The 1,085,475-nt window shown below is 43.3% G+C and overlaps 4 protein-coding genes and 1 non-coding gene across 9 annotated transcripts; 3 read left to right on the top strand and 2 right to left on the bottom strand.

Annotated features, from left to right (window-relative positions):
• Positions 1 to 5,145: 5,145 nt before the first annotated feature.
• On the bottom strand, positions 5,146 to 69,049 carry podxl2 (podocalyxin-like 2). 2 transcript variants are annotated; one of them, XM_063068234.1, is made up of 9 exons: positions 69,027 to 69,049; positions 68,773 to 68,920; positions 46,504 to 46,764; positions 38,529 to 39,142; positions 27,168 to 27,242; positions 21,440 to 21,596; positions 18,316 to 18,377; positions 14,462 to 14,641; positions 5,146 to 12,572 (listed from the first exon to the last, which is right to left on the bottom strand). In XM_063068234.1, exons 2-9 carry the CDS (start codon positions 68,804 to 68,806, stop codon positions 12,366 to 12,368), a joined length of 1,590 nt encoding a protein of 529 aa, XP_062924304.1. In that variant the 5' UTR covers positions 68,807 to 68,920; positions 69,027 to 69,049; the 3' UTR covers positions 5,146 to 12,365. The 2 variants fall into 2 exon arrangements, with proteins under 2 accessions (XP_062924304.1, XP_062924305.1); XM_063068235.1 differs by lacking the exon at positions 46,504 to 46,764.
• Positions 69,050 to 91,349: 22,300 nt separating this feature from the next.
• Positions 91,350 to 141,774, bottom strand: mcm2 (minichromosome maintenance complex component 2). Its single transcript, XM_063068431.1, has 17 exons — positions 141,697 to 141,774; positions 139,317 to 139,504; positions 137,586 to 137,758; positions 131,459 to 131,547; positions 130,662 to 130,836; positions 129,890 to 130,109; positions 127,982 to 128,189; positions 126,954 to 127,088; positions 126,131 to 126,322; positions 118,006 to 118,099; positions 116,565 to 116,815; positions 115,134 to 115,260; positions 102,002 to 102,114; positions 100,740 to 100,982; positions 96,110 to 96,292; positions 95,172 to 95,327; positions 91,350 to 91,909 (listed from the first exon to the last, which is right to left on the bottom strand). Exons 1-17 carry the CDS (start codon positions 141,700 to 141,702, stop codon positions 91,799 to 91,801), a joined length of 2,664 nt encoding a protein of 887 aa, XP_062924501.1. The 5' UTR covers positions 141,703 to 141,774; the 3' UTR covers positions 91,350 to 91,798.
• Positions 141,775 to 161,157: 19,383 nt separating this feature from the next.
• Positions 161,158 to 223,041, top strand: tpra1 (transmembrane protein, adipocyte asscociated 1). Its single transcript, XM_063068233.1, has 11 exons — positions 161,158 to 161,386; positions 188,165 to 188,370; positions 196,980 to 197,112; positions 207,663 to 207,749; positions 211,402 to 211,474; positions 211,587 to 211,666; positions 214,743 to 214,853; positions 219,506 to 219,566; positions 220,012 to 220,114; positions 221,023 to 221,103; positions 222,150 to 223,041. The coding sequence occupies exons 2-11, from the start codon at positions 188,177 to 188,179 to the stop codon at positions 222,370 to 222,372; spliced, it is 1,146 nt and encodes a 381-aa protein (XP_062924303.1). The 5' UTR covers positions 161,158 to 161,386; positions 188,165 to 188,176; the 3' UTR covers positions 222,373 to 223,041.
• Positions 176,548 to 176,656, top strand: LOC134357180 (U6 spliceosomal RNA). The gene has a single exon (XR_010020537.1). It is a non-coding gene; the product is annotated as a U6 spliceosomal RNA (small nuclear RNA).
• Positions 223,042 to 234,433: 11,392 nt separating the features above from the next.
• Positions 234,434 to 1,048,958, top strand: LOC134357131 (MICOS complex subunit mic25-like). Of its 4 annotated transcripts, none has more exons than XM_063068427.1 (8): positions 234,434 to 234,603; positions 255,024 to 255,099; positions 269,182 to 269,248; positions 295,427 to 295,556; positions 486,483 to 486,566; positions 669,268 to 669,338; positions 805,800 to 805,935; positions 1,048,630 to 1,048,954. In XM_063068427.1, the coding sequence occupies exons 1-8, from the start codon at positions 234,523 to 234,525 to the stop codon at positions 1,048,681 to 1,048,683; spliced, it is 699 nt and encodes a 232-aa protein (XP_062924497.1). In that variant the 5' UTR covers positions 234,434 to 234,522; the 3' UTR covers positions 1,048,684 to 1,048,954. The 4 variants fall into 4 exon arrangements, with proteins under 4 accessions (XP_062924497.1, XP_062924498.1, XP_062924499.1 ...); XM_063068428.1 differs by lacking the exon at positions 1,048,630 to 1,048,954 and adding an exon at positions 995,721 to 996,057; XM_063068429.1 differs by lacking the exon at positions 486,483 to 486,566 and having other exon boundaries at positions 1,048,630 to 1,048,958.
• Positions 1,048,959 to 1,085,475: the final 36,517 nt, after the last annotated feature.

Here is a 1,085,475-nt window from a genome sequence, read left to right as displayed (position 1 = left end):
TGTGGAGGGAAATGGACAGTTGATCTTAAAGCTGAGACCCTTGACCTGGACTCCAGAGTATTTGAAGGTCTTTGCTAGATGGGACTTTGGAACACACCGAACCTGGTAGGGGCTTTCTGAGGAAGGAACTCAGTTTAAATCCTGTAAGAGGACCACAACCTTGTCGTGGTTTGGAGGCTCTTGTGCCTCATTGGCCTGGAGAGCTATGCTGGCTGGAGTCAGGGGTTTATGCTTTGGCTTTTAGTAGGGTCACCCGGGCCCTGACTGGTCAAACAAAACTCTGTTATGAAAACAGTAATGACAAGTCCTTTTACATCTGAGTGTGACGGTATTCCTGAGACCCCACCTAGGACTTCCATGACTGACAGCAGTGAAAACCGAGCAGAAGATACTGACATGAAGAAAGCCCTGAACAATGCCAGAGATGGAGAACCTTCATTGCTGCCCTAATCGCCAGTGCCGTAACAGGCAGTAACACACACCTCTGTTTAAATAGTTTCTGTTTGCTATGTGAATAATTATACTGTAAAATAGGCAGTTTTCTGCAAGACCCCATCACTCTCTTCATCCTGCCCACTCCTATGTGATGCGGTCAGTACTAGCCTGCACTCTTCTCCTCTTCTGCCTATCACCTCCCAGCTTCTTACTTTAACCCTCCTTACCTGGTCTCACCGTTGTACAAGGCCTTGGTGAGACCACACCTGGAGTATTGTGTGCAGTTTTGGTCCCCTAATCTAAGGAAAGACATTCTTGCCATAGAGGGGGTACAAAGAAGGTTCACCAGATTGATTCCTGGGATGGCAGGACTTTCATATGATGAAAGATTGGATCGGCTAGGCTTATACTCTCTGGAATTTAGAAGATTGAGGGGGGATCTGATTGAAACGTATAAAATTCTGAAGGGATTGGACAGGCTAGATGCAGGAAGATTGTTCCCAATGTTAGGGAAGTCCAGAACGAGGGGTCACAGTTTGAGGATAAAGGGGAAGCCTTTTAGGACCGAGCTGAGGAAAATCTACTTCACACAGAGAGTGGTGAATCTGTGGAATTCTCTGCCACAGGAAACAGTTGAGGCCAGTTCATTGGCTATATTTAAGAGGGAGTTAGAATAAGGCCCTTGTGGCTAAAGGGATCGGGGGTATGGAGAGAAGGCAGGTATAGGGTTGTGATTTGGATGATCAGCCATGATTGTACTGAATGGTGGTGCAGGCTCGAAGGGCCAAATGGCCTACTCCTGCACCTATTTTCTATGTTTCTATATCACTTGTAACACACACACAACGCTGGAGGAACTCAGCAAGTCAGGCAGCATCTCTGGAAATGAATAAACTGTCAACTTTTTGGCCTGAGGCCCCTCATCAGGACTGGGAAGGAAGGAGGAAGATGTCAGAATAAGAAGGTAGGGGAGAGCAGGAGGACAAGCTAGGTGAAGCCAGGTGGGTGGGAAAGGTAAAGGGCTGGAGAGGAAGGAATCTGATAGGAGAAGAGAATGGACCATGGAGATAGGGAAGGAGGAGGGTCACTGAGGGGAGGTGTTGAGGAGGTAAGAGGACAGAGTGGTGAATAGAAGAAAAGGGAAGGTGAGTAGGAAAAGGGGAAAAAAAACCAGAGGGAGAAATCAACGTCCATTTCATCAGAATGGAGGCTACCTAGACAGAATGAGGTGTTACTCCCCCACTTTGAGAGTGGCCTCAATGTGGCAGAAGAATTGGCCATAGACCAACATGTTGAAACGGAAATGGGGATAGGAATTAAAATGGTTGGCCACTAGGAAATTCTGCTCTTGGTCGATGAAGTAGAGGTGCTGGACAAAGTGGTTCCCCCAATTTATGTCGGGTCTCAGTAATGTAGAGGAGACCACATCAGGAACATAAAATACAATAGACGACCCCAACAGTTGAAATGCTGCCTCACCTGGGAGGACTTTTTGGGGCCCTGAATGGAGGTGAATGGGGAGGTGTAACATTTCTGTTGCTTGCAGGGATGGGTACTAGGAGAGAGATTAGTGGGGAGGGACAAATGGACAGGGGAATCATGGAATGAGCAATCCTTGCAGAAAGCAGAGGATGTGGCGGGGGGGGGGGAAGAAGAGGGGAAGTAAAGGTATTTTTGGTAGGATCCTGTTGAAGATGGTGGAAGTTGCAGAGAATGATGCAGAGGCTTATGGGGTGGTAGGTGAGGACAAGAGGAACCCTATCACTGTTAAATTGGCAAGAAAATGAGGTGAGTGTGGATGTCCAGGAAATAAAGAAGATGTGGGCGAAGGCAACAATCAGTCGTAGAGGAAGGGGAACACCATTCTTTGAAGGAGGAGGACATCTCTGGTGCTTTGGAAAGAAAAGCCTCATCCTGGGAACAAATGCGGCGGAGACAAAAGAACTGAGAAAAGGGTGGGAAGATGTAGTCAAAATAGCCATGGAAATCAGTAGGTAGGGACAGAGAGATTGAGGAAGGGGAGAGATGTCAGAAACGGGTCAAGTACATTTAAGGGCAGGGTGGAAGTTGGGAGCAAAGTTGATGAAATTGGCGAGCTCAGGACAGGAGCAGCTTTTGCCCTTCCACCATTAGATTTCTGAATGGACAATGAACCTCACTTTTTTTTTTTGGCTCACCTATCATTTGTCGGCATGGACCCCCACCCCACCCTTTTATTCTGACTTCTTCCCTTTTGTTCTGTCCTGGTGAAGGGAATTGCCCAACATATCAGCAGTTCATTCCCCTCCATAAATGGCTGCCAGACTCATTGAAGTCCTGAATCAGAATCAGGATTAATATCATTGGTATACGTCGTGAAATTTGTGTGAGTACAATGCACTGCACAACATAATAAATAAATATAAATTACAGTGAGATATATATATATATAATAAATGATTAGTGCAAAAAAAGGAAAAAATAGTGAGGTAGTGTACATGAGTTTATTGTCATTCAGAAATCTGATGGCGAAGAGGAAGAAGCTGTTCCTAAAATGTTGACTGTGTGTCTTCAGGCTCCTGTATCGCTTCCCTGATGGTAGCAATGAGAAGAAGGCATGTCCTGGATGATGGGGGTCCTTAATGATGGATGCTGCCTTTTGAGGCATTGCCGTTCGAAGATGCCCTCGATGCTGGGGAGGCTCGTGCCCATGATTGAGCTGGCTGAGTTTACAACTTCCGGCAGCTTTTTCTGATCCTGTGAACTGGCCCCTCTGTACCAAAGGGTGATGCAGCCAGTTTCAATGCTCAGCATTTTGTGTGTGTGTGTTGTTCCGAACCCAGTCATCAGATCACAAATTGTTGCTTGGAATGAGTTCTCCAGGCTCGTAGAGTTTTGTACACCAGACAGCCTCTTGGCCAGGAGTCAGCGATTCTGTTGCCTATCAACACTAACCTCCCAAGAGGCCGCATCAGCAGCTTTGGTGTTTGCAAACATGACATACTGATTTTATATTACTGGGAAGGTGCTGATTTGAAGCACACGATGTACCCTGCAATCAGTAATCCCATCAGTTTGGCAAGCAATGAGGAGACCGGCGGTCCCTTGGTCAGTAACTCCCAAGTTCAAGGTCCATACAGGGGACAGTCATGAGGGCCGGTGGAACCCACCCCAGGTCACTGGGGTTAGAGGTCAAACCCATGGACAGCGAGTCCTGGGGTTGATATCCAGAGGTCAGAGAAGTCGAGAGATAGAAATCTGAAGATTGAAGACCCTGGGTCATTTTGTCCAGAGGCCTGACGGCTGCAAATCTGTGCCAGGTACTGGAGGTGGTAGGCCTGATGTTTTGTTGTTGCTGCTGTTTGTGTTGTTCTGCTGAACACTGGTCATTCTATGTTGGCACTGGAATGTGTGGCGACCCTTGTGGGCTGCCCCCAGTACATGCTTTGGTGGGTTGGTTGGTAATGCATTGAAGACCATAAGATAGAAGAGCAGAAGTAGGCCATTCGGCCCATCGTGTGTGTTCTGCCAATCATAGGCTGATCCAATTCTTCCAGTCATCCCCACTCCCCTGACTTCTCCCCATACCATTTGATGTCCTGGCTAATCAAGAACCTATCTCTACCTTAAATGAAGTGACCTGGCCTCCACAGCCACTTGTGGCAACAAATTCCATAGATTTACCACCCTCTGACTAAAGTAATTTCTCCGTATCTCTGTTCTAAATGAACATCCTTCAATCCTGAAGTCGTGCCCTCTTGTCCTGGACTCCCCTACCATGGGAAATAACTTTGCCATATCTAATCTGTGCAGGCCTTTTAACATTTGGAATGTTTCTGTGAAATCCCCCCTCATTCTCCTGAACTCCAGGGAATACAGCCCAAGAGCTGCCAGACGTTCTTCTTACAGTAACCCTTTCATTCTTGGAATCATTCTCGTGAATATTCTCTGAACCCTTTCCAATGTCAATATATCCTTTCTAAAATAGGGAGTCCAAAACTGCACACAATACTCCAAGTGTGGTCTCACGAGTGCCTTATAGAGCCTCAACATCACATCCCTGCTCTTACATTCTATACCTATAGAAATGAATGCCAACATTGCATTTGCTTTCTGCACCAGTGACTCAACATGGTTAACCTTTAGATTATCATGCACAAGGACTCCCAAGTCCCTTTGCATCTCTGCACTTTGAATTCACTCCTCATCTAAATAATTGTCTGTTTATTTCTTCCACCAAAGTGCATTTGAAGCATCTCATGTATTTGTATATATGATAAATGAATCTGATATGTTGTACTTTTTATGAATAGTTTTGAAATATTCAAAGTGGGGTGACTCCTGTCAGCAGAAGAGATGCCTCTTCTACCCTGATCCACAGTTGGTGCTGCTCTCCAGTGTTCGCTTAGTGGAAAATAAACTGGATTATGTTCATCTGCAGCTGCACTTGCACGAGATGAGGAACTGCTGTGTGCTTGTTCTTGCAGAAACGTGGCTCCAGGACGACATCCATGCACCATCAGTCTGCAAGCCATGACGCTCAGGGACTTGGGTTATATTATTTTTTGTAACTGTGTTCTTCTGCTATTACAATTGAGTTATATGTGCTACGTGGTACTGTGTTTTGCACATAGGCAGAGGAATGATGTTTCATTTGGCTGTGTTCACATGTATGGTTGAAAGACAATTGCACTTAAACAGATCTATCAGCCAAGGCTTCAGATTGGCACCAACTTTATTTCAGTTAAAGTGATCATCTCCAAGAGGAATACAGCAGTGACTAGAGTAAGGAGGGCAAAGGTTGTCTAATTCGCCTTCTACTGTCCTGCTGATGACATGATACAATGACAGTTGAATTATTAACTATCACAGTGGTCAATCTCCCTAAATGATCTACAAAAAACACAACACAAGGTTTTAACCAAGTCTATTTGAACATTACCGCTCTGCTTGGGAAGTAATCAACATCGGCTGACTTACGGCAACGCCTCGTTTCCCAGTAAGTCAATTTGGAAGGTTCTGGTAAACATGAATGAAACAGAGACGAGGGAGGTGATCAGGGTACCAGTGAGGCCATAGCTGGAGTTCTGCTCTCCTTACTTGAGAGCCTTTGGAAGCTGGGCAGATGAGGTTGTACAGCACCAAAATAGGCCCATTGGCCCAAGTGGTCCATACTAACCCTAGCAACCTCCCTGCTTGCCACAGTTGCCTGCATAACCCTCCAAGCCCCGTCTCTGCGTCTACCTGCCCAATTGCCTCCTAAATATTGCAATCGTACCCAACTCAACCATTGGCAGCTCATTCCAGCTACTCACTACCCTCAGTAAAGAAGTTAAAGAAGTTACATCTCTGGTCTTTTAAATCTCTCCTGTCTTGTATCTGTTTTAGATTCCCCAACCCTGACTATCCACCTTCTCCATACCCCTCAGTTTTATAAACAGCCATAAGGTCAGCTATCACTCTCCTGTGCTCCAGGGATTAAAGATCTAGTGAGGCCAATCTCCCCCTATTATAGTCCAGGCAGCATCAAGTTCATCAGATACGATAGGGTTAGCTTTATGAGAAGGATTGAGTTGCCTGGGACTATACTCACTAGAAATCAGAAAATGAAGAGGTTGGATCTTATAGAAACAGACAAAGTTATGAAGATAAAGGACAGAAAGTTGTTATCACTGGTAGGTGAGACTAGAACTACAGGACATAGTGTCAAGATTCAGAGGAAGTAGATTTAGGATAGAGATGAGGAGAAAGTGCTTTTTCTAGAGAGTAGTGAATCTAGAATTTTCTACCCAGGGAAGCACTAGAGGCTACCTCATTAAGTATATTTAAGATACAGTTAGATTTTTGCATAGCAGGGAAATGAAGTGTTATGGGGGGAAAGGTCCATGGCCAAATCAGCCATATTCTTATTGAATAGTGGAACAGGCTCGACAGGCCAGATGGCTGACTCCCGCTCCTAGTTCATATATTCTTACGAATCTCTCATGTAGAGTCCCAGGTCAGAAGGTGACTTACTGAGATTGCATAGAATATTCTCCACTTGCTGTACCTTATTTGGGTCGATTTCCCTGCTTTCACTGGGACAAGTTGCTGTAGACTCCACTTCCCCTGATGTTGAAACAGTTTCTCTGTGCTCAGTTACATGATTTTCCCATTAAATAGGCTGTTTTCTGTGAGACCCATCACATTCATCGTCCTTCCCACTACCCTGATGAGATATGGTTAGTACTGGCCTGGACTCTGAATACAAGCACTACAAATCATTGCTTTTAATGTGTTCTACAAGCATGTAGGATTTCATGGGTGATGAGTTAGAGAATGTATACTCACCAACGCATTAACAATGATAGTACAGTACAGGCCCTTGTATAATGTGACAACCTTTTAACCTACTGTAAGATCAATCTAATCCTTCCCTCTAACAGCCCTCCATTTTTCTATCACCTGTGTGTCCAGCCAAATGTCCCTAATATATCTGGTCCCACACACCCACCACTCTTTGCGTTTTTAAAAAAAAACAAAAAACTTACCCCTGACATCGCCCCCACCTATACTTTCCTCCAATCACCTTAAAACCATGCCCCCGGTTTAGCTATTTCCACTTTGGGAAAAATTATCAGGAATATTTCAGAGTTTCCCTTTGGGAATGGAATAAGTGCTGTTTATTTTAGTGGCACTTTCTACCTCTTTCAGGGCTCCGTACAAATACACTTTCCCAAGACTGACACACTGGGATTGGGATCAGTATGGCTACGTACAAACACACCTTCCCAAAACTAAAAGACCAGGATTGGGATTCGGATCAGGATGGCTGGCTCCATACAACCCCAGGTCCAACGGGTGGGTTTCACCATGCCATGTTGTTCCATCTATTTCACCATTTTGGTTGAAGGCCATAACATCCTGCCACAAACTCCACCTGACAACTAAAACCCAATTACAAGCAATGTAAAGACCCCCCTCACCCTGAATATTCCCTTTCATCCCCACCTTCTATCAGGTAGAAGATTGGAAACACACAGCACCGGGCTCAAGAACGACTTCTCTCCCAAAGTTATCAGACTCTTGAACAGACCTCTTATATAATAAAATGAACTTTTCACCTCAGAATCTACCTCGTTATGACCCTGTGCCTTATTGTGTGCCTGTACTGCACTCTCTCAGTAACTGTGGCACAATATTAGACCATAAGGTACAAGAGCAGAATTAAAACATTTGGCCCATTGAGTCTGCTCCACCATTTCATCATGGCTGATCCATTTCCCTCTCAGCCCCAATCTCCTGCCTTCTCCCAGTATCCCTTCATGCCCTGTCTAAGCAGGGATCTATCAATCTCTGCCTTAAATATACCCAATTGTTTGGCCTCAGCAACCTGTGGTAACGAATTCCACAGATTGACAACCCTCTGGCTAAAGAAATTCCTTCTCATCTCTGTTCTACATGGACAACCCCAATTCTGGTAACATCGCAGGCTCACTCTGGTCTTAGACTTCCCCATCAAGGGGAAATGTCCTCGCAACATCCACTCTGTCAAGACCTTTCAACATTCAATATTTTGCATTCTGTTATTGGTTTTCCCTTTGTACTACCTCGATAATTTATTATTTATTTAGGGATACAGCGCAGTAACAGGCTCTTCCATACAGTGAGCCTGTGATGTGACCAACTAGCCTACTAAACTGTATCATCTTCGAAATGCGGGAGGAAATCAGAGCATCTCAAGGAAAGCCACACAGTCACGGGCAGAAAGAATAAACACTTTACAGACAACAGCAGGAATTGAACCCTATGCTAACCACTATGCTACCATGCCATCCATTTCTCTTCAGTGTCTACAGAGGAGAAAATCATGGTTGTTCAAGTGATAGGGGGGAAAAAGTGAAGATGTTTTGCAGGACATTTATATCACCAGGGATAAGGTATTTGCAGCATTACAGCACATTAAGATGGGTAATCCACCAGGGTGTGACCAAGTTCATTCTTGTACTTTGTGGAAGGTAGAGAAGACATTGCGGAGGCACCTGAGAAGATATTTCTTTCATTAGTAGCCAATGAAGTTCCCAAAGATTGGTAGGTGCCTAATGCTGTTCCGTTATTTAAAAAGGGTAGCTTTTTGTTATTAAATATTTGGTACCTTTGGCAAACAAAACATTTTTTTCTTTTTACCTTAGTACCTGTGACAATTATCATCATTACGTGCTATGTTGTATGATGTAGGTGGTCATGAGCTTTCCAGAACGAGAGGTCACAGTTTGAGGATAAAGGGGAAGCCTTTTAGGACCGAGATTAGGAAAAACTTCTTCACACAGAGAGTGGTGAATCTGTGGAATTCTCTGCCACAGGAAACAGTTGAGGCTGGTTCATTGGCTATAGAGGGAGTTAGATATGGCCCTTGTGGCTACGGGGATCAGGGGGTATGGAAGGAAGGCTGGGGCAGGGTTCTGAGTTGGATGATCAGCCATGATCATAATAAATGGCGGTGCAGGCTCGAGGGGCTGAATAGCCTACTCCTGCACCTATTTTCTATGTTTCTATGTTTCCATGACCATGATTGTTCTTGGCAATTTTTTTTACAGAAGTGGTTTGCCATTTGACGACTTCTGGGCAGTGTCTTTACAAGACAGGTGACCCCAGCCATTATCAATACTCTTCTGAGATTGTCGGCCTGGTGTCAGTGGTCACATAACCAGGACTTGTGATATGCACCAGCAGCTCATACAACCATTCACCACCTGCTCCCATGTCTTCACGTGACCCTGATTGGGGACTAAGCAGGAGCTACACCTTGCCCACAGGTGACCTGCAGGCCAGTGGAGGGAAGGAGCATCTTACACTTCCTTTGGTATAGATGTATCTCCACCCCACCACCTGTGACAATAAGAATCCAAAAACCATAGTCCACTGTGATTTTTTTCCCCACTATGTCAAGCAACTTTCTAGGTTTCATATTTGTGTCAAACCATTATTTTCAATTTCTCAGTTATACAACTTCTGCTAAGAGACAAAAAATGACCTTGCACCTCACTCAATGAGTGCATCTCATCATCAGCATTATTTCTTCAAGTTCTCTTCAAGGGTCTATTGTGACCATGATGGAAAGACATTAGGAGTGGGGTGATAGTCCATTACAAGTCAGAACACAGTTCATCAGGGACTCCCACCATCCTGGCCACATGCTCTTCTCAATGCTGCCATCAGGCACGAGATACAGCAGCCTACAGACCCACAACAACCGTTTCTTCCCCACTGCAGTCAGATTCTGGAACCAACCTGAAAAAGCCCTAACACTGCCTCAGACTATATATTTTTCACTCTCAGCTTTAGCAGTTAACAAAACACCATTACAGCACCAGTAACCCAGGTTCAGTTCCCACTACTGTCTGTAAGGAGTTTTTATATTCTCTCCATGACCACCAGGGTTTCCTCCAGATGCTCTGGTTTCCTCCCACATTCCAAAGACTTGCGAGTCAGTAGGTTAATTGGTCATGTGGGTGTAATTGGGTAGAGCAGGCTGGTTGAGATTGTTACTGTACTGTATCTTCAAATCAAATACTTGCACTATTATTGTTCATTTTGTTGTTGATTTTGTAAGTTATAGTAATTTAAGATTCTGTTAACTTATGTTTGTCCTCATCTTGTAATGTACTTGGTGTTGTAGATAGTGTGGAAGATTATCAAAGGAAAGAGACACTGACAGGAAGCAGAACAGACTGAGATCAATCTAGAAAAGTGTGAAGTGATTCACTCTGGAAGGTTGAACTTGATGGCAGAATACAGGGTTAATGGCAGGATTCTTAACAGTGCGGAGGAGCAGAGGGATCTTGGGATCTGGTTGCCTCATTATGGGAAGGATGTGAAAGCTTTAGACAGGGTGCAGAGGAGATTTACCAGGATGCTGCCTGGATTAGAAGGCATGTGGTATGAGGATAGGCTGAGTGAACCAGGGCTTTTCTCTTTGGAGTGAAGGAGGATGAGAGGTAACTTGTACTTGGAGGTGTATGAGATAATAAGAGGCATAAGCAGAGTTGACAGTCAGAGAATATTCCCCCAGGTGGGAAGTGGCCTGTACTATTCTATGTTCTGGGCTGCTGCTGCAAAAAGCTCATTTTCACGGCATTTATATGCTACACAAACAAATGTGAAATTCTATCTTAAGGCAAAGCATCAGTAAAAGTGGTTACTGAACTACCACACTGTTGTAAAATCCCATCTGGTTCAACAGCATCTTTCACTGAATGAAATCTGCTGTCCTGACCTGAAGGAACAAAGCGGTATGGTAGCGTAGTGGTTAGCGAAACGCTTTACAGCGCCAGCAACCCAGGTTCAATTCAATCCAATGTCTCTAAGGGGTTTACACATCCCCTCCCTCCATGAGCGTGTGGGTTTCCTCCAAATGCTCCGGTTTCCTCCCACATTCCAAAGACATACAAGTTAGGGTCAGTGAGTTGTGGACATGCTATGTTGAAAATGGAAGTGTAGTGACACTTGTGGGCTGCCTCGGACTGTGTGGGTCATTGATGCAAAATGACACACTTCACTTCTGTGTTTCGATGTATGTGTGACAAATAAACCTAAACTAATCCTGCCCTCTGCAATGGCCTCAAGGACAGTAGGGGTGGGCAATAAAATATGAAAATGCACAACCAGTCGGTCAGCATTCAGGGAAGGAGAAACAAGTCAACGTTTCAGGTCAATGACCAAGGGTTGGGCAATTAATGCAGAGGCCAGGTCCTGTACATGAAGATCCTTGCACACACCTACTTTACCAGCCACATGAACTCCCTTTGTATAGACAATGAACCGGCTTCAAGTAAATCACAAACGCGAGAAGATCTGCAGATGCTGGAAATCTAGAGTACCACATGCAAAACGTTGGAGGAGCTCAGCAGGTCAGGCAGCATCTACGGAAAAGAGTGAACAGTGGATGTTCCGAGACAAGACCCTTCTTCAGGTCTGAGAGGGAAGATGGGGAGATGCCTGAAATAAAAGTGGGGGGAGGGGAAGGAGGCTAGGTGGAAGGTGATAGATGAAGCCAGGTGGGTGGGAAAGGTCAGGTGCTGGAGAAGAAAGAATCTGATAGGAGAGTTCACCGGAAGGAGAAATTGATATCTATGCCATCAGGATGGAGGCTTCCCAGAAGGAATATAGGATGTTGCTCTTCCAACCTGAAGGTGGCTTGAGTTTGACACAAGAGGCAGCCATGGATTGAAACTTCAAGTAATCTTGCCGCCCGAATTCAGAAATGTCAAAATATCAAAATACCCCAGATGTTACGCCAAGTTCTGTGATGGACCACAGCTGGTAACTGTTCTGCAGTTCCTGTTCCTCCTTGCATGGTACATGCCAACCCCGCCCCCCCCCGCCAAACTTCTATTTGCCAATCACTGATGATGGGGGCTAGATAGTGTTGGCTGCCCACTTCCAGTTTTGATCTTTGTATTCTGTAGATGCCACAGCACAAAGATAAAGGGGGGGGGTGTTGTAGATTTTGAAAGGCCTAGATAGACTGCAAGTGTGAAGGAAGTTTCCATTAGTGGGAGAGTCTAGGAGCAGAGGGCACAGCGTCAGAATAGAAGGACGTCCATTTAGAACAGAGACAAGGAGTAATTTTTTTAGCCAGAGGATGGTGAATATGTGGAATTCATTGCCATGACAGCCGTGGAGGCCAAGTCATTGGGTATATTTAAAATTGAGGTTGATAGGTCCTTAATTAGTAATGGCATCAAAGGTTATGGGGAGAAGGCAAGAGAATGGGGCTGAGAGAGAAAATCAATCAGCCATGATGGAATGGCAGAGCATATTCGATGGGCTGAATGGCCTAATTCTGTTCCTATGCCTTACACTCTTATGGATGCAGTATTCCTTACAAAACAACAGCACCTCTGTTGCAAAGTGCTTGGGTTCACCAAACAGTGAGAGCCTCTGCTCCAATCTTCAAGCGGTGCAGGCCCTTAAAGGTGTGTGTCCTCCTCAAAACTGTCCCCCTCATCTTTCGACCTTTTGTTCACCAGAGCATTCCAGCCTCCGGAACGTTCTATGGCATCGCCGTTCACGCTGGGCTTTTTCTCCTGCATCTCCACTGTGCTGTCTATCGTTATGTCCAGGGTTGGGTTGTCATGGCAACCATTCTCAACAAAATGGAGCTCCTCACCATGGGACTGATGGGAAGGAATTAAGTAAATAATATTAATATCATCAATAAACAAGAAATATCAAGATTAAACATTATCATAGTGGCATACAGCATAGAAATAGGCCCCTTGCCCCAACTCATCCTTAGCAATCTGATCACTTGTCTTATCTCTTCAGAATCTGCAGACAGGTATCAGAAATTTGCCTTATATGTTTATTTGCACACGTGGGAGAGGGCTGCAAGCCATTGTGAGAAATTCACCTCAGTTCAAGTCTGAAATAGGCAAAACTGCGTACAGGGAAAAGAAAATAGAACACAGAACAGTACAGCACCCTACAATGTTGTGCCAGAACAGCTAAAGAATAAATTAAAAAAAACCCAAAAACCAATCCCTCTTATCTACACAATGTCCATATCCCTCCATTTTCCTTATATTCATGTGCCTATCCAAACATCCCCTAAAAGCCCCTAACGTATTTGCCTCTACCACCATAGCAGGTGGCGCATTCCAGGCGTCCACCACTCTCTGAGTAAAAAACTTACCCCTCACATCCCCTTAGAACCTACCCCCTCTCACCTTCAATGCACGCCCCTTGGTATTGGCTATTTCTACCCTGGGAAACAGAAACACCCTGTCTACTCTATCTAGGTCTTTCATAATCTTACAAGCCTCTATCAGATCTCCCTTCAGCCTCTGGCTCTCCAGAGAAAACAGCTCAAGTTTATCCCAGCCTCTCATGTTAGCACATGCCTTTTAAACCAAGCCATATCCTGGTAAACCTCTTTTGCGCCCTCTCCAAAGCCTCGACATCCTTCCTATAACGGGGTGACCAGAACTGTACACAATACTCCAGATGTGGCCTAACCAGAGTTTTATAAAATTGCAACATAACCTCTTGACTTTTGAACTCAATGCCTCGATGAGCTCCACGAGGAGGTATTTACGTCAACGATGCTGAGTTTGAGAAGATTGAGTGCTTCAAGTTATGAAGGGATGAATATTATCAACAGCCTGTCCTGGACCAACCACTAAGAGCCCATGCCCAAGAGAGGTCACCAGTGCCTCTACTCAGGTAGCTAAAGAAACTCAGTAAGTCCCCACTGACCCTCACGAATTTTTAGCAATGGCCCATAGAGAGCACACTAACCAGATGCATCTCGGTTCGGCCTGGTAACTGCTCAGCCCGAGACCACAAAAAACTGCGGAGTTGTGGGCACATCTCAACACATCATGGAAACCAGCCTCCCCTCCCCTCCATGGACGCTGTCTACACTTCTCGTTGCCTTGGTAAAAAGCAGCTAGCATAATCAAAGACCCCACCCACCATGACATTCTCTCTTCTCCTCTCTCTCATCGGGAAGAAGATACAAAGGTCTGAAAGCACGTACCACCAGGCTCAAGGACAACTTCTACCCCACTGTTATAAGACCGTCCCCTGGTAAGACAAGATAGACTCTTGACCTCACAATCTACCTTGCCATGGCCCTTGCATCTTATTGTCTGCCTGTACTGCACTTTCTTTGTAACTGTGACACTACAGTCTCCATTCTGTATTGCTTTACCTTGTACGGCTCAATATACTAATGTGATGAAGTGATCTGTGTGGATGGCATGTAGAACAGTTTTCCAGTGTACCTTGATACACATTACAATCATAAACCAATTTACCCATTTACTAATTTAATTACCCTGGGTCTCTCTATTCTCAAACCTTGCAGAAGGCTCTGCCTTTTACTGTCCTGCTTTGTCCTAACAAAACACAACATCTCGTATTTATCTAACTTAAACTGCAGCTGCCATTTCTTGGCCCACAGGGCCAGTTTGATTAAGATCTCATTTTAATCTTAGACAACCTTCTTCGCTGTTCCACTCTGACATCAACCATTCATCACAGTCTGCTACGTGGCACTCACCATGTGGGTTAACTTGGGGAGCCGCCGCTGCCAGCAGATGTAGACAAAGCCCGAGACGATAATCACAGCACAGATCGAGCCAATGATAACCAGCACAATGAAGAGCTTCCCATAATCCCCACGAGGCTGGCTGGGTCTCCCTTGGCAGCCCATGGCTGAGCTGATGTTATGGATTCCGATCTACAAAGGGAGCACAGGGACACCAACATTAGCTTTTTAAATCAGTTTTTATAATCACAAGAAAGTCTGCAAACGCTGGAAATCCAAAGCATCACACACAAACTGCTGGAGGAACTCAGCAGGTCAGGCAGCATCTTTGGAAATAAATAAGCAGTTAACATTTTGGGCCAACCTCCAAGAGGACCACAAACTTGCCATGGTTTCAAGGTTTATGTGCCTAAATGACCCACAGAGCTATGTTGACTGGAGGCAAGGTTTTATGCTTTGGCTATTGGTAGAGCCGTCCATGCCAAATAGGCCAAAGAATAGAGGCCAAACTAAGAGTGGTCCACCAGTCCTCTAGTTTGGGGTTCAGCTCAGGGCCAACAACTCTGACTGGTAAAACAAAATTGTTATGGAAACAGCACTGAAGTATCCTTCTACATCTGAGTGTGATGGTATTCCCCAGTCTCCAAACAAGACGCTGGAGAAGAAGGAATCTGATACGAGAGGAGAGAGGACCATAGGAGAAAGGGAAGGAGGAGGGGCGCTATGGGGAGGTGATAGGCAGGTGAGACGAGGTAAAGGCTAGAGTGGATGTGTATGTGTATTTATGCACATTTTATTCCATATTTGTACTTTAACCTCTATTCTTATATAATTCTTTATTCTTTACAATTGCAGAATGTTGTTTTTTTCTGGTTGCATGTCACACCACAGCAAACATGCAAATGTCGAGGGTGACTAAAGTTGATCCTTGATCGCTCCATAGCAACATCGTTGGATATCATTGGGCCATATTTCATTGCCTATTCTCTGGCTGAGAAAATGGAGATGACATTATGATATTACAGATTAGCTTTAATTGTCACATGTGAGAGATGCCTCCGTCAGTCAGGGTCGACCATGGATGTTGCACCCTGGCTGCCTTGATACACAACCCACGGCAGTGCAATATTTTGTCATAGCGGTTGCCCATGTAGCAGGTTCCCCCTCTCCACACAGCTGATGAGCCCAAAGGAACAGCGGTGTTACAGAAGTTGCCAGTCAGTGTTGAACTGAATGTAGGACTGCCTTGGGAACTCCGACTCCAGATTTGCTCCAGAAGCCTTCCCTTTGAGTGGGTGCAGCCTAGAGGCAATGGAAGTTTAAGTTTTCCTTCTCCTGGATCAGCTGCCAACCACAGCTGATGAACCCCATATGCCCAAAGTGACTGGTTTTAAGGCTCCAGTAACCCACTTTTGCCCCTTCTCCTGTCTGCAGAAACAATTCCACGGGGCTTCGTAGCTAAGCCACACCTGAAAGTCAGGAGCTGGACTTGATTGTCAGAGGCTATTTGAGGTGCACACCATTGTGGGAGCTTTACCCCATTACCACACCAACTATAATAAACTTAAGGAACCACGTACAATGAGACATGCAGTGAAATGGGTCATTTGTGTGAACACAGTACGAGAGTGTGTTGGGGGCAGCCCACGAGTGTCACTATGCTTCTGGTGCCAGTGTAGCTTGTCCACAACTTACTGACTAACCGCTACATCTTTGGGCAGTGGGAGGAACCCACAGCACCCGGAGGAAGCTCACGCGGTCATGTGAGAACAAACTCCTACAGGCAGCGGCGGGAATTGAACCCTGATCAGTGGGACTGTAAAGTGTTATACAGAACATAGGAAATTACAGCACAATACAGGACCTTTGGCCTACAACGTTTTGCCGACACTTTAATCTATTCTAAGATCAATTTGATGCTTCAGTCCATTTTTCTAACCTCCACGTGCCTACCTAGAAGTTTCTTAAACGTATCTGCCTCTACCACCACCCCTGGCATCCACCACTCTCTGTGTGACAAACCTACCTCTGACATCCTCTCAATACCTTCCAACAATCACCTTAATATTGTGCCCCCCTTTCCAACCTGGGAAAAAGTCTGTAGAAATCCACTTGGAGGGGAGGAGAAGATGGTGGCGCGACGCAGCACGCGCAGCCGCTCCGAAATGATATCGTATTTGTTAAGTAAGTACCGTGCACAATCCTGATTTGATGGAGACAGCCGTGAGAAGCACGGAGGAACATCTGGAGAAACTTCTGAAATGCCCGCTTCGCCGCCACTGCTACTGTGCGATCCAGAATCTCCAGAGGGAAAGGCCCCAAATCCTTGGCTTTGCCTATTGCCTGTTGCCAGGGCCGGGGTCGAAGCGCTCGGCAGAGATGGTGCTCAGTGCTCGGTGTCAGAGGGCTGGTCGGAGGCTCTAAGTTTTCGGACGGACTCAAGAGTCGGCTGTGGTCGGGTGCTTCCAGGGTGCTGCATCGACAAGTTTGCGGCGCTGGAAGCTCATGGCAGGAAGAGTTTTTCTTCCTTCTACCCTCTGCGTGAGATGATGGGACTTTTGAGAAACTTTGAGACTTTTTTTTTACCATGCCCAATGGTCTATTCTTAATGCAATTACGGTATTGCTTTGCACTGTTGTAACTATATGTTATAATTATGTGGTTTTTGTCAGTTTCTTTTGTCTTGGTTTGCCTTGTATTTCTGTGATATCATTCTGGACGAACATTGTATCATTTCTTAATGCATGCATTACTAAATGACAATAAAAGAAGACTGCATGTTCTCATAATCTACAATCTAATCTAATTAATGCCTCTTATCATCTTGATTATACCAGGTTCTACCCCTCACCCGTGCACTGGGGCCCAATTTACTGTGGCTAACCACCAGGGCTTTGGGACATGGGGGGAAATTGAAGCACCCAAGGTAAAGGTAAACCCATACGGTGACAGAGAGAGCATGCAAACTCCACACAGACAGCACCTGAGGTCGGGATTGTCCCCAGGTCTCTGGGACTGAGAGGTGGCTGCGCTACCAGCTGTGCCAGTGCAGTGTCCACATAACACTTTGTATCTTTCACCCACCATTAATCCGCCAATTTTCCTTGGGAAAGTTCCACCACACCCTCTCCACAGCCCTGGCGACTTTTTAACCAGGATTAGAGAGCATGTCTGATGAGGATAGGTCGAGCGAGCCAGGGCTTTTTTTTTGGAGTGAAAGAGGATGTGAAGTGACATGTTAGAGGTGTACAAGATGATAAGAGATCTAGATCGAGTGGGCAGCCAGAGACTTATTCCCAAGGCAGTAATGGCTTATATGAGAGGGCTTAATTTGAAGGTGACTGAAGGAAAGTATGGCGGGGGGAAATGTCAGAGGCAAGTTGTTTTTACACAGGGAGTGGTGGGTGCATGGAACACGTTACTGAGAGTGGTGCTAGAGACAGATACATTAGAGCAGGGGATCCCAACTTGGTGTCCACATACCCCTTGGTTAATGGTGGTGGGGGGGGGGGTCCCGTTGTATTTAAAGGATGTAATGGACCCCTACCATTGCACTACACTAGAAACATTTAAGAAACTCTTAGATAGGCTCATGAATGAAAGAAAAATGGAGGGCTATATAGCAAGGAAGGGTTGGATTGATCTTAGACTGGGTTAAAGGTTGAGCACAACATCATGGCCCAAAGGGTCAGCACTGTTCTATTAACTCACTTAGTGGAGAATACCAGATTCACACTTCCTCCCCCACTTCCCCACGACTCCAATCATTCCAATGCCAGCTGAAGTTCTACAACCTCACCACTCTCACCAAAGACATTTTATTCTAAGACTTCTGCCAATGGCGGGATGTGTCTGTGGGGGCTCACCTCTCTCAAATGATCCTTGACATCTCCCAACATGGCGATAACTTCCTTTGCTGGTATCGTACCTGGATCACCAAGGTAAACAGGGTTCAAAGTTAATACGTTATCAAAATACGTTCATATCACCATAAGCTACCTTGAGATTCATTTTCTTGCCACTTACAGGACAAATAAAGAAATACCTTAGAATTTATGAAAAGCTATACATAACTGACAAACAACCAGTGTGCAAAAGACGACAAATTCTGCAAATAAAAAAATACTGAGAACACGAGTTGTAAAGTCCTTGAAAGTGAAGTGAGTCCACTGATTGTGAAATCAGTTCAGGGTTGCAGTAAATTAAGTTATCCACGCTGGTTCAGAAGCCTGATAGTTGAAGGGCAAGTTATGGAAATCCACTCGGGTGAAGGATACACCCTACCCTTTGTGACTTTTATAAATGATCTGGATGAGGAAGTGGAGGGATGGGTTAGTAAATTTGCTGATGACACAAAGGTTGGGGGTGTTGTGGGTAGTGTGGAGGGCTGTCAGAGTTTACAGCGGGACATCGATTGGATGCAAAACTGGACTGAGAAGTGACAGATGGAGTTCAACCCAGGTAAGTGTGAGGTGGTTCATTCTAGTAGGTCAAATATGATGGCAAGATATAGTATTAGTTGTAAGACTCTTGACAGTGTGGAGGATCAGAGGGATCTTGGGGACCGAGTCCATAGGACACTCAAAGCTGCTGCGCAGGTTGACTCTAGGGTTAAGAAAGCACACAGTGCGGGCCGGCTGGTGGCGCAATGACGTCGGCGCCGGACCCGGGAGCGGAGGTTCCTGGGTTCGAAACCAGTCGGGTCCGCTCCCCAGTACGCTTTCCATCCGTGCCGGGTTGAGTGTCGAGATCGCAACTCGACCTCGTAAAATAAAGGGAAAATACTGTGAAAATGTCTGTGTGTGGAGTGTCGTGCCACACAGTCTCTCTCTCTCGCTCCGCGCCTTGTAAAAGCCATGAAAAAGACATCATCACGAACGCACGCACGGACACGCAAAAAAAAGCATACGGTGCATTGGCCTTTATCTATCGTGGGATTGAGTTTAAGAGTCGATAGGTAATGTTGCAGCTATATAGGACCCTGATCAGACCCCACTTGGAGTACTGTACTCAGTTCTGGTCACCTCACTTCAGGAAGGATGTGGAAACCATAGAAAGGGTGCAGAGGAGATTTACAAACGTTTGTACATGGATGTTGCCTGGATTGGGGAGCGTGCCTTATGAGAATAGGTTGAGTGAATTCAGCCTTTTCTCCTTGGAGTGAAGGAGAATGAGAGGTGACCTGATAGAGGTGTATAAGATGATGAGAGGCATTGATCGTGTGGGTAGTCAGAGGCTTTTTCCCCAGGGCTGAAATGGCTAGCACGAGAGGGCACAGTTTTAAGGTGCTTGGAAGTAGGTACAGAGGAGATGTCAGGGATAAGTTTCTTGTTTGTTTGTTGTTTTTTTACGCAGGGAGTGGTGAGTATATGGAATGGGCTGCCAGCGACGGTGGTGGAGGTGGATACGATAGGGTCTTTTAAGAGGCTCCTGGACAGGTACATGGAGCTTAGAAAAATAGAGGGCTATGGGTAACCCTAGGTAAATTCTAAGGTAAGGCCATGTTCAGTACAGCTTTCTGGGCCGTAGGGCCTGTATTGTGCTGTAGGTTTTCTATGTTTCTATGGTCACAACCGTTCCTGAACCTGGTGGTGTGGGATCTGAAACTTCAATGCTAACTGCCCAACGGCAGTAGCGAGAAGAGGGCATGCCAAGTAACAACAATGTGCAGAATCACACAGATTTTACACAGTTACACCAATAGGTAGCACAAAACAGGGTCCTCTGTTACACAGCTGCGTGGGACAACCCTCGACAAGCCCCAGTGTAACCTTTCCTAGATGTTTCAATAGGTACATTTAATGTCAGAGAAATGTATACAATATACATCCTGAAATTCTTTTTCTTCGCGGCATTTGTACTTGACAAATGCTTAGGTGTTGGCAAAGCAGGAGTTGAGTAAATGTCGCGTCTGCACTGCTGTGTGAGAAAGATCTAGTGGGTAGGGCTCCCCCCACTGCCAGCCAAGCCAGGTATCAATGCCTGGTGGTGAGTTTGGGCAATGAGACCATTCTGTCCAACCAGTCTGTGGTAGCATCTATGTCTCACTACAGCTTCTGGTCATCTTTCCTCTGCTAAACTGTTTGATTGTGCTATAGAATTATTATTGTGTTGTATTTTAACCTCCTTATGCTTGTTTGTATTTTTATATAATTCATTATCATCATGTGCCATGTTGTATGATTTAAGAGACTATGGTCTATGACCATGATCGCTCTTGGCAAATTTTTCTACAGAAGTGGTTTGCCATTGCCTTCTTCTGGGCAGTGTTTTTACAAGACGGGTGACCCCAGCCATTATCAATACCCTTCAGAGATGGTTTGCCTGGCGTCAGTGGTCGCATAACCAGGGCTTGTGATCTGCACCAGCTGCTCATACGACCATCCACCACCTGCTCCCATGGCTTCTTGTGACCCTAACAGGGTGGGGGGGGCAGGTGCTACACCTTGCTCAATAGTGACCAGCAGGCTAGAGGAGGGAAGGAGTGCATTACACCTCCCTTTAGTGGAGATGTAACTCATTTATATAATTACCTAATGAAAATGTTCAAGGAATTTCCCAATAATTCTGGTGCGCTTGCCTCCGTAATTTTTCCAGAAACTTTTCAGTTTCAGTGGCAGGTATCACATGACTTCCCTGGAGAGCGAAGGGCATGACGAGGCACAGAAGATGTCGTGGTCATCCACTGCAACCAAGGAAGACCTCAGTTTGTGACGCTTGCTCATACCTCTATACCCGGACTTCTGTGGTTGAGAGAGTGGAACTGCTCCAGTGCAATGGCTTTTCCACTTTAATTACTCTCTGGCACAGGTCTCCTGTCATCGTCAGACATGACAGACAGCCACCACCTCAGCGTACTTGTGTTTTGAAGTGATCTGCACAGACAGGCTGCAAAACTTATTCCTCTGTACATGTGATATTAATAAACCAACTTAACAATTCTAAAACCAACGGCAATCTAACGAACAATGATGTAACGAGGACAATCACCTCTATCGCTGGCCAGCATCATCAGGAGATGTTTGTCGTGTTCACTCGGTTTGCTCAGGGATAGCAGCCAAGAGGACGTGGGAGTACTCACTTTTCTTGAGAATGATTCCGCCACAATCTTCAGCAACTCCAGTCCATTGTGGGATCGAAAAACTTCCTAGACAAAACACATCGTTTATTTTACAAACAATATTTAGAGTACTGGCGCGTGGCCAAGTGGTTAAGGCATCGGTCTAGTGAGCTGAAGGTCGCTAGTTCGAGCCTCAGCTCAGGCAGTGTGTTGTGTCCTTGAGCAAGGCACTTAACCACACATTGCTCAGCGATGACACCAGTGCCAAGCTGTATCAGCCTAAGGCCCTTCCCTTGGACAACATTGATGGCGCTGAGAGGGGAGACTTGCAGCATGGGCAACTGCCGGTCTTCCATACAACCTTGCCCAGGCCTGCGCCCTGTTAACCTTCCAAGGTGTAAATCCATGGTCTCACGAGACTAACGGATGCCTATTTAGAGAGTAAAAAAAAAACACAAGGCATTGCTTGTCTCAAGAGGGAAACAATATTGCCTTGATAAAATTATAAACAGTGACAGGACATAAAGAGGCCATTCAGCCAGTTCTGTCTGCTATATCTACAGTAGGTGCTACTCAAGAAGACAACACCTATCATCAATGAGTGAACTAGGGCTTTTCTCCTTTGAGAGTAAGGAGATGAGAGGTGACTTGATAGAGGAACGCAAGACCATATGACATAGAAGCAGACTTTGATAATGGTTGACTTATTATCCCTCTCAGCCCTATTCTCTTGTACCTCCCCCACAGCCTTTGACACCCTGACTAACTAAGAACCTATCAAGTGCTGCTTTAAACTTACCCAATGACTTGGCCTCACAGCCATCTGTGGCAAAGAACTCCACAGATTCACCACCCTCCGGCTAAAGAAATTCCTTCTCATCTCTGTTCTAAATGGACGTCCTTCTATTCTGAGGCTGTGCCCTCTGGTCCTGGACTCCCCCACTATAGGAAACATCCCCTCCACATCCACTCTATCGAGGCCTTTCAGTATTTGATAGGTTTCAATGAGATCCTTCCACATTCTTCTAAACTCCAGCAAATACAGGCCCAATGCCATCAAACGCTCAAAAGATGTAAATATGATTGATAGAGTGGACAACCAACATCATTTTCCCAGAGAGGGAAATGCTAATTCAAGGGGGCATAATTTTCAGACGATTGGAGGAAAGTGTAGGAGGAATGTCAGGGGCAGATTTTTTTTTAAAACACAGTGAGTGGTGGATGGCGGGGTGGTGATATGTCTCTACCAAAGGAGGTGTAAAGCACTCTTTCCCTCCGCTAGCCTGCAGGTCACCCTTGGGCAAGGTGCAGTACCTGCTTAGCACCCACCCCCCGGGGTCAGGTGAAGCCATGGGAGCCGGTGGTGGATGGTCGTTTGAGCAGCTGGTGCAGATCACAAGTCCTGGTTATGTGACCACTGACACCAGGCAGACAATCTCTGAAGTATTGATAACGGCTGGGATCACCTGTGAAGACACTGCCCAGAAGACAGTAACCAATTCCACAACCCGTGGCCTTACTTTCAAGAACTCTACAACTCATGTTCTCAATATCATCTATTATTACTTTTTTTTTGCAATTGCAGTTTGTCTTCTTTTGCAATTTGGTTGTTTATCAGTCTGTGACCCCATTGTATTTCTTTGTTTTACTGTGAATGCCTGTGAGAAAACGAATCTCCGGGCTGTATGTGGTGACATATACTGTATGTACTTTGTTATTAAATGTACTTTGAACTTGATCCCAGTTTCTGCAGTCTCTTGTGTCTCCAAGAAACAGAGGACTTCAGTTGGGAGTGAGAACCAAAACAATCATGATGAACTGCTGTGACTAGTTAGGGTGTGGAAATTGAAGGCGAAGTCTAAAACAGTGTTTGCTACTGCATGTGATTTGATGGCTGCAAGGCCTCGTTCTTCTGTGATATGCCCGTGATTCTGTGAGGTTTGCAACTGGAAGAACACAAAGTAGTCCTCATCGAGGGGTCAGTAGTGGAAAGGGTGAGCAGTTTCTAGTTCCTGGATGTCAGCATCTCGGAGGATCTGTCCTGGGCCCAACACATTGATGCAATCACGAAGAAGCTTCACCAGTGGATATACTTCATCAGGAGTTTGAGGAGATTTTGGTATGTCTCCACTCTAGCAAATTTCTACAGGTGTACCATGGAGAACATTCTGACTGACTGCATCACAATCAGGAATGAAGGGGCCACTGCACAGGATTGACAAGAGCTGTGGAGGGCTGTAGGTTCAGCCAATTCCACCTCAGACACAAGCCTCCCCTCCCTCAAGGACATCTTCAAGAGCTAATGCCTCAAGAAGGCAGCATCTATCACTAAGGATCCTTGCCACCCAGGACATGCCCTCTTCCCATTGCTACCACTGGGCAAGGCAACCCACACTTAACGATCCTGGAGCAGCTTCCTGCCCTCAGCCATCAGATTTCTGATCGGTCCATGACCCACAATTCAAATTACAGTAAGAATATTCCTCACTATTCCTCTTCTGTAGTATTTATTTTTATTGTAATTTGTTACGCCTGCCATGGAACAACAAATTTCATAACTTACGTCAGTGACAATAAACTCGAATCTGATTTGTTGTCTTCACATTGCAATACCACCAACACCCTGTTGATGGCGCTCGATGGTAACCAATGCCAGTTGAGGCTGGTACAAAGACTGCAGCCCATTCCAACCAAGTTCAAAAACCACTCATGTATGCAAGATCCTTCCTCCACTTCCACAAAATGCCAAATTAAACCAAACCTCTTCTGCCTACAGATTTCTCATTCCCTGCACAGTAAAGCATGGTACAGGCCCTGCAGCCCACATTGTTGTTCTGACCGTTAACCTACTCCAAGACAGCGACAGCTACATTTCACTCTATTTTTCATTTGGAGTTTGAGGAGACAAAAGACTCTCGCAATTTTCTGCAGCTGTACTGTGGGGAGCATTCTAGCTGGCTGCATCACCGCCTGGTATGAAGGGGCCACTGCACAAGATGGTAAAAAAGGCACAGAAAGTTGTGAACTTACTCAGCTCTATCATGGGCACTAGCCTCAGTAGTGTCCAGAACATTTTCAAAAGTCAATGTCTCAAAAAGGCAGCATTCATCATTACGGACCCCCATCACCCAGGACATGCCCTGTTCTCATTGCTACCATCAAGAGGTCATCCAGGAGCCTGAAGACACACCCTCAGTGATTCAGGAACAGCTTCTTCCCCTCTGCCATCCGATTTCTGAATGGACACTGAACCCATGAACCTTCTTTTGCTCTCTTTTTGCACTATTCACTGAATTTATTTATTATATATATTTCTTACTGTAAGCTATAGTTGTTTTAAAATTATATATTGCACTGTACAGCTGCCACAAAACAACAAGTTTCACAACATATGCCCGACTCTGATCAATCCAGCCCTTCCCTCCCGCAATTCTCTCCAAAAAACTCATACCTCTGACATCCCCCCTTACACTTCCTCCACTCACCTTAAACTAATGCCCTCTGGCCATTGCCACCCAGGGAAAAAGTCAGGCAGCTTTAGGCTGATGAAGGGTCTTGGCCCGAAACATCAACCGTTTATTCCCCACCATAGACACTGCCTGACTTACTGAGCTCCGCCAGTATTTGGTGTGTGCCTCACAACCTCTGAATTGAGAAAACAATACAATTTTGTTCAACCTCTCCTTCTAGCTCCTCGCCTTTAATCCAGGCATCATCCTGAACAACTTCTGTACCCTCTCCAGAGCCTCTACATCCTTCCTGTTCTGGGGTGACCAGAAAGTGTGAAAGAATATCACCTTCATCACCCAGTGGGTCTCTCCTGAACAGGTCTGTGATTCACCTTCACCAGGAGAAGAGCAGAAGTTCAAGAAGTTGGCGGGGCACGGTGGCATAGTGGTTAGGGTAATGCTTAACAACGTCAGCAATCGGTGTTCATTTCTACCACCATCTGTAAGGAGTTTGTACAGTCTCCCCATGACCACACGGGTTTCTTCCAGATGCTCTGGTTTCCTCCCACATTCCAAAGACATATGGCTTAGGGTTAGTAAGTTGTGGGCATGCTATGTTGGCGATGGAAGCATGCTGACAAGTGGTCTGTCATCAGACTGTATTGGTCGTTGACACAAGCGACGCTCTTCACTGTATGTAACACTGTCATAGCAAAGCAGCATCCATCATCAGAGGTCCCCACCACCCAGGCCATGCTCTTTTCCTTGTGCTGCTGTCAGCTAGAAGGCCTCAGGACTCACACCACCATTTTGAAGAACAGTTACAACCCCTCAACCATCAGGCTTTGAACAAAGGGGATAACTACACTCACCTGCCCATCCATTGAGAAGTTCCAACAACCAATGATCTCACTTTAAGGATTCTTTATCTTGTTATTACATATTGTTATCATTTATTACTATTTATTTATATTTGCATTTGTGCAGTTTGTTGTCTTCTGCACTCTGGTTGTTCTTTTATTGATCCTATTATAGTTACTATTCTATAGATTTGTGGAGTATGCCCACAAGAAAATGTATTCATGCTTGTATATGGTGACGTTTTTGTACTTTGATAATAAAATTTACTTTGAACTTTTGATGTAGGTGTGACAAAGCTAATCTTTAAGATCTCATCACCACTTTCTCAGTCAGAGGGCGGGCAATGAAATATGGCCAAGTGATATCCAATGATCTTCCTCTGGGGAAGCCAATAAGGAGGCTTCAATGAACCACTGAGCATCAAGCAATGTGGAAATATTCAGCAGGTCCAGCAGCACCCGTAGGAGCTGAAACCATTGACGTTTTCAAGTCCAGTGTGGTTCAGATGCTGGAAACTATTCAAAGAATATTTACAAGGATGTAGCCAGGACTTGAAGGCCTGAGTCATAACGAGAGGTTAGCCAGGTAAGAGACAGCAGGTAAATGAAAAGGTGCAAGATCATAGTGAGGGACCCCAGGGGAACTTTCTTCATGCAGAGGATGGGGCAAATATGCAAGTGGCCGAGGCAACATTTAAGTGATAAATAGAAGAGATTCTAGAGTATCTGTGAACCCTTGAGCAACACACACAAAATACTGAAGGGACACAGCAACTCAGATAGCATCTGATTATTCCCCTCCACAGATGCTGCCCAATTTGCTGAGCTCCTCCAGCAATTTGTAGATGTTACTCAACATTTAAAATCATTTGGATAGGTGCACGGAAAGGAGGGGTAGGCCAAACATGGGCAAGTGGAACTAGCTTAGGTACCCAACCTGATCGACATGGAGATGCTGGGCTGAGGGGCCAGCTTTGATGCTGACTCCAGGTCCTGGACCTGAAATGCTAACAGTTTCTCCCCCTACAGATGCTGCCTGACCTGCTGAGTGATACAAACACACACAAAATGATGGAAGACCTCAGCAAAGTCTCGGAGCCCCCCCACTCCACCCCAAGGACCTCGGCCCAAAACGTCAACTGTTCACTTCCCTCCATAGATGCTGCCTGAATTCCTGAGTTCCTCCAGAATCGTGTGTGTGTTACTCAGGAAGTCTGGCATCTGCAGAACCTCTTGTGTCTGTTCCCAGCAATCTCGGTTTTTATTTCGGATTTCCATCATCTGCAGTTACATTACTGCACTACTGAGGATCGAAGGGAGTGAAGATGAGGTTGTGCTTTTATACTCACACATTCACTGTTTTCCGTCATATTCAAGATCACGTAACTCTTGCCGGCCAGCTTGTTCCAGTCTCTGCAGACAACCTAATAAACTCAAAGAGAAGAGAGAGGTGAACAAGGTACAGCAAATTACCCAGAACAACCTGAATCTGTGAGATGGCCCCCTCTTGATAAACCTGTCTGGGCATCAGAGGGGTCAAGACATAACTGAAAATTTTAAGTAACACACACATAATACTGAAGAAACTCAGCAGGTCAGGCAGCATCTATGGAAATGACTGAACAGTCAACATTTTGGGCAGAGACTCCTCCTCTGGACGGCAAGGGAGGGGGGAAGAAGCTAAAATAAGAAGGTGGGGCGAGCACAAGCGAGAAGGCGACAGGTGAAGCCAGGTGGTTAGGGGCGGAGGGATGAAGTAAGAAGCTGCGAGGTGATAGGTGGAAAATGTATGGGGCTGGAGAAGAAGGAATCTGATAGGCCCGAAACATCAGGTGTTCATTCATTTCCATAGATGCTGCCTGACCGATTGAATTCCTCCAGCATTTTGTGTGTGTTACTCTGGATTTCAGCATTTGCAGAATCTCCTGTGTCACTAAAGGTTTACAAAATCTTCAAAACGATTTGACAGGTACATTTTCTCTCTACACCAAAGTGAGTGCCCTCACATCTTTCTACATTATTTAGGGGCATAGATAAGGTTAATGCACAGACTTTTTCCTACGGCTGGAAAATCAAGAACCACAGAGCACAGAGGGTTATGTGTGAGGGGAAAAGTTTAAAAGGGACCTCAGGGGCAGTTTCCTCACACAGAGATCAGGTATATACATCACACTGTCACAGGAAGGAGTAAAGGCAGAGAGAAATACAATATTGGGCTTATGTCCCTTAGAGCGCAGACAGCTGAGGGGACCTAATAGAGGAGTACAAAGCTAGAGGGCACCAGCTTAATGTGAGAGGAAGATTTAAATGGGACCCGAGGGAGAGGTTTTTTGCCCACACAGAGGGCGACAGGAATGTGGTACAAGGTGCCAAAGGGAAGTGTCAGAGGTGAAATGGAATTGGAATGCATTTCTCATTTTTAAAATGTATTTATTTATTGAGATACAGCGTGAAATAGGCCCTTCCGGCCTTGCGAGTCGCGCCACCCAGCAACCCCCAATTTAACCTAATCAGAGGACAATTGACAATAACCAATTAACCTAGCAACTGGTATGTCTTTGGACTGTGGAAGGAAACTAGAGAACACAGAGGAAACAAGCAGTCACAGGGAGACCGTACAAACTCCTTACAGGCAGTGGCAGGAATTGAACCCAGGTTGCCTGTACTGTAAAGCGTTGTGCTAACCACTACAGTACTGGGCCACCTCTATTGTCACATGGACCGAGGTACAGTGAAAAGCTTGTCTTTCATATAGATCAATTCATAACACGATGCAGTGAGGGAGAACAAGGTAAAACAACCAACAGCCACAGAGAAACTCTACACACTTCAAGTGGACACTTTAAATGGTTTGGCGTGGACTAGATGGGCCAAAGGGCTGTTCCTGTGCTGTACTATTCTATGATTCTATGACTTGCAGAACTCATTATGAGCAACATAAGATATAGGAACGGAATTGGGCCATTCGGCCCATTCAGTCTGCTCTGCCATTTCATCATGGCTGATCCATTTTTCCCTCTCAACCCCAATCTCCTGCTTTCTTCCTGTATCCCTTCGTGCCCTGACTAACCAAGAATCTATCAACCTCTGGTTTAAATATACCCAATGACTTGGCCTCCACAGCCACCTGTGGCAACAAATTCCACAGATTAACCACTCTACATCCACTCTATCCAGGCCTTTCAATATTCAATAGGCTTCAATGAAATCCCCGATTCTTCTGAATTCCAGTGAGTACAAGCCCAGAGCCATCAAATGCCCCTCATAAGCCTTTCACATCCAGAATCATTTTTGTGAACCTTCTCCCATATCACATATCCCTTCTTAAATAAGGGGCCCAAAACGGCTCATGATACTCCAAGTGAGGCCTCACCAGTACCTTATTAGGCCTCAGCATTACATTCTGCTTTTATATTCTATATTAATTATAATTAACAATTAGTGATCTAATGATTGCATTCAGAGCATCACACACACAATGTTGGAGGAACACAGCAGGTCAGGCAGCATCTATGGAGGAGGAGAAATCAGTCCACGTTTCAGGCCGAGACCCTTCATTAGGACTGGAATGGAAGGGGGCAGAAGCCAGAACTGGCCAGAAGAAACTACAGTCTACAACTAGTGCATTTGACAAATCAAGGACGGGGGAACCTGACAAGACAATTGTCTTTGTTTCCCTCCATTTTGTAGACTCTGAACTGTTTCTTGCTCTGGGATGATCTAATGTGAACACAAGGAATTTCAGATAATAGAAACATAGAAAACCTACAGCACAATACAGGCCCTTCAGCCCACAATGCTGTGCAGAACATGTACTTACTTTAGAAATTACCTAGGGTTACCTATAGCCCTCCATTTTCCTAAGCTCCAGATACCTATTCAGGAGTCTCTAAAAGACCCTATCATATCCGCCTCCGCCTCCACCTCCATCGCCGGCAGCCCATTCCACACACTCCCCACTCTTTGCGTAAAAAACTTACCCCTGACGTCTCCTCTATACCTACTTCCAAGCACCTTAAAACTGTGCCCTCTCGTGTCAGCCATCTCAGCCCTAGTTTACTCAACCTATTGTCATAAAGCATGATCCCCAATCCAGGAAACATCCTTGTAAATCTCCTCTGCACCCTTTCTATGGTTTCCACATCCTTCCTGTAGTGAGATGACCAGAACTGAGCACAGTACTCCAAGTGGGGTCTGACCAGGGCCCTATAAAGCTGTAACGTTACCTCTTGACTCTTGAACTCAATCCCACGCCTGATGAAAGCCATTGTCTTCTTAACCACAGAGTCAACCTGCACAGCAGCTTTGAGTGTCCTATGGACTCGGACCCCAAGATCCCTCTGATCCTCCACACTGCCAAGAGTCTTACCATTAATATTACATTCTGCCATCATATTTGACCTACCAAAATGAACCACTTCACACTTATCTGGGTTGAACTCCAACTGCCACTTCTCAGCCCAGTTTTGCATCCTATCGATGTCCCGCTGTAACCTCTGACAGCCCTCCACACTATCCACAACACCTCCAACCTTTGTGTCATTAGGAAATTTACTAACCCATCCCTCCACTTCCTCATCCAGGTCATTTATAAAAATCACGAAGAGTAAGGGTCCCAGAACAGATCCCTGAGGCACACCACTGGTCACTGACCTCCATGCAGAAAATGACCCATCTACAACCACTCTTTGCCTTCTGTGGGCAAGCCAGTTCTGGATCCACAAAGCAATTTCCCCTTGGATCCCATGCCTCCTTACTTTTTTGATAAGCCTTGCATAGGGTACCTTGTCAAATGCCTTGCTGAAATCCATATACACTACATCTACTACTTTACCTTCATCAATGTGTTTAGTCACATCCTCAAAAAATTCAATCAGGCTCGTAAGGCATGACCTGCCTTTGACAAAGCCATGCTGACTATTGCTAATCATATTTTGCCTCTTCAAATGTTCGTAAATCCTACCACTCAGGATCTTTTCCATCAACTTACCAACCACTGAAGTAAGACTCACTGGTCTATAATTTCCTAGGCTATCTCTACTCCCTTTCTTGAATAAGGGAACAACATTTGCAACCCACCAATCTTCCAAAACCTCTCCCATCCCCATTGATGATTCAAGGATCATTGCCAGAGGCTCAGCAATTTCCCATAGTAGCCTGGGGTACATCTTGTCCGGTCCCAGTGACTTATCCAACTTGATGCTTTCCAAAAGCACCAGCACATCCTCTTTCTTAATGTCTATATGCTCAAGCTTCTCAGTGTGCTGCAAGTCATCCCTACAATCATCACGATCCTTTTCCGTAGTGAATACTGAAGCAAAGTATTCACTAGGTACCTTCATTAATGACCTGCTAAATCTGAGACCATTCTCAGATGAGTAGCTACTGATTATGTAAAATACCAGACCCAGCTAAGAAGTAATCTGTAATCTCGTTAGACTCTGTCTGGGTGGCCTTATTTAACTGGTTTGGACCAGTCAGAGTTAAAAGACACAAATACACAAGGCTGGGATGGGCAGAACCATGAAACAATGTTGGTTGTAGCCCTGAACGAGAACCAGCAAGAAGGTGACCCAGGTAGGTCAGGTGACCTTGAGCCAATGGGATGGAGATTAGGGTCAAATGACGAGGAACACAAGAAGAGTCAGGAGTTCCAAACACGTAGAGGCGAAATCTCTCCAGCAACCAGAGACCAACCATCGCCGATAAGGAGGACCACACGGACACATGGCGATCAGGACCACAAGGGGCACCTGGCCAGCACAGACTCCCTTCCTGGGTAATACCCGTTCTCTTCATTGACTGTTCATGGAGGGTCAGCAATTCTAGTGATGTGCACACACGTAGTTAGTTTCTGAACCCACGTGCTTTTTGGTTGAGACAATTAAAGTTACTTGTGGGTAAACACAGATTCTCTGTGCCTCACTGATCATTACTACTAGGAGTGATTCTTGTAACATCAGAATGAGGTAGGGAGAGGAGGAGGAGTACAAGCTGGCCAGTGATAGGTCAGACCAGGTGAGGGGGAAGGTGTGTTGGTGAAGGAGAGGGAATGAAATGAGAACCTGTGAGGTGATCGATGGAAAAGGTAAAATGCTGAAGAAGGAGGAACCTGATAGGAGAGAAGAGTGAACCAATGAAGAAAGGGAAGGAAGAGGGGCACCAGAGGGAGATGATGGGCAGGCGAGGAGAAGGGAAGGGGTGAGAAAGGAGCCAGAATGGGGAGTTGTAAAAAAGTGTAGATCCATTTTGCTGAATTGGAAAGAGATTAATCCTCCCACCACATTTCATTGGTTCTCTCAAACTATGTTGTGTTTAAATTTGGAAAATATTAGAAGTGTTGTTTATGATCCCTCTATTAAATTCAAAAAGACTTGAAGGCCAGTTATTCAACATTTTCATATGATGTAATTTGATCTTTACCAAACTTATTATATTTCTTTGTAATATCTGTTGAGAGGAACGGAGTTGTTGACACTAATGGTTCTTTTTCTCTGTGATGTTACATAACAGCCCATGTCTTTTTTTTTAAGTTTACTTGAATAACACTGTTTAGGTTAGTTTTTTTTTGGGGGGGGGGATATATATATTTTTTCCTTTTTCATGTTTTTTTTTAGATTTTTTAAATTTTATATTGTTCATCTGTATCCTGTATGATTGGGAGACTTAACATTTACGTGTCAACTGGGCTTATATTCAACTATGTCAATTACAACAATGTATTCCCAATATATTTCTATCAATATTATGCTATGTTTATTATTATGAAACTAATAAAAAGATAGAAAAAGAAAGAAGAAAAAAGAGAAGTGGGGGAGTGAAATTACCAAGTTAGAGAAATCAATGTTCAGATTGGAGGCTACCTAGATGGAGTACGAGGAGTTGCTTCTCCAACCTGACCTACAGAATTTCTCCACGACTTAGTCAGTATCTGCAGAATCTCATGTGGAATCTCATTCCACCGAGGTGCAACACAGAGCGTCATAGGAAGTCATTCCTGCCTGTGGCTATCAAATTTTACAACTCCTCCCTTGGAGGGTCAGACACCCTGAGCCAATAGGCCAGTCCTGGACTTATTTCCATCTGGCATAATTTACATATTATTATTTATGGTTTTATATTGCTATATTTATACTCCATTCTTGGTTGGTGCAACTGTAACAAAACCCAATTTCCCTCGGGATCAATAAAGTACGACTATGATCTACCTGATGCACTCATGATGAACCCTGTCAATTGCTGAACCTCTATTTCACTGGGCCAGAGTAGAGGTGTCTGTCATTGTGAGTCAGCAGTCTGTGTGCTGTTCAGTGGTGTTGGTGGGGAGGTGGGTTTCCTTGGTCACAGTAACCAAAGTCAGCTGTTGTGCGAAACCAGCTGGGAGGAACGCATCTAAGAACAGCCAGCGTTCTGTTTTGTGCCCCTTCAACTGTGGCAAGCAGTCAGCATTTAGATTGACTTTGGCAATGAAGATGTGAGCGTCTGTTCCTTTATTTAATTAAGCGCTGGGTGTTTTTTTTTAAAAACACCATTTGATGGAAGCCTCTTTGCATAGACCACCTGCTGCTGTGCTTCCTCTACAGTAGTTGTAGGCCGAGGTCGTTACCATGGTTACCAGTGTCAGATCTATTACAGGATTTTGCGCTGGTTTAAATTGACAGGCTGACATCGGCCATATATACATTTGTCACTTGTTACTGACAGAAGACAGACCTGTACAGGGTGTGAGTGGGCGAGGGTGCTGTGCCGAAAGGCCCATCGAGTTTGTTTTGGCCTCTTGAAAGGATGCTTAAGTTTCTCATTCTACAGAACCCCACATCACACAATGCTTCTCTCCAGCCCCTATATAACCACCCTCTGTACCTCACCTCTTCTCAGGTCAAAGACAAAATAAATTTATTATCAAAATACATATATGTCACAATATACTACTTCTCAATTTCAACAATAGTTTTTTGCAGATACTTGCAGAAAAATAATGAAACACAATAAGGGCCCTGCATATATAGTATTATCAAGGATCCCACCCATCCATCCAGCATCCTCTTTGACTTTCTACTATCAGGCAGGAGACCCCGATGCATAAAAACAAGAACGGTCAGGATGAGAAACAATTTCTTCCCCCAGGCCGTTAGATTTCTGAACTTCCTGCCACGTTGCATTCAAAGTATCACCAGATAATTTGTACTGCACTACAATATTTAATTTATGCACTTTACTTTACCTATGCATAATTAATTCAAAGATTTAATTATTACTTTCCTAAGTTATTGTGTGTTATGTAGGGTTGCCAACTTTCTCACTCCCAAATAAGGGACAAGAGTAGCAGTCAAATACGGGACACTTGTGTTTACCCCAGAAAGACTACCATGACCATGAAGCCTTGTGCGGGCACCTGTGTGCGCATGCGTGATGTATGCATACATGATGTGCACATGCATGTGCGTGCCTATTTTTTTTCTACAAGTCGGTTTTGGCTTAATCTTCCCAATTCTGTTCAGTGAAACTAGACTGTACATACATTATTTCTACTTTATATAGGGTGTGTATTTAACATATCATTCCTGCTTTTTACTACATGTTAGTGTTATTTTAGGTTTTGTGTGTTATTTGGTAGGTTATTTTTTGGGTCTGGGAACGCTCAAAAATTTTTCCTATATAAATTAATGGTAATTGCTTCTTCGCTTTACGCCATTTCGGCACGTAAGGTTTCATAGGGACGCTCTACCTTAGCGGGGGAAATACGGGACAAGGGCGCTCCCATATAGGACAAACCAACTTAGCTCAATATTTGGGATGTCCCAGCTAATACGGGACAGTTGGCAACCCTAGTGTTATTTGTACTACCGTGCTTTACACCCTGGTTCAGAAAAACATCTCATTTAACTGTATACATGTACAGCAGACATCCCACCTCTCCTGGAAGTTCTGGGAGTCTCCCGCATATTGATGGCAGCTCCCTGATGCCCGGAAATTATATACAATATCCCGGAAATCGATTTTTTTGAGAGAGAGAGGAAGAGTGAGCATCCTGATTGGTCTCTCTTCGTGCTAAGTAGACCTATCAGTTTTCTCTGTGGGCGGGCTTTACAGTCCACCTCAAAAATAATGACAGTGTTGCTCGCTGCACTGTTTGCAACAGTGACTTTTCTATTGCCCATGGTGGGTTAAGACTGTAAAAGACATGTTGAGGTGAGTTTAACAGGTGTCATTCATTCATTAGCATAGCTAACATTATTTAAACTAGCTGGCTAGCTGCTAAGGAGCTACTCTATTGATGTCCTATGTGATCAGGCCAAACTCCCTGGAGACTTTTGCTTAAAGTTGTAATAGAATAAACATGATAATATAAGTACATATTTTAATGTCATATTTTCTGCATCTACCCAACTTGGTTTACAGATTAGACAAAAATCACTAAACAAACTATTACATACACCCTTGGAGGTCAACCGGGGGAGGGATGTCTGGTACAGTATATAGTTAAATTACAATAAACTTAACTTGAATTTACAAAGAACTATACGTAAACAAAGACTGACAGAAAAACAATGTGCAAAACTAAATGAATAATACTCAGAACATGAGTGTGGAGTCTTTGAAAGTGAGTCTTTAGGTTGTGGAGTAAGGTCAGAGTTGTAGGGAGTGAAGCTATCCATACTTGATCAGGGTCCTGATGGTTGAGGGATAGTAACTGTTCCTTAACCTGGCGGTGTGGGATCTAAGGCCCCTGCACCTCCTCCCTGCTGGAAGCAGCGAGAAGAGATCGTGGCCTGGGTGGTGGCCAACTACCCCAGCAATTCAGAAGGATGGGGGAGGGGGAATCTCATTGAACCCATGGTTACTGATCGGCTTGGAGAGAGTGGACAAGGTTTCCATCAGCAGGTGAGTCTATGATCTGAGGAATCAGCCTCAAATTAAAGTAAGTCCCTTTAGAACTGGGACATGGAGGGATTTTATTCCACATTATAGTCAAAGTCATACTTTATTAATCCCGGGAGAAATTGGTTTTCATTACAGTTGCTCCATAAATAATAAATAGTAACAGAACCATAAATAGTTAAATAGTAATATGTAAATTATGCCAGTAAATTATGAAGTAAGTCCAGGACCAGCCTATTGGCTCAGGATCTCTGACCCTCCAAGGGAGGAGTTGTAAAGTTTGATGGCCACAGGCAGGAATGACTTCCTATGACGCTCTGTGTTGCATCTCGGTGGAATGAGTCTCCGGCTGAATGTACTCCTGTGCCCACCCAGTACATTATGTAGTGGATGGGAGACATTGACCAAGATGGCATGCAACTTGGACAGCATTCTCTTTTCAGACACCACCATCAGAGAGTCCAGTTCCATCCCCACAACATCACTGGCCTTACGAATGAGTTTGTTGATTCAGTTGGTGTCTGCCACCCTCAGCCTGCTGCCCCAGCACACAACAGCAAACATGATAGCACTGGCCACCACAGACTCATAGAACATCCTCAGCATCGTCTGGCAGATGTTAAAGGACCTCAGTCTCCTCAGGAAATAGAGACAGCTCTGACCCTTCTTGTAGACAGCCTCAGTGTTCTTTGACCAGTCCAGTTTATTGTCAATTTGTATCCCCAGGTATTTGTAATCCTCTGTTACTGTTTCCCCTTGAGCAACCTTGATACACAGTTGTGATGAAATTATTTGTACAGACAGTGTGCAAAACAAATTATTTCACTGTACCTTCGTACATGGAACAATAATAAACTAATTTGCCAATTTACCTACCACTTGCTGGCCCCTACTCTTCCCCCTCATTCCACCTCCTTATTCTGGCTTCCTCTCCCTTCCTTTCCAGTCCTGATGACGGGTCTTGGCCTGAAATGTCGACCGTTTATTCCTCTCTATAGATGCTGCCTGACTTCCAGCATTTTGTGTGTGTTGTTGTAGATTTCCAGCCCCTGCAATCTCTCTTGTATTATCAATATCAAAAAAAAATATTATTAACTGAAGTGAATCTGTAAAGTGTATTGATAATGGCTGGGGTCACCCACTTTGTAAAGACACTGCCCAGGAGGAGGAAAAAGCAAATCACTTCTGTAGAAAAACTTGCCAAGAACAATCATGGTCACCTATCAACTGAATTAAACATTACAATGGCAATGGCTGGATTTGAACTCAGAACTCTGAACGGTCAGTCTGGGCCTCAGTGTTGCTTTGTTACCTCTGGCCTTCAAATTGCCTCATTGAACAATGGAGGAAGCAGATTCAAGAGGGGTGGGACTAAACTGGTGCGTGGATTTTCTCCTGTGCTCCGTTTTCCTTCCACGTTCCAAATTGTGTAGCTGAGGTTAATAAGTTGGGGTCATGCTATGGTGGTACTTGTGGGCTGCCCCCAGCACAATCCTCGGACTGGGTTGGCCATTGACGCATTTCACAGTATATTTTATTCAGAAACACAGGACATTTATAGGCTCTTCCAGCCCAACGAACCCACGCCACCCAATTACACCCAAGTGACCAATTAGTGTGCATGCGCCGGTCGTGCATGCAGCCTGTTACAGCCATTCCGACTAGTATTCTTACTTTTTTAACTTACGCTATTTGTTGTATTTTTTTTTCACGGTAACACTTTGAAGCTGCACCCTCTCTAACATGCTGGTGGAGAGAGTTTTATTTGGGTTTTTAGCGCCGGAAATAGTTACATTCCGACACATCTCATTAGCGGGGCAGCAGTATGGTCGCATTGTTTATTCCAGGGACCAGCTACTTGCGCTAATGCCGGCTGGTTTAGCGAGCAGAGCGGCGGACACCCCTGCTGAAATCTGGAGGAAAACACACAGAGGATGCAGAGGGGGATCACAAAGTCAAGGAAAGAGGACCGGGTCGAGACAACAGAGACGTATGGAGAAGAGGAGTTCGGTGGGTAATAAAATGGACGAGTTAACGGCGCTAGCCAGGCATCAGAGAACATTTCAGGAGTGCAGTGTTACGTGTTTCACTGGAACGGGGCTGCACGAGGACATACCCGATCAAAACTTTTCCATGGATGGCTTCCAGACCGTTCAGGCTGACCAGAAGTGCACTGAGAGCAGTAAGTGTAAAGGAGTTGGGGGCTTACTGTTCTGGTTAACAATGGATGGTGCAATCCTGGTCATATTACGATCGAGGAACGTGTTTGTAGACCGGATATTGAACTTTTTGCTGTTGGACTCCGGCCATATTCCACCGAGATACAACACTGGGCGTCACAGGAGGTCATTCCTGCCTGTGGCCATCGAACTTTGCAGCTCCTCCCCTGAGCCAATAGGCTAGTCCTGGACTTATTTCCATCTGGCATAGTTTGCATATTGTTGTTTGATTGTTTGTGGTTTTTGTATTTCTATTTTTATGCTCTATTCTTGGTTGGTGCGGCTGTAACGAAACTCAATTTCCCTCGGGATCAATAAAGTATATCTATCTATCAAATACCCTACTAACCTGTACGTCTTTGGTACTGGGAAGGAAACCAGAGCACCTGGAGGAAGCCCACACAGTCACAGGGAGAACATACAAACTCCTTACAGGCAGCAGCGGGAATTGAACCTGGAATGTTGGAGCTGTAATAGTCTTATGCTACCGTGCCACCACTGTACATATACACGTGACAAGTAATTAGTCTTCAACGTTGTAGGGTATTTTGGTGCTGCACCTCTCTATGATTCCACCAAATCCAACAGATGAGCAACACTGGCCATTACCTGTGTCATCTTCTGAGATTCTCCTCTGCCAATGGGGACTCCTGGCTCCTGGACCTCCTCGGGATGGTGTCCGGGCTCCTCTTCTTTGGATTCCACTTCCGTGGCAGTCCTATGGTCTGGATCAGGGGTGGCGGAGCCCACCCCTGTCCCACTCCCAATGGGAGGGCCTCCAGGTGAGACAGCGCCTTTGGCCACGGTGAGGGTCCTAGCAGATCCAGTGATCCCTACCACACCCGGGAGGAGTTGCTGCAGGACCGAAGAAGAGGAGGGTTTGAGGACGGTGTCTGTGAAGCCCAAGGTGACAGCAGGTGCTTCTGGTGTACCTGGGCGGGCGGCCGTGGGCTCCCACTGACCCCCGGGTGCGGATCCCTCTGCTGATCTGCTGCTGGGCTGGTCCGTTGTGCCTGACGTAGATTCAGGTCTCGTCAACCTGGTGTTGGTGGGCGAGGCGGGAGGCAATCCCAACATTTCGGCAAAGTCTGACGGTGAGGTCACGGCCGCCGGGGAAAACCAAGGCTCCGACGTGGAAGCAGATGGATTCAGTTCATCCAATTCACCAGTCACGGCTTCTGAAAATGGCACTGGTGGAAGGAGGGATGCAGCAGTCTTGCTTTCTGAAATGAGAGAAGGTACATCACATCACTGGTGGAAGGCCCATGCACGATAGGGAACAGAACACAGCCCAGGCTATTCCTGTCCACAAGCAACAAAATTCAAAGTAAGTTTAATATCAAGGTACATATATGTCATAATATACCACTTTGGGATTCAATTTCTTGCGGGCATTCACAGCAGAACAAAGAATATAATAATCGATGAAAAACCACACACAAAAACTGGCAATCAATGTGCAAAAGGCAAACCATGTAAATACAAAACAAATAATAATAATAAACGAATAAATAATACTGAGAAGTTGAGTTGTAGAGTCCTTGGGAGTGAGTCCATAGGTTGTGGAATCAGTCATAAATGAGTGCGTCCGCACAAAGTCATTCAGTCTTCCCTAACCAGAAGCCCTGGATGAACCATGAAATCCACAGTCTGCTGAGGGCCAGATCACTGGCGTTCAGGTCTGTCAACCAAGTAAGATACAAGAGGTGCACATATGATCTCCAGAAAACTATTTCACATGAGAAGTGACAATTCTTGAATGCTATCTCCTCCTACAAAGTGGACCCAGGCAACATAGGTGACGACAAGCCCTCACTCCAAGATGAGCTCAATGCCTTTTATGCTTTCTTTGACCATCAAAACATGGAGGAACCTTTATGAGCTCCTACAGCCCCTGATGACCCTGTGATTTCATTCTCTGAGGCCAACATAAGGGCATCCTTCAGGAAGATAAACCGACAGAAAGCATCCGGCCTCCTTAGTCCTCCCTGGCTGAGTACTAAGGACCTGTGCTGATCAACTGGCTGGAACATTCACTGATATCTCTAACTTCACACTTTGGCAGTTTGAGGTACACACCTGCTTCAAGCAGGCTTCACTTGAACCAGTGCCCGGGAAGAACGTGGAAACCTGCCTCATTGACTATCATTCAGTACCACTTACATCCACTGTGATGAAGTGCTTTGAGAGGCTGGTGATGAAACATATCAACTTCTGCCCAAGTACTGACTTGGATCCGCTCCAATTTGCCTACCAGCACAACAGGTCCACAGCAGATGCCATCTCACTGGCTCTTCACTCAACCCTGGAACATCTAGACAGCAAAAATGCATATATCAGGATGCTCAGCATTCAATACTATCATCCTCTCAAAACTAATCAATGCTTCAAGACCTCCTGCAATTGGATCCGGGATTTCCTCACTTGCAGACCCCAGTCAGTTCAGATTGGCAACAACATCTCCTTCACGCTCTCCATCAGCACAAGGCTGTGTGCTTAGCCCCCTGCTCTACTCACTTTACACCTATGACTGTGCAGCTAAATAAAGCTCGTTCTACATGCCAAGGATGTTTGTAAAGCAATAAGACATAGGAGCAGAAATAGGCCACTTGACCCATCAAGTCTGCTCTGCCATTCCATCACAGATGATTTATTCAGAATCAGGTTTATTATCACCGGCATGTGACGTGAAATTTGTTAACTTAGCAGCAGCAGTTCAATGTAATACATAATCTAGCAAAGAGAAAAAAAAATAAACAAGTAAATCAATTACGTATACTGAATAAATTAAAAAACCATGCAAAAAAAAAGTGAGGTAGTGTCCAAAGATTCAATGCCCATTTAGGAATCGGATGGCAGAGGGGAAGAAGCTGTTCCTGAATCGCTGAGTGTGTGCCTTCTGGCTTCTGTACCTCCTACCTGATGGTAACAGTGAGAAAAGAGCATGCCCTGGGTGCTGGAGGTCCTTAATAATGGACGCTGCCTTTCTGAGACACCGCTCCCTAAAGATATCCTGGGTACTTTGTAGGCTAGTGCCTAAGATGGAGCTGACTAGATTTACAACCTTCTGCAGCTTCTTTTCGTCCTGTGCAGTAGCCCCTCCATACCAGACAGTGATGCAGCCTGTCAGAATGCTCTCCACAGTACAACTATAGAAGTTTTTGAGTGTATTTGTTGACGTGCCAAATCTCTTCAAACTCCTAATGAAGTATAGCCACTGTCTTGCCTTCTTTATAACTACATTGATATGTTGGGACCAGGTTAGATCCTCAGAGATTTTTAACACCCAGGAATTTGAAGCTGCTCACTCTCTCCACTTCTGATCCCTCTATGAGAATTGGTATGTGTTCCTTCCTGAAGTCCACAATCAGCTCTTTCGTCTTACTGACGTTGACTGCCAGATTATTGTCCATCATCCAAGTCCACATCCAAAAAGTAGAAAACCTGGGCAACATTCTCCAGGCACTGCAACGGGCTCTCCTCTCTCTGGGAGGGTAGCAGAGCTTTCTTAGAAGTTTGCAAAGCTTCAGCATGACATCCAAAACTTTGACAAACTTCTATAGATTTGTGGTGGAGAGCATCACAGCCTGGTATGGAAACACCAATGCCCTTGAACAGAAAATCCAACAAAAAGTAGTGGGTAAAGACCAGTCTATCACAGGTAAAGACCTCCCCACCATTGAGCACATCTACATGGAGCGCTGTTGCAGGAATGCGGCATCCATCATCAGGGACCCCCAGCACCCAGGTCATGCTCTCTTCTCACTGCTGCCATCAGGAAGAAGGTACAGAAGCCTCAAGACCACACCACCAGGTACAGGGACAGTTATTACCCCTCAACCATCAGGCTCTTGAACCAGAGGAGTTAACTTCACTCAACTTGTACTGAAGTGTTCTGTGACTCTACGAGAGCATGCCGGATGCCTGGAAGATACTGCCACGGGCAGTGGTGAAAGCAGATACAATCGCAGTGTTTACGAGACTGCTGTGCAGGGAACAGAGGGACATGGGACATGTGCAGGCAGAAGGGATTTGTTTAATTCAGCGCCACGTTTAAACACTGAAGGCCAGTGAAGGAGCAGGAAACCTGGGTAAACAGGAGAGGTTTCAGAGTGGACAGGCTGATGGAATTGATCACAAACACAAAATAATCTGCAGATGCTAGGGTCAAACCAACACTCACAACACGCTGGAGGAACTCAGCAGGTCGGGCAGCATCCGTGGAAAAGATCAGTCGACGTTTCGGGCCGGAACCCTTCGTCAGGACTGTAGGGGGAAGGGGCAGAGGCCCTATAAAGAAGGTGGGGGGAGGGTGGGAAGGAGACAGCTGGTAGGTTCCAGGTGAAAAACCAGTAAGGGGAAAGATAAAGGGGTGGGGGAAGGGAAGCAGGGAGGTGATAGGTGATAACGTCATACACCGTCTAGGTAGTCTCCAGCCCAGCCCCTTGGTATGAACATAGAATTCTCCAACTTCCGGTAATTCCCTCCCCCCCCCCCTTCCTCTATCCCTATGTCACTCTGCCCCCTCCCCAGCTGCCTATCACCTCCCTCATGGTTCCGCCTCCTTCTACTACCCATTGTGTTTTCCCCTATTCTTTCTTCATCTTTCCTGCCTAGCCCCTCCCTGCTTCCCTTCCTCCACCCCTTTATCTTTCCCCTTACTGGTTTTTCATCTGGAACCTACCAGCCTTCTCCTTCCCACCCTCCCCCCACCTTCTTTATAGGGCCTCTGCCCCTTCCCCCTACAGTCCTGATGAAGGGTTCCGGCCCGAATCGTCAACCGATCTTTTCCACGGATGCTGCCCGAGCTGCTGAGTTCCTCCAGCGTGTTGTGACTGATGGAATTGATCCACTGCCACAGGGAACACAGCCCTTCCTGTCCTCTACTATTGCTGTATTTGCCCCAGTGTCCCAAAAAAAAAACAATACCCAAATATTGACTTCTGCCTTTGATTTCTTGTCTCTGCAGTGCCCACTGCATTTATCCTTTACAAGAGATTCTGCAGATGCTGCAAATCCAGAGCAACGCACAAAATGCTGGAGGAACTCAGCAGGAGGGAAATAAAGAGCTAACGTTTTGGGCTGAGACCCTTCATCAGGCATCCGTTAGTCTCGTGAGAACATGGATTTGCGCCTTGGAAGGTTTCCAGGGTGCAGGCCTGGGCAAGGTTGTATGGAAGACTGGCAGTTGCCCATGCTGCAAGTCTCCCCTCTCCACGCCACCGACATTGTCCAAGGGAAGGACATTAGGACCCATACAGCTTGGTACCGGTGTCGTCGCAGAGCAATGTGTGGTTAAGTGCCTTGCTCAAGGACACAACATGCTGCCTCAGCTGAGACTTGAACTAGCGACCTTCAGATCACTAGACCGACGCCTTAACCACTTGGCCACGCGCCAACCTTCATCAGGACTGGAAAGGAAGGGGGGAGATGCCAGAGTAAGAAGGTAGAGGGAGGGAAAGGAGGACAAGCTATAAAGTGAGAGGTGAAGCGAGGTGAGTAAGGAAGGGGGAGGTAGATGAAGTAAAAAGGTGGGAGGTGATAGGTGGAAAAGGCAAAGGGCTGGAGAAGAAGGAATCTGATAGGACAGGTCAGTGGATTGTGGGAGAAAGGGAAAGAGGAGGGGACCCAAAGGGAAGTGATAGGCAAGCGAGGAGAAGAGGTAAGAAACCAGAGTGGGGAATTGAAGAGGGAAGGGGGAGATGGGAAAAAAAATTACCGGAAGTTGGAGAAATGCATGTCTTCAGGTTAAAGGCTAGATGAAAGATTTATCTTTCATTTCTGAGGCTCTGGGGAAATTCGCACCCGGAATTATTTGTTGTCGTCTTTAAATGAACCACAATTATCCTCCAGATAAAATCCATTACCTTCTGACCTATCCACACAAAGCTTCTAATGAACTACCTTTGTGGGTTTGAACGGCTTTAACAAAGGTCCCAGTGTATAAATGTAGGTCAGATGCATGCTGCTGAGTCTTAAACACTCAGCGGTTTGCTTTGATTACACCATCTACTTATTGTACCAAACACGAGGCTCAGAGAAAGATTAGACGCTGTCTGGGATTTATTCTTTTAAGTAGCTTATCAGACTGTTGCACTAAAACTATAAATCAGAGTACAGCCAAGAGGCTGTTGTTGATTGTTAAATGGCATAAGTTTCCAAACGCAACTCAACAAGAGAAGAAACAGATGCAGAGGGCACAGAAATAATCCTCCACACATGCAGAATTCCACAACTTTGTTTTGCCATTAGTCTCAGGAAGGCCAAGTTTAGACTATAAGACACTGGAGCAGTTTTCAGGTCGTGTAAAATTTTCCTACTCAGAGAAATGGCTTGTCCCCGCAGCTGTACTAGAAAAAAAACCAGGAGAAAACATTGGTCTGTACAACTTCAGAGGCCAAAGGGCTCCATACTGCACTGAGGGAGGAGGTTTAGGGGCAGGTGTAGCATTTGTTCCACTTGCAAGGATATGCCAGGAGGGAGATCAATGCAGAGGGACGAATGGACAAGGGAGTCATGTGGGAAGTGTTCCCTGCAGAAAGCAGAAAGTTGGCGGGGGGAGGGGGGGTGGAGGAAAGATCTGCTTGGTGGTGGGATCCCATTGGAGATGGCAGAAGTTATGGAGAATTATGTGCTGGATGCAGAGGCTGGTGGGGTGGTAGGTGAGGACAAGGGGAACCCTATCCCTGGTGGGGCGGCCGGAGGATGGGACAAAGGCAGATTTGCGCAAAATGGAAGAGATGCATTGAGGGCAGTGTTGATGGTGGAGGAAGGGAAGCCCCTTTCTTTGAGGAAGGAGGACATCTCCTTTGTTCTGGAATGAAAAGCCTTTCCCTGAGAGCAGATATGGCGGAGACGGAGGAATTGAGAGAAGAGGATGGGTTTTTTTTTATAAACACACTGCGGGTGTGTCAGCGGGTTTATAAAAAAGATCAGTAGATAAGCTGTCTCCAGAGACAGAGAGATTGCGAAAGGAGAAGCAGGTGTTGGAAATGGACCAGGTAAATTAAGGGCAGGGTAGAAGTCCGAGGCAAATTTGATTAAGTCGACAAGCTCCGCGTGGCTGCAGGAAGCCACATCAATGCGGTTGTCCAGTGAAGGCTTGGAACATAAAACTGTTCCACGTAGCCAACAAAAAGGCTGGCATAGCTGGCACCCATGCGAGTACCCATGGCTGAACCTTTTGTTTGAAGGAAGTGGAAGGAGCTGAAGGAGAAATTGTTAAGAGTGAGGACAAGTTCCGCCAGACAGAGGAGTGTTCTGGTGGAGGGGAACTGGTTGGGTCTGGTGTCCAGAAAGAAACGGAGAGCTTTGAGGCCTTCCTGGTGGAGGATGGAGATGTATACGGACTGGACATTCATGGTGAAAATAAGATGCTCGGGGGGTCAGGGAACCTGAAACCATTGAAAAGATCCAGAGCGTGAGAAGTGTCATGGATGTAGGTAGGAAGGGACTGAACCCGGGGGTGGGGGGGGGGGGGAGGGAGATAAAACAGAGTCAAGGTATGCAGTTACAAGTTCAGTGGGACAGGCACAAGCAGAAACAACAGGTCTGCCCAGACAGGTAGGTTTGTGAATCTTGGGTAAGAGGTAGAAATGGGGGCTGTGGGGTGAGGGAACTATGAGGTTGGTGGCAGTGGGTGAGAGATCCCCAGAGTTAATAAGGTCCGTGATGGTATGGGAGAAAATATCCTGGTGCTCCTTAGTGAGATCCTGTTCGAGTAAACAAGAGGTGTCTGACAGTTGATTAAACGAAGGCTCTGTCTGCTCTCTCTCCATGGGGTACAATTTAACTGTCATGTTTATAATTTCAAAACATTGAAATAATTCAACAGGAGTCCAAAATGTGAGTCTTAACTCCTTGTTTACTTTAATTGAGGCGCTCATATCATGTGGTAGAGTGATGATGTATGCAATTCACGTATTTTTACAAATAACCCTTAATTAATTAAATGAACAAGAATGCTTATAAGAATGTATATAAGCACGCACGCGCACACATCTACTCAAATATTAAATACGCAACAACAGCCTATCATTCATACATGTCCCCAGCAACTGGATAAAACAAACAGATTATTGTAAAAGCCATTAGATGTACTAACAACACAGAATGCTGGAGGAACTCAGCAGGTTAGACAGCACCTATGGAGGGGAATAAACAATCGATGTTTCGGGCCGAGAGCCTCCATTATGATAGGTGAGTCCTGATGAAGGGTCTCTGCCCGAAACATTGTCTGGATCCAATTCAGGGGGATGCAACAGATTGGACTGCTCTACAATGGGTTCTCCTTTACACTTGTGTACTCAAAATGACATTAAACAATATCAAATCTCTCATCTTAAATGCATGCCCTCTCATATTTGACATTTCTACCCTGGGAGAAAGATTTTATCTATCCTGTCTATGCCTCCCATAATTTTATAAAATTCTATCAGGTCTCCCCCTCAGACTCTGACGCTCCAGAGAAAACATTCCTAGTTTGCCCAACTTCTCCTGACAACTAAATCAATAATAAGTACAAGTGCAGCACATCAATTTCTTCCCTTGCCCACCTCTCACCTCGCCCTCCTTGCAGACAAACCTGAAGAGGTTGCTGGGTCCTCCTGAATCCCAGAATTCTCAGGCAGTGATGGCTGGGAGTTGCTTGATTCCTCCTGAGAATCTCCGGCCACCGTTGACAGTTCGATCTCCGACTGACCCACAGTATCCCCCAAGGTATCCATCTCCACTTCCGTCGATGTGAAGTCCAAGTAAGTCACATTGGTGAGATCCTTCTCGGGGGAGGCAGTGAACGTTTGCGACTGCGCCTCCACCGTCATTGCAAGATAAAGGCATAAAGAAACTGGGCAAAAATACAACAAATGCAAAGTTAGGTCAAGTTAGTGGCAAGTGAAGGGCGGAGAGGATAAAGAGAGCATCTCTGATAGGATTTGTCTGAGGTTCATAGAGTCATAGAGAGATACAGCAAGGAAACAGGCCCTTCAGCCCATCAACATCTGTGACTACCATTGTACCCATTTTTATGTTACTCCCACACCATTAATGCATTACCCCTATGAAAGTGCTCACTTAATTACCCCTCTGAGGTATTGTCACTTTCCCTTTTGATATTGCCCCATTAACTGCTTATGACACTGCCCCTTTAATTACCCCAGCCTGCTACAGCCCCTTTCTGTTGTGTATTGTGTTCAGTTCTGGTCGCTTCAGTACAGGAAGGACGTGGGAGCTTTGGAGAAGGTGCAGAGAAAATTTACCAGGATGCTGCCTGGATCTGCTGATAAAGGTTCGAAAACATTGACTGTTTATTTTCCTCCACGGATGCTGACTGGCCTGCTGAATTTTCTCCAGCATTTTGTAGCGTTGCCTTGGATTTCCAGCATCTGCAGAATCTCTCGTGTTTACGAGGATAGGTTGAGCGAAGTAGGGCTTTTCTCTTTGTAGCAAAGCAGGATGAGAAGTGACTTGATACAGGTGTACAACGTGATAAGAGGCACAGATCGAGTGGACAGCCAGAGATTTATTTCCCCAGAGTGGAAATGGCTTAATACAAGGGAGCATAATTTTAAGGTGTTTGGAGGAAAGTATAGAGGGGGATGTCAGAGATTGGTTTCTCTTTTACACAGAGAGTGGTGGGCACATGCAAGGAATGGTGGTAGAGGCAGATACATTAGGGACATTTAGGAGACTCCTAGATAGGCACGGAAATGATAGAAAAACGGAAGGCTATGTAGGACGGAAGGGTTAGCTTGATCTTAGAGTAGGTTAAAAGGTCAGCACAACAATGTGGGCCGAATGGCCTTACTGTGCAGTAATGCTCTATGCTCTATTCATGGTGCTGCATTTTTCCCTTTGTAACATTGCTTCTTTCCCTCTCTCAGCGGTACCAGGGAGTGCAGTTCAATCCCTTTAATTACTCTGAGGTTGAGCATAATTCCAAAATTACTCCCAAGATGGGCTGCCAGAGAGTTTTCTTTTAAAAAGAGATACAGCACAGTAAACAGGCTCTTCCAGCCCAACGAGACTCTTGGCAGTGTGGAGGATCAGAGGGATCTTGGGGTCCGAGTCCACAGGAGACTCAAAGCTACTGCACACGTTGACAGTGTGGTTAAGATGGCATACGGTGTATTGGCCTTCATCAACCGTGGGTTTGAGTTCAAGAGCCGAGAGGTAATGTTGCAGCTATATAGAACACTGGTCAGACCCCACTTGGAGTACTGTGCTCAGTTCTGGTCACCTCACTACAGGAAGGATGTGCAAACTATAGAAAGGGTGCAGAGGAGATGTACAAGGATGTTGCCTGGATTGGGGAGCATGCCTTATGAGAATAGGTTGACTGAACTTGGCCTTTTCTCCTTGGAGCGACAGAGGATGAGAGGTGACCTGATAGAGGTGTATAAGATGATGAGACGCATTGATCGTGTGGATAGTCAGAGGCTTTTTCCCAGGGCTGAAATGGCTAACATGAGAGGTGCTTGGAAGTAGATACAGAGGAGATGTCAGGGGTAAGTATTTTACGCAGAGATTTTATGTGTGTGGAATGGGCTGCCAGCGACAGTGCTGAAGGTGGATACGACAGTGTCTTTTAAGAGGCTCCTAGACAGGTACATGAAGCTCAGAAAAATAAAGGGCTATGGGTAACCCTAGGTAATTTCTAAAGTAAGTACATGTTTGACATAGCATTGTGGGCCGAAGGGCCTGTGTTGTGCTGTATTTTCTATGAGCCGACACTGCCCAATTACACACGTGTCCAAATGTATGTCTGACCCTAAACGTACATGTTTGGAATGTGGAGGAACCTGGAGCATCCGGATGAAATCCAAGCAGTCAACAGGGAGGATTTACAGAAGTCTAACAGACAGCAGCGGAATAGAACCTGGTCACATAAGGCTAAAGATTTCACAGGTACATCAAAACATGCAGTGAAATGCAACGTTTGCATCAATAACCAACACAATCTGGGGACGTGCTGGGAATAGCCCGCAAATGTCACCATTCTTCCTGCAAACAGAGCCTGCCCACAACTTACTAACCCTAATCCTATCGTCTTTAGAATGCGGGAAGGCAACCGGAGTACCCAGAGAAAACTCATAAGGAGAAGATAAGAAACTCCTTACAGACAGTAGTGGGGATTGAACCCAGATCTCTCGTCCTGTGATGGCGTTAGCTGAGGCGCTACACTATCAGGCTGCAGAGCTATGTTGCAGCTTTGTCACAGTCTGGTTAGGCCACATCTGGAATATTGCATTCAGTTCCAGTCGCCCTGTTGTAGGAACGATGCAGACAGGGTACAAAAGAGGTTCACCATGATGCTGCCTGGACTAGAGAGTATGCAGTACAAGAATCGGCCAGAGCACTGAAACCTGAAGGGAGACCTGATATGACTGTACAAGCTTAGGAGAGACAATAGACACAAGTAGACAACAGGCATGTTTTTACTGGGATCATATTGTCTAATAGCAGAATGCATACATTTAAGGTGAGAGGGGGACAAGGTCAAAGAAGCAGAGAGGGGTGGGTACCTGGAATATGCTGCCTGGGGTGGTGGTGGAGGCTGGTACACTCAGGTAGGTGTGCCCAACCTGGGGTCAATGGACCCCTCGGTTAACTTTATACTTTATTGTCGCCAAACAACTGATACTAGAACGTACCATCATCACAGCAATATTTGATTCTGCGCTCCCTGGATTACAAATCGATAGTAAATACTAAAAATTTAAATTATAAATCATAAATAGAAAATAGAAAAATGCGAAGTAAGGTGGTGCAAAAAAACCGAGAGGCAGGTCGGGATATTTGGAGGGTACGGCCCAGATCCGGGTCCATGGCATAACAATGTTGGGAACCCCTGCTTTGTAATTTCCCAACCTGCAAAATGCAGTTAAGAAACTCTTAGATAGGCGCATGAATGTGCAGAGAAGATCTGGAGTTAAATGGACCATGTGTAGGCAGAAAGGGTTAGATTAATTAGCTCAGTACAACATTGTGGGCCGGAGGGCTTGTTTCTGTGCTGTAGTCTACATACAGTGAGACCAATACATTTGAATCTCTCAGTCTCCCAGCTCTATGCTTAAGTCATGTTTCCACAATTAAAGTTAGGCGTTTGAATTAAGGAACAGAGCATTGCGAGGAGCCCACCAGAGAAGCTGCAGCAGGTCACAGTCACACCTTCTGTGATCTTCAAACACCCACACACAATTACACCCCTGCAAGCGGTAGTCTTCCAGTGACCTTTGAGTTTACCCACAGCGAAAGCCTCTGCCTACGCTACACAGTCTGAGTAATTTATCCTAGAAAGAAAGATGTTGTTCATCTTTTTGTTAACATCAGTATCAGCTTGGCTTCAGTGGGAGGCTGCATCTTCTGTGAGTCAGATGAACGTGCATTCAAGTCCCGGGCTGCAATCAGCTGACGTTCCCGATAAAGGGACGATTGAACCATCCATTAGCGTCTAATGGCAGGGAAACTGACTAGGCTGCCTAAGAATTTTGGACAATCTGGTGGGAGCAAAAGATGTTGTGAATGGTGAGGGTGGAGCGCCATGGGAGGGGTGTGGGACGGGTGGCAGAGGAGTGCCAGGACGGGGATGGCACAGGTGCAGACACACCCAGCCCTGAGACACCAGGCAAGGTCATTTGATTCCATAACTCTTACTAGCTCTTCCTTCAGTTAGTCCTCACGAAGGGTCTCAGCCCGAAACGTCGACTTTACCTCTTCCTAGAGATGCTTCCTGGCCTGCTGCATTCACCAGCAACTTTGATGTGTGTTGATTAAAATGTACTTTGTACTTTCTGTTCTGATGGTGTTCTTTCCTTGAGAAAAGGTTTAATTTATTGAGATACAATGCAGAACAGGACCTTCCAGCCCTTCAAGGCATAGCACCCAGCAATGCCTCAATTTAATTCCAGCCTAATCACGGGACAATTTACAATGACAAATTAACCTACCAACCAGTACATCTTTGGACTGTGAGAGGAAACAGGAGCACCCGGAGGAAACCCACGTGGTCATGGGGAGAACGTACAAACTCCTGACAGGCAGCAGCGGGAATTGAACCTGGGTCACCTGTGTTAACCACTATGCTACCCTGCCACGTCATTTTATGTTAATGTGAATGCTGCTTATATGATGCTATGTACCCGTAAAGATGTTACAATAAGTTTTTTGCTGCATCTATACATACATGTGCTTGTGCAGATGACAATAAGATTGACTTTTGATAGCAGATTCCAAGAGGATTCTAAATAGACACAAGAACGTGCAGGGAAAGGAGGAATATGAATCGTGTACAGGCAGATGAGCTTCAGAATTAATTTGGCTTCGCACTTGCCAGAGACATTGAGGGACAAAGACCTGTTTCCAGTGCTGTATTACTCTGTGTTCGACTTGAACCTTACTGTATTGGCACAATAACTCAACAACAAACTCAACTACACAAATACTCTTCCATTCTCCTTACAGTCCCGTCAACTCCCCATGGAACCAAAATCAGGTTTATCATCTGCACCAGAAGCCCCACACCACCCCCACAACTTGTTGAAATATTTGACAGGACCAAACAATTTCCTAATGCCTCTGTAATCCTTGCACTATATACTCAACATCAAATAGTAGTTTTAACAAACTTGACCATCTTATCTTTTTTCGAGATAATGAGAAATATTTAGAATGAAAAATATATAATCTTCAATGGAACTTGCACTTAGCGGCCACTTTATTAGGTACACCTGCTCCTCAATGCAAATAACTGGTCGGCCAATCATGTCGTCGCAACTCAATGCATAAAAGCACGCAGACATGGTCAATAGCTTCAGTTGTTGTTCAGGCCAAACATCAGAATGGGGAAGAAATGTGATCTAAGTGACTTTGACCATGGAAGGTTTAGAGAGGGTGCAGATAAGATTTACCAAGGTGCTGCCTAGACTAGGGAGCATGTCTTAGCAGAAAGGCTGAGTCAGCGTAGGGCTTCTCTCTTTGGAGTGAAGGAGGACGAGAAACGACTTGATAGAGGTGTACAAGATGATAAGAGGCATAGATTGAGTGGGCAGTCATAACAGAAATGGCTAATATAAGGGGGCATAATTTAAGATGATTGGAGGAAAATATGAGGGATGTCAGAGGTAGGTTTTTTTTAAAACAGGGAGTAGTGGGTATGTGAAATGCACTGCCAGGGATAGTGGTAGAGACAGATACATTAAGGACTTTTAACAGACTCTTAGATAGGCACATGGTGGCACAGGATAGGCACATTCTCAAACAATGAAAAACAACAATATTCAACAATTTAAAATAATTATATAAAAATAATGTTAGAGGTTAAAGTACAGATATGGAATAAAATGTGCATAAATACCTACATGTATTTACAATAGAAACAGCATTATAAACTGTGGTTTAAAGTGTTTACAGTACAGTGACTGGGATAATAAATAGAGGGGGTGGGTGGGGGGCTAACTAGAATGGGTGATCAAATTAATTGTCAGGGGAATGAAACTTTTAAGGTGGCGTGAAGTTTTTGTTTTAATAGCCCTATAGCGCTGCAGAAATGCAAGTCTTCTTTGTCAGCAACTCATAGTGCCTTTAACCACTGAACAATTAGAAGCTGCATTGCAAACCAAAATTTATAACCGACCTCTCCCATATATAAAAAATAATGAAACCAGCAGATCATTTCTGTGCCGTTTACAGCAGTTAATTAGCATCTGCTTTGCCTGCAGAGAACCTGGTGCCTCTCCAAGAATCTTCCAGAAGACTGCCCGGGGTGTAGGTACTGATGAGCATCGTGTATCCGTTACTGACAGGCAAAAGCTGCAGAGTCATGTCCGTCACGCAGTCGCCTGCTGCTGGCTGATGAAAAGATGTGTGGCGGATTTTATCTGCACATGGGAACTGTACCCTTGACGTCAGGTTTACTGTCAGAGGCACAAGTGCATGAATGCACAGGTGCAACGAAAAACCTACCTGCAGCAGCAGCAAAGACAGGTGCGTAAAAACGACCCGAAGGATCATTGGGGACTTGAATCACCCCAACCACAAACTGCTCCAGCTGCTACCATTTGGCAGCATAGAAGCTAGGACCAACAGGCTCCAGGACAGCTTCTTCCACCAGGCCATCAGACTGATTAATTCACACTGATACAATTGTATTCCTATGTTATATTGCCTGTCTTCTTGTATGTACCATTTATTACAATAAATTGCACATTGCACATTTAGACGGAGATGTGATGTAAAGATTTTTCCTCCTCATGTATATGAAGGATGTAAGTACTAAAGTCAATTCAACTCAGTTCAATTCAGGGGCATACAGCATCGGATAAGCAGCATTTGAAAGACAATTCCTTCCGGGTAGTCTCCAACCCGATGGCATGAATATCGATTTCTCTAACCTCTAATAACCACTATCTTCTGTTTTTCCTCTCTCCCCACTTTTATTTAACCTCATTCTGGCGGCCCTCTCACCCCTTCTTTTCCCTCCCCTCCCCCCCATACTCATGACCTACCCATCACCTCCATCTGGTTCCCCATCCCCTTCCCTTTCTTCCACGGTCCACCGTCCTCTCCCACCAAACTCCTCCTTTTTCAGCCCTGTACCTCATCGGTCCAGTCCCTCCATGTTGATCAGCCAAGCAAGTCCTATCTACCCGCATTTGGCAATAGGAGCAAAATGTGGCTAAATGGCTCATCAAGTCTGTTCTTCCATTCATCATGGCTGATTTATTATCCCTCAGTCCCATTAGAAGCACATTACAGGCCCTTCGGCCCATAATGTTGTGCCGACCATGTAACCTACTCTAGAAACTGCCTAGAGTTTCCCTACCACATAACCTTCTATTTTTCTGAGCTCCATGTACCCATCTAAGAGTCTCTTAAAAGACCCTATCGTATTCACCTCTACCACCTTCACTGGCAGTGCCTTCCATTCTTCTGCCTTCTCACTGTAATCTCTGACATCCTGAATAATCTGTAACTAATTAACCTCCATTTTAAATATACCCAATGACTTGGCTTCCATGATTGTCTGTGGCAATGAATTCCACAGATTCACCGCCCTCTACCAAAAGAAACTCCTCTTCAGCTCTGTTTTAAATGGACGTCCCTATTTTCTGAGGCCGTGCCTGCTGGATCAGACTTTTATCAGTCTCTTGAACAAACCCCTTGTACAATTGTGGTAAACTATATATATATGTTGTAACTGGGTTAACTGTCTGGACACGCCCCTCTGCTGACTGCCCCTGTGGCTCCTCCCACAGATCCCTGAATAAAGGTGATTTCGCCTTGCTCCTCCCCTCAGTCTGGGGGCAGACACTCAGCATGGAAGTCCTATTTTACTGTGAATAAAAGCCTTTCAGTATTTACCCTACTTCAGTCTTTCAGAGTTATTGAAGGTGCTTCAACAATAAAATGGACTCGGCCTCACAATCTACCTCATTTTGACTTTTCACTTTATGGTTCACCTGCAATGCACATTTTTTTTGGTAGTTTTTACACTTTCAAATGGACAGCATGGCTGTAAGATTGGGGTTCAATTTCCACTGCTGTCTGTAAGGGGTTCGTACATTCTCCCCGTGACCGCGTGGGTTTGCTCTAGGTGAGCCAGTTTCCTCTCACATTCCAAAACAGGTGAAGCTTAGTGAGTCGTTGGCAGAGGCAGGGAGATGTTTACAGGCTGCACAGCACAATCCTCATTGATTTGATTTGACACAGGCAACACATTTCCCATTATATATGACATATGACAACTAAAGCTAAACTTTGAGTTCTCAGTCTATTATCAGACCCCTAAATGGATCTCTTGTACAATAAAATGGACTCCTGGCCTCATCTTTATGACGTCGCACTTTATCGTTTACCTGCAATGCACTCTTTCGGTAGCTGTTACACTTTATTCTAGCAACACACATCAAAGTTGCTGGTGAACGCAGCAGGCCAGGTAGCATCTCTAGGAAGACGTTTCGGGCTGAGACCCCTCGTCAGGACTAACTGAAGGAAGAGCTAGTAAGAGATTTGAAAGTTGGAGGGGGAGGGGGAGGGGGAGATCCGAAATGATAGGAGAAGACAGGAGGGGGAGGGATGGAGCCAAGAGCTGGACAGGTGATTGGCAAAAGGGATATGAGAGGATCATGGGACAGGAGACCCAGGGAGAAGGAAAAGGGGTAGGGGGGGGAAAAGCCCAGAGGATGGGCAAGGGGCATAGTGAGGGGGACAGAGGGAGAAAAAGGAGAGAGAGAAAAAGAATATGTGTATATAAATAAATAATGGATGGGGTACGAGGGGGAGGTGGGGCATTAGCGGAAGTTTGAGAAGTCGATGTTCATGCCATCAGGTTGGAGGCTACCCAGACGGAATACAAGGTGTTGTTCCTCCAACCTGAGGGTGGCTTCATCTTGACAGTAGAGGAGGCCGTGGATAGACATGTCAGAATGGGAATGGGACGTGGAATTAAAATGTGTGGCCACTGGGAGATCCTGCTTTCTCTGGCGGACAGAGTTATTGATTTACCTTGTTCTACCTCCGTGCTCTGTGTAATGATCTGATCTGTATGAACAGAATGGAAGACAAGCTTCTCACTGCATCTTGGTATATAACAAACCAATAACAAATCCCTCCAAACCTTTCCTATCCATTTTTACATTGTGTTATTGTACCTGACTCAACCGCTTTCTCTGGCAGCTCCTTTCGTATACGGGTCACCCTCCGTGTGAAGTAGCCGCCCTTTGGGTTTCTTCTAAATATCTCTGCTCTCACCTTAAACGTACGCCGTCTTTTAGTCTTATTTAGAGACACAGCACGGTAAGAGCCTAATGAGCCTGCACTGCCCAATTACACCCATGGAATGAATTAACCTACTGAACGGTACATCTTTGAATGCAAGAGGAAACCAGAGCATTCAGAGAACATGGGGAGAATGGTCAAACCCCTAACAGACAGTGGCAGGAACTGAACCCCCGGCCTCTGGCGCTGTAAAGCGTTGTGCTAACCGCTACACCACAGTGCTGCTCTGGTCCTTAGTTCCCCAACCCTGCGAATAAAGACTGTGTGCATTTGGCCTCTACATGCAGTCCAGAGCCGCACACACAAAATGCTGGAGGAACTCAGCAGGTCAGGCAGCATCTATAGAGAGGAATAAACAGTTAACATTTCAAACCAAGATGCACACACAGCATCTTCCCCTCTACCATCAGATTTCTGAATGCTCCATGAACAGATTTTGCTCTCTTTTTGCATTACTTATGTTTTTATTATAACTTATAGTATTTTCATCTGTTGTTCTGTATCTTTTTCCACTATGTATTTATATTTTTGCATATTTGTGTAATTATGATAATTTATGTACTGCACTGTACTGCTGCTGCAAAACAACAAAATTGATGTCATACATCAGTGATAATAAACCCGATTCTGATTATTTTCCCTACTTGTTCATCCACTGGGCTGCCCTGGACATCTGGCCAAATGGCCTTTCCCTGTGCTTGACAAATATTCTGTGTTCCATGACTAATAAATAATTTAACAGTTTAAAAATTCCCTTTGCTAGATAATTTTGCTTTAAATCCATTAATGCTCCTACTGTAATGGCATGCGCTTCAAATTAACCTTGATCTAGCCAGCTCCAGAGACTAAATTAACATCCGTCAGGATCCTGCAAGGCATTTAATTGTACTGAGTTCTTTACAGCAGTCTAGCCCTTTCAACTGAAGCTGTATTTGCCAAGACCATAATACATAGGAGCAGAATTAGGTCATTCGGCCTATCGAGTCTGTTCCACCATTCTATCATGTCTGATTTATTTTCCCTCTCAACCTCATTCTTTTGCCTTCTCCCCGTAACCTTTGACATTCTGACTAATAAGAAACCATCAGCTTCCGATTTAAGTTCAAAGTAAGTTTTATTACCAATGTACATATATGTCACCATATACAACTCTGAGATTCATTTTTTTGAGGGCATAGTCAATAAATCCAGAGAATAATAACCATAACAATCAACGAAAGACCACCCATCTAGGGTGTTCAGAGTGCAGAAGACAACAAACTGTGCAAATACGAAAAGAAGAAATAATAATAATAACAAATAAGCAATAAATATCAAGAACATGAGATGAAGAGTCCTTGAAAAGTATACCCAATGACTTGGTTTCCACAGTTGTCTGTGGCATTGCAATCCACTGATTCATCACCCTCTGGCTGAAGAAATTCCTCCTCATCTCAGTTCTAAATAGACGTCCTTGTATTCCAAGGGTGTGCCCTCTGGTCCTAAACTCCCCCATTATAGGAAATATCGTATTCATGTCCACTTTATCTAGGCCTTTCAATAGGTTTCAGTAGGTTTCACTGCAATCCCTCCTCATTCTTCAAAACTCTAGCAAGTACAGGCCCAAAAGCAACAGACATTCCTCATGCATTAACCCTTCCAGCCCTTCCAAATGAAGCTGCAGTCACATCTCTTCAGAAAGCAGAACTGCAATCAATCTTGCCATGAAAGGTTTCAGCGAGTCAGGAAATGCACTTCCAGAGCCCAAAAGCTTAGTGACCAGAGGACATGGTTTTAGGCTGACTAATGCTCCTTGTGCATGAGAGAGACAACAATAATGTGTTAGATCGGATTGCCTAATTGGTATTTTCTTTGTAGTTTGACTTTCCTATGCCTCTGTGTATTTTATATAATTACCAATTGTACATGCAACTGTTTAGCGTGATCCCTAGCAGTCACGGTATGTACATGCAACTGTTCAGTGCATCCCCTAGTGGTAACAGTATGGATATGCAATCATTCAGTATGATCCCTAATGGTAACAGTATGGATATGCAACTGTTCAGTATGATCCCTAGTGGTCACAGTATGTATACGCAATTGTTCAGTGAGTCCCCGAGTGGTTACAGTTCACGGTATCATTCTGGAAGTTTCTCGGGTATTACATTACTTGAATAGGGGCTGTCTGATTGGTTAACTCTTATCTACAAATTTGAATGAAATGTCTGTCATCTATGGTATAAGAAGAGCAGAGTACATTGGCTTGCTATCTTTATCTTTTGTTTGTTCTTTCCTGCTGTTGCTACTCTCCTATTCTAACTCCTTTGCTCTCTTAAAGTTTTATACCTCATTCATGATTTCCAAACAAAAGTCTCAGATCAAAAATATCAGAAACCAATAAATGTCAGTAAGGATGGAATGCTGAGGCTTTAGACGGTAACACACAAAACACTGGAGGAACTCAGGAGGTCAGGCAGTATCTATGGAAATGAATAAACAGTTGACATTTCGGGCCGAGACCCTTCTTCAGCTTTACAAGGTATTGGTCATACCACACTTTAGATTCAGATTAATTTATCACATGCACAGTACATTGAAACATACGGTACATTTCACTCTACATTTTGAAGTTTTGATGTACATGTGACAAATAAAGCTGATCTTTTCAAACTTGCAGTACAACCACAGAGTCCAACAGGAACCCTGACAGAAGGGGGATGGGGAAAGAACTTACAAGCCTGGTGACTAACATCTTCTCTCCTCACTGATGTGATTGAGTCACAGTTGTTTAGTGAATCATAGGGCACTCGAGTGCCAACCAGACTCTCACGATCTGTGCTTCCACTCATCACGAACAAGGAGTGTCGAAACCCAACCCCTGGGACAACCAAGCCTTAGGTCCCACACCACCAGGTGCAGAAACAGTTACTACCCTACAACCATCAGGCTCCTGAACTAGAGTGGATTCCTTCACCCACCTCAATGTCGAACTGACTCCACAATCGACAGACTCACCTTCAAAGACTCTACAACTCATGTTCTTTGTATGATTCACTTACATTTTATATCATCTCCACAATTTGTCTTCTTTTGCACATTGGTTGTTTGTCAGTCTTTACGTATAGTTTTCACAAATTCTATTGCATTTCTTTACTTTCCTATAAATGCCTGCAAGTAAATGAATCTCAAGGTAGCATATGGTAACATATAGTACTTTGATAATAAATCCTAGTTTGACTTTGACCCCAATGGTTAGCCACCTCTGCACCTCAATGGATTGGGTCATCACCCTCGATTCCCAGAAAACGTCTGAGAAGCAAAGGACAGGATGTTTCCGATACTCACAACACGCTGGAGGAACTCAGCAGGTCAGGCAGCATCCGTGGAAAAGATCGGTCGACGTTTCGGGCTGGAACCCTTCGTCAGGACTGTAGGGGAAGGGGCAGAGGCCCTATAAAGAAGGTGGGGGGAGGATGGGAAGGAGAAGGCTGGTAGGTTCCAGGTGAAAAACCAGTAAGGGGAAAGATAAAGGGGTAGGGGAAGGGAGGCAGGGAGGTGATAGGCAGGAAAGGTGAAGAAAGGACGGGATGTTTCCGATGGTAGGAGATTCTAGGACTGAAAGATACAGCCTCAGAATGTCCCTCTAAAATAGAGATAAGGAGGAATTTCTTTAACCAAAGGGTGGTGGATCTGTGGAATTCATTGCCACAGACAGCCAAGGACATGAAGTTGTGTAAGACGTTGGTGAGGCCTAATTTGGAATATCGTGTGCAGTTTAGGTCACCTACCTACAGGAAAGAATAAATAAGATTGAAAGAGTGCAGGGAAAATTTACAGGGATGTTGCCGGGTCTGGAGACCCTGAGTTATAAGGAAGGATCCCCTAGGAACATAGAAGATTGAGGGGATATTTGATGAAGGTATACAAAATTATGTCGGGTATAGATAGAGTAAATGCAAGCAGGCTTTTCCACTGAGGTTGGGTGAGACTAGAACTAGAGGTCATGAGTTAAGGGTGAAAGGTGAAAAACTTAAAAGGGAACCTGAGGGGAAACTTCTTCACTCAGAGGGTGGTGAGAGTGTGGAACGAGCTGCCAGTGCAAGTGGTGCATGTGAGCTCGATTTCAGTGCTTAAAAGAAGTTTGGGCAGATACATGGACGGTAGGGGGTATGGAAGGCTATGGTCCTGGCGCAGGTCAATGGGAGTAGGCAGTTCAGCATGGACTAAATGGGCTAAAAGAGTCTGCTTCTGTGCTGTGGTTTTCTGTAGGCAATACTACAAATTAATCCTCAGCAACGTCTTACACAACTTCAGCATAACATCCTAGCTCCTGTACTCAATACTTAGACCTATGAAGGTCAATGTGGCAAAAGCTTTCTTTGCAATCCTAACTACTTGTGATGCCACTTTCAAGGAATTATGGATCTATATTTCCCATCTACAAATCCATCCTTCTACACCCGTTCCACAGTCTCCACAACCTTCTTATAATGTGATAAGTAGAACTATACACAAAGCTCCAAGTGAAAAGTCCTGTTAATTTTAGAGGTGAAAAGATGATAACCTCTGTGTTACCATCTGAACACATATTGTGAGAAGCAAACTTGGAAGTAATACAGAGACACAGGAGAATGAAATGCTGGAATCTGAAGCAACGCACAATCTGCTAGTGGGACTCAAATGGGTCCAACAGCAGCTGGGGGCAGGGGAAGGGAGGGGAAGGAATTGTCAACACAAACACCAGAGTTTCTGCAGATGCTGGAAATCCAGAGCAACACTCTCAAAATGCTGGAGGAACTCAGCAGCTCAGGCAACCCCTATGGAGGGGAATCAGCAGTTGACATTATGGACTGAGATCCTTCATCAAGTCCTTTTGAAACGTCTCAGCCCATAAAGTCCACTGTTTATTCCTTTCCACAGATGCTGCCTGACCTGTTGGGTTACTCCAGGATTTTGTGTGTATTGCAAGGAATTGTCGGCATTTCAACTTGTAACATATCCTCCACAAATGCTGCTCGATCTGCTGACTTCCTCCAGCAGATTGTTTGTTACTTCAGAATATAACTCATGACCACAAGAATTCCGGGAGAAAGAGTTCAGGACATCTATTCATTCACAGGATACAAATGAGGAAACTGGAGTCAATATCACTACTGGGTCTGAAGTTACATCGAGGGCAGAGTAGAGATGACAGAGTAAAAGATTTTTTTAAAGTCATGGATATAGGTATTAAAGATTAGCTTTATTTGTCACAAGTACATTGAAACATTAAAACGTACAGTGAAATGCATAGTTTGCATTAAGGGTGTGCTGGGGGTAGCCCAAAAGCTTCCAGCATCAACACAGCATGCCCACAACTTACTAACTGTAACTCTGATGTCTTTGGAGAATGTACAAACTACTAACAGACATCAACAGGAATTGAACCTTGATCTTACAGTTAGCATTGTAAAGCATTAAGCTAGGCCAACCACATCGGCGCCGGACTCGGGAGTGGAGGTTCCCGGGTTCGAAACTAGTCCGGTCTGCTCCCGAGTACACTTTCCATCCGTGCCGGGTTGAATGTCGAGATCGCAACTCGACCTCGTAAAATAAAAGGGAAAAATACTGTGAAATGTCTGTGTGTGGAGTGTCGTGCCACACAGTCTCTCTCTCACTCCACGCCTTGTAAAGACATGAAAAAGACATCGGCCTGCCAACATCGCACATGCACGGATGCACGCACGCAGACACACACAAAAAAAAAGTAAAGCAATAATCACACTGCCCTTCAGCCCATCTGGTCTATGCCAGCCACATTGTCCATCTAGCTAGTCGCAAGTTCTTGTGTTTGGTCCAAACCACACTCCTCCATGTACCCATTCAAGTGCTTCTTAAACAAAACTATGTACCTGCCTTAACTACTTCCTCTGGCAGCTCGTTCCATATACTCACCGCTCTCTGCATGTTAAACCTGCCCCTCAGGTTTGTTTTAAATTGTTCCCCTCTCACCCTAAACTTATCCCACCACACACCAGTTTTGGACTCCCCTATCCTGAGGGAAAAGAGTTGTATTAAAATATATATTGATAAGTAAAGTGCCTGGTCAATATTGTTCTGAGGATGAGAGACAGAAGTATGATAAAAGGAATTAACAAAATTAGTATTCTATGCCTCTTGAAATGCGTGAAAGAGCAAGGATGTAATCCTGAGGCTTCATAAGGCATTGGTTAGATTGCACCTGGAATATTGTGAGCAATTTTGAGCACCATTTCTAAAAAAGGATGTGCTAACATTGGAGAGGGTTTAGAGGAGGTTTATGAGAAAGGGTTCGAGTCTTGGCCAAGGCAGCGTGTTGTGTCTTTGTGCAAGGCACTTAACCACACACTGCTCCAGTCTACCCAGCTGAAAATGGGTACCGGCAAATGCTGGGGGTTAACCCGCGATAGACTGGCGTCCTATCCGGAGGGGGGGGGGTCTCGTACTCTCAGTCGCTTCACACCACAGAGACCGGCATAAGCACCGGCCTGATGGCCACAAGGCTCGGGATAGACTTTAACTACAAGACAGCAAAGGTTAAACTATGAGGAGCATTTGATGGCTCTGGGTCTGAACTCCTTGGGAGTTAGAAGAATGAGGGGAATCTCACTGAAACCTCTCGAATATTGAAAGACCTAGATAGAGTGGACTTAGAAAGGATGTTTCCAATAGAGGGGAAGTCTAGGACCAGAGGGCAGAAAAGGAGGACGTCCGTTTAGAACAGAGATGAGGAGGAATTTCTTTAGCCAGGGGATGGGGAATCCGTGGAATTCTTTGCCACAAGTTGCTGTGTAGGTCAAGTCAATGGGTATACTTAAGGCAGAGGTTGAAAAGTTCTTAGTTAGACAGGGCATAAAGTGTTATGTCAAGAAGGCAGGAGAATGGGGTTGCGAAGGAAACTGTTAGCCGTAATGGAATGGTGGAGCAGACTCAATGTCCGAATGGCCTAATTCTGCTCCTGTGTTTACGGGTACCTCCCACTGTAAACTGAAATCATCATCTTCAAAAGGAGGAACAAGAACAGGACTAAATGAAGCATTTGAAGCCTTCAGTGACCTGAACTGATTCTATGACCTACAGACTCACTTTCAAGGACTCTACAACTCATGTTCTCAATATTATTTTTATTTGTACAGTTTGCCTTCTTTTGCACAGTTGTTTTTCGATCTTTGTTTATTGGTCCTATTTTTGGCGTAAAATACTATTGTATTTCTTTTTTTTCCCCTTTGATAATAAATTTACTTTGAACCTTACAGTTCTGATTGCTGAGATACAGGAAGGATGTGGAGGTTTTGGAGAGGGTGCAGAAGAGGGTAACCAGGATGTTGCCTGGATAGGAGAGTATTACCTCTCCAGAGTAGTTAGATAATCTTGGATTGCTTTCTTTGGCCCATCAAACACTGAGGAGTGACTTGATAGAGTATATAAAAATATGAGAGACAATAGATAGGGTCAAAGGTCAGTGTATAAAATCATGAGGGTATATTGAGGGTGAACGCATACGGTCTTCTTCCTCAGGGAAACAGACTCAAAAACCAGAGAGCATAGGTTTAAGGTAAAAGGGGAAAGATTTAAAAGGGACATGAGGGGCAACTTCTTTACAAAGAGGGCAGTGTGTACAGGAACCAGCTGCCAGAGGAAATGGAAGAGGCAGGTACAACAACAACGTTTAATAGACACTTGGACAGGTAGATGGATACGAATAGAGGGACATGGGCCAAAAGCAAGCAAATGGGACTAGCTTAGGGTGGGTATCTAGGATGCCATGTGTGTGTTGTGTTCATGTCTGGACCCAAGAGGCCTGCTTCTGTGCTGTATGACCCCGTGACATAGAAACAGGCACTTTTGGCCCAGCTAGACATAGACTCCCCTACCCTGAAGACTGTTTCTGCCCACCTTATCTATGTCTTTCATACTTATTTTTAGTAGTGTTGCCTCTCATTCTCCTGAGTTCCAAGGAATAAAGATTCAGCCTGACCAACATCTCCCTATAACGAAGTTTCAGAGTTAGTACTGTGTCCGGCCATAAGAGCAGAACGAGGCCATTTGGCCCATCGAGTCTGCTCCGCCATTCAATCATGGCCGACCCCTTTACAAACTGATCCACTTCTCAAATCTGCTGGAGACCGGAGTGCGAAATATCATTTTTCTGTAAACTGCCATTCATTTTCCGCTGTAAATGTCTGCAAGAAAATGAACCTCAAGGTAGTAGATGGTAGGATATATCACTTTGATAATAAATTTACTTTGAACTGAGACCCGCTCAGGGGGGCTCTTGGTCAGCGTGAACAATTTAGGCCGACTGTACAACTCTGTGAGCATGTTTCTTCAAAAGACTAAATAATAATTTTTTTTAAAGCCTTTGGATTGATTCTCCACATACTTATCATCAACATTTCAAAACTCTGTTTAAGTACGACGACTTCTTGGGGCTGGTTGAGGGCTGTAGCTCTCTCTCACGTGTCTGAGGGTTCAGGTGCCAAAAAGAAAACCCAGTACCAAGGAAACAGACTGTCACTGAGACATTCAGGAATCAGGCAGTTTCTAATCTCTCACGGGGAATTCAAAATTCCTACAGTGCTTTTTCAAAGGTGAGGTTACTGCAGGTGGGACTCGAGGGTTAGCGTGGATACAGGGGGCAGAATGACCTGTCTCCTTGCAAACAATCTGAGTGTCAGCATCTCACTGGGTCTATCCCGGGCCCAATGCTTTGATGCAATCACAAAGCAGACATGCAAGCATCTCTCAAACAAGAGAAAAATCTGCAAGACGCTGGAAATCCAAGCAACACACACATAATGCTGGGAGAATTCAGTTGGCCAGGCAGCATCTATGGAAAAGAACACAGTGATGTTTCGGGCCAAAACCCTTCAGCAGGACTGAAGAAGAATAAAAAAAGCTGAGGAGTCCTCATCCCTTTTTCCCTCCAGTCCTGCTGAAGGGTCTCGGCCTGAAACGTCAACTGGTGTAAGCAGCTCTACTTCTTAAAGAGGTCGAGGTGATTCAGTATGTCACCAAAGACTCCAGCAAAATTTCGACAGGTGTACAGTAGAGAGCAATCCAGACCAGTTGCATCATCGCCTAGTATGGAGGCTCGAACGCACAGGATCGCAAAAGGGTTGTAGATTCAGCCAGCGCTATCATGGGCACGAAACTCCCCACCATTGAGGACTCTTCAAAAGGTGGTATCCTCACGAAGGACTCTCACCGTCTGGGACAGGGGTTCCCAACGTGGGGTCCACACACCCCTCATTTGGTGGTAGGGGTCCGTGCCATAAAAAGGTTGGGAACCCCTATCTAGGATATGCCCTCTTCTCGTTACTACCAATAGGGAGAAGGTACAAGAGCCTGAAGATGCACACTCAACATTTTAGGAACAGTTTCTTCCCCTCCACCATCAGATTTCTGAACAGTTCACAAACCCATGAACACTACCTCACAATTTCTCTTTTGCACAATTTACTTCTAGCGATTTTTGTGTCTTGCGTTGTACTGCTGCCGCAAAAACAACACATTTCACCACAGCAACATGCAGAATCTCTGCCTGTGTTAAAAAATTTCACCACATATATTGTAAGACCATAAGATATAGGAACAGAATTAGGCCATTTGGCCCATCGAGTCTGCTTCACCATTCATCATGGTTGATCCATTTTCTCTCTCTGTCCCAATCTCCTACCTTCTCCCCGTATTCCTTCATACCCTGAATAACAAGAATCTATCAAACTCTGCCTTAAATATACCCAATGACTTGGCCTCCACAGCCACCACAATTCTACAGATTCACTACTCTCCGGTTAAAGAAATTCCTCCTCATCTTCACTCTAAAAGGACACCCCTCAATTCTGAGTCTGTATCCTCTGGTCTTAGACTCCCCCCACATCCACTCTATCAAGGCCTTTCAACATTTGATGAATTTCAGTGATAATAAATCTGATTTTGATGGAGCTAGTGCAGATAGGACGGTGGTCAGCATGCACATGATGGGCCAAATACCTGTCTCTGTGGGTCCTGGGCTGACATTTATCTCTCAACCAGAATAATTAAAGCATCTGAGCATAGCAGACTGAGAGATGATCTTACAGTGGTGTGCAAAACATGAACAAGAGGTCATAGGTTTCAGGTAAGAGGAAGGAGATTTCAACCATAAGACCTTAGGACATAAGAGCAGAAGTAGGCCATTTGGCCCATCAAGTCTGCTCCACCATTCAATCATGGCTGATCCTTTTTCCTTTCCTCAGCCCCACTCCCTGGCCTTCTCCCCATAACCTTTGATGCCATGTCCAATCAAGAACCTATCAAGCTCTGCCTTAAATAAACCCAACGACCTGGCCTCCACAACTGCCCGTGGTAATAAATTCCACCACTAGCTAAATAAAGTTCTCCACATCTCCGTTTTAAATGGATGCCCCTCTATCCTGAGGCTGTGCCCTCTTGTCCTAGGCTCCCCCACCATGGGGGACATCCTTTCCACATCTACTCTGTCTAGGCCTTTCAACATTCGAAAGGTTTCAATGAGATCCCCCCTCATCCTTCTAAACTCCAATGGGTACAGATCCAGAGCTATCAAACGTTCCCTTTCATTCTGGGATCATCCTTGTGAAGTTTCCCTAAACCCTCTCCAATACCAGCACATCTTTCCTTAGATGAGGAGCCCAAAACTGTTCAGAATACTCAAGGTGAGGCCTCACCAGTGCCTTATAAAGCCTCAGCATCATTTAATAGGAACTTCAGAGGCAACTCCATTTTGTTGACACCAAACACTATGTGGAGTGAGCAGCTGAGAGGTTTTTTTACAGAGGGGTACAAACTCATGAGGGGCACATATAACGTGAATGCGCTCAGTTTCCAGATTGGGGAATCCAGAGGTGGGGGGGGGAGGGGGAAGATTTAATAGGAACTTGGGAGGCGAGACAAAGGGTGGTAACGATGTGGAAAGAGGTACCAGAGGAAGTGGTTGTGGCAGGTACATGGATAGCAAAGATTTAGTTCAAGTTTAATTGTCCCTAAACTATTTACATGTATACAGCTAAATGAAACATCCTCATTCCTGAAGAAGAGTCTCAGCCCAGTTCCTCAATTGTTTCAAGCAACACACATCAAAATTGCTGGTGAACGCAGCAGGCCAGGCGGCAGCTCTAGGAAGAGGTACAGTCGACGTTTCAGGCCGAGACCCTTCGTCAGGACTAACTGAATGAAGAGTGAGTAAGAGATTTGAAAGTGGGAGAGGGAGGGGGAGATCCAAAATGATAGGAGAAGACAGGAGGGGGAGGGATGGAGCCAAGAGCTGGACAGGTGATTGGCAAAAGGGATATGAGAGGACCATGGGACAGGAGGCCCAGGGAGAAGGAAAAGGGAGAGGGGAAAAACCCCAGAGGATGAGCAAGGGGTATAGTCAGAGGGACAGAGGGAGAAAAAGGAGAGTGAGAGAAAGAATGTGTGTATATAAATAAATAACGGATGGGATACGAGGGGGAGCTGGGGCATTAGCGGAAGTTAGAGAAGTCAATGTTCATGCCATCAGGTTGGAGGCTACCCAGACAGAATATAAGGTGTTGTTCCTCCAACCTGAGTGTGGCTTCATCTTTACAGTTTATTCATTTCCACAGATGCTGACTGACCTGCTGAGTTCCCCCAGCATTTTGTGTGTGTTGCTCTGGACTTCCAGCGTCTGCAGAATCTCTCATGTTAATGAAACTTGGTTCCTCCAGATCCAAGGTGCAAAGTACAGCACATACAGTGACACACACACACAGCCCATAGTCAGTCACACACACACACACACACAGCCCATACAGTTAGAGGATTAATGCGTCGAATGGGACTAGTGTGGGTGATGCACCTTGAATGCATGAGAAGGTTGAGCCAAATGGTCTGTCTCCCAGCAGTGGAGCTGAGTCGTGACTTCAGGAGGAGGAAGCCAGAAATCCATGAGCCAGTCCTCATTGGAGGTTTCAGAGGTGGAGAGGGTTAGCAACTTTAAATTCCTCAGTGGATCACTTCAGAGGATCTGGCCTGGGCCCAGCACATAAGTGCATTTATAAAGAAAGCACAGCAGGGCCTCCACTTCCTCAGCAGCTTGCTAAGATTTGGCATGACATCTAAAACTTTGACAAACTTCTATAGATGTGTAGTGGAGAAAATATTAACCGGCTGCATCACGGCCTGGTATGGAAACACCAATCCCCTTGAACAGAAAATCCTACAAAAAGTAGTGGATACGACGCAGTCGATCATGGGGAAAGCCCCCTCATCATTGAGCTCATCTAGTTGTTGCAGGAAAGCAGCATCCATCATCAGGCACCCCACCACCCAGGCCATGCTCTCTTCTCTCTGTCGCCATCAGGAAGAAGGTACAGGAGCCTCAGGACTCACACCACCAGAGTCAGGAATAGTCATTACCCCTCAATCATCAGGCTCTTGAACCAAAGTGGTTAACTTCACTCAACTTCACTTGCCCAATCATTAAAATGTTCCCACAGCCTATAGACACTCTTAAGGACTCTTCATCTCATGTTCTTGACATTCATTGCTCATTTATTTATTATCGTTATTTCCTTCTTTTTGTATTTGTGCAGTTTGTTGTCTTTTACACAATGGTTGTGCACTCAAGTTGGTTTGGTCTTTCATTGATTCTGTTGTGGTTACTATCCAATTATCTATTTATTAAGTATGCCCGCAAGAAATGAATCTCGGGTGTATATGGTGAAAACTTGTACTTTGATAATAAATTTACTTTGAACTCAGCTACACCAGCGCACAGTAAGATCCCAATACTTAATCGGACAAAGTCATAGCGTTTTAAATGGGAAAGTACACCTTTAAATAAAAACTAACTGGGGCACTCTCGAAGCTTGGGGCAAAATTCGTTTTTTTAGAAGAGTTGTTAAGTCCTTTCTCTCTCAGTACCCACAGCTTCCTCTTTAAAACATTCTCCCTCACATTTAATACATCCCCGTCAATTTTGTGCTCCTCTTCCCCCTCCTTCCAGACTCATTAACTTTTCTTGGTTTTTTTTGTAAACTTCCCTCCCTTCTGAAACAGAAAAGGGGGAAATAAAGAAAAAAGGATTGAGACTCACTCAGTACACAAAGGAGATACTGTGTAGGGTTCATGGTTGATGGAGAGAGAGGTTCGATTCCACTTGCTGCGGGAGATTTGCTGGTACCAAGCTCTCTTCACGCAGCGACGGATTTCACAGTCTGCCACCCCGCCCTTTAATTCCCCCTCTGAAGAAAAATTGCACAGAGTTCAGATCACCGTTCATTTTAAAATAATACATTTCAGTCAATTGCAGAGCCCGGGAGCAATTGCACAGAGGCTGATTAAACTTACAAGCATTCAATTCCACAGAAGCATCTTCTCCCCGCCCGGCCCCCGCTTCCCAGCCGAATTTCCTCTTACTCGGACTGCAACTATTGCAAATAAGTTGTCCCCTTCTGCACACCTTCCGACCGCGGTGTACGATCCAGGGTTTTTTTTGTTACCGCAGAGAGGCTGATCGCGGAGAGAGCCGAGACCTGGATCATTCCACTGATGACTGCGCAGTCCGCCCTCCCGCTCGGCTCACATTGTATGCGCTCCCGGGTCCTAAGTCCCGCCCGCCGGAGCTGTCATGTCTCAGACGTCCCGCCGACCTCTGTCTGTGATGGATGGAGCTGACTGAGTGTCCAGCCCCCCGCAGCCTCTCCCGAGTCCGTGAATTGGAACCCCACCCCATAGGCGGTGATGCAACCATTCAGAATGCTCTCCTCTGCAGAAAGTAAAGTACGGCACAGCCAATGATGCTTGATGCCAAATTAAACCTATCCCTTCTGCCTGTACCTCATCAATATCCTTCCACTCCCTACACATTCATGTGCCTATCGAGAAGCCTCTTAAACGCCTCCATCGCATCTGTTTCCACCACCGGTCTCCCCTCCCGGCAGTGCATTCCAGGTACCCGCCATTCTCCGTATTGGAAACTTTGTCTTGTCCAAACCCTTTACCCCTCTGTACAAGACATTGGTGGGACCTAATTTGGAGTATTGTGTGCAGTTTTTGTCACCTACCTGTAGGAAAGATGTAAATGAAATTTGCAAGGATGTAGCCAGGGCTGGAGGACCTGAGTTATCTAGAAAGATAAAATAGGTTTGGACTTTAATTCTTGCAATTTAGAAGATTGAGAGGAGATTTGATAGAGGTTTACAAAAGGGGTATAGATAGGGTAAATGCAAGCAGGCTTTTTTTTCCACCAAGGTTGGGTGGGGATGACAAATAGAGGTCATGGCTTAAGGGTGAAAGGTGAAAAATTTAAGGGGAACATGAAGGGGAACTTCTTCACTCAGCAGGTTGTGAGAGATGCATGTGAGCTTGATTTCAATACTTAAGAGAAGTTTGGATAGGTGTTCTGCACAAGGATTCCCAAGTCCCTCTGCATCTCAGATTCCTGGATTTTCTCCCCATTTAGAAAATAGTCCACACATCTATTTCTACTACCAAAGTGTATAACCATGCATTTTCCAACATTGTATTTCATTTGCCACTTTCTTGCCCATTCTCCTAATCTGCATAGAACTTCTGCATCCTACCTGTTTCCTCAACACTACCTGCCCCTCCAACAATCTTTGTATCATCTGCAAACTCGGCAACAAAGCCATCTAGTCCATCATCTGAATCATTTATATACAATATAAAAAGAAGTGGTCCCAACACCGACCCCTGCAGAACACCACTAGTCACTGGCAGCCAACCAGAAAAGGATCCTTTTACTCCCAGTCTCTGCTTCGTACCAATCAGCCAAAGCTCTAACCATGTTAGTAACTTTCCTGTAATACCATGGGCTCTTAACTTGGTAAGCAGCCTCCTGGGCACCTTGTCAAAAGACTTCTGAAAGTCCAAATATACAACACCCACTACATCCCCTTTATCTATCCTATTTTGTAATCTCCTCGAAGAATTGCAACAGGTTCATCAGGCAGGATTTTCCCTGAAGGGAACCATGCTGACTTTGTACCATCTTGTCCTGTGTCACCAAGTACTCCATTGACTCATCCTTAACAATGGACTCTAACATCTTCCCAGCCACTGAGGTCAGGCTAACTGGTCTATAATTTCCTTTCTGCTGCCTTCCTCCTTTCTTAAAGAATGGAGTAACATTTGCAATTTTCCAGTCCTCTGGCACCATGTCAGAGTCCAGTGATTTTTGAAAGATCATTTCTAATGCCACCACAATCTCTAACGCTACCTCTTTCAGAGTCCTAGGGTTCAGTTCCTCTGGTCTGAGTGACTTATGTACCTTTAGGTCTTTCAGCTTTTTGAGCACCTTCTCTCTTGTAACAGTAACTGCACCCACTTCTCTTCCTTCACACACTACAATATCAAGCATACTGCTAGTGTCTTCCACAGTGAAGACTGACGCAAAATACACATTTAGTTGATCAGCCATTTCCTCAACCCCTGTTATTATTTCACCTGCCTCATTTTCTAGCGGTCCTATATCCACTCTCATTTCTCTTTTATTTTTAACATAGTTGAAAAAACTTTTACTATCCACTTTGATATTATTTGCTAGCTTGCTTTCATATTTCATCTTTTCCCCTGTAATGGTTTTTTTTAGTTATTCTCTGTAGGTTTTTAAAAGCTTCCCAATCCTCTACCTTCCCACTAATTTTTGCTTTGTTGTATGCCCTTTCTTTTGCTCTTACAATAACTTTGACTTCCTTTGTCAGCCACGGTTGTACTCTTTTACCATTTGAGTATTTTGAATTCCAGCAGAGGTATATAAAATGATGAGAGGCATTGATCGTGTGGATAGTCAGAGGCTTTTTCCCAGAGCTGAAATGGCTAGCACGAGAGGGCGCAATTTTAAGGTGCTTGGAAGTAGGTACAGAGGAGATGTCAGGGGTAAGTTTTTTTTAAGAAGGCCGATTGATGTCTTTTGAGAAATTAGTAGCTAAATACTTTCTCTCGTACTCACCTTTCTTGCAATATCTTCAGGTCAGACATTTTTTACAAGAATATTTAAGTAATTTTCCATATATACAGGATTCTGACCTGTTAGTTATTATTTTAAAAATGAACCCTTTAGTGAAAGGTTTTATTGGGAAAATTTATAACTTACTGTTACAACAGTACAATTACCCTTCACTTAAGATTAAGCAAGATTGGGAAAGAGAGCTTAACATGACCTTGATAACAGAGGATTGGTTGCGAATTTTGAAGTTGGTTAACTCTTCTTCGACCTGTGCCAGTCACTCTTTAATTCAATTTAAAATTGTACATCGTTACTATTTGACAAAGGAGAGACTGTCTAAAATGTTTCTTAATGTTGATAGTCAATGTGATAGATGTAAAACTGAGACAGCTACATTGACACATATGTTTTGGACGTGTTCTGTATTGAAACATTTTTGGAAATCTATTTTCTCTACAATTTCTAAAGCTTTAAAAATTAATTTACAACCTAATAAATTGACAGTTTTGTTTGGTATAATCCCTCTATTTCTATATCTGACCATGGTCAGATTTGGGAACAGCTTCTTTCCAACTGTGATAAGACTGCTGAACGGATCCTGACCCAGATCTGGGCCGTACCCTCCAAATATCCGGACCTGCCTCTCGGTTTTTTTGCATTACCTTACTTCCCATTTTTCTATTTTCTCTTTAAGATTTATAATTTAAATTTTTAATATTTACTAATTTTAACTATTTATAATATTTAGTATTTGTAATCCAGGGAGTGTGAAGCGCAGATTCAAATATCGCTGTGATGATTGTACATTCTAGTACTAATTGTTTGGCGACAATAAAGTATAAAGTATGTAATTGCATTTGTTACACTATTGGCCAGAAGGGCTATTTTATTGAAATGGAAAGATGCCTCTGCTCCCACTTTGATACAATGGTTCTCTGAGGTGATGCTATGTCTTAATTCGCAGAAAATCAGAAGTTGAACTTTTGATCCTCGATTTGACTTTGAGAAAAGGTGGGGTTCTTTTGCCCGTTACTATCATCTGATTTGAGTTAATTAAGATGGTTTCCTTCTGATTCTTGTTTAAATGGATTTGAGTTGGCGGATTGATGTTTTTCTTTTATGGAAGCTTGTATGGCGTATAGCTCCGGGGTTGTGCTCCCAATGGGTTTTTTTTTCCCCGTTTTTTTTGTTAGCAGGTTTTAGTTAGTAGGGGTTCTTTTTTTCCATTTTTTTTCCTTAAAATATTATTAACACTTTATTTTTTCTTATTATTATTGATGTATTGTTTAGCTTTGTTAATCAGTTATTTGGTAATTTAATTCTTCATTGTATATATTGACATGTTCACTTGACTATCTTAATGTTTTTTTGTTGATCTTTAATAATAATTAATAAAGAAGATTTGAAAAAAGAAAAATAGAGGGCTATGGGTAACACTAGGTAATTTCTAAGGTCAGGACACGTTTGGCACAGCTTCGTGGGCCGAAGGACCTGTATTGTGCTGTAGGTTTTCTATGTTTCTATTTCTTCATTTTTGGAATACAGATGTCCTGTATCGTCCTCATTTTTCCCAGGAGCTCACACCATTGCTGCTCTGCTGACATCACTGCCAACAGCTTCTTCCAGTTTACTTTGGCCAACTCCTCTCTCATAACACTGTAATTTCCCTTATTCCACTGAAATACTGCTACATCAGACTTTACTTTCTGCCTATCAATATTGTGGGCTGGAAGGCCTGTCCTGCGCTGTAATAATGCTCTATGTTCTATATTCTGTTCTTTATAATTTTATAAACTTCTATCAGGTTCCCCTTCAGCCTCTGATGCTGCAGAAAAATATTCCAGTTTGTCTAGCCTCCCAGTCGCTCCCTCCTGTAATGGGGGTGGGGGACAAGAACAACGTACGATCCAGCCAAATCTTTATACAACTGGAATTTTTTATTTCAAGTTCATGTTCAAGTTTATTGTCATTCATCTGTACATATGTATACAGCTAAACGAAACATCATTTTCAGGGACCAAGGTGCAAAACACAGTACGTGTATCACCTATAGCACATAACATAATATTAACAATGAATAAAAATATCTATAGATACACAAGTTGACGTATTTTATTGTGGCATCCGTTAGTCTCGCGAGACCATGGATCGGCGCCTGGAAAGTCTTGTTTCAGTCTGTTATTAAGTTGACATGAAGTGCATATAAAACATACAGTTAAATATACAACAGTATAGTGGTACTGGTGCTAACATGAACAATGTGTACTGGGTGGTTTCAGGGTGTTCAGAAACCTCACAGTCTGGGGGAAGAAGCTGTTACCCAGCATAACACTCCTAGTTCTCATACTGTGCTTCCTTCTGCCTTACGGTAGGAGTTTAAAGAGATTGTGGGACGGATAGGAGGGGCTCTTGACAATACTAAGGATTCTGTGAACACAGCACTTCTGGTGTATGTCCTGAATGTGGGAGAGAGAGCCTTCAATGATTCTCAAAGATGCCCTGCAATTCCCATACCAGATGGAGATGTCAGGACCCTTTCAATAGTGCTCCAATCTTTATCTTTGTATCAAGATACAGCAATGTGACAGGGTCTTCTGGTCCAAAAAGCCCATTCTGCCCAATTACACCCATGTGACCAATTAAGCTACTAACTTGTACACCTTTGGAATGTGGGAGGAAACCAGAACACACAGAGGAAACCTACACAGTTGTGGGGAAAACATAAACCTACAGATAGTGGCAGGAATTGATCCCATGTTGCTGCCTCTGTGATGGTGTTACACTAACACTATGCTACTGAAAAACTCAATGAGGAGGGGAGGTTTGCAGAAGAGGAGAAGTTATTTGCAGTAGAATAGGAAGAGGAATATCAGCTGGAAGGGGGTTTGGGTGGGTGGAAGATGGAAAATTGATTGCACCTGACCTTTATGCTTTCTGTGACACGGTGTGCACTGACAAACAACTGAACCCAGGTGCGGAGAAACGACAAACTCCCATGTAGAGCGAGGAACAAGTGTTTATTCATTGGAATTCCAACAGAACATCGGTGGCTCGACCGAGTGATACCGTGAGGTGAATCATTTTCAGAGCACACAAGGACCCCGTGATCTGTGCTAATCAGGAGGCTGCTTTAAATAATGACAGTATGCTGAAAACCTATGCCAGTCAAAATAAACTTGACAAGATTAAACTGACTTTGGAGAGGGAACGGAAAAGATTCCACTAGAGTGATTCCGGGAATGAGAGGGATAACATATGATGAACGTTTGTCCGCTCTTGGACTGTATTCCTTGGAGTTTACAAGAATGAGGGGAGACCTCATAGAAACATTTTGAATGTTGAAAGGCATGGACAGAGTGGATGTGGCAAAGTTGTTTCCCATGATGGGGGTGTCTAGTATGAGAGGGCATGACTTAAGGATTGAAGAGCGCCCATTCAGAGCAGAGATGTGAAGAAATTTTTTTAGCCAGAGGGTGGTGAATCTATGGAATTTGTTGCCACAGGCAGCAGTGGAGGCCAAGTCATTGGGTGTATTTAAGGCAGAGATTGACAGGTATCTCAGTAGCCAGGGTATCAAAGGTTATGGTGAGAAGACGGGGGAGTGGGACTAAATGGGAGAATGGATCAGCTCATGATAAAATGGCGGAGCAGACTCAATGGGCCGAATGGCCGACTTCTGTTCCTTTATGGTCTTATGGTCTAAACAGGAAGCACAAGGGATTAATGACTCTAGGTAAGACAACAATTAACAAATGCAGGGGCAAGGCCCACAGGGCTCATGATACGATGCCCCTGACAATGGTGGCAAGAATGTCATATACCTTTTTTATCACTCTGTTTACTTACATTGCTACTTTCCAGAAAGTATTGGGCCCCAAGATCCCTCTATACATCAATATTGTTAAGGGTCATGCCATCAACTCTGTAATCTTCATTGCAACATATTCTTGCCTTGTCATCCCTCCTGCACCTCCCATCCACCCCACATCCTGCCCTTGCCCCCAAAAAATAAAATAATTCATCCATGCAAAGGCAGAATACCGCTCACATGTACAGCAACATCCCTTTCCACAGTGACTATCTCCCTTGGTCTCCAACTTATTCACACATCTTCACTTCTCACCCCTCCCTCACCCGTAGCAAACATTATGCTTCATCTGTGAGGTGTTCTTCTCTGTTTCTCACTCTCCACAGATGCTGCCTGACTTGCTGAGTGTTTCCTGTGCTTCCTGTTTTTATGTCGGATTTCCAGCAGCTGCAGTATTTTTTAATATATTGATATATATATATATATATATATATATATATATTTTATTTTGTGACTGTATGTTTTTCTGCTATGGGAGCCATATGTGCTACATGTTCTATTTGTCCAATGTGCTGTGTGCTGTGGGTAATGTAGTTTGCACCTTGGCCCCAGAGGAACATTATTTTGTTTGGCTATATTCATGTATGGTTGAATTGAACTTGAACTTGCCTCACATCTCTTTCTCCCTCTCAATCTCCCATATCTCTCTCCAAGAAAATTCAGAACTTGAATTTCCCCTCACTGCTCCCAGCTACAATGTCTTGCATGGTTTTCCGTCTTGTCTTCTTCTGCACTAACCCATCACAGGGCCTTCAACTCTAACCTGGGAAAGCAATGCTGAGTTAAAGATCTTGAGGAACAACCACGCAGGCTTGAGAGGACTAGAAACTTCTGTAGCCAAGTTTCCATTGAACTCAATATATAAGTTTGCTGATGACACAACAATTGTAGGCCGTATCTCGGGTAATGATGAGTTTGAGTACAGAGAGAAAATTAAGAACTTGGTGGCATGGTGCGAAGACAATAACCTATCCCTCAACATCAGCAAGACGAAGGAATTGGTTGTTGACTTCAGAAGGAGTAGCGGACTGCATGACCCAATTTACATCAGTGGTGCGCAAGTGGAACAGGTCAAAAGCTTTGAGTTCCTCGGGGTTAATATCACAAATGACCTGACTTGGTCCAACCAAGCAGAGTTCACTGCCAAGAAGGCCCACCAGCGCCTTTACTTCCTGAGAAAACTAAAGAAATTTGGCCTGTCCCCTAAAACCCTCACTAATTTTTATAGATGCACCGTAGAAAGCATTCTTCTAGGGTGCATCACAACCTGGTATGGAAGTTGTCCTGTCCAAGACTGGAAGGAGCTACAGAAGATCGTGAACACGGCGCAGCACATCACACAAACCAACCTTCCGTCCTTGGACTCACTTTACACCGCACACTGTCGGAGCAGTGCTGCCAGGATAATCAAGGACACAACCCACCCAGCCAACACACTTTTCATCCCTCTTCCCTCCGGGAGAAGGTTCAGGAGCTTGAAGACTCGTACGGCCAGATTTGGGAACAGCTTCTTTCCAACTGTGATAAGACCGCTGAACGGATCCTGACCCGGATCTGGGCCGTACCCTCCAAATATCCAGATCTGCCTCTCGGTTGTTTTGCACTACCTTACTTTCCATTTTTCTATTTTCTATTTATGATTTATAATTTAAATTTTTAATATTTACTAATTTTTACTATTTTTAATATTTAATATGTGTAATCCAGGGAGCAGGAAGCGCAGAATCAAATATCGTTGTGATGATTGTACGTTCTAGTATCAATTGTTTGGCAACAATAAAGTATAAAGTATAAAGTCTGCACTAATCCTAAATTAACTGCAACTTCCCATTCCCTGAATAGATAGTTAATCCAGCTAACACTTATTACCAAAGTTGTCACCTAACTTGCAGGAAGACCCTCATTATAGGAAAGATGTGGAAGCTTTAGAGAGGGTGCAGAGGAGATTTACCAGGATTCTGACTAGATCATGAATAGGTTAGGAGTAAATTGATGGACTGCCAGGCATGTAGGGCCAGAAGGGGCTGTTCTGCACGGTATCGCAATAAATAAGTAAGTAAATAATCATGAGGTAACTTGATAAAGTGTACAAGATGTTAAGAGGCATAAATAGAGTGGACAGCCACAGACTTCTTCCCAGGAAGGAAATGGTGAATATGAGAGGGCATAATGATGATGATGATAATTTTAAGATGACTGGGGGAAACTATAGAGGGGATGTCAGAGGTTTTTTTTTACACAAGAGAGTGGTGAGCATGTGGAATACCCTGCCAGGAGTGGTGGTAGAGGCTGATAAATTTGGGACATCTAAGAGACTCATGGACGTTAGGAAAGTGGAGGGCTATGCAGGAGGCTTGTTTTGCTGTTGTCGTTTTGTTGCTTGTTGTGTTCGGTGTTGTTCTACCAAGCATTGTAGGCATGCTTTGTTGGCACCGGAATGTGTGGCAACACTTGCAGGCTGCCCCCAGCACATCTTTAAGTGTTGTTGCTGTTAATCCAAATGGCGCATTTTACTCTCAATTTCCACATCGTCCGTTTGGCCTGTGCCACATCATAGAATGTGGGCGGCCATGGTCTTTGCGTGACCATGATTGTTCTTGGCAAACTGTTTTACAGAAGTGCTTTGCCATTGTCTTCCTCTGGGCAGTGTCTTTACAAGTCGAGTGACCCCTACCATTATCAATGCTCTTCAGAGAATCTCTGCTTGGCATCAGTGGTCGCATAACCAGGACTTGTGATATACACCACCTGCTCCCATGGTTTCATGTGACCCTGATCAGGGGCTAAGCAGGTGCTACACCTTGCCCAAGGGTGACCTGCAGGCTAGCAGAGGGAAGGAGTGCTTTACATCTCCTTTGGTAGAGACTTATCTCAACCTCACCACCCCTTGTTTCCATGTACACGTGTTAAATAAATGGATCTGAATCTGAACAAAAGTGACCAAGAAGTAGAAAGAGAGGAGTCTGCTGAACCCCTCATGATCACTGCTTGTCCTTCTAAAGCCTTCCCAAGAAGTAATCTGCTGAGTTCACTGATTTGGAGTTTGAGGAGATTTGCTATGAGACTCACTCCAGCAGCTTTCTACAGAGGTACAATGGAGAGCATTCTAACTGGCTGCAACTCCGTCTGGTATGGCGGGGGGCACTGCACAGGATTGGAAAAAGCTACTGAATGATGGAAACTCAGCCAGCTCCATGATGGGCACTAGCCTCTCCACCACTGAGGACACCTTCAAAAAGGCAGCATCCATTATTAAGGACCTCTGTCACCCAGAACATCCCCTCTTCTCATTGCTATTATCAAGAAAGGCGTACAGGAGCAAGACACACACTCAGCTTCTTCCCCTCCACCATCAGATTTCTGAATGGAAACGAACCCATTTACACTACCTCACTACTTTTTGTGTTCTCTTTTAGCACTATTTAATTCAAAATGATGATTTTGAAGGAGAGGAGAAGATGGTGGCACGACGCAATGCGCGCAGCTCTTCGGTGAAATGATATCGTATTTGTAAGTAGGATGCCGTGCACAATTCTGATTTGATGGAGACAGACGCGAGAAGGCACAGAGGAACACCTGGAGAAATTTCGGAAATGCTGGGTTCGCTGCTGCTGCTACTGTGCGATCGAGAATCTCTGGAGGGAAGGCCCCAAAATCCCCGGCTTTGCCTGCTGCTGGCGACCGAGGCTGAGGTCGAAGCGTTCGGCAGAGATGGTGCTCGGTACTCGGTGTCGGAGGGCTGATCAGAGCTCGAAGTTTTCGGACGACTCAGAGTCGGGCATGGCAGGGAGAGTTTTCTTCCTTCTCCCGTCTGCGTGAGATGTGGGACTTTTGAGAGACTTTGAACTTTTTTACTGTGCCCATGGCCTGTTCTTCATCAAGTTATGGTATTGTTGCACTGTTGTAACTACATGTTATAATTATGTGGTTTTTGATAGTTTTTCAGTCTTGGGCTGTCTTGTGTTTCTTTGATATCACACTGGAGGAATATTGTATCATTTCTTAATGCATGCATTACTAAATGACAATAAAAGAGGACTGTGTGTCCTCATAAACTAATCTAATCTAATTCAATTTACATATATTTTTATTGTCATTTATAGCTTTTATGATGATGACTGTATCGATGCCGTAAAAACAACAAATTTCACGGCATGTGCCAGTGATATTAAACCTGATTCCGATTCCAATTCACCGCCTCTGACCATAATCTACCTTGGATATGGAGATGTGACCTGTCCACAGTCTTCAAAGTGAAATGATGCCGAAGTCATACGAACCCTGTGGCATCCAAGAAGGAAATCCCTGGAACCGCCAGATATTTGACTCTGTTGACTTCATCAGCAGAGTGTTTCCATTACTCATACAAGCACAGTTTTCCTTTGAGTAAGTCGACACTTCCTTTCCAAGTTAGAACAAGGCATGTCTGTGAAATTTATCAGTACTCACACAGGACTTTGTGCGTTCTGTCGGTAACTGTGGTGGATGCGTGTGAGCAGTGAAGTGTCCAGAGGTTTGTCATTTCTCCATGGGATTCTTAATGATCGTTGTTTAAGGAATACTACACTGGCAGTGGTGCTTGAGCGAGGTGAATGATCAAATGTTGGCCTTTTTTTCAGAAAATTATCTGCAGAGTCATGGCTAAAATTCCCTTACCAGCCAAAAACCAGTACAGTGGAAAACTCCTTATTTGGGCAGCATCCATCACCACTCTTTGGGTGTCCTTGACATTGAAAGATGCTAATGTAAGCCTTGCATTTCTTTTACACTGGAGACTCTTCAGATGCCAGGAACCTTGAGCAACACAGACACAAAATGCTGGAGGAACTCAACAAGCAGGCAGCATCTATCGATGGAAACTAACATTTCAGGCCGAGACCTGGTTACAAGGAGAAGGCAGGAAAATGAGGTTTGAAAGGGATAATAAATCAGTCATGATGGAATGGCAGAACAGACTCGATGGGCCAGTTGGCCTAATTCTGCTCTTATGTCTCATGGTCTTATCAGGTTTTTTGAAAGAACATTGCGTAACATTTGAAGGGAAATGTTATGTGGGGAAAGAGAGGAATGGAATAGTACTACCAAAAAGGGGAAGGTATAATGCATAATGTATAATGCGCAGCACATCACACAAATCAATCTTCCGTCCGTGGACTCACTTTACACCGCACGCTGTCGGAGCAGTGCTGCCAGGATAATCAAGAACACGACCCACCCAGCCAACACACTTTTCGTCCCTCTTCCCTCCAGGAGAAGGCTCAGGAGCTTGAAGACTCGTACGGCCTGATTTGGGAATAGCTTCTTTCCAACTGTGATAAGACTGCTGAACGGATCCTGACCCAGATCTGGGCCATACCCTCCAAATATCCGGACCTGCCTCTCGGTTTTTTTGCACTACCTTACTTCCCATTTTTCTAATTATGATTTATAATTTAAATTTTTAATATTTACTCATTTTAACTATTTTAATATATTTAATATTTAATATTTGTAATCCAGGGAGTGTGAAGCGCAGAATCAAATATCGCTGTAATGATTGTACGTTCTAGTACCAATTGTTTGGCAACAGTAAAGTATAAGTATAAAGTATATGACAGACCACCAGTACCCCAAACCACCAGACCTGCCCTCCATTATGAGATGCCCAATACATTGAGAATGACTCTCCTATGGAGCAGGCCACCTGACCAGTGTTATGTTTTGTTAATTTAAAACATTAAATTAATTCAAGGAAGACATGGGAATCCAGGAATATGCGTGTAACTTCATCTTTGCTTTAAGCAAGGCGCACATGTATCACATGATGATGTCCGCAATTTACGTAGTTTTACATATAACCTGTAATTAAGTATTTAAATGAACAAGAATGCGTAATTATTCCCCAAATATTATGAAATGCACAACAGTCAGCAAGCACCTGAAACACTCTTTTGAACAGGACAGGGGAATCAATGGAAGTGAAGAACAAATTGTTTGTGACTGCTGACACGAGTTGCTCAATGAGGGCAGCATGCTGACATGGCAGTTAGCGCATTCGCTTTACAACGGCAGCAATCACCGGTCGGGGTTCGATTCACGTTGCTCTCTTACAGAAGTTGGTACGTTCTCCCTGTGACCACGTGGGTTTCCTCTGGGTGCATCCCAGAGACATGCGGGTTAGGGTGAGGGCGTCGTGGGCATGCTATGTTGGCTGCCCCCAGCACAAACCTTGCTGACTTGATCTGACAACAATGGAGCAATTCACTGTATGGTTCGATGGACATGTAGTAAATCTTTAATCTTTATCAATGAGTTTGAATCCCTACATAAAGTTACACAGCACTGAATCAGGCCCTTCAGCCCATCTCATCCATGCTGACCAAAGTGTCTCTGTGAATGAGTTCCATCTGCCTGCATTTGGCCCATATCTCTGAAAACCTTTCATATCCTTGTACCTGTCCAAGCGTCATTTCAAATATTCTAGATTTCAGAATCAGATTTATTATCCATGTCTCATTTGGGTTGGAGGCAAGAGACCGGCTGGTTTGGCTCGCTGCCCCCTGCGGTTTGCTCCACTTTGTGCTGGACGGAGGCTGTGGCCTGCAACTAGTCGACTTCTGAATCAGCTGCAGTGATGCCTAGTGTTGTGAGCTTCAGTTCTGAATACTATTTGCTTGCTTTATAGTTTGTACTATTTGTTTTTCTTCTCTCCCTTCACTCTGGGTGTCTGATGGCCTTCTTTTGTTTTTAATGGGTTGTATTGCCCATAAAGCAGTAAAGCAGTATCCATAATATAGGAAAGCAGCATCCATCATCAGAGATCCTCACCACCCAGGCCATGCTCTTTTCTCACTCCTGCCATCAGGTAGAAGGTACGAGACCCTCAGGATTCACACCACCAGGTTCAGGAATAGTTACTACCCCTCAACCATCAGGCTCTTGAACAAAAGGGAATAACTACACACTTGCCTATCCTCTGAGATGTGCCCACAATCAATGATCTCACTTTAAGGACTCTTGATCTTGTTATTTCATGTTCTCTCTTTTTATTTATATCTGTGTTTGCACAGTTTGTTGTCTTCTGATCTTTCATTGACCCTGTTTACAGTTACTATTCTATAGATTTGCTGAGCACGTCCACAGAAAAATGTATCTCAGGGTTGTATATGGTGACATATATGAACCCTGATAATAAAATTTACTTTCAACTTTGTCCTTTGGGCTTCTTTGTTTCATGGCTGTCAGTAAGGAGGCAAATATTGTATAAAGTATATGTACCCTGATAATAAAATTTACTTTGAACTTTGAACTTTGATGTGAAATTTATTGTTTAGCAACAGTAGTAAAGTGAAAAGACAAAAAATTCCTGTAATTTACACAAATAAATAAATAATGTGAAAACTGAAAGGAATTGTTAGCGGGCTCATGAACGGAGGGGAAGAAGCTCTTCCTGAGACAACAGATGAAGGCGTAGGTTCAGCTCTCTTTATCTCTGAGGTCTTCATACTAATTCTTGAGGCTTGTGGTGGGATAAATATTTTCATAGACTGTCCTCTCACTGAACACAGAGGCTGTCTGACAGGCAAGTAGGAAATCTGCGCCTGGCTCTGTGGAAATACATTCACTAAATGAATGAATGAGTGGTGGGGTGGAGATATGTTTCTCCCAAAGGAGATGTGAGGTGGTCCTTCCCTCCGCTCTCCTGCAGGTCACCCTTGGGCAAGGCGTAGCACCTGGTTAGCTCCCCGATCAGGGTCACGTGAAGCCATGGGAGCAGGTGGTGGATGGTCCTATCACAAGTCCTGGTGATGCTATCACTGACACCAGGCAGACAATCTCTGAAGAGTGTTGATAATGGCTGGGGTCCACCATCTTCTGTAGAAAAATTTTCCAAGAACAATCATGGTTATGGATAAGACCATGACCTCCCATGTCATATGACATGGCGTATAATAATGACAATGAAACAAATGAATGCCCTGATGCATTGGTCTGAATTTTGGACACAAATGACTACACTGGGACGACGAACCAGAGGGCGTGTTGGAGTGCAACCTGAGGTGAATTTCCAGGCCTAGGGGGAAATCCGGACCGGTGGATGCAGCCCAGGCCACCACAGATAAAACCTTCCCCACCACTAAGCACATCTCCAAGGATCACTGGCTCAAAAAGCAGAATCCATCATCAAGGACCTCCACCATCCAGACCATGGTCTCTTTTCTCTGCTGCCATTGGGAAGGAGATACAGGAGCTTTAGGACCCCACCATCAGGTTGAGGAACAGTTATTAGCCTCCAACCATCAGGTTCTTGAACTGGTGCGGATAACTTCGCTCACCTCTACACTGAACTGATTCCACAACCTATGGACTCACTTTTAAAGACTCTACACTGCATGGTCTCAATATTATTCAACAATTCAATCATTTATTTATCTATTTACTTATTTACTAATCTATCAATCCATTTATTTGTCTATTTGTTTATTTATTTATTATTTGCCCAGTTTGCCTTCTCTTGCACACTGGTTGTTTGTCAGTCTGTGAGCGCATGTAGTTTTCCATTGATTCTACCGTGTTTCTTTGTCGTAATGTGAATGTCTACAAGAAAATCAATCGGGTAGTATATGGTGACATATATAGACTGCGGTAATAAATTTTACTTTGAACTTTAAATCTGTTGACCAGAAAAATCCGTGGCAGTTTGATAGCCTTCTGCAGCAGATGAACGACTCCAAAGTGCCCTTAGTCAATAGGCAGCCTTAGTCTGGTCACCACCCGTTGAATCAAGGGCTTGGCACAGGTTTACAGCTCCAACAAAAGGTCCTATTGATGAATCCCGTCATTGGCTAACAGCCTGGAAGGCAGCAACTCTCTCCATTGAAGCACACACTCTCTCTCTCTCTCTCACACACACACACACACACGCATATATACAGTTTGACTACATTACCAGCAGACACAGAGCCAACCTTGTTTCAAGGCAGGCCGGGAATAATCAAGGAGCTCTTAAGAATCTAGACAATATTTTTCCGTGTAGATTGCAGACTTCACAACACTCCCACACACCCTTTCAGTATTAATATTGCACTCCGCTCATTATCCACCAAAACACCATCCTTCCCCCAGCAAAAAAAATACACCCAGTGGCCACTTTATTAGGTACACCTGTATACCTGCTCAGTAATGCAAATATCTAATCAGCAATAAACATGTGTCAACAACTCAATGGATACAGTAATTCAGGAAGGCGACAGTAACTCAGTAACCACGCGTTACAACAGTGGCGTGCAGAAGAACATTTCTGGATGCACAACACATTGAACCTTGAAGTGGATGGGCTACAGCAGCAGATGACCACGAACATACATTGAGTGGCCACTTTATTAGGTACATGAGGTAGCTAATGAAGCGGCCTCTCAGTATATATTCGGTACTTTGAATGTGCAGATAGATCAGAAGTTACATAATCATAGACATAGTCAAGAGGTGCGTGTATGGGGTGTCCAGGGAGAGGCAGCACCTTTGGTGAAGGGGGTTGTCATGTCCATTCTGCGGCATTTGATCCCCACCAGACATTCAGCCCTCACCTGTGGCTCCAAGTAGCTGTTTGCATGTGATGGCTGTGACACTCCAGTACACTGCTTCAATAGGCAGGCTAAACCAGATGAGGGTAGCTGGTGGGCCTCATGCCCCAGTGAGATAGGGACTGCCAGACCTAGCGTGCAAAGTCAGTTCCAGTGGACTGGGCGGATGAGATCAACAGTGAGCACCAATGGCCAGGGGGGAGGTTCAGCAACACTTTGTAGAAAGTGAAAGGCACGACAAGGCACAGAAGAAGTCATGGTCATCACTGCAATCAAGAAGACTCCAAGTACTCATAGCACTGGACCAGACGTTTAAGATCAAAACAGTGGACTGCCCCAGTGCAACGGCTTTCCCACTTTAAAAACTTTCCTGCACAGGTTTCACTGTCACGGTCAGATATGACAGACAACCAAACAGAGTCATAGAATTGGTTTGACAGTTTGATGGTGTGTTCTCAGGGTGTTTGAGCCATCTGGTGCTTTGCTGTCTCTGAAAGGGCTCCGTGAGACTTGTGGCCTCGAGGTGAAGAAGCTTGGAGTCTTGGAAAATGGTGTGAGCCCATTTCTCACTGACCTCACCAAGTAAAGTGTCAAAAAAGATTGAAAATATGGAGCCGAGTGCAGAAAGCGAGCAGGCATTCTGCGCCGTCTACCAGCTTCTCGCTCGCTGATGCTGGAGAAAGGTGTCTGCACATGACAATCTCTCTCTCCCTCTCGCTCACTGTCCATGCATTTGAATGGTCTCTCTCCCTTGATGTTGTCGAAGGATGGTGCCAAAGTTCTGGGTCTGTGGTTTGTGGATTGAACTCAGTATTTCATATTATGATGTGTTTCTGGTTCCCGGTTGCTCCTTTTTCTGTTGCTATTTTGGGCGATTTTGAATAGCCTGTAGATATGAACACTGAGCTGAACTGAACTTTATACCTGGACTCTTTCGATTTTGTGTTTTATACAGTGTCTTTCACTTTTTTTTGTTGCGGTTTGTGTGTTGGGGGGGTTGGGTTTGATGCTTTTCTTTGAAAGCATTCTCTGGTTTTCTTTGTTTCATGGCTGTCTGTGGGAAGACAAATCTCAGGGTTGTATACTGCATATATACTGTACATTGATAATGAATGCACTTTGAATCTTTGAAAGAGCACTGAACAGCCCATAATCCCATCTCATCCATGCTGACCAAGATGTCCATCTAACCTAGTCCCAGTTGCCCACATGTGGCCCATATTCCTCTAAACCTTTCCTATCCATGTACCTGTCCAAGGGTACCTTTCACAACATCTGCTTTACTGCTGAGTAGTGCGATCACTCAAGTTGAATATGATGTTCTCCTAAGGGGTGGGACCTCGGGTGGCTGTAGAGGCTGATCCGGGATCCACATAACCTGGTGCAGTGTAGCAAGAGTAAGTGGTGACTGTGGTTAGTGGTCGGGTCTTTTGGTTGTTCAGTCTCTCCTTTGGCAGCTGCTGCTGGTTCTCTGAGGCACAGTGGAGATCGATCTGATGTAGTGCAGCTCTCTCCTGAACAGATTTCCTCCAGGTGCATCCATTGAGTGCAATGTCTTCCCGGCTCTAAGCAGCAACGTTGAATTTCTTCAGGCTGATGTCGATGTTTCCATTGCCCACCAGGGACTCACTGACCTGGGAGTGAAGGATCTGTTTGGGGAAATGTGAGTTAGGCATCTGAATGACGTGGTCTATCCATCGGAGTTGGTGTGGCTTTATTGTGGTGGGGATGCTGTTCATGTTGGCCTCCTCCAGTGAGCTGGTTTTAGTGGATCTTTCCTTCTAGATGATCCTCAAAATCTTTCGTAAGGATCTTTGGTGATGTTGTTCCAGGGCTTTCAGGTGCCTATTGTAGGTGGTCCATGATTCAGCTCCAGAGGGTAATGTAGAAAGCATGACTGCTCCATAGAGCAAAAGCTTCATTTGGATCTATAAGCTGCGATTGTCAAAAACTCATTTCCTCAATCATGCATAGGTTCCACTAGCACAACTCAGGCAGTGGTGATTTTTGGGCCATTGTCTATTTTGAAGGAGAGAATGTTGCCAAGGTAGGGAAAGTGGTCTACATCAACAACTCTTATGGAGGATTGGATAAATGGCTAGTTGGTGGTGGCTGATATAGGACCTGTGTCTTTTTTATATTCAAAACAAGACACAGGACCCTACATCCTTTGGGAAGGGCTTTCAGGATACATCGGAGGTCTTCTTTAGAGTGTGCTGCAATGGCACTGATATACACAAACTGAAGCTCCATGATGGTGGTGGTGCTGACCTTGTTCCTGACCTTGAACCAATTGTGGTTGAAGGCCTGTTGTCCATTCTATACACAATTGGGACTTCCTGTAGCAGGTCTTGGCCAATGGGATGAAGGATAGTAAATAGGTTGGGTGTAATGATACAGCCCTGTTTGACTCCTGACTTGACAGTGAAGAGTTATGATTCAGTGCCATTATTGCTGAATACTATGGCTGACACACCAATATGCTGCAGCCTCAGTATCCATTAGTACTTTACTGCTGTACTGTAGAGAACCACAATCACTTGCTCCTGCAAACATTTGATACAAGGAGGAATGTCAGATTTAAATTTTGATTAGGAGAACTTTTTAAAAATAAGAAGCTGCTGATTTAAGATAGAAATGGGACACATTTTCCATAAGTGTTGCGATTCTTTGGAACCCTTTCTTAAAGGGCAAGGAAGCAGTTATTTTGGCACTGGAAGCATGATGACACTTGAGCTCATTTACATGAAACGCTGTTGCAGGAAAGCAGCATCTATCATCAGGGACTCACCACCACCCAGGACATCCTCTCTTCTTGCTGCAGCCATCAGGAAGAGGGTACAAGAGACTCAGGATTCACACCACCAGGTTCAGGAACAGTAACTACCCCTCAATCATCAGGCTCTTGAACTATGAGCAACTTCACACAACTCACTTTCAAGGACTCTTCATCTCAGTTCTGGTATTTTTTTGCTTATTTATTTATTTTATTATTTCTTCTTTTTGCATTTGCAGTTTGTTGTCTTCAGCACTCTGGTTGATCACCCTAATCTGGCTGTCATTCATTGATTCTGTTATAGTTACTAGGTGTATGGGGTGTCAGGGAGGGGTAGCACCTCTGGTGGGGGAACATGTCGCGCCCTTTTCAAAGTGATTAGTCCACCTTTGGTCCCCACCTGGCACTCAGCTCTCACCTGTGGCTCCCCGTAGCTGTTTGCATGCGACAGCGGCCACACCCCGGGCAACGGCTTCGACAAGCCGGCTAAACCAGGTGAGGGCAGCCGACGGGTCTCAAACCCTCGGTGAGATAGGGAGTTGTCTATCCCAGCATGTGAAGACAGACTCCGGCGGATTGAGCGGACTAGATCATTGGAAGGTCCAATGGGCAAGAAGGCGGTCTCTGCAAGCGTCGTGGAACGTGTGGAGCAGGACGAGACACAGAAGACGTCCTGGTCATCCACTGCGCCTAGTCCCATCTCCAGCCGTCTAGACTCTGTCTTGCCACTGGATCCAGATGGGAATTGGGAAGAGAGAGTGAGGCTGACGCTGCGCAACTCTCCCTCAGTTAAATCCAAATCACGCGCTAGTCGTCGAGGTCCTCATCGACGTCAATGATGGACAAACAACAACAGTTACTTTTCCATAGATTTGTTGAGTATGCCCACAAGAAAATGAATCTCATGGTTGGACTCTGATAATAAAATTTACATTGAACTTCAAACTTTCCCCAGCCCATGCTCAGACTTACTAGTTGATGCAAACAATGTATTTCATTGCATGTTTCAACGTACATGTGACCAATACAGCTAATTTAAATTTGTTTTGTGGCAGCACTACAGCGCAAAAAATTGTTACATTAAAAAAAAGAAAAAATGGAATAGTGAGGTAGTGTTCATGGACTGTTTAGAAATCTGATGGCAGAAGGGAAGAAGCTTGTCGAGTCTTACAATTCTAGATTTCATCCTTATCTTCATAATTCCATGCCTGACAATTCAGAGGCAGTGCTTCATGGTAAGCTTGATCATCCAAAATTCAAGCTCCCTTGATTTTAAAATTTATGTTCTGCTTTTCAAATATATCTCCCCAGTCCTTCCTCTTCAAACCACTACAGCCATGTGGATATTTAGTCTGCCATTCCCTGTAAATGGAATTTCACTCAGACAAGTGTGAAATCATGCATTTTTGGGAAGTTAAACCAAGGCAGGACATACTCAGTGAACAGTAGGGGGCAGGGGAGCATCACAAAACAGGGAGACTGAGGGGCTTAATACATTTTCCCCTGAAAGCATTAATGCAGACAAGCTAGTGATGGCAGCATATGGCACACCTGTCTTTATTAGTTGAGGTATTAAATACAAGAATTGGGATGTTATGTTACAGCTACACAAGATATTTGGTAAGTTCTGATTGCTCTAGTACATTAAGCTAGAGGGTATAGAAAAGCTTCATAAGGATGTTGCCATATAAAAGTCTGGGGAGCTTCAACTACAAAGACAGACCAAAAACTACTTTCCTTGGAGTTTTAAGAGGCAAAGGATTATAGAATCACAAGGGTCATTGGTGTTTGGTCACAGTCTTTTTCCTAAAAATAGAGGACATAGGTGAGAGGGGAAAGAGACCCAAAGGACAAGTTTTTCCCACCCAGACAGTGGTGGGTATATGGCTGCCATAGGAAACAGTAGACAGGTACAAGGTATTTGGACAGATACACAGATAGTTATAGAGTGTGGCAGGGAAATGGGACCAGCACAGAGAGGCACTTTGGTCGACATGGATGAGTTGGCCCAAAGGCCTTATTTCTGTGCTCTGTAACTCTTGACAACTCTGACATGATGCAACCAAAAATGTCACTGCACCACCCCTGATGCTTATGTTTTCAGCTACAAAGTGCATAAGCTCTGGAATTCCTTTCCTTTCACAATAGTCATTTCTTACAATCTATCATAGAAGAATGTGCTGGCCTTTTAACCTACACAAAGATCAATCTCTTTTCTCCTATGGTGCCTTTCATTTCTGTCATCCACATGCCTAAGAGTCTCTTAAAATGTCCCTAATGTATCTGCCTCATGCATTCCACACAACTACTGTTAAAAATACTTACCGCTGATACCCACTCTCGCCCATACTTTCCTCCAACCACCTTAAAATTATGCCCTTTTGCCCTGGGAAAAAATCTCTGCCTCTTATCTTATACAGCTCTATCAAGTCACTTCTCATCCTTTTTCACTCCAAAGAGAAAAGCCCAAGCTCATTCAATCTCGTCATAAGACACGCTCTCCATTCCAAGTAGTATCCTACTCAATTTCCTCTGCACCCTCTCTAAAGCTCTTTATATGAGGTGACCAGAATATTCCAAGTGTCACCTAACCAGTGAGAAGTGTTCTAATCATCTGGTTGCATCTTTGTGGCTCATTGTCAAATTGTGTTGTTACAATTCTGTACAATACCAGAAGATGGTTAGCTGTTTTATAAAGTGAAGTATTATCAGGCACAGGAATTATTAGTGGTACATTTGATATAAATGGAGCAATGCCAGAAAGTGCATCGTTTTCCCTTCAACTATGCTGGGGAATGCCTCAAAGCAGGTACCTTTAGATTACACTGGCTAGAAAACAGCAATCTCTCAATAATCTAGCTCAGTGACAGTTTGCCTTTTAGCTCTGATATTTATGGCTCTGTAGAACTGATTGCTAAATTATTGATTGGTAAAGCAAGGGCAGCCTTGTGTTATTAACCTCCAGTGTAGAAATATCTGTAAGTTATTCCACTGTGTCCAGTAAAAAGCTAAACATGATGGGCAGCTTTACCCATACGTACATACACACAGTTAAGAACAGAAAATCAATACAAGTATTTCAACGGCACAGTGTCTAAAAAGGCAGCACTCAGGATAGTTTTAAATGCCTGGTCCCCTCATGATGAAAAACAAAAAATGATTGAATATCCTCTCTCAAGGAACTCAAGTGCCAACAATTACAATCAACTCATATTTCTGCACCACTTTTCTGTAGCCATCATTGGTGTTCCACAGGAATGTTGTCACACAAATGATGAAACCATGCAGGAGAAGACATGAAGACAAGTGGCTTGGATCAATGATGTAGGCTTAGGGAGCATTTTAAAATGAATGATGGATGGAATTCCAGTGTTGATTTAGACTCTAGCTGAGCAAAACTAGGAAGGTTTCAACTGAAAGCTAGGTTGGTAAATGAAGCTTAAACTTGAAGGTAAATTGTTAAAAATGGTCTAAGATCAAACAAAAATTTGCAAAAAGACATCTTTATTGGCATTCATTGTAACAAAAGTTATAGCATGTACACCTAGTTTTAATTATACACATCAATAAAACTACAATGTGATCAGGGAAATAATGTCACTCTGTAATGACTCTCATAACATACAATATACAGTGAAACTGAACAAATGGGGAAAATTCTGCCCGAGGTTTTTGGGTTTTAAAAAATCTGTCAAAATGCAGATATTTGTTGGTAAAACTAGAATAGTAAAGGACAGGATGGTAGAAGCAAGAGTTTGAGAGTTCAGGTATTGGAAGGGATAATTTTTTTGATGAGATTAAATGTGGCTTTTATTTTCAACCCATCCTGCATTCTTAAGCAATTAGTTCATCTTTGCAGACATCCAAAATGCTCATCTGTTCCAAAGTGATGCCAGCAGTCTTTTCATTCTGCCAGCCTCCTCAGATTCTTCATTTTGTTTTTAATTAGAACTGCTGTACAATTAACTTCCTGCGCACGTCATGAGTGAATTTGTTAATTCTGAAGAGATCACTTTCGTAGAATGCAGACATGTTGTGAATGTTGATCTGACGTGCCTAGAAACAAAAAAAAACAAATGCAAGGTTAGAAATCCAAGGAAAACCTTTAACACGCAAGACACCGCACAGTAGAACTAAAGTTTCCCAACAGTTTCTTACGATCCGAACACAAATAAGAATCAGTTTTAAGCTTTAATTAGTAAATCTGCAATTACGTGCAGTAGAGAATTGTGAATCAAGGAGCAAAAATATAATTTGTCCCCCAACAACCCACCCACCATGTTGAAGCACTATAATCACTGGCCTGAAATCAAGTTTATTGTTATTTAACTATACACATGTATACCATCAAATGAGACAATGTTTTTCCTAACCCATATAACACACAATAACTTAAGAAAGTGAGGATAAAACCTACAGATGAATTACCCATAAACAAAGTAAAGGGCAGAAGTTAAATATTGTCACGTACAGAACATACTTAACAGATGCGGCAAGGAGTTCAGGTGCCTAATGGCCTGAGAGAAGAAACTGTTTCCCATCCTGACCGTTATTGTTTTTATGCATCAGAGTTCCCCGCCTGATGGTAAAAAGTCAAGAGGATCCTGGATGGATGAGTGTGATCCTTGCTAACACTACGGCTCTACGAATGCAGCACTTTGATAAATGTCCCCGATAGATGGTAGGAAGACCCCTATCATCCTTTTAGCCATTTCCATAGTCCTTTGCAGGAACTTCCAGTCTGATGCTCAACTGTTCTTACACCAGATGGAGATGCAGCTTGTCAGGACGCTCACAATGGTGCTCCTGTAAAATTCAATTAAGATGGGGGAAGGGTTTCCTTGCTTGGCTCAATCTCCTTAGGAAATCACATTTATAAACCATTTCATTCATGTGTATAATGGAGACAGCTTCTGCAAACATTTACTTATTGGATACTTCAGCTTGCTAATAAGCGATAATGCAATTCACTGGTGAGAATCATGTAACAATCCAAAACAGGTACATTGATCAGAACCACCTGAAAATTAGACATAAGAACTTGTAACCTGACATTATCCAAACAGAAAATGGCTCATTGATACTATTCAAAACATGATTTGAAAGGTCTACGTGATCTAAATAGTATAACTAATCCATTTTGCAACTGCAGAGGCTTCTTAGCCAGATTGGATAAAATAAGACTCCCAGAACAAAAATGTTTTAGCAAGATAGAAAAATAAGCACAAAATTCCCAGTGAAGTAATTCAACTGATTGGTTACGGTCAGGAGGGTAGGGTGAAGTGGTACAATTGAAAAGAAGGTGGTATGAAAAAAATGATCAACATTCAGGCTCAGTATGATGTGCTAAGTATTCATGCCAGAACCAATAAGTGATGAACTTCAACACATCCCCGACATTCAGTATTTTAACCTTTAATTTGCTGTCAGCACCAACTTTGAATTTACTTTTGACAGAAATTTGAATGGACCATTTAAAATGGAGAATAATTTTCCAATAAGTGACTCACCTTCTGATTTCCCAACACCTTTCCACACATGCCAGCTGAAGTCAGGAATATGACACAAGCTCACCACATGCTCAGATGAGTACAGATCAACATGCTAACAAATCAAAATCATCCAGCCTGAAGCAACCTTTTTGACTGTACCCCAGTTTTCTACCCTGAACCATCCATTCCATGAGACTCTGACTGGAGTGTGAACAATCTACAAAGGCACTGCAGCAACTTGCCAAGGCTTCAATTGCAATCACTAAATCGCTATCAGAGCGAGGTGAATAGAATATTGCAACACCATCTCCAAAGTCAGGTTAGATATTAGGAAACTATTACTTTTCTCATCGCGGTCATTATTTTAGGAACTCCTTACTTAATAACATTATACAAGTACGTTATCCACATAAAAATAAGGACAGACAATAAACTGTGTGCTTACCCATGACGCTACATCCCTGAATGTGTTTCATCTCCACCCAAAAAAGGGGAGGGGGAAAGATTCAAACAAGAAGCAACGCATGCAATGGTACTTTTAGAAAGGGCAACAAAATGAAACTGAATGGACCGAGATAATCAAATAGGTCCTTAATGTGGACACAGGTGATAAACACATAATGGCCTCATGGGGCCATGACTGTACAATTCAGTGAAGAAATTTGATAATTGTGTTAACTGTCCTGAAATCAGAACAAACCCTGTCCCCATTTTCCATAGTCACAGAGCACTACCACACAGAAACAGGCTCTTTGGTCCATCTAGACCATGCCCAACTGTTATTCCGTCCAGTGCATCTAAACCATAGCCCTGCCCCCCCAATACTCCTCCCATGCACGTACTTATCCAAACTGCTCTTAAATGTTGAAATTGAACCTACATCCACCACTTCCACTGGCAGCTTGTTCCACACTCGCATCACCCTCTCAGTGAAGAAGCTGCCCCTCAGGCTCTCCTTAAATATTCCACATTTTACTTGTAACCTTATCACTTCTAGTTTTAGTCTCATCCAATCTCAGTGGAAAGAGCCTGCTTGCATTTACTCATCTATACCCCTCATAAATTTGAATACCTCTATTAAATCTCCCCTACATTCCAGTTCTACTCCAATGTCTTGAATCTGAAACCATCTGCCTCCATGCCCCATGTCTTCTATTTCTGTACTACAACAGGAACACTCTATCTAAGCAGCTGTCTAATGGAACACACTTAAAATTACAGATAACATTCTTGTGTTGTGGTGACCTCTAGTGGCATAAAGACCTCTTCTAGCTGTGCCAATTTCTCTCAACAGCTTTGTAACTTTGTCCTTTACGTACACCCAGTTAGGCAAGTGGAATATTCTACCCAACTGTTCTTAAAGCCGATTCACTTTTTACCACAGACAGCTGATTTTCCCTCCTTAGGGTTCAAGCATCTGAGTCCCACTTACTCCTTTTACCAAGATTACTGATTGAAAACCTCAGCAGGCACTGAAACACTAACAAAACGCACAAGGCAAAATACTGCACAAGCTGGAAAATGTGATAACAGAAGATACTGTATTACTCTGTAGAGTTAATGTTTCAAACCTTTGTTAAGATTAAAACCTTTGAAAGATTAAACTAATTTAATGTTCGTTCTGTTTCACTTGCTACAGATTCAGTTTGGGAATTCTATCAATGGGCCAGTTGGGAGGAACTCTGCTTATGTAATTAAAAAGTGACTTTAAGATGATCCTCAAGATTGTAATTTTAATGAATTAGATAAATTTACCAAATTTTTAAATTGAGATTAAAAGAAAATCTCTGGTTTGAGACTACCCAAGAGCAATATTGTTTTCTTACCTTTTCAGCCAAATCCTTTTCTGGGATTTCAATTGCATCCTGTTGTGCTCCATACCTATTGCGTTGATAAGTGGCCTGTTCTGCCACCAACTGCTTCAGAACAAAGAGCAGCAGCTCATTATTGTCACGTTTGAATGCTAAATACCGTGAAAATGTCTGGGGAAAGAATCAGTAAGAAAATACATATTTAAGAGTGGTTACAAGTTTTCTTTTCCACAAAAAATTCAGTCTTTTAACAAATTGAAACAGAATATGCAGATAACAAACCTACTACCACAGCAGGCAAAAAATATCTTTTTTTTTGCTTCTAGCATCAGTTCTAATTTTGCCATGATAGAATTCTTGACTTCACAATCTCCGTGTAATCAATTTAGTACTTCAAATTCAATTTTTGCAGATGTGGATCCAAGCAACCACAAATGTCCCCAGGGAGAAAGGTATCAAACACTGCATTGACCTGTCTATGTTTCCACTATTCATGAAGCCATTCAGACACTAAGAACATTAGAAAATGTACACTGAATAGAAATGAGACAAAGAGTTCTATACTGATATAGTTCCCAGCAATTATTGATAGCTTTTAGCAATTATTTGTGCTAAATGGACCGTGTTGGATAGTTAACATTAGGGCAGAAGTTTTAGATAAACCACAATCATATTAAATGATGGGACAGACTTGGAAGATCTGACGGCCTTCTTCTCCCACAGCTATTTTTGGGTTCCTGGCATACATCACTCTTAGACGCTCCTGCTCATGTAAAACTATTGGGTTGAACAGGACTACTCCCAGGTAGTTCAATTTCAGAGATACTTTGACATACCTGACCAGTAGCAAACATCTTCATAGTCCAAGAGACATAATGATAGTGAGCAAAGAAAACAGGCAGACTACCAATCCCCTTTATTTCTACCACCCCTTGCCAAGTACAATGAATTACCTTCCGCATGCTTCTTAAGACACTGAACTTTTGTGTATCAATGAAGCTCTCCAGCATGACTCGGATGGCCATGTTGACGTCATCCTCCATCACATAGTCTCTCAGATGAATGCGGGCATGAGCCTCTGCCATGCGAATCATAGATTCAATGTGCCGCACTGTAATTGGAATACTGCCTGTTGCCTGTGAAAAAGAAATAGACATCTCTCAGCTTCTCATCCGAGATCTTACATATCTGCACATTGTTTTATTTTGTGCACCTAAGACTTGTCTATCTCAGCTCTAAATGTGCTTGATGACTAATTATCCCCAGATACACCAGGTGCAGAACTTCAAATAAACTTGTATGCCGTGTGAAAATTATCCTGATCAGTCAAAATGGATCAGGGGCCAACTCAATCATAGAATGAGTTGCAAGAAAAAGTGAGTGAACTCTTTGCAATTACCTGGTTTTCTGCATTAATTACTCATAAAATGCGGTCTGATCTTCATCTAAGTCACAATAATAGACAAACACAATCTGCCTAAACTAGTAACACACAAATTATTGTACTTCTTCTCATCAATACTGAGTACACCATTTAAACAATCACTTTCTAGGTCCAAAAATATATGTGAACCTCTGGGGTAACACCTTCTACAAAAGCTATTTGGAGTCAGGTGTTCCAATCAATGAGATGAGATTGGAGGTGTGGGTTGTAGAGGTGCCCTGCCCTATAAAGAAAAGACGCACCAAGTCAGATTACTGACAGACCCAGCTCTTAAGAAAGATCTGTTAATGTGCACCATGCCTTGATCAAAACAAGAATTGTACAGATGCATGAAGCTGAAAAAAGCTACAAGAGCATTTCTAAAGAACTGAGTGTTCAACTGAGTGTTGAGTAACTGAGTTACTCAAAGAGTAACTGTCTACAAATGGAGGAAATTCAGTACCGTTGCTACTCTCCCTAGGAGTAGGCATCCTGCGAAGATCACACCAAAAGCACAACGTGTAATGCTGAAGGAGATTAGAAAGAACCCACGGGTAACAGCAAAAGACCTGCAGAAATCTCTAGAACTTCTAAAGTCTCTGTTTATGTGTCCACTACAAGAAAAACACTGAACAAGAATGGTGTTTATGGAAGGACAGCACGTAGGAAACAACAGTTCTCCAAAAAAAAAGCTGCAAAAGACTTCCTGGATGTTCCAGAACACTTCTGGGACAAATTCTGTGGGCAGATGAGATAAAAGTAAAATTCTTTGGCAGAAATGCACTTCGCAATGTTTGGAGGAAAAGGGCACTGCACACCAACACCAAAACCTCATCCCAACTGTGAAGCATGATGGAAGGAGCATCATGGTTTTGGGCTGCTTTGCTGCCTCAGGGCCTGGACAGCTTGCAGTTGTTGAGGGAACATGAATTCAAAATTGTATCAAGACATTTTACAGAAGAACATCAGGGTAGCGGTCCATCATCTGAAGCTTAATAGAAGTTGAATGATGCAACAATGATCCAAACGATAAATCAACAAAATGGTTTGAAAAGAAGAAAATTAATGTTTTGGAATGACCAAGACAGAGTCCAGACCTTAAAAGAAATTGAGATGCTGTGGCATGACCTGAGGAGGGCTGTTCATGCAAGATATCCCAGAAATACTGATGAACCGGAACAACTTTGAAAGGAAGAATAATCTAAAATTCCTCCTCGCTGCTGTGCAGGTCCGATCAGCCGTTACAGAAAACAATTGGTGGAGATTGTTGCTGCTAAGGGAGTTCTACCAGTTATTAAATACAAGGGTTCACATACATTTTCCAGCCTGGACTGTGAATGATTAAACAAGGTGTTCAAGAAAGACATGAAAAGTACAAATATTTTGTGTTATTAATTTAGCAGATTACACTTGTCTATTAATGTGACTTAGATGAAGATCAGACCACATTTTATGAGTAATTCATGCAGAAAACCAGACAATTGCAAAAGGATCACCAACTTTTTCTTGTAACTGTAAATAGTTGAGGGCACAGCATCAAGCTCAGAAACACCCTACTAATTATTGCTTGCTACCAATGCACAAATTCATAGAAACATAGAAAATAGGTGCAGGAATAGGCCATTCGGCCCTTCGAGCCTGCACCGCCATTCAGTATGATCATGGCTGATCATCCAACTCAGAACCCTGTACCAGCCTTCCCTCTATACCGCCTGATCCCTTTAGCCACAAGGGCCATATCTAACTCCCTCTAAAACATAGCCAATGAACTGGCCTCAACTGTTTCCTGTCGCAGAGAATTCCACAGATTCACCACTCTCTGTGTGAAGAAGTTTTTCCTCACCTCGGTCCTAAAAGGCTTCCCCTTTATCCTCAAACTGTGACCCCTCGTTCTGGATTTCCCCAACATCGGGAACAATCTTCCTGCATCCAGCCTGTCCAATCCCTTTAGTATTTTATACGTTTCAATAAGATCCCCCCTCAATCTTCTAAATTCCAACGAGTATAAGCCTAGCCGATCCAGTCTTTCATCATATGAAAGTCCTGCCATCCCAGGAATCAATCTGGTGAACCTACTTTGTACTCCCTCTATGGCAAGAATGTCTTTCCTCAGATTAGGGGACCAAAACTGCACACAATACTCAAATCATGTTTGGATTTGCCTTGTTAGTTATTCAATAATCTATCCAAGCTAAATAACTACACTGAAGCCTGTAAATCTTTTGCACATAGCACCTTGCTCTGAACTCCCTAGCCGGGGAAACTTTCCTGAAACTGCTCTACTATCAACCAACATTGAAAAGCTCAACTACTCACCTTCAGCTATCTATTTATTTAACACAGCTGCTTGCAAAGGAGGGATTACACTTAAAACATACTTCAATGGCTGGCATTTGAGAGAGGACATGAAAGAAGCTATACAAGTCTGTTTTGCTTCTTCTAAATGTACTCAAAATTATAACAGCGTGGTAGCAAATTTAAAATTCAAAAAATGTGGAATTGTGCAATTTCTCAGGTTGGCAATGGGTTGCAATGCTATATTAATCATATGTGGTACAAATATTAGGTAGAAACCATTATTTAAACCAAAAGCATAGAAGACCATAAGACATAGGAACAGCATTAGGCCATTGGGTCCATTGAGTCTGCTCCACCAGTTCACCGCAGCTGATTTATTTTCCTTCTCAAACCCATTCTCCTCGACCTTTGACTCCCTTACTAATCAAGAATCTGTCAATTCCACTTTAAATATACCCAATTACTTGGCCTCCACCGCTTTCTGTGGCAATGAATTCCAGATTCACCACCCTCTGGCTAAAAAAATCCCTCCTCTCTGTCTACAGGGACATCCTTCTATTCTGAGTGTGTGCTCTCTGGTTCTAGACACCTCAACCATAGGAAACATCTTCTTCATGTTCACTCTATCTAGACCTTTCAATATTTGATAGTTCTCAATTAGAACTCCCCTCATTCTTCTAAACCTCAGTGAGCACAGGCCCAGAGCCATCAAACATTAACCTCATACATTAACCCTTTCATTCTAGGATCATTTTCGTGAACAACCTCTCGACCCTCTCAAACGTCAGCACATTGTTTCTTAGATAAGGGAGTCAAAACTAACTACAATGCTTCAAATGCAGTCTTTCCAATGCCTTATAAAGCTTCAGCATCACATGGGCCTCCTGTTTTCTTAATGCACACTAAAATATTCTTTTATTCCCCCACCATCACCAACCTACCTGATGTAATCAGATCCCTGCATTGTAGGCTGCCATTTAGCCCATCCAGCTTATACCTGTGCCTGGCAGAGAAATCCACTTGCTCTGATCTCCACAGCTCTGCAAATTATTCTCTTTCATCTGTACTTTAAAACATTCCCTTTTGAAGCTCTAGTTGTTTCTTTTGCTGCTCCCATTGGATCGTGAATCCCAGATTATACATTTAAAGAAAGTTTTTGCTCATCTCTGTGAAGTTGCTCAAAGGTCTGAGTTCATGCCTCCTGTTCCCTAAACAATTTGCTCATGAGAATAGTTTCCCTATATCTAGTTATGTTCTTATAGCCTTTACTGTAATGCTCTGAGATTGACTTCAAGCACTCCACACAGTAACAAGTTCCTGAATTTCTGATTATTTATTTAGATTCAGCATCGAACAGAACCTTCCAGCCCAAAACATTTCACCTTTCACCCTTAACCCATGATCTCTTGTAGTCTCACCTAAACCCAATAAAAAAAAAAGCCTGCTTGCATTTAGCCGACCTATACCCCTCATAATTTTGTACACCTCTATCAAATTTGCCCTCAATCTTCTGGACTCAGAGAGTAGTGAGAGTGTGGAATGAGCTGCCAGTGCAAATGGTGGATGTGGGGTCGATTTCAATATTTATGAAAAATTTGGATAAGACAGGTAAGGAGGGTTTTGGGCCAGGTGCAAGTTGACAGGACAAGGCAGATTAATGGCTTGGTACAGATTAGATGGGCCAAAGGGCCTGTTTCTCTGCTGTAATGTTATGACTCCATGATTGTAAGTTTATATGATAAAATGGTTAGAGAAACCAGACATGAAGTAATCACCTCAACTACTCAACATTGTAGGAAGTTCCAGAAGTTCTGGTAGCAAGGCAACATTAATGGAAAATGGAAGTAAAGAGCTGTTCTTACCATTGATTCCTTTCGGAGGTCACTATACATCTTTGCTACTTTGTCCTGGTCCATCTGATTCAGCTTGGGGTGCACTCTCTCCTTAGCATAAATTATGTATTTCTTCAGTAGCTCCTGCGGAATTGGATCCACACCATAGTTGTTCGGTAGCCTAGTTTCCACTGGGTCTTCATTTGCATTCTCTTTGTTGCTTGGGTGGTTTTTGATGTGACTGGACACAACAAAACGAGCCAGTAGTTCATCCTGTGCAGGATAGATGACAAGCATACAATCAGTAGGCAACAAAGCAACCAAAAGAAATGTTTATTAATATCAAACTGGATAAAGAAAAAATGAAACATTGTGCTAATGCTGCAAAGCAAGAAATTATGCAGTGTTAAAAACAGCACATTAGAACTCCTTATAAACTTCTTTAAATTCCTCCATCACAGAAGTTGCCTCTGCCTTGGAAGTCCTTAATCTTCCAGTCAAATTTCCTTCACTCCAACATACTGTGAAGACTTGTTATCTTCGCTCCTAGCTTTGGAATCCCTTCTCACTCTCAAACTATCTGCTTCCTTAAAGCGTTTAGTTAAACATTATAAGCAGGCTTTTGCTCTACTATCTCCCATAATCATATCTTGAAAGACATTGGAGTATTTCATTACATTAAAATGCACCATAACAAGACTTTAACAAACAAGAACCATCAAGCCTCTCTACTTCCAGTGGGATGATCCACGCCAATAGCTGGGAAGCAAGTGCAGCAGAGACAACACCTAATGCTTTGATTGTAGCTATAAGATTTTGATTGATATGGACTTCAGTACACACCTTAGTGAAAAATCTCTAAGATCAAAATTGAAAGCTTAACTAACTCCTTTTCTTCCCCAACAATAGCTATCAACACACACACACACCCACCCCACTACTTAAACTGAGCACTCCACATCTGCAAATTTGTGTGACATGTAGCAAACAGACCTCATTTTAAGGTTATGTCACATTGCTCTTAAAATGTCCAAACACCGTAAACAGTCTCTCTGCTTACTCTATTAAATACCTCCAATTTCCAAAATACAGTTGCGTATGTAGGAAGGAATACACAATAGAAATAGTTTATGTTTACAGAAAATTGGACTTGTCAGCTGGAAAACTGAAGGAAAGCGACACTCACACAGTGCCAACATGTAATGCACTTGTAACTCTGCACAGATCAAGAAAATTATAAAACTAGGATTGTGATGATAAAATGGTTAGACGAAAGAAAAATCTATCCATACCTGAACAGCATCAATTGTATCTCTAACAACACACAGAATATCAAATCTGGACACAATGGGCTCCGAGAGGTCCACATTCTCCGCAAAAGTCAATGAAGGATCATACCGACCACCTGAATGAAACGAAATAATAAAGCTCTCAAGATCCAGAGAAGTTCTTGCTGTAATGACTGACAAACTCTGAAAGTCAGCTGGGAGCATTTACAAACTCTTCTAACATTAGGATCTAGATTAAAACACTAATATAATACTGACAAGTATTGCAGTACCAAATGTCAGATGTTAATTAAAAAGGGGTGTATTGGAAATGGGCTCTTTATTTTGAAATTAGGTAAAGTACTTATTGCAATGATTCAGAGCAAAAAAAAAATTTTGCATTTCATTATACCCTCACCAAAATTTCTCCATAACTACACCACTACAATATCACAGACAACTGGGCTCTGCATAATGAGGTGGTTTTAAAAAAATATATCACGTTATCCCCCAAACTCTACAAATTGGGCCAAATCAAAACATCAAGATAAACCGAATGAAGCATTTCAAACCTGCACCATTCAGAAGTAAATGCACCAGCAATTATAACATTGAGGTACAATTCTAACTGCTAAGGGAGGTGGGACAGCGCTCTTAATGATGAGATCAGGACAATAGTGAGAGACGATATAAGATTTAGGGAGCAGAATGCTGAATCCATCTGGGTAGAAATTAGGAATGGTAAGGGGAAAAAATATCACTGGTGAGAGTTGTCTATAATATTTCAGTGGCACCAACTAAGAACTATCTGAGGCATGTTAGAATAGAACAGCAGTAATCGTGGGAGACATTAACTTCCACATAGATTGGGTGATTCAAGTTGGTCGAGGCAGTCTTGAGGAGGACTTCATAGAATGCATATTGTGATAGCTTTCAACAACATATTACTGAACCTACAAGGGAATGTGCTATCTTGGGTCAAGTCCTGTGCAATGAGACAGGTAAAATTAGTGATCTTGTAGCTAGGGATCCTCTTGGAAAGAGTGATCATAGTATGACTAAGTTTCTCATACAAATAATTTGACCTAAAACAGAGTGTATTATGCCGAAACAAGGGAGACTACAAAGGATGAAGGAGGAGTTGGATAAGATAGACTGGGAATACAGGCTATATGGTAGGATGGTTGAGGAACAGTGGAAGACTTTCAAAGACATTTTTCATAGCACTCAACAAAAGTATATTCTAGTTAAAAGGACAGTAAGGATGGGGCGAGCCAACCATGGATAACTAAGGAAGGTATCAAACTCGTGCGTACAAGGTCGCCAAGAGTAGTGGGAAACTTGGATATAAATTAAATTTACATAACAGTGAGTTACTTCCCATTAATAATTACTCGGATCAATATCAAGTACCTTTTAGTATTGCTAAAAATTACTTTACTTATCTTGGCATTAAAATTACTAAAAATTTTAAGGACCTGTATAAATATAATTTTCTCCCATTAATTGATTACACCCAACAAATGCTTTCTAAATGGTCACCTATGATATTATCAATTATAGGTCGAATTAATGCTATTAAAATGATAGTACTACCGAAATTCTTATATATATTTCAGGCAGTTCCTTCTTTTGTTCCTAAAATGTTTTTTTTGACAGAATAGACTCTATAATCTTATGTTATATTTGGAATAATAAAAATCCTAGATTGAGTAAACTCTTATTGCAGAAATTTAAAAAGGATGGTGGTATGGCCTTGCCAAATTTTAGAATGTATCTTCCCAGAATCCTGTGGCCCCTCCTCGTCTATGCAGTTCCGATCTCGACAGTCAAAACCTTAGAGAGGAGGGTTAGCAACCACCTCAGGAGATGGCTGGGGCTGCCAAAGAGCCTGAGCAGCATCGCACTCTATGGACACAACAAACTGCAACCGCCCTTCAAATCCTTGGAGGAAGAATGCAAGGTAACAACAGCCAGAGAAGTACTACAGTATAGGGACTCAAGTGACCCGAAGGTGGCTGGAGCAGGGATCCAAGTAAGTACTGGCAGGAAGTGGAGGACAGAGGAAGCTGTTCAGGAGGCAGAGGCGAGGCTGCGTCACAGGAGGCTGGTGGGTGTGGTCACACAAGGCCGAGCTGGGCTAGGATCCTTTCCAACTCCCCAAATGGACACCAGAGGGAAGGAAAGGCGTCGTCTAGTTCAGGAGGAAGTGAGAGCAGTAGTGGAGGAGATGAGAGCCTGCAAGGCGGTGGGACTGAAGCAACAGGGAGCTTGGACAAGATGGGAGAATGCGGTTGAGAGGAAAGTGACCTGGGCTGATCTTTGGAAAGCCAAATCACACCGCATCCAATTTCTCATCCAGGCAGTGTACGGTGTGCTTCCAAGTCCATCAAACCTGCACACATGGGGCAAGGCTGAGTCATCTGCGTGCCCACTATGCTCCAAGCGAGGAACCCTGGAGCACATCCTCAGCGGCTGTGCAAGGGCACTTGGTGAGGGACGGTACAGGTGGAGGCATGATCAGGTCCTGAAGACCATCGCTGAAGCCGTCAGCGCAGGAATTGAGTGGGCGAAGCGGTCCCGACCCTCCAAGCAGACCATTGCCTTTGTCAGAACTGGGGAGCAGCCAATACCTGCCAAGAGAACATCTGCAGGCATTCTTACCTCTGCAAGGGACTGGCAGCTGTTGGTGGACCTCGAAGGGCAGCTGAAGTTCCCCAACCATATCGCAGCCACCACCCTGCAAATAGACATTGTCCTAGTTTCTGAGTCTACTAAGCAAGTGGTGCTGCTGGAGCTGACGGTCCCATGGGAAGATAGCTTGGAGGAGGCCTTTGAAAGGAAGCTCTCCAAGTATGCAGGACTGGTCAGCAACTGTCAGCAGGCTGGATGGAGAGCGCGGTGTCTCCCAGTGGAGGCTGGTTGTAGGGGATTCGTAGCCCATTCTTTAGTTAGAGCCTTCAGCATTTTGGGCATCGAGGGAGAGAGGAAGAGGAGAGCCATCCACAGTACCACCGATGCGGCAGAGAGGGCCTCAAGATGGCTGTGGCTCAAAAGAGGGGAGCCATGGAATCATAAGTAGCTAGCCATCTGGACACAAGCTGGGGTCTGATCAGCCCCGGCTGGGTCACCTGGAGGAGGTTGTATGATGTTGAAAGGCCCGAAACACCCGATGATTCCAGGAACATCACTGAAGATGTGTCCAGAAGCATCAATAGATGTATGTACACAGCATTGGGCAATTAATATTTGATATATTATTTTTTGGATTCATTATTCAGACATACATGAATGTCCTTCATGGTTGGATTTGGAGGAAAACCCGGTGAAGGGGCTCTCTTTGGCCTCTTTACTGGGAGCTCCTCTTCCCTTTTTGTTTTCGAAGATTAGTAGACAAGACTTTAATCCCATTAAACATACATTAAGAATTTGTTTTCAATTTCGTAGATTTTTTGAGTTAAATAATTTTCTTCTTTCTAGTAATATCCATTTCAATAAGGGAATAACAACTTTTTCAAATTTGTTTTTTGAGGACTGTTTAATGTCTTTTTCTCAGTTAGTGGATAAATATGATTTATCTAATGTACAGTTTTTTAAGATATTTACAAATTAGGAATTTTTTACGTGGTTTGCTGCCAAGTTACCCTTCTACTTATCCACCTAATATGACAGATGCTCTCTTTCAGCTTAAACCACTTCAAAAAGGGTTGATAGCTATAATTTATAAACAGTTATTGAATTTATGAATGATATCTAACGATAAAATTAAACGTGCTTGGGAATTGGAATTTCAAGAGTCATTTTCAGATAATCAATGGCGTAAAATTTTTCGTTTTGTTAACAACTCATATATTTGTGCCCGCCATTCCTTGATACAGTTCAAGGTAGTGCATCGGGCCCATATGTCAAAGGATAAACTAGCACGCATTTCTTCTAACATCAATCCTATTTGTGACAGATGTAATATTGAGGTGGACACTTTAACTCACATGTTTTGGTCTTGCATAAGATTAGAGAGGTGTTTTTAAAACACTATCAAAAGTCTTGGATCTGGACCTACAACCTGATGTACTTACAGCAATCTTTGGGACTATCCCATCGGAGTGGGAAATATTCCTGTTTCCACTCAACGTATGATAGCCTTTTTAACTTTATTGGCTAGGAGAGCCATTTTATTGAAGTGGAAGGATTCTAATCCACCTGTCTTTTATTGGCTTTCCTTCACTATGTCCTATTTAAGTTTAGAGAAAATAAGTCGTCGGACATTTGATACATCCTTCAAATCTGGCGACCTTTTATTCAATATTTTCATTTGATTTGATCAGAAAGTCTTTCCTTTCTTTTTGGTCATATCCTCAGAATGGATTGCCCAGACCCTTTTCTCATATAGTGTAGTGGGACTTTTTGTTTTCCTTAAGTTTTTTCTCTCTTTATGAATTGATAAGAGGAGAATTAGCTGTCTTCTTTTTTATTATATACTACATATTAATTTAATACTATGTATGATTTTGATGTCTATTTCACTTTGTATTGTTCTTAATATATAAATATATATATAAATAACAATACAATTCTCCTCTTGTTTGTATATATGCTCTTTTTAAATCAATAAAAAGATTAATTTTTTAAAAATGGGAAACTGAAAGATTGAGAAAACTTTAAAAAGCAACAAAGAACCACCATAAGCAAGCAATAAAGAGAGGGAAGACAGATTATGAAAATAAACTAGCGGGGAGACTTCTGGGTCATCAAGGGAATGGCGGCGTAAGGAAAAGGTCTCTCGACAAAAAAGGTAAACTGCCCCAAAATCGAATTTAGACAAATACTTAATATTGCATAACTATATTAATAAAAGGGGCAAGGATGATGTCTAAGAACAAGATTAAAAAGTCCACTCCGAAGGCTGATAAACATAAAGAGACGCAGCAAGGCGACGGGCCTAGCTCTCCCACAGCAAGCCAGGACGGAGATAATGAGGGGGAATCGGTGACTCTGTCTTTGATTCTCGGAGAGATTCGCGAGTTCCGACAAGATAACAACAAACAGCTGGAAGATATTAAAGGAGAAATAGTAAAAACTAACTCGCGGATAGATGAAGCCGAAGTGAGGATTGTTGGAATTGAAGAGAAGCAACAAAATGCCGAGGAAGTGATAGCAGAAATGCTGAAGCTGCAAGACCAGCTCCAGTGGAAACTAATAGATCAAGAAGGCCGCTCAAGAAGGGAAAATGTGAGGATTTACGGAGTTCCTGAAGGAACCGAAGGTAAACCCGGATTGATGATTCCCTTCATAGAGAAGCTGCTTAGAGAGAACCTTGATATACCGGCCGCAAAAGACCACCTACAGATAGAAAGAGCTCACCGCGCGTTGGCACCACAGCCTCCGGCAGGTGCCCAGCCCAGATCGATTCTGGTCAGATTTCTCAGTTACAGAACGAAGGAAGAGGTGCTTAAACGGGCATGGCAAAAGAAAGGTTTCATGTGGAGCAACTGTAGAATCAGTTTAGACCATGATTACGCACCGGGGATCCTTGCCAGACGGAAGCAATATACGGAAACACGGAGAGTCCTGAAGGAAAACAACATCAGATTCTAGACCCTGTATCCAGCTCGGCTGAGAGTCTTTTACGACGAAGGGACAAAAACTTACGCTACGGTGGAGGAGGCAACGTTGGACCTGGCGGACCGGGGACTACCTATTAAAGTTAACACCCAACCGGAGTCGCTACCGGAGAGGATTTGGCAGAAGTCGTGGCAGTTAGTGGGGTGAGGACGCTCCACTCGAACCAGAGTGTCAAACTACAAGGAAAAGCTGCAATATTCAGACGCGAATGTACAGAGAATACAGATTAATTAAGAGAAATGACTGAAAAGAGTAAATCGGACTTAAAGGTAAAATGAAAACTGGTAACTGAAAATAAACTAGGCAGAATAACTTGAATGATAGCAATTTGGTCGAGACATAAATAGGAGAAAATTCTCTATGATTATTCAATCTGCTGAGGGCCCTCTAACACAGGGTGAAGATAGAGGTTATCCCTCTGAACTGAGGCGGGTCGGTGCTCAGGCCTCATTGTGGGAAGTCGGGAAAAATTTTCAAATGTTACATGTTCAAAAATGTCTAGGTTGTGGTTATATGTCTTGGTTTACTGTTGAGAAGGGATTGGTTACTGTTTGGTTAGAAAAGGAGAGTTTTTTTTTCTACTAGAGAAAAATGCAAACTGAATTGGTAAAAATAGCTTCCTTTAATGTTAATGGGGTTTTGAATCCAATTAAAAGAAATAAGATTATGTCTAAATTGAAAAAAGAGAGGGCACAAATAGCTTTCCTCCAGGAAACACATATGAGCCAATCTGAACATGGAAAATTAAAAAGAATGGGCTTTAAGCATGTATTTTATTCATCATATAAATTGAGTCACAAAAGAGGGGTAGCTACTTTAATATCAAGTACTCTTAATTATGAACATATTTCAGAGACTAAAGACAAAGAAGGACGGTTTGTAAAAATCACAGGAAGAATAGAAGGTACAGAAATAACATTGCTGAATGTTTATGCTCCTCCAGGTTGTGAATGGTCATTCTATAGACACATTTTTGACCTAATGGTCAGTTCTCAAGGGGTAGTAATTTGTGGAGGGGATTTTAATATTAGATTAAATCCTGTATTAGATTCTTCAAGAATAGTTACTCAGAATAAACCTCTGACTCGGAAAATGAATTCATTGATGGAGGAGTTGGGAATTATAGATGTCTGGAGGGAATTACACCCTACTAGTAAAGATTATACACATTACTCTTTCCCTCATTCAGCCTATTCAAGGATAGACTATTTCTTTATCTATAATACAGATAGACTCAGGATAAAAAACTGTAATATTGCAACAATTGATCTGTCGGATCATAGCCCAGTCTCTATGTCTCTAATCCTGGAAAGAAAAATGAGGAAAACACTATGGAGGCTAAACTCACATATACTCAATAACCCGAAAGTAATGGAGAGATTAAGGGGAGAAATCAAAGAATATCTAGACCTTAATGACACGGGAGAAACATCACCAGTGATCTTATGGGATACATTGAAAGCTGTACTGAGAGGGAAAATTATTTCCATTACCACTCACATGAAAAAAATCAATGCACAAAAATTAGCAGACCTTCAAGGAAAATTAAAACAACTTCAAGGTGTAGATAGCAACAAAAGTAATTCAAATCGAAAACAGGAAATTAGGAAATTGCAAAGTGAAATTGACGATATTTATACGTTGGAAACTCAAGAGAAATTTTCTTTACCTGAGACAAAAGAATTATGAAGTAGGAGGTAAATCAGCTAGATTATTAGCATATAAATTACGTAAACAACAAGCAGACAATACAATTCATAAAATAAAGAATCCAAAGACAAAGCTTGTGGAGAGTACAATAGGGAAAATTCAAGAGTTTTGAAACATATTATCGAGAGCTGTACTCCCAACCCCGGGCCCCCAATGAGCCCTATATAGACAGTGTATTGAATTTTTTAGATCTACCTAAACTTACAGATTTACAAAATGAAAGTTTATTAGAACCAGTAACTGTCAAAGAACTGAACGTGGCCATCTCTAGGTTAAAGGCTGGAAAGTCCCCGGGTTCTGATGGGTTTACCTCAGAGTGCTACAAGTCCCTGAAGACACAGTTAGCCCCATTACTACTTAACACTTTTAATTGGATCTTGCAGAGAGGAGAAACTCCACCTTCCTGGAGAGAAGCGATTATTTCAGTTATTCCTAAAGAGGGTAAAGATAAACTAGAATGTGGTAATTATCAGCCAATTAGTGTTCTTAATTTAGATTACAAACTATTTACATCTATATTAGCGCGCAGATTGGAAAAGCTTTTACCTGGCCTAATCCACTTAGACCAGACTGGATTTATTCAACAAAGACAAACACAGGACAACATAAGGAGAATTCTGCACATATTAGAACAGGTTAATAAGAACGAGACAGAGACAATGGTAGTAGGATTGGACGCTGAGAAAGCTTTTGATTCGGTTAGTTGGGCATTCCTATACAGAGTGTTAGGAAGATTCAGCTTTCAAGAAAAGTTTATTAAAGTATTTCAGACTCTATATCACAGCCCTACAGCCCGAATTAAGTTAGATGGGGACCTCTCTGACTCCTTCATCTTAGAGAGAGGCACTAGACAGGGATGCCCAATTTCTCCTCTCCTTTTTGTGCTATATATTGAACCGCTTGCCCAACTAATAAGACAGAGCGAAATCGTAAAAGGTATCAAGGTGGCAGGGATTGAACAGAAAGTGGCGTTATTCGCAGATGATGTTTTGGTCTATCTGAGTGAACCAGAAAAATCATTTACAGGATTGTTTACACTATTGGATGACTTTGGGAAAATATCAGGTTATAAAATAAATGCAAAGAAAACGCAGGTTATGTCCCTAAATTATACACCATCCAAAAAATTGCAGGATACACACGATCTTAAGTGGGAAGCTAAATCATTAAAATATTTAGGAATAACCCTGCCGAAGGATCTTTCAACACTGTCACAGGTAAATTATGGGCCATTAATCTCAGAGATAAAAGCAGATATGCATAGATGGAATCTTATCCCCTTTTTAAGTTTAAATTCAAGGATAAATACTATAAAAATGAATATTCTTCCTCGGTTATTGTATCTTTTCCGTACTTTACCGGTGGAGATGGATGATAATCAATTCAGGGAATGGGACAAATGGATTTCCCGCTTCATTTGGCAAGGAAAGAAACCTAGAATTCGATATAACACCTTACAGTTAGGGAAGGAAGGAGGAGGTATGGTTCTTCCTTGCCTGAGAAATTATTTTTATGCCTCACAGATAACCCCTCTGTTATATTGGTGTAATAGGGAATATAAGGCTAGATGGAAGGAAATAGAATTTGGATTAGTTGACAGTTTTCCTTTACAGGCCTCAATAGCTGACAAAGGATTGATGGCCCAGTTGGAAAAATTTAAAAACAGTTGGATAAATCTTACATTAAAAGTATGGCAGAAAGTGGTTAATTCATGTGGAATTAATAACATGTTAAAACTCTTTAGATGGTGTGCATATGATACCGAATTCCTTCCCAACAGAGGAGATAAAAGATTTGAGCTATGGGTAAAGAAAGGTCTTACAACCTACCTCTCATTTATAGATAAAAGAGTATTGCAAAGTTTCCAAATCCTGCAGGACAAACATGGCCTAGAACATGACTTTTTTAGGTACCTTCAAGTACGAAACTATGTTAACCAGAGTTGTAGATATACACACCTATCAACAGTAGAATTAGAATTTTTCAAGATTCTGAATTCGGCTTGTAGTTCAATACCTAGTAAATCAGTTTCTTGATTATATAATGCACTCTCCCATGCTAAAAATGTAAATACACTGTATATTAAAGAGAAGTGGGAGAAAGAAGCGGGGTTGGTACTTTCAGAGGAAACTTGGGGGAAAATCTGTAGCTTTCAATGGTCCTCGACTAATTCTTTGACTTGGAGAGAACATTGTTGGAGAAACATTATAAGATACTTCAAGACCCCACATCAGGAAAAATATAAAGATACAAACGTGACGTGTTGGAGAAGGTGCGGCTCCAAGGAGGCAAATCATTTTCATATTTTCTGGGATTGCCCTAAATTAAGTCTATATTGGGAAGGTATTCATAGAACATTAGTTAAGGTACTTAGGTCCCAGATACCTCTGAACTTTGAGACGCTCTATTTGGGACATGTATTGTTTCTTGAACAGAAGGAAGATATAAAGTAGCTGCAGGCCCTCTTAGCGGCAAGTAAGAAATCAATCACTAGAAAGTGGCTAAATCCAATACCACCTACATTAGAAGATTGGCACAAAATTATCTTAGAAATATTAAAATGGAAAAGTTGACTTACTCCCTGAGAATTCAAAAAGAAAAATTTTATCAAATCTGGAATAAATGGATTGAATATATAACCCCAATGCGAGTAGACTTTAGATGACTCTCCTAATGATTTATACTGCTCTTCTCATCAACACAGTAATATTGCTAATGTAAGCACCCCGAGTCTAAGTGTCTTTTTTTTTTTGTTTTCTTTTGGAAAATAGAGAATTAACACAAGTAAAGGGAAAGATTTGGGAAAGGGATAAAAAATGAAAAAATTAAGTAAATAAGTACGTAGGGATTGGATAATTATGTCTGCGGGCAGGAGCAAGCATGAACAAATTAGGATATAAACACCTACAATGGTTGTTACATAGGCTTATATACAACATTCTGGACCAGTGGAAATGGTCCAGAAGAGTTATATGGAAACTATTATTACCATTTTTCTTACCATTACTTAGCCTAATAGATTAGAATTACCACAGTACATAATTATCTATTTAAGTGTCTAATTTCCTTTTATATCATCTCAATGTGTACTAAAGAATGTATAAATAATTATAGTTTTATACATATAAGAAAAATGGAAAAGGTTACATGTGTGAAAAAAGTACATGATATTTGTGAATTCCTTATCCAAATAAAAATAAAATTTAAAAAAAAAGAAAAAAAGAAAATAAACTAGCACAAAATATAAAAAGTCAGTAAAAGTTTTTATAATTATATAAAGCGGAAAAGGGTGGCTGAAGTGAACATAGGTACCTAGGAGGACGAGAAGGGGGAATTGATATTGGGCAATAAGGAAATGGCTGAGGCCTAAAATGACTATTTTATGTCTGTCTTCACTGTGGAGGACATGTCCAACATGCCAAAGCAGATGATATAGATGCAAATTGTACAGAGGATTCAGAGAGTTATAGATAGGTTAAGTGAGTGGGCAAGGGTCTGGCAGATGGAGTACAATGCTGGTAAAAGCAAGGTCATCCACTTTGGAAGGAAAAATGGAAGATCAGATTATTATTTAAATGATAAAAGTTTGCAGCATACTGTTGTGCAGAGGGACTTGGGAGTGCTTGTGTATGAATCGCAACAGGTTGGCTTGCAGGTGCAGCAGGCTATCAAGACTACAAATGGAATGTTAGCCATTGCTAGAGGGACTGAATTTAAGAGAAGGGAGGTTATGCTGCAACTGTACAGTGTACTAGTAAGGCTGCATCTGGAGTACCGTGTGCAGTTCTGGTCTCCTCACTTTAGGAAGGATGTACTGGCTTCGGAGGCAGTGCAGAGGAGGTTCACCAGGTTAATTCCAGAGATGAGGGGGTTAGACTATGAGGAGATCTTATGAAACACATAAAATTATGAAAGGGATAGAAAAGATAAATGCAGGGAAGTTGTTTCCATTGGTTTGTGAGACTAGAACTACGAGACATAGCCTCAAGATTTAGGGGAGTAAATTTAGGATGAAGATGAGGAGGAACTACTTTTCCCAAAGAGTGGTGAATCTGTGAAATTCTCTGCCCAATGAAGCAGTGGAGGCTACCTCAGAAAATATATTTAAGACAAGGTGAGATAGATTTTTGCATAGTAGGGAAGTTGAGGGTTATGGGGAAAAGGCAGGTGGGTGGAGATGAATCCATGGTCAGATCAGCCGTGATCTTATTGAATGGCGGAACTAGCTCGACAGGCCAGATGGCCTACTCCTATCTCTTATGTAAATCTGAAACCCTATCCCCGCACCAATTTCTCAGCATCCATCTGCCAAATCATCCTTTTCTTACCCTCACTGACATGTGGCATAGGCAGCAATTCCAGAGATTTTCTACACCGGAGGTCCTGCTTCTCAGCTGATTAACTCCCTATATTCTCTCTTCAGGACCTCCTCCCCTTTCCTACTGCGTCATTGGTACCAATATGTACCACGAAACCCGCTGTTTATCTTTCCCCTTGGACTGATTCGAGACATCCCTGATCCTGTTGCTTAGGAGGCAACATACGATTTGGGCATCTCTTTCATGTCCACAGAATCTAATTTCTGCACATTTAATTATGGAATCCTTTATCACTACTGCACTCCATTTCTCCCCAGTTCACTTCTGAGCCACAGAGCAAGACTCAATGCCAGAGACCTGGTCGCTGCAGCTTCCCCCCAGTAAATCATTCCCCAATAGTATCCAAAGCGGTATACTTATTATTGAGGATATGGCTGCAGAGGTGCTCTGCACTGGCTGCCCATTCCCTTTCCCTCTCCTGACAGACACCCAGGTATCTACCTCCTGCAATTTATGGGTGACTACCCCTGTAGCTCCTATTTATCATCTCATCTTCCTGTATGAAGCGAAGGTCATCAAGCTGCAGCTCCAGTCCTTAACGTGATCTTAAGGACCTACAGCTCAATGCATTTGTGCAGATGTAGTTACCAGGGAGCCAGGAGGTTTGCCAAATTTCCCACATCTGATACAAGGAACCACCTTCAGATCCATTCTCCGCACACTAGCTATGTACGAACAGAAGAAAAAGAACAACTTTTCCACAAGATAAGGGCTGAAAGAGCAATGAGTAAACTGATCAGATTTGATTGGGAATATCACACTGAAAAGGTAAAAACTTGGCCAGGACATCTGTTCAATTGCTTCAAATAAATAAAATGCAAGAGATACTAAGGCAGCATTTGTGGAGAAAAATACAGAATTTTTAGGGTTAATGACCTTTGATCAGAACTGATGCGATCATGAAATTTCCTGTTCTTGTCACCAGTGGACATTTTTTCCAGTTTCATTAACAGTTCTAACATCATGAAGGGAAATCAGATACATTTGAAAAACCTAGTAAACAGGAAGCTGCACAGAATCTATAGCTTCACACACATGTACTTGTTGTACTCAGTAGTCAACATTTGATATAAATGCAAGTACCAAGATATTTCCACAGTTCCTTTTGACAAATATTAAGGTTAAGTGTATTATTAATGTGTGTAAAATGTCACCATGTACTACTTTCAGATTCACTTCCTTGCAAGCATTTACAGGAAAATAAAGTATGATAGAATTTACGAAATCCATATGTAAGGACTGGCGAACAATACTGTGCAAAAAAGACTAATTGTGTAATAAATAAATAATACTGAGAACATTAAATTCTGCAGAGCCCTTTAAAGTGAGTTTAAATTAAATTTTATGTTCATGTTTTAAATTACATTCCACTTTCTTGCTACAATTTAAGTTCTAGAATCTACATCTCAGAATATATTATACACGGGTTAGTGAATTATTCTCACCTATAGGATTGGCAGCTGCAATTATCGTGCATCTGGCCTGCAGAGAGGTCACAATACCAGCCTTAGAGATGGAGATGCTCTGCTGTTCCATAGCCTCATGAATACTGGTCCTGTCCTGTTCGTTCATCTGAGGGGAAGGAAAAGGAAGCATCATTCAAACATTCTTCATGGTAAGGATGACTAATCCCTAAATTGGAGAGTTCTTGCAAGAATTGGAATGCCACAATGTACTCAATAAGTGAGTTTGTAGAAAAAGCTAGTGTAACATTTCTTCACTTTACTTGCTATTTTGAGGTTACGCATTTATTGCCTATCTTTGGTTGTACTCAGTACTTGTGTGCCCTATTTTTGCAACTAAATGGCTTCCTAAATCACTTCTAATTGCAAGTTATGGGCACTGGTCACACAAAATAAGCAACACAAGTTTCCCTCTCCTGAGATACCCAGGAACCAGCATTCATAAAAATATAATTGGACAACAAACTTGGTCCATTGCAGACATTTTTCCATAGGATTTAAAAAATCAAATTGACAAAATAGATTTTGAACTCATATTTGAGATTACTGTTACAATGTAATCATTATTAGTTTATGACACCAGGTGAGTTTACAGACACGATTGGATTAGACAAAAAGATACCTTAAAAAACACACAAAATATAAAGGCAAATACTGGTCCTGTAGATGCTTAGAACACACTACGAGGGGAGTTGGTGGGACGAGTTAACTTAGCAACATTTAAGGGGCATTTGTACAGGTGCATGAACAAGAAAGGAATGGAGAGATATCAACCCACTAAACTGACCATGTAAAGGGTCTCAGCCTGAAACGTCGACTGTGCCTCTTCCTAGAGATGCTGCCTGGCCTGCTGCGTTCACCAGCAACTTTGATGTGCGTTGCTTGAATTTCCAGCATCTGCAGAATTCCTGTTGTTTGCGTTTTTAAAACTGACCATGTGCAAGTAGACAGTGTAGACATTATCAGCTGAAGGGCCTGATGCTGTAATGCACTCTTTAGCATTAGGGTGGCAAAAATTAGGACTTACATTTAGCACAATGTTCATAACCTGTAAATCTAATGTACTTCTGAAGTGCAGTAAATGTTCTATCATGGAAAACAAAGTCAGTTTTGTGGCAAAGTAGGTGGCAAGTTTTCAAAAATGGCATGATCTTTTCTGATGGTCACTGAGACCATTTTATCAACATTTCAAAAATGAGTACATCCTCAGTGCAGCATGGAGTCATTAGAGTTGAATTTTGCTCTAGTCTTTGGCACGGTCCATCAGTTCAATCTTCTGGTTTGGAGAATGTGACCAACTAAGCCATCACTGATTTTAGTAGGTATTTTTGGGTACACTATCATAACACGAACCAGCTACCACCTTGACTTATAATAGATGAAAAAGAACAATGATGCTAAGTTTTTACTAACCTTATCAAACTCATCAATGAGGCATACTCCTCTGTCTGCTAACACAAGAGCTCCAGCCTCTAAAGTCCATTCTTTGCTCACTGGATTCCTCTGGACATAGGCAGTGAGACCAACAGCGGAAGCACCTTGACCAGTGGTGAAGACCGCTCGACTGGAGACCTTCTCAACGTACTTCAGAAACTGTGACTTTGCTGTGCCAGGGTCACCACACATAAGAACATTGATGTCTCCACGCACCTTGTGTTTCCCACCTGGAATTCAAACAAAGAAAATAATAAAGAAGAAGGTAGACAGCGGCATACACAAATAGTAGAACGGCATCTGTTGATTCACTGAACACAAGTTGTGGGAAATTTAAGTAATAGATGTTATGAATTAATGATAGTCATGAATAAATCTGGACACAGAAGTTAAAGACAAAGTAAAACACTGTATGTAAAATTGGACTAGAATATAAAAGCAAAGATGTAATGCTCATGCATTGGCCAGACCACATTTGGAGCACTGAGCAGTTTTGGGTCCCTTACCTGAGAAAGGATGTGATGGCATTGAAGAGGGTCCAGAGATAGTTCACAAGAATGATCCTGGGAATGAATGGGTTAACAGATGACTAGTGTTGGATGGCTCTGGGCCTGTACTTGCTAGAGTTTACAAAAATGAAGGGTGGGTGGAGGGGGGGGATGACGGGAATTGGAAACTATCGAATATTGAAAGGCCTAGATAGAGTGGACGTGGAGATGTTTCCAGTAGCGGTAGAGTATAGGACCAAGAAGCACAGCGCCAGAATACAAGTTTGCCCCTTTAGAACAGTGATGAGGTTGGAATTTCTTTAACCAGAAAGTGATGAATCTGTGGAATTCATTGTCACAAATTACCATGGAGGCTTAAGTCATTGAGTATATTTAAACCAAAGGCTGATAGGGTTCTTGAATTATTAAGGGTATTAGAGGTTATGGGTAGAAGAGAGGAGAATGAGATTGAGAGGGGAAATAAATCAACTATAATTGAATGGCAGAGCAGACTTGATGGACCAAATGGCCCAATTCTGCCCCTAAGGTTTATGGTACCCACATAATCTGTAATCTAGTTACAAGAACATGTATTTATCACGTAGAGATTAAGCAAAGTAACGAAACAAGAACCTCAATCACTAACAATGCTTACTGCTGGAGGTAAGGTAACAATACAAGTAACAAACAGTTAGGGAGGAATAGCGACATTTAAGTTAGTTGCTGCCACCTTTTAATAAAACAGTCTGACAAAGGTCAAAAGGGTTAGTCAAAATGGCAGCGTTTAAAATGAAGCTAACATATTAGCAGAGTGGGGATGAAAAAGACAGGAGGAATGTTACAAGAGAATACCAGAGTTCAAGATCCAGACAGCTCAAGTCATAAGTCAAACGTTACTATGAAGGATTACATTGTTAAGTTAGCTCCCCTACCTGGGTTCTTGGCTTCACCTCCAAACAGTGCCAACGCAAGTCCCCTTTTTATGTCCTCATGACCATATATAGAAGGTGCAATGCTGGCGAATATCTGGGTACAAGATAAATAAGCATAAGCACCAATAGGCCCAACCACGTAATTCAGTTAAAACACAAAAGCCCAGCCGAAATGAACACAATGAACCTATTTAAATACAATAAACCTATGGACCATCTGCCACAGCCTCTGGTTAGGATGCAGTGATATAACAGTCAAATTTTAATGAACTGTCCATCTTCCCATTATCTTAAAACCTTGGAAGGTTTAATTTTTCAAAAAAAATGCCTAAATTTACAGCTGCAACATTTCAAATGTTATAATTTCATTAAGGATTGGGGTGAATTAAATATTTCTAGCATCAAAGCTGAATCTATCAAATTTATTCAGGGTAGATACTAAGCACAAGGAGAAGTGATTTCAATTCTAAGGAGCAAAAAGGATGTGTACAATTCTATGGCTCCTATTACTGTGCAGTCATGTCAAACTGATGTCCAGATTTAACAGCAAGGAGTGGTAAGACAACAGACTGTGCAAAGCCAGTTCACATGCACATGGACAAATCCACACAAGCATAGACATAAACCACTGACTGGCTCGTCCCTCCAATCCATCCTGTCTCGCCTAGAAAACAATACCTCATACACCAGGATGTCGTTCATCAACTTCAGCTTGATGTTCAACACAATCACCTCTCAAGAGACTGCTGGGTGAACTGACCTTGTTGGGAACTCAGCAGCTCTCTTTGTAATTGGATCTTGGACTTCTTGACAGAAAGACTCCAGTTAGTCCGAGTTGGCAGCAACATCTCAAACTCCATCACGCTGAGCACTGGTATCCCTCTGCATACTTAGTCCATTTCTGACTCACCATGGCACTACCAATCCAGCTCAAAGCGCATCAAGTTCACTGATGATACTACAGTGGTTGGCCTCATTGGCAACAACGAGTCAGCATTGGGTAGAGAGGCTTATCAAATAGAGTGAGAACAATAATCAGCCTCAACACTAATAAGACAAAAGGCATGATTATGGACTACAGGATGGCACAGGTCAACCACTCTTCACTGCACATCAACGGCTCTGTTGTTCCTTGGTGGAGCACATACTGGACTTTCTGACTTGGACACACAACACCTTCTCATTAGTCAAGAAGGCACAGCAAAGTCTACACCTTCTGAGGAGATTGAGGCACGTAAGGCTCTCGCCCCCATTCTAACAACTTTCTACAGGAGCACCATTGAGAGTCCTGTCTGGCTCTGGACTGCAAAACCCAGCAGAGGATAGTAAAAACTGCCAAGAGCATTACTGAGGTCTCCCTCCCCCTTATTTGTAACATTTACCAGAAGTACTGAATACAAAGGTCCCTAAGCATTGTTGAAAATCCCTACTACCCATCCCACAATCTCTGACCCACTACTGTCAGGAAGGAGGTACAGAAGCATTAGGCCTAGGACTATCAGACTGGGTAACAGCTTCTTCCCTCAGGCTGTGAGACTAATGAATACTCTGCACCACTGAGGTCTTGTCATTAGGACAGCAAGCTGTATATGGTTTTCCTGTGCTGCATGCTACATGCATTTTGAATACAGGTTTTGCCTGCTATCCGAAAGTAAAGCGTTCCTATGAAACCTTTCATAAGTTGAAATGGTGTAAAGTGAAGAAGCAATTACCATTAATTTATATGGGGAAAATTTTTGAGCGTTCCCAGACTCGAGAAATAACCTACCAAATCATACCAAATAACACATAAAACCTAAAATAACACTAACATACAGTAAAAGCAGGAATGATATGATAAATACACAGCCTATATAAAGTAGAAATAATGTATGTACAGTGTAGCTTCACTTATCAGAATCCGGAAGACAGTGAGCAAACTGGAAGGTTCACACATTTTTCTATCATACAGTTCTTTGTAAGCACTCAAAATATCCTGCAAACCTGCCCTAAACCTACGTGCCCTTTCAAAATTAAAGTCATACTTTACTGCAATCATTGCAGCACTGTCAATCGTAGCAAAAATCTCACACAGTTTAAAGCTATGGCGGCTTGATGCTGAGTGTTGTTCCCGGGGAAGGAGTTTGGTGGCACCACTCTCGCTGCTCGGGGTGCGCGCTGCCTCTATAATGGCTCGCTGCAAAACAAATGCTGAAAGCTATTTTCACTTTTCAACTTTTTTCATAAAGGCGAAAATCCTCTTCGGATTTCTTTCGGTTAGCGAAAACAGGTACTAATGTGGGTTTTTCATAAAAGCGAAGAGGCGTAAAGAGGGGGATACCTGTATTATATTAACTTACAGCACTTATGGCAACATTTTGAGGGTATGCCATGGTCTGGAGGAATGTTGGTTTGTTTGTTTTTAATGTGTAACGCACTGGTTCATGTTTTTACTGCTATACTATAGTCATTTCATTTTAGCAGTTCTGTAAGAGCAGTCTGTTTTGCTTTCAGCCTGCTTGGGCTACCATTAAAGAAAGGATGCTTAGAAATGTGCGTCATTCAATTAGGGTGGTGGAACTGGGAGGTTCTAGAAAACGCTTGCGGGGGTGGGGGAGAGGTTTTGTGAGGGACTCTACGACTGATCTTTGTTTTGGTTTGGCGGGAGATGAGGAGAGAAGACACTGGCGAGAACCAGTTGTAGGATTCAATCTAGTGGGAAAACATGATTTGATGGAGCCCAAGATGCAGAGGTCTTATGAGAATCAATGGCACCTAACTGAGACTCCTTTGCTTGCATCTTCAGAAACAGCTCTATTTCTATCTTTAATATCTCTATTTTTCCCTTTCAGGGTACTTTTGAAGACCCTAACCTGGAGTTACACACTGACTACGGTTCTTTGCGGGAATAGGACCCACTTTCAGGGTTTCACAGCTGGCTGTTATTCGATACGCCAGGGGTGTGGCAAGAGCTTCACTCGCCTTCAGAGGTCTGAGATTTCGTGGCTCTGGAGATAGGCGGATCGAAGGTCTGTCTCACAGCAGGAGATTGGTGTGTTGTGGGAGTCAGAAGATCCTTGGCTGTGTGCCCAGAGACCTGAGATCTTCAGGCACAGAGCTCGGAAAAAGCAACGCAAAGAACTTTTAACATTGTAAACCAGCTAGTTGTTTGTTATGTCTCCCCTCTGACTGTGAAATGGGGACACCTCTTTCTCCCTCATTGGAGAGGGGGAGCGCACGCGCGCCTGTGGTATGTCGAATACCAGGTGAACAAGTAGTCTCTGGGGTACTGCCAGTCTGTGTCTCTGCTGTTGCTTTGCTGCACGTTTGAGAGCTCGGTGGTGGGTGCTGATGCATTTTTTTTTACTGGGGAGAGGGGGGATCATTGCTTGCTGCCACTTATGTGCAGGAGGGAGGGGAGATGGGGGGACTTTGGGGTCCTAACATTTAACTGTCATTCATTCTTTGGGGGCTCTCCTCTGTTTTCGTGGATGGTTGCAAAGAAAAAACATTTCAGGATGCATATTGTATACATTTCTCTGACATTAAATGTACCTTTGAAACCTTTGGAGACCGGTGAGGGAATGGCCTGGTGTCTTGGTGGTGGTGGTGGTGGTGGGGGGGGGGGGGGGGAGGTGGAGACAGAGAACATGCTCCAATCAATCTATCAAGGAAAACGCTAAAGTGAAAATCCTTATTCCTGAAGGCTTCATGGGGCCAAGCTCCAGTGTACCCCTACAGATCGAGGGTATTTATGCTAGAGCCATACTTGACACAGGGTCTCAGGTTACTCTTGCTACATGCTCAAGGAGATGTGTTTTTTTTTGTGAGAATGATGTAATGGTCTTTTGGAGGTCAGCTGATGTGATTTTCCCGCCGACGTGAGGTCATGTGATGCCATGTGACTCATGACTATATAAGGGTTGACCCAGGTGACGCAGGGGTTTTGAGTTTGTAGATTTCCAGGTATAACGTGCTGTATCTCCGTTTCTGTTGCGTGTTTGTTTTTGGTGGCGCAGTTTCATTTTTAAAACAGAGTGTGCGGTCTGTGCAAGATACCATTATTATTTGGACTGGAAATTTTTGCTAGATGTGTTGATTTACCCAATTTAAACAGTAGAAAGGAGAGTGAAGAATTTATCGAAGTACAGAATCAAAGGACCGAGAGGAGTTGGCATCGTTTGGCAGTTTAATAAAGGATCGACCTTATTGAGTCCTCGTTGGAGGAGTAGCTACCTGCATCGAGGATAACTCTTGCCAAAAAGAGCAAGTAGTTCATGCAAAAAGGTGCTCTCTCTCTCTAAAGGAAATTAAGGTCAGTTGATTTAAACTATTTTCGGCATCGTGAATCCTGTGGACAGAACCAGCAGTAAAGTTGCGTCTGTGAAGAAATCCTTCTCCAGAGAAGTCTCTCCCAATTGAACGTGTAAATCTGTTGGACTTTCGAAGTTATCGTTTTAAGAAGTATATCTGACTGTATCGCTTTAAGAACTGTTTAAGCATTTAACGCTTTATGAACCAGAGCAGAGCGGTGAGTTGGTGAACGGCTGCAAATCTGTTAACTTCCAGTTAAAGTTTTTCATTTGTTTTTTTTTCCTTATTGTTTATCCATGTTTAATAAATGTTTGGTTATTTTTATATAACCTGTCTCGATTGATATTCATTCTTGCCATTTACGTAATACTCTGCTGTACAGATACTTATACAACCAGTATTTTTTGCATTTACCATTGACATCTCAGTGCCCAAGAGATCTGGTGAATTAGTACTGATGCCTACCCATATCATGGTTGAAACTGGAGTTTTCGGAGGCAGATGTGGGAGTAGCTGAGGTCCTTGATACGTTTGTGTTAATTTGTCTGGACCCAGTTGAGAAGGGTGAAGCTTCAATTCTTATGGAAACAAATACTCCTATCGTGAGGAAGCCAGTGGGAGCCTACAAGGAGAGAGTCTGAGAGAGCTTTCTGAAAGCCTTGTCCGTTCTCCCTGTGTTCAGAGCTGCTTTTGAGGAAGTGCACACCCATCCTAGGCTGGATGATGAGCACAAACGAGAAACTGTGTGGTACACCCAGTCCAAACCAGTCGTGATACAGCCTGGGGAAGTCGCTAGAGTGACGGGAAACTCCGAATTTCCTAGAGACAAATTTCCCAGAAAGCCTGATACTGAGGCCCTCCTGGTGGATGCACCGGAAGACCACTAAGAGGAGTCACACTTGCTTGCTGGTGTACCAGTGAGGCTCGAACTGCAGAAGCTGTCAGTTGTACAGGTAAACAAGATGACAGTAATTGTCAGGAACACCTCAAGAGAGGAGGTCACCCTCAGGCGGGAAATGCTGATGACACACCTTTTTCTGGTGACTGTAATGTCTAATTTTCCTGTGAGACAAGCAGGAGAGAAAACATCTCCTGGAAAGGTAAAGTTGACAGCTAAGTCATTCACTTTGGTGACTCCTGGGTACCTGGAGGGTGGAAAAGATTTACAAAGATGTTGAAGTTTGAAGATGTCTTTTCTCCTGACAACTTTGATGTAAGTTGTTCCAAGAGTACTCGCTACATCATCCAAGTGATGTAGGACACCCTTTTCAGAGAAAGGTCTCGGTGACTGGCACTTGCCAAGGTTGAGGATGTTTGGGAGCATCTGTGGAAACTGGGATTACCACTGAGTCCAGGAGTCTCTATGCATCACCCATAGTGGTGGTGAGGAAGAAGAATGGGAAGGTATGACTGTGTGTTGACTATACGACACTGAACCTACAGAGAAGTTATCATCCTGACACAGTGGTGTCAAGAAGACAACCTCTCCCTCAATGTTGCAAAAACAAAGGAGCTGATTGTGGATACAGGAGGAATAGAGACAGGCTAACCCCTATTGATATCAATAGATCTGGGGTTGAGAGGGTGAACAGATTTAAGTTCCTCGGCATCCACATCACCGAGGATATCACGTGATCTGTAAATACTGGCTGTGTGTGCCTTTTCCGCCTCAGACGGTTGAAGTAGTTTGGTATGGGCCCCCAGATCCTAAGAACTTTCTACAGGGACACAATTGAGAGCATCCTGACTGGTATGGGAACTGTACTTCCCTCAATCACAGGACTCTGCAAAGAGTGGTGTGGACAGCCCAGCACATCTGTAGATGTGAACTCCCCACAATTCAGGAAAGACAGGTGTGTAAAAAGAGCCCAAAGGATCATTGGGGTCACAAGTCACCCCAACCACAAACTGTTCCAGCTGCTACCATCCAGGAAACGGTACCACAGCATAAAAGCCAGGACCAACAGATTCCAGGACAGCTTCTTCCACCAGGCCATCAGACTGTAATTCATGCTGATGCAACTGTATTTCTATGTTACATTGACTGTCCTGTTGTACATACCATTTATTATAAATTACTATAAATTGCACATTTAGACAGAGATGCAACTTAAAGATTTTTACTCATGTATACGAAGGATGTAAGTAATAAAGTCAAAATTGTATCAAGACATTTTACAGAAGAATGCAGTCTGTCTCCTGCAGCTTAATAGAAGCTGGATAACACAACAAGACAATGATCCGAAAGACAAGAGTAAATCAACAACAGAATGGTTTAAAAATTCCTGCATTGGGATGGCTGAGTCAAAGTCCTGACCCTAATCCTATAGAAATGTTGTGGAAGGACCTGAAGAAAGCAGTTCATGCAAGGAAGCCCACCAACATCCCAGAGTTCGAGCAGTTTCGCAAGGAGGAATGGCCCAAAATTCCTCCAAGCTAATGTGCAGAACTGTTCAACAGCTACCGGAAACATTTGGCTAAAATTACTGCCATACTGGGTGGTGGTGGGGGGGGGGGGGGGTCACACCAGTTACTGAAAGCAAAGGTTCATGTACTTTTTCTAACAAATACATGTAATATTGGATCATTTTTATCAATAAACAAATATATTGGCTTTTTTTGTGTTAATTATTTAATTGGGTTGTTCCTTATCTAGTTTTAGGACATGTGAAAATCTGATTGCATCTTAGGTCATATTTATGCAGAAAGAGAAAATTCAGCAGGTTCACGAACTTTCTAGCAGCACTGTTTCATTAGATGACAATAAACCTGGACTTGGACATACACAGTTACTGCCCACTGCCTCTTTTTCAGCATCTTCCCTTAATTTCATTTATCCTTTCCTAACGTGGTGAGTTGCAGCTCCACCCATTTTCTCTTTTACTCTTCCCCCTTTAGTCCATAGCCTAGGCAGACTGAGCTAACAATTTGCTAATACTACAGACTTTCCCAAATAAGTTAGAGAATTCACTCCTGTGGAACCAAGAGACCATCCATAGATTTATTGCACTTAGTTACAAATATTCCTATTCAAACAAAATCTACAAGAATAATTCATCCACTTATTTCCTTCAGTAAACTCGAAGAAAAGAAACATGACAGTGGCATAAGGGAATTACTGCATTACACACCAGTTCTGGTTGTTACACAAAAAAATTAAGCTCACATCAAGGTGAGTAGAAAGAATGAAGAATGAATTTTGGACAATGCTCCTTCGAAATGGACCAGCTGCTAATTTAACAACCGGTGACATCTAACTGTTCAGATCATCCACTTGAAACACATGCGCAGCTCTCTGAATATGTTAACCTAACCTTAATAGCTGTTTTTGAAACCTCGGGGTGAATTTGATAAATGGACTGTAGTCTTTACCATGTCCTTAGTGAGTGCTGATTGCACTACTGAAAAGGAAGGAGATGATTGAAGGAAGGCTTGATGAATTGATATAACCGTTAGGAAACATGACTAACCTCTAGATAGCGCAGGTTCAACCAGGTTAAGCATTAAGGGCCAGGCAAACTTCCTTGGGCCCCCAATTAACAAGTTGTATCATACATCCTGATACTTTCAGTCTGACAGGTTGATTAACAGAGTCCAATTATCAGAAAGTCCAATTATCTGAGTCCAATTATGCATCACTTGACTCCAATTTCTGCCAAATAATCACCACTTTACCACAATACAGATGGTAAGAATGAGGTGAAATGCACTGATGAGTTTGTATGCACAACTGCGTTAATGAAGAGCTCCTTTTTGTGCTTGAGCAGAAAATACAATTGCACCAGCTTTACATTTTGGTTCTGTAGCCTCACTTCAATAATGCATCACTCACCCGTTCTCCAATTCGCTCATCCTTTGAGAGACCCACAATGGCCTTGATGTCTTCATCTGTAAGCTCACCGACTGCTACTTTATTGTCCTTCTTTGTGACATGATTTGCCATGATTACCGTAGCAAAGACTGGGAATCCATTGGCTGTATTGAGGGAGCCATCGTAATTATTGTGATATATACCAGTGAGTTCCTGAAGAAAATGACAGGATAAACAAAACAGTTAGCTTGTCATAATAACTAAATGATTATTCTTTAACTACTAACACCTTAAATCATACAGGTTTTATATTGTACAGCAATGCAGTACAAGCTGAAAAGTGACTTTTCCTTCAAGTTTTGGGAAAAAAAAGGCAAGTACTTCCCTGGAGTGTAGGAGAATGAAGGGAGTTCTGAAGGATGGATACAAGATTACGAGGGGAGTAACTAGGGTAAATACAAGCAGGTTTTTTTTTCCATTGAGGTTGGGTGAGACTAGAATTAGAAGTCATGGTTAAGAGTGAAAGGTGAAATACTTAAGGGGAACATGAGGAACTTCTTCAGTCAGCAGGTTGTCTGAGTGTGGAACAAGCTGCCAGCAAAACGGTGGATGCAGGTTTGATTTTAACATTTAAGAGGAATTTAGGTAAGTACATGCTTGGGAGGAGTATGGAGGGCTATTGTCCAAGTGCAAGCCAATGGGACCAGGGAGAAATATAGTTCAGCATGGACTAGATAGGCTGAAGGGCCAGTTCCAGTGCTGTAGTGATTTGTGACTCTTAGTTTTCCCTATCCAACATTTAAAAACTTCCCCAATACATATTGAATAAATACTAAATACTTACAATTTCATCACCTGGTTTACAGCTATCTACCAAGTCTGCCAAAAGAATTGCATCTTTTGAACGTGGCAGTCTTCCAGCTGCAACCTTGCCTGGGCTTTCCTGAATGGTAATCCTTTGGTAGTTTTGGTACACAGTCTGAAGAAAAAAAAACAAGCAATGACTAGAAAATAGTATGGTGACATTTCGCAGTATAATTCAAAGAGCAAGGATATATTATAGTTGATTGAAGCTCCATAAATGCATTTTAATACCGTCTTTAGAGTGGGAAGTTAGTGATAAAACAATGTCCCTTTATCTGAAGCAAATAAGGTCCATCCACCCTGGCAACTCCCTTTGACTAATCATCCTTCCACTTTTATACGATCCTCTTAAATTAACAGAGCAAAAAGCACTGATAGGGAATGCAAAAGAAATCTATGAAGCATATCAATGTCTGTTTATCAAATTTTGAGGTTGGGTTCAAAATAATAGCTTTCATGTATTAGTTACGTAAAAATTAAGTAACACCGAGCAACTTTATAATTAATTGGCAAACAATTTAGATTGCCTAATTAGCCCATACACCAGCATCCTTCCTGCTTTCAACTAACTGGAAGAAACCATTATACTTTATTCACGTTTATTGAGCTTCCTCTTAAATAGTTTGATGCAACACATCAGAGTTGTAACTTCTGCAAACAAATTCCATCCTGTAACCATATTATGTCTCATAGTTAGAAAGCAGAATGTGCTATTACTTGGAAATAGTTAACACTGGTAGAAGATTTGACTGGAAAGAGAAGCCAGATAAGCACACATGGAACAAAGTAGTTTATGTCAACATTAGATGAAGTAGCAGGGAACAAGGTTTGTGTGCAATGTACTATTTAGGTCTAATGATGCTCATTAGTGTGTATAAGCATACTTCAAATTCATATTAAGTTATCATTCCACATTTATATCAGTGGTGATAAACAATAATCCAATGAAGTCAGAAACACCACCATAAACACCAGATTGAATTGTCCTTTTAAGCCAATTTAACATACCTCCTCCATGTTGATTTCAAATGGTCCTGCAGACTGACACTCAGGACAAGAACCTGGTTTTACTTCCTGGTTCTGGGACTGAAAGAATGGTCCTAAGATGAAGTTGCATTTATTACAGTTGTATTTGACCATACTGAGTTGCGGCAAGACTCCAGTACAGCTGGTGACCACTCCACTTGTCCGGATCAGCTGATTCAAATGAAGCTGCCTAAAGTGAAAACAAAGCACAGGAATTTGAATAGCATAGGTTATGTTGACAAGGCTTTTTAAAAAAATATTCTTTGGTGCAGCTGGCAAGCCAGCATTTTAAATCTTTAAACTTTCCCCCTCTACTTTAAAGCTATGTTCTTCAGTATTTGATAGTTCCACCCTGGGATAAAGATCAACTATCTATTTTGTCTATATTTCTCATAATTGTACATACTTCTATCAGGTTGTCCCTTAGCCTTCAACACTCCAGAGAAAACAACCTAAGTTTGTTCATCCTCTCCTTAATACAAGGAAGTCTTCAACCCAAGCAACATCCTCCACATCTTCCTTGTAACACAAAGACCAGAACATCACACAATACTCCAGATGTGGCCTGTACAGCTGCAACACAACCTTCCTACTTTTATAATCAATAGCTGAACCAATGAAGGCAAAAATGCCCTATGGCTTCTTAACCAGCCTATCTACTTGTGTTCTCAGAGCTATGGTCTTATACCCAAAGGTTTCTCTGTACAGCTGTGTTTCTAAACTGTTGACTTTCTGCTTATATTTGACCTCCTAAACTGCAACACATCATACATGTTACAATTAAATGTCATCTTCCATTTCTCTTCTCATATTAGGAACTTCCTCATATTCTGCTGTTTCCTTTGATAATCTTCCTCACTATCCACTCCATTTTGTTTTAAATCTCCAGACTAAGAAGCAGCCCATTTACATTTCAATAAACCCTGTGGGATACCACTGTTCACAGACCTCCAATCAGAACATCAATAAACCCTGTGGGGTACAATTGTTCACAGACCTCCAATCAGAACAACACTGCTTGATCACTCCACCCTGCCTTCTATAACCAAGCCATTTTTGAACTCTATCTACCAAATCACTGCTGAGCCACCTCCTTCTCCTGAAAATACCCTGAAAGTGGATGTGTTGCCTTTGACCTGCATTTGTAGCTATGATATTTATCTACCTGTGCCCCCAAGCTTCTAGTCAATGGTGGTACTCAGCATAATTACACAATTAGAGCTTGACAACTTTAACTTCAGAACTTAATAGAATTATTGCAATTCAGGCCTGTCAGTCCACCGAGATCATAACTGCACCAAGCAAAGTAACTTTTCAGTGCCATTCTCACACCCTTTTTCACCCATCCCTCACCCTCAATTTTTTATCAGAGCCCTGCAAATCATTCTTCCTCATGTACCTACCAAGTTCTATTTTAAAAGACAACTGATTCTATTCCCAAAACAGCTAGCTTCAGGTTATAATTATTCTGAAGTCGTGTCTGAGCCCTTTATCCAAAAATTTTAAATCTGTGTCCCTGTTCTATGAACATTAATGGGAACGACTTCCTACATATCTGATCCAAACCTGTCATTATTTTGCAAACCTCAATCTTCAACTTTTTCTCCCAGAACAAACAGGTTCTCCATGCTGCTGGGATACCTTTATCCCTAAAACCATTCCATGTACAAACAGCAATGTTACCTACCCATTCATGCAAGACGAAAGGCATTTTCAATACTTTCAATTTGGCTCAGTGTTCCCAAGACCACTCCAAATCAATTATGCATTTAGTAGTGCCACATTAACATTGCTTTAAGAATGCCATACAAAAAGGAAAAATATTAACTAAACCAATGGATTATTTAAATACATAAGCCCACTTTTACCAATAGAAATCATTCAAGTTACCTCAGTGATCGGAGTTCCTCTACCAGGGGCAGGCTGGAAATTCTGACATGGATCTCTTTGGCGATCCGGTTGTACTTTGGGTACATGGAGAGGACCACCTCTTTGGCTGCTTCATCAAAGATCTTCAGCATTTCTGCCGGGGCCTCAGGTAGAAAGTAAGCTAGCACATGTTCTCTAGCTGCCAGGTTCTCATAGTTAACCACCAGGCTCTCTCGGTTTTCTAGAATCAGGAACATCACCATGCTTATTAGGACAACACACATAAAAGTTGCTGGTGAACGCAGCAGGCCAGGCAGCATCTCTAGGAAGAGGTGCAGACGACGTTTCAGCACCTCTTCCTAGAGATGCTGCCTGGCCTGCTGCGTTCACCAGCATCTTTTATCTGTGTTGCTTGAATTTCCAGCATCTGCAGAATTCCTGTTGTTTATGTTTATTAGGACAGTCACATTGGAAAACAATACATAATTCTCTAGCAGATGGCACCAGAATAGTACAGCTCTTACTTCAAAGTTTTGTTTCTTGCAAAATTATTTTATCAACAAAGAATCTACTTAACAAGTCTTTAACAAATGATTAACTGAATATTCCTGTAACAGCATGAAGTAATATAATTCACATGGCAGAAAATTATTGAGCTTTTCTCTGGATGCTTCCATACCATGCACTACCAAACCCACTCAGTTTCATTAGTCCAGAATCCAGTTTGAACACCAGAACTTGTGCAGAGAACAATATGACATTTTCCTCACAATAATTCTTCAGCCAAACTCACCTTTGCACATGTCACTAATCTTCTCCTTGAAAACATTGTGCCCATGCTCATCAACATGGGTCCTGAGGAAATTCTTGAAACGGTGGTAGATCTCTAGTCTAGGCGCTGCCATGGAAACCCACTCCCTGACTGAGTGGCCTTTCATGTCTTCCAGGTTCTCAATACTTTCAATCATCTGCCCATGAGGGAAGAAGACCAACGATAAGAACATCCTGCAGTTGGGTCTGATAAGGTAAATGCTAAGAGGTTGCTTCCTTAAAAGTATAGAACTGGAAACATTGTCTTAGGACAGAAGTCAGTGACTTAAAATAGCAGAATAAGTAAAAAATTTGAATTTTTAGATAATTAATTCATGAAATGGACAATCTTTAAACACAAAGGGAATCAAATGGGTGGGGATGATCAAATTCTACCCCTTTGTTTTAACTATTTGTTTGACTCAAGTTGAAAGGATAATCAATTTGCTGCCCAAAATCTTATGTTCAGACAAGCTAAAACAGCAATAAAACCTAGCATATGATTTGTTTTGCAATGTTTTTGTAAGTCAAATATGGCTCCACATTGTTAAATCACTTAGACAAAACACCAGTGTAGGATTATGCCACAAAACATTTTTAGTCAATTTGTCCCACTTGTCAGGTTTCATAGGATCAAAAAGAATTAACCTGAATTTTTAATTGGCCTGCTGCATTTTTTAAAATTCTGAGTTACACTGCTTCTTATTCAAGGGATTACACTGCAGGTGCAGAGTTCAGTTACCATAGTACACTGAGGGATTAGTTCAGATTCCTCCTTACCTCCTCATCATATTCAGCTGCTCCATCAGCTGCTCGTTCTGCCAGGCGCCGTTTTCGTGCAGGACGCTCTTCATCTTCATCGTCACTGTCTATATTAAATGAAGCATTTCCACTTAATGCATTTTCCTCACCTAACATCCGTTTCACTTACAAAACAATCCAGTAATGTCTGATCATAATGTTTAAAAATAATTCCTGCATAATTGATTGAAAATTCAAAATGTGCACTTTTGGAAGAAAATATTTGAAGATTCTTTTAAAACATTCTATATATCAGCTTTATTTGTCACATGTACACCAAAACATATAGTGAAATGTGTCATTTGCATCTAATGGTATCAACAAGGATTGTGTGGAGCAGTCCGTCAGTGTTGCCACTCTTTTAGCGTCAACATAGCAATAGCCCACAAATCACTAGCCCTAGCCATGTCTTTGGAATGGGAGTACCCTGAGGAAACCTATGTGGTCGTAGGGAGAACATACAACCTTCTTACAGATAGTGTCTGGAATTGAACAGTCATCTTACAGTTGATGTTGTGAAGCATTGTGCTAACTACTATGCTACCATGCTGCGTACCGGTTTTGCAAAAAGGATGAGTTTTTTTGTAAATCTCCAGATTCTTTAACAACTGTAATTTGAATAGTAACCTAATAAATAACACTTCATCTTACTTGAAAGACTACCAATCTTAATGGAGTACAGATACATACATTAAAGGTCTCAGGTACTACAATCAAGACAATTCATGCACAAGCCTAGAAACTGACCATCAGTAAGGTACTAAACTGTTTCATAAAGCAAAGAATTAAACAGACCTATCACTACGTATGTGTAACATACAGCTGCAATACTGAACAATAGATAAGAAAGGAGTTTCCCAGTCCAGTAGCCAAAATGGATGTGGTACTACTATCAAAGCTTCAGTTAGCATTAACTAATTTGGAAACTAGTAAGAGGACTTAGAATAAAAAATGCCAGTGAACTGCCATTCTAGAGAGAAAACCAAGTTTTTAAAAAGTCAGCAGCAGGCGCCATTTCATTGGTTTGTTACTCAACCTTGGAACATCTGAACAGTAAAGATCTAAACATCAGAATGCTCTTTACTGCCTCCAGCTTTGAATTCAATATTATCACCCTCAAAACTAATTAACAAGCTTCAAGACCTTTGCCTCAGCCCTTCCTTTTGCAAATGGATCCTCGATTTCCGTACTTGCAGACACCAGTCAGTTTGGAATGGCAACATCTCCTTCACAATCTCCATCACTACCAGTGTACCATGGGAGCTTAGTACCCTGCTCTACTCATTTTATACTTATGACTGTGTGACTAAGCACAGCTCCAATGCCATATTCAAGTTGGCCAAATCAAAAGAGGTGAAAAATCAACATACTCAAGGGAGACCGACAATCTGGTTGCATGGTGCCACAATAACAACCTCTCAATTAATGTCAGCAAAACCAAAGAGCTGATTAACCACAGGGAGGACATTGGAGGCCCATGAGCCAGTCCTCGTCGGAAGATCATTTTAAATTCCACATTTCAGAGGATGTGTCCTGGGTTCAGTGAGTAACTGCCATTACTGAGAATGCACGGCAAAGATTCTACTTTCTTAGAAGTTGGCGCAGATTCTGCATGTCATTTAAAACTAACCAACTTTAATGCCCTCCCGGTCGTTGAGCACATTTATAAGGAGCGCTGTAGGAGGAAAGCAGGAGCCATCTTCAAGGACCCCCACCATTCTGGCTATGCTCTCTTCTTGCTGCTGCCACCAGGAATAAGGTACAGGAGTCTCAAGACCCACACCAACAGGTTCAGGAACAGTTATTACCCTTGAACCATAAGATATAGGAGTAGAAGTCTGCTCTGCCATTCAGTCATGGGCTGATCCAATTCTTCCAGTTATCTCCACTCCCCTGCCGTCTCCCCATACCCTTTGATGCCCTGGCTAATCAAGAACCTTATCTATCTCTACCTTAAATGCACCCAATGACTTGGCCTCCACAGCTGCTCATGGCAACAAATTCCACAGATTTACCACCTCTGACTAAAGTAATTTCTCGGCATCTGCTCTAAATGGACATTCTTCAATCCTGAAGTTGTGCCCTCTTGTCCTACACTCCCCTACCATGGGAAATAACTTTGCCATATCTAATCTGTTCAGGCCTTTTAACATTCAGAATGTTTCTATGAGATCCCCCCTCATTCTCTTGAACTCCGGGGAATACAGCCCAAGAGCTCCTCATACAGTAACCTTTTTGTTCCTGGAATCATTCTTGTGAATCTTCTCTGAACCCTCTCCAATGTTAGTATATCCTTTCTAAAATAAGGAGCCCAAAACTGCACACAATACTCCAAGTGTGGTCTCACAAGTGCCTCATAGAGCCTCAACATCACATCCCTGCTCTTATATTTTATACCTCTAGAAATGAATGCCAACATTGCATTCGCCTTCTTCACCACCGACTCAATCTGGAGGTTAACCTTTAGGGTATCTTGCATAAGGACTCCCAAGTCCCTTTGCATCTCTGCATTTTGAATTCTCTCTCCAGCTAAATAATAGTCTGCCCATTTATTTCTTCCACCAAAGTGCATGACTATCCATTTTCCAATATTGTATTTCATTTGCCACTTCTTTGGTCATTCCCCTAAACTATCTCTGTAGGCTCTCTGTTTCCTTAACACTACCCGCTGTTCCACCTATCCTTGGATCATCGGCAAATTTAGCCACAAATCCATTAATCCCATAGTCCAAATCATTGATATACATCATAAAAAGCAGCAGTCCCAACACCAACCCCTGTGGAACTCCACTGGTAAATGGCAGCCAGCCAGAATAGGATCCCTTTATTCCCACTCTCTGTTTTCTTTTTGTGGAATCACTCTTAAGGAATGTATTACCACGTTCACAATATTTATTGTTTGCTTATTTATCTCCCCTCCCCCCTTTTGTATTTGCAGTCTGTTGTTCTCAGCACATTAATTGTCTGCCTGACTTTGTTGTGTGTTGATTTTGGTTGATTTTATTGTGTTTCTTTGTATTTACTGTGAATACCCAAAAGAAAATATACACGAAAATATACAGAAAGCATACATGAGGTTTAGGAAGCAAGGATCAGATGGGTCTATTAGGAATATAGGGAAGCAAGAAAGCAGCTTAAGAAGGGGCTGAGAAGAGCAGGAAGGGGGCATGAGAAGGCCTTGGCGAGTAGGGTAAAGGAAAACCCCAAGGCATTCTTCAATTATGTGAAGAAAAAAAGGATGACAGGAGTGAAGGTAGGACCGATTAGAGATAAAGGTGGGAAGATGTGCCTGGAGGCTGTGGAAGTGAGCGAGGTCCTCAACGAATACTTCTCTTCGGTATTCACCAATGAGAGGGAACTTGATGATGGTGAGGACAATATGAGTGATGTTGATGTTCTGGAGCATGCTGATATTAAGGGAGAGGAGGTGTTGGAGTTGTTAAAATACATTAGGACAGATAAGTCCCCAGGGCCTGACGGAATATTCCCCAGGCTGCTCCACGAGGCGAGAGAAGAGATTGCTGAGCCTCTGGCTAGGATCTTTATGTCCTCGTTGTCCATGGGAATGGTACCAGAGGAATGGAGGGATGCAAATGTTGTTCCCTTGTTCAAAAAAGGTAGTAGGGATAGGCCGGGTAATTATAGACCAGTGAGCCTTACGGCTGTGGTGGGAAAGCTGTTGGAAAAGATTCTTAGAGATAGGATCTATAGGCATTTAGAAAATCATGGTCTGATCAGGGACAGTCAGCATGGCTTTGTGAAGGGCAGATCGTGTCTAACAAGCCTGATTGAGTTCTTTGAGGAGGTGACCAGGCATATAGGTGAGGGTAATGCAGTGCATGTGATCTATATGGATTTTAGTAAGGCATTTGACAAGGTTCCACACGGCAGGCTTATTCAGAAAGTTAGAAGGTATGGGATCCAGGGAAGTTTGGCCAGGTGGATTCAGAATTGGCTTGCCTGCAGAAAGCAGAGGGTGGTAGTGGAGGGAGTACATTCAGATTGGAGGATTGTGACTAGTGGTGTCCCACAAGGATCTGTTCTGGGACCTCTACTTTTCGTGATTTTTTATTAACGACCTGGATGTGGGGATAGAAGCGTGGGTTGGCAAGTTTGCAGACGACACAAAGGTTGGTGGTGTTGTAGATAGTGTAGAGGATTGTCAAAGATTGCAGAGAGACATTGATAGGATGCAGAAGTGGGCTGAGAAGTGGCAGATGCAGTTCAACCCGGAGAAGTGTGAGGTGGTAGACTTTGGAAGGACAAACTCCAAGGCAGAGTACAAAGTAAATGGCAGGATACTTGGTAGTGTGGAGGAGCAGAGGGATCTCGGGGTACATGTCCACAGATCCCTGAAAGTTGCCTCACAGGTGGATAGGGTAGTTAAGAAAGCTTATGGGGTGTTAGCTTTCATAAGTTGAGGGATAGAGTTTAAGAGTCGCGATGTAATGATGCAGCTCTATAAAACTCTGGTTAGGCCACACTTGGAGTATTGTGTCCAGTTCTGGTCACCTCACTATAGGAAGGATGTGGAAGCATTGGAAAGGGTACAGAGGAGATTTACCAGGATGCTGCCTGGTTTAGAAAGTATGCATTATGATCAGAGATTAAGGGAGCTAGGGCTTTACTCTTTGGAGAGAAGGAGGATGAGAGGAGACATGATAGAGGTGTACAAGATAATAAGAAGAATAGATAGAGTGGATAGCCAGCGCCTCTTCCCCAGGGCACCACTGCTCAATACAAGAGGACCTGGCTTTAAGGTAAGGGGTGAGAAGTTCAAGGGGGATATCAGAGGAAGGTTTTTTACTCAGAGTGGTTGGTGCCTGGAGGGCACTGCCTGAGTCAGTGGTGGAGGCAGATACACTAGTTAAGTTTAAGAGACTACTAGACAAGTATATGGAGGAATCTAAGGTGGGGGCTTATATGGGAGGCAGGGTTTGAGGGTCGGCACAACATTGTGGGCCGAAGGGCCTGTACTGTTCTATGTTCTAAAATGAATCTAAGGGCAGCATATGATGACATATATAATGACTTTATAAGTTTAAGTTGAACTTTGAATTACTCTTCGTAGCTATTTGTAACATTATAACATGCTAGCAGGCAAAGTCTGGAAACTTTGCAAGCAATGCTCCATTTCAAGAGTGCACATGCACACATCTTTTGCTATTAGCGCACAAAGGAATTTAAACTGCGCACGAAAGGTTGTCACCCTCTACCTTGTTGGCATGTTAAGTATATTTCACAATCGTACACAAATCACACTTCCTTTTCTGCTTTCAGATGGTGTCAACTGGCTTTAAGCTTTGTTTGATCATTTCAAACAACTTTAATAACATGTGAAAAAATTGATATTATTACATGTTGTCATATAGTATATGAGAAATAAGACGAATTGATGTGTATTATTTTATTTCCTTTAAACAATGAACAACAAACTGGACTTGGTAGTTTATTAACCTTAGAATAGCTTCAGGTTTACTTCCACTTAAAAACTCAGTGTGCACTTGTCACTGGGCAAAAAATTGCAAGCACAAGATTTTTGTGCATACTGGTCATTACAAATTAAAGGGAACATATTTTGCAAGCCAGTTGCAGAGTTCTAAAGCAAAGTCACAAAAAGATGACAGAAACAGGGCAAAAAAGCCGTAACATAACAAAAATACGATATCCTTTACTGTGGACATAGTATTTGGCTGTTACAGAAAGCCAGAAACCTCTTGTCATCAATGATAGCAAAGCCTTAAGCAGACTGTTTTGAACAGCTACCAGTTTGGCACAAGCAAACCTCCCACATGGTGAATTATGTTTGCTTCAATCCGACTAAACTGCCTGGATTGCAGTGATACAATTTGATTTGCTCAGTAAACGAGTACCAGTATGGGCTTTCTAACAGAGCAAACATTTAATTCTTCCACTGCCTTAACATGCCAATGATCATTTATTCCCTATTTTCATAAGAATTAACAGACTGATTTTATTGGCATTCTGTCTGTTAGTACATTTGCTACTCATTTATAATACCCAAGGACATAAAGAAAAAAAATACATAAACAAGTTTAGTGGCTACTGCCAACCTCCCTGAAAAATTTTGCAAGGCAAGACCTACCATACAAGAGGTCTATCCTCATCCGTCCTTGGCGCAAACCCTCTGCATCGTCTCTCCTTCGCATTTCTCTTTCAGCTTCTGCCCGTTGGCTGGCAGTCAACTCCTCCAGGTCTTCGTCATCATCCAGACCTTCCTGCTCATAGACGTCCAATTCCGGAATAACACGGTAATCCCTAAAAATGGGCAGTTTCAAGAATTCATTTTACTCACAGCATGTCAAGTGGGAAATGCAAAAACAATTCTAAAAGACAGTTGGAGAGGTACACTGTGCAAATCCCTCATGAAGATCATGGAGGGAGGGTTAATGTTAAAAATGTGGATAATAGCCTTTTACCACTGGATTCTGGGTTTCAAATTTGGCCAGGAAGCTCAGATACAACCTTTTAGTCTGTTAGCTAAAGACTGGCAGAACAAGAAAGTTGAGGGAAGTTTAAAACTCCATAATGGTTTTCTAATAGCCGTCCTAGTTTTGCTGTCTAGTGTCTTTTTAACTGTATTTTGGGTAAAGCATCATACTGTTTCAACTTGATAAATTCAGAATTATCCATTATCTGATTATACTCAGTCCTGCAAAATTAAGTTTAAAATTCCGTAAAATTAAGTTTAAAATTCCGTAACGCTCATTAACTTCTGAAGCTTTTAATCACTACTAAAAATCCACTAAGACAAGTGATAATTTCCGTAATTATATGAACTCAATGAAACAAATAAAATTGCCATTGTTCTTGACAGAATAAATTCAGACAAATAAGGCTAAAGATGGTACTTGTTACCTCCCTGGCAGCAAAAAAAAAATCTACTTTATTAATCACTCATTTTCTGGGAAAGGATCACTACAATCTAATTTCCCTTTTGGAAAGCCTGTACGACCTGACATTTTTGTGGTGTGAACTGAAGTCTCAAAGGTGCAGGACAGTTGCAGCAAGGTATGTATAGGCTGAATCGAGGCTGTAACAGGGCTCATGCCAGAAAGCGAGGAAGAGGTCGATCTCTGGCCAATGCAGGAGCGGACTTGGAGCCAGTTCAAAGCAGCAGATCTGAGGCATGGCAGCAGGGCCTGGGCCCGTGAATGAGGACCAAGCTGATTTAAGCACTTTGGAAAGATTGGGTAAGGGGTCAAATAGAGGCAGCAAGACCTAGGTCCAAGAGCAAGGAACAAGCTGGCGTTTGACTGATTTAAGCACAGCACCAGGTCAGATCGGAAAGGTCAGGGGGATGAGACCAGAGGTGAGGGACAGACCTACGTTCAGCTCACTGCCCGGCGAGATTTACTCTTCTCTGCGCTGAACCTAGGCTGTGGCATGCATTTAACGGGCTCCTGGACTGCATGCAGTGATGACTGGCTTTGTGGCTATGAACTCACTTCTGCGAACTTTAGCTCTGAATGTTTAGAGAGCTTAGAAAAATAGAGGGCTATGGATAACCCTAGGTAATTTCTAAAGTAAGCGTATGTTCGGCACAGCTTTGTGGGCCGAAGTGCTTGTATTATGCTGCAGGCTTTCTATGTTTCTGTGTTATTTGCCATTTGTTTATTGTTTGTACGATTCATTATTTTTTCCCACATTGGTGTTTGAGTGTCTTTTTTTTAATGGTTTCTTTGTTTAGTGGCTGCCTATAAGGAGATGAATCTCAAGGTTGTATGTAGTATACATACTTTGCTAATTAATGTGCTTTGAACTTTCAGATAAAGACAAAATTAGAAAACATCAACAAGAATTGATCATCACTGACCGTTCCATGTCATCTCCTATCAGGTCCTCTCCATCCTCTTCCTCCTCTGGCAGCACATCAGTTCCTAAAAGACCTTCTGATTCATCTTCAAATGGTGGTAAATCTCTTCCAGGACTAGAAGTCAAGGCATCTCCACGCCGAGGAGTTTGATTAGGGCTAGTCGCCATGGTGAATGACTCAGAAGAATCCTAAATGGGGATGGAGTACAAAGGAATATATAATGAGATACTTTTATGATTCTCAAGTTTCAACTCATATTCATTAACTTGCATAAGACACCTTAGTTTACAGTACAAAAATGGAAAAGCCCTGGTATTCCTAAATGTTGAAGGAGATAAAGATTATCCATATATTGTTAAAAGTTTTAGTAATTCGCAAGTGGATTTACATCTTGCCACAAGCTTTTTAGCTTACTATAAACACACCCCAAATGTTAACTGATGCACTTCCATCAGATCTGATAGAACAGGCAACATGCATCTCCTCCCTGATGGTAACAATGAGAAGAAGGCATGTACTGGGTGATGGGGGTCCTTAATGAAAGAGGCCACCTCTTTGAAGCATCACTCCTTGAAGACGTCCTCGATGCTGGGGAGGCTAGTGTTAATGATGTTGCTGAGTTTAGAACTTTCTAAAGCTTATTTTGATGAAGTGCAGTGCCAGCCCCCCCCATACAAGACTGTGATGCAACCAGTCAGAATGTTCTCCATTATACACCTCTAGAAATCTGTGAGTGTCTTTGACATACCAAATTTCCTCAAACTCCTAATGAAATATAGCTGCTGTTGTACCTTTGTAGCGGCATCAACATGCTGGGTCCAGGATTGATCTTGAGAGATGTTGACACTCAAGAACTAGAAAATGCTCACCCTTTCCACTTCTAACCCCACTGTGAGCACGTGTTCACTCATCTTACCCTTTCTGAGGTCTACAATCAATTCTTTGGTCTTACTGACATTGAGTGCAAGGTTGTTGCTGCGACACCATTGATCTATCTCACTCCTGCCCTCATGTCATCTCCGCATAGCTGATAACGCAAATTTGAACTCTCATTGGAAATGGTTTCTCATTATTTACTCTAAATCGTTCAAACAACCCCCTGGACAGCTAATACAGAAACCAAGGAAAAGTGATTGTTCCTAAACCTGCACCTATATTTGCCAAGTGGCTGTGGAGCTCTCTAATTTGCTCCATGGATTCTATCTATCCAGAGGAGCAACAGAAATAATCACATCATGTTCATTGTATCTCAGTACAATATAGTCATCAGAAAACATTTTAGAATAACATTCAGTAAAAAACTAGAGGCTCAACCAAAATGACATAATCATATTCATTGTATCGCAGCTAGACAGATGGTACAACACAATGAGAAAACATTTAGAATAATGTTCAGTGAAAAAATGAGCATCTGAATTGTATCATATTCCGAATCTAGGCAAACTTCCAGGAAGTAGAGGTGCTGTCGTGTATTCTTTGTGATGGCACTCATATGTTGGTCATGGAGTGGGAGGAGTATATCCTGCAAATCCCTTTCCTGGGGTAAATCCTACAAATATCTTCTCTCTCAGGACCCACACCTCCAGTTTCAGGGACTATTACCCCTCAACCATCAGGCTCTAAAACCAACGGGATAGCTTAACTTGCTCCATCACTAAACTGTTGTCACAACCTTTGGACTCACTTTCAAGGACTCTTCATTTCATATTTTCAACATTTATCGCTAATATACACACACAGATACATTTTTCCCTTTTGTATCAGCAGAATTAGTTATCTTTTGCACATTGGTTGTTTGTCCATCTTGCGTGTTGTCTTTACTGTGCTCGCAAGGAAATGAATCTCAGGTGGCATATACGTACTTTGACAATAAATTTGTTTTGAAGTCTTCCAAACTCGGAGTTGGTGAAGAGTTTACATTTCATTTACCTGAACTTTATTTTAAGTGCTCTTGTGAAGAGGAATCACGGCTTTATTGTGAGTAAATACAGAAATAAACGCGTAACAACTTTATTGATATCCCACTAAAGGATCTCAGTCCGAACGTTGACTGTTTATTCATTTCTATAGATAGTGCCTGCCCTAAGTTCTTTCAGTGGTTCTGCGTGTATTTCTCTAGATTTCCAGCATCTCTCGTATTAAGGACTTTATTGATGTGCTTTTAAAAATATATCCTGTTAATAGAGATCTGACAGATGGACAGGCCAGCCTTGGGCTGATAGGCCGCCGAGCCCCGCTCTCTCCGTTTCCCAGTTAAAATTAAACCAGAGCTGCCGCAAAACTGCCGAACGAAACACTTTCCTGTCAGGTCTTGTCCGCCAGGCCGATGAAGAAGCCATCCCCACCGCAACTACCTCCCTCCTTCCTTCCCTTCACTCACCGCCATTATGCCTCCGCGTCCTCTCCCAGCAGCGGATGAAAACTTTTCGCGCCAAATCACCCACCTGACCCAAATCTCGCGCCAAATCGCCCACGACGTGCCTTGCGTCGGCACGTTTCATGAATATTAATCTAGCGTGATGTCGTTTTTTGGATAGTAATTAGGCGTGCCCTGATAATAGCGGTGAGGGGGTGGGGGGGAGAAATGTGTGTAAATTTGAATATTTCTTCGATCTGCACGAGCGCGAAGCGTTACGGAGAAACCCAGGGCACGTGGCAAGGAAATCTTATGTGGGTGATAAATCCTGCTTTGGAAAATATCTGGAACCGCGTAAAATTAACTTGAGAACAACCGAGAAACTCTAGTCCCATCCCTCAGGTATAACTATTGGCTGTTGTTGAGCGTCATTTAAAATTACCTCATGATCTGATTTGCTATCTTTCTTGTCAATTAAAAATCAGGTAAGAGATCATCGCCAAATTGCGAATAGGTTCGAGATAAGAAGAAATTAATATTTAAATCCACATTGTCTTTTCTTTCCACCCTTTGGAGTGGTTCTTCCAGCTGTATTAGGAACAGAATAGTGAAAATATTCAGGAGTATCTCTTGCAGAGGGGAGCAAGTTATCTACATCGGATCCGGAGTAGCAATTACTTCGTTCTCCTTTACACTCATGCACTGGAAATGATGTAAAACAAACTTGAATCTTCAGAAATATGGCTGTCCTTCCACTTTTATCAAGAATTTTATTGCAAAGGAATGGGTTTCCTTGCGTAGTAACCTTTAAAATTCTTCGAAGATCCATTCTCAACTTCCTATTCTTCCAACTCTAGGGTATCATAATCTGTCTGTATCTTGTTTTACGGCGGTTGGCATCCAGCTTAATGGTGCATTACCGCCACCCTCTGCTCCAGAATGTGCACTAGACATACATTCTAAATCCCTTCACCCAATCGCGCGCGCGCGTGCGCGCGCGCACACACACACACACACACACACACACACACACACACACACACACAAAACCTACACTTCACCCTCCCATCTTTGACCATGCTAGTATCCTATTCCTGTTTATCCGTCATATCCTATAAAAAACCCCTGTACCCCTTAAAAACGCTAAAAATACCCGGACTTGTGCTCTGTCACCCATGCCCAGCAACCCTTTTAATGTGAATTCCTGCATCCCCAACTCCCTTAATTTAATTCTCATCATCTCTCTTTGTATCCCATACTTCCTGCAACACAAAACTACATGTTCTACTGACTCCTCTTCCTGACATTCCTCACACAATCCTGTCTGGTGTTTCCCTATCATTTTCAATGTTTTGTTTAATGTACAATGCCCCAGCCTTAACCTAGTCCACACAATTTCCTCTCTTCTGTTTCCATTACCTACCCTAGTAACTGCAACACTCTTTTGTATTTGATATAAATGCCTCCCTTTCCCCTCCCTGTCCCATCTTTCTTGCCACATTCGGTTGACTTTTTCCCAGATTACACACTTAACCTCTGCTTTACTGATACTAATGTGCGTTTCCACATTTTCTTTCTTTAACGCCCTCTTTGCCAACTCATCCACCCTCTCATTCCCCTTCACCCCTACATGTGCTGGAACCCATAGAAATTTTACCTGACCTCCCTGATTCGCAATTCTTGTAACTAACTGAAGGACTTCATAAAGTACATCTTGCCGACTGTTTGTGTGAAAAGACCTTAAACTTGCTAGAACTGAGGATGAGTCTGAACATATCAATGCTTTGGCTTGTCTGGCTTTCTGCACCCATTGCAACGCAACCAACACTGCCAGCATCTCCATTGTAAACACCCCTAACTTATTAGATGTTCTTCTGCTGATTCCAATTTCTTTTGCTGGTATTACCCACCCCAAACCCTGTCACTCCTGTTTCAGGTTCCTTCGCACCATCCGTATAAATGTGAGTATAATCACTATACTTTTCCATCACATGACAGTTAAATGCATTTACCAAATCTGTTTTATATCCTTCTTTCCTTTTTACCTCTAACAAATGCCAGTCTATGTCAGGCCATACAAGTTTCCATGGAGCTACAACCGGATAAACTACTGAAGGACTTATCCTCAGATCAAATACTCCACATTCTTTCGCAATATCATTCCCTACCCGAGTAAAGGTATCCCTATGAAATCTCCCATTTTCCCAGCACTCCTGCAACACTCCTTTAGTAGGGTGAGAATCATTGTGCCCCTGCAAGTTAGCCCAGTAGTTTGCCATCAGTTGCATCCTTCTTAGTTCCAAAGGCATTATTCCCATTTCTACCTGTAGTGCTGACACTGGTGACATTTTAAAAGCCCCACTGCACACTCTCAAGGCCTGAGCCTGAATCACATCCAGTTTCCTTATAAGAGACCAAGCTGCTGATCCATATACTATATTTCCATAATCCATTACAGATCTCACTAAAGCCACATACATTCTCTTCAAAGCTGAACAACTTGCTCCCCATTCCCTACCAGTCAAACATCTCATCACATTTATTACTTTTTTACATTTCTCCTCAACTTTCCTGATATGGTCTGCCCATGTTAATCGTGAATCAAATATAACTCCCAGAAATTTAAATGATGCAACCCTTTCTAATTCAACCCCATACATTCTTAACTTCTTCCCTACCTCAACCCTTTTCCTGGTAAAAAATACAGTTTGAGTTTTATCTACTGAAAATCTACATCCCCAATCATAACCCCACTCCACCACTTCATCAATTGCTTCTTGTAGTTTCCTGATTATATGGTCCATGTTCCTGCCCCTTTTCCACAAGGCCCCATCATCCGCAAACAGTGACCTACCTATACCCACTGGTACCTTTGTGAAGACATCATTGATCATAATGATGAAAAGTAACGGGCTAATCACACTGCCTTGAGGTGTGCCATTTTCCACTATGTACTGTTTTGATAATTCTGATCCAATCCGAACTTGAATTTTTCTACCAAACAAAAAATCTTTAATCCAATTAAAAACTCTCCCACCAACCTCCATCTTGTGCAGTTTAATTAATAATCCTTCCTTGCACATCATATCATAGGCTTTTTCAATGTCAAAGAACACTGCCACTACTGACTCTCTATTTGCCTGGGCCTTCCTTATTTCAGTCTCTAACATAATCACTGAGTCCATGGAATTCCTTCCCTTTCTAAAACCACTCTGATAACTTGCCAGCATTCCCCTTTTCTCAAGCTCATATGATAACCTTTCTGTTATCATCCTTTCCATTATCTTACATATACTTGATGTTAATGCAATTGGTCTGTAGCTAGTGGGTTTTGACAGATCCTTGCCAGGCTTCCTTATTGGAATTACTGCTGCTTCTTTCCATGCACTTGGTAATCTTTCCTCCTCCCACACTCTGTTATAAAAATGCAGCAACTTCAAGAGCGCTCCTTCTCCTAGATTTTTTAGCATCACAGAGCATATCAGATCTTTCCCTGGGGAGGTTGGTCTCGATCTCTTTATTGCTCTCACCATTTCTGCTAATGTAAATGGATCATCAATTATATCATCTGTTCCTTCCCTCCTGCTTAACACACCTGGGTGTTGGCTCATTATTCTTTCCCTTCTTCTTCTCCCTTCTTCAGACAAATTTTCTGAACTGTGTATCAGTACAAATGACTTGGCCATGACCTCAGCCTTATCCCTACTGGAGACTGCAGTTTCCTCCTCAGATATCATTACTGGATATTCCCATTCCCTTCTATCTCCTCCCATCCTCTTAATCATTCCCCATATCTCTCCCACAGGTGTTGTTCTTCCTACCTTGTCGCAAAAACTCCTCCAACTTGCCCTTTCAGCTTGACGTATAGTTCTTCTCACCACTGCCTGTGCTTTCTTATATTGAACCAAATGCTGCATATTATGGGTTCTTTTAACTAGCCTGAATGCTCTATTTCTGTTTTTTTACAGCCTGACAACATTCCTCTGTCCACCATGGTACCAGTTTTCTATTCATCCTATTTTTACTCCTAAGTATAGATCCTTCTGCTGCCATGATAATTGCTGAAGTCACCTGACTGTTTAATTCATCTACATTTCCAGAAATATCAATCTTTGTCAACCCTTCTTCACTCAACTTCTGGAACTTACCCCAATCAGCTTTTTCAAACACCCACTTTGGGGTTCCGCCACCTGGTCTTACTTCAACTCTTTCACCCACTGAACACAACACTGGGTAGTGATCACTGCCTACTGTTGAAGCAGTCCAAACTCCCCAGTTACTAATGCCAGCCAAGGTATTAGACACGAACGTAATATCTAACACTGACTCAGTTCCTGTTGTTATATCTATCCTTGTGCCGCTACCATCATTCATACACACCAAATCCCTTTCTTCCATCAAATCTTCAATTACCTTTCCATTTGGATCTGTAATCTGATCCCCCCATATTGTGCTATGAGCATTGAAATCTGCACTCCACACTACTTTATGTCTGTTTTGTCCTTGTATCTTTAATAGGCTGTCCAAATCCAACCTTTTACATGGATTGTAGTAGTTCATTATAACCACTCCCTCCCCTCTCTCCCACACTTCCACCACTATGTATTCCTGATCATCTCCTTTTTCCAGTACCCTATATGGTATACCTTGCTTGATTAACATAGCACAACCCCCTCCTCCCCCTAGATTTCTATCGTTCCTTATCATTGTATACCCATATACCACAAAGTCTAAAGTTGGTTTCAACCAAGTTTCCTGAATACACACTACATCCGGTTTTACAACCATTTCTTTAATAAAGTGCTTGAATTCCTGGCTATTGGCCAGTAAGCTCCTTGCATTCCATTGTAAAAGAATCACCATAATTAGTATTAACCAACACATGACACTTCCTGGCTTGACTGATTACTGAGGTTCTCCCTCACTTCCTCCCATGTCAGTCCTACTAACCCTAAATGGTTTACTGCTGCTTTGACCACCAGCTGAATTTTGTCACTTTTTGACTTTACCTCAGCCGTACTATTAATCACTCCTGCAATGAATGTTACTAGAGCCTTTTTGTCTACATAAATCTTGTCATTTGTTCTTTGTTGCATCTCTGGTATCCCTATCGCTCCCTGTTCATTAGGAGCATTATTCTGTTCTCTTGACATTCTTACAGCTTCTGCATAAGTGATCTTTCTTTTCACTCTTATTTCTTGAATTTTAGTCTCCCGTCTCACAACCTCACACCCACTATATGAAACATTATGAGCTCCTCCACAATTGCAGCATTTTGGTTGAACTCCTGTTCCGCACTTTCCATATTCATGATCACCCCCACATCTAGCACATCTCCTCTGCCTTTTACAGTTTTTAGCCACGTGTCCAAATCTTTGACAATTATAGCACCTCAGTGGCTTTGGCACATACACCCTTACTGGGTAACTCATGAAACCCAGGAACACCTTCCTTGGCACTCTTTCTTCTTCAAATTCAATCAATACTGATTCACTTTCCTTTTTCACTCCCTCCTTTGTTGTTTTCAGTCTTTGAACATTCATTACTTTCCCTCCTTTGATATTCCTCTTTATCTCCTCCATATTTATACTCATTGGTACCCCTGTGATCACTCCTTTACAACCACTGTTTTGTGCTTCCACCCTCCCAGTGTATTCCACCTTGCATTTTCCTATCTCTTTTAGCTTGAGTGCTTTCTCAAGTTGTTCCTCATTCGCACATCTTACCAATAAGTTGCCATCATTAAGGGCTTTTGCAAATACTATTTCCCCTATCTTATTTGTCAGAGTTGTTGTTAGCACAAACGGGTTAATTTTCTTCATATGTCCCTGAGCCTTCTCATTAAACCTAATTATGACAACACCTCCTCTCTGAGCTTGTTCATCTTCCTCACCTTCAGAGCTTTCTCCACTATCATTTCTTATTCTTTTATTCCCTTTGTCTTGGTTTTTATTCATCCGACCCCTCACTACCTCCTCATTCCCTTTATTTCTCCCTTCACAATAATCCACCTCTCCCCAGCTGCCTACCTCTAGTCCCAAGTCTCTATCCCTCTCCTTCTCCACTTTCTTTCCCTCAAACCCGCCTCTTATCTTGTCCGCCATTGCTGGACCCACACGACCCCCTCCCAGCAATTTCCGTTCCTTCCCCACTCTCTTTCCCTCAACAGGTTCCAAACCACATTCACGCATCAAGCAAAACACAGCCAGCTTCCAGTCGAGCCAACTCAGCCACTCCCTTCTCAAACGCCGGATTGCCAGGCTCGGGTATCATAGTCATAGTCATAGTCATACTTTATTGATCCTGGGGGAAATTGGTTTTCGTTACAGTTGCACCATGAATAATTAATAGTAATAAAACCATAAATAATTAAATAGTAATATGTAAATTATGCCAGGAAATAAGTCCAGGACCAGCCTATTGGTTCAGGGTGTCTGACCCTCCAAGGGAGGAGTTGTAAAGTTTGATGGCCACAGGCAGGAATGACTTCCTATGACGCTCTGTGTTGCATCTCGGTGGAATGAGTCTCTGGCTGGATGTACTCCTGTGCACAACCAGTACATTATGTAGTGGATGGGAGACATTGTCCAAGATGGCAGGCACCTGAAAAAAAATGTGGGAGAGAAGGGTAAGATTGATTTTGGGATTGGAGGAAAACGTCAGCACAATATTGTGGGCTGAAGAACCTGTACCGTACTGTAATGTTCTATGTTCTACTTTCCTTTGCTCAGCACCTTAAACTCAAAGTCAAAGTTAAGTTTATTATTGAAGTACATACTCTATATGTCACCACATACTACTTTGAGATTGATTTTCTTGCAGGCATTTACAAAATAAGGAAATACAATAGAATTTATGAAAAACTATCCAGAAGACTGACTAACAACCCATGTGCAAAATAAATAGTACAGATAACAAACATAAGTTATATAATCCTTGAAAGTGAGTCCATAAGTTGTGGAATCAGTTTAGAGTTGAGGTGAGTGTAGTTACCCATGCTGGTTCAGGAGCCTGATGGTTGAGGAGTAATAACTGTTCCTGAACCTGGTGGTGTGGGAATTAAGGGTCCTGTTCCCAATGGTGGAAGCAGGAAGAGAGCATGGCCTCGATGGTGGCTGCTTTCTTGAAGCAGCACGATGTTAGCAGGTACACTACCTGAAGGATGCTCTCAAGTTGGTCTGAGAGAGACTGAAATAACAGAGCTTTTGGGGGCTCTGGGGGTTCATTAAGGTGCCTCCTTGTTCTGTCGGTCAAAGTGAGCATAAAAGGCTCTCACTTTTACCAGATGGGGCGTCAAAATGGCTCACTTGGGAGAGCATTAGACTGAAGATCTAAAGGTCCCTGGCAGGTATTTGGGGTGCCACAGTAGGGTAGTGGTTAGCACGACGCTATTACAGCTTGCGACCTTAGAGCTTAAAGTTCAGTTCAGGTGTCCTCTGAAAGCAAGTTTGTACATTCTTCCTGTGAGCATGTGGGTTTCCTCCAGTTGCTCCAGTTTCCTCTCACAAGTCAAAGACGAAAGGTTAGTAGGTTAATTGATGATTGTACTTGTATGGGAAGGGGTTCACCCTTGTTACTGATGGTCAATCACTAGTGTCCATTTTCAACCCACAGAAGGGTGATCCACTAGCAGCAACAGCTCAAATACAAACAAAATGCTGGTGGAATGCAGCAGGCCAGGCAGCATCTATAGCAAGAAGTACAGCTGACGTTTCGGGCCGAGACCCTTCATCAGGACTAACGAAGGGTCTTGACCCGAAATGTCGACTGTACTTCTTCCTATAGGTGCTGCCTGGCCTGCTGCGTTCCACCAGCATTTTGTGAGTGTTGCTTGAATTTCCAGCATCTGCAGATTTCCTCGTGCTTGAGCTCAAATACAAAGATGGGCTCTGTTTCTTGGAGGACACAATTACAAGATACAATTCAAGAGGACAACTAATCATGGAAATGCTGATGGATTGTCCTGGTTACCCTTGGAAAAGGAAATAACTGAAATCTGTACAAAAGAGGACACTCCTGTTGACATATTCTCCCTAATTAATGCAAATTGGAAGTCTCCCTGTTCCAGCAGAGATGATCCAAAGGGAAACCAGAAGAAACCCCTCACTGTCTCAGGTCTATAAGGCCACACAAAATGGCTGGAATGTGCAGCAGAAATTCCAGTTCCCCCATTTTTATCAACACTGGGGTGAATTTGCCCTTGACAGAGGATGCCTTATGTGGGGATTGAGAGTTGTTGTACCATCAAGCTGAGAACTAAAGTGTGGATGAGTTACAGGCTGGTCATCTAGGCATGGTCACATGGTCAAAATGAAAGCATTGGCTCAAAGCTTTGTCTGGTGGCTTGGGATATATCAGCAGATTGAACAGTAGCCAATACGCATGCACTGTTCTGGATGCTAACACGTCCAGAATATTCCAAGAACAGTGCCTGTTCATCCTTGGGAATGGCCTGCGTTGTCCTGGCAGAGAATACATATGGATTTTGCTGGGCCATTCATGGGCACCAATTTCTTGGTAATTGTGGACACAGCTACAAAGTTGCCTGAAATGTTCCTGATAGCCTCCACTACAGCCTCACACACTGTTGAAAAGGTTCTTCCTATGGACTGGCATTCCAGAACACTTTGTCAGTGAAAGTGGACCACAATGTGTTGCAGAACAGTTTCAGTCATTCCTGAAAATGAATGGAATAAGATATATTACATCTGCACCGTACCACTCAGCTACAAATGGCTTGGCAGAAAGGTTTGTCCAGAATCTAAAGAGCACACTGCGAACAGTGTCAGCAGAACTCACTACACTGACACTGAATCCGAAGCTCGCCATTTTTCTCCTTGCATATCGCAATGCAGCACATTCCACTTACTTATAAAATAAAATCAAGTGGGATAGGCAACAACAGGGCTTCATTTCCAGGTGAGCTCAATGCCTTCTATGTTCATATCGACCTTCAAAACATGGAGGAACCATCACAAACTCCCACAGCCCCTCGATGATCCTGTGCTTTCAGACTCTGAGGCCGACGTGTGAGCAGCCTTCAGGAGGGTGAACCCACGAAAAGCATCCAGCCCAGATGGGGTACCTAGCCAAGTACTAAAGGCCTGTTCTGATCAACTGGCTGAAGTGTTCACTGAGATCTTTAACCTCTTGCTTCAGGTGACCGATGTACCCACCTGCTTCTAGAAGACTTCACTTTTACTGGTGCCTAAGAAGAACCTGGTAACCTGCCTCAATGTTATCGTCCAGTAGGATGAAGTGTTTTGAGAGGTTGGTGACGTAACCTGCCTGACAAGAGGCTTGGATCTGCTTAACTTGCCTACCTGCGCAACAGGTCCAACAGGATGCCATCTCATCAGCTCTACACTCAACCCTGGAAAGCTGGACAGCAAAGATGCATACATCAGAATGTTCCTTATCAACTACAGCTTTGCCTTCAATACCGTCATCCCTTAAAAATAATCAATAAGCTTCATGACTTTTGCCTCAATACCTCCTGTGCAATTGGATCCTTGATCTCCTCACTTGCAGACCACAGTCAAGTTGAAATGACAACAACATGTCCAATAGTGCAGGTGCATCACAAGCCCCCAGCTCTACTTGCTTTACACTTATGACTGTGTGGCTAAGCACATACCAGAGGGGATAACTCCACCCTGCTCAACTTCACTTGCCCCATCATTGGATTGTTCCCATAACCTATGGCCTCACTTTCAAGGACTCTTCATCTCATGTTCTCGATATTTATTGCTTATTTATTTATTTTCCATCCAAAGATATTGGTGTTTCCATACCAGGCCATGATGCAGCCAATCAATATATTCTCCAACACACACCTATAGAAGTTTGTCAAAGTTTTAGATGTCATGCTGAATCTTTGCAAAATCCGAAGGAAGTAGAGGTCCTCCCATGCTTTCTTCATAATTGCACTTGCATGCTGGACCCAGGACAGATCCTCTGAAATGATAACACCAAGGAATTTAAATTTGCTGACTCTTTCCACCTCTGATCCTCCGAGGAAGACTGGTTCATGGACCTCTGGTTTCCTCGTCCTGAAAGCAATAATCAACTCCTTGGTTTTGCTGACACTGAGTAAGAGGTTGTTGTTGTGGCACCACTCAGCCATTTTCAATCTCCCTCCTATATGCTGATCCATCACCTTTGATTCGGCCTACGACAGTGGTGTTGTCAGCAAACCTGAATATGGCATTGGAGCAGTGCCTAGCCACACAGTTTTAAGTGTAAGGTGAGTAATAAATCTACTTTGAACTTTGAACCAATAACTCACCAGCTATACTATTCCTGTGTCATCACTTGCATTCACACTTGGATCTCCTCAAACCCAACCTCAGAAGAAGTATGTAGGACAAACAGCCGAGAAAAACTGATGGCTCCTCAAACAAGGATGTTCAATGTTTCACTCCTGGACAAGCAGTTCTGGTGAGGGACTACAGAGGTGATCAAAAATGGGTACTTGGAAAGATTAAGGACAGAACAGGACCACTCTCCTACACAGTGGAGATTGCGTGTGATTTCACCTGGAGATGACACATTGATCAGTTGAGGAGGGCAGAGTCAATTGTTAGAGACAAAAGGTCTCTAGAGCCGTCAGAACCACTTCCTGTGGTCCCAGAATCAACTCCTACAAGCACCGCGGAAGAGGCCCCAGAACATGAGATTGTTTCATACACACAGTATACTATATAAATATAACTACTATATAGACATCCACACGAGAGAGCAATATGTTACATATTCAAGTTGAGATGCTTTTTATATTGAGTTGGTGTTCATAGCTCGGCAGGGAGGAATGTATTTAATATTTCAGTACTTTGACTAATATTGTAAATATATTATTTGATTAAGCCTTCTCTGTTTAAATAGTTCGTTACGGGTTATATGTAAAAGTACGTGAATGGCATACGTCATTCTGTCACCACACCATACGTGCGTGCCTCACTAAAGTAAAATTAACAAAAGCTACACAAGTTATCCCCGCCTCCTTGTTTTTCATCCAATAGTTTTATGATTTTGAGTTACAAAACATAACAGTCATGCGTGATCTACATTACTGGGCAGGAGTGCACAGATCTGGGCTGTCTGTGTGAACCAGAAGGGAAGTCGTAGACCTGATGTAAATTGCACACTTTCCTTTCACCCTGAATTCCACAACTCAAAAACAAAATGTGGTCAAATTTTTTTTAAAAATCTGCAGATGCTGGATATCTGAAATTGAGAAGGAAGTGCTAGAAGTACCTAGCAGGTCAGGGAGAGAGGAAATGGGAGAGGGAGGGGAGAGGTAATGGAGAAGGAGGGAAGGAAAAGGGTGGAGGAGTGGGTGAGGGTGGAGGAGTGGGTGAGGGAGGAAGAGAGGGGGAGGGGGAGGAGGGAAGGGTAAAGAGGGGGAGGGAGAGGGAGAGAAAACATTTCTGGTCCAGAAACCTTTGTCAGAACTGGGAAAGAGAGAAAAATCAAATTTCAGTAGCAGAAGGTGGGGAGGAATTGTTAGGTTAAACAGAGTATTCATTCTGTCTTCTTCCCCATTCTTTTCCAGTCTGCTGAAAGGTTTTGGCCTGAAATGTCAACTGTTCATTCCACTCCAAAGATGTTGCCTGACCTGCCGAGTTTCGCCAGCATTTTGTGTGTGTTGCTCAAGATTTCCAGCATCTGCAGAGTCTCGTGTGCTTGTGTAATACCTCTCACTCTTTTCTATTACTACAGATGAAGTTACTTATCTGTTTCCTAATTCTGACAGAGTTCCAACAAGTGCCAGGAGACAAGGTTTATGGATAATGGGCAGGTACTCTCGTAGGATGTGACGAATGATGATCCACAAAGATCTCAGCTGGAATTGCTGACCAGATTTCACCCGACTTATAAAAGACTGAGATGATGTTACCAAGTTTATCGATAAGAGTTTGAGAGAAAATGGGGCAGTTCTTGTCAACAGTGTAAAGATTTTTTTAAAAGATTAGCTTTATTTGTTACATGTAGATTGAAGCATACAGTGAAGCACACTGTTTGCCTCAGCGACTAACACAGTACAAGGATCGGTGGCTTGGGTTGGCTGCTTGGTTGTTTGGGTAGAAGGTAGAAGAGCCTCAGGACTTGAACCACCAGGTTCAAGAACAGTTACTGCCCCTCAACCATCAGGCTCTTGAACAAAAGGGGAATAACTACACTCACTTGCCATTCAATTGAGATGTTCCCACTACCAATGATCTCACCTTACTGATTCTTTATCTTGTTATTTCATGTTCTCATCATTTATTGCTATTCATTTATATTTGCATTTGCACAGTTTGTCACCTTCTGAACCCTGGTTGATCTTTCATTGATCCTGTTATAGTTACTATTCTATAGCTTTGCTGAGTATGCCCGCAGGAAAATGAATCTGCAGGTTGTATGTGGTGACATATCTGTACTCTCATAATAAAATTTACTTTGAATGCAGAGCCTGGAGTTTAGATCGCAAATATTTTGTCACCAGTCATGGTGACATCATCAGTGTGCAATTGAGTGTTGTTTCTGCGGAGTGCTTACGTTTATATTGGTCTGACTCATTGTTCTGATTGGTTGGCTGTCGTGCTGGCCGCTAGTCTTTGCTTGGTCCCGGCCAATCGGATACCTGAAGGATGTTTCCAGTGCCAACATAGCATGCCCATAACGCACTAACGCTAACCAGTATGTTTTTGGATTATGAGTGGAAACTGGAGCACCTAGAGGAAACCCACTTGGTCACGGGGAGAATGTATAATCTCCTTACTGACAGCGATGGGAATCGAATCCCGATCAACAATTACAGACATTAAATTACAAAGATATATCGATCTGTTGGGTAAATTAACAAAATTGTGGCAAATAGATTTAAGCCCAAGCAAAAGTAAGGTCACTCAGACTGAACTGGAAAATCAGCAGTAAATGGCGAAAAGGTGTGGAGCAAACAGGGCCAGGATTCTAGGATAGAGATTATTAAAAATACCAGGGACAGAAAATGATACAAAAGGGGCCAAATGGGGAGCTAGCTATCCATAAAGGACAAGTGTACTCTCGATGCATGTATCGTGAGAAGCACGGATCTTGAGAAATAGGAGATTTAAAAAGTGGACCCTGTTGGGAGTTATATTCGGCTAAGTTGATCATGTAATTATGCAATTTGCAAGAGCCAATAAAAATAAGTTTGGTTTAAATGAAGTGGCCATTGCATAGATATTGTCACTCACCTCAACCTGAAATGATTCCATCACCTCTGTTCCTAAGGCAGTCCTATAAGACCATAAGATATAGGAGCAGTAGGCTATTCAGCCAATCGAGTCTGCTCTGCCATTCAATATTAGGCTGATCCAATTCTTCCAGTCATTCCCACACCCCTGCCTTCTCCCCATACCCTTTGATGCCCTGGCTAATCAAGAACCTATCTACCTCTGCCTTAAATGCACTCAATAACTTGGCCTCCACGGCCGCTCGTGGCAACAAATTCCATAGATTTACCACCCTCTGACTAAAGTAATTTCTCCACATCTCTGTTCTAAGTGGATGTCCTTCAATCCTGAAGTCATGCCCTCTTGTCCTAGACTTCCCTACCATGGGAAATAACTTTACCATATCTAATCTGTTCAGGCCTTTTAACATTTACAGTGTTTCTATGAGATCCCCCCTCATTCTCCTGAACTCTAGGGAATACAGCCCAAGAGCTGCCAGATGTTCCTCATATGGTAACCTCTTCATTCATGGAATCATTGTCATGAATCTTCTCTGAACCCTCTCCAATATCAGTATATCCTTTCTAAAATAAGGAGCCCAAAATTGCACACAATACTCTAAGTGTGGTCTCACGAGTGCCTATAGAGCCTCAAAATCACATCCCTGCTCTTTTATTCTATACCTCAAGAAATGAATGCCAACATTGCATTTGCCTTTTTCACCACTGACTCAGCCTGGAGATTAACCTTCAGAGTATCCTGCACAAGGACTCCCAAGTCCCTCTGCATTTTGAATTCTCTTCCTATCTAAATATTAATCTGCCCATTTACTTCTTCCACCAAAGTGCACGACCAGACACTTTCCAACTTTCATTTGCCACTTCTTTGCCCATTCCCTAAACTATCTAAGTCTCTCTGCAGGCTCTCTGTTTCCTGCTCCTCCACGTATTTTTGTATCATCGGCAAATTTAGCCACAAATCCGTCAATCCCATAGTCCAAATCATTGAGTTCAACACTGACTGACAACTCCTGCAAAGCTGCTGGTGCCAAACTGTGTCAGTCTCTGCCATTCCTTTGGATTCATCAGCTGCATGGAGAGGGGGAGCCTGCTGTGTGGGCAACAGCTTGCTCTCCACATGGTACTGCCCTGGCTTGCGTATCACACAGACAGCTGGGATGTAATATCCATGGTCGACCCTGACCAACAGAGGACCTTCACTCAGGACTCACTTTCAAGGACTTTACAACTCATTCTCAGTACTTTTTTTTACTTATTTGTTCATTTACTTTATATTTGCACACTTTGACTTCTTTTGCACATTAGTTATTTGTCCATCTTTGTGTGCAGTTTTTTATTGATTCTATGTTTCTTTGTTCTGTGAATGCCCACAAGAAAACAAATCTCTGGGTTGTATATGGTGACATATACGTACTTTGATAATAAATTTACTTTGAATTGTGGGAGTGGGTCAGAGTTGGAGTGGGAAACTGACATTTGGCTTGAAGAGGTGGATGCTGGTTTGAAGTTTCTGTCAAGTTTCTCTTTCTTTCATTATCACTGCATAGATGGGCAGCAAGAAAGGATTCCAGAGCCGCGGTATGCTCCTCTTGTATGATATGGGAATTCTGGCAGATCTCCAGTATCCTTGATGACTATATCTTTGAGAAGTCCATCTGGGTCCAGTTCTTTACGTTCTGTGTTATTGGAATTGGTTTATTATTGTGACATGTACTGAGAGTCAGTGAAAAGCTTGTCTTGCATACTGTTCATGGAGATCAGATCATTACACAGTGCATTGAGCTAAAGCAAGGTAAAACAATAACAATGCAGAATAAAGTGTGAAAGTTACTGAAAAGTACAATGCAAGTGAATGATAAAAGGCAAGATCATGATGATTGTTCAAATTCAAGTTCAGTTTATTGTTATTCAACCGTAGACATGTATATTGTCAAACAAGGCAACGTTCCTCTGGACCAAGATGCACAACACAGTACATGTAACTGGCACACACAGAACATATATTACCACAAATAAATTAACAAATAATAAGGTGCATTTACAACACAAGTTAAAAAGTGAAAAGTATAACTTTACTGGTGCTTCACGTGTGATGAGACCTGGGTGGTGACAGGGAGTTCAGTAGTCTCACGGCCTGGGGGAAGAAGCTGTTTCCCATCCTAACGGTCCTTGTCCTAAGGTTACGGTACCTCCTCCCCGATGGTAGGGTCAAAGAGATTGTTGGATGGATGGGAGGGATCATTGACATCGCTAAGGGCCCTGCATACATAGTGCTCCTAATAAATATCTCTGAAGGGAAATTAGTTAAAAAGGTCAGCTGGGGGGGGGTGGGGGAGAAGGGGGGAGTGCAGTTGGAGGAGCCTCACTCACCTCAGTCTCAGGAAGTGGCGATGCTGCTTGGGTTTCTTGACCAAAGAGGTGGTTTTAAGGAACCAGGTGAGATCATCCATTTGGTGCACTCCCAGAAATTTGGTGCTGCTAATTCTCGCCAGAGAGGAGCCATGTAGCATGATCAGGTGTATTAATGCATGGCTGAGAGACTGGTGTAGGGGGCAGGGCTCCAGATTCCTGGATCATTGGGGCCTCTTCTGGGGGAGGTACGACCTGTACAAAAAGGATGGGTTACACCTGAACCTGAATGGGCAAACTATTATTTAGAGAATTCAAAATGCAGAGATGCAAAGGGACTTGGGAGTCCTTGTGCAAGATATCCTAAAGGGTAACCTTCAGGTTGAGAAGAAGGTGAATGCAATGTTGGCATTCATTTCTAGAGGTATAGAATATAAGAGCAGGGATGTAATGTTGAGGCTCTATGAGATGCTTGTGAGATCACACTTGGAGTATTGTGTGCAGTTTTGGGCTCCTTATTTTAGAAGGGATATACTGACATTGGAGAGGGTTCCGAGAAGATTCAGAAGAATGATTCCAGGAATGAAAGGGTTACCATATGAGGAACGTCTGGCAGCTCTTGGACTGTATTCCCTGGAGTTCAGGAGAATGAGGGGGGATCTCATAGAACCATTCTGAATGTTAAGTGGCCTGCACAGATTAGATATGGCAAAGTCATTTCCCATGGTAGGGGATTCTAGGACGAGAGGGCATGACTTCAGGATTGAAGGATGTCCATCTAGGACAGAGAAGTGGAGAAATTACTTTAGTCAGAGGTTGGAAATCTGTGGAATTTGTTGCCACGAGTGGCTGTGGAGGCCAAGTCATTGGGTGCATTTAAGGCAGAAATAGATAGGTTCTTGATTAGCCAGGGCATCAAAGGGTATGGGGTGAAGGTAGGGGAGTGGGGATGACTGGAAGAATTGAATGGCGGAGCAGACTCGATGTGCTGAATGGCCTACTTCTGCTCCTATATCTTATGGTCTTATGTACGTGCAGTGAGCAGCGGCCAGTCTGCACCTTCCTAAATTCCACACCATCTCTTTGGTCTTGTCCATGTTGAGACTCAAGTTGTTGTGCTCGCACGACTCTATCTCCTCTCTGTACGCCATCTTGTCATCATTGTTGATGAGGCCAGCCACTGCTGTGTCATCAGAGAACTTGATGAGTTGGTTTGAACTGAATCTAGCAGTGTCGTCATGCGTCAGTAGTGTGAACAACAGCGGGCTGAGCATGTAGCCTTGGGGTGTACCAGTGCTCAGTGTGATGGCACTACAGATATCTCTGCCAACTCGGACTGACTGTGGCCTTTCTGTCAAGAAGTCTAGGATCCAGTCACAGTGAGCTATGTTGAGACCCAACAAGGACAGTTTACCCACCAGCTGCTGTTGTTGCTTGTGTTCTGTGTGATTCTGCTGAGCATTGTAGGTGTGCCATGTTGGCACCAAAATGTGTGGTGACATTTGCAGGCTGCTCCCCAGCACATCCCCTAGGTATGTTGGTTATTAATACAAATGATACATTTCATTGTATGTAAAGGATGATGGGCAGGTTGAGCTAGTTTCGGGACTGGGGGATTTGGGAGACAAAACAGGAGAATGATATAGCTTGGCCTTGCCGAAGTAGAGGAAGTCACTTCAGGAACACCAAGTTGGAGAGGGTGCATGTGAAACTTTTCCTCATGTGGATAGGCTGTTTAGATCCCTGGATAAAAATGAGGGAGAAGGTGTAAAAGCAAGTGTGGCTTCTCATACGCTTACAACAGAAAGTGCCAGGGTCAGGTAACCTATTTTCTCTCTTCCTCCCCATTCCATGGGGCAGTAGATATAAAAGCAGGGGGCTCTACTGGGTGTGCTGGAATTGTTCTGGGTTGGGAGATGGCCTCTCTTGTCGGTGCTGTCCTCTGGTGTTCGCTTGGTTCTGCTCTCCAGTGTTTGCTAAGTGCAAGAACAAGTTGGACTAGGACAATCTACAGTCATGCTACTCAGGGACTTGGATATATTATTACTTTTCTTTGTAACTGTATGTTTTACTGAAATTGCAGTCATATGTATGATTTGTGCTACGTGCTATTTGTTGTGTGCTGTTGGTAATGTGCTCTTCACCTTGGCCCCAGAAGATGCTGTTTCATTTAACTATATTCTTGTATGGCTGAATGAAAAGCCTGAAAGCACACACAACCACGTTCAAGAACAGCTTCTATTGTGGTACTACAAGACTCTTGAATGGTTCCCTAGTACAAAAAGATGAATTCCTGACCTGACAATGTACCTTGTTACGGCCTCGCACCTTATTGTCTGCCTGCATTGCACTTTCCCTGTAACTGTAACACTTTTATTCTGCATTCTGTTATTGTTTCCCCTTCTACTACCCCAATGTATCAATGTGATGGGAAGAGCTATCAAGATAGCGCACAAATCAAAGGTTTTTTTTCACTGTACCTTGGTACTTGTGACAGTAGTAAACCAATTTTCAAGTTTACATCACATTTCAAAATATCTGGTCATCAATGTTCCCTCTGCCTGCAGGCCTGTAGTGGTTAATGAAGGCTTTTCTCACCAGAGCTTTTGCACACTGTCCACATGTGATTTGCTTGCTAAATGACACTTTACGAAGTCAGGTTTCCAAATATCACTCCACCTCTTCCCACTTACAAATTCTCCAGCAACTTTTGCATCCCGATAATACACACAGATACCTGTAACACCAGTTTCTGTATGTACATAAATATTTCTCATAGCTGCATGTTCCGGATCTCATGAGCTTTCTGTGTAGCAGTTTCTACTGTTTCATTAAGCTATTTTGTTTTAAATGAATTGGCAGTCGTTTTGCGTTTCATGCGCTTTGCTTCTTTGGAATTTGACATAGTGAATAGTATAAGTAAACTAGTTCTAAAATCTGCAGACAAATCATTGCAAACTCCACACTGTCAACACCATACACATCAGAAAGCAGAAAAGGAAATGTGATTGTGTACAGTCCTGAAATATAGTTAACGTGCCAGTGAGATAGAGGGTGACAACTTTTTGGGTGCAGTTTAAATTCCTTTGCACGCTAGTTGCAAAATATGTGTGCGTGTGCGCACATGTGCACACCTCAGAGGGAACATTGCTGGTCATTAGCACTTTTTGGGTTATATTTCAAACCCTGGGAAACCCAGCCTCCTACGGTTAAGCATATTGAAAAGTTAAATCAAAGTAGATCTCATTAAACATCTAACTTTTCAGCCAAACAGCTTTGGAGTTGATTTACTGCTCGGCCATCATCCTCGCCTCCATTTAAGTCCCAGACATTTTGAAGCACAGTGGTACTGTCCCTGATTATGCACATCTATACTCACTTCTTCTACAGATATGCAGTTGAAAGCATCCTGACAAGTTGCATCACAGCTTGGTGCAGGAAGCCTCTACAACGGGTAATCAAAACTGCCCAATGCAACACCAGCACCAGCCTATCCACCATCAAGGACATATACACAGAAAAATGTTGAACAAAAGCCAGCAACATCATGAAGGATTTCACCCACCCTGCTCATGGACTGTTTGTCCCACTCCCATCAAGGAGGAAGCTACTTAGCATCCACATCAGGGCCACCAGACTCAAAAACAGCTACTTTCCCCAATCAGTAAAGCTGACTCCACCTCACTAACCCACCCCACACTACTACTACTTTACAAACCTGACTGTCCGGGTACGCCCATTTTCTCTGCCTGCTTCTGCCCGACTAAACTTGTATCCTCATAGCTTGACTCCATTCTATCCCCCTTGGTTCAGTCCCTTTCCACCTACATCCATTACAGTCCTCATGTTCTCGATATCCTCGGTGTGTGCGCGTTTCTCCTAATTCACTTCGCCGGCACTGTGATTGCGCACTTTGGAGACAGTCCCGAAGGTTTGGACAGTGGGGAGGAAGTGGCGGTCCCGCAGGAAACTGTGCGGAGTTTATGTTGGAAGGAGGCTTCAGTCAGGTGATTTGCTGACCCAGTGCAAGTCCACAATGCAGCCAGAGAGAGAGAGGGCGACAGACAGGCAGACATGATCTGCCTGAGGTGCGGGAAGGAGCCGCTAATCTAACTTTAATATTCCCGGATAAGGTCGCCATCTGTAAGTAGCTATCCGATTCGCGCCGATCATGTTCGATTGAAACTGACAGCAGTTGACACATTGCCCCATTGCAACAGTGGATCTGTTACATTGTATCCACTCTGATCGGTACCCTCCCCTTTCACTTCAGATTAAACGGATTTTATTTTCATGGTGATGATTTGTTTCAAAATTGGATTCGTCTCCTTTTTCAGCACTTGGGGCCAAATTGTTTTGTTTTTGAAAGAAGCGCATTGATTTTGAGGTTAAGAGGAGGGATTTCGGCCTAGAAAGTAAATCGAAAGCGAAATAAAATCCGATCCACGCGAATGGGGAGAGGGATGTACACTTTTTGCAATGCTGCCTTTTAGTGAAAGTTGAGTTTTGTCCGTGAAAATTGAAAAGGCGAGTCCTGTGTGGCGAACTGAGCAACCTATTGTTACCACGATATAGCGATATTTATGCAAAAACACGCTGGATTAATATGACAAACAGTGTCAGATACTTTCAACATTGCCAGTGTTTCAATTTGATAATCTGTTTTAAATATCAGCTGTACTGAACTTTACAGTTTAGAGGTTCTAAGGTAGTGAGCCCACGTTTGTGTACATAGTACATGGGCCCTTCGGCCCACCATGTTTATGACATCCGTGAGGCCGTGTTAGCTAATCCCATGTCCCGCAGTCGATCATTATCCGTCTGTTCCTCGCCGTTTTGTGTACTTATCTGAAACACTGCTATCACATCTGTTACCACTTCACTCGATAGTGTATACTGGGAAACCATCACTCTTTGGGTAACAAAAAAGCCTCTCAAATTTCCTTCAAACTCCCCCTCACCTTAGAAGTTTGCCTTCTACTATTTGATATATTCACTCTGAGAGTAAGAAAAAAACCTTGTTTTTAATCTATATTTAAATGCCTTGGGATTCTCTTTCACCCTATTTGCCAAGGATATTTCACAACCCCATTTAGCCTTTCACTTTCCGCTTTCTATATATTCAAAAAGTCCCTGGTCTGATTTAGGCTTCCTACATCTTGCATATGCTTGCATTTTTTTCTTTACCTTTTTTAGCAGCTGGCCTTTAAAAGACTCCCACACATTGATGTGGATTTTCCCCTGTCAGGTAGGGAAAAAACATATATAACAGATTGTTCTCTTGTCAAAATCCCTGACACGAAGAGAGTCCTGACAATATTGGGGAAGCTAATTCACCTACCATAAGACAGAGGAGTAAAATTAGGCCATTTGGCCCATTGAGCCTGCTTGCCATTTCATCATGACTGATCCATTTTCCCTCTCAGCCCATCTCCTGCCTTCTCCCTGTATCCCTTCATGCCCTGACAAATCAAGAATCTGTCAACTTCTGCCTTAAATGACCCGGCCTCCGCAGCTGCCTGTGGGAATAAATTCCACAGACTCACCACCCTCTGGCTAAAGAAATTCCTCCTCATCTCTGTTCTAAAAGGACGCCCTCTTTTCTGAGGCTGTGTCCTCTCCACATCCACTCTACTGAGGCCTTTCAACATTTGACAGATTTCAATGAACCTCCCCCCCCACAATTCTTCTGAATTCCAGTGAGTACAGACCCAGAGCCATCAAACATTCCTCATATGATGAGCCTTTCAATTTTGAAATCATTTTCATGAACCTCCTTTGAACCCTCTGCAATGTCAGTGCATCCTTTCTTGGATAAAGGGCCCACCTTTACTTTACTTGTGCCCTTAGCTCCCAGCTTTCGAGACCTCCCATCTCCATCCTCCTCTGAAGTCGATGGTATGGTTGGAGTCCATCAGTGTTTCTGTCATCCATTGTATCCACTTCACCAGAGCTCTGTTGGCCAGTCTTTTCCACTTCCACCTCTCACAACGGGGACACAAGTTTGGACTTTCAGAGGCTGATAAGAGGCCCAAAACTGCTCACAATATTCCAAGTGACGCCTCACCAGTGGCTTATATATGCATTATAATAATCTTTTGATTTTACATCTTTCCATGATTTGCCTTGCATATGACTTCCTTGATCTCCCGTCTGCTATTGTGAAGCTTATAATCAAACAGTTCATCATAATTTCATATTTATTATTCATTTTTTAAAAATTTGGCTTCAACCTCCCCCAAACTAGTTTCTCCAGTTTATGCCTTACCCCAAGCTTGGCACTTTCACATGACAACCAGTTTTGTCTTTATCTATCACCGTCAAAGATAAGATTAACTTTGTTTCAAAAGTTCAAAGTAAATTCATTATCGAAGTACATATCTGTCACCATATACAACCCTGAGATTCATTTTCTGCGGGCTTACTCAGTAAATCCAAGAAACATAATAGAATCAATGAAAGAATGCACTTAAGGGGACCGACAGCAACCAATGTGCAAAAGGCAACAAGCTGTGCAATTAAAAATTAAATAAATAAGCTTTAAATGTCAAGAACCATGAAATGAAGAGTCCTTGAAAGTGAGGCCATAGGCTCTGGGAACAATTTAGTGATGAGGTGAGTGAAGTTATTCCCACTGGTTCAAGTCTGATGGTCGAGGGGTAATAACTGTTCCTGAGCCTGGTGGTGTGGGTCCTAAGGCTCCTGTACCTTCTTCCTGATGGCAGCAGTGAGGAGAGAGCATGTCCATGTGGCGGTGTTCCCTGATGATGGATGCTGCTTTCCTGTGACACTGCTCCATGTAGATGTGCTCAATGGTGGCGAGGGCTTTACCTGTGATGGACTGGGCTGAATCCATTACTTTTAGTAGTAGTTTCCTCTCCAGTGCTTTCATACCAGGCCGGTCAATATACTTTCCACCATTCATCCATACAGGTTTGTCAAACTTTTAAATGTCATGCCAAATCTTCACAAACCTCTAAGGAAGTAGAGGCACTACTGTGCTTTCTTCATAATTGCACTTACAGTTGCAAGAAAAAGTTTGTAAACCCTTTGCAATTTCCTGGTTTTCTGCATTAATTACTCATAAAATGTGGTCTGATCGTCATCTAAGTCACAATAATAGACAAACACAACCTGCCTAATCTTATAGCATACAAACATTTGTACTTCTTCTCACGAATACTGAGTACACTATTTACACAATCACAGTCTAGATTCAGAAAAATTCTGTGAGCTCTGGGGTAATGCTTTCTACAAAAGTTATTTAAAGTCAGGTGTTCCAATCAATGAGATGGGATTGGAGATGTGGGTTATAGAGGTGCCCTGCGCTATAAAAAAACACACACAAAGTCAGTTTACTGACAGAACCTGCTCTTCTCAAGAAAGATCTGTTTATGTGCACCATGCCTCGATCAAAACAACTTTCAGAGGACCTTAGAAGAAGAATTTTAGAGATGCATGAAGCTGGAAAAGGCTGCAAAAGCATTTCTAAAGACTTGAGTGTTCATCAGTCCACTGTAGGAGAAATTGTTTACAAATGGAGGAAATTGCTCCTCCTTTGGAGTGGGCGTCCTGCAAAGATCACACCAAGAGCACAACGTGCAATGCTGAAGGAGGTGAAGGAGAACGCAAGGGTAACAGCGAAAGACTTGTAGAAATCAGTAGAACTTGCTAGAGTCTCTGTTGATGTGTCCACTATAAGAAAAACACTGAACAAGAATGGTATTCATGGAAGGACACCAAGGAGGAAACCACTGCTCTCCAAAAAACATTGCTGGTACATCTCAAGTTTGCAAAAGACCACCTGGATGTTCCACGATGCTTCTGGGACAATGTTCTGTGGACAGATGAGACAAAAGATGAACTTTTTGGCAGAAAGGCACACTGCTGTGTTTGGGGGGAAAAGAGCACTGCACACCAACACCAAAACCTCATCTCAACTGTGAAGCATATTGGAAGGAACATCATGGTTTGGGGCTGCTTTGCTGCCTCGGGGCCTGGAGGGAATAAGACATTTTACAGGACAATGTCAGGGTAGCAGTCCATCACCTGAAGCTTAACGGAAGTTGGATGATGCAAGAAGACAATGAACTGAAACGTAAGAGTAAATCAAAACAGCATGGTCCATAATCAGCTCCTTGGTCTTGCTGACATTGAGTGAGAGGTTGTTGTCGTGGCACCACTCAGCCAGATTTTCAGTCTACCTCCTCTATGCTGATTCATCACCACCTTTAATTCGGCTTACAACAGTGGTATTGTCAGCAAACTTAAGTATGGCATTGGAGCTGTGCTTAACCTCGCAGTCCTCAGTATAAAACAAGTAGAGCACATGTCCATGTATTTCGGAACATACGATTGACCAACAGAGTCTGAGGATGTGCCGAGGGCAGCCTGTAAATGTTGCTATGCTTCCGGTGCCAATGTAGCACACGCACAATTTATTAACCCTAATCCGCAAGTCTTTGGAATGTGGGAGGAAACTGGAGCACCCGGAGGAAATCCACACGGTCATGGGGAGTATGTACAAACTCCTATATACAGCAGAGGGAAATGAACCCTGATCTTACAGCCAGCTCTGTAAAGTGTTATGCTAACCTCTACGCTACCATGCCATCTATCTTAAAACTTACAGACTGTTACTTATAGTCACTGTTCCCAAAACATTCCTGCACTGAGCATTGATCTCTGACAAGGCTCATTCCCCAATATATAAGGTTATATTGGGTATACCCTACAACAGAGGCTCCCAGCCTTTTTTATGCCATGGACCCCTACCATTAAGAAAGGGTCGGGTTTGGGAACTCCTGTACTATAACAATCAGGCACCTAAACTGGCAAGGGTAATTTCAGCAACTACCTCACTCTTCAATATCAGAATCAGGTTTAATATCACGAACATATGTCATGAAATTTGTTGTTATGCAGCAGCAGGACGTAATAAAAACTGGAAATTACAGTAAAAAGTATATATGTACTCTACTCCTTGAAACATAGAAAACTTACTGCACAATACAGGCCCTTCGGCCCACAAAGCTGTGCTGAACATGTCCTTTAGGGTTACCCATAGCCCTCTATTTTTCTGAGCTGCATGAAGTGAACAGTATATACAGCACTCATTGAAGATGTGCTGGATCAACACTCACAAGATGCAGCATCTAGGGAAAGCTTCAGGCTGAGATGTCGACTGTACTCTTTTCCTAGATGCTGCCTGGCCTGCTGAGTTCTTGCAGCATTTTGTGTGTGTTGCTCAGATTTCCAGCATTTGCGCATGTTCTCTTGTTTGAGATGTCCTGGATGCTGGGCAGTGGGGTGGGTGGGGGAAGCTAGTGCCCTTGATGGAGCTGTCTCAGTTTACAACTTTCTTCAGATTTTCCAATCCTGTGCAGTGAACCTGCCCCCCCCAATACCAGATGATGATGCAGCCAGTTAGAGTGTTCTCCATGGTACATATGTAGAAACTTGCGAGTATCTTTGGTGAAATACCAAATCTCCTCAAACTCCGAATGAAATATAGCCCCTGCCATGTCTTCGTTGTAGCTGTATTGATATGTTGGGCCCAGGATAGATCCTCGGAGATATTCACACCTAGGAACTGTAAATTACTCACTTCAGTAACTAATCCCAGCTGATTCTATGACCTACAGACTCACTTTCAAGGACGCTTTACAACTCATGTTCTCAAAATTACATTTTTATTTGCTCAGTTTGCCTTCTTTTGCACATTGGTTGTTTGTCAGTCTTTGTTTATGCATCACCATCATCGTTGTGTGTCGTGTCTTCTGACGTGTCCACCACTTTTGCTGGCAGATCATTCCACACTCACACCACCCTCTGAGTGAAGAAGTTCCCCCTTAGATTCTCCTTAAATATTTCACCTCTCACTCTTAACCCAGGGTGGTGAGGTGGAGATACGTCTCTTTGAAAGGATGTGTAAGGAGTTCCTTCCCTCTGCCAGCCTGCAGGTCCCCCTTGGGCAGGTATAGCACCTGCTTAGCCCCCGATCAGAGTCACAAGAAGCCACGGGAGCAGGTGGTGCATGGTCGTATGAGCAGCTGGTGCATATCACAAGTCCTGGTTATGCGACCACTGATGCCAGGCAGACAATCTCTGAAGAGTATTGATAATGGCTGGGTTCACCTGTCTTGCAAAGACATTGCCCAGATTGAAAAAAGATAATGTCTTTTTTGAGACATTGTAAGTGTCGTTACTTCAATGTACTCGTGTTATTTCTTTTGTATAATATAACAATAAAAAGATTTGAAAAGAAAGAAAGACATTGCCCAGAAGAAAGTAATGGCAAACCGCTTCTACAGAAAAATTTGCCAAAAACAATCATGGTCAAAGTCCATGATCAACTACGTCATACAACACGGCACATAATGAACATTAACCCTTAACCTATGACCTCTAGTTCTAGTCTTGCCCATGCATGACAGCTTGGTATGATAACTGCTCTGCATCCGACCGCAAGAAACTGCAGAGAGTTGCGGACGCAGCTGAAGACATCACAGGAACTGGCCTCCCCTCTATGGACTCTGTCTACATTTCTGAATGCATCAGTAAGGAAGCTGGCATAATCAAAGACTCCACCCGCCTCAGGCATTCTTTCTTCCCCACTGTCCCATCAGGCAGAAAGTACAAAAGCCTGAAAGCACGTATCACCAGGCTAAAGGACAGCTTCTATCCCACTGTTATCAGACTATTAAACGGGCCCCTATTATGATGAGGTGGACTCTTGAACTCTACCTCGTTATGACCTTGCATCTTATTGTCTACCTGCACTGCGCTTTTCTCTGTGATTGTAACACTTCATTCTGTTATTGTTTTACCTTCTGTAATGAATTGATATCTATGAACAAAGTTCATTGTAAATTTCTATGCTATATCATGCTTAGAGCAAACAGTTTATAAATAGCGTAAGTTGCATGTGATAGTGTTAAAAAACAGTGATTTTTCTGACTGACACTTGGCAAGAAATAGGCAGTAAGACAATTCAGAACTGTTTTGCTCACTGCGGTGTTAAGCATTCAGGCTTGGAGATGCCAGAAACAGCCAGGAGTGAAAATGAAATGATTTCACTCCTTCAGCAAGTTAGGAACCATGAAGAATTTCAAAGGCCAAAGTAAATTTATTATCAAAGTACATACAGTATATGTCACCATAAACAACCCTGAGATTTGTTTTGTTGCTGGCATACTCGGTAGTTCCAAAAACTGATAGAATCAATGAAAGACCACAACCAGCCGCCCATGTGCAAAAGACAGAAAACCTTGCAAATACAAAAGAAAAAAAAATAGTAAATAAATAAGCAGTAAATATCAGGAACATGAGATGAAGAGTCCTTGAAACTGAGTCCATAGGTTGTGAGAACAGTTCAGGGATGGGGCAAGTGAAGTTGAGTGAAGTTATCTCCACTGATTCAAGAGCCTGATGGTTGAGGAGTAATAACGCTTACTGAACCTGGTGGTGTGGGTCCTGAGGCTCCTGTACCTTTTCTCGTATGAACAGCATGCAAGACACAGGTGACGGTAATAAACCAATTTACCAAATTAAGTTTGTACCCTGTGCAAGTATGGTCAGGTACGGGTATAACTAAAAATTTGCTGCAGCTTCGGCACAGAGAATTTTCTTGTCATTTTCTGTTTGTTTTAATGAAATTGCATCTTTTTACATGGTGGATTATTATAATCTGGAATAAACATCCTGAAAGATTGAAGGAAAGAGTTTCAATCACAACGTTAAAAAAATAAGTCAGTGCACTGGGAAAGGAGCAGAGGGTTGAAAGCTGCAGAAAGTTGTAAACTCAGCCAGCTCCATCATGGACACTAGCCTCCCCAGCATTGAGGATATCTTCAAAAAGCGATGCTTCAGAAAGGATCCCCATCAGCCAGGGCATACCCTCTTCCCATTACTATGATCAGGGATGAGGTAAGGACCTGAAGACCCACATTGAAAGACTCAGGAACAGCTTCTTCTCCTCCGCCATTAGATTTCTGAATGGGCAATGAACGCTACCATACTATTTTGCTCTCTTTTTGCCTGACTTATTCAATTTAATTTTTATTTACATTTCTTATTGTAATTTATAATTTTTTATTATGTATTGCAATGTACTGCTGCCGCGAAACAACAAATTTCAGGACATACGTTAGTGATATTAAACCTGATTCTGACTCTGAGGCTTGGACTAATTGGATGGTTTGTTGAAAGAGATGTCAGATGCACAGTGCACTGTGTGCGTGGTGTTTCCCTCTGTTGTGTAATTCTCTTTCACTCTGGCGTTCTCTCACACCAGCGAACAGCTGCACTTCCTTTCTTTGTTAAAATTGGACCATCTGAAAAGCTAGTCATTAATGCCATCCGGGGTGGTAAAAATGAACAAAAGCGAGGGCTTAAAAATAGGTCTGCAGACATTTGACTTATACAGCTTGTGATTTATGATTCAGCGGACAATGTCAGCTTTTCCTTGGTCGTGCCTTTGACCCCTGATCCAAGGCTGTGTCGCTTAGCACTTGTTTGGCACTCTGTCTGACCTCAAATGAAGGAATGTCCATTTAAATAGCAGATTCTACACCTTCAGGACATTCAAGAACATTGTGCAACATTAGGACAAGGACTTTGAGGATGGGATTAGGCCATAAGACTACTGAACTCCCTGTTACTACCCAGGTCTCATCGCGTATGAAGCGCCAGTAGCATTATACTGTTTACTTTTTAACTTGTCATAAATGCAATTTATGCTAAATGTTATTCTTCTGGAATATATTTAATTATTTGTGGTAATAATACTTTGTGTTGTGTGTGAGTTATAAGTACCGTGTTGTGCACCTTGGTCTGGAGGAACATGGTTTTGTTTGGCGGCATGCATGTACTACATAAGGTGGAGCATCTTTTCCACTTTAAAAACTCTCCTGCACAGGTTTCCTGTAATCGTCAGACACGATGGACAACCACCAGACATGTGCATGGTTGAGTGACAATAAACTTGAACCTGAACAAGCATTGTACATTGGGAGATGCTGTCGAAGTAGCCTGGGCGAGTAAGTGTGGTGCAAGTGTAGACAGTGCTCTCTGCAGCCACTGTGCGCCAGTGGTGGGGGAAATGAATGTTTCGAGGGGCGGATGTGGTGCCGGGCAAGCAGGCTGCTTCATCCTGGATGGTGGTGTACTTTCTGAATGTTTTGGAGTTGCACGCATGTAGGGAAGAACTCTCCCGAGGAAGGTACCCGTGAGGAAAATCTCATCATTAGAACACGCACGGTAGGGAATGAGAAACTGGGAAAACGTCAGGTCTGTCCTATCCTGAAGACCTATCCTGGGCTCAACGTATTGATGCAATTATGACAAAGAAATGGCTGCGCCTATATTCCATTAGGAGTTTGAGGAGATTTTGTATGTCACCAAAGACTCTAGCAAATTTCTACAGATACATCGAGGAGGGCATTCTGACCAGTTGCATCACCACCTGGTATCACCCCCTTTAATATGACACACCAAATCATCGCTGATGCAGCCAATTGGTTTTAGAAGTCACATAGTTAGTTAAATGGAGATCACCTGTGTGCACTCAAGGTGTTTCAATTGATTGTCATAAAAATACACCTCTATCTGGAAGGTCCAACTGCTGGTGAGTCAGTATCCTGGCAAAACTACACCATGAAGACAAAAAAACACTCCAAGCAACTCCACAAAAAGGTTATTAATAAGTACACACAATTCAGGAGATGGATACAAGAACATTCCCAAGTCACTGAATATCCCTTGGAGTACAGTTAAGTCAATCATCAAGAAATGGAAAGAATATGGCACAGCTGTAAATCTGCCCTAGATTAGGCTGTCCTCAAAAACTGAGTGACTGTGCAAGAAGGGGACTAGTGAGGGAGGCCACCAAGAGACCTATGACAACTCAGGAGGAGTTACAAGCTTCAGTGGCTGAGATGGGAGAGACTGTGCATACAACTGTTGCCCAGGTGCTTTACCAGTCACAGCTTTATGGGAGAGTGGCAAAGAGAAAGAAAACTCACATGAAATCTTGGCAAGAATTTGCCAGAAGGCATTTGGCAGACTCTGAAGTCAGCTGGAAGAAGGTTCTATGGTTTGATGAAAGTAAACTTGAGCTTTTTGGCCATCAGACTAAATGCTACATTTAGCGTAAGCCAGATATTGCAAATCATCAAAAACACACCATCCCTACCATGAAGCATGGTGGTGGCTGCATCGTGCTGTGAGGATACTTCACTGCAGCAGGCCCTGGAAGGCTTGTGAAGGTAGAGGGTAAAATGAATGCAGCAAAATACAGGAAAATCCGGGAGGAAAACCTGATGCAGTCTGAGAGAACTGCAACTTGGGTGAAGATTTGTTTTCTAGCAAGTCAATAACCCCAAGCATAAAGCAAAAACTACACAGGAATGGCTTAAGAACAACATAGTTAATGTCCTGGAGTGGCCAAGTCAGAGTCCAGACCTCAATCCAATTGGGATGGACTTGAAAAGGGCTGTTCACTCACGATCCTCATGCATCTGACAGAGCTCGAGCTGTTTTGTAAAGAAGACTGGGGAAAAATTGTAGTGTCCAGATGTGCAAAGCTGATAGAGACCTATTCACACAGACTAGGCTGTAATTGCTCCCAAAGGTACATCTACTAAATAATGACTTGAAGGGGTTGAATATTTACACAAACAACTATTTTGTATTTTATATTTGTGATTAATTTAGATCACTTTGTAGAGATCTGTTTTCACTTTGACAAAAAAGAGTCTTTTTTTTTGTTGATCAGTGTAAAAAAGAAACAAATTAAATCCACTGTGATTCAATGTTGTAAAACAATAAAACATGAAAACTTTCAAGGGGGGGATGAATACTTTTTATAGGCACTGTACACATCAAAACATACATTCGGTGAAATGTGTCATTTGCGTTAACAACCAACAGATCTAAGGATGTGCTGGGGGCAGCCCACAAGTGTTACCACACATTCCAGGGCCTGCACTGCATGCCCACGATGTTCAGCAGAACGGTAGTGCAGTTGTTAGCACAATACTTTACGGTACCAGTGACCTGGGGACCTGGGTCAATTCCCACTGCTGCCTGTAAGGAGTTTCTACATTCTCCCTGTGACTGCATGGGTTTCCTCCAGGTGCTCTGGTTTCCTCCCAGTCCAAAGACGTACTGCTGTGTAGGGTAATTGGTATTGTAAGTTGTTCTGTGATTAGCCTTGGATTAATTTGGGGGATTGCTGGGCCACAATGTTGTGCCAACTTTTAACCTACTTCAAGATCAATTGAACTGTTCCAGCCATTACAGTCTGGCTTGGTGCAGCATCCTCGCACAATACAGTGGATTCTGGTTAATTGGGACGCATTGGGATCAGTACATTTTGGTCAATTTAAGTGGCTGTCGCAATTAGCCAAAGTGTCATGAAAATAGTTAGAAAGGCATAAAAAAGACAAACTACCATTTAACTGAATAACAAATTATGTGTTTAAATGAAACATGGAATAAATTAGAATACCACCAAAGAGCATAATACATAGGAGCAGATTTAGACTATTCGACCCATCGAGTCTGCTTTGCTGTTCCATCATGGCTGATTTATTATCCCACTCAATCCCATTCTTCTGCCTTCTTCCCGTAACCTTTGACACCCTTACTAATCAAGAAATTGTACTTTTTGATGGTTGGATTGTACTTTACTCCAGTGACGTTCAGAGATTTTCTATTAATATTGCCCCTCAATTATTCCTGGGAAGGTGTTATTCATTGGTCATATGACTGATATTAAGATGACTGAAGGCAATAGAATAGTTAATGTGGAACAGTTGAGTGAACTCAAACCACAGCTGAAGGTGCCACTATGTGCCTAGAGGGAGCCTGCTTGCTTTTTTTCCCCCGTTTCTGCTGAGCTGTCGAGGCAGAACTGTAGATCTGCTCTGGGGCGAGGCATCTGACCTTTATCTATGCTCCACGTCACCCTCGAGATTAGAAACAATCCTATAATTTCTGTTTCTGTTTAAGTGACAGCTTGGAGCTTTGCGGCTATTTTAATGTCAGAGAAATGTATACAATATACATCTTGAAATTCTTTTTCTTTGCAAACATCCATGAAAACAGAGGAGTGTCCCAAAGAATGAAAGACAGTTAAACGTTAGAACCCCAAAGCCCTCCCAGTTCCCCCCTCCCACACACAAGCAGCAGCAAGGCAACGACCCCCCCCCATCCTCCCCCCCACCAGCATTCCCCACCGAGCAGTCAAGCGTGCAGCAAAGCATCAATAAAGATACAGACTTGCAGTACCCCAAAGACCACTCATTCACCCAGTAATTCTACATACCACAGGCTCTCTCTCTCTCTCTCTCTCTCTCTCGCTCTCCCTAATGAGGGAAAAAGAGGTGTCCCCGTTTCACAACAAAAGAGAGACATAACAAACAACTTGCTGATTAATGATGTTAAAAGTCTGTTGCGTTGCTTTTACCAAGCTCTGCGTCCAGAGAGTTGGTCCCATACAGGCTCAGGTCTCTGGACACACAGCCCACGGCAGCTAACCCGCTGCTTCCGATGTTCTGTGTTCTCCGGCGTGCCTCAACCTTGAATCAGCCCACCTCCAGAGCCATGAAGATCCAGCACCCAGAAGGTGGCTAGTCTTCCAGACCGCATTCTTGGGATATCAAAAGGCGGCCGGTCATGAGGCCCTGAGAGTGGGCCCCGTTCCCACAAAGAACCAAAGTCAGAGTGTAACGCCAGGTCAGGGTCTTCAAAAGAATCTTGAAAAGGAAAAAAAGAAAAATCAAAGATAGAAATAGAGTTGTTTCTGAAGATGCAAGCAGAGGAGTTGCCGTTTAGTGCCATCATCACTTCGCTCGCAGATTAGTGCCTTTTGCAGAATCAGAATCAGAATCAGGTTTAATATCACTGGCGTGTGTTGTGAAATTGTTGACTTTGTGACAGCAGTAGAATTTAATACATGATAATAGGAAAAAAGGGAATTAGAGAGTGTGTGCGTATATATATAATAATTGAAATAAATAAGTACAGTAGTGCAAAAGTAGAACTAATAGAAGTAGTGAGGTAGTGTTCATGGGTTCAATGTCCATTCAGAAATCGGAAGGCAGAGGGGAAGAAGCTGTTCCTGAATCATTGAGTGTGTGCCTTCAGGCTTCTGTACCTCCTTCTTGACAATAGCAATGAGAATAAGGCATGACCTGGGTGATGGGGATCCTTAATGATGGACGCTGGCTTTTTGAGGCATGACTCCTTGAAGATGTCCTGGATATCATGGAGACTAGTGCTTATGATGAAGCTGACAAATTTTACAACTCTCTGCAGCATTCTTCGATCCTGTACAGTAGCACCCCTATACCAGATGGTGATGCAGTCAGTTAGAATGCTCACCGCAGTACAACTGTGGAAATTTGTGAGTGTTTTTGATGACAAAACTCCTCAAACTCCTAATGAAATGCAGCCACTGTCGTGCCTTCTTTGTAACTGCATCAATATGTTGGGTCCAGGTTAGATCCTCAGAGATGTTGACAGCCAGGAAACTGAAATTGCTCACTGAATGCTGTTTTTACCATTTATTTTTTTAAATCTAAGTGGAGGAACTCTGTGACTTTTGAATGATTTTGATAAGGACACTTTCCAGAAGCATTGCTTTACATCATTGTGTTTTTATGAAATCATGAAGAAATAGAACTTTGGCCCAATGTGTCCATGTTGGCCAAAATGCCCACTGTTTCCTCATGTTTGGTCCATACGGAGAAGCGATGTGGAAGGTTGTAACATCAGAACAGTGAATTGCTGGTCTTCTCCTCTAGTTGTTGCAGAAGTGACCTCTGTCTTCCTCGATGGAGTCTGTTTGAGATACCAGAGTGCGGGGTTATGGACAGTAGTTTTTGATGGGTTCTAGATCATGGTCTCTTTGGGGGCTTTTGCTGTTGAAGTTGGGGTTGAGGGGGAGGGTCTGCTTCTGCTACTGCTTGTGTTTCAGAGGGGTGAGGGGAGGCTTTGGGGTTCTGATGTTTCTATCATTCATTCCATGGGTTTTCTTGTTTTGTGGATGTCTATGAAGAGTAAGAATTTCAGGTTGTATACTGTATTTATTCTCTTGATATTAAATTGAAGCATTTGATATCACTCTAAACATGGATTCTCAACCTTATTTATGCCATGGACCAATACCATTAGGCAAAGGGTCTGTGGACCCCATGTTGGGAATCCATGCATAGTAGTGTGATCACCTGAGTGTGTGTGATGTTCTGTTAAGGGGGTTATTCCCTTAATGTATACTTTATATACTTTATACTTTATTGTCGCCAAACAATTTGTAGAATGCCTGTGTGTGCCTTTGTTTAACATGGAGAGGCTGATGCATGGGCAGCCACCACACAGCCCTTGACAAATCGGTGTCAGTGTCCAGTGCAGTGGAATGTAAGATGACTGAGGACCCTTCACTGCCCTTGTAATGTGCTGCCATCTTCCACCAGCTCCACCGTTGAGGACTTGGTTGGGGCACTCTTTGTCTGGAACCTCACCGCCATGGGTGACCCTACCAAGAGCTAAGCTCCAGACAGCATCGCTCTTGGGTTCTCAGGAACTCACAAACCTCTCCACCACGACGAGGTGATGATCCTCGGCGAAGGTTTCCTATCTGTGCCCCTGTCCAAGTGTCTTTTAAATGTTGTATCTGCCTCAGGCAGCTCATTCCATGTACTCAACACCCTGTGTGTGATGACGTTGTCCCTTAGAGGACAGGCGGACTGAGCGGGGACTTCTTCCCTTTGGAATGAAGGAGAATAAGAGGTGACTTGATAGAGGTGTAGTAGTTGAGTAGATGCATAAATTAAGTGAACAACCAGAGACATTTTCCCAGGGAGGAAATGGTTAATATGAAGAGACATAATTTTAAGGTGATTGGAGGAAATTATAGGGAATGTGCAGACGTAGGTGTGTGGAACCCACTGCCACAGGAGGTGGTAAAGGCAGAACTTTAGAGACATTTAAGAGACTCTTAGATACATGGATGACAGAAAAATGGAGGGCTATGTGGGAGGGAAGAGTTAGATTGATCTTGGAGTAGGTTAAAAGGTCAACGTAGCATCAGCTTTGTGAGGCATTGCCATTTAAAGATGTCCCCGATGGTGGGGAGGCTTGTACCAGTGATGGAGCTGGCTGAGTTTACTCTGCTGTACAGTGGCCCATTTGTACTTGTAGGCCTGCATTGGAATGTATTTCCAGTCCACCTACCCTGCTCTGTCTCTTATGTCACTATGGTCATTATAAATTGTTATTTTGGCATTTCCCAATCAATTGTGGTTGCCTCGACAGCACATATGCTAAAATTGGAACGATACAGTGAAGGATACAACATTGCTGCTGCGCAGGGATGATACGCAAGTTCGTGAAGGGTTCCATAATTTGTACAGATTGGTAACAACATCTCCTCCACAATCACCATCAGCACAGGTGCACCACAGGGCTGCTCTACTCTATTCACTTTGTACTTACAACTGTGTTCCTAAGTAGAGCTCCAATGCCATATCTAAGTGTGCTGTTGTTGGCCGAATCAAAGGTGGGGATGAATCGGCGTACAGGAGGGAGACTGAAAATCTGGCTGAGTGGTGCCACACCAACAACCTCTCACTCGACATCAGCAAAACCACAGAGCTGATTATTGACTACCGGAGGAAGAAGTGGGAGGTCCATAAGTCAGTCCTCATTAGGGGATCGGAGATGAAGAGGATCAGTAACTTTAAATTCCTTGATGTTTAAGTATCATAGTTTCTGTTCTAGGACCATCACAGAGAAGGCACAGCAGTGCTCTACTTTCTTAGAAGTTTATATAGATTCGCCATGTTACCAGAAACTTTGACTAACTGCTACAGATACACAGTGGGGAGTATTCTGACTACTTATGTCACGGCCTGGTATGGAAACACGAATGTCCAGGAACGGAAAAGGGTGGACATAGCCCAGTCCATCCCAGGCAACACCCTCCCCAGAACTACATTTACAGGGAGTGCCACAAGAAAGCAACATTCATCATTGAAGACTCCCACCACCCTGTAGCTCTTGCCCTCTTTCCATTACTATCATCGGGCAGGAAGTAAAGAAGGGCCCCCACAACTCTAGGCACAGGAACAGTTATTACCCTCCAAGCTCAGACTCTTGAACCGGTGTGAATAACTTCATTCGCCACAACTCTGAACTGATTCCACAGCCTACAGACTTTCAAGGACTCTTTACAACTCATGTTCTCAATATTATCTTTTATTTGCATGGTTTGTCTCTTTTGCACATTGGTTGTTTGACATTCTTTGTCTGTTTATGTATAAGATTTTTGTATAATCTATTGTATTTTCCCCCCTGTAAATGCCTGCAAGAAAACGAGTCTCAAAATGAGTAATATATATTTACTTTGATAGTAAAGTTACTTTGAACTTTGAGATGATATCTTCGTGTTTCTCAGCGAATGGCACGCTGTCCCGCCCATCACAGATTTGTCACTTCCTTCTACCCTGTTCAACTTCACAGTGCCTTACTTTAGGTAGAATAATAATGTTATGAAGATGTTTTCCACCGCATTCTTTCTCTTTTTTCTACCTTCTGGAGGAAGATGCATGAACTCGAAGGCTCAGTTCTGCTTATCTTGAATGATGTTGGATCTTGGGGCCAGATTGTAATGACCTGTTCTTCCAAGTCAGCTGAGGAATGTCACTGTAAGGTGTTTTTCACTTGAATTGTTGTGTGTGTCAACAAAACCAATGGACCGTGAAGCCTAAAGGATAAACACAGGCAGTTCTGCAGATAGTGGAAATCCAGAGTAACACAAACAGAATACTGGAGGAACTCAGCAGGTCAGGCAGCATCTATGGAGAGGAGTAAGGAATTGATGCTTCAGGCCGAGACTGGAAAGGAAGTGGTACAAAGTCAGAATAAGAAGTTGAGGGAAGGAGAAGGAGTCCAAGTTGGCTGGTGATTGGTGAGGTGAAGGTCGGTGGGTGAGAGGTGGGGGGGTGGTGATGAATGAAAAGCTGGAAGGTGATTGGTGGAAAAGGTAAAGAGCTAAAGAAGAAGGAATCTGATAGGAGAGGAGAGTGGACCATTGGGAGAAAGGGAAGGAAGAGGGGCACCAGAGGGAGGTGATAGGCAGGCGAAGAGAAAGAAAGGGTAAGAGGGGAGCCTGAGTGGAAAATGGAAAATGATAGGGCAGGTGAAGTTGAGTGAAGTTATCTCCTTTGGATCAAGAGCCTGATGATAGAGGGGTAGTAACTGTTCCTCAGCCTGGTGGTGTGTGTCCTGAGGCTCCTGTAAGATGAACAAAATAATAAAAAACACAATAAGTATAGATACATAAGATGGATTATATTCATTGATTGTAGTCTATACAGTGACACTATGTACAGGAGTGTCTGTACATAAGGTGACTCTGACAGAAAGTGACAAAGTAGTGGTAGTTGGGGGTGTGGAGTGGTAGGTGGAAGTGTTGATCAGCCTTACTACTTGGAGAAAGTAACTTTTTGAGTCTGGTGGTCCTGCTAAGGATGCTGATGGGAGTGGGATTAACAGTCCATGAATAGGGTGGGTGGTATCCTTCATGATATTGCTGGTCTTTTCTTGGCACCTTTCTATTAAACAGTATGTTGCTCTTCATCTCAGTGTGATTCATTGAGGTCAGTGACAAATGCAGAAAGTAAGACATCAGCAAGCACATAGACATCTCATGGAGAGCCCTAGGGATAAAAGGTTTTGTTATTAAAAAGTAGAAAAGTCTAACTGCTATGCTACCATGCCACACCGATTTAAAAATAATTTGTTCATTGCTTGTGTAGAAGTACGTAAGGGGACGGCACGGTAGTCTACTGGTTAGTGTAACACTATTACCCTAGGTCCAGTTCCCACCACTGCCTGTAAGGAGTGAGCCCATTCTCCTCATGACCGTGTAGCTTTCCTCCTGGTGCTCCTACATTTCAGTCACGTACAGGGTAGGACGTTAATTGTTCAGATGGGTGTAACTGGGCAGCCTGGACTTGCTGGGCTGGACGGGCCTGTTATGCTCTGTAAAATCTTGCATCAGCAAAGCTAGTTGCAGTAAAAATGCCAGACAAACAGAAGATTAGACAAGCAGGGCAAACAGTTTTGGTTCAAGGTCCCTGCCCCCCCCCCCCAAACCAAAACCTCATTCCCTTCTGTCCCCCCACCCCCATGCGGCTCTTGGAGTAATGCCTTGGTATCATCTACCTAAACAGAATGGGTCTTCGTTTAAACCAGCAACTCTGGCAATGCAGCACATTCTCAGTTGTAGAATGGATGATGCATTAAGCCTCCATATTAGGACTTAAACACGAGACCTGAAAGCTGGGGAAGCTACTAAATGAACCTTGTTGGCCCTTGCTGAGGACGCTAGATGCGGGTTTCATTCTTTAGCCAGAGGGTGGTGAAGGCTGTGGAATTCATTGCCACAGATGGCTGTGGATTTACAGCTGAGGGTGATAGGTTCTTGATTAGTCAGGGTGTCAAAGGTCACGGGGAGAAGCCAGGAGAGTGAAGTTGTGAGGAATAATAAACCAACCATGATGGAATTGAGCAGACTCGATGGGCAGAATGGTTTACTTTTGCTCCTTTGTTCTTATGGTGGTATGACATCTGATAACAGGCCAGAAGATACAGTATGTTCAAAGGTAATGCTAACTAAAACTTGATTAATATTTTGGTTTTTTCCCCTTTTCCATCTTCTTAAATGAAAATAGAAAATGCCCAATATGTAGGGAGAGAGAAAGTAATGTTTCAAGTGCTGACCCAATATCAAAATTTAATCCTTTTTAGTTTTTCTTCGCTGCTGATTGATTTTATTTCAGGCTTCCAGTATCTTCAGTATTTTAGTTTATGACTCCTTGTCTCCACCTCCTGTAAATATGGCCCCATGATCCCCCCCACCCCCGTGTGTTTCCTTTGGGTGCTCCAGTTTCCTCCCACATTCCCCTTAGAATAGAGATGAGGAGGAATTTCTTTAGCCAGAGGGTGATGAATCTGTGGAATTCATTGCCGTAGAGGACTGTGGAGGTCAGGTCGTTGACTATATTTAAAATGGAGGTTGATAGGTTCTCAATTAGTAAGGACGTAAAAGGTAGGAGAATGGGGTTGACACGGGCTGAGTGGCCTAATTCTGCTCCAAGGTCTTATGGTCTTACAGTTAGGGTTAGTAAGTTGGGAGCAAGCTACGTTAGTGCCAGAAGCACAGCAACATTTCCGGGCTGTTCCCAGAAGAATCATCGGACTGTTGCTGATGATATCTTGGCCAGAAATTAGAGTACCAGGCTTTAGATGTTTCAGAAAGGATGTAGGGGAGAAGGAAGAAAAAGAAAATAGTAAAGTTGTTTGCACTGTTAGTGATAAACAGAGAGTAAGAGGTGGAAAATTTCTTAAATGCATTTATTTTAACGCTAGGAGTATTATAAGAAAGGTGGATGAGCTTACAACATGGATTGATACCTGGAATTATAATGTTGTAGCTATTAGTGAAACATGGTTGCAGGAGGGGTGTGATTGGCAACTAAATATTCCTGGATTTCATTGCTTCAGGTGTGATAGAATCGGAGGGACAAGAGGGGGAGGTGTTGCATTGCTTGTCAGAGAAAATATAACAACAGTGCTCTGGCAGGATAGATTAGAGGGCTTGTCTGGGGAGGCTATTTGGGTGGAATTGAGGAATGGGAAAGGTGTAGTAACACTTATGGGGGTGTATTATAGACCACCTAATGGGGAGCGAGAAGCGGAAGAGCAAATTTGTAAGGAGATAGCAGATATTTGAAGTAAGCACAAGGTTGTGATTGAGGGAGATTTTAATTTTCCACACATAGACTGGGAAGCCCATACTGTAAAAGGGCTGGATGGTTTGGAGTTTGTAAAATGTATGCAAGATAGTTTTTTGCAGCAATACATAGAGGTACCAACTAGAGAAGGGGCAGTGTTGGATCTCCTGTTAGGGAATGAGATAGGTCAGGTGACGGAGGTATGTGTTGGGGAGCACTTCGGGTCCAGTGATCACAATGCCATTAGTTTCAATATAATTATGTAGAAGGATAGGTCTGGACCCAGGGTTGAGATTTTTGATTGGAGAAAGGCTAACTTCGGGGAGATGCGCAAGGATTTAGAAGGAGTGGATTGGGACAATTTGTTTAATGGGAAGGGTGTAATAGAGAAATGGAGGTCATCTAAAGGTGAAATTTTGAGGGTACAGAATCTTTATGTTCCTGTTAGGTTGAAAGGAAAGGTTAAAAGTTTGAGAGAGCCATGGTTTTCAAGGGATATTGGAAACTTGGTTTGGAAAAAGAGAGATATCTACAATAAATATAGGCAGGATGGAGTAAATGAGGTGCTCGAGGAATATGAAGAATGTAAAAAGAATCTTAAGAAAGAAATTAGAAAAGCTAAAAGAAGATACGAGGTTGCTTTGGCAAGTAAAGTGAAAATAAATCCGAAGGGTTTCTACAGTTATATTAATAGCAAAAGGACAGTGAGGGATAAAATTGGTCCCTTAGAGAATCAGAGTGGACAGCTATGTGTGGAACCAAAAGAGGTGGGGGAGATTTTGAACAATTTCTTTTCTTCGGTATTCACTAAGGAGAAGGATATTGAATTGTCTAAGGTAAGGGAAACAAGTAGGAAAGTTATGGAAACTATGATGATTAAAGAAGAGGAAGTACTGGCACTTTTAAGGAATACAAAAGTGGATAAGTCTCCGGGTCCTGACAGGATACTCCCTAGGACCTTGAGGGAAGTTAGTGTAGAAATAGCAGGGGCTCTGATAGAAATATTTCAAATGTCATTAGAAATGGGGATTGTGCCGGAGGATTGGAGTATTGCTCATGTTGTTCCATTGTTAAAAAGGGTTCTAAGAGTAAACCTGGCAATTATCGAGTTTGATGTTAGTGGCGGATAAATTGATAGGAAGTATTCTTAGAGATGGTATATATAATTATCTGGATAGACAGGGTCTGATTAGGAACAGTCAACATCGATTTGTGCATGGAAGGTCATGTTTGACAAATCTTATTGAATTTTTTGAAGAGGTTACTAGGAAAGTTGACGAGAGTAAAGCGGTGGATGTTGTCCATATGGACTTCAGTAAGGCCTTTGACAAGGTTCCACACGGAAGGTTAGTTAGGAAGGTTCAATCGTTAGGTATTAATATTGAAGTAGTAAAATGGATTCAGCAGTGGCTGGATGGGAGATGCCAGAGAGTAGTGGTGGATAACTGTTTGTCAGATTGGAGACCGGTGACTAGTGGTGCGCCTCAGGGATCTGTACTGGGTCCAATGTTGTTTGTCATATACATTAATGATCTGGATGATGGGGTGGTAAATTGGATTTGTAAGTATGCAGATGATACTAAGATAGGCAGCATTGTGGATAATGAAGTAGGTTTTCAAAGCTTGCAGAGAGATTTAGGCCAGTTAGAAGAATGGGCTGCAAGATGGCAGATGGAGTTTAATGCTGATAAATGTGAGGTGCTACATTTTGGTAGGACTAATCAAAATAGGACATACGTGGTAAATGGTAGGGCATTGAAGAATGCAGTAGAACAGAGGGATCTAGGAATAATGGTGCATAGTTCCCTGAAGGTGAAATCTCATGTGGATAGGGTGGTGAAGAAAGCTTTTGATATGCTGGCCTTTATAAATCAGAGCATAGAGTATAGGAGTTGGGATGTAATGTTAAAATTGTACAAGGCATTGGTAAGGCCAAATTTAAAGTATTGTGTACAGTTCTGGTCACTGAATTATAGGAAAGATGTCAACAAAATAGAGAGAGTACAGAGAAAATTTACTAGAATGTTACCTGGATTTCAGCACCTAATTTACAGAGAAAGGTTGAACAAGTTGGGTCTTTATTCTTTGGAGCGTAGAAGGTTGAGGGGGGACTCAATAGAGGTATTTAAAATTATGATGGGGCTAGATAGAGTTGACGTGGATAGGCTTTTTCCATTGAGAGTAAGGGAGATTCAAACAAGAGGACATGAGTTGAGAGTTAGGGGGCAAAAGTTTAGGGGTAACATGAGGGGGAACTTCTTTACTCAGAGAGTGGTAGCTGTGTGGAACGAGCTTTCAACAGAAGTGGTAGAGGCAGGTTCGATATTGTCATTTAAAGTAAAATTGGATAGCTATATGGACAGGAAAGGAATGGAGGGTTATGGGCTGAGTGCAGGTCGGTGGGACAAGGTGAGAGTAAGAGTTCGGCACGGACTAGAAGGGCCGAGATGGCCTGTTTCTGTGCTGTAATTGTTATTTGGTTATATGGCTATATATGACAGGGAGGGAGGCAAATGAGGTGGGGACGTGACACTACTGATCAGAGTTAGCGTCACGGCTACAGAAAAGGAGGAAGTCGTGGAGGGATTGTCTACTGAGTCTCTGTGGGTGGAACTGAGGAACAGGAAGGGGTTAATAACGCTACTGGGTGTCTTTTTATAGACCATCCAATAGTAACAGGGACATTGAGGAGCAGATAGGGAGACAGATTCTGGAAAGTTGTAATAATAATAATAGGGTTGTCGTGGTGGGAGATTTTAATTTCACAAATATTGATTGGCATCTCCCTAGAACAAGAGGGTTAGATGGGGTGGAGTTTGTTAGGTGTGTTCAGGAAGGTTTCTTGACACAATATGTAGATAAGCCTACAAGAGGAGAGGCTGTACTTGATCTGGTATTGGGAAATGAACCTGGTCAGGTGTCAGGTCTCTCTGTGTGAGAGCATTTTGGAGATAGTGATCAGAATTCTATCTCCTTTATCATAGCATTGGAGAGGGATAGGAACAGACAAGTTAGAAAAGCTTTTAATTGGAGTAAGGGGAGATATGAGGCTATCAGGCAGGAACTTGGAAGCATAAATTGGGAACAGATGTTCTCAGGGATATGTACTGCAGAAATGTGGCAAATGTTCAGGGGATATTTGCATGGAGTTCTGCATAGGTATGTTCCAATGAGACAGGGAAAGGATGGTAGGGTACAGGAACCGTGGTGTACAAAGGCTGTTGAAAATCTAGTCAAGAAGAAAAGAAAAGCTTATGAAAGGTTCAAAAAACTAGGTAATGATAGAGATCTAGAAGATTATAAGGCTAGCAGGAAGGAGCTTAAGAATGAAATTAGGAGAGCCAGAAGGGGCCATAAGAAGGCCTTAGCAGACAGGAGTAAGGAAAACCCCAAGGCATTCTACAAGTATATAAAGAGCAAGAGGATAAGACATGAGAGAATAGGACCTATCAAGTGTGACAGTAAAAAAGTGTGTATGGAACCGGAGGAGATAGCAGAGGTACTTTATGAATATTTTGCTTCAGTATTCACTACCGAAAAGGATCTTGGTGATTGTAGGGATGACTTACAGCAGACTGAAAAGCTTGAGCATATAGATATTAAGAAAGAGGATGTGCTGGAGCTTTTGGAGAGCATCAGGTTGGATAAGTCACTGGGACGGACGAGATGTACCCCAGGCTACTGTGGGAGGTGAGGGAGTAGATTGCTGAGCCTCTGGCGATTATCTTTGCATCATCAATGGGGATGGGAGAGGTTCTGGGAGATTGGAGGGTTGCAGATATTGTTCCCTTATTCAAGAAAGGGAGTAGAAATAGCCCAGGAAATTATAGACCAGTGAGTCTTACTTCAGTGGTTGGTGTATTGAAGGAAAAGATTCTGAGAGCAGGATTTATGAACATTTGGAGAGGCATAATATGATTAGGAATAGTCAGCTTTGTCAAAGGCAGGTTGTGCTTTATGAGCCTGATTGAATTTTTCGAGGATGTGACTAAACACATTGATGATGGAAGAGCAGTAGATGTAGTGTAGATGGATTTCAGCAAGGCATTTGATAAGGTACCACATGCCAGGCTTATTGAGAAAGTAAGGAGGCATGGGATCCAAGGGGACGTTGTTTTGTGGATCCAGAATTGGCTTGCCCACAGAAGGCAAAGAGTGGTTGTAGATGGATCATATTCTGCATAGAGGTCGGTGACCAGTGGTGTGCCTAAGTGATCTGTTCTGGGATCCCTTCTCTTCGTGATTTTTATAAATGTCCTGGATGAAGAAGTCGAAGGATGGGTTATTAAATTTGCTGATGACACAAAGGTTGGGGGTGTTGTGGATAGTGTGGAGGGCTGTCAGACATTAATAGGATGCAAAACTAGGCTGAGAAGTGGCAGATGGAGTTCAACCCAGGTAAGTATGAAGTGGTTCATTTTGGTAGGTCAAATATGATCGCAGAATATAATATTAATGGTAAGATTCTTGGCAGTGTGGAGGACGAGAAGGATCTTGGGGTCTGAGTCCATAGGACACTCAAAGCTGCTGCACAGGTTGACTCTGTGGTTAAGAAGGCATATGGTGTATTGGCCTCCATCAACCGTGGGATTGAGTTTAGGAGCTGGGAGGTAATGTTGCAACTATATAGGACCCTGGTCAAACCCTGGCTTACCGAGCTCAGTTCTGGTCGCCTCACTAGGGGACGGATGTGGAGACCATAGAAAGAGTGCAGAGGTGATTTACAAGGTTGTTGCCTGGATTGGGGAGCGTGCCTTGTGAGAATAGGTTGAGTGAACTCAGCCTTTTCTCCCTGGAACGGCGTAGGATGAGAGGTGACCTGATAGAGGTGTATAAGATGATGAAAGGCATTGATTGTGTGGATAGCCAGAGGCTTTTTCCCAGGGCTGAAATGGCTAACATGAGAGGGCACAGTTTTAAGGTGCTTGAAAGTAGGTACAGAGGAGATGTCAGGGCTAAGTTTTTTATGCAGAGTGGTGAGTGCGTGGAATGGGCTGCCGGCGACGGTGGTGCAGGCGGATACGATAGGGTCTTTTAAGAGACTCCTGGATAGGTACACGGAGCTCAGAAAAATAGAGGGCTATAGGTAACCCTAGGTAATTTCTGAAGTGATTACATGTTTGGCACAGCATTCTGGGCCGAAGGGCCTGTATTGTGCTGTAGGTTTTCTGTGTTCTAAATGTCAATTGTTTATTCCCCTTCATAGACACTCCCTGACCTGCTGAGTTCCTCCACTATCTTGTGTGTGTTGCTCATGATTTCCAGCAACTGCAGGATCTTTTATGTTTGCGGAGATCACTGAGTGCAGGGTTTCTACTCTTCAAACCCGAGTGACCAATAAGTGCAGGAATCTGCCCTTCTGCTCCTTGTAGATCATAATAGACGGTGCACTCAGTGGCCTATTTACTGAGTACTTCCCATTCCTAATCAAGTGGCCAAAGAGTGTATGTTCAAAAGTTTATTTTGTTATCAAAGTATATTTGCAGAGTATAATTCTGAGATTTGTTTTCTCCAGATAGCCACAAAATACAGGAAAACCATGCAAGTCATTGAAGCCCCCCCCACATGAAAAAGAAACAAAATTCGCAACCCCCCCCCAAGTCTCTCCCTCACACAAAAACTGACAGATCACCCACCAGGACACAGCAGCTAAAACATTGAACCCCAGCTCCTCCCACACAAAAAAAGTGACAATAACATCAAACACCCAAAAAAAGTAACGTATCGCCCACCCGCCAATTGACAGCAAGAAAGAAAACACAGAAAACTGAAAAGACCAATAATAAACTACAGTCCACACCGATAATCACATAGGTCTCAGAATTTCGAAAATGTCCTCCGTCAGCATCGAGGCAAGTAACAGCTCGAACTCAGTCCTTCTGTGGGACCTCATCCACTGTGACGGGGGCTCGCCACCTCTGGCAGGACGCGGCCTGCTTGGGGAGCGCTCCCCAGCCCGACGCAGCCTCTGCATTCACCTCGATGTTTCACTGTTCCTTGATGCTTTGATCGGTGAGAAGTGGAGTCAGTTATGGTCCTGTGCCTTGTCTCTGGTCTCCTGTTTGGGATAGAATTTTCTTGGGGACAGCAGAGTACTGATGATACTGGCAGTAGTATGTCCTGTGCTCTCTACTGCTGTAGCACATCCACTTCAAGGTTTGACATCTCGTGCATTCAGAGATGCTCTTCTAGGCACACGTAGTTATTTGAGTTGCAGTTGCCTTCTTGCCATCTTGAACCAGTCTGGCCATTCTCCTTTGACCTGTCTCATTAATAAGGCCTTTTCACCCACAGAACTACCACTCACTGGATTTTTTTTTTTGTTTTTCTTTGCATCACTTTTTGTAAACTCAAGGAAATTGTTGGAGATCATCAGTTTCTGATATACTGAAACCACCCCATCTGACGCCAACAATCACTCCATGGTCAAAATCTCTTAGATCATATTTCTTTCCCATTCTGATGTTTGATCTGAATAACAACTGAACCTCTTGACCATGTTTGCATGCTTTTTATGCATCGATTTGCTGTCACATGATTGGCTGAGTGGATATTTGCACTTAGGAATAGGTGTATCTAATAAATTGGCCATTGAGTGTATTTCCATTGTGAGAATCTACCCTTCTGCTCCCTGGAGATTACAGTATATTTCTTTATAAGGGGTGTATCAATATTCAGTGGGATTTGCAGAATTCTCAGAATCAGAATTAACTCAAAATAACATATGATAAGATAAGATAAAACTTAATTTATCCTGAAGGAAATTATTGCTGCAAGGTTGCTCAGTCAAAAATATATACTTTAAAATGCAAGATGTAAGCACTGAGGTAAAAATACATAATACAAAATACTGAGGCAGTGGACATGGATTCATTGTCCATTCAGAAATCTGTTGATGAAAGTGAAGAAGCTGTTCCTAAAATGTTGAGTGTGTATGTTCATGCTCCTGTACCTCCTCCTTGGTGGTAGCAACAAGAAAAGAGCATGTCCTAGGTGATGGGGGTCTTTAATGACAGATGCCACCTTTTTGAGGCATAGTTTATTGATGATGTTTCTCTGTACTTGATGGAAAGAATGGAAGTTGATGTTTAAAGAGGTATTTTGTTTCTTTGGACAGGATTACACTGAAATGACATCCCCCTCATCTGCGGTTTACGGTAACTCCACAACCGCTGTGCATAAAAATTCAACAGTGTCCATGGGCACCTCCTCAACAGCTTCAGTGCCTTGGCTAACCTCCACAGCACCCACTGGCACGGCAGCCAACGTCACCCAGCCACACCAGTGCCTCGTAGTGCTCTTTGAAGATATTGGTGAATCAAGGTATGTTTATTTTTCGTTGCCTCTTTCTCTTTGCGGCTGACTAAGTGAGTATTGGGTGAAGGTTGAAGTTGTGTGGGTCTAACTAAATTCAAGGTTCAATATTGTTTAATGTTATTTCCAGTACACAAGTGTAAAAAAGGTGAAATAATTGTTACTCTGGATCCGGATCACTGGCACCAGCCTTCTAAGGACATATATACAGAAAGGGCAGTAACGTTGTGAGGGATCCCACCCATTCTGCTCATGACTGTTTCTCCCACTTGCATCAGGGAGGAGGCTACGTAGCATCCACGCCAGGATCACCAGACACAAAAACAGTTACTTTCCCCAGGCAGTGAGGCTGATCAACACCTCCACCCACTAACTCCACCACTACTTTATTATTTTCCATCAGACACCTTATGAAAAGCCTAGAGTCACTTTATGGACATACAATAAATCTATGTATGTAAGCTATCTTATGTATTTATATTTATTGATTTTTAAATAATTATTATTGTGTTCTTTAACTTATTATGTTTTTTTCAGATCTAGAGTAACAATGATTTTGATCTCGTTTACATTTGTGTACAGGAAGTGAAATGAAACAATCTTGAATCTTGAACGTACATCGAAATTTACGGTGAAGTGTGATGTTTGTGTCAACGAACAGCACAGTCCAATAATTGTGCTGGGTGCAGCCCACAAGTGTTGCCATACTTCTGGCATTAGCATAGTGTGCTCACAACTTACTGACCCTATCCCATACAACTTTGGAAAGTTTGGAAAGTATTTAAGCTACCTATGTACAATATTTATATTCAATGCGTTTTTAATGACTGTGTTCTTTATCTTTTGTGGGTTTTTTTTGTGCTGCCTCAGATCAGGATTAACTATTATTTTGTTCCCCTTTACACTTATGTACAGGAAATGACATTAAACAATCTGTATCCTGATGTTGCACAAAAATGGATATAATAAGATAAAGAACATAATTATAAAAATGGAATAAATATATGAAAATAGCTTATATACATGGATTGATGATATGTTTATAAAGTGATGTTAGAGACAGGAGTGTCTCTACATAAGGTGACTAATAAGAGACGATAAGCACTGGTGGTAACGGATGTGGAGGGGTGGGTTAGATAACAGAGAGAAAATGGACACAGTTGACCAAGTGGTCTCCTGTGCTACATCCAAGAATATTGATTCCATAAGACCACAAGACATGGGAGCAGAATTTGGCTATTCAACCCATCAAGTCTTCCTACCATTCGATCATAGCTGATTCATTATCCCTCTCAACCCCCGTTCACCTGCCTTCTCCCTGTAATCTTTGACAACCTTACTAATCACAAACCTATCAACCTCCACTTTAAATATTTCCAATGACTTGGGAGGGTGAAGAAGAGAGGATGGCTCTGGGTGGATGGAGTCATTCATTCTGTTAGCTGGCAATGTGAGAAAATTATTCCTTATGCCTTTTTAAGCACTTTATTGCTTGTCTTGCTACTCTTGATACTTGTGGATACAGAGTCCGAAATCCCTTTGTTCCTGCCCACCACTCCATTCCATCCAGTTTACTGCAAATTGCATTTTCCCTCTTCTATTGCCATTAGATTTTGCTGATGGCGGCATAATTGCAAATGGCGGAGCTGTTAGATTCAGGAGAACTGGAGGCCGGATTCATACACTCTGGACAGTCTCATTAAGGTCCTGGAGCTTTGTTGTGTACAAAATTCTGAAGCGTTGTAGGAAGCACTTTCCCATGATGGAGTTGCCAAAAATCAAAGGAAATGGGAAAAGTGGTAAAAGTTTTATGAGTGAACATAGGACTTTGACCACTACAACACAGTACAGGCCCTTTGGCCCGTGGTGTTGTGTTAACTTTTTAAACATACTCTTAAGATCAATCTAATCCTTGCCTCCAACAAAACCCACCATTTGTAACACACACAAGATGCTGGAGGAACTCAGCAGGTCAGGTAGGATCTATGAAAATGAACAAACAGTCGACATTTTGGGCCAAAGCAACACTCACAACACACTGGAGGAACTCAGCAGGTTGGGCAGCATCCGTGGAATAGATAGGTCGACGTTTCAGGCTGGGACCCTTCGTCAGGCACCCCAGCATCTGCAGATTATTTTGTGTTTACGATTTTGGGCCAAGACCCTTCTTTAGGACTGGAAAGGCAGGGAGGGGGAAAATGCCAGAATAAAAAGGTGGGAGGAGTGGAAGAAGGATAGCTAGAAAGTGATAGGTGAAGCCAGGTAGGTAGGAAAGATAAAGGCTTGGAGAGGAAGGAATCTGACCAAAGAGGAGAGTGGACCATAGGAGAAAGAGAAGGAGGAAGGGACCTTGAGAGGGTCATAGGCAGATGAGAAGAGGTAAAAGGCCAGAGTGGAATAGAAGAAAAGGGGAGAGGGAGGGATTTTTTTACTGGAAGGATCAATATTCACGCCATCGGGTTGGAGGCTACCCTGAAATGTCCCTAATGTATCTGCTTCTACCACCATCCTGTCAATGCATTCCACGCACCCATCATTCTCTGTGTGAAATACTTACCTCTGACACCCCCCCATGTTTCCCTCCAATCGCATTAAAAATTATATACCCTCATATTTCCCCATGACAGAGTTGTCTAATATCAGAATGAATGTGGTAAAAGATTTTAAAGTGATATAAGAAAGAATTTTTTTTCACCCAAATGCACTGCCTGAAGAGGGAAAGTTTGAGAAGTATCTGGTTGAGCTCTTAAATCACATGGGAAAGACTGCAGTAAGTGTAGGATACAGCCTAGTCCTACACAGGCAAAGCCCTTCCCGCCGTTAAGCACACTTACAAGGAGCGCTGCTACAGGAAAGCAGCATCCATCAGCAAGGACACCCACCATCCAGGTCATGCTCTCATTTCACTGCTACCATCAGGCAGGAGGTACAGGAGCCTTAGGCCCCACACCACCAGGTTCAGGAACAGTTATTACCCCTCAACCATCACCTCAGCTCTAAACTCAATGACCTACAGACTCACTTTCAAGGACTTTTTTGCAACTCATGTTCTCAATGTTATTATTTTTTTATTTGTACAGTTTGTCTTTTGCACATTGCTTTTTTGTCAGTCTTGTGGTTTATGTATGGTTTTTCATCAATGTTATTGTATTTCTTTATTTTTCTGTAAATGCAAGAAACTGTATCTCAAGGTGTTATACAGTAACATATATGTACTTTGATAATATATTATAAGATTTAAAGGTTAATTTAATATCAGAGAATGCATACAGTTGTTGTTCCTCCTTATGCCTTGTGGCACAGCGGGTGACATTTTTACCATTTCTATAGCATTTTGACTGTTTTTTATGAGGCCGAGTTGCTCAACCCGGCACGGATGGAAAGCGTGCAAGGAGCTGGCCAGACTTGAACTCGGGATCGTTCACCTCGAAGGGTGGCGCAGATGGCACTACACCAGCGGCCGGCTGTGTATGCAGTATGCAACGTGAAATTCATACTCTTCACAGACATCCATGAAACAAGAAACTCCACAGAATGAATGAGGGAAACATCGAAGCCCTGAGGCCCACCTCTCTTCACACAAGCAGCAACAAAAACATCGGCCCCTCCCTCCCCCCGTTAGCAACAGCAGAAGCCCAAAAAGAGTCCATCAAAAACTATAGTCCACAAACCAGCAAGGTATTACTTTGAACTTTAAAGGTACAGAAAGTGATGGGAAAAGGGACGAGTGTGGATGGGAAGCAGATAGCTGCTATGCACAGATTGGCTGAATAGCCTTTTTCTGAGTCGTGTGACTCTGTGAGAAACATGGGAGGCAAGGCGAGGAAGAACTTGAAAACAAGAATGGAATTCTGAAATTGAGATTTTTGGTTGTATTCAGTAAAGGAAACACCCGGTCTCTCACTAATCTGATAGTTCAACAGAAACTTAATCCTAAGGAAATAGCGTGAAGACAGCTGCATAAGACATTTCAACGATATCTTCATCTGCTTCCTAAATGAACCTTCTGCCCCCAAGAAGCATTCAAGTGCTTCTATGTGGGAAGTTTATCAGAACGCTGATAAGTTGTCTACATAGAAGGATTTAGGGCCACTTTATGATCTTCGTTTTGTATCTGTGTGCCCTGGGGGTGGATTTCCCAATCTGGATGAGCGTGGAACTGGAGGAAAGTTTATAGATTAGGATTAATTGTAGCCTGTACAGGGAGACATGTCGTTTGCATCAGTAATCAACACAGTCTGAGGATATGCTGGTGGCAGTCGCAAGTGTCGCCACGCTCCAGCGCTAGCATAACCTACCCACAGCTTTCTAACCCTAAGCTATGTGTCTTTGGGATTTGGAATATTTGTTCCAGCAAGCAGCAATTTAATAAAACTCTCTGTGTTGCCTGGCGAGCTATTGAATTGCTCTTCATACATTCTCTCTCTAAATTCAATTCCCTTTAATGGATTTTGGAATTGATTTGTGCTTTTCAAAGCCCTGGGGACCAGGAAAAGCACTGCTGAATTGCCTGAAACGCCATGGTAGGTTAGCGGTTAGCACGATGCTGTTACAGCTCGGAGTTCAGAGTTCAGTTCCGGCGCCGTCTGTGAGTTTGTACGTTCTCCCCATGAGCCGCGTGAGTTCCTCTGGGTGCTCTGGTCTCCTCCCACAGTCCAAAGATGTACCGGTTATTCGGTGAATTAGTCATTGTAAATTGTCCTATGATTAGGCGAGTGTTAGAGGGGGGGGTGTGGCTGTTGGGCTGAAAAGACCTGTTCTGCACCGTATTGCTAAATAAATAAATATATGATTCTGCCATGCATGACTGTATTCACTTTCCTTCATAGTCCAGCCTCTTGGCACAGTTTCTGCTTGTAACGCAGAAAGTAAATTGCCTGTTGATGAATGGACGCTTGCTTCTCAGCTTCTGTTTTAATTGGTCATTTGATCTATGTTCTCTGATCTCTCGCTATTTTTTTTCACTGGATCTCTCTATGCAGCCTCTACAGTTTGTGGCGCTCTGAGGGAGCTTATCGTCCACTCCTCAAACCACGTGGACAACTCTCCTCACCACAACACTGAACACAACCTATGGTCACACTTTCAAGGACTCCACTATTCATGTTCTCACTATTATTGATTCATTCAGTTGTTTCTTTGTTTAATTTATGTTTTATATTTGAACAGTTTGTCTTTTGTACATTGGTTGTTTATCAGTCATTGTTTGCATGTAGGTTCCTCAAGGCTGTTATAGCTGGGAGTGGTAATGGGGATAAGCTCCCACTGCCTATTAAATTCTCCCAATGGTATAAACCTTAAATAGTCTTGGACAACCAAGACTATTCCTGGCCTTAGCTACTAAGCCCGGCAGAACCATTTCTACTGATAGGAGAAGGGGCAAAGGTGGGTTACTGCGCCTTAAAACAAGTTGCTTTGGGCAGATGGAGTTCATCAACTGAAGGAAAACTCGGATCTCAAACGTCCACTGCCATGTGACTATACCCACTCATAGGGAAGGCTTCAGGAGTAAACTCTGAGGAAAAATCCAGATCTGGAGTCCCTGAGGCAGCCCTATGTTAAGTTCAATGCTGACTGGCAACTCCTGCGATGCCGCCGGTGCCAAATTTTATCAGTCTCTGCCGTTTGTTTGGGTTCATCAGTTGCTTGAAGAGGGGGAGCCTGCTACACGAGCAACAGCTTGTTCTCCACATTGCACTGCCCTGGCTTGCGTATCATGTAGACAGCTGTGATGCAGCATCCATGGTCGACCATGACCAACAGAGGGCCTCAGTTTGTGTGTAGTTTCTCACTGATTCTATAGTACTTCTTCGTTCTGGGCCAGAAGAGCCTGTTGTGTGCTGTATCTCTAAGTAAGTTAGTAAATAAGTAATGAATCTCAGGATAGTATATGGTGACATATATGTACTTCAATAATAATTTACTTTGATCTGTCTTTTGCTGTGGTTTCATTGCATCCCTCTTCCCGGCTGTAGGAGCCATGTATCTGATTACTATGTTTATTATGATAACTAGTCACGTGAGTGAGGTGTGGAAAGAGTGAAAGGAATAAGTTACGTATTCTTGCTTATTTTGTTGCAGCTTGTAGTTTGGGACCACGGAGGTCAACTTTGCTGACTACTGAGATAACACTGAGATACAATAATCCTTAATGGCATTTTTACTAATTACTAATAAAAGATCAAATAAAGGGTTTGACTTTGGGAGCAATCGTTGGAGTTGCGGGCGTATCACACAAGTATAACAGTCTGCATGTTATACGCGGGCAAGCGTCAATTTTTTTTTTCATTTTGGATTAGTTTTGCTGTTACAAGGCTTTGCAGTTTGTTGCGTTCTGAGGCTGTTTACTGTCCACTCTCCAAATGACTGCCATTCAGACAGGAACCTGAGCAACAGTGGCGTGATGGCTAACCAAGGGACATCATTTTCTGCCCATACTCCAGTATGTAATTTTCTGACCAAGGGAGTATCACGCTCCGATAAGCACTTTGGAATGGAGCTGATTTCCTTTCTTTTTTTTTTGGCGTGTGCCTGTGTGTGTGCATGCGTCTTTGATATCTTTTTCATGGCTTTTACAAGGCGCAGAGCGAGAGAGAGACTGTGTGGCGCGACACTCCACACATGGACATTTTCACAGTATTTTTCCCTTTTATTTTACGAGGTCGAGTTGCGATCTCGACACTCAACCTGGCACGGATGGAAAGCATACTCGGGAGCGGACCTGACTGGTTTCAAACCTGGGAACCTCCACTCCTGGGTACGGCACCGATATCATTGCGCCACCAGCTGGCCCGATTTCCTTTCTTAGGTCCTTTCCAAGATTGAGGGAAGATTTTGGAGTCACCAAAAAGTACAACACAGAAACAGGTCCTTCAGCCCATATAGTCCGTGCCGAGCCATTTAAACTGTCTACTTCCATCGACCTGCACTCGCACCATAGCCCTCCATACCCCTACCATCCAAGTACTCTTCAGCGTTGAAATCGGGTTGGCATGCACCACTTGCGCTGGCAGCTCGTTCTGTACCTCATATTGGAGAAAATCTGGGACCTAATCTCAGCATCAAACTCAAAGCTGAGTTTATTGTCATTTGCACAAGTACATGTTTGTACAGATAAAATGAAAAACTTACTTGTAGCAGCATCACAGGTACATTCCGTGCTGTACCTCTAAATTAAAAAAATACACAGAGCATCAGATACGCAACATTCACAAAAGCATAAATCAACAACATAAACTGTGAAAAATTATACAAGAAAGAACATATTTAGAACAAAAAGTCCATTGCGGTGATTACAGTTGTGCTGGTTGGCACAAGAACTGAATTGGTTGAAGGGAAGTAGCTGTTCTTGAACTTGGTGGTGTGGGACTTCGTGTTTCTGTACTTCCTGCTATTGGTAGCTGTGAGAAGATGATATGACCTAGATGGTAGATGGGGGGTGGGGGGGGGATGGATGTGCCTGTGATGTATTGGGCAGAGTCCTTCGAGAGGACCAAGCTCGACATTGTGTTGTGCATCCCTACCAAAACAAAGGGCATTAGCGAGCACATCACATTGAGGGCCTGCACTGTCAGAGGTACTGACTTAGACATGAGACATTAAACTGAGCAACACGCTCACAAAATGTTGGAGGAACTCAGCAGGTCAGGGAACATCTAGAACATAGATCAGTACAGCTCAGTACAGGCCCTTCGGCTCACCTTTCACTTACTTTATCTAACCCTTCCCTCACACATAGCCCTCCATTTTTCTTTCATCCATATGAGTTTTCTTTCATCTCTTAAAGAGCCTCTTACTGGGAGAAGGCAGGAAATGGAGGCTGAGAGGGAACTGGATCAGCCATGATGAATTGGCAGAGCAGACACGATAAGCCAAATGGCCTAATTCTGCTCCTGAATCTCATGGTCTTAAATGTCCCTAATGTATCTGCCTCTACCACCACCCTCAGCAGCAGTTTTCATGCTCCCCGCCACCTTGTGTAAACATGTACCTCTGATATCCCCAATGTCGATTCCTCCAATCACCTTAAAATTATAATCTCTTGCATTAGCTATTTCCACCCTGGGGAAAAGTCTCTGGCTATCCACTCTATCTATGCCTCTTATCATCTTCTACCCCTCTATCAAGTCCTTCACTCCAAAGAGAAAATCCCTAGCTCGCTCAACCTGTCCTCATAAGACATGCTCTCTAATCCAGGCAACATTCAGGTAAATCACCTGTACACCCTCTCTAAAGCTTCTGCATCCTTCTTATAATGAGGCAACCAGAACTGAACACAATACTCCAAGTGTGGTCTAACCTGGGTTTTATAGGGCTGTGATGGCTGTTGAACTCAGTATCCTGACTAATGAAGGCCAATGCTCTATATACTCTCTTAACTGCAGTGGATGCAGGGGAAGGGGCATCTGGGAAGGTGACATGCTCTCTAATCCAGACTGCATTCTGGCATCTTTCCTGTGGAGGAAAATGAATCATAGACATTTCAGGCCAAGAGCTGGTGAAGTTCCTCCAACAATTTTGTGTGTTTTGTGTGAAGCAGGTGATTCATTGCATGTTAGACTTATGTGTCTTTGTTCCCCTTTTCCATCCTCCACTACTTCCCACTTCTCTCCTGACAGGGTTCGGTTCTGGGATGTCTTCCTCCTGATCCCCAACGTGCTTTTCTTTACGTTTTTGCTCTGGAAGCTTCCATCGGCTCGAGCGAAGATCCGTGCCACATCGAGCCCCATCTTCACCACATTCTACATACTGGTGAGTCCTCTGCAATTAACTCACAGGCTGGTACAATAAATGGCAGAATTCAGTGATAATCTGGTGAGTTAAAGGGTCTGATCTACAGCCCTGTATCTCGTGTACAACCTGGGATTATTTCCATTTGCACCCCGTCCCATCCATAAGTTCAAAGATTTGAAGTACATTTATTATCAAAGTATGTGTGCAGTACACAACCCTGAGATTAATCTTCCCACAGACAGCCACAAAACAAAGAAACACCAATGAATATCAAACACCTACGCTCAAAAAAAGAACAAAATACGCAAACACGAAAAACAAGCAAATAACACACAGAATGTTAAACACCAAACTGCAGACTCCTTGAAACAGTCTAGGAAAGTTCAGTTTAGATTAGTCCAGTTCAATATAGTGCTGTGTCGTTCGTTGACTGTGGACAGCAGAGCCAGACTGCCCTGAGTAAAATCGCACAAAATAGCAATTATAAAAGGATTAGCCAGAAACCAGAAGTGCATCATAACATGAACTGCAGAGTGTTCTAAAAATGAGTCCAATCCACAGACTGCACCAATCAAACCTTGCCCAAGACTCAATACCAGAAGACACAGTAGCAGCAACCTTCCATTGATGAATTGAATTGACTTTATTATTTACATCTTTCATATACACGAGGAGTAAAAATCTTTACATTGCATCTCTGTCTAAATGTGCAATGTGCAATTTATAGTAATTTATAATAAATAATATGGTACAACAGGATGGTCAATTACATAGAAATACAGTTGCATCAGCATGAATTAATCAGTCCGATGGCCTGGTGGAAGAAGCTGTCCCGGAGCCTGTTGGTCCTGCCTTTTATGTTGCAATACCGTTTCCTGGATGGTAGCAGCTGGAACAGTTTATGGTTGAGGTGACAGATGAGCTGGGCTGTCAGCTGAGTTCCTCCAGCATTTTTCTTTCTACATCAGATTCCAGTTTCTTCGGTCTTTTGTATCTCCATTTTAATATTCTTAATTTAAGATTCCGACCCCTTTTTACAGCCAGACTGTTATTCCGCCAAGTCAAGATGGCACCAGTAAACAATGCTACCTCAGGCGACGTCTTCCAGATAGTCCACAGAACTGTTCCTTTCACATCTTTTATGTCTTTTTCTTCTAAATGTGGTTCTGGTAGTGTTGGAGCCTGCAATCCACAGTTTAGAGGTGTGTTTTTGGGCTGATTGAGTGATCTGGCGCTTTGCTGTCTCTGAGAAGATTCCAGGAGATGAGTGGCCTCAAGACCAAGAAGCTAGGAGATAGGGTGTGAGTCAGTCAACAAGTCCATTTCTCACTGATTAAACTGGCAAGGAACATTGAACCATTGAGACAAGTGTGGAAGGCGAATGAGTGTTCACTGCCGTCGACCAGCCTCTTGCTCACTGCTGCCGGAGGGAAGTGTCTGGTTGTGATGTTCTCTCGCTCTCCTCTCGCTTGCTGATCCCAAGGGAAGTCCCTGCATACAAATGGTCCCTCTCTCCCTCGACGCTGTGGAGGATGGTTCTGCAACTGTGGTTTATGGATTGGACTGTTTCGATTTGATGTTTTTATATTCTGTGGTTTTCGCTCATTCTTTCTGGTTGCTATTTATGCTATTTGCATTTTAATGTATGAGTTGAGGTTGATGTTCTGTTACCATTTGCATCATTTGTCTTTTCGTGCATGTGGGCTGTTTGATGTTCTTGTTTCCATTCGCGCAATTTTTTTTGCTGGGGAGGTTGTTGATGTTTTTCTGTGAATAGCTTCCATAGTTTTCTTTGTTTTGTGGTTGTCTGGAGAAGACGAATCTGGGGGTTGTATACTGCATACGTAACTTTGATAATAAATGTACCTTGCACCTTGAAGTCCCGACAACCCACAGCTGAACTATAGCCCTCCCATCATGTACTTATCCAAACTTCACTTAAACGTTGCAATCAAACCCACATCCTCCACTTCTGCTGGAGGATTGTTACACACTCTCAACAGTGTGAAGAAGTTAACCCTTGGGTTCCCCTTAAATAGTTCACCTTACACCCTTAACCTGTGACCTCTAGTTCTAGTCTAACCCAATTTTAATGGAAAACACCCTTGCTTGCATTCACTCTCTCTATACCTGCCATCGACGCCAGAATAAAAAGGTTGGGGAGGGAAAGGAGGATAGCTAGAAGATGATAGATGAAGCCAGGTGGGTGGGAAAGGTAAAGGACTGGAGAGGAAGGAACCTGATAGGAGAGGAGAGTGGACCATAGGAGGAGGGGACCCAGGGAAGTGATAGGCAGGTGGGAAGAGGTAAAAGGCCAGAGTGAGGAATAGAAGAAGAGGGGAAGGGGAGGGAAATCGATATTCATGCCATCAGGTTGGAGGCTATCTAGACAGAATATAAGATGTTGCTCCACCACCCAGAGGGTGGCCTCATCATAGCATAAGAGGAGGCCGTGGACCGAGTGTGAGGTTAGAATATAAATTCTGTGACAAACGAAAGGGAAGAGTCGAGACTGTGAACCAAAACTGAGATACAGCGTGGAATGAAGGCATTTGGACCTCCAGGTTGGCAATGTGACGAATAGAATGGACATCTTCTCTCAGGTGGTGGTGAATCCCTGGAATCCTCTGTCCACGTGGTTGCTGGAGGTGGATCATTTCATTTAAGATACAAGACGGTTTAATGTCATTTCCAGTACACAAGTGTAAAGGAGACAAAACCATTGTTACTCAGATCTGAAGCAGCAGAGTAAAAGTACAATAAGATAAAAAACATTATAATAGTAAAGAAAACAAATACAGTACTGGGCAAAAGGTACATATATATAGCAAGGGTGTCCAAGACTTTTGCACAGTACTGTAGTAATTTTATGTATTGTACATTACTATAATAATAGGCATCCGTTAGTCTCGTGAGACCATGGATTTGCACCTTGGAAGGTTTCCAGGGCACAGGCCTGGGCAAGGTTGTATGGAAGACCAGCAGTTGCCCATGCTGCAAGTCTCCCCTCTCCACGACACTGATGTTGTCCAAGGGAAGAGCACTAGGGCCGATACAGCTTGGCACCAGTGTCGTCACAGAGCAATGTGTGGTTAAGTGCCTTGCTCAAGGACACAACATGCTGCCTCAGCCAAGGCTTGAACTAGCGACCTTCAAATCATTAGACGAACGCCTTAACCACTTGGCCACGCGCCGAAACTACACTGTGCTACTGTCGCAAAAAAACAAATTTCATAACATACACGAGTGATCATAAACCTGATTCTGATGTGGGTCTCTATTGTGGACTGAGAGCGGGAAGGGGGCAGGGAGAGGGGAATCATGGTTGGGAAAAAGGGGAAGAGGGAGGCGAGGGAGCAGGAAGCTAGAGGGGCATTCTGTAATGAATTGAATGACCTTGCCTGGTGTCTCAGGGCTGGGTGTGTCTGCACTGCCCCCTCCCTGCCCCAGCAGTCTTCTCTGCCACCTGTCCCATACCCCTCCTGTAGTGCTCCTCCCTCGCGATTCCCAACAGCAGTTTGCTGTTCTCGGTGTCGGATGTGGGAGGCCCTGGAGTCTCCAAGCCTCCCGGACGTCTACATCTGCGCCAAGTGCATCGAGATGCAGCTCCTAAGGGACCGCGTTACGGAACTGGAGCTGCAGCTCGATGACCTTCATCTGGTCAGGGAGAGCGAGGAGGTGATAGAGAGGAGTGGAAGGCAGGTGGTCACGCCGGGGCCACGCGAGGCAGACAAGTGGGTCACGGTTAGGAGGGGGAAGGGGAAAAGTCAGGTGATGGGGAGTACCCCGGTGGCTGTGCCCCTTAACAACAGGTACTCCTGTTTGAGCACTGTTGGGGGGGACAGCTTACCCGGGGGAAGCGACAGTGGCCGTGCCTCCGGCACAGAGTCTGGCCCTGTAGCTCAGAAGGGTAGGGCAAGGAAGAGGAGGGCAGTTGTGATAGGGGACTCGATAGTAAGGGGGTCAGATAGGCGATTCTGTGGACGCAGTCCAGAGACCCGGATGGTAGTTTGCCTCCCTGGTGCCAGGGTCCGGGATATTTCTGATCGTGTCCAAGATATCCTGAAGTGGGAGGGTGAGGAGCCAGAGGTCGTGGTACATATAGGTACCAATGACATAGGTAGGAAAAGGGATGAGGTCCTGAAAGGAGAATATAGGGAGCTAGGAAGGGAGTTGAGAAAAAGGACCGCAAAGGTAGTAATCTTGGGATTACTGCCTGTGCCACGCGACAGTGAGAGTAGGAATGCGATGAGGTGGAGGATAAATGCGTGGCTGAGGGATTGGAGCAGGGGGCAGGGATTCAAGTTTTTGGATCATTGGGACGTCTTCTGGGGCAGGCGTGACTTGTACAAAAAGGACGGGTTACACTTGAATCCTAGGGGGACCAATATCCTGGCGGGGAGATTAGCGGGGGCTACTGAGGTGACTTTAAACTAGAATGGTTGGGGGGTGGGAATCAAATTAAAGAGGCTAGGCGTGAGGAGGTTAGTTCACAACAGAGGGATGGGAACCAGTGCAGAGAGACAGAGGGGTGTAAAGTGAGCGTAGAAGCAAAAAGTACAAAGGAGAAAAGTAAAAGTGGCAGGCCGACAAATCCAGGGCAAGCATTAAAAAGGGCCACTTTTCAACATAATTGTATAAGGGCTAAGAGAGTTGTAAAAGAGTGCCTGAAGGCTTTATGTGTCAATGCAAGGAGCATTCGTAATAAGGTGGATGAATTGAAAGTGCAGATTGTTATTAATGATTATGATATAGTTGGGATCACAGAGACATGGCTCCAGGGTGACCAGGGATGGGAGCTGAACGTTCAGGGATATTCAATATTCAGGAGGGATAGACATGAAGGAAGGGGAGGTGGGGTGACGTTGCTGGTTAAAGAAGAGATTAACGCAATAGACAGGAAGGACATAAGCCGGGAAGATGTGGAATCGATATGGGTAGAGCTGCGTAACACTAAGGGGCAGAAGACGCTGGTGGGAGTTGTGTACAGGCCACCTAACAGTAGTAGTGAGGTCGGAGATGGTATTAAACAGGAAATTAGAAATGTGTGCAATAAAGGAACAGCAGTTATAATGGGTGACTTCAATCTACATGTATGATTGGTAAAGGTGCTGAGGAAGAGGATTTCTTGGAATGTATGCGGGATGGTTTTTTGAACCAACATGTCGAGGAACCAACTAGAGAACAGGCTATTCTGGACTGGGTTTTGAGCAATGAGGAAGGGTTAATTAGCAATCTTGTCGTGAGAGGCCCCTTGGGTAAGAGTGACCATAATATGGTGGAATTCTTCATTAATATGGAGAGTGAGATAGTTAATTCAGAAACAAAGGTTCTGAACTTAAAGAAGGGTAACTTTGAAGGTATGAGACGTGAATTAGCTAAGATAGACTGGCAAATGACACTTAAAGGATTGACGGTGGATATGCAATGGCAAGCATTTAAAGGTTGCATGGATGAACTACAACAATTGTTCATCCCAGTTTGGCAAAAGAATAAATCAAGGAAGGTAGTGCACTCGTGGCTGACAAGAGAAATTAGGAATAGTATCAATTCCAAAGAAGAGGCATACAAATTAGCCAGAGAAAGTGGCTCACCTGAGGACTGGGAGAAATTCAGAGTTCAGCAGAGGAGGACGAAGGGCTTAATTAGGAAGGGGAAAAAAGATTATGAGAGAAAACTGGCGGGGAACATAAAAACGGACTGTAAAAGCTTTTATAGATATGTAAAAAGGAAAAGACTGGTAAAGACAAATGTAGGTCCCCTGCAGACAGAAACAGGTGAATTGATTATGGGGAGCAAGGACATGGCAGACCAATTGAATAATTACTTTGGTTCTGTCTTCACTAAGGAGGACATAAATAATCTTCCAGAAATAGTAAGGGACAGAGGGTCCAGTGAGATGGAGGAACTGAGTGAAATACATGTTAGTAGGGAAGTGGTGTTAGGTAAATTGAAGGGATTGAAGGCAGATAAATCCCCAGGGCCAGATGGTCTGCATCCCAGAGTGCTTAAGGAAGTAGCCCAAGAAATAGTGGATGCATTAGTGATAATTTTTCAAAACTCGTTAGATTCTGGACTAGTTCCTGAGGATTGGAGGGTGGCTAATGTAACCCCACTTTTTAAAGAAGGAGGGAGAGAGAAACCGGGGAATTATAGACCGGTTAGCCTAACGTCGGTGGTGGGGAAACTGCTGGAGTCAGTTATCAAGGATGTGATAACAGCACATTTGGAAAGCGGTGAAATGATCGGACAAAGTCAGCATGGATTTGTGAAAGTAAAATCATGTCTGACAAATCTCATAGAATTTTTTGACGATGTAACTAGTAGAGTGGATAGGGGAGAACCAGTGGATGTGGTATATTTGGATTTTCAAAAGGCTTTTGACAAGGTCCCACACAGGAGATTAGTGTGCAAACTTAAAGCACACGGTATTGGGGGTAAGGTATTGGTGTGGATGGAGAATTGGTTAGCAGACAGAAAGCAAAGAGTGGGAATAAACGGGACCTTTTCAGAATGGCAGGCGGTGACTAGTGGGGTACCGCAAGGCTCAGTGCTGGGACCCCAGTTGTTTACAATATATATTAATGACTTGGATGAGGGAATTAAATGCAGCATCTCCAAGTTTGCGGATGACACGAAGCTGGGTGGCAGTGTTAGCAGTGAGGAGGATGCTAAGAGGATGCAGGGTGACTTGGATAGGTTGGGTGAGTGGGCAAACTCATGGCAGATGCAATTTAGTGTGGATAAATGTGAAGTTATCCACTTTGGTGGCAAAAATAGGAAAACAGATTATTATCTGAATGGTGGCCGATTAGGAAAAGGGGAGGTGCAACAAGACCTGGGTGTCATTATACACCAGTCATTGAAAGTGGGCATGCAGGTACAGCAGGCGGTGAAAAAGGCGAATGGTATGCTGGCATTTATAGCGAGAGGATTCGAGTACAGGAGCAGGGAGGTACTACTGCAGTTGTACAAGGCCTTGGTGAGACCACACCTGGAGTATTGTGTGCAGTTTTGGTCCCCTAATCTGAGGAAAGACATCTTTGCCATAGAGGGAGTACAAAGAAGGTTCACCAGATTGATTCCTGGGATGGCAGGACTTTCATATGAAGAAAGACTGGATGAATTGGGCTTGTACTCGTTGGAATTTAGAAGATTGAGGGGGGATCTGATTGAAACGTATAAGATCCTAAAGGGATTGGACAGGCTAGATGCAGGAAGATTGTTCCCGATGTTGGGGAAGTCCAGAACGAGGGGTCACAGTTTGAGGATAGAGGGGAAGCCTTTTAGGACCGAGATTAGGAAAAACTTCTTCACACAGAGAGTGGTGAATCTGTGGAATTCTCTGCCACAGCAAACTGTTGAGGCCAGTTCATTGGCTATGTTTAAGAGGGAGTTAGATATGGCTCTTGTGGCTACGGGGCTCAGGGGGTATGGAGGGAAGGCTGGGGCGGGGTTCTGAGTTGGATGATCAGCCATGATCATAATAAATGGCAGTGCAGGCTCGAAGGGCCGAATGGCCTACTCCTGCACCGATTTTCTATGTTTCTATGTTTCTATTCTTTGCTCCTGCCAGATTTACAAACTCACTCTCCGCTCTACTGTGCAAAAGTCTTAGGCACCCTAGCTATATATATGTGCCGAAGTAGCTTGCACAGTATTGTATAAGTAGCTCATATACATTGATGATATGTCCGTAAGGTGATGCTAGGCACAGGAATGTCTGTACACAAGGTGACTGACAGAAAATGATAAAATAGTGGTGGGGTAGATTAGTGGCTGGAGGTGTTGATCAGACCTGCTGCTTTGGGAAAGGATCTGTTTTTGAGTCTGGTGGTCCTGGTGTGGATGCTATGCTGCCTCTTCCGGATGGGAGTAGGACAGTCATGAGTAGGGTGGGTGGGTTCCTTCACGATGTTTCTTGCCCTTTTCCAGCACCTTTCTGGATAGATTGATACATTTTTGATGACGATAGAAGAGGAACTGAGGGGTCTCAGCATGAATTCTTGACTATTCTCCTCAGCCTGACCTGTTGAATTCCTTCAGCATTTTGTGTGTGTGTTGCTCTGGATTTCCAGCATGTGCAGAATCTCTTGTGTTCAGGAAAGAGTTGGTCAAGCAGTTTGTGAGGTGATTCTGTAGGGACAAGCATTTACGTGGATGTCCTCAATCAACTTTAGAAAGAGTGAGTCATTCCTCACTGGAGTGCGAATGAACAACAGCTGGAGGTGCAAAATTTCATTCAAGGACAAGTAACTAGTCGCACCCTGTGAAACATTCCTAGGCCCAACTGTAACACACACAAAATGCTGGAGGAACTCAGTAGGTCAGGCAGCATCTTTGGAGGGGAATAAACAATCGACATTTCGGATCAAGACCCTTCATCAGGGCTGGAAAGGAAGGGGGAAGAAACCAGAATAAGAAGGTGGGGGAGGAAAGGAGTACAAGCTAGAAAGTGATTGGTGAGACCAAGTGAGGGGGGAGGTAGGAGGCTGGAGGAGGGGACGATGAAGTAAGAAGCTGAGAGGTCTTAGGAGGAAAAGGTAAAGAGCTGGAAAGAAAAGGAATCTGACAGGAAAGGAGAGTGGATCATGAGAGAAAGGGAAGGAGGAGAGGAACCTGAGGGATGTAATGGGCAGGTGAGGAGAAGGGAAGGAGTAAGAGGGGAGCCAGAAAGTGGAATGGAAAAAGAGAGGAGAGGGAGGGTGAGAAATTACTGGAAATGAGAAAAATTGATATTTATGCTGTCAGGTTGGAGGCCACCCAGAGGGAATATGAGGTGTTGCTCCTACAACCTGAGGTAGAGTAGACAATGCTAGCTGTGTCTTCTGTGCTGAATTTGAAGCAATGAAGTCTTAAAGGAAGAGACTTTGCATCTATGTAAAGAGCAAGGTCATGTTGTCGACCAATAGTGATGTTTTGTAGGCGGCTTACAACAGTAAATATACTTTTTCTGAGCTGCGATCGCTACAGTCTGCAGCCTGTAATTTCCCTTTAAAGGATGTACCTTTGATCTGACTAAACAAACAGGTGCTTTTGTGATCTCCTGGGGGATTATTTAAACTAGACTCTAGAGAGTGTAAGTACGGCTGGGGCAGCTATTGCTGGGGGTGGGTGCTGTGGGGCCTGTTAGCGGAAACTAAACCTGTGCTTGACTCCATTACTCAGCACTGATTAAAACATTGTCGAGGCCAAGAGTGAAATATGAACAATTTTGTTCAGTACCATCTGCCTGCGTTTGACCTGCCTCCTTCTCGCCACCACTGTCGGGCGGGAGGTTCGGGAGTCTTGGTCCCGCACTGCTGGTTGTTGCCCTGCAGACATTGGGCTCCTGGACTGGCTTCTCTCGCCTTAGCACCGAACGGGCTCTGCAGCTCATGTTGCACGTGTTATTGTAGAGTAATATAATTAGTGGAAACGTACATAGTTAACGACCACCACCATTGAGTTGGGGTTCACTTTAAGAGGCTGGTCTGACGCGATGACGCATTACGTGAAGTTCTTTTACCACTACAGCTTTTCTTAAACATAAAACGCCTCTGCCATTTTATTTGCGAAAACTTACATTACTTGTTTACTTTTGTTTTGCTATTTGCACGATTTGTCCTCCTTTGCACATTGGATGGGTGGTGATCTTTATTGTCTTTTTTTGTTAAATCTATTGGGTTTCTTCGTTTTGCGTCTGCCTGCAAGAGGATGAATCTGAAGGTTTTATGTGGTATACATAGTTTGATAATAAATTTGAACTTAGAACTTTGGAAAGGTTGAATTTGAGGAAGTTGTTAAAACTGCCCTGCTGACATCTCTCACCAACGTGGACAAGGAGAGCAAAATGTTCCACCTCCAAGTCCCCCATCACGTTTCCTCATACCCATCTGATATAGTGGTAGGAGTTGAGTGATCATTCGAGTCAAGGATGATCTCCTCAGGCAGGGGTTCCCAAACCCCTCGGTTTAATGATAAGGACCCATGGCCTAAAGGAGGTTGGGAACCCCTGTCCTAAAGGATTGTATATTGATAGGTCCTCAGGCGGCTGTAGAGGCCGATCCCGGATGTTAGGCTGGATTCCCTTTATGGAGAATGTCTGTGCATGACTTTGTTTCGCATGGGAAGGCTGATGTACAGACGCCACCACCAGGAGTTCCCAACCCTTTTTAAGCCATTAGCCGAGGGGTCTATGGACCCCACCTTGGGAATCCCTGCACCACATGGTCCTTGACAGTTCAAGCAGCACACACAAAATAACTCAACAGATCAGGCAGCATCAAAGGAGGGGACTAACCAGTCGACATTTTGGGCTGGGACTCTTCATCAGGTCCTTGTAAGCAAACAGCGAAATGCGCCGTTTGTATCAGCGACCAGGGTAGTCCAAGAGTGTGCTGGGGCAGCCCACAGGTATCGCCATGCTTCTGGTGCCAACGTAGCATGCCCGCAACTTTAACCCATATGACTTTGGAATCCAACTGAACCTCGATTGCTGGCGCTGTAAAGCTTTACGCTAACCACCAGGCTATTATGCTTTTGAGTTACAGAGTGTGCATAACCTAACGGAGCAATTTCTTCTGCAGGTCTTTGTCGTGGCAATGGTAGGCATCGCACGGGCGGTAGTCTCCATGACAGTCAGTGCATCCACCGTCGCCGTAGTAACAGATAAGGTAGGTGAAAGAATGCTATTTCTGTGGAAATGGAAGTTCTTCAAGCACAGGTTGGTGATTTGAATGTGAAAATTCTACAATTTTGCTCCCAACAAGATTGCCTCGCCCTTGTGGTTCTGCTCTGAGATTAGAATAGACTAGATTTATTTATTAATCACATGTACGTACATCGAAACATACAGTTCTTGGGGCTTGCAGACCTCAAGACCTTGGACCTCAATTGCCGGGGATTATTGACCTCTGACCTTAGAGTGCTTTGACCCCTGGCACCTTCCCCTTTTAGGGACGTCTGGAGGTAGAAGCCGCAAGGCCCCAAATCCAAGGCCAGAGGCCCGATGTCTGCGTGTCCAGGCCAGGGACTGAAAGGTTGAAGGTCCAATGTCTGCAAGTCAAGGGCCAGTGACTGGAGGTTGGGGGCCCAATGTCTGCAAATCTGAGAGTCTGGGGCCTGGAGGCAGCCTGTTCTGGGGTCAGAGGCCTGTCTGTGTGTGAGTGGGTGGGAAAGGAGCTGGTTTTGCTGCTGCTGTTGTAGCTTGTGTCGTTCGGTGAACATTGTGGTATGGAAGCTGCAAGGCATCAGACTGCAAGACCCTGCAAAGGATAGTAAACGCTGCCAAGAGGGAGTCTCCCTCCCTCCTACTTGTGTCATTTATTGGGGGCATTGTAGATTGGACCCCATATCTAAGAAAGGATATGCTAGCATTAAAGTGGGTGCAGAGGAAGTTAACTAAAATTATCCCAGGAATAAAGGATTAATTTATGAGGAACATTTGATTACTCTGAGCCTGTACTCACTCGTGCTTAGAAGAATGAGGGGGGAATCTCACTGAAGCCTACTGAATATTGAGATAGAGAGGATGTGGAGAGGATATTTCTGACAGTGGGGGAATCTAGGACTAGAGGGTACAGCCTCAGAATAGAAGAATGCCTCTTTTAAAAAAATTCCTCCTCATCTCTGTTCTAAAGGAAGGGTGATAAATCTGTGGAAGTCATTGCCACTGACGGCTGTGGAGGCCAAGTCATTGGGTATATTTAAAGTGGAGGTTGATAGGTTGTTGATTAGAAAGGGTGTTAAATGGTTACAGGGAGAAGGTAGGAGAATGGGGTTGTTGCCATGATAGAATGGTGGTGCAGACTCGATAGGCCGGATGACCTAATTGTGCTTCTGTGTCGTAAGGGCTACAGTACACTGTGGTTGGCGTGGACTGGTTGGGCTAGAGGGCCTCTCACCATGCTCTATTGATCTATGACTCTAACTTCAACAGTCCGTTCATCTGTCAAGATACATTTCCAGTCCAAAGACAATCCTCTTCCCCAGTTTTCCTTCCCTTGTGTCGTCGCTGTTTAACTGGACTCTGAAAACTCACACTTGTTCCTCAATCACACTTCATTTAATTGTGAAATCTGTTCAGAAGTTTGATCAAAATAGTTACATTTTTTACACAGAAATTGATCAGTTGGATACAGATATTGATCAACTGGGAACCTTGTGGATGCTCCAATTCCTTATTTGCATAATCAATCACCAATGACGCCATGGTAGCATAGTGGTTAGTGTGTCGCTAATACAGCTCGGGCCATCAGAGCTCGGAATTCAATCCTGCGTCCTCCGTAAGGGGTCTCTACACCTCCTCCCCAGGCGGCTGAGTTTCCTCCCACAGCCCAAAGATGTACTGGGTGGGTATTTTGGTATTGTAAATTGTCCAGTGATTAGGTTAGGGTTAAAATGGGGTTGTCAGGGGTTGCTGGGACAGTGTGGCTCAAGTGGCCAGAAGGACCTCCTCTGTACTGCATTGCTAAATACATACATATATACATACAAACATATATATATATGACACTACGATAATAGAGGTATTAATAACCAATTGAATGTATGCATCAATGTCTCCCATCCACTACATAATGTACTGGTTGGGCACAGGAGTACATTCAGCCAGAGACTCATTCCTCCAAGATGCAGCACTGAGCGTCATAGGAAGTCATTCCTGCCTGTGGCCATCAAACTTTACAAAACTCCTCCCTTGGAGGGTCAGACACCCTGTGCCGATAGGCTGGTCCTGGGCTTATTTCATAATTTACTGGCATAATTTACATATTACTATTTAACTATTTATGGTTCTATTACTATTTATTATTTATGGTGCAACTGTAACAAAAACCAATTTCCCCCGGGATCAATAAAGTATGACTATGACTATGACTAAAGACCAATAATGCTTCAGAATTAGTGAAATAACACACACAAAATGCTGGAGGAACTCAGCAAGTCAGGCAGCATCTATGGAGGGGAATAAACCCTTCATCAGGACTGGAAAGGAAGGGGGAAGAAGACAGAATAAGAAGGTGGGCAGAGGGGAAGGTTGTGCAAAGGGGAGCCATGTTCTCAAAGACCTCTCTTGCCTGGGTTGGCTGCACACTGTCTGTAAACTATTCTTGCTGGCACATTATCTTAACCCTTGCCTTGCCATGACTTCCACACCATTACATATGTGTTACATATTCACATGATTTACCTTCTCAGATCTCAGTAGGTGGTGGTGTGACTTTGAAGACGGTAGGACGGTAAAGCTTTAACAATCTGACACATCAGAATCAGAATCAGAATTAGGTTTACTATCACTGGCATATGCTGAGAAATTTGTTGTTTTGCCATAGCAGAAAATTGTAATACATAATAATAAAAAAACTATAAATTATGATTAGAAATATATATACTGTATATATAAATTAAATAAGTTATGCAAAAAAAGTGAAAAAAATGAGGTCTTGTTCATGGGTTAATTGTCTATTCAGACATCTGATGTGGAGGGGAAGAAGTTGTTCCTGAAATGTTGAGTGTGTGTCTTCAGGCTCTTGTACCACTAACTTGATGGTAGTAATGAGAAGAGGGCACGTCCAGGGTGATGGAGGTCCATAATGATGGATGCCATCTTTTGAAGATGTCATGGATACTGGGAAGGCTGGTGCTTATGATGGAGCTGACTGAGTTTACAACTTACTGCAACTTTTTCCGATCCTGTGCAGACGCCCCTCCATACCAGACGATGAAGAAACCAGTTAGAATGCTCTCCACAGTACACCTGTAGAAATTAGCGAGTGTCTTTGCTGACATACCAAATCTCCTCAAACCCCTAAGGAAATATATCAGTTGCCATACCTTCTGTGTAATTGCATCAATATGTTGGGCCCAGGATAGATCTTCAGAGATGTTGATACCCAAGAACACCTGGTAGAAACTGCAAAATATTTTGAGGAGTTCATGTAGAGAATAGTATAATCAGTAACAGAAACCATCTTAAAAGTTTCTTCCCTCAGGCAGTTAATCTGATCAACCATTGCAGTTAGTCTCTCCCCACCCTCCTCTATTTATTACCCAGTATTGCACTATGCTGTAAACACTTTAAACCACAGTTTATAATGCTGTTTACATTGTAAACACATGCTGGAATTTATGTATTTACCCACATTTTATTCCCTATCCATACTTTAACCTCTAATATTATTTTTATGTAATTCTTTACTCTTTATAATTGCTGAATGTGGTTTTGTAGTATGTCGTGCTAACACACCACAACAATACTTATAAATTGTATATGAGCAATGAAGTTGAGCCTTGAAGTGATATTCCCCATTGACATTTCCCTTTTAGGTTCTCTGGGAGATTTCACGTTTCTTTTTGTTGGCAACCGAACTGAGTGTGATCATACTAGGCCTGGCGTTTGGTAAGTCACAGATTTTATCTGCGTCTGTGTCAGAATGCCACCCTGAATTCGTGTTAATACCATTACTTAACGATATCTACATGAGTCTTTGTTTCATTCTCCCTGGACTTAGGGCACCTTGAAAGTAACTCAAGCATCAAGCACGTGTTGAGTATAACGACTGTTCTCGCTTTAGGATACTCAATAACACAGGTCTGTCTGAATATTCTTGTCTTCTGTGTTACAGTATAAAGCCGTATTTCTTCGGTCAGAGCTCAGTGTGTGGCAACTGTCTAAGACAAAAGATCATGGGTTTTCACTCTCATTTGAGTGATACAAAAGGATTAAAAAGATCTTTAATTAGACCATAAGAAAAGAGAGAGAGAGAGAGAGAGAGAAATTGCCTTTAAACTCATGAGAGAGCATAGGCCATCAACATTTTGCTGTTGAAGTTTCTGTAGCAGGCAATTTCTTTTTTATGAGGTCGAGTTGCTAGCTCGACGCTCAACTCGGCACGGATGGGAAGTGTGCCGGGGAGCCGGCTGGATTCGAACTCGGGAGCCTTCGCTCTGAAGTCCGGTGCAGATGCCACTACGCCACCAGCTGGCTTTAGACCATGAGACATAAGAGTTAATTAGGCCATTCAGCCTATCAAGTCTGTTCTACCATTCTGTCATGGTTGATTTATTATTCCTCACAACCCCATTCTCCTGCCTCTTCCTCATTAATCTTTTTTTACTGCCCTTACTAATCAAGAAACAATCAACCTCGGTTTTAAATATACCCAATGACCTGACCTCTACAACCGTCTGTGGCAATGAATTCCACAGATTCACCATCCTCTGTCTAAAGAAATTCCTCATCCTTGCTCTGAAGGAACGTCCCTCTATCCTGCAGCTGTGCCCTCTGCTCCTAGACTCCCCCACCATAGGAAACATCCTTTCCATGTCCTCCCTATCTAGGCCTTTCAATATTTGATCAATGATCAATTATCATTGTCACATGACCATAAGGTTTGGGAGCAGTTGTTACCCTACAACCATCAGGATCTTGAACCAGCTTAGATAACTTCACTCACCTCAACTCTGAACTGAGTCCTTAATCATGGACTCACTTTCAAGGACTCTACAACTTGTGTTCTCTGTATTATTTATTTACTTATTTATTATTTACATTATTTGTCTTCTTTTGCACATTGGTTGTTAGTCTTTTTATTTATAGTTTTTTTTATAAATTCACTGTATTTCAAAGTAAATTTATTATCAAAGTATGTTTATGTCACCATATACTACTTTGAGGTTTATTTTCTTGAACACATTTACAGGATAATAAAGAAATACAACATGAATCTCAGGGTAGTATATGGTGACGTATATGTACTTCGGTAACTAAATTTATTTGTCTTGTACATCGATGTGAAATGCATCGTTTGTGTCAAATCGTAGCAGTGAGGATTGTGCTGACTAGCCTGTAGGTGTCGCCCTGCTTCTACCATACCCACAGCACACTAACCCTAACCTGTACGTCTTCGGACTGTGGGAGGAAACTGGAGCACCCGGAGGAAACCCATGCGGTCACTTGAAGGTACAAACTCCTTACGAACAGCAGTGGGAACTGAACCCCAATCTTATAGCTAACACTGTAAAGTGGGGTGCTAATAACTACGCTATTGTTCCACCCAACCAAACGTACATGTGAATTGACACTTCAGTACAGTGCCAGTGGAGTGCAGCATTGCTTTTCAGACATTGCCCAGTCCAACAGGTAAATATGTAAGTTTTGTATTCAAAGAATTGAACGGGTTTCTCTTGGAATCCCGCCTTCTGCTAGATTCCCTCTAAATTGCACACCTGTCTGTTGCAGTCGGCTACTGCATCTGGTGCTGTTGGTGCGGTCTCCAGACGTAGATTGGTTGACCACTCCATCGAGCACCTTTATTCCGCCCGCCGCAAAAGTCGGGTTTTCACAATGGCCATCCATTTTAATTTGACTCCCCCTCCCCATTCTGACATGTCTGCCCAAGGCCTCCTCTATGACTGCAATGAGGCCACGCTCAGGTTAGAGAAGCAACATTTTATATTCCATCTTGGTAGCCTCTAACCTGATGGCATGAACATCGGTTTCTCCAGCTTTCAGTAATCTCTCCTCCACCTCCTTTTCTCTTTTTCCATTCCCCATTCTGGTTCCCCGTCTCAACCTTTCACTTCTCATCTGCTCATTACCTCCTCCTTCCCCTTCTCCCATGATCCACTCTCCTCTCCTATCAGATTCCTCCTTTTTCAGCCCTTTACCTCTTCCACCTATCAACGCCCAGTTTCTTACTTGATTCCCTGCTCCCTCATCCACCCATCTTCCCCCTCATCGATTCTCACCTGTCGCTGCCAGCTTGTACTCCTTCCCCTCCCCATACCTTATTCTGTCCCCTTATTTTCCAGTCCTGGTGAAGGGTCTTAGCCTTAAATGTCGACTGCTATTCCCCTCCATAGATCCTGCCTGACTCACTGAGTTCCTCCACCATTTTGTGTGTGTTGCTCACCACTCTGACCAAGAAATGTATCAATGACTATTCAGTTTTACTATGATCAAAACTTGCCAAGAACAATCGTGGTCACGGAAGGATCATGCTTGCTGATGGCATACGACAAGGCACATAATAATGGTGATGATGATTTTAAGGTGACTGGAGGAAAGTATGTGGGGATATCAAAGGTAGTTTTTTGTGGTAGGTGCATGGAACATGTTGCCAAGAGTGGTGGTAGACGCAGGTGCATTAGTGTCATATAAGAAACTTCTAGATAGGCACATGGATGATTGAAAATGGAAGGCTATGTGTGAGGGATGGGTTAGATTGATCCTGGAATATGTTAAAGTATTGTGCTGTAGAGTTCTATGTTCCATGTTAGACAAATATTATTTGGACTGAAGGAGAACTCGCATTCATACAGACATATTCACATTTTTGGGATGATCATTAATTAAGTCTTGAACTTAATTCATTATAATATTGCAAACCTGGTGGCTAAATTTACATAACAGGGTCTGACAGGTAGCATTAGATGGTAAACAGCACAGTACAAGAACAATCCTTTCGGTCCTGAGCATGATGCCAAATTAGATTTAACTTAAACTACAGTGGTAACTTATATGTACTTTGATAATAAATTTACTTTGAACTTTGAACTGTAATCCATTCTGCCTGCATATGAGGGAGAATGGGGATGAGGAACGTAATTCTTTGGCTTATCTGGTCAATATCTTTATGACCTTCTCTGTTATCTGTCTTTTCTAGGGAACCCTGGAGATCTTGTATCCTGATGCACATTTGTCTCCTGAGGACTTTAATGTCTATGGCCATGGAGGTCGCCACTTCTGGCTTGCCAGCTCTTGTTTCTTCTTCCTGGTAAGAAAGGCTGATTTGTTTTCATTAGCCCAGTCACCAGATGTTGATTCCTTGCTTGCAAATCCTCCCCTGTCCATGTATCAACTAGGATCAAGAACATCTTCCAATTCAGTTCACTGTTTCCCCAATAGGAACCCTGTCCCCTCTGTCTTGCTCTTTTGTTTATTCTAGGCAAAGAGTCTCAAGGTGAGTGTTGTTGTAAACCTTTGTTTCTCAACCTTCTTGCATTTTCTTGTGGCCAGGAAACCAACCCATCAAATCCTTGAGTCTATGCCTCCTCTTTGAATGATCTCCCCATGGTAGCTCAGGGCTGGCATCGTAACATACTGATTAGTGTAGCACTCTGCAGCTCCAGTGATCGAGGTCTGTAAGGAGTTTCTACATTCTTCCCATGACCATGCTGGTTTCCTCCCTCATTCCAAACACTTAAGGGTTCGGGTTAGTAAACTGAGGCTATTCTACCTTAGTGCTGGAATCAAGATGCCCCTTGTAGGCTGCCCATACTCTGTCCTCAGAATATGTTGTCATTTTTTGCAAGCAATGCATTTTACTGTGTGTTTTGAGCTACATGTTAAGCTAATAAAGCCAATCTTTCTCTTTAAATCCTCCAAGGGGACCACAACTTTGTTGTAGGGTGTGGGGGCTTGCTTGCCTCAATGATTAGGAGAGCTATGTTGGCTAGAGGCAGGGCTTTCTGCTTTGGCTCTTGGTAGGGTCATTCATGCTAAACAGGTCAAAGAGTAGAGGCCAGACTAAGAGTGGTCCACCGATCCACCGGGTTCGGGGGCTCAGTTCAGGGTTCACAACCCTGACTCGTCAAAAAAATTGTTATGGTAACAGCTTTGAAGAATCCCTAAAGGACCTTCACTGCTGCCCTAAATGCGAGCGGTGTGAACGGGCAGTATGCAGACTCTTTAAACCTTTAATCTTCACTTGAAATGTGAACCGCTTCTGGTTCAAGCAAGGTTCTTGTTCATCAAAGTCTTGTGTTGCACGCCCAGGTGCACACACAAGCTGTGGGACTGAATCTCACACATAACGTACAAAGGAAGTTATCCTGTTCCCACATACTGTGCATTGAAATGGCTGAGAAGCAGGCCTCGTTACACAATGGCATATAAACAGTCTCCTCCTCATTTGCCTGGGTTTTATTTCCCAGATTTATGACATGAATAGTTTGGCCAATTGAGCACTTCCTCAGAGCAGTTTAAGGTCTCACTGCATGTATACCAGGGGCATACTGTGTTCCGGCTAATTAACAATATCTAGCAATCTGGCTCTCAGGAGAGGAAACAACAGATCCTCACCAGTTTATGTCATTCCACCAGACTAATGTTGGATATAATTACGCTCTGTTCTTTTTCGTTTTTAAGTTGTCTACAGCAGTGACATCCACGTTCCATAAAATCATATAATGATAAGACATAGGAGCAAAACTGGGCCATTCAGCTCAGCGAGACTTCTCTGCCAATCCATCATGGCAGATTTATCATCTCTCTCAACCCCATTTCTCTGCCTTTCCCCCCTTAACCTTTGACACCCTTACTGATCAAGAATCTATCAACCTCTTGCTTTAAATGACTTGGCCCCCACAGCCATCTGTGGCAATGAATTCCATAGTATCACCACCCTTTGGTGAAAGACATTTGTCCTCATCTCTATTTTAAAGGGACATCTTGGGCTGTGCCCTCTGGTCATAGCCTGCCACACTATAGGAAACATCCTCTCCAAGTTTACTCTATCTAAGACTTTAAACATTGGATAGGTTTCAATGAGATCCTCCCTCATTCTTCTAAACACCAGTGAATACAGCCCCAGAGCAATCAACTGCTTCTCGTACATTAACCTGTTCATTCCCAGAATCATTCTCATGAACATCCTCTGCACTCTCCCCAATGCCAGCACATCCTTTTTTCAATTAAACTGCTCACAATACTGTAAGTGTGGTCTGAGCAGTGCCTTGTAAAGTATCAGCATTACATCCTTGCTTTTATATTCTAGTCCTCTCAAAATGAACGCTAAGATAGGCTTCATTGAGATCCCTGCCCCCATTCTTCGAAACTCCAGCAAGTACAGGCCCAGAACCATCAAACGTTCCTCATGCATTAACCTTTTCATTCCTGGGGCCTCACCACCTGTGATTATAGCTTGTCTTTTACCAGCTTTCTTCACCATTTCGCACCAAGTAATTGCCCTAGTAAAGATTTCAACTCAGACTAGCTAGCCACTCCTTGCATGTTCCAACAGAGGGCATTGATCTTTAATGTTCCAGTTACCTGGGACAGTTTTAAGCATTAATATAAAATAGTACAGTGCTTTTGGTCCACAATGTTGTGCCAACCTTTTAACCTACTCTAAGAGCAATCTAATCCTTCCCTCCCACATAGTCCTCCAGTTTTTCCTCTCATCCATGTGCCTATCTAAGAGTCTCTTAAATGCTTCTAATGTATCTGCCTCTACCACCACCCCGGCAGCACTTTCCACACATCCACCACACTGTGTAAAAAAAAAACATACTTCTGACCTCTCCCTATATGTTCCTCCAATCACCTTAAAATACAATACAGCACGATACAGGCCCTTTGGCCCACAGTGCTGTGCCAAATATGTACTTACTTTAGAAATTACCTAGGGTTACCCACAGCCCTCTATTTTTCTAAGCGCCATGTACCTATCCAGGAGTCTCTGTAAAGACCCTATCATATCTGCCTCCACCACTGTTGCCGGCAGCCCATTCCACGCACTCACCACTCTCTGCATAAAAAACTTACCCCTGACATCTCCTCTGCACCTGCTTCCAAGCACCTTAAGACTGTGCCCTCTCGTGCTAGCCATTTCAGCTCTTGGAAAAAGCCTCTGACTATCCACACGATCAATGCCTCTCAACATCTTATACGTCTCTATCAGGTCACCTCTCATCCTATGCCGTTCCAGGGAGAAAAGGCCGAGCTTACTCAACCTATTCTCATAAGGCATGCTCCTCAATCCAGGCAACATCCTTGTAAATCTCCTCTGCACCCTTTCTATGGTTTCCACATCCTTCCTGTGTGAGGCGACCAGAACTGAGCACAGTACTCCAAGTGGGATCTGACCAGGGTCCTATATAGCTGTAACATTACCTCTTGGCTCTTAAACTCAAACCCATGGTTGATGAAGGCCAAAGCACTGTATGTCTTCTTAACCACAGAGCCAACCTGCACAGCAGCTTTGAGTGTCCTATTATGCCTCCTAGGATTGGCCATTGAACAGATACTTAGCTGAGGGTGCATGTGTGTCCTCCTATCTCTGTAGCATACTTCTCCAATGGTTCTTCAGCACTGGTTGCAACCTCAGTGTGAAGTTGAACCCCTCATCTTCATTTGGGTGTATTTTATGGATTATGGGCTGCTGATCATGAAAATCACCATGAGCTTCACCATTTTTTTGAAATTGCCTATATTTGTTATTTGAATTCATAATTCAAGTCAGAATAACTGATGCCAAGATGAAGAAAGACATTTTTGTTGTTCCACAAATCAAACAGATCATGAATGACAGGCAATTTAAAAAAGTTTTAGTGGGGCCTGAGAAAATTACGTGGAAGATATTTAAGGATGTTGTTGAAAATTTTCTTGGTAACTACAGAGCACCAATCTACATGCAGCTGGTTGACCACATGCTTCAAGCACACAAAACCATGAAGTGCAACATGCCACTAAAGGTTAATTTTCTGCATTCCCATTTAGACTTCTTCCCTGTAAATCTTGGCACTGTCAGTGACTAATATGGTGAAAGGCTTCACCAGGACATTGCGGTCATGGAGAAACAGTATCAGGGCAACTGGAATCCATCAATGCTGGCTGATTATTGTTGGACACTTGAGTGAGAAGCCCCAGACACTGAGTACAAACAAAAATCATCAACACTTTTAGCTTAGCTGAACTATTGCAAAGCATCAGCACCATTATGCAATTAAAGGCATTATGTTCAATAAAAGTTAATTTCTTGTTTCTCCAAATTTCTACATGATTCAAGTAGTCTGAAATTATATTTATGTTCAGCTTTAAGCGGTTTATCATAAACAAAATAAAAATTCTCTGGAAGCAACACTTCCGAAAAAATTTATTGTCCAGTGTAATAATTATCCCGGCAATCAAAACAAAATGCAGGTGCTAGACATCATTGCTTCTGCCTTCTTTCTTTCCAGTCCCGATGACTGCTGCCATCAGGAAGGAGGTACAGGAGCCTCAGGAACAGTTATTACCCCTCAGCCATGAGGCTGTTGAACCGGAGGGGATAACTTCACTCACCTCAGCATTGAACTCCCACAACCTATGGACTCTCTTTTAGAAACTCTAAAACTCATGTTCCTGATATTGATTGCTTTTATTTACTATTCTTTTCTTTTCATTTTGTATTTACACAGCTTGTTGTCTTTTGCACACTGGTTGTTTCCCCATCTCTGCAGTTTTTCGTTGATTCTATTGTATTTCTTTCTATTTACTGTGAAAGTCCACAAGAAATTGAATCTCAGGGTTGTATATGGTGACATGTATATACTTTGATCATAAATTTACTTTGACCTTTGAAGTTGTGTTGAATTTTGACTCTTTGCGTTGAGTTGCAGAAATGAACTTTTAAAAGCCATTCTAATTGTGACCCATCTTCCTCAGGTTTATTCAGCGATCGTCATTCTCCCAAAAACGCCTTTAAGGGAGAGAATCTCCTTGCCCTGTAAGTAATATCATTTCCCCCTTCTGCTTTACTGGTCAGTGTTTGTGAGTAAAGATACTGTTTCTGGCTGGCTGCTCTTCCTGGTGAATGCTCTCTACAGTCCAAATACCCTCAGTGGCCACTTTACTGGGTACACCCGTTCACCTGCTCATTAATGCAAATATCTAACCAGCCAATTATGTGGCAGCAACTCAATGCATAATAGCATGCAGACATGGTCCAGAGGTTCAGTTGTTGTTCAGAACAAACATCAGAATAGGGAAGAAATATGATCTAAGTGACTTTGACCATGGAATGATTGTTGGTGCCAGATGGGGTGGTTTGAGTATCTTAGAAACTGCTGATCTCCTGGGATTTTCATGCACAACAGTCTCTAGAACAGGGGAAACTGCTCCGTCTTCTTGTCTGTAAGAACCTATTTCTTCTCTCTTCCGTACCCCTGCAGCCAAGAAAAGCTTCTACACGTATGCGGGGATTTTGTCAGTGTTGAACCTGATCCAGGGGATTGGCAGTGCACTGCTCTGTGCCGATATCACAGCTGGACTCTGGTAGGTGTGAGCAATCAGACTACCACTTTGTGACCGGATCCTCCGGGTGCTCCAGTTTCCCCCCACATTCCAAAGACGTTCTTCGTACATCATGGACACGCTATGTTGGTGTTGGAAGCGTGGCAACGCTTGCAGGCTGCCCCCATCATTTCCTTGGACTGTGTTGGTCATTGACGCATTTGAAGCAAGGATTACATAGTCATATTTATATTGATACAATAGATTACATTGATACAGGAGGGCAGGAGGGACATTTGCGAGACTCTTAGATAGGCACTTAGACGTAAGGAAAATGGAGGTTTAGGGGCTGTGTAGGAGGGAAGGGTTCGATCAACAGTGGAGTAGGTTAAGATGTTGGCACAGTATTGTGGGTTGAAGGGCCTGTACTGTACTGTAGTGCTCTTTGTTCTATTACGAGTCATGAGGGTAGCACTGTAGTGTAGTGGTTAGCTTAACGCTATTACAGTGTTTTGCGACCCTGTTTCAATTCCCACTGTAAGGTGTTTGTACGTTCTCCCCGTGACTGTGTGGGTTTCCTCCGGGTGCTCTGGTTTCCTCCCACATTCCAAAGATGTACAGGTCAGTAGGGTGATTGTTTAGCCGGCTGGTGGCGTCGTGGCATCTGCAGCAGACTTTGAGGTGAGTGGTCCCAGGTTCTAGTCTGGCCAGCTCCTTGCATCCGTGCTGTGATGAGCTTCGAACTAGCAACTCGGCCTCATAAGAGAACAGACAAAAGAAGAAACGGGAAGATTGCTGCCCGCCGCAGCAGAAGGGTAATTGGTCACATGGCTGCGGGCTTGGAAGGGCTTGTTGGTTTGCTGAATCTCTAAATAAAATAATAATTCTCAGGGCTGCCCTGAGATTAGCTTACCTTTGTTTTAATGTGGGGCATTCTCTTCCTGCTACAGCTGTGTGGATGCCACCACGTTCCTGTACTTCAGTCTGTTTGCTCCACTGATGTATGTGACATTCCTGAAGGGCTTCTTTGGGTAAGTCGCCAGCTTGGGTAACTGTCTTACTCGATGGCGGTAAAGTTGCTGAATAAAACTACCACTGCGCACATCTACAAGGAACGCTGCCCCAAGAAAGCAGCATCTGTCATCAAGGATTTCCACTGTCCATGCCATGTTCTCTTCTCACTACTACCGAAAAGTCTTTGGTCCCACACCACCAGGTTCAGGAACAGTTATTACCCTTTAACCATCAGGCTCCTGAACCAACATGGGTTACTTCACTCACCTCAACTCTGAACTGATAATTGTGTACTAACTATGGACTCATTTTTTTAGGACTCTACAACTCATGTTCTTAGTATTATATATTACATATTTTCAAATTATTTTTGTATTAGCAGAGTTTGTCTTCTTTTGCACATTGATTGTTTGTCAGTCATAGATTCATAGAACACTGCAGGACAGAAACAGGCCCTTCAGCCCACCTAGTCCATGCCAAACCATTAGTCTGCCTAGTCCCATTGATCTGCATCTGGACCATAGCCCTCTATACCACATCCATCCATGTACCTATCCTAATTTCTCTTGTGTTGAACTTGACTCAGCATTCACCACTTAACGCTCGTTCCACACTCTCTATACCCCTCATAATTTTGTATACTTCTATCAAATTTCTTCTCAGTCTTCTATGTTCCAAAGAATAAAGTTGTAACCTATTCAATCTCTCCTTATAATTCAGGTCCTTCAGATCTGGCAACATCCTGGTAAATTTTTGCGGTACTCTTTCAATCTTATTTACATCTTTTTTACTCTTTCAATCTTATTTACATTTTTTTTTGTAGGTAGGTGACCAAAATTGCCCACAACACTCCAAATTAGGCCTTACCAATGTCTTATGTAACTTCAGCATAACATTCCATCTCCTGCGCTCAATACATTTGCTGCAAAACAACAAATTTTATGACATAATAAATTCTGAGTCAAGGCATTTCCCTGTATGTTTCAATGTACCTGTGATAAATAAATGAATCTGATTTTAATGGTTTTCTTTGTCTTTTTCTCTCCCCCACCCCTCTTGCCAGCTCTGAGCCCAAAATCCTCTTCTCCTACAAGTCGCAGGTCGACGAGCCAGAGGAGACGGACGTCCACCTGCCCCAGACCCACACCGTCTCCCGGAAGGAAGCGCTGGACTCCGGCCCCTACTCCAGCACGCAGATCGACGGCTCGGGCTCCTACCTGGACGACCTGACCGTGGGCAGCATCAACAGCGTGGACAGTGACCGGTGGAGAATAATGAATGCTTGAGAAAGAGAGGGTGGATAGGCCATGAGCAGCAGCCTCCAGAGTTGTGTGGGCAGGGGATAAAGACTCCCCAGTGCTCTCCTCTCATCACTGTTTCCAACATCCTGGAATTTCAGTCATGGAATGTATGCATTACAGGATTTTATAAATCCTACCATTTTGAATACACCTTTCTTCCCTCTCTCATTCACACAGCATCTTTTAAATATTTCTACATGTGCATCCCTCCCTCTCCCACCATTTAAAGTCGTCAAACTATTCCATACTGTAAACTTGTTTTAATTATCGCTCCAGGCGAGGGTTTGATTTCTTCTTCTTTTCCAATGAGGAACTGGGGACAGTTTGAAATTGGGGCCTGGCACCCTCCCTCATACCCTCCCCAGTGTTTGATTTCTGTCTGACTTGACTTGCCTGGTTTCATTCAGCATTTGCTTTTTCAATTTCTTTCCTCGGCTACGAAAGAAGGAGACCAAAACTGTCCGCCGCAGTGTTTAAAGACTTCATTACGAATGCCTTTGCTATATTGATTGGAGAAACTACTCAGACTGGTGGTGGCTGTGACATTTGTGAACAGTCCTACTAGTCTCTCCCACTGGAGATCGTCGGGGGCAATTCGCTCCCTTGGGTACTGTACATTGAAGGATTGAGGATGATTAATAAAACAAAAACTTATTTTTAAGTTTTTTTGGTTTTGTCATTCATTTTATTGTTAGCAGAGCAAAGTTCTGTAAAGCTTTTTGTAGTGTTTAATTGTGGGAGGACTGGTGGTGAGGGCATGCAATGTTGAGATCAGGTGAGGATGCAATGTGGAGGTTGAGGGAAGACACAGTTCCATTGAGGTTGGGGGAGGACGCAATGTTGTGGTTGAGGTTGTTGAGGATGAGGGAATATGTAGTGAGGTTGGAGGATGCAGTGTTGAGGGTGAGGGATTAGACAAATATTTGGTGACTGGAGGTCAATGTGAAAGGTCACAAAATTGGAAATAGAGGGAATAGAGGTAATTGGTAATACTCTCTAACTGGAGGGAGATTGGTAATGAGTGGAGGAGAGAGAGGGACCAGTGGAGAAGAATGCTGGTCCAAGTTAATGAGTTACAAGTACTCTGTATAGTCTGAATAGGGCAATGAGGGGAGATCTTATAGAGATATACAAAATTATGAGGGGTACAGATAGGGTAGTAGGTGGAGATGCATCTCTACCAAAGGAAGTGTCAGGGTCCTTGCCTCCGCTAGCCTGCAGGTCACCCTTGGGTGAGGTGTAGCACCTGCTTAGCACTCCCCCCCCCCCCCCCAATCAGGATCACATAAAACCATGGGTACAGGTGGTGTTTGGTTGTATGAGCAGCTGGAGCATATCACAAGTCTCGGTTGTGACCACTGACGCCAGGTAGACAATCTCTGAAGAGTATTGATAATGGCTGGGGACACCTGTCTTGTAAAGACACTGCCCAGAAGGAGGCAATGGCAAACCACTTCTGTAGAAAAATTTGCCAAGAACAATCATGATCGCCCACATTATATGACCTGGTATATAATGATGATGATGATACAGGGTGATTGCAAGCAAGCTTTCATCTCTAGAGGTCATAAACTTAGGTTGAAAGGTGAAATGTTTAAAGGAATTTGAGGGGACCTTCTTCACTCAGAGGCTGGTACAAGTGTGGAACGAGCTGCCAGCAGAAGTGGTGGTTTGCAACATTTAAGAGAAGTTTGGATATGGGTGAGAGTAGTATAGAGGATAAAGGTCCAGGTAGATGGGACTAGGCTGAGAACCATGCCCACACAGACTAGAAGGGCCAAAGGGCCTTTTTCTGTGCTGCAGTGCTCTACGACTGTGAAACATGAAAAGCCCATATGCCAACGCAGTAAGTAGTTATGGGGGCAGGGCTTTATCGTAACGGATTAAGAGTTTAGAAGAAGAGAAATATTGATCTAATTGGACAGGTATTGGTGAGGCCACATCTTGAGTATTAATACATTTTAGCCAGAGGGTGGTGAATGTATGGAATTCATTGCCATAGATAGCTGTGAAGGCTAAGTCATTGGGTGTATTTAAAGCAGAGGTTGATAGGTTCTTGATTAGTCAGGGTGTCAAAGATGGGGAGAAGGCAGGAGAATGAGGTTGAGATGAATAATAAGTCATCCAAAAGGACTAATTTGCTCCTGTGCCTTATGGTCTATGGCCTAATAAGGGCAACTGTTGGCGAGCCCACATCTGGAGTACTGATTCAATTGGATCGACGTCGGTGAGACCACATCTGGAGTACTGCTTCAATTGGACCGACGTTAGCGAACCCACATCTGGAGTATTGTGTGGAATTTTAGTCCCTTATTTCAGAAAAGTCATTGGGGAGATTGACTTGGTGATTCCTGGGATGAGATGGTTGGTTGTACCACTGAGGCTTTATAATGAGATGGTCAGACTACTTTTAGAACATTGTGAGCAATTTTGGGGCCATATCTAAGGAAGACGTGCTAGCCCTGGGGAGGGACCAGAGAGGGTTCACAAAAATGATCCTAGGAATAATAGGTTTAACGTATGAGGAATGTGTGATGGTTCTGGCCCTGTACTCAGTGAAGTTCACAAGGATTATGGGAAAGGGATCTCATTGAACCCTACTGAGTAGTGAAGGACCTGGATAGAGTGGATGTGCAGAGGATGTACGTGAGTCCAGAATCCAAGGGCACAAACTCAGTATAAATGGACATCCCTTTAGAACAGAGATGAGGAGGAATTTCAAAGTTCAAAGTAAATTTATTATCAAGCACATGTATTTCACCATATATAGTATTACCCTGTGATTCATCTTCTTGTGGGCATTCACAGTAGGTACCAAGAACCACAATAGAATCAATGAAAAACCACACACAACAATATAGACAAACAACTATTGTATAAAAGACAACAGTGCAAATACGTAAAGAAAAAAATAATAACTAAGTATTGAGAGCAGAAGCTTTAGCATCCTTAAAAGTGAGTCTATTGGTTGTGGAATCAGTTCAATGTTGAGGTGAGTGAAGTTATCCCTTCTGGTTGAAGAGCTTGATGTTGAGGGACAAAAACTATTTCTGAACCCGGTGGTGTGAGTCCTAAGGATCCTGTCTGTACCTCCTTCCTGATGGCAGCAGCGAGAAGAGAGCGTATCCTGTGTGGTGGGGGTGCCTGATGATTGATGCTGTTTTCCTGCGACGGTGCTCCATGTAGATGTGTTCAATGGTGGAAAGGGCTTTACCCATGATGGATTGGGTCATATCCATTACTTTTTGTAGTTTTTTTATTCCGTTCAAGGACATTGGTGTTTCCATACCAGGCTGTGATATTCTCCACCACACATCTGTAGAAGTTAGTCAAAGTTTAGATGGCATGCAGAATCTTCACAAACTTCTAAGAAAGCAGAGGTGTTGCTGCACCTTCTTTGTAATGATAGTTACACGCTGGACCTGGGACACACCTTCTGAACCGATAATGCTGAATGACTTAAAGTTGCCGATCCTCTCCACCTCTGATCCCCTGACGAGGACTGGCTTGTGGACTTGTGGTTTCCTCCTCCTGTAGTTAGTAAGCAGCTCTTTGGTCTTGCTGACATTGAGTGAGAGGTTGTCGTTGTGGCACCAGTCAGCCAGATTTTCAATCTTCCCTCCTATTTCTGATTCATTGCCACTTTTGATCTGGTCTATGACAATGGTGTTGTCAGCAACCTTGAATATGGCATTGGAGCTGTGTTTAGCCTCACAGTCATAAGCCTAAGGTTCCTTAATGCTCTTGTAGACGGTGTGTGTGTATGTGTGTGTGGGGTGAGGGTGGAGGTAGAAGGGACAAGCTCCCACTACCTATTAAATGCTCCCAATGGTGTGTGTCTCAATTAGCCTCTGACAACCAAGTCCACCTCCTGGCCTTCACTTGTGGCTTAGTGACTAAGCTGGGTGAACCATGTCTACCCAGGAAAAGAGGCAAAGGCAGGTTACTAGCACCTTAAACCCAGTCACTTTGGGCAGGTAGGGCTCATCAGCCATGCTTGGCAGTTCACCTAGGAGAAGGGAAACTCCGATCTCAAACCTCTGCTGCCTTGTGTCTATACCCACTCATGGGGAAGGCTTTGAGAGTAAACCCCAGTGAAAAATCCAGAGCTGGCAATGCTGACTGGCATCTCCTGCAATGCTGCTGGTGCCAAACTGTATCGGTCTCTGCCGTTCCTCTGGATCCATCAGCTGTGTGGAGAGGGAGAGCCTGCTGCATGGGCAACGGCTTGCTCTCCATACCGGCTTGTCTGGTACACCCCATCAACGTAGGGCCTCATAAGTGTAAAGTGAGTAGAGCGGGGGGCTAAGCACCGACTTGTGATGCACCTGTACTGATGGTGATTGTGAAGGAATCTGAACTGACAGGGTTCTGCAAGTGTGGAAACCAAGGACCCAGTTGTGGAAGGCTAGAGGGTGCCGAGTCTGTGGAACTCACTCCCACAGCATGTTGTGGAGACCAAATCAGTGGGTGCATTTAAGGCAGCGATTAGATAGGTTCCTGACTGGTAAGGGGGGAGGAGAATGCAGGTCAGTGAGGTTGAAAATAAAATCAGCCGTGACTGAATGGCACGACAGACTTGATGGGCTGAATAGCCTAACTGTGCTCCTATTGTACCATCACATGCACCTAAAGAAGTTTGACCCATACGCTTTGGAGTTTGGAAGGGAGTTTGACCTTATTCAGACATACTGCAAGTCCCTGAGACGATGTGACATGGTACATATTTTAGATGTTTTCACCAGTGAGAGAGTCTCAAAAGAGAGGACAAAGTTACGATTCAGGGATTGTAAAACTGAGGTGTATAGAACCTTCTTCATATAGACAGAGGTGAATCTCTGGAAGTCCCTACTCTGTAACACTAGATCACTGGGGGTATTTTAAAGATGAATGTTATTTATCACATATGCATCGAAACCTACAGTGAAATGTGTTGTTTACATCAACGACCAACATAGTCTGAGGATGTGGGTGTGGCGCGGTAGCGTAGTGGTTAACACAAACGCTTTACAGTACCAGCGATCCGGGCTCAATTCCTGCCACTGTCTGTAAGGAGTTTCTATGTTCTCTCCATTACCGTCAGGGCCAGCAACTTTAAACTCCTTCGTCACAAACAAGAGGAAATCTGCAGATGCTGGAAATCCAAGCAACACACACAGAATGCTGGAGGAACTCAACAGGCCAGGCAGAGTCTTGGCCCAAAATGTCGACTGTACTTTTTTTCCATAGATGCTGCCTGGCTTGCTGAGTTCCTCCAGCATTTCGTGTGTGTTGCTTAAGTTCCTCGGTGTTAGTATTTTGGGGGCCCTGGGCCCAGCACGTAAGGGTAATTATGATGAAAGCACAGCAGCACCTCTGCTTCCTTAGGAGTTTGCGAAGTGTTGGCAAGGCATCTAAAACTTTGACAAACTTCTGTAGGTGTGTAGCGGAGACTGTATTGCCTGGTATGGAAACACCAATGCCCTTGAATAGAAAATCCTACAAAAAGTAGTGGATATGACCCAGTCCATCATGGGTAAAGCCCTCCCCACCATTGAGCACATGAACACAAAACACTGTCACGGGATAGCAGCATCCATCAGGGACCCCCACCACACAGGCCATGCTCTCTTCTCACTGCCGCCATCAGAAAGAAGGTATAGGGGCCTCAGGACCCACAGCACCAAGTTCAGGAATAGTTACTACCCCTCAACCATTAGGTTCTTGAACCAAGGGGGATAATTTCACTCAACTTCACTTGCCCCATCAGATATTCCCACAACCTATGGACTCATTTTCAGGGACTCTTCACTTCATGTTGTCAACATTTATTGTTTGTTTATTTATTTTTATTATTTCTTTCTTTTTGTATTTGCACAGTTTGTTGTCTTCTGCACATTGTTTGAATGTCCAAGTTGGTGTGGTCTTGCATTGATTCTATTCTGGTTACTACTTTAGAGATTTATTGAGTATACTCACAAGAAAATGAATCTCAGGGTTGTATATTGTAACATATATGTACTTTGATAATAGGTTAACTTTGAGAGAGTACTGGGTGCATCCTGCAAGTGTCGCCATGCTTCCGGCACCAACATGGATTGTCCACAACTTACTATCCTATCCTGTATGTCTTTGGAATGTGGGACGATACCTATGCAGTCACGGTGAGAAGGTACAAGTTATTTACCGACAGTGGTGGGCATTGAACCCGGGTCACTGGCACTGTGAAGTGTGTTCCTAACCGCTGCACTACTGTGTCTTGTTCTTTCAGCTTGCTTACTTACTGCCCGTTATGCCGCTGCTGTTTAGGGCAGCAAAGAAGGTCCTCATCTCTGCCCGTCACCGGCCTCTCAGATGTAGAAGGATTCGTCATTGTCTTTTCCATAACAGTTCTGTTTTGCCAGTCAGGGACGTTAGCACTGAGCTGAACCCCCTGAACCTGTAGGACTGGTGGACCGCTCTTAGTTTGGCCTCTGCCCTTTGACCTGATTGGCGTGAGTGACCCTACTAAGAGCCTGCGTATAAAGCCTTGAGTCCAGCCAACGTTCTTTTCTGGGACATTGAGACACACAAGCCTCCAAACCCTATGACAAGATTGTGGTCCTCTTGGGGTTCTTTCTTTAAAAAAGAGGTTTTAAAAGATTGGGAAACGAGTCCTTTACGGGACTGCCACAGGAGGAACTGGGGCCTGGAACCACAGGTGATGTCCCAGAGGACTGGAGAGCAGCCAGTATCATTTCTCCATACAAGAAGGGTACTAGAGACAAATCAGGGAATTGTAGACCGGGGACCCTTTCATCAGTGGTTGGGGAATATTGGAGAAGACTCCTGGCATGCGATCTGGAAAAGTGCAGACCGATAAGGGCTAGTCAGTGTGACTTTGTCTGGAGGAGGTTATATCTTACAAATTAAGGCATATGAGCAGAATTAGGCCATTCAGCCCATCGAGTCTGCTCTGCCATTCCACCACGGCTGACTTATTTTCTCCCTCAGCCCCATTCTCCTGCTTTCTTGCCATAACCTTTGGTGCCCCGACTAATGAAGAAACCAATTAACCTCTGCTTTAAATATACCCAATGGCTTGCCCTCTACAGCCGACTGTGGCAGTGAATTCCACAGATTCATCACGCTCTTCGTCTCTGTTCTAAAGGAAAATCCTTCTATACTGAGGCTGTGATAACCTGGTCACAGCTGAGGAGGGTACAGCGATGGATGCAGACTACATGGACTTTGGTAAAGCTTTCAACAAGGTCCTTCATAGTGGGCTGATCTAGGTAGGTAGGATTCTGAGTGGCTTGGCCATAGATGAATTGGCAGCCTGTAATTTCTCTTTGCCAGATGAGCTTTTGAACCGTCTGTACGACCTAGCGTTTTTGTGGTATTCTGAAGGACTCGATGAAGTGGACCCTTTGATCGCTATGGCCACGGCGGCTCTTGCTAGAGTGGACTTGGGGCCGAGTTGAAACTTCGAGCCGGATTGAAGCAGTGAGGCCAAGGCTCGGTCGTGGAGAATGAACCGATGTTTGGCTGATTTAGGCACTGAGCCGGATTTAAAAGATTAAGGCATCGAGGTTGAGGGTTAAGGACAAGCTGGTGTTTGGTTTACTAATCTGTGAGGCTTTACTGGCCTCAGCAGTGAGTTGGCTCGCTCTCAGGGACCCAGCGGTTCATGTTCTGGATGCTTTTTGTTTCCTTTTTTATTGCTTGTCCAATTTGTTCTTTCTTTTTTCACATCTTGGATATTTGTCGGTGCTTACAGTGTGGGTTTTTCATGAATCCTATTGTGTTTCTTTGTTTTATGGCTGCCTGCAAGAAGACACACCTCAAGTCCGTATCTAGTGATAATAATCTTTGACCTTTGAACTTCAGGGTCATGGTTGGAGGGATGCTATTCTGACTGGAGATCTGTGACCAGTGGCGTTCCATCAGTGCTGTTTGTGAAATATATAAAATATTCGAACAAAAATAAAGGCAGGTTGATTAGTGGGAGTGCAGATCTTTGTGCTAAAATTGGTGGAGTTGTGGATAGCGAGGAAGGTTGTGAAAGATTCAGTGAGACATAGACCAATTGGAAATGTGGGCAAAGCAATGGCAGATCTCAGAGGATCTGTCCTGGCCACAACATATTGATGCAGTCATGAAAGAGGCATGCCAGTGGCCATCTGCTGGAGATTTATGATACAGCACATTCAAAATGGTGGAGGAACTTGGCAGGTCAGGCAGCATCTATGGAGAGGAATGAACAGTTAATGTTTTCAAGTTGAGACCCTTCATCAGGACTGGAAAAGAAGGAGGCAAAAGCCAGAATAAGAAGGTCGGGGGAGGGGGATGAGTACAATCTGGCAGGTGAGGGTCAAAGTGGTTGGTTGAAGTAAGGAGCTGGGATACTATATGTGGAAGAGGTAAGAGGCTGAAGAAGAAGGAATCTGATAGGAGAGAACATTGAACAATGGAAGAAAGAGAAGGAGGAGGGACAACAGAAGGACGTGATGTGTAGGTGAGGAGAAGAGAAGGGATGAGAAGGGAACCAGAATAGGGAATGGAAAGAGATTCCCCATCATTCTTCCAAACTCCAGCAAGTATAGGCCCAGAACCATCAAATACTACTCATATGTTAACCCTGTTATTCCCTGAATCATTCTTGTGAGCCCCAAACTGCTCACAATACTCCCATACCACCGCGGAGGAGGTACCAAAGCCTGAAGCCACACACTCAATACTTTAGGGGCAGCTTCTTCTCCTCCACCATCAGATTTCTGATTGGAAAATGAACCCCTGTACAATACATCGCTAATGTTTTTTGCTCTCTTTTTGCACTACATATTAAATATACAGTACTGTGCAAAAGTCTTAGGCACATGTATATAGCTACTTTTTATAGTACTTACAGTACTATAAGTAATTGTAATTTTATATATATGTATATGTAATTGATAGTTTTTAAAATTATGTATTGCAATATACTGCAGCTGCAAAACAACACATTTCACAAATGCCAGTGATATTAAACCTGATTCTGAGCTTCCTTTCTGCCATCAGATTTATGAGTGGATCATGAACCCATGAACACTAGTTCATTTATTCCTCTTTTATGTTATTTATTTTATAACATAATAATTATTTGTGTCTTGCGCTGTCCTGCCGACAGAGTACAACAAACTTCATAACATTTGTCAATAATAACAAACTTGTTTCCGATCATGTGTAGGTGAGAGGCAGAGCTGATGTGTGGAGAGCAGGTTGTGAGAAAAATTCCCCTTGGACTCAAACAGCACAGAAAGATACCATTCGAACCGTCCTGCTCCCATTAGTGGGAAAAGGGATTTCTCTGTGTAATGGTGCAGACAGATAGATGTGTAGCGTGGAGCTGTGCTGAAATCTGAACAGTCTCCAGCAGAGGGCGCTGTTGAGCAATCGCAGTTTCTATGGGTAAAGGCTGCCACCTGGAGGAATAACGCGGCGGTGCAGGCTTCTGGAGCCAGAGTTCAACCTGTTTGCAAGGACTACTTCAGCTTCGGAACAAGGAGAAGTGACATGAAATGAACAACAGTCCTCAGATAGATATCCCAGTCCGGGGGAAAGCAGCCATTCGTGACAAATGCAATTGGATTCTCAAACCTGTTTAATTTTAGCAATACAGCACGGAGTAGGCCCTTCTGGCATTCAAGTCAGCAACCCCACAAACCTGATTAAGCCTAACCCAATCATGGGAAAATTTACCAATTAACTTAGTAACCAGTATGTCTTCGGGGTGTGGGAGGAACCCGGAGAGGACGCTGGGACTGAACTCTGATCTCCAAGCTGTCATAGAGTCTCTCTCACTGCCACACTACCATGATGCCCCGAGAAAACGGACGCGTTCCACAGGGAGGACATACGGAAACTCTGAACAGAACAACGCTGGAATTGAACTCTGGAGCATGCCATGCTGCCCGTATTTGAACATTGTGAAGAACACATCTCACGCTACTCTCAACACTTCAAACTTGATGTACCCTGGGGTCATTGGGTGATTTGTGTCCTTCAACATCAGACATCCTCACCCAGGCGACCCAGACATGACTGATCAAGCCATGACTTGTGTTCACTACCTCAGTACAGAACGGTATGGCTACTTTGTTTTTTCTTTCTTGTATAATTTATGTTGTATGTTCTTCTTGTGCATGCTGCTCACCTGCTGCTACGTGCCAGCGATGCTGTTGCAAACAAGGTTTTCATTGTACGTGTACTTGTGCAGAATACAATAAACTCAAAGTTGAAAATAAATTTATGGTCAAAGTACAAATATGTCACCAGATTCATTTTCTTGTGGGCATTCACAGTAAATGCAAGAGCTGTAATAGAATCCACAAAAAACCACAACAACAGGGCGAAAAAACCACTAATGTGCAAAAAACAACAAATTGTGCAAATACAAAAGAAAAAGAAATACTGATAATAAATAAATAAGCAATACATATCGCAAACTTGACATAGACTCAATTAACCAAGAGGTTTGTTTCATAACGATCTGGATTTGTAAGCGGTCTTCACTTTAGTAAGATCTCCCAAAGTACTTTACAGGTTTACAACCTGGACCTGTCAGCCACTGGGATCAAAGGTTGGGGCAACATACAAAAAGCTGGAGGAACTCAGCAGATCAGGCGTCATCCGTGGAGGGAAATGGACAGTTGGCATTTCGTGCTGAGACACTTCATTGGGAAGATGTTGGAGTCGACTATTAAGGATGAGGTTTTGGGGTATTTGGAGGCAGATGATAAAATAGGCCAAAGTCAGCATGGTTTCCTCAAGGGAAAATCTTGCCTGACAAATCTGTTGGAATTTTTTGAGGTAATACTAGGTGGGATAAGAACATAAGAAATAGGAGCAGGAGTCGGCCATCTGGCCCTTCGAGCCTGCTCTGCCATTCAGTAAGATCATGGCTGATCTGGCCATGGTCTCATCTCCACCTACCTGCCTTTCCCCTATAACCCTTAACACCCCTACTATGCAAAAATCTATCCAACCTTGCCTTAAATATATTTATTGAGATAGCTTCCACTGCTTCATTGGGCAGAGAATTCCAGATTCACCACTCTCTGGGAAAAGTGGTTCCATTTCATCTCCTCCCTAAATCTGCTCCCCTGAAATTTGAGGCTATGCCCCCTAGTTCTAGTCTAACCTACCAGTGGAAACAACTTTCCTGCCTCTATCTTATCTATCCCTTCCATGATTTTTAAAAATTAGATAGACAAAGGAGAGTCAGAGGCTGTTGTTTATTTGGATTTTCAGAAGGCCTTTGACAGGGTGCTACACACGAGGCTGCTTAACAAGGTAATAGTCCATGGTATTACGGGAAAGGTACTAGAGTGGATAGAAGATTGGCTGACTGGCTGGGGGCAAACGTGGGCATAAAGGGGACCTATTTTGGTATGCTGCTGGTGACAAGCGGTGTTCTGCAGAATTCAGTGTGGGGACTGCTTCTATTCACGTTACGTGTCAACGATCTGGTTGAAGGAATTGATGGTTTTGTGGCTGCGGCTGGGGATGATATGAAGATAAGAGGAGGGGCAGGTAGTGTTGAAGAAGCAGAGAGTCTGCAGGACTTAGACAGAATGGGCAAAGAAGTGGCAGGCAGATGGAATAGGGTGTAGGGTCTTGCACGTTGGAAGATGGAGGGGGAGAAAATTCTAAAATCATCGTGGAGGTGGACTTGAAAGTCCTTGAGCAGGATTCCCTAAGGATAACTTGCAGGTTGAGGCGGTGGTAAAAAACGATGAGTCGACGTTCCGGCCCGAAACGTTGACTCATCGTTTTCACGGATGCTGCCCGACCTGCTGAGTTCCTCCAGCGTGTTGTGAGTGTTGCTTTGACCCACGCATCTGCAGAATATTTTGTGTTAAGGAAGGCAAACGCGATGTTAACACAGAGGACTAGAATATAAATGCAAGGATGTAATGCTGAGGCTTCAGAAGGCATTGGCCAGACGTACTGTGGGCAATTGGATATATGAGACTACAGAACCCACAAGCCTTTGCGCAAAACACGACCGTGTCGTCACCAACCACCCGGTCCTCGCCGAGGAACCTGGTTGGTCGGTTACGGGCCAACCGCAGGGGTGGATGGTGCGGTTGCTGAGGTGTTGCCAAGAGCCCGGGAGCTGAGGCATCGGCAGAGATGGGTGCGAGCAGCAGCAGTCGGCGTGTCTCCTTCGGCGTGGACGGACAGCAGCGGGTCACGGTGCTGCAGGGCCTGCGGGTGAGTGGGCGTGTTGCCGGGCCTGGGCGGGGCCTGGCGGGGGCGGGGTCATGGGATGGGCGGGGCAAAGAGGAGGGGGCGAGGCGACGTGCAGACGAGGTGCCTGAAGTTGGCAGGTGGTGAACGGGGTGGCCGGGGCCTCGTGGGGGGGGGGGCACGTGCGAGGGGGCGGGGTTCACAAGGGAGGTGGTCGCACGTGGGAACCTGGGCGGAGTCACACGAAGGAGGGGGAGGAGTCTCATAGGGGCGGGGTCACGTAAAGTAATGGAGGCTCGTGGAGGTGGGAGGAGTCACGAAGGGGGCGGGGCAACGTAGGGGGAGAAGCCATGTGGCAATGGGACACGTGGGGAGGCGCCAGGTGAGGACATGTGAGGCTCTGTAGTGGGGAGGAACCAGGAGGGAGTGAGGGGAGTTAGGATGGAGGGGAGCAGCTAGTTGAAGAGGAAAAGCCAGGAGTGTGTGTGAGAAGGGTCTGGTGGCAGGATAGGGAGGAGCTTTGTGTGAGAGAGGGTGGGGCAATGTGGGGAGGAGGAGTGTTCTGGTGTGGGCTTGGAGGTAGAGGTGGGAAGAGCCAGGTTTGAATAGTGAGTCCATATGTTCAGATGAGTTGGGATCAGCTTAAATTCTGGATCAACCAGAATTCTCAGTCAGACATCCCACCTCTCCCGGAACTTCCGGGAGTCTCCCGCATATTAATAGTGGCTCCCTGATGCCCGCAGATTATATATAATATCCCGGAAATCAATTTTTTTGAGAGTGAGCGAGAGAAAAGCAAGAGCGAGCGAGAGAGAGAACGAGAACGTGAGCGAGGGCACGCCATGGCAGAGTGTTCCAACAAAAATAAAATATGCGTCACCCCAGACTACACTAAAGTGTACCCCTATCTAATAGGGGTCAAAATAATGACAGTGTTGTTCGCTGCACTGTTTGCAACAGTGACTTTTCTATTGTCCATGGTGGGTTAAGACTGTAAAAGACGTGTTGAGGTGAGTTTAACAGGTGTCATTCATTCATTAGCATAGCTAACGTTATTTAAACTAGCTGGCTAGCTGCTAAGGAGCTATTCTATTGCAGACATCCCACCTCTCCTGGAAGTTCCAGAAGTCTCCCGCAAATTGATGGTGCTACCTCCCTGAAATGAGTTTTTGCGGGGTGGAATGTCTGCTCAGTGGTCAGATAGAATGAGGCCAGTTGGCAGAGATGATCTGGGCTTGGTGGAGATCGAGTCCATTGGGGTGGAGATGAAAAACAACATGATACACACTTCTTCTAGTTCTATATTGGACATTGTGTATAGAATTTTGAAGTTGGGCACATGCTGGTGAGGCTGCGCTTGGAATGTTTTGTTCATTTGTGGTCAACTTGTTATAGCAAAGGTGGAGAGAGTGCAGAGGAGATCTACGAGGATGTTGCCTGAACTCGAACCATGCCAGCCCAGTGGTTAGCGTGTCACTATTGTCTCTCAGGGCACTTCAGAGTTCAATTCAGGAACTGCAAGGAGTTTGTCTGTCCTCTCTGCGACTGCGTGGGTTTCCTCCAGGTGCTCTAGTTTCCTCCCACAGTCCAAAGATGTACCTGTTAGTAGGTGAATTGGTCATTGTAAATTGTGCTGTGATTCGGCTAGATGGGTTGCTGGGTGATACGGCTGCTTGGGCCGGAAAGGCCTGTTCCACGCTCTATCTCTAAATGAATAAAATCATGGAGAGAGGTTGAGCAAGTTGGGACTACTTTTGCTGGAGAGCACAAAAATGAACAATGATCTTTTAGAGATGTACAAAGTCATAAGGGGCGTGGATAGGTTGAATGGGTACGGTATTTTTCCCTGGGCTGCTAATCAAGACCTAGGGGATAGACTTAAGCTGAGGGTGAGGGGGAGAAGTTTAATAGGAACCTGTGGGACAACAGAGGGTGCTCAGTACATGAAATGAGCTGCTGGAGGAAGTGGTTGAGTCAGCTATATAAGCAATATTTGAAAGGTACTTTGACAGGTATGTAGATAGGAAATGTTTTGAGGATATGGGCCAAATGTAGGAAAATGGGACTAGCTACTTGACATGGACCAATTGAACTGTGGGTTCTGATTCTGTGCTGTATCATTCTAAGTCACCACTGTCCGAAAGGGCGTAAATCAGACTCGATGGGCCAAAAGACCTAATTCTGCTCCTGTATCTTAAGGTTTTGTGTTGTTGAAGAAGCCAGTGAGGGAACAGGCTATCTTGGTTCTGAGGCAACTGGAATAAGTGATGTCAGAGTATACAAAATTAGGAGGGATTTTGACAATGTAAATGGAAGCAGGCTTTTTCTACTGAGGTTGGGTGAGACTACAACTACAACTGGAGGTCATGGGTGAAGTATTTAAGGGGAACCTGAGGGGAAACACTTCACTCAGAGGGTGGTGAGAGTGTGGAATGAGCTGTTAGCGGAAATGGTGGATGTGGGTTTGATTTCAACATGTAAGAGAAGCTTGGATAGCTGTATGGATGGGAGTGGGTATAGAGCAGGGATTCCCAACCTGTTTCATGCCATGCACCAATGCCATTAAGCAAAGGGTCCGTGGATCTCCGCTTGGGAACCCCTGGTATCGAGGGCTGTGGTCTGGGTGCAGGTTGATGGGACTAAGCAGAATAATAGTTTAGCACAGACTAGATGGGCTGAAGGGCCTGTTTCTGTACTGTAACGTTCTGTGAATTTGAATAAGAATAAAATATCTTATAGACAGTGACTTAAAATTTTGTATTCATTTTGAGAGTGGATCAAAAATAACTGTGTTCAACTTAAATAAACAGAATTATAATGGAATGCTGGATGGCGGGGTGGAGATGCGTCTCTGCCAAAGGAGGTGTAAGGTGTACCTTCCCTCTCCTAGCCTGCAGGTCACCCTTGGGCAAGGTGTAGCACCAGCATAGCCCTCCCCCCCCACCCCCCTCGCCTCTGATCAGGGTCATATGAAGCCATGGGAGCAGGTGGTGCGTGTCGCAAACTACTTGTTATCAACACTGTCCGCATCAGAAACTGGAAAAGGAGATGTGATTGTGTATCATCGTGAAATACACTTAACATGCCAATGAGGTAGAAGGAGACAACCTTTTGTGTGCAGTTTAAATTCCTTTGTGTGCTAGTGGCAACAGATGTGTGTGCTTGCACATGTGCACACCTCAGAGGGAACATTGGTGACCACTGACACCAGGCAGACAATCTGTGAAGAGTATTGATAATGGCTGATGTCGCTTGTCTTGTGAGGGCATTGTTCTGAAGCAGGCAGTGGCAAACATTGTGGAAACATTTGCCAAGAGCAATCATGGTTATGAGATTGTGATCACCTACATCACATGACACAGCACATGATGATGAAGATGGAATGAGGGTGGATTTAGGTTTAAAAAAAAAGTCCAGGCAGAGATTAGACCATTGGACCAAAAAGCATAGGAGCGGAATTTGGCTCATCAAGTCTGCTCTGCTATTCGATCATGGCTGATTTATTCCTCCTTATCCTTCTATACTTTAGTGAGTACAGGCCCAGAGCCATTAAAAAATTGCCTCATACAATTTCAAAAGTTACACAATGAAGGCAGGTGAATGTGGTCGAGAAGGAAAGACGAATCATCCGTGATCAAATGTGTAGCAGAATTGTTGGGCTGAATGGTGTCGTTATGTTTCTATGTCTTATGGACTTTGTATATTGATTGACCATCCCTGACTGTTTCAGTATACAAACAAAGAATCAACTGCATTAGTTATTATGGAGTCAGGTATAGGCCACGGGAAGGATGATAGAGTTCCTTTCCTTGATGATATCAGCGAACCAGGTGGGTTATTCAAACAGTCCTAAACTTTCACGCTTGCTGCTTGTTTCTAACTTGAGATTTATTCAGTTAATTAGTATTGCACTCATTTCTGGTCACTTCATTATAAGAAGGATGTTGAAGCTTTAGAGAGGCTGCAGAGATTTACCAGGATGCTGCCTGGATTAGAAAACATGTCTAATGCAGGTAGATTGAGTGAGCTAGGTCTTGTTTCTTTGGAGAGAAGGAGGATGAGAGGAGACTTGATAGAGTTGTACAAGATGATAGAGACATAGATAGAGTGGACTCCCAGAGATTTTTTTTCACAGGGCAGAAATGGCTGCTGTGAGGGAGCATAACTTTAGGGTGATTGGAGGAATGTATAGGGGGATGTCATGGGTGGGATATCAAGACAGTGGTGGAATGCACTGCCAGGGCTAGTGAGAGAGGCAGATACATTAGGAACGTTTAAGAATCTCTTAGATAGGCACATGGATGAGAGGATAATGAAGGGCTATGTGGAGGGGAAAGATAAGGTTTCAATCAACAGCAGCCTGATGTAAATGTTACTATTGTCTAGGTGATCCAAGTAGAGAGCCAGTGAAATTGCAACCACTATAGACCTATTGTAGTGATAGGCCAATTGTAGCAGACCCTTGCTTAGGCAGAAGTTGATTTTAGCCATGACAAACCTCTCAAAACACTTCATCGCAGTAGGTGTGAGTGCGACTTCCCAATATTCGTTAGGCAGTTCACCTTGCTGTACTTGGGCAATAGTGTGATTGTCATCCTTTCGAAGCAGATGGGAACCTTCTACTCTACAGTTTTGTCAGGCAAGTATTCCCTTTAAGGAAGCCATGTTGACCTTGGATTATTTTATCACGTGCCTCCAAGTACCCGGAAACCTTATCCTTTACAATGGACTCCAACATCTTCCCAACCTCTGAAATCAGGCTAAATGGCTTTTAATTTCCTTTCTTCTGCCTCCCTCCTTTCTTAAAGAGTGGAATGATGGTTGCAATTTTCCAGTTCTCTGGAATCATTCCAGAATCTAGTGATTCTTGAAAGATAATTTCTAATGCCTCCACAATCTCTTCAGCTACTTCTTATTGAGAATCAGAATCAGGTTTAATATTTCCAGTATATGTTGTGAAATTTGTTAACTTTGCGGCAGTGGTACAATGCAATACACAGTAATAATAGAGCGAAAAAACTGTACGTTGCAGTAAATATGTATATATAATAGTCAAATTAAATTAGTGCAAAAAAAAAGAAATAAAAAAGTAGTGAGTTAATGTCCATTCAGAAACCAGATAGCAGAAGGGAAGAAGCTGTTCCTGAATCACTGAGTGAGTACCTTCAGGCTTCTGTACCTTTGTCCTGATGGTAGCAACGAGAACAGGGCATGTCCTGGGCGATAGGGTCTTTAATGATGGACGCTGCCTTTTTTGAGGCCCTGCTCCTTGAAGATGTCTTGGATATTATGGAGGTGAATGCCCATGATGGAGTGGACTGTTTAATATTCTCTGTGGTTTACTTCAGTAGCTGCCCCATACCAGATAGTGATGCAGCTAGTTAGAATGCTCTGCACAGTACATGTGTAGAAATTTGTGAGTCCTTTTGACACTATACTAAATCTCCTCAAACTCCTAATGAAATACAACTGCTGTCTTTACTTTTTATGGCTGCATCGATGTGTTGGATCCAGGTCAGATCCTCAGAGATATTGACACCTAGGAATATGAAATTACGCTCTCTCTTTTCACTTTTGATCCCCCCGTGAGGACTGGAGTGTGTTCTCTGGTCTTATCCTTTCTGAAGTCTACAATCAATTCTTTGGCCTTAATGACATTGAGTATAAGGTTGTCACTGCGACACCACTTAACTAGTTGGTATATCTTGCTCCTGTATGCCTTCTCATCACCATCTGAGAATATGCCAGTAATGGTTATTGGGGTCTGTTGCCTTGCGAGTGTTCACCCCCTTATAGATGGTATTTGAGCTGTGCCTAGCCACACAGTCATTGGTGTAGAGAGAGTAGAGCAGTGGGCTAAACACACATCCCTGAGATGCGCTAAAGTTGATTGTCATTGAGGTGGAGATGTTATTTCCAATACGCGCAGATTGTAGTTTTCTAGTTAGGAAGTCGAGGATCCATTTGTAGAGGGAGGTACAGAGGCCCAGGTTCTAGATCTTTCCAATCAGAACTGTAGGAACGATGGTGTTAAACGCTGAGCTGTAGTCAATAAACAGCAACCCTGACATGGTTGTTTGTGTTCTCCAGGTGATCCAGGGCCACCTGGAGAACCAATAAGATCGCGTCCACTGTGGACCTTTTATGGCACTAGGCAAACTGCAGGGGGTCCATGTGCTTGCTGAGGCAAGATTTGATTCTAGCTCACGACCAACCTCTCAAAGCACTTCATTACTGTAGATGTGAGTTCTACTTGACAATGGTTGTTAAGGCAGCTCACGCTGCTCTTCTTGTGCACTGGTATAATTGTTGCCCTTTTGAAGCAAGTGGGAACTTACAACTGTAGCAATGAAAGATTGAAAATGTCTTTGAGCACAGCCACCAGTTGGTTGGCACAGATTTTCAGATCCTTAGCAGGTACTCCATTGGGGCCTGTTGCCTTGCGAGTGTTCGCCCCCTTGAAGGACAGCCTAACGTCAGCCTCTGAGTCAGAGATTACAGGGTCACTGGGTGCTACAGGGATCTGCATAACTGAAGTTTTATTCTCTCTTTCAAAGTGAGCATAAAAGACATTGAGCTCATCTGGGAGTGAAGCATCGCTGCCGTTCATGATGTTGAGTTTTGCTTTGTAGGAAGTAATGGCCTGCAAACCCTGCCAGAGTTGATGTGCATCTGATGTTGCCTCCAACCTCGCTTGGAATTGTTCCTTCGCTCTTGAAGTAGCCCTCCACAAGCCAGACCTGGTTTTCTTGTATAGACCTGGGTTGTCGGACCTGAGTGCCACAGATCTAGCCCTCAGCAGACGATGAACATCGTGGTTCATCCACGGCTTTTGATTTGGGTATGTCCAGTAGGTTCTCATGGGACACACCCATTCACACAGATTTTAATGAAGTCAGTGACAGCTGTGGCGTACTCATACAGAATCGAAGGTGAATCCCAGTCTACCAATTTAAAGCAGTCCTATAAGCGTTCCTGTGCCCTCCCTTCTTGGTGCTCACTACTGGTGCTGCGGACTGCAGTCCTGCCTGTACTCAGAGTACAAGTACAGCTAGGTGATTAGACTTCTCAAAATGCGGCGTGGGATAGCATGGTAGGCATTCTTGATGGTGGTGTAACAGTGGTCCATCCAGTCTGTTGTTTCCTATGGTACTACAAGTGATTTGTTGGTAATAATTATTTAGTGACTTTTTCAAGCTGGCGTGGTTAAAATCCTCCAAAATGATGGGGAAGGCATCAGGACGTGCTGTATCTTGCTTATTGGTTACTTTGCTCAGTTCATTGACAATCTGTTTTTCACTAGCCTTTGGTGGAACGTACACCACCACCAAAATGATTGCAGAAGTCTCATGTGGCAGGTAAAATGGGGACGACACTTGATCGTGAGGTGTTCCAGATATGGTGAACAGGACTGGGACACCACTGCCACATTTGTGCACCACAAGGAGTTGATCATGAAGCACTCTCCTCCTCCCCGCCTTAGAAAGACTCAGAGGTCTTATCTTGGCGGTGTATTGTGAACCTATCAATCTAAATCGCTGTGTCCGGAGCAACCAAGATTCCATGAAACAAAAGATGCAAGTGATCCTAATGTTCCTCTGGTACAGTATCTTAGCTTTAAGATCTTCAATCTTATTTACCAGAGATTGTACATTTACCAGTGAGATAGTTGGTATTAGGAGTTGAAAACCACGCTTCTTTAAACAAACTGATGGTTCAGCTTGGCATCCCCTTTCTGCCATCTTAAAGGTTGTTGCAGCCAGGGGTGTTAATGTGGACAAGCTCCCACTACCTATTAAATGCTCCCAATGGCATGTGCCTCAAATAGCCTGTGACAACTAAGTCCAACTCCTGGCCTTCACGTGTGGCTTAGCTACTAAGCCTGATGGACCCATTTCTACTGACAGGAGAAGGGGCAAAAGCAGGTTACTGGTACCTTAAAACCAGTCAACCATGGTTGGCAGTTCATCTTGGAGAAAAAAACTGAACGCAAACCTCCACTGCCTTGCAGCTATACCTATATATGGGGAAGGCTTCAGGAGCAAATTCTGAAGGGAAAAATCTGGAGCTGGAATCCCTGAGGTAGTGCTATATTGAGTTCAACACTGACTGACAACTCCTATGATGCTACTGGTGCCAAACTCTGTCGGTCTCTGCTGTTCATTTGGATTCATCAGATGTGTGGAGAGGGGGAGCTTGCTACATGGGCAATAGCTTGCTCTCCATATCGTACTGTCCTGGCTTGCATATCTAGACAGCGAGGATGCAACGTCCGTAGTCGACCCTGACCGACGGAAATCTCATCATCTTTTTCAGATGTAGTCTATTTCGTCCAGATGACTTATCTACCTTTAGACCTTTCAGTTTCCCAAGTACCTTCTCCTTAGTAATAGCAAATACACTCACTTCTGCCCCCTTGAATCACTGGAATACTGTCAGTCTCTTCCTCATAAAAATACTTATTCAGTCTGTCCGCCATTTCTTTGTCCACCATTAATACCCCCAGTATAATTTTCCGGCGGTCCATTATCCACTGTGATATCTCTTTTACTCTTTATTTGACTTACAGCGGATTGAAAAGCTTGAGTATATAGACACGAAGAAAGAGGATGTCTCCGGGACCAGATGAGATGTACCCCAGGCTACTGTGGGAGGCGAGGGAGGAGATTGCTGAGCCTCTGACAATGATCCTTGTATCATAAATGGGAACGGGAGAGGTTCCGGAGGATTGGAGGGTGGCAGATGTTTTTTCCTTATTCAAGAAAGGGAGTAGAGATAGCCCAGGAAATTATAGACCAGTGAGTCTTACTTCAGTGGTTGGTAAGTTGATGGAAAAGATCCTGAGAGGCAGGATTTATGAACATTTGGAGAGGCATAATGTGATTAGGAGTAGTCATCATGGCTTTGTCAAAGGCAGGTCATGCCTTACGAGCCTGATTGAATTTTTTGAGGATGTGACTAAACACATTGATGAAGGTAGAGCAGTAGATGTAGTGTATATGGATTTCAGCAAGGCATTTGATAAGGTACCCCATGCCAGGCTTATTGAGAAAGGAAGGATGCATGGGATCCAAGGGAACCTTGCTTTGTGGATCCAGAATTGGCCTGCACACAGAAGGCAAAGACAGGTTATAGATGGATCATATTCTGCATGGAGGTCAATGACCAAGGGTGTGCCTCAGGGATCTGTTCTGGGACCCCCCTCCATGATTTTTATAAACGACCTGGATGAGGAAGTGGAGGGATGAGTTAGTAAATTTGGGGGTGTTGTGGATAGTGTGGAGGGCTGTCAGAGGTTACAGCGGGACACTGATAGGATGCAAAACTGGGCTGAGAAGTGGCAGATGGAGTTCAACCCAAATAAGTGTGAGGTGGTTCAATTTGGTAGGTCAATTATGATGGCAGAATATAGTATTAATGGTAAGACTTGGCAGTGTGGAGGATCAGAGGGATCTTGGGGTCTGAGTCCTTAAGACTCTCAAGGCTGCTGAGCAGGTTGACTGTGTGGTTAAGAAGGCCTATGGTGCATTGGCCTTCATCAACCGTGGGATTGAGTTTAAGAGCCGGGAGGTAATGCTACAGCTATATATGATCCTCGTCAGACCCCACTTGGAGTACTGTGCTCAGTTCTGGTCACCTCACTACAGGAAGGATGTGGAAACTATAGAAAGGGTATAGAGGAGATTTACAAGGATGTTGACTGGATTGGGGAGCATGCCTTATGAGAATAGGTTGAGTGAACTCGGCCCTTTCTCCTTGGAACTGTGGAGGATGAGAGGCGATCTGATAGAGGTGTATAAGATGATGAGAGGCATTGATCTTGTGGATAGTCAGAGGCTTTTTCCCAGGACTGAAATGGCTAACATGAGTGGGCACAGACTTAAGGTGATTGGAAATAGGTACAGAGGAGATGTCAGGGGTAAGTTTTTTTACGCGGAGAGTGGTGAGTGCGTGGAATGGGCTGCTGGCGATGGTGGTGGAGGCGGATACGATAGGTTCTTTTAAGAGACTCCTGGACAGGTATATGGAGCTCAGAAAAATAGAGGGGAATGAGTAACCCTAGGTAATTTCTAAAGTAAGTACATGTTTGGCACAGCATTGTGGGCCGAAGGGCCTGTATTGTGTTGTTGGTTTTCTATGTTTCTATGTTTTGTATATCTGGAAAAATCTTAAGGTATCATCTTTATAATATTTGCTAACTTACCTTCATATTTCATCTTTTCTGATAGAAAGGAACATAGAACAATACAACACGGTAGCAGGCCCTTTGGCCCACAGTGTTGTACCAGACCAATTCATCAATATTCACATGTCAATATCTGTATGGCAAAAGTCAAAGTTGTGTTTATTGTCATAAGGACAAGGTAAAGATCAAGATTAGCCTCACGCTTTAAATACTGGTAGAACTCAACATCTCAGGCAGCAGTTATGGAGAGGAATAAACAATCGATGTCAATTTTAGAAAACCTAGCACATTTATTTTTCCTACATTTACACACTTAGTCCAGCGGTCGTGGAGCATACGGATTCCTTCTTTGTAGAAGTTGTCCACAGCAGGGGTGCTTGATAAGTTCGTGGCCTAAAGTAGAAGGAGATAAGTTATTAACTTCAAACTTTAATTTTTTACTCGGAGTTGAACTGCATGTGCATGTAACGAGAGCTGTATAACTCATCTCCTTCTACCCTAGGCCACGAACTTATCAATCATCCCTGCTGTGGACCACCTGGAGGTTCAAGACATTCGTGTTACATGCATGTTCAGTTCAACTCTTCGAGTGACAGTGCAGAAAGTTTGAAGTTAATAACTCATCTCCTTGTTCTTTAGGTCATGAACTTATCAATCACCCCTGCTGTGGACCACTTCTATAAAGAAGGGATCCGTATGCTCCAGGACAGCTGGACTAAGTGTGTACATGTGGGAGGGGACTATGTTGAAAAATAAATGTGGTAGGTTTTCTAAAATTGACTCATTCTACCTTAGGCCACAAACTTATCAATCACCCCTCGTAAAAATTATTTGCAGCAGCATCACAGGCACATAACATCATACACTGAATGTATGTTTGTAGTCTGCATCCATTTCAAGGTTCGACATGTGATGCATCGGCAATTCTCTTCTGCACACCATTCTGGTAACACATGGTTATTTGAGTTACTGTCACCATCCTGGTAGCTTGAACCAGTCTGACTATTCTCCTCTGACCTCTCTCATTAACAAGGTGTTTTTGCCTACAGAACTGCTGCTCACTGAATGTTTCTTGTTTTTCACGCCATTCTCTGTAAAGTCTAGAAGATGTGAAAATCCCAGGAGATCAACAATTTTTGAGATACTCAAACGGCCCCCCCACCCCGTCTGGCATCAGTAATTTTTCCAAAGTCACTTACAATCAGAATCAGGTTTAATATCACTGGCATATATTGTGAAGTTTGTTGTTTTTGTGGCAACAGTATAATGCAATACATAATAGCAGAGAAATGTTAATTACATTAAGTATATATACCTACTTCTTCGGCAAGGACTCTTCCACCCCCACCGATGACCCCTTCTCCCGTCTTCAACCCTCTTCTTCATGGACACTCCGCTCTGGTCTTCTGCCTGCTCTGGATCTCTTTATCGCTAACTGCCGACGGGACAGCAACCGTCTCGACTTCACCGCACCTTGTCCCCATTCCAACCTCACTCCTTTGGAACGCTCTGCTGTCCTCTCCCTCCGCACTAATCCTAACCTTATTATTAAACCCGCTGATAAAGGGGGTGCTGTTGTAGTCTGGCGTACACCTCTACCTTGCTGAGGCACAGCGACAACTCGCGGATACCTCCTCTTATTTACCCCTCGATCGTGACCCCACTAAGGAGCACCAGGCCATTGTCTCCCACACCATCACCGACTTTATCCGCTCAGGGGATCTCCCATCCACTGCTCCCAACCTTATAGTTCCCACACCTCGCACTTCCCGTTTCTACCTCCTAAACAAGATCCACAAACCTGCCTGTCCTGGCCGACCTATTGTCTCAGCTTGCTCCTGTCCCACCGAACTCGTTTCTGCATACCTCGACATGGTTTTATCCCCCTTTGTTCAATCCCTTCCTACCTATGTTCGTGACACTTCTCACGCTCTTAAACTTTTCGATGATTTTAAGTTCCCTGGCCCCCACCGCTTTATTTTCACCGTGGATGTCCAGTCCCTGTATACTTCCATCCCCCATCAGGAAGATCTCAAAGCTCTACGCTTCTTTTTGGATTCCAGACCTAATCAGTTCCCCTCTACCACCACTCTGCTCCGTCTAGCGGAATTAGTCCTTACTCTTAATAATTTCTCCTTTGGCTCCTCCCACTTCCTCCAAACTAAAGGTGTAGCTATGGGCACCCGTATGGGTCCCAGCTATGCCTGCCTTTTTGTTGGCTTTGTGGAACAATCTATGTTCGTGCCTATTCTGGTATCTGTCCCCCACTTTTCCTTCGCTACATCGACGATTGCATTGGCGCTGCTTCCTGCACGCATGCAGAGCTCATTGACTTTATTAACTTTGCCTCCAACTTTCACCCTGCCCTCAAGTTTACCTGGTCCATTTCCGACACCTCCCTCCCCTTTCTAGATCTTTCTGTCTCTGTCTCTGGAGACAGCTTATCCACTGATGTCTACTATAAGCCTACTGACTCTCACAGCTATCTGGAGTATCCCTCTTCTTACCCTGTCTCTTGCAAAAACGCCATCCCCTTCTCGCAATTCCTCCGTCTCTGCCGTATCTGCTCTCAGGATGAGGCTTTTCATTCTAGGACGAGGGAGATGTCTTCCTTTTTTAAAGAAAGGGGCTTTCCTTCCTCCCCTATCAACTCTGCTCTTAAACGCATCTCCCCCATTTCACGTACATCTGCTCTCTCTCCATCCTCCCGCCACCCCACTAGGAATAGGGTTCCCCTGGTCCTCACCTACCACCCCACCAGCCTCCGGGTCCAACATATTATTCTTCGTAACTTCCGCCACCTCCAACAGGATCCCACCACTAAGCGCATCTTTCCCTCCCCCCCCCCTGCATTCCGCAGGGATCGCTCCCTACGCAACTCCCTTGTCCATTCGTCCCCCCATCCCTCCCCACTGATCTCCCTCCTGGCACTTATCCGTGTAAGCGGAACAAGTGCTACTCATGCCCTTACACTTCCTCCCTTACCACCATTCAGGGCCCCAAACAGTCTTTCCAGGTGAGGCAACATTTCACCTGTGAGTCGGCTGGGGTGATATACTGCGTCCGGTGCTCCCGATGTGGCCTTTTATATATTGGCGAGACCCGACGCAGACTGGGAGACCGCTTTGCTGAACACCTACGCTCTGTCCGCCAGAGAAAGCAGGATCTCCCAGTGGCCACACATTTTAATTCCACATTCCATTCCCATTCTGACATGTCTATCCACGGCCTCCTCTACTGTAAAGATGAGGCCACACTCAGGTTGGAGGAACAACACCTTATATTCCGTCTGGGTAGCCTCCAACCTGATGGGATGAACATCGACTTCTCTAACTTCCGCTAATGCCCCACCTCCCCCTCGGACCCCATCTGTTACTTATTTTTATACATACATTCTTTCTCTCACTCTCCTTTTTCTCCCTCTGTCCCTCTGAATATACCCCTTGCCCATCCTCTGGGTCCCCCCCACTTGTTTTTCTTCCCAGACCTCCTGTCCCATGATCCTCTTGTATCCCCTTTTGCCTATCACCTGTCCAGCTCTTGGCTCCATCCCTCCCCCTCCTGTCTTCTCCTATCATTTTGGATCTCCCCCTCCCCCTCCAACTTTCAAATCTCTTACTCACTCTTCCTTCAGTTGGTCCTGACGAAGGGTCTCGGCCTGAAACGTCGACTGCACCTCTTCCTAGAGATGCTGCCTGGCCTGCTGCGTTTACCAGCAACTTTTATGTGTGTTGCTTGAATTTCCAGCATCTGCAGAATTCCTGTTTACAGTTACTGCTGTGTAGACTTGCTAAGTATGCCTGCAGGAAAAAGAATCTCAGGGTTGTATGTGGTGACATACATGTACTCTGATAATAAATTTACATTGAACTTTGATCTTTGAATAGAAATTTTTAAAAAAACAGTCACATTTCTTTCCGATTCTGATGTATGGTCTGAACAACTGAACCTCTTGACCATGTCTGCATCCCTTTATGCATTGCATTCCTGGCACATAATTGGCTGATTAGATATTTGCTTAAATGAGCAGGTCTACAGGTGTACTGAATATAGTGGCCACTGAGTGTGTAAGTAGTGTAACCCTCAGGCTCGGCCAGCACGTGTTCGCTAGGGGAAGACAACTTCTGGCCCCGCCAAACTGAGGAATCTCGTTCACGTCGATGCTGTGTGATGTGTTGCCCAGTTACAAACCTGTGCCGCAAAATATCAGACAGTAGACCATATGCAATTAACTGATTTAATTTTATAGATCTTAATCTGAATATAGGGTTAGTAAAGAAAATAAAAAGCAAAAGGGCCCATTTTAAGAGAAAGGTCAAAAGTGCACGTTGGAGCTCACTGCTATGGCTATGCATCAATCATCGACCTCCGAGCGTTGCTGACCTTCGGACCCTCGCTCCCAGACCACTCTGTCCGGTGGTCTCCCAGCTCTCTCCACACGCGTCTTCCTTCTTCCTCTCTCGTTGACAAAAGACTGTGGAAATCTCTCTTCCAGACTCACAAGAAAGAACAAACTTTCTCTCATTGGATAGCCCCCACATTCCAAGCCCTGTTACCTCCAGTCATAGCCCAAACGTTGCTGCTACAGAGAAACCATTACATTAGCAGTGAAACATTACAGAGAGGCTATTACATTAGCAGTGAAACCTTGCAGCGTGTTACAGTAGCATTCATTAAAAAAAAACTCCTTTCCTGCTCCCTATCCTTCATATCTTGGTACTGTACCTCAGTGTAATCCTATCCAACTGTCAGTTTATAGTGGAAGAGACTAAATTATTAGTCAATACCTTCTGAAGAATATTGGCCAAAGGAACTGTTGAGAGTTTTCGGTCAGAACTACAAAGCTTAATAAACTCAGTGTAATGAATGGTGAATGAGATGTTATACCATCTCACATAAAACTGACTATTACTTTCACAATCACTTCAATCTAATCCTTTGCTGGTGCTATTTAAAGCTCATTGTTTTTGACAGTTGTCAGGGAAAATTTACTCTTCACTGCTGGTGGTGAGAATTTAATTGAATCACATGTTGTTTAGAAGTTTCCTAAAACCTGATGCTGAAACCTTTAAAACACAAATGCCTAAATAAGTGTCACTTGCTGCAGATGCAGATGAACCTTGTCATCGCTTTTACGTATATTTCTCTCCCTTTCATTTGTGTTTTATTTTCTAGTTAGGATTGTGTCTGGATTTTGATTTGGTTGAATGGCTTTTGTCTGTTTGAACACCAGACCTGTCTCCTATTAATTGGACTGTGGACTGAATAGTAATTAGAAGCAAGGAATCGAGAAGCAATTTGTTGTCACTGAACTCCACCTAGAAATGTGGCTGATTCTTGCCATATTTCACAGACATTAAACACTGGAAAAGAGAGATGTTGCAACAATAAAGGATTTCAATTCTAAGCTGAGGCTGGACAAGATCCTGACTGGTTTAATTAAGATAAAGGTGGGGGGAGAGGGGGAGCGACTCTGTCCTCATTAACTGATAGTTTAAGGACCAGGAGACAAAGATATAAAGTAAAAGGTAAAATACACTCAGTGGCCACTTTATTAGCTACCTCCTGTACCTGATAAAGTAGCTACTGTAGTCCATCGATTAATGTTCAATGAGTTGTGCATTCAGAGAGGCTCTTCTGCACACGAGTTTTGTCTCTCATGGCTTGGCTTCGTGAACAAAGATTTAGGAAGGGGGATGCCTGCGTCTGCTGCAGGCTCACTGGCGGCTGACGAGGCCAATACAGGACAGGCAGGTCCGGCCACGTGGCTGCAAGGGAAATTCTGTTCTAGGTTTGGTGCTGCTGTGTCACAGTTCTTCCTCCTTCTCCTTTTGTCCTCAATGCCAGCCCTGCGTGCTTTCTTGAAGGAGGAGACAGACTGGTGAATGGTATGTCGCCAGGCCTCACGATCGGAGGCTAGATTAGACCACTGGCGATGGTCAATGTGGCAAGCACCAAGGGATTTCTTCAGAGAGTCCTTGTACCTCTTCGGTGTCCCTCTGTTACGGTGGCCAGTAGAGAGTTCGACATACAGCACAGTCTTGGGCAGGCGATGATCCTCCATCCTGGAGACGTGCCCTGCCTAGCACAGCTGCGCCTTCAACAGCATGGCCTCGACGCTGGTGATCTCCGCCTGTTCGAGGACCTCGATGTTGATGACAAGGTCACTCCAGTGGATGTTGAGGATGTTGCAGCGCAGGTGGAAATGCAGGTGGTGACGGTAGGTGACCCACGACTCGGAGCCGTACAGGAGGGTGGTCAGTACAACAGCTCTGTACACGCTGATCTTTGTGCCTTTCTTCAGATGCTCATTTCAGACTCTTTAGTACAGCCTGCCGAATGCACTGTTTGCCTTTGCCAGTCTGTTGTCAATCTCTTTGTCGATCTTGGCATCTGACGAGATGGTGCACCCCAGGTAGCTGAACTGGTGGACTGTCTTCAGCTCTCCCTCACCGATGGTGATGCGGGGAGGGTGGTAATCTTCTTGAGGTGCGGGCTGATAGAGAACTTCTGTCCTCTTCAAGCTGACTCCCAGTTCGAAGAGCTCAGCAGCCTCTGCGAAGCAGGATGTTATACGCTGCAGAGCTGTCTCTGTGTGGGCAACAAGGGCAGCATCATCGGTGAAGAGTAGCTCTCAGATGAGTTGCTCCAGTGTCTTGGTGTGAGACTGTAGCCGCCTCAGGTTGAACAGGCTACCATCGGTGTGGTCTCGGATGTAAACACCGTCCTTGTCATCGAGGTCTTCTGTGGCCCTTTCGAGCGTCATGCTGAAGAAGATGGAGAAGAGAGTCAGTGCAAGGACGCGGCCTTGCTTTACTCCGTTGCCTATTGGGAAGGGTTCTGAGAGGTCGTCGTTGTGTCTGACTTGGCCACTCTGATCTTCGTGTAGCTGGATGACTATGCTGAGGAACTTTGGGGAGCATCCCAGTCGTTCCATGATTTGCCACAGACCTTCCCTGCTCATGGTGTCGAACGCTTTGGTAAAGTCAACAAACATCATGTACAATCCCTTGTTCTGTTCCCTACATTTCTCTTGGAGCTGCCCGAGAACAAATACCACGTCGGTAGTGCTCCTGTTGGCTCTGAAGCCACACTGGCTCTCTGGGAGGTGTTCTTCTGCAATGATGGGTACCAATCTGTTCAGGAGTACTCTTGTGAGGATTTTTCCTGTGATAGAGAGGTTAAATGAGTTATCATTTAACCTGAGTTATCCCCCGGTTGTGGGAGCAGTCAGACTTATCCCCCTTGTTCTTATACAGGGCGATGATGACCGCATCACGGAGGTCCTGTGGTAGTTTATCTTGTTCCCAGCAGCAGACAAAGAACTTGAGGAGTTTCGTGTGTAAAGCTGGGCCCCCATGCTTCCAAATCTCAGGTGGGATTCTATCAACTGCCGCTGCCTTGCCACTTTTCAGCTGCTCTATGGCCTTGACTGTCTCTTCTAGGGTTGGAATCTTGTCCAGTTCTGTTTTCTCTGGCTGTTATGGGATGCGATGAATTGTTGAGTCTTGGACCATGTGGTTGGCGCGGAAGAGAGTCTGGAAGTGTTCCGACCACCGGTTCAGGATGGACGCCTTGTCTGTGAAGAGTGCCTGACTGTCTGCACTGCGCAAGGGATTGTGGACCTGGCGCGAAGGGCTGTACACCACTGTCAGGGCTTCATAAAACCCTCTGTAGTCACCATTGTTTGCGCAAAGCTTGAGTTCTCTTTGCGAGGTTGGTCCACTACACGTTCTGAATCTCTCGAAACTTGCGCTGGAGGTTGCTGCATACGAGGCGGAAGGCTGCTTTCTTATCAGGACAAGATGGCTGAGCAAGGTGCGCCTGGTGGGTGGACCTCTTCTTCGCCAGCAATTCTTGGATCTCCTGGTTGTTTTCATCGAACCAGTCCTTGTTCTTCTTTGTGGAAAACCCTAGGACTTCTTCAGAGGTTTGCAGGATGGTGGTTTTTAGGTGTTCCCAAAGCACTTCTGGAGAGGAGTCTGTAGGGAAACTGCACACCAGTTTTGTAATGCGTGGTTATTTGAGTTGATATCGCCTTCCTGTCAGCTTGAATCAGTCTGGGCATTCTCTTCTGACCTCTGTTATTAACAAGGTGTTTTCAAAGGTTCATTTCATAATCAAAGTACAGTATATATGCAGAACTCAACTCCAAGATTTGTCTTCTCCGGATAGCCATAAAATACAGAAAAACTAGAGTAGTTGAAAGAAAAGCCATCAATTCCACCCCCCCCCGTGAAATGAGAAAGAAACAAAAACTTGTAAACTCCAACCCCTCCCTCACGCAAAAGGTAACAGATCAGCCACACAGAGAAACAGCAATAAGAACGTCAAACCCCAACCCTCCAAAGTCAGCAACAAGGAATAATGGATGAGAACACAAAAAAGACATAGAACTGAAAGAGGCCAATATGAACTACAGTTGAATCCATAAATCTCGGAATTCGATAACATCTCCGAGAGCACTGCGGAGAGCAACCATTCAAACTGAGCGGCTTTTTGAGGAGATCAACTCAAACCCAGCCACAAAAATGTCACGCTGGATTTTTTTTGTTTTTTTGCACCATTCTCTGTGAACTCTAGAGATTGTTGTGCATGAAAATCCCAGGAGATCGGCAGTTTCTGAGATACTCAAACACCAACAATCATGGTCAAAGTCACTTAGATCACATTTTTTTTCCCCATTCTGATGTTTAGTCTGAACAACAACTGAACCTCTTGACCATGTCTGCCTGCTTTTATGCATTGTTGCTGCCACATGATTGGCTGATTAGATATTTGCATTAACAAGCAGGTACTGTATACAGGTGTACCGAATAAAACTTACATACTGCCCATTACACTGCTGGTCCTCCATCTCTGTCAGTGTTCAGGGCTTCCTTCATCATGTCAGTAATGTCAGTAGCTTCCTCGTGGTTTTCACCGCTGTCAGTCATGCCAGTCCTGGATGGGGTCTCAGGAATACCATCACAATCGGATGTAGAAGGATTCTTCATTCAACACACATCAAAGTTGCTGGTGAACACGGCAGGCCAGGCGGCATCTCTAGGAAAAGGTACGGTCGACGTTTCGGGCCGAGACCCTTCATCAGGATTCTTCATTGCTGTTTCTGTAACAATTTTGTTTTACCAGTCATGTTTGTTAGCCCTGAGCTGAATCCCCGAACCTGGAGGACTGGTGGACCACTCTTAGTCTGGCATCTATCCTTTGACCTTTTTTTTGGCATGGATGACCCTAGCAGGAGCTAGGGTAAAATCCTGACTCTAGCCAACATAGCACTCCAAGTCATTGAGGCACACAAGCCTGCAAACCATAACAAGGTTATGTTCCTCTTTGAGGACCTAATACAATGGCTACCTCAGTGTATACAAAGGCACTCTGGGGGAAACCTTTAATGTAATGAGTGATGATGATCTGGAGTTCTCTGCCTTTGAGAGTGATGAAAGCAAGAGTTAGTAAGGGCTTCTGAAAGGATAGGTGCAAGGGAAAATAATTTGTGAGGAAGTAATGAAAGGACAGGGATTGAATTATTTGCTTTCTAGGGAGCAGAGTGGATGATATTATCAAACTCTCTGACTTGTATATAGTGGTCTTAAGAACAGCAAAAGGCTTATCTCTAGAACAGTACAGCACAGTACAGATCTTGTGGCCCACAATGTCATGCAGAATTAAAATGGGTGGTCACCAAGAAATCCCACCTGTTGTGGATGGAGCAAAGGTGCTCGACAACTTGATGCTGAAGCTTTATAGACCACAGTTGGACAATTGTGAGCAGTTTTGGGCCCCATATCTAAGAGCAGATGTGCTGACATTTGAGAAGGTCCTGAGGTGGTTTATGAGAATGATCCTGGGAATGAGAAAGTTAATGTATTAAGAGTGTTTGATGGCTCTGGTCCTGAATATTAAAAGTCCTGATAGAGTGAATGTGCAGACGATGTTTCTAATAGTGGCAGAGTCTAGGACCAGAGGGCACAGCCTCAGAATAGAAGGCTGAACCTCATGGGCTGAAGGGCCTGTACTGTTATAATTGAATGAACGTAATGATCTTCGACATTTGAAGAGTGAACTTGAAACAAGGATGAGAAGGAGAGGGCAGATGGTTAGTTGGTGGGATCGATGGTGAATTGGTGTTTATATATTAACTTTGGACTTTAGTCAAGATGGTCTGTTTTGTTCCAATGATAATAGCTGTATTGTTTCTGCAGAAAGTATTATGAATGGAACATTGCTGCTTTAACACTCTTTTGTGTTTTTGTAGCTCTCTGACAACCTTATCACAAGATTGAATGACCTGCCCCAGCCAATGTCAAAGTCATCAAGCTCCATCTCTGCAGGTAGGTAAAAGATTGGCAGAGGGATTTCAGTAAGAAGCTGGTGGCACTGATGTGAATAATCTTCATGTCATTATAAAGAGTGAAAGTGTATTACCGTGAAAGCCTCTGCATTTGCTTCAGCAGAAAATTAAAGATCTAACATACAATAATGAAAAGAAAGCACAATGGCTGATTGTCTTTATAGCGATGTCCTTCACAACAAACACTTAAACACATACACTTAGTGGCTGCTTTATTAGGCACATCTGTTAGATGCATCAACATCATCTGCAGCTGTAGCCTATCCATTTCAGGGTTTGAATGTGGTGTGTTCGGAGATGCTCTTCTGCACACCATAGCTGTAACCAAAGGTTATTTGTCACCTTCCTGTCAGCTTGAACCAGTCTGGCCATTCTCCTCTGACCTCTTATTATCAAGGCACTTGTGCCCACAGAACTGCCGCTAATTGGATGTTTTTTCCTTGTTTATTGCACCATTCCTTATAAATTCTAGAGACTGTGGTTCATGAAAATTCTAGGAGATCAACAGTTACTGAGGTACTCAAACCACCCCATCTGACACAAATAATTATTCCATGGTTAATGTCATTAAGATCACATTTCTTCCCCATTTTGAGACATTTGGTCTGAAGAACAACTGAACCTCTTGACTATGCCTGCACGCTTTTATGCCTTGAATTGCTGTCACATTGTTGATTGGCTGATTTGCATTAATAAGCAGTTGTACCTCATGAAATGACCACTGAGTATAACTTATTCATTTACTTGCTACTTACATAGTCACAGCATTTCTTTTGATGAGCTTTTGTTGTGCATAAATAGCCTCTATAATGATGTGAATAGTTACGGAATAATTCATTATAAACCAGGTGCCTTGAGATACAATAAAGTAGGAAATTGCACTTACACAACCTGCCCTTAGAACCCCAGTCTGTCTCAAAGCTTTTTATAGCTGTTGAAGTATTTTTGGCAGTGCAGTTTCTCTTGTAATTAGCTGCAGTTACTTTATGAAACAAGATTCAAGATTCAAGTTTATTTATCACATTTACATGAAAACATACAATGAAATGCTATTTGTGCCAGCAACCAATACACCAAAGGATGTACTGGGGTCAGCCCACAAGTGTCAGCACACATTCCAGCGCCAATTTAGCATGCCCACTATGCTTGGCAGAACTGCACAGAACACAAAAAGCAACAGAACAACAGTAAAACAATCTGATTGCTTGAATACTGATTTCTCCTTTTGGTAAAAATAATTTTTCAGTGAAAATAATTTTCACTCCCCCTCCTCTCTTCCTCTATTCCCCCCTGTGGCCTCTTACCTTTTCTCGCTTGCCTATCACTTCCCCTTGTGTCCCCTCCTCCTTCCCTTTCTCCTGTGGTCCACTCTCCTCTCCTATCAGATTCCTTCTTCTCCAGCCCTTTCCCTTTCCCACCCCTGTGGCTTCATCTATCACCTAGTTTTCCTCCTTTCCCCCACTTCCCTCTCCATCTTTTTATTCAGGCAGCTTCCCCCTTCCTTTCCAGTCCTGAAGAAGGGTCTCAGCTAGAAACATCAGCGGTTTGTTTGTTTCCATAGATGTTGCCTGACCTGCCGAGTTCTTCCAGTATTTCGAGTCTGTTGCTCTGGATTTCCAGTATGTGCAGAGTTTCTCCTGTTTCCAGTAAAATAAGCCCTGTTCTTGCTCCCTCCGACACTCGTACACAATCCTCCAACCCCAGGACAGACCGTTTTGAGCCCCCAGCAGACACAAAATTGGTAAATTGATTTATTATTGCCACGGACCAAAGTACAGTGAAAAATCTTGCATCTTCCACACAGATCAATCCTATAAATGATGAGATAATGATAAGATCAACTGATTTAATGAATTTTTGTTGCGAGATTAATATTTAGCTAGGGTGTTGGGGAGGTACAACAGATTTCCCTACTCTTAAAAGTGTTAAAAGTATATCATTTGTGCAAGACTGGTTGATTCAGGATAAGCCTTGATTTATCTAAAAAGGTGGCATTGTGGTGAGTTTGGCATTTCCATACTGCTGCTTGTGTGTGGATCCAGAAAGTATGCATATCCCTTATGGTTGACAATGAAAAACCTTCTGATTCCAATGTGTGCTGACATCTTTTTAAAATTTTTATTGTTTAATGAGTTACAGCTCAATAGGCCCTTCTGGCCTTCAAACTGCATCGCCCATCAATCCCTGATTTAATCCTAGCCTGATCACAGGATAATTTACAATGACCAATTAGCCTACCAACTGGTGTGTCTTCGGACTGTGGGATGAAAGCAGAGGAAACCTTTTTGGTCATGGTGAGAATGTACAAACTCCTTACAGGCAGTGGTGGGAATTGAGCCCAGAATGCCTGTACTATAAAGCATTGTGCTAACTACTCTGTGCCGTCCCAGACATAAGCATACAAAGTAGGAGCAGGCACAGGCAACTGGCTGCTCTCCCGTGAAGTTGGTAAATTGGTTTATTATTGTCTCATGTATTGAGGTACAGTAAAAGGCTTGTTTCAGAAACGTAATCAGGTTTATTGGCATTGACATTTATCTTGAAACTTACAGTTTTGGGGTAGCACTACAGCATAACAAATTAATACAAGTTACAATAATAATAAGTAGTGCGAAAAAGGAATAGTGAGATAGTATTCTTGGGTTTATGGGCAGTTCAGAAATATTTATTGATTAGTTGATTTATTTATCTATTGAGACACAGCACAGAATTGGCCCTTCTAGCCCCCTGAGCCGTGCTGCCCAGCAACCCCTGATTTAACCCTAGCCTAATCATGGGAGAATTTACAATGACTAATTAAATGACCAACCTTTGTTTTTGGTCAGTGGAAAGAAACCAGAGCACCCGTAGGAAACCCAAGTGGCTATTTGGGAGAACGGACAAAATCCTGCAGACAGCGTCAGGAATCACTTGACAGTGGGGAATAAACTACTCCTAAAATGTTGAGTGTGGCTCTTTGGTCTCCTCCTTCCTGATGGTAGTACTGAGAAGAGGGCGTGAGCTGGGTGGTGAGGGTCCTTAGTAATGAATGCCCATTTCTTGAAGATATCCTTGATAATGGGGAGGGTTAGACCATGAGACCATTAGATATAGGGCCGGAACTAAGTGATTTGGCCCATCAAGTCTGCTCCACCATCTCATCATGGCTGATCCAGTTTTCCTCTCAGCCCCAATCTCTTGCCCAAATTCCCATTTCCCTTCTTGCCCTGACCAGTCAAGAATCTTCTAATCTCTGCCTTGAATATATGTAAAGACTTGGCCTCCACAGCTGCCTGTGGCAATGAATTCCACAGGTTCACCACTCTTTGGCTAAAGAAACTCCTCATCTCCTTGCTAAAAGACGACCCTCTATTCTGAGACAGTGTCCTCTGATCTTAGACTCTCCCACCATAGGAAACATCCTCTCCACATTCACTGTATCAAGGTGTTTCACCATTCGATAAGTTTCAATGAGGTCACCCCTCATTCTTCTGAATTCCAGTGAACACAGGCACAGAACCATCAAACACTATTCATATGACAAGCCATTCAATCCTGGAAACAGTTTCATGAATCTCATTTGAACCCTCTCCAGTTTCGACACATCCTTTCCTAGATAGGGGCCCCAAATCTGCTCACAGTACTCCAAGTGAGGCCTCATTAGTGCTTGATAAAGTTTCAAAATTACACCCTTCTAGTCCTGTTGAAATGAATGCTAACATTGCATTTGCCTTCCTCGCTACAGACTCAACCTGCAAATTAACCTTTAGGGAATCCTGCACAAGGACTCCCAAGTCCCCTTGCACCTCAATTTTTTGTATTTTCTCTGCATTTAGAAAATAGTCAATCCTTTCGTTTCTTCTACCAAAGTGCATTACCATCCACTTCCCAACACTGTATTCCATCTCACAAAGAAGATAAAATCTGCAGATGCTGGAAATCCAAGCAGCATACACAAAATGCTGGAGGCCAAGCAGCATCTACGAAAAGTGTACAATCAATGTTTTGGGCCGAAACCCTTTGGCAGGACTGACATTGAAATGGCATTCTATCTGCCATTTCTTTGTCCATTCTCCTAATTTGTCAAAGTCACTCTGCAGCCTCTCTACTTCCTCAAAACTACCTGCCTCTCCGCCTATCTTCATATCATCTGCAAACTTTTCTACAAAGCCATCAATTCCATCATCCAAATTATTGACATATAACCTAAAAATAATCGGTTCAACACAGACCCCTGTGGAACAGCCAGCCAGAAAAGGCTCCCTTTGTTCCCACTCTTTGCCTCCTGCCAATCAGTCACTGCTTGATCCAGGCTAGAATCTTTCCTGTAACACCATGGGCTTGGAGCCTGTTAAACAGCCTCATGTGAGGCACTTTGTCAAAGGTCTTCTGAAACTCCAAGTACACAACATTTACTGATTCTCCTTTATCCATCCTGCTTGTTATTTCTTCAAATAATTCCAGCAGATTTTCCCTTGAGGAAACCATGCTGTCTATGGCCTATTTTATCATGTGCCCCCAAGTACCTTGAGACCTCATCCTTAATAATCAACTCCAACATCTTCCCAACCACTGAGGTCAGTCTAACTGGCCCATAGTTTCCTTTCTTCTGCCTCTCTTCCTTCTTGAAGATTGAGTGACATTTGTAATTTTCCATTCTTCTGGATTAATTCTAGAATCTAGTAATTCTTGGAAGATCATTGCTAATGCCTCCATAATCTCTTCAGCCACCTTTCAGAAACATGGGGAGTACACCATCTGGTCCAGGTGACTTATCTACCTTCAGAACTTTTAGTTTCCCAAGAATCTTCTCTCTAGTTATGGTAGCCTCACACACTTCATTCCCCCTGAAACCCTGAAGTTCCACCATTTTGCTAGTGTCTTCTACAGTGAAGACTGATGCAAAATACTTATTCAGTTTGTCAGCCATTTCATTGTCTCCCATTACTACCTCTCCAACATCGTTTTCCAGCAGTCCAATATCCACTCTCGCCTCTCTTTTAACACATTATGTACCTGAAGAAAATTTTGGTATCCTCTTTAATATTATTGGCAAGCTTTCTTTTGTATTCCATCTTTACCTTAATGACATTTTTAGTTGTCTTCTGTTGGTATTTGAAAACTTTCCAATCCTCTAACATCCCACTAATTTTTGCTCCATTCTTTGCCTTCTCTTTGGCTTTTATGTTGGCTTTGACTTCTCTTGTTAGGTATAGTTGTGTCATCTTTCCTTTAGAATACTTCTTCCTCTTTGGGATGTATATATCAAGTGCCTTCCAAATTGCTTCCAGAAATACAAGCCATTGCTGCTCTGCCATCATCCCTGCCAGTGTTGTTTTCCAATCAATTCTGGCCAGCTTCTCTCTCATGCCTCTGTAATTTCCTTTACTCCACTGTAATACTGATACATCTGACTTTAGCTTCTTCTCAAATTTCAGGTTGAATTCAATCAATTTATAATCATTTGTTCCTCAGGGTTCTTTTACCTTAAGCTCTCTGATCAATCCTGTTTCATTGCACAACACCCAATCCAGAATATCCAAGCCTTTAGTGGGTTCAACCACGAGCTGCTCTGGAAAGCCATCTGGTAGGCACTCTAAGCAACACACACAAAATGCTGGAGGAACTCAGCAAGCCAGGCAGCATCAATTGGAAAAAGTAGTCGATGTTTCGGACCGAGACTCTTCAGCGGGACTGGAGAAAAAAAGATGAGTAGGTTTAAAAGTTGGGGGAAGGGGAGAGAGAAAAACAGGGTGATAGGAGACACCGGGAGGTGGTAGGGGTGAAGTAAAGAGCTGGAAAGTTGATTGGTGAAAGAGACACAGGGCTGGAGAAGGGTGAGTCTGATAGGAGAGAATAGAAGGCCATGGAAGAAAGAAAAGTGGGGGGGGGTGATGGAGCACCAAAGGGAGGGGATGGTCAGGCAAGGAGATAAGGTGAGAGAATGGTGGGGTGGGGGGAATTACCAGAAGTTCAAGTAATAAATGTCCATGCCATCATGTTGGAGGCTGCCCAGACGAAATATAAGGTGTTGTTCCTCCAACTTGAATGTGGCCTCATCGCGACAGTAGAGGAGGCCATGGATTGACATATTGGAATCGGAATGGGAAGTGGAATTAAAATGGGTGGCCACTGGGATATCCTGCTTCTCCTGGTGGGTGGAGATCAGCTGCTCGGCAAAGCGAACTCCCGGTCTATGTCAGGTCTCACCAATATACAGGAAGCCACAATGGGAGCAGCAGGCACAGTATATGATCCCAACAGACTCACAGGTGAAGTGTTGCTTCACCTAGAAGGACTGTTTGGGGCCCTGAATGGTAGTGAGGGAGGAGGCGTAGGGGTGGGTATAGCTCTTGTTCGGCTTGCCGGTGGGGAGGAATGAATGGACAAGGGAGTAGCATAGGGAGCAATCCCTGTGGAAAGCAAAAAGTGGGGTGGGGGGCAGAGAAAGGTGTGCTTGGTGGTGGGATCCAGAGAAGGTGGTGAGATGGCGGAAGTTCCGCATTTCCAGAGAATTATGTGCTGGTCACGGAGCTGATGGGTTGGTAGGTGAGGACAAGAGGAACCCTATCCTTGATAGGGTGGTGGGAGGATGGGATAAGAGCAGACATGCATGAAATGGAAGAGCTGTGGTTGAGTGCAGCGTTGATGGTGTTGGAATGGAAGCCTCTTCTGTCTTCTCCTATCAGACTCCCCCTTCTCCAGCCCCGTATCTCTTTCACCAATCAAATTCCCAGCTCTTTGTTTCATCCCTCCCCCTTCCGGTTTCTCCTATCACCTCGTGTTTCTCTTTCCCCTACGCCCACCTTTTAAATCTACTCCTCATCTTTTTTTTTTCTCCAGGCCTGCCAAAGGGTCTCAACCCAATATGTTGACTGTACTTTTTTCCATAGGTGCTGCCTGGCCTGCTGAGTTCCTCCAGCATTTTATGTGCGTTCCTTGGATATCCAGTATCTGCAGATTTTCTCTTGTTTGTCGTAGGCACTCTAGAAACTACTCCTCTTGTAATTCAGCACCAACCCGATTTTCCCAATCTACCTGCATGTTGAAACCCACCCCCATAACTATTGTAACATTGTTCTTTTGGCATGCATTTTTTGTCTCTCGTTGTAATTTGTAGGCCACATTCTTATTACTGTTTGACGGTCTGTATACAACTCCCACCAGGATCTTTTCACCCTTGCAGTTTCTTAGCTCTATCCACAATGATTCAACACCTTTCAACCCTATGTCACCTCTTTCTAATGATTTGATTTCATTTTTTATCAACAAAGCAACACCACCCCCTCTGCTTTCCAACCTGTCCTTTTGATACAATGTGTATCCTTGGACATTAAGCTCCCAGCTATAATCTTTCAGCTGTGATTCAGTGATGCCTGCCAATCTGCAACTGTGCTGCAAGTTCATCTACCTTATTCCGTATACTGCGCACATTCACATACGAGTCCTGTATTCACCCTTTTTGATTTTGCCCACCTTTTACGTTGCAAATCATCCTGTTGACTGTAATTTTGCCTTGTCAACAGCCTACAGATTGCCTCTGTTTGTAAACCTGCAACCTCATCCACCTTTCCTATGTTACTTCTTGCATTTAAATATAAGCAGTTCAGGACACGAGTTGCACCATGCTCAATCTTTTGATTGCTAACTTTGTTTGAGGTCTTACATGTCCTCCGCAACCTCTCCTCGAATTGTTCTGGCGCTCTGGTTCCCATCCCCTTGCCACTCTAGTTTAACCCCACCGTGCAGCATTAACAAACCTTCCCGCTAGGATATTAGTCCCTCTCCAGCTCAGGTGCAAACTGTCCCTTCTGTGCAGGTCCCACCTCCCTGGAAGAGAGCCTCGTGATCCAAAAATCTTATGCCCTTCCTCCTACACTAGGTTTTTTAGCCACATATTAAATTGTATAACCTTCCTAGTTCTGGCCTCACGAGCACATGGCATAGGTAGCAATCCTGAGATCACAACCCTGGAGGTCCTGCCCTTTAACATTGTGCCTAACTCCCTAAACTTCCTACGTAGAACCTCGTCACTTGTCCTACCAATGTCATTGGTACCTACATGGATCGTGACTTCTGGCTGTTCACCCTCCCAATTAAGAATGCTGAGGATTCGATCTGAGATATCCCAGGCTCTGGCACCTGGGAGGCAACATACCATATGGGAATCTCGTTCTCAACAATTGAACCTCTTGTCCGTTCCCCTAACTAACAAATCCCCTATCACCACTGCATGCCTCTTCTCCACCTTTCACTCCGCGTCTCAGAGGCAGACTCAGTGCCGGAGACCCAACCACTGTGACACTCCTCTGTTAGGTCATTCCACCACCTCCCCCCCACCGAAAGTATCCAAAGTAATATACCTATTTTTGAGGGGGATAGCCACAGAGGTACTCTGCACTGGCTTCTTAACCTCTTTCCCCTTCCTGACTGTCACCCAGTTTCCTGTGTCCTGCACCTTGGGTGTAATTACCTCTCTAAATGTCCTATCTATCACCCCTTCAGCCTCCTGAATGATCCGGAGTTCATCCAGCTCCAGCTTCAACTTCTCAACATGGTTTGTTCGAAGTTGCAGCTGGATGCACTTCTGAGTTGTAGTCGTCAGGGACACTGGAGATCTCCCTACCTTCCCACATCCCACAAGGGGAGCATTTCACTATCCTACCTGTCATCCCTACTGTCCCTAGCTGAGCAGATTTAAAGAGAATGAAAAAACTTGAGCTTTTCTTTCCTTTGCTTCTCTGAGTGAAGCCTCTCTTTGCTGAAGCCTCAAGATCACCACTCTAATTACGTCTGCTCAGACGACGGCTGCTGCAACAGTCATGCCTACGATGGATCTGACTGAGTCTCCAGTTCTCTGCTGCCCCTTATGATTGTGTGCATTAGTGTCTCCGTACGAGACAGTGATGTAGCTAGTCAGAGACAAAGACTTGTTTTGCATGCCATCCATACAGATCTTTTCATTGCAGCAGTTCATTGAGGTAGTGCCAGATAAAACAATAATAGAGCGTGCTTCTGTAGTGTAGTGGTTAGTGTAATACTTTACAGTGCCAGAGACCTGGGTACAATTCCTGTCGATGCCTCTAAAGAGTTTGTATGTTCTCCCCATGACCATATGGGCCTCCTTTGAATGCTCAAGTTTCCTCCTACATTCTAAAGGTGTACGGATTAGTGGGTTAATTGGTTACTTGGGTGCATTTGTACAGTGTGGGCTTGTTGGGTTGGAATCTCAAAATAAATACATCAAGTGTTACGGTTACAGAGAAAGTGAAGTGCAGGTAGACAGTAATTTGCAAAGCCATAATGAGGTAAATTGTGAGGTTAAGAGGCCACCTTATTGTATTATGGGACCGTTCAATAATCTTAAAAGCTGTTGTACTTGGTGGTATGTGTTTTCAGACTTTTGTATCTTCTACCTGTTGGTTTTAACAGACATGGGTAGTCTGATTTTAACCTCATTTCCACATCGTCACACACCGTGCTGCCTTCAACCCCTTGGTTATCAAGAATGTATCTATCTCTGCTTGTCAAAGACTCCACTTCCAAAGCAGTTTGAAGAAAAGACACTGTGTGAATAGCAAGTCATTATTACACAGGGTGATAATCGGTGCAGTATTAACAGAATTAAATTCAGCAGTTATGGACTAGAAGATAATGAAATTGCACCATGAAGTAGATGAGAAGCACAAAGATGATTTTGATCTGCACATTATTACTGTTCTGAATAGAATACTCACAATAGAAGGAAAAGCTATCTTTGAGTGGGAAATGAAATGCTTCTGAGCTCCAAAGTGCCATGTCTTTAAGTAATGCATTTGAGCAGGTACTTTAAGTGTTTTGTCCAGTTCAAGTTCAATTGCCATTCAACCACACATGAATACCTACGAATATAGCCAAACGAAACAGTGTTAACTCCAGGCCAAGGGGCAAAACATAGTACCAGCAGTCACACAAGGCAAGCTCATACAACACTCACAACACGCTGGAGGAACTCAGCAGGTCGGGCAGCATCGGTGGAAAAGATCGGTCGACGTTTCGGGCCGGAACCCTTCGTCAGGACTGAAGAGAGAAGGGGCAGAGGCCCTATAAAGAAGGTGGGGGGAGGGTGGCAAGGAGAAGGCTGGTAGGTTCCAGGTGAAAAACCAGTAAGGGGAAAGATAAAGGGGTGGGGGAGGGGAACAGGGAGGTGATAGACAGGAAAAGTGAAGAAAGAATAGGGGAAATCACAATGGGTAATAGAATGAGGCAGAACCATGAGGGAGGTGATAAACAGCTGGGGAAGGGGACAGAGTAACATAGGGATGGGGAAGGGAGGGGGAGGGAATTACTGGAAGTTGGAGAATTCAATGTTCATGCCAAGGGGCTGGAGACTACCCAGACGGTATATGAGGTGTTACCCCTCCATCCTGAGTTTAGCCTCATCATGGCAGTAGAGGAGGCCATCATTGGACATATCTGAATGGGAGTGGGCTACAAGATGTCAATAAAACACAGTCACACAATAAAAATATAGTCCGAGACCCTGAGTCCATGAATGTTGCAGCAGCCTGCAGTTGAACACAGTTTAGCTTGTCATCTGCTGAGCAAACACTGGGGGCAGCACTGACTCCAGCTTGGATGCAGTAGCACTATGCTCCTGGCACACTGACTCCAACACCTCTCCTGGGCAGCTGTAGGAGGTTACTCCTCAGAGCAGAGAAGATATTGGTTTGATTAATGGCTTGATGTGGCCCCTGTGGCTGAAGGCTCAGTAATTGGAGGACTCGGATTTAAAGTAACTGGCAAGGGATTTGGAGGTGATGTGGAAAAACCACTTTTGTGTAAAAGATGTGGTGATAATGGAAATCTTGCTTTGGGGTACTGTTGCTACATTAGAAAGATAGCATCATGGCTTGGGATGGCAACTTGAATAATACACAAAATGCTGGAGAAACTCAGCAAGTCTATGGAGAGGAATAAACAATCAATGTTTTGGGCCAAAACCCTTCATCAGGTCTAGAAAGGAAGGGGTGCAGAGGCCAGAATAAAAAGGTGGTGGAAGGGGAAGGAGTACAAGCTGACTAGTGATCAGTGAGACCAGGTGAGGGGAAAGGTTGGTGGGGGAGAGGGATGAAGTAAGAAGCTGGGAGGTAATAGGTGGAAGAGGTAAAGGGCTAAAGAAGGAATCTGGTAGGAGAGGACAGTGATTCATGGAAGAAAGAGAAGTATGAGGGTAATCAGATGGAGGTAATGAGCAGATGAAGAGAAGTGAAAAGGGAGTGGATAACCAGAAAGGGGAATGGAAAAATGACAGAAGGATGGAGGGGTAGAAATTACTGGTATTTTGAGAAATTGATATTCATGCCATCAAGTTGGAGGCTGCCCAGAGAAATATGAGGTATTGCTCCACAAACCTGAGTTTGGCCTCATCATGGCAGTAGAGGAGGCCATGGACTGACGTGACAGAATGAGAATGGGAAATCAAATTGAAATGTGTAGCTACTGGGAGATCCTGCCTTTTGTGGTGGACAGAGGTATGGCAACTTCTGTGCCCAAGATTGTGTGAAAATGCAGAGAGTTGGGATACAGACCGGTCCATCATGAAAACCATGGACTCCATGTTTACCCTTTGCATTGCCTCGAGAATCAAGGACACCCCCCACCCAGGTCAATCTCTCTTCTCTATCCAGTCTCCATAGGGTAGAAGATATCAAAATCTGGAGGATATGTCACAAGAACAATTCCCATCCTGCTGTTATAAGATTCTTGAACAGCTCCCTTATGAGATAAAGATGACCTCTTGATCTCTCAATCTATCCATCAGGCCCCTTGCATCTTATTGTGTACCTGCACTGCATATTCTCTGTAACTATCACACTAGATTCTACATTGTATTTTTGTACCACCTGGATGTACTTGTGCGTGGAATGATCTGTCTTGTTGGCATGCAAACAAAAGCTTTTCACAATATCTTGGTACGTGTGACTATAATAAGCTAATTACCTACCAATTGCCAGTGTTTGAAGGAAGAAAAAAAAGGAGACAGGGAAGTTAATTGGATGGCACTCCAAAGAGCTGATGTGCTAATAATAGATCTAATGGCCTTCTTCTGTGCAATATCATTCCAAGTATTCAAGCCTATGGCTTCAAGGGAAATAGTTTTGTCTTTGATTTTGTATACTACCCACCCAGCAAACTTACTTTTTCAAAAGCTCCCTTCTGGTATGCACTGTAGAGCTATTAAAACAAAACTTCATGCAATCTTGGGGCATCATGGTTAGTGCGATGCTATTGCAGACAGGGGCGTTGGAGTTCAGAGTTCAATCCTGGTGTCCTCTGTAAGGAGTTTGTATGTTCTCTAAGTGGAATGTTTGGATTTTCTCTGGTTTCCTCCCCAGTCCAAAGGCATACTGCTTAGTAGGTTAATTGGTCATTGTAAATTGACCTGTGAATAGGCTATGGTTAAAATAGGGTTGTCGGGGGTTGAAAAGGACCAGGAGGGCTTATATGTGCTGCATCTCTAAATAAAATAAAATCTTAAAAGTTTCTTCAACCTTACTTAACCTAGTAGTTAATCTGATCAACCATTCTAGTTAGCATCTCAGAAGCCACAAGAGACCACATGCTAGGACCTGGAGCAACCAGCATTTTACTGGAGGAATTCAGTGGATAAGGTTAAGAATGGTTGGGTCTATGTGGCTCCTTCTTGTTGCTTTTCTTCTGCCAAGTTTCTCGAGGCTAAGGAAACTAAGGAAAAGTGATGGACACAGCTCAGACTACCACAAGCAAAGCCCTCTCAACCACTGAGCCTTGGGTCCCTCACCATCAGGGTCAGGAACAATTATTACCCCTCAACCATCAGGCTCCTGAACCACCTTAACACTGAACTGATTCCACAACCTATGGACTCCCTTTTAATGACTCTACAACTCATATTCTCAGTATTATTTATCATCTACACATAGTTAGCTATCTGTCTACTTATTATTTTGTATTTGCACAGTTTGTCATCTTTTGTACTTTGGTTGCTTGTTGGTCTGTGTGTATTTTATTTCATTTGAGTATTGTATTTCTTTGTTCTATTAAAAAATGAATGTCACATAAGTGTACTTTGATAATAAATTTACTTTGAGCTTTGAACTTTACGAGATTTTACCTATTGATAGTAGATTAATTCCACTAACTGCAATTATTGAAAACAGAAGAGGGAGATTGGCTTTGAATGTAAACATTTTATTCCTCCCATTGCTGCCTTTTCATTGATAATTAAATTACTCCATGTATCTGAGTCATATCAGTAGGGAGGAGTAATATTATAAATTAGATTCACTTTATTTGTTATATAAACTCGAAACGTACAGTGAAATGCATTGTTTGCGTCAAATCAAATCAGCAATAACCTGTAAGTGTCGACATGCCTCCAGCACCAACATAGCGTGCCCACAGCTTACTAACTCTCACCCATATGTATTTGGAATGTGAGAGGAATTTGGAGCACCCAGAAGAAACCTACATGGTCACGAGATGAACATTCAAACTCTTTACAAACAATCAGAGTCAGGTTTAATATCACCAGCATATGTCATGAAATTTGTTGCCTTTGTAGCAGCAGTACAATGCAATAGATAATAATAGAGAAAAACATGAATTACATTAAGCATGTATGTAATAGATATATAAAATAGTTTTAAATAAGTAGTGAGGTAGTGTTCATGGGTTCAATGTCCATTCAGAAATCAGATGACAGTGGGAAAGAACCTGGTCCTATATCATTAAACGAGTGTCTTCAGGCTTCTGTACCTCCTCCCTGATGGTAACAATGAGACAGGAGTTGAACCCCAGCCTTACAGCTGGCATTGTAATACATTGCATTAACCCCTACACTACCATGCTGCCCTAATAGCAAGAGAGTTAAAAAAGGGTGGTGTAAAAAATTAAATTTGTATTTTTTAATCTGAAATTCTGAAATATTATTACAAAGCAAGAGTACTTAGACAGATACTTGGGTTCAAAATGCTTTCTAGGTTTTGTGATATGAACTTGAATTTAATTTGAAAACCATAAGTCATTACTGAGATTAGTTACTGTCTTCTTCATATCTTAGGGACTGATGCACAATGGGAAGGTAACATGGCACTGAGTTCTAGTACTAAAGAGGAACTGTACCAGAGGTAAGATTTTTGTATTTTTGCTGAAATGATCTTTGTGGAATATTGTATTGCTTTAAATTGACCCAGGAGGACTTCCTGGTGTTACATTCCTGTTGTATTACTCATGAACAGCATGGCAGATTAATGGATGTATTCAGGCAGAAATCTTATTCATCATAATGGGGAATATAACATATAACATAGAACTTAGAACAGTACTGCACAGGAACAGGCCCTGTGGCCCACAGTGTTGTGCCAAACCAAATAAATTAGTAATCAAATGGCCAATTAAACCAATCCCGTCTGCCTACACAATGTCCATGTCCTTCCATTTTCATCATATCCACGTGCCTATGTAAGATTTTCTGAAATGCCCCAAATGTATCTGCCTCTACCACCACCCCAGGCAGCACATTCCAGGCCCCCACCGCTCTATTTAAAAAAACTTGTCCCTCACATCGCCTTTAAAATTACTCCCTCTCACCTTACATGCATGCCGTCTGGTATTAGACAGTTCAACCCTGGGAAAAAAATACTATCTGACTCTATCTGTCTTTGCCTCTCATAATCTTATAACCCTCTATGGGATCTTCTCTCAGATTCCACTACTCCAGAGAAAATAATCCAAGTTTGTCCAACCTTTCATTATAGCACTTGCTTTCTAATCCAGACAGTGTCCTGGTAACCTCTCCTGCACTTTCCCCAAAGCTTCGACATCCTTCATGTAATGGGGTGACCAGAACTGTTTGCAATACTCCAGATGAGGCCTAATTAGAGATTTATAAAGCTGCAACATAACTTCCTGACTTTTAAACTCAATGCCTCGTCTAGTAAAGGCAAGCATGTGATATGCCTTCGTAACTACCTTATCAACCTGAGTAGCCACTTTCAGGGAGCTATGAACTTGGACCCCAATGACCTCTGCTCATCAACGTTGTTAATGATCTTACCCTTAAAATTGTACTGTCTCTTTACATTTGACCTTCCAAGGTGCAACACTTAATATTTGGCCAGGATAAACTCCATCTGCCATTTCTCCACCTATATCTGCAACTGATCTACAGTATATTCCTCTGTATTCTTTGCTAGTCATCTATGCTATCCACAACACCACCATTCTTATTATCATCTGCAAACTTATTAACGCACCATCTACATTTTCATCTAGGTTATTTATATACATCACAAACAGCAGAGGTCCCAGCATAGATCCCTTCGACCACCATCTTCTGCCCTCTATCAGCAAACCAGTTCTGAACAGAAGCAGGCAATTCACCATTGATCCCATGCATCTTAATCTTCTGGATGAGCCCTCCATGAGAGACCTTGTCATGCACCTTTCTAAAATCTAAGTTCTATGTTAATCAATCACCCTTGTCGCCTCATCAACGAAGTCCATCAAATTTGGAGGATAGGACTTGTCCCACACAAAGCCTTGCTGGCACTTCCTAATTAGGCTATGGTTTTACTAAATGTTCATGAATCCTATTCCGAGTAATTCTCTCCAGTAATTTCCCTACCATTGACCTAAGACTCACTAGTTTATAGTTTCCAGGAGTATCCCTAGTCCCCTTTTGGAAAAATAGAACAACATAAGCTACTTGCCAGTCTTCTGGACACCTCAACTGTGGCTAGAGAGGGCACAAAGATATTAGTTAAGACCCCACCAATCTCCTCACTTGTCTCTCTCAATAACCTGGGGTATATTTCTGCAGGCCCTGGGGGCTTGTCCACCTTAATGCTCTTTAAGGCACCCAACACAAATTCCTCCTCTACTTCAAAATGCCCTAGCGTATTAATTCACTTGGCGTTAACGTCCCTGTCGTCCATATCCTTCTCCTTGATAAACAGTGATGTAAAGTACTCAATACGGACCACATCCTTTGTATCCAAGCAAATATTCTTCCCTTTATCGTTGTGTGGTCATACACTGTTCCTAGTATATATGTGTAGAAAGCTTTGGGATTCTCTTTCATCTTACTTGTCAAGGACTTTTCGTAGCACCTCCTGGCTTGCATTCTTCAAAATCCTCAAGGGCTCTGTTTGATTCTAACTTCCTGAGCTTTATATACTTCCATACTTTATATACTTTTCCCCCTTCTTCTTGAGTGAATTCATCATCTCTCTCAACATCCAAGGTTCTCTTACCTTGCCATCTTTGTCCTTCTTTCTGACTGGAACATATCTGTCCTGCAGCTGGTCCTTGCATACCCTCCAGGTGTCGGGTGCGGACTTGCGCAAAAACAGTTCCCAATTGAATTCTCCCTAGTTTCTACCAAATGCTCTTGTAAATTGCCCTGCTCCAATTAATACTGTCCTGCAAAGTCCATATTTATCCTTATCTATAGCTATCTTAAAACTTAAGGAGTTGTGGTCACTGTTCCCTGACTGCTCACCCACTGAAACGTTGGTCACCTGGCCAGGCTCATTAACCAACACTAGGTCCAGTACAGCCTCTGCTCTTGTTGGACGATCTACATATTGAATTAAAAAATCCTCTTGGATGCCCCCAACAAATTCTGCCCCATCTAAACCTCTTGCATTCAGAAGATTCCAGTTCATATTAGGGAAGTTAAAGATCCCCCTTGACAACAACTTGAAGCTTTCAACCCTCTTGACCTCAGCTTCTTCATTGTAAATGAAGGGTTGTTAAAATCCAGGTTAAATTTTGTTGTGTTTAAGTGTCAGGGTCTGTATTTTCAGTCTTTCTTATATTTTTTGTTGTGATAGTGGTAAGGATAGTCTGGGTAATTATGGACCAGTGAGCCTTGCGTCTGTGGTGGTAAAGCTGTTGGAAAAGATTCTCAGAGATGGGATCTATGGGCATTTAGAGAATCATGAACTGATCAGGAACAGTCAGCATGGCTTTGCGAAGGGCAGATCGTGTCTAACAAGCCTGATAGAGTTCTTTGAGGAGGTGACTAGGTATATAGATGAGGGTAGTGAAGTGGATGTGATCTACATGGATTTTAGTAAGGCATTTGACAAGGTTCCTCACGGTAGGCTTATTCAGAAAGTCAGAAGGCATGGGATCCAGGGAGTTTGGCCAGGTGGATTCAGAATTGGCTTGCCTGGCCTGCAGAAGGCAGAGGGCCGTGTTGGAGGGAGTACATTCGGATTGGAGGGTTGTGACTAGTGGTGTCCCACAAGGATCGGTTCTGGGACCTCTACTTTTCGTGATTTTTATTAACGACCTGGATGTGGGGGTAGAAGGGTGGGTTGGCAAGTTTGCAGATGACATAAAGGTTGGTTGTGTTGTAGATAGTGTAGAGCATTGTTGAAGTTGGCAGAGACACATTGATAGGATGCAGAAGTGGGCTGAGAAGTGGCAGATGGAGTTCAACCTGGAGAAGTGTGAGGTGGTACACTTTGGAAGGACAAACTCCAAGGCAGAGTACAAAGTAAATGGCAGGATACTTGGTAGTGTGGAGGAGCAGAGGGATCTGGGGATACATATCCACAGATCCCTGAAAGTTGCCTCACAGGTAGATAGGGTAGTTAAGAAAGCTTATGGGGTGTTAGTTTTCATAAGTCGAGGGATAGAGTTTAAGAGTCGCGAGGTAATGATGCAGCTCTTTAAAACTCTGGTTAGGCCACACTTGGAGTAGTGTGTCCAGTTCTGGGCGCCTCACTATAGGAAGCACGTGGAAGCATTGGAAATGGTACAGAGGAGATTTACCAGGATGCTGCCTGGTTTAGAGAGTGTGGATTATGATCAGAGATTAAGGGAGCTATGGCTTTACTCTTTGGAGAGGAGGAGGATGAGAGGAGACATGATAGAGGGGTACAAGATAATAAGAGAAATAGATAGAGTGGATAGCCAACACCTCTTCCCCAGGGCACCACTGCTCAATACAAGAAGACATGGCTTTAAGGTAAGGGGTGGGAAGTTCAAGGGGGATATTAGAGGAAGGTTTTTTACTCAGAGAGTGGTTGGTGCGTGGAATACACTGCCTGAGTCAGTGGTGGAGGCAGATACACTAGTGAAATGTAAGAGACTACTAGACAGGTATATGGAGGCATTTAAGGTGGGGGGTTATATGGGAGGCAGGGTTTGAGGGTTGGCACAACATTGTGGGCTGAAGGGCCTGTACTGTGCTGTACTTTCCTATGTTCTGTGTTCTAATTTGGCAGTTTAATTTAGCAGTTGGCAGTTTAATAGTAATAACTTGCATTGGTATAGCAACAATAATGCCTATGTGGTAAAGGTTTACAGCAGGATTGGCTCTTCCGTCACTGATCACCATAGTATAGACACAGGCTGCTCTGGGAATCAGCACACTGCTGCTCTATATCCCCACTCCTCTGGTGGTGCTCCCACTCCAGCAGTCAGAATTGCTGGTGCAGTAGCAGAGCCATGAACACAGCAGGTTCTGAAGTGACGTAAAGAAATGCCCTATCAGCACGCAGCATGCAGCAGGCCTTCTCACCTCTGCTGTTCACTCCAACCAAGGATGGAGGAGAAGTTCCATGTTATGTTTGTTGTTAATAATGACAAGCAGCGTGTGTTTATGTTAGAACATCTTATTACTGAACTGCAGCTCAACCCAGTGTGTGCACAATCAGGTCAGCATTGTAGCTTCTGGTTTTGGGTGCAGCCCTCATATTGCCCTCTGGGAAATGAAGTTCTTAATTTTATTTATTTATTTATATATATTTATGTATCTTCCCCCTTGAAAGTGGGAAAAAAAACACAATGCTATGTAACACACACACACACACACACACACACAAAATGCTGGAGGAATTCAGCAGGCTAGGCAGCATATGTGGAATAGAGTAAACAGCTGAAGTTTTAGGCCAAGACCATTCATCATGACTGGATTAAAAAAAGTAAGAAGTCCGAGTAATACGGGGGGGGGGGGAGGGGAGGAAGAAGTACAAGGAATAGGTAATTGGTGAAATCGGGAGAGGGGAGGGGGTGAAGTAAAGAGCTGGGAAGTTGTTTGGTGAAAGAGATAAAGAGCTGGAGGAGGGGGAATGTGGTAGCATAGGAGATGGCCGTGGAAGAAAGGAAGAGGAGGAGCACCAGATGAAGGTGATAGACAGATAAGGAGCTAAGGTGAGAGAGGGAAATGGGAATGGTGAAGGAAAGGGAGCGGGGAACAGTTACTGGAAGTTAGAGCAATTGGTGTTCATGCCATCAGGTTGGAGGCTATCCAGTTGGAGTATCAGGTGTTCCTCCTCCAACCTGAGTGTGGCTGCATCACAGCAGTAGAGGAGGCTGTGGACTGGCATGTCCAAATGTGGAGTGTCACCTCACCTAGAAGAGCTGTTTGGGACCCTGAATGGTAGACACAATACTACATCCTCATAATTACCTGCAAGGAACAATAATCCTGTCCAACAAAGATCTACGTTCCGTAGCTAGTCTCTTTTCTTTAATTTTCAACTGTCAGGATTCTGGGATACAATTTGTACTGTAATATTTTAATTTGAATTGTCTACAGTTGAATAGATTTTGAAGGAGGAAGATATGGTATTCACACAGTACTTTTTACACCTTTATGTGTGTATAAGTGGGGGAGGTGTGAGGGTGGGTAAGAGGCTTGTTTTGCTGTTGTTGTCCTGCCAAATATGGTCGTTATGCTGTGTTTGTGCTGGATTGTGTGGTGACACATGTGGGCTGGCCCCAGCACATCCTTAATAATAATAACAGACAGGATTCAGCTCTCTACACAAACATATGCAATTCTGATACGATATACACCAGCAAACTTAAGTGAGACCACAACCCAGAAAAATGAAGACATTATTACTATTGAAGAAAAAGTAAGCCAATGGAAGAGCATGACACTCCGTGCAAGACATCCCCGCGATAACGAGACGGGGGTGTGAAGTGGGAGGTGGATAGATGCGAGAAGAACAATCCAAGCCTGAACAAGGAGAAGACAAAGGAAATCATTGCAGACTTCCACCACCCCCCCCTTTGCGAATACATGGCCTCTCTATAGAGAGAGTTAAATGCAGGAGTATCTGTAAATTCACTTCACAGATAATCTCACCTGGTCACTTAATATAATCTCCCTGAGCAAGAAGGTACAGCAGCGCCTGTATTTCCTAAGAAGCAGGAGGCAAGCAAGGCTTCCCACCTGCCCTCCCCACCCACATCTTAATTGCATTTTACAGGAGCTCCATTGAGAGCATCTTGACAAGTTGCATCTTCATCTGGTGTGGGAGCAGTCAAGCATTGGACCTGAAGTCCCTGCAAAAGACTGTGAGAACAGCTGAGAGGATCATAGGGTTCTCCCTACCACCCATTGGGGACATTTATGAGGAGTGATTCATATGCAGGTCCCTTAGTATAATTAAGGATCCCAGCCGTCCATCCAGAATCCTCTATGACTTTCTACCATCAGACTACAATACATAAAAACAAGAATGGTTAGATTGAGGCTACGTCCACACTACGCTGGATAATTTTGAAAACGCCGGTTTCGAGTAAAAACGACAGGCGTCCACACTAAGCGATTTTCAAAATATCTCAGTCCACCTTAGGCGGATATTTGGGCGAATCTCCTCCTACTGGCCATGCGCAGGACACACAGAAAACAAGCGAAGAGGAAATGATATACTTCGTGCGCATTTGTCCAGTTACAGAGTAGAAAAACTTTAAAGGAATTGCTCTTGGCTCTCACACAGGAGGACTTAAAACTTAAAAAAAACAAATACTGGAGTGTATGGAGGCAACCGACAGGGAGTTCACGGACAGTATGACCCAGCTGACGACGAACATTGAAAAACTAACTCTGTTACATTAATAAAGCACTTTGTTAAATGTATAAAACGTCTGCATCAGCGTTATCTTGTATTTCCAATACAATGTTACATTAGGCTGTTACACATCTATTGTCAGAGAAGTACTTGCATAAATAGGTAAACCACCTTCATACAAGCAAGGACAGAAAACAGGGCGAAGTGAGTATACTTATTTATTCAGTAAGCTATGGGTCAACTGGCTTCAGTCTTGTCCGTCTGTTCTGAAATTGTTAGGTGATGGCGTTCAAGAAAACAACAAATATCTGTTCCGGCACGTCATGACAGAGTTTTTAAATAGTCAAAAAAGCTCACTTTACAATTTAACTCTCACGCCGTTCACACTGACTGCGCGTTATAACAGCTTGCGCAGTACCAAACAGAAGCAGAAAAAAGCATTGTTGCTGTGTTGTCATGACAGCGTTTTAAAATCTCTCCGGTTACCCCGTACACACTACGCCGGATATTAAGTGTTTTCAGATTTATTCACTCTGGAAAGTGTTTTCGAAAATCTCCGTTTTCGGGGGCTGAAAATGTGTGGACGGGAGGGCAAAATGAAGAGAAAAAGCTTCGTTTTCAAAATTATCCGGCATAGTGTGGAGGTACCCTGAGAAACAGTTCCTTCCCCCAGGCCGTTAGACTTCTGAACTCCCAGCCGCATCGTATTCGAAGTGCCACTGGTTAATCTGTTCCATGCATTAGAATATTTAATATTAATGCACTTTAGTTTGTTATTTATGTGTGATTCATCTGTAGATTTTTTCCTCACCTATGTTAAGTGTGTTACTGATGTGTATTACACCCTGGTCCGAAGAAACATTGTTTTGTTTCTGTATATATTATATACATGTACGTAGTTAAATGACAATAAATATCACTTGACCTGTGATGAGAATACACATAAAATTAAGATGTTTGCTGGCCTGGGTTAGCATCAGTGACATCAGCAAGTGGTCTGCCACCTGCCCTCAGGGGAAGGAGAGATAAGGAACAATGGAGCAGCGTCTGGAGATGTGTAATGAAGGGACGTGGGAGAGAGAGAGCTGTCTGGAGCGGCTCCCCCTTTGAACCCTGAACTGTTTGAAGTGATGGACAGGCGATACCCCAGCAGGGGGATAAAAAGGGACAGGTTCGCTAAGGCAGGACACACGCCACCCGAGGTAACGAGACCCTGGAAGCGGTACGCTTCTCTCGAGTCGGTGGGAAGTATCAGACAACGGCCAGGGTGGAAAGGTACGATCAGCGGGAACCCGGTGTGTGTCCGCCCTTGCCTGGGTGCCGGGTTCACTGCAGAGGATCGACCGCATCTGGAGGAGGGGTCACAGTCGGTGACCTCAGGTGACATCACCAAGGACCTGCCCAAAATCGCCGATCTGTGAGTAAAGCCGTGTCTGAATGATCAGTTGTTCCTGTTCTCTCTCTCTCTCTCTTCCCCCACGTTGTCCATCGCCATGGCAACGATTACTGCGAACTGAACTACTAAACTTTGAGTCACTTTGAAATTTGGTCATTTACCCCTAGACAACGATAGAGCTTGATTGATGCTGTTATCTTAATTCTGTGCACAAGTGTGTTTATCATTGCTAAACTGTTGCATTTATTATCCTTTCGATTACTGTGTTGCTTGTTTCTTTAATAAAACTTCCTGAGTTCTAGTACTCCAGACTCCAACTGAGTGATCCATTTCTGCTGGTTTGGCAACCCAGTTACGGGGTACGTAACATAAGTGGGGGCTCGTCCGGGATCTTGAACGCTAAATTTGGGACGGAGTAAATTGATTGGGTTAAAATTCCCGAAAGAAAGAAAAGACAAACAGTAGAAATGGAGGCTGAGGAATTTATAAAGGCGCCGACCTTGGAGGCATTAGAGGATGCCAGGAAATCAGAATTGATAGCTGTGGCCAAACGGTTGAATCTTGCTAAGGTGAAGTCGACAATGAGGAGAGAGGAGATACACAGAGCTATTGTAGAGCACTATGTATCTAAAGGTGTGTTTCCCCAAGGTGAGCTGGGGGTGGTGTCTATTGAAAAACCTGCTGGAGACGCGGTACAGGTACAGCTTGAAAAACTGAGACTCGAGCACGAGTTCCGGGTACGGCAGTGAGAACACGAAGAGAAGGAGAGAGAGTTGGAAAGGCAAGAGAGAGAAAGACAGTTAGAGAGAGAGGAGAAAGAGAGGCAATGGGAGCGAGAAGAGAGAGGGAAACAGAGGGAAAGGGAATTTGAGCTGGAGAAGTTAAGGATAAGGGCCGAGCAGGGGCTCGTGCCGAACCAAGGTGGAGGGTTCCGGGCGACCCAAGAGGTTAGGCTGGTTCCCCCATTTGACGATACCGACGTGGATCGGTACTTCCTCCACTTCGAAAAAGTGGCTATAAGTCAGGAATGGCCGAGGGATAAGTGGGTTGTTTTACTTCAGAGTGTACTGAAAGGGAAAGCCCAAGAAGCTTACTCCACTTTATCCGCGGAAGATGCCCAGAGGTATGAGGTGGTGAAAGAGGCCATCCTCAGGATCTATGAGTTGGTCCCGGAGGCATACCGGCAGAGGTTCCGGAATGCGAGGAAGCAGTGGGACCGCACGTATTTGGAGTTTGCCCGTGAGATGCAGACATATTGTGAGCGTTGGTGCGCCTTGAAGGGGGTAGAGGGGGATTATGACAGACTGCTACAACTGATCCTGATTGAGCAGTTTAAAGGTTGTGTCCCCGAGGGTATGAGACCCTACCTAGATGAGAAAGAGGCAGCCACGTTAGCCGCAACTGCTAAGTTAGCGGATGAGTATGCGTTGACGCATAAAATGAAGTTTGCCCCGAGTAAAGGCTACCAGAAGGGTAGTCAGGACGGCGGGGAGAGTCCGCCGGAAAAGTCAGAAAGTAAGCCGGGGACTAGTGAAAAGGATAAGGTAGACCGGGAGCAGTCTGGTAGGAAGTCTCCTGGGGTCGTCTGTTATAATTGTGGGAAAGTCGGACATTTTGCCCCAAAGAAGGAGACGGGAAAAGGAAAAGCGGAAATTTTGAATGGCTGTATCGAGCTGTTAAGCGAACCGCTAGGGAAGGACAGGTCTGAAAAAGTCCAGGAAGGGCGCAAGAGGTTTGTCTCGGCCGGACTGGTGTCAGTGAAGGAGAGGTTAAAACCAGTTCCAGTGCGGATCTGGAGAGACACGGGAGCGTGTCAGTCACTAATACTGAAGAGTGTATTAGAGTTTAGCTCAGAGACCCAGACTGGGGAGGTAGAGGTCAAAGGTGTTGGGGAAGGGACAGAGTCAGTCCCTTTGCACCAGATACACTTACAGAGCAACCTGGTCTCTGGACTAGTCACGATCGGGGTGAGGTCCGAATTACCGATGAAAGACGTGGAAGTCTTGCTCGGTAATGACATCGCCGGAGGAATCGTGTTCCCAGTCGTGAGATTGACAGGTCAGCCTGCCAGCATTGAGGCCCCGCCCATGGACTCACAGGTTCATCACGGGCCCGCGATAGTGAATTTAGCTGAAACATTTCTGCCAACCTTGTATGAGACGGGGTGTAGTGAGACAAGTGGTAGTGAGGGAGCTGGGACGGACGTAGCAGTAGCCAGGAAAGAATTTGTGCAGACGCAGGAGCGAGACGAGGGGCTGATGGTTTTTGCAGAGACGGCTCTCTCTGACACAGCTTTAACAAGGGAACTAGTAGACTATTGTGTGGAGAAGGAAGTGCTAAGGAAAAAAGGGAAATCAAGTACAGTACCCGCAGATGAGGAATGGGGGGTGGTGCAAAAGAGTTATGGGGATGAGGTTTTTAACATGGCCCACGAGGTACCCCCCGGTGGACATTTTGCGGTGCTGGAGGAAACAGTTGGTGGAATCATGAAAGAGATTTACCGGCTGCCCAGGGGGAAAAATGTTATTGATCATGACCGACGCGAACTGAGACGGTCACCGGCTTTTGATATGCTAACAAACCTAGTCGGTGTTAGCGTGGAAATCAATGAAGCTAGGGGCCCCCTGATAAGAGGAAAAAACCATTTTGAAAAGGTTAGGATGGGATCGATCAGATGGGAGAAGGCTATTGTTTTGGCCAGGTCTACTGATAAGGTCTCTCCCTTAATCCCCGAACAAAGCGAATCTTTAGAAGAAGTAATTAAACGACTCACACCCGTGTGTTTGATTGTCCCGAGGCAATGCAAAGAACTGGGACGTTGGGTGATTGTTTTGTACAATAGGTTAGCCTAGTAAACAACACTTATATTTAATGAGTAATTCAGTGACTAAAGGGCTGATGAACACAGAGGTGTGTATTGGCAATTTAATACGGCTGTCTGAAGCCAGTTTGATAGTGAACCTTGAAAAAAATGAATGCGGCCACACGAGGGTCACTTACCTGGGAATTGTGACACAGGGGCAGCTGGCAGTGATGCAAGCTACAGTGCAGGCTATCGCTGACCTCCCAACCCCGACAGACAAGAGGACCCTCAGAAGGCTCTTGGAGATGGTGGGGTACTGCAGGAAGTTTTGCAATAACTCTGCGGTCAATACCCGTCCCCCTCCTGCTAAGCCCTTGCGAGAGAAAACTGAGTCGGAATGGGACGACCCTTGTTATTGTGGTCCGGGACAAAACCAAATGAGAGGTTACATTGGTCGCAATTCATCAGTGTTTTTGGCCACTATGAAGTTTGCTGAGTCGGAGCCTGGTCTAAGGGATTATTAATAACACGTGTAAAAGGAACAGAAAATGTGATGACTGTCTGTCAAGGTGTTGACAGCTTCAAACTCGCTGTGTTAGCCAAATAGCTGATAAAGATGTATATTTGTGTGTGTATCAAATAATGTATTCATGTTTGTAATTTATACCTCCTGGTAAAAATCCTTAAAGGGGGGAAGGGTGACGAGAATACACATAAAATTAAGATGTTTGCTGGCCTGGGTTAGCATCAGTGACATCAGCAAGTGGTCTGCCACCTGCCCTCAGGGGAAGGAGAGATAAGGAACAATGGAGCAGCGTCTGGAGATGTGTAATGAAGGGACGTGGGAGAGAGAGAGCTGTCTGGAGCGGCTCCCCCTTTGAACCCTGAACTGTTTGAAGTGATGGACAGGCGATACCCCAGCAGGGGGATAAAAAGGGACAGGTTCGCTAAGGCAGGACACACGCCACCCGAGGTAACGAGACCCTGGAAGCGGTACGCTTGTGACTTGATCTGAGCAGACGAGATGTCGACAAGGAAGCATCGAATGCCTGGCTCAGAGTTGGAGACTTCTTCCCAGAAACAGAAGGGTTTCTTGTGGCAATGCAGGACCAGGTAGTTAACACACAAAAAAAAGATCATAAATACATAATAAAAGATCAACAAACTCAAGGTGATAAATGTAGAAAAGGCTGAGAAAAACCAGAAACAATCCAACACATCACAGGATCCTGTAGCAGTTTAACACATATACAGGCACAATCTAGAGGCAAACATCATTCATCAAAATCTTGCTTTAAAATACAAACTCATAAATGAAATCACACCTTACTATAAATACAAGCCTGATCCAGTTTTAGAGTCAGTATACCACAAATTATATTATGACTGATCAGTTATTACAGATAGGACAATCCATAATAACCCCTGGATATGATAATACAGGATAAACAAGCAAGAACAACTGATTTAACAGATATAGCCATTCCAAACACACACAACTTGCAGAAATCAATAAATGAAAAACATCAGAAATGTGCTGAATTAGAAGCGGAAATTGAAAGACTTTGGAACATAAACAAGGTATATATTGTCCCAATAGTAATAGCTGGTATCATTCCAAAGTCACTACACAATAGCATTAAACACTTAGGGCTACACAGTAATATCTATGTAAATTTTCAGAAAGCTGAGAAAAATAATAATAACTATATAGCACCTTTCATACACCAAGATGCAGGCTCAAAATACTTTACATAGATTGTAAAGATAAATCAATATAGTCATAGAAATATGAGACAAAATTAAAAATCATAAGACAATATATTGAATAAAATGTAATTGAATATACCATTGTATAAATATAATCAACATCAGCAGTCATTAAGTAATCATATAAGTAGGCCAACCTAGAAATGTAGGTTTTCAGAAGTGTTTTGTCATTGCTGCCTGTGTTCTGCCAAGTATGGTGGGCATGCTATCTTGGTGCCAGAATGTGTGGCGACACTTGCTGCCTGGTGTGGGAAGGCTACGGCACAGGATTGAAATAAGTTGCAGAGGGTTATAAACTTAGTCAGCTCCATCATGGATACTAACCTCTTGTATATATGATGTATATATGTATGTGTGTGTGTGTGTGTGTGTATATATATATGTAAGGGGTTTCTTCTTTTATGTTACTGTGTATGTTAATCAAAATGGCTTCTTTGTTATGTTAAATGCTGATAAAGTCTCTAGCTAGCAGTTTGCTTGGGTTATATTATTGATAATAGAGCAAATGAACCAATGGGTGTCCATGTTATTCTTTCTTGGGGTGAGATGCTGTCTCATATGGCTGGGAACCAGGGGTTTCTGGCGGGGAGTTGGAGGAGAGACCGTGAGGACGACGGACGTACTGGGAGTACTCTGGTTGATCACTTTGGGTGGTCCCGGGCTGCGAGTCGAAAGGGTCAGAATGGATCGCAGAGGGAAGAAAGGAGGTCCGAGCTCCAACGTGTGCACGAAGAAATTGAACTTTGATAAGTCTGGCGCCTTTCCCATTCCTTTTTGTGTTGTACCTCTATTAATCTCATAGACTTAGTAATATCTATAGATATATTATTGATAATAGAGCAAATGAACCATTGGGTGTCCATGTTATTCTTTCTTGGGGTCGGATCTCCTTTCTTCCCTCTGCCAGAGACTCATTCCACCGAGATGCAACACAGAGCGTCATAGGAAGTCATTCCCGCCTGTGGCCATCAAACTTTACAACTCCTCCCTTGGAGGGTCAGACACCCTGAGCCAATAGGCTGGTCCTGGACTTATTTCATAATTTGCTGGCATAATTTACATATTACTATTTAACTATTTATGGTTCTATTACTATTTATTATTTATGGTGCAACTGTAACAAAAACCAATTTCCCCTGGGATCAATAAAGTATGACTATGACTAAAGTGTAATTGGTAAAATGTGCAGTGTGTGCTGGCTGATGATCGATGTTTGAAGTGGAATCAGGTGGCAGTTGTACAGCAACCAACGTAACCCGGGAGACAAGGTGAGTGGCGGACGCGGTTTCCCCGAGATAAATACCAGCCAATATAGCTAAGCGTTACATATACAAACGTTTGTATATATAAAAATGGCAGTACTTCGTAACACCCCCTTTGGCAAGTATCACAGCTTGTAAATGCTTTCTGTAGCCAGCTAAGAGTCTTTCAATTTTTGTTTGGAGGATTTTCACCCATTCTTCCTAGCAAAAGGCTTCCAGTTCTGTGAGATTCTTGGGCTGTCTTGCATGCAGTGCTGTTTTGAGGTCTGTCCATAGATTCTCGATGGATGTTTAGGCCAGGGGACTGTGAGGGCCATGGTAAAACCTTCAGCTTGCGCCTCTTGAAGTAGTCCATTGTGGATTTTGAGGTGTGTTTAGGTTCATTATCCTGTTATAGAAGCCATCCTCTTTTCATCTTCAGCTTTTTTACAGACAGTGTGATGTTTGCTTCCAGAATTTGCTGGTATTTAATTGAATTCATTCTCCTGAAGACAGGTGGCAGATCAACTGGTGATTCCACTGGTGATAGCACAGGACAGTTAACATCTTAGTCCATTTGTACTTTCAATTCCCTCTACTAGTAAATGTTCCCCATGCCACTGGCTGCAACACAAGCTCAAAACATGATCAATCCACCCCTGTGCTTAACAGTTGGAGAGGTGTTCTTTTCATGAAATTCTGCACCCTTTTTTCTCCAAACATACCTTTGCTCATTGTGGCCGGAAAGTTCTATTTTAACTTCATCAGTCTATAGGACTTGTTTCCAAAATGCATCAGACTTGTTTAGATGTTCCTTTGAACCCTTTGAATAGAACTTTTGAATATACACACACACACACACACACACACACACACACACACACACACACACACACACATACACTAACTGCAATTCACAGATTTTTTGTATTATAGTGTATTGCAATGCACTGCTGCCGCAAAGACAGCAAATTTCACAACATATGCCAGTGGTATTAAACCTGATTTTGATTCTGATTCTGAAATGTTCCACAGCACTAGTCTGGCATATCTCATTTGGTAGAGTATTCTCGACTTTTGGTGCATAAGAACAAAGAAGCCGCCTCACCAGTTCTTATCTGGTTGGCTCTAGTTACACCAAGCAAACCAGTGTTTGTGGATCTAAGTTTACAATTAGGATGTAAGGGGATAGACACTCCAAAATATACAGGGGAGCTAGATTATTCAGAACCTTATAAACAATTACGAGTATTTTAAAATGTAACCTAAAGGACTCAGGCAGCCGGTGTAATGATGCCAAAAACCAGTGAAATGTGCTCAGATTTTCTTTCGATCTGTCGGGCTGAGACCCTTCATCAGTCCCGATGAAGGGTCTTGGCCCAAAATGTTGACTGTTTTTCCCTCTCTGTAGATGCTGCTTGACCTGCTGAGTTCCTCTAGCATTTTATGTGTGTTGCTTTGGATTTCCAACAATTGCATTTTTTTCGTGTTTATGATTTTCTTCTTTTGGTTAAGATCCTTGCTGCTGCATTTTGAACAAGCTGCAACCGATTTGTATCTTTCTTAGGCAGTCCTGAAAAGAAGGTATTACAGTAGTCTGAACAGCTGAAAACAAAAACATGTATCAATTTTTCTGTATTGTGAGATGTTATAAGAAATCGAACTCTTGCAATGTTCTTTAAATGAAAGAACGCAGTACTATGATTAATATGCCATTTGAAACTTGCTCAATAATAATCAATAATAATGCCTAAATTCTTTACTTCTGGCTTGATTTGTAAAACCAGATGATCAAGTTTATTTCGAAGGTTCTCACTTTTTTTTAATCTTTTGGTGTGGTTGTTGAAACAACATATTTCACTGTACATTTTGCTGCACAAGTGATAAGTAATGGTATCCGGATATGAATCCGGGTGATCAAGACAGGAAAAGTGAAAGAAGATTAGAAAGGATGATTAAAAGCTTGGCAATAAATAAGTCGGTGAAGAAAGATTGTGAGATGCTTGCCGTTATTTGCCGACGCAGAATATAACAGCGTGATGGTTATGGAACTGTACGCAAATCTAGCCATCTGCACTGGCGAAGACAAGAGAGTGTTGCAAGGGATGGAATGTTTCAATTCTGAGGAAGGATAAGGATGGTACGTTATCATAGCGGTTAGTGTAATGCTATTACAGCGCCAGTGACCCCTGTTCAATTACACCGCTCTCTGTAAGGAGTTTGTATGTCCTCCCCGTGACCACGTTTCCTCTGGGTGATCCAGTTTCATAGTCATAGTCATTCTTTATTGATCCCGAGGGAAATTGGTTTTCATTACACATACTCCCACATTCATTCATTCATTCCTCCCACATACTAAGGATTTACATGTTAGTTGGTACAACATCAGGACCGAAGCGCCTATACTGTGCTGTACTGCTCTATGTTCTTTGATTCTAGTAATCAAACTAACTCTTTCAGCTAATGCACTTCTAAAAGAGGGAAAATTGGTCAAGGTGATGCTGGCAGCAAAATCGGAGACAGTTAGGGAATGCAAATTAAAGATTACGTTTATTTACACATGTACATCAAAACATCCAGTGAAATGTGTCGTTTGCATCGACAACCAGCACAGTCCAAGGATGTGCCGCACTTCCGGCACTAACATGTTATGTATGTATGTATTTATTGATTGATTGATTGATTGAGATACAGCATGGAGTAGGCCCTTCTGGCCATGAGCACAGCAATGCCTGATTTACTGCTAGCTTAATCACGTGACAGTTTACGGTGAACAATTAACCTACCAACCAGTACATCTTTGGACTGTGGGAGGAAACCAGAGCACACAGAGGAAACATACGAGGTCGTGGGGAGAACATATAAACTCCTCACAAACAGGGCTGTGGACTGAATCCCAATTTCTGGCTCTGTAAAGTGTTACACTAGCCACTACCCTATCATGCCATGCTAAAGGTGATACCTTTATTGGTAGAAGTTTTGAGTTTGCAAACCACCGAGGGTCAAAGTTGGTTAGGTTAATGCAAGCATGGAAATTTCTTATGATTCCTGGTTCAATCATTGCATTTTGTTGACTGAGGCAGCAGAATTGACATCTTCATCTCTGTGGTTAGGTGTGCAAATGCCAATGAAAAGTGCCTGTGGAATGCCCCAACAGATATCATAACTGTGGGACTGAAAGGCTTTCCTGTAATAGTCTTTGTAGTTGAATAGGCTGCCGGTACTCTCTTCCAAGAATCACATGATGAGTGTCTGGTACACCTTTTGCCTGTAACTGAGAGAAGAGAAATGTAATGGAAAAGTTTGTTTTTTAAGTAAATGTTTCTGTATAGTAGCGAGACCCAAAGTGACTGCTCTCACTTAATCATGTGTAGTTATTTAATTTCACTGCTGACTACCTCCAACTTTGATTTTATAACACTGTCCGCTCCTTTGCCCCTTGAGGGCTGCAACTAAACCCTTAGTAGAAACAAGGTTTTAAAAAATCAAATATGTACTTACTTTCATTTTATTTGTTATTCCTTAATACATACCTCTTAGCAATTTAATTCTCATGTTTCCTTGTATTAATAATGTGCAGTGAACAGAAGAAGCTTGCCAGAGAAATGGAATCTGAGGACCTTATCCCACCAAAGAAAACAAATTCTATTTTTCTAAAGATTTTATTTGCTTTTTTAACCTCCAGGAACAGAGAACTTGCAAGTCAGGGGATCAGAACCAGAATCAAGTGTAATATCACTGACATATGTCATGAAATGTGTTGTTTTTCAACAGCAGTACAGTGCAATACATTTAGAAAACTACAAATTATAATAAGAAATATAAATATAGAAGTAAATTTGTTATGTAGTGCAAAAAAAGAGCAAAAATACTTAGGTAATATCCATGGATTGGTTTTTAGTTTATTTAGAACTCTTAAGAGCAGAGGGGAAGAAGCTGCTGCTAAAGCATTGTGTGTGTGTGTGTGTGTGTGTGTGTGTGTGTGTGTGTGTGTGTGTGTGTGCGTGCGCGTACCTCCTCTCTGATGGTAGCAATGAGAAGAGGACATGTCCTGGATGGTAGGGTCCTTGACAGATGGTACCTCTTTGAGGTATTGTCTTTTGAAGATGTCCTCGATGCTGGTGAGGCTCGTACCTATGATTGAGATGGCTGAGTTTACAACCCTCTGCAGGGCTGTGAATTGGGCTTGAAGTACACAGCAGATTTGTTAGTAGCTGTAAGAGAGATAAATGTTTCCATTGAAGAGTCTTAAGAGAATGTCAGAACTGGGGTTCTGATAGAGTGTTTCCTCCTCAATTAATTTTCTCTTTTTCACATGCTGACTAATTTCATTGTGTGTGTGTGTGTGTGTGTGTGTGTGTGTGTGTGTGTATTAGCTTCTGGTTTATAACCACTTTGGAATATACACTCAGAAGATACTGTATTCAGTACTTGCTCCACCTTATCAAGTTGTCACTGAGTGGTCTTCTGCTGCTGTAGCTCATCTACTTCAAGGTTCAATGTGTTGTCCGTTCAGAGATGCTCTTCTGCACACCACTGTTGTAACGCATGGCTATTTGAGTTATTACCACCTTCCAGTCAGCTTGAACCAGTCTGGGCATTCTCCTCTGACCTCTCTCATTTGCATGGCATTTTTACCCACAGAGCTGCTGTTCACTGCATTTTTTTTTGCACCATTCTCTGTAAACTTTAGAGCAGGCGTTCCCATTTTTTTAATGCCATGGACCAATACCATTAAGTAAGGGGTCCGTGGACCCTAGGTTGGGAACCCCTGATCTAGCAACTGTAGGGTATGAAAAATCCCAGGAGATCAGCAGTTTCTGAGAGTCTCAAACCACCAGCTATCATTCCACAGTCAAGGTCACTTAGAACCCCATTCTGATTATTGGTCTGAATATTAATTGAATTTTGACACCATATCTGTATGTTTTTATGCATTGAAATGCTGCCACATGATTGGCTGATAAGATATTTGTACTAATGAGTTAGTATATAGTTGTACCTAAAAAAAAAGTGGCCACAGAGTATATTTGGCATTGTTAGCAATAATTTGTATGGTATTGATTTTAAGGAGGGTTATTATCTTATATAGCGCCTACATGAAATGTGGTGATGTGCTTAATGTAAGCTTGACGTCACTGTAGACTTAGCATCTGTCTAATGGGACTTGTTCTTGCTTAATTTGTTCATAGCTGTTCAAAGTAAATGCTTTTCCAAATTAAAGAACCCAGTTTTGTCATGCTTTTCTTTGCAACTAATAGACCTTAGTCTAAATTTAGTCAAATGCTCTTCCTTCTGTTCTGATCTAGTGCTGCCAATGAAATTTAATTGGAAGAAGTGGACACAATAATATTCCAGACGTACTTGAAAAAAAACTTTGTTCAAGGGAGCATTTTACTCCTTAAATAGTTGACAAACTCATTATCGTTTAGATACTGTGCCATTGTGGGTAGGTTAGTACTGATTGCTATTGTCAGTGTTTCTCAAGTCTCTTGACAATAAATGACACAAGTCTTATTCATGAGGACATTTTTCTTTGCAGAGTCCTAGATCCCCCACCAAGGCAAAGATATGTCTAATTATGGTCAATATACACTTCGTGGTACTCCTGCTTAATAATGCAAATATCTATTCAGCCAATCATGTGGCAGGAACTCAATGCAAAAAAGCATGTGGACATGGTCAAGAGGTTCAGTTATTCAGACCAAGCATCAGAATGGAGAAAAAGTGTGATCTAAATGATTTTGACCGTAAACTGATTGTTGGTGCCAGATGAGGTGGTCTCATAAACTGCTGATCTCCTAGGATTTTTATGCACAACAGTCTCTAGAGTTGACAGAGAATGGTGTAAAAAAAAGGATGGAAACAAAAAAAAATACAGTGCGCAGCAGTCCTGTGGGCAAAAATGCCTTGTTATTGAAAGGGGTCAGAGGAGAATGGCCAGACTGGTTCAAGCTGACGGGAAGACAACAATAACTCAAATTACCACATGTTAGAACAGTAACGGATTTGGATTCTGATTCTGACAGAAAGGCACACACTCAGCGATTCAGGAACAGCTTCTTCCCCTCTGCCGTCCGATTCCTAAATGGACTTCGAAACTTTGGACACTACCTCAATTCTTTTAATATACAGGTTGTCTGATTTTACACATTTTTAAATGATCTATTCAATATAGGTAATTGATTTACTTGTTTATTTATTGTTATGTTTTTATTTTACTTATTTTTTTCTCTCTGCTAGATTATGTATTGCATTGAACTGCTACTGCTCAGTTAACAAATTTCACGTCACATGCTGGTGATAATAAACCTGATTCTGATTCTACTGAAGAGTATCTCTGAATGCACCACATGTCAAATTTTGAAGTGGATGGGCTACAGCAGCAGAAGACCATATCATGTTCTATTCTTGTACTTAATAAAGTGGACACTGTATATTTTCAGTCTTCAGACAAATTTCCTTATCTCTCCTCATCCATCTGTAGGGTATGATTTCTAATATAAATGAACATCGTGGTGTTGGTTTTCATGATAAATAGTAATGATTGGATTGTTTGCCTGAAGGACTCATAAGACATGCATACTTATTACTAGCCAGGGAATGGTGGATCTGTGGAATTTGTTGCAGCTGTGGAGGCCAAGTCAGTGAGTATGTTTAAGGCAGAGGTTGATGGATTCTTGATCAGTCACGGCATGAAGGGTTACGGGGAGAAGGCAGGAGAATGGGGCTAAGAGGGAAAATTGATTTGCCATGATGAAATGGTGTAGACTTGATGGGCCAAATGGTCTAATTCTGCTCCTATCTCTTAACAGTACCGCTCTGAGTTATTCTGCTATTGTCACTTTACCTATTCTTTTTCCATTATTTCAGTCTGCATTGCAAAGTTTGTCCCATTCTGCTGTTTTGTGCTTATAGTTATATTTATTACTGTGCAGACTCTTTACTCTGAAAGCTTAATGCAAACAACGAACTTCATTGCACCCTGGGGTATATGAATCTGAGTCACCCGCTAGAGTCTGCACTTACATATTTTCTCTTTACGAATTTGGGTTATGACTACGGAGATTATTTGGGTCATAGATCATCATGAAGAAATACAGGTAGTTTTATGAGAGGTGTTTTGAGATGATAACTTGATATGAATTGTGGGGTTAAAGTACGACCTTTCTTCTCCACTTGAAATTGATGTTAAAATTGTGTGGCACTAAATGAAATGCTTTCTGAACTAATGAAAGTGAATTCCAGAGGCTACAGAGTCTGGAATTTATTCTATTATTATATTATTGATAACTATTGATTAATTATTGAAAATTGATGATGGAATTATGAAATTCTTAATTTAAAAATTGGTACAAATCTGGAAACAGAGTCATGGAAAACTACAGCACAAAGCAGGCCATTCAGCTCATCCAGTCCATACTAAACAATTATTTTGCCTTGATCCATTCCACCTGCAGCTGAACGATAGCCCTCTGTACCCCTCCCATCCACGTACCTATCCAAATTTCTCTTAAATAATGACATCAAACCTGCATCCACCACTTTGCTGGCAGCTCATTTCACACTCGCACTACACTCTGAGTGAAGAAGATCCCCCTCGTTTTCCCCTTAAGCATTTCACCTTTCACCCTTAACCTATGACCTCCAGTTGTAGTCTCACCCAATCTCAGGGGAAAAAGTCTGCTTCCATCTACTCTCATCTATACCCCTCATAATTTTGTATAAATCAAAAGTTTTGGAAGTTTATTCAACAGAAGCTAGTTATCAGAGATTAATTTCATGTTGTGACCTGTCATTTATCCTTATTTCCCGCAACATCCCCTTAGAACAGAGATGAAGTGGAATTTCTTTTGCCAGTGGGTGGTGAACCTGTGGAATTCATTGCCACAGACAGATGTGGAGGCCAAATCATTGGATATATTTATTGACAGGTTTTTGATTAGTCAGGGCATCAAAGGTGACTGGGAGAAGGCAGGAGAATGGGGTTGAGAGGGATAATAAATCATCTGTGATCAAATGGCAGAGTAGACTTGATGGGCTGAATGGCTTAAATCTTCTCCTATGTCTTATGTTCTTATGGGCTTATACAATAATTAATTGTCTTTTATACCCTACTGTAACCACTGATATTTGGGTAAATCTGGCAGGCATCCTATAGAAGTAATAGGAGAGAACTTGGTGTTCTCTCCTATTAAGTTCAAAGTAAATTTTATTATCAAAGTTCATATATGTTACCATACACAACTCTGAGATTCATTTTCTTGTAAACATACTCAACAAATCTATAGAATAATAACTATAACAGAATCAATGGAAGACTGCCCAACTAAGGCTTTCAACCAGAGTGCAGAAGAATAACTGTGCAAATCAAAAAGAAAAAACAATAATAATAAATAAACAATAAATATCAAGGACCTGAGATGAAGAGTCCTTGAAGTGAGTCTATTGGTCGAGGGGACATTTCAATGATAGGGCAAGTGAAGTTAAATGAAGTTATCCCCTTTGGTTCAAGAGCCAGAATTAGAAAGCAAAGATCTTAAATCAATATTCAGTGCTAATCTTGACTTTAACACCTGCTTGGACATAGATTGATCTATTACTATGTCATATACTAAGATATAATGGAAAATGTTTCCTTTTGCATGCCACGCATAGAGATCATTTCAATACATGAGTACAACAAAGTAATACAAAGGGCAGAACAACATCACGTTGATGTCACTGCTAAGGAAGCTCCACAGAACCTTTATTTCCTTATCAGGCTAGAGAAATTTTGTTTCTTTTTGTTGGCTTTGTGGAACAATCCACGTTCCAAGCCTATTCTGGTATCTGTCCCCCACTTTTCCTTCGCTACATCGACAACTGCATTGGCGCTGCTTCCTGCACACATGCTGAGCTCGTTGACTTCATTAACTTTGTCTCCAACTTTCACCCTGCCCTCAAATTTACCTGGGGTCCATTTCCGACAGCTCCCTCCCCTTTCTTGATCTTTCTGTCTCTATCTCTGGAGACAGCTTATCTACTGATGTCTACTGTAAGCCTACGGACTCTCACAGCTACCTGGACTCTTCCCACCCTGTCTCTTGCAAAAATGCCATCCCCTTCTTGCAGTTCCTCTGTCTCCGCTGCCATCTGCTCTCAGGATGAGGCTTTTCATTCTAGGACGAAGGAGATGTCCTCCTTTTTTAAAGAAAGGGGCTTCCCTTCCTCCACCATCAACTCTGCTCTCAAATGCATCTCTCCCATTTCACGCACATCTGCTCTCGCCCTATCCTCCTGCCACCCCACTAGGAATAGGGTTCCCCTTGTCTTGCCTACCACCCCATCAGCCTCTGGGTCCAACATATAATTCTCCATAATTTCCGCCACCTTCAATGGGATCCCACCACTAAGCACATCTTTCCCTCCCCCCCCCTGCTTTCCGCAGAGATCGCTCCCTACGCGACTCCCTTGTCCATTCGTCCCCACCTCCCTCCCTCCTGGCACTTATCCTTGTAAGCGGAACAAGTGCTACACATGCCCTTACACTTCCTCCCTCATCACCATTCAGGGCCCCAGACAGTCCTTCCAGGTGAGGCGACACTTCACCTGTGAGTCGGCTGGAGTGATATACTGCGTCCGGTGCTCCCGATGCACCTTCTATTTATTGGCGAGACCTGACGCAGGCTGGGAGACCGTTTCGCTGAACACCTGTGCTCTGTCCGCCAGAGAAAGCAGGATCTCCCAGTGGCCACACATTTTAATTCCACGTCCCATTCCCATTCTGATATGTCTACCCACGGCCTCCTCTCCTGTTAAGATGAAGCCACACTCAGGTTGGAGGAACAACACCTTATATTCTGTCTGGGTAGCCTCCAACCTGATGGCATGAACATTGACTTCTCTAACTTCCGCTAATGCCCCACCTCCCCCTCGTACCTCATCCCTTATTTATTTATTTATTTATTTATTTTTCTTTTCCCCCTTTTTTCCCTCTGGGTTTTCTTCCCCCCCCCATTTCTTTCCCCCTAGGCCTCCCGTCCCATGATCCTCTCCCTTCTCCAGCCTCGTATCCCTTTTGCCAATCAACTTTCCAGCTCTTAGCTCCATCCCTCCCCCTCCTGTCTTCTCCTATCATTTTGGATCTCCCCCTCCCCCTCCCACTTTCAAATCTCTTACTATCTCTTCTTTCAGTTAGTCCTGACAAAGGGACTAGGCCCAAAACGTCAACTGTACCTCTTCCTATAGATGCTGCCTGGCCTGCTGCATTCACCAGCATTTTTTGTATGTGTTGCTTGAATTACCAGCATTTGCAGATTTCCTTGTGTTTGCGTAAAGAATTTGGGATGTCCCTGCAGACCTTTACCCATTTTTATCAGTGCACCATAGAAAGCATTCTATCTGGATGCATATTGGTTTAGTATAGCAACTGCTCTGCATATGATCGCTAGAAACTATAGGCAGTTGTGGACACAGCTTGGCATATCAGAAGATGCAGTTTGCCCTCTATGGCTGTCTCTACTTATCACTGCTTCTGTACAGCAGCTAACATTTTTTTTTAGGGATCTGGCCCAATGAGCCCATGGCAGCCAATTAATCTACTAACCTGTGCGATTTGGAATGTGAGAGAAAACCCACATGGTCACAAGGAGAATTATAGACTCTAGAGCAACAGCAGTGGGAATTGAATCCTGATTTGTGATCACTGGTGTTGTAATAACGTTATGCTAACCACTATGCAACCATGTCACCCAGCCTCCCATCCTGATCCTGTCTTTTGTTGTCTATCTGTGCTGCACTCTCTCTGTAGCTGTTACACTTTATTCTACCTTCTTATGTGCCTATGAAGGTTCTCAGTCATCCAGCTCATTGTATATCAAGCAGTGGTAAATCAAGGCAAACGTCTTCTAGACAACACAGCAGGTCCAGTTCCCTTGATTTACAACTATTTGGCTGCTTTGTTATTGTTTTAGCTTGTTTCGCCTCAGTGCGCTATGTAATGATCTGATCTGTTTGAACAGTATGCAAGACAAGCTTTGCACTGTATCTTAGTACATGTGACAATAATAAACCAATGCAATACAAGTTACAGAGAAAGTGCAGTGCAGCATTAAGGGGCAAGTACATTGGATTATAGTTCTGATGTCATTTCAGTAACTTTTGAAATTGTCATTCATCACGTGGGCACTTTAGTTTTAAAATCAGAAGACCATAAGGTATAGGAGCAGAGTTTGGCCATTTGGACCATTGAGTCTGCTCCGCCATTTCATCATGGTTGATCCATCTCGCTCTCAGACTCATTCTCATGCCATCTCCCCTTATCCCTTTGCTTCTGTCTTAAATATACCCAAATGACTTTGCCATCACAGTCACCTGTGGCAAAGAATGCCACAGATTCAGTTTTGAGTGCCAGCAAGTTTTTCTTGTGTATGGAGAGGACGGACTGCACAGCAGTCAACAGTCTTAATGGTCCTGTGCTGCAGCACAACAAGCGATCAGTCTCAGATAGAAACTAGGGCTCATGTGTTCTGAAAGACTTGCTCCAACTCTCAGTAATAGAATTAGAATTAGAATTTTATTTCTTACATCCATCTCACAACATGAGTGAGTAAAAATTTTTTATGTTGCGTCTCCATCGCAATGTACAAGCAATAAGGAAAGGAAATGTGAGCGGGTATTGCCCAAACGGTAAGATTGTATACATAATTGTTTTGTATATGTGTATGTACAGTCAGATAATGCTTTTATGACTGAGCCATTGTAACAGCATTGCCTGAACTGTTTAATCATTTATGACTTAAAGCATTCGACTGAGCACAGCAGAAATAGAATTGAGAAGAAAACTGCTATTATTGGATTGCTGTTCTTGAATATTGCTATCGTGTACTCCTTGGCTTAAGAAGGAAACACTTAATTATCTTTATTTGTAACATTTACATTGAAACATACAGTGAAATGCATCATTTGTGTCAAAGACCAACACAATCTGAATATATGTGCTGAGGGCAGCTCACAACTGTTGCCATGCTTCCACGCCAGTGTAGCATGCCCACAACTTACTGATCCTAACCTGTATGTCTTTGGAATGTGGGAGGAAACTGGAGCACCCAGAGGAAGCCCATGAGGTCATGGGGGGAAACGTACAAACTCCTTACAGACAGTGCTGGGAATTGAACCCCGGTCGTTTGCACTGTGAATTGTTCAGTTAATGGAGGACATTGTTTCTGAGTGTGGCATGAGGAAGAGAACCAAAGAAAATGATTGCTTATAGTTCCATTTTTTCACTTTTGCAGGTATGGAAAGGAGAAGGTGATGATTGAAGACGATCTGTCTAAGTTTGGTCAGCAAGAGCAAGTGGAAACCATTACTGAACTCGGCGAGCGTGCAACTTCGGCAGCGGAGCAGCAGGACATCAAGCAGCTTGTGAGTCGAGTTGGAATAGAGCAAGCTGACATGCTCAGGGAACTGACAGGATAAGAGGACAGGGCTAACATCATAGGTAGTTTGTTCAACAATTAAGATTAATGGTATGAGGAGCATTTAATGGCTCTGGGTCTGTACTTGCTGGAGTTTTGGAAAATAAGTGGGGGGGAGGATCTCTGAAACACTCGAAATATTGAAAGGCCAAGATGGAGTGGACGTGGAGAAGATGTTTCCAACAGTGGGAGAGTTTATAACCAGAGGACTCAGCCCTAAAATAGAAGGACATCCCTTTACAACAGAGATGGAATTTCTTTAGCTGGAGGGCAGTGAATCTGTGGAATTCATTGCACAGATGGCTGTGGGGGCCAAGTCATTGAGTATATTTAAAGCAGAGGTTGATTAAGTTTTTGATCAGTAAGAACATCAAATGTTACAGGGAGAAGACAGGAAGATGGAGTTGAGAGAGTTGAGAAATCAGTCATGATCAAATGGCGGAGCAGACTCGATACGCTGATTGGCATAATTTTGCTCCTATCTGTTATGGTGTTATGGTAATTGTTTCTTTAATGACTCTGAAAGGAATATATTAGTGCCTTAGCACTGGGCACATCTTATGAAGGGGAGTTCATTTTCTGTTGTACTGTACTGTACTTGCATTGCATTATGTATTGGGTTAATATTGTTAAGGACAGTGCTGAGGTCATCATGTTGTCATTACTCCCTGGGATTGTGAGATTGAGCATGGATGGTATAGATTCATCATCATTGTCGTCATTATGTGCCATGTTGTATGACGTGAGCAATGACCACGTCTTTGACTATGATTGTTCTTGGCAAATTTGTCTACAGAAGTTGTTTGCCATTGCCACCCCTACAAGATGGACAATCATACAGGTTCTTGGACAGTATGGATGCTCAAAGTAATGTAAAGAGAAACAGGATACTGGAATTTAGAGCAAGAAACAGATTACTGGAAGAACACAGAAAATGCTGGAGGAACTAAGCAGGTCAGGCAGCATCTATGGAGGTCTGAAGGATTTGATGAATGGTCGTAGCCTAAATGTTGACTATCTTTTCTCTTCCATAGATACTACCTGACCTGCTGGGTTCCTCCAGCACTTTGTGTGTGTTGCTCTGGATTTCCAGCATCTTGGGATCTCCCGTGCTTAAGGTTGTTGAAAGAACTCAGTGGGAGGGGCAGCATCTTTGGAGGCTGAAAGTTGGGTTGCATCAGGACTGATGATATCAGGGAAAAGGGCGAGAGAGAGGAATGAGACGGGGTTCAGTAGGTGATCGGTAGAAGCAGGTGAGATGGGGAATGATGGGTAGATGGAACCATATGGGATGGGGCAAGGAGGAGTTTAAGGACAAGATGCTGGTGGGTGAAAGGAGGCACCAGAAAGGAGAAAGGATAGGCAAATGGTAGGAGGGGAGTAGAAAGGTAGAGATAGTCTGGAAGATGACAGGTGGAACCAGATTGATGACGTGCAGATGGAACTAGATGGGTTAGGGAACAAGAAAGCCAGGCAAAGTGAGAATAACTTGTTTTAATTTTAGTAGACATTCTAAACTTAACTCTTAATAACTTTGCATTCATGTTGTGGGTTGTTTGCACTGTTCATTATTGTTGTACTTTAACTGATTTATTTTGCATGAAATATGGAAAAAAAAAGAGTAAAGCCTGACTCTCTATTAACAAATATGGAAATCTAGGGCAGTTGTTTGTTATTTCTTATTCTCATTATTTATTGCTATTTATTTATATTTACATTTGCACAGTTTGTTGTTCATTGATCCTGTTTACGGTTACTGTTCTAGAGATTTGCTGAGTATACATGCAGGGAAAAGAATATCAGCATTGTACATGGTGACATGTATGTACTCTGAAAATAAATTTTACTTTGAAATTTGAACTTTGGAAGGAGGAGGGGAACCAGATGGAGGTGATGGGCAGGTGAGAAGAGAAGGTTTGAGAGGGGAGTCAGAATGGCGAATGGAAAAAGTGTGGAGGAGGGGAGAAATTACTGGAAATTAGAGAAATGGATCTTCATGCCATTAGGTTAGATGCTGCCAGATGGAATAGGAGATTCTTTTTTAAACTGAGGAGAAATTGCTCCTTCTCCTCTACTGCTAGAGGAGACAGACATGTTGGAATGGGAATGGGAATTCAAATTGAAATGGGTAGCCACTGAGAGATCCTGACCTTTTGTAGCAGACAGAGCGAAGGTGGTCCCCCCAATCTGCATCAGGCCTCATTGGGAGCACTGGATACAGTAGATGACCATGACAGACTGGCAGGTGAAGTTTTGCCTCACCTGGAAGGATTCTATAGGGCCCTTAATGATAGTGAGGGAGGTGTGAGGAGCAGGTTAGCATTTGTCATGTCTACAGGGATTAGTGCCAGGAGGGAGATTGGTGGGGAGGGACGAGTGGACAAGGGAGTCATATAGAGAGCAATTCCAACAGAATGCGGAGACAAGGAGGATGGAAAGATATGCTTAGTAATAGGATCCTGTTGAAGATGATGAGAGTTATGGAGAATAAAGCCTGATTCGCTGAGTTCCTCCAGGATTTTTTGTGTGTTGCTTAAGATAATAAGGGATTGGTCAGACTGCATTTGGAGTATTGTGAGCTGTTTTAGGTCTCATTTCTAAGAAAGGATGTACCTGCATTGGAGATGGTCAGAGGAGGTTCATGAGAATGATCCTGGAAATGACAGGGTTAACATTTGATGGCTCTAGGCCTGTACTCGCTGGCATTTAGAAGAATGGGGGGCGGTTCTCATTAAAGCCTACTGAATATTGAAAGATAGAGTGGATGTGGAGAGGATGTTTCCTATAGTGTGGGAATCTAGGACCAGAAGACACAGCCTCAGAATATAAGAATGTTCCTTCAGCACAAAGATGAGGAGGAATTTCTTTTGCCAGAGGGTGTAGATCTGTGGAACTCGTAAACATCGTAAACCAGCGAGTTGTTTATTATGTCTCCCCACTCGTTGTGAAACAGAGACATCACTTTCTCCCTTATTAGAGAGGGAGAGAGAGACTGACTGACTGACTGACTGTGTTATGTCCAGTGCCGGGTGAACAATGTAGTCTTTGGAGTACTGCAAGTCTGTGTCTTTACTGTTGCCTTGCTCACGCTTGAGTGCTTGGTGGCGGGTGCCGATGCTTTTTTTTTACAGGTGGGGGAAGGGGGGGAATTTTTGCTTGCTACCGCTTATGCGCAGGAGGGAGGGGAGCTGGGGGAGACTTTGGGGTTCTAACCTTCAACTGTCATTCATTTTTGGGGGCACTCCTCTGTTTTAGTGGATGGTTGCGAAGAAAAAGCATTTCAGGATGTATATTGTATACATTTCTCTGACATTAAATTGTACCTTTGAAACCTTTGAAATCTTTGAAACTCATTGCCACAAATTCCTGTACAGGTCAAGTCATTGGGTATATTTAAAGCAGAGGTTGATAGTTTCTTGATTATTCGGAGTATCGAAGGTTATGGGGAGAAGGAAGGAGAATGAGGATGAGAGGATAATAAATCAGCCATGATAGATTGGCGGAGCAGACTCAATGGGCCAAATGGCCTAATTCTTTTCCCATGTCTTGTGGTCTTGTAGTCTAAGATTTCCAGCATCTGCGAATATCTTGTGTTTATGTACAGGATGAATGTAGTGTTTCCATAGTTGAAATTACAAGGCATCAGAACCTCCGTTTCAGTTTCTGCAATTAGATAGCACTATAGTGTTGAAGAAATGCAAATGGCTAAAAGACAAATAGAAATTCAATAAAATGTACATCTTGCACACCTCCTTACCCCACCCACACACTCTGTATGTGTCTACTGAATTCAGCGTGTGTGCATGTATTGACTTTCAATAATGTGAGATCTGGTGGTTAAGTAGTCATTTAATTTTCAGAATATCAGTATTTCATTGTGCGATGAGTGGACATTGTTCTCTGTGCTATGTTATCCCCTCCCCCCACTCTATTTCAAGTTTCAACTACATAGTGGAAAGTTAACACAAAGAGATTCTGCTGATTTATTTATTTATTTAACATATAGCGTGAAATTGGCCCTTCCAGCCCTTCGAGCCTCACTGCCCCAGCAACCCTAATTTAACCCTAACCTAATCACAAGACAACTTACAATGACGAATTAACCTGCCCAGTATGTCTTTGGATTGTGGGAGGAAACCATAGCACCCAGGAAAAAAACCCACGCATTCCACGGGGAGAACGCACAGACTCCTTCCAGATAATGCTGAAACTGAATGCCAAACTCTGACGCCTTGAGCTGTAATATTGTTGCGCTAACTGCTATGCTGCTTTGGCACCCAGATGCTGGAAATCCGGAGTCACACACACAAAATGCTGGAGGAACTCAGCAGGTCAGCATCTGTGGAGAGGAATAAACAGTCAATATTTTGGGTTGAGACCCTTCATCAGGACTTGGCCGGAAATGTTGACTCTATATTCCTTTCCAAAGATAATGCCTGACCTGCTGAGTTCCTCCAGCGTTTTGTGTGTGTTATATGTAAATGAAAAGTCATCAGATATTACTGTTCTGAACTATTTATCATTATTCCAGTCCATTTGTCATTTAATCATGGTACTTTTTCCCATCTGATTCAATTTTGTGTGGTGTTCTCGACAAGGGACTTGCATTAGTTTAAAACGAGTGATGCCTGTACCATCATTTGCCTCATCAATGTCCAGAATGACCTTTTCTTTCCATGATAGAGTGAATTATAGCCTTAAATGAAATAATTGAAGGAATAATGTTATACAGAAAGGTTAGAAGTCAAATCAAAGGATTCTGGTAATGCTGTCCCAGCTATCAACATTAAAATTTTATCTGTGCGACACCTCAGATTAATTGCTGAGTAGATTTCTGTGTGACTTCAGGATTTAATTGCTTAATCCAGGCAGACGTTACACTGAATGAGCAGTGCATTATTCTGAGTTGCCATTGATTGGATGAGTTATTAAAATTGAGTTCCAGCCTGTTATCTCTAGTTGCTCAGATGGATCTAAAAGATACCTGGGCACAAAACAAAGCATACTTGGTTCTCCTAGTTTACACCACTTTCACAGCAAAAGCCATCTAAAGGTGATTGTAATTGGTTATTCAGTCCACTTGCTTCAAAAGTCGAGATGCAGAATGTTTGCTGCGCATTCTTAGCCAACAATGATTGTGTACACTACAAAGGGAATCCATGTCTGAAGTGGTTTTGAGTGCTTGAAAACCGAGAAGAAGCTCCTACAAAATGATTGAGGAACTCAGCAGGCCAGGCAACATCTATGGAAATGTGATACATCTATATAAGAAACTTTCTATGATGCTTTTTTAAAAAAATTGGTGAGAATTCCGGTGGCATGTGGAATTCCCTTAACTTTCTGAGGAAGAAGAGGCACTGGTGTGCTTTCGTGGCTGTGGCATCAAAGTGGCTTGACCAGGATAAATTCCTGGTGACATTTATACCTTGATTTGAAGCTCCCCAGCATCTCTACTTTAGCACCATTGATCCACAGAGTAGTGTCTGTTTTCTGTTCTGAAGTCAATATTTACCAGCTCTTTTGTTTTGCTGACCTTGAGGGACAGGTGCCAAGCCACTAGGCCCTCTATCTCTTTCTTGTGAATTCTGCAAGAAAATTAATCTCAAGATAGTATATGGTGACTCATACATTCTTTAATAATAAATTTACTTTGAACATTGAATTATGAGGGGTGACAGTTTGAGGATAAAGGGGAAGCCTTTTAGGACTGAGATTAGGAAAAACTTCTTCACACAGAGAGTGGTGAATCTGTGGAATTCTCTGCCACAGGAAACTGTTGAGGCCGGTTCATTGGCTATATTTAAGAGGGAGTTAGATATGGCCCTTGTGGCTAGGGGGATCAGGGGGTATGGAGGGAAGGCTGGTGCAGGGTTCTGAGTTGGATGATCAGCCATGATCATAATAAATGGCGGTGCAGGCTCGAAGGGCCGAATGGCCTACTCCTGCACCTATTTTCTATGTTTCTATGAACTTTGTACTTCATTTTGTCATTTTCTGAGATGCAGCCCCTGCTATGGTAGTGTTGTCTGTAGACTTACAGTACTGTCCAAAAGTCTGAGGCACATATAAACAGCCAGGGTGCCCAAGTCTTTTGTACAGTACTGCATTTGTCCACATGGAGTGGAGAGTGAGTTTGTAAATCTGGCTGGAGCAAAGGTTGTTGGGAATGGCGAGGATGGAACACTGTGGAAGAGGAGTGTGACAGGTGGCAGAGAAGAAGTGCCGGGGGCAGGGTGTGGCAAGGTTACAGACACATCCAGCCCTGAGTCACCAGATAGGGTCATTTGATTCCAAACAGTTGGCAAGAAGGGGGCTTGACAAGGCCTTGGCAAGTAGGGTAAAGGAAAACCCCAATGCATTCTTCAATTATGTGAAGAACAAAAGGATGACAGGAGTGAAGGTAGGGCTGATTAGAGATAAAGGTGGGAAGATGTGCCTGGAGGCTGTGGAAGTGAGCGAGGCCCTCAATGAATACTTCTGTTCGGTATTCACCAATGAGAGGGAACTTGATGACGGTGAGGACAATATGAGTAAGATTGATGTTCTGGAACATGTTGATATTAAGGGAGAGGAGGTGTTGGAGTTGTTAAAATACATTAGGACAGATAAGTCCCTGGGGCCTGACGGAATATTCCCCAGGCTGCTCCATGAGGCGAGGGAAGAGATTGCTGAGCCGCTGGATAGGATCTTTATGTCATCGTTGTCCACAGAAATGGTACCGGGGGATTGGAGGGAGGCGAATGTTGTCCCCTTGTTCAAAAAAGGTAATAGGGATAGTCCGGGTAATTATAGACCAGTGAGCCATCTGTGGTGGGAAAGTTATTGGAAAAGATTCTTAGAGATAGGATCTCTGGGCATTTAGAGAAACATGGTCTGATCAGGGACAGTCAGCATGGCTTTGTGAAGGGCAGATCGTGTCTAACAAGCCTGCTAGAGTTCTTTGAGGAGGTGATCAGGCATATAGATGAGGGTAGTGAAGTGGATGTGATCGACATGGATTTTAGTAAGGCATTTGACAAGGTTCCACACGGTAGGCTTATTCAGAAAGTCAGAAGGCATGGGATCCAGGGAAGTTTGGCCAGGTGGATTCAGAATTGGCTTGTCTGCAGAAAGCAAAGGGTCGTGGTGGAGGGAGTACATTTTGATTGGAGGGTTGTGACTAGTGGTGTCCCACAAGGATCTGTTCTGGGACCTCTACTTTTTGTGATTTTTATTAACGACCTGGATGTGGGGGTAGAAGGGTGGGTTGGCAAGTTTGCAGATGACACAAAGGTTGGTGGTGTTGTGGATAGTGTAGAGGATTGTCGAAGATTGCAGAGAGACAGTGATAGGATGCAGAAGTGGGCTGAGAAGTGGCAGATGGAGTTCAACCTGGAGAAGTGTGAGGTGGTGCACTTTGGAAGGACAAACTCCAAGGCAGAGTACAAAGTAAATGGCTGGATACTTGGTAGTGTGGAGGAGCAGAGGGATCTGGGGGGTACATGTCCACAGATCCCTGAAAGTTGTCTCACAGGTGGATAGGGTAATTAAGAAAGCTTAAGGGGTGTTAGCCTTCATAAATAGAGGGATAGAGTTTAAGAGTTGCGAGGTAATGATGCAGCTCTATAAAACTCAGGTTAGGCTGCACTTGGAGTACTGCGTCCAGTTCTGGTCTCCTCACTATAGGAAGGATGTGGAAGCATTGGAAAGGGTACAGAGGAGATTTACCAGGATGCTGCCTGGTTCGATCACCGGCCACTCTACCATGGTTTTCGGTCAGGTGCTGGATGCTCGGAGAGATTCGGCGGGGGGCGGGCACCCGGCACTCGGCCGGGGGCTGTGGTTGAGTGGTCGGCGACTTGGACCGGCTCCCCCACCAGACTTAGTCTGGTGAGGAGGGTGTGAGGACACCCAGCAGGACTAAAAAAAAACAAGACCCGACAAAGGGCAGATGAGCTACTTGTGGGCCAACGGCCATCTTCCGTGGAAGAGATTAAAGCCTCACCATGTATCTATGAATCGTACGCTATGCGCTTAGTTAGAAGAGACATGATGAGCTTGGGCGCTGCACCATGTGCCTGGACCTGCCCAAGGCCTCCGCCTAAGGAAGGGCCGAGCTCGAGGAAGTGGCCGCGGCTGGAGGCCGACACGGCCTCAGGCTCGAGTTCAGCGGGGGCGGCGGCAGACAGTGCCGAGGTGGCCAGCGAGAACAAACTGGAGGAGAGGCTGTACTCGATGCTGTCGCAAGATTGAAGAAGATGAGGTGCATAGCCGCCAACCCCGGATTTGGGACGGAACCCACTGCCTGACTGACTGACTGCCTGGTTTAGAGAGTATGCATTATGATCAGAGATTAAGGGACCTAAGGCTTTACCCTTTGAAGAGATGGAGGATGAGAGGAGACATGATAGAGGTATACAAGATATTAAGAGGAATAGACAGAGTGGACAGCCAGCTCCTCTTCCCCAGGGCACCACTGCTCAATACAAGAGGACATGGCTTTAAGGTAAGGGGTGGGAAGTTCAAGGGGGATATTAGAGGAAGGTTTTTCACTCGGAGTGTGGTTGGTGTGTGGAATGCATTGCCTGAGTCAGTGATGGAAGCAGATACACTAGTGAAGTTTAAGAGACTACGAGACAGGTATATGGAGGAATTTAAGTTGGGGGGTTATATGGGAGGCAGGGTTTAAGGGTCAGTACAACATTGTGGGCCGAAGGGCCTGTACTGTGCTGTTCTATTCTATGTCTATCTATCTATGTTTATTGATCATTACAGAATGTCTCTGTGGTGCTTCCCACTCCCTCCTCTGTCCCTTCCCCTTTTCCCAACCATGATTCCCTTCTCTCTGCCCTCTTCCCATTCTCAGTCCACAATAGGGACCCAGATCAGGATCAGGTTTACCATCACTCACTTAAGTCATAAAAGTTTTTTTTGTGGCAGCAGTACAGTGTAATACATGAAATTACTTAAGTACTGTGCAGTACTTAAGTCTTAGGCAGTCCAGCTATATATATGTGCCTAAGGCAGGGTTGCCAAACTGGAGTCCAGGGACCGCCCCCTCCCCCAATATCACCTGAGGAACTATAATCAATAAATTACAGTCTGGCAGAGGTGTTGTTGTTAACTTGGTGTTCCAGAATATAGGGAGACAGGAAAATGAGATCCAACCGATGCTGGAGTCTGGAGCAAAAAAATTAAAGCTGGAGGAACTCAGCAGGTGAGACAGCATCTGTAGAGGGAAATGGACAGTTGACATTTCAAATCAAGACCCAGACTTCAAATTGGACATTTCTCTCTGACCTGCTGAGTTCCCCCAGCAGATTGTTCTTCAAAGTCCAAAGTTCAAAGTAAATTTTATTTTCAAAGTATGTACAGTATATGCCACCAAAAACTGAGATTTATTTTGTTGCAGGGATCCACAGTAAAACAAAGAAGTACAATAGAATCAATGAAAAATTACAGACAAGCAAAGACTGACAATTTGTGTAAATACACAATGAAGCAAGTAATAATAATAATAATATTGAGAGCATGAGTTGTAAAATCCTTGAAAGTGAGTCCATAGGTTGTGGAATCAGTTCTGTGTTGAGGTGAGTGAAGTTATCCACGCTGTTTAGGATCCTGATGGTTGTAGGGTAAAAACTGTTCCTGAACCTAGTGGTGTGGGATCTAAGGCTCGCTCCTCTATCTTTTGCTATATAAATGTGAGCTTTATTTCTTAAATTTATGTTGTGTGGTTTTTACTCGGTTAGAATTGCACTTCATTGTGTCAAGCATGTTGTAAACAATATATTTTTACAATGATTTCACGTTCCTCACCACTCTTTAAGAAAAAAAACAATGAAAATAGAGAATAATTGTGAACTATGAACAGAAATGCTAGGAATGCAGAAAATCTGAAACAACTACGGAAATGGTGCAGCAGTTGACTCAGCACCTGTGTAAAGACAAACTGCAGGCTGGTGTGTTGGCTGGAGACAGTCTTTGCTGAATGATTTCTACTGGAAACATCAAAAGATCATTATTTTCTACCTTTAAAGGGCAGGAAATGGTATTGCTCTTTGGAAAAAGTATGGATGAAAGCATTTTTACCATGCATAATATACCTGCTTTAATCTTAATCACTCAATTCATTGGATATATTTACTTATATTTTATTTCAGAAGTAATCTCAATTCATCAGATTGATTTCCTTTGTCGCTGTCCGAGGAAATTGTCAAAATGGACTTGCCTAGCTGGAAAATATTGCTCTCTTGTGCAGTACAATTAACTCAGTGTGTACCTTGATGCAGATTTGTAGAATTTCTAGACAACCGGGTGACCCGTTGGGGCACCTTTTGAGAGAAAGGTAGTGCAGTGTGATGTGACGTGCTTTGGAAATCAAAGAAGAAGAACTCAGTGTATTAAAGAAGAAAGACATGTATTGGTCCTCCTCGTTTAACGAAGGATACTTTTTATGACCACATTTCTGGTTGATCTGCCACCCTTCAGGAATACTCTAACGGTTTTATTTCTTTTCCCCGGCTTAAAGCCACATACAGCTGACCATGCTGGAATACTGGTTTCTCCAGATAAATCAACACATTCTTCATGATTTGGCCTCGTGCCTTATGTATAGTCATAGCAAAGCATGACTGCATCGGGAACTGGCTCCGCTGAAGAGGGACATCTTCCCCTTCTGATATACTGAGAGTAATTCTTGGGATCATGACAATATCATTTTTGAATGCACCAATGTTTATCTTTGCTGCGATGAGATTGTCGTGCAGTTCTTCCACCATCATTCGCGTTCCATTGCAAAACCTTCGTGGATCCAAGTTCCTCATTGAAATGATGGGAGATCCCCTCCTCATTTCCAGTTTATGTGGTGGCAATCCAGAGGGTTCGATGGAATCAAGGAATTCTGTAGGAAAATGAGTGGCGTCAGCTCCTTCACTTACGGCATTGAATGAGCAGTATTCTTCATGATTCCAGCGAAGTGTCTAATGCATGTGAAGTTTATTTTTTGCATCATTTCATTAAGAGGAACCAAGATAGAATTCATTGAGAAGAGGTCTGCAGGATTGACGAATGTCGGGTAGATGAAATCAATGCATTCTTCCATAGTTGTTGCTGGCTGAATCATATCTTCAGGTAATTCGATTTCATTGTTTTCATTTTTCTCAATCTTTTCTTCTCCAACATCCAATAAGAACTGAGAATATCGTCCTTCTCCCTCACTCAATTGCATGTTTCTCTTCAATTGAAACTTGATGAAGCTTCTTCATAAGTATGATTTTTTAATGCATGAATTCTCCACATCAGCATCATTTCCGCGTTTCACAACTGCTAGAAGCTGATGGAAATTGCCACAGCAAATGGTTAAAATACCCCCGAAGGCCTCATTCCTGCCGCATACATCATGAGGAGTGCGGTCCACGGCTTCAAAGCTCTCCCTCCTAATCATGGGGCACTCATCCCAGACAATAAGCCTCACATTTTGGAGTAAATTTGCAGCAGTGGTGTTTTTATCGATGTTGCAAAGGGCATCCTCATTTTGAATCGTGAATGTGCTGTCCTATCACCAGGCATCAATGTTGCTGCAATACCTGATGATGCTACAGCAATAGTAACACCTCCATCTCCTCTAACTTTAGCGAGGATCAAGTTGATGATAAGTTTTTGCCTGTTCCTCCTGGTGCATCAATGAAAATCATTGAAGAGAGATTCCTTTCCAAGCAGTCGCGCACATATTCATATACTTCTCTTTGCTCATTATTCAATAGGGGCTCCTTCTGTGAAACAAATTCCTGCTGTTCATCTCTGTTGTATTGCAGTTCATGCAATATTTCCAGATTGCCAGCACTTTGAGGAATTGTACAGTTTTTTAGTGTTGGCAAGTTATATTCTTGAAGTGTTTTGCCCAAGTTCTCGAGTTTCTCTTGGAAATACAGAAGAGCTTGTCCATGATGCCGCTCATCGATCATGATGTTAGGATCATTGATAGTTCTCCTCTCCATTAATGAAATCTTCAGACATTGAATCCTTGAACCAGTTCCATAATTGCTGTGGATTGTTGATTTCAGTGTTTGTTAGCAAGACGACAAACAAATCTTTCATTGCTCTGGGCATTGTTGTTCTCGCTGCTTCTTCTATAGTTTGCTGCCAATGATCGTCAGCTTGCAACAATCCTCTCTACAGACGTCTTTGAATGATGGAAAGGTATCTCCGTCATGTGTTTTCAATGATTGGAAAGACACTGGTCCCTTTGTGTGATGAAGAAGAAATCTCAAATAGTAGAGGTTACCACTTCGTGGAGAAACGGTATACACTCGACCCAGAACATTTGCTTTGAAAATCCCGGAGTACTCCTCCACTCTTTTCCCCATTCTCCTTCTTTCCCATCTCTTATTAGTCCATGTGTAGAATCTGGGAATATCCGCATAGTACAGGGTTCTTGCAAATGGATCGCGAGTGCAAAGATCCATGAATTCTGTTAAAGTGGTTCTTGACATATCATTATTCAGTTGTACAGCAGCATTATCTCGAAATAATACTTGATGCTGTTGGGGAAGGTGCACTTGAAGGCGAATAACAGCTGGTTCCCTCTCATGAATTGGAAATCCAAGTATCAATCTGACAGCTTCAGAGGGCCGGATATATTTGCCTGTCAAATACTGAGTGATTTTGTCTTCTCTATTCACTCCAAAAATTGCCCGATCACTCCCCTTCATGGTGTGCTTGATCACGTATTTGATGGACTTGACAGATGAGCATATTTCTACATTTAGATGACAATTGAATAGCTTTAATAGTTGGGCATTATAGGGGACCACCCATTCAGAAGTTATAGTTCGACTTTGTTGTCCTACTTGATGACCTTGGAATCCTCCCATTTGCACAGACCGTCTCCTATACACAGGATATGAATCATCCCCACACCTTGTATGCTCAATGAATGGCTTTGGGTACCTCTTATTGCATGTACCATTTTGTCAACACGGTGATTTAGTGGTGCAATACGGACCATGTATCATGTGCTTCAATACCAATTCATGCAGCTCTGGATCTTCATTTGGGTCTGGTATTTCTGCTTAAAAGAATTTATGATAATCTTGTGGTCTTGGCTTGAATGCCTCATCGAGCCACAGCAGACAGTGCAAACGAGGCAGACCCCGCTTTTGGTATTCGACACTTACAATGTAAGTGATACACCTACCAAAGAGACCATCTGTTCCAGTGAGGTACTTCATAAACAACTTTCTCTTCAAGTCAAACACCCTGGTGATTAAATCTGGCCGATCATTTGGTGGCTGATGCCAAAAAAGATGCTGTCGGATTTTGGGCCAGTTTGGATTGCACGTCTTTGTAATGAACAATGAGGCATTACCATACTTCCGTATATACATCATGGCATCCTGACATCGTTCCATCATCTCGATCCACCAACAAATGAGGAGAGGATGATGCGCCTTCCGATGTTTCTGAAATCATCATCATCATTCAATGCATCAGTCAGGCCTCTGTATGTTGTTGATCTCAAGGTTGCTTGATTCATTCGGATGCAGCTCAGTCTCTCGCCTTCAATCTTAGCAGCCATATCGACCAAGTATTGTTGGAATAGACGTCCTCCTCTGAGAAGGTAATTAAACTCATTCTCATGGTTTATTATTCGATACGCATAATAACGCATTGCCGTCAGTTTCTTGTTGTTTGTCATTCGGATTTGATGATGCCAGCTGTCGTCTCCAAGTGGAAAGAAAAGTACATATTGAAAGCTGTCATATCAGCAATGGGACTCTGAAATTATTTGCAAATCACCTCCTTGTTCTTTCAACACAATGTGCCGCGATCTTACTTCAGGTTCGGTGCTGTTCGGTATAATGACAGCGACTTCGTTGGCAATTTGTGCATTAAATCTCCTCTCATGTTCAAATGCCGGTCTCCAGTCAGGATCAATGACAATGGATGCCTCTGGCATGCCTCGAATTTGTTCTTTTGCAAGTTGAAGGGATGCAATGTACGGGTTTCATTGTCGTAGTAGGTTTTCCAATAATTCAATAATCTCACATTGAATTCCATCATTCTGGAGTATCCCCATTCTCAATTCTACGCTGTCTTGAGAATCCATGAAGTAAATTTGAAGGAATCGGGCTTGCTGGTTGGGGTCTGGCATTAAATGTCCGATGTAATGATGGATTTGGCCTTGAATAATCACAGAAGGATTCCATCGATTCCTAGTTGGAAGGACTTCTTTGGCACCAAAGGATGTCATTTGAAAAGAGGCAATTGTACTGTCTGATGTTCTTCCTGAACTCGTTTGCAATAGGTTCATCATTGCTGTACAAATTGAGGAGTTCATTAGGTAGAGGCTGCAAATTGCCTCTCCTGACCTTTCCCTTCATACAGAAATTTGTGGTTTCTCCAGTGAATAGGAAGGCATGACAGTGAGGGCATACTCTGGTCATTGAACCAACATCAGCAGAAATGTTACACCGTGCGAGTCGTGCATTTTGCCTTGCTCTTTCTCTGTCGAGGTATTGTCGTCGAAAGTGGCCATTGTCGTCTTCAGCAAGTCTCGCAATAATTACTCTGTGCCGCATATTCTGGAGTTGATCTTTCCTTTTCTCCTCTGCCTCTTCCTCTCTCCTCCTCCTCTGCCTGTTTTTGTCATTCTGGAGGTGAGCAGCCTTTTCATCCTTCCTCTCTTCATCTCTTCTACCATTTGTTCTTTCTCTCTGATCCTGGAGTCATTCGGCCCTGGCCTGATCGGATTCTTGTTCTCTCCTCCGTCTGTGCCTGTTGTTGTCATTTTGGAGACGTGCATGCCTGTCCTCCTCTGTCTCGTCTTCTCTCATCTTTTTTGTCCTGACTCTTTGATCCTGGAGTCGTGCGGCCCTGGCCTCATCCGATTGTTCTTCTTTCCCTCTCCATGCCACGGTCCTGAAGGTAGGACCGATTAGAGATAAAGGTGGGAAGATGTGCCTGGAGGCTGTGGAAGTGAGCGAGGTCCTCAGTGAATACTTCTCTTCGGTACTCACCAATGAGAGGGAACTTGATGATGGTGAGGACAATATGAGTGAGGTTGATGTTCTGGGGCATGTTGATATCAAGGGAGAGGAGGTGTTGGAGTTGTTAAAATAAGTCCCCGGGGCCTGACGGAATATTCCCCAGGCTGTTCCATGAGGCGAGGGAAGAGATTGCTGAGCCTCTGGCTAGGATCTTTATGTCCTCATTGTCCATGGGAATGGTACCGGAGGATTGGAGGGAGGCGAATGTTGTCCCCTTGTTCAAAAAAGGTAGTAGGGATAGTCCGGGTAACTATAGACCAGTGAGCCCTGCGTTTGTGGTGGGAAAGCTGTTGGTAAATATTCTTAGAGATAGGATCTCTGGGCATTTAGAGAATCATGGTCTGATCAGGGACAGTCAGCATGGCTTTATGAAGGGCAGATCGTGTCTAACAAGCCTGATAGAGTTCTTTGAGGAGGTGACCAGGCATATAGATGAGGGTAGTGCAGTGGATGTGATCTATATGGATTTTAGTAAGGCATTTGACAAGGTTCCACATGGTAGGCTTATTCAGAAAGTCAGAAGGCATGGGATCCAGGGAAGTTTGGCCAGGTGGATTCAGAATTGGCTTGCCTGCAGAAAGCAAAGGGTGGTGGTGGAGGGAGTACATTCAGATTGGAGGATTGTGACTAGTGGTGTCCCACAAGGATCTGTTCTGGGACCTCTACTTTTCGTGATTTTTATTAACGACCTGGATGTGGGGGTAGAAGGGTGGTTTGGCAAGTTTGCAGACAACACAAAGGTTGGTGGTGTTGTAGGTAGTGTAGAGGATTGTCGAAGATTGCAGAGGGACATTGATAGGATGCAGAAGTGGGCTGAGAAGTGGCAGATGGAGTTCAACCCAGAGAAGTGTGAGGTGGTAGACTTTGGAAGGACAAACTCCAAGGCAGAGTACAAAGTAAATGGCAGGATACTTGGTAGTGTGGAGGAGCAGAGGGATCTCGGGGTACATGTCCACAGATCCCTGAAAGTTGCCTCACAGGTGGATAGGGTAGTTAAGAAAGCTTATGGGGTGTTAGCTTTCATAAGTCGAGGGATAAAGTTTAAGAGTCGCGATGTAATGATGCAGCTCTATAAAACCCTGGTTAGGCCACAATTGGAGTACTGTGTCCAGTTCTGGTTGCCTCACTGTAGGAAGAATGTGGAAGCATTGGAAAGGGTACAGAGGAGATTTACCAGGATGCTGCCTGGTTTAGAGAGTATGCATTATGATCAGAGATTAAGGGAGCTAGGGCTTTACTCTTTGGAGAGAAGGAGGATGAGAGGAGACATGATAGAGGTGTACAAGATAATAAGAAGAATAGACAGAGTGGATAGCCAGCACCTCTTCCCCAGAGCTCCACTGCTCAATACAAGAGGACATGGCTTTAAGGTAAGGGGTGGGAAGTTCAAGGGGGATATTAGAGGAAGGTTTTTTACTCAGAGAGTGGTTGGTGCGTGGAATGCACTGCCTGAGTCAGTGGTGGAGGCAGATACACTCGTGAAATTTAAGAGACTACTAGACAGGTATATGGAGGAATTTAAGGTGGGGGGGTTATATGGGAGCCAGGGTTTGAGGGTGGGCACAACATTGTGGGCCGAAGGGCCTGCAATGTGCTGTACTATTTTATGTTCTATGTTCCCGATGACGTTTGGCGTCATCTCTTGACTGTAATGTCTCCCTTCTCTTTCCACGCGGCATAATTAGGCTATCCATATATTTTTACCCTAATGGTTGATAGAAGATAGGAAGCAGTAACACCAAAGCCTCCAAGATGCTGTTGTTTCTCGATGATGTGGTTGGTGCTCTCCTAAATGGACGTGATAGCCCTGCCCTTTTGCTGCGGTTGGTGTGACTGCTGTGAGCATCATGAGGTGCTGCTGAGGCTGGCCGTGCGCATGCGTCAGTCTGTGGCGTCCCGATTTCCACAATGGCCGATGGGGTCTCGGGTGAAAGGCAGCTTGTTGAGTTTTGGTGAACGAGCAGTTTTATATGAATATACAACCCTGAACTTTGCCTGCATTCTGTAAGTTAGCGCATTTTAATTAGATTTTGCCAAAAAAAGTGCCGCTGTAATGACTCTGAACTGATTCCACAATCTACAACTCACTTTCAAGGACTCTTTGCAACTTATGTTCTCAGTATTATTTTTTATTTGCACAGTTTGTCTTCTTTTTCACATTGGCTGTTTGTCAGTCTTTGTTTATGTAATGTTTTTCTTTATTTTCCTGTAAATACCTGCAAGAAAATGAATCTCAAGGTAGTTTATAGTGACATGCATGGTATGTGTTTTGAAAATAAATTTATTTTTACTTTTGACAAGTATTTCCTACTCCACCCTTGTTGTAGCTCACCTTCTGTTCAAACCTTAAGTCCCTTTGTTATGCCTAGACATAGGCACAGTAGTGCAGTGGTTAGCAAACACTACAGTACAGGCGACCCAGGTTCAATTCCTGGCACTGCCTGTAAGAAGTTTATATGTTGTCCCTGTAACCGCATGGGTTTTCTGTGGGCGCTCGGGTTTCCTCTCATGGTCCAAAGACCTACTGGTTGATAGGTTAATTGGTCATTGTAAATTGTCTCATGATTAGGCTAGGATTAAATCAGGGATTGCTGGGCATTGTGGTTTGAAAGATTGGAAGGACCTATTCCACACTTTATCTCAATAAATAAGCATTCTAATGAACTCTGGCTGGTCTGCATCTACGAGCTTTTGTAAGTTTGAGGTCAGCTGTAACTTCTGCTCTAGGTTATTTGAAGTTCTGTTCATCCATTGCCTCTGTGATTGCTGATCTTTCTGGTTCCTGGTTAAATAATACCTTAGTTAAAAATTCTTACTTTAATTTTAAATCTTTGCGTGACTTTATCCCTCTGGATCTCTGTAACTTTCTGAAGTTCAAAAAAGAATCTTCGAGATATCTGTGGTGCTTCTGTGTTGTTGGCATGAGCATCTCTATCCCACCATCGGCAGTGACAAAACTCTGGAACTCCATTCTTAAAACTCTCTTACTTTAAATTTTGTTCTTATCCCTTTTGTCAGAGTAGTATAGCAGTTAGCATAATGCTATTACATTGCCAGCGATCACTGACGGGGTTTCAGATTATGCTGCTGCCTGTAAAGGGTTTGTACATTCTCCATGTGAGCTCGTGGGTTTCCTTTGGATGCTCCAGTTCTTCCTACATTCCAAAGACATAGGTTTAGGATTGGAGAGCTGTGGGTATGGCCAGTGCCTCCTTGCTAATTTGATTTGGCCCAAATTACACATTTGACTACATGCTTCAATTTGCCTGTGACAAATAAAGTTAATTTCTCTTTTGGCATTTGTTTGAATATGTACTTTAGTGGGTTAGCACCATCTTTAAAGTTTGGTAGTGCTGATTTGAAGAGCCCTGCGATGCTTTTGATTTTGTTAAAAGCAGTTTGGTGTTGATAACTCATGTCTGTTTTTCGTTGGTGAAGTATGGTGAAACAGTAGAGTGCTTCATTTGCCATTGCACAATGGAGAAAAGCATAAACATTTCTGAATGAATAGGAAATAACTGAGGCAGAGTTTCAACGTAAAAGCAAGGTTTCACAGGGAATTGGATAAATATTTGAAGGTGAGGAAGTGGCCATGGTGTGAGGAGCAACCTGATGAGTGGGATTGTTTTCAAATTGTCAGCACAGTCACAGTTGACCGAATGGTCTACTCCTGTGTAATGACTGGAGCTGTCCTCGGAGGACAAAACATCATTTGCCTTCCTAAATGCTTGCTCTGTCTGCTTGTTAACTATATCTTTGGTGTACAATCACTCAGTTCCATCTGCCCAATACATCCCTCCCCGCCATTGGTAATATCTATAGGAGGCACTATAGAATGCAACATCCATCATCAAAAATCCCCGCCAATGAGGCCCAGCCATCTTTTCACAGCTACCATTAGGCAGGAGGTTCAGAAACCTGAAGAATAACACCACCGGGTTCAAGAATAGCTACTTCCTTTCAACTAGTTTGTACGTTCTTTCTGTGGCCATGTGGTTTCCTCCCACGTTCCAAAGATACGCCAATTAGTAGGTTAATTAGTTACATAGGTGTAATTGGATGGTACGGGCTGATTAGGCCCGAAGGGCCAGTTACTGTGCTGTATCGCTAAGATAAAAAAAAGATTTGGTTCTTGAATCACTGGCATGACTCTAACCACTAGAGTTTAGCAATACTACTATGATTACTTTGCACTAAAATGGACTTTTTAGCATCTTTCGCCTGCCTTTCCAGTCCAGAAGAAGGGTCTTAGCCTGAAATGTCAACTTGTTTATTCATTTCCATCGGTGCTACCTGACCTGCTGTGTTCCTCCCCCATTTTGTGTAGGTTTCTTCACCTTTTTTGTTCTAATTCTGTTCTTTCTTCTAAAAGGTGTGTATAATTGCTGTTGGATATATGTTTTTCTTATGAATGCTGCTTAGCTGATGTCATATCCCTATGATGCTGCTGCAGGTACTGTAAGATTTTCATTGCATTTGTACATACATGGACTTGTGCATTGACAATAAATTTGACATTGACAATTATTTTCTTGATTCTGCCTTTGGAAATGCATAGCCTGACCTTTATCACCTTCTTGCCTATTGCCTTAATCTCTCTAAATTCCTTTGCCAAATTTCTCATATCCTTCCTTGAAATTTAATTTTCTACCAAGCTTTGAATCATAATCAAAGTTGCCTAAATTGTTTGACAAATTGCTTTATCTATCCCTGCAACTGGCTGTAAATATGAGGTCCTAGTGCTAATCTTTGCGGCACCCTCCCAACCTGAAAATGACCCATTGATTTTTATTGTTTTCAGTACATTAGCCAGTTCTCTATACATACTAATGTGTTCCTCCACTCCTCTGATTCCTTATTCAGTGAGACGTTTTTTTCTGCTGCACCTTATTGAATGCCTTTTGAAAATCGATATAACATGTCCACAGGTTCCTCAGATCTACCTTGTTACTAATGTCCTCTACATACTCAAATTTGTCAAATCTGATTACTCTGTCTAATTACATAATTTTCTAAGTAGTCTGTTTCTGCTTTGTTAATAATGAACAGATTCTGGGCATTTTCCCAATTAATAGAGAACCGGTTTGTATAGTCCTTTCTTGGATTCCAGGATGTTCAGTGTACCTTACGATCGATTAAATACATTGGGAAGAATGGTCATTCATGTAGGAATTGTGTAGGCATGGTAGCATAGCGGCTAGCACAACACTTTACAGCACCAGCAATCTGGGTTCAATTCCTTTTATTGTCTTCTCCCTGTGACCACTTGGGTTTCCTCTGGGTGCACTGGATTCCTTTAACATTCCAAAGGTGTGTACGGGTTAGAGTTGTGGGCATGTTATGTTGGTGCTGGAAGTGTGGCGACACTTGCAGGCTGCCCCCCCAGCACGAATAGTCATAGAACACAACAGCTCAGAGACAGGCCCTTCAGTCCATCTAGTCCATACTGAACAATTATTCTGCCTTGTCTGATTGATCTGCACCCAGGCCTTAGCCCTACATACTCCTCCCATTCATGTACTTATCAACATTTCTCTAAATGTAGTCAAACCTGCATCCACCACTTCTGCTGGCAGGTCCTTCCACACTGTCACTACCCTCTGAGTCAAAAAGTTCTTCTCATGTTCCCCTTAAAAAAAAATCACCTTTCACCCATAACTCATGACCTTTAGTTATAGTGTCACCCAATCTCAATGGAAAAAGCTTGACTGAACTGGCCCTATGTATACCCTACATAGCTTTTGTACACCTCCATCAAATCTCCTATGCTTCAGGAAAAAAGCCCTTTACCTATATCTTAGGTTCTCAAGTCCCGGCAATATCCTTGTAAATTTTCTCTGCGCTTTTTCAATTTTATTGATATCTTTCCTGTAGGCAGGTGACCAGAACTGCATACAATACTTCAGATTTGGTCTCACCAACTACTTTGATTTATGAAGGGGACTGTGTCAAAAGCTCTCTTTACGACCCTATCTACCTCCTCAGGGGCAAGCCCCTGGTCGGCAAAGGAAATGTTTCAAAGATAACATGTAAATTAGCCTGAAGAAGTTCAACATTACATCTAAAAACTGGGAAGACATACTGTATAGATGACCTGAAGGAAAACTATTCAAAGGAAACTGTGTTACATGAGAGAGACCTCCACTGTGCCACAGAGAACAAGAGGCAGCTGCAAAAGGAGAGAATGAACAACTGAAAGACCCAACCACTAACTACAGTAACCACTTACTCTTGCCCACACTGCACCAGAATATGTGGATCCTGGATTGGCTTTTACAGCCACCCGAGGACCCACCAATAGACAACACCACGTTCAACATCACGTTGAACTTGAGTGATCACACTACTTTCTCCTCAGACTGTGTTGGTTGTTGATGCAAATGACGAATGAGAAACATCTCTGATTCCACAGATGCTACCTGAAATGCAAAGGATCTTGGGGATTGGGTGGCACAATGCAAGAGGCAAGGACCATTAGGAGTGACTTTATTGAATGGTAGATATTTTAATGGGCTGGAAAAATACATCAGAGGCTCCACGCTGGACAGTTTTAAAGAGATCAGGAGCCACTGACTGGAAATGGATGTTGTTATCCTTCTTCATTTTGTTCTCTGAAGTGGTCAGCTCCCAGTAAATGATGTTTCTGAAAATTAGGTCATCAACTTTAGAGGATTGGTTCAAAATGTTTTCAGCCTTTTTTTTCTATAGCATGTAAGTAGTTTTGAATAAAAGGTAATTGGACTATGTGTATCGAAAGCATGTCAACTTTGTTTTTAGACTAAAACCTCCCTGTGGTTTGAGCTGGATGTGTGTTGGTAGCCGGTGAATCCTCGCACCTTCATCTGGTCTCAAGTATCTGCTGCCAGTTTGTATTCTGGCTTCTGCCCACTTCCTGTCCAGTCCTGATGAAGAGATGTGGCCCGAAACGTCAACAGTTTATCCTCCTCCATAGATGTTGCCTGACCTGCTGAGTTCCTCCAGCATTTTGTGTGTGTTGCTCTGGATTTCCAGCATCTTCACGCATTATGGGCCGAAGGGCCTGTTCCTGCGCTGTACTGTTCCGTGTTCCTTCAGGATCAAAATCAGGTTTAATATCACTGGTATATGTTGTGAAATTTGTTGTTTTGTGGCAGAAGTACAACACAATACATAATAATAAAAAATCTATAACTTTCAATCAGAAATATATACGCAAAATAAGTAGTACAAAAAAAAGATAAAAAATAGTAAGGTAGTGTTTATGATTTCATTGTCCATTCAGAAACCTGAAACATCTGAGTATGCACCTTCAGACTCCTGTACCATCTCCTTGATGGTAGGAATGAGAAGAGGGCAGGCACTGGGTCATGGGGTCATTAATGAAAGATGCCATCTTTCTGAGGCATCCCCTTTTAAAGGTGTCCTGAAAGGTTGGGAGGTTAATTCCCATGATGGAACTGGCTGAGTTTACAACTTAATGCAGCTTTTTTCAATCCTGTGCAGTGACCCCTCCACACCAGACAATTCTATGTTTTAAATATTCTTTATAGTGTGTGGTACTTCCTCAAGTACTTATTGATGTACCTGCCCCAATCTTGTCCACCCATATTCTGAAAGTGTTTTTTTTTTGATACTTGTCTTAAGCACACTGCACTTCCATAACTCTTCATTTCTCAGTGGGATCGTGGGGAGTCATAGAGTGCTACAGCTCCTAAACGGGCCCATTGGCTCATCAATTTCATGCCAAACTATTATCTGCCTAGTTCCATTAATCCAGACCTGGACCATAGCCCTCCATACCTCTCCCATCCATGTACATATCCAAACTTCTCTTAAATGTTGTAATCAAACCCACATCTGTCACTTCCACTGGCAACTCGTTCCACACTTGCACTATACTCTGAGTGAAGAAATTCCCCTCATGTTCTCCTTAAAAATTTCACTTTTCACTCTTGTCCTATGACTTCTAGTTCTAGTCTCATCCAACTTTTGTGCCCGCATACACTTCATAATTTTGTATACCTCTATCAAATCTCCCCTCATTCTCCTATGTTCCAAGGAAAAAATATCCTAATTCTATTCAACTTTTCCCATTAACGCAGGTTCTCAAGTCCTGGCAACAAATTTCTTGACACTCTTTCAATCTTATTGATATCTTTCTGGTAAGTAGATGACAGAACTCAATAGGTTTCAATAGGTACATTTAATATCAGAGAAATGTGTACAATATACATCCTGAAACTCTTTCTTTGCAAACATCAGCAAAAACAGAGGAGTGCCCCAAAGAATGAATGACAGTTAAATGTTAGAACCCCAAAGCTGCCTCCAGCTCCCCCTCCCAGCAAGGCAACGACCCTCCACCCTCACCCACCAGCAAAGCACTCAAGCGCCCCCCCACCAAGCACTCAACGTGCAGCAAAGCATCAATAAAGACACAGACCTGCAGTATCCCAGACTACTCATTCGCCCAGTATTTGACATAACCACAGGCTCTCTCCCTCCCTAATATGATAAAAAGAGGTGTCCCCGTTTCACAGCGAGAGAGGAGGCATAACAAAACAACTTGCTGATTTATGGTGTTAAAAGTCTGTTGCGTCGCTTTTTCTGAGCTCTATGCCTCTGAGCACACAGCCAGGAGCAAGCCCGTTGCTTCCCATCTTCCTTGTTCTCCCTTGACGCATCAGTTGTTGGCGGCGGCACCATCTTTGAATCAGCCAGCCTCCAGAGCTATGAAAATCCGGCACCCTGAAGGCGCGCTAGCCTTCCAGACTGCGTCCTTGGCATAATAAAAAGTGGCTGGTTGTGAGGCCCTGAGGGTGGGTCCCATTCCCGAAGAGAACCAAAGTCAGAGTGTAACTCCAGGTCAGGGTCTTGAAAGGGAAAAAAGAGATATCAAAGATAGGAATAAAGTTGATTCTGAAGATGCAAGCAAAGGAGTTGCCGTTTAGTGCCATTATCACTTCGCTCTGCCTTTTCAGGAGAAACCTGAAGGGAAAGTGAAAGGTTGAATAGATAGGACATTTTTCCTTGGAACTGCACACAGTACTCCAAATTTGGCCTCATCAATGTCTTATACAACTCAAACGTAACATCCCAACTCCAGTGTCTAAAATCAGACGCTGGTTATATTAGAATGGTGCTATTTAGAATCAGCAGGAAGTGGGAAAGGTTTTATTATTTAAGTAACAGGCCCTTCTGGCCCTATGAGCATTTGCCACCCAATTACACCCATGTGACCAATGAGCTTACTGACCTGTATGTCTTTGGGATGTGGGAGGAAACCAGAGGATCCGGAGGAAACATGTGCAGTCATCAGGAGGGCATACAAACTCCTTATAGAGAGCGTCAGGAATTAAAGCCATGTCATTGGCACTGTAAAGCGTTACACTAACTACTACGCTACCGTGCTACGGTCATGGCTTGGGAAGATGCTCACCTCCTGACATTGCATGGTCTTCTGTATAATTATTTTTAAATGCAAGATGTTGATGGTGTCAGGTGCTATATTGAAGAGGCTTGCTGTGCAGGTATGCCAAGTATCCAGAATCCATCACAACTCTATGATAGTTGACATAGCTGAATTGATCTGTAAATGTTTAATAGCAGTTTACAATGTTTCGCATATTGATACGGAATCCTGAGAATGGGGAGTAAGATTTATAGACAAGAAATGCGTGCCTGACTGAGATACCTAATATAATTTATTGATTTTAACACTTGGCATGCAAGCAAAGCTTTGCTGGATCAATAAGGGATATAATAGCATTCTGGTAATTACCGTACATTTCTTAATTAAATAATGCTCATTTCATATAATCTGTGCCTGATTTATTTTGAACCATCACACTTATGGGCTGTAGTCCTAATGCTTGTGAAAGTTTGCTTCTTATCAGTGATGTATAGAAGATTTGAGCTCTCATTCTTTATGTAGTGCCTCTCCTCCTTCCCATTCTCCTATGGTCCCTTACTATTCGATTCCTTCTTCCTCAGCCCTTTACCTCTTCCATCTCTCCCCTCCCGTCTTCTAACATCACACCCCTTCCACCTCACCCTCACCTGGTTTCATTGATCACCTGCCAGCTTGTAGTCCTTCCTCTCCCCCAAACTTCTTATTCTGGCTTCTTTTCCCTTCCTTTCCAGTCCTGCCTCCAAGTGAACCACAATTTCGTTGTGGTTTGGTTGCTTACTTTTCTCAATGACCCACAGAGCTATGTTGGCTAGAGTCAGGGCTTTATGCTTTGGCTCTTGGTAGGGTCACCCATGCTAAACAGGTCGAAGGATAGAGGCCAAACTAAGAGTGGTCCAGGTTTGGGGGGTTCAGCTCAGGGCTAACAACCTTGACTGGTCAAAAAAATTGTTATGGAAACAACAATGAAGAATTCTTTATCTGTGTGCGATGGTATGGGTAGATAGTGATGGAGGATCTTCATTGCTGCCCTAAATGCCAGTGGTGTAACGGCCAGTAAGTTTCCAGTCCAGATGAAGGGTCTCGGCTCGAAATGTCGATTGCTTTGTTCTCCTGCATTGATGTTGCCTGACTTGCTGATTTCTTCCCAGCATTTTGTGTGTGTTGTACTGGATTTCCAGCATCTCATGTTCATGATTTTCCTAACTTATTTCACTTTCTTCCACTGCTGACTGCTCATGAATCTCATTACATCAGTGTTCATCAACACTGGAGCAAAAGGGGATGAGAGATGACTCGATAAGAGGCATAGATAGAATGGACAGCCGGTGCCTTTTTCCCAGGATGGAAATGCCTAATAAAAGAGGAAATCATTTTAAAATGATTGGAGGAAGGTATAGGGAAATGTCAGAGATAGGTTTATGCACAGAAAGCAGTGAATGCTTGGAACACACTTACAGGTGTATTGCTAGAGGCAGATACATTAGGGAGATTTAAGGGACTCTCAGATGATAGGAAAATGGAGGGCTATGTGGGAAGAAAGAGTTAGATTCATCTTGGAGCAGGCTAAGAAGTCGGAACAACATCGTGAGCTGAAGGGCCTATACTGTGCAGTACTGTTCTATGTTCGAATTTCTGACACACACAAAATGCTGGAGGAACTCAGCAGGTCAGGCAGCATCTATGGAGGGAAACAGACAGTTGATGTTTCAGGCCAAGATCCTTCATCAGGACTGGAAAGGAAGGGGGCAGAGTCCAGAATTTAAGGGTAAGAAGCAGGAACTGGCAAGTGATAGGCTAATCCAGGGGGCAGGTGGGTGGGAAAGGAGATAAGGGGAGAAGCCGTGAGGTGTTAGGTGGGGAAGGCAAAGGGCTGAAGATGAAGGAATCTCATAGCAGAGGACAGTAGACAATGGAATAAGGGGAAGGAGAAGGGGAAGAGGAACGTGAAGATGTTGGGGAGATCAGGAAGTTGGGGGAGATGAAAGAGAAGGGTTAACAGGAATCAAGGAAAACAGAAGGGGGTGGTTATCAGAAGTTAGGGAAATTGATGTTTGTGCCATCAAATTGGAAGCTATCAAGATAGTATATGAGGTGTTGTTCCTTCAGTCTGCACCTGTCCTCAATATAGCATTGGAGGAGGCTGTGGACGGACTTATCAGTCTGGGAATGGGAAGTGGAATTGAAACGGTTGGCCACCGGGAGACCCTGGTTGTTGCGAAGGACAGAGCGAAGGCGGCGGATGAAACGATCCCTCAATTTGTGTCAGCTCTCACTGATCCAACCTCCACATTTGTTTTTGACACACATGTGATCAAATCTGCAGAGCAGGAATCAAAGCAAAGTGTTAGAAGCTTCTGCCCCAGCTCAAATTCACTAACTCGAGAAAAGCAATTTTACTGAGGTTATCAGATTTGCCGTTTGGAAATTTCTTCCAAGTCTGCGCTGTGTTAGAGCTGTGCTGTGACACGAGACCAGAGACAATTAAAGCCAGTCCTAGAATGTGATTTGGTCGGGAAATTGCAAGCTGCCCAGGGGAATAACATGATGTAAAGGTCTCCCTGTCCTGAATTCTGCCCATTTACTACAAACAGCTTTCTGTTGCTACTCGAGGCATTTCTTTAATGTCGTTGGTTTCTGTGCTGTGCTTTATTACCCTGGTTCCCTGCTCTCCTGTCCAGTCCTGTTTGTTTAAGCTCTATTAATATAGCTATACACTGTGGAGTAAAATCAAATGTTTAATTTGAGTAAATTATCAGTATGAGCTGCTTGTGCTTAGAGTCTGTCCATCTCTGGCACTCAGAGCCACAGAGGCAAACAGCATGGAAACAGGCCTTTCAGCCCAACAGGGCCATGCTAACTGTGTTGCCCAGCAAGCTAGTCCTGGTATTTGGCCCACAGACCTCTAAACTTCTCCTTTCTGTGTACTTACCTGGATGGTTTTTACATGTTGCTAATGCGCCCACCTCAACCACTATTTCTGGCAGCTCATTCCAAATATGCAGCACCCTCCAGGACTGAAAACGAAGGGTCTCGACCAGAAATGTCAACTGTTTATTCCACTCCATGGTTGCTGCCCGACTTGCTGGATTCCTCCAGCATTCTGTGCATGTGCTTAAGACTTCTAGCATCTGCAGGATCTGTGGTGTTTATTATCTGTGCTTTCATCCTGCCATTTCCCCTCATCTTATATACCTCTATCTGGTCACACCTTCAATCTTGCTATATAGTCTTAGTCTATATAACTATTTCTTGTAACTAAGGCCTTGTAGGTCCAGGCAACATCCTCGTAAATCTTGTCTGCACTCTTTCTAAATTAATAACATCTTTCCTATAACATCATCATTATGTGCTATGCCATATGATGTGGGCAATCATGGTCTTATGACCATGATTATTCTTGGCAAATTTTTCCATAGAAATTGTTTGTCATTGCCTTCTTCTGGGTAGTGTCTTTACAAGACTGGTGACCCCAGCCATTAACTCTTCAGAGATTGTCTGCCTGGCATCAGTGGTCACATAACCAGGACTTGTGATATGCACCAGCTGCTCATACAACCATCCACCACCCACTCCCGTGGCTTCACGTGACTCTGATCAGAGGGAGGGGGCCAAGCAGGTGCTACACTTTGCCCAAGGGTGACCTGCAGATTAGCCAAGGGAAGCAGCACCTTACACCTCCTTTGGTAGAGACATATTTCCACCCCATTAACTGATAACAGGAATCAAATCTAATTACAGTACTCCAAATGCTACTATTTCCCTGATGTCCCAGTACCTGGATGACGTTGTCAGTTCCACCAATTCTTCTTGTTTGTGTGTCTTATCAGCGTCTGATAACCTAAAATATAATTACACTAGAGAGGCACAGAAGAGATTTACGAGGATGTCAGCGGGGTTTTAATCATCAGAAATTCAAAATACAGGTGCTAGAAATCTGAAATTTAACCAAAAAAGTGCTGGAAGTTTTCAGCAGGCCGGGCAGCATCCTGGCTGGCGGTGTGGAGATACTTCTCTACGAAAGGTGTTCCTTCCCTCTGTTAGCCTATTGGTCACCCTCGGGTAAGCCGTAGCATGTGCTCCCCCCCCTCCGCCCCTATCAGGATCACGTGAAGTCACGGGAGCAGGTGGTGGATGGTCGTATGAGCAGCTGGTGCATATCGCAAGTCCTGGTTATGCAACCACTGATGCCAGACAGACAATCTGAAGAGTATTGATAATGGCTGGGGTCACCTGTCTTGTAAAGACACTGCCCAAAAGAAGGCAATGACAAACAATTTCTGTGGAAAAATTTGCCAAGAATAATCATGGTCATAAGACCATGATGACATAGCACATAATGATGATGTTATAGGAAAGATGTTATTAAATTAGAAAGAGTGCAGACATGATGGTCTATGTATGACACGGCATATAATGAACGAAGGCCGCATCCATAGAAAGAGTAACATCTGACAAAGTGTCTTTTGATCCAAAATGTTAACCCTGTTTCTCATTCCACAGATGCTGCCTAAGCATCAACAATTCTTCTCCAATCCACTCCCTCCCAACAAATACTGCTTGACCTGCAGAAGTCATCTAGCAGTATGTTTGTTGCTGCTTAAATTCAAAGTAATTTTACTATCAAAGTACATATATTTTACTATGTACTACCTTGAGATTCATTTTCCTAAAGGCAGTTCCAGGGAAAAATGAAATATGATCAAACTTGTAACAACTATAGTAGTAAAAGTACTGAAAATACTTGAGTTGAGTATGGTGTTCTTCTAAGGCAGGGATTGCTAACCTGGGCCCCACAGACCCCTTGCTTAACTGTATTGGTTGATGGATTAAAAAGTGTTGGGAACCCCTGTCTTAAGGGATTCTCTATTGGTGGGTCATCAGGTGGCTGTGGAGCAGGGGTTACCAGCCTGGGGTTCCCAGACACCTTGCTTAATGATTCAAAATTCAAAGTACACTGATTATCAAAGACTATGTAAATTTTGCAACCTGGAGATTTGTCTGCTTACAGGCAGGTGCAAAGCAAGAAACCTGAAAGAACCCAATTTAAAGAAAAAAATAAAGATCAACTCCCAGTGTGCAGAGAAAGAGAAAAAAACCCACAAATTATCAAAACAATAGAAGCAACAACAACAGCATTCCAAACCAAATCGAGTCCTTAGATCCATATCGCTGGCGCAGCCTGGAATAGGCTCAAGGCCTCCGTATCGGTTTATCATATTAGCAGGGCATATCACTGCAAAGTTTGCAGACATGAAGCACAGCAGCCGGTGGGAGGTAGGGACAGTCTCACAGCCTCAGCGAATTGGACATTGTGGGAGAGCGAGCGAAATTGACTGACTCTCAACACACTGCCTTTCCAGTCTATCTGGGCCGCTGTTTAAAGTGTCCAAACAGCGGATCGTACCTTGCATTAAGACCTTGGTTTCGCCACAGCGAATCGCTCTGGGCCTAGAACATGCCACCCAGTGATTTGCTTCAGGCTTAGATTTTGCTGATGAGGAAGCCGTTCTCAACCTCTCCAAATCAGTTTGGTGCTTAGAGCGATCTAACCTCACACCTAGGTTAGTTCGACGGGCATTGAAACTCCTCTGCCTCGACTTCTCCTGTCTGAATTGCTCACTCCAACTCTACCTGAGTTGTTTTTGCAGTACAGCTTGTCCCTGAGTTACGACATCTGACTTACGAACAACTCGTACTTATGAATGGCCTGTAATAAAGCCTATTATATTAAAAATTCATCGGCTCGAGGAAGGAGAACGCTGTCCGCCATTTTAAGTCGGATCACGTTGCGGTTAACACTGAGTTGAGTGTGTAACTTTGTATTTGGCTTAAATTTTTCTTAGCAAGATTCACCCTGACCCCCCACCACTTTTCCAGTCAGCACCATCCCCACTGTCTCAGTGCGGGTGGACTTTAGGACCCAGGGAGTTCAGGACCCACCACCCGTGGCTGCTGCTGAATCTGCAGTGTTTCTGTTCCGTTGATGGAAAACGATCACGATTGAAAATAAAGTGGAAATAATAAAGTGATTGGAAAGAGGTGAAACACCATTGGTCATTGGAAAAGTGTTAGGCTACAGTCGGTCAACAATCGGAACAATTTTAAAGGATAAAGTGAGAATAATGGAGCATGCGAAAGGCCCTGCCCCGATGAAAGCTACAATTATTACTAAGCAACACAGTGGTTTAATTATTGAAATACATATGTTTCTTAAGTGTTTTATATGCATAGAAACGTAAAATATATACTATATACTAAGGCAAACGTTTGACTAACTGATACTAAATAATACCGAATGTACCTGTTCCGACTTGCGTACAAATCCGACTTAAAGACGGACTTCGGAATGGAACTCGTTTGTAACCTGGGGACACCCTGTACACCAGTGTGGCTCCAACTCCATCTGCATTGATTTTGCAGTGCACCAGTATGGCCCATCTCTCGAATTTGCTTCACATTCGCTTGCCTCTTCATAATTAGTGGTGATAGTTTACAATTTACTTCAAAAAAGTGTTATTAATTATGTTTTTAGTCGAATTTCTTTGCTTTTGAACTACCAGTAAGCTGTCACGTGCTTTTGGAAGTGCCATCTTAAACTGGAAGCCAATAGTATTGGTCCATGGCATTAAAAAAAATGTTGGGAACCCCTGTCCTAAGGGATTCTCTGTTGATGGGTCCTCAGGTGGCGGCAGACACTGATCCAGGATCCACGTGTTCTTGTGCAGTGTGGGCAAGAGTAAGCTGTGGCTGCAGTTAGTGGTTGGGTCTTATGTGAAAACTATACATCAACAAAGACTGACAAAAAAACAATATGCCTATTCTAATAAAAAATCCTATTTCTAAAAAGAAAGTGTGGTTTGAAGGAAGACTGGTTTATTTTGACCCAGATGATGGGAGATGTCTGGAACTCATTGTGTGACAGAGACAGTAGAAATGGAATCCTTCATCACATTTAACAAGTACTTGGATATATTCTTGAAGGACTGTGGAAGGTACAATCAACATGAGTAATATCTTGACCAGCAGAGATGGAATAGGCATTATGATCTCCTCCTCTGTTTACGCTTTTAATTTTTCTGATTCTATGAGAACTAACCGATATGATAACACCTAGTCTAACTGATTAAATGAAACAGTGATGTCACTTAAGCTTATTACTGTAATATTGTTGGGCATGCTTTATGTAATGCTCTTAACTATTATCTCAGATTTGTATCACCACTCTTGACAGAGCTAAAACCTGTTGTATTTTAACCCTATGTCAACTAAAGGCCATTGCTGGGTAATAAACGAATGCTGTTTTCTGTGTTTTTGTCCGTAAGTCAGAAAATACATAAAATATCACTCAGTGTGGTTGCCATAGATATAAAAAACAGCCTCCCTTCCATGGACTCTGTCTACACTTCTTGGTGCTTCAGAAAGCAGCCAACATCATCAAATACCCCACCCTGGATATTGTCCCTTCTCTCTTCAAGACGATGCTGGTGATATACGGCGATGTTTTGCAGACAGTTCAAAAATTACTAGATATACTTCTTTTGGACTACTATTGCTGCGATCCATAGCCTGTAATTTTCCATTAAGAGACATTTTTAAACGAACTAACAATTTTACGATCTCCTGATGGATTCAGCTATCTTGATCCTCCTGAATGCAGGTACAGCACCTTGTGGCGGACGAATGTCAGCCATCGCGGGAAGAGAGGGCGCCAATTAAAGTGTCAAGACCCGAGAACGGAAATTGAACTAGTGTTCAGCCCCACTACTCCATGCCAGCCAAATTCCCATACCTGAGCTCATCCTGTTTGCCTGTTTCCCTCATTTCTTGTTATTGCCATCTGGTGGGAGATGCAGGAGTCTTGGGTCCCACACTGCCAGTTGTTGCCCTGTAGCCATTGGGCTCCTGGACTGGTTTGCATCAGTATTGAACTGTCTCCACAGCCTGGGGACTCACTGTCAGAGATTCTGCTGTTCATGTTCTGTGTATTATCTGTTTACCTATTTTATTATTTGCACAATTTGCTCTCTTTTGCTCATTGGATGTTTGTCGGTGTTTGTTATGTGTGTTTTTTCATGGATCCTATTGTATTTCTTTGTTTTTCTTTGGATGCCTGCAAGAAAATGAATGTCAAAGTTGGATGTATATAGTATACATACCTTTGATAATAAATTTTAATTGAACTTTACGTTAATCTCTGGGCAGAGGATAAAAAAGCCTGAAAGCATGGTCTACCGGGCTCAAGGACAGCTTTTGTCCGGCTGCTATAAAACTATTGAATGGTTCCTAGTGCAATATGATGAACTCTTGACCTCACAGTTGTTGGATCCTAGTGTTTTTATGATCCAAAGGTTCTTCTGAAGTCAAAAATGAGGCATAAAACTTGTTGCTTACTGCCATTTTATTAAGTATTACAAGATGGCGGTGCATGGATGTAGCAGCCAGTCTGGTTCCAACCAATAGTGAAATTTCTTGCCCTGTTTGTCTTTATCATGACTGAAAACACAGCTGAACATTAAGGACACTAAAATCTGTGCCCACCCTGCTAGCAAGTAGAATCACGAAGGTGCTGCGTGTTACAGACTTACATGGGGAGTGGGCTCTCGCTCTGCGCCGTAGTCTACTACAGCTACTTGGGGAAGTGGCCTTCGGAAGCGGTGCGCTCGAACGCAGAAGTGCAGTAAGTGCGCCGGTATTAAAGCAGGACTTAAAGCAGATCCCAACAGACCTGCATTCCTGTCAGCTCTGCTGGCTGACATCTGATTGCTGGGAAATAAACTGGATTACCTGTGTCTCCGTCAGAACGTGGCTTCAAGAGGCCATTCCAGGCTCAGCCATCTAGCGAGAAGACCTAATCTCCTTTCGGGCAGACAGGAATGCTGCAACCTTCGGCACGAACTGTGGAGGAGATCTGTGTGTCTAGCTGAATAAGAACTGGTGGCGAATGCCTCGGTAGTAATGGCCCTTTGCTCACCATAGACAGAGTTTTTAATAGTGAAGTGCAGGCCCTTCTGCTTACCAAGGGAATTCATTGTCTTCATTGTTACTGGTAACTTCTATCAGGCCATCTTAAAAACAGTGGGGATTGATGGCCTTTTTATTTTAATGGGTTCTGTTTGGTTTCTTTGTTTTGTTTTGTGGCTGCCTGTAAGGTGACCTCAAGGCTGTATATAGTATACTTAATTCAATAATAAATGTATTTTGAACTTTGAGTAAGTTAACATACAGTCACACCAAAAAAAAATCTAGCCCAAGTCTCTGAATGATAGTCCTGTGAATTAATGGTGCATAGGTGTTACTGGCATTCTCAGCAGTTCACAGATGAACGCACGCACGCATGCTGTCCATCCGTTCTTCCTCCAAGCGAACACTGGATGGCCGCACTGATGGGAGGAGCCAGCCCCCCAACCCAGTATGGATGTCATACTACACTGCTTCTGGCATTTCCTCTCTGGGACTGCTGGAAGAGGCAAGCCCACAGCTTGAGGGCTAATTCTCACTATGATGGAGACCACATAGCTCTCTCGCCATCTGTCTCACTAATAAATAAGGAAAATGGACTTGTAGTATTTTACATTACCAATGTCCAACGGGGTCTTGTGATTGCTGGAGAAACGTAAAAGACGACTGCCCATCACTTTTGCATACTGACTCGGAAACCTCTCTATAGCAGGCAGGGACACAGTTGGCACCAAGTCCAGCTCCTCTGCCAACCAGTAGCTCACTGGTAGGGTAGACCTGGAGTACTTGAAGGTCTTAATGTCAGCATTGGCCTGTGATCGTAAAAAAGATGCTTAAAAAGACAAAACACGAGGAAATCTGCAGATGCTAGAAATTCAAGCAACACACATAAAAAATGCTCTCCTTTCTCCAGCCTCGTATCCCTTTTGCCAATCAACTTTCCAGCTCTTAGCTCCATCCCTCCCCCTCCTGTCTTCTCCTATCATTTTGGATCTCCCCCTCCCCCTCCCACTTTCAAATCTCTTACTATCTCTTCTTTCAGTTAGTCCTGACGAAGGGTCTCGGCCCGAAATGTCGACTGTACCTCTTCCTATAGGTGCTGCCTGTCCTGCTGCGTTCACCAGCATTTTTTACATGTGTTGCTTAAAAAGACAAAAGCACCTTTGATTAGCCCCGGAGAGGCCACTGCGTCCAAACATGCTGCCGTCTTACTGGAAAGGATATTAATTTGAATATTAATAGTTTCTCATTGTACTCCTGGCACTCCGTCACTGACACCTCACCCACACCCCTCCCATGATACTTCACCCTCACCATTCCCAAAATCCTTTGCTCCTGCCAGATTTACAAACTCACTACCTGCTCCACGTTCTCAAATCTAGAACAGTGCAAAAGTCTCAGGCATCCTAGCTATATATATATATATGTGCCTGAGACTTTTGTGTAGTACTGTTATTGCAATTACTATTATTGTTAAAGTTAAGTAGGTGATCATAGTCATTGGAAATGTATTTATTTGTTTATTGTTATTTTTGTGTTGAAGCAGTATAAAACATTGTGTCAGGAGGATGAGATTCTCCTGGAGGTTTGCTGTGTGAATAAAGGCTTTTATATTCCCCGTCACAGCTTCTGTGTGGCTCAGTTTAAGCCAGTTGCAACAAGTATGTGGGTAGCACTTGTCTTTGAGTCAGAGGTCTTTGAATAAATGGTGAAATGTGCAAAGAGCTAAAAGTACAAGGAGACCTTGAAGTCAAAATGGGATGCTAGTGCTTTCACTACAAGTGGAAGAAATGTATATGAAACACCCTGGTTTCCTTGGCTGCTTAAGTCTAGGGAAGTCAATCTTTGGCCCCGCCAAACGTGTGAGATTGCGGCGCGGTCCCACCCCAAAACCCCTGTTTGTGTGGATGCTGTGTCATTCACTACCTTGTTACAAATTAGTGCCACGAAATAACAGGCAGTATACTGCATACGATTAAAAGATTTAACTTTCTAATTCTTAATTTGACTAAAGGGTTAGTAAAGAAAAGAACAATTAATGAAACAGTCTAATGTGCATAAGTTGGAGCTCACAGTTTCCCCAAGTCACCGATCCCCTATTGATCCCATCCCAGATTTTGTTGAATCATGGCCCCACTCCGGGTCAAATCCTATGACCTCTTCTCTCCGGCGTCTTCCTTTTTCATCTCCTCTTGAACAAAAAAAATCCAAGCCCAACCTTAGTGTCCCTCATCAAAGAAACCTCCCCTTGCATTCGACCTTCCTAATTGGATGGCACACATTTCTCCTCATCTCTTATCTTCAACAATAACCCAAATATAAACTGAAAATAAGCAGCTCTCACCGAACTGCCAAAATGAAATACAGAACAGCATAACAGTGAAAATATGAACCAGGGCATTACATATATGTATAAGTAGGATTGGTGTAGATAGACATTGCAGTCTAATGGATGAGATGAGTCATAAGGGCTTCTTTCTGTGCTGTATGTTTCTATGAATCCATGAAAATAGGACAGACAAATCTCAGAAACTCTTTATGCAACAGTACTGTAAAATAAATTGATGCATAATTTATTTCTGAAGAGCCTTAGATTTCGCAGTGATGTCTTTCATTTGCAAAATTGTAAGTATCACTCATTTGTTAAGAAAAAATCCAGGAGGATCACCCAGCAGCTTCATATCAGTTTTGGGAAGATTATTGGAACATATCATTGGGGTGAGGTCATTTGAACAAATAAAAGCTGATCAGGGTAGAACGAAGTTGGATAGCCCATGTTAGACCCACCAATTTATTTATTTATTGAGGTACAGCATAGAACAAGCCCTTCTGGCCTTTCGAGCCTTGCCACCGAGCTACCCCCGATTTAACACAGCCCTAATCAAGGGACAATTTACAATGACCAATTAACCTACCAACTGGTATGTCTTTAGACTGTCGGAAGAAACCAGAACTCCTGGAGGAAACCCACACGGTCAACGGGAGAGCATACAAACTCTTTACAGACAGTGGTGAGAAATGAACCCGGTTCACTGGTCTCTTCAGTTTTTGAAAAAATCTGTAGGAAGACATGTCTTTATCAAGCATTATTTATATGGCTTTCCAAGAAATATTTCAACTGCTTAAGAAATTATTTGCAGAAACATGTGGAGGTAGCCTTGGAACAAATATTAATAATATCTTGTGGCAGCTAATAATAAACAAGGTTATTTTCTGGAGGGCATATGATGAATCTACTGGGATTTTGTTTATAAATATACTTGTGTTTTTGCATGTGTGTATGAACACATGAATTAGGTAGATGAATAGCAAACTATATTCAAGTTTGCAGATTAAACTAAATTGGGAGGCATAGTAAATTGTTCTGAGAAAAAGCAAAGGGATTAGACTAAATGATTGGGCAAAGTGATGGCTACTGCAGTTATGTGTGGGGTAGTGTGACATCATTGGGTGTGAGAAATTGAATTAAAATATTTTGTGAATGTGGAAAGTTAAGAAATTGTTCACGTTCAGGTTTATTGTTATTGAACTGTATATGTGTATATCGCCAAACGAAACAACATTCCTCTGGATCAAGATGCACAACATTGTGTATATATAACTCACACGCAATGTAACCAGTGCGTGAAAGATATTAAAGTGGAAAAACCTTGCACAGAGACGATTCCACTCTCTCGGTCTCACAAGTCAGGATCCAGTGGCATGAAAAATCGTTACGTCTGGCAGCTTCCTTGGCTGCATTGGATGGCCGTGTCTTCTTAAGTGCTCTGCCGCGCCCTACGCACTCCACAATGCGCTGCTGCAACGTCTTTTCAGCCGTTGAATCCCTGGGGTTTCCTCCACCTGATCCACCGAAGCAGTCTTCGCATGCTAGGATGAGCAAATTCCTATCTCACCAAGGGTTTCACACCCATTGGCTACCCTCATCTGGTTTAGCCGGCCTGTTGAAGCTGTTGCCCGGGGTGTGGCCGCTGTGGCATGCAAACAGCTACGAGGAGCCGCAGGTGAGAGCTGGGCGTTGGTGGGGACCAAGAGATGACGAGCCACTCCAAAGAGTGCGACAAACCCCCCATCTAGAGGTGTTACCCCTCCCATGCACCCCAGTCCTATCCTAACAGTTCTTGTCCTAATGTCTCGGTACCGCCTGACTGATGGTGGGGTGGGGGGGAGGGCAAAGAGATTGTGAGACGGATGTGAGGGATCATTGACAATGCTAAGGGCCCTGTGTACATAGCGCTCCTGATAAATATTTTGGATTGTGGAGGAGGAAATAGATTTAAGATTACAACAAATACTTTTTAGAAACTGGCTAAATGACACAAAAGAACAAAGCAAAAAGATCACGTTTTTTAAAAACGGTGGTGCGCAGAGACGCGTTGGCTTCTACAGCTACCAATAATGGTGCCAGTTTTAAATTCTTATTTAGTGTTCAATCATTACTTTCTATTTTACACTTGTGTACTGAGGAATCACAATAAACACACTTGAGGAGTTAGCCACCAGCCTTCAAGCTTGCCCTGGCATTCAATATGATTGCATCTGATCTACCCCAGGCTGGAATCCCACAGCCCTCAATCCCCTGATCTTCTCTCATTCAGGTTATGAGAAGAACTTTAAGCAGAAGCAAAACTGATCCCAATTTTGTTCTTAAGTATATTTTTCAACAAGAGCTGAACAGGAGCTTTTAAAAGATAAGCTTTATATGTCACGTACATCAAAATATACGGTGAAATTCAACTTTTGCATCAACGACCAGCACAGACTGCATGTGTGCTGGTGACAGCCTGCAAGTGTCACCATGCTTCTGGCACCAGCATAGCACGCCCACAACCTGTACGTCTAACCCTAACCCAAACGTTTTTGGAATGTGGGAGGAAACTGGAGCACCCAGAGGAAATTCTAGCGGTCACGGGGAGAACATACAAACTCCTTACACACAGTGGCAGGAATTGAACCCTAATCAGTGACTATTGGTAGTGTATGGCACTCTGCTAGTCATGAGACTACAGTGCCGCTCTTGGGATGATCATATAACTTTAATTACGCACGGCGTTGAGAGAAGGATATCTATTTATATCAATGCCTTTTATATTCCTGTCAGAAAGTCCCAAAGCATGGTTCAGCAAATGAAGTACTTTTGAAGTCCAGTTAATGCTAGGATGTAGGTTAGCTAACAACACAATTCTGCACAACCAGGACCTACAAATAACGATGTGACAATCTGTTTAGTAATATTTATTGAGAGAGAAATTATAAGGAGCTGAGTGTAACCTCCATGATTTTTGAAATAGTGCCTGAGGAGTTTGGCTCTTTGAAGAGCACAAAAAGGGCATCTTCACAAAATGGCACTTTGGAAAGTGGTGCACTCTCTGTATACTGCTGTTGATTATTGCCCAGGAATTATCTGCTCAGTTATTTGAAATAGGGACTCAAACGATTTTAATCCTAAAGCAAGCATGCTGCTTACACAGCTATAGCTGTTCACCTTCAGTAACTCAGTCGAGTTTACTGTCACCTGCATAAGTCCATGTGTGCACAGGTACAAAGAAAAACTTACTCCCAGCAGATCAGCAGCATTTATAAGAAAAACATAAATTAGACAATTTCTACACAGTTTTTACAAGGAAGAATATAATCTAAACAAAAATATCCCATTTTAGTGCAAAGTGATGAAAGTGGTCATTGTGTTGCTAAGCTATAGTGATTAGAGTTTTGACAGTTGATTCAAGAACCAAATGGTTGAAGGGACGTAGCTGTTCTTGAAACTGCTGGTGTGGGACTTCAGGCTCTTGTAGCTTCTGAGAAAAGATAGCCTGGCCAGATGGAGAGGATTCTTTGATGATAGATGTTGACTTCCTGAGACAGTGCTTCATGGGCACCATGGTATTGTAGCGGTTAGCATGCCGCTGTTATAGCTTGTGGTATTGGAGATCTGAGTTCAGACCCGCCATCCTCTGTAAGGAATACATTCTCCACATGAAATGTGTGGGTTTTCTCCAGGTGCTCCGGTTTCCTCCCACTGTTTAGAGATATACCGGTTAGTAGGTTTATTGGGCATTGTAAATTGTCCCATGATTAGGTTAGGGTTAAATCGGGGGTTGTTGGGGTTTGCTGGGCGGCATGGCTTGAAGGGCTGGAAAGGCGTATTCTGTGCTGTGTCTTTAAATAAAATAAACTGTAGATATAACTAAAGGTGGGAGGGATGTGCCCTTGATGTATTAGGCAGAGTCCACTACTCTCTGCAGTTTCGTGTAACACACACAAAATGCTGGAGGAACTTAGTAGGAGAGGAATAAAGAGTAAACATTGTGAGCTGAGACTGAAAAAGGTGAAAGACTCCAGAATAAGAAGGTAGGGGAGGAGAAGTACAAGATGGAAGGCCTCAGCAGGCCAGGTAGCATCTGTGGAAAAGAGTAAAATAGTTAACATATTGGGCCGAGACCCTTCATTAGTCCTGAAGAAGGATCTCAGCTTGAAACATTGTCTGTTTGCTCTTTTCCATAGGTGTTGCCTGGCCTGCCGAGTTCCTCCATTATTTTGTATGTCTAGCATCACAGATTTTCTCGTGTTCAAGGTGGAAGGTAATAGGTGAGACCAGGCGAGGGGGTAGGTGAGAAGCTGGGAGGTGGTAGGTAGAAAAGGTAAAAAGCTGAAGAAGAGAAGAGGGATTCTTTATAAACATGAAAAATTCTGCAGGTGCTGGAAATCCAAAGCAACACACACAAAATGCTGGAGGAACTCAGCAGGCCAGATGGCATCTATGGAAAAGAGCAAACAGTGGACGTCAGAGACCTGAGTCCTGAGGAAGGGTCTTGGCCCAAACGTTGACTGCTCTTTTCCATAGATGTTGTTTGACCCGCTGTGTTCTTCCAGCATTTTATGTGTGTCACTCTGGATTTCCCACTCATACAGAATCTCTTGTGTTCATGCAACCAGTCAGGATACTTTCAACAGTACATCTGGAGAAGTTTATTCAGTGTTCAGTGTCAAGCCGAACTTCCTTAACCTCTTAAGAATGTAGAGAAGCATCACTGGATTTAAAAAAAACAATGCAGTTTGTTTCGGGGCATCCTAAAATTATGAATAGTGCAATATATGTGCAAGTTTATCTGTCATCTCTGAAGTTTGATTGTATTCTTGAGGAATTATTATTCCTTTCTTTTCATCCAATGTTCATTCGGATTTTTAAAAAACGGATCAAAATGGCAAATCGAAACAGTGAAACACAATATCTAATGCTATTTTAAAACACAATTCAATACCTTGAAGTAGTTTTGCATAAGCATAACCTAATTAGATCTTTATGATCTATAGGTTAAGTCATTTCCAACTGCAGTTAAATCTGAAAAATGTACATTGTAAATATACTGCTGTTTGGTGAAAAACAATCCATTCTGCATGTTGGTTAGCTGGCTCCAATTTGCTTGTCCTGAGCTGCTGGTAATTTTATTTTTATTTTCTGGTTTCATAACTCTTGCTGATTTATATCTGCGTTGTTAAAAGGAGAAAGAGGGTGAAAATGGTGTAGAGGGTTTACACAGAATTCAGCAGCAGGCAATGTTTTACACAGTGAAGCACTCTGTGGCTGACTGGCAGAACATATGTTGCTGTCTTATCTCCACCCTAACACATGCCGCACGTTAAATGAAAATTCATCGGTGGAAAACCGTGCAGGGAATTTGAATTACCTTGGACAGCTGCAACTTCGAAATAGTCCATTATGTGAGACAAATTGGAGTTTAACTCTACCTGAGTTTTTGTGCTTCTTTCTGTGTTAAGAGCCACCTTAGCTCATTTAAGGGGTAAAAAAGTCCTGTTTGCTGTATTATTTTCTCTTTCCTGTCCCTAAGATGATGAATGTAGAACATAGGACAGTACAACACATTATGACCCTTCAGCCCAAAATGTTGTGCCCACATGTGTAAACCTATATAAGCTTACACTCAGTAGCCACTTCAGTAGGTACATCTTGTACTTTATTTCTTGAAAGACAGTGCAGAATAGGCCCTTCCGGCCCTTTGAGCCATGCTGCCCAGCAATCCCTGGATTTAATCCTAGCCCAATCGTGGGACTATTCAGAATGACCAGCCACTTGCCTTTGGACTGTGGGAGAAAATTGGAGCACCTCAGACATCCCACCTCTCCCGGAAGTTCCGAGAGTCTCCCGCATATTAATAGTGGCACCCTGATGCCCGCAAATTATATACAATATCACGGAAATCAATTTTTTTGAGAGAGCGCGAGCGAGAGAAAGCAAGAGAGAGTGCGAGAGCGACCGAGAGAGAGAGCAAGCAAGCCAGAGAGAGCGAGCGAGAGAGAAAGCAAGCGAGAGCGCTTGAGAGCGCGTGAGCGACCACGAGAGAGAGAGAGAGAGAGAGAGAGAGCGCGCGCCATGGCAGAGTGTTCCAAAAAAAATATAAAACGTACATCACCCCGGACTACACTAAAGTGTACCCCTGCCTAATAGGGGTCAAAAATAATGACAGTGTTGCTCGCTGCACTGTTTGCAACAGTGACTTTTCTATTCCCATGGTGGGTTAAGACTATAAAAGACGGGTTGAGGTGAGTTTAACAGGTGTCATTCGTTCATTAGCATAGCTAACGTTATTTAAACTAGCTGGCTAGCTGCTAAGGAGCTACCCTACTGCAGACATCCCACCTCTCCTGGAATTCTCCTGCAAATTGGTGGTGCTACCTCCCTGAAATGAGTTTTTGCCGGGTGGGATGTCTGGCACCTAGTGGAAATCCATGCAGTCATGAGGAGAATGTACAAACTCCTTATAGACTGCAGTGGGAAGTAGCCACTGAGTGCATATTAGACATAGAATAGTACAGCACGGTACAGGCCCTTCAGCCCACAATGTTGTGCCGACCCTCAAACCCTGCCTCCCATATAAGCCCCCACCTTAAATTCCTCCATATACCTGTCTAGTAGTCACTTAAACTTCACTAGTGTATCTGCTTCCACCACTGACTCAGGCAGTGCATTCCATGCACCAACCACTCTCTGAGTAAAAAACCTGCCTCTAATATCCCCCTTGAACTTCCCACCCCTTACCTTAAAGCCATGTTCTCTTGTATTAAGCAGTGGTGCCCTGGGGAAGAGGCGCTGGCTATCCACTCTATCTATTCCTCTTATTATCTTGTACACCTCTATCATGTCTCCTCTCATCCTCCTTCTCTCCAAAGAGTAAAGCCCTAGCTCCCTTAATCTCTGATCATAATGCATACTTTCTAAACCAGGCAGCATCCTGGTAAATCTCCTCTGTACCCTTTCCAATGCTTCCACATCCTTCCTATAGTGAGGTGACCAAAACTGGACACGGTACTCCAAGTGTGGCCTAACCAGAGTTTTATAGAGCTGCATCATTACATCACGACTCTTAAACTCTGTCCCTCGACTTATGAAAGCTAACACCCCATAAGCTTTCTTAACTACCCTATCCACCTGTGAGGCAACTTTCAGGGATCTGTGGACATGTACCCCGAGATCCCTCTGCTCCTCCACACTACCAAGTATCCTGCTGTTTACTTTGTACTCTGCTTTGGAGTTTGTCCTTCCAAAGTGTACCACCTCACACTTCTCTGGGTTAAACTCCATCTGCCACTTCTCAGCCCACTTCTGCATCCTATCAATGTCTCTCTGCAATCTTTGACAATCCTCTACACTATCTACAACACCACCAACCTTTGTGTCGTCTGCAAACTTGCCAACCCACCCTTCTGCCCCCACATCCAGGTCGTTAATAAGAATCACGAAAAGTAGAGGTCCCAGTAGAGATCCTTGTGGGACACCACTAGTCACAATGGTCTTCTGCAGCTGTAGACCATTAACTTCAAGATTCAACCTGCTGTGCATTCAGGTATGCTCTTTTGCACACCACTGTTGCAATGCCTGGTTATTTGAGTTACTCTCGCCTTCCTGTCAGCTTGAGCCAATCTGCCCATTCTTCGCTGATCTCTCTCAATAACATGGCGTTTTTGTCCTCAGATCTGCCTCTCACTGAATGTTTTTTTTTGTTTCTTGCACCATTTTCTGTAAACTCCAGTGACTGTTGTGCATGAAAATCCCAGGAGATCAGAAGTTTCTGAGTTACGCAAATCACCCTGTCTAGCATCAACAATCATTCCTGGGTCAAAGTCACTTGGATCAAATTTCTTTCCCATTCTGATGTTTGGTCTAAACGACTGAACCTCTTGCAAACAAGAGAAAATCTGCAGAGGCTGGAAATCCAAGCAGCACACACAAAATCCTGCAGGAACTCAGCAGGCCAGGCAGCATCGATGGAAAAGAGTATAGTCGACATTTTGGGTTGAGGCCCTTCAGGACCGGAGAAAAAAAGATGAGTCAGAATTAGAAGATAGGGGGGAGGGGAGCAAAAGAACACAAGGTGATAGGTGAAACCGGGGATGGGGGAGGGGTGAAGTAAAGAGCTGGGAAGTTGATAGGTGAAAGAAATACAGGCCTGGAGAAGGGGGAGTCTGATAGGAGAAGGCAGAAGGCTATGGAAGAAAGAAAAGGGGTTGGAGCACCAGAGGGAGGTGAGGGGCAGGTAAGGAGGTAAGGTGAAGTGGGGGGGGGGGCATTACTGGAAGTTTGAGAAATTGATGTTCATGCCATCAGGTTGGAGGCTACCCAGACAGAATATAATGTGTTGCTCCTCCAACCTGAGTGTGGCCTCATCACGACAATAGAGGAGCCCATGGACTTGCATGTCAAAATGGGAATGGGAAGTGGAATTAAAATGGTAGCCACTGGGAGATCCTGCTTTTCCTGGTGGACAGAGCGTAGGTGCTAGGTGAAGCAGTCTCCTAATCTACGTCAGGTCTCACTGATGTACTGGAGGCTACACCAAGAGCACCAGATACAGCAGATGACTTCAACAGACTGTCGCCTCACCTGGAAGGACTGTTTGGGACCGTGAATGGTAGTGAGGGAGGAGGTGTAAGGGCAGGTGTAGCACTCGTTCTGCTTGCCAGGAGGGAGATCAGTGGGGAGGGACGAATAAACAAGGGAGTCACCTAGGGAGCGATTCTTGCGGAGAACAGAAAGTAGGGGGTGGGGGAAGATGTGCTTGGTGGTGGGGTCCCAATGGTGATGGCGGAAGTTACGCAGAATTATGTGCTGGATGTAGAGGCTGGTGAAACTGATCCTCTTGACCGTGTCTGCATGTTTTTATGCATTGAGTTGCTGCCACATGATTGGCTGATCAGATATTTGCATTAATGAGCAAGTGTACAGATGTACCTAATAAAGTGGCCACTGAGTGTATGTCTATGATATGTAAAAAAATCTAATTCTGCTTCATTCGGCCCATCCAGTCTGCTGTATCATTCAATTATTGCTCATTTTTTTCTCTACCCCATTCTCCCTCCTCTCTGTAAACATTAAGCCTCCTTACCAATAATGAACCTATCACTCTCTGCCTTGAATACACCCAATGACATTGATCTCCTTGGCCCTCCATGGCAACACATTCCACTGATGCACCACCCTCTTATCTCGCCCTACAGTTCATCCACAATTAGTTTTTTAACTTCCTATTGCGAAGGTGTCAGATTGTGTTAAGGTCATTTAGAAATCTTGTTTTACACTATGCCACTCCACCCATCACCCAATGTTTGCTGACCTGTGTTGTGCTCCTAGTTAAGCAAGGTCTCATTTTAAAGTTTCTACTTTTTGCAGGTCCTTCTGTGGGCCAGTAGTCCTTTCCTTATTGATCTCTTCCAACCCTTCAATCTTATATTGTGCCCAAATTTATTGGCTGCATGATTAGGGGCCATACTTTCAGCTATGTAGGCGGCACGGTACCAGTGATTGTGATCTGGGTTCAATTTCCGCCGCTCTTTGTGGGGAGTTTGTGTGTTCTCCCTGTGAAAAATGTGTGTTTCCTCCAATCCAATCCAATCACTGGTATAGATTTTGCAAGGTGTTGATGGAACTGTTTGCATTTCTCAGCATTAAGACTGGTGAATTTTAGAACGTGCATGTAAATGCAGAAGTGCTGAGCTAACAGGCCAGATTCTGTTATTTCCTAGTTGCTCTCAGTTCCTGGACGCGTCCTGCAATCCCAATGCAGATCAACACAAATGCTGGAGGAACTCAGCAGGTCAGGCAATATCTATGGAGGGGAATAAACAGTCAACGTGTCTGAGCTGAGACCTTTCATCAGACTGGAAAGGAAGGGAGCAGAAGCTAGAACAAGTAATTGGCGAGAAAGGAAGGAGCACAAGCTGTCAGGTGATAAGAGAGACCAGGTGAAGGGGAAGGTAAGTGGGTGGGGAAGAGGGATGAAATTAGAAGCTGGGATTTGATAGACTATGGGAGAAAAGGAAGGGGGAGGTGCACCAGAGGGAGGTGATCAGCAGGTGAGAAGAAGATAAGGGGTAAGAATGGTGAATGGAAAAAGAGAGGAGGGGGAAGGGGTGAAATTACCAGAAATTAGAGAAATCGATGTTCGTGCCATGAGGTTGGGAGCCACCCAGATAGAATATAAGGTTTTACCCCTTCAGCCTGAGAGTGGCCTCATCACGGCAATAGAGGTGGCCTTGGACTGACTTGTTGGAATGAGAATGGGTAGTGGAATTTAAATGGTTGGTCACCAGGGGATACTGTTTGTTGCAGACAAAGTGAAGGTGATCAACAAAGCGCTCCTCCAAGCCAGAGCCAGAGCTTTTGGAGATTCCAGAGAACTTGCAGCATCTACAGGCTTTTTCATTTTAGTCAGGTGTGGGACAGAAGATATTGATAGATTATCTATGTTAATTATTTGTGTTTGGTTAGCTTTTTCAGTTATTTAAGGGTGTTTAATGTTTTGAGCACTTCAAACTTTCCCATTTTTAGAGATAGAGCCCTTCCGGCCCAAGCAGCCGTATCACCCAGCAACCCACCTAGCCGAATCACAGGACAACTTCCAATGACCAATTCGCCTACTAACAGGTACACCTTTGGACTGTGGGAGGAAACTAGAGCACCTGGAGGAAGCCCACACGGTCACAGAGAGGACAGACAAACTCCTTGCAGTTCCTGAATTGAACTCTGAACTCTGTAGTGCCCTGAGACACAATAGTGACATGCTAACCACTAGTCTGGCAAGGTTAACCACTAGTCTGATTTTTAATTTATTTAACTTATAAAATTATTCTAATTTTGATATATTGAGCGCATTTGCCATCTCTCAAGCAGAGTTGCTTCTGCTTGGCCTGTATCACTCCGTGACATGGGGGCCGTGGTAACATAGTGGCAAGCATAGTGCTTTACAGTGGCAACAATCAGAGTTCAATTCCTGCCACTGTCAGTAAGGTATCTGTATGTTCTCCCTGTGACTGCGTGGGGTTCCTTGGGGAACTCCAGCTTCCACCCATGTTCCTTAGGGTTAGTAAGTTGTGGGCATGCTGTTGATGGTGACACTTATAGACTGCCTCCAGCACCCTGCTCAGACTGTGTTGGTCAATGACACATTTCACTGTATGTTTCTTTGTTTCGATGTGTATAAGACTTTATCTTATCTTTACAATGTTATGAAAGGCTCTGGTGACCTGGTTGTGAGACCGGTCTTCTGAGTTCTGAGGAGGTAAATCCTAGGTAGCAAAAAAAAACTCCTTAGGTAACAAAAATAACAAAATGTTGGAAGAAAGATTGTTGGCATTTTATTTACTTATTGTGATAGTGAAAATAGGCCTTTCCGGCCCTTCGAACTGCACCGCCCAGTAATCCCCCAGTTTAATCTTAGCCTAATCTCAAGACCCTCCAAGAGGACCGCAGCTTGTCATGGTTTGGAGGCTTGTGTGCCTCAATGACCTGGAGAACTATGTTGATTGGATTCGGGGCATTATGCTTTGGTTCTTGGTCAGGTCACCCATGTCAAAGGTTGGAGGACAGACTGAGGGTGGCCCACCAGTCCTCCAGGTTCGGGGGTTCAGCTCAGGGCTAACAACTTTGACTGGTAGACAAATTTGCTACGGAAACAGCAATGAAGTATCCTTCTGCCTCTGAGTGAAATGGTATTCCACCCGGGACTTGCATGACTGACAGTAGTGAAAACCAAGAGGAAGCTACTGACACATGAAGGAAGCTCTGAACACTGCCAGAGATGGAGCACCTTCATTGCTACCCTAAACGCCAGTGGAAAAACTGTAAGTAAGTAAGTAATCATGGGACAATTTACAGTGATCAATTAACCTACCAACCAGTACATCTTTGGACTATGGGAGGAAACCCATGCGGTCAAGGGAGAATGTACAAACTCCTTACAGGCAACGGTGGGAATTGAACCTGAGTCGCTGGGACTGTAAAATATTGTGCTAACCACTATGCTACTGTGTTGCTCTTTTAACTTGTCTCTTTATAATGGTCATCTCTCCTTTATGCTCCCATCTTGGCCTGAAGTGTTCACCCATGCTGCTCGAACTGCTGAGGTCCTCTGGGAGTTTATTTCTTTTGGTTTTTGTTTCTTCACTGGCAAAACCAAGCTAATTACAGGATGTACACTGGCATGGTCAGATTATTTTATTCCTCATTGCCTATCCTGTGAGAAGCCGTAACTATGTTAACTACTTCAAATTTCTTTCCTTGTAGAATATGAGTGAATCATTTGGGTTTAATTGTGGGAACCAATTGCAAATGTAGGTTCAAAGCCCAAGATAATTCAGAGATTCAAAGTACATTTATTGTCAAAGTATGTGTGCCCTGAGATTCTTCTTCCCCATAGGCAGCCACAAAACTAAGAAAACCATGGAATCCTTTCAAAGGAAAACATCAACAACCCCCCCCCCAAAAAAAAATCTAATTGTACAAATGGCGATAAAAATTTTTAAAAAATCTTCCAAGTTAGATGGTGGAGTTTAATTAGACCGGTATTAATCAGGTGGGTATGTGGAATGAACTGCCAGTGAAAGTGATTGACTTGGGTACAATTACAACATTTAAAGAACAGACTAAAGATTAACTTTATTTTGTCACATGTACATCGAAACATACAGTGAAATGCACCATTTGCATCAACAACCAACGTGATCTGGATGTACTGAGGGCAGCCCACAAATGTTGCCATGCTCCTGGGGCAGTCCCCCCACCCCCCCCCACACCCCACCACCACTACTTTATCATTTCCTGTCATAGTCAGCTTATATACAAACACTCCTGTACCTAGAATCACTTTATGGACATACAATTAATCTGTGTATATAAGCTACCTTATGTGTATTGTGTGTGTTATTATTATTGTGTTCTTTATCTTATGTATTTATCTTCTGCTGCATTGGATCTGGAGTAACAATTATTTCATTCTGCTCTACACTTGTGTACAGGAAATGACACTGAACAATCTCGAATCTTGGATCATATAACATATAACCATATAACAATTACAGCACGGAAACAGGCCATCTTGGCCCTTCTAGTCCGTGCCGAACTCCTACTGTCACCTAGTCCCACCGACCTGCACTCGGTCCATAACCCTCCATTCCCTTCCTGTCCATATATCTATCCATTTTAACTTTAAATGACAACATCGAACCTACCTCAACCACTTCTGCTGGAAGCTCATTCCACACAGCCACCACTCTCTGAGTAAAGAAGTTCCCCCTCATGTTACGCCTAAACTTTTGCCCTTTAACTCTCAACTCATGTCCTCTTGTTTGAATCTCTCCCACTCTCAATGGAAAAAGCCTATCCACGTCAACTCTACCAATCCCCCTCATAATTTTAAACACCTCTATCAAGTCCCCTCTCAACCTTCTACGCTCCAAAGAATAAAGACCTAACTTGTTCAACCTTTCTTTGTAACTTAGGAGATGAAACCCAGGCAACATTTTAGTAAACCTCCTCTGTACTCGCTCAATTTTATTGACATCTTTCCTATAAGATCTTAAATTTTCAATCTTGAAAATATCATGCCCACAGCTTATTCTAACACATATTTCTTTGCAATGTGGGAGGAAAGCAGAGAACCCAGAGGAAACCCATATGGGAAATAAATGTACAAATTCATAACCAACAACGACGGGAAATGAACCTGGCTTGTTGGCGCTGCAAAGCATTACGCTATCCGCTGAAAGGAATTTGGACGGATAACTCTGATAGAAAAGGTTCAGAGGGATATGGGCTGAATTCAGGCAAATGGGACTAGCTCAGGTAGGCAAGTTGGCCAACATCGACAGGTTGGGCTGAAGGGCCTGTTTCTGTGCCGAAAACCTCTATGTCTCTATGCAGATGTGAATTTTTCTTAATGAAAAGCCATTAATTCAGTTTGTGATTATGGATGTGTGTTTAATAAACTTCAGTTATTACCTTCTGCTTGCATTTAATCATAGAACATTTCTTCGTCTGTGTATACCCATCCCAAGGCAATTGCACATTGGTAGGTCTGGTTATTAGGCGAGGAGTTTGAATAAGCAGTTCTGTGTATAAGTGTGGATGCGTGAAAATATAATTGGCTGGGGCGGAGGGAGAAGAATAACATTTCTTAATGAGAAAAAAAGTAAAATCTTGCAAAATATTTTTCAGTTTATCTCCAAAAATTCTACAGTCAAATGATGACTTGAATACAATTGATCTTTAGGGAACAACTGACAGAACATTTGAGATGGAGGACAGGTGGTGACTGAGGGGCACAGAAGAGTCAAAATGTCTGCTCAGGTGCATGATCATGTGATCGCATAGCAGACATCCCACCCTGCAAAAACTTATTTCAGGGAGGTAGCACCCCTATTTCAGGGAAGTAGCACCCCTGCTCCCCGGCAACCCCATATCCCCCTCTCTCCCGGTTGACCTTCAAGGGTGTATGTAATACTTTGTTTAGTGATTTTGTCTAATCTGTAAACCAAGTTGGGTATATGCAGAAAATGTGACTTTAAAATATGTACTTATATTATATTATATTATCATGTTTATTCTATTACAACTTTAAGCAAGTCTACAGGGAGTTTGGCCTCATCAATAGAGTAGCTCCTTAGCAGCTAGCCAGCTAGTTTAAATAACGTTAGCTATGCCAATGAACGAATGACACCTGTTAAACTCACCTCATCATGTCTTTTACATTTTAACCCACCATGGGCAATAGAAAAGTCACTGTTGTAAACAGTGCAGCAAGCAACACTGTCATTATTTTTGAGGTCGACTGTAAAGCCTGCCCACAGAGAAAACTGATAGGTCTCCGTAGCACGAAGAGAGACCAATCAGGATGCTGGCTCTCCCTCTCCCTCTCAAAAAAATCGATTTCCGGGATATTGTATATAATTTCCGGGCATCAGGGAGCCGCTATCAATATGCGGGAGACTCCCACAACTTCTGGGAGAGGTGGGATGTCTGGCACAGTGAGTGCAACAATTTTACATAAGGGCATTAAATTCATAATTGGAAAAGTGTTGCACGTTTTCCGTCAAATTCTGGCACACTGCCAGTCAAGTAATGCAGACAAGTGTAAGACAGCTTTTGATACATTACCAGTTTATCCCAGTTACAGTACGACTCCAGCAGAAAGAATGACCTTGTCTCCTGTATGCACTCTCTGATGCGCACGAATATCTTCTTATGTGTCTGTTTGTCACTCTATGTTCTTTATATCCTCGGGCTGTCTCCCCGCTCTACCTAATTGTTTACAATTAATCTTGCATCCATGGTCTCTTGTTCTGAATCCCTGAATTGCCTGAAGAGATCGACTGTTTTAACCTATTGTTCAAATGAGCAAAGCCTCATTTTCTGTTTCCTCTGAATGAATCTACACTGTATTCTCTTTAATGTCTCTGTAGTCTTCCTATAGTACAGAATCTACAACTGCATATGCCATGGTTTATGTTTTTTTTGTTGTTCCTCTCTGTGCCCTGTGGCGCATTGGGCGGCAACTTTGGCATTTGTCTGATTTTTATGAGACTGAGTTGCTAGTTCAACTCTCATCCCAGCATGGATGGAAAGTGTGCAAGAACTGGTCAGATTTGAACCTGGGACCACTTGCATCAAAGTCTGGTACGGATGCCACTACACCATTTCTAAACAGAGAAAAAAAATCTTGCAAGGTATTTTCCAGTTTATCTTCAAAAATTCTACAATCAAATGGTGATTTGAATAAAATTGATCTTTGGGGATAATTGACAGAGCATTTGAGAGAGAAGACAGGTGGTGACTGAAGGGCACAGAAGAGTAAAAATGGCTGCTCAGGTGCATGGTCATGTGATCACAGAGTGAGACACTTTTTACATAAGGGCATTAAATTCATAATTGGAAAAATGTTGCTGGCTATGGTTTATGCAGTTGTTATTTATTTCATCGTGTTTGCGATTGAAAGCTCTTGCGATTAACTTTTAAGATTCTAACAGCAACTTGATGTTCTGCCTTTAAATTGTTCTGGATTTGCACTTCCAAATCCCTCTGCTTCAATGCAGAGCAGAACCTGTGTTCATTTAGACCACAATCATTTATGTGCTTTTTAAAAAAACTCTGTCTATTGCCTATATATTTACAGATACTGAATTTCATCTTCCATACCTGTTAGCAATGGGCCATTACAGTTCAGAATCAGAATCAGGCTTATTATCACTGACCTATGTCGTGAAATTAGTTGTTTTGTGGCAGCATTACAGTGCAGTAAATAGAAAATACCATAAATTACACTAAGAAATATATCAAAAAATAAAGTAAATAAGTAGTGCAAAAATAACGGGATAGTGTTCATTGTCCATTCAGAAATCTGATGGCAGAGAGAAAGAAGCTGTTCTTAAAGTGTTGACAGTGTGTTTTCAAGCTCCTGTACTTCCTTTGGGTGATGGGATTCCTTAAAGGCAGATGCTTTCTTTTTGAAACATCGTCATTTGAAGATGTTCTCAATGCTGAGGAGGGTGGTGTCTATGATGCAGCTGGCTGAGTTTGCAACACTTTGCATATTTTAGCAGACAGTAATGCAACCAGTAAGTATGCTCTCATGGTAGCAGTTTCTTTCTCCCCTTCTCAGACCTTAGCAGTGAAACCTATGAACCTGCTTCATCCTGCTCCATCTCTCAGTAGAGTTGCATAGATAGCAGAACAATACAGACAGAACAGGCCATTGGGCCCACTGTGTTATGTTGATCTTGATGCCAATTTATAGTAAGTGTCATCTTCCTGTGTATCATCCGTATCCCTCTGCTTGCTTCATATTTAAGTGACTACCAAAAGCATGTTAAGCTCCACCAAACTGCCTCCTTCCATTACTACTCCTGATAATTCATTCCAGGCACCCACTAGTCTGCTTAAAAAAATCTGCCCCTTATGTCGCCTTATTCCTATGAATTTTCGGTTACTGAACCTATATTGCTCATGTTTAAAGATCTAAAAATTAGCTTTATTTGTCACATGTACATTGAAACATACAGTGAAATGCACCTTTTGCGTCAAATCAAATCAGCGGGGATTATGCGAAGGATAGCCTGCAAGTGTCGCCATGCTTCTGGCAACAACATAGCATAGACACAACTCACTAATCCAACCTTACGTACTTGGAATGTGGGAGGAAACCGGAGCGGCTGGAGGAAACTCGCATGGTCATGGAGAGAATGTATAAGGTCCTTACAGACAGTGGCGGGAATTGAACCCCGTTCTTCCGGCTGCTGCTGTAAATTGAGGTACTAGCCAGAAAATATTTATTACCTCTGCATTTGTGTATGTGAACTTGCCCTGCCAGTTTTAATTGGAAATTTTCTTTCTCGAGCAGTGTGAGCAGTGCCACAGGCTGTTTAGCAATGGAGGTACAGCAAAGTAATAGATGTATTAACCAGGCTACTTTGCATTTACTAGGTACTTAAGGTGAACATTTAGTAAAAGTTCTAGAAATACTCTCATTTCTGAATACATTCCACCTCTCATTTCTTAATTGGCTTTGAATTAATCTACTAATACATGCACGTGGGCTAAAGACTTGTGTTCTGACTACCAATAATCGACAAGAATCTTTCCATCAGTGAGTCATCTCCTGAAATTCAAAATTCTGTAAGACATTTCTAATTTGGAAAGAGTGGCATTCTGGTCCATCAGCGCACTTTCTGTACAGTACACATCTGAATTTAAAACATTCCAAGTCATGATCGTGAAATCTGTGCAAGCAGAAACCAATAACAAATAAATCTGTGACCACAACTCTTCATTTCTGCAGCAGGCAATAATATGTATTGGCCTGTCCAAATAAAACACTCATAAGCAAAGTACCACAAAGATGTTAAAGGTCACCCACATAGGGTTCTTAGTGTAAGAACAGCCTAGCTCTGTTAAAACCCACAAGCCAATGACTTCATCCTCCCTCCCCCATTCACTCATCTTCCTTATCACCTGGTCTCACCTATCACCTGCTAGTTTGTACTTCTTCCCCTACCCCATCTTATTCTGGCTTCTGGCCCCTTCCTCTCCAGTCCTGAAGAGGGGTTTTGGCCCAAACCGTCAACTGTTTATTCCTTTCCACAGATGCTGCCTGACCTGCTGAGTTCCTCGAGCATTTTGTGTGTGTTGCTCATGATGTTCAGTGTCTGCAGAATCTCTGGTGTCTGTGATTCTGCACCATTTTCTTTTTACTCACTTACCTGACTAATCTGGATGGCATGCAAATATAAATACAAGAAACTCTGCAGATGCTGGCAATCCAGAGCAACACACACAAAATGCTGGAGGAACTCAGCAGATCAGGCAGCACCTATGGAGCGGAATAAACAGTTGACATTTTGGGCCAAAACCCTTCATCACGTGTGTAAAAAGGGCCTGTCGGATCATTGGGGACCCGAGTCACCCCAACCACAATCTGTTCCAGTTGTTACCATCTGGGAAACGGTACTATAGCATAAAAGCCAGGACTAACAGGCTCCGAGACAGCTTCTTCCACCAGGCCATCAGACTGATTAACTCATACTGATTTGAGTGCACTCTATGTTACATTGACTGTTCTATTTATTAAAAATCATTATAAATCACCCATTTAGACGGAGACGTAACATAAAAATTTTTACTCCTCATGTATGTGAAGGATGTAAGAAATAAAGTCAATTCAATTCAATTCAATGTCTGGAAGGGAACGGGACAGAAGCCAGAATAAGAAGATGGGAGGGGGGTGGAATACAAGCTGGCAGGTGATAGGAGAGACCAGGTAAGCCTAAGGGTGTAGTGCTGCACTTACAGAGTATGTGCAGGGTAGGAAGGACCACAAGGAGGAAGGCTGGGAGATCAAGAGTTCTTATTTAGCGTATGAGAGGTCTGTTCAGGACTTTGAATAATAGTGGGATAGAAGCTGACTTTGAGCCTGGTGGTACGTGCTTTCAAGCTTTTGTATCTGATTTATTTATTTAGAGATTCAGCGCCGAACAGGCCTTTCTGGCCCAATGAGCTGCCACCCGGCAACCCACCTATTTAACACTAGCTTATTCACAGGACAGTTTCCAATAACCAATTCAATTACTAACCCACTTGTTTTTGGGCTGTGTTTTTTTTCATATAGATTCTGTTGTGTTTCTTTGTTTTGTGGCTGCCTGTAACAAGATGAATCTCAAGGTTGGATATATTATTGATATTTAGATAAAATATGTACTTTGAACTTTAAGCTTTGAGCCGGAGCACTCGGAAGAAACCCACACATTCCACAGGGAGAATGTACAAACCCCTTACAGATGGTGCCGGAATCGAACTCCGACACCCTGAGCTGTAATAATGTCCTATCACTGAACAGTCCCACAACCAATCGACTCATTTTCCATGATTCTTCTTCTCATGATCTCGATACTTATTGCCTATTTATTTATTTATTATTATAATTTCTTTTTCCCATTGTATTTGCACAGTTTGTTGTCTTTTGCACATTGGTTGTTTGTCCTCCCTGTTAGGTATGGCCTTTCATTGATTCTTTTATTGTGCTTGGATTTACTGAATGTGCCCACAAGAAAACAAATCTCGGGGTTGTATATGGTGACATATGTGTACTTTGATAATACATTTACTATGAATTTTTGAACAATACAGGTCCTTTGGCCCACAATGTTGTGCCAACCTTTTAACCTACAATGTTGTGCCAACCTTTTAACCTGTTCTAAGATCAATTTAATCCTTCCCTCCTATATAACCCTCCATTTTTCTATCATCCATCCATGTGCCTATCTAAAAGTCTCTTAAGTGCTCTTAATATATCTACCTTTACCACCACCCCCCATACTCTGTGTAAAAAAATCTTATCCCTGATATCCTCTGTGTACTTTCTTCCAATCACTTTAAAATTATGGCCCCTGGTATTAGTTTTTACAGACAGTGAGATAATTTTGAAACTTGGTTACTATTGTAGTATAGGAAACATAGTATAGATAACTTTGCCCAGCATAGTTTTCACTTGCTCTCCCACGATGTTTGCACCTCTCTCCGTGGCACAGAGGCTGTGAGATGACTTCGGCTGCTACTTGCTTTGTATCTGCGAGCTTCGCGGTGATTTGCCCCAGCTGAGACCAAGACTTTTTGCCTTCTGTAGCTGCTCTGGGGATTTGGATCTATGCACTCAATTTGGTTTGGAAGTTGAGTGCAGTTATCTCCTCTGGTTCAAGAGACTGATAGTTGAGTGGTAATAACTGTTCCTGAACCTGGTGGTGTGAGTCCTGATGGCAGCAGCAAGAGGAGAGCATATCCTGGGTGGTAGGGGATCCCTGATGGATACGCTTTCTTGTGATAGTGCTCCATATAGACGTGCCCCGTGGTGGAGAGGGCTTTACCCTTCATGTACTGGGCTGTATCTGCTACTTTTTGAGGGATTTTTTCATTCAAGGGCATTGGTGTTTCCATACCAAGCTGTGATGTAGCCAGTCAATATACTTTCCACTCCACATCTATAGAATTTCGTCAAAGTTTCAGACGTCATGCTCTATCTTTGCAAACTTCTAAGGAAGTAGAGGTGCGCTGTGCTTTCTTTGTAATTGAACTTACATGTTGGGTCCAGGACAAAACCTCTTAAATGATAACTGAGGGATTTAAAGTTGCTTATCCTCTCTACTTCTGATTCCCCCGATGAGAACTGCCTCATGGACCTTCAGTTTCCTCCTCTTGAAGTCAGTAATCAGATCCTTGGTCTTGCTGACATTGAGAGGGAGAGAGGCTGTCGTTGTGGCACCACTCAGCCAGATTTTCAATTTCCCTCCTATCTGCTGATTTGTCACCACATTTGATTTGGCCAACAACAGTGGTGTTGTCAGCAAACATAGTATGGCATTGGAGCTGTGCTTAACAGTCATAAGTGTAAAGTGAGTAGAGCAGGGGACTAAGCACACATCCTTGTGGTGCACCTGTGCTGATAGAGATTGTAGAGGAGAAGTTGTTGCCAGTCCAAATTCACTGGCGTCTGAAAGTGAGGAAATCAAGGATCCAATTGCACAAGGAGGTATTGAGGCCAGGGTCTTGAAGCTTATTGATTATTTTTGAGGAGATGACAATCTAAATGTTGTGCTGTAGTCAATAAAGAGCATCCTGATGCATGCATTTTTGCTGTCCAGATGTTCTAGGGTTGAGTGAAAAGCCAATGAAGTGGCATCTGCCATAGACCTGTTGTGCTGGTAGGCAAATTGGAGTGGATCCAAGTTCCTTCTTGGATGTACTTCATCAGCAACCTCACAAAGCATTCATTACAGTAGATGTAAATGCTACTGGACGATAGTTATTGAGGCATTTGCTATACTGTTCTACGTTTAACTTTGGGACGTACTGAGATTACAAAGAGAGCTATTTGCTCTGCAAGCATTTTACCTTTGGTCTGAACTGTGAAGCTCGGCCCTTTGAACTGATTTATCAATTAAATAAAATACTCTTGTGATTTTAAATTCATTTAAAAATATTCTTGTGGTTCACCATATGTGGCAGGATTACTGGTCAGGAATGTTCATTCAACAACCCACTGCTCAGTGCAGATCTAAATGATTCCACAGCACTGTATGAAAACACATTGAGCGATCCTATGAGGAATGAATTCTTGGATTTGATGCCTCACAGTCTTGCTTCTTGCTGACATTTCCTATCTGGGCTCATTTATGATGAATCGGCAAGGTGCTGTTGAGCCATTAACATTTAGAGATGAGATTTCTTTCCACATCACTCTTGTAGAATGTCGGTAACCTCTGAGTTACTGTGAGCATGTAACGTTGTAGTTCAGCTTGTTGACCCTTGTCATTATTCTGTAACAGCTAGTTGCGTGTAGGAATGTGAAATTTTCTCTGTCTCATAGAGGATAATTTCCAATGCTGTGCAAAAGTCTTTGGTGTGTGTGTATATATATATATATATATATATATATATAAAATAAAAAACTATGGTGCGTAAGACTCTTGCATATTACTGTATTTGTCATGATGGAATGGAGAACAAATTTACAAATCTGGCGGGATCAAAGGATGTTGGGAACGGTGAGGATAGAGCATCATGGGAGGGGTGTGGGACAGGTGGCAGAGAAGGAGTGCCAGAGGTGGGTGGGGTGGGTTTGGTGCGGCTGCAGACACACCCAGCCCTGAGACACTTGATTCCAAACACTCTTTACAGAAAATCTCTCTGGTGCTTCTCACTCCCTCTTCTCTCACTTCCTCTTTTCCCAACCATGATTCCCCCTCTCCCTGCCCCCTTCCCACTCTCATTCCACAATGGAGACCCATATCAGAATCAGGTTTATTATCACTCACATGTGTCATGAAATTTGTTTTTCTTTGTGGCAGCAGTACACAGTGCAATACATAAAATTATTATGGTACTGTAAAGATATACAGTGCCAATGCACCGGTCGTGCATGCAGCCTGGTACAGCCGTTCCGATCTATTCTTACTTTCTTCTTCTTACTTTTTAATTTACGTTATTTTTTGTATTTTTTTTCTCATGGTAACACGTCGAAGCTGCACCCTCTCTAACATGCTGGTAGAGAAAGTTTTATTTGGATTTTTTTTAGCGCTGGAAATGGTTACATCCCAACATGCGGGACAGAAGCAAGGTCGCATTGTGTATTCCAGGGACCAGCTAATGCCGGCTGGTTTAGCGAGCAGAGTGGCGGACACCCCTGCTGAAATCCAGAGGAAAACACACAGAGGATGCAGAGGGGGATCACAAAGTCGAGGAAAGAGGACCGGGTCGAGACAACAGAGACTTATGGAGAAGAGGAGTTCGGTGGGTAATACCGTTCTGGCTGACCGGAAGTGCACTGAGAGTGGTAAGCGTAAAGGAGTTGGGTGCTTACTGATCTGGTTAACAACAGATGGTGCAATCCGGGGCATATTACGATCGAGGAACGTGTTTGCAGACTGGATATTGAACTTTTTACTGTTGGACTTCGGCCACATTCCACCGTGATACAACACTTGGCGGCACGGGAGGTCGTTCCTGCCTGTGGCCATTGAACGTGCAGCTCCTCCCGTAGAGGGTCAGACACCCTGAGCCAATAGACTGGTCCTGGAATTATTTTCCATCTGGCATAGTTTGCATTTTGTTGTTTGATTGTTGGTGGTTTTTGTATTGCTATATTTACGCTCTATTCTTGGTTGGTGTGGCTGTCATAAAACCAAATTTCCCTCAGGATTAATAAAGTATATCTATCTATCTACCTATCTAAATTCTTAGGTACCCTAGCTATATATATGTTCCTGACTTTTGCATAGTACTGTGTATCTTTATTGATAATTTCAGGAATCCTATAGTACTTTTCAAAGAAGTGTTCTTCCAGTTTTCAGTCCAGTATCAAAAAGAAATATGATCTTCTCCCTCCTTTCCTTGTTAATTTAGTTAGAGTGTAAGAGGCATTTTCTTACCTTTACAAATGGTACTCCGCGGCCACTTTATTAGGTACACCTGTACATCTGCTTGATAATGCAAATATCTAATCAACCAATCGTGGCAGCAACTCAATGCATAAAATCATGCAGACATGGTCAAGAGGTTCAGTTCAGATCAAACATCAGAATGGGGAAGAAATGTGTTGTGCAGGAAATATTTGGTATGTGTTATTCCAGTGAAATATTTGGTATGAGTTTTCAAGAAGTTGGGCAGCTGTCAAATCATTTTCCAAAGCATTTCTATATTTCAGAAAAGTCAGAATCAAGTGTAGAGTCATATGCATGAGTCCACGTATACACAAGTGCCATGAAAACTTACTTGCAGCAGAATCATTGGCACATCGCATCAGATAAGCAGCAGTCGTAAGAAAATCATAAATTAAAAATTTTTACAAGAAAGGACACAATTAGAACATAAAAAATGAAGTTCATTTTAGTAAAAAGTTCTCTTTCTTTTTTTTTCTTTTTAAATCTTTTTATTAATTTTTCAAAATTACAAACTCAATAACAAAGTTGATTCACAGAGATTGGAAAAATGTTCATCAAGATATATAAGATGAATTTTAAGTAACATAGATGTAAAAGACTTCCAAACTCATAATGAGATTAAACATTAAAAAAGAAATAAAAAGAAAAAAAATATATAAACAAAAAGAACCCCAAAAGAAAAAAAAGAAAAAAACCCCCAAGAACAAGAAAAAAAACAAAACAGGGCTAGACCAACAGCTTATATCAGACATGTTCAATAATGTTGTTAACTCCGCTCCCCTCCTCATATAATTTAAGTTTAGAAGAAAGATTCGGAAAGGTCAGATTACATCATATGAAAATGTTGCATAGTAAAAAGTTTTCAAAGTGGTCATGATTTTACTAAACTCTAGTGACTAAGGTTGTACCATTTTTTTGGCTTTGGCTTGAGTGGCTTCAGTGAGGGCCCTCAAGCTTTCCTCTTTAACCTGTTCAGATGGACTAATAGCTTAGTAAGCTTGTGGTTCAGTCATATTTCTTGTTTCTTGTTACTCCTTTCTTTATTGCTGTTCTGTGCGATTTTGATTGAGGTGGATTGGCTCTGCAGCCTGCAGTCAACGAACAGCACAGCACTGAATTCAACTGAACTCAACAAAACTAAACATTCCTAGACTGTTTCAGTGACTATGTGGTTTGATGTTTTATATTCTGTGGGTTTTGCATTTTTTGCCGTTTGCATGATTTTTTTGTGCGTTGAGTGTTTGATCTTTTCTTTGAACAGATTTCATGGTTTTCTTTGTTTCGTGGCTGTCTGTGGGAAGACAAATCTCAGGGCTATATACTGCATACATACTTCGATAATGTACTGTGAATGTTGAACTTTTGGTTGAGACTTTGAAAGAAGGTGATGTGTTGTAGCTGCATGATATGGGAGTTGATGGTTCCTGGTGATCACATGAAGAACTGGGGCTCAAAGTAGAAGATATCCTCAAGTTGTTTCTAATTTATACACATATTAGCGATAAATGACAAATGGAAATCTAATGCTTAGTATTGTCAGCATATGTTTTAATTAAAAGTTCGCGATCGGAGCTGATATCACTTTTCTTCCCTTGGCATAAAGGTTAACAATAAAAAATTATTTTACATGGAATCAAACATTGAAATGCGTCGTTTGTGTCAAATCAGTGAGAATTGTGCTGGATTTGTGTTGCCCTGCTTCTGGCGCCAACATAGCATGCCCACACCTGCTAACCCAATCCATACAACTTTGGAATGAGGGAGGAAACCATGCATTCACGGCAGAACGTACAAACTCCTTACAGACAGCGGTGGAACTTGAACCTCAATCTTATAGCCGGTACTATAAATACACCACCCCTTAAATGTAACAGTTTTCTGCTTGGCTGCAGTTGGCACATCAATGTAGCCCAGCAAACCATCAAGTACTACATCAGGTGTCGCCCCTTGCCTTCTAGGTTTTGCCCTGCAGGGTACTTGTAGAACTGCTTATTATTCTATTATGTTTTGGTCTACGCTGTATTGGGGATTTAGAAATGGCAGTTAAAGCTTTGCCTCTTCAGCAATTTGCAAACATTTCCATCAAAATGTGGTAATGGTCCCCAGTGAACTAGATAATGTTCCCATTTAAAATTGCTTTTGTTACAGACTTGGCATTCAGAAATAATTTCTGCTTATGTGTTACCAATTTCATTATTCTTCAACTTTGCAGCTGGTGCTAGGGTCTCCAATCCTACTGACATTCGATGATTAATAGTTTTGCTTTAGGGCTGGTGGTCACGTAATTTGCTCCTTGTGACTGACTAGGAGTGAAAGGCAACGGACCTCCCTCACTAAATGGTTTAAACTATCCTCTGTGTTTTGTCATTCTATCACCTTGTGTAATATTAAACTGTATAAACCAAGGGACATGGAATTGACTCCTGATCTGGGCTCATTTAGCAAATCTTAGATTAAATAGCAATGAGAGTATCATAAATATTTCTCATGTTCGCCAGAAAGAACCTGTCTTTATTGTGTTTCTTTCACAATCACACAACATGCCGAAGTATTTTAATGCGTAGGCACTGTTGTATTGGAGAGAAGTGCGCCTGCTGTCTTGCACACCACACTGGGGTAAGCCTTTCCCCCTCTCCCCTCTCTTTCTCTCTCCCCTCTTGCCCCTCTCCTCTCTCTTTGTCTCCCCTCTCCCCCCTCTGTCCTTCCACCCAGCAGCCCACCTATTTAACCCCAGCCCAATCACAGGACAATTTACAATGACCAATTGACTTACTAACTGTAGCGAGGAAACCAGAGCACCCGGAGGAAACCCACACTGTCACAGGGAGAACATCAAAACTTCTTACAGAGGACGTCGGAACTGAACTCTGAACTCTGGCGCCCCGAGCTCTATTAACAATGTGCTAACTGCTATGATTAATTCCAGGAGAAAAATTAGCTGGGTGTCTAGCATCCTGTCATGTCCAGTGACCATCGATGGATTTAAGGGGAATGATGAAGGTGAAAAGGGCTGGGTTTGATGTTTGATCTTGCTTTAGTTTGACAGAACTTATTCTTTCAGTTGTAAGTGAAAATCAAATAATCTGTTGATGCTGGAAAATGAAATATAAATAGAAGTTATTGGAAACACTTATGAGGAAAAGTTTTCAACCTGAAGCATTATCCACTGAGTATTTCCGGCATTTTAATTTTGATTGCTTGTGTCGAAGCACAGTTGATTCTGTATCCATCTACACTGGGGACATTTAATGTGACCTGCCAAATGGCTTTTGAGTGCTGCTTTTCTGACCCTTGAACTGAGTTATGTCATTTACAGGAATGGGGCAGTGTGCATGCTCCTGTCTACACCAACAATGTAGAGAAAGCTAGCAGCTCTCAACAGATCAGGCGATAATGGCTGGAAAGACACAAGGAGTCCATGTTTCTGATTAATGACTCTGCATCAAAAAGGAAAAAGTGACAAGGAGAGTGCTTTAAGTGAGGAAGATTTTTTCCTCACAATGTAGGCTCTCCGTGGGTTATGAACTCCAAACCTATGGAACCCCTGTATTTACGGACGAGTGTTTGAAAGATAACGGGATGGATGGAGTTGGATTAGCTGGATTGGAGGCATCTTCTGCCTGGAGGGAATGGGGGAATCTCTGCACGCCTTCTCTTCCCCCTTCCCTCACCAACCCTGAGCCACAGCACTCAAGGACTCAGCAAAACTGAGCAGACTCACTCGCTCACTCACTGAGTCAGAAAGGTGAATTGCGGCCGCTCTTACCACGCCTGCTTCACTGTCGCCTCTCCACTGGGTTATGACCATTTTGTCAGAAACTGAAGCCTGTAGTTATCAGGGCAGCATGGTGGTGCAGTGGTAGTGTATTGCTATTACAGCGCCAATAACCCAGGTTCTATTCCATGCTGTCTGTAAGGAGTTTGTATGTTCTCTCCATGACTGCTTGGGTTTCTTCCAGGTGCTCCGGTTTCCACCCACGGTCCTAAGATGGACAAGTTAGTAGGTTAATTGGTCACGTATGTAATTGGGCAGCGCAGGCTCTGTGGGGCAGAAGGGCCTTAAACAAATAAATAAAACCATGAGGGAACACTATCTGGGCACACAAAATGTGCTTACAGAATTCAACACTTTAACATGGAGCATTCAAATCTACTGGATGTTTACACAAAAAGTCATATTATTTTTATTGCTTAATATTAGCATATAATCAATTATCGTTCATTTTCAACCTTGCAACAAATAGTTCATGGGAATGCTAATTTGTGTGAAGCAGCAGGAAAACCCTAAACTGTGGACCAAAGAGTGCCGTTCATGCTCCGATTGTTTCCCAGTAGCAGCTGATATTTTTTGTAGTGTATGCCCCTTGGATTAGTTAATGCAGCGCAAGGTCCTGTGTTCTGCATTTGTTCAGGATCAACCTTTTACATTTCATCGCAGACACTCCTGACAAAGATTCAATCATGAAGAAGATGGGCAACAGTGTCATTCCAGGGCAGCTGTTGTGAGGGACACTTGCTTTCTGACCAACGTGCTAGATTGCATGAGAATTGTGGTCCTAGCTTAGCACATCGATGAAACTAGCCTTCCCTCTTGACTCTGTCTACATGTCTCACTATCTTGGTAAAACGGCCAACACAATCAAAGACCCACCTACTCCAGACATTTTCTTTTCTCCCGTCAGGCAGAGGATACAAATGCCTGAAATCACGTAACACCAAGCTTAATAACAGCTTTTATTCTGCTGTTTAAATCTCTTGAATGGTCCCCTAGTACGATGAGAATGGACTCTTGACATCACAATTCACCTTATGATCGCCTTGCACCTTATTGTCTGCCTTCACTGCACTTTCTCTGTAACTGAAACACTTGACTCTGCGTAACTGCACACAAAATGCTGGAGGAACTCAACAGGGCAGACAGCATCTATGGAAATGAGTAAACAGTTGATGTTTTGGGCTGAGACCCTTCATCAGGACTGGAAAGTAAAGGGAAGGAGGTCAGAATAAGAAGGTGGGGGGGGAGGAGAGAAAGAAGTACAAGGTGGTAGGTGATAGGTGAAACCGGGAAAGGGGGAGGGGGAAAGTAAAGAGCTAGGAAGTTGCTTGGTGAAAGAGATAAAGGGCTGGAGAAGGAGGAATCTGATAGGAGAGGAAAGAAAACCATGGAAGAAAGAGAAAGGAGAGGACCATCAAAGGGAGGTGATGGGCAGGTTTGAAGAGAAGATGTGAGAGGGAAGCGAGAATGGGAAATGGTGAAGGAGAGGACGGGGTGCAATTACTGGAAGTTTGAGAAATCGATGTTAATGGCATCAGGTTGGAGGCTACCCAGATAGAATAATCCTGCATTCTGTTACTGTTTTCCCTTGTATTAATTCAAGGCACTGTTGTAATGAAATGATCTGCACAGATGGCATGCAATTTACCAATCTGCCAATAGGAATGTTCTGACAGGGAAGATTTTCTCACCAGCAGAAGTGGTGGATGCGGGTTCAATTGCAACATTTAAGGGAAGCTTGGAGAAGTACATGGATGGAAGGGGTAGGGAGGACAATGGTCCAGGTACAGGCTGGTTGGACTAGGTCGAGTAACAGTTTTGTTTAGACTAGATGGGCTGAAGGACCTGTTATTGTGCTGTGGTGCTCTATAACTCTATGACATGCTAAACAAGGTCTTGGTGCTTACTTGACGAGACAGAGACACAAGAGGGACTGTGGATGCTGAAACCGAGAACAACAAGTGCTGGAGGAATGCAGCAGGACAGGCAGCATCTATGGAACAAAATGGATGGCTAGTGTTTTGGACTGAGACCTTCATCGGGGCTACTGAAGGACCTCAACCCAAAAAGTTGACTGTCCATTTCCCTCCTTAGAATTTGCCTGATCCACTGTGTTCCTCCAGCTCCTTGTGTGTTACTGGGGGACAAGACATTCTGCTGAAAGACAACCACATTATGGTGGAGTCACCACATTGATTCCACTGTTTACTTTTCCTGCCTGGTTCTGATGATGTTTCATGTGGACTGTCATCAGAATGCTTTATGATCAGTAAAACATTCAGACCATGGTCCACATTAACTCGCTGGAGTTTAGAAGAATGAGAGGGGATCTCATTGGAACCTACCGAATATTGAAAGGCCTAGTTAGAGTGGACATAGAGAGGATGTTTCCTTCTATGGGGAGTCTAAGACCAGAGAGCACAGCCTCGGAATAGAAGGATAGAAACATAGAAAATCTACAGCACCATACAGGCCCTACGGCCCACAAGGTTGTGCAGAACATGTCCCTACCTTAGAAATTACTAGTCTTACCCATAGCCCTCTATTTTTCTAAGTTCCATGTACCTATCCAAAAGTCTCTTAAAATACCCTATCGTATCCGTCTCCACCACCATTGCCAACAGCCCATTCCACGCACTCACCCTCTCTGAATAAAAAATTTACCCCTGACATCTCCTCTGTACCTACTCCCCAGCACCTTAAACCTGTGTCCTCATGTGGCAACCATTTCAGCCCTGGGAAAAAGCCTCTGACTGTCCACACGATCAATGCCCCTCATCATCTTATACACCTCTATCAGGTCACCTCTCATCCCCTGTTGCTCCAAGAAGAAAAAGCCGAGTTCACTCAACCTGTTTTCATAAGGAATACTCCCCAATCCAGGCAACATCCTTGTAAATCTCCTCTGCACCCTTTCTATGGCTTCCACATCCTTCCTGTAGTGAGGCGACCAGAACTGAGCACAGTACTCCAAGTGTAGTCTGACCAGGGTCCTATATAGCTGCAATATTACCTCTTGGCTCCTAAATTCAATTCCACGATTGATGAAAGCCAATACACTGTATGCCTTCTTAACCACAGAGTCAACCTGCGTAGTTGCTTTGAGCGTCCTATGGACTCGGATCCCAAGATCCCTCTGATCCTCCACACTGCCAAGAGTCTTACCATTATTACTATATTCTGCCATTGTATTTGACCTACCAAAATGAACCACTTCACACTTACCTGGGTTGAACTCCATCTGCCACTTCTCAGCCCATTTTTGCATCCTATCAATGTCCCGCTGTAACCTCTGACAGCCCTCCACACTACCCACAGCACCTCCAACCTTTGTGTCACCAGCAAACTTACTAACCCATCCCTCCACTTCCTCATCCAGGTCATTTATAAAAATCACGAAGAGTAAGGGTCCCAGAATAGATCCCTGAGGCACACCACTGGTCACCTACCTCCATGCAGAAAATGACCTATCTACAACCACTCTTTGCCTTCTGTGGGCAAGCCAGTTTTGGATCCACAAGGCAATGTCCCTTTGGATCCCATGCCTCCTTACTTTCTCAATAAGCCTTGCATGAGGTACCTTATCAAATGCCTTACTGAAATCCATATACACTACATCTACTGCTCTTCCTTCATCAGTGTGTTTAGTCACATCCTCAAAAACTCAATCAGGCTCGTAAGGCATGACCTGCCCTTAACAAAGCCATGCTGACTATTCCTAATTACATTATACCTCTCCAAATGTTCATAAATCCTGCCTTTCAGGATCTTCTCCATCAGCTTACCAACCACTGAAGTAAGACTCATTGGTCTATAATTTCCTGGGCTATCTCTACTCCCTTTCTTGAAAAAAGGAACAACATCCGCAACCCTTTAGAATGCTTTAGAATAGAGATGAGGAAGAATTTCTTTAGCTGAAGGGTGAATAAGAAACCTGCTGGATGATTTTTTTTTTCTTTCTCTTCAATTCCCTGGATTTTTTATTTATCAAGGTTGTGCAATCTCATGCAAAGCAAAAGAAACTGCGACGCTGGAGATTTGCTACATCATTGGGAAGAGAAACGGAGCTGATATTTCAGGTCAAGCATTCACATTACTGTGAATGGATCATGAAGGTCATTCTTGCAGTTTGAATAGGGGTATCCTGCAAAGCAGTCGCCCAATCTTTGAGTGCGGTTTCGCCAGTATGGAGGAGATGACATCATGGGAGGTGAGAAATACAATGCGTGAAATTGGAGGTGTACAGTGGTGCTTGCAGGGTACTCATTTGCAGCAACACTCAAAAAGCTGGCGTCACCCATCGAGGGAAATGGATAGCAGACATTCTGCAACAATTTTGTTGCTGCTCTCTATGCCTTTGTGGTGCGTTGGGCAGCAATCTTGCTGTTTCTTTAGTGTTCTCCTGTTTTTTTTTGTTGACGAAGCCGAGTTGCTGGCTTGACGCTCAACCCAGCAGGGTTGGAAAGCGTGTAAGGAGCCAGCTGGATTGGAACCCAGGATCACTGGCCTCGAAGTCCGGTGCAGATGCCTCTACACCACCAGCCAGCTCTACAATAGGTGGTCAAAATTTCCCAACGCATCACCAGCACTATTAAGGATGTATATACAGTAAAGTGCCGGAAAAGGCCCAGTAACATCATGAAGTATCCCACCCATCGTGCTCATGTACTTTCTGCTCCAGTCCCATCAGGGAGGAAGCTATGTAGTGTCAATGCCAAGACAACCAAACTCAAAAATAGTTCCTTTCACATCCCTCCACAACCACACCATCACTTTCCTATCAGTCATCTTATGTACAGCCCAGCATCACTTTATGGGTATACAAATAATGCATATGTTATTTTATGTATTTATTGTGTTTTTTATTATTGTGTTGTCTATCTTACTAGGGTTTTTTGCTGCATCGGATCTGGAATAACATTTATTTCATTTTCCTTTACACTTAAGGAAATGACATTAAACAACCTTGAATCTTGGATCGAGACCCTTCATCAGGACCCTATCACTTCCCTCCCTCCATAGATGCTACTGAACCTGCTGAATTCCTCTAGCTTTCTGTGCATTGCTCCATCCGCATAATCTTTTGTGCATTCACTTGATTTGTAAGGATGATACTGAATCAGTCACTTATCTCTTTAATTTTCCACTTCACTTCTGTTCTGGCCTCTCTGCCTTCAGCCTCCTCTAATGCTCCATTGATTCTCAGTGTAAGCCATGATCCTGACCAGTATGCTCTAAGTCTCAAGTCTTAATGAAAAGTTTAATCATTTCAAGTAAGTTCCACTTTTACATGTGTGACTATACTTTTTTGATTCGTTTTGTCATGAAGAGGATGGTGCCAGCAAACAACACCACCAAATGCGATGCACTTCTGTCAGTTCACAAAACAACTACTTTTACTTCTACGTCTTTCAAGTATGATTCTGCTACTATTGAAACCTGTGATTTACATTTTGATGGAGTGTTTTTGGGCTGATTGAGTGACCTAGTACTTTCCTATCTCCGAGGGAGTTTGGTGAGGTTTCAAGCGAATGTGCGGCCTGGAGACGGGGTGTGAGCCCATGATTAACTCCATTTCTTGCTGATCTCACCGATTAAAGTGTTGAGCAAGATTGAAACCAACAGGGATGAGAGTGGAAGGCGAGCGGGTGCTCAGCGCTGTCTGCCAGCGGAAGGTGCCTGCATGTCACTGGTCTTTCTCTCACTCTTGCTTGCTGCTGGGGTCACCCATTTTGTAAACACACTGCTCAGAAGAAGGCAAATACAAACCACTTCAGTAGAAAAATTTGCCAAGAACAATCGTTGTCATGATCACCCACATGATACGATATGGAACATAATAAGTGAATGAACTGTCGTGTGATAGCCCTCTCGTCGTTCTGTTCTGATGAAGAGTTCGTGAGCTGAGAAGTTTGAAGGAGTTGTGCTAGGCATGTTTTTTTAACACAGAGTGAGGTAGGTACCAGGATCATGCTGCCGGCGGTGGTGGTGAAAGCAAATACAATAATAACTTTTAAGATGCTTTTGTACAAAGTTTAAAGATAAGAAAGATTGAAGATTAGGTTTATGTGTCATATGTACCTAGAAACGTACATTGAAACCACAGGTCCATGTGGGTTTCCTCCTGGTTCTCCAATTTCCTCCCACATTCCAAAGATTTATAGGTTAGGATTAGTAAATTGTGGGCACGCTAACTAGCACATCCCCGAACTGTGTTGGTCGTTGACAGAAGCGACACATTTCACTCTGTGTTTTGATGTACATGTAACAAATAACGCTAATTTTTTTTCTACTATGGTTTGTCTCTTGTATATTTTAGAACATAGGAATGAGATTTGGGTCGTGATGTTATGCTAATCTAATTACGCTGGTAATTAAACAGCTAACTAAACAATTTCTTCTGGCTGCACTGTGTCAATATTCCCCCATTCTCTGCTCATGCATTTGGCTATTGAAGAACCTCTTAAACGTCTTTATCATATTTTTCTTCTTCACCACCCCAGGGGCACATTACAGGCATCCACCATTCTCCATGTAGAAGATATGCCCTGCGTATCTCCTTTGAATTTACCGCCTCTCAGCTTAGATTTAAGTTTCTAAATAAAGAAATAAATGAGCCAAAGCTTTTGAAATGTTAGCTTTGGTGGGAACTCTTCCTTGCTGAATTATATTGAAATTGCAAATTGTGGGTCAGTGGCACTAACATACTAACAGCATGGGCTAGATGGACTGAAGGGCCTCTTTCCATGCTGTAGTGTTCCAGGACTCTATGACTCTGTGAAAAGCTCCATGTACAGCAGCATAGCATAACACATTACAATTCCCACCACTGCCTGGAGGAGTTTGTACGTTCTCCTCGTGATTGCACGGGTTTCCTCCGGGTGCTCCAGTTTCCTCCCACTGTCCAAAGTCATAATAATAATAGTAATAAGTACTTTAGTGATGCTGAGTGGAAAATTATTTTGTTACAGCAGCAACATTTAAAACACTTATTGATAATAATAAATAATAATATCAACTAATAATAAAGTACAGAGTAATAATATACACAATAATAATTTACCAATGTACAATAATATGCAATAATGTACAAAATAATAAAACAGAGCCTATTGTACTATGATGTGTGTTCTCCTGTCGCACAGAGATGAACTGTTGTATATACTTATTGCATTTGGTAGGAACGATTTTTTGTAACGATCCTTGTGACAGCGGAGCTGAATGAACCTGTTCGAAAGAGTGCTCTGCTGCGTATTCAGTAGGTCATGGAGAGGATATGCCTGATTGTCCATAATGAATAACAGTTTGTTTAGTGACCTCCTCTCCACCACTAACTCAAAAGAGTCCGGGTTGTAGCCAAGGATGGATCCAGCCTTTCTGATGAGCTTACTTAGACTTTTTGCATCACCAGCACCGATGCTGCTCCCCCAACATAAAGCCACAATGAAGACTGGTTGGTAGGTAAATTGGTTATTGTAGACTATCCCATGATTAGGCTAGGGTTAAATCTGGGGATTGCTGGGCGGCGTGGCTCGGAGGGCCGGAAGGGCTTCTTCCAAACTGTCTCTCAATAAGTAAATGAATGAATGAATAAATGTTGCACTTTGAGACGGAAGGTTCTGGGTTCAAGGCTCACTCCAGAAGCTTGACTGCAAAAATTTAGGCTGGTGCTCTTGCATCATCGAGGAAATACCACACTTAGAGACACTAGCTATTGGAACAGATGTTTAAAGAGATAAAAAGATAAAGGATTCACTTTATTTGCCACATGTACAACGAAACATGCTGTGTCATGCATGGTTTGCATCAAAGATCAGCATTGTCCAAGGGTATGCAAGTGTCAGCACCCTTCCAACGTTAACACTTACTAACCCTAACCTGCACATCTTTGGAATGTGTGTGGAAACCAGAGCATCCAGCAGAAACTCAGGTGGTCATGGGGAGAACATACAAATTCCTTACAGATAGAGGTGGAATTGAACACTGATTGCTGGCCCTGTAAAGTGTTACACTCACCGCTTTACCACTGTCATCCCATGGCACTTTTTTGAAGATTTGCGGAGGTCAAGGAGTCTCCCTGCTTTTCATCAGTTAATACTGCTAAAGCAAATTATCCACTCATTTTTTGGGAGCTTTCTTTCCACTAATTGATCTCTGTGTTTCCTTGATGACAACTGTACTTTCCAAGTACTTCATTGATTTTAAAAGTATGTCCAGATGTCTTGGGTCATGAAAGGGACTATATAATTGCAAGTCTTTCTTTTCTTGGTTGGAATGGCCAACAGAGGAATAGGCCATTTGGTCCATCTACTGTAGTTTTAAATTCCTTTCTTTCTTACATACTTTCTTACCTTCCCCTTTAATGTAACTGTGCTACCTGTTTCAGTTCCTTGTAATCGAGTGATTGATAGTCTAATTCAGGGGTTCTGTGGTCCCCAGGTCTAGAACCCCTGGTCTAATGATATGTTCTGTACAGAAGTTTTTGTTTGAAATCTCTATTGTATTTTATCTTGATGGAGCCCTTTAAAATTCCCTATGAATGGAAGGCAGACATATCCCCTCTCTGTCCTTCTCACCTGCCCATCACCCGTTGTTCCCCTCCTCCTCCTTCCCTTTCTTCCATGGTCCATTGTCCTCCCCTATTCTTCTTCTTCTTCTACCTGTCAACTCCCAGCTTTTTACTTCACCCCTCCTGCTTACTCACCCACCTTCTCCCTCACCTGGATTCACCTCTCATCTGCCAGCTTGTACTCCTTCTTCTCCCCCCAACCTTATTCTGGCTACTTTCCTCTTCTTTTCCAGTCCTGATAAAGGGTTGCAGCCTGAAATTTTGACAGTTTATTTTACTTCATGTTTATTCTATTCATGCTAGATGTTTCCTGACCTGCTGAGTTCCTTTAGTATTTTGTGTGTGTTGCTCTAGATTTCTAGCATATGCAAAATTTAGAAAAGGTTTTTTCTGAGTTCCTCCAAACAGAAGTGATTTTTATTGAATATGTACCCTCTGTATTACCCTTTTTCACTTATCTACTTATATAACCAACCTTACAATTTGAGCTACACACATAAAAGTTGCTGGTGAACGCAGTAGGCCAGGCAGCATCTCTAGGAAGAGGTGCAGTTGATGTTTCAGGCCGAGACCCTTCGTCAGGACTAACAATTTGAGCTGGTGTCTTTCCCCTTTCTCTGTTTTAAAATAAAGTTTCTCTGGCTTGTTTCTGAAGTATTTGTAGAGTCTTATGCCTCTGTTTGCAATGGAATAGAGAGATGGAGAGAGAATGGGAAAGAGACTTATAATGACTAAATTCCATGGTGCTTATTCACCTGAGAACAAAAATTTTAATAGATTTTAAATGCATACACTTGCAAACATTTGACACTCATCTCTGATCTTTCACAAAAACAATACAGTACATAATGTGAATTCAAATCTACTGGTATGCGGTTCTTATGGAAGGGTAGCTGCTGTTGTAGAATGTTGTAGAGTTGTGATTCAAAACAGAATTTGATTTGTTTAACTCAAATGAAAATTATTCATTCCTACTCAGCCATGGATTGTTCAAACAAAAAAATATGGAAGTTTCTGGAAGTCTGATATATAAATATAGAATGCTGGAAATCCTCAACAGGTTAACTAGTACCTGTGGAGAGAGAAACGGAACTGATGTTTCAGGTTGATTGTTTTCTCTCTCTGTTTCTATCTCTATCTTTCTCTCTTTTTCTCCATCTCTTTCTCTATCTCTCTTGCTCTGTCTATCTCTTTCTCTCTCTATCACTGTCTCTTTTTCTCTACCTACCTCTCTCACTATGTCTGTCTCTATCTCTCTCCCACTCTATCTTTCTCTCTCTATCTTTATCTATCTGTCTCTCGATCTCTTTCTTTATCTCTCCCTGTCTGTCTATCTCTATTTTTATCTCTGTGTGAGAGGATGGGCGGATAGGAGGGAGGAAAAGGTTTTATTTTGCTGTGGTGTTGCTCTGCTGGACACGTTGGGCATACGATGTTAGCGCCAGATTGTGTGACCACACTTAACGGCTGCCTCAATTGCATCCTTAGATTGTGTTGGTTATCAAATTAAAACTGCACATTTCACTGTATGTTTCAATGTACATGTGATAAATAAATGAACGTGAAGCTCTATCAAAGTGATTGCCTAACTCACTGTTAGCCTGTAGATGGCACTGCGGCCATTTAGGTGTGTCTCACAGAGGCCAGTCCATGGTCTGACCACTGACTTCTATAGGTATTTTAGTCTGTCTTCAGAAAATGATGTTTTATGTAAATGAAAAATTAGCTACGTATTTTTAAGCATCCAAGTAATTATTGTAGTTACAGAACAATTGTGTGGATGGTTTCTTTTCAAACATATTTGTAGGTGCACACTAAAGCAGATGTAAAATTTATTCTTACATGTGCCCAGGTTTAGCAGGGCCGTTTTGGCAGGTGTTCAATAATGTGTCCGTTCTCATTTATAAAATAATATTTTTAGCCCATTTGGGAAATCCAGATCATTATCATTTTGGACCATTGGAAAGAAATGCTAGAAATTCAAAGAGCTTTAATATTCAGAGAAAAATCCATTTAAAATGGCTTTTTGTTTACCTTCTTTGCATCTTCCTTCATAAATCATTATTTATAAAATTAGGTAATAATAAAGATTCAGTGGGGACGGTTTATGTGGAGTTTTACAAAAATGAATCATTCAGTCCAAATGGTCTATGCTGGTGTGTATGTTTAACTCGAGCCTCATATTTCTTTCATCCCATCCCAATCATGTATCCCATACTACTGTATGTTTTCATTATTTATTTGAGGCATAGTTGAGGCATCAATGTAATCTTGCCTCAACTACTCCCTGTGGTAATGACTTCCATACCTTGCTGTTGACCGGATAAAAAGTACCTGCTTATTAATGTGATTTAATATTCATCACCTCATATTTATGACCCTCAGTTTTTGTTTCTTTCACAAGTGCAACAACTTCTTGAAATCTTCCCCATTAGGCCCTCTCAATGAATAACCTCTCATCAGGTCAACTTACTGTTTATAGGACCATGCTATTAATTAGGTTAGTGTAGCTAGTGATCATTGATCAGGGTTCAATTCCTGCCGCTGTCTGTAAGAAGTATGTATATTCTCCCTGTGATTGTGTGCTCCAGTTTCCTCCCACATTTCTAAGATGTACAGGTTAGGGGTAGTAAGTTGTGGACATGCTCTTCCATGTCTGGAATTTGAGGCCTGGAGTTCAGAGTCCTCATCCAGGCTCCTCAGGAATATTCTACAATTGCTGAAAATTCACTGAACAATTACATGTATGTAGATGATTATTGTAAGAGAGACCTAATAAAATGGCTACTGAGTGTATGTTCGTGACTTCTGCTGCTGTAGCCCATCCACTTCAAGGTTCGACGTGTTCAGAGATGCTCTTCTGCACACCACTGTTGTGATACGTGGTTACTTTAATTACTGTCACCTTCCTGTCAGTCAGCTTGAACCAGTCTGCAAAGCTGTCTCATTAACAGTGTTTTTTCCCCACAGAACTGCTGTTCACTGGATATTTTATTGTTTTTTGCGCCATTACCTGTAAACTCTAGAGACTATTGTGCATGAAAATCATAGAAGATCAACAGTTTCTGAGATACTGAAATCACCCTGTTGGCACCAACAATCATTTCACAGTCAAAGTAATTTAGATCACATTTCTTCCCCATTTTGATGTTTGGTCCGAACAACAACTGAACCTGTAGACCATGTCTGCATGCTTTTATGCATTGAGTTGCTGCCACATGGTTAGCTAATTAGGTATTTGCATTAATGAGCAGGTGTACAGGAGTACTTAATAATAAAGAAGCCACTGAGTGTATTAGAAAGGAAATAACAACTCTACATCCTAATCCAACAGAACTAAATAGGTAGCTCTTCCAAAGAGCAGACTGTTGATCTGAGTGTCTGCATCTTTGCTGTAGTGCCCTGAACCAGTTAATGACCTTCCAGTTGGAGATGTTACCTTCAAGCTGGATCATTTGGAAAATGAAATGTTTGTTTAAAGTAACCAATGAGTTGGGCAGCTGTTTCTCTTTGCATGCTGGCCCCGTCGCTGCCCAAGGCATACACGTTGAGTCACGTCAAAATCAAAGAAGCTGTTAAACTAAAAGCAACACACTGTAGCTAATAACAAATAATAAAATTATAAAATCGTTGTTGTTAACAAGGCAACAAATCAATCAAAAAAGTACGGCAATTCAATAGTGCCATGGGCATTATTTTCCTTAATCTCTATGAGAGATGGCTTGCTCGACTTTGTTTAAATGATTTTGTCTTGCATTGATATGGAAAATGTATTTTTGTTAAGAGAAGGTGGAATTCTCTTTTTATGATATAGAGGTAAAAATTGATTAGTAATTTTAATCAGTATCTAAAAAACCGCAGGAGGTCACCACCAGGTTCAAAAACAGTTACTACCCCTCACCCATCAGGTTCTTGAACTAACGGGGATAACCTTACTTGCCTCACCACTGAGATGTTCCCACAACTAATGGTCTCACTTTCAAGGACTCTTCATCTGATGCTTCTGTTATTTATTGGTATTTATTTATATTTACTTTTACACAGTTTGTTAGTCTTCTGCATTCCAGTTGAATGCCCTAGTTGGAAGGTCTTTTATTGATCTACAAAAGTATTTATGATTATTATTTTGTAGATTTATGGAGTATTCCCAGAGTAAAATGAATCTCAGGGTTGTATATAGTGACATATATGTACTTTATAATAAAATTTACTTTGAACTTTGAATATATTCCTTTTCATTGCTAAAGATTTTATTTATTTTTTTCCTCCAGTGATTCGCCTTACCCTACTTTTGTGTCAAGGATTTAGTTAGCCATCTTCCTATTTTATGGATTGCTTGGTAGACACGGCAGCATAGCGTTTAATTCTGCGGCAGCGTCCCCCGAATGGTTCAATTCCCACCACTGTCTGTAAGGAGTTTGTACCTTCTACCAGTGGGTTTCTTCCTGTTTTCTGGTTTTCTCCCACATTCCAAACATGTACGGGTTAGGGTAAGTGAGATGTGGGCATGCTGTGTTGGCACCGGAAGCCTGTTGGCACTTGAGGGCCGCTTCCCAGCACATCTCAGACTGTGTTGGCCATTGACGCAAATGGCACATTCCACTGTATGCTTTGATGTTTCCATTGCTGATTACTGCAATGACAGTGTTGAGAGAAGGTAGGGAATTTCTGAACTATGTTCAGGAAAACGTTCTTGACCACCAGCTTAATGCTTTCCAGCTCAGTGAGGATGGAGGCAGTGTTGGAGCTTGACAACCAAATGGAAAATATCTCAGTGGAGAGACATAAGGAGCACTGATCTTTCTGATGTAAGTTTACATTAGATGTGACGATACGGTAGCCTAGTGGTTGTATCAGCAACCTGGTTCAATTCCACCGCTGCCTGTAAGGAGTTTGTATGTTCTCTCCGTGACCACATGGGTACTCCAGTTTCCTCCCACAGTCCAAAGACATGCTGATTGGTAGCTTAATTGGTTATTGTATATTGTTCCATAATTAGGCTAGAGTTAAATTAGGGGATTGTTGGCCGGTGTGACTCGAGGGGGCAGAAGGACTTATTTCGCACTGCGTCTCAATAAATAAATAAAAGTGGAAGGACAACCAAATAGCATAAAATTACTTCAGTGAACAGGGCTAACTTCAACAAATTTAGAAGTCACCTGGTGCAGCTATTAATACCATAAGACCTAGGAGTAGAATTAGTGCCTGGAATGCCCTACCAAGTGTGGTGGTAGGGGGACATTTAAGTTCCAGTTCAAATTTATTGTCATCTGACTGTACATACATCCTACCAAACGGAACAACGTTCCTCTGGACCACAGTGCACCCACAAAAACATGTATCACACACAGCACATAAAACACAATATTATCATAAACAAGTTAATAAAATATAATTCAAAGTGCTTGTCAAGTGCACTGAGGTAAACAGTAAGCAGCTCACTGTCCTAGTGACAAATCCTAGTGACCTATAACAAGCTCTTAGATAGGCTCATGGATGATAGAAATATGGAAATTCTTTATCTTTTCTTTAATTTTGTGCGTTTTACTTCAAGAATGTCAGATAAATGTAAGTTTTTCAAGATTGAAGTTTGTTAATGTGAGTTATGGTACACAAGTGTAAAGGAGAATGAAATATTTCTCCTTGTTGCCAAGTCTATCAGTATTAAAGGATGAGGCAGTTTTTATGTTCTGGCATCCTGAAATCAGTTCTAACATGGTGTTATAGAGGGAAAAGCTCCTGTTAAAATACTCCCTGTTCCCACAGCGGCAGTGTGAGTGACCTTACCCTGCTGTTGCTGAATGAGTGTCAGGTTGTGCAGTGAGCTATGGAGCTCGATAGAGATTGCTTCACTTACTCCCCTGCATACGTCCTTGGCGTTAATGGTACAACAAGGTTTTCAGCCTGGGGAGCATTTGAACCTTGATCCAACAGTTTTCAAAAACCAATGAGGAAATCACTCAACTTGATTTAATTTCTTAGAAGAGACATTGCGATCCCACATAGCTGCCAGACTGCATCTCCAGCAGGCAGTGAGTGCATCAACATGAAATGTAAATGTGCTGCAGTTCTCCCACTTGTGATTAGGAATCCCTGGTCCATGAATGTTCAATGTACAGAAGGAGCCTTTGGAATGGCTTTGTGAACCTTGAGCCTCTTGCACTGGGACACACAGAAGTCCTCCATACAGAGGAAAATGACCACACTAGCTCACAAACTATGAACTGTTCTGCTCCATCAGACACCACTTTGCTGATCTGTAATCAAGAGAGGGTGCAGAGGAGATTTACCAAGATGCTGCCTGGATTAGAAAGCATGTCTTATGAGGAAAGGTCAAGCAAGCTAGGGATTTTCTCTTTGGAGTGAAGGACGATGAGCAGTGACTTGATAGAGGTGTATAAGATAACAAGAGTTATAGAATGAATGCTCAACCTGAGACTTTTTCCCCAGGATGAAAGTGGCTCATATGACCATAAGATATAGGAGTAGAATTAGGCCATTTAGCCCATCAAGTCTGCTCCTCCATTTCACCATGGCTGATCCATTTCCTTCTCAGCTCCAATCTCTTGCCTTCTTCCTGTATTCCTTCATGCCTGACTTATTAAGAATCTATCGACCTCTGCCTTAAATATACGTAAAGACTTGGCTTCCACAGGTGCCTGTGGCAACAAATTCCACGGATTCATCACTTGCTGGCTAAAGAAATTCCTCCTCATTTCCATTCTAAAAGGACAGCCCTCTATTTTGAGGCTGTCTCTTCTGGTGTCAGACTCCCCCACCATAGGAAAGATCCTCTCCACATTCACTGTATCGAGGCCTTTCAACATTTGATAAGTTTCAATGAAGTCACTCTTCATTCTTCTGAATTCCAATGAGTAGAGACCCAGAGCCATCAATAATACAAGAGGGGGCATAATTTTAAGGCAATTGGAGGATGTCAGAGTGACGTTTTTTTACACAGAGATAGGTGGGTGTGTGGAATGCCCTGTCAAGAGGTGGTGGTAGAGGCAGATACAATAGGGACATTTAAGAAATTCTTAGATATGTGTGTGGATGATAGGAAACTAGAGGGCTATGTAGAAGGAAAGGGTTAGATTAACTTTAGAGAAGTTTGAAAGCTTGGTACAACATTGTGGGCTGATGATCTTGTACTGTACTGTACTGTGCTGTATTGACCTTATTTGTCACTTTCGAATCCTGAAAATTAGAGTGGAAGGAAGCCTTACTTGTAGCACAGGCATTCCCAACCTTTTTCATGCTGTTGACCCCTACCATTAACCGAAGGGTCCATGGGAATCCCTGTTGTACTTGGACAGGTACATAGATAAGGAAACTTTAAAGCAGGGGTTCCCAACCTGGGGTCCACGGACCCCTCGGTTAATGGTATGGATCCATAGCATAAAAAAGGTTGGGAACCCCTGGTTTAGAGTGATATGGGCCAAATGCAAGCTAATGAGACTAGCTTAGATGGGCCTCTTGGTTGGTCTGGACTGCATAGGCCGAAGGGCCTGTTTCTTTGCTCTATGACTCCATAAATAGTAAATAACATCTGTGTCACAAATATGCAAAACAGTAATCATCTCCACCATGAAGGTGTCTAACTGTCTGCCTTAATATTTAATGGCATTGCCATTGTTGAAAAAATATTCTGGGAATCATTCCTGACCCTTGTATAAATCACAAACATGAGGAAACCTGCAGATGCTGAAAATCCAAAGCAACACACACAAAATGCAGCGGATCAGGCAGCAACTATGGAAAGGAGTAATCAGTTGACATTTTGGGCCGGGACCCTTCTTCAGGACATATAAATACCTCAGCTATTAAGAATAGGTCAGAGGGTGTTTTCCTGTGGAGCATTGTCTGACCTCTAGACATCCCAAAACCATTCCACTGTCTACAAGACACAAGTCAGGAGCATGACAGAATGCGGTCCAGAATCAGAATCAGGACCAATTTTATTAACACTGACATATGTGGTGAAATTTGTGGTTTTGCAATAGTATAGTACAATACATTAAAATTATTATAAGTTACAATAAGAAATATATAAAAGTAAGTAAGTAGTGTAAAAGAAGAACAACATAATGAGGTACTGTTAATGGGTTTATGGTCCATTCAGAAATGTTGTGACAGGGTGGGGTGGGTAGAAACTGTAGTTTGGTATGTGACAACAGAACACCAACACAAGCACAAGAGGTTCTGCAGATGCTGAAAATCCAGGACAACGTGTACACAAAATGCTGGCGGAACTCAACAGGTCAGGCAGCATCTATGGGTGAGAATAAATAGTTGACATTCAGGACTCGAAAGGAAGGGGGCAGAAGCCAGAATTAGAAGGTGGGGGGAGGGGTAGGAATATAAGCTAGCAAGTGATAGGTGAGGGGAATGAAGTAGGAAGCTGGGAGGTGATAGGTGGAAGAGGTAAAGGGCTGAAAGAAGAATGAATCTGATAGGAGAAGAAAGTGGACAATGGGAGAGAGTGAAAGAGGAGGGGCACCAGAGGGAGGTGATGGGCAAGTGAGTAGAAGAGAAAGAGTGTGAAGGGAACCAGAACGTGAAATGGAAAATAGAGAAGGGGGCGGGGGGAAGTACTGGAAGTCAGAGAAATCGATGTTCGTACCGTCAGTTAAGTGGCTATCCAGACGGAATATGAGGTTCAAACAACAGGAATTCTGCAGATGCTGGAAATTCAAGCAACATACATCAAAGTTGCTGGTGAACGCAGCAGACCAAGCAGCATCTATAGGAAGAGGCGCAGTCGACGTTTCAGGCCGAGACCCTTCGTCAGGACTATGAGGTTCACCAATTTGCCTTCACTAGATAGATTGTGCAGTTCAAGGAGGTGTCTCACCACTGCTTTTTTTTAGGAGAACTTGGAGGTGGGTAATAAACATGTGAATTATCCAATACCAAGTAGGTTATGGTGACAAAGTAAAACTTCAAACTATTTCTATAGATGTATACTAAATATTTGTGGACAAGCACAGTTTCAGATGATGTGAGATAATTTCACAGACAGATTGTCGTTTTTATTTTAGACTTATTTAATTATCTGAATTTGAGTTTCCTTGTTGCCATGGTGAGATTTGTACTATGTTCTACCAATACGGCAACAATACCTTTACCCTTAATACCCTGCTTAGTCATCCTACTGTAGAAGGAATCAGAATGGCAGTGTTGTGGCCAAAATTATGTTTGCACAGCTGAAACTGTGATGAACATCGAGCTTTGCTGCTTTGCCACTGACCACTGAATTCAGACCATAATCTTTTCTGTGTTTCCTTCATCTTTTCTGTCAATACATAGGAAAAGAAGGCCCCACAGATGTTTCTCTTTTTTACCAAGAACTAAACTGTAAGATTTATGTCTTGAGGCCTAACTTTGATTCTGATTAAAGATTAACCTTATTTGTCACACATACATTGAAACATCTTAACGTGCAGTGAAATGTGTCATTTGCATCGTATTGGGGGCAGCCCGTAAGTGTCGCCATGAGTCTGGTGCCAACATAGCATGTACACAATTTCTTATTGTTAAATTGAGTCAAGTTAAGTTTATTGCCCTGTTCACAAGTACTTCATGACACATGTTGGTGATAATAAACCTGATTCTGATTCTGACAAGTACAGTGAGGTACAGGTACCATGAAAAACTTGCTTGTAGCTGCATCACAAGCAGGTAGGTACAGATAACACAGTCCAAGAATGGGATGGGGTCTGCACACAATATTGCCATACTTGCAGCGCCAACATAGCATGCCCACAACTCACTAACCAAACTTGTATGGCTCTGGAGTGTGGGAGGCAACCAAAGCATCTGGAGGAAACCCGGGTGGTCATGAAGAGATTGTACAAACTCCTTACAGACAGCAGTGGGAATTGAATTCCAGTTTTACTGTGGGCACTGTAAAGCGTTATGATAACCACCTTTCTCTATTCAAGTTACAGCCTAATCAGAGCAGAAACAATCTTTGATGATAATCTGCTTTTATCATTTACAATATAAAATCATATTGGTTACTACAATGATCAGAGTTCAGTGCTCTCTAGCTTGTTTTTTTTCTTCAAGTTACAGCACGGTACAGGCTCTTCTAGCCCAATGAGCTCATTAACACCAATGTAACTAATTAATGTATTAACCTGTACTTTGTTGGAATGTAGGAGGAAACCGGAGCACCTGGAGGAAACCTACATGGTCACAGGGGAAATGTACAAACTCCTCACAGACAACGCAGGAATTGAACTGAAATGTTATGCTAGCTGCTACACTGCTGTGTCGCCCCCAAATTAACTCTTATTTGCTGTACTGAGGTCTGAGCTTTCGTATATGTGTGAGAGAGAAGGAAATCTGAATCCGAATTTGCCCTCCCCCCACCACTCCCCTCTTCATCTAGCGACAGTCTACCTTCCCTTTATGTCATATTATGGTGGGTTTTAGGTCTTGCCTGCATTCACGGGGGATGCCAGTTTTAATCTGCTGCACATCTGTCAGGAAAAGTCAGTAAAAGCAGCATTTTCAGAATTAACCTGGCTGTGCAATTATAGACGTTGGAGAGGGCAAGTTTGTTGCTCGATGTAGGTCAGTCCCTTAAGAGGCTACTGCCCTCTATTAAACTGCAGCTGCTGTGAGAAGCATTAATTGCCTTTTCCAGATCTCTGCCTCACTTTACTGACACCTTTCTTGGATACAAGAGACACAAATACAGGTCTATATTCTGCGATGACCAGATTGATCATAGCCGAAGGTTTTCAGCTTCTATACATACAGCAAAATTGGAAAGAGAAGTCAAAAATTTATGTCTTTGGGAATTTTATTAATGTTACCTTATGTGATCTAATGAAGCACGGAATTGACAGAAGCACAGAGTTTCTGGCAACTAAACTAATAGGATCAAATTCTTCTGGAAATTGAAGATTAGCGTTCTTCATCATCGTCAGAAGGATGGTGAATACTATCTCGTCTCTCAGGTTGGCCTGTGCTTGCAGTGAAATCCTTTATGATTGTGTGTGATGCAATTTCCAATCTTTCTGCAAAGAAAAGGAAATATTTCTTTTATTTATATCCTACGTTCTGATATTACCAAAACATTCTGTGTGCGCTTCATGGGCAGTGAATGACTTTATTTGAACTTTTTGCAGTGTAGGCAATTCAGAGCAAGTTCTTAATTAAGTATTCATTGGAGACCGAATAGTGACTGGTTTCAGCCCTGTTCCAGATGTTTCATTTGCTAAGTGTCCTGAGACCATCATATAGATGCAACCATGAAGATGGCACTACTTCCTTAGAATTTTAAGGAGATTTGTCGTGTATTTGAAGACTGACAAACTTTTACAGATGTACAGGGGAAAGCATGTTGACTGGTTGCATCACATCTGGTATGAAAACTTTAATGCACAGAAATGCAAGAAGCTACTGAAAGTACTGGACTCAGCCAGTATCATTATGAGTACAACTCTCCCAACCACTGAGTACATCTACAAGAGGCGATATCTCAGGAAAGCAGTGTTCATCATCAGGGACCCCCAAAGCAAAGCGCACAAAATGCTGGAGGAACTCAGCAGGTCAGGCAGCATCTATGGAAATGAATAAACAGTTGACGTTTTAGGCTAAAAGGAGGAGAGAAGATGCCAGAATAAAAAGCTGTGGGGGGTGTGGTGTGGGGAAGGATGCTAGCTGGAAGGTGATTTGTGAAGCCATTCCAGTCATACCCTCTTCGTAATGTTACCATCAGTAAGAAGGTGGAGGAGCATAATGACCCATGCTTCAAGGTTCATAAACAGGTTCTTCCCCATTCCCATCAGGTTCTTGAGCTGGCCTGAAAAATCCTAATTCTACCTTCGACTGTATTTCTTTTTCTCTTTCTCAATCCGGCAATAGGGTTATTATGTTTATTCTCTGTTGCACTCTTGAACAAGAATGCCAGCTTGATGGAACTGTTGCAGATGAATAGGACAAAGAGAAGGCCTGTAAGCTGTGGGAAACATGGAGATGCAGCTGGTAGAGCGACTCTCCGATTGATCCAGCATTCTGGGCTTAGTCCTCACTCTGGATGCTGTCTGTCCAGAGTTTGCAGGTTCTCCCTGTGACTTCGTAGGTTCCCTTCAGGTGCTTTTATTTCCTTCTACATGCCAAGGATGTTTGTAAAGCAATAAGACATCGGAGCAGAAATAGGCTATTTGACCCATCGAGTCTGCTCTGCCATTCCATCACAGATGATTTATTCAGAATCAGGATTATTATCACTGGCACGTGACGTGAAATTTGTTAACTTAGCAGCAGCAGTTCAATGTAATACATAATCTAGCAGAGAGAAAAAAACAAGTAAATCAATTATGTATATTGAATAGATTAAAAAAAGTGCAAAAACAGAAATACTGTATATTAAAAAAAAAGTGAGGTAGTGTCCAAAGATTGAATTTCCATTTAGGAATTGGATGGCAGAGGGGAAGAAGCTGTTCCTGAATTGCTGAGTGTGTGCCTTCAGGCTTCTGTACCTCCTACCTGATGGTAACAGTGAGAAAAGGGCATGCCCTAGTTGCTGGAGGTCCTTAATAATGGATGCTGCCTTTCTGAGACACCACTCCCTATCTGTCTTGGGTACTTTGTAGGCTAGAACCTAAGATGGAGCTGACTAGATTTATAACCTTCTGCAGCATCTTTTGCTCCTGTGCAGTAGCCCCTCCATACCAGACAGTGCTGCAGCCTGTCAGAATGCTCTCCATGGTACAATTATAGAAGTTTTTGAGTGTATTTGTTGACATGCCAAATCTCTTCAAACTCCTAATAAAGTATAGCTGCTGACTTGCCTTCTTTATAACTACATTGATATGTTGGGACCAGGTTAGATCCTCAGAGATCTTGACACCTAGGAACTGGAAACAGCTCACTCTCTCCACTTCTGATCTCTCTATGAGGATTGGTATGTGTTCCTTCGTCTTACCCTTCCTGAAGTCCACAATCAGCTCTTTCGTCTTATTGATGTTGAGTGCCAGGTTGTTGCTGCGACACCACTCCACTAGTTGGCATATCTCACTCCTGTTTATAGATGGTATTTGAGCTATGCCTAGCCACATAGTTATGTATATATAGAGAGTAGAGCAGTGGGCTAAGCACACACTCCAGAGGTGCACCAGTGTTGATTGTCGCTGAGGAGGATATGTTATCAGCAATCCACACAGATTGTGGTCTTCCAGTTAGGAAGTTGAGGATCCAATTGCAGAGGGAGCTACAAGGGCCCAGGTTCTGCAACTTCTCAGTCAGAACTGTGGGAATGGTTATCCTTCTCAACCCATTCTTCTGTCTTCTTCCCGTGACCTTTGACTTCTTTGCTTATCAAGAACCTTGTCAATCTCCACTTTAAATATATCCAATGACTTGGCCTCGATAGCTGTCTGATTCACCAGTCTCTGGCTAAAGAAATTCCTTCTCATCTCTGTTCTAAAGGGACACCCTTCTATTCTGAGGCTGTGCCCTCTGGTTCTAGACTTCCCCATTATACAAAAAAATCCTCTCCATGCCCACTCTATCTAGGCTTTTCAATATATAGTGTAGCAGTTAGTGCGACACTATTACAGCTTAGGGCATTCTGGAGTTCAGAGCTCAGTTCCTGTGCTGTCTTTAAGGAGTTTATACATTCTGTCTGGGAGCACATAGGTTTTCTTCAAGTGCTTCAGTTTCCTGCCACAGTCTGAAGGCATATTGGCTGTTAGGTTAATTGGTCATTGCAAGTTGTCCTGTGATTAGGCTAGGGTTAAATAAGCGGGTTGCTGGGTGGGCAGCTCATTGGGCTGGAAGGGCCTGTTCCATGCTGTATCTCTAAGTTAAAAAAAATTTTGATAGGTTTCATTGAGATTTGCTCTTATTCTTCTAAACTGTAATGAGTACAGGCCCGGAGCCGTCAACCACTTCTCATGTGTTAACCCTTTTATTCCCCGGATAATTCTTGTGAATCTCCTTTGGACCCTCTCCAATGCCAACTCATTCTTCCTTAGATATGGGGCCAAAAACTGCTCACAATACTCCAAATATGGTCTGACCAGTGCCTTATAAAGCCTCAGTTTTATGTTCGAATTCAAGTTCAGGTTTATTGTCATAGATATACATGCACAGGGTATAAATGCCATGAAAGTGAGCTTTTTACAGCGGCAGCAAACTGAATTACAAACATAAATTAACATAAATGATACAAAAATTACACATGCCATATCTCCTTAAACTTCAAAGAAAATAGACCACCAGGTTCAAGGACAGCTTCTTCCCCACTGTTATAAGACCATTAAATGGTTCTCTAGTACAATAAGATCGATCCTTGACCTACCTTATTATAATCATATACTGTGTTCTAGAAATTTATCATGAGTGGAAGAATTCTACTTTCATTGACTATCCCATTACCTCATTTCCTCTTTCAAGGCTCTTCGATCGTGGGAACCTCTGAACATCTACTCTGTCATGCCCCCTTGTGGTATGTTCTAATAACATAGTAATGATTTGGTTCAACTCCAGAAGTCATACTGCCCGTGGACAATTTGTAAGCAGTCTTCATTACTCAACCAGGCAGTTAACCCACTCATGAATGGACCATTTGTACAATAAGATGGATCTTGGCCTCACATTCTTTGTCATCATAATCTTGCACTTTTTTTTACGTGTGGTGCACTTTCTTTGTGGCTGCTACTCTTCATTCTGCATTGTTATTGTTTCTCCTTGATCTACCTCACTGCAGTCTGCAATGGTCTGAATGAACAGTATGCAAGACAAACTCTTCTCTGTACTTCAATGCATGTGGCAAAATTAGACTAATTCCAATTCAAGTTCCAGGCAGCTGGTGCACTTTGTTCAAGAATGGAACAAATAGTAACATAATGACCCTGGTACCAGATTAAGAAAGAGAAAAAGAAACATAATTATGGAAGAATGAGGGTTTTTAAAGGTTGGATCCAGAATGTTATGGCAGTGGAGAAAAACCTATTGTTGAACCTTGAGATGTTGGTCTTCACGCTTCTGTACCTCCTGCCTAATGGCAGCACTGGGAAGCGGACATGGCCCAGGTGGTAGGGTTCCCTGATACTGGACGCCACCTTCCTGATACATTGCTTCTTGTAGATGTCCTCAATTGTGGGGAGAGCTGTACCCATAATGGAACTGGCTGAATTCTTAACTCTTGTGTTCCTATGTGTAGCCCCCCGGCCAGCCTCAGGGTCGCTCGGCTCGCTGTCGTCTAGGGAAACAGCCCTCGGCCCTGCCAACTTGGGGAATCAGTTTGTTTAGATGCTGTGTGATGTATCCCACCCCGCCCAAATAACAGACAATACACCAGATACGATTAAATGATTTACAATTTATAGATATTACTGGAACTATATAATTAATATAGAATAAAATATAAAAGGAAAATAAAAGGCGCCACATTTATCAAAGTTCAATCTCTTCGTGCACAAACAGTTGGAGCTCAGGACCCTTCTTTTTCACCCTGCGACCCCTCGGACCACCTCAACAGGCTGCCTGGGACCAACAATGGTGGTCGACCAGACGCTCCACACAAGTCCGTCTCCGTCTCCTCTCCTCGCCGAATGCCTCACTCGGGGTCCGACCCCGTTAGCGGACTCACAGCACCTGGTCCATCCTCTGTCTCTCTCTCTCTCTCGCCTTCTGCCTCAAAACCCCCGCGCATACAATATCTTACAGACATACCAAAAACATAACAACTATCCCAATTGGTTGGTAACATCTTCTTATTAGTCACGTGATCCAAACAAACTGCTAGCGGGAGGACTTTCTCAGCAGTTAACATAACAAAGAAGCCCTTTCAATTTGACTATGCAGTAACATAAAAAAAAGAAACCCCTTACATATACATTGGAGTTTCCTGACCAGGCCATGATGCATTCATTTAGAATGTTTTTCACTGTGAAAGATAGTCAGAGTCTTTATAACATGTCAAATCTCATTAATCTTCAAAAGTAGAGTCCCCGGCACACCTTCTTCATGGTTGCATCTATATGCTGACCTCAGGATAGGTCCTCCGAAATGTTGACATCTAGGAACTTAAAGCCTCTCACCCTTTCTACTACACACCCTTCAGTGAGGACAGGAAATGATGCAGTTCATTGTATGTTTCAATGTTTCTATGTAGAGGTGACAAATAAAGTTAATCTTTAGTGAAATGAGTGGTTGATGGTCGATGCAGATTTGATGGGCCAAGCAGCCTGTCTCATCGCTGCATTACTTTATGACGTAGATGTACATAGAATCACGAGGGGTCCTGAGGAGGTGTATGCACACAGTCTTTTCACTATGGAAGGAGAATCAAAAGCATAAGTTGAACATGAAAGGGACCTGAGGGGCAACAACTTCACGTAGATGGAGGTGTGCATATGGAATGAGCTGCCAGAGGAAGTGGTTAAGGCAGATGCAATAACAACATTTAAAAGACACTTGGATATGGGCCAAACAGAGGCAAATAGGATGAGCTTAGGCAGATATCTTGGTCAGCATTGATTAAAGAAAGTAAGTTCAGCTTTATTTGTCAACGTATATTGAAATATTGAAACATACAGTGAAAGACATAGTTTGCGTCAGTGACTGTCACAGTCCAAGATGTGCTGGGACAGCTCTCCCAGTGTCATCACGTTTCTGGCACCAAAATAGCAGTCTCACAACCTAATTAACCCCAGCCCTAATCGTACATCTTTAGAACGTTGGGAGGAAGTCAGAGCACCCGGAGGAAACCCACACAGTTACCGGGGGAAAGTACAGAATCCTCGCAGACAGCAGTGGGAACTGAACCTCGATCGGTGATCGCTGACACTACTCTGCTGTTTGTTGGGCTGAAGGGTCTGTTTCCGTGCTGTATCGCTCTGGAGCTCCACTGTAGTATGACCAAGCAGGCAAGTTCTATACCTGTACACTGGCTCAGGTAGAGTATTAATGATGTGGAATCTGGTTTGTGTCAGTCACAGCAAGCACTGGCTCAATGTACTGGATTGTCTGTCCAGAGAAGGGTGATCAAGGGTGTGGTTACTCTAGGATAGGGGTTCCCAACCTTTTTTTATGCCATGGACCCCTACCATTAATCAAGTGGTCCGTGGAACCCTAGGTTGGGACCCCTTGCTTTAAAGGATAGTTACAGAGCAGAAGAGAGTCATTTTAACTACTGTGTTAGCAGCAATCCGGTTCAAAAATCTGCAGCTTTGTTTAATAGATTTTAAATGTCTTTGCCATGGAGAGACATTTAAAAGCTTATTAAAATATGTGTAAATAATTAAGCAAATGTAAATATGATTAAGCATATACTCCATTAGTCTCTACATCAACAGATCATCTTCTGTAGTTTCTACTCTTTTTCTGTGGGATTCCACCACGAGAGACATTCTCCCCTCTCCACTTCTTTCAGCATTCTGAAAGCTCCCTTCTGCTCAGAATCAGAATCACTTTGTTGTGTGTGTGAATTGATTATGGTTCAGTGCCAAGCAAACAGGACAATACCATAGCAGACAACACAATAGCAACCGATAGAGTACAAGACAATAGTGCAAACAGCCATGAGCAATCAACAATTAGCAGAATGGTCACACGCAAAAACATTAATAATCAAACTTAAATAAACATGAACATATGAACAGACTCAATAATTATAACAGAACAAGGAGAGCAGAAAAGACCATTTAAGGAATGTTGTGCAAGGACAGTTAGGGTATTGCACTTGAGTGAGTTTTGCTGAAAAGCTGGATAGCTACAGGAAAGAAGCTTCAGAGATGACGTGTTGTCATCTCGAGGTGATGTACTTGTAGTGTCTCCCTGATGGCAACTTGGTGAGTAGGTGACTGCTGGGGTGGGTGGAGTCAGCTGTAAGTCTTCCAGCTCTTTTTTTTCGCTTTGGCGATGAACAGGTAGTTTAATGTCAGTTGCCAATGAAATTTTCACCTGCATAGACCACTTGTTGCAACCTGGTCTTGGAGAAGGAGGAGATGGCAGGAAACCAAATGATGATAGAGATGGTCACAATACTCTCAATGATGGCCGTGTAAAAATTCATCAGGAAATGCCCTGAGGTGTTATGTCTCCTAAGGCAGCATAGGAAGCTTAGGAAACTCCTGTCCTTATACAGGAATTTTAACTCAATATGTGAACAATTCCTTCCCCCCCCCATACACTCAAACAGATCCTGCTCAACTTGCTGAATTCTTCCAGCAGACCATTTAACCCTCTTGATTCTTGTTCATTTTAACATGCACAACATGCTGGAGGAACTCAGCAGGTCGGGCAGCATCCGTGAAAACGATCAGTCAACATGTCGGGCCAGAACCCTTCGTCGTGACTGAAGAGGGAAGGGGCAGAGGCCCTATAAAGAAGGTGCGGGGAGGGTGGGAAGGAGAAGGCTGGTAAGTTCCAGGTGAAAAACCAGTAAGGGGAAAGATCAAGGGGTGGGGGAGGGGAAGCAGGGAGGTGATAGGCAGGAAAGGTGAAGAAGGAATAGGGGAAAACACAATGGGTAATAGAAGGAGGCGGAACCATGAGGGAGGTGATAGGCAGCTGGAGAAGGGGGCAGAGTGAAACTGGGATGGGGGAAGGGAGTGGGAGGGAATTACCGGAAGTTGGAGAATTCAATGTTCATGCCAAGGGGCTGGAGACTACCCAGACGGTATATGAGGTGTTGTTCCTCCAACCTGAGTTTAGCCTCATCATGGCAGTAGTGGAGGCCATGTATGGACATATCCGAATGGGAATGTGAAGCAGAGTTGAAGTGGGTGGCAACCAGGAGATCCTGTCTGTTGTGGCGGACAGAGCGGAGGTGCTCGATGAAGCGATCCCCCAATCTGCGTCGGGTTTCACCGATGTAGAGGAGGCCGCACCGGATGCAATAGATGACCCCAACAGACTCACAAGTGAAGTCTTGCCTCACCTGGAAGGACTGTTTGGGGCCCTGAATGGTGGCAAGTGAGGAGGTGTAGGGACAGGTGTAGCATTTACGCTTACAGGGATAAGTGCCGGGTTGGAGATCTGTGGGGAGGGACATGTGGACCAGGGAGTTGCGGAGGGACCAATCCCTGTGGAAAGTGGAGCGGGGTAGAGAGGGAAAGATGTGCTTAGTAGTGGGCCCCTGTTGAAGGTAGCAGAAGTTGCGGAGGATAATGTGCTGGATCCGGAGGCTGGTGGGGTGGCAGGTGTTCATTCTTACATTTTCATCACCTACCTCTGTTTTCATGCAAGTGTAAAAGATGAAACATCTGCCTTTTCCACCATTCAGGCCCTAAAAATCCTTCCAGATTACTAAAAAGGTTACAAAATGCATTCATCATTAAGTATCCTCACTACTCAGGACACGCTGTCTTTTCATTGTTACCATCAGAGGAGGTACAGGAGCTTAACGACACACAATCAATGTTTTAGGAACAGCTTCCCCTCCGCCGTCAGATTTATGAATGGACAATGAACCAACCAATGAGCACTACTCACTATTTTGCTCTCTGTTTGCACAATTTATTTTTTTTTATATTCTTGTAGTTTATAGTAATCTTTATATACTGCACCATACTGTTGCAAGAAAACATCACATTTCACGACATATTAATAATAATAAACCTGATTTTGATTCTGATCAGGATGGGAGGGGTCCTTAATTATGCTGGCTGCTTTCCTGAGTCCTAACCTGCAGTAAGATGGTGGCATGCTGAGATGCAGCAGCCTCTTGGGGGCCAACCAACAGTGTTTGTATTTTCCTTGTGAGTGTTGTTTATGTAATGCGATGTACCTGTGAAGCTGCTGCAAGCAAGTTTTTCACAGCTTCTGTGCACACATGGATTTGTGCAGATGACAATAAACCCTGATTTTGACTAATCTCATTTCATTGTTTTATTATACGCTTGTTAGTATTCATCCTTCCAAAGAATCAATTAAATATTCTCATTATTGATATTTCATTTCTTTCTTTGCTCAGATGGTATCAAAGCAGTCCTTATTATGATAAACCATCCATGAAAGAGACCTTCATCCATTTTTTTCTGCCTGTACTTCCAGTGGTAACTGTCCGTCTCTTCCCAATCAGTGGAACTGTTTGCAAACCAACGTGCAGTGTGAATTTAATGTATGATCAAGAACATCGCATCGTTTCTTTCCCATTGGATTCATTCAGTACTCTAGTGCCTTTCCATTGGCCCTTTCAGAACCTGAATTAGGTTTATTATCACTGACGTAGGGTATGTTGTAAAATTTGTTGTTTTCTGGGAATAGTGCAATGCAATACATAAAATCTATTATAAATTACAATAAGAAATATTTGTCATTTTCATGTAACACAGCTTCCTGGTGAACAGATTTCCTTCACGTGTGTCTATTAATAGAGTGTACTTTCTTGCCAGTTTTTAGATGTTATGTTGAATTTCTTCAGGCTGATTTTGATGTTATCTTTAATGCATTCCCTTTGTCCAGAAGGGGCTCGCTGACATTCCTTCAACTGGAATATTTATATATTTATATTGTTTGTTTGTTATGTGCCATGTTGTATGACCGTGATTGTCCTTGGCAAATTTTTCTACAGAACTTTGCCATTGCTTTCTTCAGGGCAGTGTCTTTACAAGACAGGTGACTCCAGCCATTATCAATACTCTGCTGAGGTTGTGTCCCTGGCGTTAGTGGTCGCATAACTAGGATTTGTGATATGCACCAGCTGCTCATACAACCATCTACCACTTTCTCCCATGGCTTCACGTGACCCTGATTCGGGGTGGGGGGGGGGCTGAGCAGGTGCTACACCTTGCCCAAGGGTGACCTGCAGGCGAACGGAGAGGAGGGAAGGAGCTCCTCACACCTCCATAGGTAGAGAGAGGTATCTCTGTCCTGCCCCCCACACACACACATATGTATATATATCTACAGTATAAAATTAAATAAGTAGTGGAAATAGAGAATAAAAATCATGAGGTAATGTTCAACAATTCAAAGATTCAAAGCACATTTATTATCGAAGTATGTATCTAGTATACAACCCTGAAATTCGCTTTCCCCATAGACAGTCACAAAACAAAGAAAAACCATGCAACCAACCCATTCAAAGAAAGAGATCAAACATCAATACCCCCAAAACAATCGCGCAAATGGCAACAAAAAAAACCAGAGAATATAAAACACAAAATCAAAAGGCATATTACAGTTTAGTTCATGGGTTCATGGACCGTTTGGAAATCTAATAGCAGAAGGGAAGAAGCTGTTTGTAAAGTGTTGGTTCTTCTGCTCACTCTGAGGATCTTGTGAATGAATCTTTCGAATGAGATCGCATGTCCTGTGAATGTCTGGAAAACCATGAGCTTGCACATTTTCTTCAGCAAAGTGATTGGGCTTGAACAATGACAGCTCCTTGCTTTCATCTAGTATTACTCTCTGATTCACAACTGAGCCACCAAAGACTGACCATCAAATCAAGGATGCCTGTGACCTACATGGCTGAATGTGAACTCCATGGGAATACCTATTTCTAACGTTTATTAGGGCTACTCCGGATAATTATCCATCAGTATACTGCTCTGACTGACTGGCTGCATTGCAGTTGAGAACAAAATAAGCAAAGTAGCTCAGCTGGGAGAGCGTTAGACTGAAGATATAAAGGCCCATGCTTCGACCCTGGGATTCAGCAGATGTGTAGAAAAATGAGGGGGGAATCTTATTGAACCCTATCAAATATTGAAATGCGTAGACAGTGTGGATGTGGAGAGGATGTTTTCTATAGTGGAAGAGCCTAGGACCAGAGGGCACATCCTCAGAATACAAGACTTCGCTTCAGAACAGAGATGAGGAGGAATTTCTTTAGTCGGAGGATGGAATTCATTGCCACAGATAACTGTGGATGCCAAGTCACTGGACATATTTAAAGCAGAGGTTGATAGGTTCTTGATTAGTCAGAGCGTCAAAGGTTACAGGAAGAAGATGGGAGAATGGGGTTGAGAGAGATAATAAATCAGCCATGATGGGATGGTGGAGCAGACTTGATGGGTTGAATGGCCTAATTCTGCTCCCATGTATTAAGGTCTTATGGTCTAAAATAGAATGTAATCCTCTGCAACTTAAAGAGGAATCCTGCTGGCTAGCAGGGAGAGATGTTTAGTACAAGAGCTACTATAGTGTCTGACATTTCACTTGATGCATTACAGAATGAAGAACACTATTCAGGGGAGACAAGGAGGTGTTGTAGCAAAGCACGACAAAGAGAATGGGGATTGTCATTGTCAAGGAGGAAAGCAGCAAGGCAAGGGATTTGCAAAGGACAGCAGGGAGAAAGCTACTTGGTACAAGCCTTGAGACAGCTGATGAATTCAGATTAGAGCAGTTTGGATCTACTTGCATTCAGACGTCTCCTTCTTTGATGCATGTAGATGCATTAAAGGTCGCTGCATAGAATTTACAATGCCATTTCCCTAACAGCTGGCATTTAAGCATCACACAAGCCTCTTCCCCGTTTGTTTCATCCAACCATCTCAATATATTCTGCTCAGTGCACGCACTAAATGCTGGAGTGACTCAGTCAGTCAGGCAGGCAGCAACAATGGAAAGGAAGAAGCAGACGATGTTTTTGGCTAAGACCCCTCATCAGGACTGGAAAGGAAGGGAGAAGAAGCCAGAATAAGGGGGTGGGGAGGAGTACACGCTAGATGATGATAGGTGAAGCCAGGTGAGGGAGAAGATTGTTTGGTGCGGAGAGGGGATGAAGTGAGAAGTTGGGAAGTGATAGGTGGAAGATGTAAAGGGCTCAAGAAGAATAAATCTGATAGGAGAGGAGAGTGGATCATAGGATGAAGGATAGGAGAAGGGGCACCAGAGGGATATGATGGGCAGGTGAGGAGAAAAAGTTCAAAGTACGAAGTCAATTTATCATCAAAGTACATATATGTCACCATATACAATCTATATACAAATATTTTGTTGTAGCATGCTCAATAAATTCAAAATTAGAGTAATATCCATAATAGAATCACTGAAAGACCACACTAACTGGGCATTCAACTAGAGTGCAAAAGAAAAGAAATGATAATAATAAATAAATAAGCAATGGATAAAGAGAACATGAGATGAAGAGTGCTTGAAAGTGAGTCCCTGATTGTGGGAATATCTCAGTGATGGGACATGTGAAGGTGAATGAAGTTATCCCCATGGTGACATTAATGTACTTTGATAATAAATTTACTTTGAACTTCTTTACTCAGAGGGTGGTGTGAGTTCAGGCGAGCTGCCAGCGGAAGTGGTGGATGTGGGTTCGATTTCAACATTTAAAAGAAATTTGGATAGGTGCATGGGCCACAGAGGGCTATGGTCTGTGCGCAGGTTGATAGGACAATGCAGAATAATAATTTGGCATGGACTAGATGGACCGAAGGGCCTTTTCTGTGCTGTTGTGTTTTATGACTATGACTCTTGATGTTGACACCAGGAGGTGGGAACCTTTGCTGCCTTACACCGTGAGCGGAAGATCCACAGGCTCCTGCAACAAGCAAAAGAAAAGCTGAAATTGGAATCAGAATCAGATTTAATATCACTGGTATATGTCGTGAAATTTGTTGTCTTTGCAGCAGTAGTACAATGAAATGCATAATAGAGAAAAAACTGAATTACAGTAAATATGTATAAATAAAGTAGTTAAATTAAGTAAGTAGTGAAAAAAATGTCACGTAGTAGTGTTCATAGGTTCAATGTCCATTCAGAAATCAGATGATAGAAGAAAAGAAGCGAAGAAGTGAGTCCATAGGCTGTGGGAATGTTCAGTGATGGGACGAGTGAAGTTGAATGAAGTTATCCCCTTGGTGACATAAATTTACTTCGAACTTTGAACTTCTTTACTCAGAGGATGGTGCGAGTTCAGAACGAGCTGCCAGCGTAAGTGTGTGCCTTCTGGCTCCTGTACTTCCCCCTTGATGGTAGCAATGAGAAGGGGGCATGTCTAGATGATGGGAATCCTTAATGAGTCAAAGTCATGGGGTTGGCATGGTAATGTAAAGTTATTACAGTGCTAGTAACCCAGGTTCAATTCCTACCACTGTCTGTAAGGAGTTTGTACGTTCTTCCCATGAACATGTGGGTTTCCTCCCACAGTCCAAAGACGTATGGGTTAGTAGATTAATTGGTCACATGGGAGTATTTGGCTGGAGTGTGCTTGTTATGCTGGAAGTGCCTGGTACCTTGCTGTATCTCTGAAAAAAAACAGAGCAATTCAACACCTATACAGGTCCTTTGGCCAAGCAAGTCCATGTTGACCGTGGTGCTCACTCATCTCGTCCCAATTTCCTGTGTTCGGCCAATAGCCCTCTAAGCCTCGCTCCTCCATGTACTTACCCAAGAGCTTCTGAAATGATATTTTTGTACTTGGCTCAACTACTTCCTTTGGCAGCTTGTTCCATAGATTCACTAACATCTGTGTTAAAAAGGTGCCCCTCAGATCCCTTTTAAATCTTTCCTCTCTCACCACTAAACCTATGCCTCTTAGCTTTGGACCCCCCCCCCCCAATCCTAGGGAAAAGACTATCATCCACCTTATCTATCTCTCATAATTTTAAACATTATATTGAATATTGAAGCATACAATGTTATTCACCTTATCGAAGCCTCTCGCAATTTTAAACATATCTGTAAGGCTATTCCTCATTCTCCTACATTCCAAGGGGATAAAGACCCAGCCATGCGAACTTCTCCCTATAATTCAGGCCCTTTAGTCCTGACAACATAATTGTAAACTTCTCTGCACTCTTTCCAGTTTAACCACATCTTTCCTACAACAGAGTGACTGAAATTGTACAAGGTACTCTAAGTCTGGCCTTATCAACTGAACTATATTACAACTGAAGTATAATATCCTAACTCCTCATTCTCCTATGTTCCACAAGCATTTTGATTATGTTCTGATAAAGACCCTTAAGATTTGAGGAAGAGTCTACAGTGACAACATGACCCCTTTTCTTTTGCATTTGCCAGCTGATCCAATGCTTCTTTTCTGCTCCTTTCGTAGATCGTCGTTCTTTCCTTTGTACTTCACCTTCACTACTTCTCAAGCTGAGGGCACCGAGAATAATTCATAAACAAAAGAGATTCTGCAGATGATGGAAATCTTGAGCAACACGCACAAAGTGCTGGAGGAACTCGGCAGGTCCGATAGCATATATGGAGGAGAATGATGAAAGGTATCAGCCTGAAACATTGACTCTTTATTCCTCTTCATAGATGCTGTCTGACCTGCTGAGTTCTTGAGAGTAATTATTCATCTAACCACACGCCTACAGGAATCTAGCCAGTAATATTAAAGAGGATACCAAAAGCTTCTTCAGATACAGGTGTCCCCCACTTTTCGAACGTTCACTTTACAAAACCTCGCTGTTACGAAAGACCTACATTAGTTACCTGTTTTCGCTAACAGAAGCTGTTTTCACTGTTACGAAAAAAGACAGCGCACACCCCGAGCAGCCAAGCTCCTCCCCCGGAACTGCATTCTAGCCGGCATTGCTTAAACATGTGCCTGTGAGCAGCCGTTAACAAGATGAGTTCTACGGTATCGGAAAAGCCTAAAAGAGCTCGTAAGGGTGTTACACTTAGCGTAGAACTAGACATAATTAAGCATTTTGATCGTGGTGAACGAAGTAAGGACAAAGTGAGTTTGGCTTGTGGAAGTTGACGAAGATGATGTTGAAGAGGTTTTGGCATCCCATGACCAAGAACTGATGGATGGAGAGCTGATGCAGTTGGAAGAGGAAAGGATAACAATCGAAACCGAATGCAGTAGCGAACGGACCGAAAGTGAAGTCGTCCAGGAACTGAACGTGAAGCAACTGCATGAGATGATAGAAAAATGCACCGATTGCCGATTGTGTCGCCTCTGATCTGGGCCGACATTTATGTGCCGGGCAGCACCTAATTAATTAGTTTGTTTATTTTGGCTTTTTTCTTAAAGATGTGCTGGGTGCATCCCGGCTACTGCTGCATTCTCCGCAGATCGGTATCGGTTCGCTGCCTGGAGGTTGGGGACCACTGCACCACCCCAACCTCCGACAACTCAGCCTAACACACCATCTTCAGTGTGCTCAGCGCTGACTTCTCGATTCTGGTAAGTGATACTACACTGTACATACATTTTTTTGTACTTTATATAGGCTGTGTATTTTTATGTGTTACTTGGTATGATTTGGCAGCTTCATAGCTTAAAGGTTACTGGAGAGAGTGTTTCTGCCAAGAGCGCTTCCGCGAGATTTTCGCTACCGAGAACAGTGCAGCAATGATTGTAGAAAAGTATTTCTACTTTATATAGGCTGTGTATTTATCATATCATTCTTGCTTTTACTATATGTTACTATTATTTTAGGTTTTATGTGTTATTTGGTATGATTTGGTAGGTTATTTTTTGGGTCTGTGAATGCTCACAAATTTTTCCCATATAAATAAATGGTAATTGCTTCTTCACTTTATGACATTCCGGCTTACGAACCGTTTCATAGGAACGCTCTACCTTCGGATGGCGGGGGAAACCTGTACATAAAGTGCCAAAGAGAGGCGAGAGTGGATATTGGGCTGCTGGAAAGTGATGCTGGAGAGATAGTAATGGCGGACAAGGAATGGCGGACAAACTGACTAAGTATCTTGCATCAGTCTTCACTGTGGAAATAGGTGTCAGGGGTCATGAAGTGTGTGAAGTTACCAATACTAGAGAGAAGGTTCTAGGGGACACTGAAAGGTCTGAAGGTAGATGTCACCCGGACAAGATGATCTACACCCCAGGATTCTGAAAGAGGTGGCTGAAGAGATCGTGGAGGCATTAGTAATGATCTTTCAAGAATCACTAGATTCTGGAATGGTTCTGGAAGACTGGAAAATTAAGTGTCACTCCAGTTTTCAAGAAGGGAGAGTGGCAGAAGGAAGGAAGCTACAGACCAGTTAGTCTGACGTCAGTGGTTGGAAAGATGTTGGAGTCAATTATTAGTGTTGAGGTCTCAGGGTACTTGGAAGCACATGATAAAATAGGCCATAGTTAGCATGGTTTCTTCAAGGGAAAATCTTGCCTGACAAATCTGTTGGAATTCTTTGAAGAAGTAAGAAGCAGGATAGACAAAGGAGAATTGATTAATGTTGTGTACTTGTATTTTCAGATGGTCTTTGACAAGGTGCCACATATGAGGCTGCTTAACAAACTACGATCCCATGGCATTACAGGAAAGATTCTAGCATGGATAAAGCAGTGATTGATTGGCAGGAGGCAAAGACTGGGAATAAAGGGAATCTTTTATAGTTGGCTGCCGGTGACTAGTGATGTTCCTCAGTGGTCTGTGTTGGGACTGATTCTTTTTACGTTATAGGTCAGAGATTTTGATGATGGAACTTATGGCTTTGTTGCAAATTTGCAGACGATATTAAGATAGTTGAAGGGGCAGGTATTTTTGAGGAAGTAGGGAGGTAACAGGGGACTTAAACTGATTAGGAGAATGAGCAAAGAAGTGACAGATGGAATACAGTGTCAGGAAGTGCACTTTGGTAAAAGATATGAAAGGGCAAAACTATTTTCTAAATGGAGAGAAAATACAAAAAATAAACTGGGTGCAAAGGGACTTGGGAGTCTTTGTGCAGGATTCCCTAAAGGTTACTTTGCAGGTTGAGTCTGTGGTGAGGTAGACAAAGGCAATATTAGCATTCATTTCAAGAGGGCTAGAATATAAAAGCAAGGATGTAATATTGAGATTCTATAAAGCACTGATGAAGCCTCACTTGGAGTATTGTGAGCAGATATGGGCCCCTTAGAAAGGATGTGCTGAAACTGGAGAGAGTTCAAAGGAGGTTGATGAAAATGATTCCACGATTGAAATGACATGTTATATGAAGATTGTTTGATGGCTCTGGGCCTGTATAGACTAGAATTCAGAAGAATGAGGAGTGACCTCATTGAAAGGTGAAATGCCTTGATAGAGTGGATGTAGAGAGGATGTTTCCTATGGTGGGAGAGTCCAAGACCAGAAGACACTGCTTCAGAATAGAGAGGCATCCTTTTAGAAAAGAGATGAGGAGGAATTTCTTTAGCCAGAGAATGGTGAATCAGTGAAATTCATTGCCACAGGCAGCTGTAAAGGCCAAGTATTTATGTATATTTAAGGCAGAGGTTGTTAGATTCTTGATTGGTCAGGGCATGAAGGGATATGGAAAGAAGGCAGGAGATTTGGGGCTGAGAGGAAAATTGGATCAGCCATGATGAAATGCCGGAGTAGACTTGATGGGCCAAATGGCCTAATTCTAGCTCCTATGTGCAATGGTCTTATGGAATCAGTGAATTTACTCTGTACCATGGATTAAACTCATGACTTTTTGATCTACATGGCATTTTCATTACTTTGTGATCCAAGCCAGCAGTTCTAGATTTTGCATTGAATGGGTTGTTATTAGTATAAACGTGAGCAGTATTGGCTTGCAATGCAACATTAAGAGAGATAGCTTACAGCATATCAATGCTGTTGGCCTTATTTTCAAAACTTCAGTACTGACATATGTTCAAATTCCACATGGCAGCTAGGGAGAATTAAAACAAGATTAGAGTTTATTTGTCACGTGTACATTGAAGTGTAGGGTGAAATGCGACATTTGCCTTAACAACCAACAGGGCATGCGAGGGGCAGCCCACAAGTGTCAAAGGGTTCAAATGGTTCCATTTAATATCAGAGAACGTATATAATATACAACCTGAAATTTTTGCTCTTCACAGACATCCACGAAACCAGAAGAGAACCCTTAAGAGCAAGTGACAGTAAAAACATTAGAACCCCAAAGCTCCCTGCTCCCGCCTTCCATGCACAAACAGCAGCAAAGCATCAACTCGTCCCTCCCCTTCCCCACGTATTTTAGCAAAAAAAGCATCAGCACCGACCATTCACCAAGTAAGCAATAGCAAAGCTCCCAAAGAGAGACCATGATCTGCAGTACAACAAATTCTAATCGTTCAACATGCCACAGACTCTCTCACTCCCTAATAAAGGGCAGGGAGGTATCATGCGGCACGAGGGGAGACTTAACAAAATGAAAAAAAAATACAATTTGCTGATAATGATGTTAAAGTCTGCTGCATCAGTTTTTTTCCGAGTTCTCCGACTCGAGAATCGGTAGCAATCTCTTCCCCATCATGGAGGTAAGGGAGAGAGATAGTGATGAGTAGAGAGGCCCCCAAGAGCCAATTCACTGTCTGTGATGTTCCAATTTTTCCCACAACACTTCAGTTGGCGATATTGGCTTGGAATTGGCTTGTCTACTAAGCTGCAGGGCCTCACCCTGAAGGCATGCATTTCTTCCAGGCTGTATCCTGGGGATATCGGAAAAACAGCAGTCGATGAACTCCGGGAGCAAGAACCATTGGCGCAAAGAAACACAGTTTGAATGCAGCTGTAGATTGAGGACTCTGACAGAACCCCATGCACTTAGAAAAGAAAAAAAAGACACATTAAAGGAAGTTGTTAAATTGTTTTCACAGATGAGCTTGAAGAAGCTGCCCTCTGGCGCTATCTTAGCTCAGTCACACATTCCAAAGCCAACATAGCATTTCCATAATGCTCAGCCAAATAACGTGCATATATGTCACCAAGCACTCACGGCCTGGTATGGAAGCACCAATGAGCGATATGGTAGCGTAATGGTTTGCGCATTGCTTTACGGTGCCAGCAATCACAAACCGGTTCAATTCCCGCTGCTGCATGCATGTTCTCCCCATGACCGTGCAGGTTTCCTCGCACATTCCAAAGACATAAGTGTGTGGATTAGTGAATTGTGGGTGTGCTAGGTTGATGCTGGAAGCGTGTTGACACTTCTGTGCTGCCCCAGCACAATCCTCGATTGGACACAAACGATGCGGGGTGGCAGGTATGTGGAGCAAGCTGCCGGAGGAAGCGGTTGAGGCGTGTACAGTTATAATGTTTAAAAGACAGGTACATGGATAGGAAATGTTTAGAGGATATAAGATAAATACAGGCAAATGAATCTCACTCATGTAGGCAACTTGGTCAGTATGATTGAGTTGGGCTGGAGAGCCTGTTTCTGTGCTGTATCATTCTATGAATCTACCCTCACTGGTCACTTTATTAGGTACCTCTTGTACTTAATAAAGTGACCACTGAGTGTCTTCCTCTGCTGTAGCCCATCCACTTCAAGATTTGATATGTTGTCATTCACAGATGTTCTTCTGCACACCACTGTTGTAACGTGTAGTTATTTGAGTTACTGTCATCCTCCTGTCAGCTTCAAACCAGTCTGGCCATTTTTTTTCCTGACGTCTAACATTAATAAAGTATTTTCACCTACCGAACTGCTCACTGGATACTTTTTGTTTTCCACACTATTCTCTGTAAACTCTAGAGACTTGTGCGTGAAAATCCCAGGAGATCAGCAGTTTCTGATATACTCAAACCACCCCATCTGGCACCAACAATCATTCCACGGTCAAAGTCACTTAGGTCACATTTTTTCCTCAACCTTTTGACAATATCTGCTTGCTTTTATGCATTGAGTTGTGCCACATGATTGGCTGTTTAGATATTTGTATTAACAAGCCTGTGTACTGGTGTACTAATAAAGTGGCCACTGAGTGTATTTAGCCAACTTCCTGAGATGGATTCTAAATTTGTACTGAAGCTGAAATTAGCCCATAGATCCAAAAATCTAGTGTAATAAATTGGCACATGGGAGGAGAAATGCCAATTATTTGCTTATTTGTTGAGTTATTAGCGTTGAAAGTCTGCAAAAATTGACTGGACTCTGAAGACACTTTCTAATAATTTCAAGGAAGGGGAAAGCCAATTTAATCTCTCTTAGATCTTATCACTGTACCAGTACTGAATGAAAAATGATTTTATTTTAAGATATTTTTCAGGATTAACTTCTTACGTTGAATGCTATCAAATTGTATGTATTGCAATTTTGATTTTGATGGGGGAATTGTAGATTTAAATATAAATCTTCTGGATATGGAGTGATAAGGAAATATATATGTGTTCTGTGAAGTGTCAGAAGCACTCACTATTGAAGAGCCGGAACAGTGATCTTGAGGGACAAGCTTGTAACTTGGTATAAGCCCTTAACAGTTCAGTTAGTCGGAAGATTGTTGTTCATATCGCCTGATCTCATCCAAGTCAGCTGGACTCACTTGGCGCAGTAACAAATACAGAAAATGTCGGAAATACTCAGTTGGTCAGGCAGCATCTATGGAGAGAGAAAAGTGTCAAAGTTCGGACTGATGACAATTATTAGTATTATTGGCACATGCACTGAGGGTACGGTGAAAAACTAGTCTTACATATTGTCCGTACAGATCAGTTCTGTGCACTAAAATATTATTGCTGCCTGTTACACCGCTGGCGTTTAGAACATTCATGAAGGTCCTTCATCTTTGGCAGTATCCAGGTCTTCCTTCATCATGTCAGTAGCTTCCTTTCGGTTTTCACTACTGTCAGTCATGCAAGTCCTGGATGGAGACTCAGGAATACCATTGCACTCATGTGTAGAAGGATTCTTCATTGCTGTTTCCATAACAATTTTTTACCAGTCGGGATTGCTAGACTGAGCTGAGTCTCCGAACCTGGAGGACTGGTGGACCACTCTTAGTCTGTCCTCTACCCTTTGACCTGTTTGACATGGGTAACCCTACCAAGAGCCAAAGCATAAAGCCCTGACACCAGGCAACAAAGCTCTCTGGACCACAGGCTTCTGTACTCCCTTCCAGCTGGTGGCGATGAGAGCAGGCATCCAAACCATGACAAGATTGTGGTCCTTTTGAAGGTGTGAATTAAGATAAAATAATTACCTTGTACAATTACAGAAACAGTTGTGGGTAGCAAGGTTGCATAGCGGTTAGCGCAGTTGCTTCACAGTACCAGTGATCACCGATCGAGGTTCAGTTCCTGCCGCTGCCACTACGTTCTCCCCGTGGCTGCATGGGTTTTCTCTAGGTGCTCCGGTTTCCTCCCACGTTACAAAAATGTATCGTTAGGGTTAGTGAGTTGTGGGCATGCCGTGTTGGTGCTATTCCATGCGGAATATTTTGGAGGATCAAGAACCAAGAACCAAGAACACTTGTGAGCTGCCACCAGTACAATCCTTGCTGATTTAATCAGAATTAGAATCAGGCCTAATATCACTGGCATATGTCATGAAATTTGTTGTCTTTGCGGCAGCAGTATAATGCAATACATAATAATAGGAATAAATGTGAATTACTGTAAATATATATATATTAAATAGTTAAATTTAGTGCAAAAATAGAATTAAAAAGGTAGTGAGGTAGTGTTCAGAGTTCAATGTCCATTCAGAAATCAGTTGACAGAGGGGAAGAAGCTGTTCCTGGATAACTGAGTGTGTGCCTTCAGGCTTCTGTACCTACTTTCTGAGAACAAGGCATGACTGGGTGATAGGGGTCCTTAATAATGATGCCACACTTTTGAGGCAACACTCCTTGAAGATGTCCTGGGTACTACAGAAGTTGTAGTATGATGGAACTATGATGGAACCATGATGGAGCTGACTAAATTTACAACTCCCTGCAGCTTATTTCGATCCCATGCAGTAGCCCCACCATACCTAGTAGTGATGCAACCAGTTAGAATGCTCTCCACAGGACATCTGTAGAAATTTGCAAGTGTTTTTGGTGACATAGCAAATCTCCTCAAACTCTTAATGAAAGATAGCCGCTGTTGTGCCTTCTTTGTAGCTGCATCGATATGCTGGGTCCAGGATATATCCTCAGAGATATTGACACCCAGGAACTTGAAATTGCTTACTTTTCCACTTCTGATCACTCTATGAGGACTGGGGTGTGCTTCCTTATCTTATCCTTTTTGAAGCCCACAATCAGTTCTTTGGTGTTACTGACATAAGTGGCTGAGTGCAAAGTTCCATACACTCACTCTCTGTATGATAAAATAGCCCCTTAGGTTCTTGTTAAATCCTTTTCTTCTCACTTTAAATCTACACTCTCTAATTTTGAGCTTCCCTACCCTGGGGAAAAGACTGTTACGATCCACCTTATCTATGCCACTCATAATTATAAACATTTCTATAAGGTTATCCCTCATTTTCCTACATTCCAAGAAATAAAATTCTTGTCCTATAACACAAGCCCTCTAGTCCTGACAACCTCCTTGTAAATATTTTCTGCACTCTTTCCAGCTGAACCACATCTTTCATACAAAAGGGTAACCAAAACTGTACACAGTACATCAAGTGTGGCCTTGCCAGAATCAGAATTAGGTTTATTATCACCAACATGAAATTTGTTATTTTGTGGCAGCTGTACAGCGGAATACATAGAAGAAATTCTATCAGAAATATTTTAAAAATAAATAAGTAAATAAATAAAAGAGAGGTAGTGTTGATGGGTCCATGGTCTGTTCAGAAATCTGATGATGATGGGGAAGAAGTTATTCCTAAAACATAGAGTATGGGTCTTCAGGCTCCTGTACCTCCTCCCTGATGGTAGTAATGAGAAGATGGCATACAGCTACAACATTATGTCCCAAATCCTATACTGATTAACTCTATCTTCATATCAAGAAAGGGAAGACCAGCCTGGGTTTCTATTGTCACACACAACCTAGCATTGCTGGAGGGTGGTGCTGTATATGGTGAGAGGAAAAAGATCAAGTATAAATTATGAACACAGCAGTTTCTGCTGATGCTGGAAATCTAAACAACAACAAACACAAAATGTTGGAGGAACTCAGCAGGTCAGGCAGTACCAATGGAAGTGACTAAGCAGACAACATTTCGGGCCAATACCCTTATAAAAAGGTAGGTGTAGGGGAAGGAAAATAGCTAAAATGTGATAGGTGAAGGCAGGTGGGTAGGAAAGGTCAAGAGAAAGAGGAAGGAATCTGATAGGAGAAGAGGTTGGACCATAGGAGAAAGAAAATGAGGAGGGACACCTGGTAGAGGTCGTAAACACAAAATAATCTGCAGATGCTGGGGTCAAAGCAACACTCACAACACGCTGGAGGAACTCAGCAGGTCGGGCAGCATCCGTGGAAAAGATCGGTTGATGTTTCGGGCCAGAACCTGACGAAGGGTTCCGGCCCGAAACGTCGACGGATCTTTTCCACAGATGCTGCCCGACCTGCTGAGTTCCTCCAGCGTGTTGTGAGTGTTACCTGGTAGAGGTGATAGGCAGGTGAGAAGAGGTAAGAGGTAAGAGTGGGGAAAAGAAGAAGAGGGGAGGGAAAGGTGGAGGGTTTTTTTTTATCAGAAAGAGAGATTGATATTCATGACATCAGGTTGGTGGCTACCCATATGGAATATAAGGGGCTGCTCCTCCACCCTGAGGGAGGTCTCATCGTGGCACAAGAGGAGGCTATGGACCAACATATTGGAACAGGAATGGAAATCCAATTAAAATCTTTAACCCCCGCAAAGCTCTGCTTATGGTGGATGGAGCAGAGGTGCCCAATGAAGCGATCCCTCAATTTACGATAGGTTTCTCCAGTGTTGGGGAAGTCACATTAGGAGGACTGGATACAATAGACAACATCAGCAGATTCACAGGTGAAGTATTGCCTCACCTGGAAGGACTATTTGGGACTGAATGGAGGTGAAGGAGGAGGTGAATGGTCAATTATAGCTCTTTAACAGCATAAAGGGAGAGGACCATAAGATACAGGAGCAGAATTAGGGCATTTGGTCCTTCGAATCTACTCTGCCATGTCATCATGACAAATCTAATTTTCCTCTCAGCCCCAAATTTCCTGCCTTCTCTCCGTATCCCTCCATGCCCTGACCATTCAAGAATCTATTAATCTTTGCCTTAAATATACATAAAGACTTGGCCTCCAAAGCTGCCTGTGGCAAAAAATTCCACAGATTCACCTCTCCTTGACTAAAGAAATTCCTCCTCATCTCCCTTGTAAAAGGATGCCCCTCTATTCTGAGGCTGTGTCCTCTGGTCTTGGACTCTCCCTCTATAGAAAACATCCTCTCCACATCCACTGTATCAAGGCCTTTCACTGTTCAATAAGTTTCAATGAGGTCACCCTTCATTCTTCTGGATTCCAGTGAATAAGGCCCAGAGCCATCAAACACTCTTCATATGACAAGCCATTCAATCCTGGAATCATTTTTCTGAACCTCCTTTGAACCCTGTCCAATTTCATCATATCCTTTCCTCGATAATGTGCCCAAATCTACGCACAGTACTCCAAGTGAGGCCTCACCAGTGTTTATAAAGTTTCAACATTACATCCTTGCTTTTTATATTCTAGTCCTCTTGAAATGAATGCTAACATTTCATTTGCCCTTCTCACCAGAGACTCAGCCTGCAAATTAACCTTTAGGGAATCATGCACAAGGACCCCCAAGTCCCTTTGCACCTCAGTTTTTTTTTTGTATTTTCTCTTCATTTAGAAAATAGTCCTTCTGTGGCCTATCTGCTTCTTCAAAAATATTTGTCCTTTCACCAATCTTCATGTCGTTTGCACACTTTACAACAAAGCCATCAATTCCATTACCCAAATCATTGACATGATGTAAAAAGAATTGGTCCCAACACAGACCACTGAGGAACACCACTAGTCACCGGCAGCCAACCATAAAAGATACCCTTTTCCCCCATTTTTTGCCTCCTGCCAATCAGCCACTACGTTATCCATGCTAGAAGCTTTCCTGTATTACCATAGACTCGTAGCTTGTTAAGCAGCCTCACATGTGGCACCTTGTTAGAGGACTACTGGAAATACAAGTACACCACATCAATCAGTTCTCCTTTGTCTATCCTGCTTGTTACTTCTTCAAAGAATTCCAACAGATTTGTCAGGCAAGATTTTCCCTTGAGGAAACCATGCTGACTACAGCCTATTTTATCATGTGCTTCCAAGTACCCTGAGACCTCAACATTAATAATGGACTCCAATATCTTTCCAACTACTGACGTCAGTCTAACTGGATTATAGTTTCCTTTCTTCTGTCTCTCTCCCTTCTTGAAGATTGGAGTCACATTTGCAATTTTCCAGTCACCCAGAACCATTCCAAAATCCAGTGATTCTTGAAAGATCATTACTAATGCCAACAGGATCTCTTCAGCCACCTCTTTCAGAATCCTGGAGTGTGGATCATCTCGTCCAGGTGACATCTACCTTCAGACCGTTCAGTTTCCAAAGAACCTTCTCCCTTAGTTATGGTATCTTCACACACTTCATGTCCCCGGCACCTGGAACTTCCATCATACTGCTAGTGTCTTCCACAGAGAAGACTCATGCAAAATACTTGTTAAGTTCATCCGCTATTGCGTTGTCCCCTATTACTACCTCTCCAGCATCGTTTTCCAGTGATCCGATATCCACTCTTTCCTCTCTCTTACTCTTTAGGCATCTGAAGAATCTGTTGGTATCCTCTTTAATGTGATTGTCTAGTTTAAATGCCGGGAGGGAAAGGTTAAGTGCAATTGTGTTAGCCTCTGAGTGAATTACCATCTGTCACTCATTGCCAAGCTCAGAGCAATTGAGGTTCACTAAAAATTATATTCCACAGAGGAATAATTACTTTCAGTTTTGTGGCCTTGATCAGGATATTTAGCAGTGATACCTCTTGAGAATACAGCAGAAAGTTACTGATTGTTTTATTTGTTTTCTATATCCCTAGGGGATTAGGGTTGCTATAGGAACTAATTAAGAAGCTGGTTAAGTGTTTCCTAGAGATTTGTTGGATGTTAATTTAGTATTAATTGTTTTAATATTATTTTAATATTATTTAATCGACATTTAGTGTTATAATTTGTGGAACGAGCTGCCAGCGGAAGTGGTAGAAGCTGGTTCAAGTGCAGCATTTAAGAGAAGTTTGGATAAATACATGGAGTGGTATGGAGGGCTATGGTCCGTGTGTAGGTCAATGGGATCAGGTAGAATAATGGTTTGGCATGACAAGATGGGGCGATAGGCCTGTTTTTCTACTATAGTGCTCTATGACTGTTATCTACTTGATTTTTATATTTATAGCTTAACTGAGGGAATTGCAAACTAAAAGTCGCATCCAGACCTTAACCTTCCTCTTTTGAAATCCCTCTTGACCTTATCAAATGTCTCTCTTGAACTAATGAAATAAAGTTTTGTTTGTGCTCTACCAAGCTTTCCTACTTTAAATTTCGTTCTCTCTCTAGTCTCAAGAGTTGGACATCTGGAGTTCAGGAAATCAGAATTCCAGGCTGATGATCTCATGCAGCCCTTCTTTTTTGGCTCATCAAAACATGATGAAATCTTGTGCATAAAAATCACGAGGGACATAGACAAGAATGCACACAATCTTTTCCCAACCAAGGTTGAGGAATCAAGAGAGAGACAGCAAAGGTTTAAAGTGAGAGGAAAAAGATTTAGTAGGAGCTTGAGGGACAACTTTTTCACTGAGAGGGTGGTCAGTACATGGAACAAACTGCCAGAGGAAGTGGTTGAGTTACATTCATTAGAAACATTTAATAGATATTTAGGCAACACACATCAAAGTTGCTGGTGAACGCAGCAGGCCAAGCAGCATCTATAGGAAGAGGCGCAGTCGACGTTTCAGGCCGAGACCCTTCGTCAGGACTTCGACTGCGCCTCTTCCTATAGATGCTGCTTGGCCTGCTGCATTCACCAGCAACTTTGATGTGTGTTGCTTGAATTTCCAGCATCTGCAGAATTCCTGTTGTTTGCGGTTAATAGATATTTAGGTAGGTTTAGGATTGGAAATTAGAGGGATAGGGAGCCAGGTTATTCAATATCTCTGAAGGTATTAATTTTCTTTCACAGTAACTAAACGTCCAGTTTATTTTTAATGTGCTATTTGACTTGAGATTTAAATATTTAAGATTTAAGAGAGATTTTAAAGGATCAAGATTCAATTTTATTCACCATATATATTTGCATATATTAGGAATTTGCTGTGGTGTATTGGTCAGGGCGCAATATGCAACAAAAAACAACAACATCCAACAGTATTAAAGAATACAGAACTATATAAAATATAAAGTTAGTGGTTAAAGTTCGATTATGAAATAAAATTGCATAGAATAAGCATGTATTGACAATGTAGATTCAAAGTTCAAGTTCAAAGTTCAAAATAAATTTATTATCAATGTACATATATGTTACGATATACTACACTGAATTTCATTTTCTTGCAAGCATTCACAGGAGATACAAAGAAACACAACAAAATCAATGAAAAACTGTCTGATAAAGACGGACAAACAACCAATGTGCAAAAGGCAACAAACTATGCGAAAACAAAGCAACATATATTGAGAACACGAGTTATAAGATCATAAGACAAATTTGTAGAATTTGGCCATTCAGCCCATCAAATCTGCTCTGCCATTTCATCATGATTGATTTACTATTCCTCTCTACCTCATCCTCCTGCCTTCCGCAGGGGTTGGTGTTCAGGCTGCTTCTTTTCACATTACATGCCAATGATTTGAATGACAGAATTCATGACCACAAAGCCATTAATTCTGTCGTCCAAATTATTGACATATAACGTGAAAAGACCCCTGCGGAATACTACTAGTCATTGGCAATCAACCAGGAAAGGCCTGCTTTATCCCCACTCTTTGCCTTCTGCTAGTCAGTCACTCTTTTGTCCATACTTGTATCATTCTTATAATACCATGGGCTCTTATCTTGTTAAGCAGACTCATATGGCACCTTGTCGAAGGCCTTCTGAAAATCCAAGTAAACAGCATCCACTGACTCTCCTTTGTCTATCTTTCCTGTTACTTCCTTAAAGAATTTCAACGGATTTATCAGGCAAACTTTCTCCTTAAGAAAACCATGCTATTTCATGATATGCCTCCAAGTACCCTGAAACCTCATCCTTGATAATGGACTCCAATATCATTCCAACCACTGAAGTCAGACTAATTGGCCTATAATTTCCTTTCTTCTACCTGTCTCCATTTTTGAAGAAGGAACTGACATTTGCAATTTTCCAGTCCTCCAGAACCATTCAAGGATTTAGTGATGCTGAAGGATCATTACTGATGCCTCTGCAATCTCTTCAGCTACCTCTTTCAGAACTCTGGGGTGTAGTCCATCTGGTCCATGTGGCTTATCTACCTTCAGACCTTTCAGCTGCCCAAGTGCCCTCTCTTAAGTAATGGCAAATGCACTCAATTCTGCCCCCGACACACTTGAATTTCTGGCATTCTGCTGGGGTCTTCCACAACGAAGGCTGATGCAAAATACTAAGTAAGTTCATCTGCCATTTCTTTGTCCTCCATTACTGCTTTTCCAGTGTCATTTTCTTGCAGTCCAATATCTACTCCCCTCTTGCCTCTCTTTTTCTCTTTATATAACTGAAAAACTTTTTGTATCCACTTTCATATTTTGGCTACTTTTCTCCTTTTATGGCTTTTTTTAGTTGCCTTCTATTGGTTTTTAAAGGCTTCTCAATCCTCTAACTTCCCAACAATTTTTTGCTATATTATGTGCCTTCTCATTTGCTTTTATGCTGTTTTCAACTTCCCTCATCAGCGACAGTTGTGTCATCCTCCCTCTAGAATACTTCATTTTTGGAATGTATTTATCCTACGTCTTCCGAATATCCTCCCAGAAACGCCAGCCATTGATGTTCTGCCATCATCTCTACTAGTGACCCATTCTTATCAATGTTGGTATCAATGTTCTTATCATTCTTATGAATAAATATATTCAGGGATTGACTAGTGATATCAAGCAAAGTTATGATGAGTATGTCAACTTATACGATCAAGACCCATTTGATCAAGACACAATTGAAATGGGAGAGTCAGTTCTGTCCCTACTGAGCCAAGAGAGACAACAGCACTGGCAGTAACTGATAGAAAACACAGACATGTCCAAGAATGGTAAGAAGGCATGGGCAACAGTTGGGAAACTCAACTCAGACAATAGACCACCACAGGGAATTGCTGCCGTAACACCCAATCAGGTTGCCCACCAACTGATACTAAATGGTCGACCAAATAACAAGGAATGGAGGAAAAAGAAAAAGCAACATCAGGAGATGGAAGCAACACACGTCAAAGTTGCTGGTGAATGCAGCAGGCCAGGCAGCATCTCGAGGAAGGAACCTTCAGTTAGTCCTGACGAAGGGTCTCGGCCTGAAACGTCGACTGCACCTCTTCCTAGAGATGCTGCCTGGCCTGCTGCGTTCACCAGCAACTTTGATGTGTGTTGCTTGAATTTCCAGCATCTGCAGAATTCCTGTTGTTTATCAGGAGATGGAGTCAGCTCTCAAACAGGAATACAACTTCCCACCTTTCACCTTAGAAGAATTAAAGGATGAGGTATCACAGCTAAAATCCAACAAAGCTGCTGGCATAGATGGGATTCTTAATGAATTCCTTAAACATCTTGGACCTAAAGCACTCCATCAAAAACTCAAGTGTGTGCATTCCACCTGAGGAATCGAGAAGCAGCTGGGAAACTCAAGATCTTCTGGTGTGGGAAGGAGCTCAAACACCATCGGACTCTAATTTACCTGGGTGTGACACTGGATAAGATGCTTTCATTTGCTACCCACATCCAAAAACTCTGAAGGAAAGCTGGCTCTCGCAATTCTCTCTTGAAAAAATTATCAGGCACGAAATGGGGAGCTAATGCTAACACACTTAGATCAACTGCCCTAGCACTCTGCTATGCTCCTGCAGAATACTGTGCACCTGTGTGGGGCAGATCAGCCCATGCGAAGAAAATAGACCCGTTACTTAACAAAGCCTGCCGAATAATCACGGGCACACTGCGCCCCACACCCACTAACGTCATTTACAGACTTGCAGGCATTGCTCCCCCAAAGATCCGAAGACACACTACAATAAAAATTGAAAAAGGTAAACAGAACTCAAATCCATGGCATCCACTACATCATCATGTGCCAGTTTCCAACCACCCAAAATCGAGGAAAAGCTTTGCTACAGTGGAGGAACTACCGCACGGAACATCCCCCCAAACATACAGGATTGACCTCTGGCAACAAACAGAAGCCAGAACCCCACCAAGCAATACAGTTTCTGGCCCCACAGAAATGCTGCCAGGCGGGGCACTGCTTGACAGACGGAAGTGGTGCACTCTCAACAGAGCGAGAGCTGGAGTTTGTAGGACGGGAGACAATATGGTGAAGTGGGGTCTAAAGACCAGCAAATCCTGTGAGTGTGGCGAAAGGGTGCAGAACACTGAACATGTTCTGCGCAACTGCCCGCTCTCACCTGAATTAGCTGACACTGACCTGCTCAACGTCAACCAAACATCACTAGAGTGGCTGGCTGTCTGGTGTGACAAGCTACAAATTAATCAGTATTGGTCAGCTCCTGTCTCATGCCTCTCTAATTCCTTTTACTCCACTGTAATACTGATATATCTGACTTTATCTTCTCACTCTCAAATTTCAGGGTGAATTCCATTATATTATGACCTTTATTTTCCAAGGGTTCCTTTATCTTAAACTCCCTAATCAAATCGGATTCATTATGCTACACCCAATCGCAAATTACTTTTCCCCCAGTGAGTTTAATCACAAGCTGCTCTTAAAAGGCATCTTGTAGGCACTCTACAAATTCCCTCTCTTGGGAACCAGCACTTACCTGATTTTCCCAAGCTCCCTGCATATTGAAATCCCCCATGACTATTGTGACATTGCCATTTTGCTTGCCTTTTCTATCTCCCATTGTAATATGTAGCCCTCATCCTGGCTACTGTTCAGAGGCCTGTATATACTGTAGTTCCCATCAGGGTCTTTTTATCCATGCAACGTCTGTTCTCCACCCACAATGATTCTATATCTTCTGATCCTATGTCACGGCTTTCTAAGGATTTGATTTACCTTTTACCAACAGAGCCATCTCACTCCCTCCTGCCTACCTGTTTGTCCCTTCAATGCAATGTATCCTTGGACGTTTAGCTCCCAACTATGATCTCCTTTCAGCCACAACTCAGTGATTCCCACAACGTCATACCTGCCAATTTCTAACTGCGTTACAAGATCATTTGAATGATGCATGCTTGTATTCATCACCTTCAGGCTTGTATCATCACCTTTTTTGATTCTGCCCCCTCTTTAACTCGTCCCACTGAATATAAGAAATAATATTAAATCATTATAAAGGGATGATATAGGATTGGAAGGTGTAGCGTCTCTATGGGTTGAGTTAAGAAATGGCAAGTGTAAAAGGACCCTAATGGCGGTTGTATACAGGCCTCCAAACAGCAGCCGGGATGTGGATTACAAATTACAGCAGGAGATAGAAAAGGCATGTCAGAAGGAAAAATGTCAGGATAATAGTTGGGGATTTTAACATGAAAGTGGATTGGGAAAACCAGGCAAAACTGGACCTCAAAAGAGAGAACTTGTAGAACGTCTAATGGATGGCTTTTTAGAACAGCTTGTTGTTGAGCCCACTAGGGGATCGGCTGTGCTGGATTGGGTGTTGTGCAATGATCTGGAGGTGATAAGAGAGCTTAAGGCTAAGGACCCTTAGGGAACATTGATCACAATATGATTGAGTTCACTTTGAAATTTGAGAAGGAGAAACTAAATTCTAATGTGTCAGTATTTCAGTGGAATAAAGGAAATTGCAATGGCATGAAAGGGGAACTGGCCAAGGTTGTCTGGAAAGAGACAGTAGCAGGAAGGACTGCAGAGCAGCAATGGCTGGAGTTTCTGCAAAAAATGAGGGAAGTGCAAAACAGATATATTCCAAATAAGAAGAAATTTTCCAACGGGAGTTGGCCACTACCGTTTCTGACAAGTAAAATCAGAGCCAAAGTAAAAGCAAACGAAAGGGCATAGAAGGAAGCCAGAGCTAGTGAGAAGATAGAGGATTGCGAAACTTATAAGAACTTGCAGAAAGAAACTAAGAAGGTCATTCTTCTTCTTCATGCGTCTTGCGCGTTACACGCTTGGGCGATCATGGCTTTCCACATCGGATGATCCCGCGCAGCATCAATGATATCTCGCACAATGTTAGTTCTTTCACAGAGTCCATATATTTTCTTCTTTGCCTTCCTGTTCCGCATTTCCCAGGCATATGGCCTTGTAATGTAAGGCATTCTGCTTCTCCCTTTCTGATGACATGACCCAGGAATTTAAGTTTTCTCTCATTTAATGTTCTCATTAAAGATCTTTTTGTATGGGCACGTTGGAGTACTGTCTCATTAGTTACCCTATCTCCATATGGTATTTTCAGCATTCTTCTGAGAAACCACATTTCTGTTGCTTCTAAGTTTCTTCGGAATTCTGGTGTTATGGTCCATGTTTTTGGAAGCATACAGCAAGATTGACCAGATGTAACATTTTAGTAGCCTAAGCCTTGTTGTTATAGAAATGTGTCTGTTGGTAAAAATGGGTTTCATTTTTTGGAAGTTGGTTTTCGCAATGGCAATTCTTCTTTTTATTTCTACTTTACTTCTAGCATCTTGTGATATAAAGCTACCAAGGTAATTAAAGGTGGTCTTTCGTTCAATCTCTTGGTTACCAATGTACAGTTGGCAGTTGGGAGTATCCTGCTGTTTTGATATTACCATACATTTGTTTTTTTTTAACAGTTGATGGTTAGACCAAAATCTGCACTTGTTTGTACTACTTTGTCTAGGAGGATTTGTCGGTCTTCTGCAGCACTTGCTGTTAGGGTGGTATCGTCTGCATATCTTATATTGTTGATGTTAACACCTCCAATTTTTATCCCATCTAGGTCTTCTATTTCTCTGAGAATCATTTCACTATAGATATTAAATAATTCCGGTGAGGCAACGCATCCCTATCTAACTCCTCTTTGAATTTTAGTAGAATTGCTTATATTATCATCAATTTTTACCGCTGCTGTTTGGTTCCAATATAAATTTTGAAGCAGTTGTTGGTTCCTTCCGTCAATGTTTAGTTTAGCGAGAATTTGAAATAATTTTTCATGTTGCACTTTGTCAAATACTTTAGTGAAATCAATAAAACATAAAAAGGACATCATTTTGATATTCAATTGCCCTTACTGAAAGCATTCGTAGTATGAAAATTGCATTCCTAGTTCCTCTATCCTCAATAAACCCATATTGAAGTTCGGAAGTTTCTGGTCTTAACTTGTTTTTAATTCGACTCAGAACAACTCTCAACAAGATCTTTATAATGTGACTCATAAGTCTGATTGTTCTATAATTTTCACAGTCAAGAGTTCCAGGAATTTTTGGCAGAGTTATAAGTACTGATTTCAAGAGATCGTCAGGCAATACACCAGGCTCATATAATGCCATTAAACAATTCAAAAAGAATATCTATGCCCAGATCTTCTAGGGCTTGTATCATTTCCACTGAAATTTCATCAGGTCCAGTGGCTTTACCATGTTTCATGCTTTTCATTGCCTTAGTTATTTCTTCTTTGGTAGTAGGTGGGCCAGAATTAGGGTGTTTAGTATCTGGGAGTTCCCCTCTATTATCCTTAAACAGCTGCTCTATATACTGAATCCACCTCTCACATACTTTATCTCGATCTGTTAGTATGGATCCGTCTGCTGATCTTATGCATCCTGCAGAGGAGATTTTCTTAATTCCAGTAATTTTCTTAATTTTCTTGTGCATTTCTTTGCTGTTGTTAATATGGCTTTCTACTTCATTGCATTTTTGATTCAGCCATTCTTCCTTTGCAATATTGCACCATTGTCTGGTCTGTCTGTCTAGCTCTGTGTATTGCACTTCATTATTCTTCGCTAACATTCTTTGTTCCATCAAATCTAGAATTTCTTGGGTTATCCACCCCTTGTTGGTGTGTTGGATTTCTTGTACTGGGATTATTTCCTTTGCTGATTGCTGTATAGCATATTTAAATCTGTCTCAAATAGGTGTTGTTACGTTTTCGTTGAGGTGTTCTTGTACAGCTGTCCTGTCTTGAATTGTTGTTTAAGTATGCTATCTTTAAGAAGGTCATTAGGAAGGAAAAAATGAATTATGAAAGGAAGCTGGTGCCTAATATCAAAAAAGATACTAAAAGCTTTTTTTAAGTATATAAAGGGTAAAAGAGAGTTGAGGGTAGATATAGGACCAATAGAAAATGACGTTGGAGATATTGTAATGAGAGACACAGAGATGGCAGAGGAACTGAATGCGTATTTTGCATCAGTCTTCACAATGGAAAACATCTGCAGTATACCGGCAGTTTACAAGTGTCAGGGAAGTGAAGTATGTGCAGTAAAAATTACGACTGAGAAGGTGCTCAGGAAGCTTAATGGTCTCAGGATTAATAAATCTCCTGGACCTGATGGAATGCACCCTTGGATTCTGAAGGAAGTAGCTGGAGAGATTGCAGAGGCATTAACATGATCTTTCAAGAATCGATAGATTATGGCATTGTACTGGATGACTGGAAAATTGCAAATGTTACTCCGCTATTTAAGAAGGGTGGGAGGCAGCAGAAAGGAAACTATAGACTTGTTAGCCTGACATCAGTGGTTGGGAAATTGTTGGAATTGATTGTTAGGGATGAGATTACGGAACACTTGGAGGCACATGACAAGATAGGCCAAAGCCAGCATGGTTTCCTGAAATGAAAATCCTGCCTGACTAACCTACTGCAATTTTTTGAGGAAATTACAAGCAGGGTAGACAAAGGAGATGCAGTAAATGTGGTGTACTTGGATTTTCAGAAGGCCTTTGACAAGGTGCCGCACGTGAGGCTGCTTAGCAAGATAAGATCCCATGGAATTACAGGAGAGTTACTAGCATGGGTGGAGCATTGGCTGATAGGCAGAAAACAGAGAGTGGGAAGAAAGGGATCCTATTCTGGCTGGCTGCTGGTTAACAGTGGAGTTCTACAGGGGTCGGTGTTGTGACCGCTGCTTTTTACAATGTATGTCAATGATTAGGACTGTGGGACTAATGGATTTGTGGCTAAATTTGCCAATGCTACAAAGATATATGGAGGAGTGGGTAGTGTTGAGGAAACAGAGAGCCTGCAGAGAGACTTCGATAGTTTAGGGAAATGGGCAAAGAAGTGACAAATGAAATACAATGTTGGAAAGTGTATGATCATGTACTTTGGTGGAAGAAATAAAGGGGCAGATGATTATTTAGATGGGAGAGAATTCAAAATGCAGAGATGCAAGGGGACTTGGAAGTCCTTGTGCAAGATACCGTAAAGGTTAACCTCCAGGTTGAGTAACTGGTGAAGGAGGCAAATGCAATGTTGGCATTCATTTCTAGAGATATAGAATATAAGAGCAGGGGATGTGATTTTGAGGATCTATAAGGCACTCGTGAAACCACACTTAGAGTATTGTGTGCAGTTTTGGGCTCCTTATTTTAGAAAGGATATACTGACATTGGAGAGGGTTCAGAGAAGATTCACTAGAATGATTCCAGGAATGAAAGGGTTACCGTGTGAGGAATATTTGGCAGCTCTTGGGCTGTACTCCCTGGAGTTCAGGAGAATGAGGGGGGATCTCATAGAAACATTCCGAATGTTAAAAGGCCTGAACAGAATAGATATAACCATATAACATATAACCATATAACAATTATAGCACGGAAACAGGCCATCTCGGCCCTTCTAGTCCATGCCGAACTCTTACTCTCACCTAGTACCACTGATCTGCACTCAGCCCATAACCCTCCATTCCTTTCCTGTCCATATATCTATCCAATTTAACTTTAGATGACAACATCGAACCTGCCTCAACCACTTCTGCTGGAAGCTCGTTCCACACAGCTACCACTCTCCGAGTAAAGAAGTTCCCCCTCATGTTACCCCTAAACTTTGGTCCTTTAACTCTCAACTCATGTCCTCCTTGGGTTCTGGAGTAAGACTCCTTAAAAGTGAGTCCACAGATTGTGGAATCAGTTCAGTATTGCGGTAAGCGAAGTTATCATCTCTGGTTCAAGGAACTTACGGTTGAGGGGTAATAACTATTCCTGAACTTGGTATTTCAAGGTATTACAGTGTAGTGTAAAAGAGAACTGAGAAGTAACTTTTTTACACTTATAACATCGTTAAAGACCCTTCCTATCCCAGACACCGTCTGTTCAATCTCCTGCCATCTGGTAGGAGATACAGAAACATCTTAGCCAAGACAGTAAGACTGAAAAACAGCTCCTTTTTGAGGGCTGTTGTGCAGCTGAATAATGCTGCACCCAGGCTCGTCTCTGGCCTTTGAGTGTTATAGACAATCAAAGTCACTTACTGTATATAAACAACAGGAATTCTGCAGATGCTGGAAATTCAAGCAACACACATCAAAGTTGCTAGTGAACGCAGCAGACCAAGCAGCATCTATAGGAAGAGGCGCAGTCGACGTTTCAGGCCGAGACCCTTCGTCAGGACGAACTGAAGGAAGAGTGAGCCTTACTCACTCTTTCTTCAGTTAGTCCTGACGAAGGGTCTCGGCCTGAAACGTCGACTGCGCCTCTTCCTATAGATGCTGCTTGGCCTGCTGCGTTCACCAGCAACTTTGATGTGTGTTACTGTATGTAAATATGGGATTTAAAAAAAATTTAACTGTACTGTATGCATTGTAAATATCTGTTTTGCATACACTGGAGTAGTACCACAATCTCATTGTCTTGAGCAATGGTAATAAAGTTCTATTTTATTCAATTTATACAGAGAGTAGAGGATACCTGGAATGAGCTGCTAGATGAAGTGGTTGAGGCTGGTACACTTGCAATATCAAACAGACATATAGATTGGTATAAGGAAGGGAGGAAATTGGAGGGTAACGGGATGAACATGAACAGTTGGAAGTAGCAGGGAAGATGCTGTGGTCGGCATGGACCAGTTGGGATGAAGGGCCTGTTTCAATAGACAATAGACAATAGGTACAGGAGTAGGCCATTCAGCCCTTTGAGCCAGCACCACCATTCATTGTGATCATGGCTGATCATCCACAATCAGTACCCTTTTCCTGCCTTCTCCCCATATCCCCTCACTCCGCTATCTTTAAGACCTCTATCTAACTCTTTTTTGAAAGAATCCAGAGAATTGGCCTCCACTGCCTTCTGAGGCAGAGCATTCCACAGAACCACAACCCTCTGTGTGAAAAAGTTTTTTCTCAACTCTGTTCTAAATTGCCGACCCCTTATTCTTAAAGTGTGGCCTCTGGTTCTGGACTCCCCAACATCAGGAACATGTTTCCTGCCTCTAGCCTGTCCAATTCCTTAATAATCTTATATGTTTCAATCGGATCCCCTCTCATCCTTCTAAATTCCAGTGTAGGAAAGTAAGGGGGAAGACTCCACTTTGCTGATTATTTTAAAGCTTCCCACAAGAGATAGGACTGGGGAATAAACAATCACAAAGATCATTCATGTAGGTAGTGTAGAAGAACTACAAACTGTAGATGTGTTTACAAAAAGGGAAAGGGTTAAAGATGTGATTTTGGCTGACCCATCGGGCTCTTGAACAGAAGGGGATAACTTCACTCAACTTCACTTGCCCCATCATTGAACTGTTCCCACAACCAATGATCTCACTTTCAAGCATCACACACAAAATGCTGGTGGAATGCAGCAGGCCAGACAGCATCCATAGGAAGAAGCACAGTCGACATTTCGGGCCGAGACCCTTCGTCAGGACTAACTGCAAGAAGAGATAGTAAGAGATTTGAAAGTGGGGGGGGGAGGGGAGATCCGAAATGATAGGAGTCACTTTCCTCCCGCCACCCCACTAGGAATAGGGTTCCCCTTGTCCTCACCTACCATCCACCAGCCTCCGGGTCCAACATATTATTCTCCGTAACTTCCGCCACCTCCAACGGGATCCCACCACTAAGCACATCTTTCCCTCCCCCCCCCCGCATTCTGCAGTGATCGCTCCCTACGCAACTCCCTTATCCATTCGTCCCCCCCATCCCTCTCCACTGACCTCCCTCCTGGCACTTATCCGTGTAAGCAGAACAAGTGCTACACATGCCCTTACACTTCCTCCCTTACCACCATTCAGGGCCCCAAACAGTCCTTCCAGGTGAGGCAACACTTCACCTATGAGCCGACTGGGGTTATATACTGCGTCCGGTGCTCCCGATGTGGCCTTTTATATATTGGCGAGACCTGACGCAGACTGGGAGACCGCTTTGCTGAACATCTATGCTCTGTCCGCCAGAGAAAGCAGAATCTCCCAGTGGCCACACATTTTAATTCCACATCCCATTCCCATTCTGACATGTCTATCCACGGCCTCCTCTACTGTAAAGATGAAGCCACACTCAGGTTGGAGGAACAACACCTTATATTCCGTCTGGGTAGCTTCCAACCTGATGGCATGAACATCGACTTCTCTAACTTCCGCTAATGCCCCACCTCCCCCTCGTACCCCATCTGTTACTTATCTTTATGCACACATTCTTTCTCTCACTCTCCTTTTTCTCCCTCTGTCCCTCTGAATATACCTCTTGCCCATCCTCTGGGTCCCCACCCCCCCTTGTCTTTCTTCCCGGACCTCCTGTCCCATGATCCTCTCGTATCCCCTTTTGCCTATCACCTGTCCAGCTCTCGGCTCTATCCCTCCCTCTCCTGTCTTCTCCTATCATTTTGGATCTCCCCCTCCCCCTCCAACTTTCAAATCCCTTACTCACTCTTCCTTCAGTTAGTCCTGACGAAGGGTCTCGGCCTGAAACGTCGACTGCACCTCTTCCTACAGATGCTGCCTGGCCTGCTGCGTTCACCAGCAACTTTGATGTGTGTTGCTTGAATTTCCAGCTTCTGCAGAATTCCTGTTGTTTTTGTTGGAGTCACTTTCAAGGACCTTTTATCTCATTATCTCATGTTCTCATTATTTATTGCTATTTATTTGTATTTGCTTTTGTACAGTTTGTTGTCTTCTGCACTCTGGTTGATCTTTGCTGCATCTGCCCGCAAGAAAATGACTCTCAGGGTTGTGACACCTTTATTTATTTATTTCTTAAGATACAGTGCAGAATTGGCCCTTCCAGTACTTCGCACCCAGCAGCCCCCAATTTTACCCTATCCTAATCACAGGACAATTTACAATGACCAATTAACCTACCAAATGTATGTCTTTGCTTTGTGGGAGGAAATCAAAACACCTGGAAGAAACCCACGCGGTCACGGGAAGAACATACAAACTCCTTATAGGCAGGAATGGGAATTGAACCCGGGTCACTTGCACTGTAAAGCATTGTGCTAACCACGATGTTACTGTGCCACCTATGTACTTTGATAATAAAAGTTACATTGTAATCTGAACTTTGAATTGTAGAGGTTTTACTTCCTTTCAAATGGAATTGGCTGAATGACTCGTGTTCTCTTTTATTCTCAAAACAATTGTGATCTACTCACTTTCCAAGTTTTAAATAGTTCTCTCTTCCATCATAAACTTTAATTAGCTCTGGGAATTTTTCAATTTTTATAAAGTGGAAAATAATGCTTTCTGTTTTATCTTCAAGGTTTTAAAATCTAGTTTATACTTACTGAATTACAAATTAAGATGAATGCTAGGAAAAAGATATTTTCCAATCAGAAGTTCAATATGTTTACAGAGGTATTGTTTTCCAATTTTTTTTCCCTCTTAAATTGCAATTACCAAATCTGTTCAGCTTTATAAGCATCAATTTGTAATTTAATGCATGATTTAATAACTATTCTTATTTTCTCAATACCAAAACAGATCTGTATCAATGCTTATTTAAACCAGTTACCTTTCCTGAAGTGATTCTAATAAATGAATATTTGACTGCTAGCAATTCTGTATGTGTTCAGGTTTGCCCTTTTAGAAGTTGAGTATCTCAGTAAGGGTCCATTTGAAAAATATTCTAATCAGCATGTTTTTATTCCTTTGGCTGCATATCTAATCTTGCTTTTTTTGCAACAAGAATATTGTTTTGGCTCTTGGTTTGAATATATTGGGATGTACAGTCAGTAGCCATTTTATTAGGTACACCTGTATACCTGCTCGTTAATGCAAATATCTAATCAGACAATTGTATGGCAGCCACTCGACACATAAAAGCATGGAGACATGGTCGAGGGGTTCATTTGTTGTTCAGACCAAACATCAGAGTAGGAAAGAAATATGATCTAAGTGACTTTGATCGTGGAATAATTGCTGGTTCAAGACAGGGTCGTTCGAGTATCTCAGAAACTGCTGATCTTTTGGGAATTAAAAAAATTAATTACTGAGATACAGCGTGGAATAGTCCCTTTCGGCCCTTCGAGCCTCGCCACCCAGCAATCTGCCGATTTAATCCTAGCCTAATCACAGGACCAATGACCAATTACCCTACCCACATCTTTGGATTGTGGGAGAAGACTGGAGCACTTAAAGGAAACCCACGTGGTCATGGAGAGAACATACAAACTCCTTACAGAGTTCACAGAGAATGGAGCGAAAAACAAAATAAAATACACCCTGTACATCAGTTTTGTGGGTGAAAATGCCTTGTTAATGAGGGAGGTTTGAGGAGAATGGCCAAGTTGGTTCCAGTTGGCAGGAAGGTGACAGTAACTCAAGTAGTCATGCATTACAACAGTGGTGTGCAGAACATCTCTGAATGTACAAAATATTGAACCTTGAAGTTGGATGGGCTACAGTAGCAGAATACCACGAACATAAACTTGGTGGCCAATTGATTAGGTACAGGAAGTTAATGTAGCCACTTTGTGTAAAATAACTGTATTACCTCACCATTAGCCATGCCATTCAGCTTTCCCACCTCTAATTTTTCAGCTTATCTTTGGCTCATTAACTCATTCAGAATTTGTTTAGCCAAAGCAGATTCATGTCAGTACTCATGTTTCATACACACCTTCTCTTTTTCTGATTTGTTTAACCTTACCAACAAGACCTTCCATTCCATTCTCTGTTCTGTTTATCCAGTTTACTGGGGTGTAGATACAGTCAATGCAAGCAGGCTTCTCCCACTGAGGTTAGGTAAGACTAGAACTAGAGCTCATGGGTTAAGGGTGAAAGGTGAAATGTTTAAAGGGAACCTGAGGGGGAACTTCACTCAGAGGGTGGTACGAGTGTGGAATGAGCTGTCAGCTCAAGTGGTGGATGCAGGTTTGATTTCAACATTTCAGAAAAGTTTGGATAAGTACTTGGATGAGAGGGATAAGGAGGACTATGGTCCAGGTGCGGGTTGAAGGAACTAAGCAGAATAACAGTCTGGTATTGACTAGGTGAGCCGAAAGGCCCGTTTCTGTGCTATAGTGTTATATATTATGCAATATGACTCTAGGATTTTACATGGATTCTACTGTAGTGTAGCAGTTAGGGTGATGCTATTACAGCCTGAGGCGCTAGAGTTCATTCATTTCAGGCGCCGTCTGTAAGGAGTTTGTATGTTCTCCCTGTGACCATGTGGGTTTTCTTTTTGACTAAACACATTGATGATGGTAGAGCAGTAGATGTAGTGTATATGAATTGCAGCAAGGCATTTGACAAGGTACCGCATGCAAGGCTCATTGAGAAAGAAAGGAGGCATGGGATCCAAGGGGAAATTGCTTTGTAGATCCAGAACTGGCTTGCCCACAGAAGGCAAAAAGTGGTTGTAGACGGGTCATTATCTGCATGGAAGTTGGTCACCAGTGTCACCAGTATGCCTCAGGGATCTGTTCTGGGATCCTTATTCTTCGTGATTTTTATAAATGACCTGCATGGAGAAGCGGAAGGATGTGTTAATAAATTTGCTGATGACACAAAGGTTGGAGGTGTTGTGGATAGTGTGGAAGACTGTCAGAGATTACAGTGGGACATTGATAGGATGCAAAAATGGGCTGAGAAGTGGCAGATGGAGTTCAACCCAAATAAGTGTGAGGTGGTTCATTTCGGTTGGTCAAATATGATGACAGAATATAGTGTTAATGGTAAGACTCTTGGCAGTGTGGAGGATCAGAGGGATCTTGAGGTCTGAGTCCACAGGACACTCAAGGCTGCTGCGCAGGTTGACTCTGTGGTTAAGAAGGCATACGGTGCATCAATAGTGGGATTGATTTAGGAGCCGAGAGGTAATGTTGCAGCTATATAGGACCCTGGTCAGACCCCACTTGGAGTACTGTGCTCAGTTCTGGTCACCTCACTACAGGAAGGATGTGGAAACCATAGAAAGGGTGCAGAGGAGATTTAGAAGGGTGTTGTCTGGATTGGGGAGCATGCCTTATGGGAATAGATTGCGTGAAGTTGACCTTTTTTCCTTGGAGCAATGGAGGATGAGAGGTGAACTGATAGAGGTGTATAAGATGATGGGAGGCATTGATCATGTGGATAGTCAAAGGCTTTTTCCCAGGGCTGAAATGGCTAGCAGGAGAGGGCACAGTTTTAAGGTGCTCGGAAGTAGGTACAGAAGAAATATCAGGGGTAAGTTTTTTACGCAGATTGGTGAGTGCGTGGAATGGGCTGCCGGTGATGATGGTGGAGGCGGATACAATAGGGTCTTTTAAGAGCTCCTGGGCAGGGATATGGAGCTCAGAAAAATAGAGGGCTATGGGTAACCCTAGGTAATTTCTCAGGTAAGGACAAGTTTGGCACAGTTTTGTGGGCCGAAGGGCTTGTATTGTGCTGTAGGTTTTCTATGTTTCTATGTTTCTCCTTGTGCTCCAATTTCCTCCCACAGTCTAAAGACGTACTGGTTAACAGGTTAATTTGTCATTATAAATTGTCCTGTGATTAAGCTAGGGTTAGATAGATGGGTTGCTGGGTGGTACGGCTCGGTGGGTTGGAAAGGGTCTGTTCCGTGCTGTATCTCTAAACAAATAAGCAAGTAAATAAAATGAAAAAATTTATCTGTGCTATTTCCCTTTTTCACTCTGTCTTGGTGAGCTTCATGTCCTCACTGGTATCTGAGTAAAGAAATTTCCCTTGAACTCAGTGGACTTGTGAGTGATTATTTTAGATTAAAAACCTATAATTCTTCACTTCCCACAGGCAGATATTTATCTCTCTATGTCCCTTCTGAAACCTTACATTATTTCAAAAGCCTCTATTAGATGATCTGTCAGCCTTTCTAGAGAAATAAATGAAAAGTTTTGTGGCTGTTGGATGAAGTTATTTGTGGAAGGTAAATGCTAATGGACAATTTTTTTTACATATTGAGAGGGGTACTTGTGTCACCTTCCGTCCTGAAATGTTTTCAAGCAAAGGCTTACTGTATATTTCTTATTTGAAGCAAGGGACTCTCCCTCAATCCTTTTCCTGAGGTAAATGTTTTGGGCCTTCACCAGTGCCTAGTCAGAATAATGGGCTAGCTAGAATAATGGTTTGGCATGGCTTAGATGGGCTGAAGGGCCTGCTTCTCTGCTATAAAGCTCTATGACTGCTCTTGGAAGAGATGCTGAAATGGGTTTGGGACCCTTTTGTGATACTTGTACTCACAAAGTTAGATCTTCACATTGGTGACACCCGTTCATTGTAAATTAGAGGCCTACTTCATCAAGCACCTCCACTCCATCCACCAAAAGCGGAACTTCCTGGTGGTCAAACAGTTCAATTCTAATTCCCATTCCTGTTTTAACATGTCGGTCCAGGCCCCCTGTTGTGCCACAATTAGGCCACCCTCAAGGTGGAAGAGCAACACCTTATATTCCGCCTGGGTAGCCTCCAACCTGATGGCATGAATATCGATTCTCCTTCCGGTAAAAATAATTCCCTCCCCCTCCCCTCATCTTCTATTCCCCCTCTGGCCCCTTACCTCTTCTCACCTGCCTGTCATCTCCCTCTATGGGTCCCCTCCTCGTTCCTTGCCTCCTGTGGTCCACTCACCTTCTAGCTAGCCTCCTTCCCCTCCCCCACCTTATTCTGTTATCTTCCCTCTTCCTTTACAGACCTGCAGAAGGGTCTCAGACAGAAATGTAACTCTTTATTCATTTCCATAGACCTGCTGAGTTCCTCCAGCATTTTGTGTGTGTTACTCTGGTTTCCAGCGTCTGCAGATGATCTTGCCTATAAATTGTTTTTACATTCCCTGCAAAAAAAAACATAATTAACTTGCAATCTGATCCAGGAACTTCTCATTCATGGTCTGCTTGAGAGGCTGGAGCACTGAGGTATAATGCAGGAAGGCTTTCAGACAAAGAATTTATACTCTTTATGATTTAAAACATATTGACTTTCACTGTACTGGGGGATGAAATGATAATATTGGAATGATTCTTCAGCTTCTACACAGATCAGCAAAAGTTAATGATGCTGTCTTCATTCCCATGGGAGCCAGTTTTACTGTCAGTTGAAATCATTGGTAATTAGTCCATAGTTGGACAAAGATAAAGTTGAAAGCTTTAAGTGAGTTTTGCTGGTTTTCTGTCTGTAGTTAACTCTATTTATAGAAGCCCGGGATACTCCATTTGGCTTCGGTCCAATAGTTGCTACCTTAGTTTTGCAAAAATCTGATTTAGGTAACAAGCAAACAAAAGTAGGAAGAGTATAAAGATTATGCTTTTCTTGCACATATACAGTACATCAAAACATACAGTGAAAATTGTCATTTTGCATCAGATCTAGTCAGCAAGGGTTGTGCTGGGGGCAGCCTGCAGTGTCTGGGCGGCACGGTAGCATAGTGCTTAGCACAATGCTTTACGGTCCAATTCTCACTGCTGTCTGTAAGGAGTTTGTTCATTCTCCCCATGATTGCATGGGTTTCCTCTGAGTGCCCTGGTTTCCTCTCACAGCCCAGAGACATACTGGTTGGTAGGTTAATTGGTTGTTGTAAATTTTCCCACGAGTAGTCTCGGGTGAAACCTTGGAATTTGGTCGTCATGACTTGAAGGTCTGGAGTGGCCAATTCTGCACTGTATCTCAAAAAATAAAAAAGTGTCGCCACACTTTCGGCATCCACACAACATGCCCATAACTCACTAGCGCTAACCCATACATCTTTGGAATGTGGGAGGAAACTGCTGGAAGTCCACACAGGCATGAGGAGAATGGACAAACCCCGTTCTTACAACCGGCTGCTGTAAAGTGTTGTACTAACAGCTACGTTACCATGCAACCCTATACTACACTCAGTGGCCACACTATTAGGTACCTCTTGTGCTTAACAAAATGGTCACTGACAATACGTTCGTGGTCTTCTGCTGCTGTATTTCATCCACTTCAGAGTTCAACGTGTTGTGCATTCAGAGATGCTCCTCTGCACCACTGCTGTAACACGTGGTTGTTTGAGTTACTGCCATCTTCCTTTCAGCTTGAATCAGTTTGCCCATTCTCTTGTGACCTCTCTCATTAAAAAGGTATTTATGCCCACTGAATTGCCGCTCACTGGATGTTTTTTTGTTTTTCGCATCATTGTCCGTGAACTTTAGAGACTTGTGTGTGACAATCCCAGGAGATCAGTAGTTTCAAAAATTCTCAAACCATCCCATCTGGCATTAGCAATTATTCCATGGTCAAAGTCAGTCAGATTACATTTCTTCCCCATTCTAATGTTTGGTATGAATGACAAATTAACCTCTTGACCACGTCTGCATGCTTTTATAAGACCATAAGACAAAGAAACAGAATTAAGCCATTTGGCCCATCGAGACTGCTCTGTCATTCAATCATGGCTGATCCTTTTTTCCCCCCTCCTCAACCCCATTCCTCGGTCTTCTCCCTGTAACCTTTGATAGTGTGTCCAATCAAGAACCTATCGACTTCTGCCTTAAATGCACCCAATGACCTTAAGAAATTTCTCCGCATCTGTTTTAAATGGACACCCCTCTATCTTGAAGCTGTGCCCTATTGTCCTAGACCCTCCTACCATGGGAAACATCCTTTCCACATCTACTCTGTCTAGGCCTTACAACATTCGAAGGGTTTCAATGAGATCCCCCTCTCATCCTTCTAAGTTCCAGCAAGTACAGATCCAGAGCCATCAAGCGTTTCTTGTATGAGGACCCTTTCATTCCCGGATTTCATCCTTGTGAATCACCTCTGGACCCTCTGCAATGCCAGCACATGTTTTCTCAGATGAGAAACCCAAAACTGTTCAGAATACTCAAGGTGAGGCTTCACCAGAGCCGTATAAAGCCTCAGCATCACATCCCTGCTCTTAAATTTAAGATTTCTTGAAATGAATGCTAACATTACATTTGCCTTCCTCACCACTGACTCAACCTGCAAGTTAACCTTTAGGGTGTAAGGGATTTCGAAGTCCCTTTGCATCTCAGACTTCTGGATTTTCTCCCCGTTTAGAAAATAATCTGCATATTTATTTGTACTACCAAAGTGCATAACCATGCATTTTCCAACATTGTATTTCATTTGCCACTTTCTTGCCCATTCTCCTAATCTGTCTAAATCCTTCTGCAGCCTACCTGTTTCCTCAATACTACCTGCCCCTCCACCAATCTTCATATCATCTGCAAATTTGGCAGCAAAGCCATCTATTCCATCATCTAAATCATTGATATGCAGCATAAAAAGAATGGTTCCAACACTGACCCCTATGGAACATCACTAGTCATTGGCAGCTAACCAGACAAGGGTCCTTTTATTCCCACCCGCTGCCTCCTAATGCTGCCAATGCTCTAACCATGTTAGTAACTTTCCTGTAATACCATGGGTTCTTAACTTGGTAAGCGGTCTCATGTGAGGCACCTTGTAAAAGGCCTTCTGAAAATCCAAATATACGACAACCACTGCATCTCCTTTACCTATTCTACTTGTAATTTCCTCAAGGAATTCCAACAGGTTCATCAGGCATGATTTTCCTTTAAGGAAACCATGCTAACTTTGTCCTATCTTGTCCTGTGTCACCAAGTACTCCATCACCTCATCCTTAATAATTGACTCCAACATCTTCCCTACCACTGAGGTCAGGCTAACTGGTCTATAGTTTCCTTTCTGCTGCCTTCTTCCTTTCTTAAAGAGTGGAATGACATTTGCACTTTTCTAGTCCTCTGGTACCATGCCAGAGTCCAATGATTTTTGAAAGATCATTGCTAATGCCTCCACAATCATCTAATGCTACCTGTTTCAGAGCCCTAGGGTGCAGTTCATCTGGCCCGGGTAACTTATGTACCCTGAGGTCTTTCAGCTTTTGAGCACCTTTTTCCTTGCACTCACTCACTCTTTCTTCACACAGTTTCACAGTTACACAGAGTAACTGCACTCACTCCTCTTTCTTCACACACTATAACATCTGGCACACTGTTGGTGTCTTCCATAGTGAAGACTGATGCAAAATCATTTAGTTCATCTGCTATCTCCTTGTCCCCTATTATTATATCTCTGGCCTCATTTTCTAGCATTCTTATCTCTCTTTTATTTTTTAAATACTTGAAAAAGCTTTTACTATCCACTTTGATATTATTTGCTAGCTTGCTTTCATAATTCATCTTTTCTCTTCGAAAGATTCTTTTAGTTGCTCTCTGTAGGTTTTTAAAAGCTTTCCACTCTTCTGTCTTCTGGCTAATTGTTGCTTTGCTGTATGCCCTATCTTTTGTTTTTACATTAGCTTTGACTTCCCTTGTCAGCCACAGTTGTACTATTTTGCCATTTGAGTGTTTCTTTGTTTACATCTGTTCTGCACCTTCCTCATATTTCCCAGAAACTCACGCCATTGCTGTTCTGCTGTCATCTCTGCCAGCAGCTCCTTCCAATTTACTTTGGCTAACTCCTCTCTCATACCACTGTAATTTCCTTTACTCCACTGAAATACCTTTATGTCAGACTTTACTTTCTCCTTATCAAATTTCAAATTGAACTCAATCATATTGTAATCACTGGCTCCTAAGGGCTCTCTTACCTTAAGCTCCCTAATTGCCTGTAGTTCATTATATAACAGTATAGCTGATCCCCAAGTAAGCTCAATGACAAGCTGCTCTAAAAAGCCATCTAGTAGGCATTCAACAAACTCACTCTCTTGAGATCTATTACCAAGCCGATCTCCCAATAGACCTGCATGTAAAAATCTCCCATGACTATCATAACATTGCCTTTTTGACACACCTTTTCTATTTCGTGTTGTAATCTGTGGATTACATCCCAGCTACAGTTGGGAGGCCTGTATATAACTACCATAAGGGTCCTTTTACCTGTGCATTTTCTTATCTCAACCCACAAGAATTCAATGTCTTCCAATCCATCTTTCTACTGATTTGATGCCATTCTTTACCAGCAGAGCCACACCACCCCCTCTGCCCACCTTCCTATCCCTCCAATACAATGTGTAACCTTGGACATTCAGCTCCCAGCTACAACCATCCTTCAGCCTTGATTCAGTGATGGCCACAGCATCATACCTGACAATTTGTAATATTGCAACAAGATCATCGACCTTATTTCATATACTCCATGCATTGAGATAAACACTTTGAGTGCTGTATTTGCTACCCTTTTTTTATTCTACATTCTTAATGCACCACTGATACACACCCTGCTGGCTGCAAATTTGTTCCATCATCTGCCTACCCTTTCTGGCAGTCTGACTGCACGTTATCTTTGCTTTTTTACCATCTGTCCTACTTCATTCCAGTTCCTACACCCCTGCCAAATTAGCTTAAACCCTCCCCAACAGCTCTAACAAACCTGCCTGCAAGAATATTGGTCCCCTCGGGTTCAGGTGCAACCCATCCCTCTTGTACAGGTCATACCTCCTCTAGAAGAGATCCCAATGATCCAAAAACCTGAAGCCCTGCCCCCTGCACCAGCTTCTCAGTCATGCATTTTTCAGCCAAATCATCTACCCTTAGTAGCACATGGCACAACTAGCAATCCAGAAATTACTATCCTGGAGGTCCTGCTTCTCAGTTTTCTGCTGAGCTCTCTAAATTCTCTCTTCAGGACCTCAATGCTTTTCCTTTCTATGTCATTGGGGTTGCTCTCCCTCCCTCTCTAAAATGCTGTGGACGCAATCCCAGATGTCCCTGACCCTGGTCCTGGGAGGCAATATTCCATTCGGGTGTCTGGTTCACAACCATGGAATCTCCTGTGTGTTCCTCTGACTATTGAGTCATGAGGATCATCGGGACTACTGAAGGGTCTCGGCCTGAAACGTTGACTGCTTATTAATATCTATGGATGCTGCCTGACCTGCTGAGTTCCTCCAGCATTTTAGGTGTACAGGTGTACCTAATAAAGTAAATAATGGATTGAGAGTTAAATTGGAAACATTTTCAAAATATTTGTAATGCCCTGGTTCATATTTTTACTGTTATGCTGTATGTATTTATTTAGCAGTTCTATAACAGCAGTCTGTTCTGTTTTCAGCTTGTTTGGGTTATTGTTGAAGATAAGAGATGAGGAGAAATGTGTACCATCCAGTTAGGATGGTTGAATTAAGGAGAGATTTCATTGGTGAGGGACACTAAGGTTGGGCCTGGGGCTTTTGCTTGAGAGGAGATGAAGAGGGAAGACGCAGGAGAGAAGAGGTCGTAGGATTCGACCTGGAGCGGGACAATGATTCAGTGAAGACGGGGGTGAGATCGATTGAGGATCGGTGACTATGGAGAAACTTTGAGCTCCAACTTGTGCACGTTTGCCTGTTTCATTAAGATGGGTCATTTTCTTTTTTTTTTGTTCTTTTCTTTACTAATCCTTTAGTCAAATTAAGATTCATAAATATAATCTTTAAATTGTATGCAGTGTACTGTGGGTTATTTTGTGGCACTAGTTTGCAACAGGGTAGCAAATTACATAGCATCCACACAAATGGGTTTGGGGTGGGAGAGCACCTCAATCTCACGAGTTTGGTGGGGCTGGAGGTTGTCTTCCCTAGACCTGCGCAGCCAAGGAAACCAGGGGGTTTCATATTTATAAATCATGATTGTTCTAGGACGTCCTTCATTTCTCTCACTGATATTCAAGAAAATTATTATGTATATGGATGTAAAGAGACAACTGTTCAGGTACTGGATGGAAGTGTGGATTACCCCATTCTTTCACAACTCTTTCTGCACCTGATATTGATACTCCAAACGGTGACCACCAAACTTGCCGATACCTAAATCAAAGAATCCAGGTTAAGGATTTGCACAAAGCTCTGGTTAGTCTTATTGGCTCAGTGGAATAGTTAGTAATGGTGAATTACTTAGATAGTGTAGTTGGCACATTGGTTTGCAGTGATCATTGATCGCGGTTCAGTACCCGCTGCTGCCTGTAAGGAGTTTGTACGTTCTCCGCGTGCGTGTGTGTGTGTGTGTGTGTGTGTGTGTGTGTGTATGTGTGTGTTTTTCCTCCAGGTGCTCCAGTTTCTTTCCACATTCCAGACGTGTATGGTTTAGGGTTAGTAAGTTGTAGGCATGCTATGTAGTGCTGGAAGCTTTCAACACTTGATGGCTGTCCTCACTGATTTGATCTGATGCAAAATGATATATTTTTTGATGAAGAGGTCTCCATTGGTCTGGGACAACCATGGATGTTGTATCCTGCTGTCTAGATACACAAGGCTAGGCAGCACAATCTGGAGAGCAAGCTGTTGCCCATGTAGCAGGCTCCCCTCTCCATGCATCTGATGAACCCAAAGGAAGGGCAGAGACATCACAGGATTGCCAGTCAGTGTTGAACTCAATGTAGGACTGGCTCAGGGCCTTGAGGTCTGGATATTTTCCTCAGGGTTTACTCCCGAGGCCTTTCCCATGAGTGGGTATAGCCACAAGGCAGTGGAGATTTAAAATCAGAGTTTTCCTTCTCCTAGATGAGCTGCCAGTATGGGCTGACGAGCCCCATCTGTCCAAAGCAACTGATGTTAAGGCACTAGTAACCCACCTTTGCCCCTTCTCCTGTCAGTAGAAATGGTTTCGCTGGGCTTAGCAGCTAAACCACATGTGAAGGCCAGGAGCCAGACTTGGTTGTCAGAGGCTAATTGAAACACATGGCATTGGGACCCTTTAATAGGTAGTGGGAGCTTGTCCCCATTACCATCCGTGGCTATAACAGCCTTAAGGAACCAAATGTACAAGTGACAAATAAACTAATCTCTATTTTTTTAACTGGTTTATTGCTATTTAAAATAGATTTCTGGATTGTGTTTTTCTGTCATGCTTATAGGGTAGGAAGAAGAGGCTATATCTTGTTGAAACCTCTTTGCATTCTGTGCCTTCCTTACAATCCCACCTGACCTTAACAACACCGGCAAATTTAGAGATATAACACATGGTTCCCTTCAGCTGAGCTATTGATTTAGTTGCGAAAAACTAGGCCCAAACTCCCATCCCAGCAGTACATCTCTAGACATGACCTGCCAACCTAAGTCTGATCTGATTATTCCCTCTCTTTGTTTTGTGCCCAATAACCAATTCACAGTTCTTGTCAGGACATTACCTCCAATTCCATAGGGTGGTAGGTTTATAGAGTAGTACAGTACAGAAGCAAGTTCTTCGGCTCAACTGGCTCATGCTAATAGCATCCTCCCTCTAGTCTCAGTTGCTCGTGTTCGGCCCAAAAGCCTCCAAAGTTCAAAATCCATTTATTATCAAAATATGCATATCATATACAACCTTGAGATCTGTGCTCTTACATGCAGCTGCAAAAAAAAGAAACCCAATAGAACCCATTAAAAAAGAAGACTCTTAAACACCCAATGTGTTCACAACCAATCCATAAGTCCAATATTTGCAAGCTTCTTCCCCTCCATATACCCATCCAATTGCCTCTTAAATGTTACAATTATACCCACCTTGAATTGTACCCACTTCCTCTGGCAGCTCATTCCAGGTACTTACGTACTATGAAGAAGTTACCTCTCAGATCTCTTTTAAATCTCTCTTCTCCTATCTTGTGTCTGTGCCCTCTAGTTTTAGACTCCCCAACCCTGGGGAGAAGGCTGTGTCCCCCCACCATATCTATACTTTAGCAAGGCCTTTGATAAGGTCCAGGATTGTGGGGGGGGGGGGGTGCGCTGGTCAAGATGGTTCAGTCTGTTGGCATTTAAGATGAGGTAGTAAACTGGATTAGACATTGGCTTCGTGGAAGAAGCCGGGGAGTGGTGGTAGATGGCTGCCTCTATGACTGTAGGCCTGTGACTAATGGTGTGCCACAGGGATTGGTGCTGGGTCCATTGCTGTTTGTCATCTATATCAACAATCTGAATGATAATGTAATAACCTGGATTAGCAAATTTGTAGATGCACGAAGACTGGGGGCATAGTGGACAGCGAAGAAGGCTACCAAAGCTTGCAGCAGGATCTGGTCCAGCTGGAAAAATTGGTTGATAAACGGTAGATGGAATTTAATGCAGACAAATGTGAGGTGTTGCACATTGGGAGGACAAAAAGGGTAGGACTTACACAATGAATGGTCTGGCACTAAGGAGTGTTGTAGAACAGAGGGATCTGGGAATACAGATCCTTAATCCATTGAAAGTGGCTTAACAGGTAGATAGGGTTGTAAAGAGAGCTTTTGACACATTAGTCTTCATAAATCAAAATATTGAGTACAGGAAATGAGATGTTATGTTGAAGTTGTTTAAGACATTGTTGAAGTCTAATTTGGAGTATTCTGTGCAATTCTGGTCACCTACCCACAGGAAAGATATCACTAGGATTGAAAGAGTGCAAAGAAAATTTACAAGGATGCTGCCAGGTCTGAGGGACCTGAGCTATGGGGAAAGATTGAATAGGTTAGGACAGTATTCCCTGGAGCATAGAAGAATGAGGGGAGATTTGATATATAAAATTATGACGGGAAACTTTATTCTTCATGTAACTTGCATTAACAAATTCAGAAAGATAGCTACAAGAGCAACTTCATAGACAGCACTTGGGTTAGTTTCCTTGAGTTATGGGTTAAGGGTGAAAGGTGAAAAGTTTAAGGAGAACATGAGGGGAAACTTCTTTGAGGGTGATGAGAGTGTGGAATGAGCTGCCAGCAGAAGTGGTGGATTCAGGTTTGATTTTAACATTTAAGAGAAATTCAGATAGGTGAATGGGTAGAAGGAGTGTGGAGGACTATGGTCCACGTGCAGGTCGATGGTACTAGGCAGATTATTAACTTGGCACAGACTAGATGGGCCAGAGTGCTTGTTCTTGCGCTGTAGTATTCTATGATTATATGACTCTCTTCCTCATGATTTCATAAACCTCTATGAGGTCATCCTTCATTTTTCTGTGCTCCAGGGAATAAAGATCTAGTGTAGCCAACCACTCCCTATAAGTCAGGCCTTCGAATCCAGGTAGCATCCTCCTAAATCTCTTTGCACCCTCTCCATCTTGACAATGACTTTACTATAACAGGGTGACCAAAACTGTACACAATACTCCAAGTGCAGCCTCATCAAGGGCTTCTCTTATGACAATGTATTCTGTTCATAGCTGATACTCTGAAGGTGGTTGATGTTACTTTGAAAGTATTAAAATAGTGCAGACTTTGAGGAATCCTGGTGAACAGAAAATTAGATTAAGTGCTGAAAATGCACTAAACACCACAGATTTTTTTCAATAGTATTTACTATTTAATGTAAATGAACATTTATGCCTGTATCTGTGCTTACTAAATTAGTGCATATATATTTTATCCTGGATAGATTCTATTATCCTTTGACAGTCTCCTTGCATTAATTATCCCAAATTAATTAGTCTTTGTATCATCTGACAACTTTATTTTGATGGTAATGCTTAATTAATTAAAATTCTGATCAATGGGATATTTTTTCTATTCTTTTATCATACTAATTAGATTTCTCTATTCTAATTTCGAATAATTCTCTTACCTTCTTTGTGCAGAAACATCAGCATTCCAGATAAAACTTTAATACTTCAAACATTGCTCATTCTTTAGCTCTCCTTATTTTTCAAACCTTGCGCATAGACAAGCAAAAGGACGTTTAGAGTTCAAAGGGGGTGGACCTATGATGCGCTAGACTATAATTCAGCATAAAAAAATGCTGTAATTCATAAAAACGCTGTGAAAGCTCATTGTTTATGGCCTGATGTGTCAGCACATGCTAATCCATGGGGAGTTGTAGATGATTTATTCAGTGTTTGGACTGGGGAGAGTATTTTAGAAAGCTTATAAGACACTTCTTGTCCACATCTGTGCCTCTGAACAATGATAAGTGCTGCTATTGCAGGTTGGCAGTTAAGCAAACCCAAGTGTTCATTTTTTAAACAAATTATTCCTCTTTCTCTCCCTCTGTTCCTTTCCTTCCCCCACCCCACAGTTAGCGCAGCAAAAACAATAATTTGCATTTATATTGCACCTTTAATGCGGTAAACTGTAAGATAAGCTAAGGCAGGCTTCTTGGGCTGTTGCTAAGAAAGCAGCATCATAAAACATCTGGCAAAGGGCCTTGATGTGTTTAAAATGGCTAGCGAAACCAGTCACTGAAGTGTAAAGTCGTTAATGTGTGTGAAGTACATGATAATCCGGTACAATATAAATGCAACACTTGTTCCTTTTTACAGCAAGATAAGTTTTTCTAGTTTTCATGAAATAAATACTCTAATGAATTTAAATTTTACCCTTGGCTGTAGCAGCTAGTAACATAAATTGTGAGATAATTAACGTAACCATCTACATTTGTAATCTTTACCCAATGTTTTCCATTAGGGGCTATTACAATGCAACAATATTTCAGAATTGCTGACTACTTTTTCCACAGATCCCACTTCCAATGTTACTAGCAGTTTATACACTCAGTGGCCATTTTATTAGGTACACCTGTACACCTGTTCGTTAATGCAAATATCTAATCAGCCAATCATGTGGCAGCAGCTTAATGCATAAAAGCATGCAGACATGGTCAAGAAGTTCATTTGTCATTCAGACCAAACGTCAGAATGGGGAAGAAAGTGGCTTTGACCGTAGAATGATTATTGGTGGTTTGAGTATTTCCAAAACCTGCTGATCTTCTGATATTTTCATACAGAACATTTTCCAGAGTTTACAAAGAATGGTGTGAAAAACAAAAAAAAAGTCCAGTGATTGGTAGTTCTCTGGATAAAAATGCCTCGTTAATAAGAGAGGTCAGAGGAGCATGGCCAGACTGGTTCAAGATGACAGGAAATTGACAGTAACTCAAATAACCACATGTTACAGCAGCGAGGTGCAGAGGAGCATCTCTGAATACACCACAATTGAAACTTGAAGTGGAGGGACTACAGCAGCAGAAGACCACAAGCATACACACTGTAACCTCTTTATTAGATAGTAATATTAAATAGTAATATGTAAATTATGCCAGGAAATTATGAAATAAGTCCAGGACCAGCCTATCGGCTCAGGGTGTCTGACCCTCCAAGGGAGGAGTTGTAAAGTTTGATGGCCACAGGCAGGAATGACTTCCTATGACGCTCTGTGCTGCATCTCGGAGGAATGAGTCTCTGGCTGAATGTACTCCTGTGCCCACCCAGTACATTATGTAGTGGATGGGAGACATTGACCAAGATGGCATGCAACTTAGACAGCATCCTCTTTTCGAACTCTCTCACGGTGGTGTCTGAAAGGAGGATGCTGTCTAAGTTGCATGCCATCTTGGTCAATGTCTCCCATCCACTACATAATGTACTGGGTGGGCACAGGAGTACATTCAGCCAGAGACTCATTCCTCCGAGATGCAGCACAGAGCGTCATAGGAAGTCATTCCTGCCTGTGGCCATCAAACTTTACAACTCCTCCCTTGGAGGGTCAGACACCCTGAGCCGATAGGCTGGTCCTGGACTTATTTCATAATTTACTGGCATAATTTACATATTACTATTTAACTATTTATGGTTCTATTACTATTTATTATTTATGGTGCAACTGTAACGAAAACCAATTTCCCCCGGGATCAATAAAGTATGACTACTACTATTAGGTTCAGGGAGTACCTAATGAAATAGCCATTGAGTGTACGTTCTAAAATAATTAAATTTATGTTGACTTTTGGTGGTCTCTGGAGGGATTGAATGATGTGTGGTTCGTATCAAGTCATGAAAGTATCAAGTGTTCTTGATACTTTCTGGAATGTTTATCCCCCTCCATGTGTTACTCTGGATTTTGAGTATCTACAGAATCTCTTGTGTTTATGATTAGGCAAATTGTGATCCAGTTTCCCTGTATCTCATTATATCCCAAATGCCTATCAGATCTTCTTTGTTCTGGTTGTCTCTCACTGACACTGAGGGCAATTTGCTGGCACCAGTTAACTCATCATCATATTCTTTGGGTGTGGAAGCGTGGTGAGAGTATGGGACGAGCTGCCAGCGGAAGTAGTGGATGTGGGTTCGATTTAAGTATTCAAGGTAACCGTGGATAGGGACATGGATGGACGGGGTATGGAGGGCTATGGTCTGGGATGGCATTAGGCAGATTAATAATTTTAACACAAACTAGATGGTTTGAAGGGCCTGTTTCTGGGCTAGTGTGTTCCATGACTCGAAGGAAACTACAGCACCCAAAGAATGTGAGGAAATTCACAAAAGCATGGAAAGAACGTGTAACAGAGACAGTCAGAATTGAACTGGGGTTCCTGGAAAACCTCTCTGTTGCAAACCTCTGCAGAAATTCTTGTTCTTGATTGTCCTTTCATAAGTTGACCAACTCTAACCAGCATACTGGATTGAGAATTATTATCAATGCAATACAGGGCACTCCAGGGGCTTGAAAGAAATGGAAGGGCCTCAGCCCAAAACATCAACTCTTTATTCCCCTCCATAGATGATGCCTGACCTGCTGAGTTCCTCCAGCATTTTGTGTGTGTTGCTCTGGATTTCCAGAATGTGCAGAATCTCCTGTGTTTAAAATTTACCGACCTTTGACTTGAGTATTTCCTCTGCAAAGCTATTGTATTGATCTTACCGATGAAAAAGTACCTGCGTGTCTCCAAAGCAAGCAATATGACGATTGCAGATTGTCTAAAAAATACATCAGGTCTGAAACTTCCTGGTGATGCTCATTTTTTGGTCTGGTTTACTGGAAACATTTGCTGTATGAACATTCCTGAAGACGTAATGACTGACAGTCTTCTTTGAGGTGAATTGTTCTGGTGACATCACAGGTCAAGAAGAGAGAGAGATATAGAGAGGCCCATCTTGAGGATATCCATACTGATTGGAATATTGATATAATTGATTTTGGGACTGAGATGAGCACTTTCTTAACTCAGATAATTGTGAATGACTAGAACTATCTTTTGTAGAAGACTATAGGTGCTATTACAGACTTGTAGTTATGGGAGCATAAAAGTTCGCTGTGCATCGCGAATGCCATCATGGAAATTGGCGTTGATTTCTTGTCAATCTTTGTGGATGGTTTTTCATTGGTTCTATTGCATTTTATTATTCTTTCTGTGGATGCCTGCAAGAAAATGAATCTTAGGGCAGTATTAATCAATTCATTAATTACTTACTCATTGAGATACAGTGCAACATAGGCCCTTCTGGCCCTTTGAGTTGTGCCACCCAGCAACCATAGCCTAATCACAGGACAAATTACAGTGACCAAATAACCTACTAACTGGTATATTTTGGGACTGTGGGAGGAAACCAGAACTTCCAGAAGAAACCCACGCAGTCACAGGGAGAATGTACAAAATCCTTACAGGCAGCGGCATGAACCTGGATTGATACTGTTTCCATACCAGGCTGTGAGTATTTGGTGACAGTAGCGCACTTTAATAATAAATTTACTTTAAACTTATACTGACATCAGTTGATTTTTCAGTAGCGAGAACTTGATCAGCCGATTGAGAAAGAAGATGGCCTTGAAGCACAGGATCACTAGGGTTCTCCAGTTTACGTTTACTTTGACCTACCCTCTGCACCACTTGGTTAAGTACTTTTGACTGTTACTCTGGGGTCCCCTTATCCCCGTGTTGCCTCATTATAGGAAGGATCTGGAAGCTTTAGAGAGGCTGCTGAGGAGATTTACCAGGAAGTTGCCTGGATGAAGTTCAAAGTAATTTTATTACAAAAGTACACATACAGTACTGTGCAAGAGTCTTAGGCACATGTAAAAAAACCTGTAAAGTGAAGATGCTTCCAAAAATAATGAAATTAAAAGTTTCTAAATAGCATAAAAATTACTATAAAGAGCAGTAAAAACTAAATCAAATCAATATTTGGTATGACCATCCTTTGCCTTTAAAACTGTATCAACTATCTTAGGTACACTGTTTTGCTGATTTATAAGAAAACCAGCATCTCGGTGAACTTGGCACAGTTCTTCTGCAGCCTCGATGATGTTGAGATCAGGGCACTGTGGAGGCCATATCATCTGAAACCATATAAAAATTCTAAGGTGCCTAAGACTTTTGCACAGTTCTGTATGGCACCATATACAACGCCGAGATTCGTTTTCTTGCGGGCATTCATAGTAAATACAAAGAAACACAGTAGGATCAATCAAAAACTGCACACAATAAAGATGGAATAACACCAAATGTGCAAAAAACAACAAACTTGTGCAAGTACAAAATGAAAAAAAAAACCAATAATAATTAATGAGTTGAAGAAACCTTGGAAGTGAGTCCATAGGTTGTGGGATCAGTGTTGGGATGAGTGAAGTTAAGTGAAGTTTTCTGCTGTGGTTCAAAAACCTGATGGTTGAGGGGTAATACCTGTTCCTGAACCTGGTGGTGTGGGACTTAAGGCTCTTGTACCTCCTTCCTGATGGCAGCAGCGAGAGGAGAGCATGGCCTGGATAGTTCGGGTTCTTGATGATGGATACTGCTTTCCTGTGACTGCATTCCTTGTAGATGTGCTCATCAGTGGGGAGGTTTTACCTGTGATGGCCTGTGCTGTGTCCACTACTTTTTGTAGGGTGTTTCAAGGGTGTTTTCATTCCAGGCTGTGATGCAACAGGTCCGTACGTTCTCCACCGCACATCTATAGAAGTTTGTCAAAGTTTTAGATGACATGCTGAACCTTTGCAAACTTCTAAGAAAGTAGAAATTTTGAAGAAAGTAGAGGCATTGCCGTGCCTTCTTTGTAATGGAATCTACATGCTGGATCCATGACAGATCCTCTGATATAATGATGCCGAGGAATTTAAAGTTGCTGACCCTCTGCAGTTCTGATGTCTTTATGAGGACTGGCTTGTAGATCTCTAGTTTCCTTTCAGCCAGATTTTCAATCTCCTTTTTATAAGCTCCACCACCATTGATTTGGCCAAAAAACAGTGGTGTCATCAGCAAACTTACATATGACATTGGAGTTGTTCTTAGCTTCACAGTCATAAGTATAAAGCAAATAGAGCAAGAGGCTAAGCACACAGCCTTGTGGTGCACCAGTGCTGATGGAGGTTGTGGAGGAGATGTTGTTGCAAATCTGAACTGACTGGGCTCAATAAGTGAGGAAATCAAGGATCCAGTTGCACAAGGAGTTATGGAGCCAGAGGTCTTGGAGCTTATTGATTAGTTTTGAGGGGATGATAGTGTTGAATGCAGAGCTGTAATCAATGAAGAGCAAACTGATATATGCACCTTCATTCTCCAGATGTTCCAGAGTTGAGTGAAGAGCCAATAAAATGGATCTTGCTGTCGACCTGTTGTGATGGTAGGCAAATTGGAATGGATCCAAGTCACTCCTCAGGCAGGAATTCATAAATTTCATCACCAGCGTTTCAGAGCACTTCATCACAATGGTGTAAGTGCTACTGGACTATAATCTTACCACGTTCTTCTTCGCACTTCTTCCATCTATCCCCTCCTAGATTCTTACTTCATCCCTACTTCCCACCCAGCGACTCTTCCCCTAACCTGGTCTTACCTACCACCTGCCAGCTTGCACTCCTTTTTCTCCCCCACCTTCTTCTTTTGGCTTTTTCCCTTTTCTTTCCAGTTATGATGAAGGGTCTTGGCCCGAAATGTCGACTCTTTATTCCCTGCTTGACCTACTGAATTTCTCCAGCATTTTGTAGGTGTTGAAAAGGCCACATAAGGGATGAATTACTTTGAGGCACTTTCATGTACTGGTCTGCAAGTTTCAGATCACTGATGAAGGCATGGAGCCATCTCATTCACATGTTTGTCTATGCTCGTTCATTTGTGCCAGGTGAACTAGAAAAACCTTATAAGAAAAAAAAACATAATTAGGAAAACAGAAATGGCACAGGATTTTTCATTTTTCTTCACCATTTGGGGGCAGCTTCATGAGTCATTCATTACATTTCATCATTAAGTGGAGACTGAAACTCGTCTGAATGCTTCTGAGTTTGTGCTGTCGGGCAAATGCTGTATGTGGCTGACTGCAGGTTTTATTTGCCACACTTAATGAGTGGACAGCTATTTTCTCATTTAATTAAATTCTGTCGTTCAAATGTCAGCTCCTGCCACTGTGTCGTATGTACCTGGTTGCCACAGGAAGGGGTGTGTTGTTTAAGCCCCATGAAAGACGATAGTAAACTCATTATTAATTTTCTTTTCTTGGTAACAAGATGACAGAAAGTACAGGAGCCCTGCTGCTCTGTAGAATTGCAGTGTCACTTCTGCAGTGGCTGACACCCAGGTGTACTTATGAAGATCCGTAACCATACCCATTTCCTTCAGGGGTTATCAATGAATGCTGTTATCACTAGTTTTGTGTGTGACGTTAGTAAGGAAGAATTGTGGAAATAGAACAAAAGGAGTAAATCAAGTCAAGTCAAGTTTGTTGTCATTTATTCCACCATGTATTCCACCAAATGAGACAACGTTTCTCTGGACTGGGGTGTAAAGCACAGTAGTACACATAACACACATGAACTGAGGAAGGCAAGAATTAAATCTACAAATGAATTGTGCATTGATAAACAAAGTAAAGTGCATAAATTAAATATTATAGGGTACAGTACAAATTATCCGATGACACTTCGAATGCGATGTGGCAGGGAGTTCAGAAGCCTTAATGCCTGAGGGAAGAAATTGTTTCTCATCCTGACCATTCTTGTTTTTATTCTTCGGAGTCTCCTGCCTGATGGTAGAAAGTCAAAGAGGATGCTGGATGGATGGGTGGGATCCTTGATAATACTAAGGGCCCTGCGTATGCAGCACTCCTGATAAATGTCCCCGATGGATGGAGGGAGACCCTCTATGATCCTCTTGGCTATTTTCACGGTCCTTTGTAGGGACTTCCATTCCAATGCTCTGCTGCTCCCATACCAGATGGAGATGCAGCTTGTCAGGATGCTCCCAATAGTGCTCCTGTAAAATTTAGTTATGATGGAGTGGGGAGGGGAGCCTTGTGTGCCTCAATCTCCTCAGGAAGTGGAGGTGCTGCTATGCCTCCTTATTCAGGGAGGTGATATTGGGGGACCAAGTGAGGTTTCCCATGATGTGAACTCCCAGGAACCTGGTGCATTTAACTCCCTCTACAGAGGAGCCATGTATGGACAGAGGTGGATGGTTCATCTGAACCTTCCTAACGCACAAGAGATTCTGCAGATGCTGAAAAACCAGAACAATACACACAAAATTCTGAAGGAACTCAGCAGATCAGGTAGCATCTATGGAAAGGAATAAACAGTCGATGATTCGGGCTGAGACCCTTCTTCAGGACCTATATCAAACAGAGACCCGAATCAAAGGAAGGATATAGAGTTGTTTTTGAAATTTGAATTTATTTAAATCTTGCATCCGTCCCACGATGTGAGGGAGTAAAAAATCTTTGTATTATGACTCTGTCGCAAAGTACAGGTGTGTGAATTTATAAGTATAATGGTTTGCAGAAAGAAGCTGTCCCATAGCCTGTTGGTCCTGGCTGTAATGCTTTAGTACCATTTTCCAGATGGAAGAAGCTGAAACAGTTTATGGTTGGGGTGTTCCTGATGATCTTCCAGGCCTTCTTTATGCACCTGCTGCTGTAAATGTCCTCAGTGGAGGGAAAAGAGAATGTTTAGAGAACAGAGAAGGAGAAGAAGAAGAAGAAGATGATGATGATTAGCTTTATTTGTCACATGTACATCGAAACTTAGAGTGAAATACATTGCTTGTATCGATGAGCAACACAGTGCAGGGATGTGTTGGAGGCAGCCCACAAGTGTCGCTATGCTTCTGGTACTAACACAGCATGCCCATAACCTACTCACTCTAAACCGTACATCTTCGGAATGTGGGAGGAAACCAAAGCACCCAGAGGAAGTCCACAAAATCACAGAGACAATGTGCAACTCCTTATAGACAGCGGTGGGAATTCAACTTGGGGTTGCTGGTGCTGTAGGCAAAGTGCCATCCTCGTGGTGTTCCTTAACCAAGAACCAAAAAGCAAAACTCAGTGAGTCAGATAGTATCTGTGAAGGGAAATGGACAGTCTGCATTTCAAATTGAAACCCTTCACCTTATTCTTTTGTTTGTTCATTTCAAAGTCAAAGTCAAGTTTTTTGTTATCTGCACAAATCCATTTATGCGCAGGTACAATGAAAATCTCTCTTGCAGCAGCATCACAGGTACATCACATCAGATAAGCAACATTCACAGGAAAAACTTAACTGAAACATAACCTATACACAATCTTTACAAGAAAGCAAACAAGTAGAGCAGAAAAACACAGCCTGTTTAGTGAAAAGTTATCAAAGTGGACATAGTGTTGCTAAACTGTGGTGATTAGGGTTGTGCCAGTTGGTTCAAGAACCAAATGGTTGAAGGAAAGTAGCTGTTCTTGAGCAATACACACAAAATGCTGGAGGAACTCAGCAGGCTAGGCAGCATCTGTGGAAAAGAGTAAACAGTCAATGTTTTGGGTCAAGAAGGGTCTAGGCCTGAAATGTTGAGTGTTTACTGTTTTCCGTAGGTGCTGCCTGGTTTGCTGAATTCCTCCAGCATTTTATGTGTGTTGTGAAGAGTGGATGAGTTTTCTAAAAGGAAATATAAAGTTAAGGTTCTGGCTCTCAAGTTCCATTAAAGTCAGCAAGACCCAAAGTAGTTAGGAACAAGAGGGGAAGTCTCTGAGGATGGTGTTCTGATAGTTGCTTTGGAAACCAATCTCCCTCGTCACCTGCTTCAAATGTTATTCTGTGAACTTTGTGTCAAATTTGGTCTGATAAAGTTCCTGTGAAGTGCCTTGGGATGTTTAACAATAGCAAGGTTTATAAAATATTGGTAGGGTCGCAGCTGGAGCACTGGATTACAACGCTTAAGGAAGGGCATGATTGCATTGGAGAGTGTGCAGAGGAAATACATCAGGATATTGTCTGGGATGGAGGAAGGGCTGAGTGAGTTGAACATCTTTTCCTTTGAGTGGAAGGAACTGGGGGTAGAGATATGAGGATCATAGAGAGGAGAGGTAGGAAGTTGGGATGAAAGTTACCTCAAGACGCTACCATGATTGGGTAGATATACTTCTCTCCATTGCAGAGATTTCTTAAATAAGGAGGCATAGGTTAGTGGAGCCACAAGGGACTGCAGGCTCTAGAATCTGGAGCAACACACAATCTATTGGAGGAACTGAGCAGCATCTGTAGGGAGAAAAGAATTGTTCACATTTTAATCTGGGTAGACATTTGTCTGTGTAGCCTCTAACCTGATGGCAAGAATATTGATTTCTCCTTCTGGTAAATAATTTTCCCCCTCCCTGTCCCCTCTTCTTCTCTATCCCATTCAGGCCTTTTACCTCTTCTCATCTGCCTATCACTTCCCATTGGATCCCCTCCTCCTTTCATCTCTCCTATGGTTCACTCTTCTCTCCTATCAGATTCCTTCTTCTCCAGCCCTTTATCTTTCCCACCCACTTGGCTTCACATATCACATTCCAGCTAGTCTCTTTCCCCTTCCTCCATTTTCTTATTCTAGTGTCTTCCCTCTTCCTTTCTAGTCCTGAAGAAGGGTCTCGGCCCGAAAGGTCAAATGTTTATTGATTTCCATGGAAACTGCCTGACCTGCTGAGTTCGTCCAGCATTTTGTGTGTGTTGCTTTGGATTTTCAGCACCTGCAGGCTTTCTTGTGTGAATATTTTAGGTCAAAACTTTGCATTAACCCTGCATAGATTTAGGGTAAGCAGGTTCAGAGAAGATAAACCACACATACAAAATGCTGAAGGAGATCAGCAGCTCAGGGAGCATCTATGGAGGGGAATAAGCAGTCAACGTTTCGGACCCGATGAAAGACCTTAGCCTGAAATGTTGACTATTTATTATGGTCACAGGTATGCCTGACTTGCTAAGTTCCTCCAGCATATTGTGTCTGTTGCTCAGGATTTACAGCATCTGCAGAATCTCTTGTGTCGGAGGACATAAAAGTAAGACCATTTTTTATCTAGGGTGATTGGAATCTAGAAAGTATTGTCTCTGCAGACAGTGGTGGCAGGTACTTTTACTTAAGTAATATATAGAAAAACACTTGAATTGCTGATACATGGAAGGCTGTGTATCAAGTGCTGGTAAATGAAATGAATGTGCTGGGTGTCAACACCTCTGAGGATCTATCTTTGGCCCAACCTGTTGATGCAGTTACAAAGAAGGCACATGAGCAGCTATATTTCATTAGGAGTTTGAGGAGATTTGGAATGTCACCAAAGGCACTTGCAAATTTCTACAGATGCACTGTGGAGAACATTCTAATTGGCTGTATCACTGTTTGGTATTGTGGGGGGGGGGGGGGTGCGGTAGGCGGCTACTGCACAGACTCGAAATAAGCTGCAGAAAGTTGTAAACTTAGCTCTATCATGGGCACTTAACTTTACAGCATCCAGGACATCTTCAAGGAGCAATACCTCAAAAGGTGGACTCTCAAAACCCAGGACATGCCCTCTCCTCATTGCTCCCATCAGGAAGGAGGGACAGAAGCCTGAAGACACACACAAACAGCTTATTTCCCTCTGCCATCAAATTTATGAAGGGACATTGAACCCATGAGCTCTACCTCACACTTTTTTTGCACAACTTATTTAATTCAGAATTTTTATTATTATACATTGCAATGTACTGCTTCCACATAACAACACATTTCACAATTCATGCAAGTGATAACAAACCTGATTCTGATTCTGAATTGATTGTCACTCAGGATATGATGGGCTGAAATTCCTGTTTCTCTGATAGCACTTTATGACTAATGATACCGAATTTCTTGTTCTTGATGTAATCCAAGCTGTTTCCTAGTAGGGAATGGCTTGATGTAGAGACTGGATGACTAATCCAAAATTCATTTTAACGTAGAACATAGAGCATTACAGCACAGTACAGGCCGATCAGCCCATGATGTTGTGCTGACCTTTGAACCTACTCTGAGACCAAGTTAACCCTTCCATCCCATGTAACTCTCTATTTTTCTGTCATCCATGTGCCTGTCCAAGTGTTTCATTAATGTCCCTAATGTATCTTCCTCTACCTTGTCTTCCTTGTACACCCTTATCCAACCAAGACCTCAACGGTGGAGCTGGCAGAAGATGATATCACAACGGCAGTGAAGGCAGAGAAAGGCTGCAGCAATGAAAGGCCCCCAGTTGCCTTGGATGCCGTGCCACTGGACCCTGATACCGATCTATCAAGGAGAGTGAGGTGGTTGCCCGTGCATCTGCCTCCCCACGTTAAACAAAGTCATGCACAGGTGTTCTCCTGAGGGAATAACCCCTTGAGAGAACATCATACTTGATTTGAGTGATCATACTACCATTGCACCTTTATCAAGTCACCTCTCCTCGTCCTACTCTCCAAAGAGAAATAATATATAAATTCATATTTATTTTCTTTGCAAAAATAATGCATGGAAACTAGATTCTGTTTCTGTTTCTTAGTGAATGGAAGAGTCTCACTTTGATGGAGAGAGCTGGTGAGATTTGTCCTCTAATGGTCAGAGCATAGAAAGATATCATATTCTGTGCAGCAAAGCTTTTGTGCATCCTTTAGCTGACACTGCATTACCAAGCAGGAAAATTTACTGAAATGAAGAATTTTAAATGAAAATTCAATCTCAGCGATGTAATTACAGACACATCTAGAAGGTGCGTTACAATTTTCCAAAGTTACTGGCAAGCTTGTCATGTGAACAAGGTCAGGTGAACATGTATTTCTGTGTTGAACTCAGCAAAAGACCTTCTGTGTCTTCAAACCTTCATGTGTAAAGAAGGTCGAAAGCAGAATTCAGTTAGTTTCCTTCATGAGAAGCTGAGTCCCAAAAGCACACTCCGAGACTGCTACAAAAAGATTTTTTTATATAAGCAAAGCATGTTTTGTATATCAAAGAAGTGTTTTACTTTGAATTTTTTTTCAATGAAAAGCAAAGAGCGATGTCCTTAAAGTTGCCACATTCCTTCCCATTCCAGTTCTGACATGTTGATCCATGACCTGTTTTTGTGCCACGTTGAAACTGTATAAAGTGATTCACTTCTGAAGTTTGAATTCAGAGGCAGAATACAGTGTTAATGGCAGGATTCTTAGCACTGTGGAGGAACAGAGGCATCTTGGCGTCCACCTCCATAGATGCCTCAAAGTTGCCACGCAAGTTGATTAAGTTGCTAAGAGGGCGTGTGGTGTGTTGGGCTTTATTAGTCAGTGGATTGAGTTCAACAGCCGCAAGATAATTTTGTGGCTCAAGAAACAATGTTAGACCACACTTCGAGTTGTGTTCAGTCCTGGTTACCTCATTATAGGAAGGGTGTGGAGGGTGCAGAGGAGATTTACCAGGTTGCTGCCTGGATTAGTGAGCATGTTTTATGAGGATAGCTTGAGTGAGCTAGGGCTTTTCTCTTTGGAGTGAAGGAGGATGAGAGGTAACTTGATTGAAATATATAAGATGATAAGAGGCATAGATCGAGTTGAGAGCCAGAGTTTTCTCAGATTGCAGATGGCTAATACAAGTGGGCATAATTTTAAGGTAATTTGAGGAAAGTATGGTGGGGGGAATGTCAGAGATAGGTTATTTACACAGAGAGCGATGGGTATGTGGAACACACTGCCGGGGTGGTAGTAGAGGCAAATACATTAGGAGTATTTAAGAAGATCATAGATAGGTACATGGATGATAGAAAAATGAAGGACTATATGGGAGGGAAGGATTAGATTGATCTTAGAATTGGTTAAAGGTCAGCACAATGTTGTGGGTCAAAGGGCATGTACTGTGCTGTGCTGTTCTATATTCTGTGTTCTAAATTAAAATGCTTTCCTTGTTTAGGTAGATTAATAAATGTAGTTTCTCTCTAACCCCTTGTGCCTGGCTTGATTACAGACAACCACCTCGACAATGTATCTCCATATCTTCCATAGTCTATCCCTCCTTGTCACCACCACAGCAGTTTGGCAATTGATTCAACACAAGACTTAACTTGCATTTCCGTTCATACATTATCTCCGAGTGCTCAATAATCTGTCTTGCTTCCTGGTATAGCAAACTTAAGATTTTAAAATTCTTGTCTTTATCTTGTTATTATGTTGTTATACCATGTTCTTGTTATTTATTGCTATTTGCATTTGCACAGTTTGTTATCTTCTGCACTATGGTTGATTGTTCATTGATCCTGTTATAGTTACTATTCTATGGATTTGCTGAGAATGCCCAGAGGAAAATGAATCTTAAGGTTGTATATGGTGACATATGGAGTATGTACTTTGATAATAACATTGACTTTGACTTTGACTTTGATTTTGATTTTATCTTTATTTCCTACAAGAGCCTTGCTGTTTTGTATCAGTGCATAATATCTTCTGTGGTCAGATTCTTACACCATCTCACTTTCCATTGCTTTTTGCTGCACTTTTCTGATTGTGCCCCTGGAATCTCCTTCCCAAAACCTTTCTGATACTGTCTCTATCATTCTCTTTCAAGTGTGATATGTAGGTCAGCTGTGATTTTGAACACAAAGATTGTGCAGATGTTGGAAATCTTAGGCAGCACATGCAAAATGCTGGAGTAACTCAGCGGGTCAGGCAGCATCTATGGAGGGGAATAAACATCGATGTTTTGGGCCAAGACCCTTCATCAGGACAGGAAATGAAGGGGGAAGAAGCCAGAACAAAGGATAGAGGGCAAGGAGTACAAGCTGGCAGGTGATAGATGTGACCAGGTGTTGTGGAAAGAGTCATGAAATAAGAAGCTGGGAGAGGATAGGTAGAAGAAGTAAAGAGCTGAAGTAGAAGGAATTTGATAGGAGAGAACGGTGGACCATGGAAGAAAGGGAGGGAAACCAGAGGAAGGTGATGGGCAGCTGAGAAAAGAATGGGTGACAGGGGTAATCGGAATGGAGAATAAAAAAGGGGGGGAGGAATTATGGCAAGTTGGAGAAATTGATGTTCTTACCATTAGTTTGACGGCTACCCAAATGGAATATGAGGTGTTACTATTCCAAGCTGAGTTTGGTCTCATCATGGCAGTAGAGGAGGCCACAGAGAAACATATCAGAATGGAAGTGGGAAATCAAATTGAAATAAGTAGGTACCAGGCGATTCTGTATCACCATCTGGTTGTGGGGGGGGAGGAGTGGGGGGCTACTGCACAGGATCAAGTTAAGCTGGCCAGACTTGTAAACTTAGTCAGCTCCATCATGGGCAGTAGCTTCCATAGTATCCAGGACATTTTCAAGCAGCAATGCCTCAAAAAGACAGCATCCATCAATATGGACCCCCATCATCCGGAACATACCCTCTTTTAATTCCTATCATCCAGAAGGAGGACCAGGCTGGTGGTGTAGTGGCATCAGTGTCAGACTTCGGGACGAAAGATCCCGAGTTCGAATCCAGCCGGCTCCCCTGCACGCTTTCCATTTGTGTTGGGTTACGAGCTGGTGATATCTTTAGAAACTCATCCGGCAGAAGGCAATGGCAAACCACTGCTGTAACTTGCCTCGTACACGGTTCCCTACTACGTCAGAGAGACGCAGAGGGAAATCATCCGCTAACTGGAGAAACTCCGGATGCGACGTACCTTTCCTTTCCATCCAGAAGGAAGTACAGGAGCCTGAAGGCACACATTCAGTGATTCAGGAACAGCTTCTTCCCCTCTGCCATCTGATTTCTGAATAGATATTGAACTGCTCACAGTTTTTTTTCCTCTATTATCATGTATTGCATTGTGCTGCTGCTACAAAGACAACAAATTTCACAACATATGCTGGTGATATTAACCTGATTCTGATTCTGATTCCGGCTTTTTGTGGCTCACTAAGTGAAAGTGTTTGACAAAGCAGTGTGTGGAATGAGTTGCCAGCACAAGTGGTGCATGCAAGCTTGATTTCAACGTTTAGGAGGAGTTTGGATAGATAAGTGGATAGTAGGACTATGAAGGGCTGTGGTCCAGGAGCAGTTCGATGGGAGTAGGCAGCTACAACGCTTTCAGCATGTACTAGATGGGCTGAAGGGTCTGTTTCTGTGCTGTACTTTTCTATGACTCTATAGCTGTATTTGTACATAAAATTCTGGGCATACATATGAATGAAGACTGAAATAATGAGACATGATTGGAGATTGCTAAATGCTTTCATATGAGATAGCAGACCAATCTGTCCTATCAAGTGAACTGAAAAGGACCCTATAACATTATTTTGAGCAAAGGCAGAAATCTTCTCTAGTATCTTAGTCGATATTTATCTCTTAATTATCTGGTCATTGCCATTATATTTTTGTCTTTATTGGAGATGGTTATTCAGATTGGCTGCTGTATTACAACAATGTTACAACAATGCTTCCTTTTATTGTTTCATAAAAAATTCATCATCATGTGCAACATCTAAAAAAAACAATTAAGAGTGCTGTGGTGTTATTATTTATTACTGCCTATTACGCCGCTGGCGAATCAGGCAGCAATAAAGACCCTCTATCTCTGGTGGTGTTCAGGGCTTCCTTCATCATGTCAGTAACTTCCTCTCATTTTTAACTACTGCCAGTAATCCAAGTCCTGGGTGGAGACTCAGGGATACCATTGCATTCAGAGTAAGAAGGATTCTTCATTGCTGTTTCTGTAACAGTTTTGTTTTACCAGTCATTGTTAGCCCTGAGCTGAACCCCCAAAACTGGATGACCAGTGGACTACTCGTAGTCTGGTGTCTACCCTTTGACCTGTTTGGCATGGGGGACTCTACCAAGAGCCCTGACTCCAGCCATCATAGTTCTCCAGGTCATTAAGGCATGCAAGCCTCCAAACCACAACAAGGTTGTGGTCCTCTTGGAAGAATATTGTGGTCTTAACAGAAATAATAACCAGTAGTCTGATAAGTGTGCAGCCCAGAGTGAGACAGGTTATTTTCAATTCACGGCACGGTAGTTTAGCGGTTACTGACCTGCATTTAGAGCGCCAGCAATAGGAGGTTCAATTTCCCGTTGGAATCTGTGAGGAGTTTATCCATGCTGACTGCATGAGTTTCATAGAACATAGAACATACAGCACAGTACAGGCCCTTCGGCCCACAATGTTGTGCCGACTCTCAAACCCTGCCTCCCATATAAGCCCCCACCTTAAATTCCCCCCTATACCTGTCTAGTAGTCTCTTAAACTTCACGAGTGTATCTGCCTCCACCACTGACTCAGGCAGTGCATTCCACGCACCAACCACTCGCTGAGTAAAAAACTTCCTCTAATATCCCCCTTGAACTTCCCACCCCTTACCTTAAAGCCATGTCCTCTTGTATTAAGCAGTGGTGCCCTGGGGAAGAGGCGCTGGCTATCCACTCTATCTATTCCTCTTATTATCTTGTACACCTCTATCATGTCTCCTCTCATCCTCCTTCTCTCCAAAGAGTAAAGCCCTAGCTCCCTTAATCTCTGATCAATAATGCATACTTTCTAAACCAGGCAGCATCCTGGTAAATCTCCTTTGTACCCTTTCCAATGCTTCCACATCCTTCCTATAGTGAGACGACCAGAACTGGACACAGTACTCCAAGTGTGGCCTAACCAGAGTTTTATAGAGCTGCATCATTACATCGCGACTCTTAAACTCTATCCTCTGGTTGCTCTGGTTTTCACGGACATTCTGCAGGCATACTGGTTGTTGGCGCCGGAAGCCTACAGCACATGCTCAGACTGTATTGGTTGTTGATGCAAACGATGTATTTCACTGTATATTTTGATGTTTCACTGTACATGTGACAATAAATCTTTATATTTTAATCTTTTGTCATGAAGATAAAGCTATACACTGAAATGTTGAACTCTAGAATGGCAAACAATTTGCTGGAGGAACATTGTGTGTTGGGGTGGAAATATGTCTCTGCCAAAGGAGGTGTAAGTTATTCCTTCCCTCCGCTAGTCTGCAGGTCACCCTTGGGCAAAGTGTAGCACCTGCTTAGCCCCCAATCAGGGTCACATGAAGCCACAGGACAGGTTGTATGACCAACCGGTGCACATCACAAGTCCTGGTAATGTGACCACTGACGCCAGGCAGATAATCTCTGAGGTGTATTGATAATGGCTGGGATCACCTATCTTGTAAAGACACTGTGCAGAAGATATACATACACATACACACACAGTACCTATAAAAATTATTCACCTCCCCTTAGAAGTTTTCATGTTTTTTATTGTTTTACAACATTGAATCATAGTGGATTTAATTTGGCCTTTTTGACACTGATCAATAGAAAAAGACTCTTTCATGTCAAAGTGAAAACAGATCTCTACAAAGTGTTCTGAATTAATTACAAATAAAAAGCACAAAATAATTACATAAAAATTCATCCCCTTCAAGTCAGTATTTAGTAGATGCACCTTTATCAGCAATTACATCCTCGAGTCTGTGTGGATAGGTCTGTCTCAGCTTTGTATATTTGGACACTGTAATTTCTTCTTTACAAAACTGCTCAAGCTCTGTCAGATTGCATGGGGATCATGAGTGAGCAGCCCTTTTCAAGTCCAGCCACAAATTCTCAATTGGATTGAGGTCTGGACTCTGACTTGGCCACTCCAGGATATTAACTTTGTTGTTTTTAAGCCATTCTTGTGTAGCTTTGGCTTTATGCTTGGGGTCAGTGTCTTTTTGGAAAACAAATCTTCTCTTGCAGATTACATCAGGTTTTCCTCCAAGATTTCGCTATATTTTGCTGCATTCATTTTACCCTCTACCTTTATAAGCCTTCCAGGGCCCGCTGCAGTGAGGTACCTCCACAGTATGATGCAACCATCACCCCGCATCATGCTAGGGATGCTGTATTTTTGATGATGTGCAGTGTTCGATTTATGCCAAACATAGCGTTTGGTCTGATGGCCATAAAGCTCAATTTTGGTTTAATCAGACCATAGAACCTCTTCCAGCTGACTTCAGTCTCCCACATGCCCTCTGGCAAACTCCAGCTGAGGTTTCATGTGCATCTTTTTCTACAGTGGTTTTCTCTTTGCCGCTCCACCATAAAGCTACAGCTGGTGAAGCACCCAGGCATCTCAGCTACTGAAGCCTGTAACTCCTTCAGAGCTGTCATAAGTCTCTTGGTGACCTCCTTCACTAGTCCCCTTCTTGCACGGTCACTCGGTCTTTGAGGACAGCCTGCTCGAGACAGATTTACAGCTATGCCATATTCTTTCTATTTCTTGATGGCTGACTTAACTGTACTCCAAGGAATATTCAGTGATTTGGAAATTTTCATGTATCTATCTCCTGACTTGTGCTTTTCAATAATCTTTTCGTGGAGTTGCTTGGAGTGTTCTTTTATCTTCATGGTGTAGTGTTTGCCAGGATACTGACTCACCAGCAGTTGGACCTTCCAGATACAGGTGTATTTTTACTATAATCAGTTGAAACACCTTGACTGCACACAGTGATCTCCATTTAGCTAAGTATGTGACTCCTAAAACCAATTGGCTGCACCAGTAATGATTTGGTGTGTCATCTTAAAAGGAGTGAATACTTATGTAATCAATTATTTTTGTGTTTTATATTTGTAATTAATTTAGATCACTTTGTAGAGATCTGATTTCACTTTGACATGAAAGAGTCTTTTTCCATTGATCACTATCATAAAAAAGCCAACTTAAATCCACTGTGATTCAATGTTATAAAACATGAAAACTTCCAAGGCTGGGGGGGGGGGCGGGGCGCAAATACTTTTTATAGGCACTATATATATAAATACATAAGCAATAAATATTGACAACATGAGATTAAGTATCCTTGAAAGTGAGTCCTTAGGTTGTGGGAACAGTTCAGTGATGGGGTGAGTGAAGTTCAAGTTTTGATGGCTGCTTGCTCTGCTCTTCTCTCCTTGGTACGGGAGCTGTAAAGAGAGGAGCCATTAGGACAGCAGAGGCCACTGAACGTGCCTCCAGATGGCAGTGGATCAAGAGGTGTGCCCTGTGGACCAATGCTGCTGGGACACAAGCCAGAGCCTGATCAACTCTGGCTGGGCTGCCTGGGTGAGTGTGTCTGGTGTTGAAAGGCCCAAAACCTCCGATGATCCCAGATTACATCACTGATGATGTGTGCCAGCTCATCCTAGGATGTATCTTGGCATGGGTGAAGTTATCCCCTCTGGTTCAAGAGCCTGACGTTTGAAGGGTAATATCTGTTCCTGAACATGTGGAGTGCAACCTGAGGCTCCTGTACCTCCTTCCCGATGGCAGTAGCTGTCATGGATAGTGGGAGGAGGGGGCTAGTATTCCTATGGAACCCTCCTTGTATTTCGTTAACATGCCACTACTAATTTGCACAAACCTGCCCATCATTGTGGACATCTAGAAGTGACGCTACATGTAGGTGGCATCCATCACTAAGGACCCGCACCTGCTGGGACATGCTCTCTTCTCATCAGACCATCATGGAAGAGGTATAGGAGCCTGAAGACCAACACTTAATGGTTCAGAATGAGGTTCTTCCCCTCTGCCATCAGATTTCTGAAAGGTCCATGACCAATCGTTCTTTTTATTTTTATTTTAGCATTTATAGTTATTTTAGGTCTTAGCACCATTACTGTTGTTGCAAAACGACACATTTTACACCATCTGATTTAGCGCTTATAAATGCTGGAGGAACTTGTAGGTCAGGCAGCATCTGTAGATAGGAATAAGAAGTTGATTTTTTGGGCTGAGATCCTTCACCAGGACTCAGCCTGAAATGTTTACCCACATTCCTCTCCATCAGGAGTTCCCAACCTGGGGTCCATGGACTCCTTAGTAAATGGTAAGGCTCCATGGCATAAAAAATGGTTGGGAACGTCTGCTCTCCATAGATACTGCCAGACATGCTGAAATCCTCCAGTATTTGTTTCTCTGGATTTCCAGCATCTGCAGAATCTCTTGTCGTTATGATTGTTAATCTGATACTGATAACAATTCTGACTAGTTTGGCATCTGGCTGCCAGGTTCAGAATCAGAATCAGGTTTAATATTACTGGAATATGTTGAGAAATTTGTTGTCTTTGCAGCAGTAGTACATTGCAGTCGTGGTAGTACATAATAATGGAGAAAAAAAAACTGAATTACAGTAAATATATATATATAAATAATAGTTAAATTAAATAGGTAGTGTGTAAAAAGAGATTAAGAAGTAAAGTGAGGTAGTGTTCATGGGTTCAATGTCCATTCAGAAATCGGATGGCAGATGGGAAGAAGCTGTTCCTGAATCATTGAATGTGTGGCTTCAGGCTCCTGAAACTCCTTCCTGATGGTAGCAATGAGAAAAAGGCATGACCTGGGTGATGAGGGTCCTTAATGATGGACCGCCTTTTCGAGGCGTCACTCCTTGAAGATGTCCTGGCTGCTCCAGAGGCTAGTGCCCATGATGGAGCTGACTATGCTTACAACTCTTTGCAGCTTATTTCAATCATGTGCAGTAGACCCCCCCCCCACCACCCACCCACCATACCAGACGGTGATGCAGTCAGTTAGATTGCTGTCCATGGTACATCCAGCGTAATGTTTATCTGGCTCCCTTTCCACTAACTGGAGCCCCGGCTCCTCTGCTCTGACTAACACACCCAGGCCCTGGTTTCTGGATACCCTGCCACTGGGTTCCTTGCTCCTGCACTCCTTAGAGCACAGCAGGGTGCCAGATCTCACACACTGTGGTCTTAGCTCCTGTGCTTTTCAGGGGTTCCCAACCGTTTTTATGCCATGGAGCCTTACCATTAATCAAGGGGTCCATGGTCCCCAGGATGGGAACCCCTATCGGGGCCCAGGATCCAGAACTTCTGCTTTCTATCTGATCACTTGGCTCATAATGTGTAGCATTCGAAAGAATATAGAGCAACACACACAGTACACCAGAGGAACTCAGCAGGTCAGGCTGCATTTCTGGAGGGGAATAAAACAGTGGAAGTTTCAGCACGAGACCCTTCATGAAGACGGGAAAGAAGTTTAAGAAGGGGAGGAGGAGTAGTCAAAGCTGACAGGTAGTAAGTGAAGCACGGTGATGGAGAAGGTGGGTCGGTGGCTGAGGGAGTATGAAGTGGGAAGCTGGGAGGTGACAGGTGGAAGAGGTAAAGGGCTGAAGAAGAAGAAATGTGATGGGAGAGAACAGGGTCCCTACCCATCTACCTTCTTATTCTGGCTTCGTCCCTCTCCCTATGCAGTCCTGATGAGGGGTCTTGCTTGGGAGAAGATAGGTGGAAAAGGAAAAGGGGTAAAGAGAAAGGAATCTGATAGGCGAGCAGAGTGAGACGCAGATTCACTGCAATGGGGAGTTATCTAATGAAGTATGTCGTAAAATTATACTTGGTCTGGCATGGCAGCATAGCGGTCAGCGTAATGCTATTACAGTGCTAGGTATCCAGAAGGTCTTATTCAAAAAAGCAGAGTGAATTTGCTCGCTAAACCATGTACAAATCATGGTTTATCTTCACTCATAGTGCAGATCAGATTCTTTTTTCCATCTCTGTGCTCCCAGGGCTTTCTATGAAAGGTGTTTTGTGGGGTTGATCATCTCCTAAAATCTATTTATCGGAGGGGATTTGTACTTCAATTTCTGTACCCCAAATTGTATTTAAGTTTCAGAAGAATAATGTACGTGATTAATGTACATTTGATTCGGAATTATTTATTTCTGAGCAGCTCTCATTTCACGCTTCATTGCCAGAATGTGATATTAGTGTAAATTTTAGCGCTGGCTGCCTCATAATCAGTAGAAGTTTACCCAATGAAGCGTGAAGCTGTAAAACTTTACGTGAAATGAGCGGCAACATGACTGGTATGTAAATGAAGATATACTTCTATATCTAAAAGCCAGGCAGGTGGATAAGCGCTGCAGAATCCTTGCCATTTCTTTCACCATTTGCCACTCCTATTGTGTCTGACTTGGTTCAGTGGTAGTATTTTTATCTTTAAGTTTAAGGTGGTATTTGAACCCTCACTCCAGGGTCTTTGAAGACAAAGTTGAGGCTAACTGTAGGGCAAGAGTGTGCTTAGATGGGCACTTTGGTCAGGATGGACCAGTTGCTCTGAAGGGCCTGTTTCTGTGCTGTATATAAATGTAAGTTTTGCATTGGTGTAACACTCGCAAAATGCTGGAGGAACTCAGCAGGTCAGGTAGCATCTATGGAAAGGCATAAACAGTTTCAGGTGGAATCCTTCATCAACCTGAAGCATTGGCTGTTTATTCCTCTCTCTGTGCTACTCTGGATTTCCAGCATCTGCTGAATCTCTTCTGTTTATTATTTTGTGCATTCATTGTGCTTCTGACTCTTTCTCAATGTATAAATGATTCAGATGGAACTCGATGTCAAAACCTGATGTGCTCTGGCACTTTTTGAAGAGGTACAGAGAGTGCTGGCCAATGTATATTTGTTGACTTGTACTACGAAAGACTGACTCACTGAAATGGGTAGTTATCGAATAAGGTGAGCCATATAGTTATACTTGGGAGGCTCAATAGCTAAGGGTAACGTGTAAGGCCCTAAGGCTCCCGTACCTTCTTCCCAATGGCAGCAGCAATCCAGGTTCAATTCCCGTCATTGTCTGTAAAGAGTTTGTACGTTTTCCTCATGACCACATGGGCTTCCTCCAGGTGCTCGGGTTTCCTCCCACATTCCAAAGGTGTACAGGTTGGTAGGTCACATGGGTGTGATTGAGCAACGCCAAATTTTTGGGCTGGAAGGATCTGTTACTGTGCTGTATCTATAAATAAAAAAAATAAAAAGAAATGCAAGTTAGATCCAGAAAAGTTTAAATTTAGAGCAAAAATACAAACTGGTGGAAGAACTCAGCCGGTAAAAGAGTTTTTGTGTGGTGAAGACATGGTCCATTTTTTCATCAAGTCTGCATTCGGACCTTATGCAGTAGTTTGGTTTTCTTTGCTCCAGATTGCTGCATCTGCAGCCTTTAGGGTCTCTGAGGTCTAACTTTCAGGTTCAGATTCAGATTTATTTGTCACATGTACATCAAAGCATATAGTGAAGTGTGTTGTTTGTGTTAACAACCAACACACCCAAGGATGTGCTGGTGGTTGGCCCCTGAGTGTCACTTTACCTCCAACAGCAACGTAGCATGTCCACAACTTACTGTTGTCAAGATGAGTCAAATCAAACTCATTGTCATGTGCACAGCTACGATGAGGTACGGGTACAATGAAGAACTTGCTTATGACTTGCAAGTACAGGGAATACACCGAACATAGATTATACATAAAATTATGCCAAACAGTGAACATAATTTTGTGCACAAACAAGATTTTAGTGCAAAAAATGTCTCAAGTGAAGACACGAAAGCAAGAGATGGTCTGTAGTGTTCCATTGCGAGTTACAGTGAGGGCTGTGCAGATCAATTCAAGAGCCCGATGTTTGTTGCAACCTAATGAAGAAGCTCTGCCAAAGTACGGTGACATTGCAGGCAGTTCCCCCTTGCATAAGCGTTCTGTTTCTGTTCGCCAGTTGATTTCCTTGTAAGTCAGAGTCAGACACCTACACTTTTCCAAATTGATCTTTTGTCAGTCTTGTGTGTGCGTAGTTTTACATTGATTCTATTACATTTCTTTGTTCTACTGTGAATGCCTGCAAGAAAATGAATTGTAGGTTAGTATATGGTGACCTATATGTATTGGGGCATACAGTAGTGTAGTTGTTAGCCAACGCTTTATGTACCAGTGACCTGGTTTCAATTCCCATCACAGTCCGTGAGGAGTTTGTATGTTCTCCATGTGACTGTGTGGGTTTCCTCTGGGTGCTCCAGTTTCCTCCTAGTCCAAGGATGTACCAGTTGATAGGTTCATTGATCATTATCTTGTGATTGGGCTAGGATTAAATTGAGGGATTTCTGGGTGGCACGGCTCAAAGAGCCGGAAAAGACCATTCCCTGCTGTAACTTAATAAATAAATTAATGTACTTTGATAATAATTTATTTTGAACTTTGAACATCGAGTTCTATAGCTACCAGTATTGTATCGCATTACATACACTCGCTATAATCCTTTAATTTCATTGAGTAATCACCCTGATGCTACCCATAATTACACTAATGGAATATGTACTGTATCCAGTCATTAACGAATTCCAGAAAACATATTATTATCTTGAAAAATTCTTTAAAGATGTATGTAAGACTCTGCATAAGGTAAGCTTCCGTAAGTGAGATCATTGATAACCCAGGAACTCCTGTACTCAAGTTATGAAAATTGTTTACATTATGTCTGGTGGATCAAAAGCATGCATCACTGTTTCCACATGAGTACAGGCTGCACCAGTAAGGCTACAGCCCATACCTAGGTACAGCTGTAAAGAGCACAGGGTACTTTTGCAAGATCATTTACAAGACCCCATGACCATGTGTGTTTCCTCCGGGTGCTCCAGTTTCCTTCGGATACTCCAGTTTCCTTCGGATGCTCCATTTTCCTCCGGGTGCTCCATTTTCCTCCGGGTGCACCAGTTTCCTCCGGGTGCTCCAGTTTCCTTTGGATGTTCCAGTTTCCTTCAGGTGTTCCAGTTTCCACCAGGAACTCCGTTTTCCTCCGTGTGCTCCAATTTCCAGCTGCTCCAGTTTCCTCGTGGAGCTCCAGTTTCCTTTGGATGTTCCAGTTTCCTTCAGGAACTCCAGTTTCCTCTGGGTGCTCCACTTTCCTCCAGGAGCTCCAGTTTCCGGGTGCAGTTTCTTCTGGGTGTCCCATTTCCCTTCAGGTGCTCCGGTTTCCTTCAGGTGCTCCGGTTTCCTTCAGGTGCTCCATTTTCCTTCAGGTGCTCCGGTTTCCTCCCGGTGTTCCAGTTTCCTTCAGGAACTCCAGTTTCCTCTGGGTGCTCCACTTTCCTCCAGGAGCTCCAGTTTCCGGGTGCAGTTTCTTCTGGGTGTCCCATTTCCCTTCAGGTGCTCCGGTTTCCTCCGGGTGCTCCATTTTCCTCCGGGTGCTCCAGTTTCCTCCGGGTGCTCCAGTTTCCTTTGGATGTTCCAGTTTCCTTCAGGTGTTCCAGTTTCCACCAGGAACTCCGTTTTCCTCCGTGTGCTCCAATTTCCAGCTGCTCCAGTTTCCTTTGGATGTTCCAGTTTCCTTCAGGAACTCCAGTGTCCTCTGGGTGCTCCGCTTTCCTCCAGGAGCTCCAGTTTCTGGGTGCAGTTTCTTCTGGGTGTCCCATTTCCCTTCAGGTACTCCGGTTTCCTTCAGGTGCTCCATTTTCCTTCAGGTGCTCCGGTTTCCTCCCGGTGTTCTAGTTTCCTCCCGGTGCTCCATTTTGCAACGGGTGCTCCATTTTCCTCCGGGTGCTCCAGTTTCCTTTGGGCCCTCCATTTTCCTTTGGGTACTTCAGTTTCCAGGCTAGTGGAGGGAAGAGGTGCCTTACACCTCCTTTGGTAGAAACGTATCTCCATCCCGTCCCCACCCAGATGCCTCCATTACTTTGCAATCCAAAAATTAATTACTTTTTACAAAATGAACTAGCTGAAATTGGTTTTGAAGTTTTCTTTTATTACATTGAGTCTGTATAATCTTGTCCTATTTCCACAGTTTAATTTGGTAGTAATTTTCTGATTAATTAATTAATTTCAATTCTGCTAATCATTTTATGTGTCGATAGTGACACTCTGGACACCAGTTTTCCACCGTCTTTCAGAAACATAGAAACATAGAAAATAGGTGCAGGAGTAGGCCATTCGGCCCCTCGAGCCTGCACCGCCATTTATTATGATCATGGCTGATCATCCAACTCAGAACCCTGCACCAGCCTTCCCTCCATACCCCCTGATCCCCGTAGCCACAAGGGCCATATCTAACTCCCTCTTAAATATAGATGAACTGGCCTCAACTGTTTCCTGTGGCAGAGAATTCCACAGATTCACCACTCTCTGTGTGAAGAAGTTTTTCCTAATCTCAGTCCTAAAAGGCTTCCCCTTTATCCTCAAACTGTGACCCCTCGTTCTGGACTTCCCCAACATCGGGAACAATCTTCCTGCATCTAGCCTGTCCAATCCCTTTAGGATTTTATACGTTTCAATCAGATCCCCCCTCAATCTTCTAAATTCCAACGAGTACAAGCCCAGTTCATCCAGTCTTTCTTCATATGAAAGTCCTGCCATCCCAGGAATCAATCTGGTAAACCTTCTTTGTACTCCCTCTACGGCAAGAATGTTTTTCCTCAGATTAGGGGACCAAAACTGCACATGGTACTCCAGGTGTGGCCTTGTACAACTGCAGTAGTACTTCCCTGCTCCTGTACTCGAATCCTCTCGCTATAAATGCCAGCATACCATTTGCCTTTTTCACCGCCTGCTGTACCTGCATGCCCACTTTCAATGACTGGTGTATAATGACACCCAGGTCTCGTTGCACCTCCCCTTTTCCTAATCGGCCACCATTCAGATAATAATCTGTTTTCTTATTTTTGCCACCAAAGTGGATAACTTCACATTTATCCACATTAGAAGGACGACAACTCAAACCACACTGCCAGAATAACCATTGAGTGGCTTCAAATGAAGAAAATTGATATCCTGAGTGGCCAAGTCAGAATCCTGACCTTAACCTGATTGAACATCTCTGGCAAGGCATCAAGGTTGCTCTCTACCACCGCTCCCCAACTAACCTGGCACAGCTTGAGCAATTTTGCAAGGAGGAATAGGCAAATCTTGCTCCATCACCTTGTGCAAAGTTAATAGAAACTTATCCAAAAAGACTGCTGGCTACAATAGCTGGGAGAAATGACTCAACTAAGTACCAAGCAAAGGGGGATGAATACTTTTAAATAGATAGTGTTTCAGTTTTTGAATTTTTAGTTTTTCATGCTTTACAATTTTCCCTGATTTTTGAGCTCTGCTGTGAAAAAAGAAGGATGTGATTCACAAATAAAAATCCTCAGTTAAGTTGATCAAAATCTCTGGTTGTAATACTCATTTATGTGAACAAAGGGTTGTGGTTGAATACTTTTACAAGGCACAGTATATATTTCTTAATAAAATTTACTGTTTTTTAATGTATTGCAATGTACTGCTGCCACAAAGCAAATTTCATGACAAATGCTGATTCTGATAAGAGACATTGATAGAGTGGACAGTCAGCTCCTTTTATCCCCAGGGTGGAACTGGCTTATATGAGAGGACGTAATTTGAAGGTGATTGGAGGAAAGTATGGGGGGGTGGTGATGTAGGGGGGGATGTTAGGCACAGGTTTTTACACAGAGAGTAGTGTGTGTGTGGAACGCACTGCCAGGGGTGGTGGTAGATGCAGATACATTAGGGGCATTTAATAGACTCTTAGATAGGCACCTGGATGATCGAAAAATGGAGGGCTATGTAGGAGGGAAGGGTTAGGTTGATCTTAGAGTTGGATGAAAGGTTGGCATAACATTGTGGGCTGAAGAATCAGGTTTATTATAACTCACATGTCATAAAATTTGTTGTTGTGTAGCAGTAGTACAGTGCAGTGCAGAAAAATTACTGTAAATTGCAATAAAATATTATTATTCCTTTATTTTAGGAAGGATGTAAATGTAGAGAAGATTTACCAGAATGCTGCCAGGATTAGAGAGTGTTTCTTATGAGGATAGGTTGAGTGATCCAGGGGTTTACCCTTTGAAGCGAAGGAGAATGAGAGGTGACTTGATTGAGGTGTACAAGATGAAAGAGGCATAGATTGAAGTTTTTAAAATTAAACCGTACCACATGCATTGTAAATATCTGTTTTGATTGGACCAGAGTAGCACCGCAATCTTGTTGCTTTGAGCAATGACAATAAATTTCTATTCTGTTTCGTTGAGTGGACAGCTAGAGACATTTTCCCAGGGCAGACATGGCTAATACCAGGGGGCATAATTTTAAAATGATTGGAGGGAAGTATAGGGGGGGATGCCAGAGGTAAGATTTTTACAGAGGGTTAGATTGAAGAGCCTGTACTGTGTTGTAGTGTTCAATGGTCTTTATTTTAAAAAAAGGGCAAAATAGTGAGGTGGTGAAGGGCTTGTACTGTACTGTGGTGTTCTACATTGACTGCTGCTTGATTAACAACAGTGAATATTCATTCCCTTCTCAACAGACACATTGTGACAACAGTGTGCACTATTTGAACCTGAACCATTCACCCATAATTATTCATCTGGGCTGTTTCTTTAGGAGTTCTTAATCCTGTGATACTACCTCCAAAAGTGGTAAAATGCAGAATGGGTGTGCAAGTTGCAGCAAGGAAAAGGTTAAAATGCTGCGCTGACAGATCAGAGTGCAGACACTGTATATTCTCATGCTGAACAAAACCTTCAGAGCTTGACTCAACTTTGTACAGCCTTTTCTGTTTAAGCGTGGGAACCAAGGTTACCAAGCATACCAGACAAGATAAAGAGACAAACAAAGAATTCTAGGACGACATTTATTATTGGAAAATTTGTTTTACTAATTGAGAAGTATTGTTTGCCTTCATTGCATTCATTTAATAATGACATGGGAACACCACCATCTCCAAGTTACCTAACAAGTCACACACTATTCCACCTTACATAGCCTATAATTCTGGAGAACACATACCAGTCCTCATTGAGGGGTCAACATTGGAAAGGTTGAACAACTTCTAGTTCATGGACATCAATTTTATGGAGGATCTCTCCTGGACCCAACTATTGCTCGCTGAAAAAATGCGGGAGCCGAAGTGATGCCGAACAGAGGTCTTCGGTACCTGAATATTCCTTTGTGAGTAATTGTGGTCAACAGTTCATGTGACTCTGGCTCCACCTGCATCTGCAGGTATGTTTGGCACAGATCAACCTTGCTAAATGTCTGTCCTCTAGCCAATCCTACAAAAGGGTTATCAATGAGGGGAAGAGGGTATTATTCAGCCATAAGAACCAGGTTAATAGTTACATTGAAGACTCCACAAAGCCTTAAAGATCCATCCCTTCGAGACAGGAACCACTGGAGTTGTCCACTTACTTACACACACTGGTCCAAATATCTTGCTCTGGACCAGTCCTTCCAATTCAGCCTCGATGTTTGATTTGAGGGTGTATGGAACACATCTTGCCTTCAGACCTTTGGGTGTTTTGTTGGGTTTAACAGCCAGCTTAACTGTGACTCCATTCATACTGCTCATTCTGCATTGAATACTTCTGCGTGTGTCTTCAATTCTTGTTGTAGACCAGTGCTCCCATCAATCAAGTGCACTTCGTCCCAGTTGAGTTTGAGCTGCTCCAACCAAAAGCGGCCCAGAAGCTCTGGATAACTACCTTTAACAATGCATAGTGGAAATTTATTTCCCTGTTTGTTAATCTCCACTGTAGCATGTACTACTCTCCTCACTGGAGCAACCTCACCAGCAATAAGTCTTGACAGTCAACTTTGTCTCCTTCTGGGGTGAAATGCTGCAGCTTCTCCTTGTAAACTGTCTCTGATGGCAGCAGTACTGCAGCACCCGGTGCACCTGCCCCATACAACCGAGTGGTCACCCACTATCTGTCTTTGTGTCCTGAAACAGGTAAAACACACAAAGCTTCTTCAACCACCAAGTGAGAGTCACTCAGTCCTTCCTCAGTATGTTCCATCTTGTTTACATGTTTCTTTTTGTTTTTCTAAAAGTCATTTTTCTTTATTACACTGTTTTTGATTGACAGTGTATCTTTACTTTTACAGGCGTGTTCATTATGCCCCTTCTTGCCACAGCTTTGGCAATCTAAGTCCTTATTCTAGCATTCTTATGCTGAATACCCAGTTTTACCACAATGGTAGCACTGATTGCCAATAGGTGTCTTATTCTTAAAGTCAGTAGAAACTTTCTGAACTTGGGAAGATGTGCTTAATAGCTGTGTTTTGTTTGCTGCCATTTCCATAGATGTCAGACATCCCACCTCTCCTGGAAGATCCGGGAGTCTCCCGCATATTGATAGTGGCTCCCTGATACCCGGAAATCATATACAATATCCCGGAAATAGATTTTTTTGAGAGGGAGAGGGAGAGCGAGCACCCTGATTGGTCTCTCTTCGTGCTAAGAGTGCCAACCACCAGGCCGTGAGGAAACAATATGATTTGGTGATATGTAACGATATGAGTCATTTGCACCTTTCCTCATTCCCTGTCACGCACTGTTGAACTTGAACGCATGCAAGATCATTACGCGCGCATCATCCATGTCAGCGTGGGAAGAAGATCAATTCCTTCAGCTTGTAAATGACAGTGGGCTGAAAAGTTTGTTTGACATAACATCTCTGTCGGCATTCTGGATCGATGTCAAGGCTGAATATCCTGAGATAGCCACGAAAGCACTGAAAACGTTGCTTCTATTTCCAACATCATATCACTGCGAAGTGGAGTTTTCTGCAATAAATGCAACAAAAACTAAATTGCGGAATCGACTGGACATAAGGAACCCCCTTCGAGTATCACTGTCTTCCATCACCCCTTGATGGGACTGTCTTGTTGCAGGAAAACAAGCCCAGGGCTCGCACTGATTCAGCGATATTGGTGTGTTGCAATGATTTTATGTGTTCATACGGGGAAGATATGCGCTGTGTGTTTAATATCCAAACGTTACTTAAAATGTTATAATGCTATTGACTTATCACTTATATTCCAGTCGTGAATAACACCCCCCCCCCACCCTGGTCGGCCGGTCCGCAAGAATATTGTCAATATTAAACCGGTCTGCGGTGCAAAAGAGGTTGGGGACCCCTGCTAAGTAGACCTATCAGTTTTCTCTGTGGGCGGGTTTTACAGTCGACCTCAAAAATAATGAGAGTGTTGCTCGCTGCACTGTTTGCAACAGTGACTTTTCTATTGCCCATGGTGGGTTAAAATGTAAAAGCCATGTTGGGGTGAGTTTAACAGGTGTCATTACAGCATAACGAACGTTATTTAAACTAGCTGCCTAGCTGCTAAGGAGCTAGGCTATTGATATCCTACGTGATGAGGCCAAACTCCCTGTAGACTTGCTTAAAGTTGTAATAGAATAAACATGATAATATAATGTAATATAAGCACATATTTTAATGCCACATTTGCTGCATATACCCAACTTGGTTTACAGATTAGACAAAATCACTAAACAAAGTATTACATACACCCTTGGAGGTCGACGGGCGGGGGTGGGGGGGCAATATGGTGTTTGGGGGGGTGGGGGTGCTAACCTCCCTGAAATGGTGGTGATACCTTCCTGAAATGAGTTTTTGCAGGGTGGGATGTCTGAGATGTACTAATCTCAACTGCTCTGTGTAATGTTAATCTGTCTTCTGTAAGCAAATGTTTCTGAATTGCTTCACTACGCAGACCGCATACAAGTCTATAATGTGTCATTCAGGGACTGCCCAAAATCATAGAGTTCAGATAATTGCTTTAGCACTGTCACAAGTTGTGAAATAGATTCGCCTTCCTCATGATTCCTTTTATTAAATCTAAACCTCATAGCTATAATCAATGGTTTAGGTGAATTGTGGTCCTTTAAGTGTGTATTGCTGGGTGGCAAGGTCTAGGCCTAGAGCCTGTTGCTTCAGTGAGGCCCCAGACCAAGTGTGCAGTACTACCCCAGACATCCCACCTCTCCCGGAACTTCCGGGAGTCTCCCGCATATTAATAGTGGCTGCCATGCTCGCAAATTATATACAATATCACGGAAATCAATTTTTTTGAGAGCGCGAGAGCGACCACAAGAGAGAGCGAGAGAGAAAACAAGCGAGGGCGCATGAGCGAGAAAGCGAGAGAGAGAGAGAGAGAGCGAGAGAGAGAGAGAGAGAGAGAGAGAGAGAGAGAGAGAGTGAGCGCGCCATGGCAGAGTGTTCCAAAAAAAATAAAATGAACGTCACCCCAGACTACCCTAAAGTGTACCCCTGCCTAATAGGGGTCAAAATAATGACAGTGTTGCTCGCTGCACTGTTTGCAACAGTAACTTTTCTATTGTCCATGGTGGGTTAGGACTGTAGAAGACGTGCTGAGGTGAGTTTAACAGGTGTCATTCATTCATTAGCATAGCTAACGTTATTTAAACTAGCTGGCCAGCTGCTAAGGAGCTACTCTGTTGCAGACATCCCACCTCTCCCGGAAGTCTCCCACAAATTGATGGTGCTACCTCCCTGAAATGAGTTTTTGCGGGGTGGGATGTCTGCTACCTGCTGTTTGGACGATTTAAACACCAGCCCAGGTAGCTTGGAAAGGCAGGTGTCGAGACCAGAGGTAAGGGTTGGGCCAATTTTACTCGCTCTTCAGTGATGTCACTCCTCTCTCTGCAGTGCTGAGGCTGTGACACTACTCCCGCTGTTATGCACTCTGTGTCTGCGAGCTTTGAGGTGATTTGCCCTGCTATATGATGAACTGAGGCTTTGGGCCTACTCCAGCTGCTCCAGGGATTCAGGTCTATGGACTCAATTTGCTTCGGAATGCTGTTGCTTGCTTCTATTGTTTGGATCATCTGTGCCTTTTTTCCTCTTTCTCTGCACATTGGGTGTTGGTCTTCCTTTTTTAATTCTTTTTTTAATTAGGTTCTTTCAGGTTTCTTGCTTTGTGTGTGCCCGTAAGCAAACAGATCTCAAGATTGTATAATTTATACATACTTTGATAATAACTGTACTTTGAAGCTTTGAAACTTTTAAGACTTTACTGTGTCCTAAGAAGGCTTATCGCCAGGCTTAGCATGTTGCACTAGTCTGTGTAATAAATTAAACATTTTTGCACCCGTTTTAAGAAAGATTGAAACACAAATATAATCTGAAATTTGATTTGTCAGTGCAAAATATTCAAATCTTTCAGTATATGAACTCAGTTGGTCTGTCATTTTGTCAAATGGCCCCATACTTCCAAACATTGTCACCATTTTCAAACAATCATGTTCCAGAAAAGTTAATGAGTCTTATCTGTCTCTCTCTTCTTCTCTTTTTCATATTTATTTGTCCCTTTCTTGTTCTGTCCCCTTGGATTCGTCACTCACCACACCTCCTGCAGCTGTCTTCACATGGCATGCAGCATCTTCATTTTGCTCACCCACAATACACAGCAGTACACTGTCAGCGTTGCACACAGACTTTTCTTGCTGAAGGGAACAACACAATAAATATCGTGTGAGGACTTGTCACCTCATTGCCAGTTGTTATGTTTGTGGTACTGGGAAGCTGGGTGCCCGTGTATAACAGACATGAGAGATGGAGAGGCAAGGAGTAAATGTGCAGCTGTTTATTTTGCTTGTAAGTCATCTGCCCAGAACACCCTCTCACATTACGTTCAGTACGTAACACACAGGGAAGCTAGACAGCAACCTGTTAGGGTCAAAATATACATGAATGCATTCCACTCTGTGACGCTTCCCTCGGCCAGAATCAGCCATGGATGTCGCGTCCTAGCTGTGTAGCTACGCAAGCCAGGACAGTGCAATGTGGAGAGCAAGCTCCCCATCTCTACGCAGCAGATGAACTCAAAGGAATGGCAGAGACTGGTACAGTTTGGCACCAGCAGTGTTCCAGGAGTTGCCAGTGAGCATTGTACTCAACATACTGCGTTAGCGACTCCAGCTCTGGATTTTTCGCTCAGGGTTTACTCCAGAAGCCTTCCCCATGAGTGGGTATAGCTGCAAGGCAATGGAGGTTTGGTGTCAGAGTTTTTCTTCTGGATGAGCTGCCGACCATGGCTAATGAGCGCATTTGTCCCAAATGACTGGTTTTAAGATGCCAGTAATCTTCCTTTGCCCTTTCTCCTGTCATTAGAAACAGTTCCGCTGGGCTTTGTAGCTAAGCCACATGTGAAGGCCAGGAGCTGGACTTGGTTGTCAGAGGCTCACACCATTGTGAGTATTTAATAGGTAGTGGGAACTTATTCCTGGCTATAACAGGTGTGGCGGTCCTCAGGTATCGAACAGAGATGTTGAAAGTAAAGTTGTTTAAACAAAAGGAAAATGTGTCCTTGTTATTTGGGCATTAACAGTGGTAGCAGAGGATGGTTTCCAATTATGGGATCGCGCCAGCACTTGATAAGAGCAAGCCTTATGAAAGCTGGGAAAATGAAATTGGAATATGGACTGGTGTTATGGAATTGGAGAAGATGAAGCAAGCCTTGGCTGTTGCGTTGTCACTCTCGGGAAGAGTGAGAGAGACCACAATGGGAATTTCGGTGGAAGACTTGAACATTGATGAGGGTATGAATATGCTAATAAATACACTTGACTATTTTTTTAAGGAAGAAAAGGATCCGATTTATTCGGCATATTCATACTTTGACAAAATTTATAGAGATAATTCTAAAAAATGGCCTATTCTATTATTGATTTTGAATAAAAGTACTGTTGCATACCTAAATACAAAATGGAACTTCCTGATGCTGGTTAGCTTTTAAATTGTTGGATGCTGCATGTCTAGACATAAAGGACAGACAGCTAGCTTTAACTGCGTGCACAGAACTTACATTTGTATCTATGAAATGGGCACTGAAGAGGATTTTTGGAGAAAAGGCCGCCAAGACAACAGTCGGAATGAGTTTGAGTCAGGAAACAGCATACTTCATGGAGCAGAAACAAGAGTATAGCAAGTGTAGATCTCAGAAGGACCAGGTAAGGGTACCATTACCAGTGCGATCGGTAAGGGTACCATTACCAGTGCGATCATGTTTGCTGTTGTGTGCTGGGGCAGCAGGCTGAGGGTAGCAGACACCAACAGAATCAACAAACTCATTCGTAAGGCCAGTGATGTTGTGGGGATAGAACTGGACTCTCTGACGGTGGTGTCTGAAAAGAGGATGCTGTCCAAGTTGCATGCCATCTTGGACGATGTCTCCCATCCACTACATAATGGACTGGTTGGGCACAGGAGTACATTCAGCCAGAGACTCATTCCACCGAGATGCAACACAGAGCGTCATAGGAAGTCATTCCTGCCTGTGGCCATCAAACTTTACAACTTCTCCCTTGGAGGGTCAGACACCCTGAGCCAATAGGCTGGTCCTGGACTTATTTGATAATTTACTGGCATAATTTACATATTATTTAACTATTTATGGTTCTATTACTATTTATTATTTATGGTGCAACTGTAACGAAAACCAATTTCCCCCGGGATCAATAAAGTATGACTCTGACTATGACATTACCTGGAACAAATCCAATAAGCAAGTACGGTAGGAGATTGAAATGTGTGGTATGTCAAAGTATTTACCACTGAGCAAGAAACTGTCTGCACTGAACCAAACAAGTTAGGCTAACTGAAGAAAATGACAAATTTGAAGATGTAGAAGAGTCCCATATCACACCGTTTGCGAAGGGATCCCCTACCAATGCAAAGACATCTGATGCAGAGATTTTGATGATAGAATCTCTAGGATCTGTTGTTATTGATACAGTGTGTGGAGAAAAATGCTTTGAAAGCTATGTAAGAGGACTAAACCCAAATGAAGTGCAGAAACTGGTGTACACAGACACACCTAGTAACAAAGCCTTCAAACTTAGAGATGGAAAGATTGTACATTTCACCAAAAGAGTGAAAATTCCTGCAAAAGTAGGGCAGACAAAATGCTACATAGAAACGGAGGTGGCACCAGTGAACGTTCCATTTCTCTTGAGTAAATCTTCCCTAAAAAAAATGCGGGAGCAGTACTGGATATGGAGAATGACCAAGCAACGATGTTTCAACAGCTGCTGTCTCTTGAGCTCACCAGCCCTGGGCATTACTATGGGAACATTCTAGATAAAGACATTGCTGAGAACCAGTGGGAGAATGAAGTACTAACTGTCACACAGAACATGACCATAGATGAGAAATGCAAAGTGCTGCTCAAACTTCACAAGCAGTTTGGACATGCTTCAATTGATATATTTCAGAAACTACTCAGGAGTTCAGGAAACAAGGATGCAGACTATTTTTCCATTCTACAGCAGATAATTGATAGATGTGAGTCGTGCCAAAAGTTTGGAAGGTCCAAGCCTAAGCCTGCGGTTAGTCTGCCACTAGCACCTGAATACAATGAAACAGTAGCCATAGACCTACATGAACTGGAGGAAGGAGTATGGTATCTCCACATCATTGATGAGTTCACATGTTTCAGTGCTGGTAGCACTGTAAATGCAAAGAGACCTATAGAGATAGTAAAAAAAAAAAATCCATTCCTGGATTAGTGTGAATAGCCCACCTTGTAAAGTGATAATGGTGGTGAATTTAATAATGATGAATTCAGAGATATCGCAGAGAACTTTAACCTTGAAACAGACAACAGTGGCATATAGTCCTTGGAGTAACTGACTTCTGGAGTGACACAATCAAACGCTTACTGAAATAATGCTGGAGGTAAAGAAAAGCAATGACTGTGATTGGAACACAGCCCTGGACTGGGCCCTCATGACGAAGAATACCCATGAACAATGTACTTGGCTTTAGACCGTATCAGAATCCAAACCTTCCATCTGTATTGGTTGACAGACTACCTGCTCCAGAGGGCACTACAAGGAGTGAAAGGGTTGGGAATTATATTTCAGCACTGCATGGATCAAAGAAGGCTTTCACTGAAGCAGAGTGTTCAGAGAGAATTCGAAGAGCACTGAGGCCCCAGGTCCATCCGACAAATGAGAAATATGACACGGGACAAAGTGTATTACAAAAGAGTGGACTGTTCAGAATGGAAAATCCTGGAGTTGTCATTGGTCAAGATGAAGTTGTGGTATTCGTGAGACATGGAGGTACAAATAACAAATATGACACTGGGGACAAAGTGTATTACAAAAGAGCAGACTGTACAGAATGGAAAGGTCCTGGAGTTGTCATTGGTCAGGATGAAGTTGTGGTATTTATGAGACATGGAGGTACATATGTGAGAGTGCATCATTCCAGACGACATAAAGCAAGAACTGTAGACTAACAGAACTCCATGGAGAATAACACAAAAACTGAAAAGCACTTACCAGGCACGAGGTCACACAGCACAGACAGGGATGAGGAGAGTGCAGCTAGTAACTCATTAGAGTTGCTTAACAGTGGCACGGTCAGTGCAGTTGGGGACTCAACAGACTTGCCTGAACAAAAATGATCACAAGTGCAAAGACAACATAGAAATTTCAGTCTTAAAACAGGACAAACTATGAGATTTGTTGATAAAGATACTGACATCTCATACAAAGCTGAAGTCTTAGGATGAGCGGGAAAAGCCACTGGAAGAAACAGAAGTTGGTACAACTTGAATTACCTAGAACCAGTCATAATCACTGGCACTGCAGGGTCAGTTGACATATCATGTTTAGGCAGACTTCATATTGAATCAAGTATAGATCGGGCTGGACTATCTGAGGGATGTCAAGATGAAGATGTCCTAGTAACTAAAGAAGTGTCATTTGAATCTAAAACAGGATAAAATCAGAAGTTGAAGAAATCATGGAGTGTTTGAGGAAGTCAGAGACTTTGGCCAAAAGACAGTGTCTACAAGATGGGTGTACACCCTGAGAGAAATCCCGACAGGAATTATACCAAAAGCACGTCGGGTGGCTAGAGGTTTTGAGGAACTGAACATAGAAGAGTTGGACCGAGTACATTGGCAAAAGAAACCCTTGCAGTGTCTGAAGGTATTGACAATGCTATTTTTCTGGCCACATTCTCTTCTGAGCTGTCCAAGGTGACCCAAAGAAGAACAGTCTACAAAACAGTCACAGACAGCTACTCTTTGGTTGATTCCATCAAATTCCCCAAGTCAGTAACAGAGAAGAGGCTTCATCTAGAGATAAGCAGCATCAAAGAACTTGTCCAGGCACAGAAAATTCATTATGTACTATGGTCAACTACAAAGGAACAACTAGCTGACTGTCTCACGAAGAAGGGAGCTCTAGCTCTTGTGCTGTTAAAGGCACCTAGTGAGTGCATTTGGTACCTTAAGAATAGTATTAACTTAAAGGGTTAGAACTAACTCCCATATCCTAACGGACATTTGAATTGTCTTTAAATTTTTCTTTTCAAATTTAATTTTTTTTAGTATATACAGAAAAAGGATGGGAGATTGTTGAGTTCTGTTCATTTGGACTATGTAAGTTTTTAGTACGCATGAGCACTCTCCCTGTTATGCACGTGCATGCGGGAGAAGGAGAGGGTATTGTGGGATGTAAGTGTGGCGGCCCTCAGGTATTGAATGGAGATGTTGAAAGTAAAGTTGGTCAAACAAAAGAAAAACATGTCTTTGTTGTCTGGGCGTTAATAAAGGAGCCACATAACACCCACGTCCTGTACAGTAGGTGTCCCCAACCTTTTTTGCACCGCGGACCAGTTTAATATTGACAATATTCTTGTGGACTGGGGGGGGGGGTGGGTGGAGGTGTTAATTAGGACTGGAATACAGGTGTTAATCAACTATAAGTCACTTGTTAAGTGACTAATACACTCAATTTTGTTTCTAAAAGGGTTTATCTAACGAATTTAATATTAAACACACAGCGCGTATTTTCCTCGCATGAATATAGTGATAAGTTAATTAAGTCACTTATAAGTCAATAGCATCATAACATTTTAAGTAACGTTTGGATATTAAACACACAGCGCATATTTTCCTCGTATGAACATATAAAATCATTGCAACACACCAATATCGCTGAATCAGTGGGAGCCCTGGGCTTGTTTTCCTGCAATAAGACGGTCCCATCAAGGGGTGATGGGAGACAGTGATACTCGAAGGGGGTTCCTTATGTCCAGTCTGTTCCGCAATTTAGTTTTCATTGCATTCATTGCAGAAAACTCCGCTTCGCAGTGATATTGATGTTGGAAATGGAAGCAACGTTTTCAGTGCTTTCGTGGCTATCTCAGGATATTCAGCCTTGACTTTGATCCAGAATGCCGGCAGAGATGTTATGTCGAACATACTTTTCAGCCCGTCGTCATTTGCAAGCTCGATAAGTTGATCTTTTTCCTGCGCTGACATGGATGATTCACCAGGGACATTCACAAATGGGTCACGGACCCATTCCTTTGCACGTCTTGGATCACTGATGACCTCGCATGCGTTCAAGTTCAACAGTGGCGTGACAGGGAATGAGGAAAGGTGCAGCTGACTCATATCGTTTCTTATCGCCAAATCATATCGTTTCCTTGCGGCCCGGTAGCACATGCTCTGCAGCCTGGTACCAGTCCACGGCCCGGTGGTTGGGGACCACTGGTCTAAGCCCTTCTGTAGTTTCTCTACTTCCTCAAAACTATCTGCCCCTTCACCTGTCTTCATATCACCTGCAAACTTTGCAACAAAACCATCAATTCAATCATCCAAATCATTGACATAAAATATAAAAATAATTGATTCCCAACACAGATTCCTGTGGAACACCACTAGTTACCAACAACCAGTCAGAAAGGCCTCCCTTTATTTCCACTATTTGCCTCCTGCCAATCAGCCACTGCTGGAAACCTTGTCTATCCTGCTTGTTATTTCTTTGAAGAATTCCATCAGATTTGTCAGGCAGAGTTTTCCCTTGAGGAAACCATGCTGACTACCTATTTTATCATATGCTTCCAAGTACCCTGACCTGAGACCTCATCCTTAATAATTGACTCCAACATCTTCCCAACCACTGAGGTCAGACTAACTGGCCTATAGTTTCCTTTCTTTTGCCTCTCTCCCTCCTTGAAGAGTGGAGTGACATTTGCAATTTTCCAGTCTTCCCGAACCATTCGAGAATCTAGTGATTCTTGAAAGATCATTACTGATGCCTCCACGATCTCATCAGCCACCACTTTCAGAACCCTGGGGTGGACACCATCTTGCCTAGGCAACTTATCTACCTTCAGATCTTTCTGTTTTCTAAGAACCTTCTCACTAGTTATGGTAACTTCAAACACTTCATGACCCCTGGAACTTCCACCATGCGGCTAATGTCTCCCACAATGCAAAATACTTATTCAGTTCATTTACTTTTTCATTGTCCCCATTACTACCTCTCCAGCATTGTTTTCCAGTGGTCTGATGTCCACTCTTGCATCCCTTTTATATTTTAAGTATTGAAAGATGGTTTGGTATCCTCTTTAATATTATTGACTAGCTTACTTTCGTATTTCATCTTTAGCTTCTTAATGACACTTCTGGTTGCCTTCTGTTGGTTTTTAAATTTTCCCAATCCTCTAACTTACCACTAATTTTTGTTCTATTATATGCCTTCCCTTTGGCTTTTATGTTGGCTTTGACTTCTCTTATTAGCTACGTTGTGTCATCTTTCCTTTAGAATACTTGTTCTTCTTTAGACTGTATATATCCTGTGCCTTCCATATAGCTTCCACAAATTCCAGCTATTGCTGCTCTGCCGTCATCCCTGCCAGTGTTCTTTTCCAATCAATTCTGGCCAACTCCTCTCTCATGCCTCTGTAATCCCCTTTACTCCACTGTAATACTGATATATCTTACTTTAGCTTCTCTTCCTCAAATTTAAGGTTGAATTTGATCTTATTATATTCACTTGCTGATAAGGATTCTTTTACGTTCAGCTCTCTAATCAATCCTGGTTCATTGCACAACAGCCAATCCAGAATAGCAGATCCTCTAGTGGGCTCAACCATGAGCTGCTCTAAAAAAACCTTTTAATAGGTGGTGGGAGCTTATCCGCAGTACTCTGCCTGGCTATAACAACCTTAAGGAACCATAAATAGTGTAAGAAGAGAGAGAAATGGTGAGGTAGTGTTCATGAGTTCATGGACTGTTCAGAAGCCCAATGGTGGGGTGGGCTGGGCTGGGGGAGAGGAAGCATTTCAGAATTGTTGAGTGTGAATCTTCAGGCTCTAGCTCAGGGGTTCCTGACCTGGGGTCTACAGACCCATCGGTTAATGGTTAGGCTCCATGGCATAGAAATGGTTAGGAACCCCTGATCTACCTCCTCCTGATGGTAACAATGAGAAGAGGGCAGATTCTGGATGATCGTTCTTAATGATAGATGCTGTCTTCTTGAGTCGCCACTGCTGAAAGATGCTCTTGATGGTGGGGAGGGTTGTGCCTGTGATGGAGCTCGCTGAGTCTACAACATTGTGCAGATTTTTCCGATCCTGTGCATTGGAGCCTCCATACCAGTCTGTTATGCAACCAGTTGTATTGCTCTCCACCTTACACCTGTAGAAATTTGGTAGTCTTTGGTGAGTACATGAATGTGAAATCTTACACTAGTGTCACTGTGTCTTCTGTTCTTTATTTTGCACACATATAAGTTATGTATCATTTATGTTAATTTATAGTGTCCATGCGTTGTGCAGCTGTTGCAAAAAGCTAACAAACATGGCATTTATACCCTGTGTATTTTTGCCTGTGAGCACAACAAATATGAACTTGATATATTATCCTCAAACTCAGATATAGAAACATAGAAAATAGGTGCAGGGGTAGGCCATTCGGCCCTTCGAGCCTGCACAGCCATTCAGTATGATCATGGCTGATCATCCGACTCAGAACCCTGTACCAGCCTTCCCTCCATACCCCCTGATCCCTTTAGCCACAAGGGCCATATCTAACTCCCTCTTAAATATAGCCAATGAACTGGCCTCAACTGTTTCCTGTGGCAGAGAATTCCACAGATTCACCACTCTCTGTGTGAAGAAGTTTTTCCTAATCTCAGTCCTAAAAGGCTTCCCCTTTATCCTCAAACTGTGACCCCTCGTCTGGACTTCCCCAACATCGGGAACAATCTTCCTGCATCTAGCCTGCCCAATCCCTTTAGGATTTTATACGTTTCAATAAGATCCCCCCTCAATCTTCTAAATTCCAACGAGTATAAGTCTAGTCGATCCAGTCTTTCATCATATGAAAGTCCTGCCATCCCAGGAATAAATCTGGTGAACCTTCTTTGTACTCCCTCTACGGCAAGAATGTTTTTCCTCAGATTAGGGGACCAAAACTGCACATGGTACTCCAGGTGTGGCCTTGTACAACTGCAGTAGTACCTCCCTGCTCTTGTACTCGAATCCTCTTGCTATGAATGCCAGCATACCATTTGCCTTTTTCACCGCCTGCTGTACCTGCATGCCCACTTTCAATGACTGGTGTATAATGACACCCAGGTCTCATTGCACCTCCCCTTTTCCTAATCGGCCACCATTCAGATAATCTGTTTTCCTGTTTTTGCCACCAATGTGGACAACCTCACATTTATCCACATTAAATTGCATCTGCCATGAATTTGCCCACTCACCTAACCTATCCAAGTCACCCTGCATCCTCTTAGCATCCTCCTCACAGCTAACACTACCGCCCAGCTTTGTGTCATCCGCAAACTTGGAGATGCTGCATTTAATTCCCTTATCTAAGTCATTAATATATATTGTAAACAACTGCGGTCCCAGCACTGAGCCTTGCGGTACCCCACTAGTCACTGCCTGCCATTCTGAAAAGGTCCCGTTTATTTCCACTCTTTGCTTCCTGTGTGCCAACCAATTCTCTATCCACCTCAATACCTTACCCCCAATACCGTGTGCTTTAAGTTTGCACACTAATCTCCTGTGTGGGACCTTGTCAAAAGCCTTTTGAAAATCCAAATATACCACATCCACTGGTTCTCCCCTATCCACTCTACTAGTTACATCCTCAAAAAAATTCTATGAAATTCGTCAGACATGATTTTCCTTTCACAAATCCATGCTGACTTTGTCCAATGATTTCACCGCTTTCCAAATGTGCTGTTATCACATCTTTAATAACTGACTCTAGCATTTTCCCCACCACCGATGTTAGGCTAACTGGTCTATAATTCCCCTGTTTCTCTCTCCCTCCTTTTTTAAAAAGTGGGGTTACATTAGCCACCCTCCAATCCTCAGGAACTAGTGCAGAATCTAAAGAGTTTTGAAAAATAATCACTAATGCGTCCACTATTTCTTGGGCTACTTCCTTAAGCACTCTGGGATGCAGACCATCTGGCCCTGGGGATTTATCTGCCTTTAATCCCTTCAATTTACCTAACACCACTTCCCTACTAACATGTATTTCCCTCAGTTCCTCCATCTCACTAGACCTTCTGTCCCCTACTATTTCCAGAAGATTATTTATGTCCTCCTCAGTGAAGACAGAACCAAAGCAGTTAGTCAATTGGTCTGCCATGTCCTTGTTCCCCATAATCGATTCACCTGTAGGGGACCTACATTTGTCTTAACCAATCTTTTTCTTTTCACATATCTAAAAAAGCTTTTACAGTCAGTTTTTATGTTCCCTGCCAGTTTTCTCTCATAATCTTTTTTCCCTTTCCTAATTAAGCCCTTTGTCCTCTTCTGCTGGACTCTGAATTTCTCCCAGTCCTCAGGTGAGCTGCTTTTTCTGGCTAATTTGTATGCTTCTTCTTTGGAATTGATACTATCCCTAATTTCCCTTGTCAGCCACGGGTGCACTACCTCCCCTGATTTATTCTTTTGCCAGACTGGGATGAACAATTGTTGTAGTTCATCCATGTGATCTTTAAATGTTTGCCATTGCATATCCACCGAAAACCCTTTAATTATCACTTGCCAGTCTATCTTAGCTAATTCACGGCTCATACCTTCAAAGTCACCCTTCTTTAAGTTCAGAACCTTAAAGAAGGGTAACTTGGTGGGTTGTTAACCCATCCACTTACCTCTCAGACATGGTGGGCTGTTAACTAATCCAGTGACCTTCACTGACCCGTACTTAGAGGCCTTTCTGCTCACCATGCCTGCTGTACAAATCCCATTAATCTGCATTAAGCACACAGCCATTTAGGCCTTGCTAGTTGCTCCCCCATTATTTTGTTTTAACTGTTGCTTCTAAAAATACTTATGCTTCTGTATATTACATTCGCACACAGTAATTGATATATCAACAAGTGTGCATGCCTTTAAATAATTCCTAGGAATATAAATAAACATGACCAACTCCTTTGGGCAAACAGGTGCGATTTATTTCTGTATATGCACAATGGTCCAACGCGCCAGTTATTTCTACGTTATGTTGCACCTTGTGCTCAGTGACATTTGTTCTGGCAGACGAAGGTGAAGGGGAAGATAGTGAATTTTGTTAGGTCAGGCTCATTTTGAAAAACAAGTATGACCCATTATGTGACTGGTTATGTTCATTACTGATGACCTTCCATCTCGCTTGCTATTTGTTCATCTTGACACTTTTTATATATCTATCTATTTATCTGTCTATTTATCCGTCTGTCTATCTATCTACCTACCTATCTATTTATCTATCAACTTGCCTATCTATCTACTATCTAGCTGTCTGTCTTTCGGCCTGTCTCTCTGCCTTTCTGTCTGTATTTATCTACCTATCTGTCTATCAGTTTGTCTATCTATTTACGTGCCTATCTATATACCTATCTGTCCACCCATCTATCTACTTATCTGTTTGCCTACTTATATATTTGTCTATCTCTTTATCCATCTGTCTGTCTGATACTGTATATCATCAGATATTGCCTGACCTACAGAATTCCTCCAGCATTTTGTGCATTGCACTGGATTTCCAGCATATTGTATTTTTGACCTGTTCTTGCCATCACAGTATTGAGTGACTCGGGTCTAGTTGACTTTCTGGCCAGAGGTGACTCTGAGGACAGCATGGTAGTGTGGCAGTTAGCACATTACTTTACAGTGCCATTAATCCGGGTTTAATTGCACTGCTGCTTGTATGTTCTCCCCTTGCCTGTGTAGGTTTCCTCCGGGTGCTCTGACTTTCTCCCTCATTCCAAAGATGTACAGTATGGGTTAGTGTTGATGAATTGTGGCCATGGTGCCAGAGGCATGATGGCAGCTGCAGCCTGCCCTGCCTGCAGCAAAATCCCTGGACTGTGTTGGTCGTGCAAACAATGCATTTCACTCTATGCTTCAATATTTCATGTAGATGTGACAAATAAAACTACTATTTAATAATACAAATGTTTGTAATAAAATTCAATATCAAAAGATAGTGTAGGCAACTTGGGGACGTTTATGTCTTTGAAGATGATGCGGGAGATAGTCAGGTTCTTGTTTATAAAGATTATTCAAATTGCTTCAAAGTAACAAGGGTTGGGAAAGTTAATCTCCTTATTTATACCTTTTCTAAAGTCTTAATATCCTTTCTGAAATAGGGAGACGAACAAATGTGTAATTGCAAAACTCTTAACTTAAGGCTAGCAGAATCACAAGGGCAAATCAGTGTGTACATCTTAAATCTCTGTTCGTCTTTAATCCAGCTATGGTCACAGTGAAAAACATGAACTATATTTTGACATTCTTGAAATAACTAATTGTGTCTTGCTTCATAACTGCCTCAGAAAAAAACATTCAGGTTCATTTATTTATCAAATTACATGGAAACATACAAGAAATGTATCGTTTGCGTTAACAACTAACACACCAGGGGGTGTGCAGGGGGCAGCCTCCAGGGCTCACCACGCATTCTGGTGACAACATAGCAGAACAACATGAGCAATAACAACTACAGAGCAACAGCAAAGCAATTTTCTTTCCTCCCTACCACCCACCCACCCACACACAGACCCCCAACCCTGGGAGAGACTGCCTCTGGGCCTCCATCCTCCAGGGGACTCATGGACTCGCGGGCATTAGACCTTCAACTTCCTCAGTGGGCTCTCAGACGCAGGTTATAAATATGAGCTTAACTCAGATTCTTCCGACACAAGGATATTAGTATCTGTATTAATGTGTCATTGCCTTCATTAATGGGCACCATAGTACCATGACTCTATTATAGGTTGGGGCATTCCGGAGTTCAGAGTTCCATTTGAGCGCCATTCTGTAACGAGTTTGTACGCCCTCTCCACGGAATGTGTGGGTTTTCCCCAGGTGCTCTGGTTTCCTCCCTTAGTCATTGTAAATTGGCCCTTGATTAGGTGAGGGTTAATTGGGGTTGTGGGGTTTTGGGTGTGGCGTGGCTTGGGCATGCTGTATCACTAACTAACTAACTAACTAATCCATCAGACACAGTTCATATTCGAACAGGCAAGGGGCAGATAAGGAAAACAAAGGGGACAATAGAGGGACGTTGTTATTTGAACACTCGATAACTATCCAAAAAGAAAAGATTCGGTTATTATGAGATTAATTGATTTTGTGTATCACTGCTTATCATAATCCTTTCAGATCCAATCAACTTTTTCAGGATTGAGGCTCCAATAAATGAACAAATTCAGGGGGAAATCAGGAGAAAGAGCTCGGAACAGGATGGTGTGAGGGGGGAAACGAAGGGCAAAATTATGAGGGTATAGATAGGGTAAATGCAAGGAGGCTTTTTCCTCTGAGGTTGAGTTAGACTCAAACTAGAAGCCATGAGTTAACAGTGAAAGGTGAAATGTTTAAGGGGAATATGAGGGAGAACTTCTTCACTCAGAGGGTGGTGAGTGTGTGGATCAAACTGCCAGCGGAAGTGGTGGATGTGGGTTCACTTTCAACATTTAACAGAAGATTAGATAGGTACATGGATAGGTATGGTCCAGGTGCAGGTCGATGGGGCTAGGAAGCATAATACTTCAGCATGGACTAGATGGGCCAAAGGGCCTGTTTCTGCGCTGTAGGTTTCCATGACTGTTTGGCAGCTAGTGCGATGAAGGGGCTCTTTAAGTATTGGGCCAAGATGCTGTTTAAATGTCAGTTATTTGATTGCGACTTTGCTCAGGGGGATAAGCCAGAATAAAATGAGGTTTTAGGTAAAACGGTGTAAAAAAAAGCAGAATTCCTGAGAGCATGAATCTCTTCAGCCCTTGGAGACCTGCAGCAGAATATTTTAAGCTAAATGAATTGATCGCAATACAGTGAGGAACTGCTCTGTTTGCCCATATTCATCTTCCAGAGTAATTTTCAGGATTAGGAATTTGCATAAAATCACATCTGCTAAGGTGATTTGGTAGAATTTGTATTTTGTTTTGCGAGCTGCTGTGGGAGTTGGAGATTTAAACTCCCCTTCGACGCTTGAGGTCTGGTGCTGTTTCACCGTTTGCCTTTTCAAAGCACCAACCATCTTTATATTTTTTTTGTGGGGGAGATTTAGAGTGGTGAGAATTATAAATGTCTGCACCAGATCCTACAAGATTTACCTTTCAAACTTCTATATGTGATCACCTTGAAAATGTATAATTTTTTGAAGGTTATAATTTACTGGGCACCTCTTTGCAATTTCAATCAGTAAAGTTTAATTGAACAAAAATATGGCTTGCTCATTCACACTGTAGTCCCTAGCTGAAGCCTGGGACAGGTGTTCAAAACTGAGTATATCTAATGAAGTGTAACATTGGTAAATTAAACTCAACATTAGATCTCCTACCCAGTACTTCCTGACTTGACCAGCCTTCTCTCTTTTAAACCCTCGGTTTTGCGTTTTGGCTCTTCTTGGCTTTATGTCCGGATTGCAACCGTTCACTGTTTCATCCACGCTCAAGGTGGATGCAAATGAATCTGGGAGGTGTTTCGTGTTAGCAGAGTGCTTCCCTTTTGTTGGTCAAATTGCTAACTAATGATGGGCTTTACACACAAGCCTAAAACATCAACAAATTGGAAATGTTAATAAATCTGATGTTACTCTCAAGAAGCATAGACACTGGATGAACCGTCAAGGGAAACTACCTCATAAGATAAGGTTTCTGTAGGCTGAGGTAAATTATCCAATCAAAGTTCAAAGTAAATTTATTATCCAAGGATGTATATGTCCCTGTATGCTACCCTGAAAGCTTTCTCCCTTACTGCCCATTATGCTGCTGGCATTTTGGGCAGCAATAAAGACCATCCATCTCTGTCTGTCCATACAGTCACACACAGACGTAGAAGGATTCTTCATTGCTCTTTCTGTAACAATTTTGTTTTACTAGTCAGGGTTGTTAGCCCTGAGCTGAAACCCCAAACCTGGAGGACCAGTGGACGCTTTGACCTGTTTGGCATGGGTGACCCTACCAAGAGCTAGAGCACAAGCCCTGACTCTAGCCGAAGTCGCCCTCCGGGTCATTGAGGCACACAAGCCTCCAAACCCTACAACAAGGTGGTGGTCCTTCTGGAGCTGAAAACTTTAAACCACCTTAAACTTTTGCAGAACAATAGGGTGATATTTATTCTAATTTTATTTCGAGTCTACAAGCCATGCTGCCCAATTACACGCATGTAATTAATTAACTGTACGTCTTTAGACTGTGGGAGGAAACCGGAGCACCCAGAGGAAACTCACATGGTCACGGGGGGAACGTACACACTCGTTACAGATAGCGGTGGAAAATGAACCCAGATTGCTGGTGCTGTAATTGACCACATGGTTGTAATTGGGTAACTGGGATCATTGGCCTGTGATCTCTAAATGAAGTTAAAATAAATATCACTCTATTGCTTTGCAAATTTTTAAGGTGTTTTGCAGTTTTCACCTCCAAGAGGACCACAACCTTGTCATAGGACTTGGAGGCTTGTGTGCGTGAATGACCCGGAGAGCTACATTGGGCTAGAAGGGCCTGTTAATGTACTGTAGATGATGCGTGGTTGTGTTTACAATTGATACTTCCTTCATGCAAATTGGGCATTATAACATCATGAAATATATTACTCCACTACAGGAGAATGTGTGCTATGACCTGCACCATTAAGGCTGCAAGCTCTGCTTGTTACAGCTCAGCAGGTCCCGAGGTCAGTTATCAAACTGATCATTCCCTGTATTTCGTCAATAGTTAAGGCATAGGAGGCCAACAATGGTTAGAATGCACAGTTCTTGGAGGGCTGTAACATTGGATGAGGTTACACATCATTGTGCAGCCTCCTGGCATTCGGAATCACTTTTAAAATTTATATACAACATCGGTTTACCGAGCAAACAGATTGAGGAATTGCAATCATACTCAGCCCTTTAGCTGTCTGTGGCTTTGCGCACATCTTCACAAAAATAAAGTGTGTGGATTTTTGTTGCAATACTGATAGGTGCTAAATGATGTTACATCAACATTTGCCTTTTGAATGCCGTGAGGTATGCTTAAGATCTATTCACAGGCAAATTGTTAAATTGGTTTATTATTGCCACATGTACAGAGTACGGTGAAAAACTTTGTTTTGCAAGCTGTCCATACAGATCATTTCAATACATAGTACATTGAGGTAGTACAAAGGGAAAACAATAACAGAATGCAGAATAAGAGTGTTATAATTACAGAGAATGTGCAGTGCAGGTAGATAACGAAATGCAAGCACCATAATGAAGTGAATTGTGAGATCAAGAGTGCATCTTATGAGGGGCTGTTCAATATTATACCAGTGGGATACAAGCTGTCCTTGAGTCTGCTGGTATGTGCTTTCAGGCCTCAGTATCTTCTGCCCAGTTGGGTGGGGAGGCTGTGGTGAGGAGAAGAGAGAATTTCTGGGGTGGGCGGGTTCTTTGATTATGATGACTACTTTACTGAGAAGTACAATAGGATTCCATAGAGAGGAAGTTGGTTTCCATCATGTGCTGCTCAGTGTCACCACCATCGAGGACATCTTCAAAAGCCAGTGCCTCAGGAAGATGGCATCCATTGTAAAGGTCCTTCAGCATCCAGGACATGCCCTCTTCACGTTAATACCATCAGAGAAGAGGTAAAGAGCTTGAAAGCCTCTACTCAATGGTCCAGGAACAGCTTCATCCACTTTTCCAACAGATTTCAGAACAATCTCTGAACCCATGACGAGAAAGTGCAGATGCTGGAAACACAAAGCAACACACACTAAATGCTAGAGGACCTCTGCAGGTCAGGCACCACCTATGGAAACAACAGACGTTTCAGGCCAAGATTCTTCTTCAGGACAGGAAAGGAAGGGGGAAAACACCAGAATAAAAAGGTAGGTTGTGGTGAAGGAGGTTAACTAGAAGGTGTTAGGTGAAGCCAGGTGAGTGGGAAACGTAAAGAGCTGGAGAGGAAGGAATCTGATATGAGAGGAGAGTGGACAATAGGGAAAGGGAAGCAGGAGGGGACCCAGGAGGTGGTGATAGGCAGGTGAGAAGAGGTAAGAGGCCAGACTGGGGAATAGGAGAAGAGGGGAGGGCGAGGGATTTTTTTTTAACTGGATAGATGTTTATGCTCTCAGGTTGGAGACTACCCAGTTGGAATACAAGGTGTTGCTCCCCCACCTTGAGGGTGGCCTCATAGTGGCACAAGGGAAAGCCATGGATTGACACATTGGAACAGGAATGGGAATCAGAAATAAAATGTTTGGGCTACCTTATCATTCCTTTGTTTTTCAGTATTTAGTTATTTTGTAATTTATAGTAATTTTGCCTTTACACTGAACTGTTGCTGGAAAAAAACAAACTTCACATCATATAAGTCAGTGATAATAAATCTGATTCAGATTCTGGCTAAAGCTAACACACACACCTCCAGACTATTCCAAAGGATTACGCAGTTTGCAAAGCCTTTTCAATGGGCATACATTCTGGTAATTTGTGTTTTCATATAAGTATATTCAAAGGGCTGTGAGAAAGAGCCTTCTTGACACTGTTCTCTGACAGTTGTTTACTTTCTCCCTTCATTAACATTTCAGGGAGTTAATCAGGGAGTTATAACAAGATGAAGAGCCCTGATTAAGGGTCTCAGCCCAAAACATTGACTGTTTATTCCTCCCCTATAGATGCTGCCTGATCTGCTGAGTTCCTCCTGTATTTTGTGTTGTGTTGAATTTGTTGGATTGTGTTGGATTTCCAGCATCTTCCCAATATCTTGTGATTATAACATGTTTCCCTGATCACTGAAGGAATGAGTCTAGGTTTTGACCTGGATTTTTTAAACAGTTCCACTTCCCCAGCTCCATTTCCATCAACGCGATCTATAGTAGACTCGTTCATTTGTTATGTGTCGTGTTGTATAATCTGGGCGGTCATGGTTGTTCTTGGCAAATTTTTTTTATAGAAATGGTTTGCTATTGCTTTCTTCTGGGCAGTTTCTTTACAAGACGGATGACTCCAGCCATTATCAATACTCTTCAGAGATTGTCTGCCTGGTGTCAGTGGTCACATAACCAGGACTTGTGATATGCACCAGCTGTTCATACGACCATCCACCACCTGCTCCCATGGCTTCACGTGACCCTGATCCTGGTGGGGGGCGGGGGAAGGTGCGTGGGCTACGCTGGTAACACATATCTCCACCCCGCCATCCAGACAGTAAGCTAAGCTTTATTTGATCATCATTCAGCTTACGTGGGCTTTTTAGGCTGAGCCAATATTTAATTGTCCATCCCTCCTTGCACCTTGACAAGGTGATGCTGAGCTGCCTTCTTGAACTGCTGCAGTCCTTGAGGTGTGGGTATAACCTACAATGCTGGTAAGCAGAGTTTCTAGGCTTTGACCCAGTGACGGTGAAGATTGAGACATTTCCAAGTCATGGTGGTATATGGTTTGGAGGGCAATTTCCAGGGGGTAGTATTCCCCATGCTTTTGTTGCTCTTGTTCTTCAAGCTGGTGGAGGTCGTAGGTTTGAAAAGTACTCTCTAAAGAGTTTTGACCTAATCTAACTAGCATTTTATTCATTTCAATTGCACACTTGTCCATTTATTTTTAAATAAAAATTACTAATCTGTCTTACACATATCAAACATATTGTAACATAGTGAGTGGTCCTGATGAAGAGTTGCAGCCTGAAATGTCATCTGTGTATTTGTTTCCATAGATGCTGCCTGACCTGCCAAGCTCCCCCAGCGTTTTCTGTACGTTGCTCTGAATTTCCAGCATTTGCAGAATCTATAAACCCAAGAGATCAGCAGATGCTGGAAATCCAGAGTAACACACACAAAGTGTTGGAGGAACTCAATAGATCAGGCAGCATCTATGGAAACGAATAAACATTCGACTTTTTTCTTCATCTTTAGAACCTCTATTGATGATAACATGGTTGCTTGGTCACCGAAGGAATGAGCCTGTATTTTGACCTGGTTTCCTTGTGTCTGCTTGGAATGAATCTATTTAAACATTTTGGAGTTACAGACTTCTATCTCAAAATCTTCATCTTTGTGGGTGGAGTTTTGTGATGATATTCTGGAAATCTCAGTATTAGGTAAATGATGTAGAGTTTTATTTATTTTGAGACACAGCATGGAGAAGGTCTTTCCGGCCCACTGAGCCTCACCACCCAGCAACCCACTGACTTAACCCAGCCTAATCACAGGACCATTTGCAATGACCAATTAACCTACTGTTGGCGTGTCTTTGAACTGTAGGAGGAAACCCACGTGCACACGGAAAGAATGTACAAACTTACTTACAGAGGACTCCGGTATTGAACTCTGAACTTCAGAATGTCCTGAGCTGTAGTAGTGTCGTGCTAACTGCTACACTACCAAGTCGGAATAAACTTATTGCCTTTTTTATTTATTGTATCTTACAGATTTAATGAAACTTCTTGTTTACATTTTGAGTATAATTGATAATCTTATCATTAGATGTTTTGGATTATTCAAGCAATAAATTATATGTGTTGTCATGCTGGTTCTCCTAACAATCAAAAACAGCTGGATTAGAGAGGACAGTCAATGAATGGTGTGGGAACAGGGAATGGTGGATTCTTTCCGTATCTGTGTTGGTTAAATTCTCGTGTTCACGTTTCCCATATTTTTACTAATTTTTCTGTGCTGCAAGGATGCAAACATTTACTTGGTTATGTTTCTGTGATTGCTCTGACATCTAAGCAAATAGTAATTTTTTTCCCTTTCTATGTAGGGAGCATTCTGTCGGAGTGCAATTTGTTCCGATCTGGAGCTTTCAGTTTGAAAGAGAACCTCAGTGTAACAGAAAGCAGGCAGAAATGAACCTGACTAAGATTGACTCACACACCAACACTTCAACTTCCTCAGGAAGTTAAAGAAATTCAGCATGTCCCTGTCAACTCTTACCAATTTTTATCAGTGCACCAGAGAAAGCATTCTGCATAACAGTTTGGAATGGCAACTGCTCTGCACATGACCACAGGAAACTGCAGAGAGTTGTGGGCAGTTCGGCACATCACAGTGACCATCCTTCCCTCTGTGGACTCTGCCTACTTCTCTCTGCTTCAGTAAAGCAGGCAATATAATCAAATACCCTTCACACCCAGGATATTCTCTGTTCTCCTTGTAGAGAAGGCCTGTTTCCATGATATGAAACTGGAACACTCAGAGGAGACCCAAACAGCCATGGGGAGAATGTAAAAACTTGGGACAGCAGCGGGAATTAAATTCTGATTACTGGCATTGTATGGTCGTTATGCTACAATGCCTGTGATGACAGCTATATCCACGACTCTCTGTAGTTTCATGGGGTCACCGAAAGAGCAGTTCTCATACCAAGCTGTGATAGATTGGGAAAGGATGCTTCCTATGGTGTATCAATAAAAATTGGTGAGGGTCAATGCGAAGATCCCGAATTCCTTTGGCCTCCTGAGGAAGTAGAGACACTGATCTTTGGCAAAATATGCCCTTGCTGACCACTTAAAGGCATTTCAGTGCTTGCTATCCACACAGACAAAGGACATTTGATTTAGGACTTTTTTCCCTGGAGTGTAGGAGAATGAGGGGAGATTTGATAGAGATGTACAAAATTATGAGAGGTATAGGTAGAATAAATGCAAACAGTGTTTTTCCACTGAGGTTTTGTGAGACTAGAGCAAGAGATCATAGATTACGGATGAGAGGTAAAATATTTAGGGGAAACCTGCAGGGGAATTTCTCTGAGAGGTTGGCAAGACTATGGAATGAGCTGTGGGTGTGGGTTTGATTGCAACACTTCAGAGAAGTTTGGACAAGTACATGGATGGGAAGGGTATGGAAGTGTCTGGTCCAGGTATGGGTCAATGGACTAGGCAGGCTAACAGTTATTTTTTTTTACTTTATTTAGAGATACAGAACTGCAACCGGCCCTTCAGGCCCAATGAAACTGTGCCACACAATTACACTCATGTGACCATTTAACCTGTTCATTCAAATGTGTTTGGAATGTGGGAGGAAATTGGAGCACCCGGAGAAAACCCTAGTAGTCACGGGGAAAACGTACAAATTCCTTACAGGCAGTAGCGGAACTGAACCTGGATTGCTGGTGTTGTAACAGTGTTATGCTAACTGCCAAGCTACTGTGCCTCTCTGTGGCATGGACTAGAGGGGTTAAAGGTCCTATTTCCATGCTGTAATGCTCTATGACTCAACGACTGTATGAGCGAGACATAGGAAGGAGTGGTAACCCTGTGTAATTATTTGTAAGCAATTATTTGCCAGCCAGAGGAGTAGTGGCATCAGCACCGGACTTTGAGGTGAGTGGTCCTGGGTTCGAATCCGGCCGGCTCCTTGCTCGCTTTCCATCCGTGCTGTGTTGAGCATTGAGCTAGCAACTCGACCTTGTAAAAAACAGACCAAAATACTAAAGAAATTGCAAGGTGACTGCCAGATGTGCCACAAGGTGCAGAGAAGAATAACAATAATTATGGCTTAATTGGGAGAGATTAAATAAGTGGATCAATAGACTTACAATATTTTTACCTTCTCTGCGGGACTTGGAACAGGGAGGCTACACAAAATTTATTCTAATTTGCTGTATTACATTTTATTTTCCAGGCCAGTCAACTGGAAAAGAGGGAGGCAGAACTTCAAAAACTTGAAGTTTTTTATAAAGAACAGTTGGATCACATTGAGAAGAAGGTTAGATTGAAAATATTAATTTATGGGTAAATGGGAGTTTGCACTGAGTTGCTGACTGCACTTGGTTGCCTGTGATAAACTAAACCTTAGCAATTGCGGTATTATCAAAAGGGTGTATAATGCAGTGAGATTATCATTGATTCCTTGTATGAGGCCTGTGTAAAATGTTATTGAACAGGAAATCAATAAGGATCCTTGTAATATTCTCCTGTACATTACAATATGCAGTGGCCAATTCCTATCAGAGCCATCAGATCAGAGCACAGATATTCCCATGTATTTTGCAGAGTTTAAAGTAAACATGTCGATCAGGCCTTTTGTTTGACAAGTACGTGAAAACAGCCTTAATTAACTTAAAATGAAAGAGAAGTATTTAAGGAGGTGCTGAGTCTTTCCAAAGGCAGCACTCAAAAACTATGCCAGCAGAATATAGAGCATAGACTCTTCAGACCTCTGTGTGGTGCTGGCCTTTTAACCTACTTTAAATTTAATGTACTCTTTCCCTCCCCTACAGTCCTCAGTTTTTATTCATCCACGTGCCTATCTAAGAGCCTCCTAAATAACCCCATGTATCTGCCACTACCAACACCCTAGTAGCATGTTCCACTCACTCACCACTCTTTGTGTAAAAAAACTACAGATATTCCTCCCCCCCCTTTACTTTCTTCCAAACACCTACAGTAGAAGCTACGTCCTCCCTCATATCAATCATAGGCTATCCACTCGATCAATCTGGCTATCTCATATCATATCAATCTGGCTATCCACTCGATCTATGCCTCTTATCATTTTGTACACTTCTATCAAGTTACCTTTCGTCCTCATTTGCTCCAAAGAGAGAAGCCCCAGCTCACTGAACATAGAAACTTGGAAACATAGCACGAGCAGTTCAAACCACACTCCACCTGTCCAGCCACAGGTCATTGCCCTATCTGCGCAATAGAGACTGTGCATCATGCATAGGATTCATTAGTGACCGGGGGTTCTTGAGGGAAGAATTTGCATCTGGAAAATAGAAGTCAGATCATAGAACAAAGAACAATACGTATTGTTCAAGCCATCGGCCCATGATGTTGCGCTGAACTTGATGTCAATTTATATGTTGATGCCTCTTCCTGTGTATCATCCATATCTTGCCCCATATTTGTGTGTCTATCGGAAAGGCTCTCAGCCTCCACCTTAGTTTCCATCACTACCCCTGACACCCTGACAACCAATTCAGATTCATATTTATTTACCACATGTACATTGAAACATACGGTGATATGTGTCGTTTGCGTTAACAACCAACCCAACCTAAGGATGTGCTGGAGGCAGCCCTCAAGTGTCGCTACATGTTTTAAAGCCAATGTAGCCTGGCCACCATGTTCCGCAGAGCAAGCAACAACAACGAAACCTCCCTCCCACTCACCCACGCATACCCATAGACAGTCCTGTAATCCCAGGACAGGCTGTCTCTGGGCCTCCAGCTTTCGGTGAACTCGGACTTGCAGACATTGGGCTTTCAACTTCCCCAGAGACTCGCAGACCCAGGCTTCAACCATTGGGCTACCACTGCTGGCTGTTTGCCCAAAGAACACCTTTTAGTGAGAGATCCATTTTTAAAAATAACTTTCTTTCCAATTCATCCTTCTCAAAAGTCTGTTCATTACCCTTTACATCTACTAGTACTTGCAGTGACTAAGACAGTAAAGTAGTAAAATTACCAGTGGAATAAAATGAAAAAAAAACTAAATATTTTACGGTTTTTAATGTTGCCCATTGCCATGGTAGTTAGATCTACTTATGATACCGAGATACATCCCAGGATGCACTGAGTCACATCATCAGGTGTTTCAAGTTGTTTAACATCAGACACCCTCATCCAGGCTACCTAGCCATGGTTGATCAGACCCTAGCTTATGTCCCAGCAGCATTGGTCCACATGTCAAACTTCTTGATCCATAGCTATCTGGAGGCTCTTTTCTTTGAAGCCCCCATAGTGCCAAGGAGAGAGTAGGTTCTGCACTGAGAAGAGCCAAAGAACCTTCATGCTCCACCTCTATAGGCTTGTAGTGTGCCCTCCGCCCTTATCTCTGGTACTTGTCTTTTTTATGCTGAAACACCTCCTCAATCCGATCTTCCCAAGGCACTGTCAGTTCTACCATGACCACCTACTTCAAGGTTTCTGACAGAATGACCTTGTCAGGCCTCAGTGATGATGGGATAAAGTCAGGAAAATGAAGAACAGATAATTATTGATTGAATCTTACCCCAAAAAGGAGATTAAATTTCAGATGTCAAAATGAAGTTTAGAAAAATTATCATGGTTAATTGCATCATATTCCTTGGATTATGACTGAAACATCTAACCAGGTAGGTCAGTTACAAAATAAATTGAATTTCACAAACACAAGAGATTTTGCAGATGCTGAAAATCCAGAGCAACATGCACAAAATTCTGTAGGAGTTCAGGTCAGTCAGCGTCTATGGAGAGGAATAAACAGTCGATATTTTGGGCTGAGGCCCTTCATTCGGACTTGCATCTACAACTAGTGTATTTAAAATACATAGACACTTAACAGACTTGACTATTGAAACAAAGCTGAATTATATATTAGGTGAGGAATCACAGAATCAGAATTAGATTTATTATTACTGACTTCTGCAAGGTGAGATTTATTGTTTTGTGGCAGTAGTACTGTGCAGAGACATACAATTACTATAAATTGGAAGAATAAATAAGACCATACGATGTAGGAGCAGAACTAGGTCATTTGGCCCATCGAGCCTGCTCCGCCATTTCATCATGGCTGATCCATTTTCCCTCTCAGTCCCAATCTCCTGCCTTCTCCTCATATCCCTTGATGCCCTGACTAAACAAGAATCTGTCAACCTCTGCCCTAAATATATCCATTGACTTGGCCTCCACAGCTGTCTGTGGCAATGAATTCCACAGATTCACCATTTTCTGGCTAAAGAAATTCCTCCGCACCTCTGTTCTAAAAGGATGCCCCTCAGTTCTGAGGCTGTGTCCTCTGGTCTCAGACACCCCCTCTATAGCAGACATCCTGTATTTGAAACATAAGGTAATGCAAAGAAGAAGGAGTAGGTTCATGGTCTGTTCAGAAACCTGATCGGAAAGGCAAAGAAGTTGTTTCTGAATCATTGAGTGTGATTCTTCAGACTCCTGTACCTGCTGCCCAATGTAATAATGAGAAGGGGGCATGTCCTGGATGGTGAGAATCCTGAATGATGGATGCTGCCTTTCTGAGGGAATGTCATCCCCTCAGTATTCATCACAAATCTTCTAAACCTGGGCCTCTCTACCACCCTCTGGATCCTCGACTTTCTCATCAGGAAACCACAACCAGTGCGAATTGGTGATAACATCTCCTCCTTGCTGACAGTGAACTCAGGCGTACCTCGAGGATGCATGTGCAGCCTGCTACTCTACATTCTCTATACCCACAACTGTGTGGCTAAGTACAGCTCACACACTATTTATAAATTTATGGATGACGCCATTGTTGTTGGTACAGTCTCAGACAAGAAGGCATACAGAAGTGAGGTATATCCACTGGTTAAGTGGTGTTGCAACAGCAATCTCACATCACTGTCAACAAGACTAAGAAATTGATTGTCAACTTTAGGAAGTGGAAGTTGGGAGAATGTGCACCAGTCTTCATCGAGGGGTCAGCTGTGTAAAGGGTGAGCAACTTCAAGTACCTGGATGCCAATATCTCTAAGCGTCTGTCCTGGTCCTAACACTTTGATGCAATCACAAAGAAGGCACACCAGTGGCTATATTTTGTTAGGAGATCGAGGAGATTTGGTGTGTCAGAAACAAATCTGTGGAGAGCATTCTGACTGGTTGCATCACAGGCTGGTATGGAGGCTCCAATATGGAGGATTGCAAGAGGATGCAGAGGATTGCAAACTCTACCAGCTCCATCATGGAAACAACCCTCTTAGTCATCAAAGACATCTTCAAGAAGGTGGCTTCCATCACTAAGGACCCTCACCATCTGGCACATGCCCTCTGCTCATTACTATTTTTGGAGAGGAGGTACAGGAGCTTGAAGACCCACATTCAACAATTCAGAAACAGCTTCTTCAGCTCCATTATCAGATGTCTGAAGTCCATGAACCCATGAATACTGCCTTGTTATTTCCTAATTTTGCACTGTTTAATTTATTTTGTAATTTATGGTAATTTAATGTCTTAGCTCTGTACTACTGCTGCAAAACAACAAATTTCACATTATATGTATCAGAGATAATAATTCTGATTCACTTGCAGTTAGATGGGATTAATTTAGATTAGTATTATGGTCTGCGTGGTCTTGAAATAAGAAGCAAGACATTTAGACCAATATCTGTTCTTAGTGTGGATTATAGAATATTTATCTCCATCATGGCCAAACGATTAGAAGAGTTTCTACCCACACTAATACATAATGATCAGACAGGTCTTATACAACAATGCCAACACAAGACACTTCACATTATGGATCATATAAAAAAAATGAAATTGAAGCAATAGTGATAAGCGTGGATGCTGAAAAGGCATTTGATTCGGTTAATTGGAATTTTCTATATGAAGTTTTACATAGATTTGGTCTACATGACACAATTATTAAAGCTATACAGGCACTATATGACAATCCTACTGCCAGGATTAAAATCAATGGATATTTATCTAATCGTTTTACCCTAGAAAGGGGCACGAGACAGGGTTGTGCATGGTCACCGCTACTCTTCGCATTATATCTGGAACCATTAGCTCAATACATCAGACAAAATGAAGATATCAGGGGAATTACTACTAAAGGGACAGAGCGTAAATTGGCCTGTTATGCAGATGACATTTTGATCTATCTAGGTCAACCAACATACTCTTTACCTAAATTAATGGAATCCTTTGAACAATATGGCCAATTATCAGGATACAAGATCAAGATAGGTAAAACCCAACTACTTTCATATAACTATAGCCCACCAAGAGAAACTGAAAGTAGATATCCTTGGGCATGGCAAACAGAGTCTGTCAAATATTTGGGCATCATTATGCCAAAAGATTTGGCAAAATTATCAGAATACAATTATCAGCCTATATTTTAAAAAATTAAGGCAGATATAACAAGATGGAACCTAATTCCTTTTCTTGGTCTCAGTTCAAGGATTGAATCATTTAAAATGAATATACTGCCCAGACTACTATATCCCTTTCAGACCCTACCAATAGAGATTAACCAAAATCAATTCAATGAGTGGAACAAGATGCTATCAAGATATATATGGCAAGGTAAAAGGCCTAGGGTTTATCTCAAAACTTTGCAATTAGCCAAGGAAAAGGGGGGATAGAGCCTACCTTCTCTTAGAGAATATTATTTTACAGCACAGTTGAGAGCTGTGATATGCTGGTGCAACCCATCATATGATGCTCAATGGAAAAACATTGAGGAGAGGATACTTACCATCCCCATACAGGCAATTTTGGCTGATAACAACCGACAAAGTTACATAAATACTATTGATAACCTGTGGGTGAAATGGACTCTTAAAATATGGAAAACTATTATAAAAGAATATAAACTGGAGAGAGACATTGCAATTCTTAAATGGTGTGCATATGACTCGGATTTTATGCCAAATAAACTGGGTGCTAGATTTAAGGACTGGACAGCTAAAGGAATAACAGCTATTTGCAATATAATGAAAGAAGGAACACTGTTCAGTTTTGAAATGCTCAAAGAGAAACACTTATTAGAAAAACAAGACTTTTACCGGTATTTACAGATGCGACATTATGTTAATAGGACAGTTAAAAATGTAACCAAGGCAAGTACATGTCTGATAGAGCTATTTAGAAAAGCATATAATTCAGACAATTGTAGTAGAATAAACTTAAGCATGTATAAGGGTTTGTCAAATCTTAAAACACATTCGACTTCATATATTAAAACAAAATGGGAGAAGGAAGGAGGGATAATAAAATCTGAAGAAGACTGGACAATAATATGGAGGTATCAGTGGAAATGTACCAGTTCACCGAAATGGAGTGAGTTCGGGTGGAAAAACTTGATAAGATATTTTATTACACCCTCTCAGAAATCCCAATATGATAGTAACCCCCGTGCTTGCTGGAGAAATTGTAGAAATCAAAATGCAAACCATTATCATATTTCCTGGGAATGCCCTGTTATCAAAGACTATTGGAGTGGGATACATAATGCCCTAATGCCCATCTTTAAATGTGAAATACCCTTAGAGAGTAAGACCATATATTTTGGGTTTATAGCTCAAGAATGGTTGAAAAGAGATAAATATTTAATGAATGTACTGCTAGTGGCTGGTAGAAAGACCCTTACCAGGAAATGTTTATCACAGGAGAGCCCAACTTTAAATGTATGGATGGAAATTACAATGGACGTTTACAAAATGGAGAAGATAACAGCTTCTGTTAATAATAAATTGGAACAGTTTTATTCATAGTGGAAAAACTGGTTCAACTACATAACACTTCATAGGCCTGATTTTATTCTCACAAGTCAATGAATATGTTGTAAAAAAAAGATCACTCCCTACTTTGTACATAGTTTTCTTCTTTTGATTGTTCTTTCTTTCCTCTTCTTTCTGTAAGTGTATATCTCAGATAAATATTATGTGGAGATCTGTGACAAGTATGACTATATGATATATATGTACAGTATCTGAAATACATCTTATGGAAAGTTTTGTTTGATGATGAAATTGTAGTTTTATACATATAAAAAAATGGAAAAGGTTATATGTGTGAAAAAAGTACATGATAATTGTGAACTCCTTATCCAAATAAAAATAAAATAAAAAAAAAGAAAGAAAGAAATTACAAAAAAAAGGAAATAAGAAGCAAGAAGGTACAGGAACCTCAGGACTCAAACTACCAGGTTCAGGAACTGTTATTACCCCTCAACCATCAGGCTCTTGAACCAAAGGGGATAACTTCTCTCCACATGCCCTGTTATTGAAATATTCCCACAACCTATGGACTCACTTTCAAGGACCCTTCATTTCGTGATCTTAATATTTATTGCTTATTTATTTATTTACTGAGATACATTGCAGAATAGGCCCTTCTGGCCCTTCAAGCTGTGCCACCAAGTATTCCTCTGACTTAATCCTCGTCTAATGTGGAGGGAGTACATTTGGATTGGAGGGTTGTGACTAGTGGTGTCCCACAAGGATCTGTTCTGGGACCTCTACTTTTTGTGATTTTTATTAATGACCTGGATGTGGGGGTAGAAGGGTGGGTTGGCAAGTTTGCAGATGACACAAAGGTTGGTGGTGTTATGGATAGTGTAGAGGATTGTTGAAGTTTGCAGAGAGACATTGATAGGATGCAGAAGTGGGCTGAGAAGTGGCAGAAGGAGTTCAACCCGGAGAAGTGTGAGGTGGTACACTTTGGAAGGACAAACTCCAAGGCAGAGTACAAAATAAATGGCAGGATACTTGGTAGTGTGGAGGAGCAGAGGGATCTGGGGGGTACATGTCCACAGATCCCTGAAAGTTGCCTCACAGGTAGATAGGGTAGTTAAGAAAGCTTATGGGGTGTTAGCCTTCATAAATAGAGGGATAGAGTTTAAGAGTCACGAGGTAATGATGCAGCTCAATAAAATTCTAGTTAGGCCGCACTTGGAGTACTGTGTCCAGTTCTGGTCTCCTCACTATAGGAAGGATGTGGAAGCATTGGAAAGGGTACAGAGGAGATTTACCAGGATGCTGCCTGGTTTAGAGAGTATGCATTATGATCAGAGATTAAGGGAGCTAGGGCTTTACTCTTTGGAGAGAAGGAGGATGAGAGGAGACATGATAGAGGTATACAAGATATTAACAGGAGTAGATAGAGTGGACAGCCAGCACCTCTTCCCCAGGGCACCGCTGCTCAATACAAGAGGACATGGCTTTAAGGTAAGGGGTGGGAAGTTCAAGGGGGATATTAGAGGAAGATTTTTTACTCAGAGAGTGGTTGGTGCGTAGAATGCACTGCCTGAGTCAGTGGTGGAGGCAGATACACTAGTGAAGTTTAAGAGACTACTAGACAGGTATATGGAGGAATTTAAGGTGGGGGGTTATATGGGAGGCAGGGTTTAAGAGTCGGCACAACATTGTGGGCCGAAGGGCCTGTACTGTGCTGTACTATTCTATGTTCTATATAGTCACGGGACAATTTACATTGACCAATTAATCTACCAACTGGTACGTCTTTGGACTGTGGGAGGAAACTGAAGCACCCGGAGGAAACCCCAGCGGTCAACGGGGAGAATGTAGAACTCCTTACAGGCAGTGGTGGGAATTGAACCCAGGTCACTGGTACTGTAAAGTGTTGTGCTAACGCTGCTGTGCCATTTCCTTCTCTTTCTTTTTGTATTTGCCAGTTTGCTGTCTTTTGCATACTGGTTGAACACCCAAGTTGATGTGGTCTTTTATTATTCTATTATGGATTTATTGAGTATACCCAGAAGAAAACGAGTCTCAGGGTTGTATATGGTGACACGTATGTACATTGATAATAAATTTACTTTGCACTTTTGAGGGTCCGAATGGCCCATTCCTGTACATGTTCTATGTGCATTGTTCCAAGCTTTGATATTACGGTATGCCATGGTAGAACTTGTGGGTAATTTGAACTGGTCCCAAGAACTGTGTACTTGTACAGAGGAATGTAGACAAAGGCTTTGCTCAGAATAATCGCAAGGCTATATCGTTCACTGCGGTGTAGTTGAACTTTCAAATCAATCTGTTTTTGATCGTCTGCATGAGGGAAATTGACAACTGCTGAAAGCTGTGAAGGCCATTAGGTAAAATTGAGTTTTAGGTGTATTGGTCACAGTGGAACTGCATTCTACTGTTACTGAAGTGGCAAAAAAGGTGCTCTTAATTGGGCACTGAATTGACTGCTTCACATGAGCTCTCAGAATGGATGTGTTGCTGTGATGTTAGCAGTGAAGATAAGTTGTACAGAGAGAATAAAGGGTACTTTAAATTGGCTAAATGTTGTAAAATGCAGTTCAAGCCAATTTCCCCATCTTCAGCGGCATTGAGAAATGAGAAATTACTGACTGACATGCAATACTCTGCAAGTCTTAGGTGTGTGTATGTATGTATAGTCTGCACAGTACTGTAGTAATTTTATGTATTGCATTGTACTACTGCTGCAAGACAACATATTTCCCATTATCTACATTACTGTACAAAAATCTTAGGCTAGAATGCCTAAGACTTGTGCACAGTACTGTAGTAATTTTATGTATTGTACTGTATTGCTGCCACAAAAAAAGTTTCATTACATATGTGAGTGATGATAAACCTGATTCTGATATGGGTCCCTATTATGGACTAAGAATGGGAGAGGGGGAATCACGTTTGGAAAAAGGGGGAGAGGGGAGGGAGTGAGAAGCCCCCGAGAGTAATTCTGCAATGTTCATGAAACCAATTGTTTGGAATCAAATGAGCTTGCCTGGTGTCTCAGGGCTGGGTATGTCTGCACCTGCACCACCGCCTGCCCCTGGCACTCCTTCTCTGCCAACTAGTTCACACCCCTCCTACGGCGCTCCCCTCTTGCCGCTTGCAACATCCTTTGCTCCCGCCAGATTTACAAACTTACTCTCCACTCCAAATACCATACTGTGCCAAAGTCTTAGGCACCCTAGCAAGATATATCTGTGCCTAAGACTTTTGCAGAGCACTGTAATGAAGTCAGAACATACTGGAAGTAGGTTAATCGGAATCTGTGGAGAGAGAAACAGAGATAATATCTCAGATCAATGATGCTTCATCAGAGCTGTGGATAAATACCCTTTTAATTTCTCCTCTTTTTTTCAGTCTTAGTGAATGGACATTGATTTGCTGAAATGTTAATTGCATTTCTGTCTGACCAGACTACTTACAGCAATTCCTGTTTTATTTCAGATCTTTAGCAGCGACTGTTTTATGCTTTTACTCACTGAATCTGACTGTTCTAGAAGCATGTGGACACAATTTTCTTTGGGTGGGTAGGTGGGGAGACCTGTGGTTCTAAATCTCATGGAGCCATAGGGTTATAGAATGCTCATAGTAGTAAGATCACTCGAGTTGAGTATGATGTTCTCCAAAGGGGTTGTCTATTGATGGGTCATCGGGTGGCTGTAGAGTCTGATGCGGGATCCACATAACTGGGATGTTAACGTGGATTCCCTTAATGCAGGGGTTCCCAACCTTTTTTATGCCATTGACCAATACCATTTAAGCAAGGGGTCTGTGGACTCCAGGTTAGGAACCCCTGCCTTAATGGAGAATGCCTGTACGTGAATTTGTTTAATGTGGGGACAGTGATGCACAGGCATCCACCACATGGTCCTTGACAGATTATGGTCAGGGTCCAGTGGCATGGGATGCAAGACAACTCAGAACTCATCACTGCTGCAGCCTTCCTGTACCTTCACTGCCATTGTGATGAGTCATCATCTTCTGCCAGTTCCACCGTTGAGATTTTGTTGAGGTCGTTCTCTGTCTGGAACCTCATTGCCATGGGTGACCCTGCCAGGAACTAAGCTCCAGACAGCATTGCTTTTGCAATCTCAGGAACTCACAAACTTCTCCACCATGACAAGGTGATGATCCTCGGAGAACACTGCACACAAAAACTGGCCCTTCGGCCATCTTGTCCGTGTAAACTTGGCCTAAAACATTGACTGTTTACTCTTTTCCATAGATGCTGCCTGACCTGCTGAGTATCTGTTGCTTGGATTTCCAGCATCTGCAGATTTTCTCGTGTTCGTGACTGTAATTGGGTACTGAGAGTATGGTCTGGTGCTTAAGCCGCTATATATTAGATGAGATGATAAACAGAATCCTTGTGTGCTCTCCCAGAGATATGTAGACGATCTCAGGGTGTTGTTTGGAAGTGCTTTCCCAGATGTCTAGTCAATATAGTTTCAAGTTCAAAGTTAAAAGTTCAATGTAGATTTATTATCAAAGTATGTATACAATATGTCACCATATACTACTCTGAGGTTCATTTTCTTGCAGGTTTTGACAATGGGATAAAAATACAGTAGAATCAATGAAAAGCTACACACAAGGACTGGCGGACAATCAATGTGCAAAAAAAGACGAACTGTGCAAATACAAATAATAATTATAGTAGATAAATAAACAAATAATACTGAGAACATGAGTTGTAGAGTCCTTGAAAGTGAGTCCAAAAGTGTGAAATCAGTTCAGAGTTGAGGTGAGTGAAGTTATCCACGATGGTTCAGGAACCCGATGGTTGAAGGGTAATAATTGTTCCTGAACCTGGTGTTGTGGGACCTAAGGCTCCTATACCTCCTACCCGATGGTAGTAGTGAAAAAGGGTATGGCCTGCAAGGTGGGGGTCCTCGATGATGGATGCTGCTATCTTGTGACAGCACTGCTTGTAGATGTGCTCAAATTTATGACAAATACTGGTATAGAAACTGATTTGCTGGTAAGTATCACATTGCTGTGGGAGCTTACTGTGCATCTTGGCTATATACTACAGCGATAAACTTCTAAGATATTTACTTGACGATAAAATTCTCCAGGATATGATGAAATTATGAACTTTGTTACAAAAATACAGGAGTTTTGTTTTACCTATTTTCAAAACTATGTAATTAGTACACTTGTAAAGCTTTACTGGCAGTGACAGCTTTGTGTCATCTCCTGGCTTGAAAATCTCTTCTTGATATTTCACTAAATGTGTTTAAAGAAAATAGTTCATAGTTAAATCTTCCCTTATCTTTCTCAGGCAGTTGTGGTTTGCATCGCTAAAACAAATTGTTCAATGGAAGCTCTCTGTGGGTTAAAGAGCTCTGAATTAAATTAAAGGTTCTTCATAGCTTTTCATGTTCTTCAATACTTATTTACCTCTGTCCCTTTGAGCATGCACCAGCTCCATGTTGTGAATGTGTCAGCACTAGCAAAACACCTTGTTAAATCTCAAGTAACTATGTACAGAGTGAACAAGTCAGCCGGTGTCACTCTATGGACATAAAATCAATCTATGTATATGAAAAAGGGTCTCGGCCCGAAATGGCGACTGTTTACTCTTTTCCATAGATGCTGCTTGACTTCCTGAGTTCCTCCAGCATTTTGTGTGTGTTGCTGTGTATTTCCAGCATCTGCAGATTTTCTTGTGTGTTATGTACTAAGCTATCTTACGTATTTATACAGTACTGTGTGGGATGGAGATACGTCTCTACCAAAAGAGGTGCAAGACGCTTCTTCCCTCCACTAGCCTGCAGGTCACCTTTGGTCAATGTGTAGCACCTGCTTGACTACCCCCCACCCACCCCAATCAGGGTTACATGAAGCCATGGGAGCAGGTGGTGGATGGTCAAATGAGCACCTGGTGCAGATCACAAATCCTGGTTATGTGACCACTGACGCCAGGCAGACAATCTCTGAAGAATATTGATACTGGCTGGGGTTACCTGTCTTGTAAAGACACTGCCCAGAAGGCAGCAATGGCAAACCACTTTGGTAGAAAATTTTGCCAGGAAAAATCATGATCATGGAAAGACCATGATCACTCACATCATACAACATAGCACATAATGAATGAACGATATGCAAAAGTCTTAGGCACATATATATGTAGCAAGGCTGCCTAAGATGTTTGCACAGTGCTGTATAGTGGTTAAAATCGGAAGATGGTTGGGAAACAGAAATAAGAGTACCTAGCTTTATATTAGTTCAGCAGTATTATGTGTTATTTGGTAACTGGAAAGACATAATGTATAGTACAGTGCAAAATTCTTAGGCACCTGAGCTATATTTATGTGTCTAAGATTTTTGCACAGTGCTGAATTTATTGAGTTTTTTTTATTATTGTGTTCTTTATCTTACTGTGTTTTGCGCTGCGTCGGATTGGGAGTAACAATTACTTTGTTCTCCTTTACACTTGTGTACTGGAAATGACATCAAACAATCTTGAATCTTGAAGTAAATGCAGTCGCAAAGTTAGAATTATAGACTACTCTCAAGACAGCAGTGAACTTTTACACCTGAACTTTTACACCTGAACTTCAAACAAAATAGGAGATCAAATTAGTACTATTTATGCATTTTGAACAGATGGTGGCGTGTTCTTCAATCCCCAGAGTTTTTTATTTTTGAACCACTAAATTTCATAGATTGGCGATAGTTTGTTTCCCTTCAGAACTCTTCCCTCAGGTCACCCTGTAACCACCTGTGAAAATACTGTCTACAATAGATTATATATAACTGGTATGAAAGCCCTGTCTAGCTTTTCAGTCTTTGTGTTAACAAAAGAACAGACCTTGAAAAGCTATTAAGAAATCTACCATTGTGCTGGTATATGAATTTAGAAGGTTTTAAATCTGTTTCTATTTGTTGAAGAAAGCTTCTTGGGCGCTAGCTGAGAAATCCCTGTCTGAATGTGCTCCAGTTTCACTTCTGAGCAACTTCAATTTACAGTAAAGTTGTGTGGAGACCTTGACATTTTGTGTGCGTGAAAGAAGCTTTACAGCAATAAATTTAATCTTTTACATAATAACGAGGGGTTCAAGGTGAGAAGTCCAATAGGTTATCCTTTTACATGCTGTTTTTAAGCTCTGTGTGTGTGTGTGTATGTTGGTCAAACACATTAATCTTACAGAATAATAACAAAATTTCACTATTTTTCTTGCTTATGGTGGGGTTGTCTTCATTGTCCTTAGCCAGAGATCTGTTAAAAGACCAGATATTTATAACCGAAGAAAAAGGCATACATTTCCCTATTAGTAATTCCTGCATTGTACTGCATTGTCACAATGTTCTTGCCTTTGTAATGGTTAACAGCCATATCCCCTGTGAAAACTCTCTGCATTGTGGTCTACTCTTTCTCTTCCTTCATTGATTGGCGAGTTCTTAAAGAGATAACATTAGCTTTATTCATCACATGTACTGTACATTGAAGCATTGAGACGTACAGTGAAATGCATTGTTTGCGTCAATAGTCAACAAAGTTTGAGGGTGTGCTGGGTGCAGTCATCGAGAGTCGCCATGCTTCAGGTGCTGTGAAGCATTATGCTAGCCCCTAAGCTACTGTGTCACCCTTCCAAATACAAATAAATCCTGTATCTCAGAATCTCTTCCAATATTGACACCACTGATGTTAGGTGTTAATACTGGAAGAGATTCTGAGACACAGCTTGTAGTATCCTCTGTTTGAAATACTTGATCCTCAGGTCACCTTTCAATTTCTCCCCTCTCACCTTAAACCTACATTCTGTGTCCTGGAATAAAGACTGTGACCATGCACCTTATCCATGGCCCTCATGATTTAATAGATGTCTGTGAGGTCACCCTTCAGCCTCCTTCTCTTCGGGGTAAACAGGCCCAGCCTTCCCTTATAACCTGCATTCTTCATTCCTGGCAATACCCTTGTGAACTTTTTCTGCACCTACTCTAGCTTAATCACATCCTTCCTATCGTATGGCAGCCAGAACTGCACAAATAAATCTCATAGTTATAGTTTCAATTTAAATTTATTATCTAAGTATGTGTACAGTATACAACCCGAAGATATGCTTTCCCACAGGCAGCCACAAAACAAAGAAACACCATATCTTATGTTTTATAACTTCAAAACATTAAATTAATTCAAAGGAAGACATGACAGTCCAAAATGTGGATGTAACTTTGTCTTTACTCTACATGTGGTAGTGTGATGATGTATGCAATTAACATTTTTGCATAGAATCTGTAATGAATTATTTAAATGGACAAAAATGCTGAATTCAACCGGTATATATCTATATATATGTCTGTCTGTCTGTCTATATATATATATATATATATATATATATATATATATATTTACTAAAATATTATTGAAGTATTAAATACACCACACCGTCTAAAGAAACATCCTAAACAACAAAGACCACCAAACACCAATGCATGAAAAAAAATCGTGCAAACAATTAAAACTGAGTGAATAAGACACAGAGTGTTAAACATCATCAAACCACAGAGAACCTGCATGCCACAGCCACAAAGCCAGTTCCGTGCTGAAGCGCCTTGATCAAATCGCGCAAATAGTAAAAAATGAGTAAACAAAACACATGGAACATGTACTGCAGAGTATTAGATAATTTACAGACTCTTATATTAAGGGTACTCCAATTTTGAAGTGAAGTGCTCTTACACAAAGTGCTGGAGGAATTCGGTGGATCAGGCAGCATCTATAGAGGGGAATAAACAGTCGACGTTTTGGGCTGCGACCTTCCATCAGGACTGGAAAGGAATGGGGAAGAAGCCAGAATAAGAAGGTGGTGGGAGGGTAAGGTGATAGGGGAGAGCAGGTGAGGGAGAAGGTAAGTTGGTGGGGGAGAGGAAGATGAAAATAGAACTGGGAGTGATTTGTGGAAGAAATAAAAAGCTGAAGGAGGAATATGATAGGACAGTGGACCATAGAAAGGGGAGGAGGGGGAGATCTAGAGAGAGTTGATGGGCATGTGAAGAGAAGAAAAGGGGTGAAGGGGAAATGTGTCTTCTTCAGACTTTTCCACTCATCACTTCCCAGCTCCTCACATCATCACCCCCCTTTCTCCGCCCACCTACCTTCCCCCTCACATGGTCTCCCCTATTACCTGTCAGCTTGTACTCCCACCCTCACCATACCTTCTTATTATGTCTTCTGCCCCCTTCCTGCCAGTCCTGATCAAAGATCTCATCCTGAACTGTCGACTGTTTATTCTTCTCCATCGATGCTGCCTGACCTGCTGAGTTCCACCAGCAGTTTTTGTGTGTTGCTCCGGATTTGCAGCATCTGCAGAATCTCATTATGTTTATGAAGTGAATTTAGATTTGAGTATCTGTACGGTTGGAAATGTTCACAAGGTGATCCACTGGTGCTTACAGTAGCATTTCTTGGCTATTTCCACAGTGGGTTCTTTGATGCTCTTTTGCCTCTGAGTCAGAAATTAAAGGCTCAAATCTCACTCCAGAGATTTAAACTCAATAATCCAGAATGACACTTAATTGCAGTTCTGTCAAAAATGCTGTCGTTTGGACAAAATGTTTAACCTAGATTCTGTCTGTTCTGTCAGGTTGACATAAAAGATCCCATGACACAGTTTCAGAGGAAGAACAGGGCGCACTGGGGTCAACGTGTATTCCTCAGTCATGATCAGTGAAACTACACAGATTATATGGTCGTTATCACATTTGTAGGAGCCTGCTGTGTTCAGATTGTATTATGTTGCAACAATGATGCTTGCAACTCAAAATACGTACTTGGTTTCAAAACATGTAGGAGTATTTTAAGGCTCTGGGAGGTACTATATTCTGTAAATACAAATCAATTAGTTTAATAATCTGTAATCTGTATCGGTATGGTGTTGGTTTATTGTCACATGTATCTAGGTACAGTGAATACTTGCATATTGTTCATACAGATCAAATCAGAGAATGAGGGGGATCTCACTGAAACCTACTGAATTTCGAAAGGGCTAGATAGAGTGGATGTGGAGAGGATGTTTCCAATAACAGGAGTGCCTAGGAGCAAAGGGCATAGCCTCAGACTTCCCTTTAGGACAGAGATGAGGAGAAATTTCTTTAGCTAGAGGCTGGTGAATCTGTGGAATTCAACACCATAGATGGCTGTGGAGGCCAAATCATTGAGTGGGTCTTTTAAAATCTTATTCAGAAATACAATGTGAAACAGGCCCTTTCGGCCACCTTATTAACCTTAGCCTAATCACAGGACAATGACCAATTAATTTACTAACTGGTATGTCTTTCAACTGTGGTAGCATCTATCGAAATGAATAAACAGTTGACGTTTCGGGCCAAGATCCTTCTCCAGGGCTGAAAAGGAAGGGGGAAGACACCAGAATAAAAGGTGTGGGGTGAGGGAAAGGAGGGCAGCTGAAATGTGATAGGTGAAGGTAGGTGAGTTGGAAAAGTAAAAGACTGGAGAGGAGGGAATCTTATAGGAGAGGAGAGTGAACCATAGGAGAACGAGAAGGAGGAGGGGCTCTAGGGGAAGGTGACAGGCAGATGAGAAGAGGTAAAAGGTCAGAGTGGGAATAGAGGAAGGGGGAAGGGATGGATTTTTTTTAACCAGAAGGAAAAATCAATATTCATGCCATCAAGTTGGAGGCTACCCAGACAGAATGTAAGGTGTTACTCCTCTAACCTGAGGGAGGCCTCATTGTGGCACCAGAGGCGGCCATGGACTGACATGTTAGAATGGGAATTCAAATTGGAATCAATATTTTTGGTCACCGGGAGGTTCTGTTTTTGGTGGATGGACCGGAGGTGCTCGATGAAGCAGCCTCCCAATTTACGATGGGTCTCACCAACATAGAGGAGGCCACGTCGAGAGCACTGGTTACAATAGATAACCCCAACCGATTTGCCTTACCAGGTAGGAGTATTTGGGGTCCTGAATGGAGGTGAGGGAGGAGGTGAATGGGGAAGCGTAGCACTTTGGCTCTTTGTAGGGATAGGTGCTGAGAGGGAGATTAATGGTGAGGGATAAATGAACAAGGGAATCACAGAAGGAGCAATTCCTGCGTAAAGTGAATAGTAGGGGAAAGTAAAGATGTGTTTGGTGGTAGGATCCCTTTTGAGATGGCGTAAGTTGTGGAGGATGATGTGTTGGATGTGGAGTCTCATGGAGTGGTAGGTAAGGACAAAAGGAACTCTATCACTGTTAAGGCAGCAGGAAGATGGAGTGAGCGTGGATGTCAACTGAACCTCTTGACCACATGCTTTTCTGCATTGAGATGCTGTCGTGTGATTGACTGAGTAGGTATTTGCAGTAATGAGCAGGTTTTTTTTTAAGTGTGTCGTATCAGACATTCAGCCATTCTTGTTTGGCACGTGGTGTCAGGATTAACTGGATTCCTGACTCGACCCTTGTATTTTTTACGAGGCCGAGTGGCTAGCTCAACACTCAACCCGGCATGGATGGAAAGCATGCTCGGGGGTGAACCGACCTGGATTTGAACTCGGGAACCTTCGCTCCGGAGTCCAGCATTGATCTCGCTGCACCACTAGCGGGCCTAATGAGCAGGTGTACCTAATAAAGTAGCCACTGAGTGTATGTCAGTGATTCTGATTGGGAATCTGTGTAATGCACTATCAATTACTCCAAAAGACTGGAAGTGGAGTAAATACTGAAAGGCTTTTATTAACAGTAAAATGGACCCACATCCATGCTGAATATCTGACCTGGGCTGAGGGAGGAGCAGTGACATAATCGCCTTTATTCAGGGGTCTGTGGGAGGAGCCACAGGAGCAGTCAGCAGAGGGGCGTGTCCAGGCAGGTAACCCAGTTACAACATATATATACACATGATTTACCACACTGTGCTCTTCAGATCCTTTGCATTGAGCCCAGAGAGTCAGTGATGCAGTCAGGAACACAGGAAAAGCACTGTGCTATTGAAGAATGGGTGAAGTTCTTATTAATTTCTGTTAAGGATTTTTAAAATGATCTGTCAACATGCCCAGCTAGAAACCAATCTGAAAATATTTGATTTGTTTGATGTTGCAAAGCTGGACAGTGTGTTTGCAAATTATGGCTGTGGCAGTCCCAGAATTCAATCTTGCTTAATATAATCTTTTAGCAGATTAAAAGGGAGGAAATCTTTGCATTTGAAGTCATCGCCTGACAGTAATTTTGCCCTTTAATTGTTATTTTATCCAGCCTGCTCTGTCCACAGTACAAGGAATTAATACCACATAACAATTTATAACAGATTTGCAAAATGCAAACCCCTCTAAATTAGTAGGTGGGAGATGAGTTATTCAATCAGTCACTGAATTAAGATATTTAATAACGTGGCAGGAAATCCAACTAATATCATCTCTCAGCTTTGTCCAGAAAAAGGTTAATCCTAATGAAGCATGACGACTATCATTATGTCAGAATTAGATTAGATTGCAGTGGAATATTGAATTTTTGCTTTCATGTTTCACAGTTAGTTGATGGAATTAATAATGTTGTTAATGCAGACCTTTGTGTTTTGTGAAAATTGTGTTAGTAATCAAGTACAGTTTTGTAAAGCTTTCCTTATGGCCCCACAGACACTTAGTGCTAGTGGACGCATGCATATTCTGTGATGTATTTTACTGATATTCTGTATGTTCTTGTTGTCCTGTGTGTGCGAGGACTGGGCCTCAGGCTGTGATGTTGCTGAGGGGGTGGGTGGTGTCAGGCTCAGTGTGCTCACTGGGGGTGGGTGGCGTGGCGTCCAGGCTGGAGTCTGGCCCCTCACCCCCCCCCCCCCACCAGGAGACATGCTCTGTTGCGGTTGACCTGGATTGATAGCGTGATTTTGGGACTGTTTTATCGTGTGGTTGTGATACCATTTGTGCTTGCTACCTGGTGTGTGCTTTGTGCTGTGTGTGACTGTTTGTGCTGTGTTTTGCACCTTCACCCTGGAGCAGCACTGTATCGTTTGGCTGTATTCATGTATGGTTGAATTTCGATTAAACTTGAATTGAATTGAATCACTTCTGAGGCAATAGTAAAGAAGGCAAATGGAATGTTAGCATTCATTTCAAGAGGACTAGAAAGTAAAAGCTAGGATGTAATTGTGGGCCAAAGGACCTGTACTGTGCTGTACTGTTCTAAGTAATGCTGAAACTTTATCAGGCACTGGTCTGACCACACCTAGAGAATTTGAGTAGACTTGGGCTTCTTTTCTAACTAAGGACGAGCAAGCATTGGAGAGGGTCCAGAGGAGGTTCATGAAAACAGTCTCGGGAATGAAGGGGTTAATATCTGAGGAGTGTTTGATGGCTCTGAGCCTGTACTCACTGGAGTTCAGAAGAATGAGGGGGGATCTTATTGAAACTTACCAAATATTGAAAGTGTTACATAAAAGGGAAATGGAAAGGATGTTGCCTATAGTGGGTGAGTCAAGGACCAGAGGACACAGTCAGAATAGAAACTGTGATGACATGGAGTCTCTTTAGCCAGAAGGTGGTGAATATGTGGAATTCATTGCCACAGATGGATGTGGAGGCCAAGTCTTTGGGTGTATTTAAAATGGAGGTTGACAGGTTGTTGATTAGTAAGAGTGTGATAGGTTAAGGAGAGAAGGCAGGACAATACGGTTGAAAACGATAATAAATCAGCTATGATCGAATGGCAGAACCGACTTGATGGAGCAATTGGCCAAATTCTGTTCCTATGTCTTCTGGCCTTGTGGAGTCAGAATATGTGAACTTTGACTCCCATTGCAGTGTTCCAGCTGGTGTGGCAGTGCAGTGCAGATGGAGTGCTGTACTGTTGTTTCATGGATGAGAAACCAAACCCATTCTGTCAAGTGTATTTACTAGATTCCCTTGAGGGGCAGGAGTCCCTATGTCCTGTTCAACAATTACTCCTCCAATCATTGCTACAGAATACAATCCAGTTACCATTTGGAGGTCTGGTTTATTGTAAATGACTATTGAATCTCCTGCCACACTGTTCAAAAGCTCTTCAATGACTATAAAGCTCTTTGAAATGACCTGGGGCCAAAAGGCCTTTGTGTAAATGTACATAATTCTTGCTTTCTTTTCAGAGATTTAAAACTGGTTAGCTTTATTTGTACATTGAAACATCAGAACATACAGTGAAATACGTCGCTTGCGCCAACGACCAACACCGTCCGAGGATATGCTGGGGGCAGTGCACGAGTATTGCTGTCTATGGTGCCAGCATGGCATGCCCACAACTTACTAACACTCACCTGTACGTATGTCTTTGCAATGTGGAAGGAAACCGGAGAAACTGGAGGAAACCCATGCGGTCACGGGGAGAACGTACAAACGCACTACGGACAGCGGAGGAAATTGAACCTTGATTGTTGGTGCTGTAAAGCATAATACTAATTGTTGTGCTACCGTATCAATTGAGGTTGTAATGGATCTTCATTTGATTCTTCAGCATGTCACTGGGACTGGACGAGATGTACCCCAGGCTACTGTGCGAGGCGAGGGAGGAGATTGCAGAGCCTCTGGCAATGATCTTTCCATCATCAATGGGGATGGGAGAGGTTCTGGAGGATTGGAGGGTTGCGGATGTTGTTTCATTATTTCAAGAAAAGGAGTAGAGATAGCCCGGGAAATTATAGACCAGTGAGTCTTACTTCAGTAGTTGGTAAGTTGATGGAGAGGATCCTGAGAGGCAGGATTTATGAACATTTGGAGAGGCATAATATGATTAGGAATAGTCAGCATGGCTTTGTGAAGGGCAGGTTATGCCTTATGAGCCTGATTGAATTTTTTGAGGATGTGACTAAACACATTGATGATGGTAGAGCAGTATACATAGTGTATATGGATTTCAGCAAGGCATTTGACAAGGTACCTCATGCAAGGCTTATTGAGAAAGTAAGGAGGCATGGGATCTAAGGGGAAATTGCTTTGTTAATCCAGAACTGGCTTGCCCACAGAAGGCAAAGAGTATTTGTAGACAGGCCATATTCTGCATGGAGGTAGGTGACCAGTGGTGTGCCTCAGGAATCTGTTCTGGGATCCCTACTCTTCATGATTTTTATAAATGACCTGGATGAAGAAGTGGAGGGATGGGTTAGTAAATTTGCTGATGACACAAAGGTTGGCGGTGTTGTGGATTGTGTGGAGGACTGTTGGAGATTACAGCGGGACATTGATAGGATGCAAAAATGGGATGAGAAATGGCAGATGGAGTTCAACCCGGATAAGTGTGAGGTGGTTCAATTTGGTAGGTCAAATATGATGACAGAATATAGTGTTAATGTCATGGTCCCTTCTGGTAATCCTCCACCTTGCCATTTATCTCAACAACTGGGCCTCAATCACTTAATTTAATTTCCAATCATTCCCAGGTTCCAGTAATGATACACACCTGCTTCCCATCAGAAACTACAGGATAAAGACCCTGTGATCACAACTAGGAGCTGCCAGTTCGTTGGTTGACTTGTGTATGAGTAACCTTGTTCTATGGTTTTTAGGACTATCAGTTCTAAGCCTAGCATCGTTCCTGAATTCTCTACTAAAACCAAGACTCCGGGTGAAGACTCTCTTGGACACCAATTCCATGCTCGCTACAACTGTAATGACTCCCGACTAGGCCTCTGCGCCTCTGTTCAGCACTTGGGTTCGTTCCACCGCCATGTCCTTGCAACAGTTAATGGTAAGACTCTTGGCAGTGTGGAGGATCAGAGGGATCTTGGGATCCGAATTCATAGGATGCTCAAGGCTGCTGCGCAGGTTGATTCTGTGGTTAAGAAAGCATACGGTGCATTGGCCTTCATCAATTGTGGGATTGATTTAGGAGCCAAGAGGTAATGTTACAGCTATATAGGACCCTGGTCAGACCCCACTTGGAGTACTGTGCTCAGTTCTGATTGCCTCGCTACAGGAAGGATGTGGAAACCATAGAAAGGGTGCAGAGGAGAATTATAAGGATGTTGCCTGGATTGAGGAACATGCCTTATGAGAATAACTTGAGTGAACTTGGCCTTTTTTCTTTGGAGCGACGGAGGATGAGAGGTGACCTGATAGAGGTGTAGAAGATAATGAGAGGCATTGATCGTGTGGATAGTCAGAGGCCTTTCCCCAGGGCTGAAATGGCTAGCAGGAGAGGGCACAGTTTTAAGGTGCTTGGAAGCAGGTACAGAGGAGATATCAGGGGTAAGTTTTTTATGCAGAGAGCGGTGAGTGCGTGGAATGGGCTGCCGGCAACACTGGTGGAGGCGGATACGATAGGGTCTTTTAAGAGACTCCTGGACAGGTATATGGAGCCTAGAAAAATAGAGGGCTATAGTAACCCTAGGTAATTTCTCAGGTAAGGACATGATTGGCACAGCTTTGTGGACCAAAGGGCCTGTATTGTGCTGTAGGTTTTCAATGTTTCTATGTCGAAGTTTATTAGGCTGCCCACTGGAAACATAAGAAGCTGCAGATGTTGGAATCTGGCGCAACACACAAGATACTGGAGGAACTCAGTGGGTTAGGCAGCATCTGTGGAGAGAAATGGACCGTCAACATTTGGCGTTGAGACAGTTTCTCCTGGACTGATAGCGGGGAGATGGTCAGTTTAAAGGGAGGGAATGTCGACTCAGACCATTAGAGGCCTGCGTCAGGCATTTTCATGCCTTACAAGGTGCAGATTGGAAGTCTGTGTGGGGCACCACTCCTTGCACAGACTAGAGCAATGTGTGATTAAGTGCCTTGCTCAAGGGCACAAACATGCTGCCACAGCTGAGGCTCGAACTAGCGACCTTGAGATACCTAGACCAACGCCTTAACCACTTGGCCACGTGCCCAACACAGAGGTTTAAAGAGGTAAGGGAAAGGGCTGAAGCAAGAACTACCAAGCGCTAGGTGGATCCAGCTGATGGGCAGATTGAAGAGGAAAAAGGGTAGTGATTGTGGCAGATACTGGGGGGTGATGGTTTCAGTAATCACACCAGCTCCAGAGAATATTAAAGATCTAGCAGCGTTACTTCAGAAAAGAAGGGAGTTTTGTTGTGTCCTTGCTCTTCTTTCAAACAAGCTTCCAAAAACAATTTGACGGACCATTGATCTCATTTGCCTGGATCATGTTTGATGAGAACCAGCTGTTCTGTTAGCCCACTCAACGGCTATCATACATGAAAATAAGTCAGTATTTGTGTACGGCTTTAGGATATGAGCTTTATAAATATAATTTTTAAAATAAGTTGTTACTCTTTGCTAATTGCTGTTTACCCCAAGACTCATTCCCCTTATTTCATTGGTAGCAGTTGACGTTGGTGCCTGAAGTAATTAAACAGACAAGCAGAGAGTTCTGAAATTGTCAGGAGAGAAAAGCTGCTAATGACTCATGTTTTGAGCTATGGTCCTCCTGATACTTAGATTTATATTGTGCCTTTCAGATTCCCTAGTTGTCTGAAGGCACTTTTAAAGCCACTGAGTAACATTTGTAGTCAATCAAAAGTGGATGCTTCAAGGCGGTGGTATTCATCATGAAAGACTCTCAGCATTCTGGACATGCCTTCTTCTCATTACTACCATCACAAATGAGGTACAGGAGCCTGAAGATCCATACTTAACATGTTAAGAACAGCTTCTTGCTATCCACCATCAGTTTTCTGATGGATTCATTGACTCTGTCTGTACTTCTTGCTGCCTCCTAAAAGCAGTCAGGATAACCAAAGACTCCGTCCACTCCGGATAATCTCTCTTCTCTCCACTGTCATTGGGAAGAAGATACCAAAGCCTGAAGGCTCAAGGACAGTTTCTACCCCACAGTTATAAGACTATTGGACAGTCCCCTTGCACAATAAGATGGACATTTGACCTCACAATCTCCCTCGTATGGTCTCTCATTTTATTATCTGCCTGCACTGCACTTTCTCTGTAACTGCAACACTTTATTCTGCTTTCTCTTATTGCGGTTTTGTACTACCTTGAGATATTGATGTAATGAGTTATCTGTACGGATGGCATACAGACAAACTTCTTCAGTTTAATACACTCAAAAACTTCCATAGGTTTACCGTGGAGAGCATTCTGACAGACTGCATCACGGTCAGGTGTGGGGGCGGGGGGGGTGGTCTATTGCACAGGACTGAAAGAAGCTGCAGAAGGTTGTAAATCTAGTCAACTCCATCTTGGTACTAGCCTACAAAGTACCCAGGACATCTTCAGGAATTGGTGTCTCAGAAAGGCAGCATCCATTATTAAGGACTTCCAGCACCCAGGGCATATCTTTTTCTCCCTGTTACCATCAGGTAGGAGGTACAGAAGCCTGAAGGCACACATTCAGCGATTCAGGAACAGCTTCTTCCCTTCTGCCATCCGATTACTGAATGGACATTGAACCCTTGGGCACTACCTCACTTTTTAATGTACAGTATTTCTGTTTTATGTATGTTTTTAAATCTATTCAATATATATACTGTAATTGATCTATTATTTTATTACTGTTATTTTTTCTCTTCTATATTATGTATTGCATTGAACTGCTGCTGCTAAGTTAACAGATTTCACATCACATGCCGGTGACCATAAACCTGATTCTAATTGGTGAGGCCTAATTTGGAGTACTGTGTGCAGTTTTGGTCACTGACCTACAGGAAAGATGTAAATAAGGTTGTAAGAGTACAGAGAAAATTTATAAGGATGTTCCCAGGTCTGGAGAACCTGAGTTAAAAGGAAAGTTTGAATAGGTTAGGATTTTATTCCTTGGGATGTAGAAGATTGATAAGGGTATACAAAATTATGAGGGGTATAGATATAGGGTAAATGCAGTCAGGCTTTCTCTGCGGAGTTTGGGTGGGATTGCAACCGGTGGTTATGGGTTAAGGGTGAAAGGTGAAAAGTTTAAGGGGAACATGAGGGGAAACTTCATTTATAGGGCTGTGAAAGTGTGGAACAAGCTGTTAGCACAAGTGGTGCATGTGAGCTCAATTTCAACTTTTAAGAGGTGCATGGATGGTAGCGGTATGAAAGGCTATGGTCCCAGTGCCATAGGATGGGACTAGGCAGTTTTAAATGGTTTGGTACAAACTAGATGGGCAGAAGGGCCTGTTTCTGTTCTGTACTTTTCTATGACTCTGTGACATTAATAAACTAGTTTTCGTACCTGATAATGTGGGAAATTGCCCAGACATGTACTATCAGGAAAAAAGACAAATCTAGTCTGGGTAAGTATCACTGTGTTGGATCAGAATGCTATCATGAGGGAATTCCTGTTCACCAGTTTTTCACTTTGGATTTTATCAGAACCACTGAGCTCCAGTATCCAGTCCATCCATGATCCAAAAGTGAACCAAGAGGGCTAAGGTGAGAGTGATTGCCCTTGACGTTGTCGTCAGCGATTAACTCGATTCTGAAGACACACACTCATTCCTCAAACATACTTTATTTTACTTGTGCACCAGGAGAACAGCATGACCTGTGTCACCACATTATTCTCAGTTTCTGCCTCTCGGTTTTTTTGCACTATCTTACTTTCCATTTTTCTATTTATGATTTATAATTTAAATTTTTAATATTTACTAATTTTTATGATTTTTAGTATTTTTAATATTTGTAATCCAGGGAGTGGGAAGTGCAGAATCAAATATTGTTGTGATGATTGTATGTTCTAGTACCAATTGTTTGGTGACAAAGTATAAAGTGTGTTGCTCTGGATTTCCAGCATCTGCAGAATCTCATGAATTTATGGGCATGAGATAGCTGACATTTGGGGTTATGACTCTGCATTTTTTGGGGTAGCATGGTAACGTAGTGGTTGGCATAACACTGTTACAGCACCAGCGACATGGATCCGCTGTCTGTAAGGAGTTTGTACGTTCTCTCCATGACCATGTGGGTTTCTTCCGGGTGCTGCAGGTGCTTCTCAGGATGAGGCTTTTCATTCCAGGATGAAGGAGATGTCCCTTTTTAAAGAAAGGGGCTTCCCTTCCTCCACCATCAACTCTGCTCTCAAACACATCTCTCCCATTTCACGCACATCTGCTCTCACCCCATCCTCCTGCCACCCCACTAGGAAAGGGTTCCCCTTGTCCTCACCTACCACCCCACCAACCTCCGGGTCCAACATATTCTCCATAACTTCCGCCGCCTCCAACAGGATCCTACCACTAAGCACATCTTTCCTTCCCCCCCCCCCGCCCTGCTTTCCACAGGGATCGCTCCCTACATGGCTCCCTACGTGACTCCTTTGTTCATTCGTTCCCCCCCCCCCCCATCCCTTCCCACTGACCTCCCTCCTGGCACTTATCCTCGTAAGTGGAACAAGTGCTATGCATGCCCTTACACTTCCTCCGTCACCACCATTCAGGGCCCCAGACAGTCCTTCCAGGTGAGGCGACACTTCACATGTGAGTCGGCTGGGGTGATATACTGTGTCCGGTGCTCCCGATGCAGCCTTCTATATATTGGTGAGACCCGATGCAGGCTGAGAGACCATTACGCTGAACACCTACGCTCGGTCTGCCAGAGAAAGCAGGATCTCCCAGTGAGCACACAGTTTAATTCCTGTCCCATTCCCACTCTGATATGTCTATCCACGGCCTCCTCTACTGTAAAGATGAAGCCACACTCAGGTTGGAGGAACAACACCTTATATTCCGTCTGGGTAGCCTCCAACTTGATGGCATGAACATTGACTTCTCTAACTTCTGTTAATGCCCCACCTCCCCTTCGTACCCCATCCGTTATTTATTATTATTATTAATTTTTTTCTCGCCTTTTTCTTCCTCTGACCCTCACTATACTCCTTGCCCATCCTCTGGGCTTCCCCCTCTTCCCCCTTTCTTTCTCCCTGGACCCCCTGTCCCATGGTCCTCTCATATCCCTTTTGCCAATCACCTGTCCAGCTCTTAGCTCCATCTCTCCCCCTCCTGTCTTCTCCTATCATTTCCGATCTCCCCTCCCCCTCCAACTTTCAAATCTCTAATATCTCTTCTTTCAGTTAGTCCTGACGAAGGGGCTTGGCCCAAAATGTCGACTGTACCTCTTCCTAGAGATGCTGCCCGGCCTGCTGCGTTCACCAGCATTTTTTTTTATGTGTGTTGCTTTAAATTCCAGCATCTACAGATTTCCTCGTGCTGCAGTTTCCTCCCACGTGCTAAAGATGTACAGGTTAGTAGGTTAATTGGTTATATGGGTATAACTGGGTGGCACAAGCTTGTTGGTCTTGTTAATATTCTGTACCTCTAAATTAAATCAGGAATGAGAGTGTAGAATGGCATAAAGAGTTCAGAGAGAGGATCTGACCAGTGATAGGTGGTCCAGCTGAGGACAAGACAATACAGGGCTGAAGGTGATGGAATCTGAAAGATAGTTCTGGTGGCTTTATTATAGGAAGGATGTGGAAGCTTTTGAAAGGGTGTAGAGATTTACCAGGATGCTGCCTGGATTAGAGAGCATGTTTTATGAGGCTAGGTTGAGCGAGCGAGAGCTTTTCTCCTTGGAGAGGAGAATGAGAAGTGACTTGATAGAGGTGTACAAGATGATAAGAGATCTAGATTGAGTGAGCAGCCAGAGACTTATTCCCAGGACAGAAATGGCTAATACAAGGGACCAAAATTTTAGGGTAGGAGGAAAGTGTAGGGGGGAGATGTCAGAGGTAATCTTTTTACATGGAATGTTGTGAGTGCATGGATTGTGCTGCCTGGGTCTTGGTGTAGTCAGATGTAGTAAACCATTTTAATATACTCTTAGATAGGCACATGGATGATAGAAAAATGGAGGACTATGTAGGAGTGAAGGGTTGATCTTAAAGTAGATTAAAAGGTTGGCTTAACACTGTGGGTGAAAGAGTGCTTGCTGTAGTTTCAATGTTCTATGCTCCATGTTTCATTCCAGTCTGATGACACCAGATCTTACAATGGGGTTTAGGTCAAGGCTGGTGCCCCTAATTTACAGTCTCAGACTTTCTAAATATTTTGTTATTCTCCCTCCCTTTTCCTTTCAGCTTTCTTGTGGCGAGTTCCAAAATGGAATCTCTTAAACTGACTTTAAATTGGCAAAGGTAGAATGAGGGAGGTGACATGGTTAGTGTTGCTCCCCATCATGAGGACACTTGCCATTTGTGAACTTTTGTTGAATTTATACTCAGGCACACAGGTTGGGAATTTGACCCTGCTGTTGTGTGTTAGTCTTTATGCTTTCACCTTCGTCACCAAACCCTATAAAGTAATTACACAAGAGATTCTGCAGATGCTGGAAATCCAGAGCAATACACGCACGCTCACACAAAATGCTGGAGGAACTCAGCAGCTCAGACAGCATCCGTGGAGAGGAATAAACAGTCAATGTTTTGGGCTGAGACCCTTTATCAGGACTGGGGAAAAAAACAGTTAAATCTCTTGAACTGAGTTAAAAATAAGATAAAATATACGAAGATTAGTTTTATTCGTCACAAGCACATCAAAAATACAGTGATAAACACAAGAGATTCTGCGGATGCTGGAAATGCACACACAAAATTCAGCAGGTCAGGCAGCATCTATGGAGAGAAATATAGAATTGAGGTTTGGACTGAGATTCTTCATTGGGGCTCAGGATGTACAAAGTATTTAATGGAGCTACAGTGTATACTGTCATTGGTTAAACAGCATGGAAGTGGATCATTCCAGGCCAGATATGGTGCCTTCTTGAGCTAGTACCACTGGCTTGTATTTAGCCTATTATTTTCTAAACCTTTACTATCCATGTACCTATCCAAATGCCTCTTAGACACCATAGCCACTTCTACTGGCAGCTTGGTCCCTATACACAACACCTTCTGTGTGAACCACTTGCCCCTCTGTTTTCTCTCCATTAAATCTTTCTCCTCTCACTTTAAGCTCAGTGTTTGAACGTTCAGTAAATACTGAAAGACCTGGAGAGAATGGGCCTGGACAGGATGGTTTCATTCATGGGGAAGTCTAGAATACAAGAGCATGGACTTCGAATAAAGGGACGTCCCTTTACAACAGGAATGAGGAGGAATTTCTTCAGCCAGAGAGTGGTGAACCAGAGGGTGGTGAATCTGTGGAATTTATTGTCGCAGACAACTGTGGATGTTAAGCCATTGGGTATATTTAAAGCAGAACACAGGAGAATGGGGTTGAGTGGATATTAAACCAGCCATGATGGAATGGCGGAACAGACTTGATGGGCCAAATGGCTTAGTTCTGCTCCTGTGTCTTGTAGTCAGAAAATAGTGAATCTGTGAAATGCATTGCCACAAAGAACTGTGGAAGCTAAGTTATTCAGTGTGTTTAAAGCATTGGAGCTTTGAGAGTTCAACTCTACTAGCTGTCTTATGTCTACAGTCACAGTCAAGTTTATTGTTGTTTACACAGGTGCAATGAAAAACTTGCAGCAGCCATTACAGACACAAGCTGCATTCACAAAATTATTACAAGAATGAACACAATTAGAATGTAAGAAGATGTTTATTATCACTGACATGTCATGGAATTTGTTGTTTTGTGGTGGCAGTGCAGTGCAAGACATAAAAAAATTACGCCACAGTAAAAAATAAATTAATAGTGCAGAAGAGAAGCTGCTCGACCCACAGAGCCTCCAGCAGATTGTTTGTTGCTGCACCGTGGGTTGGTTTGATTTCATTTAGTGCAATACAGAAACATCAAAAGTTAGTTTGATGTTTAGGCTGTTCCCCTGCTCAAAAATGAAGTTCAAAGTAAATTTATTATCAAAGTAAATATATGTCACCATATATGAGGGGTGATTGATAAGTTCGTGGCCTAAGGTAGAAGGAGTCAATTTTAGAAAACCTAGCACATTTATTTTTCCCACATTTGCACACTTAGTCCAGAGGTCATGGAGCATACGGATCCCTTCTTTATAGAAGTCAGTGTCTTGGACCTCCAGAAGTGGTCCACAACAGGGGTGATTGATAAGTTTGTGGCCTAAGGTAGACGGAGATGAGTTATTAACTTCAAACTTTCTGTATTTTCACTCAAGGAGTTGAACTAGAGGGCAGTTCATGTGCCTGTAACGAGAGCTGTATAACTCATCTCCTTCTACCTTGGGCCACAAACTTATCAAACACAATCCAAGAGTATAATGGAATCAATGAAAGACCACACCTAGCAGGGCAAACAAGCAACTAATGTGCAAAAGATGACAAACTTTGCAAATACAAAAGAAAACAAGAAATAATAATAATAAATCAATAGGCAAAAAGTATCAAGAACATGAGATGAAGAGTCCTTGAAAGTAAGTCCGTAGGTTGTGGGAACAATTCAGTGCTGAGCAAGTAAAGTTACCCCTTCTGGTTCAAGAGTGTGATCGTTGACGGGTAATAACTGTTGGAGTGTAATGCCTACACAAAGGACTTTGGCCACTAATTTCTTTGTCCCCCATTATTTGCTTTTTATTTCCTCCACATATAAGGTGAAATCATAGATTTTTAGATCACATGTGCGAGAAGGCAAGAGATTAGATCATGAGAACACTCAGTCCTCTTTTATTGTCATTTAGAAATGCATACATGCATTAAGAAATGATACAATGTTTCTCCGGAAAACAGGACAGACCAAAGACTAATGCTGACAGAACCACAATAATTATAACATATAGTTACAGCAGTGCAAAGCAATACCATAATTTGATAAGGAACAGGCCATGGGCACAGTTATAAAAAAAAAAGCCTCGATGTCCCAAGTCGATCGACTCCCGAGTCCCCGATAGCAGGCGGCAAAAGGGAGAAACTCCCTGCCATAAACCTCCAGGCACCGTCAACTTCCCGATACCTTGGAAGCAGCCGACCCCAGCCGACACTGAGTCCATCCGTCTGAAAACTTTGAGCTTCTGACCAGCCTCTCCGATACAGCCTCCCGAGCGTCATCCTCTGCTGAGCGCCTTCGACCTCTCCCTGGCCGCTGAAACACGTAAAGCCGAGGATTTCGGGGCCTTCAGCTCTAGAGTTTCCGGTTACCACACAGTAGCAGTGGCAGTGAAAATTGGGGCTGAAAGGAAAATTGGATCAGCCATGATGAAATGGCAGAGCAGACTCAATGTGTTAAATGGCCTAATTCTGCTCTTATGTCTTATGGTCTTATAGTTTTGTAGATTTGCTTCACAGACATGTGCCTGCCCCCTTCTCATTTCTTGAATCAGATACAAGGTACTAGAGCCTGAAGACCCACACTCAATGATTTCAGAGTAACACACACACAGTGCTGGAGGAACTTAGCAAGTCAAGCAGCATAATACCATAAGACATGGGAGCAGAATTAGGCCATTTGGCCTAACAAGTCTGCCATTGCATCATGGCTGTTATATTGTTCCTCTCAACCCTATTCTCCTGCCTTCTCCCCAAAACCTTTGACTCCTTTACTAATCAACCTCTTGAAATACACCCAAATGACTTGGCTTCCACAGCCACCTGTGGCAATTAATTACACATATTCACCATGCTCTAGCTAAAGAAATTCCTCTTTATCTCTGTTTGAAAGTGATGTCTTAAATTGAGTGAATATAGATGAGAAATATTCAGTGAAGATCTCAGACTTCATCTGCCCCTCTGATTACTAATCAAGAACCTATCAGTCTCTGCTTTAAATATACTCAGTGAATTAGCCTCCACAGCCATGTGTGACAATAAATTTCATCCAGCCTCTGGCTCAAGAAATTTCTTTTCATCTCTGTTCTAAAGGGATATCCTTCTATTCCGAGTCTGTGACCACTTGTCCTATTCCCCCATTATAGCAAAGTGCAAATATGGACAGTTGACATTTTGGGCCAAGACCCTTCGTTTGGACATTAATGTTTTAGGAACAGCAGCTACCCCTCTGCTGTCAGATTTCTGAACGGTCCATGAATCCATCAACTCTATTTTGCTATTCCTCTTTTGCACTATTATTTTAACTTACAGTAGTTTTTATGCCTTGCACTGTACTGCTGCATTGGACAACAAATTTCTCGATATATGTCAGTGATAATAAACCCGATTTTGGTCCTGATTCTGTTGCCCTCTGGAAGGTACTGTAAAGAGGCCATTGCTTCCTGTACTAGTTAGAAACGTGTAGATTGTAGAATTTCAGTATTAATGTCAGTGCTGTGGAGCTTCACCTCTTTTCATACAGTGTCATGCTGCTGGTGGTTTGATGCTGTGTCCTTGTATATAAAGATATCTAAAACTAAGAAAGAACCAGCAGAACTTGCAGATTTGGAAATATCTTGCAGAGTCACAGGAGATATTTCCTGGTTTACTTTTTGAATTTAATTTTATTTTATTTAGCGATACAATGCAGAACTTGCCCTACTGGCCCAACAAACCATGCTGTTCAGCAATCCACCTATTTAACCCTAGTCTAATTACAGGACGATTTACAATGACCAAATAACCTATTAACTGGTATAACTTTGGACTGTGGGAGGAGACTGGAGCACCTGAAGGAAACCCACATGGTCACGGAGAGGATGTACAAACTCCTTACAGAATGCGCCAGAATTGAACTTCAAACTCTGGTGCCTCCCCCAGCTGTAACAGCATAAATCTGCAATCCACAGTGTAGTTGAGGTAATCTGACCCTTTTCATGTAAAACAGATTCTCTGACTTCGAATGTGAGGTATGCAGGTTTTTACTTGATTGTTTCTAGACCAATCGAGAATAATAACCACAGTGTTTCTTTTGTAAACCTGGGGTTTGTTTCTTTGACTCTGCTGTGATTTTTTTTTCTCTCCAAAATTCACGAGATCATGAATAAATGATTGGCTGCAACAATCTACCTCATAGCTGTGGGGTTGATCTTATGAATATTAAAAAGGCTTGAAAGATTGATCCAGCGTTCATTATCTGTTGACCATCTAATAGTGCAGGTAAGACTCAGAAAGCAAGCACGTTATCATCTCCCTAAGCAACATGGAATCTGAATATCTGAAAGATGCTAATGATTTGTATGAAACTTGCTTTCATTTATTCCGTCTCTCTTTTAGCTCCTCCACAACATAAAGCAAAGTGCTAATGGGAATCTGGTAGGAATTTTAAGAGGGAATTGAATAGCTGACCTTCGGGAATGTTGTATGAAGAAATCATCCGTATCTTGATTGATGCTATAAATCTATGCAACATCAAAGGTTGCTAGGCCTGTCAAACGATGGATCTTTTTGGTCAAAGGAATTTTGTCTTCTCCTTTCTTTGCATAAATTTATTTTGCTCCATTGACTACTCCCAGCTCAGCAAGAGCTAGGTGAACTTGAAAGATTCAATTTACCCCTGAACTATTTAAATAATATTGCGAATGCCTCTCTTTGATTATAATTTTCATTCCCTTCACTTAAAAACACATCCTCTCCCCTCAGTTCTTTTTCTCTTATATCCTTCCCTTCCAGTCCAAGAATTTGTGTTCAGTAATGCTCATTAGAGTAATGCTGTTTCAGCGCCAGTGCCCTGAATTCAATTCTATCACTGTCCGAAAGGAATTTGTATGTTAAGAATGTAAAAAAAAAATAGGAGCAGAATTAGGCCAATTGGCCCATCGAATCTGCTCTGCTACTATGTCAGGCTCATCCATTTCACCCTCTGCCCAGTCTCCTGCTTTCTCCCTGTGTCCCTTCACACCTTGACTAATCAAGAATCTATCAACCTCTGCCTTAAATATATCCAATGACTTGACCTACACAGCCTCCTGTGGCAAAGAATTCCACAGATTCACCATTCTCTGGCTAAAGAAATTCCTCCTCATCTCCATTCTTATTGGATGTCCCTCTATTCTGAAGCTGTGACTTCAAGTCTTTAACTCTCCAACAATAGGAAACATCCTCTCCACATCCACTCTATTGAGGCCTTTCAACATTTGATAGGTTGCAATGAGATCTCCCCTCATTCTTTTGAATTCCAATGAGTACAGGCCCAGAACTATTAAACGGTCCTCATATGATAAGCCTTTCAATCCCGGAAGCATTTTTGTGAACCTGCTTTGAACCCTCTCCACTGGCGGTACATTTTTTGTAGATAAGGGTGCCAAAACTACTCACAATATTCCAAGTGAGGCCTCACAAGTGCCTTACGAAGCCTCAACATTACATCCTTGAGCCTTTTAAATGTTCTTCCTGTGACCTCATGGGTTTCCTCCGGGTGCTGCAGTGTCCTCCCACATTCCAAGGGCATACAGGTTATTAGATTACTTGGTCAGCTGGGTGTAATAGGGTGGTGTGGGCTTGTTTGGCCAAAGGGCCTTTACCATGCTGTGTCTCTAAATGGTGATAATCTGTGAGAAGCAGCATGCTGCTATACAAATTCCTGAGTGAAAAACAGATATTTCTTAGTGAGATAAGTCTCACTGAGGTTGGGTGAGACTGTAACTAGAGGTCATAGTTTAATGGTGAAAGGTGAAATATTTAAGGGGAATCTGAGGGTGAACTGCTTCACTTGGAGGGTAGTATGAGTGTGGAATGAACTGCCAGCGTAAGTGGTGGATGCAGGTTTGATTTCAACACTTAAGAGAAGGACATGGATGCGAGGGGTATGGAGGGTGCTGGTCCATTTGTAGGTTGATGGGACTGGGAAAAGTAATAGTTTGGCACAGACTGGATGGGCTGAAGGGCTTCTGTGCTGTAGTGCTCTATAACCGTGTACTTCAAATTTTATAATAATTTAAATTTTGGTATAGTTAGAGATCTTTTGATTTCATGTTCCCTATTTCCTGTAAAAGCCTTGACCTGTGTTGACAGAAACTTGCAATTATATAATGTTAATGCAGTAAGCTGTACCAAGGTACTTCTGTGGATTAAATTTGGCACCAAGCCACTGAGGAGTGTTTTATTTTATTTTTTTTGAGATACAGTGTGGAATAGGCCCTGCTGGCCCTTTGAGCTGCACCGCCCAGCAGCTCTAGCCTAATCATGGGACAATTTATAATGACCAATTAACTTTCCAACTGGTACATCTTTGGATTGTGGGAGGAAACCAGAGCACCTGGAGGAAACCCACGCAGTCACGGGGAGAGTGTAGAAACTCCTTACAGGCAGCAGCAGAAATTGAACCCAGGTTGCCTGTACAATAAAGCATTGTGCTACCCACTATGCTATCATGCATCAAAGGTTATGGAGAGAAGGCAGGAGAATGGGGTTGAGAAAGATAATAAATCAGCCCTGATGGAATGGCAGAGCAAACTTGATGGACAGAATGGTCTAATTCTGCACCTCTGTCCTATGGTCTTGGTCTAAAATAATGGTCCCTAGTTTAAGATTCTCCCACAAGATCCTGTCCACATGCAGTGTTAAATCTTCATCATGAGTTTGATTGATTCTGCAGAGGAAATGCTGTAACTTAGATTTCATCTATTCCTAGCTGAAATCCAAGCCAGTTTTTGTGGAATGCCAGAAGCAAATAAAATCACAGCTTCTCATTATGATGTCGTATATGAAAACTAGAACATATGTACTTCTTCTAAAAAGATAGTTGTGAAAGAACAAAAATTTAGTAATCTCACACTTTGCAAAATATTTTTCTTTGCTATTCCCTCGATGTTGAGGAAGACTTATTCCACTCTAATTCTGTAGTTTCTGAGAGAAATGAAGAGCCCAATGCAGAATCTGCAGACTTTAACAAATAGGGCAGGTGGCATTTGATGGAATGGTTCGTGGATCTGCTGTCTGCTCTTTCTATTGTTTACCCATTGTCTACCCATTGTCTCCAGATGCTTCTGTTGGAGAGACTGGAGGGACTGAATCCCTTCCCATCTTTGTGCATTCATGGCTGAGAGATTCCCATAAAATAGGAGAGATGGGAATTTTTTTTTCCCTTTGAATGTTTCCTTTGCTCTTCTGAACTATAAGGACTTTTATAAGAGAATCTGAGATCGGCACATGGATAGAAAATGGAGGACTATGTAGGAGGGAAGGGTAGGTTGATCTTAGAGTAAGTTAAAAGTTTGGCACAATATTGTGAGTCGAAGGGCCTGTTACTGTGCTGTGTATGTAATCTCATGCTGTTCATGGACTGGAGCAGAATGATTGCTCAGGGGGTCTGGTGCCTTGCTCCTCCAAGAATGTGATCAACAGCCAAACTACTGGAAGAACTCATCAAGTCAGGCAGCATCTGTGGATGGAAACTGACAGTTGACGTTTCAGATCAAGACCCTTCAACTGTTCTGAAGGGTGGAAGAGAGATAGCTAGTATAAAGAGGTGAGGGCAAGGGTTGGAGCAAGAGCTGGTGGTGATAGGTGGATCCAAGTGATGAGGGGTGGAGGGGAGAGTAGAAATGGTGACAAGAGTCTGGGAGGTGGTAGGTGTAGATGGTGCAAACCACCACTTCTGCTGGCAGCTCGTTCTACACACACACACACACACACACACACTTTTGTATACTTCTATGAAATCTCCCCTCATTATCTATCTAAGTCCATTCAGAATGTGAACAGATCTCAGTGCAATATGGCCTTTCACAAAATATTGTCTGAAACTAGAAATATTTATTTATTGATTTTAATTTATTTAGACTCTAAAGACATACGGGATAGTAGGTTAATTGGTTACATGGATATTATTGGCTGGCGTAAGCTCATTTGCCCGTTACCGACTCAGTAATTGTCCTGTGATCAAGTAACATACTAACCAGTACATCTTAGAATATTGCAGTGAACCGGAGCACCTGGAGGAAACCCAATGCTGCTACAGGGCGAATTCACAAACTCCTTTCAGACAGCAGCTGGAATTGAACCTGGGTCACTGGTATTGTAAACAGTGTCGTGTTAACTGCTATGCTAATAGGTTGAGAATAGGATTGGAGAGTGTGCCTTATGAGAATAGGTTGAGTGAATTTAGCCTTTTCTCCTTGGAGTGATGGAGGATGAGAAGTGACCTGATACAGGTATATAAAATGATCCGAGGAATTGATCATGTGGGTAGTCAGAGGCTTTTTTCCAGGGCTGAAATGACTAAAGTGAAGGGGCATAATTTTAAGGTGCTTGGAAGTAGGGTACAGAGGGGATGTTTTTCACCACCAAGAGAGTGCTGGGTGTGTGGAATGCATTACTGGCAATAGTGGTAGAGACAGATACAATAGGGTCTTTTAAGAGACTCTTAGATAGGTACATGGAGTTTAGAAAAATAAAAGGCTATGTGAAATGGTAATTCTGTGCAGTTTCTAGAGTAAGTTACATGGTCGGCACAGCATTGTGGGACAAAGGGTCTGTAATGTGCTGTAGATTTCTATGTTCTATGTTCTGTGTTCTAGGTTCCACTGTGCTATCCATTTGGTGCCCCTGAAATAATGACTTTTGCTGATGTGGGCTTTAAGACATCATCATCAGTAACTTGCTACCTCATGCGCCTGAGCTCAGATATGGTGTCTGAAGATTGCTTCTTCATAGACGTTGTAACTGAGCCTGGATTCTCCATTCACCTCCTATCTACACGCTTTCCAGAGATAGAATTAATAGTAACTCAGTACAGACAGGAAATGGCACCTCACACCGCCTTGTTTTCACATGGCTCAGTTCAGTGTGGGTCAGGGAACTAATTAACACAAAATCTACATGATAAATCCAGCATAGGTCCATGTTCCTCCTTAATGAGGACTGTGCACGGCTGTGCACTCTGGCTGTATTATTAGTCCTCATCTGTCAGCCTGTCGACCAGTCCCCTGCTCCCCGATCTCTGTTTATGTATGAGTACTTAACACAATGCAGGATTTGAAGAATGGTCTCCATCAAGTATTAGTTCCTGGGATTTATGTGTTTGGAAGTGGTTCAAATAGACAGCAGTGCTATCTATGAAGTGTGTCTCATATGGTTATAGCTAATCAAAGGTATTCTTTGAAACATTTGAACAGATAGCAGCCAGCTAGTCAAGTTCTTGGCAAGAATACTTGGGTATTTGGTAAGATTCTGATTGTCACAAACACAGTAAAGATAGAGACAAGTTAACGAAAGTAATGAAGAATGACTTGATTTTCTCACCAGCAGTTCTGTTGTTGGTGAAATGGAACAAGTGGCTGCTTTAGGCATTGATGCCTGAATTGCAGTATGAAACAGAACACACAACAATTTGTTTTCAAGATTCGAGATTGTTTAATGTCATTTCCAGTACACAAGTGTAAAGGAGAATGAAACATTTGTTACTCCAGATCCAATGCAGCACAAAAAAAACACAATAAGATAAAGAACACAATAATAAAAATCTCAATAAATATACTGTAAGTAAATAAGATAGCTTGTATGCATAGATTGATGGTATGTACATAAACCCACTCGGCACAGGAGTGTCTGTACATAAGGTGACTGACAGGAAATGATAAAGTAGTAGTGGTGGGGATATGTAGAGGGGTGGGTTCATGAGTGGAGGTGTTGATCAGCCTGACGGGTTGGGGAAAGTAACTGTTTTTGAGTCTGGTGTTCCTGGCGTGGATGTTATGTAGCCTCCTCCCTGAGGGGAGTGGGACAAACAGTCCATGAGGTGATGTTGTTGGCCCTTTTCTGGCACCTTTCTGTACATATGTTCTTAGGGTGTAGGCTGGTGCTGGTGATGCATTCGGCAGTTGTAAATACTCGTAAAGCCTTGCTGTATGCCTCAGTGTGGTTTCCATGGCCATGCAGTGAAGCAGCATGTTAGAATGCTCTCTACTGTGTATCTGTAGAAGGTTTACACCTTCTTCTGATGACGGAGGTTATGCAGTGGTTTCCCTCTCCTTAGTCCCCATCTTATGTGCAGCATTATATTTTCCCTTGTTCTACCTCAGTGCATCATTATAATGAGATGATCTATATGTATGTATGTCCTTGATGGCGGGTAGGCTGGTGCAGGTGATGCATTGGACAGTTTTAACCACCCATTGACAGTAGCTCAAACTACTATTTGAGTGACTTTAAGTAGCTTGAGGATTAGAAATTCAATCACACAGCTCCAAAGAAAATGCAAAACAGGAGAAAATCTGCTGGAAATCCAAAGCAAGACACATGTGATTTTGGAGGAACTCAGCAGGCCAGGCAACATCTATGGAAAAGAGGAAACAGTTGATGTTTTGGGCTGAGACCCTTCTTCAGGACTGGGGGAAAATAAGATGAGAAGTAGGAGTGAGACTTTACTCTTTTCCATAGATCCTGCCTGGCCCGCTGAGTTCCTCCAGCATTTTCTGTGTGTTTCAAAGAAACTGGTTTTATTCTGTTGAAAATTGGCTTAACCCGAAGCAGAGTACTGGCACACGCAAAAGAAAAATGGTCTCTTTTTTTGATGGAATTTTTATTCATTCTCAGATACTCTTCCAGTGTAAAACTTCCCCCAAGTGATGTTAACAGCAGTGCTGCATGAAGTGTTTGTATGTGGTGAGATTTTAAACCTCAGTGGTATCTGAAAAACAGTTTTCACCAACACTATTTTCACAAAATTACCATTTAATAGGTTAGCACTCAAAGTGGACTAGAATATAAAAGTAAGGATTTAACACTGAGGCTTTGTAAGGCATTGGTCAGATCACGCTTGGATTATTGCGAGCAGTTCTGGGCCCCATTCGTAAGGCCAGTGATGTTGTGGGGATGGAACTGGATACTCTCACGGTGGTGTCTGAAAAGAGGATGCTGTCCAAGTTGCATGCCATCTTGGTCAATGTCTCCCATCCACTACATAATGTACTGGGTGGGCACAGGAGTACATTCAGCCAGAGACTCATTCCACCGAGATGCAGCACTGAGCGTCATAGGAAGTCATTCCTGCCTGTGGCCATTAAACTTTACAACTCCTCCCTTGGAGGGTCAGACATCCTGAGCCAATAGGCTGGTCCTGGACTTATTTCATAATTTCCTGGCATAATTTACACATTACTATTTAACTATTTATGGTTCTATTACTATTTATTATTTATGGAGCAATTGTAACGAAAACCAATTTCCCCCGGGGTTAATAAAGTATGACTATAAGAAGTGATGTGCTGGCATTGGAGAGGGTTCAGAGGAGGTTCACAAGAATAATCCCAAGAATGAAAGGATTAACATATGAGGAATGTTTGATGACTCTGAGCTTGTACTTGCTGGATTTCGGAAGAATTTGATAGGATCTCATTGAAACCTATCCTATTAAAAGGCCTAGAGAGAGGATGTGGAGAAGATGTTTCCTATAGCGGGGGAGTGTTATGCATTGTTGTTCTTGCTGAAACCCTGAAAATGTCCATAACAATCTCACATATGTGGACCTTGAGTACCTTGTTCTTGGAGTTCCGGATCTTGGTGACTCCCATCTTCTTAAACCCTGGAGCATCTCAGGTCACATCTGAGTTTGGTGGTCAGCTGCTATATTTGGTGTGGTAGTTGGTAAAATTCCATCTTCCTCAGAACATACTGGTGCAATTCTAAGCTATCATAGACAACGTCCTCACATTAACCATTACTGTTTGGTTTGGCATCCTCTCTCAATGTATGAAAACTACAGTGAACTGTAAGGTCAGCAGAAAAGAACATTGGCTGGGGTCTACCGTCACTGCAGGACTTGTATGTGTCCAGGACAAAGAAGTGGGCAGGAAAAATTATTGCAGAAGGAGTAGCGGACCGCACGACCCCATTTACATCGGTGGTATGCAAGTGGAACAGGTCAAAAGCTTTAAGTTCCTCGGGGTCAATATCATAAATGGCCTGACTTGGTCCAACCAAGCAGAGTCCACTGCCAAGAAGGCCCACCAGTGCCTTTACTTCCTGAGAAAACTAAAGAAATTTGGCCTGCCCTTAAAACCCTCACTAATTTTTATAGATGCACCACAGAAAGCATTCTTCTAGGGTGCATCACAACCTGGTATGGAAGTTGTCCTGTCCGAGACCGAGAGAAGCTGCAGAAGATCGTGAACACGGCGCAGCACATCACACAAACCAATCTTCCGTCCTTGGACTCACTTTACACCGCACGCTGTCGGAGCAGTGCTGCCAGGATAATCAAGGACACAACCCACCCAGCCAACACACTTTTTGTCCCTCTTCCCTCCGGGAGAAGGCTCAGGAGCTTGAAGACTCGTACGGCCAGATTTGGAAACAGCTTCTTTCCAACTGTGATAAGACCGCTGAACGGATCCTGACCCGGATCTGGGCCATACCCTCCAAATGTCCAGACCTGCCTCTTGGTTTTTTTTTGCACTACCTTACTTTCCATTTTCTATTTCTTAAATTTTTAATGTTTACTATTGATTTGTACTCCAGGGAACGGGAAGCGCAGGATCAAATATCGCTGTGATGATTGTATGTTCTAGTATCAATTGTTTGGCGACAATAAAGTATAGTCTCCTCTGGGTGCTCCAGTTTCCTCCCACGTTCCAAAGACGTATGGGTTAGGGTTAGTGAGTTGTGGGCATGCTATGTTGGCGCTGGAAGTGTGGTGAGACTTGCAGGCTGCCCCCGGCACCATTTTCGCTGTATATTTCAAGTACATGTGAAAAATTAAGCTAATCTCCATCTTTGTTGACAATCAACACAGGCACACCCCATGAATGTGTGCTTAGCCCACTGCTCTATTTTCTCCACACTCATGACTGTGTGACTAAGCACAGCTCAGACACCATCTATAACTTTTCAGATGACACTACTGTTAGTAAAGTCTCAGATGGCAACGAGGTGGTGTACAGGAGTGAGATAGTTCAGCTGGTTGACTAGTGTCCCAACAATACCCTCACAGTCAATGTCAGCAAGACCAAGGAATTGATTGTGGGCTTCAGGAAGAGGAAAAAGTTGGGAAAGGAACAAAAATGCTAGCAACACACACAGAATGGTGGAGGAAGTCAGCAGGTCAAGCAGCATCTATGGAGGGAAATTAACAGTTGACACTTTAAGCCAAGATTCTTCATCAGGATTGGAAAGGAAGAGGGGACAGAAGCCAGAATAATAGGATGAGCGGAGGGGGACGCACATAAGCTGGCAGATAGTAGGTGAGTCCAGGTAGGATGGGGAAGGTGGGTTGGGGAGAGGGATGAAAGGGAATGATGTGAGAAACCGAAGGTGATAGGTAGAAGAGGCAAAGGGCTGAAGAAAAATGAATCTGATAAGAGAGGACTGTAAACCATGAAATAAAGGGAAATAGGTGGGAACCAGAGGGAGATGATAGGCCATTCCTTAGGATGGGATTGGGGAAGAGAAGGGGTGGAGAGGCTATAGGAATGAGGAAAAACAAAGAGGGTGGAAGGAAAACAGAGGGAAGAGGCCATCAGAAGTTAGAGAAATTAACGTTCATGCCAGCAGATTGGAGACAACCAACAGGGAAAATGGAGTGTTGTTCCTCTAATCTCCATTTAGACTCAACATGGTAGTAGAAGAGGCCATGGACAGACATGTCAGTCTGGGAATAGAGAACAGAATTGAAAAAGGTGGCACTAGGAGAGCAGGATATTTGACAAAGGTGCTTGACAAAGCAATCTCCCTATATTCACCAGATCTCACAGATGTTGAGAAGGCCACACCAGGAGCACTGGATGCAAAAAAATGAACACTAACTTATTATTCATTTATTTTGCGCTCTTTATTTGTTTTGTAATTTATAGTAATGTTATGTCTTTGCACTGCATCACTGCTGTAAAACAAAAAGTCCACACAATACAAATCAGTGTATAATAAACCTGATTATACGAATCAGTGTATAATAAACCTGATGGTGATTCTGAATCCCAGCAGGTGCAACCAGCTCTTAAAATCATACAATACAAACAACACTCTTCCAGTCACAAGGTAAGGACGTTGCTACTCATGAGTGGATGTTCCAATTATGCAAGGTGGGTGACAGAACGCTCCCTTGGGACCTGGAGAAAGACAGTGCCTCCTTGAATTATGTAATCACAATTGGCTGGGACTTCTTTGAATCTATGAAAACACATGTAAATACCTACAGATGTACCATGGACAGCATTCCAACTGGCTGCATCACCATCTGGCATGGGGTGGCTACTGTACATCATTGAAGTAAGCTGCAGAGAGTCGTAAAACTAGCCAGCTTCATCATGGACATCAGCCTTCATAGTATCCAGGTCATCTTCAAGGACTGATGCCTCAGAAAGGCGGCATCCATCATTAAGGACCCTTATCACCATGACATACTGTCTGAGATTCAGAAACAACAACCTCTTCCCCTCTACCATCCAATTTCTGAATGGGCACTGAATCCATGAACATGACCGCACTACTTTTTTCAAATTTCCTATTTTTTGCACTACTTATTTAACTATTTTATATACTTACTGTAATTTGGTTTTCTTTATCTCTGTTAGCATGTAGTCCATTGTACTGCCGTCGCAAAGTTAACAAATTTCACAACATATGCTGGTGATATTGAACCTGATACTGACACTGAATGTCTTGCACTTTGGGGAAGGCTGCAATGCAGGCAAATATTTGAGCTACTCTGCCTGCTCCCGCAGACTGGAGGAAAGATCGATGAAGAAGCCTTCTTTCCTTGAAAATGGAAATTGGGAGATGTCAGTAGTCAAGGATCAAGGATCGACTTTATTCATCGTATACTGTACAATTACATGTATTGGGAATTTGCTGTGATGTGTTGGTACAACATGCAATGGAAAAAACAACATTCAACAATTTTGAAGGATAAAGAATTGTATAAAAAAACAAAGTTAGAGGTTAAAGTATGGATAGGGAATAAAATGTGCATAAATACATAAATACCAGTATGTAAGCAGCATTATAAACAGTGGTTTAAAGTGTTTGCAATGCAGTGCAGAGACAGGGATGATAGATGGTGGGGGGAGGCTAACTAGACTGGTTGATCAGATCAACTGCCTGGAGGAAGAAACTTTAAGATGGTGTGAAATTTTGTTTTACGAGCCCTATAGTGCTCTCCAGAAGGGAGCTTTTGGAAAAGGCGGTTTGCAGGGTGGGTAGTGTCTGCAATAATTTTTCCTGCCCACTTCTTTGTCCTGGACACATACAAGTCCTGCAGTGACGGTAGACCCCAGCCAATGTTCTTTTCTGCTGACCTTACAGTTCACTGTAGTTTTCATACATTGAGAGAGGATGCCAAACCAATTCATTCGTCTTGCTGACATTGAGGGATAGGTTATTGTCTTCGCACCATGTCACCAGGTCCTTAATTTCCTCTCTGTACTCAAACTCATCATTACCCGAGATACGGCCTACAATTACTGTGTCATCAGCAATATTTGATATATAAGTTTGATGGAAACTTGGCCTCACAATCATGGGTGTACAGTGAGTACAACAGGGGGCTGAGTACACAGCCTTGTGGGGTACCAGTGCTCAGAGTGATTGTAGAGGAGAGCTTGTCCCCTATTTTTACAGCCTGGACCCATACGATCTTGGAGAGAAACTCTTTACAAACAGTGTCAGGAATCAGACCCTGATCTCACAGCCAGTGCTGCACCAGTGTTACACTAACTGCAACATGGCTTTACTGATCTGCACCGTCTGTGGCCTCCCAATGAAGAAGTCAAGGATCCAGTTGCAGAGGGAGGTACAGAGGCCTAAGTTTGAAGTTTGATGATTGACACTGAGGGCAGTCAGTAATTTACATGGACAATTGTGGGAGCTGGCAGCATATCAATAGAATGCCATGCTAAACCAACAGTGTCAGTTCTGGAGTGGTGTTACACAGAAATCTGACAATACTGTTCTCTGAACCTCATAATTGAAGCTGACGACCTTTCGCGTTTGGGTGACCCAGAGAGTTGTTTCAATACCAGAGGAAAGGAGCACTGTGAAGTTTCTAGGCACATACTGTATATAGAAATTAAGTTTTTTATTTGCGAAGCACTAGCCTTATTTGACTAATTAGCAATCTCTTTAGACATTGAATAAAATCATTCAGGTAGTGCTTTCAACTACAAAATCATCTGCACAAGTCAGATTTCAACAGAAATCAACACTGGAAAATATTTTAAAACGTTTAATCGATAGTCGGAAGGGGGCTTTACAATGATGGTAGTTTTTAAGTGAGAGAAAGAGAAGCTATATTATACGTGTATCTCTTTGCTGCTCTAAAGGGCGTTTAGGGCAACAATGAACGTCGTCCATCTCTGTCAGTGTTCAGGCTTCCTTCATTGTGTTAGTAGCTCTGTTTTCACGACTAAGTCATGCAAGTTCCAGATGGAGACTCAGGAGTGCCATTGCACACAAATGTTGAGGGATTCTCCAATACTGTTTCCATTACAGTTTTGTTTGACCAGTCAGGGTTGTTAGCCCTGAGCTGAGCCCCCAAACCTGTAGGACTTGTGGGCCACTCTTAGTCTGGCCTCTATCCTTTGACTTGTTTGGCATCCGTGACCCTACCAAGAACCAAAGCATAAAGCCCTGACTCCAGCAACATAGCTCTCTGGGTCATTGACACATGCAAGCCTCCAAACCACAACAGGGTTATGGTCCTCTTGGGGTATATCTTCTTACACGTATTGTCAAGGATGCCTGCCATCCTGGTCATTCCCTCTTGTTCCTTCTGGGAGAAGATACAGGAGCTTTAAGACCTTGGTATCCAGACTTGGGAACAACTTGGTAGAAAGACCATAGTCAGAACATGATGACACTAGAGATTTTGCTGCCAACATGTACTAGAGATGTTGCAGCAGCATCTTTAGTGCCATTATGCTGAGCACTGGCACCCACCAGGACTGCATGCTCAGCCCGCTGCTGATGCATGACTGTACTGCTAGATCCAGTTTAAACCAAATCATCAAGTTCACTGATGACACAACAATGGTTGGCTTCATCAACGACGACAATGAGACTGTGTACGGAGAGCAGCTTGAGCGGCTGGTAGAATGGTGCGAGCACAGCATGAACCTCAATGTGAAGGTGACCTAAAAGATGATTATGGACTTGTTGGGTGCAGGCTGACAACTCCTCATTGCATATATTCTGCTGTTTTATGCCTGTCGCTGTATTTATTGCTGTAAAGTTTAAAGATAAAAGATCAGCTTTATTTGTCACATGGACATCGAAACAGATAGTGAAACGCATCCTTCGCGTCAATGACTGACGTGACACTGTTTGAGAATTGTTCTGGGGGCAGCCCGTAATGTCGCCATCCTTCCAGTGCCAACATTGCATAGTCACAACATACCCTAATTCATACGTCTGTGGAATGTGAGAGCAGTGTGGTTGTTAATTCAAATCACCCATTTCCCTGTATGCTTTGATGTACATGTAGTAAATAAACTTGAATCTTGAGCCTTGAAACCAGAGTACCCGAAGGAAACCCACATACTCACAGGGAGAACATGCAAACTCCTTAAAGACAGTGGCGGTCAATTGAACCCTGCTCAGAGATCACTGGGGCTGTAAAGCTAATAAATGGTATTTATTATTACCTGGTACAGTATACTGTTTATTCTGTGCGCACAAGAAATTTCATCACCGTGGTATAGATGAGAATGAGCTAATCTAATTATAATGGTCTTCAGGCCAAGCCGGATGCTGGACAGTCTGGCTACTGTGTGTGAATATAGAGGAAACAGCCTGCCAACATAATCATTCTCTATGCTACTGGCGCACTGTGGCTGCCCCGTGTACCATTTGTGAAATGCTGTTTAGTTACCTAGGCTGCTCCAGTAGCATCTCCTAAACCAACAATCTCAGCACCCAGGAGGACAAGAGCTGCAGTTATGTTTTGTATTCTAACACCAGGGCCACTTGTATTCATCTAGATAATATTGTCTGAATTCATCCCTGACTTAGCTTGCTTGCTGCCGATACCTTTCATTAGTAGTAATGACTGAACAGTATTGACGTAGGAGTGTATGCCTCCCTGAGAGATCTCAGAAAAATTTACACACTGAGGATTATGATCAAGCACCATTTTGTTGTTGGACACAGAAAGAGCTGACAGGGTAAATAGCTGTATGATTAAATGATCCATTTCTGACCTACATTCGAACATTTAAGGAAGCTACATTTGAACAAAGAGTCTCTTACTAAAGCAACACATAACAAAATGCTCAGCAGGTCAGGCAGCATCAATGGAAAGGAATAAACAGTTGATGTTGCGGGCTGAGACCCTCCTTCAGGACTGAGAAGGAAGGGGAAACACATCAGAATAAAAAAGTAAGAGAGGGAAAGGAGGATAGCTGGAAGGTGTTGTATGAAGCCAGGTGGGAGAGAAAGTTAAAGGGCTGGAGAAGATTCCTCCTTCTGTGATGGGAGAGAAGAATGGACCGTAGGAGAAAGGGAAGGAGGGGAGGACCCAGGGGAAGTGATAGGTGGGTGAGAGGAAGTAAAGGGTCAGAGTGGGAAGTAGAGGAAGGTGGGGAGTGGAAATCTTTTTTACCGGAAGGAGAACTCAATATCCATACCAACCAGTTGGAGGCTACCCAGGCAGAATGTAAGGTGTTGCTTCTGCACCCTGAGGATGATGACCTCTTGGCATAAGAGGAGCCCATAGACTGACATGTCACAACGGGAATGGGAACACAAATTAAAATGTTTATCCACCGGGAAGTTCTGCTTGTGGCCAATGAAGTGGAAGTGCTTGGTCCCCCAATATTCTATTTTTAAAAACTATACATAAAGAATGACAAACAGTCAATGTGCAAAAGAAATATAATACTGAGAACATGAGATGTAGAGGCATTGAAAGTGAGTTCAGAGTTGAGGAGAGAGTGAGTGAAGTTATCCATGCTGATTCAGGAGCCTGATGGTTGTTGGGTAATAACTAGTCCTGAACCTGGTGGTGTGATTCCTGAGGATCCAGTACCTCCTGGCTGAGGACAGCAGTGGTGGTCCTTGATGATGGATGCTGATTGCTAATGGCAGCATTCTTTGTAAATGATCTTTTCCTATGATAGACTGGGCTGTGTCCCTCACATTCTCTGGACTTCTTCATTCCCGGATTTTGCTCTTTCCATAGCAGGCTGTGATGCAACCAGTTAGGATGCCATACCAGCTCATTACTGTGCTGTGGGGTATTTAAAGCCTCTGCAGCTGTAGTTTCATTTTAACATCTAATTGAGGGATGACACCTTTAAGAGAGCAGTACCCCTTCAGATCTGCAATGAAATATGTGGCCCTAAGTCATACACGCCATTGTGGAGTGGAGCTTCACCTTGTATTCTGATTCAGGACTAAGAATTAGTATGGCTTAAAATCTTAGGTCTGTGCGAGTATGAATAACTAATCCTCTGATTAATAAAGAAAATAGGAAGGGTGGCACGGGAGTGTAGTGGTTAGTGTAATGCTTTACAGCACCAGCAATCGGGGTTCAACTCCTGTCTGTCTGTAAGGAGTTTATATGTTTTCCCATGATCACCTGGGTTTCCTCCCACATTCTAAAAACGTACAGTTAGGGTTATTGAGTCCTGAGTAAGCTGTGTTGCTGCCAGAAGCGTGGAGCCACTTGCGGGCTGCCCTCAGCACATCCACGGACTGCGTTAGTTGATGTCACAGAACAACACATTTCACTGTATTTTTCAATGTACATGTGACATATAAAGCTAATCTTTAAAATGCTACAGAAGTATTAAATCAGGTATTCAAATAATGCAGCAACACACACAGAATGCTGGTGCTAGTGCTAGTGAAGTTGGATGTTCCAGTTTACCGTGACCAGTCATACAAGAGGGAAGTTTGGTGTTACGACAAAGCCAACTTTTGGGATATGCGTGGTCATTTTTCATCAACTGACTGGTCTAGCATTCTCAAAGACAAGGACCCTGAGAAGGCTTGCACCAAGCTTACAGAAGTTGTATGTGAGGCCATGGACATTCACATTCCCAGCAAAATTGTTACTAAGAAGACTGGCGATAAAGTATGGTTTGATGATAAGTGCAGATGAGCAGCAAAGAAGAAACGTTGTCTCTACCGCCATCTGAAGAAATGCAACACCCCTGCTAATGAGAGGTTTGCACAGGCTAGGCAGTCATACAATTGAGCAGAGAGACCGGCCAGAAGAAACCATAACATCAAACTCAAAAATGACTTAACCAGTGGTAATCTTAGCAGCAAGAAGTGGTGGAATGTTGTGAACTCCCACTCTGGAAGAACAGGCCACTCTGACACCCCTGTCATTGAGCACAATGGGTCTGTACATACAACAGCAAAGGATAAAGCCAATGTTTTCTGTCGGGCTTTTGCAGATAAACATTGGCTCACAAATGCTAATGACCAGCCACCAGATGTCAAGCAGCTTACTACCACCCTGCTGAACAAAATCATCTTCAAATCTAAAGACATCAGGAAAATCATGCAACAGCTTCAGCCTGATAAAGCATCTGGCCCTGACCAGATTCCAACTAGGGTCTTAAAGCAATGCAGTGCAGAACTTGCAAGTCCTCTCTGCCACCTGTTCCAGCTATGCTTCTCGAGTGGTGTATTCTCAGAACAATGGAAAATAGCATCAGTAACACCAGTACACAAGAGGGATTCCAGAGCTGATCTAACAAGTTACCACCCCATATCCTTACTCAGTGTCATCAGCAAGGTAATGGAAGCAGCAGTCCAAAAACAAGTTCAGATGTACCTACTCCATAACAACTTAATTTCAAGTAGCCAGTACGGATTTAGACCTGATCACAGTACAGCCGATCTCCTCACTACCTTACCTCAAACGTGGAACACCTTCTTAGACAAGGGTGGAGAAGTGTGTGTCATAGCCCTGGATATCAAAGGAGCTTTTGACAAGGTCTGGCATAATGGACTCTGTGTTAAGTTGAGATCCAAAGGAATATCTGGAAAGCTGCTTAGATGGCTGCAGAGCTACCTTCACGGACGGACCACCAAAGTTGTTATCTTTGGTCAGGCTTCTGATTCTTCAACCATCAATGCATCTGTACCACAGGGTTCAATACTCAGGCCACTTCTGTTTGCCATCTTTATTGACGACTTGGTTGATGCATGCAGTAACGAGCTATACCTGTACGCTGACGACTCCACACTATTAGCACCAATTAGAGCAGGAGAGAGTAATACAGTGGCAGCAGGCCTGAATAGGGATCTTGACAGGATGAAAGCCTGGGCAGACGACTGGAATGTCACCTGTGAGCCTACTAAGTGCAAGGCGATGGTGATGTCTAGGAAGAAGAATCCATCTAACCCCGACCTGTATTTTGGAAACTGCAAGCTGCATTTAAAGAAGGAGCTAGTAATCCTTGGTGTTAATATTGACAGCAAGTTAGTGTGGGATAAACACCTTGCCACTATTTCAAACAAGGCTGGACAAAAGGCTTGGAGCTCTGTGGAAAGTAGCATCCAAACTCGACAAAGAGGGCAGAGCCACGGTTTACAAAGCCCAGGTACAAAGTACCATGGAGAATTCCTGCTTATCATGGATGAATGCCTCACAGAGTGTCCTCAGCCAGCTTGATTCCATTCAAAGAAAGGCCCTCGGGATTATAGGTGTAGATGAAGCCACAGCTTGTGAGAAGCTAGCCATCAGTAGCTTACACCACAGACGACAGGTTGCTGCAGCTACTGTGCTGTACAAAATGCACACCAGCCACAACTCTGCAGACCTTTGCGCCTTGCTGCCTTCATCTTGTGAGAGACGGCGCACCACATGATCAAGTTTACCTATGCCTGCTCATGCTGTTTCTATGCCTGATGCGAGAACCTATACACTGGATAGAAGCTTCCTTCACTGTGCTATCAGAATTTGGAGCAGCCCTCCAGGTGCTGTGGTTAGAAACATCTGCGACGATGGGGTCCAAGCCTTCAAGAGCTGAATGCACAAACACCTATCATCTCTGGGAGAGAAGTCATATGCTTCTTCATAAGCTATCATGAAAGGGACCAGGATGGCAATGCTTGGTTGTTGGTAGGTAGGGTTAATACCTGACTTTCAAGAGCAGTTGTGAGTTAGTCCTTAAACTGCTGGAGAACAGTGCGGAAAGAACAGATGCTGTTTTCTCCCGGTAGGGATTAGTTTTTAGTACCAAGTGCTCCTGCCACGTTTTGTCACCCTGCAACTTTATCCTTCAATCTTTGAATTATGGAGGATAGTAGATGTATAAATGTCTCTCTCCAGCAGACTTCATCATGATCATCATGACTCCAGTATTTCTACTATTTTTCAATTGTACATATGATGTTTTTGTGATCTATCGCTGAGCAGCAGTGAACCATCTGATTGGCCTATCAGAGTTCTCTTTGGGAACTAGTTGACTTGATCAGCATTTCTCATCTGGCTATTGTTCACGATTGCATTTAATATAAAAAAAAAGATCTGGGCAAGTCCGATATCACCTATGGAGGGGAATAGTCAGTCAATGTTCCGGACCGAGGCCTTTTCATCAGGACAGGCCTGAAATGTGACTGTTTATTCCATAGATTCTGCCTGACCTGCTGAGCTTCTCCATCATATTTTTTGCGTTGCTCCAGTTTTCCCAGAATCTCTTGTGTTTATTCAAATTTATTTCCTAAGTAAGGGGAAAACCCAGAGGAGAACCACCAATCTATTTCTTCAGTGAGGAGCCTGAACATATTCTGAATGTGTACTTCAATGTACAGTGTTATTATCTTTCTCCTGTTCCAGTTAAAGGATGAGTAATACTTGATGTACACTTCCCGGAAAATGACACACACTACCCTCACAAAGTAGAGATATATTTTATAGATGGATTGCTTTAAGCCTTTTGAATATTGTGTCTTTAAACTTGCGGTATTTCTGGTCCAGATATTCCCATCAGGTTATTCCCTTTCACAAATATGTTAATCTTTCCCCAGGACACTTTTCCAGTTTTTCATTTGCTTCTGCACTTTAACTTTCAGCTCATTTCAGTCCCATTGAGTATCAATTGACCCATTAACGCAGTCTATTGTTCCTGGAATATATCTTTTCATTGCACTGCCTCTCTGGTGACCGTACCTCCTTTCTGGCCTACTGTTGCAGGAATATAAGGAGTTGTCTGTTACCTGGCCCTGAAAGAGAATATGAACAGGATTAGCAGGATATCCAACTGCAGAAGGCAGGAGATTGGGGTTATTCAGAGGGATAATATATCAGCAATGATAGAATGGAGGAGTATACTTGAAGGGTTGAATGGTCTAATTCTGCTCCTCTAACTTAATCTTATGGTTTTACTATAGACACATCTTTAATAAAATGGCGTTATGGACAATGATATAGCTTAGAAGTATCGTCAATTTTGTAAAGCCTTCAATCAATATGGGCATTTAAAAAATCCTGCACAGAAGGCCACGCACGGGCAATTTGCATTCATTTATGTGAAGTTCATGACCTTGAATGTTGGGACCTTCAAGGCAGCCCTAACGGGGCTGACTTAGGGAGTCTTGGCATTCCTGATCATAAATGAACCCTGTATGTATCTCCAGAATTATAGCATGGAAGCTCAGACACACTGTTCTATTTTTTTGTACTATTACAGTGAAGAGTGTTTATTCTGTGGACTTTGAATCTGTGAATCTCTGCCAGTCCGCTGAGGAAATTGAATGATCAATGTCTGTGAATCCATGAGTCCACTGGAGGCTGAAGAAGACGGCCTGTCTTGGGGTTAGAGGGTTGTGCAGGTGTGCGGATGTGTGGGTGGGTGGTTGCAATGAGGCCTACTGTGTTGCTGTTCCTTTGTCACTCAGTATGTTCTGTAAGTAAATAGTGCAAAAATAAAAATAAAAAAGTACTGAGGTAATGTTCATGGGTTCACTGTCCATTCAGACACCGGACGGCAGAGGGGAAGAAGCTGTCCCTGCATCGTATACATGTGTATGTGGTAACCTGGAAGCTATGCTTAAGGCCAAGGAGGACAACTGCACCAAGCATGAAAGAAAATCCCTAGCATACATCCAAGAGAAACATACACTGATATTAAACACCAGAGAGTCTGCAGATGCTGGAAATGTTCAGTAACATACAAAAATGCTGAAGGAACTCAACAGGTCAAGTAGCATCTATGGAGAGGAATAAACAGTCGACATTTCAGGCTGAGATCCTTTATCAGAACCTTCTATGGGATTTATTATTTATTGTTCTAACTAAGTCATTAACTGAAACATATTTATATTGATATTGCCTTATCATGAAAGATAATATAATGAGCACAGCAAATTTGGTGACAGACTTTGTATGCCACCAAAGACTGTTGCAAATTTCTACAGATGTAGTATGGACAGCATTCTAACTGGTTGCGTCACCATTTGGAACGGTGGGGCCACTGCACGGGATTGGAAAAAGCTGCAGGAAGTTGCCAGCTCAGCCAGCTTCATCATGGGCACTAGCCTCCTCAGCATCGAGGACATCTTCAAAAGACAATACCTCAAAAAGGCAGCATCTGTCATTAAGGACCCCCCATCACACAGGACATGCCCTCTTCTCATTGCTACCATGAAGGAGGAGGTACAGGAGCCTGGAGGCACACACTCAGTGATTCAGCGACAGCTTCTTCCCCTCTGCCATCAGATTTTTGAATGGACAATGAACTCATGTACACTACCTCACTCTTTTTTTGCTCTTATTTTGCACCATTTATTTAATTTAATTTTTATATAAATTTATTGTATTTTGTTTTTATTATTATTACCAAATTTACTGTGCAATGTACTCCACTGAAAAACAACTAATTTCACAACATATGTCAGTGATTTTAAACCTGATTCAGATTAGGTATCTTGCATAGAACATGATTGTAATTTACATTCCATTCTGTCCCCCTTTGTCCTTTCTCTTTAATGAATTTATAAACTGTTTTATAATCCCTTTTAGCTCTGAAAATATTTCAGATTGAGACCCTTCATTTTTCTTCAGAGATACTGACCGATTTGTTAAATTCCTCCACTGCTTTGGGTGTTCTCCAGATTCCAGCATCTGTGCTCTCTTGTGCTGACGCCTAGATTAGAGGGAAGGTCTTATTAGAACAGGTTGAGTGAGCTTTCTGAGCTCACTCAAGAGTGAGAGGTGGCTTGACAGAGATGTACAAGATAAGAGGCATGAATCGAATGGACTGGAGAGGCTTTTTCTGAGGTTGGAAATGGCTAATACAATTGCTCATAATTTTAATGTGATTGGAGGAAAGTATAGGGGGATGTCAGAGGTAAATTTTTTCACACAGAGTATATGGAATGCACTGCTCAGGGTGGGGTTAAAGACATTGGGTCACTTACCAGACTCTTAGACAGGCACATGAATGAAAGAAAAATGGAGAGCTAATGTGAAAGGGAAGTGTTTGATTGATCTTGGAGTAGGTTAGAAGGTTGGCACTGTGGGCTGAAGGGCCTGTACTGTACTGTAATGTTCTATATTCTTGTGCCCTCAACTAACTTGATCTCAAATCATTACTTGAGGCACGTAGAGACTGGGAAAGCACATTAAATTCAGAGTTCAAAGAAAATTTACTATCAAAGTACATATATGTCACCATATACCAGGGGTCCCCAACCTTTCTCATACCGCGGACCAGTTTAATATTGACAATATTCTTGCGGACCGGCTGACGGGGTGGGGGGGGGAGGTGTTCAAGTTAACAGTGCGTGACAGGGAATGAGGAAAGTTGCAGCTTACTCATATTGTTTCATATCGCCAAATCATATTGTTTCCTCGTGGCCCGGTAGCACATGCTTTGTAGCCCGGTGGTTGGGGACCACTGCCATATACTACCCTTAGATTCATTTTCTAGCAAGTGTTCACAGTAGAACAAAGAAATACAATAGAATCAATGAAAAGCAACACACAAAGTCTGACAAACAACCAATGTGCAAAAGAAGACAAACTGCAAATACAAAAAACCTCAAAAATAATAAGAAATAAGTAAATAAATTATACTGAGAACATGAGTTGTAGAGGCTTTGAGAGTGAGTACATAGATTGTGGAGTCAATTTGCTGTTGAGGTGAGTGAAATTATACGAGCTGGTTGAGGAGTGGCATGGATTGGGGAGCATGTCGTATGAGAAAAGGTTGAGTGAACTCAGCCTTTTCTCCTTGGAGTGGCGGAGGATGAGAGGTGAGCTGTTAGAGGTGTATAAGATGATGAGAGGCATTGATCATGTGGATAGTCAGAGGCTTTTCCCGGGCTGAAATGGCTAACACGAGAGGGTGCAGTTTTAAGGTGCTTGGAAGCAGGTACAGAGGAGATGTCAGGGGTAAGATTTTTACGCAGATAGTTGTGTGTGTGTAGAATGGGCTGTCGGCAATGGTGGTGGAAGTAGATATGACAGGGTCTTTTAAGAGACTCCTGGACAGGTACATGGAGCTTAGAAAAATAGAGGGGTGTGGGTAACCCGAGGTAATTTCCAAAGTAAATACATGTTTGGCACAGCATTGTGGGCTGAAGGGCCTATATTGTGCTGTAGGTTTTCTATGTTTGAGTCTGATGGAGATGGGGTAATAACTATTCCTGAACTGTTCCTGTGGACCTAAGGCTCCTGTACTTCCTGATGGTAGTAGTGAGAAGAGAGCATGGCCTGAATGGTGGGGCTCCTTGACGATGGGTGCTGCTTTCCTGTGGCAGCACTCCTTGCAGAAGCGTTCAATGCCACACACACAAAATGCTGGAATAACTCACCAGACTAGGCAGCAGCTATGGAAAAGAGTAAACAGCTGACGTTTCAGGCCAAGACCCCCCCCCCCTTTTCAGGACTTCAAAGGAAGAGTAGAAGTCAGAGTAAGAAGTTGGGGAGAGGAAAGGAAGAAGTGCAAGGTGGCAGTTGATAGATGACATGGCGAGAGAGGGAGGAGTGAAATAAAGAGCTGGGAAGTGATTGGTGAAAGAGATAAAGGGCTGGAGAAGGAGGCGTATGATAGGAGAACGCAGAAAACCATGGAAAAAAGAGAATGGGGAGGAACACCAGAGGGAAGTGATGTCGGAGGTAAGGTGAGAGAAGTAAATGGAATGTAAACGGAGGCAATTACCCAAAGTTTGAGAAATCGATGTTCATGCCATCAGGTTAGAAGCTACCCAGATGGAATACAAGGTGTCGCTCCTCCAACCTGAGTGTGGCCTCATGGTGGCAGTAGAGGAGGCCTTGCACTGACATGTTGGAATGGGAATGGAAATGGGAATGGTGTGGAGGGCTCTTCCTACGATGGAATTATGGAGATGAACACGTGGGTGTAGCACCAAGGTGGAGCAAGGGTCTGTGGTAAAAGATCAGAGACCTCAACTTCTTAGTCAAATTGATAAATCAGACGTTAAAAGCTGAATGAGTGGAGAGGCCCTAGTTGAAAGTATATGCAGGCAATAGTCTCAAATAATTCAGAGCAGAGTAAGAGAAATAATGCGGATGTCTTGCAGGGGATAGAAATAAAAAAAAAATAAAAGATGGAAATAAATTAAATCAGGAACATTAAATGAAATGTGTGTGATAATCAACATTATTACTGCAAGACAATTTAAGACAGAGGAGCACTGGGTCCTAAATTGAATTGTAAATTCAATTTGGAGAGTGCATTGTGTTGCCATTTCTGAAGTACAGAATGCGAGAGAGTAGGGACTGGAAAATGAACATGGCTACAAGGTTTACTGCAAAGAGAAGGGATCGGGTAGGGGGAGGAGTAGCATTAATAATTAAGAATGAAATTATTTCCATGTTAATGGATGATAAAACAAGAAAGAGGGAGGCAGTTGAAACTTTATGGATAGATTTAAGAATTGAAAGTGGATTTAAGACTTCAACTAGTCTCCCCAGCACTGACAGTGAGAAATATATTTCTGCAAAGACCAGGCAAGCGTATAGTAAAGGCAGAAGAGTTATTAATTGAAGTTTTAACAAGCATATTGGTTAAATTAAGCAGAGCTAAAACCAAGAACTAGCAATAGTAGAAAGGCATTCAGTTCCTTGAGTCACTCAGTAAGACACATTTCCTTTTTCAAGTCCACTCTCCCCCTCAATCCCCAAATTCTTCATTCCAAAAATCTGTTCAAGACTGAGCAACGACCTTCCTGTAAAAAGAATGAAGATTCACAAATCTTCGTAGAAGTTTCTCTTGATCTCATTCCTAGAATGTAATAGTGTGATCATTCTAGCTGAGTATGATATTCTCCTAAGGGGTTGACCATTGGTGAATCCTCAGGTGGTCGTAGAGGCCAGTCCAGGATGTTAAGGAGAATGCCAGTGCGTGATGTTGTTTAACATGGGGAGGCTGATGCATGTGCAGCCATCACACGGTCCTCGACAGATCAATGGCTGGGTCCAGTGAGTGCTGCAGCCTTCCTCTGCCTCACTGCCATTGTGATGTGTCATTAGCTTCTGTCGTCTGTTCTCTCAGACCATATGGCTAAACTCCAGACAGCATCTTGGGACCTCTCCACCATGACAAGGTGACGATCCTCTGAGAATGAGTGCCTAGTTAACCTGAGGTAATGGCATTCAGCTGTGGACTTTACAGCCATGCAACACCCCAACTCTATTAAACTCTCTCAGCACCTGTAATTCTAATCTCCTGTGCAGACCCAACAATGTTACTCATGCTCTTCTTAGAACTAAAGATTACCTTTATTTGTCACACGTGCGTCGAAACGTTAAAACTTGCAGTAAATACATCGTTTGTGTCGATGACCAATACAGTCCCAGGACATGCTGGAGACAGCCAATAAGTGTCGTCATGTTTCCGACACCAGCTGATTTAGATTCTAGATTTACCTAACACTGATTTTCTTGGATGAGCCCAGATTCTGCACCATGTCATCCCATTGGAGTGCAGTCACTCGGCTCATATAGTAAAATGTGTTGTTTTACGTCAGTGACCAACATTGGTGAAAGATGAAGCACTTATGAGGAACCTGAGGGGGAACTTCTTCACTCAGAGTGTGGAATGAGCTGCCATTGGAAGTGCTGGATGCGGGTTCATTTGCAATATTTAAGAGAAGTTTGGATAAGTACATGAATGAGAGGATTATAAAGGGCTGTGGGCCAGGTGTTGTTCGATGGGACTAGGCAGAATTAACAGTTTGGCTTGGACTAGATGGGCCAAAGGACCTGTTTCTGTTCCCTTAGACTCTATGACTCTTTAACAATATGTTCAAAAGCTTTGGAAATTGTATGAAGAGTGAGACAAGCAATATGATGCCACTAATAATGCTATAATAAATAAAAGTAAGGAAATTAATAACAGTATGAGCGGTTACAGTACGGGTAGAACATAATATTCTGAACATGCCGAAGAAAACCAATATTGAATTAGAATGGGTGCTCATTAAGTTAACATAAATAAATTAAAAGATAAAAAATCCCTTGGACCAGATGGTTTCTGTCTTGGGAAGTTGTTTGAATCATGCCAATACACTAATTATAATCTTCAAAGTTCTCTCAGCTCTGAAGCTGTTCCTTTAACTCGGAAAATTCCACAGTGTTATCTGCAGTTTAAAGTAGGTGAGAGAGGGAGGCAAAGTAATTGGATCTGTTGGCCTAACATCTCACTGGGAGTCGGTGATTAAAAACAGAATCAGCAAATCACTTAATCAGCTTGAAAGTTTTTAACTGATCATCAAGAAACAGAGTGGGGCATGCCTGGGCTAACTGAAGCAAGGGACAAGGATCTGTTCAAGACATTAGTTAGCTGTACTTCCTAGTGGCATTTGATAAAATTCTTCTTAAGAGAATGTTCACAAACTTTGAAGATTAAGGTATGTTTTTGGCAGGGTTTGGAGAATGGAATCAGGAAATTGAGAATGTTGTGGGCAATATGCCATTTGTATCTTTTCCAATTGATTTATGCTGATACTTTATGTATTTACAGCATAATGGTTAGTGCAGTTTATCACAGGGTGGGATTCGATTGCTGCTGCTGTCTGTAATGAGCCATTCTCCTCATGACTGCATGGGTTTCCCTCAGGTGCTGCGTTTCCTCCCACATTCCAAAGGCATACAGGTTAGCGTTAGTGAGTTGTGGGCATGCTGTGTTGGTGCTGGAAGTACAGGCTGCCCCCAGCACATTGCAGACAATGCATTTCACTCTATGTTTTGATGTACGTGTGACAAATAAAGTTAGTCTTTATCTATAAAATCTGGTTTAGTTAAGACTAAATAATAGAATGGAAAGCAATATATCAGAGGCAGCACTGAAAACTTCAGATTACATGGGGTTTTAATTATTGCAAATTGCTTTCAATTCTGAAGGTACAAGAGACTAGAGAGTTTGGAAATCTGTAGTAATACACACAAGAAGCCAGAAGAATTTAACAGGTCATGCAGCGTCTAAGGAGGGAATTGGAGAATTGACTCTCCTGGTTTCATCCAATTCTGATGAAGGGTCTCGACCTGAAACCTCGCCTGTCCATTCAAACAACATTATTATCATCATCATCATCATCATCATGTGCTGTGTCATATAACGTAGGTGATCATGGTCTTTGACCATGATTATTCTTGGCAAATTTTTCTACCAAAGTGGTTTGCCATTACCTTCTTCTGGGCAGTGTCTTTACAAGACAACTAACCCCAGCCATTATTAATACTCTTCAGAGATTGACTGCCTGGTGTCAGTGGCCATATAACCATAATTTATGATATGCACCAGCTGCTCATATGACTATCCACCAGCTGCTCCCATGGGTTCATGTGACTCTGATCGGAGGGCGGGGGTGGCTAAACAGGTGCTACCCCTTGACCAAGGGTGACCTTTAGGCTAGTGGAGGGAAGGAGTGGATTGCACTTCCTTTGGTAGAGATGCATTTCAGATGCAATTTAATGTGGATAAATGTGAAGTTATCCACTTTGGTGGCAAAAATAGGAAAACAGATTATTATCTGAATGGTGGCCGATTAGGAAAAGGGGAGGTGCAACGAGACCTGGGTGTCATTATACACCAGTCATTGAAAGTGGGCATGCAGGTACAGCAGGCGGTGAAAAAGGCGAACGGTATGCTGGCATTTATAGCGAGAGGATTCGAGTACAGGAGCAGGGAGGTACTACTGCAGTTGTACAAGGCCTTGGTGAGACCACACCTGGAGTATTGTGTGCAGTTTTGGTCCCCTAATCTGAAGAAAGACATCTTTGCCATAGAGGGAGTACAAAGAAGGTTCACCAGATTGATTCCTGGGATGGCAGGTCTTTCATATGAAGAAAGACTGGATGAACTGGGCTTGTACTCGTTGGAATTTAGAAGATTGAGGGGGGATCTGATTGAAACGTATAAGATCCTAAAGGGATTGGACAGGCTAGATGCAGGAAGATTGTTCCCGATGTTGGGGAGGTCTAGAACGAGGGGTCACAGTTTGAGGATAGAGGGGAAGCCTTTTAGGACCGAGGTTAGGAAAAACTTCTTCACACAGAGAGTGGTGAATCTGTGGAATTCTCTGCCACAGCAAACTGTTGAGGCCAGTTCATTAGCTATGTTTAAAAGGAAGTTAGATATGGCCCTTGTGGCTACAGGGGTCAGGGGGTATGGAGGGAAGGCTGGGTTCTGAGTTGGATGATCAGCCATGATCATAATAAATGGCGGTGCAGGCTCGAAGGGCCGAATGGCCTACTCCTGCACCTATTTTCTATGTTTCTATGTTTCTATGTATCTCCACCCCGCCACTCCTGTGTTATAAATACAAAAAAAACACTATTCATCAAGTTTTAAAGATTCAAAGTCCATGTATTATCAAAATATGTATACAGAATACAATCTGAGATTCTTCCTTCTGCAGGCAGCCACGAAACAAAGAAATACCATGGAACCTGTTCAAAGAAAATATCAAACACCCGACATGTGAAAAAAAGACCAAATTGCACAATCGGCAAAATCGAGCAAACAATACATTGAATAACAAACATCAAACCAGTAGTATTCAGCATAGTTAAGGCCTCATTCCTTGACTTTCAAAGAACCTCTGAATCACAATATCATCAGATCCAGCAGGTGTAATTTCTGGATTGTCTCCAGTGCTGTGTGATAGTGAGTGGAAGAATATGAGGGTGGATCTGCTAGATGAGGTGGTGCAGGTGTTAGGGGTTTTCCAGGACTGTGTCTGCGAAAGGTGCAGAGGTAAGTCGTATTGGTTGTACCTGCACCAGAAAGGGCCTAACCAACATCCTTCCAAGGGTGGTGTGGGATGGGGTTGCGGAGCTTGTTGGTGCTGTTGTGAGGGTTTAAGTTAATTTGACAGGGGAATATGATACAATGTAGGGGCAGAAAAAGGGGGGAGGAGCAAAATCAGAATCAAGTTTATCATCACTGTTTCATGTGACATCAGATTTGTTTTGTGGTGGCAGTACAGTGCAAAGACATAAAATTAACAAGTTACAAAACAAGAGGAAGTGGTTATAGCAGGTACTTGAACAACTTTCAAAAGACATTTGGACAGGCATTTGGATAGGAAAGATTTAGAGGGATATGGACCAAGTGCAGGCAAATGGGACGAGCTTGGATGGTCACTTTGGCCAGCATGGATGAGATGAGCTGAAGGGTCTTTTTCCTTGCTGTATGACTCTGTTTGTTGAACGTTTACAAAATATTAATGAGAACTGATGAGGACTAAATTCACTGGCCACCTTAGGAGGTTCATCTTGGATCCCGGTTTGGTCTTCTGCTGCTGTAGCTCATCCACTTCAAAGCTCGACATGTTAGGGATTCAGAGATGCTCTTCTACACATCACTTTTGCTATGTGTGGTTATTTGAGTTACTGTAACCTTCCTGCCAACTTGAACCAGTCTTGCCATTCTCTTCTGATCTGTCTCGTTTACAAGGTGCGTTCAGTCACAGAACTGCTGCTCACTGGGTGTTTTTTTGTTTTTCACACCTTATAAACTTTAGAGATTGTTGTGCATACAAGTGCTAGGAAAATAGTAGTTTCTCAGGCGCTCGAGCCACCCTGTCAAGCACCAACAATCATTCCACTGTCAAAGCCACTTAGGTCACATTTCTTCCCCATTCTGATGTTTGGTCTGAATAACAACTGACCTCTTGACCATGTCTGCATGCTTTTATGCTTTGAGTTGCTGCCACATGATTGGCTGATTAGATAATTTGCATTAAGAGCAGGTGTACAGATGTACCTAATAAAGATGTAGGACTACTAGTGACTTATAGGCAATTACTGTCGTAAGAGTAAACCTCAAATCCCTTTTCCTTGCACAACAACAGTTCGCAATGACCCTGATTACTTTGTCCCTTTCTGAAAGAATCAGAATCAGATTTAATATCACTGGCATACAGTATGTTGTGAAATATGTTGTCCTGTGGCAGCAGTACATTGCAATACATAATAAAAACTAATTTACAATATAAAGTATATTTCAAATACTAAATTAAATATGGGGTACAAAGAAAAAGTGGTGAGGTAGTGTACATGAGTTCATTGTCCATTCAGATATCTGATGGCAGAGGGGAAGAAGCTGTTCCTAAAACACCACTCAACCAGCAGATCCATCTCGCTCCTGTACGCCTCCCCGTCACCATCTGAAATTCTGCCAACAATAGTTGTGTTGTTGGCAAATGGTAAAGATGGTGAATGGGTTGTGCCCAGACACACAGACCTGGGTAGAGAGAGTAGAGCTGGCAGAGCCTTTGACCTGATGTGATTGCAGTGCAGTTCAGCAAGATCCCAGGGAAGAACCACTTAAAATCTAAATCAGGACACGTATAGGCATTGAGTACCTTGAAACATTATAGCATTTTAAACTGTGCAGTTCTTGCCATTTAAGGAAAAAAGCAATATTTACAAGCCTGGCAGAACTCAAACTAACCAATTAAATGCAATAAACCTTAAATAATCAGAACTAATGGTTTGGTGATGGAAAAAGGCAGAAATCTTGTTTAAATTTCTCCTTTAATGTCCTTTAGATGGGCTGGACAAGAAAATGACAATTATGTGTGGATATGCTTCAGGAAGAACGCCATTATAGACATGAGTTTAGCAAACAGAATAGGTGACAATTAAAACAAAATGTCAGGGGAGGAATCTGATGTGGAATTGAAAATGATAATGTTGTGCACCCCACGATGTATTCCACAAAAATCAAATTTCATTACGGTTTCACTTTCAAATTTAAGTTATTTAGTAATTTTGTCCTGCATGAAAGGGGCGGGGAGGAGATGACAAAGTCGGCCTCTGCTGCATCTAATACTTTATTCCCACTCCAAAATTAGCTGCTATTGTTATCCTTCAACTATAGCTAATTTTATGTGTTCTTTTTTTATCTGACTGCTTTCTTTTAGTCTTCATACATTTATTAACTGTTCCAATTTTTTTTTATTAGAGTTACAGTACAGTAACAGGCCCTTCTGGCCCAGTGAGCTTATGCTGTCCAGTTCCACCCATGTGAACAATTAACCTACTAATCTGTATGTCTTTGGAATGTGAGAGGAAGCTGGAGCACCCAAAGGAAACCCATGTGGTCACAGGGTGAATGTACAAGCTCTTTACAGATAGTGATGGGAATTGAACCCAGGTCGTTGGCACAGTAGTAGTATTATACTACTGTACCACCCCATTTCTTTGAATGTAGCCCTCCTTTCCGAACTGTTCCTCTACGTCAGAGGTTCCCAACCTGGTGTCAGCGGACCCCTTGCTTAATGCTATTGGTCCACGGCATAAAATAGGTTGCAAACTCTTGCTCTATGTCAAGAATGTCCCAGACATAGGCCTAACTGTTTCCTTGTATTTATTGATCTTCCTCCTAAAGGTTCACTATCTAACACTTCATTAGAATATTGATCATAATATTCTTATGCTACCTTTTAACTTCCTCTTTAGTCTTGTCCTTTACTTCCTCCATGTGTTGGGCCCTTCTCAGATGATCTATGTTGAACCCAACACACGGTAGCGTTGTGCTATTTCTGCACCAGCGACCTGGGTTCAATTCCTGTCACTGTTAGTAAGGAGTTTGTATGTTCTGCTCGTGACTGCGTGTGTTTCCTCCAGGTGCTCTATTTTCCTCCCACATTCTAGAGGTGTATGAATCAGGAGGTTAATTGGATACAGGTGTAATTGGGCAGTACAGGACACGGGTGTACAGGATCACTGAGCTGGAAGGGCCTGATACTGTGCTGTATCCCTAAATAAATAAAAATAAACACATTGACGTAGTCATGGGAAAAGATCCTATTTTGTAGAAACTCCTACTTCATATGGGGTTTGAGATGACTTGGTATGTTACTGAATACTTTTACAAATTTCTATAGATGTATCGTAGAGAGCATTCTGACACTGCCTGACACGGAGGCCAATGTGCAGGATTGCAATGTTATAGTTTCAACCAGTTCCACCATGGGCACAACCCTCCCAACACTGAGAGCATCATCAAGAGACAGTGCCTCAAGAAGGTGGCACCCCTCACCTCTTCTTGTTCCTACCATGAGGAGGTGGTACAGGAGCCTGAAGACCCACACTCAACAATTCAGAAACAGCTTCTTTCCCGTCCTCCATTAGATTTCTGAATGACCATGTACACTACCTCATTTTTTTGCACTATTTCTTTATTTATGTAATTTATAGTAATTGTATGTCTCTGCACTGAATCAGAATCACCGGCATATGTCGTGAAATTTGTCTTTGCGGCAGTACTGCAATGCAAAACATAATAGTTAAAAAGAACTGTGAATTGCAGTAAGTATATGGATTAAACAGTTAAATTAAATAAGTAATGCAAAAACAAAAATATAAAAAAGGAATGAGTTAGAGTTCATGGGTTCAATGTCCATTCAGAAATCTGATGGCGGAGGGGAAGAAGCTATTCCTGAATAGTAGAGTGTGAGCTTTCAGGCTCCTGTACCTCCTTCCTGATGAGAAGAGGACATGACCTGCATGATGGGAGTTCCTTAATGATGTATGCCATCCTTTCTGAGACATCGCTCCTTGAAGATGTCCTGGATTAATGGAAAATAGTGCCTGTGATGGAGCTGACAAAGTCTACAAGTCTCTGCAGCTTATTTCAATCCTGTGCAGTGCCCCCCCCCCACCATACCAGGCGGTGATGTAGCCAGTTAGAATGCTCTTCACGGTAGTGAGTGAGCGAGGCCTCCATCAGTCAGGATCGACCACAGATGTTGAGTCCTAGCTGTGTAGATATACAAGCCTGGCAGTACGATATGGAGAGCAAGCTGTTGCCCATGCTCAGCCTCTCCCTCTCCACACATCTGATGAACCCAAAGGAACGGCAGAGACCGATACAGTTCGGTACCAGCAGCACCACAAGAGTTGCTAGTTACTTAAACTTGAACTTAAATGCAAAGCTGCTTTAGGGACTCCAGCTCTGGATTTTTCCCTTGGGGTTTACTCCTGAAGTCTTCCTCATAAGTGGGTATTGCTGCAAGGCAGCGGAGGTTTGAGGCCAGAGTTTTCCTTCTCAATGAGCTGCTAACTATGGCTGACGAGCCCCACATGCCCGAAGTGACTGGTTTTAAGGCGGCAGTAACCTGCCTTTGCCCCTTCTACTGTCAGTAGAGATAGTTCCGCCGTGCTTAATAGCTAAGCCACACATGAAGGTCAAGAGCTGGACCTGGTTGTTAGAGGCTATTTGAGACACATGCCATTGGGAGCATTTAATAGGTAGTGGGAGTTTGTCCCCATTACCACCCTGGCTGTATCAAACTTAAGGAACCATGGTATATCTGTAGAAATTTGCAAGTGTTTTGATGACATACCAAATCTCCTCAAACTTCAAATGCACTATAACCGCTACCTTGTCTTATTTGTAGCAAATTTCATGTCATATAGGCCAGTGATAATAAACCTGATTCTGGTTCTTTATGATCTCATCCACTGTACATCCAAGAAAATTGAAAAGTGGGGTGAAGTGTGGGGAAAATGAGAGATGCTCCATTTAGCTGGAAAAATAACAAGGAATATATTATGTAAACAGCATGTGAATGTTAACCTATGAGGTGCAGGGTAAATGGAGGCCCTAATTAATGCATGTTTCATAGAACGCTACTATATTGGTACAGCAAATAATCAAGAAAGTTAATAGAATGCTATTATTTATTGCCAGGGGAATTGAAAACAAAAGTAGGGAGGTTATACTTCAGTAAAAAGGGACATTGATGGGGTGGCATTTGTGTACACATGCACAGAGCTGTATTTGCTTCATTTGCTGAAAGAAATTAGGGTATCTGTCTGGAATAGCCTCCAACCTGATGACGTGAACATCGATATCTCAAACCTCTGGTAATTGCCCCCCCCACCCCCATTTCACCATTCCCCTTTCTTGTTTCCCTTTCACACCTTCTCTTCTTAACTGCCCCTCTGGTGCTCCCCTTTCCCCTTCTTCCATGGTCTTTTGTCCTCTCCTATCATATTCCCCTTCTCCTGTTTTCACTTATCACCTGCCACCTTGTACTTCTTCCTCCCCTACCCCCACTTTCTTACTCTTGACTGTTCACCTTCCTTGCAGTCCTGATGAAGGGCCCTGGAATAAAACATTGACTGATCACACTTTTCCATAGATAATGCCTTGCCTGCTGAGTTCCTCCAGAATTTTGTGTGCGTTGCCTTAGAATATTAGAGTGGTTCAGGGAAGATTTATTGTGCAAATACCTGGAACAGGTGAACAGGCTGGTTTTGCTCCTGGTGTAGCTTAGATGAACAGAACAGTTCTTGATTAGGATGATGATCAAGAGAAGATCATCATCATTGGTGAGTCCAGGGATCAATACCAAAGATCGAATCCTGAAGGTCGATCGGAAGTCTAGAAACCTGTGACAGACTGGGCCTGCAAGTCTACTGGGGAAGTGGCCCCCAGTTTCTGTGAATCCACAAGTCCACTGGCAGCTGTAAAGTGGCCTTACCTGGGATTGGAGGATGATTAGAGGTTTATATGATTATGGGAAGCATTGGTAGTGTGGACAGACAATATTTTTCTCTCAGGGTTGAAATGTCTAATACCAGAGGGCATGCATCTAAGGTGTGAGAGAGTCATTTCAAAGGTGTTGAGGGACAAGTTTTTTACACAGAGAGTGGTGGGTGTCTGGAATACACTGCCTGGGGTGGTGGTAGAGGCAGATACATTAGAGACTTTTAAGAGACCTTTAGTTAGGCACGTAAATGTAAGGGAAATGAAAGCATATGGACATTGCCCAGGCACAAGGCAATAGTTTAGTTGGCCATTTCATTACTAATTTAATTGGTTTGGCACTACACTGTTGGCAGAAGGGCCTGTTCTTGTGCAGTACTGTTAATGTCATAGAGTCAATAGAAAAGTACAGCACAGGAACAGGCACCTCAGCCCATCTTTGGTCTACTATTCTATGTTCATTGCCAAGAGTAACTTACAATTGTTCTCACACAAGGAATGCATATCCTTCTGTTTTCCTCACATTCAAGTGCCTAACAAGATGTCCCTTAAAAGTCCCTAATGTATCTGCCTCTACCACCACTCCTGGCAGCACATTCCAGGCCCCCACCATTCACCGTGTAAACTACTTGCCCCCCACATCTCCTTTGAATTTACCCCTTCTCACCTTAAATGTGAAAATAAAGTTGAAAAAAATAGCTGTTGAATGATGCTGAGAGCAGAGACAGGGTAATAATGTTTTGGGCAAAATTTCAGGTGAAAGTGGAGGAGATTGTGGATGAAATTCCAGAGGGTCGGAGAGCTAAGGGTATAGACACCAATCCTGTAGAAAAACGATGGAGGAAATGATAAGGGCTCAGCTTTCACAGTTAGGAGGATCGGGCCCCAGCTGGAGGAAGTAAACGGCTCAGGGAAGGATCAGAATTTGACATTTGAGTCGATGCTGGCAATCGGAGTTAATCTAGGTCAGTTAATGAGTGGTGATGGACAGCTGTACAGGAGTTGAGACATTGATAAGCTGGCTGCCTTAAGGACTGGCTCTATTTTGTTTTCACATTACTTGAGACCGTGCCTCAAGAAGGTGGCATGCGTCACGAAGGACCCTTCATCATAGGAACATGCCCTCTTCTCATTACTACCATCAGGTAGCAGGTACACGAGTTAAATATTCAAAGTAAACTTCTTATCAAGTAGGTACAGAGGAGATGTCGGGTAAGTTTTTTACGCAGAGTGGTGAGTGCGTGGAATGGACTGCCAGCAACGGTGGTGGAGGCGGATACGATAGGGTCTTTTTAAAGACTTTTGGATAGGTACATGGAGCTTAGAAAAATAGAGCACTATGGGTAACCCTAGTAATTTCTAAGGTAGGGACATGTTCGGCACAACTTTGTGGGCTGAAGGGCCTGTATATGTATACTGTATGTTACCATTTCTTTCCAGATATTTACAGGAACACAAAGAAAAGCAGTAGAATTTATGAAAAAATTGATAAAAACATATGCTGAAAAACAACCAATGTGCAAAAGAAGACAAATTATGCAAATAAAAAATAATACCGAGAATATGAGTTGTAAGGAGTCCTTCAATGTAGGTTGTAGAATCGGTTCAGAGTTGTGGTGAGTGAAGTTATCCACACTAGTTCAGGGGCCTGTAGATGTAGAACCTGAAGGCCTACAATCAACGACTGAGAAACAATGTCTTTGTGTCCGCCATCAGATTTCTGAATGGTCCATGAACCCATGACCTTTACCTCATATTTCCCATTTTTGGCAGAATTTATTTCATTCTACAATTTTTAGTAGTTTTATGTCTTTGCACTGTCTCTCTGGCTACCCATCCCATAGGATGATGATGGTTCCTTTCAGTCAGTTATTGGGGTTTGATATAAGATACCCCACTCCTCAGAAAGGAACAGTGTGTGCGTGAATGGATTTAGGTGAGTAGGGGGTTGCACAGGTCCAGACCCACCCTCTCGACATCCCCTCCCGGATCCAGCGGCATGGTGGGGTCCAAGATGGCTGGGGGGAAGTTCTGTTGCAGTGAATGGCCGGACCAAGCTTCGATGCAAGGGATGCCCTTTCCGCGCTTCACGGCACGTGATGGCCGTTGACCCTTTGAGAGGGTTTATCCGCCCTTTGACAGGTCTTGTCTTTCGTCCCGCAGGGTGTCTAGCCACCCTCTTCGCCAGGCAAGCCTGGTGGGGGAGCCAGTTTAGTCGCCGACTAACTGTATTGCTACCACAAAATAAAACAAAAGTAGCATAGTAGTTACTGCAATGCTGTTCTAGCGCTGGTGCCTTTGGTTTAATTTCCATCACTGTCTGTAAGGAGTTTGTTTGTTCTCCCTGTGACTGCATGGGCTTACTCTGTGTGCTCCCAATTTCCACCCACCTTCCCATGTATGTACAGTACTCTCAAAGGTCTTAGTCACATACTATATATATAGCTGGGGTGTCGAAGACTTTTGCACAGTACTGTTGTATTTTTGTGTATTGCATTGTATTGCTGCTGCCAAAAAAAAAAACAAAATTCATGACACGTGAGTAATGATAAACCTGATTCTGATCTGGGTCTGTATTGTGGACTGAGAGTGGGAAGGGGGCAGGGACAGGGGAATCATGGTTGGGAAAGGGGGAAGGGAGAGAGGAGGGAGTGGGAAGCACTAGAGGGACATTCTGTAATAATCAACAAACCAATTGTTTGGAATCAAATGACCTTGCCTGGTGTCTCAGAGCTGAGTGTGTCTGCATCTGTGCCCCTCCTCTCTGCCCCTGGCACTCCTTCTCTGCCACCTGTCCCACACCCCTCCTGCAGCACTCCACCCTTGCCATTCCTAACATCCTTTGCTCCCGCCAGAATTACAAACTCACTCTCCGCTCGATGTTGACAAATGTAGTATATATTTATACATATGTACCTAAGACTTTTGCAGTGCTCTGTATGGTTAGTAGGTTAATTGGTCACATGGGGAGTAATTGGGTGGCGTGGGCTCATCGGGCTGGAAGGGGCCTGTTACCATGCTGTATCTCTAAATTAGAAAACAACAAATTACACATAAAGTTAGTTATAATAACTCTGAGTTTACTTCTGATTGACTTCCACAATTCAGATTCAAATTGGGATTAGTTTATTGACTGATACACCAGAGTACAATACAATTCCTTCCTCATGTGAGCACTCTGTCAGAAATCTCAAATCAGGTAGTCATGGTAGAACAGAGTGCCTTGGGAAGACCAGATTGAGGAGGCATTTGAGCACAGGAAAATCAGATACCAGGAACTGGCAGAGCAGTGCTAGGGATGGGTGGAGGGCACAATGCAAGCCTATAGAGCTGGGCGTAGAGGTTTTGCTGGCTGCTTGCTCTGCAGAATCTACTCTCCCCTTGACATTATGGGGACTGCAATAAAAAGAGCCACCAGGACCGCCACAGAGGCTGCTGAGCGAATCTCCGGATGGCTATGGATCAAGAAGTGTGACCCATGGACCAGTGCTGCTGGGCAAGGCTGTCTGATGTTGAAAGACTCAAAACACCCAATGACCCCAGGTTACGTCACTGATGATGTGCCCACCACTTATCTCAGCATCACAGTGTAAACAGTGTGCATGGTAACAATAATTGCAGCAAAAAGCACAAAATAGTGCAAAGGACGTTCAGACATTTTTTGGAAGTGTGGGCATTGTTGATGAGGCCCACATCTCCCTCTTGCTAGCTGCTGTCAGAGGGAAGTGCAGGAGTTTTGGGTTCCATGTTGTAGGGATTGATCGGCGAGGCTCATGGCTATGGACTCGTTTTGGGGGACTTTGAGGTTCATGTTGCATGTGTCTCTGGATTCTAGTTACTCTTTAATTACTGATTTTGAACGGTTTGATTGGGACACTTTGAAGCGGACAGAGACGCTTCAGCGAAGAATGGCTCTGCGGCCTGCAGTCTGCTAGCAGTGTGGCACTGCACAGAACTGAAATCACTGAATGCTCCTGGACCCCTGCTTCGATGTTCGGTATTCTATGTGTTGTTTGCTCTCTTTTCGCTGACTGCATAACTTGTCCTTTTGTCGCGCTTTGGGTGTTTGATGTTTTCTTGAAAATGGAGTTTCTTTGGTTCATGGCTGCCTGCAGGAAGACAAATCTCAGGATTGTGTATGACATATATACTTCGATAATAAATGTATTTTGGATCTTTGAAGGTTCAGACCAGGGGTTCCCAACCTGTCGTCCACCCACCCATCGGCTAATGGTAGGGGTCCATGGCATAAAAATGGTTGGGAAACCCTTGAGGATATGGGCTAAATGCAGGCAAATGGGACTGGTTTAGATAGGCATCTTGTATAGCATGAACAAGATGGTCTGAAAGGTCTGTTTCCTGGCTTCCTAACTGTATCACTAAATAGAAATAAGGATCTGAGAATGTGGCAGCACCACTGGGAAGGGGATGTGAAAGACGTGCCTGGATCAGGAGTCTCTGAGCAGTGGGGAAGAAACTGTTCTTGAGTCTGGTCATTTCTAACAAGGAGAATTGGAATTATTTTGTCCTGTTGGAACGCATGGCATTTCATTCATCTGTGCAGAGTGTGAACTTGCTACATCCTTTATTGTGCCAATTATAGAGAACTGGAGAGACATTCGCACAATTGAAACACTAACAGTCTATCTGCTGCTGGGATGTTGATCTATCAGGGCTGTAACCAACTTACTTTTCTTTCAAGAAAAGGTGGGATTAGATGCTTTTGTTACTTGTACATTGCACTTATAGGTTTGATTTTATATTTATATTTATTGTGTTCATTATACTTTGTCATATGGGCGGTGGCTGGGAACGGACCCAAGTGCAAGACACAGACACTGGAGTATTAGGGACAGGACTAGGATACAGGGTAATGGCAAGGACATGGACACGAAAACCAGGAACCTGGAACAGGACTGGACAAAAGAGCTAGGAGCCCGGGCTTGGACTCCGAGCCAGAGACTGGACAAGGACCCAGTACCTGGGTCTTGGCTCTGGCTCGGACCCCAGAACTAGGCAAGGATGAGGCTTGGCAGGCAGGACGATGCTGGAGTCTTCAGGCTAGAAGCTAGAGGCTAGAGATGTGGCTTGAGGCGAGGCAGGAGGCTTGGCTTGAGGCGAAGCTGGAGGCTTGGCTTGAGGCGAAGCTGGAGGCTTGGCTTGAGGCGAGGCTGGAGGCTTGGCTTGAGGCGAGGCTGGAGGCAGGAGACTTGGCTTGAGGCGAGGCAGGAGGCTTGGCTTGAGGCGAGACTGGAGGCAGGAGACGGCTGGAGGCAGGAGGCTTGGCTTGAGGCGAGGCTGGAGGCTGGAGACGGCTTGAGACGAGGCTGGAGGCAGGAGACTTGGCTTGAGGCAAGGCAGGAGACTTGGCTTGAGGCGAGGCTGGAGGCAGGATGCTTGGCTTGAGGCGAGGCAGGAGACGGCTGGAGGCTTGGCTTGAGGCGAGGCTGGAGGCTGGAGACTTGGCTTGAGGCGAGGCTGGAGACTTGGCTTGAGGCGAGGCTGGAGGCAGGAGATGGCTGGAGGCAGGAGACTTGGCTTGAGGTGAGACTGGAGGCAGGAGACGGCTGGAGGTAGGAGACTTGGCTTGAGGCGAGGCTGGAGGCAGGAGACGGCTGGAGGCAGGAGATTTGGCTTGAGGCGAGGCTGGAGGCAGGAGACGGCTGGAGGCAGGAGGCTTGGCTTGAGGTGAGGCTGGAGGCAGGAGACGGCTTGAGGAGAGGCTGGAGGCAGGAGACGGCTTGAGGCGAGGCAGGAGACTTGGCTTGAGGCGAGGCAGGAGGCAGGAGATGGCTGGAGGCAGGATGCTTGGCTTGAGGCGAGGCTGGAAGCAGGAGACTTGGCTTGAGGCGAGGCTGGAGGCAGGAGACTTGGCTTGAGGCGAGGCTGGAGGTGGGAGACGGCTGGAGGCAGGAGACTTGGCTTGAGGCGAGGCTGGAGACTTGGCTTGAGGTGAGGCTTGAGGCAGGAGATGGCTTGAGGCGAGGCTGGAGACTTGGCTTGAGGCAGGAGATGGCTGGAGGCTTGGCTTGAGGCGAGGCTGGAGGAAGGATGCTTGGCTTGAGGCAAGGCAGGAGGCTGGAGACTTGGCTTGAGGTGAGGCTGGAGGCAGGAGACGAGGCTGGAGGCTGGAGACTTGAGGCGAGGCTTGGCAGGCTCCTCCTGGGCAGGGCGCGGATCACCACCCGACAGAGGCAAGGGACAGGAAGGGACAGAACCAACCCCAGGTAACGGCAAGATGGCCTGACTTACCTGGGCGGAGGCAAGGGACAGTAAAGGAGCTAGGTACAGGGTGGCTCCAGGGCCAGACAGCAAGACATGGCAAGGCTACTGCCAAAGCAAGGCAAGACGAGAACTTCAGGTGAGGCGAGAGTTACTGGCAAGAAAAGGCAGGGCTTCAGGCGAGGAAACAGAGGGCAGGGAAAAGGATGCAAGGAGTAAGGACAAGAACAATCTAGCAACCACGCCCTGGTCTCTGGAGGTATTTATGCAGCCAGCCCCAACTAGCATCAGCTGCCTCAATTAGCTCAACAAGGACAGAAACAGGGTAGATAGGAAAACCTGGAGCAAGGGCCGTTGGACCGGACCATGGACCGGAATACGGATTTCATGGACCGGACCATGGCATACTATGTTTTTTTATGTTGCATCTGATCCAGAGTAACAATCATTTTGTTCTCCTTTACACTCGTGAACTGAATAATGATTAATAAACTATCTTGAATTTTTGAATCTTGATTCTTGAATATTCTCTCTGCCAAATTAAGATTCAGATTGATTTATTTATTTCTTTATTGAGATGCAACATGGAATTGACCCTTTGGCCCTTCCAGCCATGCTGCTGAGCAATCTCCCAATCTAATGCCAGCCTAATCATGAACAATTTACAATGACCAATTAACCTATCAACTGGTACGTCTTTGTACCGTGGGAGGAAACCCACGCACTCACATAGAAAATGTTCAAACTCCTTACAGGTAATGGTAAGGAATTAAACCCGGGTTGCCTGTACTATAAAGCATTGTGCTAATCACTATGCTACTGGCCCGCCTCAATGATGCCCAACGACACATATACATTGTAACATATAGTGAAATGTGTCATTTGCGTTAACAACCAAGACGACCAAAGGATGTGCTGTGGGCAGCCCCCAGGTATCACCACACATTCTGGCACCGACATAGCATGCCCGCAATGCTCAGCAGAACAACACTGAACACAACGAAAACAGAAGATACTAAATGATATACTGCAAATACACATATAGCAAATGACAAATCTGTGCAAAATTATTTATTACTGCTGAAGCAAAATAGATTATCTTCTGGAAATAAGAGAAAATCTACAGATGCTGGAAATCTGAGCAACACACACACAAATCTCTTTATAACGCCAGCTGACCTCATGGGTTTCCCTGTGATCTCATGGGATTCCTCCGGAGACACTTCAAAGACGTGTGCTAGAGGGAGTGAGTTGTGGATGTGTTTTGTTGGCCTCAGAAGCATGGTGACACTCGTGGGCTGCCCTCAGCTCAATTCTCGCTGTTCGGGATGCACATGTTCTGAGGAGCATCCAAACCTCACAATCCTGTCCCCTTCCCCCCTTGCTGATCACCATGGGATTTAATCCAAAATGTTAGGGTGGATTTACTTTGTTAATCATGGGGAAGCTGATTCACAGGCAGCCACCACATGGTCCTTCATTGATTGGGCTCAGAGAGCAGTGGCATGACATGCAAGACAGCTGAGGGCCCTTCACTGTTGCAGCCTTGCTCCACCTTCACTGCCTTTGTGATGTGTCATCATCTTCTGCCACTGCTGAGGTCTTGGTTGGATCGCTATTTGTCCGGAACCTCATCCTTGACCTTCCTGCCATGAGTGACCCTACCAGGAGCCAGGTGCCAGATGGCATCCATCTGGGGATCTCAGGAGCTCTCCAGCCTCTCCACCATAACAAGGTGATTATTCCTGGAGAAGATATGTGCGCGTGTGTGTGTGTGTGTGTGTGTGTATATGTGTGTGTGTGTGTATATATATATATATATATATATATATATATATATATATATATATGTATGTATGTATGCATATTATATATGTATGTATGTATGCATATTATATATGTATGTATGTATGCATATTATATATATATGTATGTATGCATATTATATATATATGTATGTATGCATATTATATATATATGTATGTATGCATATTATATATATATGTATGTATGCATATTATATATATATGTATGTATGCATATTATATATATATGTATGTATGCATATTATATATAATATGTATGTATGCATATTATATATAATATATGTATGTATACACACACACACACACGCTTTAATTCACCACCTCCCACCTTGTTTCTCACCTGTTCATCTACCCTTCTGCTGAAATAAACCCTGGCAGTTTGACTATTTTGATTTGAATCAGAAGTTGAAATATTTTAATTGTCTCACCCATCCTTTAAATAGCCTTTTTGAAATGTTAATCCAGCAGTAACTCCCATTGACTTATCCACAAAGCCACTGTCTCACAGAGTGAAAATGATCAATTTCCCTCTGGTTTTTTATTGCAAAGTCCGGGGAGGAGATGAGGAAGTTTCTTCTGACACAATAGGTTCTGAAAATCTCTGCTGCCTTGAAAAGATGGAGAAAGCATTTCAATTATAGCTTTCATAAAGGAAGTTGACTAAATTCTTGGGAGTATCATTGTACAGGGTTTTGGGGAAAGAGTGAGGGAAGGAGAATGGTCTCTATCTATGCTGAATGGCTGCCGAGATGTTGTGGATTCATTTTGTGCAAGAGCCATTCTCAGATGGTATAGCATTTCAGCTACTGCTTTTGACCTCACCAGCTTTAGATGTAGAAAGGAAGTATCAATTTCATTAGAGTACTGATGAAGGGTCTTGGCCAAAATGTTGACTGTTTATTAATTTCCTTAGATGCTGCTTGACTTGCTGAATTCCTCCTACATTTATTTATTGGGCGACAGTGCAGAACAGTCCCTTTTGGCCCTTTGAGCTGTGCCGCCTGACAGTCCCCGATTTAACCCGCGCTTAATCACGGGACGGGACAATTTACAATGACCAATTAACCTGCCAACTGGTACGACTTTGGACTGTGGGAGGGAACCCAGAGAACCTGGAGGAAACAACTCCTTTACATTTGTGAACTGGTAGGGCACAAATGCCTTACAGGCAGTGGTGGGAATTGAACCTGGACTCATTCATAGGGGTCGTACTCTCTTCTTGCAGCTATCATCAGGTGGGCGGAACGTAAGCCTGCAATCCAACACTGCCAGGTTCAGAAGTAGCTACTTTCCTACAACCATGATGCTCTTGAACTGACCTGCGCATCCCCAACCCTCCCTCAGCAATGGAATGCTGCAGACCACCTCTTGCACTACCATGGACTTGTCTCTGACTGTGTTTTGTTTTTTTTTGCAGTAAGGTCTTATTTTTGCAGTCTTTTAGTTCTTTCTCTTTTCATTGTCTTGTATAATTTATGTACAGTACTGTGCAAAAAGTCTTACATATATGCAGTTGAAATCAGAAGTTTACATACACTTAGGTTGAAGTCATTAAAACTCATTGTTTAACCACTCCACAGATTTCATATTAACACACTATAGTTTTGGCAATACATTGGGGACATCTACTTTGTGCATGACATGAGTAAATTTTCCAACACTTGTTTACAGACAGATTATTTCACTTTTAATTGACTATATCACAATTCCAGTGGGTCAGAAGTTTATAAAGAAAATCAAAAGAAATCAGCCAAGACCTCAGAAGAAAAAAAAAGTTGTGGACCTCCACAAGTCTGGTTCATCCTTGGGAGCAATTTCCAAACGCCTGAAGGTCCCACTTTCATCTGTACAAACAATAGTATGCAAGTATAAACACTATGGGACCACGCAGCCGTCGTACCGCTCAGGAAGGAGATGCATTCTGTCTCCTAGAGATGAACGTACTTTGGTGCAAAAAGTGCAAATCAATCCCAGAACAACAGCAAAGGACCTTGTGAAGACGCTGGAGGAAACAGGTAGACAAGTATCTATATCCACAGTAAAACAAGTCCTATATCAACATAACCTGAAAGGCTGCTCGGCAAGGAAGAAGCCACTGTTCCAAAACTGCCATAAAAAAGCCAGACTACAGTTTGCAAGTGCACATGGGGACAAAGATCTTACTTTTTGGAGACATGTCCTCTGGTCTGATGAAACAAAAATTGAACTGTTTGGCCATGATGACCATCGTTGTGTTTGGAGGAAAAAGGGTGATGCTTGCAAGCCGAAGAACATTATTCCAACCGTGAAGCATGGGGGTGGCAGCATCATGTTGTGGGGGTGCTTTGCTGCAGGAGGGACTGGTGCACTTCACAAAATAGATGGCATCATGAGGAAGGAAAATTATGTGGATATGTTGAAGCAATATCTCAAGACTTCAGCCAGGAAGTTAAAGCTGGGTAGCAAATGGGTCTTCCAAATGGACAATGACCCCAAGCATACCTCCAAAGTTGTGGCAAAGTTGCTTAAGGACAACAAAGTCAAGGTATTGGAGTGGCCATCACAAAGCCCTGACCTCAATCCAACAGAAAATTTGTGGGCACAACTGAAAAAGTATGTGCGAGCAAGGAGGCCTACAAACCTGACTCAGTTACACCAGTCCTGTCTGAAGGAATGGAACAAAATTCCAGCAACTTATTGTGAGAAGCTTGTGGTAGGCCACCCAAAACGTTTGGCCCAAGTTAATCAATTTAAAGGCAATGCTACCAAATACTAACAAAGTGTATGTAAGTTTCTAACCCATTGGGAATGTAATGAAAGAAATAAAAGCTGAAATAAATCATTCTCTCTACTATTATTCTGACATTTCACATTCTTAAAATAAAGTAGTGATCCTAACTGACCTAAGACAGGGAATGTTTACTAGGATTAAATGTTAGGAGTTGTGAAAAGCTGAGTTTAAATGTATTTGGCTAAGGTGTATGTAAATTTCTGACTTCAACTGTGTGTGTGTATATATGTGTGTGTGTGTATATATATATATATATATATATATATATATATCTAGGGTACCTAAGATTTCTGCACAGTATTGCATATGTCAACATAGAGCAGCAAGCGAGTTGTAAATCCAGCAAGACCAAAGGATGTTGGGAATGGTGAGGGTGGAGCACCATGAGAGGGGTGTGGGACAGGTGGCAGAGAAGGAATCCCAGAGGCGGGAGTTGGCGCAGGTGCAGACACACCTAGCCCTGAGACACCAGACAAGGACATTTGATTCCAAACAATTGGTTTATTGATCATTACAGAATGTCTCTCCAGTGCTTCCTGTTCCTTTCCCTCTCTCTTTCCCTTTTCCCCTCTCTCTGCCCCTTCCCACTGTAGTCCACTATAGAGCCATATCAGAATCAAGTTTATCGTCACTCACATATGTCAGGAAATTTATTATTTTTGTGGCACCCTAGCTTTATATGTATGCCTAAGATGTTTACACAGTACTGTATAATTTATATTCTGTGTGTTATCTGAACCTACAGTATGTGCCTATTGCTGTTGCAAGTTTTACATTGCACAGGTATCTCACTGTACTTGGGCACATGACAAGAAACTCAACTTGAGAATGAAGTGTTCAATGGGGTAAGTTAGGAAAAGCTCTTTCTACTGACATGAGGCCACAACCAGACAGCACAAATCATATTTAATTGGTGATAAAGGCAGAGTGAATGTGAAGAGAGTTTTTTTTGCAGTGAGTTATAGGGATTGTCTGAGAGCAGGGAAGACTCTGACTCAATTGTGAGTAACTAGCGTCCATAAGATCATAAGATATAGGAGCATAATCAGGCCATTTGGCCCATCGAGTCTGCTCTGCCATCCATCATAGCTGATTTATTATCCCTCTCAGTTCCATTCTCCTGTACTCTTCCCATATACTTTGATACCCTGACTAATCAAGAACCTATCAAATGCTGCTTTAAATATACTCAATGACTTGACAACTGTCTACAACAATGAATTCCACAGATTCACCACCTTCTATCTCAAGAAATTCCTCCTCATCCCTGTTCTAAATGGATGTTCCTCCATTCTGAGGCTGTGCCTTCTGATCTTAGACTCATCCACTACAGGAAACATCCTCCCCACATCTACTCCATCCAGAGCTTTCAATATTGGATAGGTTTCAATGAGACCCCCTCCCCCTTATTTTTCTAAACTCGAATGAGTACAGGACCAGAGCTATGAAATACTCCTCATATATTAACTTTTTCATTTTTAGAATCATTCTCATGAACCTCCTCTGGACCCTCTCCAATGCCAGTACATCCTTTTTTTTGATAAGGGACCCAAGACTGCTCACAATACTCCGTGCAGTCTGACCAATGCCTCATAAATGCCTTATATACTTGCTTTTATATTCTGGTCCTCTTCGAATGAATGTTAACATAGCATTTGCCTTCCTTACCACTGACTCAGCCTACAAATTAACCTTTGGGAATCCTGCACTGGAACTCCCAAGTCCCTTTGCACCTCTGGTTTCTGAATTTTCTCACTGTTTAGAAATAGTCTCCACTTTTATTCCTTCCACTAAAGTGCACGGCTATAAACTTCCCCACACTGTATTCCATCTGCCATTTTTTGCCCACTCTCCTAATATGTCTAAGTCCTTCTGCAGACTCCCTCCTTCTTCAACACTACTTGACCCTCCACCTACCTTGATATTGTCCACAAACTTGGCCAAAAAGTCAAAGAGTTATACAGCATGGAAACAAGCCATTCGACTCAACTGGTCCATGTCAAACAAAAGTCCTATCTAAGCTAGCCCCATTTGCCTGAATTTGCCCATTAGCCCTCTAAACTTCCTATCCATGCACCTGTCCAAGTATCTTTTAAATTCAAATTCAAAGTAGTCAAGGTAAAATTTGTTATCCAAGTACTTATATGTTACCATATGCAATCTTAAGATGCATCTTCTTGCAGCCATACTCAGTAAATCTATAGATTAATAACCATAATAAAATCAGTGAAAGACTGCTTAACTTTGGCGTTCAACCAGAGTGCAGAAGACAACAAACTATGCAAATGCAAAAAGAAAGAAATAATAATACATAAATAAAGAATAAATATCAAGAACGTGAAATGAAAAGTCCTTGAAAGTGAGTCCATAGGTTGTGGGAACAGTTTAGGGATGGGCCAAATGAAAGTGAGTGAAGTTGTCTGAAAGTGGTTCAGTAGCCTGATGCTTGAGGGTTAATAATTGTTCCTGAACCTGGTGGTGTGAGACCTGAGCTTCCTGTACTTTCTTTCTGATGGCAGCAGCAAGAAGAGAACATTACCTGGTTAATGGCGTCCCTGATTATGGATGCTGCTTTCTTGTGGCAGCGCTCCTTGTAAATATGCTCAATGGTGAGGAGGGCTTTACCTGTGATGGACTGGGCTATACTCAGCACTTTCTGTAGACGTTTCCACTCCTGGACACTGGTGTTTCCATACCAGGCTGTGGTGCAAGTAGTTAGGATACTCTCCACTGTGCATGCACAGAAGTTTGTCAATGGCGAATCTATGTAAACTTCAAAGAAAGTAGAGGTGCTATCATGCCTTCATTGTGCCGGTCCCAGGACAGATCTTGTAATTCAATGCCAAAGAATTTAAAGTTACTGACCCTCTCCACGTCTGATCCCCTAATGAAAACCGGCTCATTACATTAAAACTACTTAAAAAACAGACATAGTTCGCTGATGTAAAAGAAGAACAGGGTAATGGGATTACTTGGATTGATTGAACAAGGGAAATGAGCCACGATGGGCTGAAAGGCCTTCTTCTGTTCTGTGATTGCCTGGCAACAATAATATTGGAACACATACCAGTCCTCATCAGGGGATCAACAGTGGAAAGGGTGAGTAGTTTCAAGTTCCTGGGTGCCAACATCTCTGAAGATCTGGGTCCAACATATTGATACACTTACAAAGAAGACATGATGGTGGCTATATTTCATTAACAGTTTGAGGAGACTTCACACATTGACAACAACTCTCACTAATTTCTATAAAGAGCATTCTAACTGGTTGTATTACTGTCTGGTATGGTTTGGCCACTGCACAGAATCAGAAAAGGCTGTAGAAAGTTGTAAACTCAGCCAGCTCCATCACGGGCACTAGCCTTTCCACCATCAAGGACTTCTTCAAAGCACAATGCCTCAATAAGGACCCCCAATCACCCAGGACAAAAGCCCTCTTCTCATTGCCATCATCAACAAGGAGGTACAGGAGCCTCAACGTTTTAGGAACAGCTTCTTCCCTCTACCAACAGAATTCTGAACGAACAATGAACCTATGTACAGTACCACATTATTTTTCTTTTATGCTCTCATTTTGCACTTATTATTTAATTATATATATATTTATTGTAATTCATAGTTTTTTTTGTGTATTTCAATGTACTGCTGCCGAAAATCAACATATTTCTTGACGTTTTCCAGTGATATTAAACTCATTTCTGATTCTAATTCTGATATTACACTCTTGTTGGAGTTGATATCTGCAGGGAAGAGCATGAGGAAAGGTTAAGAATGTGTGCAATCCATCTGGTTCTCAGATAAATAAAAGGAAAATCTTCAGGTGAAATCATTATAAATGGCTAACATCCTATCTACTGTGGAGGCTACTTCAATATAAATCATGCATGCTTTGCCTTACACCCTGCTGGTTATTGTATGTCAGTGCAAAAGGAATATAAATAAAAATCTCACTGAAGTTGCTATATTATACTTCGAAACGGAAATATGTCTGAAATACTAAATTATGCATAAATTGCTATTGTTTTCATACATACTTAATGGGACTGAAATGACATTACAGCTGCCTGTATACCTTTCCATAGTGTCATTTTTTTTCTCTCTAACGGGTAGTTTGTTTTATTGATTAAGCCAAGAGAAACGTCAAGGCCAAAGACCACCAACGTTGACAGGTAGCGGACAGAGAGGATTCAGAAATAATAGCTGGATTAAAGGTGATAAAAGGTCTACATTTTTGCAGCACTTGTGAGAAGCTTGGAAGCTGCTTATTATTAAGACCATAAGATATAGGAGCAGAATTAGGCCATTTGGCACATCAAGTCTACTCTGCCATTTCATCATGCTTAATCCACTTCCCTCTCAGCCCCAATCTCCTGCCTTCTCCCTGTATCGTTTCATGCCCTGACTAATCAGGAACCTATCAACCCTTGCCTTAAATATACTCAGTGACTTGACTTCCACAGCCACCTGTGGCAACAGTGGCAATGAATTCCACAGATTCACCACTCTAGCTAAAAGAAATTCCTCCTTGTCTCTGCTCTAAAAGGATGTCCTATTCTGAGGCTGTGTCCTCTGGTCTTAGACACCCCCACCATAGGAAACATCCTCTCCACATCCACTCTGTTGAGGCCTTTCACTGGCAAGAGAAGGAGTGCATGTCTTATGCAGTGATTTTTAGCAGACTTAAAGTTGACAAATCTAGATGCTACCTTGTAACAATCAATTATAATTGACCATACACTGAAGCTATATTTAATGCAGAAAGTTGCTTTAAGATTATATGTACTACCAGGCTCAAGGACAGCTTCTACCCCAATGTGCTAAGACTATTAAATGGATATTAAATGACAGCAACTATTGAAATGAATAAGCAGTCAAATTTTCAGGCTGATACTCTTCTTCAGGACTGGAAGGGAAAGGGGAATTATGCCCCTTCTATGGACTCTGTCTATTCTTCTCGCTGCCTCAGTAAAGCAGCCAGCCAGCATAATCAAAGATCCCACTTACCCCATGAGGTAACAGTAAACAAATCAATATTAATACCACTGTACTTGCACATGCTGACCCCCTTAGACGCAAAGAAAGTAGAACAGTATGCTCAAGAACATCATCCTTGTCATCATCATTATGTGTCGTGTGGTATCATGTGAGTGATCGTGATCTTTGACCATGATTGTTCTTGACAAATTTTTCTACAATAGTGGTTTGCCATTGCCTTCTTCAGGGCAGTGTCTTTACAAAATGGGTGACCTTAGCCATTATCAATACTGTTCAGAGATCGTCTGCCTGTTGATAGTGGTCACATAACCAGGACTTGTGATATTACCAGCAGCTCATACGGCCATCCACCACTTGCTCCCATGGCTTCATGTGACCCTGATTGGGGAGCTAAGCAGGTGCTACACCTTACCCAAGGGTGACCTGCAGGCTAGCATTGGGAAGGCGCGCCTTACACCTCCTTTGATGAAGATGTATTTCCACCCCGTCACTAATCCCATTGTTAGAATACTATTAAATAGCTCCCTAGTACAATACGATTGACTCTTGACCTCATAATCTACCTTGTTACAATCTTGCACTTCGCTGTTTGCCTGTACTGCACTTTCTCTGTAGCTGTTACACTTTATTCTGCATTGTTATTGTTTTACCTTGTTCTACCTCAATGTACTGTGTAATAATCTGATATGTATGAACAGTATGTAAAACAAGCTTTGCACTGTTTCTTTGAACATGTGACAATAATGAACCTATACACGAGATAATGACCTCCTGCAGAGGAAGAACTTGCTAAAACCTGCTTTTTTAACATAATTATGCCTTTCTCAGATACTATCGATCAACGGATTAAGGCAACCTTTTGTGTCTTAGTTTCTGAGATATAATTCAATCGCAGGATGCAGAAAATCCTGCTAATTTACAGAGCATATTAGTTGGCTTATTGCCCTTCACGGATTACCAGATGGGTTACAGAGCTGGGATTGGTCAGACGGGCAGCTTTTGCTGAATTGTTATTGAACCACATTCCAAAGGCATATAGGTTAATTGGTTAATTGGTCACATGGGTGTAATTGGTTGGCAAAGGCTCATTGAGCTGGAAGGGCCTGTTACTACACTGCATCTCTAACTATAAAAAAAAAACAAATATTTAAATAAGAGTAAGAGGTTTTTTGATAGGCACATGAATATGAAGGGAATGGAGGGATATAGATGATACACAAGGGGAGGATATTTAGTATAAAGTGGCATCAAGATTAATGCAAACAACAGGAATTTTGAGATGCTGGAAATTCAAGCAACAGACATCAAAGTTGCTGGTGAACGCAGCAGGCCAGACAGCATCTCTAGGAAGAGGTACAGTCGAGGTTTCAGGCCGAGACCGTTCGTCAGGACTAACTGAAGGAAGAGTTAGTAAGAGATTTGAAAGTGGGAGGGGGAGGGGGAGATCCAAAATGATAGGAGAAGACAGGAGGGGGAGGGATGGAGCCAAGAGCTGGACAGGTGATTGGCAAAGGGGATATGAGAGGATCATGGGACAGGAGGCCTAGGGAGAAAGATAAGCGGGGGCGGGGGGAACCCAGAGGATGGGCAAGGGGTATAGTCAGAGGGACAGAGGGAGAAAAAGGAGAGTGAGAGAAAGAATGTGTGTATAAAAATAAATAACGGATGGGGTACGAGGGAGAGGTGGGGCATTAGCGGAAGTTAGAGAAGTCAGTGTTCATGCCATCAGGTTGGAGGCTACCCAGACGGAATATAAGGTGTTGTTCCTCCAACCTGAGTATGGCTTCATCTTTACAGTAGAGGAAGCCGTGGATAGACATGTCAGAATGGGATGTGGAATTAAAATGTGTGGCCACTGGGAGATCCTGCTTTCTCTGGCGGACAGAGAGTAAGTGTTCAGCAAAGCAGTCTCCCAGTCTACGTCGGATCTCGCCAATATATAGAAGGCCACATTGGGAGCACCGGACACAGTATATCACCCCAGCCGACTCACAGGTGAAGTGTTGCCTCACCTGGAAGGACTGTCTGGGGCCCTGAATGGTGGTAAGGGAGGAAGTGTAAGCGTATGTGTAGCACTTGCTCCGCTTACAAGGATAAGTGCCAGGAGGGAGATCAGTGGGGAGGGATGGGGGGGGGGATGAATGGACAAAGGAGTCGCGTAGGGAGCGATCCCTGCGGAAAGCGGGGGGGGGGAGGGAAAGATGTGCTTAGTGGTGGGATCCCGTTGGAGGTGGCGGAAGTTACGGAGAATAATATGTTGGACCTGGAGGCTGGTGGGGTGGTAGATGAGGACCAGGGGAACCCTACTCCTAGTGGGGTGACGGGAGGACGGAGTGAGAGCAGATGTGCGAGAAATGGGGGAGATGCATTTGAGAGCAGAGTTGATGGTGGAGGAAGGGAAGCCCCTTTCTTTAAAAAAGGACATCTCCCTTGTCCTGGAATGAAAAGCCTCATCCTGAGAACAGATGCGGTGGAGACGGAGGAATTGCGAGAAAGGGATGGCATTTTTGCAGGAGACAGGGTGACCCCTTGCCCATCCTCTGGGTCCCCCCCCCTTATCTTTCTCCCTGGGCCTCTTGTCCCATAATCCTCTCAAATCCCCTTTGCCAATCACCTGTCCATCCCTCCCCCTCCTGTCTTCTCCTATCATTTTGGATCTCCCCCTCCCCCTCTCACTTTCAAATCTCTTACTAACTCTTCCTTCATTTAGTCCTGACGAAGGGTCTTGGCCCGAAACCTCGACTGTACCTCTTCCTAGAGATGCTGCCTGGCCTGCTGCATTCACCAGCAACTTTGATGTGTGCTGCATCAAGATTAATGCAATATTTTGAGCTGAATATCTGAACATTACTGCATGCATAAGAGTTTCTGCAGCTTTTGGAAATGTGGTGGGTGTCACACAGACTAAATGCTGGAGGAACTCAGCAGGTCAGGTAGCACCTATTTACTTACTCCCTGGGTTATGCCATTGACGTTTAGGACAGCAACAAAGGTCCCCACCTCTGTCTGTCCTTGGGCAATATCGTCATACACAGATTAGAGGAATGCTTCATTTCTGTTTCTGTAACAATTTACTTTTGACCAGTCAGGGTTGTTAGCCCTGAGCTGAACCCCTAAACATGGAGGACTAGTGGACCACTCTTAGTCTGGCCTCTTCCCTTTGACCGGTTTGGCATGGGTGACCCTTTTAAGGGTCAAATCACAAGGTCCTGACTCCAGCCAATATAGTTGTCCATGCCATTGAGGCGCAAGCCTCCAAATGCTATTACAAGGCTGTGGTCCTCTTGGAGGTCAGCATCTATGGATGAATAAAAAGTTGATCTTTTGGGCTGAGACCATTCATCAGCACAACAGGACTTTACTCTTCTATTTTCTAGCTTATCTCTTAGTCTGCCATCAGGATGTGGAAAATAAGATTATGACAAGCATGTCTACCAGTCTGCATGCCAGTGGCAGAATTCGTGTGAGGACAATGAAAGGAGGGTCTGATGTGGTGGTTTACTTAGTTTTAATGAGTCTTAATTGGCTAGAATTAATTGGAAAAGAACACTGGCAGGGATGATGGCAGAGCAGCAATGGCTGAAATTTCTGGAAACAAATTCGGAAGGCCAGGATATACATCCAAATAGGAAGAAATATTCTAAAGGTTAGATGACATAACTGTGACTATCAAGTGAAGTCAAAGCCAACATAAAAGCCAGAGAAGGCATATAATAAAGCATAAGTTAATGGGAAGTTAGAGGATTGGGATGCTTTTAGAAATCAACAGAAGGCAACTGAAAATGTAATTAGGAAGGTAAAGTTGGAATAAGAAAGTAAACGAGACAATAATATTCAAGAGGATAGCAAAAGTTTCTTCAGATACATAACATGTAAAAGAGAAACAAGAGTGGATATTGGACCACTGCAAAATGATACAGGAGAGGTAGTAATGGGGGACAAGGATATGGCGAATGAACTGAAAAAGTATTTTGCATCATTCTTCACTGTGGAAGACACTAGCAATATGGCAGAAGTTCCAGGTGTCAGTGGTCATGAAGTGTGTGAAGTTACCATTACTAGACAGAAGGTTCTTGGGAAACTGAAGGGACAGAAAGTCTGAAAAACTAGGCCATCATCAGCATGGTTTCCTAAGGGAAAATCTTGCCTGTCAAATCTGTTGGAATTCTTTGAAGAAATAACAAGCAGGATAGAATCGGTTGACGTTGTGTACCTGGATTTTCAGAAGGCCTTTGACAAGATGCCACACATGAGGCTGTTTAACAAGCTATGAGCCCATGTTATTACAGGAAAGATTCTAGCATGGATAAAGCAGTGGCTAACTGGCAGGAGGCAAGGAATGGGAATAGAGGGTTGGTTGCTGCCTTTTCTAGTTGGATGCTGGTAACTGGTTGTTTTCCACAGAGGTCTGTGTTAGGGCCAATTCCTTTTATGTTATATGATTTGGATGATGGGAGTGATGGCTTTGTTCCAAAGTTTGCAGACAATATGAAGATAGGTGGAGGGGCAGCTGATTTTGAAGAAGTAGAGAGGCTACAGAAGGATTTAGACAGATTAGGAGAATGGGCAAAGAAGTGGCAGATGGGATACAGTGTTGGGAACTCTACGGTCATGTACTTCGGCAGAAGAAATGAAGAAGTTGACTACTTTCAAAATGGAGAGAAAATACAAAAAACTGAGGTACAAAGGGACTTGACAGTCCTTGTGCATGGTTCCCGAAAGGTTAATTTGTAGGTTGAGTCTGTGGTGAGAAAGGCAAATGCAATGTTAACGTCATTTCAAGAGGACTAGAATTTAAAAGCAAGGATGTAAAGTTGAAACTTTATAAAGCACTGGTGAGGCCTCACTTGGGGTATTGTGAGGAGGTTTGATAATAACTGTTCCTGAACCTGGTGGTGTGGGTCCTGAGGCTCTTGAATCTCCTTCCTGATGGCAGCTGTGAGAAGAGCGTGGATGGTGGGGGTCCTTGATGCTAGATGATACTTTACTGAGACAGCGCTCCTTGTAAATGTGCTTAATGTTGGTGAGGGCTTTATCTGGAATGGACTTGACATGCAGCATGCAGACGAATCAAATTGTGGTAGGGTAGACCTACAGATTGGTGTAACCTTTACTACGAGATGAGGTAAATGATCTGTGAAGAGCGACAATCTGGATAATGGAAGACTCAGTGAAGCTCTAAAACCATTCACTCCACTAGAAGTGAGGCAACAAGTAGGCACAAGTGGGCAATGTGGTAGCAGAGCAGTGTATCACTATTACAGTGCCAGCAATCTGGTTTCTCCTTCTACTGCTGTCTGTCTGAAAAGTATTTGTATGTTCTCCCTGTCACTTCATGAGTTTCCTCCCACATTTCAAAGATTTATGGATAAATAGGTTAATTGGGTATAATTGAATGGCGTGGGCTCATTGGGATGGAAGGGCCTGTGACCATGCAATATCTCAAAATTAATAAAAGAAAGCAAGATCAATTTCATGTCACTTACAATTTTTTATTTTAATTGAGTTGACTTACATATATTTAGTAGTTTTCAGGTGCTTTCTTGTTCTTCGTTTTGATAATATAAAAAGTGAATGGTATGTTTAGTCATTTTTGAATTGAAGTTTTTGAGTCATAGACTCATACAGCTCAGAAACAGGCCCTTTGGCCCAACAGGTCCATGCAGACCAAGACACCCAACTAAGCTAGTCCCACCTGCTTGTGTTTGGCCCATATCCCTCTAAACCTTTCCTGTCCAAGTATCTTTTCCATGCTGTTAATGTAAATTTATTTGAATATTTGTGTAATGTTAGACACACTCTAGTTGATAGGCAGCCTTGACACCTTTTTTAACTTCACGGAGTAGCTTAATTGACTGCCACGGGATGTTTGTGGAATTTACAATTGGTAGGGTTGCTGATCGGGTCAGGGCCCATTTTGTTCAAGCGTTTCATGCCAGGGAACCACTTAAGGTAAGAGTGGTGTTGGACAAGTGGGGAGCATGGGACTTTGCAATGCCCAGGAAATACTCTGCCGATCAAGTTCAAGAGAAAATTTGATGTTGAATAGACACAAGAGGTATTGCAGATGCTGAAAGTCTAGAGTGACAGATACAATGGGCTGGAGGAGCTTAGCAGGTGAAGGCAGTATCTATGGTTGTTATTTCAGGCTGAGACCCTTCATCATTTGATATTGAATGGTGGGCACAAGGGGAAAATGGTGATGAGGAGGTGTACAAGAGTGAGATAGATTCTCTGGTTGTGCGGTGTTGCAGTCAGTATCAGTAAGACCAAGGAATTAGTTGCTTGTGGACTTCAGCAAGGGGAATTCAAGAGAACACACAACAGTCCTCATTGAGCATTGGGGGGAGGGGCATTAGTGGAAAGGGTGAACAGTTTCAAGTTCCGGGGGGTGGGGGTGGGGGGAAGGTCAACATCTCCAAAGGTTTATCCTGGGCCCAACATATTGATGCAATTACAAAGAAGTCATACCAATGGGTATTTTTCATTTGGAGTCTGAGGAGATTTGGTTTGTCACCAAAGACTCAAGCAAATCTCTATAGATGTACTGTGGAGAGCATTCTAGTTAGTTGCTTCACCATCTAGTACTACACTACGCAGGATTGGAAAAAGCTACAGAAAGTTGTAAACTCAGTCATTTTTATCATGGGCACTATCCTGTCTACCATTAAGGAAATCTTCAAAAAGCGATGCCTCAAAAAGTCAACATCCATCATTTAGGACACCCACACCCAGGACATTGCTGCTATCAGAGAGGAGGTATGGGAGCCTGAAGACACATACTCAATGTTTTTGGAACAGCTTCTTCTGCTCTGCCATCAGATTTCTGAACGGTCCATGAACCTGTGAACACTACCTCACTATTTTGTTCTCTGATTGTGATTCGAATTCTGAAAGAAACGATTGAAATAGAATTGAGAAGGAATTATTTCAAGTGTAAGGTGGTTAGAGTTTGCATTACAAACACACAATAGTTCAAAGTTCACAGTAAATTCTATTAACAGAATGCATATATGTCACCACATACAATCCTGAGGTTCTTTTTTGCTGAGGGCATACGCAGCAAATCTATACAATAACTATAACAGGATCAATGAAAAATCAAGTGGAGTGCAGAAGACAACAAACTGCAAATGCAAATATAAATAAATAACAATAAATAATGAGAGCATGCAATAACAAGAGAAAGAGTCGCTAAAGTGATGGGGCAAGTGAAGTTGAGTGTAGTTATCCCCTTTTATTCAAGATCCTGATGGTTGAGTGGTAGTAACTGTTCTCGAACCTAGTCCTGAGGCCCTTGTACCTTCTATCTGATGGCAGCAGTGAGAAAAGAGCATGGCCTGTGTGGTGAGGATCTTTGATGATGGATGCTCCTTTCCTACAGCTGTGTTTCATGTAGAAATGCTCAATGGTGGGAGTGTTTTGTTGAAAGCTGGGCCAGATCCATTACCTTTCGTAGGATTTTTCATTCAAAGGCATTGGTGTTCCCATAGCAGGCTGTGATGCAGCCTGTCAATACACTTTCCACCACACATTTACAGGAGTTTGCCAAGATTTTTGATGTCATGCTGAATCTTTGCAGACTCCTAAGGAAGTAGAAGCACTGTCGTGCTTTCTATGTAATTACATTTATATGATGGGTCCAGGACAGGTCCTATGAGATAGTTACACCCAGGAATTTAAGGAATTTGAATAGTGTGAAACACAATGTTACAGGTTAGCAACCTGTGATGATAGGTCAGAAACCGGAAATGTTAATCATTTTTCTCTCTGCAGATGCTGCCTGACCTGCTGAATATTTCCAGCATTTTCATTTTAAATTTCAGATTCTGTAATTTAACAGGCAAGGTTATACAGCAAGTTCTTTGAGTCTGTTAATGATTAAATTTGACAAATATGTTAAAGTTAAATGTACCTTCAATTAAATATCTCTTCTTCATCCCCTCTCCTATGAGAGAGGTTCCAATTTCATTAAGTTATCCTTTTATGTTATATCGAATGGTTTATTCACCTCTTATTATAGCAGCGCTCTATATTATCTCTATCAGGTCAGCTACATGCTTCTAGAGTGAGGTTATTGCAGTTCCATTAGCGACTTGGCAAGCCTGATACACAGCAGTACAATTACCTTCAGTGTACTTAACATGCAAGCTTACAGTCCAACCCGAGGTTCGGAATTGTTCTGATGTGGCTGTCATTGATGACTGGTGCATATCCCAACCTGCAAAGCATTTCTTTCACTATTGAGGATACTGACTGTAAGATTTTCAATTATAGACCATAGAACATTACAACATAGTACAGGTCCATTGGCCCACAATGTTGTGTCAACCTTTTAACCTACTCTGAGATCAATCTCATACTTTCGTCCTACATAGTCCATTTTTCTATCATCCATGCGCTTATCCTAAGACTTTTTTAAATGTCCCTAATGTATCTTCCTCAACTACCACCATGTCAAGGTGTCCCATACAGCCACCAGTCAGGAAAAAGCTCACCTTCGACATTCCCCCCACATGTTCCTCCAGTCACTTTAAAATTATGCTCCCTTGTATTAGCCATTTTTGCCTCTTATCATCTTGTACATCTCTATGAATTTGCCTCTCATTCTCCTTCACTCCAAAGAGAAATGCCTTAGCTCGTTCAACCTGTCTTCATAAGACATACTCTCCAATATAAGAGGCATCCTGGTAAATCTCCTCTGCTCCCTTTCTAAAGCTTCCACATCCTTCCTACAATGAGGTGACCAGACTGAACACCATACTTCAAGTGTGGTCTAACCAGGGTTTACAGAGCTGCAACATTACCTCATGGCTCTTGAACTTAATCTTCCGACCAATGAAGGCCAACACATCATACACCTCCTTAACCACCCTGTCAAATTGCATGGCACCTTTGAAGGTCTATGGACATGGACCCCAAGATCCTTCCTGTCCTCCACACTGCTAAGAATTTTACGATTAACTCTGTACTCTGCCTTCAAATTCGACCTCCAAGGGGACTCACTTCACTTCAATATCAGAATCAGAATCAGGTTTATTATCACTGGCATGTGACGTGAAATTTGTTAACTTAGCAGCAGCAGTTCAATGCAATACATAATCTAGCAGAGAAAAAAATATACAAAGAGGTAAATCAATTACAGTATACGTATATTGAATAGATTTTAACATACGTGCAAAAACAGAAATACTGTATATTAAAAAAAATTGGGGTAGTGTCCAAAGATTCAATGTCCATTTAGGAATCAGATGGCAGAGGGGAAGAAGCTGTTCCTGAATCGTTGAGTGTGTTCCTTCAGGCTTCTGTACCTCCTACCTGATGGTAACAGTGAGAAAAAGGCATGCTCTGTGTGCTGGAGGTACTTAATAATGGATGCTGACTTCCTGAGACACTGCTCCCTGAAGATGTCCTGCATACTTTGTAGGCTAGTGCCCAAGATGAAGCTGACTAGATTTACAAACTTCTGCAGTTTCTTTCGGTCCTGTGTAGTAGCCCCTCCATACCAGACAATGATGCAGCCTGTCAGAACGTTCTCCATGCCAAATCTGTTCAAACTCCTAATGAAGTATAGCTGCTATCTTGCTTTCTTGATAACTACATCGATATGTTGGGACCAGGTTAGATCCTCAGAGATCTTGTCACCACCTAGGAATTGAAACTGCTCACTCTCTCCACTTCTGATCCCTCTGTGAGGATTGGTATGTGTTCCTTCATCTTACCCTTCCTGCACCAAGGTCAAGTATTTTCTGCTGCAGGGTTTCGACCTGAAATGTCGACAGTTCCTCTCTCACTACAGATCCTGCTGGACACACTGAATTTTTCCAGCAGATTGTTTGCTGCTCCAGATTGTAGCACCTCTTGTGTCTCCATAGAACAGAGGCTGTTGCTTATTGGTGGGTCTCCAATGTGGTGGATGAGAGAAGTAGTGGATGAGAGGAGGATTTATTAATCTGAGTGGAAATTAAATGAATACTGATTTGATTTGGATACTGTGGACCTAGTTTGGCTTTTCGATTGTTGGATTAGGGTAGTACTTAGGTAATTATGGGTGCCACGACAGCGTAATGGTTTGCGGAACTCTATTACAGCTCAGAGCGTCGGAGTTCGGAATTCAATTCCAGCACTGCCTGTAAGGAGTTTGTACATTCTCCCCGTGAGCTGTGTGGGTTTCCTCCCACAGTTCAAATACGTACCAGTTAGTAGGTTAATTGTCCTGTGATTAGGCTAGGGTTAAATAGGTGGGTTGCTGGCCAGTGTGGTTTGTTGGGCTGGGAGAGCCTGTTCCGCGCTGTATCCCTGAATAATAAATGCAAGCTTTAGTATTTTGGGAAACAAGTGTTTAAGCAGGAAAGAAGATGTTGTTTCTGATTTCAACACAATAAGTTAGACAATAGGAAAAAAGTCTTGATGAAGGGGCTTGGCCCAAGAGGTTGACTCTTTATTCCCCTCCATAGATGCTGCCTTATCTGCTGAGTTCCTCCAGCATTTTATGTATGGTGAACAGAACTTTGGAAAGACATCCAAAGGAATGTTGCTTATAATGGTGTTGAGAAAATAGAGACAAAAATGTGACATAGAGAGAGAGGCTTGAGGCTATTTGAATGAATTAATTTGCTTAAATTAATTTAAATAAAATTCAGCTTAATTAAATCAATTTCATTAAATAGGGGCACTGAAATTAACCTGCTGTTTGGTATAAACTTAAAATAGAACAGCTGCAAGTTCACCGTATGCAGAGCCTGACTGCCTGCTGATAGAAAGGGCAATGTCACCAGTATTTACTGATGCACCAAATACTCTTCAGTCAGCTTAAATGTCACCCTATGCTGGAACTTAAGCCATGGGGTCACAAGGTGTGAAATGAGTGTTTGAGTGACTGTGTCTTTACTGCAACAACTGAAAATTATTTACTGTATATAATGAAGAATGCATTAAAATGTTTCAGTTCTTGACGTGGCTCAGTAAGAAATGTTTAGTCTTACACGAGTTACAATGACAGTGGACTGGTAGCATCCTCGCCTCTGCATCGTTGTGTAAATCTCACCTCTGGGCTGGCTGTAGCACTCTCTTTCAAAGTTCAAAGTAAATTTATTATCAAAGTACTTTGTATATCACCATACACAACCCTGAATTTCATTTTCTTGCAGGCATTTGCAGTAGAACAAAGAAATACAATAGAATCAATGAAAAACTACACACAACCAATGTGCAAAAGAAGAGAAATTGTGCAAATGCAAAAATAATAACAATAATAGTAAATGCATAAATAAATAATACTGAGGACATGAGTTGTATAGAGTTAGTCCCTCGATTGCGGAATAAGTTCAGAGTTGAGGTTGAGTGAGGTTATCCCCACTGGTTCAGGAGCCTTAGGTTGTAGGGTGATAACTACTGCTAAACCGGGTGGGACCTAATGCTGCTGTGCCTGCTTTCTGAGGGTAACAGCGAGAAGGGAGCATAGTCTGGATGGTGGGAGTCCTTGATAATGGATGCTGCTTTCTTTTAGCAGCAGGCAATGGTGGGGAGGGCTTTTCCTGTGATGGACTGGGCTGTATCCATTACTTTTCAGAAAGAAGAGAAAATCTGCAGATACTGGAAATCTAAGGAACACCGAGAAAATGCTGGAAGAACTCAGCAGGCCAGGTAGCATCTATGGAAGAAAGTACCATGACATTTCGGGCTGAGACCCTTTGGCAGGACTGGAGAAAAAAAAGATGAGGAAAGATGTAAAAGGTAGAGGGAGGGGAGAGAGAAATACAAGCTGACAGGTGAAACCAGGAGGGCGAGAGATGAAGTACAGAAATGATAATTTGTTTGGTGAAAGCGATGTAGGGCTGGAGAAGAGGGAGTCTAATAGGAGAAGACAGAAGCCCATGGAAGAACGAAAAGGGGAGAGGAGCACCAGAGGGAGGTGATGGGCGGGCAAGGAGATAAGGTGAGAGAAAGAAAAGACGATGGGGAACGGTGACAGAGGAGAAGGGCATTACTGGTTCGAGAAAATGATGTTCATGCCATCAGGTTGGTGGCTACCCAGACAGTATATAAGGTGTTGTTCCTCCAACCTGAGTGTGGCCTCATCTCTACAGTAGAGGAGGCCATGGATTGACATATCGGAATTGGAATGGGAAGTGGAGTTAAAATGGGTGGCTGCTGGGAGATCCCGCCTCTTGTGGCGGATGGGATATAGGTGCTTGGTGAAGCAGTCTCCCAGTCTACAGGAGGCCACACCGGGAGCACTGGACACAGTATATGACCCCAACAAACTCACAGGTGAAGTGTCGCCTCATCTGGAAGGGCTGTTTGAGGCCCTGAGTGGTAGTGAGGGAGGAGGTGTAGGAGCAGGTGTGGCACTTGTTCCGCTTGACAGGAGGGAGATCATTGGGGAGGGACAAATGGACAAGGGAGTTGTGTAGGGAGAGATCCTTGCGGAAAGCAGAAAGTGGGGGGGAAGGAAAGATGTGTTTGGTGGTGAGATCTTGTTGGAGATGGCGGATGTTCCTGAGAATTATGTGCTGGACCCGGAGGCTTAGTGGGGTGGTAGGTGAGTACAAGAGGAACCCTATCCCTGGTAGGGTGGTTGGAGGATGGGGTAAGAGCAGATGTGCATAAAATTGAAGAGATGCGGTTGAGGGCAGTGTTGATGGTGGAGGAAGGGAAGCCCCTTTCCTTGAAAAAGGAGGACATCTTTGTTCTGGAATGAAAAGCCACATCCTGAGAGCAGATGTGGTGGAGACAGAGGCAGTGAGAGAAGGGGATGGTGTTTTTACAAGTAATAGGGTGGGAAGGGGTATAGACCAGGTAGCTGTGAGGGTCTGTAGGTTTATAATAGACATCAGCAGATAAGCTGTCTCCAGAGACAGAGAGATTGAGAAAGAGGAGGGAGTTGTCAGAAATGGACCACGTAAATTTGAGGGCAGGGTGGAAATTGGAGGCAAAGTTGATGATGTCAATGAGGAAGTAGCACCAATGTCGTCGTCAGTGTAGCGTAGGAAAAGTGGGGGATGAATGCCAGTGTAGGCTTGGAACAGAGTGTGGTTACACCTTTTGTTTGAAGGAAGTGGAAGGAGAAATTATTGAGAGTGAGGACAAGTTCCACCAGATGGAGGAGAGTGGCGATGGAGGGGAACTGGTTGGGTCTGGTGTCCAGAAAGATACAGAGCTTTGTGGTCTTCCTGGTGGGGGCTGGAGGTGTATAGGGACTGGACATCCATAGTGAAAATAAGATAAGGGGGGCTAGGGAACTTGAAATCATTGAAAATACCCAGAGCATGTGAAGTGTCATGGAGGTAGGTAGGAAGGGACTGAACTAGTGGGGATAAACCAGAGTTGAGGTATGCAGATATGAGTTCAGTGGGGCAGGAACAAGATGAAACAATGGGTCTACCTGGACAAGCAGGTTTATGGATCTTGGGTAGGTGCAGGGTGCAGGAGCTATGAGGTTGGTGGCAGTGTACGTCAGTGACGCCTGACGTAGATTGAGAGACTGCTTCATCGAGCACCTACTCTCTGTCCCCCAGAAAAAGTGGGATCTCCCAGTGCCACCCATTTTAATTCCACTTCCCATTCCCATTCCCATCATGGCCTCCTCTACTGTCAAGATGAGGCCACACTTAGGTGGGAGGAATAACACCTTATATTTCGACTGGATAGCCTCCAACCTGATGGCATGAACATTAATTTCTCAAACTTCCAGTAATGTGCCCCCACCTTGTCCATGTGTGTTGCATTTGTAGACTTTTCCATTCGAGGGCATTGGTGTTTCCATACCAAGCCATGATGCATCCATCAGGATACTCTCCACCGTGCATATGTGGAAGTTTGTCAGAGTTTTAGATGACATGCTGAATCTGTGCAAACTTCTAAGAAAGTAGATGTGCGATTGTGTCATCTTTGTAATGGTGCTTATGTGACAGCTGAGGCATTAAGCTAGATGTTTGTCCTTCAATCTACAGAAAATGCTGGAATAACTCAACAGATCAGGCAGATTCTATGGAAATGAAGAAACAGTTGATGTTTCACGTAGAGACCTTTCATCAGGAAAGGACTGGAAAAGAAGGAGAAAAATGCCAGAGTCAGAAGGTGGGGGTGGGGATGGAGGACAAGTTAACAAGTGATAGGTAAAGACAGTTAGGTGAGGGAGGGTGGATGAAGTAAGAAGCTCGGAGGTGATAGGTGGAAAAGCTAAATGGCTGGCAAAGAAGGAATGACCATGGGAGAAGGGGAAGGAAGGGGGGAACCAGAGGGAGGTGATAGACAGGTGAGGAGAATAAGTAAGAGGCCAGAATAGGGAACTGAAGAGGGGGTGGCGGGGGGGGGGGGGGTCGAAGTGAATTACCGGAAATTGGAAAAATTGATGTTCATGCCTTCAGGTTGGCGGTTACCGGAGAGTGGCCTCAGCTTTTTCAGCATCTGCAGAATCTCTTGTGTCCAGGATCAGCTTAATCCTTTTCTCTCACATAGCCCCCTATTTTTCTTTCATCCATGTGCCTATTTAAGAGTCTCTTAAATTTTCCTGAAGTATCTGCCTCTACCATCACCCTTGGCAAGCATGTTCTACTCACTCATCTCTTACTATATGAAAAACCTACCACAAATATCTCCCTTTTACTTTCATCTCTCAAAGTTATGCCCCCTTATATTAACCATTTCTGCTCAGGAGAAAGATCTCTGGCTGTCCACTTTATCTATGGCTCTTATCATCTTGTACACCTCTATCAAGTCACCTCTCATTCTCCTTCACTCCAAAGAGGAAAGTCCTAGGAGGAAGGGAATTTTTCTTGTTCTTTAAGCCAATACCTAAACTGGATGATCTGGTGAATTATTAGTACAAGTTGCTTCCTACATTATAACAGTGACTACATTTCAAAAGCCCTGGATAAGTTGGTCTACAGATAAAGGTTAGTTTTATTTGTCACATGTGCATTGGAACATGCAATGAAAGACATCTTTTGTGTCAACAACCAACTCAATCAGAATATCTGCTGGGGACAGGCTGCAAGTGTTACCATGCTTCAGGCGCCCACATAGCATGCCCACAACACACTAAACCCAACCCATACGTCTTTGGAATGTGAAGGAAACCGGAACAGCCAGAGGAAACACACACAGCCACAGGGAGAACGTACAGACTCCTTACAGACATTGGCAGGATTTGAACCTGGGTCTCTAGTGCTATAAAGCATTATGATAGCTGCTAGGCTACCATGTATGTGATATGGTGTGTCTACATCTCTCTGCATTTTCTTGGAGTCATGGGCAGGGCAGTTGCCACACCAAGCTGGTATGCATTCAGATAGGATGCTTCAGAATCAGGTTTAATATCACCGACATGTCATGAAATTCGTTGTTTTTGTGGCAGCAGTACAATGCAATACATAGAAGGAAAAACATGAATTACAATAAGAATACTGTATATATTAAATAGTTAAACAAGTAGTGAAAAAAAAAGTAGTGAAGTAGTGTTTATGGTTTCAATGGCCATTCAGAAATCAGATGGCTGAAGGGAAGAAGCTGTTCCTGAATCATTGAGTGTGTGCCTTCAGGCTCCTGTACCTCCTCCCTGATGGTAGCAATAAGAAGGAGGCACGCCCTGGGTGATGGGGGTCCTTAATGATGGATGCCACCTTTTTGAGGCATCAGTCTTTGAAGATGTCCTGGATACTATGGAGGCTAGTGCCCATGATGGAGCTGACTGAGCTCACAATATGGGTAAAAATGAGTGAGGGTCAAAGGGGACGTGCCATATTTCACTCATGCAATTATAGGGAGAATGTACACACTCCTTAGAGACAGTGGCAGTGATTGAACCCCAACAGCATTGCACTGAGCTTTATGCTGCCCTAACACCTATTGGGTGTTTAAGATAACCTTTAATCATTAAAGGTAGTGAACTTTCTTTGTCATTCTTGAGTGTGGATGATTGATGTACTAAGCTCAGGTAAAAATGTCTGCACCAACACAGATACAGCAATGTTTTGCCTTGGGGAAAGTGATGACAACAACATAATATGTTTCACAATTTAGACCAGGGTCCACTTACTAACACTGCTGTCTTTGTTAATATCCTTTAACCTTACAACTACACCATCACTCAAGGTCCAATCAGCTTATGGCCCATCAAACAGGCTTGACAGGCAGACAAGTTCTACCCTAAGCCACAACTAACATCCACAAAGTAAGCTTGCTCCCAGGGCAGCAATAAGATAAATGGTCTCTTTCGAAAATGTTTTTTTTTCAGAGATCGAATAATGGCCAGGATGCTACTAAAATTCCACAGGTTATCCTTGACTTCCATTTAAAGTCTCATCTCAAAAACAACATTTCAGAGACAGGGGCACTTCTTTTGGGTTGAAGGTTAACCTAGTTTAGGATGCAAACTTAGAGACTTGTAATGTTGCCCTTCAACTGCTGATGTCTCTGAGACGGTGCATCATAGAGTCATCGACTAATACAGCACAGAAACATAAATTCCAACTAAGATCTATTCCACCTATATTGTCCCGTTTGCCCTTAACTTTCTAATCTTTTCCCATGTCAGAATGTTCAAAGTTCATAGTACAAAGTTTTATGTAAATTTTATGATCAGAGTATGTATATGTCACCATATACAACCCTGAGATTCATTTTCTTATGGGCTTACTCAATAAATCTATAGAATAATAACCATAACAGAATCAATGAAAGACTGCACCATCTTGGGTGTTCAAACAGTGTGTAGAAGGCCACAAACTTTGCAAATACAAAAAGAAGTATAAATAAACAATAAATATCAAGTACATGAGATAAGCCCAGTATTAGCAAAGTCAAAATCGAGTTTATTGTCAACTGCACAAATCCATGTGTGCACAGGTGCAATGAAAAACTTACTTGCAGCAGCATCACAGGCACAGAGCATCAGGTAAGCAACTTTCACAAGAGAAGCATAAATTGGACACAACTTTTATAAAAAGGAACACAATTATAACGCAAAAAACAGTCTGTTTTAGTGCAAAGTGGTCATTGTGCATTGCTAAGCTAGTGATCAGGATTTTGCTTTGAGAAGTGAATGGTTGAAGGGAAGTAGTTGTTCTTTACAAACACTGAGTTGCATTTGTAATAGAATATAGAATGAAGAACATAGAACAGTACAGCACAGGAATCAGCCCTTCAGCCCACAGTGTTGTGCTGAGCCAAACAAATCAGTAATCAACAACAACATCCTTTGTAGTGTAAAGTGATCAAAGTGGTCATTGTTTATTCATTATGTGCTGTGTTGTAGGACGTGGGCGATCGTGGCCTTCCATGACTATGGCAAATTTTTCTACAGAGATGGTTTGTAATTCCTTCTCTGGGCAGTGTCTTTACAAGACAAGTGACCCCCAGCCATTATCAATACTCTGCAGAGATTGTCTGCCTGGCGTGAGAGCTCGCATAACCAGGAGTTATGATATGTACCAACTGCTCATACGACCATCCACCCCCCTGCTCCTTGGCTTCATGTGATCCTGATCGGGGGGGGGGGGGGAACTAAGCAGGTGTTACACCTTACCCAAGGGTGACCTCTAGGTTATTGGCGGGAAGGAGCACATTACACCTTCTTTGGTTGAGAGGTACCTCCACGCCGTCACCCTAAAGTGCTCATAGTGTTGCTAAACTGAGGTAGTGATAAGGGTTGTGCCAGGTTGGCTCAGGGACTTGAATGGTTGAAGGGCAGTAGCTGTTCTTGAACTTGGACATCGGGCTTTTGTATTTCCTGACCGAAAATGGGAATGATATGTGTGGACTGAAAGGTAAAGCTGGAGTTTACTGCGTGTTATGGGAAAACCTGAAGAGCCTATAAAACAAATCCGCACTCAGCCTGTCCCATCCCCCAACAGATTTGTACAGCCAGACATAAATAAGAATAAATGTGATATTTGTAAAATATGACACAGCTTTATGCATATTTACTATTGCCATGTAATAATTTTTAAGTATTTGACATTCGCACTAACCTAAGCGTTAACACATAGGCCAGCTCTCATTGTTCTACCAGTGTGTGAAACCATGCAGTAAATTAGATTCATTTAATTAACAATTGTGATCTGACTACAGATGAAGAATTACAACCAAGCACTTACTATTTTTGCTTCTAAGATTATCCAGGCCTTTAGTCTGGCATAACTTTTAATTATTCACTCAAAAAATTAATGATTCTGAAAGCAAACTGAGTAATCTGTGTTATTTGATCGTTTTTTTCCCATGAATTGTCCTGATCCATGGTAAGATCCATAAAGGTAGATACCCAAATATCCATTCTTGTGTCTTCTGTGGAGGGTAAAACCAATTATGCCCATCCTGTCCGCCCTCAAAGTCAAAAAATTTCATTTTCAGGCACTATTCCATAGGGTGTGCAGGGACAGAGAGACCAACACTAAGGGTTCACTTTATTGGGTACCTCCTGTACCTAATAAAGTGGCCACCGAGTATGTTCATGGTCCTCTCTGCTGTAGCCCATCCACTTCAAGGTATAATGTGTTGTGTGTTCAGAGATCCTCCAAGAGAACCACAGCCTTTTCATTTGGTTTGGAGACTTGTGTGCCTCAATGATCCAAAGAGCTATATTGGCTGGAGTCAGGGCTTTATGCTTTGGCTCTTGGTAGGGTCATTCATGCCAAACACACCAAAGGGCAGAGGTCAGACTAAGAGTAGTCCACCTGTCCTTGAGGTTTGGGGGTTCAGCTCAGGACTAACAACACTGGCTGATAAAACAAAATTGTTACGGAAACAGCAATGAAGATTCCTTCTACATCTGAGTGTGATGGTATTCCTGAGACTTCATCTGGGACTTGCATGACTGACAGCAGTGAAAGCTATGAGAAAATTACTGACATGATGAACACTGCCAGAGATAGGGGACTTTCATTGCTGCCTTAAACAGCAACAGTGTAATGGGTAGTAAGTAATTAAGTGCTCAGAGATGCTCTTCTGCACACCACTGTTGTAACATATGGTTATTGGAGTTACTGTGCCCTGCTGTCAGCTTGAACCAGTCAGGCCATTCTCCTCTGACCTCTCTCATTAACAAGGCATTCTTAACCACAGAACTGCCATTCTTTGGAAACACTAGAGATTGTTGTTCATGAGATCCCAGAAGATCAAGCAGTTTCTGAGATACTCAAATCACCCTATTGGGCAACAACAATCATTTCATGGTCAAAGTCACTTAGGTCATATTTCTTCCTCATTTTAGTCATAGTCATAGTCATACTTTATTGATCCCGGGGGAAATTGGTTTTTGTTACAGTTGCACCATAAATAATAAATAGTAATAAAACCATAAATAGTTAAATAGCAATATGTAAATTGTGCCAGGAAATAAGTCCAGGACCAGCCTATTGGCTCAGGGTGTCTGACCCTCCAAGGGAGGAGTTGTAAAGTTTGATGGCCACAGGCAGGAATGACTTCCTATGACGCTCTGTGCTGCATCTCGGTGGAACGAGTCTCTGGCTGAATGTACTCCTGTGCCCAACCAGTACATTATGTAGTGGATGGGAGACATTGTCCAAGATGGCATGCAACTTGGACAGCATCCTCTTTTCAGACACCACCATCAGAGAGTCCAGTTCCATCCCCACAACATCACTGACCTTATTAATGAGTTTGTTGATTCTGTTGGTGTCTGCTACCCTCAGCCTGCTGCCCCAGCACACAACAGCAAACATGATAGCACTGGCCACCACAGACTCATAGAACATCCACAGCATTGTCCGGCAAATGTTAAAGGACCTCAGTCTCCTCAGGAAATAGAGACGGCTCTGACCCTTCTTGTAAATAGCTTCAGTGTTCTTTGACCAGTCCAATTTATTGTCAATTCGTATCCCCAGGTATTTGTAATCCACCACCATGTCCACACTGACCCCCTGGATGGAAACAGGGGTCACCGGAACCTTAGCTCTCCTCAGGTCTACCACCAGCTCCTTAGCCTTTTTCACATTAAGCTGCAGATAATTCTGCTCACACTATGTGACAAAGTTTTCTACTGTAGCCCTGTACTCAGCCTCATCTCCCTTGCTGATGCATCCAACTATGGCAGAGTCATCAGAAAACTTCTGAAGATGACAAGACTCTGTGCAGTAGTTGAAGTTCGAGGTGTAAATGGTGAAGAGTTGCTTGGTTTGAACAACAATTGAACCTCTTGACCATCTCTGCATACTTTTATGCATTGAGTTGGTGCTACATGATTGGCTGATTAGGTATTTGCATTAACAAGCAGATATATGGATGGACCTAATAAAGTTGCCACTGTGTGTGTAGGTGCATAAATCTTGGAAGAAACAGTGCATATTGAGAGGTTTGTGGAGGATTCGTAAATTGAGGCTTGCGGCCTAAAAGCAAACGTTATGTTGAATTAACGCTGGCTAGGCCACAGCTTGATTCTTATTTAGATATGTGCATGAATACATGGAAAATTGAAGGGTCTTGGGACCCTTCATGGCGGAGTTCACAGCTCGATTAGTGTGTCCAAATCTGAGCACCTAGCTTCAGAAAGGATGTGAAGATCCAAAGGAGGATGTCTGTGCGAGTCCACAAGACAAGGCTTGAAGGTCAAACCGTGATTGGCATCTTGGGGTGAAGTCCAAAGTTGGAGGCCTAACGTCTGCGAGTCTGAGGTTCTGGGGACAAAGACTGGAGCCACAGAGGCAATCGGTCCCGGGGTTGGAGTGTGATTCAGTGGGTGGGTGGGAGGGATGGGAAAAGGGCTTGTTATGCTGTTGTTGTTTTGTCTTGTTGCTGCTTGTTTTGTTCTGTGGAACATTGTGGACATGCTGTTGTTGGCGTTGGAATGTCTGGTGGCACTTGCAGGCTACCTTCAACACATACTTGGATGTGTTGGTTGTTAGCGCAAATGATGCATTTCACTGTACTTGTAATGCCCATGTAATAAGTAAATCTGAATCTGAATCTCAGAAGTTTGAGGGATGAAAGATTTTATCTATAAGGCAAGGAAGTCGAGAGCAGCTCTGATAGAGGTGAAATAGACTGTGACTGCAGATAGGAGTGGTAGAAGGAAACTGTTCCTATAGGCAGACGGGCAGCAAAGATTGAATATTTTGGGTAAAACATACAGAAAGTAAATGAGGAATCCTATTCACGCCAAAGCACTCCAGTGTGTGGTGAAAACTGCCCAGCGGATTATCAGCACCCAATTGCCCACCGTTGAGAACATCTACCATAAACACTGCCTGGGCAGGGCGAAAAGCATTATCAGGGATGCATCACACCCTAACCATGGACATTTTACTCTCCTCCCATCCGGTAGGCGCTACAGGAGCCTCCACTCCCGCACCAGCAGGCACAGGAAGAGCTTCTTCCCTGAGACTGTGACCCTGCTGAACCTCTCAGCACAGCGCTAAGCAGTATTGCACCCATATTGTACTGTCTCAGTCCTTTTATATTTGTGTGCTGTAGCACTTTTTTTATTCGCAGTTATTTTGTAAGTAACACTATTCTCTGCATTTCTAGTCAGACCTAAATGCATTTCATTGGCTTTGTATTTGTACTCGGCACAATGACAATAAAGTTGAATCTAAATCTAAATCTAAAAATCTATTTGCTCAAATAGTAGTTACAGACCCACAATTCCTTAAAAGTGGCATTACAGATAGAGAGGGTCATAAAGAAAGTTTTTGAAAGCATTGGCCTTCGTAAATCAGAGCACTGAGTTCAGGAGTTGCAGTGTTATGTTGAAGTTGTCGTAAGATGTTGATGACGCCTAATTTGGAACATTGTGTGTAGGTCTGGTCACCTAACTACAGGAAAAGAAATCAATGAAGGAGTACAGAACAAAATTTACAAAGATGTTGTCAGGACTTGACCTGAGTTTATAGGAGTTGCAGTGTTATGTTGAAGTTGTCATAAGATGTTGATGACGCCTAATTTGGAACATTGTGTGTAGGTCTGGTCACCTAACTACAGGAAAGAAATCAATGATGTTGTCAGGACTTGACCTGAGTTTATAGGAGTTGCAGTGTTATGTTGAAGTTGTCGTAAGATGTTGATGACGCCTAATTTGGAACATTGTGTGTAGGTCTGGTCACCTAACTACAGGAAAGAAATCAATGAAGGAGTACAGAACAAAATTTACAAAGATGTTGTCAGAACTTGACCTGAGTTTATAGGAGTTGCAGTGTTATGTTGAAGTTGTCGTAAGATGTTGATGACGCCTAATTTGGAACATTGTGTGTAGGTCTGGTCACCTAACTACAGGAAAGAAATCAATGATGTTGTCAGGACTTGACCTGAGTTTATAGGAGTTGCAGTGTTATGTTGAAGTTGTCGTAAGATGTTGATGACGCCTAATTTGGAACATTGTGTGTAGGTCTGGTCACCTAACTACAGGAAAGAAATCAATGAAGGAGTACAGAACAAAATTTACAAAGATGTTGTCAGAACTTGACCTGAGTTTATAGGGAAAGATTAAATAGGTTAAGCCTGTATTTCCTGCAGTGTAGGAGAATGAGGGGAGATTTGATAGAGGTATACAAAATTATGAAGGGTTTAGATAGGGTAAATACAAGAAGGCTTTTTCTACTGAGATTGGGTGAGACTAGAACTAGGGGTCATCAGTTAAAGATTGAAGGTGAAATATTTAAGGGTAACCTGAAGGGCAACTTCTTTGCTCAGAAGGTGGTGCAAGAATGGAACGAGCTGCTAGTGGAAGTGGTAGATGTAGGTTCCATTTCAACATTTAAGGAAAGTTTGGATAACAACATGGATGGGACGAGTATGGAGGGCAATTATTGTGGCACAGGTCAATGGACTAGGCAAAGTAACAGTTTGTCGTGGACTAGAAGGGACGAAGAGCCTGTTTCTGTACTGTAGGATGCTTCTTTCTCCCACATTAACTTCCTCCACCTCTTCCCAGGTTCTACCTGTTAACCTATGTGCTGGGGTCGACTTATATAGTGGACAATTGATCTACCAATCTGCACATCTTTGAGATGGAAAGCACAGGAGGAAACCCACGCGGTCACAGGGAGTACAAAAAACTCCACACAGGTCGTGCCTGATGTCACAATTGAACCTAGCTCTCTGGTGCTGAGAGGCATCTCCTCACTTTGTCGCTCACATCCCCAGTGATCACTGTTCAGTTACATGACCGTGAATTTCCACACTGATTTTCACATTCTGTGCCACTCAGTCTTGGTGAATTCACACCACTTTTAGCAGGAGCAATTGCAGTCATTTTGCAGTGAAAACTGTTTGTAGTCTCTTATTAAACAGTAGACACAAGAGATTCTGCAAATGCTGGAAATCCAAAGCAACACACACAAAATGCTGAGGAACTCAGCAGGTCAGGCAGCATCCATGAAGAGATAAAAACAGTCGCCATCTCCGGCGGACTCCTGATGAAGGATCTCAGCCCGAGGGGTCACGATGAAGGGTGTTAGCTCAAAATGTCCACCGTTTATTCCTCTCCGTAGATGCTGAGGAGGACCTTTGCAGGCAAGATTGGGATTCTATGGTCCACTGTCCTCTCCTATCAGGTTCCTTCTTCTTTAGCCCTTTACAGGATGGCATGGTAGCGGAATGGTTAGTACAATGCTTTACAATACCAAAAACCCAGGTTCAATTCCTATCAGTATCTGTAAGGAGTTTGTATGTTCTCTCCGTGACCGTGGGTTCCCTCCCAGAGTCCAAAGAACTCTGGTTGGTTGGTTAATTGGTCATTATAAATTTTCTTGTGATTAGACAAGGGTTAAATCAGAGGTTGCTGGGCGGTGCAGCTCGAAGGTTCAGAAGGGCCTACTTTGCACTGTAGCTCAATAAATAAATAAATAAACTTATTCCATCCCGCCCCCACCCACCTTCTGCCTCACCAGGTCTCACCAATCACCTTCTAGCCCTGACTCTTCATCTCTTTCTTCTCCAGCCCTGATGAAGGGTCTCGGCCCGAAACGTCAACCGTACTCTTTTCCATAGATGCTGCCTGGCCTGCTGAGTTCCTCCACCATTTTGTGTGTTCCTTGGATTTTTTTCTTGTTTGTGACTCACCTATCATCTACCAGCTTGACACACAAAATGCTGGAGGAAATCAGCAGGCCAGGCAGCATCTATGGAAAGCTATCTACCAGCTTGTTCTGGTTTCTTCCCCTTCCCTCCAGTCCTGATGAAGGGTCTCAGAATGTGTCGCTCTTATTAAATGATCTCTTTACTATCATGCCCTGCCAAAATTTGCTGTCTCCTGAGTAAATAGGCAGAGAGCTGTCATTGATTCTTCTCCAACCCTGGATGACTCTTCAATAAATATTCAATTTTCCAAAGTATTATCCTTAACTTCTTATTGGAACCCCGCACGGCAGGACATTATATACAGTACTGTGCTTATAGATTATGCATGAGTCAGAGCTGGCACTGAAAACTTGTATTTCCATTAAATAAAAGGCTGCTTGATATTTTTAATTGCTTTAAATGTATGGTTATCTTCCCCTTTCCACTACTGACATTCTTAGCTTGTGATCAATCCAAAGCAATTTTTTTTCTGGCTGCTTTTGTAGTTTCTGCAGTTGACAAGATGGTTCATTTTAAAAATCAAGAGAGGCACTCTCTCAAACAGAATCACTTGTACTTCAATACGTTGACACCTCAGTATCTATAAACATGTCCGTGTTGTCACGAAGATTAATGTATAGTGCTGGGGGGATTAATGAATGTTGTAAGGATTGCAGAAGATTTGTCCCGGTGATAGTGCTGACAGACAAAGCCGGCGTGCCTGACGGAAGTTTGTGGGATTAACCTGAGATGTCCTGCCTAATGCTTTGCAGCGCCCAGCACAAGTAATTATGAGTGGCTGATATCAGTGCACAGCAGAGGTACTCAATCACGGCACTGCTTAGGGTGAAAAGAAACTGGAAAAACATGGTCATAGTAAATTGGTTTCTCATACAATTGAGGGTAACGATGGGCCAGTGACAGCTTTTACCAAGAAGGTGACCGTCAGAAATGCTACAGTACTCTGCAAAAGTCTTAGGTATGTATATATAGCTCAGATGCATAAGACTTTTGCACTACACTGTATTTGTCAACCTGGAGCAGAAAGCGAGTTTGTAAATCTGGCAGCAGCCAAGGATGTTGGGGATGGTGAGGTGGAGCGCTGTGGGAGGGGTGGCAGAAAGGGGTACTAGAGGCAGCAGCGAGAGGAGGGTGTCGTGGGTGCAGACACACCCAACCCTGACCAGGCAAGGTCATTTGATTCCAAACAATTGGTTTATTGATCATTTCAGAATGTCTCTCTGGTGCTTCCTGCTCCCTCCCCTCTTCTTTCCCCTTTTCCCAACCATGATTCCCCTTTCCTTCTCCCCTTCCCACTTTCAGTCCATGATAGAGATCCATACCTGAATAAGGTTTATCATCACCCACGTATGTCATGAAATTTGTTTTTTTTTAAGCAATACTATGGTGCCATACATAAAATTACTACAGTACTGTATAAAAGTCTTAGATAACCTAGCTATATATACGTGCCTGAGACTTTTGCATAGTCCTGTATTTCAAGAATACATAATCAGCTTAATTTCTTGCTGATCACGCTGATTAAAGCGCTGAAGATGATTGAAATCATTGAAGGAAGGCAAACAGGTGTTTAATGCTGACAATCTCTCCCTCTTGCTCGCTGATCCCAGAGGAAGGGCCTGTGCTTGAATGGTCTCTCTCTCCCTCTTGCTTGATGCCGTTGGAAGATGGTGCTGGAATCCTGGGTCTTAGGCAAGGTTTAATGGATGTGGTTTGTGGATTGGACTCTGTAGTTCACATTATGATGTGTTTCTGGCTTCTGGTCACTCCTTCTTTTTGTTGCTAATTTGAGCAACTTTGATTGGTGCAGGCTGTAGATAATGAACAACACAGCGCTAGATTGAACTAGAACTGAGCTGAACTGAATATGCTTGGGCTCTTTCGATTTTGTGTTTTATATTCTGTATTTTTCACTCATTTCTTGTGCCATTTGCGTGCTTTGTTTTTTTGAGTGTGTGGGGGGAGGAGGCTTGATGTTTTTGTTTGAATGGATTCCATAGTTTTCTTTGCCCTATGACTGGCAGTGGGAAGATGAATCTCAGGGTTGTATACTGCATACATACCTCGAAGATAAATGTACTTTGAACCTTTGAATTTCTGTACATGTGATAATAAATCTGAATCTGAAGTGATGCTGAGGTAAAAGCCCAGTCATGCTGTCACTGACAACTACAGCCAGCTTGAGGAGCCAAATGTCCTGTTGTTGCAGTGATTTCTTACATATTTATACAGTGTATTAAAAAAAAGGCAGCTGTATCAGCTTAAAAGGCATTAGAGCATTTTACCTTATAATTTTGGCTGAGGTATCAGTATCAACAATGCTGTCCTGACCACAAGAATATGAGAAAGTAGCAGGATTAGGCCTCAGGCCTCTCAAGCATGTCCCACCAGCTAACAAGATCATAGGTGATCTATGTTGGCCTCAGCTCTTGTCCTCTACCTTTTGTCACGTACCCCGTACCCCATGATGGGTTAAAGAACCAGCAGAAATGGAAGACACCTTGGAGTCTGGTATTGCTGTTAACTAATGCTATTTATTAGTAACTACGCAATACAGTAATATAAATTCTGATAAATCAAACAGGTTAACAATGAATATATATATATGTGTGTGTGTGTGGAAATATAAAAAACAATCTTCTTCAAGCCTAGGGGGTAAATGGATACAGTCTTACGGTGATGGGTAAAGTTCAGTTCAGTTTGTGGTATTTAGTTGAGTAGTGATGGAGAGAGAGAGGTGTTGTGGTTGTTCAAGTAAGCCGATGCCGTCGATTCTTCCCGTTGTCCTCCGAAATCCTTTAGAAGTCACCGAATGTGACTGCAACGAGGGGACCATTTTATGTGGTGGAGTTATCAACCCAGGCGAGGGTTGGACACACTAATAACTTCCCACCGGTCACACTTTTTCCACACTGCCACTGATCGATCCTCCAAAAACCCATCTTTCTGTGGGCACAACAAAGCTCATCCAGTGTCCAAAATCATGTGTCTGCCTGTCTATCAGCTGACCTTCTATTTATCTCAGCATGCTGAACACCAGCTATCCATCAAGTAGCTCCTCCCTTCTCTCTCTGTAGGAACTCAGAAGCTGGCAGTGTCCTTGCAGAAATTCCAAACAAACTGTCAGCAGTCTTCGCTTCTCTGTCTCTTGTAAAAGCATAGTCCATAAGGGATAATTCAGGATCCCGTCACACATTTCTCCATACCCCTTGTCAAACCAAAATACTGTATTTCTAGGGAGGGATCTGGGAATCCATCCAGCCTTATAGTTATCTTTTAAATGTGCTCTGTGTGCCTGCTAATATGATGAACTGATAGTGAGGCTTTTGGCCTGCTCCGGGGTTCAGATCTGAGGACTCATTTTGGTTCAGAATGTTGTTGTTCGCTTCAGATGTTTTCTTTTTCCTTTCTCTTGTGCATTGATGTTGGTCTTTTAGAACATAGAAGCATAGAACATAGAAAACTTACAGCATAATACAGGCCCTTCTCCCCACAAAGGTGTGCCGAACATGTACGTACTTTAGAAATTACCTATGGTTACCCATAGCCCTCCATTTTTCTCAGCTCCATGTACCTATCCGAGTCTCTTAAAAGACCCTCTTGTATCCGCCTCCACCACAGCCCATTCCACACACTCACCTCTCTCTGCATAAAAAACTTACCCCTTGACATCGGTGCATACTTCCAAGCAGCTTAAAACTGTGCCCTCTTGTGTTAGCCATTTCAGCCCTGGGAGAAAACTTCATGCTATCTACACGATTAATGTCTCTTATCATCTTATACACCTCTGTCAGGTCACCTCTCATCCTCCATTGCTTCAAGGAGAAAAGGCCGAGCTCACTCAACCTATTCTCATAAGGCATGCTCCTCAATCCAGACAACATCCTTGTAAACACGAGGAATTCTGCAGATGCTGGAAATTCAAGCAACACACATCAAAGTTGCTGGTGAACAGGACGAAGGATCCCCGCCTGAAACGTCGACTGTACCTCTTCCTAGAGATGCTACCTGACCTGCTGCATTCACCAGCAACTTTGATGTGTGTTGCTTGAACGTCCTTGTAAATCTCCTTTGCACCCTTTCTATAGTTTGCACATCCTTCCTGTAGTGAGGTGACCAAAACTGAGCACAGTACTCCAAGTGGGGTCTGACCAGGGTCCTATATAGGTGTAATATTACTTCTCGGCTCTTGAACTCAATCCCACGGTTGATAAAGGCCAATATACTATATGCCTTCTTAACCACACAGTCAACCTGCTCAGCAGCTTTAAGTTTCCTATGGACTCGGACTCCAAGATCCCTCTGATCCTCCACACTGCCAAGAGTCTTACCATTAATACTATATCTTGTAATCATATTTGACCTACCAAAATGAACCACCTCACACTTATTTGGGTTGAACTCCATCTGCCACTTCTCAACCCAGTTTTGCATCCTATCAATGTCCCGCTGTAACCTCTGACAGCCCTCCACACTATCCACAGTACCCCCAACCTTTGTGTCATCAGCAAATTTTCAACTCATCCCTCCACTTCTTCATCCAGGTCATTTATAAAAATCATGAAGAATAAGGGTCCCAGAACAGATCCCTGAGGCGCACCACTGGTGACCGACCTCCATGCAGAATATGACCCATCTACAATCACTCTTTGCCTTCTATGGGCAAGCTAATTCTGAATCCACAAAGCAAGGTCCCGTTGGATCCCATGCCTTTTTATTTCTCTGCATGGGGTACCTTATCAAATGCCTTGCTGAAATCCATATACACTACATCTACTGCTCTTCCTTCATCAATGTGTTTAGTCACATCCTCAAAAAATTCAGTCAGGCTCGTAAGGCACGACCTGCCTTTGACAAAGCTATGCTGACTATTCCTAACCATGTTATGCCTCTCCAAATGTTCATAAATCCTGCCTCTCAGAATTTTCTCCCATCAACTTACCAACCATTTTTATCTTTATTTTTTTTCTTTAACTGGGTTCTTTTAGGTGTCTTGCTTTGTGGTTATCTGTGAGCAAACAAATCTCAATGTTGTATAATTTATAAATTCTTTGATAATAAATGTACTTTTAATCTTTGAATAATGTAGATTTCTCTCTGCGCTGTTTGCGGAATCTTGTTGAGTTCTCTCTATCTGCTGCATTTGCCTTATAACAGAGGCAACTACTTCTGGAAATAAGTAATTGCTTGTGAAATAGTTTAGTTTGTCTTGAGGATGTGATGAATGTTATAGAAGTTAGTTTACATCCAACGTCAGTGAGAAGAGATTGTTTATGAATGGTTGTCATAATAATAAGCCATTTCAGTCACATTACTTCATATTTCTTCACAAGCCAGCTTCTCCAGTGTTTCCCTGATACTTTCTTCCATATTTTTCAGCCAACTCTCTCTCTTCTCTCTGCTTCTAAAGAAATTTAATCCATATTAGATTGCAGCTTGTTTCTGTTATATAAAAACTTTGAAGCAGGATGAAAGGTGACGATGGAGGTGTACAAGATGATGAGGCATAGATTGAGTAGACAGCCAGCACTTTTTCCCAGGGTGGAATTAACGTATTTTAAGCTGATCAGAGGGAAGTATAGGGGCGATGTCAGAGCTAGGATTTTTTCGCACAGAGTGGTGGGTACATGGAATGCCCTGCTAGGAGTAGCAGTAGAAACAGATCCATTGAGGACCTTTAAGAGATTTTTAGATAGACAGTTGATTGAATGAAAAGTGAAGGTCTATGTGGGAGGGAAGGATTAGATTGATCTTGGAGCAGGTTATAGTTAGGCAAACTATTGTGGGCAGAAACGCCTGTACTGTGCTGTACTATTCTGCAGTATATACTATAATTTATGTTTTGAATTCTCCAATTTCAGGTAAACTGCACATCTTTGTTCCCTTTTTCTCTCCTCCATGTTTTCTTAAACTTACCCAACCCCTCCCATCCTGTTTCTTCCCCTCCTCCTCCTCCACTGTCTAGCCATTGCCCACACACTCCTTCACCTGGGTCTCCTCCTTTGCCAAAGTTCAAAGTGTAATTTTTTTAAAAATCAAAGTACATATATATGTCACCATATACAACCCTGAGATTCATTTCCTTGTGTGCATACTCAATAAGTCTGACAGCTGTAATAGAATCAATAGCACCAGGGCGGGCAACCCGTGTATAAAAGACAACAAATACTGTAGCAAACACAAAAAGAAAATAAACTAATTAATAAACAAATAGGCAATAAATATCAAGAACATGAGATGAAGAGTCCTTGAATGTGAATCGATAAATTGTGGAATCAGTTCAGTTGTGGTGGTGAGTGAAGTTATCCCATCTTATTCAAGAGGGGATGGTTGAGGGGTAATCACTGTTCCTCAACCTGGTGGTGTGAGTCCTGTGGCTCCTGTACCTTCTTCCTGATGGCAGCAGTGAAAAGAGAGCCTGACCTGGGTGTAGAGGTCCCTGATGATGGATGCTGCTTTCCTGTGAGAATGCTCTGTGTAGCTGTGCTCAGTGGTGGAGAGGGCTATCAGTACTGGGCCGTATCTACTACTTTTTGCGGGATTTTCCATTCAAGGACATTGGTGTTTCCATACCAGGCTGTGATGCAGCCAGGCAATATACTCTCCACCACAAATCTGCAAAAATTTGTCAAAGTTTTAGATGTCATGTTGAATTCAAGTTTGCTGATGACACCATTGTTGTGTGCTGAATCATAGGTGGTGATGAATCAGCATATAGTAGGGAGATTGAAAGTTTGGCAAGTGGTGTCACAGCAACAACCTCTTATTCAACCTCTCAGTCAGATATAGGAGCAGAATTAGGTCCATTGAAGCTGCTCCATCATAGCTGATTTATTATCCCTCTCAACTCCACTCTTCTCCCTTCTCCCTGTAACCTTTGATGCCCTTACTAATCAAGAACCTGTCAACGTCTGCTTTACCCAATGACTTGGCCTCCACAGCTATCTGTGGCAATGAATTCTACAGAATCACCACCCTCTGGCTAAAGAAATTTCTCTGGTCTAAAAGAATGTCCCCCTTTTCTGAGGCTGTGCCCTCTGGGTGCTAGATTCCACCACTATAGAAAACATCCTGTCCACACCTACTGCATCTAAGCCTTTCAATATTAGCTCTTGTGCCAGCCCATCCTCGCACCTTTTTACACAGGCTATCTCCCCTCTACTTTTTCAATCTGGATTAAGTGTCTTAGCTCAGAAATGCCAACTTCACATATCCCTCCATCGATACTGCCTGACCCACTGGGTTCCTCCAGCATCTTGTGAATGCAGTCTCTGGTGCCTCTAATTCAGAAAATATAAAGTAGAACTTTCCAAGTTCCACTCATATTTTCAGCTGTATCCTGAGGGGAGCGCTTATAATAGAAGTTAGGCAAACCCCTTTGCATTTGAACATCAAATTGAATTTAGAAATTATAGATGGTGATAGTGGTGTCGCAGCAACAACTTTGCACACAGCGTCAATAAGACCAAAGAACTGATTAGACAAGGGAACAGACACCAGTTTTCATTGAGGGATCAGAAGTGGAAAGAGTGGGGATTTTCAAGTTCCTGGGTGTTAACATCTCTGAGGTGGAGAGGGGCTACTGCTCAGGATCGAAAGAAGCTGCAGAAAGTTGTGAACTTAGTCAACTTCATCATGGGCACTAACCTCCATAGTATCCAGGACATCTCCAAGGAGTGATGCCTCAAAAAGGCGGCATCCATCATTAAGGACCTCCATCACCCAGGACATGCCCTCTTCTCATCGATACCATCAGGAAGGAAGTGCAGGAGTCTGAAGGCACACACTCAATGGTTCAGGAACAGCTTCTTCCCCTCTGTCATTAGATTTCTGAATGGACATTGAACCCATGAACAGTACCTCACTACTTTTTTATTTTTACTTTTGTTGCACCACTTATTCAATTTTACTATTTAATATATAGCTATATACATCTCTACTGTAATTCACAGTTTTCACAATGTATTGCACTGTACTGCTGCCGCAAAGACAAAAATTTCACGACATATGCTGATGATACTAAACCTGATTCTGATTCTGATTCCAATTATCTCAACTCTAATCTGTATAAATGAGAATTATTTGAATTTAGGGAGCTAGTTTGAAATGAAGTGACATCTACTTACTTATTTTGCTCTTTTTCTCATCCCACTATCTTGCTCTGTGGGGTTCTCATTCCAAATGATGCGCTTGGTGAGGTACAAAGTTCGATATATTAGGGTGAGGTGTGCACAGGACAACCAGGATAGGACTTACATGGTGAACACTGCAGGTTGTGGTAGAACAAAGGGGTCTGGGAATACAGATCCATAATTCCTTGAAAGTGGCGTCACAGTTACGTAGGTGGGGTCACAAAGAGAGCTTTTGCCAAATTGGTCTTCTAGATCAGTGTATTGACTACAGGATTTGGAATGTTATGTTGAAGTTATATTAGATGTTGATGAGGCCCAATTTGGAGCATTATGTGAAGTTCTGGTCACCTAACTACTGGAAAGATATCAATAAAATTGAAAGAGTGCAGAGAAATTTTACAAGGATGTTGCTGGGACTTGAGGATCTGAATTTACAGGGAAAGATTGAATAAGTTATTATTTTATTCCCTGGAGCAGAGGAGATTGAGGGGAGATTTAATAGAGATATTGAAAGTTATGAGTGGTATAGATTGGATAAATGCAAGCATACTTTTTCCACTGTGGTTGGGTAAGACTAGAACTAGAGATCATGGGTTAAGGGTGAAAGATGAAATGTTTAAGGGGAACATAAAAGGGAACAACTTCTCTCAGAAGGTGGTGAAAGTGTGAAATGAGCTATTAGTGAAAGTGGTGGATGCAGGTTCGATCTCAGTATTTAAGAGGAGATTGGATGAGTACATGGATAGGAGGGATATGTAGGGCTATGGTCCAGGTGCTAGTAAGTGGAACAAGGCAGAATAAACATTTTGCATGGACTAGATGGGTCAAAAGGCCCACTTCTGTGCTCTGTTGCTTTATGACTCTATGTGGCAGAGTTTTCAGCCAGGATTAGGGACATGGTTTCCCTACTTCCCCTCCTCTCCTACCCATCTTTCATCTTTTGATTCATCTTCAGCTTGGGGAGTCTTTATCCATTTATCCGTCTTCTTTTTGCTCTCCCTGCCTCAAATTGCCCAGTACATCACAGGCATAACCCACCCTGGCATCTATTGTATCTTTGGGAGATACCCTGTCTGAAGAAGGCAACATCCATCATCAAAGATCCACACCATCTGGGCCATGCCATCATCTCATAGCTACCGTGGATCAAGTGGAACAGAAATCTGAAGTCCCACATCACTAGGTTCAAGAACACACTGACCAGTTATAGTAGAGGCTGATGCAACAGGGACATTTAAAGAACTCTTATGTAGGTGTGTGAATGTAAGAAAAATGGAGGATTAAGGGCTGTGTAGGAGGGAAGGGTTAGTTTGATCATGGAGTTAGTTTATATAGGTCGGCACAACTGTACTGTATTGTTCTGTGTTCTACATTGTATGTTCTAATAGCTACTTCCCTTCTACCATTTGGTTCTTGAATCAGTCAGCAAAACCCTAATTACTATATTTTTAGCAACACCATGACCACTTTGATCACTTTGCACTAAAATCAATTTCATTTATTTCAAAATCAGGCTTATTATCACTGACATACGTATGTTGGGAAATTTGTTGTTTTGTGGCAGCAGTACAGTATAATACTGTAAAAAAAATAGGTTAGATTATGAGGACACTCAGTCCTTGTTTATTGTCATTTAGAAATGCATGTATTAAGAAAATGATACAACGTTCCTCTGGAATAACATCACAAGAAAACACAGGACAAACCAAGACTAAAACTGACAAAACCACATAATTATAACATATAGTTACAACAGTGCAAAGCAATACCATAATTTGATAAAGAACAAACCATGGGCATGGTAAAAAAAAAGTCTCAAAGTCCCGATAGCCTCATCATCTCATGCAGACGGCAGAAGGGAGAAACCTCTCCCTGCCATGAATCTCTAAGCGCTGCAAACTTGCCGATCCAGCACCATTGGAAGCACCCGACCACAGCGGACTCTGAGTCTGTCCAAAAACTTCGAGCCTCCAACGAGCCCCTTCGACACTGCCTCTCTGAGCACCATCCTCTGCAGAGCACTTCGACCCCAGCCCCGGCCGCCGAGCAACAAGCAAAGCTGAGGACTCAGGGCCTTGCCCTCCAGAGATTCTGGACCACACAGTAACAGCGGCAGCGAAGCAGGCATTTCAGAAGTTTCACCAGGTGTTCCTCCGTGCTCTCACATCTGTCTCCATCAAATCAGGATTGTGCATGGCACCCTACTTGACAAATAACAGACATCACCAGTGGAATGGCTGCTGCGAGCTGCATCGCGCCACCATCTTCTCCTCCTCCAGATACAAATTTACTATAAAGTACAATAAAAAATGTATATTGTAGCTGTTACTTTAAAACAAACCAAAACTGCTGAGAGAGTAAGCCAGAAGATTGACACTGTGTGACACATTTCTGAATAATGAAGTTCCAAGGTTGAAAAAGGGATGTTCGATCCTTTATTACGAAACCAAGGATCTTGTAGTGATGAAAAACTACCAAAACTAAATTAGTGATATAACAGTCTAATTAGTGGTCTAATAGCAATATTAAGCCTTCCAATTAGCGATCTAATGAAGTTAGTGTTCTGATTAGTGTAGTAAACGGTCAAACTAAATTAGCATTCTATACATATTTAAACATATTAATAGCAATAAAAAACTAATGAAACTAATTTGGCGATATAGTGATCTTAACATTCAAAACAGCTTAACTGAGCATTCTAATAAGCGATATCAGAATCAGCGTACTATACTTATTTAAATGATCTAGTTAGTGTTCCAACAACATCCCAATTAGTAACTAATTAGTGGGCAACAAAAAAAAAACATTATTTGTGATTCAACCCCACTCTACCAAACTAAACTAACTAACCACAAGCAAGAATACTATACTCATTTGCTTCTACCACGTCCCAACCTACATGACAGATTACCATAATAAACGGACCACAGAATAAAATACAGACAGAAAATAGATACACGGCTCCAATGGACAGAAAATAGAAACGTGGTTCCTCTGTTTAAAACATTAAATTAATAAGAAGTGCAAAGAGAGCAAAAATATTGAGGTTGTGTTCATGGGTTGGTTCGTCATCCATTCAGAAGTTTGATGGCAGGGGGGAAGAAGTAGTTCCTACAACATTGAGTGTGTGTCCTCAGACTCCGATACCTCCTCCCTGATGGTAGCAATGAGTAGAGGACATGCCCTGGGCGATGAGGGTCCATAATAATGGATGCTGCCTTTGTGAAGCATCGCCTTTTGCAGATGTGCTCGACGATGGAGCTGGCGGTTCTAGTTGTTTTAACCGTTCTAAGTTTTGCTCTAATTTTGTTCTTGTAAAAATGAGGTATAACTTATGTTTAATTTGTGTTTTCTTTCTTTGGGAATGCTGTTTATCTGATGCTCTGTGCCTGTGGTGTTGCTGCAAATAAGTTGCACCTGTAAGTTGGACTTGCGCAGATGACAATAACTTAACTTTGACTCTGATGAGGACCTGCTTCCTACACACAGTATCTCTATTGTTTGAAGATGCTGTGCTTTTGATTTTCTTTGCCAATAAATAGTCCTCTGAAACTAACTTTTATGCAGCAACACAGTCTAATATGAGCTCTTCTGAACTCTACAATTAGTTTTGCTTGATCTGCAGCCTCGGTTACCGAATCAAGTATCACCTGGAGCAATGCTGCATTCCCCTCAAGGGTATGTAAGGAAAATGCTGGAAATATTTATGAGGTCAGAATTTAGAAGGAATCAATTTAAAATAACAATTATAATTTATTGGAAATATTGTATTCCTCCAATGAATTAAAAACTCCTTTAGAACTATAGGTCCATCTGTGCTAGCTGCAAAGCAATCTACAGTTGACAGCTGCCACTGTGTCACAAACATCTTTTTCAGATTATCAGGTGTTTTACGTTATTTCTTCCCTTGATAATTTCTTTTCCTCGCTTGCGCTGTCTGAAGGAGTTGACTATATTGGTACAGCGTTGAACAGCAAGCACCTATGACCCTTTAGCAGCTGACCAAGATGCAGCCAGCTTTTCCGGCAGTTCCCTCCCCTGAGGACTAGTGGGCCACATGAACATTAGAGTATCTGAGCCTGGTCTTGTCTCTGTCTCAGTGCGTTCCACCTTCTAGCAGGATTCAGTGGACAGCAATTAAGGAGTTAGAACACTTCATATTTCTTGATAACACACACTAAAGGATGAAGGAACTCAGCAGGTCAGACAGCATCTACGTTGTGGGCCGAGACCCTTCATCAGGACTGGAATGGAAGGGGGACGAAGCCAGAATAAGAAGGCCGGAGTGGGGGGAGGGAAAGGAGTACAAGCTGGCTGGTGATAGGTGAAGCCAGGTAGGTGGGGGAGGGGGAGGGGAAGGGGATGAAGTGAGAAGCTGGGAGGTGATTGGTGGAAAGGTAAAAGGCTGAAGAAGAAGGAATTTGATAGGAGAGGTGAATGGACCACGGGAGAAAGGGAAGGAGGAGTGTCACCATAGGGAGGTGATGGGCAAGCGAAGAGAAAAGAAGGGGTAAGAAGGGAGCCAGGATAGGGAATGGAATGATAGAGAAGGGGGTGATGGGAGAAATTACCGGAAGATAGAGAAATTGATATTCATGTCATCAGGTTGGGGACTGCTCAGATGGTAGCCTCTGAGGAGCAATGAGGTGTTGCTCCTCCAACCTAAGAGTGGCTTCACAGTGGCAGTGGAGGAGGCCATGGAGTGACGTATTAGAGTGGGAATGGGAAGTAGCATTTAAATAGGTGGCCACTGGGAAAACCTGCCTTTTGTGGTGGACAATGGGATCACCATATATGGTAGACAACCCCAAAAGACTTTCAGGTGAAATGTCGCCTCACCTGGAATTACTGCTTAGGGCCCTGAAAGGTCGTGAAAAAGGAGATATAGGGGCAGATGTAGCACATATCCCAATTCCAGGGTAAGTGCTTGGTTATGTCACAAATACTAAGGGACATAAAACGTACTTATCATACTTCAAAGTTCAAAGTAAATTTCGTTATAAAAGAACATAGATGTCACCATATACAACTGTGAAATTCATTTTCCTGTGGGCATACTCAGCAAATCTATAGAATAGAAACTATAACAGGATCAATGAAAAATCAACCAGAATGCAGAAGACAACAAACTTTGTAAATGCAAATATAAATAAATAGCAATAAATAACAAGAACATGAGATAAAGAGGTAGAGACCTTAAAATGAGATCAGTGGTTGTGGAAACATCTCAGTAGATAGGCAAGTGATGTAGTTATCCCCTTTGTTCAAGAGCCTGATGGTTGTGGGGCAGTAACTGGTGGTGCCATGTACTATGTGTTATGTACCCCTGGGGTTCTTTTTTGCTGTGGATTGTCATTTTAAGGCACAAGAAAGAACTGAGACTAACTTTTGGATTTCTGCTGAGAGAGAGAGGGGCAGAGTCTGTCTTTCATCTCGTGTTTACACTTTTACAAGGACACTAACTACTGCTGTCAGCTTTTGGGTTGCCATGGAAAGAGAGAGAGGTGGAGTTATTTGATGGACAATCGATGTTATGGTTTCTCTGCAGCATGTTTACACTTCTGCAAGGACATTGGCAGCTTCCAAGTTCTTACAGAGAGAGAAGGGAGGTGCTGCCTGATGGACAGCTGGTGTTCAGCACGGTGAGATAAATAGAAGGTCAACTGATAGACCTATAGACTCATGGTTTTGGACACTGAATGAGGTTTGTTGTGCCCACAGAAAAGGTAGGCTTTAGAGGATCGATCAGGCAGATCGATCAGTGGCTCTCGCAGTGTGAAAAGGGTGTGACCGGTGGGGAATTATTCGTGTGTCCAACCCTCATCTGGGTTGATAATTCCACTACAGAAGAATGGTCCCCTTTGTTGTGGTCACGGTCGGTGACTTCTAAAGGAATTTGGAGGACAACGGGAAGATCGACAGCATCAGCTCACCTGAAGACTCAAATCTCTCCCTCTCTCTCCCTCACTACTCAACTCAATACCACGAACTGAACTGCACTTTACTCATCATTGTAAGACTATCTATTTACCCCTAGACTTGAAGAAGCTTGGTTTTCATGTATTTCCACACTTACTTATATATAATCATTGCTAATCTGTTTTTATATCTGATTTTATATTACTGTATTGCATAGTTACTAATAAATACCATTAGTTAATAGCAATACTGGACTTCAAAGTGTTTTCCATTTCTGCTGGATCTTTAACCCGTCACGGGGTACGTGACATATGACTGTGTGACTAGGCACAACTCCAGTACCATCTTCAAGTTTGCTGATAATTTAGAACTTCAACTAAATCACAACAGGTCAGAAACTAGGCTGGAACTTGTGGTCCAGACGATTACACCTGGTGAGGCAATTATCTGGAAGATTACCGAGTGACTTTTTTTCTCTTTAGAGAATGTGAAGTCATAAGTGTGAATGTATGCTGTGATTTTTTAAAATCACATGCAGAAGGCTGAGTCATTCACATCAGAGTAGGATTGCAAATGTGGTGTTACCTAAACACTGTTCAGTTGTCACAGTATAAGGCAGGCAGTGTTTATGATATGCCGCTCCACTGTGAAGTCTCTCTGAGGAATGCCTACCCTGAAGAATTTAAAATCTTCTCTTTGATGCAGGTCAGTGAGACACTGCTCCCCATGTGATCTCTGCTGCTTTCTGACTGTTTGAGTATGTGCTCACCCAGACTCGCTACCCTAGTCACATGCCTTGTACTCCTTCCCCTCCCTTCACCTTCTTACTCTGGCTTGTTCCCTCTTCTTTTCCAGTCCTGATGAAGGGTCTTGGCTTGAAACGTCGATTCTTTATTCATTTCCGCTATCTGACCTGCTGAGTTCCTCCAGCATCTTGTGTGTTTAACTCTGGACATCCAACATCTGCAGAATCTGCAGAACAGGTTAGGATTCAGAGCTGGACTCATGATAGAACTACCACTGGTTGGTGAAGGGCATAGGAAACCATAAACACGAGAATGTCCTCATGAAGGGTCTCATTCTGAAATGTCAACTTTTTAATTCCCCTCCATAGTTGCTGCCTGACCTGTTGAGTTCCTCCTGCAGTTTGTGTTAAACCAGGCAGTCTTCATGCCTTCAGAGTCTGGACGTATTCCTGAATTGAGGACCTCTGTTGGTTGGAGTTGACCATGAATGTTGCATCCTAGTTGTCATACTCAAGCAAGTATGGAAGCCAGAGCAGTACAATATGGAGAGTAAGCTGTTGTCCATGTTGCAGGCTTCCCCTCTCCGCGCAGCTGATAAATCCAAAGGAACGGCAGTGACTGATGCAGTTTGGCACCTATCAGCATTGAACCCAATGTAGGTCTGACTTAGGGACACCAGCTCTGGATTCTTCCTCAGGGTTTAGTCCCAAAGCCTTCCTCATGACTGGATATAGCCGCAAGGCAGTGGAAGTTTGAGATCAGAGTTTTCCTTCTCCTAGATGAGCTGCTAACCACGGCTGAAGAGCCCCATCTATTCAAAGACACTGGTTTTAAGGTGGCAGTAACTTCCCTATGCTTGTTCTCCTGTCATTAGAAATGGTTCAGCCAGGGACAGTAGCTAAGCCAGTTGTGAAGGCCAGGAGCTGGGCTTGGTTGTCAGAGGCTATTTGAGATGCATGCCATTGGGAGCATTTAATAGGTAGTGGGAGCTTATCCCCTCTACCAACCACCCTCCTTCACTTACGACAACCTGAAGGGACCATCCTTTAATAAGAGAGTGTATGTGCATTACTAAACAAAACATACAGAAGGTAAACTGAAAACTCAGCAGGTCAGGCAGCATCTATGGAGAAGATAAACAGTCGGCATTTTGGGCCGAGACCCTTCTTCAGGATCTACTTGGCTCAAAACTCCGTGGTTGCTGCCTGAGCTGCTGAGTTCCTGCAGCATTTTGTATGTGTTGCTCTGGATTTCCAGCATCTACAAAATCTCTTGTATTTATTATTAAGCAAAATCAATCCTTAAATTTTCCATCCGCTCAATCTATTAAACATTACTTAGTGTTCCAATCCACAAGATCATTGTTAGATGCATGTTATTACTTTAATTATCGCTGGCTACTAATGCTTTCCTGTCTTATGGTCTTATGGTCTTTAATGTGTACATTAATGTGGCTTTAAATGATGGGAAACGGATAAAATGGTAGACATTATTTATAATGTCACGGCATGAAGGCAAAGCAATTAAAAATACTGAATGCACCAAATTCCTAATTGCACCAGGTCATGTTTGAAGAGGCCAATTGGAGAATGATCTGTCCAGAGTTACTCTACACTTAGTGGCCACTTATTTAGGTTCAGTTGTACAACTGCTTGTTAATGCAAATATCTAATCAGCCGATCATGTAGCAGCAACTCGATGCATAAAAACTTTCAGATGTGGTCAAGAGGTTCAGTTGTTGTTCAGACCAAACATTAGAATGGGCGGAGAAATGCGATCTAAGTGACTTTGACTGTGGAATAATTGTTGGTCGCAGACGGGGTGGTTTGAGTATCTCAGAGACTGCTGATCTAGGATTTTCAAGCACCACAGTCTCCAGAGATGGGTTTCTCAACCTTTTTTATGCCATGGACCAACACCATTAAGCAAGGTGTCTGTGGAACCTGGGTTGGGGATCCCTGCTACAGAGTTTACAGATAATGGAGTAAAAAACATGAAAATATCCAGTGAGCGGCAGTTCCGTTGGTGAAAATGCCTTGTTAATGAGAGAGGTTAGAGGGGAACGGCTAGACTGGTTCAAACTGATAGGACGGTGACAGTAACTCAAATAACCATGCGTTACAACAGTGGTGTTCAGAGGAGCATCTCTGAACACCCCTGCTGAACTTTGAAGTGGATGGGCTACAGCAGCAGAAGATCACACCGGGTTCCACTCCTGTGGCCACTTAATAAGATCCACTCCTGTACCAAATAAAGTGACACTGAGTGTATATTCCTCCCTTGGACTGGTTGTAAAATACAGAATATCAACAAGAACCAAACGAGCATTAAGGATGATAATAACCCCCCCCCATTCCCCACTCTGCCCTTTTACCTCTTCTTACCTGCCTAACACTTCTGCCTGTGTCACCTCCTCCTTCCCTTCCTCCTGTGATCCACTCTCCATGCCTATCAGATTCCTTCTTCTTCAGCCCTTGACCTTTCCCACCCACCTTGCTTCACCTATCACCTTCCAGCTAGCCTCCTTCCCTCCCCCCCCACCCCACTTTTTTATGCTGGCATCTTTCCCCTTCCTCTTCAGACTCGATGAAGGGTCTCGGCCTGAAATGTCAACTGTTTATTCATTTCCATAAATGCTGCTGGACTTGCTGAGTTCCTCCAACATTTTGGATTTCCAGCATCTACAGACTTTCTTGTGTATATGATAATAATCATTTAGCTATTGATATCTATCCCATTTATTGCTTTATTTTTCCATCTAAACATCCACATGCAATTTGAGTTCTCTCAATAATCGTTGTACTTCCCATTTACTGTCTGAGTTACAAATGTTTATCAGTCTCTAAACAAAGGATTACTCTCTAATAGTTCTGTTTCACATTTAAATATCATTTTACTGCCATCCATAGCATACCCTCATAACATAACAGACAGAAGGTACAGAAGCCTGAAGTCCCACACCACCAGGTTCAAGAATGGTAGCGTAGTCATTAGTACCGGTGACCTGGGTTCAATTCCGGCTTCTGTCCTAAGGAGTTTATATATTCTCTCCATGACTGCGTGAGTTTCCCCTGGGTGCTCCAGTTTCCTCCCACAGTCCAAAGGCAGTACTAATTGATAGGTGAATTGGTCATTGTAAATTGTCCCATTATTAGGCTAGGGTTAAATCAGGGGTTGCTGAGTGGTGCGGCTTGATGGGCTGGAAGAGCCTACTGCATGCTATATTTCAATAAACAAATAAGTAACCGGGTAGATAAACAAACAACCAAAGAAATAAAGAACAGCTACTTCCCTTCAGTCATTCGGTTTTTGAACCAGCCCATTCAACTCTAATCATTAGTCAAGTCAAGTCGAATTTACTTATATAGCACATTTAAAAACAACCCACATTGACCAAAGTGCTTTACAGATCAGAGCAGAATAGCTAAAATCACAAATACGAGAAACACAGACATAACCAACAAGGCAAACAGCTTGTAGGCACAAAAGAAGCAACACAAGGGCCTAAGCACAAGCCAAAAATCAGCCACATCAGGAAGATTCAAATGCTAGTGAATAAAGGTAAGTTTTGAGCCTGGGCTTAAAAGAGTCGATGGGGGGGGCAGATCTGATAGGGAGGGGAATGCTGTTCCACAGTCTAGGGGCTACAATAGCAAAGGTGCAGTCACCCCTGAACTTAAGTTTAGATCGCGGGACAGCCAAGAACCCCAAGTCAGCCGACCTGAGGGACCTGGAAGTAGAATAAGGGGTTAGAAGGTCTGTGATATAAGAGGGGGGGGCAGCCCATTTAGGGCTTTATAAACAAACAGGAGAATCTTAAAATCAATTCTGAACTGTACTGGCAGCCAGTGGAGGGAGGCCAGGATAGGAGTAATATGGTCCCTCTTCTGGGCACCTGTCAGGAGCCAGGCTGCGGCATTCTGGACCAGTTGCAGACGGGACAGGGACGACTGACTAATCCCAGTATACAGGGAGTTGGAGTAGTACAAGTGGGAGGATATAAAGGCGTAGATGACTTTCTCAAGATCTTTGAAAGAGAGAAATTGCTTGATTTTGGTAATAGTACGAAGCTGGAAAAAACTGGCTTTTACTACTGTATTAACTTGCTTGTCAAACTTAAAGGTGGAATCAAATATCACACCAAGGGATTTAACATGGGGTTTGACAAGGGTCAATATAACGACACCATGACCACCTTGATCACTCTGCACTAAAATTGACCTTTTTTTTGTTTTAATTGTGTCCTTTCTTGTAAGATATATGTTTATGCATTTCTTGTGGACGCTATTTATCTGATGCTCTGTGCCTGTGATGCTGCTGCAAGTAAGTTTTTCATTGCAACTGTGCACACATGGACCTGTGCATGCGGTAATAAACTTGACTTTGACTTTGACATGAAGTTACTGGATGAGTGTCCAGGCGCCTGACCTATTTTGAGTTCATATCCCAACAAGGCTGTGGGAGATTTAAGTGATGGTATTCAATTAAATCTGAGTGCCAAGAAAATAACTACAAGCATTAAGTTATTATGTCGTAGTGAAAATCCATTTGGTTTACTGATGTTCTTTAAGACCATTAGACTGTAAGATGTAGGTGCAGAATTAGGCCATTTGGCCCATCAAGTCTGTTCCACTATTTCATCATGGCTGATCTATTTTTCCTCTCAGCCCTATTCTCCTGCCTTCTCCCCGTATGTCTTCATGTCCTGAACAATTAAGAATCTATCAACCTCTGCCTTAAGTATACATAAAGGCTTGGCCTCCACAGCCTCTTGTGAATTCCACAGATTCATCACACTCTGGCTAAAAAAATTCCTCCTCATTATCTCCATTTTAAGAGGACGTGTTCTCTGGTCTTAGACTCCCTCACCACAGGAAGCACCCTCTCCACATCAACTCCATCGAGGCCTTTCAATATTCAATAGGTTTCAATGAGGTCACCCCTCATTCTTCTGAATTTCAGTCAGTAGAGAAGCAAACCTGGCATCCTTGTCCACTCTAGCCTCTTTGTAACTCCTAACCCAGCACTGTGGTTGAGCCTTGAACTATGCTCTGAAAGGATCAATGCATAGGAAGCTGGAGGAATTCAGTGGGTCAGGCAGCATCTGTGGAAGAAGATGTATAGTTGTCACTTCAGGTCAGGACCCCTTGAAATGGTATAGCAAGCCATTGATTGAATATAAAACATAAAACAGAATAGATCTTCAGAGGCCATTTAGTCTGTAATGTTGATGCCAATTTATACTAAATACCCTCCTCTTGCTTATCATCCATGTCCCTCCATTCCTGTCATATTCACCAAAGTTCAAAGTACATTGAGTATCAAACTATGTACTGTATACATTATACAACCTTGAGATTCATTTCCTTACAGACAGCCACAAAACAAGAAACCCAAAGTAATCCATTAAAAACAAGACCCGGCAAACACCCAATGTGCAGAGAGAGAAAAAACACACAAATTGTGTAAACAGTAAAAGCCAGCAACAGCATTCAGAACAGAAGTGAGTCCATAGGCACGAAGCCCGGAGCAGACGGAGCAGACCCACAGCATCAGCCTCAGTGCAGCGAAGAGTGGAGTAAACAGCACGGAATAGCAAGCAGAACTGGCCTGACCCACACCTCTGGTCCCAGCACCCTGCCTTTTCAATCGTCTGGTCCAGTGTTTCAATCGTCCAAACAGTGGGTCATCCCTTGCACTAGACCTGGGCCCTGTCACATCAATACACTCAGAGACTGGAATCTGCCACCACGTTTTGGCCCTTACCTGGCCTTTCTAAATCGGCCTGGTGTTTAGATCAATCAAACCTTGCTCTCAGTTTGGGTGGATGAGCCCCGAGTCTCCTCTGCTCTGTTCCGTCTCGAATGTGCCCCGATCTCACTCTGACTTTGCCTCGCACTCACATGCCTCAACCCTCGAGTCAGTCTCGCCTTCACTTGCCTCTTCATTGTTTGCGGTGATCATTTACCATCATGCTTGACAGAAAAAGTGTTATTAGTAAAGTATTTAGTTGTATTTCTTGCTTTGTTAACTGCCAGCAAGTTGTTGAACTGGAAAAGTCTCTTAAACTCCCCCACACTGCCTGCTTCCTATTTCAGTCATCTATCACTCAGTGCATAAAAAACTTGCTTCTCATGTTGCCTTAAGATGCCCTCCCCCCCCCCACCCCCGCATGTAACCTGAAAAGTATTACCTCTGGTGTTTGACATTTCTACCCTGGCAAAATGATTCTGGCTATCTATCCACAAACAACAGAAAAACTGCAGATGCTGGAAATCCAAGCAACATTCACAAAATGCTAGAGGAACTCAGCAGGCCAGGCAGCATCTATGGAAAAGAGTGCAGTCAACGTTTCAGCCCAAAGTATTTACAATACTCTTTTCTATAGATGCTGCCTGGCCTACTGAGTTCCAGTATTTTGTGTCATTGTCTACCCATGATTTTAAATCCCCTATCAGCCTCCGACATTCTATGGAGAACAATCCAGGTTTGTTGAACATTCCCTGATAGCTCATACCTGTAAAGTATAAAAGAGGATGCAGAGGTGACTTACCTGGATGCAGCCTGGATTGGAGAGCATGTCTTATGAGGAGAGGTTTAGGGCTCTTCTCTTTGGAGCAACGGAGGATGAGAGATGGAGCTGTACAAGATATTAAGAGGCATAAATCAAGCAGACAGCCAGCATGTTTCTCGCGGGGTGGAAGTGGCTAATACAAGAGGGCATAATTTTAAGGTGATTGGAGGAAAGTATGAAGGGTGTCAGAGGTCGATTTTTTACGCAGAGAGTGATGGGGATGTGGAATGCCCTGCCGGGGCTGGTAATAGAGACAGATACATTTAAGAGCAATATTTAAAACACTCTTGGATGAAAGAAAAATGAAGGGCTGTGTGGGAGGGAAGTGTTAGAATGATATTGGAGTGGATTGAAAGGTCAGCACAACATGCTGGGTCGAAGGGTCTGTAATGTGCTGTAGTGTTCTATGTTCTAAACTCTGTAATCTATCTTTTCAATGGTAATGAGGAATGAACAACAAATACTAGTCTGATGTATTAGTTTGGCATGGACTAGATGGGCTGAAGGGCTTATTTCTATGTATTATGGTGCTTTATAACTCTATAATTGTATGGCTGATGGACTCCATGTCCTATGTCCAATCAGCAATGAAATCCTTTAGTTTGCCAGAATTAACATACCTGCTAGTGCAGTCTATTGAATAGCTGATGTTGCTCTCCCTCTCTCGAGACTCTGGAACTCAAATCCGTTCTGCTTGCGCCTTTTTCACCATCAAAATGGTTTTGCCTCTTCTTAAAGCCCCTTCAGTTGATTGGTTCAACACCAGGTGTTAACGCAGAATGGTTAGCCTTCACCAGTATAAAGCATTATTAGGGGAAAAAAAAGAAATCTTTATCCTTGTATTCCACCGTTCGGACTATAAATCCAAGCAATTTCAGTTTTTTTAATTGCTTTGCCATGTTGGCTTGACATTATAAATAATGTTTCTACTATTATATTCACAATTCTCTCTCAGAGACCATGTGTTAATTTAGTACGATTTATTGCATACTTATAATGCACATTTTTTAACCTTTATGCAACACGTTGTACTGTATATATTAGCGTTAGATTTCATTTTCCATTTCTGATTCAATTGTAAAACCTGCACAAGTCTTGACAGATTGTTGGTTGCATCTATTTTCTCCTTCTGCAGATTTAAAAATTGTTCTTCAATTTGGCAAGACTGACCGACCATTTAGCATCTTAGTTTAAGGTTGAAATATTTTATGATAAAGCATTGTCAAGATCTTTACAGATCAATGATATTGTGAAGAGATTTAATAATTCTTTATAATGTCCTGATGTTGGATTGGTGTCCAAGGTATAATCAAGAGAGCGGATGGTTGATTTTGAAGTTATCACGAAATAAAACATAAATAAGCATTAACACAGGATCAAAGTAAGCAGCAGAAAGCTGTAAACTTTGCTGGCTCCACCATGGGCTTCTATAGTATCCAGGACATCTTCAAGGAGCGATGCCTCAAAAAGGACCCCTACCACCCAGGTCATGTGTTATTCTCATTGTTACCATCTAACTATTTAATGTACATATACTTACTGTAATTTGTGCTTTTCTCTCTAATATTATGTATTGCATTGTGCTGCTACCACAAAGACAACAACTTTCATTGTCATAGTCATACTTTATTGATCCCGAGGCAAATTGGTTTTCGTTACAGTTGCACCATAAATAATTAAATAGTAATAAAACCATAAATAGTTAAATAGTAATATGTAAATTATGCCAGGAAATTATGAAATAAGTCCAGGACCAGCCTATTGGCTCAGGGTGTCTGACCCTCCAAGGGAGGAGTTGTAAAGTTTGATTGCCACAGGCAGGAATGACCTCCTAAGACGCTCTGTGTTGCATCTCTGTGGAACGAGTCTCTGGCTGAATGTACTCCTGTGCCCACCCAGTACATTATGTAGTGGATGGGAGACATTGTCCGAGATGGCATGCAACTTGGACAGCATCCTCTTCAGACACCACCGTCAGAGAGTCCAGTTCCATCCCCACAACATCACTGTCCTTACGAATGAGTTTGTTGATTCTGTTGGTGTCTGTTACCATCAGCCTGCTGCCCCAGCACACAACAGCAAACATGATTGCACTGGCCACCACAGACTCGTAGAACATCCTCAGCATCGTCCTGCAGATGTTAAAGGACCTCAGTCTCCTCAGGAAATAGAGATGGCTCTGAACCTTCTTGTAGACAGCCTCAGTGTTCTTTGACTAGTCCAGTTTATTGTCAATTTCTATCGCTAGGTATTTGTAATCCTCCACCATGTCCACACTGACCCCCTGGATGGAAACAGGGGTGGCCGGTACCTTAGCTCTCCTCGGGTCTACCACCAGCTCCTTAGTCTTTTTCACATTAAGCTGCAGATAATTCTACTCACACCATGTGACAAAGTTCCCTACCGTAGCCCTGTACTCAGCCTCATCTCCCTTGCTGATGCATCCAACTATGGCAGAGTCATCAGAAAACTTCTGAAGATGACAAGACTCTGTGCAGTAGTTGAAGTCCGGGGTGTAAATGGTGAAGAGAAAGGGAGACAAGACAGTCCCCGTGAAGCCCCAGTGCTGCAGATCACTCTGTCGGACACACAGTGTTGCAAGCACACGTACTGTGGTCTCTCTGTCAGGTAATCAAGAATCCATGACACCAGGAAAGCATCCACCTGAATCGCTGTCAGCTTCTCCCCCAGCAGAGCAGGGCGGATGGTGTTGAACGCACTGGAGAAGTCAAAAAACATGACCCTCACAGTGCTCTCTGGCTTGTCCAGGTGGGCGTAGACACGGTTCAGCAGGTAGACAATGGCATCCTCAACTCCTAGTCGGGTCTGGTAGGCGAACTGGAGGGGATCTAAGTGTGGCCTGACCATGGGCCGGAGCAGCTCCAGAACAAGTCTCGCCAGGGTCTTCATGATGTGGGAGGTCAATGCCATCGGTCTGTAGTCATTGAGGTCGCGGGGGCGCGGCGTTTTCGGCACAGGGACGAGGCAGGACGTCTTCCACAGCACAGGAACCCTCCGGAGCCTCAGGCTCAGGTTGAAGACATGGCGAAGTACTGCACATAGCTGAGGGGCACAGGCTTTGAGCACCCTGGTACTGACACCATCCAGTCCTGCAGCCTTGCTCGGGTTGCGACGTTTCAGCTGTCTTCTCACCTGTTCAGCTGTGAAGCCCACCGTGGTGGTTTTGTGTGGGGAAGGGGTATAGTCATGAGAGCAGGGTGGGGGACTGTGAGGAGGGGTAGGAGGGGAGAGTGGAATATGTGTTGGTTGGGGGCCGACAACAGATGACTAATGTGGGGGATGGGCAGGGGCCACAATGTCAAATCTGTTAAGGAACAGGTTAAGTTCGTTGGCCCTGTCCACACTGCCTTCAGCTCCTCTGTTGCTAGTTTCAGCCCTTTACCATTTACACCTATCATCTCACAACTTCCTACTTCAATTCCCCTCCTCCCCCACCCCACCCAACTCACCACACCTGGTCTCACCTATCACCTGCTGGCATGCACTTCTTCCCCTTCCCCAACTTCTTATTCAGGCTTCTGCACCCTTCCTTTTCAGTCCTGATGAAGGGTTTCAGCCCAGAACATTGACTACATACTCACATCTATCAATGCTGCCTGACCTGCTGAGTTCCTGCAGCATTTTGTGTGTGTGTTGCTCAAGTCAACAAAGTTCAACGTAAATTTATTATCAAAGTCACCAAATACTATTAAGAAATTCATTTTTTGCAGGCATTCACAGTAGAACAAAGAAGTACAATAATGAAAAACTGCCTACAAAGACAGAAATTGGGCAAGTAAAAAAGCAAGTAACAATAAATGAATGAATAAATAAATAAATAAATAAATAACACTCAGAACATGAGCTGTAAAGTCATTGGACATGAGTTGCAGAATCCTTGAAAGTGAGTCCATAGGTTGTGGAATCAGTTCAGTGTTGAGGTGAGTGAAGTTATCCCCTCCAGTTCAAGAGCCTCATGATTGAGGGATAATAACTGCTCCTGAACCTGATGGTGTGGTTCCTGAGGCTCCAGTACCACCTTCTTGATGGCAGCAGTGAAAGAAAACATGGTCTCGATGGAGTCACTGTTGATGGATGCTGCTTTCCTATATAAAGTGGTTTCCTAAAGATTATTAGTGACCTCATTGTGATTTTATAATACAAATTCAAGTTCCAAGTTCAAAGTTGAAAGTCCAAAGTTCAAAGTAAATTTATTATCAAAGTACATATATATCATCATATACAACCCTGAGATTCTTTTCCTTGCAGCATATGCAGTACATAAATCCTTAACACAAGGAAATCTGCAGATGCTGGAATTTCAAGCAACACACAAAAAAGTTGCTGGTGAACACAGCAGGCCAGGTAGCATCTCTAGGAAGAGGTACAGTCGACGTTTCGGGCTGAGACCCTTCGTCAGGACTAACTGAAGGAAGAGCTAGTAAGAGATTTGAAAGTGGGAGGGGGAGGGGGAGACCCAAAATGATAGGAGAAGACAGGAGGGGGAGGGATGGAGCTAAGAGCTGGACAGTTGATTGGCAAAAAGGATATGAGAGGGTCATGGGACAGGAAGCCTAGGGAGAAAGAAAAGGGGGGGGGACCCGGAGGATGGGCAAGGGGTATAGTAAGAGGGACAGAGGGAGAAAAAGGAGAGAGAGAAAAAGAATGTGTGTATATAAATAAATAACGATGGGGACCCGACGCAGACTGGGAGATCGTTTCGCCGAACGCCTACGCTCTGTCTGCCAGAGAAAGCAGGATCTCCCAGTGGCCACACATATTAATTCCACGTCCCATTCCCATTCTGATATGTCTAACCACGGCCTCCTCTACTGTAAAGATGAAGCATAGTCATAGTCATACTTTATTGATCCCGGGGGCAATTGTTTTTCGTTACAGTTGCACCATAAATAATAAATAGTAATAGAACCATAAATAGTTAAATAGTAATATGTAATTTATGCCAGGAAATTATGAAATAAGTCCAGGACCAGCCTATTGGCTCAGGGTGTCTGATCCTCCAAGGGAGGAGTTGTAAAGTTTGATGGCCACAGGCAGGAATGACTTCCTATGATGCTCTGTGCTGCATCTCAGTGGAATGAGTCTCTGGCTGAATGTACTCCTGTGCCCACCCAGTACATTATGTAGTGGATGGGAGACATTGACCAAGATGGCCTGCAGCTTAGACAGCATCCTCTTTTCAGACACCACCGTGAGAGAGTCCAGTTCCATCCCCACAACATCACTGGCCTTACGAATGAGTTTGTTGATTCTGTTGGTGTCTGCTACCCTCAGCCTGCTGCCCCAGGTTGGAGGAGCAACGCCTTATATTCTGTCTGAGTAGCTTCCAACCTGATGGCATGAACATTAACCTCAAACTTCCTAATGCCCCATCTCCCCCTCGTACTCCATCTGCTATTTATTTATATACACACATTCTTTTTCTCTCTCTCCTTTTTCTCCCTCTGTCCCTCTTACTATACCCCTTGCCCATCCTCTGGGCTTTTTCCCCCACTCCCCCTTTTCTTTCTCCCTAGGCCTCCTGTCCCATGATTCTCTCATATCCCTTTTGCCAATCAACTGTGCAGCTCTTGGGTCCATCCCTCTCCCTCCTGTCTTCTCCTATCATTTATCTCCCCTTTCCCCTCCCACTTTCAAATCTCTTACTAGCTCTTCTTTCAGTTAGTCCTGACGAAGGGTCTCGGCCCGAAACGTCAACTGTACCTCTTCCTAGAGATGCTGCCTGGCCTGCTACATAAATCCTTAAAACACTTTTCTGCCTCTAGAGGTGCTACTCCTTTTGTACAAACATCACTTCCTGTTTGTACGCTTTTTTTTTACATCATTTCCTGCGTAGGTTAATTTGGATTTCAAATTGGACCAAACACGGTAGAAAGACATTTATTTCCATGCAGTCTTCATTTGCCCTTGAAACAGTAACATCTTTTCACAAAGTTTTCTCATTAAAGGCCTTGAAGAAAGCTCCCGGCTTGGCTGATTTTTGAGGAAGTGTTTAATTCTGTACCTCGTTTTGTACACAATGCCCTGTGTGGGCAGTAGAGTGGAAAGTTTAATTGTCTTCAGCGGCATTGCCCACGAACTGGAGATGCTTATGAACGCTGTATGCTACAATGTCAGCTTCCAGCCCCTGGAAGTCAGGTTGGAATGCGACGCATTGATCGCATTTTCAGCCGTGACACCCAAGCAAAACCACGATCAGCATAGCTATAGCACGAACCCATACCAGAGCTGAAGCGGCAAGCATGAGAGCAGTGTGTGTAAAGTGTGAGGTCGAAATGCTAATGGAAGAGGTTTGTTTAAACATGGGGAAAGCACACACAGACATGGAGGAAGCTTGCTTAGAAGCTACCTTGGTAAATTCTGTCCCTTTCTTGACTTTGAGAGGCCACAGTGAATTGGAGGACATAATAAGAAGGTACAACTCACTTCAGAGGTACCTCACACAATTGTCATTCTGGGTGAGCACTACGCCACCAGTCAATGATGACATAATCGAAGCTAGACGGTTAAAGGCTGTGCAGTAAGACTGTTTCAAAAGTAGCATCCAAGACTGCCCATTCTTTTACCAAAAATGTATTGAAATGATCCTTTGACTTTTCATTTCAGTGGTTGTTTGACATTGTGTATGTCAGATCGGGAGAAATCTGTCTCTAGGAACACTGTTCATTTTGTACAAACATCACTTCATGTTCGTAAGCTGTTTTTTTACATGATTTCCTGCGTGGGTTAATATGGATTTCGACTTGAAGCACACACAGTAGAAAGTCATTCATCTCCATGCAGTCTTTATTTGCCCTTGAAACAGTAACATCTTTTCACAAAGTTTTCTTATCAGAAACCCTGAAGAAAGCTTCGGGCTCTGCTGATTTTTGAGAAGGTAGAACTATAGTGTAGGGCCATATGAGATAGGAGCTGAATTAGGCTATCAAATCTGCTCCATACATCCAAGCCCTACTTCACAACATGATCTTGTAGTTCTCATTGCCGTTATCCAAAGAAATTAGCTTCTGTGTATCTGCCAAATAATTTTCATATTTTAAGCAATTCAATCAGATTATCTTTCAGTCTTCTGCACAGAGGACCGTAAGTCAATTTTATGTGATGCTTGCTCACAGTCTCACTCTCGCATCGTTCTGTGGTTAAGAAATGAAAGGTACACTCAATTCCTTATACTCAGGCACAGTGCAGTAACATCCACATGATCCACTCTCCTCCTGGTTCTACTGATTATCAGAACCAGGCACAGCAGACACACCACTACATCCTCTGCTCAGCACTCGTAACCAAGGGACAATTTCTGTCCCAATCTCCCTCGGCTGGTGTTTAACTCCCTGCCTAGCTTTGTACACCATACTGCAAGGACAGTAGAAACACAATAGATTCAAGGAAAGTCCACGCCTTGCAGATAGGACAACAACCAGCGTGCAAAAGACAACAATTTGTGCAAATACAAATCCCATTTCCAGAAAAGTGGGGATATTTTCCAAAATGCAATAAAAACAAAAATCTGTGATATGTTAATTCACGTGAACCTTTATTTAACTGACAAAAGTACAAAGAAAAGATTTTCAATAGTTTTACTGACCAACTTAATTGTATTTTGTAAACATACACAAATTTAGTATTTGATGGCTGCAACACACTCAACAAAAGTTGGGACAAAGGCATGTTTACCATTGTGTTACATCACCTTTCCTTTTAATAACACTTTTTAATCGTTTTGGAACTGAGGATACTAATTGTAGTAGATTTGCAATTGGAAATTTTGTCCATTCTTGCTTGATATAAGACTTCAGCTGCTCAACAGTCCGTGGTTTCCGTTGTCTGATTCTCCTCTTCATGATGCGCCATACATTTTCAATAGGAGATAGATCTGGACTGGCAGCAGGCCAGTCAAGCACACGCACTCTGTGTCTATAAAGCCATGCTGTTGTAGCCCGTGCAGAATGTTATCTGGCATTGTCCTGCTGAAATAAGCATGGACGTCCCGGGAAGAGACGTCGCCTTGATGGCAACATATGTCTCTCCAAAATCCTAATATACGCCTCAGAGTCAATGGTACCTTCACATACATGCAACTCACCCATGCCATGGGCACTGATGCACCCCCATGCCATCACAGATGCTGGCTTTTGCACCTTTCGCTGATAACAATCTGGATGGTCGTTTTCATCTTTGGCACGGAGAACTTGACGCCCATTTTTTCCGAAAACTAGCAGAAATGTGGACCCATCTGACCACAGCACACAATTCCACAGTCTTTCAGTCCATCTGAGACGAGCTCGGGCCCAGAGAACTGGCCGGCGTTTCTGCATAGAGTTGATGTATGGCTTCCTCCTTGTGTGGTACAGTTTCAAGTTGCATTTCTGGATGCAGCGACAGACTGTGTTGAGTGACAATAGTTTTCCAAAGTACTCCTGAGCCCAGGTGGCTATAATTGCCACAGTAGCATGACGGTTTCTTAGGCAGTGCCGCCTGAGGGCTCGAAGATCACGCACATTCAACAGTGGTTTCCGACCTTGCCCTTTACGCACTGAGATGTCTCTGAATTCTCTGAATCTTTTCACAATATTATGTACTGTAGATGTTGAAAGACCTAAATTCTCTTCAATCTTGCGTTGAGAAATGTTCCTTTTGAACTGATACTTGAATTTCTGTGCACTTTTCAATCTTATTTTAACTCTGTCCCAACTTTTGTTGAGTGTGTTGCAGCCATCAAATTCTAAGTTTGTGTATGTTTACAAAATACAATTAAGTTGGTCAGTAAAACTATTGAAAATCTTTTCTTTGTACTTTTGTCAGTTAAATAAAGGTTCATGTGAATTAACATATCACAGATTTTTGTTTTTATTGCATTTTGGAAAATATCCCAACTTTTCTGGAAATGGGGTTTGTAGAAAAGAAAAATAATAACAATAATTAACAACAGTAATGGTAACAGTAAGTGCAATGGGTCTAAAATAGAGGCACTCAAAAATAGCAACCTAAAGCTATGTAATGAAATGAGAACACTGAAATGGCAGAAGAGATTAAGAAACAAAATTGAAACCTTAAGAGCTGAAATAGCTCGCCTAATGAATAACACGAGCAAGAAAGTTAAGAGAAAAACTAAGGAAATATAAGGTCCACACAAGATACGATCAATGTAACAAAAATATTGTAGAATTTATAGAAACACTAAAACAAATGCTTTGTACATACAAAGCCAGACTAAATAGTTACACGAAGTACACCAGATGAAGAAAACAAAATTATCAGTTCAGGAACAATGGAAAGGATTTATACAGGACATTGAAACTAAATTCAACGCACCAAGATATTACCAACGCTAGCAACGCACCAAGATGTTGCCAACCTAGAATTACTAATAAACACAGAGATAATGAACATTTGGTCTAATATCATCAGGACTGGGGAAAAAAAAATGAGAAGATGGTGGGGGGAGAGGAAGAAGAAATACAAGGTAGTAGGTGCTAGGTGAAACCAGGAGAGGGGAAGGGGTGAAGTACAGAGCGGGAAAGTTGATTGGTGCAAGAGATAAAGTGCTGGAGAGGAGGGAATCTGGTTAGGAGAGTGTAGAAAACCATGGAAGAGAGGAAAGGGGGAGGAGAACCAGAAGGACGTGATGGGTAGATAAGGAGAAAAGGTGAGAGAGGGAAACAGGAATGGGGAATGATGAAGGGGATTGCACAATTACCAGAAGTTTGAGAAATCAAGGTTCATGCCATCAGGTTGGAGGTTATCGAGATGGAATATAAGGCGTTGCTCCTCCAACCCGAGTGTGGCCTCATTGTGGTAGTAGAGGAGGCCATGGACTGACACATCGGAATGGGAATGAGAAGTAGAATTGAATTGAGTGGCTACCAGGAGAAGCGTAGGTGCTCAGTGAAGCAGTCTCCCAGTCTATGTAGGGTCTCGCTGATATACAGGAGGCTTGAAACTATACCTTGACACGTCTTCTATACGTGGGCGATTTGAAATTAAATGCTCTTTCATCAGTAGAGCTAAAGCAATTAATTCAAATCGAACTATTTTCAAAAGATATAAGCATGAACTTTGGACTGGATAAATGCAGAACATTAGAACATTAGAAAATGTGGAACATTCTTTGAACATGAAGAAAGGTTCAATAGAGCTAATAGAATACAAAACAGAGCAGCAGGATACAATACAACTGATGGATGAATATGAAACATGTAAGTATCTAGGATATCAACAAGCAAAGAAAATTGACAGAATTTACATCACGGCTTGAGAAAATCTGCCACTTCAATAATGAAAATATAACATAGGGAACAAGTACTTTTGCTCTACTCATATTAATGTATTCTTTTGGCATAATATCTTGATCCTCAACCAATGTGAAAATTTTACAAAGAGAAACAAGAACTGAAATGACAAATTTTAGAAAACACTATGTACACTTGAATGCACTTAGATTAGTATTACCTAGGACAGAAGGAGGAAGAGGTATAATAGACATTAAAAATTTACACAACAGTCAGATAAAACTTCTAAGGATATATTTTCATCAACGACAACAGAATTCAGCGAGCATGTGCAATCCCGATAGGTACACACCATTAAACTTAAATGAATGCACAACTGAGATAAATGAAGACATTATCACTACAGAAAAGAAGTTAACCAATGGAAGAATGTGACCCTCCATAGGAGACATCCCCACAATCTGAACAGATTCAACAAAGAAGCGTTGTACGCCTGGCTCAGAGTTGAAGACTTCTCAGAAACCGAGGGGTTCCTTGTGGCAGTACAGGGCCGGGTAGTTAACACAAAAAGCTATCAAAAATACACAATAAAAGGCTAAGCAAATCAAGATCACAAATACAGAAAATGCTGAGAGAAACCAGAAACAATCCAACTTATTATAGGATCCTGCAGCAGTTTAACTCAAACTGATTACTTACACAGGCACAATCAAGTAGCAAACATTATTCACCAAAATCTTGTTTTAAAATACAAACTCATAAAAGACACTAGACCTTACTATAATTTCAAGCCTGATCCAATTTTAGAGTCCTACAAATTATATTATGACCGATCCATTATTACAGATAGCACAATCCATAATAACTGTCTGGACATAATATTACAGGATGAACCAGCAAAAAGAGCTTTCTTAATAGATATAGCCATTCCAAACACACATAACATACTGAAATCAAAAAGTGAAAAGTGTCAGAAATATACTGAATTAAAAGAGGAAATTGAAAGATTATGGAATATGAACAGGGCAGTTGTAATATCTACAGCTTGAATCATTCCAAAGTCACTACACAATAGCATTAAACAATTAGGCCTACACAGCAATATCTATATAAATCTCCAGAAAGCCACAATATTAATCACCACTGGAATAGTCCAAAAGTTCCCATCAATTGACAAATGAGTGTGCTTGGCTGTGCCCATACATCAGGTTTTACCAGTGTGAGCTGAGAAAAAAAATAAAATAAGAAATAAACATTGAGCACATGAGGTGTAGAATCCTTGAAAGTGAGTCCATAGGTTGTTACAGTTCAGTGATGGGGTGAGTGAAGTTATCCCTTCTGGTTCAAGAGCCTGATGGTGAGGGGTAATAACTGTTCTTGAACCTGGTGGTGTGAGTTCTGAGGCTCCTGTACCACCTTGTTGGGGGCAGCAGTGAGAAGAGTGCATGGCTTGGATGGTGGGGATCCTTGTTGATAGATGCTGCTTTCCTGCACATTGCTTTGTGTAGGTATGCTCAATAGTGGGGAAGGCTTTACCCACGATGGACTAGGCCGTAGCCTCTATTTGTTGCAGATTTTCTGTTCAAAGGCAATGATATTTCTGTACCAGGTTGTGATTTCTTACTTCTCTTCTAATATTTGTGTATCTGTGTACTTGTAATGCTCCTGTGACACTGTAATCTCCCTTGAGATCAATAAAGTATCTATCTATCTATCAATATACTCTCCACCACACATCAATTGAAGTTTGTTTCATGATCTCCAGTACCACAAATATTTATTTATTCCATAATTCCAAATTGGTCTAATGATGGGTTTTGAATTCATGAGGTTGAATCATCAATTGAGACTTTTTGATTATGAACTTGGTGACATAACCACTATGCAAGTTTAAACCAGGAAATTCTATTTAGTTAAGGTAGTTCTTAGCAGTGTGGTGGAACAGAGGAGACTTGGGGTCTACGTCCATAGATCCCTCAAAGTTGCCCCACAAATTGATAGGGCTGTTCAGAAGGTGTATGGTGTGTTGACCTTCATTAATCAGTGTATTGAGTTAAAGAACCACAATATATTGTAGCTCTATAAAACTTATTAGAATTCACTTGGAATATTGTGTGCCGTTCTGGTCGCCTCATTATAGGGAGGATGTAGAGCTTTAGAGAGGGTGCAGAGGAGATTCACCAGAATGCTGCCTGGATTGGAGAGCATGTCTTATGAGGATTCGTTAAACTAGTTAGGGCTTTTCTCTTTGTAGTGTTACGTACCCCGTAACTGGGTTGCCAAACCAGCAGAAATGGATCACTCAGTTGGAGTCTGGAGTACTAGAACTAAGAAAGTTTTATTAAAGAAACAAGCAACACAGTAATCGAAAGGATAATAAATGCAACAGTTCAGTGATGATAAACACACATGTGCACAGAATTAAGATAACAGCATCAATCAAGCTCTATCGTTGTCTAGGGGTAAATGACCAATTTCAAAATGACTCAAAGTTCAGTCCAGTTTAGTAGTTCAGTTCGCAGTAATCGTTGCCATGGCGGTGGACAATGTGGGGGAAGAGAGAGATAGAATAGGAACAACTCATCATTCAGAACGGCTTCACTCACAGACCAGCAGGATGGCTCACAGACCAGCGAGATGGCTCACAAACAGCTTTTTGGGCGGGTCCTTGGTGATGTCACCTGAGGTCACCGACTGTGACCCCTCCTCCAGATGCGGTCGATCCTCTGCAGTGAACCCGGCACCCAGGCAAGGGCGGACACACACCGGGTTCCCGCTGATCGTACCTTTCCACCCTTGTCGTTGTCCGGTACTTCTCACCCACTCATGAGAAGCGCACCGCTTCCAGGGTCTCGTTACCTCGGGTGGCGTGTGTGTCTGTCTTAGCGAACCTGTCCCTTTTTATCCCCCTGCTGGGGTATCGCCTGTCCATCACTTCAAACAGTTCAGGGTTCAAAGGGGGGAGCCGCTCCAGACAGCTCTTCCTCCCACATCCCTTCATTACACATCTCCAGACGCTGCTCCATTGTTCCTTATCTCTCCTTCCCCTGAGGGCAGGTGGCAGACCAACTGCTGATGCCACTGATGCTAGCCCAGGCCAGCAAACATCTTAATTTTATGTGTATTCTCGTAACAGTAGCAAAGGAGGATGAGAGGTGACTTGGTAGAGCTATACAAGATGATAAGAGGCATAGGATGAATGGACAGCCAGAGACTTTGTCCCTGAGCGGAAGTGGCTAATATGAGGAAACCTAACTTTATGATGATTGGAGGAAAGTACAGGGAGGGTGCCAGACAAGATTGTATGCAGAGTATGGTGGGTGCATGGAGCATTTGAGAAACTCTTAGATAGATACGTAGATGATAGGAAAATGGAGGACTGAGCAGGAAGGAAGGGTTTGATTGATTTTACAGTGGGTTAAAAGGTCAGCATAACGTTATGAGCCTGTATTGTTCGGTAATGTTCTATGTTCTATGAATGCTTTTTTTCTGCTTGAAATTCTTCTTTGCACTTTTCACTGCTTTATTGGAATGAAATGTTAATCTAACCCCTTCTTCCCATTCCTTAATATTTAAAATAATCACATTTGAAACTGAATAAAAGAGAGCATTAAAAATAAATCAAACTTAAAAGGGACAAACTAGGGTACAATTTCAGAGAAACCTTGGCAGTTGAATTTTCCCATGTAATGTGGAGTTTTTGTAAATTGCCTGAATGCTTTGTCTGTCCTTGGCTATCAATGGTAGAGAGGTCAGAGGGAGGATGTGTTCTTTTGCCAGGTTAAGGGCCGGAGGAATTTCAAGCTGTGTGATATCTTGACCAAGTAACCTTTTACCTGTGATCTTGCTGTCTCGGCCTGGTTGATGTGAAAGGGAGATGGAAAAATTGTCAGAACTAAACCGATCCTGTCTGAATTACCACGCACTTCACAGAGTCCAGGTATGAGACCGTATGAGACCAAATAACTTTTACACAGTTCAGTGACTGCACCAGGGAACTTGAAACTGTGGAATTATGGAAATGCGGTGTATTGTTCATGATCATGGGGTAGCATGGTAGCATATTGCTTAGCACAACACTTTACAGTGCAGGTGACCCGGGTTCAATTACTGCCGCGGTCTCTAAGGAGTTTATATGTTCTCCCTGTGACCGCGTGGTTGTCCTGCAGGTGCTCTGGTTTCCTCCCACATCCAAAGACGTACCAGTTGATAGGTTAATTGGTTGTTGTAAATTGTCCCGTGATTAGGTTAGTGTTAAGTCAGGGGTTGCTGGTCGGTGCAGCTTGAAGGGTTGGAAGGACCTATTCTGCACTGTATCTCAATAAAAAAAAAATCACTGATTTCAATTTATTCCTTGGAGTATAAGAGACTGAGAGGTGATTGTATGAGAGGTAATGTTACGTCTCTGCGTTTTTCTGCTGCGGAATTGTGTTTGTTACTCTGGTTTTCCAGCAACTGCAGAATTGCTTGCATTTATAATTTCACATCATGTAAGGCAGTAATAATAAACTTGATTCTGATTCAGATTTGGCATAAAGTCATAAGCAGTACAGATAGGGTTGGGGAATCAGAGAACTAAATCAAGGCATAGGTTTAAGGTGAGAGGGGAGCCAGATGATTGCAAGATGCTGTTGGACAATAACAACAGAAAATACTGCCAGTTCATCGGTGAGACCGATGACGTGGGTGCTACGTGACCTCAGTTGCTTCATAGGCCAGGCCCTCATGCCGCAGCGTTGCCTGATACAGCCACCAGAAGAGGAGGCACTAGCAACGGTGTGGGATAGAACAGAGGTGCTGAGGGTATGCTGGAATCTGTGTTGAGTTGGGGGATAGCCCTTCCTGTTGCTGCTGCTGTCTGGTGTTCACTCCCTGGAAGACAAGCTGGACTGCCTGCTGGCACAGCACGAGACAAGCTGATTTGCCTTTACAGGTGATACGAGATAAGGAACTGCTGTGTACTTGTTCTTGCAGAAACATGGCTCCAGGACAATATCCCATGTCCCATCGATATTCAGGCAATGCCACTTAGAGAAACATGCTAATATTATTTTTGTGACTGTTTGTTCTATTGTTACTATGTGCTGTGTGTGACTCTATGTGCTGTGCTTTGCACCTTAGCTTCAGAGGAATACTGTTTTGTTTGGCTGTATCCATGTGTGTGGTTGAATGACAATTAAACTTGAACTAATAGGAACCCTGCCTCAACCACATCCTCTGGCAGATCATACCATATGCTGACCATCCTGTAGGTGGGCTTGGAGAGGATGTTTCCAAACGTGGGACAGTCTAGGAACAAAGGGCACAGCCTCAGAGTATAGAACATAGAGCATAGAAATCTACAGCACATTACAGGCCCTTCGGCCCACAATATTGTGCCGACCATGTAACCTACTATAGAAACTACCTAGAATTTCACTAATGCGTAGCCCTCTTTTTATCTAGGCTCCATGTACCTATCCAAAAGGCTCTTAAAAGACCCTATTGTATCCGCTTCCACCACTGCCACTGGCAGTGCATTCCATGCACCCACCACTCTCTGTGTGAAAAACATAATCCTGACATCCCATCGGTACTTATTTCCAAGCACCTTAAAACTATGCTCACTTGTGTTAGCCATTTCAGCTTGGGAAAAAGCCTCTGGCTATCCACACGATCAATGCCCCTCATCATCTTATACACCTCTATCAGGTCACCTCTCATCCTCCATCACTCCAAGGAGAAAAGGCCAAGTTTACTCAACCTATTCTCATAAGGTATGCCCTCCAATCCAGACAACATCCTTGTAAATCTCCTCTGCACTCTCTCTATAGTATACACATCCTTCCTGTATTGAGGTGACCAGAACTGAACACAGTACTCCAAGTGGGGTCTGACCAAGGTCTTATATGGCTGTAGCATCACCTCACAGTTCTTGAACTCAATCCCACAGTTGATTAATGCTAACACATCATACACCTTCTTAACAATACTGTCAACTTACACAGCAGCTATGAGTGTCCTATCGACATGGACCCCAAGATCTCTCAGATCCTCCACACTGCCAAGAGTCTTACCATTAATATTACATTCTCACTTCAAATTTGATGTACCAGAATGAACCACTTCACACTTATCTGGGTTGAAGTCCATCTGCCACTTCGCAGCCCAGTTCTGCATCCTATCGATGTCCTAATGTAACCTCTGACAGTCCTCCACACTATCCACAACCCCCCTCCCCCCCCCAAACTTTGTTTAATCAGAAAACTTACTAACCCACCCTTCTACTTCCTCATCCAGGTCACTTATAAAAATCACAAAGAGGAGGGGTTCCAGAATAGATCCCTGCGGAACACCACTGGTCACTAACCTCCATGCAGAATGCGAACCATCTACAACTACCCTTTGACTTCTGTGGGCAAGCCAATTCTGAATCCACAAAGCAAGGTCTCCCTGGATCCCATGCCTCCTCAGTTTCTGAAGGAGTCTTGCATGGGGAACCTTATCAAACCTTACTGTAGAAGTATGTCCCTGTAGAATAGATGTGGAGGAATCTCTTTAGCTAGAGGATGGTGAATCTGTGGAACTCATTGTCACTGATAGCTGTAGAGGTTGATAGGTTTTTGATTAGTCAGAGCATCAGCGGTTACAGGGAGAAGGCAGGAGAGTGTGATTGAGAGGAATAATAAATCAGCCATGATTGGATGGTGGAGCAGACCTGATGGCTGAATGGCCTAGATCTGCTTGTGTTTTGACATGATTTGCACATACAGACTTGGCAATGCACTTATTGTGTAATGAAAGTCCTTGACGAGGATGATTTAGACCCAGATGCTGGGGTATCCGAAGCAGGGTTTGAAACACGGTATCAAATTGGATCTGACACAAAACAAACACTAGATATCACTAGCAGGCTTACGATTGAGCACTGAACCTGTGTTCAGATCTTCCTTAAATATTCTCCTCTGTGGCCAACTCCTGACAGCTCTGGTTGCTCAGAGAGGCAGTGATGGTAATCGTGGATGAGGGTCAGATCCAGAATGTCTCTTTCCGACACCCAGTACCTTTCCTCCGGTCTGAACCCATTCCAGTCCACTAGGTATTGCCAAACACTTCGAAGAGTACACGAGTCCAAAAGTCTTTTCACTGTGAAGACCTGTTCCCCTTCGATAAACCTGGCTGGCGGTGGGGTCAATAGTGGTAGGGCTAAGGGGGCTGATGCAGACAGGCTTTAATTTTAAAGATGTTGAAGGTGGGGTTGATCTTTAGGGTCTTGGGGAGCTGCAAGGTGTAAGCCATCGGGTTCACTTTCCTCAGGATCTTAAGGAACTGGTGAACTTAGATTCCAATCGGAGAGGCAAATCATTGGTGGACAGCCAGACTTGTTGCCCAGGCAGTAATAGGGGTCCCAGACTTCTTCGGTTTGCCTTGGTCTCTGCTCTCCAGGTAGAGGCCAGAAAAATCTCTCTTGCCCTCATCTATTTCTCCTTGCAGCTTTAGACAAGATCTTTTGCCACAGGAAATCTAACCTTGACTTCTTGTTCTGGAAAGAGAGGTAGGGGATAACCAAACTGGCATTCTAGCAGTGACATTCCATGCACCGAGTGCTGTGGGTGATCTCTGCCCACATTAAATGGTCACACCACTCATCAGATCTTTCCGAGGCCAGGCATCTCAGGGTACATTCTAAACCTTGGTTGGTCCGCTCTGCCTGGCTGTCGGACTGCTGGTGAAACCCAGAGGAAAGACTTGGTGTTACCCCTATCAGATTACAGAAGGCCTTCCAGAAATATGATAATTGTGGGACCATGATCCGAGACAATGTCCACCAGGAATCCATGGACCCTGAAGGTCTGGTCCAGTACAGACGCAGCTGTCTCCACCGCGGAAGTTAGCTTCTCCAAGGCAATGAACTTCAAAGCTTTCAAAAACTGATTGATGGCCAATTTCCCCTTGGATGGTGGGAGACCCATGACAAAGTCCATGGAGATATGTGCCCAAGGTCTCCTTGGAATGGGTAGGAGGTGGAGGAGCACTTGAGGTCAAGTATGGGGCTCCTTAATCCAGGCGCACAACCTCACATGCCTGCACGTACTGCCAAACTTCTGTTATCATTCCAGGCCACCAGTACCTGTTCTCGATAAATTTGAGGGTCCTGGCAATCCCTGGGTGTCCCATTGTGTTCAGTTCTGGTCACCTCATTACAGGAAGGATGTGGATGCTATAGAGAGAGTGCAGAGGAGATTTACAAGGCTGTTGCCTGGATTGGAAATCATGCCTTATGAGAATAGGTTGAGTGAACTTGGCCTTTTCTCTTTAGAGCGACGGAGGATGAGAGGTGACCCAATAGAGGTGTATAAGATGATGAGAGGCATTGATCGTGTGGGTAGCCAGAGGCTTTTTCCGCAGGGCTGAACTGGCTAACACAAGGGGGCATAGTTTTAAGGTGCTTGGAAGTAGGTACAAGGGGGATGTCCGAGGTAAGTTTTTCACACAGAGTTGTGGGTGCGTGGAATGCACTGCCAGTGAAGGTGGCAGACGCAGATACAATAGGGTCTTTTAAGAGACTCTTAGATGATACATGGAGCTTAGAAAAATAGAGGGCTATGCAGTAGGGAAATTCTAGGCAGTTTCTAGAGTAGGTTACACGGTCGGCACAACATTGTAGGCCGAAGGGCCTGTAATGTGCTGTAGGTTTCTACGTTTCTGTGTTTCTATTGCAGTACCTGGGACCGGATGGGCTTTGGGACGAACAGCCGACCCGGAGGATAGTTTTCAGGAATCTCCCCTTGCACTTGAGCCTTGAGAACAATAGCGTTGATTTCTCCAAAGAATTGGCGCTACCACCTGACTTGGGGCAAAATGAGGGTAAGCTGCTCCTCTCATTCTGGTTCGTCAAACTGGTGGGACAAGGCTTAGAACCCGGTCGATAGGTCAGGATGAAATTAAACCGGTTAAAAAACAAAGACCACCTGGCCTGTCTGGAATTCAGCCTCTTGGCCTCCTGAGTATAGGCCAGGTTCTATGCTTAGTCCAAGCGATAAAAGGGTTCTTGACCCCTCCAGCCAGTGACACCATTCTTCCAAAGCTAACTTAACCTCAAGGAGCTCCCAATTCCCGATGTCATAGTTCCTCTCTGCCAGGGATAACTGCCTGAAGAAGAATGCACACGGGTGCAGTTTGCTGTTCGGAGGTGGAGATAAGATGGCACCTATTTGGATGTTTGAGGCGCCCACCTCCACAGTGAAAGGAAGGTCCGGGTTAGGAGAAGCCAGTACAGGAGTTGTGGTAAATGCTGTTTAAGCTCTGCAAAAGCAGCCTCCGCTTCAGTAGTCCAGACAAAAGGGCCCATGGATTTCTTTGTTAGGGCCATCTGCAAAGCTGTCACCAAGCTGCTTCCTAATGATCTTCTGGCAGAAGTTAGCAAACCCTAGGAACCATTGGACCTGTTTGATATTGGATGGAGGTGGCCAGATTCTGACTGCCTGGGTCTTGGTGGATCCATCTCAAAATTACCATTAAAGATGATAAAACCCAAAAATTCAACAGTCGTCACATGAAACTCAGACTTCTCCAACTTGATGTAAAGTCCCTGGTTTAGTTGCCACTTTAAAATGTCCCTGACATGAGCGACATACTCCTCCATGGACTTCGAGAAGATTAGGATGTCATCCAAGAAGACGAAGACATACTTATGGATGGTATCCTGGAGCACGTCATTTATAAAGGCTTGGAAAATGGCTGGGGTGCTCGCAGGGCATAACCTGTTAGTGGCTGGCTTTCCCAAGGCAAGGGGATCCTTCAGTTCATCTCAGGGTCCATGGCAATATAGTGTAACCAAGGCCTTCTCATTCCAACCACTCTTCTGGGCCATGGTCTGGAATTCGATCGCGTAGTCAACTGCTTACTGTTTCCTCTGTTGAGTCTTCATCAGGTAGTCTGGGGCTCGGCCGGCTTCAGTGGGGTGATGAAACACCTTCCTCATGTTGACCCTGAACTCCTTTGAATCTGAGCATATCTCTGATCTGTGTTCCCAATGCACGGTGGCCCAGTCCAGGGCTCTTCCAGTGTGAAGCGAGATAATGAAGGCCACCTTTCCATGGTGCGCAAGGGAACCGGGGCGGCTGGAGTTCAAATGCCAATGAGCGTTGGACAAGGAAGCCATGGCAAGAACTCGGGTCACTATTGAATCTCTTTGGGGCTGGAAGATAGACTGGCTTGGCAGAGCGACCGATAGCTTCATCCGAGTGACTTTGGCTTCTTGGCTGCAATAGTTGGCAAACGGTGACCTGGAGGTCGTGTATCTCCAGGTTCTGTCTGGAATTTTTTTCACTGTAGCTAGCCATAGTTGACAAAAAGTTTTGATACCCCGCTGGTTCCATACTGGGTCAATCGTACTGTGATGAGAGACATTGACGAGGATGGTTTGGACCCAAATGCAAATTCAAAGCGAGGTTCGAGATACAATATCAAACTGGATCAGAGCACAAAACAACTGCTAGATGATATTACAGTTGAGCACAGAATCTCTGCTTAGGTGTTCTTTAAATACTCAATTCTTGGATCCCAAAACTTGATTATCAATGAACAGGAACCTCCTAAGCCCTTAAAGAGTTCGTGCCAGCTATCTGTACTTTGGAGAGTTAGAGCATTTAAATCTCGGAAGCTGGCTGATTGGGAGTGTTTTTTAACATATTGTGCATCCGCATCAGCCTTCCAATGAAAACACTTTCATTTGGTCCTCATCTGTGTCCTATAGGGCATGATGGATTCTTGCACTCAACACCTCCAGTACAAAATTCCCTATACTGTACCTGGTGCTCAAAGACTCATGTCTTTGTATCTCCTTGGGACTGGTGTCTCTTTATCCTGGCAATGCCAGTTTCTGAGGTGGTAATGTAGTGTGTCAGATGTAATGAATTACTTTGGCTGTCATCCTCCATCTCTCCCTCTGTACTGGATGATATTCCAAAAAGATAAAGATTAGCTTTTTTTTGTTACATGTGCACTGTTCGTTATGTGGGCAAATTTTCTTAGCAGATTTTTTCTACGGAAGTGGTTTGCCATTCCCTTCTTCATATACATTGGGATAGAAATATTTTTGCAGAAACATTAAAGGGGAGCAAGGATAATTTTACAACAATTTTCTTAATTTATAAAGTATGCTGATGTCTTTTTGCATGGTATTGTTGCACTGTTGTAACTATATGTTATAATTATGTAGTTTTGTTAGTTTTTTCAGTCTTGGTCTGTCCTGTGTTTTGCGATATCACACCGGAGGAAATATTGTATCATTTCTTAATGCATGCATTACTAAATGACAATAAAAGAGGACTGTGTGTCTTCATAATCTAAGCATAAAGATGGTAGAAGGAATCTGATCAGAGAGGAGAGTGGACCATGGGAGAAAGGGAAAGGCATGGGGCACCAGGAAGAGGTGATAGGCAGGTGAGGAGAAAAGAAGAGGTAAGAAGGGAACTCATCATCATTATGTGCTGTATCGTATGACGTGGTTGATCATAGTCTATGACCATGATTGTTCTTGGCTAATTTATTCTACAGAAGTGGTTTGTCATTGCCTCCATCTGGGCAGTGTCTTTACAAGACAGGTGACCCCAGCTATTATCAATACTCTGGCATCCGTGGTCACATAACCAGGACTTATGATATGCACCAGCTGCTCATATGACTATCCACCATCTGCTCCCAAGGTTTCACATGACTCTGATCGGGGGGCTAAGCAGGTGCTGCACCTTGCCCAAGGGTGACCTGCAGATTAGCAGAGGGAAGGAGTTCCTTGCGCCTTCTCTGCTAAGATATATCTGCACCCCCCCCCCACCCAAAGAGAGGTGTTAGAGTGGTTAATTGCAGAAGAGGAAAGGGAGTAGGAGAAAAATTACTGGAAATTGGAAAAATCTATGTTTAATCCATTGGGTTGGAGGCTACCCAGACAGAATATCAGGTGTTGATCCTCCAACCTGAGTGTGGCCTCATAATGGCAGTAGCGGAGGCCATAGTCCAACTTGTCAGAATGAAAATGAGAATGGGGATAGGAGTTAGATGGAGAATAACTAATTATGTCTGATGAAGTCTGGAAGATGGAGACTGGAATCACAGGGGAGACATTCTGGTGGAGTTCAGTAACAGTGATGTTCAATAAATGTATTTACTTATTTAGAGATACAGAGTGGAACAGGCCATTCTGGCCTAAAAATTCGCACTGCTCGGCAACCCATCTATTTAATCCTAGCCTAATCCCAGGATAATTTACAATGATGGAGTAATATGCTAATCAGCTAACCAGTACGTCTTTGGCGTGTGGGTAGAAACTGGAGCACCCGGAGGAAATCCATGCCGACACAGGGAGAATGTACAGACAGTGGTGGAATTGACCCCTGAACAGCGGAATGCCCTGAGCTGTAATAGAAGAAGAAGAGGAAAAAACCCTTAACTCCGAGTGGAGTCATCGGGACGCTATCATGACAGCGTTTTTTTACCAGGCTTTCTTATTTTTACGAGGCCGAGTTGCTAGCTCGATGCTCAACCCAGCATGGATGGAAAGCATGCAAGGGAGCCGGCTGGATCCGAACTTGGGAGCCTTTGCTCCGAAGTCCAGCGCTGATGCCACTACGCCACCAGCCAGCACAGGCTGTAATAGCATCACACTAATCACTACACTACTGTAGGTGATAACAAAGACAATATGGAGCTAGAGCAGCGGTCCCCAACCACCGGGCCGCAAAGCATGAACTACCGGGCCGTGAGGAAACGATATGAGTCAGCTGCACTTTTCCTCATTCCCTGTCATGCACTGTTGAACTTAAACGTAGGGTTGCCAACTGTCCTGTATTTGCCGGGACATCCCATATATTAGGCTAAATTGATTTGTCCCATACGGGACCGCCCTTGTCCCGTATTTCCCCTGCTAAGGTAGAGCGTGCCTATGAAACCTTTCGTGCTGAAATGGCGTAAAGCGAAGAAGCAATTCCCATTAATTTATATGGGAAAAATTTTTGAGTGTTCCTAGACCCAAAAAAGGTTGGGGACCCCTGAGCTAGAGGGTAGAAAATAAATATTAAGTGAAATGATATCAAACTAGGCATTGTGAGGCTGCACCTATACAGTACGTCTATTCTAATTGGGTCTGTATTTTATTACAAAGCTGCAGAAACAATTATGAGGGAGTTCAAGATGGACTTTGTATGATTTGCTAGAAAAAGGTTGCCTATCTTTTGAAGGGGGGAAGATTGGGATAGAGTTTATGGAATGAGTCAGGTACTTTGAAGGTTTTCAGGATACAGATACCTTGGATACAGGAAAATTCTGTGAGTGAAGCTCCTTGAAAACTTGAGGACTCCTCAAGACAATAGAAAATTTACACCCAGTTCTTATTAGTAAGCTTATGCTGAAGTGTTTAACATCAGCAGACCATCATGATAGGGTTTGAAAATAAGAAGTTTAGTTATTGTTAGGAAAAGACCATAAGACATAATTAGGCCAGCCGGCCCATCAGATCTGCTCCATGGTTCGATCATGGGTGATTTATTTTCCCTGACAGCCTCATCCTCCTGTAACCTTTCATGCATTTACTAATCAAGAATTTATTAATCTCCGCTTTAAATATACCCAGCGACTTGGCCTCCTCAACTGTCTGTGGCAATGAATTCCATATATTTGCCACCCTCAGGCTAAAGAAGGAGCCCTGGAATCACAGGAAGGAATTGAATGGGAGGTTTGGATGACTGAGCTAGTTTGACCAAATATATTGTTATGTTACTGAGAGAATTGTTAATGGCGATGCAGACTCCAAAATTGTAAGAGAGTTAAGTCACACACACAAAATGCTGGAGGCACTCAGCAGGTCAGAAATAAATAGTTGATGTTTCAGAGCTGGGAACCAGGACTGAAAAGCAAGAGGGAAGAAGCCATAATTAGAAGGTGAGGTGTGGGTGTTGCAGGAAAAAGTACAAGCTGACAGATGATAGGTGAAGCCAGGTGAGGGGGAGATAGGAAAGTGGGGAAGGGTAAAATCGACTCTTTATTCCCCTCCATAGATGCTGCCTGACCTGCTGAGTTCCTTCAGCATTTTGTGTGTGTTACTCTGGATTTCCAGCATCTGAAGAATCTGTTGTGTTTATGAGACAACTAAGTGAATATGTGAAGTTGGCATAATTTCAAATCACAGTCATAAAATACTATTTTTATTCTGTTTTTGGGGGCTGAGCAGAATGTTTTTGAGGTATCTTGCTGTGGTACAGTGGTTTCAAACAATGAATGTTTCATCTTCCTCTCTTTGCATGAATTCCCTCTACAAATTCCCATTAAAAAAAGAGATGAGAGTTGATTGTGGTGCGCAGGTATAGCACAGCAGCAGCACGATAGTATAGTGCAGTTGCCTTACAGCACCAGCAATCATCAATGCAGATTTGAATGTTCTCAGTACTATTGAGTTGCTATTTATTATTACTATTATTTGTTTTTTGTATTTGTACAGTTTGTCTTCTTGCATATTGGTGGTTTCTCAGTCTTTGCAATTATTCATTGATTCTAATGTATTTCTTTGTTCTTCTGTGAATGCTGCAAGAAGATGAATCTCAGGCTCGTATGTGGTGACATAAGCGTACTTCGATAACAACTTCACTTTGAACTTTGATTCCCACCGCTGTCTGTACGTTCTTCCTGTAACCATGTGGGTTTCCTCCGCGTGCTTCAGTTTCCTCCCACGTTTCAAAGACGTACGTACAGTTGGAGTTAGCAAGTTATGTTGGCGAGGGAACCATGGCGACACTTGCGGACTGCCCCCCCAGCACAACTCTCGGACCGTGTTGGTTGTTGACACAGAAAGTCGCATTTCACTGCATGTTTCGATGTACATGTGACAAACTTACCTAATCTTTAGGTAGAATAGCCAAATGGTCCTGCTAATAAAGACTCTGAGGATGAAGCCTCTGCAGATGTGTCTTCCAAAGTTTGATGGCACACATTCTATGATTTATTTGACAAAGGAAGAGTAGATTAAAATGACTCAATCCAAACAAATCTTCTCTGCTAAATTCACCGTCCGCCTTGGCCATCCTTTTCAAATGCTAACATATTGACGAGAAGTGACCTAGAAACCCATACACTGTGTCTCTGGGTACAGAGGCAAGTGGCGGTTTTATTAATGAGCTTTCATTCCACAGCCTCACTAATGACACCTTGTACTGGGAACCTTGATGCTCTAGTTGTTGAATCAGCAAAATGTATTATTATCCTGTTTCTCCGCTAAATATGGTGCATGGTTAAGGTTCAGGCTGCATATGCACCAGACTTCCTTTTAAAAATCAGTACTGCACAGATCCAGGAACCAAGTGATGTTACCATTTCGGTCAAGAGCAAAGAGCTGCTTTTCCTTTGAGAACTTCTGGAGCCTGCCTAGCCTAGTTATTTTTTTATCCGGAGAATTGATTGGTATCGATCCAGCTGTGGTGAATTAATAAACAATCTTTGGCTCCACTTGTTTCTCTCTTTTTGCTTTCAGGATCATCATTATAAATTGGCTGGAAAATTGCTGTTGCTCCTGTTAAGCATCTCACCCATCAGTTCTTTCTTTGTCTGTCTCTTCCCTCTCTCCCTCAGCCTCTTTCTCTTTCTTTCTCTATCTCTCTCTCCTCTCCCCCTCTCTGTTTTTCTTCCTTCCACGCCTCTTTCTATTTTTTCTCTGCCTTTCTGTCCTTCTGCCTCTCTCCCTTCTTATTTCTCTCTCTTCTCCTCTCTTTCCCTCCCTCTTCTCCTCTCTTTCCCTCCCTCTTCTCCTCTCTTTCCCTCCCTCTTCTCCTCTCTTTCCCTCCCTCCTCTCTCTTGCTGTCTCACTGTCTGTTTCTGTCTCTCACCCTCTTTTTCTCTCTCCCCTCTATCTGTCTCTCTGCCTGTTCTTTTGTCTCTCTCCCTCCCTCTTTCTCTCTCTCCTCTCTTTCTGCATACTTCTTTGTCCTTCTCCTTCCCTCTTTCTCTCTCCTGTCTCTGTCTTCCCCTCTCTCTCTATCTCTCTCCCTCTTCTCTCTTACAGTCTCTCTGTCCATTTCTTTCTCTCTCTCTCTCTCTCTCTCTCTCTCTCGAAATATGTTAGGGCAGGGGAATCCAGTATCCAAGGCCTTGCCATTAACACCAATGGTGGATCAATCAAATGCTTAGAAGCTGAAGGCCAGAGTATGATGAATGTGCTTACCCAGAGAGTTACATAATCAATCAGAAACAGAGGGAGAGGCAAGGCCATGAAGCATTTACAAACAGAAGTGAGGGTATAATTGGTAAATTGGTTTATTACTGTCTTGTGTACCGAAGTACAGTGAAAAACTTGGTTTTGTATGTCATCTATTTAGATAATTTCATTACAACAGTGCGGTGAGGTAGTACAGGGGAAAACAACAACAGAATGCAGAATAAAATATAACAGTTGCAGAGAAAGTGCATTGCAGGCAAACAATAAGATACAACGTCATAACAAGTTAGATTGTGAGGCCAGGAGTCCATCTGATTGCAGTAGTCTTATAACAGCAGGATAGAAGCTGTCCTTGAGCCTGGTGGTACATGCTTTCAGGTTTTTGTGGATGGAGGGAGAAGAAGAGAGAATGTCCGGGGTGGGTGGGGACTTTGATTATGCTGGCTGCTTTACTGAGACAGAGAGAAGAGTAGATGGAGTTCATGGAAGGGAGGCTGGTTTCTGTGATGTGCTGAGCTGTGTCCACAGTTCTGTACAGTTGCTTGCAGTCTACTGCAGAACAGTTGCCTTACCAAGCTGTGATGCATCTAGGGAGGATGCTTTCTATTGTGTATCAATTGAAAGTAGAGAGAGTGAAAAGAAACGTGCCAAATTTCTTTAACCTCCTGACAAAGGAGAGGCGCTGGTGTGCTTTCTTGACTGTGACATTGACATAGTTGGTCACAGTTACCTTTAGAGTTTAGATCCCAGGGTTCTCAGCGGTGGCTGTCTTGTGAAGCAGAACAGTGGTGGGGAGGACCCTGCCCTTGATGTAGCTGGCTGGGACCGCAACTCTCTGCAACCTCCTGCGATCCTGGCAAGTTCCAAATACTGCAGATGCTGCAAGTATGGAATATGATCAAAGAGAGCATGCTGGCAACCCTTCAAACTTCAAAGAACATTCATTATCACAGTATGTATACATTTTACAACCTTCAGATTCATCTCCTTAGAGACAGTCACAAAACAAGGAACCCAGAAGAAACCATTAAAAAAGACCAACAAACATCCAATGTGCATAGAGAGAAAAAAAACAAGTCGTACAAGCAATAAAAGTAAGCAAATTGCATTTAGAATGTAAGTGGGCCCTCAGACACGAAGCCCAGAGCAGTCTGAGCAGACCACTGCCTCAGCCTCAGTGTAGCGAAAAGCTGAGTAAACATAGCAGAGCAGTGAGCAGAACTGGCCGGACCCTTGCTTCTCGCCCCAATATCCTGGTGGTTAAATCGTCCGAATGTCAAGCCGTTTCTCACACTAAGCCCAGGGCTTTGTTGCATCGATACGCTCTGCATCTAGACCCCACAGCCACGTTTCTGCTCGTACCCTACCTTTCCAGATCGGCCAGTTACACAGCATCTGTAGAGGGGGAAATCAGATTCCTAAACCCGGGACCTTCATGTTCTGGAGCAAAGACCAATCTGAAGAACTCAGCAGGTCAAAGAGCATCTGTGTGGGGGGGGGGGGGTGGGGGGTAAAGGAATTGTCGATTTTATGATCTGAAACCTGAGATTGGAAGGCCTGGTGCAGGGTTTCGACATAAAATGTTGACAATTCATAGAACATAGAAAACCTACAGCACAATACAGGCCCTTCTGAACAGTTGTGCTGAACATGTCCCTAACTTAGAAATTACTAGGCTTACCTATAGACCTCTATTTTACTAAGCTCCATGTACCTAACTAAATGTCTCTTAAAAGACCCTATCGTATCCGCCTCCACCACCGTTGCCGGCAGCCCATTCCACGCACTCACCACTCTCTGCGTAAAAAACTTACCCCTGGCACCTCCTCTGTACCTACTCCCCAGAACCTTAAATCTGTGTCCTCTTGTGGCAGCCCTGGGAAAAAGCCTCTGACTATCCACACGATCAATGCCTCTCATCATCTTATACACCTCTATCAGGTCACCTCTCATCCTCCGTCACCCCAAGGAGAAAAGGCCGAGTTCACTCAACCTTTTCTCATAAGGCATTTTCCCAAATCCAGGCAACATCCTTGTACATCTCCTCTGCACCTTTTCTATGGCTTCCACATCCTTCCTGTAGTGAGGCGACCAGAACTGAGTACAGTACTCCAAGTGGGGTCTGACCAGGGTCCTATATAGCTGCAACATTACCTCTCGGCTCCTAAATTAATCCCACAATTGATGAAGGCCAATACACCGTACGCCTTCTTAACCACAGAGTCAACCTGCGCAGCTGCTTTGAGCGTCCTGTGGACTCGGACCCCAAGATCCCTCTGATCCTCCACACTGCCAAGAGTCTTACCATTAATACTATATTCTGCCATCATATTTGACCTACCTACTGGGCTGAGAAGTGGCAGATGGAGTTCAACCCAGGTAAGTGTGATAAACCACTTCACACTTACCTGGGTTGAACTCCATCTGCCACTTCTCAGCCCAGTTTTACATCTTATCAATGTCCCGCTGTAACCTCTGACAGCCCTCCACACTATCCACAACACCTCCAACCTTTGTGTCATCAGCAAACTTACTAACCCATCCCTCCACTTCCTCATCCAGGTCATTTATAAAAATCACGAAGAGTAAGGGTCCCAGAACAGATTCCTGAGGCACCCCACTGGTGTCTGACCTCCATGCAGAATATAACCCGTCTGCAACCACTCTTTGCCTTCGGGGGGCAAGCCAGTTCTGGATCCACAAAACAATGTCCCCTTGGATCCCATGCCTCTTTACTTTCTCAATAAGCCTTGCATGGGGTACCTTAGCAAATGGCTTGCTGAAATCCATATACACTACATCTACTGCTCTTCCTTCATCAATGTGTTTAGTCACATCCTCAAAAAATTCAATTAGGCTCATAAGGCACGACCTGCCCTTGACAAAGCCATGCTGACTACTCCTAATCATATTATACCTCTCCAAATGTTCATAAATCCTGCCTCTCAGGATCTTCTCCATCAGCTTACCAACCACTGAGGTAAAACTCATTAGTCTATAATTTCCTGGGCTATCTCTACTCCCTTTCTTGAATAAAGGAACAACATCCGCAACTCTCCAATCCTCCGGAACCTCTCCTATCCCCATTGATGATGCAAAGATCATCACCAGAGGCTCAGCAATCTCTTCCCTTGCCTCTCACAGTAGCCTGAGGTACATCTCATCTGGTTCCGACAACTTATCAACTTGATGCTTTCCAAAAGCTCCACAACATCCCTTTTCTTAATATCTATGTGCTCAAGCTTTTCAGTCTGCTAAAAGTCATCACTACAATCACCAAGATCCTTTTCCACGGTGAATACTGAAGTAAAGTATTCATTAAGTACCTCTGCTATTTCCTCCGGTTCCACACACTCTTTCCCACTGTCACACTTGATAAGTCCTATTCTTTCACGTCTTATCCTCTTGCTCTTCACATACTTGTAGAATGCCTTGGGGTTTTCCTTAATCCTGCCTGCCAAGGCGTTCTCATAGTCCCTTCTGGCTCTCATAATTTCCTTCTTATGCTCCTTCCTAATAGCCTTATAATCTTCTAGATCTTTAACATTACCCAGCTCTCTGAACCTTTTGTAAGTTTTTCTTCTTGACTGGATTTATTACAGCCTTTGTACACCACGGTTCCTGTACCCTACCATAACTTCCCTGTCTCATTGGAACGTACCCATACAGAACTCCACACAAGTATCCCCTGAATATTTGCCACATTTCTTCCGTACTTTCCCCTGAGATCATCTGTTTTCAATTTAAGCCTCCAATTTCCTGCCTGATAGCCTCATAATTCCCCTTACTCCAATTAAACGCTTTTCTAACTTGTCTGTTCCTATCCCCTCCAATGCTATTGTAAAGGAGACAGAATTATGATCATTATCTCCAAAATGCTCTCCCACTGAGAAATCTGACACCTGACCAGGTTCATTTCCCAATACCAAATCAAGTACAGCCTTATCTACATATTGTGTCAAGGAACCTTCCTGAACACACCTAACAAACTTCACCCCATCTAAAACCCTCGCTCTAGGGAGATGCCAATCGATGTATGGGAAATTAAAATCTCCCATCACGACAACTCTGTTATTATTACATCTTTCCAGGATCTGTTTCCCTATCTGCTCCTTGATATCCCTGTTACTATTGGGCAGTCTATATAAAAAAAAAATTCCTTCTGCACTCTCTGAGTTCCTCTAGCAGATTGCTTTCTTACTCCAGATTCCAGCATCTGTGGTCGCTTGTGTCGCTCTCTTCCACATACTGCATGGCTCACATTTGTTAGTGCATTTACTAAATGTAGTTGGCAGGGGTGTTATTCTCACATAGCAGTTTTGGGTCTCTTATCTGAAAAAGGATGTGCTGGTGTTGGTCTGGAAGAGGTTCTCAAAAATGATTCTGGGAATGAAAACTATATCATATGAGGAGTGTTTGATGGCTCAGGGCCTGTACTTGCTGGAGTTTAAAAGAATGAGAGGGGATCTGATTGAAACCTATCAAATATTGAAAGGCCTAGATAGAGTGGATGTGGAGAGAATGTTTCCTATAGTGGGGGAATCTAGGAACAGAAAGCACAGCCTCAGAATGCAAGGGCATCCCTTTAGATCAGACATAAAGAGGAATTTCTTTAGCTAGAGGGTGGTGAATCTGTTTCCAAATCATTGGAACAAGGGCTGATAGGTTCATGATTAGTAAGAGTATTAAAGGTTATGGGGAGAAGGCAGAAGAATGTGGTTGAGAGGGTTATTAAATCAGCCATAATGGAATGGCAATGTGAATCTGATAGGCTGAATGGCCTTGTTCTGTTCCTATGTCTTATGCCTCATCATAACCTGGTTGTGAGCAATGCCAAAGGTTTGGCTGCATGCCTGTATGCCCTTCATTCAAATAAACCAAACTTAAAAGAAGGCAGAATTTCAGCTGACTGGGGAATGCTAATAAAGATGTTATGAGGCTATAATTCGATATGATGACCACTCCTCCATCAATGCAGTTGCTGTTCACTAATACTCCATGCAGTAATGAATGTGGCTATCAATTGTTAATGTGCACGTCTTTTTCAAAACTCAGCAATGTGCTGTACGATGAATGCACAAATTTCCTGCTAATTTCTGAAACCTGTGCTGTTGCCAAAGCTGGTATCAGATTCAATCGTCTTCAAACCTTTAGTAAAACATAAAAGCTTCTCAGTCCAAAGCGGCTTGAGCTCATTACTGTATACCTACCGTAATAGCGCTGGAATTAAGTTGTGGTGTCCTCCATAGTCATTTGTTCCTCGTCTCTCTGGGGATTCCCTTGGTCAGGGAGAAATGAAAATCGCCCGTGAAGAACGATACAATTTGTAAGATTTGTAATACCTCACAAGACCTGACAACTATTCTTAATTTACTTGTCAAAAATAGATTCAATTAAGGAACCATCAGAACTCATTTCCAGCATTGTCCTGTGCACAGTGTGAGAGTAAGCTTGGGACGACAAGAGCCTACATGTTTTGGGCTGAGGACCACCTGAAGTTATTTCTGAATAATCTCGTTAAAAATCAAGCAACATTTAGCCTTTCCATTGGTGAAGTGGGCCAATTGAATGGCAAGTCAGTCACCCAGCAAAATCTAAGTCAATGTGACTTTATTTCTTTCCAAAGCCGCCCAAGAAAGTGCTGTTTCATGCCTAACACACAGGAATTCACAAGTGCGATCAACTGGCACAAGACTAGCAGTACTTGTCACATGTACATCGACACATTGAAGCATTCAGTGAAATGTCTTGTTTGGCTCATCAACCAATACAGTCTGCAGAATTCCTGGGTGCAGCTCGCAAGTGTCATCATGCTTCCGGAGTGGCCACCACTATTTGTACTCGGAATGTGTGGGACGAACCAGGAACACCTGGAAGAAACCCATATATTCATGGGGAGAACGTGCAAACTCCTTACAGACAGTGGCAGGAATTGAACCCTGGCACTGTGAAGCATCGCCCTTACTGTTACCACAACAGTGAAAACTGTGGCGGGGCCATTCAATACCTAATGTAAGAAGATGAATGGAAAATCATGTAGGGTAAATGGGGAAATGACTGAAACAAAGTCACCCAGTTCCAATAGTTCCCTCTCTTACAAACAAGCTGACACTAGGTGGAGCAGCTCACCAGTGATCTAACTTTAGTGGGAGAGGAGGAAGTGGTGGAGGGAATGGGAAGCTGAGATCAGCCACAGCAACCCATTTCCGCGGTGAGATCATTGAAGAGCTTTGGTCTCAACCAAATGCACAAAACCACATTAAAATGGTGGGAAAACCAAGATCTATACTTTTGGCAATTGACAAGCATCATTACAGACAAGATTAACCCTTCAGAAAAGTCAGACTGTAGGTGTATCATGGAAAGTACACTTTCTGGCTTGGGCTGTTTCTTGAACCCTTGATGCTGCTTGAAAGCAATTCTTCATTCTCGTTGTAGAAACATAGAAAACCGAGAGCACAATACAGGCCCTTCGGCCCACAATATTGTGCTGAACATGTACTTACTTTAGAAATTACCTAGGGTTCCCCATAGCACTCTATTTTTCTAAGGTCCATGTACCTATCCAAGAGTCTCTTAAAAGACCCTATTGTATCCACCTCCACCACTGTCACCGACAGCCCACTCCACGCACTCACCACTCTCTGCGTAAAAAACTTACCCCGACATCTCCTCTGTACCTGCTTCCAAGCACCTTAAAACTGTGCCCTCTTGTGTTACACATCAAAGTTGCTGGTGAACGCAGCAGGCCAGGCAGCATCTCTAGGAAGAAGTGCAGTCGACATTTCAGGCTGAGACCCTTCGTCAGGACGAAGGGTCTCGGCCTGAAATGTCGACTGTACCTCCTCCTACAGATGCTGCTTGGCCTGCTGCGTTCACCAGCAACTTTGATGTGTGTTGCTATATATTTATATGTATTTGTGTATTATATTAATATACAACACAACATATATATAGCATGATATAATATATAATCTATTACATATTTTATATTATATAATATATACATAAACATATAACATTGAGAATATGAGTTCTTGTGGAATCAGTTCAGAGTTGAAGTAAGTGAAGTTATCCACAGAGGCTTCTGATTACCAGAGACCGCATACACATTCAGTGTATTGCAGAGTACTGAATCTGGGACAGAAACATTGGCAGGTGCTTTCTTTACATCCACACCTTAGCTCAAGGTTATTGTAGCTCACCATGCCTCTGTTACAGTGCTGGCTCAGGCTTATCTAACCTGAACCAAACTAGAACTGAAACCTGAGCCGTTTTGATTTAAACAGCATTATACCACTCCTGGGCATTTATTGAGCAATGTACCCAGCAAGCCATGAGGCTGATAAATCATTTGTGTGCACATTGTGCCACCACCTTGTTTAGACCCCAGTGGTATGATCTCTGACTGGATAACCAGCACATTCGTTGGAACAATTATTGATGGTCCCGATGAAGTGCCTCAGTCCAAATTGTTGACTGTTATTCCTCACCGTAGTTCCTCTGGTATTTTAGACCATCAGACATAGGAGCAAATTAGGCCATTCAGCCCATCGAGTATACTCCACCGTTCCAACATGGCTGATTTCGTATCCCTCTCAACTCCATTCTTCTGCCTTTAATGCCCTTACTAATTAAGAACCTGTCAACCTCCGCTTTAAACATACCCAATAATTTTGCCTCCACACCTGTCTGTGGCAATGAATTCCACAGATTCATTACGCTCTGGCTAAAGAAATTCGTCCTCACTTCTGTTCTAAAGGGACATCCTTGTATTCTGAAGCTGTGCCTCTGGTTCTATAGGAAACATTCTCCATCACTATTGCAAAGATCCTCTCAGTGTCCACTCTATCTGGGCATTCAGTATTCAATAGGTACAGGCCCAGAGCCATCAAATATTCCTCATACATTAACCAATTTTGTGTGTGTTGCTCTGGATTTCCAGCATTTGCAGAATCTCTGGTGTTTATTGAGAATACTGGTATTATTAAAATTCTGTAAGCATTAATACCTGGGACAATCTCTGCTCCTGATCTACATACATAACTTGGATAATGAAACCTATTGTATGCCTGTCAAGTTTAGTGATGCCACCAAAATTAGAACAGATTGGATTGGAAACACAGGTGATGGGTTGTAAAGGTATTTCCATAGAATTAGAATGATAGGGCACTGAAAGTGAGCTAGCTCATTGTGTCTTTGAAAGAGCTATCCAGTAGTTCCACCTGTGCTCTGCACCCTCACAACATTCCAAATGTTTCCGCTTCAGGCACTTATCAGGTCTATTTTGAAATGTGTTGTGGAGAAATAACAAATTCTTCAATAACAATCAAAATTGGGGGTCTAGTGGACAGTGAGAAAGGCTATCATGGCTTGCAGTGGGATCTGGACCAGCAGAAAAAATGGGCTGTAAAATAGCAGATGGAATTTAATGTGGACAAATGCAAGATTTTGCTCTTCGGTAGACCAGCCAGTGTACTGTGGAGCAGTAGGCCACTGAGGAGAGCGGTAGAACAGAGGGATCTGGGAATACAAGTCTTTAATTCCTTGAAAGTGGCATCACAGAAAGCTTTTGGCACATTTGCTTCATATATCAATGTATTGAGTACAGGAGATGGGGTGTTATGTTGAAATTGTATAAGACATTGGTGAGGCCTAATTTGGAGTATTGTGCAATTTCGGTCACCTACCTACAGGAAAGATGTAAATAAGATTGAAAGAGTGCAGGGAAAATTTACAAGGATGTTGTTGGGACCTGAGGACATGAGTTATAGGGAAAGGTTGAACAGGTTAGGACTTTATTCCCTGGAGTGTAGAAGATTGAGGGGAGATTTGATGGAGGTATACAAATTTCTGAGGGGTATAGATGGGATAAATGCAAGCAGGCTTTTTCCATTGAGAAACAAGAGAAGATCAGCAGATGCTGGAAATCCGAGCAACACACACAAAAAGGCTGGAGGAACTCAGCAGGCCAGGCAGCATCTATGAAAAAGAGTACGGTTGACGTTTCAGGCTGAGATCCTTCAGCAAGACTGCCACTGAGGTTGGGTGAGACTACAACTTGAGGTCATAGGTTAAGGGTGAAATGTTTAAGGGGAACCTTCTTAAGGGGAACTCAGAGGGTGAGAGTGTGAAACTAGCTGCCAGTTGAAGTGGTGAATGTGGGTTCTATTTCAACATTTAAGAGAAACTTGGATAGGTACATGGATGGAAGAGGTATGGATGGTTATGGTCCAGGTGCAGGTTGATAGAATTAGGCAGATTAATGGTTCAGCACAGACTAGATAGGCTGAAGGGCCTGTTTCTGTGCTGTAGAGTTCTGTGACACTGAACGTATGTCGAAACATACAGTGAAATGTGTCGTTTGCATCAAATCAAATTAGTAAGAATTATGTTGTGAGTAACCAGCAAGTGTTAACACTATTTCAGTGCCAACACAGCATGTCCACAACTCACTAACCTTAACCCATATGTCTTTGGAAACTACAAGGTTACGGGTAGACTGTACAAACTCCTTAAAGACTGCGGAGAGAATCGAATCCCGATCAGGAGTTGCTGGCTGTAAAGAGGTTGCCCTAATCGCTACGTAACTAAACCACCTATATTGAATGTTCGATCGCCTTGCCTTATGCCAGTTCTCAGAAATCAATGCCCTCTACCAATGGAAGCAGTTTTTAATTTTCTCTATTAAAATACATCATTGCGATTTCCCCTCAGCCTTCCTGATTCCAAGAACAATGAAAGGTTTAGAATTCAAGAAAGAATTCAAAAGGTTAAGCAAACTTGGTATTTTCACTTTGTAGCGAAGGAGAATAAGAGGTGACTTGATAGAGGTGTATAAGGCATGGATCAAGTGAACAGCCAGTACCTTTTCCTCAGGGCAGAAATGGCTAATATGAGGGGGCATAATTTTCATTTGAATGGAGGGAAATATAGGGGGATGTCGTAGGTAGGTATTTTTCACACAGAGAGTGGTGGGTGCATGGAACACTGTGCCGGTGGTGGTAGAGGCCCTTAGGAAAATTTAAGAGACTCTTAGGGGTGGGGTTAGCACAGTGCTTTACAGTTCAAGCGACTTGGGTTCTACTCCCGACACTGCCTGTAAAGAGTTTGTCTATTTTCCTCGTGATCACATGAGTTTCCTCCGGGCACTCCAGAACCCTCCCACAGTCCAAAGATGTACTAGTTGGACTACTAGTTAGTAGTTGGACTACTAATGCCCTGTGATTAGGCTAGGATTAAATCGAATGATTGCTAAGCAGCATGGCTCGAAGGGCCGGAAGGGCCTATTCTGTGCAATAAATAAAAATAGACCCATGGAAGAAAGAAAAATGGAGGGCTATGCGGGAGGGGAGGGTTAGATTAATCTTGGAGTAGGTTAAAAGGTCAGCTTGATATGATGGCCCCTGAAGGGCCTGTACAGTGCTGTAATGACTTGTGTTCTATGTTTTTATACTAGTCTTACCATTGACATGGTAGATCCTTATTTCATTGCTAAAATAATCAGAGGGAAACATAGCCAGAATGAAGCAGCTTGAGCTTCCTGTGCTGGTTCTGACCTTTATCATGTACTAAATCAGTCTTAGTCGCCATATTACAAAATGTAAAGTGTCTTCCTTGGAAAGGTATAAAGACACGAGTAATAATCTGATGTAAAGGGCCTAATCTATGAGGAAAGATTAGAGGGCTTTCAGTTCTGCTGGGAAAGTACTTAAGAGAAAAAATTGTGTATGAAATATTAAGTAGTCCAGATAAGTTAAATCCAGAATATTACCAAAAAGCTATATCAGTATGATGAAAAGATATCAATTAAGTTGGTGAAAATTAAATTCTGAACAGATATTAGGGGGATTTTTCTCAAAGTGGAAGGACGATAAATGCTTATATCACATTGGAAGCAACGAGGCAAGTAGGACTTAATTCAGAAGCAGTGACATATTGAGATCTGAGTTCATAGCTTCGATTGACCGCTCTGTACTGGGCTAGTTTATTTGTCACATGTACATCGAACACGGTGAAATACCTCATTTGTTTCATCAATTACGATATGCTGCGAGCAGCCTGCAAGTGTCACCATGCTTCCAGCACCAACCCCTAGCATTCCCCAAACTTTAAAGTTCAAAGTAAATTTATTATCAAAGGACATACTGTATATGTCAGCATATACAACCCTGAGATAAATTTTCTTGTCGGCATTCACAGTAAGTACAAAGATAACAAATAATAATAACTAAGCAATAAATATCAAGAACATGAGATGACGAACCCTTGAAAGTGAGCCCATACATTGTGGGAACATTTCAGTGATGGAGCAAGTGAAGTTGAGTGAATTGATCCCCTTTGATTCATGAGCCTGTTACTTGACGGGTAATAACTGTTCCTGAACCTGGTGGTGTGAGTCCTGAGGTTCCTGTACTTTCTTCTTGATGAAAGCAGCAAAAAAGAGAGCATATTCTGGGTGGTGGGGGTACATATGTGTCATGATATGCAACCCTGAGATTCATTTTCTTGTGGGTATACTTAATAAATCCTTGATAGATTAATAACCATATAGGGGGGATCTTATTGAAATGTATAAAATCCTAAAGGGATTGAACAGGCTAGATGCAGGAAGATTGTTCCCGATGTTGGGGAAATCCAGAACGAGGGGTCACAGTTTGAGGATAAAGGGGAAGCCTTTTAGGACCGAGATTAGGAAAAACTTCTTCACACAGAGACTGGTGAATCTGTGGAATTCTCTGCCACAGGAAACAGTTGAGGCCAGTTCGTTGGCTATATTTAAGAGGGAGTTAGATATGGCCCTTGTGGCTAAAGGGATCAGGGGGTATGGAAGGAAGGCTGGTACAGGGTTCTGAGTTGGATGGTCAGCCATGATCATACTGAATGGCGGTGCAGGCTCGAAGGGCCGAATGGCCTACTCCTGCACCTTTTTTCCATGTTTCTATGTTTCTACAGAATCGATCAAAGACCGCACCAACTTGGGCAGAAAGGACAAAAGACTGTGCAAATACAAAAGGAAAGAAAACACGGTAATACATAAATCAACAATAAATACTGAGAACTTGAGATGAAGAGTCCTTGAAAGTCAATCCAGAGGTTGTGGGAACAGTTCAGTGTTGGGGTGACCCATATGTCCTGTTCAACATGCTGGAGGGACTCAGCAGGTTGGGCAGCATCCGTGGAAGCGAACAGTCAACCTTTTCTGTTCCTTTCCACGGATTCTGCCCGACCTGCTGAGTTCCTCCAGCGTGTTGTGCTTGTTGCTTTGTCCCCAGCACCTGCAGAGTATTTTGTGTTTACCGTACATCCTGTTGGAATGTGAGAGGAAAGCAGAGCACCTGAAGGAAATTCACGTGGTCACAGGGAGAACGAACAAACTCCCCAGAGTTTAAAGCAGCAGGCTTTAAACGTCAATCTCCTGATTGCTGGCACTGTAAAGCGTTACACTAATCGCTACACTAGCAGCAAGGTTTTTCTTCCAGAGTGCTCTCCAGAAAAGCTATGTCTTCTTCCAGCAACCTAACCTCAATATCACTTTGCTTCTTATATTAATAAATGGCCTGAGTGCGTTGCTGGGAGGGTGTTTGAAGTAAGAAGCTGGGAGGTGATGGTTGGAAGAGGTAGGCTGAAGAAGAAGGAATCTAATAGGAGTGGACAGTAGGCATGCTAGTTATCCCCTTACCCCTTCTCTTCACAGCAGCCCATCACCCCTGGAGCAGAAACGTGACAACACATGCGGGCTGCCCCAGTACAATCCTCGCTGATACGATTTGACACAAATGACGCACTTCTCTCTGTATTGCAATGTTTCAGTGTAACTCAGTCTTATCTTTCCCCTCCTCTATGGGTGGCAGGGTAGCGTAGTGTTTAGCACACCGCTTCACAGTACTGGTGACCTGTATTCAATTCTTGCCGCTGCCTGTGAGGTGTCCCCATGACCGCGTGGGTTTCCCCTAGGTGTCCTGGTTTCCTCCCACAGTCCAAAGACATACTGGTTGGAAGGTTAATTGATAATTGTAAATGGTCCCATGGTAAGGTTAGGGATAGATCAGGGTTTGCTAGGTGACACAGCTTAAAGGGCCAGAATAGCCTAGTCCATGCTGTATCTGAATAAATTAATAAATAAAAATCCATTTCTTCCATGGTCCACTGTTCTCTCCTATCAGATGCTTTCTTCAGCCCTGTATCTCTTCCACCTATCTCCTCTCAGCTTTTTACTACAACCCCCTCCCTCACCCATCCACTTTCCCCCTTACCTGGCCTTACCAATCACCTGCCAGCTTGTGCTCCTTCCCCTTTCTCAGCCTTATTCTAGCTTATGCCTTCTTCCTTTCAAGTCCAGGTGAAGAGTTTTGGACGAGAAAGTTAACTGTTTTTACTCCAAAGCTGCTGCCTGACCTGCTAAGCTCCTACAGCATTTTATGTGTGATGCTCAAGATCTCCAGCATTTGCATCATCTCTTGTGTTTAGGATGCAAGTTTATTGACCTGAACTTTTGTTTTTCTATGAATGTTGCCCAAGGGGGAACCTGAGGGAGAACTTATTCAGTCAGGGGGTAGTGGAGGTGTGGAACAATCTACCAAAGACCCTGACCATCCAGGCCAAGTTCTCTTCTTGCTACTACAAGAACCTTAGGCCCCCCTACAACTATCAGCTTCCTGGACCAGTGTGGATAACTTCACTCACCTCAACTCTGAACTGATTCCACATCCTGCAGACTCACTTTCAAGGATTCTGCAACTCATGTTCTCAGTATTATTTATTTTTATTATTTACACAGGTCTTGTTTGTCAGTCTTTTTCATGTATAGTTTTTCATAATTTCTTTTGTATTTTTTTTATTTTCCTGTAAATACCTGCAAGAAAATGAATCTCAAGGTAATATCTGGTGACATGCAAATCTTGATAATAAATTTACTTTGATATTGACTTTACTGTATTTCTGGATTTTATAGGCAGTTTAAATGGCTTTGGCATGGTCTAGATGGGCTGAAGGGCCCATTTCTGTGCTGTCATCTCTATGACTCCATGACTGTATTCCCAGTATCCATGGTATTTTGCATAATCAAGTATCTTCTCTGTGATGATGTGATTAAATATAGGTTCCTGTTGATATTAAGGAGAAGCAAAACTGCTAAAGATACCATGACATATTTTTCCTGTTTTTTCTCAACAGTTCTTTAAATGCTTAATATCACATGGTATTTCCCAAACCGCAATACACTATGAGTATATGCTGATATTTTATTATTTTTCCACTGACCTATTTGAACTTTTGCTTTCATATGTACTTTCAAAATCAGCTGTCAGTTCAGGCTTCGAACTCAGATCACATGTTGCAATGAAATGTAAATACTGCAGCTAAGGGGAAATGAGATTTTCATATCTGATGTATATTCCATGCTCAATATCAATGTCAAGTTGCACATTGACACGAGGGATTCTGCAGATGCTCGAAATCTTGGGCAACTGGCTCAAAAAACTGGAGGAACTCAGCTGATCAGGTAGCACCTATAGAGGGGAATAAACGGTCGACATTTTGCCCTGCAGTCAGATTGTTTGTTGCTCCAGGTTCCTGCAGATTGCTCAGCCTAACCACGTTGATGTCACTCATGGTGAAAAAAAGCTCATCAATGCCTCTACTTCCACTGGAGGTTAAAGACATTCAGCTTGTCCCCAAAATCTTTTACAGTTGCCCCCACGCACCCCCCTCCGTTGATCAGGGTCACATGAAGCCATGGGAGCAGGTAGTGGGTGGTGGTCGTATGAGCAGCTGATGCACATCACAAGTCCTGGTTATGTGACCACTGACACCAGACAGACAATATCTGAAGAGTATTGATAATGGCTGGGGTCACCCGTCTTATAAAGACACTGCCCAGAAGAAGGCAATGGCAAACCAATTCTGTAGAAAAATTTACCAAGAACAATCATGATAATGGAAAGATGATGATCTCCCATGTCATACGACACGGCACACACAAAACAAAGATAGAAAGCATTCTGTTTGGATGCATAACAGATTGGTACAGCAATTGCTCTGCCTGTAACCCCAAGAAACTGCAGCTCAGCACATCACAGAAACCAGTCTCACCTCTATGGACTCTGTCTATGCTTCTCACTGCCTCATAAAGTAGTCAGCATAATTAAAACTTCACCCACCTAAGATCCAAAAGCAAAGTGCGCAAGGCTATGATCAGAGACATACTGTTTGTTGATGATGCAACAGTCGCAAACCATACTCTGCAGCACCTCCAGAGCATATATCACTTCCCCCAGGCCTGCAAGGAACTTGGTCTGACTATCAGCCTGAGAAAGACAAACGTCTCGGGATGAGATGTGAAGGCACCACCATTGATAACTACCAACTAGATACTGTTCATCAGTTCACATACCGAGGGTCCATCATCAGTGACAACCTCTCTTTGCATGCCGAAATCGACAAGCCCATCAGGAAGGCTGTGACAACTCTTGCCTGCCTCACCACATGAGTTCGCGAGAACTCCAAACTCTCAGTCAATACACAAACATGGCAGTGTACAATGTTTGTCTCACCAGCACACTACTGTATGGCAGCCAGACATGGACAACATACGCTAGGCAGGGGAGAAGGTTCAACAACTTCCATCTAAGATGCCTTCGTTGCACCTTGGGCGTCTCCTTGAGAGACAGAGTACCCAGTGCTGAGGTTCTCTCTTGTGCTAGCCACCCTAGAGTAGCTGTACCCTGCTCAGGTAGTGTAAGCTATGTTGGCAGTGCCATGTCTACTGCATGCAGGGTGGCCGCATCCCAAAGGACGTCCTCTATGGTGACCTCATTTCAGGCAAGAGAACTGCTGGCTACTCGCAACTGCGCTACAAGGATGTCTGCAAGTGGGACATGAAGGCGCTGGAGATCAACATTGAGTCCTGTGAAGAACTTGCAGCCGACTGCACCAGATGGAGAAGCACCATGAAATAACATCTTCAGGTAGCTGAGGAATAATTCCTGAACATGGCAGAAGACAAATGGGCAAATAGAAAAGGACGCTGCATCTCCAGCAGAGTGGAAACCATTTATAGATGTGACTTTTGCAACAGAGACTGCCACTTGTGCATAGGTTTCATCAGCCACCGAACAGCACCGACAACGTAGATAGCCAAGGTGCAACATCCATGGTTAACCGCGACCAACTCTGGGCCACAATAAATGATTCCATCCATCCTGGACATTCTCTCTTCTCTCCTATCCCATTACGCAGAAGATACAAAAGACTGAAAGTACGTACGACCAGGCTCAAGGACAGCTTCTATCCCATTCTTAAATTAAACTCTTGTATGATAAGATGGACACTTGGCCAAACAATCTACCTCATTATTATCTTGCACTTCATTGCTTTCCTGCACTGCACTTTTTCCGTAACTGTTACACTTTATTCTGCGTTGTTATTGTTTTACCTTGTTCTACCTCAATGTACTGTTGTAATGAATTGATCTGTATGAACAGTATGCATGACAAGTTTTTCACGGTATCTTGGTACATTTGACAATAATACACCATAACCAGTGCCAATACAAAGACTGTTGGTTGTTCCAGTTTTCAGAAGATTGTTTGTTGCTCTAGATTCCAGCATCTTCAGTCTTTTTTTTTGTTTCCATTAATGAGCTATAGATTAGGTATTGAATTGATTCATACTGAGAAGTCCAATTTAGTACACGAAGTACAGGAAGCTACCCATATTTCTGTTTAATATCACTGGACAACAAAGATCTTCTTCCTAAATACTTTTGGATGTTGTCTTATAGATTCTGGGCTGCTGATCATGGAAATCACAATGTAATTTCCCTATCATGTACCATTTTTACAAAAAATGCCTATATTTGATACTTCATTTCATCATTCAAGTCAGAGTAACTGATGCCAAGATTAAGGAAGACATTTCTGGTGATCCACAAGTCAAACAGGTCATCAATAACGGGCAATTCAAAGAACTTTTAGTGGGACTGGAATATATCACATGGAAGACATTCAAGGATGTGTTGAAAATTGTTTTGGCAACTACAACAGATTCATGCGTAGAAAACCATGAAAACCATGTCTCTAAAGATTTATTTTCTGCATTGCCATTTAAATATCTTCCCTGCAATTCTTGGTGCTGTCAGTGACGAGCACGGTGAAAAGTTTCACCAGGACATTGCGGTCATGGAGAAACAGTATCAGGACAAATGGAATCCATCAGTGTTGGTTTGTTGGACACTTAAGCAAGGAGTCTCAGACACGGAGTGAAAACAAAAATCATCAGCAAAACATTTTTGGCTTAGTTGAACTATTGCAAAGCATTAGCACTGTTATGCAATTAAGCACATTTTATTCAATTAAAGTTAATTTCTTGTTTCTCCTAAACCCTATGTAATACAAGTAATCTGAAATTATATTTGTGTTCAGCTTCAAGAAGAAAAAAAAGTACTGAGGAAGCAACACTTTTGAAAAAAAATGTTGTCCAGTGTATTCATTTGCAGATTATGGGCGTTTCTTGCACAACCAACATTTATTGCCTGTCCTGAACTGCTCTTAAAGTAAATGACATAGTCAGCCATTTTGATTAGAATGAACCACACTGAATTAGGCTTCGAGCACATTAATGTCACAAACAGGCCAGGCAATTTTCTTCCCTAAGGAAATTAGGGAAGGGGTCATAAAACAGTTATTATTACTGATGCTAGCATCTTACTTCAGATTTAAAAAGTATTTAAATTCTCTACTTGCATTGGTGATAACTGGATCATCAGTCCTGATTTCTGCCTGCTAGTTCAATAAGCATAAGGAACCCTGCTGCCTCTCACCAATTATTGAATAGATGAAACATGTGGAAGGGAATTCAGATTCAGATTTATTTATTTATCACTTGTACATTGAAATATACAGTGAAATGTGTTGTTTTGTGTTAACAATCAATGCAACTTATACAATTGTTGAGATACCATCATGAATTGGGGGACTGCTTTGTCGAGCACCTCTGCTCCATTTGCCTAACGCAAAATTCTCCGGTAACCAAACACTTTAATACTGATTCCCATTCCTGTTCCAACATGTCCATTTATAGCCTTTGCTCACGCCACGATGAGGAATCAAAGCAACAGCTTATATTCCATCCGGGTAGCCTCCGACCTGATGGGATGAATATTGATTTCTGCTTCTGGTAAAAAAAATTATTCCCTTCCCCTCCCCTCTTCTATTCCCTACTCTGGGCTCTTACCTTTTCTCATCTGCCTATCACTTCCCCCTGAGTCACCTCCTCCTCCCCTTTCTCCTATATTCCACTCTCCTCTCCTATCAGATTCTTTCCTCTCCAGCCTCTACCTTTCCCTCCCACTGGGCTTCACCTATCACTTTCCAGCTCGTCTCCTTCCCCTCCCCTCACCTTCTTATTCTCACATTTTCTCCCTTCCTTTCCAGTTCTGATGAAGTGTCTTGGCCTGAAAAGTTGATTGTTTATTCATTTCCATAGATGCTGCCTGACCTACTGAGTTCCTCCTGCATTTTGTGTGTGTTGCCCTGGATTTCCAGCATCTGCAGAATATATAACTTATATGAGATGTGACGCCAAATTTGGAGTTATGCTATGTGCATTGCTCTGGTCACTTGCCTACAAGGAAGATACCAATAAGATTAAAGAATAATACACACAAAATGCTGGAGTTCAGGCAGCATCAATGGAGAGAAATAAACAGTCGATGTTTTGGGCCAAGACCCTTCGTCAGGTGAAATATTAAGGGGAACTTGAGGGGTTCACTCAAAGGGTGATGCGAGTGTGGAACGAGCAGCCAGTGTAAGTGGTGGATGTGGGTTTGATTTCAACATTTAATAGAAGTTTGGGTAAGTATATGGATGTATGATCTAGGTGTGGGTCAATGGGACTAGTCAGAATGACAGTTTGGCACAGACTAGATGGGCCGAGCTCCAGTTAAAGATGGCTCTACTGAAGTTAGGTAACAGTGAAGTGAGGTCAAGGCATGTTCGAGATGGAGTCGGAGTCAGAGATGGAGTTGGAGTGAGCAAATCGGGGAGGAGTCTGAGTGGATGAGTTTTGGAGCCTGTCCACCTAAACCGGGAGTGAGGTTGGATCAATCTAAGTGTTGAGCCAATTTGGAAAAATCAAATACGGGCCGGAACATGGTGGCGGGTTGCAGGCTCCGAGCGTATTGATGCAGGGGATAACCCAGTGTTTGAACAATTTAAATGCCAGCCCAGATAGACTGAAAAGGCAAGTTGTCAGGACTGGAGGTGAGGGTTGGGCTGACTTTGCTTACTCTTCCATGACATTTACTCCTCTCTACACGGTGCCGAGGTTGTGAGACTGCTCCCTTTGCTCCAGGCTCTGTGTCTGCGAGCTTCATGATGATTTGTCCTGCTGTGTGTTGAATTGAGACTGACTTCTGCTGATCTCGGATTCAGGTGTATAGACTCAATTTGATTCTGAATGCTTTCGCTTTCTTTTAATGCTTGCATGATTTGTGTTTTTTTTCCCCTCATCTACACATTGGGTGTTAGTCTTTTTTTAAATTGGGTTGTTTCAGATTTCTTGTTTTGTGGCTACCTGTAAGCAGACGAACCTGAAGGTTATATAATTTATACATACTTTGATAATAAAAGTACTTCGAACTTTGAACTTTTGAGCTCAAAGGGACTATTTCTGTGCTGTCATGCTCTATGACCCTATAACCTTAGGATATACTGGGACCAAAATAGAAGAGGAAATAAATTTGGCTTTGAAAGCTTGTAGATTGTAGGAAGAAATAAAGTTCTTAGAATGAAGTGGTGACTGGATCTGGGTTCAATGAAGGAGATAGAAAATAAGCTGACAATTCCTTATGAATCATTATAAAACAATGATCGGTGAATATTGGATTAGCTTTTTTAAAGTTCTTACATTCTGCTGACATTGAGCAAGTAATGTCACACGACCAGTGTCTAGTTGAATGACATACTGCATTTGTATTGTGTTTCTTTAATCTAGTAAAAACAATGCAGTGGTGACTTTATCTCCAAAGTACTTTATTAGGTTTAAGGTATTATCGGAATTATCAGATATCCTAAAGAATATATTAAAGGTGTTTCAGTTCTTTCACACCCTCTTGCTTCATTCTTGCTTTTGCTAGTTTGCTCATTTGCCCCGAGGTGATGTAAGACCATAAGACATTGGAGTAGAATTTGGTCATTCAGCCCATCGAATCTGCTCTGCTACATCTTCATGGCTGATTCATCATCCCTCTCAACCCAATTCTCCTCCCTTCCCTCCATAACCTTTGACATCCTGATTAAAAAAAGAGCCTTAAATATATCCAATGAATTGGCCTGCACAGCCATCTTTGGCAATGAATTCCATAGATTCATTACCCTCCAGCTAAAAAAGATTTTCCACATCTTTGTTCTAAATGGACGTTTCTCAATTCTGAGGCTGTGCCCTCCGGTCCTAGACTCCCCCACTATTGGAAACATCCTTTCCACACACACTTTATCCAGATCTTTCAATGCTCAATAGCTTTCATTGAGGATCGCCCTCATTCTTCTAAACATCACTGAGAAAATGGGCCCAGGGCCGTCAAACACTCCTCCAACATTAACCCTTTCATTCCTGGGATCACTCTTGTGAACCTCCTCTGGACCCTCTCCAACGCCAGCACATCTCTTCTTAGATAAGTGGCTCAAAGTTGCTCACAATATTCCAAATGTTGTCTGACCAATGCCTTATAAAACCTCAGCATTACATCCTTGCTTTTGTATTCTAGCCCTCTCAAAATGAATGCTAATGTTGCATTTGCCTTCCTTACCACCGACGCAACCTACAAGTTACCCTGCACGAGGACTCCCAAATTTTTCTGCACTTCTAATTTTTAGAATTTTCTCCCCATTTAGAAAATAGTCCGTGCCTTTATTCCTCTTGCCAAAGTGCATGACCATGCACTTCCCTACATTATATTTCATCAGCCATTTCTTTGCCCATTCCCCCAATCTGTCTAAATTCTTTTGCAGACACCCAGCTTCTTCAAAACTTCCTGCCTTCTATCTTCATGTCATCTGCAAACTTGGCCACAATGTCATCAATTCCTTTATCCAAATAATTGACATACAATGTGAAAAGAAGCAGTTCAAACACTGACCTCTGCAGCACATCACTAGTCAATGGCAGCCAACCAGAAAAGGCCCCCTTTATTCCCACTTGTTGCCTTCTGCTAGTTAGCCAATCTTCCATCTATGCTAATACCTTTCCTGTAATACCATGGGCTCTTATTTGAGGGAGCATCATGTTGTCATAGGTTACAATAGGACATTGATAGGACGCAGAGATGGGTGGAGAAATGGCAGATTGAATTCAATCTGGAAAAGTGTGAAGTGATTCACTTTGGAAGGTTGAACATGAAGGCAGAGTACAGGGTTAATGGCAGGATTCTTAGCAGTGTTGAGGAACAGGGGGATCTTGGTCCACATCTGTAGGTTCCTTCAAAGTTGCCATGCAAGTTGATAGGGTGGTTTAGAAGGCCTGTGGTATGTTGTCTTTCATTAGTGAAATGAGTTTAGGAGACATGAGGTAATGTTTGCAGCTCTATAAAACTTTGGTTAGACCACACTTGCAATATTGTGTTTATTTCTGGTTGCTTCGTTTAGGAAGGTGCAGAGGAGATTTGCCGGGATGATACCTGAATTAAGGAACATACCATAAAAGGATAGGGTGAGCGAGCTAGGGCTTTCCTTTTTGACGTGAAGAAGAATGAGAGGTGACTCGATATAGGTGTACAAGATGATTAGAAGCATAGATAGAGTGGCTTTACAAGGTGGGAATGGCTGATATGAAAGAGCATAATTTTAAAGTGATTATAGAAAAGTAAGGGGGGGGGATATCAGAGGTAGAATGGGAGTTTGTGGCACATGCTTCCAGGGGTGGTGGTAGAGGCCGATACATTATGGACTTCAAAGGTTCTCTTAGATAGATGATGGAAACTGGAAAGCTATGTGGGAGTGAAGGGTTAGATTGATCTTGGAGTAGGCTAAAATGTTGGCAAAACTCTGTGGGCCAGAGGGCCTGTACTCTGCTGCTCAGTTCTGTGTTCTTTACCTTACAATCAAAGAAGATTTGACACCGAACCCATGTGTCATTAAGACAGTCACCAGAAGCTTGCTCAAAGAGCCACATCTTCAAAAAAATTCCATAAATGAAGAGAGAAAGGTAACAATAAACATAACAGAGGCTGGAAATACTCGAATACTCAGTAAGTCAGGCGGGCGCCTGTGGAGAGAAGCATAGTTTCTTTTTTAAGATTGAAGATTCAAGATTGTTTAATGTTATTTCCAGTACACAAATGTAAAGGAGAACAAAATAATTGTTACTCTGGATCCAATGCAGCACAGAAATAAACATGAAAGATATAGAACACAATAAATATTAATACATAAGATAGCCTGTATACATAGATTGCTTGTATGTCCATAAAGTGACACTAAGCTCTAGGTTGTCGATATATAACATGACTCTGACAGGAATTGATAAAGTACTGGTGGAGTTAATGGGTGGAAGTATTGATCAGCCTTGCTACTTGGAGAAAGTAACTGTTTTTGAGCCTGGTGCTCCTGGTGTGGATGCTACGTAACCTCCTCCCTGATGGAAGTGGGACAAACAGTCCATGTGCAGGGTGAATGGGATACTTCATGATGTTACTGGCCCTTTTCTGACAACCTTCTGTATATATGTCCTTGATGGCTAGAAAAGACTGGAGAGAAAACAAATTTTAAGATGCAGGGCGGAGGGGAATAAAACAAAAAGGATGCTCATGGTAAAGGTGGGAGGCAGGACTGATGTAAGAGAATAAAGAGATGTTAGGGAAAAGCAAAACCTCCAAGAAGGCCACAATCTTGATGTAGGGTTTGGAGGCTTGTGTTCCTCAATGACACAGAGAGCTGGAGTCAGGGCTTTATGCTTTGGCTCTTGGTGAGGTCACCCATGCCAAGCCTGTTCAAAGGGTAGAGGTCAGACTAAGAATAGTCCCACTAGTTCTCCTGTTTCAGGGGTTCAGCTCAGGGTTAACAACTGACTGGTCAAAAATCAATCGTTAATGGAAACAGCAATGAAGAACCCTTCTATGCAGACAGAGATGGAGGACCTACATTGCTGCCCTAAATGCCAGTGACATAACAGGCCGAGAGTAAGTTATGGAAAAGCAAAACACTGGAGTAATTAGAAAAGTGCCTACACAATGTCCGTATCCTTCTATCTTCCTCATCTTCATGTGCTCATCAAAATGTCTGTTAAAGCGTCTGATGCGTTTGCCTTTATCACCATATCAGGCAGCATATTCCATGCATCTAACACTCTTGAGTTAAAAGCTTACCCCCCCCACCAACATCCCCTTCAAACCTACTCCTTCTCACCTTCAGTACATGCCTTCTGGTATTAGGCATTTTAACCCTGGGAAAAAGATACTCCCTGTCTACTCTATCTATGCCTCTCATATTCTTATAAACCTCATTCAGATCTCCTATCAACCTCCACCTCTCCAAGGTAAGCAACCCAGTTTGTCCAGCCTCTCATGCCCTCTAAACCAGGCAGCATGATGGATGCCGCCTTCTTGAGACATCAGCTCTTGAAGGTGTCCTCGATGGCAGGGAGGGTCTTGCCCATGGTGGAGCTGTCTGCAGTCTCCTGTGATCCTGTGCATTGGAGCCTCCATACCAGTCTGGGATGCAACCAGTCAGAATGCTCTCCATAGTCAATCTGTAGAAATTTGCTAGAGTCCTTAGTGATGTAAAAAATCTCTTCAAACTCCAAATGAAGTAGAACCGCTGGCATGTCTTCCTCGTGAGGAATTGTGTGTTGTTTAAGGGAGAACTTTACAAAGTGTGCAACAAGTGATAGCACAGGAGGACATTCCATGTCCAAAGTGTCTAAGCTAGCCAGAGTCTGGAGTGGGTAAGACCAGAAGACCAAAAGACTTAGGAGCAGAATTATGCTATTTGCCCCATCAAGTTTACTCCATTCTATTATGGCTGATATATTATCCCTCTCTACTCTATTTTCCTGTCTTCTCCCAATAAGCTTTGATGCCCTTACCTCTGCTTTCAATGACTTGGCCTCCACAGTCATCTGTAGCAATGAATTCTACAGATTCACCACCCTCTGACTGAAGAAATTCCTTCTCATTTCTGTTCTAAAGGGATGTCCTTCTATTCTGATGCTGAACCCTCTTGTCCTGGACTCTCCCACTTTTGGAAACATCCTCTCCACATCCACTCTATTTAGGCCGATCAACATTTGGTTGAATTCAGTAAGATATGTTCTTTGATAATAGGTTGGACTTTGAATTTGAGATACCCCTCATGCTTCTAAATTCCAGGCCATCAAATGCAATTCATAGTTAACCCTTTCATTTCCTGGATCATTCTCATGAACCTCCTTAGGACTATCTCCAATGTCAGCATGTTTTTCTCAAAATAGCTCACAATACTCCCAGTGTGCTCTGACGAATGTCTTATAAAGCCTCAGCATTATATCCTTGCCTTTATATTCTAGTCCTCTCAAAATGAATGCTAACATTGTATTTGTCTTTCATAATACTGTCTCAACCTGCTGGTTAACCTTTAAGGAGTCCTGCACAAGGAGTTGTAAGTCCCCTTGCACCTCCGATCTTTGAGATAAGGGGATGAAGTGAGGTAAGGTGAAGAGGGGACTCGCTTGTAGTACTTTCTGAACACTTAGAAAGAGAAGAGTAGTGCTGCACTGTCCCCAACCTGGTGGCATGAACATTAATCTCTGCAACTAAATTTTCCCTCTCCCCCGTTCCAATTCCTCAATTCCCCACTGTGGCCTCCTTACTTGCTCCTCTCCTGCCTCTTCTCCCCTGGTGTTCCTCAGCTTTCCTTTTCTCCCATTATCTTCTCTCCTATCAGATTCCTTCTTCTCCAGCCCTTCACCTCTTCCACCTGTTACTTCCCAGCTTCTAACTTCACCATTCCCTTCCCCAACCACCTGGCTTCACCTGTCACCTTCTACTTGTACTCCTTCCTCTACCCCCTGCCCCAACCTCCTTACTCTGAGATCTTGCCCCTTCCTTTCCAGTCCTGATTAAGGGTCTCGTCCCTGAACAGCGACTGTGGATGCTGCCTGACCTGCTGAGTCCCTCCAGCGTTTTGTGTGTGCTGCACTGCCATTTGTTACAATTTGCATTATGCAGCTATTGTTACAGAATAATCAAACAGCATTTTCCGTCACTCACTTGGACTGTCTATGGACACCTCCCTTCTACTTGTCCTGTGGTGTATCACCACCTCCTTTCAGTTAGACAAAATCACCTTCACGGCAGCAATTAAAACTATGACAGAATGACTTCCGCTGTGTATAATATCTGTGTCACGATCATCCCTGACATTTATCTTAGTAAAGATCGCTTCTTGACAGCAAAACCTTTCAAACCAGTATTATCAGGCTCTAAATAAACAACGCACTTCAGCAATTTAAATAGTATTACCTAAGTAACCTCAAATTATGTTAACCGATAGCTTCATGTCTAATTTTCCCTTTTTTAAAAGTGTGCTCCATGCTTTCGAACCTCTGGGGGTTTCTTTCTTTAGGTGATGAAGCGCTTATCCCAGTTTAGAAGATGGTACTTCATCATCTGACAGAGGAAACCTCTAAGAAGCGTGAGAGTTCTGTGCTATTCACTAAGGATCAGGTTATGATTTATCGAAGGCCTCATAATCAGTTTAAAAAAAAAACGGGAAACAGCGGTGGTGCTTTGTAAAAGAACCACTGATGTTATTTTAGTTGTGTTGAAGCTTCTTTGTCAAAAATGACCCCCAGATACTTACAAAAGATTTTGCAGATGCTGATAATCCAGAGCAACGCATACAAAATGCTGGGGAAATTCAGCAGGTCAAGCAGTATTGATGGAGAAGAATAAACATTTGTGGTTTCGGGCCTAGGCCCTTCATCAGGACTACCAAAATGTCGTCTCTTTATTCCTTTCCATAGGTGCCGCCTGGCTTGCTGAGTTCCTCCAGCAGTTTGTGTGTGTTGCTTCCCCCAGGTATTCCTTCCTGTCATCAGTGTTGTGCCCCAGTGGAAGTTTCTCTGGTCTTAGAGTCATAGAATCATGGAATGTCAAAGTACAGAAGCAGACCCTTTGGCCCATTTAGTCCATGCTAAACTATTATTCTGCCTAGTCTCATCAACCTACACCATACCCCTCCCATTCATGTACATTCAAATTTCTCTTAAATATTGAAATCAAATTTGCATCCACTACTACCATTGGCAACTCGTTCCGCACACTCACCAACAGGAGTGAAGAAGTTCCCCCTCAGCCTCCCTCCTTAAACATTTCACCTTTCACCCTTAACCTGTGAGCTCTGGTTTTAATCTCATCCAGCCTCAGTGGAAGAAGCCTGCTTGCATTTACTCTGCCTATCATTCGTTCATTATGTGCTGTGTCATATGACTTGGGTGATCATGATCTTTACATGACCGTGATTGTTCTTGGCAAACTTTGCTACAGAAGCGGTTTGCTATTGCCTTCTTCTGGCAAGTGTCTTTACAAGATGGGTGACCCCAGCCATTGTCAATACTCTTCAGAGATTGTCTGCCTGGTGTCAGTGGTCACATAACCAGGACTTGTGATACGCACCAGCTGCTCATGCGACCATCCACCACCCACTCCCATGGCTTCACGTGACCCTTACTGGGGTCGTGGGGGTGGGGAGGATGCTAAGCAGGTGCTACACCTTGAGCAAGGCTAGTGGAGGGAAGGAATGTCTTACACCTTCTCGTGTAAAGATGAGAAGTTCTGATTATCAGATGAACTGTGAAATAAGTTGGGTGTCATGGTAGCATAGTGCTTGATGCAAAGTTATTACAGCTCGGATCATCAGATTTCAGAGTTCAGTTCTAACGCCATCTGTAAAGAGTTTGAACATCCCTCCCCATGAATGTATTGGTTTTCCGCAGCTGCTTTGGCTTCCTCCCCTCCCACATTCCAAAGACGTACCGGCTAGTAGGTTAATTGATAATTGTAAATTTTCCTGTGATTAGACTACGGGTTAAATAGGTGGCTTGACGTGCCATGCGCTCATTGGGCCGGAAGGGCCTGTTCTGCACTTTATCTCTAAATAAAAATAAAAATAAATAAAATCTCTGTCTGCTGGGCAAAATAAATCCCATAGCACTCTTGTAATGCATAGTATAGCACAGGAACAGGCCCTTTGGCCCACGGTGTCTGTGCCAATCATGAAGCTGGTCTAAACTAATACTATCTGCCTGCACGTGGTCCATATCCATCCATTTCCTGCCGGTTTACAGTCTGTCTAAATGCCACTTAAACATCTCTATCACCTCTCTGGCAGCACATTCCAGGCACCTATCCTCTTCAGGGTAAAATATCTCTCTCACTTTCCCCTCCCATCTTAAAGTCCCTCACCCTCCGGTGCTCCAGAGAAAACAACCCAAGTCTGTCCAAACTGTCCTTATACTAACACTACTTCCGCCTATTCATCCTGGAGACACAGGAGACTGCAGGTGCTGGAATCTGGAGCAACAAACAATTTGCTGGAGGAACTCAAAGGAGAAGAATAAAGAGTCAACATTTCAGGATTCCTGATGAAGGGTCTCGACCTGAAACATGGACTCTTTATTCCTCTCCATAGCTGCTGCCTGACCTGCTGAGTTCCTCCAACATTTTGTATGTTATTCGACAGTGACAGTGGTAGAAATTCTGATATCTTGCATTAATCAGCACAGAGCAACCACTTGGAAGTCCATCATTGCTTAAGAAGAACATTTTCCTGTTGTTTGCAGTGACCCAAAGTGTCCTGAGAACAAGTATTATGCAATGCCTGGGGTTTTCTCTGACTACATGTCTATCTTGGTCAGCCTCGTTATGTTAATATCTTCACAGCAGATGTCTGAGGATAATGTATGTCAGTGGAATATCGATCAGTATTGTATTTCCAAGGTAAACTTGATGAACTACTACCTATTGGTACAGTATATATTTGAAAAAAATAACCAGTGCATTTATTTTCTTTCAGAATACTGAGTACTACAGGCTGGCCTCAGCACAATTTAATGAAGCCGCCACGATTGCAGACACCCATGTCAAGTAAGTATCCCGAATATGAGCTACAACGCACGCTGGTGTCACGTGAGTACGAGAACAGAAATACTGCTCTGTCTCACAGTTACAGACTGATGGCTTTGTTGGCTGCAGCCTACTGGAGGCAATTAGTTAGCTTGGAGTTTTTTGCATGCTTGCGTTTTGGGTTTGTTGCTGTTTGCTTGAATGCTGTAAATATTAATTGTCAAGGATGTTGGGTGAGGAAGGATGGCCATCACTGTCTTGGCTGGTAGCTGCTCATCCTTCAGTGATTGTAACAGTTTATGGACACTGTATGTTGCTTTGGTAATGTTGGATCTGGAGATAATATTGTCCAGAAGGTTCTTCGGAAGTCAAGTTTGAGGTGCAAATCTTGTGGTTACGGCTATCATCACAAAGGAGTGACAGCGAAGCACAGAAACAGGTAACAAACTAATTTTAACCATCTTCACTCAAACAGAGCACAGAAACGTGTGGCAAATTCTAACTATAACCAACTCACTTGAACAAAGCACAGAAACAGGGAACAAATCCTAACTGTAACCAACTCACTCAAACAAAGAACTGCCTCCTGGCCTTTCTCTGAACTGAAAACTCTTTCAAGCAGGACAGAAAAGGGAATCTTCACCTTGATTTGCAGTGCCATGACACAGACTTGGAGACAAAGAAAGTACTGAAGTACCGAACTAGCTATACTTTTTCAGATTCAGCTTCAGATTAATTTATAAATCACACGTATATGGAAACATCTTTGAAGTGTGTTGTATACTGCAAATTACTGAACATTTACAGACAGACGGGTGATTATGGAAACATATAAATAAGCATGGGGTGGTGGGGTGGAGATACGTCTCTACATAAGGAGGCATAAGGCTGTCTTTCCCTCCTCCAGCCTGCAGGTCACCCTTGGGGAAGGTGTAGCACCTGCTTAGCCCCCCAGTCAGGCTCATGTGAAGCCATGGGAGCAGGTGGTGGATGGTTGTATGAGCAGCTGGTGCATATCACAAGTCCTGGTTATGCGACCACTGACCCAGGCAGACAATCTCTGAAGAGAATTGATAATGGCTGGGGTCACCCACCTTGTAAAGACACTGCCCAAAAGAGGACAATGGCAAACCACTTCTGTAGAAAAATTTGCCAAGAACAACCATGGTCATGAGACCAAGATCGGCCACGTCATACGACACGGCACATAATGACGATGATGATAAGCAAGCATGAAGCAAGTTAAACTACAAGAAAAAATAACAATTTAGACCCTGATCCAACATTCCACCCCCCCCACGCACAAGCAGCAGTTAGGCAACGACCCCCCCCCCACCACCAGCAAAAAAGGTACCCTCCGCCGAGCACTCAAGTGTGCAGCAAAGCATCAATAAAAGCACAGACCTGCAGTACCCCAAAAACTACTTGTTCACCTGGTAATTCGACATACCACAGGCTTCACAGTGTTTTGTGTGTGTTGCTCTGGATTTCCTTGTTTAAAGTAAAAACAAAATAAGACGCGCATCTCTTGGACACCTGTCTTTTTCTTGCAATTAGTTGAAGTTTTTAAAGTTGCAAAGCATAGCAGTGGCAATGAGGTATTTTTTTAAAACAAACCTGAGATGACTACCTACTTGTTGAAGTGTAGCAAAATGTTCGAGCTTAAAAAAGAAGTGCAGCACACTTCCATTGCAAGAGAGAAATGGTCAAATAACAAAAAGTAGCACAGCTCTTTTTTTATCTTTGCTAGGGGAGAAAGTTGGTCGAGTTTTAAAAAAAGGCAGAAAGTGGAAGAATTCATAGGTTCATAAGCATTGATTAAAATCATAAAAAAAGCAGAAATGGCTGGGTACTTCAGAAAGATTGTTGTGTTTGTTTACAGAAAAGATAACTAGAATATGTATACTGAACAGATTGAGCAGTATTTTAAAGCAAATGGAATAACCAATGAGAAACAAGTGTCAGTTTTGCGGAATGCATTGGATTTAAAGGCATGCTGTTTGCTTAGAAATTTAATTGCTCCAACCAAATCAGGTGAAATGAGCTTTTGCAGATATTATGAAAGTAATATGAAACCTTTGTTGATTGCAGAATGCTTTAGGTTTCATAAGCAGAATCAAAAGAAAGGGGTATTCATTTCAGCATACATGGTTGAGTTGAAGTTGTCTGAGCATTGCTGGTTTGGTAATGGGTTTAATGATGCACTGAAATATTGTTAGGATGTCGAATCTAACAAGATAGCGTTCAAGAATGACTCCTAACTGAAGCAAAACATATTTAAAACAGCAGTTGAAATCATTGTATCAGTGGAAACAGCAGACAGAGACGCCATTGAGTTGCAGTCAGGAATGAAAGTGAATGTGATTAAAATCACAGCGTCTAAACAGAAACCTGCCCAGCTAACAGGCCTGAGAGGGGAATAGAAGAAGAGGGGAGGGGAAGGGAATTTTTTTTAACCAGATAGAGAAATCAATATACGTGCCATCAGGTTAGAGGTTAACCAGATGGAATGTATGTACTTCTCCTCCACCCTGAGGGTGGCCTCATCACGACATAAGAGGAGGCCATGGACCAACATGTCAGATTGGAATGAGAATTGGAATCAAAATGTTGGGCCACCTGGAAGTTCTGCCTTTAGTGGATGGAGTGGAGATGCTTGATGAAGCAGTGCCCCAATTTATGATAAGTCTCACCATTGTAGAGGAGACCACATTGAAAGCACTGGATACAATAGATGACTCCAGCAGATTTGCAGGTGGAGTGTTGCCTCAGCTGGAAGGACTGTTTGGGCCCTGAAAGGAAGTGAGGGAGGAGGTGAATGAGTAGATGCAGCACTTTGGCTCCTTGCAGGAATAATTGCCGAGTACAAGATTAGTAAGAAGGAACAAGTGGACAAGGGAATAACAGAGAGAGGAATCCCTGCGGAAAGCAGAGAGTGGGAGGATGTAAGTATGTGTTTGGTGGTAGGATCCCTTTGGAGATGGCAGATGTTGTGGAGAATGATGTGTTGGACGCGGGGGGTCATGGGGTGTTAGGTAAGGACTATCACTGTTAAGGTGGTGGGAAAATAGGGTGAGCACAGATGTCAGGAAATGGAGGTGATGTGGGTAAAGGCAGCATCGTTGGTGGAGGAAGGGAAACACTGGAGAAGAGCCTCATCCTGGGAACAGATACAGTAGAGACAAAGGAACTGAGAAAAGGAATAGCATTTTTACAGGAGACAGAGTGAGAAGAGTTGCAATCAAGATATCTGTGGGGATCAGTAGGTTTATAATAGATGTCCAGAGATGGAGACAGAGAGATTGAGAAAGAGGAGGGTGATGTCAGAGATGGACCAAGTGAATTTCAGGGCAATGTGGAAGTTGGAGGCAAAGATGATGAATTTGACGAGCTCAGTATGGGTGCATGAAGTGGCACCAGTACAGTTGTAGCACCACTGGTGCAGCACTAATGCAGCAGAGGAAGAGTTGTGGAACATTACCGGAGAATGCTTGGAACATGGACTGTTCTACTGAGCCAACAAAAAGGAAGGCATAGGTGGGGCCCATTCAAATGTCCATGGCTACCCCTTGAGTCTGAAAAAAGTGGGAAAAGCTGAAGGAGGAATTGTTGAGGGTAAGGACTAGTTCTGCCAGACAGAGGAGGATGGTAGTGGAGGGGAACTGGTTGGTTCTTGAGAAAAAATTGGAGAGCACTAAGGCCAAGTTGATAGGGTACAGAAGTGTATAAGGACTGGACATCCATGGTGAAAATTAAGCAGTCATTGCCAGGGAATTGAAAGTTAGGAGATTGAAAGCAGGATGTAGGTGAAAGGGCATTTCAAAGATACTGAACTGAAGTCTGCAGATATCCAACTAAGAACCAATACTGGAGAAAAGATTATTTCTGTGGGAATGACATTTGTAACAGTGAAATACAACAACCAACAAGTCACACTGGCCTTGTATGTGGTGAAAACCAGGAGGGCCAGTGTTGTGGGGTCGTGAGTGGCTGAGACAACTACAACTCGATTGGAGATCCATCCACCATTTGCATGCCACATCCCCTGTAATAGAGACAACTGGAAACAAATTAAGAAAGGTATTGGATGATGCCACAACTGGCTCCTTGCTGTACATCATGAACCATGGCCCAATAGATGGCAAACAGGTGTTGGTTCTGACTTCTGTGCCTCTGGTTGGAAGGTATATTGGACCAAAGAAGGACCATCCTGCTCATAAGAATTGTGAAAGCAATAAAGCAGTGGTCCAACTACAACAGTTTTTATAGGCAACATATCTGTGAAAGCTTCTGGGATGTTAATTAGGCAGTTACTTGTGAATTGTGGCTTGGTTTTAAGTTGGAAGAGAGCTCAAGGAGTTTTCAGGAAAGTTGCAATCATTTGGATTTTGTGAATAAAAAGAACCAGAATCTATTCTGCATGCATTAAGGTTATTGCATGAACTTCAAGTGGGAGACAAAGGTTGCTTGTAAAAGTCGATGCCAAGACTGAAGCCCAAACAGATGAATGGAAGGCCAAAAAGAAAAGAGTCAATGGAGACACATAAACAGGATTTGCCAGATTCAAAGATTCAAACTACATTTATTATCAAAGTATATTTACAGAATATAACTCTGAGATTCATTCTCCTGCAGGCAGACACGAAACAAAGAAACCCCATGGAACCTGTTCAACTAAACATGAAACATCAACGTGTGAAAAAAAACAATTGCGCAAATGACAAAAAGCAAGTGAACAACTCATAGATAATCAAACATCAAACCAGGAAACACACATAAAAGTTGCAGGTGAACGCAGCAGGCCAGGCAGCATCTCTAGGAAGAGGTACAGTTGACGTTTCGGGACGAGACCCTTCGATGACTGTACCTCTTCCTGGAGATGCTGCCTGGCCTGCTGCGTTCACCAGCAACTTTTATGTGTGTTGCTTGAAATTCCAGCATCTGCAGATTTCCTCATGTTTGCATCAAACCAGGAGTCCAGTAGTATTTAATTAAGTGCAGTTCAGTATCACACCACTAGCTGGTGCAGGCTGCAGGGCCATTCTTTGCTGAAACACCCCAGTCTGCATCAATCACCCCAATAAACCACTCAAAAACAGCAAAACAAAAGTAACCAGAATCCAGAAACACATGCAATATGAACCTTAAAGTCCCCAAAATGAATACACTGCCATGAGCCTCTCCGATCAATACTGGCAATGTGAATCCCAAGACCCCTGCACTTTCTTCCACCAGCAGCTAGCGAGAGGAAGAGGAAGACTGGTCAAATACAAGCAGAAGACACCAAAACCCATCTGTCCTCCGCTTTCCTCATAGTCGACTTCAACCTTGCTCGATGCTTCAATCAGAGAAAAGCAATGGAGTCATGGGCTCACATCCTATCTGCAGGCCTCCCAGCTGCACACTCAGCACCGAACCTCACCAAACACCTCCAGAGAACGGCAAAGCGCCAGATCGCTCAATCGGCCCCCGAATGTAAATCACAGGTTCCAATCACATGCAGCTTAGTAGTAGAATCATATTTGAAAGAAGAAGTAAAAGAAGTAGTTTTGTGAATTGTCAGCACCGTCTTGATAATGTTGTGGATAAGGAATCAGGTCGTAAGGGAGCAATAGAAGGATTAATAAGAGAATATTCCAGTGAACTAAATGCACCTTCCTAAGATCAAGATGCACATCCTAGAAAGGAGAAAAAGACAAAGAAAGAGGATCAACAGAGAGAAAGAAGCCAGGACTGGGAGATAAGCAAGGATCCAAGTAGATCCAGAGGGCAACGCTAAGAAAAGGAGAAGAAAGATGTCCAGAGCTGTCAGAACCACTTCTGCAGTGTCTGAGTCAACTCCTACAACCACCACAGAAGAGGCCCCAAAACCTGAGATTGTTTGTGCAGCCACAAGTCTCACCTACCAAGGAGAGTGACCTCCCTTATCAGAAAAGACGTTATCCTACAAGAATAAGAAAGTGATTAAGTCTTTAGGCCTGAATAGGATCATTTAAAATTTACTATGCCGTGGATGGCTGTATAGCATTTGTATTATATGGTATGTTATATATATGCTATATACAACACAGCATATAGGACGTAGTATATCATTGAGATATATATATAATTGAGTTGGAGTTTATAGCTAAGCAGGGAGGAGTGTTGTGTATTTAATATTTCAGTAATATTTGGGTAATATTGTAAATATATTGTTTGATTAAGCATTATTTGTTGTTTACATAGTGCATGTGGGTTATCTGGAAAAAGTACGTAAATGGCATACATGCCACCACATGATATGTGTGTGCTTCATAAAAATCACAGTACACTAGTTATCCTTGGCTCTCCCTTATTTTCATTTTGATTATGTTTTAGAGTTACAAAGCATAACAGTATAGATATGTACATAACATGTTGACATGGAGATGGTGAGCTTAAGGAGATATTTCTATCATTTTATACAATTTCAGTAGTTGGCTTGGAGAATGCAGATGCTGGAACTGTATGCTCTCTGTGTGACGATATGTACTGTGTTTTTCACCTTGGCCCCAAAGGAACAATGTTTCATTTACATGTATAGATGTGTATGGTTGAACGACAATGAACTTGATCTTGATCTTGAACTTGAATCTGGACCAACAAACTGCAAAGTACATTTTATTATCAAAGTACATACATGTCACCATATACACCCCTGAGATTCATTTTCCTCTGGGCGTACTGAGCAAATATATCGAATAATAACTATAACAGGATCAAGGAAAGATCAGACAGAGTGCAGAAGACAATAAACTGTGCAAATGCAGATATAAATAAATCACAATAAATAACGAGAACATGAGATAATGAGATAAAGAGTCCTTAAAGTGAGATCATTAGTTATGCGAACATCTCAGTGGATGGGCAAGTGAGTGTAGTTATCCCCTTTTATTCAAGACCCTGATGGGTGTGGGGTAGTAACTATTCTTGAACCTGGTGGTGCGGGTCCTGAGGCTCCTGTACCTTCAGCGGGAAAAGACCATGGCCTGGGTGGTGAGGATCTTTGATGAGGGATGCTGCTTTTCTATGACAGTGTTACATGTAGATGTGCTGAAAGGTTGGGAGAGTTTTACATGTGATGTACTGGGCTGGAGTCTACCAGAGGAACTCAGCAGATCGACTAGCATCGGGGTGGGGAGGGGAGGGAATTGATGATGTTCGATTCAAAATACCGCATCAGGACTGTTCGTTGTGCTGAACAGTTTGTTCCAATACTTCAGAGAGGCAACTCATATTCAAGCAGTTCACAGTGACTGAAAGCAAGTGCAGATGGGACACACAGACTGAGCAGATACCATGCTTGAAAAATGCAAACCTTAAACTGGTTGTTTTCAGCTGACCACAGATGTGGTTAGATAAACTGATAAAACAACTCAGACCTCGAGAGAGGAAATGTTTCACGCAGCGTGGTGTCAGACTGAAGTTATAGCTATGCGCCCAGTTGGGAAAACACTACATTGAGCCAGCAGAATTTTTAACAACTGTGTAACAACCTCTTTCACTGATACAAGCTGTTTTTAAAATTTCCCTTCTTAAAAAGAAATGAATTTGAATTCTCAAGCTGTACTGGGGGGATTTGAACTGATAGAGTTCTGTCACTAAACTATAAAATCACAGATTATTTCAAACGTTTGTTACTGACCCTTTCCTGTGCAGTGGCATGATGGAGATTGTGTGCATTTTAGATTGGAACTTCAGTCATTGCTTAAAGAAGCTGAAGTAGTCGGGGAGTGGGGGGAGGATTGTATGAATGGATGGACCACCCTTGTCCTGGAGGGAGGTGTGGGGAGAAATCTAGAGCCGTGAGTCTGCAGATGCTGGAATCTGGAGCTGGATGCACTCTGTGGATTGAGTAGCGTTGATTGGCTTGTGTGCGGGGTCGGGGGTTAGGAATTGTCAACGTTTTGGGTTGAACCCTGAATAAGGATGGATGAAGGTTATGACCAAAAGCATTGACAATTCCTTTCCCCCTCCTACCAGATACTGTTTGACCTCAAGCAGATTGCTTGTTGCATGGGAGAAATTTCAAAGTAAGCTTATTATCAAAGTACATATATGTCACCGTATACAACCCTGAGATTCATTTTCTTTTAAAGTTTCAAAGTACATTTAATATCACAGTATGTATACAGTATACAACCTGAAATTCGTCCTCTTCACAGAAGTCCATGAAACATTGCGGCTATACTCAATAAACCATAACAGAATCAATGAAAGACTGCACCAACTTGACCGTTCAATCAGAGTGCAAAAGACAACAGACTATGCAAATATGAAAAGAAAGAAATAATAATAATAATAAAAATAAGCAATAAATATTGAGAACATGAGATGTAGAGTGGTTGAAAGTGAGTCCATTGGTTGTGGGAACAGTTCAGTGGTGGGACGAATGAAGTTGATGGTTAAACCAGAGAGTGATGAGAATTTTAAAATCATTGTCACAAAAATATTGTGGTTAACATCATGGATGATATTAAGGCAGACAAACGTGAAGTGAGAAATAAAGAAAGAGAGGGAGCTATTGACTCAGCCAGGTTGTGGAGGTACCTTTACGGAGACAATTACTTGACACAGGATGAATGACTCATTAACATGCTTTAAATTCTGTGCCCTTCTAACTCGAAATTAAGTGCCCCAATAATCCTTTTCATGAGCTCTGGTAGCTGAATATCGATGATACTCACCTATGTGACTCAGTGAGATTTTGATTGATTGATTGGATCTATCTATCACGTTTACTTCGAAACATATGGTGAAATATGTCTTTTGGTGTTAACAACCAATGTTCCCTCTTTACATGGCCTGAAAACTGTGTGTACTTTAAATGTATTTTTATGTTTTAAATATATATACTATGAATATAGGACATAGAACAGTACCTCACAGGAGCAAGCCCTTCAGCCCACACTGTTGTGCTGAACCAGCTAAAAAGTAAGTCTAATCGCATACTTTTGATTTTATTTATAAATTGAGGTGTATGATGAAATAGAGTATATCAAAGAAAACCTTTCCGTTTCGTAAACTTTTTCGAGTTGCATCCCGTTCCACCTGTGGGGCAAGAAAGGCTACATGTGCAGGAGCAGTTCAGTTACTGCATGATTGTGTAGCTTACAGGAACCAGGGTTAACAGCTGACACAACCTAAGGATGTGTTGGGGGCAGCCCACAAGTGCCACCACACATTCCGGCACCAACACAGCATGCCTACCATGTTCAGTAGAACAACACAAGCAACAACAAAACTAAACAACAGCAGTAAATGAGCCCTTTCCCCACTCACTCACCCACTTATACACACAGACAGGCTGCCTTTGAGCCTACGACCTCCAGTACTTGGGCCTGGGTGCTTTGACTCCCAGATATCGGACCTTCAGCACCCTTGGCTCTAGCCCGGACTGGAGCAGTGCATTTTTAACATTAACATAGTCACACAGAGTTTCAAATGTAGGCTATACAAGTACTACATTTCAGCCTTTGTTGACTTCTCTTTTTGTGTGCAAGCTTATGTTCAATAAAACATTACCTTTGTGCTGTAATCTATCAATGAAGCATGTGCAAACCAGATGGAAATTTAAAACATTTGCATTTTTAAAAATCCTGACGAAAGAACAGCCGGCTTTCTAAATAACTTTACAGTCCTTAAGGGTTGTGAAAGGGCCTCTCAGTACGTACAGAGCTGGTTAATAATAAATGTGGCTCTTCTACTCCTCGAGTGCCTGTGTCTCCCACTACAACTTCCCTAGCCTGTCTGTCTGCTAACTGCCATCTTCCATTGGAGTCAGGATGCCGAATCGCTCAACCCTTGTTCACTTCCCTCTTTGTTTTCAGTTACCATCCCATGTCCATTTCTGGTGGCCTAGCCTCACTAGAATGTCCCACTGTGTGTTTATCTGGTGGCCTAATCTTTGTAGAGTGTCCCACTGTGTGTTTGTTTCCTCCTGTACTACCCATTTCTTATTTTAAGTTTCAGTCTTCTCCCTCTGTGCACCCGTAGGGCATCAGAAGACATAGGAACAGAAGTAGGCTATTTGGCCTATTGAGTCTGCTCCATCATTCCATCATGGCTGATTTATTACCTCCCTCAGTTCTCCTGCCTTCTCCCCATAACCTTTGTTGCCCTTACTAATCACCAACCTTTGACGTCTTTATTAATCAAGAACCTACCAACCTCTGCTTTAAATATACCCAATGACTTGTCCTCCACAACTGTCTGTGGCAATGAATTCCACAGATACACCATCCTCCGACTAAAGAAATTGCTCCTCATCTTTGTCCTAAAGGAATGTCTTTTTATTCTGAGGCTCTGCCCTCTGCTCCTAGACTCCCCCACTCCATGTCCCCCACTTTTGGGCATTTCTTTAACCACCATTTCTGGGAAAGGAGAACGAGACTATGATCAGAGAGATGAAGAAGGCTCTCATCAAATGCTTGTGCAAAATGTTTATTTACCTTCTTTTTTAACAAGGCTGAAAAGGAAAAAAAACTCCTAAACTCAAGAGATTCTGCCAGTGCTGGAAGTATTGAGTAACACACACAAAGTGCAGAAGGAACTCAACACGCAGGCAGCGTCTATGAAGGGGAATAAACAGTCGATGTTTCAGGCTAAGGCCCTTCATCAGGACTGGAAAAGAAGCGTGGGGCGGGTGTGGGAGGAAGCAGGATCACCTGCCAGCTTGAGCTCCTTCCTCTCCACGCCTCCATCTAATTCTGGCTTCTGCCCCTTTCCTTTATCAGTCTGTATGAAGGCTCTTGGGTCAAAACCTCAACTGTTTATTCCCTTCTATAGATGCGGTCTCATTTGCTGAGTTTCTCCAGCATTTTGTATGTGTAGCTCCAGGAGAATACCTCCATTGGTCTCAAGCAGAAGCTGCACCTGAGCAGCACACTCAGGAGTTTTGTGGATGAGACAGCAAGGCCATTTGGCCCATTGTGACTCTGGCAGCCCCTTGGTGAAGCTGCAGTGCAAAAAAGAAATTGTGGCATGTAAATCAGATTAAAGAAGATATTCTAAAGACTAGCTTTAGTGGTCATGGACATTCCAACATACCGTGAGATGTGTCATTTATGTCACATCAAATCAGTGAGGATTGTGGCAGGCAGCCCATAAGTATTGCTATACTTCCAGTGACAAGATGGCATGCCCACAACTGACTAATCATAACCCATACGTCTTTGGAATATGGGAGGAAAGTGGAGCAGCTGAAGGAAACCCAGATAGTCACAGGAAGAAGATACAAAGTCCTTACAAAAAATGGTGAGGATTGAACTGCAATCTTATTTATTTATTTATTGAGATACACTGCAGAGTAGACCCTTTAAGCCCTTCAAGCCGTGTCACTCAGCAATCCCCCTATTTAATCCAAGCCTAATCATTGGCCTCTTTACAGTGATCAATTAACCTACCTATCAATATGACTTTGGGCTGTGGGAGGAAATCAGAGCCCTCGGAGGAAATCCACGTGGTCATGGGGAGAATGTACAAACTCCTTGTGGAGAGCAGTGGGAAGTGAACCCAAGTTGCTGGTGCTGAAAAGCGTTGTGCTAACCACTACGCTACCATGCTGCCCCAATATGTCGCCCACAGGTGAATTGATCATGGGGAGCAAGGACATGGCAGACCAATTGAATAATTACTTTGGTTCTGTCTTCACTGAGGAGGACATAAATAATCTTCCACAAATAGTAGGGGACAGAGGGTCCAGTGAGATGGAGGAACTGTGCGAAATACATGTTAGTAGGGAAGTGATGTTAGGTAAATTGAAGGGATTGAAGGCAGATAAATCCCCAGGGCCAGATGGTCTGCATCCCAGAGTGCTTAAGGAAGTAGCCCAAGAAATAGTGGATGCATTAGTGATAATTTTTCAAAACTCGTTAGATTCTGGACTAGTTCCTGAGGATCGGAAGGTGGCTAATGTAACCCCACTTTTTAAAAAAGGAGGGAGAGAGAAACCGGGGAATTATAGACCAGTTAGCCTAACGTCGGTGGTGGGGAAACTGCTGGAGTCAGTTATCAAAGATGTGATAACAGCACATTTGGAGAGCGGTGAAATCATCGGACAAAGTCAGCATGGATTTGTGAAAGGAAAATCATGTCTGACGAATCTCATAGAATTTTTGGAGGATGTTACTAGTAGAGTGGATAGGGGAGAACCAGTGGATGTGGTATATTTGGATTTTCAAAAGGCTTTTGACAAGGTCCCACACAGGAGATTAGTGTGCAAACTTAAAGCACACGGTATTGGGGGTAAGGTATTGATGTGGATAGAGAATTGGTTAGCAGACAGGAAGCAAAGAGTGGGAATAAACGGGACCTTTTCAGAATGGCAGGCGGTGACTAGTGGGGTACCGCAAGGCTCAGTGCTGGGACCCCAGTTGTTTACAATATATATTAATGACTTGGATGAGGGAATTAAATGCAGCATCTCCAAGTTTGCAGATGACACGAAGCTGGGTGGCAGTGTTAGCTGTGAGGAGGATGCTAAGAGGATGCAGGGTGACTTGGATAGGTTGGGTGAGTGGGCAAATTCATGGCAGATGCAATTTAATGTGGATAAATGTGAAGTTATCCACTTTGGTGGCAAAAATAGGAAAACAGATTATTATCTGAACAGTGGCCGATTAGGAAAAGTGGAGGTGCAACGAGACCTGGGTGTCATTATACACCAGTCATTGAAAGTGGGCATGTAGGTACAGCAGGCGGTGAAAAAGGCGAATGGTATGCTGGCATTTATAGCGAGAGGATTCGAGTACAGGAGCAGGGAGGTACTACTGCAGTTGTACAAGACCTTGGTGAGACCACACCTGGAGTATTGTGTGCAGTTTTGGTCCCCTAATCTGAGGAAAGACATCCTTGCCATAGAGGGAGTACAAAGAAGGTTCACCAGATTGATTCCTGGGATGGCAGGACTTTCATATGAAGAAAGACTGGATGAACTAGGCTTGTACTTGTTGGAATTTAGAAGATTGAGGGGAGATCTGATTGAAACGTATAAAATCCTAAAGGGATTGGACAGGCTAGATGCAGGAAGATTGTTCCCGATGTTGGGGAAGTCCAGAACGAGGGGTCACAGTTTGAGGATAAAGGGGAAGCCTTTTAGGACTGAGATTAGGAAAAACTTCTTCACACAGAGAGTGGTGAATCTGCAGAATTCTCTGCCACAGGAAACAGTTGAGGCCGGTTCATTGGCTATATTTAAGAGGGAGTTAGATATGGCCCTTGTGGCTACGGGGATCAGGGGGTATGGAGGGAAGGCTGGTGCAGGGTTCTGAGTTGGATGATCAGCCATGATCATAATAAATGGCGGTGCAGGCTCGAAGGGCCGAATGGCCTACTCCACCTATTTTCTATGTTTCTATGTTTCTATAATGATGGATGCTGCCTTCTTGAGGCAGTGCCTCTTGAAAATGTCCTCGATGGTGGGGGCGATTGTGCCGGTGAACTGGCTGAGTCTCCAACCCATGGGGGGCCTCCTACAATCCTGCGCATTGGAGCCTCCATGCCAGGAATAACACTCATTTGTCTTTGGAAAAGGATTGCATTTTCTTGTGTTCAGTGGTAAAATAAAGTCAAAATTATGGTGGCCGTGCACCACCGTAACATTAGCATCATTGAGGACAAAAGGCTTCAATGTTTCAGCTACAGATCTTTCAGCAGGAATGAAAGGTAGGTGATCATTTAGGTCCACTGTTAATCGTCCTTTACTCAGGAGTGTTAAAGATTAATTTAAATTTAAACGTGTTGCATGCATTCGGGACATGACTTTGTACCCCTGTTCTACTGAATACCTTCTATCAACTTTGTCAGGACATGTAGTGAGCACAGGGAGTGAACTCAGAAAAGAATTTAATCTCTCAGGATCACAGAAGGGATATGGCATGGAAAAAGGACATTTGGACCATCAAGTCTGCACTGACTCGTCATCATCGAGCCACACAGCACAATAACTGGCTCTTTAATTAAACTTGTTCATGCCCACCACGGTGCTTACCTAAGCTCATTCCTGTTCCCTGCATTTGGCCCATGTGCCCCTGAACCTTTCCTATCCATTTACCTGTCCAAAGCATGTTGTAAACGTACTGTGGGGGGCGCAGTAACGAGGAGATTAACGTAACGCTTCACAGCACCAGTGACCTGGGTTCAACTCCACTGCTGTTTGTAAGGAGTTTGTACGTTCTCCGTGGGACCACGTGGGTTTTCTCTGGGTGCTCTGTTTCCTCCCTCAATCCAATGACGTATGGGTTAGGGTTAGCAAGTTGTGCGTGTGCTAAGTTGGCACTGGAAGCATGGTGACCCTTGCGGGTTGCTGCCAGCACATCTTTGGACTGTGCTGGCCATTTTACACAACTCATTTCAGAATCAGGTTTTTTAACGTTGACACATCTTGTGAAATCTGTTGCTTTGTGACTGTTGTACAGTGCAATACGTAAAATATACTATAAATTACAATAAGGAATATATATACACGCAGTACAAAAAGAGAGCAAATAGAGAGGTATTGTTCATGGGTTCATTTTCAGAAATACGGTAGGGGAGGGGATGAAACTGTTCCTCAGACGATCAGTATGTATCTTCAGGCCCCTGTACCTCCTCCAAAATGGTAGCAATCAGAAGAAGGCATGTCCTGGATAGAGAGGGCCCTTAATGATAGATGCCCCCTTCTTGAGGCATAACCTATTGAACATGGCCTCGATGGTGGGGAAGCCAGTGCCCATGATAGAACTGCCTGAGTTTACAACCCTCTGCACCATTTTCCAACCCATTGTGAAAGATACATTTCACTGTACATTTCAATGTTCCAATGTGACAGATAAACCTTATCTTTAATCTCTTTCTTTATCTTTAATGGTACCCACTTCCTCTGTAAGCTTGTTCCATACACACACATGATTCTCAGTGTTACAAGTTGCCCTTCAGATCTCCTTTAGTTTTCACCTCTTGCCTTAAACCTATTCCATCTAGTTTTGGATTTGACACCAGGACAGCAAAACATTTTCTATCGCCCCATTCACCTACCTATGCCAGTACAATCCAGGTAATCCCACTTCCCTCCCTCTCCATTGCCCTACAGACTTTTTTTTGTCTGGTTCTCCTTTGAACACCACAGTCAAATCTGCCTGCACCACTTCCCATCCTAGCTGTCTGCTTCAGATTGCTGCATTAGAAAGATTTTCATCACAACACTTCAGGCTATTTTGTTAGTTCTTGTGACCTCTTGTCAAGCTCTCTGAAGACTCGGGATCTATCGTGATATCAAATACCTTTGTCTGTTCCCATCTTAATTACTTTGTTCCAAAGAAAGTGACCCCAAAATTTTCAAACTTGATTCGAAAGGTATATATTTATTTTACTTTATTTCAATTACTGTGTAATAATGTTACTGCGAAGGCTAATTAAAATGGCTTCTTTGTTATGTTAAGTGCTGAGGAAGTTCTCTTGCTAGCAGCTTGTTTGGGTTATAGAGAGAGTTGTATTCAGTTGCTAACCAATTGGGATTGATGTTATTCTTTCTTGTGTGTCTGTAAGCTATTGTGATGCGCGGGTTTTTGGGCAGAAGGTGTAATGGGGAGAGAGAGAGTGGATGTGATGCTGTGAGCTGGTCGACGGAGCGGACCCTGAGCCAGAGTCCGAGGTCCAGGGTCTTCGGCGAGGAGAGGAGACGGAGACAGACTCGTGTGGAGTGCCTGGTCGACCACTGTGGTTGGTCCCAGGCGGCAGGTCGAGGTGGTCAGAGGGGATTGAACGGTGAAGAGAGGATCGTTACTAGAGCTCCAACTGTTTGTGCATGAAGAGGTTGAACTTTGATAAGTTTGGCGCCTTTTACTTTCCTTTTATATTTTAACTCTATTAATTATGTAGTTCCAGTAATATCTTTAAATTGTAATCATTCTGTGTATCATGGTGTATTGTCAATCATGGTGTATTGTCTGTTATTTGGCGGGGTGGGGAACATTATACAGCATCCACACAAACCTGATTACCCAGTTTGGCTGGACCGAAGGCTGCTTCCCCTAGATGACAGTGAGTTGAGTGAGCCTGAGGCTTACCGGGGGGGGGGGGGGGGGGGCACTATAAATGTTTTTAATTTAGACCAGAAGACATAGACACAAGAGCAGAGTTAGGTCATTTGGCCCATCGAGTCTACTTTACCATTCCATCATGGCTGAATTATTTTCCCTCTCAACTCCATTCTCCTGCTAGTAAGGCAGTTTAAGTAATCAAATTGAACCAAATAACAGTTTTTTAAAATAATTTACATTCATTGAATGTGTTCCTACATATAATTTTTACATAATTTTGGCTATTGGACAAAAGGAGCTAACAGAAGGTTATCAAAGTGAAAGGTCAAAGTAAATTTATTGTCAAAGTATGCATGTGTCACCATATATGCGCAGTTTATGATAACATATATGTGTGGGCTGTTGCTTGGTTTCTGAAAGCTGAGGCATGGTCACTACTTGCAGATTGCTCCGACTGTGGGCTTGGCTGCAGTAGCAAGGCTGATGGGGAGTGGCCACAGAAGTTAGCCTAGCTTCTGAGAGAAAAATATCTGATGGAATTTGTATAGACAAGCATGAGATGTTGCACTTTGCACAGAATTAGGCCATTTGGCTCATCGAGTCCATGCCACCATTTCCATCATGCCAGATCCATTTTCCCCTCTCGGTCCCAATCACCTGCCTTCTCCCTATATCCTTTCATGTCCTGACTAATCAAGAATCTATCTACCTTGGCCTCAAATATACCCAATGACTTGGCCACCACAGCCATCTGTGGTAACAGATGCCACATTGGCCACTGTCTGGCTAAAGAAATTCCTCTATTCTAAGGCTGTCCTCTAGTCTTAGACTTCCCCATCGTAGAAAACATTCTCTTTACATCCATTTTGTCAAGGGTTTTCAACATTCGATAGGTTTCAATGAGGTCACCACTCACTCTTCTCAATTCCAGTGAGGTTAACTCATACTGAATGTTATAGTTAACTTAGACTGTAAGTACAGGTATGTACTTTGATAATTATTTTGAACTTTGAACACACACTAAAGGATTCTAGGTTAAATGTTTTAAAAGTGTACCTATGTTTTCTTTAAAGATCTATCAACTTTACTACAATATTTCTCTGCAATTAATTAAAACAGTATTTGATTTAACTTATTTAATTAAAAGGTGCAGTTAATAAATAAACATATGAATGTTTATCAAGCTTTTAAGCTGAGCTGTTCCAATGTATGGGACCATGACCTCAGCAGGTGTAAGGTTAAGGGACCTGGTAGGAAGCGCATCCAACAACACACTGAAGACCTGCAGGTTCAGACACTTAAACATGTACCACATTTTTCTTTGGAAGCAACCTTGTAATTATAACATTTATCTGCTCATTGTAATTAAATAGTTGCACTGAAAGAGAAAATTCAATAGGGTTTTAAGTCTCTCAGCCTGCGGTTCTTCAGTGTGTATGCAGGTGAAGTGTTCTGCTGAAAGCATTCCCTACAAGCAGCTGGTTGGATTCCGGTGAGCTTGGGTCACTCTACCTTGGATATGGCCCAGTCCATCACAGGCAAATCCCTCCCCACCAGTGAGCACATCCACATGAAATGCTGTCGCAGGCACAGGAAAGCAAGCATCCGTCATCAGGGACCCCCACCACCCAGGACATGCTCTCTTCTCGCGGCTGCCATCAGGAAGAAAGTACAGGAGCCTCAGGACTCACACCACCAGATTCAAGAATAGTTACTACCCCGCAATCACCAGGCTCTTGAATCAGTGGGGATAACTTCACTCATTTTCACTCGCCCCATCATTGAAATATCCCCACAACCAATGGATTCACTTTCAAGGACTCTTCATTTCATGTTCTCGATATTTATTGCTTATTTATTTATTGTTATTATTTCTTTCTTTTTGTATTTGCATGGTTTGTTGTCTTTTGTATGCTGGTTGTTTGTTCATCTTGTTTGGTACAATCTTTCATTGTGTTTCTTTGTATTTACTGTGAATGCCTGCAAGAAAATGAATCTCAGGGTTGTATGTGATGACATATATGTACTTTGATAATAAATTTACTTTGAACTTTAAACTTTCTAGTACTCCTTTCCCAACCATTTTGTATCCATTGCATTTTCTGTGTTCTTCCCACACAGCGAACAAAAGACCATTATCCGAGATTGAGCTGAATGTTTTGTGCCATGCGCTTGTTTCAGTTCCCAGTTTCTCATTGCAGTGAATTTCCCCTCCCTCTCCTTTCCTGTTTCATCTGCATGATTTATGGCAGCCGGGCTTAAAACCTGAATAATAAGCAGAAAGGCATCGATGTTCACAGCTGGTGCCTCACCACCGACCACCCCCCTGCAGGTAGCTACAGAGGGCTGCTCGACTCCTCGAACTGTTCCTGTCACTTTAGAAAGAACACCAGAACACCAGTCCCTCGGACAGATGCATTCTGCTAGTGACAATGTTTTGTCCCACTCTGCTGCCTTCCCTTCTGTCTCAGTTTGTAGAGAGGAAGATTTATTGAGAAGACTGGACTGTTTGACTCACGGCTCTGCATAATACAGAGTCAGGAACAAGAATCACATTACTCTTTTTGGTTGCTTCCCGCCGTTCTCACACTACTACAGAAGCAGTGATGAAACCACATGAGCCTTCTCCCTGTCCCTCAGACTAGAGGAGAAAGAGAGGGTTAAAATGGTACAAAAATCTCCTCAAATCCTAAACACAATAATATCAAAATGTTGAACGCCATTGTCTGTAAAGAGTTTGTACATTCTTCCAGTGACCGCATGGGTTTCCTGTAACATCCCAAAGATGTACGGGGTTTGTAGGTTAATTGGACACATGGGTGTAATTGGGCAGAGTGAGCTTGTTGGGCTGGAAAGGCCGGTTACCGTGCTGTGTCTCTAAATAAAAAAAAAGATAATAAACTCCGGTCACCTTCAAATTATCCACCCTTACATTAGCCATTTCCACCTTGGGAAAGAAGACTCTGGCTGTCCGCTCTATATATGCTTCTTTCATATGTTCTTCCCATGGCTGTGTGGGTTTTCTCCAGTTTCCTGCCACGTTCCAAAGGTGTACAGGTTCGTAGGTTAATTGGACACATGGGTGTAACTAGGCAGTGCGGGCTCATTGGGCTGGATCGGCCTGTTACCATGCTGTGTCTCTAAATAAAATGGAGCATCACCTACATGCTATAATAAAGGGCATTGCATAATGTACCTCTGCATAGGAGCTGCTTTCTGTCATGTTATACCCGTAGTCCCTAGAGAACTCGCCACTCTATGATTGATGGTGTAAATAGAGAGAAGCAGATGCCAGTGGCAGGAAGGCCAGTAACCAGAGGACATTGACTTAACTGTCAGACAATGCAGTGGGAAGATAAGAGTTTTAATAACACAGCGATTTGAAATGCACTGAATGAGCACAATGAGATCAGATTAAAAAGTAATCTTCAAAGTGAATTGGATAAATAGTCGAAGGGGAAATAATTTGCAGGATTTAGGGGGAAGGGCAGATAAGTGTGACTAGTCGGACAGCCTTAACAAACAGCCAGCAAGGGCATGTTGAGTCTGGTGTTGTTCTGCTCTGACTCTGATCCTTAGGTTTTAAATGCAAGGGAATCTGCAGATGATAAACACGAGATCTGCAGGTGCAAGAAATCCTGAGCAACACACGCAAAATGCTGGAAGAGCTCAGCAGTGCCAGCATGGTAGTGTAGTGGTTAGCGTAAAGCTTTACAGTACAGGTGACCCGGGTTCAATTCCCGACGCTGTCCGTAAGGAGCTGATACATTTGCCTTGTGAACATGTGAGCTTCCTCCTGGTGCTTCAGTTTCCTCCCACAGTCCAAAAATGTACCAGTTGGTAGGTTAATTGGTCCTGTTACTAGGCTGGGGTTAAATCAGGGGTTGCTGGGCAGCACGGCTTGAGGGGCCAGAAGGGCTTATTCCGCTCTTTATCTCAATAATAACAAAAAAGGTCAGGCAGCATCTATGAAATTGTCATTTCAAGCTGAAACACTTCGTGCACGCTGAAAATCCAAAGCAACATGAACCCTTGGATTTTGATTTTTTTTGTCTGTGTAGCTACTCTTTGATCTATGCATACAGAATCAGAATCAGGTTTAATATCACTGGCATACTGATCAACAGATGATGTAATAGCCACAGCTCTACACACCATCCTTTCACACCGGGAGAAGAGGGTTGCTTATGTGAGAATGCTGTTCTTGGACTACAGTTCAGCATTCAACACCATTAATTCCCTCCAGGCTTGACAAGGAACTTAGAGACCTCAACTTTCACCCTGCCTTGTGTAGCTGGATTTTCCTGTCAGATCACCAGCAGGTGGTAAGAGTGGGCTCCCTCACTTCTGCCCCATTGACCCTCAACACAGGAGCCCCGCAGGGCTATGTCCTAAGCCCCCTCCTTTACTCTCTGCTGATGATACAACATTGATTGGCTTATCTCAAATGATAACGAGGCAGCCTACAGAGAAATAGTCATCACCCTGACACAGGGGGAATGGAGACAGGCTCACCCCTATTGACATCAATGGATCTGGGATTGAGAGGGTGAGCACCTTTAAGTTTCTTGGTATACACAACACTGAGGATCTCAGTTGGTCGGTACATACCGGCTGTGTGGTGAAAAAAGCACAATAGTACCTCCTTCACTTCGGGTGGTTGAAGAAGTTTGGTATGGGCCCCCAAATCCTAAGAACTTTCTACAGGGGCACAATTGAGAGCATCCTCACTGGCTGCATCACTGCCTGGTATGGGAACTATACTTCCCTCAATCGCAAGACTCTACAGAGAGTGGTGCAGACAGCCTAGTGCATCTGTGGATGTGAACTTCCCACTATTCAGGACATTTACAGTGACAGGTGTGTAAAAAGGGCCCAAAGGATCATTGGGGACCCAAGTCACCCCAACCACAAACTGTTCCAGCTCCTACCATCCGGGGAACGGTACCACAGCATTAAAACCAGGACCAACAGGCTCGGACAGCTTCTTCCACCAGGCCATCAGACCATCAGACTGATTAATTCACGGTGACACAATTGTATTCCTAAGCTATATTGACTGTTCTGTTGTCTATCTTACTGTACATACTATTTATTACAAATTATTATAATTTGCACATTGCACATTCAGACAGAGTTATAACGTAAAGATTTTTACTCTTCATGTATGTGAAGGATGTAAGAAATAAAGTCAATTCAATTCAATTCATATGTCATGACTTGTGGCAGCAGTGCAATGCAATACATAATTAAAAACTATAAATTATAATAAGAAATACATATAAAAGCAAATTATCATTATCTATTCAGAAATCTGATGGCAGAGGGAAAGAAGCTGTTCCTGAATCGTTGAGTGTGTGCCTTCATGCTCTTGCACCTCCTCCTTGACGGTAGCAATGAGAAGAGGGCATGTCCTGGGTGATGAGGGTCCTTAATTATGGATGCCAGCTTTTTGAGGCATCATGTTTTGGAGATGTCCTCAATGCTAGGGAGTCTAGTGGCCATAATGGATCTGGCTGTCTTTGCAACTTCCTGTAGTTTTTTCTGATCCCATGTAGTGTCCCTTCCATGCGAGGTGGTGATGCAAGCAGTTCAATTGCTTTTCATGGTACATCTAGAAATTTGCAGGAATACTTTGTGACACACTAAATTTCCTCACCCTCCTAATGAAATATAGCCAGTGCAGGGCCTTCTTTGTAATTGCATCAATATGTTGGACCCACTATGGATGTTCAGAGATGTTGACACCCAGAAACTTGAAACTGCTCAGCCTTTCCACTTCTGATCCTTGATGAGCATTGGTGTGTGTTCCCTTGACTTTCCCTTCCTGAAGTCCTCCAACAATTCCTTGATTTTGCTGAAGTTGAATGTAAGGTTGTTGTTACAACACTACTGAACCAACTGATCTAAATCACTCTAGTATGTCTCCTCGTCATGTACTTGTGCATGTGACAATAAGCTTGAGTTTTATCTTTTTATCATCCTGAAACATTGATTGTCTATTAGGGTTAGAGTTAGAGATTAGGGTTAGGGATGGTGCCTGACCCGTTGAGTTGCTCCAGTTTTTCTAGTTAATGTTCATTTTATTTATTTTTAAATTTAGAGATACAGCTCAGAAATGGACCCTTGCATGTCCAACTAACCTACTAACCTGTACGTCCTTGGAAATTAGGAGGAAACCGGAGCATATGCAAGAAACCCATGTGGTCATGGTGAGCGAGTACAAACTCCTATCAATAGTGGCAGAATTGAACCTGGGTTGCTGACACTGTAACAGTGTTTTGCTAGCAGCTACGCTACTGTCCGGCCCCACGGTCGCAGAGAAGGTGGTGATAACAGAACAGATGCTTGTGAAAGGGTGGAGCAAGGTCAAACGGGTGAGTGGGGTAGTTAGAAGTGATTATGCTGCCACATCTGTGTTCTGTATTGCTGAGGGCTGTGTGACATGCCCAACAGGTGAGGCAATGTTTCCAAAGTGTGCAATTTCCTTTAATGCCCCACCTCCCCTTCGTACCCCATCCGTTATTTATTTATTTATTTATTTATTATTAAATTTTTTCCTCTCTCTCCTTTTTCTCCCTCTGTCCCTCTCACTATACTCCTTGCCCATCCTCTGGGCTTCCCCCCTCCTCCTTTTCTTTCTCCCTAGGCCTCCTGTCCCATGATCCTCTCATATCCCTTTTGCCAATCACCTGTCCAGCTCTTGGCTCCATCCCTCCCCCTCCTGTCTTCTCCTATCATTTTGGATCTCCCCCTCCCCCTCCCACTTTCAAATCTCTTACTAGCTCTTCCTTCAGTTAGTCCTGATGAAGGGTCTCGGCCCGAAACGTCGACTGTACCTCTTCCTAGAGATGCTACCTGGCCTGCTGTGTTCACCAGCAGCTTTTATGTGTGTTGCTTGAAATTCCAGCACCTGCAGATTTCCTCGTGTTTGAATTTCTGTTTGATTCTCAGTCAGCTTTATTGTAATCTGACTGTACATATATACAACCAAATGAAACAGCATTCCTCCAGACCACGGTTCACCCACAAAACTTACTTCGCACACAGCACATGCAGCAAAATATTACCATAAGTATGTTAACAGAATATAAATCAAAATGCATCTAGTGCATAGAATAGGTATACAGTAAACAGGAAGCAGTTTGTTTTAAGTTGTAGCCCTTGTTTAAGAGGTAAATGATTGAAAAAGCTCAGTTGCTGCCCGCCATACTCACCGCCTCCCCATGAGAAAAAGAACAAAGCACTCTGTCTCGTCAAGGGCAGGTGTAATTTCTCAGAACACCCGAGGCATCAGACGATTACAAGCCTGCAACAAAACTGTGCATTCAAGGCTTAGATTTATCAAGGCACTGGTTGGTTTGATGGTGGTTTTAATTCCTTCTGCCTCCACGATCCAACCTTGAACTTGAGACAGTGCAGTGACCTAGTCTGTGGCATCGGGTTGACGGAATGAGTTCTGGACCATCTTCTGCCACGATGAGGCCACTCTCAGGTTAGAGGAGCAACATCTCATATTCCAACTAGGTATCCTCCAACCTTAATGGCATGAACATTGGTTACTGCAATTTCCCTCCTCTTCAGTTCTGCACTTTGACCTCTTACCTCTTCTCAGCTGCCTGTTACCTTCCCCTAGTGCCCCTCATCCTTCTTTCTCCCATTGTTCACTCTCCTCTCCTAGCAGATGCCTTCTTCAGCTCTTTACCTTTTCCACCTATCACCTCCCAGCTTCTTACTTCACCTTCTCCCCCACCAATTTGGCTTCACCTTTCACCTTCTAGCTTGTCCTCCTTCCTTTCCTCCCCCCACCTTCTTAAACTGGCGTCTTGCCCCTTCATTTCTAATCCTGATGAAGGGTCTCAGTCTGAAATGTCAACTGTTTATTCGGTCCCATAGATGCTGCCTGACCACCTGTTTCCCTTGAGCATTTTGTGCACGTTGCTCTGGACCGTCTAGCTGTACAGAATAGTCAGCGACTGAACTTCCACCAACTGCCTTGCACTCTATTACAGAACAAGCTGTCAGTCAAACCTCTATTGCAAGAATCGTAGATCAGGTCAGACAACATATTCAGTAACAATGACTGTAGCCACAATAACACCGGCTCCCTCTGTGCAGGAGATAGTCAAGAAATAATTATCTTATTCACTAGATTACTATTTTACAGGATATGTAAATAAACGTGGTTGTATCCTGCGGTGTGATTTTCAACTTGTGCAGGACCCCTCACTCCTGACCTCTGGGAGATAATTACGAGCTATTACAGTGCCAGCGATCACCAATTGGAGTTCCGATCCCACCGCTGTCTGTAAGAAAGTGACACATCAACCCCTACGGAAAAAGGGAGTAGATTTACTTGTCACGTGTACATTGAAACATGCAGTGAAATGCATTGTTTTTCATGCCAAATCAGCAAGGATTGTACTCGGAAGTCTGCAAGTGTCGCCACCATAGCGTGCCCATAACTCACTAGCCCCAACCGTATGTCTTTGAATGTGGGATGAAGCGGGTGCACATGAAGGAAACTCATGCAGTCACGGAGAGAACGTGCAAACTCCTTATAGACAACACCGGGAACTGGACCCTGATTGGTGATCACTGGCACTGTAATAGCTAGCAATTATCTCCTAGGTTTGTGCTAATTGTGTTGGCGCGTGGCCAAGTGGTTAAGGTGATGGTCTAGTGATCTGAAGGTCGCTAGTTCGAGCCTCAGCTGAGGCAGCATGTTGTGTCTTTGAGCAAGGCACTTAACCACACATTGCTCTGTGACGACACTGGTGCCAAGCTGTATCGGCCCTAGTGCCCTTCGCTTGGACAACATTGGTGTCGTGGAGAGGGGAGACTTGCAGCATGGGCAACTGCCGGTCTTCCATACAACCTTGCCCAGGCCTGCGCCCTGCAAACCTTCCAAAGTGCAAATCCATGATCTCACGAGACTAACGGATGTCTATAAATGTGCTAATTACATTTTTCTTTCCTCTTCCCCAGAAGAAAATATTTTTCTGGTTATTTTTTGCAAATACATTGCACTTCCTCAATAATGATTTTTATTAAGTCAATTAAAGCTCTTTTTTTTAATGTTTATTTTTTCTTTTATTATTATAGGGTGGCACAGAGTTTAGTGGTTAGCGTAATGCTGTTACATTGTATTACGTCAATGCACTGATGTGATGAAATAATCTGTATGAATGGCAGCAAAATATTTCTACTGTAGCTTGGTAAATGTGACAATATTTCCGTTTTTATTTAGAGATAGAGCATGGTAACAGACCCTTCCAGCCCAATGAGCTAACGCCACCCAATTACACATGTGACCGATTAACTTACTAACCTTTACATCTTTGGACTGTGGCCAGCTACCGGGTTCAATTCCCACTAAGCAGTTTGTACCTTCTCCCTCATGACCCTGTGGGTTTCCTCTGGGTGCTCCAGTTTCCTCCCACAATCCGAAGATTTGAAGGTTAGTAAGTCAATCATCGGTCACATGTGTAACAGGGCTGGAAGGGCCTGTTACCATGTTGTCTCTCTAAATAGTGGGCACGTGGCCAAGTGGTTAAGGCATTGGACTAGCGACCTGAAGGTCGTGAGTTCGAGCCCCAGCCAAGGCAACGTGTTGTGTCCTTGAGCAAGGCACTTAATCACACATTGCTCTGCGGCGACACTGCTGCCAAGCTGTATGGGTCCTAATGCCCTTCCCTTGGACAACATTGGTGTCGTGGAGAGGGGAGACTTGCAGCATGGCCAACTGCTGGTCTTCCATACAACCTTGCCCAGGCCTGCGCCCTGGACAGTGAAGACTTTCCAGGCGCAGATCCATGGTCTCGCAAGACTAACAGATGCCTTCTTCTTCTCTAAATAAAAATTGAAATATTGTCACATTTACCAAGGTACAGTAAAAATGCTGCCATTCATCACATCAGTAGATTGACATACTACCCATTATGCCTGCTGGCATTTAGGGTAGCAATGAAGATCCTCCATCTCTGTCTGTCCTTGGTCATCTTCTCTACTGCACCCCAGGTGTGGTTCAGGGTCAGCCATACAAGGCTCGGATGGAGACTTCAGGAATACTGTCGCACACAGATGTAGAAAGATTCTTCATTGCTGTTTCCATAACAGTTTTGTTTTACCAGTCAGGGTTGTTAGCCTTGAGCTGAACCCCCAAACCTGGAGGACTGGTAGACCACTCTTCACCTGGTCTCTACCCTTTAATCTGTTTGGCATGGGTGACCCTATCAAGAGCCAAAGCATAAAGCCCTGACTCCAGCCAGCATAGCCCTCCGAGTCACTGAGGCACGCAAGTCTCCAAACCCAGTGACAAGGCTGTGGTCCTCTTGGAGGTGCATAATACAAGAGAAAACAATAACAGAATGCAGAACAAAGAATATAGTTACAGTGAAAGTTCAAAGGTAAATAGTAAGGTGTAAGATCATAACAATCTGGATTGAGAAGCCAAGAGTCCATCTTATTGTACTAGGGGACTTTTCCTATAACAGTGGGGTAGGAACTGTTATTGTTTCCTGCTTATAAATTTGTTTGACTACTGCAGAGATACTCTGACTCTTATCAGGAGCATTAAACTTGTTGAGGAATCTTTAAATAGATTTGTTGTTTGTCTTCCCAAGCAGCCACACAAATAAAGGAAGTTGAAAATGTCCCTTCAGAGAAATATACTTCAGCTCGCTGCTCAACGAGGTTTACTCGTCTCTGCGCTGAACTGAGGCTGTGGCCTGCAATTAATGAGCTCCTGAATTGTCTCAAATGGTGACTGGATTCGTGGATATGGACTCACTTTCGTGACCTTCAGTCCTAAATGTTACTTGCTTACGTTTATTGTTCTTTAGTCTTCTTGATGGGTTCTTTTGGGTTTCTTTGTTTGTGGCTGTCTATAAGGAGATTCATCTCAAGGTTGCATAGTATGCACAGTTTGATAGTAAATATACTTTGAACTCTGAATATAATTGAACAAAGAAACACCCACAGACCTAATGCAGGTTAATGGGCTCAGTGCAGATGGGTACAAAGGACAGTATCAACGTAGTGGGCCGAAGAGCTGTGGAACTCTATAACTATTTGGGAGGAGGAGTCTGATAGATTAAATTTGATTGATAGACTAGTTAAAGTTTAGCTTTATTTTCCACATATAGTGAAACGCATCATTTGTGTCAATGACCAACACAGTCTGAGGATATGCTGGGAGCAATCCGCAAGTGCTGTGATGCTCCCACCTCCAACGTAGCATACCCATGACTTACCAACCCTAAACCGTATATATGTCTTTGTAATATGGGAGGAACCCAGAGCACCTGGAGGAAACCCATATGGTCATTAGGGAGAACGTACAAAACCCTACAGACAGTGGCGGGAATTGAACCCCAATTGTTGCTGCTATAAAGCATTACGTTACCTGTGCCACCACCTGATGTGTGTGATAACCTGCCTGATGATAAGCTTCTTAAGTACTGTGGCTAGTGGGTCCGTCCTGGGGAGTGTTGAGTGGGTAAGCTTTCTCCTGAGGTGAGTCTTCTGGATGAAAGGAGGGCTCTGAGGGGCTTGGCAAGTGGTCCTCTGTCCCACAGGACACCCATCCTCTGCCCTCCTCTTGTACAGCAGTGTTGATTAGGAAGTTCTGACCCAAAATTCAATTCTACACTCCATCTAAATCTGGCTGAAAATGGGATGTTTTAGTCGTAATACTGGTCATTTCCTATAAATTTTCCTAACTGTCACTGTTCTTTCAAAGCATGCACAGCTCAGCTTGTCACAGAAACCTCCACAGGCTCTGTCTACACTTCTTGTTGCCTCAGTAAAGCAGCCAGCATAAAGACCCCAACTGCCCTGAACACGCTCTCCTCTCCCTTATCCTATTGGGCAAAAGATACAAAGGTCTGACAGCATGCCAACAGGACATCTTCTGTCCTGCTGGTACAAGATTATTGAATGGTTCTTGAATACGATAAGATGGACTCTTGACTTCACAATCTGCCTCACTGTGACCATGCTCCTTACTGTCTCTCTCTCTCTGTGCTGCACTCTCTCTGTAACTGTACCACTTTATTCTACATTCTGTTAGCGTTTTTCCTTGTACTACCACAGTGGACTGATGTGATGAAATAATCTGTATGGATGTTTTTCAACACAGAGTTTTTCTTTGTACCTCAGAACATGTGACAATAATAAACCACTTTACCAGTTCCCAAACATGGTTGCACTTCCCAGCAGTTACCACAGTAGAATATCCTTGTGTTCTATGATTATAAGAAAGGAAAAAAAGACCGTTGTAAATTGGGGGACCGCTTCGTCGAGCACCTCCGCACCATCTGCCACAAGCAGGATTTCCCGGTGGCCAGACATTTTAATTCTAATTCTCATTCCTGTTCCGACATGTCGATCCATGACTGCCTCTTGTACCAAGATGAGGCCATCCACGGAGGAGCAACACCTTATACTCCGCCTGGGTACCCTCCAAACTGATGGCATGAATATTGATTTCTCTTTGCGGTAAACAAACTTCACCACCCCCATCCCTAATCTGACCTTTCACTTCTTCTCACCTGCCTGTTACTTCCCCCTGAGTCCCCTCCTCCTTCCCTTTCTCCTATTGTCCACTTTCCTCTCCTAACAGATTCTTTCTTCTCTTGCTGTTGACCTTTCCCGTCCACCTGGCTTCACCTATCATCTTCCAGCTAGCCTCCTTCCTTTCCCCCCACCTTTTATTTTGGCTTCTTCCCCCTTACCTTTCAGTCCTGATGAAAGGTCTTGGCCCAAAACATCCGACTGTTTACTCATTTCCATAGATGCGGCCTGACCTGCTGAGCTCCTCCAGCATTTTGTGGGTGTTGTGAGAGATTAGCTTTATTTGTTGCATGTACATTAAAACATCGAAACATATTGAGATGCATCGTTTTGTGGTAATGACCAACACAGTCCCGAGGATGTGCTGCGGGCAGTCTCCGAGTGTTGCCATGCTTCTGCCGCCAACACAGCATGCCCACAACTTAACAACCCGAACCTCTGGAATGTGGGAGAAAACTGGAGGAAACTCACACAGTCATGGGGCGAATATACAAACTCCTTACAGGCAGCGGTGGGAATTGAACCCGATTAGTGATTGATGGCACTGTAAAGCATTGCAGTAACCACACCATGAACGTTCTGCCCTGTTCTCGCCTAGTAATAGGCAAAAAATAGACGCTTTCCTGTCGTGCCCACATCCTGAGGTTAGGTTTAATAAAAACACTTGCAAAAAGAGCAGCCCTCCACATTTGTCAGATTTGATTTCCGATCAATATCATGAACCTGATTTTGCTGAGCTCTGTGCTGTGAGATGGATTAGAGGCACCGGAACTGCTCTATTTACTGTTGCTGTGATGCCACATTTATAATTCCACATTCCTGACCGTGGGTCTGCCTTTGAGATCAAAGAAAGGTCATCTGGGACCCATCGATCACAGAGCCCTGAGAGCTGGTCTTGGCTGAGCGAAGCACAGAGTCCACTCACAGACTGAATTAAATAATAGAACTACTGACTGCACGTGAGACCACTTATTAGGGATGGTTCTTCGTCTTAGCTGCTTCCTTTAAATGACGTAAGAGTATCTGTGAGGCCTCGGTTGGCTGGGGTTGACCATGGATATTGCGTCTGAACTAACTACATCTGTGCAATTGATATGCAGGGCAGGTTAGTACGATATGGAAATCAAGCTGTTGCCCATGTAGCATCTGATGAACCCAAAGGGGTGGTGTCGCAGGAGTTGCCAGTCAGCATTGAACTCAATGTAGGACTACCTTAGGGACTCCAGTTCTGGATTTACCCCATGAGCGAGTATAGTCGCAAGGGAGCAGAGGTTTGAGATCAGAGTTTTCCTTCTCCTAGTTGAGCTGCCAAACATAGCTGATAAGCCCCATCTGCCTAAAGGCAGAAGAGTATTTAGAAAGAGTATTACCTACTTCCTTCGGAGGCTAAAGAAATTTGACATGTCCCAGTCGACCCTCACCAATTTTTTATTGAGAAAGCATAAGGTGTGTCAGCACAGTAGCGTAGTGGCTAGCACATGGCTTTACAGCACAGTAGTGTCATGGCTAGCACATTGCTTTACAGTGATCATGGATCATGGTTCAATTCCTGGCACTATCTACGTTCCCCCTGTAACTGTGTGAGTTTCCTCCAGGCACTCTGGTTTCCTCCCACATTCCAAAGACATACAGGTTGGGGGTTAGTAAGCTGTGGGTATTCTATGCTGACACAGAGCATGCAACACCTGTGGGCTGCCCCCAGCACATCCTCACTGATTTGATTTGACATACATAAATGACGCATTTCACTGTATGTTTTGATATTTAATTGTTCATGTGACAAATAATGCTAATTTTTTATCTTTTAATCATCATGGATTGGTATGGCAGCTGGTCTGCCTGTGATTGAAAGAAACCTTAGAGAGTTGTGGACACAGCTCAGCACATCATGGAAACCAGACTCCCCTCTGTGGACTCTGTCTACACTTCCTGCTGCCTCAGTAAAGTAGCCAACATAATCAAAGCCTCCACCCAGCCAGGACATTCTCTCTTCTCCCCTCTGCCATCAGGCAGGAGATGCAAAAGCCTGAAAGCGTGTACCATTAGGCTCAAGGACAGCTTCTACCCTGCTGTTATAAGACCATTGAACAGTCCTCTAGTACGATAAGATGGACTCTTGACCTCACAATTTATCTCACTGTGACCTTGAACATGATTGTCTACCTGCATTGCCCTTTCTCTGTAATTGCAAACACTTCATTCTGTTACTGTTTTACCTCGTACTACCTGAATGCACTGTGTAATGATTTGATCTGTATGAACAGTACGCAAGACAAGCTTTTCACTGTATCTTAGTACATGTGACAATAACAAACCAATTCCAATTCCCGTGATAAGAGTAGACCATTCAGCCAACTCTGCTATTCAAAATTCAAAGTAAGTCTATTATGAAACTATACATACAATCACCTTATACAATCGTGAGATTCATTTTCTTGTGGGCATACTCAACGACTGTATAGTATAGTAACAATAACAGAATCAATGAAAGATTGATTCACCCAACTAGGGTGTTCAGCTGGAGTGCAGAAGACAAAAAACTATGCAAATACAAAAAGAAGAAACAATAATATAAATAAATAAGCAATAAATATCGAGAACATGAGATGAAGTCCTTGAAAGTGAGCCCATCGATTATGGGAACATTTCAATGATGAGGCAAGTGAAGTTGAGTGAAGTTGAGTGAAGTTATCCCCTTTGGTTCAGGAACTTGATGGAGGGGTAATAACTGTTCCTGAACCTGATGGTGTGAGTTCTGAGGCTCCTGTGCCTTCTTCCTGGTGGCAACAGCGAGAAGAGAGCGTGTCCAGGATGGTGGGAGTCTCTGATGATGGATGCTTCTTTCCAGCCACAGTGCTTCATGTAGGTATGCTCAGTGGTGGGGAAGGCTTTAGGTGTGATGGACTGGGCCATATCCACAACTTTTTGCAGGATTTTCTGTTCAAGAGCATTGGTGATTCCAGACCAGGCTGTGATGCAGGTAGTTAATATACTCTCCACCACACATCTATAGAAGTTTGTCAAGCTTTCAGTAATATCATGGCTGAATTTTTTTTTACCTCAGCTGTTCTTTTGTGCCTCATCCTCATACCCATTGATCTATTGCAGGGGCTCCCAATCTTTTTCTATGCCTTAGACCCTTACCATTAACTGAGGGGTCTTTGGACCCCAGGTTAGGAACCCCTCGTCCATTGAAATCTGCTTTGAACTCAGTGACTGAGCCTCCAAAATCTACCAGAGTAATGATTCTTAAATATTCACCACTGAGTGAAGGAATTTCTCTAAATTCAGTCCTAAGTGGACTTTTGTTATTTTTTTAATTTAGTGATAGATCACGGTAACAGTCCCTTACAGACCCCCATGTGATCATTAACCTACTAACCCTTACGTCTTTGGAATATGGGAGGGAACCCACGTGGTCACAGGGAGAACGTACAAACTCTTTACAGACAGCGGGCGGAATCGAACCCGGCCCGCTGGCGCTGTAATGGCATTACACTAACAGCTGCACTACAATGCCAGAAACAGCTCCTTCAGCACAACATATCGATTCCAACCAACGTGGCATCCTGTGTTTGCTTTTGACTCATATCCTTTTAAACTTGCCGTATCATGTACCTGTTCAAATGTCTATTAAACATTGTTAATGCCATCTCCTGTAGCAGCTCGTTCCATAAATCTACCATCCCCTGTGTGAAAAAGTTAAAACATTGAACATTTATAGGTATAGTACAGGCCCTTTGAGCCACAATGTTGTGTTGACATTTTAACTTACTCTAATCCTGCTCTCCTATATAGCCCTCCATTTTTCTATCATCTATGTGCCTATCTGAGGGTTTTGTAAATGCCCCCAGTGTACCTGCCTGTACCACCACCCTTGGCAGTGCGTTCTAAGTACCCACAACTCTCTGTGTAAAAAAAACTTACCTCCGCCCCCACCATACTTTCTTCCAATCACCTTAAAATTATGTCCCCTCATATTAGCCATTCACACCCTAGGAAAATGTCTCCAGCTGTCCACACGATCTATGCCTCTTATCATCTTATGCACCTCTATCATCGCCTCTCATCCTCCTTCACTCCAAAGCTTCTTTGTCTATAAGACTTGCTCTCTAATCCAACCAGCATCCTGGTAAATTGCCCCTTAGTTCCTCTTTAATTCTTTCCCCTTTGACCTGTGCCTTCTAGTTTTGGATTCCAACACTGGTAAAAAGACTGTGAGCATCCACCTCTCTGTGCCCCTCATGATTTTATATACCTCTATAGCGTCACCCTTCGTTTAGCCTCTCTTGCTCCAGGGAAACCAGTCCCAGTCCATTCAGAGTCTCTGGATGGTGAATCTGTGGAATTCATTGCCACAGACAGCGGTGGAGCCCAATTCATTGGGTATATTTAAAATGGAGCTGATAGGTTCTTGATTAGTCAGGACATCAAAGGTTATGGGGATGAAGCAGGAGAATGGGGTTGAAGGGATAATATATCAACCATAATGGAATAGTGGTGCAAACAATGGGCCAAATGCCCTAATTCTGCTCCTATGCCTTATGGTCTTAAATTATTTATAAAACCCTCCATTCCTGACAAGGTACTTAGAACCTAAGACATAGAACACTGCAGCACAATACAGGCCTTGTAGCCCACAATGTTGTGTTGACCTTTTAACCTACTTTAATATCAATCTAACCTTCCCTTCTACATAATCCTCCATTTTCTTTATCCATATTCCTATCTAAGAGTTTCTTAAATGTCCCTAATGTATCTGCCTCTACCACCAACCCTAGCAGCACCTTCATGCAACTACAACTCTGTGTAAGTAACCTACCTCTAACATTCCCCCCGCCCCCCCCCCGATGTTCCTGCAATTACTTTAAAATGATGCCCTCTTATATTAGCCATTTCTATTAGCAATTTTGCTGAAAACATCCCTGGCTGTCAACACTATCTAAGCCTCTTATCATCTTCTACACCTCTATTAAGTCATCTCTCATCCTCCTTGGCTTCAAAGAGAAAAGCCTTAGTTCACTCAACTTATCCTCTTAAAACATGTTCTCTAATCCAGTCTGCATCCTGGTAAATCTCGCCTGCACCCTCTCTAGAGCTTCACATCCTCCCACTAATGGTGTGACAGGAACAGAACACAATATTCAAAGTGTGGTGTAAATATTCAAAGTTACCTTGCGGCTCTTGAACTCAATCCTTCCTACATCTGCAATATTCAAGGAAAATCTGCACAAGAGGCTGGTGGGAATTTGCCTATCCCCTAAGCAACAATATCACTAATGTTCCATACTCTTGGGAAGATACTGTACCTTGTGAACCTTTTTGGCACCCTCTCTCTCCTTCCCCATTAGCAGTTCTTGAGGCTGGAGGCTGTATCAGGAAGCGGGGTGGGCTTGGAGGTTTGGTTAAAGCCTGGAGTTGGAGTTTGTGTTTGGTTAAAGCCTGGAGCTGGAGTTTGTTAATCAAACTCCCAATGTTAGTATCTATAGTGCCTATATCAGAACTCTGAACTTCAAGGTAAACCAGGTCTTGAGGCCATGAACCATCATGCTCCTGAACCAGTGTGGATAACTTCCTTCACCTCAACTCTGAACTGATTCCACAATCTACTTTCACGGGCTCTACAACTTGTGCTCTCAGTTTTATTTATTTATTGTTTTTGTTTTTCATTTACTGTCATTCACCAAATCAAATGTGACAAATCAGCATATAGGAGGAAGATTGACAATCTGGTTGAGTGGTGCCGTGACAACAACCTCTCACTCAATGTCAGCAAGATCTAGGAGCTGATTATTGACTTCAAGAAGAGAAATCCGGTGGTCCATGAGCCAGTCCTCATCAGGGGATCAGAGGTGGAGAGGATCAGCAACTTTAAATTCCTCGGTGTTATCATTTCAGAGGACCAGTCCTGGGCTCATCATGTAAGTGCAATTATGAAGAAAGCACAACAGCATCTCTACTTTCTTAGAAGTTTGCTAAGATTTGGCATGATATCTAAAACTTTGATAAACCTCTACAGATATGTGTGGAGAGTACTGTATATTGACAGATTGCATCACAGCCTGGTATGGAGACACCAATGCCTTTGAATGGAACATGCTACAAAAAGTAGTGGGGATATATCAATATCCTCCTCAATACTGAGCACATCTACAAGGAATACTGTCACAGGAAGCAGCATCCATCGTCAAGGGCCCCAAGCAGCTTTTGTCATGCTGCTGCCATCAGGAAGAAGGCACAGGAGCCTCAGGGCTCACACAACCAGGTTCAGGAATAGTTACTACCCCTCAACTGTCAAGCTATTGAATCAGTGGGGATAATATCACTCAAATTCACTGGTCCCATCTTTGAAATGTTCTCACAACCAATGAACTCACTTTCAGGGACTCTTCATTTCATGTTCACCATATTTATTGCTTGTTTATTTATTATTATTATTTTTTTCTTTTGTTTTTGTACAAAATTTCTTGTTTTTTGCACATTGGTTGCTTGTCCATCCTATGGGGTGTGGCCTTTCAATGATTCTTTTGTGGCTCTTGGAGTTACTGAGTCTGCCCACAAGAAGGTGAAACTCAGGGTTGTATATGGTAACAAATATGTGCTTTCATACAAATTTTACTTTAAACTTCTGATATTTGTTTATTTGTATTAGTACAGTTTGTCTTCTTTTGCACGTTGGTTATTTGTTAATCTTTGTCATTTTTTCATTCATTCTATGGTATTTCATTGTTCTACTGTGAATGCCTGCAAGAAAAAAATGAATCTCAGGTGAATATAGGGTGACATGTACATACTTTGATAATAAATTTATCTTGAACTTTGAACTCTTTTGAACTTTGATCTGTGCAGCTTGAAGCAAGAAATTAGATTAGCTCCTGGGGTTGGGATCTGTGTCTTTGGGCGTGGTGAATTAAACCAGGTCCTTAGGATAGACCAGTGGGTTTTATGGACAAGGACTCTATCCTTAAGGCTTTGGGGAATGAAGATTCGAAACGAGACCTGTTCTTGAATCTCGGGCCTGTGCCTCAGGGCTCAGTACTGCAAAAGGGGTGTTAATTAACATGTAGATTAACATGCAAAACAGTGAGGGCTCCACCCTGATGAGTTCAAGTAAGATCTCAATTTAATAATTGTCTTAATTATTTTTGCAGTCCAGCTGATCTAATTTAACACAGTATAATAGGAATTACTGTCGACGTTTCATCAGTCAAGGCAATGTTGCACTGCCCCCAATAAATAGGCAGCAATGTAACTACTCTGGTAATCATCAGTAAGTTGTGCAGTCTGGGTCATGGTGGCTACGTACATAGAATACAGCAATGAAATGGGCACTTTGAACCACTGATTTACACCAGTAGATATACTGAACCTCGCGTGAACCTTTTCTCATTCATTTTAATCCAAGTTTCGTAGCAAAACTTGTTTGTTTATCTGCTTTCTTGTTAAATGCATCTAATATCTGTAACACTCAGTTCTTTGAATCACAATCAGGTTCATTATCACTGTCACATAAGACATTGGTGCAGAATTAGGCCATTTGGCCCATTGACTCTGTTCCACCATTCCATCATGGCTGATTTGTTATCCCTCTCAACCCCATTCTCCTGCCTTCTCCCCGTAATCTTTGATGCCCTTACTAATCTAAAAAACTATCAACCTCCACTTTAAATACACCCAGTGACTTGTCCTGCGCAGCCATCTGTGGCAATGAATCCCACAGATTTACCACCCTCTGGCTGAAGAAATCCGTCTTCATCTCTGTTCTAAAGGGATGACCTTGTATTCTGAGGATGTGTCCTAGACTTCCCCACTATAGGAGACATCCTCTCCATGTCAAATGTTGTGAAATTTGCTGTTTTGTTGAAGCAATACAATGCAATATGTAAAATATACTACAAATTACAATAAGATTGGTACGTGGATGGTAGGGGTATGGTCTCGCTGCTGGTCAGTGGGAGTAGGCATCTTAAGTGGTTTTGGCAAGGACTAGATGGGCTGAATAGCCTGTTTCCATGCTGCACTTCTTTATGACTATGATTCTGTAAGAAAACTATTTAAATAATGTGTATATATATATATTAAATAAGTAGAACAAAAAGAGGAAAAATTAGTGAAGTAGTGTTCATAGGTTCATGGACTGTTCAGAAATCTGATGGTGGAGGGAAAGAAGCTGTCCCTAGAACATAGAATGTGCGTCTTCTGGCTCCTGTACCTCTGCCCTAATGGTAGTAATGGGAAGAGGGGCATGTCCTGGGTGATGAGGGTCCTTAATGATGATGTTACCTTTTTGAAGCATCGCCTTTGAAGATGTTCTCAGTGTTGGGGAGGCTAGTGCCATAATGGAGCAGGCTGAGTTTACAACCCACCACTTCTTTTTTCAATCCTGTCCAGGGACCCCCTCCATACTATTCCAGATCTACTTTGTGGAATAATATGGGCTATTTACAGATGAACACACATCTGTAGGAACTCAGCAAGTCAGGCAGCATCTGTGGAGAGGTTTCGGGCTGAGACCCTTCATCAGGGCTACAAAGGAATGGGGAAGAACCCAGAATAATCCTGAATCCAGAATGATTCAGAAGGCATCGGACTGCAAAACCCTACAGAGGACAGTAAAACACACAGAGATCATCGGCCAAGGTCTGATTCCTCCCTGTTTGTGACATTTACCGGGAGCATTGAATACCAAGGGCCTGAAGCATTATTGAGGATCCTGACCACCCGTCCCACAGTCTCCTTGACCCACTGCCATCAGGAAGGAGGTGTGGGAACATCAGGACTAGGACTGCCAGACTGGGTAACAGCTTCTTCCCTCCGGCTGGGAACTGCTTACTGTTTACCTGTGCTGTGCACTACATGCACTTTGGATGAGAGGAGGGAGGAGAAGATGGCGGCGTGACGCAGCTCGCAGCGGCCACTCCGATGGTGATGTCTGTTATTTGTCAAGTAGGGTGCCGTGCACAATCCTGATTTGATGGAGACGGACGTGAGAGCACGGAGGAACATCTGGTGAAACTTCTGAAACGCCTGCTTCGCTGCTCCTGCTACTGTGTGATCTGGAATCTCCAGAGGGGAAGGCCCCGAGTCCTCGGCTTTGCTTGTTGCTCAGTGGCCTGGGCAGGGTCGAAGCGCTCAACAGAGGATGGTGCCTGGAGAGGCTGTGTCGGAGGCTCGAAGCTTTCGGACGGACTCAGAGTCGGCTGCGGTTGGGTGCTTCCAATGGTGCTGCATCGGCAAGTTTGCGGCTCTTGGAGGTTCATGGCAGGGAGAGTTTCTCCCTCCTACCGTCTGCGTGAGATAATGAGGCTATCGGAACTTTGAGACTTTTTTTACCGTGCCCATGGTCTGCTCTTTATCAAATTATGGTATTGCTTTGCACTGTTGTAACTATATATTATAATTATGTGGTTTTGTCAGTTTTAGTCTTGGTTTGTCTTGTGTTTCTTGTGATATCATTCTGGAGGAATATTGTATCATTTTTTAATGCATACATTTCCAAATGACAATAAACGAGGACTGAGTGTCCTCAATCTAAAAAAAAGTTTTATATTTTATTAACTTATTTATGCTAATATTTTCTATGTGTTGTGTGTGAAATGCAGTACTATGCAAAAGTCTTAGGCATATATATAGAGCTAGGGTGCTTAAGACCTTTTCAGAGTACTGTATTTGTCAACGCAGAGCGGACAATGAGTTTATAATGTATCTCTGGTGCTTTCCGTTCCCTCCCCTCTCCCTTCCCCTTTTCCCATCCATGAATCACCTCTCCCTAAGTCTACAATAGAGACCCATATGAGAATCAGATTTATCATCACTCACATATGTCATGAAATTTCAGAGTCCTGATGTAGGGTCTTGTCCCAAAGCGTCGACTGTTTACTCTTTTCCATAAATGCTGCCTGGTCTGCTGAGTTCCTCTAGCATTTTGAGTGTGTTATTATGAAATCTGTTTTTTTTTGTGGTAGCAGTACAGTACAATGCATAAATTTACTACAGTACTGTGCAAAAGTCTTAGGCACGCTAGCTATATATATATGTGCCTAAGGCTTTTGCACAGTTCTGTATGTATTGTGGCTGTCCCATGGTCTAGAGGAACGTTGTTTCATTTGGTTGTGTATATGTACAGTCAGATGACAATAAACTTGAAAAGGAAGTTAAGAGCGGGGGAGGAGTACAAGCTGGGCAGGAGGCTGTGGTAGCGAGTGTGAGTGAGTAAATGGTCGAAGAGTTGTAGAGCAGAGAGATTAGAGTGGAAGCAGTGAGAGAGAGTCTCACTGAACTCCTGTTGAAGAGATGATTTAATCTTGCTCAGGGTAGACATGCCTCGAAGAGACGTCGCAGTGGAGCAGCAAATTATAAACACACGAGATTCTGCAGATGCTGGAAATCCAGAGCAACACGCACAAATGCTGGAGGAACTCAGCAGGTCAGGCAGCATCTATGGAGAGGAATAAACAGTTGACGTTTCATTCTAAGCCCTTCATCAGGATCAGAAGGTAAGGCGACACAAACGAGAATAAGAAGGTGGGTGGGGGATTGGATGGAGTGCAGGCTGACTGGCGACTGGCTGTTTACAGATGAATTCTATAAGCGTTAGAAAGCAATACCAGATAATACAAGGCAGGGATTCAAAAATAGTTTTACGTGGGACGAGTCAAGAAGATGCCACATGGGCAGAGAGAAGCAAGAAGGCATATGTGTCAGTCCTGTTGCTTTGGCAGATGAGATGCCTTTTAATTCAGAGCTTTAGTAATATTGTTGGTTAGGGGATAAGCAAATTCCCATCAGGCTTTTGTGCAGATGTTTGCTGTTTCCTTGAATATTGTTGGTTAGTTAAATTTAGAGTAGGTATTGGGAGGATTAAGTGATGTTACGTTGTTGAATTTTGTAAATGAAATTATAAGGTCATGCTGCAATATGATAAGGGAAATTTGTCATGAAAAGAAATTACTCACTGCATCGGGATTTATAGAAAAAGAAATTACAGCTAGGATGAACTGATCTTGGTGGGTGATGTTCTTGGGATTCCATTGGAAGTCATGTGCAGCAGGAACCTTTCTTTCCCAAACACATACACTCTCTCTCTCTCTCTCTCTCTCTCTCTCTCTCTCTCTCTCTCTCTCTCACACACACACACACACACACACACACACACACACTCACTCACACACTCTCTCTCACTCTGGCTTTTGCTCTGTCTCACACAGACTCTCTTTCTAACACACACACTCACTCACACACACTCTCACTCACACACTTTCTTTCTCTATCTTTCTGCCCCTCTCTCTCTTACTCACACACTCTGTGTCTCTCTCACACACACTTTTTCACTCTGTCTCTCTCTCACACATGCACAGACTCTCTCAATTTGTCATCCTCTTTCTCACATGCACTCTTCCTCTGTCTTTCTCACGCACACACTTTCCCATTCTCTCTCACACACACTCTCTCTGTCTCTCACCCACACCCTTCCTCTGTCTCTCTCTCACACACACACTTTCTCTCTCTCTCTTACACACACTCTCTCTGTCTCTCTCACACACACTTACTTTCTGTCTCTCTCTCTCTCACACACACTCTCTGTCTCTCACCCACACCCTTCCTCTGTCTCTCTCTCACACACACACTTTCTCACTCTCTCTGTCTCTCTCACACAGTCTCTCTTTCTCACACCTTCCTCTCACACACTCTCTCTCTCACACACACTCTCTCTCTCACACACACTCTTTCTCACACACACACTATTTCTCACTCTCTCTCTCACACACACATACACTTAATATCTCTCTCTCCTACCTCTGACAAATCCTGTAAGAAGATTATCTTCAAATCCAGAAAGAGGTTACGCATTACAAATGAACCAGTCAATAATCACATTTGCCATATTTAGTTTTTCTTAATTTTGTCAAACTCTAAATCCTACTAATATAGATCATGGAACAATATAACTCAGTACAGGCCCTTCAACCCAAATTGTTGTGCTGACCTTTTAATGCATTGGAAGATCAATCAAACCCTTCCGTCCCACACAACCCTCCATTTTTCTATCCATTCAAGCTGGCCCCATGTTTTTATTTCTGTTGGCAATTAGACACTACCTTAGTCAGAGCAACACACACAAAGCACTGGAGGGACTCAACAGGTCAGGCAGCATCTATGGAAAACAACAAACAATTGTCAATTCAGGCTCAGATCCTTCATCAGGACTGGAAAGGAAGAGAGAAGATGTGTGAAAAAAAGGTGGGGGGAGGGGAAGGAGGCTAGCTTGAAGGGGATAGGTGAAGGTAGGTGGATGGGAAAGGCAAAGGGCTGGAGAAGAAAGAATCTGATAGGAGAGGAGAGTGGTCTATAAGAGAAAGAGAGGCACCAGAGAGAGATGATAGGCGTGTGAGAAGAAGTAAGAGGCCAGAGTGGGGAATAGAGGAAGAAGGGAGGGGAAGGAAAACATTTTTTTACCGGAAGGAGAAATCATGCTATCAGGTTGGAGGCTACCCAGACAGAATATAAGGTGTTGCTCTGCCACCCTGAGTGTGGCCTCATTGGGGCACAAGAGGGGCCATGGACTGACATATCTGAACAGGAATGGGAATGGCAATTGAAATGTTTGGAACTGGGAAGTTCCGCTTTTGGCAGGTGGAGCAGAAGTGCTCGACAAAGCGGTCCCCCAATTTATGAAAGAAGGCTGCATCGGAAGCACTGGATACAGTAGACAATCCTAGCAGACTTGTTCCCTCACCTGGTGGGACTGTTCGGGGCACTGAATGGAGATGAGGAGAGTGAATGGGCAAGGATAGCACTTTGCTGCTTGCAGGGCTGAGTACCCGGGAGGTGCTGGTAATCCTCCTCTGCCACCTGTCCCTCACCCCTCCTGCATCACTCCACCCTCGCTATTTCCTTTGCTCCTGCCAGATTTACAGACACACTCTCTGCTCCGTGTTGACAAATACAATAATGTGCAAAAGTCTTAGGCTATATATATATGTGCCAGAGAGATTTGCACAATTTTGTATTTGCATTAATGAACAGGTGTATTTAATAAAATGGCCACCGATTGTAAAAGTAATATTTTTGAGAGAATTTAACTATCTTATCAAAAAATGGCACTATTTCTTTATTATAGTGTACAAAAATGCCCTATAAAGCTACTTTCAAAGCAGACATTAGCATCTTCAGCTATTATACTAAAGGTACATTTATAATGCTGCTTGTTTCACAGGCAGCTTTAACCAGCCCTGCTCCCTCACAGTAATTAAGTGACAAGCTAATCACTGAGTTCCAAAGTCTTAAATATTTTACACTCAATGGCCCCTTTATTAGATATGCCTGCTCATTATTGCAAATATCTAATCAACCAATCATGTGGCAGTATTTCAGTGCATAAAAGCATGCAGACATGGTCAAGAGGTTCAGTTGTTGTTCTGACCAAACATCAGAATGGGGAAGAAATGTGATCTAAGTGACTTTAACCATGGAATAATTGCTGGTGCCAGATGGAGTGGTTTGAGAATCTCAGAAACTGCTGATCTCCTGGGATTTCACACACACCAGTGTTTAGAATTTACAAAGAATGGTGTGAAAAGTACATTAAAAAAATCCAGTGACCAGTGTGGATGAAAATGCCTTGTTAATGAGAGAGATCAGAGGAGAATGGCTAGACTGGTTCAAACTTACAAGAAGACAACAGCAACTCAAATAACTACACGTTCAAACAGGGGTGTGCAGAACACCACAAACACACACTACAGTGGCAGAAGACCACAAGCACACACTCAGTGGCCACTTTGTTAGGTACCTGTTGTACCTAATAAACTGACCACACCTAGTGGAAATAACTCAGAAAACGTATAGCTCGGGTGGTTGATGGTTAGGTTGAGTTGTTCTCCGATCTTGGCAATCCATTTGCAAATGTTTCATCACCATACGAGGGGACATCACCAGTGCACTGTTCACTTGTGGTATGTCCTCTGAATGCTTGGCTTTTATATACTTATAAATCAGTTGATTGGTCATCGTTACAGAAACTTAATTGTGACGCAGGGGGGGATCTCATCGCTAATTGGTTTTGTGGCGAACCCTGTCCGTTGTCTGGAATTTTGCCCTGTTAACTAGGATCGAGGTCTACATGTCTGTTTTTAGAACTGTTTGAAGAAAATCATGCTTGTAGGAATTCTCTTGCATGCTGCATGCTTTCTTGTGCCATGACTTTCACTGATGCCCAGTCGAATTTCAAAGGTTCAAAGGTTCAGAATCAAATTTAATGTCGGAGAATACAATATACATCCTGAATTTGTGCTCCTCTTGATCTTCATGCGTAGAGACTAGGGGGAGTTGGTCCTCTTGATCTTCATGCGTAGAGACTAGGGGGAGTTGGTCCTCTTGATCTTCATGAGTAGAGACTAGGGGGAGTTGGTCATGCCACTTTACGGACAGTGGATGTTCACCTGTTTTCACTCCTGTACCTAATAAAGAGGCCACTGGATATAATGTACAAAAGAATTCCTGTAAAGCTAGTTTCAGAGTTAGTATCTTGAGCCATTATAATAAAGATACAATTTATAATGGTGCTTGGTTAATAACCAGGTTTAGCCAACCCTGCTCCCTCAGAGTAATTAAGTGACAACCTAATTACTGAATTCTAAAGTCTTAAATATTTTATATTCTATTTGATGAGAGCATACAAAAGTAAGAACCTGAGCTAATCCCAATTTCATCATTGCTGTGACAAGCTTCACAATCTCAACTGTGTTCAGGAGGCAGCGGCAGATGAGGGAGGACATTTTGTGCAGTCTGCTGCATCCATTTAGAAAGGGTCTTTGGTTTCCTGTCATGGCGTCCTGCTGAACACTCAGCAGTTCCAAGGCTCAGTTTACTTGGAATACTTGGAGTATTCAGTTCTGGTTCCCTCATTACAGGGAGGATGTTGAAGCTTTAGAGGGGGTGCAGAGGATATTTACCAGAAACTGCCTGGACTAGAGAGCATGTCTTATGAGGATAGGTTGAGCAAGCTCGGGCTTTTCTCTGTGGAGTGAAGGAGGATGAGAGGTAACTTGATAGAGGTATACAAGATGATAAGAGGCATAAATTGAATGGACAGTTGGAGACTTTTTCCTAGGACAGAAATGGCTAATACAAGTGGGCATAACTTTAAGGTGTTTGGAGGAATGTATAGGGGGCTTGTCAGAGGTAAATTTTTTTACACAGTGAGTGGTGGACTCATGGAACGCCCTGCTGGGGGTGGTGGTAGAAGCAGATACATTTGGGGCATTTAAGGACTCTTAGATAAGGGGGGATTAAATTGATCTTAGAGAACGTTTAAAGGTCAGCACAACATCATGGGCCAAAGGGCCTTTACTGTGCTGTTGTATTCTACATTCTGTGCTCTATGTTCCATCCTCTTGCTCTGTACCCAGACAATCTTTACACTCACGATGTCAGGAGAAACCTTCTGTCCTCAGTGTTGAACATGTCTAGGGGCATTTTTAAACCAGTGTTCCCCTGTTTCCCTTGCCAGTCTTCGCTTTGAAGGAATGTTGCAAATTGACTTACATCTGTGCTTTCTATTCCTTCTGCCTCAACGAATAACCCCCATCTTCATCCTAGGATTTCGCGGGCTTCGTTCCTACCTTGCTTATACCATATGTAAAAATGTTCATAAGTATATATATCATGTAAAATATAAATATATAAATTCCTAATACAAATTACATGTAAAATTTCACATAGAAACATACCTTAGAGCTTGAATTAGTTTACTCCAAAAGGACCACAATCTTGTGGCAGGGTTTGGAGGTTTGTGTGCCTCAATGACCCGGAGAGCTATGCTGGCCCATCCTGAGTGACATTAGAAAATTTTTCTTGACCTTAGAAAAAAGCCGCGATTCAGTGGAGGAGCAGACATTATGGGCCAAATGTTCTAATTCTGCTCTTATATCTTATGGTCATGGTCTTATGGTCTCCCATCTCCCCTCAACTAACACTTAAACGCCTTCTTGGTATTATTTATTTATTTATTTGTTTGTTTGTTTTAGTAATTGCAGCTTGTCTTCTTTTTGCTCAGTGGTTTGTCAGTCATTATGTGTGGTTTCTCACTGATTCTATTGTACTTCTTTGCTTCACTGTGAATGCCTGCAAAAAATGAATCTCGGGGTAGTATATGGTGATGTATACGTACTTTAATGATAAACTTACTTTGAACTTCCAATTTTTTCCCCCCAATTTCCAGGTAAAGTAAATATGAATTCCCGCCACACTCTGCCTGGGTATTCCAGAACTTTTGCCTGCTTCAAAGTAATTTTCCCTCTTAAGGTGGAATGGTCTGTGACTCAGTCACTCCCTATAGCAAACCATTGCACGCACCAACAGTTCTCTTCATAATGACATTTCTAATCTCTCTCTCCACTCTCGGTGGCAATTTTAAATTAACAAAACCCCTGGAGGAATCGATCTTTCCCAAATCCCTCTTCAAACCATTCCTATTTGGCACTTATAATCTCATTATATTTTTTTAAAGTCCCTGAAATTGTAATGTTCTCTTTTTGCACTACTTATTTATTTTAAACACAAGAGATTCTGCAGATGATAGAAATCCAGAGTAACACACACAAAATGGTGGAGGAACTCAGCAGGTCAAACAGCATCTATGGTATATACTCCTTTCCATAGATGCTGTCTGACCTGCTGAGTTCCTCCACCATTGTGTGTATGTGTGTTACTTATTTTTAAAAACTTAAATATATTTGTTATTGTAATTTATAGTACGCCAGTGACAATATACCTGAATCTGATTCTGATTCACATGTTGAAGGAGAGGGTAAATCTGAATTTTGTTCTAAGAGCTTTCTGTTATATGAGAAAAAAAGCGATTGGAAAGGCAGTCTCCAATCACCCTTCCCTCCTGCGGGATCCAGCACCATCCGCCTTTTCTTCCCCAGCTGACCGTGAGAGTATACATTTTGAGTGTTGAGCCGTGGAGCTTTAAGATTGTGATCCTTCGTGGTCCGCATGCGAAGTTTGCAGGTGTCAGCTCAGTGGAAATTAAGGGCAGTGCTGTGTGTAATGGGTGGTTAAATGGGCACTAACCTCCCCACCATCAAGGACATCTTCAAAACGTGAAGCATCAAAAAGTTGGCATCTATCATTAAGGACCTCCAGCACCCAGGACGTGCCCTCTTCCAATTATTGCCGTCCTGGAGGAGGGACAGGAGCCTGAAGACACACATTCAACATTTTTTAGGAACTGCTGCTTCCCCTCCGCTGTCAGATTTCTGAATGGACTATGAACCAACCCATAAATGCTACCTCACTAATCTTGGCTCTCTTTTTTCACTACCTATTTAATATTTATTAATTTATAATAATTTTATGTATAGTGTTGTTCTGCTGCCGCAAGGCAACAAATTTCACGACATTTTTCAGTGATATTAAATCTGATTTTGATCCTGATTCTTAAAAATATTACACTGTCTGACTACTGGTGAAGTTCATGTGTCAAAGTTAGGTTGGGATCAGTGTTGTTCAAGTTCAAATTCAAGTTCAGGTTTATTGTCATTCACCCGTACACATGTATACACTGGACCAAGGTGCTAAACATACAAGGTACAAGGTGAATTTGCTTTTGATGCTCTTCATAGTTGAAAAAGTAGTACAGTAGTGAAGCAACACACATCCAAGTTGCTGGTGAATGCAGCAGGCCAGGCAGCATCTCAAGGAAGAGGTACAGTCGACGTTTCAGGCCGAGACCCTTCGTCAGGACTAACTGAAGGAAAAGTTAGTAAGAGATTTGAAAGTGGGAGGGGGAGGGGGAGATCCAAAATGATAGGAGAAGACAGGAGGGGGAGGGATGGAGCCAAGAGCTGGACAGGTGATTGGCAAAGGGGATATGAGAGTATCATGGGACAAGAGGTCCGGGGAGAAAGACAAGGGGGAGAAGGAACCAGAGGATGGGCAAGGGGTATAGTCAGAGGGACAGAGGGAGAAAATGGAGAGTGAGAGAAAGAATGTGTGTATATAAATAAATAACGGATGGGGTAGAAGGGGGAGGTGGGGCATTAGCGGAAGTTAGAAAAGTCGATGTTCATGCCATCAGGTTGGAGGCTACCCAGACGGAATATAAGGTGTTGTTCCTCCAACCTGAGTGTGGCTTCATCTTTACAGTAGAGGAGGCCGTGGATAGACTTGTAAGAATGGGAATGGGATGTGGAATTAAAATGTGTGGCCACTGGGAGATCCTGCTTTCTCTGGCGGACAGAGCGTAGGTGTTCAGCAAAGCGGTCTCCCAGTCTGCGTCGGGTCTCGCCAATATATAGAAGGTCACATCGGGAGCACCGGACGCAGTATATCACCCCAGCCGACTCACAGATGAAGTGTCGCCTCACCTGGAAGGACTGTCTGGGGCCCTGAATGGTGGTGAGGGAGGAAGTGTAAGGACAAGTGTACCTCCCCCCTCTCTCTGCTTTCCGCCGGGATCGCTCCCTACGCGACTCCCTTGTCCATTCGTTCCCCCCCCCCCGCATCCCTCCCCACTGATCTCCCTCCTGGCACTTATCCTTGTAAGCGGAACAAGTGCTACACATGCCCTTACACTTCCTCCCTTACCACCATTCAGGGCCCCAAACAGTCCTTCCAGGTGAGGCATCACTTCACCTGTGAGTCGACTGGGGTGATATACTGCGTCCGGTGCTCCCGATGTGGCCTTCTATATATTGGCGAGACCCGACGCAGACTGGGAGACCGCTTTGCTGAACACCTACGCTCTGTCCGCCAGAGAAAGCAGGATCTCCCAGTGGCCACACATTTTAATTCCACATCTCATTCCTATTCTGACATGTCTATCCACAGCCTCCTCTACTGTAAAGATGAAGCCACACTCAGGTTGGAGGAACAACACCTTATATTCCGTCTGGGTAGCCTCCAAACTGATGGCATGAACATCGACTTTTCTAACTTCCGCTAATGCCCCACCTCCCCCTCCTACCCCATCCGCTATTTATTTATATACACGCATTCTTTTTCTCTCTCTCCTTTTTCTCCCTCTGTCCCTCTGACTATACCCCTTGCCCATCCTCTGGTCCCCCTCCCCTTGTCTTTTTCCCCGGATCGCCTGTCCCATGATCCTCTCATATCCCCTATGCCAATCACCTGTCCAGCTCTTGGCTCCATCCCTCCCCCTCCTGTCTTCTCCTATCATTTTGGATCTCCCCCTCCCCCTCCCACTTTCAAATCTCTTACTAACTTTTCCTTCAGTTAGTCCTGACGAAGGGTCTCGGCCTGAAACGTCGACTATACCTCTTCCTAGAGATGTTGCCTGGCCTGCAGCGTTCACCAGCAACTTTGATGTGTGTTGCTTGAATTTCCAGTATCTGCAGAATTCCTGTTGTTTACAGTAGTGAATATGGCTTAGACCATCACAGACCATCCTGCCCGCTATTGAGCATGTCTACATGAAATGTTGCCACAGGAAAGCAGCATCCATGATCAGGGGCCCTCACAGACAAGGAAGGTCATGCTCTCTTCTTGTTGCTGCCATCAGGAAGAAGGTATAGGAGCCTCAGGATTCACACCACCAGGGGGAAACACCTCAACCATCAAGCTCTTGAACAAAAGGGATGACTTCAATCAACTTCACTTGCCCCATTATTAAAATGTTCACACAATCAAATGGACTAGCTTTCAAGGACGCTTCATCTCATGTTCTCAATATGTATTGTTTGTTAATTTACTTATTATTTCTATTTGTACGGTTTGCTGTCTTTTACACACAGCTGGTGTGATCTTTCATTGATTGTATTATGGTTATTGGATTTATTGAATATGCCCACAAGAAAATAACTCTCAGGGTTGTATATGTGCTTTGATAAATGTACTTTGAACCTTGAAATTTGAATAGCCTACTGCTTTGATCAAGACTGTATATAACTAATCCCCAACCCAGAAACCAGATGCTCCTATGTTGTCCCTTTTCCTAAACCCTTCTCCAACTCCACATAACCCCTGTTCTTCCTCCTCTCTCCCCTTGTTCCAACCACCTACACTTTCCCCATCTGATTCTGGTTCCATCTGCCCCATGCCTCTCCCTTAATTTAATTTCACCCTTAAGATCAAGACTGAAAATTCAAGTTTATTTGTCATGTGTAGATTGAAACGTACAGTGAAATGCATCACTTGTGTTAACAACCTGCACACACAAGGATGTGCTGGGGAAGGCTCACAAGTGTTGCCACACACTCCAGCACCAACAGAGCTTGCCCACAATGCTCTGCAGGGCAACACACAACACAAGAACATGGACCACAACAAGCGGCAAAACAACAACAGCAAAACAAGCCCTGTTCCTCCCTCTCACCCATGTAGATACACAGTCATAGCATCATAGATCACTACAGCACAGAAACAGGTCCTTCAGACCATCTGGTCCATACTACACTGTTATTCTGCTTAATCCCATTGACCCACGCCCATACCATAGACCATGTATTTATCCAAACTTCTCTTAAATATTCCAATCAACCCTGCATTTACCACTTCCACTGGCAACTCGTTCCACACTTGCACCACCCTTTGAATAAATAAGCTACCCCTCAGGTTACCCTTCAGTATTTCACCTTTCACCCCTAATCTATGAACTGTAGTTCTAGTTTCACCCAACCTCAGTGGAAAAAGCCTGCTTTCATTTAGATGATATACAGTATTATCATCATCATCATTATGTGCCATGTTGCATGATGTAGGTGATCATGGTCTTGTGGCAAATTTTTCTACAGAAGTGGTTTGCCATTGCCTTCTTTTGGGCAGTGTTTTTACAAGACGGGTGACCCCAGCCATGATCAATACTCTTCAGAAATTGTCTGTCTGGTTGTTAGTGGTCGCATAACCAGGACATGTGATATGCACCAGCTGCTCATACGACCATCCACCACCTGCTCCCGTGGCTTCACATGACCCTGATTAGGGGCTAAACAGGTGCTACACCTTGCCCAAGGGTGACCTGCAGGCTAGTGTAGGAAAGGAGCCCCTTACACCTCCTTTGGTGGAGACAAGTCTCCATTGCACCACCCAATCTACAGTATACTCATAATTTTGTATACCCCTATCAAATCTATCTTTTATTACCTTATCAGATCTCAATACCAGTAACCTTTGTATTCCTCCTTATCTTCATCCAGCAGCTGCTTCCACCTTCACCCTTCCCCATCCCACATGGCTCCATCTGTATTTTCTTTTATTTCCCTTCGTCTATCATCCACCCGCCTCTTGTCTCCCAACTCCACTCCAACTCCATCATGGGCACATCCCTCCTTGTTATTGGAAGTATCTACCTTAAGAAGGCAGCATCCATCATCAAAGCTCCCCACCATCTGGCCCATGCCACCTTCTCGCAGCTCCCATCAGGCAGAAGTTACAGAGACCAGAAATACCACACCACCAGGTTTAGGATCAATTACTTCTCTACAACTATTCAGTTCTTGAACCGACTGCCACACCCCTAATCACTACAGTTTACCAGCACTGTGGCCACTTTGATCAGTTTGTACTAAAAAGGACTTTGTTCGTTTTTTATTGTTCTAATTGATTGTTTTCTTTGTAAAAATTGTCCTTTTGTTTTCCTTGTGAATGCTGCTGCTTATATTACACTAATTGCTTGTGGTGCTGCTACAAGTAAGGTTTTCATTGCACCTGTGCAGAGATGGACTTGTGCTGATGACAAAAAACTCGACTCCTGCCACTGTCTGTAAGGAGTTTGTACATTCTCCCCATAACCACATGGGTTTCCTCCAGGTGCTCTGGTTTCCTCCCACATTCCAAAGATGTACAGGTTAAGGTTAATAAGTTGTGGGCATATTATGTTGATGCTGAAAGCATGGCAACTCATGGATAAAAAGATTTTAAAATGAAAAAATGAACTCATGGATGCATGTCCGCAGCACATTCTCGGACTCTGTAGACCTTTGATGCAAACGGTGCATTTCACTGTACGTTTTGATGGACTGGTGACAAAAAAGCTAATTTTCATCTTTATTTGGCTTATTCAGCTCTGTCTACACATCATTTTTTACCCCTTCCTTCGCCCACCAATCACCTATTTCCCCCTCTCTCACCACTCCCCGTGTCCCCATGCAGGCCATCTCTTCTCTCTACTTTGTCATGACCTGAAGTGTCAACAGTTCTTTTGTCCCCCAAGGAAGCTGCTAGATTGTTAAATTCCTCTAATAAATGGGTTCCCAACTTTTTTTATGCCAAAGACCCCGACCATTAACCAAGGGGTCCGTTGACCCCAGGTTGGGAACCCCTGCTCCGGTAGATTGTTTATTGTTTATAATATTCAGTGCTTGGGAGATGGACACTGTATCCGTCAAACTGTACTCCATTATTGGAAATCAGAGGCTGAGGAAGGCGGAAGGGAACTCGAATTTGCTTTAACATGAAGAATTAGTTGTCGGAATCTTCACTCCAGATCATTTGCAATGTTTATGTGACTGGATATATCACCTTTTACCCTAGAACAATTCAGTTGGTTTAGCTAGAAAACTAAAACTTGGCACTAACATCAGAGCCAACCCTGAGCTGCCTGACCCTTGGGTGGCACTGGAGCTACCAGTGCCAATGACCTGGGGTTCATTTCCCACCGATGGCTGTAAGGAATTTGTACATTCTCCCTGTAACTGCTTCCATTTCATTCGGGTGCTCCAGTTTCCTCTCTCATTGTAAAGATGTATGGGTTAATAGGTTAATTGTTTACATGGGTGTAATTGGCAATGCAAGCTCTTTGGACTGGAACGGCCTGTTAACCATGCTACATCTCCACATGATAGAATAAATAATAAAATGCACTACTGTCAAAGGAAATGAGAACTTTATTATTTCTGTGGTTGCTTATGATCTGAAATACACTTCAAAGATTTAGCCAGCCCTTCTCCTTTGGACAGAAGATAGAAAAACCTGAAAGTAGTTCCAGTCCAGGACATCTACAAGGAACAATCAAAAAGACAGTATTCATCATTAAGGACACCCATCACCCAGATCGGTACTAGCATCAGAGAGGAGGTATGGAAGTCTGAAGGCACACACTCAATGATTCAGGAACAGCTTCTTTCCCTCTGCCGTCTGATTTCTGAGTGGACAATGTACCCATGAACACTACCTGACTACTTTTTTATTTCTATGTTTGCACTACTTATTTAATTTAACTATTTAATATATATATGCTTACTGTAATTCACATTTCTTTCTCTGTGTTATGTTTGCATTGTACTGCTGCTGCAAAGACACCAACTTCATGACATATGCTGGTGATATTAAACCTGATTCTGAAGCACGTGTCGCCTGTCGCGAGGACAGATTACGTACTGCTGTTATGAGTGTCCTGTACCTTCCCTTAGTACCTGACCTCACAAGCTGCCTCGTTATGGCCTTGCACCACATTGTCTATCTGTACTTTCTCTGTACTGTAACTCTTCATTCTCAATGATTCAAAGATTCAAAGTACGTTTATTATTTAAATATGTATGCAGTATACAACCCTCAGATTTTTCTTCCCACAGACAGCCATGAAACAAAGAAATACCATGGAACCAGTTCAAAGAAAACATCAAACAACTAACATGCAAAAAAAGAATGAATTGCACAAACGGCAAAAAAAAACGAGTGAAAAACATAAGAGTATAAAACGTCAAACCACTGAATCCTTGAAACAGTCCAGGAATGTTCTGTTCAGTTCAGTTTAGTTCAGTTCAACTTAGAGTTGTGTCATTCATTGACTGCAGGCTCAGAGCCAGTCTGCCCTGACAAAATTGCACCAAATTGCAATACAAAAGGAATAATCAGAAACCAGAAACACGTATAACATGAATTGCAGAGACCATCCACAAACCTTGCAGCAGTTCCTCATCTCGAGCTATGTTCTTCTATCATTCTTTGATTTCAGCTCTCCTTCCCCTTTAAGCAAACTTACCAGCGCCATCCAGGAGCTTGTTAGAGTCTGATTGCAGGAACAGTAATCCGTTATGTCAGGTCACACGACCTGTTGACCCTGGGAAGGAAGAGCGGAACGAACGACTGAATGGAAGCCAGGGATTTATATTCATGAGTGCTCAGTGGCGAGCAAAGAAAAGAATGAGGGGAGGCAACGGTTATAAATTGGAAACAGTAGATCGGGATTCGATACAATTAAACGGATGAAAAGACTGAGCTTTAGTTTAGAATCTGAACTAAACCATGCTTATGACTCAGGGTGAAATTTTCTATAGCTCCAGTGACCTGCTATCAGGTTGTCTGCCTGACCGCAAACTGTAAATTGTAAATGTTTCCAGATTCACGCAGATCTGAAAGTGCTTACAATTTATTTTACGCATGCACTCTTTGTAAATGATTCTAAATACACCCAGACCTCATTTTTTTCACACACACTCATTCTTTTGGGTTCTAATTCTTGTTCTATGTTAACAAAGCCCATTCTCCCTGATTTACTGCTTCACCAATGCAATAATTGCCTCTCATTCTTGCCTCTGATCATCTGTCATTGTTCATGAATATGAATCAGCCACGGCGATCTATTTGTTCTCCTGCCTAGCTTTTCCTCAGGGGTCATAAGGTCATGTGACCTGACTTGTGGCTCATTATATCCCAGGACTCCCTCCAAGGTGTCAAGCTGGCTAAATTTATGTCATAGTGTTGGAATAGTGGGGTGCATGATTACTCCCGTAGCCTCACTTTTATTCTTGCAGAGCAGTTTGCACAAACCAGCTATGGCAAAGTGAATTAACGTAGGAGTTAGAACATTACAGCACTTGAACGTTTATTACCTTTCAGCCATCAGACTCCTGAACCAGTGTGGATAACTTCATTCACCTCAACACTGAACTGAATTCACAAGCAATGGACCCACTTTTAAGGATGCTACAGCTCATGTTCACACCATTATTTATTGACTAAATTATTTATTTATTATTTTATTGTTGGTTTTTTTCTCAGCTCAAGCTGGTAAAGCCTGAGGTATCAGCATAGCCAAGCACACTCATTTGTCAATTGCTAGTAACTTTTGGACTATTCTAGTTCCGTTTAGTATTGTGGCAAACCGGAGATTTACATAAATAATGCGGTATAGGCGTAATTGTTTAATGCTGTTGTGTAGTGACTTTGGGATGACAACAGTTGCAGAAATTACTATCGGGAAAATGTACACCCTGTTCATGTTCCAAAGTCTTTCAATTTCTTCTTTTAATTCAGTATATTTCTGTTGATTTTCTCTTTCTAATTTCTGAATGTTTGGAATGTCTATATCTATTAAGTAACTTGTTCTTGCTGGTTTACCCAGTAATATTAGATCCGGATGGTTGTTACAGATTGTCTGTTATTCCTCTTCCTCATTATTATTATTATATATCTTTATTCTACTGTGAATGCCTGCAAGAAAATGAATATCAGGGCAGTATATGATGACATATATGTACTTTAATTATAAATTCACGTTGAACTTTATACTATACCCTACAATGTTGTGCCAAACTATTAAACTGGAGATTAAACCCTAACCTAGCCAATCCATTCTGCCTTCAGGATGTCCTTGTCTCTGTATTCCCTCCGCATTCATTGCTTATTTAAGAGCTCTTAAGCACCTCTAACCTATCAGCCTTCACACCCACCCCTAGCAGCAGATTCCAGGCATCCACCCATCTCTGTGCAAAAATTGCCCCACATATTATGGTCTTGTATCTCCTTACCCCCTTTAAATTATCTGGTATTTGCCATTTTGACCCTAGGAATATGATTCTGGCTGTCTATTCAATCTAGTCTTCTCACAATCTCATATATTACTGTCAGGTTTTCCTTCAGCCTCCACAAATGCAAAGAAAGCAACTTAAGTTTGTCTAATCTCTAAGAGTTGCCCGTTCAAGTTGATAGCATGGATAAGGAAGGTGTATGGTATGTTGTCCTTAATTAGTTGGGGACGATTCAGTTCAAGAGCTTCGAGGTAATGTTGCAGCTCCATAAAACTCTAGTTAGATCACACTTGGAATATTGTGTTCAGTTGTGTATGTAGAAGTTTTAGAAAGGGTGTAGAGGAGATTTACCAGCATCTGCCTGGATTGGAGAGCATGTCTTATGGGGATAGGTTGAGTGAGCTAGGGCTTTTCTCTTCAGAGTGAAGGAGGATGAAATGTGACTTGATAGAGAAGTACAAGATGATAAGAGGCATAGATCAAGTGGACAGCCAGAGACTTTTTCCCAAGTCTCTGGCTGTGCATGTGGGCATAACTTTAAGATGATTGGAGGAAAGTATGGGGGGGTGGTTGTCATAGGTAGGTTTTTTACACAGAGAGTGTTGGGTGCGTGGAATGGCAGAGATAAAGGCAGATACTTTAGGGGCATTTGAGAACTCTCAGATAGGCACATGGATGATAGAAAAATGGAGGGTTACGTAGGAGGGGATAGTTAAATTGATCTTAGAGTAGGTTAAAAGGTCGGCATAACATTGTGGGCCAACAGCCCTGTACTGCACGGTACTGTTGTCTGTTCTGTGTTTCTCCTTTTAACACTCTAAATTTAATCCAGGTTTTATCCTGGTAAATCTCTTCCGCACCCTCTCCAAAGTCTCCATATCCTACTTTATAGGAGTGACCAGAACAGATTGCAATATTCCAGATATAGCTAACCAGAATTTTCTAAAGCTTCAACTCAACTTCCTATCTCTTGACCTCAGTGCCTCGACTAATTCCATATGCTACAGATTCCTCCGTCTGCAGTTTCCTGTGTCTCCATACTCCACTGTCTCCTACCGCCAGAGACCTGAATTGTGAGAGTATTCGGTAATACATTTATCCTTTCCATTCGTTTCCTGACCATTAGATATAGGAGCAGAATTAGACAATTCAGCCCATTGAGTCTGGTCAGCCATTCCATCATGCTGATTTATTTTCCCTCTTAACCCCATTCTCCTGCCTTCTCCCCATAACCTTGTACACCCTTACTGATTAAGAACCTATTAATCTTCACTTTAAATATACATAATGACTGGCCTCCACAGCCATCTATGACAATGAATTCCACAGATTCACCACCCTCTGGCTAAAGAAATTCCTCCACATTGCTGTTCTAAAGGGACATCCTTGTATTCCTGGAATATTCCTCTTGTACCACTTGGTGGCATCCTGAGAAATCTTCTGAGAAAGCTTTGCAGTCGTTTACTTTGCAGCCATCAGGTGATGTGTTCAAATTCCACACTAGAGATTCCAACAGTCTTTAGACTGATGCAGCAAACGCGGAGCTGGAGGAACTCGGTGGGTCAGGTTGAGAAGGAAAGGGACAGTTGACGTTTTGGGTCGAGACTCTTCATCAGCAGTGAAAAGTTGGAGGGGAGAAGACCAATATCAAGAGATGGCATGTGATAGGTGGATTCAGGTGATGACAGGTGGAGGAGGGGTGAGTGGGAATTCAGCTAGGAGCTGGCAGAGGTAGGTATCCTGACTGGGTGCATCTTGTCCTGGCATAGATACACCAATGGCCATGAATTGAACCGTAACCCTAAGCACCCCCACCATCCAGGCCATGCTCTCTTCTTGCTACTACCATTGAGCAGGAGGTACAAGAGCCTTAGGTCCCACACCACCAGGTTCAGGAGCAGTTATTGCCCTACAACCATCAGGCTCCTGTACTGGCATGGATAACTACTTACCTCAACACTGAACTGATTCCACAATGTGTGGATTCACTTTCAAGGACTCTACAGCTCTGTTCTCAAATACATATATTTATTTATTTAGTTGTTTGCAAAATTTGTCTTCTTTTACACATTGGTTATATGTCAGTCACTGTCTGTACTTTTCTATTGATTTTATTGTATTTCTCTGTTCTACTGTGAATGCCTGCAAGAAAATTAATCTTGAGGTAGTATACAGTGATTATACATTCTTTTATAATAAATTTATTTTGAAATTGGAACTTTGAACATATCACCTGTCAGGTCCTGATCCATCCCTTCCCTTCACCTTTCTATACTGGCTTTCCTCTCAATCCTTCAGTTCAGATTAAGAGTTTTGACCCAAAACACTGATTGTCTATTTCCCTCTACAAATGCTGCCTGACCCACTGAGTCCCTCTAGCACTGTGTGTGTTTGTGTGTGTGAGTGTTTCTCCAAGTTCCAAGATCTGCAGTCTGTTGTGACTCCTTTAGATTGACTCCTCCAGTGCTGTGAGAGAGCACAATGCCTTCTTTCAGACCTAACCCTTGACTCCATTCCTCTTCTGTGGGAGAACTCATCAGAATCAGAATCAGCTTTACTGATTCACTGACTTGCATGGCCTAAAATTTGCTGCTTTGTGGCAGCAGTGCAGTGTAAAGACATAAAAATGCTATAAATTACAGAATAAATTAATAGCACAGAAAAAAGGAATGATGAATTAGTGCAACACACACAAAAAGCTGGTGGAACTCAGCAGGCCAGGCAGCATCTATGGAAAAGAGTGCAGTTGACATTTCAGGCTGAGACCCTTCATCAGGACTGGAGAACTAGGATGAGGTTGGGGGCAGGGAGGAAGCTGGAGAAAGGTGAATCTGATAGGAGAGGACAGAACGCCATGGAAGAAAGAAAAAGGGGAGGAGCACCAGAGGGAGGTGATGGGCAGGCAAGGAGAGGGAAATGGTAAAGGAGAGTTAGGGGGGCATTACCGGAAGTTCAAGAAGTTGATGTTCATGCCATCAGGTTGGAGGCTACCCAGGCGGAATATAAGGTGCTGCTTCTCCAACCTGAATGTGGCCTCATATGACAGTGGAGGAGGCCATGGACTGACATGTCAGAATGGGAATGGGAAGTAGAATTAAAATGAGTGGCCACCGGGAGATCATGCTTTTTCTGCCAGATGGAGCGTAGGTGCTTGGCGAAATGGTCTCCCAATCTTTGTCAGGTCTCATCAATACGCAGGAGGCCACACTGGGAGCACGGGACACAGTGTATGACCCCAACAGGCTCACAGGTGAAGTATCGCCACACGTGGAAAAACTGTTTGGGACCCTGAATGATAGTGAGGGAGGAAATGCAGGGGCAAGTGTAACACTTGTTCCGCTTGCAAGGATAAGTGGCAGCAGGAAGATCAGTGGGGAGGGATGAATGGACAAGGGAATAGTGTAGGGAGCGATCCCTGTGGAAAGCAGAAAGTGTGGCGGGGGGGAGGGAAAGATGTGCTTGGTGGTGGGATCCCGTTGGTGATGGTGGAAGTTCCAGAGAATTATGTGCTGGACGCAGAGGCTAGTAGGGTGGTAGGTGAGGACAGGAGGAACCCTTTCCCTGTTGGGGGGGGGGCTGCAGGATGGGATGTGGGCAGAGGTGTGAGAAATTGTTTGTGAATAATGAAGTAGTGTTTGTGGCCTGCTCATAAATCAGATGACGGAGAAGAAGCTGATCCTGAATCATTGAGCGTGGGTCTTCCGGCGCTTGTAGCTCCTCCCTGATGTTAGCAATGAGAAGTGGGCATGTCCTTCATGGTAACAGGAAGACATGTCCTCAACAGTGTGGGTCCTTAGTGATGTGTGTTGCCTTCTTGAGGCACTGCCTCTTAAAGACGTCCTTGATGGTGGAGAGGGTTGTGCCCACATTGGAGCTGGCTCATTCTCTTGCAATCCTGTGCTTTGGAGCTCTGTGTGTGGCTGTGATGTGACCAATAGGATACTCTTTGAAATTGGGCAAGGGTCTTTGGTGACATGCCGGATAGTGTAACAAAAAGGAATAATGAGATGGTGATCATGGGCTCCTGATCCGCTCCGAAATCTGATGGCGGAGGGGAAGAAGCTGTTCCTGAATCACTAAGTGTGAGTCTCCAGGCTCCTGTACCTCCTCCCTGAGGGTAGTGATGAAAGGAGGACATGACCCAGGTGGTGAGAGTCTGTAGTAATGGGCCTTCATCCACCATCATCACTAAATCAGATAGTCAGGACATGCACACAATGTTAGTTGTGAGGATTTTCCATGTGCAAATTATTATTGCGTTCTCTACGTTAACACAGTGACCACAATTAAATGATTGTCATTGATTCTGAAGAGGATATGAAAGGCACTATGTAAATGCAGATTTCCCCTTTTTAATGAATTATGCTGTACAAAGTCACAAAATAATATTTTAATCCCTTTCAAATCCTGTCATACTGTTGGGAATTCTCTGCAAATGTTACCACAAACCTTGGGCTCTCCTGTAATCACTGTTACACTGCCAAGTTTTCTCTGAAAATACCACTTTCCCCAAAAAATGCAGCCGCCTTTCCAGGAAATTGTGCCAAATGTTACAAAGCGTCTGCAATTAAATGAGTGTGTGACTGTGTGTGTGAGATGGGGGTGGGTGGCAAGCAGTGAGTTAAAAGGGCTGAGCAGGGATGGAGGATGGGCAGCACTTCAAACTGACATGGACAAAGTTTATCAAGATTCAGGATTCAAAGTTATTTGTCACATGTACGTCAAAACATATAGTGAAATGTGTCATTTGTGTTAACAACCAACACACCCGAGGGTGTGCTGACGGCAGCCCACAAGAGTCACCACACTTTCCAGTGCCAACATAGCATGCCCACAACGCTCAGCAGAACAACACAGAGCACAACAACAGCAGCATAGAACAGGCCCCATTCCTCCCTCCCGCCCACACACATACACAGTTCTTCAACCCCAGGACAGGTTTCCTTCCCAATCAGAATCTGGTTCAATATCACCAGAATATGTTGTGAAACTTGTTAACTTTCTGGCAGCAGTACTATATATATATATATGAAAAATAGCTAAATTTAAAATGTAGTGCAAAAATAAATAAAATGGGAAAAAGATAGAAAATTGAAAAGTAGTGAGGTGGTGTTCATGAATTTAATATCCATTCAAAAATTGGATGGCAGAAGAGAAGAAGCCGTTCCTGAACCATTGTGTGTGTGCCTTTAGGCTCCTGTACCTCCTTCCTGATGGTAGCAATGAGAAGAGGTGATGGGGGTCCTTAATGATGGCCAGCGCTTTTTTGAGGCACTGCTCCTTGAAAGTGTCCTGGATACTACAGAGGCTCGTACCAATGAAAGAGGAGACTAATTTTGCAATGCTCCGCAGCTTTCTTTGTCCAGTACAGTAGCCTCCCCATACCAGACAGTGATACCAACAGACTGCTCTCCACAGTACATCTGTCAAAATTTGCGGGTGTGTTTGTTGACATACCAAATCTCCTCAAACTCCCAATGTAATATAGCCACTGACATGGATTTGGACCAAATGACACTGGGCTCCCACCTCCCCACTGGACTCGTGTCTGAATTAACATTACACAGGTTAGTGACATAAGTACAATCATTTTTGCCGACATTAAAGATTAATGATCTTTAAAGATTCAGCATCATCATCATTAAGTGCTGTGTTGTATGACATAGGCGTTAATGTCTTTGACCATGACGGTTCTTGACAAATTTTTCTACAGAAATGGAGCGGTTTGCCATTGCTTTCTTCTGGACAGTGTCTTTACAAGACAGGTGATCCCATCCATTATCAATACTCTTCAGAGATTGCCTATCTGGTATCAGTGGTCACATAACTAGGAGTCGTAATGTGATCCAGCAGCTCATACGACCTACCATCACCTGCCCCCACGGCTTCACATGGCCCTAATTGTAGGTGCTACATCTTGCCCAAGGGATACCTGCAGGCTAGTGGAGGGAAGGAATGCTTTACATCTTCTTTGGCAACATGTATCTCCGCCCTCTTTAAAGATTAGCTTTATTTTAATGTATAAGTACAAGAGACAATAGGAATTGAATTATCGGGGAGAAAAGACACCAGAACAACTAAAAAGAATAAAATTATTTGTGCATTAAAGAGTAAAGATTAGCTCACGTGTACATTGAAGTAACGAAACATACAGTGAAATGCTTCATTTGTGTCAACTGCCAACACAGACTGAATGTGTGGTGATACTTGTGGGCTTCACCCAGCACAATTTATGGTCTATGTTGGCAGTTGTCCTGGTGTCTTTTCTCCCCAATAATGTATTTCCTTTAGTGTCTTGCATTTGTGCACTAAAGTAAATCTAAGGGGTACCTTATCAAACGCCTTGCTGAAATCCATATATACTACATCTACTACCCTACCTTCATCAATGTGTTTAGTCACATCCTCAAGAATTTCAATCAGGCTTTTAAGGCATGACCTACCTTTCACAAAGCCATACTGACTATTCCTAATCATATTATGCCTCTCCAAATGTTCATAAATCCTGCCTCTCAGGATCTTCTCCATCAACTTACCAACCACTGAAGTAAGACTCACTGGTCTGTAATTTCTTAGGCTATCTCTACTCCCTTTCTTGAATAAGGGAACAAAATCCGCAATCCTCCAATCCTCCAGAACCTCTCCCGTCCCCATTGATGATGCAAAGATCATCGCCAGAGGCTCAGCAATCTCCTCCCTCGCCTCTCACAGTAGCCTGAGGTACATCTTGTTCGGTCCCAGTGACTTATCCAACTTGATGCTTTCAAAAAGCTCCTGCACAGCCTCTTTCTTAATATCTACATGCTCAAGCTTTTCAGTCTGCTGTAAGTCATCCCTACAGTCGCCAAGATCCTTTTCTGTAGTGAATACTGAAGCAAAGTACTCATTAAGTACCTCTGCTATCTCCTCCAGTTCCATACACACTTTTCCACTGTCCACTTGATTGGTCCTATTCTCTCACGTCTTATCCTCTTCCTCTTCACATACTTGCAGAATGCCTTGGGGTTTTCCTTAATCCTGTCTGCCAAGGCCTTCTCATGGCCCCTTCTGGCTCTCCTAATTTCTTTCTTGAGCTCCTTCCTGCTAGCCTTATAATCTTCTAGCTCTCTATCGTTACCTAGCTCTTTGAACCTTTCATAAGCTTTCTTTTCTTCTTGACAAGATTTACAACAGCCTTTGTACACCACGGTTCCTGTACCTTACCATCCTTTCCCTGTCTCATTAGAACGTACCTATGCAGAACTCCATGCAAATATCCCCTGAACATTTGCCACATTTCTTCCGTACATTTCCCTGAGAACATCTGTTTCCAATTTATGCTTCCAAGTTCCTGCCTGATAGCCTCATATTTCCCCTTACTCCAATTAAACGCTTTCCTAACTTGTCTGTTCCTATCCCTCTCCAATGCTATGGTAAAGGAGATAGAGTTATGACCACTATCTCCAAAATGCTCTCCCACTGATGACATGGCTGATTTATTTTCCCTGTCAACCCATTCTCTTGTCTTCTCCCCATCGTCACTTTCACAGACTTTTCATTTCACATTCTCTTTATTTATTTCTATTTATTTATATTTTCATTTTCACAGTTTCTTGTCTTTTGTACTCAGACTGAATGCACTAATTGGACGGTCTTTCATTGATTCTGTTATAGTTATAATTGTATAGATTTATTGAGTATGCCCTCAAGAAAATGAATCTCAGGGTTATATATAGTGACATATATGTACTTTGATAATAAAATTTACTTTGAACTTTGAACTTTGGTGGTCTTTGATGCCCTTGCTGAGCAAAAGCCTGTTAACCTCCACTTTAAATATACCCAACAAATTGGCCTCCCCTGATGTCTGAGGCAATGAATTCTACAGATTCAGCACCCTCTGTCTAACGAAATTCCTCCTCAACTCTGTTCTAAAGGGACGTTCTTCTGTTCTGAGGCTGTGTCCTCAAAATGATGGAAACCCCTTTGCATTCATTGTTGTTGATATTCAGCAGATAAACTTAAAAAACATAACATAGCACCATTGCCCCACATATGGGGCCCTGAGTTAATACCCCTTTCATTGTTTGAGGGTCTTCTCCATGCATCTCTGCCCTCCGTGTCTGGTAGCAGAAGCAGCTTAGACATGTTGCCTTTACAATGTTAGCAGTCAGGGTTCAATTCCCACTGCTGTCTGTAAACAGTTTATACACTCTCTTGGTGACCATGAGGGTTTCCTCCGGGTGCTCTGGTTTCCTCCCATATTTCAAAGATGTACAGGTTAGGGTTAATAAGTTGTGGGCATGTTACGTTGGTGCCAGTGGCTTGACTTGGAAGCTTCCCTCAGAACATCCTCGGACCGTGTTGGGTATTGATGCAAATAACACATTTTGCTGTATATTGCAATGTTTCGATGTACATATGGCAAATAAAATTAATCCTATAATCTTACTTTTGGCCCCTTACCTAAGAAATGATGTACTGAAACTGGCGAGGGTTCAAAGGAGTTTCATAAGAATGATTCCGGGATTGAAAAGCTTGTCATATGAGCACCGTTTGGTGGTTCTGGGCCTCTGCTCACTGGAATTCAGAAGAATGAGGGGTGACCTCATTGGAACCTATTGAATGTTGAAAGGTCTTGATTGAGTGGATGTGGAGAGGATGTTTCCTATGGTGGGGGAGTCTAAGACCAGAAGACACGGCCTCAGAATAGAGGGGTGTCCTTTTACAACAGAGATGAGGAGGAATTTGCTTCGCTAGAGAGTGGTGAATCTGAGGAGTTCATTCCCACAGATAGCTGTGAAGCCGGTTTGTTACATACATTTAAGGCAGAGGTTGATAGATTCTTGATTGGTCAGGAAGGGCATGAAGGGATACGGGGAGAAGGCAGCAGAATGGGGCTGAGAGGGAAAATAGATCAACCATGATGAAATGGTAGAGCAGACTTGTTGGGCCAAATGGGCTAATTCTGCTCCTATATTTTTCAATCTTGTGGGATACTCTAGTGAACAATTCAGTGCTGCTTTGCAGCACACCTCCAAGTGAATGCATACGTAACTGTTGTCTACATACTGAAGCTTGATGATTTAAGCTGGCGTAACCTTGGTTCTGGAGGTAGAGGAGGTTCAGCAGTTTCCCATTTGTCTTGTAGATTAGCTCTGCTTGGGCAAAAGACTTGCTGGAGGTGCAGTGGAATATTGAATTGAGCGATGAAAGCATTGGATTAGGACTTGCTTGCTTGATCCTAGTCTGAATTGAAATGAGGTCTGTTGCAAACTTTTTGGCTAAGATTGCAGCTACATTATATTTTGACACATTTCTGAAGAAAGCCAAATTTGAGAATATCGGTCTTGAGTTGTCTTCAAGAGGACCACCGCCTTGTAGAGTTCGGAAGCTTGTGTGCTTCAATGACCCAGAGTACTATATTGGCTGGAGTCAGAGCTTTATGTTTTGGCTCTGAGTAGGGTCGCCCATGCCAAACATGTCAAAGTGTAGGGGCTAGACTAAGAATGGTCCACCAGTCCTCCAGTTTCGGGGGTTCAGCTCAAGGGCTGACAACCCTGACTGGTCAAACAAAGCTATTACAGAAACAGCAATGAAGAATCCTTCTAAATCTGAGTGTGAAGGTATTCCTGAGTCTTCACGTGGGACTTGCATGACTGACAGTAGTGAAACTGAGAGGAAGCTACTGGTGTGATGAAGGAAATCCTGAACACTGCCAGAGATAGAGGACCTTCATTGCTGTCCTAAACGCCAGCGGTATAACAGGCAATGCTGCTGGTCCTCAGTTGAAAGTCAGGTTTACTGTCTTATACACCTCAAATCAGTCTATGTGCAACCAGCCAGGATACTCTCAACAGTACATCTGTAGACTCTCTCCACTGCCAATCCATCAATAGAGTCCTTCCCCTTCCTGAAGTCAATTATCAGCTCGTTAGTTTTGCCGACGTTATGCAAGATGTTTATTCATGACACTACTCAAGTAGGTAATCTTCCTCGTTCCAGTAAGCTGCCTCGTTGCTATTTGTAATTTGCCCATAAACAGTCATGTTGTCTGCAAATTTGTATATGACACTGGAGTTGTGCTTGGCCACACAATCATGTATGTATAGAGAGTAGAGCAGGGAACTAAGTACACAGCCTTAAGGTGTACCTGTCTTAATGGTCAACGAGCTGGAGATGTTGTTACCAATCCTCATTGACTGAGTCAGTTCAAAGAGTCAAGGGAGCCATGAATAGCAGTTGATGCTACTCCCTGTTGTTGAAGATTACAGTGCCTCTAGCTGGATGAAATCTACTCTATAGACACTCTATTAATACTGGTAATTCAGAAACAAATTTGTCAAAGTCAATATCAAGGTCAAATTTATTGTCATCTGCACAGGTGCAATGAAAAACTTATTTGCAGCAGCATCCCAGGCACAGAGCATCACATAAGCAGCATTCACAAGAAGTACATAAATTGGACTTAAATCCAGGACATCTTCAAGGAGCCATGCCTCAAAAAGGCATCATTAAGGACCCCCATCACCCAAAACATGCCCTCTTCTCATTGCCACCATCAGGGAGGAGATACAGGAGCCTGAAGACACACACTCAACTATTCAGGAACAGCTCCTTCCCCTCTGCCATTAGATTTTTGAATGGACATTGAACCCATGGACCCTACCTCACCACTTCTTTCTCTCTTTTTGTAGTACTTTTTAACTTTTAAAAAACAGATATTTATTTTGTGGTACCAGACATTCAGCCATTCTTGTCTAGCATGTGGTGTCAGGATTAACCGGGTCACGTTATGAACATTCCTGACTCGACCCTTGTATTTTTTATGAGGCCGAGTGGCTACCCCAACACTCAACCCAGCATTGTAATTTCCAGTTTTTGTTATTATGTATTACAATGTACTGCCGCAGCATAACAAATTTCACAACATATGCCAGTGATACTAAACCTGATTCTGATTCTCAAATAGTTTCAAATGGTTCCATTTATTATCTGAGAATGTATACAGTATACAACCTGAAATACTTAGTCTTTGTAGACATCTATGAAAAACAGAGGAGCCTTAAAAGAAAAAACAACGGGAAAAATGTTAGAACTCCAAACCCCCCTTTCCCCTTTCCCAGTGCAAGCAGCAGTAAAGCATCAATGCATCAACCTCCCCCTCTCTCCCCCCTCACCCATTTCTGCAAAAAAGCGTCAGTACCCACCACCCACAAAGAACCTATAGAGGGACCATGATCTGCAGTCAACAAAAACTATCGTTTTCCCAACAGTTTGATGTGCCACAGACTCTCTGTGACTAACAAGGGACAGAGATGTCACCTACTTCACAGTGAAAGAGGAGACTTACAGTCACTGTTTCGGTGTCACAGATTCTGAATTATATTTTACAAGAAAGAACACAATTAGAACTTTAAAAAGGTCCATTATAGTGATCAAAGTCAACATAGTGGAACACACACAAAATGCTGGAGGAAATCAGCAGGTCAAGCAACATCTGAAGAGAGGAATAAACAGTTGACATTTTGGACGGAGACCCTTCCTCGGCACATTGTGTGTGTTCCTTGAGATCTCCAGCATTTGCAGATTTTTTTGTGTTTATTGTGCAGGTAAACTGTAGTGATTAGGGTTGAGGCAGTTGGTTCAAGAACTAAATGGTTGAAGGGAAGTAGCTGTTCTCAAACGTGGTCACAAGAAAAACATAAATTAAATATATATTATACACAATTTTACAAGAAAGAACCAAATTAGAACAGGGAAGAAGGTCTATTTTAGTGCAAAGTGATGAAAGTGGTCATAGTGTTGTTAAATGTAATCATTAGGTTACTGTGCCTGGAATAAGGACATCAACTGCAAGGCAAAAGGAAAAGCCCACTCCAAAGCTAAGGTCGTAGTCCAACATAGAGTAAAGGAAATAAAGAGCCAGTGGTGGACTGAGAGGGCCCAAGAAATACAGTGGCTTGCTGACTCTGGTGATATTAGGGGTTTCTTCCTTCCCTCCAAGGCAGTGTATGGCCCAAACCATAGTGGCCTAAACTCCCTTTGCTCCAGACATGGACAAAGGCTGCTAAAGGACAATGATGCCATCAATTCTTGATTGAAGCAACACTTCCAGGAGCTAATTAATTGTAACACCACTGTTGACGTTGAAGTCATCAATCGGCTCCCACAACAATCCATGAAAGAGGTTATGAGAAAACCTCCTAGTATCAAAGAGCTGCAGATGGCTTGCAAGAAATTAAGGAACAACAAGGCCATTGGGCCTGATGGAATTCTAGCAGAAATCCTCAAGGGAGGTGACACAGAACTTATAACTCATGTTCATGGCCTGTTTATCAAGATCTGGGACCAGGAGAAGATTCCAGCTGAACTCAGGGATGCCCTGATTGTCACACTCTTCATAAAGGGTGACAAAGCTGACTGCAGAAACAGAGAGGAGGCATCCTCCTTCTCTCTACAACAAGAAAGATACTCACCTGAATTTTATGTGACCAGCTTTCACCTCTGTCAGAAGATCTGCTGCCTGAGTCTCAGTGTGGCTTCCACCAGCCAGAGGAACATTTGACATGATTTCTACAGCATGTCAGTTGAGGAGAAAGCCCAGGGACAAAATCTCCCAATTTAAATGGTCTTCATAGACCTTACAAAAACATACAAGCTCCTGGAACTTGATCTAAGCATCAAGAAAATCTAATCAAGAAAATCTAAGTCCTGCACCAAGCTGCTCCAGATCAAGCTCTTAAACCTCCAACCATCCAAGTTGACATCATCCCTTTGGAGAATACAGATAATTTCCCATATCTTGGCAGCCTTCTTTCTTCAAGAGCCAACATTGACTTTGAAATAAATCTCAGAATAGGCTGTGCGAGCGGAGCTTTTGCCAGGCTGGGAAAGAGGGCTTTTGAATATCGGGATGTCAAGACCAACACTAAACTCCTGGTCTATAAAGCTATGGTCCTCCCCTCCTTGCTATATGGAGTGGAGTCATGGACAACATACAGCAGGCACATAAAATCCCTCGAAACTTACCAGCAGAGATGCCTCTGAAAGATACTGAGAGACAGCTGGAAGAGTCAGAATCAGGTATATTATCACCGGCATGTGTTGTGAAATTTGTTAACCTCATAGCAGCAGCAAGAACAGACATACTAACTCCAGCATCCTGGAGCAACTCCATAGCCACAATCATGACTCAACACCAATTGCGATGGGTCGGCCACATCACCCGTATGCCTGACTCCCATCTTTCCAAGCAACTCCTGTTCAACTCAAGGATGCAAAGTGCACTCCTGGAGGGCTGAAAAAGTGGTTCAAGGACAGTATGAAGACCCACCTGAGGAAGTGCCACATCAACCTGAATGGAAGGGAGAAATAGCTCAGGATAGGAAAAGCTGGAGAATGACTGTCTATGAGGACACTGCACAGATCGAAGAATACCACTGAATGCTGCTGAGACTACGCGGCTTCAATGTAAAGAGAGACTGGGAAAGGCCCAACCAGCTACATCCACCACCACCTCAATGACCTACACCTGCCAACACTGCAATAGGACTTAAGGATCACGGATCGGCCTCTTCAGTCATCTGAAGACCCACAAGTGACCAGATCAACCACCAGGAGAAGAATCATACTCGACTGCGAGTGATCACTAACGAATGAATGAAAATCATCAGGGTTTTGCCCGTTGGTACAAGAATCAAATGGTTGAAGGAAAGTTGCTGTTCCTGAACCTGGAGGTATGGGACGTTGGGCTTCTGTACCTCCTGCACGATGGTAGCCATGAGAAGATGGCATGGTCCAGATGGTGAAGATCTGTGATGATGGATGTTGCCTTCTTGAAGGAGCACCTCCTGTAGTTATGACTGATGGTGGGGAGGGACATACCTGTGATAGAGTTCACTACTTTCTGCAGCTTCTTACATTCCTGAAGATTCAAATACTCAAACCAGACCAGTCAGGGTACTTTCAGGTAACTTTGTTAGAAGTCTTTGTAAAACATCTGCTCTGGAAAACAACAATGTTTGGTAATTTAAAAAAAAAACAAACCACTGGAGGAACTCAGCGGGTCTGAAGAGAGATCGACAGCTAATATTTCAGATCCAGACTCTTCCTCTGGACTGAATTTGAAACGTCACCTGTCTTTTCCCTTCACTGATGCTCCCTGAACGCCGAGACCCATCTGCAGTCTCTTGTGTCTACGATACTAAGAGATAAGATTTGGCTCAGGACATCAGGAATAATCTCCTGATCTCCTTCTACATGTGCCTGGGATCCCTTGCACCTAGCCGACGAGGTCAACGGGGCCAGACTTTTAACTTTGCATGCAGAAATTAAGCAAGTGAATGATTGATATTGTTGAGAGTTTTGCATGGGCTTTCCTGAGGACATCCAGTCAAATGGAGGTTAAATTGATTCATTTGTGGATAAAGCCTTATTGGAATTCTTCCTGAAACTCAAAGTTAATTCACTTTAAAGAGTCTTTTACAAGGAAAAGCCCTAGTGGCTTCTGTGTTTTGTTTTGTGAGAACTTGTTTGAAGAAATGTTAACAGCTGGTTGTTTTCATCTGTGGTTGCTGAGGTAATCAAAAGATGGAAATGTTGTTTTCTCTTGTGTGTTGGTTCTCTGATTCTTCTGACACATGACATCCAGGCAGAGATTACAAAGAAATGGAACCTTGGGATATGACATGGTTTTAGGGGAAGGGTAAAGACTGACTGGCTAATTAGTTCGAGCCTGAGCAATGAATTATTTAAGAGCTTTGGAAAATAAGAATATTTCTCTGTCTAGACTTTTAAGGAATTTTAGATTAGGTTATATTTAACTTTATTGTCATTGTGTCGGGTACAGATACAAAGCCAGTGAAATGCAGTTAGCATCTAACCAGAAATGCAAAGAATAGTGTTATTTACAAAATAACTGCAAATAAAAAGTAAGTGCCACAGCACACAAATATAAAAGAATATAAAAGTACTGAGACAGTACAATATAGGTGCAATACTGCTTAGCGCTGTGATGAGAGGTTCAGCAGGGTCACAGCCTCAGGGAAGAACCTCTTCCTGTGCCTGCTGGTGCGAGAGCGGAGGCTCCTGTAGCGCCTACCGGATGGGAGGAGAGTAAAAAGTCCATGGTTAGGGTGAGATGCATCCTTGATAATGCTTTTCACCCTGCCCAGGCAGCGTTTATGGTAGATGTTCTCATTGGTGGGCAATTGGGTGCCGATAATCCGCTGGGCAGTTTTCACCACATGCTGGAGTGCTTTGTGGTCCGATACGGGACAATTGCCATACCGCACTGAGATACAGTTGGTGAGTATGCTCTCAATGGTACAGCGGTATTCACTCCCATACATACACTAGTTAAGGCAGAACAGAGAACATTACAGCACCGTGCAATCCCTTTGGCTAATGATGATGTACCAATCTTTTAACCTACTCTAAGATCAATCTACTCTTCCTTTCTACATAGTCCTCTATTTTTCTATTATTCATGGACAGTAGGGGTAGGGAGGGCTATGGTCCTGGTGCAGGTTGATGGGGTTAGGAAGTTTGAATGGATCAGCATGGATTAGATGGACAGAAGGGCCTGTTTCTGAGCTGTACTTTTCTTTGCCTCTATGACTCTATTGCCCTATCTAAGAATTTCTTACATGCCAATAATTTATCCACCTCTACCACCACCCCTGGCAGAGCATTCTACACACCCGTCATTCTGTATTTTTAAAAAAGTTGCCTCCAATACTGTCCTCCAATCACCTTAAAATTATTCCCCTCGCATTCGCCATTTCTGCTTTGGGAAAAAGTCTCTGACCCTCCACTCAATCTATGCCTTGTATCATCTTGTACACATCTATCAAGTCACTTTTCGCCCACATTCGCTCCTGAGGGAAGAGCCCTCTCACTCAACCTGTTCATAAGACTTTGATCATTTGTACTGGATCATCTGAATGACTGGTGTAACTCAGCACTTTCCCTGGACTCTCATTTTGCAGATTGAGTCAGTAAAAAGGAAGGGAAAGTCAAAAATGCAATGTTAGCATTCATTTTGAGAGCACTGGATTACAAAAACAAGGATGCAATGTTGAAGATTTATTGGGCATTGGTCAGACCACATGTTCAAAATTCAAAGTTCAAAGTAGATTTATTATCAATATATGTGTACATTATACATTGGCCTTGAGATTCGTCTCCTTACAGGCAACCACAAAACAAAGAAACCCAAAAGAACCCATTAAAAAGACCAACAAACACCCAGTGTGCAGAGAGAAAAGAAACTAATTTTGCAAACAATAAAAGTAAGCAAATAGGATTCTGAACAGAAGTGTGTCCAAAGACATGAAGCCTGGAGCAGTTGGAGCAGGCTACAGTCCCAGTGCCATGCAGATCAGAGCAAACATCGTGGAGCAGTGAGCAGTTTTGTGCCTCTTATCTAAGAAAGGATGTATTGGCATTAGAGAGGGTCCAGAAGGAGTTCACAAGAATCATCCTGGGAATAAAAGGATTAACATATAAGGATCTTTTGATGGCTCTGGGTTTGTACTTGCTGGAGTTTAGAAGAGTGGGGGAAGATCTCAGACATCCCACCTCTCCCGGAAGTTCCGGGAGTCTCCCGCATATTAATAGTGGCTCCCTGATGCCTGCAAATTATATACAATGTCCTGGAAATCAATTTTTTTGAGAGCGAGCAAGCGAGAGAGAGCGCAAGAGAGAGCATGAGAGAGAGCGTGAGAGAGAGCGAGAGAGCGCGCAAGAGCGACCACGAGAGAGAGAGAGACAGAGGCCGAGCATGAGAGAGAGAGAGAGAGAGAGAGAGCGAGAGAGCGACCACAAGAGCGAGAGAGAGAGTGCCATGGCAGAGTGTTCCAAAAAAAGAAAATATAAAACGTACGTCACCCCAGTCTACACTAAAATGTACCCCTGCCTAATAGGGGTCAAAAATAATGACAGTGTTGCTCGCTGCACTATTTGCAACAGTGACTTTTCTATTGCCCATGGTGGGTTAAGACTGTAAAAGACATGTTGAGGTGAGTTTAACAGGTGTCATTTGTTCATTAGCACAGCTAACGTTATTTAAACAAGCTGGCTAGCTGCTAAGGAGCTACCCTACTGCAGACATCCCACCTCTCCCGGAAGTTCTGGGAGTCTCCGGCAAATTGATGGTGCTACCTCCCTGAAATTAGTTTTTGCAGGGTGGGATGTCTGAGATCTCATTGAAACCTATCAAATATTGAAAGGCCTAGACAGAGTGGATGTGGTGTGGGTGTAGATGTGATGAGGATCCCATTGAAACCTATTGAATATTAAAAAGCCTAGATACATTGTGGAAACGATGTTTCTGATATCGGGAGAGTCTAGGACCGGAGAGCACATCCTCAGAATATAAGCACATCCTTTTAGAACAGAGATGAGTAGGAATTTCTTTAGCCAGAGTGTAGTGAATCTGTGGAACTCATTGCCAAGTCGTTTGGTATATTTAAAGCAAAGGTCAATAGGTTCTTGATTGGTAAAGGGCATCAAAGATTACAGGCAGAAAACAAGAGAACGCGGTTGAGAGGGATATTTCGGCCATGATTAAACAATGAAACAGACTTGATGTGCTGAATGGCTTGGGTCTGCTCCTACGTTTTATGGTCTCACTGAGCCCACTTACTGATAAACCTGATCAACTTTGCACTGCTGAGTACTGGAGTCTGACTGCGTTTCCACTGGAAAATGATCCCACTATTCAGCCATTACCGGTGGGATTTTCAGTCCCATCCCTCTGCATCTCTGCCTCCTCCACTCTATAGAGGTGTTTAAAATGATGTGAGGAATAGATTGGGTGGACAGCAACAGGGTAAGGTAACCAACACTAGGGAGCACAGGTTTAGAGTAAGAACAGAAAGATTTAAAATTCATCTGTGGGGCAACTTTTTTCATGCAGAGGATGGTGAGTATCTGGAATGAACTGTCAGAGGAAGTGGTTGAGGAAAGTACAACAGTATCATTTAGGAAGCACTTGAATACATGGAGGGGTGGGGCTTGGTAGGATAAGAGCCAAATGGAGTAAGTTGTAACTATGCTAGGTGGACAGCATTATCAGTATGGGCTGTTTGGGCCGAAGGGCTTATATCTGTGCAGCATTGTTATATATCTCTGTGCTTACTTCTTACCTTCGGAGACACAAAGGGTGCCATAGATAGGATAAAGGTACTCAGTACTAGAGGGCATAGGGTTAAGGTGAGAGGGGAGAGGTTGAATAAGAACCTGAGAGGCAACTGTTTTTATACAAAGAGTGGTACATTTGTGGATTGAGCTGCCAGAAGTTAAAGAGCCAGGTAGAATAAGAACTTTTAAAATGCATTGGACAGGTGCATGGGTTGGAGCAACACTTTCAGTACGCTGGATGAACTCAGCAGGTCGGGCAGCATCAGTTAGAAACGATGAATCGACGTTTCGAGCCGGAACCCTTCGTCAGGACTGAAGAATGAAAGATGGGGACGGATTTGAAGAATGCTTGTAGCTTCAGTTGAAAGACCAGTAATTTGAAAGACAAAGGGGTGGGGGAGGGGAAGCATTGACGTCATAGCCCTGAAAACAATGGGTAGTAGAAGAAGGAGGCGGAACCATGAGGGAGCTGGGGGAGGGGGTAGTGTGAAATAGGGATAGAGGAAGGGAGGGGGAGGGAATTACCAGAAGTTGGAGAATTCTATGTTCATACCAAGGGGCAGGAGATTACCTAGACGGTATATGAGGTGTTGCTCCTCCAACCTGAGTTTATCCTCATCATGGCAGTAGAGGAGGCCATGTATGGACATATCCGAATGGGAATGGGAAGCAGAGTTGAAGTGGGTGGCTACCGGGAGATCCTGTCTGTTGTGGCGGACGGAGTGGAGGTGCTCTTAAATGTATTGTAACAGACAGGATCTCCTGGTAGCCACCCACCTCAACTCTGCCTCCCATTCCCATTCAGATATGTCCATACATAGCCTGCTGTACTGCCATGATGAGGCTAAACTCAGGTTGGAGGAGCAACACCTCATATACCGTCTAGGTAGTCTCCTGCCCCTTGGTATGAACATAGAATTCTCCAACTTCCGGTAATTCCCTCCCCCTCCCTTCCTCTATCCCTATTTCACTCTACCCCCTCCCCCAGCTCCCTCATGGTTCCGCCTCCTTTTTCTACTACCCATTGTTTTCAGGGCTATGACGTCAATGCTTCCCCTCCCCCACCCCTTTGTCTTTCAAATTACTGGTCTTTCAATTGAAGCTACAAACATTCTTCAAATTCTTCCCCATCTTTCATTCTTCAGCCCTGACGAAGGGTTCCGGCCCGAAACATGGACTCATCATTTCTAACTGATGCTGCCCAACCTGCTGAGTTCATCCAGCGTACTGAAAGTATTGCTTTGATCACAGCATCTGCAGATTATTTTGTGTTTGCATGGATTGGAAGTGCTCAGAAGGTTGTGGACACGAGAGGTTCTGCAGACACTGGAAATTCAGAGCAATATACACAAAATGCTGGAGGAACCAAGCAAGTTAGGTAGCATCTATGAAAATGAACAAATAGTTGATTTTCAGGCTGAGACCCTTCTTCAGGACTGGAAAAGAAGGGGGAAAACCAGAATAAAAAGGTGGGGGACTGGGAAGGAGGATAGCTAGAAGGTGATAGGAGAAGCCAGGTGAGTAGGAGAGGTAAAATGCTGGAGAGGGTAGTGGATCATAGGGAATGGAAAGGGGGAGGGGACCCAGGGGGAGGTGATAGGCAGGTGAGAAGAAGTAGGAGACCACAGTGCGAAATAGAAGAAAAAGGGAGGGTGAGGGGGAGGGATTTTTTTTACCAGAAGGAGAAATCAATATTCATGCCAACAGATTGGAGGCTACCCAGACAGAATATTTGTAAGATGTTACTCCTCCACCCTAAAGGTGGCCTCATCTTGGCACGTGGACCAATATGTTGGACTGGGAAGGGGAATCAGAATTGAAATGTTTGGCCACGAGGCCAAATGCTGGCTAATGAGATTAGCTTGTTTGTGGTATCTTGGTTGTCATGGGCCATCTGGGTCAAAGGGCCTGTATGACAGAATTTCTATGAGAGATTGTGGATTCTGTGGCTGAAAGAACAAGATATTCTCATATTCCACCTGGCTAGTTTACAACCCAAGGGCATGAATATTGATTTCTCCAATTTCAGGTGATGTGATCATTTCACCCTCCCCCCCCCCCACCCTTTCAATACCAGTGGGACGTGCCTTCAGGCTTCTGCTTGATGGGAGTGTCCATGGTGGACAGGGTCTTTGATCATGTTGGCTGCTTTAATGAGGAACCAGTGATTATTAGTTTTTGACTTAACGTGGCTGGTTGATTGTGATGTAAATGGTTGCTGTATTCCCCCGGTTACATCTGGAAGGAGGCATAGAGATCATCAAGAATGCCCATCATCCAGGCCATGCTCTCTTCTCACTGCTACCATTGGGCATGAGGTTCCACGCTGCCAGGGTCAGGAGTAGTTATTACCCCATAACCATCAGACTCTGGTACCAGTGTGGATAACTTCACACACCTCAACTCTCAAACTGATTACTGAGCACAACCCATGGACTCACTTTCAAGGACTCTGCAACTCGTTCTCAATATTATTTATTGATCCATCTGTGTATCCGATCATTTATTTATGTACTTATTGATATTTAAGTGTTATTTGTTTTTGTTTGTTAGACTTTGTGTGATTCTGTTGTATTTCATTGATCCTGTTGCATTTCTTTGTTCTACTGTGAATGCCTGCAAGAAACTGAATCTCAGGCTTTTGAGATACTTTTGTTATGTTTTGTAACTTAACAACATTAAACTAATTTAAAAGAAGACATGGGAGTTCGAAATATGAGTCTAACTTTGAGCTTACTTTAAGCAAGGTGAGCACATATCATGTGATAGTGTGATGACATATGCAATTCACGTATATATATATAATCTGTAATGAGTTTTTTAAATGAACAACAATGCTTAATCAACCAATATGTATACATGATTAATCAAAATTTACTGAAATATTAAATACACAACAACTTTGATAATAAATTTACTTTGAACATTGGTCTGAGCTTGTCATACAGCAGATACTTTTTCTCAGCGGGAGAGCTGTGGGTGAAGCAAAGTAAATACCGTGTGTTGTGACTTGTCTAGTCACTAGAGAAACTGGAGAAGTTGAAGATATGAAAGTCTTTATTTACCATGACAAACAGACATTCTTTTGGTGACATATTTGGTTGAGTCTCAAAAGCACATCACATTTTTTACCTGAAGATCAAAGGTTTATTTATTGTCAAAGTATACAACTCTGCAATTCTTCAATTCTCCAGGTAGCTATGAAATCAAGAAAGAAAAGAAAAGCAGCACGATCACCAACCCCTAAATCCCTCCTCCCGTATTAAAACCGAGCAAAACAGATCAGGCACATCTAACCCCAAATCCCCCTCCCCACATGACCAAAGAAGCGTCGTATGCATTTGCCATCTTGACCAGAAAGGTGATGCAGTACAAAGTTCAAAGTAAATTTATTACCGAAGTACATATATGTCACGATATACAACCTGAGGTTTGTTTTCTTGTGGGCATACTCAGTATATCCAAGAACCATAATAGTATCAGTGAAAGACCACACCCAACAGGGTGGACAAACAACCAATGTGCAAAAGAAGCAGACTGTGCAAATACAAAATTTAAAAGAAGAATAATAAATAAATAGGCAATCAATATCGAGAACATGAGATAAAAAGCCCTTGAAAGTGAGTCCATAGGTTGTAGGAACAGTTCAGTGATGGGGCAAATGAAGTTGAGTGAAGTTATCCCCTCTGGTTCAAGAGCCTGATAGTTGAGGGGTAGTAACTGCTCCTGAACCTAGTGGGTCCTGAAGGCAACACCAAGAAGAGATCATGTCTTGGGTGGTGGTGGTCCCTGATGATGGATGCTGCTTTCCTGAGATGCGCTTTGTGTAGACATGCTCAGTGGTGGGGAGAGCTTTACCTGTGATGTACTGGGCCGTATCCACTACTTTTTGTAGGATTTCCTAGTGAATACAATTTCAATAGTTAAAATGATATTCTTTGCTTCAATACTTTGGGTTGTCAAATGGTTCCTTTGAGGTATATGTTTACATGGAAGCACATTGTAAATGATAAGATACCTTTGAAGGTTCAAAACACCTTTTCTGGGAACAACTAATTAACATAGATATTCTAGAAATGAGTGGCAGCATGAAGGCACATCTCTACTAAAGGAGGTGTAAAGTATTCCTTCCCTCTGCTAGCCTGCATGTCATCCTTGTGAAGGAGTAGCACCTGCTTAACCCCGCTGATCACGGTCATGTGAAGCCATGGGACCAGGTGGTGGATGATCATATGAGCAGCCGGTGCAGATCACAAGTCCTGGTTATGTGACCACTGATGCCAGGCAGACAATGTCTGAAGAGTATTGATAATGGCTGGGGTCAGCCATCTTGTAAAGACACTGCCCAGAAGAAGGCAATTGCAAACCACTTCTGTAGAGAAAAATTTGCCAAGAACAATCATGGTGAAGACAATGGTCGCCCATGTCATACTACATGGCACATAATTATGATGATGACTCTAAGATCTTTTGATGACAGAGAACCAGATGCCCAACTATTGATAGATTAACTGTTTGATGTGCTAAGTGATAGTATCAGTCCGGTTTGAAAGCTTCCTTGAACTTGTTTATAATGGTGCAAATTACTTAATCCCATAGTTGCCTTGATTGATGCAAGAATCCTGGCAATGACTGAATTAACATAACTCTATTGTCTTAACATTCGGTTGATGCATATGCAAATATCTCATGGTCACCATTTTGTAAACGTGTGCTTTAAATTTCAATTTACTGCTTTCAATTTTCAACTTGCATTAAGAACTGTTCTTGCTTGAATTAGTATCTGCTCTATTCACATTGTTTGTTCATTATTTGCTGCATGGTATGATGTGGGAGATCATGGTCTGTCCATGACTATGATTTTTCTTGGCAAATTTTTCTACAGAAGTGGTTTGCCATTGCTTTCTTCTGGGCAGTGTCTTTACAAGACGGCTGACCCCCAGCCATTATCAATACTCTTTAGAAATTGTCTGCCTGGCGCAAGTGGGCACATAACCAGGACTTACGATACCCACCAGCTGCTCATACGACCATCCACCACCTGCTCTCATGACTTCACATAACACTAGTTGGTGGGGGGCTAAACAGGTGCTACACCCTGCCCAAGGGTGAGCTACAGGCTAGCGGAGGGAAGGAGCACCTTACACCTCCTTTGGTAGAAATGTGTCCAACCCACCACCCAATATATTCGCATAACTCCAGAATGCTCCCTAACACTACATTGATAGAAACTTATCTTCTTCTTGAAACTGAGAAATTAAAGGATTTGGGAAAAAACAGCAATACCAAGAACCACTGAGATGGATGGTGAGGCATCTCACTCTAACCCGTTTATGTAGAAGCAGCTGAATGTCCAATAAACTGCTGTTTGTCAGCTCCAGTGTATTCTGTCACCGTGCTGCTCTTCAACAGATCAGGGAGAGAATGTCAGCACAGATAAACTTCCATCTCAATCATCAATCAACAGAATTGCTATTTTGACTTCATTGTACCAATGCTAACGTTTGCAAATAATCTCGCAGGTGTTAAGGTTTCTATTCAAAGATGGTATCAGCTGATTCTTGAAGAACAAGTGTGTCAGATTAAAGATGGTCTTGAAAATAATTGCTGTATTCAGCTAGAGAGATGCTCTGCTTCCCCAGTACCATTGAAGCTGTATTGCAAAATTGCTCAGAGTGGCAGATAACACACTGCTGATTATAAAGCATGTATTTCATTATTGGCTTTATCTCGTAACTTAGAAGGATAACTTATGGGAACATAGTTTGATCACAAAGTATCCCACACCACCAGGTTCAAGAACAGTTATTACCCTACAAACATCAGGGTCCTGAACCTATCTATCTATAATTTATTTATTTTGTATTTGCACAGTTTGTCTTATTTTGCACATTAGTTGTTTGTCAATTTTTGTGTGTAGTTGTTCGGCAATTCTATGGTATTTCTTTGTTTGCCTGTGAACGTCTGTAAGAAAATGAAACTCAGAATGGTATACGGGGACACAGAGAGGCATAGAAAAGTACAGCACGGTAACAGCCCCCTCGGCCCACCTGGTCTGTGCCGAACCATTTAAACTGCCTACTCCCATTGACCTGCACTGGGAACATAGCCCTCCATACCCTTACCATCCATGTACCTATCCAAACTTCTTTTAAGTGTTGAAATCGAGCTCACACGGACCACTAGTGCTGGCAGCTCACTCCACAATTTCGTGACCATCTGAGTGAAAAGGTTTCTCCTCATGTTCCCTTTAAACTTTTCACCTTTCACCCTTAACCCATCACCTCTAGTTGTAGTCCCACCCAACCTCAGTGGAAAAAGCCTACTTGCATTTACCTTATCTATACCTCTCATAATTGTGTAGACCTCTATCAAATCTCCTCTCAATCTTCTGACTTCCAAGGAATAAAGTCCTAGCCTATTCAATCTTTCCTTTTGACTCACATCCTCCAGACCTGGCGACATCCTTGTAAATATTTTCTGTACTCTTTCAACCTTATTTACATCTTTCCTGTAGGTAGGTGACCAAAACTGCACACAATACTCCAAATTAGGCCTCACCAATGTCTTATACAACTTAAATATAACATCCTATCTCCTGTATTCAATACTTTGATTTAAGAAGGCCTATTAGATAATAAATTTACTTTGAACTTTGGATAATTCAACTTATAGGAATGTACTTTGATCACACTTAAAAGTTTTGGGGCTCCACAAAGAATTATTTGCCCTCTGAAAATGTAAGAAAAGTTAACAGTTGAATGAAACACTTCACTAAAACTTCATTCCTATTCCCCTAACTTGACTTTGACTTCAAACAATTTTGGGTTGTTTTCTCCGGAGCACTAGAGGCTGAGGGGAGATCTGATAGAAGTTTATAATATTCTAAGGTGTATAGATAGGGTAGATCGAAAGTTTTCTCCAGAACTGAAATGTCAAATTCTGGAGGTCATACATCCAATGTAAGAGGAGGAAAATGTTAAAGGAGATGTGTGGGGCAAATTTTTTATACAGGGAGTGGTGGCTGCCTGGAACGAGGTGCTTGGGGTACTGATGGAAGCAAATATGATAGTGGTGTTTAAGAAACGAGTAGATAGATGAGTGAATATGCAGGGTATGGAGGGATATGGATCTGATATGGGTAGAAGAGATTTGATTAAATCAGCATTGTGTTTGGAATGGACTTTATGCACCAAAGGGCCTGTCCCTGTGCTGCACTGTTGTAGATTCTATCATTATTTCTTCTGGAAAGGATAACTAAGGAAACAAACTGAGGTTGCAGCCCCTATCTGAATACCTGAAGGGAATCCTCCTCTAGTTCTAGCTGCTCTACGGCCCCATGCTAGCTCCTGATCTACGGTCACCCAGTGTGAAGAAGAGAGGGTTGCTTGGGGGATTTCCTGGTCAGTTTGCTTCTGGGCCTGGTCAAGCTGGGGCCATTCGCAGGTGCAGGCAGTGAGCTGTTGAGAGCTGACTGCCTGCCCCTCTTCCAGAGCTACTTCCAGGTGTCCTTGGAGAAGGAGCATGCGGTTTCTATGGGGGAGTTCCAAGAACGGAGGACCCCACAGGGGCTTGAATATTTTGTAGATAATACTGGGTTGTATATGGTGACATATATGTACTTTGATGATAAATTTACTTTGAACTTTGACTGTATTTAATTTGAAATTGTAAGTAGTTTTGTGAACCCCTGATTATTATGTGTATTTTTTTTTCAGTGAAAAAACTTAGGTATATAAAAAAACTAAGGAGACGCAGGGTCGGGACAACAGGAAATGTAAACCACATAAATAGAAGCGAAGGAGGAGAGCATGAGAGACAATACAGTTTGAGAGAATATCAATGGCAAATGAACCAATGGAATAATAGTTCATGACTCTGAAAGGATGGTTAACCATAATGTTAAACACCACCAAACGATTTAAACTGTCTGTATGCTCAATGTCTGTATTAAGGAGCTCCTTCCATTCGCAGCCTGGGCTGATGGTAGAGGCAGATCAATTAAGGACTTTTATTTACGTACTGTCCATTATGCTACTGGCAGTTAGGGCAGCAATGAAGGTCCTCCAGCTCTGGTAGTGTTCAGGGCTTCCTTCATTGTCTTAGTAACTCCCTCTCGGTTTGCAGTACTGTCAGTCATGCAGGTCCCAGGCAGATACTCAGGAATACCATCGCACTCAGATGTAGATGGATTCTTCATTGCTGTTTCTTTTTTGTTTTCAGTTTTGTTTGACCTGTCAGGATTGTTAGCTCTGATTTGATCCCCTGAACCTGGAGGACCGGTGGACCACTCTTAGTCTGACCTCTACCCTTTGACCCGTTTGGCACAGGTGACCTTACTAAGAGACAAAGCATAAAGCCCTGACTCCAGCCAACATAGCTCTTTGGGTCGCTAAGGCACACAAGCCTCCAATCCACAACAAGGTTGTGGCCCTTGTGGAAGAGGGACTTTAAAGAGATGTTTAAATATGAATGTGAGGGAAGTGAAAGGGCGTCACAGTAGTGTAGGGTTAGCACAGTGGTATTACGATTCGGGGCATTCTGGAGTTCAGAGTTCAATTCTGGTGCTGTCTGTAAGGAATTTGTATGTTCTCCTTGTGAACTGCGTGGGTTTCCTCGGGTGCTCTGGTTTCCTCCCACAGTCCAAAGATGTACTGGGTAGTAGGTTAATTGGTCATTGTAAACTGTCCTGTGATTAAGCTAGTGTTAAATAGGTGGCGGCTGAGCAGTGCGTCTCATTAGCCTGTTCCTTTACATAAATAAAAATAAAAATAACAAAGGTATTTATTTATTTATAGATTTATAAAGCGCAGAATAGACCCTTCGGCCCTTTGAGCCAGCAGCCCCCAATTTAACTCTAGCCTAATATGGAACAAATTACAAAGGACAATTAATCTGCTAACTGGTATGTTCTACGGACTGTGGGAGGAAAGCTGAGCACCCGGAGCAAACCCACGTATTCCATGGGGAGGACCTATAAACTCCCTACAGAAGACGGTGGGATTGAACTCCAAACTCTAAAGCCCCGAGCTGTACTAACCATTACACTACCATGGCACCCATGGTCAATATCTTTACTACTTAATTATTGCTTAGTAATAAATATCTTTATTATTTTTATTTTTGGACAATGTGTAGGTAGAAGGGATTAGTTTAGTTGGCCATTTGATTACTAATGTAATTAGCTCAGCACAACATTGATTCAAAGATTTAAAGTCTGTTTATTGTCAAATTATGTATGCAGTATACAACCCTGAGATTCATCTCCCCATACACAGCCACAAAACAAAGAAACACCATTGAACCTATTCAAAAAAAATATCAAACACCCAACGTCCGAGTAAAAAGAACAACTCGCGCAAACGGCAAAGATCGAGTGGGGAAAAAAAACAGAATATACAACATCAAACCAGAGAGCCCTTGAAACAGTTCAGGAGTGGAGAATCGTGGGCCAAAGGGTCTGTTCCTGTACTGACCTGTTGTGTGTTTAATGTAAAACACGGGAAGTGGAGGCACAGGGCATTCACAGGATCCAGACACAATAGCAATTACAGGGACATTGGCTGTGGAAAAGTCTAGACTGGAGACTGAAGACTGTAACACTCAGAAAAGGTCAATATGAAGAAAATTCAGAGATGGAGTAGATATTATTGATTATTATAAATGAGATATTATCTATTATAGATAGCATTGGCTGTCTATAGTGGATTTTATCTATTGAATGAAATGGAAGCAAATATGAGAAAGACAAAATAGAATCCATATGCATGTGAATGTATGATGATAAAGGATCGATCATGATAATTAGTATGATATTAAGACTATAAGACCATAACACCATAACACATAGGACTAGAATTAACCTTTCGGCCTATTGAGTCTGCTCTGCCATTCCATCATGGCTCCTACCTTCACCCCGTAACATCTAATACCTTTATTAATCAAGAAATTATTAACCTCTGCTTTAAATATATCCAATGACTTGGTCTCCACGATCGAATGTGGCAGTGAATTCCACAGATTCACAACCGACTAGCTAAAGAAATTCCTCCTCATCTCCGCTCTAAAAGGTAGTCCTTGTGCTGTAAGGCTATGCCCTCTGGTCCTAGATTTCCCCAATATATTAAGAATTAGAAATTGTCTATTGAAGGTGGAAGACAGGTAGAGGAAAGAAATGTGTAGACAAATTGTTGGTAGTAAAGAAAGCAAATACAATGTTAGCATTCATTTTGAGAGGACTAGAATATAAAAGCAAGGATATAGTGTTGAGGCTTTAAAAGGCATTGGTCAGATTGTACTTGGAATCGTGTGAACATTTCTGGGCCTCTTATCTAAGAAAGGATTTGCTGGCATTGGAGAGGGTCCAGAGAAGGTTCATGAGTATGATCCTGGGAATGAAAGGGTTAATGTATGAGGAGTGTTTGATGGCTCTGGGCATACCTGCTGGAGTTGAGAAGAATGAGGGGGAATCTCATTGAAACCTATTGCATATTGAAAGGCGTAGATAGAGTGGATATGGAGAGGATGTTTCCAATCATGGCGGAGTCTAGGGCCAGAGGACACTATTTCAGAATAGGAGGATATCCCTTTAGAATAGAGATGAGGCATATTTAAAGTGGAGGTTGATAGGGTCTTGATAAGTAAAGTCATCAAAGGTTACATGGAAAAGGCATGAAAATGGGATTGAGAGGGACAATAAATCAGCCATGATCAAATGGCACAGCAGATGGGTCAAATGGCCTAATTCTTCCCCTATATCTTACGATCTAAGTTGGGGAAATGAGCAAAGTACAAAGTCAAGTAATCGTGGAGCTTTCAACTGCCCTGACACTGATTGGACAGGAGTGTTAAAAATTCAAAAAAGACTGCATCCAACAGGATGGACCAACAACCGATGTGCAAAACACAACAAACTGTGCAAATACAAAAAGGACGAGAACAAAAAAGAGAAATAATAATACTTAAGAAATAAGCAATAAATATCGAAAACATGAGATGAAGAAACTATAGGTTGTGGAAACAGTTCAATAATGGAAGTGAGTGAAGTTACCTCCTCTGGTTCAAGAGACTGATGGTTGAGGGGTATAAACAGTTCCTGAACTTTGTAGTGTGAGTCCAGATGCTCCTGTATCTCCTTCCTGATGGTAACAGTGTGAGAGAGAGAGTGTAAACTGAACAGACTCCATTCTAACCCATTATGTAAGAAGCTCTGCAAGGATGGTTTGAGCCATAGAGAAGTATAACACAGAAACATGCGCTCCAACCCATCTAGTCCATACCAAACCATTTAAACTGCGTCAAACAAGAGAAAATCTGCAGATGCTGGAAATCCGAGCAGCACACACAAAATGCTGGAGGAACTCAGCAGGCCAGGCAGCATCTATGGAAAAAAGTACAGTTGATGTTTTGGGCCATCCTGCCGATGGGTTTTGGTCCGAAACGTTGACTGTACCTTTTTCTGTTGATGCTGCCTGGCCTGCTGAGTTCCTCCAGCATTTTGTGTGTGTATTGCTCAGTTGAACTGCCTACTCCTATTGACCTGCACTGGGACCATAGCCCTACCATCCATGTACCTGTCTAAACTTCTCTTTAACATTAAAATCGAGCTCACATGCACTATTTGTGCTGGCAACTTGGTTCACATTCTCACAACCTTCTGAGTGAAGAAGTTTTCCCTCGTGTTCCCCTTAAACTTTTCACCTTTCACCCTTAACTCCTGACTTCTAGTTGTAGTCCACCCAGGAAAAAGCCTGCTTGCATTTACCCTATCTATACCCCCTCATAATTTTGTATACCTCTATCAAATCTTCCTTCAATCTTTTACATTCTAAGGAATAAAGTCATAACCTATTCAATATTGAACATCCAGCCAATAATGATTACAGCTTTAAGATGATGATAGAAGAGGACATGAGTGTGATGAAAACCAGGTTGCTAGATTGGAGAAGAATCTATTTTGAGGACATGAAAATAGAATTTTAGAAGATAAAATGAGCAGCAATATCGGCAAACAAGCACAAGACATAATAGGCTAGGGACCGAGTACTAGTAAATGGGATTGGTATAGATCGGTACTTTATGGTCGGCATGGATACAAAGAATCAAAATCAGAATCAGATTTATTATCACTGACTTGTATGACATGAAATCTGTTGTTCAGCAGCAGTGCTTTGCAAAGACATAAAATTACTCTAAGTCACAAAATAGAAAACAAAGAGGAATAATCAGGTATTATTCATAGCTTTATGAACCATTCAAAAATCTGATGGCGGAGCAGAAGAAGGTGTTCCGGAATTGTTGAATATGCACCTACAGGCTCCTGTACCTCCACCCTGATGGTAGTAACCAGAAGAGGGCATGTCCTGGATGGTGAAGATCCTTAGGGATTGATGCCGCCTTCTTGAAGCACTGCCTCTTGAAGATGTGCTCAGTGATGGAGAGGGTTACATGGTGGCCATAGGATCGAGAGGTCTAACAAAAGTGATTACACAGTAGCTCATTCCATTCCCGTTACCCTCTGTGTTCAAAAACTTATCCCTCATATCCCTTGTAAGTCTTTTCCCTCTCAGACATACATTGCGGACATTTAAGGGACTGTTAGATGGCCACATGGATGATAAAAAAACTGAGGTGTATGTAGGAGAGAAAGGTTAGCTTGATCTGAAAGTAGGTTAAAAGGTCGGCACAACATCATGGACCAAAGGGTGTGTAAACTCTTCTAGTAAAATGGCAATGTGCTCGAACGCAGCAGCGTCCACGGGGTCAGCCAAAGGCGTTATTGTCTTTTTTAAACTTATTATTTTATGATCGTGAAACCCTGCTGGGCAATAAGAACTTAAAAGTACTGCAGCTCTACCCTGTCAGCAAGTTACTCATTGGCAGAGAAACTGAAGGAGCTGGACTTGGTGTGGACTGTGCTGCTGCCTGCGACAGAGTGGCACTGGTGTACGGTCTAACACTGACTGATCATCTTAGTCGCTTTCCTTGTGATTGCAGGACCCTGCTGTACAGTGGTGGTGTGGAATGTTGCAAGTCCAATTCATTGGTTTATTGGCAAGCAGTGGGGGAGCTGTGTGGCCCTGATCGTAGCGAGGACTAGGCCTCAAGCCGCAGTGTCACCTGTTTGTAGCTGCCCAGGCGGAGGCGGTATGACACAGTGTCCATGCTGGAGTCAGTGCTGCCACCCAGTGTTTGCTTGGCAGAAAACAAGCAGTATTATGTTTAATACTACACATTCATGGACTCGGACTTGGACTTTGCATATTTTTTTGTGTGACTGTATTTACTGCTGTCTTATATTTGCTCTGTGTGCCTCCTGCTGTGTGTGACTGCTGGAATTGTGTTTTGCACCTTGGCCCCGTTGTAATGCAGTTTCGTCTGGCTGTATTCATGGGTATTCATAGATGGTTGAATGACAATTAAACTTGAACTTATGCCCATGATGGACTGAAGAGCCTCCTTCCATGCTATGTGACTGTACAACCTTAAGCACTCCCATTTTGTTCTGAAACCCCCTCCATGCCTTCCCTCACCTTTCTCCCACCCCAAGGCGGTCATAACCTAGCATTCTCCCTACCTTGCTGCTTGAAGATGAAGAAAAAAGATATATTTTTCTCCTGATTTACTTTACTGCTGTTTTTTGAGCAAGTCGCAAATTAAATACCAGAAGGTATGGCCTGGAATGGTTTGTTATCAGACCCTTGAACTGACCTCTTGTATGATAAGATGGACTCTTGGCTTCAGAATCTATTTCACTATGATCTTGCATTTTATCGTTTACCTGCACTGCACTTTTTTGATAGCCTAAATACTTTATTCTACATTGTTATTCTTTTACTTTATTTCAGATCAATGCACTGTGTAATGATTTGATCTGTATCAGGATCAAGGGGCAATTTTATTTGCCATATGTATTTACATGTATTAGGATTTGCTCTGGTGTGTTAGCACGATATATGCAACAAAAAATCAACGTTCAACAATTGTATAGAATAATGAATTATGCAAGATATAAAGTTAGAGTTTAAAGTATGGATATGGAGTAAAATGTTTATAAATCCATCAATACTAGTATGTAAACAGCATTATAAAAAGTGAGTTAAAGCATTTACAGTGTAGTGCAATCATGGGGGTAATAGATAGAGGGGGTAGAGGTGGAGTCTAACTAGAATAGTTGATCAGATTAACTGCCTTTTGGGGAAGAAATTTTGAAGATAGGCGTGAAAACTTTGTTTTAATATCCCTGTAGTGCTTTTCAAAGAGAGCTTTTGGAAAAGGCAGTTTGCTGGGTGGTTAGATGAGCTTTTCACTATTATTCTGGTATTTATGAAAATTATAAACCAATACCTTCAGAGCATCTCCGAGTGCCTCAGACTCTATCAGGTACCTTGAGAATGGTGCTTCTTTGTAGTGCTACATCACACAAGCACAGGTTTGAAACTGAGGCTGCAATGTGTTTAAAATGTCTCCCACACAGTAGCTCTCAACAGTCCACTGCAAGTGAAGGACTTCTCTCTAGAGAAGAAAAAATGGATACTACTTGCATTTCTGCAGTATAATTAATGTCACATTACTGAGGTATTAAGATGATAAACCGAGTTAGGCAGAGAAAAGCTATTTATCTGGTGATGGAGTCCAAAACAAGATGCAATCTTAAAATTAAAGCTGAGCCATTCAAGGGTGACATCGGAAAATATTTCTTCATAGGAAGGGTTCTGAAGATTTGGAATTCTTCTTTACTGCTCCAATTTTTCTCCCTTCCACCTCCAAAATAAACCAAGGAGCAGAATAACATAACGTTAGTCCAGTGCCAGCAGCCCAGGTTCAATTCCTGTCTCTGTCTGTAAGGAATAAACCCCCCCAGCCCCCGCTTGTTTTGTTACATTCTCCCCATGACTGTGTGGTTTTCCTCCCACAGTTCAAAAACGTATAGGTTAGTAGGTTAATTGGTCACATGACTGTAATTGGGCTGCACAAGCTTACTGGGCTGGAAGGGCCTGGTACTGTGTTGTATCTCTAAATAATAAATATATAGATAGATCAATGACTGCTAGATAGATAGATAGATGGACAGATAGAGAGACAGATAAAATAAAATGAAAAATGCTGCAGGTCCTCCCCAGATTACAGCTGGGTTCTGTTCCTGAGAACTGTTTTTGACCAAATAGGTCGCAAGTCAGAAATGTGGACGCACGCTGAGCTTCCCCATGGTGGAAGATGCCTGCAGTCACATAAAGGCCAGCAAATCCATCTCACTGAGCTCCCAAATGCTCGTTCAGCTGTATGGGCTGTATATAAGGGAAGACCGGGGTCAGGGGCTGGAGGCCCGAAGGTGACCTGTCTATGAGTGTGACTGGGTGGGTGGGGCAGTGGGAAAGGGGTTGTTTTGCTGCTGTCTTTAATCGTTCTGTTGCTGACTTCTTGCTGTTGCTTGCATTGTACTGCTGAACATTTGTGGGCATGCTCTGATGGCGCCAGAATGTGTGGTGGTACTTGCGGGCAGCCCGCAGCACATCCTTAGTTATGTAACGCAAATGACACATTTTACTGTATGTTTCAATGTACTGCAAATGTTATAAATAAATCTGAATCTGATCTGTATGAGTTCTAGGATGCATTGTGACTCAAAAGGCCACTCTCAGGTTGGAGGAACAACACCTCATACTTCATCTGTGTAGCCTCCAACCTGACGGCATGAACATTGAATTCTTTAACTTCCAGTAATTTCCTCCCCCCTTCTCTATTTTTCATTTCCCCTTTCTGGCTTCCTTCATACCCCTTCTCTTTCCTCACCTGCCCATCACCTTCCTCTGGTGGGCTTCCTCATTCACTTTCTCCCATGGTCCACTCTCTTCTCCTATCAGACTCCTTTTTCAGCCCTTCACCATCTGTACCCATCATCTCCCAGCTTCTCTGTTCAACCCCTGCCCTCCCCCACCCACCCACCATCCCCGACACCTGGCTCCACCAATCATCTGCCAGCTTGTACTCTTTTTCTTCTGCCGACCCCACCCTCTTATTCTGGCTTCTTCCCCCCCTCCTGATGACCTCAGCCCAGAACGTTGACTGTTTATTCCCCTCCATCGATGCTGTTTAACCTGCTGAGTTCCTCCAGTAATTCATGTATGTGTTGCTCTGGGTTTCCAGCATCAGAACCTCTTGTATCTTTGATAGATTTTGTTAAACAAGGTTATTTCAGCTTGATGGAACCAAGGTGGGTCGATGAAGAAGATGTCTAATTGAATGTTGGAGCAGACTCAATTGTCCCTGTTCCTGCGTTACGTGACATTGATTATCTGGGTGATAGTTCACCCAGACAAGACACGTTATTCTCTTTTTCACTCTGTTTAAATTTGGCCTGCGTCCTCTTAACAAGAAAAGAGCTTCTGTACCTTCAGACTGTGCTCCGCTCTCTGGGGAAGTGTCGACATATTGTTGAGTCACGGGATCAGATCTGACCACCCTGAACTGTTCTGGCAGCAGAAAAGAAACATTCATCAAAAGCGGTAATGCAAGAAGACGGAGACATCCCGTTCCCATCATGTAAAATAAACACTATACTACCTGGCAGAACACAAGGTCACCTTAACTCAATGAAGCCCACTCATCAAAACCAGAGGGGTGCCAGCCACAACGCTGTTTGACACCAAGCCCATGCTGAAAATTACTTGATAAACTTAAGCCCAATATTTTTATTAAAGTCTTCGGTTTCAATTTTCGTCAATTGTAGAACAGCTCTAGAATGTAATTTTCTGCCTGTGCTCTGTTATTAAGCTCCCCACTATCTTCCCTCTCTTTGATGAATGGAGAGTTTATTTTAAATTAAAACAGAGTTCCTTATCTCCAGAGAAGAAAATTTGGATACTACTTTCAATTTTCCAGAATAATTAGATCGAGGAACTCTCTCTCCTTTTTGGTAGCACTAAAAATTAAAATCTGATACGAAAACACATTCCCGACATTTTAGTGGAAAAACGGACCTTATCCCATGGAATGAGCCTCTAATAAATAGTGCCTACATCATCGGCATAATTGCACTTGTAGATCAAAGATTTATCTTCTTTTATCTTGGAAAGGGTAATTTTGTGTTTTGTAGATGAGCTTTGTGGAATTGTATTGCAATACTGAGGTTAAAGACGAATATTGCAGTACACAATCAAGTGTGAAGCCATGTTATTGCTTTCAAGACTAGCTGTACCTTGGAGAATTACATTTCTATTTGGCATTGTTCGGTAAAGCTTTGTTATTCATAGTTCAATCAGTGGTGTTGTGCACTGCTGCGTGGTGTATTTAGTACATTAGTATCAACAAACTACAGGAAAATCACACTTAATCCTTTTTTATGTGAGATGCTCTGAATTCTTCACTGCTATGACTGTCAACAATGAACCTAACCATCCCGGTGTCTTGCAGCTCAAGGTGTTTTTAAAAAGGAAATCAGGAGGGCTAAAAAGAAGGCATGAGGTTGCTCTAGCAGACAAGGTGAAGGAGAATCCTAAGGCATTCTCCCGAAATGTTAGAGCAAAAGGATGGCAAGGGACAAAATTTGTCCTCTGAAAGGTCAGAATGGAGCCAAAAGACATGGGGGAAACCTTATTGGATTTTTTGCATTTGTATTACTTGGGAGATGGGCACAGAGACTATAGATGTGAGGCAATGCAGAAGTGAGGTCATGGACCCAATACAGATTACAGAGGAAGAGGTGTTTGCTGTCTTGAGGCAAATTATCTGTTGAATGCTTTGGCCTCCACTACCTTCTGTAGAGGAAGTTATACTCAGTGGCCAGACTATAAGGTACCTGCTGTACCTAATAAAGTGGCCACTGAGTGTATGTTCATGGTCATCTGTTGCTGTAGCCCATCCACATCAAAGTTCAATGTGTTGTGCATTCAGAGATGCTCTTCTGCACATCACATTGTAATGCATAGTTATTTGAGTTACTGTCGCCTTCCTGTCAGCTTGAACTAGTCTGGCCATTTTCCTCTGATCTCTCTCATTAATGAGGCATTTTTGCCCAAAGGACTGCTGCTCACTGGATGTTTTTTGCACCATTCTCTGTACGCTATAGGGACTGTTGTGCATGAAAATCCCAGGAGATCAGCAGTTTCTGAGATATGCAAACCACCCCATCTGGCACCAACTATCATTCCACGGTCAAAGTCACTTAGATCACATTTCTTCCCCGTTCTATGTTTGGTCTGAACAGCAACTAAACCTCTTGACCATGTCTGCATGCTTTTATGCATTGAGTTACTGCCACATGATTGGCTGATTAGATAGTTGCATTAATGAGCAGGTGAATAGGTATACCTAATAAAGCGGCCACTGAGTATATAACTCACCGATCCATCCATCGATCTCCTGGTTTATCAATTGAAGGTTCTGTTTTAACATCAGGAATGCAGCAGCCATTGTGAGCATTTGTGAGGTGCCACAGGGAGTCATAGAGTGGTATAGCATTTCAGCCCATCTCGCCCATGCCATTGCGTATTTTTTTTATATCAAAACTAAGTTTATTCATAATAGAAATCCTTACAAAAATGAACAGTGCAATGCATTTACATTCTTATGTTCGTAGTCAGTGCTTTAAATATTGTATGGTATGGGCCTCTATCGGTCAGGTTAAACTATGTGTCCTAGCTGTCTAGATATGCCAAGTCTGGGTGGTACAACATGGAGAGCAAGCTGGTGTCCATGTAGCAAGCTTCCCCTCTCCACGCATCTGATGAATCCAAAGCAACGGCAGAGACCAATACATTTTGGCACCAACGCATTGAACTCAATGTAGGACTGCTTTAGGGACTTCCAGCTTGGGATTTTTCCCTCAGGGTTTACTCCCAAAGCCTTCCCTATGAGTGGGTATAGCTGCAAGGCAGTGGAGGTTTGAGATCAGAGTTTTCCTGCTCCTAAGCGAGCTGCCAACCAAGACTGACAAGCCCCTTCTGCCCAAAGCGATTGGTTTTAAGGCACCAGTAACCCACCTTTTCCCTTTCAGTAGAAATGGTTCTGCCGGGCTTAGTAGCTGAGCCACACGTGGCCAGGAGCTGGACTTGGTTGTCAGAGGCTGTTTGAGGCGCAAGCCATTGGGAGCATTTAATAGGTAGTGGGAGCTTGTCCCCATTACCACCCTCTTTCCCCCACCCCCCCAGCCAGAACAACCTTAAGGAACCAGTATTCTATTACATTCATCTTCAGAAGTTTTCGGATGACTCTGCCATAGTTGGATGCATCAGCAAGGGAGATGAGGCTGAGTACAGGGCTACGGTAGGAAACTTTGTCACATGGTGTGAGCAGAATTATCTGCAGCTTAATGTGAAAAAGCCTAAGGAGCTGGTGGTAGACCTGAGGAGAGCTAAGGTTCCGGTGACCCCTGTTTCCATCCAGGGGGTCAGTGTGGACATGGTGGAGGATTACAAATACCTGGGGATACGAATTGACAATAAACTGGACTGGTTAAAGAACACCGAGGCTGTCTACAAGAAGGGTCAGAGCCATCTCTATTTCCTGAGGAGACTGAGGTCCTTTAACATCTGCCGGACGATGCTGAGGATGTTCTACGAGTCTGTGGTGGCCAGTGCTATCATGTTTGCTGTTGTGTGCTGGGGCAGCAGGCTGAGGGTGGCAGACACCAACAGAATCAACAAACTCTTTCGTAAAGCCAGTGATGTTGTGGGGATGGAACTGGACTCTCTCACGGTGCTAAGTTGCATGCCATCTTGGTCAATGTCTCCCATCCACTACATAATGTACTGGTTGGGCACAGGAGTACATTCAACCAGAGACTCATTCCACCGAGATGCAGCACTGAGCGTCATAGGAAGTCATTCCTGCCTGTGGCCATCAAACTTTACAACTCCTCCCTTGGAGGGTCAGAGATCCTGAGCCAATAGGCTGGTCCTGGACTTATTTCATAATTTACTGGCATAATTTACACATTACTATTTAACTATTTATGGTTCTATTACTATTTATTATTTATGGAGCAACTGTAACGAAAACCAATTTCCCCCGGGATTAATAAAGTATGACTATGACTATGACTATGACCACTCCTGTGTCGCTCTGCAGTACTCTCCTACAGTAATTGAGAGGCTTCTTCATCTAACCCTATCCTGTTGTCCTTCCCTCTGAGCCCTTTGCGCTGGCTGCACTGACCTCCACGGTGTCCCTCAGCACGTACTCCTGCAGCCGGCTGTGTTGTCCAGTGAGCTGGACCTATCTGCTCTCACTTGGCCCATAGTCCCCTAAACGTCCCCTATCCATGTTCCCATGGGCTTATCTAGATAACTTTAAATATTGATAATGTGACCCCTCAACCCCTATTTCTGTCAGCTCATTCCAAACATGCACTGCCCTTTGTGTGATGAAGCTGCCCCTGATGTCCCTTTAAATCTGATCTTTAACCTATGACCTCTTGTTTTTAGTACCCAAGCCCTGGCGAAAAGACTATGTGCTTTCAAGATTCAAGGTTCAAGATTCTTGAATCTTGTGTTTAGCACTTGCTCCCTGGTAAGAAGGTGATGTGCTTTCTTCTGTTAATGACCCCCGTGATCTTATACAGAACCTCTATCTGTTGACAGAGTTTCCATAGGATCACAGGAAATTGGTTTAATTTTGATATACCTCCTAAAAGGGGTTGCTTGACACTGAACTGTCAGTCTGAGGTCTGTTCACAAATGTCAGGTGGAGCTCAGAACCATGACCTTTTAACCATTTCACCTTAAGCAGGTTGTTAGCTTGGTTTCGTATATTTATTTATTTGCTGAGATATAGTGCAGAACAGGCCATTTCCGGCCTTTGAGCTGTGCTGTCCATTAATCCTTACAAGAATGTACGAACTCCTCACGGACAGTGGTGGGAATTGAACCCGGGACGCTGGTACTGTAAAGCGTTGTGCTAACCACTGCGCTACCGTGCCACCTTGAGCATACTCCTTACAGCACTGCACTCACTAAGATAGGAGCCGAAAATGCCAGAAATACTTTGCGGGTCAGGTAATCCTGACTTCAAACGTTATCTTTATTTACTCCACAGATTCTGCCTGACCTTTTGAATGCTTTCTGTTCCCATTCCAAATTTACAGCTTCTGAAGTCTCAGCTTTTGAAGTGTTTTGAAGTTTTTGCTTTTTTTTCTAATTTAGCAATACAGCAGGCCCTTCTGGCCAAATGAGCCACACCCCCCCAATTACATGCATGTGACCAATTAACCTACTAACTCGCCTGTACATATTATCATGAATAGAGCACAGAAACTCCTCACTGACAGTAACACACGCAAAATGCTGGAGGAGGTCAGGCAACATCTATGAAAATGAATAAACAGTCGACGTTTTGGGTCGAGACCCTTCTTTTGGACTTGAAAGAAAGGGGGAAGATGCCAGAATAAAAAGATGGAGGGAGGAGGTGATATGCGAAGGCCAGTTGGGTAAGAAAGGTCAAGGGCTGGAGAAGAAGGAATCTGATAGGAGAGGAGAGTGGACCATAGGAGAAAGGGAAGGAGGAGGGGACCCAGGGGAAGATGATAGGCAGGTGAGAAGAGATGGAATTGAACCTGAGTCGCTGGCACTGTAATCGCGTTTCACTAACGGCTATGAAACTGTGTTCCCCCTTTTTCTTCTTCTCCCAGAACTATGATTCATGTCTTATATATTATATTAAATAGGCACAATCATATTGAATAAAAATTGCAACACTTAACTGTGTTTTATAATATCTGTGTGACAACTCTATTGGCTCCTTGGATTGCCAGACCACATGGGGATTCTCTTGAGTTTCTACAGAGGCACTATAGAAAATATCCTGGCAGATTCTTATCTCAGCCAAGGTATGACAACTGCTCTGCTCTGGATTGATGGAACCTGTGGAGAGAAATAAATACTGTCCACTCCATCACAGGCTCGTCACCTCCTTCCATCCCAGTGCATCCTCATGGTGTGTTGCTTTAGGAAGGCACCCTGGCCATTCTCTTTTCTCTCTCCTCCTGCCTTCTCAGCTTGATGTTTGGATGACCAGACACAAGAACAGCTTCTTTCCTGTCTGCTGTCAGACTCCTGAAGCAGTCACCTCTTTCACATCCCCTTCCCGGCGGTGCTGCCACATTCTCCAACGCCTTCATTCTACTTCATCTATTATGTCATTTTGGCATTTCTTTTTGCACCACTTCAGTTTGCACGGCTACATTTTGCACCATTCTGCTGGTTTTGTGCTTGTCGCTGCATTTATTAAAGAGGTTTTTAAAGAAATTAGCTTTATTTGTCATGTATTCATCGAGCCTTTGAATCACACAGTAAAATGCGTTGTTTGTGTCAAATCATATCAGCTGGGCAACCTGCAAGAGTCACCATGCTTCTGGTGTTAAAAAGTAAAATCATAGTTGAAATGTTTGAGATTACATGGAATGACGTCTTAATTGCTGTAACGTAATCTACTAGCACTGAAAATTTAGTGAGGGGAGATTCCTTTAGATTTTAATTGGAGATGTAAAAAATACTGTATTACCCTTTATCTCCCTTAAAAATATCAGCACATAACTTCTATTTTTCTTTAAAAGATTTAAATGATCTTTTAAATAGATTAGCTTTATTTATCACATGGACATCAAAACATATAGTGAAATGCATCATTTGCATCAAATCAAATCAGTGAGGATGTGCTGGGCAGCCCACGTGTTCCCACATTTCCAATGCCAACATCGGCTGCCCACAACTCACTAACCCTAACCTGTACGCCTTTGGAATGTAGGAGGAAATCCGAGCACCCTGAGGAAACCCACATGATCAGAGGGAGAACGTACACATTCCTCAGAAACAGTGGCAGAATTGAACCCTGATTGCTGGTGCTGTAAAGCCCCAGGCCAATTGCTACGCTGATGTACCACCCTATTACTGTGTTAGTGTGTTAGAATTACTGACTTCTGGTAAAATAGTGGCTTGCTAGGACACAGCAGCTTCTACAGGGCCAACCAAAGATGTTGTTGTCTTTTTTAAACATACTTTTTATGATCGTAAGACCCTGCTGGACTTTAAGAACTTAAATGTACTGCAGGTCTATCCCATCAGCGAGTTGCTTGTTGGCAGAGATACTGAAGGAGCTGGACTTGGTGTGGACCATGATGCTGCCTGCGTCAGAGAGGCATAGGAGTGGGTGCACGAAGGAGATGTTTAGTCTAATAATGAGTGATTGTCTTAGTCACTTTTCTTGTGATCTCAAGACCCTGCTGGACATTGTGAAATGCTGCCAGTCCAATTCACTGCTTTATTGGTGAATGGCAGGGGAGCTATGTGGCCTCGGTTGTAGCAAGGACTAGGTCTCAAACTGTGGTGTCACCTGTTCACAGCCATCCAAGAGAGAGACGTCAGAGTTGGTGCTCTCCACCAGAGTGCCAAAAGTGGTGTAGAGTGATGTACATGCTGGAATTGGATCTGCTCTCCACTGTTCACTTAGCAGAAGACGAGATGTATTGTGTTTGACTGCAGACTGTTGCAACATTCATGAATCAGGGATTTAGACATTTTTTGTGTGACTGTATTTTACTGCTGTGTTACATGTGCTATGTGTGTCTTGTTTGTGCTGTGAATGACGATTGGGACTGTGTTTTACACCTTGGCTGTAACACTGTTTCGTCTGGCTGTATTCATAGATGTTCATGTCTGGTTGAATGACAGTTGAACTTGAACTGTGTACACTGTAAGAAAGGGATTTCATTGCATGCTGGTCTATATGATAATGAATTAATCTGAATATGAGTGCAGATTTACCAGGATACTGCCTGGATTGCAGAACACATGTAGAAAGGTTGAGCGAGTGAGGACTTTTCGCTTCAGAGCGAAGGAAGATGAGAGATGACTTGATAGAGGCATATAAGATTATAAGGTCGAATGGACATTTGGCACCTTTTTCCCAGAGTGAAAGTGGCTAATACCAGAGAACATGTTTTTAAGGTGAGTGGAGGAAAGTTTGGGGAAGATGTCAGGTTTTTCACATAGAGTGATATGTGCCTATAATGCACAGCCAGGGGGCAATAGTAGAAGCAGATACATTAGGGACATTTAAGAGACTCTTAGATAGGCACATGGATGAAAGAAAAATGGAGGTTACAGGCACTGTAGGCGGAAAGTGTATACTACTGTGAGATTCACTTTCTTGCAGGCATTCACAGTAAAACAAATACATACAATAGAATCAAAGAAAAGCTACACACAAAGGCTGACAAGCAACCCAATATGCAAAATAAGTCAAACTGTACAAATACAGAATTAATCAATCAACCAATCAGTAAATAAATAAACAAATGTATTTATTATTAAATAATATTCAGAACAAGAGTAAAAGAGTCCTTGAAAGATTATGTAGGTAGACGCTACATTTAGGGCCCATACTGTGCTGTACTATTCTATGTTCTATGAACCTAAGCATCTTGATTGCCATGAGTAGGCTTCAACACAGTGATCGCAGGGGATGTCACAGTCAAGTCCAGCTCCAGGCAAGCAGACTACTTTCCAGAAGCGGGTCAATGAATAGCACTTGGAAGCCTTTGTTAATTTTATCTTCCTGGCCCGGGGGTGCGGAGTAGACAGGCGGTGAGATGGACTGGCTGAGCAAATGCAGCATATCGTCCATGAGCTTTCCTTCTCTGCCTAGCTCAGCAGCTGCCTGGATAAACTCCCGGAGATCGCAGGCCAAGTGAAGCAGTTCCAGTGATCCTTTCTCATGCATGAAGTGCTTACCCCATACCCGCTTCAGGGAATTTCTGAAACTCAGATTGCTGTGAAGAACATTAATATCCTTTAGCCCTCTTTTGTGATTGTATCACAGTCCTTGTTTCAGCTGCTGCGTTCTGATGACATGATTGGGATACGCTACCTCAAAGGAGTTCCTGAGCCTGACAGTTTGAGGAAGCTGATTTATGACTGTGACTCCAATATTAATGCATTTCCCTCATGTCCGAGCTCTTAAAACAGCGATAAGGCATTTAACGTATCAGAAAGGGTACGGGACAACACGGGTCATCTTCAACCTGAAGTAGACGACCTGTGAGGCAAGTTCAAGTTCAAGTTTAATGTCATCCAACTGAATACATGTATACAGACAAATGAAGCAACGTTCCTCCAGATCAAGGTGCACAACTTCTTCTTGGTAGAGCATAGGCCATCGATGACTTCCCGTCTCCTTCGTTCTTTGTTCTGAGCCAGTTTCTCAAAAGTGGACCAGGAGTAGCCTGTTCTCACAAAGTTGGAGTTCGTCAAGGTTTCTGTAATCCATTGAATCTACTGTACAAGGAACTGGCCAATGCAGCCTCACCTGTTGGCCAGTCTTAACTGTTTCCACCTCTGATGGCAGGGACGTAGGGTTGGGCTTTGAGAGGTCAAAGTGCACAATACAGTACATATATATCTCACTAACAGCCATAAAGAAATATTACCACCAATAAGTTAACAAATAATAAAATATATTCCAGAAGACTGACATTTAGGATAAGATGCGTTTACGACACGTTATAAAGTAGAAGTGTAATGTTATTGGTGCTGCATATGTGATGAGACCTGGGTGGTGGCAGGGAGTTCAGCAGTCCTAGGGCCCGGGGGAAGAAGCTACCTCCCATCCCAACAGTCCTTGTCCTTAGGCTACGGTATTCCTGCCTGATGTTAGGGGGTGAAAGAGATTGTTGGACGGATGGGAGTGATTGTAGACGGTGCTAAGACAGGAATACACTCTAGAATTAGCAGAGGGTTGCAAACTCAGCCAGCTCCATCATAAGCACCCGCCTCCCCACCATCGAGGATGTCTTGAAAAGGCGATGCCTCAAAATGGTGGCATCCATCATTAAAGACCGCCACCATTCAGGACATGCCCTTTCCTCATTAGTACCATTAAAGAAGAGATACAGGAACCTGAAGACTGCACACTCAATATTTTAGGAACAGCTTATTCCCCTCCACCATCAGGTTTCTGAATGATCCATGAACCTATCCTCCAAGAGGACCACGACCTTATCATTGGGTTTCGAGGCTTGTGTGCCTCAATGACCCGGAGAGCTGCAGTATGTTGGCCGGAGTCAAGGCTTTTTGCTTTGGCTCTTGATAGGGTCACCCATGCCAAAGAAATCAAAGTGGTGTAGAGGCCAGACTAAGAGTGGTCCAGTGGTCCTCCAGGTTCGGGGGTTCAGCTCAGAGCTAACGGCCCTGACTAGTAAAACAAAATTGTAAGGGAAACATCAATGAAGAATCCTTCTGTGTCTGAGTCTGACAGTATTCCTGAGTCTCCATCTGGGACCTGCATGACAGACAGTAGTGAAAACTGAGAGGAAGCTACTGACATTGTTAAAGAAGCCCTAAACACCACCAGAGATGGAGGACCTTCATTGCTGCCCTGTTTGACAGTGGCGTGATGGGCAGTGGCATCATGAACCCATGATCCCTACTTCACTGTTTGCACAATTTATTTTTTATTTATACTTCATATTGTATCTTTTGGTAATTTAAGTCAAACTCTTAACAGTCTTCCCTCCATCATAAAACAGACAAGGACAACAGGCCAAAAACATTAGCAGATTCAATTAAGAAAGATTGATCTACATTACTCTATGATATTTACAGGACATCTTAAAAGGCGATGCCTCAAAATGACAGCACATTCACTAAGGACCCCCATCACCTAGGTTGTGCTCTCTTCTCATTACTATTTTCAGAGAAGTATGAGAGCCATTAATTGTCCTTTCTGAAAGGACAACTAACCAAGCCATGAACACTACCTCACTATTTATGATCTTTCTCACTACTTATTTAACTTAATATTTTAATATATGTATATATATCTTATTGTAATTTGTAGTTTTTTAATATATTGCAATGTCTAGGTCGTGGGGTGGAGATACATTGCCACCAAAGGAGGTGTAAGGCACTCCTTCCCTCCGCTAGTCTGCAGGTCACCCTTGGGCAAAGTGTAGCACCTCCTTAACGCCCCACCCCACCCGATCAGGGTCACGTGAAGCCATGGGAGCAGGTGGTGGATGGTCGTATGAGCTGCTGGTGCACATCACAAGTCCTGGTTATGCGATCACTGATGCCAGGCAGACAATCTCTGAAGATTATTGATAATGCCCAGAAGAAGTCAATGGCAAACCACTTCGGTAGAAAAATTTGGCAAGAACAATCACAGTCATGAGACCATGATCGCTTACATCATATGACATGGCATGTAGTGATGATGATTGCACTGTACTGTTGCTGAAAAACAATAAATTTCATGATACATACCAGTGATATTTGACCAGATTCTGATTCTGACTCTGAAAGATGCTGCTTAATAACAGCCTCATCATCATCAAAATAGATCATATTGAATTGTCTAAGAATAGTGAACTCAGGTAATTATTTTACAGCCTAACAAGATCTCAAAACTGGATGAGATAAAAGAGAAATTAGTGAAAGTTTGAGGCTATCAAATACTGATCAATGATTGGAATAATGTACACGGCAGAGGAACAGAAGGCAAACAGCTGACAATTATCATTTAACAGTTGCATTTACCATAAGTGAGCGAGGTTATTGGTGCAGCAGGTTTTGGTGACCTTAGAGGTACAACCTTCAATGATTTCATTGGCTTTCTGTTTTCTTCTTTCTCTATCAATTGCCACTCCTGAACGGATTGAAAGTTCTCAATCTCAGATTACACAGGTGCTGGTTATCCTCCAGTAATTTAAGTCCCTCATTAGTACTAATGATTTTCAGGTTAAAGCATGAGCACTTGACTCTAGGAGGGGTGTCACAAATGAACTTAATTCAAACATATCTTTATCTTCCCGGCACCCCCGCCCCCCCCCCCCCCCGCTTTCAACAGGGAATGCTCCCTCTGTGATTCCCTTGTCCATTTGTCCCTCCCAGCACTTATCCCTGCAAGTGCCCAAAGTACTACACCTGCCCATTCATCCCCTCCCTCACCCCCATTCAGGGCCCAAAACAGCCCTTCCAGGTGATGCAAAACTTCACCTGCGAATCTGCTGGGGTTGTCTGTTATGTCCGGTGTTCCCGATGCGGCCTCTTCTGCATTGGCGAGACCTGTTGTAAATTGGGGGACCGCTTCGTCGAGGACCTCTGCTCCGTCCAGCAAAAGCAAACCTTCCCAGTGGCCAAGCATTTTAATTCCAATTCCCATTCGCACTCTGACATGTTGGTCCATGGCTTCCTCTTGTATCACAATGAGGCCGCCCTCAAGGTGGAAGAGCATCACCATATATTACGTTTAGGTAGCCTCCAACCTGATGTCATGAATATTGATTTCTCCTTCTGGTAAGAAGAAATTTCCCTACCCCTCTCCTCTTTTTCGATTCCCCACTTTGGCCTCTTCCCTCTTCTTACCTGCCCATCACCTCACTGTTAATCCACTCCTCCTTCCCTTTCTCCATAGTCCATCCTCTCCTATCGGATTCCTTCCTCTCCAGCCCTTCACCTTTCCTACCCACCCGACTTCGCCTATCACCTTTTAGCTATCCTCCTTCCCCTCCCCTCACCTTTTAATTCTGGCATCTTCCCCCTTCCTTTCCAGTCCTGATGAAGGGTCTTGGTCTGAAACATCAACTGTTTATTCATTTCCATAGATGCTGCCTGACCCGCTTAACAGTCAAAGCTTCAGGCCTCTCCCAACCTGGGGTCCATGGCCCCTTGCTTAATAGTGTTGATACATGGCATAAAAAAGGTTGGGAACCCCTGCTATAGAAGCTGCCTGATCTGCTGAGTTCCTTCAGCATTTTGTGTGTGTTGCTCTGAAATCCACACAGTATGTTCAGACAGGATTTCTGGAAAAGAGAGTGTGGTTCTTCTGATTATTCTTCCTTTCGTAATTTCTAGTGGGCAGCTTGGTAACATAATGGTTAGTGTAATGTCATATCAGCGCCAGTGACCCGGGTTCAATTCCCCCGCTGTTATAAGGAGTTCATATATTCTCCCCATAACTGCATGGGTTTCCTCCGGGTGCTCTGGTTTCCTCCCACATTCCAAGGATGTACGGATTAGAGTTAGTGAGTTGTGAATATGGCTATGTTGGCTCTGGAAGTATGGCAACACTCACAGGCTGCCCCCAGCACAATCTAGGTCAATGTTGGTTATTGATGCAAATGATGCATTAAACGGTATTTTTCAACGTTTGTGTGACAAGTAAAGCGAATCTTTTACTTTTTAAATTTTACATCTAGCTCTGTGCTGGTCCTACAAAACATGTCAGAATCATAAACATGAGAAGGTGTGTGGATGCTGGAAGTCCAGAGCAACACACGCAAAACGCTGGAGGAACTCAGCTGATCAGGCAGCATCTATGGAAATTAATAAACAGTCGATGTTTTGGGGCAAGACCTTTTATCAGGACTGAGAAGGAAGGGGAAGGTGCCAGAATAAAAAGGTTGGGAAAGGGAAGGAGGATAGCTGGAAGTTGACAGGTGAAGCCTGGTTGGAGGGAAAAGTCAAGGGCTGGAGAAGAAAGAATCTGATGGGGGAGGAGAGTGCACAATAGGAGAAAGGGAAGAAGGTAGGGAACTAGGGGAAGTAATATCAGGAGAAGTGAAAGGTCAATTTCGGGAATTAAGGAAGGGGGAGTTGAATTTGTTTACCGGAAGAAGAAATCGATATTCATGCCATCAGGTTGGAGGGTACCCAGATGGAATATGAGGTGTTACTCCTCCACCCTGAGGGTTGCCTCATCATGGCATAAGAGGTTGAATCGCTCGGACCGAGATGGCGCTCAGTACTCGGTGTCGGAGAGCTGATCAGAGCTCGAAGTTTTCGGATGACTCAGAGTCGGATTGTGGTTGGCATGGCAGGGAGAGTTTTTCTTCCCTCTCCCGTCTGCGTGAGATGTGGGACATTTGAGAAACTTTGAACTTTACTGTGCTCACGGACTTTCTTCATCAAGTTATGGTATTGTTACACTGTTTGTAACTATACGTATAATTATGTGGTTTTGTCAGCTTTTTTCAGTCTTGGTTTGTCCTGTTTTTGTGATATCACCCCGGAGGAAATAATGTATCATTTCTTAATGCATGCATTACTAAATGACAATAAGAGGGGACTACGTGTCTTCATAATCTAATCTAAGAGGAGGCCATAGACCAACAAGTCAATACGAGAATAGGAATCGGAATCTAATCCTAGCCCCCCACAGTAGTGCTAGGGGGCACAGAAATACTGTAAATGGGGAGCAACACAGACAAAATGCTGGAAGACCTGAGCAGATCAGGCAGCATCTGTGGAGGGGAATAAACAGTTGACGTTTCGAGCCATCAGGAAGAGGACAGAAGCCAGAATAAGAAGGTGGGGGGAGGAGAAGGAGTAAGGAAGGAGAGGGAGGAATTACTAGAAGTTGGAGAAATCAATGATTATGCCATCAGGTTGGAGGCTACCCAGATGGAATATGAGGTGTTGCTCCTCCAACCTGAGTTTAGTGTCATCATGGCAGTAGAGGAGGCCATGGACAAGCAGGTCTGAATGAGAATGGGAAGTCAAATTGAAATGGGTACCCACAGGGAGATGCTGCCTTTTGTGGGGAGACAGAGCAAAGGTCCTCGACTAAATGGTCCCTCTATATGCATTGGGTTTCACCGATGTAGAGGAGGCACCGGTTACAATAGATGACTCCTGACTGACTCACAGGTCAAGCATCGGCTTACCTGGAATGACTTTCTGTGGCTCTGAATGGTGGCGGAGGGCAGGGGGGAAGAGGTGTAGGGGCAGGTGTTAGCACTTGTCCCAGCTGCCAGGAGGGAAGGGACAAATGGAGAAGGGAGTCACATAGAGTGATCCCTGTAGAAAGTGGAGAGGGGAGCAGGAGGTGGGAACTACGTGTCTAGTTGTAGGATCTCGATGGAGACGGCGGAAGTTATGGAGAATGATGTGCTGAATATGGAGGCTCATGGGGGTGGTTGGTAAGGACAAGGAGAACCTTATCCCTGTTATGGCAGTGGATGATGGGGTGAGGGTAGATGTGCAGCAAGTAGATGAGATGCCCCATGGGGTTGTAGGAAAGACCATTAATGGAACCTTTATTCGTCATTTATTTGCTTAAAATATGCTGGTTGAGCAGCAGGCTGAGGTTGTATGTTGACACAAAGGTCTACAGATGCTGAAACCCAGAGCAATAAACAATCTGCTGGAGAAATTCAGCAGGTCGAGCAGCAACTGTGGGAGGAAAGGAATTGTCAATGTTTTGGGTCAGCACCCTGGCGCTGCTTGACTTACTGATTTCTTCCAGCAGATAGTTTGCTACCGTGGGTGCCAAACACAAGAGATTCTGCAGGTGCCGGAAATCCAGAGTATCACACACAGAATGCCAGAGGAACTCAGCAGAGCAGTCAGTACCTGTGAAGAGGAATAAACAGTCGAAGTTTTGTGCAGAGACCCTGAAATGTCAACGGTTTATTCCTCTCCATAGGTGCTGCCTGACCTCCTGAGTTCCTCTGGCATTTTGTGTGTGCTAAAGTTTCAAATTGTTGTGAATGCAACTTGACTTGTGAATTCAGGTGAGACCACATAGACGGACACAGATTGATAGAAGCAACATTCTGATTGAATTAACCATAATAGTAATTGGGGTTGTACCTCTTCTTTGGGATTCCCATTATTGAGTCCTGTACGTTTTTTAACATCAGCAATTGACCAAGAATTTTATGGTCAAAAGCAGATTCTTCATCATCATCATCATCATCATGTGCCATGTTGTATGATGTGGGCGATCATGGTCTTTCCATGACCATGACTGTTCTCGGCAAATTTTTCTACAGAAGTGGTTTACCATTGCCTTCTTCTGGGTAGGGTCTTTGCAAGATGGGTGACCCCAGCCATTATCAATACTCCACAGAGGTTGTCTACCTCAGTAGTCGCATAACCAGAACTTGTGATATGCTTCAGCTGCTCATACGACCATCTACCACCAGCTCCCGTGGCTCCATGTGACCCTGATCGGGGTGGGGGGTGGGGGGAGTAGGTGCTACACCTTGTCCAAGGATGATCTGCAGGCTAGCAGAGGGAAGGAGCGCCTTACACCTCCTTTGGTTGAGATGTATCTCCACCCCACCATGCACAAAAGCACATTATGCTTTTTTAAGCTCAATAAGATTTAATCCACATTCACAGTAGACGATAAACATCTGTTGTTATCAGGATTAGCGAGTTATACTCTTCAAAACAAAAGAGATTCTACACATTCTGAAAATCCAGAGCAACACATACAAAATGCTGGAGGAACTCAGCAGGTCAGGCAGCATCGATGGAGAAGAATAAGCAGCTGACATTTGGGCTGAATAAAGTGGTGGGAGGGGAAGGAGCACAAGCTGGCAGGTGAAAGGTGAGACCAGGTAAGGGGAAGGGTGGATGGGGTAGTGGGGATGAAGTAAAAAGCTGGGAGGTGATAGGTGGAAGGGGTAAAAGGCTGAAGAGGAAGGAATCAGACAGGAGAGGACAGTGGACCATGGGAGAAATAGAAGGAGGAGGTGAACCAGAGGGGGATGATGGGCAGGTAAGGAGAATTCTGGGCACCTTCTTACCTTTCCCTCCTCCTCCTCCTCCTCACCTGCCTGAAATGTTGACTGTTTATTCCTCTGCAGAGATGCTGCCTGACTTGTGAGTTCCTCCAGAATTTTGTGTGTAAACTCTCTTAAGAATTGTTCTGGACACTTCTTATGTGTTAATAATTTATTGGATAAATGCACTCAGTGTCCAAGCAGAACAAAACAGGAGGATCTGTTCATTACTATCTTTATTAATATTCATTGTTATGCTTATTATATCATTTTTTATTTAAGACAAGTTATTTTGAACTTCTTTAAAAAACCTATAATGTGAAAAGAGATAGCATTTCATTGAAAATGGTAGACTTGAGAAATAACTAATGGATAGTTTGAAGATGTTTCAAATGGATGTTCTACAGAATAACTTCAAACATTACCTATAAAGACTGAAGCAAATTGCACACACCAGAAAGCTGCTGTTGTGTAATATATTAATAATCTCACAGTTCTTGCATGGCAATTGCAATCAGGCATTGTACTTCAAAAAGCCAAATACTGTATATTGGAAAGAAGTTCCATTTATTCCTGCTGAATAGTCTCAGTCCTCAACACTGACTGTTTATTCCTCTCTATAGATGCCGTCTGACCTGCTTAGTTCCTTAGTTACCATTCTTTTTCCGATGGCTGTTTTGACCCTCGTAATGCTAACTGTCTCCCAGAGCAGAACCCCTTTTCAACAGAAGCTCTTTACTGATTATCTTTCAGTTAGCCTTAGGAATAATCTCTTTATAACAAAGAGAGCACCTGTAAATCCAGATAAAAAGAGCATGCTAGGTTAAACACAGATCTATCCTCCAAATCAGGTTTATTATCACTGACGTGTTGTTTTGCAGCAGCAGTACATTGCAATACATAAAAAAACTATAAATTACAATAAAATTTATCTATATATACAGAAATACTGTATATAGTTTTATATTATATATATAGATCATAATTATGTGATGTCTGTCACATGATGTGGGCGAACCTTGTCTTTCCATGACCATGATTGTGCTTGGCAAATTTTTCTACAGAGATGGTTTGCCATTGCTTTCTTCTGGGCAGTGTCTTTACAAGACGGGTGTCCCCAGCCCTTATCAATACTCTTCAGCGATTGTCTGCCTGGCGTCAGTGGTCACATAAACCAGGACTTGTGATATGCACCGGCTGATCATACGGCCATCCACCACCCGCTCCCATGGCTTCACGTGACCCTGATCCGGGGGGGGGGGGAGAGAGGACTAAACAGGTGCTACACCTTGCCCAAGGATGACCTGCAGGCTAGCGGAAGGAAGGAGCGCTTTATACCTCCTTTGGTTGATACGTATCTCCACCCCATCACCCAAATATATATCTATATATTAAATAAGTAGTGCAAGAAGACAGCCAAAAATAATGGGGTAGTGTTCATGGTTTGGTTCATTGTCCATTCAGAAATCTGATGATGGAGGGGAAGAAGCTGTTCCTAAAACATGGAACTAAACCATCAATCTCCAGGATCGGAGAAAGTTGCAGCAAGTTGGAAACTCACCCAGCTCTATCATGGTTACCAGCCTCCCCACCATCGAGGACATCTTCAAAAAGTCCTGCTTCAGAGAGACAGCATCCATTATTAAGGACCCCCATCACCCAGGACTACCATCAGAGTGGAGGTACAGGAGCCTGAAGACATGCACTCAATATTTTAGGAACAGCTTTTTCCCTTCCACCATCAGATTTTGAACAGGCAATAAATCCATGAACACTACCTCACTGCTCTCTTTTTGAACTTCTTATTTAATGTTTTAATATATATTTCTTATTGCAATGTACAACTTCCACAAAACATCAAATTTCACGACATATGGTAGTGATAATAAACCTGATTCTGATTCTCAGAGTAAAGTCTGCAATTAGAAAAATGCATTTCACTGCCTCAGAACATCCTACAGGGTCTTGGCAGCACAGAAGGGACCTTTCTTTAGTGGCTCAGGAGCGAAATGGCATCTCGGTACTGCACTCTGGGGGTTTTGTGCTTGCATGCTGGAAATATTTAAGGGGAATCTTATGGGGAATTTCTTCACTCAGCGGATGGTGAAAATGTGGAATGAGCTGTCAGTGGAAGTGGTGGATTGCAATATTTAAGAGAAGTTTGGATAACTACATGGATAGGAGGAGTATGGAGGGCCATGGTCCACGTGTGGGTTGATGAGACGAAGCAGAATAACAGTTTAGAACAGACTAGATGGGCCGAAGGGCTCTATTTCTCTATGATTACAACTCGGAGACATAGATTTAGGACGAGAGGGGGAAGGTGTAAAAGGGACCTGAGGGTCAAGTTCTTCACACAAGGGTGGTAAGTATATGGAGTGAGTGGTTGAGGCAAGTACAATATCATTTAAAAGACATTAGCATTAGGATGATGTTAGATACATGGGTTATGTTCAAAGGGAAAATTCACTGGAGTTGCTTAGCACTTTAGTGCAAGAGTGTTTATTAGGTATATCAAAAAAACAAAGTTACACAAAAAGTGGCAAAAATAGTGAAAAGAAGACTGCCAATATTGACAAAAAGATATTTACCAGAAAACACAGAACAGCTGTGTACTTTGTCCAGTGTGAACTTCTGGCAGCCCTGATCTCGAGACATAAGGATGTACCATCTTTAATTAGCAACGTAGTTAACTTAAGACTAGACATGAATTAGAATATAATGTACCCCACAATGTAGTTACAATCATATTAGAAAATGAACAGAAGTATCTACCTTAAGTACAGCATACCAATAACGTACATTTACACATCCCTATTACTAAAGAAATGGAATATTCTGCTGGGTACGGTGGGAAAGGCACCATAATGCCATCCCGGTGCATCAGCTCAGTTTAGGAACTATTATGAGAATAGGTCCAAAATTCAGCTGATGGGGTTGGAGAAGCGACTCAGAAGATTGTAACGTTGGAACAGTGAGTTGCTGGTCTCCACTCTCATTGTTGTAGGAGCATCCTCCTTCTCCCTCACTGGAGAGAGAGCCTGTCTGAGATACCAAAGTACTGGTTTGTGAACTGTGGTTTGATGGACTCTGGATTAATGGATTAATGGCTCTTTGGTGCTCCTGCTGCTGCTTGCATGGTGGGGGGTGGGGGGAGTGGGGAGTGGGTTGGAGGTGGTTCGGTGCTTCTACTGGTGCAGGTGGGAGTGGAAGGGGGTCGATGCTTTTTGATGTTGCTTGTGCAAAGAGAGGGGGGAGGGAGGGCTTTGGGGCTTTGATGTTTCTATCATTCTGTGGGGTTTCTTTGTTTTGTGGTTGCCTGTGAAGAGGACGAATTTCAGGTTGTGTACATGGTGCATACTCTGATATTAAATGTACTTTGAACTTCTGTAGTGTGGATATATATTCAAGTGTGCACACTCATAATGACAAGGGAGTGTATGTGTGTGTGTGTGTGTGTGTGTGTGTAAGGCGTCCATATACCGAGTTCTCTCTATCACAGATAAGTACATAGATAGGAAAGGTTTAAAGGGATATGGGCTAGATATGAGGAAATGGACCAGCTTAGGTGGTCACCCTGGTCAGTATGAATGGGTTGGGCCTAAGGGGCTGCTTTTGAGCTGTTTGATTCAATGACTCTCTGTGTACTGCCTTCACAACAGCAGAATCTCTAAAATGCTCTGAAACCATCAAGTATTTTGTTTATAATTACCCTTCTAATCTAGAGAACAGGTCAGGAATTATTTTCACATTGACATCTCACAAACTACGATGTGATAATAACTAGATAAACTGAGAAATTTATAAACCAGGAACCTTTCCCTTCTTCTCTGATATGGTGCTGAGGGACCTTTTATGTCCACCTGAGAGAGCAGATAGGCCCACGATTTAATATCTCATCCCAAAGTCCCCAGCATCATTCCTTCAGCCATGAGGAGTTTTGAAGGCACAGCTCTCTGACTCAGAATCCAGTCCACTGCATCACAACTGAAGCAAAGGCTTTCAAAGCAAGTGTTTAATATAATTAGATCTCATTGCTTTTTTTGCTGTAGTAATGTTTGGCCACCTTGGACACAAATAAAACATGATTATCTAAGTGTTAATAATGAAACAAAATTAAATATCTCACATGCACTGTACAAACAGAATGTGCGTGCCAAGGCATGTCTAATTTATTCAGTCTGTGAAGGATTCTTTCATAAGTCAAGCCACGACCTTGTCACTCACAAGTTACCCAGTCTCTCTGCTGAATGCAGTTGGAATTTCTTTGCCCTTTTTTTACAACCAGATCTGCTGGTTTACAGTGACTACATAAATCAAATTCCATTCTTATTACATGCAACTCTTTCCAGTACTTTTAAGACGGCATACTTGATTCCGTCTGCTCTGGTGGCTTTGACCTTTGTGTATAATCTAGCTGTTGTATTTGTGGCACTGACAAGCTAACAGATTAATTATAATAATTCTGAGAAGCAGAATGTACAGGGTACGCCTAGATTTCTGTATTTGCATTGTTGCGATATTTAAAACATTTTAATTTGCTATTATCTCGGCTATGTTTAGCCTCATTTCCTACAATGCAACCGCGACCACAACTCAAGGTTTAAAAAGTATTGCACTACTGGAAAAGGTGGTAGAATCAGATACAATTACTTATTTTAGGAAGCATTTAAGCAGCCATTTAAATAGGCAAGAGAGCAGCGCACAAAGCATTGGAGAAACTGGGTTGGGCAGCATCTGTGGAAGGAAATGGACAGTCGGTGTTTCGGGCCGACGAGGTGACTCAGTCTTGAGTTCTACTAGTGCTTTGTATGTTGCTCCAGATTCCAGCATTTGCATTCTCTCACATCTCTAGGGCAGAGAAGGATATGGTTTCCTAATGGGATTAGCGTAGTGGGCAAAAAGGCTAGCATGGATGTTGTGGGCCAATGGGACTATTTCTGTACTATACAACCCAAATACACATCTGTAATATACAATGTGAGTGGATTTTCATTCTTTAGCACTTTCTGTTCTCCCTGAGGTGTGAGATTCCTGTTCGGACAGAATGCTAACTTCTGTCGGGTCTCACCTCAGCCCCGACTGTTCCAGAGAAAATAGCCCAAGCTTGTCGGAATCAGAAACAGTAACAGGTTTATTATCACTGACATATGTTGTGAAATTTACATGATGATGCTGGCTGGTTCTTCGCTTGCAAAGATCAGGAGGGAAGAAGAGTTCTTAGGAGCAGCAGCACAATGGTTAGTGACTGTCGAGGTGCTCCCTCTCCGTTGCTGTCAGACTTTCTTTCTTCCCGCCTCTGCTGCATAGGTTTATAGTGAGGATTGGTGCGTGTGGACGGATTCCACACTTTAGGCCGGGGGACATATCGCAGTGACACAGCAAGCTGCGATGATTGTGGCAATCACAAGGCTGTAGGTTGAGTGTCGGGGTTTTCCTTCTCCCAGACAGAGTGCCTGGCAAGGCTAATGAATCCCATCTACCCGGGCTTGGAATCGGAGTTGTCCTGCTCCCAGGCTGGCTGCCAGCTCAGGCTGATGATCCCAGCCTGCCCATCCAGTTATACCGCTGGACACTCGGTTGCACCCCAACATAGCAAACTCAGTAAGAGCAGGGGTACCACGTGCAGGCGCTGCTACGGGCACAGTAGTGTAGGACAGGCCATGTGTTCTTTGTAATTGCACTATGAGCTAGACCCAGGACAGGCCCTCTGAAATGATGACAACGAGGAATTTAAAGTTGCTGACTCTCTCCACCTTTGATCTCCCAAAGAGGACTGGCTCATAGGCCTCCATTTTCCTCTTCCAGAAGTCAATGATCTGCTCCTTGGTCTTGCTGACACTGAGCAAGAGATTGTTGTTGCCAGATTTTCAATCTCCATCCTATATGGTGATTTGTCACCAACTTTGATTCGGCCAACTATAGTGTTGTCATCAGCAAAGTTAAATATGGCATTGGCGTTGAGTTAAGACTCACAGTCATAAGTATAAAGTGAGTAGAGCAGGGGACTAAGCATACAGTCTTGTGGTGCACCTGTGCTGATGGTGATTGTGGGGGAGATGTTGTTGCCAATCCAAACTGACTGTAAATGAGGAAATTGAGGATCCATTTGCAGAAGGAGATTTTGAGGCCAAGGTCTTGAAGCTTATTGATTAGTTTTGAGGGGATGATAGCATTGAATGCTGAACTGCGTTCGATAAAGAACATCCTGACATGTTCACCTTTACTGCCTAGATGTTTCAGGGTTGAGTGAAGAGGCAATGAAATGGAATCTGCTGTGGAACTGTTGTGATGGTAGGCAAAATGGAATGGATCCAAGTCACTTCTCAGGTAGGAGTTAATATGTTTCATCAGCAACCTCTCAAAGCACTTCATCACAGTGGATGTAAGTGCGAATGGACGATAGTTATTGACACAAGTTATCACATTCTTCGACTTCCGGACTTGAGATAGTTTTCATGGATCATAGAGATCTGTTGCCAGAGGGGAAAAAGCTGTTGCTAAATTGTTGAGAGTTGATCTTCAGACTTCTGTGTCTCCTCCCCTAATGGTAGTAATGAGAAGAGGGCAAATCCCAGATGGTGAGGATCCGTACTGAGGGATGCCGCCTTCTTGATACAGCATCTCTTGAAGATATCTTTCATGATGGGTAGGAATGTGCTTGCGATGGAACTGGCTGAGTCTGCATTTGACTGGTGTTCAAAGCCTGCCTGCATGAGAAACACATCGAACATATCACTTCAATCAAATTCTGACCCAAATTCAATGTGATGTCTTGAGCTCTGTATATAAATACCATTCATTGTAGTATGTCTCTATATAAACTCTCTATATAAATACACTCTGTATATAAATATCATTTGGTATCTGACACATCCAAGCCCAACGCTGACTTGTTAAGAGCAGAGTGAGAGCTGCAGCCTTGCCCTCCCACAAAGGCTTAGTGTCCATTCTGTCTTTGTCTGCCATTTGCTCTGGGTTATTTTTAGAAGTTAGAAATGTTAAGCAATGCATATTATCATTTCCTAAATATTAATTTGGTATTATGTTCCTCACTGAAGCAGAATTCAATTTTTGAGGAGTTTATAGAGACACAACTGTTTATGAAATAGAATAGAAATAGGTGAGACAACACTTCACCTGTGAGTCTGTTGGGGTCTTCTACTGTATCTGGTGCTCCCAGTGTGGCTACCTGTATATCAGTGAGACCCTACATAGATTGGGAGACCACTTTGTTGAACACCTATGCTCTGTCCGTCAGAAAAAGCGGGATCTCCTACTGGTCTCCCATTTCGATTCTACTTTCCATTCCCATTCCGAAATGTCAGTCCATGGCCTCCTCAATGATGCCACACTCAGGTTGGAGGAGCAATATCTTATATGCCGTCTGGGTAGCCCCCAACCTGATGGAATGAACCTTGATTTCTTAACTTCCAGTAATTGCTCCCCTCCCCCTCACCATTCCCCATTCCTGTTTCCCTCTCTCACCTTATCTTCATCATCACCACCCTCTTGTGCTCCTCACCCTTCTCTTTCTTCCATGGTCTTCTGTCCTTTCCTATCAGATTCCCCCTCCTCCAGCCCTTTATCTCTTTCACCAATCGATTTCCCAGCTCTTTACTTCACCCCTCCCCCCTCACGGTCTCACCTATCACTTACTACCTTGTACTTCTTCCTCCCCTGCCCCACCTACTTTATCTGACTTCTCCTCATCCTTTCTAGTCCCGATGAAAGGCCTCAACTCAAAACGTCGACTGTATACTCTTTCCCATAGACACTACCTGGCCTGCTGAGTTCCTCCAGCACTTTGTCTGTGTTACTTTTGAATAAGAGCTGATATCATTAATACATGCAGAATTTTGATGCAACTTATTAGGTTGGGTGTAAGGATGGTTCAAGATTCAAGGTGAATTTATTACCAAAGTACGCACGGTACTGTGCAATAGACTTAGGTACATAAATATAGTCAGGGTGCCCAAGAGTTTTGCATAGTACCATATTTGTTAATGTGGAGTGGAGAACGAGTTTGTATATCTGGCAGGAGTGAAGAATGTTGGGAATGGCGAGGGTGGAGCACCACGGGAGGGGACAGGGACAGTGGGCATAGAAGGGGTACCAGAGGCAGGGGGTGGCACGAGTGCAGACACACCTATCCCTGAGACACCAGGCAAAGTCATTTGATTTCAAACAATCGGTTTATTGATAATTAAAAACGTCTCTGCTGCTCCCCACTCCCTCTCCTCTCCTTTCCCCTTTTCCCGACCATGATTCACCTCTCCCTGCTGCCCTTCCCACTCTCAGTCCACAAAAGAGACCCATATCAGAATCAGGTTTATCATCACTCACATATGTCATTTTTTGTTTTGCTGTAGCAGTACAGCGCAATACATAAAATTACTGCAGTACTGTACATAAGTCTTAGGCGCTGTAGCTATGTGTATGAGCCTAAGTCTTTTGAACAGGACTGTATGTTTCACCATATGCCACCCTGAGATTTGTTTTCTTGCAGGCATTTACAAAGAACAAAGAAATGCAATAGAATCAATGTAGAACTATGCACAAAGACTGACAAATAAGCAATGAAGACAAACTGTGCAAATAGTTTCTGAGACACAATCTAAGAATAAGGGGTTGACTGTCCAGACAGATTAAAGAGATCTTTACTCAGGGAGGCGTGAATTCTCTTCCTTGCAGACACTTTGTTATGTGGTATAGGAATTTGAATTGGTTTATTATTATTATATTTTCTGCGATACAGTAAAAAAGCTTTTGTTTGCATGCCATCCAGATGGATAATTCCACACGTAAATACATCAAGGCACAACATAGAACACAGAACAGTACAGCACAGTACAGGTCCTTCGGCCTGCGATGTTGTACCAATCTTCTAATGTTATCTAAAATCAATCTAACCTTTCTCTCCCATAAAGCCCTCTATTTTTCTTTCATCCATGTGCCTACATAAGAGTTCTTAAATTTCCCTAATGTATCTACCTCTACCTCTATCCATGCACCCTCCACTCTGTAAAAAAAACCTACCTCGATATCCCCCCAGTATATTCCTCTATTCACCTTAAAATTACACCCTCTTGTATTCGGTATTGTTGCCCTGGGAAAAAGTTGCTGGGTGCCCTCTCTACCTATGCCTCTTATCGTCTTGCACACCTCTATCAAGTCACCTCTCATATTCCTTCACTCCAGAAAGTAAATCCATAGCTTGCTCATCTACCTTCATAAAACATGATCTCTAATATAACTTGGTAAATCTCTTCTGCACCCTCTCTAAAGCTTCCACATCCTTCTTATAAGGAGGCAATCAGAACTGAACAGAATACTAACTTAAGTTTTATAGAGCTGCATCATTACCTCATGGCTCCTGAACTCAGTCCCCCGACTAATGAAGGCCAACAAATCATACACCTTCTTAACTACCTTATCAATCTTATCAATAGGTACCACAGTAGCACAACGATTAGTGTGACACAACTTTAACTTGGGGTGTTGGAGTTCAGAGTTCAATCCTGGCATCCTCTGTAAGGAGTCTGCACGTCTGTGGGTTTTCTCTGGGTGCTCTGGTTTCCTTCCACAGTCGAAAGACGTACTGGTTAGTAGGTCAATTAGTCCTTGTAAATTGTCCCGCGATTAGATTAGGGTTAAATAGATAGATAGATATACTTTATTGATCCCGAGGGAAAGTGGGTTTCGTTACAGCCGCAGCAACCAAGAATAGAGCATAAATATAGCAATACAAAAACCACAAACAATCAAACAACAAAATGCAAACTATGCCAGATGGAAAATAAGTCCAGGACCAGCCTATTGGCTCAGGGTGTCTGACCTTCCACAGGAGGAGCTGCAAGTTCGACTGCAAGTTCGATGGCCACAGGCAGGAACGACCTCCCGTGCCGCCCAGTGTTGTATCTCGGTGGAATATGGCCGAAGTCCAACAGCAGAAAGTTCAATATCTGGTCTACAAACACGTTCCTCGATCGTAATATGACCTGGATTGCACCATCTGTTGTTAACCAGAACAGTAAGCACCCAACTCCTTTATGCTTACCACTCTCAGTGCACTTCCGGTCAGCCCGAACGGTCTAGAAGCCGTCCATGGAGAAGTTTTGATCGGGTATGTCCTTGTGCAGCCCCGTTCCAGTGAAACACACAACACTGCACTCCTGAAATGTTCTCTGATGCCTGGCTAGCACTGTGAAGTCGTCCATTTTATTACCCACCAAATTCCTCTTCTCCATAAGTCTGTGTTGTCTCGACCTGGTCCTCTTTCCTCGACTTTGTGATCCCCCTCTGCATCCTCTGTTGTTGGAGTTTGCTGGGCATCCTGACTGAAAGGGCCAGAATGGCCTATTCCACACTGTATCTCTAAATAAACAAATAAATAAAATACACTTGCATGGCAACTTTGAGGAATCTATAAACATGGACTCCGATAGCCCTCTGTTCCTCCATACTGCTAAGAATCCAGCATTAACCCTAAACTTTTCCTCCAAGTTCAACCTTCCAAGTGAGAAAGGAAAACAATATGCAACATATAGTGTTCAGTTACCAAGAAAGTGCAGTGCAGGCAGACAGATAAAATGCATGGCCCTTGCCAAGTTAGATTGGATCATATTTTAGCATATGAAAGATCCTTTGAAGAGTATGCTCATAGAAGGGTAAAAACTGACCTTCAGTTTGGTGGTTCATCCTGTCAATGTTCTTTATTGTCTACCAGACTGAAGGAATGACTGGAGTGGGTTTTTATTTTTGTTCGCTGACTACTCGGGGCAGTGGGAAGTAAACTGTTTTCAGTGGAGAGTACATCATTATCATTATGTATGATGTGGGCGTGAGCCATTTCCCTGTACTTTGTTTTGTATGCCATCTATTCCGATCATTTCATCACATCAATGCACTGAGGTAGTACAAGGGAATTGATTGTTGGTAACTCTTTATTCTGCATTCAGTTATTGTTTTCCCTTATATTTTTATCAGAGTCTTGGCCTGAAATATTGACCCTGTTCCTTTCCATTGATGCTGCCTGACTTACTGAGTTCCTTCAGTATTTTGTCAGTGTTTTTCTGGATTTCCAGCTTCTGCAGAGTCTCTTGTGCTCAACGATTTAGGGACAGCTTCTTGCCCTCTACCATCAGATTTCTGAACAGTCCGTGAACTCATGACACCACCTCACTTTTTGCTCTCTTTTTGCACTACTTAATTATTTGTTATATTTCCTATTGTAAGTAATTTTTATAGTATGTATTGCACAGTATTGCTATGCAAAACAAGATATCTCATGATATATGTCAGTGATAATAAACCTGATTCTTATTCTGATTTTTATCTATGGGGTATAAGCATTGTTGCAGGAAAGCAACGTCTATCATCTGGCACTCCCAATCCCAGGAGATGCTCACTTCTTGCTGCAGTAATCAGGAAGAAGGTACAGGAGCCTCAAGACTCAGACCACCAGATTCAGGAACAGTTATTACCCCTCAAACATCAGGCTCTTGAACCAAAGTGGAGAAGTTCACTCAGCTTCACTTGTCCCATCATTGAAATGCTCCCACAACCAACTGACTCATTTTCAAGGACTCTTCATCTCATGTTTTTGATGTTTATTGCTTTTTATTGATTATGATTATCTCTTTCTTTTTGTATTTGTACACTTTGTTGTCTTTTGCATTCTGGTTGAACGCCCAAGTTAGTGCGGTCTTTCATTGGTTCTACTGTGGTTATTATAGCCTGGTTATTATTGTGGTTATCAGCCTGAAGAAGACCAACGTGTTGGGCCAAGGCGTTGAGCACCCCCCTGCCACTACCATCAACAACTACGAGCTGGAGGTAGTTCACGAGTTTACATACCTTGGCTCCACCATCACGGACAGCCTCTCCCAAGACCCTGAGATCAACAGACGGATTGGACGAGCAGCCTCAACATTCGCCAGGCTGACAAAGAGAGTCTGGGAGAACAGAAAGCTGACGACGCACACCAAAGTTGCAGTCTACAGGGCCTGCGTCCTCAGCACACTGCTTTACAGCAGCGAGACCTGGAGCATCTACTACAGACAAGAGCGGCGTCTCAACGTCCTCCACCTTTGCAGCCTGAGACGCATCCTGGACATCACGTGGACTGACCGAGTCACCAACAATGAGGTCCTGGCCTGCGCCCAGATACCCAGCCTCTTCACCCTGCTCCAACAACGCCGTCTCCACTGGCTGGGCCACGTACACTGCATGTCAGACGGGAGGATCCCGAAAGACCTGCTGTACAGGGAACTGGCCTCCAGCAAGAGAGCACAAGGGCGGTCCCATCTTCATTTCAAAGATGTCTTCAAGAGAGATAGGAAGTCACTGAAGATGAATGTCGAGAGGTGGGAGGACATCGCAAGCAATTGCTCTCGCTGGAGGCTGGAACTACGCAGAGGTCTAAAAAGAAGAGAAGAGAAGCTGAGGCTTGCTGCTGAAGAAAAGCGCACTCGTCGGAAAAACAGCACCAAGACGACACTCGAGGACAGCACCTTCAAGTGCAGTCATTGATGCCGAGACTGTCACTCCCTTGTGGGCCTCTACAGCCACAACAGATGCTGCTCTACCAACACAGACTGAAGCAAGACTTTCCAGGCGCAGATCCATGGTCTCGCGAGACTAACGGATGCCACCACCATTGTGGTTATTATACTATGATGAATTTATCGAGTACGCCCACAAGAAAAAAAATCTCAGAGTTGTATATGGTGATATATATGTACTTTGATAATTTACTTTGATCTTTGAGTTTTGATTATGATTCTAAATTTTGTTTCTGGCCTCGGTATGCCCATGGGTGGACCCTGTTGGATTAGATTGCTGAATTGTCATTATCTTTGCAGTTTGATAATTTTATGTCCAGCTAGTATTTTTTATAACTGCTTATATACTGCGGTCAAAGCATATAGTATATAGTATATAGTATATATTGTTCAGTATGTCCCTTAGTAGTTGCATTTCTTTCTATTTTCCTGGAAAGGTCTGGAAGCTTCTCTGGTGTTGCATTATTTGAATAGGGGGTATCCGATAGGTTGACGCTTATCTGTGAATTTGAAGGGAATGTTTCTAATCTATGAGGTATAAAAAAAGCTGACCACATAGTTCCACTATCTTTGTGTCCTCCCTCCCTTCTGCTACTAGTTTCTGCCTCCGTGACTGTTCGTTTCCAAATGTTTTATTCTATTAGCAATTAATAAAATTATTGTGACGCAACAAGTTTTAATCGAAAAAAACCTTGAATTAAAAACATTAGAATCCAACAAGAGAAATTTAAATATCCAGGAGGGACACCGGATAACAGATGAGGGCTAGGATCCCTGTTGTTTCCTCTCCTTGTCCACTCCAAAAATGCTCAGCCTAATTAAAGTCAATGTGGATGTCAAGTTTATTATCATCCACACACATACATATTCGCCAGGAACATTGAAAAATCTACTTGCAGCAGTATCACAGGCACACAGCATCACACGGAAACCACTATTCACAAGAAAAGCATAAAGTATATAGAATCTTTAAAACACAATTAGAACAAAAAAAAGTCATTTTTTGTGCAGGGTAATCAAAGTGGTTCTTGTGTCGCTAAACTGCAGTGACTGAGATTTTGCCGGTTGGTAGAAGAACTGACTGTTGAAGGGAAATAGTTGCTCCTGACCCTGGTGGTGTGTGACTCCAGGCTACTGTACCTCCTGCTTGATGGTAGTTGTGAGAAGATGGCATGGCCCAGATGGTGGGGGTGTTTGATGATGAATTTTTATATGACAGAACACAATTAGAACTTTAAAAAAGTTCATTTTAGTGGTCAAAGTGGTCATTATGAAACACACACAAAATGCTGAAGGAACTCAGCAGGTCAGACAGGGTCTATGGAGAGGAATAAACAGTTGTCATTTCTGCTCAAGACCCTTCATTGGCACTGGAAAGGAAGAGGGAAGAAGCCAGAATAAGGAGGTGGGGGTATGGTAGGATTACAACCTGCCAGGAGATAGGGTCAGACCAGGTGAGGAGATGCCAGTGGAGGAGATGCAGATTGGGGACCGCTTAGTTGAGCATCTTTGCTCTAACTGCCTCAAAAGGCAGAATCTCCTGGTGGCTACCCATTTCAATTTGACTTTCCATTCCCATTTGGACATGTCAATCCGTAGCCTCCTCTGTTGCCACGATTTGGCCACTCTCAGGTTGTGAGAGAAACACCTCATATTCCATTTGGATAGCTTCCAACCTGATGGCATGAACATTGATTTCTCTAACATCTGGTAATTTCTCCTCATTTCTTTCTCTTTTTCCATTCTGCAGTCAGGTTACCCTGTCACCCTTCTCTGCTGCTCACCTTCCCGTCACCTCAAGATTTCCAGCATCTGCAGAATCTTTTGTGTTTATATAATGGTCATAGTGTTGGTAAACTATAGTGATTGGAGTTGTACCAGTTGGTTCAAAAACTGAATGGTTGAGGTAATAAATTTGTTCCTGAACCTCGTCAGAATCAGATTTCATATCACTGACATTCAACATGAAATTTATTGTTTTGCAGCAGTAGTACAGGGCAAAGACATAAAACCCTATAAATTTCAAAAATAAATAAACTGCCAATAAAAGGAATACAGGGCAGCGTACATGGGTTCACAGACCATTCAGAAACTTAGCAATGTGGGACTTGAAGCTCCTGTATTGTCGTATGTGCACTTTATGTCAACTTGTACAGCTATGGAATAGTTTTTATAAACATTTGTTAATGTTATCGTGTTAATTATGTGCTGTATGTGATATACTGTGTTTTGCATCTTTGTCCCTGAGAAATGCTGTTTCGTTTAGTTGTATACATGTGTATGGTTGAATGACAACAAACTTAAGCTTACAACGTAGGCAAGAATATTTATGTGGATATACCGACATTTGAAGTTGGTGAATGAAGTTCTGTGGACCCTCAGAGAGTCAGCTTTGGTCTCCTTTGTCTCTGTACAGCCTGTTTGTGTTAGCACAGTAAATTTCACAAAAGTACTGAATCATTAGGGTAATGGTCAAAAATTAATTTCTCTGAAGTTTTCTGAACAATCAGAGATCTCATATAACTTGAGGTTCAGATCAATGTGCTTCCACAGTAATAACATTTGCCTTCAGAGGAATGATGCCTAATTTGACACCAGCGGTGATAATGTTTGAGGTGAAGTTTTGTAACAGCATGCTTATTAAATAGCATGTGGGTATTGCTAACAATACTGGAGGTGTAATGAATGAAATGTGTTGAGCCTGAAGACCTAATAGCCTGTATTAATAATACCATTAATTGCTTAAGGGTATTAGAAAGTCTCAAGCGATATTTTGGCTTAGATTACTCCCCCAAAATTCTGTAAAATGCTTTGTCTTTTTATAAAGCACGTTGACGTGCACACAGTGGCCACTTTACTAGGTACCTCCTATGCCAAATAAAGTAGTCACTGAGTATATATTCATGATCTGTTGCTGCTGTAACCCATCCACTTCAAGGTTCGACGTGTTGTGTGTTCAGAGATGCTCTTCATGCTCTCTCTTCTAACACATGGTTGAGTAGAAGTCTCCTCCCTGTCAGCTTGAACCAGTCTGGCCATTCTCCTCTGACCTCTCTCATTAACAAGGTGTTTTGGCCACAGGACTGCCACACACTGGATTTTTTTCCACGCCATTCTCTGTAAATTCTAGAGACCATTGTGCATGAAAATCCCAGGAGATCAGCAGTTTCTGAGATACTCAAATCAACAATCATTCCACAGTTAAAGTCACTTAGATCACATTTCTTTCCCATTCTGGTATTTGGTCTGAACAACAACTGAACCTTTTAACTATGTCTGCATGCTTGTATGCATTGAGTTGCTGCCACATGATTGGCTGATTAGATATTTACATTAATGAGCAGATTTACAGCTTTACCAAATAAAGTGGCCACTGAGTGTATTTTCAAAGCAAAATCAAGCAGATTTTGTTGAATCCATCAGACACTTCTGCCTCTAACGGGGACGATTCAAGTAGTTCCTGAATTTTCTGATGTTCTTATGGGTTCTTGGACTTGGACAGCTTTTGCAGTAGAAAATAGTATTCAGAAGATAGAACATTACAGCACAGTGGGTGGTGGTTGTCCATCGTGTCCAACGATGACAAGAAACCTGTGCAGGAGAGTTTCTAAAGTGGAAAAGCCATTGCACCGGAACAGTTCCACTCTCTTGGCGTCAGAAGTCTTGAGTCCAGAGGTACGAACAAGTGTCACAAACTGAGGTCCTCCTTGGTTGCAGTGGACGACCATGTCATCTTCTGTGCCTTTTCTTGTCCTTTGCTCCATGGAGCATTGCAGTACTGCCTTCCTAGCCTTTGGATCTTACTGTAGATCTCATCCGCCCAGTCTACCAGAGCTGACTGTGCATGTTAGTACAGGCATGCCCCTGTCTCACCATGGCATGAGGCTGCTGGCTACCCTCAGCACAGTCCAGGCCCTTCAGCCCACAATGTTGTGCCGACCTACTATAAGATCAGTGTAACCCTTTCCTCCCATATAGCCTTTCATTTGTCTGTCTAAGAGTTTCTTAAATGCCTCTATTGTATCTGTCTCTACCACCAACCCACTGCTCTCTAGGTAAAAATACATAACTCTGATATCTCCCCTATCCTTTCCTCCAATCACCTTAAAATTGTGCCACTTATATTAGCTATTTCCACCCTGGGTAGATATCCAGGTTGTTGTTGATGGGTTGGAATGATAGTCCTGGTTCTGTGTTGTATAGCTCTATATAAGTCTGGAAAAAAATTAGTATTTTTCAAGAATTTTAGCAACAGAGGAGCCATTAAGAAAGAGGAACTGAAAGTAGGATCAAAGACCCTTGCAGATTTCTGCAAGTGTACGGTGGAGTGCATTCTGACTGGTTGCATCATTGCCTGGCTTTGTGGCATAGGACTGCAATCGGCTGCAGAGGGTCATAAGCACAACTCTCCCCACCACTGACATCTGATGAAGGGGTGCCTCAGGAAGGCAGTATCCATCTCTAAAGACCAACGTTCCCTCTAATTTTATTACAGCTGCTCGCACCAACCATTGCTCTGAGCAGGAAATTTTTACATGGTCTGAAAACTGTGTGGCACTTTAAATGTTTTTTATAATATGCAAGCTATGAATATTTAAATGAAAATTGAAAAATCACATACTTTTGATTGTATTTATTAATTGAAGGGTATAATGAAATACAGCACAATGAAGAAAATCTTTCAAGTTTCATGAACTTTTTTTCGCCTGTCTTTATTCCAGCTGCACTGCAACAAAGACTATGTTTACGGAACAATTCAGTTACTGTGCCAGAGTCCCTCACCATTTGGGACATGCCCTCTTTTTGTTACTACCATTGGGGAGGAGGGTCAGGGGCCTGAAGATGCACACTTGATAATTCAAAACCAGTATCTTCCCTTTCTGTATGAACACATGAACACAACCTCATTATTCATTTTTTGCACTGTTTATGTTGCAATTCATGGTAATTTTAGGTCTCTGCACTGTACATCTGCTGCAAAACAACAGATTTCACAATATAATAGCCCTGATTCTGAGTCAAAGCATTTTACTGTATGTTTCCTAGGATGTGCTGAGTCACATCATCAGTGGCGTATGTACCATCGGGTGTTTCAAGTCTTTCAACATCAGACACCTTTACCCAGGCAACCCAGCCAGGGTTGATCAGGCCCCGGCTTGTGTCCCAGCAGCATTGGTCCACAGGTCACATGTCTTAATCCATAACCATCTGGAATCTCGCCCACCAGCCTCTGTGATGGTCCTGATGGCTTTTTTCCTTGCAGCCCCCGTAATGGAGAGGAGAGAGTAGATTCTGAAGAACAAGCAGCCTGAAAAATTTCTACACCCCAGCTCTGTAGGCTTGCATTGTGCCCTCCACCCCTGTCTGCTTATCAGCTCCATCATGGGCACTACTAGCCCCTGCAGTATCCAGGACATCTTCAAGGAGCGATGACATCCATCATGAAGGACCCTCATCACCCAGGACGTGCCCCCTTTTCATTGCTACCATCAGGAACCGAAGACACACTCTCAGTGATTCAGGAACTGCAATTCATGTTTTTTTTCTATTACGTATTACACTATACTACTGCAGCAAAGTTAAACAATTTCACGACATCTGCTGGTGACATTAAACCTGATTCTGAACGATGTACAGTGTATGTGCAGGTGCAACGAAAAACTTACTTGCAGCAGCGTCACAAGCAAATAGTATCGGATAAGCAACATTCACAAGAAAAACATAATTTGAGCGCGAATTATGCAGAATTTTTATAACACAATTAAAAATCCATTTTAGTGCAGAGCAATCAAAGTGGTTCCTGTGTTGCTCAGCACAAGATGATTAAGATTTTGCTGATTGGTTTAAGAAAACTGAATGGTTGAAGGGAAGTACAGTACTGTGCAGAAGTCTGGCACTTATATATAGCTAGGGTGCCTCAGGCGTTTGTACTGTATTGTATATGTCAATGCAGAGTGGAGAGCAACTTTGTCAATCTGGCAGGATCAAAGGCTGTTGGGAATGGTGAGGGTGGAGCACCAGATCAGGTGTGGCACAGGTGACAGAGAAGGAGTGCCCGGGGCAGGAGGTGGCACATGTTCAGACACAGTCACCCCTAAGACACCAGGCAAGGTCATTTGATTCCAAACAATTGGTTTATTGTAAACACGAAAAAGTCTGCAGATGCTGCAAATCCAAAGAAGCACACACACAAAATGCTGGAGAAACTCAGCAAGTCAGGCAGCATCTATGGAAATGAATAAACAGTCAACATTTTGGATCAAGACCCTTCTCCAGGACTTAACAATAAACCAAACAATTGATTTATTGATCATTACAGAATGTCTCTCAGGTGCTTCCTGCTCCCTCCCCTTTCCCAGCCCCTTGTTCCATCCATAAACCCCTCTCCCTGCCCCTTTCCATTCTTAGTCGGCAATAGAGACCCATATCAGAATCAGGTTTATCATCACTCAGATACAGTACCTCATGAGTATGGTTTTTTCCACAGCAGTAATATGCAGTAATATCTTTGGTACCCTAGAGACATATATCTGCCTAAGATTTTTTGCTTAGTACTGTAGCTGTTCTGGAACTTGGTGGTGTGGGACTTTAGGCTCCAGTACCTTCTGCCTGATGTTAGCTACGGGCAGCACGGTAGTGTAGTAGTTAGCGTAACACCTTACAGTACCAGTGATCTGGGTTCAATTCCCGCCACTGCCTGTAAGGAGTTTGTCCGTTCTCCTGGAGACTGTGTGGCTTTTCTCCAGGTACTCTGGTTTCCTCCCACAGTCCAAAGACGTATCGGTCATTGTAAATTGTCCTGTGATTAGGCTCAGATTAAATTGGGGAATTGCTGGGTGGCGCGAAGGGTTGGAAGGGCCTATTTCACCCTGTATCTACTAGTATTATTATTGAGGTTCAGCGTGGAATAGGCCTGTCTGACCCTCCGAGCCATGCTACCGAGCAATCCCCCAAATTAATGAACCTTATAACGTGACACTTTACAATGACAAACCAGTACGTCATTGGCCTGTGGGAGGAAACCGGAGCACTCAGAGGAAACCCACGTGGTCCTGGGGAGAACGTACAAACTCCTTACAGGCAGCGGGGGAATTGAACCTGGGTAGCCTGTGTTGTAAGGCACTGTGCTAACCACCACTATCATGCCACCCTATCTATATAGATGGATAGATAGATGATTGATAGATAGATAGATAGATAGATAGACAAATACTTAGATAGATAGATAGCCCAGATAGTGAGGATGTCTGATTATGATGAAGAGTCAAATCAGGCCCAGTGTGCAGAATAAAATTACCAGATTACTAGTAGCATAGTGCCTGCCCTACGAACAGATTTTTTTGGTTTAAATAGCATGTGGAAGAATTAAAAGCCAGTTTAACATGTCAGTACTGGTGATTACTTCGCAGTAAGTAAGTTAACAATTAACAAAATTTGAATACAATTGCCTAGCAGTAAAATGTAGAAACTTCAGACACTCCTTTTGTAGGGTGATTGGCACAGCCCCACCAAATGAGTCCAGATTTTACAGAGTATGTATATTTGGGCATTGATTTAGTACATACCCAGAGCAGAAAAGGGAAATAGGAAAGGTCTGTGTAGAGACACTTATGAGTTTGCTCGTGATCAGCCATCTCATGATGTGACTAAAGAAGAGTGTCACAATTTAAAAATTTCCAGCACCAAGTCTGAAAGCAGCAAGGTCCCCATGAATGAAAGAAATCTTTTCGTCCATGGAGAGCATTCTTACTGGCTGCATCACCGTCTGGTATTGGGGGAGGGGAGAGAGGTGCCACTGCACAGGATCGATATAAGCTGCAGAGAATTGTAAACTTAGTCACCTCTGTCGTGGGCACAAGCTGACATTGTATCCAGGATGTCTTTGAAGAGCGATATGTCTAAAAGGCAGTATCCATCATTAAGAACCCCCATCACTCAGAATATACCCACTTCTCATTGCTACCACTAGGGAGGAGATACAGGAGCCTGAAGATGCACCCTCAGCAATTCAGGAACAGCTTCTTCACCTCTGCCATCTGAATGGATGTTGAACCCATGAATACTACCTAACTACTTTTTAAGTTTTTATTTTAGCACTACTTATTTAATTTAATGATTTAATATATATACATTTACTTATTCTTAATTCATATTTTTTCTTTTCTTCTATTATTATGCATTGCATTGTACAGCTGCTGCAAAGACAACGAGATTTCATAACGTGCCGATGATATTAAACCTGATTCTGTAGGTGCTGAAAATATTGAACAACACACACACAAAATGCTGGAGGAACCCAGCGGGTCATCCAGCATCTATGGAGAGGAATAAATGGTTGACATTTCAGCCAGAGGCCCTTCATCAGGACCGGAAAGGAAGGGGGAGGAAGCCAGAGTAAGAAGATGGGGGGAGCGGTAGGATTACAAGCTCACAGGAGATAGGGTCAGACCAGGTGAGGGGTAAGGTTGTGGGAGAGACGCAGACTGGGGGACTGCTTTGTCGAGCACCTTCACTCTATCTGCCGCAAAAGGCAGGATCTCCTGGTGGCTGTGTATTTCAATTCTACTTCCCACTCCCATTCCTACATGTCAGCCCATGGCCTCTCTTCTGCTATGATGAGGCCACTCTCAGGGCGGAGGAGCAACACCTCATACTCCATTTGGGGAGCCTTCAACCTGCTGGCATGAAAATCGATTTCTCTAACTTCCAGTAATTTCTCCCCATTTCCTCCTCTCTTTTTCCATTCCACATTCTGTTTACCCACTCACCCTTCTCTGCTTCTCACATACCCCCCCCCATCACCTCCCTCTGGTTTCCCTTCTCCCTTCCTTCCTCCATGGCCCACAGTCCTCTCCTTCTTCTTCAGCCCTTTATCTCTGCCGCCTCTATCATCAGAGCTTCTCATATCATCCACACTCCCCCGCCCACCCACCTTCCTTTTGCCTGGTCTCACGCATTGCCTGCCAGCTTGTGCTCCTTTCCCTCGCCCACCTTCTTATTCTGGCTTAGGAACATAGAAAACCTACAGCACAATACAGGCCCTTTGGTCCACAATGCTGTGCCAGACATGTACTTACTTTAGAAATTACCTCGGGTTACCCATAGCCCTCTATTTTTCTAAGCTCCATGTACCTATCCAGGAGTCTCTTAAAAGACCCTATCGTATCTGCCTCCACCAACATCACCGGCAGTCCATTCCTCGCACTCACCACGTTGGTAACTTAGCCCTGATATCTCCTCTGTACCTATTTCCAAGCACATTAAAACTGTGCCATCTTGTGTTAGCCATTTCAGGCCTGGGAAAAAGCCTCTGACTGTCCACACGATCAATACCTCTCATCACCTTATACACCTTTTTCTGCCCTCTTCCTTTCCAGTCCTGATGAAGATTCTCAGCCAAAATGTCAACTGTTTATTCCTCTCCACGGATGGTGTCTTCTTCCAACATTTTGTGTGTATGTGTAATTATATTTGATTTTAATAAATTAATTTGGTAAACATTATAAATTAGAAAATTATGAAATCACATAATCTGGAATTAGATGATACGAAAGAGAAAACACAAGGTGCTGTTTGAAATGTGATCTAATGTTACTGCCACTTACTTATTTACTAAAGCCCATCACCTCTGCTGGGACATTCTCCTACATTCCAAGGAACAAAGAACTAGCCTAGCCAACCTCTCTCTGCAATCAAGCCCACCATTTCTGGCAGCATGCTCATAAATACTTATAGATTTATGAGAATGATCCTGAGAATGCAAGGGTTCGTGTTTGATGGCTCTGAGCTTGAACCCGCAGGAGCTTAGAAGAATGAGCAGGGATCTCACTGAAGCCTGTTGAATATTAAAAGCCTAGATAGAGTGGACATGGAGAGGATATTTCCTATAATGGGGGAGTCTAGAACCAGAGAGCCTCAGGTTAGAGGGACATCCACTTAGAACAGAGATGAGGAGGAATTTCTTTAGCAGGAGGGTGATGAACCTATGGAATTCATTGCTTCTGACTCCTGTGGAAGTCAAATCATTGCTTATATTTAAAATGGAGATTGCTAATTTCTTGATTACTAAGGTTATGGGGAGAAGGTAGGAAAATGAGGTTCAGGGGGCAAGTCACCCATGATCAAATGTCAGAGCAGACTCGGTTGAATGAATGGCCTAATTCTGCTCCTACATTTTACAGTCTTACAGCTTAATCTTCTCTGCATTCTTTCTAATTAAACCACATCCTTACTATAGCAGAGTGACCAAAATTGTGCACAGTACTCTAATCTGACTAAGTCTTTTCTTTTCTTACCTTTCTTTTCTATCACTGGATTTCCAGTCTATATTCCCACCAGGATTCTATACTTATCAATCATTGAGGGCGGCATGGTAGTGTAGTAGTTAGCACCTTGCAGTACGAGTGACCAGGGTTCACTTTCTACTGCCGTCTGTAAGGTGTTTGTACTGTGATTATGTGGTTTCCTTTGGGTGCTCCAGTTTCTTCCTACAGTCCAAAAACCAATTGGTTGGTAGGTTAATTGGTCATTGTAAATTGTCCCCTGATTCAGCTAAGGTTAAATAGGGGGTTGCTGAGTGGCACATCTCAAAGGACCAGAAGGGCCTATTCTGCACTATATCATAATATTAAAAATTAAAGAGTCATCATTATTCAGGTACATGTTATCCCATACAGTATAAGGAAAACTGAGGAATTTCATGCACCCGTACAGATCCCTGTCACGTGGCCAATATTTGCCGACAGTACAGTAATGATTGTAATGGAGCAATTACTCACTAAAGCAGCGTTGACGATGTTTTAATGATAAATGCAAGCATCTTTTGAAACATCTTTCTAAAGTTTCCACTCCGTATGCTAATTTGAATTGCAGCGTGAATTCTAATTGCTGAAAAAAAGGAATTGTGCCCAGGTGCACGATGCATAGGTTTCCCAGATACAAGCATCATCAATTCTACCGAAGAAGAAAATCTGGTTCTTACGTTCACATGCACTAAACAGAAGCCTGACAATTGAATCCTGATTAACAGATAACTAGCTTGCCAAGAAATTTTATGCTTGGGTCAGGATATTTTGTTACACTGCAGCCAGAAATAGGCTGTTTGCATTCTTTTTAGCACAGCCTATTTAATCATTAATTCGTGCGTTTCATACAAGGGATGGTAACTCAAAAAATTGCAAAAGGCATATCTGCTTTGTTTTGAATGCTATGTGGGGAGTTTCAACATTAGAAGCTGTAGGAACTTGGTTATCACTTCTGATCCTTTACAGTGGCTGTACTCCGCAAAACTAGACTGATAGTATGAAAAAGATCAATCTGAAATTAGATATAATCGGTTGATCCCTGAAATACTGTTCAGAAGCTACATGCAGTAGATGTACAATGAAACTTGAGCATGAACTTAATATTACAGTGCCAGTGATCATCAATTTGGGTTCAATTCCCACCGCTGTCTGCAAAGAGTTTTACGTTCTCTCCCTAGACTGCGTGGGTTTCCTCCAAGTACTCCGATTTCCTCCCATGTTCCAAAGAAAGTTAGGGTTAGTTCACCTTCGTTCCAAATACTATTTGCTTACTTTATTGTTTGCTCAATTTGTTATTTTTTCTTTCTACTTATTGTGTGTTTGACGGTCTTTTATTAATGGGTTGTTTTGGGTTTCTTCGTTTTATGGCTGCCTGTAAGGAGACGAATCTCAAGGTTGTTTAATGCATACATACTTTGATAATAAATGTACTTTGAACTGGAACATTGAAGTTTTTGGCATGCTATATTGGTGTCAGAAGCATGGCGACACTTGCAAGTTGTCCCCAACACATGATCAGTCTGTGTAGGTTGTTGAACCAAATAACGCATTTCACTGTTTCGATGTATATGTGGCTAATAAAGTTCATCTTTTAAATTATTTTGTGCAAAAAGAAATGCTAATAACAACACCCTTGTAATCTTATTGATATCTTTCCTCTAGGTAGGTGACTAGATCTACATATATATTCCAAATTAGGACTCACCAATGTATTATACACCATCCCAACTCCTGTATCACTCAAATGCCATCTATAAATTTGCTGATGATACGGCTATTGTTGACAGAATCTCGGATGGAGATGAGAGGGCCTACAGGAGTGAGATATACCAGCCAGTTGAGTGATGTCGCAGCAACAACCTTGCACTCGAAGTCAGTAAGACCAAGGAATTTATTGAGGACTTCAGAAAGGGTAGGACAAGGGAACATGAACCAATCCTCAATGAGGGATCAGAAGTGCAGAGAGTGAGCAATTTCAAGTTCCTGGGTGTCAAGATCACTAAGGATCTAACCAGGTCCCAACATATCGATGCAGCTATTAACAAGCTATATTTCATTAGGAGTTTGAGGCTATTTGGTTTGTCACCTAAAACACTTGAAAACTTCTACAGAAGTACTGTGGAGAGCATTCTGACTGGCTGCATCACTGTCTGGTATGGGCGGCGGGGGGGGGAGGGCTACTGCACAGGATCAGAAGAAGCTACAAAAAGTTCTAAAATTAGTCAGCTCCATTTTGGGTACGAGCCTCCATAGTATCCAAGACACCTTCAAGGAGTGGCACCTCAGAAAGGCAGTGCCCATTATTAAGGACCCCCATCACCCAGGACATGCCCTCCTCTCATTGGTACTGTCAGGGAGGAGGTACAGAAGCCTGAAGGCACACACTCAGCAATTCAGGAACAGCTTTTTCCTCTCTGCCATCCATTTTCTAAAAGGACATTGAACCCATGAACACTACCTCACTTTTTTATTATTTCTGTTTTTGCACTATTTTTAACTTAGTTATTTAATATACATATATATATATACTTGCAGTAATTGATCTACTTATTTTTTTCTATTTTATCATGTATTTCATTGTACTGCTGTCGTGAAGTTAACAAACTTCACGACATATGCATGTGATATTAAACCTGATTCTGATTCTGGTTCGGAAGGCTATTGTGCCAAAAGCTATCCATCTATGATGCCACTTTCAAGGAATTATGCATCTGTATTCCCAAATCCCCTGTTTTACCACACTCGTTGGTGCCTTATCATTCATTCATAATCATTTAACTAATACATATAACCATATAATGTATATAGAAACAAGTCAATGTTTCTTTGAACCAGGTTGTAAAGCATAGTGATACTCATAACACACAATAACTTATGAAAATACAGATAAAATCTACAGCTGAATCACACATAAATAACAAACTAAAGTGTATTAATTTTAAATATCGGAAGCTACGTAACAGATTAACCAGTGACTCTTCGAATATGTTGCGGTAGGTAATTCAGAAGCCTAATAGTCTGGGGAGGAAACTGTTTCTCATCCTGACCATTCTTGTTTTGATGCTTTGTAGTCTCCTGCCTGATGGTAGACAGTCAAAGAGAATGCAGGAATGGTGGGCGGGATCTTTAATAATACCAAGGTCCCTGCATATGCAGTACTCCTGATAAATGTCCCTGATGGATGGTAAGGAGACCATAATGGTCATCTCAGCTGTTCTCACAGTCCTGTGTAAGGACTTCTGGTCCAGTGCTCGACTGCTCCCATACCAGGTGGAGATGCAACTTGTCAGGACACTCTCAATGGTGCTCCTGTAAAACGTAGTTAAGATGGGGAGCAGGGGAGCCTTGCTTGCCTCAATTTCCTTAGGACATGGAGACTCTGCTGTATTTTCTTGTTCAGGAATGTGATATTAAGGGACCAGGTGAGGTCATCCATGATGTGAACTCCCAGGAACCTGGTGAATTTAACTCTTTCTATGGTGGAGACATGTATTCACAGAGGGGGATGGTTTGTCTGCACCTTCCTGAAGTCCACAGTGATTTCCTTTGTCTTTTTCACATTCAGGCTTAGGTTGTTCTTCTCCTCACACCAATCCACCAGCCGCTCTACTTCCTCTCTATACTCTGTCTCGTCATCGTCCTTGATAAGGTCAACCACTGTTGTGTCATCTGCAAACTGGATGACATGTTGAGCTGGATCCTGCGACACACACATGCATCAGCAGTGGGCTGAGCGCACAGCCTTGGGGGGCACCAGTGCTCAGCGTAATGGGACGAGATGTTGCTGCCCACATGGATTAAATGTGGCCTTACTGTTAAGTAGTCTAGCATCCAATCGCAGAGGCATTGTGAAGTCCTACTCTGGTTTGTCCTCCCAAAGTGCAACACCTCATATTTGCCTGCATTAAATTCCTCTGTTGGTGAGACCCAACATAAATTGAAGGACTGCTTTGTTGAGCACTTCCATTCCATCTGCCAGAAGTGGTTTTTTCCTGGACAACAATCTAAATTCCTGTCCCCATTCCCATCATGTCCTTCTTGGCCTCCTCTTCTGCCATGATAAGGTGGTGGAGCAACACCACATATTCCGTCTAGGTAACCTCCTACCTGAATGCCTGAATATTGATTTCTCCTTCTCATATTTTTTCCTTCTTTTGCTCTTTCCCTTCCACTTCTCTCTCCTTCTGTCCCCACTCTGACTTCTTACCGCTTCTCCTCTCCTGCCTATCTCCACCCCCTGGTGCCCCACCTTCTTCCTTTTCTCCCATACTCCATCTCCTAAGAGATTCCTTCTTTTATGGCCCTTTACCTTTCCCACCAAACTGGCTTTTCACATCACTTACTAGCTTGCTCTCCTTCCCCTCCTCCCACCTTTTTATTCTGGCATCTTCCTCCTTCCCTTCCAGTCCTGATGAAGGGTCTCGGCCTGAAATGGCAACTGTTTATTCATTTTCATAGATCCTGCCTAACCTGCTAAGTTCCTCCAGTAACTTTGTGTGTGTTGTTTTAAATTCCATCTACTATTTATCAGCCCATTTTTCCGGCTGGTCCGGATCCTGCTGCAAGCTTTGTTAGTTTTTCTTACTGTCCACTATTGAGATCAGATCGAAAAAATTCTGCCTGCCACACTCTTCATTATGTTAAAGATCATGTGAATGTGGAATGTGGGCCTATGGAAACTGAGTTGGAAATAAGTGCAATCACATAACTGTCAACAGTGTGTCTTCTGAAGAATGCCATAGTGTCCATTTGAACAGACAGGCGTATTGGCCTGAGACCTGGGGGCCTCTGTGGCATTTCACTTGCTGTTTTCAAACTCCAGCTGTTGTCAGGCATTAGCTGGAGTTGTCACTCACATTCTCAAACAGTGATATCGTCAAACTAGCTGGACAGCAAAATTATGTCGAAAATTTCTCAGAGAAGTCATTAACACTAGTTGGACATTTTGCAGAGCAAAATAAATATTAGAATGTACACACAAGATTAACCATACCTAAAAGTTATTGGATCTGAATTAGGCCATTCAGTCCTCAATTCAATCATGATTAATTTTGTCAAGAGATACTTTTTCTGACATTGCTTGGTGACTTGGGATGGAGCATTTATACCACATATGAATGGCCTGTTTCTCTGCTGCAGCTTGAATATAATTTTATGTAACTTTTCTTGCCAGCATGGCCTAGAGACAATGACCTAAATCTTCTACTCCTGTGCACAGTAGTGTAGTGGTTAGTGTAATGCTTTACAGTGTGAACAATTGGAAGATTAAGTTCAATTCACACTACTCTCTGTAATGAGTTTTTTATATTCCCCCCAATGACCACGTATCTTTCCTCTGGTGCTCTGGTATCCCTCCACATTCCAAACAACATACAGATCAGGGTTAGTAAGTTGTGGGCATGGTCTGTTGTGTTCTTCAAAGTAATTTTTTAAATCAAAGTATGTATATGTCATGTACAAGATGATAACCATAAACTTATACCCTTTGTTTGAAAATTCATAAAGGAGAAGTTGCTTTATTTACAAATGAATTATTTTATTACTAATCTTTATTTATCTTTTATTACTTGTGGGCATGCTATGTTGGCGCCAGAAGCATGGCGACACTTGTGGGCTGCCCCGTACAATCCTCGCTGATTTGATTTGATTCAAACAATGCATTTCAACTCTATCTTTCAATGTACGTGTGACAAGTAAGCGTAATCTTTAATCTTTTACAAATTACCAACTCATTATTTACAATTTATTTTCAGTCTTGCTGAAGTAATGTTATGTTAAAACCTTGCATAGCTTCAGAATTGAAGAAAAACTTATCAATAAGATTGAAAGAACATGGGGGAAGAAGTACAAGAACGTTGCTGGGACTCGAGGACATAATTTATAGGGAAAGGTTAAATAGGTTAGGACTTTATACCCTGGAGTGTAGGAGAATGAGGGGAGATTTGATAGAGGTATACAATATTATGAGGGGTATAGTTAGGGTAACTGCAAGCAAGCTTTTTCTACTGAGGTTGGGTGAGACCTAAGCTAAAGGTTAGAGGTTCAGGATGAAAGGCGAACTTTGTCACTAAGAGGGTAGTGCAAGGTGCCAGCAGAAGTGGTGGATGCAGGTTCAATTACTACACTTAAGAGAAGTTTGGATAGGTACATGGATGAGAAGAATTTCATGGCCTATTGTCTGGGTGCAGGTCAATGAGACTAAGAAAAACAATAGTTTGGCACAGACTAGAAGGGCCAAAGGGCCTGTCTCTGGGCCATAGTGCTCTAAGACTCATAAAGTCTATACACTCAATACTGATGCAAATCTGGACTCACACCTTCCCGACCCCTTTGCATCCCCATCCAACTTAAAACATTGATTATCCCTTTCCTTCCACAAATGTTGCCTGACCCACAGAGTTCCTCCAACAGTGGCTTTTTTATGCTCCAGATTACAGTGTCTGCAGTGTCTTGTGTCAACACATTCTTCACTGATGCTGATGCACTTTAAGAATGTACAGTAAAAAACAGGAGCAGAACTTGACCTTGTAGAACCGGTTTTATCACTCTACAAGGTCACAGCAGCGCTGCCATCTGAACTTCACTTCTTGATTAGCCCATGTATCTCTTTCCTCTATGAGCTCCCAAAACTCTGCCAATCCTGGTTTTCAGTGCACCAACTGAGCCCACAGTTCCCTCAAGGAAATACTGAAACTTCACAATCCCAAGTGAAAAGTTTTCTGTTCCAGCAACATTAATCATGTCCAAAATGGGCAGATGCTTGCACAAGAGTGGTTTAATTGCTGCTCAGCTCAACAGGATTGTTAAGAAGGCATATGGTGTGTTGGCCTGTATTAGTTGGCGAACTAAGTTCAAGATGGCACCGGCAAACAATGCTACTGTAGGCGACATCCTCCAGATGGTCCATGAAACTGTTTCTTTCACTTCTTTTACATCTTCTTTTTCTTTCAAATGTGGTTCTGGTACTGCAGGAGCCTGTGATCTACAGTTTGATGGTGTGTTTTTGGGTTGATTGTCTCTAAGAGGCTTCCAGGTGAGCGACCTCGAGGATAAGAAGCTTAGAGATGGGGTGTGAGCCCATGATCAACTGCATTTCTAACCAATCTCGCCAATTAAAGCGTCAAGGAAGATTGAAATCTTTGGGGATGAGAGCAGACGTCAGGTGGGTGTTCAGCGTCATCGACCTGCCCCTCACTCACCGCTGCCTTGAGGAAGGTGTCTGCATGAGATGGTCTCTCTCTCCCTTTCAGTTGCTGCATCCCATGGAATGTCCCTGTGTTCTAATGGTCTCTCTCTCCTTCAATGCTTTTAGAGGATGGTACCGAAGTTCTGGGTCTGTGGTTTGTGGATTAGACTGTAGTTCCTAGTCGCTCCTTTTCCTGCTGCTCTTTTGGGTGACTTTGGATCGGGGCAGCCTGCAAATAATCAAAACACTGAGCTGAACTGAATATGGACTCTTTCGATTTTGTGTTTTATATTCTATGTTTTCACTCTTTCTTTCTTTTTGCTGTTTGTGTGATTTGTTTTTTTTTGCATGTGGTGGGGGGGTTGATACTCTTGTTGCTGTTTGTTGGATTTGTTTTTATGTGTGTGGAGGGTTTGATATTTTTCCTTCAACAGGTTCCATGGTTTTCTTTTGCTTCATGACTGTGGAGAAGACCAATCTAAGGGCTGTATACTGCATACATACTTTGATAATAAATATACTTTGAATTCTTTGAAGAACTGTGAGGTAACATTGCAGCACTATAAAACTTTGGTGAGACCACACCTGGAGTATTGTGTTCAGTTCTGGTCACTTTATTATAGGAAGAATGTCCTGTCAAGCAAATCCACATTTTAATATCTTACGGCACAGGGGATTGGAGCCTGGGATTGCCTGTGGATTTAAAAAACTAGCCCTAACCAGGACATACCTCTTTAAGTAAGGTATTTTCTAATATACATAGAAAATATGTTTTAAGGCAGAGATGAACCTGAAGTGAAAAAGAAAATGAATCTCAGGGTAGTACATGGTGATATATACATTCAATGGCCACTTTATTAGGTACACTTGTATACCTGCCTGTTAATGGAAATATCTAATTAGCTAATCATGTGACCGCAACTCAATGCATAACAGTATTCAGATGTGGTCAAGAGGTTCAGTTGTTGTCAGACCAAACCTCAGAATGGGGAAGAAATGTGATCTAAGTGACTTTGACTGTTGAATATTGTTGGTGCCAGATAAGGTGGTTTGAGTATCTCAGAAACTGCTGATCTCCTGGGATTTTCATGCACAGTGGTCTCTAGAGTTTACAGGGAATGGTCCAAAAAACAAAAAAAATCCAGTGAGCAGCAGTTCTGTGAGCAAAAATGCCTTGCTAATGAGAGAGGTCAGAGAGCAATGGTCAGACTGGTTCAAGCTGGCAGGAAGGCGATATCAACTCAACCAGTGGTGTGCCGAAGAGCATCAATGAATTCACAACACAGCAAAGCTTGAAGTGGATGGGCTACGGCAGCAAGAAGACCATGAACATACACTCATTTGCCTCTTCATTAAGTATAAGAGGTACCAAATAAAATGGCCACTGAGTGTATGTACATTGATAATACTTTAATACTTTGATAATAAATTTACTCTGAACTTTGATTTTTTTTATCTTTGGTTAATAGGAGGAGAAACTATGAGCCCCTCTGCATTGATCTGCAGTCCCAGATCCTTCACTGTTACCAGCAAAATCCACAGCTGACTCTGAAGTGCTCTGACTTCGCCAAGGAATATCAGCGTTGCATCAGAGAGGCACAAAAGGTATGGTCTGAAGATTATTCCCTTCGCATTTAAAGATGCTCTCTATGGTTCACATGCCTTGCTAAACTGTCAAACCTCCAGGTATTCAGTATTGGTGTTATTCTCACATGTACTAAGATACAGTGATAAGCTTATCTTGCAGGCTGTTTATACAGCTGAAATCATTACACAGTGCATTGAGCTAGTGTAAGGTAAAACAATAACCAGATGTAAAAGCTACTGAAAAAATAGTGTGGTGCAGGTGAGTGATAAAATGCAAGATCATAATGAGGTAGATTGTGAGGCCAAGAGTCCATCATTTCCTACAAGGGGTTCATTCAAGAATCTGATAACAATGGGATAGAAGCTGTCCTTGAGCTTGTACGTGCTTTCAGGCTTTTGTATCTGTGCCTGAGGGGAGAGGGGAGGCTGGGGTATTTTGATTATGTGGGCCGCTTTACTGAGAAAGTGAGAAGTATAGACAGAGTCCATAAATGGGAGGCTGATTCCTGTGATATACTGAGTTGTGTCCACAACTACTTTCTGCAGTTTCTTGAGGTCATGTGCAGAACAGTTGCCATTCAAAACGCTTATGCATTCAGACAGAATGCTTTCCATGGTGTGTGAAAAAGAAACTTGGTTAGAGTCAACGGAAACATGTTAACCTCTTGAGGAAGTAGAGGTGTTGGTGAGCTTTCTTGGCCATGACAGCAAATCGGTGAATCAGTTCATTTTGTGACATGTACCAAGGTACATTGAAAAACTTGTATACAGATCAATTCATTACAGTACCACACTGAGGCAGTGCAAGGTAAAACAGTAACAGTGCATTAGGAAGTGTTACTGGTATTGGAATTGGTTTACTATTGAACATATACCAGGATACAGTGAAAAGCTAGTCTTACATACTGTTCATACAGATCAAATCATTACAGTGCATTGAGGTAGTCATCCCCATTATGTGGCGTGTCGTAGGACGAAGGCAATCTTGGTGATAATGATTGTTCTTCGACAGAAGTGGCTTGCCATTGACTTCTGGGCAGTGTCTTTACAAGACAGGTGACCCCAGCGATTATTAATACTCTTCAGAGACTGTCTACTGGGCATCAGTGGTCACATAACCAGGTGATATGCAGCAGCTGCTCATACGACCATCCACCACCTGCTCCCATGGCTTCACGTGACCCTGATCGGGGGACTAAGCAGGTGCTACACCTTGCAAACGGGTGACTTGCAGCTGGCAGAGGGAAGGAACACTTTAAACCTCCTTTGGTAGAGATGTATCTGTACCCTGCCATGCAATTGAAGTAGTACAAGGTAAAAACAATATCAGAAGGCAAAATAAGTTAGAGAAAGTGCACTGCAGACTAACAATACGGTGCAAGGCCACAATGTGGTAGATTGTGAGGTAAAGATTCCATTTTATTTTACTGGGGGTCTGCCAATCTGTTACTAGAGTAACTTCTTGCCACAAAAAATAGCACTGATAGCCTTTATATTACAAACCTTTCAGGACTTAACTGAATATTTTACAGGAGGTAAAGTGGTTTTAAAAAGAATATTTTTGTGTAGGAAGCAGAAAAACCTGTTTGCAGACAACCCAGCCTTGTACACAATATGTGATCAATTTTTGGAAGGTCGATTGTGGGATTAATGTTTGATAGAGATACCTTCTTACTCTTTGAACTGGTGCCATGGAATCTTTAATGTCCATCTGAGAGAGCAAATGATAACACGAGGAAATCTGCAGATGCTGGAAAATCAAGCAACACACAGAAAAAATGCTGGTGAACACCGCAGGCCAGGCAGCATCTATAGGAAGAGATACAGTCGACGTTTCGGGCCGAGACCCTTCATCAGGACCAACTGAAAGAAGAGATAGTAAGAGATTTGAAAGTGGGAGGGGGAGGGGGAGATCCGAAAGTGCAAATGATACCTGATTGAATCTCATTTGATAAATATTTCCTTTGATGATGCAGCATTTCATCAGTGGCAGATTACACACTCGGTGGCTACATTATTAGTTACCTCTTGTACCTCCAGTTTCTAATAAAGTGGCCACTGAGTAATGTTAATGATCTTCTGCTGCAGTAGCCCATCCACTTCAAGGTTTAATGTGTTGTGTGTTCAGAGATGCTCTTCTGTACGCCTCTGTTGCAATAACCGTTTGGCCATTCTCATTAACAAGGCGTTTTTGCCCACAGAACTCTTGCTCTTTGGATATTTTTTGGTTTTTGCATCATTTTCTGTAAACTCTAGAGACTGCTGTGTGGGAAAATCCCAGGAGATCCGCAGTTTCTCAGGTACCCAAACCACCCCATCTGGCACCGATCTTGGGTCTAAATTTTTCCCCATTCTGAAATTTGGTCTGAAGAACAACTGAACTTCTTGACCAACTCTACATGTTTTTATACAATGAGCTGCTGCTGCATGATTGGCTGATTAGATATTTGCATGAATGAACAGGTGTACAGGTGTACCTGATAAAGCAGCCACTGAGTATACAGAGGAACCGGTATTTTTTCTCCTAACCTTAGCATCTCCAGTCTTGGTATTTACTCCAGCAATTCTCTTGGGGATTCTGTAAGTCTCAGTGAAAACATCCTCATTCTTTTAAAGCACAAAATGCTGGAGGAACTCAGCATGTCAAGTGGCATGTCATGTTATGATGAGGTTGTATAAGGCATTGGTGAGGCCGAATCTGGAGTATTGTGTTCAGTTTAGGTCACCAAATTACAGGAAGGATATTAATAAGGTTGAAAGAGTGCAGAGAAGGTTTACAAGGATGTTGCCGGGACTTGAGAAACTCAGTTACAGAGAAAGGTTGAATAGGTTAGGACTTTATTCCCTGTAGCGTAGAAGAATGAGGGGAGATTTGATAGAGGTATATAAAATTATGATGGGTATTGATAGAGTGAATGCAAGCAGGCTTTTTCCACTGAGGCAAGGGGAGAAAAAAAACCAAAGGACATGGGTTAAGGGTGAGGGGGGAAAAGTTTAAAGGGAACATTAGGGGGGGCTTCTTCACACAGAGAATGGTGGGAGTATGGAATGAGCTGCCAGACGAGGTGGTAAATGCGGGTTCTTTTTTAACATTTAAGAATAAATTGGACAGATACATGGATGGGAGGTGTATGGAGGGATATGGTCCGTGTGCAGGTCAGTGGGACTAGGCAGAAAATGGTTCAGCACAGCCAAGAAGGGCCAAAAAGCCTGTTTCTGTGCTGTAGTTTCTATAGTTTCTATGGTTTCTATGGCATCCACAGAGGGAAATGGACAGTTCATGTTTTGGATTGAGATCCTTCATCTGGAATTGATTAGTCAGGGTGTCAAAGCTTATGTGGAGAAGGCAGGAGAATTGGGTTCAGAGGAATAATAAATTAGCCATAATCGAGTGAGAGAACAGACTTGATATACCCAGTTGGTCTAATTCTTCTCCTACATCATATGATTAATCTAAGAAATCTAGATTCTGGAGCAACAAACAATATGCTGGTCCAGATAAAGGGTTAGACCTGAAACTTCAACTGTTTATTCCCCCTCGTAGATGCTACCTGACCTGCTGAGTTCCACCAGCATTTTGTGTAAGTTGCTCAAGATTTCGAGCATCTGCAGAATCCCTTGTATTAATGTGCAACTTGACATTGATATTGAGCACGGAATATACATCAGATATGAAAATCTCATTTCCCCTTAGCTGCAGTATTTACATTTCATTGCAACATGTGATCTGAGTTCGAAACCTGAACTGGCAGCTGATTTTGAAAGTACATATGAAGGCAAAAGTTCAAATATGTCAGTGGAAAAATAATAAAATAGCAGAATGGTGTTTGGAGGGAAGAATAATCGGTCATGATCAAATAGCAGAGCAGAATTGATGTGCCAATGTCTTATAGTTCTATGGTCTCTTAGAGTAGGTCAAAAGGTCAGCAGAACATTGTGCCAACCATGTAACCTACTCTAGACACTGTCTAGAATTTCCCTAGCGCATAGCCCGCTATTTTTCTAAGCTCCATCTACCTATCTAAGAGGCGAAGATCCTAGTGTATCTGCTTCCACCTCCGCCGCTGGCAGTGCATTCCACGCACCCACCACTCTCTGTGTGGAAAAACTTACCCCTGACATCCCGTCGGTACCTGTTTCCAAGCACCTTAAAACTATGCCCCCTCATGTTAGCCACTTCGGCCCTGGGAAAAAGCCTCTGGCTATCCACACGATCAATGCCCCTCATCATTTTACACACCTTTATCAGGTAACTTCTCATCCTCCGTCGCTCCAAGGAGAAAAGACCAAGTACACTCAACCTATTCTCATAAGATACATCCTCCAATCCAGGCAACATCCTTGTAAATCATCGCTGCATTCTCTCTATAGTATCCACATCCTTACTGTAGTGAGGTGACCAGAACTGACCACAGTATTCCAAGTGGGGTCTGACCAAGGACTTGTATAGCTGTAACATTACCTCAGGGCTCTTGAACTCAATCCTGCAGTTGATGAATGCCAACACACCATACAACTTCTTAACAACACTGTCAACCTGCACAGCAGCTTTGAGTGTCCTATCAACACAGACCCCCAAGATCTCTCAGATCCTCCATACTGCCAAGAGTCTTACCATCTATATCATATTCTGTTTTCAAATTGGACCTACCGAAATGAACCACTTCACCTTTATCTGGGTTAACCATCTGCCTCTTCTCAGCCCAGTTCTGCATCCTGTTAATGTCCTCCTGTAACCTCTGACAACCCTCCAGACTATCCATAACACGCCCAGCCCTTCTATGTTCTATGTTGAGTTCTATGTTCCCCTTAAATGAATGACATAACTCTTGTTGAAATGATGGTGATCCCCTGAATAACATGACCCAACGTTGTCCAGCAGTTTTCATCTCATTGCTTTTTCTTTCTTCATTGTTCAGGGTATCTGGACATGATTGACAAGGCAAGGATTTATTGACCAGTTTTATTTCAATGGATTAGCTTGCTAGGCCATTTAGGATTAGGGTTAGGGTTATTTATTTATTATCATTTGTTTCATTTTTGTATTTGCGAAGTTTTGTTGTCTTTTGCACACTGGTTGAGCGTCCAGTTGGTGCCATCTTTCATTGATTCTATTATGGTTATTATTTTATGATGTATTTATTGAGGATGCCTACAAGAAAATTAATCTCAAGGTTGTATATGGTGACATATAACAAACAGGAGGAAGTCAGCAGATGCTGTAAGTCCAAAGCAACATACATAAGATGCTGGAGGAGCTCAGCAGGTCAGGCAGCATCTATGGAAATGAACAGGCAGTCAATGTTTTAGGCCAAGACTCATCTTCAGTGTCCATTCAGAAATAAGATGGCAGAAGGGAAGAAACTGTTCCTGAATTGAACGAGGCTCCTGTACCTCCTTCCTGATGATAGCAGTGAGAACAAGGCATGACCTGGGTGATGGGTCCTTATTGATGGATGCCGCCTTTTTGAGGCATCGCTCCTTGAAGATGTTCTGAATGCAGGGGAAGCTCGTGCTCTTGATGGAGCTGACTGAGTTCACAACTTTCTGCTATTTATTTTGGTCCTGTGCAGCGCCCCTCCATGGCAGACAGTGCTTCAGCCAGTTTGAATGCTTTCTACGGTACATCAGTAGAAAGTTGCGAGTATCTTTCGTGACGTACCAATTCTCCTCAAACTCCTGTTGTTCTTTGCTGTTTACTTCCCAATTTACCAGACAGCTTAGGCTGACGTAACTGTGTCTCCCCCAGGAGTCATGGAGTCATAGAAAACTACAGCACTGAAAAAGGATCTTCAGCCAATCCAGTCCATGCAGATGCAAACTGTTAAAATGATAGCAAGGTTAAGAGTTTTCAGTTAGTTAAAAGTTCAAAGTAAATTTATTATCAAAGTATATATATGTCTAGGTGGCAGGGTGGAGATACATCTCCACCAAAGGAGGTGCGAGGCACTCCTTCCCTCTGCTAGCTTGCAGCTCACCCCTGGGCAAAGTGTAGCACTTGCTTAGCCCCCTATCATGGTCAAGTGAAGCCATGGGAACAGGTTGGGGTTGGTCATATGAATAGAATCACAGGTCTTGGTTGTGCGACCACTGACATCAGGCTGCCAATCTCTGAAGAGTATTGATAAGGCAGGGGTCACCCTTCCTGTAAAGACACTACCCAGAAGAAGGCAGTGGCATACAACTTCTGCAGAACAAATTGCCAAGAACAATCATGGTCATGGAAAGAGCATGTATGGGGTCTTTCCCACAGGCAGTGATCCCTCGCTTGGTAGGCAAGTGGAAGACCATGATAGCCCACATCATATGATGATGATGACATCTATGTCACTGAAGCAGAGTCCTGAAGATGAGTCTTGGCCTAAAATATTGTAATTTTCTTGCAGGCATCCTCGATAAATACATCATAAAATAATAACCATGATAGAATCAATGAAAGGTCGCACCAACTGGACACTCAACCACTGTGCAAAAGACTTTGCAAATACAAAAATGAAAGAAATAATAATAATAAATAAATAAACAATAAATATCAAGACCATGAGATGAAGAGACCTCGAAAGTGAGTTAGGTGGTGAAAAATGAGAAAGTTGGATATCATTGTCTGACATACAGTGGCGTTGAAGGAGAAATTTGATTGAATGTGTTTCAAAAACCATAAAGAAGTTTTGGTGGAGTTCAGGAGTTTCCACTGGCAGTATGACCATTAACCCCAAATATACAGACTGAAAATGATTGGCAAAGAACTAGAAAAGACAAAAGAAAGCATCTTTCCTGCAGGGCAGACTGAATTAAAATCAGAATCAGGTTTATTATCACTGAGAAATGTCATGAAATTTGTTGTTTTATAGTACCAGTACAGTGGAACACATCAAAAAATATAAAAAGGTACAAAAACAAATAAATAGTGCAAAAGACAAATACTGTGGTTCATCGACCATTTGAAGTTCAAAAAAGGGAACTGCCTGAAGACTTACCTGCAATGATTCAGGAACAACTTCTTCCTCTCTGGCGTCAAATTCATAAACACTAAATCATTTTATTCCTTTTTCTTAAACTATTTATTTTTGTAATTTATTGATTTTTATGTCTTATTGACTTTTATGTCTGCTACCACAGAACAACAGATTTCACGATATACTCTTATGTGAGGGATAATAAACCTGATTCTGATTCTGATCGTTTACAGGGAAGGAGATGTTGCCGTATGTCCAGTTTTCCTCTTCTCCCCAAACGAGTATGGGAGGAAACTGGAGTGCCCAGAGGAAGCCCATGCGGTCATGGGGAATACGTAGAAACTCAACATAGAAGTTTCTAAGTCTATCCCAAATTAGGTATAATTTACAATGTTTTTAGACCGGCATGGTAGCATAGTAGTTTGCATAACGCTTTACAGTGCCAGCAATCTAGGTTCACTTACCTAGACTGAATGCAGGATTTGAACCTGAATCACTGGTGCTGTAAAGCGTTACGCTAACTGCTATGCTACTTTGTCGCCCTAAAAAAAAATTGGAACTCGCATCTAATTGAGGATAGAAGTTGAAATTCCATACATTTAAACGAAGAAGAATTTTTTTTTAAATTTAAGAATAAGGCATTGCTTATTTAAAACAGTTGTAAAGCAAAAAAGGCATTTCTTTAATTTCAAATGCTGGTCAGTCTTTGATGTGATATTCCTCAAAGGGCAGTGTGAGCAGAGTCTATTAAATTCAGCTTCAGATTCAGATTTGTCATAGGTGCATTAAAATAAACAGTGAAGTGTGTTGCTTGTGTTAACAAGCAGTCTGCAAGTGTTGCCACTCATGTTCAAACAGAACACAATCAGCAGCAACAAAAACAACAGAACAAAAAAAAAGTTCAAATTAAATTTTATTATCAAAGTACATATACGTCATCATATACAACTCTAAGATTCATTTTCCTGCGGATGTACTCAGCAAATCTATAAAATATAACCATAACAGGATCAATGAAAGATCAACCAGAGTGCAGAACCAAGCCACATTTCTACATATGGACACTGACGGGCCACCCTCCAGCCCCAGGACAGGCCGACGCTGGACTTCCAGCCTCCAGCGGACTTGTGGACTTGTGTTGTTCCAAATGCAGAATTACTTAGGTGCTTGAGTAAGTGGACAGGAACTTGGAGTGAGGGATGTAGTCAGATCAAAGTTCAAAGTTGAAAGTAAATTTATTATCAAAGAACATATATGTCACCATACAAAACCCTGAGATTCATTTTCTTGCGGGCATACTCAATAAATCCGATAACCACAATCGAACTAATGAAAGTGCACCAACAGGGCGGACAAAGTGTGTGGCGAAGACAACAAACTGTGCAAGTACAAAATGAAAGAAAACAAAATGAATAATAATAATACTAACCAGGTGGTTAATACAAAAAAAATAAAAAATACATAATAAAGGACCAACAAATTCGAGATGATAAATGTAGAAAATTCTGAGTAAAAACAGAAAAAATCCAACACATTGCAGGATCCTGTAGCAGTTTAACACAATCTGATTACTTACACAGGCACAATCAAGTGGCAAACATCATTCATCAAAATCTTGCTTTAAAATACAAACTCATAAATGAAACCACTCTTTACTATAAACATAAGCCTGATCCAGTTTTAGAGTCAGAATACCACAAATTATATTATGACCGATAAACAAGCAAGAACAGCTGATTTAACCATTACAAACACACAATCAATAAGTGAGAAACACCAGAAATATACTGAATTAAAAGAGGAAATTGAAAGACTGTAGAATATGAACATGGTATATGTCGTCCCGATAGTAATATCTACAACTGGTATCATCCCAAAGGCACTACACCATAGCATTAAACAATTAGGGCTACACACCAATATCTATGTAAAACTTCAAAAAGCCACAATACTGAACACCACTAGAATGGTCCAAAAGTTCCCAGCAATTGAGAAGTGAGTGTGCTTGGCTATGCCCTTATCTCAGGTTTTATCAGCTTGAGCTGAGAAAAAAATTAATAATATTAAATAATTAAGTCTTTGAAAGTGAGTCCATAGGTTGTGGGATCAGTTCAGTGATGGGACAAGTGAATGTGAGTGAAGTTGAGTGAGTTTATTCGCTCTGGTTCAAGAGCCTGATGGTTGAGGGGTAGTAACTGTTGCTGACCCTTCTTCCCAATTGCATATACAGTATATGCATCGGAGCATTGAGCCGTTCAGTGAAATGTGTTATTTGAATCGAGGATGTGCTGGGGGCACACAGCAAGCATCACCATGCTTCCAGCATCAACATAGCAGACCGAAAACTTACCAGCTAAAACCTGTACATCGTTGGAATGTGGGAAGAAACATGCGCGGTCAGTGGAAGGACATAGAAACTCCTTACAGCAGCAAGAAGAGAGTGATGGCATTGTGGGGCTGGAGTGTCCTTGGCCTGTTCTCTAATTTGTATGTTTGTGTGTACTTTAGAATTCATGGAATTTTGAAATATTTATATGAATGACTGTTATATAAAATTGTCCTTTTATGTCTAGAGTGGCATAATAGTACATAATTAATAGCGCACCTCATACATCAAGCATAATGTTTTCAGTGCTTTTTTAATATAATGAAAATTGTTCATAAATACCTGACATCCTTGTCAATTCCTTTTTTTTCTGACTATTGTACTGTGACAGGCTGCACACCATGGAAAAGTAGTAATTCATTGACTGTAAATTGTAGACACCTACGTCAAATGCGCACGCGCTCAGTGCAGAAGTTCCTGTCAGATTTCCTCTAGTGAGTTCTGATAGCTTTACAGTTACTCTGATCGCAAATTTGGGACATTGTTTTTAATTAGTGATTATAATGCCATATCTGAAGTAATTAACCATAACTGATTTTCTTGCTATAGCGTTAATCTTCATCATTTTCAATGTATCGGGGACTGTTAGTTTTTTTTACCAACTGAATGATCTTAAGACATGGATTTGTGACTATCCCATTGCTGAGACTAGATGGAATTGAAATTTATGTTATAAAATAATTAGTGAACTTAAGTGTTTTATTGCACAACTGAGATGAGTCAGGCCTAAAAGAACTAATATAGGCAGAGTGATAAAAACCAGCTAAGTGCAAAACTGAGTTCATTTCTGACATCAGTCTGCAGTTTCTTGGTATGTTGCTAATTAAAATCTATGGGATTTGTTTCCAGTCACTGCCTAATCCATCTGACTTCGCAGCAACAGTTCTGAAGTAAATGAGTGAAAATTATAAACTGGTTTAATCATAAGTCCTTTTGAAATGATTCAGATTCTGGAGAATCACTGCTAATTTTACCTTTAATTCCCTGCCGGATATAGAGTCACTGTAACAGAATTAAACAGCACAAAAGCAGGCCCTTCGGCCCAACTTGTCCATGCTGACTAAGGTGCCCAACTAAGCTAGTCCTGTTCCCTGCAGTTTGGTCAATTTAAACGCTGGCCCAGATAGATTGAAAAGGCAGGGTGTCAGGACTGGAGGTGAGGATCAAGCCGATACTGTTTGCTCTTCCGTGATGTTTACTCCACACTGTGGGCTTCATGATTGTGAGCTTTGTGGTGATTTGCCCCACTGTGTGATGAACTGAGACTAAGGCTATGGGCCTATTCCGGTTGCTCCGGGCTTCGGGTCTATGGACTCAATTTTGATCTGAGCGCTGTTGCTTGCTTTTATTGTTTGCACAATTTGTGTTTTCTTTCTCTCTCTGTGCATCGGATGTTTGTCTTTTAAACATTTTTTTTAGGTTTCTTGTTTTGTGGCCACCTGTGAGGAGACAAATCTCAAGGTTGTATAATGTATGCATACTTTGATAATAAATGTACTTTGAACTGCATTTGGGTGAAACATGAGCAAACTGAACTAGCTTAGATGTGCATCTTGGTCTGCAAGGAAGAGTTGTACCAAAGAGCCTGTTTCTTAAAGAGATTAAATACTAGGGGTGCTATGGTAGTGTACCAGTCAGTGCGATGCTATTACAGCTCAGGACATCAGAGTTCTGAGTTCAATTCCAGTCTCCTCTGTAAGAAGTTTGTACGCCCTTCCTGTGAACACGTGGGTTTCCTCTGGGAGTGCTGGTTTCTTCCCGCAGTCCAAAGATGTACCAGTTAGTAGGTTAAATGGTCAGTGTAATTTATCCTGTGATTAGGCTAAGGTTTAATAGGTGGGTTGCTGGGCGGTGTGGCTCGTTAAATAATTAAATAAGATAAATTAGCTTTATTTCTCACATGCACATTGAAACATTGCGATGTACAGTGAAATGTGTTTGTGTCAAGGATGCGCTGGGGGCACACCGCAATGTAATAATGACCATGAACATCCCAAGCCTGGCTGCAAAATGAGGAGAGTTGGGCATGGAGCTGGCAAGCCCATCCCGTAGGAACCCAAAGCTTAAACCAAAGTTTTCTGTAAAATGGTTTATGGTTGGGGTTGGTGAGTTGCAGGCATGCTACGTCAGCGCCTGAAGCATGGCGACACGTGTAGGCTGTCCAGCACAGTCCTCACTGATTTGTCTTGGTGCAGGGTCTCATCATTATCTTGGTCAGAGAATTTGTCTTGGTAAAGTTAATCAGCCCTAAACATTGATTCTTTATTCCTTTCCATAGATGCTTCCTGTCTTTTGAGTTCCTCCAGCATTTTGTGTGTTGTACCTTGCTGATTTGATTTGGTGCATACCATAGCTTTCGCTGTAAGTTTTGATGAAGAATGTCTGGTGCGATGGCAGTGTGTTTGGACTCAATGGCCACTCCGGGTCCAATCAAAGGTGTATTTGTTTGTCTTTTGTGCGATTGCAACTCACTATTGGAAACTAAGTACTGCAGTGATGGAGCTGGACTTATTGCCTACCATTGCTGTGTTGTCGCCCGGACTTATGTACTGTTGGACAGTGTGCGTTCCAATAAAAAATGCGAGTTATTGCCTTGGACATTTTTATTGTGATCACAAGACCCTTTTGGACAGGGGAGTTGTGTTGCTTCAGTTGCAGTGAGGACTAAACCTAGATCTACTCAATTTGAATGACTACAGTTGCTTTATGGCCTTTAATATAGCTTCAGCGAAGATAAGATGAAATAATACATCAGTAGGACTTACAGTAATCTGATTACACTGTGCTTATAGAGTAGTTGATGGCTGGGAGAGAATTGCACAAATGATAAATTATTTTTTAATGCATGATACAAGCCATAACATATTCATTGGGTTTAAATGACATCAGTCTGCAAGAGCGCAATTTAAGAATATGAGTTTAAACTTTGAGGACTGGTTTATTACATCTTGAGCATTTCAGCAAACTTACTTTGATAATGCAAATAGCTTTTATTATTGGGCATGTCTGGGAATTTGCCTGTACCAACTCTTCTATTTGGTAGTTCAGGAGAAGATGTTTTACACTGGCTGAAATCAATGTTAAATACTTTAACTCGATTGTAAAATAATGGAATTGAATGTTTAGGCAGGAACTCTTTTGGCAGAAGAACAGCTCAGCACGGAGTAGGCAGGCTAAAGGGACTGTTCTGTGTTGTAATTCTCTATAACTCTATGATTCGTTTCAAAGAAAAATGATCTGCTAGATCAGAAATACTGTTTCCTTTACTTGAAAATAAATCAACTTAACACCTGCTTTCTAAATAAATCTCTTATTTCTGGCACAAACATGAGAAAATCTGCAGATGCTGAAAATCCAAAGCAACACACACAAAATGCTGGAGGAACTCAGCAGGTCAGGCAGCACCTATGGAAAATAGTAGACAGTTGATTTTTCAGGCTGAGACCCTTCCTCAGGACTGGCTTATTTCTATATTCTTATTTCTATAGATGTTTTCCTAATTCTTCAACCATTTTCTCCTCCTGCAACGTATTCATCTACACAACCCCGCAACTTCTCTTTCATCTGAAAGAGAGCATCCTGCTTGATCCAACCTCCCAATCCCATCTTCCAGTCTTCACATCTTGTCCGTTGTTACTTGCTCCCATTGTCACAGTGAATATTCTCCGCAGATGAAATGAAAAACAAACATGTTGGAAATAATTCTGAGATCAAGCAGCGTATGTGAAGAAAGTGACAGACTAAACATTTCACATTTCATCTGAACTCGAATCGTTAACTCTTTCTCTCTCCACAGTTTCAGTCTGACCTGCCATTTTAAGCATTATCATTATTTACCTCAGATTTCCAACATCTGTGGGTTTTCTTTTCCTTTTCAAGCTCCCTATGTGATGGTATCGGGTTTGCTGACTATGAAGTTCTAAACTCAGACAAAGACCTTAAGCCCTATTGGATATAAATAGCCACAAATGCTCTCACTAAAGGGAGATTATATTTAGCTCCTGGATCCTCCAAGACTAGTTCACTTCCTTGTTGATGACCAGAAGTTAAATAATGTTAGTTAGAAGTTTACTTACACTGTTTGACCTTACAAGTAGCAGCTGCTGTGTTTAGAAAGCGAGCTTGGCAAAACATGAGATCCTTTGGCCTGGGAAGTGATTATCCCTCGCACCTACATGAATATTCTCAGTTTCTTTGGAGTAGACATGGCTCCACATGACATCAGCAACCCTTCAGAACATCGTGCAAACGATTGATTGTTCCATAGAACATTGGGCAGTACATTACAGATTCAGGTCCTTTGGCCCACAGTGTCAAATTAAACTTTGGATTTCCAGCATCAGCTGAATTTCTCATAATTAAAATTAAACTGAAACTCTTCTGACTGCATGTGATCTATATCGCTGTATATTCATAGGGTCATAGAAAAATTGTTGTTGTTCGTCCTTCATAGTCGAAGATGACCATGGCTTCAAAGTCAGTTGGGTTTGAAGTCATGACTTGTGCTTGACTTGGATTAAAGTGAGGGAGAGTTGCGCAAGTCGTCAGCCTCACTCTCTCATCCAGGCCTATCTGGACCCAGTGGCAAGACATAGTCGAGACGGCTGGAGATAGGTCAGGATGCAGTGGATGGCCAGCAGTGTTCTGTGTGTCTCACTGTGCCCTCTTAGCGCTCCACGACGCATTGCTGAGAATCGCCTTTCTGCCCGTTAAACCAGTGATGGTTTCTTCCGCGCAGTCCGCTGAATCCAGGCTTCACACGCTAGGTAGACAAGCCCTGAGTGTTGTGGGTCTACGGCGGTTCTTACGGCGTGCTTGCAAGCCTCCCTACCCATTGTTGGGCATCCTCATCCGCCTTTGCAGCCGTTGGGAGATGTCTCCTCTTCCGCCTGCTCCGCCGTTGGGATGTACACCTTGGTTACTGGCCGATGCAAGTGGGCTCGCAGCTCGCCGCCGCGCTGGTGCGGGGAGGTGCGACGCCACCACCGCACCGCCTGTTAAAAACGGTCTTGTCGTTCTGGAAGAGCAGCTGTCCGCTGAGGCCGACGAAGTCCTCGCCCGCCTTGGCCGTGCCCTCGGCTGTCCGGTAGGGCAGCAGCACGGCGCCGCGGGAGCTGGACATGCGCAGCACCCGCACCGACACGGCGCCCACGCTCTCGCTCACCCGCCCGTGAAAAATACAACACAGAAACAGGCCCTTCAGCCATCTAGTCCATGCCGAGCCATTTAATCTGCCTACTCCCATCAACCTGCACCGGGAGCATAGCCCTCCATACCTCTACCATCCATGTACCTATCCAAACTTCTCTTAAATGTTGCAATCGAGCTTGTGTGCACCACTCCTGCTGGCAGCTCATTCCACACTCTCACGACCCTCTGGGTGAAGAAGTTCCCCCGCATGTTCCCCTTAAGCTTTTCACCTTTCACACTTAACCCATGGCCCACCCAATCTCAGTGGGAAATGCCTGCTTGCATTTACCCTATCTATCTGTACCACCATCTCCGGCAGCCCATTCCAGGCACCCACCAATCTCTGTGTAAAAAAAAACTTTCCCTGCACATTTCCTTTAACTTTCCTCCTTGGACCTTAAATGCGTGATGTCTAAAACTTGACACTTGTACCCTTGGAAAAAGAATCTGACTGTCTACAATATATGTGTCTACCCAGGATGATAGGGTAGAAATATGTCTTTGCCAAAGGAGGTGCAAGGCTTTCCTTTCCCTGTTGGCCTGCTCGTCACCCTTGGGCAAGGTGTAGCACCCGCTGAGCAACCCCCAACCCTGCCACTGGATCAGGGTCACGTGAAGCCAAGGGGGCAGGTGGTGGATGGTGTATGAGCAGCTGGTGCATATCACAAATCTTGGTTATGCAACCACTGACACCAGGCAGACAATCTCTGAAGAGTATTGATAATGGCTGAGGTCACACGTCTTGTAAAGACACTACTCAGAATAAGGCAATGGCAAATAACTTCTGTAGAAAAGTTTGCCAAGAGCAACCATAGTCATGATCGCCCACATCATATGACATGGCACATAACGAATGAACCCTATATGTCACACACAAAATGCTGGAGGAACTCAGCAGACCAGGCAGCGTCTATGGAAAAGAGTATAGTCAACGTTTCAAGTTTGTGAACCCTAGGTATGTCTCCATTAATTTTATAATCCTCTATCAGGACTCTCCTCAGCCACAGCCAGGGAAACCAAACCAAATTTGTCCAACCTCTCCTTAAACCTCATACTCTCTAATCCAGACAGCATCCTGGTGAACCTCTTCTGCACCCTCTCCAAAGCCTCCACGTCCTTCCTGTAATGAGGTAACAAGAACTGCACGCAATACTCCAAGTGAAGCCTAACCAAAGTCTTATACAACTGTCGCTGTATAAATCAAGAATCTATTTTATTCACCATATACTGTATATTTACTGTTGTAGGAATTTGCCGTGGTGTGTTGGTCAGGGTGCAACATGCAACAAAAAACATTCAGCAATTGCAAAGAAGAAAGAATTGGGAGGCTAAAGTACAGATGTGGAATAAACTGTGCATGAATGCACCCCTGACTCATAAACCCACTACCCCAATGCCTTCTTTACCACCTTATCGCAGACATTTCTTTATTGGAAGACTCTGAAACTGCATCAAAATTCTGTAGCCTTGTGAATCCCAGCAGATCATATGAGGAGTGGGGAAAACACGTTTTCCTGTCCTGTCTGGCTCAGAAACAGAATCGGGTTTTTATTATCACTGACATACAGCATGTTATGAAAATTGTTGCTTTGCAGCAGCTGTACAATGCAATACATAAAATATACCATAACTTTCAATAAGAAATATATATATAAATGAAAAAATAGTGCAAAAGGAGAACTAAAATAGTGAGGTAGTGTTCATGGGTTTATTGTCCATTCAGAAATCTGATGGTGGAGGGAAAGAAGCTGTTCCTAAAATGTTGAGTATGTGTCTTCAGGTTCCTGTACCTTCTCTCTGATGGTCGTAATGAAGAGAGGGTATGTCCTGGGTGGTGGGGGTCCTTAATGATACGGTAGATACCACTTCTTCATTGCTGGGGAGGTTATTGCCCATGAATGATCGGGTTCAGTGTCCCCTCTGTACCAGACTGTGATGCAACCGTTAGAACTGGGTACATCTGTAGAAGTTTGGTGACATACAAAATCTCCTCAAACTCCTAAAGAAATATAGCAGCTAATGAGCCTTCTGGGCCCAGGATAGATCTTCAACTCCACCATGAACAGTCGGAAGTCTGGCTGTGATAGGAGGAGGCTTGGGCAATGGGCCAGCAACCCCATCCCATTAAAAACTCAGAGCTACAGATATGCCAAGAGAAGCTCCCTGAGAAAGGAAAGATTTTCAAAAAAAGGCAAAACCTGGGGAAAACTTGATAGAATGACCCAGGATAGTGGACTCTGGTGAACTGCTGTCGACAGCCTGTGACCCAGTGGAAGTGATGGGCTTAAGTAAATAAGTTAGGATAGAACTTCAGAGAAGTTGATACCCAGCATTAAAGCTTCTCACGCTGTTCGTTGCTGACTGCTTGATAAGGTCTGGCCCACGTTAGAACATAAGATATAGGAGCAGAGTTAGGCCATTTGGCCCATCGAGTCTGCTCCGCCATTCCATCATTGCTGATCCATTTCCCTTTCAGCCCCAATCTCCTGCCTTCTCCCCATATCCCTTCATGCCCTGACTAATCAACCTCTGCCTTAAATATAGCCAGTCACTTGGCCTCCACAGCCACCTGTGGCAATGAATTCCAGACTCACTGTTCTCTGGCTAAAGAAATTCCTCCTCATCTACGTTCTAAATGGATATTCCTCTATTCTGAGGCCATGTTCTCTTGACTTCCCCTTCCTGAAGTCTACAATCAATTCTTTGTCTTTACTGACGCTGAGTGCAAGGCTGTTGTTGAGACGCCACTCAGACTTTAGAATGTATTCTAATGTTTTTTCAGACAGCCCTATGTCTTCACTGATGATACACTCAAGCTCTTTCCTGTCCACACATCCAAGGCGGTGTTTTGACATTTACTCACGCTGTCAGGTGGTGAAGACTGGAGCACTTTTAATTTAGAATACCATGTAGAGAGGGTCCAGAGGGACTCCCTATTAGACGGATAGGATATCATCTTGTTTAGCAGCTGTACAGCCCTCAGGCCCCATTACATAGTCTGGCACTAAACCAGTTTGTTTGGTATCCCTTGATAACACTTCGGGCAAGTCCCATGGGCTCTTCCCCATAAAAGAGGCAACAATTAACACATTTGCTTTAACTCCCTCTTAGCAAAATTACCTCAGCTGATGAACTAAGGGAAAAGAGGTCCAAAGGGAGCATTTCAAATGCAGAGCACTTCCACATCTGGAAGGATGTTGAAATAAGTTTGGAATCTCTCTTCAGATTTAGATTCAGAACCTGAATCTGAAATATTTCAGATTCATGTACACCAAATTACAGTGAAATGTGTCTTCTTTTCTTCAGTCCTGCCGAAGGGCTTCAGCCGGAAACGTCGACTGTACTCTTTTCCATAGATGCTGCCTGGCCTGCTGAGTCCCTCCAGCATTTTGTGTGTTGCTTGGATTTCCAGCATCTGCCGATTTTCTCTTGCTTGTGAAATGCGTCATTTATGTTTAACAAACAGCACAACCTAGGTATGGGCTTAGGGCAGACTGCAAGTGTCACCACACATTCCAGCGCCTACACAGCATGTCCACATCCTCAGCAGAACAGCTCAGAACACAAGCAACAGAAAAAACAGGCCCTGTTCCTCCCACCCAACCCCTCACAAACACAGACAGTTCACCAACCACTACTTACTTAATTTAATTTAATTATTTATATACAGTACTGAGCAAAAGTCTGAGGCACGTATATATATCTAGGGTGCTTAAGACTTTTGCACAGTACTGTAGTAATTTTATATTTTGTATTGTACTGCCACTGCAAAAAGAAAACAAATTTCATGACACATGTGAGTGATGATAAACCTGATTCAGATATGCGTCTCTATTGTGGACCGAGAGTGGGAAGGGGGAAGGGGCCAGGGAGATGGTGAATCGTGGTTGGGAAAAGGGGAAGGGAGAGGAGGGAGTGGGAAGCATCAGAGAGACATTCTGTAATGATCAATAAACCAATTGTTTGGAATCAAATGATGTTGCCTGGCATTTCTGTGCCAGCTATGTCTGCACCCGCACCCCGCTCTCCCCGCCCCGGCATTCCTTCTCTGCCGCCTAGCCCACACCCCTCCCGCAGTGTTCCACCCTTGTCGCTTCCGACATCCTTTGCTCCCACCAGATTTACAAACTCGGTCTTTACTCCACGTTGACAAATACAGTACTGTGCAAAAGTCTCAGGCACACTGGCTATAAATATGTGCCTAAGACTTTTGCGCAGTACTCTATATTATTTAGTATATGTTTTTATAGTTTTTTTTGTCCTGCACAGTACTGTTGCCGCAAAACAACAAAGTTCACAACATATATCAGTGATAATATACCTGATTCTGAACTGTAATGGCCCATTGCTAACAGATATGGAAGGTGAAATTCAGTATCTGTAGATAACAAAGATCTGGAGCGAAAATAACAAATTTTATGACAAACACGAGAAAATCTGCAGATTCTGGAAATCCAAAGCAATACACAGAAAATGCGGGAGGAACTCAGCAGGCCAGGTAGCACTTATGGAAAAGAGTAAACAGTCGACGTTTCAGACAGAGACCCTTCTTCAGGACTGAGAGGTAAGGGGGAAGATGCCTGAATAAAAAGGTAGGTGGGAGGGGAAAGAGGCTGACTGGAAGGAGATAGGTGAGGCCAGGTAGGTGGGAAAGGTCAAGGGCTGGAGAGGAAGAAATCTGATAGAAGAGGAGAGTGGACTGTAGGAGAAATGGGAGGAGGAGGGACCCAGGGGGAAGTAATCGGCAGGTAAGAAATGGTAAAAGGTCAGAGTGGGCAATAGAGGAGGTGGGGGGGGGATTTTTGTTCACCAGAATCAGAAACCTATATTCATGCCATCAGATTGGATGCTACCCATATGAAATATAAGGTGTTGCTCCTCTACCCTGAGAGAGGCTCACTTGGCATGACGAGACCGTGGACTGATGTGTTGGAATGGGAATGGGAATGGGAATTGGAATTAAAATATTTGACCACCGGGAAGTCCCACTTGTGATGGATATTAAACCTGATTCTGAGGTATAGAGTGGGGCTGCATCTGTCTATAAGCACACTCATTCATGTTTCCAACAGGACATGGTTGGTGGAGATTGTTTAGTTAACGATACTGTAACATTTTATATGGTAGATTGGTTATCCAGAGCTACACATTTCAGTATTTAACTACACAGATAACTGTTTAGTTATCAAGATGGTAATAAATCACAGTCAGGAGAAAGGAAACTAATAATACACAAATCTTCAGATCTCTTATGGCCAGTGAAGCATTTCAGTGATTAACTCAGTCTGGTGAAATTTTATTGTGCATCCACTCAGCCAAATCAAAAGCAGGGTGCTGGGGTTATTTGATAAGCTGTCTACTTATGGGATGCGGCAAAGATAAAATTTATAAAGCAAATGGACGGTTGTAACTGGACACAACTGAAGCATTGTGCAGAGGATAATCAGAAGGGCTTCAAGTTCATTGTCATTCAACCGTATAGCTGAACAAAACATCATTCTTTTGGGGCCAAGGTGCAAAACACAGTACATATATTCATGTACAGCACATGTGTGTGACTTTACTATATGTACATATATGTGACTATGTGAATGTGGAAGATGAGGCGAGTTTGTAGCACCGTCTACCAGCCTCTTGCTTGCTGCTACCAGAGGAAGGTGTTTGCGTGTGACAGTCTCTCTCTTTCCCTCTTACTTGCTGCTCCTGAGGGAAGGCCCTGCATTCAAATTATCTCTCTCTCTCCTCGATGCTTTTGGAGGATGATGCCAGAGCAAATTTGAATCGACGCGGTTTGTGGGTTTGATCTGCAATTCTCATTATGATATGTTTTACTGGTTTATGGTCGCTCCTTTTTCTGTTGTATTTTTGGGACACCTTGAATCAGGGTAGCCTGCAGATAATGAGCTGAACTAAATATGGACTCTGATTTTGTGTTTTATATTCTGTGTTTTTGCTCGTTCTTTCTTGTTGCTGTTTGCGCGATTTGCTTTTTGCGTCGGGGGGGGGTTGAAGTTTTTTCTTTGAAAGGGTTCCATAGTTTTCTTTCTTGTTTTTCTTTGTTTTGTGGCTGTCTGTGGAGGAAACAAGTGAATCTCAGAGCTGCATACTGCATACCTACTTTGATAATAAATACTCTTTTGAAGTTACATGAACCAGTATTTTCACAATCTTTTGAAGGACTCAGCAGACTTAGCTCAAAGGAACGCAGTTGCCTTTAAGCAGATGAAGGTACATCACTACAACTGGAAGAGAGGGTGGATGGGAGAACTCCAAGCCAGACTAAAACATTGGGGTATGAAACTTCCTCTACCCGCTATCTTGTCAGCAAATATACAGTCATTGTAGAATAAGATGATGGAACTAAGGGCAAGAATCAGAGGGAAATGAAGGATTGCTGCATTCTGTGTTTCACATAGACTTGGCTCACTCAAGACATGCCAGATACATCGGTAAGACTGGGGGTCTTTTTGATACACTGGATAGACTGGACTGCTAATTCGTAGAAGGCCAAAGGTGGGGGTCTGTGTTTCATGATAAACTCTTCGTGGTGCTCGGACATAGCGGTGTTATTGAATTCTTGTTCCCCCAACCTGGAACATCTAATCATTTAGGTACCAAGAGAGTTCATTTCTATGATACGTACTGCAGCTTACATACTGCCAAAGACCAATGTTAAGCAGGCATTCAAAGTACTGAGTGCTGCGATCAGCAAACAAGAAAAAGCTTACCCCAATGCCTTTCACATCATTGCCAGGGACTTCAAACAGGCTTGTTTGATAATTGGGAAGAGATTTCTTGTTTGTAGAAATCTCTGCCCAGTTATCTTCAACCCGTCACCTGTAGTACAAGGGATCCCAAGACACTCAACCATTGTTATGCTATGATTAGGAATGCCTACCTTTTGATCCCTAGACCTCATTTCAGGATACCTGACTATCTGGCTGTCCTCCTCCTACCCGCATACAGATGGAGGCTATGGGATTGCTTCGAATCGGTGGACTGGATTGTCTTCAAGAGCTCATCAAAGGATCCATGCCATTGTTGTCACTGACTTATAAAAACAGTCGTAGACGACAGTGTCCGGCAAAATCATTCAGAGTCTTCCCAACCAGAAGCCCTGGATAGACCATGAGATCTGCAATCTGCTGAGGGCCAGATCAGTGGTATTCAGATCTGGTGACCAGGAAAGTTACAAGATGTCCAGATACAGCCTCCAGAAAACCATCTCATATGTGAAATGGCAATTCCAGACCAAATGATTCACTGAGGGATACTTGATAGCTGTGGCAGGGTTTGAATACTGTCACCTGCTACAAGATGAAACTAAGTGACATTGGTGACAACAAGGTTTCACTCCCAGATGAGCTCAATGCCTTTTATGCTCGCGTTGACCGTCAAAACATGGGGGCACCTTCACAAACTCCCACAGTCCCCAGTGACCATGTGATTTAATCTCACAGTGCATTTACAGTCTCACTGTTATGGAATGTTTCGAGAGATTGGTGAAGAAACACATCAACTCCTATGTGAGAGCATCCTTCATGAGTGTGAACACACAGAAGGCACCCAGCCCAGATGGGGTGCTTGACTGAGTACTAAAGACCTGTGCTGATCAACTAGCTGCAGTGTTCACTGACATCTTTAGCCTCCTGCTTTGGTAGACTGAGGTACCCTCCTGCTTCAAGTAGGCCTCAATTATACCAGTGCCTAAGAAGAACGGCAATGCCTCCAGTTGCATTTACATCCACTGTGATGAAGTGCTTAGAGAGGTTGGTGATGAAACACATCAACTGCTGCCTGAGTACTGACTTGGATCCACTGCAATTTGCCTACTGGCATAGGTCCAAAAAAGGTGTCATTTCATTGGCTTGTCACTCAACCCTGGAACATCTGGACAGTGAAGATGCATACATCAGGATGCTCTTTATTGATTGTAGCTTGGCATTCTGTACCATCATCCCCTCAAAACTGATCAATAAGCTCCAAGACCTTGGCCTCAATACCTCCTTGTTTAATTGGATCCTCAATTTCCTCACTTGCAGACCCCAGTCAGTTTGGATTGGAAAAAAAACATTCCCTCCACAGTCTCCATTGGCACAGGTGCACCACAAGGCTTTGTGCTTAGCCCCCTGCTCTACTTGCTTGATACTTACGACTGTGAGGCTAAGCACAGTTCCAATGTCTTATTTAAGTTTGCTACTAACACCGGCATAGGCCAAATGAAAGGTGATGATGAATCAGCGTATAGGAGGGAGATTGAATATCTGCCTGAGTGGTTCCACAACAACCGCCTCTCACTCAATGTCAGCAAGACCAAGGAGCTGATGATTGACTTCAGGAGGAAACCAAGCATGTAGATACCACTACAAAGGATGCATGTCAGCGCCTTTATTTTCTTGGAAGCTTGCAGAGATTCAGCATGTCATCTAAAACTTTGACAAAGTTCTACAGGTGTGCCGTGGAGATTATATTGACTGGTTGCATCACAACCTGGTATGGAAACACCGATGCCCTTGAAGGGAAAATCCTGCAAAAAATAGTGGATGTAGACCAGGCCACCAGTGGTATAGACCTCCCTGAGATTGAGCGTATCAACATAGACTGCTGCCTCAGGAAATTAACATCCATCATCAAGGACCCCACCTTCCAGGCCCATGTTCTCTTCTCGATGCTGTTATCAGGAAGGAGATACAGGAGCCTCAAGACTCTAACCAGCAGCTTCAAGAACAAGTATTATCCCTCAACCATCAGGCTCTTGAAGCATTGGGAATAGCATCACTCAACTTCACTTGCCCCATCACTGGAATGTTCCCACAACCTATAGATTCACTTTCAAGGACTATTATCTCATGCCCCACATATTTATTGCTTATTTATTTTTTTTGTATTTCCACACTTTATTGTCTTTTGCATATTGTTTTTGTCTGCCCTATTGTGTGCAGTCTTTCATTAATTCTATTATGTTTCTTTGTATTTATTGTGAATGCCTGCAAGAGTTGTAATTCCTGCTGCTGTGTGTGAGGAGTTTGTATATTCTCCCTGTGACTGCATGTGTTCCCTCCCCCAGTCCAATCTCAGGGTTGTATATGGTGATATATCTGCACTTTTGACAATAAACTTGCACAAAAATCCCAGGAGATCATCAAGTTCTGAGATACTCAGACCACCCCATCTGGCACCAACAATCATGCCACGGTCAAAGTCACTTTGATCACATTTCTTTCCCATTTGGTCTGAACAACAACTGAACCCCTTGCGCATGTCTGCATGCTTTTATGCATTGTGTTGATGCTGCATGATTGGCTAATTAGATATTTGCATTAACGAGCAGGTGTACAAGTGTACTTAATAAAGTGGCCACTGAGGGTATTCTCTGTATGGAGAACTGCTACTCGTCTATATGTCTTGAAGTACTGATTCTTTTTTTATTCTACAGTTATTGGTAATCAATACGAGAGGCACCTTTGGATAATGTTAAGTATTCATGGTCTGCATGGTAATGTTCAGTTTATGTGTACCTTACAAAGCACCATCAGCAATCAATTTTCAGCTGATCTCTGACATACGCTGGGCATAATACAATTATGAAAGTGGAATATGTTTGTTGATAGATCTCTACATTCCCAGGGTATTTTTCTTTCCTTCTTTTATCTCTTTAAGGCAGAGAGAATCAGTCAGTCCCATTTCGTCAGGATGTTTCAGATTCTTACCACATTGCTTGCATTTTGACATACCTGATTAACAGGCATGAGGCACCCTCGACTCTTTAAGGTGATTGCTGTCAGGTTTCATGCAAGAGGAATTCCCCACACTGATTTGTATGCTTCCTGTCTCAAAGCCCTGCATTCCAAGTTGTTCTGAATTCAGATTTACTCCGTACATTTAAAATCATGAAAAAGATGCCAAATGTCAGGTTTGTCATAAGATCATCAGTTAGGCCAACATGATAGCGTAGTGCTTAGTGCAGTCGCTTTACAGTGCCAGCGATCACTGATTAGGTTTTAATTCCTGCCGCTGTGTGTGAGGAGTTTGTATATTCTCCCTGTGACTGCATGTGTTCCCTCCCCCAGTCCAAAGACATAACATCATACAGCACAGAAAGAAGGCCTTTGGCTCATCTAGTCCGTGCCAAACTGTTAATCTGACTTGTCCCATCGACCTGCACCTGGACCATAGACCTTCTTAACTGGGCTGCAAGCATCATTGTGAAATAGCAAAACATTTTAAAAGAGCGTGGATGCTTCCAGGACTTTTTGGCAGCCCGCAATCAACACAAGAGATCGTTCCTTGGTGACAATATGCGAGATTTAAAAAGAACTTGGGTGCTTTTAGGACTTCTCAGCAGGTTGCAATCATGACGGATTTATTAGGCATTTGACAGGTCCTGTGCCTCGCGCCAGTGAGGGTAAGATTTTGCAGATGGATGTGTGGCTGATGAATTGGTGCAGGGGACAAATTTTCAGATTTCTGGATCGTAGGGATCTCTACTGGGGAAGGTATGACCTGTACAAAAAGGATAGGGACGATGGCAGAACAGCAGTGGCTGGAATTTCTAGGAGCAATTTGGAAGGTGCAGGATAGATACATCCCAAAGATGAAGAATTCTAAAGGGAGGATGAGGCAGCCATGGCTGACAAGGGAGGTCAAACAGCATAAGTCAAACAGTCAAACGCTGCCTGGGCAGGGCGAAAAGCATTATCAGGGATGCATCTCACCCTAACCATGGACTTTTTACTCTCCTCCCATCCAGTAGGCGCTACAGGAGCCTCCGCTCCCGCACCAGCAGGCACAGGAAGGCTTCTTCCCTGAGGCTGTGACCCTGCTGAACCTCTCATCACAGCGCTAAGCAGTATTGCATCCTTACTGTACTGTCTCAGTACTTTTATATTTGTGTGCTGTAGCACTTTTTTTATTCACAGTTATTTTGTAATTAACACTATTGTTTGCATTTCTGGTCAGATGCTAAATGCATTTCATTGGCTTTGTATCTGTACTTGGCACAATGACAATAAAGTTGAATCTAATCTAATCTAATCTAATAAAAGGGCATATAATATAGTAAATATTAGAGGGAAGCTAGAGGATTGGGAAGCTTTTAAAAACCAAATGAAGGCAATTAAAAATCCATAAAGAGAGAAAAGATTAAATATGAAGGTAAGCTAGCCAATAGTATTAAAGAAGATACAAAAGGTTTTTCTGTATATATAAAGAGTAAAAGAGAGAAAAGAATGGATATCAGACCACTGGAAAATGACCTGGTGAGGAGGTGATGGGGGTCAAGGAAATGGCAGACGAACCTAAGTACTTTGCATCAGTCTTCACTGTAGAAGACACTAGCAGAATGCCAGAAATATGAGAGTGTCAGGGGATAGAAGTGAGTGCAGTTGCTATTTCTAAGGAGAAGGTGTTTGGGAAGCTGTAAAGTCTGATGATAGATAAGTCACCTGGACTAGATGGAATAGACCCTAGGGTTCTGAACCAGGAGCTGAAGAGTTTATGGAGGCATTTGTAATGATCTTTCACGATTTACTAGATTCTGTAATGGTTTCGGAGAATTGAAAAATTGCAAACGTCACTCTACTCCTTAAGAAGCGAGGGAGGCAGAAGAAAGGAAGTTACAGGCCAGTTAGCCTGATTTCAGTGGTTGGGAAGTTGTTGTGAGGGATGAGGTTTTGAGGTACTGTACTTGAAGGCTCATGACAAAATAGGCCAAAGTCACCATGGTTTCCTTAAGGGCAAATCTTGCCTGACAAATCTGTTGGAGTTCTTTGAGGAAATAACAGGCAGGATAGACAAAGTACAGTCAGTGAATGTTGTCTACATGGATTTTCAGAAGGCCTTTGACAAGGTTCTTTTCACATTATGTGTTAATGGTTTGCATGACAGAATTGATGGTTTTGTGGCCAAGTTTGCAGACAATATGAAGATAGGTGGAGGGGCAGGTAGTAGTGAGGAAGTAGGGTGTCTACATTAGGCAATGAAATGGCAGATGGGATATGGTGTAGGGAAATGCATGGTCATGCACGTAGGTAGAAGGAATAAAGGCGTAGACTATTTTCTAAATGGGGATAAAATTCAAAAATCTGAGGTGCAAAAGAACTTGGGAAATTCAGGCAAGAATCCCAAATTGCAGGATGAGTCAGTGGTGAGCAAGACAAATACAATGTTGGCATTCATTTTGAAAGGACTAGAATATGTAACAAGTACGTAACGCTGAGGCTTTATAAGGCATTGGTCAGACCATGCTTGGACTAGAATATGTAACAAGTACATAACGCTGAGGCTTTATAAGGCATTGGTCAGACCATGCTTGGACTATTGTGAGCAGCTTTGGGTCCCTTATCTATGAAAAGATGTGCTGGCATTAGAGAGGCTGCAAAGGAGGTTCATGAGAATGATCCCAGGAATAAAAGGGTTAACATATGAGGAGCATGTGAGGCTCTGCATCTATACTTCCTGGAGTTTAGAGGAATGAGGGGGGAATCTCATTGATAGAATATTGAAAGGCCAACTTAAAGTGGGTGTGGAGGGGATATATCCTATAGTGGGGGCTTCTTGGACCAAAAGGCACAGCCTCAGAAAACAAGTACATGCACTTAGAATGGAGATGAGGAGATATTTCTTTAGCCAGAGGGTGGTGAATCTGTGGAATTCATTGCCATGGATGGCTCTGCAGACCAAGTCATTGGGTGTATTTAAAGCAGAGGTTGATGGGTTCTTGATTAATCAGGGCTACAAAGGTTATGGGGAGAAGGCAGGAGAATGAGGTTGAGAGGGATAATATCAGCCATGATGGAATGGCAGAGCTGACTTGATGGGCCGAATGGCCTAATTCTGTTCCTATGTCCTATGGACTTCTGGTCTTATTCCTCCAATCCAAATTTCTCTTCAATGTTGAAATTGAACCTGTATCCACCACTATCAATGGCAGCTGATTCCACACTCACACCATCCTCTAAGTGAAAGGTTCCTCCTCAGGTTCCCCTTGAATATTTCACCTTTCACCCTTAACCTATGACTATATTACAGTTAGGGTTACTGTGTTGTGGGCATGTGTTGGTGCTGGAAGCTAAACGATACCTTTCACTGCATGTTTCAATATTTCAGTGCACGTGTGACAGATATAGCTAACCTTTAATCTCTCTTTCGGTTCCCACCCCACTCAAGCACTGTGACATAACAAAAACTATAACTCTCTCTCTCCCTCTCTCTCTCTCTCTCTCTCTCTCTCTCACTCACTCTCACTCTCACTCTCACTCTCACTCTCACTCTCACTCTCACTCTCTCTCACTCTCACTCTCACTCTCTCTCTCTCACACACTTTGTCTGGATCCTTTTACCATTCACTGTCTCCCAAACTCAATTCCCTCTCACTCTCCCTACCTGGCACAAACTTCTCACTTCTTACACCCCTTTTCAGTCAACCAATCTTCTCAAACTCCTGTCTCACCACTGCCCTTTTCCTCTTTATACCAGACATTTCTGCTCTCATCTCAGTCTAAGCAGTGTTTCGACTGAAACATTGACAATTCCTTTCCTCCCAACAACTGGAGTGGCGGTGGCTGAGTGGAGACGTAACAGATGTTTATAAGATTGTGAAAAGTTCGGATAGACTAGACAGCTAGTATCTTTTTACAGTGCTGGAAATTTCTAATACTGTACTAAAGGGCATGCATTTACAGTGACAGAGGGTATGTTCAGAATCAGAATCCAAATTAGTTTTATTATCACTAGCAAATGTTGTGAAATTTGTTGTTTTGTGACATTGGAGGCTACCCAGAGAGAATATAAGGTGTTGCTCCTCCACCCTGAGCGTGGCCCTCATCTTGGCACAAGGGTAGGCCATGGACTAACACACTGGAATGGGAATTAAAATGTTTGGCCACCAGGAAGTCCCATGTGTTGAATGGTGCAGAGGTGCACAACAAAGTGGTCCCTCAATTTATGACGGGCGCAATGTAGAGGAAGCTGCAGTGGGAGCACTGGACACAATAGATGACCCCAGCAGGTTCGCAGGTGAAGTGTTGTCTCACCTGGAAGGACTGTTTGGGGTCCTGAATGCAGGTGAGGGAGGAGGTATTATGCCATTCGGACTGGTTGCATCACCAACTGGTATGGAAGCCACAATATACTGGATCAAAATAGGGTTTTTTTTTACACAGTGCTGGGTGCCTGGAATGCAATACCAGAGTGGTGGTGGGGCAAATGTATTAGAGGACTTTAAGAGGCTCTTAGAGAATGGAGGGATATGGACATAGTGTGGCAGGAGAGATTAGTCTGTTGTGGCATTTTTTTTGTGTGTGCCATACTCTGCCAGAGCCTCGGCGACCACTTTTCCAAGTGGTTGTCTTGGAGGAAAGATTCTGTGTGTGGTCCCCCACGTCCTTCTCACAGCGCAGTCTTTTTTTTACGAGGCCGAGTTGCGAGCTCAACACTCAACCCGGCACGGATGGATAGTGGCTGTGGCACTTAAGGAGTAATTTAATTAGTCTAGCTCGAGATCAGTAGCCGAAGGGCCTGTTCCTCTGCCATACTCTTCTATGTTCTAGATGCCAATGGCAGCAAAAAACTACATTTCTTTTCATGTATGAAGGGAGCAGCAGAGCAGTCAGAGACCAGTCAGTTTCATCCAGTTGATGTGGAAAGATTTCAACACAATAATCAGGATCAAAATCAGCAGACACTTGAACAAATGTGGGATAATTAGAGTAAGCTGGTATGGATTTGTTAAAGACAAATTGTGCCTAACTAACTTGATAAGAGTTTTTTTTGATGAGGTAACATCAAGCCGATGCAGTTGATATGACATTGATGGACTTCTGAGAGCCATTTGATAAAGTGTTACATCGTAGGCTTGTCATGAAGATTGAAAGAATGGATTAGAGAAGGCTGTAGCAGTCGATAGTGAAAGCTGATGAATTCAAAAAGCTCCATACATAACTTCGCTGAATCACCATTGAGTACATGTACAAGGAGCACTGCAATGAAAAAGCACCATCCAGGCCATGCTCTTCTCACTACTACCATAAGATATAGGAGCAGAATTAGGCTATTTGCCACATTGAGTCTGCTACACCATTTCATTATGGCTGATCCATTTTCCTTCTCAGCCCCAATCTCCTGCCTTCTCCCCGTATCCCTTCGTGCCCTGGCCAATCAAGAATCTATCAACCTCTGCCTTAAACACACCCAATGACTTGGCCTCCACAGCCGCCTGTTGCAATGACTTCCACAGATTCACCAGCATCTGGCTAAAGAAATTCCTCCTCATCTCCATTCTAAAAGGACACTCCTCTATTCTGAGGGTGTGTCCTCTGATCTTAGACTCACCCGCCATAGGGAACATCCTCTCCACATCCACTCTGCTGAGGCCTTTCAAAATTCGATACTCTATTGGGAAGAAGGTATAGAACTAAGCCACCAGGTTCAGGAACAGTTATCCCCCTACAACCATCAGACTCCTGACCAGCACAGATAACTTCCCCCACCTCAACGCTGAACTGATTCCACAACCTACACACTCACTTTCAAGGACTCGACAAGCCGTGTTCTCAATGCTTACTTATGTGTTTATCTTTCTACAGTACTGTGCAGGAACCTTAGGCACATATATCTAGCTAGACTGCCTCAGACTTCAGCACAGTACTGCATTTGTCAACGTGGTAGGGAAAGCTAGTTTGTGGGATGTTGGGGATGGTGAGTATGGGGCACCGTGGGAGGCTGTGGGACAGGTGGCAGAGCTGGGGGTAGGGGGTGGCACATGTGCAGACACACCCAGCCCCGAGACACCAGGCAAGGTCATTTGATTGCAAACAATTGGTTTATTGATCATTACAGAATGTCTTTCTGGTGCTTCCCACTCCCTTCTCCTTTTCCAAACAATGATCCCCCTCTACCTGCCTTCTTCCCACTCTCAGTCTAGAATAGAGTCCTTTATCAGAATGAGGTTTATCACCTCTCACATATATCATGATATTTTTTTTTGTGGCAGCAGTACAGTGCAATACATAAAATTACTACAGTACTGTGCAAAAGTCTGAGAAACCCTAGCTTACTTATGTGCCAAAGACTTCTGCACAGTAGTGTGTTTATTTATTTATTGATTGATTGATTGACTGATTGATTGTATTTGCACAGTTTGTCTTCTTTTGCACATTGGTTGTTTGTCGGCCTTTGTGTGTAATTTTTTATTGATTCTATTTTATTTCTTTGTTCTACTGTGAATGCCTGCAGGTAAATGAAACTTGGGGTGGTACAGTACATTATGACATATATGTGCTTTGATTATAAATTTACTTTGAACTTTGAGGAGCACACAGTGTTCTCTGGTGTGCTGGCCAATACTTACCTATCTTTCAATATCGCACCTGGTAACAGGAGAATAAACCCCCTCACCTGCATCACTGGAAAATAAGGCATCAGTTTAACATTGTAACCCATGAACAGCTCTTCAGACCGTGCAGTGATCCTTCAGCATTACAGTAGGATTGGCTGGTAGGCTGCGTGATGCTCCATCTATGAGCTGAGGTGACTTGATCTTCTCCAAGGATCATCACCTTGCCATCGTGGAGAGCCTTGAGATCAAGAGAGTGATGTGATCTAGCGCTTAACTCCTGATAGGCTCACCCATGGTGGTGAGGTCAAGGGCAGGTTCTGGACAAAGAGCGATCCAACCAAGACCTCAATGGTGGAGCTGGCAGAAGATGATGACACATCACAATGGCAGTGAAGACGGAGGAAGGCTTCAGTAGTGAAGGGTCCTCACTCATCTTGTATTCCCTGACTCTGATATGTCAGGGACAATGTGATGACTGCCCGAGGATCAGTCTCCCCACGCTAAACAAAGTCATGCACAGATGTTCTCCATTAAGGGAATCCACCTTAACGTCCCAGTTATGTAGATCCTGGATTAGCTTCTATAGCCACTTCAGGACCCATCAATGGACAATGCCTTTGGAAAACATCATTTTCAGAAAGGGGAACATTCTAAGTTCAAAGTAAATGTATTAGCAAAGTACATAAATGATACCATATACAATCCTGAGATTCATTTTCTTGTAGGCATACTCAATAAATCCACAGAATAATAACCATAACAGAATCAATGAAAGACTGCACCATCTTGGGTGTTCAAACAGTGTGAAAAAGATGGCACCTGTGAAAGTGCAAAAAGAAAGAAATAACAATAATAAATAATTAAGCAGTAAACATCGAGAATGTTAGATGAAGAGTCCTTGAAATTGAGTCCATTGATTGTGCTAACATTTCAATGATGGGGCAAGTGAAGCTGAGTGAAGTTATCCCCTTTGGTTCAAGAGCCTGATGGTTGAGTGGTCTCGAATCAAAAAGGATAACTTTGACTGACCTCAGAAGTCACAAGAAGCAGGATACTGGGGTTACCAGTGACATCTGCGAATCTTTGCGAGTACACTGGGGAAGTCAGGGACCAGTGTCTGTAAATCCACAAGTCCACTGGAAACTGGAGGCTGAAGATGGTCTGTCCTGGAGTCAGAGGACTGTGTATATGTGTCGTTGAGAGGGAGGGGTGGAAGAATGTGGCTTATTTCACTGTTATTACTTTGTTGCCTGGTATTTGTTTTGTTGTGTTCTATGTTGTGCTGCTAGGATTGTGGGCATGCTATTTTGGCACTGGGATGTGTGGCAACACTTGCGGGCTGCCCCCAGCATATGTTGGTTGTTAATGCAAACGACAGACTTCACTGTATGTTTTGATCTACATGTGATAAATAAATGAATCTGAATCTAATTACTTGGCTGGGTTTGAAAGAGCTTTCCAGCTCTTCTTGTATATGCACAATTATTCCGTGGAGGTTCTGACGCAGGCAAACACCAAGCATGCACGATAATTTTTAGAAGCATGTTTTTCTTATGATATGTTGATAAACAAACATATCAAAATAGACACCATTTACGAACCCACTAAGAGCCAAAGAAACATGAGCCAATAGATTTCAAAGGTAATCTGAAAGGGTAACCAATCAGGACCGAGGCAAGCAAAGGGTGGGGGGTCTATATAAATGCGAGCACTCCCAGAGTGAAACACCAACCACTGTGTACCGAGGATGTCACCTTGACTGGTGATGAAACAATTACAAGCGAATTCCAAATTGGTGAACACTGCTGCATCAAATGCCTCAATCCGGGCTCCCAATATTCATCACCATCCTATAAAAAGCTAAGTTTTAAAGTGTCCTGACAAGATCTCTGTTTCCAGCATCTGTTAAAATAGATCCCAGGGTGTCCTTGTCAAATTAAATGAGATGGTCAGGGGCTACATTAAAGAATTTTTACGGCTCCCCAAAGGTCTTAATGGTGGTATTTTGTATTCTAGGTGTAGGGATGGAGGTTTATCCATCTCCAGCTGGAGACTCAGATCCCTCTGCTGATTATAAAAAAAATATGGACTTTAAGGAATCCAAGGATTTCTTAATCAGCTGCTCAATATCACCGAGCACACAACATCCTGAATGATTACACAATCTTACGAAACATTATAAAATAAAACTGTCCTTAAAACCTCTGAAAATATTGATCTTCGAAGGGCGAGATAGGGAACCTGTGAAATAAAATTGCTGTATTTCTTGATGAGGAGGAAGTCCCACACCTTCTTGTTTTCTGAAAATTAGGGATCACGGTTTCATCCAGAACCCAAGGAGACAGTAACGTTAAACTAGCGGTGGGTTAGTAACAGAGCCCTGTCCACGACTTGGATCTTAATTCCTTTTTCTAACATGTAGGTCATAGAGTCAAGAAGCACGGAAGCAGGCCCTTCAGCCCTGTTGGTCCAGGTTGACGAGACACTTACTTAAGCTGGTCACATTTGCCATTGGCCCATATCCTTCCAAACCTGGGGTCCACGGACCCTCTGCTTAATGGTATTAGTCCATGGCATAAAAAAGGTTGGGAACCCCTACACTAAACCTTTCCCATTCATGTACCTGCCCAACTGTCTTTCAGGTGTTGCTAACGTACCTGCCTCTACCACTTCCTTATTCCATTTATAGGTCACCCTAGGTGAAGAAGATGCCCCTCAGATCCCCATTAGATCTCTCCACCTCACCTTAAACCCGTGCCCTCTTGGTCTAGTAACATAGCAGTTTGCACCTCACTTTACAGCGTCAGCTGTAAGATTGGGTTTCGACTCCCGTGCTGTCTGTAAGGAGCTTGTTCGTTCTCCCTGTGACCTTGAGGGTTTCCTCTGGGTGTTACGGTTTCCTCCCATACTCCAGAGACCAGTGGTTGGGGTTGATGGGCATGTTTGCACTGGAACCATGGCGATAACTGAGTCCAGCCCAGCACATCCTCACTGATTCGATTTGATGCCTTGCACTGTATGTTTTGATGTACATGTGACAAATAAAGCTAATCTTTAATCTAAACACAAGAGATTCTGCGGGTGCTGGAAATCACACACACAGAGTAATACACACGAAGTGCTGGAGGAACTCTGGGTCAGACAGCATCTGTGGAGGGGACTAAAGAGCTGATGTTTCAGGTTGAGGTCCTTCATCAGCCCGAAACGTCAGCTCTTTATTCCCCTTTATAGATAGGCTGAGTTCCTCCAGCATTTTGTGTATGTTAATCTGTAATCTAATTATCTTGATTTCTCACCCGGAGATAGTCTGTACACATTCACCCAATATATGCCTCTCTTGATCTCTTGTTTTATACAACCCTTATTCTCCTATGGTCCAATGAATAATGTCCGAAACTACTTGTCATCTCTCCGTAACTTACTCAATAACTTTGGTTTTAAAACTCCCTCTTAGATATCTGTTGTGATCACCGCAGTATAAACCACCCCTGACGGTTCATAGAGGAGTTGACTAACTGAATTAAATCCACCAAGAGGACGTTGATTAAGGTCTTAATCCTCCACGTAGAGAGACCTTTCGTGTCAGTCTTCTGAAACACAATATTAAATTGAGCCTGTCTAAGTGGATACGATATTCTACTAAGACCAAGACAAACATTATTATAGATTCATCAGGTCAGGAGGTCAGAAGAGATTGTTTCTCATCAGTTCAGTTTATAAAGCAGCATTGTGCTTGGGCTTTTAGTGGAGAGGGCTTAAATTGCACTTGAGCGTTGAAGGCTGCAGTTTATCTTGTGGTTGGCTAGCAGCTCTTAAAATAACATTTTAATAGAATAGCTATTTTCAAAACCCATTACTAATCTCTTATAAATCTAACAATTGCTCCCAGCCATTCCTTTTCTCTGCATCCATTCGCGTTTAGATATTCCTTTTGCAATTCTCAAATCCCAGAGTTCCAATGAGAAAATTCACAAATATTTAAGTATTAAAGTTTTAAGTTGCAGCAGTCCATCAGATTTTTTTTGACTGAACTGTCAGCAAGGAGACCTGAGGGCAGGTTGGTGCAAGTTGTGAAGAATAGTCTGTTGTGAACAACATGAAGAATCGTCCTTTTTTGCTGTTAGAGGAGGTGTTGCTTTTGCAGGTCAACGTACAAAATGCTGGAGGGACTCAGCAGGTCAGGCAGCATCTATGGAGGGGAATAAGCAGTCGACATTTTGAGCCAAAGTGAAATGAAGGGGGAAGAAGCTAGAATAAGAAGGTAGTGGATGGAGGGGAAGGAGTACAAGCTGACAGGTAATAGGTGAGACCAGGTGAGGGGGAAGGTGGATGGGTGGGTGGGAGGGGAATGAAGTGAGAAGCAGGGAAGTCAAAGTCAAAAGTCAATGTAAATTATTATCAAAGTACATATATGCCATCATAAAGATTAATTTTCTTGCAGGCATACTCAACAAATTTATAATTGAATAATAACCATGAGAACATGAGACCATAAGTTCATAAGATATAGGAGCAGAATTAGGCCATTTAGCCCATCGAGTCTGCTCTGCCATTTCACCATGGCTTTCCAGTTTTCCTCTGAACCCCAGTCTCCTGCCTTCTCCCCGACCAATCAAGAATCTTATCAACCTCTGCAGTGAATATACATAAAGACTTGGCCTCCACAGCTGCCTGTGGCAAAGAATTCCACAGATTCACCATTCTCTGGCTACATAAATTCCTCCTCATCTTCATTCTAAAAGGATGCCCCCCTATTCTGAGGCTGTATCCTCTGGTTTCAAACTCTCCCACCATAGGAGGCATGTGTGGGCACGTGGCCAAGTGGTTAAGGCATTGGACTAGCTACCTGAAGGTTGTGAGTTCGAGCCCCAGCCAAGGGAACGTGTTGTGTCCTTGAGCAAGGCACTTAATCACACATTGCTCCGCGATGACACTGGTCCCAAGCTGTATGGGTCCTAATGCCCTTCCCTTGGACAACATTGGTGTTGTGGAGAGGGGAGACTTGCAGCATGGGCTGTATGGTCTTCCATACAACCTTGCCCAGGCCTGCGCCCTGGAGAGTGAAGACTTTCCAAATGCAGATCCATGGTCTCGCAAGACTAACGGATGCCTTAATAATAGGAGACATCCTCTCCACACACATTCTATCAAGGCCTTTCACCATTCGATAGGTTTCAGTGAGGTCACCCCTTATTCCATAACAGGATCAATTAAATAACACACCAACTTGGGCATTCAACCAATGTGCAAAAGACACAAAAGAAGGGGTAGGTTCAAGGGAGGATGTGAGAGGTAAGCTTTTTACTCAGAGAATGGTGGATGTCTAGAATGTGTTGCCTGATGTTGTGGTAGAGGCAATTGCATTAGAGACTCTTAAGAGACATTTGGATAAGCACATTGAAGTAAGGAAGATGGAGGGATATGAACATGGTGTAGGTAGGAGGGTTAGTTTGGGCATTTTGATGTTCTTTTTAGCTGGTTTGGCACAACATTGTGGGCTGAATGGCCTTTTCCTGTGCTGTACTCTTCTATGTTCTATGTTCTGTGCAAATACAATGAGAAAGAAAGCATTGTACTAAATAACTTAGCCATAAGTAGTGAGAACATGACATGAGAAGTCCTTGAAAGTGGTTGAGGGAAGAATTCAGTGTTGGGGTGAGTGAAGTTGAGTGAACTTACCCCTTTGGTTCAAGAGGCTGATGGTTGAGGGATATTAACTTTTGTTAAACCTGGCAGTATGAGCCATGAGGTTCCTGTACCTTCTTCCTGATGTCAGGAGTGGGAAGAGAGCGTGACCTGGGTGGTGGGGGTCCCTGATGATGGATGCTTTCCTGCAACAATGTGGTAACAACGAGGTGATAGGTGGAAGAGATAAAGGGCTAAAGATGCAAAAACCTGAAGGCACGTGCCACCTGGCTCAAGGACAATTTCTACCCCACTGTTATAACTATTAAATACTTCACTAGTGTGATACGATCGACTCTTGATCTCAAATGTTTCCTTGTTATCAGAATCAGAAGCAGGTAAATCATGAAATTTCTCTGGTGTTCTTTTTGTCCTTGCTTACTACCCCATGAGCCTCCACAACCAACACATAATTTTCTACAACTCTTGCCATCTTCAATGGATCATATCACTAAACACATCTTTACCTCTCCTCCCCCACCACTTCGCACTTTCTGCAGGGATCACTCCCTCCATTCGTTCATCCCCACTAATCTTTCTCCTGGCCCTTATCCCTACAAGTGGAAGAAGTGCTACCCACTTCCTCCCTCACGTTCATTCAGAGACACAAGCAGTGATTCCAGGTGAAGAAACACTTCATCTGCGAATCTTTTGGGGTTGTCTACTGTATCTGGTGATCCCGATGTGGCCCCCTCTACATTGGTGAGATCAGACACGAATTGGGAATCTGCTTTGTCGAGCTCCTCCACTCCATCCGCAAAACAGCAGGATTTCCTGGTGACCAACCATTTTAATTCCATTCCCCATTCCCATTATGATATGGCCTCCTCTTCTGACACGATGAGGGCACTCTCAGGTTGTAGGAGCAACGACTCATATTCTGTCTAACTAGCCTCTAACCTGAATGCATGAACATCAATTTCTCCAGCTTCTGGAAATATTTTTCACCGTCCTCCTTCCCTCTTCTTCAATTTCCCATTCTGGCCTCTAATCTCTTCTCCTCACCTGCCGATCACCTCCCTCTGGTGCCACTCTTCCTTCCCTTCCTCCCATGGTCCACTTTCCTCTCCTATCCAATTTCTTCCTCTCCACCCCTTTGCCTTTTCCACCTATCACCTTGCAGCTTCTTACTTCAACACCCCCTCCCCACCCACCTGGTTTCACCTATCATCTGCCAGCTTGTCCTTCTTCCCCTCACTTCACTTGTTTATTCCAGGATTTTCCCCCTTCCTTTTCAGTCCTGATGAAGGGCCTCAACCTGAAACGTAGAATCTTTATTGATTTCCATGGATACTACTTGACCTGCTGAGTTCCTCCACCATTTTGTGTGGTGTAGGTTATGAAATTCATTGTTTTATAATCTTTCTCCTTTTTTTTAGCTGCACATTTCTCTGTGGCTGTGACACTTTATTCTGCAGATTGTTTTTTTTTACCTTATACTGTAATTATATGAAGAGTAGGCAAGGCAGGCTTTTCACTGTACCTCAGAACATGACCACAATAAACCAATTCCAATTCCAATTCCAAAACTGGCTTGGAACCAACGAAGTTGAATTCAGAATTGGAATTGTCAGTTAGTTTCCCCTGCAGCTACACTATGGTGTGGAATTGTGCAGGGCAGTTTTGCTGGTTGTGGTATTGATGGCCAGTCTGTGCATCAAGGCTGATAGAAAATTTCAGCACAGATGAAAAGTGATGGATGTCTTCGCAGTTTCGTAGTGTAGAGATGAGCATCTCTGCTCCACCCACAAAAAGCAGTATTTCCCAGTGGCCAAATATTTTAATTCTGACCCCATTCCCATTCTGACTATTTATTTATATCTGCATTTGCATAGTTTTGTTGTCCATTGGTCCTGTTTACAGTTGCTGTTCTATAGATTTGCTAAGTATGCCTGCAGAAAAATATCTCAGGGCTGCTTGTGATGACATGTATGTACTCTGATAATAAATTTTACTTAGAACTTTGAATTTTTTTTGACAAGATGAGGCTACTCTCAGGTAGGAAGAGCAACAACTCATATTCCGTCTCGATAGCCTCCAGCCTGATGGCATGAACATCGATTTTTGTTTGATCAAGAATGATCAAATTGTAATGCTACAAAAGGAGTCCCTTCAGCCTATTTGAACTGTGCTGGCTCCTGTTAGAGATATTTTGTCAGTCGTGTTCTTTCCCCCTTCAACTCTTTCCACACACCCGTCACAATAACAAGCACTCACTTAATGTTAGCAAGACCAAGGAGCTGATTATTGACTACGGGGGGGGGGGAAATGTAGAGGTCCATGAGCCGATCCTCATTGAGAAATTAAAAGGTTGAGAGGGCAGGCAACTTTAAATTCTTAGGTGTTTACATTTCAGAGGATTGGTCCTGGGTTCAGCATGTAAGTGCCATTACAAAGAAAGTGCAAAGTTTGGGAAGATTTAGCACCTCATTCAAAACTTTGACGAAGTTCTATTGACAGGTGTATGAGACGTTGAGAGGTATTGATCGTGTGGATAGTCAGAGGCTTTTTCCCAGGGCTGAAGTGGCTAACTTGAGAGGGCAATTTTAAGGTGCTTGGAAGTAGGTACAGGACAGATGTCAGGGGTAAGTCTTTTAAGCAGAGCGGTGAGTGCATGGAATGAGCTGTCGGCGACGGAGGTAGAGGTGGATACAATAGGGCCTTTTAAAAGGCTCTTGGATAGGTACATGGAGCTTAGAAAATAGAGTGCTATGGGTAACTCTAGGTAATTTCTAAAGTAAGTACATGTTCGGTACAGCATTGTTTCTGTGACGTATGATGGAAAGCATATTGACTGATTGCATCAAGCCCTAGTAAGGAAACACCAATGCTATTGAACAGAAAAGCCTACGAAAAGTAGTGGAACTAGCCAGGCCATGCTCTCTTCTCATTGCTGCCATCAGGAAGGAGGTACAGGAGCCTCAGGACCCACACCATCAGGTTCAAGATTGGTTATTACCTCTCAACCATCAGGCTCTTGAACCAGAGGGGATAACTTCACTCAACTTCACCTGCCCCATCACTGAAATGTTCCCACAACCTATGAACTCAATTTCAAGGACTTTTCATTTTACGTTCTTGATATTTATTGTTTATTTGTTCATTATTATTATTTTGGGCTTTTTTTTCTCTTTTTTTATTGGCACATTTTGTTGTCTTTTGCACATTGGTTGTTTGTCCATCTTGTGAGTAGTTTTTCATTGATACTATTGTGTTTCTTTGTATTTTCTGTGAATGCATGGAAGAAAGTGAATCTCAGGGTTGTATGAGGTGTCATATATACCAATGTGCTTTGATAATCATGTTATTTTAAAGTTTGAACTTTGAAAATATTCTGTCTCACCTATCCGATTTCCTTTTGAAAGCCCTAATTGATACTGCTTCCACCAAATTTACACCCAGTGATCTTCAGGCCCTACTGGCTCTCTTCGAATTGAAAGGTTTTGTTCTTTTTGGCCCAGGTTTTAAATCTGTGTCAGCTGGAGCATAGACCATCAGCATTCCCCAGTTTACCCGCACATTAAATCACTCTATGACCTTATACATCCCCATCAAGTGTTCTCTCTACCCTCTTTGCTCCAAGAAGAAGGGGTGGTATAGTATGGTATCTGTTAGCATAACACCAATACAGCGCCAGTGACCTGGATTCAATTCCACCATTCTCCGTAACAGACATCCCACCCTGCAAAAACTCATTTCAGGGAGGTAGCACCATCAATTTGCGGGAGACTCCCGGAACTTCCGGGAGAGGTGGGATGTCTGCAATAGAGTAGCTCCTTAGCAGCTGGCCAGCTAGTTTAAATAACGTTAGCTATGCTAATAAACAAATGACACCTGTTAAACTCACCTCAACATGTCTTTTACAGTCTTAACCCACCATGGGCAATAGAAAAGTCACTGTTGCAAACAGTGCAGTGAGCAACACTGTCATTATTTTGACCCCTATTAGGCAGGGGTACACTTTAGTGTAGTCTGGGGTGACGTACGTTTTATATTTTCTTTTTTTGGAACGCTCTTCCATGGCGCGCTCTCTCTCGCACTCATTCTCTCTCTCTCTCATGGTCGCTGTCGTGCATGCTCGCTCTCTCTCGTGCTCGCTCTCTTTCTCTCTCTCTCTCTCTCTCTCTCTCTTTCTCTGGCTCACTCGCTCTCAAAAAAATGATTTCCGGGATATTGTATATAATTTGCGGGCATCAGAAGCCACTATTAATATGCGGGAGACTCCCGGAATTTCCGGGAGAGGTGGGATGTCTGCTGTAAGGCGTTTGTATGTTGTTCCCCTGGCCGTGTGGGTTTCCTCAGGGTGCTCCCATTTCCTCCTACATTTCAAAGATGTACGAGTTAGTAGGTTAATTGGTCACATGGGTGTACTTGGGTGAAACAGGTTCATTGGGCCGGAAGCCCTGGTACTATGTTGTATTCCTAAATAAATGGATGAATGACTGAACAAACCCAAATTTCTCCATTTTAATGTGCAGTGGAATAGATCTGTGGTGTTATTTATTAATTTAGAGATACAGCACAGTAATAAGCCCTTCTGGCCCAATTACAGCTACATGATTAATCAACCTACCAGCCCGTACGTCTTAATGAATGTGTTAGGAAACTGGAGCACCTAGAGGAAACCTGCATACTCACGGGGGAAGTAAACAAACTCCTTACAGACAGTGGCAGGAATTGAACTTGCATCACTGGCACTGTAATAACATTATGCTAATTGCCATGCAACCACGCTGCCCCAGTGCAGTGACTTCTCCTGTACAGGAGGTCAACTTACAAGCATCGAAAACGGTAACTTAATTTGGTTAAGTACAGTCCCATATTTAGGTTCCAGATAGAGGCAGAATTGAAATCGGGTCACTGGTGATGTAATAGTGCTACACTATCCAGAAGCTGGTTTAATATCACTGACATATATAAATTAAATACGTAGTGCCAAAAGAGAGCAAAAAAATGGTAAGGTAGTGTACATAGACCTGGACCCATTGCAGTTTGCCTATCGCCACAATAGGTCAACGGCAGACATAATCTCAATGGCTCTCCACACGGCTTTAAATCACCTAGACAACACACAAGCACCTACGTCAGGATGCTGTCCATCGACTATAGCTCAGCATTTAATACCATCATTCCCACAATCCCGCTTGAGAAGTTGCAGAACCTGGGCCTCTGTACCTCCCTCTGTAATTGGATCCTCAACTTCCTTACTGGAAGACCACAGTCTGTGTGGGTTGGTGATAACATATCCTCCTCGCTGATGATCAACACTGGCGCACCTCAGGGGTGTGTGCTTAGCCCACTGCTCTACTCTCTATATACCCATGACTGTGTGGCTAGGCATAGCTCAAATACTATCTATAAATTTGCTGATGATACAATCATTGTTGGTAGAATCCCAGGTGGTGATGAAAGGGCATACAGGAGTGAGATATGCCTACCAGTGGAGTGGTGCCGCAGCAACAACCTGGCACTCAATGTCAGTAAGATAAAAGAGCTGATTGTGGACTTCAGGAAGGGTAAGATGAAGGAACACATACCAATCCTCATAGAGGGATCAGAAGTGGAGAGAGTGAGCAGCTTCAAGTTCCTGGGTGTCAAGATCTCTGAGGATCTAACCTGGTCCCAACATATCAATGTAGTTATAAAGAAGGCAAGACAACGACTATACTTTATTAGGAGTTTGAAGGGATTGGGCATGTCAACAAATACACTCAGAAACTTCTATAGTTGTACCGTGGAGAGCGTTCTGACAGGCTGCATCACTGTCTGGTATGGAGGGGCTACTGCACAGGACTGAAAGAAGCCGCAGAAGATTGTAAATCTAGTCAGCTCCATCTTGGGTACTAGCCTAGTCCCATCTCCAGCCGTCTCGACTCTGTCTTGCCACTGAATCCAGATGGGAATTGGGAAGAGAGAGTGAGGCTGATGCTGCGCAACTCTGTCTCACTTAAATCCAAATCATACGCTAGTCTCGACACCATCAATGGTGTTGAAGTCTTCATCGACAATGACGATGGACGAACAAATACTAGCCTACAAAGTACCCAGGACATCTTTAGGGAGTGGTGTCTCAGAAAGGCAGCGTCCATTATTAAGGACCTCCAGCACCCAGGACATGCTTTTCTCACTGTTACCATCAGGTAGGAGGTACAGAAGCCTGAAGGCTCACACTCAGCAATTCAGGAACAGCTTCTTCCCCTCTGCCATCTGATTCCTAAATGGACATTGAAGCTTTGGACACTACCTCACTTTTTTTTAATATACAGTATTTCTGTTTTTGCACGTTTTTAAAAAATCTATTCAATATACGTAATCGATTTACTTACTTATTCATTATTATTATGTTTTATTTTATTTATTACTATTATTATTTTTTTCTCTCTGCTAGATTGTGTATTGCGTTAAACTGACGCTGCTAAGTTAACAAATTTCACGACACATGCTGGTGATAATAAACCTGATTCTGATGGTGATGGGTTTATTGTCCATTCAGAAATCTGATGGTGAAGGGGAAGAAGCTGTCCCTAAAATATTGAGTGTGTGTCTTCAGACTCCAGTACCTTCTCCTTGATGGTAGCAATGAGAAGAGGGCATGTCTTGGGCGATGGAAATCTTTAATGATGGAGGCCACCCTTTTGAGGCATCACCTTTTGAAGGTGTTCTAGATGCAAGGAAAGCTAGTGCCCATGATGGAACTTGCTGTGTTTGCAACATTCTGTCTGCTTTCAGTGTCTTTCAATCCTGTGCAGTGGCCCCCTCCATACCAGATGGTGATGCAACCAGTTAGAACAGCTTCCACCGTCCATCTGTAGAAATTTGCAAAAGTCTTTGATGACCTACCAGTCCTTCCCAAACTGCTGATGAAATATAGCTGTTGTTATGCTTTCTTTGTAATTGTATCGATATGGTGGGCCCAGGATGGACCTTCAGCAATGTTGACACCCAGGAACTTCAAACTGTTCGCCCTTTCCACTGCTGATCCCTTGATGAGGACAGTTGTGTGTGTGTGTGTTCCCAGGACTGGCCACCTCCAGCCCTCCAATGGACTCACAGAAATTGGGCCCCTGACATCCACAGTAGACTCGCAGGTTCAAGAGTTTCAGCCATTGGGTGCGGCTTCGGGACTCGTTGACATCTGACTTTGACCTTCAGGCTTTGTTTTTTAGTATCGACCCCAGGACTCGCCAATGTCGAGACCCTGAACTCCATGCCTCAAACTCTGGACCCTCTGGACTCAGAACTGGTGACACAAACAAGTTAGACACTACGCTGCTGTGCCATCTCAAAATGGTAGTGTGGAAACACCGAGGGCAGAAAGGAGGAGGAATTCCTGGGGTGTGGGCAACAATATTGCCCATTCCTACTAGATGAAGTGGTGGTGATAAACTGTCCTCACGTACTTCTGTTGGTTAGATTGTTCCACGATTTAGCTTCAGCAATGATGAGAATCCGCAAAATGTGTGACTTGGAAGGCGACTTTCAGATGATAGCATTCCCAGATTCCCACTGTTTCTCTTTGTGCTGAGAGCTCCAGATTTTCAGGAACACTGCTGAGAGAACCAACACTAGTTAATAGATAAGAGCACTACAGCCAAGTGAGTGTTCAGAACTACAGCTCGCCTGCCAGTCAGACAGATTGCCTTGTTCTGGATGGTGTACAGCAATGGAGCTGTACATATCCAGGCAACTGCAGAGTATTCCAACAAGCTCCCCTAGTATGAGAAGACCTCACAATTTGCCTTGTACCTTATTGACTACCTATACTGTATGTTCCCTGTAACTGTAATACTTTATTCCTGATTTTAAATGTAGACCATAGAACACCACTGCACAGTACAGATTATTTGGCCCACAATATTGTGCCAACCTGTTTTATCTACTTTAAGATCAATCTACCCCTTCTCTACTACAGAGCCCTCCAATTTTCTATCATCCATGTACCTGTCTAAGAATTTCTTATATATCCCTAATGTATCTGCCTCTACTACCGCCCCTGGCAGGGCATTCCACGTACCCACCACCCTGTCTGTAAAAAACTTAACTTTGATATTCCCCCTATACTTTCCTCCAATCACCTTAAAATTATGCTGCTAGGTATTAGCCACTCCTGTGCTGGGGAAGAGTCTCTAGCTGTCCACTTGATCTATGCCTATTATCATCTTATTTGTTGCTGTTCAGTCATTTAGTGGAGTCCAACTCTTTGTGACCTCATGGACCACAGGATCCATAGGGTTTTCATGGCAAGATACGGAAGTAGATACTACCTTCTGTGCAGATGCTGCTGCTGTCCAGGTTGGGGCCCAGCTGGGTTTGAACTCAGGTCCATCTGCCTTGAAGTCCGGTGCTGATGCCACTACACCACCAGCCAGCCCTTTATCATCTTATACACCTTTATTAAGTCGCCTCTCATATACACCTCTATTAAGTCGCCTCTCATCCTCCTTGACTCGAAAGAGAGAAGCCCTAGATCACTCAACCTATCCTCATATGACAAGTTCTCTAATCAAGGCAGCACCCTCGTAAACCTCCTCTGCATCGTTGTTAAAGCTTCTACATCCTTCCTGTAATGAGGTCACTGGAACTGAACACGATATTTCAAGTGTATTCTAACCAGGAATGTCAAATTCAACCATATTTCCCATCTCACATTATCGTATGCTCCAGGGAATAAAGTCCTAAATTAAGTTAATCTTAAGGGGATCCTGAATGAGGACTGAAATAGGGTTGAACAAGTGCTCGACTAAGACTGAACTGTGGTTGCCTTATTAGTAAAGCCTGGACAGTTTGCATCTGTATTCCTTGGAGTTTAAAAGAATGTGGGGCAGCCTTCTTCAAATATATAACATTGTGAGGTGGATTGACATGGTTGTCATGGTGTGCACTGGCAATGTTGGAACCCAAGTGTGGAGGAAAGTCAGCCTCTGATGTACAGATAGTGACAAGAATTTAATCGTAAGAATTCCAACAGTACATTGGTGGCTCGGCTGAGCAACACCACAATATGTAACATGGTCAAAACTAGGATCCACAATTAGTGGTAATTGGGTCTGCCTAAATAATACAAGTATCATGGAATCCCCAAGCATATTAAAATAAAATTAACAAGCTTAAACAGAAGGCACCAGGAGACTGCATTACAAAGAGTAAGTTGCGCAAGAAAAACACGAGGAAATCTCAACCATTAATAACTCTTATTAAACAACAATTAGCCAAAAACCTTGGAGCCCGGTGCTCTCTGATGCCCCACACAGGCCTGAAGAGCTTATTACAGTGGTAGATGTTGAGATATTTCCATTGGTGTGAGAATCATGAACAAGGTGATGTAGCTACAAAATAAGGTGCTGGCCATTTTTTAACACTGAGAAAAGTAGAAATTTCTCCTTTGAGAACCCCTGGAGTTCTCTGCTGTGGTGGAGGGTGGATCATTGGATATATTTAATGTGGAGATCGATAAATATTTGAAAGTTTGAGGAACTGGCACAGAGGAAGAGTTCAGGGTAGTGGTGATCAGCCATGATCACATTGAATGGTGGGGCAGGCTTGAGGGGCCAAATGGCCTACCCCTGCTTTCTTGAGCTGTTCTTTGGTCCCTGTTAAGTGGGTGGGTTGTGGGATCTGGAGGGAGTTCATGAGAAAGTGGAGGGAATAAACTGGGATAGTGTAAGTGGATGGGAAGGTTGATGGTATGTGTGGACTCATTAGGATTTAGGACCTGTTTCCATGCTGTATGTCTGTAGGAAGATATATACCTGTTCCAACCTGAGCCCCGTACATTTTGTCAGGTGTCTCGGCTTGGGCCTCATAGAAAATAGAACATAGAACAATACAGCACAATATGGGCCTTTTGGCTCACAATGTCGTGGCGAATATATGGAAGCATACCCACAGTCAATCTCAAACCAGAGAAAATCTGCAGATGCTGGAAATCCAAGCAACAACACAAAATGCTGGAGGAACTCGGCAGGCTAGGCAGCATCTATGAAAAAGGGTAAACAGTCGACATTTCGGGCCAAAACCCCTCGGCAGGACTGGAAAAAGCAAGATGAGAACTCAGAGGAAGAAGATGAGGGAGGGGAAGAAGAAACACAAGGTAATAGGTGATGGGTGAAACCGGGAGAAGGGGAAGGGTGAAGTAAAGAGCTGGGTAGTCGATTGGTGAAAGAGATAAAGATCTAGAGAAGGGGTAATCTGATAAGAGAGGACAGATGCTGTGTCCAATCAAGAACCTATAAATTTCTGCCTTAAATACACCCAGTGACCTGGTCCCAACAGCTGACTGTGGTAACAAATTCCACCAATTCACCACCCTCTGACTAAAGAAATTTCTCCGTATCTCTGTTTTGTTCTATCCTGAGGCTGTGCCCTCTTGTCCTAGATTCCCCACCACGGAAAACAACCTTTCAACATCTACTCGGTCCAAGTCTTTCAACACCTGAAAGGTTTCAATGAGATCTCCCCCTCATCCTTCTAAAATCCAGCGAGTACAGACCAAGAGCCATCAAATGTTCCTCGTATGATAACCATTTCATTCCTGGAAGCATCCTTGTGAACCACCTCTGGAACCTCTCCAATGTCAGCACATCTTTTCTTAGATGAGAAGCCCAAAACTGTTCACAATACTCAAGGTGAGGACTCACCAGTACCTTATAAAGCCTCAGCATCACACCCCTGCTCTTGTATTCAAGACCTCTTGGAATGAATGCTAACATTGCAGTTGTCTTCCTCACCACCGACTCAACCTGTAAGTTAACCTTTAGGGTGGTCTGCACACGGACTCCTAAATCCCTTTGCATCTCAGATATTTGGGTTTTCTCCCCATTTAGAAAATAGTCTGCACATTTATTTCGACTACCAAAGTGCATGACCATGCATTTTTCAATATTCTATTTCATTTGCCTCTTTCTTCCCACTCTCCTAATCTGTCTAAGTCCTTCTGCAACCTACCTGCTTCCTTAACACTACCTACGCCCTCCACTAATCTTTGTATTATCTGCAAACTTGGCAACAAAGCAATCTATTCCATCATCGAGGAGGCTGTCCACTCTATCCATGTGCCAGTCTAAGAGTCTCTTAAATGTTCGTAATTTATCTGCCTTTACCAGCACCCCTGGCAGAGCGTTCCATACATCCACTGCTGTCTCCGTAAAAAAACTACCTCTGCTAAACTTCCCTCCATTCACGCCATTTGTCATTTCTGTACTGGGAAGAAGGCACTGGCTGTCCACTCTATCTATGTTTCTTATCATCTTATGTACCTCTATCAAGTCATCTCTCATCCTCTGTCGCTCTGAAGAGGAAAGCCCAAACTCGCTCAACCTCTCTTTGGTTTGTCAACTACAACGCTCAAAACCTTCCTCAATTGTACTGTGGCTGTATCACTGTCTGATATAGGGGCAGGGGGAGGCGGGTGTGAGGGGCTACTGTACAAGATTGGAGTAAGTTGCAGAAAGCTTGTAAATTAGTCAGCTCCATCATGGATACCACCCTCTGTAGTACCCAAGACATCTGCAAGTAATGGGTGCCTTAGGGAGTTGGCTCCATCATTAAGGATTCCCATCACCAGGCCATGCCCTCTTCTCACTGCTACCATCAGGGAGGAGGTACAGGAGCCTGAAGGAACACACTCAACGATTCAAGAACAGCTTCTTCCCCTCAGCCATCTGATTTCTAAATGGACATTGACCCCATGAACACTACCTCATTACTTTTTTTATTTCTGCTGTTTTTGCATTACTTATTTTAACTTAACTATTTAATAGATACGTATATACCTAATGTAATTCAGTCTTTTTCCCTATATTTACTTATCATGTATTTCATTGTAGTGCTGCCGTAAAGTTAACAAATTTCACAACCTATGCCGGTTATATTAAGCCTGGTTCTGATTCTGATTCATCAGACAAGGTAGGAAGGATGGACTCCGGGCCGCGGCAGCTCACTATCTTCCTCATGGCCGCCAGGAGTGATCAATAACTTTCCATCTGGCCTCTCACCGGAACCCTCTTCCTGAAGACAAAATTTTAAAAGAATCTGAAAATAGCATGCGGTGGGTGGGAAAAGCGAGATGACACAATCGTTTTTCGCAACAGCAGAGAGCTGGAGGAAGGGCAGCAGCAGTTGTGTGGGATTCTGTGGGAGTTGGTGCATGTGAGGTTACTCCTTGAGAAACACATACTTCAGTTGGAAGTAGGCCGGACCGAGGCATGTCACAGCAGCCCCTGCCCACATTCCTGAAGTAAGTGCACAGCCGGCGTGCATTCCAACAACTGAGTGACTTGGCAGTGCTTAACGCTGCCACCTGTTCCTCATACCATAGTCGCTAATCATTTTTAACACGGCTGATTAACAAGTCCAGCAAGGCAGTTCAACACATCATTAATGTCAGGACAGGTGACGGTGCATCATGTTGATGCAATAAGCTCTGACATGAAATAGAAATATTTTAGTGATTCCTAAACAGCAATCTGTCATAATTACAGTAGGTGTAACTTCTTAATTTAACCTCCACAGTGCTATTGCTTATTGCCAGAATCTTGGAATGGCCAACGCTGTTTGTCGATTGCTTCGCTCCAAAGTCGTCATTTTTAGCAAATTCTTGGCGTGCACGGTTCTGTGATTGCTGGTCGGATTTCTGTTCCAAACAATGTCCTGCTGTAGAAAAACTAAAATGTTTTTCATACCAGGAATATTTGCAACAGGTACCGACAGTCATGGGGTTGGAGGACTGTGTTATGTGCGTGAGTGGGTGGCAGGGAGGGAGGAGCGGGCTTGTTTCACTGTTGTGGCTTTGTCGCTCGGTATGTTCTGTTTTGTTCTGTTCTGTCTTGTGGGCATGCTAGCCTGGCTCTGTAATGTGTGGTGACACTTGCAGGCTGCCCCAAGCACACCCTTGGTTGTTAAAGTAAATGACACATTTCACTGTATGTTTCAATGTACATGTGATAAATTAATCTGAATCAGTACATCTCTGCTCATTGCCCTGTGAATACTTCAAATTTGTTTCATGACCCCAGTGAACTGGTTCATGAAAACATGGTTTTTATTGAGGTGATCTCTAAGGTTTCATTTCTTGGTAATTTATGAAAAAGCATTAGTGTCAACTTTCAAAGAAATTAAGATAAAGATCAGCTTTATTTGTCATATGTACTGTACATAGAAACCTACAATGAAATGCATCGTTTACATCAACAATCAATACAGTCTGAATGTAATGAGAGAGCCATGGATGATGGTGAACCCAAGTGCAGAGTAAGGTCCAGAGTTAATTCAGACTCAGACTCAGAGTTTGAAGTACACTTATTATCAAAGTGGTTGGTGGTTGCCATCCTTCTCTCTTGGAGGACAATAGACGATGATCATCATCATCACAAGCCTGGGCAGGAGTTTTGGAGGTCCTGAGATGCCCAGTCGTCAAGGACCCTCTCTCGGCCTCACCAGTGCAGTCCAAAGGAAAGCTTATGAAGCAATCCGTTTGGCACCAGCGTGTCTGCTGGAGCTGCCAGAAGGACATCCAGCTGCCTTAGGGGTTCTGCTCCGGATTTGCTGTCTGGGTTTACTCCCATAGCCTTCGTCTCTCCCGAGGCTGCCCACAAGGCAGTGGGGCTACTTACCCATTGCTGGGTACAACCTTGAGATTCGTCTTCTTGCAGGCAGGCAGAGAACAAAGAGACACAGTCAGAATCGGAATCAGGTTTAATATCACCAGCATAAATAAATATAGAGAAAAATACTGAATTATATTAAGGATAAGTGCCAGGGAGATCAGTGGGGAGGAATGAATGGAAAAGGGAGTTGCGTTGCGTAGGGAGTGATTCCTGCCGATAGCGGAAAGCGGTGTGGTGTAGGGGGGCAAGATGTGCTGGTGATAGGATTCCGCTGAAGATAGCGGAAGTTACAGAGAATTGTGTGCTGGACTTGGAGGCTGTTGGGATGGTAGGTGAGGACAAGAGGAACCCTATCCCTGGTTGGGTGGTAAGAGGATGGGGTGAGGGCAGACATGCGCGAAATGGAAGAGCTGCAGGTGAGAACAGCATTAATGGTAGAGGATGGGAAGCCCCTTTCTTTGATGAACGAGGACATCTCCCTTGTTCTGAATGAAAAGCCTCATTCTGAGAACAGATGTGACAGAGATGAAGGAACTGAGAGAAGGGGCTTTCCTTCCTCCACTATCAATGCAGAATTACTGAGGTTTTTGAGTGAGTGGACAGGAACTTGGAGCAAGGGATGCAGTCAGATCAAAGTTCAAAAGGGTCAAAGTTCAAAGTAAATTTGTTATGAAGGTACATGTATGTCACCATATACAACCCTGAGATTCATGTTCCTGCGGGCATATTCAACAAATCAATAGAATAGTAACTATAACAGGATCAATGAAAGATCAACCAGAGAGCAGAAGACAACGAACTGTGCAAATGCAAATATAAAGAAGTAGCAATAATTAATGGGAACATAAGATAATGAGATAGAGTCCTTAAAGTAGGATCATTGGTTGTGGAAACATTTCAATGATGGGGCATGTGAGTGTAGCTATCCCATTTTTTATTTAAAAGCCTGATGGTTCAGAGATAGTAACTGTCTTGAACTTAGTGGTGCAAGTCCTGAGGATCTTGTACCTTCTACCTGATGGCAGCAGTGAGAAGGGAGCTTGGCCTAGGCGGTGGGAATCTCTGATGATGGACAGTGCTTTCCTGCAACGGTGTTTCATGTAGATGTGCTCACTGGTTGGGAGGGCTTTACCTGTGATGTACTGGGCCAAATCCACTACCTTGGGTAGGATTTTCTGTTCAGATAATCCTGTTTAGCTCACTGACACTGAACTCTGAGATAATCCTTATCCTGTAGCTGGTGCTTTAATGTGTTACTCTAACTGCTACACGACTCTTTTCAAACAATACTAGCTGCTAGGGGGAATAAAGGGTAAAGACAGAAGTTTGGGACTCCCAAGAACAAGCTGGACATCAGCCTTCCCTCCAGATGAGTGCCAATCCCAGGGCAGCTGTACTCTGCCAGTGGAATTAAAACAGAGTATCCTGGATACACTTGGGAAAATCTGTGGGAAAAGTGAATTGAGAAGTGACTTGATACATTATTCTCTTTGGTTGAACCTAAAACATTAACTCAATGAAAAAAGTCAATAAGCTTGAAAGAGTGGAGAGAAAACTTACCAGGATGTTGTTGGGACTTGAGGATCTGAATTATAGGGAAAGGTTGAATAGGTTAGGACTTTGTTCCCTGGAGCAAAGAGGAACAAGATGAGATTTGACAGAAGTATACAAAATATACCTCTATCAAAGATGCGTGGCAGGGTGTTATGCTGTGTCCGCAGAACTACTCGTGGAGGTTAGAGACAGGGGACCAAAGAGGACCGAGAACACGAGCTGACTAGTGGAAAAGACCAGAGATGACTCGTGGGATCATGAATGACACCATTTCAAAGCGACGAGGAAGATTGATGCATTGACGTGAACGTGGAGGTATTCAACGATGGCTCCCGACAGATGCCACTGGGACGACGACAGTCAGCAGCCAGATTGGCGCATTCAGACCCAGGTCGGCGGTCACTCTTTACGGAAGGACTGAGTTCGTGCATTTGCTCTCCTTGTATGTAGACCAAAAGAAGGTTCCGATATTCTGTGGTTATTGGACTGTACTTAATATTAGTTTCCTTCAGTTTTTCGGTGTTTTCTTTCTTGTTAGGGTCACGTGAAGCCATGGGTCCAGATAGTAGATGGTCGTATGAGCAGCTGGGGCACATCACATGTCCTGGTTATCTGACTACTGATGCCAGGCAGACAGTCTCTGAAGAGTATTGATGATGGCTGGGGTCACCCATCTAGTAAAGACACTGCCCAGAAGAAGGCAATGGCAAAGCACTTTTATAGAAAAAATTGCCAAGAACAATCATGGTTACTGTGATTTCCTACATCATATGATACGGTATATAATGATGATGATATAAAATCATGAGGGGTATTGATAGGGTAAATACATGTAATCTACTCTCCCTGAGGTTGGGTAGGACTAGAATTAGAGGTCATAGGTTTTGGGTGGAAGGTGAAGAACTTAAGGGGTATCTTCTTCACTCAGAGGGTGGTCTAAGTGTGGAGTGAGCTGCCAGCAGAAGTGGAGGCTATGAGTTCAATTGTAACTTTTAAGAGAAGTTTGGATTTGGATAGTTATATGAGGTATGGCGAGCTGTAGTCTGATGGCAAATAGATGAGACTAGGCAGAAAACCTATAGAGTGTTTCCGACAATTTCTGATTTTGTTTCCGATTTCCAGCCTCTCCTGTTCTATTTATTTCCATTTACTGTACCTTCGAAGGGTCATTAAATTAGCACAGACCTCCCAAGCTCTTCAGCTGCAGTAAGCTTGGCCTTTTTTATTACATTTAATTCAGCTAGTTGAAAGGTAGTTAATTGGCTTTAAGTGTACCTTTTAATATTCTACTTAAAAATATTTGAATAATTTAAATTGCTTTTAATTTCTATTTATCTTTGTACTGTGTGCAGTTCTGGTTGGCCAATTACAGGAAGGTTGGGTGGGAAGTCTTAGGAAAGACTGCTGCCTGAAATTTGGCCACACAATTTATTTATTTTTTGAGATGCAATGCGGTTTCGGCCCTTCTGGCGCTTCAGGCCACGCTGCCTAGCAATACCCCAAATTCATCCTAGCCCAATCACGGGATAATTTACCAATTAACCTACCAAGCAGTACATCTTTGGACTGTAGGATGAAACTGGAGCATCCACAGGAGACCCACGTGGTCATGTGGAGAACGTGAAAACTCCTTACAGGCAGCAGCAGGAAATGAACTACCTTCACCTGTATTGTAAGGCATTACGCTAAAAGCTGCACTATGGTGCCAACCCCCCAGTCTACCTTGTTATGATCTTAAACTTTATCATTTAACTGCATGGCACTCTTTCAAAAGGCTGTATTGTTTAATAAATGCACTTTATTCTGAATTATGATTTAACTTGTTTTAGTGCAATGCACTATGTAATGGTTTGATCTGTATGAACAGTATGCAAAACAAGCTTTTCACTGTATCAAAGTTCAAAGTCAAAGTACAACTCTTATCGAAGTATGTATGCAGTATACAACCCTGAGATTCATCTTCCCACAGTCAGCCACGAAACAAAGAAACATCATGGAACCTGTTCAACAAAATATCAAACACCCAACAAGCAAAAAGAACAAATCACCAATCAGCAAAAAATGAGCGAATAACACTGAGTATATTAAACATCAAACCGCAGAGTCCTTGAAACAGTTCAGTTTAGTTCAGTTCAGTTCAGTTTAGTGCTGCGTCGCTTGTTCACTGGGAGCTGTAGAGCCAGTCCGCCTTGATCAAACTCACACAAAGTAGCATTAAAAAAGGAATAACCAGAAACACAAACAACATGAACTGCAGAGTCCTCTAAAAACAAGTCCAATCCACAAACCATACTGATCGAACCTTGCCCAGGATACAAGATTCCTGCAGCTTCCTCTGGCAGCAGTGTGTGAGAGGGGGTGGGAGACCAGTCAAACGTAGGCAGACGGCGCTGAACGCCATCGCTTGCCTTCTGCTCTCGTCCTCATTGATTTCAACCTTGCACGATGCTTTAATTGGTCAGTGAGATCGGCAGGAAATGGAGCCTATCTAAAGTTTGTGCTCTGCCTTTAGGCCATACATACCGGTCTCCACCACGCTAAATTCCCTCAGAGACAGCAAAAGTACCAGATCACTCTGTCGGCCCAAAAACACATTATCAAAATGTAAATTACAGGCTGCGTTCTCACACAGATTAGTAGTAAAATATATTCAAAAGAAAAAGAAGTAGTTTTGTGACCATGTAGTATCTTGGTACATGTGACAATATATCCTATACAATACATATACGGAGAGGTTGGGTTGTTTTCTCCGGATTGTCAGACCTACTATAAGTTTATAAAACTCTGAGTGGCATAGAGGGTAAACAGAATCTTTTTCTGAATATTAATGCTGGAGGGCATGCACTTAAGGTGAGTGGGGAAAGTTTATAAGAGATGTGGGTGCCACGGTAGTGTAGTGGTTAGTGCAACACTATTACAGCTCAGAGCATTGCAGTTTGGACTTCAGTTCCAGTGCCATCTATAAGGAGTTCATACACCTCAGTGTCACCAAGAGGGCACGGCCACAATTGTCATCAGGAAACGTTGGAGATGGATTGGGCACATGGTGAGAAGAGAGGCCAACTCCATCATCAAGACAGCACTTCACTGGATCCCTGAAGAGTGGAGGAAACGCCAGAGACCAAAGACAACTTGGCGTTGTAACGTAGAGGCAGAAATGAGGCCTCTGAACCACACCTGGGTCACAATGGAGAGGTGCCCAAGAATAGACAGAGATCAAGGATTTTCATTGCCATTCTAAATGCCAGTGGCATAACAGGTAATAACCAATGTCCTTCCCATGAACCTGTGGATTTCCTCCACGTGCTCTGGTTTCCTCCCACATTGATGACACAAAGCTTGGGAGTGTTTTGGAGGGCTGTTAGAGGTTACAGCAGGACATCGACAGGTTGCAGAACTGGGCTGAGAAATGGCAGATGGACTTTAACCCAGTTAAGTGTGAAGTGGTTCATTCTGGTAGGTCCAACTTGAAGACAGAATATAGTATAAATAGTAAGACTCTAGGCAGTGTGGAGGATCTGAGAGATCTTGGGGTCGGTGTTGATAGGACACTCAAAAGCTGCTGCACAGGTTGACAGTGTTGTTAAGAAGGTGTATGGTCTATTGGCATTCATCAACCATGGGACTGAGTTCAAGAGCTGTGAGGTAACGTTACAGCTATTTAAGACCTTGGTCAGACCCCACTTGGAGTACTGTGTTCAGTTCTGGTCACCTCACTACAGGAAGGATGTGGATACTATAGAAAGAGTGCAGAGAAGATTTACAAGGATGTTAACTGGATTTGAGGGCTTACCTTATGAAAATAAGTTGAATGTACTTGGCCTTTTCTCCTTGGAGCGACAGAGGATGAGAGGTGACCTGATAGAGGTGTATAAGATGATGAGAGGCATTAATCGTGTAGATAGGCAGAGGCTTTTTCCCAGGGCTGAAATGGCTAACACGAGGGGGCATAGTTTTAAGTTGCTTGGAAATAGATACTGAGGGGATGTCAGGGGTAAGTTTATCACACAGAGAGTGGCGGGTGCGTGGAATGCACTGCAGGTGGCGGTGGTGGAAGCGGATACAATAGGGTCTTTTAAAAGACCCTTAGATAGGTACATGGAGCTTAGAAAAATAGAGGGCTATGCGCTAGGGAAATTCTGGGCAGTTTCTAGGGTAGATTACATGGTTGGCACAACATTGTGGGCTGAAGGGCCTGTAATGTGCTGTAAATTTCTATGTTCTATGTTCTGTTCCAGAGACATACCAGTTATGAGGTTAATTGGTCATTGTAAATTGTCCTGTGATTAAGCTAGTGTTAAATAGGTGGGGTGTTGGGCAGTGCAGCTCGTTGAGCCGTAAGGGTCTGTTCGTGATGCACCTCTAAATAAAACAAATTAAATGTCCAGGGCAAGCTTTTGTTTTCCAGAGAGTGGTAGGTGCCTGGAATTGATGCCAGGGTTGGTTGTGACAGCTGCATTTTAGAGTAGTTAAATAGTTACATCAGAAATAATAGAAGTGAGGTATTGTTCATGGCTTCAATGTCCTTTTAGGAAATGGATGGCAGAGGGGAAGAAGCTGTTCCTGAATAACTGAGTGTGTGCCTTCAGACTTCTGTACCTCCTTCCTGACAGTACCAATGAAAAGAGGGCATGTCCTGGGTGATGGGGGTCCTTAATAATACATGCTGCCTTTCTGAGGTGATTTGTATACTACAGAGGCTAGTAGCCAAGATGGAGTTGACTAATTTTACAACTTTCTGTAGCTTCTTTTGATCCTGTGCAGTAGCCGCCACCCCCCACCCACCCCTCATATCACACAGTGATGCAGCCTGAAGAATGCTTTCCATGGTACTTCTGTAGAAGTTTTCAAGTATTTTAGGTGACAAACCAAATTGCCTCAAACTCCTAATGAAATATAGCCGTTCCCTTACCCTCTTTATAGTTGCATCAATATGTTCGGTCCAGGTTAGGTCCTCTGAGATATTGACACCAAGGAACTTGAAATTGCTCTCTCTCCACTTTGGATCTCTCTATGAGGATTGGTGTATGTTCCTTTGTCTTACACTTTCTGAAGTCCACAATCAGTTTTGGTCTTGCTGATGTTGAGTGCAAGCTTTCACCATTACCTGTAATCCCCATGAATGCATGGGTTTCCTCCAGATGCTCCAGTTTCCTCCCACAGTCCAAAGATGTGGAGGTTAGTGGGTTAATTGGTCATTGTAAATTGTCCTGTGATTAGGATAAGATTAAATCCAGAGATTGCTGGGTGTCGAGGCTTGAAAGCCCTAAAGGGCCTATTCCATGCTGTATCTTAATCGATCAATCAATCAATCAATTAATAAGTAAAATTCCAGTACTAAGAATTAGCTAGATTTAACTGGTGTGACGCCTGCTTCAGAAAGATTAAGTAACCTCTAGGAAAATGCAGAAGCAACTGTACTAATACAACAGGAAAATTCACAGAATTATACACATATATACTTGTGTCATATGGGTGGATAATTCTGTGGAATTTGTTGCCACAGACAGCTGTGGAGGCGAAGTACTTGGGTACATTTTAGGCAGAAGTTGATAGGTTTTTGATTATTCAGGGCATCAAAGGTTACGGGGAGAAAGCAGGAGAATGGGGTTGAGATGGATAATAAATCAGCCACGATAGACTTGATGGACCAAATGGCTCATTCTGCTCCTATGCCTTACGGTCTTATGATTTTATGGTATATAAATTATTATGTGAAAATACAATCAAGCATAGGATATTTAACTTACAAGAAAATTATAATAAAAATAAAAATTTACTCTCTACTCTAATAGTAATCCAACAGTATGTTCTGTGTATCTAACATTGAGACTGAGTGATACGATGTGGTTACCCACACATGGAATCGGCTTCTTGGCTTCAGTGAACCTGGAGTCAGGGTTCGGCAGCTGTCGGTTACTTTAGGGTGGTGGTGTATGGGGAGGCTGGTCATTCGTACTCTTCGATCAGCTGACAGACACCCTCCCAACCAAAGACCACCCACCACCAATCTGGAACAAAGTCAACCACCAAATCTGAGCAACTTTCTGGTCAGAATGACGTTGGTAAATCGGTTTATTATTGTCAAATGTACAGAGGTACAGTGAAAATCTTGTTTTGCCTGCCGTCTATACTGATCATTTCATAACAACGGTGCGGTGAGATAATACAAGGTTAAACAATAATAGAATGCAGAATGAAGTGTAACAGCTACAGAGAAAGTGCAATACGGACAGCCAATAAGATGCAAGGGCCATAACGATGTAGATTGTGAGATCAAGAATGCATCTTATTATACTGGGGGAACCATTATAAAAGCAAGGGAGAAGAAGCTGTCTTTGAGCCAGATAGTATGTGCCTTCAGGCTTTTGTATCTTCTGCATGCATGATTGAGGGGTGGGGGTGGTAGAAGAGAGGGTGTCTGGGGTGGGTGGGGTTTTTGATTATACAGACTGCTTAACTGAGGCTGTGAGAAGTGTAGACAGAGTCCATGAAAGGGAGGCTGGTTTCTGTGATGTGCTGAGGTGCGTCCACAACTCTGTGCTGTTTCTTGCGGTCACGAGGAGAGCAGTTGGCATACCAAGCTGTGGTGCATTCAGATAGGATGCTTTCTGTGTTACGTGGTGATGGTCAAAGAAGACATGCCAAATTTCTTTAGCCTTCTGATGAAGTAGAGGTGTTGGTGAGTTTTTGTTGCCATGGCATTTATGAGGTTGCATCAGGACAGGCAATTGGTGATGTTCACTCCTAGGAACTTGCATCTCTCAACCTCAGCACTGTTGATGTAAACAGGAGTGGGTGCACCATCCCTCTTCCTGAAGTCAATGACCAGCGTAAGGTTTGGTAATAAATGAAGAAAATGCACCCACAGCCAGAGAGCAACTAACAGGAGGCAAAGATTAAATACTGTCTTACTGAGAAACAAATAAGTAGCAGGAGGAGAAGATGGCGGCACGACGCAGCATGCGCAGCCTCTCCAGTGAATGATATCTGTAATCTGTCAAGTAGGGGATCGTGCACAATTCTGATTTGATGGAGACAGACATGAGAGCACAGCGGAACATCTGGAGAAACTTCTGAAATGCCCACTTCGCTGCTGCTGCTACTGTGTGGTAACTGGAATCTCCGGAGCAGAAGGCCCCAAATCCTCGGCTTTGCTTGTTTCGGTGGCTGGGACTAGGTCGAAGGTGCTCGGCAGAGGATGGCGCTCGGGAGGCTGTATCGGAGGGGCTGGTCGGAGGCTGTGGAGGTTAGTGGGTTAATTGGTCATTGTAAATTGTCCCGTGATTAGGCTGGGATTAAATCCAGAGATTGCTGAGTGCTGAGGCTTGAAGGCCCTAAAAAAAAGGCCTATTCCATGCTGTATCTTAATCGATCAATCAATAAGTAAAATTCCAGTACTAAGAATTAGCTAGATTTAACTGGTGTGACACCTGCTTCAGAATGATTAAGTAACCTCTAGAAAAATGCAGAAGTAACTGTACCAATATTACTGGAAAATTCACTGAATTAAACACATATATACTTGTGTCATGTGGGTGGGTAATTCTGTGGAATTTGTAGGCTGGTATTCTAGAGTGATATTTTAATTCTAGAGTGGTACAGCACAGAAACACAACACAAACATGTCAATGTTGTTGTTCCTCTACAGCAGGGATTCCCAACTTTTTATATGCCATAGACCCCATCATTAACCGAGGGATGTGTGGACCCCAGGGTGGAAACCTGTGCTCTACAGTAAAAGGGTGTGCTACCTGGGCCAGATGACCAGCCATCTTCAAGTTCAAGTTTATTGTCATGGACATATCCAAAGTATAAATGTCATGAAAATTAGCCTTTTGCAGCAGCAGCATGGTACACTGCAAACTTGACAAATATAAACTATCATAAACTTTAATTAAAGTAAGTTATTCACATCTTATATGGAAAAATAAACAAAATAAACATTAGTGCAAGTTGAGGGAAAAATTTAAAGGAAACAGTCTGAGATAGTGTTAGTGTTTTTCAGGTGGGTTCAAGAACGTTACAGTGGAGGAGAAGCTGTTGTTGGACCATGAGGTATGGGTCTTCCGATTCCTGTATCTGTGATACAGGTAGCAATGAGAAGTCAGGATGGCCTGGCTCATTGGAGTCCTTAATGATGGATGTTGCCTGCCTGAAGCATTGCTGTCTTGTGGATGTCCTCGGTGGTGAGGGCTGTACCCATGATGGAACGAGCTTACTCCACCACTCTCGGTCGCCACTTGTGTTCCTGTGCAGTGGAGTTTCCATACTGAGCCGTAATGCATCAGTCAGAATGTGTTTCTCAGAGTCTTCAATTACATGCCAAAACTCCTTAAAATTCTAAAAAGAGATGCTGGTGTACCTCCTTCATGATTGCATCAACGTGTTGGGTCCAGCATAGACCCTCTGAGATGTTGACACCCAGAAAGTTGCTCACCTTTTCCACCTCTGACCCTTCGAAGAGGGCTGGTGCTTGTTGACCTGACTTCACCTTCCCAAAGCCCATCATGATCATGATCTTCCTTTTTGGTTCATTATTACTAATGCGACCAAGATTTCCTTTCCAAATACTCACCTGAGCTTCAGGTTGGTTGATAGGCCTTTCAAAGTTTCTGAAGGAGTGCTTGAAGCAGAGATCCATTTTAGATTATTCAGCACAGTTCTGCTGGGGTTTTCCCACTTGTCCCTTGTCACTTCATTGGGCAAAGGAAACGCTTCAAAGATAACATCAAAATCATTCTGAAGAAATTCAACATGACATCTAAAAACTGAATGCACACTCAATGAATGCACCTGGAGGAAATCTATTCAATAGGAGCTGGCATGCATATGAATGATCTCCACTATGCCCCAGAGAACAAATGGCAGCTGCGAAAGGAGAGACTAAACAGCCAAAAGACCCAACTACTAACCACAGTCACCACTTACTCGTGCCCACACTGCATCAGAATATGTGGATCCCAGAGCGGCATCGACAGTCGCCTGTGGACCCACCAATAGACAACCCCTAATGCATTTTGACCTTGCTTGGAGAAGAAGGCTGTACCAAGGGCCAGTATCTTCTTATTTACTGATCGACGTCCAGGGGATTGGCTGACGTGACGTGGGCTGCTTCTAGCACATGGTTTTATCAGGAGCTGGTGACACCATTTGAGTGGGGTCAGCCAGAACCAATATCATGATTTCTATTTTTACATTGGATATTGTGGGCTGGAAATTTGAATACAAGCGCCAAAAGGGAGCATTGCACCACTGAAAATTGTACCACTGCAGAATGAGGTAATTTTGCGAGTGTCTGGATTTTTTAGCATCATTCACTGACATTGCGATCTTACTTTTGGTTGACATTTTTGAATTCATTAGTGCTGCTTTCCTGGCATCAAACTCAGCCAAGTGACATCAACCATAGCACAATACCCTCCAAAGTCCATCGTCAGACAGATTTTCCACCGCATAAGCACAAGAGACAACAGCTGTTGTTCATTCACAAAAGAACAAATTTTTATAAACACTGCAAGTTCAAATCAATTTAAAGGGCCAGTCACACCAAATCTGTACCCCAGTCGTATGCTCTTCACGGATCTTCCCTTGTCGTATAAGGTGACAAGAGGCATAGATCAGGTGGACAGCTGGAGACTTTTTCCCAGGGAGAAATGGCTAATACAAAGGAGCATAATTTGTCATGGTGGTTACTGGCAGGACTGGACCCAGATGCAGAGGAATGTCAAACTCCCATGCAGAGATAGAAACCAGAGGTTACACACGGGAATACCAACAGAGCATCAGTAGCACAACCAAGTGCCACCCTGAGACAAATCATTCTCCACACGAACACAAAGTTTCCGCACAACACTAACGAGAGTCCCCTTTAGATAATCATAGAATGTAGGAAACCCATGCCAGTCACAATTAACTTGACAAGAAAGATCAAACCAAAAGTACAAGGGCTTAACGGCTCTAGTTAAGATAACAATTAGTAAATACAGGTGGTTGAGAAACCTAGAAGCCCAGCGTTTTATGGCATGCTGCAAAGGCCCGCAGGGCTTATGATGATTTTTCCTGTTATCTTCTTTGTTATAACCAAAACCGACCTCTCTCATCTTGAGCAGTTCTATCAAGGTGTCTACTATGCTCCTGATAGTGATGTGGCTGTGACTATAGCATCTGAACATGTAACATGAGGTTCCACATATTCTACCCACAGTATGATATGATAGTCTCTTTGACCTCACAGTCTACCTTGTCATGACCCTGCACCTTATTGTCGATTTAGTCATAGTCATACTTTATTGATCCTGAGGGAAATTGGTTTTCGTTACAGTTGCACCATAAGTAATTAAATAGTAATAAAACCATAAATAGTTAAATAGTAATATGTAAATTATGCCAGGAAATAAGTCCAGAACCAGCCTATTGGCTCAGGGTGTCTGACCCTCCAAGGGAGGAGTTGTAAAGTTTGATGGCCACAGGCAGAAATGACTTCCTATGACGCTCTGTGTGCATCTCGGTGGAATGAGTCTCTGGCTGAATGTACTCCTGTGCCCACCCAGTACATTATGTAGTGGATGGGAGGCAGTGTCCAAGATGGCATGCAACTTGGACAGCATCCTCTTTTCAGACACCACCGTCAGAGAGTCCAGTTCTATCCCCACAACATCACTGGCCTTACGAATGAGTTTGTTGATTCTGTTGGTGTCTGCTACCCTCAGCCTGCTGCCCCAGCACACAACAGCAAACATGATAGCACTGGCCACCACAGACTCGTAGAACATCCTCAGCATCGTCCGACAGATGTTAAAGGACCTCAGTCTCCTCAGGAAATAGAGCCGGCTCTGACCCTTCTTGTAGACAGCCTCAGTGTTCTTTGACCAGTCCAGTTTATTGTCAAGTCGTATCCCCAGGTATATGTAATCCTCCACCATGATATTTGCACTGCACTTTCCCTGTAACTATATTCTGAATAGTGTACAGTTCCATGGCTGACTGCTCTTCATCCCCAAGTGCCCATTCTTCACCTGGGAGAGGCTTACATAGAACAGCACAACACAGTACAGGGCTTTGGCCCATGACGTTGTGCCAACCTTTTAATCTATTTTAGGATTAATCTAACCCTTCCCTCCCACATAACCTTCCATTTTCTTTCATCCATATGCCCATGAAGAGTCTCTTAAATGTTGCTGAGTCGCCCACACCCTTGGCAGGGTGTACCATGCAACCACCACTCTCTACGTAAAAAACCTACCTCTGTCATCCGCCCAAACAAGAGAAAATCTGCAGACGCTGGAAATCTGAGCAACACACATAAAATGCTGGAGGAACTTAGCAGGCCAAGCAGCATCTGTAGTAAAAAGTACAATTGATGTTTCAGGCCGAACCCCTTCGGCAGGAGTGGAGAAAAAAATCTACTATTTCTCAGTCCTGCCAAAGGGTTTCAGCCCGAAAAAATCAGCTACTTTTTTCCACAGATGCTGCCTGGCCTGCTGAGTTCCTCTGTCAACCCCCCTATGCTTTCTTTCAATCACCTTAAAATTATACTCCGTTATATTAGTTATTTCTGTCTTTGGAAAAAGTCTCTGGTAGTCCACAGCTTCAGTTTCAATACATGTCAACAGTGCAGGTGCTTTACCAATGGCACCCACAGACAGTGGTTGTCTCCTTGAACAGACACCATCCTCCTGAGGCTGATATAAAAGCCTTTCTATTTTCCTTTCACTAAACCTGGGAGCATACTTCCTGCAAGCATGAGGAAGTCTGCAGATGCTGGAATTTCAAGCAACACACATAAAAATTGCTGGTGAACGCAGCAGGCCAGGCAGCATCTATAGGAAGAGGTACGGTCGACTTTTCAGGCCGAGACCCTTCGTCAGGACTAACTGAAAGAAGAGATAGTAAGAGATTTGAAAGGGGGAGGGGGAGATCCGAAATGATAGGAGAAGACAGGAGGGAGAAGGGATGGAGCTAAGAGCTGGAAAGTTGATTGGCAAAAGGGATCCGAGGCTGGAGAAGGGAGAGGATCATGGGACGGGAGGCCCAGGGAGAAAGAAAGGGGGAGGGGGAAGCCCAGAGGATGAGCAAGGGGTATAGTGAGAGGGACAGAGGGAGAAAAAGGAGAGAGAGAGTAATAATAATAAATAAATAAGGGATGGGGTACGAAGGGGAGGTGGGGCATTAACAGAAGTTAGAGAAGTCAATGTTTATGCCATCAGGTTGGAGGCTACCCAGACAGAATATTTATTCCTCCAACCTGAGTGTGGCTTCATCTTTACAGTAGAGGAGGCCGTGGATAGACATATCAGAATGGGAATGGGATGTGGAATTAAAATGTGTGGCCACTGGGAGATCCTGCTTTCTCTGGCAGACAGAGTGTAAGTGTTCAGCAAAGCGGTTTCCCAGCCTGCGTTGGGTCCCGCCAGTATATAGAAGGCCACATCGGAAGCACCGGATGCAGTATATCACCCCAGCCGAAGGTGAAGTGTCGCCTCACCTGGAAGGACTGTCTGGGGCCCTGAAGGGTGGTGAGGGAGGAAGTGTAAGGGCATGGCATCCTTTAGTTAGTTAGTTATTCTCTCTCTCTCTCTCTCTCTCTCTCCTTTTTCTCCCTCTGTCCCTCTCACTATACTCCTTGCCCATCCTCTGGGCTTCCCCCTCCCCCTTTCTTTCTCCTGAGGCCTCCTGTCCTATGATCCTCTCATATCCCTTTTGCCAATCAACTTTCCAGCTCTTAGCTCCATCCTTCCCCCTCCTGTCTTCTCCTATCATTTTGGATCTCCCCCTCCCCCTCCCACTTTCAAATCTCTTACTAGCTCTTCTTTCAGTTAGTCCTGATGAAGGGTCTCGGCCCGAAATGTTGACTGTACCTCTTCCTATAGATGCTGCTTGGCCTGCTGCGTTCACCAGCAATTTTTAAGCATACTTCCTGCCTTAGGAATCATGATGACATAATCAGCACTCTTCAGTAGCTGGAAGAGTGCTGTTGGTGCTGTCAAATTCATAGTTGAATTTATTGTCATTGGCATAAGTCCATGTGTGCGCAAGTGCAATAGAAAACTTTCAGCACCATCACAAGCACTATCAGAAAAGTAGCATTCACACGAAAAATGTGTGTAAATTGTACACACAGCAAGAACACAATTAGAACAAAAGAAGTGCATTTTAGTGCAAAGTGATCATAGTGTTGTTACACTGAGGTAGTGTTTAGGGTTGTACTGATTAGTTCAAGAACCGGATAGTTGAAAGGAATTAGCTTTTCCTTAACCTCGTGATGTGGAACTTTAGGCTTCTGTACCTCCTGCCTGTTGGTAGCTGCATGAGCCATTAAGGGCTAACAGATGAGGCCTCAGATGCATATCTGAGAAATTCAACTTGAGACCATTTTTCTGAAACAATGTGTTACACAAGGAAGCCTGGCAATGTACTTATTAATAAATACAAAATAAACTCTTCCAATAAATACTGCTGTGCAACATTGCAATCCTTTGATAGATTTTTAAAACTGTCATCATGAGACTTGGGTGCCTATTTAACGTAGAACATAGAACACTACAGCACAATACATGCCCTTCAGCCTTCAGCCCTCAATGTGCCGTCCATTTAACCGACTCTAAGATCAATCCAATTCTTCGCTCCTACGTAGCTCCTATGTAGCTCTCCATTTGTCTTTCGTCCATGTGCCTATCTAAAAGTCTCATAAATGCTCAAAAGTCTCATAAATGGTACAGTATTGTGCCAAAGTCTTAGGCACATATATTTAGCTAGCGTGCCTAAGACTTTTGCACAGTACTCTATCTGACTCTAGTAGGGTGTTCCATGCACACACCATTCTGTGTAAAAATCTTATCTCTGGTGTCTTCCGCTCCCCCCTCCCCACCCCCTGCATACTTTCCTCCAATCACCTTAAAATTATGCCCCTTTGTATTAGGCATTTCCACCCTGGGAAAAAGTCTCTGGCTGTCCACTCAACCTATCTCCCTATACTTTCCTCTAATCACCTTAAAACTATGCCCCCTGTATTAGACATCATAAACATCAAAAAAACACAGTGGATGAATTTCTAGCCAGTATCTTTTTGATCCAGTCTGTGCTGATCGAAAACTGGGAGATGGGCTGTCGTTCAACTCACTGCCCGCGAGGTTTACTCGCCTCTGCGCTGAACTGAAGCTGTGGCCTGCAACTAAGGGGGGCTCCTGGTTCGGCTGTGACTGGCTCGGTGGCTATGGACTCTGTTTCATGATCTTCAGTTTGCTTACTTTTATTGTTTACGTGATTTGTTCCTTTTTTCTGCACAGTGGGTGTTTGACAATCTTTTTTTAATGTGTTCTGTTGGGTTTCTTAATTTTGTGGCTGTCTCTAAGCAGATAAATCTCAAGGCTGCATATAGTATACATACTTTGATAATAAATGTACTTTGAACTCTGAATCTGATGGGCCATTAGTTCCTATCAATATTGGGAAATAGTAGAAAATTCCAGTTGATGGTGCTTGAGAGGATGATGCTTCGTGCCTTGTAATTGTTTCTCTGAAGTGTCACCCAATCATTACGATCGATTACGGTTCAGAGTATCTCTGTCGCCGGGGATCAGGCAGAAAGAAAATGTCTGATGAAACTGTATCTATCTTTGCTCGCTCTGCTCTATGGTAGGTTTTAAATATTTTATTCAGTTAACTTCAGGAACCATTTTTACCCTGCACACTAATATAACAGAGTGCTGTGGTTATCACACGAGCAAATGGGTGCACATATTTTAATTCCACGTCCTATTCCCGTTCTGATATGTCAATCCATGGCCTCCTCTACTGTCAAGATGAAGCCACACTCAGGTTGGAGGAACAACACCTTATATTCTGTCTGGGTAGCCTCCAACCTGATGGCATGAACATTGACCTCTCTAACTTTCGTTAATACCCCTCCTCCCCTTCTTACTTTATACTTTATTGTTGCCAAACAATTGATACTAGAGCGTACAAGCATCACAGCGATATTTGATTTTGCACATCGCGCTCCCTGGAGTACAAATCAATAGTAAATATTGAAAATTTAAATTATAAATCATAAATAGAAAATAGAAAAGGGAAAGTAAGGTAGTGCAAAAAAACCAAGAGGCAAGTCCGGATATTTGGAGGGTACGGCCCAGATCCGGGTCAGGATCCGTTCAGCAGTCTTATCACAGTTGGAAAGAAGCTGTTCCCAAATCTGGCCGTACGAGTCTTCAAGCTCCTGAGTCTTCTCCCGGAGGGAAGGGGGACGAAAAGTGTGTTGGCTGGGTGGGTCGTGTCCTTGATTATCCTGGCAGCACTGCTCCGACAGCGTGCAGTGTAAAGTGAGTCCAAGGACGGAAGATTGGTTTGTGTGAAGTGCTGGGCTGTGTTCACGATCTTCTGCAGCTTCTTCTGGTCTTGGACAGGACAACTTCCATACCAGGTTGTGATGCACCCTAGAAGAATGCTTTCTACGGTGCAGCTATAAAAATTAGTGAGGGTTTTAGGGGACAGGCCAAATTTCTTCAGTTTTCTCAGGAAGTAAAGGCGCTGGTGGGCCTTCTTGGCAGTGAACTCTGCTTGGTTGGACCAAGTCAGGTCATTTGTGATATTGACCCCGAGGAACTTAAAGCTTTTGACCTGTTCCACTTGCGCACCACCGATGTAAATGGGGTCGTGCAGTCCGCTACTCCTTCTGAAGTCAACAACCAATTCATTTGTCTTGCTGAAGTTGAGGGATAGGTTATTGTCTTCGCACCATGCCACCAGGTTCTTAATTTCCTTTCTGTACTCAAACTCATCATTACCTGTGATACGGCCTACAATTGTTGTGTCATCAGCAAACTTGTATATTGAGTTTGATGGAAACTTGGCTACACAATCATGGGTGTACAGTGAGCACAGCAGGGGGCTGAGTACACAGCCTTGTGGGGCACCGGTGCTCAGAGTGACTGTAGAGGAGAGCTTGTCCCCTATTTTTACAGCCTGGGTCCTGTCTGTGAGGAAGCTGAAGATCCAGCTGCAGATCTGAGTGCTAAGGCCCAGGTTCCAGAGCTTAGGAATCAGTTTATTTGGAACGATGGTATTAAAGACAGAGCTGTAGTCAATGAAAAGGAGCCTTTCATATGCGTCTTTATTCTCCAGGTGTTCTAAGGAGGAATGTAGGACCAGAGAGATGGCATCTGCCGTTGACCTGTTGCTCCGGTCGGCGAATTGCAAAGCGTCGAGGTTGATCGGTAGACTGTGATTGATGTGTGCCATAACCAATCTCTCGAAGCACTTCATAGCAATTGATGTCAGAGCCACAGGTCAATAGTCATTCAAGCATGCCATCTTGCTCTTCTTCGGCACCAGGATTATCGTTGCCTTTTAAAACACGAGGGGATCTTAGACTGAAGCAAGGAGCAGTTGAAGATGTCAGCAAACACTCCAGCTAGCTTGCTTGCACAGGCCCAGAGAACCCGTCCCAGGACACCAGCTGGGCCTGTCGCCTTCCTTGGATTTATCTTCAGGAAGGCCCTTCTAATATCCTGCTCGGTGACAATGAATCTCGATGCCACCAGGTCTGGTTCATCCGGAGGGAGCTGGACGCTCCTCTTCTGTTCGAATCTTGCCTAGAATACATTAAGTTCGTCAGGAAGGGAAGCGCCACAGTTACTGATATTCCCAACCTTTTCTTTGCGCCCATTTAGACCCTGCCATAGTCTACCGCCATCCCTCTGGTTAGCCTGGGCTTCCAGCTTGGCTCGATATTGCCTCTTGGTGCCCTTAATGGCTTTCTGGAGTTCACGCCTGGATTCCGTGTAGCGACTGGTATCCCCGGACCTAAAAGCCACAGCTCTAGCCTTCAAAAGGGACTTAACCTCATAATACATCCAAGGTTTCTGGTTAGGGAATACCCGGATCGTCTTGCGAGACACACAGTCCTCTGTGCATTTCCAGATAAAGTCCGTGACAGCTGAGGCATACTCATCGAGGTTAGCTGCCAAGTCCTTGAATACTAACCAGTCCACCGATTCAAAGCAGTCATGGAGGACCTCATCCGTTTCCTCCGTCCAACGCGACACCACTTTTGATGCCGTGACCTCCCGCTTCAGTTTCTGTTTGTAAGCCGGGAGGAGGAGTACGGCCTAATGGTCCGATTTTCCAAAGTGAGGTCGTGGGACGGAATGGTAGGCATCCTTGACTGCTGTGTAGCAATGGTCAAGTATATTTGGGCCTCTAGTGGGGCAGGAGACATGTTGATATAACTTTGGCAGTGCCTTTCTGAGGTTGGCCTGGTTAAAGTCCCTGGCTGTAATGAGCAAAGCCTCTGGATACCTGGTCTCAAGTTCACTGATGTTGGTATACAGTATGTTCAGAGCACACTCTTATGTTCGCCTGGGGGGGAATATAGATTGCTGTCAGTATGACCAAGGTGAATTCCCGTGGCAAATAGAAGGGACGACACTTCACCGACAGTAGGTGAGGCTCCCTTTAAGATCATCCACCTTGTTCTCTATGGCTTGCACATTAGCTAGAAGGATGGTGGGCATAGGGACCCCAAAGCCCCTCAGCTTCAATCTGACCAGCAGCCCAGCTCTTTCCCCACACTTCCTCGGTAAATAGTGCATCTTTCCAGGTTTCCATTGATGCAGTGTGTTGTTGGCAGCTCTTTGAGGTTGGTTGGCGTGTCCCCTGGGGATCTATTGGTGGGTCGCGTTGTTGGGCGCTCCGGGTCGGGCCGAGTGATGGGGGAGGCTCCGCTGCCACTTCCAGCTGCCGGGGCCCAGGCTGTCGATTGGGTCGGGCCCCGAAGCCGACACTTAATCCCGGAGGGCCAGGCTCCTGGCTGAACCAAGTCCGTGAGCTGAGTCACGGTTGCGGAGGGCTCCGCTCCAGCTGAGCCTCGTGCTCAATTTTCAAGGTCGGCGGCAGAGGCCTCACTTCCGACAGCTGTGGATGTCCAACAATGGGGCTTTATGTTGTTCGCTCTGGGGAAGCGTCTGGGGCACCTTGAGGTCTCCAACGTCACTTCTGTATAGTCGTCTGCTCCGGAGAGGTGCTAGTCGGAATGGGCCGCGTCTCCAAGCGCACCGGCACGGTAGCTGGCCGCAGGTCTCTGGGAACGTGGTGGGCCTTGGACCAGGCCTCGCTGGTGGAGTCCAGGTGCGGTCCGGAGCTGAAGAAGCAATTCTGGCGCGGTGATCTCCAGCTGGGTCAGTAGCTTCACCAGGGTGTTGTTGATCTTGCTAGATGTAGCAGATTGGAGGTTTAGAAGGGTTTCTCAGGTATAGGATAGTGTAGAGGGCAGTTTGCTTGGGAGAGCACGCGCAGAGTCGCCAGATACCAGCGCCATCTTGAATACCCCATCCCTTATCTATTTTTCTTCTTCTCTCTCTGTCCCTCTCACAATAAATTCTTGCCTGCTCTCCATCTTCCTCTGGTGCTCCCCTCCCTCTTTGTTACTCCCTAGGCCTCCCGTCCCATGATCCTCTCCTTTCTCCAGCCTTGTATCCCTTTTGCCAATCAACTTTCCAGCTCTTAATTTCAGCCATCCCCCTCCTGTCTTCTCCTATCATTTCGGATCTCCCCCTCCCCCTCCCACTCCCACTTTCAAATCTCTTACTCTCTCTTCTTTCAGTCAGTCCTAACGAAGGATCTCGTCCTCAAACGTCAACTGTACTTCTTCCTATAGATGCTGCCTGGCCTGCTGCGTTCCATCAGCATTTTGTGTGTGTTGCTTGAATTTCCAGCATCTGCAGATTTCCTCGTGTTTGGGTGTTATTTTGTTACTTTTGTGCTGTGGTTTTATCAGTGTTTTCAAAGCATCATTTCTTGATTCTATCCATCTTTTATACAGATGCAATAAGCAGGTGGCTTTACATACTGTGGAGTTGAGTCGGTAGTGTAGTGGTTAGCATAACGCTTTACAGTACCAGTGATCATAGAACCATAGAAACTACAGCACAGAAACAGGCCTTTTGGCCCTTCTTGGCTGCGCCGAACCATTTTCTGCCTAGTCCCACTGACCTGCACACGGACCATATCCCTCCATACACCTCCCATCCATGTATCTGTCCAATTTATTTTTAAGTGTTAAAAAAGAACCCGCATTTACCACCTCGTCTGGCAGCTCATTCCATACTCCCACCACTCTCTGTGTGAAGAAGCCCCCCCCAATGTTCCCTTTAAACTTTTCCCCCCTCACCCTTAACCCATGTCCTCTGGTTTTTTTCTCCTCTTGCCTCAGTGGAAAAAGCCTGCTCGCATTCACCTCAGTGGAAAAAGCGGCAGGAATTGACCCAGGTTCAAGCAGTTTGTACAATCTCCCAGTGACCACGTGGGTTTCCTCCAGGTGCTCTGGTTTCCTCCCACAGTCCAAAGACCTACCAGTTAGTGGGTAGTTCAGATATTGTAAATTGTCCTCTGATTAGGCTAGTATGGGGGTGGGTGTATCCTGGGCTGAACATCCTGCTCACTTATGGAAGGTGAAGCGCCTCTCATGACCTGTCCTTTCCAGGTGTAGTGATTGCCACAGGACCACTGTTTGGCTTGCTGTGCAGCAGGTCACTCGCGTATGGCCTCTCCTGTACAACTGTCCCCATAACAACACCTTCATATGGTGCCCTGTTCGTACTGAGTTTGCTATATCATGCCACAACTGAGTGCCCAGTGGTATAACCTTGGCTGGCAGCCAGCCTAGGAGAAGGACAACTCCAATTCCAAACCCAGGTAGATAGAACTCGTTAATCTTGCCAGTAGGGTTGCCAACTTTCTCACTCCCAAATAAGGTACAAAAGTAGCAGTCAAATACGGGACACTTGTGCTTACCCCAGAAAGACTACCATGACCATGAAGCCTTGTGCGGGCACCTGTGTGTGCGTGCGTGTACGTGCCGATTTTTTTCTACAAATCAGTTTTGGCTTAATCTTCCCGATTCTGGTAAGTGAAACTACCCGCACTTCCCGTTTCTACCTCCTACCCAAGATCCACAAACCTGCCTGTCCTGGCCGACCTATTGTCTCAGCTTGCTCCTGCCCCACCGAACTCGTTTCTGCATACCTCGACACTGTTTTATCACCCCTTGTTCAATCCCTTCCGACCTATGTTCGTGACACTTCTCACGCTCTTAAACTTTTCGATGATTTTAAGTTCCCTGGCCCCCACCACTTTATTTTCACCATGGATGTCCAGTCCTTATATACTTCCATCCCCCATCAGGAAGGTCTCAAAGCTCTACGCTTCTTTTTGGATTCCAGACCTAATCAGTTCCCCTCTACCACCACTCTGCTCCGTCTAGCGGAATTAGTCCTTACTCTTAATAATTTCTCCTTTTGCTCCTCCCATTTCCTCCAAACTAAAGGTGTAGCTATGGGCACCCGTATGGGTCCTAGCTATGCCTGCCTTTTTGTTGGGTTTGTGGAACAATCTATGTTCCGTGCCTATTCTGGTATCTGTCCCCCACTTTTCCTTCGCTACATCGACGACTGCATTGGCGCTGCTTCCTGCACGCATGCAGAACTCGTTGACTTTATTAACTTTGCCTCCAACTTTCACCCTGCCCTCAAGTTTACCTGGTCCATTTCCGACACCTCCCTCCCCTTTCTAGATCTTTCTGTCTCTGTCTCTGGAGACAGCTTATCCACTGATGTCTACTATAAGCCTACTGACTCTCACAGCTATCTGGAGTATTCCTCTTCTCACCCTGTCTCTTGCAAAAACGCCATCCCCTTCTCGCAATTCCTCCGTCTCCGCCGCATCTGCTCTCAGGATGAGGCTTTTCATTCTAGGACGAGGGAGATGTCTTCATTTTTTAAAGAAAGGGGCTTCCCTTCCTCCACTATCAACTCTGCTCTTAAACGCATCTCCCCCATTTCACGTACATCTGCTCTCACTCCATCCTCCCACCACCCCACTAGGAATAGGGTTCCCCTGGTCCTCACTTACCACCCCACCAGCCTCCGGGTCCAACATATTATTCTCCGTAACTTCCGCCACCTCCAACGGGATCCCACCACTAAGCACATCTTTCCCTCCCCCCCCTCTCTGCATTCCGCAGGGATCGCTCCCTACACAACTCCCTTGTCCATTCGTCCCCCCCATCCCTCCCCACTGATCTCCCTCCTGGCACTTATCCGTGTAAGCGGAACAAGTGCTACACATGCCCTTACACTTCCTCCCTTACCACCATTCAGGGCCCCAAACAGTCCTTGCAGGTGAGGCATCACTTCACCTGTGAGTCGACTGGGGTGATATACTGCGTCCGGTGCTCCCGATGTGGCCTTTTATATATTGGTGAGACCCGACGCAGACTGGGAGACCGCTTTGCTGAACATCTACGCTCTGTCCGCCAGAGAAAGCAGGATCTCCCAGTGGCCACACATTTTAATTCCACATCCCATTCCCATTCTGACATGTCTATCCACAGCCTCCTCTACTGTAAAGATGAAGCCACACTCAGGTTGGAGGAACAACACCTTATATTCCATCTGGGTAGCCTCCAACCTGATGGCATGAACATTGACTTCTCTAACTTCCGCTAGGCCCCACCTCCCCCTCGTACCCCATCTGTTACTCATTTTTATGCACACATTCTTTCTCTCACTCTCCTTTTTCTCCCTCTGTCCCTCTGAATATACCTCTTGCCCATCCTCTGGGTCACCCCCCCCCCGTCTTTCTTCCCGGACCTCCTGTCCCATGATCCTCTCGTATCCCCTTTTGCCTATCACCTGTCCAGCTCTCGGCTCTATCCCTCCCCCTCCTGTCTTCTCCTATCATTTTGCATCTCCCCCTCCCCCTCCAGCTTTCAAATCCCTTACTCACTCTTCCTTCAGTTAGTCCTGACGAAGGGTCTCGGCCTGAAACGTCGACTGCGCCTCTTCCTATAGATGCTGCCTGGCCTGCTGCGTTCACCAGCAACTTTGATGTGTGTTGCTTGAATTTCCAGCATCTGCAGAATTCCTGTTGGTTGAGTACATACATTATTTCTACTTTATATTCGCTGTGTATTTATCATATCATTCCTGCTTTTACTATATGTTAGTGTTATTTTAGGTTTTATGTGTTATTTGGTATGATTTGGTAGGTTATTTTTTGGGTCTGGGAACGCTCAAAAATTTTTCCCATATAAATTAATGGTAATTGCTTCTTCGCTTTACGCCATTTCAGCTTACAAACAGTTTCATAGGAACGCTGTACCTGAGTGGGGGGAATATGGGACAAACCAATTTAGCCCAATATACGGGATGTCCTGGCTACTACGGGACAGTTGGCAACCCTACTTGCCAGGCGGAATATCTAGGAGAAGGAAAGCCCTGATGCTCAACCCAGAGCTTGCGGTTGCTGCAGTCGTCACAGCTCACTGTGCCATTGTGGAATGTCCCCCGGCCTAAAGAGTGGAATTGGTCTGCATGCACTGACCCTCACTATAAACTTATGCAGCACAGGCGGAAAGTCCTACATGATGGAGAGGAGGCAAGAGTTTTCTTCCTTTCTAACCTTCGCAAGGGAAGAACTAGCCATCATCATCTTCATCATCAACTGGCTGGTGTTAAATCTGGGGTTGAAGGATGGTGTAGCTTGAAGGGCCAGAAGGGCCTTTTCCATGCTGGACCTCGATAAAGAGATAAATAAAGCAACAAGCTCCTGCAAAGTTCAGCAATGCTTAATTTATTTGGAAGACAGATTGTATGGAAATTTCATTCAGAGTCTCCCCCTATGATTGCTTGAGTTTCATTTTTACCAAAGAAATTGCAATTTCTTCAGTTTAATCACAAGTACAATTGAAACACGGCATTAGTTCCACTGTTTGGATGTTTAAAAAAAGCAATCTGTTACCTAAGAAGACTGCTTGTCTGTCACAGTGCACATAAACTCAGGCGAAACGAGTCTTTCTGTTGCAAAATTTTAAAGAAATTGGTGAAACAGTCATAGAGTCATAGAGCATTCCAGCACAGAAATAGGTACTTCAGCCCATCTAGTCCATGCCAAATTGCTATTCTGCGACATCCCATCAACCCGTACTTGAACCATAGCCCACCATACTTCGCCCATCCAAGTAACCATTCAAACTTCTCTTAGATATTGAAATTGAAATTGAACCCGTATCCACTACTTCCACCGATAGTTCATTCCATACTTGCACAACCCTCTGTGTGAAGATGTTCCCCCTCAGGTTCCCTTTAAATATTTCACCTGTCACCCTTAGCCTGTGACCTCTTGTTCTAGTCTCATCCAATCTCAGTGGGAAAATCCTGTTTGCATTTACCCTATCTATATTCCGTTATAATTTCACATGGAGGAAGGAAGAGAAGATGGCGACACGACGCAGCTGGCAGCGGCCACTCCGGTGGTGATGTCTATTATTTGTCAAGTAGGGTGCCGTGCACAATCCTGATTTGATGGAGACGGATGTGAGAGCACGGAGGAACATCTGGTGAAACTTCTGAAATGCCTGCTTCGCTGCTGCTGCTACTGTGTGGTCCAGAATCTCCGGAGGGGAAGGCCCCGAGTCCTCGGCTTTGCTTGTTGCTCGGCGGCCGGGGCAGGGTCAAAGCGCTCGGCAGAGGATGGTGCTCAGAGAGACTGTGTCGAAAGGGCTGGTCGGAGGCTCGAAGTTTTTGGACGGACTCAGAGTCCGCTGCGGTCGGGTGCTTCCAATGGTGCTGGATCGGCAAGTTTCCAGCGCTTAGAGATTCATGGCAGGGAGAGTTTCTCCCTTCTGCCATCTGCGGGACTTTGAAACTTTTTTTTTACTGTGCCCATGGTTTGTTCTTTATCAAATTATAGTATTGCTTTGCACTGTTGTAACTATATGTTATAATTATATGGTTTTGTAAGTTTTAGTCTTGGTTTGTCCTGTGTTTTCCTTGTGATATCATTCTGGAGGAACGTTGTATCATTTTTTAATGCATGCATTTCTAAATGACAATAAATGAGGACTGAGTGTCCTCATAATCTAATATACCTCTATCCAATCCATAAGACCATAAAACCATAAAACATAGGAGCATAGTAAGGTCATTTGACCCAACATGGCCGATTTATTAATCTTCTCAACCCCTTTGTCCTGCCTTTTCTCCATAACTTTTGACGCCCTGACTAATCAAGAACCTATCAATTTCTGCTTTAAATATACTCGATGACTTGTCCTCCACAGCAGTCCATGGGCAATCAATTCTACAGACTCACTACCTTCTGGTTGAAGAAATTCCTCCATATCTCTGTTCTAAATTAACTTCCCTATATTCTGAGGCTGTGCCCGCCGTCCAGATTCCCCCGCTATAGGAACATAGGAACATCCTCTCCACATCCATTCTATCTCGGCCTTTCAATATTCAATAGGTTTCAACGAGGACGCCCCCCCCCCCCACCCAAATTTTGCTAAATTCCAGTGACTGAGGTTCAGAGCTATCAAATACTCTTCATTCCTGGAATCATTCTTGTGGACCTCCTCTGAACCCTGAGCAATGCCAGCACATCTTTTCATAGATAAGGGGCACCAAACAGCTCACAATACTGCAAAAGTGGTCTGGCCAATGTCTTATAAAGCCTCAGCATTACATCCTTGCTTTCATATTTTAGTCCTCTCAAAATGGATGCTAAGATTATATATACCTTCCTTACCACTGACTGAACTTGTAAGTTAACCTTTAGGGAATTATGCACAAGGACTCCCAAGTCCCTTTGCACCTTTGATTTTTGAATTTTCTCACCTTTTAGAAAATAGTCTACATCTTTATTTCTTTACCAAAGTGCATGACTATACACTGCCCTACACTATATTCCATCTGCCACTTCCTTGCCCATTCTCCCAATCTGTCCAAGCCCTTCTGCAGACTCCGTGCTTCCTCAACACTACCCACCCCTCCACCTATTTTCATATCATCCGCAAAACTGTCCACAAAGCCATCAATTCCATTATCCAAATCACTGAAAAACATTGTGAAAAGAAGCGCTCCCAAACCCAACCCCTGCAGAACACCACAAGTCAGCGGCATCCATCCAGAAAATGCTTCCTTTATCCCACACTTTGCCACATGCCAATCAGCTAATCTTGGGCTTGAACCACAGATTCATGTGCCTCACCTTGTCAAAGGCATTCTGAAAATCCAAGTAAACAGCATCTACTGACCCTCATTTGTCTATCCTGCCTGTTAGTTCCTCAAAGTATTCCAGAGATTTATCGGGCAAGATTTAGAAAGCTATGCTGACCCTTTAGAAAAACATGTTGACTGGCCTACTTTATCATGTGCCTCCAAGTACTCTAAAACCTCATCCTCAATAATGAACTTCAACATCTTCCCTCATTTCCCTATGCTTTAGGGAATAAAGTTCAATAGGATCTACGGAGGAAGAAATAGAGAAAATGCAAGACTGACGATTTAGGTCCAAATTGCTATTTGGCAGGAAGATCATGATATAAATAAGGCATTGTATTTTAAACAGGATGCTGAATGGTTCTGTTTTGCACCACTGAACATCAAAATCATGTTGTTTTTGCTTTAGCTATTCTCACTCGGGGATTTGAAGTACATGGAGTACAAATTTATTCAAAGAACTTATAAATTCCTGCAAAGTTGGGTGATTTATCTTAATAAAGTAACAGCGTACGATAGTAGTTCTCTTGTCAAACATGTGGAGTGTGTACAATTAGAACGACGTGAGGCAGGGGAAGAGATATGCAGCGGACAGCAGTGGCTCTTGGTTAATTGGTAATGGCCTTTTGTGCTCATGACAATAGCATAGTTAATTTAAGATCGGGGAATGCAGCCAGGCCCATGGGGAAGCCAGTGCAAATGCTGAAGATAACCAGGAAAGCTAAAAGAACCTCGCAAGCACATTACCTATGATTTATCCTGTCTCCTTATTTTACTCTCTCAAATATTAATCTGTAGCACTGAAATCAATGAAGCATTTAATTTATACACCAGAGAAATGTTACCGCATTAGTTGTTGTCATACTAATAGAGTCAGAACTTTGCAACCTGTCTTGATTCCCCGGTGCTTTGATTAACAGTTGATTTTGACCCTTCTCTCTCCTCGCTCTCCTCCCCAAGGAAAGCGATATTGGACAAGCAAATGTTTATTGATGGTAGCGGAAGCATTGCGGAGGACAGTGCAGGGTTAGATATGCTGGATGGCTCATTTCTTGCTAACTCCGATGAATTGAATATGTGCTCTGGGCCAACACTTTAGTCAAGAGTAATGAGAAAATATTGCATTCTAGGATGTGCCTTCTTCAGGTAAACGAGTCTCCATCGCCCTATTCAGGTGGCAGTAAAAATCACATGAATATTTTTTCTGACGGAAAACCTGAGTTTCTCATGAATTTTTAGCCCACATCTATCCCTCATTAGCACTACCTGGTCACTTACCTCACTTACATTTGTGAGGCCTTTTTGGATATACCCTCAGTGGCCACTTTATCTCCTGCACGTAATGAAGTGGCCACTGTTGTATGTTCATAGTCTTTTGCTGTTGTAGCCAATCTGCTTCAAGCTTTGACATGTTGTGTGTTCAGAGATGTTCTTCTGCACACCATGTGTGGTTACTTGAATTATGACCTTTTACGTCTTCTGGCCTGCCTACTACTTCTCCCTGGGCCCTCTCCTCCTTCCCTTTCTCCCATGGCCCACTCTTCCCACCTATCACATTCCTTCTACTCCAACCCTTGACCTTTCTTGCCCACCTGATTTCTCCTATCACCTTCCAGTTAGCCTCCTTCCCCTCCTCCCTTCTTATTCTGGCATCTTCCCCCTTCTTCTCAGTCCTGATGAATGATCTCAGCCCGAAACATCGACTGCTTGTTCATTTCCATAGATGCTGCCTGACCTGCTGAGTTCCTCTAGCATTTTGTGTATGTTACTTGCGTTATTGTTGCCTTCCTGTCAGCTTGAACCAGTCTGGCCATTCTCCTCTGACTTCTCTCATTAACAAAGTGCTTCATCCACAGAACTCCTGCTGACTGGATGTTAATGTATTTTGCACTGTTCTCTGTAAATTTAGAGCAGGGGTTCCCAAGCAGTTCAGTTAAGAGTAAGGGGCCATGGCATAAAAAAAGTTGGGAACCCCTGTTCTAGAGTCTGTTTTACATGAATATCCCAGGAGATCAATAGTTTCTGAGACACTCAAATCACCCCGTCTGACACCAAAAACATTCCATGGTCAAAGACATTTTTCCCCATTCTGATGCTTAGTCTGAACAACAACTGAACCTCTTCACCATGTGTGCATGCTTTTATGCATTGAGTGCTGCCACATGATTGTCTGATTAGATATTTGCATTAACAAGCATCTGTACTGGTGTCGCCCCCTGAATATACATGGTCTGTTGTCTTCCATACATTGGAACATGCTTTGCACTTCAGGAGTATTTCATAAACTCGAGGGATCTTGGAGATAATTTGAAGGTATAAAATACATGAGTTTTAAGGGCTACAATCAGGATGGAGATAGATGGGATTAGGCAAAAGACCATGTCATAGAGTCATGGACCATTACAACACAGAAGCAGGCCATTTGGCCCATTTAGTTTGTGAAGAACTGTTATTCTGTGTAGCCCCATCGACCTGCCCCTGGACCATATCCCACCCATACACATGCTTATCCAACCTTCTTTTAAGTGTTGCAGTCGAGCCTGGCATCCACCATTTCCGCTGGCAGCTTGCTCCACACTTGCACCACCCTCTGAGTGAAGACGTTCCCCCTCAGGTGCAGAAGTGAAGAAGCGAAAGGTATTCCTGAGACCTCGTCAGAAATAAATTGGCTGCTATTTTTGTACATTGGAACAGGGATTGTACTTCGGGAGTAACTCATTAGCTCTGGCAATCTTTGTGATAATGGTGGATGTCCATCATGTCCAACGATGACAGGAAACCAGTGTAGGAGAGTTTTTTAACGTGGAAAAGCTGTTGCATTGGAGCAGTTCCACTCTCGTCATCTTAGAAGCCCGGGTCCAGTGGTATGAGCAAGTGTCACAAACCAGGGTCTTCCTGGTTGCAACGGATGACCATGATGTCTTCTGTGCCTTGTCATGCCCTTCACTCTCCACAGTGTTATAGTACCACCTTTCTGGCTGCTGGATCTCACTGTAGATCTCATCTGTCCAGGCCACTGGAGCTGACTTCACATGCTAGGACAGGCAGGTCCCTATCTCATCAGGGTATGAGGCAGCCAGCTACCCTCCCCTGGTTTAGCCTGCTTGTTGAAGCAGTGTACCGGGGTGTGGCTGTTGTCACAAGCGAACAGCTACTTGGAGCCACAGGTGAGAGCTGAGTGAGCAGGCCCAGAGTGGACACACAAGCCCCTTCACCGAAGCTGCTACCCCTCCCTGGACACCCCATATACCCATTATCGTGACAATATGAAGACATAAAACACCGAAAGGAAAAGAAGTAAAACAACCCGTACATCTGTGCTTTGCATTCTGGTGATTTAATTATCACAGCCCCGTTGGTAAAACTTCGGTTCCTGAATGTGAAGGTTATTCATCCACGTCCTTCTGAGTTCTCAGAATCTGAGCTGGCAACACAGCGCATCAATAAATGTGTTCCAAATTGTCAATGAGATATTAACCATGATTCCGTCTGGTTCTCCAGACCATGAGACATAGGAGCAGAATTAGGCCATTTGGCTCATCGAGTCTGCTCTGCCATTCCATCACGGCTGATTTATCATCGTTCTCAATCCCATTCTCCTGCCTTCTCCCTGTACTAATGAAGAATCTATCAACCTCCGCTTTAAGTATACCCAATGACTTGGCCTGCCGAGCCGGCTGTGGCGCCAAATTCCACAGATTCATCATTCTCTTGCTAAAGAAATTCCTCCTTATCTTTGTTCTAAAGGGATGTCCTTATATGCTGAGTCTGTGTACTCTGGTTCTAGACTCCCCCACTATAGAAAACATCCTCTCCACATCCACTCTTTCAAAGCCTTTCAATATTCAATCGCTTTCAATGAGATCCCACCACCCCCCCCCATTCTTCTAAACGCCAATGAGTCCAGACTCAGAGCCATTAAAATGGTTCTCATACGTTAATTCTTTCATTCCCGGGATCATTCTTGTGGACTTCCTCTGGACCCTCTCTAATGCCAGCACATCCTTCCTTAGGTAAGAGGCCAAAGCTGCTCATAATACTCCCAAGTACAGGCAGACCAAAGCCTTATAATGCCTCAGCATTCCATCCAACATTTCAAACAGATTTTAAAGATTTCAAGACTGCTTAATGCCATTATACAAGAGGTGTTTGCTTCTTTCCTGTGTGTATGTGGCTGGTTGCTGAGCTGCTTTATGGTGAAGGCTTTTATTGGTGTTGTCACCTGATGTACTGCGTCTCAAACTCACTGGCAGAGCCAGGTATGCAGCACGGTCGCTTCTCATTTTCTGACCTCAGTGATGCTGAGGCCAATGATTTCTTAACAGCTGTCTGCATGGGATCAACCAGGTCACTAAAGTGAGAGGAAGAGATCAGCCAGTCCCTGAGCCCAAGTCCGCATTCAATCACCGCGTGTCTGAACTATGCCTTAACTTCACCTTGGTTCGGTAATCTTTAATGCCGTTGCTTGGTGAACTCTGCACTGATGATGCAGAGCTGTTTACACAGGGCTCTTGAAATTCATCCCAGATATTATAGTCAACCCAAAGAAAATTGAGATAAAAATGTAGAGTAATGATACAGATGGCATAGTAGTTAGCACGACGCGATTACAGCTCGGAGCGTTGGAGTTCAGAGTTCAATTCCGATGCCATCTATAAGAAGTGTGAATGTTCTTTCCATGTGCACATGGGTTTCCTCTGAGTGCTGAAGTTTCCTGCCACATTCTAAAGACATGCAGGTTAGTATCTTAACTGGGCATTGTAAATCGTCCTGTGATTAGGGTAAGATTAGATAGGTGGGTTGCTGGGCAGTTCTGTTCTGTGCTGTATCTCTAAATAAATAAAAATAAAATAATAATATAGGTAATAATATTTAATAAGATAGTAATATATCCATTATTGTATCTATTATATAATGGTAATAATCTAATCATATATCTAAAATATATGAATATATATTATTTTAAATATTATTATCATTATATAATATATAATATTCAATATGTATTATTAAAATAAAATAATGTAGACAAACTTTTATAGATGCCCAGTGGAGTGTATCCTGACTGGCTGCATCACGGTCTGGTATGGAAACACCAATACCCAGGAATGTAAAGGCCTACAGAAAATGGTGGGCACGCCCAAGTCCATCACAGGCAAAGCCCTTCCCACCATTGAGCACATTTACACAGAACGCTGCCGCAAGAAAGTAGCATTCACCATCATGGACCTCCATCATCCAGGTCATGCCCTCGTCTCACTGCTACTGTTGGGCAGGAGAGACAAAAGCCTTAGGTCCCACACCACTAGATTCAGGAAATTATTACCCTTCAGCCATCAGGCTCCTGAACCAGCATGGATAACTTCACTCACCCTGAATCTGAACAGATTCTGTGACCTACATACTCAATTTCGAGGACTCTCTACAACTCATGTTTTCAGTATTACTTTTATTTGCACTGCTTGTCTTCTTTTGCAAGTTCGTTATTTGTCAGTCTTTATTTATAGTTTTTCATCAAGTTCTATTGTATTTTCTATTTCTATTGTACGTCCTGTGAGAATAGGTTGAGCGTGCTAGAGCTTTTCTTGTGGAAGAGAGAGAGGATGAGAGGTGGCCCGAGAGAGGTATACAAGGTGATAAGAGACATCGATTGAGTGGACAGCCTGATATGGTGTTTGGTGATGGCCCAAGTTCAGAGAGAGAGGGACATAGCAGCAAAGTGAACAGTTCACTGAGTTTTAATTAGAATTGTACAGAACAAAGGAAAATAATGAACAGCAGCCAACAGGGCCACCAACTAAAACTCTTAAACTAAAATCTAACACTGTCACTGTGACTCGGAACCAGTAACTTAACACTAGCTGAATACCGCTCCTTTGCAGCATCCATCTAACGTGTACCTTCTTTCCCAGAATGTGAACTAAGGTAAGCAGGGAGCATTACCAATGCTGTGTTTTGGTTCAAGACTTGACAAGACTGAAACAAAAGAAAAAGCGTTAAATACTGTACAACAACAAATAACTCCTAATTTGGGGAATGTAAGCAAGTGTGACTGCTGACCCCTTTCAGTTGCCCACCTGTGAGGGCATCCAGAATCCACGACAGGGTCTGATGTGACATAGCCAGCACCTTTTTCTAAGAGCAGAGTTAGCTAATATGATGGGGCATAACTTAAAAGTTTTTGGAGGAAAATAGGGGAATGTCAGAAGTAGGAGTTTTACACGGAAAATGGTGGGTGTATTGAACATGCAATCAGAGGTGGTGGTTGAGGCAGAAAGATTAGGAGCAGTTAAGAGACTTTTAGATTGGCACACGGATGACAGAAAAATGGAGCGGTATGTGGGAGGAAAGGGTTAGATTCATATTGGAATAGATTAAAGGGTCAGCACAACATCATGGGCCGAAGGGCCTGTACTATTGTATGTTCTATGTTGTCTCATGGTGGTTTAGGGTAATTACTAAGTACTTGGCTAATAAAATTTACTTTGAACTCTAAACTTAATTAAGTTGAGTTATTTATAAATGCAGGAGAGGTATGTGGGAAAGGATGTTTCCTGCAGTAGGAGAGTCTCAGACCAGAGGACACAGCCTCAGAATAGAAGGGTGTCCCTTTAGAACAGAGATGAGGAGGAATTCCTTCAACCTGGGGTAGTGAATCTGTGGAATTCACTGCTATATGCGACTGTGGATGCCAAGTCATTGGGTATACTTAAAATGGAGGTTGATGGGCTGCTGATTATTCAAGGTGTCAAAGATTATGGGGAGACAGCAGGAGATTGGGGTTGAGAGAGATAACACCAGACAACAATTTGTTTTGGAAGTGTTGCTTTCTCAGAATTTTTTGTTTTGGTTATGATAGACTGCTTGAAACTGAACACAAATAAAATTTCAGACTACTTGTATCACGTAGGAATTTGGAGAAACAAGAAATTAACTTTTATTGAATATAATGCCTTTAATTGCGTACTGGTGCTGATGCTTTGCAATAGTTAACTAAGCTAAAAATCTTTTGTTGATGAATTTTGCTTGTACTCCGTGTCTGAGGCTTCTCGCTTAAGTATCCGCAATAATCAGCCAGCATTGATGGATTCCAGTTGCCCTGATACTGTTTTTCCATGGCATTATGTCCTGGTGAAACCTTTCAACATACTCGTCACTGACAGCACCAAAATTTGCAGGGAAAAAGTTTAAATAGAAATGCAGAAAATGAATCTTTAGTGACAGGTTGCACTTCATGGTTTTGTATGCTTGAAGCATGTTGTCAACCGGCTGCACGTGCTCTGTAGTTGCCAAGAAAATTTTCAACAACATCCTTGAATGATGACCATGCAATTTTCTCTGGTTCCACTAGAAGTTCTTTGAATTGCTGATTATTGATGACCTGTTTGATTTGTGGACCAATAAAAATGCCTTCCTTAATCTTGGTGTCATTTATTCTGACTTGAATTATGAATTGAAATAACAAATATAGGTGATTTCAAAAGGTGCGTGATAGGAAAATTTCATGATCAGCAATCCAAAATCCATAAGCTACACCTAAAGTATTCAGGAAGCAAAATCTTTGTTGTCCAGTGTAATACATCAGCCATGATGGAATGGTAAAACAGACATGAGTGGCCGAATGGATATTTTCTGCTCCTATGTCTTAACCCCTAATTGTCTAGGTAACAGATCGAACTTTATCTGAAATGATAGTGCAAAACAGGTGAAAAGCCCAGTGATACAGAAGAAGAAATACTCACCACTGCACAGCATTTGTGAAGGGACTTATCTCATCAGAACTGACCGTGGCTAGCAGTGTATCAATATGCTACACTAATATTTCGCATTCCAGATACTGCAGCCATTTGCTTTAGTAACTGTTTGAGTGGTGGTAAATTGCAGATGGACAGAATAATGTTCAGTGATTATATTGCTGGGTTGGTATCTGGTGCTTAGAGTATTGATCTGGAAAAAGGAGTTTGAATACCAGCTGGAAGGGTTTAAGTTATAAAACTGCTATGGTTAGCAGCAATGATTTTAGTTCTGGATTGTCATAAAATTTAACTTACAGCTCTATAAAACCCTGGCTAGACCACACTTGTGTTCAGTTCTGGTCACCTCATTATAGGAAGGATTTGGAAGCTTTAGCGAGGGCGCAGAGGAGATTTATCAGGACTAGGCCTGGATTGGAGAGCTTGACTTATGAGCCAGCTGGATTTACCAGGATGCTGCCGAGATGGGGGCGGCACAGGAACGTAGCTGTTAGCGCCATGCTCTATCGCGCCAGTGGTAAGATTAAGGTGCGATTCCCGATGCTATCTGTACTTGCTTCCTTTGATTGCATGGGTTTCCTCCGGGTGTTACAGTTTCCTTCCACATTCCAAAGATGTACAAGTTAGTGTTAGCAAGTTGGTGCCAGAGTGTGGGGGTTGACACTTGCGGGCTGATCAGTACAATCCTTGCTGATTTGATTTCAAAGACTCGAAGTACATTTATTATTAAAGAATGTAAACAGAGTTTCGTCCTCCCACGGGCAGCCACAAAATAAAGAAACCCCATGAAGCCCGTTTAAGAAAACATCTAACACCCAGCGTGCAAATTGTGCAGTCAGCAAAAAGTGAGTGAATAACACATTAGACTATCAAGCATCAAACCAGTAGTATTCAGTGTAATTCAGTTCAGTGCTGTGCCTCTCGCTAATGCAGGCCGCAGGGCCATTATTCGCAGATGTACCCCAGTCCGCACCAATCGCTCCGATCAAACCGCACAAAAACAGCAAAAAAAAGAGTAAGCATAATCCAAGAACACATGCAACGTGAACCTCAAAGTCCCCCAGAACGAGTCCAGAGCCTCGCCGGTCAACGCTGGCAACGTAGATGCCAAGTCTCCTTCAATTTCTTTTGACAGCAGTTCGTAAATAGGAGAAGATGATCAGTCAAATGCAGGCAGTCAGCATCAAACACCCATCTGTCTTCTGCTCTCGTCCTTGTCAACTCCTTCAACCTTGTTCGATGCCTCAATCAGAGAGGAGCAATGGAGTCAATCATGGGTTCGCGCCCTCGAGGCCTCAAGCAGTGGGAAGTAATGGACCCGATCATGGGCTTGCACCCCGTCTCCAGGCTACCAGGCCTTCAGGCCACACTCTACTCCAAACCTCATCAAACTCCCTCGGAGACAGCACAGCATTTATGTCAAAAGCATCATTTAACATAAGTGATGCACTTCACTCGGTGTTTCAATATACATTTGACAAATAAAGCAAAACTTTAGAGTGCAGGTGTTATGAGGATAAATTGAGCGAATTAGGGCTTTTCTATTTGGAGTGAAGGAGGATGAGGGGTGACTTGATAGAGGCATGGATCAAGTGGGCAGCCAGCAAATTGTCCCTGGGCAGAAATGGCTAATGCAAGAGGTATAATTCTCAGATGATTGTAGGAAAGTATGGGGTGGGTGGAATTTCAGAGGTAGCTTTTATACACAGTGAGTGGTAGATGTGTGGATCGCAGTGTTGGAAGTTGTGGGAGAGGCCGATACATAAAGGACATTCAGGAAATTGGAAATAATTCGGAAGATGTGTAGCTCAGGTAGTCAATGGTTGGGTTGAGTTGTTCTTGGATCTTGAAGATCATCTCTTTGAAGTATTCACATGAAACGGACACCTGCGGAACTTCATATGAAGTTGCCCTATGAGGTTGACAATGCACCAACCAAGAAGCGACCAAGTGGATTATTCTTCCACACATTCAAAATAACTTGGAAATGATGGCTTGACTGCTCCAAGAACGTAGAATCTCAGTTGCACACAAGCCAACAGCAACGTTGAGGAGAGTACTTTACATACCTAAAGAATGAACCAAGGTACTATACAAGACCAATGTGGTCTACAAAATCTGATGTGGGAACTGCAGCAAATATTACGTTGGCCAAACAACAGGAATTCTGCAGATGCTGGAAATTCAAGCAACACACATAAAAGTTGCTGGTGAACACAGCAGGCCAGGCAGCATCTCTAGGAAGAGGTGCAGTCGACGTTTCAGGCCGAGACCCTTCGTCAGGACTAACTGAAGGAAGAGTGAGTAAGGGATTTGAAAGTTGGAGGGGGAGGGGGAGATCCAAAATGATAGGAGAAGACAGGAGGGGGAGGGATGGAGCCAAGAGCTGGACAGGTGATAGGCAAAAGGGATACGAGAGGATCATGGGACAGGAGGTACGGGAAGAAAGACAAGGAGGAGCGGGGGGGAACCCAGAGAATGGGCAAGGTGTATATTCAGAGGGACAGAGGGAGAAAAAAGAGAGTGAGAGAAAGCATGTGTGTATAAAAATAAGTAACAGATGGGATACGAGGGGGAGGTGGGGCATCAGCGGAAGTTAGAGAAGTCGATGTTCATGCCATCAGGTTGGAGGCTACCCAGACGGAATACAAGGTGGTGTTCCTCCAACCTGAGTGTGGCTTCATCTTTACAGTAGAGGAGGCCGTGGATAGACATGTCAGAATGGGAATGGGATGTGGAATTAAAATGTGTGGCCACTGGGAGATCCTGCTTTCTCTGGTGGACAGAGCATAGATGTTCAGCAAAGCGGTCTCCCAGTCTGCGTCGGGTCTCGCCAATATATAGAAGGCCACATCGGGAGCACCGGACGCAGTATATCACCCCAGTCGACTCACAGGTGAAGTGTTGCCTCACCTGGAAGGACTGTTTGGGGCCCTGAATGGTGGTGAGGGAGGAAGTGTAAGGGCATGTGTAGCACTTGTTCCGCTTACACGGATATTCCTATTCTGGTATCTGTCCCCCACTTTTCCTTCGCTACATCGACGACTGCATTGGCGCTGCTTCCTGCGCGCATGCAGAACTCGTTGACTTTATTAACTTTGCCTCCAACTTTCACCCTGCCCTCAAGTTTACCTGGTCCATTTCCGACACCTCCCTCCCCTTTCTAGATCTTTCTGTCTCTGTCTCTGGAGACAGCTTATCCACTGATGTCTACTATAAGCCTACTGACTCTCGCAGCTATCTGGAGTATTCCTCTTCTCACCCTGTCTCTTGCAAAAACGCCATCCCCTTCTCGCAATTCCTCCGTCTCCGCCGCATCTGCTCTCAGGATGAGGCTTTTCATTCTAGGACGAGGGAGATGTCTTCCTTTTTTAAAGAAAGGGGCTTCCCTTCCTCCACTATCAACTCTGCTCTTAAACGCATCTCCCCCATTTCACGTACATCTGCTCTCACTCCATCCTCCTGCCACCCCACTAGGAATAGGGTTCCTCTGGTCCTCACCTACCACCCCACCAGCCTCCGGGTCCAACATATTATTCTCCGTAACTTCCGCCACCTCCAACGGGATCCCACCACTAAGCACATCTTTCCCTCCCCCCCCCCGCATGCATTCCGCAGGGATCACTCCCTACGCAACTCCCTTGTCCATTCGTCCCCCCATCCCTCCCCACTGATCTCCCTCCTGGCACTTATCCGTGTAAGCGGAACAAGTGCTACACATGCCCTTACACTTCCTCCCTTACCACCATTCAGGGCCCCAAACAATCCTTGCAAGTGAGGCAACACTTCACCTGTGAGTCGATTGGGGTGATATACTGCGTCTGGTGCTCCCGATGTGGCCTTTGATATATTGGCGAGACCCGACGCAGACTGGGAGACCGCTTTGCTGAACATCTACACTCTGTCCACCAGAGAAAGCAGGATCTCCCAGTGGCCACACATTTTAATTCCACATCCCATTCCCATTCTGACATGTCTATCCACGGCCTCCTCTACTGTAAAGATGAAGCCACACTCAGGTTGGAGGAACAACACCTTGTATTCCGTCTGGGCCTCCAACCTGATGGCATGAACATCAACTTCTCTAACTTCCGCTGATGCCCCACCTCCCCCTCGTACCCCAGCTGTTACTTATTTTTATACACACATTCTTTCTCTCACTCTCCTTTTTCTCCCTCTGTCCCTCTGAATATACCTCTTGCCCATCCTCTGGGTCCCCCCCGGCTCCTCCTTGTCTTTCTTCCCGGACCTCCTGTCCCATGATCCTCTCGTATCCCTTTTGCCTATCACCTGTCCAGCTCTTGGCTCCATCCCTCCCCCTCCTGTCTTCTCCTATCATTTTGGATCTCCCCCTCCCCCTCCAACTTTCAAATCCCTTACTCACTCTTCCTTCAGTTAGTCCTGACGAAGGGTCTCGGCCTGAAACGTCAACTGCACCTCTTCCTAGAGATGCTGCCTGGCCTGCTGCGTTCACCAGAAACTTTTATGTGTGTTGCTCACGTTGGCCAAACTGGGTGGAAAGTATCCACAAGGATCTACGAACATCAACTACCCGTTAAGCAGCATGACCAACTCTCCCTAGTCTCTACTTATGAAGATCGAGAGGGGCACAAATTGGACTCGGCATCGCTGAATGATGGGGCGCAAGCGAACATGCAGCGTGCAAGAGAATTCCTAGAAGCGTGGTTTTCCGCAAACAATTCTGTAATCAAACATGTAGATCTTGATTCCATTTTTGTGCCGAGTTGGGCAAAATTTAGACCATAACGCATGATGTTGGCTACATAGCCAAGCAGCAACGAGATTTCCTCCGCACATCAAAATTGAGTTTCCGAAATGACATCCAATCAGAGATTGAAAAGATAAATAAAGGCCAAGCATTCGGAGGTCATGTCACAATCAACAGTGCACTGACAATGTCTCATTGCTGGGTGACGAATCGTTTGCAAATCAATTGCCATGATCGGAGAACAACTCAAACCAAGCATGCAGGAAACTCTTAGATAGACACATGGATGAAAGAAAACTGTTTCAATTCACAATCTAGTGCAGCCGGCCTTTGGTCAAATGTCACTATATATGAAGGCCATATATAGGTTTGGATAGACAGGGTCTGATTAAGAACAGTCAACATGGATTTGTGCGTGGAAAGTCATGTTTGACAAATCTTATTGAATTTTTTCAAGAGGTTACTAGGAAAGTTGACGAGGGTAAAGCGGTGGATGTTGTCTCTATGGACTTCAGAAAGGCCTTTGACAAGGTTCCACATGGAAGGTTACTTAGGAAGGTTCAATCGTTAAGTATTAATATTGAAGTAGTAAAATGGATTCAGCAGTGGCTGGATGGGAGACGCCAGAGAGTAGTGGTGGATAACTGTGTGTCAGATTGGAGGACAGTGACTAGTAGTGTGCCTCAGGGATCTGTACTGTGTCCAATGTTGTTTGTCATATATATTAATGATCTGGATGATGGGGTGGTAAATTGGATTAGTAAATATGCAGATAATACTAAGATAGGTGGAGTTGTGGATAATGAAGTAGGTTTTCAAAGCTTGCAGAGAGATTTAGGCCAGTTAGAAGAGCGGGCTGAAAGTTGGTAGATGGAGTTTAATGCTGATAAATGTGAGGTGCTACATTTTGGTAGGACTAATCAAAATAGGACATACATGGTAAATAGTAGGGCATTGAAGAATGCAGTAGAACAGAGGGATCTAGGAATAATGGTGCGTAGTTCCCTGAAGGCAGAATCTCATGTGGATAGGGTGGTGAAGAAAGCTTTTGGTATGCTGGCCTTTATAAATCAGAGCATTGAGTATAGGAGTTGGGATGTAATGTTGAAATTGTACAAGGCATTGTTAAGGCCAAATTTGGAGTATTGTGTACAGTTCTGGTCACCGAATCGTAGGAAAGATGTCAACAAAATTGAATGAGTACAGAGAAGATTTACTAGAATGTTAACAACAGGAATTCTGCAGATGCTGGAAATTCAAGCAACATACATCAAAGTTGCTGGTGAACGCAGCAGGCCAAGCAGCATCTATAGGAAGAGGTGCAGTCGACGTTTCGGGCCGAGACCCTTCGTCAGGACTAACTGAAGGAAGTCCTGACGAAGGGTCTCGGCCTGAAACGTCGACTGCACCTCTTCCTATAGATGCTGCTTGGCCTGCTGCGTTCACGAGCAACTTTGATGTGTGTTACTAGAATGTTACCTGGGTTTCATCTCCTAAGTTACAGAGAAGGGTTGAACAAGTTGGGTCTTTATTCTTTGGAGCGTAGAAGGTTGAGGGGGGACTCGATAGAGGTATTTAAAATTATGATGGGGCTAGATAGAGTTGACGTGGATAGGCTTTTTCCATTGAGAGTGGGGGAGATTCAAACAAGAGGACATGAGTTGAGAGTTAAAGGGCAAAAGTTTAGGGGTAACATGAGGGGGAACTTCTTTACTCAGAGAGTGGTAGCTGTGTGGAACGAGCTTCCAGCAGAAGTAGTTGAGGCAGGTTCGATGTTGTCATTTAAAGTTAAATTGGATAGATATGTGGACAGGAAAGGAATGGAGGGTTGTGGGCAGAGTACAGGTTGGTAAGAGTTCGGCACGGACTAGAAGGGCCGAGATGGCCTGTTTCTGTGCTGTATCTGTTATATGGTTTATATGTTATATGGTTATAAGGTCCTTTATTGGAAGATGAACAGATTAGATCTCTTGATCAGTGTTCAGGGGTGGGGGGGAGGAATGGGGAGGAAAGGATCTAAACTTCATATTGCAAGTCCCGTCAAGTGCATGACATTTTATTTCTAAATATTAGTCCTTTTTTATGGTCGGGTGAGTCACAGTAAAAGAAAAGCTGTGAGACAGTATACCTGCTGCAGAAGCATTGCAAGATCTATTGATTCTTACACTTCACTTAAACCAGAATCAGAAGGCATCATTTGACATAATGAATTCTGAGCTGAAGGTATAATGCAGCTTGTCACCATTATTTTAAAGATGATACATTGCCCTGGCCTGGCTGGCTACTCCTCCTCAGCTCTCAGCTTGCACGGTGCTGGGTCTTCAAACACTCCTTGCTCCCACAGCGCTCCATTCTCATCCCTCAGCTTTGTTTTTCCATGAGGCAGATTAAAAACTGCCACGTCTGCCCAGCAACGGCATGGGTAACTATCGGCAGTTGTCATTTTCAGTGAGATGTGCCTCCTTTTTAGCTCATTCACTCATTGGGTCCTGTCACATTGGAGCCAACCTGACATTACTAGCTTCCCAGTGTCACTAACCACCACTCCGTGATTCAGGAACAGCTTCTTTCCCTCTGCCATTTGATTTCTGAATGGACATGAACCCACGAACACCACCTCGCTACTTTTTTTTCTGTTCTTGCACTACGTATTTTAATTTAGCTATTTAATACACATATATACTTACTGTAATTCAGTATTTTTCTCTATTATTATGTATTGCATTGTATTGCTGCCGCAAAGTTAACGAATTTCATGATAAATGCTGTGATACTAAGCTAATACACACAAAATGCTGGAGGAACTCAGTAGGCCAGGCAGCATCTATGGAAAAGAGAAAACAGTCGACATTTCAGGTCCGAAACATCAACTGTTTACTCTTTTACATAGATGTTGCCTGGCCTGCTGAGTTCCTCCAGCACGTTCTGTGTGTTACTTTGAGCTTCAGCATCTGCAGGTGGTCGCTTGCCGGTGATAGGAAACCTGACTGGGATTCTGATTCTCCTCTGCTTGCCTGAGCATTGGCATCCACCACTTTCTGGATTTGCTCACTCCACCCTTCTGTATTTTACACCTGGGATATTGGTAGAAGGCCATTGTTTGGGCTGAATGGTAGTAGAGTGGTTAGCGTAACACTATTACTGCGCCAGCGACCCGGGTTCAACTCCTGCCACTGTCTGTGAAAAGCTGATACATTCTTCCCCTTACCACATGGGTTTCCTCTGCGTGCTCCAAGGATCTACAAGTCAGTAGGTTAATTAGTCACATGGAGGTAACTGGACTCATTGGGAGAGAAAAGCATGTTACTGTGCTGTATCTCTACTTAAAATTTAAAAATGATTAGTGTTATCCTGTGAAATTAGGCCTTCACCATGCCTTAATATTTCTTTTTTCCCTATAGACCAGCAAGTCCATCATAAGGGAAGATTGAATAGGTTAGGACTTTATTCCTTTGATTTAGAAGATTGAGAGGAGATTTGACAGAGGTATACAAAATTACCAGGGGTATAGATAGGGTAAATGCAAGCAGATTTTTTTCCACTGAGGGTTGGGTGGAACTACAACCAGAGGTCATGGGTTAAGGGTGAAAGGTGAAAAATTTAAGGGGAACATGAGGGGAAGCTTCTTCACTCGGAGGGTGATGAAAATGTGGAATGAGCTGCCAGCGCAAGTGGTGCAGGTAAGCTCGATTTCAATATTTAACCAATGTTTGGTTAGGTACATGGATGGTAGGTGTACGGAGAGTTATGTTCCTGGTACAGGTTGATGGGACTAGGCAGTGTAATATTTTGGCATGGACTAGATGGGTCGAAAGGCCTGTTTCTGTGCTGTACTTTTCTATGATTCTATGAATTAATATTTCATTCGGTGCTCCTCACGGGACCAGTTTCACTACACATGCATTTATGGGTGAGTTCCCCATATTGAACTACCGGCTGGTTTCTTCCTCAAGTGTCAATGACACCACCATTGTTGACCAGGTCATAGGTAGTGATCCTTCAGTGAACTGGAGTGAGAAGGAACACCTCATTTAGTGGTGCTGAAATAACAATCTCACATTCAACATCACTAACCAAGGAGCAGGTTGTTGAGTTCATTAACGGGAAATTGGGAGACCACATGCAAGATCTCACTGGTGGGTCAGAGGTGGAGAGAGTAATTAACTACAAATTCCTTGCCGCTATCATCTCAGATGTCCTGACCTGGGCCCCGCATTTGAATACAATCACAAAGAAGGCAAGCCAGCACCTTAACTTTCTGTGAAGCTTCAGGAGATTTGGCATGCCACCAAACACTCCAACGTAGCATCATGTAAGCAGTGTTCACAAAAAAAACAGAAGAAATTCAGAAGTCCCACGTCACCAGGTTTAGAAACAGCTCCTTCCCTTCAATGATTTGGTTCCTGAACTAACCAGCAAACCCCATTTCACTACATTTTAACATCACTACAACCACTTTGCATTAAAATTAACAATTTTTGTTCTGAGTTTTTTCTTGTAAAACAATTTAAGTTATTCTGTGAATGTTGCTTATCTGATGCTCTTTGCCTGTGATCCTGCTGCAAGTAAGTTTTTCATTGCACCTGTGCAGGTGACAGTAAACTCCAGTTTGACTTTTGCTTTAACTTGAGCCCAATCTTTTATCAGCAAAAAGCCCGCAACCTCAGACTTCCCAGCGAAATTCACCCAGCCAAGTAATACTTCAATGGTGACCGAATGCATACAGAAGAAAAAAGATTGTTTATTCAAATAATGTTAGATAGCGAAGAGCGTTATGTAACTCCAGAACTTAATCGAAAAAAAGAACAATTGAGCCCAGGAAAATGTGTCTATTTATTTATTGGGATACAGCGCCGAACAAACCCTTCCAGCCCTTTGAGCCGCACCATCCAGCAACCCCCGATTTAATGCTAGCCTAATCACGGAACAATTTACAAAGACCAATTAACCTTACAACTGGTGTGTCTTTGGATTGCGGGAGGAAACCGGAGCACCCAGAGGAAATCCACGGGGTCACGGGGAGAACGTACAAACTCCTTACAGGCAGTGGCAGGAATTGAACCCGGCTCACTGGTACTGTAAAGCGTTGTGCTAATCACTAGGCTGCCATGCCACCCTGCAGCCCCTTGTGTCTCTGTAGTGGAAGAAGATGTTTTGAAGGACACACCTACTAAGTTATCATCCAGGTTAAAGCCCTCAAGGCTGACTAACTGCATTGTGACGTTAAATCTCTTCATCGGTGGATGTAAGAATGAAACATATTTGCACCCAGTAAATAACAGAAGCAGATTACCAGCATCAGTGACCTGTGAGATCCCTTCGTGGCTTAATTGTTCGGTAAATCGAGCAAATATAGTTTCTAACGCCCACCGTATTCAGAACTGATTTATTATAAATGTGAACTCCATCTGTGGAGCTACGTTTAAAAATAAACTCATGACAACCTCGATCAAAATCCTGCTGAGGTTCTGAAACCTGAACCTGGTAGTTTGTTGTGAAGATGTATCATATTGGTTGTGGATAAAGGAGATGCTTTTTTTTGTCTTCTTTCAGAATTGTACAGTACAGAAGAATTAATTTGACTTAGTATAGTGATTCTGCCTCTTTCTTTACAAAACTACAAAAGTGGCAAAATACACAAAAACACAAGTATCAGAGATTTACAAGACAGCAATTTCAAATTAAAATATAATGACTACTGTTGACAAAACAAATCCTAGCGTGTGGGGGCCACTGACCAACACCCCCACTGTGCCCATAGAGACTACATGCTCCCTCCCTAAGAACACTCAGGCACGAACGTAACTCCAGAAGAGGAGTGGGCAGTTGGAAAAGCCTATGGAACCTGTTATTCTCAGGCGGCCCTCCATCCAAGTACTAACCTGGGGCGGCACGGTAGTGTAGTGGTTAGCACAGCGTTTCACAGTACCAGAGACCGGGGTTCAATTCCCGCCACTGCCTGTAAGAAAGTTGTACGTTCTCCCCGTGACTGCATAGCTTTCCTCCAGGTATTCTGGTTTTCTCCCACAATCCTAAGACTCACTGATTGGTAGGTTAATTAGTCATTGAAAATTGTCCCGTGATTAGGCTAGGATTAAATCAAGGGGAGGCGTGCCTGGAATAGTGGGAAGGGCCTATTCTGCACTGTATCTCAATCAATCAATCAATCAATCAATAAATAAGCAACCAATCAGTTTAGCTTCCCAGATTAGATGAGATTGGGTATTTTCACGCTACCATGATACAGGTGCACCTTGGCTCTTTCCTCACAGCCTGTCAACCTTTTCCATTTCCAATTTTCGTATTCTTTTAATTTCTGAAGACACTAATCGAGTCTGCATCCTTTGTCCATTTGCGTAATACACACCAGATTACCTCAGTTAACCATGTTCTATAAAGCTCCAAATGCTGGCTGTCTAGAATCAGAATCAGACTGTGGTTTAATATCACTGGCATATGCTGAGAAATTTTTTAACTTTACAGCAGCAGAACAATGCATTACATGGTAGATAAACAACAAAAAAACTGAATTTCAGTAAGCATATATGGTGTATGTATATTAAATAGTTAAATTAAGTTATAAATAAAAGGCATCAGTTAGTCTTGCGAGACCATGGATCTGCGCCTGGAAAGTCTTCGCTCTCCAGGGTGCAGGCCTGGGCAAGGTTGTATCGTAGACCGGCAGCTGCCCATGCTGTAAGTCTCCCTTCTCCAATATACCGATGTTGTCCAAGGGAAGGGCAAGGGCCGATACAGCTTGGCACCAGTGTCGTCGCAGAGCACTGTGTGGTTAAGTGCCTTGCTCAAGGACACAACACACTGCCTCGGCTGGGGCTCAAACTCACAACCTTCGGATTGCCAGTCGAATGCCTTAACCACTTGGCTACGTACCTAAGTTAGGTTATACAAAAAAACTAATTTAAAAAAAGGTGAGGTAGTGTTCATGGGTTCAATGTCCATTCAGAAATCAGATGGCAGAGGGGAAGAAGCTTTTCCTGAATCATTGACTATGTGCCTTCAGTACTTCCTTCCTGATGATGAGAAGAGGGCATGTCCTGGGTGATGGGGGTCCATGAATCCAAACCCCTCCTGCAAATTGAAAAGGTTTTTGGTAAATTGGTTTATTACTGTCAATTGTATTGAGGTACAGTGAAAATCTTTGTTTTGCATACCATCCAAAAATGCAGGTTCAGGAAAAGCTATTATCTTTCAGCCATTGGATTCCTAAACCAGCGTGGATAACTTCAATCACCTCAACATTGAACTGATTCCATAACCTATGGGCTCACTTTCAAGGGTTCTATAACTCATGTTATCAGTCCTGCCGAAGGGTTTTGGCCAAAACGTCGACTGTATTCTCTTCCTAGATGTTCCTCCAGCATTTTGTGTGTGTTGCTCAGATTTACAGCATCTGCAGATTTTCTCTTGTTTGTTATCAGATAATTTATTTATTTGTTGTTTGTTTACTGACTGATTGTTTGATCTTCACAGTTTGTCTTTCACACATTGATTGTTTGTCAGTCTTTATCTGTAACTTTTTATTGATTCTATTCTATTTCTTGTTCTACTGTGAACGCCTACCTACTGCCCATTAAACTGCTGGCACCTAGGGAAGCAATGAATGTCCTTCATCTCTATCTGTCCTTGGCCATCTTCTCTATTGTGTCCCAGGTGTAGTTCAGGGTCCTCAGTCGCACTCACAAATAGAAGGATTCTCCATTGCTGTTTCTATGACAATATTTTTGACTGGTCAGGTTCATCAGCCCTCAGCTGAACCACTGAACCTGGAGTACTGGTAAACCACTCTTAGTCTGGCCTCTCCCCTTTGACCTGTTTGCATGGGTGACCCTATCAAGAGCCAATGCATAAAGCCCTGATTCCAGCCAACATACGGTAGCTCTCTGGGTCTTTGAGGCACACAAGCCTCCAACCCTATGACAAGGTTGTGGTCTTCTTAACCCCAGAAGTCTGGGTCGAGTGGTACGAGTAGTCATCACAACTGGTGTCTTCATTGGTTGGAAGACTGTGAATGCCTGCAAGAAAATTAATCTCAGCGTAGTATATGGTGACATATGGTTACTTCGAGCTATAAACTTTGATCCTTACAGATCACATCAGTACAAGGGAAAACAATAAGAGAATGTAGAATAGAGTTACAGTTGCAGAGAATGTGTAGTGCAGGTAGGCAACAAGAAACAAGACCATAGCAAGATAAATGGTGAAGTCAAGAGTCCATCTACGTAATAGGAGACCATTCAGTAGTCTTGGAACAGCAAGGTACCGTAGAAGCTGCCCTTGAGCCTGGTGGCATGTGATTTCAGGCTTGATTTTATCTTCTACCTGATGTGAGAGGAGAGGAAAGAGAATGTCAGGAATGGTATACGGTCTTTGATTATGCTGGCTGCTCTACTGAGGCATCGAGAAATGTAGACGGTGTCTAGAGAGGGAAACTAGTTCCCGTGGTGCTTATTTGTGATTTTTCCCTCTCTATCTATAATCTGTACTTCTATATTAAATTTTCTTTAAAAGAACTTTTGTTTATGCAGCTTCTACATTCTCTTCTGGTAACAGATGTCTTCAATATTGGAACTGTCGCAGTAAATGCAACACTGCGCCTGGACGTCGCAAAATGCAGTGCACTCCAACTGAGTCTGAATCAGTGATTTACTTGGTGTGGGATGTTTGGGTTTACACCTGCTACTTATTTTGTGTAGAAAAATTGATTGGTTGTCCATTGTAACCGTGACGGGAGTGAAACCTGTGCAGAAGAGTTTTTAAAGTGGAAGGCCATTCCACTGGGACAGAGACACTCTCTCAACCTCGGAAATCCAGGTCTAGTGGGACGAGTAGTCATCACAACTTGAGTCTTCCTTGTTTGCGCTGAATGACCATGACTCTTTGACAGGCACATGGATGATAGAAAAATGGAGGGCTATGTAAGAGTGAAGGGTTAGATTGATCTTAGATCAGGTTAATAGGTTAGCACAACATTGTGAGCTGTAGTGTTTTATGTTCTGGAGGACCTGAGTTATAAGGAAAGATTGAATAGGTTAGGACTTTATTCCTTGGAACATAGAAGATTGAGAGGAGATTTGAAAAAGGTGTACAAAATTATGAGGGGTATAGAGTGGGTCAATGCAAACAGGCTTTTTCCACTGAGGTTGGGTGGGACTGCAACCAAAGGTCGTGGGTTAAGGGTGAAAGGTGAAAAGTTTAAGGGGAACATGAGGGGAAACTTCTTCACTCAGAGAGTCGGGAGAGTGTGGAATGAGCTGCCAGCACAAGTGGTGCATACAAGCTCGAGTTCAACATTTAAGAAAAGTTTGTATAGGTACATGGATGGTAGGGGTATGGAGGGCTATGGTCCTGGTTCAGGTCAACGGGAGTAGGCAGTTTAAATGGTTTGGTACAGACTGGATGGGCTGAAGGGTCTGTTTCTGTGCTGTACTTTTCTATGACTCTATGACTGTAAAGGGGAGGCTGTGACCTGTCAAGCGGTTGCGATTAGAGATGGGGAGATGTGAGGTTGTTGGTGGATGGTGGGGGGTGGGGGAGGCGGGTATGAAGGGTGGTGCAGGGAAAGGCTGCAGACAGCAGAAATAAAGAGCTGTTTAAAAGTGTGTCAGGGATCTTACAGTAGCTCGAAACTAGCAAAGGAACGGAGTGTGAGAAGTACAGGGTTTAGGACTGGATAGAAAACTATGGAGATTTGTTAGTCTTGGATCATGCAGCCTTCCAGATTGACTAGAATTGGATTCCAGGTGTCTGGAGATTAAGCACATCATCCAATCTTTCATAACTCCTCACAGAACAAAGCTAGTGCTGGCAGCATCTAATATGATATTTGCCCGACTTCCAGTGATGGTCCTGAAACAGGGGCCAGACTGGGTCTTTCCAGAATCAGAGACAAAGGCTCTCAGTATTATTTATTTGTATTTCTTTCTTATTTGCACGATTTGTCTTCTTTTGCATATTGGTTGTTTGTCAGTATTTGTTTATGTATAGTTTTTCCATAAATTCTATTGTAGTTCTTTATTTTTCTGTAATTGCCTGCAAGAAAATCAATCTCAAGGTCATATATGATACTTTGATATTAAATTTACTTTGAATCTTGACAGTCAAGGTCAAGTTTATTGTCATAGAACATAGGGCATCAGACCGTAAAACCACAAGACGTAGGAGCAAAACTGGGCCATTCAGCCCATCAAGTCTGCTCTGCCATTCCATCATGGCTGAATTAGTTTCCCTGTCAACCCCATTCTCCTGCAATCTCCCTGTAACTGTTGATGGCTAATCAAGAACCTACCAATCTTCACTTTAAATATAGCCAGTAAGTTGGCCTTCACAGCCATCTGTAGCAATAAATCCCACAGATTCACCACTCTCTGGCTAAAGAAATTCCTCCTCATCTCTGTTCTGTAGGGACCTCCTATTTTGAGGCTGTGCTCCCTGGTCCTTGTATCTCCCACTGTTGGGAACTTCTTCTCCACATCCTCTCTTTCAATATTAATCATCTATAGCTCAGTCAAGAGAATGGTCAATATTTACACCAGCTGTGCCAAATTATGCCTGCATAAAAGGCTTTAAACAAGAGGCGCCTGAAGCGTCCGACCTAATCAATACTTGTTGGATGGTTGGATAGTGCTGTGGTAACATCAATAACCCGTAAGCCAGCTTTGCTTTCTGCTGGATGAAAAGCAGTGCATTGAAAAACTTGTTAAAGGAGGATTTCAGGACCTGCTGGTGTGTCTTTCTGAACCACAGCTTAATCCTTTAGGTCAATTGGAAGAAAAAAATCTCTGCTTTTCATTTTCAGATTCAGAATCAGGTTTATTATACTGACACACCATGAAGTTTGTTGTTTTGCAGCAGTAGTACAGTGCAAACAAACAAATACTATAAATTGCAAAAAGAAATATATATATAAAATTGAATAAACTTCAAAGTTAGAAGTAAATTTATTACCCAAGTACAAATATGTTGTCACCATATGCAACCTTGAGATTCATTTTCTTGTGGGCATTCATAGCAAATACAAAGAAACACAATAGAATCAATGAAAGACCATGCCCTAGATGTGAAAAAGACAACAAATTGTGCAACTACAAAAAGTAAATAAATAAACAAACAGCAAATAATGAATATTGAGAAAATGAGATGAAGAGTCCTTGAAAGGAGCCCTTAAGTTGTGGGAACAGTTCAGTGATAGGGTGAGTGAAGTTATCCCCTTGGGTTCAGGAGCCTGACGTTTGAGAGGTAATAACTATTTCTGAAACTGGTGGTGTGGGTCTCCTTCCCGATGGCAGCAGCAAGAAGAGAGCATGACCCAGGTTTTAGGGGTCCTTGATGATGGATGCTGCTTTCCTGCAACAATGCTTTGTGTAGGTGTGTACAATGATGGAGGGGGCTTTACCCGTGTTGGTCTGGGCAGTGCCCACTGCTTTTTGTGGGATTTTCCACTCAATACAATTTCGGTGTTTTCCATGAGGCAACCCATGCAAATGTGGGACAAATGTATGTGACGGCTTTTCACATTAGCAGCTTTGAAATGTCTAACTGAGGACTCTGAAACAATGTTATGAATGATCTAAATACAAACATAATTGGTCTCTAATACAAACTCTATTCTGTGATGCACTTAAACAATGTTCTAAGTGCTATTAATTCTCACCCCTGAATCTAGCGGTGAAGAAGGTTTCTTAACATGAATCTAGTTCCTGATTATTTTACTTTGGTGGGCATAGTTTGTGCAAATATATCCACACACAAAATTCAAGCAAACCAGCTCAATCTTTGAACTAGACCTCTAGGCAGAAGAGATTAGTTAGTCATTTGATTACTAATTTAACTGGTTTGGCACAACATTGTGGGCTGACAGGTCTGTTCCTGTGGTGTACTGTTCTATGCAACACTCACAACAGGCTGGAGGAACTCAGCAGGTCGGGCAACATCTGTGGAAATGATCAGTCAACGTTTCGGGCCGGAACGTTGACTGATCATTTCCACGGATGCTGCCCGACCTGCTGAGTTCCTCCAGCCTGTTGTGAGTGTTGCTTTGACCCCAGCATCTGCAGAGTATTTTGTGTGTACTGTTCTATGTTGTATGCATGGAGCGGATGAGCTTTGTGATATGGAAATAGGATTAAGGAACCAAGTGGCCTACTCCTGCTCCTATTTCCTCATGTTCTTTGGTTGAGGGTTTCTCTTATTTATGAGGGGTGATTGATAAGTTCGTCGCCTAAGGTAGAAGGAGTCAGTTTTAGAAAACCTAGCACATTTATTTTTCAACATAGTCCCCTCCTACATTTACACACTTAGTCCAGCGGTTGTGGCGCATACAGATCCCTTCTTTGTAGAAGTCGGCATCTTGGACCTCCAGAAAGTGGTCCACAGCAGGGATGATTGATAAGTTTGTAGCCTAAGGTAGAAGGCGATGAGTTATACAGCTCTCGTTACGTCCACGTGTAGTTCAACTCTTTGAGTGAAAATGCAGAAAGTGTGAAGTTTCTCCTCATCTCCGTCTATCTTAGGCCACAAACTTATCAATCACCCCTGCTGTGGACCACTTTCTGGAGGTCCAAGATGCCAACTTCTACAAAGAAGGGATCCATATGCTCTCAACCGCTGGGCTAAGTGTGTAAATGTAGGAGGGGACTATGTTAAAAAATAAATGTGCTAGGTTTTCTGAGGCTACGTCCACACTACGCCAGATAATTTTGAAAACGAAGCTTTTTCTCTTCGTTTTGACCTTCCGTCCACACTGAAACGGCGTTTTCAGCCCCCGAGAACGGAGATTTTCAGAAACGGTTTCCAGAGTGAATAAAGCTGAAAACACCTAATATCCGTTGCAGTGTGTACGGGGTAACCGGAGCCTTTTGAAACGGCTGTCATGATGTGCCGGAACAAATGCGACAGCGCGGCATTTCATTGTTTTCTTCTTATTCTTCTTCTCCTTATTATTATTATTACTACTTTATTGTTGCCAAACAATTGATACTAGAGCGTACAATCATCACAGTAATATTTGATTCTGTGCTTCGCAGAACCTAACAATTTCAGAACAGGTAGCAACGAGACTGAAGCCAGAAGAGTTAGAAATGTACTCACCAAATACTTTGACCCATAGCTTACTGAATAAATAAGTATACTCACTTTGCCCTGTTTTCTGTCCTTGTTCGCATGAAGGTGGTTTACCTATTTATGCAAGTACTTCTCTGACAATAGATGTGTAACAGCCTAATGTAACATTGTATGGAAATACAAGATAACACTGATGCAGACATGTTTTATACATTTAACAAGGTGCTTTATTAATGCAACAGAGTTAGTCAGTTTTTCAATGTTCGTCATCAGCTGGGTCATACTGTCCATGAATTCCCTGTCGGTTGCCTCCATACGCTCCAGTATTTGTTTTTGTTTAAGTTTTAAGTCCTCCTGCGCGAGAGCCAAGAGCAATTCCTTTTAAGTTTTTCTACTCTAACTGGACAAACGCGTATTAAGTATACCGTTTCCTCTTCGCTTGTTTTCTGTGTGTCCTGCACATGCCCAGTAGAGGAGATTCGCCCAAATGTCCGTGTTAGTGTGGACAGAGATATTTTGAAAAATGCTTAGTGTGTACTTCTGTCATTTTTACTCGAAACTGGCGTTTTCAAAATTATCCGGCGTAGTGTGGACATACCCTAAAATTGACTCCTTCTACCTTAGGCCACGAATTTATCAATCACCCCTCGTATCTTGTGATTTGGAGAAGCTAATTTGAACACTAGAGTGTCTGTGAATCTATGCTGTGGCCGACACTTCATTCAGTCAGGTCATTAATTCTCTGTTTTGCCATTTGGAATTACTGTGATTATTAACACCTTTCATCTGTGCCTTGCACAGTGTATTAGAAAGGAGTCAGTTCTTTGTGATCAACACTGCATCATTTCCTTGAGAAAAGTCTTTATGCAATCTGAAGGAGGGCAACGCAATTGGAGGTGCTAATTGTTTCGACTTTATTTTAATTTGAATCCCTATTCACATCACCTAGACAGAACCATGGAGTTATTGTTGAATCATGTGGGTGAACCATTTGATTGAAAGTATGTTTGAGAACCACTGGTTTATAAAGATCATAAGATACAGGAGCAAAATTAGGCCTTTTAGTCCATCGAATCTGCTCCATCATTTCATCATGGCTGATTCATTTTCCCTCTCAGCCCCAGGCTCCTGCCTTCTCCCCATATCCCTTCATTCCCCCAACTAATCAAGCAGCGATCAATCTCTGCCTTAAATATACCCAATGACTTGGCCTCCACAGCCACCTGTGGTGAAGAAATTTATGAAATTAAAGAAATTCCTCCTCATCTCCATTCTAAAAAGACTCCCCTCTGTTTTGAGGCTGTGTTCTCTGGGCTTAGACTCCCCCACCCTAGGAGACATCCTCTCCACATTCACTGTCTTGAGGTCTTTCAATATTTGATAGGTAAAGTGCCTAGGTTGCTTTGGAGTTGATGAAAGGTGCTATTGAGATGCAATTTTTTGTATTTTTGTTGACCCAGGACTAACATAACGTTCAGGCCCTTCGGTCCATTGTGTTGACCTGACCCTTTAACCTACTCCAAGAGCAACCTAACCCTTTTCTCCCTCAAAACTCTCGATTTTTCTCCCAAACAAGTGACATTATACCTGCATGCAAGCTTATCTGCGAGCTGTCCTTGTAAAAACGTCACCATCATGTAGCAATAGTTACAATGGCCCCAATACTTGAGGAATGCTGTCTTTGTAACTGTAACACTTCATTCTGTATTCTGTTATTGTTTTCCCTTGTTCTACTTCAATGCACCGTTGAGTCGGTGGTGAGGAAGGCAAATGCGATGTTAGCATTAATTTAGATTATGAAGACACGTAGTTCCCTTTTATTGTCATTTAGTAATGCATGCATTGAGAAATGATACATTATTTCCTCCGGTGTGATATCACAAAAGCACAGGACAAACTAAGACTGAAAAAACTTACAAAACCACATAATTATACATATAGTTACAAACAGTGTAACAATACCATAACTTGATAAAGGAAGTCTGTGAGCACAGTAAAGTTCAAAGTTTCTCAAATGTCCCACATCTCACGCAGACGGGAGAAGGAAGAAAAACTCTCCCTGCCATGCCGACCACGGTCCGACTCTGAGTCATCCGAAAACTTCGAGCTCTGATCAGCTCTCCGACACCGAGTACTGAGCGCCATCTCTGTCTGAGCGATTCGACCTCTTTCTCGGTCGCCAAAAGCAGGCGAGGCCGGGGATTTTGAGGCCTACCATCCGAAAGATTCCCGACTACACGGTAATGACAGTAGCGAACGGTCGTTTTAGAAATTTCTCCAGATGTTCCTCTGTGCTTTCACATCTATCTCCATCAAATCAGAAATTGTCCACTGCCCCTATTTAACAGATACGACATCATTTTTCACTGGAGAGCTGCGCACGCGCGGTGCGCTGCCATCTTCTCCTCCCGCCTATCTTCTGTTTCAGGAGGACTAGAATATAAAAGCAAGGGTGTAATGTTGAGGCCTTATAAGGCACTGGTAAGGCCTCAGCTGGAGTATTGTGAGCAGTTTTGGGCCCTTTATTTAAGAAAGGATGTGTTGGTGTTGGAGAGGGTTCAGAGGTTCACGAGAATGATTCCTGGAATGAATGGGTTACTATATGAAAACCTTTGGGCCTGTACTCACTGGAATTCAGAAGAATGAGGGAGGACCTCATTGAAACATCTCCAATGCTGAAAGGCCTCATTAGAGCGGATATGGAGAGGGTGCTTCCCATGGTGGGGGAGTCTAAGCACCGAAGTCTCAGCCTTACAATTGAGAAACATCTATTTAGAACGGAATGAGGAGGAATTTCTTTAACCAGAGAGTAGTGAATCTGTGGAATTCGTTGCCACAGGCAGCTGAGGAGACGACATCATCGGGTATATTTAAGGCAAAGGTTGATATATTCTTGATTAGTTAGGGCATGAAGGGTTACGGGGAGAAGGCAGGAGTTTGAGGCTGAGAGGAAAACTGATCAGACATGATGAAATGGCGGAGCAGACGAAGTACCAAATGGCCTAATTCTGCTTCTACAGTTCTAGAAATGTTCTTCAAACGTTTGGTTGAAGTTTTTGCTGTACAAAGAGTTCACACCAGTTACTGAAAGTAAAGGTTCACATTCTTTTTCCAACAAATATATGTAATATTGGATCATTTTTCTCAATAAATAAATGAACAAGTTATAATGTTTTTTCTATTATTTATTTAATTGGATTCTCTTATTCTAGTTTTAGGACATGTGATCTGATCACATTTTAGGTCATATTTATGCAGAAATAGAGAAAATTCTACAGGGTTCACAAACTTACTAGCATCTCTGTATATCTTATGGTCTCGTGGTAATGAAATTGTCTGTATGAATGGCATGTAAACAAAGTTTTTCACTGTGCATGTGACAATAATAAACTAACTTACCAAGAAACAACTTGTTATGGAAATCTGAGGCAGAGTCAGTTGGCCAAGGTCAATGTCAAAGTGGAGTTTACTGTCATCTGCACAAGTACATGTGTGCACAGGTGCAATGAAAAATTTAAAACATCACAGACACAGAGTATCAGATTTACAAGAAAAATGAACATAAATTAAACATAAATTGAACAAACTTTAGTACAAGAAAGAACATCACTAGAACAGAACAAAGTCCATTTTAGTGTAAAGTGACCACAGTTTTGTGTTGCTGTACTCTAGTGATTAGTGTTGTGCCAGTTGGTTCGAAAAGTGTTCGGTTGAGGGGAAGTCACAGTTCTTTAAAACCACCAAGTTGGATTGGTAGTATAAGATTTGTAATCATATAAGCAGCATTCGCCAGTAAAACATGAATTATGCACATTTTTACAAGTATAAAAATACAAAGTGTGTTGCAGTGCAAAGTGCCTAAAATGGTTGCAGTGCTGCTAAACTCCCATGTTTGGATGTTGAGAGAAAAAAAGTGGATATTCATCCCAGGAATGAAAGGGTTAATGAATGAAGAATGTTTGATAGTTCTAGGCTTGTACTCGCTGGAATTTGGTAGAATGAGGGGTGATCCCTTTGAAACCTATCGAATATTGAAAGGCCTAGATAGAGTGAATGTGGTGAGGATATTTCCTATAGCAGGGGAGTCTGGGACCAGAGGGCACTGCCTTCACATGCAAGGACAGAGATGAGGAGGAACTACTTTAGACAGAGGTTGGTCAATCCGTGGAATTCCCAGCAGCGATGCCTACAGCACGTCTGTGGAAGGTATTACAATGGGAGCATCTGGGTCTGTTGGTGTATCTCATGTCATGAAGGTCAATGTGACAAAGATGTCACTTGTAATAGTGATAGTCTTGATCTTGCACATATAATAACTGTTACTACTGCCCGTTACACCTGTTGGCGTTTAGGGCAGCAATGAAGTTCCTCCATCTGTCTGTCCTTGGCCACTCAGATGTAGAAGGATTCTTCATTGCTGTTGCTGTAACAATTTCATTTGACCAGTCAGGGTTGTTAGCCTTGAGCTGAACCCCCAAACCTGGAGGACTGGTGGACCATTCCTAGTCTGGTCTCTACCCTTTGATCTGTTTGGCATGTGTGACCCTACCAAGAGCCAAAGCATAAAGCCCTGACTCCAGCCAACAGAGCTCTCTGGCTCATTGAGGCAAGCAAGCCTCCAAACCCTATGACAAGGTGGTGATCCACTTGGAGGATATCATAATGTAATGCCCTCTTAATGAAACACCTCCCTCAGCAATTTATTTAGAGCCAGAATACAACAAGGACAGTGGCTCTAAGCTGAACTGATCAAGGAGGGGAGCCCAACAGTACACCATCTCTGGCTCTTGTTCCTAAACGAGGCTTTCAAGAACTTTCTTCTTTCTACATCTACTTTCCAGTATGTGAGTGCTCACAAAGAAGGCACGACATTGCTTCTACTGTCTTAGAAATTCTACAGGTGCTGGAAATCCAAAGCAACATGCACAAACTGCTGGAGGAACTCAGCGGGTCAGGCAGCATCTGTGGAAGTGAATAAACAGTCGACGTTTCAGGTCAAGACCCTTCCCCAGGACTATCTTAGATGTTTGCTCAAATTTGGCATGTTTGATAAACTTCTATATCTGCACAGTGCAGAGTATCCCGACTTTTGCATCATGGCGTGTTACACCAACAATGCCTATGAATGGAAAAGTGTACAGGAAGTGGGTGAATACAGTCCAGCAATGCATCACATGCAAAGCCCTCCACAAGAAAGCAGCATCCCCGCTCCCTTTTCCCACCCTCCCACCTTCCTCCTCACCTGCTTTCACCTACCACTTGCTAGCTTGTACTCCTCCATCTCCAGCCTCCACCTTCATATTCTGGCTTCATCCCCCTTCTTTTCCAGTCCTGATGAAGGGTCTCGGCTGTTTCTTTTCCTCCATAGATGTTGCCTGACCTGCTGAGTTCCTCCGGCATTTTGTTGAACAAGGCCGTTTACTCTGTACAATCAACTGTAGGGGTTTGGGACAAATTAGGACCAATCCAACCATCAAATATAATTCAGAAGATCATCATCATCATCACGCTCTGCATTGTATGACGTAGGCGATCATGGAGCTTGACCATGATTGTTCTTCGCAAATTTTTCCACTGTAGTGATTTGCCTTTGCCTTCTTCTGGGTAGTGCCTTTACAAGACAGGTGACCCCAACCATTATCAATGCTCTTCAGAGATCGTCTGTCTGGCGTCAGTGGTCACATAACCAGGAATTGTAATATGCACCACCTGCTCCCATGACTTCACGTGACCTTGATTGGCGGGTGGGGGGGTGGGGCTAGGCAGGTGCTACACTTTGCCCAAAGGTGGTCTGCAGGCTAGCGGAGGGAAGGACCACCTTGTGCTTCTTTTTGCAGCGACGTATTTCCACCCCACTATCCAAACAAAAGATAGCAAATTAAAAACGGGGTAGTGCAGTGGTGAGTGGGGCTTCAAATAATAAAGCCTTTATCTGATGTCTGCCTTGCAAAAGAGGCAGGTAGTCACAGAGCTGTCAACTTTGCACTTCACCTTAGGCTGAACCGGAGGCTGAGCACGTGAAATCCACTTGCGCCAGTGTGCCAGCTTTGCTTGTTACACACTGCTCTGACCTGCCATGAAAGCAATTTTGAAATTAAAAAAGATCTTTATATTAAACCAAAAAAATACTGCCTGGATTGCACAATAGCTTCAACAGCTGCCAAGTAATTGCTCTGTCACCTAGACCGGCATTTAATTTTCCTGCAATGAATGACATTTGCAGGATATAATAAAGAAAGATTAAGTAAAATTAAAGAAGGCTTTATCTCTAGTGCAGATACAGTGGCTTTTCATTTGCTGTTTTATTGAAGCTTTAGCACCAGGCAAGTAAGAAACAGATCAAAACACTGGAAGCACCAAATCATGTAAACTATGGGCATTATCTAACTAAAGTGTTTTAACTTGGTATCTTTCCCCCAGTTTAATCCACCCTTTCATTCTGAATGCTTACTTTGAAAAATGCCGTAAATTGAGTTATGTCACTGAGCCACCCAAATTCTCTTCCTGAGTGTTAAATACTTCCTTGCTTTTCCAAAGTACTGCCTTGTGATGGATCTGTTCTAAGTGCATATGACCATAAAGTTCAAGATTCACAGTTCAAAGTAAATTTATTATCAAAATACCTAAAGAACATAAGATATAGGAGTGCGATTAGGTCATTTGACCCATCGAGTCTGCTCCGCCATTTCATCATGGCTGATCCATTTTTTCTCTCAACCCCAGTCTCCTGCCTTCTCCCTGTATCCCTTCATGCCCTGACCAATCAAGAATCTACCAACCTCTGCCTTAAATATACCTAACAAACTTGATCTCCACAGCTGCCTGTGGCAACAAATTCCACAGATTCACCACTCTCCGGCTAAAGAAATTACTCATCTCCGTTCCAAAAAGGAGCCTCTCTATTCTGAGGCCTGTATCCTCTAGTCTTAGACACACCCACCATAGGAAACATCCTCTCCAAATCCACCCTATCAAGGTCTTTCACTATTCAATAGGTTTCAATGAGGTCACTCCCATTCTTCTGAATTCTAGTGAATACAGGCCCAGAGCCATCAAATACTCTTCATATTACAAACTGCTCAATCCTGGAATCATTTTTGTGAACCTGTTTTGAACCTTTTCCAGTGTTAGCACATCCTTTCTAAGATAAGGGGTCGAAAACTGCTCACAATATTCCAACTGAGGCTTCACCAGTGCTTTATAAAGTCTCAACATTACATTTTGCTTTTATATTCAAGTCCTCTTAAAAATGAAAGCTAATATCACCTTTACCTTCCTCGCCATAGACACAAGCTGCAAATTAACCTTTTAGGAATCCTGCACAAGGACTCCCAAGTTCCTTTGTACCTCAGGTTCTTCTGTAATTTCTCTCCATTTAGAAAATAGTCAATCCTACCATTTCTTCTAGTAAAGTGCATGACCATACACTTCCCAACACTGTATTCCATCTGCCACTTCTTTGCCCATTCTCCTAATCTATCTAAATCCATCTGTAGCCTATTTCTTCAAAACTACCTGCCCCTCCACCTATCTTCGTATCATCTGCAAAACTTTGCAACAAAGCCATCAATTCCATCATCCAAATCATTGACATATAACATAAACAGAATTGATCCCAACACAGACTCCTGTGGAACACCACTAGTCACCAGCAACCAGTCAGAAAAGGCTAACTTTATTCCCACTCTTTGCCTCCTGCCAATCAGCCACTGCTTTATCCATGCTAGAATCTTTCCTGTGATGCTATGGGGTCGTAGCTCATCATTAACAATCGACTCCAACACTTCGCAACCACTGATGTCAGACGAACTAGCCTATAATTTCCTTACTTCTGCTTCTGTCCCTTTTTGAGAAGTAGAGTGACATTTGCAATTTTCCAGTCCTGCAGGATCTAGTGATTCTTGAAGATTTATTACTAATGCCTCCACAATCTCTTCAACCACCTCTTCAGAACTCTGGGATGTACGCCATCTGGTCCAGGTGACTTAACTACCTTCAGACCTTTCAGTTTTCTGAGAACCTTCTCCCTCGTAATGATAACATGATCCTTGACACCTGGAACTTCCACCATACTGCTGGTGTCTTCCATAGTGAAGACTGATGCAAAATACTTACTCAGTTCACCTGCCATTTCCTTGTCCCCTATTACTACCTCTCTAGCACCATTTTCTAGTGGTCCAAATTCCACTCTTGCCTCTCATTTATACTTATGTATCTAAAGAAACTTTTGGTATCCACTTTAATATTACTGGCTAGCTTACTTTCTTGATTCCATCTTTACCTTTGTTGGTTTTTAAAAGCTTCCCAATCTTCTAACTTCCCACTAATTTTTGCTGTCTCTTTGGCTTTTATGTTGGCTTTGACTTCTCTTGGTAGCCACGGTTGTGCCATCTTCCCTTTAGAATACTTCTCCCTCTTTGGGATGTATATATCCTGTGCCTTCTGAATTGTTTCCAGAAATTCCAGCCATTGCTACTTTGCCATCACACCTGCCAGTGTCCTTTTCCAATCAATTCTGGAAAACTCCTCGCTCACGCCTCTGTAATTCTCTTTTCTCCACTGTAATACTAACAATCTGACTTTTGCTTCTCCTTTTCAAATTTCAGGGTGAATTCGATCACTTTCCCCTAGGGGTTCTTTTATCTTAAGCTCTCTAATCAATTCCATTTCATTGCACAACAACCAATCAGAATAGCTGATACCCTGGTGGGCTCAATCACGTGCTGCTCTAAAGAGCCATTTCGAGGGCACTCCAAAAATTCCCCCTCTTGGAATCCAGTACGTCTAATTTTTCCAATCTACCTGAATATTGAAATCCCACATGACTATTGTAACATTGCCATTTTGGAATGATTTTCTGTCTCCCATTGTAACTTGTAAACCACATTCTCACTACAGTTTCAGGGTCTGAATACAACTCCTGTCAGGGTCTTTTTACCCTTGCAGTTCCTTAGCTCTATCCACAAAAATTCGATACCTTCTGACCTTATCTCACCTCTTTCTAATGATTTGACTTCATTTTTTACCAGCAGAACAACACCACCTGCCTTTCTTTTCAATACAGTGTGTATCCTTGGACATTAAGCTCCCAGCTATAATCTTCTTTCAGCCATGATCCAGTGATGTCTACAACATCATACTTGCCAATCTGTAGTTGTGCTACAAGTTCATTGACCTTATTCAGTATACTGTGTGCATTCAAACATACCCCCTTCAGTCCTGTAGTCACTCTTTTCGATTTTGTCCACCTTTAGTGTTGCAACTCATCCTGTTGACTGAAATTTTGCCCTAAAAAAGGTGGCATCCTTTATTAAGGACTCCCAACAAATAGGACATGTCCTCTTCTCATTGCTACCATCAGGGAGGAGGTACAGGAGCCTGAAGGCACACACTCAATTATTCGAGAACAGCTTCTTCCCCTCTGCCATCAGATTTCTGAATGAACAATGAACTCATGAACATTACCTGAGGAATTTTTTTGCTCTCTTTTTGCACTACTTACTTAATTCAATTTATATATACTTTTCTTACTGTAATTTGTAGATTTTTATTTTTATGCATTGCAATGTACTACTGCTGCCAAACAGAAAATTTGACAACAAATGCCAGTGATATTAAACCCTTTCTGACTCTGACTCTGAGATGTATATACCACTCTGGGATTCATATTCTTGTGGGCATTCACAGCAGAACATAGAACTACAATAGAATCAATGAAAAACTACACACGAACAATGACTAACAAGCAACCATTGTGCAAAACTGGAAAAATACAAAATAATAAATAAATAAATAAATAAATAAATAATCAATCAATACTGAGAACGTGAGTTGTAGAGTCCTTAAAAGTGAGACATACCATAGGAGCAGAATTAGGCCCTTTGGCCCATTGAATTTGCTTTGCCATTTCATCATGCCTGATTTATTTTCCCTCTTAGCCCCATTCTCCTGCCTTCTGCCCATAACCTTGACTAATCAAGAACCTATCAACTTCTGCTTTTAATATACCCAATGACTTGGACTCCTCAGCCATCCATGGCAATGAATTCCACAGATTTCCCCTCTGGCTGAAGAAATTCCTCCTTATCTCTGTTCTAACTCAGTCTGTTAGATTGGCGGAGAGTCAAGAGATGCCACATGCTGGAATCTGGTTGGAGCAAACGGTCTTCTGGAGGAAAATCATCTCCTGATGACATATTAGAGAGATTTACCAGGATGCTGCCTGGACTAGAGAGCATGTCTTATGAAGATAGGTTGAGTGAGCTAGGGCTTCTCTCTCTGGAGTGAAGGAGGATGAGAGATGACTTGATAGAGGTGTACAAAATGATGAGAGGCATAGATAGTGAACAGCCAGAAATGTTTTCTGAGGAAAGAAATGGCTAAAATGAGAGGGCATAATTTTAAGGTGATTGGATGAATGTATAAGAAGGATGTGTGTAGGGGTTAGTGGTGCGTGGCCAAGTGGTTAAGGCGTCGGTCCAGTGATCTGAAGGTCGCTAGTTGGAGCCTCAGCTGAGGCAGCGTGTTGTGTCCTTGAGCAAGGCACTTAACCACACATTGCCCTGCAACGACACTGGGGTCAAGCTGTATGGGTCCTAGTGCCCTTCCCTTGGACAACATCGGTGGCGTGGAGAGGGGAGACTTGCAGCATGGGCAACTGCCGGTCTTCCATACAACCTTGCCCAGACCTCAGTCAACATCGAAAATCGATGGACAGCCAAAGAAGATAGGAAGGATGTCAGTAGTAAATATTTTACACAGAAAGTGATGGGTGTATGGAACACGCTGCCAGGGTTGGTGGTAGAGGCAGTGATATTGGGGGCATTTAAGAAGTTCTTAGATAGGCACATGGATGATTGAACAATGGAGGACTATGTAGAAGGCAAGGGTCAGATTGACCTTACAATATGTTAAAACCAGTACAACATTGTGGGCCAATGGCCTGTACTATGCAGTAATGTTCCATGTTCATAGACACATACACAAAATGTTGCCCAAACCTGTTTTATATCTGATGCCCTCCCTTGTTTAGCCAATCTCCCTTCCTGTGCATAAGTTGTTGGTGAGGCCACACTTCACATTCAGATTTATTTGTCATGTGTACATTGAAGCATATAGTGAAATGCGCCTTTTGCATGAACAAACTACATGCCCAAGAACGTGCTGAGGGGTGCCCACAAAGAAGACAACAGCAAAACAAGCTGCTTTCCCACCCTCCTGCCCCCCTCATACACACACACAGGCCTCCATCTTCAGAACAAGCCATCTTCAGGCCCCCCAATCTTTGGCCCTGAACTCTCAGCCCACAGACACGATAGCATAATGGTTAATGTAACGCTATTACAGCTCGGGACATCGAAGTTCAAAGTTCAATTCATGCGCCATCTTTTAGGAGTCTTTGTACCCCCTCCCCGGGACCACGTGGGTTTTTCCCGGGTGCTCCGGTTTCTTCCCACAGTCGAAAGATGTGCCGGGTGGGTTAATTGGTCATTGTCAATTGTCCCGTGATGAGGTTAGGGTTAATTGGGTTTGTCAGGAGTTGCTGAATGTCCGGAAGGGCCACCTCCTCGTTGTATTGCTAAAATAAAACATCAGGTGCCCAACCTCCATTCTCTTATCCAGACTCACCCTTTACCTCTGGATTCTTGAGTACTGTCAGAATCAGAATCAGAATCAGAACCAGAACCAGGTTTTATATCACCGACGTGACTTGTGAAATTTGTTGTTTTGCTGTAGCAGTACTTTGCAATACACAATAAATAAATTACAAGAAGAATTATATATATATATATATATATATAATAAGTAGTGCAAAAGAGAGCAAAATTAAAAAAGAATAAAATTAGTGAGTTGGTATACATGAGTTGGTTCTTTGTCCATTCAGAATTTGATAGTGGAGGGAAAGAAGCTATTCCTGAAACGTTGAATGTGTGTCTTCAGGCTGTTGCAGTGAAGAGAGCATGTCCTGGGTGATGGAGGTCCTTAATGATGGATGCTGCCTTTTTGAGGCATCATCTTTTGAAGGTGACCTCAGTGCTCGGGTGGTTCGTGCCCATGATGGAGCTGGCTGAATTTGCAATTTTCTGCAGCTTTTTCTGATCCTTTGCAGTAGCCCAGACAGTAATGCAACCAGTCAGAATGCTCTCCACAGTGCATCTGGAGAAATTTGCGAGAGTCTTTGGTGACATCCCATGTCCTTTCAAGCTCCTAATGAAATATACTGTAGCTGCTGTCGTGCCTTCTTTTTAATTGCATCAATATGCTGGGCCCAGGATGGATCATCAGAGACCCAGGAACTAGAAATTGCTCACCCTTTCCATTGCTGATCTCTTGATAAGGACTGGTTCCCTTATCTCAGTCAATTCCTGTCTTTTTAAAAACGCAAACACAAGGAAATCTGCAGATGCTGGAATTTCAAGCAACACACATAAAAATTGCTGGTGAACGCAGCAGGCCAGGCAGCATCTCTAGGAAGAGGTACTAGAGATGCTGCCTGGCCTGCTGCATTCACCAGCAATTTTTATGTGTGTTGCTTGAAATTCCAGCATCTGCAGATTTCCTCGTGATTGCGTTTTTAAATTCACTTCTGCGAAGCCTCTTCCGGTGCTGCCTACACTGAAGAAGTTTAAATCTTCTCTTCGATGGGAGTTCAGTGAACCCATCTCTCACTGCTCCCCATCTGTAATTTCTTCGGCCCTTCAACTTTTCGACCACATTTTGAGCTTACTAGCTCTTCTTTCAGTTAGTCCTGACGAAGGGACTCAGCCCGAAATGTCAACTGTACCTCTTCCTAGAGATGCTGCCTGGCCTGCTGCGTTCACCTGCAACTCCTGTCTTACTGATGTTGAGTGCAAGGTTGTTGTTGTGACCACTCAATCAGCTGATCTATCTGACTGTACCTTTTTGTAGGAAAGATACAGTTAAGCTGGAAAGAGCAAAAACGATTTATGTGGATGTTGGTGTAAGCTAATGGGAGAAGTTAGCCAGGCTAAGACTTAATTCCTTACAATGTAGGAGAATGAGGGGTAACCTCCAAGTTTCAAGATTCAAGACTCAAGACTGTTTATTGTCATACCCAGTACACAAGTGTAAAGGAGAATGAAATAATTGTTACTCTGGATCCAATGTGGCTGAAAAAAAATTGTTACTTGGGATCTGATGCAGTACAAAAAAAACATAACAAGATAGAGAACATGATAATAATAAAAAAAAAATAACATGGTCCTGGCATGGATGCGTTGCACTCCCCGAAGGGAGAAGAAATGATTTTAATTGTGAGAGGCATAGGTAAGATGGACGGTAAAAGTCTTTTCTCCGGGATAGGGAAGTCTAAAACTAGAGCGCATAGAGCGCATTAGGGTGGGAGGGGAAAGATTTATAAGTGACCTGAAGGACAGCTTTTTCACACAGAAGGTGGTGCATGTATGGAACGGGCTGCCAGCAGGTACACTGGTGCTATTTCGAGAGGTTTTTGGATAGGTATGTGGAGGGGCAGGAATTTGAAAGATATGCAGGAAATTAGGACTATTGGGATGGGTACTCTAGTTGACATGGACTGGTTGGGTTGAAGGGCCTGTATCTAAGCTATATTGCTCTCTGGCTCTATGCAAGAGTTGGAGAAAGGTGCATTTTGCATTTAAATGTCTTTTCCAGTTGCATCCTCTAAACATGACCTGACTTGGTTTGGAGGTCAGAGGGTGATTTGAGATCATTTCGGCAGTGCAGAGAGGGTGTGTGGCAAGGCTGCATCTCGAAATAGGATCCTAGAATCCGATACTCAGGCATAAAGATAATAGGTGCTTTAAGATGACTTTAAATGTCACTTTGAGCACGTACCATTATTGAGACATCTTCCTCTTCTGGACGCCCCACCACTGGTTCAAACAGAGTTACCGTCACCATGGGAAACGGGGCTGTTCTCTGGGGACCTCTCCTGTATATCATCCTATTTTGTGTCTCCTGTTTGAAAATATATCTTTCCCCAGCCTCTTTGAGCCAGTCCTCCCATGTTGTTCATACATCAAGACGCAGCTCACACGAGACACAAGCCCTTCCCAAGACAGACAGAGTATCTGTGGCTGACATATTATCTTTCCACCTGGCCGGCAGCTGACAACTTCCGTCACGTTTATTATCCTGTGGAGCCAAGTGCTGTTCTACCTCCCCGCTGGGATTTCAACTCCTTGACCAGGAGTTCCTGACTCCAGCGTCAAAAGGCCAGCTGAAAACTGCATGGCGAAAGCTGCTTAAGAGTTAGTGTCACAGAGTCAAAATCGTGGCATCACGAAGTCACAGACTCACAGTCACAGGCTCACAGAGTGTCAGACTCACAATCACAGGCCCACAGAGTTTCAGACTCACAGTCACAGGCTCACAGGGTGTCAGACTCACAAGGTGTTAGACTCACAATCACAGGCCCACAGGGTGTCAGACTCACAGTCACAGGCTCACAGAGTGACAGACTCACAGTCACAGGCTCACAGACTCAGAGACACAGAGTCACAGACCCACAGAATCACAGATACACAGTCACAGTATCAGAGTGGCAGAGTCGCAAACCCGCAATTACGTAGTCACAGAGACACATCGTTGACTGTTCATTCCTCTCCATAGATTCTACCTGACCTGTTGAGTTCCTCCAGCACTTTGAGTGTGTTTTGGATTTCCAGCATCTGCAGAATCTCTTGTGTTCGGTGATGATATAATTCACCTCAGTGAATGCAAAGAGGAAATCCAGCCAAGGTACTCGTCGCAGATATCCTGATATACGGTGACGTTTGTATGCTCTAAAGCAACATGCGCAAAATGCTGGAGGCCGAGACCCAAAATGTTGTCTGTTTATTCATTTCCACAGACGATGCCTGACCTGTTGAGTTCCTCCAGCATTTTGTGCATGTTGCTTTGGATTTCCAGCATCTGCAGAATCTCTTGTGTTTGAACGCTCTAGACTGGAAGTTTGAATGGAGACATAATAGGGCGCGCAGCAGATGACTGGATGGATAGACCCAATGTGAAATGGAAGGTGAAAGCTTCATTAGTAGATTAGCACTCAGTAGATGCCCTTAAGCATTTTTTTGGAAACCTTGGAGCCAATCTTGTCCTCACGGGTCTGTTTCCAAGGACCGTAAATCTTGCTAGCTCTGTCAGTGTAACAGTGCCTTAAAAAACCCTTAGGCCATGCACGTGTAGAGATTCTGAATGGGTGCGGTCAGTCTCTGAATCCACCATTCAGTACAGCCCATTGGTTCACAGGGTGTATTAAACAGGCGTTAGAAAGCACACTGAAGTTCAAGTTCAAGTTTATTGCCATCTGACTACACATGTATACAACCAAACAAGGCAACTTTCCTCTAGACCACAGTGCACCCACAAAAGATATGTAACACACAGCACATAAAAATCAAGTCAAGTTTATTGTCATTTAGCTATATACATGTAGAATGTATATAACCATATAATGTATATAGAAACGAGAGAATGTTTCTTTGAACCAGGGTGTAAAGCACAGAGGTACATATAACACATGATAACTTATGAAGGTAAAACAAAATATTACTACAAGTAAGTAAATAAAGTATAATTAAAAATGCATTTGGAGTGCAGTGCAGGTAAGCAGTAAATAGCCCACTGTCCTAGTGATGATACGTCAGTGTTGGCAGGATATTCATTAGTCTCACAGCCTGAGGAAAGAAGCTGTTACCCAGTCTGGCAGCCCTCGTCCTGATGCTGTTGTACCTCCTTCCTGATGGTAGTGGATCAAAAATATTGTGGGATGGGTGGCAGAGATCCTTCACAACGAGGGCCCTTCATTGACAACGCTCACAGTAAATGTCACGAACGCTGACTGGTAAAGAACATCTGCTTCCTCACATGTTACATCAAAGCCTCAGGAGGCTTGAGTTTATCACCTAGAACTGCGCCATGCAGTTGAATCTCTTGAACTGGGTTAAAAGTTTAGTTTTATTTGTCACATGTATATGAAAATATCGGAACATACAGTGATAAACACAAGGGATTCTGCAGATGCTGGAAATCCCGAATAATACACACAAAATGCTGGAGGAACTCAGCAGGTCAGGGGACTGTCTGTGGAGAGGAATAAAGAGTCAACGTTTCAGGCTAAGACCCTTCACCAGGACTGTGAAATGTGTTGTTTGCGTCAACGACCAATGCAGTCTGGGATTGTGCTGGGTTCAGCCCGCGAGTGTCGCCACTCTTCTGGTGCCAACCTAGCATGTCCACAATTTAGTAACCCTAACTTGTACACCTTCAGAATGTGGGAGGAAACCAGATACCCAGAGGAAACCCGCACAATCACAGGGAGAACGTACAAACTCCTTACAGACAGTGGCAGGAATTGAAACTCTTATCACTGGTGCTGTAAAGCATTATGCTAACGGCTAAGCTACTATGCTGTCTCTAACGTGGTTAATTGTGTCTTTTGTCCATGTTTAAGTGGGGCTTTCTTGCTATCTATCCTCATTAGTGTCGTTGGAACCCTTCTGTTCTTTGTTATCTGGGTCTCATTATATACATATCACTATGTTCTTGTTGAAGTACATTTCAACATTATAAGAATAAAAACCAGAAAATTGATAAACAGTAAACACATGAGATTCTACAGATGCTGGAAATCCAGAGCCCTTACCTTATTGCCTGGTCTCTTCTTATTCCGGCTTTTCATAACATTGCCTCATTGGTTGCTCCATCCTTCCATGATATTTTCATCATTCTTCTCCAAAACCACATTTCCACAGCTTTGAGTCTTCCCTCATTTTGCTTTGATATTGTTCAACATTCGCTTCCATATGTTAGCGTGGAATAAGCGTACCACAGCAACACTCTGAGTTTCATACCCATAGAAATTATTCTTTAGTCTGTCTGTCTATGTACCATATCCGATGCGGACTTTGGTAACCATGGTTTTCCATATTGATCTATGCTTTGTTTTTTGAACGACTTCCATTTCCTCGATATGTAGCCACCTGGCTATGCTTTTGATGTACTTAAGCCAAGGTCTTCCTCTAGGTTTACTCCCCTCAATCTTTCCAGAGAGTATGAGTTTTTCTAGTTCATCTTTCCGCATGGTGTGTCCGAGGAATCTGAGTTGTCTTTCTCTTATTGTTGGTATGAGCGATCGAACTGCTTGGGCTCTTCTGAGAACTTCTTCATTTGATGTGTGTGTGTCCATGATATTTTTAACATTCTCCTGTAGAACCATAATTCAGCTGCTTCTAATCTCTTTTCCATTGCTGGGGAAATGGTCCAGCATTCACTTCCATAAGTCAGGATAGAATAAATGTAGCAATGCAGTATTCTGTTTTTAGTGTACGTGCTCATCTTTCTGTCGTTAATATGGTCTTCATTTTTTGGAAAGCTTCTTTTGCCTTTGCTATTCTGTATTTGATATCTGTGTCGCACCTGCCATTACTTGTTCTTTAGTAATCTTTAGTATCTTGCTTAAATGCTCAAATGTGTATTTGGCGATCTGAGAGGTTTTATTTAAGTCTCTAATGTATCTGTCACTACCACCACCCCTATCAGGGCATTCTTGCACCCATCACTCTGTAAAATATTTACCTTTGACATCCCCCCACCCCTATACTTTCCTCCAATCACCTTAAAATTATGCCCCTGGTATTATCCATATTAGCCAGAAAGTGTAGTGCAGACAGCCAGTAAGGTGCACGACCATAATGAGGTAGATTGTGAGGTCAAGAGTCCATCTTATCATAGCAGGCGAGCATTCAATATTCCTAAACAGTGTTGTTCCGATTCCCATTCCCATTCCGATGTGTTGGTCCATGACCCCCTCTTGTGCCACAATGAGGCCACCCACTAGAGGAGCAACAACTTATATTCTGTCTGACAGCAAGAATATTGATTTCTCCTTCCGGAAAACTAATTTCAACCCCTCCTCTATTCCCCTCTCTGACCTTTTACCTTGTCTCACTTGTCTGTCACTTCCCCCGGGTTCCCTCCTCCTTCTCCTTTTCCTACTGTCCACTGTCCTCTCCTATCAGATTCCTTCTTCTCCAGTGCATGACCTTTCCCACCCAACTGGCTTCACCTGTTATCTTCCAGCTAGCCTCCTTCGCCTCCCACCACCTTGTTATTCTAGTATCTTCCATTCCTGTCCTGAGGGAGGGTCTTGGCCTGAAACATTGACTATCTATTCATTGTCAAGGATGCCATCTGACCTGCTGAGTTCCTCCAGCATCTTGTTTGTGTTGCTATGCAGAGCTGCCCTTGAGTCTGGTAGTACATGCTTTCAGGGTTTTATATATTCTGCTTCATAGAAGAGGAGAGCATGTTTTAGATTTTAGACAATTAACTTCTGGTACAGAATAATTTAATGACTACAGCATAGAAAAGCCATTCAGCCCATTGTGTCTCCACTAACATTCTACCTGATTAACTCACTAAATTTATGCAAGTGGTTGGAACTCTCTTCTTCAAAAGGGCAACAGAATCTTTGAATATCTATAAACTAGAGACAGGTAAATTGTTGGTAAACAAGGGGTGAAAGATTACCTTGATGGGAGTCTGCAGTTGAATTTACAGTCAGATCCATCTGATACCATATTAACTTTCAGGGCTTGTGGACATAAGCAGTCTTGCCTTCCTTTTAAATCATACACTTGAATATCAAATATTGAAAGGTATAGGATAGAGTGGATGTGGAACGGATGTTTCCTGTAGTGGGGGAGTCTAGGGCCTCAGAATTGAAGGATGTCTTTTTAGAACAGATGGTGGTAAATCTGTGGAATTCATTGCCAGAGGTGGCTGTGGAAGCCAAATCATTGGGTATATTTAAAGCAGAGGTTGATAGGGCATCAACATTGGGGAGAAGGCAGGAAAGTGTGGTTGAGGGAGATAATAAATCAGCCATGATGGAATGAAGAATCTGACTCGATGGGCTGAGTGGCTTAATTTTGCTCCTCCATTTAATGGTCTTATGTACTTACATAACCATATTTGGGTTTAATAAAGAGAATTAAGTGATATGAATTTGAGCTTAACACATTCTGAAACTAATTTAAGGCTGATTATGTAAAACTGTTCCTAATATACAGTTGAATCAGCTTAACCACAAATTGGATCTTAGTATGATCTGAGCTGCTGTATAGACACTCAGTGACCACTTTATTATGTACCTCCTGTACCCAATACAGTGGCCACTGAAAGTACGTTCAAGGTCTTCTGCTGCTGTAGCCCATCCACTTCAAGGTTCAACATGTGCATTCAGAGATGCTCTGCTGCACACCATTGTTGTAACACGTGGTTATTTGTGTTATTATCACCTTCCTATCAGCTTGACTCAGTCTGGCCATTCTCCTCCGACTTCTCTTATTAACAAGGCATTTTCGCCCCCAGAACTGCCACTCACTGGATGTTTTTGTTTATCACCACATGCTCTGTAAACTCTACAGACTGTTGTGCATGAAATCTTAGGAGACCAGCAATTTCAGAGATACTCAAACCACCCTGTCTGGCACCAACAATCATTTCACAGTCAAAGTCACTTAGTTCACATTTCTTCCCCATTCTAATATTTGGTCTGAATGACAACTGAACCTCTTGACTATGTCTAAATGCTGTTATGCATTAAGTTACTGCCACATGATTGGCTGATTAGATATTTGCATTAATGAATAGTTGTACAGGTGTAGCTAATATAGTGGCTAATATACAAACTTAAGGCTGATTATATAAAACTGTTTCTAATATACACTTGAATCTGCTCAACCACAATCTGGATCTTAGCACGCTCTTGCCTGCTGAATATATTTCTTGACAAATTAATTCACTGGTATAGCTCCCCTGGATGATTTTAAAAGCCAACGTACCACATGAAATCATGTTTGATTCTCCAGACTGTGTTGGATGATCCAGTCTCACTCTAGGCCACAGCTGGGCTCACTCACTTGCCTCTGTGTGCCCGGGTGACGGAGTCAATAACAAGCAGCCAACATTGTTACTTCTGATCCTTATCCAATGATTGCTCCCTTTTGGTAAGTGTCAGTGTTTGGATGTGGAGTGCCCTGCCAACAGTTGCTGGCTCGCCTTGTGTGTGGGTTGTTTTCCAGCGCAGATACACTCAGTGGCCACTTTGTTAGGTACATGCATACACCTGCTTGTTAAAGCAAATATCTAATCAGCCAATCATGTGGCAGTAACTCAATGTATAAAAGCATGCAGACGTGGTGAAGAGTTCAGTTGTTGTTCAGACTGAACATCAAAGTGGGGAAGAAATGCTATATAAGTGACTTTGATGGAGGAATGATTCTTGAGTATCCCAGAACCTGCAGATTTCCTGGGATATTCTTGCACAACAGTCTCTAGAGTTTACAGAGAATGGTGCGAAAAACAAAAAATCACCCAGTGAGCAGCAATCCTCTGGGCAAAAGCACCTTGTTAAGGAGAGAGATCAGAGGGGAATGGCCAGACTGATTCAAGCTGACAGGAAGACGACAGCAACTTAAATAATCACATGATACAACAGTGGTGTGCAGAAGGGTATCACCGAACCATTAAGTGGTTGGGCTACAGTAGCAGAAGGCAATGAATGTACTCTAGGTTGCCACTTTATTAGGTACAGGGAGCCATAGTAGCGCAGTGGTTAGTGCGACATTCTTTCAGCTTGGGACGTTATGGAGTTCGGAGTTCAATTCCTGCACCGTCTGTAAGGAGTTTGTACATTCTTCCTGTTACCGTGTGAGTTTTCTCTGGGTGCTCCAGTTCCCTCCCACAAGCTAACTGTGTAACTAGTTGATAGGTTACAGGAAGATTGTTCAGGTAGATTGGGAAAATTATGTTGGTGCTGGATCCCAAGGAAGAGAATTTGTAGAATGCCAATGAGAAGCCTTTTTAGAGCAGCTTGTGGTTGATCCAGATTGAGGGGAAAGGCAGTTTTGGACTGGGTGTTGTGCAATCAACCAAATTTGATTAGGGAGCTTAAGATGAAGGAGCCCTAAGAGGACAGTGATCGTAATGTGGTAGAATTTACCCTGCAGTTTGAGAGGGAGAAGATAAGGTCAGCTGTATCAGTATTAGACAATAGACAATAGACAGTAGGTGCCAGGAGTAGGCCATTCAGCCCTTCGAGCCAGCAGCACCATTCACTGTGATCATGGCTGATCATCCACAATCAGTACCCTGTTCCTGCCTTCTCCCCATATATCCCTTCACTTTGCTATCTCTAAGAGTTCTATCTCTTTCTTGAAAGAATCCAGAGAATTGGCCTCCACTGCCTTCTGAGGCAGAGCATTCCACAGAACCACAACACTCTGTGTGAAAAAGTTTTTCCTCAACTCTGTTCTAAATTGTCTACCCCTTATTCTTAAACTGTGGCCTCTGGTTCTGGACTCCCCCAACATCGGGAACATGTTTCCTGCCTCCAGCGTGTCCAATCCCCTAATAATCTTATATGTTTCAATTAGATCCCCTCTCATCCTTCTAAATTCCAGTGTATACAACCCCAGTCGCTCCAATCTTTCAACATATGACAGTCCCGCCATCCCGGGAATTAACCTCGTGAACCTACGCTGCACTCCCTCAATAGCTAGAATGTCCTTCCTCAAATTTGGAGACCAAAACTGTACACAATACTCCAGGTGTGGTCTCAGCAGGGCCCTGTACAACTGCAGAAGGACCTCCTTGTTCCTATACTCCCCTGGTTATGAAGGCCAACATGCCATTAGCTTTCTTCACTGCCTGCTGTACCTGCATGCTTACTTTCAGTGACTGATGAACAAGGACACCTAGATCTTGTTGTACTTCCCCTTTTCCTAACTTGACACCATTCAGATAGTAATCTGCCTTCCTGTTCTTGCCACCAAAGTGGATAACCTCACACTTATCCACATTAAACTTCATCTGCCATGCATCTGCCCACTCACCCAACCTGTCCAAGTCACCCTGCATTCTCATAACATCCTCCTGGCATTTCACACTGCCGCTCAGCTTTGTGTCATCTGTATTACAGTGGAGTAAAGGGAATTACAGAGGCATGAGAGAGGAACTGGCCAAAGTTAATTGGAGGGGGTCACTAGCAGGGATGGCAGCAGAACAGCAATTGTTGGAGTTTCGGGGGGCAGTTCAGAAGGTGCAGGATAGATACATCCCAAAGATGAGGAAGTATTCTAAAGGGAAGATGAGGCAACTATTGCTGACAAACAAAGTCTAAGACAGCATAAAAGGAAAAGAGGGATATATGAGAGGGCAATATGGCAAAAATTAGTGAGAAGTTAAAGGATTGAGAAACTTTTAAAAACCAACAGAAGGCAACCAAAAAAGTCATAAAGAAGGAAAGGATGGAATACAAGGGTAAGCTAGTAAGCTATTAAAGAGGATGCCAAAAGTTGTTTCAGATACATAAAGTGTAAAAAAAAGAGGGAAGTCAAAGCAAACATAAAAGCAAAAGAGAGGTCATGTAGTAGAGCAAAAATTAGTGGGAAGCTAGAGGATTGGGAAGCTTTTATAAACCAACAGAAGGCAACTAAAAAACCATAAGGAGAGAAAAGATGAAATATGAAGGTAATATAAAAGAGAATAACAAATGTTTTTTCAGATATGTAAATAGTAATGGGGAGGTGAGAGTGGAGGTTGGACCACTGGAAAATGACTCTGCAGAGGTAGTAATGGGGGACAGAGAAATGGTGGATGAATTTCATAAATATTTTGCATCATGTGGAAGACACCAGCAAAATGCCAGAAATGTGAGAGTTTCAGGGGGCAGAAGGGAGTGCAGTTGCTATTTCTGAGGAGAAGATGCTTAGGAAGCTGAAAGGTCTTAAGGTAGATAAGTCACCTGCACCAGATAGAATAGGCCCCAGGGTTCCGAAAGAGCTGGATGAAGAGATTGTGGAGGCATTAGTAATGATCTTTCAAGAATCACTAAATTCTGCACTGGTTCCAGTGGGCTGGAAAATTGCTAATGTCGCTCCACTCTTTAAGAAGAGAGGGAGGCAAAAGGAAGGAAATTATAGGCCAGTTAGCCTGACTTCAGTGGTTCAAAAAATGTTAGACTGTTTTACGAAGGAAGAGGTTTCTGCGTACTTGGAGGCACATGATGAAGTAGGCCAAAGTCAGCATGGTTTCCTTAAAGGAAAGTCTCATCTGACAGATCTGTTGGAATTCTTTGAGGACATAACAAGCAGGACAGATGAAGGAGATTTGGATTTTCAGAAGGCCTTTGACATGGTGCTATTTAATAAAATAACAGGAAAAGCAGGAGCCAAAGAGTGTGAATAAAGGGAGCCTTTTCTGGTTCGCTGTCAGTCACTAATGGCGTTCTGCAGGGGTTGGTGTTGGGACTACTTTTTCACGTAATATGTCATTTGTTTGGATGATGAAATTGGTGGCTTTGTGGCTAAGTTTGTGGATGATATGAAAATAGGTGGAGGGGTAGGTGGTGATGAGGAAACAGGATATCTACAGAAGGACCTAAACAGACTGGGAGAATGGGCAAAGAAGTGGCAGATTGAATATAGTGTAGGGGAGTATGTGGACATGCACTTTGGGAGAAGGAATAAAGGCATAGATTATTTTCTGAACGAGGAGAAAATTCAAAAGTCAGAGGTACAAAGGGACTTGGGAGTCTTTGTATTGGATTCCTGAAAGATTAGCTAGCAGGCTGCATCAGTGGTAAGGTAGGCAAATGAAATGTTGGCATTTGTTTCGAGAGGACTAGAATACAAAAGCAAGGATGTAATGCTGAGGCTTGTAAGGCATTAGTCAGACCACACTTGGAGTATTGTGAGCAGTTTTGGGACTCTTATGTAAGAAAAGATATGCTGGTACAGTAGAGGGGCCAGAGCAGGTTCACGAGAATTATTTTGGGAATTAAAGGGTTAACATATGAGTGTTTAGTGGCTTTGAGCCTGTACTCATTGGAGTTTAGAAGAATTAGAGTGAATCTCATTGAAACCTATTGAATATGGAACAGCATAAATAGAGTGGACATGGAGAAGATGTTTTGTATAGAGGGGGAGTCTAGGACCAGAGTTAACAGCCTCAGAATAGAGTCATCCATTTAGAACAGAGATGAGGAGGAATTTTTTTAGACAGAGGGTAGTGAATGTGTGGAATTCATTGCCACAGATGGCTGTGGAGGCCAAATCATTGAGTATATTTAAAGCAGAGGTTGATAGCATCGAGATTAGTCAGGACGTCAATGGTTACGGGGAGAAGGCAGAAGAATGGGATTGAGAGGGATAATAAATCAACCATGATGGAATGGCGGAATAGACTCGATGGGCTGATTAGACTAATTCTGCTCTTACAGTTTTATAGCTTGGCAGCTGAAGCTACAGTGTGGTGCTCACTATTCGCTGTATACTTGGGCCTTCTGCAGAGCTGTCTACTGACACAGGCGGCAGCTGCTGGCACTGCATGCCGCCTTTGTTGAAACAAGCTCCTGAGCAAGCACATGAATAAATAACGTGGGTCTTGATCTGGAGACAGACACAGAAACCTTAGCCTGCTCTCATTATCTTCTAGTAAGTCTAAAATCCTGCAGGCCGGTGAATGGGAAGCAGTAGGCAGCCTGAAGAATACTCTCTAATTACTTTAGAAGCTCAGGCACAACTGGGAAAATAATTAGCAGGGACTGCTTGTCTGGAAAGTTACGCGGAAACGAGAGAAGTTTAATCTCGTAAAGCAAACAGACTCACTTCTCCTTCCTCCTGTTTGTATCTTACCCCATTTCAACAATGCCTGGATTGGGGAGCATGCCTTATGAGAATAGGTTGAGTGAACTCAGCCTTTTCTTCTTAGAGTGACGGAGGATTAGAGGTGTATAAGATAATGAGAGGCATTGATTGTGTGGATAGTCAGAGGCTTTTCCCCAGGGCTGAAATGGCTAACAGGAGAAGGCACCGTTTTAAGGTACTTGGAAGTAGGTACAGAGGAGATGTTAGGGTTAAGTTTTTTATGCAGAGAATGGTGAGTGCGTGGAATGGGGTACCGGCAACGGTGGTGCAGGCAGATACGATAGGGTCTTTTAAGAGACTCCTGGATAGATACATGGAGCTTAGAAAAATAGAGGGCAATGGGTAACCTTAGGTAATTTCTATAATAAGGACATGTTCGGCACAGCTTTGTGGGCCAAAGGGCCTGTATTGTGCCGTAGGCTTTCTATGTTTCTAATGTACGGAACTTGCCAGTGGTGAGGGCAGCACGGCAGCGTAGCGAATAATGTGATGCTTTACAGTGCCAGTGATCAGAAGATCGGAGTTGAATTCCTACTGCTGTCTCTGTAAGGAGTTTGTACGTTCTCCCAGTCACCGCATGGTTTTCATCGGGTGCTCCTGTTTCCTCCCTCATTCCAAGGACGTACGGGTTAGAGTAGCAACTTTGTGGGCATGCTATGTTATTTATTCATGTGCTTGTTTCAGCAAAGGCTGCAGGCTTGCTGATACCTTTGTGTTGCCTCTAGCATATCTGTGGACTATTGGTCGTTGACGGGAAACGATGCTTTTCACCGCATGTTTCGATGTACCTGTGACAAATAAATCCGCTGCCGAGTGTGTGTCTACCTTTAATTGGAAGGTCAGTCACAAAGGGGATGAACAAAGAACAAGCAGGCAGATCTATATGCTGCAAACACGAGGAATTCTGCAGATGCTGGAAATTCAAGCAACACACATCAAAGTTGCTGGTGAATGCAGCAGGCCAGGCAGCATCTCTAGGAAGAGGTACAGTCGACGTTTCAGGCCTAGACCCTTCGTCAGGACTAACTGAAAGAAGGGCTAGTAAGAAACGTCGACTGCACCTCTTCCTAGAGGTGCTGCCTGGCCTGCTGCGTTCACCAGCAACTTTGAGATCTATATACTGCTGGATGATTAGGCCATGCAGCATAGCCCATAGGGATGAATATGTTGATAATGGCTGCGTAGAGAGGGTTAAGCATACAATCTGAAACCACACCAAATGTTCTCCAAGCTGCTTAGTGCAAAAACTTATAAATTTTTCAAGGAGGTTGCCAAGAAAGTTGATTAATGAAAGGCACTGGATATTGTCTAATTGAACTACATGACCTGATCTTGCATGGAGGTGGTTGGTCAAAAAGGTTCAGTCGCTCGGCATTCAAGATGAGGTAGTAAATTGGTTCAGACGTTGTCTTCGCGGGAGAAGCCAGAGAGTGGTAGTAGATGGTTTGCATCTCTGACTGGAGGCCTGTGACTTGTGGTGCACCACAGGGATCAGTGCTGTGTCCATTGTTGTTTGTCATCTATATCAGTGATCTGGATGATAATGTGGTGAGCTGAATCAGCAAATTTGCAGCTGACACCAAGATTTGGGGGGTGGGGGTAGTGGACAGAAAAGACAAACCTAGGCCATCAAAGGATCAGAGCATCATGTAAACATTATTCACAAGAGAAACAAATTAAACGTAAATTATACATTAATTTTCACAAGAGAGGACACAATGAGAACAAAGCAAAGTCCATTTTAGTGCAAAATGATCAAAGTTTAATGTTGCTAAACTGTAGTGATTAAGTCTACGCTCGTTGGTTCAAGAAGTGAATGGTTGAGGGGAAGTATCTGTTCTTTATGTAATGCCCTGGTTAAGATTTCTACTGCTATGCTGTGAGGTATTCTATTTTAGCAGTTTTCTTTGGAAAAGCAGTGTGCCCTGCTGGTAAGAGTGTTTTGGCTTCGGCTGAAGATAAGGAGCCATGTTGTCCAACTTTGGAATGTTGTGTCAGCCAATCGTAACTTTCTGCCCGTGGAGGATTTGGGAGAGCTGGGTGGGATCAGATTTCTGCAGGACAGTAGGTAGTCTGGTTTGGGGTCTTTTGGCAGGAGCTGCTGAGCGGAGCACAAGGGAAGATGCCACAGAATGTCGTTTGAAGAAGAGCTTTGTGCAGATAAGTGCCTCTAAGGAGGAAGTTCCAATACTCCTGAGAGAGCCAGTTCATTCGAGATGGTCTTTGAGAGAAGTTCAAACTGTGGCTGGGGTCCTTCACGTAGACCGTGGGTCCAGCATGTGAGAAAAACAATACACCCAACTACTCCAGGAACGAGCTCCAGCGTTTATGTGCACATTGGACTGGCTTAACTGGTTTAACTGTAATGGGCCCTTTTATCTTTCATTTTCTTTCCCTGTTAACTGTTTGATAAAGTTGAAAATTGGTAAATATACTTTCTTTATAATTTTATGTCAGTGTACGATCCATCATTTCTGGGCTACCGATAACTGTGTATGGGCCGTATTTACAGAGCATTCACTCAAATTGAGCTTCCTTTAATCGGAACATCCTGCCATCGTTGTTTCATTGAACCCCAAATCATACCGATCCTCGATGAATATTGCTTATGAAAGGTGACCTTCTCACCCCTGAGTCATGTGGCTGTTAGCAGAGATAGTTAATGAGCCAGGTTTGTACACAAGAGGGTTACATTTGCAACCACTGAATTTGTAATTAGAAATGTACAACCAGTTCAGCTGAAGGGTCTCAACATGAAATGTCAACTGTACGTTTCACTCCATGGATGCTGCTCGACTTTTTTAGTACTTCCAGCATTTCTTTGCTTTTGTTGTTGTACTAGTTCCCAGCATCTGCAGAATCTCTGAAGATTATTTAAAGAATCAGAATCAGAATCAGATTTATTATCATTGGCATATGATGTGAAATTAGTTTTACTTGTCACATGTACATTGAATCATGCCATGAAATATGCCATTTTGTATCAACAATCAACACAGTCCAAGGATGTGCTGGGAGCAGCCCACAAGCGTTGCCAGGCTTCTGATGCCAACATAGTATGCCCATAACTGTCTTTGGAATGTGGGAGGAAACCGGAGCATGTGAAGGAAACTTCGTGCAGTCATGGGGACAACATACAAGCACCTTACAGACAGTGGCGGAAATTGGACCTTTGTCGTTGGTGCTATAATAGCACAAAGACCTAGAAACAGTAACATAAAAATCTGTTGACTGAGGGGTCGATATTTGCTGAGAAACTAGGGGATTCCTGCCCTGCTCCTCTCTGATGTGATGCTGTGGAAGCATTTATGTACAATGGGTCTGAAAGACGGCACCTCAGACTGTGCAGCACTCCCTTGACCGTGCATCTCCCTTTGCACTGCTGTCTTCAGGAAGAAGGTACAGGAGCCTCAGGTCCCACACCATGAGGTTCAGGAACAGTCGCTACCCTTCAACCATCAGGCTTCTGAACCAGAGGGGATAACTTCACTCACTTCAAATCAGAACTGATTCCACAACTGGTGAACTCACTTTCAAGTACTTCAAGCTCATGTTCTCAGTATTACTTGTTTGTTTGTTCATTTATTTGTATTGACACAGTTTGTTTTCTTTTGCACATTCGCTGTTTGTCGATCCTTGTGTGGGGTTTTTCATTGACTGTATCGTATTTCTTTGTTCTGCTGTGAATGCTTGCAAGAAAATGAATCTCAGGGCAACATATATGCACTTTGATAATAAATTAACTTTGAACTTTGAAACTTTGTGTGCATCGGAGTATCAATGTGGACGTTTGTATTCAAGATGTTGCTGGGGGAGCAGGAGCCCATCACGTTCGTTCTATTTATTGGGACAGAGAGTTGGGGTGGGAATGGGGAGGGGAATTAAAATTGCTTGCAACGAGAAACTTCACCTGGCAATGATGGGCAGAGAGCATGCGCTCGGTGAAGCGGTCACCCAGTGTGCTCCTGGCCTCACCGACGCAGAGGAGGGTCGCCCCACCTGGAAGGGCTGTTCAGGCTGTGAGACTGTATTGTTTGATTTCACTGGCATCGGCCTTCAGTGAGAGCTCATTTGCCCAGTGAGTCAAGGGATCCACCCCTGACCTCACTGACTTGCACTTTTTAAGAACCTATGATCAGAGTCCCTTGCTGATTCTTAGAGTGGATTAAAATCTGGATCTGCTTGTTGGAACACATCAAAAGTGAAACCTTGATACTAATGTTAAACATCAAAAGTGAACGCCTCATCACACAGGGATGCCTACTGTGGTGTACGCATTATTATTAACAATCAGTATTCAGACAATCCCTAAATTTATAAATGAGGAATTCTTTCAATTTTTTTATTGCTGCATCTCAAATGATTTGCTGCAAGAACAGCCCCTCTGTGTTGTAGTATAGTTTCTATAGCAACTGGATCAACTTTAAAAGGCAGGCTGAGTTTTGAAATTCTTAATCCAAGGTTATTTCAGTGCTCTGGTGCAGAGGGAGAATGTGTTGGTGGCTGTATCCTTGAGGTTATTTTACTGCTCTGCTGCAAAGGATGTGTTGGTGGCCATATCCTTGGCCACAGAGGTGCAGTGACCCTCTCACCAGTAGGTCTGGCTCGTCATTTGGGGAGGATACATCAGAATGTTGCTTTGGATGGAGTATTACAGATGCAAGAAAATACCTCACCTCCCCATCACATCTCTCTAGTTCCCCTCCTCCTTCTCTTTCTCCCACCTTCCTCTCCCATCAGATTCCTTCTTCAGCCCTTCACCTCTTCCACTTATTAACTCCAAGATATCTCCTTATATATCTTCATATCTCCTCAGTCCCCCACCTTCACCCTCACCTGTTCTCACCTATCACCGGCCACATTGTACTCCTTCCCCTCTTCACCACCTTCTTATTGAGACTTCTGCCCCCTTCTTTTCCAGTCCTGTTGAAGGGTTTTGGCCCAAAACTTCGATGGTTTATTCCCTCCATAGGTGCTGCTTGATCTCCTCAATTCCTCCGGCATTTTGCGTGTGTTGCTCTGGACTTCCAGCATCTGCAGAATCTCTCGTGTTACTGATAGACTGGGTTGTTTTTGATGAATTAGAGATTGCTAAGGAAAAGTTTGGGATAGAATTAGTATGAAATTGTGGGCTTGGTATTCCAACTCACTGTCTTCATCCCGGAAATCAGAATCAGAATCAGGTTTAATATCACCAGCATAATGTACGTCATGAAATCTGTTGTTATACCGCAGCAGTACTTTGCAAAACATTAATAAAACAGAAAATTAAAGCATGATATGTATATTTATAATATTTTAAAAAGTTACATTTTAGACATTCCCCCCTCACCTTCATTCACCTCTAATTCAGAATCAGATTTAATAGCACTGGCATGTGTCGCAAAATGTGCTGTTATTCAGCAACAGTACAATGCAATACATAATAATGAAAATGGTAAATTAGAGTAAGTATATACAGTATATATATTTTAAAAAGTTAAATTTTACACATTCTCCCCCCTCACCTCCATTCCCCTCTAATTCCAAATCAGAATCCGATTTAATTTCACTGGCATATGTTGTAAAATTTGTTGTTATGCAGCAGCCGTACATTGCAATACATGATAAAACTGTGAATTACTGTGAGTATATATGTTTAGCTGTGAAGCTTGGGTAACCTACAGCCGTCACATCAAGTCCTTGGAGCGCTTCCAGATAAGCTGCCTCCAGCGCATCCTGGGAATTACCTGGCGTGAGCAGGTGCCTCTCACTGAAATACTTGTAAAGAGCAATTGCAGGATTATTGAGGTCATGATCACCCAGCGTCAGCTGCAGTGGCTGGGGCATGTAATAAGGATGTCCCCATGTCAGCTACCCCGCAGAGTGTTATACGGCCGGTCGACGCTCAGCTGGAGGGCTGAAGAAGCGCTATAAGGATCAGATGAAGAATGCTTTAAGGAAGTGCAAGATCAGACCTGAGGACCTGGAGGAGGTTGCTGCTGACCGTACCACTTGGCGACAGCTGTTTAGGGATGGGGTTCATATTCTGGAGATGGAAAGAACAACCAGAAGACAGCAGAAGAGAGCCAGGAGAAATGCAGCCATGGTTGCCACCACTACCACATATACATGTCCCACCTGCAACAGAGCTTGTGGGTCCAGGATGGGACTGTATAGTCATCAAAGATCTCACCATTAAAGGAGTGGACATCATCATCGGATTTTGATGGACAACCGAAGAAGAAGATAAGTATAGTTGTCTATATATATTATGAAAATTCTTTTTCTCACAACTCATGGGTGGTGTGAATGTGTATTTTTCCCTCAATCTCGGGTCCTCTACCAGAAGCCTGGGAGCCTGAGGGTTTGGCGCAGTATCCTTGTTGTTCTTAGTAGTGCACACTTCTGGACCGAGATCTCAGATGTTGTTCCCGGGATTTGTTGGAGCCACTCTCTCAGTCCAGGTGTCACAGCCCCAAGTGATCCTATCAACACCAGGATTACCCTGGCTTTAACCTTCCACATCCTTTCTATCTGCTCTTCTTCAAGTCCTGGTGTTTCTCCAGCTTCTCATATTCTTTCTTCCTGATGTTACTGTCATTCGGGATTGCCACCTCTATTACTATTGCTTTCTTCTGCTCCTTGTTCAGTATTACTAGGTCTGGTTGGTTAGCCAGTACCTGCTTATCAGTCTAGATTTGGAAGCCCCGTGGGAGCTTAGCTCTGTCATTTGCCACTACCTTCTCAGGTCTTTCACATTTGGACTTGAGAGTGTACAATCCATACTCAGCGCAATTCCTGCAACTTTGTTGTGCTGTTCAGTGTCTGCTGTCCCTGCCTGCATCTTGCACCCTACTACTATGTGCTGGATGATTTCAGTGAATTCCTTGCACAGTCTGACTCAGGTAGTGTTCAAGGTGTTCATGTTTATTCCGAAATCTGATGCCAGAGGGGAAGAAGCTGTTCCTGAATCATTGAGTGTGTGCCTTCAGGCTTCTGTACCTCCTTCCTGATGGTAGCAATGAGAAGAGGGCGAGTCCTGGGTGATGGGGGTCCTTAATGATGGACACCACCTTCTCGAGGCACCGCTGCTTGAAGGTGTCCTGGATGCTGGATAATATCTATTCATACTGTCACTTTGTAGAGATCTGTGTGTAACAACTTACAAGGTGCATCTGAGAAATAGGAAAAGAGAGAAATAATCGTATTGCATATATATAAAACCTATCTCAACCTCAGGATGAGCCAACCTTTCGTTTATAATATAGACAACAATCTCCCACAACTAGCAGTATGACTAGCCCCCATCCTCATCGGTCTGCTGGCCCAACATCCGACCACATCCATGTCACTGGCCTTCAAATGTGGAGCGGAGGCCTAGACTGCCCTCTGATTCCTCTGCATCCCTATCCCTAAGCACATACCTATCTGACCCCAGAACCATCCCTACAAATTAAAAAAAAAATGTAATGAATAAACTAAGTCTGAGCCATATCCTCGATGGGGGACGGCAGCTCAGCACATCTTCATCAGATATTAATTCCTTTCCTCCACAGATACTGCTCGACCTACTGATTTCCTCCGGCAGGCTGTTGCTCCAGATTTCAGCCTCTTGTGTCTTGATATCATAAGATCTTCTGCTCTATCCATGAGACTTAACTTCTCATTTGACATAAAGTATCTCCAGCAGCACTCCTTTGGAACGTCACTTTTGATTTCTGAGCTCAAGGTTCAACAGTTAGATTTGATCACACAACAAGCTGAAATAGAGACAAGTGTGCAGCCAGCTACACTCCAACAAACAGACATACTTTCCAATGTTCATTCTTTTGGGAGCTGTTAGTGTTAATACTCTAATCTAGGCTGATGCTCCAGTTCAATACTGAGGGTGACATTAGCTGTCTCAAGTGGAGATAAAAAGATTTCTTGGAACTTTTTCAAAAAAGATAGGGGAGTCAGCCCTACTGATTTGGCTGATGTCCTTGAACCAACTTCAGTAAAACAGATTTCCAATAATTATGAACAACACAAGAGATTCTACAGATGCTGGCAATCTAGAGCAACACATACAAAATGCTGGAGGAACTCAGCCGGTCAGGCTGCATCTATAGAGGGGAATAAACATTTGACATTTCAGGCTGAGTCCCTTCATCAGAATGGGAAAGGAAGGGGGCAGATGCCAGTAAAAAGAAGATGGAGGAAGGGGACGGAGTCTGGGGGGGGGTGTTGTGGGTGGAGGGAGGAGAAATTAAATTCAAGTTTAATTGTCATTCAACCATACATGAATATCCGTGAATACAGACGATCAAAGCAGCGTTAGTTACTCCAGGGCTACTGTGCAAAACAAAGTACGAACAATCATACACAGCACAAGCCACATATAGCACATGTAAGGCAGATGAAAAAAAGATAGTTCAAGTCCCTGAGTCCATGAATTCTGCAGCGGTCTGCAGTCAAACACAATACAGCTTGTCTTTTGCCAAGTGAACTGACTCCGGCATAGATGCCATGCCACACCGCTGCCAGAACTCTGGTGGAGTTCCAACTCCATCGCCCCACTCCCCCACCCCTCAGGGCAGCTGCAAACAGGCAACCTTTTCTTTCTAGAAGTTAGAGAAACTCATGCCATCAGTTTGGAGGCTACCCATATGGAATGCACTCCTCAAATGTGGCCTCATTATGGCAGTAGAGGTGGCCATGAACTGACCTGTCGGGACGGTAATGGGAAGTCGAATTGAAAGGGGAATGCAGTAGTGGATCCTGGCTCTCGTAGCGGACAGAGTGAAAGTGCTCAACAAGTGGTCTCCCAATCTGTGTCAGGTCTCTCCAATGTAGCGGAGGACTCTCCAACACTTCTCCTGCGAGTCTGTCAGGGTCAATGGTTGGTGTATACATTGCTCCCGTATGCCAACAAGACCGACTGTATATTGGCATCTTCTTCCAAGTCGACATCACCAACATTGCGGGCCTATGTTGGTTCCAATAGGCAGACCACTTATTCTCCTGAATCAGGCCCTGTCAGGGCTAGAGATGGTGGAAACAGTTCAAAGATATTCTCATAGTTCCCTTGAAACTCTGTAGTAACCTCTTATTACACTAGTTGCTGTGATAAGAGCCCTCCATCACAGGTACAACCTTCACCACCCCCCCACTCCCCATCAAGGACACCTTCAAAAAGTACAGCCTCAAGAAGATGCCAGCCATCACTATGGGCCTTCACCATCTGGAACATGCCCCCTGTTCACTACCACCATAAGGGTGAGGTACAGGGCTTGAAGACCCACACTCAAAGTTTTAGGAGCAGCTTCTTCCCTCTGCAACTTTTTTCAGTGATAATAAACCTGATTTTAGATTTCTCGTCAATTTTTGGGAATACCATGCTAAAAACATGGGAGAACGATGACCCAGGATGGTATCGAGAGCCCTGAGTCTGTAGATTAGAAGCAGACATATGCTGCATTAAGAGTGCAGCACCTCCCTGTCTACCTCGTTCAAGCATTCGATGCTCCCAACTATGGTAAAGTGTGCAGGTCCCACCTTGGCCTCATGACTCACCTCAGAAACTGGAGTGGGAGCAAGAAATCTTCAATCTCAAGCGCAGCCTCATCATTATGTGCATGCCTAATGATGTGGGCGATCATGGTCTTTGACCTACAAGGAGGAATAGCCCTACAAGTATAACTTTTCAAGAACATCAAACATAGAACAGTAGAGCACTGTGCAGACACTTCAGCCCACAATGTTCTGCTGACCTTTTAACCTGCTCTCCAATATCACTCTAACCCTTCCCTCCTACATAGCCCTCCTTTGTTCTATCATCCATGTGCCTATCTAAGAGTCCCTTAAATGTTCCTAATATACCTGCCTTTATGACCACTCCGGCAGGTCATTGCATGCACCCGCCATTCTCTGCGTAAAAAACACATTTATAGCTTTCATTTAAAGAGTGCTTTGAATGTTGGAAAAGATTCCAAGATAACTTTGCAGGAATCTTATCAAATCAAAAGAATTGACACAGAAGAATATGACTTTGTGTCAAGGGAGCTGGGAACCTGTGTAAGACGGTGGCTTTGGGAAGCAGCGAGACGCTGGGTGTGGTGGAGCAGTTTGGGCAGAAGGTCAAAGTCAGAGTAAATTTATCACCACTGAAATGAAGGAGACTGTTCTGAGAGACTTTCTCTTTGCCAATGACTGCGCCCTGCATGCTAGCTCGGAGCCAGAGATGCAAGTCAATATGGACAAATTCTCCACGGCTTGTGACACCATCAACATCAAAAAGACCAAAGTCATGTACCAGCCTACCCCTCGTGCACCGTACACAGAACCCAAAGTCACAATCAAAGGACAGAAACTACAGGCAGTTGACCAGTTTACTGACCTTGGCAGCAGCCTCTCCCGAGCAGTGACTATTGATACAGACGTTAACTGCAGAATAGCAAAGGCAAGTTCTGCTTTCAGTAGACTGCGCTCCACTGTGTGAGAACATCGAGGAATCAGTCCAGCAACAAAACTGAAGGACTACAGAGCCGTGGTACTCACTACCTTCCTGTATGCCTGTGAAACGTGGACTGTGTATCGAAGGCATGCAAGACAGCTCAACCATTTCCACATGACTTGTCTTCACAGAATATTAGGCATCAGATGGCAGGATAAAGCACCAGACACTGAAGTTCTCTCTAGAGGAAGACTACCATCAGTCCACACACTGCTGATGAGAGCACAGACCCGGTGGGCAGGTCATGTCATCCGCATGCCAGACGAGCGCATACCCAAGCAGCTCCTTTTTGGGGAACTCTCTGCTGGAAGACGCTCACATGGAGGGCAGAAGAAACGTTACAAAGACACACTAAAGGCCTCCGTGAAGTCACTTGACATAGACATGACCTCTTGGGAAACGCTGGCACAAAACCACCCTACCTGGTGCGGCCTCATCCACAAGGGCTGTCAAGCTTACGAAGCAGGGCGCATTGCTGAAGCACAACATAAGCGCGAGCTGCGCGAGTCCAGAGCCACCAGCACAACAACTGCAGTGCCCACACATGTCTGCCCAACATGTGCCAGGATATTTCGTGCCCGAATTGGCCTTACCAGTCATCTTCGGACACACCGCATCCAGTCTCAAAGTGACTAATAGTGTCGAGGTCTTCATCGACGACGATGGACGAACCACAGAGTTGAGGTGAGTGAAGTTATCCCCACTGATTCAGGAGCTTGATGGTTGAGGGGGCATAACTGTTCCTGAACCTGGTGGTGTGGGACCTAAGGCTCCTGTACCTCTTCCCCAATGGTAGTAGTGAGAAGAGAGCATGTCCTGTCTGGTAGGGTCCTTAATGAAGGGTTCTGCTTTCTTGTGGCAGTGCTCCATGTAAATGTGCTCAATAGTGGGGAGAGCTTTGCCTTTCATGGACTGGGCTGTGTCCACCACTTTCTGTTACTTTTCCTATTCCTTGGCATAGGTGTTTCCATACCAGGCTATGATGTACCTTCTTTGTGATGGCATTTATGTACTGTTCCCAGGACATATCCTTTGATATGATAGCACCCAAGGAATTTAAAGTTACTGACCCTCACCACCTCCTTAAACTTCAGGTGGCTGATGTTTGTCTGCTGACGCACAGGTTGTCAGGAGTGTTCCCAGGGGAAGAAATAAAGGAATGCAGAGATCTGAGGTTTTCAAACCTAAACAAGGGAACACGTGGTTCTAATGTTTCTCTGCAGGATGTTTCACCTTTGACCTCTGCCTCCCTCACCGGTCAGAGCTATGCTTATTTAGTACTTGATCCACACGTCAGAAGTTGTTCGGAAACAGCGAACCTGCCTTCAAGCTGCAGTTCTGTTTTTAGACGTCCTTCGAGTATGTGATTATGCTCACAATGCCTCCTTTGTTTCTCTGTTTTCCCCAACCCCTCGACTGGATGCCACACTGCACAAGGTTAATTAACCAACAAGAAAGGTGTGTTTAAGTCGGATTTTGTTTGCCGACACTGTGCTGTCAACCTATTGAAGTTCTGTTATTGGGTAAATATTGTAACAGGGGAATTGCCTCTAATCCTCAGGACTTGTCTCTCAAGTTACTGTTTATAGTCAGTATGTGGAGGAGGTTGCTCTTCGCCTGTGGAAACAGCAATACAGTGAAAATCTGTGTAAGACAAGATGCGGCAAATTTTGGCTGGTTGAACATGGATCTCAAGTATTACTGTAGTATCAGGAACAGAGAAAGAGCTTATTCAACTCACCTGTCTGTACATTTGGGAGAACAACAGAGGCCATATTGTTTGACCTTGTATTATCCCAATGCAGTGTTGTAATGTATCAAATCTGTATGGAAGGTTCATTCATTATGTGCCATGTCGTATGACATGGGCAATGATGGTCTTTCCATGACCACAATTGTTCTTGGCAAATTTTCCTAAAGAAATGGTTTGCTATTGCCTTCTCCTGGGCAGTGTCTTTACACCACAGGTGACCCCAGCCATTATCATTATCAATGATCACCCACCACCTGCTCCCTGATGGGCAGGCTAAGCAGGTGCTACATCTTGCCCGAGGATGACCTGCAGGCTAGCAGAGGGAAGGAGTATCTTACACTTCCTTTGATGGAGACGTATCTCTACCCCACCACCCAATATGGAGGGCGATGTTGTTCCTCTCTGAGCCCTGTGCTGTCTCGGGCCATTTCTTTAGCATTTGCCTGTTTTCTACAAGGCTGAGTTGCTAGTTCGATGCTCAACCCAGAAAGCAGAGAAATACCTAGGGATAGGAGTTGGACAATAAACTGGACTGGTCAAAGAACACTGAGGCTGTCTACAAGAAGGGTCAGAGCCATCTCTATTTCCTGACGAGACTGAGGTCCTTTAACATCTGCCGGACGATGCTGAGGATGTTCTACGAGTCTGTGTTGGACAGTGCTATCATGTTTGCTGTTGTGTGCTGGGCAGCAGACTGAGGGTAGCAGACACCAACAGGATCAACAAACTCATTCGTAAGGCCAGTGATGTTGTGGGGATGGAACTGAACCCTCTGACAGTGGTGTCTGAAAAGAGGATGCTGTCCAATTTGCATGCCATCTTGGACAATGTCTCCCATCCACTACATAATGTACTGGTTGGGCACAGGAGTACATTTAGCCAGAGACTCATTCCACCGAGATGCAACACAGAGCGTCATAGGAAGTCATTCCTGCCTGTGGCCATCAAACTTTACAACTCTTCCCTTGGAGGGTCAGACACCCTGAGCCAATAGGCTGGTCCTGGACTTATTTCCTGGCATAATTTACATATTACTATTTAACTATTTATTTATTATTTATGGTGCAGCTGTAACGAAAACCAATTTCCCCCAGGATCAATAAAGTATGACTATGACTATGACTGGATTTGAACCCAGGACATTCGCCTTGAACTCCAGTGCAGATGCCACTACACCACCATAATATGGAGGTATGCAAGATAAATTTTAATTGTACCTTGATATATGTGGCAGTAGTGCAGTCACTGGAGTTGAGAATGAAGTTGTCCGAGGGGTTACTTAATCCAGGACTTTATTGTGGATTCCCTAAACAGAGAATGGCTGTGTGAGACTTTAACCCAGGTGGTTAATATTCACCCAGGCACCAGAGCAGTGTATCAGTTAGCGTGATGCTGCTATAGCTCAGGGCGTTGGAGTTTGAAGTTCATTTCTGGCATCTTCTTGTAAGCAAATTTGAGAGTTTCTTCCCATGTGTGCATGGGTTTCCTCCTGGTGCTCTGGTTTCCTCCCAGAATCCAAAGATGTGCTGATTAGTAGGTTAATTGGCCTCTGTAAATAGTCCAGTGTTTAGGTAATTCTGTGGTTTGCTGGGTGGCACAGCTAGAAGGGCCTGTTCTGTGCTGTATCTCTAAATGAGTAAATAAATACAATAGTAATTAAATGCAATGGTGTTGGGTGCTGGAGAAGTGTTCCATGTTCTGCAAGTATCAATAAACACAGTTGAAATGCCTTGGCATTGAAGGCTATGGAAAATGGGATGAGCAGGGAAAATATGATCTCACCATGGAAAGTAGAATCTCAAGGTGGTATACGTTAGTGTACAGTCAGTAGCCACTTTATTAGTACACCCATACACCTGCTCGTTAATACAAATATCTAATCAGCCAGTCATGTGACAGCAACTCAACGCATAAAAGCATGCAGATGTGGTCAGGAGGTTCAGTTGTTGTTCAGACTAAACATTAGAATGGGGAAGAAATGTGATCCAAGTGACTTTGATTGTGGAGTGATTGAACTTTGCCTAAGCTAGCCCTCCTCTATTAAAGTTGAACAGTTTACATAGTTTACTACAAGGAGTTACACATCCATCTCTTTTGCTGAACAGTGTACTCATCTGCAGCAATGCATGTGATCATTGCTGGAAACTAGAGATTCTGCTGATGCTGGAATTCTTGAGCAATACACATTAAATAAGACCATAAGACATAGGAACACAAATGGGCCATTTAGCCCATTCAGTCTGCTCGCCATTCTATCATGGCTGATTTAATTTCTCTCAACCCCATTCTTCTGCCTTCTCCCCATAACCTTTGATGCTCTGACTAATCAAGAACCTATCAACCTCTGTTTTAAGAATATTCAATGACTTCACCTCCATAGACATCTGTGGCAGTGAATTTCACAGATTCACCACCCTCTGGCTAAAGAAGTTCCTTCTCATCTCTATTCTAAAGGGATATACTTGTATTCTGAGGCTGAGTCCTCTTGTCCTAGACTCCCCCACTATAGGAAACATCCTCTCCACTTTGACTCTATCTGGGCCTTCCAATATTCAATGACACCCCCCACCCCCCATTCGTCTAAACCCAATTTAGTATAGGCCTAGAGCCATCAAACCTTAGTTATGCCTTAACTCTTTCATTCCCAGAATCATTCTCGTGAATGTCCTTTGCATCTTCTCCAATGCCTGCACACCTTTTCTTAGATAGGGACCTAAAAGTACTCACAATACTCTATGTGCCGTCAGACATATGCCTTACAAAGCCTTAAATGCTGGAGGAATTCAGCAGAGCAGGCAGCATCCATGCAAATAAATAAACAGTCGACGGTTCGGACCAAATCACTTCATCAGGACCATGCCAAAGCAGGCTCTCAGTTGAAAAGTATCTTCCACCAATTTTTTATGGGTTAACATGGAAAAGCTGGTGACTTGTATCATTACTAAACAGTCTGCAGCAGTATCAATTTGCATGTCAGTGCAGTAGCTGTTAATCTACACTTCTACTCAAAAGTACGTCTAATTATTGCAATTAGTCTTTGTAGTCTAGATACTGCCATTTCTACAGGCTGCCAAACTCTGAGGTCTGCCTTTCTGTTGCTGTTTCACAGCGCAAAGAAATAGTATTTGTTTAGAAATACTTGAAAGCTCTTTCCTTGTGACAAGGAGAGGCAGCAAGCCTGCTTTCTCCCACATTCCAAAGACGTGCTGGTTAATAGGTTAATTGTCATTGTAAAATTGTCCTGTCGTTAGGCAAGGGTTAATAGGTGGATTGCTGGGCGATGCGGCTCGTTGAGCCGGATAGGCCAGTCTGCGCTGTATCTCTAAATAAAAATAAATGTTCGGGCTAGTTTTTTTCCAAAAGGAGTGGTAGGTGGCCGGAGGTGGTGGAAGCAAATATGATAGTAGCATTTATGAGTATTTTAGATAGACACATGTAAATGGAGCAGCATGGTAGTGTAGTGGTTAGCACAAAGCTTTACAGTACAGGAGACGTGTGTTTCAATTCCTGCCGCTCCCCGTAACCGTATGGGTTTCTCCGACTGCATCAGTTCCCTCCCACAGTCCAAAGGCGTACCGGTTGGTAGGTTAATTGGTCATTGTAAATTGTCCCGTGATTAGGCTAGGGTTAAATCGGAGGTTGCGGGGCAGCACAGCTCAAAGGGCCAGAAGGGCCTGTTTGCACTTATCTCAATAAATAAATAAATTTGCAGGGAATGGAGGGGTATGCATCATGTGCAAACAGAGAGATTTAGTTCTATTTGATATTTTATTTGGTGCAGACATTGGCTGAAGGGCCTGTTCCTCAGGTATACAATCCTATGTATGGTTGGGTTCTGGTCTGTTTCTGATCCAGGGGTTCTTTGGAAGTCATGAACGAGGCATAAAGCTTAGTGCTTACAAGAACAAAAAACAATTAATAGGTTAGTTGGTCATTGTAAAGTTGTCCTGTGATTAGGCTAGGGCTAAATGGCTGGGTTGCTGGGTGGCGCGGATCGCTAGGCTGGAAGGATCTGTTCAGCACTGCATCTCTAAGCTAAAAGTAAAATAAAATATTTGCTTGTGACAAGAAGCAGGCAGCAAGCGAGCCAGATAATGAGTTCCTCCTTGCAGTGAAAACTCGGCTCCATTTTGATCACACTTAATGAAAGAGATTTGTGTGTTGTTTAGAATTAAGAACATAGAAATAAGATGTCTCCAGGCCCTGAAGGCTCTTTGCAACCTTCCCACTACCCAAAATCCCACCCAGTTTTGCGCCATTAACAGGCTTGGATGCTGCAATCTCCTCATCACTGATACTGGTTATGAACAGCTGGGGCCCCAACACTGATCCCAGAAGCACTCCAGCTAAAACAGTGTCCCAACCCAAAACATTTTAGATTTATTGCTCTTTTGTTCCAGAATGCATAAGGCATAGGTAGGGAAGCGCTGTAAAAGCGTGACGCTTTTACAGCTCAGGTAGTGGGAGTTCAGAGTTCACTTCCAGCGATATCTGTAAAGAGTTTGTATGTCCTTACAATGAACGTGTGGGTTTCCTCCAGGTGCTCCGGTTTCCTCCCACATTCCAAAGATGTACCGGTTACTAGGTTAATTGGTCATTGTAAATTGTCCTGTGATTAGGCTAGGATTCAAAAGTTGGGTTGTAGAGCTGTGTGGGTCATTGGGCTGGAAGGGCCTGCTTGTTCTGAGCTCTATCTCCAAGTAAATATAAATTAGACCATAAGACATGGTAGCAAAATTAGGTCATTCCAAAATGACTGATTTATACTCTTGCTTTCTCCCCATAACGTTTGACACCTTTACTAATCAAGAACTTATCAACCTCTGCTTTAAATATACCCAGTGATTTGATCTCCACAGCCATCTGTGGCAATGAATTCCACAGATTCACCACCCTCTGGCTGAAGAAATTTCCCCTCATCTCTGTTCCAAAGGGACCTCCTCCAGTTCTGAGGCTGTGTCCTCTGGTCCTAGACTCCTCACTATCGGAGACATCCTTTCCACATCCACACTATCTAGGCATTTCAATACTCGAATAGGTTTCAATAAGATTCCGCCCCTCCCCCATTCATCAAAAATCCAGCATGTACAGGCCCAGAGTCATCAAACACTCCTCATAAGTTAACCCTTTCATTCCCCAGATTATTTTCGAAAACCTTCTCTGGAGCCTCTCCAATGCCAACACATCCTTTCTTAGATAAGGAGCCCAAAACTGTTCATAATACTCTAAGTGCAGTCTGACCAATGCCTCATAAAGCCATCCATGTTGGTATATGTTGGTCATTTATATTTTGTACTGTAACCTCTTACAGCAGCTTATGCAAATCTTTCAAAAGTGCAAATGCACCACATTCGCTGATTTCCCCCTTGTGCATTCCGTTAGCTACAATCTCAAAGAAATTTATTTTTATTTTATTTTGTTTAGTGATACAGCACAGTAACAGGCCCTTCTAGCCCAATGAGCCCATACTGCTCAATTACACCCACGTGACCAATTAACCCACAAACGCAACGTCTTTGGACTGTGGGAGGAAACCAGAGCACCTGGAGGAAACCCACGCAGTCACGGGGAGAATGTACAAACTCCTTACAAGCAGGGGCAAAACTGAATCGGGTTGTTATGCTAACACCACACCACCCTTTCTCCAGCATTTTGTGTGTGTTGCACAAGAATTCCAGCATCTGCAGAATCTCATGTTCATGTTTTGGTAAATTTGTAAATTAATAAATTGACCTATATTTATCACATTTACTTGATTGCTATCCCTGCCCCCTCCCCCTCTCCTGGTTTCACCCATCACCTCCTCCCCTCCCCCACCTTCTTAGTCAAAGTTCAAAGGAAAATTTATAGAGCAATAACTATAACCGGATCGATGAAAGATCAACCAGAGTGCAGAAGACAACCAACTGTGCCAACACAAATATAAATAAAAAGCAATAAATAACAAGAGCATAAAATAAAAAATGGAAGAGTCCTTAAAGTGAGATTATTGGTTGTGGGAACATCTCAATAGATGAATGTTGTTATCTCCTTTTGTTCAAGAGCCTGATGGTTGAGGGATAGTAAAAGCACTTGAACCTAGTGGTGGGATTCCCGAGACTTCCTGATAGCAGCAGCGAGAAAAGAGCATGGCCTGGGTGGTGAGGATCTGTGATGATGGATGCTGCTTTCCTATGACAGTGTTTCATCTGGAGGTGCTCAATGGTTGAGCCACACCGGCCAGCAATCCCCTGATTTGATCTGAGCCTAATCACGGGACAATTTACAATGACCGATTAACCTACCACCTGGTACATCTTTGGACTTTGGGAGGAAACCGGAACACCCAGATGAAACCCATACTGTCACGGGCAGAACATACCAACTCCTTACAGGCAGTGGTGCGAATTAAACCCAGTCTCCTGTAGTGTAAAGCACTGTGCTAATCACTACATAGGCTCTTCAACTCACCAAGTCCAAGTCCAACTCACCAATTTGACTATCCAGATTGCATTGTCCCTAATCCCAAATTATCCCAGTGCCCCCATATGCCCAGATTATACCCTCATCTACAAGTTAGGGGTAATGTACTGCAGGCTGTTAACCTGCCAATCCACAATGGACAGAGTGGATGTGGCAAAGTTGTTTCCCATGATGGAGGAGTCTAGTACGAGAGGGCATGATTTAAGGATTGAAGGGCGCCCATTCAGAACAGAAATGCGGTGAATCTATGGAATTTGTTGCCACGGGCGGCAGTGGAGGCCAAGTCATTGGGTGTATTTAAGGCAGAGATTGATAAGTATCTGAGTAGGCAGGGCATCAAAGGTTATGGTGAGAAGGTGGGGGAGTGGGACTAAATGGGAGAATGGATCAGCTCATGATAAAATGGCGGAGCAGACTCGATGGGCCGAATGGCCGACTTCTGCTCCTTTGTCTTTTGGTCTTATGGTCTAATGCTTTGTGAACACATCAGGGAAGTTCATGTGGTCACAGTATGAAAGTGCAAACTGCAGCCAGGTGGAGCCAGGGGTCAGGGCACACAGCGGGGTCACTGGAGCCGTGAGCCATTGGCTGTTTTAGCTGCTCCACTACCTTGTGTTCCTGCTCGGTGAAATTGTACAGCAGCTGCATGGCTGAGCAGAACCTCCTTTTGTCATTTCCCGGATGAACCACAACAGCTGGGGCTTTCTCTTCCCACTCCGAGTTCCCCTTCAGCCAGAAGGAAATGATCTCAACCCCAGGACATGCTGGCAGCTGTAGAGAACAACGTCAACGCTCCATATCACCGTTTTCCTTCTCCATGTCTAATGTGAATACACCCCCTCCCTAATCACCCTGTATTACAGTGCTATGGTGCACTGGGAGTCATCAACGCATAGAAACAGGCCCTTTGGCCTATCTAGTCCATGCCAAACTGTTATTCTGCCAAGTCCCATCAACCTGCACTTGGACCATAGACCTCCACAGCCCTTAGCCTATGAAGAAATGGTCAAGTTCACTGGGAACCCCTGTGAGTCTGACGAGCAAACATACCGAAGTGCCTATAGCTGTGCTATGCCATCCAAAAGTACACAAAGCACTTTGCAGCCTTTTCTCAATCTATGTATGCATAGTCTGCTTGGGAGCTGTTGCCATTTTTCACTCTGCTTCTGTTCCTGGTAGCTTCACAGAACAGTGGTGTCACAGGTAGAGACGGCAGTAAAGAAAGCTTTTGGCACATTGGCCTTCATAAATCAGAGTTTTGAATACAGGAGTTGGGATGCTATGTTGAAGCAGTATAAGAGATTGTCGAGGCCTAATTTGGAATATTGTGTGCAGTTCTTGTCACCTATTGACAGTAAAGATATCAATAAGATTGAAAGAGCATAGAGAAAAGTTGCAAGGAATTGAGGACCCAAGTTATAGGAAAAGGTTGAATAGGTTAGGATGTTATTCCCTAAAACATAAGAGAATGAGGGGAGATGTGATAGAGGTATACAACATGATGTGGCGTCATAGATGTCAACATAGAGTACCCTCAACTCTCTAATCCTAATCTCTTACTAGCTCTTCTTTCAGTTAGTCCTGACGAAGGGTCTTGGCCTGAAACATCGACTGTACCTCTTCCTATAGATGCTACCTGGCCTGCTGTGTTCACCAGCAACTTTTATGTGTGTTGCTTGTACATCTTTGGAATGTGGGAGGAAACCAGAGCACATTGAGGAAACCCGCATGGTCACAGTGAGAAGATGCTAACTCCTTAGAGACAGTGGCAGGAATTGAACCTGCGTAGCTAGCGCTGTAATAGCGTTCTGCTTCCGTGCTGCCCAGTTTTTATGTGTTTGTACTATGATGCTGGCACACGACGACAAATTACACATCGTACAAGTCAGTGGTAATAAATCTGATTCCGATTTTGATTCTGCTTTCAAATACCAATTGAAATGCTCTGCTTCCCCATACAGGTTCTCACAATTCCTGTCGCTGATTAGCTCTGCAGTATTTAATGTAAGAAAGAAAGCATAAATTTTGGGAAAAAAACAATTTAACTATAAACGGAAGAGGTTCTGCAGATGCTGGAAATCCAGAACAAAATATACAAAATGCTGGAGGAACTCAACAGGTCAGATGGCATCTATAGAGAGGAATAAAGAGTTGACATTTTGGACCAAGACCCTCAATCAGGACTGGGAAGGAACAGGGCAGAAGCCAGAATAAGAAGGTGGGGGGAAGGGGAAGAGGAAGAGTATAAGCTGATAGGTGGTAGGTGAGAGCAGGTGAGGGAGAAGGTAGGTGGATGAGGGACTGATATGAAGTAAGAAGCTGGAAGGTGATTGGTGAAAGAGGTAAAGGACTAAAGATTTGCCGTGGCGTGGCTCGGGTCCTAACGCAAGGTGCAATATGCTGTTTGGAAAATCTAAGTGCCGGCCTAGAAAGATTGGAATGGCAGAGTGTCGGGAGTCGGGTGAGGTCGGATCACCCTATGTGCTGAGCCAATTTGGAGATGTCAAGAACAGCTTCTTTGGCAGCGAAATACAGGCCTGGAGCAACTCGCCATGGCGGGGCTTGGTTCCTAGTGCAAAGTTCAGACAACTTAAATACTTGCCCAGGTAGTCTGGGGGCTCCTCTCTCTACGACGGTAAGGCTGTGAGACTGCCCCTAGCTGCTGTGCTTCGTGTCTGCAAACTTTGCAGTGACTTGACTTACTAATATGATGAGCTGAGTACTGTATATGTAAGCTTTGGGCCTACTCCGAGAATTTGGGCCTAAGGGCTCAGTTTGACTCAGGACGCTGTTGTTGCTGCTCACTTCTACTGTCTGCTTGATTTCTTTGTTTTTTTCTTTCTCTTTCTCTGTGGGCACTAGGGTTGGTCTTTTTTTAAAATTTGTTCATTCGGGCTCCTTGCTTTGCAACTAACTGTTAAGCAATCAAATCTCAGGGCTGTATAATTTATTCTTTTAAGTTCATAATAAATGAACTTTGAATCTTTGGTTTCCATCAGCTTCAACAGCTACCTGTCCTGTCATCTTGATTTAAATAAATAATTTTAATGAAAGACTACAGCATTGTCCTTGCCTCCCCAAAGTCTATATTCCTGGCATACACAAGCAAACCATCTTCTACCATAATGTAATAAGACTTTTGAATGGTTCCTTAGTGTGTTAAGATGGATTCTTGACCTCACAGTCTGACTAACTGACCTTGCACCTTAATGTCTTCCTTCTAATGAGAGGAATAAAATATCGACGTTTCGGGCCAAGACCATCTAGACTGGTGAGACCCAATGTAGATTGGGGGACTGCTGTGACGAGCACCTTTGCTCCATCTGCAACATCTAGGATTTCCCAGTGGCCAACCATTTTGATTCCAATCTCCATTCCTGTTCCTACATGTTAACTCATGGCATCCTCCACTGCCACGATGAGGCCACTCTCAGGGTGGAGGAGCAACAACTCGTATTCCGTTATGAACATCGATTTCTCTAACACCAGGTATTTTCCCCCTCTCCCTTCCCTCTTCTTCCATTTCCCACTCTGGCTCCCCTCTTACCTCTTCTCTTCTCCCCATCTGCCTATCACTCCCCCTGCCCCCACCCCTGGTACTCCTCCTTCTTCTATTTCTCTCATGGCCCACTCTCCTCTCCTATTAGATTCCTTCTTCTTCTTCAGCTCTTTATATTTTCTACCTATCACCTCCCAGCTTGTTACTACATGCCCCCATCGTCCACCTACCCACCTTCTCCCTCACCTAGCTTCACCTATCACCTTCTAGCTTGTACTTCTTCCGCTCCCTTCACCTCCTGATTCTGGCTTCTCCCCCCTTCCTTTTCGGTCCTCATGAAGGGCCTTGGCCCAAAATGTCGACTCTTTATTCCTCTCTGTCGATACTGCCTGACCTGCTGAGTTACTCCAGCATTGTGTGTGTGTGTGTGTGTGTGTGTGTGTTACTCAGGATTTCCAGCGTCTGCACAACCTCTTGTGTTTATACTTGGTTAATGGTCGGCAATGGGCTTGTTGTTTACCACTGCATCAAACCACTCTCTGTTCCCCACAGCAAGGAGTTACCTTGTACTCCCCGCAGCAGGGCACTTGCACAAAGTATTTAAAGAAGACTGATTGTCCTCCTTAGACTGGGAAAGGCCAAAGGGAGATTCAGTACGGTTATCTAGAATATTGAGCGATTATCACTGACATAGGTTGTGTAATTCATTGTTTGGTGTCAGAGTAAAAGACAAGGCTAACAGGTTTAGTGAACCTTGGTTTTTGAGAGATATTGGGACCCTAGTTAAGGAGAAAAGGAGGTGCTGAAGGGCCAGTTCCTGTGCTGTAGTGCTCTACAGCCCCATGGCTCTAAAAACAAGGAGCAACTGTGTTGATTGTTGAATGAAGGGTGAACAGTGGGTGGTAACAGATGCCACAACTTAGAGCTCCTGTGAATACACTGGAAACAGAAAATAAAAAAGTACCTGCAAAGTGGTATCTCAGGAACAGAGAGCAACTCAGAAGTATTGAATCAGAATCAGAACCACAGCAGCATAGAAATCTACAGCACATTACAGGCCCTTTGGCCCACAATGTAACCTACTCCAGAAACTGCCTAGAATTTCCCTACTGCATAACCTTCTATTTTTCTAAGCTCCGTGTATTTATCTAAGAGTCTCTTAAAAGACCCTATTGTATTCACCTCTACCACCTTCGCTGGCAGTGAACCTACCACTACCACTCTCTGTGTGAAAAACTTACCTCTAACATCCCCCTGGTATCTACTTCCAAGCACCTTAAAACTGTGCACCCTTGTGTTAGCTACTTCAGCCCTGGGGAAGAAGCCTCTGGCTACCCACACGATCAATGCTTCTCATCATCTTACATACCTCTATCTGGTCGCCTCTCCTCCTCCATCACTCCAAGGAGAAAAGGCCAAGTACACTCAACCTATTCTCAAAAGGCACACTCTCTAAACTAGGCAACATCCTCAGTTTAGAAATTATTTTTTCCCGGCAGCAGTGCAGTGCAATACATACAATATACTATATATGCTGTTATAGATATGCTATATATGTTATGCTATATAAATGTTTTTTTTTCTCTCTACACATTGGGTGTTTGACGGCCCTTTTTAATGAGTTCTGTTGTGTTTCTTTGTTTTGTGGCTGCCTGTTAAGAGACGAGTCTCGAGGTTGTATATTGTATACATACTTTGATAATAAAAATACTTTGAACTTTGAACTGTATGTATATAATTAAGTAAGTAGTGCAACAAAAGGTTGATTCATGGCTTGGTTGGTTGTTCATTCAGAAATCTGATGGTGGGGGAAAAAGATGATGGATTAAGATTGTACATTGATGGTCTGCTGTTCAAAGAGGCATTTTATTTAGACTGGGTTGTTTCTTATTGATGGACTAGAGGGAGTATGGAGCTACATAGAACTTATTCAGACAGGCCAGTTGGCTCAATTAGTCTATGTTGGCTTCTTTACCCCAAGTACCAGTCGACTTTATTTAACCATAATGACGCGTGTTTAATTGAAAGCTCCAGTTTTTGGATGCAGTCAGAACTGTTTGTAGAAAGTATTTGGGAAAAAGGCAAATATTTGTTCTTTGGAGCTCTACCTCACTGCATCTGTTTCACAGCTGAGTGCCTTCTCAACTAGATGCCAAAGTGAGGCCATTTAACCCCCAAAACTTTGGATCTATTTTGGAGCTAAAATTTACTCAATTACAAACCTCCAGAAGTTAACAGTATCAGGAATCTAGGGAGGGTAGGGTTTGTGTGTAAACACACTGTCTGCAGATGCAGGAAATTCAGAGCAGCACACATAAAATGCTGGAGGAACTCAGCAGGTCAGGCAGCACCTGTGGAAAAGAGCAGACAGCTGACATTTTGGGCCAAGACCCATCTTCAGGACTAATGAAGGATCTCAGCCCAAGACATGACTGTCTACTCTTTTTCATAGATGCTGTCTGACCTGCTGAGCTCTGCTAGCATTTTCTGTGTGTTGTCACAGAGATGAGATCTGATGGAAGAACTCAGAGTGCCAAGAAGCATCAATGGGGGGTGGGGGGGTGGCGGGAGGAAAGAATTGTCAACGTCATGGGTCGAAGCCCTGCATCAGAACTGGATAGATTGGTGCATGATGGATTGAAGGCCCTGTTTGTGGTCTCTCTGTCATTTTAACTCCATAAAAGTCTAACTTCTTATCCAAATGATAGCACTTCAGCCATATCCTGCAATAGGCCAGTCAAGGATTTGTGCTCTGTTGTGTGCTGCAGCTACCAGGGTCTGACTCAAGAGACATGGCACCCATCGCCTGAGTCATGGACAACATAAAAGCAATATGCAGAAGGAAGCTGTTTTGCTTCGTCATTGATGATACTGGCATTTACGTATTCCAAACATTAATTTTACCCCGAAGAGATAAAATGTAATATCTGACTTAACTAAATAACAGAACAGAAGCAACTGTATACTGACAAATCTTTGCCCAGCATTTTAAAGAACCTTTTCCTTTCGATACATTTCTTTCAGAAACAGCTTCTTCCATCAGATTTCCAAGCAGATATGGAACCAACCCATGAACACTACCTCATTAGTTTTGCTCTCTATTTGTACTACTTAATTAATTTAATATATATATTTCTTAATTGTAATTTATAATTTGTTTTCATCTACTATACTGTACTTTTGCTGGAAAACATCAAATTTCATGACATTCACTCTGTGGCCACTTTATTAGGTACACCTGCGCACCTGCTCATTAATGCAAATATCTAATCAGCCAATCATGTTGCAACAGTTCAATGCATAACAGCATGCAACCACAGTCAAAAGGTTCTGTTGTTATTCAGACCAAACATCAGAAAGGGGAAGGAATGCGATCTAAGTGATTTTGACAGTGGAATTATTGTTGGTGCCTGATAGGATGGTTTGAGTATCTCAGAAGCTGCTGATCTCTTGGGATTCTCACACACAACAGTCTCTAGAGTTTACAGAGAATGGTGTGAAAAAACAAAAAAAAAATCCATGAGCAGCAGTTCCGTGGACAAAATCACCTTGTTAATGAGAAAGGTCAGAGGAAAATGGCCAGACTGGTTCATGCTGACAGGAAGGTGACAGTTATTTGAGTTACACTGGAGATATTTCATGTTTATTTAATCTCCCTTTCAGTGTTCTGATTATACCATTCCTCCCCAGTTCCTCTTTGGTATTTTATTTCTGTCTCTTTTTACTTACTTCTAATGAGGTATTGAAGTTTTTTAGTTTCAGCTATTGCTTTGCAGCCCCAGAGTTGTGGGTTCAATCCTGACCTTGGGTGTTGTCTATGTCCCAGGGACCTGTTTGGCATGGGTGACCTGACAAAAGCCAAAGCATAAAGCCCTGTCTCCAGCCAACAGAACTCTCCAGGTCATTGGGGTACGCAACCCTCCAAACCATGACAAGGCTGTGGTCCTCTTGGAGAATCTCCACATGCTGGTAATTGATAATTGTTCCTGACCATAAGAATAGGAACAGAATTAGGCCATTCAGCCCAACAGATGTACACCCCCATGGCTGATTTATCATCCCTCTCCACTCCATTCTCTTACCTTCTCCCCGTAATCTTTCACGTCCTTAATAATTAAATACTGTCACCTTCCACTTTAAATGACATCTGTGACTCTTGTCACATGTACTGAGATACAGTGAAAAGCTTTTGTCTGTGTGCCATCCTGACAGATCGTTTCATACATAACTACATAAAGGACGAACAACAGAATGATGAATTTGGAAGGCAAATGCAACATTAGCATTCATTTCTAGAGGGCTAGAATATAAAATCAAAAATGTAATACAGAGGCTTTGTGATGTATTGATCAGACCACATTTGGGTGTATTGTGGGCAGATTTGGGCTCCATAATACTGAAAGGATGTCGCTGGAGAGATAGTAATGGGGGACAAAGAAACGGGGGACTGCTTCTGTTATTTAATAAGCAATTTGCATCAGTCTTCACTGTGGAAGACACCAACAGTTATACCAGTAATTCGAGAGTGAGTGCAGTTGCTATTTCTAAGGAGAAGATGCTTGGGAAGGCGAAAGGTCTGAAGGTAGATAAGTCACCTGGACCAGATGAACTAGACACCACAGTTCCAATAGAGGTAGCAGAAGAAATTGTGGAGGCATTAGTAATGATAGAAACATAGAAAACCTATAGCACAATACAGGCCCTTCGGCCCACAAAGTTGTACCGAAAATGTCCCTACCTTAGAAATTACTAGGGTTACCCATAGCCCTCTATTTTTCTAAGCTCCATGTACCTATCCAAAAATCTCTTAAAAGACCCTATCATATCCGCCTCCACCACCATTGCCGGCAACCCACTCCACGCACTCACCACTCTCTGCGTAAAAAACTTACCCCTAACATCTCCTCTGTACCTACTCCCCAGTACCCTAAACCTGTGTCCTCTTGTGGCAACCATTTCAGCCCTGGGAAAAAGTTTCTGACTATCCACACGATCAATGCCTCTCATCTCTTATACACCTCTATCAGGTCACCTCTCATCCTCCGTCGCTCCAAGGAGAAAAGGCCGAATTCACTCAACCTGTTTTCATAAGGCATGCTCCCCAATCCAGGCAACATCCTTGTAAATCTCCTCTGCACCCTTTCTATGGCTTCCGCATTCTTCCTGTAGTGAGGTGACCAGAACTGAGCACAGTACTCCAAGTGGGGTCTGACCAGGGTCCTATATAGCTGCAACATTACTTCTCGGCTCCTAACTTCAATTCCATGATTAATGAAGGCCAATACACCATATGCCTTCATTTCAATAATCACTAGATCCAGGCCAGGCAGCATCTATAGGAAGAGGTACAGATGACGTTTCGGGCCAAGACCCTTCGTCAGGACTAACTGAAAGAAAAGCTAGTAAGAGATTTGAAAGTGGGAGGGGGAGGGGGAAATCCGAAATTATAAGAGATACGCTCCGTCTGCCAGAGAAAGCAGGATCTCCCAGTGGCCACACATTCCATGTCCCATTCCCATTCTGATATGTCTATCCACGGCCTCCTCTACTGTAAAGATGAAGCCACACTCAGGTTGGAGGAACAACACCTTATATTCCGTCTGGGTAGCCTCCAACCTGATGGCATGAACATTGACTTCTCAAACTTCCGCTAATGCCCCACCTCCCCCTCGTACCCCATCCGTTATCTATTTATTTATATACACACATTCTTTTTCTCTCTCTGTCCCTCTCACTATACCCCTTGCCCATACTCTGGGCTTCCCCCTTCCCCCTTTCTTTCTCCCTGGGCCTCCTGTCCCATGATCCTCTCATATCCCTTTTGCTAATCAACTGTCCAGCTCTTGGCTCCATCCCTCCCTCTCCTGTCTTCTCCTATCATTTTGGATCTCCCCCTCCCACTTACAAATCTCTTACTAGCTTTTCTTTCTGTTAGCCTTGACGAAGGGTCTCGGCCCGAAACGTTGACTGTACCTCTTCCTACAGATGGTAGAGGAAACCTTGCCTGACAAATCTATTGGAATTCTTTGAGGAAATAACACGCAGGATAGACTAAGGAGAGTCAGCGGATGTTGTTAACTTGGATTTTCAGAAGGCCTTTGACAAAGTGCTGCACACGGGGCTGCTTAACAAGGTAAGAGCCCGTGGTATTACAGGAAAGATACTAGCATGGAGAGAGCATTGTCTGATTGGCAGGAGGCAAAGAGTAGGAATAAAGTGGGCCTATTTTGAATGGCTGCCTGTGACTAGTGGTGTTCCACAGGGGTCGATACTGGGACCGCTACTTTTCAAGTTATATATCAATGACGATGGAATTGATGGCTTTGTTGCCAAGTTTGCAGATGAAACCCAGGTAGGTGGACGGACAGGCAGTGTTAATGAAGCAGAGAATCTGACGAAGAACTTGGACAGATTGGGAGAACGGACAAAGAAGTGTCAGAGGGAATATATCAGAATAAGAATCAGAATCAGGTTTATTATCACCGGCATGTGTCGTGAAATTTGTTAACTTAGCAGCAGCTGTTCAACGCAATACATAATATAGTAGAAAATAAATAAATAATAATATAATAATTATAAATAAGTAAATCAATTACAGTATAGATATATTGAATAGATTAAAAATAGTGTAAAAAAACAGAAATAATATGTACTAAAAAAGTGAGGTAGTGTCCAAAGATTCAATGTCCATTTAGGAATCGGATGGCTGAGGGGAAGAAGCTGTTTCTGAATCGCTGAGTGTGTGCCTTCAGGCTTCTGTACCTCCTACCTGATGGTAACAGTGAGAAAAGGGCATGCCCTGGGTGCTGGAGGTCCTTAATAATGAATGCTGCCTTCTGAGACACAGCTCCTTGAAGATGTCCTGGGTACTTTGTAGGCTAGTACCCAAGATGGAGCTGACTAAATTTACAACCTTCTGCAGCTTCTTTCAGTCCTGTGCCGTAGCCGGCACCCCCCCCCCTCGCCCCATACCAGACAGGGATGCAGCCTGTCAGAATGCTCCCTATGGTACATCTATGGAAGTTTTTGAGTGTATTTGTTGATATGCCAAAAATCTTCAAACTCCTAATGAAGTATAGTTGCTGTCATGCCTTCTTTGTAACTACATTGATATGTTGGGACCAGGTTAGATCCTCAGAGATCTTGACACCCAGGAACTTGAAACTGCTCACTCTCTCCACTTCTGATCCCTCTATGAGGATTGGTATGTGTTCTTTCGTCTCTTTTCCTGAAGTCCACAATCAGCTCTTTCGTCTTACTGACATTGAGTGCCAGGTTGTTGCTGCGACACCACTCCACTAGTTGGCATATCTCACTCCTGTATGCCCTCTCGTCACCACGTGAGATTCTGCCAACAATGGTTGTATCATCAGCAAATTTATAGATGGTATTTGAGCTATGACTAGCCACACAGTCATGTATATATGAAGAGTAGAGCAGTGGGTTAAGCACACACCCCTGAGGTGCGCCAGTGTTGATCGTCAGCGAGGAGGAGATGTTATCACCAATCCGCACTGATTGTGGTCTTCCGGTTAGGAAGTCGAGGATCCAATTGCAGAGGAAGGTACAGAGGCCCAGGTTCTGCAACTTCTCAGTGAGGATTGTGGGAATGATGCTACTAAATGCTGATCTATAGTCGATGAACAGCATCCTGACATAGGTGTTTGTGTAGACCAAGTGGTCTAAACCCATGTGAAGAGCCATTGAGATTGCGTCTGCCGTTGACCTATTGTGGCGATAGGCAAATTGCAATGGGTCCAGGTCCTTGTTTGAGGCAGGAGTTCAGTCTAGTCATGACCAACCCCTCAAAGCATTTCATCACTGTAGATGTGGGTGCTACTGAGCGTTAGTCATTAAGGGAGCCGACATTATTCTTCTTAGGCACTGGTATATTGTTGCCTCTTTGAAGCAAGTGGGAACTTCCACCCTTAGCAGTGAGAGGTTGAATATGTCCTTGAGTACTCCCGCTAGTTGGATGGCACAGGTTTTCAGAGCCTTACCAGGTACTTCACCGGGACCTCCCGCCTTGCAAGGGTTCACTCTCTTTAAAGACAGCCTAACATCAGCCTCTGAGACAGAGATCACAGAATCATCAAGTGCAGCAGGGATCTTCACAGCTGTAGTTATATTCTCCCTTTCAATATAGTGTAAGGAAGTTGATGGTAGAAGGAATGAAGTCAGTATAAGGGGAGAAAATTCAAAAATTACAGGTGCACTCCTTGTGCAGCATTGCCTTACAGGTTGGGTTGGTGGTAAGGAAGGCAAATGCAATGTTATTAGAATATAAGAGCAAGGATATAATACTGAGGCTTTAAAAGGCATTGGTCAGGTGGCGGATGGTGTATTGTGAGTATTTTGGGCCCCTTATCAAAGAAAAGATGTGCTGGCATTGGAGAGGGTTCAGAGGAGGTTTGCAAGAATGATTCCGAGAATGAAAGGGTTGAAGTATAAGGTGCATTTGATGGCTTTGGGCCTGAACTCATTGGAGTTTAGAAGAATGAGGGGGATTTCATTGAAAGTTATCAAATATTGAAAGATCTAGATAGAGTGGACATGGAGAGGATGTTTCCTATAGTGGGCGAGTCTAGGACCAGAGGGAACAGCCTCAGAAGAAAAGGACATCCATTTAGAACAGAGTTGAGGAGGGATTTCTTTAGCCAGAGGGTGATGAATCTGTGGATTTCATTGTCTAAGACAGCTGTGGAGGCCAATTCATTGAGTATATTTAAAGCGGAGGTTGATATCTTTTTGATTAGTAAGGGTGTCAAAGATTACAGGGAGAAGGCAGAAGAATGGGGTTGAGGGGGACAATAAATAAGCCATGATGGAATGGTGAAGCAGACAATGAGCTGAATGGCCTAATGTACTCCTGTGTCGTATGAAACTTAGTGTCACTGTTACAAGAAAGTGCAATGCAGGTAGGTGAATAAAGTGCAAAGGCAATGATGAAATTGACTGGGAGATGAACAATTCATCTTTAACATACAAGAGGTCCATAAGATTCTTACAACAGTAGTATGGAAACCATGCTTATGCCTGGTGGTGCATGGTCTCAAGATCTTGTATCTTCTGCCTAATGGGAGAAGGGAGAAGAAAGAATGCCTGGGATGGGAGGGGAGGGGTCCTTGATTATGTTGATCTCTTTCCTGGTGTAGCAGGATGTAAAGATGATAAAAGTAGTTTTGTTGTGGTAAATGATATGGAAGGATAAGAATAGTAGGACGGTAAAAGATAAGAATGTGAAAGCTTTGGAAAGTATGCAGAGGAGATTTACCAGGATGTTGCCTGGATTAGAGAGAATGTCTTATGAGGACAGGTTGAGTGAGCTAGGGCTTTTCTCTTTGGAGCGAAGGAGGATGGGAGGTGACTTGATAGAGGTGTACAAGGCGATAAGAAGCTTAGATCGATAAGACTTTTTCCTAAGGCAGAAATGGAAGATCTGATGGGGCATAATTTTAGAAGGAAGCAAAGATTTAGAGTGGAAGGCTCTAGATGAATTAAAGAGAACATGCATTCTGGATGGAGAAAGTGAAAGAATGAAACACAAGAACAAGAGGGAAATCTGGAGTAACTCAGCATTGATGGAGAGAATAAATCCCGATGAAGATGTTGATGAAGGGTCTTGGTCCGAAACATTGACTTTTTAAAGGTTAGAGATTAGCTTTATTTGTCACATGTACATCCAAGCATTGAAACATACAGTGAAATGTATCGTTTGTGTATAGAATATACTGGGGGCAGCCCATAACTGTATCCATGCTTCCAACACGAACAAAGTTCCAAGTTCAAGAGTACATTTATTATCAAAATACATTGAACATCCTTGAAATTCGTCTCCTTACAGACAGCCACAAAACAAGAAACCCATTCAAAAAAAGACTGACAAACACCCAACGTGCAGAGAAAAGAAAAAAACACAAATCATGCAAACAATAAAAGTAAGCAAACAGCATTTGGAATGAAAGTGAGTCCTTTGACACGAAGCCCGAAGCAAGTCCACACCTCAGCTTCAGTTCATCACAGAGCAGAGTTGATGTCATGGAGCCTGCAGACAACTTACTAACCCTAACTTGTGTGTCTCTGGAATGTGGGAGGGAACTGGAGCACCAGGGGGAAACACACACAGTCACAGGGAGAATGTACAAACTCTTTAAAGGCAAAAACGGGAATTGAACCCTGATCTTACAGCTGGCACTGTAAAGCATCACACTAACTGTTATAATACCATGATGCCCATTGTCAATTGTGAAGTATTATTGATCCTGATGAAGGGTCTCGGTCCAAAATGTTGACTGTTAATTCCCTTTCAAAAATACTGCCTGACCTATGGAGTTCCTCCCTCATTATATGTTTGTTGCTCTAGATTTCCAGCATCTGCAGAAACTCTTGTATATAAATAACAGCCATGCCAAATTTAAACAGGGAGAGATATACTTCTACTGTGGTGTGAATCAGCCTGATTCCAATCTGGATCTCAGTGGGATTGGTGAATGAGGTAAACAGAATTTGTGTCACTATAATTGGGATATTTAATGCTGTGAAACCTGGTTAGAACTAACAAGGATGAGGGAGATGATTTGGGAAGTCAGTGAAGGATGCAATCGCAACAAATAGAGGGGGAGATCAATAAGTGACCAGTACCTTTCACAGGGTATCTGATCTGATTGTCCATTTGGCTTCTAAATGGGTGTACCAAAGTGTTAGATAATATTTAAAAAAAGCAAACTGAAGTCTTCCTGGCATCAGGAGGAGAAACACACAGGGTTGGGTCTACAAAACATACATAGAATGCAAAGTAACACACGCAAAATGCTGGAGGAACTCAGCATGTCAGGCAGTGTCTGTGGAAATGAGCAAACAGTCGACATTCCGGGATGAGACCTCGCAAAGGGACTGCAAAGGAAGTGGGAAGAAGCCAGAATATAAGGGGGTAGGGGAGGATGGAACACAAGCTAGAAGGTGATAAGTGAAGCCAGGTGGGTGGGGGAAGGAGGGAATGATGTGAGAAACTGGGAGGTGATAGCTGGAAAATCAATTACCGGCCAGCTTGTACTCCTTCCCATCCCCCACTTTCTTATTCTGGCTTCTTCCCCCTTGTTTTCTGGTCCTGATGAATGGTCTCAGCTTGAAACATCGACTGTTTATTCGTTTCCACAGATGCTGCCTGAGCTGCCGAGCTCCTCCAGCATCTTGTGTGTGTTGCTCTGGATGTCCATCATCTGCAGAATCTCTGTGTTCATAGTTCACACGATGACTTGCTATTGCATTGTGCTTGTGGCTGGATTTATTGGCTGGTAAGAATCAGAATCTGGTTTATTATCACTGACATATATGATGAAATTTGTTGTTTTGTGGCAGCAGTACAGTGCAAAGCATAAAAAGTTGTTGCAACTGTAAGTTACAAGAACTGTATAAAAAATACAAATAATGCAGAAAGAGACTGACAGCTAATGTAGTCTTCATGGGTCATGGACTGTTCCGAAATCTGACGTTAGAGGGAAAGAAGCTGTTTCTAAAAAGTTGAGTGTGCCTGTTCAGGCTTTTGTACCTCCTCCCTGATCGTCCAGTTCCTTTCCAGTTTTGATGAAGGGGCTCAACCTGAAATGTCAACTGTTTATTCCTCTCCATAGATGCTGCCTGGTCTGATGAGTTCCTCCAGCATTTTGTGTGATGCATTGAGAGGATGGCATGACCTGGGGGGGGGGGGGATGAGGGCATGTCCTGGGGGGTGAGGGTATGTCCTATGTGTGAGGATATATCCTGAACAGTGAGGGTATGACCTGGACGGTGAGGGTATGTCCATGGGGTGAGACAGTGTCCTGGATAGTGAGGGTATATCCTGGGGGGTGGTAAGGGTATGTCCTGGGGGGTGAGGGTATGTTCTGGATGGTGAGGACAGTGAAGGTATGTCCTTGGGGGGTGGGGGGAGAAGGTGAGGACTTGCCCTGGATGGTGTAGTTATGCAGTTTTACTTTGTGAAGTTCAGAGAGGCAAGTGCCCAGCCAGTTCAGCTCGCTGCTCCATGAGGTTTGATTGTCTCTGTGCCGAACTGTGGCTGTGGCCTGAAACTAAAAGCCTCCTGCATCGTCTGCAGTGATAAACTGGCGTTGTGGCTGTGGACTCACTTTCCTAAACATTAGTTCTGAGTGCTGTTTGTTTACTTTGTATTGTTTGCACGATTTGTTCTTTTTCACACATTGAGTGTTTGTCTTTTTTATAATGGGTTCTATTGGATTTCTTTGTTTTGTGGCTGTGTATAAGGAGACAAATCTCCTTTGATAATAGATGTACTTCGAATGCAAGACATTTTATTGCATCCGGTCTTATGACAACAATCTCTGCTGAATGTACACTGTAGAGTCCATTCCAATCCCACCGGAGTCTGGCCTTCAACATGCACTGTGTCAGGTGCCGAGCTGTTGCAGACACGATGAAGAATGGCCACAGGAGTCTAAGCCAGCCTCGTGTCAGACAGGGGCTGGAGGTGGTGCCAGTAGACCATGTCGAGGGTCGATGATGGTGGAACAGCACTGAGCCACAACTCAAGCATAAGAGGGTGGAAGGAACGGAAGGATTTGATGACATGTCATAGGGTTGGACGAAAAGAGTAAGAGGCTTGATAAATCCAGCAAATTTCTGTTCCCCCCCCCACCTCCAGGTTAAACTTGGGATAGGACTGCTGATATCCTAACATACATGGTTTCATTCACCCATTCTCCCCCCTCTCCCCCGCCCCACTCTAATGCCCCAATTTTAACATCCCTATCAAAATCTTAGGCAGTAACTTTTAATTCTTTGGCATTATCATGTCAGGAGATCTGTCCTGGGACCAACACCTATGTGCTATTTCATAGAAGGCATAGCAGGGCCTCTAGTTTCTTAGAAGTTTGAGCATGTCATCTAAAACTTTGACAAACCTCTTTAGATGCACAGTGGAGAGTATCCTAACAGGTTACACCTTGGCCTGTTATAGAAACACCAATGCTCAGGAATAGAAAAGTCTACAAGAAGTGTTGGATACAGCCAACAACCAACAGCCAGGGAATGCTCTCTTCTCGCTACTACCATTGGGCAGGAGATACAGAAGCCTTAGGTCCCACACCAGCAGGTTCAGAACAGTTATTACCCTACAATCATGTGGCTCCTGAACTAGCGTGGAGAACTCCACTCACCTCCACTCTGAACTGGCCATTGAACTTTTACAACTTAGGGACTCACTTTTAAGAACTGTACAACTCATGTTCTCAGAATTATTTATTTATTTATTGTTTAGTTATTTATTATTATTATTTGTGTATTTTTTGTATTTGCACAGTCTGTCTTCTTTTACATGTTGGTTGCTTGTCAGTCCCTGGGTATAGCTTTTCTTTCATTCTGTTATATTTCCCTATTCTACTGTGAATGCCTGCAGGAAAATGAACCTCAGGTTTGTATATGGTGATGATATGTTCTTTGAGAATAAATTTAATTGGAACTTAAGTATTTTTTCTTCTCTTTGTGTTTCTTTTAAGCAATTACTGTTATTTCCATATGCCTCTCTGGTGGTAGTTTCTCAGCTGCTGGTGTTGTGCTGTCTCTCGCCAGTGCTTTAGTCTCTGTGATGTTTTCCCAAAATCTCTGCACTTACCTTTCTTCCCTTAAAACACTTCACCAAATCTTTGTTCAAGTTCTAGGTCAAACTTTTAAAGCGATTTGGATGGGAATGTGAATGAGAAAGGTCGAGAGGGATATGGGCCAAACTCAAGCAGCGGGGACAAGTACAGTACTGTCACTGTTAGTGTAATGCTTTACAGCGCCACGATTAGGTCTTCAATTCCCACTACTGTCTGTAAGGATTTTTTATGTTCTCTGTGTGACCATTTGTGTCTCCTCCGGGTGCTCCAGTTTCCTTCCACATTCCAAAGATGTACGGTTAGTGAGTTGCGGGCATGCTATGTTGGCGTCGGAAGATTGGCAACACTTGTGCACTGCCTCCCAACTCGTCCTCTGACTGTGCAGGTCATTGATACAAATGAATCATTTCAATGTATTTTATAACGTATCGATCCACAGTACTATGCAAAAGTCATACGCAGGTCTATAACTAGGGTTTCTGGCTTTTACACAGAACTGTATTTGTCACAGTGGAGCAGAGAACGAGTTTGTAAGTCTGGTGGGAGCAGAGGATGTTAGGAATGGTGAGGGTGGAATGCCACAGGAGGGGTGTGGGACAGGTGGCAGAGAAGGAGTGCTGGGACTGGGGGTGGTGCCGGTGCAGACATACCCAGCCCTGAGACATCAGGCAAGGTAATTTGATTGGTTCATTGATCATTACAGAATGTCTCTCTGTCCTGTCCCTTTCCCTTTTCCCAACCATGATTCTCTTCTCTCATGTCAGAATCAGGTTTATCGTCACTCACATATGTCATGTTTTTTTTGGCAGCAGCAGTACAGTGCAATAAATAAAATTACTACAGTATTATGCAAAAGTCTTGGGCAACCTAACTATATATATATACTGTATGCCTAAGACCTTTGCACAGTACTGTACATGCGACAATTGAAGGTAATTTTACATGGGCACCTTTGTTCAAAGTAAATTTATTATCAGTGAATGTATATGTCACCAAATGCGATGCAGTTTATTTTCTTGCAGGCATTCATGGTAGAACAGAGAAATACAAGATAATCAAAAAACTGTGCAAATTAAAAAATAAATAAATAAATACATACCTACATACTGAGAACGTGAGTTGTAAAGTCCTTGAGAATCAGTCCATAGGTTGTAGAATCAGTTCAGAGTTGAGGTGAATGAAGTTATCCACTCTGGTTCAGGAACTTGGTGATTAAGGTGTAATAACTGTTCTGAGCCTGGTGGTTTGGGTCCTGAGGCTCCTGTACCTTTTACCTGATGACAGCAGTGAGAAGAGAGCACGGTCTGGATGGTGGGGTCCTTGATGATGGATGCTACTTTCCAGTAACTGCGCTACTTTTAGATGGGTTCCATGGTGGTAAGGATTTTTCCTGTGATGGACTGGGCTATGTTCAAAGTTCAAAGTAAATTTATATTTAATACATATATGTCACCATATACAACCCTGAGATTCATTTTCTTATGGGCATACTCAAAAAAAATACAATAACCATAATAAAATCAATGAAAGACTGCACCAACAGGGCAGAACCAGTATGCAAAAAACAATAAACTCTACAAATACAAAAAGAAAGGAAAAAATAAATAATAATATTAATAATAATCTTGAATCAGAGGGGATAACGTCACTCAACTTCATTTGCACTGCCATTGAAATGTTCCCCCAACCAATGAACTCACATTTAAGGACCCTTCATCTCATGTACTCAATATTTATTGCTTATTTGTTGATTATTATCATTTCTTCTTTTTGCATTTGCACAGTTTGTTGTCTTCTGCTCTCTGGTTGAGCACCCTAGTCGGGCAGTCTTTCATTGACTCTGCATACTTAACAAATCCATAGATTTGTTAAGTATGCCCACGAGAAAATGAATTTCAGTGTTGTACATTTTGACAGATAGGTCGTGTGATAATCAAACTTGCTGTACTTTATAATAATAAATAAATAAATATTGAGAAAATGACATGAAGAGTTTTTGGAAGTGAGTCCATAGGTTGTGGGAATAGTTTAGTGATGGGGCCAGTGAAGTTGAGATAAGTCATGACATAGACAAGTTGGCTGACTCAATGACTTTATATCTATCTTAGTATCTCCACGGATCACTGAGGTTCAGAGTAAAACTTTCTTTAGTAATGATCCACTTTGCTGTCTTGTGTTTTCTGCTTTGTTACAGAGGTTATATGCATACACTGAACAAAAAATTGCAAAGGTCGGCTATGTGCCTCTTGCTTCGCCATTCAATAAAACCACAGCTGTTATTGTTTCCAATATGAAGTCTAAATGCTCTCATTGACCAGATACCCTGGATAGCCGTCACTACGTGGTTTATACTAATTCTGTGTAGTACCGAAGGGCAGTGCCATTGGGGATCAATTTTTCCTGCAGTAAGATTGATGATCAGAATGTAATTTCTGTAATTGTCTTATTCCACTCATTCGCATTCCCAATATGCATATGTATGGGGAGCCAATCTTTCAATGTGCAGACTCCCTGCTGCTTAAGTAGTCACATGAAGATGTTTAGTGTTGCCTCAAAATGGTTCGTGTAATCAAAATCTCCATCAGATTACCGCTTCGTTCGCTGTAAATAGCAGCGTTTCATTATTGCTACTTTTGTAATTGAGAGGTTGATCTCTAAGCAGGGCTGTTTTCAAAGCTTTTACTTCTTCATTTTGTAACTCATAATTCTAGAATTTTAATTTCACATTGCCGGTGCTGTGTAAGACCCATTACATCTGTCTACCTGGATCTAATGCACACAGAGTCAGTACTTTGAATTCGTAATGAAATCTGGAAATGATACGTTAACACTCAGTGCTCACTTTATTAGGTACCTCCTGTACCTATAAAATAGCCACTGAGTGTATGTTTGTGATCTTATGCTGCTGTATAACCCATCCACTTCAATCTGGAGTCCACGGACCCATGAGACCATGACATAAAAGCAGAATTAGGCCATTTGGCCCATCGAGTCTGCACTGCCATTCAATCATGGCTGATCCTTTTTCTTCCCTCACCTCAGCCCCACTCCCGGCGTTTGATGTCATGGCCAATCAGAACCTATCAATCTCTGCCTCAAATACACTCAACGACCTGGCCTCCACAGCTGCTTCCCGGAATCATCCTCTGAACCCTCTCCAATGCCAGCACACCTCTTCTTAGATGAGGAGCCCAAAACTTTACAATACTCATGGTGAGATCTCACCAGTGCCTTATAAAGCCACAGCATCACATTCCTGCTCTTGTATTCAAGACCTCTTGAAATGAATGCTAACATTGCATTTGCCTTCCTCACCATCGTCTCAACCTGCAAGTTAACCTTTAGGGTGTTCTGCACAAGGATTCCCAAGTCCCTTTGCATCTCAGGTTTTTGGATTTTCTCCCCGTTTAGAAAATAGTCTGCACATTTATTTCTACTACCAAAGTGCATGACCATGCATTTTCTAACATTGTATTTCATTTGCCACTTTCTTGCCCATTCTCCTAATCTGTCTAAGTTCTTCTGCAGCCTACCCGTTTCTTCAATACTACATTCCCCTCCACCAATCTTTGTATCATCTGCAAACTATCATCTAAATCATTGATATAAAGCATAAAAAGCTGTCCCAACTCCAACCCCTGTGGAACAGCCAACCAGAAGCGGATCCTTTAATTCCCACTCACTGCCTCCTACTAATCAGCCAATGCTCTGACCATGCTAGTAACTTTCCTGTTATGCTAGGGGCTCTTAACTTGGTAAGCAGCCTCATGTGTGGTACCTTGTCAAAGGCCTTCTGATAATCCAAATATACAACATCCACTGCATATCCTTTATCTATCCTACTTGTAATTTCCTCAAGGAATGCCAACAGGTTTCTCAGGCAAGATACTCCTTCAGGAAATCATGCTGAGTTTGTCCTGTCTTGTCCTGTGTCACCAAGTACTCCAAAACCTCATCTTCAACAACTGAATCCAACATCTTCCCAACCACTGACGTCAGACTAACTGGTCTATAATTTCATTTCTGCTGCCTCCCTCCTTTCTTAAAGAATGAAGTGATATTTGCAATTTTCCAGTCCTCCAGAACCATGCCAGACTCCAATGATTCTTGAAAGATCATTACTAATGCCTCCACAATCTCTGTCACTACCTCTTTCAGAACATCTGGTGCAGTTCATCTGGTCTGGGTGGGTTATGTACCTTTAGGTCTTTCAGTTTTTTAAGCACCTTTTCCCTTTTAATAGTAACTGCACTCACTTCTCTTTCCTCACACCCTTCAATGCCTGAAACACTGCTAGTGTCTTCCACAGTGAAGACTCATGCAAAATACTCATTTAGTTCATCTGCCATCTCCTTGTACCCTGTTATTATTTCTCCGGCCTTATTTTCTAGCAATCCTATACCCACTCTCATCTCTCTATTTTTTATATACTTGAATAAGCTTTTTCTATCCACCCTGATTTTGTTTGCTCATTTGCTTTTCATATTCGTCTTTTCCCTCCCAATGATTCTTATTGTTGCTCTCTGTAGGTTTTTTAAAGTTTCCCAATCCTCTTATCTTCCCACTAATTTTTGCTTTGTACTATGCCCTGTCTTCTGCTTTTACATTCGCTTTGACTTCCCTTGTCAGCCACAGTTGTACTATTTTGCCATTTGAGTATTTCTTTGTTTTTGGAATACATCTATCCTGCAGCTTTCTCATTTTTTCCCCAGAAACTGAAGCCATTGCTGCTCTTCTGTCATCCCTGTCAGTATCTCTTCCAAGTTACTTTGGCCAACTCTTCTCACATACCACTGCAATTTCCTTCACTCCACTGAAATACTGCTACATCAGACTTTACTTTCTCTCTGTCAAATTTCAAGTTGAACTCAATCATATTGTGATCACTGTTTCCTAAGGGTTCCTTTACCTTAAGCTCCCTAATCGCCTCTGGTTCATTACATAACACCCAAACCGGTATAGCTAATCCACTAGTAAGCTCAACAACTAACTGCTCTAAAAAAACCATCTCATAGGCATTCAACAAATTCACCTCTTGAGATCCATTATCAACCTGATTTTCCCAATCTACCTGCATATTAAAATCTCCCATCACTGTCATAGCATTGCCCTTTTGACATGTCTTTTCTAATTCCCATTAATGTTTGGAGGCCTCTGTATTTAAACTGCCATCAGGGTCCTTATACCCTTGCAGTTTCTTAACACAACCCACAAGGATTCAATATCTTCCAATCCTATGTCACTTCTTTCTAATGATTTGATGCCATTCATTACCAGTAGAGGCACACCTCCCCATCTGCCTACCTTCCTATCACTCCGATGCAATGTGCAACAAGATCATCCACCTTATTTCTTATACCCTGTGCATTGAGATTACATTTTGAGTACTGTATTTGCTACCCTTTTTGATTCTGCATCCCTAATGCATTGATACTCACTCTTTTGGTTGCAATTATGTCCTATCATCTACCTGCCCTTCCTGATAGTGTGATGTTATGTGTGCTTTTTTACCATCTGTCCTATCCTGAGTCCCTTCACTCCAGTTCCCACCCCTCTGCCAAATTAGTTTAAACCCTCCCAAACAGCTCTCACAAACCTGCCTGTAAGAATAGTGCTCCCCCTCGGGTTCAGGTGCAACCCGTCCCTTTTGTAAAGATCATACCTCCCCCACAAGAGATCCCATTGATCCAAGAAACTGAATCCCTACCCCCTTCACCAGCTTCCCAACCACACAGTTATCTGCCAAATCATACTGTTTCTTCCCTGACTGGCACGTGGCACAGGTAGCAATCCGGGAGTTACTACTCTGGAGGTCCTGCTTCTCAGCTTTCTACCAAACTCTCTAAATTCTCTCTTCAGAACCTCTTTGCTTTTCCTTCCTATGTCATTGGTACCAATTTGTGCCAAAACATCTGGCTACTCTCCCTCCCTCTCCAAAATGCTGTGGACGCAATCTGAGACATCCCTGACCTTGACCCTTCGGTTAATAGTAAAGCTCCATGACATAAAAGGTTGTGAACCCCTGCTCCAGAGTTTAGAGAGAATGGTGCAAAAAACATCCTGTGTGTGGCAGTTCTGTGGGTGTATTGAGAGAGGTCTGAGGAGAATGACCAGACTGGTTCCAGCTGACAGGAAGGTGACATAACTCAAGTAACCAGGTATTACAACGGTGGTGTGCAGAAGAGCATCTACGAATGCACAACACATCAAGCCTTGAAGTGTTTGTGCCTTAACGGCAGAAGGCCACGAACATACACTCAGTGGCTACTTTATTTGGTACAGGAGATACAGGACATGTACTGAGTGTTTTGCTTCACACTTTCTGAAGGCAATAGCCAGGAATAGTAACTCAAAGATCCTTTCACACCCTTTGATTTCAGAGAATAAAGGGCATAAGTTCCAAGACTAGGCAGCTGGTGTTCGTTCTTGGCAACCGCTAAGTATTCTGTCTCCTATAAAGTTCTGTGTCAGCAACAGCTTTAATCCTGTGCTGACGGTTTTGCACATCAGGAAAAGGCCACAAGACCAGGCAAGCAACTGATTTATCATCAGCCAGCCCCAGCTTCCTAGTGCCCACCTCAGCCTTCAAACACTTCCCTCTCTAGAAATTGCAACTGAATTGTCTCTTACAAATATGAGGAAGTCTGCAGATATTGGAAATCCAAAGCAACGCACACAAAACGCTGAAGCAACTCAGCAGGTCAGGCAGCATCTATGGAGGGGAATAAACCGTTCTTCAGGACTGAGGAATGGTCGATGTTTCGGACTGAGACTCTTCTTCAGGGCTGAGGTTCAGTACTGAAGAAGGTTCTAGGACCGAAACATCGACTGTTTACTCTTTTCCAGAGATGCTGCCTGACCTGCTGAGTTCCTCTAGCATTTTATGTAAATTGTCTCTTGCAGCCACTGATGCCGATCACTGTTGGATTAATTCCCACCTTTTGGCTAGAGAACTTCCACCAGAATTGTTTGGAACTTCTAATTCATGCATTTGTTACTGAAGTAATGAACAGCAAAAAAAAACAATTAAGCGACCCAGACAACCTCACCTCCACCCTCTCACAGACATTACTTCACTCCTTGTCTCCTTTCTGCGTCTTAAAGCACACTTGCTTTCTACCTTTCCAGTCCTTGATCCGAAAGCTGGGCTCAGTTTCTCTCTTCACAGGTGCTGACTGGCCTGCTGAGTGTTCCTGTTATCAAAAGAGATTCTGCTGATGCTGAGAACCCAAAGTAAAACACACACACACACACACACACACACACACACACAAATGCTGGAAGAACTCAGCAGGTTAGACAGCCTCAGAGGAGAGGAATAAAGAATCGACATTTTGGACCAAGATCTTTCATCCGGTCCTGAAGCAGGGTCTTGGCCCAAATTGTTGACTCTTTATACCACTTTATAGATGTTTCCTCACCTGCTGAGTTCCTCCAGCATTTGTGCGCGTTACTCTGAGTGTTACTGTTATTGGTTCCTACTTTAGAAAGTTCTGTCCTTGATCGTTTTCCAATGTGGTTCCTTAGACACCCCTATTATTGATCTTTATGTCATACAACTCCATTTTCTACATGAACAACAAAGGGCATGGAGGCGTAGAGCTGGAGACTGAGTTTTCCATTTTTTTTTTGTTCGCAAAAACTTGTACGGTACTGTGCAAAAGTCTCAGGCACCATGGATTTTTTAAAAATATGGTTTTAGATAGTATGGCCTCCATACAGCCCTGATCTCAACATCATTGAGGCTGTCTGGGATTACCTGGAGAGACAGAAATCAAAGTCTGCTGAAAAACTCTGCCAAGTTCTCCAAGATGTTTGGAACAACTTACCAGCCAATTTTCTTAGAAAACTGCATGACAGTGTACCTAAGAGAACTGATGCATTTTTAAAGGCAAAGGGTGGTCACACCAAATATTGATTTGATTTAGTATTTTTTGTTTACTGCTCTTTATAGTATGTTTTTGATATTTAGAAATTGTTTATTTCATTATTTTTGAAAGCATCTTCAATTCACGGAATGTTTTTGCATTGTATATATGCACTGCACCATTAGTCATTGAGTCACATACAGTGATACAACACACAGAAAGACCCTCAGTTCTCTGAGTCTGCACCAATTATCAGCCGTTCATTTACATTCATCTTACATTAATTCCATTCTCTATTCTTCCCACTTTGGAATCAGAATCAGATTTGTTAAATCTGACTTGTATGACATGAAATTTGTTATTTTGCAGCAGCAGTACAGTTAGTCTGAAGGCATAAAGTTACTATAACTTACAAAATTAAGGAAATACTGCAAAAAAAAGAAATAACGCGGTTGTGTTCACAGGTTCATGGACCGTTCAAAAATCTGTTGGTGGAGGGGGAGATGTTGTCCCAAGAACGTTTCTGGGAATTAAAGGGTTCACATATGAGGAGCGTTTAATGGCTCTTACTGGAGCTTAGAAGAATCAGGCGGCATCTCATTGAAACCTATCAAATATTGAAAGGCCTAGAGTAGACAGCGAGAAGATGCTTCCTATAGTGGGAGAGTCTAGAACCAGAGAGCATGACCTCAGAATAGAGGGATGTCCCTTTAGAACAGCGGTGATGAAGAATTTCTTTGGCCAGAGGGTGGTGAATCCGTGGAATTCATTGCCACAGATGGCTGTGGAGGCCAATTCATTGAGCATATTTAAAGCAGAGTTGGATAGCTTCTTGATTAATCAGTGCATCAAAAGTTACGGGGAGAAGGCAGGAGAAGGGTGTTCACAGGGATAATAAGTCAGCCGTAACAAATTGGTAGAGCAGACTCGATGGGCTGAATGGGCTAATTCTTCTCCTATGTCTTATAGTCTTATGGTAGTTAGCAGTTAGTGTAATGCTTTGGGGTTCCAACGACCAGAAGATGGTGATTTGAGTCAAGCTGCTGTCAGTAAGCAGTTTTTTTGTTCTCCCCGTGACAAAGTGGTTTTCTTTGGGTGCTCCAGTTTCTCCCCACTTTCCAAAAATGCATAGGTTAGGGTTAATAAGTTGAGGACATGCTGGATGTGTAGTAACACTTGCAGGCTGCTGCCCAGCACATCCTCGGACTGTGCTGGGTTGTTGACACCAATGTCTCATTTCACTGTATGTTTCGATGCTTCGCTGTACACGTAACAAATAAAGCTAATCCTCTTTTGAATCATCTGTGGTAAATCATTGTGAGTGTGTAGGTGAGTGGTAGAATCCTGGAGGAGCTGATGCAATTATGAGGAGAATATAAAATGGAGATTAATGTAGGATTAGAGTGGCTCATGGTTGGCCTAGACTTGGTCAAAGTCAGCATCAGGTTAATAATACTGACATTCTGCACATCATGAGATCTGTCGTTTTGCGGTAGCAGTACAGTGCAATACATACAACGAATCTGGGATTGAACGGCTTGTTGTATGAGAAGTGTTTGATGGCTCTGAGCCTGTACCCACTGGAAGTCAGAAGAGTGAGAGGTGACCTCACTGAAACCTATCGAACATTGAAAGGCCTTGATAGAGTAAATGTGGAGAGAATGTTTCCGATGTTGGGGAGTCTAAGACCAGAGGACCCTGCCTCAGAATAGAGGGATATCCATTTAGAATGGAGATGAGGAGAAATTTCTTAGCCAGGGAGTGGTGAATCTGTGGAATTTGTTGCCACAGGTGGCTGTGGAGGCCAAATCTTTGGGGACATTTAAGACAGAAGTTGATAGATTCTTGATTAGTCAGGGCATGAAGGGATACGGGGAGAAGGCAGGAGATTGGGTCTAAGAAGGAAAATGGATCAGCCATGATAAAATGGCAGAGTAGACTCAATGGACCAAATGGCCTAATTCTGCTCCTATATCTTATAGTTTTATGGTCACGTATACTATAAATTACAATAAGGGATATATATAAATAATTAGGTTAAATAATTAGTGCAAAAATAGTGAGGTAGTGTTTATGGGTTGGTTCATTGTCCGTTTAGACATCTGATGATGGAGGGGAAGAAGTTAGTTCTAAGGTATTGAGTATGTGTCTTCTGTTTCCTGTATCTCCTCCCTGATGGTAGCAATGAAACGAGGGCATGCGCTGGGTGATGGAGGTTCTTAATAATGGATGCTGCCTTTTTGTGACATCGCATTTTGAAGATGTCCTCAATGCTAACAAAGACAAAGTCAAGTTTACTGCCATATGCACAAAGGCATGTATGCACAGGTGCAATGAAAAACTTACTTGTAGCAGCATCACAGGCACACAACATCAGATGTGCATCATTCACAATTAGACATCAGTTAAACAATCTTTACGAGCAAGAACATAATTGAAACAAAAATAAAATCTATTTTAGTGCACAGTGTTTAAGATGGTCATAATGTTGCTAAACTATAGTGATTAGGGTTGTCTTTATTGGTTCAAGAGCTGTATGGTTGAAGGGAAGTAGCTGTTCTTGAACCTGGTGGTGTGGGACTTCAAGCTTCTGTACCTCCTGCCTGATGGTACCTGTGAGAAGATGGTGGGGATCTTGATGATGGATGTCACCTTGTTGATACAGCCGGTGGTGGGGAAGGATGTGTCCCTGCTGTACTAGATAGAGACTACACCTCTCTGTAGCTCCTTACGTTCCTGTGAATTTGAATTGCATAATGCAGTCAGGACAGTTCAATAGTACATCTGTAAAAATTTGTTCAAGTGTTCAATGACAAGCTGAACTTCCTTAACCTCCTAAGAAAGTAAAGTTCCCATATAGTTCTGGTATTTAAAAGCAGGTGGTGGTCGTCCATCAGGTTCAATGATGACAGGAAATCTGTGCGGGAAAGTTTTTCAAGTAGAAAGGCCATTGCACTGGGGCAGTTCTACTCTCTTGACCTCAGAAGTCCGAATCCTGTGGTGTGAACAAGTGTCACAAACTAGGGTCTTCCTTGGTTGTAGTGGATGAACATGATGTCTTCTGTGCCTTGTCATGCCCTTTACTCTTCACAGAACAGTGCAGTAACGCTTTCCTGGCTGTTGGATCTCACCATAGATCTCATCTACCCTGTCCGCTGGAGGTGACTTTGCATGCTAGGACAGACATGTCCCTATCTCACTGGGGTTTGAAGCCTACAGGGTACCCTCAACTGGTTTAGCCCCCTTGGGGTGTGACCACTGTCAGATGCAAACCGCTTTTTGGAGCCACAAGTGAGAGCTGATTGTCCTGTGGGGACCAAAAGTGAGTGAGCTGCCCCAAGTGTAATGAGGTATCCAGGGAGCAGGGAGAAGGAGAATAATTCACAATACCATCTCCCTCTCATCTCACTTAAATGGGTCATCAAATATTTCTTTATATAACTCATGAAAACTTCCTTGTTTTTGATTTTTGATCCAGATCTGATATGTCCCCAGAGAATCCTTCACATGCAGATGTGCAGCGGTGAGCATTCTGACTGGTTGCATCACAGCCTGGTATGATTGCTAAAGGCTGCAAGAGGCTTAAGGGTTAGCTTGACCTTGGAGTAGGTTTAAACTGGGCACAACATCATGGGTCGAAGGGCCTCGACTGTGCTTTATTGTTGTATACTCAGTCAGCTCTATCATGGGCATGAGCCTCCCCTGCATCCAGGACATCTTCAAAAAACGATGCCTCAAAAAGGTGGCGCCTGTGAATAAGGACCCCGTCCAGGACGAGCCCTCTTCTCATTGTTACCATCAGGAAGGAGACCGACAGGAGTCTGAACACACACACACTCAACGTTTCAGGAGTGGCTTCTTCCCCTCTGCCGTCCGGTTTCTGAATGGACACTGAACCCATGAACACGACCTCACTACTTTTGTTGCACTACTTATATAATTTAACTGGAAGCTCATCGAGGAGAGGGAAGACTCCGATCTCAAATCTTGGCTCGTTGCGGCTATACCCACTCATAGGGAAAGCTTCGCGAGTAAACCCTGAGGGAAAAATCCAGGGACAGTGTCCCTAAGGCAGTCTTACATTAAGTTCAATGCTGACTGGCAACTCCTACACCGCTGCTGGTACCAAAGTGTATCAGTCTCTTCCATTCCTTTGTGTTCTTCAGGTGTGTGGCGAGGGGGAGCTTGTTACATGGGCAACAGCTTGCTCTCCATATCGTACTGCTCTGTCTTGCAGATCTGGACAGCTCGGATGCAATATCTATGGTCAACTCTGACCGACGGAGGCCTTAGCAGTAGCTTATTGTAATTCACAGTTTCTATTATTATGTACTGCTGCTGCTTAACAAATTTCATGACATCTACTGGTGATATTAAACCTGATTCAAAGTACATTTATTATACAACCTTGAGATTCGTCTCCTTTCAGGAAACCACAAAGCAAGAAACACAAAATAACCATTAAAAAAAATTCTGACAAATACCCAACAATTCTGATTCTGATCGTTCTATGTTCTACATTCTTAAAGATACTGACGTGCCAGGTCATCTGAGAAATTAACGCCCGGGAACTTAAAGCTGTGGTCAAAGAACCTGTTTCTGTACTGTGTCTCTCTGTGACTCGGTGACTCACAGGGAAGTCATTATCGATATGCTAAATGTAATTCTGTATGCAGTGCAGGTCTCTATATTAAGAAGTGATATCAGAGATGATGCAGCAAAAAGATTTACCTGGATGATATCAGATCTGCAAGTTTATAACCGTCAGGAAATACTGAATGGGCTGGTTTGTAGCGGGTGTAGTAAAAAGATGCTTCCACTAATGGAAAAGTCCAAAATTATTAGATAATGAGTGGGAAAATTAGAATGGGCTGGAAATGTTCAGCAGGTCAAGCAGCATCTGTGGAGTTTGTGTTTCAGAGCAATGATTTCAGAGCAATGACCTGTATTTGAACTTTGGAATAATGCTGGTTATACCAGAGTGTCAGTCCAGATTATGGTTTAATATTGTCATATGTACTGAGATACAGTGAAAACCTTTGTTTGTATGCCATGCGGACAGATCTTCCCATACACAAGTACATCAAGGTTCATTCATTACATGCTGTGTTGTGTCATGGTCTTTCCATGAGCTTGATGGTTCTTTGCAAAGCTCTTTACAGAAGTGGTTTGCCATTACCTTCTTCTGGGCAGTGTCTTTACAATGTCCAGTTTCCTCCCACAGTCCAAAGACATACTGGTTGGTAGGTTAATTGGTTAGTGTAAACTGTGCCGTGATTAGCCTTGGGTTAAATCGGGATTGCTGGGCAGCATGGCTTGAAGGGCTGAAAGGGTTTATTCTGAACTGTATCTTAATAAATAAAATAAATAACATAAAGACAGGTGACCCCATGAATTATCAATACTCTTCAGAGATTGTCTGCCTAGTGCCAGTGGTCGCATAACCAGGACTTGTGATCTGCACCGGCTGCTCATACGACCATCCACCACCTACTCCCCTGTCTTCACATGACCTGATTGGGGGGGGCTAAGCAGGTGCTACACCTTCCCCAAGGGGGACCAGCAGGCTGGCAGAAGGAAGGAGCATCTTACACCTCCTTCGGTAGAGACGTATCTCTACCCCACCACCCCACATCAAGGTAGGACAAAAGAAAAGAAAATCAAAATGCAGAATGTAGTGTTGTAGTTACGGGGAAGGTGCAGTGCAGGTAGACAAATAAAATACAGAGTCAGAATCAGAATCAGGTTTAATATTATTTTCTGGCAGCAGTAGAGTGTGTCATATGAAAAAGTGATCTCCTGATGAAGGATCTCAGCCAGAAACATCGACTGTTTATTCCCCTCCATAGATGCTGCCTGACCTGCTGAGTTCCTCCAGCAGTTTGTGTGTGTTGCTCTGGATTTACAGCATTGGCAGAAGTTCTTGTGTACAGACAAAAATCACTAAATAAATTACAAACATAAATATAATAAGCAAATACAAAATGGATGGGTATTGTGAGGGCCCATGATAACCTCCTACTGTATAAGAAGTCTGTTCAAAAGTTTGATAACAGCAGGGTAGAAGCTGTCCTTGAGCCTGGTGGTACATGCTCTCAAGCTTTTATACCTTGTGCCCGAAGTGTGAAGAGAAGAGAGAATGTCTGGATGGGTAGGGTCTTTGGTTCGTTGCTTTCCTCAGAAGAAGTCAATGGAGGGAAGACTAGTTTACGCGACAGTCTGGGATGCGTTCAAACCGGCTGCAATCTCTTACAGTCTTGTGCAATGCAGTTTCCATAACAGATTTAGCTGTATTTATTTTTCACACGTGCATCGAAACATACAAATGTGCCGCTTGCGTTAACAACCAACACAAGCTGAGGGTGTTCCGGGGCAGCCCGCAAGTGTCGCCACACATTCCAACGCCTACATGGCAGAGCAACACAGAACTCAACAAGCAACCAAGCAACAAAAGCAAGACAAGCCCCTTTCCTCTCTCCCTCCCATCCACCCACTCAAACGGTCCTCAACCCCAAGAGAGGTCTCAGAGCCTCCAGCGAACTTGCGGACAACAGACTCCCGACTTCTCCAGTGGTCTTCAAATCTAGGGCTTCAAATTCCGGAATTCCAGTTGAACTTCAGGCTTTGATGTTTGGTATCAACCCCAGAACTAGCCACGGATTCCAAGTCATGATGCATCCAGGTTAGATTATGAGGACACTCAGTCCTCGTTTATTGTCATTTAGAAATGCATGCATTTAAATATGATACAATGGTAGTAGCTGCACACCAGTTCCACAAGGGAATTTCTGTATATATCGCCGACTGACAGAGTCATGAGGTAATGGCAGAATCTCAATCAGGTTTATTATCACTGACATATGTCATGAAATTTGTTGTTTTGTGGCAGTAGGACAGTGCAATACATTACTTTTAAAAAGCTATGAATTATCGTAAGAAATGTATATACAATTTTTAATTAAATAAGTTGTGCAAAATGAGAGCAGAAAAAAAGAAAACAAAAATAGTGAGGTAGTGTTCATGGGTTCAATGTCACTCAGAAACTTGATAGCAAAGCGGAACAAGCTGTTCCTGAATCGGTGAAAGTGTGCCTTCAGGCTCCGGCACCTCCTCCCTGATGGTATCGATGAGAAGAGGGCATGTCCTTGGTGATGGGAGTCCTTAATGATAAATGCTACCTTTTTGGGTCGTCACTCCTTGAAGAGGTCCTTAAGGCAGGGGAGGCTTGTGCCCATGATGGAACTGGCTGAATTTACAACTTCTTGCAGCTTTTTTTGATCCAGTGCAGTGGCCCCTCCATAGCAGACAGTGATGCAACCAGTTAGAATGATCTCCATGGAACAAATGTAGAAATTTGAGAGAGTCTTTGGTGACATACCAAGTATTCTCAAACTGCTAATGAAATACAGCAGCTGATGTGCCTTTTCATTAATATGCTGGGCCCAGGATAGATCCTCAGAGTTGTGGATACCCAGGTACTTGAAGCTGCTTACTCTTTTCACTGCTGATCCCTCCTTGAGGACTGGTATGTGGTCTCCTGACTTCCTCTTCCTGAAAACCACAATCAATTCCTTGGTCTTACAGATGTTGAGTGCAAGTTTGTTATTGCGAAACCACTCAACCAGCTGATCTACCTCGCTATTGTAGGCCTTCTTGTCACCATTTGAAATTCTGCCAACAATAGTTGTGACTTAGGCAAAGTTTTAAACGGTTGTTGTATTAAGCACGTATTCTTGAGGTGCACCGGTGCCAATTGTCAGCAAGGAGGAGATGTTATTTCTGATCCGCGCTGGCTGTGGTCTCCCAGGGAGGAAGTCAAGGATCCAGTTGCAGAGGGAGGCTTTGGAGCTTGCTGATTAATACTGAGTGTATGATTGTCTTGAACACTGGGCTGTAAAAACAGCAGCCTGATGTACATATTGCTATTGTCCAGGTTTTCCAAAGCTGTGTGGAGAGCCAGTGAGATTGCATCTGCTATAGACCTATTGTGGGAATTGGCTAATTGCAGTGGGTCCAGGTCCTTGCTTAGGCAAGAATTGATTCTGGCCATGAGAAACCTCTCAATATAGTCACTGAGGCAGCTCAATCTGCTCGTCTTGGTCACTAATATGATTATCGCCTGTTTGAAGCAGGTGAGAACTTCCGACTGCAGCAGTGGGAGATTGAAGATGTCCTTGAACATTCCTTCAGCTGGTTGGCACAGGTTCTTAGTGCCCTACCAGGTACACCATCAGGAGCTAATACCTTCTGAGATGTTCTAATATTGGCCTCCAAAGTGAAGATCACAGGGCCACCAGATGCTACAAGGTTCAAGGTACATTGATTATCAAAGTATGTGTGCAGTATACAGCTCTGAGACCCATCTTCTCAAGACTGCTTCAGGGATTCGCAGAGATGTAGTTTTATTCTCCATCTCAAAGCATGCGTAAAAGGCTTTGAGCTCATCTGGGAGTGAAGCATCACAACCATTCATGATGCTAGTTTTCGCTTAGTAGGAAGTAATGGCCTGCAAACTCTGCCAGATTCCATTTCTAGCTTCAATCAGAATTGTTTTTTGGTTCTTGAAATAGCTTTCTGTAGGTTGTACCTGGACTCTTTGTATAATTCTAGATCACTGGTCTTGAATGCCACAGATCTAGACCTCAGTAGACTACGAATCTCCTAGCTCATCCATGGTTTTTGGTTTGGGTATGGCTGATATGTTCTTGATGGCACACACTCATCCACGTAGGTCTTGATGAAGTTGGTGACAACCTTGGCATATTCATTCAGATTCGATGATGAATCCCTGAACATTATCCAGTCCACCAATTCAAAATAGTTCTGTAAGGGCTCCTCTACCTCCCTTGACCATACCTTCTTGGTCCTCACCACTGGTGCTGCAGTCTTTAGTCTCTGCCTGTACGCTGGGGGTAGAAGTAGAGCCAGGTGACTGAACTTCCCAAAGTGCTTGCGTGGGATGGAATGGTAAGCATTCTTGATGGTGGTATAACAGTGGTCAAGCGTGTTGGCTTTTCTGGTTCTACAGATGATATGTAGGTGGTAGTTGTTCAGGGACTTCTTCAAGCTGACCTGGTTGAAATCCCCCACAATGATAGTGAAGGCATCAGGGGGCATTGTTTCATGACTGCTGATCACATTGCTCAGCTCCTCCAGCACCTGCCTGATGGTGGTCCAAGGTGGAATGTACACTGCTACCAGGATGATGGTGGAAAACTCCCTGGGCAGATAAAATGGATGACACTTAACCTATGGATATTCTGTGTGAGCAGGACTGAGTCAGAACCACCACATCTGTGGACTACAATGAATTAATTATAAAGCATATTCCACTTCCTCTACCATTAAAAGACTCAGCTGTCCGGTTTTTGCAGTGGATTGTGATGGCCTCACCTGCAGAGCTGTATCCAAATTGGCAGGGGTGAGCTGTATTTCCATAAAACAAAGCACACATCAGTTCCTGATGTCTCTCTGGTACTGCAATCTTGCTCTGAGGTCTTTTCAATTTTATTTCCAAGAGACTGTACATTCGTCAGCAGGACAGTAAGGAGTGGAAGGGGGTTGGGTCTAAGGGCTCTTCATTTCAATCATACCTGTAGCCGAGCACACCTTCTCCACTTCCTTTTTCTTAAAGGGGAACTACACTTGAGACCTGAGTCTGTCATCCGGGGTCTGCTGATCTGAAGGTCAATAGTTTGTTTAATCATCCTAAAACAATGGTGTTTACTGAAGTACCTATGGCTGTGACCGTGGATTTCAGCTGCAGTAGTCCTAACCAGGAATATTTGATGATTCCCATCGGAGCTGCACGCAAAGAGATGCCAGCTATCAGCACCATCTTGTATGCAGCCCTATAAAACTCTGGTTAGACCACACTTGGAGTATTGTGTCCAGTTCTGGTCACCTCATTATAGGAAGGATGTGGAAGCTTTAGAGAGAGTGCAAAGGAGAATTACCAGGACGTTGCCTGGATTAGAGACCATGTCTAATGAAGACAGGTCGAGTGAACTAGGGCTTTTCTCTTTGGAGCAAAGGAAGATGAGAGATGACTTGATAGGGATGTACAAGATGATAAGAGGCATAAATCAAATGGATAGCCAATGCTTTTTTCCCAGGGTGGAAATGGCTAATGTGAGGCAGCATAACTTTAAGGGGTTTGGATGAAAGTATAGGGGAGAGGGGTGAAGTACAGTATGTCAGAGGTAAGTTCCTCACACAGAGAGTGGTGGGTATGTGGAACACTCTGCCAGGCATGGTGGTAGAAGCAGATACATTCCGGACATTTAAGAAACTCTCATATAGGCACGTGGTGATAGAAAAGTGGAGGGCTATGTAGAGGGAAGGGATAGATTGATCTTAGAGTAGGTTAAGAGGTCAGCACAATATTGTGGGCTGAAGTGCCTGTACTGTGCAGTAGTGTTCCATGCTCTATGAAGGGAGGCTGGCTTATGTGAATGCTTGGGTTCATAACTCTCTGCAATTTCGGGCGGTGCTGGGTGGAGCATTTGCTATATGAGCCAGTGACGTATCTGAATGCTCTCCATGGGGCTTCTGTAGAAATTGGTGAGAGTCAGTGGGACTTGTGTCACAAACTTATAACATGGTGAGAGAGGTTACGTGGCCTTTTCACTGGCCACTTCCTCTGCCCCAGCTCCTCAGTAAACAAACCCATTCCACAAGGGGCTTTGGACACTCAGTGACCACTATATTGGGATCACCTACACACCTGCTCATTAATGCAAATATATAATCAGCCAATCAACTCGATGCATAAAAGCACGCAGACATGGTCATGAAGTTCAGTTAATGTTCAGACCAAACATCAGAATGGGAAAGAAGTGTGACTTTGACCATTGAATGATTACTGGTGCCAGACGGAGTGGTTTGAATAGCTCCAAAACTGCTGATTTCTTGGAATTATCACGCACAACCGTCTCTAGAGTTTACAGAGAGTGTTGCGAAAATCAGACAACATCCAGTGAGCAGCAGTTCTGTGGGTGAAAATGCCTCGTTAATGAGAAAGGTCAGCGGAGAATGGCCAGACTGATTCAAACTGACAGGAATCAGAATCAGATTTAATATCACCAGCATATATTGTGAAACTTGTTAACTTTACGGCAGCAGGACAATGAAATACATGATAAATAAATATAGAGGAAAAAACTGAATTAAATAGTTAAGTTAAAATAAGTACAGTAGTGCAAAAAAAAACAGAAATAAAAAAAATAGTTCATGGGTTCAATGTCCATTTAGAAATCAGATGGCAGAAGTTGTTCCTGAATCATTGAGTGTGTGCCTTCAGGCTTCTGTACCTCCTTCCCAATGGTAACAGTGAGAAGAGGGCATGTCCTGGGTGGTGGGTTCCTTAATGATGGGCGCCACCTTCTTAAGGCACTGCACCTAGAAGGTGTCGTGGCTACTGCAGTGGGTGGTATCCATGATAGAGCTGACTAATTTTACAAGTTTCTGCAACCTATTTCAATTTTGTGCAGTAGGCCCACCCCCTCCTCACATACCAGTCAGTGATGCAGCCAGAATGCTCTCCAAGGTACGTTGTAGAAGCTTTCGAGTGTTTTAGTTGACAAACCAAATCTCAAACTCCTAATGAAATATAGCCACAGTTCTGCCTTCTTCATAACTACGTCGATATGTTGCAACAGTAGTTCAAGTAACCACACGTTACAACAGTGGTGTGCAGAAGAGCATCTCTGAATACACAACACATCGAACCATGAAGTGGATGGAAGACAGCAGCAGAAGGCCACGCCGTGTTCCACTCCTGTACCTAACCAAGTGAGTGGCCACTGAGTGTGTATCTGAAACTGACAGACTAAACTGCTTCATTGTCCACCACGTCAAATCACACGCGCGTAATTATTTTAAAGTTACTTCTGAAACAGAAAATGATGGTGTTCATTTTACACTGCTACAGATACTCTGTAAGAGCATTGTGCATTGCAGTCATCTTCTGCGTACACTGTACAACGCACTAGTAATTAATTTTCGGAAACCCTTAAGCAAAAGACCACCAAGAGTTCAGGAACTGTAATAGGTTGTAGTTGCCAGTAAGCGATTCCTCAGTTATAAGCTTGTGAAGGAGAGAGGTTTACAACAGCGAGGAACTGGCATTGCTACTTAATTTACTCTGCTCACTGCCTATGGATACTCGAGAGGGCAATTGGAAGCAATCGTCCTGCCTTTGTATTGTATTACATCCGCGCACACACTCACACACTTACAAGGAGTATTTACAGAATACTAATTAAGGAAAGTGCCGGCTTCCAATCTGATTCCTATTCACATCACAGGGCAGATTTATACATTCTTCTGAAGCCACAATGGAATGTTGCTCTTGGCGTTCTGGAGCTTCTTTTGCAGTGAGCCCATGAGCTTAATATTCTGTGAGGCAGGCTAATGCTGTGGAGATGATTCTCCTACCAACGCTCATGGCGAAGGCGTGATCACTTCCAGGCCTGACTATAAAGCCATAGAAGCATAAAGCCAGGGTTGTAGACTAGAAGAGTCACAGTATAGTGGGAGTGAATGGGCAGGGGTGGGGTCCATTGGGAGTGTGGAGGGTGGGAGAGAATGGGAAGGGGTGGGGTCCATTGGGAGTTCAGATGCTGGGGTGAATGGGAAGGGGTGGGTTCAATTGGGAGTGAGGAGGGTGGGAGTGAATAGGAAGGGGTGGGGTCCAATGGGAGTGTGGACAGTGGGAGTGAAGGGCTGGGGTCTATTGGGAGTGTACAGAGAAAGTGAACGGGAAGTGGTAGGGTCCATTGAGAGTGCGCCAGCGGGAATGACTGGGAAGGTGTGGGGTCCATTGGGAGTGTGGACAGTGGGAGTGAATGGAAAGGTATGGGGTCCATTGGGGGTGTGGACGATGGTAGTGAACAGGAAGGGATAGGGTCCATTTGGAGTGTGGACAGTGGGAGTGAATAGGAAGGGATGGAGTCCCATTGGGAGTATGTATGGTTGGACTGAATGGGAAGGGGTGGAGTCCCGTTGGGAAAATGTATGGTAGGAGTGAATGGGAAGCGGGTGGGGTCCCATTGGGAGTGTAGACAGTGGGTGTGACTGGGGAGTGGTGGGGTCCACTTAGGAGTGTGGGTGGAGGGAGTGAATTGGAAGGGGTGGGGTCCCATTGGGAGTATGTATAGTGGGAGTGAATTGGAAGGGGTGGGGTCCCATTGGGAGTATGTATAGTGGGAGTGAATTGAAAGGTGTGGGGTCCCATTGGGAGTATGTATGGTGGAAGTGAATTGGAAGGGGTGGGGTCCCGTTGGGAGTATGTATAGTGGGATGGAATTGGAAGTGGTTGAGTCCCATTGGGAGTATGTATAGTAGGAGTGAATTGGAAGGGGTGGGGTCCCATTGGGAGTGTAGACAGTGGGTGTGACTGGGGAGTGGTGGGGTCCACTTAGGAGTGTGGGTGGAGGGAGTGAATTGGAAGGGGTGGGGTCCCATTGGGAGTATGTATAGTGGGAGTGAATTGGAAGGGGTGGGGTCCCACTGGGAGTATGTATAGTGGGAGTGAATTGAAAGGTGTGGGGTCCCATTGGGAGTATGTATGGTGGAAGTGAATTGGAAGGGGTGGGGTCCCGTTGGGAGTATGTATAGTGGGATGGAATTGGAAGTGGTTGAGTCCCATTGGGAGTATGTATAGTAGGAGTGAATTGGAAGGGGTGGGGTCCCATTGGGAGTGTAGACAGTGGGTGTGACTGGGGAGTGGTGGGGTCCACTTAGGAGTGTGGATGGAGGGAGTGAATTGGAAGTGGTGGGGTCCCACTGGGAGGGTCCCATTGGGAGTATGTATGGTGGGAGTGAATTGGAAGGGGTGGGGTCCCACTGGGAGGGTCCCATTGGGAATATGTATAGTGGGAGTGAATTGGAAGGGGTGGGGTCCCTTTGGGATTGTAGACAGTGGGTGTGAATGGAGAGCGGTGGAGTCCACTTAGGAGTGTGGATGGAGGGAGTGAATGGGAAGGGGTGGTGTCCCCTTGGGAATGCAGACAGTGGGAGTGAATGGGAAGGGATGGAGTCCCGTTGGGAGTGAATGGGAAGGAGTGGGGTCCCACTGGGAGTGAATGGGAAGAGGTGGGGTACATCGGGAATGCAGATGATGGGAGGCAAATACATCAGGGACATTTAAGAGGCTCTTAGATAGATGCATAGATGAAAAAAAACTGGAGGGCTATGTGGGAGAAATGCATTAGATTGACCTTAAAGCTGGTTAAAAGATCAGCACAACATCATGGACCAAAGGGCCTGTATTGAGCTGTAATGTTCTATGTTCATGGCAGGCCCTCTGAACAGCACTGTGATCTTGATAAAGAAGGCATATACTTTGCTTGGCTTTGTCACTCAGGGCTTTGAGTATCAGAGGTCGTTTACAGCTTGGAGTAGGTTAAAAGGTCAGCAGAACATTGTGGGCCGAAGGGCCTTGACTGGGCTGTAATATTCTATGTTCTGTCCTCCCCTTACACGAATCATACAACTCTTGTTGAAGTGATGGTGATGTCCTTCATAACACACGACCGAATATTGTCCAGCAGTTTCGATCTCATTGTTTTTTGCTTTCTTCATTGTTCGGACTATCTGGATATGATTGGCAAAGCAAGGATTTATTGACCAGTTTTTATTTCAATGGAATGGCTTGCTAGGCCATTTCAGAGTCAGAATCAGAATCAGGTTTAATATCACTGGAAAATGTTGTGAAATTTGTTGTCATACGGCAGCAGTACATTGCAATGTTTAATAATAAAAACTGTGAATTACAGTAAGATGTATATAATATAGATATATTTAAAAGATAAATTTAAAAAGTAGTGCAAAAAAGTGTTCATGGGCTTCAGGCTCCTGTACCTCCTCCCTGAGGATAGCAATGAGAAGAGGGCATGTCCTGGGTGAGTGGGGTCCTTAATGATGGACGTCCCCTTTTTAAGATGCCCTGGATGCTGGGGAGGTGGTGCTCATGATGGAGCTGACTGAGTTTACAACTCCCTGCAGCTTATTTTGATCCTGTGCAGTGACCTCTCCCCTCATACCAGCTGGTGATGCAGCCAGTTAGAATGTTCTCCCCAGTACATCTGTAGAAATTTGCGAGTGTTGTTGATGACGTACTAAACCTCCTCAAACTCCTAATGAAATATAGCTGCTGTCATGTCTTCTTTGAAACTGTAAGGATATGTTGGGTCCAGGATAGATCCTCAGATGTTGACACCAAGGAGCTTGAAATTACTCCCCTTTCCACTGCTGATCCCCCAATAAGGACGGGTATGCATTCCTTTGCCTTACCCTTTCTGAAGTCCACAATCAATCCTTTGGTCTTACTGATGTTGAGTGCAAGGTTATTGCTGTGACATTCAACCCTAAAATTGTTCTTTCCAAGTTCCTGATTTATTAACTGTTTTGAAATTCCCCATCTGCTTTGGTAGGATTTGAACTCGGGTTTCAGGATTACTAGCCTGATAACTTAGCTGCAACACTACATCACCAGAGTATCCTCCCTGGGATTGGACTGTCTTCAGGAGAAAGATATAAGAACACAAGAAAATATATAAACTCTCTTCTAAAATAACAGAGGGAAAAGATTTTTTAAAGAATTTTTCATAACCTCAAATCCTCTTAGAGCGTTTTACAATAAAACTCTTTTCAAGGACAGATATTGTTTTAATATACAAAGTGCAGGAGCCAATTTTCAGACAGCAAACTCTTGCAAACAGAAATGTGGTAATGACCAAATAATTAGTCTATTTATGATGCTGTCTGAGGGATAGATAGATCAGTCAAAAAATATCAGTGAAATCATCACTACTGTTGAAGAGATTCCATTGAATCGTTTACTTCTGTCTGAGAAAGCCTCTTAATGTCTCATCTGAAAGATAACACCTGGGACAATGCCACACATTCCTAACTACCTCACTGCTCCATCCGCTGTTCTTTCCTTGTCCAGAGAAAGATACCATTTGGCCGTCATACGTGGGGTGATTGATAAGTTTGTGGCCTAAGGTAGGAGGAGTCAATTTTAGAAAACCTAGCACATTTATTTTTCAACATAGGCCCCTCCGACATGTACACACTTAGTCCAGCGGTTGTGGGGCATACGGATCCCTTCTTTGTAGAAGTGGTCCACAGCAGGGGTGATTGATGAGTTCATAGCCTAAGGTAGAAGGAGATGAGTTATTAACTTCAAACTTTCTGCATTTTCACTCAAAGAGTTGAACTGCACGTGCATGTAACGAGAGTGTCTTGGACCTTCAGGTGGTCCACAGTAGAGGTGACTTATAAGTCTGTGGCCTAAGATAGAAGGAGATGAGTTATACAGCACTCGTTACATGTACATACAGTTCAACTCTTTGAGTGAAAATGCAGAAAATTTGAAGGTAATAGCTCACCTCCTTCTACCTTAGGCCACAGACTTATCAATCACCCCTCGTATATATTCAGTGGCCACTTGATGAGGTAAATCTGTACACCTGCTTATTAATGCAAATATCTAATCTGCCAATCATGTAGCAGCAACTCAATGCATAAAAGCATGCAGATGTGGTCAAGAGGTTCAGTTGTTGTTCAGATCAAACATCAGAATGGGGGAAGGAATGTGATCTAAATGACTTTGACTGCGGAATGATTGTTGGTGCCAGATGAGATGGTTTGAGTATCTCAGAAACTGTTGATCTCCTGGGACTTTCGCACACAACAGTCTAGAGTTTGAATGGTGCGAGAAACAAAAACACATCCAGTGAGGGGCAGCTTTGAGGGTGAATACACTTTGTTAATGAGAGAGTCAGTGGAGAATGGCCGGACTGGTTCAAGCTGACAATAACTCAAATAACCACACATTACAACAGTGGTGTGGTAGAAGAGCATCTTTGAACACACAACATGTTGAACCTTGAAGTGGATGGGCTACAGCAGCAGAAGACCACAAATATGTACTCAGTGGCCATTTTATTAGGTACAGGAGGTACATAAAAAAGTGGCTACGAGTTTATATGGGTAGATCTGAGAATAACGAATCTTTTCAAACTCTTGCTGCGGCATTTTTAATTGCGCCAATTTTTTCAAAATGAAGCAATACTAGACCATAAGACCAAAAGTCCATAAGACATAGGAGCAGAATTAGGCCATTCAGCCCATCGAGTCTGATCTGGCTGATTTATTATACCCATCAACCCCATTCTGCTGCCTTCTCTCTGGAGACTTTGACACCTTTTCTAATCAAGAACCTATCAAACTCCGCTTGATAGTCATACTTTATTGATCCCGGGGGAAATTGGTTAAATACACCCAATGACCTGGCCCCCACAGCTATCCGTGGCAATTAATTCCACAGATTCACTACCCTCTAGTGAAGGAAATTCCTCCTTATCCCTGCTCTAAATGGACATCTCTTAATTCTGAAGCTGTGTCCCTCTGGTCATAGATCCCTCCACTATAGGAAACATCCTTTCCATATCCACTCCATCTAGGCCTTTCAATATCTGATATATTTCAATGTGCAATTCGTTGTTTACTTGCTATGGTGAAATATCTTCATAATTTGAGACAACTGGATTGAAGCTGAATTTTGCTGTGTAGTTAATTTCCTGTTTATTTTATTTCTTGATCCCAGAGGGAGCTACATGGATTCAGTTTGTCATTTAATGATTCATCAAAGACAGTCAAAAGTCACAGAGATGTATTGAGTTCAAATTCGGAATCCTTTATTGCCCATGAATCCAACAAATTGTGTCCTTGTGATATGTTTCTACTTCTGTGTAATTATCTTGCCTGAAAAGAAACCGGTGTGTTGGTTTAACACGTTAACTATGTTATAGGCTGTCACTGAATTACATACTGCTGTTTTAAAATAGGCCAAACATTGTGGGCAGCCCACTGCTAAATTCCGTGGTAATGTTAGCCAGAGAATGGCGAATCTGTGGAATTTGTTGCCACAGACAGCTGTGAAGGCAAAGTTATTGAGTATATTTAAGGCAGAGGCTGATAGATTCTTGATCAGTCAGGGAGGGCATGAAGGGATACAGGGAGAAGGCAGAAGAATGGGGTGAGAGGGAAAATGGATCAGCCATGATGAAATGGTGGAGCAGACTCGATGGGCCAAATGGCCTAATTCCTCTCCTATATCTTATGGTCTAATGGAAAGTGTGTAAAGCACTTTGGCCACGGTAGTGTAGTGGTTAGTATGACACTATTACAGCTCAGGGCATCGGAATTTGGAGTTCAGTTGCGACATCATCTGTAAGGAGTTTATACATCCTCCCCATGGAATGCATGGGTTTACTCTGGGTTCTCCAGTTTCTTCCCAGAGTCCAAAGACATGCCGATTAGTTGGTTAATTGATCATTGTAAATTGTCCCGTGATTATGTTAGGGTTAAATCAGGGGTTTGCTAGGGGATGCAGTGTGAAGGACTAGAAGGGCCTGTTCCGCACTGTATCTCAATAAATAAATAGGACAGATCCCCAAAGTGAAGCTGCCTTGTTGCTTGCATGCAGACTGAGAATGTTGGAACCGATCCTTGTCTGGTACTGAGCGTCTGCTTCACAGGATTGGTAAAAACTGCAGAAGTCTGTAAACACAGCCATTTCCACCATAGGAACTAGCCTCCCCAGCACCGAGGACATCTTCAAAAGATGATGCCTGAAAAAACCAGCAAGCGGCATTAAGGACCCCACCACTTAGGACACGTTCTCTTCTCATTACAACCATCAGAGAGTAGGTACAGGAACCTTAAGACTCAACATTTAAAGAACAGCTTCCATCATCAGATTTTTGAATGGTCAATGAACTCATGAACTTTACCTCACTATTTTATACTCTCTTTTCGCCTTTCTTTACTTAATTTTTCATATATATGATTCTAATTTATAGTATATTTTATGTACTGCACTGTACTAACGTAGAACAACAAATTTCATGACATATATCAGTGATAAAAAACCTGATTCTGACTCTGATTCCATACAGAAAAGTGCCAGCACCCATAGCAAGGTGAGCATTTCTATACACACAGGCTGTTCGTGAAAGTGTCCTGCTGCTTATTGAAGCAAATAAAATACGCTTGTCTTCTTCTTTTCAGACTTTGTTGGTGAATCAAGGCTGAAGTGCAGGAAGGCTTTGTTCGGGGCCTGTTGCCATGGAAACTGCATTCTACTCTTCTCAACCACAACGGGAAGGGCTTGTCCAGAATTCTGTTTTCAATAAACGCACACTAAACAAACTTCATTTCTCTCCGTCCCTTCTAGAAAAATGCAAATTTGATCCAGTCTTGATTCAAGTTGGCCAAACATTATTATCCTGATATAGCTTGGATATACCTTTGTGTGGTAACTCTATGCTAGAATTCCAATTTCGTGTTATTTGCTGGTTCTTCTGTTATTTTACCGGATGGTTCTGTATCTGCTGTTTTCACTTAAATAAAAATGTTTTTTTTTTTGAAAATGACCAATGACCAATTAAACTATAAGATATAGGAGCAGAATTTAACCATTTGGCCCATCAAGTTTGCTCCGCTATTTCCCTAATCACCTGCTTTCTCTCCGTATCCTGTCATGCTGTGACCAATCAAGAGTCTGTCAACCTCTACCTTAACTATGCCCAATGACTTGGTGTCCAACAAAATTCCACAGATTCATCTCTCTCTGGCTAAAGAAATTCTTCCTCATCTCAGTTCTAAATGGAAGTCCTTCTCTTCTGCGACTGTGCCCTCTTGTCCTAGGCTCCTCCACTATAGGAATACCTCCTCTTTACATCCACTCTACATAAGACTGTAACATACAGGAGCAGAATTTGGCCATCTTGGTCCATCGAGTCTGGTCCACCATTTAATCATAGCTAATCCAATTTTCCTCTCAGCCCCAATCTCCTGCCTTCTCCTCATATCCCTTCATTCTCTGACCAGTCAAAAATCTATCAACCTCTGCCGTAAATATACATAAAGACTTGGCCTCCACAGCTGCTTATGGCAAAGAATTCCACAGATTCACCACTCTGAAGAAATTCCTCCTTATCTCCATTCTAAAAGGACGCCCCTCTATTCTGAGGCAGTGTCCTCTGGACTTAGACTCTCCTACCATAGGAAACATCCTCTCCACATCCACTATATCATGGCCTTTCACCATTTAATAGTTTTCCATGAGGTCACCCTTCTTCCGAATTCTCACAAATACAGGCCCAGAACCTTCAAATGCACTTCAGCTTTTTGTATTGTCTCTCTGTTCAGAAAATAGTCAACCCTTTCATTTCTTCTAGCAAAGTGCATGACCATACACTTTCCAACACTGTATTTTACCTGACACTTCTTTGCTGATTCTTCTAATCTTTCTATGTCCATCTGTAGCCTCTCTACTTCCTCAAAACAACCTGCCCCTTCACCTATCTTCATATCGTTGGCAACCTTTGCAACAAAACCATCAATTCTATCATCCAGATCATTGACGTATATCGTAAAAAGAATCAACAGCCAACATGAAAAGGTTCTCTTTATTCCCAGTCTTTCCAATCAGCCACTACTTTATCCATGCTAGAACGTTCTCTGTAAGACCATGGGCTTGTACCTTGTTAAACAGCCTCATGTGTGGCACCTTATCCAAATACACAACATCAATTGATTCTCCTTTGTCTATCCTGCTTGTTATTTCTTCAAAGAATTCCAACAGATTTGTCAGACAAGATTTCCCTCGAGGAAACCTTGCTGACTATGGCCTATCTTATCATGTGCCTCCAAGTACCCTGAGACCTCACCCTTCACAATTAACTCCAACATCTTTCCAACCACTGAGGTCAGACTAACTGGTCTATTGGTTCCTTTCTCTGACTCCCTCCCTTCTTGAAGAGTGGAGTGACATTTGCAATTTTCCAGTCTTCCGGAACCATTCCAGAATCTAGTGATTCTTGAAAGATCGTTACTAATGCCTCCACGATCTCTTCAGAACCCTAAGGTGTACACCATCCAGTCCATGTGACTTATCTACCTACAGACTTTTCAGTTTCCCAAGAACCTTCTCTCTAGTAATGGTAACTTCAGACACTTCATGACTCCTGACACCTGGAACTTCCACCATACTTCTTCCACAGTGAAGATTGATGTAAAATATTTATTCAATTTGTCCACCATTTCCTTGTCTCCCATTACTACCTCTCCAGCATCATTTTGCAGTGGTCTGATATCTACTCTCACCTCTCTTTTACACTTTATGTATCGGAAGAAACTTTTGGTGTCCTCTAATATTATTAGCTACCCTACTTTCATATTCCATATTTATCTTCTTAATGACTTTTCAGTTGCCTTCTACTCATTTTAAAAAACCTCCTAATCCTCTGACTTCCCACTAATTTTTGCTCTATTATATGCCTGTCCTTGGCCTTACCTAGGCCTTTCAATGAAACTAAACTCTTCTAAACTCTGGTGAGTACAGGTCCAGAGCCATCAAATGCTCTCATACTTTAACCCTTTCATGTTTTAATGTCTTTCTATTTTACATTTCCAGAGTGCCGTTAAAAAGTTGAAGGCAAAGTGTCAATACTCATTTGCCCAGTCGCACTTGTCCTTGTGAGAACAGCTATAGGGTGTACTAGAGTAAAAGAGCAGATCCAGATTCAAATTTATTTATCACTTGTATATCAAAACATGCAGTCAAATACACAACCAACACAACCTAAGGATGTTTAGAACATAGAATACTATAGCACAATACAGGTCCTTCAGTCCACAATGTTGTGCTGCTATTTTAACCCACTCCATGATCAATCTAACCCTTCCATCTCACATAGCTCTCCATTTTTCTGTCTTCCATGTGCCTAAGAGTTTCTTAAATGTCACTAATGTTTTTGCTTCTACCACCATCCCTGATAGGGCTTTCCATGTACCCACTACTCTCTGAGTAAAAAACTTACCTCTAACAATCCCCATAATTAGCTATTTCATCCTCGAAAAAGTCTCTGGCTGCCTACTTGATCTATTCCTCTTGAAATCTTGTCCACCTCTATCAAGACACCTCTCATCCTCCTTCACTCAAGGATGTCTATAAGACCATAAGACACAGGAGCAGAATAGAATGGAATAGAACTTTATTGTCATTGCTCAAGACAATGAGATTGTGAAGCTACTCCGGTCTGTGCAAAACAGATACTTACAATCCATGCAGTATGGCTTAATTTTTTAAAAGTTCCGTATTTAAATACAACAAGTGACTTTGATAGTCCATAACACTCAAAGGCCATTGGCAAATCGAGGTATAGCACTATTCAGCTGCACAACAGCCCTTGGGAAAAAGCTGTTTTTCAGTCTTACTGTCTTGGCTAAGATGTTTCTGTATCTCCTACCAGATGTCCGGTATGGGATGGGTCTTCAATGATGTTACCGGCGCGCCATAATTAGATCGTTCAGCCCATGGAGTCTGCCTCGCCGTTCCATTGTGGCTGATTTATTATCGTTCTCAACCCCATTGCCCTGCCTTCTCCCCGTAACCTTTGACACCCTTACTAATCAACCTCCACTCTAAATATACGCAACAACTTGGCCTCCGCAGGCGTCTGTGGCAATGCATTCTGCAGAATCAAGAGGACCGTCAGAGTTTATCTTAGATTAATGTAAGACTGAGATCATGGAGGGATTTAAACACAATAAGATGAGACTTTTAACTTGCTGACATCGGAAAGAGGCATCGCCTGAATTACTGGGGAAGTAATAAATAATTTGGTCAATAAATCCAACACAAGGCTCAGCATAAAGTTGTACTCAAGAGAATGGTGAAATTGTAGAACTCACTACCAAAGGGAGCAGTTGAGACAAATACCAACAATGCATTAATAATGAGGCAGGATAAACAAGAGAGAAAACAGAACAAAAGGAATGGTTAAAAGTTAGAAGTCAAGTTTACTGTCATAAGCACAAATACACCGGTGCAATGAAAAACTTACTTGCAACTGCAACACAGGCACAGAGCATCAGGTAAGCAGCATTCACAAGAAAAACAAAGTAAACATAAATTCAAAGTTCAAAAGTTCCAAGTAAAATTTATTATCAGAGTACATACATGTCACCACATACAACCCTGAGACTCTTTTTCTGAGGACATACTTAGCAAATCTATAGAACAGCTACTGTAAAGAGGGTCAATGGACAGCAAACTGCAAATGAAAATATGCATAAATAGCAGTAAATAATGAGAGAATGAAATAACAAGATAGAGAATCCTTAAAGTGAGACCATCGACTGGGGGAACATCAGAAATAGAATGAGTGTAGTTAATTGAATTGAATTGACTTTATTTCCTACATCCTTCACATACATGAGGAGTAAAAATCTTTACCTTACGTCTCCTCTAAATTTGCATGTGCAATCATAGTAATTTATATTAATTTATAATAAATAGAACAGTCAATGTAATATAGAGTACACTCAGGTCAGCGTGAGTTAATCAGTCTGATGGCCTGGTGGAAGAAGCTGTCCCAGAGCCCGTTGTTCCTGGCCTTTATGCTGCAGTACCATTTCCCGGATGGTAGCAGATGGAATAGAGATTGTGGTTGGGGCGACTCGGGACCCCAATGATCCTACGGGCCCTTTTTACACACCCGTCTTTGTAAATGTCCTGAATCATAGGAAGTTCACAACTACAGATGCGCTGGGCTGTCTGCACCACTCTCTGCAGAGTTCTGCATTTAAGGGAGGTACAGTTCCCGTACCAGGCAGTGAGGCAGCCATTCAGGATGTTCTCAATTGTGCCTCTGTAGTAAGTTCTTAGGATTTGGGGACCCATACCAAACTTCCTCAACCGTCTCAGGTGAAAGAGGTGCTCTTGTGCCTTTTTCACCACACAGCTGGTGTGTACAGACCACGTGAGATCCTCGGTGATGTGGATGCAGATGAACTTAAAGCTGTTTACTCTCTTAACCCCAGATCCCTTGATGTCAATAGGGGTTAGCCCATCCCCATTCCTCCTTTGTTTTTGCAACATTAAGGGAGAGGTTGTTTTCTTGACATCACTGTGTCAGAAAGATGACTTCTTCTCTGCAGGCCACCTCGTTATTATTTGAGATAAGGCCATTCAATGTAGTTATCCCCTTTTGATCAAGAGCTTGATGGTTGAGGGGTAGTAACTGTTCTTGGAGCAAGTGGTGCGAATCCTGAGGCCCTTGTACCTTCTACTTGATGGCAACGACGAGTAGAGCGTGGCCTGGCTGGTGAGGATCTTTGATGACGGATGCTGCTTTTCTATGGCAGCGTTTCATATAGATATGCTCAATGGTTGGGAGGGCTTTACCCAAGATGTAAGAATTTTCCTCTTCAATATACTTCTGAACTGAAATTACACTGGACAACAAAGATTTTGCTTCCTGAATACTTTTGGGTGTACCTTATGGACACTGAGCTGCTGATCACCATGAAATTTCCCTATCATGCACCACTTTTATAAATGGCTTATATTTGTTATTTCAATTCATAATTGAAGTCAGAATAACTGATGCCAAGATTAAGGAAGGCATTTTTGTTTGTCCACAAATTAAACAGGTCATCAATGACAGGCAATTTGAAGAACTTCTAGTGAGACCAGAGAAAATCACATGGAAGGTATTCAAAGACGTTGTTGAAAATTTTCTTGGCAACTTCAGAGCACCAGACTACATGTTGGTTGTATGACTACTACTGGTTGGCAACATGCTTCAAGCATACAAAACCATGAAGTGCAACATGTCACTAAAGATTCATTTTCTGCATTGCCATTTAGACTTCTTCCCTGCAAATCTTGGCTCTGTCTGTGACGAGCAGTTTTTACAAGAAAGAGCACAACTGGAACATTACAGTGCTAAGTTGTCATCGTGTTGCTAAACTGCTGTGACCAAGATTGTACAGGTAGGTTTAAGAACCGAATGGTCGAAGGGAAGTAGCTGTTCTTGAACCTTGTGGTGGGGGTCTTCGGGCTTCTGTACCTCCTGCCCAGATGGTGGAGATCTTTGATGTTAGACGTTCCCTTCTTGAGGCAGCACCTCCTGTCGATACTACCACTATTGTCTGCGGCCTTTTATGTTCCTGCTGATTCGAATTACCGTACCAGACCATGATGCAACCAATCAGGGGACAGGATACTGCTTTGTAGATTAGTTTAATTTGTTTCAAGTACTTTGAAACATTGAGTGAATTGTGCCATCTTGCGTCAATGACCAACACAGTCCAAAGATGTACTGGGGGCAGCCTGCAAGTGTCACCATTCTTCCAGCCCTGACATAACATGCCCACCACTTACTGACCCTTACTGGTATATCTCTGGAATGCGGGTGGAAACCGGAGTACCCGGAGGAGACCCACATGGTCACAGAGAGAACATACCAGCTCCTTACGAATAGTAGCAGGAATCGAGCCCAGGTCACTGGTGCTGTTACGCTAACTGCTAGACTCTTGTGCTCCCCATTAGCATCGCAGGCACTTTGCATCAGAAACGCAGCATCATTAAACATGTATACAGTTCTTAAAAGAAAAAGAAACACAATTAGATTAGAGAAAAACAAATCCGTTTTAGTGCGAAGTGATTAGACTGATCATAGTTTTGATAAACCGTCGTGGGGATTAATGTTTTTCTGGTTGGTTGAAGAACTGAATGGCTGAAGGGAAATAGCAGTCCAGGAACTTGGTGCTGTGGGACTCCAGTGTACCTCCTGCCCAGTGGTAGCTGCGAGAAGATGGCATGGCCTGGATAGTGGGGATCTCTGATAATCCTTTGTTGCCAGCAACTCCAGTAGGTACTTTTGATGGTGGAGAGGGATGTACCCATGATTCTTTCGACTGACCATAGTTTTGATAAACCGTAGTGGTGATTATAGTGTTTTTCCAGTTGGTTAAAGAACTGAATAGCTGAAGGGAAGTTGGAACTTGGTGCTGTGAGACTTCAGTGTACCTCCTCCCTGGAGTCCACCCACTACTCCCTGCAGCTTCATACGTCTGTGTATTCAAATTGCTATGTCCACTAGTTTGTATGTAGAACATGTTAGAGTGGCCATGACAAGCTGAGCCCTTACCCAATGCTGTTACATGAAGTAGAACAGATAGATGCTTGTGTAGGGAATAACCATATAACCATATAACAATTACAGCACGGAAACAGGCCATCTCGGCCCTTCTAGTCCGTGCTGAACTCTTACTCTCACCTAGTCCCACCGACCTGCACTCAGCCCATAACCCTCCATTCCTTTCCTGTAAGTTATGGATCACTTGACCATTCTGGCAAACTCCATCTTTGTGGACTGTACTTTACTGGGGCTGGGTAAGGATGGAAGATTTCCTTTGCTGAATAAATTTGGTCTTTTCGAGCAACTTGCTAATGTTACAGTGACCTGATTTTTATTTCAATACTGGATCTTTTTTTTTACTTAATTACTTGAATTTCAAATCCCTAGCTGCTGTGGTGGGATTTGAACTTCTGTCTCTGGATCAGCGGTCCAGAACTCCGGTTGTTAGTCCAGTAACTTAACCACTATACCACTAACGGTTCTGTACCATACATGTGGGACTTCTAATGGGATATCTTTCCTGAGGCGCCTGCATTAAAAACAGTTTTTAAAGCTACACAGGTCAACATCTGAAGCAGAACAAAAGATATTTGTGTTCAATGTTCCTCTGAATTTGTAGTCTGATTCATTCCAAGCTCCCAATGCCCAGATCTGCTTCACCTACTCCCTTACAGAGTTGAAAATCATGCCCAGTTTTTAAACCTATATATTCATAACCTTTTCAGATCTTTAGCCCTCTAGATGTTTGCCCTTTGCCACTGACATTGTTTGCAGGACGCAGAGGAGGTTAACAAGAATATTCTTGGGAATGAAGGGGTTAGTACATGAGGTGATTCTGGCCCTGTACTTGCTGAAGTTCAGTAGAATGGGGGGGGGGGGAATCTTATTCAAATCTACCAAATATTGTAAGGCTTAGATAGAGTGGACTTGGCGAGGATGTTTTTGAAAGTGGAGGAGTCTAGAATCAGAATCAGGTTTAATATCACCAGCTTACATTGTGAAATTTGTTAACGTTATAGCAGCAGTACAGTGTAGTACAGTCCATCATTAATAAATATAGAGAAAAAATGAATTACACTAAGCATACATGTGACTATGAAATAGTTGAGTTAAAATAGATACGTACAAAAAAAATAGGTAGTGTTCATGGGTTCAACGTCCATTTAGAAATCAGCTGATAGAGGGGAAGAAGCTGTTACTGAATCGTTGAGTATGTGCCTTCAAGCTTCTGTACCTCCTTCCTGACGGTAACAATGAGAAGAGGACGTGTCCTGGGTGGTGAGATCCTTAATGATGAATGCTGCATTTCTAAGGCACCCACTTCTTGAAGATGTTGATAATCAGAATCTGCAGATTTTCTCATCCTTGTGCTCCTTGAAGATGTCTTGGATACTTCAGAGGCTAGTGCCCATGATGGAGCTGACTAATTTAACAAGTTTCTGCAACTTACTTCCATCTAGCGCAGAAGCTCCTCCATACCAGACAGTGATGCAGCCAGACAGAATGCTCTCCATGGTTCATTTATAGAAGTTTTCGAATGTTTTAGTTGACAAACCACATCTCCTCAAACTCATCATGAAATATAGGATGGTGAATCTGTGGAATCCATCACAACAGGTTGCTGTGGAGGTCAAGTCATTGTATAGATTTGAAGTGGGGGTTGATAGGTTCTTGATTAGTAGGGGCACCAAAGGTTACAGGAAGAAGGCAGGAGAATGGAGTTGTAAGGGATCATAAATCAGCTATGATGGAACGGTGGAGCAGACTTGATGGGCTGAATGGCCTAATTCTGCTCCTATGCTCTATGGTCTTATAACCAAACTTCAAGAGAAACCCTTCTTTTTCTCCCCTATTCTGGTTCCCCTATCCCCCCTTCTCATCTTCCATCACCTCACTCTGGTTACCTACCTCCTTCCCTTTCTTTCATCATCCATCATCATCACTTCTCAGATTCTCTCTTCTCCATCCCTTTAACTCTTCCACCTATCACCCCCCCCCCCAGCTTCTTACTTTACCCCCCTCTCCATCTCATCTCACCTGGTCTCAACTATTACCTGCCGGCTTGTGCTTCTTCCCTTCCTCCTCTCTTCTTAAACTGACATCAGCCCCTTCCAGCTCAATGGATGCTGCCTGACCTCCAGCGTTTTGTGAATGTTGCTCTGGATTTCCAGCATCTGCAGAATCTCTTGTGTTTAAGAGAGTCACCAGAGATTATGTGTGTTAGAATCTGGAGCAACTACCTGCGGGGGAAACTTAGCGGGTCGAGCAGTGCCCGTGGGAGGAAAAATCGTGTCAACGTTTTGAGTCGAAAGCCTGCATCAGGACTGAGAGTGGAGAGCTGAGATGTTCGGAATGGAGAGGGGAAGGGAAGTGGTAAGGAAGGATTCCTAAGTAATTTGTGGACTGAGATGACAGGCAGGTAGTTGAGAATCAGGATTGGGTTTTTATTGCTGGTATATGTTGTGAAATGTGTTGTTTAGTAGCAACAATACAGTGCAAGACATAAACTGTATTATAAATTACAATATGCCATATACAGTGTATAACAAAATTAAACCAGTCATGCAAAAAGAGAGCAAAATATGAAATAGTGTTCATGGACCAAATACCACTCAGGTGGTGACGAGAGGGCATACAGGAGTGAAATATGCCAACTAGTGGAGTGGTGCCGTAGCAACAACCTGGCACTCAACGTCAATAAGACGAAAGAGCTGATTGTGGACTTCAGGAAGGGTAAGACAAAGGAACACATACCAATCCTCATAGAGGGATCAGAAGTGGAGAGAGTGAGCAGTTTCAAGTTCCTGGGTGTCAAGATCTCTGAGGATCTAACCTGGTCCCAACATATTGATGTAGTTATAAAGAAGGCAAGACAGCAGCTATACTTTATTAGGAGTTTGAAGAGATTTGGCATGTCAACAAATACACTCAAAAACTTCTATAGTTATACTGTGGAGAGCACTCTGACAGGCTGTATCACTGTCTGGTATGGAGGGGCTACTGCACAGGACTGAAAGAAGCTGTAGAAGGTTGTAAATCTAGTCAGCTCCAAGTTGGATACTAGCCTACAAAGTACCCAGGACATCTTTAGGGAGCAGTGTCTCAGAAAGGCAGCATCCATTATTAAGGACCTCCAGCACCCAGGGTATGTCCTTTTCTCACTGTTACCATCAGGTAGGAGGTACAGAAGCCTAAAACACACAATCAGCGATTCAGGAACAGCTTCTTCCCCTCTGCCATCCGATTACTGAATGGACATTAAATCTTTGGATACTACCTCATTTTTAAAACAAGTATACAGTATTTCTGTTTTTGGATGTTTTTAAAATCTATTCAATATACGTAATTGATTTACTTGTTTATTTATTATTATTATTTTATTTATTATTATTATTGTTTTCTCTCTCTGCTAGATTATGTATTGCATTGAATTGCTGCTGCTAAGTTAACAAATTTCACGTCACATGCTGGTGATAATAAACCTGATTCTGATTCTAAGCATTCAGAAATCTGATGGTGGAGGGTAAGAAACTGTTGCTAAAACATTGAGTGTGTATCTTCAGGGTCCTATACCCCCTCTCTGACGGTAGTAATGAGAGGAGGGTGTGTCCTGGGTGGTGAGGATCCTTCTTGAGCCATCTCCTTTTGCAGGTGTCCTGGATACTGGGGATAACGACATCCAGAGCCGCATTAAACAGGCTTCAGCTGCCTTTGGGAGACTTTGGCATAGAGTCTTTCACTACAGGAGCCTTCATCCCTCCACAAAGATCGCCGTACACCAAGTGGTCTGTGTCACCACCCTCCTTTATAGCTGTGAAGCTTGGGTAACCTGCAACCGTCACATTAAGTCCTTGGAGCGCTTCCACATAAGCTGTCTCCAGCACGCCCTGGGAATTACCTGGCGTGAGTGGATGCCTCTCACTGAAATACTTGTAAAGACCAATTGCAGGATTATTGAGGTCATGATCACCCAGCGTCAGCTGCAGTGGCTGGGGCAAGTGATAAGGGTGCCCCCATGTCGGCCTCCCCATAGAGTGTTATACGGCCAGCTACATCATGGTCGATGCTCAGCTGGAGGGCTGAAGAAGCGCTATAAGGATCAGATGAAGAATGCTTTAAGGAAGTACAAGATCAGACCTGAGGACCTGGAGGATGTTGCTGCTGACTGTACCACTTGGCGACAGCTGTGTAGGGACGGGGTTTGTATTCTGGAGATGGAAAGAACAACCAGAAGACAGCAGAAGAGAGCCAGGAGAAATGCAGCCATAGTTGCCACCACTACTACATATACATGTCCCACCTGCAACAGAGCTTGTGGGTCCAGGATAGGACTGTATAGTCATCAAAGATCTCACCGCTAAAGGAGTGGACATCATCATCGGATTTTGATGGACAACCGAAGAAGAAGGATGCTGGGGAGGTTAGTACCCATGATAGAGCTGACTGAGTTAACAACTTTCAACAGCTTTTACCAATCCTGTGCAGTGGCCCCATAACAGTTGGTGATGCCACCAGTTAGAATGCCAGTTAGGTAGTGCCCGATAAGAACATATAAGAAATAGGAGCAGGAGTAGGCCATCCGGCCCATCGAGCCTGCCCCGCCATTCAATAAGATCACGGCTGATCTGTCCGTAAACTCAGCTCCAGCTACCTGACTTTACCTCTACCTTTACCCCATAACCCTTAATTCCCCTACTATGTAAAAATTTATATAGCTGTATCTTAAATATATTTAATAAAGAAGCCTCAACTGCTTCCCTGGGCAGAGAATTCCATAGATTTACCACTCTCTGGGAAAAACAGTTTCTCCTCATCTCTGTCCTAAATCTTCTCCCCTGAATCTCGAGGCAATGTCCCCTAGTTCTAGTCTCACTTACCAATGGAAACAACTTTCCTATTTCTATCTTTTCTATCCCTTTCAAAATTTTGTATGCTTCTATAAGATTCCATCTCATTCTTCTGAATTCCAGAGAGTATAGTCCCAGGCGACTCAATCTCTCCTCATAGGTTAACCACTTCATCTCTGGAATCAACCTGGTGAACCTTCTCTGCACTGCCTCCAAAGTCAGTATATCCTTTGTTACGTACCCCGTAACTGGGTTGCCAAACCAGCAGAAATGGACCACCTAATTGGAGTCTGGTTTAACAGAAGCTAATAAAGTTTTATTAAAGAAATAAGTAACACAGTACTCTAATTGTAAGGATATAAATGCAACAGGTTAGCAATGATAAAACACACATGTACACAGAACTAGGATAATAGGAATTAATCAAGCTCTATCGCAGTCTAGGGGTAAAATGATTAGTCTCAAGTGATGCAGAGTTCAGTTCAGCTTAGTACAGTTCGCAGTAATCGCTGTTGTGCCGTTGGAGAGAGAGAGAGAGAGAGATAGAGATATGCAAATCTGATTCAGCAGACCTTTGATGTTCTTCGCAGTTAGCTCTCGGGCGGACCCTTTGTTATGTCTTCTGTGGTCACCGACTGTGACCCCTCCGCTCCGGATATGACCGTTCTTCCACGGTAAACCCGGCACCCAGGCAAGGGCGGACACACACACCAGGTTCCCGCCGATCGTACCCTTTCACCCTGTGCGTCTATGGTCAGTTCCCGTGACCAGACCTCCAAACTCCACCAACTTGTGGGGGCACACCGCTCTTCCAGCGTCTCGTTATCTCGTGATTTCGTGGTGTGCCGTGCCTTAGCGAACCTGTTCTTTTTATCCCCCTGCTGGGGTATCACCTGTCCATCAAACTTCAAACAGTTCAGGTTCAAAGCAACCGGTCTGTCAATATTCTGAAATGAGTTTCTTTCTCGTTAATCTCTCTCTTCTCTCTTATTAGCATTTTGAATGTTTCTCCATTGTCTCCCTTATCTCTCTCATCAGATATCATCTTCTGATAACTTGGTTTGTCGTCACACTTTCCTCAAGTATGGAGACTGGAACTGCACATAGTACTCCAGGTGCGGCCTCACCAGTACCCTGTATAGTTGCAGCATGACCTCCCTGCTCTTGAATTCAATTCCTCTAGCAATGAAGGCCAACATTACATTTGCCTTCTTAATAACCTGTTGTACTTGCAAGCCAAAGGTAGGGGAGGTGAGCAGGAGTGGAGTTGGGAAAATATCGCTGGGAAACAAACAGCCCAGTCCATCACTGGTAAAACCCTGTCCACCACTGAACACATCTACATGTAGCGCTGTCGCAGAAAAGCAGTATCCATCCTCAAGGGCCCCCATCATCCAGGCCATGCTCTCTTCTTGTTGCTGCCATCAGGAGGAAGGTACAAGAGCCTCAGGTCCTACACCACCAGGTTCAGGAAGAACTACTATCCCTCAACCATCAGGCTCGTGAACCAAAGAGGATAAATTCACTTACCTCATCAGTGAAATGCTCCCACAACCAATAGGCTCACTTTCAAGGACTCTTCATCTCATGTTCTCAATATATATTGTTTATTTTTTTCTTTTATATTTGTAGTTTGTTGTCTTTTGCACATTAGTTTTTTGTCTGTCCTGTTGGATGCAGTCTTTCATTGATTCTGTTATGTTTCTTGAATTTACTGTGTGTGCCCCCAAGAAAATGAATCTCAGGGTTGTATGTGATGACTTATATGTAATTTGATAATAAATTTACTTTTAACTTTGAACCTTGAATCTTCAAAAGATGATGCTCCAAAAGGGCAGCATCCATCAGTAAGGACCCCCATCACCCAGGACATACCCTCTTCTCATTGCTACTATCAGAGAGGCGGTACAGAAGCCTGAAGACACACAACCAAAGATTCAGGAACAGCTTCTTTTCCTCCGCCATCAGATCTCTGAACGGACAATAACCGCATTAATGCTACCTCACTATATTTTTTGTTCTCTTTTTGCACTACTTAATTTAATTTTTTATACGTATTTCTTATTGTAATTTATGTCTTTTAAAGATTATAATGCTCATTCAAATCATATCAATAGTTCAAAATTTAAAGTAAAGTAATTCTCAAAGTATGTATATAGTATGTTACTATATTCTATCTTGAGAAATTTTTCTTGCAGGCATTTACAGGAAACAAAAAAGATAATAAAATTTTATGAAAAACTGTACATGAACAGACAAAAACTGACAGGCAATGAGCAAAAAAAGGCAAATGGCAAATAAAAAAAAACTGAAAACAAGAGTTGTAAAGAGTCATTGAAAGTGAGTCTGTAGGTTGTAGCAACACACATCAAAGTTGCTGGTGAATGCAGCAGGCCAGGCAGCATCTCTAGGAAGAGGTACAGTCGACGTTTCGGGCCGAGACCCTTTGTCAGGACTAACTGTTAGTCCTGAAGAAGGGTCTCGGCCCGAAACGTCGACTGTACCTCTTCCTAGAGATGCTGCCCGGCCTGCTGCATTCACCAGCAACTTTGATGTGTGTTGCTTGAATTTCCAGCATCTGCAGAATTCCTTGTGTTCCTGTAGGTTGTAGAATCAGTTCAGAGTAGTAATGATTGAAGTTATCCACTTCCTCAGACTGTGATGTCCGTTGTCAAAACGACACATTTCACTGTATGTTTCGATTATTTGTGACAAATAAAGCTAATCTTCACAATCTTTAATCTTTAAATCATTAACAATTGACCCTGTTCCTTGTTGTGTGAAGGAGAGTTCTTAGTGTTTCCGCCCACCTGGAATGAGATTCCAAGCCTCATTCTTGAAAGATCTGGCTCTCGTTCAGAGTCACGGTTTCACTGACCAGCTGGAAGAGATTTTCTTTTATTTTCCTTGATAGTGTCTCTGAACAGTGTCTTTAAACAGTCCCTCAAGAAGGCAGTATTCACCATGAGAGATCCTCACCATCCAGGACGTGCCCTCTTCTCATTACTACCATCAGGGTGGAGCCACAGGAGCCTGAAGACACACACTCAGCATATTAGGAACAGCTTCTTCCCCTCTGCCATCCGATTTCTGAACAGTCCATGAACACTACCTCACCATGTTGGTCTCTTTTGCACTACTTATTTATTTTTTTAATATTTCTTACCGTAATGTAGTAATTTCTGGGTGCTGCGTTGCACTGCTGCCGCAAAATAACAAATTTCACAACATAAACAGAAGAGATTCTGCAGATGCTGGAAACCCTGAGCCACGCACACAAAATGCTGGGGGAACTCAGCAGGTCAGGCAGCACCTATAGAAATGAATAAACAGTCAACGTTTCAGGCCAAGACCCTTCTCCAGGACTGGAAAGGAAGGGGGAAGATACCAGAATAAGAAGGTGGGGTGACAAGCTAGAAAGTGATAGGTGAGGCCAGATGGGTGAGAGAGGGGGAAGAAGTAGGAAGCTGAGAGGCGATCGGTGGGAAAGGTAAAGAGCTAGAGAAGAAGGAATCTAATAGGAGAGGAAAGAGGACATGCGAGAAAGAGGGGGAGAACAGGCACCAGGGAGAGGTGTTAGGCAGGCAAGGAGAAGAGGCAAGAGGCCAGAGTGAGGAACTGAGGAAGAGCACAGGCGAGACGGATTAATTACCCGAAGTCGGAGAGCTCAGTACTCATGCCATCAGGTTGGGGGCTACCTGGATGGAACATGAAGTGTTGCCCTTCCCATCAGAGCGTGACCTCCCGTAGCAGAAAAAGAGGCCATGGATTGACATGTCAGAGCGCGAACGAGGATAGGAATTAAAACAACTGAGTTGGCCGCCAGGGAATCCCACATTTTGTGGATGAAGTGGAGGTGCTTGACAAAGCAGTCCCCAGTCTATGCTGGGACTCACCGATGTAGAGGAGGCTGCATCAGGAGTGCCCAGTACAGTAGATGAACCCAACAGATTTTACGACATATGTATGTTAACGATAATAAATCTGATTCTGATTTATACTGAAGGTGATGAGAGCGCAGGAGTTGATTTAATAATCAATACAATCATTTGTGGACTTAAAACTGCTCTCTCACAGAATTCACTGCAAAAGCTCACTCTGGGAAATGGCAATGCACCTATTTCAAGTCTCAGAGACAGTGACATTGAGACAGCTTGCTGTTTGAATTTATCTCTTCTCTCTCCATGTAGTGAGATACCGTGAGATTGTATGAAATATTTGCTAATGGTATTCAGTGTTCTATTTACCTGGTTATTAAAAATGTGAGGGAAATACTCTGACTGCATTTTGCAAGCAATCTTTCAACAATTAACCCTTCCTTTGGCATGTACCGCAGGGCTCAAAGGCAGCTTCTGTCACAACGTTATCAGGCACTTGAAAGAATCTCTCAATCTTCATACGGCAGCATGGTAACGTAACACTTTACAGTGCCGACTGTACTGTCGAGGTTCAATTCCCAATGCTGCCTGTAAGGAGTTTGTACGTTATCCCCGTGATTGCATGGCTTTCCTCTGTCTACTCTGGTTTCCTCCCACATAACAAAGGCACAGGGGTTAGGGTTAGTGAGCTGGGCACATTAGATTAGATTAGATTATGCGGACACTCAGTCTCATTTATTGTCATTTAGAAATGCAAGCATTAGAAAATGATACAACGTTCCTCCAGAAAGATATCACAAGAAAACACAGGACAAACCAGACTAAAACTGACAAAACCACATAATTATAACATATAGTTACAACAGTGCAAAGCAATACCATAATTTGATAAAGAGCAGACCATGGGCACAGTAAAAAAAAGTCTCAAAGTCCCGATAGACTCATCATCTCACGCAGGTGGCAGAAGGGAGAAACTCTCCCTGCCATGAACCTTCAAGCGCCACCAACTTGCTGATCCAGCACCATTGGAAACACCCGACCGCAGCAGACTCTGAGTCCGTCCAAAAACTTCGAGCCTCCGACCAGCCCCTCCGACACAGCCTCTCCGAGCACTTCGACCCCGCCCCGGCTGCCGCGCAACAAGCAAAGCCGAGGACTCGGGGCCTTCCCCTCCGGAGATTCTGGATCACACAGTAGCAGCAGCAGCGAAACAGGCATTTCAGAAGTTTCACCAGATGTTCCTCCATGCTCTCACATCCGTCTCCATCAAATCAGGATTGTGCACGACACCCTACTTGACAAATAACAGACATCACTACCGGAGTGGCCGCTGCGAGCTGCATTGCGCCGCCATCTCCTCCTCCCGCCGCAGGCATCACTTGCGGGCTGCCCCCAGCACAATCCTCAGAATGTGTTGTCGTTGTGCATGTGATAAATAAATAAAGCTTATCTATCTTCTTCAGTACTCTAAAAGGTGAACTCTTGATCTCCCAATCTACCTTGTCGTAGCCTTTATATTTCACTGGTGCACTGCTCTCCTCTTCAACTTCAACACTACATATTCTGCATTCTGTTTTTGTCTCATTTGTACTATCTTGAAGTACTTATGTATGGCTCGCAAACAGAAGTTTTTAGACCAGAAGACCATAAGACCATAAAATACAGGAGCAGAGTTAGGCTATTCGGCCCATCGAGTCTACTCCACCATTTCATCATGGCTGATCCAATTTTCCTCTCGATCCCATTCTCTTGCCTTCTCCCCTTAAAACCTTTAATGCCCTGAATAATCAACAACTGATCAACCTCCCCCTTTAAAATGCCCAATGACTTGGCCTACTCAGCCACCTGTGGCAACCAATTCTACAGATTCGCCACTCTCTGGCTAAAGAAATTCCTCCTCATCTCCATTCTAATTGGACATCCCTCTATTCTGAGGCTGTGCTCTCTGGTCCTAGACTCCCCCACCACTCCACATCCACTCTATCTAGGCCTTTCAATATTTGATAGGTTTCAATAAGATCCCCCTCAGTCTTCTAAACTCCAGCAACTAAAAGTCTAGAGCCATCAGTCACTCCTCATATGATAAGCCTTTCTTTCCAGGAATCATTTTCGTGAACCCCCTCTGAACTCTGTCCAATGTCAACACATCCTTTCTTAAATAAGGGGCCCAAAACTGCCCACAGTACTCCAGGTGAAGCCTCATCACTGGCTTTTACAGCCTCAGCATTACATCCTTGCTTTTATATTCTAGTCCTCTCGAAATGAATGCGAATATTGCATTTGCCTTCCTCACCCCTAACAACATGCACAAGGACTCCCAAGTCCCTTTGCACCTGGGAGTTTTGAATTTTCTCCCCATTTAGAAAATAATCTATGCTTTTATTCCTTCTGCCAAAATGCTTGACTGTACACTTCCTGGCACAATATTCTATTTACCACTTCTTTGCCCGTTCTCCTAATCTGCTTCCTCAAGATTACTGCCTCTCCACCTATCTTTCTATCATCCTCAAACTTGGTGGCAAAGCCATTAACTCCATCATCCAAATTACTGACATACAATGTAATGTGTCCCAACAGCGAGCCCTGCAAAACACCACTAGTCACCGGCAGCCAATCAGAAAAGGCTGCCTTTATTCCCACTCTTTGCCTCCTGCCAATCAGCCACTGCTTTTTCCATGCTAGACTCCTTCCTGTAATACCATGGGCTCTTATCTGGTTAAGTCACCTCATGTGCCTTCAAAAGCCTTCTGAAAATCCAAGTGCATAACATACACCAATTTTCCTTTGTCTGCTTGCTTGTTATTTCCTCAAGGAATTCCAACAGATCTGTCAGGCTGTGGCGACCCACTTTCTGGCACACACGAACCGGCTCACAACAGCGCGCGCAGGCAGAGGGCCGGCCCCAGAAAGGGCGCCAGGCCATCTTCACCAGCAGGGAGAAAATTCTGCGCGCGGAAAGGGTCTGGGAATAGGCATTCCCCACAGCAGTCCCGCCCCAGGGAGGGCGGGAACGGGAAGGCTTTAAAGCAGGCCGCGAAGTTTGAATAAATCTCTTTCATCGCAACTCTAACTCACCGACTCCATGTGGTTATTCTAGCGCTGTGTGTAGCACACCGCTACAATTGGTGACCCCGACGGCCCAAACGATATTTGGACCAGAGATGACCGACGCTGCATCTGTTCACGCAGTTTCGTTAAAACTGCCAAGCTTCTGGATGCTGCGACCCCATTTATGGTTCAAACAGGCAGAAGCTCAATTCCACATTCGGCAGATAACCTCGGAGTCCACTCGCTACTACTACGTGCTGAGCTCCCTCGACCAGGGGACTGCTGCACAAGTTGAGGAGTTTATACAGTCGCCCCCGGAGGACGGCAAATACACAGCATTCAAAGCCCTGCTCATAAGGACTTTCGGACTCTCACGGCGCGAACGAGCACGCCGCTTAATGCGCCTGGATGGTTTAGGAGACAGGCCGCCGTCAGCATTAATGAACGAGATGCTGGCCCTGGCTGAAGGACACAAACCCTGCCTCATGTTTGAGCAGGCGTTCCTAGAGCAACTGCCCGAGGACATATACAACAGGAATTCTGCAGATGCTGGAAATTCAAGCAACACACATCAAAGTTGCTGGTGAACGCAGCAGGCCAGGCAGCATCTGTAGGAAGAGGTGCAGTCGACATTTCAAGCCGAGACCCTTCGTCAGGACTAACGAACTCCTGACGAAGGGTCTTGGCCTGAAACGTCGACTGAACCTCTTCCTACAGATGCTGCCTGGCCTGCTGCATTCACCAGCAACTTTGATGTGTGTTGCCCGAGGACGTATGCCTGCTGCTGTCCGACGCAGATTTCAGTGACCCCCGGGAGGTGGCGGCCCGAGCAGATGTGCTGTGGAATGCCAGGAAAGAGAGAGGGGCGCCCATCGCACAGATCACCAAGCCGCGTGCCCAACGGCAGACCAGACCAGGCCTGGCAGCAGAGCCTACAAAACCCGACGACGGGAGTGAGGAGCCCACCGAACAATGGTGTTTCTACCACCAGTGGTGGGGCACAGAGGCCCACCGCTGCAGACTGCCCTGCAAATTCCCGGGAAACGCCAGGGCCAGCCGCCGCTGATGGCTACGGCGGCTGACCATCAGGACAGCCTCCTGTACATCTGGGACAAGCAGTCGGGACGCCGCTTTTTGGTCGACACCGGAGCGGAGATCAGCGTCTTACCTCCAATGAGTTACGACACCCGCAACAGAGAACCGGGACCCACCCTGAGGGCCGCAAATGGCAGCACAATACGAACCTACGGCACCCGCACAGTACGGCTACAGTTCAGCTCCAGCAGGTTCACGTGGGACTTCACACTGGCTGCCGTGGCCCAACCACTCCTGGGGGTGGATTTTCTACGAGCCCACAGCCTGCTGGTCGACCTGCAAGGGAAGCGATTAATCCACGCCAAGACTTTTCAAACGTTCTCCCTGGGTGAAGCACAGTTGCCAGCCCCACACCTGGACCCCATCACGCTGTCCGATGACAAATTCACCAGGGTCCTGGCAGATTTCCCATCAGTACTGACACCGCAGTTCACGGCAGCCATGCCCAGACACGGAGTACAGCACCACATCCCGACCCAGGGACCACCCCTCCACGCCCGTGCTCGAAGGCTTCCCCCGGACAAGCTCCGACTGGCGAAGGAGGAGTTCAAGAAGATGGAGGAATTGCGGATCATACGACGGTCCAACAGCCCATGGGCCTCCCCCCTTCACATGGTGCCCAAGGCAACGGGGGGCTGGAGACCATGCGGTGACTACCGCAGACTGAACGAGGCTACAACGCCGGACCGCTACCCTGTGCCACACATTCAAGACTTCGCAGCAAACCTACACAGCGCAAGGATCTTTTCCAAGGTAGACCTCGTCCGGGGATACCATTAAATCCCTGTACATCCGGACGACATCCCCAAAACAGCACTTATCACCCCGTTCGGACTTTTCTAATTCCTCCAAATGCCGTTTGGTCTAAAGAATGCCTCACAGACTTTCCAGCGGCTAATGGACGCGGTGGGACGCAACCTGGACTTTGCATTCATCTATTTGGACGACATCCTCATAGCAAGCAGTAGTCGGCAGGAGCATCTGTCCCACCTCCGCCAGCTCTACTCCCGCCTGAGTGAATTCGGCCTTACAATCAACCCAGCCAAATGCCAGTTCAGACTCGACACCATCGACTTCCTGGGCCACAGGATTACTAAAGACGGGGCAACCCCGCTGCCCGCCAAGGTAGACGTGGTCCGCAACTTCCCCCGACCCAACACAATCAAAGGCCTGCAGGAATTCGTGGGTATGGTGAATTTCTACCACCGTTTCCTCCCCTCAGCAGCCCAAACCATGCGACCCCTGTTCACTCTAATGTTGGATAAGGGCAAGGACATTACCTGGGACAAAGAGGCCGCAACCGCTTTCGTTAAAACCAAAGAAGTCTTGGCAAACGCCGCGATGCTAGTGCACCCCAGAACGGACGTTCCTACTGCCCTCACGGTGGACGCATCCAACACAGTGGTCAGTGGAGTGCTGGAACAACTCATCGAGGGTCGCTGGCAACCCCTGGCGTTCTTCAGCAAACACCTACGACCACCTGAACTCAAATACGGTGCTTTCGACCGGGAGCTATTGGCACTATACCTGGCAATCCGGCATTTCAGGTACTTCTTAGAAGGTAGGCCCTTCACCGCGTTCACAGGCCACAAACCGCTTACCTTTGCGTTCATGAAGGCGTCCGACCCCTGGTCGTCCCACCAGCAGCGACATCTGTCTTACATCTCCGAGTACACGACGGACATCCGGCATGTCTTGGGAAAGGACAACATCATGACGGATGCACTATCCAGACCTACCATACAGGCCCTGTCCCAGGGGGTGGTCTATGCAGCGCTGGCAGAGGCACAGCAGGCAGACGCTGAGATCCCCAGTTACAGGACTGCAGTCTCTGGTTTACAGCTCCAAGACCTCCCCGTAGGCCCAGGTGAGAGGACCCTACTATATGACGTAGCTACTGGCCAACCCCGCCCCGTCGTCCCGGCAGCCTGGTGCCGACGGGTTTTCGAGTCCATTCACAACTTAGCGCACCCCTCCATCAGGACAACTGTCTGGCTGGTCGCCAACAGGTTCGTGTGGCATGGACTTCGTAAACAGGTCAGTGAATGGGCCAAAACGTGTATGCAGTGCCAAACGGCCAAGGTGCAGCGGCACACCAAGGCTCTGCCGGAGGTTCGACCACATCCATGTGGATATCGTGGGGCCCCTGCCAGTGTCATGAGGAGTGCGGTACCTCCTAACTATGATAGACCAGTTCACCAGATGGCCAGAGGCAGTCCCGCTCAGCGACACCACCTCCGAATCCTGTGCCCGAGCACTGATCGCAACCTGGGTAGCACGCTTCGGGGTACCGGCCCACATTACCTCCGACAGGGGCGCCCAGTTCACCTCCAGCCTGTGGTCGGCTATGGCCAGACTTTTAGGAACACAGCTACACCACACAACTGCCTACCACCCACAGTCGAACGGACTAGTGGAGCGCTTCCACCATCACCTGAAATCGGCTCTCATGGCCCGCCTGGGAGGGCCTAACTCGGTGGACGAGCTTCCCTGGGTCCTGCTCGGAATCCACACGGTGCCCAAGAAGGATCTGCACACCTCGTCGGCCGAGCTGGTGTACGGCGCACCCCTGGTAGTCCCAGGAGAGTTCATACCAGCCCCAAGGGGGCAAGAGGAAGAACCCACAGCAGTCCTGGACAGACTACGGGAGAGGCTCGGTAACCTGGCCCCCATCACCACTTCACAGCACGGACAGAGCCCGACCTGCGTACCCAAAGACCTGCAGAACTGTAAGTTTCTTTTTGTACGACAGGGCGGACACCGGGCACCGCTACAGCGGCCCTACGAGGGGCCGTTTAAGGTGATCAGGAACAACGGGTCCACGTTCGTGCTGGACATTGGGGGGAGAGAGGAGGTTTTCACGGTGGACCGACTCAAATCAGCCCATGTGGACTTGGGGCAGCCGGTCCAGGCTCAGGCACCGCGGCGCAGGGGCAGACCTCCCAAACAGAGGCCGATCCAGACTGTGGACATTGGGGGAGGTATCGCCGGTTCTGGGGGGCGGTTATGTGGCGACCCACTTTCTGGCACACACGAACCGGCTCACAACAGCGCGCGCAGGCAAAGGGCCGGCCCCAGGAAGGGCGCCAGGCCATCTTCACCAGCAGGGAGAAAATCCCGCGCGCGGAAAGGGTCTGGGAATAGGCATTCCCCACAGCAGTCCCACCCCAGGGAGAGCGGGAACGGGAAGGCTTTAAAGCAGGCCGCGAAGTTTGAATAAATCTCTTTCATCGCAACTCTAACTCACCGACTCCGTGTGGTTATTCTAGCGCTGTGTGTAGCACACCGCTACAAGGCAATATTTTCCCTTAAGGACACTGTCCTGACTATGGCCTATTTTATCATGTGCCTCCTATTACCCAGAGACCTTATCCTTAACAAATGACTCTTACCTCTTTGCAACATTTTCGCTGTATCTTGGTAAACGTGACAATAACAGACCAATTATCAGTTCCCAATTTTCTACCACTTCCCCATTCCCCTTGATTCCTTTAATATCCAGAGCATATTTAAGTTTTCTGACGTTGCTGGCCAAATCAAAGGTGGTGACGAATTGGCATAAAACCTCTTACTCAGCGCTCATCAGGCGAACAGAGTGAGAGAGGGTCAGCGATTTTAAATTCATTGATGTCTACATATCAGAGGGTCTGATTTGGGACCAGCATGTAAGTATAATTATGAAGAAAGCACAACACCACCTCTACTTCCTTTGGAGCTTGCAAAGATTCAGTATGACATCTAAAAGTTTGACAAACTTCTATAGAGATGTGGTGGAGAGTGTATTGACCGGTTGCATCACGGCCTGGTAGAGAAACAGCAATGAAGTAGAAGTGCCTCTACTTTCCTTGACAAACTTCTATAGATGCACAGTAGAGAATATTCTCTGAACTGTCCATAAACCCATGAACACTACCTCATTATTCCCCTTTTGGTAGCATTTATTTATTTTGAAATTTATATTGATTTTATGTCTTTGTTCCCACAGAACAAGCTCCAGTTCAGATACGATCGTGATACTAAGCCTGAATCTAACTGTGAACTTCTACATTGTAAAGGTTACAATCCTAGTTTTGTGGGATCTCAGAGAGAGAGGTTCATGGTGTCCACCAAGTTGAAGGTGTAAATTTTTGAAAAGTGAGTAGCTGTTCCTGGATCTGATGATGTGGAAGTCCAGGCTTCTGCTTGATGAGTAGATGACTTAGGTGGTGGGGAGGGATGTGCCAGTGATGTGTTAGGTTGAGTTTTTATGACTCTCTGAAGCTTCTCACATTCCTGTGCACACAAATTGCTGCATGAGACCACGATGTGACCAGTCAGTCAGGACACCTTTCTGATAGAGAGGTATCAGCCAAATACAGTCAAATGGGACTAGCTACCCGTGGCCTACTCCTACTCCTATTTCTTATGTTCTTTTGTTCTAGCTCAGATAGGCAACTTAATTCCTGTAGATGACTTGGACCAAAGGGCCTGTTTCTAAGCTGTACAAATATATAACTATAAGAAATAGGAGCAGGAGTCGGCCATCTGGCCCATCAAGCCTGCTCCACCATTCAATAAGATCATGGCTGATCTGACCATGGACTCATCTCCACCTACTGCATTTCCCCCATAACCCTTAATTCCCCTACTATGCAAAAGTCTACCCAACCTTGTCTTAAATATATTTACTGAGGTAGCCTCCACTGCTTCATTGTGCAGAGAATTCCACAGATTCTCCACTCTCTGGGAAAAGCAGTTCCTTCTCATTTCCATCCTAAATCTACTCTCCCGAATCTTGAGGCTATGTCCCCTAGTTCTAATCTCACCTACCAGTGGAAACAACTTTCCTGCCTCTACCATATCTATCCCTTTCATAATCCTATATGTTTCTATAAGATTTCCACTCAGTCTTCTGAATTTCAGCAAGTACAACCCCAGGCAACTGACTCTCTCATAGTCTAACCCCCTCATCTCTGGATTCAACCTGGTGAACCTCCTCTGCACGGCCTCCAAAGCCGGTATATCCTTCTTCAAGTATGGAGACCAGAACTGCACGCAGTACTCCAGGCGCGGCCTCACCAGTACCCTGTACAGTTGCAGCATAACCTCCCTGCTCTTCAATTCCTCTAGCAATGAAGGCCAACATTCCGTTTGCCTTCTTGACAGCCTGCTGCCCCTGCAAACCCACCTTTTGTGATTCATGCACAAGCACTCCCAAGTCCCCCTGCACAGCAAAACTCCATATAGATGGAGCCAGAATCGAACTCCGAACTCCAAACTCCAGAAAGCCCCAAGCTGTGATAATGTCGTGTTAACCACCTCGCGACCTAGCCTGTGCTCCCCCTTCATTGATGTCACCTGACTCGCTGAGCTCCCCCAGCATTTTGGGTGTATTTTTCGGAGACAATCACATGGGCCTCAGCAGATGGATGAAGTCCCAGCAGCGAATGAAGACAGGTGGCTATAATATCTGAGGCTTCTGTCTGCATCGCTCTCAAGGGATGTAGGTTTAATTTGTATTCTGATTCGCTGTGTAGTTCATGCAGGGTTTATAGAATCTTAGCTTAATACAGGCACTTTCATGGGAAAGAGAGAATTTAGTTATAACATTTATCAGGGCAAATTAGCTCGAGTACCAAATGGCTGAATTGGTGTGTTCTCATCAGCTAGATTAGATTGGGACAATTGGGAATTGTTCGGCAGAGATGCTCACACCTTCAACTAATCTTATTCAGAGATGTACAGTGGGACACTCAACTAAACAGGCACATCCTTTGCTACGACATGAACAGGCATTAATGGAAACACTTCAAAGTTCGAGGTAAATATATTATCGAAGGACATTCGGTACTGAGCGGAAGTCTTAGGCACATACATATAGCTGGGGTGCCTAAGACCTGTGCACAGTACTCTACTTGGCAAGTGGAGAGCAAGCTTGAATATCTGGGGGGAGCGAAGGATGTTGGGAATGGTGAGTGTGGAGCAGTCAGGGAGGGGTGTGGGACAGGTGCCGGAGCAGAGGGTGGCGTGGGTGCAGACACACCCAGCCCTGAGACACTAGGTAAGGTCATTTGATTACAAATAATTGGTTTATTGATGAGTACAGAATGTCTCTCTGGTGCTTTCCACTCCCTCCCCTCTCCCTTCCCCCTTTTCCCAACCATGAATACCCTCTCCCTGCCCCCTTCCCACTCTCAGTCCACAATAGAGACACACATCAGAGCAGGTTTGTTATCACTAACATATGTCATGAAATTTGTTGTTTCATTGCGGCAGCAGTACAGTGCAATACATAAAATTACTACAGTACTGTGCAAAAGTCTTAGGCACCCTGACTATATGTATGTGTCTAAGACTTTTGCATAGAACCAGAGATGTCACCATATACTACCCTGAGATTGATTTTCTTGTGGGCATTCACAATAGATACAAAGAAACACAACAGAATCAATGAAAAACTGCATACAAAGATGGACAAAAAACAATGTGCAAAAAAAAGCCAACTGTAATTACAAAAAGCAAATAATCATACTTATAAATGTATAAACAAATAAATAATATCAAGAACATGAGTTGTAAGGTCCTTGAAAGTGAGCCTATAGGTTGTGGAATCATTCCAGTGTTGAAGTGAGTGAAGTTATCCACACTGGTTCAGGAACCTGATGGTTGAGGGTAATAACTTTTCCTGAACCTGGTGATGTGGGACCTATCCATACCTCCTGCCCAATGGAAGTAGGGAGAAGAGGGCATAGCCCAGATGGTGGGCATCCTTGATGATGGAAATGCTCCATGAAGATGTGCTCAATGGTGGGAAGGGCTTTGTCCGTGGTGCTCTGGGCTGAATCCACAACTTTCTATAGACTTTTACATTCCTACCAAGCCATGATACAGTTCAATGTGCATCTGCAGAAGTTTGTCAATATTTTAGGTGACATGCTGAATCTGTACAAGCCTCTAAGAAAGTAGAATCACTTCCATGTCTTCTTTGTGAATGCTGTGGTCGCTTCTGGTCACCTCATTATAAGCTTTAGAGAAGGTGCAGAATGCTCTCTGGATTAGGAAGCATGTCTTACGAAGATAGGTTGAGCAAGCTGGGGCTTTTCTCTTTGGAGTGAAGGAAGATGAGAGGTGACTTGGTAGAAGAGTACAAGATGATAAGAAGCATAGATCAAGTGGACAGCCAGTGACTCTTTCCAAGGGCAGAAATGACTAATACAATGGGGCATAATTTTAAGGTGATTGGAGGAAAGTGTGGGGGGATATCAGAAGTTAATTTTTTTTACACAGTTATTGGTGGGTGTGTGGAATGCCCCACCAGGGGTAGTGGCAGAGGCAGAGGCTCTATAAGGCACTCATGACACCACACTTGGAGTATTGTGTGCAGTCTTGGGCTCCTTATTTTAGAAAGGTTATACTGACATTGGAGAGGGTTCAGTGAAGATTCACGAGAATGATTCCAGGAATGAAAGGGTTACCATATGAGGAATGTCTGGCAGCTCTTGGGCTGTATTCCTTGGAGTTCAGGAGAATGAGGGGGGATCTCATGGAAATATTCCAAATGTTAAAAGGCCTGAACGGGTTAGATATGGCAAAGTTATTTCCCATGGTAGGGGAGTCTAGGACAAGAGGGCAGGATTTCAGGACTGAAGGACATCCTTTTAGAACTGAGATGAAGAGAAATTACTTTAGTCAGAGGGTGGTAAATTTGTGGAATTTGTTGCCGCGAGTGGTTGTGGAGGCCAAGTCATTGGGTGTATTTAAAGCAGAGATAGATAGGTTCTTGATTAGCCAGGGCATCAAAGAGTATGGGGTGAAAGCAGGGGAGTGGGGATGACTGGAAGCATTGGATCAGCCCAAGATTGAATGGCAGAGCAGACTCGATGGGCCAATTGGCCTACTTCTGCTCCCATATCTTATGGTCTTACGGTCATTGGAGGCATTTAAGAATTTAAGAAACTCTTAGTTAGACACATGGATGATAGAAAAATGGAGGGCTATGTGGGAGGGAAGGGTTAGTTTGGTCTCAGAGTAGGTTAAAATGTTGGCACAACATCATGGTCCGAAGGGCCTGTACTGTTTTGTAATGTTCTATATTCTGTGTTCTGTGTTCTGTGTCCCGTGTTCTCTGTACCTTTGTGAAGGGTTGGTGGGGCTATGAAAAGCTGCACCCAACTTCCCTTCCAAGAGCTTGTGCTGGGCTGGTCTCTGCTGCCATTCCTTTCACACCTCCCCAATATTTGATCTGCAGCTCTAGATCTTATCAAGGCTGTAAAGACACAGGAAATTCTGCAGATGCTGAAAATCTTGAGCAACAGACACAAAGTGCTAAAGTTCTATGCATTATCAAAGCCAGATCGCTCAGACTGCTGAGCTGTGGATTGCCTGTTTCCCTTCTGCATCATGCTCACTTACTACAGGCCGACCACGAGCATAACGGCAAGTTACGCTGCGTTACCAGATGAAGCCAGTAACATCTCTTTTATCGCCCCTGCACAGACCTTAATCACTTAACACCGATTAAAGTGCAGGCATTTTGATCTTATCTTATTCTCTATGATGAGAAGATGGAAATCTGTGTTTCACTTACCAGCCACTCACCACTTACACAATGGTCAAGAACATTCCCATAGTGGGGGAGTCTAGGACAAGAGGGCACAGCCTCAGGTTAGAGGAGTGTCCATTTAAAACAGAGTTGCAGAGAAATTTCTTTAGCCAGAGGGTGGTGAATTTGTGGAATTTGTTACCACAGGCAGCTGTGAAGGCCAGGTCATTTGATGTATTTAAGGCAGAGCTTGATAGGTTCTTGATTGGACATGGCATTAAAGGTTATAGGGAGAAGGCCGGGGAGTGTATCTGAGGAGGGGGAAGAAATGATCAACTATGATTGATTGGTGGAGCAGACTTGAGGGGCTTCTATATCTTATAGTCTATGGTCTATTAGAGAGTCGTAAGACCACAATAGATAAGAGCAGAGCCAGGCCATTCAGCCCATCAAATCTGCTCCACCATTCTATCATGGCTGATTTATTATCAATCTCATCATCACACATTCATTGCCACAGACGGCTGTGAAGGTCAAACTCTGGGTATACTTAAAGTGGAGGATAATAGATTCCTGATTATTAATGGTGTCAAAGGTTATGGGGAGAAGGTAGAAGAACGGGATTGAGAGGGTCATTTAACTGCACCCCTAGCTCCACTCATCACCATTGGAATTCCTCTGTAATCAGGAGACCTTCATGAGATTTATTGCTCTTAGTCGCAAGCAATCCTGTTGAAACAATATAACCACAGTGGAATGTTCTCAAAAATTCCCAGTACAAGTGTAAGATTCTGGGAAGTCCTGGTTCCTTGGTCACTTCAAGCCAAGCCGAGCACAAGTTGTGTGCACAAGTCCGGTGGGGTCCCGGTGCAATGAAAGACTTGTAGCAGCATCACTGGCATGTAGACTCTGACAGTACACACAGAGTGTCCATTACACAAAGGCAGTGAAGAAAGTAACTGCGCAAGACCAGCCCTCAGGGCAAAATGTCACCATTAGAAGTAGATCCTCATGCAGGACTCCCCAAAGGTTGAGTCTGTGGTGGGGAAGGCAAATGTGATGTTAGCATTCATTTCAAGAGGACTAGAATACTAAAGCAAGGATGTAATGTTGAGGCTTTATTAGGCACTCACTTGGAGTATTGTGATTCTTGATTAGTCAGAGTGTGAAGGGATACGGGGAGAAGGCAGGAGAACGGGATTGAGAGAAAATGGATCAGCCATGGTGAAAATAGCCGAGTAGACTCGATGGGCCAAATGGCCTAATTCTGCTGGAAATCTTATTGTCTTATGGTCTAAGTCCATTTGAGATGCAAGATGTGGTCCATAGTGTTCTTTGTTAAGGGACAATTCGGGTTATGCAGGTTGGTTTAAGAACATGAAATTTGTGGGAAAGTTGCTGGCAGTGTGACCCTTCAGGTTTCTTAGATAGGCATGTGGACGAAATAAAAATGGAGGGCTACGTAGGAGGGAAGAGTTCGATTGATTTTGGAGTAGATTATAAGGTTGGCACAACACTGTGGGTCAAAGAACCTGTATCATGCTGTAGTGCTCTAAGTACTCTGCTCTGTGGAATTCATTGCCGCAGGCGGGTGTGGAGGACAAATCGTTGGGTATATTTAAGATAGAGGCTGATAGATTCTTGATTAGTCAGGGCATGAAGGGATACTGGGAGAAGGCAGGAGATTGGGGCTGAGAGGGAAAATGGATCAGCCATGATGAAATGGTGGAGCAGACTCAATGGGCCAAAAGGCCTAATTCTGCTCCTACATCTTATGGTCTTATGTTCTTTAATGTTCTATGTTCTGTATGGTGCCCTGACAGTAGCAACAACACTTCATGGCTTGGATGGTGGGAACACAATGATAGACACCATTTTCTTGAGGCAGCATCTCACGAGGATATTTTCAGTGGTGAGGAGGGACGGACCAGGATCTGTCCACGGCTCTGCAATCTCTTACGTTGTATTGGAATTGCCGTACCACACCAGCCAGGATACTCTCTGCCCTCCTGACTAATCTGATACCAGACTGGGCAATGAGAGGTGCTGGTAGTGGGAACCTTTACAAAGAGTTCTCACTTCCACCATACACTACCCCTCACACAAGGCAATGTTTTCCTAGGACTGAGTTACTATCTCCTCAAGTCCTGCACTGAAGTATTATCCATGGTCTTTTTGGACTATTGGCAAGAATTCAACTTGCTGAGCCAATCTGGCAGCCATGTCGGCTTGAAGGTCCTAATCAGAAGATTAGCTTCAGCTTAAGCGCGTTTGAGAATGAAAGGGCCAACCAGTCTGGAGGAATTTATATGCAGCTGCTGTGACACAAGCTGCATTTTTATCTTCCCTGCTCTTTGACAGCTTTGTCTTCCGAGCTGTGTGCAGAAATTTCAGCTCGTCCAAATTCTGCCCCATCGATCATAGTGACATCAGCCTTAGTCAGTGAGGGAAGCGGCAATGAACTCACAATTTAAGCACTTGCTGACACCAATTTTCCATTCACAACGCTCTGCGCCAGGATGTCCGTGCCGAGTACAGATGGACAAGGGGGCCTATGGGTTTTGATTGTTACTTTATTGCCTTGGTCCTGGGAGTTTATAATGCTTAGATGTTTGAAAAAGGCTATATTATCACTGAAATATAAATATTATTCATACTTACTGTCCATTACACCGCTGGCGTTTAGGGCAGCAATGAAGGTCCTCCACCTTTGGCGGTGTTCGGGGATTCCTTCATCGTGTCAGTGCTTCCTCTCGGTTTTCACTACTGTCAGCCATGCAAGTCCTGGGTGGAGACTCAGGAATACCATCACACTCAGATGTAGAAGGATTCTTCATTGCTGTTTCCGTAACAATATTGTTTCACCAGTCATGGTTGTTAGTCCTGAGCTGAAACCCCCAAAACTGGAGGACTGGTGGATGGCCTCTATACTTTGAGCTGTTTGGCATGCGTGACCCAACCAAGAGCCAAAGCATGAGAAGCCCCGACTCCAGCCGACATAGCTGTCTGGGTCATCGAGGCATGGTTAGCACTTCGCTGTAACAGCTCGGGGAACTTCCACATTCGCAGTTCAATTCCGACACCGTCTTTAAGGAGCTTGTACGTTCTCCCCATGAACATGTGGGTTTCCTCCGGGTGCTCCGGTTTCCTCTCACAGTCCAAAGACGTGCCGATTGGCAGGTTAATTGGTCATTGGTTAATTGTCATGTGATTAGGCTAGGGCTAAAACAGGTGGGTTGCTGGGTATTGGGCCGGAAAACCCTGTTGTACATTGTATCTTTAAATAAATAAATAGATGGTAAAGGGGTTAATGGCTATGTGAGAAGATTGGGGGGGGATGAAAAAAAACAGCCATGATTGAATGGTAGAACAGATTTGATGGGCTGAATGGCCTGATTTTGCTCTTATAACTCAGGGTCTACAGCATAGAAGACAGAATAGTACAGCACAAGAATAGCCCATTCAGCGCACACTGTTGCACCAAACAGCTAAAAAGCAAATAAAACATAACCTAAACATTAATCTCTCCTACCTACACCATGTCCATCTTTCTCATATTCATGTCCCTATCCAAACGTCTCTCAAAAGCCTCCAATGTATTTGCCTGTACCATCATACCAGGCGTCCACCGCTCTCTGACTTAACAAAAACTTTGTCTTGTAATCTTTAGCTGAGGCTAAACCAGTGTACGATTGTGTAACTGTGTGACCACCAGTTTCGGTTCATATCAGTGTTGGATCTCCATGCAAGGCTTGCTGCATCTATCCCTCATCAGTGCTGAAATTGGATCAATTTTAATTTCAAGTTCAAGTTTATCGTCATTCATCTGTACACATGTATACAAATGTCCCTCTGGGACCAAAGTGCAAAACGGATTACATATATCACATACAGCACATAAGATAATATTAACAAGATAAAAAGAATTCTGTAGATATATATGGAGAGATAAAATGCATAAACGACATACTGCAGTACTATGCAATATATAGCTAGGGTGTCTAAGACTTCTGCACAGTCAACATGGAGCTGGGAGCAAAGGAGGTCGGAAATGGTGAGGGTGGAGCGCTGTGGCAGGGGTGTGGGTCACGTGGCGGAGAAGGAGTGCCGGGGGCAGAGGGATGGCAGACACACCCAGCCCTGAGACGCCAGGCAAGGTCATTTGATTCCAAACAATTAGTTTTTTGATCATTACAGAATATCTCTCTGGTGCTTCCCGCTCCCTCCCTCTTTCCCCAACTATGATTCCCCTCTCCCTGCCCCTTTCCCACTCTCAGTCCACATAGTGTGTTTGCACAGTACTGTAGTTAAATAAGCAAAAAGATAATGCCACTGACACTGTCATAAATAATGTGTAAAACACGAGGAAATCTGCAGATGCTGGAAATTCAAGCAACACACACAAAAAATGCTGATGAACACAGCAGGCCAGGCAGCATCTATAGGAAGAGGTACAGTCGACGTTTCGGGCCGAGACCCTTTGTCAGGACTAACTGAAAGAAGAGATAGTAAGAGATTTGAAAGTGGGAGGGGGAGGGGGAGATCCAAAATGATAGGAGAAGACAGGAAGAGGAGGGATGGAGCTAAGAGCTGGACAGTTGATTGGCAAAAGGGATACCACGCTGGCTCTGTCCCTCTCACTATAACTCCTTGCCCATCCTCTGGGCTCCCCTCCCCCTTTCTTTCTCCCTAGGCCTCCCGTCCCATGATCCTCTCCCTTCTCCAGCCTCGTATCCCTTTTGCCAATCAACTTTCCAACTCTTGGCTCCATCCCTCCCCCTCCTGTCTTCTCCTATCATTTCGGATCTTCCCCTCCCACTTTCAAATCTCTTACGATCTCTTCTTTCAGTTAGTCCTGACGAAGGGTCTCGGCCCGAAGCGTCGACCGTACCTCTTCCTAGAGATGCTGCCTGGCCTGCTGCGTTCACCAGCATTTTTTGTGTGTGTTGCAATAACTTGAACTGGCTGGTTTCAGGGCGTTCAGGCATCTCAGAGCCTGTGGGAAGAAGCTGTTACCCAGCCTGACAGTCCCTGTTCTTATACTGCAGTACCTTCTGCCCTGATGGTAGGAGGTCAAATCGATGTGGGTTTGGGAACTTTAGAGTTTCAAAATCACAGCCATGAGAGACGTCAAAGATTCTGAGGTATTTCTGAACTCTTCCTGATTACTTCTTTCGTTTCATTTGTTAAAATTCTGAAATGATGTTTCTCTTGCCCCACCCTCCCCCACCACTTCCTTCCACTTTATTTCTCAGTGGGAATTTCCATATCTGAGCTGTGTGCGGGTTGGGGGAGTTTAACTCACACATGTTTATGAGTGGTTCAGTAGTTTTTTTTTTAGTGACAAATAATTGTAAAATCAATGCTACAGTTTAAATTGTTGCATTTTTGCATTGGGTTTAACCGCAAATTCAGGACCATAAATGACTCATGAGAGGTGGTGAAAGAATCTGGCTTCCTTTTAGATACTGTAAACATAATCCGTCCATTGTGTTTCATAGACACATCGGGTCACAAGGCTGTAAGACAAAGAGGAGCAGAATTAGGCCATTTGGCCCATCGAGTCTGCTCTGTCATTCCATCATGGCTGATTTATTTTCTTTCTCAACCCCATTCTCTTGCCTTCTCCCTGTAACCTTTGACACCCTTACTAATCAAGAACCAATCAACCTCTGCTTTAAATATATCCAAAGACTTGCCCTCAGCAGCTGTCTGTGGCAATGAATTCCCCAGATTCATCATCCTCTGGTGAAAGAACTTCCTCCTGAGCTCCCTTTTAAAGAGACATCCTTCTATTCTGAGGCTGTGCTGTCTGGTCCTAGACTCCCCCACTATCGGAAACATCTTCTGTATATCCGCTCTATGTAGGCCTTTCAATATTTGATAGGTTTCAATGAGATTCTGCTCATTATAATGATCCCTCTAAGGTGTGAGTGCATATGAGCATGTAGACATCTTTTGTTACTAGCACACAAAGGAATTTAAACTGCGCACAGAAGGTTGTCACCCTCTAGCTCATTGGCACGTTAAGTATATTTCATGATCGTACACAATCACATTTCTTTTTTTGGTTTCTGATGCAGACGATGTTGACAACATATGTTGACAGTGGTGTTTGGATGATTTATCTGCAGATTTTAGAGCTGGCTAACTTATACTGTTTTTATTGAAGAAATTATTCAGTGAGCACATGTTGTCACTGGGCAAAAGAATTGCATAGTACAAGAATTTTGTTCACAAATTAGATTGACATTCTGTCATTACAAATTGGAGGGAAGGTTGCCTCATTCTTCTAAACTCCAACGAGTACAGGCCCAGAGCCATCTAATTCTCCTCATATGTTAACCCATTCATTCCTGGAATCATTCTCAAACCATAGAGCAATACTACACAGATTCAGGGTCCTGATGAAGGGTCTCTCCCCAAAACATCGACCCTTTATTTCTCTCCATAGATGCTGTCTGACCTCCAGCATTCTATGTGTGTTACTACAGATACAGGCCCTTTGGCCCAACTAGTCCATGCCGACCATGGTGCCCACCCAGCTAGTACCAATTCCAAGAGTTTGTCCCATATCCTCTAAGGCTGGCCCCTCCATGTGCCTGTCCAAGTGCTTCTTAAATGATACTATTGTACCGACCGCAACCATTTCCTCTGGCAGCTTGTTCCATATACTCTCCACTCTCCAGGTGACAAAGTTGCCCCTCAGGTCCATTTCATAGTCACAGTCATACTCTATTGATCCCGAGGGAAACTAGTTTTCGTTACAGTTGCACCATAAATAATTAAATAGTAATAAAACCATAAATAGTTAAATAGTAATATGTAAATTATGCCAGGAAATAAGTCCAGGACCAGCCTATTGGCTCAGGGTGTCTGACCCTCCAAGGGAGGAGTTGTAAAGTTTGATGGCCACAGGCAGGAATGACTTCCTATGACGCTCTGTGTTGCATCTCGGTGGAATGAGTCTCTGGCTGAATGTACTCCTGTGCCCACCCAGTACATTATGTAGTGGACGGGAGACATTGTCCAAGATGGCATGCAACTTGGACAGCATCCTCTTTTCAGACACCACCGTCAGAGAGTCCAGTTCCATCCCCACAACATCACTGGCCTTACGAATGAGTTTGTTGATTCTGTTGGTGTCTGTTGGTGTCATTTAAAATATTTCTTCCCTCACCCTTAATCTATGCACTCGCCCCCCCCCCCTCCATTTGGGATTCTACTACCCTGGGGAAAAGAATGTTACTGTCCACCATATATATCCCTCACATAATTTTAAACATATCTATTAGTAACATCTACATCTTCTGCTTCTGTGGCCCATCCGTTTCAAGGTTCAACGTGTTGTGCATTCAGAGGTGCTCTTCTACACACCACTGTTATCTGAGTTACTGTCGCCTTCCTGTCAGCTTGAACCAGCCTGGCCATTCTCCTCTGACCTCTCTCATTAACAAGGTGTTTTCACCCACTCTCTAGACTGTTGCACGTGAACGTCTCAGGAGATCATGTTTCTGAGCTACTCAAACCACCCCATCTGGCACCAGCAATCAATCCACAGTCAAAGTCACTTAGATCACATTTCTTCTCCGTTCTGATGTTTGATCTGAACAACAATCGGAACAATTGAACCTTAATGAGCGGGTGTGCAGCGTACCTAATAAAGTGACCACTGAGTGGATGTGCCCCCTCTCATGTGGATTCTCTGACTCTGGGGAATAGATGGTTACTGTCATAAACAATAGTGCTCTATTCTTGGTTGGTGCAGCTGTAACGAAACCCAATTTCCCTCGGGATCAATAAAGTATATCTATCTATCTATCTATCTATCTATCTAAAAAGAGAGCAAATAATGAGGTAGTGTTCATGGGTTCATGGTCTGTTCAGAAAGCTGACGCAGAGGGGAAGAATTTTTTTTCTAAAATACTGAGTGTGGGTCTTCAGTCTCTGTTACCTCTTCCCTGATGGTAGAATGAGATTAGGGCATTATCTTCTTATGTAGTGAGGGAGTGTTCATAATGGCCATTCAGAAATCTGACGGCAGAGGGGAAGAAGCTGTCCTTAAAACATTGAATATACATCTTCAGGCTCCTCTTCCTCCTCCTTGATGGAACACTCTCTGATGGTCCAAGGAATAAAGACTTAACTTGGCCAGCCTCTCTCTATAACTTAGGCCTTCTAGTCCCGGCAACATCTTCATAAAAGCTGTTGCTCACTTTGTTCCTGTTGGGATTCTTGCAGCTCACCTGGGCTTGTATATCAGTCTCTACCAGCACGTGGGCTGGTGAATCCCTAGGTTGGTGAGTTGGATAGCCCAGAGTCTGAGGTCTGGAGTTCACTGACATTGAACTCAAGGCTTCGAACTCTGGACCCGGGACTCCTGAGGCCAACACTGAAGATCGAAGTCCGAAGGACGAAGATCGAAGTGAGTGAGTCTGGAAGTCGAAGCCTGATGGCCAAAGCCCTAGGTCCGCAAGTTTGTGAGTCCACTGGAGGCTGGAGGCTCAGGGGCAGGCCTGTCCCGGGGTTGCAGGCCTGTCCGTGGGTGTGAGTGGGTGGGTGGGTGGACAGGAGGAAGGAAAAGGGTTTGTTTTGCTGTCGTTCTGTTCTTGTTACTGTTGCTTCTGTTGCTCTTCCGAGCACTGTAGCCACGCTAACGCTGGCACTGGAATGTGCGATGGCACCTATGGAGTGTCCCCAGCACATCCTTAGGTAGTGTTGGTTGTTAACGCAAACAACGCATTTCATGATATGTTTCAATGCATATGTGGCAAATAAATCTGAGTCTAACTGCACTGTTTCAACACTTGTCTTTACACAAGTAAAACTATTCTAAAAGCACCTTCCAAACCCTTAGTTTCTTCATGCAATTAAGACTTGGAGTAGCCGGTGCATAGTAACCCCCTCCGTCTCACATCTCTCATCTCTCACTGACTCAGAAACATATCACTGTTCCTTTCTTGCTGCTGGATTGAATTCCTGGAATTGTCTGCCCATTGTGGGAGCATCTTCACCACATTGGTTACACCACTCCTTCTCAACAGGTGCACCATAAATGCGAGCTTTGTGAACCACTGCCCATATCCCATAGGCAATTAAATTCATGCATGCCATGGAGACGTTCAGCAAGAAACACTCCCAATAAACCTCTGTCCTATCATGGAATCAAAACTTCTCGGTCTTTAGTCACCAAGTCATACAGCACAGAAACAGGATCACCAACACAACTGGTTCACGCTGACCAAGGTGCAAGCCAAACCCACTTGCTCACATTTGGCCCATATCTCTCTTACCCAGGGGGTTCCCAACCTTTTTCACGCCAGGGACCCCTATCTTTAACCAAGGAGTCTGTGCAACCTTTGTTGGGAACTCCTGCTCTAAACATTTCCCAGCTGTCCACATACCATTTAAATATTGTTCATGTCCCCATCTTAACCACTTCCACTGTCATCTCATTCCATATACTAACCACCCACCGGATGAAGCAATTGCTCCTCAGGTTTCCATTAAATTTTCCCCCACTCACCTTAAACGTATGCCCCTTAGTTTCCGATTCCTCAACCCTGCAAAAAAGACTGAGTTCATTCAATCTATCTGTGCCCCTCATAATTCTGTAAACTTCTGTGAGATCTAGGTGGGCAGGGTGGAGATAAGTCTCTACCAAAGGAGGTATAAGCCATTCCTTCCCTCCGCAAGCCTGCAGGTCACCCTTGGGCGAGGTGTAGCACCTGCTTAACCCCCGATCAGGGTCATGTGAAGCCACGGGAGTGGGTGGTGGATGGTTGTATGAGCAGCTGGTGCAGATCACAAGTCCTGGTTATGCGACCACTGACACCAGGCAGACAATCTCTGAAGAGTATTGATAATGGCTGGGGTTCACCCGTCTTGTAAGGCCACTGCCCAGAAGAAGGCAATGGCAAACAACTTCTGTAGGAAAATTTGCCAAGAACAATCATGGTCATGGAAAGACCATGTCTGCCAACGTCATACGACACAGTACATAATGATATAATGTCATATGACACGGCAAGTAATGAACGAATGAACAATGAGATCACCTGTCAGTCTCCTGCACGCCACTGAATAAATTAATGCTGTCCTTTCCAAAGCAGACTGATCAGAACTGGCCTCAATATTCTAAATGTGGCCTCACCAATGTTTTGTACAACTTCGGCATAACATTGGCCAGCCTGTCAAAAGTTCAAAGTTCAACGTGCATTTATCATTAAAGTATGTATGCTATATACAACCTCGAGATCCGTCTCTTTAGAGGTGGCCACAAAGCAAAGAAGCTCGAAAGAGCCCATTAAAAAGAAGACCGTCAAAACACCCCAATGTGCAGAGAGGGAAAAACAAATCACGCGAACAGCAAACGCAAGCAAATAGCGTTCTGAACTGAAGTCCACTGAAAACATCCGTCCACAGACTCTTAGTTCAGTGCAAAGCCAAGTAAATGTCACAGAGCAGTGAGCTGAACCAATCCGTCCCTTGCCTCGAGCCCCGACACGCTGACCTTTTCAATCTGGCCCAGCGCCTAAATTATCAAGCAAACACCAGGATCAGTTGCCTTGATACACTCTGCAGCCTGGGTCCCGCCGCCTCCATATGGCCTGGCGCTTATCTCGCTCTCAGCGAAGGGCCCGCAGCCCCTCCTCGGTTCTGCCACATCGAGTTGCCTCCAACTCGAAAGGGAAGTTATTGCTTGCGGTGATCGCTGACCAGAAAAAAAAGCGACTCACAAAGTATTTAGCTGTTTTCTTTGTTTCATTGGCCACCAGCCAGACTTCGCCAAGACTCACCAGCGCCATCTTAAACCAGAAAAACCTCTTCACCACAGTGTGAAAACACTTTTGGGGAACAATGTACTTGTATTCCGCTGTTCAACATTCCTCATACTTGTCTATATAGGTTCCATTGTTCAGATTCAGATTTATTTAGCACATGTACTTTTAAACATAATACATTACCAATCTCTGGATTTCAACCTTCTCTTTGCCCTACAGACTCCATTGACATCCGCAACACTCCCTAGGATGTGAAAGTCCTACTCTCATTTCTTTTCCCAAAATGCAACATATTGCACGTATCCACATTTGCCAGTCACCTGAGTATTTATCCAGCTGATCAAAATCCCTCTGAGATTCCTGTTCCTTGCTGTCCTGCGCACACTTAAGATGTTGTCATCATTGGGCTTTTCCCAATCTCTCTTCGTACTGCACGTTAAAAAACAAAACATCAGGTGTAAAACAGAAGCATTCCAAAATTTCTCCTACCCTGTGCACACAGTGATTATGCAGTACTGATAAACTAAAATATAGATCACATCAGGATACAGATCACACTCTGGTATGTAACTACAGATTATACTGAGATTCTTAATGTCATTAGATCACATTAAGATACAAATAACACGTTATTAATCACAAAACAATAAACTTCATTTGTGAAAAGCCTGACTCTAACTTCAGGACCTCAGCCCTTACCCTCAGTTCTCCAGAAAATCAGTGAATTGTTTCGTGTCTCTCAGCCCTCTTGTGTGATCTGTATTTTGAGACACTGAGTGATCTGTGCTGCAGTATTGATGTAAACTGTAGTGTGATCTGATCCATTACACAATAGTTACCTTCTATACTATAGTATAGACTGCACTGTAACACTATCTGTATCGTAGTCTGATCTTTAAAGAGCGATTTTAAAGTTTAGTTTTATTTGTCACGTTTTTTGAAACATTGAAACATACAGTGAAATACATTGTTTGCGTCAACGACCAACACAGTCCGAGGAGTGTGCTGGGAGGACAACCTGCAAGTGTCACCATGCTTCCAGCACCAAAGTAGCATGCCCACAACTCACTAACCCTAGCCCATACTTCTTTGGACTATGGGAGGAAACAGGAGCACCTGGAGGAAACCCACACGGTCATGGAGAGAATGTACGAACTTCTTACAGACAGTGGCGGGGATTGGACCCTGATCACTGGTGCTGCAAAGTGTTACACCGACCGTTACACTACCATGCCGCCGGTAACCCCGTAGTGTCCTGGCCTGTAATGCGATATGTACCATGACACCATCTGTAGCATAGAGTGATCTGTACTGCATTGTGATTGTTTCTGTGGGGTCGATATCATGATATGATCCATACCATGTTATGTTCTGTATCTTAATGTGACCTGGACAATAAAACCATAAGACATAGGAGCAGAAATTAGGTTACATGGCCCATTGAGTCTGCTCTGCCATTTCATCATGGCTGATTTATTATCCCTCTCAACCCCATTCTCCAGTCTTCTCCCCGTAACCTCTGATGCCTTTAGTAATCAAGAACCTATCAACCTCTGCTTTAAATATACTCAATGATGAGGCCTCCACGGCCGTCGGGGACAATGTATTCCACAGATTCACTACCCTTTTGCCAAAGAAATTTCTCCTCATCTCTGTTCTAAGTGGACGTCTCTCTACTCTGAGGTTGTTCCTTCTCTCCTAGACTCACCTAATACAGGCAACATCCTCTCCACATGCACTCTGTCAAGGCTTCCAAATTCTGTCAAATTCCACCGAGTCCGGGCCCAGAGTCTTCAAACGCTTCTCACATGTTAACCTTTTCATTCCTGGAATCATTCTGGTCAGCCTCCTCTGGGTCCTCTCCAGTGCCAGCACACCTTCTCAGATAAGGGGCCCAAAACTCTTCACGGTACTCCAAGGGTGGTCTGGCCAATACTTTGTAAAGCCTCAGCATTACATCCTTGCTTTTATATTCTACTCCTCTCAAACTGAATGCTAACGTTGCATTTTCCTTCCTCATCACCAACTCAACCTGCTAGTTATCCTTTTGGGAATCTTGCACGAGGACTCCCAAGTCCCTCTGAGCTTTGAATTTTCTCCCCACTTACAAAATAGTCTATACCTTTATTCCTTCTACCAAAGTGCTTGACTATACACTTCCCAGCACTAACGTCCATCAGAAACTTCTTTGCCCATTCTCCCGATCTGTTTAAGTCCTTCCGCTTCCTCAACACTACCTGCCCCTCCACCTATCTTTGTATTGTCTGCAAACTTGGCTGCTAACCCATCCAAATCATTCAACTGTAACGTGAAAGGAGGTGGTCCCAACACTGACCACTACGGAACACCACCCAATCACCGGCAGCCAACCAGGGAAGGCCCCCTTTATTCTCACTCCTTGCCTCCTGTTCAATCAGCCAGTCTTCTATCTGCGACCTCTTCTATACTGTGAGTTGTATCTGTGATTGTTACGATAATTCATATGCTTCTTGGCTTGATCAGCATTAAGCGGTGCCTTACTATGACCAGCACATATCACCAATTGTACCTTTGTGAACTACACTGCAATGTTACCAGGACTGTGGTGTGAGTTGTTTGTGTGATCTACATTGTAAAGTGAACCATAAAGTGGGAGATGTAACAGAGTTTGCAGCATGAGCTGTACCTTGGTGCAAGCTGTGCCAAAGTGTGCCAAAGTTATTCCTTCATCACTGACAGAGCCGGGGTTTATTACCCATCCCTAATTACCCTTGAACTTTAAGGAGATTTGGTCTGTCACCAAAAACACTTGCAAATTTCTACAGACATACCATGGAGAGCATTCTAACTGGGGTCCACTGCACGGGATTGAAATAGGCAGCAGAGAGTTGTAAACTTAGTCAGCGTCATCATGAGCACTAGCCTCCATAATATCGAGGACATCTTCAAAGAACGATGCCTTAGAAGGCGGCATCCATCATTAAGGACCCCCATCACCCAGGACATGCCCTCCTCTCATTGCTACCATTAGGGAGGAGGTGCAGAAGCCTGAAGACACACACTCAATGATTCAGGAACAGCTTCTTCCCCTCTGCCATCCGATTTCTGAATGGACATTGAACCCATGAACACTACCTCATTATTTTTTTACTTCTGTTGTTTTTGCATTACTTATTTTATTTATATATATATTTGTTGTGATTCACAGGCTTTTTCTCTATCATGTATTGCATTGTACTGCTGCCACAAAACAACAAATGTAACAACAAAAGCAACAAATAATGAATGTATCTGTAAACAAATTAAGCAAGTATTGCAAACAGAGAGCGGAAGTGATGAGGAAGTGTTTGTGGGTTCATTTTCATTCAGAAATCTCATGGCAGAGCTGAAAAGAGCTGAGTGTGTGTCTTCTGGCTCCTGTATGTCCCTGCTGATGATGGTAATGAGAAGGGGGCATGTCCTGGGTGGTGGGGGTCCTTACTGATGGATGCCGCCCTTTTGAGTCATCACCTTTCGAAGATGTCCTTGATGCTGTCAATGCTGGTGGTTATGATGGAGCTGGCTGAGTTTACAATCCTCTGTAGCTTTATACAATCCTGCACAGTGGCCCCTCCATGCCAGACATTGAAGCAACCAGTCAGAATTCTTTCCGCAGTACATTTGCAGAAATTTGTTAGAGCCTTTGATGACATTCCAAATATCCTCAAACTCCAAATGAAATATCACTGCTGTCATGCCTTCTTCATAATGGAATCAATATGTTGGACCTAGGACAGATCTTCAGTGATGTTGCCTCCCAGGAACTTGAAACTGTTCACTCTGTTCACTGCTGCTCCCTCGATGAGGACTGGTGTGTGTTCCCGCCACTTCCCCTTCCTGAAGTCCACAATCAATTCCTTCACCTTCGTGATGATGAGTGCAATATTTTTGTTGTGATGCTACTCAACCGGCTGATATATGTCACTCCTGTATGCCTCCTTGTCATGATCTTTACATCGCATTGAGCGACTAGGACAAATACAGGATAGAACCAGGCCAATCAGCCCATTGAGTCTGTGCTGGCCATTAACCATCTACATCTACAAAACACTAATCCAACGTTAGCCCCATTTATTCTCCCACTGCCTCATCAACTTCCTCTCTCTTTCTACTGCTCACCTACACATTTGAGGCTGTTTAATCTACTGTCCTACATTTCTTTTGGACCTGGGAGGAAACCAGAGGCTTGATAATTGGTCTATGGATTAGTAATCTGTTTATTGTTGTCACATGTACCAAAATATAGTGAAAAGTGTTTGTTTGCATGGCATCTGGACAGAACATTCCATACATTAATACATCAAAGTAGTACCAAAGGAAGAATGAAAGCAGAATGAATAAAACAGGAGGAACAATGCCTTATATTCCATCTGGGTAGCCTCCAACCTGATGGCATGAACATGGACTTCTCTGGTTTCTGTTGATGCCCCTCCTCCCCTTCGTACCCCACCAGTTATTTATTTATTTATTATTAATTTTTTTCCTCTCTCTCTCTGTCTCCTTTTTCTCCCTCTGTCCCTCTCACTATACTCCTTGCCCATCCTCTGGACTTCCCCCTCCCCCTTTCTTTCTGCCTGGGCCTCCCGTCTGTTCCATGATCCTCTCAAATCCTTTTTGCCAATCACCTGTCCAGCTCTTGGCTCCATCCCTCCCCCTCCTGTCTTCTCCTATCATTTTGGATCTCCCCCTCCCCCTCCCACTTTCAAATCCCTTACTAGCTCTTCTTTCAGTTAGTCCTGACGGAGGGTCTCGGCCCAAAACATCGACTGTACCTCTTCCTAGAGATGCTGCCTGGCCTGCTGCATTCACCAGCATTTTTTGTGTGTGTTGCATAAAATAGACACAGGAGGTTCTGCAGATGCTGGAAATCTTGAGCAACACACACAAAATGCTGGAGGAACTCAGCAGGTCAGGCAGCGTCTATGGAGAGAAATAAACAGTTGATGTTTCAGCCTGAGATCCCTCATCAGGACTGGAAAGGAAGCTAGAATAAGGTATGGGGAGGGGAAGGAGGACAAACTGGCAGATGCAGTTCAGACCAAGTGAGGGGGAAGGCGGGAGGGTGGGGGAGAGGGAGTGGAGGAGATAGGCTGAGGTGATAAAGGGCTGAAGAAGAAAGAGTCTGATAGGAGAGGAGAGTGGACCGCAGAAGAAAGGGGAACCAGAGAGAGGTGATGGGCAGGTCACGAGGGCAGGTACGGAGAAGAGAAGGGGTGTGAGAGAAAGCAGAATGGGGAATAGAAAAGAGAGAAGAGGATGGGGTGGATGGAAATAGAAGAGAATGATTAGGGGAAGTTCGAGAAGTCGGTGTTCATGCCAGCACAATGGAGGCTGCCCAGACGGAATATGAGGTGTTGCTCCTCCAACCTGAGGTCAGCCTTGTGCATAATATAGAATACACGATATAGTGTTGCAGTTACAGAGAAGGCGCTGCGCAGATAGATAGATTAAGTGCAAGTGTCATAACAAGATCCTGCAGACTAAGAGACCAAGAGTTCACTTTTAGAATATCAAGTCACACAGTCACATGGGAAACTTCCAAGAAGACCACAACCTTGGCGTAGGGATTGGAGGTTTGCATGCCTCAGTGACCTGGAGGGCTCTGTTGGCTGGAGTCAGGTCCTTGTGCTTTGGCTCTTGCTAGGGTCACCCATGCCAAGCAGGTCAAAGGGCAGAGGCCAGACTAAGAGTTGTCCACCAATCCACCAGATGTGAGGGCTCAGCTCACAATCCTGACTGGTCAAAAAAAGACTGCAACGGAGACAGCAGTGAAGAATCATTCTACATCTCTGTGCAACCTAGGACCCTGAACCACAGCTGGGGCACAATAGAGAAGATGGCCAAGGACAGAGCGAGATGGACGACCATTACCACTGCCCTAAATGCCAGTGGCGTAATGGGCAGTAAGTAAGCAAAGTCACACGGGAAACATACACATTCCACACAGACTGCAGTACTGCTGTCACAAAACAACAAATTTCACATCCTGTACGAGAGTGGTTCTGACAGCACTTGGGTCTCCGGCACTGTGAGGAAGTGGTTCCACCAGTTAAACCACTGTGTCTCCTGGCAATCTCTCTCTCATAGTGTGAGCCGTAGGTTAGTATAAACTAGAGGCGATCTGTATCTCGAAAATCAAAAAGAAAACTTGCAGACGCTGGAAATTTCAAACGAGAACAGAAAATGCTGGAAAGAGTCGAGAGGTCAGGCCTGTGGGGATAGAAATAGTTAATGTTTCAGCTCAAAGATGGTTCATAAGAACTGGGAAGGGTCTCTGATTTGCTTCCCCTCCTCTCCTTCACATTCCCCATTCTTGTTTCCCTCTCTCACCTTATCTTCTTACCTGCCCATCACCTCCCTCTGGTGCTTCCCCTCCCCCTTCCCTTTTTTCCATGCTCTTCAACCCTCTCCTATCAAATTCCCCCTTCTCCAGCTCTTTATCTCTTCCACTAATCAACTTTCCAGCTCTTTGCTTCACCCCCTCCCCTTCTCCCAGTTTCACCTATCACCTACCACCTTGCACTTCTTCCCCCCCTCCCCCACCTTCTTACTCTGACTACTCTCCTTCCCTTTCAGTCCTGATGAAGGGTCTTGACCCGAAACATCGACTGTTTACTCTTTTCCCTTGCTGCTCCCAGACCTGCTGAGTTCCTCCAGCATCTTGTGTGTTGCTTCTGATTGCTAAGTCTGTAGGGCATTTGTTTTGTACTTTATTGAATACTATACCATACTATGTATTTTATCCTAGTGAGATCTGTGCCCATAACATGGTCTGTACTGAAATATGATTGGAACTGCAGTGAGAATTATCATATAGAAAAGATTTTATCTTAATGTGATTCGTGCCATGAGAAACTATGCCTTTGTTATAACTATAGTCTCATGACTTGTGGTGTGCTTCAAGAATCAGTGTTGGGCCATTACAATTTGTCACCTGTTTCAGTGAGTTGGATGAGAAGTAGAATGTAAAGGTTATTAATTTTGTAGATGGCACTTATATAAATGCATTTTCAACAGTGAAGATGGTTATAAAACTTACAGGGGATCTTGATGAGCTGAGTATCCTGGAGAGTATCGTAACAAGATACATGACGGTCTGGTATGGAAACACCAATGCCCAAGAATAGAAATGTCTACAGACCCCCAGTCTATCACAGAGAAAGCCCTCTCCACCATTGAGCACATCTGCATGGAGCACTGCCACAAGAAGGCAGCATCCGTCACCACGGACACCCTCCATCCAGGCCATGCTCTCTTCTTGCTGCTGCTGTCGGGAAGAAGATACAGGAACCTCGGGTCCCACAGCACCAGGTTTTGTGACAGTTATTACCCCTCATCCATCAGGCTCCAGAACCAATGTGGATAACTTCATTCACGGGCTCACCTGATTCCACAACCTAGGGATTCACTTTCAAGAACTCTACAACTCATGTTCTTATTTATTTATTTATTCTGTTTGTCTGTCTCTATATCTATTAGTTTACCTACTTATTATTTGCACAGTTGTCACCTATTTGTTTCTTGAGATACAGCGTGAAACAGGCTCATCTGCCCCTTCGAGCTGCACCACTCAGCAGCCCCCGATTTAACTCCAGCCTAATCACTGAGCAATTTACAATGACCAATTAACCTACCAACCACTAAGTTTTTGGACTGTGGGAGGAAACAGGAGCACCCGGAGAAAACCCATGCAGTCATGGTGAGAACACACAAATTCCTTACAGGCAGCGGCGGGAATTGAACTCAGATCAGTAATGCTGTAAAGAGTTGTGCTAACCACTACACTACCATGCCATTTCACATTGCACTTTGGTTGTTTGTTTGTCTTTTTTTCTGTGTAGTTTTTCATTGATTCTACAGTTATATTAATAGCAAAAGGATAGTGAGGGATAAAATTGGCCCTTTCGAGAATCAGAGTGGACAGCTATGTGTGGGACCAAAAGAGATGGGGGAGATTTTGAACAATTTCTTTTCTTCGGTATTCACTAAAGAGAAGGATATTGAATTGTGTAAGGTAAGGGAAACGGGTAGGGAAGTTATGGAAACTATGATGATTAAAGAAGAGGAAGTACTGGTGCTTTTAAGGAATATAGAAGTGGATAAGTCTCTGGGTCCTGACAGGATATTCCCTAGGACCTTGAGGGAAGTTAGTGTAGAAATAGCAGGGGCTCTGACAGAAATATTTCAAATGTCATTAGAAACGGGGATGGTGCCGGAGGATTGGCGTATTGCTCATGTTGTTCCATTGTTTGAAAAGGGTTCTAAGAGTAAACCTAGCAATTATCGAGTTTGATGTTAGTGGCGGATAAATTGATAGGAAGTATTCTTAGAGATGGTATATATAATTATCTGGATAGACAGGGTCTGATTAGGAACAGTCAACATGGATTTGTGCGTGGAAGGCCATGTTTGACAAATCTTATTGAATTTTTTGAAGAGGTTACTGGGAAAGTTGATGGGGGTAAAGCGGTGGATGTTGTTGTCTATATGGACTTCAGTAAGGCCTTTGACAAGGTTCCACAAGAAAGTTAGTAAGGAAGGTTCAATCGTTGGGTATTAATATTGAAGTAGTAAAATGGATTCAGCAGTGGCTGGATGGGAGATGCCAGAAAGTAGTGGTGGATAACTGTTTGTCAGGTTGGAGGCCGGTGACTACTGATGTGCCTCAAGGATCTGTACTGGGTCCAATGTTGTTTGTCATATACATTAATGATCTGGATGATGGGATGGTAAATTGGATTAGTAAGTATGCAGATGATACTAAGATAGGCAGCATTGTGGATAATGAAGTAGGTTTTCAAAGCTTGCAGAGAGATTTAGGCCAGTTAGAAGAGTGGGCTGAAAGGTGGAGTTTAATGCTGACAAATGTGAGGTGTTACATTTTGGTAGGACTAATCAAAATAGGACCTACATGGTAAATAGTAGGGCATTGAAGAATGCAGTAGAACAGAGCGATCTAGGAATAATGGTGGATAGTTCCCTGAAGGTGTAATCGCATGTGGATAGGGTGGTGAAGAAAGCTTTTGGTATGCTGGCCTTTATAAATCAGAGCATTGAGTATAGGAGTTGGATGTAATGCTAAAATTGTACAAAACATTGGTAAGGCCAAATTTGGATTATTGTGTACAGTTCTGGTCACCAAATTATTGGAAAGATGTCAAAAAATAGAGAGAGTACAGAGAAGATTTACTAGAATGTTACCTGGGTTTCAGTACCTAAGTTACAGAGAAAGGTTGAACAAGTTAGGTCTTTATTCTTTGGAGCGTAGAAGGTTGAGGGGGGACTTGATACAGGTATTTAAAATTATGAGGGAGACAGATAGAGTTGACATGGATAGGCTTTTTCCATTGAGAGTAGGGGAGATTCAAACAAGAGGACATGAGTTGAGAGTTAGGGGGCAAAAGTTTAGGGGTAACATGAGGGGGAACTTCTTTACTCAGAGAGTGGTAGCTGTGTGGAATGAGCTTCCAGCAGAAGTAGTAGAGGCAAGTTCGATGTTGTCATTTAAAGTTAAATTGGATAGATATGTGGACAGGAAAGGAATGGAGGGTTATGGGCTGAGTGCAGGTCGGTGGGACTAGGTGAGAGTAAGCATTCGGCATGGACTAGAAGGGACGAGATGGCCTGTTTCCGTGCTGTAATTGTTATATGGTTATATGGTTATTGTATTTCTTGGTTTTACTGTGAATACATGCAAGAAAATAAATATCAAGCTACTACATGGTGACATTTATGTTCTTTGAACTTTGAGTAAGTGGGCGAAGAACATCAAATGGAATTTCATTCAGATAAATGTGAGGTGCTGCATTTTAGAAAGTCAAATTAAAGTAGGACTTCCGCAGTGAATTTCAGAGGAGTATTGTAGGGGCGTAGGTGCTGAGGTACGTGGTTCCCTGAAAGTAGGAAGACGGGGTGGTGAAGAAGAGTTTTGTCACACTGGCCTTCACTGAGTATAAAAGTTGAAAGTTCATGGTGTTGTAGTATCAGAAATTGGTGAGACTGTTATTAAAGTACTGAGTTCAGTTTTGGTCACCCTGCAATATGAAAGATCAAAGATCAAAGTTCAAAGATGGTTGAGTCTTTTATATTAAAAACATTTAAAAGGCACTTATGAAATAAGCTTAGCGCAAGGGTTCCCAACTTTCTTTTATGCTACTGAATCCTACCTTTAACCGAGTTGGAAACTCCTGGTTTAGAGGGACGTGGGCCAAATGCAGACAAATAGGACTATCTTGTCTAAAACATTGAGTATTTATTTCCCTCCATAGATGCTTTCTGGCCTGCTGAGTTCCTCCAGCATCTAGTTTGTTGCACACCTTATTATGAAAGACATACAGGGGCAAAAATTAGGCCATTTGGCCCATCAAGTCCATTCTGCCTATTCAGCATGGCTGATCCATTTCCCTCTCAGCCTCAGTCTCCTGCCTTCTCCCCGTATCCCTTCATGCCCTGACTCATCAAGAATCTATCAACCTCTGCCTTAAATATACCCAAAGACTTGGCCTACACAGCCACCTGTGGGAATGAATTCCGCAGATTCACCTCCCTGGCTATAGAAATTCCTCCTCACCTCCGTTCTGAAAGGACAACCCTCTATTCTGAAGCTATGCCCTCTGGTCTAAGACTCCCCCAGCATAGGAAACATCTTTTCCACATCCATCAAGGCCTTTCCTCATTCAATAGGTGTCAATGAGGTCACCTCTCTTTCTTCTGAATTCCAGTGAGTAGAGGCCAAGATCCATCAAATGCTCTTCATGTGACAAGACTTTCAATCCTAGAATCATTTTCGTGAACCTTCTTTGAACCTTCACCAATGTCAACACATTCTTTCTTACAGTGAGAAGTTGGACAACTAGGACACTTACCCTTGAAACGTAGGAGACTGAGAGAGGTGATCCTACAGAGGCGTAGAAATCATTAGAGGCTTAGAAAGGAAGAATACACTGAAGTCTTTTTCCCAGGGTTGGGGAATAAAGAAGTAGAAAGGATTAGGTTCAAGATGAGACGGGAAAGATTTAATAAGAAATTGAGGTGTAGCTTTTTCACCCAGAGGGTGTTCAATATATGGAACAAGTTTCCAGGGGCAGTAGTTGAGGGATGTACCTTAAGAACATTCAAAAGGTACGATCCTAGTACCCTTCATTTTCCTGTGAAAGACACGGCGTACAGAAGATGATCATCGGTGGCTTCTCTGAGTGACACCACGAGGCGAGTCATTCTCAGAACAAGGACCCCGCGATAAGCGCTAATCAGGAGTCTGCTTTAAATAATGACAGTAGGCCGAAAACCTGTGCCACTCATAATAAACTTGACAAGACTGAACAGAAAGCACAAGGGCTTAACGACTCGAGATAAAACAACAATTAACAAATGCAGGTGCACAGGGCCACAGGGCTCATAACATCTTCTGTGTATCATCCATAACCCTCCATTCCCCCTTTAGCTAAAAGCTTCTTAACTCCACCAGATTGGCTGCTTCCATACTACCCTTGGTAATCCATCTCTGGACACCCACTACCCTCTGTGTAAAAAACTTGCCCCTCACCTTACCTTTAAACTCCACTGTGCCCCCAATATTAAAAACATGTCTTCTGGTGTTTGACGTTTCTACCTTCTGACCATCTACCCTGTCTATGCCTAATATAATTTTAAAATCCTCCGTTGGGTCTCCTCTTAGCCTCCAGTGCTCTAGGGACAACAACCCAAGTTTGTCGAACCTTTCCTTGCAGGTCATGCCCTCTAATCCGAACATTAAAGGGTTAGTGTTGTTCGGGATACCAGGGAGAACCCCTCTGCTCTTCTTTGAGATCGCTCCATGGGATCTTCAGATGCCTGTGTGTCAGGAGAGACAGGGCCAGAGTCTGATGGCACAATAATGTTCAATGTACGCAGTTCAAATTTATTATCACGGTATGCATATCATATACAACCTTGACATCAGAAGCAGGCCCTTCTGGCCCTTCAAGTTGTGCTGCCCAGCAACCTTTGAGTTAACCCTGGTCTAATCATGGGACAATTTATAATGAGTAATTAACCTACCAGGCAGTACATCTTTGGACTGTAGGAGGAAACTAGAGCACCAGGAGGAAACCCACGCGGTCACGAGGAGGCAGCAGCGGGAATTGAACCGGGTCGCTGGTCCTGCGAAGTGTTGTGCTAACCACTACACTACCATGCAGGCACACACAGGAAAACAAAGAAATACAATGGAATCCGCGAAAAATCACACATAACAAAGACTAACAAACATCCAATGAGCAAAAGAGAGCAAACTGTGCAAATAATAAAATAGGTAAACAGATAATACACAGAACATGAACTGCAGAATCCCTGACAGTAATTCCCAGGCTGTGGAGACAGTTCAATACTGATGCAAACCAGTCCAGGAGCCCAATGGCTACAAGGCAACATGTGCTTACAAACCTGGCGGTGTGGGACCCAAGACTCCTGCACCTCTCGCCTGATGGTAATAGTGAGAAGAGAGGGAGATGGGTCAAATACAGGCAGACGAGATGGGCTCGGGTGGGAGATCTTGGCTGGCACGAAGTAGTGGGGCTGAACGCTGGTTTGTTTTTCGCATGCTGGGCCTCGGTGCTTTAATCTGGCATGAAGTCCACCCTGGCAATGGCTGACCTTCATCTTCAAGGTGCCGTACCCACATTCCCGAGAGTCAGGTTTGCTGAATCCTTCAGGAGATCATAAAATCGCTCGTTTGCTTTGACAGTTCAAATGGCGCAGCACCTCAGGAGCTGAACACAAATGAGAAGATAGGGATCATTGTCAGAGTGAACTTGGCAAATGGACAAAGGATGGTTGCAGTTCCAACCAGTGAGTGAGGGTGGGGCATCAATTGTGTGGAGTCATGTGGCTTCTGTTCACTCCTAACCACAAAGCCTATTAAATTGCAGGTGTGGAAAATCCATTCTATGTGCTGCTCGCTCACTGTTTGTCCAATGATCAAAAGTTCGAAGTATATTTACTATCTGAGAATGTATATATTATACAACCTTGAGATTCGTCTCCTTACAGGCAGCCACAAAATAAATAAATTCAATAGAACCTATTTTTAAAAAAGACTGTCAAGCACCTAATGTGCAGAGAGAAAAAAAGAACAAATCACACAAACAATAAAGTAACTGGTTTTACGAAAGTGAGTCTGCAGACATGAAGCCAGGCACCACTCCAGCCGATTCTGGAGCAGGCTGCAGTCTTGGTTCAGTGTAGAGTCAATTAAACGCCGTGTCCCCTTCCCTAAATGTCATAGATGTATTACAGTTCACATTAAGATACAGATCACACTAAGTTTTCTCTGTTAGAGTCACAGCACCATAAAACAAAACATCAAGCCGATCTGGTCTACCTTGACTAAACTAACTCTATGGGTCAGCATTTGGCCCATATTTGTTGAATAGGTTTAGGACTTTATTCCTTAGAACAGAGAAGACTGAAGGGAGATTTGATAGAGGTATACAAAATCATGAGGGGTATAGAGAGGATACATACAAGTAGGTTTTTTCCACGGAGGTTGAAGGGAAGTTCCAGCAACCTGGGAGTGAGTATGGTAGTGTTAAGGGTTTTTTTCTTTTATGTTACAGCTGAGGCTGATAAAATGGCTTCTTTGTTATGTTAGGATAAAATGGCTTCTCTGTGATGTTAACTCCTGAAACAGTGGTTCTCTCTCCAGCAGCTTGTTTGGGTTATAATTACTGATAACGAGAATTGTCTTCATTTGCTAACCAATTGGGATAGATGTTATTCTTTCTTGTGTGTCTGTAAGCTATTGTTTTCACAGGCTTTAGGCAGAAGGTGCGATGGGGACAGAGAGACAGAGAGAGAGGAGACGTGATGCTGTAAGCTGGGCGACGGAACGGATCCCGAGCAGGTATCCGAGGCCCAAGGTCTTCGGCGAGGAGAGGAGACGAGGACAGACACGAGTAGAGCATTTGGTCGATCATCGAGGGTGGACCCGTTCGGAGTTCGGAGGACATCGACCGGAGGAAGGGGGACCCGGTTCCGTAACAGCTCCAACAATGTGTGCACAAACTATTTAATAATAATGGCACCTTTTTCTTTTTTTTAAAACAGTTAAACAGTTCTTATTTTGTTCCTTTACTACCTACATAGTCAAGGTAAGCGTTATAAAGTGTAATCATTTAATCGCATATGGTGTACTGTCTGTTATTTGGCGGGGTGGGGTACATCACACAGCATCCACACAAACTTGATCACGCAGTTTGGCGGGGCCAAAGTCTGCTCCCCCTAGACGACAGCGAGCTGAGCGAGCCTGAGGCTTACCGGGGGCTACAGGAGTTTCAAGCTTCTGTATCTCCTGCCTGATTGTGGGCTCTTCAGCTAAAGAGTTTGCAACTGAGTTGAATTCCGCTGTTTTCCCTCTGCATGTAAATGGAAAAATAAACATAAGCATTTCAGACAGGGGTTTACAGCACCCCTGGCATTGACCAGAAGAACATTTTAAATGTGACCATTTAGAAAACCCCTCCACATTCCCTGAGTTATAGGGAAGGTTGAAGAGGTTTGGACTTTGTTCCCTAGAGTGCAAGAGACTGAGGGGAGATTTGATAGAGGCATACAAAATTATGAAGGGTACAGATGGGGTAAATGCAGGCCTTTCCCCTGAGGTGGGGTGAGACTAGAACTAGAGGTCATGGGTTAAGGGTTAAGGGTGAAAGGTGAAATGTTTAAGGGGAATATGAGGGGGGAATTCTTTGAGAGGCTGGTCAGGGACTACATCTGCAGCATGCTACCACCCACACTGGACCCCCTACAATTTGCCTACCGACACAACCGATCGACAGATGACACAATAGCTCTACACCCCATCCTTACACATCTGGAGAAGAGGGATGCTTATATGAGAATGCTGTTCTTGGACTATAGTTCAGCATTCAACACTATAATTCCCTCCAGGCTCGACAAGAGGCTCAGATACCTTGGCTTTAACCCTGCCTTGTGTAGCTGGATCCTGAACTTCCTGTCAGATCGCTGGCAGGAGGTTAAGAGTGGACTCCCTCATCTCTGCCCCTCTGACCCTCAACACAGGAGCCCCTCAGGGCTGTGTCCTAAGCCCCCTCCTTTACTCTCTGTATACCCATGACTGTGTCACCCCCTCCACAGCTCCAATCTGCTAATTAAATTTGCTGACGATACTACATTGATTGTCCTAATCTCAAATAATAATGAGACAGCCTACAGAGAAGAAGTTATCACCCTGACACAGTGGTGTCAAGAAAACAACCTCTCCCTCAATGTCGCAAAAACAAAGGAGCTGGTTGTGGGCTACAGGAGGAATGGAGACAAGCTAACCCCTATAGACATCAATGGATCTGGGGTTGAGAGGGTGAACAGCTTTACGTTCCTCAGCATAAACATCACTGAGGATCTCACATGGTCTGTACATACCGGCTGTGTGGTGAAAAAGTCACAGTAGTGCCTCTATCACCTCAGAAAGTTGAAGAAGATTGATATGGCCCCCAAATTCTAAGAACTCTCTACAGGGGCACAATTGAGAACATCATGACTGGCTGCATCACTGCCTGGTACGGGAACTGTACTTCCCTCAGTTGCAGGACTTTGCCGAGAGTGGTGCGGACAGCCCAGCGCATCTGTAGGTGTGAACTTCCCACTATTCAGGACATTTATGAAGACAGGTGTGTAAATAGGGCCCGAAGGATCACTGGGGACCCGAGTCACCCCAACTACAAACTGTTTCAGCTGCTTCCATCTGGGAAAATGGTACCGCAGCATAAAAGCCAGGACCAACAGGCTCCGGGACAACTTCTTCCACCAGGCCATCAAAGTGCTTAATTCATGCTGATGCAACTGTATTTCTATGTTATATTGACTACCCTGTTGTACGTAACATTTACACATTTGAATGGAGAAGTAACGTAAAGATTTTTACTCCTCATGTATTTGAAGGATGTAAGTAATAAAGACAATCCAATCCACTCAGAGGGTGGTGAGAGTGCGGAACGAGCCGCCAGTGCAAGTGGTGCATGTGGGGTTGATTTCAACATCGAGGAGAAATTTGGATAGGTACATGGATGGGAGAGGTTGGGAGCTGTGGTCCAGGTGCAGATCGATGGGACTAGGCTGGTTAATGGTTTGGCATGGACTAGACGGGCTGAAGGGACTGTTTCTGTGCTGTAGTGTTCCACGACTCTATGACTCTTAAACCTTTGCTATCCATATACCAGTCCAAGTGCATTTTAAATGGTATTAATGTACTTGCCTCAACCACTTCCTCTGGCAGCTCAGTTCATATACTGACCACCCTCTTGGTGAAAAGGTTGACCCTATTAAATCTCCCTCCTCTCACATTAAACCCATACCTTCTTGTTCTTTATTCCCCAACCCTAGGGAAAAGACTGAGTGCATTCATTCTATCTACGCCTCTCGTGATTTATACACCTCTATAAAATAATCCCTAATTATTTAACTTTCAAAGAAAGCAGTCGGAATCTGCCCAACCTCAATCCATTGAGTCCTGGCAACATCCTTCCAAATCTCCTCTCTGCTCTTTCCACCTTAATGATATCGTTCCTGAAAAAAGCTTCTTGATGATCAGCGGCTCTCCAGTCACCTCAACTCCGACACACATTACTCAAAGTTCAAAAAAGTTTGAACTAAATTTATTATCGGTACGTAGATGTCACCATATACAACCCTAAGCTTCATTTTCTTGAGGGCATACAACAGAATCACTGAAAAACTAAACACATACAAAGACTGACAAACTTAGCACAATGCTTTATAGAACCAGCGACTCGAGTTCAATTCCGCCACTGTCTGTAAGGAGTTTGTATGTTCTCCCCGTGACTGCATGAATTTTCTCCAGGCGCCCTGGTTTCTTCCCACAGTCCAAAGGCATACCAGGAAGGTTAATTAGCCACTGTAAATTGTCCCATGATTAGGTCAGAGTTAAATCAGTGGTTACTGGGCAGAGTGGCTTGAAGGGCCAGAAGGATCTGTCCCACGCTATATCTCAATCAATAAATAAAGAAGACATACTGAGCAAATACAAAAATAAAAAGACGTAAATAATTAACACTGATAACCTGAGTTGTAGGGTCCTTCGTGAGTCTGTAGGTTGTGGAATCAGTTCAGAGTTGAGGTGAGTGAAGTCATCTACACTGGTTGAGGAGCCTGATGGTTGAGGGGTAATAACTGTTCCTGAACCTGGTGGTGAGGGGCCTAAGGCTCCTGTACCTCCTGGATGGTGAGGACCCTTGGTGATGGACGCTGCTTTCCTGTGGCAGTGCTCCTTAAGGATGTGCTCAATGGTGGGGAGGGCTTTGTCTGTGATGGACAGAGCTGTATCCAACACTTTCCTTGTCTGCATTACCTCGTGTTTAACTCAACTTGCCGTTTTCCTTTGAATCTTACGGACTGACCTTTCTTGATCAACTTGTCAAAAGCCTGGCTAAATCACAAATGCACCCCAGCAATTGGTGAGGAAAATCTCCTATTCCCTCTGGGTAGTCTCCAACCTGTCACAAGATGAAAGGCAAGGCCAGACAGTGGGACCGTCCCCCAGGGCAAGGAAGACCCGAGGTCTGAACTTTTATAAATGCCAGGCCACATTGGAAAGGTGGGGTACAGGCCAATTTGAGGGGGCGAGGTCCAGACCCCAGAGCACATTGAAGCAACTAAACCCGATGTTTGGGTGATGGTTTAGGTGGTGGGCCAAACTGAAAAGGTCAGGGTGTCAGGGCCCGAGGAGACGGTCAGGCCGGTTCAGCTCACTGCTCCGCTCTGCGCTTGACTGAGGGTCCGTGGACAGACCCCCTTTGCGGGCTTCAGTTCAGAACACGATCTGTTTGCACTTATTGCTTGCGTGACTTGTTTTTCCCTCTCTCTGCACGTTGGGTGTCTGACAGGTCATCTCTTTTTTAACGGGTTCTTTTGGGTTTCTTTGTTTCGTGGCTGCCTGTTTGGAGACGAATCTCAAGGTTGTATAAAGTAAACAATACTTTGATAACAAATGTGCTTTGAACTTTGAACCTGATGGCATGGAGGTCGATTTCTGTAACGTCTGGTAAAATTTGCCCCTCCTGTCTTCTCCCTTTCTGCATTCCTCATCCTGGTTCCCCTCTCACCCCGTTACTCATCCTCACCCGTCAGCACCTCCCTCTGCCGCCCCCTCTCCCCTTTCACCCATGGTCCACTCCTCAGAGTCAGATTCACCACACGCACATCCAAACATACAGAGAAGTGCGTCATTTGCGTGAACGACCAATTAAACCTAAGGACGTGCTGTGGCAAGTCTCGCCACACATCCCGGCGCCAACATAGAACGCTCACTGTGTTCAGCAGAACCACATAAGCCGCAACAGCAACAACGGAACAGAAAATAACAACAGCGAAGCAAAGCAGCACGCACAAAATACTGGAGGAGCTCAGCAGGTCAGGCAGCACCTGTGGAGAGGAATAAACAGTCGACGTTTCTGGCCGAGACCCTTCATCAGGACTGGAAGGGAAAGGGGAAGATGCCAGAATAAGAAGGTGGGGGGTTGGCAAAGCAGGATAGCTAGAAGGTGACAGGTGAAGCCAGGTAGTAGGTGTTACGTATCCCGTAACTGGGTTGCCAAACTAGCAGAAATGGACCACTAGTTGGTGTCTGGATTACTGGAAGCTAATAAAGTTTTATTAAAGAAATAAGTAACACAGTACTCTAATCGTACAGATATAAATGCAACAGGTTAGCAATGATAAGACATACAATGTACACAGAACTAGGGTAATAGAATCAACCAAGCTCTATCACAGTCTAAGGGTAAAATGATCAGTCCCAAGTGACGCAGAGTTCAATTCAACTTAGTACAGTTCGCAGTAATCGCTGTTGTGCCATTGGGGAGAGAGAGAGAGAGAGAGAGAGAGAGAAAGGATGCAAATTTGATTCAGCAGACCTTTGATGTTCACAGGTGAGTTTCGGGCCTCTCCATTCCGGATACGACCGTTCTTCCGCGGTGAACCCGGCACCCAGGCAAGGGCGGACACACACACCAGGTTCCCGCCGATCGTACCTTTTCACCCTGTGCGTCTATGGTCGGTTCCTGCGACCAGACCTCCAAACTCCCACCAACTTGTGGGGGCACACCGCTCTTCCAGGGTCTCGTTATCTCGTGATCTCGTGGTGTGTGTCGTGCCTTAAGGAACCTGTTCTTTTTATCCCCCTGCTGGGGTATCGCCTGACAATCAAACTTCAAACAGTTCAGGTTCAAAGCAACTGGTCTGTCAATACTCTGAATTGTGTCTCTTTTCATTATCTCTCTCCTCTCTCATTAACATTTTGAACGTTTCTCCATTTGTCTCCCTTATCTCTCTCATCAGCATCAATCTTCTGATAACTTGGTTTTTCGTCACATAGGAAAGATGCAAACACGAGGAAATCTGCAGATGCTGGAATTTCAAGCAACACACATAGAAGTTGCTGGTGTACGCAGCAGGCCAGGCAGCATCTCTAGGAAGAGGTACTCGCTCTTCTTTCAGTTAGTCCTGACGAAGGGTCTCGGCCCGAAACGTCGACTGTACCTCTTCCTAGAGATGCTGCCTGGCCTGCTGCGTTCACCAGCAACTTTGATGTGTGTTAGTAGGCAAGATAAAGGCTTGGAGAAGAAGGAACCTGATAGGAGAGGAGAGTGGACCATAGGAGAAAGGGAAGGAGGAGGGGCACCAGAGGGAGGTGATAGGCAGGTGAGAAGGTGTAAAAAGGTCAGAATGGGAAATAGAGGAAGGGGGAGGAGAATTTGCTTACCGAAGGGAGAAATCAATACTTATGCCATCAGGTTGGAGGCTACCCAGACAGAATCTAAGGTGTTGCTCCTCCACCCTGAGAGTGGCCTCATCTTGGCACACGAGGAGGCCATAGACTGTCATGTCAGAACAGGAATGGGAATCGGAATTGAAATATTTGGCCAACGAGAAGTCCTGCTTGTGGCAGATCAAGCGGAAGTGCTCGATGAAGCAGTCCCCCAGTTTATGACAGGTCAGAGAGGAGGCCATATTGCTTCGGGAGCTCCGGACACAACCGACGAGCCCAGCAGGTTCGCAGGTGAAGTGTTACCTCACCTGGAAGGACTGTTTGGGTCCCTGAATGGAGGACAGCAAAATAAGCCCCTACCCAAAACCCAGATGAGCTACCAACCCCAGGACAGGCTGCCTTATCAGATTCCTTCCGTCATGAATCCTGCTGGTGCCTTATCGAGAGTCATTAAACCCCAGTGCTTTCTGTGTAATCTGTCAAGTTTATTTTGACTGGCATGGGTTTCCACGGACACTGATTATTTAAAGGGGACTCCCAGTTAGTGTTTATCACGGGGTCCTTGTGTGTTTTGGGAATGAGCTGTTTCGTGGTGTCATTTGGTCAACCTCCAATGTTCAGGTGGAATTCTGATGAGTAAACTTGACATGGTGGTCTGTCTTTCCTCCACACCAGGGTTCAGCCTTCTGTCAGTGCACACCGTGATGCCTTCTTCAGTTCTTCACCTCTTCCACCTATCCTCTCCCTGCTTCTCACTTAATCCCCCACCCACCCACCTTCCCCCCTCATCTCGTCTCACCCATCACCTTGCCAGCTTACATTTCTCCCCCTCCTCTCCCCCACCCCCAACCTTCTTCTTATTCTGCCTTGTCTCCTTCCTTTTCCGTCCTGACGAAGGGCCTCAGCTGAACCGTCAACTGTTTATTCCTGTCCGCAGATGCTGCCCAACCTGCCGAGTTCACCCAGCACTTTGCGTGTGTTGCTCAAGACCTCCAACATCTGCAGAATCTCTTGTGTTTGCCCTCTTTCACATTCCTTACAAACCTCAAAAATTTCAGGGAATTATCAGATATGACCATCCCTTACCAGATCCAGGCTGAGGAAACTGCTTTCCAAAACACATAAAGTATGAAATGTAAAGGTATTTCGAAGTTGCCTGGCCTGCTGATTTCCTCCAGCATTTTGTGTGCATTTCTAAGTTTTAGTTCTGTTATACTTTTGCTCACTTTCCATACTGTTTAGCTAACACAAAATACCCTGTTTACCCATCAAGTTCACCCACCATGGTTGTGATATCACCTTCATAAACAGCTGAACCTAAAGCCTCTTTCCCTTTGGGATGGGCAAGTCACCTGTCTGGTTTCAGAACGGATTGTCTTGTTCTTGAACCGGTGCTAATTTATTACTGAGGTGTCACTTGGCAATACATTGTCAGTCTTTTACGCCCCTGAGTATGAACACCAGGACGCCCTCCCTAACAGAACAGCAGGAGCATCTTCAGCAGGAATGCAGTCATTGAAGAAGACTCCTCATCACCACCTTCACGAGGGCATTTAGGGAGGGGTCAATCACAAACGCGAGAAAGACTGCCGATGCTCGAAATCCAAAGCAACACAGACAAAATGCTGGAGGAGTCAGCAGGCCAGGCAGCGTCTGTGGAGAAGCGTAAACAGTTGACGTTTCGGGCCGAGACCCTTCTTCAAGATTTATTTAGGAAGGGGCAAAAACGCACTGAAGAACACACTGAAGCTTGGTGCAGCCACAGCAAAGGCTTGGTGGGTTGAGAGCGGGAGAGGCCGTGTTTGATGAGGAAGCCCTCAATTATTGTAGGAGAGTACCACCCCAGGTCACTCGCCTGAGTGCTACTGGTACCACGTAACCCAGTACTACCTGTCACATGGTCGGCTGGTCGGCGACTAAACCGGCTCCCCCACCAGCCTTGCCTGGCGAAGAGGGTGGCTGGACACCCTGCAGGACGAAAAACAAGACCTGTCAAAGTGCGGATGAACCCTCTCGTAGGGTCAACGGCCATCTGGCAAACACGTGCCGTGAAGCACAGAAAGGGCATCCCTTGCATCGAAGCTTGGACCGGCCATTCACTGCAACAGAACTTCCCCCAGCCGTCTTGGACCCCACCATGCCGCTGGATCCGGGAGGGGATGTCGAGAGGGTAGGTCTGGACCTGTGCAATCCCCTACTCACCTAAATCCATTCACACACACGCTGTTCCTTTCTGAGGAGTGGGGTCAACCCCACTAACTGACTGAAAGGAACCATCATCATCCTATGGGATGGATGGCCAGAGAGCACCCGGGGGCCAACAAGAGTGGCAACAGTCCCACTGGCTTTAAACAATATATTGGAACATGACTTCAAACATTGTCTATAAAATTAAGAATGAAAAGGCATTACATTGTTTATTTTAGTAATTTTTTTATTATGAGTTAAATTTATTTTGATTTATCATAAATAACTGGTATTCTTGCCAATAATGTCCAGACTCAAATGCCAAAAAAAGCATTGTGCTTCTGATTTTCATTTGAGTCAGAGACACAGCATGGTAACAGATCTTTCTGGCCCAGCGAGTTCACAACCTTTACACGCATGTGACTGAGTAACCTACTAACCTGTCTTTGGAATGTGGGAGGAAACCGGAGCACCCGGAAGAAACCTATGCAGTCTCAGGGAGAGCATAGGACCCTCTTGCGGACAGCAGCGGGAACTGCCCTGAGGTCGCTGGCCATGTAAGAGGATTAGGCTAATCACTACGCTACAGTGCTATCGCTGCTTTATAGATCCATCCCAAAAACTGTGGTCAAAGGAAGTTGTGCAGTACAGTACGGTAGCACTATGGTTAGCGCAACGCTTTACAATACTGGCAACCTGGGTTCAATTCCCACCACTGCCTGTAAGGAGTTTGTATATTCTTCCTGTGACCGCGTGGGTTTCCTCCGGGTGCTCTGGTTTCCTCCCACAGTCCAAAGACATACCGGTTGATAGGTTAATTGGTCGTTGTCAACGGTCCAGTGATTAGGCTGGGGTTAAATCAGAGGATTGCTGGGCGGAGTAGCTTGAAGGACTGGAAGAGCCTATTCCATGCTGTATCTCAGTAAAATAAAAACAAATTAAGTTGTGTTGAGGACTGCTGCTGACTGACACCATCCAGGCTGCAGGGGTATGTACGGGGGAAGCTTGGTTCCACGACCGCAAGGACTTGATAGGTAAGGATCACAGCAACGGGTTCTTCTGCTACTGGAGAGGGAGGGGCTGGGTTGCGTGCAGAAACCCCTCAATTGTTGTGGTAGTTTCCCACCCCAGGGGGGCCCACATGAGTGGTGGCAGTGTTATTAGAGAATAGGAACGTAATACAACTGTGCTGAAAGCATTCACTAGGAATGTAAAAAATGAAAAGGTATTAGATCATAAAACCATAAGACCATAAGATATAGGAGACATTTGGCCCATCGAGTCTGCTCCACCATTTCATCATGGTTGATCTATTTCCCTCCCAGCCCCAATCTCCTGCCTTCTCCCCCTACCCCTTCATACCCTGACTAATCAAGAATCTATCAACCTCTGCCTGAAATATACCCAAGGACTTGACATCCACAGCCGCCTGTGGCGAGTTCTACAGATTCACAATTCTCTGGATAAAAACCTCACCTCTTTTCTAAAAGGACGCCCTTCTATTCTGAGGCTACATCCTCTGGTCCTAGACTCCCCCACCACAGGAAACTTCCTCTCCATATCCACTCTATCAAGGCCTTTCAACATTGGCCAAGTTTTAATGAGATCCCCTCCTCATTCTTCTGAATTTTAGTGAGTGCGGGCCCAGAGCTATCAAATGCTCTTGAGTTATGAATTGAAATAATAAATGTAGACAATTTCAAAAACAGGGTGCGCGTTAGGGAAATTTCACGGTGACTTTCATGATCAGCAGCCCAAAGTCGATAAGATACCCCCAAAAGTACTCAGGAAGTAAAATCTTTGTTGTTCAGTGTAAATAGTGCAAAAGAGGAATTGGCTCAAGGACTGTTCAGAAATTTGATGGCAGAAGGGCCGAAACTGTTCCCAAAGTGCGGACTGTGGATCTTCAGGCTCCCGTATCTCCTCCCCAATGGTAGTAACGAACAGAGGGCAGGTACCCCTGGGGAACTCCCTGTCACAGAGGCCTGAAAGGCTGCAGGGATGCATTTCCAGACACATGGACAGGTTTTACTTCTTAAAATTTTTATTGTAACGTGTAGTAATTTTCGATTGTCATCCACTGATGTTGTTATCAAAATCAGAATAAGAATCAGGTTTATTATCACTGGCATGTGACATGAAATTTGTTAAATTAGCAGCAGCAGTTCAATGCAATACATAATCTAGCAGAGAGAAAAAAAAATAATAATAAATAAACAAGTAAATCAATTACATGTACTGAATAGATTTTTAAAATGAGCAAAAACAGAAATACTGTACAGTTAAAAAAAAAGTGAGGTAGTGTCCAAAGATTCAATGTCCATTTAGGAATCAGGTGGCAGAGGGGAAGAAGCTGTTCCTGAATCGCTGAGTGTGTGCCTTCAGGCTTCTGTATCTCCTACCTGATGGTAACAATGAGAAAAGGGCATGTCCTGGGTGCTGAAGGTCCTTAATAATGGACGCTGCCTTTCTGAGACATTGCTCCCTGAAGGTGTCCTGGGTACTTTGTAGGCTAGTGCCCGAAATGGAGCTGACTAGATTTACAACCTTCTGCAGCTTCTTTCAGTCCTGTGCAGTAGCCCCTCCATACCAGACAGTGATGCAGCCTGTCAGAACGCTCTCCATGGTACAACTATAGAAGTTTCTGAGTGTATTTGTTGACATGCCAAATCTCTTCAAACTCCTAATAAAGTATAGCTGCTGTCTTCTCTTCTTTATAACTACATCGATATGTTGGGACCAGGTTAGATCCTCAGAGATCTTGACACCCAGGAACTTGAAGCTGTTCACTCTCTCCACTTCTGATCCCTCTATGAGGATTGGTATGTGTTCCTTCATCTTACCCTTCCTGAAGTCCACAATCAGCTCTTTCATCTTACTGACGTTGAGTGCCAGGTTGTTGCTGTGGCACCACTCCACTAGTTGGCATATCTCACTCCTGTACACCCTCTCGTCACCACCTGGGATTCTACCAACAATGGTTGTGTCATCAGCAAATTTATAGATGGTATTTGAGCTATGACTAGCCACACAGTCATGTATATATGAAGAGTAGAGCAGTGGGTTAAGCACACACCCCTGAGGTGTGCCAGTGTTGATCATCAGCGAGGAGGATATGTTATCACCAACCCACACAGATTGTGGTCTTCTGGTTAGGAAGTCGAGGATCCAATTACAGAGGGAGGTACAGAGGCCTAGGTTCTACAACTTCTCAATCAGGATTGTGGGAATGATGGCATTAAATGCTGAACTATAGTTGATGAGCAGCATCCTGACATAAGTGTTTGTGTTGTCTAGGTGGGCTAAAGCCATGTGGAGAACCATTGAAATTGCATCTGCCGTTGACCTATTGTGGTGATAGGCAAATTGCAGTGCATTTATTGATTAATTGGTGATAACTTATCGTGACTTCTATGTCTTGCACTGTACTGCTTCCTTAAAACAACAGATTTCACAACATACGCCACCAATAATGAACCTGATTCTGCTTCTCCACTGTGTGCTGTCAGCAAAAACAATCTGGAACCTTTGGGAGTGTGTGAAAAAACTCCATCTGATTCATTCATGGAAGCAAACTTCCTGTTCTTAACTGAGGTCACTGTCAAAATCCCGCTCGTACCGGCAGGGTTGACCTGCGGTTGGCTTCTCGTACTAAACCACAATAACAGTGGAAGTGGAAATTCTCCACCAGCCTCCTGCCTATACCTCATTGATAGGCTGGAGTGGATGTGGGGACGGTATTTCCTATAGTGGGAGAGTCGGGGACCAGAGGGCACACAGCCTCAGAATAGAGGGACGTCCCTTTAGAATAGAAGTGTGGAGGGATTTCTTTAGCCAGTGGGTGGTGAATCTGTGGAACATGCTGCCGTAGGTGGCTATAGAGGCCAAGTGTGTGAATGTTTGTGTGTGTGTGAATGTTTGTGTGTGTGTGTGTGTGTGTGTGTATGAGTGTGTTTGCGCACATGTATGTGAGAGAGTGGAAGTGGGGTGGGAGGAACTGGGCTTATTTTGCTGTTGTTTTGTTGTTGTTGCTGGTATTACTCTGCTGAACGTGGTGGACGTGCTATGGCGTGCTTCTCCCATCACATCCTTGACACAAACGACACTTTTTACTGTACGTTTCCATGTACAGTACTGTGCGAAAGTCTTAGGCACGTACTGCGTATATATCTGGGCTGCCTGAGACTTTTGCTCATTACCGTATCTATCAACGTGGAGTGGGGAGTGAGTTTGAAAAACTGACAGGTACAAAGTTTGTTGGGAATGGCAAGGTGGAGCTCCACAGGAGGGATGCAGGTGGCAGGGAAGAAGTGTCAGGGGTGGGGGCTGTGTGGGTGCAGACAGACCCACCAGGCAAGGTCAACTGATTCCTAGCAATTGGTTTATTGATCATTACAGAATGTCTCTCTGGTGCTTCCCGCTCCCTCCCCTCTCCCTTCCCCTTTTCCCAACCATGATTCCCCTCTCCCCGCCCCCTTCCTACTCTCAGTCCACAATAGAGACCCAGATCAGAATCAGGTTTATCATCACTCACATACGGCATGAAATTTGTTTTTATTTGTGGCAGCAGTACAGTGCAATACATAAAATTATTACAGTACTGTGCCAAAGTCTTAGGCATCCTAGCTATGTATATGTATATATATATATATATTTATATATGTGCCTAAACCTTGTACACAGTGCTGTACTTGTGAATCTGAATGTCTCCAGTACAGCTGGAGCCAGGAACAGTTCACCTGAACAACTCAAGGAGCAGCCCCACGCGCCCCCCCCCGACCCCTGAGAGGCGGGATACCCCTGAACTCACTCAGACTGCTTCCCTTACTGCCCCAGCAACCGGTGCCAACATACGGCACCGAGAATACCATGGCAGGGAAACAGGCTCTTTGGCCCGACTGGTCCAAGCCAGCCGAGATGCCTCAAATCTTGGCAAGTAACCTTCTGACATGTGCTGTCCCCGATCTGCCATTCCTTTAACAGCATGTAAATTCTGGGGAGGGACAGGATCTGTGGATCAGAAATGCCATCGCTTGACGTAAAGTGTCTTGTGCAGAGAAGTGATGTGGAAGTGGTGAACAGGACAAAATCACATATTTATATTGTTGTTCCTCCCCGTGCCTGGTGGTGCATCCGGTGGCAACTTTGCCGTTACTTTAGCATTTGTGTCTTTTCTTTTTGAGGCCGGGTTGCTAGCTCGATGCTCAATCCAGCCTGCAAGGAGCCGGCCGGATCTGAACCTGGGACCACTTGCTTCGAAGTCCAGTGTGGATGCTGCTACACCACCAGTCGGCATTTACAATGGGCAAAGGATGGCCTTGATGGGTCCTGGCTCCATCCAGTGTTATGTCCTGACTCCTACTGATGACAAACTTAGAGCCATAGAGTTATACAACATGGAAATAGGTCATCCACTTGTCCCCTCCCAACCCCTCCCCCATCCACCTACCACCCCCCTCACCTGGTCTCACCTATCACCTGCCAGCTTGTACACACCTCCCACTCCACCCACCTTCTTATTCTGGCTTCTGTCCCCTTCCGTCCCAGCACATTGCTTATTTGCACCCTCTCTCCCCGCCACCATAGATGCTGCCTGACCTGCTGATATCCTGCAGGCAGCACGGTAGTGTAGTGGTCAGCACAACGCTCCACAGTGCAGGTGAGCCGGGTTCAATTCCTGCTGCTGCCGGTAAGGAGTTTGTACATTCTCCCGGTGATCGCGCGGGTTTCCTTTGGGTGCTCAGGTTTCCTCCCAGGGTCCAAAGACGTACTGGTTGGTAAGTTGTCGGAGGGGAGGAGAAAACGGCGGCGCGACGCAGCGCGCGTGGCCACTGGAAAATGATATCGTATTTGTTAAATAGGGGCTGTGCACAATCCTGATTTGATGGAGACAGACGTGAGAAGCATGGAGGAACATCTGGAGAAACTTCTGAAGTGCCCGCTTCGCTGCCGCTGCTACTGTGCAATCGAGAATCTCCGGAGGGGAAGGCCCCGAATCCTCGGCTTTGCCTATTGCCGGGGCCGGGGTCGAAGCGCTCGGCAGAGATGGTGCTCGGTGCTCGGTGTTGGAGGGCTGGTCGGAGGCTCGGAGTTTTCGGACGGACTCAAGAGTGGCTGTGGTCGGGTGCTTCCAGGGTGCTGCATCGGCAAGTTTGCGGCGCTGGAAGCTCATGGCAGGGGGAGGTTCTCCCTTCTACCATCTGCGTGAGATGATGGGACCTTTGAGAGACTTTGAGACTTTTTTTTACCGTGCCCATGATCTGTTCTTATCAAATTACGGTATTGCTTTGCACGGTTGTAATTATATGTTATAATTATGTGTTTTTTGTCAGTTTTTCAGTCTTGATTTGTCTTGTGTTTCTGTGATATCATTCTGGAGGAACATTGTATCATTTCTTAATGCATGCATTACTAAATGACAATAAAAGAGGACTGTGTGTCCTCATAACCTAATCTAATCTAATTGATCATTGTAAATTGTCCTGTGATTAGGCTGGGGTTAAATCGGGGATTGCTGGGAGACATGGCCTATTCAGAATCAGAATCAGGTTTAATATCACTGGCATATGTCATGAAATTTGTTAACTTAGGAGCAGCAGTACAATGCAATACATAATAAATATAGAAAAAAAACTCAAAAAAAAAGATTTTGTGTCTGTTACTCCACTGACAGCATGAACTATGTCAACTGAATGGCCTGGTTCAGCCCTGAATCTACGTGATATCTACGCTATTCACTCCTTAAATAGATAATACACTAGTTTAATAAAAATGGCCATCTGTTGAGAATGTACTTAAACAGAGCTGACTGCTATAAGACTGTGAAGGGCTAGCTTTGCAAAGTTTTGATAGAGGTGATAGAACATAAAAGATAAGCACCTCATTCTTTAAACATGCTGGCGTTATCAAATTCATGTCTTGTACCATAATCAGATTGAAGCAGTGTTGTCGCTTATCCCTCTCTCCTTTGTGATGATGGTGTAACGAGCCAAAATCTGCTTTAACTGTTTACAGAGGCAGACAATAGTGTTTGACAGATAGTACTCCCACTGTAATCTGATGGTAAATTAGATAGAACTCCAAATGTATGAGCCTCTTAATATCCCAGGAGAATGGATGTTCCTCGAATGTGGATCTGCTGCATGGCAGCTGCTTCAGAGCTGGGATACAAAGCTGAGAAATGGTGACGGTTTACTTCTGTGTGTTTATTGAGGTGAAGAGGTACAATCGGTTCAAAGTTCAAAGTTCAAAGTTATCAAAGTATGTATATATGTCACCATGAGATTCATTTTCTTGCAAGCATTCACAGTGGAAAAGAGAAACAAAATAGAATACACAAAGACTGAGAAACCAAAAGGATTTAGAATGTGTAAATAATAAATATATAAATGGATGGGTGGGTAGATTGTTAAACGGAGGAGGGAGCTGGAGTCTTGGACCTTGGGCCAGGTTTAATCGATGCAGTCTGTGGAATGGACTCTGTAGTTCATGTTATGATGTGTTTCTGGTTTTGGGTTCCCCTTTTCTGCTTCTATTTTGTGCGATTTTGATAGGAGCAGACTGGCTCTGCAGCCTGCATTCAACGTGCAACGCGGCGCTAAATGGAGCTGAACTGAACTAAACTGAGCACTCCCAGACAGTTTCAAGGACTCTGTGCTTTGATGTTCTATATTCCAGTGTTATTCGCTCATTTTTGCCATTTGCGCGAGTTGTCCCTTTTTTTTTGGTGCTTTGGGTAACTGAGTCCTGAAGAAAGGTCCCTGCCTGAAATGTAGAACTAATTATTCATTTCCATAGCTGCTGCCTGACCTGCTGAGTTCCTCCAGCATTTTGTGTGTGTTGCCTTAGGTACTTGGTGCTTTCTTTGAACAGATTCTTTGGTGTTTCTTTGTTTTGTGGCTGTCGGTGAGCAAGACGAAGTTCAGGGTTGCATACTGCACACATATTTTGATAATAAATGTATTTTGAATCTTTGAACTTTGAAATAAATAAATAAATAATACTGAGAACATTTGTATGACACCCTTGACAGGGTAGAACCTCACTGGTGTGAAGTTTAGGATAGTTCTTGGATAAATTATGAGGACTTAGTTGGCTGATGTTAGTCATAGAATGACAGAGTAATAGGGCACTCTAATACTCTTCAGCCCTTCAGCCCATCTTGTTCCTGCCAACCAAGATGCCAATCTAAGGAAGTCCAATTCAGAAGCAGGAACAGAAAACCACAGCATAGTACCGTCCCTTTGGTCCACAATGTTGTACTGACCCTATGAGCTACTCTACCGAAATATTAGCTTCACAAAACCAACCCTCCACAATGATATAGCAGTCAGGCATATGGTGTGCTGGTCTTCATTAGTCGAGAGACTGAATTCAAGAGCCACATGGTAATGTTGCAGCTCTGTAAAACTCGGGTTAGACTGCACTTTGGATTATTGTATTCAGTTCTGGTTACCTCATTAGAGGAGGGATGTGGAACCTTCGGAGAGAGTGCAGGGGAAATTTATCAAAGTGGTGCCTAGACTAGGCAGTATGTTTTATGGGGAGAAGTTGAGCAAACTATGGGCTTTTCATTTTGGAAGGAGGATGGGTGGTGACTTGATAGAGGTGTACAAAGTGAAAAGAGGGAATGCGAGGGGGCATAATTTAAGGTGATTTGAGGAAGGCATAAGAGGATGTCAGAGGTAGATTTTCTTACACAGAGTGGTGGGTGCATGGAATGTGTTGCCAGAGGTGGTGATATAGGCAGATACATTAGGGATGTTCAAGAGACTTTTAGATAGGCAAATGGATGATAGAAAATTGGAGGGCTACTGTATGTGGGTGGGAAGGATCAGATTGACCTTAGAGCAGGTTAAATTCATGTGTGCTGTGGTCCATGATGACCTGATTTTCTGCCTAGTTCTTTCAGCCTGCACCCAGACCATGTCCCTCCAAATCCCTCCTTTCCATGTACCTCTCCAAACTTGGGTTGTGCCCCTGAGTTTACACACCTCTGCAGCTCCTTGCGATCCTGTGCATTGGAGCTCTGATACCTCTGTACATCTGTAGAAATTTACTGAGCTTTCGGTGACAAACTCATAGTGAAGTAGAGGCTACTTGTAGAGTCATAGAGCACTGCAGCACAGAAACAGCCATTTGGCCCATCTAATCCTTGCTGAACTATTATTCTGCTTGGTCCCATTGACCTGCACATGGACCATAGCCCTCCATAACCCTCCCATCCACGTACTTATCCAAACTCCTCTCAAACATTGTAATCAAACTCACACCCATCACTTCTGCTGGCAACTCATTCCACACTTTCACCACCCTCTGAGTGAAAAGGTCCCCTTCAGATCCCCGTTCAAAAGTGAAATTATTACCAAAGTACATCTATGTCACCATACACAACCCTGAGATTCATTTTCCTGTGGGCAGACTGAGTAAATGTGTACAGTAATAACTATAACAGAATCAATGAAAGGTTGCACCAACTTCGGTGTTCAATCAAAGTGCAGAAGATGACAAACTGTACAAATACAAAAAGAAAGAAATTATGATAAATAAATAGATAGATAGATAGATAGATAAGTGTCAAAAATGTGAGATGAAGAGTGTTGAAAGTGAGTCCATGGGTTGTGGGTACATTTCAATGATGGGGCAAGTGAAGTTGAGTGAAGTTATCTCCTTTGGTTCAAGAGCCTGATGGTTGAGGGAGTAATAACTATTCCTGAACCTGGTGGTGTGAGTCCTGGGTAATAACTGTTCCTGAACCTAGTGGTGTGAGTCCTGGGTAATAACTGTTTCTGAACCTGGTGGTGTGAGTCCTGGGTAATAACTGTTCCTGAACCTGGCGGTGTGTGTCCTGATGCTCCTGTGCCTATGACCTCCAATCATAGACCTAGACCTTTCTTTGTTCTCAGGTGATCAGCCTCTATTTTGGTTGCTTTACCTCTTACATAGAAAATAGGTGCAGGAGTAGGCCGTTCGGCCCTTTGAGCCTGCACCGCCATTTATTATGATCATGGCTGATCATCCAACTCAGAACCCTGCCCCAGCCTTCCCTCCATACCCCCTGATCCCGTAGCCACAAGGGCCATATCTAACTCCCTCTTAAATACAGCCAATGAACTGGCCTCAACTGTTTTCTGTGGCAGAGAATTCCACAGATTCACCACTCTCTGTGTGAAGAAGTTTTTCCTAATCTCGGTCCTAAAAGGCTTCCCCTTTATCCTCAAACTGTGACCCCTCGTTCTGGACTTCCCCAACATCGGGAACAATCTTCCTGCATCTAGCCTGTCCAATCCCTTTAGGATTTTATACGTTTCAATCAGATCCCCCCTCAATCTTCTAAATTCCAACGAGTACAAGCCTAGTTCATCCAGTCTTTCTTCATATGAAAGTCCTGCCATCCCAGGAATCAATCTGGTGAACCTTCTTTGTACTCCCTCTATGGCAAGGATGTCTTTCCTCAGATTAGGGGACCAAAACTGCACACAATACTCCAGGTGTGGTCTCACCAAGGCCTTGTACAACTGCAGTAGTACCTCCCTGCTCCTGTACTCGAATCCTCTCGCTATAAATGCCAGCATACCATTCGCCTTTTTCACCGCCTGCTGTACCTGCATGCCCACTTTCAATGACTGGTGTATAATGACACCCAGGTCTCGTTGCACCTCCCCTTTTCCTAATCAACCACCATTCAGATAATAATCTGTTTTCCTATTTTTGCCACCAAAGTGGATAACTTCACATTTATCCACATTAAATTGCATCTGCCATGAATGTGCCTACTCACCCAACCTATCCAAGTCACTCTGCATCCTCTTAGCATCCTCCTCACAGCTAACACTGCCACCCAGCTTCGTGTCATCCGCAAACTTGGAGATGCTGCATTTAATTCCCTCATCCAAGTTATTAATATATATTGTAAACAACTGGAGTCCCAGCACTGAGCCTTGCGGTACCCCACTAGTCACTGCCTGCCATTCTGAAAAGGTCCCATTTACTCCCATTCTTTGCTTCCTGTCTGCTAACCAATTCTCTATCCACATCAATACCTTACCCCCAATACCGTGTGCTTTAAGTTTGCACACTAATCTCCTGTGTGGGACCTTGTCAAAAGCCTTTTGAAAATCCAAATATACCACATCCACTGGTTCTCCCCTATCCACTCTACTAGTTACATCCTCAAAAAATTCTATGAGATTCGTCAGACATGATTTTCCTTTCACAAATCCATGCTGACTTTGTCCGATGATTTCACCGTTTTCCAAATGTGCTGTTACCACATCTTTGATAACTGACTCCAGCAGTTTCCCCACCACCACCGTTAGGCTAACCGGTCTATAATTCCCCGGTTTCTCTCTCCCTCCTTTTTTAAAAAGTGGGGTTACATGAGCCACCCTCCAATCCTCAGGAACTAGTTCAGAATCTAATGAGTTTTGAAAAATTATCAGTAATGCATCCACTATTTCTTGGGCTACTTCCTTAAGCACTCTGGGATGCAGACCATCTGGCCCTGGGGGTTTATCTGCCTTTAATCCCTTCAATTTACCTAACACCACTTCCCTACTAACATATATTTCGCTCAGTTCCTCCATCTCACTGGACCCTCTGTCCCCTACTATTTCTGGAAGATTATTTATGTCCTCCTTAGTGAAGACAGAACCAAAGTAGTTATTCAATTGGTCTGCCATGTCCTTGCTCCCCATAATCAATTCACCTGTTTCTGTCTGCAGGGGACCTACATTCGTCTTTACCAGTCTTTTTCCTTTTTACATATCTATAAAAGCTTTTACAGTCAGTTTTTATGTTCCCTGCCAGTTTTCTCTCATAATCTTTTTTCGCCTTCCTAATTAAGCCCTTTGTCCTCCTCTGCTGAACTCTGAATTTCTCCCAGTCCTCAGGAGAGCCACTTTTTCTGGCTAATTTGTATGCCTCTTCTTTGGAATTGATACTATCCCTAATTTCTCTTGTCAGCCACGGGTGCACTACCTTCCTTGATTTATTCTTTTGCCAAACTGGGATGAACAATTGTTGTAGTTCATCCATGCAATCTTTAAATGCTTGCCATTGCATATCCACCGTTTTGCTGAAGTTTTCTTGCATCTTTGTCACCAGCATCACCATAAACCATAAAAAGACCATAAAACACAGGAGGAGGACTAGGCCATTTGGACCATCAAGTCTTCTGCGCCATTCCATCATGGTTGATTTATTACCCCTCTCAATCCTATTCTCCTGCCTTCCCCCCATAACCTTTGATGCCATTACTAATCAAGAACCTATTGACCTCCAAGTGAAATATACCCTATGACTTGGCCTCAGGTTGTCTGTGGCAAAGAATTCCTCAGATTCACCACCCACTGGCTAAAGAAACTCCACTTCAATTTTATTCTAAAAAACATCCTTCTAATCTGACGGTATGCCCTCTGGTCACGGACTCTCCCATTATTGAAAATATCCTCTCCACGTCCACTCTATCCTTGGCCTGTCAATTATGAGTTGGCGTCAATAAGATTTGTGCAGATGGGGCTCTTCGGTTGTGGTTGGCAGCTCATCAAAGAGAAGGAAAACTCTGATCTCCGCTGCCTTGCAGATATACCCCTTCATGGGGAGGGCTTTGGGGGTAAACCCTGAGGAAATGTAGAGTCAGAGAGTCGTAGAAAAGCACAGCACAGAAACAGTCCCTACAGATCACCCAGTCCATGCCGAACCATTTAAACTGCCGAGTCTCATCGACCTGCACCCACACTGTAGCCTCCATTTTTTATGTCACTGCATAGTCTAATTAAAATGGCTTCTTTGTTATGTTATAATTGAAAGGGCTTCTTTGTTATGTTAGCTGCTGAGAAAGTCCTTCCGCTAGCAGTTTGTTTGGATCACGTTACTGATAAGAAGATGTTACGAACCAATTGGGATAGTTGTTACGCTAGTGGTGTGTCTGTAAGATATTGTATGCGCGGTGTTTTGGACAGAAGGCGGGAGAGAGAGAGAGAGAGAGAGACAGAGGATGGACCAGGTGCTGTGATGTCCACTAACGGGGTCGGACCCCAAGCGGGGCGTTCGGTGAGGAGAGGAGACGGAGACGGACTCGTGTGGAGCGTCTGGTTGACCACTGTTGTTGGTCCCAGGCAGCCGGTCGAGATGGTCCAAGGGGTCACAGGGTGAAGAAGAAGGGTCCCAAGCTCCAACTGTTTGTGCACGAAGAGATTGAACTTTGATAAGTGTGGCGCCTTTTATTTTCCTTTTATATTTTATTCTCTATTAATTAGATAGTTCCAGCAATATCTATAAATTGTAAATCATTTAATCGTATCTGGTGTATTGTCTGTTATTTGGACGGGGTGGGGTACATCACACAGCATCCACACAAACTAATTACCCAGTTTGGCGGGGCTGAGGGCTGTTTCCCTAGATGACAGCGAGTTGAGCGACCCTGAGGCTGGCCGGGGGGGGGGGGGGGTCTACATACCTATCCAAACTTCTCATGAACATTGACATTGAGTTTGCATGCACCACTTGTGCTGGCTCTGAGTGAAGACATTTTCCCTCATGCTCCCCTTAAACATTTTACCTTTCACCCTTAACCCATGACCTCCAGTTGTCGTCCCACCCAACCTCAGTGGAAAAAAGCCTGCTTGCACTTAATCCTCTCTATACCCAGAGCAGGAGGCCATAAGACAGTCTTACGTTGAGTGGCAACTCCTGCAACAGCGCTGGTGCCAAGCTGTTTCAGTCTCTGCCGTGCCTTTGGGTTCATCAGCTGCTGGAGAGGGGAGTCTGCTACACGGGCAACAGCTTGCTCTCCATATCGCGTTGAGAGCTGGGATGCAACATCCATGGTTGACCCTGACCAACAAAGGCCATCAGGCAATGAAATCCCCCTCATTCTTTTGAACTCAAGTGAGCAAGGCTTACAGGTATCAAAAGCTCCTCATCGATTAAACCTTTCATCCCTGTGATACAGCCGACGACAAATGGCACTCATGGGTGGTTCAAACGCAGGTTTCAAAAGCCAAATGTAGCCTCCAAAATATAGATGCTGCCTGCTTCCCCTGTTTTGTTTTGCCAATAGGGAGATTTATCTGTGTAGAAAATAAGAAAAAAGAGATTTTTCTATTTGGCCCCTGGAGTGCTGTCCTCATTTCTTAGTGGTTAAACCTGAAAAAATTCCAGTCAGTGCAAAAATATCTTTGTCTGTGAATGAGAAAATGTGTAGCTAGGACACAGATGTTGGTAGACATCTATTTTTTAAAGATTATCTTTATTTGTCAGAATCAGAATGAGAATCAGGTTTAATATCACTGGCGTATGTTGTGAAATTTGTTGTTTTACGGCAGCAGTACATTGCAATATATAATAATAAAAACTATAAATTATAGTAAGAAGAATTTATTTAAAAAAAGAACATTAAATTAAATAAGTAGCGCCAAAAGATAGGGAAAAAACTGAGGTACTGTTCATGGGTTCATTGTCCATCCAGAAATCGAATGGCAGAGGGGAAGAAGCTGTTCCTGAATCATTGAGTGTGTGTTTTCAGGTTCCTGTACCTCCTCCCTGATGGTGTCAATGAGAAGGGGGCTTGTCCTGGGTGATGGGGGGTGCTTAATGATGACTACCACCTTTCTGAGGCATCGCTTCCTGAAGCTTCCTGGATTCTGGGGTGGGGGGGGCGGAGTGGGATTGCACCCATGATGACTGAGCTTACAATATTCTGCAACTTTTTCCGATTCTGTGCGGTGACCCCTCCAGACCAGATGGTGATGCAGCAGAGGAAGAGAATGTGTTAGAGGCTGGGAGGTGATAGGTGGATCCGGAGGATGAGGAGGAGTAATCAGATGAGAGGGTGTTTCACCATGTGTACGTGTGGATGAGGGTCTTGCTTCTCTGTGTTTGTGTGTGGATAAGGGTTGTGTTTGTGTGTACGTGTGGATGAGGGTCACGTTTCCGTGTGTGTGTGTGTGTGTGTGTGTGGAGAGGTTGTGTTTCTCTGCGTGTACGTGTGTTTGAGGGGTGTATTCCTCTGTGTGTATATTTGGATGAGGTTTGATTGTGGGAGTGAAAACATTAACAGGTTCTGAAAATGAGCTGGAATTTCTGATTATAAAACTCCATCAGTGTAGTTTATTTATCCCTCTTCAATGACGAAGCGACTAATCTCGGTGTATTGTTGGATCTTTTGAAGATAATTTTCCTGTAGTTTCAGCCTGGTGGACAGTGATTAGTGAACATTTGCTTTAAAAATGAGGGGATTTAAATGCATTAAAAGATGATTTGAAAGCAGCGAAGGTGAAAAAAAAAAGAAATGAATTATTTTTCCTCAAAATAATATTTCTCTGAAGGTATTTGTGAATGATCTTTCGCTGCCACCCTCTCGCTGTCAATTCCTCTTTTTATCTCCCCCAAACATGTCAGCCTGACCTTGAGGTACAGCTTCACTAGTTTAAAAGCTTAACCCTGCGCGTTTAATCCTAGCAGACTGTGAATTAGTCCTCGCAAGGGTGAAATCGCGTTCCGGCCGCATACAGTTAGAGGCAGGTGGGGGGCTAATGGAGCAGCAGTTATATGACAAGATTAACTCAAAATCCTGAATAAGTCATCCAGATGATCCCCGGTTTGGATCCACCTGGGAAAGCGTTACCAAAAAAAAGCCTGTTTGTTTTGTTTTATGAAGGAGTTTAGGAAATGGGACAGTGTAGGGTTATTCTGCTACTGGATAGGGAGGGTGAGAAAGCCCCTCAGTTATTGAAGTAGTTTACTGCCCCGTACATGAGTGGTAGGAGTCCTAATGGTTTATGGAATGTGGTAGAACAGTTCCGAGTAATGTTCACTCTAAGGTGCGTGCTCACACATCTTTTGCTACTAGCGCCCAAAGGAATTTAAACTGCGCACTGAAGGTTGGCACCCTCTACCTCATTGTTAAGTGTATTTCACGATCGTACACAATCACACAACTCTAAGTACTGATCCACGCTCTAAGCTCATCTGCTTTGGTCACGATACTCCTTGCATTCAAATAGACACATCTCAAACCATCGGTCTGAGCGCATCCCATCTCTATCACCTGCCTATCCTCCCTCTCACACTGCTTACAAGCTTTCTCTATTTGTGAGCCAACAGCCTCTTCCTCCGTCTCTTCAGTTTGGTTCTTATTCTCATTATTTTGTCTACCCTCATTATCTATACCCTCATTATTTTGTATACTCCTATCTAATCTCCTCTCAATCTTCTGCATTCCAAGGAATAAAGTCCCAGCCTATTCAATCTTTCCTTATAACTCAAGTTCTCCAGACCCAGCAACATCCTTGTACATTTTCTCTGTATTCTTTCAACCTTATTTGCATCTTTGCTGCAGGTCAGTGACCAAAACTGCGCACAGTACTCCAAATTAGGCTGTTATGTCTGGACTTAGCTGGCCTCTGGGTGTCACCCCCAGTACTTGCCAGTCCGAGTTTGGCCTTCAAGCCTCAACTTGTGGGCTCACAAAGATCTCTGACTCCTGTGACCTGGGGCTTGCAGACTCAGAGAGGAAGTTCCAAACCCAGTGGATAACAATCAACAGGAACTCACGCGAATGTTGGATGTTCCATAGTATCACGTATACTGTAGACGGCCATTCAGCCCGCCAAGTCTATGCCGATGTGGCCTCTTGCCTCCAGTTCCACTTATTTCCCAGGATGCTGTTCTACCTCCTTAAGCCCATCAACTAAGAACATAAGAAACAGGAGCAGGAGTAGGCCATCGAGCCTGCCCGCCATTCAGTAAGATCATGGCTGATCTGTCTGTAAACTCAGCTCCATCTATCTGACTTTTCCCCATAACCCTTAATTCCCTTACTATGTTAAAAATCTATCTAACTGTTTCTTAAATATATTTAGTGAAGAAGCCTCAACTGCTTCCCTGGGCAGAGAATTCCACAGATTCACCACTCACTGGGAAAAACAGTTTCTCCTCATCTCCGTCCTAAATCTTCTCCCCTGAACCCTGAGGCAATGTCCCCTAGTTCTAGTCTCACCCACCAATGGAAACAACTTTCCTACTATCTTATTATCCCTTTCAAAATTTTGTAAGTTTCTGTAAGATCCCCTCTCATTCTTCTGATCTCCAGAGAGTATAGTCCCAGGTGACTCAATCTCTCCTCATAGGTTAACCCCTTCATCCCTGGAATCAACCTGATGAACCTCCTCTGCACTGCCTCCAAAGCCAGTATATCCTTCCTCAAGTATGGAGACCAGAACTGCACGCAGTACGCCAGGTGCAGCCTCACCAGTACTCTGTATAGTTGCAGCATGACCTCCCTGCTCTTGAATACAATCCCTCTAGCAATGAAAGCCAACATTCAGTTTGCCTTCTTAATAACCTGTTGTACCTGCAAGTCAACTTTTTGTGATTCATGCACAAGTACTCCCAAGTCCCTCTGCACAACAGCATGCTGCAATCTTTCACCATTTAGATAATAATCTGCTCTTCTATTATTCCTTCCAAAGTGCATGATCTCGCATTTACCAACATTGTATTCCATCTGCCAGGCCTTGGCCCACTCATTTAACCTATCTATATCCCTCTGCAGACTCTCCACATCCTCTGTACAATTTGCTTTTCCACTCAGTTTAGTGTCATCAGAAAATTTTGCTACGCTACACTCAGTCCCCTCTTCCAAATCATCAATGTAAATGGTAAACAGCTGCGGGCCCAGCACCGACCCCTGTGGCACTCCACTCACCACTGACTGCCAACTGGAGAAACACCCATTTATACCAACTCTCTGCCTTCTATCGGTTAACCAATCCACTGTCCATGTCAATACACTTCCTCCGACTCCATGCATCCAAATCTTATTTATAAGTCTCTTGTGCGGCACTTTATTGAACGCCTTCTGGAAAACCAAGTATTTAACATCCACCTGTTCCCCTCTATCCACTGCACTCATTATGTCCTCAAAGAACTCCAGTAAGTTTGTCAAACGGGATCTGCTCTTTCTGAATCCATGCTGTGTCTGTCTAATGGAACCACGCCTTTCTAAATGTTTCTCTATTTCTTCCTTAATGACAGCTTCAAGCATTTTCCTGACTTCAGATGTTAAGCTATAGTTGCCCATAGATGCCCGTTTTTTGCCTACATCCTTTTTTAAAAGGTGGCGTGACATTTGCTGTCTTCCAATCCGCCGGGACCTGCCCAGAGTCTAGAGAGTTTTGATAAATGATTACCAGTGCGTCTACTATAACCTCCGCCAATTCCCTCAGCATCCTGGGATGCATCCCATCAGGACCAGGGGACTTATCTACCTTCAGGTCCTCTAGTTTGCTCATCACTATCTCTTTAGTGACAGTGATTTTATCGATGTCCTCACCTCCCATTTCGTCCATAACATCCTTCTTTGACATATTAGATGTGTCCTCCACTGTGAAGACTGACACAAAATAGTCATTCAATGCCTCAGCCATTTCCTTATCACCCAATATCAATTTCTCTTTATTGTCTTCCAAGGGACCTACGTTGACTTTAGCCACCCTATTCTGCTTTATATATTTATAAAAACTTTTGCTATCTGTTCTTATATTTTGGGCTAATTTACTTTCAAAAGCTATCTTCCCTTTCCTTATTTCTTGTTTAGTTGTTTTCTGTTGCTTTTTAGTTTTCCCAATCCTCCAGTCTCCCACTACTCTTTGCAACTTTGTACACATGAGCTTTTAATTTGATACTATCTTTTATTTCCTTAGTTATCTGAGGCTGGCTCTCCCCACACTTAGGGTCCTTACTTTTGACTGGAATATACTTTTGTTGAGCACTGTGAAAAATCTCTTTGAAAGTATTCCACTGTTCCTCAACTGTCCTACCAAACAGCCTGTGCTCCCAATCCACATTAGCCAACTCCTCCCTCACCCCTCAATTACACCATGAATTGGCCACCACGCTCCGAACACAAGGGGTAATTGACAGGAATTAACCAGCCTCCAGAACATGCACAAAATGCTGGAGGGTCTTGTCCTGAGACATTTCACTGTCTGCGAGTCTGTGAAGCAGAATGTCCGTTGCCTAGGACTGAAGGCCCTGAGACAGCCTGGCCTGGGCTTGGAGGCCTGCCTGTGGTGTGTAAGGGAGTCGGGGCGGGGGGGGTTGGTTTGCCGTTATTGCTTTGTTTCCTTCGGTTGCTGTGGTTGCTGCTTGTTTTGTTCTCGCTGGCAGCGGAATGTGTGACGACACTTGTGGGCTGCCCCCAGCACATCCTTGGGTGTGCTAGCTGTTCATGCAAATGACACATTTCACTGTACAAGTGATTTATAAATTAATCTGAATATGAACCTTAACCTGAATTGATGCTGCCTGATCTGCTGTTGTGGGTTCCTTAAGATTGCTATAGCCAGGGTGGTGGTGGTGGTGGGGGGGGGGGGAATGGTAATGGAGATAGCTTCCACTATCTATTAAATGCTTCCAGTGCCGTGCGTCTCAAATGGCCTCTGACAACCAGTCCAGCTCCTGGCCTTCACGTGAGACTTAGCTACTAAGCCCACCAGAACCATTTCTACTGGCAGGAGAAGGGGCAAAGGTGGGTTACTGGTGCCTTAAAACCAGTCGCTTCAGGCAGATGGGGCTCATCAGCTGTGGTTGGCAGCTCATCAAGGAGAAGGAAAACTCTGATCTCAAACCTTGCGGACATACCCATTCATGACGAAGGCTTCGACAGTGAACCCCGAAGGAAAAATCCGGAGCTGGAGTCCCTAAGCCAGTCCGACATTGAACTCTGAACGCTTTCTGGCAAGTCCTGCGATGCTGCAGGTGCCAAACTGTATCGGTCTCAGTCGGTCCTTTGGATTCGTCAGATGCGTGGAGGTGGGGAACAGCTCGCTCTCCGAGTAGTACAGTACTGCCTAGGCTTGTGTATCTGTAACATCCATGGTCAACCCCGACCAGGAGGGTCTCAGTCTGTGTGTGGTGCTACAACTTCCAGCATCTGCCATCTTTTTTGTGTCACCTACCTACATTAATATGTGGAGTGTGGGAGGAAATCAGGGCTTCTGGGGGAAACCTGAGCAGTCACAGCAAGAACACACAAACCACACACTTGAGTATGGTGAGTTTAATCTTTCCTGAGCCAGCTTCCTCGCGCACACCTCGTTCTCCCCCATCCTCACCCTGCAGAGGTCTCCCCGTTAATGAAACATCTGGCAGAGACTATTAACGGAGAGGTAATTTGAGTTGGGGAGAGGTGAGTGGGAGTAGAGGGAGCGAGAAGGTGAGGGTAGGAATGCTTCCTGTCCACCTGCAGTACAACATGCAAACAAGTTGAATTCAATTATCCTGATCAGACAGCTTTTCATTTGCCTGGGTAAATGTGGCCCGCTTGCTGATAGACCTGTCACACGGATCAGTCCTCCGTGGCTCAGCTAGCATCCCCTCTTGCTGATGAATCAGAAGTTGCTCGAGTGATAGAGTCCTACAGGAAACAAGCCGCTCGGTCCAGCCCTTCCATGGTGACCAAAGCAGCTACCTGAGCGAGTATCATTTGCCGGAAGTTGGCACATATCCCTCTAGACCAGGGGTTCCCAACCTGGGGTCCGTGAGCCCCTTACTTAATGGTATTGTTCCAAGGCATAAAAAGGTGGGGGACCCCTGCTGAACCTCATGTCACAGCACTATGCAGTATTGCACCCATATTGTACTGTCTCAGTACTTTTATATTTGTGTGCTGTAGCACTTACTTTTTATTCGCAGTTATTTTATAAATAACACTATTCTTTTGCACTTCTGGTCGTATGCTAATTGCATTTCATTGGCTTTGTATCTGTACCTGGCACAATGACAATGAAGTTGAATCTAAGCTAATTTAATCTAATCTCTATACCCATCCCGTACCTCAGAGCAGTGGCACAAGTCATCTTTATCGATGCCGCCCTGAAGTGCGTCATTAAGGACCCCCCCCCCCACCACTCAGGACATGCCCTCTTTGCATTCCTCCCACAACAAGGGGGTACAGGAGCCTGAAGGCACACACTCAGTGATTCAGGACCAGCTTCTTCCCCTCTGCCATCCAATTTCTGAATGGACACTGAACCCGTGAACACTATGTCACTTTTTTTATTACTTCCTGTTTTTGTACTACTTATTTAATCTAACTATTTAATGTATCGCTGTATTTACTGTGATTCACACTTTTTTCTATTACCGTGTGTTGCATTGTGCGGCTGCTGCAAAAGGTAACAAATTTCACAACATATACCTGTGATATTAAACCCGATTCTGATTCTGACACCTGTCCAAATGTCGTTTAAGCATTGTAAATGTTCCCGCCTCTACCACTTCCTCTGGCAGCTCGTTCCGTACACTCACCAGCCTCTGTCTGAAAAATGTGCCCAACAGGTCCCTTTTAAGCCTTAAACTCCCCTCTAATTCAGAGCCAGAATCAGGTTTACTATCACCAGCATGTGTCGTGAAATTTGTTGTTTTGCGGCAGCAGTGCAGCATTATATAATAATAAAAACTGTGAATTACAGAAAGAGGTATATAGACATTAAAAAAGTTAAATATTTGAATTAGTACAAAGGAGAAAAGAAGTATTGAGGTTAGTGTGATGTATGGATCTACTGCTTTTAGAGCAATGACCACCTTCTCTTAGCATTGTGTATTGATCTGTTGTCTGTGCATGTACATTGTTCTCTCTCTCTCTCTCTCTCTCTCTCTCTCTCTTGCAGCAACGTGAGTACACCAGTTAAAGCCATCTCCCGCGTGTGTGCTTTTATTTAATATATATGTGGATGTGCACAGACGCAACAAATTGGCAACGAATATGAACCTGAACGACAGAGAATGTCACCGATTGCACTGACAGTTAAGGGATGAAACAGCAGGAGATGGCCATCACAGACGCATGAGTACAGTGCATAGTAACAGTGAAAGACGTGCTGAATTTAAAGTGACAACATGGTGATGGCTTCAGTCAGGAAAGTGACAAATTTGATAGCGCTAATGAAGGCTGGGAGTTGTATATCGAACTGTATTGTAAGTGAACAACGTGGAGGAGCAAAATAAACCCCCCTACACTTCTTAGCTTAATGGGCCCAAGAATGTACAGTCTCTTATGCAACCTAGTAACCCCTGAAAAGCCAGCAAGCAAGATGTTTGATGAAATTGTCACAATTTTACAAAATCACTTGAGCCCCAAACCGCTTGCAATAGCTGAAAGGTTTAGATTTTACATAAAGAACCAGTCAAAAGATGAAAGCCTTTCTGAATACATTGCAGAACTGCGCAAACTTTCCCAGTACTGTGACTTTAGAGATAGACTTTCTGATGCGTTAAGGGACAGGTTTGAATGTGGCATGCATTGTTAAAGCACTCAAATGAGGCCACTGACAAAAAGAGACCTAACCTTAGAACGGGCACTGACCATTGCAACATCTTTGAAGACTGCAGCAAAGGATGCAACAGACATCAGAAAAGGAGGTTAGAATGTGAAATGCTCAAGATGTCTCTGAATAGTGTAAAAAGCCAAAAATGTTATTGATTTGGCAAATCCTCCCATGACACAAATGACTGTTGGTTCAAAGAAAAAGTCTGCAGAAAGTGTGTGGGCAAGGTGACATAAAGAGAGTGTGCAAGGCAGACAAAAAGCACAGCAGAGTGAAAAGTCTCAAACACAAAACTAAGCAAATGCATAACGTCTGACAAAGGTGAACTGTCATGCCTAGAACTACGTAGTATTACTGAAGAAGATCACAATATAATATGGATCACAATAGATGTGTCTGGTGTAAAACTGAAAATGGAGCTGGATACAGTGTCAACTTTGTCCATAATTCCAGAGGCTGACTACAACAGACTGCTTTCTAAGATACCATTAGAGAGGACCTCAGTGATGCTAAAGACTTACACAGGTGAAAAAGTGTCTCCAAAAGGCAAACTGAAGGTAAATGTGATGTATGGAGGCCAAACACAGCAGTTAGAGTTGAGAAGTGGAGGGCCAGCACTTTCCGGATGTGAATGGTTGTAAAAAATCATGCAAAGCTCTCAGTGTGGCATCAACAGGCAACTGCAGCCCAAATGGTAGCACTAACCAGAAGCTTTCACAGCTGCTTAATGCTAATGAGAAAGTGATTGAGAAGGGAATAGATGAACATATCGAAGACTTAGCCAAAAGCTGTTCAGGATGCCAAAAAGTTCAAGATGCATCCCCACAGACACCGTTACACCCATGGGAGTGGCTGTCATCACCATGGCAAAGTGTACATATTGACTTTGCTTTGCCATTCATGGATTCCACACTTCTGATTGCTGTGGACGCTCATTCGAAGTGGCTGGAAGTTATACCAATGAAGTCAACCACCTCAGCAAAGACTGCCTCTTCTCTGAGGACTATCTTTGCCAGAAACAGCTTACCAGGACAAATTGTGAGTGACAACAGAGCACAATACATGTTCAGGAAGAAAAATGGCATCAGACATTTCAAGTCAGCTCCTCACCAACCAGCAACGAATGAGTTAGCTGAAAGGCTTATCCAAACCGTCAAGGTGTCCATTAAAGCCATGGACAAGGAGGACATTTCTCTACACAACAAGGTGGACAGCTTCCTTTTTGTGTATCGGAACTATTCATGCGATGACAAATCAAACACCTGCAATGTGGTTAATGAGCAGGAATCTGAAACCAGACCCCCAGAGGGAAGTGCAGAATAAACAGCTCAGCCAATTGCCAAGTGAAGCAGCAAGGAGCTTGGAGATTGGACAGGAAGTCCTGGTGTGTGATTACCGAGAAAACAAGTGGACACCCGGTCGGGTAGCTACAAGAACTGGACCACTGATGTAGACAGTGGATGGAGGAGATCAGACATGGAGACGTCATGTGGACCAGATACTGGTTGCTCAACTAAACAACACGCTTGAGTCGACTGCCTCCAACAAGACGGACACATTACAGTCATCCGACTTACCTCTCGATGATGATGTCACTGAAAGCAAGGTGACGCCAGAAACCGAGAATGTTGTCTCAGGCAAGACATCTACCAAACCTGATGCCACACCACAGGTCCAGAGATGTGACGAGAACATTATCGTTGACAAAACACCTGCCAAAGCTGATGCCACTCTGCAGGTCCAGAGGCCCTGTCCTGAAAGAAGCAGAGTGCCAACCAAAAGACTGAACCTTTAGAAATGTGAAGTTAGTGATGGACTGTTATTGTGAAAGCATGTTTATTTGGAATAAGGATTTATGAAAGGGAAATTGAATGTTTTGTGAATGTTTTGAACAGTTTTATGTTGCATTAATCTAAAGGGGAGGAAGTGTAATGTATGGATCTATTTCTTTTGGAGCAATGACTCTCCCCCCACCCCACCCTTGGCACTACATATTGATCTGTTGTCAATGCATGCACATTGTTCTAACTCTTGCTGCAATGTGAATATATCAGTTAAAGCCATCTCTCACGTGCGTGCTTTTATTTAATCTATATGAAGTTGTGCACAGACACAACAGTTAGTGTTCATAGGTTCAATGTCCATTCAGAAATCAGGTGGCAGAGGGGAAGAAGCTGTTCCTGAATCATTGAGTGTGTGTCTTCAGGCTCCTAAACCACCTCCCTGATGATAGTAATGGGAAGAGGGCATGTCGTAGGTGATGGGAGTCCTCAATGATGGATGCCACCTTTTTGAGGGTAGAGGAGTTCTCTACCCTGGGATATCAGGGATTGGAGATCCATAATTCCTTGAAAGTGGCTTCACAGGTGAATGGGGTCATGAAAAGAGTTTCTGGCATATTTGACTTCGTAAATCAGAGTACTGAGTACAGAAGATGGGATGTAAGTTCTATGAGACATTGGGGAGACCAAATGTGGCCTCTTCTAACCTCTACTGTCATGATGAAGCCACACTCATGTTGGAGGAGCAACACCTTATATTCCGTCTGGGTAGCCTCCAACCTGATGGCATGAACATTGATTTCTTGAACGTCTGGTAATACCTCCTCCTCTCCTTCACCATTCCCCATCCCCTTTCCCTCTCTCACCTTATCTCCTTGCCCGCCCATTGCCTCCCTCTGGTGCTCCTCCCCCCTTTTCTTTCTTCCATGGCCTTCTGTCCTCTCCTGTCAGATTCCCCCTTCCTCAGCCCTGTATCTCTTTCACCAATCAACTTCCTAGCTCTTTACTTCACCACTCCACCTCCCAGTTTCACCCATCACCTTGCATTTCTCCCACCTCTCTCCCCACCATACAATCTGCTCCTCGCCATTTTTTGTCCAGTCCTGCTGAATGGTTTTGGCCCGAAACATTCGTTGACTGTATTTTTTTCCATAGATGCCGAGTTCCTCCAGCATTTTGTGCGTGTTGTGTGGGGTCTTGTGTGCCATTCTGGTCACCTATCTACTAGAAATCATCAATAAGATTGAAAGAGTACATAGAAAATTTACAACGATGTTGCTGAGACTTGAGTACCTGAGTCAAATGGAAAGGTTAAATACGTTTTGTCTTTATTCCCTGGAGTGTGGGAGATTGAGGTGAGATTTGACAGAGGTGCGCACATTATGAGGAGCATACGTAGATAGGGTAAATGCAAGCAGGTTTTCCCACTAAGGTTAGGTGAGATGATAACTAGAGGTCATAGGTTAAGGGAGAAAGGTGAAATATTTAAGGGGTATCTGAGGGTGAACTTCTTCACGTAGAAGGTGTTGCAAGTGTGGATTGAGTTGTCGGTAGAAATGGTGGACGTGTGTTTGATCACAGCATCTAGGAGAAGCTGGGATAAACACATGGAAGGGAGGGGTAGATAGGCTATGGTCTGCATGCAGATCAATGGGAGTAGACAGCTCGGCATGGATTAGATGGCCCAAAGGACCAAGTTCTGTGCTGCAGTACTCTGTGACTCTCAGGGGAAACCAATTCATCTGGAACTTTGAACAGAACTGACTGCCAATCAGGAGAAGAATTATGCAGGGCCATGGGGAAAGATCAGCATATTTGCACTAACTGAATAATTCCATCAAAGAGCTGGCACAAACTATGATAAGACCATAAGACCATAGACGTTGGAGCAGAATTAGGCCATTCAGCCCATCAAGATGCTCCGTCTTTCCATTATGGCTGATCCCGGATCCCACTCAAATCCAAACACCCTGCATTCTCGCCATAATCCTTGGTGCCTTGACCAATCAGAAAACTACCAATTTTCGTTTTAAGTATACCTGTGGTCTTGGCCTCCGTAGCTGTCTGTGGCAAATAGTCAAATGATGGGCCAAATAGTCTCCAGTCCTGGCGTATGATTATAGAAGAGACCAAAGATGAAAGATTAGCTTTATTTGTCACATATACATCGAAACATAAAAACATACAATGAAATGTGTTGTCCGCATCATGACCAACATAGTCCGAGATTGTGCTGAAGGCAACTCGCAAGTGTCACCGCACTTCTGGTGCTGAAGTAGCATGCCCACAACTTTCTAACCTCAACCTGTACATCTTTGTAGTGTTGGAGGAAACGAGAGCACCTGGCGGAAACCAGCGCGGTCATGGGCAGAACGGACAAACTCCCTTCAGGCACTGGCGGGAATTGTCTCGCCAGTGACAGAGAGCCTGCCTGAGATGTCGAAGGGTTGTGATGGACAGTAGTTTTTTGAAGGACTCCAGATCATGGTCTCTTTGGGGGCTTTGCTATTGGTTTTATGGTGGGTGGTGCTTTTGCAGGAGCAAGTGGGGGGAGGGTTGATGATTTTGCTTGTGCATGGGAGAGAGGGGGGCTTTGGGGTTCTAATATTTTCTGTCGTTCATTCTTTGGGTTTTTCTCTGTTTGTGGATGTCTGTGAAGAGTAAGAATTTCAGGTTGTAAACTGTATATATTCTCAGATATTAAATTAAACTATTTGAACCATTGAACCATTTGATCGGTGATTGCTGATGCTGTAAAGTGTTTGCACTAACCACTACGCTATCGTATCACCACTAATCCCAAAGAACTCTCTCCCTTTCTTTCGGTTTTTCATCTAATTACTTCAATTCAAAAGGGACACAAAATTAAAACCTTTTGACTGAATTCTCCAGAAGATGTTCCGCATTAGCCTTTTCTGCCATTATTAACAGCTTATCACAAAATGCAAATGTGGCTATTCATGTATTCTTAAGTATTTGTTGCAATTTATTGCCTGGAACCTGGCCACATCGGTTTGCAATTGTTCTATTTCTATCTAACTGGTCCTGCGGTTAATTAAGGCAAAAGAAAGAATTCACCTCTCCTTTTCTGAACCTGCTGATTTCCGAAAGTTGCCAGGCAGGTTCCTGCACTTCTTTAATCTCGACGTGCTCAGAAATCCCACTAACGTTGCTGAAGGTATGTGAAAGAGTAAAATTGAATATTGGTGTGGAGATAATGAAAATCTTATGTAATGATTAATCTCAGGCAAGGTCACCATCATTTTTACATGCGTAACGGTTGTAATCTTCACAAGAAATGTGAACGGAATGGAAAAGCCTTGGTCTTGTTCTCACTTAAGTTTCTTATTCACATTTCTTTTATGGCGTCTAATTAATTGCCTGGTGCTGTATTTGGCACCAAGTACAGAGGGGTGGGTGTGGCTTGACTGAGGAAAAAAGCACAAACATGAGAGATTCTGCAGATGCTGCAAATGCACAGCATCACACAGAAAGTGCTGGAGGAACTCAACAGGTCAGGCAGCCTCTATGGAGAGGAATAAACAGTCAAGTAGCTTCATCCCAACTGGAAAAGAAGGGGGAAGAAGCCAGAATCTCTCCTCACTTGTGGAGACGAATTAGCAGTCAAGACCCTTCATCATGGCTAGAAAGGAATGTGGAAGGAGTCTCTCGCTTTCGGAGATGTCAGAGGATGTTGCCGAGGTTTTGCATTTATGGATTGGAATATTATGATTATAGACTGTGGACTTTTCCAGTCTTAAGGTTTTTGCCTGTTCTTTCTCATTTTTGTTTTGTGTGAGGAGAGGGGGTTTAGGGGTTAATGTTCTTGTTGGGTTTTCTGCAAGGGTGTGACGTTGGGGGTTGATTGTGTTGCTGTTCTTTTTTTGTGTGGGGGTGGGTTTGCTGTTTTTGTTTCATTGCTATCTGGCAAGGATGAATCTCAGAGTTGTATATTGCATACACACTTTGATAGTAAATGAACTTTTGAACCTTTGAAGAAGCCAGAATCTCACTTGGCTTTGCCTGTCGCCTTCCAGTTTGTACCTCTTCCACCCCCATCTTACTCTGGCTTCTTCCCCCTTCTTCTCTTGCCCTGACGAAGAGTCTCAGCCCAAAATGTCAACTGTTTATTCCCACCCATAGATACTGCCTGACATGCTGAGTTCCTCCAGAAATTTGTGTGTGTGTTCTGAAATAAAACATGCCTTCAACAACACTGACTTTCACTTATGCTTGCAAGTGGAAAAAGTGCTACACCTGCCCCTACACCTCCTCCCTCATTACCATTTAGGGCCCCAAACAGTCCTTCCAGGTGAGGCGACACTTCACCTGTGAGTTAGTTGGGGTCATCTACTGTGACTGGTGCTCCCAGTGTGGCCTCCTGTATATTGTGGAGACCCGACCTAGACTGGGAGATTGCTTTGCTGAGTACCTAAACTCTGTCCACTAGGAGATGCAGGATCTCCCAGTGACCACCCATTTTAATTCCACTTCCCATTCCCATTCCGATATGTCAATCCATAGCCTCCTCTACTGTCGTGACGAGACCACAC

This window comes from Mobula hypostoma, chromosome 15 (assembly GCF_963921235.1).
Source record: "Mobula hypostoma chromosome 15, sMobHyp1.1, whole genome shotgun sequence".
NCBI lineage: Eukaryota > Metazoa > Chordata > Chondrichthyes > Myliobatiformes > Myliobatidae > Mobula > Mobula hypostoma.
This window is presented reverse-complemented; position numbering and strand designations above follow the sequence as displayed.

Excerpts from the sequence above, each read along its gene's own strand:
- podxl2 (XM_063068234.1), bottom strand. The coding sequence starts at position 68,806 with ATGAACCCTACACAGTATCTCCTTTGTGTACTGA. Across the intron at positions 46,765-68,772 it reads GTATCTCCTTTGTGTACTGA|TTTCTTTATGCCTTTATCTT; the intron begins GTGAGTCTCAAT and ends ATTTTTGCCCAG. Across the intron at positions 39,143-46,503 it reads GGACCCAGCAACCTCTTCAG|AAAGCAAGACTGCTGCATCC; the intron begins GTTTGTCTGCAA and ends CTCTCATTTCAG.
- mcm2 (XM_063068431.1), bottom strand. Across the intron at positions 131,548-137,585 it reads GAGGATAGACCTCTTGTATG|ACAGTGACGATGAAGATGAA; the intron begins GTAGGTCTTGCC and ends CATTTAATATAG. Across the intron at positions 96,293-100,739 it reads ACCTCCGAAAGGAATCAATG|GCAACAGGCAGTATTCCAAT; the intron begins GTAAGAACAGCT and ends TCTTTTTCACAG.
- tpra1 (XM_063068233.1), top strand. The coding sequence starts at position 188,177 with ATGACATCCCCCTCATCTGCGGTTTACGGTAACTCCACAACCGCTGTG. Across the intron at positions 207,750-211,401 it reads TCGCCGTAGTAACAGATAAG|GTTCTCTGGGAGATTTCACG; the intron begins GTAGGTGAAAGA and ends TTTCCCTTTTAG. Across the intron at positions 221,104-222,149 it reads TTCCTGAAGGGCTTCTTTGG|CTCTGAGCCCAAAATCCTCT; the intron begins GTAAGTCGCCAG and ends CCCTCTTGCCAG.
- LOC134357131 (XM_063068427.1), top strand. The coding sequence starts at position 234,523 with ATGGGTGCGAGCAGCAGCAGTCGGCGTGTCTCCTTCGGCGTGGACGGA. Across the intron at positions 269,249-295,426 it reads AAAGAGGAACTGTACCAGAG|GTATGGAAAGGAGAAGGTGA; the intron begins GTAAGATTTTTG and ends TCACTTTTGCAG. Across the intron at positions 669,339-805,799 it reads ATTGCAGACACCCATGTCAA|GAGGAGAAACTATGAGCCCC; the intron begins GTAAGTATCCCG and ends TTTGGTTAATAG.